An 893510-nucleotide genomic window follows, 5' to 3' on the forward strand; every position below is an offset into this window, starting at 1 on the left:
CTGCCCCCTTCCCAGCATTAGGTCTGGCTCCTTGCTCAGGGGACCAGTGTGGCTGTGTCTACACTGGCATGAATTTCCGGAAATGCTTAAAACGGAATACTATTCCGTTTTCAGTTTTTCTGGAAAAGGAGTGTCTACACTGGCAGGCTGCTTTTCTGGAAAAGCCCTTTTTCCGGAAAAGCATCTGTGGCCAATGTAGACGCGCTTTTCTGGAAAAGAGCCCTGATCGCCATTTTCGCGATCGGGGCTTTTTTCTGGAAAAGACTACTGGGCTGTCTACACTGGCCCTTTTCTGGAACAGTGTTCCGGAATAAGGACTTATGCCCGAGCGGGAGCAGAATAGTTTTTCCGGAATAGCGGCTGATTTTGTACAGTAGAGCATCATTGCTTTTCCGGAAATTCAAGGGCCAGTGTAGACAGCTCGCAGCTTATTCCAGAAAAGCGGCTGATTTTCCGGAATAAGTGGCCCAGTGTAGACACAGCCTGTCTGTATAGTATTCCTAGGGGCTTAATCTTCCCTTGCATTGGGGTTTCTCTCTGGAGACCTTGGTTTCCTTATTTCTTGGCAAATGCCCAAACGCAACCCTTACAAAGCTGAAAAGGTATTGACCCAATACAAGCAATAAGAAAAAAAGCCTTTGAGTTGAAACTGAAATTGAGCCATTATGCAAACAATTAAAACCTTTACAGTCAGCCTCTTACTTTCAAAAGACTTTTCTTTGTTGAAGAGGAAAGATTAATTTTACTTTCCGTGATGCATGAAGGATAGTCACTTCCCTTCATGTAGCCGAGGTGTAGGGGAGAGAGAATAGAAGAGATGGTTGATGTCTTGGGAACACTGGGTGGCTGGTCAGATGGGAGCGTGGCTCCTATGGCTTTGATCTGGGCTCATTTTCTAGTCAGGGACATCACCTAATTGGGGGCGGGGGCAATCATTTGACAGGTCATTTTAGTTTGGATTTATCCAGGTTCCTTCTCTTGTTCTTTTGCACATGCATAAGAATGGCCAGACTGGGTCAGACCAAAGGTCCATCTGTCCAAACACCCTGTCTGCCGACAGTGGCCCAGAGGGAATGAACAGAGCAAGTAATCATCAAGTGATCCTTCCCGTCACCCATTCCCAACCCCTGACAAACAGAGGCTAGGGACCCCATTCCTACCCATTCTGGCTAATAGTCATTGATGGACCTAACCTCCATTAATTTATCTAGCTCTTTTTTGGTCCCTCTTATTATCTTGGTCTTCACAACATCCCCTGGCAAGGAGTTCCACAGATCAACTGTGTGTCGGGTGAAGAAAAACTTTTATTGTTTTAAATCTTCTACCTATTAATTTAATTTGGTGAACTCTAGTGCTTGTGTAACGAGGCATAAATACCACTTTCTTATTTACTCTTTCCCAGTCATGATTGAATAGACTTCTATCATATCCCCTCCCCCTTAGTTCTCTTTCCCCCCCAGCTGAAAAGTCCCTATCTTTATTGAACTCTCCTCATATAGAAGCTGTTCCAGACCCCTAATAATTTTGATGCACTTTTCTGAACCTTTTTCCAGTGCCGGTATAGCGTTAAGATGGTCACTATTTCCAAGCGGTACCTCTTGGACCAGATCCTGCGCACCACTCAGGACTAAATCGAGAATTGCCTCTCCCCTTGTGGGTTCCTGCACCAGCTGCTCCCAGAAACAGTCATTTAAGGCATCAAGAAATTTAGTCTCTGCATCCCGTCCTGAGGTGACATGTACCCTGTCAATATGGGGATAGTTGAAATCCCCCACTATTACTGAGTTATTTTGATAGTCTCTCTAATCTCCCTTAGCATTTCATAGTCACTATCACTGTCCCGGTCAGGTGGTCGATAGAGCCCTACTGTTTTATTCTTATTAGAGCAGGGAATTACTATCCCTAGCGATTCTATGAAACATGTTGACTTAAGATTTTTACTTCCTTTGATTCTAAATTTTCTTTCACATATAGTGCCCCTCCCCCACCCACACAACCTGTTCTGTCCTTCTGATACATTTTGTACCCCGGAATGATTGTGTCCCATTGATTGTCCTCACTCCACCAGGTTTCTGTGATGCCTAGTATATCAGTATCCTCCCCTTAACATGAGGCACTCTAGTTCACCCATCTTATTTTTTTAGACTTCTAGCATTTGTGTACAAGCACTTTAAAAACTTGTCATTATTTGTCTGCCCTTTTCTGATATGTCAGATTCTTTTTTATGTGAATGTTTTTTGTCTGATCTGGCCCATACTTTATCCTCTTCCATCCTCTCCTCCTGACTAAAACCTAGAGAATCTCGATCGATAGACTCTCCTTTAAGAGACATCTCTGTCCAATCCACGTTCTCCTCTGCACCAATCGGCTTTCCCCCATCTCTTAGTTTAAAAACTACTCTGCGACCTTTTTAATGTTAAATGCCAGCAGTCTGGATCCACTTTGGTTTAGGTGGAGCCCATCCTTCCTGTATAGGCTCCCCCTATCCCAAAAGTTTCCCCAGTTCCTTATAAAGCTAAACCCCTCCTCCCTACACCATCATCTCATCCCACACGCTGAGACTCTGAAGCTCTGCCTGCCAACCTGGCCCTGTGTGTGGAACTGGAAGCATTTCTGAGAATGCCACCATAGAGGTCCTGGATTTCAGTCTCTTTCCTAGCAGACTTCCTGCTGAAGGAGAGAAGTTGGGAATCACAAGCCACATGCAGCCCAAGGCTCCAACACCAGTGAAGAAGCCAAATGTTTACCCTTACCCATCCCACGGCAGAGGGCTGGGGCCAGAGTTCTGAAGTGCTTGGCATTGGCAGGGCCTGCACAGCGAGTGAGGGGGCAGGACAGCAGCTATTAGGCTGAGGCCATGTGTCCCCTGAAGGGGGCATGTCCCCACAGCTGAACTCAGGGCTGGGGACCTCAGCCTGACCTGAGACGCCGCCCAGGGATTCCAAGGTCTGCAGCTTGTTGCTTTGCAGTGACCCCCAGGGCTCTAGGGTCTGCAGCTGACCAGCTGGGCTCCAGTCTCTTCCACAGAGAATTTCCACATTTGGTTCCAATTTGGAAAAGCTGAATTCACAGCTCCAAGGCCAGCAGGTAACAGCTCAGAGGCCTGCCCCACACTCATTCCTATGGCATGAGTGTCAGGGCTGCTCCCCACTTGGACTCTGAGTGCAGAACGCGGAGGGCCTGCAAGAGCTTTAGCTTAAAAATTCCCCAAGGCCACAGATTCCACGACCTTGGCAGGTAGCTGCCACCTCCCAAATGCAGAAGCCTCAAAGAACCCAGGAAGATGCACTTGGGAATTTCTTCCTGTGGGTACTGTCACAGGGTAGGTACTTCCAGCCCCCTCGCAGGCAGGGCATTAGGCCTTTCGGACTTCTCAACACGTGCTCCACCCCACGAGTGTCTCAGTTCCTAGGACCCCGGTCCCCTCACTACATCCCGTACAACAGGCTAGCCTAGTGGCCAGAGTCAATAACACACCCCCTTCTGAAAGGGTAGCGAGGTTCAGCAGACAGTGAGCAATCACCCCCTTTCCTCCAGGTGGCAGGACCTAGTGGCAATCACCACCCTCTTTCCTCAGGGCAGTGAGGCCTAGTGGACCGAGTCCAGAATCAAATGCTCCCTGTTCTCGGGGCACCAAGGCCTAGCGGCCACAGTCAATACCACCACTCCCTCGGGGCAGTAAGGCCTAGAAGGCAGAATCAGCAATCACAGCTGTAGCGCCCCCCCTTGGGGGTTAATGTGGGTGGGGTTGGGAGACCCAGGCCCACCAGGTCCCAGTTAGTGGTGAGCGTGTCCCACCACTAGCTCAGCAGGGAATCTGCCCAAACACGCTGAGCTCGCAAGGATTTAACTCCCCACCCCTCTCACAACAGTCGGCTTCTCCGGTTCCCACTGGGCTGAAGGCTTCTCCGGCCACGCCCTGCTGCCTGGCCTCCGTGGCTCGGCTCGGTTCACCCGTCGCTCTTCCTCCAGAGCTCTGGCAGCACCTCCTTGCTGACTGCGCTGCTCTGCCAGTCTTTATACCTGTCCTCGAGTTGAAGCAGGACCAGCAGGGCTGTGGGGTGGGGCTCTCAGCCACATAGCTCTGCTTCACCCTGATAGACCCATCGCGGGTTGGCACACTCTGGCACCGGTGCCCTCAAGCTCTTTGACCCTCCCTCTGGAGAGAGCTTGGAAACAGACTAATTTCCTAATAGCTGGCCTCACTCTCAGGCATGGGCACACAGAACCTCCTGGCTTTAGGACACAGGAATCAGATCGTAGCTTTAAAAAAAGGCAATTAACAAAATAAAGACAACAGAGCAACTGAATAAAAGCTGGTTTAAAAACCACAGAATTACTTCCCTGAGAGTCCGTTAAAAAATTAGTGCTTCTATTAAAAAACGACACCGTTTTCATTAGCTCCCCTGGCTCCATGCCAACACATGCTAGTGACTCTCTGTCTCTGGTTTAACGCTTACAGGCAATTCGGTTAACCCCAGAAGAGGGTAGCGCCCTCCCATTCACCACAATGGGTTTTAGGAAAACATCCAACCTGGGTTTTGAAAGTGCCAGTGTTACCAGAACCATGTCAGACCTTCCTCTGCTGGATTCATTATTTGGTTCCTGGGTACAGGGCCATCCCTCCCCACAAGCCCCTTCCCTCACCCCCTTCTAAGCCTCTCCCAAGCAATGCAAACTGGGGGATTTGCTGGGTCCTGGCAGAGCAGCCTGGCAACCTGCACCACTCCATCCTACTGCCTTCTTCCAGCCCTTGCTCTGCTTCACGGGGCATTCTGCTTCCTGCTGCTGCGATGAAGTGGAGTGCAGTGATCCGCGAACAGGGTGGCAGGGTGCAGTGGAGCTGGGCTCCTCCAGCTCCCACCACCATGGTAAGTGAGGGGGGGTGTCCCTGGGTCCCATCCTTCGGATAGTTGAGACTATGCTCCCCGCCAGGGGAAGGCCTGGGGTAGCTGCCCTAAACTGATATACTGGGATCAATTGCCTCCTTCACCTTCTGTTTTAAACTAAAGAGGTGATCCGCTTTGCATATGCAAATAACCTCTCTGCCACGAGAGATTGCCCTGATTGTGCATTCCAGGGGCACGAGCTCTTTTGGCCCCAGCATCACAACTGTGAGCTAGTGGTCCGCGGATTCTCCATCACAAGCCCAAGTCACTCTCAGTCAGTTCCCCAGTTTAGAGTCCCACACCCTCTAATTATGTGAAATCTCAGTTAATTGACTAGTTGATGGAATTTCCATCGACTACGCGCTAGGCACTTCCGCATCCCTCCCTTGAAACGTACAGGCGGGGGCTCGTGTGTATATAGACACAGTGTTTTGCTCTCCCTTAGCCCAGGGCCAGCTGCCTGTGTGGCAATGGAGAGGTGACTTCCTTCCCCGTGCCGCTAGAGAAGAGCTCCCAGATCTCCCGGGGCAGGACCTAGCATTCCTCTGCGGCAGCTGGAGCCCAGGGTGTTTCTGCTCCAGCCCCACAAGCAGGGACGCCGCTTGCCAGCCCAGCAAACTGCCACGGGGTCGGACGGAAAGGCCAAGGCTGGTGCCAGTGGCAAGGATGGCTGGGCAGGGTTCTTGGCAACATAGCAGGGTCCTGGCACCAGCTCAGTGGCACAGGCACGCTAACCTGTAGGCTGGCTGCGACCAAATGGAGGATTTGCTGGGTTTTCCACGGGGCTGCTTGCAGGGAGGTGGGACTCAGCGGCCCCGGTGTTACTGGTTTAATGAGGGCAGGGGAGGGACGAGGGAGTTGGCTGTTACAGGAACCAGCACAGAACTTGAGAGCCCGACCAGTAGCCTGGAGAATGGAGCCCTGAGCGGAGACCCAGCTCAGGCAGCACAGCCAGTTCTGGCCAGTGGGAGGAGAACGGGCTGCGGAGAGGGGGAACAAAGGGTGGAGGTCAGGAGAGGGGACCCGGGGGGGGGAGAGGTAGCAGGCACAGGCCAGGGGAAGAACTGCTGGGGGCAATATGGGAGGTTAGGCTGGAAGAAGGGGGCTGCAGGATGAGGCAGGGGAGCCTGGGACATGCTGGGCTGAGGAGGGCAGACCGACAGGCTTGAGAATTCCTGTGTGCCACTGGCTGGGAGTCGCTCTGGTCTAGAGAACACGGCGGCGCTGTTCCCTCTGGGGGTGCAGGGCCCGGGGCCCCATGCACAGCTCCTTTCCTGACGGCAAGTACCCATCAGGCCCCTAGCTGTGTGCTCAGGGACAGCCACCGGCCCCGGTCTGGCACCCTAACTCCACCTCTGCCCTCACCGCTGTGCTGGGGCCTGCCCAAAGCTAGCCACGCCCCACTGAGCAGGCTAGTATTGCCAGGCCCTGCCAGCTGCAGCAGGGTGCTAGGTTCCGGCACCCTGCCCTTGTTCTGTTCCAGCGCCGAGCGGACGCCAAAGGATTCGCTGTGCTCAGCCAGGCCCTGGGGAGAGCCAGCATGTGTGCGCAATGGCCAAAGACTCCTTGGGCACCCCCCAACAAGTGCACCAGCGCCCCTCCCTTCTAGCAGCTCGCCCTACGCAGCAGCCTGGAGGGAGCCTCAGCGTCAGGCCTGGGGAGCGGGAGTCTGGCCAGGGACGCTCCCCAAATGCAGCAAGTTTGGGGAGGCTGGTGCAGGGCATTTAGGGAGCAGTAACCGTAGGAGGGTTCCAGGCAGCGGAGAGAGGAGACAGGGTGAAGTGCAGCAGGGAGCTCAGGGGCACTGGCAGCAGGAGGGCTTGGGGGTGCAGCGGGGGATGCAGCAGGGCTGGAGGGCTGGGTCGCTGCCCTTCCCTATCTGGCTTTCCCCAAACTCCATGCGCTGGTCAAAAAGTGCCTTCTGCAGCTGGATCTCCTTGAGCACCTGCAGCACCTCCGGCCCCACGGCCTCACCACGCAGCAGGTCATAGTTCTCCGCAGGATCAGCCTCCAGGTCGATAAGCACAGGGGGGGTGTGCGGCGTCGGGGGCCTCAGCCCATGGCAGTCCGGGTCGGGGGTCGTCTCACTGTGCAAGGAGCCTGGGAGACAAACGTAGCAGCAGCTAAACCCACCCTCCCTGCGCCTAGGTCCTGGGGCTGGGCTGAGCCCGCAACCTGAACCCAAGGAGCGAGGGCCTGTCCCACAGCAGGGGGGAAGGGGGGGGAGGTGGAGGCAGTTACCTTGAGTGAAGAAATGGGCCTTGTACTTCCCGTATCTAACGGCAAAGACACCGAGCAGCTTGCTGGGGCTGGGCGGGTAATAGAACATCAGCTGCCGGGGGCTCTGCAAGGAGCAGGCAGAGGTGGAGTCATGCAGGGCAGTGGCCAAGGGATGTACGTGGGGGCAGGGAGGGTAGTGGCTAAGCCACGGCCGGGCCAGACAGACCAGGCACCGGGCGGGAGGGAGGGGGTGGCACTGAGCCACGGCCGGGCCAGACAGACCAGGTGCCGGGCAGCGCCTGTGGGCAGGGAAGGGGGGAGTGGCACTGAGCCACGGCTGGACCAGGCGCCGGGCAGCGCCTGTGGGCAGGGAAGGGGGGTGGTGGCACTGAGCCACGGCTGGACCTGGCACCGGGCAGCGGCTGTGGGCAGGGAAGGGGGGGATAGGACGGCACTGAGCCACGGCTGGACCAGGCGCCGGGCAGCGGCTGTGGGCAGGGAAGGGGGGGATAGGACGGCACTGAGCCACGGCTGGACCAGGCGCCGGGCAGCGCCTGTGGGCAGGGAAGGGGGGGATAGGACGGCACTGAGCCACGGCTGGACCAGGCGCCGGGCAGCGCCTGTGGGCAGGGAAGGGGGGAGTGGCACTGAGCCACGGCTGGACCAGGCGCCGGGCAGCGCCTGTGGGCAGGGAAGGGGGGTGGTGGCACTGAGCCACGGCTGGACCTGGCGCCGGGCAGCGGCTGTGGGCAGGGAAGGGGGGGATAGGACGGCACTGAGCCACGGCTGGACCAGGCGCCGGGCAGCGCCTGTGGGCAGGGAAGGGGGGAGTGGCACTGAGCCACGGCTGGACCAGGCGCTGGGCAGCGCCTGTGGGCAGGGAAGGGGGGTGGTGGCACTGAGCCACGGCTGGACCTGGCGCCGGGCAGCGGCTGTGGGCAGGGAAGGGGGGGATAGGACGGCACTGAGCCACGGCTGGACCAGGCGCCGGGCAGCGCCTGTGGGCAGGGAAGGGGGGAGTGGCACTGAGCCACGGCTGGACCAGGCGCCGGGCAGCGCCTGTGGGCAGGGAAGGGGGGTGGTGGCACTGAGCCACGGCTGGACCTGGCGCCGGGCAGCGGCTGTGGGCAGGGAAGGGGGGGATAGGACGGCACTGAGCCACGGCTGGACCTGGCGCCGGGCAGCGGCTTTGGGCAGGGAAGGGGGGGATAGGACGGCACTGAGCCACGGCTGGACCAGGCGCCGGGCAGCGCCTGTGGGCAGGGAAGGGGGGGAAAGGACGGCACTGAGCCACGGCTGGACCAGGCGCCGGGCAGCGCCTGTGGGCAGGGAAGGGGGGTGGTGGCACTGAGCCACGGCTGGACCTGGCGCCAGGCAGCGCCTGTGGGCAGGGAAGGGGGGGATAGGACGGCACTGAGCCACGGCTGGACCTGGCGCCGGGTAGCGCCTGTGGGCAGGGAAGGGGGGGATAGGACGGCACTGAGCCACGGCTGGACCAGGCGCCAGGCAGCGGCTGTGGGCAGGGAAGGGGGGGATAGGACGGCACTGAGCCACGGCTGGACCAAGCGCCGGGCAGCGCCTGTGGGCAGGGAAGGGGGGGATAGGACGGCACTGAGCCACGGCTGGACCAGGCGCCGGGCAGCACCTGTGGGCAGGGAAGGGGGGGAAAGGACGGCACTGAGCCACGGCTGGACCAGGCGCCGGGCAGCGCCTGTGGGCAGGGAAGGGGGGGATAGGACGGCACTGAGCCACGGCTGGACCAGGCGCCGGGCAGCGCCTGTGGGCAGGGAAGGGGGGGATAGGACGGCACTGAGCCACGGCTGGACCTGGCGCCGGGCAGCGCCTGTGGGCAGGGAAGGGGGGGATAGGATGGCACTGAGCCACGGCTGGACCAGGCGCCGGGCAGCGCCTGTGGGCAGGGAAGGGGGGGATAGGACGGCACTGAGCCACGGCTGGACCAGGCGCCGGGCAGCGCCTGTGGGCAGGGAAGGGGGGTGGTGGCACTGAGCCACGGCTGGACCTGGCGCCAGGCAGCGCCTGTGGGCAGGGAAGGGGGGGATAGGACGGCACTGAGCCACGGCTGGACCTGGCGCCGGGTAGCGCCTGTGGGCAGGGAAGGGGGGGATAGGACGGCACTGAGCCACGGCTGGACCAGGCGCTAGGCAGCGGCTGTGGGCAGGGAAGGGGGGGATAGGACGGCACTGAGCCACGGCTGGACCAGGCGCCGGGCAGCGCCTGTGGGCAGGGAAGGGGGGGATAGGACGGCACTGAGCCACGGCTGGACCAGGCGCCGGGCAGCGCCTGTGGGCAGGGAAGGGGGGGATAGGACGGCACTGAGCCACGGCTGGACCAGGCGCCGGGCAGCGCCTGTGGGCAGGGAAGGGGGGGATAGGACGGCACTGAGCCACGGCTGGACCAGGCGCCGGGCAGCGCCTGTGGGCAGGGAAGGGGGGGATAGGACGGCACTGAGCCACGGCTGGACCAGGCGCCGGGCAGCGCCTGTGGGCAGGGAAGGGGGGGATAGGACGGCACTGAGCCACGGCTGGACCAGGCGCCGGGCAGCGCCTGTGGGCAGGGAAGGGGGGGATAGGACGGCACTGAGCCACGGCTGGACCAGGCGCCGGGCAGCGCCTGTGGGCAGGGAAGGGGGGGGATAGGACGGCACTGAGCCACGGCTGGACCAGGCGCCGGGCAGCGCCTGTGGGCAGGGAAGGGGGGGATAGGACGGCACTGAGCCACGGCTGGACCAGGCGCCGGGCAGCGCCTGTGGGCAGGGAAGGGGGGATAGGACGGCACTGAGCCACGGCTGGACCAGGCGCCGGGCAGCGCCTGTGGGCAGGGAAGGGGGAGATAGGACGGCACTGAGCCACGGCTGGACCAGGCGCCGGGCAGCGCCTGTGGGCAGGGAAGGGGGGGATAGGACGGCACTGAGCCACGGCTGGACCAGGCGCCGGGCAGCGCCTGTGGGCAGGGAAGGGGGGGATAGGACGGCACTGAGCCACGGCTGGACCAGGCGCCGGGCAGCGCCCGTGGGCAGGGAAGGGGGGGGATAGGACGGCACTGAGCCCTGGACAGGGCAGTCACCAGGCTAACGCCCACGCAGGGGAAGGCGACAGGACAGGGTCTCAGAGCCCGGCTCTCGCCCGAGACAGGACGTCTCCCCAGCACTTCGACTGTCCCAGGAGCCTGCGCAGGCAGACCAGGGCCCGCGTTTGCCACTGCAGTGAGCCCCCCGGCAGCCAGCAGAGCTCCCGCCGCAAGGGCAGCCTGTCAGACTGGTGCCCGCCCCCCAGGGCTCTCACCTTCCCCCTGCCAAACAGCACCGGGCTCAGGTCGTAGCCATCCAACGTGACGCTGGGGAGTGGCGCGCCAGCCACCGCAGCCAGGGTTGGCAGGATGTCCAGGGTGCTGGCCAGCTCATGGGTCACGCCTGGCTCCCAGCCAGACACAGGGAGAGAGGCACCATCAGTCCCCTGTCTCCCCCAGCACTCTCCTCCCCACTGCCCAACACCTGGGTCCCCTCCTGCCCCAGAGCAGGCGTCATCCCTCACCCAGTGCCCCCAGGCACCACCCTGGGGCGACAGCATTGTCTGCCTAGAGTCGAGCCACGGCTGGGCCAGACAGACCAGGCGCCGGGCCTGCAGACACCACCCAGCCATAAGCATGTGGGCCCCATGTTCCCCTCACAGGGGTGAGGCCTTGGGTCACCTGCTCCGCCAGCCCCGCGCTCTCCCGGCCCCCCTCCTGCACACCGCGCAGGGGCACAGGCAGGGCCGGGCCCCCAGGGCTGTCGTTTCAGCCTGTTCTGTGCAGGCTGCGCCCAGGCCACACCGAAACCAAGGGGCTACCGGGCAGAGGCGGGCCCAGGCCCTGTTGCGCAGGGCTTACCCGGGGAGATCCGGCCTGGCCAGTAGGCCACTGCAGGCTCCCGCATGCCGCCCTCGTACGTCGTGCCCTTCCCGCATTTCAGGAGGCCGGAGCTGCCCCCCCGGGCCATCCGCATGGTCTCAGGGCTGCGGGGGAGGGGAGAGCACCCATCAGCAGTCACACAGGTTAATCATGCCCCACAATGGGCAGAGGCATCCACAGGGAAGGGGGCTCTCGGTCTCAGGGAAGGCCACGGGGTGCAGGCGTCCAGAGGGAGTCTGCAGGGATGGGGATGTCTCTGCCCTAAACCCCTCACTTGGGGAGGGCCTGAGAAGGGGGAGGGGGGAGGCTCCCCCACAGTACTGCCCCGGGAGCACAGGGAGCTGTGGGCAGGGGAGAGGGATGGGGGGAGCTGTGGGCAGGGGAGAGGGATGGGGGGAGCTGTGGGCAGCCCAGCAGCTTGAAAGCAGATCAGCTCCACAACCTGCAGGTCATTCCAAACGTCCCTTATCCTGAGGGTCCCTGTCACCCTCTTCTCTGAGCACCCGCGGATCCCTAGACCCTGGCCCAAACCCCGGGCACTCCCAAATCCCCCACCCCCCACCCCCTGAGTCTACCTGTACTCCTCTCCACTCTGCAGCCTCACTGCCCTGGGACCGGAGGAGTCTCCCCCCCCCCATCCCCATGCTCAGCCCCACAGCCTCCCATCCCATGCAGGACTGGTGGGGTGCGCCCCAGCTCCCCCACACTCACCCGTTGTCTGCAGTGAAGAAGACCAGCGTGTTCCCCTCCAGGCCATGCTCCTGCAGCGTCTGGAGCAAGAACCCCACGGACCCATCGAACTCCAGCAGGGCATCGCCAAAGGGCCCCCGCTGCGACTGGCCGGCGAACTCCTGGCTCCCAAACTGGGGGTAGTGGGTGTGCTGGGCAAAGAGCAGCCAGTGAAAGGGATCCCCAAGCATGGTGCAGGGCGGGGCTCAGCCGCTGGCAGTGCTGGGGGGCCGCCAGGCTGGGGGAAGCTGTTGGAGGCTGACTCCTCCCTCCCTGGACCAACCTTCATAGCCAGTGCCCTGCGCCGCAGGAGGGGGGTACAGGTGCCCCCTCGCCACGCTCCCCCATTACCTCTCAGCCTACCCACCCCCCCAACTCCCCACGGCCCCTCCCCGGAACATCCAGGTGCCCCCACCTCCCCTGTGTCCTGACCAGCCTCAGGTGCCCATATGCCCCCCAGCAGCCCACCCCAGCACCTACGTGGGAGGCGTAGTAGAGCAGGAAGGGGCGGCCCTGGCGGGCACATTCAGCGATGAAGTAGCGGGAGAACTGGTTGTAGCGCGGCACCAGCTTGGGGAAGGCGAGCGGCTGCTGCAGGATGCTCTGGTTCCAGAGCAGTGGGACGGGCACCTGGCCCTGGTCGCACGTCCCAAAGCACCGGGTGTCAGGGGGGAAGCAGGTGAGGTTCTGGCAGGGACCCTGGAACGAGAGGAGAGAACGTGCTGCTCTGTATCCCCATCTGGGGCCAGCAGGATAGAGGTCCCCCACTGAGCCCCCAACCCCCCGCCCCCCAAGACGCAGGTTCCTTCCCTCCAGCACCAGCAACGCACGGAGTGGGCACCTCTCCCACCCACTGACCAGTGTGCACCCCCACGCCACGCTGGAGCCAGGACCCCAGCCTGCCCCACAGCACCCCACAACCCAAGCCTCCCCCAGGGGCCTGGACCCCACTCTGCCCCACAGCGCACCACAACCCAACCCCCGTAGGGGCCAGGACCCCACTCTGCCCCACAGCGCCCCACAACCCAACCCCCGTAGGGGCCAGGACCCCACTCCGCCCCACAGCGCTCCACAACCCAACCCCCGTAGGGGCCAGGACCCCACTCTGCCCCACAGCGCCCCACAACCCAACCCCCATAGGGGCCAGGACCCCACTCTGCCCCACAGCGCCCCACAACCCAACCCCCGTAGGGGCCAGGACACCACTCCGCCACACCAGGGGGGGGGGGGCGCTCAACTTTTGCCATGTTCGGAAGTTTTGGTGAAAGCACCTGGCAAGCCTAGTCAGCCCCCCGACCCAGCGCAGTCTCATCTCCCCAAGGCCCTGTACTGGCCCCCGCGGCGCTCCCAGCCCTGTGCCCCAGGCCCACCTGGTCATGAGAGTAGGGCACCCCCAGGAAGTGGTCAAAGCCCTGGTGGATGGGCAGGAAGGAGCTGTTGGCCCCCAGGCCCAGATGCCATTTGCCGACCATGGCCGTGGCGTAGCCCTGAGCCTTCAGCACCTCGGCGACGGTGACCTCAGCCAGCGGGAGGCCACCCCGGGAGCCGGGGTAGAACACGCCGGGGTAAACCCCAGAGCGCGTCTGGTACCGACCCGTCAGCAGCGCTGCCCTGGGGGTGAGAGGAGCCAAGAAATGCTGGAGAGGCCTCAGGAGTCCTGCACCCATGTCCACAGAGCACCTAGTTCCTGGCCCAGCCCAGCCTCTCACCCAGCCCCCGGCCACGGGGCTGCTGAGCTCCCGGCCTGGCCCAGCCTCTCACCCAGCCCCTGGCCACGGGGCTGCTGAGCTCCCGGCCTGGCCCAGCCTCTCACCCAGCCCCCGGCCACGGGACTGCTGAGCTCCCAGCCTGGCCCAGCCTCTCACCCAGCCCCCGGCCACGGGACTGCTGAGCTCCCGGCCTGGCCCAGCCTCTCACCCAGCCCCCGGCCACGGGACTGCTGAGCTCCCGGCCTGGCCCAGCCTCTCACCCAGCCCCCGGCCACGGGGCTGCTGAGCTCCCGGCCTGGCCCAGCCTCTCACCCAGCCCCCGGCCACGGGGCTGCTGAGCTCCCAGCGCGGCCCAGCCTCTCATCCAGCCCCCGGCCACGGGGCTGCTGAGCTCCCGGCCTGGCCCAGCCTCTCACCCAGCCCCTGGCCACGGGGCTGCTGAGCTCCCGGCCTGGCCCAGCCTCTCACCCAGCCCCCGGCCACGGGACTGCTGAGCTCCCGGCCTGGCCCAGCCTCTCACCCAGCCCCCGGCCACGGGACTGCTGAGCTCCCGGCCTGGCCCAGCCTCTCACCCAGCCCCCGGCCACGGGACTGCTGAGCTCCCGGCCTGGCCCAGCCTCTCACCCAGCCCCCGGCCACGGGGCTGCTGAGCTCCCGGCCTGGCCCAGCCTCTCACCCAGCCCCCGGCCACGGGGCTGCTGAGCTCCCAGCGCGGCCCAGCCTCTCATCCAGCCCCCGGCCACGGGGCTGCTGAGCTCCCGGCCTGGCCCAGCCTCTCACCCAGCCCCTGGCCACGGGGCTGCTGAGCTCCCAGCGCGGCCCAGCCTCTCATCCAGCCCCCGGCCACGGGGCTGCTGAGCTCCCGGCCTGGCCCAGCCTCTCATCCAGCCCCCGGCCACGGGGCTGCTGAGCTCCCAGCGCGGCCCAGCCTCTCATCCAGCCCCTGGCCACGGGGCTGCTGAGCTCCCAGCTCGGCCCAGCCTCTCACCCAGCCCCCGGCCACGGGGCTGCTGAGCTCCCAGCGCGGCCCAGCCTCTCACCCAGCCCCCGGCCACGGGGCTGCTGAGCTCCCAGCGCGGCCCAGCCTCTCATCCAGCCCCCGGCCACGGGGCTGCTGAGCTCCCAGCGCGGCCCAGCCTCTCATCCAGCCCCCGGCCACGGGGCTGCTGAGCTCCCGGCCTGGCCCAGCCTCTCATCCAGCCCCCGGCCACGGGGCTGCTGAGCTCCCAGCGCGGCCCAGCCTCTCATCCAGCCCCTGGCCACGGGGCTGCTGAGCTCCCAGCTCGGCCCAGCCTCTCACCCAGCCCCCGGCCACGGGGCTGCTGAGCTCCCAGCGCGGCCCCGCCTCTCACCCAGCCCCCGGCCACGGGGCTGCCGAGCTAAGCGGCCCCAGGAGTCCTGCACCCATGTCCACAGGGCTGCTGAGCTCCCGGCCTGGCCCAGCCTCTCACCCAGCCCCCGGCCACGGGGCTGCTGAGCTCCCGGCCCGGCCCAGCCTCTCACCCAGCCCCCGGCCACGGGGCTGCTGAGCTCCCGGCCCGGCCCAGCCTCTCAGCCAGCCCCCGGCCACGGGGCTGCTGAGCTCCCGGCCCGGCCCAGCCTCTCACCCAGCCCCCGGCCACGGGGCTGCTGAGCTCCCGGCCCGGCCCAGCCTCTCACCCAGCCCCTGGCCACGGGGCTGCTGAGCTCCCGGCCTGGCCCAGCCACTCACCCAGCCCCCGGCCACGGGACTGCTGAGCTCCCAGCCCGGCCCAGCCTCTCACCCAGCCCCCGGCCACGGGGCTGCTGAGCTCCCAGCTCGGCCCAGCCTCTCACCCAGCCCCCGGCCACGGGGCTGCTGAGCTCCCAGCGCGGCCCCGCCTCTCACCCAGCCCCCGGCCACGGGGCTGCCGAGCTAAGCGGCCCCAGGAGTCCTGCACCCATGTCCACAGGGCTGCTGAGCTCCCGGCCTGGCCCAGCCTCTCAGCCAGCCCCTGGCCACGGGACTGCTGAGTTCACAGCCTGGCCCAGCCTCTCAATTGGCTCTTGGCCATGCGGCTGCCAAGCCCCCTGCCCAGTACAGTCCCTGGTCCTGGGGCTGCCAAGCCTCCAGCCCAGGCCTGAGCCAGGGGCCCATGAACCATTCGCCTGGTCCCCGGCCCAGGCTGAGGGGCAGGAGCCCAGCCGAGCCCCTGAGGGAGGTGTTTCGTTCAGTGGTATCCCATGGGAAGAAGAGGCTTCGCTCAGTGGAGCACCACCCTTCTCTCCCTATCTGAGCTCCCATCCCTCCAACACAGGCCCCCTCTCCATTCCGTACCAGCCGGTCCCTGCCTAAGGCATCCGCAGAGCCTGACAGAGACCAGGGGCTCCGGGATCACTCAGCTCAGACGCTGGCCCTAGGCCCTCACTAGTCCGCTAGAGGCTCTAGCGCCTCCTTCCGCTGCAGCTGGCCCTGACTTCCGCCAGATCCTGACGCCCAGCCTCAGCCATTCTGGGAGCTGTCTCCATCTCTCCACTCGAGCCTACGGCCTGCACCCACTGCTTCTCCTCAGCTTCACAGACCGCTGGCCCTGCCGGCTCCAGTCTCCCCCACTAACGATAACTCACATTGAGCAAGACCTAAGAGCGCCCAACACAATCCCTCCTCCTCCAGCCATGGCTCACGCCGGATGGCTGGGCAAGACATCGCCCAGGACGGGTCTGTCAGCCAGCAGCATGACCACACATCCTGCCCTCTGCAGCAGTGGGGTCTCACCGCCTCACCACACAGCTCTCCAAAGGCCCCCCGCAGTCCCCAGCAGACCAACTTCCCCACGTTGTTCTCCCTGACTGGCCCAAACCTTCATCAGCACCATCCAGCTACATATTCTCTCCCTCCCTTCCCAGGGGCTGCTACGCCTGAGAGCGGTCCCATCCGGCTAAGCCAAACTTTCCCAACGGCTCCTTGGAACCGAAATTCTCTCCCTCCCTTCCCAGGGGCTGCTAGGCCTGAGAGCGGTCCCATCCGGCTAAGCCAAACCTTTCCCAACGGCTCCTTGGAACCGAAATTCTCTCCCTCCCTTCCCAGGGGCTGCTACGCCTGAGAGCGGTCCCATCTGGCTAAGCCAAACCTTTCCCAACGGCTCCTTGGAACCGAAATTCTCTCCCTCCCTTCCCAGGGGCTGCTAGGCCTGAGAGCGGTCCCATCCGGCTAAGCCAAACCTTTCCCAACGGCTCCTTGGAACCGAAATTCTCTCCCTCCCTTCCCAGGGGCTGCTAGGCCTCAGAGCGATCCCATCTGGCTAAGCCAAACCTTTCCCAACGGCTCCTTGGAAAAGAAATTCTCTCCCTCCCTTCCCAGGGGCTGCTAGGCCTGAGAGCGATCCCATCTGGCTAAGCCAAACCTTTCCCAACGGCTCCTTGGAACCGAAATTCTCTCCCTCCCTTCCCAGGGGCTGCTAGGCCTGAGAGCGATCCCATCCAGCTAAGCCAAACCTTTCCCAACGGCTCCTTGGAACCGAAATTCTCTCCCTCCCTTCCCAGGGGCTGCTAGGCCTGAGAGCGATCCCATCTGGCTAAGCCAAACCTTTCCCAACGGCTCCTTGGAACCGAAATTCTCTCCCTCCCTTCCCAGGGGCTGCTAGGCCTGAGAGCGATCCCATCTGGCTAAGCCAAACCTTTCCCAACGGCTCCTTGGAACCGAAATTCTCTCCCTCCCTTCCCAGGGGCTGCTAGGCCTGAGAGCGATCCCATCCAGCTAAGTCAAACCTTTCCCAATGGCTCCTTGGAACCAAAATTCTCTCCCTCCCTTCCCAGGGGCTGCTAGGCCTGAGAGCGATCCCATCTGGCTAAGCCAAACCTTTCCCAATGGCTCCTTGGAACCGAAATTCTCTCCCTCTCTTCCCAGGGGCTGCTAGGCCTGAGAGCGGTCCCATCCGGCTAAGCCAAACCTTTCCCAACGGCTCCTTGGAACCGAAATTCTCTCCCTCCCTTCCCAGGGGCTGCTAGGCCTGAGAGCGGTCCCATCCGGCTAAGCAAAACCTTTCCCAACGGCTCCTTGGAACCGAAATTCTCTCCCTCCCTTCCCAGGGGCTGCTAGGCCTGAGAGCGGTCCCATCCTGCTAAGTCAAACCTTTCCCAACGGCTCCTTGGAACCGAAATTCTCTCCCTCCCTTCCCAGGGGCTGCTAGGCCTGAGAGCGGTCCCATCTGGCTAAGCCAAACCTTTCCCAATGGCTCCTTGGAACCGAAATTCTCTCCCTCCCTTCCCAGGGGCTGCTAGGCCTGAGAGCGGTCCCATCCTGCTAAGTCAAACCTTTCCCAACGGCTCCTTGGAACCGAAAATGCAAACAGGACTGGTATTCCCACTCCGTCACTGTGACTTGCCCCCCCCCCCCCCCGAAGCGTTACTGGGAAGTAATGCTCCTAGGTACGTAAACTGCTGAATGTCTTCATGTCTATAGTCATCAACTGCTAGGTATGTGTGACCAAGAGCTTCTCGCCTGCATCCAGAGGTCTGGTTGTCACAGAACAACAGGACTGGAGAGGTCAAGTCCAGTCCCCTGCCCTCATCTAGACCAGGAGTCGGCAATCTTTTCAAACCAAAGAGCTAAATGACATCACAATTCAGAACAAGGGTCAACAAAGACCCGGATAAGAATGCTCATTTGCATGACTGAAAATATACTAATTAATATTATTGATAATTGACATGATTAATAGTATAAATAAAACATTGTCCTCACAGACTTTATTTAATGGGGCTTCTGCTGCTGCATCTTTTCACACATTTAAGTTTACATCATCACTGGACAAATCCAGCATCATACATGCATTCAGGCTGTCTTCTGTCAATCTTATGGCGGGGCGGAAGGAGGTTTAGGTTGGACATTAGGAAAAACTTCCTGTCAGGGTGGTTAAACACTGGGATAAATTGCCCAGGGAGACTGCGGAATCTCCATCACCGGAGGTATTTAAGAGCAGGTTAGACAGACACCTGTCAGGGATGAGCTAGACAGAGCTTGGTCCGGACATGAGGGCAGGGGACTGGACTCGATGACCTCTTGAGGTCCCTTCCAGTTCCAGCGTTCTTTGATTCTAACCCCTCCCAGCTTGGCATCATCTGCAAACTAGAAGCACACCCTGTGCCACTATCTAACTCTCTGATGAAGATATTGAACAGAACTGGTCCTAACACTGATCCCTGTGTAACCCCACGTGTTGTGCCCTTGCAGCATGACTGTAAACCATTGGACAGTTATCCAACCAGTTACACGCCCAACTCCTAGCAACTCCAGCTAGGTTGTATTTCTAGTTTATTAATGAAGTCATGTGAGAATGTATGAAAAGCCTTACTAAAGTCAAGGTAAACCACAATTACCCCACCCTCCAACCCCAAAGCTTGTTACCCTGCCATTGAGCTAATTTTGGCCACTTCTGTTCAATCTCTAATCCTTCTCTCACTTCACCTGTCCCCACATGACAGCCAGGCCACCTGCACTGCCAAGAGGCGATGAGCATTGCATCAGCCCACCCCACTCTGGGACCATACCACGTTTCCTGTGGCCACATCACAAGTCTAGGGAGCGAGTCTCTCCCCACCTCAGCGCAACACTGATGTCAGTGGCCCCTGCAGAAATACCCAGTTGGGCCCCTCCGCACAAGAGCCCTTCCTGCTAAACCGGGACTAGACTCCACATCCCATCAGCAGCCACAGGCCACTGTCGGTCAAAAGCCAATTAGGTGCTAATGGAATGTACATGAACACCTGCCACAGAGTGCGATTCCAGACACTGCTACTTAGCTCCAGTCGGAGCTCACAGGTTCATTTCCCACCTCACACCCCAAGAACCTGAATGGGCATCGTGCCCCAGGCTTTGCTGCCTGTAACCACCACAGCTGGCTCTGCTCCTGGGCTACATCTACACTGGCAGGATTTTCCACAAATGCTTTTAATGGAAAAGTTTTCCGTGAAAAGCATTTGCGTAAAAGAGCATCTAGATTGGCAAGGACGCTTTCCCACAAAAGCACTTTTTGCGGAAAAGCGTCCATACCAATCTAGACGCTTTTTTGCTCAAAACAAATCTGAGCTGTCTGCACTGGCCCTTTTGCACAAAAGCTTTGCACACAAGGATTTTGCCCGAATGGGAGCAGCGTAGTATTTCCGCAAGAAGCACTGATTTCTTACATGAGATCGTCAGTGTTCTTGTAGAAATTCAAGCGGCCAGCGTAGACAGCTGGCAAATTTTTCCGCAAAAGCAGCTGCTTTTGCGGAAAAACTTGCCAGTCTAGACACAACCCTGGTGTTTGGAATGGAGACACTGTGGACTGCCACTCAACAGTGTGTGTTGTGAATCTCAGGGGACCTAGATGGCAGGGGAAAAGGTCTGCACTGTAAATCGTACGACTGTGGATGAAGGCCCTGCAGATGACTCGTGGGGCTGCAATACCTACCTAAGGCTACAAGTTAGCACCGCTGCCTGGGGGAGTACGTGCTGCCGCAAGGGGTCCTACAAAGGGAATGGGAGCTTGTGCTAATACTCACTTTTCTGACTGTGGCCTGCCAAGCTGTATCTTTTCCTATCCTATCCCTTTTGTCCATATTGCAATAGGAAAGCCAGACGCGCAAGGCCTGCAGAACTGGACTTCTCCTGTATGAGTTGGCTTTCACAGTAGTGTGCTGTGATAATTAAGGGTTAAATTGCCTTCCAGAAATTAAATGTTTTAGTATCTCTTAAAAATTAGGACAGACCCTGTGGTGAAATCTTCAGCTAGGACAGTGCACAGAAGGGTATAGGAATCAGTGCCTCGCGAGCACCTAAAATAAGCCTAAAACTGCAGCGCCACTGTGTGTGGAAAGAGGACAAAGTTCCCCAAAACAGCTGCCCCAGGGGCAATGCCAGCAGCTCTGGGGCCAGGCTGCCTTGGGCTTTGCTCATAAGCTGCAGACACTCAGCTGCAGGGCACCAGCCTGGATCCATCTCAGGCCAGCAGGAATTCACCATGGTTCCCATCTAAGGGGTGTCAGTGGACATGAGTTAGGGCTCTGGCTCCTAGGTCACATCCCCCCGCTCTAGGCAGGGACCATATGTTATGGGAACCATATGGAACACAAGAACTAGGGGTTGCCAAATAAAATTAATAGGCAGCATGTTTAAAACAAACAAAAGGAAGTTTTTCTTCACTCAGCACACAACCTGTGGAACTCATTGCCAGAGGATGCTCTGAAGGTCAGGACTTTAACAGGACTCAAAAAAGAGTTAGATAAATGCATGGAGGTTAGGTCCATCAATGGCTATTAGCCAGGATGCATAGGAATGGTGCCCTAGCCTCTGTCTGGAAATGGATGACAGGAGAGGGATCACAAGATGATTACCTGTTGTGTTCTCTCCCTCTGGGGCATCTGGCATTGCCCACTGTCAGCTCACAGGACACTGGGCTAGATGGATCTTTGGTCTGACCCAGTCTGGCCGTTCTTACGTTACTAGCCAATTAGCCCGTCATAAGACGGAATTTTCAGGTCTCTCCTCCACGCCCATCTTTTCTCCTGAGCCACCGGCAGTCGCTCTCGCTCTCCTCCTCCTGCCTCCCCCTCTCTCTCTCAGCTCTCCTCCACCTTCTGCCCCTCTCTGTCTCTCTCTCCTCCCCCTCCTCCCTCTCACTCTCCCTTTCTCTTCTCCTCCTGCTTCTCACTCTCTCTCTACTCTCCCCGGTTTCATCGGGGATGCACACTCATCCAGGCCCCGCCCCCGGGCGTGTACGTCACCACCCCACCACTCTTCACCTCCTGCTGGGGCGCTCGGCAAGGGGGGGCGGGGCAGTGACACTCACGGCCAGGGGGCCTGGAGCCACTGTCATGCCACACATCACTGCCCCACCCCTCTTCGCCTCCCGCCGTGGCGCTCGGCTGAGTTCTGCGCCGCTCAGCAGGGCTGCCGTGGGGGAGCCCAAACGGCCGCTTGCTCCCCTGCGGCGGCCCGGCTGAGCAGCGCACAAGTCAGATGAGCACCATGGCGGGAGGGGAAGGACGTGACTCAGACAACAGCGCCGCCCAGAGGCAACAGCCAGCATTAGTCACAGACATTGGGCTACTATATACGACTAGTCAATTAGCCCGTCATAGAACGGGATTCTTGGGTCTCTCCTCCATGTCTCTCTCTCTCTCTCCTACTGCCTCCCCCCCCAGCTCTCCTCCGCCTCCTGCCTCTCTCTTTCCCTTTCTCTTCCCCTCCTCCTGCCTCTCTCCCCACTCAGTCTCTCCTTGCCCCCCTTCCCTCCCACCATGTGGGAGCCCAAACGGCCCCTGTGACGTAGTGGGGGTACTTGCTGGGCTGTGGTGACCCCTGCTGTCTGGAGCAAGACCCAGCAGGGAAAGCCTCACTAGGCAGAGGTAATGCCAAACTTGTTGAACCAGTGGCCAGACACCCCCCATGGAGAGGAACAAAGGAAGGTGGAATGCTGCCCTGGCTGGGGGGCAGGGCTGGAAGAGAGTTAGTTACTGTCTGGGAGCATGGAGGAGAGCCTAGGGGAAGGGGCTGAAGTTTAGGGGCCCAGTCTCCCCCATCTCAAGGGGGCCTGAGGCAGCCTAGCCCAGCTCTGTGACCAGATTACATCTGTGCTGTGCTGTATCCTGGAGAGGCAATAAACTTCCTCTATTCCACCGGCTGGTGCAGTCTGTTTGTGCCATTTCGCGGTGCAGGAGACGGGGGACCCCCAACGCACCGTCACACTGGTGTCAGAAGTGGGATGCACTGCACCCTGTGGATGGAGCTTCCAGCGGTGAGCGACAAGGCGCTGTAGAAGCAAGAGCCCTGGAGCCAGGCGTGCTGGAGACAGAGCGAAGCGGTTCCTGGGAATCGTGGGGCGCTGCAGCACTAGACTGGTGAGTCTGCACCGAGGGGACCAGCGGGCCGATGGCCTACGCCCGACTCTTGAAGGCAGAGCTGGTGGGGTTGTGCAGAGAGAGGGGCTTGCCTGTGCAGAAAGCAGCCAAGGCCCAGCTGATTGCCCAGCTGGAAGAGAATGACCAGCCACAGGGCCAGGATCTTGTCCCCAAGGGAAGCAGCCAGACCCCCCCTGAGAGTGTGTCAGGCTCAGAGAGGGGGAGGAGCGCTGGAACCCACCGGAGAGATGAGACAGCGTCTCCCGGGAGGCCTGCAAGCCGTAGCCCATCTAGGGCAGGGGCCAGCCCAGCGGAGCTGCGGCGGCTGGAGATCCAGCTGCGGATCAAGGAATTGGAAGTAGAGGACTGAGAGAGGGACCGCCAGGACCGAGAGAAGGAGCACCAAGATCGAGAGAGGCAGTGACAGCATGAGTTGGCCATGGCAGAGCGGAGAACCGGCGGGGCACCGGCTGCGCCAAGTGCGGATGGGCCCCAGGGTCCCAGGACTGCCAGATGCTTGGAGAGGCCCGTGGTGGCCCAATTGAAGGACATGGGTGACATAGACGGGTTCCTCAGCTCCTTTGAGAGGGCCTGTGGACTGCAACGGGTCCCCCCAGCTGACTGGCTGCAGGAGCTCATCCCCACACTGAACCAGGAGGCGGCCGGAGTGCTCAGTCAGCTGGAGGACCTACAGCCAGGGGATTACAACCGCGTCAAGGAGGCCCTGCTGCACAAGTTCGGGTTGACCCCCGAGATGTACAGGAAGAAGTTCCGGGGGGTACAGAAAGGGCCACGGGAGACCTATGTGGATCTGGCCTCCCGCCTGGCGCAATACTGCCGCAAGTGGGTGTCTGGAGTCGGAGCCCAGACCGCAGAGGAGCTGCTCAAGCTGGTCATGATGGAGCAGTTCTATGAAGCGTGCCCACCCAAACTGAGGCTGTGGCTCAAGGACCGGAGACCAGAGAACCCCCAGGAGGCCGGGAGGCTGGCGGATGAGTTCACGGAGAGCCGGTCCGGGTGTGAACCGGAGTCCCGGAGAGAGAGGGAACCGCGCAGAGACCGGATCTTGGCTGAGCAACGGAGAGAGACACCTCCAAGGCGAGCCCCAGGGACCAGGACCAGTCATCGATACCCCAGAGAACCAGCCAGGCCCTGGACAGAGACAGCCCAAAGCCTAACTTGCCAGCGCTGTGGGCAAAAAGGCCACAAGAGGGCTCAGTGCACCAGGTCCCAGGACCGGGGACTTTCCAGGGTTAACTGGCTGGGGCGGGAGGAAGGGCAGGCTGCCCCAGAGGCAGGGGCTGGCAAGCAAACCTCAGCTCAGAGAGAGGGGAAGGACGCTCAGTGCACCTCCCCTGGGAGGTCTGATTCTCAGGAGGCGGATTTCTCCGTGTACCGGGTGGGGGCAGGACGGCCCCTGCGGAGCGAGTGCCTCATACCCCTGGAGGTGGATGGTAGGAAGGTGACGGGCTTCTGGGACACGGGGGCGGAGGTGACTCTGGCCCGATCCGACATAGTGGCCCCAGAGCGGATACTACCCCACACGCAGCTGACCCTGAAGGGCATAGATGGGTCCCCGTTTAAGGTGCCTGTAGCCAGGGTGCATCTGAAATGGGGGGCCAAGGAAGGCCTCAAGGAAGTGGGGGTGCACCCGCACTTGCCCACCGAGGTGCTGATGGGGAATGACCTAGAGGAGTGGCCCCATGAATCCCAGCGGGCTCTAGTCACTACCCGGAGCCAGAGCCAGCGCGGGGCTGGCAACCTGGGTCCAGGGAAGGACTCCTGGCAGCGTCCTCAGGGTTCCATCCCAGTGGACACGGGGTCCAGCCAGACTGGGACTCCGGACCCAGGCAAAGGTGGGGAACAGGTCCCGATCCCTGCCTCAGCAGCTGAATTCCAAGCTGAGGTGCAGGCAGACCCCTCCTTGCAGAGGCTGAGGGATCAGGCTGGCCTCCGTGCAGCTCAGCCCCGGGGGAGAGGTGGCCAGGAGAGGTTCCTGCAGGAGCGTGGACTCCTGTTCCGTGAATGGCTTCCCCCCAGGAAGGTGGGGGCATGGAAGGTCCAGCGGCAGCTGGTCATCCCCCAAAAGTATCGCCTCAAGCTGCTGTATTTGGCCCACGACGTCCCCGTTGGGGGCCACCGGGGGATCTGGAGCACCCGGCTGAGGCTGCTCCAGCACTTCTATTGGCCGGGAATCTTTACAGCCGTGCAGCGGTACTGCCGGTCCTGTGACTCCTGCCAGAGGGGCGGGAAGGCCCAAGACAGGAGGAAAGCGGCTTGGGGGGCTCTACCCCAGATAGAGGACCCTCTGGGCTTGCTGAGAGAGTTATGGGGGGGGAAGACCTCCCTGGGTGGAGCATCGGGGATGGAAGCTGCCCTGGCTGTCCAGAGAAGGCTCACTGGGCTCATGGCCCCGGCCCGAGAGACCCTGGCCAGGGATCAAGGCCAGTGGAAGGGTGGGTGTGACCCCCGAGGACAGGCCTGTGCCAGTCGCCCTGGAGTGGGGTGGCGACTGGACAGAGGGAAGCCAACTCATGTGGGTCCTCGCCACGGCCGGCCCGAGTTAAGGGGAGCACCCATGTCCCCAGGGCCGGTTCCCACGCACAGGACCCAAACTTCCCTAGGTCACGAGCGGAGTGACCCTACTCAGTTCGCTCTCGGAGGGGGAAGAACTGTGACGTAGTGGGGGTACTTGCTGGGCTGTGGTGACCCCTGCTGTCTGGAGCAAGACCCAGCAGGGAAAGCCTCACTAGGCAGAGGTAATGCCAAACTTGTTGAACCAGTGGCCAGACACCCCCCATGGAGAGGAACAAAGGAAGGTGGATGCTGCCCTGGCTGGGGGGCAGGGCTGGAAGAGAGTTAGTTACTGTCTGGGAGCATGGAGGAGAGCCTAGGGGAAGGGGCTGAAGTTTAGGGGCCCAGTCTCCCGCATCTCAAGGGGGCCTGAGGCATCCTAGCCCAGCTCTGGGACCAGATTACGTCTGTGCTGTGCTGTATCCTGGAGAGGCAATAAACTTCCTCTATTCCACCGGCTGGTGCAGTCTGTTTGTGCCATTTCGGGGTGCAGGAGACGGGGGACCCCCAACGCGCTGTCACAGCCCCTTGCACTGCTGGCTCCCCCGGAGGCCCGGCTGAGGGGCACAACACTCAGCTGAGCTGCCACAGAGGGAGGGGAAGGGGGCGGGGCGGTGATGTACGTGGCCAGGGGACGGGGCCGTGTACGTCACCGCTCCCCTTCCCCTCCCGCTGTGGCACTCAGCTGAGTGTTGCGCACGCTGTGGGGGAGGAGGGGCGGGGCAGTGACTTACACGGGCAGGGCTGTCTACGTCACCGCCCCCCCTTCCCCTCTCCTGCAGCGGCCCGGCTGAGGGGCCACCACTCAACGCCACAGCTGGAGGAGGGGGCGGTGACGTGTGTACCCTCTGGCTGTGTACGTCACTGCCCGCCCCCCCTTCCTGTCCCACCAGGGCTCAGCTGAGCAGCGCAGCGCCAGTGCCACTCAGCTGGACCACGGCAGGGGAGCAAGCAGCAGCAAGCGGCCATTTGGGGTCCACGCTCACCATGCATGGGGAGCACAGACCCCAAACGGCCACTTGCCGCCCAGGGCCCAGCTGAGCGGCGCTCCCGCCGGGGCTAAGGTTGCCAGGTGTCCGGTTTTCTACCTGACAGTCTGGTATTTGCACCGTCTGTCCGGTAGAAAAATTCAGAAACTACCAGCCATGTCTGGTATTTTGTGACTTTCCGTCTGGGCGCCAGAGGGAAGCCTGGCGGGGGAGCGACTGGGAGGCGGAGCACGATTGGCTTTGGGAGCCCTGTGGTGGGTGGGGTGGGGCGGGGGCCGGTACTCCTGGCCCCCCTCCCGCCCGGCTTTTGCACAGGACTAGAGGCTCCCACTGCCAATCACGGCCAAAGTCTCCCAGCTGGGAACCTCTGGTTGCGAGCAGAAGCCGGGTGGGGGGAGTAGCTCCCAGCCCCGCCCCACCCGGCTTCTGCTGGCAAGTAAAGGGAGCACTTGCTGGGAGCACGGCCAGAAGGATTCCGGCTGCGGCCAGTGGCTGCACCCCGCCCCCCCTCGCCAGGTCTGCTTCCCCCCCCCCTTCCTCTGTCCCCCGCTCCTCCTGTCCAGCCCTACGGCCCCCGATTCCTCCCCAGCTCTGCTTCCCGTCCCCTCTTCCTGCCAGCCAGCCCCACGGCACCTGGACACCCTGCCCCCCGTCAGCCCTTCTTCCTGCCCCCCTTCCTCCGGGCCCCCCCTTCCAGCCCCACGGCCTCTGATCTCTCCCCAGCTCTGCTTTCCGTCCGTGCCCCCCCCACCCCGACAAGCATGTCCGGTTTTTTAGCGGGGTCTACCCGGCAACCCTAGCCGGGGCCCAGCTGAGCGGCGCAGCACTCAGCCAAGCCGCCACGGAGGGAGGGACGCTGACGCACACGGCCAGGGGGCATGGCCTTGTACGTCAGCATTACAGACTCAGACACTAGCTACTATATACATGATGTTGTGGCACAAGGGGCCCCAATCCCAGCTGGGCCCTCAAGAGAGAGCTCTTACAGCAAAAGCTGCCACACCCCTCAACTCTCGTCACACAGGCTGGGAGAGCAGGTCAGAGGATTTAACCTTTTAAACGGTTGCACGAGCTCAGGGATGGCTGCGTGGCTCTTTGGTCACAGCTGTCAGCCCCACATGAGCAACTGCCAGCCCACAATGACCCTGTCTCCATCCCTGCAAATTACTACCAGGCCATTTTTCCCCCAGGCAGGTCAGCTAGGAGAGATTTAGACAGCCCCCAGACCCTCACAATTCAATCGTCATCTGCTTCTCATGCCCTGTCCTCAGCCAGTTTACTGCTCTGTCCTAGGAAGAGCTGCAGAATGGGGGAGCAGGACAAAACTGGACCTACCGGGAGGGGCTGCAGACCGGGCAGCTGGCATAGAAGTCCGTGAATCTCAAGCCCCTAGCTGCCATCTTGTCCAGGTTGGGTGTGGCTGAGGTGGGGTGCCCATAGCTCCCCAAATCTCCAAACCCCAGATCATCTGCAAAGATTAACACTATGTTTGGAGGGGTGGTGGCTGCAGAGAGCAGGACCAGTGGGCCCAGGGAACAGAAGAGCCAGACACACGGCCACCTCATGTCCCCAGAGCCCCCTTTCAAGGACAAGACTCCTGCTGTCTCCCTTCTTAGAGATGGCAATTCCCGTCTCAGCAGTCCTTTCTCTGGCCGTCAAGATAACCCCAGCTGCCAACTGGCCTGGGCAGGGCCTCTTCCCACAACCTGCTGGAGAAAACACAGTTCAGCACACAGCGCAGCTGGCACCCCCGCGCTGGATTATGCTGGCTACCTGCTTCTAGCACCACAGCTTTCGGGCCGTCACCATGCCCCAGGTGCTCTGGGAGATGTAGGAGCAAGCACAGGCAGCAGCAGGGCCACAGCCCCCTGGCCTCACTGCTCAGACAAGGCCATGGAGCTACCAGAGCAGCGAGAGCCAGAGCAAAGGCAGGTGGGTGGGGATCTGGCCTGTACATCGAAACAAGGGTCGCTGCAGAATGAGGCAGTTTTAACCAGTCCTCCCCCCCATCAGTCCTTCTCAGAGGGACTTTTCTCGGCCCCCTGCTCTCACAGCCACAGAGGATGGTAAAAGCCAGGCACTGAACCCAGCTCCTCCTCCTGGGGTTTCCTTAATACACAGCTCCTGGAACCACCTTCCTGGAGAATCCCAGTTCTCCTTTCTGGAAAGTCCATCCAGCCTCCTGCCTGGGGAGAAAAGCCAGAAAGGCCCTTCCAAACAATCCAGACCCGGGAAGCAAATACGCAGAGCCCCACGTTTCTCTGTAATCACGAGCGTTACGCACATCTCATGGATCTCGATGGCAGGAGGGAGAGCTAGGCCCAAGGGCTAGTTTCCACACCTCTGGAGCTGGCAAAGAGCAGGAGGCAAAAGAAAATGCCCCCCAAGAGAGACAAACGGAAGGAAGAGAACTGGTTAAAACTCTTCCCTTCTGCAGCAGGCATGGAGCTTCAACATGCAGGCTGGGTGCCTTGGCTGGTTATTGCACGGCGCTCCGGTAGGGTACCAGGCGTCCAGTGGAAAAGGGACCCGGGCAGCTCTGGGAAGCACCACGGCCCAGGCTGTGAGAAGCTCAGCTGACAGCACTGTGGGGCTAGATGGCTCTTTGCCCGGCTCCTGGAGCAGCCAGCACGTCCCCCAGCTCCTAGAAGCAGGAGCAGCACATAGGGCTCTACGTGCCATCCCCACCTCAGGCACCAGCTCTGCCACTCCCACTGGCCAGGAACTGTGCCCCAAGGCAGCTGTGGAGGCTGCACTTGCCTGCAGCACAAACAGCCCCTGGCTATTGCTCTACCCAGGAAACAGCAGGACGTGTGGGCTGCTTCCGGAAGCTGAAGTCAGAGCCACCCACAATCGGTAACCAGCACCAACCGTCATGCGCGAACCCTCTGCCCCGCTCGGAGCCCCTTCCTGCAGCCTCAGCGCCTCATGTCTAGTTCCAGCCCACAGCCTGCACTCACAACCGGCTTCCCACGCTCATCCCAACCTCCTGCCCTATCCGCTGGTGTTCACCCCGGCCACAGCCCTCGCCCCTGGCGCCTCCCCCCACCCCACCCCCCTCACGCCCACCGCCTCCCCCACCCCACTCAGCCACAGCCCTCGCCCCCAGCGCCTCCGTTACCCCCCACAAGCCACAGCCCTCACCCCCGGTGCCTCCCCCCCCCCCCACCCCCCTCACGCCCACCGCCTCCCCCCCACCCCCCTCACCCCCACCCCACTCAGCCACAGCCCTCACCCTGGCGCCACCCCCACCCCACCCCCCTCACGCCCACCGCCTCCCCCACCCCCCTCACGCCCACCACCTCCCCCACCCCCCTCAGCCACAGCCCTCGCCCCTGGCGCCTCCCCCCACCCCACCCCCCTCACGCCCACCGCCTCCCCCACCCCACTCAGCCACAGCCCTCGCCCCCAGCGCCTCCGTTACCCCCCACAAGCCACAGCCCCCCCCCGGTGCCTCCCCCCACCCCACCCCCCTCACGCCCCCCGCCTCCCCCCCCCACCCTCTCACCCCCACCCCACTCAGCCACAGCCCTCGCCCTGGCGCCACCCCCCACCCCACCCCCCTCACGCCCACCGCCTCCCCCACCCCACTCAGCCACAGCCTTCACTCCCGGTGCCTCCCCCCACCCCACCCCCCTCACGCCCACCACCTCCCCCACCCCACTCAGCCACAGCCCTCGCCCCTGGCGCCTCCCCCCACCCCACCCCCCTCACGCCCACCGCCTCCCCCACCCCACTCAGCCACAGCCCTCGCCCCCAGCGCCTCCGTTACCCCCACAAGCCACAGCCCTCACCCCCGGTGCCTCCCCCCACCCCACCCCCCTCACGCCCACCGCCTCCCCCCACCCCACTCAGCCACAGCCCTCACCCTGGCGCCACCCCCACCCCACCCCCCTCACGCCCACCGCCTCCCCCACCCCACCCCCCTCACGCCCACCACCTCCCCCACCCCACTCAGCCACAGCCCTCGCCCCTGGCGCCTCCCCCCACCCCACCCCCCTCACGCCCACCGCCTCCCCCACCCCACTCAGCCACAGCCCTTGCCGCCTCCGTTCACCCCCCACAAGCCACAGCCCTCACCCCCGGTGCCTCCCCCCACCCCCCTCACCCCCACCCCACTCAGCCACAGCACTCACCCCGGCGCCACCCCCCACCCCACCCCACCCCCCTCACGCCCACCACCTCCCCCACCCCACTCAGCCACAGCCCTCACCCCGGCGCCTCCCCGCACCCCACCCCCCTCCACCCCCACCGCCTCCCCCCCCCACTCTGCCACAGCCCTCACCCCGGCGCCACCCCCCACCCCGCCCCCGGCGCCCCTCACCCCTCGAGGCGTAAACGGGGCGCTGGGTTCCTGGCGCTTCCCGGGCCAGGCTCTCTCCCGACACACGCTCACCTCCAACCCGCCGGCAGTCACGTGAGCAGCGCTCAGATGGGCTATCACGTGCGCCCGAGGCATGCTGGGAGCTGTAGTCCCCAGGCGGGGCTCCCTTAAAGGGACCGCGCAGGTCTCGGGGGGGAACTCGCTGGCTGCAGCCTGGCAGAGCCCCAGGAGGCCGGGCTGCCCCCGGGGCCCGCAGGCGGCAGACAAGGGGCAGGGTAGCGAGGGCTGCCGGATGCTTTCAACAGAAACCTGGGCACATTTACCCTGACATCACAATGGGAACCCCGTCGCAGTTACAACGTCCCATTGTCCTCCCTTGTCCCCAGACAGAGCTCCAGTCCTGGGCAGTTAGAACATCCCATTGTCCCCACTTGTCCCCGGACAGAGCTCCAGTCCTGGGCAGTTAGAACGTCCCATTGTCCCCAGACAGAGCTCCAGTCCTGGGCAGTTAGAACATCCCATTGTCCCCGCTTGTCCCCAGACAGAGCTCCAGTCCCGGGCAGTTAGAACATCCCACTGTCCCCGCTTGTCCCCAGACAGAGCTCCAGTCCTGGGCAGTTAGAACATCCCATTGTCCCCGCTTGTCCCCAGACAGAGCTCCAGTCCCGGGCAGTTAGAACATCCCATTGTCCCCGCTTGTCCCCAGACAGAGCTCCAGTCCTGGGCAGTTAGAACATCCCATTGTCCCCGCTTGTCCCCGGACAGAGCTCCAGTCCTGGGCAGTTAGAACATCCCATTGTCCTCCCTTGTCCCCGGACAGAGCTCCAGTCCTGGGCTGTTAGAACATCCCATTGTCCCCGCTTGTCCCCAGACAGAGCTCCAGTCCTGGGCTGTTAGAACATCCCATTGTCCCCGCTTGTCCCCGGACAGAGCTCCAGTCCTGGGCAGTTAGAACATCCCATTGTCCCCGCTTGTCCCCGGACAGAGCTCCAGTCCCGGGCAGTTAGAACATCCCATTGTCCCCGCTTGTCCCCAGACAGAGCTCCAGTCCCGGGCAGTTAGAACATCCCATTGTCCCCGCTTGTCCCCGGACAGAGCTCCAGTCCTGGGCAGTTAGAACGTCCCATTGTCCCCGCTTGTCCCCAGACAGAGCTCCAGTCCCGGGCAGTTAGAACATCCCATTGTCCCCGCTTGTCCCCGGACAGAGCTCCAGTCCTGGGCAGTTAGAACATCCCATTGTCCCCGCTTGTCCCCAGACAGAGCTCCAGTCCTGGGCAGTTAGAACATCCCATTGTCCCCGCTTGTCCCCGGACAGAGCTCCAGTCCTGGGCAGTTAGAACGTCCCATTGTCCCCGCTTGTCCCCAGACAGAGCTCCAGTCCTGGGCAGTTAGAACATCCCATTGTCCCCGCTTGTCCCCGGACAGAGCTCCAGTCCCGGGCAGTTAGAACATCCCATTGTCCCTGCTTGTCCCCGGACAGAGCTCCAGTCCTGGGCAGTTAGAACATCCCATTGTCCCCGCTTGTCCCCAGACAGAGCTCCAGTCCTGGGCAGTTAGAACGTCCCATTGTCCCCGCTTGTCCCCGGACAGAGCTCCAGTCCCGGGCAGTTAGAACATCCCATTGTCCCCGCTTGTCCCCGGACAGAGCTCCAGTCCCGGGCAGTTAGAACATCCCATTGTCCCCGCTTGTCCCCAGACAGAGCTCCAGTCCTGGGCTGTTAGAACATCCCATTGTCCCCGCTTGTCCCCAGACAGAGCTCCAGTCCCGGGCAGTTAGAACATCCCATTGTCCCCGCTTGTCCCCAGACAGAGCTCCAGTCCCGGGCAGTTAGAACGTCCCATTGTCCCCGCTTGTCCCCGGACAGAGCTCCAGTCCCGGGCAGTTAGAACATCCCATTGTCCCCGCTTGTCCCCGGACAGAGCTCCAGTCCCGGGCAGTTAGAACATCCCATTGTCCCCACTTGTCCCCGGACAGAGCTCCAGTCCTGGGCAGTTAGAACATCCCATTGTCCCCGCTTGTCCCCAGACAGAGCTCCAGTCCTGGGCAGTTAGAACGTCCCATTGTCCCCGCTTGTCCCCGGACAGAGCTCCAGTCCCGGGCAGTTAGAACATCCCATTGTCCCCGCTTGTCCCCGGACAGAGCTCCAGTCCCGGGCAGTTAGAATATCCCATTGTCCCCGCTTGTCCCCGGACAGAGCTCCAGTCCTGGGCAGTTAGAACGTCCCATTGTCCCCGCTTGTCCCCAGACAGAGCTCCAGTCCCGGGCAGTTAGAACATCCCATTGTCCCCGCTTGTCCCCAGACAGAGCTCCAGTCCTGGGCAGTTAGAACATCCCATTGTCCCCGCTTGTCCCCGGACAGAGCTCCAGTCCCGGGCAGTTAGAACATCCCATTGTCCCCGCTTGTCCCCAGACAGAGCTCCAGTCCTGGGCAGTTAGAACATCCCATTGTCCCCGCTTGTCCCCGGACAGAGCTCCAGTCCCGGGCAGTTAGAACATCCCATTGTCCCCGCTTGTCCCCGGACAGAGCTCCAGTCCCGGGCAGTTAGAACATCCCATTGTCCCCGCTTGTCCCCGGACAGAGCTCCAGTCCTGGGCAGTTAGAACATCCCATTGTCCCCGCTTGTCCCCGGACAGAGCTCCAGTCCTGGGCAGTTAGAACATCCCATTGTCCCCGCTTGTCCCCAGACAGAGCTCCAGTCCTGGGCAGTTAGAACATCCCATTGTCCCCGCTTGTCCCCGGACAGAGCTCCAGTCCTGGGCAGTTAGAACATCCCATTGTCCCCGCTTGTCCCCGGACAGAGCTCCAGTCCTGGGCAGTTAGAACATCCCATTGTCCCCGCTTGTCCCCAGACAGAGCTCCAGTCCCGGGCAGTTAGAACATCCCATTGTCCCCGCTTGTCCCCGGACAGAGCTCCAGTCCCGGGCAGTTAGAACATCCCATTGTCCCCGCTTGTCCCCGGACAGAGCTCCAGTCCCGGGCAGTTAGAACATCCCATTGTCCCCGCTTGTCCCCAGACAGAGCTCCAGTCCTGGGCTGTTAGAACATCCCATTGTCCCCGCTTGTCCCCAGACAGAGCTCCAGTCCTGGGCAGTTAGAACATCCCATTGTCCCCGCTTGTCCCCAGACAGAGCTCCAGTCCTGGGCAGTTAGAACATCCCATTGTCCCCGCTTGTCCCCGGACAGAGCTCCAGTCCTGGGCAGTTAGAACATCCCATTGTCCCCGCTTGTCCCCGGACAGAGCTCCAGTCCCGGGCAGTTAGAACATCCCATTGTCCCCGCTTGTCCCCGGACAGAGCTCCAGTCCCGGGCAGTTAGAACGTCCCACTGTCCCCGCTTGTCCCCGGACAGAGCTCCAGTCCCGGGCAGTTAGAACATCCCATTGTCCCCGCTTGTCCCCAGACAGAGCTCCAGTCCCGGGCAGTTAGAACATCCCATTGTCCCCGCTTGTCCCCGGACAGAGCTCCAGTCCTGGGCAGTTAGAACATCCCATTGTCCTCGCTTGTCCCCGGACAGAGCTCCAGTCCCGGGCAGTTAGAACATCCCATTGTCCCCGCTTGTCCCCGGACAGAGCTCCAGTCCCGGGCAGTTAGAACATCCCATTGTCCCCGCTTGTCCCCGGACAGAGCTCCAGTCCTGGGCAGTTAGAACATCCCATTGTCCCCGCTTGTCCCCAGACAGAGCTCCAGTCCTGGGCAGTTAGAACATCCCATTGTCCTCGCTTGTCCCCGGACAGAGCTCCAGTCCCGGGCAGTTAGAACATCCCATTGTCCCCGCTTGTCCCCGGACAGAGCTCCAGTCCCGGGCAGTTAGAACATCCCATTGTCCCCGCTTGTCCCCGGACAGAGCTCCAGTCCCGGGCAGTTAGAACGTCCCACTGTCCCCGCTTGTCCCCGGACAGAGCTCCAGTCCCGGGCAGTTAGAACATCCCATTGTCCCCGCTTGTCCCCAGACAGAGCTCCAGTCCTGGGCAGTTAGAACATCCCATTGTCCCCGCTTGTCCCCGGACAGAGCTCCAGTCCTGGGCAGTTAGAACGTCCCATTGTCCCCGCTTGTCCCCGGACAGAGCTCCAGTCCCGGGCAGTTAGAACATCCCATTGTCCCCGCTTGTCCCCAGACAGAGCTCCAGTCCTGGGCAGTTAGAACATCCCATTGTCCCCGCTTGTCCCCAGACAGAGCTCCAGTCCTGGGCAGTTAGAACATCCCATTGTCCCCGCTTGTCCCCAGACAGAGCTCCAGTCCTGGGCAGTTAGAACGTCCCATTGTCCCCGCTTGTCCCCGGACAGAGCTCCAGTCCTGGGCAGTTAGAACATCCCATTGTCCCCGCTTGTCCCCGGACAGAGCTCCAGTCCTGGGCAGTTAGAACATCCCATTGTCCCCGCTTGTCCCCGGACAGAGCTCCAGTCCTGGGCAGTTAGAACATCCCATTGTCCTCGCTTGTCCCCAGACAGAGCTCCAGTCCCGGGCAGTTAGATCATCCCATTGTCCCCGCTTGTCCCCGGACAGAGCTCCAGTCCCGGGCAGTTAGAACATCCCATTGTCCCCGCTTGTCCCCGGACAGAGCTCCAGTCCCGGGCAGTTAGAACATCCCATTGTCCCCGCTTGTCCCCAGACAGAGCTCCAGTCCTGGGCAGTTAGAACGTCCCATTGTCCCCGCTTGTCCCCGGACAGAGCTCCAGTCCCGGGCAGTTAGAACATCCCATTGTCCCCGCTTGTCCCCGGACAGAGCTCCAGTCCTGGGCAGTTAGAACGTCCCATTGTCCTCGCTTGTCCCCAGACAGAGCTCCAGTCCCGGGCAGTTAGATCATCCCATTGTCCCCGCTTGTCCCCGGACAGAGCTCCAGTCCCGGGCAGTTAGAACATCCCATTGTCCCCGCTTGTCCCCGGACAGAGCTCCAGTCCTGGGCAGTTAAAACGTCCCACTGTCCCCGCTTGTCCCCAGACAGAGCTCCAGTCCCGGGCAGTTAGAACATCCCATTGTCCCCGCTTGTCCCCGGACAGAGCTCCAGTCCCGGGCAGTTAGAACATCCCATTGTCCTCGCTTGTCCCCAGACAGAGCTCCAGTCCCGGGCAGTTAGATCATCCCATTGTCCCCGCTTGTCCCCAGACAGAGCTCCAGTCCCGGGCAGTTAGAATATCCCATTGTCCCCGCTTGTCCCCGGACAGAGCTCCAGTCCTGGGCAGTTAGAACATCCCATTGTCCCCGCTTGTCCCCGGACAGAGCTCCAGTCCCGGGCAGTTAGAACATCCCATTGTCCCCGCTTGTCCCCGGACAGAGCTCCAGTCCTGGGCAGTTAGAACGTCCCATTGTCCTCGCTTGTCCCCAGACAGAGCTCCAGTCCCGGGCAGTTAGATCATCCCATTGTCCCCGCTTGTCCCCGGACAGAGCTCCAGTCCCGGGCAGTTAGAACATCCCATTGTCCCCGCTTGTCCCCGGACAGAGCTCCAGTCCCGGGCAGTTAGAACATCCCATTGTCCCCGCTTGTCCCCGGACAGAGCTCCAGTCCCGGGCAGTTAGAACATCCCATTGTCCCCGCTTGTCCCCGGACAGAGCTCCAGTCCCGGGCAGTTAGAACATCCCATTGTCCCCGCTTGTCCCCGGACAGAGCTCCAGTCCTGGGCAGTTAGAACATCCCATTGTCCCCGCTTGTCCCCGGACAGAGCTCCAGTCCTGGGCAGTTAGAACATACCATTGTCCCCGCTTGTCCCCGGACAGAGCTCCAGTCCTGGGCTGTTAGAACATCCCATTGTCCCCGCTTGTCCCCGGACAGAGCTCCAGTCCTGGGCAGTTAGAACATCCCATTGTCCCCGCTTGTCCCCGGACAGAGCTCCAGTCCCGGGCAGTTAGAACGTCCCACTGTCCCCGCTTGTCCCCGGACAGAGCTCCAGTCCCGGGCAGTTAGAACATCCCATTGTCCCCGCTTGTCCCCAGACAGAGCTCCAGTCCCGGGCAGTTAGAACATCCCATTGTCCCCGCTTGTCCCCGGACAGAGCTCCAGTCCTGGGCAGTTAGAACATCCCATTGTCCTCGCTTGTCCCCGGACAGAGCTCCAGTCCCGGGCAGTTAGAACATCCCATTGTCCCCGCTTGTCCCCGGACAGAGCTCCAGTCCCGGGCAGTTAGAACATCCCATTGTCCCCGCTTGTCCCCGGACAGAGCTCCAGTCCTGGGCAGTTAGAACATCCCATTGTCCCCGCTTGTCCCCAGACAGAGCTCCAGTCCTGGGCAGTTAGAACATCCCATTGTCCTCGCTTGTCCCCGGACAGAGCTCCAGTCCCGGGCAGTTAGAACATCCCATTGTCCCCGCTTGTCCCCGGACAGAGCTCCAGTCCCGGGCAGTTAGAACATCCCATTGTCCCCGCTTGTCCCCGGACAGAGCTCCAGTCCCGGGCAGTTAGAACGTCCCACTGTCCCCGCTTGTCCCCGGACAGAGCTCCAGTCCCGGGCAGTTAGAACATCCCATTGTCCCCGCTTGTCCCCAGACAGAGCTCCAGTCCTGGGCAGTTAGAACATCCCATTGTCCCCGCTTGTCCCCGGACAGAGCTCCAGTCCTGGGCAGTTAGAACGTCCCATTGTCCCCGCTTGTCCCCGGACAGAGCTCCAGTCCCGGGCAGTTAGAACATCCCATTGTCCCCGCTTGTCCCCAGACAGAGCTCCAGTCCTGGGCAGTTAGAACATCCCATTGTCCCCGCTTGTCCCCAGACAGAGCTCCAGTCCTGGGCAGTTAGAACATCCCATTGTCCCCGCTTGTCCCCAGACAGAGCTCCAGTCCTGGGCAGTTAGAACGTCCCATTGTCCCCGCTTGTCCCCGGACAGAGCTCCAGTCCCGGGCAGTTAGAACATCCCATTGTCCCCGCTTGTCCCCGGACAGAGCTCCAGTCCTGGGCAGTTAGAACATCCCATTGTCCCCGCTTGTCCCCGGACAGAGCTCCAGTCCTGGGCAGTTAGAACATCCCATTGTCCTCGCTTGTCCCCAGACAGAGCTCCAGTCCCGGGCAGTTAGATCATCCCATTGTCCCCGCTTGTCCCCGGACAGAGCTCCAGTCCCGGGCAGTTAGAACATCCCATTGTCCCCGCTTGTCCCCGGACAGAGCTCCAGTCCCGGGCAGTTAGAACATCCCATTGTCCCCGCTTGTCCCCAGACAGAGCTCCAGTCCTGGGCAGTTAGAACGTCCCATTGTCCCCGCTTGTCCCCGGACAGAGCTCCAGTCCCGGGCAGTTAGAACATCCCATTGTCCCCGCTTGTCCCCGGACAGAGCTCCAGTCCTGGGCAGTTAGAACGTCCCATTGTCCTCGCTTGTCCCCAGACAGAGCTCCAGTCCCGGGCAGTTAGATCATCCCATTGTCCCCGCTTGTCCCCGGACAGAGCTCCAGTCCCGGGCAGTTAGAACATCCCATTGTCCCCGCTTGTCCCCGGACAGAGCTCCAGTCCTGGGCAGTTAAAACGTCCCACTGTCCCCGCTTGTCCCCAGACAGAGCTCCAGTCCCGGGCAGTTAGAACATCCCATTGTCCCCGCTTGTCCCCGGACAGAGCTCCAGTCCCGGGCAGTTAGAACATCCCATTGTCCTCGCTTGTCCCCAGACAGAGCTCCAGTCCCGGGCAGTTAGATCATCCCATTGTCCCCGCTTGTCCCCAGACAGAGCTCCAGTCCCGGGCAGTTAGAATATCCCATTGTCCCCGCTTGTCCCCGGACAGAGCTCCAGTCCTGGGCAGTTAGAACATCCCATTGTCCCCGCTTGTCCCCGGACAGAGCTCCAGTCCCGGGCAGTTAGAACATCCCATTGTCCCCGCTTGTCCCCGGACAGAGCTCCAGTCCTGGGCAGTTAGAACGTCCCATTGTCCTCGCTTGTCCCCAGACAGAGCTCCAGTCCCGGGCAGTTAGATCATCCCATTGTCCCCGCTTGTCCCCGGACAGAGCTCCAGTCCCGGGCAGTTAGAACATCCCATTGTCCCCGCTTGTCCCCGGACAGAGCTCCAGTCCCGGGCAGTTAGAACATCCCATTGTCCCCGCTTGTCCCCGGACAGAGCTCCAGTCCCGGGCAGTTAGAACATCCCATTGTCCCCGCTTGTCCCCGGACAGAGCTCCAGTCCCGGGCAGTTAGAACATCCCATTGTCCCCGCTTGTCCCCGGACAGAGCTCCAGTCCTGGGCAGTTAGAACATCCCATTGTCCCCGCTTGTCCCCGGACAGAGCTCCAGTCCTGGGCATTTAGAACATACCATTGTCCCCGCTTGTCCCCGGACAGAGCTCCAGTCCTGGGCTGTTAGAACATCCCATTGTCCCCGCTTGTCCCCGGACAGAGCTCCAGTCCTGGGCAGTTAGAACATCCCATTGTCCCCGCTTGTCCCCGGACAGAGCTCCAGTCCCGGGCTGTTAGAACGTCCCATTGTCCCCGCTTGTCCCCGGACAGAGCTCCAGTCCTGGGCAGTTAGAACGTCCCATTGTCCCCGCTTGTCCCCGGACAGAGCTCCAGTCCCGGGCAGTTAGAACGTCCCATTGTCCCCGCTTGTCCCCGGACAGAGCTCCAGTCCCGGGCAGTTAGAACGTCCCATTGTCCCCGCTTGTCCCCGGACAGAGCTCCAGTCCCGGGCAGTTAGAACATCCCATTGTCCCCGCTTGTCCCCGGACAGAGCTCCAGTCCTGGGCAGTTAGAACGTCCCATTGTCCTCGCTTGTCCCCAGACAGAGCTCCAGTCCCGGGCAGTTAGATCATCCCATTGTCCCCGCTTGTCCCCGGACAGAGCTCCAGTCCCGGGCAGTTAGAACATCCCATTGTCCCCGCTTGTCCCCGGACAGAGCTCCAGTCCCGGGCAGTTAGAACATCCCATTGTCCCCGCTTGTCCCCGGACAGAGCTCCAGTCCCGGGCAGTTAGAACATCCCATTGTCCCCGCTTGTCCCCGGACAGAGCTCCAGTCCCGGGCAGTTAGAACATCCCATTGTCCCCGCTTGTCCCCGGACAGAGCTCCAGTCCTGGGCAGTTAGAACATCCCATTGTCCCCGCTTGTCCCCGGACAGAGCTCCAGTCCTGGGCAGTTAGAACATACCATTGTCCCCGCTTGTCCCCGGACAGAGCTCCAGTCCTGGGCTGTTAGAACATCCCATTGTCCCCGCTTGTCCCCGGACAGAGCTCCAGTCCTGGGCAGTTAGAACATCCCATTGTCCCCGCTTGTCCCCGGACAGAGCTCCAGTCCCGGGCTGTTAGAACGTCCCATTGTCCCCGCTTGTCCCCGGACAGAGCTCCAGTCCTGGGCAGTTAGAACGTCCCATTGTCCCCGCTTGTCCCCGGACAGAGCTCCAGTCCCGGGCAGTTAGAACGTCCCATTGTCCCCGCTTGTCCCCGGACAGAGCTCCAGTCCCGGGCAGTTAGAACGTCCCATTGTCCCCGCTTGTCCCCGGACAGAGCTCCAGTCCCGGGCAGTTAGAACATCCCATTGTCCCCGCTTGTCCCCGGACAGAGCTCCAGTCCCGGGCAGTTAGAACATCCCATTGTCCCCGCTTGTCCCCGGACAGAGCTCCAGTCCTGGGCAGTTAGAACATCCCATTGTCCCCGCTTGTCCCCGGACAGAGCTCCAGTCCCGGGCAGTTAGAACATCCCATTGTCCCCGCTTGTCCCCGGACAGAGCTCCAGTCCTGGGCAGTTAGAACATCCCATTGTCCCCGCTTGTCCCCGGACAGAGCTCCAGTCCCGGGCAGTTAGAACATCCCATTGTCCCCGCTTGTCCCCGGACAGAGCTCCAGTCCCGGGCAGTTAGAACATCCCATTGTCCCCGCTTGTCCCCGGACAGAGCTCCAGTCCCTGGCAGTTAGAACATCCCATTGTCCCCGCTTGTCCCCGGACAGAGCTCCAGTCCCGGGCAGTTAGAACATCCCATTGTCCCCGCTTGTCCCCGGACAGAGCTCCAGTCCCGGGCAGTTAGAACATCCCATTGTCCCCGCTTGTCCCCGGACAGAGCTCCAGTCCCGGGCAGTTAGAACATCCCATTGTCCCCGCTTGTCCCCGGACAGAGCTCCAGTCCCGGGCAGTTAGAACATCCCATTGTCCCCGCTTGTCCCCGGACAGAGCTCCAGTCCCGGGCAGTTAGAACATCCCATTGTCCCCGCTTGTCCCCGGACAGAGCTCCAGTCCCGGGCAGTTAGAACATCCCATTGTCCCCGCTTGTCCCCAGACAGAGCTCCAGTCCTGGGCAGTTAGAACATCCCATTGTCCCCGCTTGTCCCCAGACAGAGCTCCAGTCCTGGGCAGTTAGAACATCCCATTGTCCCCGCTTGTCCCCAGACAGAGCTCCAGTCCTGGGCAGTTAGAACATCCCATTGTCCTCGCTTGTCCCCGGACAGAGCTCCAGTCCCGGGCAGTTAGAACATCCCATTGTCCCCGCTTGTCCCCAGACAGAGCTCCAGTCCCGGGCAGTTAGAACATCCCATTGTCCCCGCTTGTCCCCAGACAGAGCTCCAGTCCTGGGCAGTTAGAACATCCCATTGTCCCCGCTTGTCCCCGGACAGAGCTCCAGTCCCGGGCAGTTAGAACATCCCATTGTCCCCGCTTGTCCCCGGACAGAGCTCCAGTCCTGGGCAGTTACAACAACCCATTGTCCCCGCTTGTCCCCGGACAGAGCTCCAGTCCCGGGCAGTTAGAACATCCCATTGTCCCCGCTTGTCCCCGGACAGAGCTCCAGTCCTGGGCAGTTAGAACATCCCATTGTCCCCGCTTGTCCCCAGACAGAGCTCCAGTCCCGGGCAGTTAGAACATCCCATTGTCCCCGCTTGTCCCCGGACAGAGCTCCAGTCCCGGGCAGTTAGAACATCCCATTGTCCCCGCTTGTCCCCGGACAGAGCTCCAGTCCCGGGCAGTTAGAACATCCCATTGTCCCCGCTTGTCCCCGGACAGAGCTCCAGTCCCGGGCAGTTAGAACATCCCATTGTCCCCGCTTGTCCCCGGACAGAGCTCCAGTCCTGGGCAGTTAGAACATCCCATTGTCCCCGCTTGTCCCCGGACAGAGCTCCAGTCCTGGGCAGTTAGAACATCCCATTGTCCCCGCTTGTCCCCGGACAGAGCTCCAGTCCTGGGCAGTTAGAACATCCCATTGTCCCCGCTTGTCCCCGGACAGAGCTCCAGTCCTGGGCAGTTAGAACATCCCATTGTCCCCGCTTGTCCCCGGACAGAGCTCCAGTCCCGGGCAGTTAGAACGTCCCACTGTCCCCGCTTGTCCCCGGACAGAGCTCCAGTCCTGGGCAGTTAGAACATCCCATTGTCCCCGCTTGTCCCCGGACAGAGCTCCAGTCCCGGGCAGTTAGAACATCCCATTGTCCCCGCTTGTCCCCAGACAGAGCTCCAGTCCCGGGCAGTTAGAACATCCCATTGTCCCCGCTTGTCCCCAGACAGAGCTCCAGTCCCGGGCAGTTAGAACATCCCATTGTCCCCGCTTGTCCCCGGACAGAGCTCCAGTCCCGGGCAGTTAGAACATCCCATTGTCCCCGCTTGTCCCCGGACAGAGCTCCAGTCCTGGGCAGTTAGAACATCCCATTGTCCTCGCTTGTCCCCGGACAGAGCTCCAGTCCTGGGCAGTTAGAACATCCCATTGTCCCCGCTTGTCCCCGGACAGAGCTCCAGTCCCGGGCAGTTAGAACATCCCATTGTCCCCGCTTGTCCCCAGACAGAGCTCCAGTCCCGGGCAGTTAGAACATCCCATTGTCCCCGCTTGTCCCCGGACAGAGCTCCAGTCCCGGGCAGTTAGAACATCCCATTGTCCCCGCTTGTCCCCGGAGAGAGCTCCAGTCCTGGGCAGTTAGAACATCCCATTGTCCTCGCTTGTCCCCGGACAGAGCTCCAGTCCTGGGCAGTTAGAACATCCCATTGTCCCCGCTTGTCCCCGGACAGAGCTCCAGTCCCGGGCAGTTAGAACATCCCATTGTCCCCGCTTGTCCCCGGACAGAGCTCCAGTCCCGGGCAGTTAGAACATCCCATTGTCCCCGCTTGTCCCCGGACAGAGCTCCAGTCCCGGGCAGTTAGAACATCCCATTGTCCCCGCTTGTCCCCGGACAGAGCTCCAGTCCTGGGCAGTTAGAACATCCCATTGTCCCCGCTTGTCCCCAGACAGAGCTCCAGTCCTGGGCAGTTAGAACATCCCATTGTCCCCACTTGTCCCCGGACAGAGCTCCAGTCCCGGGCAGTTAGAACATCCCATTGTCCCCGCTTGTCCCCGGACAGAGCTCCAGTCCTGGGCAGTTAGAACATCCCATTGTCCCCGCTTGTCCCCGGACAGAGCTCCAGTCCTGGGCTGTTAGAACATCCCATTTTCCCCGCTTGTCCCCGGACAGAGCTCCAGTCCCGGGCAGTTAGAACATCCCATTGTCCCCGCTTGTCCCCGGACAGAGCTCCAGTCCTGGGCAGTTAGAACATCCCATTGTCCTCGCTTGTCCCCAGACAGAGCTCCAGTCCTGGGCAGTTAGAACATCCCATTGTCCCCGCTTGTCCCCGGACAGAGCTCCAGTCCCGGGCAGTTAGAACATCCCATTGTCCCCGCTTGTCCCCAGACAGAGCTCCAGTCCCGGGCAGTTAGAACATCCCATTGTCCCCGCTTGTCCCCAGACAGAGCTCCAGTCCTGGGCAGTTAGAACATCCCATTGTCCCCACTTGTCCCCGGACAGAGCTCCAGTCCCGGGCAGTTAGAACATCCCATTGTCCCCGCTTGTCCCCGGACAGAGCTCCAGTCCTGGGCAGTTAGAACATCCCATTGTCCCCGCTTGTCCCCGGACAGAGCTCCAGTCCTGGGCTGTTAGAACATCCCATTTTCCCCGCTTGTCCCCGGACAGAGCTCCAGTCCCGGGCAGTTAGAACATCCCATTGTCCCCACTTGTCCCCGGACAGAGCTCCAGTCCCGGGCAGTTAGAACATCCCATTGTCCCCGCTTGTCCCCGGACAGAGCTCCAGTCCTGGGCAGTTAGAACATCCCATTGTCCCCGCTTGTCCCCGGACAGAGCTCCAGTCCTGGGCTGTTAGAACATCCCATTTTCCCCGCTTGTCCCCGGACAGAGCTCCAGTCCCGGGCAGTTAGAACATCCCATTGTCCCCGCTTGTCCCCGGACAGAGCTCCAGTCCTGGGCAGTTAGAACATCCCATTGTCCTCGCTTGTCCCCAGACAGAGCTCCAGTCCTGGGCAGTTAGAACATCCCATTGTCCCCGCTTGTCCCCGGACAGAGCTCCAGTCCTGGGCAGTTAGAACATCCCATTGTCCCCGCTTGTCCCCGGACAGAGCTCCAGTCCTGGGCAGTTAGAACATCCCATTGTCCCCGCTTGTCTCCGGACAGAGCTCCAGTCCCGGGCAGTTAGAACATCCCATTGTCCCCGCTTGTCCCCGGACAGAGCTCCAGTCCTGGGCAGTTAGAACATCCCATTGTCCCCGCTTGTCCCCAGACAGAGCTCCAGTCCCGGGCAGTTAGAACATCCTATTGCCCCCGCTTGTCCCCGGACAGAGCTCCAGTCCCGGGCAGTTAGAACATCCCATTGTCCCCGCTTGTCCCCGGACAGAGCTCCAGTCCTGTGCAGTTAGAATATCCCATTGTCCTCACTTGTCCCCAGACAGAGCTCCAGTCCTGGGCAGTTAGAACATCCCATTGTCCCCAGACAGAGCTCCAGTCCTGGGCTCTCCGGTTCCACAGACCCCGCCGGCCTGAAACCCCCATTCCCATCCTGTCAGCAGCCTCCGGCCAGCCCCTTCCCAGCCGCCCCCGCTCCTCTAGGTGGGCCACCGTCGAGATGCAGGAAAGGAAACCTGGCCACTGGCCACCTGTCCCACCCCGCCCAACACAAAGCAGGCCTTTCCCTCCACCCCCAGCACCACCGAGCCCCCCAGTACCAACATGGGGCCGAGGGCTGATTGCAGCTAGTCATCCCAGTGCTCAGAGCACAGACACAGGGACCCAGGCTGCATAGTCTGACTTTATTTCAGTCCTTTTCCTACTTGAGGTGCTGCAGCTTGGGCTACGCAGTGCATGAATTGTAGCGCATGTCCCCAGTGAAAAGCCTCTCTCCAGTACGCAGCTAAGCAGCACTCACTGGCCAGCTGGTCCCAACACCAGCCTGCTCCTCCCGCACCACGCGCCTTCAGCCCAGTGTCCGCAGCTCATTATGGGAGGGTTCCGTTTGGGCCGGACCTAGCTGTTTTATGACCATTGCTGTGTGCCACAGTCACACGGCAGGGCTGGGAGAGCATGACTGAATGGCGGGGGGGAGATGGATGGCTGGGAAAGAGCCAGCCAGGAGCAGCATGTGTGTACGTGTGCCAGTGTGCTGGCATGCAGAAGTGTGCACATCAGACAGTGCAGGTGTGAGAACGAGCGTGCTCAGGGGGGAGGTGTTGGGGAATACCCAGCTGTGGGGAGGGGGGCAGTGAGTATTTGTGCACATTTGTATTCACACTCACTGGGCTGGTAGGTCTGGGGGGGTGTGACGGCGCGTTGGGGGTTCCCCGTCTCCTGCACCCCGAAATGGCACAAACAGACTGCACCAGCCAGTGGAATTGAGGGTGGTTTATTGCTCCTCCTGCACAGCGCAGCACAGATGTAATCTGGTTACAGGAACTGGGCTAGGATGCCTCAGGCCCCCTTGAGATGGGGGAGACTGGGCCCCTAAACTCCAGCCCCTTCCCCTAGGCTCTCCTCCATGCCCTCCGACAGCCAGCAACCAACTCACTAACTTCCAGCCCTGCCCCCCAGCCAAGGCAGCATTCCACCTTCCTTTGTTCCTCTCCATGGGGGGTGTCTGGCCACTGGTTTGCATAGTGACTCAACCTGTTTTGCTGGGTCGTGGTACCCACGGCAGCCAGTGGGGGTTACCCCAGAGCCAGCAGCATAGAAACCAGCCAGGTACCCCCACTACGTCACAGTTCTCCCCCCTCCGAGAGCGAACTGAGCAGGGTCACTCCGCTCGTGACCTAGGGAAGTTCGGGTCCTCTGCGTGGGAACCCGCCCTGGGGACATGGGTGCTCCCCTTGACTCGGGCCGGCCGTGGCGAGGCCCCACATGAATTGGCTTCCCTCTGTCCACTCGCCGCCCCGCTCCAGGGCGACTGGCACAGGCCTGTCCTCGGGGGTCACACCCACCCTTCCACTGGCCTTGATCTCTGGCCAGGGTCTCTCGGGCCGGGGCCATGAGCCCAGCGAGCCTTCTCTGGACAGCCAGGGCGGCTTCCACCCCCGATGCTCCATCCAGGGAGGACTTCCCCTCCCATAACTCTCTCAGCAAGCCCAGAGGGTCTATCTGGGGTAGAGACCCCCAAGCCGCTTTCCTACTGTCTTGGGCCTTCCCGCCCCTCTGGCAGGAGTCACAGGACCGGCAGTACCGCTGCACGGCTGTAAAGATTCCCGGCCAATAGAAGTGCTGGAGCAGCCTCAGCCGGGTGCTCCGGATCCCCCGGTGGTCCCCAACGGGGGAATCGTGGGCCAAATACAGCAGCTTGAGGCGATACTTTCGGGGGACGACCAGCTGCCGCTCTACCCTCCATGCCCTCACCTTCCTGGGGGGGAGCCACTCACGGAACAGGAGCCCACGCTCCCGCAGGAATCTCTCCTGGCCACCTCTCCCCCGGGGCTGAGCTGCATGGAGGCCAGCCTGGTCCCTCAGCCTCTGCAAGGAGGGGTCTGCCTGCACCTCAGCCTGGAATTCAGCTGCTGAGGCAGGGATCGGGACCTGTCCCCCACCTCTGCCTAGGTCCGGAGTCCCAGCCTGGCTGGACCCCGTGTCCACTGGGATGGGACCCTGAGGATGCTGCCAGGAGTCCTTCCCTGGACCCACGTTGTCAGCCCCCCGCTGGCTCTGGCTCCGGGTAGTGACTAGAGCCCGCTGGGATTCATGGGGCCACTCCTCTAGGTCATTCCCCATCAGCACCTCGGTGGGCAAGTGCGGGTGCACCCCCACTTCCTTGAGGCCTTCCTTCGCCCCCCATTTCAGATGCACCCGGGCTACAGGCACCTTAAACGGGGACCCGTCTATGCCCTTCAGGGTCAGCTGCGCGTGGGGTAGTATCCGCTCCGGGGCCACTATGTCGGATCGGGCCAGAGTCACCTCCGCCCCCGTGTCCCAGAAGCCCGTCACCTTCCTACCATCCACCTCCAGGGGTATGAGGCACTCGCTCCGCAGGGGCCGTCCTGCCCCCACCCGGTACACGGAGAAATCCGCCTCCTGAGAATCAGACCTCCCAGGGGAGGTGCACTGAGCATCCTTCCCCTCTCTCTGAGCTGAGGTTTGCCTGCCAGCCCCTGCCTCTGGGGCAGCCTGCCCTTCCTCCCGCCCCAGCCAGTTAACCCTGGAAAGTCCCCGGTCCTGGGACCTGGTGCACTGAGCCCTCTTGTGGCCTTTTTGCCCACAGCGATGGCAAGTTAGGCTTTGGGCTGTCTCTGTCCCGGCCCTGGCTGGTTCTCTGGGGCACAGATGACCTGTTCCTTGGTCTCGCCCCGTAGTTGACTCCCTCCGTCGCTCAGCCGAGATCCGGTCTCTGCGCGGTTCCCTCTCTCTCCGGGACTCCCGTTCACACCCGGACCGGCTCTCCGTGAACTCATCCGCCAGTCTCCCGGCCTCCTGGGGGTTCTCTGGTCTCCGGTCCTTGAGCCACAGCCTCAGTTTGGGTGGGCACGCTTCATAGAACTGCTCCATCATGACCAGCTTGAGCAGCTCCTCTGCGGTCTGGGCTCCGACTCCAGACACCCACTTGCGGCAGTATTGCGCCAGGCGGGAGGCCAGGTCCACATAGGTCTCCCGTGGCCCTTTCTGTACCCCCCGGAACTTCTTCCTGTACATCTCGGGGGTCAGCCCGAACTTGTGCAGCAGGGCCTCCTTGACTCGGTTGTAATCCCCTGGCTGTAGGTCCTCCAGCTGACTGAGCACTCCGGCCGCCTCCTGGCTCAGTGCGGGGATGAGCTCCTGCAGCCAGTCAGCTGGGGGAACCCGTTGCAGTCCACAGGCCCTCTCAAAGGCACTGAGGAACCCGTCTATGTCACCCATGTCCTTCAATTGGGCCACCATGAGCCTCTCCAAGCGTCTGGCAGTCCTGGGACCCTGGGGCCCATCCGCACTTGGTGCAGCCGGTGCCCCGCCGGTTCTCCGCTCTGCCATGGCCAGCTCATGCTGCCGCTGCCTCTCTCGATCTTGGCGCTCCCTCTCTCGGTCCTGGCGGTCCTTCTCTCGGTCCTCTACTTCCAATTCCCTGATCCGCAGCTGGATCTCCAGCCGCCGCAGCTCCGCTGGGCTGTCCCCTGCCCTAGATGGGCTACGGCTTGCAGGCCTCCCGGGAGACGCTGTCTCATCTCTCCGTTGGGTTCCAGCGCTCCTCCCCCTCTCTGAGCCTGACACACTCTCAGGGGGGGTCTGGCTGCTTCCCCTGGGGACAAGATCCTGGCCCTGTGGCTGGTCATTATCTTCCAGCTGGGCAATCAGCTGGGCCTTGGTTGCTTTCTGCACAGGCAAGCCCCTCTCTCTGCACAGCCCCACCAGCTCTGCCTTCAAGAGTCGGGCGTAGGCCATCTGCCCGCTGGGCCCCTCGGTGCAGACTCACCAGTCTAGTGCTGCAGCGCCCCACGATTCCCCGGAACCGCTTCGCTCTGTCTCCAGCACGCCTGGCTCCAGGGCTCTTGCTTCTACTGCGCCTTGTCGCTCACCGCTGGAAGCTCCATCCACGGGGTGCAGTGCATCCCACCCCTGACACCAGTGTGACGGCGCGTTGGGGGTTCCCCGTCTCCTGCACCCCGAAATGGCACAAACAGACTGCACCAGCCAGTGGAATTGAGGGTGGTTTATTGCTCCTCCTGCACAGCGCAGCACAGATGTAATCTGGTTACAGGAACTGGGCTAGGATGCCTCAGGCCCCCTTGAGATGGGGGAGACTGGGCCCCTAAACTCCAGCCCCTTCCCCTAGGCTCTCCTCCATGCCCTCCGACAGCCAGCAACCAACTCACTAACTTCCAGCCCTGCCCCCCAGCCAAGGCAGCATTCCACCTTCCTTTGTTCCTCTCCATGGGGGGTGTCTGGCCACTGGTTTGCATAGTGACTCAACCTGTTTTGCTGGGTCGTGGTACCCACGGCAGCCAGTGGGGGTTACCCCAGAGCCAGCAGCATAGAAACCAGCCAGGTACCCCCACTACGTCACAGGGGGTTGGTGAATTCCTCGGGCAGGCTTGCAGGGCTGCCAGGGCTTGGGAATGGCGTGTTCTAGTCCCTTGCCAGTGGGGCAAAGGGCTTCAGACTGGGGCCAGGCTGAGCTGGCTCTGCACAAGAGCTGGCATCATTAGAGTCCCGGAAGCTCCAGGAGAGAGTGTTCCTGCCAGGAGATGGCTCCCTTCAGTGGGTTCCCCAGGAGAACCCAGGCCTTGTGCTACAGGGAAATGCAGCAGCTACTGTTCTGGTTCCTAGAACCCAGGCCCAAGCCCAGCCTGAGCTCACCACTGCTATGTGGGACCCTGGTGTCTCTCCTACATGCCTGTGAGAGGCAGAAGGGTCAATGCCCACATTCTCCAGTGGTAGTGGCATCCCCATTAGCTAGCTGGCTTTGTAGCTTGAGCTGTAGAGGCTCTCACATTATGCCTTAGAGGGCCCAGGTTTGATGCCTTCTGTAGGTGGTTACAAATAGAGACTGAGACACGCTGCCATCTTCTCTGGGGTGTTGGTGGTGTGGTACAGTTGTCTCACTGTACCTTTGCAGTGAGACAGCCACACCTGTCTTTTTCAGGTGCTCAACTCATGCAGTTGTCTCCTCGTAGTCGTGTGGACATATTGGCAGGTGCACCCAGGTTCCTGATCTTGGCCAATCAGCTGAACACCGTGCAGGTAGCCAGCCGAAGATTCTTTGGCCGGTGAGGGAAACATCCTTCCCCATCTTTGGGTCAAACAGCCAACCGTAGATCCCTTGCGGGATGACAGATGAGCGGCGTCCTGGACAGCCAACGGCTTTGGGTGGATGAGTTGCTGGGACCTGTGCTTCAAGACATGGCCTCCCAATTTTCTTGGACTTGCTTGCCATTGGTTCCAGGCTGTGCCTTGGTCAAGCACCATGTAGCTGCTGACGTGCAACGGTGTCTCCATGTAAAACATTCCCACGCACAGGCTCTTCCTTGCATAATCGCCTCTACTCCTCTTTTCGTGACTCATGTCCATGACTCAAGTCTTTTGGTGATCAGCAAGTGATGACAGGGGCAAGCTTGTGCGGCCAGAAGCCTCTAGTCATGGAGGTGGCAGCTGCAAGATGGTCGTTGCACACTTGGATGAGACAGTAGTGAGCCTCGGCAGCTATAGCTGTGACTGAGCAGCCCTATTTAGGATCCATTCTGCTCACCCCAAATAGGGAGTGGGCTAGAAAAGATGCCCTAAAAATGGTCTTTCTCAACCCAACCTGCCTGGGAACAGTGGCCGGAGGGGCACCTTTCAATTCACTGGGGCAACAATAAGAAGAGAAAAACATTTACACTTAGATTTGGAGCCTGGAATGTCATAGAATCATAGAATAGAATCCTAGGGCTGGAAGAGAGCTCAGGAGTCACTGAGTCCAGCCCCCTGCCCAAAGCAGGACCAGCCCAACTCAATCATCCCAGCCAGGGCTTTGTCAAGCGGGGACTAAAAAACCTCTAGGGATGGAGATTTCACCCCCTCCCTAGGAAACCCATTCAGTACTTCACCACCCGCCTAGGGAAATACAGGACTATGTAGCACTTTAAAGACTAACAAGATGGTTTATTAGATGATGAGCTTTCGTGGGCCAGACCCACTTCCTCAGATCAAATAGTGGAAGAAAGTAGTCACAACCATATATACCAAAGGATACAATTAAAAAAATGAACAAATATGAAAAGGACAAATCACATTGCAGAACAGGAGGGGGATGCGGGGGGGGGGGGGGAATGAAGGTAACTGTCTGTGAGTTAATGATATTAGAGGTGGGGAAGGGTAGATGTCTGTGAGCTAATGGTATTAGAGGTGATAATTGGGGTGATAACCCTTCCCCACCTCTAATTGTACCCTTTGGTATATATGGTTGTGACTACTTTCTTCCACTATTTGATCTGAGGAAGTGGGTCTGGCCCACGAAAGCTCATCATCTAATAAACCATCTTGTCAGTCTTTAAAGTGCTACATTGTCCTGCATTTTGTTTCAGCTACCCCAGACTAACACGGCTCCATTTCTATCACTAGGAAAATAGTTTTTCCTACTATCCAACGTAGACCTCCCCCACTGTAACTTGAGCCCATTGCTCCTTGTTCTGCCATCCATCACTACTGAGAACAGTCCCTCTCTGTCCTTTTTGGACCCTCCCTTCAGGAAGTTGAAGGCAGTTATCAAATCCCCCCTCACTTTTCTGCAGACTAAATAAACCCAAATCCTGTCACCCTCTCCTCATAGTCTCATGTGCTCCAGCCCTCTAATCATTTTGGTTGCCCTCTGTTGGACCCTCTCCAGTGCGTCCACATTTTTTCTGTAGTGGGGGGCCCAGAATTGGACACAATACTCCAGATGTGGCTTCACCAGAGCTGAATAAAGGGGAATAATCACTTTCCTAGATCTGCTGGCAGTGCTCCTCCTAATGTACCCTAATATGCCGTTAGCCTTCTTGGCTACAAAGGCACCCTGTTGACTCATATCCATCTTCTCATCCACTGTAACCCCCAGGTCCTTTTGTCAGGACACTGATGGACAGTGACAAGTCTGACTGGCCTGGGCACCAAACAGCTCTCATTGCCCGAGAGCTGAAGAGGTTCAATATTGATATTACTGCTTTGAGTGAGACCCGGCTAGCCAATGAGGGCCAGATTCATGAAATTGGTGGTGGCTATACCTTAGTTTGGAGACACATGTATGGTGTCGGCTTTGCTATTAAGGATAGCCCAGTGTGTAGCCTCAGTGAACACACTACCGGTATCAGCGAACATCTAATGACGCTACGCCTTAGGCTGGCTAACAACCAGCTCACGACAGTAGTCAGTGCTTACTCTCCCACCCTACAAGCTGACAAAGATACCAAGGAATGTTCCTACGCACCCCTCGATAGCATCCTCAGAGGTGTCACTAGAGAGGACAAGCTTGCACTTCTCTGGGATTTCAATGCCAGAGTAGGTACTGACTACCACCTGTGGAATGGTGTCATTGGGAGGGAAGGTGTAGGAAAAATGAACTCCAGTGGTCACCTCCTTCTTTCACTCTTGTTATACCAAACACCCTGTTCTGTCAGAAGAACCTTTTCAAGTCCTATTGGCAACATCCACGATCAGGACATTGGCAACTTCTTGATTATGTCATTATCCAGTCTCGGGACCATGCTGATGTCCAGGTTACTCGAGCTATGATCAATGCTGATGACTGCTGAACCAACCGCCAGCTAATATGTTCCATTATGTCGCTCAAACTAGCACCACTGCAGGTTCTCACCCCAAAAAACAACCGCAAGAAGATCAACACCAAGGGTGTCAAGGATCCTGAGACCAGGCTTATCTTCCAACAGAGCCTTAGCGACAAGCTATTTAGCCAAGACCCACCAGAGGACTGTCTCCAGGCACGGTCCTTTCTGAAAACCGCTGTCCTGGAAATCTGTGCTGAAAGCCTTGGCTACACCAAGCGAAGGAAGCAGGATTGGTTTGATACTAAAGATAAGGAGATCCAGGACCCAACTGATATCAAACTCAGAGCATTCCAAGCCTGGCATAGCAACTCATTGTCTCAGCAGAAGAAACGTGATTATAAGCTTGCCAAGGCCAAAGAACAACGAAGAAATGTCCTTAAAAACAACTGGTGGAGAGACAGAGCAAAGGAAATACAGGCCTATGCCGACCCCGACAATAGCCATGTGTTCTTCAATGCTGTTAGAGCTATTTATGGACTGTCAAAACAGGGTGTTACTCCCCTGTGATCAGCAGATGGGACATTGCTTGATAAGGCCTGTCATGATCATGAGGGTTAGCCAGCAGCCTGGGGACTAAGGGGTTAACTATACCTAACTCAGGTAGAATTGGCCAATAGAAATGTAGGTAGGAATCTCAAACTAGGATAAAGGAATTTTTGGGTTTCGCTCCTTTGTCTCTCTGGGGGGAGTTTTTCTCTCCAGCTATTGAAAGGGACAGGACATCTCCTTCATAGAAAGTCTGTAAGTAGGATAGTTTAGATAAATCTTCACAGACTTCTTCACAGTCTGTAAGTAGGGGTATGTCTACACTACCACCCTAGTTCGAACGTGTAGCCGCGCGGCACGGGGTTCGAACAAGCCGGCTTTTAAAAATGGCGGAGCCGGCTTTATGCTAATGAAGCCCGGGAAATTCAAATCCCGGGCTTCATTAGCAAGTTCGGTATGCATACGTTACCCCCCTAGTTCGAACTAGCGGGGTAGTGTAGACATACCCTCTCTTCCAGCCCTGCCCCCCAGCCAGGGCAGCATCCACCTTCCTTTGTTCCTCTCCATGGGGGGTGTCTGGCCACTGGTTTGCATAGTGACTCATCCTGTTTTGCTGGGTCGTGGTACCCACGGCAGCCAGTGGGGGTTACCCCAGAGCCAGCAGCATAGAAACCAGCCAGGTACCCCCACTACGTCACACCTGGTTTGTACTTTAGGGGTGAGATTTCCCAAGTAGTCTCTCCCTGGTTGCTTTATTAATATTTGGGTGGTGGCAGTGGAGATTTTATCCCCAAAATCTAGGATGTTAAGATTTTGGGGGAAAGTTTTATACCAAAGCCTGGTAGATAAGGTTTTGGGGTACTTTTGCTGGTCCCCACTCCTGCATTTATCATGCCAGAGTGGGGAAGGAGCCATGACAAGGCCAAAGATGGCATCAACAGCCAGTGGCAGGAACACTTCAGCCACCTGTTCAACCGTGACACAACTGTTGACGACAGCATTTTCAATGTGATCACCAGTCCATCAATGTCCGTCACTGATGTTGTGCCTATACTCCCTCATTCTGATGATCTGCAGACAGGAAACCATACCCAGCAAGCTCAGAGATGCCATCATAGTGACCATGTTTGAGAAGGATGACAGGATGGACTGTGGAAACTACCGAGGGATCTCTCTGGTCTCAACCACAGATAAAATTCTCACCTAAGTCCTTCTGAACCGTCTCCTTCCACTGGCTGAAGAAGTCCTTCCAGAGCCACAGGGCGAGGAACAACTAACACAATCTTTTCTGCCCGCCTAATACAAGAGAAGTGTCAGGAGCAACGTCAGCCTCTGTATATGGCATTCTTCGATTTGACTAAAGCATTTGACTCCATCAACTGTGAGGCCCTCTGGAAGATCTTGCGACACTTTGGCTGTCCTCCAAAATTTGTCAATATTACACCTCTCTTACATGACAACATGCAGGTCATGATACTCAGCAATGGTGACACAACTGAACCAACTGATGTAAGGACTGGAATCAAACAAGGGTGTGTGATAGCCCAACGCTATTTAATATCTTTTTGGCAGCCATGCTTCAGATTATTGGAGATGACCTCCAGGTGGAGTTGAAATAACCTACAGAATGGATGGTAACCTCTTCAGTCTGGGCCGGTTCAGAGCCAAGACCAAAGCTACAATGACATCACTGGTAGAATTCCAGTGCGCTGACAGTGCCCAGGTTAGTACCACTTCGGAAGATGGTCTCCAAGCAATCGTTGACATTTTTGCCATGGCCTACCACAGGTTGGGACTGATTCTCAATGCATGGAAGACCAAGGTTCTCCTTCAGCCAACACTCGCCATACCATTATCTGAACCAACCATCATGGAGGACAATCAAATGCTGGAGAATGTCAACAGATTCCTCTATCTTGGAAATTATCTGTCCAGCAGTGTTGACATCGACAGTGAAATCCACCACCGACTCTCCAGTGCCAGTGCAGCTTATGGACATTTACAGAGGCGAGTCTTCGATGGCCGTGACATCAAGACGCAGACCAAAACTGACGCCTACAATGCCATAGTCATCTCAATGTTGCTGTATGGAGCCAACGCTTGGACGCCCTATATACACCATATTAAAGATCTGGAGAAATTCCACCAAAGCCACCTGAGAAGAATATTGGGCCTCACGTGGCAGGACTGACGGACCAACATTAGTGTCCTCGCAGAGACTGACTCCCACAACATCAAGGCAATAGTCGCCCACAGGCAGCTACAATGTGGTCTGTTCCACAGTCAGGATGCCTGACACATACTTGCCTGAGCAGATTTTCTACACTCATCTGAGGACCAGGACGAGGTTTCGTGGTGGGCACAGGAAGCGCAACAGAGATGTCCTTAAGAGCCCCGGGTAAAGTGCAGCGTTGACACTGACACCTGGGAGAAGCAGGTGAAGGATCGGGTAACCTGGAGGATCACCTTCAAAAACAGTGCCCAACTTTCTGAGATCAAGCAATGTCTCCATGAAGTAGATCAGAGAGCCTGATGTAAGGAGCATGCCTGGGCCCGTATTGTCGGCACTGATGGAGATAGACACCTCACATGCAGCCACTGCCAGAACTGGCCCAATTTCTCATCTACACACTCATCAGTTATAGGCAACCAAGGGGAAATCTCACTCGATTCGAGGGATCCCAGAGACAGAGAGACCTGCCCTAGGGACAGGGACGGGCGAGGGCTGGCTGCACTCACTCACTGGTCCCACCTACCCTGGTAGGAGTGTGTGGCCCCTTGCACACACCCTGCATCTGTTCCCTGCTCTGGGTGCAGGGGTTTGGCCCCTGCGTGCCTATCTGCCTGTGCTCCATGCTCTGTTTGCTGAGTCATCCCTTATTCAGGCCAAGAGGCAGCGTGAGGGGCTTGCTGTTGGATAAGGAGCAAAACCTGATGCTGCTGCACAATTCCTGCCTCCCTCTGTCTGGGCAGCGAGCGAGCGAGTGGCAGCCCTCGGTGCAGCTTCCCAGTGCTCCCCAGCCAGAGAAGCGGCAGGGCCCAGCCTTGGGCTAAAAAGAGCCGGGCAAAACAGCTGGGGATGGTTAACCAAGTGGCAGTGAGACCCAGGGGGCACAAAGGCCAGTCCAAACCCAGAGAGGCACCACCACACAGACAGGTGCCTGGGCCCCTAAGCCCCTGCCAGTGTCCCAAACTCCAGGGAGCATGAGGGGGAGAGCGAGAGATTCCCTGGGACTGTCAGGAATCCAGACTCTCACCTTGCGGGCGAACTGGGCCTGACCCTGTGAGCTGGCCAGTGAGGCAGAGCTGTCCCAGCAGGGCACACCCCTGCCAGCAGGGCGCAATGGGCAGGAGGCACAGAGACAGGCTCACACCCCCTTGCAAAGCACAGCCTGTCCATAAGGCCCGGAGAACTGAACTATGGTGGGGGCGAGGGGGAGGGGAGTGCTCAAACAAGTGCAATAAGAGCCCGGTTTTCTCACGAAGGGTTGCAGCTCAGGGCCCCTCACTGACCTGGGGATGCCACGCGCCCCCAAGGCCACACTTCCCCTCTCGCAGCACAGTCCAGCGCAGAAACGGTTAATGGCACCCAGCTTTTATTAAGGAAAATGCCATGTAAACCTATGCCCCAAACTCCCACCTCAGAGCTCGCTGGGCAGCATCCTTCCGTCTCAGGTGCCTGAGTCCCCAAGGAAAGTTCCTTTAATGCTCCCTGCCTTGGCCCTCCCCTGCAGCCCGCTCACACTCCACCACGACCCCAGAGGTACACCTGCGAGACGGCCCCTCCCACTCTGGCACGGAAGGCGGAAGGCACCACCATCCGGCGGCTTACCCACTGCTCTGCAACCTCTGAGACTCCCCTTAGCACTGAGACAGACTCGTGTACCAGAAACACTGTCCCAAAGCAGCGCTAATGCCGAGACCTGGTTGTCAGTGAAGTCATCTCCATCGGGCTGTGAGGAGACGCTCCCCCTTAGCCAGCACCCCCCCCCCAGCCTCTCTCAGCTCTATTAGGCATTGTGACAGAGATGCAGCCGTGTTAGTCTGGGGTAGCTGAAACAAAAAGCAGGACCATGCAGCACTTTAAAGACTAACAAGATGGTGTATTAGGTGATGAGCTTTCGTGGGCCAGACCCACTTCCTCAGATCAAACAGTGGAAGAAAATTGGTATCTATGGTTGTGCCATTTTCTTCCACTATTTGATCTGAGGAAGTGGGTCTGGCCCACGAAAGCTCATCACCTAATAAACCATCTTGTTAGTCTTTAAAGTGCTACATTGTCCTGCATTTTGGTTTCAGCTGTTAGGCATTGGCTCCCTGGCCCCTGCCTAGCACAGCAGTGAGTGTGGGTCAGGCGAGGGTGACCCCTCGGCCAGGGCCTGCCAAGCACAGTTCTGCTGCCCTTGGTTCATACAAGGGCCCTTTAGCACCCTGCACCCAGTAACAAAGGGCCTTGTGATCCAGCACTCTCAAAAGTGCTCCCTGGGGCAGAGCAGGCCGGTAGGCGGGAGGGCTGCCCATGCTCACAACGCCCGACGGCTTCTCACACTCACTGCAGAGGTCAGGAGAGAGCCCGGCCGACGTGTGCATGCACGTGTGAGTGCCAATGTGTCTGCATGTGCGCACGTGGCCTTGTGTGTCCACGACGGGACACGGCCTGCTCCCGCCCCATGTCGTGCAAAGCCGAGCAAGCAGGCCCAGAGCTCGCTGGGCCACGCACAGACCCAGCCCCTGGCCCAGCCTGGAATCTTTCTTTCAAATAGCCACAAGGGGGAGCAGCTGACTCATGTAAAGGGCCCATCTGCTGCTGCTGAGCCCCCCAACGACCCCCCAGCCCCAGAGCCAGTGCTAGGCAGCAGCAACAGCTCAGGGCCACCAGCAGCTCAAGGTGCCCCCCATGGGCCATTTGCCTTTTATTGTAAGAATTTGCCTGGTTTAGAGTTGGGGGGGGCGGGGCAAATTATTCCTGCTGAGGGCCCCCAATGAGATAGCACCAGCGCCCCCCACAATTGCTCCCCGCACCAGCACCAGCCCCTCCCCGACCCACAACATCCCACTCTCCCTACCTTTAATATCAGCAATTCACAGACACTTACCTTCCTTCCTCCCCCTTCCCACCCCCCCGCATCCTCCTTCTGTTCTGCAATGTGATTTGTCCTTTTCATATTTGTTCATTTTTTTAAATTGTATCCTTTGGTATATATGGTTGTGACTACTTTCTTCCACTATTTGATCTGAGGAAGTGGGTCTGGCCCACGAAAGCTCATCATCTAATAAACCATCTTGTTAGTCTTTAAAGTGCTACATTGTCCTGCATTTTGCTTCAACTACCCCAGCCCCGACACCCATCCCAGCCCTAAGTTGTCCCTCTGCCAACACCAAGCTCAGCATTAACCCCTCCCCCTCCCCCACCCCAACCCCCAACACCAATTGCAGCCCCTTCCCCCCTGACCCCCAACACGGCCCCAGCCCCTGGCCTAAGCCCCCAGCCTGGGTGGCCCAGTCACCCCCCAACACACACACACTGTCTGCAGTGGCTGTGGGCAGGGGGCACACCCCAAAAGCACTCTGCAGGACCCCAGTGAGCCCCAGGCATGCCCAAGCCATGATGCCCATGCACCCCACCCTCCCCAGCTCAGGGCCTGGCTGGCACGTGGCAATTCCCAGCCTGCCTGCCCAGCCCGATAGCCCCCAGCAAGCGGGAAGCCAATTAGTGCAGTTTCCTGACAAGCCAGCTGCACTGCCAGATCAATGGCAAAGAGCAGCAAAGGGACGCGCATGCGGCAGCAGCTCGCACCAGCTGGCCCAGCCCAGCCCCCACATGGGCATTAGGGTTGCAATCCTGCCTCACTTGGGGCTAGGGATGGTAAATATCGGTTAACTCAATAGTCGATTAACCTCACGAATTCTTATCGGTTACTCGACTGTTCTATCGTCCCTGGGCAGGCCCTGTCCGGGAGGGGCCGGTCTGAGCTCCCGGACCCGACACGAGCCAGAACTGAGCCGGGCTGCCTGTCCTCCGGGCTCCTAATACACTTTAAATACAGAGCCAGGACCCAGTGCGAGCCGGGACTGAGCCGGGCTGCCTGCCCTCCTGGCTCCTAATACACTTTAAATACAGAGCCAGGACCCAGTGCGAGCCGGGACTGAGCCGGGCTGCCTGCTCTCCTGGCTCCTAATACACTTTAAATACAGAGCCGGGACCCAGTGCGAGCCGGGACTGAGCCGGGCTGCCTGTCCTCCTGGCTCCTAATACACTTTAAATACAGAGCCGGGACCCAGTGCGAGCCGGGACTGAGCCGGGCTGCCTGCTCTCCTGGCTCCTAATACACTTTAAATACAGAGCCAGGACCCAGTGCGAGCCGGGACTGAGCCGGGCTGCCTGCTCTCCTGGCTCCTAATACACTTTAAATACAGAGCCGGGACCCAGTGCGAGCCGGGACTGAGCCGGGCTGCCTGCCCTCCTGGCTCCTAATACACTTTAAATACAGAGCCGGGACCCAGTGCGAGCCGGGACTGAGCCGGGCTGCCTGCTCTCCTGGCTCCTAATACACTTTAAATACAGAGCCAGGACCCAGTGCGAGCCGGGACTGAGCCGGGCTGCCTGCTCTCCTGGCTCCTAATACACTTTAAATACAGAGCCAGGACCCAGTGCGAGCCGGGACTGAGCCGGGCTGCCTGCCCTCCTGGCTCCTAATACACTTTAAATACAGAGCCAGGACCCAGTGCGAGCCGGGACTGAGCCGGGCTGCCTGCTCTCCTGGCTCCTAATACACTTTAAATACAGAGCCAGGACCCAGTGCGAGCCGGGACTGAGCCGGGCTGCCTGCTCTCCTGGCTCCTAATACACTTTAAATACAGAGCCAGGACCCAGTGCGAGCCGGGACTGAGCCGGGCTGCCTGCCCTCCTGGCTCCTAATACACTTTAAATACAGAGCCGGGACCCAGTGCGAGCCGGGACTGAGCCGGGCTGCCTGCCCTCCTGGCTCCTAATACACTTTAAATACAGAGCCAGGACCCAGTGCGAGCCGGGACTGAGCCGGGCTGCCTGCTCTCCTGGCTCCTAATACACTTTAAATACAGAGCCGGGACCCAGTGCGAGCCGGGACTGAGCCGGGCTGCCTGCTCTCCTGGCTCCTAATACACTTTAAATACAGAGCCAGGACCCAGTGCGAGCCGGGACTGAGCCGGGCTGCCTGCTCTCCTGGCTCCTAATACACTTTAAATACAGAGCCAGGACCCAGTGCGAGCCGGGACTGAGCCGGGCTGCCTGCTCTCCTGGCTCCTAATACACTTTAAATACAGAGCCAGGACCCAGTGCGAGCCGGGACTGAGCCGGGCTGCCTGCTCTCCTGGCTCCTAATACACTTTAAATACAGAGCCAGGACCCAGTGCGAGCCGGGACTGAGCCGGGCTGCCTGCCCTCCTGGCTCCTAATACACTTTAAATACAGAGCCAGGACCCAGTGCGAGCCGGGACTGAGCCGGGCTGCCTGCTCTCCTGGCTCCTAATACACTTTAAATACAGAGCCGGGACCCAGTGCGAGCCGGGACTGAGCCGGGCTGCCTGCCCTCCTGGCTCCTAATACACTTTAAATACAGAGCCGGGACCCAGTGCGAGCCGGGACTGAGCCGGGCTGCCTGCTCTCCTGGCTCCTAATACACTTTAAATACAGAGCCGGGACCCAGTGCGAGCCGGGACTGAGCCGGGCTGCCTGCTCTCCTGGCTCCTAATACACTTTAAATACAGAGCCGGGACCCAGTGCGAGCCGGGACTGAGCCGGGCTGCCTGCTCTCCTGGCTCCTAATACACTTTAAATACAGAGCCGGGACCCAGTGCGAGCCGGGACTGAGCCGGGCTGCTGGCCAGCCTGCTAAAACGTGGGGAGGAAATGCGTGTGGTCTATATCACTAACCGATTCGCTTTTGCTTAACGATTAATCGACTAGACCGGTGTTTCCCAAATGGTGTTCTGCGGAACCACTGACAATAAGGGTTCCGTGAGGAAATTCCACTACAATAACATTTTATTATTTTAATTTTTTTGTACACATTAAATGTGATTTTTGTTTTTAAATATGTACATTTATACTACCGGTAAGTGTTGATCTCATAACCCTGTTTAGCATTTGTTTATAATTATTATTACTTATTTGTGGTCTATTTTTTTCATCCCTAGAGGTGTTTAAGTCTCAGCTTGACAAAGCCCTGGCCGGGTTGATTTAGATGGGATTGGTCCTGCCTAGAGTGGAGGGCTGGACTTGACGACCTTCTGAGGTCTCTTCCAGTTCTGATTCTATGATAAGGGGATGGTTGGATGAAATAACATGATCTTGGTAACTAATTGACCATTCATTTCCAGTTGGAAATAGGTCAATGGAGGGATGATAGGAGTTGCTATAGGGAACTTTCTGGGTGTCTGGCTGGTGAGTCTTGCCCACATGCTCAGGGTTTAGCTGATCGCCATATTTGGGGTCAGGAAGGAATTTTCCTCCAGGGTAGATTGGCAGAGACCCTGGAGGTTTTTTGCCTTCCTCTGTAGCATTGGGCACAGATCACAGCTGAAGGACTCTCTGCATGTTGGGGCCTTCAAAGTATTGGAAGGCTTCAATATCTGAGACATAGGTGAGAGGATTATTCTAAGAGGGGTGAGTGAGATTTTGTGGCCTGCACTGTGCAGGGGGTCAGACTAGATGATCATAATGGTCCCTTCTGACCTTAAAGTCTATGAGTCTATGAGACTGTTATTAAGGATTCCGCCAAAAAAATTGAGTTTAAAAGGGTTCCGTGGCCAAATAAAATTGGGAAACACTGGACTAGACTATGACAACCCTACTTGGGGCTGTTGCAGTTGCTGCTAGCCCCGGGGTGGGGGTGGGGGGTCTCCCTGGGGCAGGGAGTATGGGCTGAGGCTGCGCATAATGGGGCAAGGATGTAGGTGCGTGGGGAAGGGGGGGAGCTACATACCCTGACTCACCTGGGGGGGCTGGGCCCTATCACTGGGGTAGCGGGTGTACTGGGGGGGAGGGCTGGGCCCTGGCAATGGAACAAGGATGTAGGTGTGGGGTCAAGCGGGGGACTACATCCACTTACTTGCCCAGGGGTGCTGGGCCCTGTCAGTGGGGCAGGCAGGGTCACCAGGTGTCCGGTATTTGAGCTTTCTGTTCGGGAAACAAATTGAGAAAATAGAATGTCGGGTATTTTCTAAATAAGATGCACTATGGATTGTGATGTCCTGGCAAGTGTGTCCGGTATCTTTGTTGAAACCATCTGGCAACCCTAGGGGCAGGGGGTGTGATGGGAGGGGGGGGGGGGCTGTGCACTCTGACTCACCAGGGGGCTGGGCCCTATCAGTGGGCGGGGAGGTGCACTGGGGAGGGGGGGGCTGTGCACTCTGACTCACCAGGGGGCTGGGCCCTGTCAGTGGGCAGTGGGGGTGCACTGGGGGGCCGCTTACACTGACTTGCCTGGGGGAGCTGGGCCCTGTCAGTGGCGCAGGGGGTGTGCTGGGGGCGTGCGCACACTGACTCACCCAGGGAAGATGCCCCCATGCAGTGGGGTGGGCAGGGCCCGTGGCTCCCAGCTATGCCGGAAGGCGAAGGCCGAAGGTCCCAGGAGGTGGTGAAGGTGGCACCAGGATGGCAACACTTGTTCCTTCCCTTTCTCCAGCCAGCATTTTGGATCCATCCTTCCCCCCCCACAGTCTCTTCTCCTTCTGAGGCCCCCAAAGGCGAATGGCAGGCCAAACAGCCCAGCCCCTCAGTATCTCGTCCACCAATTCAGCTTCCCAGAGCGTCCCCGAGGGGCCGTTTGCACGCAAGACAAGGCCCCGACCCAGCCCCAGTGTGGCCCTGCAGTCTCCCAGCCTTCCTGCGCCAGTGGCGGCTGGGCCAGGGGCCTTGTGTTGCAGTGCAGACATGCCCCCTTCGGCTGATGAGAACAGCTGGGGAGCATGTGTGAGGTGACTGGATTTGAATGGGAACAGGCAGAACATTCTTGCCCCCACTGTCGTGTGTTTGCCCCAAAGTCTGTGCAAAGTGGGTCCAGTGAGGTGTCGTACCCTTTGCTGATTCTGTTTCTACAACGAAGGTGCCTGTACGATTTGTGTATGTGACGTTCTGCATGTTTGGCTCTGTGCTGGCATTTCAAGGGTTTGCTCCAGCAACAGGTGTCGACCACCGATTGTGAGGGGCGGCAACAGAGTGACTAGCACTCCTCTGACAAAATGCCTTGGGGGTTGCCAATAAACACCTGAGGAATTCTGCTGCAGGCCTACAGTCAAGTAGAATAGTGATAGAAATGTAGCCGTGTTAGTCTGGGGTAGTTGAAGCAAAATGCAGGACAATGTAGCACTTTAATTCACAGACACTTACCTTCCTTCCTCCCCCCCCCCCCCCCCCCGCATCCCCCTCCTGTTCTGCAATGTGATTTGTCCTTTTCATATTTGTTTTTTAATTGTATCCTTTGGTATCTATGGTTGTGACTACTTTCTTCCATTATTTGATCTGAAGAAGTGGGTCTGGCCCACGAAAGCTCATCATCTAATAAACCATCTTGTTAGTCTTTAAAGTGCTACATTGTCCTGCATTTTACAGTCAAGTAGGTATCCCCTGGCCGCTTGCCTAAAAAGGACAGGGACAGGCGACTTGCTCATAGGACAGACTCATTTTGGGAGGTGCCTTCACACAGTGAGCACAATGGAATTTCCTCTGCAGGGGCGAGATTATAAAATGGGCCCTGGGGGTTCCTCTATTTTGTCTTCACTCCAGCTTATCACTTCAGAACCGTCTTTCTGTGAACAAAGGGGCCGGAAGGACTGATGGCCCAGCCTAACAAAGGACGCGCTCCAGAGACTTTTAAGAGAGCAGCTTGTTCCATCTCTGCTAGGAGCCGGCACCAGGAACTTTGTGGCTGGCGTGTGTCATGCGCTTTCTTTAGCAAGTCCCCTCAGCCTTTTTGATGTTAATAATACCTCTTCAGATGTCGATTCTAGAGAACTGGCCCAGCGGGCGCTTTTGGGAACGATCGGAGGCATGAATGGACCTGGGACGGTGGCTAGGCCTTTGGGACGGGGAGACTGGTTTCCATGGCCTCCCAGCTGTGCGTGAGGGGGCTGGTTGTGGCACAGGTAAAGCTGGCGTGTCTGAGGCAATTTGCTTGTGTGTCTTCTTGCTGGCCAGACTGGCAGCTGCAGGGCTCGGCAGTGGCGGATATAGGGCAGGGTGAGCGGGGCGGCCTCCCCGGGCCCCGTGCTTCCAAAGGCCCCGCACATGCGCCGTGTCAAAGGGGGGGCCCCGCGAAATTGTGCTGCCCGGGGCCCCGCAAAATCCTCGTCCGCCCCAGTGACAGATTTGGTGCCTTATTGTGGAGAATCCTCAGGCTTGGGCTGCGGGTAGCCCTGTCTCTAAGCAATTCATCCTTTCAGCGGTGCCCCTAGAAACTGCAATATTACAGCACGTGCTCCGCACCAGGCCTACACTTGTACCCTGACTGTGAGCAGGGCTGTAAAACGTGCCTGTGAGTTCCAGGGTGTCGCTCTAATGGAGCCCAATGGAAAGGTGCAAAGAGGAGAGAAAGTTAATCAGCCAAATAAAAAGCCCCCTGGTGTGACTTAGGGTCTATGTTCAGGTGGGTACGCAAGAGACGCACAGGACTGAAAATCAGTGACCCAAACTAGGTGTGTCAGAAAAGAGGGGCTGGGCTGCTTGGCCTGTCGCTCGCCTTTGGGGGCCTCAGAAGAAGACGAGCCTGTGGGGGGAACGGGGAGTGGATCGATCCAAAATGCTGGCTGGAGAAAGGGAAGGAACAAGTGTCACCTTCACCGCCTCCTGGGACTCGTGGCCTTCGCCATCCCACTCAGGGGAGGTGTCCTGAGCAGGCGGGCCAGAGAGAGGCCCTAAGGCCATGCCAGCTCCCCAGCGAATCCCAGACACCACCCTGCACTGAAAGCTCCATTGATGTCGCTGTGTCTCGCCCTGTCAGGAAAACCCACCCCGAGAGCCCTCGCCTGGGGGCAGGTGCTGCTTGGGGATGGAAGGGTTGACGTAGCTACCCCCTTGGAGGAGCGTTACCTGTGCTCACGGGAGAGTCCTCCTGGCGCTGTAGAGTGTGTCTGCCCCAAGCTGCCGCACTGCTGAGTGCAGGTGGGACCCACACGCCTGCTGGCTGTGCCGTACTGTTCCCTCTAATGGCACTGAGGCCATGTGCCAAGAGCAAGTGAGTTTGCTCTGGGGCCTAAGCTGGGCGCCTGCTGCCTTTTAGCTCATGCACTAAGCTCCAGGGGTCCCAGATCCGATTCCACCTGCAGATAACTGGGCTCTCCGGGCATTACGTAGACACAGCCAGAGACTTTATCCCCCCGCCCCCCAACCCGTGCTGTCTACTTCCTGCTCTGCTGTTTCTTTCCTTTCCTAGTGCTCTCCTGTCCTCTTCTGTCTGACTTAGCTGCCCAAGACCTGTGTTTGTGAGAGCGCCGTGACCCATGTGCAGAGACAGCACAAAGCAAGGCAGGCTGATGCTGGTGCACGGTTGCTAAGTCCCAGGGGGTGACCTCTCTGTGTGCTGGGCCCGTGTTTCCCTTGCTGTGAGTCAGCACCAGAGACGCTAGGCGCTGGGATGTGGGGTGCAAGGTGAGGGCGCCGCACCCCCCGTGGGAAGTCCCAGGGGGTGACCTCTCTGTGTGCTGGGCCCGTGTTTCCCTTGCTGTGAGTCAGCACTAGAGACGCTAGGCACTGGGATGTGGGGTGCAAGGTGAGGGCGCCGCACCCCCCGTGGGAAGCGGTTTTCGTCATACGCAGGGTTTGCAGTTTGGTGCGATGGCTCTGAGCGCGCCCCTCCCCCTGCACATGGTGTTCCAGCCCCCTGCCGCATTTTCCAGCTTTGCTGTTCATGTCTCTCCCTGTGTGTTTTTGTCTCCTTCTCGTATCTTCTTAAGCAGCGGGATCCGCCTTTAAGGACAGATCAGCTCATCCGAGCAAACGCTTTCCCCTTGCCCCCAAAAGGGCAGTTACCATGGAAGGGGCTATAAGACCAGGGGGGTTTCCTTCTGAAAACTCGCTCGCGCTAAAGGAACAAAGGCTGCTGTAGAAATGAAAACTGCACTTTGTACCTGAGATTTCCAGCACTTTCGCTGCTTCTCCTTCTCACTGTCTCACTGGTGGAAGATTCAAAGGGTTTTACTGGGGCGTTTGCCATGGCCTGGCAGGCTGAGCTGCTGCGTACAGCCCTGGTCCTTGCTGAGCACTGTTTATGCTGAACAGTTTCAGGGTCACGTTAATGCCTTTGGCTCTTTGGGGCCCTGTATCCCAGCTACATTAATGGGCGGGGCTCAGGGGTCTCTCCTGGCCCTGCTACAGTTTCATGTGCCCTTGGACAAGGGCTGTTCAGGGGATCCTGCAAGCAGGTGACAGGAGAGCTTGGGCCCCCCACTACAGAAAGGATGTGGACGCAGTGGAGAGGGTCCAGCGGAGGGCGACCAAAATGCTGAGGGGGCTGGAGCATATGACCTGTGAGGAGAGGCTGAGGGGTTTGGGCTGGTTTAGTCTGCAGAGAGAGGAGTGAGGGGGGATTTGAGAGCAGCCTGCAGTTGCCTGAAGGGGGTTCCACAGAGGCTGGCGAGAGGCTGTTCTCAGTGGGGGCAGGTGGCAGAACAAGGAGCAATGGGCTCAAGTTACAGTGGGGGGGGTCTAGGTTGGAGATTGGGATAAACTATTTCCCTAGGCGGGTGGGGAGGCGCTGGGCTGGGTTCCCGGGGGGGGGGGGGGTGGAATCTACATCCCTAGAGGTGTTTAAGTCCCAGCTGACAAAGCCCTGGGCTGGGTTCCCGGGGGGGGGGGGGGGGGGTGGAATCTACATCCCTAGAGGTGTTTAAGTCCCAGCTGACAAAGCCCTGGGCTGGGTTCCCGGGGGGGGGGGGGGGTGGAATCTCCATCCCTAGAGGTGTTTAAGTCCCAGCTGACAAAGCCCTGGGCTGGGTTCCCGGGGGGGGGGGGGTGGAATCTACATCCCTAGAGGTGTTTAAGTCCCAGCTGACAAAGCCCTGGGCTGGGATCCCGGGGGGGGGGGGGGGGGAATCTACATCCCTAGAGGTGTTTAAGTCCCAGCTGACAAAGCCCTGGGCTGGGTTCCCGGGGGGGGGGGGTGGAATCTACATCCCTAGAGGTGTTTAAGTCCCAGCTGACAAAGCCCTGGGCTGGGTTCCCGGGGGGGGGGGGGAATCTACATCCCTAGAGGTGTTTAAGTCCCAGCTGACAAAGCCCTGGGCTGGGTTCCCGGGGGGGGGGGGGGGGTGGAATCTCCATCCCTAGAGGTGTTTAAGTCCCAGCTGACAAAGCCCTGGGCTGGGTTCCCAGGGGGGGGGGTGGAATCTACATCCCTAGAGGTGTTTAAGTCCCAGCTGACAAAGCCCTGGGCTGGGTTCCCGGGGGGGGGGGGGGGAATCTACATCCCTAGAGGTGTTTAAGTCCCAGCTGACAAAGCCCTGGGCTGGGTTCCCGGGGGGGGGGGGGTGGAATCTACATCCCTAGAGGTGTTTAAGTCCCAGCTGACAAAGCCCTGGGCTGGGTTCCCGGGGGGGGGGGGGGGGTGGAATCTCCATCCCTAGAGGTGTTTAAGTCCCAGCTGACAAAGCCCTGGGCTGGGTTCCCGGGGGGGGGGGGGGGTGGAATCTACATCCCTAGAGGTGTTTAAGTCCCAGCTGACAAAGCCCTGGGCTGGGTTCCCGGGGGGGGGGGGGGGAGGGAGGAATCTACATCCCTAGAGGTGTTTAAGTCCCAGCTGACAAAGCCCTGGGCTGGGTTCCCGGGGGGGGGGGGGGGTGGAATCTCCATCCCTAGAGGTGTTTAAGTCCCAGCTGACAAAGCCCTGGGCTGGGTTCCCGGGGGGGGGGGGGGTGGAATCTACATCCCTAGAGGTGTTTAAGTCCCAGCTGACAAAGCCCTGGGCTGGGTTCCCGGGGGGGGGGTGGAATCTACATCCCTAGAGGTGTTTAAGTCCCAGCTGACAAAGCCCTGGGCTGGGTTCCGGGGGGGGGGTGGAATCTCCATCCCTAGAGGTGTTTAAGTCCCAGCTGACAAAGCCCTGGGCTGGGTTCCCGGGGGGGGGGGGAATCTACATCCCTAGAGGTGTTTAAGTCCCAGCTGACAAAGCCCTGGGCTGGGTTCCCGGGGGGGGGGGGGGGGTGGAATCTACATCCCTAGAGGTGTTTAAGTCCCAGCTGACAAAGCCCTGGGCTGGGTTCCCGGGGGGGGGGGGGGGGAATCTACATCCCTAGAGGTGTTTAAGTCCCAGCTGACAAAGCCCTGGGCTGGGTTCCCGGGGGGGGGGGGTGGAATCTACATCCCTAGAGGTGTTTAAGTCCCAGCTGACAAAGCCCTGGGCTGGGTTCCCGGGGGGGGGGGGGGGGGTGGAATCTACATCCCTAGAGGTGTTTAAGTCCCAGCTGACAAAGCCCTGGGCTGGGTTCCCGGGGGGGGGGGGTGGAATCTCCATCCCTAGAGGTGTTTAAGTCCCAGCTGACAAAGCCCTGGGCTGGGTTCCCGGGGGGGGGGGGGGAATCTACATTCCTAGAGGTGTTTAAGTCCCAGCTGACAAAGCCCTGGGCTGGGTTCCCGGGGGGGGGGGGGGGGAATCTACATCCCTAGAGGTGTTTAAGTCCCAGCTGACAAAGCCCTGGGCTGGGTTCCGGGGGGGGGGTGGAATCTACATCCCTAGAGGTGTTTAAGTCCCAGCTGACAAAGCCCTGGGCTGGGTTCCCGGGGGGGGGGGGGGGGGTGGAATCTACATCCCTAGAGGTGTTTAAGTCCCAGCTGACAAAGCCCTGGGCTGGGTTCCCGGGGGGGGGGGAGTGGAATCTACATCCCTAGAGGTGTTTAAGTCCCAGCTGACAAAGCCCTGGGCTGGGTTCCCGGGGGGGGGGGGGGGGAATCTACATCCCTAGAGGTGTTTAAGTCCCAGCTGACAAAGCCCTGGGCTGGGTTCCGGGGGGGGGGTGGAATCTACATCCCTAGAGGTGTTTAAGTCCCAGCTGACAAAGCCCTGGGCTGGGTTCCCGGGGGGGGGGGGGGGAATCTACATCCCTAGAGGTGTTTAAGTCCCAGCTGACAAAGCCCTGGGCTGGGTTCCCGGGGGGGGGGGGGGTGGAATCTACATCCCTAGAGGTGTTTAAGTCCCAGCTGACAAAGCCCTGGGCTGGGTTCCCGGGGGGGGGGGGGGGGAATCTACATCCCTAGAGGTGTTTAAGTCCCAGCTGACAAAGCCCTGGGCTGGGTTCCCGGGGGGGGGGGGTGGAATCTACATCCCTAGAGGTGTTTAAGTCCCAGCTGACAAAGCCCTGGGCTGGGTTCCCGGGGGGGGGGGTGGAATCTACATCCCTAGAGGTGTTTAAGTCCCAGCTGACAAAGCCCTGGGCTGGGTTCCCGGGGGGGGGGGGTGGGGTGGAATCTCCATCCCTAGAGGTGTTTAAGTCCCAGCTGACAAAGCCCTGGGCTGGGTTCCCGGGGGGGGGGGGGGGGAATCTACATCCCTAGAGGTGTTTAAGTCCCAGCTGACAAAGCCCTGGGCTGGGTTCCCGGGGGGGGGGGGGGGTGGAATCTACATCCCTAGAGGTGTTTAAGTCCCAGCTGACAAAGCCCTGGGCTGGGTTCCGGGGGGGGGGGGTGGAATCTACATCCCTAGAGGTGTTTAAGTCCCAGCTGACAAAGCCCTGGGCTGGGTTCCCGGGGGGGGGGGGGGGGTGGAATCTACATCCCTAGAGGTGTTTAAGTCCCAGCTGACAAAGCCCTGGGCTGGGTTCCCGGGGGGGGGGGTGGAATCTACATCCCTAGAGGTGTTTAAGTCCCAGCTGACAAAGCCCTGGGCTGGGTTCCCGGGGGGGGGGGGGGGGAATCTACATCCCTAGAGGTGTTTAAGTCCCAGCTGACAAAGCCCTGGGCTGGGTTCCGGGGGGGGGGTGGAATCTACATCCCTAGAGGTGTTTAAGTCCCAGCTGACAAAGCCCTGGGCTGGGTTCCCGGGGGGGGGGGGGGTGGAATCTACATCCCTAGAGGTGTTTAAGTCCCAGCTGACAAAGCCCTGCCCGGGATGGTTGAGTCGGGCTGGTCCTGCCTTGGGCCGCAGGTTGGATTCATGAACCTCCTGAGGTCTCTTGAGCCCTAGGAGTCCATGAGTCTATGGGGCCAAAGCTAGAGCTCTGGGAATCTGGGAATTTCTGGCTGGGGATTGCAGCTGCTCCCCAGCCACTGCTGCACACCCCCTGGCCTGTGCGCCAGGCTCCAGCAGGCAGCTGGGCAGAGCGGCATGGTCAGGCCTGGGTGCCAGGGGTGTCCAGACGTGGCAGACTCAGTGGTCAGGCAGGCCACGGTCTCTGAGGAGAGGTCGCTGCAGCACAACCAGGACAGTTCTGTGCAGCCTGCTGTGATGGGAGGGGGATTGTCAGTCCTTTCAGCACAGCGCCCACAGCTTCAACTGGCGAGACCGGAGGTGTGTTCGCTGGCTTGGGCTGAAGGGGGGTCAGGAGGCTGGGGCCAGCTCTATCAGTAGAGACACAGGAAGCCCGAAAGCTGAACAATGGGTGCCCGTGAACGGGGGTCCCTCCCAGCGGGCTGGATGTGTGACCTCAGCATGGCCAGTGGGGATGGTGAGAGGAGACAGGGAGGGTAAATACCCCCAGTCTCTTACCTGGGACAAGCCACCGGCAAGGGAGGGGAAGGCAGGATGGTTCTGGAGCAGCAAGACCCGGGAGCTGAGCTGGCTGCTCTGGAGTCAGTCTGACCCACTGCTTCACTGCGCTGCCCGAAAACCGTCCCACATGGCCTGCAGGTGACGAATGGACCCGCCCGCGACTGAAACGGGCTCCTGGAGTCGCTGCACATCCCCGATGCGGGGCATTGACCCGAGGAGTAATTAGAGATCCTAATTCGAACTACCTACTCCGTGCCGCGTGGAGCCACGTGGAGCCGCGGGCACAGAGTTCAGACTAAGGGGAATTTAAAAATGGCGACGCCCGGGAAGATGCAAATGAAGCCCGGGATATTTAAATCCCGGGCTTCATTTGCAACTTGGAATGCCTGCATTAGCCTCCCCCGTTCGAACTAGGGGGCTAGTGTAGACAGACCCTTAGAGTCTTTGGCCAGGAGCTGCCCACAGCTGGACTTGCAGGGCAGCTCTCGCGGGAAGAAACTGAGGGTTCGTCTACACTAGCAGGGCCCAGGGCAGCGCCACCCAGTCCTACTCTGCCCTCAGCTCTGCTCCAGCCCCGCCCCAGCCTCTGGCTCCTACTCCTGCTCCTCAGCCCCTGCTAAGCCTCCAGCTCCAGCCTCCACCCTTGGCTCCCGACCCCCAACTGTGGTCTGGCTCCGGGCCCGGCTTCCAGGGGGCGCAGGCAGAGACCGCGAGGGACACGGGAGTGGGACGTAAAGTGTTCGGGGAGCGCTGGCCCACAGCCGGGGGCTCTGCCGGGCCTAGGAGCTGAGACTAGCTGTGCAGTCTGGGGCCTGAGCTTCCAAGCCTGCACAGCTGCCTGGCGTGATTCGTAGCGCTCATCCAGCAGCCCCTGGCTCTGGAGCCAGGCTGAGTTGTGCTGCCCAGGGCTCCGCTTGCCATGTAAACATTGTGACAGACCGGGCCGTGTCTGGGCACAGCTGAGGGCGTCCGCTCAGGGCGAATTGCTCAAATCCAGGGCTTCTTACAGCCCCCGACTGGTGACCGTTCCACACAGGCCACAAACCAGTCCCACAGAGCGCTTCAGCAACCTGCCTGAAGCCTCCCGAGCAAAACCCCTCTGACACCCCAGCAATATCCGTGCCCCAGATGGCCCCGGGCCTATACACCGGTGGGGGGTCCTAGCACCCAATCCCACCTACCCCGAACAAGTTCTGTCCGGTTCCAAGAAACCAGCCACAGATCCCTGGTCAATTTACCCTCTGGACCTTACCCACAAATCACGCTGGGCCAATCCTTTAGACTCTATATCTAAAGGTTTATTGTTACAAGAAAGAAAAGCCTGAGAGTAAGGTTATTAAAGTACAGTACGTACATGCACCGAATCTCCCAGTCCTCGATGCAGGCTCTAGCAGAGATGTTGCAGCTGCTGGTTTAAAAGTTCTTATTGCACATCCTACGATCAGGATGGGTCCACAGGTCTTCCGGGCTCTTCAATCCCTGCAGTGCTGCCTCTGGGATGAAGTGCTGAGCTGAGAACAAAAATGGCATCGATCACATGGCCTCTTCTGGTCTCAGCCGGTCACTTGGTCCTCAGCCTCTCTCTGCTGGCAGCTCTTGGGTCTCCGCCCTCCTGCTTTAGGTGTGTCTTTGGGCCATCAAGGGCCATTGTTCCACAGGGCTTCACTACTCAGCCTGTCCATAGCCATGCTCAACCACATTCACAGAAATATTCAGCTTCCACACAGATTACAGATTCCTACCTACACACACAGACATTATACACTCACATAAATAGCGTACATAAGATCAACAAACAATAATCTCCCATTCAATCCCCACATGGCTCCCCCCTATACCAATTTCTGGGGCCAACACCCCCACCTAGGGGTGCAGCAGCGATCTGGCTTCTTCCCTCCAATTCAGCAACGTGACAAACATACCCCAGAGCACGGGAGCCCAAGGCTCAGGCTCGGAGCCATGGCAACCGTGTGGCCTTCCCTGTGGAAAAACAGGACCTTTTGGGGTCTGGCACCGTGCAGGGTCCTTCCAAATTCCTGCTCACACGCTGGGCCCAGCATCGCCCCATGGGCCTGGCAATGCTGTGAGGGGAGGCCTCAGCCGTGGATTCCAGCGCGCTGGACCCAAGGGAATCGCGCCGCCCTGTTCTCCAGAGCCGCTCCTGGCCAGCGTCACACAGGCGGGTGCGTAGGGCTGGGAGCGCAGCACAGGAACCCCTCAGCCTGTAGGTCTGGCCCCCCTCAGCCCAGCACATCTGAGTCTCCCCTGCTCCTGCAGCCACCGGGGCTCCTCCTGCTCCCCCTGCCCCCCTCAGCCCAGCACATCTGAGTCTCCCCTGCTCCTGCAGCCAACGGGGCTCCTCCTGCTCCCCCTGCCCCCTCAGCCCAGCACATCTGAGTCTCCCCTGCTCCTGCAGCCACCGGGGCTCCTCCTGCTCCCCTGCCCCCCTCAGCCCAGCACATCTGAGTCTCCCCTGCTCCTGCAGCCAACGGGGCTCCTCCTGCTCCCCCTGCCCCCTCAGCCCAGCACATCTGAGTCTCCCCTGCTCCTGCAGCCAACGGGGCTCCTCCTGCTCCCCTCAGCCCAGCACATCTGAGTCTCCCCTGCTCCTGCAGCCAACGGGGCTCCTCCTGCTCCCCTCAGCCCAGCACATCTGAGTCTCCCCTGCTCCTGCAGCCAACGGGGCTCCTCCTGCTCCCCCTGCCCCCCTCAGCCCAGCACATCTGAGTCTCCCCTGCTCCTGCAGCCACCGGGGCTCCTCCTGCTCCCCTGCCCCCCTCAGCCCAGCACATCTGAGTCTCCCCTGCTCCTGCAGCCAACGGGGCTCCTCCTGCTCTCCTGCCCCCCTCAGCCCCCTCCTAGCCGAGCCTCTGGTCTCCCCCCAGCTGGGCCCTCTCTGCAGCCCATTGGCCTCCCCTGGCTGGACCCGGCTGTGCCCTCCAAACTGGGTCTGTCGGTCACCGGGACCCAGTCACTGGGGGCTCCAGTTCTGTGCTGGTCCCTACAACAAACCCCTCCCCCTCCCCTCGTTAACCCCATAACACCCAGAGACACTGAGTGCCCCCCCTTGCCATGAGGCGAACTGAGGCGGCCGGCTCAGGTGCCAGAGTGGGGGGGGCACCACTGGGACCCAGCGGGTAGAAAATGGTCTCTCCGGCGGGTGCAGATGGATGCGCTCGGCGCTAGACGCACAGAGCTGGGGGGTGCGGCGCTGGAGAAGGGGGCACAAGAGACGGAACAGGCAGGCAGGAGGAAAGGGGGTGGGGGCGTCATCTGAGCTCCCCGCCTCAGGTGCCAAAATGTTGTGGGCCGGCCCTGCCCTCATGCCACCCCTCTGAACTTCCACAACTCCCCCACTTCGTCAAAGGGGGCTGTTCTGCACTGTGCCCCGGGGGGGGGGCTGTTCTCCACTGTGCTCCGGGGGGGGGGCTGTTCTCCACTGTGCTCCAGGGAGGGGGCTGTTCTCCACTGTGCTCCGGGGGGGGGGGGCTGTTCTCCACTGTGATTCCCTGGGGAGCCGGGGGGGGGGGGCTGTTCTCCACTGTGCTTCCCTGGGGAGCCGGGGGGGGGGGGCTGTTTTCCACTGTGCTTCCCTGGGGAGCCGGGGGGGGGGCTGTTCTCCACTGTGCTTCCCTGGGGAGCCGGGGGGGGGGGGCTGTTCTCCACTGTGCTTCCCTGGGGAGCCGGGGGGGGGGGGGCTGTTCTCCACTGTGCTTCCCTGGGGGGGGTGTTCTCCACTGTGCTTCCCTGGGGGGGGCTGTTCTCCACTGTGCTTCCCTGGGGAGCCGGGGGGGGGGGGGCTGTTCTCCACTGTGATTCCCTGGGGGGGGGGGTGTTCTCCACTGTGCTTCCCTGGGGAGCCGGGGGGGGGGGCTGTTCTCCACTGTGATTCCCTGGGGACCCGGGGGGGGGGGCTGTTCTCCACTGTGATTCCCTGGGGAGCCGGGGGGGGGGCTGTTCTCCACTGTGATTCCCTGGGGAGCTGGGGGGGGGGGGCTGTTCTCCACTGTGCTTCCCTTGGGGGGGCTGTTCTCCATTGTGCTCTGGGGGAGCTGTTCTCCACTGTGCTCCCAGGGGGGGCTGTTCTCCATTGTGCTCCCCGGGGGGGGCTGTTCTCCACTGTGCTCTGGGGAGGGCTGTTCCCCACTGTGCTCCCGGGGGGGGCTGTTCCCCACTGTGCTCTGGGGGAGCTGGGGCCGGGTGGGTGGGGCGGGGGGTGGGAGCTGGTGCCGGGTGGGTCGGGGCGGGGGGCTGGGGGCTGGGGCCGGGTGTGTCGGGGCGGGGGGCTGGGAGCTGGGGCCGGGTGGGTCGGGCGGGGTGCTGGGAGCTGGGGCCGGGTGGGTCAGCGCTGGGGGTGGGAGCTGGTGCCGGGTGGGTCGGGGCGGGGCGCTGGGAGATGGGGCCGGGTGGGTCAGGGCGGGGGGTGGGAGCTGGTGCCGGGTGGGTCAGGGCGGGGGGCTGGGAGCTGGGGCCGGGTGGGTCGGACGGGGTGCTGGGAGCTGGGGCCGGGTGGGTCGGGCGGGGGGTGGGAGCTGGGGCCGGGTGGGTCGGGGTGGGGGGTGGGAGCTGGGGCCGGGTGGGTCGGGCGGGGTGCTGGGAGCTGGGGCCGGGTGGGTCGGGCGGGGTGCTGGGAGCTGGGGCCGGGTGGGTCGGGGTGGGGGGCTGGGAGCTGGGGCCGGGTGGGTCGGGGCGGGGGGCTGGGAGCTGGTGCCGGGTGTGTCAGGCGGGGGTGGGAGCTGGGGCCGGGTGGGTCAGCCGGGGGGCTGGGAGCTGGAGCCGGGTGGGTCGGGCAGGGGGTGGGAGCTGGGGCCGGGTGGGTCGGGCGGGGTGCTGGGAGCTGGAGCCGGGTGGGTCGGCCGGGGGGCTGGGAGCTGGAGCCGGGTGGGTCGGGCGGGGGGCTGGGAGCCGGGGCCGGGTGGGTCGGGCGGGGGGCTGGGAGCTGGGGCCGGGTGTGTCAGGGCGGGCGGTGGGAGCTGGTGCCGGGTGGTTCGGGGCGGGGGCTGGCAGCTGGGGCCGGGTGGGTCAGGGCGGGGGCTGGCAGCCGGGGCCGGGTGGGTCGGGCGGGGGGTGGGAGCTGGAGCCGGGTGGGTCGGGGCGGGGGGCTGGGAGCTGGGGCCGGGTGGGTCAGGGCGGGGGGTGGGAGGTGGAGCCGGATGTGTCGGGGCGGAGGGCTGGGAGCTGGGGCCGGGTGGGTCGGGGCGGGGGGCTGGGAGCTGAGGCCGGTTGGGTCGGGCGGGGGGTGGGAGCTGGGGCCGGATGTGTCGGGGCGGAGGGCTGGGAGCTGGGGCCGGGTGGGTCGGGCGGGGGGTGGGAGCTGGAGCCGGGTGGGTCGGGCGGGGGGCTGGAAGCCGGGGCCGGGTGGGTCGGGCGGGGGGCTGGGAGCTGGCCCTGTACTTTCAAGCATTTCATCCCTTCGCCCACGCTGCCCGTCTGCACAAAGCCGCCTCTGATCCCGCTCCGTGGCCGCGCCCACTCGATGCTCGTGGCGGGGGCTGGCGTCTGAGCCGCGGCGCAGCTCCAGGAGGGAGGGGCACAGGCAGACCCACCGGAGACCTCGCTGTCCAGGGGTGCCCGGCTGAGGAGACAGGGCTAATTACAGCCTGGCTCCCCTGGGTGCAATTAGCAAACTGATTGCTGGGAGCAATGAGCCCCAGCCCAGGGGCTGCCAGCCAGGGCCTGGCGTGAGGCCCAGGCACACGGAGCCAGGACCACTTGGCTGCCCGTGGGGACACCCTGGGTGGGCCCCCTGCCCCTCGCCCTGGGCCTGGCTGTGGACACGGACCTGGTGCTGCCGCGTGAGGATCTGCAAGCCTCACCCCATTGCCCCCACTGAAGAAGACCCTGGGTAACTGTAGGGCTCCTGCACAGCACGATGCCCGGCCCAGCTGTGCAGGACAAGTGGGGCGGAGCTGCCCCATGTACGTAGCCCTCATAGGCTTTGACTGGGGTGTGTGGGACCAAGAGCAATGGGAGGGAAGAAACTGAGGCTGGAGCCCAGGCAATTCCTTAAGGGTGGGAAGCAGGAGCTGGGAAGGGCCGGGCCGTCACTGGCAGGGTGGATCCGGAGGGGAGTCGCCCGGAGGAATGGCTGGGGGCCCCCATCAGTGATGTGCTGCCAGGGGGTAAATCTGTCCTGGGGCACCCGGGGGCAGGGCCCATCGCTCCCTGACTGACCCACAGGGAACGGAGCCTTCCCCGGAGTGCCCTGCCCCGACCCTTCGTGAGCCCTGGCCCAGCCCCGACCCTTCGTGAGCCCTGGCCCAGCCCCGACTCTCCGTGAGCCCTGGCCCTGCCCCGACCCTCCGTGAGCCCTGGCCCTGCCCCGACCCTCCGTGAGCCCTGGCCCAGTCCCGACCCTCCGTGAGCCCTGGTCCAGCCCCGACCCTCCCTGAGCCCTGGCCCTGCCCCGACCCTCCGTGAGCCCTGGCCCTGCCCCGACCCTCCGTGAGCCCTGGCCCTGCCCCGACCCTCCGTGAGCCCTGGCCCTGCCCCGACCCTCCCTGAGCCCTGGCCCTGCCCCGACCCTCCCTGAGCCCTGGCCCTGCCCCGACCCTCCGTGAGCCCTGGCCCAGTCCCGACCCTTCGTGAGCCCTGGCCCAGCCCCGACTCTCCGTGAGCCCTGGCCCAGCCCCGACCCTCCCTGAGCCCTGGCCCTGCCCCGACCCTTCGTGAGCCCTGGCCCAGCCCCGACCCTTCGTGAGCCCTGGCCCAGCCCCGACTCTCCGTGAGCCCTGGCCCAGTCCCGACCCTCCGTGAGCCCTGGTCCAGCCCCGACCCTCCCTGAGCCCTGGCCCTGCCCCGACCCTCCGTGAGCCCTGGCCCTGCCCCGACCCTCCGTGAGCCCTGGCCCTGCCCCGACCCTCCGTGAGCCCTGGCCCAGCCCCGACCCTCCGTGAGCCCTGGCCCTGCCCCGACCCTCCGTGAGCCCTGGCCCAGCCCCGACTCTCCGTGAGCCCTGGCCCTGCCCCGACCCTCCGTGAGCCCTGGCCCAGTCCCGACCCTTCGTGAGCCCTGGCCCAGCCCCGACTCTCCGTGAGCCCTGGCCCAGCCCCGACCCTCCCTGAGCCCTGGCCCTGCCCCGACCCTTCGTGAGCCCTGGCCCAGCCCCGACCCTTCGTGAGCCCTGGCCCAGCCCCGACTCTCCGTGAGCCCTGGCCCAGTCCCGACCCTCCGTGAGCCCTGGTCCAGCCCCGACCCTCCCTGAGCCCTGGCCCTGCCCCGACCCTCCGTGAGCCCTGGCCCTGCCCCGACCCTCCGTGAGCCCTGGCCCTGCCCCGACCCTCCGTGAGCCCTGGCCCAGCCCCGACCCTCCGTGAGCCCTGGCCCTGCCCCGACCCTCCGTGAGCCCTGGCCCAGCCCCGACTCTCCGTGAGCCCTGGCCCTGCCCCGACCCTCCGTGAGCCCTGGCCCAGTCCCGACCCTCCGTGAGCCCTGGTCCAGCCCCGACCCTCCCTGAGCCCTGGCCCTGCCCCGACCCTCCGTGAGCCCTGGCCCAGCCCCGACCCTCCGTGAGCCCTGGCCCTGCCCCGACCCTCCGTGAGCCCTGGCCCTGCCCCGACCCTCCGTGAGCCCTGGCCCTGCCCCGACCCTCCGTGAGCCCTGGCCCTGCCCCGACCCTCCGTGAGCCCTGGCCCAGCCCCGACCCTCCGTGAGCCCTGGCCCTGCCCCGACCCTCCGTGAGCCCTGGCCCTGCCCCACGATGCACTTGGGGGTTTGGAGGCTGCACGTTGGATCAACCTGATCCACTCCGGAGTGCCCACCCCGGCCCGCTGGCCTGGGTCCAGCCCAATCGTGCACCTGCTTCCACGCAGTGTTTCTCCCTCCCACCCGCTGCTCTGCGCCCGCCTGGTGCCCCCCCCAGCCAGCTCCCCCAGCCTTGGTGTCCCCACCCCCATGCTCTGCGCCCGCCTGGTGCCCCCGGCCAGTTCCCCCAGCCTTGGTGTCCCCACCCCCATGCTGTGCCCCGCCTGGTTCCCCCGGCCAGTTCCCCCAGCCTTGGTGTCCCCACCCCCATGCTCTGCGCCCGCCTGGTGCCCCCGGCCAGTTCCCCCAGCCTTGGTGTCCCCACCCCCATGCTGTGCGCCCCTCCTGGTGCCCCCGGCCAGTCCCCCCAGCCTTGGTGTCCCCACCCCCATGCTCTGCGCCCGCCTGGTGCCCCCGGCCAGTTCCCCCAGCCTTGGTGTCCCCACCCCCATGCTGTGCGCCCCGCCTGGTGCCCCCCGGCCAGTTCCCCCGGCCTTGGTGTCCGCACCCCCATGCTGTGCGCCCCTCCTGGTGCCCCCGGCCAGTCCCCCCAGCCTTGGTGTCCCCACCGCCATGCTGTGCGCCCCTCCTGGTGCCCCCGGCCAGTTCCCCCAGCCTTGGTGTCCCCACCCCCATGCTGTGCACCCCGCCTGGTGCCCCCCGGCCAGTTCCCACAGCCTTGGTGTCCCCACCCCCATGCTGTGCGCCCCGCCTGGTGTCCCCGGCCAGTTCCCCCAGCCTTGGTGTCCCCACCCCCATGCTGTGCGCCCCGCCTGGTGTCCCCGGCCAGTTCCCCCAGCCTTGGTGTCCCCACCGCCATGCTGTGCACCCCGCCTGGTGCCCCCGGCCAGCTCCCCCAGCTTTGGTGTCCCCACCCCCATGCTGTGCACCCTGCCTGGTGCCCCCCGGCCAGTTCCCACAGCCTTGGTGTCCCCACCCCCATGCTGTGCGCCCCGCCTGGTGCCCCCGGCCAGCTCCCCCAGCTTTGGTGTCCCCACCCCCATGCTGTGCGCCCCGCCTGGTGTCCCCGGCCAGTTCCCCCAGCCTTGGTGTCCCCACCGCCATGCTGTGCACCCCGCCTGGTGCCCCCGGCCAGCTCCCCCAGCTTTGGTGTCCCCACCCCCATGCTGTGCACCCTGCCTGGTGCCCCCCGGCCAGTTCCCACAGCCTTGGTGTCCCCACCCCCATGCTGTGCACCCCGCCTGGTGTCCCCGGCCAGCTCTCTCCCCCAACACAGAAATGGCCCAGCTGCAGCCTCTCTAAGGCCCGGCAGCGCCGTCTCTGCAGGCTGCGTCGGCGCAGGCAGGGCGGGCTGCGTGAGGATTGCTCCCACACAGGGCACATGGCGGACGTGCCAGGGGGCAAAGGCAGGGCCTGGCACTCTCCTCAGTGGCTCTTTTCTTCTCCGCCCTGCCTTTGTGTGGCTGGGGAATTCCAGGCACAGCTGCCTCTGGAGATCGTCCATGTCCAGCCAGGCTGCTTTGCAAGGGGAGCTGTGCTGTGCGGGGGCTCTCTGCCTCCCCCTCTGCTCCGGCTGGCTGCTGGGCGCTGCTTTCCCTGCACGGAGCCTCTGGCCTGGCTCGCGGTCACGCCGGGGAGTGGTGCCTGGCACACGACCGCCCTTCCCTCTCGCCTGTGGCGTCTCCTGGCCACGTGCAGGGCCCCTAGAGCAACCTGGGACCATGCACCTCAGCACCAGCTCAGCGAGCGTTTGTGGGGCCCGCCCACACCCGTAGCCTGCCTGGCAATGGGCCAGAGGCTGCTGCTGCCCAGGCTGCCCCAGGACAGGTAGGTGACATGCCAGCTGTGATCCCCTCAGGCCAGACGGATGGTGTCATCGCTGCGGCAGGGTCTGGGGATGACGAGTCAGTGACCGGCCTGGCTGCCCCACTGCTCTGGGGCCTGGCCTGGCCGAGAGCGACCCCTGCTCCCGGGGCGTTGGCTCTGCCGTTGCGGGGGTGGGCAGGGCCAGCCGATCAGCTGGCCGCCTCCCTTGCTATGGGCAGGTCCCTAGTGCCAGAGTAGAGCGGCTGCAGGCCTGGAGCACTGGGAGCCGGTACAGAGCCAGGAGCTGACAGCAGGAGTCTGGGGACAGGCCCGGGACCCAGGCCGGCTTTCATGCAGCAGAAGGCAGTGGGGGCAGGATTAGGGAATCAGGGAGATAGCTGTGCTCAGCTGCATCTCCCCTGGACCAAGATCCCCTGGGGGATGGGCAGGCAGGGGACAAATTTGGCACCTTGGGGAGCATCTGTATTGGGAGTCAGGGGAGCCCACGGTGCCCATTTCACACAAACTCACAGGACTGTGCTGTCTTTCGGCTCCGTGTGCTCCCTGGGGAGAGCCCCCTTTGGTGCAACAGCCCTTCGGGGGGGTTAAGCCCCAGGGCATGAGAAGATAAGAACGGCCAGACTGGGTCAGACCAAAGGTCCATCTAGCCCAGTGCCGACAGTGGCCAATGCCAGGTGTCTCCAGAGGGAGTGAATCGAACAGGTAATGATCAAGCGATCTCTCTCTCCTGCCATCCATCTCCACCCTCTGACACACAGAGGCTAGGGACACCATTCCTTACCCAGACTGGCTAATAGCCATTAATGGACTTAACCTCCCTGAATTTATCTAGTTCTCTTAAACCCTGTTATAGTTCTAGCCTTCACAGCCTCCTCAGGCAAGGAGTTCCACAGGTTGACTATGCGCAGTGTGAAGAAGAACTTCCTTTTATTTGTTTTAAACCTGCTGCCCATTAATTTCATTTGGTGGCCCCTAGTTCTTATATTATGGGAACAAGTAAATTTCCTTATTCACTTTCTCCACACCACTCATGATTTTATAGACCTCTAGCATACCTCCCCACCCCTTAGTCTCCTCTTTTCCAAGCTGAAAAGTCCTCTTTAATCTTTCCTCATATGAGACCTGTTCCAAACCCCTCATCATTTTAGTTGACCTTCTCTGAGCTTTTTCTAATACCATTATGTCTTTTTTGAGATGAGGAGACCACATCTGTACATAGTATTCCAGATGTGGGCGTACCATGGATTTATATAAGGGCGATAAGATATTCTCCGTCTTATTCTCTATCCCTTTTTTAATGATTCCTAACATCCTGTTTGCTTTTTGACTGCCACTGCCACACTGCGTGGATGTCTTCAGAGAACTATCCACGATGACTCCAAGATCTCTTTCCTGATTAGTTGTAACTAAATTAGCCCCCATCATATTATGTGTGTAGTTGGGGTTATTTTTTCCCAATGTGCATTACTTTACATTTATCCACATTAAATTTCATTTGCCATTTTGTTGCCCAATCATTTAGTTTGGTGGGTTCTTCACAGTGTGCTTTGATCTTAACTACCTTGAGCAGTTTAGTATCGTCTGTAAACTTTGCCACCTCACTGTTTGCCCCTTTTTCCAGATCATTTATGAATAAGTTGAATAGGATTGGTCCTAGGACTGACCCTTGGGGTACACCACTAGTTACCCCTCTCCATTCTGAAAATTTACCATTTATTCCTGTCCTTTGTTCCCTGTCTTTTAACCAGTTCTTCAGGTCTCTCCTCCACGTCGGTCTTCTCTCTTGAGCCACCGGTCTCTCGCTCCATCTCTCTCTCTCTTCCTTCTACTACCTGGGGGTTACAGTGGATGAGAAGCTGGAGATGAGTCAACAGTGTGCCCTTGTAGCCAAGAAGGCTAATGGCATATTAGGTTGCATTAAGAGGAGCATTGCCAGCAGATCCAGAGATGTCATTATTCCCCTTTATTTGGCTCTGGTGAGGCCACATCTGGAGTATTGTGTCCAGTTCTGGGTCCCCCACTACAAAAAGGATGTGGACGCATTGGAGAGGGTCCAGCAGAGGGCAACCAAAATGATTAGGTGGTTGGAGCATATGACATATGAGGAGAGACTGAGGGAGTTGGGTCTGTTTAGTCTGCAGAAGTGAAAAGTGAGGGGGGATTTGATAGCAGCCTTCAACTTCCTGAAGGGAGGTTCCAAAGAGGATGGAGAGAGGCTGTTCTCAGTAGTGACAGACGGCAGAACAAGGAGCAATGGTCTCAAATTGAGGTGGGAGAGCTCCAGGTTGGATATTAGGAAACACGATTTCCCTAGGAGGGTAGTGAAGCACTGGAATGGGTTACCTAGGGAAGTAGTGGAGTTTCCGTCCCTGGAGGTGTTTAAGTTTGTGAAGAACAAGTCATGCCAAACTAATCTGATAGCTTTCTTTGATAAGATAACGAGCCTTGTGGATAAGGGAGAAGCGGTGGATGTCATATACCTAGACTTTAGTAAGGCATTTGATATGGTCTCGCATGATATTCTTATTGATAAACTAGGCAAATATAACTTAGATAGGGCCACGATAAGGTGGGTGCATAATTGGCTGGATAACTGTAGTCAGAGAGTTGTTGTTAACGGTACTAAATCCTGCTGGAAAGGGATAACAAGTGGAGTTCCTCAAGGGTCTGTTTTGGGACCCGTACTGTTCAATATCTTCATCAATGATGTAGATATTGGGATAGAGAGTACGCTTATTAAGTTTGCAGATGACACCAAACTGGGTGGGGTTGCAACTTCTTTGGAGGATAGGGACATAATTCAAAATGACCTTAGCAAGTTAGAGAAATGGTCAGAGGTAAACAGGATGAGGTTTAATAAAGAGAAATGCAAAGTGCTCCACTTAGGAAGGAACAATCAGTTCCATACATACAAGATGGGAAGCGACTGTCTAGGAAGGAGCATGGCGGAAAGGGATCTAGGGGTCATAGTGGACCACAAGTTGAATACGAGTCAACAGTGTGATGCTGTTGCAAAAAAAGCAAATATGATTCTAGGTTGTATCAACAGGTGTGTTGTAAGCAAAACTCGTGAAGTCATTCTGCCGCTCTATTCTGCTCTAGTTAGGCCTCAGCTGGAGTACTGTGTCCAGTTCTGGGCGCCACATTTCAAGAAAGATGTGGAGAAATTGGAAAGGGTACAGAGAAGAGCGACAAGAATGATTAAAGGTTTAGAGAACATGACCTATGAAGCCAGGCTTCATGAACTGGGCTTGTTTAGTTTGGAAAAAAGAAGATTAAGGGGGGACATGATAGCGGTTTTCAAATATCTAAAAGGGTGTCACAAGGAGGAAGGCGAAAATTTGTTCCTCTTGGTTTCTGAGGACAGGACAAGGAGTAATGGGCTTAAAGTGCAGCAGGGGAGGTTTAGATTGGACATTAGGAAAAAATTCCTAACTGTCAGGGTGGTCAAATATTGGAATAAATTGCCAAGGGAGGTGGTGGAATCTCCCTCTCTGGAGCTATTTAAGAACAGGTTAGATAGACATCTGTCAGGGATGGTGTAGACGGAGCTTGGTCCTGCCTTGAGGGCGGGGGGCTGGACTCGATGACCTCTTGAGGTCCCTTCCAGTCCTATGATTCTATGAAGTCTCGGCTTGACAAAGCCCTGGCCGGGTTGATTTAGTTGGGATTGGTCCTGCCTAGAGCAGGGGGCTGGACTTGACCTTCTGAGGTCTCTTTCAGCTCTATGGTTCTATGATTCTACCTCCCTCTCTCTCTCAGCTCTCCTCCCCCTCCTGCCTCTCTCTCTCTCTCTCTCTCTTTTCCTCCCTCTCCTGCCTCTCTCTCAGGGGAGCACAGAGCTCAAACGGCGCTGGCGCCACTTGCTCCCACATGGCGGCCCAGCTGAGTGGCGCAGAAGCCAGCCAAGCACCACTGGGGGAGGCGAAGGGGGGCGTGGCAGTGACGTTCATGGCCAGGGGGCGGGGCCTGGCACCGCTGTCACCGCCCTGCCCCCCTTCGCCTCCTGCCATGGCACTCGACTGACTCAGCCGTGGCGGGGCTAGCGGAGCAAGTGGCCATTTGGGCTCCCCCGCGGCGGCCCGGCTGAGCGGCGCAGAAGTCAGCCAAGTGCCATGGCAGGAGGGGAAGGGAGGAGGGGCGGTGACGCACATGGCCAGGCCCTGCCCCGCCCCCTTCACCACTTCTGCGCCACTCAGCCGGGCCGCCGCGGGAGAGCAAGCAGGGAAAGTCGCCCTTTGGGCCCCACACTCCCCATGCAGCACGGGCCGCCCCGAGGGAATGGCCAGCATTTCAGCAACAGCGCCACCCAGAGGGAACGGCCGGCATTTCAGCAACAGCGCCCCGCCCCGAGGGAACAGCCGGCATTTCACCAACAGCGCCCCCCAGAGGGAACGGCCGGCATTTCAGCAACAGCACCCCCCAGAGGGAACGGCCGGCATTTCACCAACAGCGCCCCCCAGAGGGAACGGCCGGCATTTCAGCAACAGCGCCACCCAGAGGGAACGGCCGGCATTTCAGCAACAGCGCCACCCAGAGGGAACGGCCGGCATTTCAGCAACAGCGCCCCCCAGTGGGAACAGCCAGCATTTCAGCAACAGCGCCCCGCCCCGAGGGAATGGCCAGCATTTCAGCAACAGCGCCACCCAGAGGGAACGGCCGGCATTTCAGCAACAGCGCCCCACCCCGAGGGAACGGCCGGCATTTCGGCAACAGCGCCCCGCCCCGAGGGAACGGCCGGCATTTCGGCAACAGCGCCCCGCCCCGAGGGAACGGCCGGCATTTCAGCAACAGCGCCCCACCCCCGAGGGAACGGCCAGCATTTCGGCAACAGCGCCCCGCCCCGAGGGAACGGCCGGCATTTCAGTAACAGCGCCCCCCCCCAGAGGGAACGGCCAGCATTTCAGCAACAGCGCCCCGCCCCGAGGGAACGGCCGGCATTTCGGCAACAGCGCCCCCCAGAGGGAACGGCCGGCAATTCGGCAACAGCGCCCCCCAGAGGGAACGGCCAGCATTTCAGCAACAGCGCCACCCAGAGGGAACGGCCGGCATTTCAGCAACAGCGCCACCCCGAGGGAACGGCCGGCATTTCAGCAACAGCGCCACCCCGAGGGAACGGCCGGCATTTCAGCAACAGCGCCACCCAGAGGGAACGGCCGGCATTTCAGCAACAGCGCCCCGCCCCGAGGGAACGGCCGGCATTTCAGCAACAGCGCCCCGCCCCGAGGGAACAGCCGGCATTTCAGCAACAGCGCCACCCAGAGGGAACGGCCGGCATTTCAGCAACAGCGCCACCCAGAGGGAACGGCCGGCATTTCAGCAACAGCGCCCCGCCCCGAGGGAACGGCCGGCATTTCAGCAACAGCGCCCCGCCCCGAGGGAACGGCCGGCATTTCAGCAACAGCGCCCCGCCCCGAGGGAACAGCCGGCATTTCAGCAACAGCGCCCCCCAGAGGGAACAGCCAGCATTTCAGCAACAGCGCCCCCCAGAGGGAACAGCCAGCATTTCAGCAACAGCGCCCCCCCCCCCGAGGGAACGGCCAGCATTTCAGCAACAGCGCCCCCCCCCGAGGGAACGGCCGGCATTTCAGCAACAGCGCCACCCAGAGGGAACGGCCAGCATTTCAGCAACAGCGCCCCACCCCGAGGGAACGGCCGGCATTTCAGCAACAGCGCCCCGCCCCGAGGGAATGGCCAGCATTTCGGCAACAGCGCCCCCCCAGAGGGAACGGCCGGCATTTCGGCAACAGCGCCCCACCCCGAAGGAACGGCCAGCATTTCGGCAACAGCGCCCCCCCAGAGGGAACGGCCGGCATTTCAGCAACAGCGCCCCCCCCCCCCCGAGGGAACGGCCAGCATTTCAGCAACAGCGCCCCCCAGAGGGAATGGCCGGCATTTCAGCAACAGCGCCCCCCAGAGGGAACAGCCAGCATTTCAGCAACAGCGCCCCGCCGAGGGAACGGCCGGCATTTCAGCAACAGCGCCACCCAGAGGGAACGGCCGGCATTTCAGCAACAGCGCCCCGCCCCGAGGGAACGGCCGGCATTTCAGCAACAGCGCCCCGCCCCGAGGGAACGGCCGGCATTTCGGCAACAGCGCCCCCCAGAGGGAACAGCCAGCATTTCAGCAACAGCGCCCCCCCCCCCCGAGGGAACGGCCGGCATTTCAGCAACAGCGCCACCCAGAGGGAACGGCCAGCATTTCGGCAACAGCGCCCCGCCCCGAGGGAACGGCCGGCATTTCGGCAACAGCGCCCCCCCAGAGGGAACGGCCAGCATTTCGGCAACAGCGCCCCCAGAGGGAACAGCCAGCATTTCAGCAACAGCGCCCCCCCCCGAGGGAACGGCCAGCATTTCAGCAACAGCGCCACCCAGAGGGAACGGCCGGCATTTCGGCAACAGCGCCCCCCAGAGGGAACGGCCAGCATTTCGGCAACAGCGCCCCCCCCGAGGGAACGGCCGGCATTTCGGCAACAGCGCCCCCCCCAGAGGGAACGGCCGGCATTTCAGCAACAGCGCCACCCAGAGGGAACGGCCGGCATTTCAGCAACAGCGCCCCGCCCCGAGGGAACGGCCGGCATTTCAGCAACAGCGCCCCGCCCCGAGGGAACGGCCGGCATTTCGGCAACAGCGCCCCCAGAGGGAACGGCCAGCATTTCGGCAACAGCGCCCCCCCCCGAGGGAACGGCCAGCATTTCAGCAACAGCGCCACCCAGAGGGAACGGCCAGCATTTCGGCAACAGCGCCCCGCCCCGAGGGAACGGCCGGCATTTCGGCAACAGCGCCACCCAGAGGGAACGGCCGGCATTTCGGCAACAGCGCCCCGCCCCGAGGGAACGGCCGGCATTTCAGCAACAGCGCCACCCAGAGGGAACGGCCGGCATTTCAGCAACAGCGCCCCGCCCCGAGGGAACGGCCGGCATTTCAGCAACAGCGCCCCGCCCCGAGGGAACGGCCGGCATTTCGGCAACAGCGCCCCCCAGAGGGAACAGCCAGCATTTCAGCAACAGCGCCCCCCCCCCCCGAGGGAACGGCCGGCATTTCAGCAACAGCGCCACCCAGAGGGAACGGCCAGCATTTCGGCAACAGCGCCCCGCCCCGAGGGAACGGCCGGCATTTCGGCAACAGCGCCCCCCCAGAGGGAACGGCCGGCATTTCAGCAACAGCGCCCCCCAGAGGGAACAGCCAGCATTTCAGCAACAGCGCCCCCCCCGAGGGAACGGCCGGCATTTCAGCAACAGCGCCCCCCAGAGGGAACGGCCAGCATTTCGGCAACAGCGCCCCCCCCAGAGGGAACGGCCGGCATTTCGGCAACAGCGCCCCCCCAGAGGGAACGGCCAGCATTTCGGCAACAGCGCCCCCCCCAGAGGGAACGGCCGGCATTTCAGCAACAGCGCCACCCAGAGGGAACGGCCGGCATTTCAGCAACAGCGCCCCGCCCCGAGGGAACGGCCAGCATTTCAGCAACAGCGCCCCGCCCCGAGGGAACGGCCGGCATTTCGGCAACAGCGCCCCCCCAGAGGGAACGGCCAGCATTTCAGCAACAGCGCCCCCCCCCCCGAGGGAACGGCCGGCATTTCAGCAACAGCGCCACCCAGAGGGAACGGCCAGCATTTCAGCAACAGCGCCCCGCCCCGAGGGAACGGCCGGCATTTCAGCAACAGCGCCACCCAGAGGGAACGGCCGGCATTTCGGCAACAGCGCCCCGCCCCGAGGGAACGGCCGGCATTTCAGCAACAGCGCCCCCAGAGGGAACGGCCGGCATTTCGGCAACAGCGCCCCGCCCTGAGGGAACGGCTGGCATTTCGGCAACAGCGCCCCCCCCAGAGGGAACGGCCGGCATTTCGGCAACAGCGCCCCCCCAGAGGGAACGGCCGGCATTTCGGCAACAGCGCCCCCCCCCGAGGGAACGGCCGGCATTTCGGCAACAGCGCCCCCCCCCAGAGGGAACGGCCGGCATTTTGGCAACAGCGCCCCCCAGAGGGAACGGCCAGCATTTCGGCAACAGCGCCCCGCCCCGAGGGAACGGCCGGCATTTCGGCAACAGCGCCACCCAGAGGGAACGGCCAGCATTTCGGCAACAGCGCCCCGCCCCGAGGGAACGGCCGGCATTTCAGCAACAGCGCCCCCCAGAGGGAACGGCCGGCATTTCGGCAACAGCGCCCCGCCCTGAGGGAACGGCCGGCATTTCGGCAACAGCGCCCCGCCCCGAGGGAATGGCCAGCATTTCAGCAACAGCGCCACCCCGAGGGAACGGCCGGCATTTCAGCAACAGCGCCACCCAGAGGGAACGGCCGGCATTTCAGCAACAGCGCCCCGCCCCGAGGGAACGGCCGGCATTTCAGCAACAGCGCCCCGCCCCGAGGGAACGGCCGGCATTTCAGCAACAGCGCCCCCCAGAGGGAACAGCCAGCATTTCGGCAACAGCGCCCTGCCCCGAGGGAACGGCCGGCATTTCAGCAACAGCGCCACCCAGAGGGAACGTCCAGCATTTCGGCAACAGCGCCCCGCCCCGAGGGAACGGCCGGCATTTCGGCAACAGCGCCCCCCCAGAGGGAACGGCCGGCATTTCGGCAACAGCGCCCCCCAGAGGGAACAGCCAGCATTTCAGCAACAGCGCCCCCCCCGAGGGAACGGCCGGCATTTCAGCAACAGCGCCACCCAGAGGGAACGGCCGGCATTTCGGCAACAGCGCCCCCCCCAGAGGGAACGGCCGGCATTTCGGCAACAGCGCCCCCCCCAGAGGGAACGGCCGGCATTTCGGCAACAGCGCCCCCCCAGAGGGAACGGCCGGCATTTCAGCAACAGCGCCACCCAGAGGGAACGGCCGGCATTTCAGCAACAGCGCCCCGCCCCGAGGGAACGGCCGGCATTTCAGCAACAGCGCCCCGCCCCGAGGGAACGGCCGGCATTTCGGCAACAGCGCCCCCCCAGAGGGAACGGCCAGCATTTCGGCAACAGCGCCCCCCCCCGAGGGAACGGCCGGCATTTCAGCAACAGCGCCACCCAGAGGGAACGGCCAGCATTTCGGCAACAGCGCCCCGCCCCGAGGGAACGGCCGGCATTTCAGCAACAGCGCCACCCAGAGGGAACGGCCGGCATTTCGGCAACAGCGCCCCGCCCCGAGGGAACGGCCGGCATTTCAGCAACAGCGCCCCCAGAGGGAACGGCCGGCATTTCGGCAACAGCGCCCCGCCCCGAGGGAACGGCCGGCATTTCGGCAACAGCGCCCCCCCCCGAGGGAACGGCTGGCATTTCGGCAACAGCGCCCCCCCCAGAGGGAACGGCCGGCATTTCGGCAACAGCGCCCCCCCCAGAGGGAACGGCCGGCATTTCGGCAACAGCGCCCCCCCCCGAGGGAACGGCCGGCATTTCGGCAACAGCGCCCCCAGAGGGAACGGCCGGCATTTTGGCAACAGCGCCCCGCCCCGAGGGAACGGACGGCATTTCGGCAACAGCGCCCCGCCCTGAGGGAACGGCCGGCATTTCGGCAACAGCGCCCCGCCCCGAGGGAACGGCCGGCATTTCGGCAAGAGCGCCCCGCCCCGAGGGAACGGATGGCATTTCGGCAACAGCGCCCCGCCCCGAGGGAACGGCCGGCATTTCGGCAACAGCGCCCCCCCCAGAGGGAACGGCCGGCATTTCGGCAACAGCGCCCCCCCCCCAGAGGGAACGGCCGGCATTTCGGCAACAGCGCCCCCCCCCCAGAGGGAACGGCCGGCATTTCGGCAACAGCGCCCCCCCGAGGGAACAGCCAGCATTTCGGCAACAGCGCCCCCCCCAGAGGGAACAGCCGGCATTTCGGCAACAGCGCCCCCCCCCCCCGAGGGAACAGCCGGCATTTCAGCAACAGCGCCCCCCCCGAGGGAACAGCCGGCGTTTCTGCATTACAGAGTCAGATATTGGGCTACTATAGATATGATTTTTACACTTAATTTGGCAGCGTTTATGCTCTGCCTCCTGAATCTGCCCCTCTCTGAGCATGCCTGGCTTTGCCGTGAGGTTCCTCAGGGAGTGCCCTCACTCTGGACCCCAGAGGGAATAATGCAGGTGAAAATAACACCAATTTCTTACCGGTATGGCTGTATTGCACCCACCATGGGGGTTCAGGGCATATGGCTGGGGGGTTGCAATATGACAGTACAGCTACATCTACATTGGCAAGATTTTGCGCCAAAGCACTTGCTTTGGCGCAAAAACTTGCTTCCTGTCTACACTGGCCATGAGTTCTTGCGTAAGTACACTGACATTCTAATGTATGAAATCAGGGCTTCTTGCACAAGAACTCTGACGCTCCCGCTCCGGAATAAGCCCTTTTGCACAACTGTTCTTGTGCAAGAGGCCAGTGTAGACAGGCAACATGAATTACTTGTGCAAGAAAGCCCTATGGTTAAAATGGCCATTGGAGCTTTCTTGCACAAGAGAGCATCTACACTGGCACGGATGCTCTTGTGCAAAAGCACATGCCAGTGTAGACGCTCTCTTGCGCAAATACTTTAACACAAAAACTCTTGCGTTAAAGAGTATTTGTGCAAAATCTTGCCAATGTAGACACAGCCTACCTGGATGAAATGTAAGTATGGGGTGGAGTGCAGGTTTGGGGTGTGTGAGGAGGGGCTCGGGGCTGGGGTATGTGTGTTGAGAGGGGTGTGTAGGGGTGCTATTTGGGGGTACCGATGCCTTCCTCCCCCGTCCCCCAAGATTCATACAAGAACGCTGCTGTCCTCCTTTGTCGCTCTCAGGGAGCGAGAGGAATGGTCACAGCGCGAATCACTCAGTCCTCCGCCCCCACCAGCCCTCGTGTGTCCCATGGCAGGAGACTGAGCCCACACCCCTGTGTCTCTGTGGTCCAGGGAAATCCTTCGCCTGGCTCGCAGCAGCTCTGACTGAGGGATCACTGGGCCCTTTTGGCCCAAGGCCTCTCTCCTAGGGCGTGAGCCTGCCCTGTGCTGTGTGTGGGGCCCCTCCATGTGGCCACCTCTCTCACCGGTGGGCTGAAGCAGGGTGGGGCGGCTAGGTGCTGGTGGGAATGGCGCAGTCACAGCAAGGCCTGGGCACACAGGCCCCAATCGGCTTCACTGGAAACAAGCTACAGGAGAAACTGACCAGACAGACTGGCCCACTCGGCCCAAGAATTCGTGCTGCTCCTTCCTCAGCAGGGCCCATCTCCGCTAACCTGGCTGCCCGGCAGCTCAGCTGGGGCCTAGACGGGAGCAGCAGGATAGGCACAGCTGCCGGGGACTGCCCCCACCCTCCCATGCGCCGCTACTGCTGATTTCACTGGTTTTTCAGGGTTTGTAAAAGGAAAATGCTCCCTGATTAATCCCGGAGCAGGCGGTAATGACACTGCACCGAGGCACAGCCCCTGCGCATCTGAATGTGTAATCACCGCAGTGAGTAACATGCGGCTCTCAGCTCATTAGCTCAGCCGGGGGTGCTGGGCTTCTCACGGCAAGGCCTCCTCTCCAGGGGGCGCCCACTCGGGAGCCACAGCTCTCAGGAGGGGGAGGGAACCCCAGCATTTTGGCCAGTTATTCATGGTTAGATGCTGGAGGCCCCCGCCGTGGTGCTGGACTCTGAGAGCCAGGTGTCCTCAGACAAAGGAGGATTATTTTCCCCATATGACAAATGAGAAACTGAGGCACAGAGCTGCAGGGACTTGCCCAATGCCACATGGGGAGTCTGTGACAAAGCCCAGAACTGAACCCAGCTCATCTGGGTCAAGTAGTCCAGTCCCTGAACCTCTGATTCTCCTTCCCCTACAGCCCCTGCATACAAGGCCTGGCTGTGTTCAGGGCAGCTGTTGTGTGCACCCACACTGGGCAACAGCCAGGCAGAATCAGGACTGCACGGGACCCCTAGAGATTATCAAGTTCAGTCCCTGCCCTCACGGCAGGACCAAGCACCATCGAGATCATCCCTGACAGCTGTCTGTCCTACCTGCTCTTAAATATCTCCAGGGACGGAGATTCCACAACCCCCCTAGGCAACTTATTCCAGCGCTTAACTCCCCTGACACTTAGGAACTTTTCCCTAATGTCTAACCTGAACCTCCCTTGCTGCAATTTAAGCCCATTGCTCCTTGTTCTATTCCCAGAGGTTAGAAGAACAATTGTTCTTCTTTCTCCTTGTAACAACCTTGTATGTACTTGGAAACAATTCTCATGCCCCCCCTCAGTCTTCAACAGACAAAAGAAATCGATTTTTTTTGCTCTTGCCATATAGGTCATGTTTTCGACACCCTTTGTAGTTTTGTTGCTTTTCTCTGGACTTTCTCCAATTTGTCCACATCGTTCCTGAACTGGACACGATACTCCCCTTGAGGCTGAAGCAGCGCCCAGTAGAGCAGAAGAATTATTTCTGGTGTCCTACTTAAAGAGGTTTGCTTTTTTTGCAAGTGTCACACTGTTGACTCATATTTAGCTTGTGAGCCACTGACCCCTAGATCCCTTTTCTCAGGGGTCCTTCCTAGGCAGTCTTTTCTGATGAAAGGGCTAGAAAACATGAGCTATGAGGGAAGAGCGGAAGAACTGGGCTTGTTTAGGTTGGGAAAGAGAAGACAGAGGACTGGACAGCAGCTTTCAGATACTTACAAGGTTGCTACAAGGAGGGGGAAGCAGAACATGCTCCTGTGGGGAAGAGCAGCGCAACACAATTCTTGTCCTCTTTAATGTCCCGCAATAGTCGTTTGGCATCAATGGACTTTTCCCGGTGGGAAGGACGTAGGAACTTTGACTGAAGATCTGCATTTGATACCACGTCTCTCTGCCGCCTTGTGACATGCGCAGGCACAGGGCTAAGAATACAACTGCTCCCATATAGCCGTGCCACCGGGCTGCTCAGCCACTCAGTAAAGGCCAAACACACCCTGATCAGGCTGGTGCCTGTTTTAACAGCCCTAATACCTGTGGGCTGGCTTGCATCCTTCCAGCCTGCTTGCCAGGGGTCGGTTGAGACAGGGGCCCTTGGCCTCAGGCGCTGGAACTCAGGGGCTGCCTGTGACGGACCGGGCCGTGTCTGGGCACAGCTGAGGGCATCCGCTCAGGGCGAATTGCTCAAATCCGGGGCCCCTTACAGCCCCCGACTGGTGACCTCTCCACAAAGGCCACAAACCAGTCCCACAGAGAACTTCAGCTGCCTGCCTGAAGCCTCCCGAGCAAAACCCCTCCGACACCCCAGCAATATCCGTGCCCCAGATGGCCCCGGGCCTATACACAGGTGGGGGGTCCTAGCACCCAATCCCACCTACCCCGAACAAGTTCTGTCCGGTTCCAAGAAACCAGCCACAGATCCCTGGTCAATTTACCCTCTGGACCTTACCCACAAATCACGCTGGGCCAATCCTTTAGAATCTATATCTAAAGGTTTATTATTACAAGAAAGAAAAGCCTGAGAGTAAGGTTATTAAAGTACAGTACGTTACATGCACCGAATCTCCCAGTTCTCGATGCAGGCTCTAGCAGAGATGTTGCAGCTGCTGGTTTAAAAGTTCTTATTGCACATCCTAAGGTCAGGATGGGTTCACAGGTCTTCCGGGCTCTTCAATCCCTGCAGTGCTGCCTCTGGGATGAAGTGCTGAGCTGAGAACAAAATGGCATCGACCACATGGCCTCTTTATACTCCTTCCTGGCCTCTTCTTGTATGCAGCAAGTCACCTGGTCAGAGGCCAATCTCTATGTTCCCTGCTGGCTGCCCTCAGGTGACAAACCCCATTCTTTGGGTGTGTCCATAGCCTATTGAGAGCCATTGTTCCACAGGGCTTTGCTACTCAGCCTGTCCATAGCAATGCTCTACCACATTCAGAGAAATATTCAGCTTCCACCCAGATTACAGATTCCTACCTACACACACAGACATTATACACTCACATAAATAGCGTACATAAGATCAACAAACAATAAGCTCCCATTCAATACCCCACATGGCTCCCTTTCATACCAATTTCTAGGGCCAGCACCCCCACCTAGGGGTGCAGCAGCGATCTGGTTGCTTCCCTCCGATTCGGTAATGTGACACTGCCACATCCCCTGATGTGAGGTGTTTCCTTCATTCACAGGTTTGCAGTTTGGTTCTGGGGCCCTCAGCGCCCCTGCTCCCCCATTGCTCCAGCCCCCGCTGCCACTCACCCCAGAACCCTGCCCTGGCCCAGTTGGAGAGCAGGAGGCATTTCCAGGCCAGGCCCAGCTGCCTGTGGTCAATCTGCCGTGACTAATTAGCAGGAGCAACCCCCCCAAGGAGCACTGCCTAATTAGCCCAGAGAGTGGTGATTAACAGCTGGGGTGGGGAGAGGCAGCACCAGGGAAGGAGAAGGGGTAGCCATGCAAGGCCAGGGAGGCTATCAGAGGAACCTGGGCGTCTGACTCCCACGCTAGCCCCCTGCCTCCCTAGGAGAGCCCAGCCCCGCGCAGGTCAGAGCCCCCCTTTGAATCCCTGCCCCCAATCCAGCCCTTCCCAGAGCGAGTAACTGCCCCCCTGATCCCTGCCCCTCCCAGAGAGACTCACTGTCCCCCTCTCTTCCCCCCAGCCCCTCCCAGAGTGACTCACTGTCCCCCTCTCTTCCCCCTGCCCTTCCCAGAGTGACTCACTGTCCCCCTCTCTTCCCCCAGCCCCTCCCAGAGTGACTCACTGTCCCCCTCTCTTCCCCCCTGCCCTTCCCAGAGTGACTCACTGTCCCCCTCTCTTCCCCCTGCCCCTCCCAGAGTGACTCACTGTCCCCCTCTCTTCCCCCCTGCCCTTCCCAGAGTGACTCACTGTCCCCCTCTCTTCCCCCTGCCCCTCCCAGAGAGACTCACTGTCCCCCTCTCTTCCCCCTGCCCCTCCCAGAGTGACTCACTGTCCCCCTCTCTTCCCCCTGCCCCTCCCAGAGTGACTCACTGTCCCCCTCTCTTCCCCCCTCCCCTGCCCTTCCCAGAGTGACTCACTGTCCCCCTCTCTTCCCCCTGCCCTTCCCAGAGTGACTCACTGTCCCCCTCTCTTCCCCCTGCCCTTCCCAGAGTGACTCACTGTCCCCCTCTCTTCCCCCCCTGCCCCCCCAGCCCCTCCCAGAGTGACTCACTGTCCCCCTCTCTGCCCCCCCATCCCACCCTCTCTCAGAGAGACTCACTGTCCCCCTCTCTTCCCCCCAGCCCCTCCCAGAGAGACTCACTGTCCCCCTCTTCCAGCCCCTCCCAGAGAGACTCACTGTCCCCCTCTTCCAGCCCCTCCCAGAGCGATTCACTGTCTCCCTCTTCCAGCCCCTTCCAGAGCGAGTCCCTGCCCCAGTACCGCCAGGGGATCCCACCTGCTCGGCTAGTGAGGGGGGAGCTGGCTCCAGGGGCTGTGAGGGCTGGGGCTGCAGCCCCCCCTCGGCCAGCCACGCTGCCCCCGCTCAGTCTGAGTGGTAGAGGATGCCAGGTTGGGGCCCCTGTTGCCACCCGTGGCCGAAGCAGGAGGGCGGGGCCCTGACAGTCCCTTGGGCTCGTGGCTGCTGCTCCCCAGGGCTCTCCGCCACCCTCGCCCGGGAGCAGGCCCAGACCTGAGAGGAGGGTCCCCCCTCAGCACAGGGGCTGCTCACCCCTCGGCGCCCCCGCACGAATAGCTGGGCTGGCGCCGGGACTCTGTGGCCCCAGGAATCTTGCTCCATTCCTGCCTTTCTGGTGCGTCGCACGGCAGCCACGGGGAGCCTGTGCCCTGAGGCTGGCTCTTGTGCCCTTTGAGCTGCCGCAGGGCAGCTGGGCACCCCGTCTCCCTGCAGGCTCTGCCAGGCCTGCGCATCCTGCCCAGGGACGGTGGCCTGCGGAGCTACAGGCTGCTGTGATCCATGGCAGGTTACTCACGGGTCCCTCCCTTATGCCCCCAGCAGCCTGCCTGGGGTCACCAGGACTGCCCACGGTGACAGCCTCTGTGCTCCATGGCTACAGTTCGGTGAGAGCCCGGCAGCCAGGGGCTGGGCCAGTCCCCATGCGCTGCCCAGCACCGCGTTCCAGGGCCAGCCTGCAGCCCATTCTCCAGCTGGCTCTGGACTCTGACCTGCCGCGCCGTCTTCTCAGGGGCGCCCCTTTCCAGAGCCTGCCCCGTCCTGCTCACCTCCCTGCACCCTGCTGGGCTGAAGGCTGGTTAATGTTGCTCGCTGTTCTGTCTCAGCCGGCTGCCAGGCCTGTGGCGCCCTTCTCCTCTTGCCCTACGGCCAGCTGACTGCTCTGAACAGCCCTCGGGGGATGCCTAGCCCGCAGAGGGCTCCAGCTGTGGTTCCCTTTGCCGATCCCGGGCAGCCAGACCCTGCCCCGGCTCTGTACCCCCACGGGGACGATTTCGGGTGTGATTAGCGTGTCAGCCCATTTTCTCTCTCCCTGCCCAGGTGGGTGTTGCACTCAGAGCTGCAGGACCCCTGCCCCTCCAGGGACCTCTGAGATCTGCATCTGCGCAGTCCAGCCCCGGGGCAGGAGCAGCAACATGAGGCCTCTGTGGCAAGTAGGTGAGTTGCTGGGCCAGCACTACTGGGCCGGGGGGGGGGGGAGGCTGCATGGCTGCTCTGGGCGGGCACCCAGGTCAGTATCACTGGCGGGGAGTGTCTGTGCAAAGCTGATGTCCTGCGGTTCAGGCCTGACTAAGCAAAGAGGGGTGGAGTCTTGGCGCATGAGCGGTGAGCAGACTGGGCCGGAGCTGGCTCGGTGTTGCAGCGGCTCTAGGTCCTCCACAGTCCTAGCCAGGTGCCTGCGAGACCTCTGGGCGCACCCCTTCCCCTCCCCCAGGCTTGCGATTCCTCCCCCTGCGCTAGGCTTTGCCAAGCTGTGACGGGAGCAGGCTGGGTGTTGCTCCGGGACACTGCTGTTCGCCTGTACTTCCCTACAGGCGGCTGTCAGACGGTGGATCAGGCAGCACGTGTCTCAGGCTGGACACTGCTTCCACGGGAGTCCGACCCCTCTGGGCCTTGCCACAGGGAGCTGCGTGGGATGAAGGGGAGGCTGTGCTAGTGTCTGCCCTCAGGCTTCTCAGGAGTCCAGTAGGATGCCCAGTTCCAGACTGGCTCTGGCCCTGGCTGATGGGTGCTGGTCTGAGTGTAGCCTCAGCAGGGGCAGGTTTGAGTGGGACGTTTGGGACCACGGCTGACCCGGGACAGCAGGTGGGGACTGAGGCACCAGGTTGTCCCCAGGAAGTGACATTCGGGGGTGTTCAGTTGTACATGGGAGAGGGGTGGGACCGTGCAGATGAAGGTGGGCTGTGCGGCACCAGGGTGAAAACTGAAACGTGGCTGGTGACCGTTGTATTCGATTTAAACCAACCCAAGTCTCAGCAGGAGCCGTGTGGGTGTTTCAGCAAACACAGCCGGGAGTCCTGTGGCAGAAGGGTCAGTGTGACAGACCGGGCCGTGTCTGGGCACAGCTGAGGGCGTCCGCTCACGGCAAATTGCTCAACTTTGGGGCACCTTACAGCCCCCAGACTGGTGACCTCTCCAAACAGGCCACAAACCAGTCCCACAGAGCGCTTCAGCAGCCTGCCTGAAGCCTCCCGAGCAAAACCCCTCCGACACCCCAGCAATATCCGTGCCCCAGATGGCCCCAGGCCTCATACACCGGTGGGGGGTCCTAGCACCCAATCCCACCTACCCCGAACAAGTCCTGTCTGGTTCCAAGAAACCAGCCACAGATCCCTGGTCAATTTACCCTCTGGACCTTACCCACAAATCACGCTGAGCCAATCCTTTAGCATCTAACATCTAAAGGTTTATTATTACAAGAAAGAAAAGCCTGAGAGTGAGGTTGTTAAAGGATAGTACATTACATGCATCGAATCTCCCAGTTCTCGATGCAGGCTCTAGCAGAGATGTTACAGCTGCTGCTTTAAAAGTCCTTGTTGCGCATCCTAGGATCAGGATGGGTTCACAGGTCTTTCCAGCTCTTCAATCCCTGCAATGCTGCCTCTGGGATGAAGTGCTGAGCTGAGAACAAAAGATGGAGTCCACCACATGGACTCTTTATCCCTCCTTCCTTGTCTCTTCTTGGCTGCAGCAGGTCACCTGGCCAGCGGCCTATCCCTACGTTCCCTGCTGGCAGCCCTCAGGTGACAGCCCCCATTCTTTAGGTGTGTCCTTGGCCCATTGAGAGCCGTTGTCCCACAGGGCCTCGCTGATTAGCATGTCCATAGGCCGGGCTCTGCCCACTGCTCTACCACATGCAGGGAAATATTCAGTATCCACACAGATTACAGATTCCTACCTCCACACACAGACATTATACAACCACATGACTAGTGTACACAGGATTAGCAGACAGTGAGTTTCTATTCAGCACCCCACATGGCCCCTTCTATACCATTTCTGGGGCCAACACCCCCACCTATGGGTGCAGCAGTGATCTGGCTGCTTCCCTCAAATTCAGTAACGTGACAGTCAGGGCGTCCATTTGTGGGGCTGGAGCGCACTTTGTCAGATGCAGGGAGGGGCACGGATGTAATTGTCACGCCAGTCCCAGTGGGCTAGTCGAGCCTACTCTGAAGCATTTACATTTGCACCCTGCCTTTTTCTTCTTCTAATCGCACACAAGTCTGTTAAAGAACTTCTCCAGTGCCGGGTTGACCCCTTCCCCACATATGTGCACTGCCCTGTGCACAGGCACCTCCACAGGCTGCCCCCCAGGTGTGCACACACCTCATGCACAGACAGGTGAACAGGCTTCCCCCCAGGTGTGCACACACATCATGCACAGACAGCTGAACAGGCTTCCCCCCAGGTGTGCACACACATCATGCACAGACAGCTAAACAGGCTTCCCCCCAGGTGTGCACTCACCTCATGCACAGACAGCTGTACAGGCTTCCCCCCAGACAGCTGAACATGCTGCACCCTCAGATGTGCACCACCCCGTGCACAGACAGCTGTACAGGCTGCCCCCCCCAGGTGTGCACACACATCATGCACAGACAGCTGAACAGGCTGCCCCCTCAGATGTGCACCACCCCGTGCACAGACAGCTGTACAGGCTGCCCCCCCAGGTGTGCACACACCTCATCATGCACAGACAGCTGAACAGGCTTCCCCCCAGGTGTGCACACAACTCATGCACAGACAGCTGAACAGGCTGCCCCCTCAGATGTGCACCACCCCGTGCACAGACAGCTGTACAGGCTGCCCCCCCAGGTGTGCACACACCTCATGCACAGACAGCTGAACAGGCTTCCCCCCAGGTGTGCACACACATCATGCACAGACAGCTGTACAGGCTGCCCCCCCAGGTGTGCACACACCTCATGCACAGACAGCTGTAAAGGCTTCCCCCCAGGTGTGCACACACCTCATGCACAGACAGCTGAACAGGCTTCCCCCCAGGTGTGCACACAACTCATGTACAGACAGCTGTACAGGCTTCCCCCCAGACAGCTGAACAGGCTGCCCCCTCAGATGTGCACCACCCCGTGCACAGACAGCTGTACAGGCTGACCCCCAGGTGTGCACACACCTCATGCACAGACAGCTGAACAGGCTGCTCCCCAGGTTTGCACCGCCCCGTGCACAGACAGTTTCACAGGCTGCTCCCTGAGATGTGCGCGCGCACACACATGCTTGGCTCATGCATTCACCCCTCTGCGCACTCTTTTGCCACCCCCGGCTCCCTCCCGCAGCTCCCCCGCCTGCTGCGCATCACCAGCTTAGCCTCGCGCGTCTCTTCTCAGCAGCCATGAGCCGGGAACTGTCAGGAAACCAGTGGAAATCGCACAGAAAACCTTGAGTTTTGCAGATTTTAGTGTGGTCCCATGAGGCTGTTGCCAGGGTGACAAGCCACGCATCCCCCAACAGGCACTTACACCTGTTGGAGTCTGTGAGTCCGGCCTGGGGCTCCCAGGGGACCCTGACTACGGGCCCATTTCAGTCCCCCAGCCCCTGGCAAGCCGGGGTTTGCCCACTCTTGGGAGGAGAGCCCCAGCCATTGGGCCCCTCCTTGCCCCCTGTAATAGAACGGTTTCTGGGGACACTGCTGAGAGGGTCACATCACGGAAAGTTGCTTAGAAACTGGGCTACTTAGAGCCCACGCCTGGGGGGTTTCCTCTACAAGGCACGAAACCCGGCACACAGAGCACTTCTGTTTGCCACGTTGGCCAGGACGAAGTCTCGCAACCAGCCCCCTGTGCCACTACCAGCACCGCACCTCACACAGGCGAGAGGTTGTGGGAACCAGTCTCATCAAATCCAGACGGGTTCTCCCAGTCCAAAAGGCCCAGCCACATTCCCAGGGCAACTCAGATCTCAGCTCTTACCCAAAAGAGCAGCCTGGGCCGATCTTTTAGAATCTACAGTCGGAAGAGTCATTAACAAAAAAAGAGAGAAACGTTTTAGGGTAAAATTGTTAAAGGAATCAAGTGACATACACCAAATGTAAGGTTCTTGGTGCAGGCTTGCAGCGGAGCTGAAATAAGCTGCTGTCCGGAAAGTAACCCACAGGCAGCCTGACACAAAGTCGTCATAGTATGGAGCTCCCAGGTGGCAACTGGAGACCTGTTGGTCCCCCGAATCCTTGGGCGTTGTCTGGATGGATTGTGTGGGCTGGAAGTACGTCCTTCCACTGCGGTGAGGAGATGGCACGAGCCCCACCTGCCCTTGGCAAAGGCAGGTGTGTTCACCCCTCTGACTGGCTGGCTGCAGGCAGAGGGCAGTGGAAGTCCGGCTCCATGCTGGATAAACAAAGCCATGAAGCTAAGTAAGCGGGGAGGGAGCCAAGTGAACAATCACAGGAGGAGAGAAACTGCCCCCCAAGGAGGCTTCCTTGCGCTCCAAGCCGAGGCGACGGACCCTGGGTAATGCGGGAACAAACCCTCCTTCGTGGCGGGGGCGTAGAGCCCAGCAGCCTGGGGCGTGCGAAGGTTGAGTCCCCCGTCTGCAGGGCAGCGGATTCAAGTAGGAAATCGGCCTGGGCAAAGCTGCTGCGGCGCTAGCGTGAAGGTTTAGTCTCCAGTCTAGGGCGCGGGTTTAGTCTCCAGTCTAGGGCGCGGGTTTAGTCTCCAGTCTAGGGCGCGGGTTTAGGCTCCAGTCTAGGGCGCGGGTTTAGTCTCCAGTCTAGGGCGCGGGTTTAGGCTCCAGTCTAGGGCGCGGGTTTAGGCTCCAGTCTAGGGCGCGGGTTTAGGCTCCAGTCTAGGGCGCGGGTTTAGGCTCCAGTCTAGGGCGCGGGTTTAGGCTCCAGTCTAGGGCGCGGGTTTAGCCCGCTCTTCTATCCTCGCTCGGGATCATCTCTGCTGGTGGCGCCTTAGCTCAGGTTTGATGATTACAATCCCGCCTCAGTGCTGCGTGGGAAACTGGAGGAATGCTTGAGGGGACTGGCTGGAGCCCGGAGCAGCCCCCACAGGGAGGCGGGGGGGATGCACTACGCAGTTGTGACCCCAGCCGCGGTTCCAGTCTGCATCCCCCTCCCGGAGCCATGGCCCAGCTCCAGACATGGGCGGGATAAAGGGGGGCACACAGAGACCATTGCATTAGCGGAAAGCTCCTGAGAGCCACACGTGGTGGCTGCTTGGAGCAGTCACGGTCTGCAAGAGCCTCAAAGGCTGCTGGGCCTGCAGGCTCCCAGACTGAGGAATTGGCCACCCCCCAATTCCTGGTCTCTGTGTGCCTCCCTGAGTGCCAGAATGGGGTGCCCAGACGGGCCTTCCCCCGCCTGGCTCCATGCTCCCCTTCTGTTCCGGGAGACACCACTTCCTGCTGCCTCCCACTTGCTGTGCTTGGCTCCTGTTTTGTAGTCTCTGACCTTCAATTCAGGTACTGCAGCCAGACATGCCAGGCAGCTCAGCGCCTCCGCTGTCCCCATGAAACCCTCTGTACGTAACACCCCCAGCGCAATACCCCCATGCAGCACCCTCGCTTGCTGGGGAGCCTCCCCCAGCCTCAGCCTGCCACTCCATGGAACTGGGAGCCCAAAGGCGTTGTCAGAAAGGTATTGCAGAACTGCTGCTCTCGACATTTGCACACTCGCTGCAGCGCAGACGCAGGCGTGTTACACAGATGGGCACACTTGCATGCACACTCACTGCTGCGCAGATGCAGGCGTGTTACACAGATGGGCACACTTGCATGCACACTCTGCTGCGCAGACGCAGGCGTGTTACACAGATGGGCACACTTGCATGCACACTCGCTGCAGTGCAGATGCAAGCGTGTTACACAGATGGGCACACTTGCATGCACACTCACTGCTGCGCAGATGCAGGCGTGTTACACAGATGGGCACACTTGCATGCACACTCTGCTGCGCAGACGCAGGCGTGTTACACAGATGGGCACACTTGCATGCACACTCGCTGCAGTGCAGATGCAAGCGTGTTACACAGATGGGCACACTTGCATGCACACTCGCTGCAGTGCAGACGCAGGCGTGTTACACAGATGGGCACACTTGCATGCACACTCACTGCTGCGCAGATGCAGGCGTGTTACACAGATGGGCACACTTGCATGCACACTCTGCTGCGCAGACGCAGGCGTGTTACACAGATGGGCACACTTGCATGCACACTCGCTGCAGTGCAGATGCAAGCGTGTTACACAGATGGGCACACTTGCATGCACACTCGCTGCAGTGCAGACGCAGGCGTGTTACACAGATGGGCACACTTGCATGCACACTCTGCTGCGCAGACGCAAGCGTGTTACACAGATGGGCACACTTGCATGCACACTCTGCTGCGCAGACGCAAGCGTGTTACACAGATGGGCACACTTGCATGCACACTCGCTGCTGCGCAGACGCAGGCGTGTTACACAGATGGGCACACTTGGATGCACACTGCTGCGCAGACGCAGGCGTGTTACACAGATGGGCACACTTGCATGCACACTCGCTGCTGCGCAGACGCAGGCGTGTTACACAGATGGGCACACTTGCATGCACACTCGCTGCTGCGCAGATGCAGGCGTGTTACACAGATGGGCACACTTGCATGCACACTCACTGCAGTGCAGACGCAGGCGTGTTACACAGATGGGCACACTTGCATGCACACTCACTGCTGCGCAGATGCAGGCGTGTTACACAGATGGGCACACTTGCATGCACACTCTGCTGCGCAGACGCAGGCGTGTTACACAGATGGGCACACTTGCATGCACACTCTGCTGTGCAGACGCAAGCGTGTTACACAGATGGGCACACTTGCATGCACACTCTGCTGCGCAGACGCAAGCGTGTTACACAGATGGGCACACTTGCATGCACACTCGCTGCTGCGCAGACGCAGGCGTGTTACACAGATGGGCACACTTGCATGCACACTCGCTGCTGCGCAGACGCAGGCGTGTTACACAGATGGGCACACTTGCATGCACACTCGCTGCTGCGCAGACGCAGGCGTGTTACACAGATGGGCACACTTGCATGCACACTCGCTGCTGCGCAGACGCAGGCGTGTTACACAGATGGGCACACTTGCATGCACACTCACTGCAGTGCAGACGCAGGTGTGTTACACAGATGGGCACACTTGCATGCACACTCACTGCAGTGCAGACGCAGGCGTGTTACACAGATGGGCACACTTGCATGCACACTCACTGCTGCGCAGATGCAGGCGTGTTACACAGATGGCCTGACTTTTTCTTTAAAATGTACGAATTGTTCTGTATTTTCTGCATCCCCATATCAGTACTGGCAGGTCCTGTTGCTGGCCAGCTGCCTGCCCAGCAGTGATGACTGGGGAGGCCCTAGGCCCACACACAGAAATTTGGGAGGGGGGGGCGGTGCTTTTTTTTGTAAATGTGGACCACAAGCGTGTGAATGCACCCCCCCGATGGGGTTGCCAGGTGTCCAGTATTGTACCGGACAGTCTGGTATTTGCACGCTCTGTCCGGTAAAAACAATCAGAAAATACTGGACATGTGCAATTTTTTTGTGTTTGTTTTGCTCAACAACTTTGGTTCCCCCCCTTTTTTTCCTTCAACAAAATTTTTTTCCTGGTGGTTTGTTTTTATTTTGGGGGGGGGGGGGGGATTCGGTATTTCTGGCAACCCTACATGGTATCCCAAGTAAGCGTGCTCCGGTCGCCTGCAGGGCTGGCTGGGGAACGGCCCAGCCCCACCCGCGGCCTTGCTCCTGGAGGAGAGAGGGAAATCAGCCCCAGCCGGAGTACACTTACTTGGGGGACAGTGGGGGGTAAGTCTGCACCCTTCGCACTCCCCCTGTGGATGGGCCTGGCTCCAGGGGCTGATGATGACGGTGGGTGTGCAAAGCTGACGATGGAGCAAAGCTGCAACCTGTGGGGTGGCCGCATCCCCTGCTGGTCCATTAACCCAGCTCTTGCTGCATGCCAGCTCTCGGGGGTGGGGGGCGGTTCTGGACTGGTGCCTCGCGCGGGGGCTGGGCTGGGCCAGTGCCTTGGGCAGGGGCTGGTCCCAGCTCTGGGGTAGGGACTGTATTGGTACCTCAGGGTAAGGCCTGGGCCCAGCTCTGCATGTTCTATCCTGCCCCACCTGGCCTGGCTCCGCGTACTCCCATCTGTCCCTGTCCGCTGTCGTTTTCCTGCCTGGCCCCACACATTCCGTCCTGCCCCACCTCTCAGTCCAGCCCTGTCCTGTCTGTCCAGTGCCCGGTTCATGCCCCTCCCTGTGGGGTGACAAACAGCCCTGCGGTGGGGGTGGGGGTTTCCTCTGGGCACGGAGCAGGAGGAAGTGGAAATCACGGCTCTGGCAAGGTGCTTCCTGGCTGTGCAGATAGTCTGGGGAAGGCGCATCCTGACTCGCCTGGTGTGTGTCCAGATTCCCTGCGAAACACACATGCGTGTGCGCGCGCACACACGTGCCTGCACACGCACACACCCTTGCACATGCACACACAGTTCTTCCCTCACGGGGCACGCCCCACAACACACACGCACACAGCAGAGGCATAAACAGGCCCCCGGTCCCGCTCCGCCCAGCGTCACGCCTTTGCCCCGGCTGGGGCCGTGCTTCCTGTGAAGGACCAAAGGGTCCGCGAGGGGCCAGCCCTGCTCACGAGGTGTCTGCCTGGGGAGGCGGGTTCTGTCCAGTGTCTGGAGCCAGGGCAGGCCAGAGCTCTTCCTGGCAGGAAAGGGGCCGAGCCAGCGGCTGCAGGGTTCCTTTTGGCTCTGGCCCTGAGTGAGGCTGGGAGCAGGAGCCGCGGTGGAGGTAAGGGGGGTGCTGGCTGGGCTGGCCCTGAGTTCTGGGCAGGGCAGAGGGCCTCCCCGGATGAGATAGGAGTTGGGGGGGGCGGCAGGAGAGACCCTCCTGCTTTCTGATGCTGGCTACTGTGCTTCAGGGGCCCGGCCTTCTAAAGCGCCGGCGCCGCTCACGGAGTTATCTCCTCGGGCAGAGCCCCCGTTCCCGTCCCGGGGAGCTGCCAGTCCAGCCAGGGTGGCTGCTCCCGTGCTGGGCGCTCTGCCCCGGGCTCCCCTGCTGTTGGGCTGGGCCCTGGCTGGCTCTTGCCAAGGGCGGTGCACAGCGCAGGGGGTGGCCAGGGGAGCTCTCGGGACACGTCCAGCCACGCGCTTGCTCGGGGGGCCTGACCCAGGGCCGTGCGCTCAGCTCCTGCGTGCGGCCGGGAAGTGTCTTCTCGCTGGCAGGGAGGCGGCAGCCCGGAGAGCGGCCTTGCTCCAGCCTCCTTCCCGTTCACTAGCTGCTCCAGCCGCCGGGGCCTGCCTGCCGCGCTGGGCGTGGGGCGGGGGCAGCGGGAAGGTGCTGGAGGGGGCAGGAACAGATGGGAAGAGGGGGCTGAGAACAGTTTAACTGGGATTTCATGGTATGCAAAGTCGGTTGATGAGGAAAGATTCAAAGAGCGAACAACGTCAGGCAGTGAGGGTGTAGGTACAATCAGCTGCATCCTGGAGCTCCCCGACGGTATAAGCGTCACCAAGAGCAACTGTTGTGAGTGAATTCTACCTTCCCCCAGCCCACGCACACCCACCCACTCACACGTACATGCAGCTGCACCCCTCACATCCCCACACGCACACATCCACAGACACAGCACATCCACACGCACACATCCATAGACACACACACATCCATGCACATACACATAGACATGCACACATCCCCACACACAGCACATCCCCCCACACACAGCCATAGACACACACACATCCACACGCACACATCCACAGACACAGCACATCCACACGCACACATCCACACACTACATCCATGCACATACACATAGACATGCACACATCCCCACACACAGCACATCCCCCCACACACAGCCATAGACACACTCACATCCACACGCACACATCCATAGACACACACACATCCACACGCACACATCCACACACTACATCCATGCACATACACATAGACATGCACACATCCCCACACACAGCACATCCCCCCACACACAGCCATAGACACACTCACATCCACACGCACACATCCATAGACACACACACATCCACACGCACACATCCATAGACACACACACATCCACACGCACACATCCACACACTACATCCATGCACATACACATAGACATGCACACATCCCCACACACAGCACATCCCCCCACACACAGCCATAGACACACTCACATCCACACGCACACATCCATAGACACACACACATCCACACGCACACATCCACACACTACATCCATGCACATACACATAGACATGCACACATCCCCACACACAGCACATCCCCCCACACACAGCCATAGACACACACACATGCACATACACATAGACATGCACACATCCCCACACACAGCACATCCCCCCACACACATCCATAGACACACACACATCCACATGCACACATCCACACACTACATCCATGCACATACACATAGACATGCACACATCCCCACACACAGCACATCCCCCCACACACAGCCATAGACACACTCACATCCACACGCACACATCCACAGACACAGCACATCCACACGCACACATCCACACGCACACATCCATAGACACACACACATCCACACGCACACATCCACAGACACACACACATCCACACGCACACATCCATAGACACAGCACATCCACACACACACACCATCCATGCACATACTCATCCCCACACACAGCACATCCCCCCACACACATCCATAGACACACACACATCCACACGCACACATCCACAGACACACACACATCCCCCTACACACATCCATAGACACAGCACATCCACACACACACACCATCCATGCACATACTCATCCCCACACACAGCACATCCCCCCACACATCCATAGACACACACACATCCACACGCACACATCCACAGACACACACACATCCACAGACACACACACATCCACACACGCCTGTACCGGGGGCAGGGGGCGGTGTTAGAAGGAATCGTATCGCCTGCGTCACTTTGGCCTTTGCTGCAGAGGAGTCTGGGGCAGGTGCCCATCAGTTGTGCGGCCCCAGGCCGCTCTGACCACACGCTTCCCCCTCTCCAGTGTATCCAGCTCTTCGCGCCTCAGCCTCGGGTGGGAAATCCGGCGCCCTAGGCTGGAGGACGGAGAGGCCAGACGCTCCGTGGGCTGCTAAATCCAGGCGCTCTTCCTCTCGGCTCCAGTCGGAATTTCTCTGGCTGCAGCTCCCTCGCCTGGCTCTTGGGCTGCCCGCTGGGTGGAAGCTGGGGGCAGGCTATGTGGACGCGCCCCACAACCGCCTGGAGAGGGGCAGCAGCCAGTGCTGGGAGCTTGCTAAGAGTTTGCCCCCTGCTGTCCCCTCCAAAGGCCAAGGGCTCAGAGCCATCCCCTGCTCCCTGCACTAAGCCTGGAGGGTCGCCCCCCCTTGGTGCCTCCTGCCCACCACGCCGCCCCCAGCCCTAGGCAGGGTCCCCAAGAACCTCCAGCAGCACAGGAGAAGCAGGCACACGGCTGATACATGTGGGGATGAAAGGAATGCAGTGTTACTGACATGCAGCAGGGGCCGGGCGCATGTAGGGCTGGGGGGCAGGGTTATAGATGTGGGGGGCCGGGCACATGTAGGGCTGGGGGGCAGGGTTATAGATGTGGGGGGCCGGGCACATGCAGGGCTGGGGGGCAGGGTTATAGATGTGGGGGACAGGGTTATAGATGTGGGGGGCCGGGCACATGTAGGGCTGGGGGGCAGGGTTATAGATGTGGGGGGCTGGGCGCATGCAGGGCTGGGGGGCAGGGTTATAGATGTGGGGGGCAGGGTTATAGATGTGGGGGCCGGGCGCATGCAGGGCTGGGGGGCAGGGTTATAGATGTGGGGGACAGGGTTATAGATGTGGGGGGCCGGGCGCATGCAGGGCTGGGGGGCAGGGTTATAGATGTGGGGGACAGGGTTATAGATGTGGGGGCCGGGCGCATGCGGGCTGGGGGGCAGGGTTATAGATGTGGGGGACAGGGTTATAGATGTGGGGGGCCGGGCGCATGCAGGGCTGGGGGGCAGGGTTATAGATGTGGGGGCCGGGCGCATGCAGGGGTTGGGGGGCAGGGTTATAGATGTGGGGGACAGGGTTATAGATGTGGGGGCCGGGCGCATGCGGGCTGGGGGGCAGGGTTATAGATGTGGGGGACAGGGTTATAGATGTGGGGGGCCGGGCGCATGCAGGGCTGGGGGGCAGGGTTATAGATGTGGGGGCCGGGCGCATGCAGGGCTGGGGGGCAGGGCCAATGTAGAGCACTCCCCCACAGAGGGATGTACGGCGCCCGTTGTCCCTACATGGGGTTGTACCGTGCCCGTGTGCACACACAAAGGAGAAGTAGGGCCTGAGGGGAGAGGCTTAGACCCTGACTCCGGAGGCTTCCCAACTCGAAGCTGAAAGCCCCTCACTCTGCTGGTGCCCACCCAGCGCCTGCTCTGCTCCCTGTTGTGAGTGCGCAGCGTGTGTGCCAACCCGCACAGCTGCATCCCCATCATGTTCCAAGGGGGGAGGGCGCTGAGGCGAGGGGTGGGGCTGGCTGCCAGGGGGGAGGGCCCTGAGGTGAGGGGTGGGGCTGGCTGCCAGGGGGGAGGGCCCTGAGGTGAGGGGCGGGCCTGGCTCCCAGTGGGGGAGGGCCTTCAGGTGAGGGGCGGGGCTGACTACCAGGGGGGAGGGCCCTGAGGCGAGGGGCGGGGCTGGCTACCAGGGGGGAGGGCCCTGAGGTGAGGGGCGGGGCTGGCTCCCAGTGGGGGAGGGCCCTGAGGCAAGGGGCGGGGCAGGCTACCAGTGGGGGAGGGCCCTGAGGCGAGGGGCGGGGCTGGCTACCAGGGGGGAGGGCCCTGAGGCGAGGGGCGGGGCTGGCTCCCAGTGGGGGAGGGCCCTGAGGTGAGGGGCGGGGCTGGCTGCCGGGGGGAGGGCCCTGAGGTGAGGGGCGGGGATGGCTCCCAGTGGGGGAGGGCCCTGAGGCGAGGGGCAGGGATGGCTCCCAGTGGGGGAGGGCCCTGAGGCGAGGGGTGGGGCTGGCTACCAGTGGGGGAGGGCCCTGAGGCGAGGGGTGGGGCTGGCTCCCAGTGGGGAAGGGCCCTGAGGTGAGGGGTGGGGCTGGCTCCCAGTGGGGGAGGGCCCTGAGGCGAGGGGTGGGGCTGGCTACCGGGGGAGGGCCCTGAGGCGAGGGGCGGGGCTGGCTACCGGGGGAGGGCCCTGAGGCGAGGGGTGGGGCTGGCTACCAGGGGGGGAGGGCCCTGAGGCGAGGGGCGGGGCTGGCTCCCAGTGGGGGAGGGCCCTGAGGCGAGGGGCGGGGCTGGCTACCAGGGGGGAGGGCCCTGAGGCGAGGGGCGGGGCTGGCTGCCAGGGGGGAGGGCCCTGGGGTGAAGGGTGGTCAGCCATGGCAGTGGAGGGGTGGGGCGCCCTGGCAGCTGGCTGTGCCCTGGGATTCCTGGAAAGGGAGCCAGTGGTTCTGTGGGGTGCTGAGGTGGGGGTGGCACCTGCCGGGGATCCCTCCAGGAGACCCAGCCCCCCCCCCCCCCAGCTGGCTTTGAACTTTCCTTCTCTCGCCCTCTCTCCTCACACATACTCTGGTTGCCATGACAACACCTTAAACTAACACTCGCTCCCCAGGCTGTGAGGGGGGCTGAGTTTGCAGGAGAAATTTATCTTCCTTGTTCCTCTCCCGAATCCCCTCCGCCCCCACCCCCAGCACCGCTCGCTGGCTGGCTGGCTGGCTCCCGGCGCTCGCTAGCGCTGCTATGGTTACTCCAGCCTCGCCATCCTCTCCCTGTGCCGTGGGAAGGCTCTGCTCCAAAGGTAAGAGCCGAGCTGGCCCTGCGGGCACGGTGCCGGGATTGGGGCTGCCCGGCACGCTAGCCACAAGTGGTGTTTCCTCAGCCTGGCACGGGAGAAGGGTGGGGAGCCTGTCAGCATAACGAGCATGGGCACGGGCAGAGTGGGGAGCGCATGTGCTGATGGACGAGTGTGCCAAGCCGTGTGCGTGCCAGGCACTAGCCAGCCTGTCTGCACGTGGGGGATGTAGCCCAGTTGGTTCGGGGGGCTTGTGCAGGGGGCCGGGGGCATATCTTCATAGGACGCATGTGGGAGTGCTTATCTTGCTGAATGGGGGGTATGTTTGCACAGGGCACGTGTGGGAGGATTCATGCTGGGGGAATACAAGTCGTGCTGTCACATGGCAGGAGTTGGTGACTAGGTGCCATGCGTTCATGGGGTACACATGGGAGTGCATGCGCTGCTGACTAGGGGCCATGCGTTCATGGGGTACACATGGGAGTGCATGCACTGCTGACTAGGGGCCGTGGTTTCACGGGGTACATATACAGTGCATGCGCTGTGAATAGGAGCCTCATCTTCACAGCACATACACAGGTGTGCATGGTGAATAGGGCCAGGGAATTAATAGGGGACGTGGAATTATGAGTGCTGGTGAATAGGGGCCATGCTTTTACCGGGCATATATGGGAGTATGCGTATCAGTGAGTAAGGGCCGTGCTTTCTCCAGGCACACATGGGAGTGTGTGTATCAGTGAGTAAGGGCTGTGCTTTCTCCAGGCACACATGGGAGTGTGCGTATCAGTGAATAAGGGCCGTGCTTTCTCCGGGTACACATGAGAGTGTGCGTATCAGTAAGTAAGGGCCGTGCTTTCTCCAGGCACACATGGGAGTGTGCGTATCAGTGAATAAGGGCCGTGCTTTCTCCGGGTACACATGGGAGTGTGCGTATCAGTGAGTAAGGGCTGTGCTTTCTCCAGGCACACATGGGAGTGTGCGTATCAGTGAATAAGGGCCGTGCTTTCTCCGGGTACTCATGTGAGTATGCATCTCAGTGAATAAGGGCTGTGCTTTTTCCGGGTATATATATGGGAGTGTGCGTATGGGTGAATAAAGGCTGTATTTTCACCGGGATACATGGTAATGCCTATGCACTGGTGAGTAGGGCTCATGCCATACCACAGATGGAAATGTGTGCACTGGTGAATGGGGGATGTGAGTGTTTGAATAGTGATAGGGATTGGCTTTCCCAGGGCGCACATGGAAGTGCTTGTTCTGGTGAATTGTGGCTGTGTTGCACAGGGCACCAGTGTGACGGCGCGTTGGGGTCCCCCGTCTCCTGCACCCCGAAATGGCACAAACAGACTGCACCAGCCGGTGGAATAGAGGAAGTTTATTGCCTCTCCAGGATACAGCGCAGCACAGATGGAATCTGGTCACAGAGCTGGGCTAGGATGCCTCAGGCCCCCTTGAGATGGGGGAGACTGGGCCCCTAAACTCCAGCTCCTCCCCCTAGGCTGTCTCCTCCATGCTCACAGACAGCCAGCCACCAACTAACTAACTTCCAGCCCTGCCCCCCAGCCAGGGCAGCATTCCACCTTCCTTTGTTCCTCTCCATGGGGGGTGTCTGGCCACTGGTTCAACAAGTTTGGCATTACCTTGGCCTAGTGAGGTTTTCCCTGCTGGGTCTTGCTCCAGACAGCAGGGGTCACCACAGCCCAGCAAGTACCCCCACTACGTCACAACCAGTGGCAGTATGTATGTTAGAATAGGAATTGTTCTTGCACATGGCACACATGGGAGCGTGTGCTGGTGAAAAGGGGCTGTGCACAGGGGAAGCAGCAGAGTTGTTTCTCAGATGCAGGGTGCCCTTTGGAGGGTCTGTGATATTGAGGGTTTCCCCTTGTGGGTTGTGGTGCACGTCTGAGTGCACATGCACACCCTGTGTCTGTGAGTAGGTGCCCAGGGTGTTGTTCTCCTGTGAGCGTAATGTGCACGGGCTCCCTGCATGCCACCCCATTGCCTGCTCCAAGCATTCCAAAATCACTGGCAGGGCCACAAGCCTGGAGAGATTGTGCCAGAGTAACTACTGGGACCCTCGTATTTGCCTGTCTGAGTCTGACCCTTCCAGCTGCTCTCAGGTCCCGCGTTGGGCTTGTCTCTGCAGCACATGGGCCATGCTACCGCTGTGTAATTGCCTCCTTGTGGAGCTGGGCCAGGTGTGTGGGTGTGTGCTTGTCTGAGCATGCATGCGTGCCATCATGTGTGCATGTGTCTGTAAATTCACTGCCCTAGTCTCTCCAGGGGAGAGAAGTCCTGTGCAATTGGGGATGGGGAGAGGTCTCCAACCAGGCTCCCTGCTTCCCACCACCTCCTCACATTGCTTCCTCCACCTCTTGCGCTTCTGGGACTGCTCCAGAAGGCGAGACGGTGGCTCGGGGAGGACTTGCATGGCCCCATGTGCATGTGCGTGCTTCCTGGCACGCAATGCATGCACATAGCAGGATCCTGCTGAGGCGGAAATGGGGACACTCGTGCTGAGACCTCTGCTACTTGGCAGATAACCTGGCACCTGGGCCCCTCCTGGGCCCTGTCCTTAGGAGAATTCTGGTTGTGCCCCCAATTTGAGGGCCCTGGCACGGAGGGGGATCAGCTCTGGGGAAGCAGACTGGGTTAAAGCAGGAGTCCAGCCTCTGTCCCTGGCTTTCAAGCCAAGGCGGGAGCTCCTACAGCCCTCAGTGATGTGCAGACTACGTCGGTCTGTGGCAAAGCATTGTGAGAAATGTGGCTGAACATGGAGGTTAGTTTGTGCTCCTGCCTGGGGCTGTGGGGAAAGGGGATGGCTAGTACATGAACAGCTCCTGGGGAAGACTGAAGGGAGGGATTGTGGGCAGGATGCCTTGGTGTGGCGAAAGGCCCAAGGGGCAATGAGGCACTCGGGAACCAACCGTCCTGCAGGCATCCTCTCTACTCGGGATTTGTTCTCCTTTTGTGCGTTTTGTTTTCCTCCTCAATTGATTGCCCACGTCTCTTCTGCTTATTGTGTGTGCTCAGCACCCTGCAGGCAGCCACCTGCCCGGGCGGCCCATGCACCCTCTTCACACTCATGTCATTGGCCAATCGCCGTGAGAGAGGAGCCGCCAAACCTCCCTCGCTAGCCGTGTCTGGCAGCTGGGGCATGTGTGTCTGGTCACACCAGTTCCTCTTTCTCCCAGAAAAAGTTTCTTTACGCTGCTGTCAATTTGCGAGTTGCCCTGGTTAGCAGTCATTTGAGGAGTGGGGCTCGCTTGGCCTCTTCTTTGATTGTTTTGACATTTGGCTTTTACTTTGTGTCACTGACGCTCGTGACTGGGAAATGCCGACGTCCCGGGATTTAAATGTTGCTCTGGCTGTAAGTGATCCCCACCCCTGCAGTCTGAAGCATTTGAGGGAGTGGGGTAAGATGCAGGAGTGGGATCAGGAAATCCCGAAAGGTGATGGTTAGACACACGCTGATGGAAGTGGCACTACATCCTCTCTCTCGGGACTCAGCTACTTGGTAAGCAAAGCCTTCGACTCCGGTGTATCTTGGAGTGCCCCTCTAGAAAATGTTCTTCCAATGACTTGGGAAGATGCATCGTGCTCTGTCTCTGCTGCTGTGCAAGAGGTGGAAGTCAGACAATCAGCGTTCTTCAAAGCTAAGAGACTTTCCTCATCAAGGAGACCCCAGTGCCTAGCCTAGACCAGTCTGCTTTAAGGTGGGTGCCTAACTGATTGGAAAACCATGCTCCGAGAGTGGTTATCAATGGTTGTCAGCCAGTCTGGAAGGTATATTGAGTAGGGTCATGAGGGATCTGTTTTGGGATCATAAACGATGTGGCTAATGGCAGAGAGAGTACATATCTAATATGGTTGCAAGCGCTTTGTGGGGCAGGATTAGAATTCAAAATGGTCTTCACGAACTGGAGAAATGGTCTGAAATAAACAGGATGAAATTCAGAACGGACACATGGAAAGTACTCCACTTAGGAAGGAACAATCAGTCATACACACACAGAATGGGAAGTGACTGCTGAGGAAGGAGTACTGGAAAAGGATCTGTGTCTTATAGCAGATCGCCAACTAATCTCAGTCAACAGTGTGACACTGTTGCAAAAGAAGCCAACATCAGTCTGGGATATATTAGCAGGAATGTTCTGAGCAAACCACAAGAAGTTATTCTTCCACAATACTCAGCACTGATTAGGCCTCGGGTGGAGTATTGTGTCCAGTTCTGGGTGCCACACTTCAGGAAAGATGGGAACCAATTGGAGCAAGTCCAGAGGAGAGCAACAGAACCGATTAAAGGGCTAGAGAACATAACATGCAAGGACAGAGTGGGGGAAAATAGGTTTGTTTAGCTTGTAGAAGAGACGATTGAGGGGGCACATAACTGTCTTCAAATGCATAAAAGCTTGTTATAAAGAGGAAGGTGATAACTTGTTCTCCTTAACCACTAAAGGAAGCACAAGAAGTAATGGGCGTAAATTGTAGAAAGGGAGGTTTAGGTTAAACAACATGAAAAACTTCCTATCATGGTAGTTAAGCACTGGAACAAATTACCTAGAGCAGTGGTTTTCAACTATTTTTCATTTGTGGGCCCTTAGCATTTCTGAATGAAGGTATGGCCCCTTTTGGAAATCTAGAGGTGAACCTGGCAATTACAGACCAGTATGTCTAACGTCAGTACCGGGCAAATTAGTTGAAATAATAGTGAAGAATAAAATTGTCAGACACGTAGAAGAACATAATTTGTTGGGCAAAAGTCAACATGGTTTCTGTAAAGGGAAATCCTGTCTTACTAATCTATTAGAAAAAACCATGAAATGGTCTGGTAGCACTTTATAGACTAACAAAACTCATAGATGGTGTCATGAGCTTTCGTGGGCACAGCCCACATGTAACAGACTAACTTGGCTACGTCCTGAAGCTCCTAATCTGTTAGAGTTCTTTGAGGGGGTTAACAAACATGCGGCCAAGGGGGATCTAGTAGATATAGTATACTTGGATTTTCAGAAAGCCTTTGACAAGGTCCCTCACCAAAGGCTCTTGTGTAAATTAGGTTGTCATGGGATAGGAGGGAAGGTCCTTTCATGGACTGAGAACTGGTTAAAAGACAGGAAACAAAGGGTAGGAATAAATGGTAAATTTTCAGAATGGAGAGAGGTAACTAGTGGTGTACCCAAAGGTCGGTCCTAGGACCAATCCTATTCAAAACGATCTAGAGAAAGGGGCAAGCAGTGAGGTGGCAAAGTTTGCGGATGATACTAAAGTGTTCAAGATAGTCAAGACCAAAGCAGACTGTGAAGAACTCCAAAAAGATCTCACCAGACTGAGTGATTGGGCAACAAAATGGCAAATGAAATTTAATGTGGATAAGTGTAAAGTAATGCACATTGGGAAAAATAACCCCAATATGATGGGGGCTAATTTAGCTACAACTAATCAGGAAAGAGATCTTGGCGTTATCATGGATAGTTCTCTGAAAACGTCCACGCAGTGTGCAGCAGCAGTCAAAAAAGCAAATAGGATGATATGAATTATAAAAAGGGATAGAAAATAAGATGAAGAATATCTTACTGACCCTATATAAAACTATAGTACATCCACATCTTGAATATTGTGTACAGATGTGATCTCTTCACCTCAAAAAAGATATTTTGGCATTAGAAAAGGTTCAGAAAAGAGCAACTAAAATGATCAGGGGTTTGGAACGGGTCCCATATGAGGAGAGGCTAAAGAGACTGGGACTTTTCAGCTTAGAAAAGAGGAGACTGAGGGGGGATATGATAAAGGGCTATAAAATCATGAGTTGTGTGGAGAGGGTGAATAAAGAAAAGTTATTTACTTGTTCCCATAATATAAGAACTAGAGGACACCAAATGAAATTAATAGGTATCAGGTTTACAACTAATAAAAGAAAGTTCTTCTTCACACAGCGCATGGTCAACCTGTGGAACTCCTTGCCAGAGGAGGCTGTGAAGGCTAGGACTAAGAGGGTATGTCTACACTACAAAGTTAATTCGAACTAACAGCCATTAGTTCGAATTAACTTTGATAGGCGCTACACATGCGAACCGCTAGTTCAAACTTAATTCGAACTAGCAGAGCGCTTAATTCGAACTAGGTAAACCTCATTCCACGAGGACTAACGCCTAGTTCGAATTAACTAGTTCGAATTAAGGGCTGTGTAGCCACTTACTTCGAACTAGTGGGAGGCTAGCCCTCCCCAGCTTTCCCTGGTGGCCACTCTGGGCACCACCAGGGAAACTCTTCTGCCCCCCTTCCGGCCCCGGAGCCCTTAAAGGGGCACGGGCTGGCTACGGTGCCCGTGCCAGGTGCAAGCCTGCCACCACCCAGCCAGCAGACCCTGCACCTGGCACGGCTCGAGCCAGCCACCCGCTGCCACCCAGCCCTCCGCCTCTTCCCGGGACCAGGCTGGCGGCTCCCGGGAGCCTGCCCAGGTCCGCAAGAGGCGGGTGCCCACCTGGTCTAGTGCAGACATCGTGGACCTCATCCACGACCTCCGCACTAGGCACAGGAAAGTGGCCGGCTAGGGCAGGAGAGCTGCCAGCCTGACCACCCAGGAGCAGGTGTGCATGAAAATCAAGGTGGTCCACTGAGACCCCCGACCCTGAGCCCTGAGCTTAGAATGTCCGTACTGGGTCAGACCAAAGGTCCATCTAGCCCAGTAGCCTGTCTGCCGACAGCGGCCCACACTAGGGACCCTGGAGGGGATGGACCGAAGACAATGACCAAGCCATTTGTCTCGTGCCATCCATCTCCAGCCTTCCACAAACAGAGGCCAGGGACACCATTTCTACCCCCTGGCTAATACCACTCCATGGACCCAACCTCCATGACTTTATCTAACTTCTCTTTAAACTCTGTTCTAGTTCTAGCCTTCACAGCCTCCTGTAGCAAGGAATTCCACAGGTTGACTCTTTGCTTTGTGAAGAACAACTTTCTGTTATTAGTTTAAAGCCTGCTACCCATTCCTTTCCTTTGGTGTTCTCTAGTCCTTCTATTATGGGAACTAATGAAGAACTTTTCTTTATGCACCCTCTCCACACCACTCATGATTTTAGAGACCTCTATCATATCCCCCCTTAGTCTCCTCTTTTCTAAGCTGAAAAGTCCCAGTCTCTTTAGCCTCTCTTCATATGGGACCTGTTCCAAACCCCTGATCATTTTAGGTGCCCTCCCCTCTCCCACCCTCTCTCTTCCCCTCTCCCACCTCCTTTTCCCAGTCTCCCCGAGTTTTGTTCAATAAAGAGAGTTTCTATTTTTGACCACACGTGTCCTTTATTTTGTACATCAGGAAAGGGGGCTAGGGAAGGGTAAGTGGAAGGACGTGAGGGAGGAATGGGGTACGAGCCCCCAGTGGGGAGGACTGGGCTGGCTCTGCGGGCTCCTCGGGGTGGAAGCTCTCCTGAAGCCCCTCAACTGACCCCCCCCCCCTCCGGATTGCAGCCTGCGGCAAGTGCAGCTGGGCTGATGGCCAAGTGCTGTGATGTGCCGAGTGTGGGCATTCAGGGCACTCCAAGCCAGGACTGCTTTGCTGTCCCTCATCGAATTAGACAAGCGAGCGGGGAACCCTGAGAACTGTCTGTCTGGGGTGGGGGTCTGGTCCCTCTAAGCACAGCCCTCGGCTAGCCTGAGACAGCAGCTCCACACTCTAAGTCCTAATCTGATGCCCTGCAGGCATTGCTTCCAGCCATCCTTAACTTCGGTTCAGGGTCCACTCAATGTGGACATGCTAGTTCGAATTAGCAAAATGCTAATTCGAACTAGTTTTTAGGTCTAGATGCACTAGTTCGAATTAGCTTAGTTCGAATTAACTAATTCGAATTAAGTAAGTTTGAATTAGTGCTGTAGTGTAGACAGACCCTAACAGAGTTTAAAAAAGAGCTAGATAAATTCATGGAGGTTAGGTCCATAAAAGGCTATTAGCCAGGGGATAGAATTGGTGTCCCTGGCCTCTGTTTGTCAGAGGGGGGAGAGGGATGGCAGGAGACAAATCGCTTGATCATTGTCTTCGGTCCACCCCCTCTGGGGCACCTGGCACTGGCTGCTGTCGGCAGACAGGATACTGGGCTAGATGGACCTTTGGTCTGACCCAGTACAGCCGTTCTTATGTTCTTAGCCATTGCTTGCAGACCCCAAATGGTCTGAAGACCGCAGGAGATCTGACCAAATGAATGAGCATCTGCGAGATGAGGCGAAGCAAGACTGTTAGGCCCTGCGGACCAGTGAGCATCTCCCAGTGGAGCATTCTAATGTGGTTTTGGGAGAAATGGACAAAGCTCTGCATTCCCTAGAAGACTCAAGGGCAGCCCTCAAGTCTCTGGGTATTTACACCCTGGTCCTAAGAAGAAGCCGTTTCAGACTCAGCAGGGATACCCCTTGGATCCAGCAGGACAGCGGGAGCACACGAAGAGGTGCCACAAATCCCAAAATGAGAGACTGCCAGCTCCTCCCCCTGTGATGGCACCATGGAGCTAACCCACGCCAGCTGTGCAGCTTCGTCAAGGCCAGCATGCCACTTTGCTGGGATCTGATCTCCGTCTGGCCTCCCCTCTGGCAGCAGGTTGTCCCGCTCTTGCTTGGAGCCGTATTACAATTGATTACTGGGACTGGGTTAGACTCTGCAGCCTCCCGTCCCCCCAGCTCCTTCCAGGGGCTCAGCTCGCAGCTTCCCGAATGCAGTCTCTTTACCGCCAGCAGGCTGTAGAACAGGCACCCCCCTAGCACGAGGAAGGGGAGTTTTCTTGCCAAGATTTTCCCATTCCAGAGTCCAAGGGAGGCCTCAGGCCTATTCTCAGTCTGCAAAATTGGAACAAACACAAAGCAAAGAGAAAGTTTCACAGGGTTCCCTGGCCTCTGTTATCCTGCCCTAGCCCCTGATGATTGGTGTGCTGTCCTCCACTTCAAGGAGGGCTTACTCCTGGCTATCCTCCGGAAGATCATTGAGGCAAAGGGCCCCTGTGGCACAGGCCTATTGTCACTTCAGAGCCCCCTGTGTAGTCTGTGCTCAGCCCCTCGTGTCCTCGCGGAGTGTCTGGCGCCGGTAGTGCTCAGGCGGGCAGGCAGATGTACCTGTCCTGGGCTGATTGGTTAACACGAGGGCAATCCACATACCAGGTCTAGGTCCGCAGCGAGCTAGTCCCATCCCTCTCTGGGCCCATTCTGTGCAGCCAGGATTCTCCAACCAAGAGAAGCAAAGCTCTGTCCTTTGTCCTGGACAGCATAGAATCATAGAATCATAGGACTGGAAGGGACCTCAAGAGGTCATCGAGTCCAGCCCCCCGCCCTCAAGGCAGGACCAAGCTGTGTCTACACCATCCCTGACAGATGTCTATCTAACCTGTTCTTAAATATCTCCAGAGAGGGAGATTCCACCACCTCCCTTGGCAATTTATTCCAATATTTGACCACCCTGACAGTTAGGAATTTTTTCCTAATGTCCAGTCTAAACCTCCCCTGCTGCACTTTAAGCCCATTACTCCTTGTCCTGTCCTCAGAAACCAAGAGGAACAAATTTTCTCCTTCCTCCTTGTGACACCCTTTTAGATATTTGAAAACCGCTATCATGTCCCCCCTTAATCTTCTTTTTTCCAAACTAAACAAGCCCAGTTCATGAAGCCTGGCTTCATAGGTCATGTTCTCTAGACCTTTAATCATTCTTGTCACTCTTCTCTGTACCCTTTCCAATTTCTCCACATCTTTCTTGAAATGTGGCGCCCAGAACTGGATACAGTACTCCAGCTGAGGCCTAACTAGTGCAGAGTAGAGCGGCAGAATGACTTCACGAGTTTTGCTTACAACACACCTGTTGATACAACCTAGAATCATATTTGCTTTTTTTGCAACAGCATCACACTGTTGACTCGTATTCAACTTGTGGTCCACTATGACCCCTAGATCCCTTTCCGCCATGCTCCTTCCTAGACAGTCGCTTCCCATCTTGTATGTATGGAACTGATTGTTTCTTCCTAAGTGGAGCACTTTGCATTTCTCTTTATTAAACCTCATCCTGTTTACCTCTGACCATTTCTCTAACTTGCTAAGGTCATTTTGAATTATGTCCCTATCCTCCAAAGAAGTTGCAACCCCACCCAGTTTGGTATCATCTGCAAACTTAATAAGCGTACTCTCTATCCCAATATCTACATCATTGATGAAGATATTGAACAGTACGGGTCCCAAAACAGACCCTTGAGGAACTCCACTTGTTATCCCTTTCCAGCAGGATTTAGAACCGTTAACAACAACTCTCTGACTACGGTTATCCAAGCAATTATGCACCCACCTTATCGTGGCCCTATCTAAATTATATTTGCCTAGTTTATCAATAAGAATATCATGCGAGACCGTATCAAATGCCTTACTAAAGTCTAGGTATATGACATCCACCGCTTCTCCCTTATCCACAAGGCTCGTTATCCTATCAAAGAAAGCTATCAGATTAGTTTGGCATGACTTGTTCTTCACAAACCCATGCTGGCTATTCCCTATCACTTTATTACCTTCCAAGTGTTTGCATATGATTTCCTTAATTACCTACTCCATTATCTTCCCTGGGACAGACGTTAAACTGACCGGTCTGTAGTTTCCTGGGTTGTTCTTATTCCCCTTTTTATAGATGGGCACAATATTTGCCCTTTTCCAGTCTTCTGGAATCTCCCCTGTCTGCCATGATTTTTCAAAAATCATAGCTAAAGGCTCAGATACCTCCTCTATCAGCTCCTTGAGTATCCTGGGATGCATTTCATCAGGACCTGGTGACTTGCTGACATCTAACTTTCCTAAGTGATTTTTAACTTGTTCTTTGTGTATCCTATCTTCTAAACTTACCCTCTCTCTGCTTGTATTCACTACGTTAGGCACTCTTCCAGACTTCTCGGTGAAGACCGAAACAAAGAAGTCATTGAGCATCTCCGCCATTTCCAAGTTTCCTGTTACTGCTTCTCCCTCCTCACTAAGCAGTGGGCCTACCCTGTCCTTGGTCTTCCTCTTGCTTCTAATGTATTTATAAAAGGTCTTCTTGTTTCCCTTTATGCCTGTAGCTAGTTTGATCTCATTTTGTGCCTTTGCCTTTCTAATCTTGCCCCTGCATTCCCATGTTGCTTGCCTATATTCATCCTTTGTTAGTTGTCCTAGTTCCCATTTTTTATAAGACTCCTTTTTTATTTTGAGATCGTGCAAGATCTCCTTGTTAAGCCAAGCTGGTCTTTTGCCGTATTTTCTATCTTTCCTACACAGCGGAATTGTTTGCTTTTGGGCCCTTAACAACGTCCCTTTGAAATACTTCCAACTCTCCTCAGTTGTTTTTCCCTTCAGTCTTGCTTCCCATGGGACCTTACCTACAAGTTCTCTGAGCTTATCAAAATCTGCCTTCCTGAAATCCATTACCTCAATTGTGCTGGTCTCCCTTCTACCTTTCCTTAAGAGCATGAACTCTATTATTTCGTGATCACTGTCCCCTATACTGTCTTCCACTTTCAAGTTCTCAACTAGTTCCTCCCTATTTGTTAAAACCAAATCCAGAACAGCTTCTCCTCTGGTAGCTTTTTCAACCTTCTGAAACAGAAAGTTGGCCCCAATGCAGTCCAGAAATTTATTGGATAGCCTGTGCCCCGCTGTGTTAGTTTCCCAACGTATGTCTGGATAGTTGAAGTCCCCCATCACCACCAAATCTTGGGCTTTGGATAGTTTTGTTAATTGTTTAAAAAAGGCCTCATCCACCTCTTCCACCTGGCTAGGTGGCCTGTAGTAGACTCCTAGCATGATATCACCCTCGTTTTTTACCCCTTTTAGCTTAATCCAGAGACTCTCTACACAGCTATCTCCTACGTTCATCTCCACTTCAGTCCAAGTGTGTACATTTTTAATATACAAGGCAACCCCTCCTCCCTTTTTTCCCCTGTCTGTCCTTCCTGAGCAAGCCGTACCCTTCCATACCAACATTCCAATCGTGCGTCCCATCCCACCAGGTTTCTGTAATACCAATGATGTCATAGTTGTATTTATTGGTTAGCAATTCCAGTTCTTCCTGCTTATTACCCATACTTCTCGCATTTGTATATAGGCATCTAAGATACTGATTTGATCTTGCCTCCCTGTTGTGCCCTGACCCTCCTTTCTCCTTGCCATTATAGGCCGTAGTCCCCCCCATTTCCAACCCATCTCCCAGTCCCGCACATTCAGCACTTACCTGTGGGCTTTGCTCACCTGCCCCCGTCGAACCTAGTTTAAAGCCCTCCTCACAAGGTTAGCCAGTCTGTGTCCAAACAAGGCCTTCCCGCTCCTGGAAAGGTGAACTCCATCTCCGCCAAGCAGTCCTTCCTGGAAGAGCACCCCGTGATCAAGGAAGCAGAAGCCATCCTGGCGACACCATCCTCGCAGCCAGGCATTCACCTCCAGGATGCACCTCTCTCTGCCCGGGCCCCTACCTTTGACAGGAAGGATAGAAGAGAATACCACCTGCACCCCAAACTCCCTCACCTGTACTCCCAAAGCCCTGTAGTCACGCTTGACTATGGGCATGGGCACTCTGACCTCTGGAACCTTTCCGTCACGGAGCAATCACCGGCATAATCTGGCGGAGCCACAGCCAGCTGCTGCACGCCAACCCCGCCAGCCTCCAGCCAGGAGGCTCTGTGGTTACCTGTTCAGAGATGGAGTGTTCCTTACAGGTTCAGGACATTCCCCTAAACCACAGAAAGCCACCCCCCAGGTACAACTACATGATGAAATGGAGACCTTTCCTGTTGTGACCCCTACCGCAGGGTCTGCCACCTGTGCATTGTCCTCCTCGCATCTCGGGCCATTTACACTGTGTTAAAGATACAGGAGTGTGGCGGTGTGTTGGGGTCCCCTGCCTCCTGCACCCCCGTAGTGGCACAAACAGACTCCACCAGCCAGTAGAATAGAGGAAGTTTATTGCTTCTCCAGGATACAGCTCAGCACAGATGTAAGCTGGTTACAGGGCAGGCCTAGGATGCCTCAGCCCCTAGGGGGGGACTGGGCCCCTAAATCCCAGCCTTTTGCTTAGGCTGCTTCCTCCATGATCCCAGCCAGAAACCTAACTAACTCACTTCCAGCCCTGCCCCCAGCCAGGGCTCCACTCCCCCTCTTCCCATTGTTCCGCTCCTTGGGAGATCACTGGTCAGACAGGTTCTTAGCCCCCTTGCATAATGACTCATCCCCTGCCCTGCTGGGCCGTGCTACAGCCAGCAGCCAGTGACGTCACTCACAACCCACTGCCCAGCATAACCACCAGCAAGGTACCCCCCACTACGTCACACAGGGCCTCTCGGAGCCCCTTGAAGGCTCAGCTGGCAGCAGTCTCTGCGTTCCATCCACTGCTGAGGGGAGGTCTGTGCTGTCTGACTCTCAAAGGCATGTTCTGCCAGTAGAGACCCCTCAGCTCCAGGGGACCTGCACTTCTGCCTCTCCACAAAAGCAGCTATTACTTTCACTAGGAGGAGGAGCTGGGCTTTGGGCACCAGACCCCTGTGTGCAATTTGTTACAACGGCAGGTTCTATACATGGCTCCCTGTGGCGGGCTGGGAGTCCCACCTCAATCAGGCCATTTCCCAGCCTTTTTGCAAAGCTTCCTTCAGACAAGAAGAGAGTGACAGGACTAAGCAGTTACAGGCCCCTCAGCTCTTTCTGTCCTTTGCTGAAAAAACAAAGGGGGGGGCCTGTCTGGACGCAGAGAAAACCTGCCTGGAGGGGCTCCTGGCTTCTGCTGAGCTGTGGCACTGCTGAGGGGCTGGGCTGGCAGAGTCCTGTGCCCTCCGCAAGGGCTCCAAGGCATCAGCAGTGGTAGTGAGGTGCTGTCAGTGCCCCAGGCAGAGTGTAAGCTGGCCCCTGGGCCACACGTTCCTGCACATGCAGCTCTCTCCCAAGCCTCAAGGGTTTGACTGGATCTGGGAGGCTTTGTTGCCGTCGTGGTTCAGACAGACTCTGAAACCCTCCTCCATCCTGACATTTAACGTGGAATCCCGGAATACTAGAACAGGAAGGGACCTGGAGAGGTCGTCACGCTCTCTAGACCTTGATTCACTTTTGTTGTTCTTCTCTGGACCCTCTCCCATTTCTCCACCTCTTTCCTGAAATGTGGTGCCCAGAACTGGACACAAGACTCCAACTGAGGCCTAACCAACGCAGAGTAGAGTGGAAGAATGACTCCTCGTGTCTTGCTCACAACACACCTGTTCATGTCGCCCAGAATCATGTTGGCTTTTTTTTGCAACAGCATCCCACTGCTGACTCATATTCAGCTTGTGGTCTGCTTGAACCCCTAGATCCCTTTCTGCCGGACTCCTTCCTAGACAGTCGCTTCCCATTCTGTGTGTGTGAAACGGATCATTCCTTCCTAAGTGGAGCACTTTGCATTTGTCCTTAGTGAACTGCACCCTGTTGACTTCAGACCGTTTCTCTGGTGTGTCCAGATCATTTTGACAAGTGCAGTCACTTGAAGATTAAAACGGCTCCTTACCTGTTCTTTGAGGCATGCTGCACATGTCCATCCCAGGACCCTCCCTCCTGGCCTCCACACTGGTCTATACGTCCTGGATTCCAGTGTGAAAGGGCAGCGCAAGGGGTAGGGTGGCTGATGTGCATGGGGCATGAGTGCTCCTCAAGTGCCAGGGACACATGCAACCCATCTCGCAGAACAGCAAGCACAGGGCAGGGAAGAAGCTTTCCTTGGCTCCAGCCTGGCCAGCGGTGGTGAGACTGGCCTATGGGAAAACGTGGCCAGGCTGATGGAGTGCACTTGTGTGCACATTTCACACAGCCAGTTAATGCCCTGGTGTGTTACAGTCCATGAGTGTCAGGGAGCTGACAGGTTGGTTGTGATTGTGGGCTGTGAATGTGTGTCTGATATTGGGTGTGAGCTGGTGAGGCTTATGCATGTGTGAGTGTGTATGTGAGTCTGAATGTCTCTGTACATGTGTGTAAACATGTATGTGCCTGCCTGCTTGTGTGTGCATGGGTGTGCCCGTGTGCCCGCATCCCGACACGGGCATAGGTGTGCCCATGTGCCTGCATCCTGCCATGTGCATGGGTGTGCCTGCATCCAGCCATGTGCATTGGTGTGCCCGTGTGCCTGCATCCTGCCATGTGCATGGGTGTGCCCGTGTGCCTGCATCCTGCCATGTGCATGGGTGTGCCCGTGTGCCTGCATCCAGCCATGTGCATTGGTGTGCCCGTGTGCCTGCATCCAGCCATGTGCATTGGTGTGCCCGTGTGCCTGCATCCAGCCATGTGCATGGGTGTGCCCGTGTGCCAGTGTCCGACTACGTGCATGTGTGTGCCTGTGTCTCACTGTACGTGTGTGTGCCCTTGTGTCTGCATCCTGCTAATTGCATGTGTGTGCCTGCATGCCATATGTGTGCTGATGTGCTTGTATGCTGGTGTGTGTGTGTGCACGCGCACTAAGGGTTGTGCATATGCTGTGGTGTGTGTGTGTGTACCCACTGCATGCCTGTAGGTATATGAGCATGCTGGTGTGCCCATGTGCTGGGTTGTTCTTTAGCTGCTGGGGGGTAGGGTGATTCGTGTGTCTGCATGCTAGTGTACACCTGCATGTGTGGGCCTGTGTGCTGGGGTGTGCATGTGCTGCAGGGTTTGTGAGTGTGCCCACATGCTGGCTTTTGCATGTGTTGGGGGTGTGTGAGTGTACCCGTATCCTGGGTTGTGCGTGTGGTGGGGGTGTGAGTGTGCCTGTGTGCTGGGTTGTGAGTGAGCTGGGGTGTGAGTGTGCCCGCGTGCTGGGGTGTGAGTGCGCCCGCATGCTGGGTTGTGCGCCCGCGTGCTGGGTTGTGTGCGTGCAGGTGGGGTGTGCCTGCTGGGGGTGTGTGCCCGTGTGCTGGGGTGTGAGTGTGCCCGCGTGCTGGGTTGTGCGCGTGCTGGGGGGGTGTGCCCGCTGGAGGGGTGTGCCCGTGTGCTGGGTTGTGCGGGTGCTGGGGGGGTGTGCCCGCTGGGGGTGTGTGCCCGTATGCTGGGTTGTGCACGTGCTGGTGGGGTGTGCTCGCTGGGGGTGTGTGCCCGTGTGCTGGGGTGTGAGTGTGTCCGCGTGCTGGGTTGTGCGCGTGCTGGGGGGGTGTGCCCGCTGGGGGTGTGCACCCGCTGGGGGGGTGCGCACCCGCTGGGGGGGTGCCCGCGTGCTGGGTTGTGCGCCCACGAGCTGGGTTGTGCGCCCACGTGCTGGGTTGTGTGCATGCTGGGGGGGGGTGTGCCCGTGTGCTGGGGTGTGAGTGTGCCCACGTGCTGAGTTGTGTGTGTGCTGGTGTGGTGTGCCCGCTGGGGGTGTGTGCCCGCGTGCTGGGTTGTGTGCATGCTGGGGGGGGTGTGCCCGTGTGCTGGGGTGTGAGTGTGCCCACGTGCTGAGTTGTGTGTGTGCTGGTGTGGTGTGCCCGCTGGGGGTGTGTGCCCGCGTGCTGGGTTGTGAGTGTGCCCGCGTGCTGAGTTGTGTGTGTGCTGGTGTGGTGTGCCCGCTGGGGGTGTGTGCCCGCTGGGGGTGTGTGCCCGCCTGCTGGGTTGTGAGTGTGCCCGCGTGCTGGGTTGTGTGTGTGCTGGGGGTGCGCCTGCATGCTGGGTTGTGCGGGTGCTGGGGGTGTGCGGGTGACAGGCAGGCCTTTGTTGCGCTGGGCTGAGTGAAGGGTTCTTGTGACGGCTGTGTCAGGCGCACGCTGAACTGTCAATCGCAGCGGAGCTGTGGGCTGCCGCAGGCATCACTGGCTTGCGCAGAGCAGGCTGGAGTGTTGCGAGGGACCACGCTGGCTGCCTCCGAGCGGGCCCGAGGGAGCTCGGCGCTGTAGCTGCAGCCACTGACTCTCCCCCCAGCTGCGGGCTAGAGCGGAGCCAGGGCCGTGCGCTGCGCAGCGCGCTGGGCTCTTGCGGCGCTTGGGCAGGGAGCGGTGAGAGCCGCACGGGGCGCTGGAGCCTGGCGCAGCGAGGGGGCGGGGGGCGCCTCTTGCTGAGCTCACCAGGGAGCGGCAGCCCATCCCTGTGGTGCCCCAGGCCCTGCCCTGCAAGCGAGCGGAGGGGAGATGCTGGGTGCGACCGGCTGCTCTAGCGCTGCTCCTCTGGACCCGCCAGAGCCGCTCTGCTGAGACGTGGGACTGGCGTGGCCGCAGCGCCCGCCTCTGGCCCACTGGCGGCAAGTCGGGCCCCCCAGTCGCACGGGTGATGCCCAGACAGCTGCCAGCTTCCCTGAGGTCCTACCGCTGGGTCACTCCATCCCCCTGCCTCTGTCGCTCGCTTTCCCCCACCCTCACTCATTCACTCACTGTCAGTGGGTGGCAGGGGGCTGGGGTTTGGGAGGGGGCTCTGGGGGTTTGGGCGCGGGGTGTGGGCTCTGAGCTAGGACGGGGCTGTGGTACAGGAGAGGGCTGCCGCAGTGCATTCTGGGTGGTGTGTTTTCATGGCACGGGGGTTGCCGCAGTGCGTTCTGGGCGGTGTGTTTGCATGGCACGGGGGTTGCCGCAGTGCGTTCTGGGCGGTGTGTTTGCATGGCACGGGGGTTGCCGCAGTGCGTTCTGGGCGGTGTGTTTTCATGGCACGGGGGGTTGCCGCAGTGCATTCTGGGTGGTGTGTTTTCATGGCACGGGGGGTTGCCGCAGTGCATTCTGGGCGGTGTGTTTGCATGGCACGGGGGTTGCCGCAGTGCATTCTGGGCGGTGTGTTTTCATGGCACGGGGGTTGCCGCAGTGCGTTCTGGGCGGTGTGTTTGCATGGCACGGGGGTTGCCGCAGTGCGTTCTGCGTGGTGTGTTTGCATGGCACGGGGGTTGCCGCAGTGCGTTCTGGGAGGTGTGTTTTCATGGCACGGGGGGTTGCCGCAGTGCGTTCTGGGCGGTGTGTTTGCATGGCACGGGGGTTGCCGCAATGCGTTCTGGGCGGTGTGTTTTCATGGCACGGGGGTTGCCGCAGTGCGTTCTGGGCGGTGTGTTTGCATGGCACGGGGGGTTGCCGCAGTGCATTCTGGGCGGTGTGTTTTCATGGCACGGGGGGCTGCCGCAGTGCGTTCTGGGCGGTGTGTTTTCATGGCACGGGGGTTGCCGCAGTGCGTTCTGGGCGGTGTGTTTTCATGGCACGGGGGTTGCCGCAGTGCGTTCTGGGCGGTGTGTTTTCATGGCACGGGGGTTGCCGCAGTGCGTTCTGGGCGGTGTGTTTTCATGGCACGGGGGTTGCCGCAGTGCATTCTGGGCGGTGTGTTTTCATGGCACGGGGGGTTGCCGCAGTGCGTTCTGGGCGGTGTGTTTTCATGGCACGGGGGGTTGCCGCAGTGCGTTCTAGGCGGTGTGTTTGCATGGCACGGGGGGTTGCCGCAGTGCGTTCTGGGCGGTGTGTTTGCATGGCACGGGGGGTTGCCGCAGTGCATTCTGGGCGGTGTGTTTTCATGGCACGGGGGGCTGCCGCAGTGCGTTCTGGGCGGTGTGTTTTCATGGCACGGGGGTTGCCGCAGTGCGTTCTGGGCGGTGTGTTTTCATGGCACGGGGGTTGCCGCAGTGCGTTCTGGGCGGTGTGTTTTCATGGCACGGGGGTTGCCGCAGTGCATTCTGGGCGGTGTGTTTTCATGGCACGGGGGGTTGCCGCAGTGCATTCTGGGCGGTGTGTTTTCATGGCACGGGGGTTGCCGCAGTGCGTTCTGGGCGGTGTGTTTGCATGGCACGGGGGTTGCCGCAGTGCGTTCTGGGCGGTGTGTTTGCATGGCACGGGGGTTGCCGCAGTGCGTTCTGGGCGGTGTGTTTTCATGGCACGGGGGTTGCCGCAGTGCGTTCTGGGCGGTGTGTTTGCATGGCACGGGGGTTGCCGCAGTGCATTCTGGGCGGTGTGTTTTCATGGCACGGGGGTTGCCGCAGTGCGTTCTGGGCGGTGTGTTTTCATGGCACGGGGGGTTGCCGCAGTGCATTCTGGGCGGTGTGTTTTCATGGCACGGGGGGTTGCCGCAGTGCATTCTGGGCGGTGTGTTTTCATGGCACGGGGGTTGCCGCAGTGCATTCTGGGCGGTGTGTTTGCATGGCACGGGGGGTTGCCGCAGTGCGTTCTGGGCGGTGTGTTTTCATGGCACGGGGGTTGCCGCAGTGCGTTCTGGGCGGTGTGTTTTCATGGCACGGGGGGTTGCCGCAGTGCGTTCTGGGCGGTGTGTTTTCATGGCACGGGGGTTGCCGCAGTGCGTTCTGGGCGGTGTGTTTTCATGGCACGGGGGTTGCCGCAGTGCGTTCTGGGCGGTGTGTTTTCATGGCACGGGGGTTGCCGCAGTGCGTTCTGGGCGGTGTGTTTTCATGGCACGGGGGTTGCCGCAGTGCATTCTGGGCGGTGTGTTTTCATGGCACGGGGGGTTGCCGCAGTGCGTTCTGGGCGGTGTGTTTTCATGGCACGGGGGGTTGCCGCAGTGCGTTCTGGGCGGTGTGTTTGCATGGCACGGGGGTTGCCGCAGTGCGTTCTGGGCGGTGTGTTTGCATGGCACGGGAGGTTGCCACAGTGCGTTCTGCGCGGTGTGTTTGCATGGTACGGGGGTTGCCGCAGTGCATTCTGGGCGGTGTGTTTGCATGGCATGGGGGTTGCCGCAGTGCGTTCTGGGCGGTGTGTTTGCATGGCACGGGGGTTGCCGCAGTGCGTTCTGGGCGGTGTGTTTGCATGGCACGGGGGTTGCCGCAGTGCGTTCTGGGCGGTGTGTTTGCATGGCACGGGGGTTGCCGCAGTGTATTCTGGGCGGTGTGTTTTCATGGCACGGGGGTTGCCGCAGTGCATTCTGGGCGGTGTGTTTTCATGGCACGGGGGTTGCCGCAGTGCATTCTGGGCGGTGTGTTTTAATGGCACGGGGGTTGCCGCAGTGCATTCTGGGCGGTGTGTTTTCATGGCACGGGGGTTGCCGCAGTGCATTCTGGGCGGTGTGTTTTCATGGCACGGGGGTTGCCGCAGTGCATTCTGGGCGGTGTGTTTTAATGGCACGGGGGTTGCCGCAGTGCATTCTGGGCGGTGTGTTTTCATGGCACGGGGGTTGCCGCAGTGCATTCTGGGCGGTGTGTTTTCATGGCACGGGGGTTGCCGCAGTGCATTCTGGGCGGTGTGTTTTAATGGCACGGGGGGCTGCCAAAGTGCATTCTGGGCGGTGAGTTTGCATGGCACGGGGGTTGCCGCAGTGCATTGTGGGCGGTGTGTTTTCATGGCACGGGGGGCTGCCGAAGTGCGTTCTGAGCCTGTTATAGAGTGGGCTGCCACTCTCCATTCTGGGCCTGCAAGTGCCTGCCATGATGTGAAGGTTTCTGCCGTGCATTCTGGGTAGGTGGGGCTGCCATGGCTTGCGGTGCTGCAGTGCATTCTGGGTAGGTGGGGCTGCCATGGCTTGGGGTGCTGCAGTGCATTCTGGGTAGGTGGGGCTGCCATGGCTTGGGGTGCTGCAGTGCATTCTGGGTAGGTGGGGCTGCCATGGCTTGGGGTGCTGCAGTGCATTCTGGGTAGGTGGGGCAGCCATGGCATGGGGGCTGTGTGATGTAGTGGGCAGGCAGTGCACTCTATTGGGGCAGGCATTGCCTGGTTGCTGTGTGGGGCTGTGGGTGACCCCTACTGGCCTGTGTCTGTAAGCACGGCCCAGCGGGGGGGGGGGGGGGGGCACCTGAGCTCAGGTAGACAAAGACCCAACCGGTCCTACCTATTGAGGGGAGGGTCAGTGTCGGCTGGGGGAAGCCATGAAGGGGACAGTCTAAGCAGAGGGTTGGGAGTCTAGGGGCCTAGGCCCCGCGTCTCAAGGGGGCTGAGGCACCCTGGCCCTGACTCCAGTAGCCACATCACGTCTGTGCTGTGCTGTGTTCTGGAGAAGCAATAACCCCTCTATTCTACTGGCTGGTGGAGTCTGTTCTGGCTGCTATGGGGGTGCAGGACCGGGGGGGGGGGGGAACCCCGGCGTACCATCACAGGCTATTGCAGTGCATTCTGGGTAAGTGGGGCTGCCATGACATGGGGGCCGCTGCAGTGCATTCTGGGTAGGTGGGGCTGCCATGGCTTGGGGTGCTGCAGTGCATTCTGGGTAAGTGGGGCTGCCATGGCTTGGGCTGCTGCAGTGCATTCTGGGTAAGTGGGGCTGCCATGACATGGGGGCCGCTGCAGTGCATTCTGGGTAGGTTGGACTGCCATGACATGGGGTTGTTGCAGTGCATTCTGGGTAGGTGGGGCTGCCATGGCTTGGGGTGCTGCAGTGCATTCTGGGTAGGTGGGGCTGCCATGGCTTGGGGTGCTGCAGTGCATTCTGGGTAGGTGGGACTGCCATGGCATGGGGTTGTTGCAGTGCATTCTGGGTAGGTGGGACTGCCATGGCATGGGGTTGTTGCAGTGCATTCTGGGTAGGTGGGGCTGCCATGGCATGGGGTTGTTGCAGTGCATTCTGGGTAGGTTGGACTGCCATGGCATGGGGTTGTTGCAGTGCATTCTGGGTAGGTTGGACTGCCATGGCATGGGGTTGTTGCAGTGCATTCTGGGTAGGTGGGACTGCCATGGCATGGGGTTGTTGCAGTGCATTCTGGGTAGGTGGGGCTGCCATGGCATGGGGTTGTTGCAGTGCATTCTGGGTAGGTGGGGCTGCCATGGCTTGGGCTGCTGCAGTGCATTCTGGACTCGGGGATGCGTTCTGGCCTGTGTCACACTGGCTGATTGCAGTGGCTCGTTTGGGCCTCGGAAGGCAGGCATGAATAATGGATGAAAGAGCTGGAGAGAAGTTGCTGTCCTGGCCAGAGATGCAGCTGAGTCTGCGTAACTCTGGCAACAAGCAAAGCCTGGGTCAATGGCTTGGCTCTGGGCAGCACGGCGGCACCCGCCATCCAGCGCGCCACAGGGCTGACTTAAACCCCTCCTGAGAGTCCGTGTTTGTGCAAATCCGTACAAGTCGCCTGCCCCTGCTCGCTGGCACAGGCGGCCGGGGGCCGGCCCCACGTAAGGCGAGAAGCAGGTTAATCAGGAGACTCTGTTGTGTCATTAAATATTGAAGCCGCCTTCTCGGCTGCAGCGAACTCTCCTCTCAGCGGCATCTCGCTGCCTGCATCACTCTCACCGCCGGGCTGCTGGCTGGGAATGGGGATTGTGCTGAGCTTGGGACTGCATGGTAAGGAGTGTGCTGTGGCAGCAAGTTCTCTCCCCACCCAGTGCGGCCTCTTCCTACCCGAGGGGCTGGATGGTTTCCTTGGGCTGGGGAATGTTCCTCTCTTGCTCCAGGTGTTCTCAGGGCAGGAGGAAAGGAGGGTGAGGTGGTGCTTCCCCAGGGAACGGCCTGGCCCCTCGGGCTCTGGGCTGTGCTGCATCTTGCCAAAGCAGCCTGCAGGTCTCTGAGCGGGAAGAGGCCGATATTCTTAGCTCGGTTACGGAGCCGTTTGAATTTCCTCCTGATCCATCTGCTTTTTATGGCTCCTCTCGGGGCGTGCAAAGAATGGCCGGAAAAGCTGCAGGCCTGTGAGCACTCAGCCCAGAAGGCCATTGTTCAGGACCTGAGGGAAGCCAGATCCCGCCAGGCTGGGCTGAGGCAGCTGCTTTCAGTTTGGGGGAGCACAGATTTCTGCACGGCAGCCCACAGCATCCCGTGCCTGGGGTACAGAGGTGCCGGCCACTGAGACAGCAGTTCCCAGCCTGCAATGTGGAGACGGTGCAAGCTAGCGCACTGCATGCTGGGACTTGGGCGCAGACTCTGGGCCACGAAAGCAGTAGTAGTGCTCTCAGTTTGACCATGCTGGGCAAGGTTCAGGGCTGCCCTCAGCTTGCCAATGAGGCCTCTGGCGTTGTGGCAGCAGGGTAACTGCTTGTCGGCACACATGGACCCTCCTAGCAGCTCCTATGGGACGTGCTAGTGCAGGTCAGTAATTTGGTCCTCCCTCATTTCCGGGGAGGAGCTAATCTGGGAAGAGAGGCAGAGAGGCTCAAGGGTGTGGGCTGAGCAGTCTGGGAGGAGGAGCTCTTGGAGCAGCCACGCCTGGGGAAAAAGTCTGAGCTAGATGCGCTATGGTGGCGGTAATCATAGAATCATAGGACTGGAAGGGACCTCGAGAGGTCATCGAGTCCAGCCCCCCACCCTCAAGGCAGGACCAAGCTCCGTCTACACCATCCCTGACAGATGTCTATCTAACCTGTTCTTAAATATCTCCAGAGAGGGAGATTCCACCACCTCCCTTGGCAATTTATTCCAATATTTGACCACCCTGACAGTTAGGAATTTTTTCCTAATGTCCAATCTATACCTCCCCTGCTGCACTTTAAGCCCATTACTCCTTGTCCTGTCCTCAGAAACCAAGAGGAACAAATTTTCTCCTTCCTCCTTGTGACACCCTTTTAGATATTTGAAAACCGCTATCATGTCCCCCCTTAATCTTCTTTTTTCCAAACTAAACAAGCCCAGTTCATGAAGCCTGGCTTCATAGGTCATGTTCTCTAGACCTTTAATCATTCTTGTCGCTCTTCTCTGTACCCTTTCCAATTTCTCCACATCTTTCTTGAAATGTGGCGCCCAGAACTGGACACAGTACTCCAGCTGAGGCCTAACTAGCGCAGAGTAGAGTGGCAGAATGACTTCACGAGTTTTGCTTACAACACACCTGTTGATACAACCTAGAATCATATTTGCTTTTTTTGCAACAGCATCACACTGTTGACTCGTATTCAACTTGTGGTCCACTATGATGTTGTGCCCCAGGCCAGAGGAGTCCGGATCTTGCCTGGAGGCGGGCGGTGGAATCTGCTCCAGGGGCTTGGCTTTGGGCATAAGTGTTTTGTTTATTCTTGGACTGTCACCTAAAGAGGCTTTTCCCTTTTTCTCCCTGGTCCTAGTGCCTAGATGTGTGGGGCAGATGGGTAGAGCCCTGCAGCTCTGCAGGTATCTGCTTTATATTCATGGGTATCCACATCCGTGGGTGTGACACAGATTCACGGCTCATCTTTGCCGTGGCAGATACAAATTAGGTATCCGCATGGGGCTCTACAGTTGGGCAGCCAAGTCTTCATTGGGTACAGCTGGAGAAGAGGCAAGAGACCGGCTAGTAGCTGGCGCAGACATTGCCTCGGATGTTCCGATAGCTGGGCAGGCTGCTGCATGTCTTGGGGGCACAGGCAGGTTCCTGGGTCTGATGGGGCCACAGGCAGCCTCGCTGTCCCCCACTGGCCTTGCCAGGCACAGGCAGCTCTTCTGTCCCCCCAGCCTTACCAGTCACATGCAGCCCCCTGTTCCCTCCTGGCCTAGCCAGCCACAGGTGGCTCTACTGTTCTCCCCTGGTCTCACCAGCCACAGGCATCCCCGCAGGCCTTGCTGGTCACAGGCAGCTCTGCTCTTCCACCCGGCATCACTAGTCACAGGTGGCTGTGCTGTTCTTCACTGGCCCCACGAGCCACAGGAGGCCGCGCTGTTCCCCCCGGCCTCGGCAGTCACAGGTGGCTCCTCTGTTCCTCCCGGCCTTGCCAGTCACAGGTGGCTCCTCTGTTCCCCCCGGCCTTGCCAGTCACAGGTGGCTCCTCTGTTCCCCCGGCCTTGCCAGTCACAGGTGGCTCCTCTGTTCCCCCCGGCCTTGCCAGTCACAGGTGGCTCCTCTGTTCCCCCCGGCCTTGCCAGTCACAGGTGGCTCCTCTGTTCCCCCGGCCTTGCCAGTCACAGGTGGCTCCTCTGTTCCCCCCGGCCGTGCCAGTCACAGGTGGCTCCTCTGTTCCCCCGGCCTTGCCAGTCACAGGTGGCTCCTCTGTTCCCCCCGGCCTTGCCAGTCACAGGTGGCTCCTCTGTTCCCCCAGCCGTGCCAGTCACAGGTGGCTCCTCTGTTCCCCCGGCCTTGCCAGTCACAGGTGGCTCCTCTGTTCCCCCAGCCGTGCCAGTCACAGGTGGCTCCTCTGTTCCCCCGGCCGTGCCAGTCACAGGTGGCTCCTCTGTTCCCCCCGGCTGTGCCAGTCACAGGTGGCTCTGCTGTTCCCCCGGCCTTGCCAGTCACAGGTGGCTCTACTGTTCCCCCGGCCGTGCCAGTCACAGGTGGCTCTGCTGTTCCCCCCGGCCGTGCCAGTCACAGGTGGCTCTGCTGTTCCCCCGGCCGTGCCAGTCACAGGTGGCTCCTCTGTTCCCCCCAGCCGTGCCAGTCACAGATAGCTCTGCTGTTCCCCCGGCCTTGCCAGTCACAGGTGGCTCCTCTGTTCCCCCCGGCCATGCCAGTCACAGGTGGCTCTTCTGTTCCCCCCGGCCATGCCAGTCACAGGTGGCTCTGCTGTTCCCCCGGCCGTGCCAGTCACAGGTGGCTCCTCTGTTCCCCCCGGCCGTGCCAGTCACAGATAGCTCTGCTGTTCCCCCGGCCTTGCCAGTCACAGGTGGCTCCTCTGTTCCCCCCGGCCATGCCAGTCACAGGTGGCTCCTCTGTTCCCCCCGGCCGTGCCAGTCACAGGTGGCTCCTCTGTTCCCCCCGGCCATGCCAGTCACAGGTGGCTCCTCTGTTCCCCCCAGCCGTGCCAGTCACAGATAGCTCTGCTGTTCCCCCGGCCTTGCCAGTCACAGGTGGCTCCTCTGTTCCCCCCGGCCATGCCAGTCACAGGTGGCTCCTCTGTTCCCCCCGGCCGTGCCAGTCACAGGTGGCTCCTCTGTTCCCTCCGGCCATGCCAGTCACAGGTGGCTCCGCTGTTCCCCCGGCCTTGCCAGTCACAGGTGGCTCCTCTGTTCCCCCCGGCCGTGCCAGTCATAGGTGGCTCTGCTGTTCCCCCGGCAGGGACTAGCTCTCTGCTGGATCGGGGCCCTTGGACTCTAGTTCCTCTTCTTCGACTGTTCCTGGGGGGCAGTGGATGCCACGAGCTGCTGCAGCTGCTGGGACCCTGAGATGCCAGCAGTCAGCTCAGGCCAGCTGCCTCGGGTGCGTAGGAAGGACAGGAAAATGGCAGGTAAAGTCTGCGTGAGGACAAAGGGTCTTGTCTGCTGCACCAACAGGAGCCAGCCTGTCTCGGCGGAGGGCCCTTCCTTGCAGATGTGAAGGTGTAACACATTGAAAACAAAAGCATCAGTTCCAGTCTAAGTACACCATAGCTCATCTGCATAATTGATTCTTCTCTGACGAGCTGAATCCATCAGCTCCAGTCATAAACCCATAAATCCCTGTCACTGCTTGGCAGAGCTGCATGCACGCCTCTGCGGAGACACGGCTGTGCTGAGCACTGAGTTTCTCTCCGGAGTCGCCCGCTGCAGAATGCACAGTCAGTCCCCGCCACGGTGCACAGGGCAGGACGTCTCCCTTTGTGGCTTGGTGCCTAAGTGGCCCCACTTGTCGGAGGAGTCCGGAGCCTGGGGCGGCCCTTGGGGAGGGGCTCGTTAGTTGTGCAGCCCGTCACCAGTGCTGGGACATGGGGACTGAGGAGCAGAAGCGGGGGCTGTGTCACATCCACTGGGGCATTTAACACTGGTCCCCACACGGGGGAACATTCCTGGAAGGGCCAGGTTGGATTAGCGCCGGATGTGGGCAGAGGCTGCAGAGGAATGTGTAAGAGCCCCACAGAAACAGCTGAGGGTCGCCTGTCCCCCAGGAGCTCTCACTTGGGCCTCTAATCATTAGCATTTGGCTGAAGCCTTGAAGCTGGAGTTCAGTGTCGCTCCCAAGCTTGTCGTCATTAACTGAGAAGGTCAGATCAATGGCCCATCTAGCCAGTGTCCTGCCTTCCTCGGGTGGCCATGCCAGGGGCTTTGGCAGGAAGGAACAGAGCAGGGCAGGGCACTACATGGTCCAGCCCCTTGGCCACTCCCAGCTTGTGGCCATCGGAAGGTTAGGGACTCCCAGAGCATGGGGCTGTATCCCTGCCCACCCTGGCTAACAGCCATTGCTGGACCTGCCTGCCAAGAACCTCGTCCATCCTTTTGTGAACTGAGTTGTAGTTTTGGCCTTCACAGCGTCCCCGTCAGAGGCTGCCTGTGCACTCTGGGAAGAAGTATTTCCTGCCCTTCGTTTTAAACCTTCTTCCTAGTCATTCATTGGGTGACCCCTGATTATGGGAGGGGTAGCACGTCCTTACTCGTTTTCTCCCACCACTCATGATTTTATAGACCTTAATCGTAACTCTCCAGATAAACGAGCTTTTGTAATCTCTCCTTATACAGAAGCTGTCCCATGCCCTTCTTTATTTTTCTTGTCCTTCTCTGTTTCTGAGATGGGACAAGCCAACCTGCACCCAGTATTCCAGGGGGGCATAGGTGGGTGTACCATGGATGTATATGCAGTTTGAACCTCTGTGATCTGGGGCCAAAGGGGGGGGGCATGGAGCCTGCAGCCAGCGGGGGCCACTGGAACTTGCAGGGTCAGCTGGGCTGCAGGGGCCACAGGAGCTCACGGGGCCACGGGTCCTTGCAGGGTTGCCACGGCCAGGGACTGAGGGCAGCGGTGCCAGGTGGATGGGGAGAGGAGCCCAGGGGGGAGGCTCATGCCTGTCCAGCAAACTCCCTTGTCCGGAACCGGTCAGGTCCCGAGGCTGCCGGACCAGGGAGGTCCTGCCTGTGACGACATTATCATATTTTCTGTCACATTATCTCTCCTTGCCTAACTTTCTGTTGCTTTCTTCACTGCTGCTGCATGTTGAGCAGCTGTTTTCAGAGAACTCTCCATGATGATTCCAAGATCCCTTTCTTGAATCGTTGCAGCTAATTCAGACTTGCCATTTGGTACGTGTAGCTGGGATTATGTCCAGCGTGTTACTTTGCATGTATCAGCATTGCCCGCTCGCCCAGTTGTGAGACCCCTTTGTAACGTGCCGCAGTCTGCTTTGGACTTAACTGTCTTGAGAAGTTTTGTGTCATCTGCAAATGTTGCCGCTGCACTGCTCACCCCTTTCTCCAGGTCATTTGTTATCATGCTGAGCAGCACAGAGCACCGGTCACATCTCTGGGACACCTCCCTGATTAGCTCTCTCCGCCAGAAAAACTGGCCATTTCTTCCTGCCCTTGGCTTCCTGTCTTTTAACCAGTTCCAGATCCAGGAGAAGCCCGTCCCTCTTAGCCCATGACAGCTTGTTTTGCGTGAGAGCCTTTGTCAAAGGCTGCTGAACATCACGTGCACTATTAGCCACCGTATGCTCTTGCCTATGTGCCCAATGATCCTTTCAAGGAATTCTAATAGATTGGTGGGGCAAGATTTCCCTTCATGGAAACCATGTTGGCTGTTTCCCAACACACCAGTGTGACGGCGCGTTGGGGTCCCCCGTCTCCTGCACCCCCAAATGGCACAAACAGACTCCCCCAGCCAGTAGAATTGAGGGTGGTTTATTGCTCCTCCAGGATACAGCACAGCACAGATGGAATCTGGTTACAGGGACTGGGGCTAAGAGGCCTCAGTGCCCCCCTTGAGAAGGGGGAGTCCCAGCCCCCTCCCCAGCTCCTTCTCCCCTGCTTTCCAGACAGGAACTAACTCACTCTCCTCCAGCCCTGCCCCCCAGCCAGGGCAGCATCCACCTTCCTTTGTTTCTCCCCATGGGGGGTGGCTGGTCAGACAGGTTGAGAGACCCTTTGCATAATGACCCATTCTGTTTTGCTGGGCCCTGGTACCAACTGCAGCCAGTGGAGTTACCCCAGAGCCAGCAGCGTAGAAACCAGCCAGGTACCCCCACTACGTCACAGGGGGATGCTGCAGCCAGTGGGGTTACCCCAGAGCCAGCAGCGTAGAAACCAACCAGGTACCCCCCTATGTCACAACTAGGTTCATCTGTGTGTCTGACAACTCTGTTCTTTACGAGCGTTTCCACCAGTCTCACTAGTGCGAAGCTTAGGCTTACGGGCCTGTAATTATCAGGCCCACCTGTGGAGCCTGCTTTAAAAATCAGCATCACATTAGCTGTCCCACACTCACCCGGTACAGAAGCTCAGTTAAGGGGCAGGTTACACACGGCAGTGAGCAATTCAGCCCTTTATTTGAGTGATTCCCATCTGTTCCTGGGGCCTCTAGCTGTTTAGTTCAGAAGAGGGGAATGCGTGGCCTGAGGGCTGGATCCAACCCCTTGCTCATTTTCATCTGTCCCATGGGCCATACAAGTTCACTCACCCACCTGGGGGTGGTGGGTGCTGAGGCTCAGCCCCTGCCCTCTCCCCCAGTAGTGCAAGACGAGGTTCATAGCCCCACAGTAGGACAAACCAGTGTTTATGACTGGAGAGAAGCCAGGAACCCTGTGGGCCTGGCACTGTGAGCATGGGCTCACCTTGCTGCATGGGGGGGGGGGGAGGCCTGAGGTTTGGCACCCCCCAGGGGCTGGAGCCGCTAGCACTGGCTCCCCCTACCACAGGGGGAAACTCTGCGTCTGCCCCCCCAGGCAGGGGAGTTGAACGTGTGTGGCCCACCTTTGTTTTTTTCAGTTGTCAGTGGTCCCTGATACAAAGATGCTTCCCCCGGTTTGACTTATCCATTTGTTCCAAAACCTCCCCTAGTGACATATCAATCTGGGGTAGAAGCCCGGACTTGTCACCTAAAAGCAGTGCTTTTTTTGTTAAAAAAAAAAAAAAAAAAAAAGGTGCCAGCACTCCAGGGGGAAAGTTATTGAGCGCTGACTGGAGGCGCTGGTACTGAGTACCAGGCAGTACCGTCACAAAAAAAGCACTGCCTAAAACCCTGAGTCCGGATTGTCTTGTCATCCATCTTGCGAGCCAATTCTTTGGTTAATCTTGCTACACTCTTGGCCCCGGCGTCTTCCGGTGGCCACAATTCCACGCTGAGTGGCCCGTTGTGTGAAAGTGTTTCCTGTGGTCAGTGTTGCATTTCCTTGCATGTCCCCTTGTACTTGTGCTGTCTGAGGGTCTGTCTACACTAGCCCCTGAGTTCAAACTAGGGTGGCTAATGTAGGCATTCGAAGTTGCAAATGAAGCCCGGGATTTAAATATCTCGGGCTTCATTTGCATCTGTGACGATGCGTTGGGGCCCCCGCCTCCTGCACCCCCGAAATGGCATGAACAGACTCCGCCAGCCAGTAGCACAGAGGTGGTTTATTGCTTCTTCAGGATACAGCCCAGCTCAGATGTCACCAGGCTACAGGGCAGGCCTAGGATGCCTCAGCCCCCCTTGATATGGGGGGGGTCTCGGCTTCTAAACCCCCCAGCCTGTTGCTGAGGCTGCTTCCTCCATGCTCCCAGACAGGAACTAACTCCCCCTCTCCAAGCCCTGGCCCCAGCCACGGCAGCATCCCCCTTCCTTTGGGTATGTCTACACTACCCCGCTAGTTCGAACTAGGAGGGTAATGTAGGCATACTGCACTTGCAAATGAAGCCCGGGATTTGAATTTCCTGGGCTTCATTTGCATAAGCGGGGAGCTGCCATTTTTAAATCCCCGCTGGTTCGAACCCCGTGCAGCGCGGCTACACGGGACACGAACTAGGTAGTTCGAACTAGGCTTCCTATTCCGAACTACCGGTACACCTCGTTCCACGAGGAGAGAGCCTAATTCGAACTACCTACTCCGTGCCGCGTGGAGCCGCGTGGAGCCGCGTGGAGCCGCGGGCACGGAGTCTGCTCTAACGGGGATTTAAAAATGGCGGCGCCGGCAAGATGCAAATGAAGCCCGAGATATTTAAATCCCGGGCTTCATTTGCAACTTCGAATGCCGACATTAGCCACCCTAGTTCGAACTCGGGTGGTAGTAGAGACATACCCTGAGGGAGCAGAGCCACTTCCCCTCTCTCCCCCAGTCAGTGCTGTATAGCTGTCTCCTCTCTCGTCTCCTCTCTGTGGCCACAAGCCCAATCTTTTCAATCTCTCTTCAGAGGAGGCTTTCCAGGGTTTCCATCACTCTCATCCCCAGTCTCTGAGCCTTCTTCAGTAGCTTTTAAGAACATCAGAATGGCCATACTGAGTCAGACCAACTGTCCATCTAGTCCAGTGTCCTGTCTGCCAACCGTGGCCAAGACCAGATGCCCAGAGGGAGGGAACACAACAGGGAATCCTCACACGATCCCTTCTCTGTCACCCACCTCCAGAGAAACAGAGGCCAGGGACACCATTCCTACCCAGCCTGGCTAATAGCCATTGATGGATCTCATCTCCATTAATCTATCTAGCAAAACCGGCACCACTGGGCCATACACGAGGGAATGGTCACAGCTGGGCCTTACACGCAAAACCGGCACCACTGGGCCATACACGAGGGAATGGTCACAGCTGGGCCTTACACGCAAAACAGGAACCACTGGGCCATACACGAGGGAATGGTCACAGCTGGGCCTTACACGCAAAACCGGCACCACTGGGCCATACACGAGGGAATGGTCACAGCTGGGCCTTACACGCAAAACCGGCACCACTGGGCCATACACGAGGGAATGGTCACAGCTGGGCCTTACACGCAAAACCGGAACCACTGGGCCATACACGAGGGAATGGTCACAGCTGGGCCTTACACGCAAAACCGGCACCACTGGGCCATACACGAGGGAATGGTCACAGCTTGGCCTTACACGCAAAACCGGCACCACTGGGCCATACACGAGGGAATGGTCACAGCTGGGCCTTACACGCAAAACCGGCACCACTGGGCCATACACGAGGGAATGGTCACAGCTGGGCCTTACACGCAAAACCGGCACCGCTGGGCCATACACGAGGGAATGGTCACAGCTGGGCCTTACACGCAAAACCAGCACCGCTGGGCCATACACGAGGGAATGGTCACAGCTGGGCCTTACACGCAAAATCGGCACCGCTGGGCTGTACACAGGGGAGTGGTCATAGTTGGACCTTACACTGGAGCAGGGTCACAGCTGGGCTGTACATAGGAGTAAGGTTACAGCTGGGTCTTATGAACAAAATGACCACAGCTGGGCTGTATGAAAGAAGGGGGGGTCACAGCTGGGCTGTAAATGTGAAGGGGCACAGCTGGGCTATAAATGGGGAGGGTCACAGCTGGGTCATATGTGGGAAGAGCAAAACAGCTGGGCTGTAAATGGGAGGGGTCCCAGCTGGGCCGTACATGGGAAGGGTGAGAGCTGTGGTGTAAATAGGAGATGCAAAGGTTCGATCACAGAGCTTCCCTTGGGGTTGTCACCTGGCGTGCTTATCATACCGCTGACCTGTCTGCCTGCCCTCTGGTACCCCATTCCTCTGTCTTGTGGCCCAGAACCTCTGGTCTCCCCCAGTCGAGACATAGAGTCGGGGTCACAGCCCCCGAGCAAAGCAACATGGATGCTGAACCAGCTCAGCTCTGGGAGGGCTCAGCCATGGGGCCGTGATGGCGTCCCAGAACCCAGCCCTCAAAAGGCCCCAAATCCCCATATCAATCTGTCTTACTGTGTGTGACAGTTTTACCCAGAGAAAGCTCCTAAGGTTCACGCTCTCCATTAATGAAAGAGCTGCACAGCTGTGGCGCCCCCACGCAGGTAACAGGGCTTGATATTAAACACAAGTGTTTAATAAGTATAAAAAGTAGGATGCAAGTGGTTGCAAGTGACAATAGACAGACAGATCAAGGGGTTACTAAGCCTCATGCCCCAGGAGCGATCACTGCAGATCAGAATTCTCATCCCACTCTTTACCACATACGTAATGTCAGGCCCGTACACAGGAATTTCTGAGTGGAGGGAGGGTGCTGTTCTGTAAGTGTGGACTGCAAGGGTGGGAGCGCATTCTCCTATGATCCCCCAAGTAAGCATGCTCTGACTGCCGAGGGAAGGCAAGAGTGGCAAACTGCCCCAGCCTCCCATCCCCCTGCTCTGGCCAGAGGGGGGAAAGCTGGGGCTGATTTCCCACCCCCCTTCCCCAGGAGCGAGGCCCAGCCCCACCCCCAGCCTAGCTCCTGGGGGAGGGGGAGGAATCACCCCCAGTTTTCTCTGGGCCAGCTGGAGCAATGGTCCCTCCTGCCTTCCACAGCCCAGCCAGAATCGTGGGGGATCCTTGGAGGATCGTGGTGGGGGCAGTGCTCCCTGCGTACAGGCCTGAATTCTTCACAAGCCAGAGTTGATCTTTCTTTGCTTGGATCTAACAGTCACTTCTGTATCCTCTTTGGTACGAAGGCTGTGGCTGAGGATGTCTGATGATTGCTACCCATCCCTGCATAGAATTTCTCCAGGGTGGGAAACTTGTTTTATCGCCCCATCCCCATGGGAAATATCAGAATCAAGATGGATTCTAGCAGGAGGTGGCAGGTCATATGTCTCTGTAGGACCATCCCCAGTTTGGGCTTACAGGTAAAACAAAACCATTCACAGATCCTTGGTTTGAGAATGGAGCCGTCATATTTCCGGAGTATCACTACTGGCCTTCATTAGCACATTTAGAATGATAAACAGATCCACACGTCATATTTCTAACTTCACATACAAGAATGCTACATGCCCAGGAATAGAATATACACAGTCAGCAGACTGTAAATTCAAAGATGACATGTCACATGCTGCATTCTACCTAAAGTGCTTTCGAGATATGCATATTCATAAGCCAATTTTCATAACGCTTGGGGGAGGTTGTGACAGGGGTCACAGATGGAACATTCTTGGGAGAGAGGTCATAGCTGGGCCGTACGTGGGGGGAGGTGATAGCTGGGCCGTACGTGGGGAGAGAGGTGATTGCTGGGCCGTACATGGGGGGAGGTCATAGCTGGGCCGTACATGGCGGGAGGTCATAGCTGGGCCGTACGTGGGGGGAGGTGATAGCTGGGCCGTACATGGGGAGAGGTCATAGCCGGGCCGTACATGGGGGAGGTCATTGCTGGGCTGTACGTGGGGGGAGGTGATAGCTGGGCCGTACGTGGGGGGAGGTCATTGCTGGGCCGTACGTGGGGGGAGGTCATAGCTGGGCCGTACATGGGGAGAGGTCATAGCCGGGCCGTACATGGGGGAGGTCATTGCTGGGCTGTACGTGGGGGGAGGTGATAGCTGGGCCGTACGTGGGGGGAGGTCATTGCTGGGCCGTACGTGCGGGGAGGTGATAGCTGGGCTGTACGTGGGGGGAGGTCATTGCTGGGCCGTACGTGGGGAGAGGTGATAGCTGGGCCGTACGTGGGGGGAGGTCATTGCTGGGCCGTACGTGGGGGAAGGTGATAGCTGGGCCGTACATGTGGGGAGGTGATACCTGGCCCATACATGAGGGGAGGTCATAGCTGGGCCGTACGTGGGGGGAGGTCATAGCTGGGCCGTACGTGGTGGGAGGTCATAGCTGGGCCGTACATGGTGGGAGGTCATAGCTGGGCCGTACGTGGAGAGAGGTGATTGCTGGGCCGTACATGGGGGGAGGTCATAGCTGGGCCGTACATGGCGGGAGGTCATAGCTGGGCCGTACGTGGGGGGAGGTGATAGCTGGGCCGTACATGGGGAGAGGTCATAGCCGGGCCGTACATGGGGGAGGTCATAGCTGGGTCGTACGTGGGGGAAGGTGATAGCTGGGCTGTACATGTGGGGAGGTGATACCTGGCCCGTACATGAGGGGAGGTCATAGCTGGGCCGTACGTGGGGGGAGGTCATAGCTGGGCCGTACGTGGTGGGAGGTCATAGCTGGGCCTTACGTGGGGGGAGGTGATAGCTGGGCCGTACGTGGGGGGAGAGCATAGCTGGACCGTACGTGGGGGGAGGTGATAGCTGGGCCATACGTGGGGGGAGAGCATAGCTGGACCGTACGTGGGGGGAGGTAATAGCTGGGCCGTACGTGGTGGGAGGTGATAGCTGGGCCATACGTGGGGGGAGATCATAGCTGGGCCGTACATGGGGGGAGGTGATAGCTGGGCCGTACGTGGGGGGAGGTGATAGCTGGGCCATACGTGGGGGGAGCTGATAGCTGGGCCGTACGTGGGGGGAGATCATAGCTGGACCGTACGTGGGGGGAGGTGATAGCTGGGCCATACGTGGGGGGAGGTGATAGCTGGGCCGTACGTGGGGGGAGGTCATTGCTGGGCTGTACGTGGGGGTAGGTGATAGCTGGGCCATACGTAGGGAGAGGTCATAGCTTGGCCGTATGTGGGGGGAGGTGATAGCTGGGCCGTACGTGGGGGGAGGTGATAGCTGAGCCGTACGTGGGGAGAGGTGATAGCTGGGCCGTACGTGGTGGGAGGTCATAGCTGGGCCATACATGGGGGAGATCATAGCTGGACCGTACGTGGGGGGAGGTGATAGCTGGGCCATACGTGGGGGGAGCTGATAGCTGGGCCGTACATGGGGGGAGATCATAGCTGGACCGTACGTGGGGGGAGGTGATAGCTGGGCTGTACGTGGGGGAGGTCATTGCTGGGCTGTACGTGGAGGGAGGTGATAGCTGGGCCGTACGTGGTGGGAGGTCATAGCTGGGCCATACATGGGGGAGATCATAGCTGGACCGTACGTGGGGGGAGGTGATAGCTGGGCCATACGTGGGGGGAGCTGATAGCTGGGCCGTACATGGGGGGAGATCATAGCTGGACCGTACGTGGGGGGAGGTGATAGCTGGGCCATACGTGGGGGGAGGTCATTGCTGGGCTGTATGTGGGGGGAGGTGATAGCTGGGCCGTACGTGGGGGGACGTGATAGCTGGGCCATACGTGGGGGGAGGTGATAGCTGGGCCGTACATGGGGGGAGATCATAGCTGGACCGTACGTGGGGGGAGATCATAGCTGGGCCGTACGTGGGGGGAGGTGATAGCTGGGCCGTACGTGGGGGGAGGTGATAGCTGGGCTGTACGTGGGGGGAGGTGATAGCTTGGCCGTACGTGGGGGGAGGTGATAGCTGGACCGTATGTGGGGAGAGGTCATAGCTTGGCCGTACGTGGGGGGAGGTGATAGCTGGGCCGTACGTGGGGGGAGCTGATAGCTGGGCCATACGTGGGGGGAGGTGATAGCTTGGCCGTACGTGGAGAGAGGTCATTGCTGGGCTGTACGTGGGGGGAGGTGATAGCTGGGCCGTACTTGGGGGGAGGTGATAGCTGGGCCGTACGTGGGGAGAGGTCATAGCTTGGCCGTACGTGGGGGGAGGTGATAGCTGGGCTGTACGTGGGAGGAGATCATAGCTGGACCGTACGTGGGGGGAGGTGATAGCTAGTCCATACGTGGGGGGAGGTGATAGCTAGTCCATACGTGGGGGGAGGTCATTGCTGGGCTGTACGTGGGGGGAGGTGATAGCTGGGCCGTACGTGGGGGGAGGTGATAGCTGGGCCGTACATGGGGGGAGGTGATAGCTGGGCTGTACGTGGGGGGAGGTGATAGCTGGACCGTACATGGGGGGAGGTGATAGCTGGGCTATACGTGGGGGGAGGTGATAGCTTGGCCGTACGTGGGGAGAGGTGATAGCTGGGCCGTACGTGGGGAGAGGTCATAGCTTGGCCGTACGTGGAGGGAGGTGATAGCTGGACCGTACGTGGGGAGAGGTCATAGCTTGGCCGTACGTGGGGGGAGGTGATAGCTGGGCCGTACGTGGGGGGAGCTGATAGCTGGGCCATACGTGGGGGGAGGTGATAGCTTGGCCGTACGTGGGGAGAGGTCATTGCTGGGCTGTACGTGGGGGGAGGTGATAGCTGGGCCGTACTTGGGGGGAGGTGATAGCTGGGCCGTACGTGGGGGAGGTGATAGCTGGGCCGTACGTGGGGAGAGGTCATAGCTTGGCCGTACGTGGGGGGAGGTGATAGCTGGGCTGTACGTGGGAGGAGATCATAGCTGGACCGTACGTGGGGGGAGGTGATAGCTAGTCCATACGTGGGGGGAGGTGATAGATGGGCCGTACGTGGGGGGAGGTGATAGCTGGGCCATACGTGGGGGGAGGTCATTGCTGGGCCGTACGTGGGGGGAGGTCATTGCTGGGCTGTACGTGGGGAGAGAGGTCATAGCTGGGCCGTACGTGGGGAGAGAGGGGACAGCTGGGCCGTACGTGGGGGGAGGTGATAGCTGGGCCGTACGTGGGGAGAGGTCATAGCTTGGCCGTACGTGGGGGGAGGTGATAGCTGGGCCATACGTGGGGAGAGGTCATAGCTGGGCTGTATGTGGGGAGAGAGGTCATAGCTGGGCCATACGTGGGGGGAGGTGATAGCTGGGCCATACGTGGGGGGCGGTGATAGCTGGGCCGTACATGGGGGGAGGTGATAGCTGGGCCGTACTTGGGGGGAGGTGATAGCTGGGCCATACGTGGGGGGAGGTGATAGCTGGGCTGTACGTGGGGGGAGGTGATAGCTGGACCGTACGTGGGGGGAGGTGTTAGCTGGGCCATACGTGGGGGGAGGTGATAGCTGGGCCGTACGTGGGGGGAGGTGATAGCTGGGCCGTACGTGGGGAGAGGTCATAGCTGGGCTGTATGTGGGGAGAGAGGTCATAGCTGGGCCGTACGTGCGGGGAGGTGATAGCTGGGCCGTACGTGGGGGGAGGTGATAGCTGGGCCGTACGTGGGGGGAGGTGATAGCTGGGCCGTATGTGGGGAGAGAGGTGATAGCTGGGCCGTACGTGGGGGGAGGTGATAGCTGGGCCGTACGTGGGGGGAGGTGATTGCTGGGCCGTACTTGGGGGGAGGTGATAGCTGGGCCGTACGTGGGGGAGGTGATAGCTGGGCCGTACTTGGGGAGAGGTCATAGCTTGGCCGTACGTGGGGGGAGGTGATAGCTGGGCTGTACGTGGGAGGAGATCATAGCTGGACCGTACGTGGGGGGAGGTGATAGCTAGTCCATACGTGGGGGGAGGTGATAGCTGGGCCATACGTGGGGGCAGGTCATAGCTGGGCCGTACGTGGGGAGAGAGGTCATAGCTGGGCCGTACGTGGGGAGAGAGGTCATAGCTGGGCCGTACGTGGGGAGAGAGGGGACAGCTGGGCCGTACGTGGGGGGAGGTGATAGCTGGGCCGTACGTGGGGAGAGGTCATAGCTTGGCCGTACGTGGGGGGAGGTGATAGCTGGGCCGTACGTGGGGAGAGGTCATAGCTGGGCTGTATGTGGGGAGAGAGGTCATAGCTGGGCCGTACATGGGGGGAGGTGATAGCTGGGCCGTACGTGGGGGGAGGTGATAGCTGGGCCATACGTGGGGGGAGGTGATAGCTGGGCTGTACGTGGGGGGAGGTGATAGCTGGGCCGTACGTGGGGGGAGGTGTTAGCTGGGCCATACGTGGGGGGAGGTGATAGCTGGGCCGTACGTGGGGGGAGGTGATAGCTGGGCCTTACGTGGGGAGAGGTCATAGCTGGGCTGTATGTGGGGAGAGAGGTCATAGCTGGGCCGTACGTGCGGGGAGGTGATAGCTGGGCCATACGTGGGGGGAGGTGATAGCTGGGCCGTACGTGGGGGGAGGTGATAGCTGGGCCGTACATGGGGGGAGGTGATAGCTGGGCCGTACGTGGGGGGAGGTGATACCTGGGCCATACGTGGGGGAAGGTGATAGCTGGGCCGTACGTGGGGGGAGGTGATTGCTGGGCTGTACGTGGGGGGAGGTGATAGCTGGGCCGTACGTGGGGGGAGGTGATAGCTGGGCCGTACGTGGGGGGAGGTGATAGCTGGGCCGTACGTGGGGAGAGAGGTGATAGCTGGGCCGTACGTGGGGGGAGGTGATAGCTGGGCCGTACGTGGGGAGAGGTGATAGCTGGGCTGTACGTGGGGGGAGGTGATAGCTGGGCTGTACGTGGGGGGAGGTGTTAGCTGGGCCGTACGTGGGGGGAGGTGATAGCTGGGCCGTACGTGGGGGGAGGTGATAGCTGGGCCGTACATGGGGGGAGGTGATAGCTGGGCCGTACGTGGGGGGAGGTGATAGCTGGGCCATACGTGGGGGGAGGTGATAGCTGGGCCGTACGTGGGGGGAGGTGATTGCTGGGCTGTACGTGGGGGGAGGTGATAGCTGGGCCGTACTTGGGGGGAGGTGATAGCTGGGCCGTACGTGGGGGAGGTGATAGCTGGGCCGTACTTGGGGAGAGGTCATAGCTTGGCCGTACGTGGGGGGAGGTGATAGCTGGGCTGTACGTGGGAGGAGATCATAGCTGGACCGTACGTGGGGGGAGGTGATAGCTAGTCCATACGTGGGGGGAGGCGATAGATGGGCCGTACGTGGGGGGAGGTGATAGCTGGGCCATACATGGGGGGAGGTCATAGCTTGGCCGTACGTGGGGGGAGGTGATAGCTGGGCCGTACGTGGGGAGAGGTCATAGCTGGGCTGTATGTGGGGAGAGAGGTCATAGCTGGGCCGTACGTGGGGGGAGGTGATAGCTGGGCCGTACGTGGGGGGAGGTGATAGCTGGGCCATACGTGGGGGGAGGTGATAGCTGGGCTGTACGTGGGGGGAGGTGATAGCTGGGCCGTACGTCGGGGGAGGTGTTAGCTGGGCCATACGTGGGGGGAGGTGATAGCTGGGCCGTACGTGGGGGGAGGTGATAGCTGGGCCGTACGTGGGGAGAGGTCATAGCTGGGCTGTATGTGGGGAGAGAGGTCATAGCTGGGCCGTACGTGCGGGGAGGTGATAGCTGGGCCATACGTGGGGGGAGGTGATAGCTGGGCCGTACGTGGGGGGAGGTGATAGCTGGGCCGTACATGGGGGGAGGTGATAGCTGGGCCGTACGTGGGGGGAGGTGATACCTGGGCCATACGTGGGGGAAGGTGATAGCTGGGCCGTACGTGGGGAGAGGTGATTGCTGGGCTGTACGTGGGGGGAGGTGATAGCTGGGCCGTATGTGGGGGGAGGTGATAGCTGGGCCGTACGTGGGGAGAGAGGTGATAGCTGGGCTGTACGTGGGGGGAGGTGATAACTGGGCCGTACGTGGGGAGAGGTGATAGCTGGGCTGTACGTGGGGGGAGGTGATAGCTGGGCTGTACGTGGGGGGAGGTGTTAGCTGGGCCATACGTGGGGGGAGGTGATAGCTGGGCCGTACGTGGGGGGAGGTGATAGCTGGGCCGTACATGGGGGGAGGTGATAGCTGGGCCGTACGTGGGGGGAGGTGATAGCTGGGCCATACGTGGGGGGAGGTGATAGCTGGGCTGTACGTGGGGGGAGGTGATAGCTGGGCCGTACGTGGGGGGAGGTGTTAGCTGGGCCATACGTGGGGGGAGGTGATAGCTGGGCCGTACGTGGGGGGAGGTGATAGCTGGGCCGTACGTGGGGAGAGGTGATAGCTGGGCCGTACGTGGGGGGAGGTGATAGCTGGGCCGTACGTGGGGAGAGAGGTGATAGCTGGGCCGTACGTGGGGGGAGGTGATAGCTGGGCCGTACGTGGGGAGAGGTGATAGCTGGGCTGTACGTGGGGGGAGGTGATAGCTGGGCTGTACGTGGGGGGAGGTGTTAGCTGGGCCATACGTGGGGGGAGGTGATAGCTGGGCCGTACGTGGGGGGAGGTGATAGCTGGGCCGTACGTGGGGGGAGGTCATTGCTGGGCCGTACGTGGGGAGAGAGGTCATAGCTGGGCCGTACGTGGGGAGAGAGTTCATAGCTGGGCCGTACGTGGGGGGAGGTGATAGCTGGGCCGTACGTGGGGGGAGGTGATAGCTGGGCCGTACGTGGGGAGAGAGGTGATAGCTGGGCTGTACGTGGGGGGAGGTGATAGCTGGGCCGTACGTGGGGGGAGGTGATAGCTGGGCCGTACGTGGGGGGAGGTGATAGCTGGGCCGTACTTGGGGGGAGGTGATAGCTGGGCTGTACGTGGGGGGAAGTGATAGCTGGGCCGTACGTGGGAGGAGGTGATAGCTGGGCCGTACGTGGGGGGAGGTGATAGCTGGGCCGTACGTGGGGGGAGGTGTTAGCTGGGCCGTACGTGGGGGGAGGTGATAGCTGGGCCGTACGTGGGGGGAGGTGATAGCTGGGCCATACATGGGGGGAGGTGATAGCTGGGCCGTACGTGGGGGGAGGTGATAGCTGGGCCGTACGTGGGGGGAGGTGATAGCTGGGCCGTACGTGGGGGAGGTATTAGCTGGGCCATACGTGGGGGGAGGTGATAGCTGGGCCGTACGTGGGGGGAGGTGATAGCTGGGCCGTACGTGGGGGGAGGTGATAGCTGGGCCGTACGTGGGAGGAGGTGATAGCTGGGCCGTACATGGGGGGAGGTGATAGCTGGGCCGTACGTGGGGGGAGGTGTTAGCTGGGCCGTACGTGGGGGGAGGTGATAGCTGGGCCGTACGTGGGGGGAGGTGATAGCTGGGCCGTACATGGGGGGAGGTGATAGCTGGGCCGTACGTGGGGGGAGGTGATAGCTGGGCCGTACGTGGGGGGAGGTGTTAGCTGGGCCGTACGTGGGGGGAGGTGATAGCTGGGCCGTACGTGGGGGGAGGTGATAGCTGGGCCGTACGTGGGGGGAGGTGATAGCTGGGTGTCATGCATCCAGCCCCCCCGTCCCAGTTCGGGGCTCGCCCTCTATCCCTCCGTCCACCTTGGTATCCTGCTTCTCCCCCGTTCAGGAGAGTAATGCTCTCTGTTGTCCTACTCCGGGTGCGGGAGGGGGACCTGGGCCCTCCGTCTCTCCAGGTCCCAGCCCAGGACCCTAAGAACAGGTGTCCGAGACATCTGCGTTGACCGGGGGGCAAAGCTGCAACTCACCGGTCTTCGGGCCTCCCACGGTCCCGTCCTGCGCTCCTTCCTCCCTCACCCTGGCTTTCGTCCGCTGGTCCATCTCCGTTCTCCTCCGGATGCCTGTCCATAGAGCCGGGCTCCCCCCCGGAACTTCCAGCGTAGGGGGGGGTTGAGTCCGGCAAGGGCACAGGAGCGTGCCCTTCAGGCTACGTCTACACTGGCAGGATTTTCCGGAAATGCTTTTAACGCAAACGTTTCCTTTAAAAGCATTTTCGGAAAAGCGCGTCTAGATTGGCAGGACGCTTTTCCGGAAAAGCACTTTTTGTGGAAAAGCATCTCTGGCCAATCTAGACGCGCTTTTCCGCAAAAAAGCCCCAATCGCCATTTTCGTGATCGGGGCTTTTTTGCAGAAAACAGTTCTGTGCTGTCTACACTGGCCCTTTTGCGCAAAAGTTTTTCGGAAAAAGACTTTTGCCCGAACGGGAGCAGCACCGTATTTCCGGAAAAGCACTGACAATCTTACATGAGATCGCCAGTGCTTTTGCAGAAATTCAAGTGGCCAGTGTAGACAGCTGGCAAGTTTTTCCGCAAAAGCGGCTGCTTTTCCGGAAAAACTTGCCAGTCTAGACAGAGCCTCATGGATTGCAATCGTCTCGGGGAGCGGGGTCGGTTACTAGTTCGAACGGGTTCCCAAGCGGAGCGATTCCACCACCCATTTGACAGCTGGGGCCTCTTTCTCTATCGTGGCAAAGGCCTTTTCTCGGGGGAACAGCTTTCGGCTTCGGTGTAATATATGGGCTGTTCCTCGCCACGTGTCTCCTGCGCCAGTACCGCCCCAGCCCCACCTCGGAGGCATCCGTCTGTACTATGAATTCTTTTGCAAAGTCCGCTTGCCTTAGCTCACAGCCAGGCCATACACAGGAGGGCTGTCTCAGCAGGCCATATTTGGGAGGGGAATCACACATGGGCCGTAGCCAAGAGGGGGTCACATCTGGGGAGTACTCAGGAGGAGGGGTGACTGCTGGGCCTTATACGTCATGGCAAGACCCAGCCCCAGGCTCCATGCTGTGCAGAACAAGAGGCACTAAATATTTCACAGCAATCTCAGTCCCTGTGATTTCTGCACCAATGAATTCTGGAGTGAAACGTATCAATTGTTAAAGGCCTGCTAGAGACTCGTGTGTCACACGGAGCCCGCCACGGAGCCTCCGAGAGTCGAGAGTCAGGCTCCGTCCCTGCCCTGACCCCTGGCTCTGCAGTGTGCAGCCCAGATCCTCCCCCATCCCTGCCCTGACCCCTGGCTCTGCATTGTGCAGCCCAGATCCTCCCCCATCCCTGCCCTGACCCTTGGCTGTGCATCGAGCAGCCCAGACCCCCCCCATCCCTGCCCTGACCCCTGGCTTTGCATCGAGCAGCCCAGACCCCCCCCCCATCCCTGCCCTGACCCCTGGCTGTGCATTGTGCAGCCCAGACCCCCCCCCCATCCCTGCCCTGACCCCTGGCTCTGCATTGTGCAGCCCAGATCCTCCCCCATCCCTGCCCTGACCCTTGGCTGTGCATTGTGCAGCCCAGACCCCCCCCCCCATCCCTGCCCTGACCCTTGGCTGTGCATTGTGCAGCCCAGACCCCCCCCATCCCTGCCCTGACCCCTGGCTGTGCATTGTGCAGCCCAGACCCCCCCCATCCCTGCCCTGACCCCTGGCTGTGCATTGTGCAGCCCAGATCCCCCCCATCCCTGCCCTGACCCCTGGCTGTGCATCGAGCAGCCCAGACCCCCCCCCCATCCCTGCCCTGACCCCTGGCTGTGCATCGAGCAGCCCAGACCCCCCCCCCCATCCCTGCCCTGACCCCTGGCTGTGCATTGTGCAGCCCAGACCCCCCCCCATCCCTGCCCTGACCCCTGGCTGTGCATCGAGCAGCCCAGACCCCCCCCCCCATCCCTGCCCTGACCCCTGGCTGTGCATCGAGCAGTCCAGACCCCCCCCCCATCCCTGCCCTGACCCCTGGCTGTGCATTGTGCAGCCCAGACCCCTCCATCCCTGCCCTGACCCCTGGCTCTGCATTGTGCAGCCCAGATCCCCCCCATCCCTGCCCTGACCCCTGGCTGTGCATTGTGCAGCCCAGACCCCCCCCCCATCCCTGCCCTGACCCCTGGCTGTGCATTGTGCAGCCCAGATCCCCCCCATCCCTGCCCTGACCCCTGGCTGTGCATTGTGCAGCCCAGACCCCCCCCCCCATCCCTGCCCTGACCCCTGGCTCTGCATTGTGCAGCCCAGATCCTCCCCCATCCCTGCCCTGACCCCTGGCTCTGCATTGTGCAGCCCAGATCCTCCCCCCCATCCCTGCCCTGACCCTTGGCTGTGCATTGTGCAGCCCAGATCCCCCCCATCCCTGCCCTGACCCCTGGCTGTGCATCGAGCAGCCCAGACCCCCCCCATCCCTGCCCTGACCCCTGGCTTTGCATCGAGCAGCCCAGACCCCCCCCCCATCCCTGCCCTGACCCCTGGCTGTGCATTGTGCAGCCCAGACCCCCCCCCCCCATCCCTGCCCTGACCCCTGGCTGTGCATTGTGCAGCCCAGATCCCCCCCATCCCTGCCCTGACCCCTGGCTGTGCATTGTGCAGCCCAGACCCCCCCCCATCCCTGCCCTGACCCCTGGCTGTGCATTGTGCAGCCCAGACCCCTCCATCCCTGCCCTGACCCCTGGCTGTGCATTGTGCAGCCCAGACCCCCCCCCCCATCCCTGCCCTGACCCCTGGCTGTGCATTGTGCAGCCCAGATCCCCCCCATCCCTGCCCTGACCCCTGGCTGTGCATTGTGCAGCCCAGACCCCTCCATCCCTGCCCTGACCCCTGGCTGTGCATTGTGCAGCCCAGACCCCCCCCCCATCCCTGCCCTGACCCCTGGCTGTGCATTGTGCAGCCCAGACCCCTCCATCCCTGCCCTGACCCCTGGCTGTGCATTGTGCAGCCCAGACCCCCCCCCATCCCTGCCCTGACCCCTGGCTGTGCATTGTGCAGCCCAGACCCCCCCCCCCATCCCTGCCCTGACCCCTGGCTGTGCATTGTGCAGCCCAGACCCCCCCCCCCATCTCTGCCCTGACCCCTGGCTGTGCATTGTGCAGCCCAGACCCCCCCCCCCATCCCTGCCCTGACTCCTGGCTGTGCATTGTGCAGCCCAGACCCCCCCCATCCCTGCCCTGACCCCTGGCTGTGCATTGTGCAGCCCAGACCCCCCCCCCATCTCTGCCCTGACTCCTGGCTGTGCATTGTGCAGCCCAGACCCCCCCCCCCCATCCCTGCCCTGACCCCTGGCTGTGCATTGTGCAGCCCAGATCCCCCCCATCCCTGCCCTGACCCCTGGCTGTGCATTGTGCAGCCCAGATCCCCCCCATCCCTGCCCTGACCCCTGGCTGTGCATTGTGCAGCCCAGACCCCCCCCCCCATCCCTGCCCTGACCCCTGGCTGTGCATTGTGCAGCCCAGACCCCTCCATCCCTGCCCTGACCCCTGGCTGTGCATTGTGCAGCCCAGACCCCCCCCCCCCCCCATCCCTGCCCTGACCCCTGGCTGTGTTCTCTGAACATTTGTATTTTTCTACCATCCGGTTGTCCTGTCAGCCCCACACCCAGGCCAGGTCTGTTGTGAGCAGCAGCCCTGAGGCAGATGGAGGTTTTCAGGCTCGAGGGGGCAGAGGCTCTGGAGATGGGCTCCTCTCTCCTCCTGGCCAGCTGCAGTCATCTCCCGGATAGCCTGGTGTGACGTAGTGGGGGTAACTTGCTAGGGCTGTGGCAACCTCTGCTGTCTGGAGCAAGACCCAGCAGGGAAGGGGGGAGTCATTATGCAAAGGGGGCTCCAAACTGGTGTGACCAGCCACCCCCCATGGGGAGAAACAAAGGAAGGTGGATGCTGCCCTGGCTGGGGGCAGGGCTGGAGGAGAGGTGGTTGGTTCATGGCTGGAAAGCAGGGGAGAAGGAGCTGGGGAGGGGGCTGGGACTCCCCCTTCTCAAGGGGGGCACAGAGGCCTCTTAGCCCTAGATCCTGTAACCAGATGACATCTGTGCTGTGCTATATCCTGGAGAAGCAATAAACTACCTCCATTCTACTGGTGGGTGGAGTCTGTCCGTGCCATTTCGGGGTGCAGGAGATGGGGGACCCCAACACGCCATCACACCTGGGGAATCAGCCTGGGGACAGGGCTGCTGGGTTGCAGGGCCCTGGCCAAGCTGAGCTGGGGGCTCCCCTTAGCGTCACTGATGTTCTCACTGGTTCAGAAGGGCTGGCTGCCTCACGGGCACACGGCTGTGCTGGGAGGTGCTTGGGGAGCCCCAGAGCTGTGATTTGGGCCAGCTCTTGCTGCTGGAGCTCACCAACGTCTGTGCCCCGTGCAATGCACAAGCAGGCATGTTCACTGTGCTCACATCCGTCTGTCTCACACATGCCCTGAGTCACCTCTTCCTCCTGCCCCACATGTTCCCAGGCTGCTGAATGCCTTGCTGGGGGATGAGTTGGGCCTGGTGATGAGCATCAGGCCCTGCTGATCCCTCTAGACCTGCATGCTGCTGTAGATAGTCCAGCCAAGCGGCATGTGGGCGCATCAGCAGGAGCCAGGGGGGCTGGGCAGGGGTCTCTGCCCGTTCCCGGGTCGGTTCAGGTCTCCGGTGTGGCTGGGGGCTCTGCCCGTTCCCGGGTCGGTTCAGGTCTCCGGTGGGGCTGGGGTCTCTGCCCGTTCCCGGGTCGGTTCAGGTCTCCGGTGGGGCTGGGGGCTCTGCCCGTTCCGGGGTCGGTTCAGGTCTCCGGTGGGGCTGGGGGCTCTGCCCGTTCCCGGGTCGGTTCAGGTCTCCGGTGGGGCTGGGGGCTCTGCCCGTTCCCGGGTCGGTTCAGGTCTCCGGTGGGGCTGGGGGCTCTGCCCGTTCCCGGGTCGGTTCAGGTCTCCGGTGGGGCTGGGGGCTCTGCCCGTTCCCGGGTCGGTTCAGGTCTCCGGTGGGGCTGGGGGCTCTGCCCGTTCCCGGGTCGGTTCAGGTCTCCGGTGGGGCTGGGGGCTCTGCCCGTTCCCGGGTCGGTTCAGGTCTCCGGTGGGGCTGGGGGCTCTGCCCGTTCCCGGGTCGGTTCAGGTCTCCGGTGGGGCTGGGGGCTCTGCCCGTTCCCGGGTCGGTTCAGGTCTCCGGTGGGGCTGGGGGCTCTGCCCGTTCCCGGGTCGGTTCAGGTCTCCGGTGGGGCTGGGGGTTCTGCCCGTTCCCGGGTCGGTTCAGGTCTCCGGTGGGGCTGGGGGCTCTGCCCGTTCCCGGGTCGGTTCAGGTCTCCGGTGGGGCTGGGGGCTCTGCCCGTTCCCGGGTCGGTTCAGGTCTCCGGTGGGGCTGGGGGCTCTGCCCGTTCCCGGGTCGGTTCAGGTCTCCGGTGGGGCTGGGGGCTCTGCCCGTTGCCGGGTCGGTTCAGGTCTCCGGTGGGTCTGGGGGTTCTGCCCGTTCCCGGGTCGGTTCAGGTCTCCGGTGGGGCTGGGGGCTCTGCCCGTTCCCGGGTCGGTTCAGGTCTCCGGTGTGGCTGGGGGCTCTGCCCGTTCCCGGGTCGGTTCAGGTCTCCTGTGGGGCTGGGGGTTCTGCCCGTTCCCGGGTCGGTTCAGGTCTCCGGTGGGGCTGGGGGCTCTGCCCGTTCCCGGGTCGGTTCAGGTCTCCGGTGGGGCTGGGGGCTCTGCCCGTTCCCGGGTCGGTTCAGGTCTCCGGTGGGGCTGGGGGCTCTGCCCGTTCCCGGGTCGGTTCAGGTCTCCGGTGGGGCTGGGGCTCTGCCCGTTCCCGGGTCGGTTCAGGTCTCCGGTGGGGCTGGGGGCTCTGCCCGTTCCCGGGTCGGTTCAGGTCTCCGGTGGGGCTGGGGGCTCTGCCCGTTCCCGGGTCGGTTCAGGTCTCCGGTGGGGCTGGGGGCTCTGCCCGTTCCCGGGTCGGTTCAGGTCTCCGGTGGGGCTGGGGGCTCTGCCCGTTCCCGGGTCGGTTCAGGTCTCCGGTGGGGCTGGGGGCTCTGCCCGTTCCCGGGTCGGTTCAGGTCTCCGGTGGGGCTGGGGGCTCTGCCCGTTCCCGGGTCGGTTCAGGTCTCCGGTGGGGCTGGGGGCTCTGCCCGTTCCCGGGTCGGTTCAGGTCTCCGGTGGGGCTGGGGGCTCTGCCCGTTCCCGCGCTCTGGGCAGGTCTCCGGTGGGGCTGGGGGCTCTGCCCGTTCCCGGGTCGGTTCAGGTCTCCGGTGTGGCTGGGGGTTCTGCCCGTTCCCGGGTCGGTTCAGGTCTCCGGTGGGGCTGGGGGTTCTGCCCGTTCCCGGGTCGGTTCAGGTCTCCGGTGGGGCTGGGGGCTCTGCCCGTTCCCGGGTCGGTTCAGGTCTCCGGTGGGGCTGGGGGCTCTGCCCGTTCCCGGGTCGGTTCAGGTCTCCGGTGGGGCTGGGGGTTCTGCCCGTTCCCGGGTCGGTTCAGGTCTCCGGTGGGGCTGGGGGCTCTGCCCGTTCCCGGGTCGGTTCAGGTCTCCGGTGGGGCTGGGGGCTCTGCCCGTTCCCGGGTCGGTTCAGGTCTCCGGTGGGGCTGGGGGCTCTGCCCGTTCCCGGGTCGGTTCAGGTCTCCTGTGGGGCTGGGGGTTCTGCCCGTTCCCGGGTCGGTTCAGGTCTCCGGTGGGGCTGGGGGCTCTGCCCGTTCCCGGGTCGGTTCAGGTCTCCGGTGGGGCTGGGGGCTCTGCCCGTTCCCGGGTCGGTTCAGGTCTCCGGTGGGGCTGGGGGCTCTGCCCGTTCCCGGGTCGGTTCAGGTCTCCGGTGGGGCTGGGGCTCTGCCCGTTCCCGGGTCGGTTCAGGTCTCCGGTGGGGCTGGGGGCTCTGCCCGTTCCCGGGTCGGTTCAGGTCTCCGGTGGGGCTGGGGGCTCTGCCCGTTCCCGGGTCGGTTCAGGTCTCCGGTGGGGCTGGGGGCTCTGCCCGTTCCCGGGTCGGTTCAGGTCTCCGGTGGGGCTGGGGGCTCTGCCCGTTCCCGGGTCGGTTCAGGTCTCCGGTGGGGCTGGGGGCTCTGCCCGTTCCCGGGTCGGTTCAGGTCTCCGGTGGGGCTGGGGGCTCTGCCCGTTCCCGGGTCGGTTCAGGTCTCCGGTGGGGCTGGGGGTTCTGCCCGTTCCCGGGTCGGTTCAGGTCTCCGGTGGGGCTGGGGGCTCTGCCCGTTCCCGGGTCGGTTCAGGTCTCCGGTGGGGCTGGGGGTTCTGCCCGTTCCCGGGTCGGTTCAGGTCTCCGGTGGGGCTGGGGGCTCTGCCCGTTCCCGGGTCGGTTCAGGTCTCCGGTGGGGCTGGGGCTCTGCCCGTTCCCGGGTCGGTTCAGGTCTCCGGTGGGGCTGGGGGTTCTGCCCGTTCCCGGGTCGGTTCAGGTCTCCGGTGGGGCTGGGGGTTCTGCCCGTTCCCGGGTCGGTTCAGGTCTCCGGTGGGGCTGGGGGCTCTGCCCGTTCCCGGGTCGGTTCAGGTCTCCGGTGGGGCTGGGGGCTCTGCCCGTTCCCGGGTCGGTTCAGGTCTCCGGTGGGGCTGGGGGCTCTGCCCGTTCCCGGGTCGGTTCAGGTCTCCGGTGGGGCTGGGGGCTCTGCCCGTTCCCGGGTCGGTTCAGGTCTCCGGTGGGGCTGGGGGCTCTGCCCGTTCCCGGGTCGGTTCAGGTCTCCGGTGGGGCTGGGGGCTCTGCCCGTTCCCGGGTCGGTTCAGGTCTCCGGTGGGGCTGAGGGCTCTGCCCGTTCCCGGGTCGGTTCAGGTCTCCGGTGGGGCTGGGGGCTCTGCCCGTTCCCGGGTCGGTTCAGGTCTCCGGTGGGGCTGGGGGTTCTGCCCGTTCCCGGGTCGGTTCAGGTCTCCGGTGGGGCTGGGGGCTCTGCCCGTTCCCGGGTCGGTTCAGGTCTCCGGTGGGGCTGGGGGTTCTGCCCGTTCCCGGGTCGGTTCAGGTCTCCGGTGGGGCTGGGGGCTCTGCCCGTTCCCGGGTCGGTTCAGGTCTCCGGTGGGGCTGAGGGTTCTGCCCGTTCCCGGGTCGGTTCAGGTCTCCGGTGGGGCTGGGGCTCTGCCCGTTCCCGGGTCGGTTCAGGTCTCCGGTGGGGCTGGGGGCTCTGCCCGTTCCCGCGCTCTGGGCAGGTCTCCGGTGGGGCTGGGGGCTCTGCCCGTTCCCGGGTCGGTTCAGGTCTCCGGTGGGGCTGGGGGTTCTGCCCGTTCCCGGGTCGGTTCAGGTCTCCGGTGGGGCTGGGGGCTCTGCCCGTTCCCGGGTCGGTTCAGGTCTCCGGTGGGGCTGAGGGCTCTGCCCGTTCCCGGGTCGGTTCAGGTCTCCGGTGGGGTTGGGGGCTCTGCCCGTTCCCGGGTCGGTTCAGGTCTCCGGTGGGGCTGGGGGTTCTGCCCGTTCCCGGGTCGGTTCAGGTCTCCGGTGGGGCTGGGGGTTCTGCCCGTTCCCGGGTCGGTTCAGGTCTCCGGTGGGGCTGGGGGCTCTGCCCGTTCCCGGGTCGGTTCAGGTCTCCGGTGGGGCTGGGGGTTCTGCCCGTTCCCGGGTCGGTTCAGGTCTCCGGTGGGGCTGGGGGCTCTGCCCGTTCCCGGGTCGGTTCAGGTCTCCGGTGGGGCTGGGGGTTCTGCCCGTTCCCGGGTCGGTTCAGGTCTCCGGTGGGGCTGGGGGCTCTGCCCGTTCCCGGGTCGGTTCAGGTCTCCGGTGGGGCTGGGGGCTCTGCCCGTTCCCGGGTCGGTTCAGGTCTCCGGTGGGGCTGGGGGCTCTGCCCGTTCCCGGGTCGGTTCAGGTCTCCGGTGGGGCTGGGGGCTCTGCCCGTTCCCGGGTCGGTTCAGGTCTCCGGTGGGGCTGGGGGTTCTGCCCGTTCCCGGGTCGGTTCAGGTCTCCGGTGGGGCTGGGGGTTCTGCCCGTTCCCGGGTCGGTTCAGGTCTCCGGTGGGGCTGGGGGCTCTGCCCGTTCCCGGGTCGGTTCAGGTCTCCGGTGGGGCTGGGGGTTCTGCCCGTTCCCGGGTCGGTTCAGGTCTCCGGTGGGGCTGGGGGCTCTGCCCGTTGCCGGGTCGGTTCAGGTCTCCGGTGGGGCTGGGGGCTCTGCCCGTTCCCGGGTCGGTTCAGGTCTCCGGTGGGGCTGGGGGTTCTGCCCGTTCCCGGGTCGGTTCAGGTCTCCGGTGGGGCTGGGGGTTCTGCCCGTTCCCGGGTCGGTTCAGGTCTCCGGTGGGGCTGGGGGTTCTGCCCGTTCCCGGGTCGGTTCAGGTCTCCGGTGGGGTTGGGGGCTCTGCCCGTTCCCGGGTCGGTTCAGGTCTCCGGTGGGGCTGGGGGCTCTGCCCGTTCCCGGGTCGGTTCAGGTCTCCGGTGGGGCTGGGGGCTCTGCCCGTTCCCGGGTCGGTTCAGGTCTCCGGTGGGGCTGGGGGTTCTGCCCGTTCCCGGGTCGGTTCAGGTCTCCGGTGGGGCTGGGGGCTCTGCCCGTTCCCGGGTCGGTTCAGGTCTCCGGTGGGGCTGGGGGCTCTGCCCGTTCCCGGGTCGGTTCAGGTCTCCGGTGGGGCTGGGGGCTCTGCCCGTTCCCGGGTCGGTTCAGGTCTCCGGTGGGGCTGGGGGCTCTGCCCGTTCCCGGGTCGGTTCAGGTCTCCGGTGGGGCTGGGGGCTCTGCCCGTTCCCGGGTCGGTTCAGGTCTCCGGTGGGGCTGGGGGTTCTGCCCGTTCCCGGGTCGGTTCAGGTCTCCGGTGGGGCTGGGGGTTCTGCCCGTTCCCGGGTCGGTTCAGGTCTCCGGTGGGGCTGGGGGCTCTGCCCGTTCCCGGGTCGGTTCAGGTCTCCGGTGGGGCTGGGGGCTCTGCCCGTTCCCGGGTCGGTTCAGGTCTCCGGTGGGGCTGGGGGCTCTGCCCGTTCCCGGGTCGGTTCAGGTCTCCGGTGGGGCTGGGGGTTCTGCCCGTTCCCGGGTCGGTTCAGGTCTCCGGTGGGGCTGGGGGCTCTGCCCGTTCCCGGGTCGGTTCAGGTCTCCGGTGGGGCTGGGGGCTCTGCCCGTTCCCGGGTCGGTTCAGGTCTCCGGTGGGGCTGGGGGTTCTGCCCGTTCCCGGGTCGGTTCAGGTCTCCGGTGGGGCTGGGGGCTCTGCCCGTTCCCGGGTCGGTTCAGGTCTCCGGTGGGGCTGGGGGCTCTGCCCGTTCCCGGGTCGGTTCAGGTCTCCGGTGGGGCTGGGGGTTCTGCCCGTTCCCGGGTCGGTTCAGGTCTCCGGTGGGGCTGGGGGCTCTGCCCGTTCCCGGGTCGGTTCAGGTCTCCGGTGGGGCTGGGGGCTCTGCCCGTTTCTGGGTCGGTTCAGGTCTCCGGTGGGGCTGGGGGTTCTGCCCGTTCCCGGGTCGGTTCAGGTCTCCGGTGGGGCTGGGGGCTCTGCCCGTTCCCGGGTCGGTTCAGGTCTCCGGTGGGGCTGGGGGTTCTGCCCGTTCCCGGGTCGGTTCAGGTCTCCGGTGGGGCTGGGGGCTCTGCCCGTTCCCGGGTCGGTTCAGGTCTCCGGTGGGGCTGGGGGTTCTGCCCGTTCCCGGGTCGGTTCAGGTCTCCGGTGGGGCTGGGGGCTCTGCCCGTTCCCGGGTCGGTTCAGGTCTCCGGTGGGGCTGGGGGCTCTGCCCGTTCCCGGGTCGGTTCAGGTCTCCGGTGGGGCTGGGGGCTCTGCCCGTTCCCGGGTCGGTTCAGGTCTCCGGTGGGGCTGGGGGCTCTGCCCGTTCCCGGGTCGGTTCAGGTCTCCGGTGGGGCTGGGGGTTCTGCCCGTTCCCGGGTCGGTTCAGGTCTCCGGTGGGGCTGGGGGTTCTGCCCGTTCCCGGGTCGGTTCAGGTCTCCGGTGGGGCTGGGGGCTCTGCCCGTTCCCGGGTCGGTTCAGGTCTCCGGTGGGGCTGGGGGTTCTGCCCGTTCCCGGGTCGGTTCAGGTCTCCGGTGGGGCTGGGGGCTCTGCCCGTTCCCGGGTCGGTTCAGGTCTCCGGTGGGGCTGGGGGCTCTGCCCGTTCCCGGGTCGGTTCAGGTCTCCGGTGGGGCTGGGGGTTCTGCCCGTTCCCGGGTCGGTTCAGGTCTCCGGTGGGGCTGGGGGTTCTGCCCGTTCCCGGGTCGGTTCAGGTCTCCGGTGGGGCTGGGGGTTCTGCCCGTTCCCGGGTCGGTTCAGGTCTCCGGTGGGGTTGGGGGCTCTGCCCGTTCCCGGGTCGGTTCAGGTCTCCGGTGGGGCTGGGGGCTCTGCCCGTTCCCGGGTCGGTTCAGGTCTCCGGTGGGGCTGGGGGCTCTGCCCGTTCCCGGGTCGGTTCAGGTCTCCGGTGGGGCTGGGGGTTCTGCCCGTTCCCGGGTCGGTTCAGGTCTCCGGTGGGGCTGGGGGCTCTGCCCGTTCCCGGGTCGGTTCAGGTCTCCGGTGGGGCTGGGGGCTCTGCCCGTTCCCGGGTCGGTTCAGGTCTCCGGTGGGGCTGGGGGCTCTGCCCGTTCCCGGGTCGGTTCAGGTCTCCGGTGGGGCTGGGGGCTCTGCCCGTTCCCGGGTCGGTTCAGGTCTCCGGTGGGGCTGGGGGCTCTGCCCGTTCCCGGGTCGGTTCAGGTCTCCGGTGGGGCTGGGGGCTCTGCCCGTTCCCGGGTCGGTTCAGGTCTCCGGTGGGGCTGGGGGCTCTGCCCGTTCCCGGGGTCGGTTCAGGTCTCCGGTGGGGCTGGGGGTTCTGCCCGTTCCCGGGTCGGTTCAGGTCTCCGGTGGGGCTGGGGGTTCTGCCCGTTCCCGGGTCGGTTCAGGTCTCCGGTGGGGCTGGGGGCTCTGCCCGTTCCCGGGTCGGTTCAGGTCTCCGGTGGGGCTGGGGGCTCTGCCCGTTCCCGGGTCGGTTCAGGTCTCCGGTGGGGCTGGGGGCTCTGCCCGTTCCCGGGTCGGTTCAGGTCTCCGGTGGGGCTGGGGGCTCTGCCCGTTCCCGGGTCGGTTCAGGTCTCCGGTGGGGCTGGGGGCTCTGCCCGTTCCCGGGTCGGTTCAGGTCTCCGGTGGGGCTGGGGGTTCTGCCCGTTCCCGGGTCGGTTCAGGTCTCCGGTGGGGCTGGGGGCTCTGCCCGTTCCCGGGTCGGTTCAGGTCTCCGGTGGGGCTGGGGGCTCTGCCCGTTCCCGGGTCGGTTCAGGTCTCCGGTGGGGCTGGGGGTTCTGCCCGTTCCCGGGTCGGTTCAGGTCTCCTGTGGGGCTGGGGGCTCTGCCCGTTCCCGGGTCGGTTCAGGTCTCCGGTGGGGCTGGGGTTCTGCCCGTTCCCGGGTCGGTTCAGGTCTCCGGTGGGGCTGGGGGCTCTGCCCGTTCCCGGGTCGGTTCAGGTCTCCGGTGGGGCTGGGGGTTCTGCCCGTTCCCGGGTCGGTTCAGGTCTCCGGTGGGGCTGGGGGCTCTGCCCGTTCCCGGGTCGGTTCAGGTCTCCGGTGGGGCTGGGGGCTCTGCCCGTTCCCGGGTCGGTTCAGGTCTCCGGTGGGGCTGGGGGTTCTGCCCGTTCCCGGGTCGGTTCAGGTCTCCGGTGGGGCTGGGGGCTCTGCCCGTTCCCGGGTCGGTTCAGGTCTCCGGTGGGGCTGGGGCTCTGCCCGTTCCCGGGTCGGTTCAGGTCTCCGGTGGGGCTGGGGGTTCTGCCCGTTCCCGGGTCGGTTCAGGTCTCCTGTGGGGCTGGGGGCTCTGCCCGTTCCCGGGTCGGTTCAGGTCTCCGGTGGGGCTGGGGGCTCTGCCCGTTCCCGGGTCGGTTCAGGTCTCCGGTGGGGCTGGGGGCTCTGCCCGTTCCCGGGTCGGTTCAGGTCTCCGGTGGGGCTGGGGGCTCTGCCCGTTCCCGGGTCGGTTCAGGTCTCCGGTGGGGCTGGGGGCTCTGCCCGTTCCCGGGTCGGTTCAGGTCTCCGGTGGGGCTGGGGGCTCTGCCCGTTCCCGGGTCGGTTCAGGTCTCCGGTGGGGCTGGGGGCTCTGCCCGTTCCCGGGTCGGTTCAGGTCTCCGGTGGGGCTGGGGGCTCTGCCCGTTCCCGGGTCGGTTCAGGTCTCCGGTGGGGCTGGGGGCTCTGCCCGTTCCCGGGTCGGTTCAGGTCTCCGGTGGGGCTGGGGGCTCTGCCCGTTCCCGGGTCGGTTCAGGTCTCCGGTGGGGCTGGGGGCTCTGCCCGTTCCCGCGCTCTGGGCAGGTCTCCGGTGGGGCTGGGGGCTCTGCCCGTTCCCGGGTCGGTTCAGGTCTCCGGTGGGGCTGGGGGCTCTGCCCGTTCCCGGGTCGGTTCAGGTCTCCGGTGGGGCTGGGGGCTCTGCCCGTTCCCGGGTCGGTTCAGGTCTCCGGTGGGGCTGGGGGCTCTGCCCGTTCCCGGGTCGGTTCAGGTCTCCGGTGGGGCTGGGGGCTCTGCCCGTTCCCGGGTCGGTTCAGGTCTCCGGTGGGGCTGGGGGCTCTGCCCGTTCCCGCGCTCTGGGCAGGTCTCCGGTGGGGCTGGTGGTGGGACTGGGGCCATCCCATGCAGGTAATGCTCTGCTCCTAGGGGCCAATTCATCCTGTCCACATGCAGCCCGGATGAATGCCAGGCGGGATCCTGCCTATCCTGTCTGCACGCCCCTGGCTCTGGGGCGGGTGTCAGAGGCACTGCCTACCGCTGAGCGGCCCTCTCTGTGTTCTCACCCCCAGGTTGAGGAGGAAGGATTTCCATGCACCTCAAGTCTGTGACGGTGTCATCAGGTAGGTCCCTGCCCACCCGTTGTCCCCATAATCTCTGGGGAGCAGAGCTTGGGGGCGGCACAGGCCTTGTGGGCGAGTGCACAGGGCAGGCGGGTTCGCTTGGATGCAGAGATGCTGGTGGGCGGGACTGTGCGCTTGCTGCAGCGGGGCAGGCCAGGGAGGAGGCTGGGATGGGAGGTGGGGACGGACGGGCCCAGAGCAGCATGAGGCGCGGGATCCTAGCAGCAGCCCTGTGCAGGGCCTGAAGGAGAAGGAAGTGGGCAGGCTGGGAGGGGGCCAGTAATCAGGGGGGCTATGGGCACAGCCTGGCCCAGGCCCCCAGCACCCAGCATGGAGGAGGCGTGATCTCTGGATGTTGAACCACAAAATGGGAAATGGCTGCTGAGGAAGGAGCGCGGAGGGGAGGGATCTGGGGCCAGAGGGGACCACAAGCTGAGTATGAGTCAGTGTGACACTGTTGCAAGAAAAGCCAACCTGAGTCTGGGCGGCATGAGCAGGGGTGTTGTGAGCAAGTCACGAGGAGTCATTCCGCTCTGCTCTGCCCTGGGCAGGCCTCAGCTGGAGTCTTGTGTCCAGTTCTGGGCTCCACATGTCAAGAAAGATGTAGAGAAATTGGAGAGGGTCCGGTCCAGAGAAGAAATGAAAGGTCTAGAGAACATGAGCTGTGAGGGAAGGCTGAAAGAACTGGGCTTGTTTAGGTTGGAACAGAAAAGACTGAGAGGGGACGTGAGAGCACTTTTCATGAATGGGGTGCTAGTAGGAGGAGCGAGCAATATTGTTCTCTTTGACCTCTGAGGACAGAAGAAGCAAGCGGCTTAAATTGCAGCAAGGGAGGTTCAACTTGGACACTAGGGAAAACTTCCTGCCTGTCAGGATGCTTAAGCAGTGGAATACGCTGCCTGGGGGCGTTGTGGAATCTCCATCCCTGGAGAGATTTAAGAGCAGGTTGGACAGACACCCTGTCGGGGATGGTCTAGATCAGGCATGTCGAACTCGAAGCCTACTGAGGACCGCACAAACGAAAACTGACAGCTCTCAGGGCCGCCAAAGAAAATGTACGTCTATCGGAAAGTCGGAATTATTTATTAGCAGAGATTATGTTTTAGGTGGATTTGATAATATTCCTTCAGGTCTTGTTTGAATAGAACACAAGGGACCGGGCGGGTCGGCCTCCCTGTTATAAACAAGGGACCGGGCGGGTCATCCTCCCCCGTTATAAACAAGGGACCGGGCGGGTCGGCCTCCCTGTTATAAACAAGGGACCGGGCGGGTCGGCCTCCCCCGTTATAAACAAGGGACCGGGCGGGTCGGCCTCCCCGTTATAAACAAGGGACCGGGCGGGTCGTCCTCCCCCGTTATAAACAAGGGACCGGGCGGGTCGGCCTCCCCCGTTATAAACAAGGGACCAGGCGGGTCATCCTCCCCCGTTATAAACAAGGGACCGGGCGGGTCGGCCTCCCCATTATAAACAAGGGACCGGGCGGGTCGGCCTCCCCCGTTATAAACAAGGGACCGGGCGGGTCGGCCTCCCCATTATAAACAAGGGACCGGGCGGGTCGGCCTCCCCGTTATAAACAAGGGACCGGGCGGGTCGGCCTCCCCGTTATAAACAAGGGACCGGGCGGGTCGGCCTCCCCGTTATAAACAAGGGACCGGGCGGGTCGGCCTCCCCGTTATAAACAAGGGACCGGGCGGGTCGGCCTCCCCGTTATAAACAAGGGACCGGGCGGGTCGGCCTCCCCCGTTATAAACAAGGGACCGGGCGGGTCGGCCTCCCCGTTATAAACAAGGGACCGGGCGGGTCGTCCTCCCCCGTTATAAACAAGGGACCGGGCGGGTCGGCCTCCCCGTTATAAACAAGGGACCGGGCGGGTCGGCCTCCCCATTATAAACAAGGGACCGGGCGGGTCGGCCTCCCCGTTATAAACAAGGGACCGGGCGGGTCGGCCTCCCCGTTATAAACAAGGGACCGGGCGGGTCGTCCTCCCCGTTATAAACAAGGGACCGGGCGGGTCGGCCTCCCCGTTATAAACAAGGGACCGGGCGGGTCGTCCTCCCCGTTATAAACAAGGGACCGGGCGGGTCGGCCTCCCCGTTATAAACAAGGGACCGGGCGGGTCGTCCTCCCCCGTTATAAACAAGGGACCGGGCGGGTCGGCCTCCCCGTTATAAACAAGGGACCGGGCGGGTCGTCCTCCCCCGTTATAAACAAGGGACCGGGCGGGTCGGCCTCCCCGTTATAAACAAGGGACCGGGCGGGTCGGCCTCCCCATTATAAACAAGGGACCGGGCGGGTCGGCCTCCCCGTTATAAACAAGGGACCGGGCGGGTCGTCCTCCCCCGTTATAAACAAGGGACCGGGCGGGTCGGCCTCCCCGTTATAAACAAGGGACCGGGCGGGTCGGCCTCCCCATTATAAACAAGGGACCGGGCGGGTCGGCCTCCCCGTTATAAACAAGGGACCGGGCGGGTCGGCCTCCCCGTTATAAACAAGGGACCGGGCGGGTCGTCCTCCCCGTTATAAACAAGGGACCGGGCGGGTCGGCCTCCCCGTTATAAACAAGGGACCGGGCGGGTCGTCCACCCCCGTTATAAACAAGGGACCGGGCGGGTCATCCTCCCCCGTTATAAACCAGGGACCGGGCGGGTTGGCCTCCCCGTTATAAACCAGGGACCGGGCGGGTCATCCTCCCCCATTATAAACAAGGGACCGGGCGGGTCGGCCTCCCCGTTATAAACAAGGGACCGGGCGGGTCGGCCTCCCCATTATAAACAAGGGACCGGGCGGGTCGGCCTGCCTGTTATAAACCAGGGACCGGGCGCGCCGCGTGGAGATCGTTTAGGAAGATGTAGTCGCAGGCCAGAAGAAAATTCCATCGACTCGCATGTGGCCCGCAGGCGGCGTGTTTGACGTGACTGGTCTAGATGATGCTTTGTTCTGCCATGAGTGTGGTGGGTGTGATCCAGTCCTATGATTCGATATCTGCCAGGTGCCCCCCCACCCCGCCCCACAACACAGTGCAGGTGTGTGCCAGGCACCCCCATTCCCAGAGCAGTAGGAGGAGGAAGCCCGGCTTGTGCTGGCAGGAGGGGGAATGTGGGGCAGCACTATGGAGGTGGGTGCATTCTGGTAGTTACAGCTCCGGAGTATGTGGTGTGCACGGGGATCTGTGTGTGTGTGTGTGTGTGGTGTGTGTGTGTGTGTGTGCACGGGGATCTGTGTGTGTGTGTGTGTGTGGTGTGTGCACGGGGATTTGTGTGTGTATGTGTGGTGTGCATGGGGATTTGTGTGTGTGCATGGGGATTTGCGTATGGAGGAGGGGGTGTATAGGGATTTTTGGTTGGGTGTGCATAGGGATTTGGGTGTGTATGGGTGGTGCTCATGGGGATTTGGGTGTGTACACACATTTGGATTTGGGTACGTGTGTGGGGGGCATGGGGATTTGGGGGAGTGTGCACATGGGGATTTGGGTGCGTGTGTGTGGGGCTGCATGGGGATTTGGGTGAGTGTGGGAGGGGTGAATGGAGATGTGGTTGAGTGTGTGGGGGTGCGTGGAGATTTGTGTGTGGGGGGGTGAATTGAGATTTGGGTGAGTGTGGGGAGGTGAATGGAGATTTGGGGGTGTGTGCACATGGGGATTTGGGTATGTGGGGGGGTGAATGGAGATTTGGGTATGTGGGGGGTGCATGGGGATTTGGGGGTGTGGGGGGTGCATGGGGATTTGGGTGAGTGCGTGGGGGGTGCATGGGGATTTGGGGGTGTGGGGGGTGCATGGGGATTTGGGTGAGTGTGTGGGGGGCATGGGGATTTGGGTATGTGGGGGGTGAATGGAGATTTGGGTGAGTGTGTGGGGTGCATGGGGATTTGGGTGAGTGTGTGGGGGGGTGCATGGGGATTTGGGGGAGTGGGGGGTGCATGGGGATTTGGGGATGTGGGGGTGAATGGAGATTTGGGTGAGTGTGTGGGGGGGTACATGGGGATTTGGGTATGTGGGGGGTGAATGGAGATTTGGGTGAGTGTGTGGGGGGGTGCATGGGGATTTGGGGGTGTGGGGGGTGCATGGGGATTTGGGGGCGTGGGGGGTGCATGGGGATTTGGGGAGTGGGGGGTGCATGGGGATTTGGGGGTGTGGGGGGTGCATGGGGATTTGGGGGTGCATGTTTGGGCAGATTTCTGAGTTGCCAGCCCCAGTGAGATTTGCTGTTGCCAGTGTTTTGGGAGAGGGGAACTAGCAGCAGCCGCTCCCCTCAGAGCCAGCGTGAGCCATTCTTGGGCCCCGGGCAGCAGGCGTGCGGCGCATGCACAGCCCCGCCCCCCCCAGCACGCAGCGCCCCTTACAGCTGCAATCAGGCACCCTCCATAGGTTGGCGCCCCAGGCACCTGCCCCGCTAGCCCCGCCTTCATCCAGCCCTGCTCCCCTCTGCGCTGCGTCCCTGCTCCTCTCTCCAGACACTGCCATGGGGTGGTGTCGCGCTCTGCTCTGTGCCCTTGCAGGGGATCCTGTTTGCCTTTGGGACAGCCCATCGCCTACTCCTGTGCTAGGCCAGGGCCCCGTCTGCTCATTGCAAGGGGCCAGGCAAAGTACTGGAGCTATTCCCCGCACCCGGGCCGAGGGAGGGTCAGTGTAGCTGGGGAGGGGGAGGGTCAGCATAGCCGGGTCCCAGGGAGGGGGAGGGTCAGTGTAGCTGGAGAAGGGGAGGGTCAGCGCAGCAGGGTCCCAGGGAGGGGGAGGGTCAGTGTAGCTGGGGAAGGGGAGGGTCAGCGCAGCAGGGTCCCAGGGAGGGGGAGGGTCAGTGTAGCTGGGGAAGGGGAGGGTCAGCGCAGCAGGGTCCCAGGGAGGGGGAGGGTCAGCGTAGCCAGGTCCCAGGGAGGGGGAGGGGGAGGGTCAGTGTAGCCGGGTCCCAGGGAGGGGGAGGGTCAGTGTAGCCGGGTCCCAGGGAGGGGGAGGGTCAGTGTAGCTGGGGAAGGGGAGGGTCAGCGCAGCAGGGTCCCAGGGAGGGGGAGGGTCAGCGTAGCCAGGTCCCAGGGAGGGGGAGGGGGAGGGTCAGTGTAGCCGGGTCCCAGGGAGGGGGAGGGTCAGCGTAGCCGGGTCCCAGGGAGGGGGAGGGTCAGTGTAGCTGGGGAGGGGGAGGGTCAGCGTAGCCGGGTCCCAGGGAGGGGGAGGGTCAGTGTAGCTGGGGGGGGGGGAGGGTCAGTGTAGCCAGGTCCCAGGGAGGGGGAGGGTCAGTGTAGCTGGGGAGGGGGAGGGTCAGCGCAGCAGGGTCCCAGGGAGGGGGAGGGTCAGTGTAGCTGGGGAGGGGGAGGGTAAGTGCAGCAGGGTCCCAGGGAGGGGGAGGGTCAGTGTAGCTGGGGAGGGGGAGGGTCAGCGCAGCAGGGTCCCAGGGAGGGGGAGGGTCAGCGCAGCAGGGTCCCAGAGAGGGGGAGGGTCAGTGTAGCTGGGGAGGGGGAGGGTCAGCGCAGCAGGGTCCCAGGGAGGGGGAGGGTCAGTGTAGCCGGGTCCCAGGAAGGGGGAGGGTCAGCATAGCCGGGTCCCAGGGAGGGGGAGGGTCAGCGCAGCAGGGTCCCAGGGAGGGGGAGGGTCAGTGTAGCTGGGGAGGGGGAGGGTCAGCGCAGCAGGGTCCCAGGGAGGGGGAGGGTCAGTGTAGCTGGGGAGGGGGAGGGTCAGCGTAGCCGAGTCCCAGGGAGGGGGAGGGTCAGCGTAGCCGGGTCCCAGGGAGGGGGAGGGTCAGCGCAGCAGGGTCCCAGGGAGGGGGAGGGTCAGTGTAGCCGGGTCCCAGGGAGGGGGAGGGTCAGCGTAGCCGGGTCCCAGGGAGGGGGAGGGTCAGCGCAGCAGGGTCCCAGGGAGGGGGAGGGTCAGTGTAGCTGGGTCCCAGGGAGGGGGAGGGTCAGTGTAGCTGGGGAGGGGGAGGGTCAGCGCAGCAGGGTCCCAGGGAGGGGGAGGGTCAGTGTAGCTGGGGAGGGGGAGGGTCAGCGTAGCCGAGTCCCAGGGAGGGGGAGGGTCAGTGTAGCTGGGGAAGGGGAGGGTCAGCGCAGCAGGGTCCCAGGGAGGGGGAGGGTCAGTGTAGCTGGGGAGGGGGAGGGTAAGTGCAGCAGGGTCCCAGGGAGGGGGAGGGTCAGTGTTGCTGGGGAGGGGGAGGGTCAGCGTAGCTGGGTCCCAGGGAGGGGGAGGGTCAGTGTAGCTGGGGAGGGGGAGGGTCAGCGCAGCAGGGTCCCAGGGAGGGGGAGGGTCAGTGTAGCTGGGGAGGGGGAGGGTCAGTGTAGCTGGGGAGGGGGAGGGTCAGTGTAGCCGGGTCCCAGGAAGGGGGAGGGTCAGTGTAGCCGGGTCCCAGGGAGGGGGAGGGTCAGCGTAGCCGGGTCCCAGGGAGGGGGAGGGTCAGCGCAGCAGGGTCCCAGGGAGGGGGAGGGTCAGTGTAGCTGGGGAGGGGGAGGGTCAGCGTAGCTGGGTCCCAGGGAGGGGGAGGGTCAGTGTAGCTGGGGAGGGGGAGGGTCAGCGCAGCAGGGTTCCAGGGAGGGGGAGGGTCAGTGTAGCCGGGTCCCAGGGAGGGGGAGGGTCAGCGTAGCCGGGTCCCAGGGAGGGGGAGGGTCAGCGCAGCAGGGTCCCAGGGAGGGGGAGGGTCAGTGTAGCTGGGTCCCAGGGAGGGGGAGGGTCAGTGTAGCTGGGGAGGGGGAGGGTCAGCGTAGCTGGGTCCCAGGGAGGGGGAGGGTCAGCGCAGCAGGGTCCCAGGGAGGGGGAGGGGGAGGGTCAGTGTAGCTGGGGAGGGGGAGGGTCAGCGCAGTAGGGTCCCAGGGAGGGGGAGGGTCAGTGTAGCTGGGGAGGGGGAGGGTCAGCGCAGCAGGGTCCCAGGGAGGGGGAGGGTCAGTGTAGCTGGGGAGGGGGAGGGTCAGCGTAGCCGGGTCCCAGGGAGGGGGAGGGTCAGTGTAGCTGGGGAGGGGGAGGGTCAGCGCAGCAGGGTCCCAGGGAGGGGGAGGGTCAGTGTAGCTGGGGAGGGGGAGGGTCAGCGCAGCAGGGTTCCAGGGAGGGGGAGGGTCAGTGTAGCCGGGTCCCAGGAAGGGGGAGGGTCAGCGCAGCAGAGTCCCAGAGAGGGGGAGGGTCAGTGTAGCCGGGTCCCAGGGAGGGGGAGAGTCAGCGCAGCAGGGTCCCAGGGAGGGGGAGGGTCAGTGTAGCTGGGGAGGGGGAGGGTCAGCGCAGCAGGGTCCCAGGGAGGGGGAGGGTCAGTGTAGCTGGGGAGGGGGAGGGTCAGCGCAGCAGGGTCCCAGGGAGGGGGAGGGTCAGTGTAGCCGGGTCCCAGGGAGGGGGAGGGTCAGCGCAGCAGGGTCCCAGGGAGGGGGGGGGTCAGCGTAGCCGGGTCCCAGGAAGGGGGAGGGTCAGCGCAGCAGAGTCCCAGAGAGGGGGAGGGTCAGTGTAGCCGGGTCCCAGGAAGGGGGAGGGTCAGCGCAGCAGAGTCCCAGAGAGGGGGAGGGTCAGTGTAGCCGGGTCCCAGGGAGGGGGAGAGTCAGCGCAGCAGGGTCCCAGGGAGGGGGAGGGTCAGCGTAGCCGGGTCCCAGGGAGGGGGAGGGTCAGCGCAGCAGGGTCCCAGGGAGGGGGAGGGTCAGCGTAGCTGGGTCCCAGGGAGGGGGAGGGTCAGCGTAGCCGGGTCCCAGGGAGGGGGAGGGTCAGTGCAGCTGGGTCCCAGGGAGGGGGAGGGTCAGCGCAGCAGGGTCCCAGGGAGGGGGAGGGTCAGCGTAGCTGGGTCCCAGGGAGGGGGAGGGACAGCGCGGCGGGAGGTTCCTGTTGTGCTGACCCAGGGCTGGCTAGGGCAGAGGGTCCCAGGGAGGGGGAGGGTCAGCGCAGCAGGGTCCAGTGGGGTTGCCCTGCCAGCAGCCTGCTCCGCCCCTGCCGTGAGCTGCCGCCCCTGCCGTGGCCCAGGAAGCGTGGTCGGCATGAGGACCTGGCTCTGGTGGCTGCCTGGGCTGCCGCTCATGGGGTGGCCCAGGAAGCGTGGTCGGCATGAGGACCTGGCTCTGGTGGCTGCCTGGGCTGCAGCTCATGGGGTGGCCCAGGAAGCGTGGTTGGCATGAGGACCTGGCTCTGGTGGCTGCCTGGGCTGCAGCTCATGGGGTGGCCCAGGAAGCGTGGTTGGCATGAGGACCTGGCTCTGGTGGCTGCCTGGGCTGCAGCTCATGGGGTGGCCCAGGAAGCGTGGTCGGCATGAGGACCTGGCTCTGGTGGCTGCCTGGGCTGCCGCTCATGGGGTGGCCCAGGAAGCGTGGTCGGCATGAGGACCTGGCTCTGGTGGCTGCCTGGGCTGCAGCTCATGGGGTGGCCCAGGAAGCGTGGTCGGCATGAGGACCTGGCTCTGGTGGCTGCCTGGGCTGCCGCTCATGGGGTGGCCCAGGAAGCGTGGTCGGCATGAGGACCTGGCTCTGGTGGCTGCCTGGGCTGCCGCTCATGGGGTGGCCCAGGAAGCGTGGTCGGCATGAGGACCTGGCTCTGGTGGCTGCCTGGGCTGCCGCTCATGGGGTGGCCCAGGAAGCGTGGTCGGCATGAGGACCTGGCTCTGGTGGCTGCCTGGGCTGCCGCTCATGGCGTGGCCCAGGAAGCGTGGTCGGCATGAGGACCTGGCTCTGGTGGCTGCCTGGGCTGCAGCTCATGGGGTGGCCCAGGAAGCGTGGTCGGCATGAGGACCTGGCTCTGGTGGCTGCCTGGGCTGCAGCTCATGGGGTGGCCCAGGAAGCGTGGTCGGCATGAGGACCTGGCTCTGGTGGCTGCCTGGGCTGCAGCTCATGGGGTGGCCCAGGAAGCGTGGTCGGCATGAGGACCTGGCTCTGGTGGCTGCCTGGGCTGCCGCTCATGGGGTGGCCCAGGAAGCGTGGTCGGCATGAGGACCTGGCTCTGGTGGCTGCCTGGGCTGCCGCTCATGGGGTGGCCCAGGAAGCGTGGTCGGCATGAGGACCTGGCTCTGGTGGCTGCCTGGGCTGCCGCTCATGGGGTGGCCCAGGAAGCGTGGTCGGCATGAGGACCTGGCTCTGGTGGCTGCCTGGGCTGCAGCTCATGGGGTGGCCCAGGAAGCGTGGTCGGCATGAGGACCTGGCTCTGGTGGCTGCCTGGGCTGCGGCTGCTCCAAGCTGCCTCCGTCAGCGTTTCCTTCTCCCTGTGCCTGGAGGGAGCCGCCGTGTCTCTGCTGGGCCAGGCAGGGGCAGCCAGCAGCCCAGAGCAGGGGCCCTGGCCGGTTCCCACCCCACTGAGCGTCTCCGGAAACAGCAGCAGCAGGTGGACGCGCAGGGAGCCGCACAGGCCTGCCCCAGAGGGCCAGCTGCCGGGACAGCTTCCCCCCACAGCACCAAGGGAAACCAGCGGGGACACAGGGACTTGCCAGCAGGCAACAGAGCCCAGCTCGCCAGCCCGGTGCCCCAGCCCCTCGGCCTGCCTCGCTCGACGGGGTCGGCTCTCAGACCCGTCTGCCCCTCCAGGAGGCAATGCCCAGGGCAGTGATGTGAGGGGATGGTCCTTCTCCCCCTCCCGGGCCGGCAGCTGCCTTGTGCAGGGAGGGACAGAGGGACAACCAGGGGCAGGGGCTGTAGGGAGGGAGATTAGCCCGGCAGGCCCAGACGAACAGATGGAGCAGCTTGATCCTATTACAGTGGCTAAGCAGAGGCAGCCGGGCCCTGGCTCTGGGCTGCTGCAGCCGCAGCCCCCTGCGCTCGGCTCTGGCCGGAGTCTCAGGAGCTCTGCGCCCAGCGACGCTCCGCCTGGGAGTACAGGTCAGAAACCCTTTCCTAGCGCACCGCACGGGCCGGCCTGCCAGTGCCAACGGGGGTGTGACGGCGCGTTGGGGCCCCCGTCTCCTGCACCCCCGAAAGGGCATGAACAGACTCCGCCAGCCAGTAGCACAGAGGTGGTTTATTGCTCCCCCAGGATACAGCACAGATGTCACCAGGCTACAGGGCAGGTCTAGGATGCCTCAGCCCCCCTTGAGATGGGGGGGGTCTCGGCTTCTAAACCCCCCAGCCTGTTGCTGAGGCTGCTTCCTCCATGCTCCCAGACAGAAACTAACTAACTCTCCTCCAGCCCTGCCCCCCCAGCCAGGGCAGCATCCCCCTTCCTTTGTCCCTCTCCATGGGGGGTGTCTGGCCATACCGGTTGAGAGGTCCCTTTGCATAGTGACTCATCCTGTTTTGCTGGGCCCTGGTACCAACTGCAGCCAGTGGGGTTACCCCAGAGCCAGCAGCGTAGAAACCAGCCAGGTACCCCCCTACGTCACGGGGGGATGCTGCAGCCAGTGGGGTTACCCCAGAGCCAGCAGCGTAGAAACCAGCCGGGTACCCCCCTACGTCACGGGGGGATGCTGCAGCCAGTGGGGTTACCCCAGAGCCAGCAGCGTAGAAACCAGCCAGGTACCCCCCTACGTCACGGGGGGATGCTGCAGCCAGTGGGGTTACCCCAGAGCCAGCAGCGTAGAAACCAGCCAGGTACCCCCCTACGTCACGGGGGGATGCTGCAGCTCCTCCAGCCTCTGGCACTAGGCTCTGCCAGCCGAGAGATGACAGGATGCACCAAGCCCCGGGCTTGGGACAAGGCCTCGGAGCTCCCAGCAGACGCATTCAGCTAGCGATTGCCACGAGGGCCTGCCAGCCCAGGGCTCTGGTCCCTGGGTCTTGGCCACCTGCTGTCCCCAGGACCTGGCTAGCTTGAGCCCTGGAGACTGGCCAGCCAGGAGCTCCAGGACTCAGTGGCTCTAGTCACAGAGTCTCGGCAGGATGTGGCGTCGTGGGCCTGGGGCCACGGGCACTGCCAGGCCCCAGCTATGGGCACTGGGAGTGTGTGACCGCTGCTCCCACTGCATGCCAGTCCTGTCCTGTGTGCTCGTTCAGCCCCATTGGGTCCTTCCCCCAGCCCGGCACGGTGCAGCCTGGGCACACAAGGCTCCAGGCTTCCTCCTGCTCTGTGCCCTGTCAGCCAGGGTGGTGCAGTCCATCTCACTGGCTCGTTGCCCAGGGGCTGCTGGAGTGGGGGGCGGTGTTCGGAGGGCCTGGTTCAGTGCTAGCCCAAGGAGCATATGGCTGGGTGGGGAATGTGCCCCGTGTCCATGTCTGTGCTGGTGCAGCCGGCTCGGCCTTCCTGCCCCGGCCATGCCCAGCCACGTGGGAAAGCAGGTGGCTCACGGAGGCCCCGCAGTGCGTGCCCCCGTCTGGTTTGAAGTGGAGACCTCAGCTCCTGGGGGCAGGGAGGACCACAGGGTTCCCTCTGGCTTCACGGGGCCTCTGAGCTCGCAAGGAAATGAAGCCAGCCAGCTGGGTGATGGCCTGGCTCGAGCGCTGCCTGGAGCTTGCTGCAGGGGCAGGCGTGTCCGTGTGCAGCTCCACGGGGCCCTGTGGCGTGGTGGTGGGTGCAGACGGGCACGTGACTAGCGACAGGAGGGGCACTGAACGGCTTCTGCAACCCACTGCACTGACTTGGGTCCTCTGGAAAATGACCCGTTGGGCCTGCCCCAGCCAGCTAGGAGGGACTTGGAGTCTGCTCCAGGCGGGCGAGTAAACCCCTGGGCTAGGACTCGGGAGAGCCGGTTCCAGGCCCCGGCTCTGCCTTCAATGCCTGCGCACAAGAGCCGAGCGGGAGCTGATGGGACACCCTGGCGCTTTTGCAGGGCAGGGGTGGCGCTGACACATTTCTCCAGTCTCGGTTTCGGAGCATTTTCCCCAGGATTCAAAACTATTTTTTGCCCCCGTCTGCTGCACAAATCTGGCTGCCTCTGGGCCCCTATTCCCTATCTGTTCTCTGACAGCATGAGGCTTCTTGTGTCTGTCTTGTTCTTTTAGGGTGCAAGGTCCTAGGGCAGCACACAGCACGATGGGGCCCTGATCCCAGCTGGGACAGGGCCTGTCTCTGTGTCTGGGCATCCCGGCGTGGCCGGTCCCTGATCCCAGCTGGGACAGGGCCTGTCTCTGTGGCTACATCTAGACTGCAAGCCTCTTTCGAAAAAGTGTGTCTAGACTACAACCAGTACTTTCGAAAAAGAAGCTGCTTTTTCGAAAGAGAGCACTCAGGCCGTCTGTGCTTTCGAAAAAGCACTGTTTGCATTACATAGCACTTTCGAAAAAAGGCGTTATTTCTCGTAAAACGAGGTTTTCCGCAGTCGAAAAAATGCTGCGTTCTTTCGATTTACTTTTGAAAGAACGCGGTAGCAGTCTAGACGCAGGGGAAGGTTTTTCAAAAAAAACCTGTAGTCTTGTCATATCCCGGGTGTGTGTCTGGGCAGCACCCGGCATGGCCGGTCCCTGACCCCAGCTGGGACAGGGCCTGTCTCTGTGTCTGGGCACCCTGGCGTGGCCGATCCCTGATCCCAGCTGGGACAGGGCCTGTCTCTGTGTCTGGGCACCCTGGCGTGGCCGGTCCCTGACCCCAGCTGGGACAGGGCCTGTCTCTGTGTCTGGGCACCCCGGCGTGGCCGGTCCCTGACCCCGGCTGGGACAGGGCCTGTCTCTGTGTCTGGGCACCCCCAGCGTGGCCGGTCCCTGACCCCGGCTGGGACAGGGCCTGTCTCTGGGTCTGGGCACCCCCAGCGTGGCCGGTCCCTGACCCCGGCTGGGACAGGGCCTGTCTCTGGGTCTGGGCACCCCCAGCGTGGCTGGTCCCTGACCCCGGCTGGGACAGGGCCTGTCTCTGTGTCTGGGCACCCTGGCGTGGCCGATCCCTGATCCCAGCTGGGACAGGGCCTGTCTCTGTGTCTGGGCATCCCGGCGTGGCCGGTCCCTGACCCCGGCTGGGACAGGGCCTGTCTCTGTGTCTGGGCACCCCGGCGTGGCCGGTCCCTGACCCCGGCTGGGACAGGGCCTGTCTCTGGGTCTGGGCACCCCCAGCGTGGCCGGTCCCTGACCCCGGCTGGGACAGGGCCTGTCTCTGTGTCTGGGCACCCCCAGCGTGGCCGGTCCCTGACCCCGGCTGGGACAGGGCCTGTCTCTGGGTCTGGGCACCCCCAGCGTGGCCGGTCCCTGACCCCGGCTGGGACAGGGCCTGTCTCTGGGTCTGGGCACCCCCAGCGTGGCCGGTCCCTGACCCCGGCTGGGACAGGGCCTGTCTCTGGGTCTGGGCACCCCCAGCGTGGCCGGTCCCTGACCCCGGCTGGGACAGGGCCTGTCTCTGTGTCTGGGCATCCCGGCGTGGCCGGTCCCTGACCCCGGCTGGGACAGGGCCTGTCTCTGGGTCTGGGCATCCCGGTGTGGCCGGTCCCTGACCCCAGCTGGGACAGGGCCTGTCTCTGGGTCTGGGCATCCCGGCGTGGCTGGTCCCTGATCCCAGCTGGGACAGGGCCTGTCTCTGGGTCTGGGCATCCCGGCGTGGCCGGTCCCTGATCCCAGCTGGGACAGGGCCTGTTTCTGTGTCTGGGCATCCCGGCGTGGCTGGTCCCTGATCCCAGCTGGGACAGGGCCTGTCTCTGTGTCTGGGCATCCCGGCGTGGCCGGTCCCTGATCCCAGCTGGGACAGGGCCTGTCTCTGTGTCTGGGCATCCCGGCGTGGCTGGTCCCTGACCCCAGCTGGGACAGGGCCTGTCTCTGGGTCTGGGCATCCCGGTGTGGCTGGTCCCTGATCCCAGCTGGGACAGGGCCTGTCTCTGGGTCTGGGCACCCCCAGCGTGGCTGGTCCCTGACCCCGGCTGGGACAGGGCCTGTCTCTGGGTCTGGGCACCCCCAGCGTGGCCGGTCCCTGACCCCGGCTGGGACAGGGCCTGTCTCTGGGTCTGGGCACCCCCAGCGTGGCCGGTCCCTGACCCCGGCTGGGACAGGGCCTGTCTCTGTGTCTGGGCATCCCGGCGTGGCCGGTCCCTGATCCCAGCTGGGACAGGGCCTGTCTCTGGGTCTGGGCACCCCCAGCGTGGCTGGTCCCTGATCCCAGCTGGGACAGGGCCTGTCTCTGTGTCTGGGCACCCCCAGCGTGGCTGGTCCCTGACCCCAGCTGGGACAGGGCCTGTCTCTGTGTCTGGGCATCCCGGCGTGGCTGGTCCCTGATCCCAGCTGGGACAGGGCCTGTCTCTGTGTCTGGGCATCCCGGCGTGGCCGGTCCCTGATCCCAGCTGGGACAGGGCCTGTCTCTGTGTCTGGGCATCCCGGCGTGGCTGGTCCCTGATCCCAGCTGGGACAGGGCCTGTTTCTGTGTCTGGGCATCCCGGCGTGGCTGGTCCCTGATCCCAGCTGGGACAGGTCCTGTCTCTGGGTCTGGGCATCCCGGCGTGGCTGGTCCCTGATCCCAGCTGGGACAGGGCCTGTCTCTGGGTCTGGGCACCCCCGGCGTGGCCGGTCCCTGAGCTCAGTTACGCCTCCCAGCCGCTCCTGGACCGGACACAGTGAAGAACTGAGCCGCTAGCCTGCCCCAGGGCCTGGGCCGGAAGGACAGTTCCCGCGAGGACGGGAAGCCGGGTGTGGACAGCGTCCACAGAGAGCCCCCGGTACATTGTGAGCAGTGGGGAAGGTCCAGCTCCCGCCCCGAGAGAGGGGCATGCACCGGCTCTGGATTGCCCTCGGCTTTGCGCACGGCTCCTTTAAACCCTGTGGCGGCCGTTACCGAGGTTACCGTGTTAACTGATGTTCCCATGGCTACGTGTTTGTGGTGCTTTAGTGCTGAGCTGTACCAACCCCCCGCAGCCCTGGTGACTCCCAGGAAGCAGCGATCTGGGCTGTTACCGTAGCGACTGGGTGACCCACTCACTCTGTTTGGGGGGAGCCGTGCTGCTGTAGCTGCACTCAGCCCCCAGGCCAGGATCCGGGGTCTGGGGGAGCAGATTCTGCAGTGCCACGTGTCTGGCTGGCTGAGTTCGCAGGGCCTGGCGTGGGTGCAGGGGCTGATTTCTGCATCCTCTGTCAGCCTTGATTGCTCCCCGTGTGCCAGGGCCTGTCCCCGCCCCACAGGGCTCAGCCAGGCCCCTCCAGGACAGCAAGTGACCCAGACTCCGTCCCCAGACTGCGGTGGACTGCAGCCATTCCCACCACCTCCTCTGGCCTCCCCAGAGCAGCCCCCCATCCTGCTGCTCGGGGCTGGCTGGGGTGTCAGGCACAGCCCCTGAGGGTGGCGCTTGGGAGGGGCAGGAAGCTGTTGGGCTACCTATGGTGACGGGGCGGGAGGAGTGTGTGCTAAGGGCAGTGATGGGGCAGGCGGTGCACCTTGGCGCTAGGAGCTCCCAGGCTGGAGGGGGACGGGCGATCAGAGCCAGGACATAGGGCAGCTCGGAGCTGGGGGCAGGCGCAGAGCAGGCAGAGCTGCACGCGCAAAGGCTGTGGGGAAAGACAGCGGCAGCTCCCAAGCTAGGCCCCAGCCGGCGCTGCCAATATTGGCTTGGGTGTGTGAGGGCAGCGGGCTGTTCTCCTGGCCACATTCTCCCCAGCCAGGCACCGGGGTCGGGCACCTCAGACCTGGGTAATTATAGGCCTCTCAGTTGCCATCAGACCCAGACAGTACAATGGAGCAATTTATCCAGGCCTTGATTAATACAGAATTAAGGGAGGGCAAATAATTAACGCCCATCGACATGGTTGTATGGAGAACAGATCTTGTCAAAGTGGGTTATTGTATCGGCTGAGAATACACACGATGGATTGGGAAAGCTAACAGTTTCGAGTTGGTTCTGCACAACATTATCATAGAGCAGGTGCATTTTTAGTGGGGTCCTGCAGGGTTTGCTCCATGGCCTTTCACTATTTCCCTCTTCCCTGGAAGAAATGTAAAATCATCACTGGGTGACACGAACAGAACAAGTCACTAGTACAGAGCACGGTCTGGATAGACTGGATACAGGCAACAGTCTCGCTTCTTTGTTTCGGTTTCCATAGGGCGCGTCCACACAGCTGAAATAATCTACGAAATGGAGCTACATCAATTGCATAGCTTACTTTGAAATAGCTTATTTCGAAATGCGGAGTGTCTACACCAGGCTCAGGGGAGCCGCGTCAGTCTGAATCTGCAAAAGCGGCAAGGAGTCCCGTGGCACCTCACAGACTAACCGAAGTGTCGGAGCATGAGCTTCCGTGGGCAGAGACCCACTTCATGCATCTGACGAGTGGGTCTTTGGCCACGGAAGCTCATGCTCCGACACTTCGGTTAGTCTGTGAGGTGCCACAGGACTCTCGCCGCTTCTACACCAGGAGTGGGCAAAGGTGCCTCCGTGGGCTGGATCATGCCTGCCAAGCGGGTTGATCCAGCCCGTGGAGGCCCTGCTGCTCCCCTGCCCCCAGGCCAATTAAGGCCTGGTGGCAGGGGGGAGCGCACAAAATGTCCTCCACCCTGCCAAGAGCACACAGTGCTGTGAAGCACCGCACGCTCCTGGCAGGGCGGGAGGAGGTTTCGGGTGCTCCCCTGCCCCCAAGCCCTGATTGGCCTGGGGATGGGGGCACAAGAAGTCTCCTGGCACCACCAGAGGCATGGGAGCCTAGTGGAAACCTGGGGGGCAAAGTGGCCCCCCCACCCCCAGACCAGTCATGGTCTGTGGATGAGAAAGCCTGAAAGCATCCTGGCCCTGCCCCTTCCGTTTGAAGCCCCTCCCTTTCTTGTGCGGCCTGGGGGGGTAATAGCTTTTTGCTGGGGGCACTTCACAAATTTTTCAAAATATTTTTTTTCAAAAAAACTATTGCCCGCCCCAGTCTACACAGCTCTTATTTTGAAATCGCCCACTCTTCCTGCGACTTCCCTTACTCCTTGTACAATGAGGCTTGCAGGAGTTGGAGTAAGAAGTCCTCCAGCTTGACAGTATTTCAATCTTCTTAGGCGTGGACTAAGTTATTTCGAAATAATTGTAGTTATTTCGATAGAATGCTGTGGTGTACCCATATACCCATGGACCCATATACCCATAGTGATTGTACACATAGCATAGTGAATGCCACTGAAAAGGATGTAGGCTCCAAAGTTAACTTAGGAAAAGAACAAATGAAAAATTATTGTAAAAGGTTAGATGCTCTCAGGTCCCCAGGGCCTGATGAAATACGTCCTAGAATACACAAAAAGCTCACGGAGCAGATACCTGAGACATTGGCTATTATTTTAGGGTGCTTCTCCACAGCACCCTAAACTCGCAATAAGTTACACAATTTGTGCTACACAAATTGCGTCTATTATTTCAGAACTATTTTGAAATAACTTATTTTGAAATTTGGCATATCTCTGCAGCACAAAATTTCAAAATAGCACACTATTTCGGGCCATTCCTTCACCCTCGTGCAATGAGGTTTACCGGCATGGTGACATAGCACGCCCGTTATTTCGAAAAATTAGGGCGGTTAATTAACACGCGTTAATGCCTGCGATTAACCCAGGCTTGAATTAACGTGTTAATTTTTTTAATGCATGTTAATCTCAAGGGTTTCCACAGCGCTACCCCTTTGAAACGCCGCCACAGCATTTCAAAGAGGCAGCGTGAGTGGAGTCTGGGATCAGCTGTGCAGTGCTGTCCCTTTGAAATGTTGTCGCAGTGTTTCAAAGGGGCAGCACAATGTGGAGCCCGTGGTCAGCTGGGGACTCACAGCTGTTCCTGGGCTCTGCTTTGCTCTGTCCCTTTGAAACACCACGGCAGCATTTCAAAGGGGTAGCGCACACAGCTGATCCCAGGTTCCACTTGGCAAATGGCGCGGCGGGGTTTCAAAGGGGCAGCACTTCCCGGAGCCCAGGGTCAGCTGGGGATTCCAGCTGATCCCGGTCTCCTGCTGTGCTGCTCCTTTGAAACGCCGCAATTAATTTTTTTAATTGCTTGACAGCCCTACGAAAAATATTTTGAAATAATGGGTGGCTTGTGTAGATGCAGGGTAGCTATTTCGGGATACCTCCAGTATCCCGAAAGAGCCATGCAGTATAGACGTACACTAAGAAAAGCCAAACAGGAGAGATTCCAGAAGATGGGAAAAGGGCAGATATAGTGCACATCCATAAAAAGGGAAACAAGGAGAGCTCAGGTATCTACAGATCAGTCAGATGAAGATCTGTAGAAGGAAAGATAATGGAGCAAATAATTAAGGACTCCACCGGGAAACAGGGGCTATGATGGAGCGGGGGGGGCAGGCGTGTCTCAGTGCTGGGGCTTCCCAGGGACTATGACGGAGCAGAGGGGAGGCAGGCATGTCTCTGTGCTGGGGGTACCCAGGGGCTGTGATGGAGCAGAGGGGGGGCAGGCGTGTCTCTGTGCTGGGGTACCCAGGGGCTGTGATGGAGGGGGGCAGGCATGTCTCAGTGCTGGGGGTACCCAGGGGCTGTGATGGAGCGGGGGAGGGGGCAGGCGTGTCTCAGTGCTGGGGGTACCCAGGGGCTGTGATGGAGCGGGGGAGGGGGTAGGCGTGTCTCAGTGCTGGGGGTACCCAGGGGCTGTGATGGAGCGGGGGAGGGGGTAGGCGTGTCTCTGTGCTGGGGGTACCCAGGGGCTGTGATGGAGCAGAGGGGGGGGCAGGCGTGTCTCTGTGCTGGGGTACCCAGGGGCTGTGATGGAGGGGGGGCAGGCGTGTCTCAGTGCTGGGGGTACCCAGGGGCTGTGATGGAGCGGGGGAGGGGGTAGGCGGGTCTCTGTGCTGGGGGTACCCAGGGGCTGTGATGGAGCAGAGGGGGGGCAGGCGTGTCTCAGTGCTGGGGGTACCCAGGGGCTGTGATGGAGCGGGGGAGGGGGTAGGCGTGTCTCAGTGCTGGGGGTACCCAGGGGCTGTGATGGAGCGGGGGAGGGGGCAGGCGTGTCTCAGTGCTGGGGGTACCCAGGGGCTGTGATGGAGCAGAGGGGGGGCAGGCGTGTCTCAGTGCTGGGGGTACCCAGGGGCTGTGATGGAGCAGGGGGAGGCAGGCGTGTCTCAGTGCTGGGGGTACCCAGGGGCTGTGATGGAGCAGAGGGGGGGTAGGCGTGTCTCTGTGCTGGGGGTACCCAGGGGCTGTGATGGAGCAGAGGGGGGGGCAGGCGTGTCTCAGTGCTGGGGGTACCCAGGGGCTGTGATGGAGCGGGGGAGGGGGCAGGCGTGTCTCAGTGCTGGGGGTACCCAGGGGCTGTGATGGAGCGGGGGAGGGGGCAGGCTTGTCTCAGTGCTGGGGGTACCCAGGGGCTGTGATGGAGCGGGGGAGGGGGTAGGCGGGTCTCTGTGCTGGGGGTACCCAGGGGCTGTGATGGAGCGGGGGAGGGGGCAGGCGTGTCTCAGTGCTGGGGGTACCCAGGGGCTGTGATGGAGCGGGGGAGGGGGTAGGCGTGTCTCAGTGCTGGGGGTACCCAGGGGCTGTGATGGAGCGGGGGAGGGGTCAGGCATGTCTCAGTGCTGGGGGTACCCAGGGGCTGTGATGGAGCAGAGGGGGGGCAGGCGTGTCTCAGTGCTGGGGGTACCCAGGGGCTGTGATGGAGTGGGGGAGGGGGTAGGCGCGTCTCAGTGCTGGGGGTACCCAGGGGCTGTGATGGAGCGGGGGAGGGGGTAGGCGTGTCTCAGTGCTGGGGGTACCCAGGGGCTGTGATGGAGCGGGGGAGGGGGTAGGCGTGTCTCAGTGCTGGGGGTACCCAGGGGCTGTGATGGAGCAGAGGGGGGGCAGGCGTGTCTCAGTGCTGGGGGTACCCAGGGGCTGTGATGGAGCGGGGGAGGGGGCAGGCATGTCTCAGTGCTGGGGGTACCCAGGGGCTGTGATGGAGTGGGGGGGCAGGCGTGTCTCAGTGCTGGGGGTACCCAGGGGCTGTGATGGAGCGGGGGAGGGGGTAGGCGTGTCTCAGTGCTGGGGGTACCCAGGGGCTGTGATGGAGCGGGGGGGGCAGGCGTGTCTCAGTGCTGGGGGTACCCAGGGGCTGTGATGGAGTGGGGGGGGCAGGCGTGTCTCAGTGCTGGGGGTACCCAGGGGCTGTGATGGAGCGGGGGAGGGGGTAGGCGTGTCTCAGTGCTGGGGGTACCCAGGGGCTGTGATGGAGCGGGGGAGGGGGTAGGCGTGTCTCAGTGCTGGGGGTACCCAGGGGCTGTGATGGAGCGGGGGAGGGGGTAGGCGTGTCTCAGTGCTGGGGGTACCCAGGGGCTGTGATGGAGCGGGGGGGGCAGGCGTGTCTCAGTGCTGTGCATGCTGGGATAGTGCTTGGGGGAAGCAGAGTGAGGACAGTGCTCATCAGAAGCCAAGAAGCAAATCAGGGGGTGGGGGCAGGAGGACCAATCCTGACCCCCCCTCCCATCCCCTTTTATCAGGAGCTACATCTCCTGGGGTGTCCTTGTGTTATGTTAGTGAAGGAATAAATAACATTTCCTTATTCGATTTTTCCCACACTATTGATGATTTTATAGACCTCTAACATATCCTCCACCCCTTTAGTCCACGCTGAAAAATCCCCGTCTTCGGAATCTTTCCTCATTTGGAAGCTGCTTCTTACCCCTCATCATTTCCACGCCCTTTTCTAGATCTCTTCCAAACCCCAGATTTCTTTTCTCAGATGGGGTCACCAGATCTGCATGCAGTGTTCAAGATGTGGGCATGCCTTGACTTTCTATAGAGACAGTATGATATTCTCCGTCTTAGTCTCTATTCCTTTCCTAACGATTCCCAACATCCTGTTAGCTTTTTGGATTGCCACAGCAGATATTTTCAGGAAACTATCCACAATGATTCCAAGATCTCTTTCTTGAGTGGAACAGCTAATTTAGATCCTATCATTTTGTATGCCTACTCCGGATTATATGTTCTCACTTACATTACTTTGCATTTATCAACACTGAATTCCATCTACCCTTGTGTTGCCCAATCAGCCCGGTTTGTGAGATCCCTTTGTAACCCTTTCCAGTCAGCTTTGGACTTAACTATTTTGAGTAATTTTGTATCATCTGCAAATTTTGCCACCTCACTATTTACCCCTTTTCCCAGATCATTTAATAACACAAAAACGGCCAGACTGAGTCAGACCTAAGGCCCATCTAGCCCAGTATCCTGTCTGCTGACAGTGGCCAATGCCAGATGCCCCAGAGGGAGAGATTACATCAGGTAATCATCACATGATCCCTCTCCTGTCATCCATTTCCAGACAAACAGAGGCTAGGGACACTATTCCTACCCATCCTGGCTAATAGTCATTGATGGACCTAATCTCCATGAACCTATCTAGCTCTTTATTGAACCTTGTTAAAGTCCTAACTTTCACCACATCCTCTGGCAAGGAGTTCCACAGGTTGACTGTGCACTGAGTGAAGAAAAACTTCCTTTTGTTTGTTTTAAACCTGCTGCCCATCAATTTCATTTGGTGACTCCTAGTTCTTATATTGTGGGAATAAGTAAATAACTTTCCCTTATTCACTTTTTCCATACCCGTCATGATTTTATAGACCTCGATCATATCTCCCCTTAGTCTCCTCTTTTCTAAGCTGAAAAGTCCAAGTCTTTTTAATTTTTCTTTATATGGGACCCGTTCCAAACCCCTCATCGTTCTTGTTGCCCTTTTCTGTACCTTTCCCAATGCCAGTATCTCTTTTTTGAGATGAGGTGACCATATAGACCCCTGGAACACACCACCAGTTATTCCTGCCTGTGACAGGGCGCTCGCCCTGCACTGGTCCTTTAAGGGCAGACCCCGGCCTGAGCCAGGGCCGGGGAGTTTAGCCCAGCTGAGGCTGTACTAGTCCATTAGGGCCCAGCTGGGAGCTATAATAGAGGATGGGCTGCTGCTGTGAAAGGGGGAAGCAGTGAGAACCTGGCTGCAGAGGGAGGAGGTGGCTCCCTGGAGCTAGGGGAGGCCAGGCAGGGCTAGGGGAGCTCTGGCCAGCAAATCCCCAGACTGCAGGGCTTGAAAGAAGGCCCGATGAAGGAACATCGACCCCCAGAAGGGGGGCTCAGAGGCAGACTTGGGCACTGCTGGAGGGCAGTGTGGCGAAGAGGATGCCGCAGCCGGGAGTAAAGAGGGGAGACACCACCCCAGAGAAGGCACCCTACCTGCCGAGGGAGCCAATTCCTGAGGACAGATGGCAGGGGGGTAACGGTGGTGAGTGCACCCCCTCACACTGCCCTTTGATTCTTGTCCTGTCAGTGGAGTGCCAGGCCATGGAAGAGCCTTCAGTTACTTGATTGACAGGCCATGGTTATGGTAATCACCCTGCCTCCCTCTGTCTATAAACAAACTCCCTGCCCCAGTGGCAAAGCCGGGAGCAGCACAAGCCCAGTTGCAGTTCAGAGCTGCCTCTAGGGCTAGGGCACTTGAAGCAGTCCTCAAGTATGAAATTCTGGGGTTCAGACTTCAAGGGGGGCTACAATCCCCCTACTTGCCCCAGCACAAACCTCGCCTGTCCTGCAGTGGAGGGATGTCCCCCAGGGCTCTGCTCACCTGGCCTGGCCTGCTCATCAGCACCATGAGGTGGGGAGGTGGGGAGGCCTCCCTGGCGCCTTTCAAACCCCTCCCCCCCATGGCAGTGAGCTTCCTTGGCTTCAGCTCCAATGAGCCTGTGCAGGTAGCTGTGTTGGCTGAGCTGAGGGTGGCAGGATCAGCGCCAGTGACCCAGTGACCTTGGCAAGCAGAGAGAAGGGAAATCAATTGGCTGTGGAATTGCCCGTCGGGCCTGCGAGGATGCTCTGAGCTGGGAGCAAAGGCTGATCAATGCTCCTGCTGATCCTCTCCAGTTCCTCTCGCTCCATTGCTGAGGAGGCTGCTGTGACTGGGCCGTGCAGGCGCGACACTCGAGCACCGGGCAGTCCAGCCCCACAGCCGAGTGTCACGCTGTGGCCGCCCCCTCCCTGACCAGCGAGTGGGTCCCCAGCCTCCCTGTCACCCACAGACCCCCAGGTAATGCTGTCTCCCGCCCCCTTCACCAGCTCTGCCCGCCAGGGCTCCCCTAGGGTTGCCAGGTGGTTTAACCAAAAATACCGACCCCCCCTCCCCACTCTCTCCCCCCAAAAAAACACACTGGGGAAAAAATTCTGATGAGGAAAAAAAAGGGGGGAAACCAAAGTTGTTGAGAAAAACAAGGACCCCAAGAGTTGTTAAGCAAAAAAAAAAAAAAAAAAAAAAAAAAAGTGTGGCCCCTTTAAGAAATGCTTTTGAGGCTTTTTGGCCCTAACAGGCTGCTGGCAGCCGGCCGCTATCTTGCCTCCCTGCGCCGGGCCGGACAGCTCCCTGCGGAACCAGGTGAGCGCCCGGGATTCTCGCCTCCTGGCGGGAAAGATCAGAAAATTCCGCAGGGACGGTTCAGGTGGCCGGGATTTTCTGAATTCTTCACCGGGCAGGAGGCGAAACTACTGGCCTGTCCAGGTCCGTCCCGGACACCTGGCAACCCTGGTCTCCCCCCCGCGGTGCCCCCCCCGCAGTGCTCCCCCCGCGGTGCTGGGGCCCTGACCAGAGGTGCCAGAGGACGCGAGGGCAAAGGAAGGGCCCGGGGCGGGGCAGAAGGCTACTCCATTTGCCTCGCCCATTCCTCACTGGTGTCTGCCCCGCCCCGTCACTCGGTCTCTGCTGCACCTGGTCTCTGAATGCGGCTGCCTCGGGGCAGGGACGGGCGGGGCAGCCCGCGATTACGGAGGGCTGGGGGCAGTGACAGCACAGCCATGGCAGGCCCTGCCAGCGCAAGGCCCTTTCTAATGGCTCGGCCACGTCTCTTCTGCACAGCTGTGACTGGCTGGCCCGCTGCCCCGGCGCTCTCTGGGCACTGCCCGCCGTTCCCAGGCAGGCCCCCTCCTGGCCCCCACGGTACCACGGGAGCTGGCAGGAGGCCAGGCCAGATGGGCACAGGGGTCCCTGCTGGCTGGGGAAGGTCTGAATCCAGAGAGCCTGGATTGTGCCCTCCCTGCCCAGGGTGCTGGCAGGTGGCTCAGGCCCCCTCCAGTTGTCTTGGCTCCTGACTCCCCTCCAGCTGCTCAGAGCTCAGCACAGGCCTGAGGACTTGGGTGGAGTCTCCCTGGAGCTGCTCCACAAGGCAAGGCCCAAAGCCTCGTGCCCTTGGGGCTCCTCTGCTCCCCTGCAAGCTCTTGTGATGGCGGCTGCCCCTTTGCAGGCAATCGTCTCTCCTCCCTGCCTACATCAGGCTGCCTGACTCTCTTGTGGGTCCCAGCCTGGAGCAAACTGGCCTGCGGAGAGGGAAAGCTGGCTGGCCAGAGTGGCCTGTCATGGCTCTTGGCAAAGGGCAGCCAAGGGAAAACCTGGGACTTGCCAGCCCAGGGCCCGTCTGGTCCCAGTTCCTGGCTCACAAAGCCCAGCACCAGCTGCTTCAGGGGAAGGGGGAAAACGTCCCTCGGTGGGCAGGTCTGGAATAACCCCTGGGGCGTTCCTCCCAGCCCAGAAGCGCGTTTCATCTTTTACACCCTGTCTGAGGTGGTGGAGGAGGGACCATTCCTCGCAAGAGGCTGACCCGTTCTTGAATCCTGCTACGTCCTTGGCCTCCGGGATGTTTGTGGCAGGCAGATCCACAGGCTAACTATGCATTGGGTGAGAAATCCTTGGCTGCCTCCCCGTGCCAATGGCCGTCCCATTCCTGCGGTGGGAGACGGGGAGAGCAGCCAAGCTGCCTTCTCCAGCCCCGTCCTGTTTTACAGTCCCTCCGGGTCCTCACTGGGTTCGCTCTCAACTAAACGTCCCGTCAGCGGCCTCCTTTGATATTTGTGTTTGAGGCTGTTGGGCTGCACCTTGAGCAAAGGTTTTGCTGAGCTGCTCCGAGGCTCATGCAGGTCTCTCTGCTCTGGGGTTTGTCAGGGCCCAGCAAGGTGAGAGCTGTTTGAATTATTCCTCCCCGCTGGGTCATCTTGCCTTGGCACTACAGAACGCCAGCGCCATCCCGTTAACTCAGCGTCCTTGTGGCAAGAGGGGCTCACTCCTCTCGGCTTCCAGTTCCCTTGGCTTCTCTCCTCGAGCCCATATGCTGTGCCCATCCCAGCTCCTCCTCCCGGGGAATTCCTTCCTCCCTTTCTGGCGCCTAGTCACTCTGCTGCAGACACAGCCTTGGAACGGATTAGTCAGGCATGAGTTTCCTTTGCAGAAATCGTTCTGGTGAACTCCCATCATGTCGCGTTCTCCTCGGGGTGACTCGTAAGTCTCTATTTTTTCAGCCTCTTCCCCTGGGATTGAAGCAAGGCTTGCTGGTTTGTAATTCCCAGCTCACCACACACCCCTTTTCAAAGACAGTTCCCTTTACTTCCCTCGACTTAAATAGCTGCTTTTATTGAGAGAAAGGGAATGTATCCAAAGCAGCAGGCCCGGATCACAGTCTAATGTAGAGCTATTGACTACATTTACTGACCCCTGGCAGTTGTGTTTTAAAGGCGGGAGGGGATGGAGAATGAGGTACCAGAGGACAGCAGAAAAGAAAAAGCGATCCTGACAATTATCAGCTGGTCAATGGAATGTCTCTGCCCAGTGAAATAACGTGGCAGGTACGACAAGAGGTAAAATCTGTAGGGACAAGAGCAGACAGATGCCTGCGCAGGAAGCAGCTGGCTCGCTCAGATGTCACTGCCTTGTGGGACAGGACAGATTCAGTGAGCGAGGGCAGGGCACGCGGTGTCATGTCAATGATCCTTAGTGATGCAGTCGACACAAGCTCCCTGAAGCAAAGAGTGAGGGGGGATTTGAGAGCAGCCTTCAACTTCCTGAAGGGAGGTTGCAAAGAGGCTGGAGAGAGGCTGTTCTCAGTAGTGACAGATGCAGAACAAGGAGCAATGGTCTCAAGTTGTGGTGGGAGAGGTCCAGGTTGGAGATTAGGAAAAACTATTTCCCTAGGAGGGAAGGGAAGCACTGGGCTGGGTTCCCTAGGGAGGGGGTGGAATCTCCTCCATCCCTAGAGGTGTTTAAGTCTCGGCTTGACAAAGCCCTGGCTGGGATGATTGAGTTGGGATTGGTCCTGCCTAGAGCAGGGGGCTGGACTTGATGACTCCTGAGGTCTCTTCCAGCTCTATGATTCTACCTCTCCTCCCAAGCTGAGCTCCGGCATGCCTGGCTACGGCCCAGTGGGTGAGTGCCTGGGAATGTCAGAGGGAAGTAAGGGGCCAGGCAGGGGGCACTGGAGCCACAAAGTCCAGGGGCCAATTTGGCCGTTGCTCTTGCCCGACTTCCTCATGCCTGGCTCTGGGGGAAGAGGGGAATGGCAGGCAGTGATGTGGCTGAGTGCAGCGAGAGCAGCCCTTTGCTCCTGTGCACGCTGTGACGGCGCGTTGGGGGTTCCCCGTCTCCTGCACCCCGAAATGGCACAAACAGACTGCACCAGCCAGTGGAATTGAGGGTGGTTTATTGCTCCTCCAGCACAGCGCAGCACAGATGTAGTCTGGTCACAGGAACTGGGCTAGGATGCCTCAGGCCCCCTTGAGATGGGGGAGACTGGGCCCCTAAACTCCAGCCCCTTCCCCTAGGCTCTCCTCCATGCCCTCCGACAGCCAGCAACCAACTCCCTAACTTCCAGCCCTGCCCCCCAGCCAAGGCAGCATTCCACCTTCCTTTGTTCCTCTCCATGGGGGGTGTCTGGCCACTGGTTTGCATAGTGACTCATCCTGTTTTGCTGGGTCGTGGTCCCCACGACAGCCAGTGGGGGTTCCCCCAGAGCCAGAAGCATAGAAACCAGCCAGGTACCCCCACTACGTCACAGTTCTCCCCCCTCCGAGAGCGAACTGAGCAGGGTCACTCTGCTCGTGACCTAGGGAAGTTCGGGTCCTCTGCGTGGGAACCCGCCCTGGGGACATGGGTGCTCCCCTTGACTCGGGCCGGCCGTGGCGAGGCCCCACATGAATTGGCTTCCCTCTGTCCACTCGCCGCCCCGCTCCAGGGCGACTGGCACAGGCCTGTCCTCGGGGGTCACACCCACCCTTCCACTGGCCTTGATCTCTGGCCAGGGTCTCTCGGGCCGGGGCCATGAGCCCAGCGAGCCTTCTCTGGACAGCCAGGGCGGCTTCCACCCCCGATGCTCCATCCAGGGAGGACTTCCCCTCCCATAACTCTCTCAGCAAGCCCAGAGGGTCTATCTGGGGTAGAGACCCCCAAGCCGCTTTCCTACTGTCTTGGGCCTTCCCGCCCCTCTGGCAGGAGTCACAGGACCGGCAGTACCGCTGCACGGCTGTAAAGATTCCCGGCCAATAGAAGTGCTGGAGCAGCCTCAGCCGGGTGCTCCGGATCCCCCGGTGGCCCCCAACGGGGGAATCGTGGGCCAAATACAGCAGCTTGAGGCGATACTTTCGGGGGACGACCAGCTGCCGCTCTACCCTCCATGCCCTCGCCTTCCTGGGGGGGAGCCACTCACGGAACAGGAGCCCACGCTCCCGCAGGAATCTCTCCTGGCCACCTCTCCCCCGGGGCTGAGCTGCACGGAGGCCAGCCTGGTCCCTCAGCCTCTGCAAGGAGGGGTCTGCCTGCACCTCAGCCTGGAATTCAGCTGCTGAGGCAGGGATCGGGGCCTGTCCCCCACCTCTGCCTAGGTCCGGAGTCCCAGCCTGGCTGGACCCCGTGTCCACTGGGATGGGACCCTGAGGATGCTGCCAGGAGTCCTTCCCTGGACCCACGTTGTCAGCCCCCCGCTGGCTCTGGCTCCAGGTAGTGACTAGAGCCCGCTGGGATTCATGGGGCCACTCCTCTAGGTCATTCCCCATCAGCACCTCGGTGGGCAAGTGCGGGTGCACCCCCACTTCCTTGAGGCCTTCCTTCGCCCCCCATTTCAGATGCACCCGGGCTACAGGCACCTTAAACGGGGACCCGTCTATGCCCTTCAGGGTCAGCTGCGCGTGGGGTAGTATCCGCTCCGGGGCCACTATGTCGGATCGGGCCAGAGTCACCTCCGCCCCCGTGTCCCAGAAGCCCGTCACCTTCTGTGACGGCGCGTTGGGGTCCCCCGTCTCCTGCACCCCGAAATGGCGCAAACAGACTGCACCAGCCAGTGGAATTGAGGGTGGTTTATTGCTCCTCCAGCACAGCGCAGCACAGATGTAATCTGGTCACAGGAACTGGGCTAGGATGCCTCAGGCCCCCTTGAGATGGGGGAGACTGGGCCCCTAAACTCCAGCTCCTCTCCCTAGGCTGTCTCATCCATGCCCTCCGACAGCCAGCAACCAACTCACTAACTTCCAGCCCTGCCCCCCAGCCAAGGCAGCCTTCCACCTTCCTTTGTTCCTCTCCATGGGGGGTGTCTGGCCACTGGTTCAACCAGTTTGGCATTAGCTTTGCATAGTGAGGTTTTCCCTGCTGGGTCTTGCTCCAGACAGCAGGGGTCACCACAGCCCAGCAAGTTCCCCCACTACGTCACAGTTCTCCCCCCTCCGAGAGCGAACTGAGCAGGGTCACTCCGCTCGTGACCTAGGGAAGTTCGGGTCCTCTGCGTGGGAACCCGCCCCGGGGACATGGGTGCTCCCCTTGACTCAGGCCGGCCGTGGAAAGGCCCCACATGAGCTGGCTTCCCTCTGTCCACTCGCCGCCCCGCTCCAGGGCGACTGGCGCAGGCCTGTCCTCGGGGGTCACACCCACCCTTCCGCTGGCCTTGATCTCTGGCCAGGGTCTCTCGGGCCGGGGCCATGAGCCCAGTGAGCCTTCTCTGGACAACCAGGGCGGCTTCCACCCCCGAAGCTCCATCCAGGGAGGTCTTCCCCTCCCATAACTCTCTCAGCAAGCCCAGAGGGTCTATCTGGGGTAGAGACCCCCAAGCCGCTTTCCTCCTGTCTTGGGCCTTCCCGCCCCTCTGGCAGGAGTCACAGGACCGGCAGTACCGCTGCACGGCTGTAAAGATTCCCGGCCAATAGAAGTGCTGGAGCAGCTTCAGCCGGGTGCTCCGGATCCCCCGGTGGCCCCCAACGGGGACATCGTGGGCCAAATACAGCAGCTTGAGGCGATACTTTCGGGGGACGACCAGCTGCCGCTGGACCCCCCATGCCCTCACCTTCCTGGGGGGGAGCCACTCACGGAACAGGAGCCCACGCTCCCGCAGGAATCTCTCCTGGCCACCTCTCCCCCGGGGCTGAGCTGCACGGAGGCCAGCCTGGTCCCTCAGCCTCTGCAAGGAGGGGTCTGCCTGCACCTCAGCCTGGAATTCAGCTGCTGAGGCAGGGATCGGGACCTGTCCCCCACCTTTGCCTAGGTCCGGAGTCCCAGCCTGGCTGGACCCCGTGTCCACTGGGATGGGACCCTGAGGACGCTGCCAGGAGTCCTTCCCTGGACCCACGTTGTCAGCCCCCCGCTGGCTCTGGCTCCGGGTAGTGACTAGAGCCCGCTGGGATTCATGGGGCCACTCCTCTAGGTCATTCCCCATCAGCACCTCGGTGGGCAAGTGCGGGTGCACCCCCACTTCCTTGAGGCCTTCCTTGGCCCCCCATTTCAGATGCACCCTGGCTACAGGCACCTTAAACGGGGACCCGTCTATGCCCTTCAGGGTCAGCTGCGCGTGGGGTAGTATCCGCTCCGGGGCCACTATGTCGGATCGGGCCAGAGTCACCTCCGCCCCCGTGTCCCAGAAGCCCGTCACCTTCCTACCATCCACCTCCAGGGGTATGAGGCACTCGCTCCGCAGGGGCCGTCCTGCCCCCACCCGGTACACGGAGAAATCCGCCTCCTGAGAATCAGACCTCCCAGGGGAGGTGCACTGAGCATCCTTCCCCTCTCTCTGAGCGGAGGTTTGCCGGCCAGCCCCTGCCTCTGGGGCAGCCTGCCCTTCCCCCAGCCCCAGCCAGTTAACCCTGGAAAGTCCCCGGTCCTGGGACCTGGTGCACTGAGCCCTCTTGTGGCCTTTTTGCCCACAGCGATGGCAAGTTAGGCTTTGGGCTGTCTCTGTCCAGGCCCTGGCTGGTTCTCTGGGGCGCAGACGACCTGTTCCTTGGTCTCGCCCCGTAGTTGACTCCCTCCGTCTCTCAGCCGAGATCCAGTCTCTGCGCGGTTCCCTTTCTCTCCGGGACTCCCGTTCACACCCGGACCGGCTCTCCGTGAACTCGTCCGCCAGTCTCCCGGCCTCCTGGGGGTTCTCTGGTCTCCGGTCCTTGAGCCACAGCCTCAGTTTGGGTGGGCACGCTTCATAGAACTGCTCCATCATGACCAGCTTGAGCAGCTCCTCTGCGGTCTGGGCTCCGACTCCAGACACCCACTTGCGGCAGTATTGCGACAGGCGGGAGGCCAGGTCCACATAGGTCTCCCGTGGCCCTTTCTGTACCCCCCGGAACTTCTTCCTGTACATCTCGGGGGTCAGCCCGAACTTGTGCAGCAGGGCCTCCTTGACTCGGTTGTAATCCCCTGGCTGTAGGTCCTCCAGCTGACTGAGCACTCCGGCCGCCTCCTGGTTCAGTGCGGGGACGAGCTCCTGCAGCCAGTCAGCCGGGGGAACCCGTTGCAGTCCACAGGCCCTCTCAAAGGCACTGAGGAACCCGTCTATGTCACCCACGTCCTTCAGTTGGGCCACCACGGGCCTCTCCAAGCGCCTGGCAGCCCCGGGACCCTGGGGCCCATCCGCACTTGGCGCAGCTGGTGCCCCGCCGGTTCTCCGCTCTGCCATGGCCAGCTCATGCTGTCGCTGCCTCTCTCGATCTTGGCGCTCCTTCTCTCGGTCCTCTACTTCCAATTCCCTGATCCGCAGCTGGATCTCCAGCCGCCGCAGCTCCGCTGGGCTGGCCCCTGCCCTAGATGGGCTACGGCTTGCAGGCCTCCCGGGAGACGCTGTCTCATCTCTCCGTTGGGTTCCAGCGCTCCTCCCCCTCTCTGAGCCTGACACACTCTCAGGGGGGGTCTGGCTGCTTCCCCTGGGGACAAGATCCTGGCCCTGTGGCTGGTCATTCTCTTCCAGCTGGGTAATCAGCTGGGCCTTGGCTGCTTTCCGCACAGGCAAGCCCCTCTCTCTGCACAGCCCCACCAGCTCTGCCTTCAAGAGTCGGGCGTAGGCCATCTGCCCGCTGGGCCCCTCGGTGCAGACTCACCAGTCTAGTGCTGCAGCGCCCCACGATTCCCAGGAACCGCTTCGCTCTGTCTCCAGCACGCCTGGCTCCAGGGCTCTTGCTTCTACTGCGCCTTGTCGCTTGCCGCTGGAAGCTCCATCCACGGGGTGCAGTGCATCCCACTTCTGACACCAGTGTGACGGCGCGTTGGGGTCCCCCGTCTCCTGCACCCCGAAATGGCGCAAACAGACTGCACCAGCCAGTGGAATTGAGGGTGGTTTATTGCTCCTCCAGCACAGCGCAGCACAGATGTAATCTGGTCACAGGAACTGGGCTAGGATGCCTCAGGCCCCCTTGAGATGGGGGAGACTGGGCCCCTAAACTCCAGCTCCTCTCCCTAGGCTGTCTCATCCATGCCCTCCGACAGCCAGCAACCAACTCACTAACTTCCAGCCCTGCCCCCCAGCCAAGGCAGCCTTCCACCTTCCTTTGTTCCTCTCCATGGGGGGTGTCTGGCCACTGGTTCAACCAGTTTGGCATTAGCTTTGCATAGTGAGGTTTTCCCTGCTGGGTCTTGCTCCAGACAGCAGGGGTCACCACAGCCCAGCAAGTTCCCCCACTACGTCACACCTTCCTACCATCCACCTCCAGGGGTATGAGGCACTCGCTCCGCAGGGGCCGTCCTGCCCCCACCCGGTACACGGAGAAATCCGCCTCCTGAGAATCAGACCTCCCAGGGGAGGTGCACTGAGCATCCTTCCCCTCTCTCTGAGCTGAGGTTTGCCTGCCAGCCCCTGCCTCTGGGGCAGCCTGCCCTTCCTCCCGCCCCAGCCAGTTAACCCTGGAAAGTCCCCGGTCCTGGGACCTGGTGCACTGAGCCCTCTTGTGGCCTTTTTGCCCACAGCGATGGCAAGTTAGGCTTTGGGCTGTCTCTGTCCCGGCCCTGGCTGGTTCTCTGGGGCACAGATGACCTGTTCCTTGGTCTCGCCCCGTAGTTGACTCCCTCCGTCGCTCAGCCGAGATCCGGTCTCTGCGCGGTTCCCTCTCTCTCCGGGACTCCCGTTCACACCCGGACCGGCTCTCCGTGAACTCATCCGCCAGTCTCCCGGCCTCCTGGGGGTTCTCTGGTCTCCGGTCCTTGAGCCACAGCCTCAGTTTGGGTGGGCACGCTTCATAGAACTGCTCCATCATGACCAGCTTGAGCAGCTCCTCTGCGGTCTGGGCTCCGACTCCAGACACCCACTTGCGGCAGTATTGCGCCAGGCGGGAGGCCAGGTCCACATAGGTCTCCCGTGGCCCTTTCTGTACCCCCCGGAACTTCTTCCTGTACATCTCGGGGGTCAGCCCGAACTTGTGCAGCAGGGCCTCCTTGACTCGGTTGTAATCCCCTGGCTGTAGGTCCTCCAGCTGACTGAGCACTCCGGCCGCCTCCTGGCTCAGTGCGGGGATGAGCTCCTGCAGCCAGTCAGCTGGGGGAACCCGTTGCAGTCCACAGGCCCTCTCAAAGGTACTGAGGAACCCGTCTATGTCACCCATGTCCTTCAATTGGGCCACCACGGGCCTCTCCAAGCGTCTGGCAGTCCTGGGACCCTGGGGCCCATCCGCACTTGGCGCAGCCGGTGCCCCGCCGGTTCTCCGCTCTGCCATGGCCAGCTCATGCTGCCGCTGCCTCTCTCGATCTTGGCGCTCCCTCTCTCGATCTTGGCGCTCCTTCTCTCGGTCCTGGCGGTCCTTCTCTCGGTCCTCTACTTCCAATTCCCTGATCCGCAGCTGGATCTCCAGGCGCCGCAGCCCCGCTGGGCTGTCCCCTGCCCTAGATGGGCTACGGCTTGCAGGCCTCCCGGGAGACGCTGTCTCATCTCTCCGTTGGGTTCCAGCGCTCCTCCCCCTCTCTGAGCCTGACACACTCTCAGGGGGGGTCTGGCTGCTTCCCCTGGGGACAAGATCCTGGCCCTGTGGCTGGTCATTATCTTCCAGCTGGGCAATCAGCTGGGCCTTGGTTGCTTTCTGCACAGGCAAGCCCCTCTCTCTGCACAGCCCCACCAGCTCTGCCTTCAAGAGTCGGGCGTAGGCCATCTGCCCGCTGGGCCCCTCGGTGCAGACTCACCAGTCTAGTGCTGCAGCGCCCCACGATTCCCAGGAACCGCTTCGCTCTGTCTCCAGCACGCCTGGCTCCAGGGCTCTTGCTTCTACTGCGCCTTGTCGCTTGCCGCTGGAAGCTCCATCCACGGGGTGCAGTGCATCCCACTTCTGACACCAGTGTGACGGCGCGTTGGGGGTTCCCCGTCTCCTGCACCCCGAAATGGCACAAACAGACTGCACCAGCCAGTGGAATTGAGGGTGGTTTATTGCTCCTCCAGCACAGCGCAGCACAGATGTAGTCTGGTCACAGGAACTGGGCTAGGATGCCTCAGGCCCCCTTGAGATGGGGGAGACTGGGCCCCTAAACTCCAGCCCCTTCCCCTAGGCTCTCCTCCATGCCCTCCGACAGCCAGCAACCAACTCCCTAACTTCCAGCCCTGCCCCCCAGCCAAGGCAGCATTCCACCTTCCTTTGTTCCTCTCCATGGGGGGTGTCTGGCCACTGGTTTGCATAGTGACTCATCCTGTTTTGCTGGGTCGTGGTCCCCACGACAGCCAGTGGGGGTTCCCCCAGAGCCAGAAGCATAGAAACCAGCCAGGTACCCCCACTACGTCACACACGCTCACAGCAAAGCGCGTCAGCCGGGCCAAGGGGCTAGGTCCCAGCCCGTGGACAGAGCAGAAAACGTGGAGTCCTGTGTGCTCCTATCGCCGTGGGCCAGGCAGGGATTCCCCCACGGCCCCTGGGGAGTGACTAGGAATGCCAAAGCACCGGGTGCAGTCTGGCGCCCACCTTTCCACAGCCTCAGCACCCAGAGCATCACTGTCCGGGCTCCCTTCCGCATCTGCCCCCACGGCCCAGAGCAGACTGTCCTGATGCCCGGGGACGTCCCTCCTGCTCTCTGGGGAAGAGCGTCCCAGTGCCCAAGGGCCTGGGATTCTCCGAGATTTCCTTCCCACCGGGCGTGAGTGCCCAAAGGCCTGGGATTCTCGGAGACTTCCTTCCACGGGGCGTGAGCGCCCAAGGGCCTGGGATTCTCCGAGATTTCCTTCCACGGGGCGTGAGCGCCCAAGGGCCTGGGATTCTCCGAGATTTCCTTCCCACCGGGCGTGAGCGCCCAAGGGCCTGGGATTCTCCGAGATTTCCTTCCCACCGGGCGTGAGCGCCCAAGGGCCTGGGATTCTCCGAGATTTCCTTTCCACGGGGCGTGAGCGCCCAAGGGCCTGGGATTCTCCGAGATTTCCTTCCACGGGGCGTGAGCGCCCAAGGGCCTGGGATTCTCCGAGATTTCCTTCCACGGGGCGTGAGCGCCCAAGGGCCTGGGATTCTCCGAGATTTCCTTTCCACGGGGCGTGAGCGCCCAAGGGCCTGGGATTCTCCGAGATTTCCTTCCACGGGGCGTGAGCGCCCAAGGGCCTGGGATTCTCCGAGATTTCCTTCCACGGGGCGTGAGCGCCCAAGGGCCTGGGATTCTCCGAGATTTCCTTCCACGGGGCGTGAGCGCCCAAGGGCCTGGGATTCTCCGAGATTTCCTTCCACGGGGCGTGAGCGCCCAAGGGCCTGGGATTCTCGGAGATTTCCTTCCCACCGGGCGTGAGCGCCCAAGGGCCTGGGATTCTCCGAGATTTCCTTCCACGGGGCGTGAGCGCCCAAGGGCCTGGGATTCTCGGAGATTTCCTTCCCACGGGGCGTGAGCGCCCAAGGGCCTGGGATTCTCGGAGATTTCCTTCCCACCGGGCGTGAGCGCCCAAGGGCCTGGGATTCTCGGAGATTTCCTTCCACGGGGCGTGAGCGCCCAAGGGCCTGGGATTCTCCGAGACTTCCTTCCCACCGGGCGTGAGCGCCCAAGGGCCTGGGATTCTCCGAGATTTCCTTCCCACCGGGCGTGAGCGCCCAAGGGCCTGGGATTCTCGGAGATTTCCTTCCCACGGGGCGTGAGCGCCCAAGGGCCTGGGATTCTCGGAGATTTCCTTCCCACGGGGCGTGAGCGCCCAAGGGCCTGGGATTCTCGGAGATTTCCTTCCCACCGGGCGTGAGCGCCCAAGGGCCTGGGATTCTCGGAGATTTCCTTCCACGGGGCGTGAGCGCCCAAGGGCCTGGGATTCTCCGAGACTTCCTTCCCACCGGGTGTGAGCGCCCAAGGGCCTGGGATTCTCCGGGATTTCCTTCCCACCGGGCGTGAGCGCCCAAGGGCCTGGGATTCTCCGGGATTTCCATCCCAAGGGGCGTGAGCGCCCAAGGGCCTGGGATTCTCCGGGATTTCCTTCCCAAGGGGCGTGAGCGCCCAAGGGCCTGGGATTCTCCGAGATTTCCTTCCCACGGGGCGTGAGCGCCCAAGGGCCTGGGATTCTCGGAGATTTCCTTCCCACCGGGCGTGAGCGCCCAAAGGCCTGGGATTCTCGGAGACTTCCTTCCACGGGGCGTGAGCGCCCAACGGCCTGGGATTCTCCGAGATTTCCTTCCACGGGGCGTGAGCGCCCAAGGGCCTGGGATTCTCCGAGATTTCCTTCCACGGGGCGTGAGCGCCCAAGGGCCTGGGATTCTCCGAGATTTCCTTCCACGGGGCGTGAGCGCCCAAGGGCCTGGGATTCTCGGAGATTTCCTTCCACGGGGCGTGAGCGCCCAAGGGCCTGGGATTCTCCGGGATTTCCTTCCCACCGGGCGTGAGCGCCCAAGGGCCTGGGATTCTCCGGGATTTCCTTCCCAAGGGGCGTGAGCGCCCAAGGGCCTGGGATTCTCCGGGATTTACTTCCCAAGGGGCGTGAGCACCCAAGGGCCTGGGATTCTCCGAGATTTCCTTCCCACGGGGCGTGAGCGCCCAAGGGCCTGGGATTCTCGGAGATTTCCTTCCCACCGGGCGTGAGCGCCCAAAGGCCTGGGATTCTCGGAGACTTCCTTCCACGGGGCGTGAGCGCCCAAGGGCCTGGGATTCTCCGAGATTTCCTTCCACGGGGCGTGAGCGCCCAAGGGCCTGGGATTCTCCGAGATTTCCTTCCACGGGGCGTGAGCGCCCAAGGGCCTGGGATTCTCGGAGATTTCCTTCCCACCGGGCGTGAGCGCCCAAGGGCCTGGGATTCTCGGAGATTTCCTTCCCACGGGGCGTGAGCGCCCAAGGGCCTGGGATTCTCCGAGATTTCCTTCCCACCGGGCGTGAGCGCCCAAGGGCCTGGGATTCTCCGAGATTTCCTTCCCACCGGGCGTGAGCGCCCAAGGGCCTGGGATTCTCCGGGATTTCCTTCCCACCGGGCGTGAGCGCCCAAGGGCCTGGGATTCTCCGGGATTTCCTTCCCAAGGGGCGTGAGCGCCCACGGGCCTGGGATTCTCCGAGATTTCCTTCCCACGGGGCGTGAGCGCCCAAGGGCCTGGGATTCTCGGAGATTTCCTTCCCACCGGGCGTGAGCGCCCAAAGGCCTGGGATTCTCGGAGACTTCCTTCCACGGGGCGTGAGCGCCCAAGGGCCTGGGATTCTCGGAGATTTCCTTCCCACGGGGCCTGAGCGCCCAAGGGCCTGGGATTCTCGGAGATTTCCTTCCCACGGGGCGTGAGCGCCCAAGGGCCTGGGATTCTCGGAGATTTCCTTCCCACCGGGCGTGAGCGCCAAAGGGCCTGGGATTCTCGGAGATTTCCTTCCCACCGGGCGTGAGCGCCCAAGGGCCTGGGATTCTCGGAGATTTCCTTCCACGGGGCGTGAGCGCCCAAGGGCCTGGGATTCTCCGAGATTTCCTTCCCACCGGGCGTGAGCGCCCAAGGGCCTGGGATTCTCCGGGATTTCCTTCCCACCGGGCGTGAGCGCCCAAGGGCCTGGGATTCTCCGGGATTTCCTTCCCAAGGGGCGTGAGCGCCCAAGGGCCTGGGATTCTCCGGGATTTCCTTCCCAAGGGGCGTGAGCGCCCAAGGGCCTGGGATTCTCCGAGATTTCCTTCCCACGGGGCGTGAGCGCCCAAGGGCCTGGGATTCTCGGAGATTTCCTTCCCACCGGGCGTGAGCGCCCAAAGGCCTGGGATTCTCGGAGACTTCCTTCCACGGGGCGTAAGCGCCCAAGGGCCTGGGATTCTCCGAGATTTCCTTCCCACGGGGCGTGAGCGCCCAAGGGCCTGGGATTCTCGGAGATTTCCTTCCCACGGGGCGTGAGCGCCCAAGGGCCTGGGATTCTCGGAGATTTCCTTCCCACGGGGCGTGAGCGCCCAAGGGCCTGGGATTCTCGGAGATTTCCTTCCCACCGGGCGTGAGCGCCCAAGGGCCTGGGATTCTCCGAGATTTCCTTCCCACCGGGCGTGAGCGCCCAAGGGCCTGGGATTCTCCGGGATTTCCTTCCCACCGGGCGTGAGCGCCCAAGGGCCTGGGATTCTCCGGGATTTCCTTCCCACCGGGCGTGAGCGCCCAAGGGCCTGGGATTCTCCGAGATTTCCTTCCCACGGGGCCTGAGCGCCCAAGGGCCTGGGATTCTCGGAGATTTCCTTCCCACGGGGCCTGAGCGCCCAAGGGCCTGGGATTCTCCGAGATTTCCTTCCCACGGGGCGTGAGCGCCCAAGGGCCTGGGATTCTCGGAGATTTCCTTCCCACGGGGCGTGAGCGCCCAAGGGCCTGGGATTCTCGGAGATTTCCTTCCCACGGGGCCTGAGCGCCCAAGGGCCTGGGATTCTCGGAGATTTCCTTCCCACGGGGCCTGAGCGCCCAAGGGCCTGGGATTCTCGGAGATTTCCTTCCCACCGGGCGTGAGCGCCCAAGGGCCTGGGATTCTCGGAGATTTCCTTCCCACCGGGCGTGAGCGCCCAAGGGCCTGGGATTCTCCGAGATTTCCTTCCCACCGGGCGTGAGCGCCCAAGGGCCTGGGATTCTCGGAGATTTCCTTCCCACGGGGCGTGTGCGCCCAAGGGCCTGGGATTCTCGGAGATTTCCTTCCCACGGGGCCTGAGCGCCCAAGGGCCTGGGATTCTCGGAGATTTCCTTCCCACGGGGCGTGAGCGCCCAAGGGCCTGGGATTCTCGGAGATTTCCTTCCCACGGGGCGTGAGCGCCCAAGGGCCTGGGATTCTCGGAGATTTCCTTCCCACGGGGCGTGAGCGCCCAAGGGCCTGGGATTCTCCGAGATTTCCTTCCCACGGGGCGTGAGCGCCCAAGGGCCTGGGATTCTCGGAGATTTCCTTCCCACCGGGCGTGAGCGCCCAAGGGCCTGGGATTCTCGGAGATTTCCTTCCCACCGGGCGTGAGCGCCCAATGGCCTGGGATTCTCGGAGACTTCCTTCCCACCGGGCGTGAGCGCCCAAGGGCCTGGGATTCTCGGAGACTTCCTTCCACGGGGCGTGAGCGCCCAAAGGCCTGGGATTCTCGGAGACTTCCTTCCACGGGGCGTGAGCGCCCAAAGGCCTGGGATTCTCGGAGACTTCCTTCCACGGGGCGTGAGCGCCCAAGGGCCTGGGATTCTCGGAGATTTCCTTCCCACCGGGCGTGAGCGCCCAAGGGCCTGGGATTCTCGGAGATTTCCTTCCCACCGGGCGTGAGCGCCCAAGGGCCTGGGATTCTCCGAGATTTCCTTCCACGGGGCGTGAGCGCCCAAGGGCCTGGGATTCTCGGAGATTTCCTTCCCACGGGGCGTGAGCGCCCAAGGGCCTGGGATTCTCGGAGATTTCCTTCCCACCGGGCGTGAGCGCCCAAGGGCCTGGGATTCTCGGAGATTTCCTTCCACGGGGCGTGAGCGCCCAAGGGCCTGGGATTCTCCGAGACTTCCTTCCCACCGGGCGTGAGCGCCCAAGGGCCTGGGATTCTCCGAGATTTCCTTCCCACCGGGCGTGAGCGCCCAAGGGCCTGGGATTCTCGGAGATTTCCTTCCCACGGGGCGTGAGCGCCCAAGGGCCTGGGATTCTCGGAGATTTCCTTCCCACCGGGCGTGAGCGCCCAAGGGCCTGGGATTCTCGGAGATTTCCTTCCACGGGGCGTGAGCGCCCAAGGGCCTGGGATTCTCCGAGACTTCCTTCCCACCGGGTGTGAGCGCCCAAGGGCCTGGGATTCTCCGGGATTTCCTTCCCACCGGGCGTGAGCGCCCAAGGGCCTGGGATTCTCCGGGATTTCCATCCCAAGGGGCGTGAGCGCCCAAGGGCCTGGGATTCTCCGGGATTTCCTTCCCAAGGGGCGTGAGCGCCCAAGGGCCTGGGATTCTCCGAGATTTCCTTCCCACGGGGCGTGAGCGCCCAAGGGCCTGGGATTCTCGGAGATTTCCTTCCCACCGGGCGTGAGCGCCCAAAGGCCTGGGATTCTCGGAGACTTCCTTCCACGGGGCGTGAGCGCCCAACGGCCTGGGATTCTCCGAGATTTCCTTCCACGGGGCGAGAGCGCCCAAGGGCCTGGGATTCTCCGAGATTTCCTTCCACGGGGCGTGAGCGCCCAAGGGCCTGGGATTCTCCGAGATTTCCTTCCACGGGGCGTGAGCGCCCAAGGGCCTGGGATTCTCGGAGATTTCCTTCCACGGGGCGTGAGCGCCCAAGGGCCTGGGATTCTCCGAGATTTCCTTCCCACCGGGTGTGAGCGCCCAAGGGCCTGGGATTCTCCGGGATTTCCTTCCCACCGGGCGTGAGCGCCCAAGGGCCTGGGATTCTCCGGGATTTCCTTCCCAAGGGGCGTGAGCGCCCAAGGGCCTGGGATTCTCCGGGATTTACTTCCCAAGGGGCGTGAGCGCCCAAGGGCCTGGGATTCTCCGAGATTTCCTTCCCACGGGGCGTGAGCGCCCAAGGGCCTGGGATTCTCGGAGATTTCCTTCCCACCGGGCGTGAGCGCCCAAAGGCCTGGGATTCTCGGAGACTTCCTTCCACGGGGCGTGAGCGCCCAAGGGCCTGGGATTCTCCGAGATTTCCTTCCACGGGGCGTGAGCGCCCAAGGGCCTGGGATTCTCCGAGATTTCCTTCCACGGGGCGTGAGCGCCCAAGGGCCTGGGATTCTCGGAGATTTCCTTCCCACCGGGCGTGAGCGCCCAAGGGCCTGGGATTCTCGGAGATTTCCTTCCCACGGGGCGTGAGCGCCCAAGGGCCTGGGATTCTCCGAGATTTCCTTCCCACCGGGCGTGAGCGCCCAAGGGCCTGGGATTCTCCGAGATTTCCTTCCCACCGGGCGTGAGCGCCCAAGGGCCTGGGATTCTCCGGGATTTCCTTCCCACCGGGCGTGAGCGCCCAAGGGCCTGGGATTCTCCGGGATTTCCTTCCCAAGGGGCGTGAGCGCCCACGGGCCTGGGATTCTCCGAGATTTCCTTCCCACGGGGCGTGAGCGCCCAAGGGCCTGGGATTCTCGGAGATTTCCTTCCCACCGGGCGTGAGCGCCCAAGGGCCTGGGATTCTCGGAGATTTCCTTCCCACGGGGCCTGAGCGCCCAAGGGCCTGGGATTCTCGGAGATTTCCTTCCCACGGGGCGTGAGCGCCCAAGGGCCTGGGATTCTCGGAGATTTCCTTCCCACCGGGCGTGAGCGCCAAAGGGCCTGGGATTCTCGGAGATTTCCTTCCCACCGGGCGTGAGCGCCCAAGGGCCTGGGATTCTCGGAGATTTCCTTCCACGGGGCGTGAGCGCCCAAGGGCCTGGGATTCTCCGAGATTTCCTTCCCACCGGGCGTGAGCGCCCAAGGGCCTGGGATTCTCCGGGATTTCCTTCCCACCGGGCGTGAGCGCCCAAGGGCCTGGGATTCTCCGGGATTTCCTTCCCAAGGGGCGTGAGCGCCCAAGGGCCTGGGATTCTCCGGGATTTCCTTCCCAAGGGGCGTGAGCGCCCAAGGGCCTGGGATTCTCCGAGATTTCCTTCCCACGGGGCGTGAGCGCCCAAGGGCCTGGGATTCTCGGAGATTTCCTTCCCACCGGGCGTGAGCGCCCAAAGGCCTGGGATTCTCGGAGACTTCCTTCCACGGGGCGTAAGCGCCCAAGGGCCTGGGATTCTCCGAGATTTCCTTCCCACGGGGCGTGAGCGCCCAAGGGCCTGGGATTCTCGGAGATTTCCTTCCCACGGGGCGTGAGCGCCCAAGGGCCTGGGATTCTCGGAGATTTCCTTCCCACGGGGCGTGAGCGCCCAAGGGCCTGGGATTCTCGGAGATTTCCTTCCCACCGGGCGTGAGCGCCCAAGGGCCTGGGATTCTCCGAGATTTCCTTCCCACCGGGCGTGAGCGCCCAAGGGCCTGGGATTCTCCGGGATTTCCTTCCCACCGGGCGTGAGCGCCCAAGGGCCTGGGATTCTCCGGGATTTCCTTCCCACCGGGCGTGAGCGCCCAAGGGCCTGGGATTCTCGGAGATTTCCTTCCCACGGGGCCTGAGCGCCCAAGGGCCTGGGATTCTCGGAGATTTCCTTCCCACGGGGCCTGAGCGCCCAAGGGCCTGGGATTCTCCGAGATTTCCTTCCCACGGGGCGTGAGCGCCCAAGGGCCTGGGATTCTCGGAGATTTCCTTCCCACGGGGCCTGAGCGCCCAAGGGCCTGGGATTCTCGGAGATTTCCTTCCCACGGGGCCTGAGCGCCCAAGGGCCTGGGATTCTCGGAGATTTCCTTCCCACGGGGCCTGAGCGCCCAAGGGCCTGGGATTCTCGGAGATTTCCTTCCCACCGGGCGTGAGCGCCCAAGGGCCTGGGATTCTCGGAGATTTCCTTCCACGGGGCCTGAGCGCCCAAGGGCCTGGGATTCTCGGAGATTTCCTTCCACGGGGCGTGAGCGCCCAAGGGCCTGGGATTCTCGGAGATTTCCTTCCCACCGGGCGTGAGCGCCCAAGGGCCTGGGATTCTCGGAGATTTCCTTCCCACGGGGCCTGAGCGCCCAAGGGCCTGGGATGCTCGGAGATTTCCTTCCACGGGGCCTGAGCGCCCAAGGGCCTGGGATGCTCGGAGATTTCCTTCCACGGGGCCTGAGCGCCCAAGGGCCTGGGATGCTCGGAGATTTCCTTCCACGGGGCCTGAGCGCCCAAGGGCCTGGGATTCTCGGAGATTTCCTTCCCACCGGGCGTGAGCGCCCAAGGGCCTGGGATTCTCCGAGATTTCCTTCCCACCGGGCGTGAGCGCCCAAGGGCCTGGGATTCTCCGAGATTTCCTTCCCACGGGGCCTGAGCGCCCAAGGGCCTGGGATTCTCGGAGATTTCCTTCCACGGGGCCTGAGCGCCCAAGGGCCTGGGATTCTCGGAGATTTCCTTCCCACGGGGCCTGAGCGCCCAAGGGCCTGGGATTCTCGGAGATTTCCTTCCCACGGGACGTGAGCGCCCAAGGGCCTGGGATTCTCCGAGATTTCCTTCCCACGGGGCGTGAGCGCCCAAGGGCCTGGGATTCTCGGAGATTTCCTTCCCACGGGGCGTGAGCGCCCAAGGGCCTGGGATTCTCGGAGATTTCCTTCCCACGGGGCGTGAGCGCCCAAGGGCCTGGGATTCTCCGAGATTTCCTTCCACGGGGCCTGAGCGCCCAAGGGCCTGGGATTCTCGGAGATTTCCTTCCCACCGGGCCTGAGCGCCCAAGGGCCTGGGATTCTCAGAGATTTCCTTCCCACCGGGCCTGAGCGCCCAAGGGCCTGGGATTCTCGGAGATTTCCTTCCCACCGGGCCTGAGCGCCCAAGGGCCTGGGATTCTCGGAGATTTCCTTCCACGGGGCCTGAGCGCCCAAGGGCCTGGGATTCTCCGAGATTTCCTTCCACGGGGCCTGAGCGCCCAAGGGCCTGGGATTCTCCGAGATTTCCTTCCACGGGGCCTGAGCGCCCAAGGGCCTGGGATTCTCGGAGATTTCCTTCCCACCGGGCCTGAGCGCCCAAGGGCCTGGGATTCTCGGAGATTTCCTTCCCACCGGGCCTGAGCGCCCAAGGGCCTGGGATTCTCGGAGATTTCCTTCCCACGGGGCGTGAGCGCCCAAGGGCCTGGGATTCTCCGAGACTTCCTTCCCACCGGGCGTGAGCGCCCAAGGGCCTGGGATTCTCCGAGACTTCCTTCCCACCGGGCGTGAGCGCCCAAGGGCCTGGGATTCTCCGAGATTTCCTTCCCACCGGGCGTGAGCGCCCAAGGGCCTGGGATTCTCCGAGATTTCCTTCCACGGGGCCTGAGCGCCCAAGGGCCTGGGATTCTCGGAGATTTCCTTCCCACGGGGCGTGAGCGCCCAAGGGCCTGGGATTCTCGGAGATTTCCTTCCCACGGGGCGTGAGCGCCCAAGGGCCTGGGATTCTCGGAGATTTCCTTCCCACGGGGCGTGAGCGCCCAAGGGCCTGGGATTCTCGGAGATTTCCTTCCCACGGGGCCTGAGCGCCCAAGGGCCTGGGATTCTCGGAGATTTCCTTCCCACGGGGCCTGAGCGCCCAAGGGCCTGGGATTCTCGGAGATTTCCTTCCCACGGGGCGTGAGCGCCCAAGGGCCTGGGATTCTCGGAGATTTGCTTCCACGGGGCCTGAGCGCCCAAGGGCCTGGGATTCTCGGAGATTTCCTTCCCACGGGGCGTGAGCGCCCAAGGGCCTGGGATTCTCCGAGATTTCCTTCCCACGGGGCGTGAGCGCCCAAGGGCCTGGGATTCTCGGAGATTTCCTTCCCACCGGGCGTGAGCGCCCAAGGGCCTGGGATTCTCGGAGACTTCCTTCCACGGGGCGTGAGCGCCCAAAGGCCTGGGATTCTCGGAGACTTCCTTCCACGGGGCGTGAGCGCCCAAGGGCCTGGGATTCTCGGAGATTTCCTTCCCACCGGGCGTGAGCGCCCAAGGGCCTGGGATTCTCGGAGATTTCCTTCCACGGGGCCTGAGTGCCCAAGGGCCTGGGATTCTCCGAGATTTCCTTCCCACCGGGCCTGAGCGCCCAAGGGCCTGGGATTCTCCGAGATTTCCTTCCCACCGGGCCTGAGCGCCCAAGGGCCTGGGATTCTCCGAGATTTCCTTCCCACCGGGCCTGAGCGCCCAAGGGCCTGGGATTCTCGGAGATTTCCTTCCCACGGGGCGTGAGCGCCCAAGGGCCTGGGATTCTCGGAGATTTCCTTCCCACGGGGCGTGAGCGCCCAAGGGCCTGGGATTCTCCGAGACTTCCTTCCCACCGGGCGTGAGCGCCCAAGGGCCTGGGATTCTCCGAGACTTCCTTCCCACCGGGCGTGAGCGCCCAAGGGCCTGGGATTCTCCGAGATTTCCTTCCCACCGGGCGTGAGCGCCCAAGGGCCTGGGATTCTCCGAGATTTCCTTCCCACCGGGCGTGAGCGCCCAAGGGCCTGGGATTCTCCGAGATTTCCTTCCCACCGGGCGTGAGCGCCCAAAGGCCTGGGATTCTCGGAGACTTCCTTCTACGGGGCGTGAGCGCCCAAGGGCCTGGGATTCTCCGAGATTTCCTTCCCACGGGGCGTGAGCGCCCAAGGGCCTGGGATTCTCGGAGATTTCCTTCCCACGGGGCGTGAGCGCCCAAGGGCCTGGGATTCTCGGAGATTTCCTTCCCACCGGGCGTGAGCGCCCAAGGGCCTGGGATTCTCCGAGACTTCCTTCCCACCGGGCGTGAGCGCCCAAGGGCCTGGGATTCTCCGAGATTTCCTTCCCACGGGGCGTGAGCGCCGAAGGGCCTGGGATTCTCCGAGATTTCCTTCCCACGGGGCGTGAGCGCCCAAAGGCCTGGGATTCTCCGAGATTTCCTTCCACGGGGCGTGAGCGCCCAAGGGCCTGGGATTCTCCGAGATTTCCTTCCCACGGGGCGTGAGCGCCCAAAGGCCTGGGATTCTCCGAGATTTCCTTCCACGGGGCCTGAGCGCCCAAGGGCCTGGGATTCTCCGAGATTTCCTTCCACGGGGCATGACATAGTGGGGGGTAACCTGCTAACTCTCTGGCTGCTGTCTGTAGCACCACGGAGCAGACAAGCGATGAGTCACTATGCAAAGAGGGTATCCCAACTGGTTTGGCCAGCTGATCCCCATGGAGAGGAACAAAGGGAGGTGGATGCTGCCCTGGCTGGGGGGCAGGGCTGGAGGAGAGGGAGTTAGTTCCTGGCTAGAAAGCAGGGGAGAAGGAGCTGGGGAGGGGGGCTGGGATCCCCCCCTCTCAAAGGGGGCACTGAGGCCTCTTAGCCCCAGCTCCTGTAACCAGATTACATCTGTGCTGCGCTGTATCCTGGAGAAGCAATAAACCACCCTCAATTCCACTGGCTGGTGGAGTCTGTTTGTGCCATTTCGGGGTGCAGGAGACGGGGGACCCCAACGTGCCGTCACAGGGGGCGTGAGCAGTGATTTGCCTTTCTGACCCGCCCCCTCCTCCCGGCTATTAGCTGCGTTCTCCAAAGCTGGGTTTCATGTTCTTTCCCGTGCTTATTTCCAAGCTCTTTAGGGCCTTTTATATTAATTTTCTCTCCACTTTGCTAGTTACGGCTCCTCTGGATTTACGATCGACTGCGACTCTCATTAGTGGGGTTTTTCCTCCGTTCCATCCAACCATTAATTGGGGCCCAGAGCTGGCCCTTGGCCTTGTCCAGGCATCTCATCCCAGCCCCCTGGGACGGTTTCCTAGAACCCGCAGCCCCCGCCCCCGAGAGTCTCTGCAGCGCTTCTGTCATTGCACAGTGAAGGCTGCCTGAGACTGCAGGCACCCGGGGGGAACTTGCCAATGGGATCTTGGCCTCCCCTGGGGGTACATTGATGGGGGTCCAGAATCTGCTGGGGGTGCGTAGCTGGGGGGGGCAGAATTCCCCCCCCAGGGATGCATAGTTGGGCGCTGGAGTCTTCCCTCGGATACGTTCCTGGGGGACAGGATCCCCCCAGAGCTGACTTGCTGGGTGGGGGGGCAGGATCCCCCCAGAGCTGACTTGCTGGGTTGGGGGGCAGGCCCCCCACAGGTGCAGTGCTGGGTGGGGGGCGGGCAGGCCCCCCGCAGGCGCAGTGCTGGGTGGGGGGCGGGCAGGCCCCCACAGGCGCAGTGCTGGTGCCTGCCCCTAGGGCCAGGTGACTCTTCCTCAGAACAGCTGCTGCCGCGTCTCTGCAGCGCCCGTTGAGTGGCTCTGTTCCCGCCCCACAGGCTGCTCATCCAGCAGCCACCAGGGCCCCAGGCACAGGCCCCGCAGCCGCTGTCCTCCTCAGGCTGATCTCCCCCACCCCGCTCCAGGCCCTGCCCGGCCAGGCATGCTCAGGGTCCCAGAGGTTCCTGGGGCCAGCTGCAGAGCAGACAGTGCCACCCTGCCCTTGCTTAGGAGCAGCGGAAGCCCAGAGCTGTGGGGGCCTGGCAGAGCCACCTTGCCTGTGAAAGTGCAGCTGAGAGGAGCTGGTGGGAGCCCAAGGGATCCCCGTGCAGCTCCCCTGGGCTGTAGCCCTCTGGCAGCCCCAGGAGGGCAGTGGTCTGTCTGCAGAGGACAAGCTGGAGTAGCCAGGTGGCCCGTGGGGCTGGCGGGGGAGACGCCTGTCCTGGAGCGGGGTCTGGGGAGGAGGCAGAGAGTGTGGACAGATGGCCAGGGACTCACCCACGCCTGAGACCCTGGCGCCTGTCTGAGGTCTCCCTGCAGCACAAAGAGAAAGGCAGAAGTTTGATCAGAGGGAGGAGTTGGAGCGGACAGAGACATGGGGCTGGGGAGTCGGAGCAGGAACGGCAGCAGGTCTGCGCTGGATGAACCGTGGCCTGTGCAGAGGGTCAGTGCGGGCTTTGTATCCCCAGGACGTCTAGGCTTTGTGCCGGGACATTCACGCCCCGAGACTCCACTAACAACCGCGGCTCCAGGCTACTAGATTTTGTGGGGCCCTCTAGACTCGGGGGGGCAAAGTTGGGGGGCTCAGTGTGAGGCAGGGAGCTGCAGGTTGAGACAGGAGGGCAGTTGCAGTGCAGGGGGGTGGAGAGCCAGGGACTTAGGGCATGGAAGGGGGCTGGGCAGGAGGTTGGATGGGGGCGGGTTAGGGGTGGGGTGTGGGATCTGGGAGAGCCAGGGATTTAGGGCGTGGAAGGGGGCTGGGCAGGAGGTTGGATGGGGGTCGTGACGGCGCGTTGGGGGTCCCCCGTCTCCTGCACCCCGAAATGGCACAAACAGACTGCACCAGCCGGTGGAATAGAGGAAGTTTATTGCCTCTCCAGGATACAGCGCAGCACAGATGGAATCTGGTCACAGAGCTGGGCTAGGATGCCTCAGCCCCCCTTGAGATGGGGGAGACTGGGCCCCTAAACTCCAGCCCCTTCCCCTAGGCTCTCCTCCATGCTCTCAGACAATAACTAACTAAATTCCCTTCCAGCCCTGCCCCCCAGCCAAGGCAGCATCCACCTTCCTTTGTTCCTCTCCATGGGGGGTGTCTGGCCACTGGTTCAACAAGTTTGGCACTACCTTTGCATAGTGAGGTTTTCCCTGCTGGGTCTTGCTCCAGACAGCAGGGGTCACCACAGCCCAGCAATTACCCCCACTACGTCACAGTTCTCCCCCCTCCGAGAGCGAACTGAGCAGGGTCACTCCGCTCGTGACCTAGGGAAGTTCGGGTCCTCTGCGTGGGAACCCGCCCTGGGGACATGGGTGCTCCCCTTGACTCGGGCCGGCCGTGGCAAGGCCCCACATGAGCTGGCTTCCCTCTGTCCACTCGCCGCCCCGCTCCAGGGCGACTGGCGCAGGCCTGTCCTCGGGGGTCACACCCACCCTTCCGCTGGCCTTGATCTCTGGCCAGGGTCTCTCGGGCCGGGGCCATGAGCCCAGCGAGCCTTCTCTGGACAGCCAGGGCAGCTTCCACCCCCGAATCTCCATCCAGGGAGGTCTTCCCCTCCCATAACTCTCTCAGCAAGCCCAGAGGGTCTATCTGGGGTAGAGACCCCCAAGCCGCTTTCCTCCTGTCTTGGGCCTTCCCGCCCCTCTGGCAGGAGTCACAGGACCGGCAGTACCGCTGCACGGCTGTAAAGATTCCCGGCCAATAGAAGTGCTGGAGCAGCTTCAGCCGGGTGCTCCGGATCCCCCGGTGGCCCCCAACGGGGACATCGTGGGCCAAATACAGCAGCTTGAGGCGATACTTTCGGGGGACGACCAGCTGCCGCTGGACCCCCCATGCCCTCGCCTTCCTGGAGGGAAGCCATTCACGGAACAGGAGTCCACGCCCCCGCAGGAATCTCTCCTGGCCACCTCTCCCCCGGGGCCGAGCTGCACGGAGGCCAGCCTGGTCCCTCAGCCTCTGCAAGGAGGGGTCTGCCTGCACCTCAGCCTGGAATTCAGCTGCTGAGGCAGGGATCGGGACCTGTTCCCCACCTTTGCCTAGGTCCGGAGTCCCAGCCTGGCTGGACCCCGTGTCCACTGGGATGGGACCCTGAGGACGCTGCCCGGAGTCCTTCCCTGGACCCAGGTTGTCAGCCCCCCGCTGGCTCTGGCTCCGGGTAGTGACTAGAGCCCGCTGGGATTCATGGGACCACTCCTCTAGGTCATTCCCCATCAGCACCTCGGTGGGCAAATGCGGGTGCACCCCCACTTCCTTGAGGCCTTCCTTGGCCCCCCATTTCAGATGCACCCTGGCTACAGGCACCTTAAACGGGGACCCGTCTATGCCCTTCAGGGTCAGCTGGGTGTGGGGTAGTATCCGCTCTGGGGCCACTATATCGGATCGGGCCAGAGTCACCTCCGCCCCCGTGTCCCAGAAGCCCGTCACCTTCCTACCATCCACCTCCAGGGGTATGAGGCACTCGCTCCGCAGGGGCCGTCCTGCCCCCACCCGGTACACGGAGAAATCCGCCTCCTGAGAATCAGACCTCCCAGGGGAGGTGCACTGAGCATCCTTCCCCTCTCTCTGAGCTGAGGTTTGCCTGCCAGCCCCTGCCTCTGGGGCAGCCTGCCCTTCCTCCCGCCCCAGCCAGTTAACCCTGGAAAGTCCCCGGTCCTGGGACCTGGTGCACTGAGCCCTCTTGTGGCCTTTTTGCCCACAGCGCTGGCAAGTTAGGCTTTGGGCTGTCTCTGTCCAGGCCCTGGCTGGTTCTCTGGGGTGCAGACGATCTGTTCCTTGGTCTCGCCCCGTAGTTGACTCCCTCCGTCGCTCAGCCGAGATCCGGTCTCTGCGCGATTCCCTTTCTCTCCGGGACTCCCGTTCACCCCCGGACCGGCTCTCCGTGTACTCATCCGCCAGTCTCCCGGCCTCCTGGGGGTTCTCTGGTCTCCGGTCCTTGAGCCACAGCCTCAGTTTGGGTGGGCACGCTTCATAGAACTGCTCCATCATGACCAGCTTGAGCAGCTCCTCTGCGGTCTGGGCTCCGACTCCAGACACCCACTTGCGGCAGTATTGCGCCAGGCGGGAGGCCAGGTCCACATAGGTCTCCCGTGGCCCTTTCTGTACCCCCCCGGAACTTCTTCCTGTACATCTCGGGGGTCAGCCCGAACTTGTGCAGCAGGGCCTCCTTGACGCGGTTGTAATCCCCTGGCTGTAGGTCCTCCAGCTGACTGAGCACTCCGGCCGCCTCCTGGTTCAGTGCGGGGATGAGCTCCTGCAGCCAGTCATCTGGGGGAACCCGTTGCAGTCCAGAAGGCCCTCTCAAAGGAGCTGAGGAACCCGTCTATGTCGCCCATGTCCTTCAATTGGGCCACCACGGGCCTCTCCAAGCATCTGGCAGTCCTGGGACCCTGTGGCCCATCCACTCTTGGCACAGCCGGTGCCCCGCCGGTTCTCCGCTCTGCCATGGCCAGCTCATGCTGCCGCTGCCTCTCTCGATCTTGGCGATCCCTTTCTCGGTCCTGGCGGTCCCTCTCTCGGTCCTCTACTTCCAATTCCTTGATCCGCAGCTGGATCTCCAGCCGCCGCAGCTCTGCTTGGCTGGCCCCTGCCCTAGGTGGGCTGCAGCTTGCAGGCCTCCTGGGGGAAGCTGTCTCATCTCTCCGGTGAGTTCCAGCACTCCTCCCCCTCTCTGAGCCTGACACACTCTCAGGGGGGGTCTGGCTGCTTCCCCTGGGGACAAGATCCTGGCCCTGTGGCTGGTCGTTCTCTTCTAGCTGAGCAATCAGCTGGGCCTTGGTTGCTTTCTGCACAGGCAAGCCCCTCTCTCTGCACAGCCCCACCAGCTCTGCCTTCAGGAGTCGGGCGTAGGCCATCTGCCCGCTGGTCCCCTCGGTGCAGACTCACCAGTCTAGTGCTGCAGCGCCCCACGATTCCCAGGAACCGCTTCGCTTTGTCTCCAGCACGCCTGGCTCCAGGGCTCTTGCTTCTACTGCGCCTTGTCGCTCGCCGCTGGAAGCTCCATCCACGGGGTGCAGTGTATCCCACTTCTGACACCAGTGTGACGGCGCGTTGGGGGTCCCCCGTCTCCTGCACCCCGAAATGGCACAAACAGACTGCACCAGCCGGTGGAATAGAGGAAGTTTATTGCCTCTCCAGGATACAGCACAGCACAGATGGAATCTGGTCACAGCGCTGGGCTAGGATGCCTCAGCCCCCCTTGAGATGGGGGAGACTGGGCCCCTAAACTCCAGCCCCTTCCCCTAGGCTCTCCTCCATGCTCTCAGACAATAACTAACTAAATTCCCTTCCAGCCCTGCCCCCCAGTCAGGGCAGCATCCACCTTCCTTTGTTCCTCTCCATGGGGGGTGTCTGGCCACTGGTTCAACAAGTTTGGCACTACCTTTGCATAGTGAGGTTTTCCCTGCTGGGTCTTGCTCCAGACAGCAGGGGTCACCACAGCCCAGCAAGTACCCCCACTACGTCACGGGGTGGATTAGGGGTGGGGCGTGGGATCTGGGAGAGCCAGGGACTTAGGGTGTGGAAGGGGGCTGGGCAGGAGGTTGGATGGGGGTGGGTTAGGGGTGGGGCGTGGGATCTGGGAGAGCCAGGGTCTTAGGGCGTGGAAGGGGGCTGGGCAGGAGGTTGGATGGGGGCGGGTTAGGGGTGGGGCGTGGGATCTGGGAGAGCCAGGGACTTAGGGCGTGGAAGGGGGCTGGGCAGGAGGTTGGATGGGGGCGGGCTAGGGGTGGGGCGTGGGATCTGGGAGAGCCAGGGACTTAGGGCGTGGAAGGGGGCTGGGCAGGAGGTTGGATGGGGGAGGGTTAGGGGTGGGGCGTGGGATCTGGGAGAGCCAGGGACGTAGGGCGTGGAAGGGGGCTGGGCAGGAGGTTGGATGGGGGAGGGTTAGAGGTGGGGCGTGGGATCTGGGAGAGCCAGGGACGTAGGGCGCGGAAGGGGGCTGGGCAGGAGGTTGGATGGGGGCGGGTTAGGGGTGGGGCGTGGGATCTGGGAGAGCCAGGGACTTAGGGCGCGGAAGGGGGCTGGGCAGGAGGTTGGATGGGGGCGGGCGAGGGGTGGGGCGTGGGATCTGGGAGAGCCAGGGACTTAGGGCGCGGAAGGGGGCTGGGCAGGAGGTTGGATGGGGGCGGGCTAGGGGTGGGGCGTGGGATCTGGGAGAGCCAGGGACTTAGGGCGCGGAAGGGGGCTGGGCAGGAGGTTGGATGGGGGCGGGCGAGGGGTGGGGTGTGGGATCTGGGAGAGCCAGGGACTTAGGGCGCGGAAGGGGGCTGGGCAGGAGGTTGGATGGGGGCGGGCGAGGGGTGGGGCGTGGGATCTGGGAGAGCCAGGGACGTAGGGCGCGGAAGGGGGCTGGGCAGGAGGTTGGATGGGGGCGGGTTAGGGGTGGGGCGTGGGATCTGGGAGAGCCAGGGACGTAGGGCGCGGAAGGGGGCTGGGCAGGAGGTTGGATGGGGGCGGGTGAGGGGTGGGGCGTGGGATCTGGGAGAGCCTGGGACTTAGGGCGCGGAAGGGGGCTGGGCAGGAGGTTGGATGGGGGCGGGTTAGGGGTGGGGCGTGGGATCTGGGAGAGCCAGGGACTTAGGGCGCGGAAGGGGGCTGGGCAGGAGGTTGGATGGGGGCGGGTGAGGGGTGGGGCGTGGGATCTGGGAGAGCCAGGGACTTAGGGCGCGGAAGGGGGCTGGGCAGGAGGTTGGATGGGGGCGGGTGAGGGGTGGGGCGTGGGATCTGGGAGAGCCAGGGACGTAGGGCGTGGAAGGGGGCTGGGCAGGAGGTTGGATGGGGGCGGGTGAGGGGTGGGGCGTGGGATCTGGGAGAGCCAGGGACTTAGGGCGCGGAAGGGGGCTGGGCAGGAGGTTGGATGGGGGCGGGCGAGGGGTGGGGCGTGGGATCTGGGAGAGCCAGGGACGTAGGGCGTGGAAGGGGGCTGGGCAGGAGGTTGGATGGGGGCGGGTGAGGGGTGGGGCGTGGGATCTGGGAGAGCCAGGGACGTAGGGCGCGGAAGGGGGCTGGGCAGGAGGTTGGATGGGGGCGGGTGAGGGGTGGGGCGTGGGATCTGGGAGAGCCAGGGACTTAGGGCGCGGAAGGGGGCTGGGCAGGAGGTTGGATGGGGGCGGGTGAGGGGTGGGGCGTGGGATCTGGGAGAGCCAGGGACGTAGGGCGTGGAAGGGGGCTGGGCAGGAGGTTGGATGGGGGCGGGTTAGGGGTGGGGCGTGGGATCTGGGAGAGCCAGGGACTTAGGGCGCGGAAGGGGGCTGGGCAGGAGGTTGGATGGGGGCGGGTTAGGGCTGGGGCGTGGGATCTGGGAGAGCCAGGGACGTAGGGCGCGGAAGGGGGCTGGGCAGGAGGTTGGATGGGGGCGGGTTAGGGCTGGGGCGTGGGATCTGGGAGAGCCAGGGACTTAGGGCGCGGAAGGGGGCTGGGCAGGAGGTTGGATGGGGGCGGGTTAGGGGTGGGGCGTGGGATCTGGGAGAGCCAGGGACGTAGGGCGCGGAAGGGGGCTGGGCAGGAGGTTGGATGGGGCGGGTTAGGGGTGGGGCGTGGGATCTGGGAGAGCCAGGGACGTAGGGCGTGGAAGGGGGCTGGGCAGGAGGTTGGATGGGGGCGGGCTAGGGGTGGGGCGTGGGATCTGGGAGAGCCAGGGACGTAGGGCGTGGAAGGGGGCTGGGCAGGAGGTTGGATGGGGGCGGGTGAGGGGTGGGGCGTGGGATCTGGGAGAGCCAGGGACTTAGGGCGCGGAAGGGGGCTGGGCAGGAGGTTGGATGGGGGCGGGTGAGGGGTGGGGCGTGGGATCTGGGAGAGCCAGGGACGTAGGGCGCGGAAGGGGGCTGGGCAGGAGGTTGGATGGGGGCGGGTTAGGGCTGGGGCGTGGGATCTGGGAGAGCCAGGGACTTAGGGCGCGGAAGGGGGCTGGGCAGGAGGTTGGATGGGGGCGGGTTAGGGGTGGGGCGTGGGATCTGGGAGAGCCAGGGACATAGGGCGCGGAAGGGGGCTGGGCAGGAGGTTGGATGGGGGCGGGTGAGGGGTGGGGCGTGGGATCTGGGAGAGCCAGGGACTTAGGGCGTGGAAGGGGGCTGGGCAGGAGGTTGGATGGGGGCGGGTGAGGGGTGGGGCGTGGGATCTGGGAGAGCCAGGGACGTAGGGCGCGGAAGGGGGCTGGGCAGGAGGTTGGATGGGGGCGGGTGAGGGGTGGGGCGTGGGATCTGGGAGAGCCAGGGACTTAGGGCGCGGAAGGGGGCTGGGCAGGAGGTTGGATGGGGGCGGGTTAGGGGTGGGGCGTGGGATCTGGGAGAGCCAGGGACGTAGGGCGCGGAAGGGGGCTGGGCAGGAGGTTGGATGGGGGCGGGTTAGGGGTGGGGCGTGGGATCTGGGAGAGCCAGGGACGTAGGGCGCGGAAGGGGGCTGGGCAGGAGGTTGGATGGGGGCGGGTTAGGGGTGGGGCGTGGGATCTGGGAGAGCCAGGGACGTAGGGCGCGGAAGGGGGCTGGGCAGGAGGTTGGATGGGGGCGGGTTAGGGGTGGGGCGTGGGATCTGGGAGAGCCAGGGACGTAGGGCGCGGAAGGGGGCTGGGCAGGAGGTTGGATGGGGGCGGGTGAGGGGTGGGGCGTGGGATCTGGGAGAGCCAGGGACGTAGGGCGCGGAAGGGGGCTGGGCAGGAGGTTGGATGGGGGCGGGTGAGGGGTGGGGCGTGGGATCTGGGAGAGCCAGGGACTTAGGGCGCGGAAGGGGGCTGGGCAGGAGGTTGGATGGGGGCGGGTTAGGGGTGGGGCGTGGGATCTGGGAGAGCCAGGGACGTAGGGCGCGGAAGGGGGCTGGGCAGGAGGTTGGATGCGGGTGTTTATCTGTAGCAGCTCTCGTTTGCGGAGTGTGGGGGAAACAGGTGGCTCTTCCGGGCACTCCCCCCACAGCCTGGGAATCATGGCCAATGGGAGCTGCGGGGGCAGAGCCTGGAGGCGGGGGCAGGGCACAGCTCTGGGGGGTGGGAAGGAGCGGCAGCAGGCACCCCCCCCCCCGGCAGAACCTGCCCAGAAAACAACACGCAGGGGTGTTGTGACTGCAGCCCTGGACACCGGGCTAAGGGGGTCCCCTCGCAGCCCAGGACCCTGGTCGGAAGCCCCTAAAATCCTTTTCTTAATCCGGCTAGGATCCCTGCCTCGACCCGGCAGCTCCAGGCCTCAGGTGATCTCCAGCTGGACTGGGGAAAGCCCCTTCTGATTGGCTGCCCTCCTCCTCCTTCCAGGGAAGAGTAGCCAATCCGGTCTGCTGAAAGAGGAGGCAGGGCGGGGGGAGTGGTGTGTGGGGTACCCCGTCTCCAGCGAGATGAGACTCCACCAGCCAGTGGGACAGGGGGGTTCATTGCTTCTCCGAGATACAGCCCAGCCCAGGTTCTACGTGAGCATCGGAGTGAGGGGCCGCCAGCCTCAGCCCCCTTGGGGGGTCCCCTGACCCCCCGTACTCAACTGTCTCTTCTCTTGGTGTTTTTCCAGCCCTGCCCCCCCCCCTGCCAGGTGCCTGTCTCCGCCCCCCTCCCTCCCTTTGTCTCCCCTCGGAAGAGCCTTGTTTTCTGCTCAGGCTGGGCCTGGGTGTCTGGGCCAATGCACGTGGGGGAGTCAGTGGGAATCGCAGCCCAGCGCAGGGGAGCCCGGTCACAGAGCAGACCCCCCCCACGGCACAAGTGGAAAGCTCAGTGGCCTGCTCCTGCTCACCCGGGGAGGGGAGAGCGGCCCTGCCCCAGGGGTGAGGTGGGGAGGGGGGCACAGAATTAATGAGCCTTTGGGGGCTGGGGAGAAGCTGGAAGCGCCACCCAATCCCGTGGCTGAGAGAGCTCCCGCCACGGGACCGGAGCCATCTCACTCGCGCAGGTGGGGGGGCTGCTAGAGCTGTGGCTGCCCCACATCCTGGGGGGCTGGGAGAGGGACCCACACAGCCCAAAACACACCCGCTCTTCGTGATCCCATGATGCTTTGCACCTGATTCATGATTCCGGCGCTGTGGGGGCCTCTGAGCAGCCCCTAGGGAATAAGGCAGGCACGCCCCCGAGGGCCATTGGCTTTCAGCGTCCACAGGCGCTGCCTCTCGGGGCATGAGCGTCCCACCCGGACTCTGGCAGCCGTTTCCCCAACCAGGCTCCCTCTGAGGCCAAGCGTCCACAGTGCCGAGCCGGCTGGAGGGAGGCAGGGCCATTTCTGATTCCCTCCATAGGTCCAGGCCGCCCGGCTCTTTGACACCCTTCAAACACACCTAGCCCCAAAGCACCAGGCAGAGCTATGCCTCTGGCCCAAGAGCCCCTTCTCTGCCCAGCCGGCCCTCGCTGGAAGCTGCTTGACGCCAAGAGTGAGCTCCATGGTGCAGTGACTTTGCCTGGTGGCACTAGGGCTTGCCTGGGTACAGCCTCACCAGTGGGAGGGGCAGAGTCAGGGGACGGTAGGACTGCGGGGTGGGGCTGACCCACAAATACACACAGTGCTCCAGTCACGGTCACCCTCTCTGCAGGAGTGGCTCTTTACATGCTTGAATGTTAAGGGTTAACAGATGCCAGGTCCAAATTCAGCCCCTGGCTCATGCTGCTAAAGCCTCTTACTGTGGCCTCTGGCCTCCCAACAGCTGAAAATCCCCAGGGGTCCCTCGGGAGATTTTGCTGCAGGGAGCGAGGAGGCGGAGGGATGGAAGGATTGGGCCCCGTTTCCTGACAGTGAGCGTGGGCCGACTCCTTCCATGGCCGAGATGGGTGGGAGGAACCAGAGGGGGAGGAGGGACAACCGAGGCCTGGCGAGGCCGACAGGGAAGGGGCTGCTCACCTCTGCGGGGAGCCGAACGAGCAGGGATGGGATGGGGTACTGGTGAGCGGAGAGCGAGTGCATCGTTCTCCCCTGGTGCGGGAGACCTGGGGTCCAGTCACCTCACAACAGCTCAGACCTGGCCTCCATTGAGCTGCCCCAATGAAAGGGGAAACTCAGGCTGACAAAGGAAACCCTTTCCCGCACAAGACACGGTTGGTCTGCGGAACTCACGGCTGCAGCACAGGAGGCAGGCCAGCAATTTAGCAGGATTCAGCCAAGGCTCAAACACTAGTGAGAGCATCCCAGCTAACAGCACGCGTTGCAATAGACCAGAGTTTGAGGAGGGCTGTGAAGAACCCTGGATCCTGGGTTCCACACAGGTCATTAGGGACCAGGAAGAACCAAACTAGGCTACTGTTCACCCTGCCCAGCCCCGCTGGAGACCAGAGGTTGGGCGAGGTGGGTCCTGGGTTGACCCAGGCTGGCTAGTCCCATGAATTTGAGGGAGGAGAGCTATGGGTCTTGCTGGCAGAATCCCAGGGAACTGGGGGCCATCAGGGGCACCCCCTAATTTTCCCTCAGTTGGGGGACTGGGATTTCCAGGGGTCAGGGCTGGGATCCCTTGTGGGTGCAGTACCAGGGGGCACAGATACCCGGGGTGGTAGTCCCAGTGAGCACTGGGGGCTGGGATCCCTGGGGGGCACTAGGGGACTTGGATCCTGGGGGCAGATCCCATGGGGGACTTTGATCCCCAAGGGGCACTGGGATCCCTGGAGGAGGTTTGGGGGTGTTGGGATCCTAGGGGACACTGGAGGGGTCAGGGTGCTGGGGTCTGGGGAATACTGGGGGGGGGGGGGTCGGGATCTTGCGGTGCTGAGATCCGGGAAGTCCTGGGGGGCTTGGGATCCCGGGGTGCTGGGATGCAAGGGATACTGGGGAGTCAGGATCCAAGGGGCAGGTCCCGGGGTGCTGGGATCCAGGGAGCACTGGGGGGTTGGGTTCCCAGAGTGTTGGGATCCTGGAGGGTACGGGAGGATCAGGATCCCAGGATGCTGGGATCCAGGGGGCACTTGGGGTTGGGATCCAGGGGGCAGGTCCGGGGGTGCTGGGATCCGGGAGGCACTGGAGGGTCGGGGTCCCAGGATCTGGGGGAGTCAGGATCCTGGGGTGTGGGAATCTGGGGGCACTGGCGGGTCAGGGTCCTGGGGGGATATTGGGGAGTTGGGATCCAGGGGGCACTGGGGGCTTGGGACCCTGGGGTGTGGGGATCTGAGGGATATTGGGGAGTCAGGATCCAGGGGGAACTGGGTGGAGTCAGGATCCCAGAATGTGGGGGACGCTGAGGGGTTGGGGTCCCTGGGTGCTGGGATCCAGGAAGTGCTGGGGGGGGGTCGAGGTCCCAGGGATCAGCGGGCGTGGGGGGGGGGGTCGGGTATCGGGGGCGCTGGGATGCGGGGTCCCAGGGATTGGGGATCAAGTGGCGCTGGGGGGGCAGGGTCCCGGAGGCGGGGATCAGGGGGCACTGGGGTGCGGGGTCCCGGGGGGATCAGGGGGTGCGGGGTCCCAGGGGTCGGGGATCAGGGGTCGCTGGGGATGCGGGGGTCAGGGGGTGCTGTGGGTGCGGTGTCCCGGGGGTCAGGGATCAGGGGGTCCTGGGGTGCGGGGTCCTGGGGGGCGGAGGTCAGGGGGGCTGGGGGTGCAGGGTCCCGGGGGGCAGGAGTCCCGGGGGGATCAGGGGGTGCTGGGGTGCGGGGTCCTGGGGGGATCAGGGGGCGCTGGGGTGCGGGGTCCCGGGGGGCGGCGGTCAGGGGGTGCGGGGTCCCGGGGGCGGCGGTCAGGGGGTGCGGGGTCCCAGGGGGATCAGGGGGCGCTGGGGTGCGGGGTCCCGGGGGGCGGGAGTCAGGGGGTGCGGGGTCCCGGGGGGATCAGGGGGCGCTGGGGTGCGGGGTCCCGGGGGCGGCGGTCAGGGGGTGCGGGGTCCCGGGGGGATCAGGGGGCGCTGGGGTGCGGGGTCCCGGGGGGCGGGGATCAGGGGGTGCGGGGTCCCGGGGGGATCAGGGGGCGCTGGGGTGCGGGGTCCCGGGGGGCGCGGGGTCCCGGGGGCGGCGGTCAGGGGGTGCGGGGTCCCGGGGGGATCAGGGGGCGCTGGGGTGCGGGGTCCCGGGGGCGGCGGTCAGGGGGTGCGGGGTCCCGGGGGGATCAGGGGGCGCTGGGGTGCGGGGTCCCGGGGGGCGGGGATCAGGGGGTGCGGGGTCCCGGGGGGATCAGGGGGCGCTGGGGTGCGGGGTCCCGGGGGGCGCGGGGTCCCGGGGGCGGCGGTCAGGGGGTGCGGGGTCCCGGGGGGATCAGGGGGCGCTGGGGTGCGGGGTCCCGGGGGCGGCGGTCAGGGGGTGCGGGGTCCCGGGGGGATCAGGGGGCGCTGGGGTGCGGGGTCCCGGGGGGCGGGGATCAGGGGGTGCGGGGTCCCGGGGGCGGCGGTCAGGGGGTGTGGGGTCCCGGGGGGATCAGGGGGCGCTGGGGTGCGGGGTCCCGGGGGCGGCGGTCAGGGGGTGCGGGGTCCCGGGGGGCGGGAGTCAGGGGGCGCTGGGGTGCGGGGTCCCGGGGGGCGGGAGTCAGGGGGCGCTGGGGTGCGGGGTCCCGGGGGGATCAGGGGGCGCGGGGGTGCGGGGTCCCGGGGGCGGCGGTCAGGGGGTGCGGGGTCCCGGCGGTAACTCTCTCTCTCCCCCCCAGGCCCAGCGCTGCGCCGTGCGGGCTCTAGGTCCCGCGGCCCCGCCGCCCCCGCGCCGCCCCCCGCCCGCACGGAGCATGCCTCTGCCGCCCGCCGCCGGCAAACATGAGACTCCGGAGCCGCCGCCGCCAGAGCAGCCGCCGCCTCCGCGCCCGCCCCGCGCGGCCGAGGGGGAGCCGGGGGAGCCCGCGGGCCGGCCCCGGGACGAGGCGCCCTATGCCACCATCGAGCCCCCGGCCCCCCGCGCCCCGCAGCCGCCGGCCCGCATGGAGGAAGCCGCCGCCAGCGCCATCGTGGTGCGCATCGGGATCCCCGACCTGCAGCAAACGGTGAGCGAGCGCGGGGCGCCCCGCGGGGCCCGATCCGGCCGCAGGTGCCGCTCAGCCCCCGCCTTGCTGGAGGCCGGCGGCGGCTCCCCGCGGAGCTCAGCGCCTGGCTGAACTTTGAGCCAACTGCAGCCGCTGGGGAGAGCTGGGTGGAGGAGGGAGAGGGCCCTGCCCAGAGCCGTCCAGCTGGGGCCCAACTGCTGCTGGGTGTGGGGCAGGGATCCCCCTCTCCGGCTGGGTGTGGGGCAGGGATCCCCCTCTCCGGCTGGGTGTGGGGCAGGGATCCCCCTCTCCGGCTGGGTGTGGGGCAGGGATCCCCCCTTTCCGGCTGGGTGTGGGGCAGGGATCCCCCTCTCCGGCTGGGTGTGGGGCAGGGATCCCCCTCTCCGGCTGGGTGTGGGGCAGGGATCCCCCTCTCCGGCTGGGTGTGGGGCAGGGATCCCCCCTCTCCGGCTGGGTGTGGGGCAGGGATCCCCCTCTCCGGCTGGGTGTGGGGCAGGGATCCCCCCTCTCCGGCTGGGTGTGGGGCAGGGATCCCCCTCTCCGGCTGGGTGTGGGGCAGGGATCTCCCCTCTCCGGCTGGGTGTGGGGCAGGGATCCCCCCTCTCCGGCTGGGTGTGGGGCAGGGATCCCCCTCTCCGGCTGGGTGTGGGGCAGGGATCCCCCTCTCCGGCTGGGTGTGGGGCAGGGATCCCCCCTCTCCGGCTGGGTGTGGGGCAGGGATCTCCCCTCTCCGGCTGGGTGTGGGGCAGGGATCTCCCCTCTCCGGCTGGGTGTGGGGCAGGGATCCCCCCTCTCCGGCTGGGTGTGGGGCAGGGATCCCCCCTTTCCGGCTGGGTGTGGGGCAGGGATCTCCCCTCTCCGGCTGGGTGTGGGGCAGGGATCTCCCCTCTCCGGCTGGGTGTGGGGCAGCGGATCCCCCCTCTCCGGCTGGGTGTGGGGCAGGGATTCCCCTCTCCAGCTGGGTGTGGGGCAGGGATTCCCCTCTCCCGCTGGGTGTGGGGCAGGGATCCCCCCTCTCCGGCTGGGTGTGGGGCAGGGATCCCCCCTCTCCGGCTGGGTGTGGGGCGCGGATCCCCCCCTTTCCGGCTGGGTGTGGGGCAGCGGATCCCCCCCTTTCCGGCTGGGTGTGGGGCAGCGGATCCCCCCCTTTCCGGCTGGGTGTGGGGCAGCGGATCCCCCCCTTTCCGGCTGGGTGTGGGGCAGCGGATCCCCCCTCTCCGGCTGGGTGTGGGGCAGCGGATCCCCCCTCTCCCGCTGGGTGTGGGGCAGGGATCCCCCCTCTCCCGCTGGGTGTGGGGCAGGGATCCCCCCTCTCCCGCTGGGTGTGGGGCAGCGGATCCCCCCTTTCCAGCTGGGTGTGGGGCAGCGGATCCCCCCTCTCCCGCTGGGTGTGGGGCAGCGGATCCCCCCTCTCCCGCTGGGTGTGGGGCAGGGATCCCCCTCTCCCGCTGGGTGTGGGGCAGGGATCCCCCCCTCCCGCTGGGTGTGGGGCAGCGGATCCCCCCTCTCCCGCTGGGTGTGGGGCAGCGGATCCCCCCTCTCCCGCTGGGTGTGGGGCAGCGGATCCCCCCCCTCCCGCTGGGTGTGGGGCAGCGGATCCCCCCCTCCCGCTGGGTGTGGGGCAGCGGATCCCCCCCTCCCGCTGGGTGTGGGGCAGCGGATCCCCCCTCTCCCGCTGGGTGTGGGGCAGCGGATCCCCCCTCTCCCGCTGGGTGTGCACCTGTCACTGGAATGGTGCAGCCGCAGGCCTGCAGCTAGGGGGTGGGACCAGGGGAGCAGGCATAAGCTCCGTCTGGCCCTGCCCGATCTATATCAGGGCTGACCTGGAGCGGGCCCAGGGCTCTGACTTGCTCCCTGCCCCCCGGAGAGCTGCTGATGCGGCAGCCAGGAGCAAATGCCGGGCTAATCAGAGCCCCTTCCGACAGCCAAGCACAGGGACGGCCCCAGCTGGGGATTCGCTGGGCTGGTGCGTGTGCCTGGCGAGGGTGGATTCTGGGCTCTCTCCCTCGCTCTGCCCCAGCCCACGGGCCCGGGCTGGGCTCTTGCTGGCTTTGCATGGGCGAGACAAGATGCAGTGATTGCATAACGAGCACCAGCGGTGGGCCAGGCAGCGCTGCGGCTGGGAGAGGCCCCGGGGACAGGCTCTGGTGCACGAGCTGCTCAAGAGGAAGAAAGTGCTTGGCCTGGAGCCTGCTGCACATTGGGACACGGCTCCTAAGTCAATGCAGCGTCCTGCCTCAGAGCAGGGGCTGGGCTGGGCTGGGCGGGCAGCAGAGGAGCTGAGTTACAGCAGCCCCCGGCTGAAACAGTTCCCCAGGGGTCTGATCCCTCCTGGTGCATGATAGCGAGTGATTCTGCTGAGCTAGGGCCAGAGCGCTTCCGTGGGGGTTAGAGCAGGCCCAGGGTATCTGTCAGCAAGGGGGCGTGATGGGTGTGATACCCCATGTAACTTCCAGCAGTGGGAGGGAGGATGTGCCAGACAGATGGGTATCACAGAGCAGGGCGTGGTGTATCAGTGGAGGTGCGTGTGTTACAGCAGGTGTCAGAGCAGGACATGGTGTATCAGTGGGTGTGTGATACAGCTGGGTGTCAGAGCAGGACATGGTGTATCAGTGGGTGTGTGATACAGCTGGGTGTCAGCAGGACATGGTGTATCAGTGGGTGTGTGATACAGCTGGGTGTCAGCAGGACATGGTGTATCAGTGGGTGTGTGATATAGCTGGGTGTCAGCAGGACATGGTGTATCAGTGGGTGTATGATACAGCTGGGTGTCAGCAGGACATGGTGTATCAGTGGGTGTATGATACAGCTGGGTGTCAGCAGGACATGGTGTATCAGTGGGTGTATGATACAGCTGGGTGTAAGAGCAGGACATGGTGTATCAGTGGGTGTGTGATACAGCTGGGTGTCAGCAGGACATGGTGTATCAGTGGGTGTATGATACAGCTGGGTGTCAGAGCAGGACATGGTGTATCAGTGGGTGAGTGATACAGCTGGGTGTCAGCAGGACATGGTGTATCAGTGGGTGTATGATACAGCTGGGTGTCAGAGCAGGACATGGTGTATCAGTGGGTGTGTGATATAGCTGGGTGTCAGCAGGACATGGTGTATCAGTGGGTGTATGATACAACTGGGTGTCAGCAGGACATGGTGTATCAGTGGGTGTATGATACAGCTGGGTGTCAGAGCAGGACATGGTGTATCAGTGGGTGTATGATACAGCTGGGTGTCAGAGCAGGACATGGTGTATCAGTGGGTGTATGATACAGCTGGGTGTCAGCAGGACATGGTGTATCCGACTCCCTCACTGATACAACACGCTCTGCTCTGTCAGTGCTGGGATGTGATACAACAGGAGTTACAGCAGACTGCAATGTATCAGTGAGGTGTGTGTGCTACACTATAGCATGCCCTGCTATACCACCCAGATGTAGGCAGCTGTGCTGTAGCGGGGTGTTAGAGCAGTGCATGTTACAGAGAAGGTGTTTGTCAGTAGGAAGGGCGGTGTGTCAGTGAGACGAGTGATACAGCTGGGTATTACAGCAGGGCACAAGGTATTGCTGAGGGCAGGTGCTGGGTGAAGGGTGTCAGCGTGGGAGGGTGACGGAGCAAGGCACAGTCGCGTCGGAGTGGGAGCTGTATTGCTGGTGGGGGCTGGGTGTTGCGTGGCAGTGAACCCCCGTGACTGGCCCCATCTCAGGGCTCAGGCTGCAGGGCTGTACGCTTATTGTACAGGCGTTTGGGCAGGAGGGCCTGCAGCCTGAGCCCAGACCCGCACCAGCTTTAGCGCCCCCATCCTGAGCCCTGTGAGCCCAGGTCAGCTGCCCTAGGCGGGTGTTGGTGCGGCGTGGTGCTCCTGGCAGGCTGCGCGCTGGCCACCAGCAGCCAGGGCCCCGGGCGCTGCAGAAGAGCTGCTGCGGAGGGAGGGGGCTGGGCTGCCTTTGCTGTCGAAGAATCCAGGTTGTGTGTAATGAGAACTGACCTTGTGCTGTAGGAGAGGCCTCAGCACACGCTTGCTGGCGCCGAGCTGCTCCTGCTGAGTCCCTGCCGGGATTCTGAGCCACGAGACTCTCCCGGGGGCCTTGGTGGACTGGTCTCCTTCCCTCCCTGGCCGGGGATGCCCCACCCCTCCCTCTCGCCAGCCTGCAGGTGGCTGTCCGGGGCTGGCTCCACGCTAACCCCTCTACCTTCCCCATCGGGCCACAGCCCTCACTCGCCTGCCAGTTCTGCCCCGGTCGGCTGCTGTTTCCCCTGTGGGATTGCCAGCCGACGGCGCCAGGATGTGGCGAGCCCGCCTCTCGTTAGCCGGGCCCTGGCACGCTCTCAGATGGGAGCACTGGACACCCATGGGCACCCATTGGCTTCCTGCTGCCCTATGGCCCTGACCCATCCCTGCCCTCCCAGAAATGGGTGTCACAGCCTTGGCCTGGTCCCTCTGCAGAGTGGAATAGGCACCTCCTCACCCAGACTGGCTCCCTTTGTCAGCTGTAGGATAAACTGTGGGTCAGGAGGCCTGGGGGAGAATGGGGTTCGGCCCTGGCTCCATCCCCAGAAAGGAAGCACCGCACCTTCCCCAGTGTGCACAGCTGAGAGGACACACAGCTCTGCCCGGGAACTGGCCGTGCACGGGCTGTTCCATCATCGGGCGGGGGGGCTGTTCCACCATCCACCCCAGGACGGGGGCCATGTTGCTCAGCTGGCCCGGGAAGCAGGCTGGCGGCTGTCCCCGCTGGAGGGTGACATGCAGGCAGGAGCGCAGAGCAGCGGCAGGGGGTGTGGGGCATGGGCTGCCGCACACTGATCAGAGCCCGGAGGTGCTTGCGTTCCGCAGAGCTGGCTGCTCACATCACAGGCCTGGTTAATGTTTAGAGGCATTCTCGGCAGTCGGGTGTTCACAGCCAGAGCTGGGATGCGCCCAGCGTGGCCCTGCACGCAGCACCAGGCAGTGAATAAGCCCGTTCCCCCGCCCCAGAACCGAGGATACAGTCGCCTGCCAGTTCCCCGGCTGTAGCCTAGTGGGGCGGTGAGCGTGAGACAGCCTGGTGCTCTGTCTGTGCTGCGTCACCCACCGAGTGAGAACCCACCCATGGGGCCTGCGAGGCAGAGGCCACTCCCCCCTCTCCCAAGAGAGTTTCTGGAGAGCTCTGTCCCATAGCGCCCCAGGCAATCCCAGAGCCCGGCAGGGGGTGGACTACAGCGCCCCCAATGGCTCTCAGCCTTACCCCATCTTGCCCCTACAGAAAGTCCATCAGCAGTTTCCATTCCGGAGAGCTGAGACCGGTTCCAGCTGATTTCTTTGGGAAGTTTGGCCCAGCCCCACCTGAGCCAAGCTGCTGGTTTGGGAGTTTTCTCTTCTGTCACACAGCAGCTATGAAATCACCTGGGTCTGTTCCAGGGGCTTGCCACCCTCTGCTGAGATTGGGGCAGGGCGTTGCAGAGGGGCCGGAGCGTGTGAGATTTCAAAGCTGAGCTCCATGGCTCTATCTAGAGCCTGAGGACTGCCAGGCACTCCCCTCCAGGCGGGAAGGAGGAGCCCCTCTGTGGCTCATTTTAGCAAAGCCCCAGGCGAGGTAGCAGCTCTGCTTTTAACTGCACAAGGAGACATCGTCCCAGAGTCTGTTCTGTGGCGGACAGAGAGCCCAGCCCCATTGTGGCAACCCTGAATGAGAGGCTGTCTCTCTCTGGACTTCCCTTCAGCCTGGGCATTAGCCCTGCAGGGGCATATTACAGGCATTGCGTGTTTGTGCTGAACTGGAGAAAGGGGGCAGGTGGCTTAAAAGGGGTTTGTGCGTGTCTGTAGCTGGCTCTGAACTCTGGGCCTGGCATCCTGTAGAGCAAAGCTTCCTGTCGTGGTTCCCTGCAAATGGGGGTGACCATGGGCCTTTTTTAAGCCTTGTCCCAGCCGTCCCTGCTCTTGGCGAATGTGGGCATTTGTCCCATTGGCCTTCGCCAGCTTGTTCGCTTGGCAAGTGCAAATGGGACAGATTCCCGCCTGTGCCAGGAATGTGGGGGAGCGAGTGTGAACGTCAGGCCTCTGCAGTGGGACAGGCAGGACTCACGTGGGCAGCAATACCAGCCCCACATGGAGACGGGTGAGGGGTCCGGGCTGGCCCCACACGGGCTGCGTCTAGACTGGCATGATTTTGCAGAAATACTTTTCACAGAAAAGTTTTTCCGTGAAAAGTATTTCCGCAAAAGTGCGTCTAGATTGGCACGGATGCTTTTGCGCAAAAGAATCCGTGGCCAGTCTAGACACGATTTTGCACGAGAAAGCCCCGGTCGCCATTTTAGCCATCGGGGCTTTTTTGCGCAAAACAGTTCTTCCCTGTCTACACTGGCCCTCTTGCGCAAGTATTCCCGAGCGGGAGCATGAAAGTATTTGTGCAAGAAGCACTGATTTTGTACATTACAAAGTCAGTGCTCTTGCGCAAATCCAAGCGGCCAGTGTAGACAGCTGGCAAGTTTTTGCGCAAAAGCAGCCGCTTCTGTGCAAAATCTTGCCAGTCTAGACGCACCCACGGTGTCCTGTTCCCCATGGCCAAGGGCTCTGGGCCGCGTGCGCTCCAAGGGGTGAGCGGCGCCTGCTCTCCTGCACTCGGAGCACGCGGGGCGGAGGAGGCTGCCGCAGTCCGAGCAGCTGGGCGGGGGAGCTGCTTTTATGGCTGGGGCGGAATTGGCCATTTTGGGTTGTTACAAGCTCTGCCCGTCTCAGCGCTGGGAGGGGAGGGCGCAGCCCCTCACCCGGGGCCTGGTCCCATCCTGCCCAGGGCGTGGTTCCGCCCGCATGGTAGGCGTCAGTCGCTCCCATGGGAGCAAGGGGACTGGGCAGTGCTGGCCTGAGTCTCTCCCCACTTCCCACAGCTCCTTGTCCCTCCGCCTCCTGCTCTCCTTGGCGCCCAGCCAGGGAATGGGGCTTGGAAGCTCTTGGAAAGGCCCAGGCGGTTGGGCAGGGCTCCAGAAAACCTGCCCACTTCTTCCCACTCCTGCACACCCCCCTTCCCAGGCCGTGGTTCCTGGGGTCCCTCCAGGGATGTTCCTGCCTGGATCCGCCCATCAGGGAGTCCCCTGGGGACGACTCCTGGCTGGATCCAGGCCTGTCAGCAAGTGAGGGGACTCTGGCTCCTCCCCCGGCATGATTCCCACCTCAGGGAGCGGTGGGCCCCTCCCCTTCTCGTGAGGATGATTCCCAGCCGGATCCATCCCTTCTCAGTGAGCGACCCACCCACAGCCCTTCCCCCAGGGGCAGTTCTTGGGCAGATCCGCCCGTTAGAGAGTGACGGGCCCTGGGCCTGCCCCGGGGGGGATTCCTGGGCAGATCCGCCCGGTAGAGAGTGATGGGCCCTGGGCCTGTCCCAGGGAGGATTCCTGGGCAGATCCGCCCGATAGAGAGTGACAGGCCCTGGGCCTGCCCCGGGGGGGATTCCTGGGCAGATCCGCCCGATAGAGAGTGACAGGCCCTGGGCCTGCCCCGGGGGCCATTCCCAGCTGGATCCGCCCCGTCAGACAGTGACAGGCTCTGGGCCTGCCCCGGGGGCCATTCCCAGCTGGATCCGCCCCGTCAGACAGTGACAGGCCCTGGGCCTGCCCCGGGGGCCATTCCCAGCTGGATCCGCCCCGTCAGACAGTGACAGGCTCTAGGCCTGCCCCGGGGGCCATTCCCAGCTGGATCCGCCCCGTCAGACAGTGACAGGCTCTGGGCCTGCCCCGGGGGCCATTCCCAGCTGGATCCGCCCCGTCAGACAGGGACAGGCTCTGGGCCTGCCCCGGGGGCGATTTCGGCCTGTCTGGGTCTCCCTGGTGGGTTTTCCCTGATGAGCTATGTGAGTTTCACCTCCTCTCCCTTTGGATCAGCCCTTCCCCAGAGCACTGTCCCAGAAGAGACTCACCCGCCCTTTGCTGCTCTTCAGTGTTTCCTCCCATCTCCCTCTCTCCACCCCGGGCTCTCTTGTTCTGTGCCTTTGTACTGGCTCCACAGATAGCATCTCTCTGGTCCCAGGAGGCCAGCGCAGAGTCCTGCCCTCTGGGATGGGAGGATCCGGCCTCAGCAGTCGCTGGCAGCGAGAGCCGTCCTTCCCCTCTTCCCTTGGCCTGGCTGAGCGGGCAGGCTCCCTGGAGCTCCAGGTGCTGGGCAGGGAGCCCCTTTTCAGCTGTGTTCCTGGGGCTGCCCAGAGCTGCTCCCACACTGCAGCGGGAGTTCGTCGGGGCCAGGCCTGTATTAGGCAGCAGCGGTAGAGCAGCACTGTTTCACAAGCCACGTGCTCTGGCACCCTGCGCGGCTGGGCCCTTCCCTGCTCCCAGTGCCCCCGCTGCCTTGGTCCATCTCTGGGCACCTTCGCTCTCCGCAGTGTCCTCGCTGACCCCCCTCTCCGCTGAGAGCCCCGCCCAGGCGCGGAGCATACTGCCCACTAGCATCAGCACGCAGGCAGGAGCTCTCCTTGAGTCTCTCTGCAGCGTGCCTGGCAGATCCCTGGGCCGGCTCTGCTGCTGCCTCTCCGCCTGGCTGCCCTGAGACCTTGGGCCCTTCTGGGGAGAAGCGGAGGCCTGATATCCAGCTTATGCCTCCCCTCCCTCCTCCTGGCTCTGCCTCGACTGTGTGGTCCCTGGGCTGCCCAGGGCCTTCAGCACTGGCCTGGAAGGTGCAGGGTGAGGCGCCTCCGTCTGCGCTGGCTCTGAGGCTGCAGCCAGTTCAGTCTGGGGCCGCTTGCCGGCCAAGGCATGAGCTGCGGGGTGACTTGCACCACTAGTGAGCCAGGAGGCATTTCCATGCACTGGGTCCGATGCTGCAGGTGTCCTGCCGGCCCCCGGTTAAGGGGGCCTTTAGCTCCAGGTGGGCGCAGGGCGGCTGGCTCCCTGCTCTGCCAGGCTGATGAGAGGAGCTGTTGCAGGTTGGCTGGCCCCTCTCAAGGAGAGTGCACCTGTGGCTTATCCAGCTGGGGTCATGGAAAGCTTCGGCCTGAGAAGGGGGCTGGGAGGAAAGGGCAGGGCCGTGTCCATGTTGCTATAGAGTAAGTCGCTCGGGGTGTGACTGGGTTGCAGGAACAGTGTGTTGTTGGGTGCGGAGAGCCATTATGTGGCGGAAACCCAGCCAGGGAGCGTGGCAGGCAGCGTTCCCGCCAACGTTTTCTGTCCTTGGGCAGGTTGAATTGTCTTTTGTGCAACACCCATGTTGAGGTAGCGTGTGGATGTGCACCATCGACCCACATGCACACGTGTACATGTTAAGCATCTGTAGGTGTGGAAGAAAAGATTAAAACAAGGGATAGTTAACAAGGAGCAGTGCTTATGCTATTTAGTATGAAATCAAATATACCAGGTATTAATTAGTAACACAGGATCTGAAAAATTAAGACCCGAGTTTTAGATATTTGCAACACTCCAAAAAAAATAAATCTGTTAAAGAATCTTTTTCTTTCTTACCGTAAGCCATTTACAGCTATGTAAACGCTGTTTGAAATGTAATCTTGCAAGTTTCCTGGCACCCACCCACCCCATGCAGCCTGCTTCCCTCATCTACCCCTCCAACCCAGCCAGAGGACTGCAGCAAGTGAGTCAGGGACACCCCAAACAAACTCCTCCTCCCCCACTTTCCCCTGTAAAGGGTCCACATCAGCAGGAGGCCATGCTGACTCCCTTTACTGCCCAGTTACAGGACAGTTACCATGTCCCAATACATAAGGGCTGAGTCTAGACTGGCATGATTTTGCGCAAATACTTTTAATGGAAAAGTTTTTCTGTTAAAAGTATTTGCACAAGAGAGCGTCTAGACTGGCATGTGCCCTTGCGCAAAAGCATCTGTGCCAGTGTAGACGCTGTCTTGCGCAGGAAAGCTCTGATGGCCATTTTAGCCATCGGGCTTTCTTGCGCAAGAAATGAACGTTGCTGTCTACACTGGCCTCTTGCGCAAGAGGGCTTATCCCTGAGCTCGAGCGTCGGAGTACTCGCGCAAGAAGCCCTGATTTCGACAGGTGGCCGCTTTTGCGCAAAATCGTGCCAGTCTAGATGCAGCCAAGTCGTTAAGGGTTCAAGCCTCCCAGTATGCTGAGGGGCAGCTTATCAGGCCTGGTCTTCAGTTCAGGAATGGCCGCAGGTCAAAAGTCAAGGGCCCAGCCTGGTGCACAGCCTGGGCGAGCGGTTTATATGGCCCAGCCCTGGGTCAGGACGGGACAGGCAAGCAAGAGTTTAACACAAGCAGTTTGATAACAGTTTAAAGCTCCCACCAGGTCCCAGCTGGGCAGGGTCAGGTCTCCTCACTGGCAGAGCAGTGACAAGCTCAGGGGTTTTGCCTCACAGGGGGAATCTTGCCACCCAAGGGAAGGAATGGCAGGGGAGACATAGGCCCACCCGTTCCACTGCATCCTAGCCCAGGGCCCTGACAGTGGCGGGGATCCAGGCCGTAGTGCACCAACTAAGTCTGTGGGTCAACAGGGATCCAAGGCACAATGCACTGCCCACCTGACCTCCATCTCCTCAGCCACCCTGGGGTCAGCTGTCCCTGGGCTGTTTACCATTCTCCCTGGGGGCCTACCAGGCTCAGACACTGCTCCTCTGGGTCAGCTGGGGACAGAGGTACTGGCAAGGTGTCCACAGGTTCCAGGCAGGGGCCAGGTGGACCAGTCCAGTCATCTGGGCCTGGAGGGGGTCCCGGAGGTCTCAGCCATCTGGACCAGGCATCGGGGTCCGGCAGGGGTCCTGGCAGCCCAACCCAAGCCTCCTGTTGGGTGTGGAGCAGCTGAACCCTTTGCTGCAGGCACTGAGGCCAAGCATCCAGCCTGTTCAGCTGCTGGGCTGTGACTGAGCTCCCAGCTCTTATATGCCTAGTCCTGCTCTCCGGCTTCCTGTGGGCAGGGCTAGGTGAGGCTGGACCCACCCACCAAGGGCCGTTCCTCTTCTGGGTCAGAGGGAGGTCATGTTGCTGTCCCAGACTCATTATGCCCCCCCCCCCCCCCGGTCAACTCCCCATCCCTGTACAATCTGCTCCCTCCAACCCAGGTGAGGGCTGGAATAAAATCCTGCTTCTCAAACTAGTGGGCACCAGTACTCTGTCCTGTCCTGACTCCCAGCTAAACAGAAACAAACTATCCGCACCTCACCCCAGTGCCAGCATCCACCCACCCACGTCTTCTTTCCCATACCTACCCTGTGCAGTCAGCCCCTTATCTCCCCCTTCCCAGGAGGCTTGAGAGTGCTGAGTTCCTGCCTCTCTCTCCTTGCACAGACAGGACTCTCCAAACTCCCCTTCCCTCCCCTCTGACTCCACCTCAGCCAATCACTCCCTCCCTCCTCCTCCTCCCCGCAGCCACTTATTGTCTCCCTTGTTTACCTGTTCTGGGAGCTGCTCCCTTTCGATCACGGAGCAGCTTTGTTTAGCTAAAGCGATGAGGAGTCCTGTGGCACCTTATAGACTAACTGAAGTGTAGGAGCATAAGCTTTCGTGGGCAAAGACCCACTTCGTCAGATGCATTTGTTTAGCTACTTGCTAAGCGAGATGACACCCTGCCTTCCGCTGGTCAGCTGAGCTCCCCGCCTGTGTGGGAGCTTTGAACTTCTGAGCAGAGTTCCGAAAACAGCCACCCAGCTTACAGGGAACTTAGGTGGCAGCCCAGGACCCCTAGTTTCAGCTCCTATGGGTGAAAATATGCCACCCCTCATCCCTGTGAGTGACAGACATAAGTTACACCTAAGTACTGGTGTGGACTGGTCATGCATGTGATATACCTTGACTTTAGCAAAGCTTTTGATACAGTCTGCCACAGTATTCTTGCCAGCAAGTTAAGGGAGTCTGGATTGGATAAATGGACTGTAAGGTGGATAGAAAGCTGGCTAGACTGTTGGGCTCAATGGGTAGTGATCAACGGCTTGATGTCAGGTTGGTGGTTGGTATCAAGTGGAGTGTCCCAAGGGTCGGTTCTGAGGCCGGTTTTGTTCAACATAGGGATGTTAGATTTTGATTAATCAGCTAATAAGTAGTAGATGAAATTACTATCAACTTCTTGATTAGTCGATAAGGGGGAGGCGGGACGCTCGCTATCTCTACTGTGCCTCTGCCTTTTAAACGTAGTAAGAGCCGCCCACTCAAGCAGTCCCCGCTCGGCCCGGGTTCTCACTGCTGCGCTTCTGCCATGGAAATGTAGCAAGAGTCATGCTTGCGTCAGGAATGTGTGGTCTCTTACTACATTTAAAAGGTACCTCTGATAGAGGCAGCAAGCAGGGAAGGTTACCTGATAAGCATATGCTTACATCCCTGGTTCAAAATCTTTATTGATGACCTGGCTGAGGGGATGGATTGCACCCTCAGCAAGTTCACAGATGACACTAAGCTGGGGGAGAGGTGGATACGCTGGAGGGCAGGGATGGGTCCAGAGTGACCTGGACAGATTAGAGGATTGGGCCACAAGAAATCTGATGAGGTTCAACAAGGGCAAGTGCAGAGTCCCAAGCACTGCTACAGGCTGGGGACCGACTGGCTAAGCATTGGTTCTGTAGAAAAGGACCTGGGTATTGCAGTGGATGAGAAGGACCTGGGGGTTACAGGGGATGAGAAGCTGGATGAGTCAACAGTGTGTCCTTGTAGCCAAGAAGGCTAATGGCATATTAGGTGCATTAGAAGGAGCATTGCCAGCAGATCCAGAGATGTCATTATTCCCCTTTAATTGGATTTGGTGAGGCCACATCTGGAGTATTGTGTCCAGTTCTGAGCCCCTCACTACAGAAAGGATGTGGACGCAGTGGAGAGGGTCCAGCGGAGGGCAACCAAAATGATGAGGGGGCTAGAGCATATGACCTGTGAGGAGAGGCTGAGGGAGTTGGGTTTGTTTAGTCTGCAGAAGAGACAAGTGGTGGTGGTGGTGTGGGGGGGGGGGGGGGGTTGGTAGCAGCCTTCAACTACCAAAAGGGGAGGTTCCAAAGAGGATGGAGAGAGGCTGTTCACAGTAGTGACGGGTGGCAGACCAAGGAGCAATGGTCTCTAGTCACAGTGGGGGAGGTCTAGGTTGGAGATTAGGAAAAACTCTTTCCCTAGGCGGGTGGGGAAGCGCTGGGCTGGGTTCCCTGGGGAGGGGGTGGAATCTCCATCCCTAGAGGTGTTTAAGTCCCGGCGTGACAAAGCCCTGGCCGGGTTGATTGAGTTGGGATTGGGCCTGCCTAGAGCAGGGGCTGGACTTGATGACCTCGTGGAGTCTCTGCCCGCCCTGGGATTCTGGGATTCGATGACAGTGTTATGTCATTGGGAGAACTGCTGCTGACATGGCTCCTGCCGCCCAGGGGGCTGGAGCAATGATGTCCAGGGGGCAGCTCTCCCCCTTGGCTAGAGCGGCTGCTCTAGAGAGCTTGGTGCAGCTGTTAGCTCTCTGAGGGAGCCCTCGCCTGGGGTGGCTGCCTGGAGCACAGGCAGATGGGGCAGTGGAGGTACCTGGGGGAAGGAGCTGCAGGGCACCTGTCCCTGTGAGCTGGTCGGGTGAGTTCTGAGCAAGACTGGCTGGAGCCCTGCTAAGCAGCAGCTTGTGTAGTGACCTTTGGGGGATGGAGCAGTGTGCTCAGTGGAAACGGGGCCTAGAGGCCAGGGAGGCCTACAGGAGTGGGGTGGCACTTGCAGGAAAGGAGGCCTAGCTGGTGTGGGGCTCCCTGGCAGGAGACCCATGTGGAAGGGTGTAGGACAGTGGTTCTCAGCTTATTTTACACTGGGGGATGCCTATGCAGCCCACAATGTGTTCCCTGGGCTGCAGGGGCCAGGTGGCAGGGGCGGATGAGAGCGCCGCGGGGCCCCGGGCAGCACAATTTCACGGGGCCCCCCTCCTTTGACACGGCGTATGCGCGGGGCTTCTGCAAGCATGGGGCCCGGGGCAGCCACCCCGCTCGCCCTGCCCCAAATCCGCCGCTGCTGGGTGACAAGGCAGCTCTGACCCTGGATCTCCACTACGTGGGGTTGGCAGGCTCCCCTCTGCATGACTGCCTGGACCCCAGACTTCACAGGGATGGCCAGTTGCCCTGGACCCCACACTCTGTAGGGCTGGCCAGCTGCTCCATAACCACACTTCTTGGGGCAGGACAGCTGCCCCAGATGCTGGCTGCCCTGGGCCTTTGCCATGGAGGGTGGGCTTGCTGGCCATCCCAGACCCTGCAGCTCTCAGGGCTGGCTGGCAGCCCCAAGCCTGAACTCCCATCATGCTGGCAGGCCAGCAGCCCTGACCCCTCTGTGTTAGACTGTGGGGCAGCCCAGACCCCACCATGCTGGGTAGCGGGGAACCTGGGGGACCTTAGCAAGCAGCTGGGTTTTAGCACCCAGCTGAGTTGGATCGTGTGCTGATTGAGCTGCATGCAGCCTCCGGACCATGATGCTATAGGAGGAGCCCAGGAAGAAGGGGAGCATCTTTGAAAAGGTTCCCCTTTATCAGAGGTAGGACTCACTGGCAAGGCAGCCTGGGGGGATGAAACACTGCAAGGAGCCCTCATGCAGGCACTTGACTTGGGACTGTAGAACATGACCCATAGCAGAGAAGGGGGCTAGGAGCTCTCAGGTGGGAGGCCTGGGAGCAGAAGCCGACGGAAGCATACCTGAGTGGTTAACAACTCTCGGGTAGGTGGGTGACCTGGGTTGGGGCTCTCTGAATGGGAGTGCAGAGCTGCCGCACTGTGGCCTTGTTTTCCTTTGGGGGGTTGAGAAGAATTGTTTTTACTGTGAGGGATCCATGCACTGTGGCACTTTATGGGAATAAAGGGGTTTGAATTTGTTGCTGAGAGAGGCAACATTCCTTTCTGTGGATGAATACAAAGACATTTTGCATGAACATGCGACACTTTGATTAAAAAACTAGAATGCTATAAAATTCACATTGAGCACGTGAAAGGGCTTACAAACCGACTGACTGACAGGCCTGAAAATGGAACTGTAACCGAAGCATCATCAAGTGGTCTGTTTCCAGTGGGGCCTTGCAGGGATCAGTTCTTGGCATGTGTTATTTAACATTTGTATCCATGACCTGGAAGCAAACATAAAGTCACCACTGAGAAAAGTTGCAGATGACACAGAAATTGGGGGAGTGGCAAATAACGAAGAGGACCAGTCATAGATTGAGAGCAATCTGGATCACCTGAGAGATTTACACTTCTTTAGTCTGCAGAAGAGAGGAGCAAGGGGGATTTGAGAGCAGCCTTTAACTCCCTGACGGGAGGTTCCAAAGAGGCTGGAGAGAGGCTGTTCTCAGTAGTGACAGATGGCAGAACAAGGAGCAATGGGCTCAAGTTGCAGTGAGGATAAGGATATTCGGAAACTATCCTAATTGGATAGGTTGGATATTAAGTAAAACTATTTCCCTAGGAGGGTGGGGAAGCACTGGGATGAGTTACCTAGGGAAGGGAGGGAACCTCCATCCCTAGCGGTTGTTAAGCCCTGGCTTGACAAAGCCCTGGCTGGGTTGATTGAGTTGGGGTTGGTCCTGCCTTGGGCAGGGGGCTGGACTTGATGATTCCTGAGGTCTCTGCCAGCCCTGGGATTCTATGATTCTATGACGTGGTAAACTGGGTGTCAAGAAACAATATGCATTTGAATATGGCTGAACAGAAACATGCACGTGTGGAACAAAGAATGTTAGCCACACTTAGAGGACGGGTGACTCTCACCTAGGAAACAGAGAGCCTGAAAATGATTTGGGTGTCAAGGTGGATAACCAGCTCAGCATGAGCTCCTGGTGTGACAAAAGAGCTAATGCAATCCTGAGCTTCCTAAACAGGGGACTCTCGAGTAGCAGCAGAGTGGTGTTTATCTAGAATGGGTGTGAGCTGCTGGAATCCTGTGTCCAGTTCTGGTGTCCACAGTTTAAGGAGGATGCTGACAATCTGAGTGTGTTCAGAGGAGAGCCATGAGCATGATTAAAAGATGGAAATCTTATAGTGATAGACTCCCGGAGCTCAGCCAAGGAGAAGGTGAACTGAAGGGGTGACTTTATTAGTCTATGGGTACCTAAAGGGGGAACGAATGTTTAAAAGAAGCTCTTCAGTCTAGCAGAGGAAGGGCTAATGTGATCCAGTGGCTGGCAGTTGAGGCTGGACGAATTCCGACTGTGTGTACGTTTGTAACGGTGACAGTAATTTACCACTGAAACAGTTTCCCAAGGGGTGTGCTAGATTTTCTCCATCCTGGTGATTTTTAAAGCCAGATGGGATGTTTTCCTAACAGCTCTGCCCTAGGAGTTACCTCGGGGCAGGTCTCTGGCCTGCGCTGTGCTCACAACATCCCTCTGGCTTGCTGGGGACTCCGAAAGGCCCCTCTGGACAGTTCCAGGTGCTTCGGGGAGTCCGAAGTGAATGATCTAGAGCCTGTGCACAAATTCTAGAAGCAGCAACTAACTACGTGCAGAGGGGAAAACCCCCCAAACCAACCACCTGCCTGGGAGGAGATTCCCACAGACAGGCTGTTTACCTCGGCGCGTATCTCAGCTATGGGCGAACTCAGCCACGCTGGGCACGGCCTGTCTCTAACGAGCGGGCGAGCTGGGAATTTCCCTTGCTAACAGCAGGCCAAAGCAGACATGAGAACTGGGAAGATTCACTAACTCCTTGAATGCAACGGGCTTCCGGTTTTCCAAGCACAGCAGGGCCCGTCCCCAGCTCTCTGAGATGGGGTGGGAAGAAGAGCTCTGAGCCCTAATGCTGAGGAGTGTGAGCAGCCACTGGCTGATGGACAGAGGGAGACTTTCTCTCTGGGAAGGTGCTTCCACGGTTGTCCACTGGGGCTGGCAGACCATTGTCAGCCACAGCTGATGCTGGCTGCTGTCAGAGACAGGCTGTGTTTGTGCTTCGGCCACACCTGGGAGTCCTGGGCAGGGCTGCACTGTGCTGGATGGCGCGCAAGCATGGACCAGAGTGCCAGCCCCCCTCCCACCCGCGAGCTCAAGGCACTCTTGCCCAGACTCATGTTCCCCTTGTCCAGACACAGCAGGATCCCCCCGGGAGCATCAGTGCTGGTGGCTCTCTGATCATGTCCAGATGGAAGTTTTTGCTGCTATTAACTAACACAGGTGTGAAAGCTCATCCACAGGCTCACCGCCTTCGCGTGTTGCTGGGAAGTCAGCGTGCCCTGGCTCTCGGGGCAAGTCCGTAAGCAGCTGGCAGGGCTTAGGAGAGGGCATGTCCCTGTGAGCGGGGGTCTGGCTTTAGTGCTCTCTCATTCTGGCCTCCGCCAGAGACAGGAGGGATGTGGCTCAGTTTGGAATGGGGGGCAGCAGGCTCAGTCAGGGCAGAGGTATAACCCAAAGAATTGCAGTTCATCGCCAGGGAATCTTGGGACTAAGTCTGTCTGGTGATGTGTCAGAATGGACTGGAGAGAGACAGAGAGATGGGGGCTATGAATGGGCTGGTGAGAGAGAGAGAGAGAGAGAGAGAGAGAGAGCGCGAGATGGGGGCTATGAATGGGCTGGTGAGAGAGAGAGCGAGAGCGAGATGGGGGTTATGAATGGGCTGGAGAGAGACAGAGAGATGGGGGCTATGAATGGGCTGGTGAGAGAGAGAGAGAGAGAGATGGGGGCTATAAATGGGCTGGTGAGAGAGAGAGAGAGAGAGAGAGAGATGGGGGGTTATGAATGGGCTGGTGAGAGAGAGAGAGAGAGAGAGCAATGGGGGTTGTGAATGGGCTGCTTAGAGAGCGAGATGGGGGCTATGAATGGGCTGGTGAGAGAGAGAGAGAGAGCGATGGGGGTTGTGAATGGGCTGGTTAGAGAGTGAGATGGGGGTTATGAATGGGCTGGTGAGAGAGAGAGAGAGCGATGGGGGTTGTGAATGGGCTGGTTAGAGAGAGAGAGAGAGAGAGAGAGAGCAATGGGGGTTGTGAATGGGCTGGTTAGAGAGTGAGATGGGGGTTATGAATGGGCTGGTGAGAGAGAGAGAGAGCAATGGGGGTTGTGAATGGGCTGGTTAGAGAGCGAGATGGGGGTTATGAATGGGCTGGTGAGAGAGAGATGGGGGTTATGAATGGGCTGGTGAGAGAGAGAGAGAGAGAGAGCAATGGGGGTTGTGAATGGGCTGCTTAGAGAGCGAGATGGGGGCTATGAATGGGCTGGTGAGAGAGAGAGAGAGAGAGCGATGGGGGTTGTGAATGGGCTGGTTAGAGAGCAAGATGGGGGTTATGAATGGGCTGGTGAGAGAGAGAGATGGGGGTTATGAATGGGCTGGTGAGAGAGAGAGAGAGAGAGAGAGCAATGGGGGTTGTGAATGGGCTGGTTAGAGAGCGAGATGGGGGTTATGAATGGGCTGGTGAGAGAGAGAGAGAAAGCGAGAGCAATGGGGGTTGTGAATGGGCTGCTTAGAGAGCGAGATGGGGGCTATGAATGGGCTGGTGAGAGAGAGAGAGAGAGAGTGATGGGGGTTGTGAATGGGCTGGTGAGAGAGAGAGATGGGGGTTATGAATGGACGGGTGAGAGAGAGAGATGGAGGTTATGAATGGGCTGGTGTGTGTGTGAGAGAGAGAGAGAGATGGGGGTTATGAATGGGCTGGTGTGTGAGAGAGAGAGATGGGGTTATGAATGGGCTGGAGAGAGAGAGAGAGAGAGAGAGAGAGATGGGGTTATGAATGGGCTGGAGAGAGAGAGAGGGAGAGATGGGGGTTATGAATGGTCTGGGGAGAGAGAGAGAGAGAGAGAGAGATGGGGGTTATGAATGGGCTGGAGAGAGAGAGAGAGAGAGAGATGAGGGTTATGAATGGGCTGGTTAGAGAGAGAGATGTGGGTTATGAATGGGCTGGTGAGAGAGAGAGATGGGGGTTATGAATGGGCTGGAGAGAGAGAGAGATGAGGGTTATGAATGGGCTGGTTAGAGAGAGAGATGTGGGTTATGAATGGGCTGGTGAGAGAGAGAGATGGGGGTTATGAATGGGCTGGAGAGAGAGAGAGAGAGATGGGGGTTATGAATGGGCTGGAGAGAGAGAGAGAGAGCGAGCGATGGAGGTTGTGAATGGGCTGGTTAGAGAGAGAGATGTGGGTTATGAATGAACGGGTGAGAGAGAGAGATGGGGGTTATCAATGGGCTGGTGTGTGTGTGAGAGAGAGAGAGAGAGATGGGGGTTATGAATGGGCTGGTGAGAGAGAGAGAGAAAGCGAGAGCAATGGGGGTTGTGAATGGGCTGCTTAGAGAGCGAGATGGGGGCTATGAATGGGCTGGTGAGAGAGAGAGAGAGAGAGCGATGGGGGTTGTGAATGGGCTGGTGAGAGAGAGAGAGATGGGGGTTATGAATGGACGGGTGAGAGAGAGAGATGGAGGTTATGAATGGGCTGGTGTGTGTGTGAGAGAGAGAGAGATGGGGGTTATGAATGGGCTGGTGTGTGAGAGAGAGAGATGGGGTTATGAATGGGCTGGAGAGAGAGAGAGAGAGAGAGAGATGGGGTTATGAATGGGCTGGAGAGAGAGAGAGGGAGAGATGGGGGTTATGAATGGTCTGGGGAGAGAGAGAGAGAGAGAGAGAGAGAGAGAGATGAGGGTTATGAATGGGCTGGTTAGAGAGAGAGATGTGGGTTATGAATGGGCTGGTGAGAGAGAGAGATGGGGGTTATGAATGGGCTGGAGAGAGAGAGAGATGAGGGTTATGAATGGGCTGGTTAGAGAGAGAGATGTGGGTTATGAATGGGCTGGTGAGAGAGAGAGATGGGGGTTATGAATGGGCTGGAGAGAGAGAGAGAGAGATGGGGGTTATGAATGGGCTGGAGAGAGAGAGAGAGAGAGCGAGCGATGGAGGTTGTGAATGGGCTGGTTAGAGAGAGAGATGTGGGTTATGAATGAACGGGTGAGAGAGAGAGATGGGGGTTATCAATGGGCTGGTGTGTGTGTGAGAGAGAGAGAGAGATGGGGGTTATGAATGGGCTGGTGTGAGAGAGAGCGAGATGGGGGTTATGAATGGGCTGGAGAGAGAGAGAGAGAGATGGGGGTTATGAATGGGCTGGAGAGAGAGAGAGAGAGAGATGGGGGTTATGAATGGGCTGGAGAGAGAGAGAGAGAGAGATGGGGGTTATGAATGGGCTGGAGAGAGAGAGAGAGAAATGGGGGTTATGAATGGGCTGGAAGGAAAGGGAGATGGGGGTTGTGAATGGGGACAAGTGTGACATTCTCAGGGGATTCGCAGAGCATGTTACTGATGCCCCAAGTGGGAGGGAGAGGGTCAGTGACTCCTGGAGAGGATGTGTTGGTGAGTCTGCCTTGCTGACTACGGGGAAGCATTAGACCAAGCATGGTGTGGATAAATGCTTGATTCTGAGGCTGACCAGCCAGGGTCTGGCACAAGGCTATGTAAATCAGAGAGTAAATTGGTTACATGGTGTGACAGATTAGAAGCCATCTGTCCAGGACTCACCTGGTCTATCACTTGAAATCACGGGCAGTGCAGAGAGCCGCAGGAAGAGGGGTGTGACGTAGTGGGGGGTAACCTGTTAACTCTCTGGCTGCTGTCTGTAGTTCGATGGAGCAGACAAGCGATGAGTCACTATGCAAAGAGGGTATCCCAACTGGTTTGGCCAGCTGACCCCCATGGAGAGGAACAAAGGAAGGTGGAATGCGGCCCTGGCTGGGGGGGCAGGGCTGGAGGAGAGTTAGTTCCTGGCTGGAAAGCAGGGAAGAAGGAACTGCGGAGGGGGCTGGGATTCCCCTATCTCAAGGGGGGCACTGAGGCCTCTTAGCCCCAGTTCCTGTAACCAGATTACATCTGTGCTATGCTGTATCCTGGAGAAGCAATAAACCACCCTCAATTCCACTGGCTGGTGGAGTCTGTTTGTGCCATTTCGGGGTGCAGGAGACAGGGGACCCGCAACGCGCCGTCACACTGGTGTCAGAAGTGGGATGCATTGCACCCCGTGGATGGAGCTTCCAGCGGCGAGCGACAAGGCGCCGTAGAAGCAAGAGCCCTGGAGCCAAGCGTGCTGGAGACAGAGCGAAGCGGTTCCTGGGAATCGTGGGGCGCTGCAGCACTAGACTGGTGAATCTGCACCGAGGGGACCAGCGGGCAGATGGCCTACGCCCGACTCTTGAAGGCAGAGCTGGTGGGGCTGTGCAGAGAGAGGGGCTTGCCTGTGCGGAAAGCAGCCAAGGCCCAGCTGATTGCCCAGCTGGAAGAGAATGACCAGCCACAGGGCCAGGATCTTGTCCCCAGGGGAAGCAGCCAGACCCCCCCCTGAGAGTGTGTCAGGCTCAGAGAAGGGGAGGAGCACTGGAACCCACCGGAGAGATGAGACAGCATCTCCCGGGAGGCCTGCAAGCTGTAGCCCATCTAGGGCAGAGGCCAGCCCAGCAGAGCTGCGGCGGCTGGAGATCCAGCTGCGGATAAAGGAATTGGAAGTAGAGGACCGAGAGAGGGACCTCCAGGACCGAGAGAAGGAGCGCCAAGATCGAGAAAGGGACCGCCGGGACCGAGAGAGGGAGCGCCAAGATCGAGAGAGGCAGCGGCAGCATGAGTTGGCCATGGCAGAGCGGAGAACCGGTGGGGCACTGGCTGCGCCAAGTGCGGATGGGCCCCAGGGTCCCAGGACTACCAGACGCTTGGAGAGGCTCGTGGTGGCCCAATTGAAGGACATGGGCGACATAGACGGGTTCCTCAGCTCCTTTGAGAGGGCCTGTGGACTGCAACGGGTTCCCCCAGCTGACTGGCTGCAGGAGCTCATCCCCGCACTGAACCAGGAGGCGGCCGGAGTGCTCAGTCAGCTGGAGGACCTACAACCAGGGGATTACAACCGCGTCAAGGAGGCCCTGCTGCACAAGTTCGGGCTGACCCCCGAGATGTACAGGAAGAAGTTCCGGGGGGTACAGAAAGGGCCACGGGAGACCTATGTGGATCTGGCCTCCCGCCTGTCGCAATACTGCCGCAAGTGGGTGTCTGGAGTCGGAGCCCAGGCCGCAGAGGAGCTGCTCAAGCTGGTCCTGATGGAGCAGTTCTATGAAGCGTGCCCACCCAAACTGAGGCTGTGGCTAAAGAAGCGGAGACCAGAGAACCCCCAGGAGGCCGGGAGACTGGCAGATGAGTTCATGGAGAGCCGGTCCGGGTGTGAACGGGAGTCCTGGAGAGAAAGGGAACCGCGCAGAGACCGGATCTCGGCTGAGCAACGGAGGGAGTCAACTATGAGGCGAGCCCAAGGAACAGGTCGTCTGTGCCCCAGAGAACCAGCCAGGGCCTGGACAGAGACAGCCCAAAGCCTAACTTGCCAGCTCTGTGGGCAAAAAGGCCACAAGAGGGCTCAGTGCACCAGGCCCCAGGACCGGGGACTTTCCAGGGTTAACTGGCTGGGGCGGGAGGAAGGGCAGGCTGCCCCAGAGGCAGGGGCTGGCAGGCAAACCTCAGCTCAGAGAGAGGGGAAGGATGCTCAGTGCACCTCCCCTGGGAGGTCTGATTCTCAGGAGGCGGATTTCTCCATGTACCGGGTGGGGGCAGGACGGCCCCTGCGGAGCGAGTGCCTCATACCCCTGGAGGTGGATGGTAGGAAGGTGACGGGTTTCTGGGACACGGGGGCGGAGGTGACGCTGGCCCGATCCGATATAGTGGCCCCAGACCGGATACTACCCCACACGCAGCTGACCCTGAAGGGCATAGACGGGTCCCCGTTTAAGGTGCCTGTAGCCAGGGTGCATCTGAAATGGGGGGCCAAGGAAGGTGTCAAGGAAGTGGGGGTGCACCCGCACTTGCCCACCGAGGTTCTGATGGGGAATGACCTAGAGGAGTGGCCCCATGAATCCCAGCGGGCTCTAGTCACCGCCCGTAGCCAGAACCAGCGCGGGGCTGGCAACCTGGGTCCAGGGAAGGACTCCCGGCAGAGTCCTCAGGGTCCCATCCCAGCGGACACGGGGTCCAGCCAAGCAGGGACTCTGGACCTAGGCAGAGGTGGGGGACAGGTCCTGATCCCTGCCCCAGCAGCTGAATTCCAGGCGGAGGTGCAGGCAGACCCCTCCTTGCAGAGGCTGAGGGATCAGGCTGGCCTCCGTGCAGCTCAGCCCCGGGGGAGAGGTGGCCAGGAGAGATTCCTGCGGGAGCGTGGGCTCCTGTTCCATGAGTGGCTCCCCCCCAGGAAGGCGAGGGCATGGGGTGTCCAGCGGCAGCTGGTCGTCCCCCGAAAGTATCGCCTCAAGCTGCTGTATTTGGCCCACGACGTCCCCGTTGCGGGCCACCGGGGGATCCAGAGCACCCGGCTGAGGCTGCTCCAGCACTTCTATTGGCCGGGAATCTTTACAGCCGTGCAGCGGTACTGCCGGTCCTGTGACTCCTGCCAGAGGGGCGGGAAGGCCCAAGACAGGAGGAAAGCGGCTTGGGGGTCTCTACCCCAGATAGAGGGGCCTCTGGGTTTACTGAGAGAGTTATGGGAGGGGAAGACCTCCCTGGATGGAGCGTCGGGGGTGGAAGCCGCCCTGGCTGTCCAGAGAAGGCTCGCTGGGCTCATGGCCCCGGCCCGAGAGACCCTGGCCAGAGATCAAGGCCAGCGGAAGGGTGGGTGTGACCCCCGAGGGCAGGCCTGTGCCAGTCGCCCTGGAGTGGTGCAGCGAGTGGACAGAGGGAAGCCAATTCATGTGGGGCCTCGCCAGGGCCGGCCCGAGTCAAGGGGAGCACCCATGTCCCCAGGGCGGGTTCCCACGCAGAGGACCCGAACTTCCCTAGGTCACGAGCGGAGTGACCCTGCTCAGTTCGCTCTCGGAGGGGGGAGAACGGTGACGTAGTGGGGGGTAACCTGTTAACTCTCTGGCTGCTGTCTGTAGCACCACGGAGCAGACAAGCGATGAGTCACTATGCAAAGAGGGTATCCCAACTGGTTTGGCCAGCTGACCCCCATGGAGAGGAACAAAGGGAGGTGGATGCTGCCCTGGCTGGGGGGCAGGGCTGGAGGAGAGTGAGTTAGTTCCTGGCTGGAAAGCAGGGAAGAAGGAGCTGGGGAGGGGGCTGGGACTCCCCCATCTCAAAGGGGGCACTGAGGCCTCTTGGCCCCAGCTCCTGTAACCAGATTACATCTGTGCTGTGCTGTATCCTGGAGAAGCAATAAACCACCCTCAATTCCACTGGCTGGTGGAGTCTGTTTGTGCCATTTCGGGGTGCAGGAGACGGGGGACCCCAACGCGCCGTCACAGGGGGTTACTCAGCATGCCCGCTAGGTCTCTAAGGCAAGGCTTAAGGGAGACCCTGAGCCAGAGAGCAGGTAGGAGGGCAAGCCAGGGATCATTAATACAGTGAAGGAGAAGCAGCCGAGACCAAGAGCAGCCAGTCCTCTTAGCCGGAAGATGCTAAATTGGGCTGAAAAACAAAAAGCAGTTTGTGTGGCGGCGAGGCGGGACTGTGGGCAAGTTCCTTTTGGCAAACAAGTCCGTGTTTCAGGAGCTGCAGGAACCAGGCATCCAGAACTGTCCACGGCAGCAGTTGCCATTGGGAGTGACTCTGGACCATGCAGATCCAGAGTCCTCCCTTGCCCTTCAGAACTGGTCTGGGCTTGTAGCTGAGCGGACTCTGGGAGGCACTCCTCAGGGCTAAAAGCTGGACTCTGCTGCGAAGGGTCAGAGGACTATTGGGAGCAGCAGTGGGTGCTCTAGAGGCAACGGTCAGACTTGCTGATTTCTTCTCTGCAACTTCAATGTGCTGGGCTTCTTAGGATCATCTTAAGGAGTCTCAGGCCGACGAATAGTCTATGGCCAGGGCTGTTTCGGTATGAGCAGGAATTGCTAATTCCTGTTCAGATGAAAAATGTTTGAATGTAGTCCACACGGTTACAGGGTGCCTGGGACTTCATGCAGGCCTTCCTTGCAGAGGAGACTTGCGCTTTTCAGCGATTCCCAGGGCAGAAGGGACCTTTGTGATCTGACATTGTGTTAGTAGATACAACATTTCCCATACTAAATGGGAAGTGTCTGCCTAGGAAGGAGCACTGCAGAAAGGGATCGAGGGGTCATAGTGGACCTCAAGCTAAATATGAGTCAATAGTGTGACACTGTTGCAAAAAAGCACAAACATCATGCATCTGGGCTGCATTAACAGGAGTATTGTGAGCAAGACACGAGAAGTCATTCTTCTGCTCTACTCTGCGCTGATTAGGCCTCAATTGGAGTATTGTGTCCAGTTCTGGGCACCACATTTCAGGAAAGATGTGGACAAATTGGAGACGGTCCAGAGAAGAGCAAAACAAAACAGAAAATTGCAGCAAGGGAGGTTTAGGTTGGACATTTGGGAAAAACTGCCTGCCTGTCAGGGTGGTTAAAAGCTGGAATAAATTATCTAGGGAGATTGTGGAATCTCCATCATTGGAGGTATTTAAGAGCAGCTTAAATGAGCATCTGTTGAAGATGGTCCTGCTATCAGTACAGGAGACTGGACTTGATGACTTCTCAAGGTTCCTTTCAGTTCTATGATTCTGTGTAGCACAGATTATAAAATTTGTCCACAATAATTCCTTGAGTATGGGTTAGAAAAACATCGTCTGGATTTAAAAATGGTCAGATATAGAGAATCCATCACTACCCTTGGTAAATTGTTCCAAAGGTTAATTACTCTCACTCTTGAAAATGTATGCCTTGTTGCAGTTTAAATTTATCTAACTTCAGCTTCCAGGCACTGAGTCGTGCTACACTTTTTCTGCTACACTGCAGACCCTATCATTAAATATTTGTTCCCTGTGTCAATACTTTCCAGACTATGATCAGGTCACCCCTTAATCGGCTTTTTGTTGAACTAAATAGATTGAGCCCCTTGAGTCCATCGCTATGAGCATGTCTGCTCTGCACGTAGGAGCCAGCCTCTAGCCTGTTGAAAAGCGCACTGTGGACATGGATGCTTAGGTTGTAGCTTGGGTTACCCGGGGTCAGGGCTTAACTGCAACTTGGTGGTTCCGGTGCCCACTGGGTAGGTGGCAGACCAAAGTCTAGTCCCCCTGTTCCATTCCCTCCTCAACTGTGTGTCTAAATGGGAACAACTTGAATGGGGAGAGTGAGGGAGCCCTACGTCAGAGCATGCCCATCTCTCTCCAGAGAGGTAGGGTTTGTGCAGACGTTTCCCTGCTCCCCGTCAAGGAGAAGGTTGGGACCCGGGTCTCCCACATGCAGGCTGAGTGCTCTAACCAGGGGTCTCTGCCAAGCCCTTCTTCTCCCACTCAGGCTGTCTCATATGGAGCTGGGTGCCTGCCTTTGTCGTTATTACAGGGAGCGGCTTAGCACCTCAGCTCCCTGGCTGTCTGTCTGGTGTCATCACTGCCACATGCACAGGCAACGCTCTGCATCCCTTCCTTGTGCACCACGCTCCCCCACAGCCAGGCCGCTTGTGCTAAAACCCGGCTGGGGCCCCCACAGGCCGTAGAGCAGGGCTGGGGAACTGGTTTTGGGTCAGGAGCCACTGACCTACAGAAAAATCCTTCGGGGGATCCTTCTCACACACAAGTGAGAAGCCCCCCCCCCCAAAAAAAAACCCCAACCAACCCTCACTGGGAACATGGGCGGTTGGTGAAGGCGGGGCTAGGGGAGGGAAACCCACAGCCCTACCTCCAGCCCCGCCCCTTCTGCTAGGCCCCGCCCCACACTCATTCCCCCCTTCTGTCCATGGAAGGGGAGGGGAGCAGACGCGTGCTCACTGCAGCCTCCCCAGCCCCAGAGCACTGGGGGAGGGAGGAGGCAGGTCATGCTGCACTGCCCGGCCTGGCCTCTCCAGCCCCAGAGCACCGGGGGAGGGAGGAGGCAGGTCATGCTGCACCGCCCGGCCCAGCCTCTCCAGCCCCAGAGCACCGGGGGAGGGAGGAGGCAGGTCATGCTGCACCGCCCGGCCCAGCCTCTCCAGCCCCAGAGCACCGGGGCAGGGAGGAGGCAGGTCATGCTGCACCGCCCGGCCCGGCCTCTCCAGCCCCAGAGCACCGGGGGAGGGAGGAGGCAGGTCATGCTGCACCGCCCGGCCCAGCCTCTCCAGCCCCAGAGCACCGGGGCAGGGAGGAGGCAGGTCATGCTGCACCGCCCGGCCTGGCCTCTCCAGCCCCAGAGCACCGGGGGAGGGAGGAGGCAGGTCATGCTGCACCGCCCGGCCCGGCCTCTCCAGCCCCAGAGCACCGGGGGAGGGAGGAGGCAGGTCATGCTGCACCGCCCGGCCCGGCCTCTCCAGCCCCAGAGCACCGGGGGAGGGAGGAGGCAGGTCATGCTGCACCGCCCGGCCTGGCCTCTCCAGCCCCAGAGCACCGGGGGAGGGAGGAGGCAGGTCATGCTGCACTGCCTGGCCTGGCCTCTCCAGCCCCAGAGCACCGGGGGAGGGAGGAGGCAGGTCATGCTGCACTGCCTGGCCTGGCCTCTCCAGCCCTGGAGCACTGGGGCAGGGAGGAGGCAGGTCATGCTGCACCGCCCGGCCCGGCCTCTCCAGCCCCAGAGCACCGGGGCAGGGAGGAGGCAGGTCATGCTGCACCGCCCGGCCCAGCCTCTCCAGCCCCAGAGCACCGGGGGAGGGAGGAGGCAGGTCATGCTGCACCGCCCGGCCCAGCCTCTCCAGCCCCAGAGCACCGGGGCAGGGAGGAGGCAGGTCATGCTGCACCGCCCGGCCCGGCCTCTCCAGCCCCAGAGCACTGGAGGAGGGAGGAGGCAGGTCATGCTGCACCGCCCGGCCCGGCCTCTCCAGCCCCAGAGCACCGGGGCAGGGAGGAGGCAGGTCATGCTGCACCGCCCGGCCCGGCCTCTCCAGCCCCAGAGCACCGGGGCAGGGAGGAGGCAGGTCATGCTGCACCGCCCGGCCCGGCCTCTCCAGCCCCAGAGCACCGGGGCAGGGAGGAGGCAGGTCATGCTGCACTGCCTGGCCCGGCCTCTCCAGCCCCAGAGCACCGGGGCAGGGAGGAGGCAGGTCATGCTGCACCGCCCGGCCCAGCCTCTCCAGCCCCAGAGCACCGGGGCAGGGAGGAGGCAGGTCATGCTGCACTGCCTGGCCTGGCCTCTCCAGCCCTGGAGCACTGGGGAAGGGTGGAGGGTGCACCACGCAGCCAGGCCTGGCCTCCCCAGTCCCAAAGCACCAGGAGGGCGGGCGCTGGGGAGAGCAACACTCCGCCCCCCGAACGCCTACAGCAGGCACTGTGGGGTGGAGCGTGGATGGGGCCATGCCTGGCGGTTTGGGAAGGTGGAGCCTTCCCCCACCTTACATACCCGACGCCCCTGACTGATAAGAGAAAGACCCTCCCAACGTTCCCCTCGCACACCAGAGCCCAGCCTAATAGATTTTGTATGCTCCACCCTTGCGGTGGGGCAGCAAGGTGAGGCTGGAGTGGCTCTGAGCTTTGGGGGCCGGATCCAGGCTAGCCTGGGGCTGCATCTGGCCCCCAGGCCTGAGGTTCCCCACCTCTGCTATAGAGCAGACTCATTCTCTCTCAGTAAGTGGTCTAAGTGCCATTCAGGGGACAGAGCCCCATAGCCCGCAGGCATGTGGGTTATGTACACATACTTTGCATCCCCTCCTTGCACATCACCTCCTGTCACAGCCAGATGTGCGTGGAGCTGGGGTCCTGTTCATGAATCACTAGCAGAGATAGACACCTCCCTGCAACCTGGAGCCGTGCGCCTGTGTCCCTGAGGGGGAGAGGCTTAGAAACATGCTTCTCACTGGCATAGCTCAGTGGCTGCCTTAGGCAGCTGGCTTTTGTGACTCAGGCTCTCTGGTGCCTCTCTCTCCCTGTGCTTTGTACAGGGAGACTAGACACCTAACAGGCTTTGCAAACCATCTCCTGTTCCTGTGATTTTTTTTCTAAGTGCCTAAAAATGAAGCAGTGAAATACTCAGCATCACAATGCCTAAGTACCTGTGCTCTCACCAGGTTTTTGCAAGCAGAGCTCTCCGGAGCTGGAGAGCCGCTGAGTCCCTTCTTTTAAACGTTCTTTTCCTTTTAACATTCTTCCCTGTCGTGTCTTTATTTAAAAAAGAGAGAGAGAGAGAGACTGAGGAGAATGAGAGGGAGGAAAGGAGCGAATCTAGGAAATTTCACACAGTGCACATGTCTGCATCAGTAAAGAATCCCAGTCAAGCACTCAAATGCCAGAGCTAAAGCTTCCTGTGACCCTGCCTCCTGATGAGTATTTCTGGCCCAGCACGGTGTTTAATTGCTTGGTCACGTACAGCTTTTCAAACAGTACATGCAGGTTTTGTTCTACAGCCTTAGAAACATTCTTGACGTTCCGCGCATCGTTCTGTGTATGACACGTGCTAGGAGTGAGGAGACCGCGGTGTTGCTGCTAAGCCTGTGGATACAGCTGATGCGAAAGGTTCTCAGGAAGCCATGACTTCAGGTTAAATGTCTGGCAGAGAGAAAGCGTGGGAATGTGCTGGTGTATACAGACCACTTACGTTTACAGCCAAGTTAGCTTGGCGCTTAACTTCCTCGTTCCCAGTGAGGCGCCTTTGAGAACGCCGACCGCAGCTGGAAAGAGAGTGTCTGCCGCATGGGTTACAATGCAGGCTGTGGTGAGAGAAAGAAGGATCACCAGAGGGCCTGGGGCAGGACAGCAGCAGTAATCAGCCCCCCCACCCCGCACTCTCTGCAGTGGCAGGATTTGTGGGGAAGCTGAGCGAATGCAGCCACCCAGTGTGTGTGTGTGTGAGTGGGGGGGGGGGGGGAGCTGACTGCTGCTGCTGCCCCACACCAGACCTCCTGGTGATCCCTGAGGCTGTGTTCTTGGGAGATGAGGTGCCATGGGGAAAGAGGGTGGGGCTTAGGGAATGGGAAGGGACAGCTCTTTGCCAGGACATCCAGGCTGGATTGCGCAATTGCTCCCGCTGGGGATGCCCCCCGCGGGCAGGGAGTTTGAGAACCCTCTTCTAAATAGTGAAAGGGCGTGATGGGCTGCACTGACTCTATGCTGAGCCTAGGCAGGAAGGAATTGTCCTGGTGAAAGAGATTTAAATCTGTATCTGCAGGCTCTGCCAGAGAAGCAGTCAGGCAGCAGCGCCCCAGCTGTAGCTAATTACAGGCAGCAGGCACAAAGAGGACCAGGTGCTGGTTCTAGTGCAGGATTTTGTCTATTTCCCTAGAACCCAAGAGGTCTGGTTTCCTCCCCCATCAGCCAGTGACAGGGAGGTGAGGCAGGGAGCAGAGGTGCTCGCATGCTGCTGCTGTTTCCCCAGGAAGGCCAGGAGAGCGAGGAGGCTCACGGGCCCGCGAGACCCCCTTCCCAGGCCACAGCTGTGCCTCAGGCAGGCGAGGAGGGTGGATTGAGGAACTCTCGGAAGTGCTGCATCTGGAGCTGCTGCTCCTTCAGGAGGAGGGAGTGAAGAGTAAAGTGGCCCGGGTGCGGAAGGAGGTTGGAGGAGAAGGGCAGGAGCCACAGTCTCAGCTCCCCGAATGCAGTAGGAAGTGCTGTGGTGCCCAGAGTTAAGCTCCTCTGCGTGGATGTGATGCGTGTCTCATTCCACTGACCCACTTCATATGGCGACTGTAGGGTGTGGAATTGATTTGTTTTGACAGTGCAGGCTGCTGAGCTCTGCTCTGTTCTCCCCATCCAGAGGCAGTGACCTAGAATCACAGCCTCCCCTTGTAATGCTGGTCTGGGTGAACTGCTGGTATGGGCCCTGGGCATGGAGGGAAGCAGATGGGCTCTTACGGTAGACCAAAGGTTCCTTTCAACTGCTGATGCAGTGGCTGCTCGGCATCTGTGCTCTTGCTGTTCATCTGGTAGGCAGAGAGACCAGAGCCTTTTCAGCCCTGCTGCCCTCCGTGGGGTACACGGCAGTGTGAGGGAGGCTGATGGGGGGAAGTGAGGCCCTCAGAAGGGTCCGTATGTTCCATATTCCAAGGTGACTCAGGCACGAGGAGGCAGAGTCTCATGAAAAGTCCATTTGATCTAAGCCTCCGAGTCAATGAGCTGCTTTGGTATGTTACCCTCAGCCTCTGGCAGCAGGAACATGAAGCAGTTGTTATTCCAGCCCTGGCCACGGAGAACAGTGGAACCATGGGAATGGCCACCGTGCAATGGGTCAAGGGTCCCTCTCGGATTCAGTCCAGTGTCCTCTGCCAGGGATATGTAGCGGAGACTCAGAGAAGGGCAAAAATCCCAGGCACTACCTGGCCAGAGACGTGGTATCATCCCATGGGAAAGATTCCTTTCTGCTCCAGCTACTGAGCAGCTCAGGCCCTAAACACCGTGCACTAATAGCCACTGTAGTTTTATCTTAGAAAGTGTGACAGGCTATGACTTTGCTTCATGTGACAAAAGCCGCAGGAGAGAGAAAAGTTGTCACAAGGACGCCTGGCTCAGCATGTCGCATAACAAATGTGCAGGTAGCTAGATGAAAATCTCGTTCACGTGGTGCTAAGGAGGCTGCTAACTGTTTGAGGGCTGGACCCTAGAGTGAAACAACTCAGAAAGATACACCCAAGAGGGTGTGCTCCGCTGGCAGGATCGTGATGCTAACATTTCCTATTTTAGACAGATGACTTCCAAAGGATTGAAGCAAAATGCAGGACAATGTAGCACTTTAAAGACTAACAAGATGGTTTATTAGATGATGAGCTTTCGTGGGCCAGACCCACTTCCTCAGATCAAATAGTGGAAGAAAGTAGTCACAACCATATATACCAAAGGATACAATTAAAAAAAATGAACAAATATGAAAAGGACAAATCACATTGCAGAACAGAAGGGGGATGCGGGGGGGCGGGGGTGGGAAGGGGGAGGAAGGAAGGTAAGTGTCTGTGAATTGCTGATATTAAAGGTAGGGAGAGTGGGATGTTTGTGAGTTAATGGTATTACAGGTGATAATTGGGGAAACTGTCTTGGTAATGGGTGAGAAAGTTCAAAGACTTGTTAAGTCCCTGTTGGCAAGTGTCGAATTTTAACATGAATGACAGTTCAGAGGATTCCCTTTCAAGTGCAGATGTAAAAGGTCTTTGTAGCAGAATGCAGGTGGCTAAGTCATTTAGAGAGTGTCCTTTCTGGTTAAAGTGGCAAGAAAAGTGTAGCGTGGTCTGATTCCCCACTCATGGCTAAAATTGAGAAATGACTATGAACATGGCTTCAGTTTTCGGCTGGTATAAATTCACTCATGTTCATAGTCATTTCTCAATTTTAGCCGTGAGTGGGGAATCAGACCACTTACACATATGACTGAGATGGTATAATTAAAGACTATCACATAGCATATTTTGTGTCAGACCCCTGCCTCATTCAGACTAGAAGATTGATGGTGTTCAATGAATGAGACAGCTGTTCAGTTTCTTTTTAGCCTCCTCATTCGCTGTGAAGTCCTGTGCTTCAGTTACTGTACACAATCCAAATGCTGCACCAAATGCAGGGTTTTAAAATGCTTTGAGGTTTTTCTGTTGTGCTTATCTTCCTGATGCCACACCCGCATTCATAAATTTGTATTCAGCACACCCTGTGAGGTAGGTTTCATAGGGTATGTCTACACTACAGCGCTAATTCGAACTAACTTAGCTAATTCGAACTAACGGATCCAGACTAAAAAACTAGTTCGAATTAGCGTATTGCTAATTCGAACTAGCATGTCCACATTAAGTGGACCCTGAACCGGGGTTAAGGATGGCCGGAAGCAGTGCCGGCAGGGCATCAGATGAGGACATAGAGCGTGGAGCTGCTGTCTCAGGCTAGCCGAGGGCTGTGCTTAAAGGGACCCGACCCCCACCCCGGACAGACAGTTCTCAGGGGTGCCCCGCTTGCAAAGCAGTCCTGGCTTGGATTGCCCGGAATACCCACACTGGGCACATCACAGCACTCGGCCATCAGACCGGCTGCACTTGCTGCAGGCTGCCATCTGGGGAGAGGGGGCAATCGGGGGGCTGCAGGAGAGCTTCCACCCCCAGAATCCCGCAGAGCCAGCCCAGTCCTCCCCATCGGGGGCTCGTGCCCCATTCCTCCCTCACCTCATTCCACTTACCCTTCCCTAGCCCCCCTTCCTGATGTACAAAATAAAGAAAATGTGTGGTCAAAAATAGAATCTCTCTTTATTGAACAAAACTCAGGGAGACTGGGAAAAGGAGGTGGGAGAGAGGGTGGGAGAGGGGAGGGCAACTAAAATGATCAGAGGTTTGGAACAGGTCCCATCTGAAGAGAGGCTAAAGAGACTGGGACTTTTCAACTTAGAAAAGAGGAGACTGAGGGAGGAAAGGATAGAGGTCTATAAAAGCATGAGTGCGGTGGAGAGGGTGCATCAAGAAAAGTTCTTCATTAGTTCCTATAATAGAAGGACTAGAGGACACCAAAGGAAAGGAATGGGTAGCAGGCTTCAAACTAGTAACAGAAAGTTGTTCTTCACAAAGCAAAGAGTCAACCTGTGGAACTCCTTGCTGCAGGAGGCTGTGAAGGCTAGAAATAGAACAGAGTTTAAAGAGAAGTGAGATAAAGTGATGGAGATTGGGTCCATGGAGTGGTATTAGCCAGGGGGTAGGAGTGGTGTCCCTGTCCAAAGTTTGTGGAAGGCTGGAGAGGGATGGCACGAGACAAATGGCTTGGTCACTGTCTTCGGTCCATCCCCTCCAGGGTCCCTAGGGTTGGCCGCTGTCGGCAGACAGGCTACTGGGCTAGATGGACCTTTGGTCTGACCCAGTACGGCCATTGTAAGCTCAGGGCTCAGGGTCGGGGGTCTCAGTGGACCACCTTGATTTTCATGCACACCTGCTCCTGGGTGGCCAGGCTGGCAGCTCCCCTGCCCTAGACGGCCACTTTCCTGTGCCTAGTGCAGAGGTCGTGGACGAGGTCCACGATGTCCGCACTAGCCCGGGCGGGTGCCCGCCTCTTGCAGTCCTGGGCAAGCTCCCGGGAGCCGCCAGCCTGGTCCTGGGAAGAGGGGGAGGGCTGGGGGGCATTGGGTGGCTGGCTCGAGCCGTGCCAGGTGCAGGGTCTGCTAGCTGGGTGCTGGCAGGCTTGCACCTGGCACGGGCACCGTAGCCAGCCCGTGCCCCTTTAAGGGCTCCAGGGCTGGGAGGGGGGCAATAGAGTTTCCCTGGTGTTGGCCAGAGTGGCCACCAGGGAAAGCTGGGGAGGGCTAGCCTCCCACTAGTTCGAATTAAGGGGCTACACACCCCTTAATTCGAACTAGTAAGTTCAAACTAGGCTTAGTCCTCGTACAATGAGGTTTTCCTAGTTCGAACTAAGCGCTCCGCTAGTTCGAATTAAGTTCGAACTAGCGGAGCGCTAGTGTAGCGCCTATGAAAGTTAATTTGAACTAAAGTCCGTTAGTTCGAATTAACTTTGTAGTGTAGACATACCCATAGGCTACGTCTACATTGGCCCCTTTTCCGGAAGGGGCATGGTAATTTTTGAAATCGCAATAGGGAAATGCGCGGGGGATTTAAATATCCCCTGCGGCATTTAAATAAAAATGTCCGCCGCTTTTTTCCGGCTTTTAGAAAAGCCGGAAAAGAGCGTCTACACTGGCCCCGATCATCCGGAAAAAGCGCCCTACTTTGAAGTAGGAATAAGATCCTCCGGAAAAGGGTGCTTTTTCCGGAGGATCGGGGCCAGTGTAGACGCTCTTTTCCGGCTTTTCTAAAAGCCGGAAAAAAGCGGCGGACATTTTTATTTAAATGCCGCGGGGGATATTTAAATCCCCCGCGCATTTCCCTATTGCGATTTCAAAAATTACCATGCCCCTTCCGGAAAAGGGGCCAATGTAGACGAGCCCATAGCGTTTAAGGCCTGAGGTACCATCCCCTCTCACACTGCTTCCCAACCCCCATCCCAGTCTGAGGTAGGGATGTAAGCCACTCATCGCCTAACCGAAAAGCATGAGCTTATCGATTAGCACTGTCGACTAGGCGCACCCCACACCTCCCCAGCTGTGGCTCTGCAATATTAAGAGATAGGGGAGCCAGCGTGCAAAGACGCTAGCTCAGACCCTGCGCCTGCGGGTCATTGGTCAGCCCTCATAACCTCGCCTGCTGACGCTCTGCATTACAAGGGGCAGGTGAGGTGAGGTGGGGTGATTATGTGGGCAGACCTCCCTGGGACCTGAGGCTGGGGCCGGGGGTTGGGAAGCAGCGTGTGAGCGATTGGTACCTCAGGCGGGGCCGGGGGTTGGGAAGCAGCGTGTGAGCGATTGGTACCTCAGGCAGGGGCGGGGGTTGGGAAGCAGCGTGTGAGCGATTGGTACCTCAGGCGGGGGCGGGGGTTGGGAAGCAGCATGTGGGGGACTGGTACCTCAGGCGGGGGCGGGGGTTGGGAAGCAGCGTGTGAGCGATTGGTACCTCAGGCGGGGGCGGGGGTTGGGAAGCAGCGTGTGAGTGATTGGTATCTCAGGCGGGGGCGGGGGTTGGGAAGCAGCGTGTGAGGGACTGGTACCTCAGGCGGGGGCGGGGGTTGGGAAGCAGCGTGTGAGGGACTGGTACCTCAGGCGGGGGCGGGGGTTGGGAAGCAGCGTGTGAGGGACTGGTACCTCAGGCGGGGGCGGGGGTTGGGAAGCAGCGTGTGAGCGATTGGTACCTCAGGCGGGGGCGGGGGTTGGGAAGCAGCGTGTGGGGGACTGGTACCTCAGGCGGGGGCGGGGGTTGGGAAGCAGCGTGTGAGGGACTGGTACCTCAGGCAGGGGCGGGGGTTGGGAAGCAGCGTGTGAGCGATTGGTACCTCAGGCGGGGGCGGGGGTTGGGAAGCAGCGTGTGGGGGACTGGTACCTCAGGCGGGGGCGGGGGTTGGGAAGCAGCGTGTGAGGGACTGGTACCTCAGGCGGGGGCGGGGGTTGGGAAGCAGCATGTGAGCGATTGGTACCTCAGGCGGGGGCGGGGGTTGGGAAGCAGCGTGTGAGCGATTGGTACCTCAGGCGGGGGCGGGGGTTGGGAAGCAGCGTGTGAGGGATTGGTACCTCAGGCGGGGGCGGGGGTTGGGAAGCAGCGTGTGAGGGACTGGTACCTCAGGCGGGGGCGGGGGTTGGGAAGCAGCGTGTGAGGGATTGGTACCTCAGGCGGGGGCGGGGGTTGGGAAGCAGCGTGTGGGGGATTGGTACCTCAGGCGGGGGCGGGGGTTGGGAAGCAGCGTGTGAGGGACTGGTACCTCAGGCGGGGGCGGGGGTTGGGAAGCAGCGTGTGAGCGATTGGTACCTCAGGCGGGGGCGGGGGTTGGGAAGCAGCGTGTGGGGGACTGGTACCTCAGGCGGGGGCGGGGGTTGGGAAGCAGCGTGTGAGCGATTGGTACCTCAGGCGGGGGCGGGGGTTGGGAAGCAGCGTGTGAGGGACTGGTACCTCAGGCGGGGGCGGGGGTTGGGAAGCAGCGTGTGAGGGACTGGTACCTCAGGCGGGGGCGGGGGTTGGGAAGCAGCGTGTGAGCGATTGGTACCTCAGGCGGGGGCGGGGGTTGGGAAGCAGCGTGTGGGGGACTGGTACCTCAGGCGGGGGCGGGGGTTGGGAAGCAGCGTGTGAGCGATTGGTACCTCAGGCGGGGGCGGGGGTTGGGAAGCAGCGTGTGAGGGACTGGTACCTCAGGCGGGGGCGGGGGTTGGGAAGCAGCGTGTGAGCGATTGGTACCTCAGGCGGGGGCGGGGGTTGGGAAGCAGCGTGTGGGGGACTGGTACCTCAGGCGGGGGCGGGGGTTGGGAAGCAGCGTGTGAGCGATTGGTACCTCAGGCGGGGGCGGGGGTTGGGAAGCAGCGTGTGAGCGATTGGTACCTCAGGCGGGGGCGGGGGTTGGGAAGCAGCGTGTGAGGGATTGGTACCTCAGGCGGGGGCGGGGGTTGGGAAGCAGCGTGTGAGGGACTGGTACCTCAGGCGGGGGCGGGGGTTGGGAAGCAGCGTGTGAGGGACTGGTACCTCAGGCGGGGGCGGGGGTTGGGAAGCAGCGTGTGAGCGATTGGTACCTCAGGCGGGGGCGGGGGTTGGGAAGCAGCGTGTGAGGGACTGGTACCTCAGGCGGGGGCGGGGGTTGGGAAGCAGCGTGTGAGGGACTGGTACCTCAGGCGGGGGCGGGGGTTGGGAAGCAGCGTGTGAGCGATTGGTACCTCAGGCGGGGGCGGGGGTTGGGAAGCAGCGTGTGGGGGACTGGTACCTCAGGCGGGGGCGGGGGTTGGGAAGCAGCGTGTGAGGGATTGGTACCTCAGGCGGGGGCGGGGGTTGGGAAGCAGCGTGTGAGGGACTGGTACCTCAGGCGGGGGCGGGGGTTGGGAAGCAGCGTGTGAGGGACTGGTACCTCAGGCGGGGGCGGGGGTTGGGAAGCAGCGTGTGAGCGATTGGTACCTCAGGCGGGGGCGGGGGTTGGGAAGCAGCGTGTGAGGGACTGGTACCTCAGGCGGGGGCGGGGGTTGGGAAGCAGCGTGTGAGCGATTGGTACCTCAGGCGGGGGCGGGGGTTGGGAAGCAGCGTGTGGGGGACTGGTACCTCAGGCGGGGGGGGGGTTGGGAAGCAGCGTGTGAGGGATTGGTACCTCAGGCGGGGGCGGGGGTTGGGAAGCAGCGTGTGAGGGACTGGTACCTCAGGCGGGGGCGGGGGTTGGGAAGCAGCGTGTGAGGGACTGGTACCTCAGGCGGGGGTTGGGAAGCAGCGTGTGGGGGACTGGTACCTCAGGCGGGGGCGGGGGTTGGGAAGCAGCGTGTGAGGGACTGGTACCTCAGGCGGGGGCGGGGGTTGGGAAGCAGCGTGTGAGGGACTGGTACCTCAGGCGGGGGCGGGGGTTGGGAAGCAGCGTGTGAGGGACTGGTACCTCAGGCGGGGGCGGGGGTTGGGAAGCAGCGTGTGAGCGATTGGTACCTCAGGCGGGGGCGGGGGTTGGGAAGCAGCGTGTGAGGGACTGGTACCTCAGGCGGGGGCGGGGGTTGGGAAGCAGCGTGTGAGCGATTGGTACCTCAGGCGGGGGCGGGGGTTGGGAAGCAGCGTGTGGGGGACTGGTACCTCAGGCGGGGGGGGGGGGGTTGGGAAGCAGCGTGTGAGGGACTGGTACCTCAGGCGGGGGCGGGGGTTGGGAAGCAGCGTGTGAGCGATTGGTACCTCAGGCGGGGGCGGGGGTTGGGAAGCACTGCAGCAGGGACTGGCACGTCAGGCTAGGCTCAGGATGGGCCAGTGAGAAGGAGCCATGTTGGGTGTAGATTAGAGGGGAAATCCTTCCTTGTGGTTTGAGAGATACCACTTGATGTTTGAGTTCTGCACAAGGCCCGTGGGCCGCTGGCTAGTGACAGTGGTATCAGGAAGGAGCCAGCCTCTCTTGTTGGGGCAGGGGAGCTGGAGGAATTGCCTGTGTTTAGAAATGGGAGGGAGCACTGTGCGCAAGCCAGAAATAGCACGAGTGGCCCGAGGGAAATGGGAAGGGGAACTGGATCTACTAAGCTACCAACCTGTCCCTGACTGTACTAACAGTGACAAGAGGGGTATACACCCCCCTGCAGAGCCTGTCAGCAACACGGTGCTTCTCCTATCCCTCTCAGAGCCAGCCAGATATGTCAGAGGATTCACCCCGTCCCCAGGCCTCTGGAGCCTGCCAGAGAGAGAGTACATTCCAAGTAAAAATCTTGATATAACCCAGGAAGAAATAAAGGTAATGAGTGTGAGTGGGGGGGCTTTGCCAAAAGGGTACAACGTCGGGGGGAGAGAGACTATGTGAGGGAGGGAAGGAGAAAGAGTTTGGGATACTGCCTTTTTTGAGTACAGGGGTTCCTGATAGGGCTGGAGAATCAGCTACTATCGGATTCTTTGGCTAGTGGAATCCGATAGTAGCAGAATCCAATAGTATTGCAGGGTTTGACCTCAAACCAGTGGTTTTCAACCTTTTTTCATTTGCAAATCCCTAAACATTTTGAATGGGGGGTTCAGATAGCTTTGGAAATGTTAAACATATTCTGCAGACCTCCAGAGATTTGTGGATCACAGGTTGAAAACTGCCGCCCTAGAGAATTAGAACATCTGAAAACTGGGGAGGCATAGCTACCATGTTTTGTATAGCTTCCTGTAATGTTTTTTGCATATTATGTGTGAGGTCATTGAAATATTTGCAAGAATACAACTGTAAAATCTGTTTTTTTTTTAATGCTCTTGCAGCCATGGTGAATGAAATTCTGTTTATCTCTGGGGCACAGTAGTACAATCTTTCCACATACTCTGCTCTGCCAGCATTTTTCACCACTGATTAGGAAACACTTCCTCTAGGTGAAGCCAGGAGAATTCAATTTCCACAGTCTGTGAAGATCTTGGTGTATCTCCTGAGTCTGCCAGTTAGTGCCACCAAGCATGCTGATAAGTCTATGCTTTGAGAGCTGGCCTTGGGACCCACCAACCTGGTACCATATAAAGACTACCAAGCATCAATTAGATGGGAACAATTGCTAACCCCTATTGAATTTGGCTGGATTCATACTGGTGACCCAAAGGCCAAAAGGCTCTGAAGCGCTACCGCAGGAGAACTAATGTTACAGTTTCAGGAGTGAAGCTTGCTTTCTGGAAAGATAAGATTAGCAAATTAAGTTCTGGGTTTTTTGGACAAACTCTTCTATTCTCTACTCGCACAAGCAACATTTTCCATCAGACAAAGCCTGCAATGTGTCCCACTCTGTTCTTAAGGGGACAATCAAACTTCACAGTAATACAACACATCAGTAGAGTACAGTATTCAAACTCACCTCTAACTATGTTTTGCAGTGTAGCGTCATTTCAACCTTTCCAGGGTTCTCATATGAATTTATAATTACTTTGTTTTCACATGAGTGTTTAGAAGAATATCAGATGAGTAGCCCAGAACATTTTTGCTGTAGGAATAATTGGTGTGGCAGGTATATTTTATGGTTAATGTCTATGAAACATGGCCCATGGAAGGAGACACGTGTTTTATTACCGAGCTCCACAACTATTGGCGAACTGGTAGTAAAAGCTGGTCATTAGGTTTCCTCAGCTCTGAATGTTAGGATACATTAAAGGCACAAAGCTATGTGTAATGTGCCCTTGTTTGAGCCATCTGTACAAAATAAGGTGGGGAGATCTGGATCTAAAAGCATGAGCTTTTACCACTTGAAGGAAAGAACTAATCCATTTCCATGCAGGCAGTAGCAGATTTATGAATCTGTATATGTGGCCTAGGCACTTGAGAGATCCCTTTGGGAACATTAAGACTTTGCATATCACTCTCTGTGAGGTCTTAGCGAAAGAAACCAGCCAGAGACTAAAGGTGCCCCAGCTGCTGCAGAACCATTGGACATTGTTTCAGCAGGGACCATTGGACATTGATGTCATGAGATGCTTTCTGCAGTTTTCACTTGGTATATTCTCTCCCCTGATTGGTTTTTTTGCTCCATCTTCCTCCAACTACACCCCCCTTTTGTCTGTCCTTCTAGCTAATTCTAATATAACAACTGGATGGCTTTAACTAACAAAAGAAAACTGAATCATGGAACTGACATGACGCTTGCTACTTCCATGTTTTTCATTATACTTGCATGTCATGTCTCTTTCCACCGCCTTATGTCTCTGTTGTCTGTTTAGATTGTAAATAATCCTTAGGGGTTGTGTCAGTCTTTTTTATATTTGCATAGTGTATTGTACAGTGGGGCGCTGTTTTTTATCATTTAGGCCCGAGATACTGCCATAGCAAACGATGAAAGAGATTTGGCAAGCACAGGGTTTGTCCCATTGCATGTGAGAGGCAGTATGGCAAAGTGGATCAGATCTGGGCCTCGTTAGAAGGGTATTCTTAGAATGGGAACTTTTTTCTCTTTCACCTGCAGTGATTTATTCAGCCTCTGTTATCTTCTCTGTAAGATGAGTGAATAATAGTCGCCTCCTTTTAAGGTTGTGGAATTGATTAATAAGGGGTGCAAAATGAACAGAAATATTAAGAACAGTTAGTAGAAGACCTGGAATTAAAATTCATAAGCTCTTGATTTGCAGCTCAGTGTACCTTCCCCTGTAGAATAGGAATTGTGTAGGGATGTTTCTCTATCATGCAAAAAAATGTGCAGAAATTTTACCAGCTGTGCATAAGTACGTGAGCTACAAAATCTTGAAGTGTCATGTGAGATGTGTGAGCCCATGCAGGCTGGAGGAGGCATTATCATTTCTTTTTGAAATGCCTTGCCACCTCCATAACTGGCAGAAGCTATGTTGGTGGTAGCAGCTTTCCCATCAACATACTGCCGTGCACACGAGTGCTAATGTTGGTGTAACTTTTGTTGCTCGTGTGGTGCTTTATTCACTTTTCTGCACAATGTATGTTATGTCATAGGCTGTAGTGTGAACCTGGCTACCTTGGCACAGAGAAAAAAAGAGAACTGGTAGAGAGGGATCAGGGCAATGCAGGTGGCATAATTATTAGGCCTAGCTTTTTATGAGGAGTAACGTTAGTTTGAACCAATGGGCACACTTTCACTTCCGAAACAGCTGTTGATCGGAGTAACGCGCCCGCGAGATCATGCTAATGAAGTGTGGGATATTTAAATCCTTGCTTCATTGGCTATTTTGAATGCCTACATTTGCATCCCTAGTTCGAACTAGGGTGCAAATGTAGACATATCCAGAGCGACTAAGAGACTTGCTCAAGCCACCCAGCAGGTTTGGTAGAGCTGGGAATGGGACGCTTGTCTCTTGAGGCCATCAACAGTAGGAGTGTGAAAGGTTAATCGGTTAACTGGTAAGCATCACCCTTAACAGGTTCCAGTTAACTGGAGCAGCTCCCCACCCACCATGGGCAGGGGGCTGCTTCAGCCCCATGGGGCCTGCTGCAGACAGGGGCTCCTCCTGCAGTACAGAGCAGTAGGGTTGCCAGGTGTCCGGTATTCTACCTGACAGTCTGGTATTTGCGCTCTTTGTCCGGTAAAAAAAAATCAGAGAATACTGGACATGTGCAATGTGCAATGTCTGATATTCTCTGATTTTTACGGCTGCGCACTGGACGAAAGCCTGGCGTGGGCGGGGGGAGTGGCTGGAAGGCGGGGCCACCATCGGTGCTAGTAGCCTGTGATTGCACAGAAGCCTGGTGGGGGTGGCAGGAGTGGCTGGGACTCTCCCCACCCCCGCCAGGCTTCTGCGCAATCACAGGCTCCCAGCTTGGAGGCAGGGCCCCGATCGCCACTCTGGGCACTTCAGAAGCCTAGCCGGGGTGGGGGGAGTGGTGGGACTTTTTGTGTCCGGTATTTTTTGGGAGACTATCTGGCAACGCTACAGAGCAGCCGCTGTCCGGGCGGGCTGGAGCAGCCCCTACCAGCCACGGTGGGCAGGGAGCCACTCCAGCCCGGCCCCCACCTTCCCCCCTTTAATTGGTTAACCAATTAACCAATGAAATGGGATTTTACATCCCTAGTTTACAGTGCCTTGCTAGCTTGTGAAGGGGAAGAAAAAGCCAAAGCCTTGCCTTGTCTCTTGGCTCAGGAGCTGATTTGGTGAAGGAGGGGCTTGTAGTGCTTCTGTTTGGGAAGATTTGAACATAAAACTGATAGTAATTGACTGAGACCAGGGCAGTATGCACTCGGAATCCCAGCAGCATTCACTGTGCTAGATAAAAGCAGACTAAGCCAGCAATTCCCTGCTCCTGCAAAGCATGCTTTGAAGGTGTACATCAATTCATTAACCACTTTCTCCTCATTAGGTAGACTCTGGAGTCTCTCACTCCCAAATGATCAGACTCATCATTGTCTCTAGCACATCAACAACTTTGAAGTCACTTTTCTTTCTGGGACCTGGCAATTTGGGCTTTTAACACCTCTGGTGAAAGTGTGACACTTTGACTATTCCCTTTGTGTTTACTGCCTCAGATCAGGCTCCGAGCCAGGTCTGTATTCAGGACATATTAATCTTTCTCACAGCTGCTTCCATGTCCCAGGACAGACTTCTGAGATGATTCAAGCCCTGCAGTGAATTGCCTCCTTGTGCAGTTCTTGTCAGATGCTCTAGGTTAGTGGGGCTCCATCACTTCTGTTCTTTTGGACAAGCTTGTAAGTTAGAGCAAAATGCAGGACAATGTAACACTTTAAAGACTAACAAGATGGTTTATTAGATGATGAGCTTTCGTGGGCCAGACCCACTTCCTCAGATCAAATAGCTACACCAGACTAACACGGCTACATCTCTATCACTATTGTAAGTTAGAGATCACCATGAGGTGAAGTATTCAAGGCTTTTTTTGCCTCTGTTTTCACAGATGTGGTCAGCTCCCATACTACTGCAGCAGGCAACACAGTATGGGAAGGAGGTGGGGATCCCTCAGTGGAGAAAGAACAGGTTAAGAACTATTTAGAAATGCTGGACATACACAAATCCATGGGTCTGGATCTAATGCATTTGAGGGTGCTGAGGGAGTTGGCTGATATGATTGCAGAGCCATTGACCATTATATCTGAAAACTTGTGACGATCATGGGTGGTGCTGGACAATTGGAAAAAGGCAAATGTATTGCCCATCTTTAAAAGAGGGAAGAAGGACAGTCCAGGGAACTATAGATCGCTCAGTCTCACCTCAGTTCTCAGAAAAATCCTGGAGGGGATCCTTAAGGAATCCATTTTGAAACACTTGGAAGAAAGAAAAGTGATTAGGAATAGTCAACAAAGATTGATCAAGTACAAATCGTACCTGACCAACCCGATTGCCTTCTACAATGAGGTAACTGGCTCTGTGAACACGGGGAAGGTGGTAGATGTGATATATCTTGACTCTAGCATACTTCTCCCACATAATTCGTGCCAGCAAGTTAAGAAAGTGTGTGCTGGATAAATGGACTGTAAGGTAGATAGAAAGCTGGCTAGATTGTCAGGCCCAATGGGTAGTAATCAACAGTTTGCTGTCTGACTGGCAGTTGGTATCAAGTGAAGTGCCCCAAGGGTCAGTACTGGAGCCGGTTTTGTTCAACATCTGTATTAATGACCTGGATGAGGGGATGGATTGCACTCTCAGTAAGTTCCAAAGAGGATGGAGAAAGGCTGTTCTCAGTAGTGACAGATGACAGGAGGAGCAATGGTCTCAGGTTGCAGTGGTAGAGATCTAGGTTGGATATTAGGAAAAACTATTCCCTCTGAGGTTGAGAAAGCACTGGAATGGGTTCCCTAAGGAGGTGGTGGACTCTCCATCCCTGGAGGTTTTTAAGTCCTGGCTTGACAAAGCCCTGGCTTGGATGATTTAGTTGGGGTTGTTCCTGCTTTGGACAGGGAGTTGGACTCAATGACCTCCTGAGGTCTCTTCCAACCCTATGGTTCTATGCACCCTCCCCCCCAACCTTCTTAGTCTCCCAGTGTGTGGTTTGTTAAATGTCACATTCTACAAACCATGACTGAGATTTATAGGAGACTGGGCTGGAGTTTTAAAGGCTGGAGTTACAAACCATAGGGTGTGTCTGGACTCCAGGGTTTTGTTGACAAAAGTGGACTTTTGTCGACAAAACTATACCTCGTCTTCTGCTGTTGAGTTCTGTCAACATAACCTTGATAGAACTCGGCAGTTTTGTCGATGGCAGTAAACCTCATTCTACGAGGTATAACACCTTTTGTCGACAGAGTTCAGTCAACGTTAGGCGTTATTGCATCTACACTATTGTTTGCGTCTACACTCTCATGTCAACAAAGTGGCTTGCTTTGTCGACAGAACTTGATGTAGTCTAGACGCTCTTTGTCGACAGAAGCTTTGTCGACAGCATCTGTCGACAAAGCCTCTGTTGACAAAAGCCTGTAGTGTAGGCATACCATCAGTGTGCAAGGCTAATAGCATGTAAAATATGTATGTGAGATATGTGCCAACCAGGGAAAACAGAATTCTACCAAAGTAAGTGAGATTTTCATTAAATGATTTTTCTCCCCTTCCTGCTGTAGAATGAAGTCTTTGCATCCTGTCTTTGAATTGCCCATCAAAAGAGGGTGTAAATGTCTCCTTGCTGAGTTGTTAGCTTCATTCTAGCTGTTCTATAGCTGCAGTTTTAACAACTCTGCTTTTATCCCAGTGTCTTTGCTTCTTGAACCGAAGAGGCAGAGTGAATTATGGACCAGAGAGGACCATGAGGAATGAAGGCAGGGTCAGCAACCATCCGTAGGGAATGGTGGCTGAGAGCGAGAGAGATGGGCTAGAGAGTACCATAGGAAGGGGCAGAGATCAGTTATAACTTACATGAAATTGGGAAGGAAGGAGTTAAGAATAAACAAGGTATCAAGAATTTAATGGACATCTTGTCCTGGGGTTAGTCAAAGTCAGGTTTTTTCTTTTTCTTTTTGGGCTCTGCTGCTCAACCCTTTTGTGACTATGGTTAACAATCTAACCATGTTGCTGGAGCTCTGAGAAGTTTTTCTTGAACTGTAGGACTTGAACCCCTATCCAGGTGCATTACAGCTGGGGAAGAGTAGACTACCCAGTCTCTCAGAGAGAGGACTCTTTTAGAATGTCCTGTATCAGTTCAATGTGTAGTCACTGGATTCTCTATTTGGGCCTGGTTGTGTATGTATATGATTTTCTAAACATGTATTCTGGAAATATGTTTGTGTAAAAACACAGTGTAGCCCTTCCACTCCTTCTGCAGCCTGTGCCTAGAGGACACAGTGAGTGTAATTGAGCCATAATTCACTGCTGCTGGAGAAAAAACCTGAGCCATAATGTGAGAAGTGGCGTTGCATCTCCATATTACATCCATCTCCAGGGGAGATTATTTTTATTAAAATCTGGATTGATGGCAAACACTGAGATTAACTTCATTTTTAATGTATGGTTCTCCATGGACACATCTGAAAAGAGACTTTTAATGTCCCCAAATAATGCCCAGCAGGTTTGTGACGTAAGACCCTGTTCACTGGAGATGCCCAGATCTAGTTCGTGTCTAAAATTAATTGTCAGCATTTCTAAAAATCCCAAACATATGAAACCCTAAGTAAAGATGGCTGGCTAAAGCAAGCACTGTTATCAGACACTTAGGCTACGTCTACACTGGCATGATCTTGTGCAAGAACTCTTTTGCGGAAGAGTTCTTGTGCAAAAACTCTTCCAGAAGAGAGCGTCTACACTGGCATGTGCATTTGCACAAGAGCATCCATGCCAGTGTAGACGCTCTCTTGCGCAAGAAAGCTCTGATGGCCATTTTAACCATAGGGATTTCTTGCGCAAGAAATTCATGTTGCCTGTCTACACTGGCCTCTTGCACAAGAACAGTTGCGCAAGAGGTCTTATTCCTGAGTGGGAGCATCAGAGTTCTTGTGTAAGAAGCACTGATTTCATACATTAGAATGTCAGTGTACTTACGCAAGAACTCGCAGCCAGTGTAGACAGGCAGCAAGTTTTTGCGCAAAAGTGGCTGCTTTTGCGCAAGATCGCACCAATGTAGACACAGCCCTACATTAAACAAAAGCAAAACAACAGTCTTGCTTCCCCACAAACCTTTGCCTTCTTTGGCACAAACACAAAATATGCAGAGTGAATTAGGAAATGAAAACCTCACTTCTGGAGGAAGGAACTTCCCTACCTGCTGGGAATTTAGTACAAAATTGTAGGAACCATGAAAGGAAAGCCCCTTAAAGGTTACATCTGGTCCCTCTTCCTTGGAACAGGGCAGGGGTGGGGTGAGGGATTTAGGGTTGTGCTTTGCCCAGTCTGTTATCTGCTAGCCTTGGGGGCAGTTACACTGCTCAGGGCTCTGCTTTCCAACCTTTCCATGCTATTGAACCCCTTTCAGGAATCTGCTTTCAGTCACAGAGCTTTGGCTTCAGTAAGTATCTTAGTTTTGTGGGGCCCCTGCTTGCTTCCTGCTAGACCTGAACTTGTGACACCCATAAACTCATCTCATCCCTCCAGGGATTGCCCCCGTTGCGAAACACTGACAGAGTATATAGGGCAGTAGAACAAGTCACTGTTTCTGTGACATTTTACTTTGCACTGCCTTTGCTAGGGCTTTTTGTGTAGCCTGTTGTAAAATTAGGCAAGTAGCTAGATAATCTGATGTACCCTCTGGCCTAGGGGACTTGTACCAGCAAGGGTTCCCTGATGTTACTTGAACATAATTATTTTTGAGGCCTGTTTTTCACACAGAAATGATAACAATTTAACTAAATTGGTTTCTACATTTGTTTTTAGTAAATGTGTACAGTCCAGTTAAAAATGTGTTAAGAAGCTATCCCCACACCAGATGATCTTAGAATGAAATAAGAGAGTCTGTGTGCACACTTGCACTGTTTGAACTAGGGATGTTAAAATGTGTGTATTCAGGAAAACGTGTAACTGCTGAACATTTGGGCGATGGTTTACATGAGAGGCGGCAGCACGGGTGGGGGCAGGAAGCTCCGTGGGAGCCAGTGCTCGTAGAGCAGCTCCTTGCACTGTTACCTCTGATCTTCATGTAACTGTGAAGATTAACCAATAAGCCCAGGCTAGTCAGTTGACCATTTACAGGTTTATGCTATCACATCCCTAGATTTAACTACATTGGTCTGAAAACTGATTACAATTAAACTGTTGCAACTTCTGTGAGTAGACTAAGCTTAAGAGTGTCCACACACAGGAGTTACAAACTTATACCAATTTAATTAAATCAATTAAAAAGCCCACATTTATCTAAATTGATGTGGTTTTAGTGGCCAATATCAATTTAGTTAAATTCAGTAATTAATTACACTAAGGTGATATTAGTGGTTCAGTTTAAGAGTGTCCACCAGTGGTTAGATTGGTCTAATTGCATTGCTCTGGGGCATGGATTTTTCATGCCCCTCAGTGATGGTCTAATTATACTGGTCTAATTTCCTAGTATAGGCAAGGTCTCAGTTATCATTACCCCCTTCTTTTGTAATTGTGATGTGGTCAAGCAGCTGTTTGTGGGTGAAGCTGGAAAACAATTTCCATTAGAACATTCCTATTTTTACATACTTATCCTGAACACTCCTCTTCCATGACATTTTCTATGCTTTTTTTCCTCTGGCTTTTTCCCCTTTAATTGTGTTTGGTGATATGTGGCTAGAAAAATATGTATTTGTTGTGCTGAGTACCATTGTCTTTTGCTTTTTAAATAAAAAACAACTAAAAATTGTCTGAACTTTGAGATTTTGGGCTATAGCCAAGGAGTGCATTGTGTATTTCAGGAAAGAACACATACAAAAGGGAATTTAAGTTTGATCTTGGTCTGGATGTACAGTATAATGGTCCCCCAGCATAAACTAGTTGTGCTTTATTGCTGATCTGGCTTCCAGTGCCCCATATCTCTTTATACTTGGCCTCATCTCCAGTGCTGGAAATGGCAGGATGGGCTAATTTAGTAATCCCTGTGGTAAGCCTCCATGGTTCTCCTTAACAGCTTAAGTCCTATAGTTTCCAAGAGTGGGTGCAAAGCTGTCGCGCCTCAAGGGAGAGGCTATACAATCGGAATGCCTTCTTAGTGCTTGTTTTTGCATTTAATACTATGCACACCATGGCTACTTCTCTCACGATTTCATTCTTCAGCAAGTAATTGCACATGCCCATTGCACTTCAAGGGTACGCGCTTCCAGGGCATTGAACCTGAAGAACTTCCCCAGAGTTCAGTGGTTCTCAAACTTTTTGGCCTGGGGACCGCCTGGCTCAATGCAGACCTTTCCGGGGGCCACCAGTCACTAATGGAAACTCACTGTTAATTATATAATTATGCCCAGGCCATTTTGCTAGTGCTGCAGCTAGGGAGAATGGTTTAATTTAAATTATGAAACAGATGAAGCATTTTAACTTTCTCATGTTAGTTTATCAAATTTCATTTAAACTAAACTAAACTATTAATTTATGTCCAACACAAAAGGTTCCCATGTTTTCTTTCTTTATGGCAGGGGTGGGGAAACTTTTTTGGGTCAGGGGCCACTGACCCACAGAAAAATCAGTTGGAGATCACACATGTGAGAAGCAAAAAAATGCCTCCAAACCCCCCATCCCTCACTGATGTGGTGGGTCTTGGCAGGGGGCAGGTGAGGGGGGATTGCAGTGCAGCAGTCTGGGCACGAGGGGAGCTTACCTGGCTTTGTGCTTCCGTTGCTTCCAACCACTGCCCTGACTGCTCCCATTGGTGGCCAATGGGAGCAGCAGGGAAAGCCTCCAGACAGCACATCAGTGCGCTGCCCTTCCCCTGGTGGGGTGGGGAAGGAGCTCAGCTCCCCGCTCCCGTCCGTATACTCGAGTCTTGCAGTCACCACACAGCCCGGCTCTCCCACTTCAACCACTTCTCCAGCAGGTTGCCCAGCACTACGTTGATCCGGGAGCTGGCAGCACGGCAGGGCTGATGGCAGTGGGCACAGATGCCGGGCTTGGCAAAGTGGCACTAGCAGATGTGGCCACAGTGCAGGGTCACCGGCTCGCACAACTGCTGGCACAGGGGGCCACCAGCAGGCCAGGGCAGTAGGCTTAGTACCAGGCTCTCAGCCAGCTCCCACAGCTCCTTGAGACACGGCCAGGCCAGCCAGGCAGTGGTGCTGTGGGCCTCCAGGGCCTCAGCCATGTGGCTGGCATGGACCAGTGTCCCCCCCCCCCAGCACAGGCAGAGGCCCCACTCGGGCTGCGCAGCTTGGCCAGCTGCGAGCTGTAGATCTTAACCACCAGCTTGAATGTGCCACCACGAAAGGCCTCCTCGGCCACCTGCAGCATCTTGGCACAGGGCACTGTGCTTGGCTCCACCAGGCTGCCCCTGTCCCTATGCATGCTGTGCCCCACCCTAACCTGCGCCCTCCACACGGGAAACCAGAGTTGGTGCTCCAGCTGCGGCTGCATGGTGACCGCGAGCCTCAAGCCGCAGCACGGGCTCCCCACTTTGAAGACCACCAGGGAGGCTGCCATGAACCACTAGTGGTCCGCAGACTGCACTTTGAGAACCACTGCCTTAGTGGTACCTGCATACTCATTCTGCCTGCTAATTGCATAAAGGGATGGGGTCTTCCCCATTGTCCTTCAGTTCCTTCTCACAGCTGAAGTTGTTAGTCACAGCACGTGTGAATTATTACACTTTTCCCTCTTTCTCTAAAAGAGAAGTTTTCCTCAAATTGTTGCTGTATATAGTTATCCAATTCACTTTAATGTACATATTGAACCTCTCTAAACTGGGGCTTTCTGGTCCAGCAACATCCATGGTCTGGCAGGACCATGGATGTTGCCCGACCAGAGAGTCCCAGTAAAGAGCTGGCGGCTGGGAACTCTGAGGGCCAGCCGGGCAGCGGGTTGCCCGCACCACAGCTGGGCTTCCTGATGAGGTGGGAGACCAGTGGGCTGCAGCAGGGCTGCCTGGCAGGGCTGGGAGCCTACCATGCCACAGTTAGTTACCCGGTGGGGCTAGGAGCCTGGCATGCCCCAGCTGGGGGGGCTGGGAACAGAGGGGCCAGGAATCATAGACTCATAGAACCATTGAGCTGGAAGAGACCTCAGAAGGTCATCAAGTCCAGCCCCCTGCTCTAGGCAGGACCAATCCCAACTAAATCAACCCAACCAGGGCTTTGTCAAGCCGAGACTTAAACACCTCTAGGTATGGAGACTCCACTACTTCCATAGGTAACCCATTCTAGTGCTTCATCACTCTCCTAGTGAAATAGTTTTCCCTAATATCCAACCTGGACCTCTCTCACCTCAACTTGAGACCATTGCTCCTTGTTCTGCCATCCCTCACTACTGAGAACAGCCTCTCTCCATCCTCTTTGGAACCTCCCTTCAGGAAGTTGAAGGCTGCTATCAAATCCCACCTCACCCTTCGCTTCTGCAGACTAAACAGACCCAACTCCCTCAGCTTCTCCTTGTAGGTCATATGCTCCAGCCCCCTAATCATTTTGGTTGTCCTCCGCTGGGCCCTCTCCAATGCATCCACATCCTTTTTGTAGTGGGGGGCCCAGAACTGGACACAGTACTCCAGATGTAGCCTCACCAGAGCCGAATAAAGGGGAATAATGACATCTCTGGATCTGCCAGCACTGCTCCTCTTAATGCAACCTAATATGCCATTAGCCTTCGTGACTACAAGGACACACTGTTGACTCATCTCCAGCTTCTCATCCACTGTAGCCCCCAGGTCCTTTTCTGCAGAACTACTACTTAGCTGGTTGGTCCCCAGCCTGTAACAATGCTTGGGATTCTTCCGTCCCAAGTGCAGGACTCTGCACTTGTCCTTGTTGAACCTCATCAGATTTCTTGTGGCCCAATCCTCCAATTTGTCTAAGTCACTCTGGATCCTATCTCTGCCCCCAAGCGTATCTACCTCTCCCCCTAGTTTAGTGTCATCTGCAAAGTTGCTGAGGGTGCAATCCATCCCCTCATCCACGTCATTAATAAAGATATTGAGCAAAACTGGCCCTAGAACCGAACCTTGGGGCACTCCGCTAGAAACCGACCGCCATCCTGACATTGAGCTATTGATCACTACTCGCTTGGACCAGCCTTCTAGCCAGCTTTCTATCCATCTTACCATCCATTTATCTAAACCACATTCCCTTAACTTGCTGGTAAGAATACTGTTGGAGACCGTATCAAAAGCCTTGCTAAAGTCAAGGTATATCACATCCACTGACTTTCCCATGTCCATTGAGCCAGTTACCTCATCATAGAAGCTAATCAGATTGGTCAGGCACGACTTGCCCTTTGTGAATCCATGCTGACTATTCCTGATCACTTTCCTCTCTTTCAAGTGCCTCAAAATGGATTCCTTAGGGATCCCTTCCATGATTTTTCCAGGAACCGAGGTAAGACTGACCTACCTATAGTTCCCTGGATTGTCCTTCTTCCCTTTTTTGAAGATGGGCACTACATTTGCCTTTTTCCATCTCTCCCGATCTCCACGACTTTTCAAAGATAATGGCCAAAGGGTCCTCAATGACATTTGCCAACTCCCTAAGTACTGTTGGATGCATTATGTTCGGACCCATGGATTTGTGTACGATTAGCTTTTCTAAATATTTCCTAATCTGTTCTTTACCCAATAGGGGCTGTCCATCTTCATCCCATTTTGTGTCACTTAGTACATTAGTCCGGGAGCCAACCTTGTCCGTGAATACAGAGGCAAAGTAAGCATTGAGTACTTCAGCTTTCCCCACATCATCTGTCACTAGGTTACCTCCTTCATCCAGTAGGGTCCCCACACCCTGTCTGATCACCACCTTCTTGTTAACACGTCTGTAGAAAGCTTTCTTGTTGTCCTTCACATTCCAATTGCGCTTTCGCCTTCCTGATAACCCTCCGGCATTCTCAAGGTGTACATTTAACCCCTTCCCCCCCGGTCATTTGTCCACGTTTCCACTTTTTGTAAGCTTCCTTTTTGTGCTTAAGTTCACCAAGGATTTCCCCTGTAAACCAATCCAGTCTCCTACCATGTTTGCCTCTCTTGCTATGCATCGGGATGGTTTCTTTCTGTGCCTTCAATAAGGCTTCTTTAAAATACTGCCAGCTGTCCTGGCCTCCTTTCCCCTTCATGTTAGCATCCCAGGGGATTCTGCCCATCAGGTCTCTGAGGGAGTCAAAGTCTGCTTTTCTGAAGTCCAAGGTCTGTATTTTACTACTCTCTTTTCTTCCTTTGGTCAGGATCCTGAAATCTACCATCTCATGATCACTGCTTCCCAGGTTGTCACCCACCTCTACTTCCCCTATTAGTTCCTCCCTGTTTGTGAGCAGAAGGTCAAGGTGTGCACGGCCCCTGGTTGGATCCTTCAGCACTTGTACCAAGAAGTTATCCCCAACATTCTCCAAAAACTTCCTGGATTGCCTGTGTACTGCCGTATTGGTCAGGGTGATTAAAGACCACCATGAGAACCAGGGCCTGCAATCTGGAAGCTTCTCTCAGTTGTCTGAAGAAAGCCTCATCTACCTCATCCACCTGATTCAGTGGCCTGTAGTAGACAGCAATCACAACATCAAAGGCTGTCCAGCAAAGGTTGTTTGCACCTCTAAACTTGACCCTTCCCCTGGTCTGACAAATCCCTCCTCCAGGATTCAGACTTTACCCTGTCCAGGAGCACTCCACCAGACTTAGTGATAGCTTTTCCTCAGAGGGGACCAGAGGCAGGACAGCAGACAAATAGCAGAAGAAGAAGAATGGGTGCATCTCATTTTTCTATGTATGGGAAGCTGCCATCTTCCACAGTGCCCGAATCTCTTCTGGAGTCTGGCAGAAGCCTGGCTGATAACAAGGCTGCTACAGGAAAGTGCTTCCTGGTACCTCACATTTGGCTAGCAGTGCAGAGCCGTCACTTCTGGCACCATCTTTGATACCGTTGAGACCGACTGCTTTGCTGGAGCCATCTGTGCCACTGATTTTTTTTTTGGTGCATGCTTCAGTGCCTCCTACTGCCTTGGTACCCACAATGCCTGAAGCCGATGCTATAGCTAAGGCCTTCCTCTGACTCACTGCTGATGCAAGACATTGAGACGTTGGCACTGGCATGGCCTTCCAAAGCCCTGATAAATATATCTTCCTCAGCACTGGAGTGCTCACTGCTATCTTGGGTTTCATAGTTCCCAGCATAAATGATGACTGACAGCTCAGCTGTGATGTAGGAGAGACGTGTGGTTCCATCACTAGGGATGCCACTGACGCTTCCCCCAGTACAGTGTCCTTCTTACTGATTCCGATCTTGGTCGCCTGCTTCATCACTTGGTGCCACATCACCATTGTCTTCAGGCTATATTGTCTCTTCCTCAGAGGCGAAGGAAAAGATCCCATTACAGAAGATATTCAGTCTCTCCATATTCTTCCCCATGCAGGTTGCGGTCCCGGTACTTGCACTTGCACTTGCACAGGAACAGATCTGGGGACAGGATGTCTTGGGACTGGACCTTGATCTCATATCAAGGCCATAAAAATGGTCTTTTTGGAATACTTGAAGTGTTTCCCCCAGATTCTAGATCGTCAAGAATGATCTCTGTCTCCACGTCAGTATTTGGGAGATTCAAGCAATCCACCTAATTTGTCCCATGTTTCTTCTATGCATCAAACGATGTGCCATGCAACTACTCCTGGACAACACTAATGCTATGTTCTGCTTGAAAAGGCAGACCCCTCTTTGTGGAGAAGCAACAGACCTTTGGAATTCCTGTATTGAGATCACACTCAAGGCATCTTATCTCGCAGAGGTCAAGAGCCATGCAGCAAGACAGTAAATAGAGATCATGAATGGTCTGGCACCTATCTTCACATTCCATCTTCCTGTGGTGTGAACATTTGTGTCTTCCCCAACCTAATGGCCATTCAATGTTGTTTGAATAAGTTAGACAGACACTTCCCACCTGTAAGAGATCCCACAAAGTTTAGGGGGGTTGTCAGTTCTAATTCCCCACTCCCCACCCTGTTTTGAACCATGGGCATAGTCTCACTTTCTCACCTTTCAACACAAGTAGCTTTTGTAGTGACTTTATTCCCACCACGAGAGGAATGATGGAGCTGCAGCCTTAAGTTGCTAATTCCCCCCTCCCGCCATATATGGTGCTCTGTAAAGATAAAGTCTACTGATCTCCACATCCTAAATTCTCACTATGATGGTGACTGATGCTTCACCTAAATCAATCTATATAATTACCAAATTTTTCCTGAACCTTCACTTTTATAAAGATAAGGAGAGACTCCATACTCCATTAGATGACTGCGGGCAGTTAGCTTTTTATCTGGACAGGACTAACCAGTTTAGAGTGTCCCTGCAACTGTTTGTCTCCAATGCTAACAGAATGAAAGGGCAGCTTGTCTCCTCACAGAGCATATCCTTGCGGATCCCTTTCTGTGTTCTTCTGTGCCATGATTTGGAAAGGTTCCTCTACCTGAGAGAGGTTAGGTGCATTCTACATGGGCACAAGCTGCATCAGCTGCTTTCTGTGGTCAGGTACTCATCAATGACAATTGCAGGCCTTCAGCATGGCCACCTGTTCATATTTGCATTGCTCATTATGTGCTCTCCCAAGTTTCAGGAAATGGTGCTAGATTTAGAGGAGTTGTGCTGCAATCCTTGTTCAGATGGACTCAGAAACCTCTTCTACCCTGAATTGCTTATGAGTCCCCTGAAGTGGAACAGACGCGTTCAGGCACACACAGAAGAAGAAAGCCATCGCTCGACTGTCCTTTCGCTACCCGTCAAGATGTGTTAGACAGGTCCACCCATGATCCGCCCCCCTCCCCCTTTGCAGTGAAGTCCATCTCTCTGGATTCCAATGGGGCAGCTCTCTCATTTATGCCTTTGGCTAGCAGCATGAGTGTGTGAAGGCACCTGGGTGGTTCTTGCAAGAAATTCTGAAGGAGGTGGTGGTGGCACCCATGTAACTTTTAGCCCATTGGTCGTTAGAGCACTCTTCTGAGATGTGGGAGCACTGGGTTCAATTCCACCCTTCTTTCTGATAGGTAGAAAAGATTTGAATAGTGTTTTCCCATTTCTCAGGAGAAGCTGTAACAACTGGGCTATAGGATATTCTGATGTGGGTCACACAGTTTCAATGTTTCCTCCGGCGAGAGGGAGTGAGAATAACTGGATAGCCTGGTGCTTCAGTCACACAGTCCTTCTGGTCAAGTCACTGTTTAATTAGGATCCTAAGTCCCTTTGTGGATCTGGGCCTCTGTGTATAGTTTGCAGGATTGTTATGTGGTTGTTTTTTCAACCAAGCTGTTTGGTAATTATCTGTCTGGCCAGCTGTTTCACACCCTGGGCTGCTTCACACCACCGCTGCTTTCCAGGTTTCCCTCTCCCACTGTGCTGAGGGTTGTTTTTCCAAAATGTGATTATTTGGCATATTTCCCGGCTGAACATCATGTTATTTCTTGCCCATGTCCCTAAAATGTTTTTGTCCAGTTGGATAATTTCTGTATACTCATTGATGTGCACATCTCCCTGTTTAGTATGCACATGTAATTAATGTGCTGTCAATTTCTCCACCGTGCTGAAAATGCTAAATAAAACTAGACCTAACATTGTTCCCTGTGGTTCTTACTAGATGCCATGCTTCCTACTCAGTTCAGATCTCTGCCATTATTCCTTACCCTGACTTTACAGAGCTTCAGTTTTCAGTCTGTGACGATGTTATATCCAAGTTAATTTCAATTAATTTTGCAAGACAGATTTCTTGGGACAACATTAACTGCTTTACTAAAATCCAAGTATATAGCCTTTATTCCATCCCTTTTTGTCATTTTATCAGATAAGGGATTTAGTGCCCATTGTTGTATCTCTAGAGATCAGTGATTTTCTAAGTAGCTCCCAAGGGTGTTTTCAGGGAGCTGCAGGAGCTGCCTCCGTTCCAATTGTAAAACTTCTTTCTTTTAGGGTCATTAGAGGCTTTATTGAGGAACTAAACTGAAGCAAAAGCTAAAACAAGAAAATCCTACACAAAACCTAAAGCCAGTCAGCCAGCCAGCCAGCCAAAACAAACTCCTCCCTGCCACTGAGTGGCTGCTTTATGTCTTTGTGGGTTGCGTTTGAGAGTCAGGGTGGGTGAGGCAATATCTTGTAATGGAGCAACTTCTGTGGAGAAGTTTTTGAGCTTCACGGAGCTCTGCTTCAAGGTTCTGCGTTTGACCTACACAGGGCAATTGTCATTTCTGCAGTTACAGGTTACAGATTGTTGTAATGAGCCATAAAACCAGTGTCTCTGTTGTGACCATATTTTGTGTTTAGCATAATTATGGATTTACGTTCTCAGGCTCATCTTTTAAAGGTGCTGTGCAGGCAGGCCCGCTGATGGGGGGGTTGGCTGAGGGGCAACTGCCTTTGGGCCCACCAATTCAAAAGAGCCCTGGGTTCTCTGCTGCTGCTACTGCTACTGCCACTGTAGTAGCGACCAGAGTCCCAGACTCTTTAAATCACTGCCCACAAGAGGCAGGCTCTGGGCAGCTCTGCGGATTGGCAAGGGGGCTGCATAGCACTGAGACCTGCCCTACCCTGCCCCTTCTGGGAGCACAGAACACCCCCCACACGCCCCGGCCCAAGGAATCAAGCATTCCATCTGCCTCCTGTGTGCAGGTTTCCTTTGAGGAGGACTGATAGGTTACATGTGGAATGATTGCTTTGTGAAATGTGTTTGCCCCGAGTGATGAGTGTGTTTTTGTCTTTTATCACTTTTCTGTGTGACTTCATTGAAAAGCACAGCGGATGTTTGGTTTCACCCATGTAGTTGTAGTTGGGGCATTTGATGCAGTGGATAAGGAGCAGCATGCGTTGTGACAGACACATAGGAGCCATGTATCTTGACAGGGATATCAGTCATCATAATAGTGAAGATATGCCTGCAGGTTTTGCATCTGTTGATATAGCAGGATCTGGTTCTGCTTTGAATCTGGTGGTTCCTGGTGTGTGGGGAGATCGTTTCTCATAGAGAGCTTAGAGAGGTTGGGGGATGTGTGAAGGCCAAAAGAGGGGTTTGGGAAAGATTTATTTCAAGATGTACTCCTCATCAAATATGGGTTGTAGTGGTTTGATGATACCCTGTATGGGTTGCAGTGTGAGATGATCTGAGGAAGTGGGTCTGGCCCACGAAAGCTCATCATCTAATAAACCATCTTGTTAGTCTTTAAAGTGCTACATAGTCCTATATTTTGTTTCAGCTACACCAGACTAACACGGCTACATTTCTATCACTATGTGAGATGATGTGTGACCAATGTACCATCCCCTCCTCTCCTGCCACTGAAGCAGGTTTTCTCAGGGAAAGTGAGTGGCTTATTCCATGATGCAATCTCCTTCTCTGGAGGAATGTCCTCCTTTGGGGAAGATGGTTTAAAATATGCTAAGGCGAGTTTCCTGGATTTTTCTTCAAAACATATTGGCTACGTCTAGACTGGCATGATTTTCCGCAAATGCTTTTAACAGAAAAGTTTTTCCGTTAAAAGCATTTGCAGAAAAGAGCGTCTAGATTGGCACGGACACTTTTGTGCAAAATTACTTTTTGCGGAAAAGCGTCCGTGCCAATCTAGACGTGGTTTTGCGCAAGAAAGCCCCGATCGCCATTTTCGCCATCAGGGCTTTTTTGTGCAAAACAATAACCCATTGTCTACACTGGCCCTCTTGCGCAAAAGCATTTGCGCAAGAGGGCTTTTGCCCAAACGGGAGCAGCATAGCATTTCCACAAGAACACTGACAATCTTACATGAAATCGTCAGTGTTCTTGCGGAAATTCAAGCAGCCAGTGTAGACAGCTGGCAAGTTTTTCCGCAAAAGTAGCTGCTTTTGCGGAAAAACTTGCCAGTCTAGATGCCGCCATACTGTGGTATCTGAGTGCTTGGCTGTAAAGAACAGATTTCTTGATTTGTCTGGGATGGTGATGGAACTGGCGAAGGTAGGTGTGTGTTCTGTGGATTTCTTGTATGTAGTTGTCCATACGCTTCTAATGTTAAAGCTGACCATACCATCTAGTGGTTGTTGGTATGAGAGTGTTCTACAGAGAGTTTGATGGATGGGTGGTGATGGTTGAAGCTCTATTGAAAATCTATCAGGGAGTTCTGGTCATCTACCCAGAAAATGAAAATATCACCAATGTGTTTGAAGTATATCATTGGTTTTGTGGTGCTTTTGTCCAGAATTTCTTCCTCAAGGTGGCCTGTGAAGCATATTGGAGAGCCCTCCAAGTACCCGTGGCTATTCCTGTGGTTTGGATAAAATGTTTGTTGTTAAATATAAAGTTGCTGTGGGTGAGGCTCAAGTGGATGTGTCTGGCAATGTTTTTGAGTGGATGTCTGAATGTCATTTATTGTCTTCTAGCTATATGAGGTAGACAGTGATGTCATCATGGGAAGGGATAGTGGTGTGTGATGAGGTGACATCCATTGTGGAAAAGATGGTGTTCTGCGGGAGATTGCTTTTCTTGTGGTCATCAAATCATAGAGCTGGAAGAGACCTCAGGAGGTCATCAAGTCCAGCCCCCTGTCCAAAGCAGGACCAATCCCAACTAACTCAACCCATCCAGGGCTTTGTCAAGCCGAGACTTAAAAACCTCTAGGGATGGAGATTCCACCACCTCCCTAAATAACCTATTGCAGTACTTCACCATACTCATAGTGAAATGGTTTTTCCTAATATCCAACCTAGACCGCCCCACTGGTGTTTCTGGAGGAAGTAAATTGTAAGCTGGAAGAAACTGGCCTCTTGTGTGATGATTGATTTGAGGATGATTTTAGTGAATACTATTGCTTCAGTAAATGTGCTGTGGTCAGATAGGATGGGCCTGCCTGAGCATTAGAAGGTACTTGGATGGGTTTGTGTGGCATGAGGTTGCAGAGTTTGGGGTGGGTTTTTTTTTGTGGTGGGTGGATTGCATGGGGAAAGATTTGTTAATATCCTTAAATTATTGCATGAATTGTGACGTGGGGTAATCTCTGATTTTTTTTTTTATAAGGAGGTGTTGTTGGTGAGTTGCTGGTTGGCCTTGTTGACATAGTCATCACGGACAAGGGTTACAGAGGCAGCCCTTCACCTCATGGTTGCATTTCAAGGACTGTTTATCTAACTTCTTGAAGTAGAGGAATCGTGGTGGCGGTGAGGTTGTTAAGGATTTCCTAGTTGATTTTTTTTGTCCTGAAGCAATCGATGTTACGATAAACTGTGGTTTCCTCCCCTATAGGATTCTCGAGTCAGATGACTCTTTATGGCTGTCAGTAGGAATGTGGAAGTTGTAGATGGTGTTGTACTTGTGGAATGATTCTTTGAGTCAGCAAAATAATTCTTCTAGTTCACCACTTGTTATGATATCATGTTCTGTGATGGGGCAGAAGTTCAGTCACTTGGAGAGGACAAGTAATTCAACTGTGATTGGTGTAGTCTTGATAGGCTATTTATATTGATGTTGTGTAGTGAATGTATTGGGTCCTGGTGTCATGGTTTCTCCTAGAGATGGTGTTCTGTAATGGTGGAGGAGTTGTTGTTGTATTTAGCTCCTCTTTTTGTTTTTGTGTTGGATGGCTGCCATTAGGTTTTTGTAGAGAGATGTGAGTAAGGTAGTATCTTCTATTGGACCAACTTCTTTGGTGAGAGGGACAAACTTTTGAGCTTAGTCATCGGATTTGTGAATGACACTGCCATTGGAGTGGTAACAAAACCCAAGTAAGGAAAATCAAACAACAAAGTGAGCTAGAAAGAGAGGATATAAACTCATGGTAGGGTAGTTTCAGTGCTAGTACAAGGAAAGAGGAAGTAGTCCAAATATAAAATGAGAGGTTGTTAGTAAGCAGCAACACTCACTGCAATAAAGCAAATGTGTTTTCATCTTTCCCCACAGTAATGTCCTAACATTAATTTTTCATATAACCAAGCATTATAGTTGCTAGAGGGAAAGTGGAATTGAGGTTGAGAGATGAGGTGTCCCCAAGAGGGTCTCAGCCAGCAATAAAGAAGTTTAAGATCTGTGGCTGCAGATGTATACAGAATTTCTCTGTTAATAATGTTTTCAGTTCTGTTGTGTTTTAACTTATTGGATTGTAATTACCAGGATTGCTTTTTCAATTTTTTAAAAAGATTGGTGCCATATTTGCTATTACCAACCCTTTGGTATCTATCTCCCAGTTCTCTGACTTTTTTCAAAGATAATTGTCAGTGTTCAGTAAGTACAAATGGTTCATTCTAGTGAAAACTCAGAATGAACGTCTGCTGGGCCATCTGATCTGTCCACGTTTTCCAAATATTTCTGAGGGCACATCTAGACTCGCCGTGTTGGAGATCAGCATTCTGGTGTTTGATTTAGCAGGCTTGATTCAGATCTGCAAATCAAATGCTGAAGGTGCCTGTACTCCTCACAGTTGCAACGACTAAGGGAAGCCGAGGGGAGTGTTTGCTCCCATCCGCCTGTCATGTGGTTCGATTTATTTTAGATCCAAGGGAAACCAGGACACTCCAGGGCTACTTAACCACTTTCTTATTTATTCCATTGTGTGGATGCCACCAAGCTCAGCTTAAATTAAGCTGACTTCAGCTTTGTATTCTATGTAGCTGGAGTTGCGTACCATAAGCCCACCTTCCAGGTCTGGTGTTAGGGTTGCCAGGTGTCCAGTTTTTAACCAAACAGTTTAGTATTTGAGCTTTTTGTTTGGAGGAAAAAAATTGAGAAACTATAATTGAATAAATAGAACTGTCCAGTATTTTCTCAATCAGATGTAATATAGATTGTGATGTAATGTCAAGTGTGTCCAGTATTTTTGTTGAAACCATCTGGCAACCCTATCTAGTGTAGACCTGGCCTGAATGTGCTGGTGGGCCCCAGATGAGCCACATGCTGAAGTGCACTGAAGTAAGTGGGATTTAAGCATGAGTTTGTGTCTGTGCTGAGATAATATCATGGGTAGGGGACTAATCCAGGACTTGGAAACCTGGCTTTCCTGCTGCACTGCAGATGTCCAATGTGGCAAACAAGGGTTGGATTCATAAAGTATTTGGTTGCCTCATTTTAAAATCTGGATAAATCTTAAAAAGTAGTTCAGTAACTCAACATTTTAAAATACTCTACATCATTTCACCTACCATTTATTTATGTTCCTGTTTTCTTCTTCCTGTTTCTTTGCCCCAGTTTTCCCTTCCTTTGTATTGGTAAGAACCTCTTCTTATTACTCTTCTAGCCGTTGGCAGGATTTACTCATTCTGCTCTATTGCTCTCCTTATCTTCCCCCTGCAATATATCTGTTAACTATAGATTTAAAACTGATTAAACATTTCATGATCGGTGACCATTTTTATTCCTGAGAAACACCCCTCTCTGGGCACAGTAGAGATGTGCAGTTTTTATCCAATACAATTGTCCATTTTAGCCCACTACATTTCCTAACTCTCTTAGTACCAGGGCATGTTCAGTCTACCCTTTTCCTTTAACTATTGTATTGAAAGTCCCAGATTAATTGCTTTAAGTTGCCACCAAAGTCACGACCAGGAATCCTAGACATCCATTAGCCATGGAAAAATATGGAATTCACATTTTTACAGAGAACCTTTAGGTATCACATTTTGTGAAAAAATAAAACCATACAGTTGAAACATTTTATCTGAGCCTCCATTATCCATCTCTCTGTTTTAACCAAATCACTACCACTTGGGGCTGACAATGGCAGAGATTGGGTTGTGAGTCCCATACTGCTGGAGGTTCAGTTAATATGAATCAGAGAATCATAGAACTGGAAGGACCTGGAGAGATTATCAAGTCCAGTCCCCTGCATCCATGGCAAGCCCAAATACCATCTAAACCAGTGGTCCCCAACGCGGTGCTCGCAGGCGCCATGGCGCCCGCCGGGGCATTTGTGTGCGCCCGCCGACAACCTGAGCCGGCCCCGCCCCGGCGCACGGCACACTGGAGGCGCCGGCCCCAGGCATGCGACACGCACTGGCGCCTGGAGTGCGGCGCTCGGGCGGCCCCAGCCCCGGGGCACAGCCCCAGGACGTGCGGCCCCGCCCCTCGGGTGCCCGGCGCGTGAGTGGCCCCGCCCCTGGGCGCCTGGGAGCCTCTATAGGTTGGGGACCACTGATTTAAACCATCCCTGACAGATGTTTGTCCAACCTGCTCTTAGAAATGATGAAGAATTTCCAATGATGAAGATTAAACAACCTCCCTATGCAAATTATTCCAGTGTGTAGCCACTCTGACAGTTAAGCTTTTCCTAATGTCCAATCTAAACCTCCCTTGCTGCAATTTAAACCCATTTCTTCTTGTCCTATCATCAGAGGTTAGGGAGAGTAAATTTTTCCCTCCTCCTTCTAACAACTTCTTAGATACTTGAAAACTGTTATCATGTCCCCCCTCAGTCTTTTCTTTTCCCTCGTGGGATGTGTTTTCTAGACCTTTAATCATTTTAGATGTCCTTTTCTGGACTTTTTTCAATTTGTCCCCATCTTTCCTGAAATGTAGTGCCCAGCACAGTACACAGTACTCCAGATGAGGCCTAATCAGTGCAGAGTAGAGCAGAAAAATTACTTCTTATGTTTTGCTTACAACACTCCTGTTATTACATACTGGAATGATGTTTGCTTTTTTTGCAACAGTGTCACACTGTTGACTCATATTTAACTTGTGGTCTTCTGTGACCCTAGCTCTCTAGCTACGGTACTCCTTCCTAGACAGTCATTTCCCATTTTGAATGTATGCAACTGACTTTTCCTTCCTAAGTGGAGTCCTTTGCATTTGTCCTTATTGACTTTCATCCTATTTATCTCAGACCATTTCACCAGTTTGTCCAGATCATTTTGAATTATGACCCTGTCCTCCAAAGCACTTGCAACGCTTTCCAGCTTGATATCATCTGCAAACTTAATAATAATGGTACTCTCTTTGTCATTATTTAAACCATTGATGAAAATGTTGAACAGAACTGGTCCCTGAGCTGATCCCTGTGGAACTTGTCTTGTTATACCCTTCCAGTATGACTGTGAAACATTGATAACTACTCTCTGTGAATGATTATTTAACTAGTTATACACCCATCTTGTAGTAGTTCCACCTAGTTTGTTAATGAGATGGTCAGAAGAACATAAGAATACTGGGTCAGCTGAATCAGTCCATCTAGCTGTCAGCCGACGGTCAGGGCAGTGAGTCCCTTATGACCGGCTGAAGTTCTTTTAAATTGTGCTTGGTTCTGTTACAGCAACTGAAGGAGTCAGGTTAAAGCTTAAACAGTTACTATTTATTGTTACAGGGTAAACTTAGTTGTTAAATGCTACTACTGTGTTACAGATAACACAAACACTACAAAGGACAGGACAGAAATTACACTAATAAGTCACTTACAGGTACCATGAAACCCTTTGGTTCTCTGAGCTCTTATTAAATGCATGCAAAATAGACACATAGCAGGTATATAGTCTCACCCCTGCGTTCCAGACTTGGCGTGGCCAGCGTCTTTCTCTCAATCCCTCGGGAAGAAGTAGGGCGAGGTTGGGCGTCCCACAGACCTCGGGAGACAATCAATACCTGCCAGCAGGTATAGATGATTGGAGCTCAAATGGGGTGGGCTGCTGAACCTCTTTTATACCCCTTGGGTCATGTAGGCTTCTTCCTGGGCTCAAGTGGCCAATTAGGAAAAATGGCTTTGAATGCCAAGTTTCCCACGAAGGGTGCAAAGCATAATTCACACCTGGGAAAATGCAGACAATGGGCACTTCTGGTATGTGATGGGCGAAGATTCCTCTCCTGGGACAGTGCAGGCGTGTCAATTACTGGTACTAGCCATCAGGGCAACGGGAGGCCCCGGGTCGTCAGCTAGCCCATTTACTGTCTGGTTTCTGTTTATGGTAGAGTCAGGGACAGGCAGCAAACCTGTGTTCCCAGGGCATCAAAGGCTGACTGCCTTTCTCTTGCTCTCTGGGGGGGGAAAAACAAGATGGGGTTTTGTGTCTGGCTACACTAGCCCAGTATCTTGTCTTCTGACAGTGGCCAATGCCAGATGCCCCAGAGGGAATGAACAGAACAGGGAATCATCAAGTGATCTCTCCCCTGTCACCTGTTCCCAGCTTCTGACAAACAGAAACTAGGTACACCATTCCTGCTAATCCTGTCTAATAGACATTAGTAGACCTATCCTCCATGAATTTATCTAACTCTTTTTTGACCCTTGTTAAAGTCCTGGCCTTCACAATATCCTCTGGCAAGGAGTTCCACAGGTTGACTGTACATTGGGTGTCCCACACAAGACTATATCAAATGCCTCACTATGGTTTAGATATACCACATCTACCACTTCCCACTTATCCACAAGGTTTATTAGCCTATAAAAGAAAGTGATCTAGTTGGTTTGACATTTTTTGTTCTTTACAAATCCATGTTGTTACTTTTCACCTAATTATCTTCTATGTTTGAAGAAGGATTCCTGAAGTATTTGCTTCGTTATCTTTCCTGGTATAGAAGTTAAGCTGACTGGTCTGTAATTCCTTGGGTTGTCCTTATTTCCCTTTTTATAGATGGGCACTAGATTTGCCCTTTTCCGGTCTTCTGTAATCTCTCCTGATTTCTATGACTTCAAAAATAATCGCTAATGGCTCAGATACCTCCTCTGCCAGCTCTTTGAGCAATATAGGCAGGCCTGCCAACAGGGGAGGCAAATGGGGCAACTATCCCACAGCCCAGTGATTCAAAAGGACCTGGGGTTCCCAACCATCTTAGCTGTGTGGCAGCTGGAGCCCCAGGCAGCACATTCCAGGTGGCATTGAAGAGCTGGCGGAGTTTGGCTAGTTCTATTCTTGACCCTTCTACCTGAGGTCTTGCCCCTTCTGTGAATGCGGAGCTGCCCATCCCCCATCTTGCCCAGGGGACTGACAGTTCTGTCTGTGCCTGTGATTCTAGGATGCATTCATCAGGCCTTGGTGACTTGAAGACGTCTGACTTGTCCAAGTAATTTCTAACTTGTTCTTTCCCTATTTTAGCATCCGAACCTACCCCATTTTTGCTGGCATTCACTATGTTAGGGGCCAATCACTCCCAATCTTCTTGATAAAATCTGAAACAAAAAAGTCGTTAAGCACCTCTGCCATTTTCACATTTTTTGTTCTTGGTTTTCCTTCTCCATTGAGTAATTGGCCAACCTTGTTCTTGGGGTCTTCCTCTTGCTTTTAATATATTTGTAGAATGCTTTCTTGTTACTCTTTATTTTTCTAGTTAAACTGAGCTCATTTTGTGTCTTTGCCTTTCTAAGTTTGCTCTTATATGTTTGTGTTATATGTGTATATTCATCCTTTGTAATTTGACCTAGTTTCACCTTTTTTGTAGAACTCCTTTTTGATTTTTAGATCACTCAAGATCTCCTGGTTAAGCCAGATAAAAGATACTCAGATGGTTAGTTCTGCTATACATCAATAAAACACTGTGTTCAATTGATATGTATTGTGGCTAGAGAAAGTAAAATTGAGTGTTTCATTTTAATTGTGAAAAAGCACAGATTTTTTTTTTAATTGGAGAATTTGGGTTTTATCACAGAAAAGTAGGATCCCTAATCATGACTTATCCCCTTCCTATTCTGTTGCTAGCTTGACTTACATTTTTTAGCAGGCTCTTTTGATTCTACAGCAGTCCAGAGCAACCTACTGGAAATGGTGTGGTAGCTTCAGAGAAAAATTAAAATGGAGCTTCTTCTTTAGGTGGTTATAGACATGTGTTTCACCTGGGTGTTTGTGCCACTGAGAGCTCAGGACTTTCCTCCTGCAGCAGTATCCTCTGGGGTCGTACACACATCCTACGCCTCCTTGTGGCCTCTTCAAAGGATGTAACTAAGAGCAGTTGTGCCTAAGGATGTTAAAGACTAGTTGACTAGTCGACTATTTGATAAGCATTTGCTTATCGGATATTTTTTTGACTAGTCGACTAGTTGATAGGCACTTCCATATTCCTCCCTTGAAATGTACAAAAGCTCCCCCAGGGGACTCTTCTGCATTTCAAAGAAGGCAGCCCAGAGTCAGTGGGACCTCCTGCTGGCCCCGGGCTGTACCGGAGTTCTGCATTCCTCCTTTGAAATATACAAGAGCCCCAGTGGGCCCAGTGGGGGCTCTTGTACATGTCAAAGGAGGAATGCGGAAGTGCCTGTCAACTAGATGACTAGTCAATTAACTGCATTTTAACATCCTTACTCATGCCCCTCCCTCTCTCAGTTCCTTCTTGCTGCCAGTGGCCTAACTCTCAGCTCCCCATGCATTTTTGTCTTCACAGTGTATTTTCTGTGTCACAGCTACATGATGAGTTTTTGTGGTGTAAATAATTAGTGCAAGGGAAGCCAGGGTGGAAGGACAGAAGGCTCAGTTTGAGGCTTATGTTTTTAAATCATCTCGTAGTTTGCATTTCAATTTTGTGACTATTCCTTTTAATTTCCATTGAACAAGCCTTTCAATTTTTGTGTAGTTCCACTTTGTTAAATGCTGCAGTGGTGGATTTCTTTGGTATTTTCTTCCCTCCAAGGATGTTCAGTGTAGTTATGTTATGGTCACTGTTACTGAGCAGTTCAGCTGTATTCACCTCTTGGGCTAGATTCTGTGCCCAATGTAAGACTAAACAAAGAATTGACTCTTCCATTGTGGTTCCAGGACTAGCTGTTCCAAGAAGCAGTCAGAGATGGTGTCTAGACATTTTATGTTGAGCTCTGCCTCCTTTGCAAGGCTTCTCTTCCCAATAGTTAAAGACCTTCCTGGGTTCCTTCATTGGCCCTAATTGAGCTTTCAGGCCCCAGCCTTGCAAAATAATTTGTCTCTGTTTATATGTGTGAGCTCTTCCAACTTCTGGATATCCAGTAGAGCCTCTTCACCCTTCCATAGGCATATATAAGCTGAATAATGGAGAAAACATCCTGCAGTGAATTGTATGGTATTGGGCCATTGAAAGCTCTCCTAGACATCCCATTACTCAAGACCTGTATTTCCAAACAGGATAAAATCATGTAGATTAGACTGTAGGGAATGATCCTGCTCTGGCACCACAGGAGACAGGTGAGATGGAACTTAATGGATCTGATTCTCTCTCATGTCAGAAGATCAGAACATCTGTTGCCACTTGGCCACTGACATGGAAAAGATTGTAGATATCCTGTTCTAAGCTTGTTCCACAGTCTCACCGCTGTGGTTATGAAATTACAGAAATGCTGGATTCCCATCCTCTAATCACAATCACAATCTCTTTCTCTCCATAGAAATGTCTGCGACTAAATCCTGATGTTCCTATCTGGGTCTCCAAACAGCGCATTCTTTGCACCTTGAACCACAGCCTGAAGGATGTTCTGAACTATGGGCTCTTCCAGCCAGCCTTCAATGGCAGAGCTGGAAAGTTCCTGGATGAGGAGCGACTTCTGAGGGAATATCCTCTGAATCCAGACACTCCTGTGCCCTACCTGGAGGTATTGACTTGTCTTTTTCTCTGATTTGTTTGGCCTGCATCACTGTTGTATCTGAGTTTCTTTGCTGGTGGGAGTGAGAACATGATCAGACCATAACAGTTTGGGGGTGGGTTGTTTGTTTGCTTGTGTGAAAGAAGAAGTTACAGTGGGAAATTTGTGACATAGACATGAGCTTTACATTTAATACTCAATGTGCTGATCCTCCTGGTCATTGTTTGTCTTTGCTGGCAATGGGTGCCACAATGTTGGTTCTGCTCATATCAAACTTCTCTGCCCTTTGATCAACCGCTTCATTGCGGTGGAATGCAGCTGTTGTGGAAAGCCAAAGTCACAGTGGAAGAGGGAGTTTGTCAGGTAGCTAGGGACTATCCCACAGAGAACTGGGAATATCAGGACAAAGACCTTGAATTCTAGGTTGTATGCAATGTGTATTCATTGCAGAGACTGGAGTAGCAAAGTGGGATGCTTAGGTAACAAGTGGCAGACCCTGTTTGCGTGCCCTTTGTGTAATAAGTGCTGGATGTAAATATTATGTACATCTTCAGAACACCCCCCTTTCTGGCACTTGTTTTAACTCTGCTGCTGCACAGGTCAGAATTCTGTCACTTCAAGACTTTTCAGAAAGCATTATACAGTTAACTCTGACAGGCTGTTACATACATAATCCTGAACATAAGTTTTAATAACAATCCCCTGCCACCTTCAGCAAGAAAGGACAACAAAACTTCTTAGAAAAAATTTTATGCACAGAGGAACATTGTAAGCAGTATTTGGAATGCTTAATAGCTTTTACATAGAAGCTATTAGGTGGTAAATCACCAGCCTTCCTTAGTCTCAGAAGGGCAGCTGAGTTAGTCTGTAACTAAAAAACCTTACAAAACAACAATGGTCCTGTAGCACCTTAAATACGTAGATAGTATCATGCGCTGTTGTGGGCACAAATCAATTCTTCAGCTGACAGATATGGAGCAAGAGGCACAGAGGTTCAAATATAAAGCAGAGAAGAGGGGTGAGGGAAAGGGGGAAATGTTCAATTGAAATGTCCGTGCTAAGTGAGGCTAACAGAGTGGGCTGGAAGTGCCCAGCGCTTAGCTTGTGATGTCATTTGGGTGTTGAATATCCCAGCCCCTCCAGTTTGTGTGTTTGTTCAAGCCATAAGAGAGAGTGTCAAACTTGCACATGAAGGCCAGTTCCGCAGGCTCATTCTCCAGCTGATTCCTGGAATGACTTTGTAAGAGGACAGCCATCTTTACATCCATTGGTGAATGCCCGGGGAAGCTTCAATGCTCCCTAGCAGGTTTCTGTGTGTTACCATGTCAGACATCTGATTTGTGTCCACTAATGGATGTAAAGGTGGCTGTCCTTTTAGAAAGTCATTTCAGGAATCAGCTGGAGAACGAGCCTGCGGAACTGGCCTTCATGTGCAAATCTGACACTATCTCTTATGGCTTGAACAAACACACAAACTGGAGGGGCCGTTATATTCAGCACCAAAATGACATAAAAGCTAAGTGCCAGGCACTTACAGCCCACTCTGTTGGCCTCATTTAGCAGATCTTCCTTAGACAGAGTTTTACCACTTAGCTGCTATTAAAATATTCCAACATAACTAGTATACTTCAGCGCACACACAGAACCATATCGGCTCTGGCCTTCTTCCTGAGAGAATTTCTCAGTGTTTGTTGAATGCGTATATATGTAGTATGCATAACCTGGATTCTTCAGAATTGGAGCAGAGGAGTTATTTTCCAAACACTTCAGAGCCTTGTCAATAAACAAAAGTTTGGGATTCTAAAAGGGAGCAGCTTTTCAGTCCCTGGGTTAAAAGCTGACTTTGTTTACTCAGTTTCCGGTGAGATCAGAAATCTATTGGTGGTAGCCAAAGTTATACAGGTATTGGGATCAGCATGTAAAATATCCTGGTTTTCCCCAAAAGCTCAGCTGGGTCACGTAAAGATTTACAAACCCTGAGATTGCTGAGGTCTGCCCCTGTTCTTTCTTTAGCCGAGAAAAATCCCACTTTCTTTTTATCATAGAATCCTAGAACACTAGAACTGGAAGGAACCTTGAGAGGTCATTGAGTCCAGTCCCCTGCCCTCACAGCAGGACCAAGCACCATCTAGATCATCCCTGACAGGTGTCTGTCTAACCTGTTCTTAAATATCTCCAGTGATGGAGATTCTACAACCTCCTTAGACAATTTATTCCAGTGTTTAACCACTCTGACTGGCAGGAAGTTTTTCCTGATGTCTAACCTAAACCTCCCTTGCTGCAGTTTAAATCCATTGCTTCTTGTCCTATCCTCAGAGGCCCAGGAGAATAATTTTTCTCCCTCCTCCCTGTGACACCCTTTTAGATACCTGAAAACCACTATCATGTCCTTTCTCAGTCTTGTCCTTTCCAAACTAAACAAGCCCAATTCCTTCAGCCTTGCCTAATAGCTTTATGTTTCTTGACCTTTAATCATTCTTGTTGCTCTTCTCTGGACCTTCTTCAATTTCTCCACATCTTTCTTGAAATGTGGCGCCCAGAACTGGACACAATACTCCAATTGAGGCCTAATCAGTGCAGAGTAGAGTGGAAGAATGACGTCTCGTGTCTTGCTCACAACACTCCTGTTAATGCATCCCATAATCATGTTTCCTTTTTTTGCAACAGTGTCACACTGTTGACTCATGTTTAACTTGCTGACCACTATGACTCCTAAATCCCTTTCTGTAGTACTCTTTCCTAGATAGTCACTTCCCATTCTGTATGTGTGTAATGGATTATTCCTTCCTAAGTGGAGCACTTTGCACTTGTCCTTATTAAACTTCATCCTGTTTACCTCAGACCATTTCTTTAGTTTGTCCAGATCATTTTGAATTTTGACCCTATCCTCCAAAGCAGTTGCAACCCCACCCAGCTTGATATCATCTGCAAACTTAATAAGCCTACGCTCTATGCCAATATCTAAATGGTTGATGAAGATATTGAACAGAACCGGTCCCAAAACAGTCCCCTGCGGAAGCCCACTTGTTATGCCCTTCCAGTGTGACAGTTAATAACTACTCTCTGAGAGTAGACATGCTTGTGACGAAGTGGGTCTTTGCCCACGAAAGCTTATGCTCCTACACTTCAGTTAGTCTATAAGGTGCCACAGGACTCCTCGTCGCTTTTGCAGATTCAGACTAACACGGCTACCCCTCTGATACTATCTCTGAGAGTAGTTATCTATCTAGTTATGTGCCCACCTTATAGGAGCCGTGTCTGTCTATGGATCCCACTGCCGCTTACACAGGATTATGCAATGTTTTCATAGAATCATAGAATCCTGGGACTGGAAGGGACCTCAGGAGTCATCGAGTCCAATTCCCTGTCCAAAGCATCCCAGGCAGGGCTTTGTCAGGCTGGGACATACACACCTCAAATGGGCATTTCACCAGCAATGTCAAGAAGGGGTCACACGTGCACCCTGTAGACTCCTCTCACCCTTCTTTCCTAAGAGCAGAAAGGGCAGAATGACTCCAACTGCGACTTTGAGCACACGGTGGCAGACTCAGAACAACCTCTCTCTTCCATGAGTTAGTTTGAAGGTACAAAGTTTTTGTGGTTACTGCAGTTATTAGTTTGTTTCACAGTATTTCATTTTGAACCAGCTGGCAAAAAATATTGTATGTAGCTATAACATAGTAGTTTGGCTACCTCAAGGCTGAACCCATATCTCCACATTTCAAGACTTGTCCTTCCAGTTGGAGAGGCAATTCCCCTTAATGACTGACACATTGCTTAGGAGAGAGTCATATTCCCCAAGGGTATCTCCTCCCTGGGAAATCTTTTTGTCCTCTTCTTTGTCTCCTATTTGCAATAGAAACCCTTCCCCCAGCCTGCCTCAATTCTCGGTGGGCCAATCCAAGGACATAGAAAAGCAAAGGACTGGTCTTGCTATTTTTCATACAGAGGTCATGTTTCTCAGCCTCCCCTTGCTCCTTGGGTGCCTCCTTCTTGGCCTGGTGGATCATGTCTGTAGAGGTTGCAGATCTGGCCATTTTTCCATATTTGTTTTATTTTCAGGGACAATTTCCACTACCTGCACCAAGGTCCAGAGACAAAACTGAACCTGAGCCTGTGAGCTCATCTCTCTCACTCATCTGCAAGGGAAACATTCAGGAAAAGCAGCAGCAAATTAATGAAGAAAACAATACAGAGCTATCAGAAAGATCCACCTGCACCTCCTTTTTTATCATTTTCATCAGATGCCTCCTTATGTCCCTGCTACCATAGGTGACTTTAACTCATTCCAGGAGTTGCTTAAGAGGATGGCTGGAACCTTCTCTGTTTCTCTGGAGATGGCACAAGAAAAGGCATATAAACTATTTCCAATTTTACAGCCTACATCCCAGAGTATAGTGGTATTGCTAATCTAGGAGGGAATTTTAGATCTTTCTATTCCAGCTTCAGTCTCTGCCACATCCAAGCATGTGAACTGGAGACATGAAATTCCATCAAATGGGTTTGAATTTACGTTTTTTACTTGCCTTTATCCTTAGTAGTAACTGCACTAATAGAAGGATCCAAGCAATCCGTGAATTATAAGATGGAGAATAAAGAACCAAAAACACTGAATCTTTGGAGGAGAAAAATCTACTCCTTAGCTAGCCTCCAGGTCAGGATACGCCATGTTGGCTGATAGGATTTATCTACTGTGGAATTACACCAGAGAGCTGTAAAAAAGTTGTTCAGCTCCGCTTGTATAGAGGGTCAGTTAGGCTGCATCTAGATTGCAGGCTTCTTTTGGAAGAAGCTTTTCCAGAAGAGATCTTTTGAAAAAACTTCTTCCAAAAGATCACATCCACACTGCCAAAGCTTTTTGGAAAGATAGCATCCTCATTGAATGGATACTATCTCACATTTAAACTGTGATTACTATGGACAGAGTGGCCACCAGAGTACCTGTGCTTTTTCCTCTTTCCTCTTCTGAAAGAACTCCCTCTTCCCCGTCCACACGCACCTTTTTCCAAAAGAGCTCTTTTGGAAAAAGCCTTCTTCCTCGTAGAAAGAGGATTACCAATGCTGGAAAAACCCCTCTGTTCTTTCAATTTTTTTTCAAAAGAATGCGATTGCAGTGTGGACATAATTGAAGTTTTTTCAGAAAAATTTACGTTTTTCAGAAAAAACTCTGTGGTGTAGCCATACCCTCAATTACCAGGACTTTCCCACAAGTTGTTTCTATGACGTAGACAGAGGTGTGAGATCATTGGTAACAACTGAGTGAGGTCAATGGAGTGACAATGAGAAAAGCTTCATGGTTCTTTGCATGTTTCAGATGTGCATTCCACTCAGGTGTGCATGTGCCCAGTGCACCAAAGCTGGGGAGCTTTGCCCAGCAGTACCCCTTAAGATGGCAATCCTGTCCTTTACCCCCTGTAGCTCCTTGTGTAGCTCTGTCCCAGTCCTTCTCACTTCCCTCTTACCCGAGATCTTAGAGCTTCCTTAGGGTTCTACTGCACAATTACTGGTGGCGATAGTGAGATGGTCAGAGAGCTTTTGTAAATAGTTAATTAATAGTACCTGTGCAGTTAGTTCAGTAGATAGTAACTGCTTACTATATTAACTGGTGCTATGCCATTGTCAGGTTTTAAGCATTCTCCTTTATGTGGGATGGATCTTCTGAGAATGAGAATTCCTCAAGTGGACATGTTAACCTTCAACAGGAAACAGAAGTGTCACATTTTCTATACCCAAGGGAGAAAAGCCTGTGATCCATAGCAAATGTTTTTATGGTTCCCTGCTCAAATCACCTAATATACGCTTTTTTGTCTTGCATTTTCATTCTGAGTATGTTGTAGAAAGAGAGACAGAACAATGTTTGAATCATTCCAGTAGGTCTGGCCTGATCTCACCAAGTCTGGGACTCAGCTCTACTGCTTCTGTCCAAAGAGTGATTCAGTAGTCTGCCTAGCCAGATGGACCGAATCTCTCAGCATTCTGGCCTAATTCTTCACCCATGCCCTGTTTGCATAGCGTGGATGCCATCAGTAGAAGAGTAACTGTTCATTAGAAATTCAAGATCTCTTGTTACAGAGTGAAAACTATTTACTAGGAGAACCTATGTGGCCAAATGGAAATGTTCTTCTCTCTCATCATTCTCACACGGCTATGTTCCATGACAAGTTTCTATACTTACGATTCTAGAATGTTTTGGAAGCAATCAGCGTTGCCCATTAATTCAGGCAAGGTTCATGTTACAGCAATTTTGGCCTTCTGTCCACCACTACGGGAGCCTTAGTGTTTTCACATCATATGGATCATGATGTATAAAGGGTCTTATAAGGAACCTATAAGGAAAATAGCTGGCCCATGGGAATTGAACATGATGCTCTTGTGCCTTATGGTTCTTTTATGTGAACCATTGTCATCTTTCTTATCACCTCATTGAAAAACCACAATCATTTTAGCACGCAGAATGAGAGATTCAGGCTGTGATGGCAACCCTCCATATACAATATTTCATGCAGACAGGGTAACAATGAGACCTCGCCCTAAAATTATTCTGAAAGTGATGTTGGATTTCTGTATTATTCATTAAATCCACTTGCCAATGTTTTTTCCAAGGCCTCATCTTTCTAGAGGAGAGACAAAGCTACACACCTTGGATTTTAAAAAGGCATTTTGGTATAATCTTCACAAGGCAAGATTTGTGTAAATCACCTATGCTGTTTATATCATTTGTTATTAGAGTAAAAGGAAAGGCTGTTTCAGCACAAAGACTCTAAATGGATTTCTGACTGTATCAGAATAGCCTGTGCCACTGATAAGCTGAGCCCTTCACATCATAGTGGAACTTTGATCTACCAGAGTCCAGGCTGCTTTGACAGCATGCAGTAGCAGCAACATGGTCTTCAGGTCATACATTCACTCACCATTAGTCTCTGATGGTGACTTCTAGCTCAGACGCCCCATTGGGTAGGGTGGCACCACTGTCCTTCTTCAGATGAACTCCAGCTTCCCATCCTACACAGCAGTCAGCTGCTGGCTAATTGCCATGAGCGGGATCCACGTAGACAGGCACACAAAGAAAACATGGCTACTTGTGATATAATAATTCTGATTCTTGAAGATGCTCTTCATATGCACTTATCATGAGCCACCCTCTTTTCCTGTTGCTCAAAAGGGAGCATGTGAGTGCTGGTTGGGGTCTATATTTTGTGTCTGCAGGAGGGGAAAAGCAAGGGTTTGCAGAATGCAGGTGTAACTCACATACCTAGTGTGGTTACTGAGCAATACAAGTGGTACCTAGACCACAGCAACAGTTAAGATCAAGAGACCTCTACAGCACAGGCTGGGAGCCAGCTGGCTTTTAGCCCAGAGGGTAGAGGCTCCTAGACTCAACTCCAGAGGGCCTAGGTTCAAATCCACCTGGTGGTGGTTACACAGGCACCACCCCAATTGATGTTGCAGCTGAGAATGTTCCAAACTCCTGAGCATAGAGCATGTGCACTATGACTAGAATGAACGGTTTGAAGAGATACAGTTATTGTGAGGTAAGCTAACTGCTCTAAAAGGTGGTTGCCAATAGCTAAAGGTAAACTCCATAGATTTATAGCCTCTAGGGTTGGCAGAAGTTCTCCTCTCAGCTCTCCCTGTACAATCAAAGCACACTTAAGTGGATCAAACATTAACCTGAGAGTTTCCCTAGATATTCTTTCCTTCCTCTGAAGCAGCTGATGCTGGTTGCTGTCACAGGTGGGATACTGAATGAGCCATGAGTCTGATCCAGTCTGTATGTCCCTATAATCAGTGCCTAAATTAGTCAGGGATTGAACCTAGATCACTTCTACCCATTACTTCAGCAGGGGATCTCTGTTTTCTGGGGACAGAGCACAGGCCTCCTTGATTACTATTTAGAAGGATCAAATGGCGCCTTACTCCTCAAAGGAGTTAATGTTAAACAATATGTACAAGGGATACACATTTTAAAATAGCAGGCCTGGCTAACTTGGACCCAAGGCACCTAAAAGATCTCTGGCCTGCTGACAGTAATTTTCAATAAAACTTGGATGCTGGGGACAGTTCAGAAGACTGGAAGTGTTGCTTCTATACCAATATTCCAAAAGGGCAAGCGGGATGACCCAGGTAACTATAGTCTGGTTAGCCTGTGTGACCTAGTGGGGTGTGTTGTACACGCTTGTGGCCCTGGCTCCACTCTGGTTTGGCATTCACTGGTTGCTGTGTTGTGTTGTGGGTGACCCCTACTGGCCTGTGCTGCTCTGCAGAGATGGTGTGTGTGTCTGTGTCACTGCCTAGCCGGGGGAAGGGGAAGGGAGGGGTGGTCCCTGAGGGCAGGCACGTAGGCCATGGCCTAACAACTTCTCACCTGGCCAGGGGAAGGAGTTTGAACAAAGGAAGGGGGGTGGCTACCTGGGGGGCGTGAGTAATCTGTGGCTGGGAGGGGGGGTGTTTTTAGCATGGGGAAGATGAAGAAAGCAGACCTAGAACAGTATAGGGGGCAGGAGCGGCCTGAGGCCGCTGGCGCCCCAGGTGGAACGCACAATCGGCGCCCCCGCCTGCATGGCCGTGACGTAATCACGGGGCGCCCCGGGGCCCTGTGACATCATCGGGTGCCCGGGCCAGTGACGCCCTAGGCAACTGCCTAGTTTGCCTAGGTTCATGGGCCACCCTGATAGGAGGTTCAGGGGCCTGTGAACCTTCCACCCCCCCCTCCCCAAGGAAACTAAGGCTGTCTGCCCATCTTCCTATGTCTACATCGAGCCTATGCTGTGCTGTATCGCTGAGAAGCAATACAACCTTCTAGTCTACTGCCTGGCGGAGAGTCACATCTGGCTGCAGATGAGGGTGCAGGGTCGGGGGTCCCCGATGCATCGTCACAGTGGCTCTCTCCCCCTCCAAGCAAACTGAGCGGGATCACTCCGCCTGTGGCCTTGGGAAGTTCGGGTCCCCTGCCGGGTAAAGCAGCGGCTGTGACATTGGTGCTCCCCTTTGCTTGGGCCTGCCACAGTGTGCCCTGCAGGAGCCAGTTCCGCCTTGTTCGGCTGCTGGATGACTTTGAGGGGGCCGATGTGGTCCCACCCTCTGTGGTTGTACCAACCCTTCTGCTTCCCTGGGGCTCTGCCCAGGGTCTCTCTGGCTGGGCCCATCAGTTCAGCGAGCCTTTCCCGGAAAGCCAGGATGTCCTCCACCCCCGACTCTCCATCCACGGAGGCCTCGCCCTTCCATAACTCTCTCAGAAAGCCCCGGGGGCTCCTTCCCCTTCTGCACCATACCTCAGTCAGGGAGAACCTGGTGGACCATTGGGGCACCTCCCTGTGTGCAGACAGCAGGTGGGGCAGGTACTTGTCCCAGTCCTGCGGGTGACAGTGCATAAAGGCCTCCAGCATCTGCTTCAGGGACCCCTGGAACCTTCCCACCAGCCTGTTGGACCGGGAGCGATATGCTGGGGTCCAGGTGAACTGGCCCCCGTGCTTCTCCCACAAGCCCTGGAGCAGGGCCGATGTGAAGTTGGACCTCTGGTCCATGAGGACCTCCTGGGGAAACCCCACCCTGCTGAAAATGGCCAGCAGTGCGTCTGCCACCCTGTCTGCCTTGATAGAGGGCAGAGCCACAGCCTCAGGGCAGCCGGTAGCCAAATCCACACCACCAGGATGTATTTCTTCCCTGCCTGGGTTGCCTGGCCGATAGGCCCCACTATATTTATTGCTGCCTTCTGGAAAGGCGCCTCTGTGATGGGCCAGTGCCTCAAGGCTGCTTTCCCCCAGTCTTGGGCTTCCTGGGCCCTCTGGCAGGAGTCGTAGGACAAGCAGTACTTCTGCACAGCCGTAAATATCCCGGGCCAGTAAAAGGTGTGAAGCAGCCTCAGCTGGGTGCGCTGAATACCCCGATGCCCCGCGAATGGGACATCATGGGCCAGATACAGCAGCCTGGGGCAGCCCACATCCCCACCTTCCCTGCCGGGGAGCCATTCCCGGTACAGGAATCCTTTCTCCCACAAGAACCTTTCCTAGCAGCCTCTCCCCAGGGGCTCAGCTGCACCGAGGCCAGTCCGGTCCCTTACCTTCTGTAAGGAGGGATCTGCCTGCACCTCAGCTTGGAATTCAGCAGCTGGGGCAGGGACAGGGACCTGTTCCCCTCCCCTGCCTGAATCCGGGGTCCCAGCCCTGCTGGGCCCCGTGTCTGCTGGGTCAGGACCCCGTGCCCCCTGCAGGGAGCCTTCCCCTGGGTCAGGGTCACCAGCCTCTCACTGCCTCTGGCTACAGGTGGTTACCAGAGAATTGCGGGGTCCTTCTGGCCATTCCTCTAGGCTTCTCCCCATTAGCACCTATGTAGGCAAGTGCTGGTGCACTCCCACTTCCTTGGGGCCCTCCTGAGCCCCCCACTTCAGATGCACCCAGGCTATAGGCACCTTAGATGGGGACCCATCTATGCCCCTCAGGGTCAGTTAGATATTGGGCACCATGTGGTCTGGGGCTACTACATTGGGCCGGGGCAGCGTCACCTCCGCCCCCGTGTCCCAGAAACCCGTCACTTTCCTGCCATCCACTTCCAGGGGCACGAGGCACTCGCTCCGCAGGGGCTGCCCCGCCCCCACCCGGTACATGGAGAAATCTGCCTCCGGAGTCTCAGGTCTCCCGGAGGAGCTGGCCTGAGCAGCCTCCCCCCTGAGCTGAGAGGGACCTGCCAGCGCTTGCCCCCGGGGCAGCCTGCTCCTCTTCCAGCCCCACCCAGTTAACCCTGGGAAGTCCCAAGTTGTGGGGCCTGTCCTGGTGCCTGGGGCACTGATCCCTCTTGTGGCCTCTTTGCCTACAGTGATGGCAGGTTAAGTCCTGTGGGTCCCTTCGGGCTGGCTCCATCCAGGCCCTGGCTGGCCCTCTGGCGGAAGGATCGCTGGCCCCTGTCTCTTGGGCTCCACCCGTAGGGGATTTCCTTTGTTGCTCAGCTGATAACGGTCTCTGTGTGAGTCCCTTTCTCTCTGGGATTCCCTTTCACACTTGGACCGGCTGTCCATGAACTTGTCCGCCAGCCTCCCTATGTCATGGGGGGTCCTTTGGCTTCTGGTCCCTGATCCACAGCCTCAGGCTGGGTGGGCACGCTTCATAGAACTGTTCCAGGATCATCAGCTTAACCAGGTCCTCTGAGGTCGGGGCCCCCACCCCGAACACCCACTTGCGGCAGGATTGCGCCAGGCGGGAGGCCAGATCCACGTAGGGCTCCTCTGGCCCCTTCAGCGCATCCCGGAACTTCTTCCTGTACGTCTCGGGGTTCACCCCGAACTTGTGCAGCAAGGCCTGTTTGACCCGTTCGTAGTCACCCAGCTGCAGAATCTCCAGCTGGTTGAGCACCCCTGCGGTCTTCTGATCCAGCAAGGGGGTGAGCTGCTGGAGCCAGTCAGCTGCGGGGACCTGGTGTAGCTCACAGGCTTGCTCAAAGGAGCTAAGAAACCCGTCCATGTCCCCTACATCCTTACATTGGGCCAGCACTAGCTTCTTAAAGTGTGTGGCCATTCCGGGCCCCCTGGACTCTCCCCACTCACTGCAGCCGGGGCCCCTCGGTTTCTCAGCTCCACCATGGCCTGCTCATGCTGCTACTGTGTCTCTCTGTCCTGGCTCCCCTTCTCCCGTTCCTGGCTTTCCTCCCTACGGTCCTCATGCTCCATCTCTTTCTCTTGGGCTCCAATTCCTTTAGCCTTAGCTTGATCTCCAGCAGTCACAGCTCCAGCCCGCCCGAGACGAGCCACTGCTGGCAGAGCATGGCCTGGTGGGCACCGAGTCTGTCTGACGGACTCTAGACCTTCCTCCTGACTGAGAGTCTGAGACGCGCCCGGGGGGGTCTGGCTGTTCCCTGTTGGGACAGGATCCAGGCCCCTGGACTGGTCATTCTCTTCCAGCCAGGCAATCAGCTGGGCCTTGGTTGCTTTCCCCATAGGCAGGCCGCTCTTCTTGCACTGCCCCACAATGTCTGCCTTCAGGAGTCGGGTGTAGGCCATCTCCCTGTTGTTCCCCGGGGTGCAGACTCACCGGCCGATGCTGCAGCGCCCCACAACTCCCAAGAATCACTTCACTCTGCCTCCAGCATGCCTGGCTCTTGCAAGCCCCCTTCTTTCTTCTGCATCCAGTCACTTGCTGCTGGAAGCTCCATCCATGGGGTGCAGTGCATCCCACCGTGACAGTGCGTCAGGGACCCCCAACCCTGCACCCTCATCTGCAGCCAGATGTGACTCTGCCATGGACTAGACAAGAAGGTTGTATTGCTTCTCAGCGATACAGCACAGCATAAGCTCCATGTAGACATAGGAGGATGGGCAGACAGCCTTAGTTCCCTTGTGGGGGGTGGGGAAGGGTTCACAGGCCCCTGAACTCCCTATATTGTCCTAGGTCTGCTTTCCTCATCTTCCGCACACTAAAAACACCCCCTCTCCTAGCCACCGATCACTCACTCCCCACTTTTTTTTTTTTTTTTTTTTTTAATCTGAGGAAGTGGGTCTGGTCCACGAAAGCTCATCATCTAATAAACCATCTTGTTAGTCTTTAAAGTGCTACATTGTCCTTCATTTTGCTTCACTCCCCCAGGGAGTTCAAACTCCTTCCCCGGTCAGGTGAGAACTTGCTAGGCCATGGCCTACGTGCCTGCCCTGAGGGGACTCCCTCCCTCCCCCCCCCAGGGAAGCTAAACGTACACAAATCCATGGGTCTGGACTTAATGCATCCGAGGGTACTGAGGGAGTTGTCAAATGTCATTGAGGAGCCTTTGGCCATTATCTTTGAAAAGTCGTGGAGATCGGGAGAGATCCTGGATGATTGGAAAAAGGCAAATGTAGTGCCCATCTTTAAAAAAGGGAAGAAGGACAATCCAGGGAACTATAGGCCGGTCAGTCTTACCTCGGTTCCTGGAAAAATCATGGAAGGGATCCTTAAGGAATCCATTTTGAGGCACTTCGAAGAGAGGAAAGTGATCAGGAATAGTCTGCATGGATTCACAAAGGGCTAGTTGTGCCTGACCAATCTGATTAGCTTCTAGGATGAGGTAACTGGCTCGGTGGACATGGGAAAGTCAGTGGATGTTATATACCTTGACTTTAGCAAGGCTTTTGATACGGTCTCCCACAGTATTCTTACCAGCAAGTTAAGGGAATGTGGATTGGATAAATGGACAGTAAGATGGATAGAAAGCTGGCTAGAAGGCCAGGCCCAGCGGGTAGTGATCAACGGCTCAGTGTCAGGATTGTGGTCGGTTTCTAGTGGAGTGCCCCAAGGTTCAGTTCTCGGACCGGTTTTGTTCAATAACTTTATTAACGACGTGGATGAGGGGATGGATTGCACCCTCAGCAAGTTTGCAGATGACACTAAGCTAGGGGGAGAGGTAGATACGCTTGAGGGCAGAGATAGGGTCCAGAGTGACTTAGACAAATTGGAGGATTGGGCCACAAGAAATCTGATGAGGTTCAACAAGGAGAAGTGCAGAGTCCTGCACTTGGGACTCAGAGAACTTGTAGGTAAGGTCCCATGGGAAGCAAGACTGAAGGGAAAAACAACTGAGGAGAGTTGGAAGTATTTCAAAGGGACGTTGTTAAGGGCCCAAAAGCAAACAATTCCGCTGTGTAGGAAAGATAGAAAATATGGCAAAAGACCAGCTTGGCTTAACAAGGAGATCTTGCATGATCTCAAAATAAAAAAGGAGTCCTATAAAAAATGGAAACTAGGACAAATAACAAAGGATGAATATAGGCAAGCAACACGGGAATGCAGGGGCAAGATTAGAAAGACAAAGGCACAAAATGAGATCAAACTAGCTACAGGCATAAAGGGAAACAAGAAGACCTTTTATAAATACATTAGAAGCAAGAGGAAGACCAAGGACAGGGTAGGCCCACTGCTCAGTGAGGAGGGAGAAGCAGTAACAGGAAACTTGGAAATGGCGGAGATGCTCAATGACTTCTTTGTTTCGGTCTTCACCGAGAAGTCTGGAGGTGTGCCTAACGTAGTGAATACAAGCAGAGAGAGGGTAAGTTTAGAAGATAGGATACACAAAGAACAAGTTAAAAATCACTTAGGAAAGTTAGATGTCAGCAAGTCACCAGGTCCTGATGAAATGCATCCCAGGATACTCAAGGAGCTGATAGAGGAGGTATCTGAGCCTTTAGCTATGATCTTTGAAAAATCATGGCAGACGGGAGATTCCAGAAGACTGGAAAAGGGCAAATATTGTGCCCATCTATAAAAAGGGGAATAAGAACAACCCAGGAAACTACAGACCGGTCAGTTTAACGTCTGTCCCAGGGAAGATAATGGAGTAGATAATTAAGGAAATCATATGCAAACACTTGGAAGGTAATAAAGTGATAGGGAATAGCCAGCATGGGTTTGTGAAGAACAAGTCATGCCAAACTAATCTGATAGCTTTCTTTGATAAGATAACGAGCCTTGTGGATAAGGGAGAAGCGGTGGATGTCATATACCTAGACTTTAGTAAGGCATTTGATACGGTCTCGCATGATATTCTTATTGATAAACTAGGCAAATATAACTTAGATAGGGCCACGATAAGGTGGGTGCATAATTGCTTGGATAACCGTAGTCAGAGAGTTGTTGTTAACGGTTCTAAATCCTGCTGGAAAGGGATAACAAGTGGAGTTCCTCAAGGGTCTGTTTTGGGACCCGTACTGTTCAATATCTTCATCAATGATGTAGATATTGGGATAGAGAGTACGCTTATTAAGTTTGCAGATGATACCAAACTGGGTGGGGTTGCAACTTCTTTGGAGGATAGGGACATAATTCAAAATGACCTTAGCAAGTTAGAGAAATGGTCAGAGGTAAACAGGATGAGGTTTAATAAAGAGAAATGCAAAGTGCTCCACTTAGGAAGGAACAATCAGTTCCATACATATAAGATGGGAAGCGACTGTCTAGGAAGGAGCATGGCGGAAAGGGATCTAGGGGTCATAGTGGACCACAAGTTGAATATGAGTCAACAGTGTGATGCTGCTGCAAAAAAAGCAAATATGATTCTAGGTTGTATCAACAGGTGTGTTATAAGCAAAACTCGTGAAGTCATTCTGCCGCTCTACTCTGCACTAGTTAGGCCTCAGCTGGAGTACTATGTCCAGTTCTGGGCACCACATTTCAAGAAAGATGTGGAGAAATTGGAAAGGGTACAGAGAAGAGCGACAAGAATGATTAAAGGTCTAGAGAACATGACCTATGAAGCCAGGCTTCATGAACTGGGTTTGTTTAGTTTGGAAAAAAGAAGATTAAGGGGGGACATGATAGCGGTTTTCAAATATCTAAAAGGGTGTCACAAGGAGGAAGGAGAAAATTTGTTCCTCTTGGTTTCTGAGGACAGGACAAGGTGTAATGGGCTTAAAGTGCAGCAAGGGAGGTTTAGATTGGACATTAGGAAAAAATTCCTAACTGTCAGGGTGGTCAAATATTGGAATAAATTGCCAAGGGAGGTGGTGGAATCTCCCTCTCTGGAGATATTTAAGAACAGGTTAGATAGACATCTGTCAGGGATGGTGTAGACAGAGCTTGGTCCTGCCTTGAGGGTGGGGGGCTGGACTCGATGACCTCTTGAAGTCCCTTCCAGTCCTATGATTCTATGATTGTTACAGGCTGGGGACCAACCAGCCAAGTAGTAGTTCTGTAGAAAAGGACCTGGGGGCTACATTGGATGAGAAGCTGGAGATGAGTCAACAGGGTGCTCTTGAAGCCAAGAAGGCTAATGGCATATTAGGGTGCATTAGAAGGAGCAGTGCTGGCAGATCTAGAGATGTGATTATTCCCCTTTATTTGGCTTTGGTGAGTCCTCATCTGGAGTATTGTGTCCAGTTCTGGGCCCCCCACTACAGAAAGGATGTGGATGCATTGGAGAGGGCCCAGCAGAGGGCAACCAAAATGATTAGGGGGCTGGAGGATATGACCTATGAGGAGAGGCTGAGGGAGTTGGGTCTGTTTAGTATGCAGAAGTGAAGAGTGAGGGTGGATTTGATAGCAGCCTTCAACTTCCAGAAGGGAGGTTCCAAAGAGGATGGAGAGAGGCTGTTCTCAGTAGTGACAGATGCAGAACAAGGAGCAATGGTCTCAAGTTGTGGTAGGAGAGCTCCAGGTTGGGTATTAGAAAAAACAATTTCACTAGGAAAGTGGGGAAGCACTGGAATGGGTTACCTAGGGAAGTACTGGAGTCTCCATCCCTAGAGGTGTTTAAGTCTCGGCTTGACAAAGCCCTGGCTGGGTTGATTTAGTTGGGATTGGTCCTGCCTAGAGCAGGGGGCTGGACTTGATGGCCTCCTGAGGTCTCTTCCAGCTCTATGGTTCTGTGATTCTATGGGCAGTGCACACAGACACACACAGTCTCTGCAGAGCAGCAGAGGCCAGTAGGGGTCACCCACAGCACAACACAGCAACCAGTGAATGCCAAACCAGAGTAGACGCAGGGCCACAAGAGTGTACAGCACCCCCTACTACGTCACAGCGTGACATTAACCTTAGGCAAAATAATGGAAATTCTGATACAGAAATCAATTGTTAAAGGATAACTAATGCCAATCAATAAGGTTTTGTGGGAAATAAATCTTGTTAAAGCAATGTGATTTCATTCTTTGAGATGAGAAGTTTAGTTGGTAAAAATAATTGTGTAGATGTAATATTCTTAGACTTGTGCAAAGTGTTTGATTTTATACCGCCTGGCATCCTGATTAAAAACTAGCTCAGTACAATATAAAGAGAGCAGACGCTGCATGGATTAAAATCTGGCTAAGCAGTGTCTCAAAAAGTAGTTTTCAATGGGGAATCATCATCACTTGGTGGTGTGATCTTCTGCAGGGATCAGCTCTAGGCCTGATGCTATTCAGTGTTTGCATCAGTGATCTAGGAGTAAATATAAAAGCCCTGCTCAGGCCATTTGCAGATGAGCCAAAGAGGGCAGAGTAGCAAACAGTGACAAGGACAAGGTAGTCAAACAAAGGGAGTAGGATTGTTGGGTAAACTGGGCCCATTAAAATGTATTTGAGTGCAGCCAAATCCAAAATGGCACATCTAGAAACAAGGATTGCAGGCCACACGGCAGAACGGGGAACTATAACCTGGAGTGCCATGGCAGTGAAAGGGATTTAGGGATCATAAAGGACAAGCACCTGAACACGAGCTCCCAGTGCAGAGCTATGGCAAAAAGAGCTATTGTGACCCTCCGACATATAAACAGGGGAGTGGTGAATTGGAGCAGGAAGGGGATGTTTATCCATGGATATGGCAGTGGAGAGATTGATACTGGAATCATCACAGATAGTTCTCTGAAAGCATTTGCTCCATCTGCAGTTAGCGTCAAAAAGGCAAACAGAACGTTGGGAGCCATTGGAGTGTTGCCAACCCTCCCATTTTCACTCGGAGTCTCCTGGAATCTTGCTCTTGCCTCATGCAGGCTACTGCAGCCAACCTGGGAAATGTTCGGTGGCAGAGCAGGGCAAAGTCAGGTTTCCTGCATGTCCTGGATCCCGGCTGCTCCCAGAAGTGGCTGGCATGTCTCTCTGATCCCTAGCCTGGAGGTCCTGGGGCTCCACACGTGAGGTTGCCAGATAGTTTAACAAAAAATACTGAACACCCCTCCCCCCCCCAAAAAAAAACCACCTGGAAAAAATTCTGTTGATAGGACAAAAAAGGAGGAGACCAAAGTTGTTTAAAAAAAAAGGAAGGTGAGCGCACTGTGCCCCACGCTCCTCACTCCCCTGCCCCCGCCACACACGGCAGGGGAAAATTGTCCCTGCCAGGCTTCCCGCATTCCTCACTCCCCTCCCCCACTAGATGCAGCAGGGGAAAATTGTCCCTGCCGGGCTTCTGTCCGAGGGAAAGAGGAAATACCGGACATTTCACGTGTCCGGTATTTTCTGGGGTTTTTTTACTGGATGAGGGACCCAAATAACGGACAGTCCGGGAGAAAACCGGACTCCTGGCAACCCTATCCATGCATTGCCCCACTCCACACACCAACTCGGCAGGTGCCATTGGCTGGGAACAGGGAACTGCAGCCAATGGGAGCTGTGGGGACTGTGCCTGAAGGAAGGGTCAGGGTGTGGAGCCACGTAGCCACTTCATGGGCTACAGGGAACGCTGACCACTTTCAGGAGCAGCGCAAGGCCAGGGTGGGCAAGGAGCCTACTTTAACCCTCTCTGTGCTGCTGCCCGAGATCTGCCTAAAGTAAGTGCTGCCTGGCCAGAGCTCACCCCTCTCACACTCCAACCCCCGTCCCAGCCCTAAGTCCCGTTGCAGAGCCCACACCTTCTACTGCACCCCAACCTCCTGTCCCAGCCCTGAGCTCCCTGCCAGAGTAGCATCCCGTACTCCCTGCTTCAGGCTCAGTCCAGAGTCCCCTCCTACACTGAAAACCCCTTGGCCCCAGCCCAGAGCCTGCACCCCCTTGTACACCCCAATCCCCTGTCCCAGCCTGGTGAAAGTGAGTGAGGGTGGGGCCCTAGGGTGGGCAGAATAGATTTGGGCAAAGTGTGTGGGTTTGTGTGATTAGAGTGTTAAGAAATGGATCGATAATAAGACAAAAATATCATGTCACTGTATAAATCTATGGTATGCCCACACCTTGATTGAATGCGGTTCTCGTCACCCCAGCCTGAAAAAAGATATATTGGAATTGGAAAAGATGTGGAGAAGGGTAACAAACATGATTTGGCATACAGAACAGCTTCCATGTGAAGAGAGATTAAATGGACTGGATTGCTCATCTTCAAAAAGAGACAAATCAGGTGGAGGGAATATGGTAGTAGAGGCCTATGAAATTATGACTGGGGTGGAGAAAGTGAGTAAGGAAGTCTTATTTACCTCTTCAAATAACATGAGAATTAGGTATCACCAATGGAATGAATAGGTAAAGGATTTTAAAAAAACAAAAGGAAGTACTTCTTCACACAACATGCAGTCAGCCGGAACTCATTGCCATGGAATGTTGTGAAGGCCAAAAATACAACAGGCTTAAAAAAGAATTAGATAAGTTCAAGGAGGATAGGTGCATCAGGGGATACTAGCCAATACTCCAGGGCTGTGTCTACACTGCACCCCTTTTCCGGAAAAGGGATGCAGATGAGACAAGTCGGAATTGCAAATGAAGCGGGGGATTTAAATATCCCCTGATTCATTTGTATAAACATGGCTGCCGCTTTTTTCCGGCTCGGGGCTTTGCTGGAAAAAAGTGCCAGTCTAGACAGGGATCTTTCGGGGGAAAAAAAAGCCTTTTCCAAAAGGTCCCTTATTCCTGATTTTAAGAGGAATAAAGGGACCTTTCGGAAAAGGCTTTATTTTCCAAAAGATCCCTGTCTAGAATGGTGCTTTTTTCCAGCAAAGCCCCGAGCCGGAAAAAAGCAGCAGCCATGTTCATGCAAATGCAGCGGGGAAAATTTAAATCCCCGCTGCATTTGCAATTCCAACTTGTCTCATCTGCATCCCTTTTCCGGAAAAGGGGTGCAGTGTAGACACAGCCCAGGTGTCCCTAAGAATCTGACTTCTAGAAGCTGGGAACAGATGGCAGGGGTTGGGTCACATGATGAACTGCCTTGTCCTATTCATTCCCCCCTGGGGCACCTGGCACTGGCCACTGTCAGAAGACAGGGCACTGGGCTAGATGGACCTTTGGTCTGACCCGGTCTGGCCATTCTGATATTCACCTTTTAAGAGGGTTGTTGAAAAACTGGAGAGGGGTCAGAAATGAGAAACAAAGATGATTCTAGGACTGGACAAAATGGGTATGTCTAGACTACATGGGTCCATTGACGGAGCCATGTAGATGAGTTTACTAGACATAGCAAAATGAAGTGGTGATTTAAATAATCGCTGCTTCATTTACATAAAAATGGCCACTGCGCTGTGCCGATCAGCTGTTTGGGCAATCTGAATGCACCGCGGTCGACAAGGGAAGCCTTTATCGACCGCTCCGGTAAACCTCATTTCACGAGGCATATCAGAGCGGTCGACAAAGGCTTCCATGTAGTCTAGACATACCCAATGTCTTACAGTGCGAGACTTACATAGCTCTGTCTGGTTATTTTGTTAAAAAGAGGATTGAAAGGTGACTTGATTATAGTGTCTGAATATACCTTATGGGAAGAAAATACCAGGTGCTAAAGGACTCTTTAATCTGGTGTAGAAAGGCAGAATCGGTGCCTGGAAGCTGAAGCTAGACAAATTTAAATTGGAAATAAGGCACAGATTTTTAAGAGTGCGGGTGATGAACCACTGGCACAAATGACCAACAGGAGTCGTGGGTATTCCATCTCCTCATTCTTCAGGTTCACACTGGGTGCCATTCTGGAAGAGATGCTTTAGCCAAATACAAGTTATTGGGCTCAGACACTTTTAAGTGAAAACATTCTATGGCCTGTCTTTTACAGGGGATCAGGTTACATCATAGGTGGTTCCTTCTGGACCTAACATCTGTCTTAAATTAAGGCTGGTCACCTGTGCAATGGTGTGAGACCTAAACTAATAGACTCCTAGAAGCACAGGCCTGGAAGAGACACTGAGAAGTCAGCCAGTCCTGCCCCTGCACTGAGGCAGGACCAAGTAAACTAGACCTTCCCTGAAGGTGTTTGTCCCCTGACAGTGATGGGGATTCCACGACCTCCCTGGAAAGCCTATTCCAGTACTTAACTGCCCTAAGAGTTAGAAAGGTTTTCCTAATATCTAACCTAAATCTTATTTGCTATAAATTAATCCCATTGCGTCTTGTCTGACCTTCAGTGGACATCGAAACCAGTTGATCACTGTCCTCTTTATAACACTTTTTAACATATCTGAAGACTGTTTATCGGGTTGCGCCTTCAGTCTTCTTTTCTCAAGGCTAAGGCAGAATGTACACTAGAAAGTTAGGCTGACCCAACTACATCACCTAGGGACGTGAAAAATACACTCCTCTGTGCCAATCCAGTTAAGCTGACCTGACCTCTGGTGTAGACAGCACTAGCTCAATGGCTGAACTGTCGACTTAGCTACCACCTCTTCTGGAGGGGAATTAATTACAGTGACAGGAGACTGCCTCCCACTGCTGTCCTGAGTAGCTGCATTGAAGTGCTACACTAGTGCTGTTTAAGAGGTTTAAGTGTAGATGCACTTAAACATGCACGATTTTTATTAACCCTTTCCTCACAGAGCAGATTTGCTGAACCTTTCGTAGTTTGTGTTGCTTTCCTCTGGATTCTCTCCAGCTTGGCCACATCTTTCTGAAAGTGCAGCACCCAGAGCTGGACACAGTACTCCAGCTAAGGCCTCACCCGTGCTGCAGAGACCTCCTGTGCCTTAGACAATGTCTAATCTGTGAGCTATGAGTGTGGTTTCCTTGCGTGGGAGTGCACATGCTTGTAGGGTTCAGTGAGAGTGATCAGGACTGTAACTTGCTGTGTAGTCATGGCAGCACGGGCAACTGTACCTAGAACATACCCACCAGTTTCAGGTAGGTTTGTACTTGGCACAACTCAGCTATGTTTTCGCTGATGCAGGTGCTGCTGCAGCTACACTGCTACATGTTCTTGCACAAGCTCTCGCTGAACTACTGCGAGTGTGTGCACAAGAGCTGGGAAGTCACATCCTGAACTTCTCATGGAGACAGCATTACATACAGCACTTCAGTTAATATGCACACGAACACTAGCTTTTTTTTTTGCAGCTGTATCACATCGTTGGCTCCTATTCGGTTTGTGATCCATTATAGCCCCAAGACTCTTTTAAGCAGTACTGCTGCCTAGGCAGTCCTTCCCCATTTTGTATTTTTGCATTTGATTTTTCCTTCCTAAGTGAAGTACTTTGCACTTGTCTTTATTGAATTTCATCTTGTTGATTTCAGACCAGTTCTCCAATTTGTCAAGGTCATTTTGAATTCTAATCCTGTCCTCCAAAGTGCTTGCAACCCCTCCCAGGTTGGTGTCCACACACATTTTATAAGCATATTCTCCACTCCATTATTCAAGTCATTAATGAAAATATTGATTAGCACTGGGCCCAGGACTCACCCATGTGGGTCCCCACTAGATGTGTCCCCCCACTTTGACAGCAAATCATTCATAATTACTCTTTGAGTCTTTAAGCCAGTTCCCACCCCCTTCTCCCCCATATAGTAATTTCATTGAGACCACATTCCCTTGTATTGCCCTTGACTTTTATGCAGCTTTTGTGTCTGACCATCTTCCCTTCCCTTCTTCTCTCCAGTTCCGGTACAAGAGGCGTGTGTACACACAGAGTCTGCTGGATGACAAGCAGTTTGCCAAGCTCCACACAAAGGTAAGACTGGCATCTAGCCCCAGGGAGCTCCAAGTCCTGATAGTCTAGCCAGATAAATCCGAGCTGTCTGAGAGAATCTCACTGGCAGAGAGTGTTGCAGAAGAGATCTGTGGACATTCCAGACTTCCAACTCTACCCTCAAAAATGTGCCTTGCTTGCCAAGGGCTGGTTTGTGTTACTTAGGGATCTGAGCCAAAGGCCCCCCATGGAATTGTGGCTGGAAGCCCACTTGGTGTCATTGAACTGGTGCCATGCGCTCAGCAATCAGATGTGCAGCTGGACTGAGTTCTGAGGCAGAGGTCAGAGAGAAGCCTCTCCTGGGATGGTGAGGCTGGGAGAGACACATGATGGGCCAGCTGAAGAGCTGCTTTATTCCTTGACATTGCTGAGTCATTGCGTACCAGGACAGCACAGTGGCCTACATTGAGAAGCACCCTTCCTCTCCCGCAGCAAACACCGTTCTGCCTCACATACTGGAACAGCATGGCTGCTGCATTGTTCCCAGGCTGGAACCTCTGGGTAGCAGCAGGGAAAGTCCCTTGATACTTCTTACAGGTACTCTCTCCTATTACCACCCTGGTCTCTGCCAGCTCCTTAAAGAGCTCCCTGCTGGCTTTTGCTGGAGCGCCACCAGTTCTTGCCGGAGCCATGCACTGGGGCGCACCTGCTCACTTTCACCTCTGGAGAAGAGAGGCAGATTTCTTCAGGTAATAGTCACCTGTCCTAACTCAGTTCAGCATAGAGACAACTTAAGTAAAAAGAGCAAAACAAATGTGTGTGCTTGTTTCCCGCAAGGTCTGTACTCAGATCCTCCACACTGCACTGTGTGTGTGTGTGTATGTGAGAGAGAGAGAGTGTGTGTTCAGACATTATAATGGGGAAGAACTCCTTGTTTCAGAAACTTGGCAGAAACTTGAAGATCCTTTTCACAATTCAGATTGTGTAGCTGGGGATCAGGAGGAGGTGGTAGGACAGTCGTGACCTTTCATCTCTGGCCACTCTGTCTGCCATAGGTAATGGTACAAAACTGGTGCTGGAGAGTGACCTAGCACTGGGCATGTCTTGTCTCAGTGCTCTGACATGGGACCCTTCCTATTCCCGGAAGTTGGGGCTTGATTCTGTGACTTGCTTTCCATTGTAAGAAACTCAAGGGATGACAATAGAGAGGCTCAGGGCTTCTTCAAGCTTTCCACAGGGTCAGGCTCTGACTGCCTGGTCTGGGATACCTCTCTTGTCACCAGCAAACAGGGACTCTCACCCACCAGAGCTGAAGGACTCAAATATCACTGTCAGGAGTAGATATCCCTTACTCCCCCTGAGCCTGCTCTTCCCGTGCCCAGCCGACATATCCTTCGCTGCTGTTGATTTGTACAGGGGTGGAACACAGTGAGCCTAGTCAGGATCAGGCCCAGTTGTGCTTGCTGCTGCACAAGGAAAGACAGGATTTCCTGCTCTGAAGAGCTTAGGGTTTAATTGGAAGCAAGATGCAATCAACAAGCATGAGAAGCAATGGATGATAAAGGAGGAGTGAGGCTCTCTGGGGCAAGCTCCCCCAGCTCCAGAGGTTAGCTGTGTACATGTCTTGTTTGATGATTGCAGCACATTTGAAAGTATTACAAATAGAAATAAACAAACGGACTCCCTGTGGCCTGACCCTCAGTAGAGGCTGATTTTGTATGAGCACCGCAGTCAGAGGGCGTGAGGGGAGAGCAGTGGCTTTACGGAGGGGGGTCTGTATGTAGGGGGTAGGGCGCAGGAAAGAGTGGAGATGGTTGTGGGTTTTGTGACTCTGAGTCTGGCCTGCCTGGACAGGGACCCCTCGTATCGCTTGCACAAACTGGGGTGCTTTGAGCCATCTCCAAGCACAGGGTCTCAGCCTCTGCAGCTGCCAGTCATAGCTGTAGTGTGAAATGGAAAGTGTATTAGTGCAGTGTGGCCTTTCCTTCAGACACAGGCTGTACGTCCCTCTTCTTCCTCAGCGCTTGTAGCAGCACTGGAGTCTGACATTCAGCTCTCAGGCTCCTCAGTTTAACTCCTGGCATGATTCCTCAGGGCAGCACCAGGCTCTTGGGATCTTTGACGCTGCTGACGTCTGCTGCTGAGTAGAGGGGCAGAAAAGGGTCAGCTGACCTATAAAACAGCAGCAGCTGAATGGGAGGAACTCTGAGCGGATCCTAAGCAGAGAGAAAGCAGTCTCCCCCAAAAACGTGTCCTTCCAGATGGGACTCTCTCCTGACCCTTCTGTTAATCTTTGCAGGTTGCCACAACATGAGACTCACGGAGACACCAGGGAGAGATTTTGTGCAGTGAGCACAAGACTATCCATGCAATCGACACGAGTGTTCACACCCTCCTAGTGGAAGGGCATTCAGGTCACTCACTACTCCATGGCACTAGTGAACAGTGCAGCTTGAGGGCTGTGTTTTCGGAAAGGGGGGGCTGAGGACTAGGAGATGCTGGCTTGTGCATTTCATGTAGTTAGCTTTTTCGTGTGTGTGAGTGTTGCATCCACTGATGTCACGCCGAGGTCATGAGGAGAAGCCCACAACCAGCAGCCGAGCAGAGAGATTGTTCCCTGTGAGGGACAGAGCGGTACAGTGCAAAGAGAGAGGGGGAGGCTACCACACAGCAAGACAAAGTGTGTGTGTGACACGCACGTCTGCTGCTCACTTGGAGAGAAGACAGTCCTGAAAGCCAGTGCTGGTGTAACTTGTCCCCGCGGTACAGACTGCTGCTGCTTTACTTGGAGACAATGCGATTGTGGAATGTGCGCGTGTGTGTGAAAGCGCCACATCCCGGTCTGGAGCCTGCTGTGGCCTGAGACAGGGACTGAGAGAACGGAGTGAGAACGAAGAGGCAGAGTGAGGGACATGGGCTCTGCCCTAGGAAGAAAGCTGACTGAGCAGAAAGAGAAAAGGCCAGCTTCAGGGGGCAGCAGGGCCAGAGTGAAGAGCAAGGTACCCTCTGCTTTTGTCCTCTTCTCTGCTGTTCTCCCAGTTACAGCCCTGGGCATCGCTTGCGGTGTGAGTAGGGTCGCTGTGTGTTGGTGCCTGGATGGCCCTCAAGTGCTGTGTGAGTGACATTGGGGTTGATGGATGTGTAGGATCTCAGAGAAGCATAGGAGAGGGGTTTTGTGTTTGAGAAACTCTTGTGGAATATCTATGAGACCAGCCTCAGGGCTGGTTATTTCCCTGTGATGTGACCAGTGGTATGTAGCTGCTTACATTTCTAAGCAAATTGGGGTACCTATTTATACTCCTCCCTTTGTGTGGCTTGGGGCATCCGTTTTGAGGCTTGGGGGAAATGGATGCACACAGCTGATTTCTTTTGGGCACAGAGCATCGTGTCCAGCTCTCTGAGGACAGTGACATGAAAACAGGATTGATTCTACATGGTTTGTGCAGCTGTGGAATCTCATGGTGCTGTGGTGCAGAACATATTTCTAGAGGCAGTTGTTTGAATCTATAGAGATTTGTCCCTTTCCTCAGCAGAGTACAAGAGACTGCATCCCAGTAGCCACCGCATTTGGTGTTACAATGTGGGGGTAAAAAAGAGGAGGAGATCCTGGTCCTCTGTACTTCCACTGAGTTTTGGCCACATGTCTGCTCATGGCTGTGGTACTCTCAGGACAGGGTTGGTTAGGGTATCCCTCTGGAGGCAGGTGGGAGGGTGACATTCATGGTACTGGAATTTGGCAATTTCTCTGCAACAAAGCTATTGCGGCTGTGAGTTGGGGTGTTGAGGATTTTCCCTTGCTGAGAGAACAAGATTGCTGACATTTTGGTGCTGCTTAGTTTTGTTTTAAAACCTGCCTTGTGTATGCTCATAACTTTTTGGTAATTGACCCAGGTTTGTGCTGAACTGTTTCATGACCAGTCTTGTCAACTCTTTGCAATTTAATTGCTAGTCTTTACATTTTTTAAAACCCAGCTCCCAGATTCATGTGATTGTGAGAAGGCCAGCTTTCATTTCAGAATAAAACAAGCTTTAGTCCTTGTGCCTGTAGAGAAAAGCCTGAAAATGTGCATTCAGAAACCAGAGGACAAATGGAAAGAATGTAATTAATTTTTTTGAAACTCATTATTTAAGCCTCTTGGTTCATGCCCCTGAAAGCTTGGCTTTGGCAAAAGCGAGGACTCTGGCATTGTAGCGTTCTGTTTGCAAAGTATCAGCATGCTGTGCAAGTAGCCACTATACAGGCAGAAAAACATGAAAGGCTGGAAAGATTTCTGCCACTGGGGTTCTGGCCAGACAGGAGGGGCTGGCCAAGTCAGGCCTTGACCAGAGGCAAGTGGGCAGAGGAGAAGAAATCTCCTAGGTTTAGGACTGTGGTTTCTGTGTACACTATTTCTTAGACATTATGGCCTGCTGTTTGTCTCAGGAGCTGAGAGGCCTTCTCGCCCAGATGCGGGAGAGACTCCAGACAGACTCCAGGTAATATTAGTTAGTTTCCATCTCATAATAAATAAATAAAAAGATACAATGAAAAGTCCTGTTGTGTCACTGCTAACGTCACCTAGAGAAATGTGTGTGCCTCCGGGGTGGAACGCAGCAGCTGTTTAACAGCAGTGTTAATGTGCCTATTTAGGTCGGGAAGTGAAGGACAGTTCTGTATCCAGCTGACATAATGGTGCATGAGGGGAATTGGGTCAGTAGAATGTACTTAGCTGAGTTAGACTCAGTGTTAACAACCTAACTCTTGCCAAAAGCACTATGAGTTGCTAATGTTTGTGTGTGGTCAGGGATGTGGGGATCGATCACTGCTGATGGTGTCGTCCTTCGGTTGTGTCATAAGGCTAATACTGCACAGAGGCACTCGGGTCAATGCTAATGCCAGGGGAAAGTGCTCACCTAGACATCCATACTACTGGCTGCTGCCCGCCCCCCGCACTGTGCCAGGCCTTGCGGTTCATACTTGTCCTTTATGGTGTGCAGAGGCCGTTACTGACTCTGAAACAGGAGCTTCCCCTTCAGCGTCCCTTTATCACAGCACAAAGTCAGAGGGGAGAGCACTGCCAGTGGAGTCTACCAAGTCTTGACTTAAGAGGCAAGCACGGAATGCAGGTGCTTCCCCCTCGCTCCCTGATAATTCGGGGAAAGGGGTGAAAAGCAAACTGTGTCCTGGAACGCACGGCGGCTTTCCCCCCTACCCTCCCAAAACGCTGGCTTTGGCTTCATGCAGGGTCAGAGAATCGTTCACTGGGCCGCCTGAAATGGCAGTTAAACCCTCTTTGTGTGTGAATGCAACGTGATTATCTGACGCCTTGTGGTAGGAGTTGCTGAAATCTCCGTTGATGTCCAGTAGTCTGTGTGGAACCCATCAGATCACTGGGATTTCAACTGCCTCCTGCAAGCACCTGGACATGTGATCAGATGGCACCCACTCCTCCATGCTCTTGTCAGCATTCATAGCAAACCAAACCCAGAAAAAAGGTTGTTTCCGTGGCTCTGAAATGGCTCATGAGCCACAGGAAGGCTCTGAAGCAGAATCCTCCAAGTGTGCCTCATGTTAAGGGAATATCATCTCCCCAGGCTTCTTTGCGCTTAGCTTCCTGGTGCCGCCTGTCCTCATGCCGTCTAGTAAGCAACTGGAGTCATTTCTCTGCAAGAAGAATATCTCATTTATTTTCTTTCATTTCAGCAGAGGGGAGTACTGCTCCCTTGCACTGTTTCCTCTCAATGAGCTTTTTTCTGGAGTCTGTTGATTTTCCTTGTAATTTCTTGCTAATGGAGGATAATGGACTGCAGCACAATGGGCTGCCAGCTGGACAGCTATGTGCTGAGCCACACTTCCTCCCCCCCCCACTCTCTGCACAACACATTCCTGATGTTTAACCTCATCCCTGCTTTTGTAAACATGCCTCCGACTGGCTTAGCAAAATCATCTACTGGTACCAAGCATTGTGGGTACGGATGTGCAACTTGCACTGAAGCACAAGAAACCATGCCTTGTAGTCATGTCAAGAGGCTCTTGAGTGAGAGGTTTCCAGTGGCTATGAGGTCTCCAGGGCAACGATCTTGGAGCTCTTCAAGTCCCAGCCTTGCAAATAAGGAAATAATCCTAAAATTGATAGGTTGCCAGGCTGGAAGGAAGCATTATGATTTTGTACACTGACCTCCTGTGTGACGCAGGCCGCAGAACTTCCCCGAAAGAATGCCTAGAGTGTATCTTTCAGAAAAACCTCCACTCCTGAGTAAAGTTATGAGTGATGGAGAATCTACCAGGAGCTTGGATGAATTCATAGAATCATAGAATAATAGGACTGGAAGGGACCTCAAGAGGTCATCGAGTCCAGCCCCCCGCCCTCAAGGCAGGACCAAGCTCCATCTACACCGTCCCTGACAGATGTCTATCTAACCTGTTTCAATAGTTAACTATTTTCACTATTGCACTTTATTTCCAGCCTAAATTTGTCTAGCTTCAGCTTCCAGCCATTGGATGGTGTTATACTTTGCTAGATTGAAGAGGCCATTACTAAATATTTGTTTCCCATGTAGATATTTGTCTGCTGTAATCAAGTCATTCATTAACCATCTCTTTGTTAAGCTAGCTAGCTAGATTCAAGTAGCTCAATTACTGTAAAGCAGTTTTCTTACCTAATTATTCTTATGGCCTTCTCTAAACTCTTTCCAGTTTATCAGGATCCTTCTTGCCTCATGGACACCAGAACTGGACACAGCATCCCAGCAGCTGGTCGTACCAGTGCCAAATACAGAGGTAAAATAACGTCTCTACTTTAGAAGTTGGAGACAGAAAACCTTACTGGGTCCATCCAGGTCCTTTCCTGGGGGTTAAGACAGGATTCTTCCAAACACAAGATTTCTTATGGTGCTGGCTCTAAGGAAAGGTGGTGTTTTCTCACAGGCCTTATCAGCCTGCCCTGCAGTAACTCAAGGGCTGGAATATCAGCCTCTGGGTAGACTGTTAAGAACCAGGGTACAAACCCTTATCTAGTGGTGAATTCTGAACTTAGATTTCATCAACCAATTATTAAGTGTAAACTCCTCAGGTGCTCGAATAGCCTAATCATGGAGTCACCCTTGGACACTGTCACCTAATCTATCCCTTCGCACAGACCTCCCCCCCTTCCCCATACAGGCCTGGTACACCAGGTCTTCTTTGCAAGAGCTTTTGAAGAGAAGAGAAAATTCCAAAGAAGAGTTCTGTCTTTGACTCTCCTCATTATCACAGACACCCACAGTAGCACATAGATTATTTCATTGGTGTATCACAGAGGGCCATCATTCTTCTAGAAAGACCGCAAAACAAATCGCACAGTGGGTTGGAGGCCAAGCTGCAATTTTAGTGCGGTATCGTCAGCATTCTTGGTTATTGGACTTTAACCCATGAAAACAAGATAAAGGGCCTTTATGGATGAGGATTCCTGGATGCTGCTTCATCTGATTATCCTAGTTGGAAGTGACTGGATATCATGCCTGGCAACTTCCTATTCTACCTCCTATCTAATCTAATTGATTTTATCTGCCCTGTCGATCTGACTATCAGGGCAGCTATGTGTTTCCATCCATGAAATATCAGAGGGTTTAAATATAGAACAGCAATCTCTTCTGTCCCTGCAATAGTGCTGCTGCTGCTATTATTATTGTTTCCTTGTTTGTGAAAACTTGCTGATGGAAAGCCAAGTCAGAGTTACTCTTAATTATGATGTAGGCCTCATTGTGTGCTAGGCCACTTGCCAAGTTTTGGCACGAGAGCATCTTTTGTTTTTCGTATGGGTGTAACCTGGAGGGAACAGTTCTGTGTATGGGAGGTAAATCGGTAAGTGAGAAAGTCAGGGAAGCAACTTTAGTGCTGATATGCTTAGCATCTAAAGCTAATTGCACCACTGCTGTCAATGAGTAGAACAAGAAAGAGCATTTGCAATAAACATTATCTGGTAACTCCTAAAAATCTTGCACCACTTACAAACCCTCCTCTGTCTCTGTTGTAGCTTGCTAAAATCTGCATTCTTCAGATGCAGTGGGCTACTCCCTGTTGCCCCATAAATCATTGTTTTCATTCTTATAATTTATTTTAATTTGCTGCCCCCTCTAGTGGGTTGTCCATTCTGTCAGGAGGCCTGTTGGTCTTGGCCTGCTGCTCTAGTCTCTCTTTGCATTCCCATAAATGGGATTCAGCTGGGTGACCTTTCTGGTTGGAGCTCCAGTCCTGTCTGGCTCAGTACTAGGAATAGGGAATCTGCAGTGGGCGAGGCGACCTTGGTCTTCCTGTTCCATCAGATCCTGGCCTAGGGCCTTGACATGTGACATCATATGCTGGTCAGCACTTGGCCCACTTCCTGCTCACCTTCTCCAGTCCCTTCACTCCCCACTCAACGTCTCAGTTTGGGTTTGGGCTGTTTTGGTCCAAGCCCCCGGAGTCTTAGGGCTGGAGCTGACTGGTGCCTCACATGTGGTTCTCCCTACATCTGGGGTGCTGTCTCAAAGTGGGCTGGGGATGACGCAGTGCCTTACCCCACAGTTCCTCCTTCTGCTGTCTCAGGGTGGGGTTCCTCCTAGACATGGCTTCTCTCCTCCCCAAAGCCTGGCTTGTTGGGAGCTCTTTGTACGTTGCTGCTTTCCCCAGGTGTATGTTCAGAAGTGCCTTATGGACGGAGCTTTCCTGGTGTAGCACTGCTCCAGCTTTTCCCTGCCTCAGCCTTCATTAGCAGTTTGTGAATCCATCGCTGCCATGCCCAGTAGTGTAAGTGCTCAGCTCGTAAGAGGTGATCCCTGCCACAGTGGAGCGCAGTATCATACCCAGCCTTACCCTCGAAACTTGTGTTGCAGCTCTCATCTCTTGCTAGTGTAGGAGACCTGGTTACTCCCTTAATGTGGGTCAGTGGCTCGTGATCCCCCTAACATGATCAGTCCAGTTGTTTGGGTTATTAGCTAGGATTCTGGTATATTATTGTCCTGGGAGATCCAGGGCAGCCTCTTTTCCGTCTCTGTCGGTTCTAACAATCCAGTAGTCTCTAGAGTCCCAAGGAGCACTGTGTTTGACTGGGTCACTGGAAGGAGGTGACACTCACTCCCAGCCCTTTTACTGCATGCACTTTTGTGGTGTTTCTCCAGGGGAGGAGCAGGATGCCTCAGATCTGCCCATTCACGTGTAGATGTCATGGTGCTAGGGGAGAGCGAGGGCTTAGGTAAGACTCTTCCCTGTGGCCTGCTTGGCAGACTCCATTCTGGAGAGAGCAAGGCAGCTTGAGGGCTTCTGAGAGTCACTCTGCTCAGCCCGTGTGTGGGACAGATACGGGTAGTGGGTTTGATGAGCAGGAGTGGCAACATGGTGGGATGGTTATGGAGGCTGGTAGGGATTGCTACACACAGGTGATTGGGACTTTCTTTGGGTCATACTTTGAGTCAGGAGGTGTCTGTCTGAAAGTGTCTGGCTTGGATCCTGGGTCCACTGATAAAAGGCAAAGGGAAATTGGTGCAAAGAGTGAATCTCTGAACTGTCGTTCAGTCCAAAGTAGTCCCGTAACAGTATTCTGGTGAGAGCCAGAACATTTGTGATTTACACCAGCTTGTCTTGACTGTGCCTGGTTGGCATCAGTGGATAAAAATCATGATCACAAGAACTATAAATGTTTTCAAACTTAAAACAACTAAAATTGATGTTAAAAATTAAGACTTCTTGTATTCACGTGTTGCTAGTTCTTCACATTTTGTAGGGTTAGGTTGCTACAGTGGATGTTCCTTTAATTTTCTAATTCTTAGTACAATTTTAAATAGTACACAGATTTTTTTCTAAGAAGTTTTGCATTGAAAATACTCATCTGTGCTGGAAAAAAACAAAAAACCAAATACAGGGCCTCCTTAATGTCCATGCTGTGAGATCAACACAAACGGAGATACAACGTGATAAGCTAATAAGCTGTACTTTATTTGTAGCCAACAATGTCTGTGCCTTCAGCTATATTGAACTTCCACCCGTTTGGAACGCTGCAGTGTTCTGAGCAGGATGCCTGCCTGTGTCAAAATTTGCAGCCTGAATGGAAAGGACTTATGCTTCTAAGGCAGCGGTTCCCAACTGCTGGTCCGTGGCCTGCTGTTGGGCCGCAGACCACTCGCTGCGGGGCTGCCCCAGCTGTCGGAGCGTAAGCCGGCTGTTCCTGGCAGCTCAGCTCCAGCAGCCATGGTGGTTCACGTGGAGGCAGGAGGCGTCTCCCTCCCTCTTTCCCCCGTCGCACTTGGGGAGAGAGGGGGCGCAAAGGAGAGAGGGAGGCGCATGCTGCCACGTAGCCGCTTTCTCCAGCGGCAGCAGGAGGAGGCGGAGCAGGAGGCACCTCCCCAGGGCTCCACATGCCCCCGCATGGCCGCTTTTGCAGATGGCGGCATCTCCCCAGGGCTCCCACTCCCCTTGCCCGCACGGCCGCTTTTACTGGCGTCAGCACTAGGGCTGAGGCAGCAGCAAGAGGTGGCGGAGCAAGAGGCTCCTTTCCCCTCCAGTCCAGGTAATGGTGGCCGGCCGTGGCTCTGCACTCCACGGGGGGTGCAGGACGTGCTTGGGGAGGAAAGGGGTGCAAAGGAGGAGGACCACTCCCACGGCCCATGCAGCAGTAATGGCCAGGCTCTCTAGAGGGGGCAGCTTCACTCTGGGTAGTGTGGGTGAGGGGTGAGGGCAAAGGGGTGATGGGTGAGGGCATGGTGGGGTCACAGGGCAAGAAGCTGTTGGCATGGGCAGTAGGGGTCAGAGGTTAAAGGGTCAAAGGGCATGAGGTGTAGGGGTGGAGGTCAAAGGATGTTAGGCACTAGGGAACAAGGGGCAGTGTTGGGACTAGGTGGATAGTATCATTTTATTTGTGTATTTGCATATTCATTATTTGCATATTGAATATGTAAATATGCAAAAAAAGTTGCCATTCTGCCAAATGTTTGTGAATTGGTTTGCCAGTCCATGGCATAAATAAGGTCGGGAACCACTGATCTAGACCATCCCTGATAGGTGTTTGTCGAACCTGCTTTTAAGAATCTCCAATGATGGAGATTCCATCCGCTCATGTTCACTCGCAGTCTTCTCTTTTACAAACCAAACCAATCTCATAGGTCATATTTTCTAGACTTTTAATAATTTGTGTTGCTCTTTTGTAGACTTTCTCCAATTTGTCCCCATCTTTCCTGAAATGTGGTGCCCAGAACTGCACACAGTACTTCAGCTGAGGCCTAATCATCACAGAGTAGAGTGGAAGAATTACTTCTCATGTCCTACTTTCAATAGTCTTGTTAATACATCCAAGAATCATGTTTGCTTTTTTTGCAAAAGTCACATTGTTGACTCATATTTACCTTGTGGTCCACTGTCACCCCTAGAAACCTTCCTGCAGTGCTCCTTCCTAGACAGTCACTTCCCATTTTGTGTGTGCAATTGATTGTTCACTTTGCATTTGTGCTTATTGAATTTCATCCTGAACGTTATAGGTTCTTTAATAAAAATACCTAACAAGGTGGGGAAAAAATTGGTTGAGCAACAAAAGAAATAAATAAAAGGGGGGGGGGGACACCAAACTTGTTGAGCAATTAAAAAAAAAAAGGTCACTGCGCCTTTAAATATCCCCGCGCTTCCTACTACCTCCACTCCCGCCCCTCCAGATGTGGCAGGGAAAGAATGTTCCCACTGTCTGGTATTTTCTGGTTTTTTTACCAGACAGAGGCGGTGAAAACTTGACTGTCCGGGTGAAAACTGGACACCTGGCAACCCTAGGTGTACTCTCTATCCCATTATCTAGTTGCTGTACAGACAAACCAAACCATTCCATTCCTTACCATGAGGTGTTTAGGATCTAGAGGAGAGACAAGTTGCTCTGAGTGTCAGCTGCAAATAGTGGAGTAGGAATAAAGGTCAAGGATGACTGAGACTAAAAAATAGGATGGTTGCAGGCAGGGCCATCCTTAGAATTTTTGGTGCTCTAGACCAGGGGTTCCCAAACTTTTTGACACGGGGGCCAGTAAATCCATTCATGAGCTTTTGGAGGACTAGTAACGTTCATTTGTATATTTGCATATTCAATAAGCAAATGATGCATATTCAAATAAGTTGTTTCTGGTCCTCCCAAAGCCCCCAGTGCCAGTGTTAGCAAAGCTTTTGATACAGTCACCCACAATATTCTTGCCAGCAAGTTAATAAATGGTGGATAAAATGGGGATAAAATGGTGTCCTTGGCCTCTGTCTGTCAGAGGCTGGAGAGGGATGGCAGGAGACAGATCGCTTGATCATTGTCTTCGGTCCACCCTCTCTGGGGCACCTGGTGCTGGCCACTGTCGGTAGACAGGATACTGGGCTAGATGGACCTTTGGTCTGACCCAGTACGGCCATTCTTATGTTCTTATGTTCTTAAGCTAAGGGAATATGGATTGGATACATGGACTGTAAGATGGATAGGAAGCTGGCTAGATCAGGGTTTCCCAAACTTTTTACTTTAGTTGGAACCCATTTTTTTTCAGTACTGTCTTTTGCAGCCCAAAAATATAAACGCATATTAAAAAAAAGAATGAAAAATGAATAAATTTTCAGTGTTTCACCTGGCTGCACCCTCCTCCCAGCCCGGGCCAGGGCTTGGGGGACCCGTCGCCACATGAGCACTTCATGAGGCGGGAGCAGGAGCAGATTTGGGGTAGAGTATCTGGCTAAGAGAGAGGATGCAAGAAAGGACAGAGTTGACAGGTGTCCAGTTTTGTACTGGACAGTCCGGTATTTGAAGGTTTTGTCTGGGAAAGAAATTGAGAAATTACCAGACATATAAAATGCCTAGTATTTTCTAATTAGGTAAGTTTTATTATAATTACAGGCAGTCCCCGGGTTACGTACAAGATAGGGACTGTAGGTTTGTTCTTAAGTTGAATTTGTATGTAAGTCGGAACTGGTACATATTGTAGGGGAAACTCTAGCCAAACATTTCTCCAGAGCTCAGTTTTATTCTCCCACACCTCACTTCCCTCAGTCCTTTATTCTCAAGCTGAGGTGTCTGCTGAGAAAAGCCGCTCCGTGTCTCCCTGGTCTGCTGGGGGGGGGGGGCGCTAGCTTCGCGTCTCCCTAGTCTGATGGGGGGAAGCAGCTAGTGCGGGGTTGCCTCACCCCGTTTGTAAGTAGGGATCCGATGTAAGTCGGATCCATGTAACCCGGGGACTGCCTGTAGGTGTATTAGTCCTTAGCTGCCTGGCTGGTAGATGTGCTCACGCTGTCTGAGTGTGTCTACTTGCCAGGCAGTTCGCAACTACTCCAGGGAGGGTATGTGGGGGGGAGGGGGCAAAATGGAATCCCCGGCGAGACTCACTCGTCTGCCAGGGTCTGCAGGGTCTGCATGTGCCCAGGTCAGTCCTGCTCCCCCCCTTTCTCTTCCCGATCTCCCCAGTCCAGCCCTACTGCCCCCGTCCAGCCCTGCTTCCAGCAGCTGGTTCCCCCCTGCCACCCACCAATCTCCCCGAGTCAGCCCTGCTCCCCCAATAACCCCCCCACCAGTCCCGCTGCACCCATCCAGCCCTACTTCCGGCAGCTGATTCTCCCGTCCTCTTCCTCCTGATCTCCCCCAGCAGCTCCTCTTCCCCTCTGCAGCCCTGGTTACGCTGCCTGCCCTCTCCGATCGCTGCCGCCGGACAGCCCCCCTACCCCAAGCCCTGCTTTGGCCACCCGCCCACTTGCCCGGCTCTCCACCGGGACAGCCCCGCTGCCCCCAGCCTTGTTTTCGCTTCCCACCCGCCAGGATCTCTGCAGGACAGACCCGCTGCCCCCAGCCCTGCTCTGGCCGCCTGTCCACCTGCCCGGATCTCCACCGGGGCAGCCCCGCTGCCCCCAGCCCTGCTCTGGCCGCCCACCCACCTGCCCGGATCTCCACCGGGGCAGCCCCGCTGCCCCCAGCCCTGCTCTGGCCGCCCACCCACCTGCCCGGATCTCCACCGGGGCAGCCCCGCTGCCCCCAGCCCTGCTTTCGCCACCCGCCCACCTGCCTGGATCTCCACCGGGACAGCCCCGCTGCCCCCAGCCCTGCTCTGGCCGCCCACCCACCTGCCCGGATCTCCACCGGGGCAGCCCCGCTGCCCCCAGCCCTGCTCTGGTCGCCCACCCACCTGCCCGGATCTCCACCAGGACAGCCCCGCTGCCCCCAGCCCTGCTCTGGCTGCCTGTCCACCTGCCCGGATCTCCACCGGGACAGCCCCGCTGCCCCCAGCCCTGCTCTGGCCGCCCGCCCACCTGCCCGGATCTCCACCGGGACAGCCCCGCTGCCCCCAGCCCTGCTCTGGCCGCCCGCCCACCTGCCCGGATCTCCACCGGGACAGCCCCGCTGCCCCCAGCCCTGCTCTGGTCGCCCACCCACCTGCCCGGATCTCCACCGGGACAGCCCCACTGCCCCCAGCCCTGCTCTGGTCGCCCACCCACCTGCCCGGATCTCCACCGGGGCAGCCCCGCTGCCCCCAGCCCTGCTCTGGCTGCCTGTCCACCTGCCCGGATCTCCACCGGGACAGCCCCGCTGCCCCCAGCTCTGCTTTGGCCGCCCGCCCACCTGCCCGGATCTCCACCGGGGCAGCCCCGCTGCCCCCAGCTCTGCTTTGGCCGCCCGCCCACCTGCCCGGATCTCCACCGGGGCAGCCCCGCTGCCCCCAGCCCTGCTTTCGCCACCCGCATTTCCGCGGGACAGCCCCGCTGCCCCCAGCTCTGCTTTGGCCGCCTGCCCACCTGCCCGGATCTCCACCAGGACAGCCCCGCTGCCCCCAGCCCTGCTTCCTGGCTGCCGGTTCCTCCCCCCCCCCCCGCCAGCCCGCTCTGCTCCCCTCCCAGCAGCCATGCTGAGGCCCGGTATTTTTGGGAAACGCTGCTCTAGACAGTGCTGCCAAACTGGTGCCCCATAGGCCTGACTTGCTCTTAGCAAAAGAAACATCAATTGACAGTATTGGAAAACTTGCCACTTATACTGTATTAAAACCAGTTTAAACCAGTTAAGCACTCTGTGATGCTGCGGGACTAAGCACTCTACTTAACAGTAACGGTGATAGGAAAGCTTGTTAACATGTTTTGTTTTGCTGATGAAAACTGGTTTAGGCCCTCCCCCAAATCAAACTTGTCACAAATAGCTGCCAATTGAAATTTCTATTTTTGTCTAAGGTACAGATTTTTTTCAAATATTGAAATTGGATTCAGCATTATTAGCAGGCAGTTTTGGCAAAGTTGTTAAATGACTGTCTCACATGATGTTGATAAAGGCATTTAAAATGTCACCAAGACTCTGGCAAAAAAAGGGGGAAACCAATCCCTTTTGAACCTTGCAGAAAACATTTGGTTGAAAAAATGTAAAGAAGGGAAAGTAATCCACAATAAAAACCAGCTGTGATCTGATAGGAATGTTCTATTGCTAACAACATGCTCATGCTGAAAGCTGACCACTGGGAACGCTGTAAACTGCTTTTGTAACGAGGGATGTAACAGTGTGACGGTTTAAATTGTTAACCGATGAGTATGAGTTTATTGGCTACTGTAACAGTTACACGTCAGCTAGGGTTGCTAGGTTTCCGGTTTTGAACCGGACAGTCCAGTATTTGAGCTTTCTGTTCGGGAACCAAATTGAGAAAATAGAATGTCGGGTATTTTCTAAATAAGATGCACTATGGATTGTGATGTCCTGGCAAGTGTGTCCGGTATTTTTGTTGAAACCATCTGGCAACCCTAATGCTGGCTCCCAGCCTTTCTGCCAGGGAGCTGGCTGCCACCCTGCACAGAGTGGCAGATGGCTCCCTGGGAGTGGAACTGGGAGATAGGACGCACGCATCAGCTCCAAATAGCAAGCTACTGCCCTGTGCTGCTGCCTGTATATTGTAGGCAGCAGTTTGGGGTGGCAGCCAGCTCTCTGGGAGTGGGGTGGGCGCCAGTGTGCAATGAGACTGCTTACAGAGAGAAAAGTGATAGAGATGCAGCCGTGTTAGTCTGGGGTAGCTGAAACAAAATGCAGGACAATGTAGCACTTTAAAGACTAACAAGATGGTTTATTAGGTGATGAGCTTTCGTGGGCCAGACCCACTTCCTCAGATCAAATAGTGGAAGAAAATAGTCACAACCATATATACCAAAGGATACAATTAAAAAAATGAACAAATATGAAAAGGACAAATCACATTGCAGAACAGAAGGAGGATGTGAGGGGGGAGGGGAAGGGGAAATGTCTGTGAGCTAATGGTATTGGAGGTGATAATTGGGGAAGCTATCTTTGTAATGGGTAAGATAGTTAGTGTCTTTGTTGAGACTGACACATAGAGTCATTCATGCTAAAATTCGAAACTCTACGTGTCGGTCTCAACAAAGACTATGGGGTTGCATTTGTATCTCCTCATCCCTGCCATCATAAGCACCTGAGTTGCCACCCTCGCCTACCCCTCTGATTCAGGGTCTCCATGCAGCTCTCCACATGTCCATCCCCATTCCAGGATCTCTGATTTTCCCTGCAATGACAGGGGCTTTGTGTGTGCCCCATTCCACCTCTCTGACGCGATGCATCCTATCACCCTTTCCACCTCGACCAGCATCATCCAGTGACACCTTGCCAGGGATTCTGAGTGCCCCCACTCATTCGCAGCACCCCATGCACACCAGAGGCTCTGGATGGCCTTCCTTCCCCCATTGCCAGGCCCGCATTTCCTCTTCATGGTAGGGGCTCCGTGTGTACATCCATTCCCTCCTCTCCAATAGCCAAGTACCTCAATCTCCATCCCCATCAGCGGGAAAAGAGGTACCCAAGCTGACCCACTCTGGTAAGTCGAGGGTCGGTAACATGGAGTCAACAGGCCTGAATAAAGGCCTGTAACATGAAAACAGCAACAGGCCTGGAATCTAGTGAGCAAGACTTTGGTTCAGTAACACGGCAGCCAAGAAAGAGGCCCTATGGATAATCGTATGATTGTGTAAGTTAGGTCGAGCATGGAAGAACATAAGGGGGCACCGAGTACAAAGGATCAAATACAAATTGTGAGCCAGAGGGGAGTAGCAGAACATCTCAATAAGAAACGTCTTGGTACCAACCGGCTACCCAAAAACTAATGTACATACTGACCGAGGTTCAGGACCGGGTCAAAGTTGACAGCATGAAGGATAGTAAGCAGTCTCCCCCCTCCCTCCCCGCTTCTACTTGTTTGTATCGGTCTATAAAAGGGCACCGCAAAGGGCGAGTGCGGACCGACCTTGGATGGGGGGTGCTTTATACGCTTTTATATGTGGGGCCATTACCAAGTGTGACAGACGGCTGGCTAAGCCAGAGCTCTTCCACTGTAGCCTGGCTAAAGAGGCTGAGGGGAAACAGCTGAGTAAGCCCAGGCCTTAAGGGCTATTAGAAGCAGCTGTGGGCCTCATTGGGAGAGGGCTAGATAAGGCAGAGGAAGGAAGCCACGGGGGCAAGGAGGAGCAAGGAGGCAGGGTGTGGCTGAGTGTGCTCCCAGGCAGACGGCAGAGCCAGCTGAATTCACTGTAAGCTTTGTAAATAACGGCAGTGGGAACTGATGGTAAAAGCCCGGGGGACTGCACCAGAAGCGTCTCTGGCTGATTCGTAGACCTGAAGGTGTCCCAGACCAAGGGGCCTGAGCGGGGACTCTGTCACACCAAGGCTTACAGAACGCACAGTGGCTTAGCATTGAGCCAGTCTGCTAACTGTTCATGCATGTCATTGGCAATAAACCTGCTGGGGGCTGGTATGTTGCCAAGGCTTGAAGAACACACACTGGCTTAGCATTGAGCCGGTCTGCTAACTGTTAATGCATGTCATTGGCAATAAACCTGCTCGATTGATTTCATCCTTGGCTGAATCTGTCGTTTCTGGGGGTTCTCAGAGGTCTACTGTGTTGACTCAGGTGCCTGGGGTTTAACGCTTTAGATAGAGGGAGCACAAACATGCCTGCAGCTGAAAGTTTATCATCACCGAGGGAACAGAGGACCTGTCAGGAACCCACCAGGACAACCCCGAATTCCTGTCGGATGACACCCACTACTCTGGGTCCCAACTCAGTTATCCTCTGAAGGCAGCCTTGTCCTGCTTTCCTTCATTCTCCCTCCTCTGCCTCTTGTTCCCTGGAACCCTTTGCATCCTCCTGGCCCTTGTAGCAAGGCCAGAAGCCTGGCCCGGGGCAGGTTGGTGCCTCCCTCTTTAGCCCCCCTGAACTCTCCTGAAGGTGCTTCTGGGAGAACCAGATCCTACATCTTCCCTGGTCAGGGCCTAACTGTCTCTACCTACTGGGCAGCTCCTTATATACAGGGCTGCCCCAGCAAGCTACACCCTGATTGGCTTCTCTAAGCCCTTCCCTGATTGGCTGGGTTTCTGCACAGGCTTCAGTCTGCTTTAATCTTTCTTAGTCAGTGTGGGACAGTTGCCCCACCACACCCCCAAATCAGTAGGAATCTGGATGTTGATTTCCAGAACACTCCCTGAGATGTTGGAATTGATCAGAGCCAGCATTGAAACGTTATCGTGTTACACACATGCAACACACAGAGAAATGGCGTTGAGCTGATTGCAAGCCTGGCCAAATACATGGGTCAAAACCAGCAATCACAGAGGAACAGGCAATTAACAAAAGACACTGCTGGAGAAGTCATGTTAGATGATCTGAACTCCCTGACAAACGAGAGGATTGTTCTTCCTTTTGTTGGACATATGCAGACAAATACCATTCCCAGAACAGTCCCTTCTGTTGTGGTCTGCACGGCCACTGGGATGTGTGTGCCAGTTGGAGCCCGCTGTCAGTGACAGGGTGGGGCTGTTCTACTTCGGTCAGTGCATGAGCACTTCTAGAGCATTCAGAAGGCTACAAGGGATAAAGCCAGCATTTTCCTTTGTCTGATTTAAATGCCCTCCCTTCGTCCTCTAGGACTGAGCCACAGGGGTAGCTCTGGTGTAAGTTGGTGAGGAGGGTTGGCTGTTTACTTGATAAGCTGCCAGATGCGTCCTGTTTGCAGCCTAGCATTCTCTCCCATGTGGAATGGGATTAACTGTTTGGCATTTTTGTCATCTCTCTCCTGTTCTCTGATGCATAATTCTTTTGTAACTGTGTCAGGGTTAATAGTCTGTCCCCAAAGGCGTTCATTAGAGCCTGGCCCTACGGTATTGCTCTGCCATGAGTGTTTATCCTGATGCTTCAAGTAACGACATGCGAGTATTGCTCTGTTCTAAAAGCTGTAACTGTGGATCTCTTGAAGCCACCGGAGAATATTTCAATCAAATTCTGTTTGTTCTGAGTTTTTGGTATCCCGTTCAATTGTGTAAACAACCAACACCTTACAGTGTGCTTGAAATCTTTTTGGAAAAAGAATTGCCAAAATGAATCACTCGTGTCTTTTTGGGGCATTATCTATTATGGCTGCATACAGACTGGATCAGGCTTATGACCTGTCTAGTTCAATATCTGATTTCCAACAGTGGTCAGAACCAGATGCTTCTAAGAAGGTGCAAGAAAACCTTCATCTTCACCCATTTGGAATCTCATGGCAAGCAAACTGCAATTCACAATGTCCAACAGCTCCATTACAATGGTGGTTCACTGATAAATAGCCTTTACTGTTCCATTAAATTCGGTCTGCACCAGCCACACACCAAAAGCAGTCTGGAATCTCATGTAGCTTTTTTGGCTTTTTGAAGAGAAAATGCCTCCTTTTTCCAAGTGATATTTTTGCCAGGATCACCGTATTCTTGAAATTTTCAAATGACTTTGTCTAGTAGATTACTGTCCTCTTCAAGTGCATCTGGAGTCCATATGTAGCAGTCTAGAGGGTTTAGTCTCCTTTGATTTCTCTTTCCAGATTTCCATCATCAGGTAATAAAGTTGTGACTCCCAAGAGTTCTAGAAAGGGGCTGAACTTTATTTCTTGGACCTAATTATTTGTCATGAGTCGGGATTACCTTCTGTGCAGCAGGAGTTAGTTTTACAAGACAAAGCCTTTTCAGACTTAGCAAATCACCCCCTCAAATTGGGCCTTATTATCACAGTAACAGTTGAGTCTCGGCAAATGAACCTATTGCATGGCAGGCCAAAGTTTACCAAGACTCAGAGCCCACAAACATGTTGTAATCCAACCTTCTTCAAATGCTGATCTATATGGGCATTCTGCACATAGGTACGTATGCACACCATGCACCAGAGTCCAGAGATTTTAGCAAGCAGAGTTGATTGGCCTGCACACACACAGTAGATCTCCTTGTACTCCCAAGTGAGGGTAGAAGAAACAGTGTGGGTTGATGCCCTCAAATTGGGCTTAAACTGCAGCAAGGGAGGTTTAGGTTGGACATTAGGAAAAACTTCCTGCCAGTCAGAGTGGTTAAACACTGGAATAAATTGCCTAGGGAGGTTGTGGAATCCCCATCTCTGGAGATATTTAAGAGCAGATTAAAAAGACACCTGTCAGGGATGATCTAGGCAGTTCTTGGTCCTGCTATGAGGGTAGGGGACTGGACTTAATCTCTCGAGGTCCCTTCCAGTTCTACTATTCTATGATTCTAAGTTCCTTCTTACTGCTGCATGACCTGGATTGGGATCCAGAGTCCTCTCTTGCTTCAGCCCTTCAGAAAATCCTGTAAATAAGTTTGTAATTAGTTAATCTTTTAGCCTAGTACAACATATGAAGAAGTGGGTTGTGTACACAAAAGCTCATGATACCACCTACATGTTTTGTTAGTCCCTAAGTGTATGTCTACACTAGTCCCCTAGTTTGAACTAGGGAGGCTAATGTAGGCATTCGAAGTTGCAAATATCCTGGGCTTCATTTGCATCTTCCCGGGCGCCGCCATTTTTAAATCCCCCTTAGTCCGAACTCTGTGCCCTCGGCTACACGCGGCACAGAGCAGGTAGTTTGAATTAGGATCGAGGTGTACCGGTAGTTCGAATTAGAGATCCTAATTCGAACTACCTACTCCGTGCCTCCGTGTATCTGCGGGCACGGAGTTCGGACTAAGGGGGATTTAAAAATGGCGGCGCCCCGGAAGATGCAAATGAAGCCCGGGATATTTAAATCCCGGGCTTCATTTGCAACTTCGAATGCCTACATTAGCCTCCCTAGTTCGAACTAGGGGGCTAGTGTAGACAGACCCTAAAGTGCTGCAAGCCTATTTGTTGTTTTTTAAGTTTTTCCAGTTACAGACTGTGACGTAGTGGGGGTACTTGCTGGGCTGTGGTGACCCCTGCTGTCTGGAGCAAGACCCAGCAGGGAAAGCCTCACTAGGCAGAGGTAAGGCCAAACTGGTTGAACCAGTGGCCAGACACCCCCCATGGAGAGGAACAAAGGAAGGTGGATGCTGCCCTGGCTTGGGGGGCAGGGCTGGAAGAGGGTTTTTTAGTTCCTCGCTGGAAGGCAGGGAATAAGGAGCTGGGGAGGGGGCTGGGACTCCCCTATCTCAAAGGGGGGGCACTGAGGCATCCTAGCCCAGTTCCTGTAACCAGATTCCATCTGTGCTGCGCTGTGCTGGAGGAGCAATAAACCACCCTCAATTCCACTGGCTGGTGCAGTCTGTTTGTGCCATTTCGGGGTGCAGGAGACGGGGAACCCCCAACGCGCCGTCACACAGACTAACTCGGCTACCCCCTGAAGCTTTTTAGCCTAGTACAGTTAGTTTTTAGAATAGCCAGTGTTGTTCCTTTCGTTGGACCAGGAATTGCCATCCTGCAGCTTCAAAAATTGGGTCTTCTGCCCTAGAATCTCCATCACTGGAGATATTTATGAGCAGGTTGGATAGACATCTAACAGGAATGATCTAGATAGTGCTTGGTCCTGTTGTGAGGGCAGGGGACTGGACTTGCTGACCTCTTGAGGTCCCTTCCAGTTCAAGTGGTCTGTGATTCTATGATTCTATCCCACTCTGTCAGTGACAAACACCAAAACTGTCTCTCATCTCTGGCAATATGAATGAATGAGACACAAATGGATGAAGTGCAACATTTGTCATTTGTTTCAAGAAAGAACTTGCAAAGCCCATGAGCTTCACCTTGGAAAACATTTAATGCAGAAGGCCCATGAGGCTTCTCTCTGATATGGGCCAGGGAAACCTCCTTGTACATCAGCTTCACCAAACAAGCAATGGCCCTATGGTCATATGCTTAGGAGCAGATCCCTCAGTTCCTAAGCCTCCTCCAGAGCCTCTCAGAAAGGCAAGTTATGCTCTCACGGAAGAGCTCTGCATCAAGGACCATTCATAAGAGATGCACTCCTTCTCCAAGCCCATTGAGATTGGGGGAGCCCTTCTGTGCAGACCCTAATATATTGGTTCTGCAAAAATAAACCCTGACTGGAGGGTAAAGCAGGCAGGGGGATGGATGCACTGGTTCCATTGGTGTTTCAGGTACTGAAGCATAAGGATATCCACATCCACATGGAGCTGCAGGCAGTCCGCTTTACATGCAAGGGCTGTCTCTGACTCATTCACCCTTTACACATCCAAGGATGTAGGACAGTATCTCCTCAGTGGTCGGGAGGAGAAAGATCTCTCCTGTTTTGTCTGGAAGCAGTCTGTCATTAAAGCAACACCATTATGGGCTCATAACCTTGTCTTGTCAAAACTTCTTGTTCCTCTGAAGCCTTAGTGACATGTTCCATGTCCCATTGTCCATGACGGTGGCATTTCTAGTGGCCATCACTTCAGCCAGGATGGTCAGTGAGATGGGAGACCTCAAGGAGGACCCTTCTTTTAAGGTATTTCACAAGGATGAAGAATCCATTTGACTTCAATCTAAATTTCTGCCAAGGCTATCTCCCAATTCCATAAGTGGTCTGGTAGCACTTCATAGACTAACAAAACATGGAGATGGGATCATGAGCTTCCATGGGCACAGCCCACTTCTTCACATGACCGGAGTTTTGAGTTTAGGATGTGTAGACCCAAAATAAATAGGTGGGAGAGGAAAAAAAAGGAGGAGGAGGAGAACCAGTATTTTCACTTGCCTGTTCTTTTCCCCAAAACTCCTCACTTTGTCTGACGAGACTTCATTCCCTTGAGATGAGGTATACATAGGCCTTTTACCTGCAAACAACCACGCTGGACAGGAGGTCTCCACGACTCTTCATTATGATAGCAGAGTGGCCTTGTGGTCAAGCTATATCCTTTCAGAGGATTTCTAAGTGGGGTTCTGGCTACAAACCAGCTCGCATTCCACTTCCTGGAGGTATAATGGCATGAGTGCGCAGGCTGTCACGGTAGCATCCCTGCAGGAGATCCCAGGGCAGGGCAAATGCGGAGCAGCCCGTGGTCTAGTCGTGGTCTAGTCCAGGCCTCTGCGGTGGGATCTGCAGTACTGCACACATCTTTGTTGCAGGCTTCCTCACACCCACCTCCAAGTACTGCTTGTCAGTCACCCATGTGTGGAATACAGGCAGGGAGCAGCACTCATAGGGGAAATAGAGGTTCCTCACGGTAACCAGAAGTTCTTGGAGGTGTGCCATTGCTGTCTGTATTCCCCTGCTCACCCTCCATCTCCTTTGCTTCAGATCTGGGCTGGATTTGTGGTAAGAAGCGTAGCTATGGGGACATGAACATGAGCTGCCTTTTATACCTTCACTCGGGAGCCAAGACCTTGCACTCCATCCTCGCGTGTGGAACACAGACAGGGGACTGACACTTCAAGAGTCTGTCGCTACAGGAACTCACTCGTTTTCCCTTTTTGCCCCCTCCAGCCTTCCTCATCTCTAATCTGCTAGCAGTCAGAAGTGACAAGTCACATTGTCCCTGCAACACAAAAGCCCGCAACTTGGACTATCTTCCTTGCTGGTAGCCCTGATCACATCAGTTCCCTCTTTGGATCCATGCACCAGATTTCCTGGCTTCAACATCAAGGCTTTTGGCAAGCGTGCCCTGCCCTCATAATCTATTCTTGTGTTTTAGCAAATCTCTCCGCAGCTCACTCTGTCAGCAGCACCGGTCTTGAGCGCTCGTATGCCTCTTTCTCTCACAAACATCTGACCAAGCAGCCTGAATTTTGGCGTGCCCTAGGTTTTGAGTGCTGTCCTTTGCCACCTTCACTTGCTTTTCTGTAGTTTCCCTGGATGCAATTTTGAAAACATTTTAAATGTTAGATTTTAGAATAAAAATGTCCACCAGAGGGCGCCATACAGACCCACCACATGGGCCTTAGTGGGATGGGGATCATAGATGCCTGCCACTCTAGTGAACAGAATAACTGGTAGCAAAACCACATTCTCTTCCCTTTGGACCCACCACTAGAGGGGGACGAGGTGCACGCTCGTTTCTAAGAGATGTGCTAGACGGCTAAGGAATGCTGAAACGGAGCGTAATAGAGCCTTGGTAACAGGAGCGCTCGCTAGTGGCTCCCGACCCTCCATCCCATCCATGCCTAGCTGCTCCTGTCCCACGTCTTGCCTCTGTTCACACGGTGCCTGATTCCTCCTCCAGTTGTCCTCAGCTCCTGCTTGCACTCCCATGCCCGGCTCTTGCCCATTTTCCCTGCACTTCTTTCCTCCCTATCCCTAGCTCCTGCCCTGCTCTCCCTTCCCTTTTTCCTTCCTCTCTGATTGTTCAACCTCTCCCTTACAGTATATTCTGCCCCTCTCTGCTGCTCCCATCCCCCTCCTGCAGTCCCTGCTGCTACCCTTCCTCCCCTCCAAGCTCCTGCCCTGCTCTCCTCTGTCTGCTTTAGAATCAGGCTACTTCTTCCTTCCTTCTGCCCTCTGCCTGGAGCCAGCAGTGGGGGCACAGAGGAGAAACAGCCTCCTGCTCTGTGTTGTGCCCATTGCCTTTCAACCCTGAGTGGCCTCAACTACAACAGCATGGAAAGTCCATCTCAACCTGCACCCAAGGCCAGGTCATAGGAGTGGGTGAAGGGGCATGGCCGCATACTCAGGGCAGGCAAAATAACCTGAGAATGAAGCTGTCAGACTAAGAAATCTCCCTCTCTACGAGGATGCTGCAAATTGTGATGTTTTTAGACACTTAGAACTCGGGCACACTTGGGTGAATTTTCACAGAGACAACACAAGGAACATCCTTGACACCAATACCACCCCAAATTTCATGACTTTGATCCAGAGCATGAGGCTGCTGGATGTTCCCAGAGAAACAGTGGTAAAAGGCTTTTTTAACATGGGGTGGGGAATCGCCCTGGGAGCCCACCCCCTCCAGGGTGACCCGGTGTGAACTGGTTCCCACATTTCTCTAGCCCTGGGGCAGGGAGAGGATTGGGACTGCGGGGCTGTGCCGTAGTGGGGGGCTGTCTGCTCTGTAACCCGGCGTCCTCCTGCGTTGTGATGTGTGATTCCCATTGACTCACCCACATGGGTATTAACCCAGACACTTAGGCCCAGCCTGAGCAGATAACAAGGCTCTTCCGGGGGGAGAGACAAAGGAAGGGAGGCGGAGATGGGCACCTGGCTGGGGGGGCAGAGCCTGGGAGCGAGGCAGTTTCTGGCTGGGAAACATGAGGGAACAAACTAAGCTGAGTGCTGAGGGTTGAGGGGATGATGGACCCCCTAACTCAAGAGGTCTGAGGCATCCTGGCCCTGACTCCTGTAGCCACATCACGTCTGTGCTGTGCTGTACCCTGGAGAAGCAATAACCCCTCTCTATTCTACTGGTGGGCGGAGTCTGTTCTGGCTGCTATGGGGGTGCAGGATCGGGGGGGGGGGTCCCTGCCGTGCTGTCACAGGGGCCAATGCCCTTTTACCCACGATCCCCTTCCCTGGACGACTTCCCCTCTTAATAGGGTCCGCCCTGAGGTTACAGGAGGCCCCCTGGACCAATTCCTTGGTCCTTCCTTCCATATATTCTGTAGTCCTAGTCCCCTGGCCACCTTTGGCCAGCCCTGGGTCCTCAGTTAAGCCCAGTACACCCAGCGTGCACAGTATCTTGTCTTGTGGTTAACTAATCTGCCTGTCTGCAAAGGCTCTGTCTCTCGGCTCGATGGGGTGGGGGATTGGGGGACCTGGGCCTCCCACTCCTCCGGGTCCCAGCCCAGGGCCCTTAAGGAAGGGACAACTGCCACTACCTGGCTGGCGGGGGCAGACCCCAAAATCTGCCAACTGTTTGGGGTTTTGGCTTGCCCTGGGCCTCTTCCTACCCACATCCGGACTCACCGCTTGTGGCGCCTTCCCGGAGCTGTCTCTTCTCCAGCCCGTCACCCCTGGTACTGCTCTGGAGTCCTTCCAGCATCTGGGCGGTTAGGCTGTCTCCAGGGGTCGGTGCTCGACCTCCCGTTGCTCTCTCGGGCTCGGCCCCTTCCGTGCTGCTCGTGACCTGCTCAGCCATGGTAGGTGAGGGCGGGACATTCCCCCCCTTTATCGGGCAAGCCAGCATTTCTTTTGCCGGCAACCCAGCTCCTCCTTCCTCCCCCCTGCTCTCCCCACTGCCGGTGTTTAAAATCCCCGGCACCCGGTTTGAGCATGCGTCGCATTGGCGTGGAGGCGGGGCCGGACAGCTGCGCCGCTCGTCCGCAGCTCCAACCCAGTGGCAGGGGCTTTTTGCCCCGTCACACATGGCTAAAATTATATATTTTTCCCATTTCGAGAAATGGCTCATTTGTTTTACCTGAACACTCCTCTCTTCCCCAACATTCAGCCTGAGCAGGCAGTTGGCATGGAAAACTTAATTCCAAATAGGTAAAGCAGGTGAAGTTATAAGTAACAGGGAGTAAACAGGGTTTTATAATAGAAAGTGTTGTGCAACTGCCAAGAATTAAACGGTTCTGAGCAAGCAAGTTGTGTGACTTAACTTATGCAAGCAAGTGATGATCTTCATATGATCAGAGGGGTCGCCGTGTTAGTCTGAATCTGCAAAAGTGACGAGGAGTCCTGTGGCACCTTACAGACTAACAGATTTATTGGAGCATAAGCTTTTGTGGGCAAAGACCCACTTCGTTAGATGCATGTAGTGGAAATTCCAGAGGCAGGTATAAATATGCAGGCATAAGAAAAGAGTACCAATCGAGAGTAGGGCTAGAGATAATGAGATCAGTTCAGTCAGGGAGGATGAGGCCCACTTCTAGCAGCCGATGTGAAGTGTCATTCCACATGGCCAGGTCCCAGTAACATTGGAGATTCGCTTCAACACAGTGCCAATTTGGGATAATGTACTTTATTAAGCTCGCTACTCCACTGCTATTACACTTCACACGGTACACTCTAGCAAGCGAAAGCACGACAGGACAATGGTTAAAGGAGTAAAAGGCTCCTTGGAATGCTCACGTCCCTCCAGATCTGTGGGGAATCCCGTTCCGGTTACCTCGCACCCGGCCGCAATGGACGTGTCTCCAGCATGGGGGAATCCCAGTCAGCCCTCGAGGTTGGGGCCCCGGTTGAGACTCAGCTGGGGTGGGACTTTCTACACTAATTATACGACAGTTGTTTACCAGGTGTGCGCGTACCTGGCTCAATGCCATGCTTATCACTCTTATGGGCTGAGACTGAGCTCAAACTTATTTACCACTTAACAGTTTCCCAGCTCAAGGCATGGGTTAATGCTGACAAAGCCCACAGCTGCTGTTTGGGCTGGCAGTGTCCTACGCTATGCTAAGGTGGGTACAGCAGGGATGGAAACTTCCATCCTAGGCCTGCTAAGCTGCAGGACCCACAAATGACTTGTATGTGATGTGGAGGTGTGAACACCAAGAGAGGAGAAACTGCTTTTGTAGTTTGCTAGCCATTCACAGTCTTTGTTTAATCCTAAAATGATGGTATCAAATTTGCAGATGAACTGTAGCTCAGCAGTTTCTCTTTGAAATCTGTTCTTGAATTTTTTTTTGCTGCAGGATGGCTACTTTTAAATCTGCTACACTGTGTCCAGGGTGATTGAAGTGTTCTCCTACAGGTTTTTGTATTTTACCATTCCTGATATCTGATTTGTGTCCGTTTATTCTTTTACGTAGGGACTGTCCAGTTTGGCCGATGTAAATAGCCGAGGGGCATTATTGGCACTTGATGGCATATATTACATCGGTAGATGTGCAGGAGAATGAGGCCGTGATAGTGTGGCTGATCTGGTTAGATCCTGTGATGGTGTTGCTGGTGTAGATATGTGGGCAGAGTTGGCAGCGAGGTTTGTTGCAGAGATTGGTTCCTGAGTTAGAGTTACTGTGGTGTGGTGTATAGCTGCTGGTGAAAATTTGCTTCAGATTGGCGGGTTGTCTGTGGGCAAGGACTGGCCTGCCTCCCAAGGCCTGTGAAATGAGGGATCATTGTCCAGGATGGGTTGTAGATCACTGATAATGCGTTGGAGAGGTTTTAGCTGAGGACTGTAGGTGATGGCCAGTGGTGTTCTGTTGGTTTCTTTGTTGGGCTTGTCTTGTAGTAGGAGGCTTCTGGGTACAAGTCGGGCTCTGTTAATCTGTTTCTTCACTTCCTCGGGCGGGTACTGTAGTTTCAAAAATGCTTGGTGAAGATCTTGTAGGTGTTTGCCTCTGTCTGAGGGGTTGAAGCAAATGTGGTTGTACCTTGTCACATTGTAACCCTCATCCTTCTTTGTTATGGTCACTGCTGCATCTTGTTTCAAATTAGTATGCATGTACATACAGTAAAACTCCAATGGTCCGGCACTCCTGATGGTCCAGCACCATCTGGAACCCGGAAGTGCTCTGGGCAGCCGGACAATTGGAGCTTCTCTGCCCCCAGCTTCCCCAAGTCAGCCACTGCTGAAACTGACCAGCGGCTGACTCCGGGAAGCCCGGGGCAGAGCAGCTGGGGTGCTGTGTCCCAGGGTTCCCCGAGTCAGCCGCTGGTCAGTTTCAGCAGTGGCTGACTTGGCGATGCCTGGGGCAGATCAGCTAGGGTGCTGCCGGGTTGGTCCCGCAGCGCCGAGGGGCACATCCCCCCCACTCCACCCCGTTCTTCCTCGTGAAATGAGGTTTACCGCCATCGAAAGAAAAGCCACGTTCTTTCGATTTAATTTCGAAAGAACGCGGCTGCAGTCTAGATGCAGCTGAAGTTTTTTCGAAAAAAACCCTGAGTCTGGACACAGCCTAGGAAAAACTTCCTACCTGTCAGGGTGGTGAAACACTGGAATAAGTTACCTAGGGAGGTTGTGGAGTCTCCATCACTGGAGATATTGAAGAACAGGTTAAACAGATACCAGTCAGGGATGATCTAGATGGCACTTAGTCTTGGTGTGAGTGCGGGGAACTGGACTTGATGACCTCTCGAGGTCCCTTGCAGTTCTAGTAGGGTTCCACAGGCATCTGTTTTGGGACCGGTTCTATTCAATATCTTCATCAATGATTTAGATGATGGCATAAAGAGTACACTTATTAAGTTAGCAGATGATACCAAGCTGAGAGGGGTTTCAAGTACTTTGGCGGGATAGGGTCATAATTCAAAATGATCTGGACAAACTAGAGAACTTGTCTGAGGTAAATAGGATGAAGTTTAATAAAGAGAAATGCAAAGTGTTCCACTTAGGAAGGAACAATCAGTTCCATACATACAAGATGGGAAGCGACTGTCTAGGAAGGAGCATGGCGGAAAGGGATCTAGGGGTTATAGTGGACCACAAGCTAAATATGAGTCAACAGTGTGACGCTGTTGCAAAAAAAGCAAACATGATTCTGGGGTTTATTAACAGGAGTGTTGTGAGCATTACACGAGAAGTCATTTTTCCGCTGTACTCTGCGCTGATTAGGCCTCAGTTGGAGTATTGTGTCCAGTTCTCGGCCCCCCATTTCAAGGAAGATATGGAGAAATTGGAGAAGGTTCAGAGAAGAGCAACAAAAATGATTAAAGGTCTAGAGAACATAACCTATGAGGAAAGACAGAAAGAATTGGGCTTGTTTAGTTTGGAAAGGAGAAGACTGAGAGGGGACATGATAGAGGTTTTCAGGTATCTAAAAGGGTGTCACAAAGAGATGAGAGAAAAATTGTTCTTGTTGGCCTCTGAGGACAGGGCAAGAAGCAATGAGCTTAAACTGCAGCAAGGGAGGTTTAGATTAGACATTAGAAAAAATTCCCAAGTGTTAGAGTGGTTAAACCCTGGAATAAATTGCCCAGGGAGGCTGTGGAATCTCCATCACTGGAGATATTTAAGAGCAGATTAGACCGACAGCTGTCAGTCATGGATGATCTAGACAGTGCTGGGTCCTGCCATGAGGGTAGGGGATGGAACTAGATGACTCTCGAGGTCTCTTCTAGTTCTAGTGTTCTATATTCTAATGATCTATGATCTAATGCCCAAATCCATTCCCTTTCCCAGCAGCACTGCAGCTTCTTTCCTCACCAATTTCTTTCTTGCTCTCTAATGGAAAAAGTAACTTTCCAGGAGTTTCCTGCTACTCATATTTCATGAGCAAGCTCTTCTCCCTGCAAAGACTCCCAGTCCAATTAGGAGGCAGACCTGCTCTCAAAGAGCAGAGAGCCAAGGATCTGAGGGATTTAATTTTTTACTTGCAAAATTAATGCCAGAACAGCAACACTTCTGCGAGTAAATTGGAGTTCCATGTAGCTGCATTGAAGAATCACCTGACAGAGCAGCTCAGAGTGCGGCAGTGCCTGGTGTGTGCAGTCTGTCAGTGAAGCGGCAGATGAGTTCAAGGAGTGATTGCTCTACTTTCTCTTGAGTGCCTTGTTAATAAAAACGTGTATTTTGATGTGCGACCACGACAAAATGATTCACTTTGAACCCTTCCCCATTCCTCTGCTTCTTGTCTGGGTCCACCCAGCCTGCTCTCTTCCCATCTTGGCCAGAAGACACTACCCACATTTGAGAGAAGTTTCTCAAGGCATATGTTGTCCCAGTTAAAACTGAGAATCTTGGTCTGAGCTCTGGAGATCACCAGCACAGATCTCAAAATTATTCAGGAAAAAAGTGTGTATAAATGATATGATGACTCTTAAAACCCCAGTTCATGCTGCAGCAGAGTTTGGTGAAAAGGTCAGGACATGATGCAATCAGACGAGAATCCTTCTGCCTCTTAGAATTTTGCAGCCTGTGGTGAGGGTCTGAAAGGAGCTGGTGTTTTCATATATCTTAACCATTCTTACCTTTTACATGTCACTAGTGAGTGGCCGACCACATGAATTCTTCTCTATGAGGAGTGGGTGGGTTTGTTGTCTGATGAGTAAACGATCACTATTATGGTAGTAACAAATTTAAATTTAATTGGACCACCAAGATAGTCAGTGTAGACACCTGCGTCCCTTTGGGGTGCTATTGCTGTGACCCTTCCTTTCCCTTCCCTAAAGCATGTCACCTTCTCTTCACCTCATGTCTGCATTTAAATCGGAAGCTCTTGGTCAGGGACCGTATGTTGCATTGTTCTGTTTTTGGAAAACCTCCAGTGTGGACAGAGTGACTATAAAATCCAGTACTAGCACCCAGTACATGAAAGGTACTTTAACTGGAGTAGAGTAAGACAAGTCTATGCCAAGGAGCACATGCAATCTGAATGGATGACACACTGATAAAATGTAGACCCAAGCAGAGGAAGGAGTGTATGACGAGCAAGGGGGCTAGTGCAGTATGCATCGTGTTGGCGCCGTGTTTTGTTAAAACACTGACATTTTTACTTGTTCATAGAGAATTAAAGGCAAGTTTATGGGATTATAGAAAGGGGGCTTTGAGGAGGGATTTGGAGGATGACATGGAGATTGGTATCTGAGATGGGGTTACGGGTATGAGAGAGATGAGGAGATTGCGGGACGTTACATTGTGAACAGGAGAATGGATGGAAGTGTGTGAATCCAGCACATCATGCTTAGCTCTCCATCCTGCTGCGCTCAGAAAGTAGGAGTCGGGATCCAGCACTGACATTCTGGGTTCTGACCCGGCCACAGTCAGGGGGTGGGAGCAAGACTGTCATCGTCAGTGTATCAGTATTGTTTAGGGTGAAAGTGAATATCGAATTGCTGTTTGATGTTGTTGCTGCCTACAGACTCCTGTGGCTAAACCCTTCCCCACTGAATGGGAGCCTTGTCTTCCTATGGGACTTATGTGTAGCAGAATTTCAGCCCTGTCTGTAGCACCAGCTGTCTTAGCTGGGTGGAGGAGGAAAGCAGAAGGGAAGGGCTTGGAATGGTGCCTTTGCCAGACTCTAAGGAACATGCAGCTGGCATGTTCTCATTAATATGGAAGAATCAAGTCTTCCTGGGAGGAAAAACTAGAGCAGGCTCAAGTTGTTTGGGGCTAGTGAGGAAGGAGACAGAGTGGAGAGACACTTGTTTTCCCAAAGACTCCAAGGAGGTGTACAGAGCAGCCTCTTGACAGCTGTGCAGGAGGATTACTGCCTTCCAATGGGGGCTTGTTGTCCTGTTTTTGTGTGTGTGCTGCCATCCTGTGGAATGAAGTGCAAAAGAGGAACGTCTGATTGGAGCCTGGAAATGTGCAAGCTAATGCACGTCGGGGGGAATCATCCCAAACAGCATGTCCTTAGTGGGCAAGAGAAGCCCAGAGAGCTGCAGCGGCAGGCGAGGCTGAGCAGGGAGCGTATGCTTGCAGAGTGGCGGGGCAGAAAAATGGTCAATGCAGGTTTGGGTTCCAGAGGAACTATGTCACAGGGGTTCGTTACCTTTGTCTGAGCCCACACTGGGGACGTAACATTGAAACAGTTAACCAATAAGCACAAGCTTATCTTGTCCCAATGGTTCCATGCTGGCTCCTGGCCCTGCTCCTGGGGACCCAGCTGCCACCCCACGCTGCTGTCTGTGTATCAGATCCCACAGTGCAGGGGGATACCTCCCTCCCTAGGAGCAGGGCTGGGACCCAGGAGTGGGGCTAGGAACCAGTACACGTCGGAAGCCGGCTTAAACTGGCTCCAAGTGTATGCTGGTTCTTGGAGAGTGGCTGCCGCTCTGCGCTGCCAGCCCCAGTCCCGAAGAGCTTTGTATAAAACTGCATCAGCTTTGTACTGCCTTGCCTGCAGTGTGGAACTGCTGAGATTGTTAATGGCCTCATGGTGACCTGATTAACTGCTTTTAACATCCCTAGCTCACACTGGCCATTTTGTCCTCACTACTTTGCCACTCTTGCTAACACAAGTTCAGCTCTGTGGGTGCAAGAACCAGTGGGAGGGAGTACCAGTGTACATTACAGCGTGCCAGCCACACTGTTTCTACCACCAGGTAGTTTAGAATTGCCCTGGGAAAGGTGAGCGACAGTGGGAAAAATCCTGGTGATGTTGGCATCTTGTCTGCACTAGGGCTCCGTCCATGGGGCTGCCCCGAGTACAAAGCAATAGGAAACTTTAGGGGCAAATTTGTGTAGACAAGAGGTAGCCAGTCCTGGTGCAAAGTGCTGAGGGGTGTTGAAATTGGAGGGGGTGGGACCTTGTGTGCTGACAGTTGGATTTGTGCAGTTTGGGCGGGAAGAACACTGACCGTGTGGGAGAGTTTATGTCTCTTTTGCGGGGGGCGCGAGGAGCTAGTTGGTGAATGGTTCAGGTTTGAGGAGCGTGTCACTCTTATTGGCCTGCAGGAATTGGTGCAATGGCCTCTCCAGCAGAGCCCATTTTCTCAGACTGTTTGTACTCAGCCACACGACGTCCCAGGAGCTTTGCCAGCGCTGTCCCGCCTAAGGACCTGGACCCTCTGTCTCTGAGCTGCTTCTCATGTCCTGGTGGATCAGCCGCAGTCCCTGCTGTGTTGCTCAGCTTAATTCACTGCTCTTTTCAGCTGCTTTTCCTTGGCTGATGATCAGAGGATGTCTCAATGGGAGGGCCTCTTGTGAAGTGGGAGAAGGCAGGGCAGCTGGGGCAGGACCTGGACTTGGAGAGTGAGTGAGTTGATCAGGCTTCTCTAATAAACCAGGAATTCCTTCCCTGTGCCCTGGGCTGTGGCCCTGCTCTGCGCTGCCAGGGGCATTCAGAGCACCAGCGTGTGCTGCATCAACACTCGCACATTGATTTCTTCAAGCTTTTAGGTTTTGGGGTCTCCTAAAACCGACTCCTCTGTATGTCTTCACTTCCCTGACCCCCTGGGGCTGACTGAATAAATGGCATTTATAGCTTACCTCAGGCACAGTGATGCAGCACTTGCTGCGGGAAGGAGAGCAGCAAAGGGTGCATATTCCATGCCCTGGACTCTTCTTTCTCATGCTGAACTGGGTCTGGTCCTCAGGTGGTTTAGGGGCTTTCTGTAGGTGCCAGCATTGCCTTAGAAAACTGTTTGGATCTCCTTTGGCCCTGTCTGCACTGACTCGCTAACTTACATGTAGGGTTGCCAGGTGTCCGGTATTCTACCAGACTGTCTGGTATTTGCGCTCTTTGTCCAGTAAAAAAAATCAGAGAATACCGGACATGTGCAATGTGCAATGTGCAATGTGCAATGTCCGGTATTCTCTGATTTTTTTCAGCTGCGCGCCGGATGGAAGCCTGGCGGGGGCGGGGGAGCGACTGGAAGGCGGGGCCATGATCGGCGCTAGGAGCCTGTGATTGCGCAGAAGCCTGGTGCGGGTGGCAGGAGTGGCTGGGACTCCCCCCGCCCCCGCCAGTCTTCTGCACAATCACAGGCCCCCAGCTCCGATGGCGGCCCTGCCTCCCAGCCTAGGAGTCCCAGCTGGTAGGCGGGGTTGCGATCACTGCTCTGGGGGGCTTATTATCCCGAGGTTGTGGTTTTTTTTTTCTCTAGACCATCTGGCAACCCTACTCACCTATGATCTTGGGTTAAACTGAGTTCAGTGCCCCGCATGGACTCCCCTCACACTAGATCATTTGGAACCTTTATTGTGTTGGAAAATGTATCCAGCTGACTTCCCCCCCTCCCGCTCCCACCATCTTCCTGGCAAGGAGGGTGCTGCTGAAGCAGCAAAGACTCTATTTTGGGAGTGCTGATGGTGGGTGGGGCCACGAGGAACTTTTGGTCTTTGCTTGCAGAGTTCTGGGATGTTTTTCCTGATGTTTGTAGACTGGGTTTTTTGAAGAGAGACAGGCTAGCCAAATCACTTATTATTAATGTTATTTTGTAATAGGCACTGCCCCAAAGACCTTGCACACTTCCAGCAAAGCTGCCCAGTGCAGGGTTTGATAATGTAAGTCTCAGAGTAAGAAATTCCTGGACATGTAAATCTAGGAAGCTGAACTAAATCCTCTTGGAGAATGAGCATGTTCAAGCTTTGTTGTGCTCATGTAGCTCTGCTATCTGTCTGCTTGGGGCTCACTCCTCAAATCAGCTACATCTGGAACCTATGCATTTGTGTGGAATTTGCTTAAATAAATATATTTGCTAAACATTATAATTGGAAAAAAACTCCACAACCTTAAAAGCAGGGCCTATGTGCAGTTGAGAAAAGACAATCCCCTTGAGAACAGATCTAATTGCAGGCCCCATTTGGGAGGCCCCAGGCAGAAAGTGACATCAATAATAAAAACATAATTACAAAGTGGAGAGTAAAAGCAACAGCGATTCCAGTTATAAAATCTCACAATGAAAGTCAATGTTCAAGTAGCCTGACTGTGTCTCTTTATTTAAGTGCTTTGAGTTCACGAGACAGGTAAACGGATTGTACTGCTTTAAAATGTTGACTTGGTACAACATGGTGTAAACAAGAAAGACAAATAAATCCATCCACCACATAATACATTGTCCATCATCAGCTTGACTTTGCTGTCGAACAGGAAGCTGACGTGTCCCTTAGGTTTCAAGCATCGTGCAGTGTTGGTGGAGAAGTTGTTGCTAAAAGTCACATAACTGCTGATGGTGTGTGTGTGTGTCACTGCTTTATATACTATGTAGGGGTCACTTTATGGTGTATATGAATAGAAGATATCTGGTAAGAGGGTAGAGGTGTGTCTTGGGGACTTGGGTGGAGGAAAGGGAAGAAATAGTTATTTGCCCCAGTGGCTCTGGCTTCCATGATGTGCTCCAGCTGTCTCCAATATCTGGGGCAAGAAAAGTGACTCTGGTTGCTTATCTGTTTTAAATCCTCTGGCTGGTTAAAGATGCTGGGAGTGAATATGTGCTCCAGTGGCTCTGATGGATGTGGTTTCCAGTATATTTGCTGGCTTCCTTGGGTCTCCAGGAAGGGTGTGTTCCACTAGTGGCATCTTTCTTCAGTAACAGGGTGTTAACATTGTGTGTTTTCCTGGGATGTTGTGGCTGCAGGCAAATCTGAAGAAGTTCATGGAGTACGTGCAAATACTAAATGTGGAGAAGGTCTGCAGACTGCTGGAGAAGGGACTGGACCCCAACTTCCATGATCCGGACACAGGAGGTGAGACTAGTTTCCCCAGAGATGGGGGATGGCAGAAAAGGTTGTGGGCAATTTGGTTGCTTTGGGGATTCAGTGGGATTTGGGGAGAGTGAGGGTTTGGTTGAGAAGGTAGCAAGTAGCATTCAGGGAAAGGTGGGAGCTGAGTTTTGGGTTACAGGGGCCTTTAGTAAAGAGTCCTAGTCATGTGTTTTTAATATGTTCCTCTCAAGGGTTTTTGGTTCCTGGGGTTCTTATGCTGGAAAGGACTTTCTTTGGGAAAACCAGTGGCCTGGGGTTGTCAGGCTAGATAAAAGTGTAGGGCAGCCATGGGTTCCCTAGAGGAGGCAGCCAGAGGGATGCAGTAGTATTCTCAGGACAGATGAGGTCCTGGCTTCTGAATTCTTGGGAATTGCCCACCTATGTGAGAAGCGTATGCATCCTCAACAGTGTGCTGAACCCTCCACGAGAACAGTGATTGCGGGATGCATGCTCCCTGGCAGAGCCAGATGTTTGATACTGAAGGTTCCTTTCACACTGCTTCTAGAGTGGGCTGGAGCTCTTACCCTTTGTGGCGGCCATTAGTGCCGGCCTGGGTGAGGGTTAGTCATTTCAACACAGAAATGAGAGCAATAACAGTGCGAAGCCTGTTACTTTTAGGACAAAGTGAGCTTTATGCCTGCTATGTGGCTTAGGCAGATTTCCACCCAATGAGAGAGTCAAGATGTTCTACAAACACACAAGAGAATAAGTATCAACCCCAGGACCACCTATGAGGAAACAGCCACAAACCCCAAACTGGTGCTGAGTGCAATACTTCAATTGCACCAGCCAGTTATCAAGGGTAAACTTCTCAGCCTTAAGGTGGAGTCACGGACAGTTCCCTGGGGTACTGTGATCTCTCTTGCTACACAGGTAAGCCTACCGTTGTAAGAAATGTCCCTTACTCCAAGGATCAACAGCAAATGTAGGTCACTCCCAGTGCTAAAAAACCAGTCCCTTACCCCAGGTCAGATGCACCTTAGATCTCACACCAAAGACTACACATGTAGCCAATCCTGTAATAAAATGGATGCAGGTTGATTAAACAGGGAAAGGAAACCTGAGAATTATTTACGGGGTTAAAGGAGGCAAACACTGATAAAAATGAGTCACAGTCTTAAATGTCACGAGGTAATAGAAGCTTCTGTGATATCTCAGCTCTATGGCTATGTTTACACTGTACTGTAGTTCAAAATAAGACGCAATTTGAGCTATGCAAATTGCGTAACTTATTTCGAAATAGCCTATAAGTCCTATAAAACTTACCCAGGCTAAGCAGGAAGGGATCTCTTGCTTATGCCTAGGAACACTTTGCCCCTTCAGGCTACGTGTACACTGCAACACTATTTCAGGATACTGGGGTATCCCAAAATAGCTATCCTATGTCTTAACAGCAAGCGCGTTATTTCAGGCTCGCTATTCCGACATCCCTGTAAACCTCATTCCATGAGGAGCATGGGACATTTCGGAATAGCGGCTTATTTCAAAATTTGGCACAGTGTAGACAGTGCCAGATTATGAAATAAGCTATTTCAAAATAAGATACGCAATTTGTGTAGCTCAAATTGAGTATCTTATTTTGAACTACAGTGCAGTATAGACGTAGCCTCAGAGTCCAAGCAGCATAGAGGTACAGTTCCTCTTTGTAATGGCTTTTATTCCCTCCTCCCCATTGGCTCTGAACTACAAACTCAGTGGGTGAGAGGACTCCATTGGTGTGGCTCATCTTCATGAGGAGGAAAGAGCAGGGCAGCAATGTCTTTTGGTGCCACAGTATTGATGGGGGTTCCTTGTTAGCCAGGACATAACAGCGTCTGTTGGGGACCAGCTCTCTATAGTAGTTATTGTCTTTCCTGTTGGTAGCGTACAGTCTCACAGAGGCCCACCATACAAATGCTTAATTATAATATGGGGTGCAGATACCTTAGTGCAGGCAGCAGCTCACAAATACTCAGTGAATTCTAAACGCTAAACACAGACGTCTCATTCTAATGCCTGTTTTAACAATAGTAACACACAGGAGAGTCAGACTGATTCCAGCTATGTTTTTGCCAGTGCTTGGTGGAATCACGGGAGCTGGTGCGAGTGGACATCTGATCTTCTAGCATCACACAGTTAATGCTAATCTGATGGTTAATTTTCATAGAATCATAGAATCCCAGGGCTGGAAGAGACCTCAGCAGTCATCCAGTCCAGCCCCCTACCCAAAGCAGGACCAACCCCAACTCAATCATCCAGCCATCAATGTGTATTTGTGGTTTGACTGGCTCCTCCATTCCAGTTTGGTTCTCCCCGCTTGTTATTATTCCCTGATGCTCTGTGTCAGATTTCTGATGGTTAGGGTCCTACCAGATTCACAGTGTATTCTGGTCAGTTTCATGGCCATAGGATGTGAAAATTAGTTTCCAGAGGTTTACATGTGAAATGTCAAAGTGTTGTAACTGTGGGGTCCCAACGCTGTTGTAGGGGGATCATGGGATTGCCACTGTGCTGTCTGTAGAGCTGGGCTTTGAAGGCAGCAGCCACGGAGCTTCCTGCAGCTGCAAGATGTTCCTGGAGGCTTGAAGGTGGGTCTGATATCCCCAGTGCTGCTGGGAGCACCCAGGCCAGGCTCTTAGCTGCGAGTTCTGACTGGGGAGGGACAGGATTTGCTCTTCCCCTTCATGACCACTCTTGAGGAGAGATCAGACCCACTCCTGGGTTAACCCCTCCCCTCCTGCTTCAGGAGGCTCCATGGATGATGCTTTGTCCAGCTCCTCACACTCAGCGTCAGCCTCTCTATTAGCTCTTTCTTGGGCGAGTACTTCAGTAGGTTCAATTAGCCCTGTGCCAAAGTGCCTAGAGGTATCTCGGAAGAGTTCTGATCCAAAATGGTTTTGAATGAAGCTAGTTATGAGTCAACAGTGTAGCCTTGTAGCCAAGAAGGCTAATGGCATGTTCGGGTACATTAGGAGGAGCATTGCCAGCAGATCTAGAGAAGTGATCTGGAGTATCGTGTTCAGTTCTGGGCCCCCACTATAGGAAGGATGTGGACGCATTGGAGAGGGTCTAGCGGAGGGTGACCAAAATGATTAGGGGGCTGGAGCTTATTCAGCACTGGTGAAGCCACATCTGGAATATTGTGTCCAGTTTTGGGCCCCCCACTATAGAAAGGATGTGGACGCACTGGAGAGGGACCAGCGGAGGGAAAATGATTCGGGGGTTACAGCACATGACCTACCAGGAGAGGCTGAAGGATTTGGGCTTGTTTAGTCTGCAGAAGAGAGACGGAGGGGGTTAACAGCCTTCAGCTACCTGAAGGGGGGTTCCAAAGAGGATGGAGAGAGGCTGTTCTCAGTGGGGGCAGATGCAGAACGAGGAGCAATGGGCTCAAGTTGCAGTGGGGGAGATTTAGGCTGGACATTAAGAAAAACTATTTTAGTAGGTGGGTGATGAAGCACTGGGATGGGTTCCCTAGGGAGGGGGTGGAATCTCCATCCCCAGAGATGTTTAAGTCGCCACTTGACAAAGCCCTGGCTGGGATGATTTAGTTGGGATTGGTCCTACTTTGGGCAGAGGGTTGGACTCGGTGACTCCTGAGGTCTCTTCTATAATTCTATGAATCCAGGCTTCATTTTGGGATTTGGAGCAAGCGGCTGCTGATGGCTCAGAGCCCTTGGTAAGATATAGAAAGCAGAAAAAATCATGGTGGTTCCTAACGGTTTTTTGCATCTTTTACCCACAATGGATTTGCTGGAGCTTGATGCAAATACAGAACTCAGAATTGGTGGAGGTCTGATTGGGATGTCTTCGAACTGAGGGTATGTCTACAATACCCCGCTAGTTCGAACTAGGAGGGTAATGTAGGCATACCGCACTTGCAAATGAAGCCCGGGATTTGAATTTCCCGGGCTTCATTTGCATAAGCGGGGAGCCGCCATTTTTAAAACCCCGCTGGTTCGAACCCCGTGCAGCGTGGCTACACGGGACACGAACTAGGTAGTTCGAACTAGGCTTCCTAGTTCGAACTACCGTTACTCCTCATTTCACGAGGAGTAACGGTAGTTCGAACTAGGAACCTAGTTCGAACTACCTAGTTCGTGCCCCGTGTAGCTGCGCTGCACGGGGTTCGAACCAGCGGGGTTTTAAAAATGGCGGCTCCCCGCTTATGCAAATGAAGCCCGGGAAATTCAAATCCCGGGCTTCATTTGCAAGTGCGGTATGCCTACATTACCCTCCTAGTTCGAACTAGCGGGGTAGTGTAGACATACCCTGGGTGTCTTAGTTCTTGTACAAAGATGCGCTGCTTCCTCATTACTGTCACAAATCTTGAGTCCTGAATTGGTTCAGTTAGTTGGAGGTATATGACAATAACAATTATTCACATTCATAGCATTTAAGGCCAGAAAGGACCATTGGATCAGCCCGTTTTAACTCCTGTATCATAGATTCATAGAGCTGGAAGAGACCTCAGGAGGTCATCAAGTCCAACCCCCTGCTCTAGGCAGGACCAATCCCAACTAAATCAACCCAGCCAGGGCTTTGTCAAGCCAAGACTTAAACACCTCTAGGGATGGAGATTCCACTCCCTCCCTAAGTAACCCATCCCAGTGCTTCACCTCCTCCTAGGGAAATAGTTTTTCTTCTTCGAGTGGCTGCTCATGTCCATTCGAATGAGGTGTGTGCGCCTTTTTCCCAGCGGTACCCGTCGGGCCGGCAGGTTGCCCCCTAGAGTGGCACCGCTACAGTGGAGCATAAATACCCCTGCCGGCCCTCCCTCTCCTCAGTTCCTTCTTACCGCCCTGTGACCTTCCTTGGAGCTTGCTGTCTTGTGCAGATCCCAGCTAGTTATCCTTGCCGTTTGCAGTTCTTTGTTCTTAAGTAGTTGTTGTTAAGTAGTTATTTGTTAAGTAGTTGTTAGGTACTTAGTATAGTTGTCCTTCACACTCCCCTCTGCCCTCCCCCCCATTGGGGGACGGTGATGCCAGGCCCTCAGGGCTTCAGACCTTGTGCGACTTGCGCTAAGCCTATGCCCAGAGGAGACCCCCACGACCAGTGCCTTAAGTGTCTGGGGGAATCTCATCTTACTGACTCCTCCAAAATCTGCCGGGGTTTTAAGCCTCATACCAAGAGGGAAAGAGATTCCTGTCTGAAGTTACTCCTGATGGCATCGGCACTCCAACCCGTGCCCTTCGGAGAAGTCTCGATGCGTAGCGCACCGGCATCGGTGCGGGAACCACATTCCGCATGCACCGCAGCACCGAAGAAGGCGGGACCGCGGCACCATTCCCAGTCCCTGGCACCAAAATGGGTGAAGGACTCTAGGGGGGATCACCCCGAAGGACAGTGCATGGGGACTGGCACCGAGGCAGGCACTCTCCGGCACCATCCTCACCTGTCCTGCATGCGGGGGTGCAGAAGAGGAGGGAAGCCTCGCACGGGGCCAGGAGCCCTGTACCTATCCTGACCCATCGCCCCTCCACTCCGGAGATGTTCGAGGCGGATCATGAACTGATAGAGCTGACAGCCTCACCTCCTTCTCCCCTCTCCTTGGAGGGGCCTTCGACGTTGGTACTGGAAGCCTGGGGGGAACTCGATGTCAGGATGGCGGTTGGTTTCTACCGGAGTGCCCCAAGGTTCGGTTCTAGGACCGGTTTTGTTCAGTATCTTTATTAATGACCTGGATGAGGGGATGGATTGCACCTACAGCAAGTTTGCAGATGACACTAATCTAGGGCAGTGGTCCCCAATGTTTTGGGGCTGCCAGGCGCCTGGGGGCGGGGCTGCTCACGCGCTGTGCGTACGGGGTTGGGGCCAAGCATGTGCCACACGCCCGGGTCTGGCACCGGCATGTGCTGTGATCCCGGGCAGCAGCCGCCCATGTGCCGCGCGCCCAGGGCCGGCACTGACATGTGCCACGCACCCGGGGCCAAGGCCGGCACTGGCATGTGCTGCGACCCCGGGCAGAGGCCGCCCAGGCGCCGCATGCACGGGGCCAGCACCAGCATGCGCCGTGACCCCGGGGCAGAGGCCGCCCATGTGCCCGGCGCTGGCACCTGCCGCACACCCGGGGGCGGGGCCAGGTTGCTCCGCGGGCGCACATAAATGGCCCAGCGGGCGCCATGGCGCCTGTGGGCACCGCGTTGGGGACCACTGATCTAGGGGGAGAGGTAGATACAGTTGAGGGCAGAGATAACATCCAGAGTGACTTAGACAAATTGGAGGATTGGGCCACAAGAAATCTGATGAGGTTCAACAAGGACAAGTGCAGAATCCTGCACTTGGGACGGAAGAATCCCAAGCATTGGTACAGGCTGGGAACCAACCAGCTAAGTAGTAGTTCTGCAGAAAAGGACCTGGGGGTTACAGTGGATGAGAAGCTGGAGATGAGTCAACAGTGCACCTTTGTAGCCAAGAAGGCTAATGGCATATTAGGTTGCATTAAGAGGAGCATTGCCAGCAGATCCAGAGATGTGATTATTCCCCTTTATTTGGCTCTGGTGAGGCCACATCTGGGGCTCGTCTACACTGGCCCCTTTTCCGAAAGGGGCATGCTAATTTCACAGGTCGTAATAGGGAAATCCGCGGGGGATTTAAATATCCCCCGCGGCATTTAAATAAAAATGTCCGCCGCTTTTTTCCGGCTTTTAGAAAAGCCGGAAAAGAGCGTCTACACTGGCCCCGATCCTCTTGAAAAAAGCCCTTTTCCGGAGGATCTCTTATTCCTACTTCGAAGCAGGAATAAGAGATCCTCCGGAAAAGGGCTTTTTTCAAGAGGATCGGGGCCAGTGTAGACGCTCTTTTCCGGCTTTTCTAAAAGCCGGAAAAAAGCGGCGGACATTTTTATTTAAATGCCGCGGGGGATATTTAAATCCCCCGCGGATTTCCCTATTACGACCTGTGAAATTAGCATGCCCCTTTCGGAAAAGGGGCTAGTGTAGACGTAGCCCTGGAGTATTGTGTCCAGTTCCGGGCCCCCCACTACAAAAAGGATGTGGACGCATTGGAGAGGGTCCAGCGAAGGGTAACCAAAATGATTAGGGAGCTGGAGCATATGACCTATGAGGAGTGGCTGAGGAATTTGGGTCTGTTTAGTCTGCAGAAGCAAAGAGTGAGCGGGGATTTGATAGCAGCCTTCAACTTCCTGAAGGGAGCTTTGAAAGAAGATGGAGAAAGGCTGTTCTCAGTGGTGACAGATGGCGGAACAAGGAGCAATGGTCTCAAGTTGCAGTGGGAAAGGTCCAGGTTGGATATTAGGAAAAACTATTTCACTAGGAGAGTGGTGAAGCACTGGAATGGGTTACCTAGGGAAGTAGTGGAACCTCTATCCCTAGAGGTGTTTAAGTCTCTGCTTGACAAAGCCCTGGCCGGGTTGATTTAGTTGGGATTGGTCCTGCCTAGAGCAGGGGGCTGGACTTGATGACCTTCTGAGGTCTTTTCCAGTTCTATGATTCGATGACTTCCCCACTTCCAGGACCCTAGCCGGCACCAGTAGAGTCGGGAGACCAGCCGTTGTTTTCGGCACCAGGTGTATGGGACCAGTCCATATCAGCAGAGTGGGCGGTGCCGTCCCCCACCCCGTTGACATCTGTGGCACCGCTCCTGCTGCTAGCACCCGTGAGGCCTACGGACCCATGAGCCGTGCCAGCACAGGCACCGAGGCCATTACCGGCACCACAGGCACTGGAACCCTTGGCATCGGCACCAGCACTACGGGCACCGTTTCAGGCACCAGCACCACAGGCGTCGCACCAGGTACGGGCACCGGCTGTGCCGGCACTGCTGGCTTCGACTCGGGCCCCCAGTTCAGTGCAGCCATGCCAGGGAGTTTTCAGCAGCCCGGTGCCACAGTTGCCACACCCGCAACTACGCGCACACGCCAGGAAGCTGGAGTCTATGGAGCGATTCAGACCGGGGGCAATGCAGTGGCAACCCTCTATGGCACCACCATGGTCGGCGTCAGAGCTGTCTTTGGAATCCGAGGTGGAATCTTTGCGCTCTGCAGGTTCCTCCCACCTGTAATAGCGGTACCGATCTCGTTCTTGGCACCAACCAGTGCCGCAGGGGTTCAAGCAGACATGGCCACCACAGGTGTAGCAGCCCTGGCCCTTTTGGATACCTTGGGCCTACCACCAATGGCAGGGCCCGCTTCCGCCTTCCCGTTCTGCCACCGGGTCGCACAGGCGGTCCACACCGTCTGCCTCATTGTCCTGATCCCAGCCGTCACCCAGGGGGGCTCGCCCTCGGGGGCACACCGGCGTGGAGGAGCCACATACTGATCTCCAGCAGCAGCCGGTAATGCCGCAGCAGCTGGACTCTGCACCAGTGGTGTTGGAGCAACCGCTCCCAGGTCGAGAGTCATTGTCCTCATCATCTCCAGACGAGGCCCTGGCAGACCCGTCCCCGTCTATGCTGGCTATGGACTCCCCGTCGCACCAAGAGCTGCTTTGCTAACTCATGGCAGACCTGGGGGTGCCAGTGGAGCCGGTGACTGAGTCTGACCCAATGGTGGACATCCTCACCGAGGATGCCCCGGCCAAACTGGCCCTGCCATTGAATAAAACGGTGGCAAAAATTACAAACATATTATAGCAGACGCCGGCATCCATATCCCCGACACTCAAGGGTGTTGAGAGGAAATATTACGTCCCCCAGATGGGACACGAACACCTTTACTCGCACCCCGTGCCTGGCTTAATCGTGGTCCAGGCAGCAGCGCAGAAAGAGGGGCAGGGGCTGCCAGATCCGACTCCGAAGGCAAAGGACCCTAAGCGCATGGACTTGATGGGACGCAAGGTCTATACGACTGGAGGGGTACAACTGCACATTGCCAACCAGCAGGCAATGCTCAGTTGCTATGCCTATAACAACTGGCAAGCGATGGAGAAGTTCCGCGACCAGTTGCCCCAGGAGGACAGGCAAGAGTTCTCTGCCCTGGCTACAGAGGGCAGAACCATAGCCCACACAGCCCTGCAAGCATCCCTGGATGTGGTAGATTCGTCCGCCAGGACCATGGCATCTGGAGTAGTGATGCGGCGTAGCACTTGGCTGCAGGTCTCAGGGATCCTGTTGGACTTGCAATCCACTATACAGGACCCGCCTTTCGACAGAAAGGCCCTCTTCGCAGAGAATTCTGACTCCAGGCTTCATATCCTTAAGGATACCTGGTCTACGCTCAGGTCGTTGGGTATCCATACACTGGCACCTCAGTGCAGGCAGCTGCCGAGTAGGCAGGGGAATAGGTCGCAGTCCCAGGCCGCAGGCCCAGACTATTGGAGGCGTAGATCTCGTGCCCCTGTTGGGCTTGGAGTCCAAGTCTTTCCGTACTTGGATGACTGGCTAATCAGGGGCCGGTCAAGAGACCAGGTGGTCGCGCACATAAGGCTGGCGCGGTCACTTTTCGACAGACTCGGCCTTGTCATAAATGAGGAAAAGTCGAAATTGACACCAGCTCAGGACATACAGTTTGTGGGGGCCACCCTGAACGCCAGGATGGGACGTGCTTACCTCCCGGCGTCCCGGTTCTAGGCAATTTAGAGCCTGGTGTCAAACCTGCGGCAGTCCCCTCTGATAGCAGTGTGATCTTATATGAGACTTCTTGGACACATGGCAGCCTGCACCTATGTCGGGAGACATGCCAGACTGAGGCTCAGACAGCAGGCGTGTTTAGCAAGGTCGTTCAACCAGGCCAGGGCAGGCTGGGACCAAGTCCTCACCGCGCCTCAGAACATCCTCACCTCGCTTCTTTGGTGTACGCTAGAGAGCGAGGTGTGCACGGGGGTTCCCTTTCGGACAGAACTGCCGTCGGTCCGACTAATCACCGACACCTCCAACGACTGCTGGGTGGCACGCTTGCAGAGTCACAGAATGCAAGGGTTGTGGGCCCCCCATGAGAGGCAGTTGCATATCAATGTGAGAGAGCTGAGGGCGGTCAGCAGGGCTTACGAGGTATTCCTGACCATGCTCTTGGGGAAGTTGGTCTTGGTACTGCTGGACAATACAGCAGCTGTTTTCTGTATAAACAAACAAGGGGGAGCTTGATCGTTTCTACTGTGTCAGGAGGCGGTTCTCCTATGGGAGTTCTGCATAGCCCACTGCATCCAGTTGCAAGCGGCTTACTTGCCGGGATGTGTAAATACGCTGGCAGACTCACTGAGCCAGACCTTCAGAGTCCACGGGTAGTGTCTGAAGGAGGAGGTTGTGACACAGCTCTTCCAGCAGTGGGGTCGTCCCCAGGTGGACCTGTTTTGCCACTGAGGGGGACAGGAAATGTCCCCAGTACTTCTCCCTCCTAAGCTTGGGAGCGGGATAGAAAGGGGACGCCCTGACCTCGCCATGGCCACGAGGGATATTGTATGCGCTTCCTCCGTTTCCCCCTGGTTTCCTGGTTCAAGTCGGATACCGGGAAGAAATGCAGAGAGGAAGGAGCAAGAAAGGAGGACCCCTGTCTCGAATGGAGAAGATAGGGCAATCAACTGGTTACCTGAAGTGTTTGTACACTAATGCGAGAAGCCAGGGCAACAAACAGGAAGAACTGGAGGCCCTGGCCCAGTCCAAGAAATATGACTTAATTGGGATAACAGAGACTTGGTGGGATGACTTGCATGACTGGAGCGCTGTCATGGAAGGCTATAGACTGTTCAGGAAGAACAGGCAGGGGAGAAAAGGAGGAGGAGTTGCGCTATATGTAAGAGAGCACTACGATTGCTCTGAACTCCAGTATAAAGAGGGAGAAAAACCTGTTGAGGGTTTATGGGTTAAGTTTAAAGGAGCAAACAACAGCAGTGATGTTGTGGTTGGTGTTTGCTACAGGCCACCGAATCAGGTGGATGAGGTAGATGAGGTTTTCTTTGGACAATTGAGCGAAGCTGCCAGATCGCAGGCCCTGGTTCTCGTGGGGGACTTTAATCACCCTGACATCTGTTGGAAAACCAATACGGCAGTACACAGGCAATCCAGGAAGTTTTTGGAGAATGTTGGGGATAACTTCTTGACACAAGTGCTGAAGGATCCAACCAGGGGCCGTGCACAGCTTGACCTTCTGCTCACAAACAGGGAGGAACTAATAGGGGAAGTAGAGGTGGGTGACAACCTGGGAAGCAGTGATCATGAGATGGTAGATTTCAGGATCCTGACCAAAGGAAGAAAAGAGAGTAGTAAAATACACACCTTGGACTTCAGAAAAGCAGATTTTGACTCCCTCAGAGATCTGATGGGCAGAATCCCAAGGGATGCTAACATGAAGGGGAAAGGAGCCCAGGTCAGCTGGCAGTATTTTAAAGAAGCCTTATTGAAGGCACAGAAAGAAACCATTCCGAAGCGTAGCAAGAGAGGCAAACCTGGTAGGAGACCGGATTGGCTTACAGGGGAAATCCTTGGTGAATTTAAGCACAAAAAGGAAGCTTACAAAAAGTGGAAACTTGGACAAATGACCAGGGAGGAGTTTAAAGGTATAGCTCGAGAATGCCGGGGGGTTATCAGGAAGGCGAAAGCGCAAATGGAATGGCGACTGGCTAAGGATGTAAAGGATAACAAGAAAGGTTTCTACAGGCATGTTAACAAGAAGAAGGTGATCAGAGAGGGTGTGCAGCCCCTAATAGATGAAGGAGGTAACCTTGTGACAGATGATGTGGGGAAAGCTGAAGTACTCAATGCTTTCTTTGCCTCTGTATTCACGGACAAGGTCGGCTCCTGGACTTCTGCACTAAGTGATGCAAGATGGGATGAAGATGGACAGCCCATGGTGGGTAAAGAACAGGTTCAGAACTATTTAGAAAAGTTAAACATTCACAAATCCATGGGTCTGGACTTAATGCATCCGAGGGTACTGAGGGAGTTGGCAACTGTCATTGAGGAGCCTTTGGCCATTATCTTTGAAAAGTCGTGGAGATCGGGAGAAATCCCGGATGATTGGAAAAAGGCAAATGTAGTAGTGCCCATCTTCAAAAAAGGGAAGAAGGACGATCCAGGGAACTATAGGCCGGTCAGTCTTACCTCGGTTCCTGGAAAAATCATGGAAGGGATCCTTAAGGAATCCATATTGAGGCACTTGGATGAGAGGAAAGTGATTAGGAATAGTCAGCATGGATTCACAAAGGGCAAGTTGTGCCTGACCAATCTGATTAGCTTCTATGATGAGGTAACTGGCTCGGTGGACATGGGAAAGTCAGTGGATGTTATATACCTTGACTTTAGCAAGGCTTTTGATACGGTTTCCCACAATATTCTTGCCAGCAAGTTAAGGGAATGTGGATTAGATAAATGGACGGTAAGATGGATAGAAAGCTGGCTAGAAGGCCAGGCCCAGCGGGTTGTGATCAACGGCTCGATGTCAGGATGGCGGTCGGTTTCTAGTGGAGTGCCCCAAGGTTCGGTTCTAGGACCGGTTTTGTTTAATATCTTTATTAATGACCTGGATGAGGGGATGGATTGCACCCTCAGCAAGTTTGCAGATGACACTAAGCTAGGGGGAGAGGTAGATACGCTGGAGGGCATCCTGTACCTCCCGGATGTCAAGTCCCTCCCTTTGACAGCATGGCTTATCCATGGCTGAAACCTCCTGAGAGGACTTGCTGGCAGGGGGTACAGGAGGTTCTCCTGGGGAGTCGAAAACCAACTACAAGATTGTCTTACACTTCCAAGTGGAGAAGGTTTTCAGTCTGGGCCTCGAGAAAGGGAATCTGTCCCTCCCAGACCCCTGTCCCCATGGTCCTGGACTACTTGTTTGAACTACGGCAGGTTGGCCTGTCCGTGTCATCAGTGCAGGTGCATTTAGCATCCCTGACGGCGTTTCATGAGGGTTCTCGGGGCGGATCGCTGTTCGCAGACCCCCAGTCAAAAGGTTCTTAAAGGGTCTCGACAAATTATTCCCACATGTGAGAGCCCCGGTACCCCTGTGGGACCTCAACTTGGTGCTAACGAAACTCATGGTTCCTCCCTTTGAGCCCCTGGCATCCTGCCTGCTTAGGTTCCTGTCTCTCAAGGTTGCATTTATAGTGGCCATCACATCAGCATGCAGGGTGTCGGAACTGTGTGCCCTGACAGTGAAACCGCCGTACTTGGTATTCTCGGCAGACAGGGTTAGATTGCGATCCCACCCGGCGTTTCTCCCCAAGATGGTGTCAGCCTTCCACATGTCACAGGATATATACCATCCGGTTTTCTTTCCCAAACCACACCGCTTCCCTAAGGAGCAGGCATTGCATTCCCTGGACGTAAAAAGGGCCTTAGCTTTTTATATAGATAGAACAAAACCCTTTCGTAGGTTATCACAGTTGTTTATTGCCTATGCTGAACGAGTGAAAGGGCTGCCAGTGCCAGCCCAAAGGCTGCCGGTATGGATCTCCTCATGCATTCGGGAGTGCTATGCTCTGGTGCACAGAGAGCCGCCCCGCGTGTTGGCGCATTCCACTAGGGCGCATGCTTTGTCCATGGCCTTTGGGGCCCGAGTCCTGATACTTGAGATCTGTAAAGTGGCCACATGGTCCTCTGTCCATACGTTCACAGAGCGTTACGCGCTCACCCAGCCGGCGAGGGAAGATGCCGCGTTGGGTTCCGCCGTATTAGGTTCCATTCTGTAAGACAATGGGAGGGAAATTGATGTGTTACATGTCCGCTGTACATACCTCTCCTGAGTTCCTGTGCTATGTTCTGTTAGTTGCGTTCTCAATTAAACTTCTGCTTCTTGGTTACGTACCCATGTAGGTGTTCTGTTTTCGCTAAGAGGGGGCTCCAACCCTGCCTCCCGGGGGCATGGCTTGGAAGTCACTTCATTGGAATGGACATGAGCAGCCACTCAAAGAAGAAAACAAGTTGTTTTCTTGTTTTCAGAAAACTGTTGTTCTTTGAGATGTGTTGCTCATGTCCATTTGTTCCGCCCCTCCCCCCCCACCTGTGTCGGAGTCTCCTGCAAGAAGGAACTGAGGAGGGGAAGGCCTGGCAGGGGTACTTATGCTCCGCTATAGCGGCGCCACTCCAGGGGGCGACCTGCCGGCCCGATGGGTACCGCTGGAGAAAAAATGCTCCGGGAACCATGCATGTGGCGTGCACACACCTCATTCGAATGGACATGAGCAACACATCTCGAAGAACAACAGTTACAGGTAAGTAACCTCATTTTCCTAATATCCAACCTAGACCTCTCCCACTGTAACTTGAGTCTCTCCTCATAGGTCATGCACTCCAGCCCCCAATCATTTTGGTCACCCTCCACTGGACCCTCTCCAGTGTGTCCACATCCTCTCTATACTGAGGGGCCCAGAACTGGACACAATACTCCAGATGTGGCCTCATCAGAGCCGAATAAAGGGGAATAATCACTTCTCTAGATCTGCTGCCAGTGCTCCTCCTAATGCCCCCTAATACGCCATTAGCCTTCTTGGCTACAAGGACACACTGCTGACTCATATCCAGCTTCTCATCCACTGTAACCCCCAGGTCCTTTTCTGCAGAACTGCTACTTAGCCAGTCGGTCCCCAGCCTGTACCAATGCTTGGGATTCTTCCGTCCCAAGGGCAGGACTCTGCACTTGCCCTTGTTGAACTTCATCAGATTTCTTGTGGCCCAATCCTCTAATCTGTCCAGGTCACGCTGGACCCATCCCTGCCCTCCAGCGTATCTACCTCTGGACAATCCTAGCTTAGTGTCATCTGTGAACTTGCTGAGGGTGCAATCCAGCCCCTCATCCAGGTCATTAATAAAGATGTTGAACAAAACTGGTCCAAGAACAGATCCTTGGGGCACTCCGCTAGAAACTGACCGCCAACCTGACATCAAGCCATTGATCACTACCTGTTGGGCATGACAGTCTAGCCAGTGTGGGGGTTCAAGTCCCACCCCCTCTTCCTTGTGCTACCTTGCCCCGTTCCTGAGTGCTTAATTGTCCACAGTCCACACGTCTATTCCGCTGGGATATGTGGGGTGGGGGGTCTGGGCCCACCCTCACTCCCAGACCCCAGCTCAGGGCCCTAAGGACAGTATTGCTGGGGATCTGTCCCACTGGGGGGCGTCCGCCCCCGAAACCCGCCGGTGCGCCAGCTCCTCGCCCTGCCCTGGGCTACTTCCACCCCACCTACGTCTCCCTATGCCTTTCGTGCTTCTTCGCCTACTCCCTCTCCCTTTCCCCTATTTGCCCTGCTTCTCCCCTCTTGTATCCTCCCCCCTCCTCCGGCTCCTCCCCCCCCATTATGTCATTTCCGGCCACCATTTTCCTGACGCACTGCGCCTGACGTTGCCTAGCAACGTCTCCTGCCCTGCCGCTCACCAGACGCGCAGCCGCGTTACACACCCGGCACGCGCGTAGTTCGCGTCGGGCGGCCCCCAGCAGCGAGAGGGCAACCGCCGGATCAGTGCGGGGTGGGCCCGTTTCGGGGGGGTAGGCGGGCCCCACTCTGTCACACCAGCTTTCTATCCATCTTACAGTCCATTTATCCAATCCATATTCCCTTAACTTGCTGGCAAGAATATTGTGGGAGACCGTATCAAAAGCCTTGCTAAAGTCAAGGTATATCACATTCACTGACTTTCCCATATCCACAGAGTCATAGAAGCTAATCAGATTGGTGAGGCACGACTTGCCCTTCCTGAATCCATGTTGACTATTCCTGATCACTTTTCCTTCTTCCAAGTGCTTCAAAATGGATTTTTTGAGGATCCCCTCCATGATTTTTCCAGGGACTGATGTAAAGGCTGACTGGTATGTAGTTTCCTGGATTGTCCTTCTTCCCTTTTTTGAAGATGGGCACTACTACATTTGCCTTTTTCCAATCATCCAGGATCTCTCCTGATCTCCACGAGTTTTCAAAGATAATGGCCAAAGTCTCTGCAATGACATTTGCCAACTCCCTCAGTACCCTCGGATGCATTAAGTCCAGACCCATGGATTTGTGAATGTTTAGCTTTTCTAAATAGTTCCTTACTTGTTCTTTTCCTATCAAGGGCTGTCCACCTCCTTCCCATACTGTTGCTTAGTGCATTTGTCCGGGAGCTGACCTTGTCTGTGAAGACAGAGGCAAAGAAAGCATTGAATACTTCAGCTTTTCCCACATCATCTGTCACTAGGTTACCTCCCTCATCCAGTAGGGGCCCCACCCCCTCTCTGATCACCCTCTTATTGCTAACATGCCTGTAGAAACCTTTCTTGTTACTCTTCATATCCTTTGCTAGATGCAATTCCAGTTGTGCTTTCATCTTCCTGATAACGTCTCTGCATTCTCGGGTAATATATTTATACTCCTCCCTAGTCATCTGTCCAAGTTTCCACTTCTTCTAAGCTCCCTTTTTGTGTTTCAGCTCACCAGGGATGTCCCTGGTAAGCCAATCTGGTCGCCTACCATATTTGCTTTTCTTGCTGTGCATCGGGATGGTAAGTCAGAGGCCATTGCATTTCATCCGGTTTCCCATAGTGAGCTCAGTAACTTGTGTTCAACGAAAGAAGTTATTTAAGAAACACACCGAATCTTAAATCTGAAGACATCAAAGATGAATCCACCACTTCCCTTGGGCGTTTGTTCCAGTGGTTTGCGCCTGACTTCTAATTTTAATTTTTCTGGCTTCAGATTCTGTCCATTGGTTCTTGTTCTGCCTTTTTCAGATAGATTAATGAGCCCATCAGTATCCAGTATTTTCACCCCATGGAAGTATTTATACACCATAGTCAAGTCACTTCTGTCTTCTTTTTGACATGCTAATAAAATTTCCTTATGTCTCTCATTGTTAAGCATTTTCTCCAACCCATGGATAATTTTTGTGACTCATCTGTGATCCCTCTCTGATTTGTCAACATCTTAAAAATATGGGGACGAGAGGTGGGCATGGTATTCCATTATTCACCAGTGCTATAGGGAGAGGTAAAAATCATGTCCCTACTCCTACACATTACTCTCCAATTATAGAATCATAGAATCATAGAATAATAGGACTGGAAGGGACCTCGAGAGGTCATCGAGTCCAGCCCCCCGCCCTCAAGGCAGGACCAAGCTCCGTCTACACCATCCCTGACAGATGTCTATCTAACCTGTTCTTAAATATCTTCAGAGAGGGAGATTCCACCACCTCCCTTGGCAATTTATTCCAATATTTGACCACCCTGACAGTTAGGAATTTTTTCCTAATGTCCAATCTAAACCTCCCCTGCTGCACTTTAAGCCCATTACTCCTTGTCCTGTCCTCAGAAACCAAGAGGAACAAATTTTCGCCTTCCTCCTTGTGACACCCTTTTAGATATTTGAAAACTGCTATCATGTCCCCCCTTAATCTTCTTTTTTCCAAACTAAACAAGCCCAGTTCATGAAGCCTGGCTTCATAGGTCATGTTCTCTAGACCTTTAATCATTCTTGTCGCTCTTCTCTGTACCCTTTCCAATTTCTCCACATCTTTCTTGAAATGTGGTGCCCAGAACTGGACACAGTACTCCAGCTGAGGCCTAACTAGTGCAGAGTAGAGCGGAAGAATGACTTCACGAGTTTTGCTTACAACACACCTGTTGATACAACCTAGAATCATATTTGCTTTTTTTGCAACAGCATCACACTGTTGACTCATATTCAACTTATGGTCCACTATGACCCCTAGATCCCTTTCCGCCATGCTCCTTCCTAGACAGTCGCTTCCCATCTTGTATGTATGGAACTGATTGTTCCTTCCTAAGTGGAGCATTTTGCATTTCTCTTTATTAAACCTCATCCTGTTTACCTCTGACCATTTCTCTAACTTGCTAAGGTCATTTTTAATTATGTCCCTATCCTCCAAAGAAGTTGCAACCCCACCCAGTTTGGTATCATCTGCAAACTTAATAAGCGTACTCTCTATCCCAATATCTACATCATTGATGAAGATATTGAACAGTACGGGTCCCAAAACAGACCCTTGAGGAACTCCACTTGTTATCCCTTTCCAGCAGAATTTAGAACCGTTAACAACAACTCTCTGACTACGGTTATCCAGCCAATTATGCACACACCTTATCGCGGCCCTATCTAAGTTATATTTGCCTAGTTTATCAATAAGAATATCATGCGAGACCGTATCTAATGCTTTACTAAAGTCTAGGTATATGACATCCACCGCTTCTCCCTTATCAACAAGGCTTGTTATCTTATCAAAGAAAGCTATCAGATTAGTTTGGCATGACTTGTTCTTCACAAACCCATGCTGGCTATTCCCTATCACTTTATTACCTTCCAAGTGTTTGCATAGGATTTCCTTAATTACCTGCTCCATTATCTTCCCTGGGACAGACGTTAAACTGACCGGTCTGTAGTTTCCTGGGTTGTTCTTATTCCCCTTTTTATAGATGGGCACAATATTTGCCTTTTTCCAGTCTTCTGGAATCTCCCCTGTCTGCCATGATTTTTCAAAAATCATAGCTAAAGGCTCAGATACCTCCTCTATCAGCTCCTTGAGTATCCTGGGATGCATTTCATCAGGACCTGGTGACTTGCTGACATCTAACTTTCCTAAGTGATTTTTAACTTGTTCTTTGTGTATCCTATCTTCTAAACTTACCCTCTCTCTGCTTGTATTCACTACGGTAGGCACACCTCCAGACTTCTCGGTGAAGACCGAAACAAAGAAGTCATTGAGCATCTCCGCCATTTCCAAGTTCCCTGTTACTGCTTCTCCCTCCTCACTAAGCAGTGGGCCTACCCTGTCCTTGGTCTTCCTCTTGCTTTTAATGTATTTATAAAAGGTCTTCTTGTTTCCCTTTATGCCTGTAGCTAGTTTGATCTCATTTTGTGCCTTTGCCTTTCTAATCTTGCCCCTGCATTCCCGTGTTGCTTGCCTATATTCATCCTTTGTTAGTTGTCCTAGTTTTCATTTTTTATATGACTCCTTTTTTATTTTGAGATCATGGAAGATCTCCTTGTTAAGCCAAGGTGGTCTTTTGCCATATTTTCTATCTTTCCTACACAGCGGAATTGTTTGCTTTTGGGCCCTTAACAACGTCCCTTTGATCCTTATACATCCAAGGATCACATTACCTGTTTGGCCATGACTCCACACTCGGAACTCATGTGCACCTGATCATCCACCATGATCCTCAATTCTTTGTGACAGTCACAGCTTCTCAGGGAAGATTCCCCTCATTCTCTAGTTCCTAGATGAATTTCTTTACATTGGGTCATATTGAAATATGAAATTTGCTCGTGCCAGGCTTACTAAGTGATTCATCCAGATCACTCTATAGCAGTGGCCTATCCTCTTCATTATTTTCCACCTCCCCGAACTTTGCATCATTTGCAAACTTTATTAGTAACCATTTTATTGTTTCCTCCAGGTTTTGTTATGTTATTGTATACAGCCAAGAATTTATGCCTGTGGGAAGCCCCTAGAAACATACCTGCTTGTAAATAATTCCCTATTAGAAATTACTAGACCTATCAGTCAACTTATTTGTCATCAATTTAGTATGTGCCATGGTGGGTTTATATTTTTCTAGTCTCTTAATCGAAATGCGTGGCACCAAGTCAAATGCTTTATAGAAGTCTACGTATATTACATCAACACTATTAGCCAAACCAGTATCCTCATAAAAAATCAAGTTAGTTTTACAAGATCCATTTTTCAGAAGCCTACTGAGGTTTACCTTCCTTTAATTTTTCATTACTCAAGTCTGTATCAGCTGTTCCATTCTTCCCCTCCCTCAATATCAACATCACGCTGACAAGCTATAATTACCTCAGTTATCCCATTAACTTTTTTAAAGTATTCCTACAACATACGATTTTTTTTTCCCTAGTGCTCAGGAATTTTTCTAGTGTTCACAACTTATTGAAAATCAACTTATTGAATCCAAAGGACTGATTAGCCAGCTCTTTTAAAACTGATACACATTATTTGGATCTCCTTATTTAGAAAATATCTAGCTTCAGTAATTGCTATTTTAACATCCTCATGAGTTACTGCTGGAATAGAAAGTCTTTTATCATTATATGATATGAATACATTATCTGGCTTTTTCCCAGCTATAGAACAGAAATGTCTATGGAACAGTTCTGCCTTTTCTTCATTATCATTGATAATTCTACCATTTCCAACTAGTAATGTACCAGTACCATTGTTAGGACTCCTTTTATTTCTAATATACTTTAAACACTCCTTTTTATTTTCCTTAACTGTGCTGGCCATATATGTCTCCTTGTGTCCTTTGCACTCCTTTATCAGTTTTCTACATTTTCTAACTTCTGGTTTATATTGATCACTATCATCTTCCCCACTTCTCCATTTGTTATAAATGGATTTTAAAAATATTTTTATTGTTTTTCTTGGTCTGATTATTTTCTAACCTATATAGCCTTCTTCCTCAATTGTAGGATTTTGGAGAATCAAATGACATGTTCTCTAAACTTTCTTTCATCTGATTTGGCTCATAATTAGTTTTATGCAATTGGCCCTTCTTCACTGGGGTTCTTCTACCTCTTCTTACGTGCCTCTGAGCACCATTCTATCGTTGTTCATCAGTTTGGGAGCCCTCTCAGGATAGCAGAGCTTGGGTTTGAGGATTGTTGAAATTGACCTCACTTCTGTCTGGGGCTATGTGTAGACCATGCAGGTTTTTTGGAAAAAGGTATGCAAATTGCACTCTTTTTCAAAAGAGGCTTTTCAGAAATTTGGCCCATCTACACTGGGCCAAATTTTGGAAAAGCCTCCTCTTTTGGAAGAGCCTTTCTGATACCTCTGGTATCCTGGAAAAACTCTGTAGTCTAGATGTAGCCAGGGATGCCTTGAATCCAGGCAGTTCCAGGTATGGAATCTTCTGAGGACAAGGGCCTTGCTACAGTCATAGAATAAAAGGGACTCAAGAGATCATCCAGTCAAGTCTGCTTTACTGAGGCGGAACTAAGTATTATCCAAACCATCACTGACTTGTATTGGTCTGCAGTAAAAAACCTCCAGTCATGTAGACTACACAATCTCCCTAGGCAATTTATCCCACTGCTCAAACCACCTTGACTGTTAAGAAGTTTTTCCTAATGTCCAGCCTAACCAATCCTTGCTGCAATTTAAGCCCATTGCTTCTTTCCCTATCATCGGTGGTTAAAGAGAACAGTTGTTCTCCCTTCCCTTTGTAACAACCTTTTATGTACTTGAAAACGGTTGTTATGTTCCCTCTCAGTCAGAGACAGTCCCCTTGGATAGTCTGATCTATTTTGCCATCTAAGCGAGCGTACCTTTACAATAAAATGGTCCCTTACATGAAGAATCCCAGCAAAATGCTGATTATTCCCAGTCCCAAAGGACCAGTTACTTACCTCAGATCAATTGCATCTCAGATTTCACATCAGAGAGAATGCTTGTAGCCAATCCTCTAATCATTTGTATACAGAATTATTAACTAGAAAAAGGAAATGAGAGAGCTATGTACAAGGTTAAAGCAGGTAAATATAGATCTACAAATGCGTTGCAAACATAAGTTTCAAAGGGTATTAGAAGCTTTTATAATCATAAAGCTCTATTTGCCCTTTAGGGCAAACACAGGCTGAGCAGCTGGGGATGTCTTGCTTAGGCCTGGAAAAACCTTGCCACACAAGGCCAAACAGCATAGAGATATCTAGCTCCTCTTGGTTGGGGGTTTTATCTCTTTCCTGTCATGTTGCTCTAAACTGCAAACTCAGCTGAGGGGAGGAATCCACTTGCATGACTTATCTTCATGGGTGGAGGAGCAGAACAGTAAACATCTTTTGTCCTCTTTAACACACACAATAGACCCTCTGCTGTCAATGGACTTTTCCCCTTGATGAGGACACCCTGCTTTTTGTTGAAGAGCAGTCCATAACACTCATTACAATCTCTTACATAATGATTTGCATGTCACAGAGGCTCATAGTGCACCCCCTCTCATGTTTCCTTGTAGTGTGGGATACAGATGTTGCACATGGGAGCAATGCTGACAGTAGCTCACAAGTAGTCAAGGTCTCAGCACTTGCTTAGAATTCTAATAGCTATTTTAAGGGTAGCAGTGTGCAGATGAGCCATGGTGAACCTGTCAGCTGAGATATGGGGACCTTAGCATGAGCTGGCAACAGGCCTGGCAGCACCATAGTCCCTGTCCGGAAGAGTTTCCAGTCTAAATGTTTACATGAGAGACAAGTTAATATATCAGGTGTGCCGGGAAGGGGGAGAGAATGAAGAGAGACACTGGCTGCAGAGAGATTATTTCAGTGGTAAGTCAATTCAGGCAGGGGATACAACTTGCCAGGTTAAAATTCATTGTTTTTTAGAGTAAGCAAATTCTAAAGAGGTGGGTTTGGGGAGATATTTGAATGATGGAGGAGGAGACTTCACTCACAGAGCTTTTGGAAGGCTGTTCCAAGGAAAGGAATCACATAGGGTATATCTACAGAGTGATTAAACATGGCAGACTCAGGCTTGTGGGACTCAGACTGTGTGGCCGTGTCTACATTGGCACCCTTTTCCGTAAAAGGGATGCTAATGAGACACTTCGGAATTGCAAATGCTGCGGGGGATTTTAATATCCCCCGTGGCATTTGCATGAACATGGCTGCCGCTTTTTTCCGGCTTGGGGTTTTGCTGGAGAAAAGTGCCAGTCTAGACGGGATCTTGCGGAAAATAAGCCCTTATTAAGGGATCTTGCGGAAAAGGGCTTATTTTCCGCAAGATCCCGTCTAGACTGGCACTTTTCTCCAGCAAAACCCCGAGCCGGAAAAAAGCGGCAGCCATGTTCATGCAAATGCCACGGGGGATATTTAAATCCCCCACGGCATTTGCAATTCCGAAGTGTCTCATTAGCATCCCTTTTACGGAAAAGGGTGCCAATGTAGACACAGCCTGTGAGTGTAACATTTGGGCTCAGGCTGGAGTCTGAGCTCTGGGATCCCATGAGCCCAGATCCACTCTGAATTCAAATATCTACTCTGTAATTTTTAGTCCCCCAGCCTGAGCCCTATGAGGCCACGTCAGCTGACCCGGGCCAGTTACCTCCATTTTTATTTTAGTGTGGATGTATTCTGATAATCTCAGGCCTGGGTACACACAAACTTGCACCTGTTTCACATAAGAACGGCCATGCTGGGTCAGACCAAAGGTCCATCTAGCCCAGTATGCTGTCTGCCAACAGTGGACAATGCCAGATGCCCAGAGAGAGTGAACAGAGCAGATAATCATCAAGTGATTTATCCCCCGTCACCCATTTCCAGCTTCTGACAAACAGAGACTAGGGACACCAGCTGTGCCCATCTTGGCTAATAGCCATTGATGGATCTATCCCACATGAATTTATCTAGTTTTTTTTTTAAATCGTGTTTGAATCTGAACCTTCACAACATCATCTGGCAAGGAGTTCCACGGGTTAACTATGCATCGTATGAAGAAGTATTTTCCTTTTGTTTGTTTTAAACCTGCTGTCTATTAATTTCATTTGGTGACCCCTGGTTTTTGTCTTATAGAAAAGAGTAAATAACTCTTCTTTATTCATTTTCTCCACACCAGTCATTCTTTTATATGCCTGTATCATATCCCCCCTTAGTCATCTCTTTTCCAATTTTATTAATCACTTCTCATATGGCAGCCATTCCATGCCCCTAGTAATTTTTGTTGACCTTTTCTGAACCTTTTCCTATTCCAAAATATATTTTTTTGAAATGAGTTGACCACATCTGCACACAGTATTCAAGATGTGAGCACACCATGGATTTTTATAGCCGCAATTCCATTTTTATGGAAGATGTGATGATAAATCAGCGTAGTGAAACTAATACTCCTTGAATGAAGATACTCTTTACCATTGTATCTTAGGACTCTGTCAGTAAAGTTGTACTGGTATACCTTGCTGTGATGGGTGGACTTAGCCCCAACCCAGGACAAGGTCTATTGAGAACCCAGCCTCAGAATCCTGAAATGACCAGACAGAGCAGCATCCTAGGGAAGTGGCCCAGGGAACAAGGAAGTAGCAAATGGTAGAGTCTCGTAGCAGCCTCCTGCTACTTACAGGGTCCCTGAGCTGGGACCCAGAGGAGTGGGCGGGTCTGGGTCCACCTCATCCCCTCAGCAACCACAGCAAGGGGGCCAAGAAGAAGTCCTGTCTCAGGCCACATAGCAATATCTCCTCTGCCACTGATGGCCGGGCAGAGAGCTTACCCGACACCTCTTGGCCACAGAGGGGCGCTCACAAGCGGGCAGACCCCGCTACACTTGACAAATAGTTACATCTGTACAAGAAGCAAAATGCAGGACTATGTAGCACTTTAAAGACTAACAAGATGGTTCATTAGATGATGAGCTTTCGTGGGCCAGACCCACTTCCTCAGATCAAATAGTGGAAGAAAATAGTCACAATCATATATACCTGGTATATATGGTTATGACTATTTTCTTCCACTATTTGATCTGAGGAAGTGGGTCTGGCCCATGAAAGCTCATTGATATTTAGTATCAGAGGGGTAGCCGTGTTAGTCTGAATCTGCAAAAGCGACGAGGAGTCCTGTGGCACCTTATAGACTAACTGAAGTGTAGGAGCATAAGCTTTCGTGGGCAAAGACCCACTTCGTCAGATGCATGCATCTGACGAAGTGGGTCTTTGCCCACGAAAGCTTATGCTCCTACACTTCAGTTAGTCTATAAGGTGCCACAGGACTCCTCGTCGCTTTCATTGATATTTAGTTTATGTAACCAACTAGAAGATTTACCCGACATTGCTTGGGTCCTTAGCTCAACTCTTGTTTGTTTTGGGAAATAAACCAAAACTGTCCATGTTTCATTTAACCCATTGCTCTGGGGTGGAGCTGGGAAGGAGGTGTTCAGGGTGCAGGCTGCCCCGGGGAGGGAGGACTGCCCCAGTCCTCTCTCACAACTTCAGCTTGGAGCCAGGTGAGAAGCGCCTTTCCATGGCCACTGCAGCTCCTGAGGGCACAGCTGGAGGAGGGGGGCATGTCCCCCAGCTGGGGCTGGTTCAGGTTCATCTGCCCCTGCACTCCCAAGCCAGAGTGAGGAATTCAGCAAACTGTGCACTGTCCCCTCACTCACTGATGAAGAGGAACAGCCAGCAAAGTTTGTGTACAAATGTGCGGGGGAAGGTTCAGCCCACCACCCTCTCGGCCTCGCTAACCCTGCCCCCCCGTGTTCCCTCACCACAATGAGTAATGCAGCATAGCCAGGCTTCATGAACTGGGCTTGTTTAGTTTGGAAAAAAGAAGATTAAGGGGGGACATGATAGCGGTTTTCAAATATCTAAAAGGGTGTCACAAGGAGGAAGGCGAAAATTTGTTCCTCTTGGTTTCTGAGGACAGGACAAGGAGTAATGGGCTTAAAGTGCAGCAGGGGAGGTTTAGATTGGACATTAGGAAAAAATTCCTAACTGTCAGGGTGGTCAAATATTGGAATAAATTGCCAAGGGAGGTGGTGGAATCTCCCTCTCTGGAGATATTTAAGAACAGGTTAGATAGACATCTGTCAGGGATGGTGTAGACGGAGCTTGATCCTGCCTTGAGGGCGGGGGGCTGGACTCGATGACCTCTTGAGGTCCCTTCCAGTCCTATGATTCTATGATAGTTTGCAGTTCCCCCTGGCTCCCTCATGAACGGGAACAGCCAGCAATATAAATTGGGGAGAGGAGCTGGAGCCCCCTCCCTGTCCTTCCCAATGGGTGCCTGGGGGTGCTAGGCTCAGGGTTGGGGCAGTCCCAGACTGGGGGAGGGGCACTCCAGCCAGTCCCTTTCACCTGCCTGGTGACTGTCTCTTTTTGCTATGGTTTTATGAGACGCACGCCCATTCCAGGCACACACACACACACACACACACACACACGCAAATAGACAAACTCTCTCAAATATATAGTTAGACACTTGTTGCTTTCTCCACCACTGCCCCCTGCTGTTCCAGTGGGGTTAGCGCTGTCCTGGTCCCTATACATGGACCCTTGCTGCCCCCGGTGGTCATTATACAGTATCATTCTCCCTGCTAGTAGAGCTCTTTCTGTTTTATGAGAAACAGTTGCATTCCAGGCACAGCCAATTGCATTCCAGGCACAAGTTATGATAAGAGGAAGCTGCATCTCAAACTTGACGAGCCTAGCTCTTACTGTTTAGGAGGAGTTCTTGAACAAACAGACAGATGGACAGACAGACAAACTCAAATATATTAAAGATTTAAAAACTTTGCATAATGTACAATTATTTTAACTGAATAGCTACATAATCGTATTGTGTAATTTGTGTAATTCCCTTGCTCTTCATATGGCTTTTTTACTCAGATTCATAATATCATAGCTGAAATGAGAGTGTAAGCTCTGTGGACATTTTTTATCTGTACTTTAGGGTTGTATAAAATAATACTACTAGACACCCGTGGTGAGAGATAATTATTTCCCTCAGGATGTTCTGTTCTCATGTCTATTCCTCATTCTTATACTCCTTTTTTATAGTATATGAGTGCTTTCCAGTATTTCATTAAGTAATATGACTGGTGTTTCTAATGTGTGGTTCTTTTTTGTCATCCCCTCTCCAAGAGGAAACCAGTGTGTGCAGTGCAGTGTTTTGTGGCGGTAGCCTAGAAAATAAAAATACTGTTCATGCATTAATAGGGGTGTTGTGAGCAAGACACGAGAAGTCATTCTTCTGCTCTACTCTGTTGGAGCATTGTGTCCAGTACTGGGCACCACATTTCAGGAAAGATGTGGAAACATTGGAGAAGATCCAGAGAAGAGCAACAAAAATGATTAGAGGTCTATAAAACATAACCTCTGAGGGACGACTGAAAGAACTGGGCTTCTTTAGTTTGCAAAGGAGAAGACTGAGAGGGGACATGGTAGCAGTTTTCAAGTATCTAAAAGGGTGTTACAAGGAGGAGGGAGAAATATTGTTCCCCTTGGCCTCTGGTGATAGAACAAGAAGCAATGGGCTTAAAATGCAGCAAGGGAGGTTCAAGTTGGACAGTCAAGGTGATTAAACACTGGGATAAATTGCCTAGGGATGTCGTAGAATCACCATCACTGGAGATATTTAAGAGCGGGTTAGACAGACACCAGGCAGGGATGATCTAGAGGTGCTTGGGCCTGCCATGAGGACAGGGGACTGGACTTGATGATCTCTTAAGGTCCCTTCCAGTTCTAGTGTTCTATGAGTGTTTGATTCTATGTTATTGCACTGTGTTTATATTAGAATACAGGGCACAGAAGTGTGCCTTGGAGTGAGAGGAGATGAAGTTGTTCTATAATCTGGGACCAGATCTCCTGCACAAACCAGATTCATAACAAGAGGGAGCAGTTCCATTGTGCCTGAGGAGTAGAGTTCTCACCAGTCATCCTTATGGAAAGTGTTACTGGATCTTTTCGGTCTCCTGGGCAAAGACCATTGAGCGCCTTGAGGATGCAGTCTTTTGTACTTGTTGGAGTTTCCTAAGAGTGGATAGCTTCATGCCTAAGGATATTGTATTGTTGTAGTTCATAGTGTGGCAGCCTGAGAGCAGGGGGCTGCCGAAGCCTAGTGGAAGGTCGATACACGGGGAGCTGGATATGCAGTTTTATGTTCCCAGTATAGGCTGCCAGAGACTGCGGCCCAGCAGTTCGACACCTGAAGCCCATCTGTCATCAGCCTGAGGGGATGGCTAATTAGAACACCTGAGGCCAGTTAAGGCTAATGAGTGCACCATAAATAACCCTCCCTCAGGCAAGGCGGAGGGGGGAGGAGTGGAGGGACGGATGGACCGACCGACCGACCGACCGACCGACCAACCAACCGACCGACCAACCAACCAACCAGCCAGCCAGAGGAGACGTGCAGGAGAACAGAGCAGCCCAGAGCAAGAGACTGACCCTAGGCAGCCTGCAACAAAGCCTGACCCAAGGCATTGGGAGGAGGTGCCCAGGAGGAGTTGGGGAAGTGGCCCAGGGAGGGGCCGCTATTCTGTGGGGCAAGAGCCAGGCCTCGCAACCCACTCAGGTCTGCCCCCTCCATAGGGCCCTGGGCCAGATCCTGGAGCAAGTGGGTGGGACCGGGTTCCCCCCAGCCCGCTCCTGGCTGGTGGGCTGCCTGTGAGAAACAGGGAGGCGCTGTGGACTAATGTAGGGACTGACCTCCCATACCCTGGACTTGCCTGTGATGAAAAGGGCTCGGATAGTGGGGTACTGTGATGGACCAGCGAGGGTCCGCACTGCCAAGGGGGAGGACCCATCCCCCCGGAGGCGGAGAAGGCGAGCTGGTGCTGCGGCCGGCCGCGGCAGCCCTGATCCCTGGCTCAGCAGGGCCAGAGAGGAATGGGGAAGCGGCGCAGCCCCGCGGCACGGGAGGCTGGGCCAAGGTACACTGGCGCTCCCCGGCATGAGGCCGGGGGAGCGGACAAGCCAGCGAAGGCCAGGGGAGCGGGGCCACTGCAGCGCCGCCCAATGTCGCGGCACGGGGCAACACAGAGGGGGCAGGGCGCCGTCACTCAGCGCCTGCACCTGGGCGCTTGAAAAGCGGCAGGACCGGAGGTGGAGGGGGGACGCTCGGAGGAAGCGGCCCCATCCCAGCCAAGAGAGGGAGGACCTGCCTCCATGCTGGAGGAAGCAGCGCGGGACCCCAGGGCCACCAGACCGCCCAGGAGGACCAGAGAATGGCCTAGCGGGGGTAAGGACCCACGACGGTTCCCCGGGCCAGACCACCCAGGAGGGGGAAAGGAAGCAGCCCGGGGAGGTGTGCCTTTGGTGCCTGTGGGCGGATGGGTTTTGGGAGTAACCCCCGTTTGCTGTGCAAGGGGAGCACCGCCCCCTGCACTTAGGGCCTCAGGCTGGGACCTGGAGGAGAGGGAGGGCCCGGGTCCCCCTTTCCCCCACCTACGCCTACCCGTGGGGTTGGGGGCCGGGAGCTGGGTCCAGTTTCCGAGTGTGTCGTAGGGTTGCCAGGTGTCCGGTATTTTCGCTTCCTGGCTGGGAAAAAAATCAGAAAATACAAGACATTTTAGGTGTCTGGTATTTTCTGAATTTTTTTACCGGACAGGAGGCGAAAATACAGACTGTCTGGGTCAATACCAGACACCTGGCAGCCCTGCCTCTACCGTTGCATTCATCTGCAGCCAGCTGCTCTGCATCCGTCAGCTGATCTTGGCTCAGCATTGTGCTTACTCAGTGCAGGTCAAAACCAGAAATGTTGGCAAATAGAATGTCCGGTAGAGATGTGGGTTTTTGTTTTGAACAGTATTTTTATACTAGCAAAAGCCCTAGTATAGATCCAGTTACCCTAGCAAAGGAGTGCTTGTGCTAATAGCTAGCTTAAGCCAGTGGCTCCCAACCTTCTTTCGAGTCCAATTTGTCTTGTGTGCCTCCAACTTTAGGCTCATTTAAAACTGCTGCGTACACAATCAGACCTAGAAGTATAAAAGCATCACAGCACATTGTTGCTGCAAAATTGCACACCTCCTAATTTTTACAATATAATTAAAATCAATTGGAATATAAAAATCATACTTCCCAAAGTATAGCATATAGAGCAGTACAAACCAGTCACTGTCTGTACAAAGCTTTAGTTTTCACTGATTTCACTAGTGCCTTTTATGTAGCCTGTTGCAAAACTAAGCAAATGTCTAGATGAGATGATGTACTTTCTGGAAGACATCTGTGTTCCCTCAGTGGTATGCATATCCCTGCTTGAGAACCACTGGTATGAGCTTTTTGCAAGCTGTTTGCCCCTTAGAACAGCATTTCTCAAACCCAAAAGGGGGACATAAGACTTCTATGGAATGTGGGGGTTTGCAAGATCGGTGGCGGCTGGCCGGGTAGCCAGATGTGATTGCAGTCCTGCAGCCAGGAGCAGCATAGAAACAAGGGTGGCAATATCATACCATGCTACCCTTAGTTCTCCAGTGCTGCTGGTGGGCAGTCTGCCATTAGAGCTGGGCACCTGGGCAGCAGCCGCAGCTCTCCGTTTTGCCTTCACAGCTAGGTCTTCCACGGCAATAAGGCCATTTTGACTGTTACTTCCTGGTTGACATCAGCCAACCCTCACTTTAACAACGGGAATCTTAGAATCATAGAACTCTAGAACTGGAAGGGACCTCGAGAGTCATCGAGTCCAGAGCCCCGCCCTCCCGGCAGGACAAGCACCATCTAGACCAGTGTTTCTCAACCTTTTTTTGTTCAAGGCCCCCTTCTGAGCCTCATTCATCATATGCCTGGCAGTTAAGTTTGGGTGGCCCCCTAATGTTCCGTTTTTTTCCATGTGGCCCCCTAGAAGTAAGGCGTGGCCCCCTGGGGAGCCATATGGCCCACGCTGAGAACCACTGGTCTAGACCATGCCTGATAGATGTCTGTCTAACCTGCTCTTAAATAACTCCAGAGCTGGAGATTTCACAACCTCCCTAGGCAACTTTTTTTTGCAACAGAGTTTAACCACCCTGGCAGGTAGGAAGTTTTTCCTAATGTCCAACATAATCTCCCCTTGCTGCAATTTAAGCCCATTGCTGCTTCTCCTATCCTCAGAGGCCAAGGAGAACAATTTTTCTCCCTCCTCCTTGTGACACCCTTTTAGGTACTTGAAAATTGCTACCATGTCCCCTCTCAGTCTTCTTTCCAAACTAAACCAGCCCAATTCCTTCAGCCTTCCCTCATAGCTCATGTTCTCTAGACCTTTAATCATTCTTGTTGCTCTTCTCTGGACCTTCTCCAATTTCTCCACATCTTTCTTGAAATGTGGTGCCCAGAACTGGGCACAATACTCCAACTGAGGCCTAATCAGTGCAGAGTAAAGCGGAAGAATGACGTCTTGTGTCTTTCCTGTTAGTAAATCCCAGACTCATGTTTGCTTTTTTTTGCAACACTGACACACTGTTGATTCATATTTATCTTGTGGTCCACAATGACCCCCATATCCCTTTCTGCAGTACTCCTTCCTAGACAGTCGCTTCCCATGCTGTATGTGTATTCCTTCCTAAGTGGAGCTCTTTGCATTTGTCCTTATTAAACTTCATCCTATTTACCTTAGCCCATTTCTCCAGTTTGAGCAGATCATTTTGAATTATGACCCTATCCTCCAAAGCCCTTGCAACCTCTCCCAGCTTCGTATCATCTGCAAACTTAATAAGCGTACTCTCTATGCCAATATCTAAATTGTTGATGAAGATGAACAGAACTGGTCTCAAAACAGACCTCTGGGAACCCCACTTGTTATACCTTTCCAGCAGGATTGTGAACCATTAATAACTACTCTCTGAGTATGGTTATCCAGCTAGTTATGCACCCATGTTATAGTAGCCCCATCTATGTTGTATTTGTGTTGTACTTAAAAGAAGTACTCGGGATCTTTTTCAGGGGGATAAGGCAACACGCCACATTTATTGATCACACATAGAATAATTAACAGTTATCATATGCATATGATATATATATAAGTCACTTATGCACTCACACACACACACACAAGCACACTCCGTCTTGCTGTTGTTACCAACAAGTTGCTCCCCTTAACTGCACTGGCCAGGTGAGTTAGATGGGGGAGGGGTGGAGCCGGGCTTCTGCCGATCCGGATCGATGCTCCGATGGTGACAAGACGAAACCCGGGGTCCTCTGCAAGACACCTCACTTTTATAGCATCCCTCTCATATGCAAATATATATCCCAGATTCAAACTCTGGGTCTGTGTCCGTTGGTCCCTTTGTGCTGCAGAGAGGGTGTTTTCCAGAGAAGGTGCCTGCTTCTAATCCCCAAGGCCATCAATATGTCTGCTCTCCTTTCTTCAGCCCACTTGACACCTTGGGTCTGGCTTCCACCCCCTCTTCAACTGGTGTAGCTGTCTGGAGGTGCTTGGCTCCCAAGTCTTACTCATTCACACCTCATTCATTCAACAGGGCAATTAATTACAGAGTGGGGGAAAGAGAGTGGGGGAAAATCTTATTCTGCTACAAGTTTTCTATATAGGGTTCTAATACAAAGTTATTTCAAGCAGCCCCTTGCACAAGCCTGAGCATGCCCTGGGGCGGGGGGGGCTGTTTCTGGCTACATAGGATTATATTCTTAACAGTTCTAAGTTACATGACCTAATACATTATATTCTAAAGGGGCAATAATAATAATAAATCTAAACATTTAACAATCTTAACAAAAATAATAATAAGAAGAATTAATAATAAATCTAAACACTTTAAGTTGTGGGGAACAAATTATGGGGAGTCACTTCCATGTGGGGGAATCACATTTTTAATACATTGATCTGTTATCCCTACATTTGCCTAGTTTATTGATAAGAAGATCATGTGAGACTATATCAAATGCCTTACTAAAGTCTAGGTATACCATGCCCACCGCTTCTCCTTTATCCACAAGACTAGTTATCCTATCAAAGAAAGCTATCCGATTGTTTTGACATGATTTGTTCTTTACAGATCCATGCTGGCTATTACCTATCACATTATTTTCTTCCAGGTATTTGTAGATAACTTCCTTAATTACTTGCTCCATTATCTTTCCTAGCATAGAAGTTAAACTGACTGGTCTGTAGTTTCCTGGGTTGTTCTTAGAACATAAGAACGGCCATACTGGGTCAGACCAAAGGTCCATCCAGCCCAGTATCCTGTCTGCTGACAGAGGCCAATGCCAGGTGTCTCCAGAGGGAGTGAATTGAACAGGTAATGATCAAGCGATCTCTCTCCTGCCATCCATCTCCACACTCTGACACACAGAGGCTAGGGACACCATTCCTTACCCAGACTGGCTAATAGCCATTAATGGACTTAACCTCCATGAATTTATCTAGTTCTCTTAAACCCTGTTATAGTTCTAGCCTTCACAGCCTCCTCCGGCAAGGAGTTCCACAGGTTGACTATGCGCAGTGTGAAGAAGAACTTCCTTTTGTTTGTTTTAAACCTGCTGCCCATTAGTTTCGTTTGGTGGCCCCTAGTTCTTATATTATGGGAACAAGTAAATAACTTTTCCTTATTCACTTTCTCCACACCACTCATGATTTTATATACCTCTAGCATATCCCCCCTTAGTCTCCTCTTTTCCAAGCTGAAAAGTCCTGGCCTCTTTAATCTCTCCTCACATGGGACCCATTCCAAACCCCCTAATAATTTTAGTTGCCCTTCTCTGAACCTTTTCTAATGCCAGTATATCTTTTTAGAGATGAGGAGACCACATCTGTACGCAGTATTCAAGATGTGGGCGTACCATGGATTTATATAAGGGCGATAAGATATTCTCCGTCTTATTCTCTATCCCTTTTTTTGATGATTCCTAACATCCTGTTTGCTTTTTGACTGCCACTGCCACACTGCGTGGATGTCTTCAGAGAACTATCCACGATGACTCCAAGATCTTTTTCCTGATTAGTTGTAACTAAATTAGCCCCCATCATACTGTACGTATAGTTGGAGTTATTTTTTCCAATGTGCATTACTTTACACTTATCCACATTAAATTTCATTTCCCATTTTGTTGCCCAATCACTTAGTTTGGTGAGATCTTTTTGAAGTTCTTGAAAGTCTGCTTTGGTCTTAACTACCTTGAGCAGTTCAGTATCGTCTGCAAACTTTGCCACCTCACTATTTATCCCTTTCTCCAGATCATTTATGAATATGTTGAATAGGATTGGTCCTAGGACTGACCATTGGGGAACACCACTAGTTACCCTTCTTCATTCTGAACATTTACCATTTAATCCTACCCTTTGTTTCCTGTCTTTTAACCAATCCTCAGTTCATGAAAGGATGTTCCCTCTTATACCATGACAACTTAATTTACATAAGAGCCTTTGGTGAGGGACCTTGTCAAAGGCTTTCTGCAAATCTAAGTACACTGTATCTACTGGATCCCCCTTGTCCACATATTTGTTGACACCTTCAGAGAACTCTAATAGATTAGTAAGACATGATTTCCCTTTACAGAAACCGTGTTGACTTTTGCCCAATAAATTATGTTCTTCTATGTGTCTGACAATTTTACTCTTTACTATTGTTTCAACTAATTTGCCCGGTACTGACGCTAGACTTACCAGTCTATAATTGCCGGGATCGCCTCTAGAGCCCTTTTTAAATATTGGTGTTACATTAGCTATCTTCCAGTCATTGGGTACAGAAGCTGATTTTAAAGGATAGGTTACAAACAATAGTTAATTGTTCCGCAATTTCACATTTGAGTTCTTTCAGAAGTCTTGGGTGAATGCCATCTGGTCCGGATGACTTGTTACTGTTAAGTTTATCAATTAATTCCAAAACCTCCTCTAATGACACCTCAATCTGTGACAAGTCCTCAGATTTGTCACCTACCAGAGTGTTGGGAATCTCCTTACATCCTCAGCCATGAAGACTGAAGCAAAAAATTCATTTAGTTTCTGCGCAATGACTTTATCGTCTTTAAGTGCTCCTTTTGTATCTTGATCATCCAGGAGCCCCACTGGTTGTGTAGCAGGCTTCCTGCTTCTGATGTACTTAAAAAACATTTTATTACCTTTGGAGTTTTTGGCTAATTTTTCTTCTAGCTTCTTTTTGGCTTTTCTTATTACAATTTTACACTTAATTTGGCAATGTTTATACTCCTTTCTATTTACCTCACTAGGAATTGACTTCCACTTTTTAAAAGATGCCTTTTTATCTCTTACTGCTTCTTTTACATGGTTGTTAAGCCACGGTGGCTCTTTTTTAGTTCTTCTACTATGTTTCTTAATTTGCGGTATACATTTAAGTTGGGCCTCTATTATGAAGTCTTTGAAAAGTGTCCATGTAGCTTGCAGGGACTTTACTTTAGTCACTGTACTTTTTAATTTCTGTTTAACTAATCTCCTTGTCTTTGCATAGTTCCCCTTTTTGAAATTAAATGCCACAGTGTTGGGCTGCTGAGGTGTTCTTCCCACCACAGGAATGTTAAATGTTATTATATTATGGTCACTATTTCCAAGCGGTCCTGTTATAGTTACCTCTTGGATCAGATCCTGCACACTCAGGGCTAAATCGAGAATTGCCTCTCCCCTTGTGGGTTCCTATACTAGCTGCTCCAAGAAGCAGTCGTTTAAGGTATCAAGACATGTTGTCTCTGCATCTCGTCCTGAGGTGACGTGTACCCAGTCAATATGGAGATAGTTGAAATCCCCCACTATTACTGAGTTCTTTATCATGATCCACAGGGAGGCTCTGACTGGCAGGAACATGGGTCCCTATCTTAAATTGATTTTGAGTCAAGCTTTAGCCATCATTAATTTTATTGAAATAAAGCCACTGAATTCCTGACTTTTAATAGTCTCTGTGGAGAAATGGGATTGGAGAATCAGTGTTTTTTTTACTACACACAGGCTCGCTGGCTATTGCAGGGAAGCATTCTAACCCGTCTGTTTGAATTGAAAGATGAGATGCATTTGTTTCTGACTAAAGTGGATTCTACCCTGAAGAAGCATTTATGTGACATCAAATGATCGGCAGCACTCTCATATCTAACAGATATTTCTGAGTGTTTAAATTCATTGACTGAGTCACCATAAAGAAAAGAAATAACCATTCCCTGACTCAACTACAAAATTAATGCCTTTACTAAAAAGACTGGATCTTTGAAAACAACAAAGTCAGCAAGAAAAATGTTCAGATGTTTTCGACACTGATCAATCCCCTGGAAATCTCATCAGTGATGTCATTGTTGGAGATAGAAAAGAAACCCTGGCTGAACTCCTCTCAGTAGTGAACAGATCTATCAAAGGATTCCATATTCCATGTGGTGACATTAGCTTCTGTTATCCCAAGATTGTTTGGATCTTTTTCAAAGATGCTCATTTATTTCCCCATCCCAATAAGCTCCAGACACTAACAATACCCAGGGTTCTGCGTGGGCACTAGTCACTGCTTGGCACCAGGGGCTGCATACTCAGCTGACAAGCAATGCCCCTAGAGCTGCACCTTAATGACTGGTTTCCAAAGGCACCTTTCCTAATGGATCAACTGGCCCTTCATTCAGCATTTGCCTGTTTTCCCATCGGAAGGGTCAAATCTCTGTCTGGAGAAGGCCGTGTGTTTGCCCCAAGGCAGAGGGTGAATTCATAGGAACTGTCACATTGGTAAAGCTTCTGCCCAGGATCCAAACGCACTGTCCTGCTCAGTCTCCTTTAAATATAAACAAACCAACCACAAACAGCTTCTCAGTTTGCTCCCTTCTCCTTTCATAGCCCTGGGCCCAGGGCTGCACCCTCACAGTTAGCTCTGCTCTATTGCTGCTCTCTTCAGGCACAGCCTGTCTTAGCGACTCCTTCCTTCCTGTCCCCGGACAGGTCTTTACAGCCCCAGCTGCAGCCTTGCCCCTTTTAATTGGCTCAATGCTCCCTGCAGGATTGGGCACTGCTGTTTCTCTTTCTCAGTCTCTACCTGAAGCCTGGCTAACGCGTATTCCAGACCTACACGCTGTTTAATAAACCTCCCTCCTGCAGCTCTGGTGGAGTCATCTTAAGCTAGTCCCACAAGCCCTGAGGATGGGCGGGAGCTCGCAGCTCTGCCAATGTAGAATGAAGAGGCAATAGTCTCTCCAGAGTCAGGATTAACCACTTTACCCAGGGGTGCATCTTCACTGCAGAGCCAGCTCCCATTTCCTACATGTGCCTTAGCCTCGCCGGGGTAGCAGCAGCCGCACTGTCAGAGGACACTCCAGCTGCTGGGTCACTCCAGGCTGCACTCGCCTGCTCATTCACGAGAGGCACTCGGACCTCTGGCACATATCCCGTGGTCCGGACAGCTGCAGCAGGCTAAGCACCCCCGTGTTATGTCCCAGAGAACAGTAGGCCCCACTCCTGTGTCCTCACTGGGTGCATGTGGGGAGTTCTGGGAAGAATAGCAGCGCTCCAGTGGAGAGAGCCTGTGTGCACAAGGCAGGGCGGTCATGCTAGCAGCTGACAAGTTGTGCTATGCAGGGTTAGCCTCTGCCTCCTGGCACACCTGCTAAGTTGAAGGAAATTCACTGCACACTCGAGGCAAGTATCTCTCTGTGTGAAAAGGAATCGTTGGGGCAACAGATTGAAGACAGGCTGTGGCAGGGTCTGGCTAGAAGGCTGATTTTGACACCTTCCCACCATATAACTCTTTTAAAATGTCCAGTTATTCCCACAGGACAGGTTCTGAAAACCAGAAATAAGAGGAGTAATTTCTATTTATATTAAAAGCCTTTAAAATAGCTTATTTTAAAATGTATTGCAAAATGTCTGGCTTATTTGTGTCTCTCTCTGCCTGGTGAAATCTCATTACATCATAAATTGGAGCCGATACTAGATGTTAAGATGGGCTGTGCAACAGGTAGTTTTCAAGAGCAATATTAATCATGTTTAAGATACTGTCACTGATAAAAGATGAGATCCAAGTTGTAGGCCAGGATGAAAATGAGCCAGTGGTGAAAGCATTGTGCTGTGGCCAGAAGGGTGCCGGGAGAGAATGAGTGAAGCAGTTTTATTGATACCAAAGTTATAAAGGCTGTTGGACAGTATTGGGCAGCACTAGTCAGGGCCTCTTGTATAACTGGGGGCGGGGGGGGGAGTGAAGTAACAGCTGTTTCAAGGGCAGAGGTAGATGTGGCAAAGCGTGAAGGGTAGGTGCCAGCTCTGCTGAACACCTAATCTCTGTCACAGGGAAGTGTGTAAATCTGCAAGTCAGTCTCCTCTTCCAGCGAGTTCTCTGCTTCCGCTGGCCAGCTGGGCCCATGCTCCTCTCCAGGCACTGCATGTTCCCTCACCAGCTGCCTCAGGGCCCCGGGAATGTGGCAGGGAGCACTCCAGAGACAAATCCATGTTGGTTCACAGACAGCTGGAGTAATTTACACAGGGATGTGGTGCACTCTTTGTTACTTGGACTCTTTAAACGCAGGCCGGATGTCTTTCTAAAAACTACACCCTAGCTGAGGCAGAAGTTATGGGGGGATAGAGGAGCCACGTGATGAAATCCTGTGGTTTATGTTCTGCAGAGGTCAAGGGTTCTCAAGCTTCATTGCACCATGGCCCCCGTCACGCCATGTGGGAGAGTCACCAGGCCCTGCACCCCCATCCACAGCCAGACGTGACTCAGCCGGCAGGTGGAACAGAAGGTTTATTGGCTGATAGGGACACAGCGTAGCTCAGACTTCCTGTTACAGGAACCAGGAGCTGTCAGCACAATCCATCTTGGGGAAAGGGGGGCCCAGCCCCCCAGCCCAGCGAGGCTCCCTTCTCCCCTAGCCAGCCGAAAACCAACTCACACTCACAGCAACTGGTCACCCTGCCTCCAGCTACCCGCCTCCTGCAAAGTGTCGCCTGACTGAATCCTCCGCCTAGCTCAGGTGTCAGGCCGGCCTGGGCCGTTCCCTACGTGCCTCCCCCAGAGGTCCCATCCCCCGCCGGTCACTGCAGACCAGCATAGGACAGCAGGGATCACATAAAGCACAAGAAAGCAACCAGTGAACGCAAACCCACAGTGAACACAGAACTCCCCGCACCATCACACTCCCTTCTGGCACCAAAAGTTACTACCTGACCCCCAGACGGGGCCGAAGACTGCGCTCCCCGGAGCGGGGGTGGGATGTGGCTGAAGCCAGGCAGGGCAGCCAGAGCCGAAGCCCAAGCCCCACCGCCAGGACTGAGCACTTTGGCCGCAGGCAGCGGGCTCAGGATTCAGCTTCAGCCCTGGGCCCCACTAAGTCTTATGTCAGCCCTGAGAACCTTATTAAAATGGGGTCATGACCCGCAGTCTGAGAACCGCTGGCCTAGATGATCAAAATGCTCCCTTAAAATCTTTTCGTTCGGTTACCTGGAACCTCTGGTTGAGAGATTCGTAACTGCTTAGTGTACTTCCTTCAGCGCGTCAGGCCAATTACTGAACAATTCATTTGCACTCAGTTGGAAGCGGATGCCACATTGGTTCTCATGTGTGACATGGTGCTGTGCAGTGTTTTCAGGTACAACTATCATGTGTGGCTTGTAGGCTGTGCGTGTCAGGGACAGAGTCTTCCTATAACCATGGCAAAAGCTACGGGAGCCTAATAGGAAGTCTCTCATCTCTCTTTAGGAAGGTTGCAACCTGGCTCCCAAGTCAAAGCTGATTTATCATCTTGAATTAGTTCAGGGAAATCCTGTGGCCAGGTCCCCGCTGGCCTTATGATTTATAAATCTGTGCTTGTAATTTGGAAAAACAGCTTCATGTGTTCTCAAAGTTAACTCTTGAGGGGATGTGGATGTTTTTGCTTTGAAATTGAGCATATTCATTCCAGTAGGAGAGAGGGAGTAAACTCATTAATTTTTGATACCTTTTGAAGTGTTTCTGTGTTGCACTGTGCATTGAAAGCTGAGTAAAGCCAGATCTTGGGAATTCCTTGGTAAATAATTTTCAGCATAGTCCTGAACACCCTAACTGGTGTTCAAGCTGCCATTTTTGGTTGGTGGATTTTCTGTGTGAATCACAGCAGAATTGGATCTGGAAGAGAGTTTTGAAGAAGGCTAGTTTGCAAGCAAAATATATATTTTCATAATCAGAGTTTTTTAAAAAACAGCAATGAGTCTCCATCATTGAAGCTGATGGAAAGGAAAACATGCTGATGGATAATATTCTCATCATCAAACCAGTATAAAATGTGTCCCCCTTTTTGTCAGAGAGTAATGTATGTGTGAACAACTTTTACATATAAATTGTTCTACAAGGATCATTTTGGAACTATTGTCCTTTTCACAGGAAAAAATACATGTTCCAGTTGTTTGGAGAAGGGAGATTTTCTAGGACCGTGATCCCCAACACGGTGCCCGCGGGCGCCATGGCGCCCGCAGGTGCTCGGGGCTGGCCTGGCCCCGGGCACATGGTGCACGGTGAGCGCCGGCCTCGGGCGCGCGGCGCTTGGCGGGGGGGGGGGGCGCCGGCCCCGGGCGCGTGGCTATGGGGAGGCCCCACCCCCGGGCATTTGGCTATGGGGGAGCCGCCCCCGGGCATGCGGCTATGGGGGGGGCCGCCCCCGGGTGCGCAAGTGTCCCCACCCCCTGGCACCCGGCGGGTGAATGGCCACGCCCCCTGGCGCCCAACAACCTCAAAAGGTTGGGGACCACTGTTCTAGGAGAATTGACTTCTGAAAATGTTGAACTTCAGCACAATAATGTCACAGTTCTGCTCTTGCTAATTAAGAGTATGGTCCCTCCTCTACATGCTCTCCCTTCTGACTGTGCCCATGAGATGCTTCTCAGACCCCCAAAGGAAATGACACAGCTTAGAAGCCCAGCAGAGCCAGTCCATATGGTTCCTCTGAGTTGTTTTAGGGCATGTGTTATAAACTGAAGGGTTTTGTCATATGTGGAATTAAGCTCATAAAGATGGTCTGTCACCTGTGTCTTGGTCAGGTTGGCATGAAGCAGGTTCTTACTGTAATGCATTGAGAGGTTGCTCAGTGCATGTCAGTCTGTGCTCATCTGTGGCAAAATCCTTCTTCTGCAATGTGGTGCATAGATCACGTACAAATGTCTGCGTATTGTTCTGTATGCTGGTCCTTGGTATGTCAGTTGAAGAAGATTAGTGCTAATACACTGCCCTGTGGGAAGCCAATTTTTGGTCATTGCCAGGGGCTCCGTTTCTTGCAGTTTTATGTAAGAACATCTGTTCTCCAGTTTTCCAGAAGAGATTGGATGAGAGGAACTAGGTGATAGCTGTGTGGTGTGTCATATCTTAGATTTTGGAAAATAAGTTTTGGTGGTTGACTGTATCATCTGCCACTGACAGAGCAATGAACACAGTGCCTATTATCATCCCTCTCTCAAATCTATCTTCTCTGTGCTGGGTGCTGTTTCATATTTGGCCAGTACAGGACTTACCTGATCTCAATCTGGTTTGTGTGGTACTAGATGCTGTTCGATACAAAACGAGAGCTGATAGAGAATGAGAAAAACAAGCTTCATGCCAGCCCAACCAAGACACAGGTGATGGCCTTTCACCTATGTCATCGAGAAGCCAAGTGGAAACTAACCATAACCTGGGATGGAATCCCACAGGCTGATCACTCAAACCCTGTCCATCTGGGGGTGACATTGGACTGGGCTCTTTCCCTCAAAGTGCATGTAGAAAAGACAAAAGGGAACTTAGCACCCATAAGAACATCCTCTGAAAACTGGTCACCTCACTTACTTTGCTAACCACTGCTACTGCCTTGTGCTACTCTATAGCAGAGTATGCATGTCCAGTGTGGAAATGATCCATCCATGCTAAAAACAAGACCCTGTTGTAACCAGCACTTGTCCTGGAATAACAGCGCCAACACCAAAGGATAACCCATACTTACTGGCTGGCCTTGTACCACTTGATCTCAGGAGGAAGGTAGTGAGCCAAGATCATGGTATATGAAAGATCCAAGGCGTCCATTATGTGGTCATATAGAAGTCATCAAACTCCTTAAATCATGACAGAGTTTTAAAACCAGTGTTTGCCTTTGGATGTGACAGCTGGCAGGTACAACTGAGGTTACGGCATGAAAGACTGCCTGCAGCTGGACACACTGTAATAGATGTGGAACCCCAGAAAGACTTTCCAAGAGAGAACGATACAGATTGGTCAACACAGCGATGCCCGAGTCTCCTGTTCACACTAACTGGTAGATCAAAGACTAATGGGATCAAATGGAGCTACTCTAATGAGAGAAATATATACAAGTGCAGGGCAGCCTGTGGAGTACCTGCTTGTTTGCTGACTCTTTGGGGAGACTTGGAGGACATTGCTGCAAGCAATGGAGACAGCCATCGCTTATGCATAACTCTGGTAAAACATCTTGATTGTGACCAAGGCGAAAGAAGAGGAAGATGCCCACAGACATTTGTGGACTGGAAATAACTCAGTGAATCTAGTTTTATGCACATAACAGTGAAAATATTCCAGTGCATAAAAATGTATGCAAAGAACGACTTAGAAAAGAACAGATTAACTAACTGGTGCTGCTATGGGTAAATTTGTAGGCCCAATTATCACAATTGTAAGCTCAACTGAAAACAGTGGATAAAAGTTCACAAAATGTCACACTACTGTCTAACAATGAATGTTGATGGGGGAAAAAGTGTAAAAGAGAAACAAAAAACTGAACTAGTCCAAACAAAAATAGCCCACTGAAATAGCTAAAGGACTGCACTAAGGTCAGAATGGTAACCACGAAAAGTGTGGGACTGAAAATTAATGAAGTAAAATTGGTGCATCAAATATTAGATCTAATTGGTGACCAATAGAATGAGGGGATGGGCTCTTCTGCCCATCACTCCCTTTTGTAGGTCTTAAAAGATAAGACTTCGGAGGAATCAAAATCAAGAAAGAAAGAAACGCAACTCTGGCTAACTACAACATGGGAGAACAGGAATGAACGAGCTGCACCGAATGGCTCCCGCCTCCACTGTCTCCTGGGGCTCTGAGATCCATTGTTACATTGTTGAGCCTTTGTCCACATTAGCCTGGGAAATGTCCGATCCAGACCTGGCCAGAGAGAGGGACTCAGAGGTCATTGTCCTGTCACTGGCTCTGGCTGAATCCCAAATACAACTGTTGGGGTGCGTAGCCCCAAAGTCCAATTTGCGACGGGGCGAGGTTCCCCCCCCTTTCCCGTACGTCGGGGTCTCCGACAGTAGATACCCGTAGTTTCAAGCGTAATGAGCTAGCCTCCGCAGCTACCGCGCCCTCAGCACTCGGGTGTGGTCTCCCAACAGCGGGAGGGAGTGGGGGGCCCGGGCCCGCCCTCACTCATGGGCCCCAGCCCAGGTCCCTAAGAGCAGGTCCCACTGGACCTGCTCAGCCGGCGGGGTAAACTTGTCCCGAAACCCTCCGGCTCGCCGGGCTCGGCTCCAGCCTCTGCCCTGGGCTTCTTCCTACTCCCGTCACTCCATCTCTTTTCCTTTTCTTCTCCTCCCCCCTCTAGGTCTTTCCTTTTTCCTTTTAAACTACCCGCCTCCCCCCTACGTCACTGCCGCCCTGTTCCCTCGTGTCCTGACCCTTCCTTCCTCTCCCGGCGCACAGCTGACGTCATCTTGCTGACGTCAGCACGCCAGGCGGCGTGGCTGCCCCTGCGCCCGGTGGCGGACTGCCCAGCGGCGGCCGTGCAAGCCGCACAGACCCGGGGCACTATCCCAGAGGCGCTAAGAAGCGCAAGCGCCACAGCCGGCTCAGTGCAGGGCGTGTTCGCCTCTGAGGGGCAGAGGCGTCCCGCCCCGTCACAACAACTTTGTCTCTTCTTCCTCCCTCATCCTGTCCCCCTACACTCTGTGTGTTCTTTTCCTTCCCCGCTTTGTTTTTCTCCCCTATTCCTCCCCTTTTGCCTTTTGTATCGTTAGCACCACTGTGTGAAACCTGTAACCAGAAAAAGGCAGGCAGATGCAGGCCCTGAGCAGCCTGATAGTGGGAAAAGTTTGCTAGGTCTTGGAACTCCGGTCATGGCTGATAGGGCCATGTGACAAGTATCAGAGGGGTAGCCGTGTTAGTCTGAATCTGCAAAAGCGACGAAGAGTCCTGTGGCACCTTATAGACTAACTGAAGTGTAGGAGCATAAGCTTTCGTGGGCTTATGTGAGTTTCTCCGGCAGTGAGGTTGCTGTGAGTGAGAATCAACGCCAGAGACAGAAGTGTTTTCTATCTTTGTCGTTCGTCTCCTTCCCCTTTTGTGGTTTTTGTGTGTGTGTGTCTTGTTCTGTCTTTAGGAAATGGGATCAGCTTTTACCAGTAGCAGTGACACCAACTCTAGCCCTTCTCAACTCACTTCCTGGTTTTTTTCCTCCAAGGAAGGCAGTTTTTACCATCTTTAGTATGGAACTGAAGCATCCCCACTCTTTGGCCTCACAGTCAGTCTCAAAGAGACAATGAAGGTCTTCTTCCAACCAGCATCTTATTCCAGTGCCGCAGTGCCAGCCGGTTTCATCCAAGACAGACAGCTGGCACATGTGGATCAGTTCAAGTATTTGGGCAGCACCATGTTGAGTGATGATTCCTTCGATGAGGAAATTTCCTCAAGAATTAGTTAAGCCAGCCAGTCAACTTTGAATGAAAATCCTTAACCAGTGCACCATTCGTCACTTCATAAGAGTGAACATCTCTAGTGTAGTGGCTCTAACATCTCTCCTGTATGGATCTGAGACATTGAGTGTTTAAAGACATCACATTAAGCAGCTTGTGCAATTTCCGCTCAATAATGACCATTCACTGGCAGGGCAGAGTGACCCATATTAAGATCCCCGAGAGAGCAAACGGCCAGCACTAAGGTAATGCTACTCAGAGCACAGCATAGGTGACTCAGACACATCAGTAGAATGGAAGACCACTGTCTCCCCAAACAGATCTGATATGGCAGGGGTGGGCAATAACATGGTGTTAGTTTGCCAGGGTCGGTCCCCGCGGGGCAGCCACTGTTATATTTACCTGCACGGCTGCAGGAACTGGCGACTGCCACGGATCACCATTCCCAGCCAGTGGGAGTGGCGGGAAGCAGTCTCTCAGCTCCCATTGGCTGGGAACGGGCCAATGGGAGCTGTGATCACTGGTACCAGCAGCTGTGCAGGTAAATTGAGTGGTGAGGGTCTGCCAGGAGCTAGCCCTGGCGGACCAGATCCAGCGCGGGGTTCTGAGTCAGGACAAGAGTAAGACGTGTCGTCCATATGAGCTCTTCAGAGAGAACCTGAAGAGCAATGTCCATGGCGCTGGCATCAGATGCAAAGAACTCTGGGAAATGGCTCTGAACAGGACTCACTGATGGTTTCCAGAAGATCAGCATGGCCTCGCTTCGAGAGGGATCATGTGAAAGGTGCCATAGAGCCCTGTGCCCTCAGTGTGGCCCAGTCTGTGCATCGGGATTCAGACTTCGCAGACATATGCATAGCCATAGCGGGGGCGGGCCGTGAGCGAGGGGGCCAGAGTTGTGGAGGAGGGGACGGGGCATAGCCCAAGGCTTCATCCCCAGGCAGAGCCTGAAACAATGAGCAGCGCTTGGGCTTCAGCCACAGGCATTGGGCTCAGGCTTGGGGTTTGGCTCTGGGTCCCAGCAAGTCTAAAGCCAGGCCTGGCAACTGCATGAAAATGGAGCCCCAAGTTTCTTTGGGGTCTCAAGCCACAGTCTGAGAAGCACTGACCTAAATGAACACGACAGGACGAGGGATCTGTGGCTTTGAACAGCGTCTGGGGGTGTTGATTGTCGTGCTCTGGTTTGGCCTTTTGAGGAGGTGGCACCCATGCACCAGTTCTCACAGTAGAGAGCTTGGACTTCGTCACAAAAACCAGAGTGACCCTGCGCACGTTGTGTTCAGTGTCCTAAGGCCACAGGCAACAGGGCCTGTTTCTTCCCTCGGCCCCTTTTGCTGCAATGGCTGCAGTAAGGATCCCCCATCCTGCAGCACTCCAGCCAACCCATAACTGCACTTCACCCTCCCATTTCCAGCCCTGGACTGCACATCTTCCCCCCCAAATGTGGGCGTTTGGGTCTAGAAACTGATGCTGGGTTTGAGTCAGCTCCTAGCTCAGCTTCCTCCTGTCGCGGCTGGGAAAGGAGCCCCTGGGGAGCACAGGATATGCAGTGTCCCGCAGAACCGGGGTGAGGGGATATGATTGAACTGAAAGGGAAAGTGATGCAAACAACCAGGAGGTACCCTTGGGGTGAAGGAATCGGTGTGAGGCAATGCTGCCAAACTGCCCAGTGGTCAACTGGAGGGAGCAGAGGAGAGAGGCACTTCATGACGTTTCTCAGACATTCCTCTTCTCTTTTCTGGGGGGGTGGGTGCTCCAGAATGCCCCCTGACAATGGCCACCCAGCTGGAGCACAGTGCCGAAGTGATCAAAGTGTTGAAGAATGGAGGAGCACATCTGGATTTCAGGACTCGGGAGGGAATGACAGCTCTTCATAAGGCCATCCGGTGCCGGAACCACATTGCCCTGATGGTGAGTCCTTGGGAAGGCAAGATGTGCGGGCAGGGCCACCTGGCCCTGGTGGGGACGGACTGGGAAGGGGAGATCTGGGGCACTTGTGTCCCTTCCCCTTCCCTATGACTCTCAAGCTCCTGCTACTTTCTTACATTACCCTGTGCTCCTGTCACCCCTCTCCCTCCCTTGTGTATGCGCTGGCTAGAACCTAAGCTCTCTGCAGCCAGACTTTGTCTTCAGGCTTCTCTGGGACACACAATGCACAGCTGTTTAGAATGAATCGTAAGCTGTCTAGAAGAGCTCTAGAGCAGAGCGAGTCCTGCACTCTGCTAGGGCTAGAGATATCCCTCCCCTGTGCCACCCCTTGTCTTGATCTTTGTAACATTCAGAGAAATCTCCAGAGACTCTTGCGCTCTTCCTGCAGACACTCTTAGACCTGGGTGCCTCCCCGGATTACAAGGACAGCCGAGGATTAACTCCTTTGTACCACAGCGCCATGGTTGGAGGGGACCCTTACTGCTGTGAGCTTCTGCTTCATGACTATGCCAAGGTGGGCTGTGTAGATGAGAATGGCTGGCAAGAAATCCACCAGGTGAGTCTAAAGAATGTCATGATGGAACCCGCTTAGATAAGAGCCTCATAGTTTATGGTTGTCTATGTGAACGTATTCTTAAAATCATCTGTGGTTTAGGCATGCCCAGGGTAAATGCTTTTCTGGGGTCTTCCCCAAATGAGAGTTTTCCCCATACCCAGTCATTTCACTCTGAGGGCAGCCAGGACACCTATGACTAGCATATCAAACAAGGAAGTTTTTACTGCATTAGTCAATACAGAGATGCCTTCATCCTATGGTCTTCATTGCAGCTCTTTGCAGTTATCCCTTGTGACTCTGAGTCCGGAATTACTGTATAGACGAGAGTTAAACTACTTAGCAACCTAGTGATTCCGGCTTCCTGTGGTCAGCTTCCCCTGCTGTATCTTTGGGCTTGTCTTTACTAGGAAATTGCACTGAATTAGAACATGGAGTCCTGTAACTAACATGATGTTGATAATGTCTTTGCAGTCAGCATAAATGGGTTTTACCCAGGAGCAGCTGACACAAAACTGAACACTCTGGTTACAAAGTTGTGGTCAGTTTTGTGTTGGTTAACAGGACTCGTCAAGGACATGTACGTTCTCTGTACAATTCAATATTGACTAATTACTTCTCATGTCTGGTAAGGAAGGCACAAGAAGTCATTCTTCCATTCTATTGCTTGCTGATTAGGTCTCAGCTGGAATACAGTGTCCAGTTCTGGGTGCCATATTTCAGAAAAAATGTGGATAAATTGGACAAAGCTCAGAGAAGAGCAACAACAAAATTGGTTAAATGTCCAGAAAACATGACTTCTGAGGGAAAATCAAAAGGCCTATTTATACATTAGATGATTGAGAGGAGTCTTTGTAACAGAGGATAGAAGAAGTAGTGGGTGTAAATTGTAGCATTGTTGCTTTAGGTTGGACATTCTGAATAAATTGCCTAGTGAGGTTATGGAATCTCTGTCACTGGAAGTTTTTAAGAGCAGGTTAGACAGACAGCGAGGAGAGATGGTCTGGACAGTGCTTGGTCCTGCCATTTGCGCAGGGGACTGGGCTAGGTGACCTCTCAAGATTCTTTCCAGTCATACAGTTCTGTGACTGCGTGATGTAATTTTCTAGTGAAGATAAACCCACAAGTGGATGGGTCTCACTTTCACTGCAGCATGAGGGCAGCTGTTAAAGACTGAAAGGGTTTTGAGACCAGGATAGCTATGACTGGCCTGGCCTGTTCTGTACCCTGTCTTGTGGCTGTATTCACAAGCCACTTCCAAATTCCTTTCAATTCTGTGTGAATAGGTTCCCAGACAGTGTGTTTTTCCTTAACCGTCTTTGTCTTTTTTCCTGTTTCGTTGTTTCTCTTTCTGAGTAGGCATGTCGCTATGGCCATGTGCAGCACCTGGAGCATCTTCTCTTCTATGGAGCTGACATGACTTCCCAGAATGCCTCAGGAAACACGGCGCTCCACATCTGTGCTCTCTATAATCAGGTGAGAAGAGAGGCATCAGAACATGGAACACAGGGCCCCCAGTCGGCAAGGCAGGGAGCATGTAGACCAACAGGGAGGAGACATGGGGATCGAGAATATACACACTTGGCTATATCCTCTTTTTCGTACTCCTAAATCTAGAGCTGGAAAAGGACCCTGGGGTCCAAGTTAGTTCTCTGTCCTTGGCCAATGCAGGATTGATCCATTTGTGCACATATTTATTATTTATTTAAAATATTTTTACCCCGTCTCTCTGTTTAAAATATTTGACGTGGCTTACAAAAGTTTAAAAACACAATAAATGTATTTTATTCTTTTATATATAAGACGCCAAAGCAGGGACATAACCCCCCCCCCCCACACACACACATACACACCAATAAAAGCATGGGTAAAAAGAGTGGCTTTGGCCCAAGCACATGTCCCTGGGGAGGGAGTTCCATAGCTTGGGGGCAAATGCTGAGAAGCTCTGCTCCGAGTAGATGTCAGCCGTACCTCCATAAGAGCCTCCCCAGCCGACCTCAATCCCGGCTGGTTCATAGGGGAGGAGACGATCCTTCAGATACCCCGGTCCTGATCCATTTAGGGCTTTATAAGTCATAACCAAGACCTTGAATTGTGCCCGGAGACGTACCAGTAGCCACTGCAGCTGCTGGAGCACCAGCATAATGTGCTCCGTGTAACGAGTGTTCGTTAGAACTCGAGCAGCCGCATTCTGGACCAGTTGAAGCTTCTGGACCCTTGCAAGGCAGCCCCATGTAGAGTGCATTGCAGTAATCCAGTCGGGGTGTAACGAGCATGAGTCATGCTTGTTCAGGAAGGGTCGCAGATGGCGGATCAGCCGGAGCTGCTCAAAAGCACTCCTGGCCATTGAGGAAATCTGGTTCTCAAATGTTAAAAAAGGTCCAGGAGGACTCCCAAGCTGAGTACTTGTTCCTTCAGGGGGAGTGCGACCCCGCCCAGGACAGGTACCACGCCGCATTCCCAGACAGGTGGCTTCCTGATCCACAGGACCTTGCTCTTATCTGGATTCAGCTTCAGCTTATTCAACCTCATCTAGTCCATCAACGCATCCCGACACCAGTTCAGATCAGTCACCGTCACAGAGAAATAGAGCTGGGTGTTATCTGCATATTGACGGCACCGTCCTCTACATCTCCTCACGGCCTCTCCCAGCGGCTTCATGGAGATGTTAAGCAACAAAGGGCGGTGCTTCCCAACCTTTCTTATACCGTGGACCGGCAAACCCACTCACAAGCTTGTGGTGGACCAGTAACATTTTTATTTGCGTATTCATTGTGCAAATAATGAATATGCAAATAAAATGTTCCTGGTCTGCCAAAAGCCCCGGCCCCCAAAGCCGCCATGAAAAGCCAGCTTCACCTCCATCATCCCCCCTCCCCTTAAGGCTTAGAGCCCCCCCCCCACCAAACCCCTCCAGTGCTAGCCTCCTGTTTCCAGAGCCCCACTGCATCCAACCCCCCCAATACCCCCCATGCCAGCCCCCAGTCCCCAAAATTAGCCCCATCTCCATACCCCCCAGTGCCAGCCCTGCCCTCATAGCCCCCCCACTTCTAGCCCCGCCTCCAGAGCCCCCTAGTGCCAGCTCCCCACTCAGATGCCACAGTGTCAGCCCATCCCCCTTAAGACAACCCACAATTCAGCAGCGTGAGGACTGGGCAGGGAGAGCCAGGAGCGGCTGCTTGGAGTGGCCCATGTGGGGACTTGGGTGGAAAGTGGCTCGGTGTTTGTCCAGCTGCTGCCCCTGGCAGCGGCGCTGCGTGGGAGAATCGCGCCACCAGACCCTGAGCTGAACCTGGTGGCTCCTGGCACTCGCCTGCTGGCCAGGAGCGGCATTCACCCCTGCATGGTGCAGTCTGGCAGGGTGCATGTGGGGCTGGCAATGCGGCTCCAGCCTCCTCCTCGGTGCTGGAGGTTCGTCCTGCGGCAGCTCTCCCCGCACACGGGCCTCGGGCTGCCTGCACACCACTCTGTCCTGCCTGCCGACGTGGCCCCTTCATCTCACTTCCCCGCAGCTCTGGCTCTGGCCCCAAGGCTGCTGGAGCGGCTGCCACACGACATGCGGCTCTGTCTCTGACTGGGACCATTGGAGCAGCCGCTGCCCACCACGTGGCCCGCAGCTCCAGCCCTGGGGAAGGGCTGAAGCTAGGGCCAAGGCCGCATGGTGGCTGCCCTGCTGCTCCTGGCACAGGGCAGTCGTCTGCCATGTGGCCGCACCTCACAGCAGCTAAGCAGCCGGGTGGGCCTCAAATTCTTTGTGGTCGCACCTTAGAGGGATACTGCTGTGCTCCCCAGTGAAGCCCAACTGGGGGCGTGGCCTGGCAGTATGCCGCAGCCCGGCAGGCAGGGGTTCGCGGCCCGGCACCGTCTGCGGCCTGACGGTTGGGAACTGCTGGCCTAGGGGACAAGATGGAACCTTGTGGGACCCGAGAGCACAATTGCCACAGGCTTGTGCAGATAGATCTCCCAGTCCTTCCCAGGGGGAGATGATTCCGCTGTCTGAAACATACAGTTGCCAGGGGTTCTGTCCGACTTCTGCCTTTATTGCTCCCAGTTGAACTCCTGATTTGCCGAACCAATGGTGAGAGAACGGCCTCCATCAGAAAGCAGGAAGGGATAGTTCCTCTCGAAATAGCTCTGGTGCCAGCACATCTGGCATATTTTATTCAGTTTGCAGGCCCTCAATCCCAGAAAGATCTGCCAAGCTAGAGAAGAGCAAGGGAACTGCTCGGGACGCTGGCGGGACCGTATTCCCTGGGGAGATGACAGAGTTTCAGTCTTTTAGTTTGTCAAAAAGCTGTGAGGAAATACAAATCTGCCAGGACCCAGAGTGTGTAAATACCAGGGAAGGAAGGTTGAGGAGTGGGAGAAGCTGGGAGTAAAAGGCTGAAACTAAGAAAAGGTAAATTAAGGGTGAATGGCATGAAAAAGCTCCTGCCAGTGAGACCTGTGGGCATGTAGGAGAGTCCCCAAAGGAAGGCGGAGGAGTCAAGCAATGCAGGGAACCGCCCTGCAATATGGGGTCTTGCAGGGACCAGTCAGAAGCAGGGTGTTTCCGTTGCTCATTCCTGTCGGCACCCGAAAGGAGGAGGTTTGGCAGCTGTTTCCTGCCCTTCAGCACTGGGGCATATTCCTGGGTCTGCCCCTCGTCGTTGGCAGGTTGAGTGCATGGCTGGAGGGAGCTAGGCACGAGTTACCGTCCTTACACAGCAGCTTCTTTCAGACATTCAGAGCCTGGGAGACGAGCCTGATGTCCTCTGAGCAATCTCAGTGGCTCCCACGGAGGCTCTGGGGCACATTGTGGGGAAATATGCACATTGGGACACAGGGCCCCTGCCAGAAGGAGGCAGTGTTTATATTGGCCTGTCCCCCCTGCACCACCAGCAGGAATGACTTTTGGGGGAATCTTCCCACCCAGGCCAGTCACACACACCTTCAGGCCTCCTGAGCAGTGGTTTCTTTGTGGTTTTGTCTTTAAATGGGCCAGGTGGTGGCCAGGTTCTATGTGATATTAGAGGGGTTTCTCCTGCCAGGATCAGTGGCCAATGGGTGGAAGTTAGCAGCGTGAAGCCCTGGTTTGGTACCTCTGGCAGTGTACGTGGCTGGCGGTATAATGGAGGCCATGTGGGATTAGACATGGGGCAGCTTGTGCTGTGGGAAGCAGAAAGGTGCTGTCAGTTTGTCTGTGGTTTCCTTTCTGAGAATGAGTCTTAACCATTGAGAGGGGAGATAGAACAGTGTGAAGCCATGAATAAGATTGGCCCTTGGGGTAAAGGGAGGGGGAGGACCTTGAATTCTTCCCTCTGCTGATTCTGTGAGAGCGAGACTTCTGGGCTAGGGCACAGGCCATGGGAGTCAGTGGTTATGCTGTTTGCCTCTCCCTTTGGCTGCAGTGGCCGTGCAGTTCTTTGGGAGCGTGCCCCTGTCCATGACTGTTGGAAGGTTCTCCTCTGGCGGTACCTGTCCGGTTGGCTGTGGAGACCCCTGGAGTGGTGCCTCCTGGAGATGCGTATAGATCCCTGCCAACCTGCCGCGTGCTCAGTTCCTTCTTACTGCCGGCGCTGGTGTTGGAGCAGCTCGCTCCTCGTACTGCAGATGTCTAGCAGCCTTTCTCCGCAGCTGTAACAGTTACGGTTCAGTCTGTTATTAGCTGAATGATAGTAGCTGGGGGATCTCCTCCATTTTCATTTCCTGGGCCATTTCTTTAAGCCCTGTGGGAAAGGCCTGAAGCCTGTGCCAGATGGCGAGCCACATGACTCCTACCTCAGCTGCCTTGGGGAGGGTTATCAGATGGGCACATGCGAGATTTGCGGGGCTTTAAGCCCAGAAGAAGAAGGAAAGAGTCTCTCCCCTGAAGCGTCCCCAGCGGCCCTGCAGCCTTGGTGAGCAGAGCACAGCATCAGTGTGTGAGCCCTCAGCACCATGCAAAGGCACCAGTAAGGAGCATTGGCCCAGCAGCGGCTCACGATCGCCGGTGCTACATAAGATGGTGGACAGTAGTCCCTTACCAGCATGGCCTCCCAGCGACGTGCGTCCTGTGTCGGGACATCCCAAGCAAAGCCCAAAAGTCCCACAGTTGCCAACTCTGTTGACTCAGGTGTGGGTGGACTCTAGAGTGCTGGAGGACTTGCAGGGAGAAGACCTGGACCTTCCCGCCATGCTGGACACATTTGAAGCGGCATGGGAGCTGATCTTCATGATGGCTCATTCCCACACCTGCTGGCACGTGCCCTGGCACTGCAGCCTATGTTGGCACTGATGACATGTCACAGCACCAATGCTGGCTCCTGCTACAATGGCACCAATAGCAGCACCTCCCCACATTTAACACCAGGGCAAACCCCCAATGATTGGCCATCACTTCTCCTGATGGCAGCACCGTCGGGATCTGCTCCACCTTGGCATTGGAATCGGAATCCCGTGTCCCCGGGCAGAGCCAGTGTCGCTCCAGATCCCAGCGCCATTCCAACAGCACACCCGAGAGACTGCCACAGAGGCCCTAGCCTGCCCAGTGATGGGGCTAATGCAGGGGCCCTCCTGGAGCTTGTGTGCCTACTCTCAGGCCCAGGGCCAGGCTCAAGGGTGGCTGTAGTGGCGTTGGTACTCCATGGGATTCCATCAGCTACACTGGTCTCTTGAGAGCCAGGGGTGCGAGTTGCTTCCAGAGAAACAGACTTGGGGCAGCCTGACACAAGGAGGAAGGCGAAAATTTGTTCCTCTTGGTTTCTGAGGACAGGACAAGGAGTAATGGGCTTAAAGTGCAGCAGGGGAGGTTTAGATTGGACATTAGGAAAAAATTCCTAACTGTCAGGGTGGTCAAATATTGGAATAAATTGCCAAGGGAGGTGGTGGAATCTCCCTCTCTGGAGATATTTAAGAACAGGTTAGATAGACATCTGTCAGGGATGGTGTAGGTGGAGCTTGGTCCTGCCTTGAGGGCGGGGGGCTGGACTCGATGACCTCTCGAGGTCCCTTCCAGTCCTATTATTCTATGATTCTATGATTCTATGGGTGCTGGGGTTGTGGTGACCTTGGTGCAAGAGGAAACACCAATGGCAGAGGCACCCCAAACTGCTGCAGGGAGCCAGAAGGGCAAGAGGACCCAACCCTTCCCCCAGTTGTTGTCTTCTTCCTCACCCAACGAGGCAGTAGCAGATGGGACAGCCCCCCTGCCAATGCTGGACACCAGGGCCCATCAGGACCTCCAGCCTCCTTTGCCAGGTGGCGCAGAACCTAAATATGCAGGCTGAGGAGGTCACAGAGGACTCAAACCCAGAAGTTGACATTCTGGCTCTAGAGGGTGTCTTTAGAGCAGTGTTTCCCAATTTTATGTGGCCACAGAACCCTTTCAAACTCAAAAGAATTTTGTGGAACCCCTCATAGCAGTCTTATATATGGAGCTGAAAAAGTAGACCATGAATAAGTAAGGATAATAATAAACAAATGCTAAACAAGGTCATGAGAGCAACACAAATGAAAATTGGTTTCAATAAAATTCATAAATGCTTAATATTTATTATTATTATTATTTTAATAATAACATGTTATTGTAATGGAATTTTCTCGTGGAACTCTTATTTTCACTTCGCGGAACCCCAGGGTTCCCCAGAACACCATTTGGGAAACACTGCTCTAGAGTATCCTTGCTGCTTATAAAAACGATCATAAATGAACAAGGTGCTCTGACAGACTCTGGCTCTATGCTACCAACAGCAGAAGGTGTCGAAAGCAGGTGTCTTGTCCCACCAAAGGGGTATAAGCATCTACCTGTTCACTCATCCCCTGCCGGACACATGGTGGATGCCACCAATCATAAGGAGTGACAAGGGCAGCTGAGTCCCACTCCAAAGTCCAAAGAAGCCATGAAACTGGATTTCTTTATTCACAAGGTATATTTGACTGGGGGGCTCCAACTTTGCGTCACCAACCGACATGCGATGCTCAGCCAGTACACCTACAACTCCTGGACCTCCCTGTCCAAGTTCCAGGAGCTGTTGCCTGCAGATTGCTGTTCAGAGTTCACTGTGACTGTAGAGGAGGATCAGGTGGTGTCCTGAACTTCTCCAAGCAGCCATGGACTCTGCAGCTCGGCTACACTGACCATGGCAACTGCAATTACCATGTGCAGAATCTCGTGGCTCCAGGTGTCAAGCCTTCCTGCGGAGGCCAGAACACCATCCAAAACCTGCCTTTCCACTGTGCTGGTGTGTGCAAAACAAACGGTCGTAGCTGCACAGCTTGAGGGGTCCCAGGACAATCCTCACGTCCCTAGGAAGCCACACCACTGCTCTGCAAAAGGATCCTTGCAGGCCCCAGGCTCCCAGCACTTCTGCTTGGGGAGCATGAGACAGGACTCCAACAGAAGGCAAGGCAGCACTCAGAGGAGGAGATGGCCAAGACCTCCTCAGACCAGGCTCATCCAAATAGCCCCCTGTTCCTAACTCTGAACTTTTGACAGTTTGCCCGAAGACGGAGCACCAGTCCATCTCCAAGATCTTCCTCCCCCTTCTATCCCACTTTTACCAGACCTGGCTGCAGATTACCTCGTAGCAGGTGTCAGGCGTTCTATCCTGTTCTGTTCCCTCCTGCCCTCCCACAGCCCTTCCTCATCTCTCCCCAGGGACCCTTCTCACAAGCAGCTCCTTTTGGAGGAGGTGCAAGCACTTCTCACTCAGAGCCATATAGAAGGTTCCTCAGCAGTTCAGCGGAAAAGGGTTTTCTCACAGTGCTTCCTCATCCCAAGATTTGGTGGTGATGGGGGACTTCAACTATCCAGACATATGTTGGGAAACTAACACAGCGGGGCACAGGCTATCCAATAAGTTTCTGGACTGCATTGGGGCCAACTTTCTGTTTCAGAAGGTTGAAAAAGCTACCAGAGGAGAAGCTGTTCTGGATTTGGTTTTAACAAATAGGGAGGAACTAGTTGAGAACTTGAAAGTGGAAGACAGTATAGGGGACAGTGATCACGAAATAATAGAGTTCATGATCTTAAGGAAAGGTAGAAGGGAGACCAGCATAATTGAGGTAATGGATTTCAGGAAGGCAGATTTTGATAAGCTCAGAGAACTTGTAGGTAAGGTCCCATGGGAAGCAAGACTGAAGGGAAAAACAACTGAGGAGAGTTGGAAGTATTTCAAAGGGACGTTGTTAAGGGCCCAAAAGCAAACAATTCCGCTGTGTAGAAAAGATAGAAAATATGGCAAAAGACCAGCTTGGCTTAACAAGGAGATCTTGCATGATCTCAAAATAAAAAAGGAGTCCTATAAAAAATGGAAACTAGGACAAATAACAAAGGATGAATATAGGCAAGCAACACGGGAATGCAGGGGCAAGATTAGAAAGGCAAAGGCACAAAATGAGATCAAACTAGCTACAGGCATAAAGGGAAACAAGAAGACCTTTTATAAATACATTAAAAGCAAGAGGAAGACCAAGGACAGGGTAGGCCCACTGCTTAGTGAGGAGGGAGAAGTAGTAACAGGAAACTTGGAAATGGCAGAGATGCTCAATGACTTCTTTGTTTCGGTCTTCACCGAGAAGTCTGGAGGTGTGCCTAACGTAGTGAATACAAGCAGAGAGAGGGTAAGTTTAGAAGATAGGATACACAAAGAACAAGTTAAAAATCACTTAGGAAAGTTAGATGTCAGCAAGTCACCAGGTCCTGATGAAATGCATCCCAGGATACTCAAGGAGCTGATAGAGGAGGTATCTGAGCCTTTAGCTATGATTTTTGAAAAATCATGGCAGACAGGGGAGATTCCAGAAGACTGGAAAAAGGCAAATATTGTTCCCATCTATAAAAAGGGGAATAAGAACAACCCAGGAAACTACAGACCGGTCAGTTTAACGTCTGTCCCAGGGAAGATAATGGAGCAGGTAGTTAAGGAAATCATATGCAAACACTTGGAAGATAATAAAGTGATAGGGAATAGCCAGCATGGGTTTGTGAAGAACAAGTCATGCCAAACTAATCTGATAGCTTTCTTTGATAAGATAACGAGCCTTGTGGATAAGGGAGAAGCGGTGGATGTCATATACCTAGACTTTAGTAAGGCATTTGATACGGTCTCGCATGATATTCTTATTGATAAACTAGGCAAATATAACTTAGATAGGGCCACGATAAGGTGAGTGCATAATTGGCTGGATAACCGTAGTCAGAGAGTTGTTGTTAACGGTTCTAAATCCTGCTGGAAAGGGATAACAAGTGGAGTTCCTCAAGGGTCTGTTTTGGGACCCGTACTGTTCAATATCTTCATCAATGATGTAGATATTGGGATAGAGAGTACGCTTATTAAGTTTGCAGATGATACCAAACTGGGTGGGGTTGCAACTTCTTTGGAGCATAGGGACATAATTCAAAATGACCGTAGCAAGTTAGAGAAATGGTCAGAGGTAAACAGGATGAGGTTTAATAAAGAGAAATGCAAAGTGCTCCACTTAGGAAGGAACAATCAGTTCCATACATACAAGATGGGAAGCGACTGTCTAGGAAGGAGCATGGCGGAAAGGGATCTAGGGGTCATAGTGGACCACAAGTTGAATATGAGTCAACAGTGTGATGCTGTTGCAAAAAAAGCAAATATGATTCTAGGTTGTATCAACAGGTGTGTTGTAAGCAAAACTCGTGAAGTCATTCTGCCGCTCTACTCTGCACTAGTTAGGCCTCAGCTGGAGTACTGTGTCCAGTTCTGGGCGCCACATTTCAAGAAAGATGTGGAGAAATTGGAAAGGGTACAGAGAAGAGCGACAAGAATGATTAAAGGTTTAGAGAACATGACCTATGAAGCCAGGCTTCATGAACTGGGCTTGTTTAGTTTGGAAAAAAGAAGATTAAGGGGGGACATGATAGCGGTTTTCAAATATCTAAAAGGGTGTCACAAGGAGGAAGGAGAAAATTTGTTCCTCTTGGTTTCTGAGGACAGGACAAGGAGTAATGGGCTTAAAGTGCAGCAGGGGAGGTTTAGATTGGACATTAGGAAAAAATTCCTAATTGTCAGGGTGGTCAAATATTGGAATAAATTGCCAAGGGAGGTGGTGGAATCTCCCTCTCTGGAGATATTTAAGAACAGGTTAGATAGACATCTGTCAGGGATGGTGTAGACGGAGCTTGGTCCTGCCTTGAGGGCGGGGGGCTGGACTCGATGACCTCTCGAGGTCCCTTCCAGTCCTATGATTCTATGATTCTATGATCCCCACGGCCAAGGGCAGGATCAGACCATCCTAGATCTGTAAAACCTCAACTCATCCACAAAGAAAGCAAAGTTTCACATGGTCACCTGGATCTCCCTGATTCCTTCCCTGGAAACTGGGGAGTGCTATGCTGCTCTTAGCTTGAAGGACATATGCTTCCATATAGCCATTATGCAGCCCACAGATGATTTATCCGGCTTGTGATTGGTGCCCAGTTCCTGCTGCTTCCATTTGGGCTCTCAGCAGCCCCTTGGGTAGTCACAAAATGCCTGGCAGTTACAGCAGCCTTCCTCTGTAAATGGGGAGTCCTTTCCCATACCTGGTAGACTGGCCCATCAGGGCTACACTGCAAAAACAAGTAGAGGAAAGTGTGGCCCTTACTGGTGCTGAAGTGCCCAAGTCCACTCTCATGCCAGCTCAGTTCATGAGTGCTCTCCTGGACTCCACGCAGGTGAGCTACACACACAGCTGCTCATGTCCTTTACCTACAGCTACTCCAGAGAGAGGTCTTGGCGTCCTTGTGGAGAGTTCTCTGAAGACGTCCCCTCCGTGTGCAGCAGCAGTGAAACGAGCAAACAGGATGTTAGGAGCATTAAAAAGGGATGGAGAATAAGACAGAGAATACCTTATTGCCTCTCTCTGAATCCATGGTGTGCCCACATCTGGAATAGTGCGTACAGAGGTGGTCACCTCATCTCAAAAAGGAGATATTGGTCTTCGAATAGGTTAAAGAAGGGTCCCAGATGAAGAGAGATTAAAAAGACTTGGACTTTTCAGCTTAGAAAAGAGGAGAGAAAAGGCCTCTAAAGTCATGACTGGTGTGGAAAAAGTGACTAAGGAAATGTGTACTTGTTCCCAAAACACAAGAACTGGGGGTCACCCAGTGAAATGAATAGGCAGCGGGTTTAAAACAAACAAAAGAAAGTTTTTCTTCATGCAGCGCAGTGTCAACCTGTGGAACTCCTTGCCAGAGGATGTGAAGACCAGGACTTCAACAGGGTTCAAAAAGGAACTAGATAAATTCATGGAGGTTAGGTCCATCAATGGGTATTAGCCACGAGGGTGGGAATGGTGTCCCTAACCTTTATTTGTCTGGAAATGGGTGACAGGAGGGGCGTCACTTGAAGGTTCCCTGCTCTGTTCCCTCCCTCTGGGGCATCTGGCATTGGCTACTGTCAGCAGACAGGACCCTCGGCTGGATGGACCTTTTCTCTGGCCCAGTCTGGCCGATCGTACGTTTTTATACCATCCCTGCCCATGCCCTGCTTCCAAGCCCTCAGGAACATCATTGACAGCCTTTGCCAATTCTCCACAGCCGTCACCAGAAGTTACATTAAACTGCTGGGCATATGGTGGCATGCACTTGTGGTCCGGCATTCCAGCTTGCAGCTCCATCCTTCCCTACCATGGCTGGCACAGGTGTACAGGCCCAGATGGGACTTGCTGAACAGAGTAGTTACCCCCCCCCCTCCAATTCTAGACTCTCTTGGTTGGTGGTTGCAGGCACAGGTGGAACATGTTTGTCAAGCCACAACTCCCCATGCAGTTAGCTGTGGATACCTGGGCTTTTGGATGAGTAGCTCACATTGGCATCATCAGGACACAGGGCATGTCCCCCCAAGCAGAACTCTTGCTGCATATTAATGTCAGAAGGCTGAGGGCAGTCTGCCTGGCGTGCCAGATGTTCCAAGTTCATCTGCACCCCAGTGTGCGTTGGTGCTGATGGACCAACCCTAGCGATGTTCTCTGTAAAGAAGCAGGGTGGTGCCGGGAAGCCCTCGAGCTGTGGGACTTTTGTATCACACATTGCGAACAGGCGGCTTAGCTGATCATTCAACAGGCACGAATGGTCCCTCAGAGTGGCTGTCATCTTATAGAAGTGGGGCATTCCCCACTTGGACCCATTCGCGACACGGAGCAACAGGAAGACTCATCGGTTTGCTCCTTCCTGAACCATAGCCAAGGTCCCTCACGGACGCGTTTCACCTGTTGCGGATGAATCGCCTGCTTTGGGCATTCCCGCCATTCCCTCTCGTGCAAGGGTTCTCCTCAAAGTACACCAGGACAAGGCTCTGTGAAGTCTTGTAGCACTGGTTCACCGGGCTGTTGGACCTCAGTGGAGGCCCGTAGCCCTCCCCGTTTCCAGACCTCATCGCACAAGCCCACGAGAGCCCAGCCTGGTGTCCCTCCATCTCATGGCATGGAAGCTCCATGGTTAGATAGTTTTCAAAATGGAGAGCAGGAACTAGTGGTGTCCCCCAGGGTCCGCTCTGGGACCCACCCTATTCAACCTATTTATAAGTGCTCTTGGGAACGGTCTGACCCAGCGTGGCTGCTCCCATGTTCTTTGAGGTGTGTAGCTCGTGTCCATTCCAAATCCTGCCTGTCTCTGCTCTGGTGGAGTATTCCCACAAGGAGGAACCGAGCAAGAAGTGGGTTGGCAGGGACGTGCAGACACGGTCATGAAGGTGCCACTCCAGGGGGCTCCACAGCCAACCAGACAGACACCACGAGACAAAAACCTTCCAAGAAACATGTCTGCAGTCTGGCTGGAGTGGGCATGAGCAACACATCCGGAAAACAGCCGTTCTGAGAGGCAAGCAACAGTTTTTCTAGGCTGTTTTGAGATGATTGACGTAGGCCACGGGAGGCTCTTAGTGAGTAATAAACGGGTTCTAGGTTAGGAAGGGGGTTTTAGTGTAAGATGTCTCTTGCAGTGAGCCCTGGGGTGGGGGTGGGGGTGGGGTTACTGTTTGGTTACTCAACCACAGCAGCTGTGCCCTGTTCTCAGGACAGTGCCCTCAAGAACTTTTGACCAATATTTGAAGTTTTAAATAAGATGAAACCGGGCAGCCTGCAAGACTCTTCTGCCCCATGTCCTGTCTTGGAAACTGAGATCAGCACAAGAGAAATCAGGAGTATGGTGAGAGCCCCGTGCGAGTCTCTGTTTCTCTGGTGAGAGCCCCGTGCGAGTCTCTGTTTCTCTGGTGAGAGCCCCGTGCCAGTCTCTGTTTCTCTGGTGAGAGCCCCGTGCGAGTCTCTGTTTCTCTGATGAGAGCCCAGTGCGAGTCTCTGTTTCTCTGGTGAGAGCCCAGTGCGAGTCTCTGTTTCTCTGGTGAGAGCCCCGTGCGAGTCTCTGTTTCTCTGATGAGAGCCCCGTGCGAGTCTCTGTTTCTCTGGTGAGAGCCCAGTGCGAGTCTCTGTTTCTCTGGTGAGAGCCCAGTGCGAGTCTCTGTTTCTCTGATGAGAGCCCAGTGCGAGTCTCTGTTTCTCTGGTGAGAGCCCAGTGCGAGTCTCTGTTTCTCTGGTGAGAGCCCAGTGCGAGTCTCTGTTTCTCTGATGAGAGCCCCGTGCGAGTCTCTGTTTCTCTGGTGAGAGCCCCGTGCGAGTCTCTGATGAGAGCCCTGTGTGAGTCTCTGTTTCTCTGGTGAGAGCCCAGTGCGAGTCTCTGTTTCTCTGGTGAGAGCCCCGTGCGAGTCTCTGTTTCTCTGGTGAGAGCCCTGTGCGAGTCTCTGTTTCTCTGGTGAGAGCCCCGTGTGAGTCTCTGATGAGAGCCCTGTGTGAGTCTCAGTTTCTCTTGCATACAGATGGCGCTTAGTAGCTCTTCCATCAGGATCATCTTCCCTGGTGATTTTTCTGGGCTGTGTAGGTTTAGAATTGGGTTTCCCCAGACTCTGTTCCTTCTCTTGCCTGTTTATATCTTAAAAGGACATGTGGGTTCCTTTAGCAGAGGTGACTGAAAGGCCCCAGGCCCGTGCTGTGTTTATTTCATATTAAACAGTGTTGCATCACAGATGGGTTATGGCTTGTGGGGCAGCAGCTGCATTAATTCTATAGCTGGGAGACTGTTCGGTGCTGGGACTGTCCCCAGAGGCTAGAAGCCTTTAGAGGAGGGATGGAAGGTCATTGGTTTCAACACCACAGTATCCCCTAAACTGTGCTGTGTGATGAGAGAAGCATGGCGCCCCAAAGAGCTAGATAGGGTGTGACGTCGTGTCGGGGAGCCCCTGACCCTGCACCCCCGTCCGCAGCCACATGTGTGACTCTGTCAGGCCGTAGAATAGAAGGTTTCTTGCTTCTCAGAGATGCGGCGCAGCACAGGCTCATGTTGATGTAGGAGCCAGGCAGACAGCCTAGTCCTCTTGGGGAAATGGGTTCACAGGCCCCTGAAGCCCCCTGTCCCGGACTTAGTCTGCCCTCCTCATGCTTCCTTCCGTTAAGACTGCCCCAACCCCCAGCAACTGGTCCTTCAGCCCCCAGGCAGCCACACCCCTGGCTTTGTTCAGATTCCACCCCTAGCCCAGGTGTCAGGCAGCTGGGCCATACCTATGTGCCCCCCGCTGGGCCCTGCACACAGACACACCAGCGTCTCTGCAGACCAGCACAGGCCAGTAGGGGTCACCCACAGCACAGCACAGCAACCAGCGAATGCCAAACCAGAATGCATCCAGGGCCACAAGAGTGTACAGCACCCCACTAGGCCACACAGGGATGTTCAAATGATGGGTAACAGCCCCCCAGGCACAGTGTGTATTGGGGGCACCTCCGCTACAGAGCTCCCCTCGTGCTAAGCAGGTATGTGCGGAGGTGGAGCTTGTCTGGGCAGTGGGGGCAGAAGGGCAGGTCCCCTGAGCCGTGATGGGCTCTGGAGAGGCTTGATCGGAGGCTGTAGCCGTGAACTCTGACATTTTGACTTTATTTCTCTCCCTTGCAATAGGGAGCTCTCCACTCCGGAGTGGACCAAGGTCACCTCGTCTGTCATGTCAGCACTGACAGATTTCCTTCTTTCTTCTCTGGTTTTCTACTCCTAGGAGAGCTGTGCCCGGGTCCTCCTCTTCCGCGGTGCAAGCAAAGAGATTCGTAACTACAACAGCCAGACGGCGTTCCAGGTAAGAGAAAGCGAGGCCATCTCCGCTGGGCTGCCTGGGAGCAGCCTTGTTTCAGGGAGCCCTGGGAGCGAGCATTAGCAGATAAAGCACCCAGTGTGTGCCTAGCAAAGAAGCTGAGTCTGTGGCGACCATTTTCTAGTCACAGGGATCTAACTCTGCTGCCAGGTGGAGTCAGTAGCCACAAGGGCCTGATTTGATACCTTGGCGTTCCTCTTAATATTGCAAAACTAAACCAACTAGAGCCCCAATCCAGAGACCTGGGGAAACTAAACATCAGCCATGGTACCTCTGAGGGGCACTGCTTCCCCACTGGTAAGCACTGAGCCTCAATATAACAAGGTACAACTTCTGCTAAGAGGAGCGGGAACATTATCTTAATTTGGGACAAAACAAACACAATTATTCAAAATTACACACACAGCAATAAGCACCTAGAACACTGCCTGGGTACAAAATGTATATCTCCATCTGACTGGAGAGATGCAGAAATAATCTGAGATCTGCTGGTTTGCTGGGCTCTAGATACACAATTCGTATCTGCATCTGATCCGTGATCTGCAGAAATGGTCTGTGGATATCCACATCCGTGGGTACAGATATGTGCAGACATAAGGCAGCTATCTGTGGATTTGAGAGGCTTTATAAACACCCACCTCCCAGAATCTCTGGCAGTGACCTTTGCCGTAAATTTCCTGTCTTGGAGTGTGAAAGTCCAATAGACAAATGCCTCTTTAATGTGCCCCCCCTTCACTCCCTTCTACGCTCAGAGTCCGTTGGGAAGTGCCAGAGTCTTTACTTCTGCATCTATTGCTGCCCATCACTCTCCGCTGCTGCTGCCCTTCCAGCTGTGTGGCTGTTTTCTGGGATTCCACCACCTGGCTCAGCCACTTGTGATTTCAGCTCTCAGTGCTTTCCCTGGGAAGTGGGGCACCTTGCCCACCCCAGGCCTAGGGCTCAGTCCCCTCGCCCAGCCTGCTCATGAGAAGATGCAGCGACTCTCCGTTGAGTCTGACCCGCTCTGTGTAAACCCAGAGAGGCTGGGTCACATGGCCCGTAGACCCTTTCCTAGAGTCTGCGCCTACGAGGAGGAATACTTGCCCCCTCCTGTGTGTGACAGCATCTCCCTCTCACCCACACACCCCTAGTGAGTGAGGTTACAATCACCGTGACCACCCTCAGTTAGGACATATCAAGTACAGTACAGCAAGGGTAACAGTTTGCTACCCCTGAGTCCAAACTAAAGTCAGCTTTAACCCAAAATGGTCAAAATGTATCCCTCAGGCAAACCAGAGATGTCTGCTGACCACCTACACAACGTAGGTGTGTCCAGACTAATCCAGTCTGCTCCTGGGGTCTTTTGCTCCAGTTCCTTAATAGATGGTAGGGAGAGCTCATTCAGCTCCCTGGTTGACATGAGAACGGGGATCACGGGAACAAACTCTAGCCCATCTTCCTTACTCTGGAACTGGTTTAGTCTCTGGTGCCACAGGGGGAGGCAGCGCACGTGCACACATGGTGAATGCTGCATTCGTCTTATTTGTATTGTTGATCCTCTTGCTCCCCTTTCACACTCTTGCACATTCTCTTGCGGGTCCTCAGTCAACAAAGACTTAAATCTATGGTCCTGATTATCCAGGCCACCAGACATCTATATATCTATGCCGTGCCAAGAGTCCTAGACCCTGGTGTTATCAGAGGTAAGTCAAACAGTTACCAGCTACTTTACAAGCAGCAATTTCATAGGGATATGAGGGAGACTGCACCAATGGTGGATTACTTAGCTTAATTGCAAAGGTTCCTCGAAGGTTGATTCACCATCTATACAACTTACAAAACCTCTCTAATGCAACTCTCACATCCGAACAGATCAACATAAAATCCCCATTTAACAAATCTAGCATAGCACAACTCACACACAAATCAACACAATCCCCATGGCATATACTAAACCAGCAGACACAATAACCCCTCGTGCAGATAGCTTTCTACTGTAGCACACATCCTTTGCCCGACACAAAAAAACAAAACAAATCTCCCAGCATGCGCGTGCACCTCCCCGCGCACACACACGCGCGCACACACAATCCTCCCTTAAGTACTGCAAAACCATAAATTGGCGTGGCAAACTAAGTTCATCACTAGGGGACGTATAAAAGTCATTTGGCTATATACCAGCTGGACCTGCATTGTGGTGAGTTCTCCCAGTCAGTGTCACAGCCGCAATTATTAGCTTCTCGGTATGGAGAGTTCATTCAGGTGATTTGCTCATGGCAGTGTGACAGCTGCATAACTACTCTCTTTCTGGATTTCACAGCAGTCGTCTTAGCTAGGGCTCGTACAGATAATCAATAGGACGTTCGTCAATGACAAGGCTTTAATTGTTACCAAGCCAGGGACACTCTCACTGTCCTCAGCTTCTGTGAGCTGTTGTGAGACCTTGGTCTGCTAGATCGAAGAGCCCTGTGTTCTCACATCTCTGTTCTGCATGCAGGCAGGCACTAATAAACTGTGATCAAGTCGCCCCTCGGTTAAAGTAAAGAAACTGATCTTGAGTCTATTACTCGAAGGCAGGTTTTCCATTCTTGTAGCTCTGATCTGTACTCTTTCCAGTTTATTAATAACATCCTTTTTCCATTGTGGGAAACAGAGCTGGAGACAGTATTTCAGGAGCGCTTTCACCAGTGCAGAGTACAGTAGGGCTGTGTCTAGACTGGCCAGTTTTTCTGGAAAATCATCCACTTTTCTGGAAAAACTTGCCAGCTGTCTACACTGGCCGCTTGAATTTCCGCAAAAGCACTGACGATCTCATGTAAGATTGTCAGTGTTCTTGCAGAAATGCTATGCTGCTCCCATTCGGGCAAAAGTCCCTTTTGAGCAAAGCTTTTGCACAAAAGGGCCAATGTAGACAGCTCAGATTTGTTTTCCGCAAAAAAGCCCTGACGGCGAAAATGGCGAATGGGGCTTTTTTACAGAAAAGCGCGTCTAGATTGGCACAGATGCTTTTCCGCAAAAAGTGCTTTTGCAGAAAAGCATCCGTGCCAATCTAGACGCTCTGTTCCGAAAATGCTTTTAACGGAAATGTTTCTGTTAAAAGCATTTCCGGAAAATCATGCCAGTCTAGACGTAGCCTAGCAGTATAACTGCACTCCTGCTACTCAGCACTCCCTGGCTGGCAGTGCACATACCCTGCACCAGCTTTGGAGCTTGATCTGTCAACGTGGGCAAGCTGCCTCACTCACCTCTGCTCCTGGGAGGCTGCTCAGGCTCAGCTGTGTCCGTCTGGTAAGGCGCAAGTCCAGCTTTGGAGCGCTGCCAGCTGAAGTGGCTTGTGCCCAATTTAAGCAACATCCAGGTCCCTAATTTCTCCAGCTGACAGGGTCCTGTGTCAAAGTGTTGTGGCCCAGACGGGGTGGCTAAGGGGGAGGTTCAGATAGCATTGTGGCAGGTAGGGAAAGATATGGCAGTCAGATCGGGACTGGTTAGCACAGGGGAACAAGGTTTATTCCTTGTTCCTGGCCTATCTCCAGCCTCAATGACCCTGGGAACCTCAACACCTGGCCATCAGCCCTGAGGGCGCTGCTGCTGAATGCTAGGCCAGTATCCCACAAGACAGCTGTCATCCATGATTTAATTCTGGATAAAGGGGCCGACCTGGCTTGCATCACTGAGACCTGGCTGGGAGTGGAAGGAGGCGTTGACCTTTCCCGACTGTGCCCGGCCGCAGTTTGATGGTCAGGGAGGTGGGGTGGCGATTGTCTATCGGGATACCATCTCACTGGCCAGGGCCTTGGTCCAACACAGTGCGTTTGTGTGTTTGTACCTGATGTTAAGTGGCCGGGACAGGTTGGGTGTTCTACTTGTAGTCTCAGTGGTCTCGACGTGGCACTGAGAACCCTGAGGCTTCTGGTCTTGCGGGACTTCAATATTCATGCCGACACTGTCCTGTCTGGTCCAGCCCAAGATTTCATGGATACCATGATGACTCTAGGACTGCCCCAAGAAATAACTGCCCCAATGCATATCACTTGATCTGGTCTTTTGGACTAAGGGTGATAGAATTCTTGGGATAAGAGATCATAAAATACTAAGACTGGAAGGGACCTCGAGAGGTCATCGAGTCCAGTCCCCTGCCCCCATGGCAGGACCAAATACTGTCTAGACCATCCCTGATAGACATTTATCTAACCTACTCTTAAATATCTCCAGAGAGGGGGATTCCACAACCTCCCTGGGCAATTTATTCCAGTGTTTAACTACCCTGACAGTTAGGAACTTTTTCCTAACGTCCAACCTAAACCTCCCTTGCTGCAGTTTAAGCCCGTTGCTTCTTGTCCTATCCTCAGAGGCCAAGATGAACAAGTTTTCTCCCTCTTCCTTATGACACCCTTTTAGATACCTGAAAACGGCTCTCATGTCCCCCCTCAGTCTTCTTTTTTCCAAACTAAACAAGCCCAGTTCATGAAGCCTGGCTTCATAGGTCATGTTCTCTAAACCTTTAATCATTCTTGTCGCTCTTCTCTGTACCCTTTCCAATTTCTCCACATCTTTCTTGAAATGTGGCGCCCAGAACTGGACACAGTACTCCAGCTGAGGCCTAACTAGTGCAGAGTAGAGCGGCAGAATGACTTCACGAGTTTTGCTTACAACACATCTGTTGATACAACCTAAAATCATATTTGCTTTTTTTGCAACAGCATCACACTGTTGACTCATATTCAACTTGTGGTCCACTATGACCCCTAGATCCCTTTCCGCCATGCTCCTTCCTAGACAGTCACTTCCCATCTTGTATGTATGGAACTGATTGTTCCTTCCTAAGTGGAGCACTTTGCATTTCTCTTTATTAAACCTCATCCTGTTTACCTCTGACCATTTCTCTAACTTGCTAAGGTCATTTTGAATTATGTCCCTATCCTCCAAAGAAGTTGCAACCCCATCCAGTTTGGTATCATCTGCAAACTTAATAAGCGTACTCTCTATCCCAATATCTACATCATTGATGAAGATATTGAACAGTACGGGTCCCAAAACAGACCCTTGAGGAACTCCACTTGCTATCCCTTTCCAGCAGGATTTAGAACCGTTAACAACAACTCTCTGACTACGGTTATCCAGCCAATTATGCACCCACCTTATCGTGGCCCTATCTAAGTTATATTTGCCTAGTTTATCAATAAGAATATCATGCGAGACCGTATCAAATGCCTTACTAAAGTCTAGGTATATGACATCCACCGCTTCTCCCTTATCCACAAGGCTCGTTATCTTATCAAAGAAAGCTATCAGATTAGTTTGGCATGACTTGTTCTTCATAAACCCATGCTGGCTATTCCCTATCACTTTATTACCTTCCAAGTGTTTGCATACGATTTCCTTAATTACCTGCTCCATTATCTTCCCTGGGACAGACGTTAAACTGACCGGTCTGTAGTTTCCTGGGTTGTTCTTATTCCCCTTTTTATAGATGGGTACAATATTTGCCCTTTTCCAGTCTTCTGGAATCTCCCCTGTCTGCCATGATTTTTCAAAGATCATAGCTAAAGGCTCAGATACCTCCTCTATCAGCTCCTTGAGTATCCTGGGATGCATTTCATCAGGACCTGGTGACTTGCTGACATCTAACTTTCCTAAGTGATTTTTAACTTGTTCTTTGTGTATCCTATCTTCTAAACTTACCCTCTCTCTGCTTGTATTCACTACGTTAGGCACTCTTCCAGACTTCTCGGTGAAGACCGAAACAAAGAAGTCATTGAGCATCTCCGCCATTTCCAAGTTTCCTGTTACTGCTTCTCCCTCCTCACTAAGCAGTGGGCCTACCCTGTCCTTGGTCTTCCTCTTGCTTTTAATGTATTTATAAAAGGTCGTCTTGTTTCCCTTTATGCCTGTAGCTAGTTTGATCTCATTTTGTGCCTTTGCCTTTCTAATCTTGCCCCTGCATTCCCGTGTTGCTTGCTTATATTCATCCTTTGTTATCTGTCCTAGTTTCCATTTTTATAGGACTCCTTTTTTATTTTGAGATCATGCAAGATCTCCTTGTTAAGCCAAGCTGGTCTTTTGCCATATTTTCTATCTTTCCTACACAGCGGAATTGTTTGCTTTTGGGCCCTTAACAACGTCCCTTTGAAATACTTCCAACTCTCCTCAGTTGTTTTTCCCTTCAGTCTTGCTTCCCATGGGACCTTACCTACAAGTTCTCTGAGCTTATCAAAATCTGCCTTCCTGAAATCCATTACCTCAATTGTGCTGGTCTCCCTTCTACCTTTCCTTAAGATCATGAACTCTATTATTTCGTGATCACTGTCCCCTATACTGTCTTCCACTTTCAAGTTCTCAACTAGTTCCTCCCTATTTGTTAAAACCAAATCCAGAACAGCTTCTCCTCTGGTAGCTTTTTCAACCTTCTGAAACAGAAAGTTGGCCCCAATGCAGTCCAGAAACTTATTGGATAGCCTGTGCCCCGCTGTGTTAGTTTCCCAATGTATGTCTGGATAGTTGAAGTCCCCCATCACCACCAAATCTTGGGCTTTGGATAGTTTTGTTAATTGTTTAAAAAAGGCCTCATCCACCTCTTCCACCTGGCTAGGTGGCCGGTAGTAGACTCCTAGCATGAGATCACCCTCATTTTTTACCCCTTTTAGCTTAACCCAGAGACTCTCTACACGGCTATCTCCTACGTTCATCTCCACTTCAGTCCAAGTGTGTACATTTTTAATATACAAGGCAACCCCTCCTCCCTTTTTTCCCTGTCTGTCCTTCCTGAGCAAGCCGTACCCTTCCATACCAACATTCCAATCATGCGTCCCATCCCACCAGGTTTCTGTAATACCAATGATATCATAGTTGTATTTATTGGTTAGCAATTCCAGTTCTTCCTGCTTATTACCCATACTTCTCGCATTTGTTTATAGGCATCTAAGATACTGATTTGATCTTGCCTCCCTGTTGTGCCCTGACCCTCCTTTCTCCTTGCCATTATAGGCCGTATTCCCCCCCATTTCCAACCCATCTCCCAGTCCCGCACATGCAGCACTTACCTGTGGGCTTTGCTCACCTGCCCCCGTCGAACCTAGTTTAAAGCCCTCCTCACAAGGTTAGCCAGTCTGTGTCCAAACAAGGCCTTCCCGCTCCTGGAAAGGTGAACTCCATCTCCGCCAAGCAGACCCTCCTGGAAGAGCACCCCGTGATCAAGGAAGCCGAATCCCTCCTGGCGACACCATTGTCGCAGCCAGGCATTCACCTCCAGGATGCACCTCTCTCTGCCCGGGCCCCTACCTTTGACAGGAAGGATCGAAGAGAATACCACCTGCGCTCCAAACTCCTTCACCTGTACTCCCAAAGCCCTGTAGTCACACTTGATCCGCTCAGTGTCACACCTGGCAGTATCATTTGTGCCCACGTGGATGAGTAGCATGGGGTAGTAGTCAGAGGGCCGGATAATCCTCGACAATGCCTCCGTAACATCTCGGATACGGGCCCCTGGCAGAGAGCATACCTCTCGAGATGAGCTGTCAGGGCGACAGATGGGTGCCTCCATTCCCCTCAGAAGAGAGTCTCCAACCACCACTACCCTACGTTTCCTCCTCGCAGTGGTGGCAGGAGACTGCTCAACCTTGGTGGTGCAAGGCCTGGTCTCCTCCACTGTGGGGGGTGACTCCTTGTCTCCTGCAGAAAGTAAAGTGTAACGGTTATGTAACAACACAGTGGGAGGGTTAGGAGCAGGGGTGGAACACTGCCCGCTGCCGGAAGTAACCAGCTGCCAGTGCTCACCCTGCACCACTGCCTCCTCCATAAGTGGCTGGTCAACAATCCCACATCCTAGGACAGTGACCTCCGTGGACTCCACAGGAATACTGTCCAGGAATTCTTCATGGCTTCGAATGCTCCTCGGCCTGGCCACCTCCTCCTGTAGCTCTCCCACCTGCTGCCTGAGAGATTCCACCAGCAGGCACTTTTCACAATGGTTGTCTCTCCCAGCCTGGAGATCACTCAGTGGGAATTGCAAGCCACAAATACAGCAAGACCACACCAGGACCTGGGTAGGAGCATCCATGCTCAGGTTCTCTGTCTGGATACAGGCACAGGTGGAGGAGACAGGAGAAGTACTGGCACAAGCACTTCGGGTCTTCATCACCATCAGTCACTCCCTCTGCTCCACTCCCTCTTCAACTCCCCTGTCTGCAGTCCCCTGTCCGCTTCGCCTTCTTTCAGCCTTCCTTCATAGGTCATGTTCTCTAGACCTTTAATCATTCTTGTTGCTCTTCTCTGGACCCTCTCCAATTTCTCCACATCTTTCTTGAAATGCGGTGCCCAGAACTGGACACAATACTCCAACTGAGGCCTAACCAGCGCAGAGTAGAACGGAAGAATGACTTCTCGTGTCTTGCTCACAACACACGTGTTAATGCAGCCCAGAATCATGTTTGCTTTTTTTGCAACAGCATCACACTGCTGACTCATATTCAGCTTGTGGTCCACTATAACCCCTAGATCCCTTTCTGCTGAACTCCTTCCTACACAGTCGCTTCCCATTCTGTATGTGTGAATGGGATGTGCTTACACTCCCTTTGTCATGGACCAATCACTACCTGGTCAAGTTGGGGACCGATTAAGATAGTCCGTCCTTGGAGGCTAATGGATCTGGAGGGCTTCCTGAGGTCCCTGAGGGATTATTCGCCATTATGGCAAATAGTCCTGTTGATTCCCTAGTCGATATATGGAACATCAAGGTAGCCCAGGTGGTTGACATGAGTGCTCCTAAGTGCCCTCTGTGGGCTAGTCAAGCCACGTTTGCTCCCTGGTTTTCTGGGGAGATGATGGCAGGAAATAGTCTGTGGGACAGCTAGCACGCTGCTGGAGGAGAACTAGAGCTGAGTCTGATCGATTGTGGGTCAGAACTCAATCGAGAACTTACTCTTGTGGCGGTGCTGACAGCGGAGAAGAGCTACTTGTCCACCCATACTGCATCCGCACCATGCCGTCCAGCCTGTTTCGAGTGGTGCGGGGCCTGTTACAGTCTGGCACTCAGGATGAAATGGAGGAGCTATTGGCTCCCCATTGTGATCTGTTCGCAAAGCACTTTGCAGATCAGATCGCTTGCGTCCAGTCTGATTTGGACTCTGGCTGCTGTGTAAGCGGGGCACAGAACGTGTTGAGTGTACTGCCCAGTCATATTTCATTGAAACAGTTTCAGCTATTGCAGACTGAGGATGTGGACAAAGTGCTTGGAGGAGTGCGACTGACCACGTGCTCTCTTGACCCCTGCCCTTCATGACTTATTAAATCTAGCTGGGAAGGGATGACTGGTTGGGTCCAGGAGAGTATTAATGCATCTTACAGATCTGGTATGGTTCCTGCTGCCTTGGAAGAGGCAGTGATAAAACCGTTACTTAAGAAGCCTTCCCTGGACCCATGTGATTTGAATAACTATCGCCCAGTTGCTAATATTCCTTTCTTGGGCAAGGTACTCGAGTGGGCGGTAGTGTTGCAACTCCAGGCTTTCTTGGAATAAACAGATTGTTTAGCTCCATTTCAGTCTGGCTTTAGGCCGGGTTTTGGAACTGAAACCGCCTTGGTCGCCCTGATAGACGACCCACGCCGGGAGATAGATAGGGGGAGTGCGTCCTTGTTGATTCTCTTGAACCTCTCATCGACCGTGGTATCCTTCTGGAATGCCTGGCAGAATTGGGTATCGGAAGCACTGTTCTGCAGTGGTTCCGGTCTTACCTGCCAGGATGCTTTCAGAAGGTGGAGCTAGGGGGCTGCTATTCGACCCCGTGGTGATTGTGCTACGGGGTCCCGCAAGGTTCCATCTTGTCCCTTAGGTTGCCGGTCCACGGTATAAAAAAGGTTGGGAAGCACTGCCCTTTGCTGTTTAACATCTACGTGAAGTCGCTGGGAGAGATCGTAAGGAGTTTTGGAGGATGGTGCAGATGACACTCAACTCTATTTCCCTGTGACATCAGAACCAGGTGTGGTGGTGACGGATTTAAACCGGTGTCTGGAGGGGGTGATGGACTGAATGAAGTCAAACAAACGGAAGTTGAATCCAGATGAGACCGAGGTCCTGTGGATCAGGAAGCCATCTGTTCAGGAATGTGATGTGATATCTGTTCTAGATGGGGTTACACGCCCCCTGAAAGAACAGGTACACAGCTTGGCGGGAGTCCTGGACCCTTTTTTAACATTTGAGAACCAGATTTCCTCACAGGCCAGGAGTGCTTTTGGGCAGCATCGTCTGATCCGCCAGCTGTGACAACTTCCTGAACAAGCATGACTTGGCCACAGTGATCCATGCTCTGGTTACATCCCAGTTGGATTATTGCAGTGCACTTTATGTGGGGCTGTCACTAAAGAGCCTTTGGAAATATCCGCTGGTCCACAGTCTGGCAGCTTAAGTTTTAACTAATACTCGTTACACAGAGCACGTTATGCCAGTGCCCCAGCAGCTGCACTGGCTTCCAGTATGTTTCCGGGCACAATTTACGGTCTTGGTTATGACCTATAAAGCCCTAAATGGGTTGGGACCGGGGTATCTGAAGGACTGTCTCCTCCCATATGAACCTGCCTGGGGACTGAGGTCAGCTGGGGAGGTTCTGCTTAGTTTCCCCCACTTACGGAGATAAGATTAACATCTACGCGGAACAGGGCCTTCTCAGCTTTTTCTCCTAGGCTGTGGAATTCTCTTCTCTGGGATATTCGCCATTGTTTCGGTCTCAGGACGTCCCTTATCCTGCCTTCCTAATATGGGAGCCAGCTCCATCCCTGGGGTGATGGAAAACCCACCCTTTTTACTCATGCTTTTATTGGTGTTTGAGCCTGTGTGTGTGAGAGAGAGAGTCCCTCCGCTCGAGAAGTCTTAGCAGGTTTTATGTCCCCCTGGGGTCTTGTGTTTTAATTCTGTATATATATTTATATTGTGTTTTAAAAAATGTTGTTAGCCACCTCGAATATTCTAAATAGAGAGGTAGGGTAAAAATATTTTAAATAAATAAATACATAAATAAAGTGCTGTGCAGCCAGTATACACCAAGGTCCATGAATTTTCTGAGTCAACCTAATCAGGTGCCTAGATCCCAACACATTCAGAATGGCATCAAGGTCCCCCTCCAGGTTGGCCCAACTCAATGCGAGGTCCTGGCATTATCAACTCCAGTTAACTCTGGCACCTACTGTAAATAGAACTAAAGTCCCAGGATCCATCTGAAGTAAGAGCCTAGGATCTGGTACCGTGGACTGTGGTGAACCACTTGATGAAACAGTCTAGTGTCTTTTATGGTATTCATGTCCCCACAGCAGTCAGGGTGTCTGGTCAAATGTCGAGGTTCTGGCAAAATTGATTGGTGCCCCACTTGACTGAAATGTATCAGCATCAATATACTTAGACCCAGGAACCTGAGCCATCTTGGTTGACCATGTCTGTTGCTGAGAATCTAGCACAATTGACTCTATTGAGCCACTTTGCTGTACAGCTGTAGGACCCCTGGGGTATGTCTAGACTACATGGCTCTGTCGACGGAGCCATGTAGATGAGTTTACTAGACATAGCAAAATGAAACGGCGATTTAAATAATCGCTGCTTCATTTACATCAAAATGGCCGCCATGCTGTGCCGACAATCAGCTGATCGGCACAGCGGGACAGTCTAGACGCCCTGCGGTCGACAAGGGAAGCTTTTGTCAACCGCTCCGGTATGCCTCGTGAAACGAGGTTTACCGGAGCGGTCAACAAAGGCTTCCCTTGTCAACCACAGAGCATCTAGTCTGCCCCGCTGTGCCACCAAACAGCTGATCGTCGGCACAGCGCAGCGACCATTTTTATGTAAATGAAGCGGCGATTATTTAAATCACCATTTCATTTTGCTATGTCTAGTAAACTCATCTACATGGCTCCGTCGACGGAACCATGTAGTCTAGACATACCCCTGGGTTCCAGCACTGCTGGTAATAGAGCTAGTGACTTTAGTAAAGCACTAGCAGAAGTGGTTCTGTATCATTGCTAAGAAGAATAGGGTCCTCAGATCATCTATGACAACCTCATTTAGTGCCAAAGACCAAGCTCCATTAGCTCAGGTGAACCATTTGTCAAAGTGTTTGGCGCCTGATGTTACAAGGGCCTTAGGAGAATTGGCTTTCAGCTGTGAATATGCATAACTCGGAAATGCTCAGTGTAAAACCGATCATGTAACATCAATTTTACACTTATAATTTGCTGAATTTGTGTGTGTTATTTTTGTGCACGTGTCATCCTTCTATGTGAAGTTAGAACTACAATCACATTTACACGTCTTATTTCTAAATGTGCTGAGGCCCATTACTGATGCCATCCCCATGGAAAATACCAGGTTCAAGCTGGATTCCAGTTACAGGTGGCATGGTCACATGTCTTCCTAGGACCAACCACAGTTTGGGCTTACAGGACAAACACAACCATCCACAGGCCGTGGGTTTGAGTACTGAGTCATTAGGTACCTGAAGTACCTTTTCCATAAGCTTCTAGGAAGCAAGAATTTTTTAAAGAGAAATTTAGGCAGCCACTGCTGGAACCATACTGTCTTGGCACAAAAGGTCTCTATTCTGATTGGACTGGGCTCTGGGTGCCTCATCTCCGATGCTTGTAGTCCTGGGGCCTGTTCTTCTGCAGTGACAGGAAGAGCTGGGCATGGCAGGCAGTGTGTCAAGCTCACACACTATGGAAGTTCTGTCAGACTGTTTTAAATTTACCTGAGCACCTAGGTAGTGACAGTGTCCAATGGGAAGGCAGGTAACTTGAGAATATAGGATTCTCTACTGAGATGAAGTAGGTGTGCAGTGCTATTCCTTAGCTATCCAGCACAGGAAAAAGGCTGCCTGTAAATGACATTGGCATTGAAAGGTTTAAAACAAACCAAAGGAAATGTTTCTTCACTCAGCACACAGGCAGCCTGTGGAACTCCTTGCTAGAGGATGTGGTGAAGACCAGGACTTTAACAGGGTTCAAAAAAGAGCTGGACAGATTCCTGGAAGTTAGGTCCATCAATGGCTATTAGCCAGGATAGGTAGGAATGGTTTCCCTAGCCTCTGTTTGTCTGGAAATGGGTGACCGGGGAGGAATCACGTGAGAATTACCTGTTGTGTTTCCTCCCTCTGGGGCATAGAACCATAGAGCTGGCAGAGACCTCAGGAGGCCATCAAGTCCAGCCCCCTGCCCAAGGCAGGACCAATCCCAACTAAATCAACCCGGCCAGGGCTTTGTCAAGCCAAGACTTAAACACCTCTAGGGATGGAGAATCCTCCACCTCCCTAGGGAACCCATTCCAGTACATCTGGCACTGGCCACTGTGGGCAGACAGGCTACTGGGCTAGATGGACCTTTGGTCTGACCCAGTCTGGCCGTTCTTATGTTCTTCTTATACCACCTCCTCTCATGCAACAAACTCCAGCTCTGGTATATCAGGTCAATCGGCCACATGTGTCCACGAGACCTCTCCTTAAACAACAAACGTACCCAAAAAGAGCGAGAACCCTGCTGTCCTGCCTTCTTGTGTCTCATACGCCAGGGCCTTCATGCATTCATTTTTGTATCTAGACTTTGGTCTACAAACAGGTCATTTCCAAACTCGGGCCACAAACGTGGATGTGCTTTAATTACAGTCCCCTCTGCTTCTTTCCAGGAGTCTGTGCAGTCCCTGGTGGCACATGGTGCCTCTGGTGTCAAGCTGCAGAATGACCTTGGAGAGCCATGTCCCTGGGGAAACATGCAGACACTGTCTCAAGTGCGGACAGTATTGTAGCCCTAGTCCATAGAAAGGCATGCACCTCAAAGCTCTCATGGTTAATTCACTGCTTGTGCAGAGAGCAAATGGAACTCGGCCTATCCAGTCCTGAGACCCCTTTCAACCTAATTTCCTGTTTAGATATTTGTGTGTAGTTTTTCGTGCAATGTTAGGTGTCGGGGCAGCCCATGACTATAGGCGGACTCGGCCACCGCCGCCCAGGGCACCCGATGATGATGTCACGGGGCGCCCAGGGTGCCCAATGATGACGTCAGTCCATTGACAGCCCTGCAGGCGGGGGCGCCGATCGTGCGTTCCACAGCCGGCCTCGGGCCACTCCTGTTAGGTGTTGGAGCGACTGATATCCTGAGGGAGCTCTTTCTGCCACCCAGACTCCCAGGGCTCCCTGACAGAGCTATGTTGGGCCCTGAGCCCTGTACAGGTGTCAAGAGGTGCAGCTCTTGTCCCTCGGTCACACACTATATGGTGCCACATTTGCCTGGCTGAATCCCATTTGGTCATTCTGTGTGGGGTCTGCCGTGCCTTCAAACGCCAGAGAAGAAAGAGGTACCCAAGACTGGGCAGACATGGACACCACTTGCGTCTTGTGCAGTGTTTCCTTGGCCCATCGTTTGTGTCTAGGCCAGCTTCATTGCCAAAGGCCTCTCTGCTTGGACTGAAGGGGCACATGCTGCTGTTGGCCTTACTGCCACCCTCAGCTAAGGGCTCAAGCATAAGATCCCCTCAGTCCCAAATGAGGAGTGACCCTATTCCTCAGCACCCATTGGTGCCTCAGCGCCCCCCAGGCTAAAATGGCACCCAAGCCTAACCTGGCACTGGCCACATACGTTTCTGTCTCGGTTCCTCAGCTGTTGATGTGGCCCTGTGTTGCAGACCCCGCTAAAGCCCTTGGAGAAGCTGCATGACAAATGCCATCAGCACCGACTCAACCTCTGGTGCTTCAGAGTGCATTTGGCGCCAAGATAGGAGCAGTGCGTCCCATTTGGTCATCACCAACTCTGGTGCATCCTACAGAACCGCAGTATGGTCAGCCTGATCTAGATGACTGGGACGAGGGAGCTCCCGGAGAGCCTTATGACTTCCTGTGGGCAGTCGACACGTGTCACCAGATTGGAACTTCTGTGCTTCTAGCAGATGAGCAAAACAATTCAGGAATTCCTGGGAGAGGATGGCACAGATACTCTTACTGCCCACAGGGGTCTCAGCTTCAGATACTTCCAGCCTGTTGTTTGTTGGAGTCACATTCGAAGGAGAAGCTGGCTCTCCCACTCAGTTCTGACCACTTACACCCAGTAAGGAGCATCTTCTTATCTTCATGCTTGTCCCTTTCTAGGAAAACATGCATGCATCTTGTACCCAGTTCCTGTGGTGGGTTTTCAAGCTCAGCACACAGCAATAACTCCCCCACACACAAACACACACTCCAGACAGCCACTTACCACAAGGGTCCCGTATTTACTCCTCTTTTACCTGGAGAACTCCCTCTCCAAAATCCCTGTTAGCGGCTCCTGTTCGCAAGCTCCCTGGTGGCTGACTCACAGGCTTATATAGCTCTGCTAGCTCCTCCCCCTGACTGAGGCTCAGCCAATTAACAGAGGCTTCTAGATTTCTAGATCTCTTGGCCTCAGGGCAGTCAGTTATCAGCCCATCATACTGTGATATTACTGTGTCCTATGGGAATCCAGGAGCCTCACTCTGAATTTCTACCCAGCGGAGCTTCAGGAAGCAGCAGAGAATAGGTGACAGAAGATATGTCCTGAGTAGGCAGGCTTGGAGGGCCATGGTATGATTGCCTGACCCAGTGACTGCCTGGGTATCTTACTTCCCAGTCCCCAGGAGGAGTTATGGTTTGAGACCTGCCTGGACCTCAGAACCCTGAGCTGTAATAGAAGAATATCCCAGTGCTTAAGGGTAACATTAGTGAACATCCTTCCTTCCTTCCTTCCCTGGGGAGATGCTTTTGTAGCTCTGTCTTAAAGGATGGTTGTACAAAGGAGATTACCATCCCCCTACAGGTGCTGCATCATTTTCTGGGGAGACAGCAAGGAGTTCATCTTCCAGAGGGCTGCCCTTGATTCCTCCCTCCCCTGCAGTCAAACACAAAGAGGCCTCTAACCTAGCACGGGGTGCCGGTGGCCATGACCTCAAAGGAGATGGGCTTCTTATAAGCCAGAGGTCCACGTTTCCGATCAGTGATGTTAGTGCTTTGGTTTAGATTATTGTTTCATAAGGTGTCAGATAAGTTGGCTCAGTCAAATGATTAATTAAAGACAGACCAGCACAGAGGGGCTTTGGGAAATAGCTCTGCAGTGACCACAGCTTACATTTTCAGTGTGTGTCTGTCCCAAAGTATCAACTTAATTTGACTTCTGTTCAGAGTCCCCTTGCTTACAAGCAGAGATTAATTACCCGTGATCTCCTTTTCTTATCTAGCTTCATACCTGTTTTTCAGGGTACAGGGACATCTGTCCCAGGCCTCCCTAGCATAGTTTACATATCACACATAAACACTCTGGTTGTTAGTATGCTGTGAAATGCAATTCATAGACAGCATTTTACTTCTCACAGATTCTGCCCATACAAAGAACAAATGTTGGGACAATTGAATGCCTAGTAACTTCCCACAATAAAACTTGACATGAGCACAGTGTATTGTAGAACTAGAGTTTAAACAGCTACAACAGTAGCCTAATCCAGAATCTCCCCATCTCCATTATGGAAGGTAATTTAACTAACTAAAAATCAATGAGTAGTCCTGCAGCATCTTCTTCTTTGCCCTTAGCTCCTATGGGAGCATAGGCCATCAACAATTTCTTTCCAAGCCTCTCTTGCAGCATTTTAGATTAACAAAAATAGATAGGGTCCTAAGCTTTCGTGGGCTGGAACACATTTTTTCAGATGCATGAAGTGGAAACTTCAGTTTGGCTGGGATATGTCCACATGCAAAGATGGGCGTGTTACATTACCATGCGGAGGTCAGACCAGGGCTAAGGAGGCCAGTTCAGTCAGGGTGTATGTGGCCCACTCCCAGCCATTGAGAAGAAGGTGAGAATACTAAAAGGGAGAAAATTACTTGTTGTAGAGAGCCAGCCCTCCCTGTCGCTCTTCAGACCCAGTGTGTCAGTGTCAGTTTTACTAACTAAAGCAGAGAGCCAGCCCCTCAGACGCAGTGTGACTCAGTTTTACCATTTCTGCCCCAAGGGAGTTCACTCTCCTGTTGCAATCTAGGAAAATCTCGAGCCTTTAATGTTATAAGAAAAACTGGCCATGGTTCTTGTCCTAGGCCAATGCTAAGGGAATAACCCTGTCTCAGACTGGAGTCCCTGCAATCCAGAATACCTGTTCCGTTTAAAATGTCAGCACGCAGCCAGAGCCTCAGAGGCCCAGCTGGAAGTATATCTTCCTATTGCCTGTCTTCTGAGGAAGGGTCTGTTTTCTCTTACCCAGGTGTCTCTAGGTTCTGGAAAGCATGACAAATGCATTCCCCTCTGTCAGGGAACTCCCTGCTTCCTGGGGCTTGGACCTCCTTGTTACAAATGTCATAGTCCCCCCCGTATGAGCAGTATGCTAACTTTTTTATGGCTGACCTAGAACAACGTTTCCTCAACTCCCGTCCCCTTTCACCCCTTCTCTACCTACGGTACATCGATGACATCTTTATGATCTGGACGCATGGCCAAGAAACACTGGAGAAATTCCACAGAGATTTCAACAACCTACACCCCACCATCAACCTCAGCCTGGACCATTCTACACGAGAGATCCACTTCCTGGACACCACAGTACAAATCAACAATGGAAAATTAGACACCACTCTCTACAGAAAACCCACCGACTCATACAGTTACCTACATGCTTCCAGCTCCCATCCAGAACACACCACACGATCCATCGTCTATAGCCAAGCCCTTTGATACAACCGCATCTGCTCTAATCCCACTGACAGAGACCAGAAGCTTCAGGATCTCTACCAAGCATTTATAAACCTCAACTACCCACCCGGAGAAATAAAAAAGCCAATTGAAAGAGCCAGACGAATACCTAGAAACCTTCTACTTCAAGACAGACCCAAGAAAACCAACAATAGAACACCACTTGTCATCACCTACAGCCCCCAACTTAAACCTGTCCAACACATTATCAATAAACTACAGCCTATACTGGAACAGGATACCAAACTCCAAGAGGCTCTGGGAGACAGACCCATAGTCTCCTATAGACAACCACCTAACCTCAAGATGATTCTTACCAACAACCACAGGACATACCACACTAATACCAACCCTGGTACCTTCCCTTGCAACAAACCCCGTTGCCAGCTTTGTCCACATATTCATTCTGCTGATACCATTATTGGACCTAACCAAGTGAGTTATAAGATCAAGAACACATATTCCTGCGCATCCAGAAATATAATCTATGCTATCATGTGCCGAAAGTGTCCGTCTGCTATGTACATTGGACAAACATCTCAGACACTTCGCCAAAGGATCAATGCCCACAAAACAGATATCAGACAAGATCACAAAGAGAAAACAGTTTCTTGCCATTTTAACCAGAAAGGACACTCTCTCAATGACTTAACCACCTGCATTCTGCTGCAAAGACCTTTTACATCTGCACTTGAAAGGGAATCCTCTGAACTGTCATTCATGTTAAAATTCGACACTCTCCAAAAAGGAATGAACAAACACTTGAACTATCTCACCCATTACCAAGATAACTTCCCCAATTATCACCTCTAATACCATTAGCTCACAGACATCCCACTCTCCCCACCTCTAATATCATCAATTCACAGACACTTACCTTCCTTCCTTCCCCCGCCCTGCATCCCCCTCCTGTTCTGAAATGTGATTTGTCCTTTTCATATGTGTTCATTTTTTTAATTGTATCCTTTGGTATATATGGTTGTGACTATTTTCTTCCACTATTTGATCTGAGGAAGTGGGTCTGGCCCACGAAAGCTCATCATCTAATAAACCATCTTGTTAGTCTTTAAAGTGCTACATAGTCCTGTATTTTGCTTCAGCTACCCCAGACTAACACGGCTACATTTCTATCACTAAGCCTTAGTGGCGTACTTCTGTCTTCCTCATCACAGCCATCTCTGCTGGGGAATTGGTGAGCTCAGAGCATTAGGGGCTCCCCGCCGCTCCATGTGGTCTAGGACAATGTGATGGTGCTTCCTCGCTTCGTGCTTAAGGTGGCTGTCTCACTGCCACCTTTCTGAATACATTTCCTAGTCCATGTTCTTCCCAAGTGTGGTGGGAGCTGACTGAGGAAATCTGAGCCAAGCCTTTGTCATACCAGCTTCACTCAAGCAAAGGGAATTGGAGCTAGCTGAGCAAGGCCAGGCCTGCCTGGCAAAGAGGGAACAGCTGCCAGCCTCCTTAGCCAAGGGCTACATAAAGGCTGGCAGGAAAGAAGCCAGGGCACAGGAAAGGGAGGAGCAGGAGCCGGAGCACTTCTCTGCTGGCTGCAGGAGCTGGCCGTGCCTGGGGCTGTAACCCTGAAGCTGTTTGTAGCTAGGCGATGGTGGGAAAGTTGAGTGTAAATTCAGAGCCTGGGGGATTGCACTAGCACAGAGATCTCTGGCTGGGCACAGCAGGGCAGAGACGAGGGGGGCTCAGCAACACTCTGTGACATTGACGTCCCATTGATGTCTGGGGAAGCCCAGAGGTGTAATTGTGCTCTGCTCTTAACTAGAGGAGACAAAGACTTTGGCAAAACTGGCAGGGAAATGCTGTGGGGACCCACGTGTTTCCTAATGAAGGGTCTCAGGCTGATTAAAACACTGTCCAGAGCACCGTTCTGCCAGGGCTCTTCCCTCCCTGCTGCCTCAGAGCCACGGCTCCACAAGCACTGGGGGCCTGTGGTAGATCCAAAGCAGGAAGCTGGACTTCAGCGCTGTTCCCTGGCTCTGGAGAGAGTGGGGCTGCAATGCATGTTCCACAAAGGAACTGCCGGCCTCAGGGTCAGGGGCACTGCTCCCTCGCGTCCGCAAGCGTGCAAGCATGGAGGCCTTGCGGAAGAAAGGGAGGTCACTTACCAGCGATGGTTATTCCCTGAGCGTCACATCTGTGCGTTCCTACTTGCCTCTGCCTTGGAGTTCTGAATGCAGGCAGGACCTGAGTTCCTTCAGGGAGTATCTAGACTACAGGGGTTTTTTGAAAAAACTTCCCCTGCATCTAGACTGCTGTCGCATTCTGTCAGCACTAAATCGAAAGAATGTGGCAGTTTTTTCGACCACGGAAAACCTCGTTTTACGAGGAATAACGCTTTTTTCCGAAAGTGCTCTTTCGAAAAAAGGCGCTATGTAATGCAAATTGTGCTTTTTCGAAAGAGAGCATCCAGACTGCCTGCGTACTCTCTTTCGAAAAGGCGGCTTGCAGTCTAGATGCTCTTTTTCGAAAGAGGCTTGCAGTCTGGACTTATCCTCAGGGAGTGCCCTCCTGATCCCCCCACAAACAGCTTTTGAAGGCACTTCTTCAGCCCTACATCAGGGCCCAGGATCCCATGAGCAGGATGCAGAGGTGACGCTTGGAGGAACAAGCGCTGGTAAGTAACTGTCTTTATTGCATGATATTGCTAAAAGGCAGAGTTAAGGTTGTTCGGGTGCCTTAGATGCATCTTATAGCTTACCAGCTGTCTGTCCAGCTCTGCCCTGTCCTTGCCTGTCTGTGAAAAGAGTGAATCCAGGGAGGTTCCTTCTGTGAACTCGTGGGATTTTGAGTCTGCTCACTGTGACCCGGGGTGTGCCCCTCCTCTCAGCAGTGTCCTTTACTGACATTTCCAGGAGGGACAGAGATGTGGCTCCCTTGGCTGTTCCAGATGCATGGGAGACAGCATCACTCCAGGGCCGAGCACGGAGGAGATAGACAGCAAAAATCCCAGCTTACATCATGGGGCGATTAAACTTCCCTCCAAGGAAATCACTCTCTGGCGCCAAAGCCACCGCTGCTGGCAAGGAGCAGGGAGGGAAAGGCAGGACGGGGTGGGGGTCTGTGGCTGGCCCTGCCTGGTAGCATAAGCTCAGGCTGCAGGGCTGTTCAATTGTGGTGTAAACATTCCAGCTTGGGCTGAAGCTTAGACTTTGGGACCCTCCCACCTTGTCAGGCCCTAGAACCGCAGGATGCCCACCCTGAAGTTAAACAGCCTCTTAGCCTGAGCCCTGCAAGCCCAGGTGAGCAGGCAGGAGCCAGGAGTGGGCGTTTAATCACAGTGTAGATCAACCCGGTGGGGACTTCATAAACCACCACAGCGACAAGCGTGGGGCACTTGGAGCAGCCCAAAGACATGGATGGAAAAGATTGCCTAGAGGAGCCAGGCATAACAGCCTGGCTGCTGCGATGGGTCTGAGATGGGGGATGGGGGCCAGATGAGAGGTTTCTCTGGTTAGATGTGTGAGACCGTTCAGTAAAAGGCTGTTGTGCTGCTTCTGCTAATATGAAGTGAGAGCTGTAGTTTGTAGACAGTCCCTTCGCTCATTACAGTTTGGCAGGGCATTACTGTACTAGCCATAAACCCTGGCCTATTTTTATCCCAGGCCTGTGGCAGCACATCTCCCATGGGCATAGGTCAAGGGATCTTCTCATTCCTGTTACAGGATGGACTGCCCACAGGTGGAACCCTATTGATGAATAGACATTACAAATGGGCAGCACATAGCAGAGACAGCCTCATCACCTCATCCCGGCTCAACAGAAGCTAAGTTTTGGGACAGGCAATAGGCAGAAGAGAGGATTCAAGGAAAGGTGTGTCTCCAGGGTCTGTGCCCTCCTCCAAGGATGGCTGGAGGTGCCTCATGCACAGGGCAGCATTGCGTCAAACAATTTGCCTCACTTTCAGGTGAGCATCCTCAGCAGACACCGTGAAGCCCTAAGCTTCAGTGCCCTGTGGTAGTCCAGCCCTGGGGTCCATGAGCTGCCTCACAGGGTTAGGAATGGGGTGCGTTGGAGGAGCTGTGTGTGCCTGGGGGAAGAGTGGAAAAGCAGAGGGGGTGGCAACAGCAGAACCGAGCTGAAGTAAAAGCTGGCTCAGAGTCCTGAAGTGGCGCATTGGCGGAGCGTGAGGATTGCTGGACACACACAAGTCCATGAGGCCGGATCTAGTGCAGCCTCAACCGTGTTGAGGGAGTTGGCTGATGTGGTTGCAGAGCCATTGGCCATTGTCTTTGAAAACTTGTGGAGATTGGGAGAGGCCCCGGGTGATTGGAAAAAGGCAAATGTAGTGCCCATCTCTGAAAAAGGGAAGGAGAATCCAGGGAACTACAGACCAGTCAGCCTCACCTCAGTCCCTGGACAAATCATGGAGGCGATCCTCAAGGAATCCATTTTGAAGCCCTTGGAGAAAAATGATCAGGAGTAGTCAAAATGATTCACCGGGGCAGGTCATGTCTGACCAATCGGATCAGCTTCTATGTTGAGGTAACTGGTTCTGTGGATATGGGTGGACATGATATACCTTGACTTTAGCAAGGCTTTTGATACGGTCTCCCACAGTATTCTTGCCAGCAAGTTAAGGAAGTATGGATTGGATAAAAGGACTGTAAGGTGGATAGAAAGCTGGCTAGATTGTTGGGCTCATGGCTTGATGTCAGGTTGGTGGTTAGTTTCTAGCGAAGTGCCCCAAGGGTCAGTACTAGGGCTGGTTTTGTTCAATATCTTTATTAATGACCTTGATGAGGGTATGGATTGTACCCTTAGCAAGGTTGCAGATGACACTAAGCTAGGGGAAAGCTTGCAAAAGTGTTGTGTTACTTTTACAATTTGAAATGAAATGGCATTATTAAGAATTTATTTTAAACCCAGAAAACTTTTACATATTTATACATACACACACAAATTAAATTTTCTTTTTGCCTGGATTATTTACAGACATTTTTTGGAAAAGGGCCCATTTTTTTTTATTAGAATGGCTGCAAAGAACCAAGAAATTTTTATAACATTTTTTTCTTTATAGCATTTAACTGTTTAATTCCCCCCAGACTCTGCAGAGTTAACTTTTTACTTTTTTAAAAAAATATTTGCTTAATTTTTTAAAATAACACTTATAATAGATTACTGGGATTTGATTTTTTTATTACTTTTTTTTACTATGCCCTCCCCCAGCTAGTTTTACTGTTCATTTGTTGCGTACCAGCTTGTCTGGGCTTGATTTTTTTTTCTTTGTGCCCTTTTCTTGGAAATCAGCTATTTGAGGGCTTACACCCCATAGAGGGTGTACTGAGGCATGGGCATGGGGCAGAGGCCAAGGCAGGGAAACACCCTTTGACTGGGCTCACTGGGTATGAGCTGTACCCTCTGGCTGATGTCCCCCCCCCCCCCCCCCGGCTCTATCCTCTGCATGCAGTCCCTATGCCTGGCATCCTCTTCCCATGGTCCATGGGGCTCAGAGTCCTCTGGGCCTAGCCCTCTGCCCCGAGAGGTCCTGCCTGCCTTCTGTATGTCAAACAACCAGCTTTGCAGAGTTTTAGTTCTGTGCCATTCAAATGTTCTTTATTTTGTAGGACCTACAGAAAAGTAGCTGCGCTCCCCTAGTGCAGCAGCAGTTCATTTGCCAGCATCAGTGGCAATGCCTCTCCCCCGCCCTCACCGGGAGGTCTGCGCCCACACCCCCCTTTGCCTCCTGTGTCTGTGCTGAGCTGGCTGGCTCCTGCCCCTCCTTTTTTTCTTTTCTGAATGGTCCCTTTCCATGGACACAGGCTCACTCTACTGATTTAGCAATGAGAGTGATCTAGCCCCCACCATCTCCTGGTTTCATAGAACCCCAGGGCGGGCAGAGACCTCAGGAGTCATCGAGTCCTGCCCCCTGCCCAAGGCAGGACCAACCCAACTCAACCATCCCAGCCAGGGCTTGGTCATTTTTCTTAACAGTTTTCAGATCTTCTATCTTTGTGCACGTCTCCTTGAAGAGAGGGGTGAGGGGAAAAGGAATTTTGCTTCAAAGACGGGTAGAGGGGTAAAAGAAGTAGGAGGGAGGTAAGAAGTTTGTTTTAAGGCGTTTGCTTGACCCTTCAGGGTCAGGTTCTCTGATTTAAGTCGACTAAAGATCGTCCATGCAGTTTGCAGCCATCCTGGCTGCCAACACACTAATAATTAACAGTGTGCTGCTTCCCAGCAATCTGCTGCAGAGTTTCTACTTTACTTCTAAGATTAGTAACTTCCTCCCACAAATGTGACAGACCCGCACACCGAGCCTGCACCAGTGCAGCCCTGGACGCCAGGGAGGCCTCCACCACCCCTGGATGGCAGATTAATCCTGACGAGTCCCGGAGGGATCCACATAAGAATCCCTTCCCATTCCCCCACCAACTTGTTAATAAAATTCCTAACAGCTGGTGCAGTGAAGTGCCCGTCAGACTTACCCATGCAATCCATCGAGACGTGATGATCAGGCACGATCTCCCCTGGGATCCTGTTCGTGACATCAGATGTTAGAGAAGAAACGGGACCCAGGAGCAGATGGGGTGAACGGAACTGCTTTATTGCCCACCCACGTTAACCTCAGACCCCCAACACATCATTCCAAGTGGCCACAATTTGGCACCAATTACAGCCTGTTATCTATGTTCGTATGTTAATTCACCCATCTATCACTACTTTCCCATAAGCCTCATTTAGCAATGTTAACTTCCATCCAATGAATATTAATAAGCAGGTGATACTCACCCCTATTTATTTACTGGTTTTTAGTTGAATCAGCATTACATACTGTCTTAATTAGCAGCTTTAGCGAGGGGGAAAGTGCTTTGACCCTGAAAGTGGGTTTCCAGAACCAGTGTGAAGACAACACAAGAAGCTGTTCAGTGCAACCATCTTCCAAGGCTGCCAGGAGAAAGGGGCAAAGCATGTTTAAAGGGCAATGCCTGCAGGGCTGACCCCTTATTACTGTCCCAGACCCCTGATCATTTTTACATATCCCAGCAGGTCTCAAGCGGAGTGCCGCAAGGGTCGGTTCTGGGGCCAGTTTTCTTCAACATCTGGCTGAGGGGAGGGATTGCACCCTCAGCAAGTTTGCAACTGACGCTAAGCTAGGGGGAGAGGTAGATAGGGTGGAGGGCAGGGACAGGGTCCAGCGTGACCTAGACACATTGGAGGATTGGGCCAAAAGAAATCTGATGAGGTTCAACAAGGAAAAATCCCAAGCACTGTTACAGGCTGGGGACCAACTGGCTAAGCAGCAGCTCTGCAGAAAAGGACCTGGAGATTGTAGTGGACAAGAAGCTGGATATGAGTCGTCAGGGTGCCCTTGTAGCCAAGAAGGCTAACGGCATGTTATATTGCATTAGGAGGAGCACTGCCAGCAGATCCAGAGAAGTCATTATTCCCCTTTAGTCGGATCTGGTGAGGCCACACCTGGAGTATTGTGTCCAGTCCTGGGCCCCCCACTACAGAAGGGATGTGGACGCATTGGAGAGGGTCCAGCGGAGGGCAACTAAAGTGATTTGAGGGTGGGAGCACGTGATTTATGATGAGAAACTGAGGTATTTGGGCTTCTTTAGTCTGCGAAGGGAAGAGTGAGGGGGGATTTGAGGGCAGCCTTCAACTTCCTGAAGGGGGTTCCACAGAGGAAGGAGAGAGGCTGTTCTCAGTGGGGGCAGGTGGCAGAACGAGGAGCAATGGGCTCAAGTTACAGTGGGGGGGGTCTAGGTTGGATGCTAGGAAAAACTATTTCACCAAGAGGGTGGGGAAGTGCTGGGATGGGTTCCCTAGGGAGGGGTGGAATCTCCATCCCTAGAGGTGTTTAAGTCCCGGCGTGACAAAGCCCTGGCTGGGATGATTGAGTTGGGATTGGTCCTGCCTTTAGCAGGGGGTTGGTCTCGATGACACCTGAGGTCTTTTCCATCTCTATGATTTTAAGCTTCAGGTTTGAATAGTAGATGATGTTTCATGTTTAAAGGGCAATGCCTGCTGGGCTGACCCCTTACTACTGTCCCAGACCCCTGATCATTTTTACATATCCCAGCAGGTCTAGCAGAGCTGTGCATGGAGTGGCTCGTATAATTCCTGCTTAAATCCTAGAGCTGCTGGCCCCTTGCTGTCATTTGGCCACATTTGAATGGATCTTTCTGTTCTTTCCCCTGAATTTTAAAATGGCTCCTTCATAGTGTTGCCTGGTGCATCCTTGTTTTTGGACTGTCCTTAGGGCTGGCTGCGTGGACCCCACAATTCCACGTGATCGCTATTAGCTCTAAGGAGGCCCCGCCTCAGGCATGGACTTGACTTCTATCCCTTGAATTACACACTGTCATTTTGGGCCCAGAGCAATTCCATGAAGTGCTGCCATTTGAGACTGTGTAGAACAGATAGGAGTGTCAGCAGCCTGAGAATTATGCAGGGTTAGCGCCTGGGATGCTTTTACAATCCCTGCCAAAGACCACTTGAGTCTACAGATGCTGAGAAACTCTCCCTCCTCCTATGCCTCCCCACCTCCCCCACTCTTTCTTGTAAGACACTGGGTGGGCAAGATCCTTCTGACAGCAACACACCGAGTTTTGCAGTCACGCTCAGTGGAACTGGTTCGTACTCTTCCAGGTTTCTTTTCTCAAGGAAGCGTTGCATTGTAATCCTCTCCTTACTTTGCCAGGGCTAGGCTGGTCACTTTGCATTTGAAACACGTCCTTCCATATCTCATGCAGCGTTGTGAATTGAGCACTGGGCTAGTAGCTTCCCGGGTCTTCACCATGCGTCCGGGGAACGTTGCCTGCTCATCTTTGCCAGGGAGGTCTCTTGAGTGGCAGGGGTCACTGTGCGAAGGGCTGAGGCAGTATTTTGAAGGCCCTTCTTTTGTGGAGGAAGCGAGACCATAATGCAAGTTTACAGATCCTGCTCTTGGAACTTACCAAGCGACTCCCTGGAGTCTGCTGCAGAGCATGTTGGATGTGCTGCTCTGCAAGTATTTCCTGGCAATAGAGGAAGTGACTTTGGCCGGGTGCTGATTGGGTAGCCTTTCGTGCGGTCCTGCCACTCTAGCCCCAAAGGATGTGGGTTGGGGCTGGGTGAATAGCCCTGTGCCTCCCTGGTAACTAGCAGCATCTGCCAGCCACATTAATAGAGCCCTGCAAATCTGTGGCTATCTGCTGTATATCCACGGGTATCCACTTCTGTGGATGTGGATAGCTGCGGCCCATTTTTGCAGACAGGGATGCAGATGCAAATTTTGTATCCAGAACTCTGCACATATGCAGATATCTCTTTATATCCGTGAGCATCTGCAGATGTGGATGCGGATATCCGCAGCTCACTTTAGTGAATGTGGATGCAGACGTAGATACAAATTTGGGATCTGTGTAGGGCTCTACACATTAACTCAAAGCTAGAAAGACTGTGAGGAAGCCAGTAAAGAAGGAAGGGGAAAAAGAAAGCTCAGGCAAAGAAAAATGTGGAAGCTTCCCAGTCTGTTGATGGCCAGCCAAGTTGTAGGCACAGTAGCTATGAAGCTTGCATGTAGCTGGGAAGCCTATCAAGAGCAAAGAGCACAGCTGTTTCACCAGACTGAAATGTCCCTGACTCACTGAAGAGTGGGGCTGAGTACCTGGGGGTGCAGAGCGAACCCCATTATAGTTACCAAGCCAGTTATTACCTGCCTGAAATTCAGTCACATCCTGCTCCTGAATTTTACACTGACAACCTCTAGCATAGCCACCTCTTCCTTTGTCAGTTTAAAAATGAGCCTGCTCCATATTTGTCTAAAGTTGGGCCAAGCTCCGGAGAACTGTGTGTGTTCTCCATGGGTGCATCTAGACTACATGGCTCCGTTGACGGAGCCATGTAAAGTAGTTTACTCGGCATAGTCAATGAAGCGGGGTTTTAAATAATCCCCGCTTCATTAAAATAAAAATGGCCGCTGTGCTGTGCTGACAATCAGCTGATCCGGCACAGCGCGACAGCCATTTTTATTTTAATGACGTGGGGATTATTTAAATCCCTGCTTCTTTGACTACGCCGAATAAACTATTTTACATGGCTCCGTGGACAGAGCCATGGAGTCTAGATGCACCCATGTGTCTGCTAATCCCTCCCAGTATGGTCTGCCCCTCCGAATGTATTTTGACAGTTTGAAGCTGTTCCTCCGTCACTGCTTGGGGAGCTCAGAGAACTAGTTTCTTAAAGGGGGTCATTGCTGAGAGAGGAAAAACGGCAGAGATTCTTACAGGCAAGATGGACTCACCAAAGGAAAAGGGAGGCAACCATGCACATGAATTCCAGTAGCTCTGGGAGCTCTTCTGTGGCACGCTGAGGAGCAGATGCGTTCCTGAGCGTGAGTGGGGTTGGAAGGATGCACTTGGAATGCACCCTTGCGTGTCTCAGGAAAGCGTTGTGAACTGTGCACTGCGCTGGGACCTGCCCTCCATAGCTTCCCTGGTCTTCACCCGGCGCCCGGGGTGTTGTCTGCTCGCCTGTGTCAGTGAGGTCTCGAGTGACAGGGCTCAGTGCGCGCAGTTGTCCTCATTATGTAAAGAGGTGAGTGGGAGTCCATTTAGTTGTCTTTGTGGTGTGCTAGTCCTGAGGTTTCCTGTTCGTGTTTCCCTCACTCCTTCTGCTTTCTTCAGTGCTTCCAAAAGTGAAGCAAGAGGTGGTTCATTTAACGGGGGGGCTAATTATGGGCAGATGCTGGTGTTCAGATTTCTTTTGCAAATAAGAAGATAAGAGCGGCCGGACGAGGTCAGACCAAAGGGCCATCCAGCCCAGTGTCCTGTCTGCCCACAGTGGCCACTACCGGATGCCCTGAGGGAGAGATCACAACAGGTGATCCTCACGTGATCCCTCCTCTGTCACCCACCTGCAGAGAAACAGAGGCCAGGGACCCCATTCCTACCCAGCCTGGCTACTAGCCAGTGATGGGCCTAACCTCCATGGATCTATCCAGCTCTTTTTGAACCCAGTTAAAGTCCTGGTCTTCACCACTATGGATAAGTGGCTATGGAGAGCAGCAGGGTCCCCAGAATCATTTTGGAAGAAACAGCTCATCCTGCCCTGAGGTCCCCTCTCCTTGTGAGTTGAATCTGGTCAACTTCGTGGCTGAGAATTTGGACTGCTCAGGAGAACTGGTAGGTTCCACAGGTGTCTGGAAACCAGGATGTGCAAAGTGTGGCTCTGTGGCCCTCAAGGGTGACTGTATTAAGGAGAAAATTTGGCAGCACTCTCCCTAAGACCTTTCTGTAGGGACCAGGGCGTGGGTGGTCAGGCTTCAGGGTTAGGGACAGGAGCTGGGACCGGAGCTGGGGACAGAGCCGTAGTCAGGAACCAAGCCAGGGCTGAGTCCTTAGTTATCACCGAGCCCTTCGATACAACCGCATCTGCTCTAATCCCACTGACAGAGACCAGAAACTTCAGGATCTCTACCAAGCATTTATAAACCTCAACTACCCACCTGGAGAAATAAAAAAGCCAATTGAAAGAGCCAGACGAATACCTAGAAACCATCTACTTCAAGACAGACCCAAGAAAACCAACAATAGAACACCACTCGTCATCACCTACAGCCCCCAACTTAAACCCCTCCAACACATTATCAATAAATTACAGCCTATACTGGAACAGGATACCAAACTCCAAGAGGCTCTAGGAGACAGACCCATAGTCTCCTATAGACAACCACCTAACCTCAAGATGATTCTTACCAACAACCACAGGACATACCACACTAATACCAACCCTGGCACCTTCCCTTGCAACAAACCCAGTTGCCAGCTTTGTCCACATATTCACTCTGCTGATACCATTATTGGACCTAACCAAGTGAGTTATAAGATCAAGAACACATATTCCTGCGCATCCAGAAATATAATCTATGCTATCATGTGCCGAAAGTGTCCGTCTGCTGTGTACATTGGACAAACGTCTCAGACACTTTGCCAAAGGATCAATGCCCACAAAACAGATATCAGACAAGATCACAAAGAAAAAACAGTTTCTTGCCATTTCAACCAGAAAGAACATTGTCTCAACGACTTAACCACCTGCATCCTGCTACAAAGACCTTTTAAATCTGCACTTGAAAGGGAATCCTCTGAACTGTCATTCATGCTAAAATTCGACACTTTACATCTGAGTCTAAACAAAGGATCTAGTTATCTTACCCATTACAAAGATAGCTTCCCTAATTATCACCTCTAATATCATTAGCCCACAGGCATTCACCTCCCCCCCCATCCCCCTCCTGTTCTGAAATGTGATTTGTCCTTTTCATATTTGTTCATTTTTTTAATTGTATCCTTTGGTATATATGGTTGTGACTATTTTCTTCCACTATTTGATCTGAGGAAGTGGGTCTGGCCCACGAAAGCTCATCACCTAATACACCATCTTGTTAGTCTTTAAAGTGCTACATAGTCCTGTTTTTTGCTTCAGCTACACCAGACTAACACGGCTGCATTTTTATCACTATTCTGGCAGAGTGCGCCACATCCGGAGCCCCTCAACAGAGAACCCTGTTCCCAGCTCCAGTGAGCGTTGTCCAGCTGTGATCTGCAGTGTCCCAGAGGGGACCAGTTGTTGCAGTGGTTCATAGCTTGAATTTAGTCTTTTAGAGAACTGGGCTTGACCCATTAATTGCTTTGAAATTTAGGAGCAAAGCCTTAAATGGCCTCAGCAGCTGACCAGTGTAGGGATGGAACATGGGCTGGATAGCCTCATGGCCGTGTAGGCCCCTTCCTTCTGTACCAGCTAGAGCCTCTGCAGCAGCTTTCCATTTAGCATCGGTGACAGGGAATGACCGGGAGCAACCCACCCGGCGGGTGGCAGATGTATTGTACTGTGGCCAGACCCTCATTCAGGAGGAAGGGACGGCGGTTTTTAGTGAGCTGCAGAGGAAAGACCGTTTAAGTCACTGGCCATGCCAGCGTAGTGAGGAGTCAGGCAGGACTCCAGGGGGTGGGGGTTGGAAACATTTCCTTTTCAGGTCAGCTTCACTTGAGCCTTGTCTGGGCTTAGCTTGAGCCAGCTGCTCTGTATCCAAGAGCTGGTCTCGTATAGGGAGGCAAAGCTGGGGGCTTCTGTGAGTGGGCAGGTTTTAGAAGAGAACTAGATTGATGTGGGACCAGAGGTGCAGAAATACAAATCTAGGACTGGTGAGTGGGGACGGACAGCAGAGCCTCAGCACAGAAGCAGGCTGCTCAGCATGCATAATCAAGCTCTGTTTCCAACACCTCTGCCTGCTTGCAGCAGCCCTTATTGCTAATTAAACACCTGTCGCTCATTCTTCAAAGGAGCTGCCTTTGCATATTTAAACTCCTTGCCTATCTTCCCTCATTCCTTAGAGGGGCTCTGATGTTCCAGTGAAAGAACGGAGGCAATGGGGCTGCATCTTTCTTGGACACTCCATGTTGATTGCTTCATGATGGCATTTTTGCAGCCCCACTGGTCACGTGTTCCCAGAAAGTTTCAGCACCTTGTGTAGTGGGGGGGCTTTCCCAGGAGGGTATATGCCAGTATAACCATCCCAAAAGAGCCATAGTTACTGGTAAGTAGCCTCTGTGTGCGCACCCAGCCGTCTGTCCAGGCATCCATGGCCTGCGGTTTGAACATCGCTCTGGCTTGGCTCATACTTCCCTCCTTTAAGCTTGTCACAGACTTTGCTTTTCTTATCACCTGTCCCAAAGATACATTTGCTGGTGGCAACAGTATGCACCTGAGCTGTGAGACTGGTTCAGCGGCTTATGGTTCACATGCCCACTGCAAAGGGTAAAATTGTTGTGACCTAAATTCTTCCTGGGAGTGCTGTCGAACTTCCATCTGCAGCAAACAGTTCCCTGGCAGTGCTGGTTCTGGAGAGGCAGGCCAGACTGTATAACTGTGTTTATAAGTGAGGGAAATGCAGATCCAATCTACTTGGGCTTGTTAAAGGTACCACCCAGGAAATGATTAGTTAAAGCAAAAAGGATGGGGATCGGTTCAAGAACTGTGCGGTGGATAAGGGACTAGCCAAAGGGCGGTGGCAATGGGTTGTGTTAAAAGATGAACTGTGGGACTGCAGAAAGGTAACTAGTAGAATTCTTCCAGGGTTGATCGTGGGGCCAGTCGTATTCAGTAGTTTTACTACTGACCGTGGCACAGAAGTAGGGGTGTGCTGATGATACCATGTGGGGTGGCACCGTCAATACGGAGGAGGCTCCGAATGGTACACGGGGAGATCTGGCTGACTTTGGAGACTGGAATGACAGAAAGGGGATGAAATTCAGTAGAGCAAAGTTCAAGGACACACACTTGGGTCCAATAGGAATTTCTGCTACAAGCTGGGAGCTCTTCAGTTGGAAGTGAGGAAAAAGGAGAGAAACCTGGGTATGGAGGTCAGTCAGTGGCTGATTCTGAGCCACCAGTGTGATGCAGCTGTGAAAAAGGCTGATGCGATTCTGGCATCAGGGAGGCATTTCCAGCAGAGAGAGAGAAGTAGCAACATCACTGCAAGGCACCGGTGAGACCCCGTTGGAGCACTGTGTGCGTTCATGGACACACCATGTTCAAGAAAGATGGATTAAAACTGGATGGGGTGCAGAGAAGAGCTATTAGGATGATCAGGGGAAGGGAGGGCCTGTCTCAGGAGAGGAGAGTGGGGAAGGTTGGAGCCATGTAAAATAGTTTATTGGGCATAGTCAAATAAATAATCCCTGCTTTCATTAAAATAAAAATGGCCGCTGCGCTGTGCCGACGATCAGCTGATCCGACACAGCGGGGCAGTCTAGATGCGGTGCAGTCGACAAAGGAAGCCTCGTTTCACGAGGCACTCACGAGGCTCACAAGGTACTCAAGGTACCCGGTGCTTGGCTTTTTATCTCATTAGGGTGTGGAATGGAGCAGGCTGTCCAGGTCAGGTCTTTGTTTAAACCTCTATTGCAGGTGTCAGACTTGTAAGTGAAATCAAGTTTAAGCTAAAGTGCAATGTTAGCACAACCGGGGCAGTGCCTTCTCTTTTCCCTGGGAAGCTTCACCCCCCATTCTGCCCCAAGGCCTTCCTCCCATTCTGCTCCCTTTCCCAAGTCCCACTCTTTATGTGCCCCTTCCCACCTTCACTCCTCCCTTCCCTGAACAAACCTGGCCACAGACAATCTCAGGCTTTGGTGGGCTCACTTTCAACTTACGTCTGTGTTCCTAAGAATCCCATGTTTCAGGCTGTCCACTGCAGGATCAGGAAAGGCTCCCTCCCCCACCTCCGGCCAGTGTGATTTTTGACTCCCTCCTCGGAGGCATCAGGGACGACCCCGCTAGAGATGGGGCACTGGATGGAGCGGTCAGTGCTCAGAGGTGGCACTGGGCAGTCTCTCAAGTGCGTGGCTGGCTGGTTCTTGTTCGCTTGCTGTGGGGCTGACTCCACACCATTCGTGGGGTTGGAAAGGAATTGTCCCTCAGGTCAGACCGGCAGTCAGACCTTTCTCCCCTCCCTCTGCAGCTCGTGTGTGCGGGTCACTGCCAGGCAGAGCTGGGTCTGTCTCATGTATTCATCTCCTTGCCATTGCAGTGACCTTGGGCAGTGGTGCAGTGCGGTCCCTCAGCTCTCGCCCTGTGGCACAGCACACTTGGCTCTTGCGGGCTGTGCTGCTTTGCTCTCATTTCGGCTGCAGGAAGCTGGTTGCGGCTGGTGGCCTCTGATTCATGGGAGATCAGACTAAATGATCTACGGCCCCTCAGGCCTTACGCTCTGACTCGGTGTAAAACGGGCGGTAAATGGCTCCCAAGGGCAGAGCCGAGCCCGTTTGCAAACCAGGCTGGTGGGCTGCTGCATGCGGAGCAAAGTCTAATGAGCAAGATCTTTGGCCCAAAGGCTGTTTGAACAGACGACATTTTGTGCTGAGACTTGTTACAGCCAGAAAAAGTTGCAGGTACCAGCAGTTAGAAGTCACTCTGCTAGAGCAGTACCAACTCTAGCAGCTTGCTCTGCAATGTTTAATACCTGGATGTGCAAGGCGGCTACACGGAATTTAATTCATACTTTTCTCTAGTGTCTCGCTCTCTGATTACTCACGTCGGAGCCCTCCTGAGAGTTGCTAGAGGTGTCTAGTTTTCCAGGCGTGAGGACATGTAGCAGCAGAAAAAGAAAGGCTCCTCATAGCCCAGTCTCCCCAGTAACTGGAATTCTCTGCATGTGTTTCCGTGTTCCACCTCCCTTCCGTCCTTGCTCCTTCTGGTTCTTACGAGAACCTCTGCCACGCTGCGAGCTGGCTCCTGTGCAGAGCTTTGTTAATCTTGCTTTAGCGTGCTGTGGCCATTGTTTGGAGCAGGCTGCCCCCAACAGCTACCTGCTTGGAAATGGTTCTGTGCCGTTCACGGCTTGTCTGTGGCTTTGCCAAGGCAAGTCCTGCAGAGTTCAGCTACTGGTAAATAACCTCCTTGATCAGACAGTCAATATTTTCCTAACAAGGCAGGAGGCTACTTCAGCAGCAACTATAAGCCCTGAACTTAATCCCCAGCTGGTAGAGCAGCTCTCTGCCACCTTCTGCGTAGACGGAGTCATTGCAGGAGGAAGGGGGGTTGTTGCTGGCACTAGGATGGCACCTGAGGGGTGCTGACTCTATACCTTGCTTTTTGGCCAAGCCAGGAGAAGTGCTGCCAGCCCATGTGGTTCCCACGGTGACAGCAGGCCTGGCCTTGCTGAGGAATTAGGGCGGCTCAGAATCACTCCTCTCTTCCTCTCGTTTCAGGTGGCCATCATTGCAGGAAATTTTGAACTGGCTGAAATCATCAAAACCCACAAAGAGTCCGATGTTGGTGAGTTTGGCCTTTCGCCTGTTTTCTCCTCCTGTCTCGCTCTGGGTCCTGTGGTATTTTGCTGGTTCTCGTTCCCCAGTGCTGGACGGGGGCCTGACACTCCTTGTGGGTGTTTGGCTGCTGTGTGGGTGTTGTGCTGTCCTTGAGGACAAGGTAGGGGCTGGCTCTGTCAGTCTGCGTGGCAGCCGGACGCCGTTGCTTTCTGCGGTTTACTGTGTTTGGTGACATGTTTGCTGTGGCTGTTCTGGCACTCAGCTGGTTGATCTGTATCTGCAGAACTCTGGCCTTCCATTCTGCAGCCTCCTGCGGGAGCCTGGCTGCTGGACTTGGTGCAGGGAAGGAGCATGCTGCCCACCTCAGGCTGTCATGGCTGGGCTGCTGTGGCCGCAACAGCCTCCAGTCCAGTTAGAACATAAGAACATAAGAACGGCCGTACTGAGTCAGACCAAAGGTCCATCTAGCCCAGTAGCCTGTCTGCCGACAGTGGCCAGCACCAGGTGCCCCAGAGAGGGTGGACCGAAGACAATGATCAAGCGATTTGTCTCCTGCCATCCCTCTCCAGCCTCTGACAAACAGAGGCCAAGGACACCATTTCTATCCCCTGGCTAATAGCCTTTTATGGACCTAACCTCCGTGAATTTATCCAGCTTCTCTTTAAACTCTATTATAGTCCTAGCCTTCACGGCCTCCTCTGGCAAGGAGTTCCACAGGTTGACTACTCGCTGTTTGAAGAAGAACTTTCTTTTATTAGTTTTAAACCTGCTACCCATTAATTTCATTTGGTGTCCTCTAGTTCTTCTATTTAGGGAACTAATAAATAACTTTTCTTTATCGGCCCTCTCCACACCACTCATGATTTTATATACCTCTATCATATCCCCCCTCAGTCTCCTCTTTTCTAAATTGAAAAGTCCCAGTTGCTTTAACCTCTCCTCATATGGGACACGTTCCAAACCCGTAATCATTTTAGTTGCCCTTTTCTGAACCCTTTCCAAGGCCAAAATATCTTTTTTGAGGTGAGGAGACCACACCTGTACACAGTATTCAAGATGTGGGCGTACCATAGTTTTATACAGGGGCAGTAAGATATTCTGGGTCTTATTTTCTATCCCTTTCTTAATAATTCCCAGCATCCTATTTGCCTTTTTGACCGCCGCTGCACACTGTGTGGAAGTTTTCAGAGAACTGTCCACGATAACTCCAAGATCTCTTTCCTGATTTGTCGTAGCCAAATTAGCCCCCATCATACTGTACGTATAGTTGGGGTTATTTTTTCCAATGTGCATTACTTTACACTTATCCACATTAAATTTCATTTGCCATTTTGCTGCCCAATCACTCAGTTTGGTGAGATCTTCTTGGAGTCCCTCACAGTCTGCTTCTGTCTTGACTATCCTAAACAGTTTTGTATCATCTGCAAACTTAACTACCTCACTGCTTACCCCTTTTTCCAGATCATTTATGAATAAGTTGAAAAGGATTGGTCCCAGGACTGACCCTTGGGGTACACCACTAGTTACCCCTCTCCATTCTGAAAAATTACTATTTATTCCTACCCTTTGTTTCCTGTCTTTTAACCAGTTCTCAGTCCATGAAAGGACCTTCCCTCTTATCCCATGGCCATGTAATTTACACAAGAGCCTTTGGTGAGGGACCTTGTCAAAGGCTTTCTGAAAATCCAAGTATACTATATCTACTGGATCCCCCTTGGCCGCATGTTTATTAACCCCTTCAAAGAACTCTAATAGATTAGTAAGACAGGATTTCCCTTTACAGTTGCACTCACGAGGGCTCATGCCTCACTTATGCAGGCCACATGCCAAGTCCTGGGTCCACTGGGGCATCCCCAGTCCCCCCTTGCAACGTCTCTGCAGTCTACACAGAGAAACCTTGCAGAATTCAACGTTAGCCAGGCCCCCTCCAGTCTGCTCCGTGGGAAATCCCCCGAGACGCTGCTGCTGGAGTCCTTTTGAGTAGTGGAGGACTAGCGGGATTTACTCCTAGGATAAGGGGTCAAATGCCTGCTCTGAGCGGTAGTGGCAGACTTCCTGGAGTATGAACCTTCAGGTAGATTGAAGCAAATTCTGGGCTATCACTGTGCTCCTGGGATGTGGCTGAGTCTTGGCCCTCACTCGTCCTCCTCAGCTTCCCTCCCTGTCTAAGATCTTCTCTGCAGCCATCATTTCTGATCCTTTCCCCTTTGTTCATTTCATTCATATGCGCACTGGAGAGTGACGGTTTGATACGGTCAAAATGACCTCCCCTCGTCTGTGAAAAGGGTGTTAATGCTGCCAAATGGCCTTGGGGAAATTGAACTCTCCTTATAAGTGATCGAGCAGAAGTACTGGCAAGAAAGCAAACACATTAATTAATGATGAATGAGATTACATTCATGATTATTACAAAATAGATGAGCTAGCGAACTGCTTTATTAAATCTCTTTCTGTTGAGAAAAGAGGTAGAAAATCTTTTGACCAATTAAGAAGACAACTCTAACTTTGTGTTCTGTAGCGCTACTGATATGAACTGGGTCAGATAATACTTGGGACGCTGAGCATACATAAACCAGCATGCCCAGATGGCATGCCCTGCAAGTCAAGGGAATTAGCTAATGAACTTTTCAAGCACTATATATTATTTCTGAAACGTCGATTGAGAACTGGCGAGATATTAGAAGGTTAGAAAAAGCAAAGATGGTGTTGATCACCAAAAAAGGGGGAAAGCCATGATCCTGCTAGTTATCACCTCAATGCCTAGGCAGGTAATAGAGATGTAGCTGTGTTAGTCTGATCTTGCTGAAACAAAAGAGAGGACTATGCAGCACTTTAAAGACAACAAGATGGTTTCTTAGGTGATGAGCTTTCGTGGGCCAGACCCACTTCCTCAGAAAGCTCATCACCTAATAAACCATCTTGTTAGTCTTCAAAGTGCTGCATAGTCCTCTCTTTTGTTTAGGCAGGTAATGGAACATATGCTAAAAGGCAGAGAAGTTCACTGACATTCTGTAGGTTAATGGAGCCCTGAACAGCAGGAGCTTACAAAGGATAATTCTTGGATGATGCTTCTCCAGGCCCCACTGTCTGTGCTGCACATGTTCTGCTGAGCACCAAGGACTATCAGTGGAGCTGTGAACACATGAGATCCAGCATGTATGGCTGCAAAAGGGGCCATGGTCAGCAGTCACCTCGTAGCTTTCTGTGTCTGGACTCTTCGAGCTCAGAACCCGTCAGGCTGTCACCAGGTTCTTATTCTTGTTTTCACAGAGAGTCAGCCCCTTGAATTTGTTTTGTACTTTTTGGATCTGGGGCAGGATAGTGCAGTGTTCAGGGTAGAGGAGAGGACATTCACTGACATGGACGACATGTGACAGATGACTTGGGAGGACTATAAATATACTGCTCGAGAATGCAGGGGAGTCATCAGGAAGGCGAAAGCGCAATTGGAATTGCAGCTAGCAAGGGATGTAAAGGTAACAAGAAAGATTTCTACAGGCATGTTAGCAATAAGAGGGTGATGAGGGAGGGTATGGGGCCCTTACTGGATGAAGGAGGTAACCTAGTGACAGATGATGTGGAAAAAGATGAAGCACTCAAGGCTTTTTTTGTCTCAGTCTTCACAGACAAGGTCAGCTCCCAGACTACTGCACTAGGCAAAGCAGTATGGGAAGGAGGTGGGCAGCCCTCGGTGGAGAAAGAACAGGTTAAGAATATTTAGAAAAGTTAGACAGACACAAATCCATGGGCCCGGATTTAATGCATCCAAGGCTGCTGCGGGAGTTGGCAGATGTCATTGCAGAGCCTTTGCCCATTATCTTTGATTGGGAGAGGTCTCAGACAATTGGAAAAAGGCAAATGTAGTTCCCATCTTTAAAAAAGGGAAGAAGGACAATCCAGGGAACTATAGACCAGTCAGCCTCACCTCAGTACACGGAAAAATTATGGAGGGGATCCTCAAAGAATTCATTTTGAAGCACTTGGAAGAGTGATCAGGAACAGTCAGCATGGATTCACCAAGGGCAACTCCTGCCAGACCAACCTGATTAGCTTCTATGATGAGGTAATAGGCTCTGTGGAGATGGGGAAGGTAGTGGATGTGATATACCTTGATTTTAGCAAGGCTTTTGATACGGTCTCCCACAATATTCTTGCCAGCAAGTTAAGGAAGTATGGATTGGATAAATGGACTGTAATGTGGATAGAAAGCTGGCAAGATTGTCGGGCCCAACGGGTAGTGATCTACGGCTCGATGTCATGTTGATGGTTGGTTTCAAGTGGAGTGCCGCAAGGATCCGTTCTAGGGCCTGTTTTGTTCAACATCTTTATTAATGACCTGGATGAGGGGATGGATTGCACCCTCAGCAAGTTTGCACATGACACTAAGCTAGGGGGAGAGGTAGATCTGCTGGTGGGGAAGGGATGGGGTCTAGAGTGACCTAGACAGATAAAGGATTGGTCGAAAAGAAATCTGATGAGGTTCAACAAGGACAAGTGCAGAGTCCTGCACTTGGGACGGAAGAATCCCAAGCATTGGTACAGTTTGGGAACCGACTGGCTAAGTAGCAGTTCGGCAGAAAAGGACTTGGGGATTACAGTGGATGAGAAGCTGGATATGCATCAACACTGTGCCCTTGTAGCCAAGAAGGCTAATGCCATATTGGGGTGCATTAGGAGGAGCATTTCCAGTTGATCTACGCAAGTGATTATTCCCCTTTATGCGGCACTGGTGAGGCCACACCTGGGCTACGTCTAGACTGGCATGAGTTTCCGAAAATGCTTTTAACGGAAAAGTTTTCCGTTAAAAGCATTTTCGGAAAAGCGCGTCTAGATTGGCAGGATGCTTTTCCGCAAAAGCACTTTTTGCGGAAAAGCGTCCATGGCCAATCTAGACGCAGTTTTCCACAAAAAAGCCCCGATTGCCATTTTCGCGATTGGGGCTTTTTTGCAGAAAACAGTCCTGTGCTGTCTACACTGGCCCTTTTGCGCAAAAGTCTTTCGGGAAAAGACTTTTGCCCGAACGGGAGCAGCATAGTATTTCCGGAAAAGCACTGACAATCTTACATGAGATCGTCAGTGCTTTTCTAGAAACTCAAGCGGCCAGTGTAGACAGCTGGCAAGTTTTTCCGCAAAAGGAGATGATTTTGCATAAAAACTTGCCAGTCTAGACACAGCCCTGGAGTATTATGTCCAGTTCTGGGCCCTGCAGAGGGCAACCATAATGCTGAAGGGGCTGGAGCACATGACCTATGAGGAGAGGCTGAGGGATTTGGGCTTATTTAGTCTGCAGAAGAGAAGAGTGAGGGGGGATTTGATAACAGCCTTCAACTTCCTGAAGGGGGTTCCAAAGAGGATGGAGAGAGGCTGTTCTCAGTAGTGACGGGTGGCAGAACAAGGAGCAATGGTCTCTAGTCACAGTGGGGGAGGTCTAGGTTGGAGATTAGGAAAAACTATTTCCCGAGGAGGGTGGTGAAGCCCTGGGATGGGTTCCCTGGGGAGGAGGGGAATCTCCATCCCTACAGGTTTTTATGTCCCGGCTTGACAAAGCCCTGGCTGGGATGGTTTAGTTTAGACCTTTTATAAATACATTAAAAGCAAGAGGAAGACCAAGGACAGGGTAGGCCCACTGCTTAGTGAGGAGGGAGAAGCAGTAACAGGAAACTTGGAAATGGCGGAGACGCTCAATGACTTCTTTGTTTCGGTCTTCACCGAGAAGTCTGGAGGTGTGCCTAACGTAGTGAATACAAGCAGAGAGAGGGTAAGTTTAGAAGATAGGATACACAAAGAACAAGTTAAAAATCACTTAGGAAAGTTAGATGTCAGCAAGTCACCAGGTCCTGATGAAATGCATCCCAGGATACTCAAGGAGCTGATAGAGGAGGTATCTGAGCCTTTAGCTATGATCTTTGAAAAATCATGGCAGACAGGGGAGATTCCAGAAGACTGGAAAAGGGCAAATATTGTGCCAATCTATAAAAAGGGGAATAAAGTGTTTAAAGTGCAGCAGGGGAGGTTTAGATTGGACATTAGGAAAAAATTCCTAACTGTCAGGGTGGTCAAATATTGGAATAAATTGCCAAGGGAGGTGGTGGAATCTCCCTCTCTGGAGATATTTAAGAACAGGTTAGATAGACATCTGTCAGGGATGGTGTAGACGGAGCTTGGTCCTGCTTTGAGGGCGGGGGGCTGGACTCGATGACCTCTCGAGGTCCCTTCCAGTCCTATTATTCTATGATTCTATGATTCTAGTTGGGGTTGGTCCTGCTTTGGGCAGGGGGCTGGACTTGATGATCTTGTGGGGTCTCTTCCAGCCCTGGGATTCCATGATTCTATGATTTTATGTCAGTCACCAGCAGGGTGAGGTTAGTCCCCAGCCCTGGCCCTTCTGCCAGAGGCCCTGCCCATTCTGCATTGCCCCACCAATGCCCAGAGGCTGCCCCACTGCAGCCACCATCCCCTACTCCAGACCAGCTTCCCAGAGCACCAGGGGGCACGGTGACATGGCCCCAGTCATCACATGCCGGGAGGCTGTGGCAGCAAGGCCTCCGTCCCCAGAGTGCCAGGAGGATGGGCCCTGAACTAGAGCCCAGCTACAGGGAGACTGGAGTCATGAGAGGGGAGGAGTTTGGAGGTAGAGTGTGGGGGGAGCCATGCCTGGCTTTGTGGAGAGACACAGCCTTCCCCAGCGTATGATACTCTCTGCCTGTGTTCACTGAGGTTGAAGCTGCTTCTGCTGGGAATGTGTCTGTATCTCCTGTGGAGCTGCTTGGTTCCGACGCTGACAGCTCATCTTTGGCCTGGGTGGCTTGAAATCCCCGCATGGTGGCCCCTGGGGGAGGGGTCTTTATGGACACCGTCGAAGTTGGGCTAGTTTGTCTGCTCTGTCTCATGCGTGGTGGGTCTGCATAGGAGAAACGGCAGGACTAGGCGCTGCTCTCTTCTCGCCTATTGGCTAGAGCTGAGAAGCGGGATTGTCCATAGAATTTCATCACTAACCAACATGAGGCCCCTTCTGTGCTATTGTTTCATTGGATTGTGGGTGCTGACCTTGCCCCCGCCTGAGCAGCGATAGCTTCTTATTCCCTTGCGTCTCCTCACTTATTCTACATCTAGACTGCAAGCCTCTTTCGAAAAAGAGCATCTAGACTACAACCAGTACTTTTGAAAAAGCAAGTCGCTTTTTCGAAAGGAGCACCCAGGTAGTCTGGATGCTCTCTTTCGAAAAAGCCCCATTTGCATTCCAGAACGCCTTTTTTCGAAAGAACGAAAGGAAAAACTATGTAGCACTTTAAAGACTAACAAGATGGTTTATTAGGTGATGAGCTTTTGTGGGCCAGACCCACTTCCTCAGATCATATTCTGGGAGAGAATTGTGGCATGACCATATATACCAAAGGAATACAATGAAAAAAGTGAACACGTTATTAAACTTTTAATTTGTTCACTTTTTTCATTAAGCAAATGAAACACGGGATATTTAAATCCCCGCTTCATTTGCAATTTTGAAGTGTCTAATTTATATCCCTCTGTCAAAAGAGGGATGTAGTCTAGACACCGCGTACATCGCATTTACTGCTTCGGCCATATCTACTAGGCCATATCTACTAGACCTTCTAGAATCATAAGGTTGGAAGAGACCTCAGGAGGTCTTCAAGTCCAGCCCCCTGCCCAAATCTCAACTAAAGCATCCCAGCCAGGGCTTTGTCAAGCCAGTTCTCAAAAACCTCTCCCTAGATAACCCATTCCAGTACTTCACCACTGTCATCGTGAAATCGTTTTTCCTAATATCTAACCTAGACCTCCCCCACTGCAACTTGAGACCATTGCTCCTTGTTCTGTCATCTGCCCCCACTGCAAACAGCCTCTCGCCATCCTCTTTGGAACCCCCCGTCAGGTAATTGAAGATTGCTATCAAATCCTTTTGCAGACTGAATAAGCACAAATCCCTCTGCCTGTCTTCATAAGTCATGTGCTCCAACCCCCTAATCATTTTTGTTGCCCTCCACTTGGCTTTCTCTAATGTGTCCACATGTTTTCTGTAACAGGGGCCCCAGAATTGGACTCAATACTTCAGATGTGGCCTTACCAGTGCTGAACAAAAGGGAATAATTATTTCCTTTGCTGGCAATGCTCATACTGATGCACCCCAATATGTCATTCGCCTTCTTGGCTACGGGGATACACTGTTGACTCACATCCAGTTTCTCATCCACAGTAATCCCCAGGTTCTGTTCTCTAGAACTACTGCTGAGCCAGTTGGTCCCCAGTCTGTAGCAGTGTTGTTATTTTTCTGTCCCAAGGGCAGGACTCTGCACTTGTCCTTGTTGAACCTCATCAGATTTTTTTGGCCCAACCCTCCAATCTGTCTAGGTCACTCTGGACCCGATCCCTGCCCTCTAGCGTATCTACCTCTCCCCTCAGCTTAGTGTCATCTGCGAACTTGCTGTGGATGCAACCCATCCCCTCAGCCAGGTCATTAGTAATGATAAAAGTAGGAACTTAAGCTTCACTTTTGTGGTTCTTGACAAATCCATCCTGGCTATTCCTTAGAGCTCTATTATTCTCTGGGTGTTTACAAATTCATTATTTAATAATTTGTCCCAGTGTCTTCCCAGCTTTCAAAGTTAGGCTGACAGGTCTCTAATTCCCCAGATCCTGCTTGAACTTCAGAGATAGGTTCTATGTTTCTCCTTCTCCAGTCTTCTGGGACTTCCCATCCCCTCCATGAGTTTTCCAAGAACATCGCTAACAGTTCTGAGGTTGTGTCATTTTGTTCCTTAAGTACCTTAGATGCATTTTTTCAGCTACTGACAACTTGAATACCTCTAACTTGTCTAAATAGTCTTTCACCTGTTTTGCCCTGTTTTGGTTTTCATTCCTTCTCACCTGGTTTGAATATTAGTTGTGTTGAGTATCTGGTCACCATTAACCTTCTTAGTGAAAAGAGAAGCAAAACGGGGATTAAACACCTCAGCCTTCTTGATGTCATCAGTTATTAGCTTTCCTTCTCCACTACGCTGAAGATTAGCATTTTCCTACTCCTTTTTCTTGGTCCAGTGTATTTAAATAACCTCATTCTGGGTTTTTGTGTGTGTGTTCTTAGTAGTAATTCTTTTTGTGCCTTAGTTTTTCTGATTTTGTCCCTACACGCTCGTGCTATTTTCTGTGCTCCTCCTTTGCAATTAATTAGTCCATGTTTCCACTTTGTGTACTTTGCCTTTTAGATTTCTAGCTCATTAGTGCACTCCTGACTGAGCCATATTGCTCTTTTATTCTTCTTCCTATCTTTTCTTCGCATTGGGATCCTTTCCAGTTATGCCTTTAATAGTGTCTCCTTGAGAAACGGTCAGCTATCCCAAACTCCATTTTCCATTACATTTTCCTCCCATGGGACAGTTGTGTGGATAGTGAATTCAAAGGCTGAAGGTGTTTAAGATTTGTATATCATCTTTCACTGTCCAACATTAAACAGTAGTAGATAGGTTTGGGTTTAAACCTTTTAAACAGAGGCCTTGGTTTTACTTGTTACTTGGGAGCATTCATTCAGCATGAAAGTTTGTTGATTACATATAAAAAAGAGCATCAGATTAAGACAAGCATTTATGTTGAAACTGCGTTGGAGTGATTATGCAAAACATTTTTAGAACTTATCAGAGTCTTTGTGCTATTGGAGTCAATATCTCAGGGTACGTCTACACTACATGCCTCTGTCGGCAGAGGCATGTAGATTAGGGTTGTAGGCAAAGGTAAATGAAGCCGCGATTTAAATGATCGCGGCTTCATTTACATTTACATGGCTGCCGCGCTGAGCCGACAAACAGCTGATCAGCTGTTTGTCGGCTCGCCGCTAGTCTGGACGTTCCCCCTGTCGACATCAAAGCCCTTTGTCGGCAGCCCCGGTAAACCTCATCCCACGAGGAATAATGGGGCTGCCGACAAAGGGCTTTGATGTCGACAGGGGGAACGTCCAGACTAGCGGCGAGCCGACAAACAGCTGATCAGCTGTTTGTCGGCTCAGTGCGGCAGCCATGTAAATGTAAATGAAGCCGCGATCATTTAAATCGCGGCTTCATTTACCTTTGCCTACAACCCTAATCTACATGCCTCTGCCGACAGAGGCATGTAGTGTAGACACAGCCTCAGAGTCCCATATTTTCAGGCAAGGAAAAAGTCCCATATCTTCAACAAGGAAAAAGTTAATTTGACACTGACACACACACACACTCTCTCTCTCTCTCTCTCTCTCTCTCTCTCTCTCTCTCTCTCTCTCTCTCTGTGAAAGATATGCACTTAACCTGATGTTAGCAAACACGCAGACACAAGGGCTATGTCTACATTGGCCCCCTATTACGGAATAGGGATGCAAATGTAGCACTTGGGAAGAGGCAAATGCGTGGGGGATTTAAATATCCCCCGCGGCATTTGCATTTTCATGGCCACCGAGTTTTTCCAGCTTGGAGATAAGCCGGAGAAAAGCGTCCTTGCAAGTAGGAATAAGAGATCCTCCGGAATAGGGCTTTATTTCGGAGGATCACACCAGTCTGGACACTTTTCTCCGGCTTATCTCCAAGCCGGAAAAAAGCGGCGGCCATGAAAATGCAAATGCCGCGGGGGATATTTAAATCTCCCGCGCATTTGCCTCTTCCCAAGTGCTACATTTGCATCCCTATTCCGTAATAGGGGGCCAATGTAGACGTAGCCAAGGTGAAAGAGAGAATAAAAAAACTGATTGAAATATGGCCTTTGTTGATGTTTTTAGGTCTCTGGAGTTATGAGTGGATACTCTGGCTGGTAAGTTGTCTATGACAACTACAGGCAGTCCCCGGGTTACGTACAAGATAGGGACTATAGGTTTGTTCTTAAGTTGAATTTGTATGTAAGTCGGAACTGGCTCCAGATTCAGCTGCTGCCACTGAAACTGACCAGGGGCTGACTACAGGAAGCCGGAGGCAGAGTTGCTCTGCCCCCAGCTTCCTGGAATCAGCCTGATCAGTTTCAACAGCTGCTGTATCTGGAACCTGGGGTGCCCGGCAGCACCCCAGCTGCTCTACCAGAGGCGTCCCGCAACAAAAGCCTGGTCTGCTGGGGGGGGCGGGGAGCACTAGCTGCGCCCCCTCCCCCCCAGCAGACCAGGGAGACCCGAGCAAAGCCACACAGGCGGAGGGACCCCGCCGCCCGTGTGGCTTTGCTCCTTTGCCCCCGAGCAAAGCCGCACAGACGGTGGGATGCCGCCTGTGCGGCTTTGCTCCTGTCTCCCTGGTCTGCTGGGGGGGTCCAGCAAAGCCGCTGGACCCCCCCAGCAGACCAGGGAGACTGGGAGAAGCTTTTCTCGCCCCAGAGGACACGGGCAGCGACCCGCCGCCCGTGAGCTCCGGGGCGAGAAAAGCCCTGTTCTTAAGTGCGGATCCGACATAAGTCGGATCCGCGTAAGTCGGGGACTGCCTGTACTGCTTATGCTCTGGTTAGTTACTATCTATTAGAGCTGCCTTCTGGTCTGGTTGGACCCTGTCTCATTTGAGAAGGCAGGATTGGATGAATGCAGTGTAGCTGATTTCAGGATTCAATAAAAAGCTAAGAAAGGGAGATAGGCTAGAAGGCAAGACCCAGTGCAACAGAAAATAACACAAGAAGGGAAGGGAATACAATATTGGATCTTACTTGCCTCTGCAGTACTGCAAATTAGGTCTCCCCACTGGTGGACTGAGGACTAGAAGACATGATCATGTGATGACTTGTAGCATTCATCTGTGAAAAGAAAGTTTCTCACACAAGGCAAGGCCAGCTGGCCTTCCTATCAGAAAGGAAGTCCATGAGATGAGCCAAGGTGAGCTGTAATGATGGAAGGTCAGAGGACGAGCTGGGAGAAGATTTTTTTTTTAAATTAAGTCTTTTTAAGAAGCCTAAGAAATGAGTAACTTATGTAACTTATGTAGAAGGTGGCATATTTTAGTTTCCTTATGGAAATGGATTTAATTGGTGGATGAAATGCATTGAAATTTGGCAGAGGTAACTTTATTCCCACATTTTCTTGTTTACTAAGTATGCTCTGACCATTATCTTTCACACATATCTCTAGGACATTTTATTTGGACTAATGCAGTTTCTCTGTGTGGTTTTCTTGCATTGTCTTGCTCCTTTCCTTAATGCTCTTGTTACGAGGTTCATAAAGCCCGTGACACGAAAATGTGAAGATTCTGTATGTTGTTATGAAAAATGTCTGTTTACCCACTCACTGTGTTGCATGACTGAAAGGGTTAATTTCTTTCTGGAGAAGGAGGGTTGGATCTGAGTTATGTCTGAATGAACACTCAGGGACTGACCCTGTGAGTGGAGTTACTGTGGCGATACACAACTTTTAATGACTGGCAGCCAATGCAATGTTAATCTGAGAGATGCCTATTGCCACATCTCAGGTAGGCCAGGTGGCAGGAAAGAGCTGCTTTTGTGTGGGAGATCAATAGATGGCCCTTTGCTTAGGGTTGTCCCCAGTCCTTGGCCTCGTCAGTGAATGTGTACACTGAATGAAAGAAGTCAGTGTAGGTGCAGCTCTCCCTGCCTTGATAAATAGCGCAGACGCTTTCGAGGGAGAACCTTATTTTTCCACACAACTTGTTATTGATTCCAAAGCTTGGACCTTTACAAAAATCAAGTCGTAGCCATTGTAATTTCTAACTTGAATTCAGTTTTCAGAGGGGCTGTGCAAGGTGCTTTCAGAGAACTGCCTTGCCTCTGGAAAACATCAAAATAAGAAAAAAGTCTAATCACTTCTTTTCAAAGAACCTAGGATAATTGTGAGGACATACTCACCAGGGTTTTCATGCACAGGTGACTGTATGCCTGGTGTGACAGTTCTCAGGGAACATGGGTCTGAGAGTCACCTTCTTACCCTTTGTCTCCAGCAAGAGGAGGTTTTGCCCCTGCCTGACTGGATGTCAGCTCTCTGCTACAGCCTGTCTTAGCTACATAAGCACTCTCCTCTTGGCTGCGCCGTCCTGTCTGGGCCTTGGGTGTTAACGATAGGTCCACCTCAATCCGTGAGTCCCTTTAAACGGTTCCCATCATGATACCCAGCCCCTGACACAGGCCACTCACAGACATCCCAGATCCCAAAGGATCAATGTACCCGGTTTGCCAGTTTTACCTTAAATCACAACTCCTGTGTAATCCACAGCATTTGTGAGCACATATAGTGTCCAAGTGGAAAAACTTAAAAAACATCCAATAGTCTCCCAGCACCTTAGAGATTAACCAAACACGTGGATGATGTCGTGAGCTTTTGTGGGCACGTCCACTTCTTCAGATGGTCAAAGTGGGTTCATTTAAGAAGGGGTAAAGGTGTAACTAGGTTCGTCGGGGGGCGGTGACCAAAACCCTGAGGGGAGTGGGAAAGTCAGATACCGGGAAGAAATGCAGAGAGCAAGGAGCGAGAAAGGAGGACCCCAGTTTCGAATGGAGAAGATAGGGCAATCAACTGGTTACCTGAAGTGTTTGTACACTAATGCGAGAAGCCTGGGCGACAAGCAGGAAGAACTGGAGGCCCTGGCCCAGACCAAGAAATATGATTTAATTGGGATAACAGAGACTTGGTGGGATGACTCGCATGACTGGAGCGCTGTCATGGAAGGGTATAGATTGTTCAGGAAGAATAGGCAGGGGAGAAAAGGAGGAGGAGTTGCACTATATGTAAGAGAGCACTATGATTGCTCTGAACTCCAGTATAAAGAGGGAGAAAAACTTGTTGAAAGTCTATGGGTCAGGTTTAAAGGAGCAAACAGCAGTGATGTTGTGGTTGGTATCTGCTACAGGCCACCGAACCAGGTGGATGAGGTAGATGAGGCTTTCTTCGGACAACTGAGCGAAGCTTCCAGATCGCAGGCCCTGGTTCTCATGGGGGACTTTAATCACCCTGACATCTGTTGGGAAACCAATACGGCAGTACACAGGCAATCCAGGAAGTTTTTGGAGAATGTTGGGGATAACTTCTTGACACAAGTGCTGAAGGATCCGACCAGGGGCCGTGCACAGCTTGACCTTCTCCTCACAAACAGGGAGGAACTAATAGGGGACGTAGAGGTGGGTGACAACCTGGGAAGCAGTGATCATGAGATGGTAGATTTCAGGATCATGACCAAAGGAAGGAAAGAGAGTAGTAAAATACACACCTTGGACTTCAAAAAAGCAGATTTTGACTCCCTCAGAGATCTGATGGAAAGAATCCCCTGGGATGTTAACATGAAGGGGAAAGGAGTCCAGGACAGCTGGCAGTATTTTAAAGAAGCCTTATTGAAGGCACAGAAAGAAACCATCCCGACGCGTAGCAAGAGAGGCAAACCTGGTAGGAGACCGGATTGGCTTACAGGGGAAATCCTTGGTGAACTTAAGCACAAAAAGGAAGCTTACAGAAAGTGAAAACTTGGACAAATGACTAGGGAGGAGTTTAAATGTCTAGTTCGAGAATGCCGGGGGGTTATCAGGAAGGCGAAAGCGCAAATGGAGTTACGACTGGCTAAGGATGTGAAGGATAACAAGAAAGGTTTCTACAGGCATGTCAACAAGAAGAAGGTGATCAGAGAGGGTGTGCAGTCCCTAATGGATGAAGGAGGTAACCTAGTGACAGAGGATGTGGAGAAAGCTGAAGTACTCAATGCTTTCTTTGCCTCTGTATTCACGGACAAGGTCGGCCACTTAGAGCTTGAGGCGGTTTGGTCACTGCCAGAGCAAGCGTGTCCAGCCTGCAGCTCCCCTGCAGCACATCCAGGGCCTCTAAGGGGCCTCTAAGGAAGAAACTGTGAACTGTCCTTACACTCTGCAGATGGCTGTTTTGATGTCCCTGTGCTACAGAGTGGGGCTGTGTGTTCTCATTTAACCATTCTCATTTTTCTTATTCTTTTCTCTTTAATCAGTTGATGTTTAATAAATTGTATTTGCTTTGAACCTCATGAAATGATCACTGGGCCAAGAAAGCATGCAGTATGAAGAGAGCACCTCGGAGTGGGGACACCCTAACTCCTGCCCCTAGTAACTACAAGGTGGGGGATTAAGCCCCAGGAAACCTAGGCCCAGCCTTGTTGGGGTTTCGAGGACTCTGCTACTCAGGAGAGTGGAGGGGGAGCCCTCAGGATCAGGGAAGCCGTGGGGTAAAGGAAGTGGGAGCAGGGATTCAGATCCTTTCGCTGGTCCGTTTCACCGGGGTGGTATAGAAGCCAGGAAAGTTCCCCACAATAGCGGGACTATTCCCCCACTTACACTGACACACTCACTACTCCTAACACATCTTACAGGATATTTACCCACACTCCGTAACAGGAAAGGGATCAATAGAGGGTTTGGGACTTGTCAAAATTCACGGTGATGGAGAGGCCTATTTGCAACATTTAAGGAATTGTGTATTCATAAGAGAAAAACAACCGGGCGTCCTGTGGCACCTTAAAGACTAATGGATTTATTCGGGCATCAGGCTTTGTGGGCTTCATCAAATGCATCTAATCAAATGGCTTTTTACCCACAAAATCTGATGCCCAAATAAATTTCTTCTTTGATAGGATAACGAGCCTTGTGGATAAGGGAGAAATTGTGGATGTCATATACCTAGACTTTAGTAAGGCATTTGATACGGTCTCGTATGATATTCTTATTGATAAACTAGGCAAATATAACCCCTCTCCCAGTCTGGCCTGCTGGGCCTCTTGGCTGGTGATATCTCCCTACCCGGATCTTCTCCCTGCACTTTGCTGGTCCCAGCTGCTCACCACACCCAGCTGCAGGCTGTGCTGCTTTGCCAGTCTCCAGCTCCTTGCGTTCCTTCTCTGTCCCTTTTAGCTCTCTGAGCACTGCCAGTCTGCTGCTCAACACAGGGTCTGCGCTCCTTGGGCTGCGTGTGCTTGGCTCTGTTGCTGCAAAACTGCCCCTCAGCACAGCTTGCACTCCTTGGGCTGTATGTGCCTGGCTCTGTTGCTGCAAAACTGCCCCTCAGCACAGCTTGCACTCCTTGGGCTGTGTGTGCCTGGCTCTGTTGCTGCAGGACTGCTTCTCCATACAGCTTGCACTCCTTGGGCTGTGTGTGCCTGGCTCTGTTGCTGCAAAACTGCCCCTCAGCACAGCTTGCACTCCTTGGGCTGTATGTGCCTGGCTCTGTTGCTGCAAAACTGCCCCTCAGCACAGCTTGCACTCTTTGGGCTGTATGTGCCTGGTTCTGTTGCTACAGGACTGCCCCTCAGCACAGCTTGCACTCCTTGGGCTGTATGTGCCTGGCTTTGTTGCTGCAGGACTGCTTCTCCACACAGCTTGCTCCTCTTAGCTGTCTCTCAGCTCTCTCCTTACTCAGAGAGACCCAGAAAAATCCCAGCTCACAGGGAGGAACGGGCCTTGGCCTCTTGCTTTCCTCACTGGCCTGTCCAACCTGTCAGTCAGGCCGAGCTGGAGTGTTGGCTGCTTTCCATTGTCTCTGGGGTCTGTCAGTCTCAGGGCCCTGATTTCTCATGGACTCTTCCCCTTTTGATACTGGGAGCTGGCGAATCAAAAACTCCCACAGAGTTTTAGTAAGGGGCTAACAGTCCCCTTACATCAGGCCTAAGGTGCATCGCACCTTGCTAAGGATCAGGCTAGTTCAGGCTTCGGCTAAATGTTCTCCAGTTTCAGTTGGAAATTCTCAGTCATCTCAATAAACATTAATCCATGGATATTAAGGTCAGCAGTGACCATTTTGATCATCTAGTCTAATATCTTAGGCATAATATAGGCCCAGTAATGGCCCACCCAGTAATGTCCGCATCAAGCCCATAACTTCTGTTCAGTCTATGATGGATTTTTTACAAAGACAATCCAGGCTTGTTTTGAAGACAGCTAGTGATGAGGAACCCAGCCAATGCATAGGTGAGTTGTTCAATGATTAATTAGCCTCACTGTTAATCGTGCTGTTTCTCTCTAGTCTGAATGTGTGTTGGTTCCCAGCCATTGGATTTCATTCCACCCTTTTCTGCTAGTTGAAAGAACCGTCTGGTATCAAAACCTTCCTCGTTCCAGTGCTCGTAGGTTACCCTTCTCTTGGACAAACCAAGCAAATTGAGCTACTTTAATCTCTTAACTCTAAAACAAGCTGACCAGCCTCCAGTTAGTCTCCTAGCTCTTTTGCCATTCTTTTCCATCTTTACAACATCCCCTTTGATGTGTGGAAACCAGAATTGAGCACAGTGTGGTCTCACTATCTTCCTAACATATATGTCTTAAACCAGTGTCTCTGGCCTTTGTGTGCATGGGGTCTGGCTGCATGGTTACAGTAGTACCTTCTGGCCCTGGAATCTGGGTTCTGTAAGTCCCTTTATTTATCCCCTTCCTTCATAAGCCATAGAATCATAGAATAATAGAACACTAGGACTGGAAGGGACCTCGAGAGGTCATCGAGACCAGTCCCCTGCCCTCATGGCAGGACCAAATACTGTCTAGACCATCCCTGATAGACATTTATCTAACCTACTCTTCAATATCTCCAGAGATGGGGATTCCACAACCTCCCTGGGCAATTTATTCCAGTGTTTGACCACCCTGACAGGTAGGAACCTTTCCTAATGTCCAACCTAAACCTCCCTTGCTGCAATTTAAGCCCATTGCTGCTTGATCTATACTCAGAGGCCAAGATGAACAAGTTTTCTTCCTCCTCCTTATGACAGCCTTTTAGATACCTGAAAACGGCTCTCATGTCCCCCCTCAATCTTCTCTTTTCTAAACTAAGCAAAGCCAATTCCTTCAGCCTTCCCTCATAGGTCATGTTCTCTAGACCTTTAATCTTTCTTGTTGCTCTTCTCTGGACCCTCTCCCATTTTTCCACATCTTTCTTGAAATGTGGTGCCCAGAACTGGACACAATACTCCAACTGAGGCCTAACCAGTGCAGAGTAGAGCGGCAGAATGACTTCTCATGTCTTGCCCACAACACACCTGTTAATGCATCTCAGAATCATGTTTGCTTTTTTTGCAACAGCATCACACTGCTGACTCATATTTAGCTTGTGGTCCACTAGAACCCCTTTATCCCTTTCTGCCGTACTCCTTCCTAGACAGTCGCTTCCCATTCTGTATGTGTGAAACTGATTGTTCCTTCCTAAGTGGAGCACTTTGCATTTTTCCTTATCAAACTTCATCCTGTTTACCTCAGACCATTTCTCCAATTTGTCCAGATCATTTTGAATTATGACCCTATCCTTCAGAGCAGTCGCAACCCCTCCCAGCTTGGTATCATCTGCAAACTTAATAAGTGTACTCTTTATGCCAATATCTAAATCACTGATGAAGATATTGAAGAGAACTGGTCCCAAAACTGACCCCTGCGGAACCCCACTTGTTATACCTTTCCAGCAGGATTGTGAACCATTAATAACTACTCTCTGAGTACGGTTATCCAGCCAGGTATGCACCCACCTTATAGTAGCCCCATCTAAGTTGTATGTGCCTAGTTTATTGATAAGAATATCATGCAAGACCATATCAAATGCCTTACTAAAGTCTAGGTATACCATGTCCACCGCTTCTCCCTTATCCACAAGACTTGTTATCCTATCAAAGAAAGCTATCAGATTGGTTTGACATGATTTATTCTTTACAAATCCATGCTGGCTGTTCCCTATCACCTTGCCACCTTCCAAGTGTTTACAGATGATTTCCTTAATTACTTGCTCCATTATCTTCCCTGGCACAGAAGTTAAACTAACTGGTCTGTAGTTTCCTGGGTTGTTCTTATTTCCCTTTTTATAGATGGGCACAATATTTGCCCTTTTCCAGTCTTCTGGAATCTCTCCTGTCTCCCATGATTTTCCAAAGATAATAGCTAAAGGCTCAGATACCTCCTCTATCAGCTCCTTGAGTATTCTAGGATGCATTTCATGAAGCCCTGGTGACTTGCAGACATCTAACTTTTGTAAGTGCTTGTTCTTTTTTTATTTTATCTTCTAAACCTACCCCCTTCCCACTAGCATTCCTTATGCTAGGCATTCCTTCATCAGACTTCTCAGTGAAGACCGAAACAAAAAAGTCATTAAGCATTTTTTCCATTTCCAAGTTTCCTGTTATTGTTTCTCCCTCCTCACTGACCAATGGGCCTACCCTGTCCTTGGTCTTCCTCTTGCTTCTAATGTATTTATAAAAAGTCACCGGCTGTGTCTACATTGGCACCCCTTTCCGGAAAAGGGATGCTAATGAGACCAGTCGGAATTGCAAATTCCACGGGGGATTTAAATATCCCCCGCGGCATTTGCATGAACATGGCTGCCGCTTTTTTCCGGCTCGGGGTTTTGCCGGAGAAAAGCGCCAGTCTAGACGGGATCTTGCGGAAAATAAGCCATTTTCCGGAAGATCCCTTATTCCTACTTGAAAGTAGGAATAAGGGATCTTGCGGAAAAGGGCTTATTTTCTGGAAAATCGCATCTAGACTGGGTGCCAATTTCCACACTACAGGGGAGCCTCAAAATTAGTCTGTGGCAGGTTCCATTCTTGTGGATGCGCTATCTCGACTTAGTGCCCCAGGAAGCACTGGGGAGTAATTACGTTGAATACTCTGGGGGGGGAGGGGAGTCATTTTGAAATAGCAGCAGTGGAGCGTCCACACTGCCACTATTTTGAAATAACTGTTTCGAAATAAGTGCTATTTCTGGAGGAAAGCAAGAGTTCAGACTTCAGAATAACCAGCCTGTTACTTTGAAATAACGGGCTTGGGAGTGTGGACGCTAAGCTTATTATTTCGAAATAACTCCCTAGGGTAGATCAGGGCTTTGGCTGAAGGGCTTCAGTTGCTGACCTGTAGGGATTAGGAAGGATTTTTTTTCCTTAGTGCACATTTGCCTAGATGTTTTCTACTGATTTTGTTTGTTTTTTACCTTACTCTGAAGCATGGATGGACCAGTGCTCTGAAGCAATTTTCATTTGTGTACCCATGAAAAATTGAGTGGCGGTACAGACACTCTTGGAAATCTTAGGCATAGGCTGCAGATCCCCAAGGATTCCCAGACCAGAGGTGGAGAACCACTGATCCCTCTAGTCCATCTTCTAACACTGGCCAGTGCCAGACATGTATGGGTATGTCTACACTACCCTCCTAGTTCGAACTAGGGTAATGTAGGCATACCGCACTTGCAAATGAAGCCCGGGATTTGAATTTCACGGGCTTCATTTGCATAAGCGGGGAGCCGCCATTTTTAAAACCCCGCTGGTTCGAACCCCGTGCAGCGCGGCTACACGGGACATGAACTAGGTAGTTCGGACTAGAAACGAGGTGGAACGAGGTGTACCGGTAGTTTGGAATAGGAAGCCTAGTCCGAACTACCTAGTTCGAGCCCCGTGTAGCCGTGCTGCATGGGGTTTGAACCAGCGGGGTTTTAAAAATGGCGCCGGCCGGCTTATGCAAATGAAGCCTGTGAAATTCAAATCCCGGGCTTCATTTGCAAGTGCGGTATGCCTACATTACCCCGCTAGTTTGAACTAGCGGGGTAGTGTAGACATACCCTCACAGAGAATGAATAGAACAGGGCAATTTATCAAGCGATCCGTCCCCTGTCATCCATGCCTGCCTTCTGGCTGTCAGAGGATTAGGAGCATGCAGACCAAGGGGTTGAATCCCTGACTATCTTTGCTAACCCCTATTGATGAGCCTATGCTCCATGAACTTATCTAATTCCTTTTTGAACCCAGTTACACTTTTGGCCTTCAGAACATCCCCTGCCAGTGAGATCCACAGGTTGACTCTGTGTTGTATGAAGAGGTGCTTCCTTATGTTTGTTCCAAACCTGCTTCTTATTAATTCTGTTTTGTGACTCCTGGTTCTTATGTTATGTGAAGGGGTCAGTAACACTTCCTCATTGCCTTTCTCCACCCCATTCTTGGGTTTGACAGTCCTCTATCATATCCCCTCTGTCACCTTTTTTCCAAACTGAACAGTCTCCGTCTTTCTTTAACTCGTCCTTATATGAAAGCTGTTCCGTACCCCTGATCATTTTTGCTGCAATTCTTTGTACTTTTTCCAGGTCTATTTTTTAGATGTGTCGATTAGAACTACATGCAGCATTCAGAATGTGGCATACCACGGATTTGTATAGTGGCATTAAGATATTTTCTCTCTTATTATCTATCCCTGAGTGGTTCTTAACATTCTATTAGCGTTTTTGACTGCTGCTGCACACTGAGTAAATAAGTTCAGAAAACTATCCACAATGACTCTAAGCTCTTTCTTGAGTGATAACAGCTGATTTAGGCCCCATCATTTTTCTGCATACATGGGATTATGTTTTCCAGAGTGCATTACTTTGCATTTGTCAACAATGAATTTCATCTGCTATTTTCTTGCTCAGTCACCCAGTTGTGCAAGGTCCCTTTGTAACTATTTGCAATCTGCTTTGGATTTAACTATCTTGAGTAATTTTGTATTGTCTGCAAAACTTTTCCACATTGCTGTTCACTGCTTCATCCAGATCATTTATGAATATGTTGAACAGCACAAGTCCTTCGCTGATTTACTTCTTCCCGCCATGAAAACTGACGGATTGTGCCTAACCCTTATTTCTCATCGTTTACCCAGTTACTTGTTCATGAGGAAACCTCCCTTTTATCCCATGACAGCTTATCTTGTCACAGGCTTTCAGAGAGTCCGCGTTCATCATCTCTACGGAATCCTCTGTAGCCATGTTTGCTGATCCCTGCAAAGAATTTGAATGGGTTGGTGAGACATGATTTTCTCTTACAGAAGCCACCTTAACTCTTCCCCAACATGCTGTGTTCATCTGTGTATCTGACAATTCTGTTCTTTCCTATAGTTTCAACCAATTTGCCTGGTACTGAAGTTAGGCTTAGTGGCCCGTAATTGCCAGGATTGCTTCCGGACCCTTTTTAAAAATTGGCGTTTGGCATTAATTTTCCAGCAGTCATCTGGTAGAGAAGTTGATTTAATTGATAGGTTAAAACCGTAGTTGTTAGCATGGCAGTTTCATATCTGAGTTCCTTTAGCGTGCTTGTTTGAGTATTATTTGATCAGTGTAAAGTATTACTGTTCAGTTTATCAGTTTGTTCCAAGCCTCTTCTATTGACACCTCAATCTGGGACAGTTCCTCATATTTATCACCTAAAAAGGTAAGGTATGGGAATCTCCATCATATCCTCAGCCATGAAGATTGGTGTAAAGAATTCAGGTAGTTTCTCTGGGTATATCTAGATTACATGCCTCTGCTGACAGAGGCATGTAAAATAGGATACCCAACATAGTCAATGAAGCGGGGATTTAAATATCCCCGGCTTCATTGAAATAAAAATGTCCGCCGAGCTGTGCCGGCTCAGTTGACAGGGGGAAGCCTTTGTCAACCGCTCCTGTAAACCTTGTTTCACGAGGCATAAGGGAGCAGTCGACAAAGGCTTCCCTTGTTGACTGATCTGCGTCTTGACTCGTGTGCTGTGCCGACGATCAGCTGAGCCAGCACTGCGTGGTAGCCATTTTTATTTTAATGAAGCTGTGGATATTTAAATCCCTGCTTCATTGACTATGTCGGGTAGCCTACTTTATATGCCTCTGTCGGCAGAGGCATATAATCTAGACATACCCTCTGTGATGGCCTTGATCATCCACTGACATCACTGATTATTTGCCAGGCTTCTTGCTTCTAATGTGCTTAAAATATTTGTTAGTTTTTGTATGTTTTGCTAGTTGCTGTTCATATTCTTTCTTGGCCTAGTTACATATGCTTTTACACTTCATTTAACAGAGTTTATGCTTCTTTCTATTTTCCTTTGTAGTATCTGACTTCTGTTTTTGAAAGGTTCTTCTTTGAGTGCTTGTTCACATTGATTCCAAGTAGGTGTGCACGGACATCATCAACTTTTTCCCCTAGCAGCATCCGTTGGGTCAGCCAGCATGTGCCCTGGAGTGACACTGGTTTATTGCACTATATATGACCCTGCTGATCTGTCTGCCCCTCAGTTCATAGAATCATAGAATCATAGAACTGGAAGAGACCTCAGAAGGTCATCAAGTCCAGCCCCCTGCTCTAGGCAGGACCAATTCCAACACAGTTCCTTCTTATCTGCTGTGGCATTGGTTCACTGTGACTTATTTGCAAGTGCACCCTAGTTTACTTGTTCTAGGTGAGTAGTTTGTTCTTAGTAGTTACTTTAAAAACAACAAGTACTCCTGTGGCACCTTACAGGCTAACAAAATATCTATCTATCTATCTATCTATCTATCTATCTATCTATCTATCTATCTATCTATCTATCTATCTATCTATTCTAATCTAATATCATGAGCTTTCTGCGCACCCCATCCAGAGTGAGGAATTCAGCAAACTGCACTTTCCCCTTGCTCCTTGATGAAGGGAAACAGCCAGCAGTATTCCCATACAAATTGGGGGGAAGGGGAGACTTCAGCCCCCCTCACACTCTCCTTATAGGGCATCAGGATACATGCGAAGCTTGGGGCTGGGGCGGACCCAGACTGGGGGGCATGCCCTCAGCAAGCCCTTTTCACTTCCCTGGTGATTCTGTATGGTTTTACGAGAAGCAACCCCTGAATTGATGGTATCAAATTTACAGATGAACTGTAGCTCAGCAGTTTCTCTTTGAAGTTTGTTCTTGACGTTTTTTTGTTGCAGGATGGCTACTTTTAAATCTGCTACTGTGTGTCCAGGGAGATTGAAGTGTTCTCCTACAGGTTTTTGTATATTACCATTCCTGATATCTGATTTGTGTCCGTTTATTCTTTTACATAGGGACTGTCCAGTTTGGCCGATGTAAATAGCCGAGGGGCATTATTGGCACTTGATGGCATATATTACATTGGTAGATGTGCAGGTGAATGAGGCCGTGATAGTGTGGCTGATCTGGTTAGGTCCTGTGTTGGTGTTGCTGGTGTAGATATGTGGGCAGAGTTGGCATCGAGGTTTGTTGCAGGGATTGGTTCCTGAGTTAGAGTTACTGTGGTGTGGTGTATAGTTGCTGGTGAGAATTTGCTTCAGGTCGGCGGGTTGTCTGTGGGCGAGGACTGGCCTGCCTCCCAAGGCCTGTGAAATGAGGGATCATTGTCCAGGATGGGTTGTCGTCACTGATGATGCGTTGGAGAGGTTTTAGCTGAGGACTGTAGGTGATGGCCAGTGGTGTTCTGTTGGTTTCTTTGTTGGGCTTGTCTTGCAGTAGGAGGCTTCTGAGTACACGCCTGGCTCTGTTAATGTTTCCTCACTACCTTGGGCGGGTATTGTAGTAAATAGGTAAACTAGTGACAGATGATGTGGGAAAGCTGAAGTAATCAATGCTTTCTTTGCTTCTGTCTTCACAGACAAGGTCAGCTCCCAGACTAATGCACTAGGCAACATGGTATGGGAAGGAGATGGATAGCCCTTGGTGGAGAAAGAACAGGTTAGGAACTGTTTAGAAAAGCTAAACATACACAAATCCCTGGGTCTGGATTTAATGCATCCGAGGGTACTGAGGGAGTTGGCAAATGTCATTGAGGAGCCTTTGGCCATCTTTGAAAACTCATGAAGATTGGGAGAGATCCCAGATGATTGGAAAAAGGCAAATGTAGTGCCCATCTTCAAAAAAGGGAAGAAGGACAATCCAGGGAACTACAGACCAGTCAGCCTTACCTCAGTCCCCGAAAAAAATCATGGAGTGGAGCATCAAGGAATCCATTTTGAAGCCCTTGGAAGAGGGGAAAGTGATCAGGAATAGTCAACATGGATTCACCAAGGGCAAGTCATGCCTGACCAGTCTGATTAGCTTCTATGATGAGGTAACTGGCTCTGTGGAGGCGGGAAAGTTAGTGGATCGTAGCAAGGCTTTTGATACGGACTCCCACCATATTCTTGCCAGCAAGTTAAGGGAGTATGGATTGGATAAATGGACGGTAAGATGGATAGTAAGCTGGTTGGACTGTTGGGCCCAACGGGTAGTGATCAGTGGCTCCATGTCAGGTTGGTGGTTGGTATCTAGCGGAGTGCGTCAAGGGTCGGTTCTAGGACTGGTTTTGTTCAACATCTTTATTAATGACCTGGATGAGGGGCTGGATTGCACCCTCAGCAAGTTCACAGATGACACTAAGCTGGGGGGAGAGGTAGATACGCTGGAGGGCAGGGATGGGTCCAGAGTGACCTGGACAAATTAGAGGATTGGGCCAAAAGAAATCTGATGAGGTTCAACAAGGACGAGTGCAGAGTCCTGCCCTTGGGACAGAAGAATCCCAAGCATTGTTACTGGCTGGGGACCAACTGGCTAAGTAGCAGTTCTGCGGAAAAGGATCTGGGGGTTACAGTGGATGAGAAGCTGGATGAGAGTCAACAGGGGGCCCTTGTAGCTAAGAATGCTATTGGCATATTAGGGTGCATTAGGAAGAACGTTGCCAGCAGATCCAGAGAAGTGATTATTCCCCTTTATTCGGCTCTGGTAGGCCACATCTGGAGTATTGTGTCCAGTTCTGGGCCCTGCACTATAGAAAGTATGTGGACACACTGGAGAGGACATCCAAAATGATTAGCACATGACCTATGAGGAGAGGCTGAGGGATTTGGCCTTGTTTAGTTTGCAGGAGAGCAGAGTGAGGGGGGATTTGATAGCAGCCTTCAGCTTCCTAAAGGGAGGTTCCAAAGAGGATGGAGGGAGGCTTTTCTCAGTGGGGGCAGGTGGCAGAACAAGGAGCAGTGATCTCAAGTTACAGTGGGGGAGGTCTAGGTTGGAGATTAGGAAAAACTATTTCCCTAGGCGGGTGGGGAAGCCCTGGGCTGGGTTCCCTGGGGAGGGGTGGAATCTCCATCCCTAGAGGTGTTTAAGTCCCAGCTTGACAAAGCCCTGGCTGGGTTGATTTAGTTGGGATTGGTCCTGCCTTGGGCAGGGGGTGGAGTCGGTGACTCCTGAAGTCTGTTCCAGCCCTGGGGTTCTGTGATTCTATGAAAGCCTTGGGGAATTGCCTGTAGGGAGCTGTTATCAATTCACTTACGGGTCTATAATGCTACAAGTGTCCATTGCAGTGGAATGAGTGAGACCAGCTGGCAGTGCCGGGGGCTCACAGTTTCTGGGAGGCCAGACAAAACCAGGTCTTTGTGGATGGAAGCGGCACTGGTGGACTCTGCCGAGAGGAAGAGGCATCAGGGATGAAAATGTCCAGCTGGGAGGCGAAGGATCGGGAGGCATAGGGAGGAGAGACGATCGGAGGAAGAGGGGACTTTTCAGATAGTAAATAGAAACTTATCAGGCATTTGTATCGTGCTTCGTTGCCCAGGACTTGTCAGGTGGTATGGGCTGGTGGCCTCTGCTGCCTGTGGCCAGTTCCAAGCTGCTCTCGGGTCCATGCAGAGAGTCTGCCTGCACATCAGTTCGTCAGTCCATTTCCAGTGGCCTGTCTCCCCTGCCTGGAGGGGAGCAGTGACATGGGGCTGCACTGGGGAGCTCTGGGCGAGCATTCCCTTTGCTCCATTTTGTACATTTCCTCTATTAAAATGTCACTGTGGCCTCCCACCTTGGATCTGTGGGAACATTTGCTCTTGGTTTATTTGTGCTCTTTCAGATGAATATTTAACACCAGGCCAGAACAACTTTACACTGATTGCAGTTTATCACATTTGATGGCTGGTTTGGGATTGGCTGCAGCTTGGTCCAGCTGCTGCATAAGTGACACTAAATATCTCAAACGCTCAGAGTTCCCCAGGGGAAGCCCAGTTTAGTTTCCTCCCTCACCCTTGCCAAAACAGGATGGCGCTTCTTCAAATCAAAGGCAAGGCATTTCCTCTCCCGGAGACCAAACGGCAAACGGGGGACGTGGCAGATTAACTAGACTGACTAGAGCAGTGTTGTCATGGCAACTAGAGTGATTCATTTTGCAGCAAAAACCCACTCAACACACTTTGATTAAACTCTTGAGAAGAAACAGAAAATAATCATCAGACCAGCTTGTGTGAGCGGAGTGTTTGTCTTTGAATGCCCCGTTCAGTGCCGTGCTTCCCTCCCATCGGGTGGGGACGGCAGCTTGTGGCCTTTGGGGGGGAGGGTTGTTAGCTGGAGAAAACCTGTCTGAAAGCTGCTTTCTGATGAGCAGCCGTCTGACTTCTGGCTGGCTGGCTTGGCCATCCTGGTCGTGCCCACTGGCTGGGTGTGCACAGGGAATCTGGTTTGTATCTCCCCAGGATGTGAGATGGAAGTTCTGTTCCTGGAGGCAGGTTTGTGGACTTCACTGCACAGTCGAGCTCACCCATCCATCGTTTCAGTTGCTTTCCACAGTTACTTACTCCTCCTCTACAGATTATTCCTTCAGCCCTTTGCTGAGAACTCCAGGCAGGCAGGACTGCAAGGAGTACAGGCACTGGCTGGAGCTGCCTCAGCATTCGATTTATGGGTCTCTACCAGACCTGATAAATTGAACGCCAGAAGCACCGATCTACCGGTAAGTATAAATGTAGCCGAAGGCATTTCTGAAATCTCCTGGGGCTGCAGTGAGACAGTAACCACTCTTCTTCCCCACCTGTGCACATGCACCCTGGCCAGTGTTCACTGAGATTGCAGTGGTCATCACTGCGGCTCTGTCCTGTGACTCTTGCTGTTGAGTCTGCCTGCTTCTCTTTGCACCTCGTGCCCTCCTTGTCCCAAAGATGCCCTTTGGCCCCTCTTTGGCTACCCCTGGCACGCACAGGATTACACTGGTAGTCAGACTAGACGTCCGCTCCCCTTCCCCTTAACTCTCCCAGGCTGCCTGCTTCAGTTTCTGTCTCTCCCTTCTCCCTGATTCTCCTCTTCTGTCTTATCCTCCCTTTTCCTTGTGCCCTTTCTCTCACTCCCCGGTACTTTGGGCAGCAAGCTGCTTCTGAACGGTTCGGTAATAACCAGATAACGAGCTGCCACTGTCTCAGCTCTGCAGAGCCCGAGACAAGGACCCCCAGTACTTCTGCCGGCTGCTGCCATGCCCTGGAATTGTAACATTTCTGTCCCTGATACAAATGCTGCACCAAAACACTGCACCCTTCAGCAGTACAGCAGCCAGCTCCCCCACGAGCCGGCTCTTGCCATGAGGCTCAGGGTGCCTCATTACTAGATCAGACCCATGGCCCATCCAGTCCCGTACCGTGTCTGTGACCGTGGCCAGCATCAGCTGCTTCAGAGGGCGGGGGCAGAGAACCTCATAACAGGCAGCTATGGCATAACCTGCCCAGAGGGTAAGTTTCACAATGCCGCCATAAGCCTCACCCAGCTTTCTATCTTCCTTGTAGCCTTCCACTCCTCCACGGTCAGAGCTGGTGCTTCTCCCCTGGCCTGTGCCATGCCCTGGTACAGGACACAGAGCCATCTTTACACCACTGGCATCACTTTATCGTTTTACTAGCTCTTCTCATTTCATCAGCCTCTAATTTCCATGGTGATCCCACCCAGAATAGACTGGGGGTAAAATCGCCCTTCTTCTTCAAGTGGATGCTCATGTCCATTCGAAGTAGGTGTGCGCACCGCGTGCACCGCGTCTTCCGGAGCGTTTTCCCTAGCGGTACCCGTAGCGCTTGCAGGGCGCCCTCTGGAGTGGCGCCGCCATGGCGGGGCATAAGTACCCCTGCCGGCGCTGCCCCACCTCAGTTCCTTCTTACCGCAGCGACGGTCGTTGGAGCATCTCCATATCTCCCAGTCTACTTAGTTAGTTAATGGTTCCCGTTCTCACATTCGTTTGTAAATAGTTCTCACAGTTAGGGTATGTCTACACTACAATGTTAGTTCGAACTAACGGACGTTAGTTCGAACTAACATTCATAGCCGCTACACTAGCGCTCCGCTAGTTCGAATTTGAATCGAACTAGCGGAGCGCTTAGTTCGAACTAGGAAAACCTCATTTTACGAGGATTAAGCCTAGTTCGAACTTACTAGTTCGAATTAAGGGGTGTGTAGCCCCTTAATTCGAACTAGTGGGAGGCTAGCCCTCCCCAGCTTTCCCTGTTGGCCACTCTGGCCAACACCAGGGAAACTCTATGCCCCCCTCCCGGCCCCGGACCCCTTAAAGGGGCACGGGCTGGCTACGGTGCCCGTGCCAGGTGCAAGCCTGCCAGCACCCAGCCAGCAGACCCTGCACCTGGCACGGCTCGAGCCAGCCACCCGATGTCCCCCAGCCCACCCCCTCTTCCCGGGACCAGGCTGGCGGCTCCCGGGAGCTTGCCCTGGACCGCAAGAGGCGGGCACCTTCCTGGGCTAGTGCGGACATCGTGGACCTTGTCCACGATCTCCGCACTAGGCACAGGAAAGTGGCCGTCTAGGGCAGGAGAGCTGCCAGCCTGGCCACCCAGGAGCAGGTGTGCATGAAAATCAAGGGGGTCCACTGAGACCCCCGACCCTGAGCCCTGAGCTTACAATGGCCGTCCTGGGTCAGACCAAAGGTCCATCTAGCCCAGTAGCCTGTCTGCCGACAGCGGCCAACCCTAGGGACCCTGAAGGGGATGGACCGAAGACAGTGACCAAGCCATTTGTCTCGTGCCATCCCTCTCCAGCCTTCCACAAACTTTGGGCAGGGACACCACTCCTACCCCCTGGCTAAGACTACTCCATGGACCCAACCTCCATGACTTGATCTCACTTCCCTTTAAACTCTGTTCTAGTTGTAGCCTTCACAGCCTCCTGCAGCAAGGAGTTCCACAGGTTAACTCTTTGCTTTGTCAAGAACAACTTTCTGTTACTAGTTTGAAGCCTGCTACCCATTCCTTTCCTTTGGTGTCCTCTAGTCCTTCTTTATGGGAACTCATGAAGAACTTTTCTGTGTGCACCCTCTCCACCCAACCCCTGCTTTTAGAGACCTCTATCCTGTCCCCGCTCCATCTCCTCTTTTCTAAGCTGAACAGTCCCAGTCTCTGTAGCCTCTCTTCATCTGGGACCTGTTCCCAGCCCCTGATCATGTTAGTTGCCCTCCCCTCTCCCAGCCTTTCTCTTCCCCTCTCCCACCTCCTTTTCCCAGTCTCCCCCAGTTTTGTTCAATAAAGACAGAGTCAATGTTGGAAGAAACGTTATCTTTATTTTGTACATCAATAAGAAGGGGGGCTAGGGAAGGGTAAGTGGAAGGAGGTGAGGGAGGAATGGGGTACGAGCCCCCAATGGGGAGGACTGGGCTGGCTCTGCAGGCTTCTGGGGGTGGAAGCTCTCCTGCAGCCCCCCAATTGCCCCCTCTCCACAGATGGCAGCCTGCGGCAAGTGCAGCCGGGCTGATGGCCGAGTGGTGTGATGTGCCCAGTGTGGGTAGTCCGGGCAATCCAAGCCAGGACTGCTTTGCAAGCGGGGCACCCCTGAGAACTGTCTGTCCGGGGTGGGGGTCGGGACTCTTTAAGCGCAGCCCTCGGCTAGCCTGAGACAGCATCTCCACGCTCTAAGTCCTCCTCTGATGCCCTGCCGGCACTGCTTCCGGCCATCCTTAAGCCCTGTTCAGTCACTCAATGTGGACTTGCTAGTTCGAATTAGCTTAGTTCGAATTAACTAATTCGAACTAAGTTAGTTCGAATTAACGTTGTAGTGTAGACATACCCTTAGATAGTTAGGTTCTTTGCTTTGTTCCTTCCCCCTTGGGCGTAAGGAATGCCAGGGCCGTAAGGCTTCAAGACGTGCGCTGACTGCGGGAAGTTTATGCCCAGGGGCGACCCACACAACAGCTGTCTTAAGTGCTTGGGTGAGGCTCATCTGGCTATTGCCTGTAAAATCTGCAAGTCCTTTAAGCCCCATACCAGAAAAGAAAGGGTTTCCCGCCTGAAACTTCTCCTCATGGAGACAGCACTTCAGTGAGTGCCGCCGGAACAGCTTGCGGTGTACAGCGCACCGGCTTCCATGCGGGACGCCCCTCACCGGCACCGCGCGTTGGCGTCGACTTCTCAGCACCGATCGCACTCTCCTCCGACTAAGGGTATGTCTACACTACCACCCTAGTTCGAACTACCTGGTCCGTGCCGCGTGTAGTCGCGTGGCACGGAGTCCGCACTAGCGGACATTTAAAAATGGCTGCGCCCAGCTTTATGCAAATGAAGCCCGGGAAATTCAAATCCCAGGCTTCATTTGCAACTCCAGTTGCCTACATTACCACCCTAGTTCGAACTAGGGTGGTAGTGTAGACATACCCTCAGAGAGTGAAGAAATCTCGGGGAAGGTCCCCTTCGAAGAAGACAACGTCGGTTGGGCTCTCCGCTGTGGGCTCTCCGGTGCGCTTATCGTCCCCTCCGCACCGTCGGTGCCAAGGAGGCCTAGGTAGTCCTGGTCGCCTACCTCCACACCGCCCATGCACACCGGATACTTTCGAGGTGGCGCAGGACCTTATGAGCCTCACGACCTCCCCTCCATCCTCGGTTGACTCGGAAGGGTCGAGGTCACCATCGTCGCAGGCTTGACTGGCTACGGCTTCGCCCCAGCATGGCCCAGATCGGCATGCTAAAGTGGCTTATGCGTTGGGACCACCCCATGTGGGGTCAGTACCGATCGCTACTTCAGCACCCTTCTCGTCGCCGACCCATCACTCTCAGGGAGTTTCCAGCCATGCGCGAACTGAGATACAGTTGAGCTCCTTGCCAGCTCCCTGCCTGGCGGTGCCGGTACCGTATCTGACTAGCCATGTGGCGTCCACTCAGACCTTTCTCTCCTCCATAGAGGTCACCCAAGAGCCGGCGTCCATCTCCGTGCCTTCATCTGCACCGGCATCGACGCAGTGGTCTCATCAGGCACCGGGCCTGGGTACCCCGGTGCCGCAGCTGCTGGTGACTCAACCAGCACCGGACCTAGGCACCCCGGTGCTGCAGCTGCTGGCAACTCAGCCGGCACCGGGCCTGGGCACCTCGGTGCCGCAGCTGCTGGCGACTCAACCAGCACCGGGCCTAGGCACCCCGGTGCTGCAGCTGCTGGCGACTCAGCCGGCACCGGGCCTGGGCACCCCGGTACCGCAACTGGGTGCCGTAGAACCCTCGGCACCGGGTCTGGGTCCCCCGGTGCCGCAACCGTCAGCGAGCCATCCGACACAGGGCATGGGTCCCCCGGCCCCACAGACATACTCATGCGGGTAAATCCGAGTCAATGGCAAGGTTTTCCCCGCTTTCTTCATCGGCTCCACCCTGGCCAGAGTCCGATTATTCCTCAGACTCGGATGCTTTCTCCGTCCGTTCAGGCTCCTCGAGGGCATCCTCGACCCATAGATCCATGTCCAGACATAGGAGGGACAACACTCAACAAACGTGGCCTCCGCACCCACAGTGGCCTTTCTGGACCCCCTGGGCCTACCATCAGTGGCAAGGTCAGCTGCCTCCTTCTCTGGGGTCGGGGATTTCAGGGCACCGTTCCAGACCGTCGGCATGCCTGTCCCGAGCCCCTCCCTCCCCTCTCCAGGCACCTCAACCCGATCCACCTCCGGCACCGGAGGTGGACCCATTGGGAGCGCAAGCTACTCAGACGGCGCCGCAGCTGGCGACAACTGTTCCTGTGCCACTTCAGGAGTCGTCGTCGTCGTCGTCATCGTCCCCGGACGAGGCACTTGCAGACCCTGCACCGAGTCTGCCCTCAATGGATGCCCGCACGCACCAGGACCTCCTCCGCCCATGGCTGCCAACTTGGCCGTTCCGGTGGAACCTGTCATCGAGGACACGGAAACAATGGTGGACATCCTCATGGAAGATGCGCCTGCGCAATTGGCCTTACCGCTTAACAAAACGGTATCAAAGATTACCAACGCCCTGTGGCAAACGCCGGCAACCTTGACCCCTACCTTAAAAGGGATCGAGAGGCGTTATTATGTCCCAAACTTGGGGCATGATTACCTGTACTCACAACCCACCCCCGGGTCCTTGGTCATGCAGGCCGCGGCCCAAAAGGAAAGACTCCCTCACCCGGGCCCTTCTCCAAAGGCTAGGAAGCCTAAGAGGCTGGACCTGTTGGGCCGTAAGGTTTACGCCACGGGGGCGTTACAACTCCGCATTGCAAACCAGCAGGCGATGCTGAGTAGGTATGCCTTTAACACCTGGCAGGCCGTCGAAAAGTTCCGAGACAGACTCCCTGTGGAGGACCGTCAGTTGTTCGCGGCTGTTGCCTCAGAGGGCAAAGTCATCTCGCGAACTGCTCTCCAGGTGGCTCTGGACACTGTGGATTCAGCGGCCCGCACGATGGCGACTGGTGTCGTTATGCGTCGGGGGGCATGGCTCCACGTCTCGGGAATTCCCCCGGATGTGCAGCATACAATTCAGGACTTGCCCTTTGAGGGCAAAGCTCTGTTCTCGGAGCACACCAACTCTAGGTTCCATGCCCTGAAGGACACTAGGTCCACCCTAAAGTCCTTGGGCATCCACACGCCGGCTCCGCAGCGGCGACAGCTGCCCTATAGGCAGCAGGGAAGGGCGCAGCCCCAGATCTCCCGTGGGAATTACTGGAGGCACTGTTCCCGGGCCTCCGGTGGAGGTTCCGGGGCGGCCGTGCACCCTCTGGGGGCTAGGGGTCGACGTCGTCGCCCCAGGACCGATACCCAGCGTGGAGGTCCTCACGGTCCTTCCCATCAGGGTAAGCCTCAGTTTTGATGCCTCATTCGAGAGTCCCGTACCAATCTCCTGCCCTGGCCCCTGTTTGGGGCCAAGCTATTCTTTTTGCCCATGCTTGGGCCTTAATAACTTCAGATGCCTGGGTTCTGAACATTGTAAGTGGAGGCTACTTTATCCCTTTCCTAGGTTCGCCGCCCTCAAATTCCCCTTCGCCGTCTCTAGTAAGGGACACTCCTCACGAACACATCCTCTGTCAGGAGGTGTCTGCGCTCCTCGAAAAAGGAGCGATAGAGGAGGTTCCTCTGCAGCTGCGAGGAAGGGGGTTTTACTCCCGTTATTTTGTTGTCCCCAAATTGAAGGGAGGGGTCCGCCCCATCTTGGACCTCCGAGATCTAAACAAGGCAGTAGTAAAACACAAGTTCAGAATGGTGACCCTGGCATCGGTCATCCCAGTGCTACAATTAGGAGACTGGTACGCGACTCTCGACCTCAAGGACGTGTACTTCCATGTGGCAATCAGACCCAGCCACAGGAGGTTCCTCAGGTTTATGGTGGGCCAATACCATTTTCAGTTTACGGTGCTCCCTTTTGGTTTATATACGGCACCGAGGGTATTCATGAAATGCATGGCGGTGGTTGCTGCATATCTCCGCAAACAAGGGGTGCACGTGTTTCCGTACCTCGACGACTGGCTGATCCGGGGTCGCTTGTACGGGCAGGTAGAAGCTCACGTGGCACTCACAAGAGCCCTTTTCCTAAGGTTAGGACTCCTGATAAATGTCGAGAAGTCATCCCTGACTCCCTCGCAACACATAGAATTTGTGGGAGCCCTCCTCGATTCGAGGGTGGCAAGGGCGTTCCTGCCCAAGAGCAGGTTCCTCTCCATAGTGGAGCTGATCTCGGGGCTAACTCGGTTCCCTATAACGACCCCTCGGGTCTGCTCCAGGCTCCTAGGCCATATGGTGGCATGTACGTACATGGTCCGCCATGCCAGATTGCGGATGAGACCCATGCAGGCGTGGTTGGCGAAGGCCTTCAGCCAGTCCAGGGGTCTTTGGGACTCGATAATTACGGTGCCCAAAGTAATTCTGGACTCCCTCCTATGGTGGACCCAGGAACCTGTGGTACGCAGTGGAGTCCCTTTCAATACCCCTCCCCCCTCCCTGACACTGGTCACTGATGCGTCCGACCTGGGCTGGGGAGCGCACCTGGGGCGACACAGAGCTCAAGGCCTTTGGTCCCCCTCTGAGCGAGCCCTACACATAAACGTCCGGGAATTGCAGGCGGTGAGGCGAGCCTGCGAAGCCTTCCTGCCAAGGCTCGCCCACCGCTCAATCCTGGTTCGTATGGACAACACAGCGGCGGTCTTTTACCTCAACAAGCAGGGTGGGGCGCGATCACCTCCCCTCTGCAAAGAGGCCCTGCAACTTTGGCATTTGTGTGTCACGCACGGTATCACACCTCAAGCGGAATACCTCCCGGGGTGCAAAAACATGCTAGCGGACACGCTGAGCAGATCCTTTGGAGCCCATGAATGGACCCTCAAGGACTCTGCTCTCCGCCAGGTTTTCCGCAGGTGGGGTTATCCCCGCCTAGACCTGTTCACCTCGGCAAGCAGTGCCAAGTGCAGGAACTACTGTTCCCTGCTGGGACTGGGGAAATATTCCCTGGGGGATGCCCTGACGACCGTGTGGCTAGAGGGCATTCTCTATGCCTTTCCCCCTTTTCCCCTAATTTCCAGGGTATTGACCAGGGTGAGGACATTTCGGTCCTCGATCATTCTCATAGCCCCTAGGTGGCTCAGACAGTTCTGGTTCCCCATCCTGGTGGACATACTTGTCTAGGACCCAATAGCACTCCCTCCAGTCCGGGATCTGCTAACTCAACCCTGGGGCGAGGGGATCATGGTTCACCCGGCTCTCTGGTCTCTCCACCTAACGGCATGGTTTATCCGTGGTTGAACCAACCTAAAAGGGAATGTTCCCAAGAGGTTCAGATGGTTCTCCTCAGTAGCAGGAAACCCTCTACTAGACGGTCGTACGCTGCCAAGTGGTGGCGCTTCTCGTCTTGGGCGTCCCGGAGAGGAGTACACCCGTCCTCGGCTCCTATTCCAACTATTCTTGACTACCTTTTCCAGCTTCGGTCTAGTGGCCTATCTTTCTCTTCTATCAAAGTCCATGTGGCATCTCTCTCCGCCTTCCATGTTGGTATGACAGGAGTCTCCCTTTTTTCTAACCCGGTGTTCAAACGGTTTCTTACTAGCCTGGAAAAGCTGTACCCCTCGATGAGGGCCCCGCTTCCCACCTGGGACCTTAACGTGGTCCTCCACAGGCTTATGCTACCTCCCTTTGAACCGCTGGCCACGTGTTTCCTGCTGCACCTTTCATTGAAGGTTGCCTTTATCGTGGCCATTACATCGGCTCGAAGAGTGTCGGAACTAAGGGCGCTAACTATAGACCCGCCCTACCTTGTTTTTTCCAATAACAATGTAAGGCTACGGCCTCATCCAGCCTTCCTCCCGAAGGTGGTATCACCATTCCACCTGTCCCAGGAGATTTATCTCCCGGTGTTTTTCCCAAAACCCCACGCCTCCTCTAAGGAGCGGGTTCTGCACTCCCTGGATGCCAAGCGGGCGCTGGCGTTCTACATTGATAGGACCAGGCCGTTCCGTAAAGCACAACAGTTGTTTTTTGCATTCGAGGACAGGGTCAAAGGGTCGCCTATTTCCACGCAAAGGCTATCAAGATGGGTGGTGCAATGCATCACAGAATGCTATCACCTGGCTGGTAAAACCCCACCCAGGGTGAAGGTACACTCCACCAGGGCGCAGGCGTCCTCGGTGGCCTTTGGTGCCCAGGTACCGATCACAGAAATTTGCAGGGCAGCCACCTGGTCTTCCCTTCACACGTTTGCAACACACTATGCGCTACCTCAGCAGGCCAGGGAGGATGCAAGAGTGGGCTCTGCAGTCCTCGAATCTGTGATGTAAATATGTTTCCGGTTGTCTTTGTTCTTAAATGGTACCTTATCCGTGTTGAATTGTTCAAATAAATCAGTTTATTGTTCACCTCACTTCATGACTCTGGTGGTATGACTGCTCCGACCCCTCCTCCGTGGGGTTAGCTTGGTAGTCACCTCCTTCGAATGGACATGAGCAACCACTCGAAGAAGAAAAGAACGGTTACTTACCTGTAACTGTTGTTCTTCAAGATGTGTTGCTCATGTCCATTCGACTCCCACCCTACCGCCGCTTCGTTGGAGTGTCCGGCAAGAAGGAACTGAGGTGGGGCAGCACCGGCAGGGGTACTTATGCCCCGCCATGGCAGCGCCACTCCAGAGGGCGCTCTGCCGGCGCTACGGGTACCGCTTGGGAAAACGCTCCAGAAGACGCGGTACACGCGGTGCGCACACCTACTTCGAATGGACATGAGCAACACATCTCGAAGAACAACAGTTACAGGTAAGTAACTGTTCTTTTCACTATCAGCATCTGCAGCCACCAGTGTCTGTGATGCTCCAGGCTTTCACCCCCGACCAGTAAGGGTCTGTGTCACTGCGTGCCCCAGAACCCTGTGGTGGTTCTGTTCTGCGTGGCTTTGGTTCAGAGTCCTGACCCCAGCCGTATGCTCACCACCTGGGTACTCCTAGGGTGACAGCAACAGCTCTTCAGGCCTGAGTCTTCCCATAATTGCCTCTCCTGCAGTGTCCAGTCCCTCTTCCTGGACCTCCATGCCAGTTACAAAGTTTTCTGGCTGCAACAAGAGAGAGTAGACACCCGTCTGTTAGCTAGACTGCAGAGACCTACGCAGCGCTGAGCCGGCTTTGTAACAGAGCAAGAATTATTTTGTTAACAAAGAACAGAGGGTAAGTGATGTCAGGCCAGAGTGAGAGAGAGAGAAGATGAGAAATGAAACAACAAAAGATGCTTTCTTGGAAATTACAGCCCAAGCAGTGTCCTTACTGACATCGGGTTAGCAGCATTTCTGGTCCTCCAGACCAGGGGACCTAACTTCCATAGGTTCAAAGGGTGCTGGTATCTTCCCAGAGTTTGTTGACCTTGTTTAAAGAGGCAGGAAGGCTTCTGGGGGTGCGAGCTCCATCACTCATTGATGGTTTAGTTTATGGAGCATGGAAATGTGCTTTTCCCTGTCTTGGGTCACACCTCCCTTAACCTACCCTGGAGACACCATCCCACCTGCAAAACAGCTTTCTTTGGCTAGGGCAGGCTAAGCAAGGCACTGCCTGCCGAATGGAGCATTTCTCCATCATCCTTTGTACAGGTTTTGAGAACATCTGAGGCACGGCAGTTACCGTAGGGTAAGTCTTCAATAGCTGGGACGCTGAATCACATGTGCCAGTTTCCAAACGTGTACCATTCCCCTCCAGTGGCCTCACCCTCCCACAAACTGCACCTGCCCACATGCAGGCCCTGTCTACACTGGACACTTAGGCACTTCCGTGATGGCAGTGTACAATCACTGCTGTAATAAAACCGCCGTTGCACGTCCACGCTGTGTTTCTTCGACCAGCAGAACACATCCACGCTAGCAGCTCTTGCATCGACACACAGAGCCGTTCACTGTGGGTAGCTAGTCCACTGTCCAACTGGCAACAGGGTGCTTTGGGAAGTGTAGGCAGGCCTCATGGGGCAGGTACAAGCCTTCCATGGGCATCCTACTAGATGACCAGCTCCTTTTTAACTGCCCTGGTGTCCTGTGAACCAGCCTTCTGTGCCAGAAAGCACAGACCTTGCACTGCTGGACAATGTTGTGCAAGGCGCTAAGAACACAAGGCTCTAAGAGGAGCCCCATGGGGGCTATTCAACTGAGGGAGGCCTTGAAGGAACCTTTTAACGTGTAGCCACAGTAAAGCGTGTTGCTAAGCCTGGCATTGTTTGTTTGCACAGTGCTATGATCCCGTGTATGTGTTGCTGTTGCCCGTGAATGTTAGGAGCAGCCACCCTGTGATGGAGAATAATGAAGATCAGTTTCCATAAGTAGAATTTTATTCCACATCCATGCAAATCTGCCTTTGTGATACCGAAGCACACGTCATACGTGCCAGGGAAAGTACTTTTAAAAGGGAGAAAACGGGGGTCACTCCGGATGCATTGCCTCAGGTGGTGGTGCTGCTATTGCTGCCCTGGAAGACACATGGAGAGAGAGAGAGAGTGTCCTGGAATGCTGTTTCTTTTCTAATTAAGCTTTGTGTGATTGTAGATGGCTTCAGCAAGACTTAAAACAAACCTCAAACAGGAATTTGTTTGACAGAGCTTATTTACATCTCTGTCTAACGATTCATTGTGGAGCGCTGCAGGATGAGGTGAACAGAGAACTCCCCTGGGAGTCTCTGCACAGTGATTTCTCTTTGCATGAGGACTTGCGCACTTATGCCAAGAGCAAAGTGATCCCCTTGCTTATAATTTCTCTGCAGCTGCTAGTTCTTAGGAATTCTATTGTAAGTCCATTTCAGCAGCACTGCTCCGATGCTGAATCGAGGCAATACTTTCAAAAGAAGATACCAAAGAAAAATAACTGCAGACTCAATGGAAAGACAGAGATTCCTGGAATTGGAGGCACTAGACCAGTTTTTCCCCCTGAAACCTGATTGCTTGGTCCCCAAATGTTAGAAGTGGTTAAACATTAAAGAGTTAATACATACGTGGCTAAAATGGCTAATATAAACTTATTTTTAAAAAGATAAACAGCCCAATGATAAATTACAGGAGAAACGGTAGCAACACTATACTTGGGCTTCATATCGTGCTTGGTACTGGCTGTGCTTATTTGTGATTGGCCAGTTTCATCACTATCTTTAGGTTCTCGTGTGTAAGCACCACACTTACTCACTGGCCAGCATTTGTGCCGGCAGCGCTATTCATGTCTATATACAAATGCTGTTGCTACCTTTACCATAGTACATTGTGGACAACATGGATTTGATACAATATGAAATACACTTAATATTCATATTGGTGGAGGGTATGTTTTGTCCCGGTGACAATAAGCAAACCAAAGAACAAATTGAGTAGTTATCAAAATAAGATCAAGCAGAACATAAACAGACAATCGAGTCCCTACCTAAAGTTCCAAAAATTGATGTTTATTTTGGTAGCCAGAGCTAGTCAAAGTATCACGATAGTCCTGTGAATGCCAAAAAGGAAAAATGTAGCAATACTGATAAAGGTGTTTCAGAGAACGTGACTGAAGAACTCCATGCAATACATTTATTCAACTAATGAGTCATAAACTAACTACACAAATTCTAAATGAAGTTAACAGTGCAAAATCCTAATGAATAAAAGTTAATTTGACTCCAGGCATGTCACGTGTGGGCTAGTCAACATTCATAATAAGATACGTAAAAGAAAATGGCACAGCCATAGAACGATTTGTGGGCTTTGTACCCTATGCAGGGCATAAATCTCAACGGCTCAGAGGCTGTACTGAATACTTTGTGCAAAGATGGCCTAGGGAATGTTGTGGTCAGTCTTGTAATAACGAACGCATTGTGTTTGGTGCGTGCGCAGGAGTACAAGCTAGAATAAAGACAGCGATTGATTTGGCTCCTTGTGCTCTGTGTGCAGCTCACTCACTTACCCTTGCGGAATCATATGCTGCTGAGTGTTGCCACGCAACTTCTTATTTCTGTACTTGCAGCAGCTGTACAGATTTGTAATGGCTTCTACTCATTGTTGGAGCATATTAATGGCTTGTTTCAAACCTGTCAGTTAAACGCTTATCTCAAACACATGGGTGCATGCCAGGCTCTTCAAGACGGTTGGACTGATATTATTAATACCCTTTAACATGTCTCAGACACTGCCACTGGAAAGGCAATGACACAAAATGAATCGAGGCGTATTCTCAATAAATGAAATACCTGGAGACTGCAGTAATGACAAAAATCTGGGGAACCGAACCTGAGTGGTTCAAAACAGTCAGTGTAAAGTTGCATAATCGCCGCCTGAATTTGGGAAATATTGGTCAACTTTACAGTTCTCAAAGTCTGCTTTTCTGCAGTGCAGGATGTGTATTTTGCTGCTCTCCTTTCTTCCTTTGGGCAGAACTCGACCATCTCGTGATCACTGCAGGCCAAGCTGCCACCCACCTCTACTTCCCCTGCTAGTTCCTCCCTGTTTGCGAGCAGCAGGTCGAGCTGCACACGGCCCCTGGTCAGTTCAGCCCTTGTACCAGGAAGTGATCCCCAACATTCTCCAAAAACTGCCTGGAGTCTCTGTGTGCTGCTGTATTGGTCTCCCAACAGATGTCAGGGTGATTGAAGTCCCCTATGAGAACCAGGGCTTGTGATCTGGAAACTTCTCTCAGTTGTCTGAAGAAAGCCTCGTCTACCTCTTCCACCTGATTCGGTCTATAGCACACACCCACCACAGCATCACCCCTGTTGCACCCTCCTCTAAACTTAACCCAAAGACTCTACAGGCTTTTCTACATATACTGGAGCTCTGAGCAATCCTACTGCTCGGCACAGCTCCTCCAACTTCGCCCCCCCCCCCCCGTTCTTCCTGAACAGTTTATTCTCTTCTGTGACAGTGCCCCAGTCATGTGAGCCGTCCCTCCAAGTTTGCGCTATTCCAATCAAATCATAGTTCTTTGGCTGTGCCAGGGTTTCTAATCCTTCCAGTTTGTTTCCCAGGCCTCTTGCATTTGTGTACACACACCTTAGATAGCCAGTTGATTGCCCGACCTTCCCCATTCAAATCAGGGGTCCTGCTTTGTTGCTCGTTCCTCCTTGTGATTCTTCCCGGTATCCCACTTCCCTACTTACCTCAGGGCTCAGATAAGCATCCCCTGATGAACCTGGTTTCTGTCTTCAAGGCTTTTTCTCCTACCGGTATTACTCACGTGATATGCACATGTGAAGTGAGGTGCGTGCTGTGGTTCAGTTGGCACCACCGCCAATGCTAGGTACACGAGTTCAGCCCCTGACCTCAGCCCCTACCTTGTAGAAGCAGCATGTCTGCACCTCCGCACCAGAGCCTCCCTTGCTTCCTGGCGTGCCGGCCACCACCGAGTTCGCGGTTCTTCTCCGCCAGGCCGCCGCGCCTTCCTTCAGGTGGTTTCATTAGGTTGGCGTCATAGGTGGGTGAAAGCAATGAGAAAACTACAGCAAGTGCCCCTCCATACACCTGTCTCATGCCCACTCCCCTTAGGAGGGCAGACAAGCCCTCGCCTCATGGCCACAGGTCGCATGGGCTTGTCTCGAGTTTTCATGCAGCCGAGGGTCTTAGATTTAATCAACAAGCCAAGGGGACTGGCACTAGAAGTTTCTCTCAGAGGCAGACATGACACACCCTGTGCTCTTTGCTTTTCTATGTCCTGAGGTGGGAAAGCTGTTCTGGTTTGAGTAGTTGTGACCTCGCCCTTTGCGCTCTGCAGGGGGATACTGTGATAGGTGCTGGCCCTGGGGAAGGTCACTGGGAACACACCGGGAGGAGGGGGATGTGCTGAGCTCTAGGTCCTAGGCTGCGGTGTGGGGAGTGCTGTTGGTACAGAGACCTGGCTGGGCCAAGCAGAGGCCTGGCCACTCTCCCACAGCACCGTTCATGGAGAGGGGGCGAGAGCAGGTGACAAGATGACTGGCCTGAGTGCCAGACCTGCAGGTCTGTGCGTAGCACTACCCAGCCAGGAACCGTTCTGGTAACTTGCACCATAGCAGATTCCAGAGAGTCCCAGCCTGTTCCCGATCCAGCTCCTGCCTTGGCCCCCACCTGGCCTGAGCCCTGCTCCACTTCCAGCTCTGCCCCACCCCCATCTTGCTCCAGTCCTGTCACTGGCCTGCTTCCACCTTGCTCTTCTGACCCTCGCTCCCTGGAGCCTTGGCCTCTGACTACCTAGCCTCTGTCTAGACCAGTGGTCCCCAACCATTATGGGCTCCCGGGCGCCCGGGGGCGGGGCCACTCACGCACCGGGCGCCCGGGGTGGGGCCACTCACGCGCCGGGCGCCCGGGGTGGGGCCACTCACGCGCCGGGCGCCCGGGGTGGGGCCACTCACGCGCCGGGCGCCCGGGGTGGGGCCACTCACGCGCCGGGCGCCCGGGGTGGGGCCACTCACGCGCCGGGCGCCCGGGGGCGGGGCCGCACGTCCTGGGGCACGCCAGGGCTGGGGCCGCCCGAGCCCCTTGTGCCGTGGGCCCGGGGCTGGCGCCGCCGCCCGAGCTGTGCACCCGGGGCCGGCACCGGCGCCGCGCGCCTGCATGTGCCCCGGGGCTGGGGCCGCCCGAGCGCCGCGCACCAGGCGCCGGTGAGTGTTGTGCTCTTGGGGCCGGCGCCTCCAGTGCGCCGCGCGCCGGGGGGGCGGGGCCAGCCCAGGTTGTCAGCGGGCGCATACAAATGCCCCAGCGGGTGCCATGGCGCCCGCGGGCACTGCGTTGGGGACCACTGGTCTAGACCCAGGCAATGATCTTGACTTGACTTGTCCCTGCACTCTCACCCACTCGGCTTCAACCTGCACCTGACCATCGGCTGTGGTACTGATTCTGGCTTCCTCTCCTCCTCGAAACCTTTCCTCTGCCTTAAACACTCCAGGCTGCCCAAGATCGTCCAGACTGCCCCCCTAGAGTCCTGTAGGAACAGCCTCCCCATAAGATCTGTGACTCGCCTGGGGACGAGTCCTGCACGGCCCAGCCACTCAGCCGAGTCCAGTTCCACTGCAAGCCGGGCAGCAGACGGCCCACGTGCCAGCAGGAACATGAAGGGGATCTGGAGTGCACGCAGTGAAACATGCCATTATGCATTTCCCCTCAGCAGTTAGCATCAAGAAACTAATAATTACCGTGTGCAGCAAAACCAAATGGCTGCTGTCCCAGGAGCTTCTCCATCCCCCGAGTTTTGCTTCTGCATTGCTCTCTCCTGCCCTTCCCCTGCCGCAGTTTGCTCCCACATGGCATGAGGACGAAAGCTTTGAGAGACAGGCTACATCTGTACCTCGCTGAGAGCTTGGTCCTGCACATCCTCACGCGTCAGTATCCTTGTGGTGGGAGGGGCCCTGTTAACGTCAGAGGGAGGTATGGGCACCAGCATCCAGCCTGTGAACTGCATAATGGCATAGGACCCCAGGGTCATTCTCTCATGCACCATCCTGAAGGCACCAGGATTACACAGATGTAAGTTGTGTCAGAGGGGTGGCCGTGTTTCTCATGGGAAGGAGGTACTGGAAGAATTCCACCGTGATTTCAACAGTTTCCACCCCACTATCACCCTCAGCCTGGACCAGTCTATACATGAGATCCACTTCCTGGACACTACAGTGCGAATAAGTGATGGTCACTGTGACCAGGTCCAAGGCTGGGGGGCCAACCCCCCCCGCCCCTTAAGGCAGTCCCTCCTCTGGCACTAGCAGTTCCCACACCTCACTCCAGTGTGACTTGTGTTGGGTACACTACGATGGGCTCGTTCTACGCGCAGACAGCAAGCGTCCACTGCTCCCCGGGGGAGAGGGGGGCCCGAGGCTGGGCCCGCCCTCACTCACGGGCCCCAGCCCAGGGCCCTAAGGACACAGATCCACCGCGATCCGGTCCGGCTGACGGGGGCGTACAGCCGAAATGCGCCAGCCCGCCAACCCCTCCTGGTTGTGCCCTGGGCTGCTTCCTCCTCCCCTTCTGCTCCTGCAAGTCTGCCTTATGGGGCCAGGAATTCAGGAGCCCTCATCATCGCCCCGTCCCCCACCGTGGTCCCCCCAGCACCCCGGATTTGTCCGAGCCACGTCAGTTTCGGCTCTCCACCACCACTCCCCTTTGCTGTCCTGGTGGTGGCGTTTTTAAACATCCCTCCGCTTCCGGCGCTCCCCGGGGGTGGGCCCTGGCTGTGCCAACGTGACGGGGGAGGGGAAGGCCCGCCTCCTCCACAGCGGCTGCACCGAGGCTCGCTGCGGCCCCCCAGCTCACCAGCTGCGCGGGAGCACCCGGCACACCACCGGTACCCCGCACCTGCGGCCTCAATCAAGGCTTTCCCATCAGGGGCTTCAGTGCGGGGTGGGGGCGTCTCGTCACAGTCACATAAACACCACCCTATACCGAAAACCTACCTACGAGCCTCCAGCTTCCATCCTGGACACGCCACACGGTCCATTGTCTACAGCCAAGCACTAAGGTACAAATGCATTTGCTCCAACCCCTCAGACAGAGACAAACACCTAAAAGATCTTCACCAAGCATTCTTAAAACTACAATACCCGCCCGAGGAAGTGAGGAAACAGATTGACAGAGCCCGATGTGTACCCAGAAGCCTCCTTCTACAAGACAGACCCAGCAAAGAAAATAACAGAACACCGCTGGCCATCACCTACAGTCCCCAGTTAAAACCTCTCCCACACATCATCAGTGATCTACAACCCATCCTGGACAACTGAGTGATTGGGCAACAAAATGGCAAATGAAGTTTAATGTGGATAAGTGTAAAGTAATGCACATCGGGAAAAATAACCCCAACTACACATATAATATGATGGGGGCTAATCTGGCTATGACAAATCAGGAAAGAGATCTTGGAGTTATCGTGGATAGTTCTCTGAAAACGTCCACACAGTGTGCAGTGGCGATCAAAAATGCAAATAGAATGCTAGGAATTATTAAGAAAGGGATAGAAAATAAGACCCAGAATATCTTACTGCCCCTGTATAAAACTATGGTATGCCCACATCTTGAATACTGTGTACAGATGTGGTCTCCTCACCTCAAAAAAGATATTTTGGCCTTGAAAAGGGTTCAGAGAAGGGCAACTAAAATCATCAGGGGTTTGGAACAGGTCCCATATGAGGAGAGGCTAAAGCGACTGGGACTTTTCAGTTTGGAAAAGAGAGACTGAGGGGGGATATGATAGAGGTATAAAATCATGAGTGTTGTGGAGAGGGTGAATAAAGAAAAGTTATTCATTAGTTCTCATAATATAAGGACTAGAGGACGCCAAATGAAATTAATGGGTAGTAGGTTTAAAACTAATAAGCGAAAGTTCTTCTTCACACAGTGCATAGTCAACCTGTGGAACTCCTTGCCAGAGGAGGCTGTGAAGGCTAGAACTATAACAGAGTTTAAAGAGAAGCTAGATAAATTCATGGAGGTTAGGTCCATAACAGGCTATTAGCCAGAGGGTAGAAATGGTGTCCCTGGCCTCTGTTTGTCAGAGGCTGGAGAAGGATGGCAGGAGACAAATCGCTTGATCATTGTCTTTGGTCCACCCCCTCTGGGGCACCTGGCATTGGCCACTGTCTGCAGACAGGCTACTGGGCTAGATGGACTTTTGGTCTGACCCAGTACGGCCATTCTTATGTTCTTATGACAATGACCCTTCACTTTCACAGGCCTTGGGAGGCAGGCCAGTCCTCACCCAGAGACAACCCGCCAACCTGAAGCAAATTCTCACCAGCAACTATACACCGCACCACAGTAACTCTAACTCAGGAACCAATCCCTGCAACAAACCTTGGTGCTAACTCTGCCCACATATCTACATCAGCAACACCAACACAGGACCTAACCAGATCAGCCACACCATTATGGCCTCATTCACCTGCACATCTACCAATGTAATATATGCCATCAAGTGCCAGCAATGCCCCTCTGCTATATACATTGGCCAAACTGGACAGTCCCTACGTAAAAGAATAAACGGACACAAATCAGGTATCAGGAATGGTAAAATACAAAAACCTGTAGGTGAACATTTCAATCTCCCTGGACACACAGTAGCAGATTTAAAAGTAGCCGTTCTGCAACAAAAAAACTTCAAAAACAGACTCCAAAGCGAAACTACAGAGCTATAATGTATTTGCAAATTTGACACTATCAATTTAGGATTGAACAGATATTGTGAATGGCTAGCCAACTACAAAAACAGTTTCTCCTCTCTTGGTGTTCACACCTCCACATCAGCTGCTAGAATTGGGCCATATCCTCCCTGACTGAATTGACCTTGTTATCTTTGGCTTTCCTCTTGATTGGTACTTCCTTCTTTTCATGTGCCTGTATATTTATACCTGCCTCTGGAATTTCTACTACATGCATCTGACAAAGTGGGTCTTAGCCCACAAAAGTTTGTGCTCCTACACATCTGTTAGTCTATAAGGGTATGTCTATACTACCACCCTAGTTCAAACTTGGATGGTAATGTAGGCAACCGGAGTTGCAAATGAAGCCCGGGATTTGAATTTCCCGGGCTTCATTTGCATCTTTCCGGGCGCCGCCATTTTTAAATGTCCACTAGTGCGGACTCCGTGCCGCGCAGCTACACGCGGCACGGACTAGGTAGTTCGGACTAGGCTTCCTATTCCGAACTACTGTTACTCCTCGTGAAGCCTAGTCCGAACTACCTAGTCCGTGCCGCGTGTAGCCGCGCGGCACGGAGTCCGCACTAGCGGACATTTAAAAATGGCGGCGCCCGGCAAGATGCAAATGAAGCCCGGGAAATTCAAATCCCGGGCTTCATTTGCAACTCCGGTTGCCTACATTACCACCCAAGTTCGAACTAGGGTGGTAGTGCAGACATACCCTAAGGTGCCACAGGACTTCTCGTTGTTTATACAGATGTAACTGAGACCAAAATCTGGTTTCCGGTCTTAGACGTCTGTAAAATGCCATATGGCACTCACATAAACTCATATTTGGGCCGGATTGTCTGCTGCATCCAAGCCCTGCCGAGTGCAGTAGAACAGGCGGCTATCCGGGAGGTCTTCCAGACCCCAGATCATTCTCCTGACTCTGTGCTGAGCTCTCTCCAGTTTTAAAACACCCTTATTAAGATATGGGCACCAGACCCGGATGCACTGCTCTGTAATGGTCTCACTAGTGCCATGGATAAAGCTGACCCCACCTGTGAGGGAGTGAAGAGAGGAGAGCCTGTGAGTACAGGAGTTAAACAAAGCCTTTCGGCCCAGCTAGTGCCGCCCTGCTTCACCGGTATCCAGCACCAGTAAGAAGGGTCCAGGCCCTTCAGCAATGTGCCCCTCCATCATCACAGCCCCTCTTACCAACCTCCTCCAGAACGAGAGTCCAAACCAAATCTAGTGGACAAAGCTTGCGAGGAAGCTTTCCAAGCCCTAACGGCCCAGCTCCATCGATAACACACCCGGTGCAGCCCTGACTTCTCAAGGGAGGTCTTGCTCAAATGCCTGCCTCCGCGCGTGCCCAGGGCTTCTTCTCTCCCAGGTGTGACGCCGACCAAATATGCAAATGAAATCTGTCCAGTCCACCAAAAGTTTGTGAATGGATTTGCTGGTCTGTGCTAGAAAAAGCCCCAGAGCCCCCAGTGCCAGCCCTAACCCTAGAGCCCTCCACTACCTCCCAGCACCAGCCTCTGACCCCTGAGCCCCCTGCACACAGCCCCCGCAATGCTAGCCCTCCCCTCAGGGCCCCAAATGCCTGTGTCAGCACCCGCCCCTTAACGCTCTCCCCACCAAACCCTCCCATATCAGCCTCCTCTTTCCAGAGCCCCCTCATTACTTGCCCTGCCCCCACTGTCAGCTCTCCACCCCGGATGCCCCAGTGCCCCCCAGTGTCAGCTCCCCACCTCTTAAAAACTTCCACCCATCAGAGCTCCCCAGTGCCAGCCCCCCCAGCATTCCCCAGCACTAGCCCTGCCTGCGGAGCCTCCGACGCCTGCCCCGCCCCCTCACCTCGCCCTGCACTGCCTACATTGTGGCTGCTCTAAGGCTGCCATGCCAGGCTCCACGCAGCCCTCCCACCGTGCAGCAGATGCTCTTCCGCCCCTGCCTGGCGCCGGCTGGCTGAGCGGGGGGGCAGGACACGCCTCCCCCAACAGCTGCGGTGGCAGGGGAGGCGCTGGGCGATGTGTCCCATCCCTGGCCCCCAAAGCCGCTGTGGCCCAGCAGCCAGCAGTTCGCGGCCTGGCTGTCGGGAACCGCTGCGCTACCGTTCGCACCGGCAGGGAGGAGGAGAGCGCCCCGAACTCAGCCAGGAAGGTGCCAAGGGGCCTGCAGGTTTCTGTTCTGGAAATTCACCTTCTTCCTGGGAGCGGAGGGTGCCGACTGACCGAAGCTGAGTCAGCGCTGTGATCTCTGACACCTTGAAGTGGAATTCCGAAGCCCGTGACTAGAACCAGAGAATTAAGGGCATCGAGTTGCTATGGCAACTGGGAGGTTTTTACAGGAGCTTGAAAGTTACCTGTTCTGAACACACAAGGTCCTTCAGCCAGCAGAGCTGAGTGACTGGTGCTGAGGCGCAGCCAGCGATGCTCCGGCCAGGAGTGCAGGTGGAAAGGAGCCATGAGGCCTCGGGAGAGGCAGGACAAGAGACCTCCCTCCCCGGTCCGAGAACATGCCACCTTCAGCGCTTACTCTCTGCCTTTTGGCACATGATATGTGTTCGTTGCTATGGAAATAGTGACATGAGGAGGGATGGAGCCTAGGGGTGGGCAGGCTCACATGCCGGACTCAGAGCACAGGTGATCTCACGCGTGTGAACTGACGGCTTTACACACTCGCTACCGACTTCTACATGAGTGAGAGGTGAGCTGAGCAGGGTCAGCCCTCGACTGCCCCTACAACTCTGCACAACCCGCCAGTGGGGTTTTAAAGGAACTAAACTGTGTTTGCACTGACTGAAAACACTTCTCCTGCCCTAGGACTGTCTGCCCCCTTCTTTGGGTGCACGTTGGGTTTGTCCAGGACACAGGGAATAGCATGCACACAGACAGAGTGCCCTCCCTGTGTGCCTCGCTGGGGTCCATGGAGCAGTTAGCTCTGAGCAGAGAGCCGGGTGCTCTCAAAGAGTAGCTGGGGTGCCAAGCAGCATGCCTGCTGGGCCTTCCCTCTGTGCATTGTAGGAGCCGTGGCAGACGCTGGGTGCATCAAATGTTTTAAAAAATCCCATGATCTGTCTGTCTCCACACTGAGCTCACTTGGGGGGCGGGACTAGTGCCATTTTCCATTTGTCTTTGGCCAGCATGGTCCCACCATGCCCCGGGCCTCTATGCTGCCAACCCAGAATTCACAGAGCTGCTTGTGAGGCATTTCCGCACGGAATGAATTTGGCTCAGGTCTTTGCTTGCTGCTCCAGCAGGCAGAGGATACGGAGGCGGCAGCAGCTAGCGGGTCTTCAGCCGTAGTGGAACAGGGACATGAGAGAGGAAGGACAGGGATACACTTGGCAACTGATCCAGAGGGGAGACGTGTTAAAACAATGAATGGCCCTGCAGCACCTAGAGACTAACAACACGTCAATGGGCACAGCCCACCTCTTCAGAGGGATGGAGTGAAGGGGTCCAGGGTACACATAAATAGCAGCGCGAGAGAGGGGCTGGGGAGGGAAGGAGAAGGAAATAGTGGGGAGCAATCTTGTCAGCGAGAGTGCCCGTGCTGCGTGAGGCCAAGTGCCCGGTGCTGGGCTTCTGATGTCATCAGGATGTGGAATCGAGTGGCCCATCCAGGCCAGTCTTTGTTCAGCCCTCGATTCCAAGTGTCAGCCTTGTAAATGAAACCAACAGCTGTGGAGGGCCCAGTCCTGGAGCAAGTTCACTGCATGCAGCCCCATGTTTGGGCTTGGGAAACCAGCGTGGGCTGGTGGAAAAGGATTGTTCTGCAGACCTCAGGTGACCAGCAATGGTGAGCGCGTTCCAGGAGGATGGCAGCATTCCCGGAGATTCTGTGTTGCACAGACCCAGGAGCTGCACAGCCGCGTAACATGCAGCAGTGCCCTGAGGTGGGGCGGAGTGGCTGCCCACTGACCCAGAGTGGGAGGGGCTCCTTGCTGAGCCCCACGGGGCTACATGCGCCTACCCGTGGACAGGGAGGTCAGTACTGCCTTTTGGCAGCTGGCCAGTTCCAAGTCCTGCCAGACCAAAGCTCACCAATTCGGCGTGGGAAGATCAGCTGGTGTGGCCAATGCTATGCCGGTGTGTGATTCTGTGGAAAAGCTACTGCCGGCCGAGTTAGAAGGCTCCATAGTGTTCAGCAGCTAGTGACCACTTTGCTGTCCTGGGTTCCCAAAATATATAGGGGTGAACGGTGGGACCCCTGTGCTTGTTTGTTGTGCATTGGGGCAATGGATGTGAAACACTGTCACATCCCTGCTGCCCATCAGGTCCCTACATTAGTGCAAACGCAGGTATTTTCTGTGGGAAATGAACTGCTACGTTCTCAGGAATGAAACTGTAAAGGGCTTTATTCTTACACAATCTATTAATTAACAAACAGGGACGACTCTGCAACTGAAACAACTGCTCTTAATTACGAAACAATGTGTTACAACCGGCCTATTGTCTGGCTCCAAAAGAACCCTTTAATTAACCCAGAGTGGAACAAAGCAGCCAAGTGCAACAGTGCGGGGAGCAACAGAAGCGCTGGCGGCGGCGCAGGCGCATGCATTGGCTCTGCAGCGCGGGGCTTTGACGCCAAGTGTCGATGCTCCCAGGTACCAGGAGCGACAGAGGGCTCAGGAGAGCAGGCGTCTCAGGCGCTACGATCTCGGCTGGGCTCTGGGAGGAGGAGCTTTTGTGCCCATTAGCTTGTCGCTGTCCAGGGCTGCATAGCATGGCGAGCTGCTGCCTTTCAGGGCTGCGCTGCCCGTTGCCCAGCAGAGCCGCTTGCTACAACAGGGCATCTTGGCTTTCTATTGCCCCTGGGTCTGCATCTCCCTGTCCTGTGGGCTTGGTAATAGCCCTTTGCCACTGCCAGGATCTCCCTCAAAAGCGTGTCAGAGCCCCTGCCAGCCCTCGACGCTGCCCCCGCGGGCCCACGGTTTTGTTCTCCTTTGGGTCTGTGAGGATTTTGTCACCAGTTTCCATGTTCTCCCCTCAGACGTGCCAGCTGTTCCCATGTTGATAAGGGCCGTGCTGGAGGGTGTGGCATGTGCAGGTGCCAGAAATGGGGGGACGGACCTTAACAAAACCGGCATGTGGGTGTCGTCATGCTCTAGGGAGGCTGTGAGGACACTTTTTACAGCATCTCCGGCTTTCCCTCACAGAGATTTTTCCCACCCTGGGTGAGCCTCTCAGATGGTGAATGATGCATGTTCTGGGTCTTAGCTGTGCGGTAGATACTGCTCTGCATGGCTGGAGCGTCAGGGAGGCCCGGGCAAGGGGAAGGGTGGGGAGGGATGGGTTGGGATTTGAGTTCCCCTCTCTGAGGATGTTGTTGGGCATTGAGTTCCTCATCTGGCTTTGCAGTTGTGTTGTACCTTGGAAGTGCCCATGGTGCTGATGGCATTAGCCGGGGGAACCTGGGAGAGAGATGGCTAGTAACCCTCTCTGCATTCCTTTAGGCTAACCTGAGCCGGACAACGTCACAAGACAAGTGACGGGGCAGACACTGACCTTCTTCACAATCACATACACAGTTGTCGGAGGGTACGTCTACACTAGTCCCCTAGATCGATCAAGGGAGGCTAATGAGGGCGACCGAAATTGCAAATCAAGCCCGAGATTTAAATATCCTGGGATTTAAATATCCTTGATTTGCATGTTCCCGGTGGGTCGCCAATTTTAGAAATTGACTAGCCCGAAGTAACTGCCCACGTCTACATGCGGCAGTGAAACGGGATTCCTTCCGATTTAAATCCCTAACTCGAATTAGCTGGCATTCCTCCTGCAATGAGGTTTAACGGGTAGTTCGAAATAGGGCTTTATTTCGAACGCCCGTTTCACTGCTGCATGTAGACGCAGGCAATTATTCCAGGCGTGTCAATTTCAAAAAATGGTGCCTGGCCGGGAAGATGCAAATCAAGAGTGGGATATTTAAATCCCGGGCTTGATTTGCAATTCCGAATGCCTCCATTTGCAGCCCTATTCCGAAATAGGCTGCAAGTGTAGACATACCCTAACTCTTCTAGTTGTTAGTTCTGTGGATAGTTTGTTGACAGTTGTCACTAAGAAGGCGTTAAGTAGTGTTAGTGGGTTAGAGTCCCAATGGGCACTTAGCCCTGGGACAAGCGATGCCCAGACACCTGGGTTTGAAGCCTTGTCCTCCCTGCACTAAGCCTTTTCTCATTAGTGGCCCTTAAAGTGCCCAGAGGAGTCGCACACGACGGGCAATTGTTGTATTTGCAAGAACTTGCTTCTTAGAATTCAAAAGGAGCATGATATTCACCGAATGGCCCTTCTCAGGGAGGTTGTGCATCTCTCCCCACTCTGGCTCTGTGCTCAGCTCCTGGGCCTCCGTGCGCCAAGCACTGCTCCCCAAGAGCGGCTCAAGACTCGAGACTCCCCTACCCAAGAGTGGCTCAAGAAGTGAGAAAGGTCAAGTGGTGCTGGGCAAAGGACGCAGCTCCAGGCCACCTGCCCTCTCTGGAACCTCAACGGGGTGTCTGTCCAGTCGGATCCTCCAGGCCTCTGAGGAGCAGCAGGGGAGTCAGCATCTGAGGCTCTCTTAGTGGCCAGGAATCAGCAAGCTTTCCTGGTACTGTACATTACCTTGGACCTAGCTGAGGCTCCCGCTGGGGATAAACCAGCCATCAGACCTCCCCGAAGGGCAGTGAAACTCCACTGGTCCTTGGAGCAGAGGCTGCGTTCCCCAGCTCCACAGCCAAGATCCCCGACTCCGCAGCCTCGGTCTCCCGTTAGGTGACTCTGCACGGATCACCCGTGGGGCCAGTCGGCCTCCTGCCAGCCCACCCCTCGCTATAGATATGCCTCGCTGCATGGTTCCCCTCCATTGCTGGTGCGGCACTGGCCTCCGGTCCTCCTGTTCGAGGCCTTGGCCTCCTTGGCAGGGCTCCCCTAGGAGACGGGCAGAGACCACGGGTTTTAGTTGTTGCCGCCCCTCTATCTTCCATTCACCAGCTCCGCCTGACTGGGCAAACCAGAGGCACTCGTTTTAAGGGTGACATCCTACTCAATTTCCTGGCTCCACCTCATTCTTTCCTCAACCCCTATGCCCTTGCCATTCGGTCTGGTCACCAGCAGCCTTAGACTGAGCCCTCAGGGTGCTCAGCATTGTGTCTGCAATTTTCAGCTACCCTTCTCCATCCCTTGTCAGGGACTCCTCTCAAGAGCAACTCCGCCCTCAGGAAGTGGAGAGCACAGCTGGGAGTGGTGGAGGAGACCCCTTGGGAATGAGGTGGGAAAGGGTTCTACTCCCGCTACTTCCTAGCCCTTGAAAGCAAAAGGGGGCATAAGACCCTGAACCTGTGAAGCCTAACAAATCTCTCAAGAAGTGGAAGTTTCTCATGTTCCCTGTGGCCTCCCTCATCTGCTCCCTGGATCCTGGTGTGCCACCTTCTGCTTGAAGGATGTGTATTTTCATATCTCCATATTCTAAGGATGCAAACGGTTCCTGGCCTTGAGCTGGATCAGCACCATTTCTAAGTCGTGGCAATAATCTCTGGATTCATAGATCCCCACGAGCGTACAGGCACCCTTTAGAGAGGGTGCCGGGGAGCGGAAGCATCCTTCCCCAAGTCGTAAGAATTCATTGCTGGCTGTTCCCCTTCACCAAGGAGCTGGGGAAAGTGCAGTTTGCTGAATTTCTCACTCTGGCTGGGGAGCGCAGGGGCAGCTGAACCTGGACTTGCCCCAGCTGGGGAACATGCACCCGCCCCCTTGGCTAAGCCCGCTGGGGCTACAGTGGCCGTGGAGAGGTGCGGTGCAGTGAGAGAAGACTGGGGTAGTCAGCTGTCCCTGGGGCAGTCTGCACACTGAACCCCTCCTCCCCAGCTGCACCGCTGAGCAATGATTTCAGTTAAGGACCTGAACAATGGGGATTGTATTTTGTGGAGTGGGGAGCCAGCTTCTGGCAAAAGTAGCAACGCGTCTACTCCCTAGGTGAGTGGAAAACAAACATTGACTGAGTTCATGGCCTGAGCGACACCAGGTAAATCTTCTCAGACGTCATAAAATCACTGTTGCTTATTACAGCTGGCACCTTCCTGCACTGGGACTCTCTTGTCCGGCAACATCTGTGGTCTGGCAGGACCACGGGTGTTGCTGAATGCGAGGGCCCAGGGCTGAGAGCCTTGCAAAAGGCACGGCTGGTGGTAGCGGGGCCTGAGCCTCAGCAGACCAGCGGCGGTCGCGGGGCTGGGGGAGTGGGGAAGGGGCAGCCCGCACATGCTGGCCTGGCAGTGGGAACAGAGCTGCCGCAGCTTGACTGGCAGTAAGGCCGGGGTGCAGCAGCCCTGCAGGGGAAGCCTGTCTGGGGTGCAGCAGCTCAGCAGCCCGATCAGGGCTGTACGCACTCCGGCAGTGGGACTGGGGCCAGGGCTGCATGCTCCCGTACAGGCAGTGGGGAGGGGCAGCAGGCTGAGGGGACCTTCTCTGGTTTGCAGATTCCCTCTTCCAGATCCCAAGGGTGCTGGACCAGTAAGGTCCAACCTGGACTAAATGCAGCGCAAATACTTGTTACTGGGGAACAGCCGGGCACCTCTTCCATTGGTGAAGGGGACAGACATTTTATGAGCTTAGAGTAAGATGGATTTATCTGGGGTTCTGGTCCCGGTCCCAGTGGGCTGAGCCCCTGGGTGCTGTGGCAAGGCCCTTGGACTCTGCTGCGGGTTGTGACCCCAACTCTGAGACCGGAGGGTCTGGCTCCCCAGAGGGCAGGTAGACCGGCTCGGTGGTATTTCAGCAATTCAGGTGACAGTCTCAAGGGGATCTCAGTGACCAAACCCGTCACACTCTCTTTTTCTACTCTGCTGGGGGCTCTTATTCCTGGTGGGGGTGGTGTCTGCCCACAGTCTCTGGCATTACCTCGGAGTCACATGGTCTCCAAAGACACGGTCCAGCTGTGACCATGTCAGATTTCCCTGCCCTAGGTGGTCTCGCTGTTTCATGCAAGCGAGGACACACACTTACCTGTTCTTAAACCCTCATGCGCCAGAAGAGGAGTCCGGGTTACACTTTCTGGGTAGCAGGAGAGGGCTCGCCCGCTACACAGAAAGGACCGAGTCATTCTGTAAGTCGACAGACAGGATGAAGGGTCTTCCAGCATCCACCAGAGAACTTCGTCCTGGGTCACCACCTGTATCCACTTCTGCTTTGACCTGGCAAAAGTGCTTCTGCCATGATTGTAAACCCCCGCCCCCTCCGGACCAGCGCACAAGCCTTGGCTGCAGCCTTCCTGGCCCAAGTACCAGTTCAAGTCATCTGCAGGGTGGCTACCTGATTGTTCGTCCAGATGTTTGTCTTGTTACACACGGACTCATCAGTCCCAAATGATGCTGGCTTTAGGGGAGCAATGTTCCAAGCTGCACGACAGCGAGCTCTGACCCAGCTCTGGGGATACTGCTTGTGAATCACCTAACGTGGAATTGACATGAGCCAATACTTACCTTGTTCTTTCCTAATGGTTGGGTTTTGGCATTCGTTCCTCGCTGTCCTGCCCCTCTGCAGGAGTTTCTCCAGAAGGAACTGAGAGTGCATAAAGCCAGCAGCCCCATGAGTGCAGCACTCCAGAGGGTCGATCCAATGGATACTGCTAAGGCAAAACTCTCCAGTGAGCATGCACATGGGTGTGCACCCAGCTGGAACAGAGAGAACATGAGCAGCATGATTCAAAGAACAGCAGCTAGGGAAGGCGGGTCACCAGTTTTGTGCCGGGCATGACACCTCGGGAAGGGAAAAGGAAAGAGCGGGATCGTTCTGTCCCATCTGCAGCATGGGCCTGCCACGGCCTCTACTCGGCACCTCCACGTGCTGTGCTGCTGCCCAAGGGAGCGGCTGCTGGTTTGGAAGGTGACTGCGGGGGCTGGCTGGATAGCATGAGCCACGGGAGGGAGGGTGCCCGTGGAAAAGCGCCCAGCTCACATCCGCCTGCAATGGCTGTGGCCAACGTCACCCAGAAGAGACGATGGCGTGGCAGGGTAACGTCCTAATACCCAGTTACACCTGAAATCGTGAAGGAGTAACGAAGTAGCACGCCAAGGCTCTCTCCAGAGGACCGGCCCTAGTCTGGGAACTGGGCTTGGTTGCTGCAGAGAGACTTGGGCTTGCCACCTGTCCTGGGCAGCAGAGTCCTGCAGGAATCTGGGGAGACTGTTTCATTAGCCTCCTCCTGCTCATCCTCCATGGCCATCCTGGGGGCAGGACAGTCAGTTGGCGCCACAAGCTGCTGGGGTTCAGTGTCTGTGGGTGACGGAGCATCCAGCTCCTAGATTCAAGAGCATAGGAGGCCTACAGGGTTGCAGGTGAGAAACAGTTGCCCACAGGGCAGGGGGGACAGCTGCAGGAAGACTGTTACAGCTGTGCCCAGCGCCAGTCCATGCCGTGAATAACAGTGAGGCCTTCCCGAGCCGGCAGCTGGAGAGAGAAAGCCGGAACCTGTGATATGTGCCGAGTCCATGCGCCGTGACGCCCCGCATTGTGTGGAAACGTGCAAATCCAATCACCTGTGTAGACCATGCAGCCCGGGCCTCTGGTGCTTCTGCTGGCTCCATGTCCGTTTGCCCAGTCGCCACAGTCCTGGTAGCAGGTTTCCGTTCGCACTCCATGCACAGGCGCGGGGGTGCTGGAGGGATGGGGCTGTGGAGCGGGGCAGGAGTGGGGGACTCAGGCTGTGGTGTGTGATAAGGGAGTTGTACAGCAGTCATAGCTGTGCTCTGGTCCTGAGGCCCCTTGCTTGCTGGGAGCTGCCGTAGGATAGTAGCGGGAATGCCAGCGAGTGGGCAGTAGCTATTCAGCAGGCAGCACTAGGCCTGCCAGCTGGGGCAGGGCTGGTTGGGACCCCAGGAGGGACTCTGGATTAGCTCGTTCTTGGGCTGCAGTGGCCTGCGAAGCGCAGTGAGCTCCCCATGCCTCAGAATGAGGGAGCAAAGCAGGGGCGAGAGGAGGGGGCATAGGGAGCCTGGGGGCCCGAGAGGATTCTGAACTCGATGGATTGCTCACGAGTCTGACCCAGTCTGGCAGTTCCTATCTTCCCCCAAAGGGCAGCCAGTCTCCTGCCCAGCCCGGGCAGGGAGGGGGTTGCACCAGGCCCTGCATGTCCACGTTCTTTCTGGCCAAGGTGAGATTCATTCTCCTGAACACCGATTAACAGCAACACGGCAGGTGGGGGCCTGTGCCTCCAGGAACGCCCTGGGCTGCTCAGCCCTGGGACCCAGAGCAAGAGGCCAGCCCTGGAAATAAACCGGGCCATGCATTTCTCATGGCAGCCCTCATGGGTATCGGTAGCCATGAAGGTCTGCAGGGGCAGAGTGCTGCCAAGCTCCTTGTGTGGTTGGGACCTGATGGGACTCTCTCTGCTTGGTTTCTTGCAGTGCCTTTTAGAGAAACTCCCAGCTACACCAAGAGGAGACGGCTCACGGGCGCAGGAGGCCTCTCCTCCCCCCGCTTGCTGCAGCGCTCTGCCAGCGACAACAATTTGAAAGCCGAGAGCCACCCGTCCTACTCCCCAGTGCCCTCGCTCCGCAGCCTGCCCCCGCAGCTGCTGGTGCAAATGCAGGAAGCTGCTGTAGGGGCAGGGGTCGGGGACAGCAGCCTGGTGAGCACGGGCAGCTCCCGGAGCGCTCACAGCCGCTCCCCGTCTCTGCAGCGGGTGCAGGAAGAGAAGGAGGCCGACGTGCACACGCTCAGGAGGAGCAGCCGCAGCAAGAGCAGGTAAGAGAGGGCATGGGGAGAAGGGGTGCACCCGGGAACCCCGTGCTGGAGTTGACGGGGCTGCTGGGTCAGTGTGCATGGGACGGTGCCATCGCAGCCGCAGTGAAGCTGAGATGGGATCCTGCCTGCCTCCGCAGTAGCGTTGCTGTGAGGGGGGGTGTCGGGTGTTGCTGACCTGACAAGCAGCGCAGCCACCAGACCTGGGGAGCCCCAGCTCCAGGAGCTAAGGACGGACCCTGCTGGGTCTCTGGCTGTGGGGAGCGGGGAACAGGCTGACCAGCGGAGTCTGAAGAAACAGTCTCTGAGGCTCTGCATCTTCCTAAGCGAGCTCCTGAGCTAACAGAGCTGTCCTGGATACCAAAGTGGCACCGCACAGAGTCCGTGCAGCAAGGGCTTCCTCTCCGTCCCTCCCGCCCCCAGCCCAATCTGTCTGCATGCTCCAGAAACCATCGTTCAATTGGTTGTTGCTATGACAATGGACCATGTTTGGATGACGAAGACACCAAGGTGGCATATTGCAGACAGTCCCACATCCACTACAGCCGTGCTGACTCCCAGCAGCGTGCACTCACCCCTGCCCAGAGAGAGGGGCAGTTCCGCTGTCCTGTGGAAGCCAGCTCTGGCCTCCACCCTAGGAATGGTTCATTGTGGTGGGAATGCCGCCATCCCACTGACCAAACCGGGGAGACCTGGATGAGCTTGGGCAATATCCAGACAAACAGCCACTGCTAGGGTCACCCAGGGAAGCGGCAGACCATTGTATAGAACAGTATTCATGGGAACAATATAACACATGTTCTCCCCTACTACTTCCCAGTCATATGTTGGCCTTCCTGGGCATGATCCAGAGGCCAGACACTAACCCCTCATAGGCTGGTACAAGATCCCATTAGCTCGTGAAGATCTTGGGAATAGCAGGCACCTGAGTATCATCTGGGCACCAGAGAATACAACAGAGACTTTCATTAAGGACATAAGATAAGAACAGCCAGACAGGGCCAGGCCAATGGTCCATCTAGCTCGGTATCCTGTCTCCAGCAGTGGCCAGGTGCTTCAGAGGGAGTGACTAGAACAGGGCAGTTTTGAGTGACCCATCCCATTATAAAGTCCCAGCTTCTTGCAACTGGAAGTTTAGAAACACTCGAGAACATGGGGGTGCATCGGGGTCCATGTTGGCAAATTACCATTTATGGACCTATTATCCATGAACTTACCTAGTTCTTTTTTGTACCCATACTTTTGGCCTTCACCACGTCCCTTGGCAATGAATTCCACAGATTTATGCATTGTGTGAAGAAGTTCTTCTTTTCGTAAATTTTAAAAATCTGCTTCTTACTGATTTTTATCCGGTGACCCCGGTTCCTATGTTATGTGAAGTGGTAAATAACACGTCCCGACTTGCTTTTTCCATATCATTCATGATTTTGTAGACCACTGTCATATTCCCCTCCCCCTTGGTGTCTCATTTCTAAGCTGAACAGTCCCAGTCTTTTTAATCCTGCCTTGTATGGAAGCTGTTCCATACTCCTAAGCATATTTCTTCCCTTTCTCTGTACCTTTTCCAATTCTAATATATGTTTTATGATTGAGAACCAGAACTGCATGCAGTAGTCAATATGTGAGCATACGCTGGATTTATTTAGTGTCATTATGACTCTTGAGGTCTCTTCCAGCCCTGTGATTCTATGATTATGATATTTTCTGTTTTATTATCTCTCTCTTTCCTAATGGTTCGTAATATTCAGTTAACTTTTTTGACTGCTGCTGCACGTTGAGCAGACATTTTCAGAGAACTGTCCACAGTGACTCCAAGATCTCTCTCTTGAATGTTATCTGCCGTTTGTTGTCCAGCCACTCATTTTGGTGAGATCCCTTTGTCGCTCTCTTTCTGACCGTGACAGTCTGCTTTGGGCTTAATTATCTCGAGTAACTCTGTATTGTCTGCAGATTTTGCAGTCTCATTGTTCATCCCCTTTTCCAGATTTTGTGAGCATGTTGAACCAGACAGGTCCAAATACAGATACTTGGAAGACCTGCTGTTTTTCTCTCTTCACTGTGAAAACCAACTGTAAATTCCTACTCCTCGTTTCTTCTATTTTAATCAGTTACTGATCCATGAGAGGCTCTTCCTGCTCAGCCCATGACTGCTTATTTTGCATAAAAGTTTTTGTTAAAGGCTTCCTGAAAGTTCAAGTTCACGCTATTGACTGGATCTCCCTGTTACCCTCAAAGAATTCTAATAAATTGGTAGGCATGATTTTCCTTTACAAAAGATGTGTTGACACTTGCCCAGCAAATTATGTTCATCCGTGTGTCAGATAACTCTGTTCCTTTCTATAGTTTTAAGTGATTTGCTTGGTGTTGAAGTTACACTTACCAGCCTGGGATCACCTCTGAAGCCTTTTTAAAAAATTGGTGTTACCTTTGCTGCCCTCCAGCCATTTGGTAAAAAGCTTGATTGAAATGATAGGCTTTTTTGAGTGATTGCTTGTGTGCATTCCAGTAGGTATTTGTGTGCCATGTGCACAATCGTGGGAAAGTGTTTCCCTTAGCCGTACCCATCAGGTCGGTTGTGGAGGTTCCTCGCATGGCACCTGCAAGGCACAGTACACAGGACAGTGCTGACCCCCGGCCCTCTCAGTTCATTCTTTCTGCCGGTGACGATTCTTGGAGCTTCTTGGTGCTCTTGCTCTGTGTGGAAGATAACGAGCCTTCACTCTGCAATGAAAGGACTGACAAACCCTGAAATGGCCACCCAAATCCTCTCTCCCTTAGTCCTGCTTCCACATCTGCAAGCACCTGGTTTCCACAGTCCTTTAGTTCTTCGCGGCTCGGTTTCAGTTTCTCAGTTCTGTAGTTAGCTGGGGAGGCCCCCTCCAATTCACAGTCCTGCTGACTGGGGCATGCCGGCGACTCAGGGGTTCAAGTGTTGTGAGAGCTGCAGGAAGCCTAGACCTGAGGGCGATGCTCACCCTTACTGTCATAAGTGCCAGCAAACAGCGAAGTGCCTTATTGGCCAAAGCTTTAGGCCCCAGACTAAACAAGAGCCAGGCTATTGCCTGCAGCTCCTACTTACGGAGGCAGCTGTCCGCCCTCAGCCCCTGCTGGAGTTGGCACCAGCTCCAGTGGTGGGCAGTGCACCTGACTCGGTGTGGGACCCCTCGGCACTGCGGAAAGATGCCTTGAGGGACCACTGGCGCTACTCTTCACCACAGGCAGGTTTTTTTGCCTCTAAACTCCTGTTACTCTGCTGCTTAGCCATTTGTTTGGTCCTCTGGCTTTGTTTGGGGGTATTCATTTATTCTGAGCCTCTGCTACAGGTTTTTAAATAGTTTCCATGCAGTTTGCCAACATTTCACCCTTTTGACTGTTCCTTTTAGTTTCTGTTTAACTAGCTTCCTCACTTTTGTGTAGTTCCCCTTTTTGAAGTGAAATGCCACCATGGTGGTTTTCTTTGGCATATTCCCCCCTCCCCCCAAGCATGTTGGATTTAATTTCATTATGGTCCCTATTACAGTTCAGCTTTATTCATCTCTTGGACCAGACCCTGTGCTGCACTTAGGACTAAATCAAGACTTGCCTCTCCTCATTTGGGTTTCGGGACTAGCAGTCATTTAAGATGTTAAACAACTTTATCTCTGCATCCTGTCCTGAAATGAGACGTTTTCAGTCACTATGTGGATGGTCTCTTCTGGCTGGCTAGTTTGGGGCAAATGTTCCACTGGAGGTCAGCATACGTGTAATCAAGATATCTTAAAGGCCAATGTGAAGTCATGCAGCACACCTTCTGGTGATCTGGAAATGATACCGAGGACAGATTGTTCTGGCAGCAAACTATTGCACAGGCTTGCAAGCGCTGTGAGAGTCAGGGTATCCAGACACTGCAAGAAAAGTGTAGGATTCGAACAGAGTGCATCGCACCCACAGATGGTGGATTTTTGTGATATCTGCAATCAGATTTGCCAATTGGGGCTGGCTTAGCCGCTCACCAATGATGTCAGAAAAGATGAGCTCCATTGATTGATGGCTCAGTCCATCACTATCGTCATCAGCGTCTTCTTCTGCGTGTCCCAGATACATACACTAGTCCACTGTCATTCTCCAGGAGCCTACATGTCGAGCTATCAGTCAAACAGTTAACACAAATTTTATTTTGGTCTCAGGATTTAAGACGTAAGAGCGGCCAGACTGGGTAAGACCAATGGTCCATCCAGCCAAGTGTCCTGTCTGCCAGTGCTGGCCAGTGGCAGAGGCTTCAGCAGGAATGAACAGAGCAGGTAATTTTCAAGTGATCCATCCTCTGTTGTTCATGCCCCTCGTCTGGCAGGCAGAGGCTTAGGGACACCTAAGACATGGGGTTACGTCCCTGACCATCTTGGCTAATGCTCATTGACGGACCTGTCCTCTCTTCACTGTTCTGGGTCTTTTCTGAATGCCAACAGCAAGCTGGGGAAGTTTGAGGCTGCCTCCCTTTCCTAACAGAATCACAGACACTAGGACTGGAAGGGACCTCGAGAGTCATCGAGTCCAGTCCCCTGCCCTCACAGCAGGACCAAGCACTGTCTAGAAGATCATCCCTGACTGATGTCTGTCCAACCTGCTCTTAAATATCTCCAGAGACGGGGATTCCACAACCTCCCTGGGCAATTTATTCCAGTGTTTGACCCCCTGACAGGCAGGAAGTTTTTCCTAATGTCCAACCTAAACCTCCCTTGCTGCAGTTTAAGCCCGTTGCTTGTCCTACTATCAGTGGCCAAGGAGAACAATTTTTCTCCCTCCTCCTTATAACACCCTTTTAGATCCTTGAAAACGGCTACCATGTCCCCCCTCTGTCTTCTCTGTTCTAAACAAGCCCAGTTCTTTCAGTCTTCCCTCATAGCTCATGTTCTCTAGACCTTTAATCGGTTTTGTTGCTCTTCTCTGGACCAGACCCTCTCCAATTTCTCTACATCTTTCTTGAAGTGTGGTGCCCAGAACTGGACACAAGACTCCAGTTGGGGCCTAATCAGCGCAGAGTAGAGTGGAAGAATGACGTCTCGTGTCTAATGGTTCCTAACAGTCTGTTAACAGGATAAACTTAAAAAACAACCAATGGTCTGGTAGCACTTTATAGACTTTCAAAACATGTCAATGGTACCATGAACTTTCGTGAGCACAGTCCTTAACACTTTTGATAGCCATTGCTCTTTGAATTGCTGTTCTACCCACATGACTCTAAGGTCTCCTCCTTGAGTAGTAACTGCCAGTTAGGATTATGTTTTCTAATGTGCATTATTTCACAATTGTCATTGAATTTAATCTGCCATTTTGTTGCTCAGGCACTGAATTTTATGAGATCCCTTTGCAACTCCTCAGAATCCATTTTAGACGTAACCATCCTCAGTAATTTTGTGTTGTCTGCAAATTTTGTTACATCACTGTTCACTCATTTTTCCAGATCATTTATGAACCCTGGTCCCAGTTCAGCTCTCTGGGGAACCCCTGTTTTTACCACTCAATCTCTATTTGGAAATCTGTGCATTTATTCCTGTCCTTTGTTTTCTATCTTTTAACCAGGTACTGAGCCAAATTCTCTTCCACTTTTTCTTTTGCACTTCCTTGCTTTTCAGGGCAAGTTCCAGTCAATTCATATATTTGGGTGTCCCCAAGATAACATTTGACACTCATTTTCTCCAGAGCTGAGAAACAGAAGTGTATTGACCCCTGTCAAATATCAGTGGCTAAATCCTGCTTTTTATAAACAAGGTTCAACTCTGTTATAAGTGACAAGATATCCCTAAGTCTGTGGCAAATTCCTTCGTGGACAGCTTGCGCAAACATTGCCTGTGGCTCAGACCCCTTATTGGAATAAGTACCTAGAGACTCTAGAGTTTGAAGTAGTCCTGGATTCTTCTGTTCATAGTGATGGCTTATCCAGTAAATCCTGGATTGCTTTCCATGTAGCTGGTGTTTGGAAGAAGACTTAAAAGAAAAGACCAAACATGGCGAAGTTGCATGGCAGCTTTTCAAATAAGGAAGTGTCCTGGGAGTGCAGGAGAGCCAGCCGATGGACAAACCACCTGGTATATTTTATCATGGGGCAGATTTAGCCTTACCAGCTGTCTAGCAACATCACTCCCAGTGTTGGTCATTGCTTTATCCCAAAGGTCCGTCACTTCGAACAGTGCTAGTGCCCAGCTAGTTCTGCAGATGCAGCTATGGTGCGAGTTACTCTGACTAGTAGCTGCGTAGTGAGTGTTTGAGAGGAATGGCGGTGGGCCATCATGCAAAGGGAAATGCAACCGTTTCTTTTCTGTGCGTTACTGTATCAGTGTTTTCAGGAGCAGGACCGGTCAGGAGGGTCCATCCATTTGTTTTGTAATCGCTGAGGTCAGAGGCCAGCAGCTCACTAGAGCTGCAAAGCCTGTTTCCCGCAGGGTAATTTCTCACTATTTGGGCACATCCAGGGGAGTCTCAGATTTGTCCACTGAAGATTCGTGTCCCACCTGTGAAGCAGTTCTGCGCGCCGTAGCAGAGACACGTCTTTTGTTTGTAATGGCCATTCGCTTAGCTTCGGCAACGGGATTTCTCAGGTCCTCAGAAACAATAGCTGCTTTGTCATCTCCAAGGCCTGCTTGTCTCTGCAGACTCCAGCTTCTAGCGCGGCCTGTGCCATCAAGAAAAGCCTGTTTCTTCCCAGGGATTTTACATATTGCGCGAGTCTTTTTATTTTCATCTGCTGGGAAATGCAGCCAGGCCTCCTAAGGGAGTCATAGGTCAGAAGTTTCGCTCTTGGGATTCTTTACCATGTGGATTTCTGGACTGAGAGCTGGAGGAGCTGGTGGTGACATGACTAAGGAGTATCAGTGCCTGTGTTGCACAGAGCCATGGGACGGTTTGGGTTGGCTGCTCCAAGCCCCATGCTTTGGGGGGCTCCCACGGTGGCTGCCTCAGCCACGCTATGGATGAGGCCCGGTATGGCCTGGGGCATTCCCTGGGGGGAGGGGCCTAGCACAGGATGGCTGTGGGGGTCCCCCCCCGCACTCATCATGGTGGCAGAGAAGCAGACCACGGCCGGCTGGGAAAGAGTGGCGGGGTGCAGGCTGCCTGCTTGCTCCAGCTCCAGGTGCCACAGTGAGTGTGGGATGGGGGGTTGAGCCCTGCTGCTGCCCTGTGCCATGCTGGCACTGCTCAAGAGAGGGGTCTGTGGCGGGAGAGTTGTCCTGGGCTCCACACTAGGGATACTGTGTGGGTGGGGGGGATTGCCCCAGACCCTGTGCCTCCCTAGGGACAGCACTGCTATTAGATCTGGCGCTGGTATTCCAGTCCTCACCAGTGGGTCTAACCCATATCCTGCACCACAGGGGCATTTGTACACCTTTATCTGGGACAGCAGGAGTCTTGGAAAGAGAAGATGTCAAACTACAGAATTCCAACCGGCTGCTCCGTACACGTGGCCACCGGCTGGAGAGTGGGCAGCCGCAGCAGAACTGTTCCCTTTCCAGACAGCTTTTGTAAATGTGTCTATGATGCAAACAGCCTCTCCTTGCTCCTTTCATCTGCAAAGGGAGTGGAGAGACTCCTCCCTTCTCCTAGGCCTCTCTCCTGAAGGATTCTGGCAACCTGCCGTCACGAGCAAATTACATATTTTTAAGGCTTCAGTTTTATTACAATAGCCCAAATCCAGGGATTTTATTTTTAATCCTCTCTGACCCACCCGTAGTGGTTTAACAAGCTGACTTCCCTCTCTCAGCCTCGTGTACTTTTTAACAATGTGAATTAACCTTCTGTTCCTATCGCTCTTGTTTTACTCCAGCGTTCTGAATGAGAACTGTGTCCCTGGTGCTGCATGGCTGCTTGGTTTGTTTGTAGAAAATCAGGATGCTTGCGAGGGTTTGAGTTGATTGGGCTTGTTCTCCCTGCTGGGAGAGAGCACGCGCACGTGTGGGGAAAGCCGTCATTTCTTCTTCTTCGAGCAACTGCAAATGTGCTCTCCACTTGGGCAGGCACAGTCACTGGGGACGTCCCCCTCGGTGGCACCCATCCCTGTGCCGCGTGCCACTGGAGTCCTTGTAAAGGACCTGGCTGACCCTGCGCCCATGCGTTCCTTCTTGCTGCCCGGGGCAGAGCTGGAGTGTGCGGGCTCAGCCTGGACTGGGTTCTCCTGCAGGGTAGGTAGCTTGTTCTAGAACGCTCTGGGTATTTCAGTCAGCTCCTGGGGCCGAAGGAGACGGTCACAGTCTGTCACAGACGTCCAGCCCTGCACTTCTGGCAGTGAGGCTGTGCCTGTGAACAACCCGAGGTGCTGCAGGCAGGCTCACAGGGGAGAGCATTGCCAAATGAGCCTCACATGAAGAAAGATGGCAAAGCCCATCTGAAGTGCCTACTCGTGGAGGTGGCTCTGAGACCCTTATTTCAGCCAATCAGTCACCGCGTGCCTAGCATCAGTAACAAGGAAACCGCCTCCCATTCCTGTCCCCAGAGCCTGGGAAGAGGCATAAGAAGCAGACTGGGGTAGATCCCCAGCACCACAGTCTGCTGGGCACTGGCATGATTGTAGGGTGTGATCTAAGCCCAGCCACTTCTCCGGTTTGGCTCTGCAGAAGACGGTACCGTTGACTGAGGCGGTAGGCTGAGTCCATCGACTCTGGAGCCAGAGGGAACTTCATGCACATCTGCAGCACTGCACGTACCAACACCATCTTAGAACCAGCTATGCTGGAGGCATGGGCAGCTGACCCTGGTGGTGGCAGTAGCGCTGTCAGTACAAGAGCTGGTGGGGTTGGGGTTTGTGGGATTGCTGATACGCTCAGTACCAGGTCAGTTCCACGAACTCGGATGCTCGCCCTGCCAACCATCGTAAGGGAAACCACGATACTTGCTTCTCTGTGGGCTCCTGTCCCTCAGCACTGATGACTGGCCTCATGGGGAACCCCCCTCCGTGTCAACAGAAAGAGAGTCGTCACCCGAATCGCAGGCTGGGTTCCAACCTCAGAGCCACTCTGGCACCGGATGGTTCCACCTGCCTTGTCCCCTATCCTAGGAGAGTCATGGTGTGGTTTGCCTGTGGCTCTTACTCTTTGGGCAGCACGGTTCCTGACTCCAGTACTGGGCCTGGTAGCAGACTCCAAGAGACAGAGCAGTGGGGTCTGCAGATCAAGGAAGGTAGAAAGAGCATCCATACCCCATGCTGGGACTGAGGAGCCTGGCGGTGGGGGGAGGGGGGTTGAGGGCAGCCCAAAAGCCCCCTGGGTTGTACATCCGAGCCCCTTCCGGGAAGCACTTCAGGCCTCAGCAGCCTCTCCACCATTCTCCTCTGGCGGCTCAACAGAACCTGCAGAGAATGATGAGTGTCGGGCATAGCAAAGCCATCGCCTCTACTGCACAGCTGGTGTGACTAGGATTACTTGTGGGGCAGCTGTGCCATCTTGTCTCGGCGGAGGATGGGGCAGAACATAAGAAAGGGGATCATTTGATTCTGTGGTCTGAGCTGAACCTGCTCCTGGAATTACCAGAAGCTGACAGAATTCTTGGACAGGGCGAGGTTTGTCTGGTGTGTTTATTTCGGTGACACTTTGCTGCAGACAGAGCATGCTTGCGTTGTGGTAAGACATTGGATAAGAAGCAGTCCCTGCTCTGAACTGGCATTGTCAGAATTGGACATTTTTTAAATCTTTGGGAATGTGGAATTTGAATTTTAAACCTGCCATTTCCAAATTTGGAAATGTTTGGGATTCTGCAGAAATGACAGCATTTCCTGAAAGGTATTTTTTAGACTGAAATGATGAATTATTTCATCATTACCTGCAGATTAGGGGGTTTTTTTGGTCAAAGTAAAAGAGGTAAAAAAGCATCCTTTAAAAAGTGAAAGTGAAATCCTAATAAGGAAAATGGAAAGGAAAAATCCTGGCAAGTGAAGTGTAAAAATATAATTAGGAAATCTTAAAAAGAATTTGAAGTACAACTAGCCAAAAACTCAAAAAGTAATAGCAATTTTTTAAAAGTACATCAGAGACAGGAAGCCAGCTAAACAACCAGTGGGCTCACTGGATTATTGAGATGCTAAAGGAGCACTCCAGAACAATAAGGCCTTTGCAGAGAAGCTAAATGAATTCTTTGTGTCGGTCTTTATGGCTGAGACTGTGAGGGAGAGTCCCAAAGCTGAGATATTCTTCGGTGAGAAATCTGAGGAATTGTCCCAGATTGAGGTGTCATTGAAGAGGTTTTGGAATAAATTGATAAACTAGCAGTAACAGGTAACCAAGATCAGATGGTATTTATCCAGGTGTTCTCAAGGATCTTAAATGTGCATTTGCAGAACTTTCTGTGGTTTGTAACCGACCCTTTAAATCAGTTTCTGCACCTGATAACTTGAGAATAGCTAATATGATTCCAGTTTTTAAAAAATGCTCCTGAGGTGATCCTGGCAATTACAGGTCAGAAACCCTGACTTCAGTACTGGGCAAACTTGTTGAAACTGTAGTAAAGCAAACAGAACTGTAAGACACGTAGATGAACATGATTTATTGGGGAAGCAGCGAGGAGTCCCGTGGCCCCGTAGAGACGAACAGAAGTGCTGGCGCATGAGCTTTCGTGGGCAAAGACCTACTTCGTCAGATCATAGAATCATAGAATCATAGGACTGGAAGGGACCTCGAGAGGTCATCGAGTCCAGCCCCCCGCCCTCAAGGCAGGACCAAGCTCCGTCTACACCATCCCTGACAGATGTCTATCTAACCTGCTCTTAAATATCTCCAGAGAGGGAGATTCCACCACCTCCCTTGGCAATTTATTCCAATATTTGACCATCCTGACAGTTAGGAATTTTTTCCTAATGTCCAATCTAAACCTCCCCTGCTGCACTTTAAGCCCATTACTCCTTGTCCTGTCCTGAGAAACCAAGAGGAACAAATTTTCTCCTTCCTCCTTGTGACACCCTTTTAGATATTTGAAAACCGCTATCATGTCCCCCCTTAATCTTAGTTTTTCCAAACTAAACAAGCCCAGTTCATGAAGCCTGGCTTCATAGGTCATGTTCTCTAAACCTTTAATCATTCTTGTCACTCTTCTCTGTACCCTTTCCAATTTCTCCACATCTTTCTTGAAATGTGGCACCCAGAACTGGACACAGTACTCCAGCTGAGGCCTAACTAGTGCAGAGTAGAGTGGCAGAATGACTTCACGAGTTTTGCTTACAACACACCTGTTGATACAACCTAGAATCATATTTGCTTTTTTTGCAACAGCATCACACTGTTGACTCATATTCAACTTGTGGTCCACTATGACCCCTAGATCCCTTTCCGCCATGCTCCTTCCTAGACAGTCGCTTCCCATCTTGTATGTATGGAACTGATTGTTCCTTCCTAAGTGGAGCACTTTGCATTTCTCTTTATTAAACCTCATCCTGTTTACCTCTGACCATTTCTCTAACTTGCTAAGGTCATTTTGAATTATGTCCCTATCCTCCAAAGAAGTCGCAACCCCACCCAGTTTGGTATCATCTGCAAACTTAATAAGCGTACTCTCTATCCCAATATCTACATCATTGATGAAGATATTGAACAGTACGAGTCCCAAAACAGACCCTTGAGGAACTCCACTTGTTATCCCTTTCCAGCAGGATTTAGCACCGTTAACAACAACTCTCTGACTACGGTTATCCAGCCAATTATGCACCCAGATGATTTATCAGAGAAGAGTCAGCAGGTTGGAGTGGGATCCCAGGGTTGAAACTGCAGAGTTAAGGGGGTAGCTGTGCTCCCTCACGCATGGGCTCTGTCTCACCATGTTTTGGTAGTGACAAACAGCAGCCCTCTCCAGGCCCTGTTATCCCTCTGCACAATGGTCAGGTGGAGCCCACACATTGCATGAATGTTCCCGGAGTCCCATGAATCCCACAAGGAAAAGCACCAGCCATCTCCCCCGCCCCCCTCGTTCCCAGCCTTGTGCCTCAGGAAGATACTGTCTTGTACTGCTCAAGATGAGAAGTGCAAGTTGAGTCATTGGTTCATCACTTCACCAATGGAAAGTGGAGAATGCCAACCTTTGTGAACCTGAGCAAATGTATCAACCCCTTCAAGCAAACGCACTATAGCGATAAACAGTACAACAAGAGCATTGATGAGAAAAGCGATTTGAATGGATTCTAAGAGACAGGCAAAAGTCAGCGTGAGTTACCAAAACAACAGAAAACATGAGCTCACGGTCTAAACACTCAGCACTTAGGCTGGGCAACATCTAGATGAAGCAGCTCTTCTCAGTGCACCGGGTATTGCGGGTCATAGGACACAGGGTTCACCCTTGACACCTGGGCCGGTTTCCTTTGTGGGAGTCTTCAGCCTTCTGAGTGCCTTGTCGCTTGCAGCATCGGAGGGGAAGGAGAAAGTTCTAGTTTAGACTCTCAGCCCATGTGCTTGGAGACCACAAGTCCAGGCACATCTGGTGGGCTTTGAGGAGTCACAAGGCCAGGCTGAGCATTCCTGGGCTTGGCCTTGCGTAAGTGAGTCATTACATTGTAGCTCTCTTGCTGGGCAGTGGCTGTTGAGGGTTGTTTGACACCTGCCTGGGCACTAATTCCTTTCCCTGCTGTTGTCTCTGGGGAGCTAATATTTTGCCAGTCCCCCTATTTACAGCATGTTTTAGTGACAACCATAGAACGCGATCTCAGAACTTCCTAGGCACTAATGAGATGCATATTTAGATGCAGCAGGGACATTCATCGGATCATAACCCTCCCGTCCTGACACCTTACATGACATGCTTTGTATGCAATATCATAATTACATATACCTGAGTAATGAAGGAGGCACTCCCTTTAGGTATCTCTGTGATTTTTGTAAAGGGAAATCCTGCCTCACCACTGCACTAGAGTTCTTGGAGGGGGTGAATAAGCATGTGGACAGTAGGGATGTGAAAGTGTACCTGTGTAAATGGTTAACAGATGAGCCTGGGCTTATTGGTGAACATTCACAGTTACACACAGGCTCCCAGTACACATGGGCTGTGTCTACATTGGCAAGATTTCGCGCAAAAGTGGCTGCTTTTGCACAAAATCTTGCCACCTGTCGACACTGGCCGCAAGTACTTGTGCAAGAACACTGACGTTCTAATGTATAAAATCAGTGCTTCTTGCGCAAATACTTTGATGCTCCTGCTCAGGGATAAGCCCTCTTGCGCAACTGTTCTTGCACAAGAGGCTAGTGTAGACTGGCAATGTTCATTTCTTGCGCAAGAAAGCCCGATGGCTAAAATGGCCATCAGAGCTTTCTTGCGCAAGAGAGCGTCTACACTGGCACGGATGCTTTTGCACAAAAGCACATCTCTTGCGCAAAGGCACATGCCAGTGTAGACACTCTCTTGCGCAAATACTTTAACGCAAAAACTCTTGCATTAAAAGTATTTGCGCAAAATCTTGCCAATGTAGACGTAGCCATGGAGCTCCAGCTTAAAACCCGGCTCCCCTCGCACGCTGGCTCCCAAGCAGCCAACTGCTGCCTCTGTTTGCACTTTGCAAAACATCATTCCAGGTATACATATACAATGTGGGGGTCTCATTGAGCTGTGGGAATCACTGTAGGTTATCCTGTCTGAGAATGTCCACTCAACGTACAGCGGCAGTCAAAACCACAAACAGAATGTTGGGGATCATTAAGAAAGGGTTACACAGTAAGACAGACAGTATCATAGTGCCTCTATATAAATCCATGGTATACCCACATTTTGAATACTGTGTGCAGATGTGGTTGCCTCATCTTAAAAAGGGCAACAAAAATTATTCCGGGGTTGTAGTAGCTGCCATGAGGGGAGATTAATGAGAATGGGACTTTTCAGCCTGGAAAAAAGACGACTAAATGGGGAATACGATAAAGGTCTATAAAATCATGACTGGTGAGGAGACAGTAAATAAGACAAAATTATTTACTTCTTCCTATAACACAAGAACTAGGGAGTCACTGTGATGGGCTAGGCTAGGCCTCGACGCCTCCTACAGGAGGCCAGCGGCCTTGCCGCATCCCATCCCAGCAAGAGGAGCAGAGAAGAGGTCCTCCAGGCACTACAGAGTAGCTGTCTCTGCGGCAGCCAATTAGGACCCAGCAGAGGGGTATAAAAGAGGCTGCAAGGCTGGGGCTTGGCAGTTCCTTTCAGGAGCTCGACCCAGCCAGGTCTATACCTTGACTGGGGGATCAGCACTATGGCCAGCTCCCAGTGTGAGCTGAACCTAGATCTGGGTAAGGCCCAGATCCAGTGGCCCAAGACTGGCCACAAGTGCACTACAGAGACTCACTAGCACTGTGGACAGGGCTAGTCAGGCCCTGGTTTCAGGACTTTGAAGGTGACCGGACGACCAGGCAAGGACCTTGCGTGGTGCCACTTGACCACAGTGGGGCGCTCACCAGCGGGTGGACCTGTTACAGTCACCAAACAAAATTAATAGGCAGCAGGTTTAAAACAAACAAAAGGCAGGATTTAATCACACAATGCACAGTCAACTAGTGGAACTCCTTGCCAGAGGATGTTGTGAGGCCAAGATAACAACAGGATTGAAAAACGAACTAGATACATTTATGGAGAACAAGTCCATCAATGGCTATTAGTCAGTCTGGGCAGGGGTGGTGTCCTTAGTCTCTGTTTGATAGAAGCTGGGAATGGGTGACAGGGGAGGGGTCACAGGATGATTCCCTGTTCAGTTCATTCCCGCTGGAGCACCTGGCCTTGGCCACTGTCACAAGGCAGGAGACAGCTAGATCAGTGCTTCACAGACTTTATGGTTCATATCCCACCCAACTCAACGCAGACCTTTCCGTGGACCACCAGCCAACCACCCATGATGACAAAATGGGTGTAGGAGGGCATGGGGGTAGAGGGTCTGGCCAGGAGGTACGGTGCAGGAGCAGGCTAGAGAGGGATGGGGGAGTCTGGGTGGGAGGTAGGTGCAGGAGCAGGGGGTCTGGGAAGGAGGGTGCAGAGAGCGGGGGGGAGTACAGGGTCTGGGCATGAGGACGATGGGGGGCACTTACCTGGGTTGGTGCCTCCTGCTGCTCAAAGGCACTGCCCCCACCTGCTGCTCCCATTGGACGTGATTCTGGCCAATAGGAACAGTGAGGAAAGCCTCCAGGTGAGCAGTTCCCTGTGCTGCCCCAGCTGAGGGGAGGAGGAATGGCAGCGTGTGGAGCTGCTTCTTTCCCCAACCAACCAGATCCAGACCATGAGGTTCCCCCCTCCCCCCGTGCAGTGGGAAGCATGAACCTTGGAGCTCCACTGCAGGGGAAGGGGGCGAGGTCCAAGCCCTTGGCCCAGCTGCAAGATGGTCGTGCCCATACACATCTGAGCTAGATGGACCTTTGGTTTGGCCTGGGATGGCTAGTCTTGGCTTCTTATGAGAGGTTTCCCCTTGAGGGGCAACCTGGGACCCATTGAGCCCTCGATTTTGTCGGTCTGGGTCTCTCTCGCTATGTGACATTCTGACAAGCTGCGGTGCCCTCACTCACACCAGCATCCAGTGGCAGGAGCCAACCCATGTTCCTGAGTACTCTGGTCAACTACTGCATGAAGCAACAGTCGAGAGACTCCAGGCAGTTCCCCTCTCTCTCACCCCTGGAGCAGTGTTCCCTTTCAGCTCAGGGCTGACAGTCTGGGCGGGCTGATTAATCCCCTGTGAAGCCAGGCTGCCGCGGAACTTTCTCGGGAACACTGCCTGGAGTATACCATTGTGCCCTGGTGCAAAGCCTGACCAATACTGATTATTACCCAGTCTGCTGCCATCCTCACTGTGGAGAGGACAATGCACAAGCCTTGGTTAACTGAGCTGAGACTGTTTTAAGTCTACTGTAGGTTTGGGAGAGTTTGTCAGTGAGTGAGGGTCTGTCTGGTCAAGAATTCCTCCTCATGGTAAGAGCTAGGATGCAGCCCCTTCTTATAACTTAAAGCACGGTCAGGGGTTGTTGTGCCAGGACGATGGGGTGTGTCTGGAACGGGATTGTTCCTCAGAAAATGGGAAGGGAGGGTTCTGCTAGTAGAGACAGTTACACTGTAGAATGACCACAGGGGGGCAGCAAGGGGCCAGAAATGGGGACTGGGACCCATTAGGGTAATAGGGGGCAGGGGTGGAGAAAGCAACAGCTATCTACTATGTATTGGAGGGAGACTATCTGTGTGTATCTCTGTCCCCCAGCTGGGGGACATATGCCCCTCCCCTGGATGTGCCTGCTGCAGGTGCAGTGGGCATGGACAGCCACTTCTCGCCTGGCCGCAAGCTGGGCTGGGTTTGTCCTGTCTCCCTGGGGCAGCCTGCACCCTGCCCCTCTCCTCCCCCCCCACTCCAACGCCTCCCCAAACAATGAGTTACATGAAAAACAAACCGTGCCCCTAATGGGCTTGCTTCTCATAAAAGCACATAGAAAAGAGACAGAATCATCAGGCAGGTGAAAGGGGCAGGCGGGTACCAGCAACAGGATGCATCCCAGTACACTGCGATCTAGTCACGTGCCCGTACATGTGCGCCTTGGTAACTCCTTGCAGCCGTTACTTGTACTCTGATGAAAGAATCCACAGGAAGGAGCATCCGAACGAGATAAGCTTTTCCCATGGCCCGTTGTTTTTGGTGACGGGCTGTTAGCACTGTCTAGCTTCTTAATTGTTGGGAATGAAAGGGTATTGCGGGTGCTTCCAACTTCACAACATCTTTCTGGGCTGGTCTTCACTTCTGGGGAGATCGGCGAGTGTCCATTTAGTGGGTCTAGTGAAGACCCACTGAACCAGAGTTTTCCAACCTATGGGTCAGGACCCAAATATGGGTCGCCATTACATTTCAAAAGGGCCTCTAAGTGTCTCCCCGGGTGGCTCTGCCCCTTCTCCTCCCTCCCCCCGTTTTTGAATTGCTTTGGGTCACCAAGTCTTCCTGAATTGTCAAAATGGGTCCCATCTGGAAAGGGTTGGGAACCGCTGCACTAAACGATGACAGAGTGCTCTCCAGTCGACTCTGCTACTCCAGCTCCCCAGGAAGAGTAAGGGAAGAGGCTGGGGGAACATCTGCCATCAGCGCAGCACAGTGAGGACACCAGGGTAAGTTGACCGACCCTACGTCGACTCCAGTTACATCAGTCACACAGCTGGAGTAGAATCATAGAATAATAGGACTGGAAGGGACCTCAAGAGGTCATCGAGTCCAGTCCCCCGCCCTTGAGTAGCGTATCTCAAGTCGACTTACCCTGGTAGTGCAGAGAAGGCCTCAGTAATACACACAGGCTGTGTCTAGACTGGCAAGTTTTTCCGGAAAATCAGCAGCTTTTCCAGAAAAACTTGCCAGCTGTCTACACTGGCCGCCTGAATTTCCGGAAAAGCACTGACGATCTCATGTAAAATCATCAGTGCTTTTCCGGAAATACTGTGCTGCTCCCGTTTGGGCAAAAGTCTTTTTCCAAAAGACTTTTGCGCAAAAGGGCCAGTGTAGACCGCATAGTATTGTTTTCCGCAAAAAAGCCCGGATTGCGAAAATGGCGATCGGGGCTTTTTTGCGGAAAAGCGTCTAGATTGGCCACGGAAGCTTTTCTGCAAAAAGTGCTTTTCCAGAAAAGCGTCCTGCCAATCTAGACGCACTTTTCCGAAAATGCTTTTAACGGAAAACTTTTCCATTAAAAGCATTTTTGGAAAATCATGCCAGTGTAGACGTAGCCACAGAGCAACACTTCATCACTTACCGTACAATGACAGCACGCGCAATCCAACAGGACACCAGTGCTCCACAGACCAAGATTTAGAAGAATACCTTGTAGTGAGTTCCTCCACTCACGGACCCTCTGAGCCCAGGTGAGCTGAGCCCAGTCCTGCCCCTTTAACTCCCTGGGAGCCACGGGGCAGGCTGAGGGCTATAAAAGCCCAGCCCAGGAGCTCAGTAGGGTCCCAGCCGCTGGAGGAGGCAGAGGCCTGCCCTTAGCTCCTGATCTGGGAAGCTGCTGAAGATCTTCCTGAAGCTGAGGACTGGCCCGGACCATCAGGCCCCCACCCCGAAGAGGAGACCTTTCTAACCCTGCCAGAGCGTTCATGCCCCGATGACCCTGAGAACCTGCAGCCACCGTGGAGCCAGGCAGACGCCGAGGGGGAGCGTGGAAGTGGCCGGGGGAGCTGATGACGCCAAGAGGACCTCATTGTATTTTAGGGTATCAGCATGTTGTGGGCCGGATCCCTGCTGACCCTGGTGGCAGCCGGGACGTGGTGGAGTAAGGAGAGCCCGCATCCCCCTGCCACTCCACAGGCTGGGTGACAGCATCCCCCTCTCTCGTTAGTGATCTGCTGTTTGGCTGCCCCACGCTGCCCCAGGCCCTGGGCCGACTGACACCGTGAACTGCTGTTTGTTTGCCTGCCTGCCCTGTGCTAGGCCTGGATGATCCTAAGGATTGGGACCGTGTTTGATTGACTGCCCTGCCCTGCCCTGCCCTGCCCTGCCCAGCGGGTGGGTTTAAAGGGGACGACTGGGCACTTGTTTACAGGCCCGAGCACAGGTCTGGGGCGAGGGCTGAGCCAGCGGCTTCCATGCCTCACAGGGCATGCTTTGTACAAGCTGTTGTAAGGACAGGACAGTGGTGCACATGGGCGCTAGGGTGTTCTTTGGGGCAGAGAGCGTCACACTGCTCTCTCCAAAAATCAGTTTGTGGATGACCAATATTGCTCCACAAGCGGGTCCAGTTCATTCATGCAGCCTGTTCCGTCCACGTGCCTCTCGGCAACTGGGTCTCTGCTGCTTAGCGTTGCTCACCATTGCACCATCTCTCAGCAACCTCGTGTCCTTCAGCCAGTATCCAGACAGACTCTGAGCCCAGCTCCGGACTGAACCGCATGGGAGCCACCTGACGCAACCGGGACATAGAGTCAGAGCACAAGAAGGGACCTCAAGAGGTCGTCTAGACTGGAATGGGATTGTTCCCCAGAAAATGGAAAGGGAGGGTTCGAGGCTCTTCCTCTGCCCTCACGGGGAATCACTTGAAGAAGGAGAGAAGAAAAACATGATTGCTAACTTGCTTCATAACTATTGTCCTTTATGATGCATTGCACATGTCCATCCCACGACACGCCCTTCTCTCCCATTGCACTGTCCATCCCACGACACGCCCTTCTCCCCCGTTGCTCTGTCCATCCCACGACACGCCCTTCTCCCCCATTGCTCTGTCCATCCCACGACACGCCCTTCTCCCCCGTTGCACTGTCCATCCCACGACACGCCCTTCTCTCCCGTTGCACTGTCCATCCCACGACACGCCCTTCTCTCCCGTTGCTCTGTCCATCCTACGACACGCCCTTCTCTCCCGTTGCACTGTCCATCCCACGACACGCCCTTCTCTCCCGTTGCACTGTCCATCCCACGACACGCCCTTCTCTCCCGTTGCTCTGTCCATCCCACGACACGCCCTTCTCTCCCGTTGCACTGTCCATCCCACGACACGCCCTTCTCTCCCATTGCACTGTCCATCCCACGACACGCCCTTCTCTCCCATTGCACTGTCCATCCCACGACACGCCCTTCTCCCCCATTGCTCTGTCCATCCCACGACACGCCCTTCTCCCCCGTTGCACTGTCCATCCCACGACACGCCCTTCTCTCCCGTTGCACTGTCCATCCCACGACACGCCCTTCTCTCCCATTGCTCTGTCCATCCTACGACACGCCCTTCTCTCCCATTGCTCTGTCCATCCTACGACACGCCCTTCTCTCCCATTGCACTGTCCATCCCACGACATGCCCTTCTCCCCCGTTGCACTGTCCATCCCACGACATGCCCTTCTCCCCCGTTGCACTGTCCATCCCACGACACGCCCTTCTCCCCCGTTGCTCTGTCCATCCCACGACACGCCCTTCTCTCCCGTTGCACTGTCCATCCCACGACACGCCCTTCTCTCCCATTGCTCTGTCCATCCTACGACACGCCCTTCTCTCCCATTGCACTGTCCATCCCACGACACGCCCTTCTCCCCCGTTGCTCTGTCCATCCCACGACACGCCCTTCTCTCCCGTTGCACTGTCCATCCCACGACACGCCCTTCTCTCCCATTGCTCTGTCCATCCTACGACACGCCCTTCTCTCCCTTTGCACTGTCCATCCCACGACACGCCCTTCTCCCCCGTTGCACTGTCCATCCCACGACACGCCCTTCTCCCCCGTTGCTCTGTCCATCCCACGACACGCCCTTCTCTCCCGTTGCTCTGTCCATCCCACGACACGCCCTTCTCCCCCGTTGCTCTGTCCATCCCACGACACGCCCTTCTCCCCCGTTGCTCTGTCCATCCCACGACACGCCCTTCTCCCCCGTTGCTCTGTCCATCCCACGACACGCCCTTCTCCTCCGTTGCACTGTCCATCCCACGACACGCCCTTCTCCCCCGTTGCTCTGTCCATCCCACGACACGCCCTTCTCCCCCGTTGCTCTGTCCATCCCACGACACGCCCTTCTCCCCCGTTGCTCTGTCCATCCCACGACACGCCCTTCTCCCCCGTTGCACTGTCCATCCCACGACACGCCCTTCTCCCCCGTTGAACTGTCCATCCCACGACACGCCCTTCTCCCCCGTTGCTCTGTCCATCCCACGAAACGCCCTTCTCCCCCGTTGCTCTGTCCATCCCACGACACGCCCTTCTCCCCCGTTGCACTGTCCATCCCACGACACGCCCTTCTCCCCCGTTGCACTGTCCATCCCACGACACGCCCTTCTCTCCCATTGCTCTGTCCATCCCACGACACGCCCTTCTCTCCCATTGCTCTGTCCATCCCACGACACGCCCTTCTCCCCAATTGCTCTGTCCATCCCACGACACGCCCTTCTCCCCCGTTGCTCTGTCCATCCCACGACACGCCCTTCTCCCCCGTTGCACTGTCCATCCCACGACACGCCCTTCTTCCCCGTTGCACTGTCCATCCCACGACACGCCCTTCGCCCCCGTTGCACTGTCCATCCCACGACACGCCCTTCGCCCCCGTTGCTCTGTCCATCCCACAACACGCCCTTCTCCCCCGTTGCACTGTCCATCCCACGACACGCCCTTCTCTCCCGTTGCGCTGTCCATCCCACGACACGCCCTTCTCTCCCGTTGCTCTGTCCATCCCACGACACGCCCTTCTCCCCCGTTGCTCTGTCCATCCCACGACACGCCCTTCTCCCCCGTTGCTCTGTCCATCCCACGACACGCCCTTCTCCCCCGTTGCTCTCTCTATCCCACGACACGCCCTTCTCCCCCGTTGCTCTGTCCATCCCACGACACGCCCTTCTCTCCCGTTGCTCTGTCCATCCCACGACACGCCCTTCTCCCCCGTTGCGCTGTCCATCTCACGACACGCCCTTCTCTCCCGTTGCTCTGTCCATCCCACGACACGCCCTTCTCCCCCATTGCTCTGTCCATCCCACGACACGCCCTTCTCCCCCTTTGCGCTGTCCATCTCACGACATGCCCTTCTCCCCCGTTGCTCTGTCCAGGGAGAAGCAACTCCGAGAGGGGGAGGGTTGGCTCTGTCCTTCCTAGCAGTGCATAGCTGTGGGTACACTGCTCTCCTACAGTTACTGCTGAGGGGCAAATCTGCCACGACAGTGCACTAGGAACACACACGCTTGTAGGGATCACGTGCCGTTTTCTTGAAGAACAACGTCACCATTGCTTTTCTGAGGCGATCTCGGAAGAGCGCAGTGCTCCTCAGCACTTTGGCTTTGTGTGCTCAAGTGAGCTTTATGAGGAGCAGTGTCATGAAAATAGCATTGGATGCTCTGCAGTTTCCCTCGGTGACTCCTGTGGATGAAAACATTGTCCTCACTCTGCGTTTGTAAGCAACAAGTAGCCAGAGGCAGTTTTATTATGAGCTGCAGCAAGGGAAAAAACTGGTTGGACGGGGGAGCCCCCCTCCCGAGGGAGATCTTCGAACACAAGCAATTCTGAAGCAGTTTCTATACTGTCCATTAGCTATAACAACAATAACAATTAGTCTCCTTCCCATTCCAAACACCAGTGGCTAACAGTTATTTAGTTCCACCCAGATGCTCCTTATCTCAAGGTCCCTACCAGAGTCAGCGTTCTATCCTTATCTCCGTATGGAGGCGAGAGGCGAAGGCAGCATCTTATTACAGAGCTCGCGTTGTCAGGCCACAGACTTAGCCTGACTCTTGCTCTCTTGTTAACAAGACCAAGATGGCTGCACACAAATTCCCTTCTTCCCTTTTCCTGCCTCCACACTCCCCCCTTTTGTGCTTACAGCACAACAACCTTTCTAAACCTTTATTTTCATTAAACATTACATAATTAGTACAAACATAAAAGCTATTTCTATTACTACATCTTTTACAACAACAATCTAATATGAAACCTTTAATAAGCAAAAGCAATATCATCATTACTATCCCCAATATAATTCTATGATGGGGCTGTTCTATAATTTTAGTAACATAACACAACATATCATAATTAGTACACCAGAGAGAATGTGCTATGGATTAAACGGATATTCAGAGATTTCTTTGGACCTCTGGTGAATGAAGATTTTGGAATCGGTCGGGTACTAAGGTAATCCAATTAAAGGGTATTTGGAACTTAAGGATTAATTGCATCTAAAAACCAATTAGGGAGGGCAAGTACATGCTGATGTTACCTGTCCATAAGCACAGAGTCCAGATCAAAGGGAGAAACCCAAACCACTCCCACAAGTTTCTCCTTGGCAATATACAATACTTCGCTTCTTTCACCAAGGTCAGTTCTTCATGTCCTTTTGTAGTCAGAAATCTTTGGGCTTTGGCGGTGCCAGAGGAGCGGACTTTTCCTCTTTGTTTTCTTGAAACAGTCGTGGTTCAGCATCATGCAGGGGAGAGGTTACCAGCACATCACCCTGTAATATTTTGGTTCTTCTGGTGTCCAGCAGGCGGGAAAGGAGGACCAGAAGAGAGAGGCTTATCAGCAGTCGGGGTAGGATCATTTCGAGATGGAGGGATCTTTTTGCAGTGAGAAGCATTGGCCAACAGTCAGTTCTTGGCACATCACAGCGGTGTTGGTGGTTAGCAAAACTTGGTAAAGGTCTTTCTAGAGTGGTCTTTCGCTGATGGACATAAGAGTCTCTATTCTCTGAGCTAAAAGCTCCTTTGGAACCAAGGTTATTTCTTAGGAATAAAGCAAACCGTAAAAACAATCCCGCACGGTTGTTTGGTTGTTTGGTACCAGCCTTATCAAAGTGAGGCCCTTTTGGAATGTGGTTGCCAGGGGAACCAGGGTCACAGTAACTGTTGAACTGTTTTACTTCTCAGGCTGACCTAATGATTTGAGTTTGTCAGTTCTCAGCAAGATCCCATGGACTGCCTCAGTTTACTCCTATAGTTCCTTTCTCTTGACTTTGGGGTTCTCTTTAACCTGCCAGGTTAAATACAACAATTTAAGGGTTTTTTTAATTACCTTGGAAGTACGAGTACAGCACCAGCATTATTATAAATGTTAAAATCAAAACTTCCCACATAATTTGGCAAACACTATTCAAATCCATCCCCAAGATATTTTGTCACCTTACTGGCGCTGCCCATGATTATAGGTTTGACCTCTACTGCCTGATTGAGTGCTGCAGAAGTAGGTGTTTGGCATGGTCCACGGTGTTTCCCTATCTGTGTGTACCTCAGACGGCCAGCCCCGATATATCTTTGGGCATTGACCACCAACTCCTCGATCTTCGCCTGCAGGGCCAGTAAACCCTCCTCTAGGTACTTATTTCCGCCGTGCCACTCAGGATCTCATGTTAGGTTACTCATCACTGCTGAAGTGCGATAGAGATCATCCGGTGAGGGGCTGTTATGCGCACAGACGGCTATGTAGAGGGGCAGGATGGAGTGATCTGTCTGGGTGGTCAAACACCAGTAGGTACCGTTCATTTGGACCAGCTCGATGTTTTTGTTTCTCTGAGACAACCACATCAAACCTAGGCAGATTCGTCATGATGTTAAATGGGCAGGTACATAAAATTTCCTTATCAAAGTGGGTGCAACAATCCCTGGGTACAGGGAGGCTCCCACACCTTCAGAATAAGCGATGCCCTCGATCTATCTATATGCTCCTGCTTTGGTACAGGCAGGGAGGTTACCATTCTGATCTGATCTGAGTGAGGAATCCCAGAGGGGCCAAAAACAAATGGTTATACTATGCCCTGTCCAGGTGGGCCTTTGGGTCCTCATGGATTCTCTACTTCCCCAATCTCATGGGTAGGCACAGAGGAGATGGGGACTCACCACCCTAAGGGCTGGGTGGTCAAAGCTATTCTATTCTTCAATACTGGCCTTCTAATACCTTTAATTTAGTTCCATTAATTAACAATCCAATTAGTCTCTGGTCCAAATATCTGGTTAGGTCTAGTGAAGTGGACACAGAGCTGGACAGATCCTTCAAACTATTTAGGATCACTTGATTAGCTTGGCTGGTGTCTAGGCCTTTACGGGCACTGGATATTACTGCATCTACCAGCCTGGATTCTCATACAATTTCTGGGCTATGACATAAGTGTTGCTGACAGAGTTTCCAGGCCCAAACCAATCTGCGATGGTATCTGCTAAGCCCCGTCGTTGCCTAATCAGGCACTTGCCAATTTGATTAGCCAGTCTGGCCCACAGCTGGTCTATACCAGTGTGGAACATCACCAAGGTAAGGACCAGTGACAGTTGTCCTGGTTCTGGGACAGGGGTCTGTTCAGGGCATGATGCACAATTGGGAGGCTCTATTTTGTCCTTAAGGCCCTGGTTAATAATACCCAAATGAGGGCAAGTTAGCAATGGCCATTGTTTAACAAATGACAGCCGTGCCTCAGGGGTTACCTTTGTCTGGGCTTTAAGCGGTAAGCCCCAGTGGGAGTCAGTAGGTCCAACTTCAGTGGCCTGATGTCAGTGTTTAGCTTCTTTCCCACAATATTCCATACAAACTAACTCAGAGGACTGTGTATTCTTTGTCCTCGTAGTGTTCATGTTGTTACAATAAACAAAATAATTCTGTGTGAATGAGGGGAGGCCCAAGGCCGTGTATTCCCCATTGCTATTAGCATGTATTTGTTCTATGTGTGTGACTTGAAGGAGGTTACATTGACTAGAGTCGCTGTTTCTCTTATAGGACCAAGCATGGTTCACAGATGTTTAATTGTTAATAGGAACCCATGCAATTCCATAATTCTTGAGGCCTTTTAAGGCATCAGGCACCAATGAGTAGCAGGGCAAGTAGCTGTTATTGCAATGGTGAGGTTACTAGTTTCCTCATTGTTGTGGGCATCTTTACTTAAATATGCTGATGTCCCACTTGCCCGAGTTGTTTCTTACAGATTTCTTATTATCTCTGGCCAAACCACTTTTATGGTCGGTGTGCAAATTTGCAGAAGCTAAATATTTCATTTGTGTGGCCATTAAAGCAAAACCAATCCGGTGGGGGAGAGGGCTGGTACCCCACTCCCAGTCCTTCTGTTCACGTGATGCACTCCTTGCTTCTTTCCAGTTCCTTTTTTTGTTCACCTGCAGAGACATTGTTAACATTCTCCTGGCCTAAACAATTACCAAACTATTATCCTTTCACTAAATTTTAAAGTTGCCAATTGACTAAGTTTAGAGTTGCCAATAGATTGGGCCCAATTATTAATTTTGTTGGTTTAAATTAATGCTTTTGCTTTACTCAAATTATCCTTTCATTAAAACAATATCCTACACACAACAATATTTGCAATACGTATTACAATTAAGACACACAAGACAAACTTGGACAGAACACAAACTTCTTATGTCATGACACAGAACCATGTTTTTTTGTTGTTGTTGTTGTTTGTTGTTTTTCTTCAGCTGGCACCAGCACTTTCTGATGATCTGAAAGACAAGAAAACATTTCTATCCCCGTCGGGGTGATCCATGATCTGAAAGACAAGAAAACATTTCTATCCCCGTCGGGGTGGTCCATGATCTGAAAGACAAGAAAACATTTCTATCCCCGTCGGGGTGGTCCATTATAACTTAAAATACTGCCTAAGATCTGCTAGGGGAACTGGTTACAGCTAGTTCCTTACCACTTCCATGGGAGAGTGAGCTGCAACTTTCCAAGAACAAGGGCGCTTCATCGGTACTCGTGACCTTCCACTCCCTTGAATTACCTCTGAGTTGCTAGCCCTCCCCAACAGTGGCATGCCTCAGTTTCCCTCTTGTACTACAGGCTTATGAGGGACAGTTGGTAAACGAAATCTACACACTCCAAAGAAGGAGTCTGCTGGGTCTTGAGTGTCAGACCTTAGCAGCAGCTCATGAAATAAGGGGAGTCGTCACTCCCTCACTTATCCACTCGGTCTTGAGGTTCAGCTGACCCCCCTTGCATTCAGAACTCCCTTGTAGGAGAGCCCTAGTGCGGCTGGAATCAGCTTACTTCTCAGAGACCTGGGCAGCGGCATTCACACGCCACTCGTTACATTCACACTGAGCATGCTTTTCACACAGAAATTTTCCACCTTTAGATGCATCTCTCTTTATGGACCTTGTCCCAACACTGTTCCCCCCAGAACCACAGCAGTTCCCAGCACTGCATAAACCTAGGTGCCTTATGTCCGGACGCAATTCAATTTTCTTTCCGTTCGGGGTGGCACCACAAAACCACAGCAATTCCCAGCACTGCATAAACTTAGGCCTACTTGGGGGTAACAAAACAACCTCCCCGGAACCACTTTGCATCTGACCTTGTTGCAGATTCAAGAAGTTCGGATGGTGTGAGCCCAGCGAGGCAGACGACCCCACAGGCAGTCCTCCTCCACACCCCAGTAGGGATTTCAAAAGGTCTCTTACCTCTCATTTGGCGCCCAGGAGGTGAAGGGGGACAGTCTGCAGCCGCTGTCGCTGTCTTCAATCGGGCGTTGCCATCCGAGTCACGGCACCAAATTGTGGATGAAAACATTGTCCTCACTCTGCGTTTGTAAGCAACAAATAGCCAGAGGCAGTTTTATTACGAGCTGCAGCAAGGGAAAAACTGGTTCGGACAGGGGGGAGCCCCCCTCCCCGAGGCAGATCTTCGAACACAAGCAATTATGAAGCAGTTTCTATACTGTCCAATAGATATAACAACAATAACAATTAGTCTCCTTCCCATTACAAATACCAATGGTTAACAGTTATTTAGTTCCACCCAGATGCTCCTTATCTCAAGGTCCCTACCAGAGTCAGCGTTCTACCCTTATCTCCGTATGGAGGCGAGAGGCGAAGGCAGCGTCTAATTCCAGATCTCGCGTTGTCAGGCCACAGACTTAGCCTGACTCTTGCTCTCTTGTTAACAAGACCAAGATGGCTGCACACAAATTCCCTTCTTCCCTTTTCCTGCCTCCACATCCATATCAAATGTGCGCAGGTTACAAGTCAAAAAAAGGAAGTTTGTTTTTTAAGTGCCAACCCTGCAAGCTCAGCATGTGCTCTGGGAGCCAACCTTGGTTTTGTCCTTCCTGTGCGATCAATGTTCTGCAGGCCTTTATTAACCCATGTGAAGCCCCTTTGTCGTCAATAGCTTTGCAGTGCCCATGTGTAATAGACTGGAGCTTAGAATAAGCAATCACACACACGGAGTGGGACGTGTCTGTCTAGGCAGGTGCACTGCAGAAAGGGATCAAGGGGTCCGAGCGGACCACAAGCTAAAGATGTGACACACTTGCAAAAAAAGCAAACATGATTCTGGGATGCATTAACAGGTGTGTTGCGAGCAAGACACGAGAAGTCATTCTTCGGCTCTACTCTGTGCTAGTTAGGCCTCAGTTGGAATATTGTGTCCAGTTCTGGGCACCGCATTTCAAGAAAGATGTGGAGAAATTGGAGAGGGTCCAGAGAAGAGCAACAAGAAGAAGGGTCTAGAGAACATGAGCTGTGAGGGAAGACTGAAAGAATTGGGCTTGTTTAGTTTGGAAAGAAGACTGAGAGGGGACACGATAGCAGTTTTCAATTACCTAGAAGGGTGTCATAAGGAGGAGGGAGAAAAATTGTTCTCCTTAACCTCTGAAGATAGGACAAGAAGCATTGGGCTTAAACTGCAGCAAGGGAGGTTTAGGGTTGGACATTAGGAAAAACTTCCCACCTGTCCGGGTGGTGAAACACTGGAATAAGTTGCCCAGGGAGGCTGTGGAGTCTCCACCACTGGGGATATGTAAGAGCAGGTCAGACAAAGACCTGTCAGGGATGGTCTAGATGGTGCTTGGCCCTGCCGTGAGGGCAGGAGATGGGGCTCAGTGACTCTCGAGGTCCCTTTCAGTCCTAGTGGTCTGTGATTCTAGGGTACTATGAGGGGTGAGGGGTGCGATCACCCCCTCCCAGCGTGAGAGGGGGGTTCGGCAGACCATTACGTCCTCTTCTAGTCTAGCTTGGGGCCCGGGCGATCGGGTGCGATCACCCCCTCCCCGGCAGGAAGGGGGGGTCAGCGAACCCAGCAATTGTTACCCGTCCCTGCGGAGTGGGGCCTGAGCCCCCAGTCCCAGCGTGCTCCTGCTTGGAGTGCTGGTTTTTATGCTGGGTTTAAGCTGAGCCTGTTCGTGGTTGTGTGCTCCTTCGGGGGGAGGGAGGGGGACCCGGTCCCGCCCTCTCTCCGGGGCCCTAAGAGTCGGGGCTTGCTCACGCCCCGATGCGGTAGATGGGGGTCACTCCGGCCTTAACCCGTCTACCCATGGTCGCCAAAAGCACCTTGCCCCAGGCTCCTTCCTCCCTTCTCGCGTCTCTTGGAGTCGCAGCCCCAATCCCTAGGACCTACCCTGATTCAGTGGCTCGGGTCCTGGGTCGTCCGGACGAGATCTCTGGGGACAGCTACCGGGGCAGGGTCCGCTCCCGGCTCAGCCGCTCCCTCCTACCCCGTCGGAGGAGGGGCTGACCAACCGCCAGCGGTCGTGACTGTCCCGGTGGCCCCGGGGCAGAGGCTGGGCCGACGGCCGGCCTTGAAGGCATTCGGGGTCCGTTCTGGGTCGGGGGCCGCTCTTCCGCCGCCGCGAGGAGGCTGCCCCTTCCCTCGCTGGCAGCGAACCCTGTTAAACTGGCCTGCCGTGCCGGACGCCACCTGGGGGCCCTCCCCTTCCGGCAGCGTGCCGGTGTCCTCCCCCGCCATACGTCCGCCTCGCGCTGTGCTACCCCCGCCCGGCGGGGCCTCGGGGAAGAAGCCAATGTTCCCCTGCTGGCGCAGGCGCGGCGGCAGCGGGCGGTCCCGCCGGTTCCTCCGGCTTACGCCGGGGTAATGCCAGGGGGCTTGGGGTTAGCCGCCGGCTCTCTGCGGGCGGTGGCTCTGGCCGTCCCCCCGGGCCAGTGACAGCCTGTCACAGGTACACAAGGAGAAAGAGACTGCAGCTGAGCCGTTGTCTGATATTATCAGGAGCAAACAAGGGGGGGTATGTCTACACTACAAAGTTAATTCCAACTAACAGACGTTAGTTCGAATTAACTTTCATAGCCGCTACACTAGCGCTCTGCTAGTTCGAATTTAAATCAAACTAGCGGAGCGCTTAGTTCGAACTAGGTAAACCTCATTTTACGAGGACTAAGCCTAGTTCGAACTTACTAGTTTGAATTAAGGGGTGTGTAGCCCCTTAATTCGAACTAGTGGGAGGCTAGCCCTCCCCAGCTTTCCCTGGTGGCCACTCTGGCCAACACCAGGGAAACTCGTCTGCCCCCCTCCCGGCCCTGGACCTCTTAAAGGGGCACGGGCTGGCTACGGTGCCCGTGCCAGGTGCAAGCCTGCCAGCACCCAGCCAGCAGACCCTGCACCTGGCACGGATCGAGCCACCCGCCCGATGCCCCCCAGCCCTCCCCCTCTTCCCGGGATCAGGCTGGCAGCTCCCGGGAGCTTGCCCGGGACCGCAAGAGGCGGGCACCCACCTGGGCTAGTGCAGACATCGTAGACCTCGTCCACGATCTCCGCACTAGGCACAGGAAAGTGGCCGTCTAGGGCAGGAGAGCTGCCAGCCTGGCCACCCAGGAGCAGGTGTGCAAGAGAATCAAGGGGGTCCACTGAGACCCCCGACCCTGAGCCCTGAGCTTACAATGGCCGTCCTGGGTCAGACCAAAGGTCCATCTAGCCCAGTAGCCTGTCTGCCGACAGCGGCCAGCCCTAGGGACCCTGGAGGGGATGGACCGAAGACAGTGACCAAGCCATTTGTCTCGTGCCATCCCTCTCCAGCCTTCCACAAACCTTGGGCAGGGACACCACTCCTACCCCCTGGCTAATACCACTTCATGGACCCAGCCTCCATGACTTGATCTCACTTCCCTTTAAACTCTGTTCTATTTCTAGCCTTCACAGCCTCCTGCAGCAAGGAGTTCCACAGGTTGACTCTTTGCTTTGTGAAGAAGAACTTTCTGTTACTAGTTTGAAGCCTGCTACCCATTCCTTTCCTTTGGTGTCCTCTAGTCCTTCTTTATGGGAACTAATGAAGAACTTTTCTGTATGCACCCTCTCCACCCCACCCCTGCTTTTAGAGACCTCTATCCTGTCCCCCCTCCGTCTCCTCTTTTCTAAGCTGAAAAGTCCCAGTCTCTTTAGCCTCTCTTCATATGGGACCTGTTCCCAACCCCTGATCATTGTAGTTGCCCTCCCCTTTCCCAGCCTCTCTCTTCCCCTCTCCCACCTTCTTTTCCCAGTCTCCCCCAGTTTTGTTCAATAAAGACAGATTCCATTTTGGAAGACACATTATCTTTATTTTGTACATCAAGAAGAGGGGCTAGGGAAGGGTAAGTGGAATGAGGTGAGGGAGGAATGGGGCACGAGCCCCCGATGGGGAGGACTGGGCTGGCTCTGCGGGCTTCTGGGGGCGGAAGCTCTCCTGCAGCCCCCCAATTGCCCCCTCTCCCCAGATGGCAGCCTGCGGCAAGTGCAGCCAGGCTGATGGCCGAGTGGTGTGATGTGCCCAGTGTGGGTATTCCGGGCAATCCAAGCCAGGACTGCTTTGCAAGCGGGGCACCCCTGAGAACTGTCTGTCCGGGGTGGGGGTCGGGACCCTTTATGCGCAGCCCTCGGCTAGCCTGAGACAGCATCTCCACGCTCTAAGTTCTCCTCTGATGCCCTGCCGGCACTGCTTCCGGCCATCCTTAAGCCCTGTTCAGGGTCCACTTAATGTGGACATGCTAGTTGGAATTAGCAAAACGCTAATTCGAACTAGTTTTTTAGTCTAGATCCGTTAGTTCGAATTAGCTTAGTTCGAATTAACTAATTCGAACTAAGTTAGTTCGAATTAATGTTGTAGTGTAGACATACCCGGAGAGGGTGTCACTTGCCGGGACGCGTACTTAGCCACACATTCTATTTGTCCTCCTGTCTTTCCCAGCCTTTGCTCTTGAACAGTATTTCCCCCCTCACATCCTCCATGCGCAGATCTCAAAGTGCTTCCCAGTACGGAGTGAATTCATCCTCACCCTTCCATGCACCTCGGACTCATGGGTGTTGGCATAATCCCTGTTCCTTACCCTGGCCTCTGGCTACTCCCTCTGGGAGCACAGCGCTCTGCCTGCCAGCCTCCTGTCTCTCCTCACCTGCCTCTCCCTCACTTTTAATCCCTTTCCTGACTCCATGTGCCAACGTATAATACCATCCCCTGTCCTTCACCCCATCTCTCTGCCTGTCACCTCGCAGCACCATGGATGATCCATTTGCCACCACCAAACTTCCTCTTCTCTGCCCAAGTGGGTCTTTGCCCACGAAAGCTCATGCTCCAATAAATCTGTTAGTCTCTAAGGTGCCACAGGACTCCTCATTGTTTTTCCTCTTCTCTAACTCTCTCCTGGATCCGCTCCATTTCAGCTTCCACACTCCTCACTCCATTGAAATTGCTCTCAACGAGCTGATGCTGGCCAAGTCTTGGGGTCTCCACAGCAACATTTGTTCCTGCAGCTTTTATTATTGTTGTTTACTACCTTCTCGCTGGCTTTTTAGGGTCACCTTTGGTGGATTCTGTTTCTTCCTGCTCTGTCTGGGTCCCACAGGCTCTCTGCTTTGCACCTTATCCCAGAGTGCCATTATCCATCCTCACTGAGTCAACCGCAGCATTTTATTACAGCTGAAGAGCTGTGTGTAACCTTGGTACCCAGCACTGACAGTGCACTGCACCAAATACACTCCAGCCTTCTGTTACAAGTGTTCACCCATTGGAGTTTCCCGACAGTGGATTGTTTGCGACCAATGCCAACACGGTACTGTCCGTGTGCAAGCATTGGAATGCACTCCCAGAGGGATGCGCTACACTAACATGGGCTGCACCGCTGTTCTACGTGTTCCCCCCACTCCTGCTTCTTCATTGGGTGCTCAACAAGGTAAGACCGGATGGGGCCACAGTGATCTTGATTGCTCCTTGTTGGCCCAGACAGACATGGTATACTTGGTGGGTGACAGGGGAGGGATCATGTGAGGGTTACCCCCATCCATGGACCTTATGTTTTGCTCATCATCATTTATCTAGGTGACAAATTTAGCCTGACTCTGCCTTAGCTCACATACAGGGTGTGGTCTGTAGGCCCCTTGTGTTACAGCCAAAATAGACTCTAATATAAAGGTGTAAACCTCTTAGAATAAAACAAAGACTCATCCCTCAAGGAAAATCAGAAACTCAGATAACTAGGCAAGCAAGTAGCCTAGCCTCAGCACTTGTCTCCACTTACCAGGAGATCAGCACTGCGGAGATAGCTCTCCCAGGGTTCGATTTAGCAGGTCTACTAGGGACCCACTAAATCAGCCACTGATTGCGCTCCCCCCAACCCTGGTACCTCACCGGGTCACAAGCAGTCAGGGAAATCAGCGGGAGAGTTTCTCCTGCAGTAATGCGACACTGTTCACGTGGTGGGACTTGCAGATCTTAGTTTGACTTTCTCCCCTCGTGTAGGCCTGGCCTGCGATATGTTTTGCGTACCTGGTCGATACGTCAGGTTATTGCTAGGACGCTTCTGTGGCTGACTTGTGGTCAGAACTCCCCTTGAACTCCATTTTCAGTTCCCCAAACACTTGGGGATTTCATTGGCAAAGTGCATAGGCCTCCAGCCTAATGCTGACTTGCTGTAGCTCATGTCTCACGGGACACAGGCCGGTTTCTTGCACCCCTTCTGAATAGCCTGTGAAGAGTAAATACACTGAAGGCGAGCTAGCCCACTGGGCTATAGGAGCAGTGAAGAAAGCAAAGGCAAACGGACAGATCAGCATAATATGCTCCTCCCTGGCTGGACCGACCTGCCTTGAGCGCTGGGGACACAGACAGTAAAGCTGACATGGAACACTTCTTTGAAAGCAACAGAAGCGGCCTTTATTTCTCCTTTCACTGCAAGCAGCTGCTTTGATTGCAGCACCATCTGCCACAGACAGAATGTGCTTCAGAGTCAATGGCTGATTCTCCCTTCCTGAGGTTCTGCCTGGGCAAAGTTTTCCAGCGTCCTCATTTTCCAAAACGGAGTCTGAATTCCATGGGAATCAGATGTCGTGTCCGGTGATCCTCCCCAGACTCCACTCTCATCCTGCACAGTTACTGTCGGTGCCCTGGATGTCATCAGAGGTTTGGAGCCTTATGTTCATAGGACAAAGCTCCTTAGGAAATCACCGTGGCTTTTGATGTGCTTTGGTGGGCAGTGTGGCGGGCAGGCATCTCCACACAGCTGTCTAATGGCACGAGGCTATTGCTGGGGTTACACTAGCAAGCTCACGGCACCGCAGTACAGCTGCATTGTTCTAAGCCCTCTAACGTAGCTGCTCTCAGCAGACACTGAGCTCTCTCCTTCTAGCTTAATTCTTCCAGTCCCCATGGGCAGCGGTGGCTACATTGGCACGAGAAGAGCACTGTCCACACCGGCCCCGATACTGCTGTTAGTTATGGTCTCTCAGCGGCATGGCTAATTCGTACGCATGAGAGACACACCTGTATTGACTTGATCCATTGTGTCCCTGCAGCCTGTGCACTGAGTCCTGTCTTACCTGTTGTCCATTAGCCAGGTCTCAGCACCCCAGGGCCTTCGGGCTGGCTGCATTAGGGTTAACTTGGAGTTTCTGGCATGTGCGAGCTTGCTGGGAATCCTCCCAGGAGTTCTGTACTTCCACCTTCTCATCCTGGCACCCAGGACGCTTCCATGCCGTTCGGAGGACAATTTGGCATCTTTGCCCAATCAGAATGTCTTTACCCACCCTTTCAAAGCTGGGTCTGTTAGCTAGATGCCACCTGGCCCAGTGTGAGAATGCAGAGCCTGAAGAAGGGGAAGAGCAGAAAGTATTTAGACCCGATCCAGGTGTTGGTGTGGACCTGCTCCCCATAGTATCTGAGCCCCTCCATCGTGAGTGGATTTGGTCACCACTGAGGTGTGAAAGGACCATGCAGCTGTTGCCAAGGGGGAACTGAGACACTGCAGTGTAACCAAACTCATCCAGGAAGTCTGGGCGGGACCTGGGAATTGAGCACGGGCTTCCTGTCCCCCCATTCTGCGCTTTAGCCACTTATTTGTCCTTTCACCCTGTGGTCACACTCCCTGCCTGCCCTGGAGCCCGGCTTCCCTGGGACCTGGGGGCGAAGGAGAGGGGAGTGGATTTGGTGGGCTCACTGAGCCTGCTATAACCCGGGCTGTGCTTCCTTGAGCCTCAGCAGCCCGGGAAGAACACACTCCAAGTGTGTGCCGTGGTCAGGCTCTTAACAAGCGCCTGTCCTTTCCTGTGCTCCGGCGTGTTGAGAGCCTGCTGTTTCAGGCAATCTCTGTCTTTGGCTAAAGAAGTTGGTTTTCAGAATCCTCTCGTGGAGCTGTTCAGTTGGTTGCTAGAGCCAGAGTCGTGTTTTACATGTGCTTGCAAGAGCTCAGGCTAGAGGGCCTCTGACTCTGCATCTCCTTTCCCAGGTAGCTGAGCTTTGCCGGGTGGCCCCGCTGCCTTGCATTCAGGAGGGCTCGGGGCAGTCCCAAGGGATCAGGCACAGACAACGAATGGAGGCTACAATCGACTTGAGTGACACATATGTTACCATCGCACCTAGGAGTTCTAGTCTTGGACTGGTAGCCCATCCCGCGAGTTGCTGTGATAACCCAGAACAAAGAGATGGTCCTTGTCTACTATGAGACGCCAGATGGACACAGGCAGATGGGGGAGTGCAAGTGACCAATGAGCCAGGGCTGATCAGCATGACAGGCCATGGGTTGTGCACACCAGCAGCAGAAACGCTGTCAGTGATGTTGTGTAGGCATCAGGCACAGGAGAATGTTGAGGAAGGTAACTAGTGGTGTCCCCCAGGGTTTTGTACTGGGATTGATACTACTTAACCTATTATAAATGGTCTGGAGAAAGGGGTAAACAGGGAGGTGGCAAAATTTGCAGGTGATACCAAACTGCTCAAGTTGGTGAAGACCAAAGGAGCCTGTGATGAGCTTCGAAAGAATCTCACCAAACTGAGTGATTATGCAACAAAATGGCAAATCGGATTTAATGTGGAGAAATGCAAAGTTTAATGCACATTGGAAAAAATAATCCCAACTATACATCATCTCAAAAAAGATATATTGGCATTGGAAAAGGTTCAGAATCATAGGACTGGAAGGGACCTCGAGAGGTCATCGAGTCCAGCCCCCCGCCCTCAAGGCAACAAGAGCAACAAAAATGTTTTGCGGTTTGGAATAGGTGCCAAATGAACAGAGATTAAAAAGAGTGGGACTTTTCAGCTTAGAAAAGAGGAGACCAAGGGGGATACGATAGAGGTCTATAAAATCATGACAGGTATGGGGAAAATGAATAAGGAAAAGTTATTTAGTTGACCCCGTGTTCTTATGTTATGGCAACACCAAATAAAATTAATAGGCAGGGGTATGTCTACACTACCCCCCTAGTTCGAACTAGCGGGGGTAATGTAGTCATCCGCAGTTGCAAATGAAGCCTGGGATTTGAATTTCCCTGGCTTCATTTGCATGAAGCCGGCCGGCGCCATTTTTAAATGCCAGCTAGTTCGGACTAGCTAGTTCGGATTAGGCTTCTAATCCGAACGAGCTGTACACCTCGTTCCATAGCCAGCATTTAAAAATGGCACCGGCCGGCTTCATGCAAACGAAGCCCGGGAAATTCAAATCCCGGGCTTCATTTGCAACTGCAGATGACTACATTACCCCTGCTAGTTCGAACTAGCGGGGTAGTGTAGACATACCCCAGGAGGTTTAAAACAAACAAAAGGAAGTTTTTCTTCACTCAGCACACAGTCAACTGGTGGAACTCCATACCAGAGGATGTTGCGAAGACCAGGACTTTAACAGGGTTCATAACATAACTAGATAAATTCATGGAGGTCAGGACCATCAGTGGCTATTAGCTTAAATGGGTAGGAATGGTGTCCCTAGCCTCTGTTTTCAGGGGCTGGAAATGGATGGCGGGAGAGGGGTCACTTGGTGATTCCCTGTTCTGTTCATGCCTTCGGGCATCTGGTGTTAGCCACTGTCAGAAGGCAGGGTACAGGGCTAGATGGACCTTTGGTCTGACCCTCTCTGGCCCTGTTGTGCTCTAAGGAGCTCTGTGGGAGCTCCTCCCAAAGGCATGGGCTGCAGGGGAAAGCATGCAGGTGTTTGTCTGGAAAGTTTAACAATGGCCACTGGTGGTTGCCACCCTGTCTACATTTTCTTGGCTAAATTCTAGTTTGGCTAATTATAATCTACCTGTCTCCATTCCCTCTGCTGCTAATGTGACGTCCTTCCTCGTTTCCTGTAGTAAGCCTGGACCGAAAGATCCTACGATGGGCAAAATATTATTAAGAGTCCTCTCTTCCGGGGCCAGAAGGACTGACTCCTGTGAGCATCTGCTCTGACTTCCTACATGATACAGGCCATCGGGTTGCCCTGACCTACTTCCAGGCATCGAGTTGCTAGCAGTGGGAGCAGTAGGCAGCCCATTTCAGTATGGTGATGTGGCCAGGATAACACTGCTGTGGGCACTGGAACTCTGTTGCCTGTAAGCCAGCCAGGTGTATGGAATTGGGGCCACCCGCTGTTAGAGAGCTCTGTGCGGGCATCGGGCCAGGCAGGTGCAGTCTCTGTGTGAGGTTTTTACAGATCTCTGATGGAAACCTTGGCTCAGGACGCGGGCAGATGGACAGCCAGCGGGTGGGAAGTGGGCCCCTTCTGTCGCGCAGGGACGGCAGGGGTTAGATGTGAGTGTTGTTTTGCCTTCTGTCTCTTTGCAATTTGCAGAGTCGGTGGGAGAGACGGGCTAAAGGAAATGGTCTTGTGGAGCCTTGGCAGAGACCCAGAGTAGGGGAGGTGCATGTTGGACGGCACTAGAGATGACCTTTTCATGGGAGCTGCGGTAAATACTACATCCTACCACTTTATTTTGAATAGCATTTTGCACAGAGTCCTTTCCAAACTGCTGGACAGAGTGTGCTACAGAGCAGCGTGCAGCCTGCACAGGATGGCTGAAGGGGGCTGGCAGCCAGAGGGAGGCCAGGCAGAGAGAGAACTGGAAGGTCAGATCTGCAAGTGGTGGCGAGTAACAAGGAGCTGCAGCGATGTCCCACTGCTGTAGCGTGAAGGGTCTGAGAGGAGAAATGCAGCCATGGGAAAGGTCTCTGTTCTGCTGGGTGCTGAAATCAGGGGGGAGCTAGTGGAGTTGTGGAGGCAGCGGTGTATCTTCGGGTATCTGTGACCTGGGGATGTAACAGATTAGCTGCTAAGAGGGTGCTTATTGGTTAGCGCTATCAGCTACAGGCCCCCCCACTCCCCTCCATGGTTCCACAAGCAAATTTTGTAGTGGGCTGGCCGATAGGCTTGCTCAGTCCCAGCTTGAGCCGGGTTCCAGCAACTACACCCACAGCAGCTGTGCGCTGGAAGCCCTGGAAGAGCCAGAGTGCGGGCAGCCTGCACTCAGAGCTGCAGCGGGGCAGTTGCTGGGACCCAGCTCGAGCCGGGACTGAGCCACGCGCTGGCTAACGGGCTTCCCTTGCAGAGCTGCAGCGGGGCAGTTGCCGGGACCCAGCTCGAGCCGGGACTGAGCCACGCGCCGGCTAACGGGCTTCCCTTGCAGAGCTGCAGCGGGGCAGTTGCCGGGAGTGAGCCACGCGCCGGCTAACGGGCTTCCCTTGCAGAGCTGCAGCGGGGCAGTTGCTGGGACCCAGCTCGAGCCGGGACTGAGCCACGCGCTGGCTAACGGGCTTCCCTTGCAGAGCTGCAGCGGGGCAGTTGCTGGGACCCAGCTCGAGCCGGGACTGAGCCACGCGCCGGCTAATGGGCTTCCCTTGCAGAGCTGCAGCGGGGCAGTTGCTGGGACCCAGCTCGAGCCGGGACTGAGCCACGCGCCGGCTAATGGGCTTCCCTTGCAGAGCTGCAGCGGGGCAGTTGCTGGGACCCAGCTCGAGCCGGGACTGAGCCACGCGCCGGCTAACGGGCTTCCCTTGCAGAGCTGCAGCGGGGCAGTTGCCGGGACCCAGCTCGAGCCGGGACTGAGCCACGCGCCGGCTAACGGGCTTCCCTTGCAGAGCTGCAGTGGGGCAGCTGCCGGGACCCAGCTCGAGCCGGGACTGAGCCACGCGCCGGCTAACGGGCTTCCCTTGCAGAGCTGCAGCGGGGCAGTTGCCAGGACCCAGCTCGAGCCGGGACTGAGCCACGCGCCGGCTAACGGGCTTCCCTTGCAGAGCTGCAGCGGGGCAGCTGCCGGGACGGAGCGGTTGCAGTACCAACCCTTACCGATTAATCGTGTGCTCGACTACGCGGTCAACGAATGACGCGCTTCTTCACATCCCTGCTTTGAGCCTGTGAGCAGGTGGAGGCAGCAGCACCCCGCGTCTTCCGGAGAGCTGGAAAATGAGCACCTGGGAAGGAGCGGCAGGAGTTAAGGGAGGGGAGGCTGAAGCCTGGAGGCACTGGGGACGAGCCCTAGCCCTGGGGAGGAGTTTCAGCAGCAGGCGCTGAGGCGCTGGTGTTGCTTACGGAGGTTTGTTCCAGGTGCGTGAGGCACAGTTGCAGCTGGAAAGGATGCTGGAGCAGGAGGCGTGCTCAGGCCCAGCAGAGGCCCGTGAGAGGCCTGGGTTGAGGAGGAGGATAGGGCTATGCGTGGAGATGCTTCTCTTGCACTGGAGAGACTCTTCTGTATTTAGCTGCAAAATTCGGAGACAAGTCCCAAGCGTGTCAGACGGAGAAACTGGAGGGGCAGGTCCCTGGGTGGCACTGAGCACAGAGGAGGAGGGGAAGTGGCCACGCGAGTACAAGGGGGAGTCCCTGGCTACACAGAGGAGAGCCACTCCTGTCTGTGAGGTGAGGGACGCCCCCGCTGTGCTGGGGCAAAGCTGTCATCGGGCCGGGTATTTCTGTGGCGCCGCAGTGCCCCACACACCAGGGTGGGTGAGCAGAGGAGACCCTGACACCTGGCTCGGGAAGAAACCTCTGGAGATGGGCATACGCGTCAGGGCCATGCTCTGGGGCAAGGATTGGGGCAAAGGTGTCGCTGACTAGGAAGGGACCTCCTCACGCCTAGTGGGAGGGGCAGTTTGCACTGAAATGGGTCAGAAGACGGCTGCTCTGCGGATGCCTCGTGCAATGCTTTCCTAAGTGGCATTCTTTCCAACCTAAGTCTTTGTGATTTTAGCACCGCTCGTATCCCTGCGCGGGGCCACGCACACACCAGGGCTGAGCCACTGGGGAGCCCAAACCCCGTCTCAGCAGTGTTTGGAAGTGCAACGGGCCAGTTTCCTCTCTATGTTCAGGCCACCCACTTTTACTAGATACCACCCAAAGATGCGACCATAGAACTGGAGTCATCGCATGAGGAAAATCCCATACGGCATGTTGGGGAAAGGACCTGGGGGGAAAAGGAACTTCCATTTCTTCTTCGAGGCGTGTCCCTGGGCATGCTCCTCGGCAGGCGTGTCCCTGGGCGTGCTCCTCGGCAGGCGTGTCCCTGGGCGTGCTCCTCGGCAGGCGTGTCCCTGGGCGTGCTCCTCCGTAGGCGCGTCCCTGGGCGTGCTCCTCCGTAGGCGCGTCCCTGGGCGTGCTCCTCCGTAGGCGTGTCCCTGGGCGTGCTCCTCCGTAGGCGCGTCCCTGGGCGTGCTCCTCCGTAGGCGCGTCCCTGGGCGTGCTCCTCCGTAGGCGCGTCCCTGGGCGTGCTCCTCCGTAGGCGCGTCCCTGGGCGTGCTCCTCCGTAGGCGCGTCCCTGGGCGTGCTCCTCCGTAGGCGCGTCCCTGGGCGTGCTCCTCCGTAGGCGTGTCCCTGGGCGTGCTCCTCGGCAGGCGTGTCCCTGGGCGTGCTCCTCCGTAGGCGCGTCCCTGGGCGTGCTCCTCCGTAGGCGCGTCCCTGGGCGTGCTCCTCCGTAGGCGCGTCCCTGGGCGTGCTCCTCCGTAGACGTGTCCCTGGGCGTGCTCCTCCGTAGGCGCGTCCCTGGGCGTGCTCCTCCGTAGGCGCGTCCCTGGGCGTGCTCCTCCGTAGGCGCGTCCCTGGGCGTGTTCCTCCGTAGGCGCGTCCCTGGGCGTGCTCCTCCGTAGGCGCGTCCCTGGGCGTGCTCCTCCGTAGGCGTGTCCCTGGGCGTGCTCCTCGGCAGGCGTGTCCCTGGGCGTGCTCCTCCGTAGGCACGTCCCTGGGCGTGCTCCTCCGTAGGCGCGTCCCTGGGCGTGCTCCTCGGCAGGCGTGTCCCTGGGCGTGCTCCTCCGTAGGCGCGTCCCTGGGCGTGCTCCTCCGCAGGCGCGTCCCTGGGCGTATTCCTCCGTACGCGCGTCCCTGGGCGTGCTCCTCGGCAGGCGTGTCCCTGGGCGTGCTCCTCCGTAGGCGCGTCCCTGGGCGTGCTCCTCGGCAGGCGTGTCCCTGGGCGTGCTCCTCCGTACGCGCGTCCCTGGGCGTGCTCCTCCGCAGGCGCGTCCCTGGGCGTATTCCTCCGTACGCGCGTCCCTGGGCGTGCTCCTCGGCAGGCGTGTCCCTGGGCGTGCTCCTCCGTAGGCGCGTCCCTGGGCGTGCTCCTCCGTAGGCGTGTCCCTGGGCGTGCTCCTCCGTAGGCGTGTCCCTGGGCGTGCTCCTCCGTAGGCGTGTCCCTGGGCGTGCTCCTCCGTAGGCGTGTCCCTGGGCGTGTTCCTCCGTAGGCGCGTCCCTGGGCGTGCTCCTCGGCAGGCGCGTCCCTGGGCGTGCTCCTCGGCAGGCGCGTCCCTGGGCGTGCTCCTCCGTAGGCGCGTCCCTGGGCGTGTGGGTACTGCTGCGTGCCTGGTCGGAGGTAGCCGTGCTCTCCAGTGGGCAGTGCAAGCAGAGCAGACGGCACGCGCGGTGCTGCTACTATGCACGTGCAGCCACCGTCCCCTCAGTTCCTTCGGAGCCGCTTGGCTCACCGGCGTAGGATTGTTTTACGAGGGCAGCGCAGCCACACGCGAGTCCCCGCTACTGCAGCTGACGGTTAAACAGTCAGTGAGCGCTGGGAAAAAGGTGATTTTCTTCCATTTTTGTCAGTTAGGGCACTGCCTTAACGATCCTGCTCCCTGGGATGCTGGGCTCCCCAGGCACTAAACGCTGCCCCGTGCAGGCTCTACTCCTGTTTTGGACAGGCACTCACAGTGTGCCGGAGCCTGGGCCAGGCACACGCCACAGCTCAGTCAGCCGCTGACGGCCCGGAGGCAGAAGGCCAGGGAGCTGCAGCTGAAGTTGATCCCCCTGGAAAGGACAGTAAGACTAGTCTCCAACCCAGTATGACTAGCATTCCACTCTACCTTGGCAGCCCTCCCCATGGCTATGTCCGAGAAGGCAGCCCATCTACCCCTGCTGCTCGAGACTTGCCTAGAGCTGTCCTGGAAGAGGTCTCATTCTCTGAGCAAAGGTGACTCCCCCTCAAAAAACTGGGGGCAAACACCTACCATCCCCCCTAGGGCTCAGGACAGGGAGGTACCACGACCATCATCACCTCATGGCTCCCGACGGCCCAAGGACCTTGCAAAGGCGGCTGACAGGGCACTGGACAAGCCTAAGTCAAAGTCAACGCTGCCAGCACCGCCAGCATCTCCCGCCTCTGACTTGGCACCCAAAAAGGCCTAGTGGAAAATGCAATACAAGGACATTCTAGCGGCATGGGAAAGGCCTAAGTCGCACACCGCACCGTCGGCACACATGCGCCTCCAGTACCAAGAAGACAGAAGCAACCTATTCCGTCAGCGTCTGGCACCCTTTTGCCACCGGTGGTCTGCCATCACTACCGACAGACGGGCACTGGACATTGTACAGAGTGGATACTGCATCCCCTTTCTTGTCCCTCTTCAGGAACCCATCTCAGGAGACCATGCTCCTCCAGGAGAGCGCACATCTACTCCAGCTCGGCGCAGTGGAACACGCACCACAGCAATATGAGGGGAAGGGGTGCTACTCCCACTACTTCCTCACCACAAAGCAGCCAGGGGGCTGGAGACTGTCGCTTCTGGCTGCCATAACAGCCCATAAAGCCACATGGCCGTGATATAATCCAGAGCAATTTTGAATCTGCTTTTAATCTGTTAGGGATCAGACCAGCACTCAGCGCTCTCCAGATTGGGCAGTGGGTTTTTGTGCTTGGAGAACTGCTCAGTGTTCAAGTTTAAACCTTTGTGCTCACATCAAAGCTAAGAAATTTCATCTGGGAGTTCATGTTCTGATCAATTAAAAGCCATACTGTTCAGTATGGACGTGCTCGACTCATCGGTAACCACAGGCCACTGGCCAGGGCTCCAGAGTCTGTGGGAGGGTGAGAGAAGGATGTAATGAGACTTGGGGTTGAGAATTGAAGTCAGGAAATTGAAAGTGGCTCCCACAGCCGCTGTGACTCAGCACTCTGTGGGCTGGTCATTTTTAATGTGAAATGTATCGGTAATGGCTCGTTATTCATGATTGCAGGCAGACTGCCTGGGGTGATCTCTTCGGCTCTGCGAAGCAAAATAGGCTTGGGGCTGGTGTATTGAGATGGGGACTTCCCCGGAAAGCCAGGAGGGATCCTGGGCTCTGATTCAGTAGCGGTCGCTTCCCTCCACAGTGAGAATGGCCTGGCGTCGGGTACAAGGCTCACCGTGCTGGTGGGAGGGAGCATTCTGATTAGGGTAAAGATGGCTGATGTCACCTTTGCACAGCTCCCACTGGGTACGTCTACACTGCAGCGTTATTTCGCACTCACTGACGTTACTCTGAAATAACAAAATGCGTGTCTACACAGCAAGCCATCATTTCGAAACTCTGACTCCTGAAACCTTCATTTCACAGGGAGTAAGGGAAGTTGGAGGGAGAGAGCTCTGTCTTGGCCTTCCTTCTGTGCAGACAGCGCCAACAGCCGAGTGAGGCTATTTCGACTTCAGCGACGCAATTGACGTAGCTTCATTCGACTTTTGTCCTGCAGTGGAGACGCGCCCAGTGTGTGCTGCCTAGGGGAAAGTGCAGTTCCTGGGTGTGAATGAGAGCAACTTCAGGGTTGCTGTAATTTGCAATAGACACTCCAGGGCATCCTTTGACCTGTGTCACACCCCAGAATTACCCCCGCTCCCCAGGCTGCTCACGCACTGACACAGTAAATAGGAGATAGAAGTGGGGGGGGGGGATGTCTCCCCTGTAGTATTTTCAATGCTGAAAACATCTCTGGAGCCGTAGTGCAGTCTCACCTGAGCTCTTGGAGGTGCTTCTCCCCCCCCCCAACGTTTGCAAAGGAATATAACTCTCCATCCCTACTTTGCAGCGGCCAAGAGTGCACACACAGGTGTGGGAGGTTGGGCCAAGGTCACTTAGGGCATGTCTACACTAGGAAATTATTCCAAAATAACTTACTTGGAAATAACAACTCCCGAAATAAACCTGTGTTGAAATAGCACGTCCACCCTGCGAGGAGCCTCGAAATTCGTCCAAGGCAGTCTCCCTTAGTGGACGCACTACCTCGGCTTTGAATGACCTAGCAAGTAGTTATTTGGAAATAGCAGCAGTGGAGCGTCCACACTCCCGCTATTTCGAAATAGCTCTTTGGAAAGCAGGAGGAGTTATTCTGAAATAACCAGCCCCTTCTTTCCCAATTACGGGTTTGGTAGGGTGGACTCCCTAGTGTATCGGGCATAGAGAGTCAGCAGCCAAGCCAGGAACAGACAGAAAGATTCTCCCTTTTCTCCTCCCCACCATTATTCCGTGTAAGCGGGACACTTGTACTGCACTCAGGAGAGAGTCAAATGGTGCTCAGCTGATTAGAGAGTGCCCACAGCTACGTTTCGTTTTTTCTGGTGGTGCACATTCCCACATGCCTTGGTGCACATACAACTGTATTCTGCACATGGATGAAAAGAGTCCATCCATAAATGGAAAAGACTAGAGGGAATATCGCTCCTCGCCCCTCTCTTACTTTAAACTGTAGAGTCACGTCCTTCCCTACCTGACAGGGATGTTTGGAGGGTTCATTCATGTCTCACAACACCTTTCAAATATAAAGAGCTCCATTATTAGTGCTGATTTATTTCCAGTGATTTGGTACTAGGTATCCCTGCCTCCTTGAGACTCTTAGGGAGCCTGTGCAGTTTTTTCAGACTAAGTTCAGTTCTCCTAAATCCAGACTGATCAAATGGCCAGTTTTTTCTAGGACAGTTTTGGTTTCCCAGAAGATGTCTCCACGGGCCAGGAATTTCTTTCAACACCTCTGGAGCATCTTTTTTTTTCATTCAGTCCAAACATGTTTTAAAATAACCACAACATGCTTGTTCAGGGTGATTTGTTGCACTGATTAGCACTTACTGTGTTTGCCCGGAATAGACAGGCTAGTGGGAAGAGGGTCAGCGTGACTGAACAATGTGTGGAGTGAAGAGAGACAGTCAAAGAATGCAGACACAATCAACGATGTCCTTTTTGCTCCAGGTTAAAAGCTAACAGCATTACAATGTTTCAGGCTCTATTCATTCAGAGTATAATCGTCCACTCTTAGGAGTGTGGCGGGGCTGCTGCTGACTTAGACTCCAGCACACGTTTTAAAAGTAGCAAATGTCTCGGTAGCTATTTCATAACAGTGTTCCAAAAGTGCCTAATTTTCTGTTTTAAAAATACGGCCATTGATCCTTTGGAAAGAAAAGTGTGAGAGAAGATTGTTCCTCCTTTTAGTCATGCACTCAATGGCCACGTGTCCCTGTGGGTCCTGTGGGAAACCTAACTGTATTTTCTTTTGCCAATGGGCCTGAGGCCGGAGAGTTTGAGTAAGTAGTGTTCACTGGCCTGGAGCCATGTAGCAGGCTCTGAACTGAGACGATCAGGGCCAGGACCTCTCCAACTCCTTTTTGCCACTGTGTGGCCTGAATTGGAATCGTCTGTGTCCACAGCTCCTTTCCCCGACTGCTTCTGCCTGCAGATATTGGAAAGAACCGTAGCACTGGATCCTTTTACTCTGCTCATCGGAACATAAGAACACTTGGGCTACGTCTACACTGGCAGCTTCTTGTGCAAGAACTGTTTTGCAGAAGAGTTCTTGTGCAAAAGGTCTTCCACAAGAGCGCGTCTACACTGGCATGAGCCTTTGCGCAAGAGCGTCTATGGCAGTGGGGATGCTCTCATGGCCATTTTAGCCAGAGGGGTTTCTTGCGCAAGAAATTCATGTTGCCTGTCTACACTGGCCTCTTGCGCAAGAGGGCTTATTCCTCGTGGGGAGAGGACCTGGTTCAACACCTACCAGAACATAAGAGACCAACTCTACTTAACATCATGCAGAAGGGCCACACCGTTTGCCATACTGCCCTACAGTCCGCAATGGACGTAGCTGGCACCGCAGCCTGTAATATAGCATCTGCAATTCTACTGCTCAAGATCTCATGGCTACAGGCATCAGGAGTCCTGAGAGATTTACAACAGAAAGTTGAAGATTTACCCTTTGACAAGACCAACCTCTTCGCTGCTAAGACAGACGAGGTGTTACATTCTATGAAGGACTCCCGTACCACTCTCAGGACCCTGGGAATGTACACTCCCCCCTTTAAAAGAACAAGGTACTCGACTTACCAGAGGCCCAGGGAGCCTTTCAGACAACAACCCAGATATGACTTCCGTCAAAAACAAAGGCCACAACATCGCAGACCCCAACACCAACAATACTCCTCTGCAACCCACCCTCCCGTAGCCAAACAACAAATTTGAAAAGTATGTCGAGAGCCAGAAAGCCTCCTCAATACCACATGCGCCCAGTCTTTTTCAATTCAGCCATCCTCTCTGAGCTTTTTTCCATCGATGGACCCAAATCACATCAGACAAATGGGTCTTGGAACTGATCCAACACGGTTATGCCATCCCCTTCACTTCCTTGCCTCCTAGCCACCCTCCCACCCCGTCCCTCTTCAGGGACTCATCTCATGAAACCCTTCTCCACCAAGAGGTCTCGCACCTTCTACAATTGGGTGCCATAGAAAAAGTACCACGAGAATTCCAGGGTAGGGGCTTTTATTCAACTTACTTCCTAACCCAGAAAAAAAGTGGAGGATGGCGTCCTATATTGGATTTGAGGAAACTCAACAAATACATTGCCTACCGCTGCTCCAAGATGGTAACCTTAACAGTTATCCCCGCACTGGATCAAGGGGACTGGCTTTCGGCTCTCAACCTCCAGGATGCCTACTTCCACATCACGGTCCATCCCGCACACAGACGCTTCTTATGATTCATGGTGGGCACCCAACACTGCCAGTACCGAGTGCTCCCCTTTGGCCACTCAACTGCCCCTAGGGTATTTTCCAAAACTCTGGCAGTCGTAATGGCCTCACTTCGGCATCAAGGAGTCATGACATTTCCATATCTTGATGACTGCCTCATAAAAGGATCATCGCTTCAGGAAACCAAGGCCATGACTGACACTACCATGGACACTCTGGTCAACCTTGGCTTCCATATAAACCATTCAAAATCCATGCTAGATCCAACCCAGAAATTGGAGTTTATAGGGGCCTTCATTGACACGGTAGCAGCAAAGGCTACTCTGCCCAAACACAGATTCAACACCATTCGTGAACTTATCACGAGTGCACAATCCGCTCCGACACCTCAAAATCCTTGGACATATGGCTTCTACAACATATGTCGTCAAGTTGGCCAGACTCCACGTGAGGGGCCTACAGTCATGGTTGGCCACAACCTACAAGCCTTCCAGTGACCAACTGTCCAAAATAGTGACTATCCCACCACGCATCCTCAATTCGCTTCAGTGGTGGACAAATCCTCAAAACATGCTAGATGGCGTACCATTCCAGAGTCCTTCCCCCACACTCACAATTATGATTGATGCGTCACTCATTGGTTGGGGAGCCCACTTAGGGACCATGACAGCCCAAGGCAAATGGTCCTTCATGGAACAAACTTTTCATATCAACCTCCTCGAATTACGAGCAGTCAGACATGCATGCCAACACTTCCAACCGTACATAGCTTGCAAGTCCATTACCATCATGACAGACACCACCACCTGCATGTACTACATCAACCAGCGGGGGGTGCACGATCCCCATCTGTTTGCATGGAGGCTATCAACTTGCGGAACTGGTGCCTGGCACATCAGGTCACCCGGATAGCTTCCTACCTTCCCAAAGTACTCAAGATCACAGCGGATGCCCTAAGCCGCACATTCCATCATCAAAACAAATGGGACATAGACAGGCATGCACTCGCTCCACTATTTCACCAGTGGGGCCAACCAGACATAGACCTCTTTGCCACAAAAAGCAACAGGAAGCGTCACCTCTATTCCTCCAGAGCAGCCTTAGGGAAGCGCTCCCTCGGCAACGCCTTTTCTATCAGGTGGGACGCTCCTCACCTCCACGCCTTCCCTCCTTTTCCCCTCCTACACAAGGTCCTCAATAAGATCAGGACAGACCAAGCTCGGATCATACTAGTGGCACCAGCGTGGCCCAGACAGACGTGGTATCCTTACCTTCACAAGATGGTGATAGTAGACCCAAATGCCTTCCCACTCCATCACAACCTCCTATCACAGAACTACGGGAGGAATCTCCATCCAGAACTCCACAAGCTTCATCTTCATGCCTGGCTCCTTCATGGCTCCAGGATGCCAAAAATACCTGTTCAGAACCAGTGAAAGAGATACTGATCAACAGTAGAAGACAGTCCACCAGGAGAACATACCTCTATAAATGGAATAGATTTTCTCTCTGGTTTAAACGCTCACACACGACACATCCAGAATCCGCCCCCCTCCCCATCCTGTTGGACTACCTATTATCCCTGAAACAGACAGGCCTCGCTCTTAGCACCATCAAAGTTTACGCTGCTGCCATAGCAGCTTTCCACTACGCTGATGAAGGAGTTTCCTTCCTCGCAAACCCGATAACAAAAAGGTTCCTAAAGGGTCTACAGAAGACTTTCCCACCCGTCCGCCCTCCAGTTCCTGTCTGGGATCTGAACCACGTTCTCAAGAGCTTGACAAAGCCGCCCTTTGAACGACTAGCCACCTGTTTTTGGTCTCATCTTTCGATGGAAGTGTCCTTCCTGGTTTCAATAACTTCCAGTAGGAGGGTGAGCGAACTCGCTGCCTTGATGGCGGAACCCCTGTACACGGTGTTCACCGAGGACAGAGTGATACTCCGACCCCACCTGAAGTTCCTCCCCAAAGTCCCTTTTCCCTTCCACGTCAATGAACCCATATACTTACCTGCCTTTTTTCCTAAGCCACATGCCAATCCAGTGCAGGCCGCATGGCATACTCTTGATGTCTGCAGACACTTGCGTTTTACGTGGACCACACCAGAGCCTGGAGAGTCTCCCCTAGGCTGTTTTTGTCCTACGCAGAATGATCCAGGGGACAAGCAGTCTCATCTCAGAGGATCTCAAAATGGATCTCCTCCAGTATTCGTACATGTTATACACTATATAACAGAGACTTACCTGAAACCATTACAGCACATTCCACCAGGATGATGTCTTCTACAACTGCCTTCCTCAGCAACATCCCTCTTCAAGACATCTGTAATGCTGCCACATGGTCATCTGACCACACATTCACACAACATTACGCTCTCTCCTCTTCAATTGCATCTTCTATGGTGGTGGGGCAGGCAGTATCATCCACAGTGACTACCATATGGCTCCAAACCCACCTCCGCAGTCCGACAACTGCTCTGTAGTCACCCAGGGTATGTCTACACTGCATCCCTAGTTCGAACTAGGGATGCAAATGGAGACAATCGAACTAGTTAATGAAGCGGGGATTTAAATATCCCGCGCTCCATTAACATGATCTCGCCGGCGCGCTAGTTCGAATCACAGCTGATTCGAACCAGGAAGTGCACGCCAGGACGCGTTAGTTCGGACTAAAGCCCTTAGTCCGAACTAATGTTACTCCTCACTAGTTCGATTGTCTCCATTTGCATCCCTAGTTCGAACTAGCGGAGCACCCACGGGGACCACTCAGAGGAGAAGAAAGAGTTACTCACCTTGTACAGTAACATAGTGATAGAAATGTAGCCGTGTTAGTCTGGGGTAGTTGAAGCAAAATGCAGGACGATGTAGCACTTTAAAGACTAACAAGATGGTTTAATAAACCATCTTGTTAGTCTTTAAAGTGCTACATCGTCCTGCATTTTGCTTGTACAGTAACAGTGGTTCTTCGAGATGTGTCCCCATGGGTGCTCCACTACCCTCCCTCCTTCTGCTGCTTTGGAGCCCCATACTCTAACGAGTAGAGAAAGAATGGAGGAGCCGCGCCATGCATGCGCCTAACAGATTCCAACAGCACAAGGGGGCGCTATGGCGCGTGCACGGCGCAGTGGAAACTGCTGGAAAAGTCTCTGGTCACCAGCGTAAGGACGCACCAGCACCCAGAGTGGAGCACTCACGGGACACATCTCAAAGAACCACCATTACTGCACAAGGTGAGTAACTCTTTCTTTCCCCACAGTATACCTGGCCTCCCCAAGGGAGAATTCTGGTTTTCTCTTCCACGGCCTGGTGGTCACTGTGGTTCATGAGAGAGACAGCCGGGGTGGCAGGGTTGACTCCGAAGTCAAAGGAATCAAAACACTTAGACCTATTTGGCAGAAGGGTCCATTCAGTGAGGGCTTGGAGCTGAGGACAGCTAATCCACCAGCTATCCTTAGCAGACATAACTCCAGCTCATGGACCTCGAAGCTGTAGTTTCAGGAGCTTATACCATCAGGCTCCAGAGCTGAATTCATAGCTGTCACTGAAGAAGTCGGTGGCAAAGACCTTCCTTCAAGCCTCTCTGATGCAGTAGAGTCTGCCACCCACACACTTGCATGAGCGCACATTAGCCCTGACGCGGTGTCCATAGAGGCAGGTGTCTGGTCTACCTCCAGAAAAGCAGCACACCCCGAAGGACCTTACATTCAAGGGCTGGGGGCTATTCTCAGACCAGACTGGTTCTACGTTCACAGCGTAAAGGACTCTCAGCTGTCGCCAGCAAGAACATTTCAAGCCTCACCAGCAACTGTCCAGCCTGCCTGGTCTGAGATAAGGCATCTTTCTGACCATTGTCTGTCCCAAGCCGCATGCCAGTGCACACAAGCAGAGACACCGCTCCTAGATGTCCAGCATGCACTAGCAGCCTACTAGTGCTCAAAGCCTGCCAGGAAGTCAAATCAGCTGTTCATATTGGTGGCAGACAGCTGAGGCTCTTTCAGTATCTTCACAATTCATCTCTTCCTGGATGACAAACTGCTCCTTGCCTGCTGTGAGTAGTCTGAGCCACAAGCCTTGTCATCTGGCTTCCTGGCCCATGTGCCTGTCCAGCAGATCTGCTGGATGGTGCCTTCTCTGCTCACTGTGCCATCACCCAGCAGTCCAGAGATGATGACGCTGTCGGCAGAACGGGTTCTCTGCTCAATGATTCCTTAACTCCAACTGCACCTCGGAGGGAGAGGTTGGGAGTCACCTGACTGGAATCCACGAGAAGAAAACCACGTCCTCACCTTCTCATCGCGGTGGTTCTTTGAGATGTGTGGTTCACGTCCATTCCAATAGCCACCCTCCTGCCCCTCTGCAAGAAGGAACTGAGCTGGGGTCAGGCCGGCAGGGTCATACATTGCACACCATAAAAGCGCCGCTCCATGGGGCTCCCTAGCAGACCCAACGGGAGCTGCCAAGGGAAACAGTTTCCAATGTTTGTGCAGCCGTGCACACACCTGACTGGAGTGGATGTGAACTACAGTTACGGGAGCTTCAGAGGGGGAGCTGAGTTAGTCTGTAATTGGAAAATCTTAAAAAACAACAAATGGTCCTGCAGCACCTTAGGGACTAACAAACATGGAGATGGTATCATGAGCTTTCGTGGGCACAGCCCACTTCCTCAGATGACGTTGCGTGAAGGTGAATAACCATTCTATCAGGTGACCAATGACTGTGGTTCCTTTGACGGCAAGAAAGCCCAAACCCATCATGGCTCATACAACATCCTTGTGTCTGCTTCTTCTTGAGCATGGCACACGTCTGGGGTGTCTGCTGGTACTTCATGGGTACTACAAGCCTGCAGCAAGGAGGAGCTTTGTACTGTGTGCGCTCCTATGTCCAGGTATGCTTTACCGCCATATTCACAGAGGAATTTTACAGCTGATTGCTTGTTGGATGCCACATTTCGAAACTTTCTGTGAAGATACCGGGCATACACCAATCACCTGGTATTTCTTGCATCCAATCTTAGATCCTATCAGGAGCAGTCTTTCTGCAGTTTTCAGAGGTACTGTTTCATGTCTGTCAAAAACTTCTGTGATGAAGTGAGAGTTTCCTGTAATATTTTAAATCCTACATGAGCCTCAGTTTCCCTCTGCTCTCTGCATTGCTCCACAATGAGTGCTAAAGGGATGCTTCTTTTTCCTTTGAAACTTTGTTGATGTTGTGAATAGAAATGAGGGCGGAGAGGTGATTTGTTTCCTTTTATCATTTATGATAGTATTTCCTTTCTTTGAGGAGCAGCTCCAGCTGTGATTCAGGAGATAGCAAGTCTGTCTGGCAAGATGTACATTTCTTGCTCACACCCTTCTTCCTACCAAAGAATGGCTGCTTAATCACCATTTGATTATACTGGGGCATCAATTTGCCTTTTGTCTCTGCAGAACTGGTTTGTGCCTTCTTTTGTAAACTTGGAGCAGCTCAGTAAAGTCACACATTGGAGTCTTATAGCATATTTTACAGGGATAATAATGATCAGTGGATTATGAGTTTTTGAATGGTTCATCACAAGCCTACTTTGTACAAGATACATGATCTACTTTATATTTGAGAGAGTTTGTGTGTCTGTCTGTCTGTCCATGAGACGGTCTGTTTTTTTTCAAGAACTCCTCCTAAACTGTAAGGACGTTATAATCAAAGAGGCTAACAAAGGGTGTGCTACAGACATCAAGAATAGGTTGGATTACGAACAGAAAGCTGTCAGGCAAATCATCAGCACCACATTTTATAGGCCTCTTTTCTCTGATCCCACTGAGGAATACCAAAAGAAACTACCCCACCTGCTCAAGAAACTCCCTGCTATAACAAGGGATCAAATCGTCACAGACAAACCCCCAGATCCCTGACCAGGAGTTTTCTATCTGCTACCCGAGATTCATAAACCTGGAAATCCCAGATGACCCATCATCTCAGGCACCTGTACCCTTACAGCAGAATTATCTAGCTATGTTGCCTCTCTCTTCAGACCTCATACTACCAGCTCTCCTAGCTACTTTCGAGACACTGCTGATTTCCTGAGCACACTACAGCGCCCCAGTGACCTTCCTGAGAGCACCGTCCTAGCCATCGGGGATGCAGAAGCTCTTTCCACCAACATTCCACCTGAGGATGGACTCTACCTCGTCAGGAACACTGCCCCGATGATGCCACTGCACACCTGGCAGCTGAGCTCTGTGACTTGTCCTCACCCACAGCTATTTCCGATTTGGGGACAATTTATACCTGCCAGTCAGCGGCACAGCCGGGGCACCCACATGGCCCCACAACATGCCAATGTCTTCGTGGCTGACCTAGAACAGTGTTTTTTCAGCTCTTGTCCCCTAGCACTCTTCTTCTACTTACACTACATTCATACAACCATAGAATCCCAGGGCTGGAAGAGACCTCAGGAGTTATCCAGTCCAGCCCCCTGCCCAAAGCAGGACCAGCCCCAACTCAATCAGCCCAGCCAGGCCTTTGTCACGCCAGGACTTAAACACCTCTAGGGATGGAGACGCCACCCCCTCCCTATGTAACCCATCCCAGTGCTCCCGACCCGCCTAGGGGAATAGTTTGTCCTAATATCCAACTTAGACCTCCCCCACTGCAACTTGAGACTATTGCTCCTCATTCGCCATCTGCCCCGACTGAGAACAGCCTCTCTCCAGCCTCTTGTGAAGGCAAGTAAGTGCCCCCACTCCCTCATGCCCAGACCCCTGCATCCCCAGCTCCTTTACACCCCACTGAGACCCTATACTTGCAGCCCGCTCCTTCACCCTCCCTCCTGGCTACACCCTGCACCATCTCTTGTTCTTGCCCCTCCCCCTGGCCAGACACCCTATTCCCAGCCTGCTCCTGCATCGTCCCTCCCATCCAGACCTTGAGCCCTCGCCCCTCTCCTGCACCCCACCTCCCACCCAGACCTTGCACCCTCACCCCCTCTTGCACTCCACCCTTGCCCAGATCCTGCACCCCCATTCCTCTGACTGCCCTCTCCCGCACACTGAACCCCCCATTTTTGTACCAACCCCAGAGCCTTCGGGGGTTCACAGAATCCACTAACCCTGGAAGCCCAGAAGAATAAATCTGGCCAATAGAAAGCCCTGAATGTCGGTCCTCCCTGTTCTTCCTCCTCCCCCGGTGGTGCTGGGGCACCAGTGGAGTGAAGTGTCTCAGTTGGGGGCCACATCAGTAAGGGTTGGGCTTTGGGTTTTTTTTTGCTTCTTACTTGAGTGATCCCCAACTGATTTTTCTGTGGGCCAGTGCCCCCCTCCCCTCGATCCGAAAAAGTCTCCCGCCCCTGCCATACACAGGAACCTTTTGTATTGGACGTAAATTAATATTTTACTTTATGTTTGATAAACATGAGAGTTACAGTACTGAGTCCGTTTAATATTTCCTTTCTCACTGGTCAATGGAACCATTCTCCCCCGCTGCAGCACTAGCAAAATGGCTGGGCGCAATTGTGTAATTAACGGCGAGTTTGCATTAGCAGCTGGTGGTCCACGGAAAGGTCTGCATTGACCCGGGGGCCCTGGGCCGAAAGGTTTGAGAACCCCTGTGGCAGGGGGATGGGAGAGTGCTGGGCTGCGGGGAGATAGGCGGGTAGGGCTGATGGCAGCACGGAAGGGCTGGGGGAACGCCCCCCCCCCCACAAGGAGCAGCCTGGGCCTGGCCGTGCTGGCTGGAGCCCCGCCCACACACACCCGCACAGGCCTGGCCGAGCAGGTAGAGCAGCAGCCAGAGGGGGCCAGGGCGGCCACAGTGCCCGCTGTGACCCCCACAGGTCATTGCTATACGACCTCGATTACCATCTACGCACTCTGTGGGTTGTGACATAGGCACGTTACCAGTCGCTGGCTCCACGCTCCTCCACTGCTCTTGTGCGCGCTCAGCGAGTGGCTGTTTTCAGCTCCCGGGTACCAAGAAGAGCAGCTCCCCTGCAATTCCCACGGACGGGCCCGTTTCCTGTTGGGTTCCAGTCCGGTTGGGAACCCTCCTTGCATCTGCACGGAACGCAGTGCAACCAGCCACTAATTCGAGCCCATCGGGGCAGGCCTCACTGCGTCAGGAGACAGGCAGGAGTGGGTTATGGGGCTCAGTTATGGGGCCTTGCCCTCTCATCCGTCCCCTCGGAGGGCAGTGGGACCAGCTCTAGCAGCAGGAGCCCAGGGACTGTCAGCCAGGGATGAGGAGCACTCATCTCCAACAGTGGGACCTGCTAAGTGCAGCCAGGGCACAGTGACACTGACCCCCGGGTGCAAGACGACACGTGGGGCCGTGCAAGGGGACCGAGCTGTTCAGTGCAATAACATACGAGTGTGTGTGTGTTGGGGGGCGGGGGCCAGAGGCTCGCAGAACAATTGCTGGTGTCCCAGGGCAAGAGGCTCCAGCCCAAAGCAAAGGACAATGGGACCGAGTGGCACGGGACGTGGGACACTTCTGTGCCACTGAGGCATTTTGCTGGGAATGCCATCCACCAGACTGGGGCACAGAGGGCTGCCGGTCCCCTGTACGTCCAGGGAGGCCGTGGCTTCTTGTGGGCTCACTGCTGGACACAGTGCAGCCCACGGGACAGGTTTTGCTCACAACCTGAGTGGCAGATGTGGGGAAGGCAGGTGGGGGCAGAATGCAGCAGCCCCCAATCTCGCTGCTTGGCTGTGTCTTAAGTTCTTAACAGCTCCAGCTCCAGGGAGTCGGTTGGCCCCTGAAGGAGGCGGGAAGGAATCTTCCCCCAGGGTTTGATCATCTCCTTCCTCTGCTGCATCGGGGCTGTCTGGCTGGCGAGGGGGCCCAGCTCTCAGGCGGGCCGAGCACACGCTCTCTCAGGTGCACAGCTGGCTGGTTCTTGCTCACACATGTGGAGTCTGATTGTCAGATTTGGGGGTGGGAAGGAATTTCCCCCAGGTCCAGTTGGCAGTGACCCTGGGAGTTTGTATTGTCCTTGGCTGGGTGTCGAGGGGTCATTTGCCAGGATGATCTTGGAGCTTCTCACTTACTCACCACCGGCATGGCACTGGCCCCCTCCCTGGTGCGCGCCTTTTCCAGAGGCATGCTGCTGTCCCGTGCGCTGCACTGCATCCGACTCTGGATTGTGTTAGTGTGTGGGTGCCGGCGGCCTCCTGACATGCGGGATCGTCACACTAGCCCAGTGATCACCAGCCACTCGACTGCGATCGATCGGTCAATCTCGGAGACGCTCCCAGTCAATCGCTGTCTCCAGGGCACAGCAGGGCAGCCCCTAAGGGAGGCTCCCTGCCTGCTCTGGCCCACACCTCTGGAGCCCTGGGGAGGGGGAGGGCAGTGTCTCCATGAGCTGCGCCTGCCTACGAGCATGGCCCCCAACTGCCCATTGGCCGGGAATTGGCCAATGGGTTCTGTGGAGGCACTGCCTGCAGAGAGAGGCAGAGTGGAGAGCCACATGCCCTCCCTAGGCGCCACAAGAGCCTGCCTTAGCCCGGCTGCACCGCTGACAAGGAGCTGCCTGACAGGGAGCCTGCACCCCGATCCCCCTCTGGGTGCCAGCACCCCATAGAACCACAGAACATAGAAGGGACTTTGAGAGGTCATCAAGTCCAGTCCCTGCCCTCATGGCAGGGCCAAGCACCTGCTCTTAAATCTCTCCAGTGATGGAGATTCCACAACGCCCCCAGGCAACTTATCCCAGTGTTTAACCACCCTGAAAGCTAGGAAGTTTTCCTGATGTCCAACCTCCCTGGCTGCAGCGTAAGCCCATTGCTTCTTGCTCTATCCTCAGAGGCCAAGGAGAACAATTTTCCTCCCTCATTTATGATGATATTTTAGCTGTATTGTTATGATACTGTCATTGGGATGTTTTAGCTGTATTATCTCTCACTTCCGTAACGTTTCCTAACATTCTGTTGACTGCTGCTGAATTTGGAGCGAGCTCTCCACAATGACTCCAAAATCGCTTTCTTGAAGTGGTACCAGCTAATTTAGGTGCCATCATTTAGAAAGTCTAGTTGGGATGATGTTTCTAATGTGCATTCCTTTTATCAGCCCTGAATTCCATCTGCCCTTGTGTTGCCCACTCCTCTGCTTTTGTGAGAGCTCTTTGTAACTCTTTGCATTCTGCTTTGGACTTAACTATCTTGAGTCATTTTGTATCATCTGCAAATGTTGTCAATCTTTCTCCAGCTCATTTGTGAGTATGTTGAATAGCCGGGTCCCAGTATGAAGCCAAGAGACCCTGCTCTTTACATCTCTCCACCGTGAAAATGACCATTTATTCTTTCTCTTTGTTTCCTATCTTTAACCAGTTTCTGATTCATGAGAGGATCTCCCCTCATGTCCCATGACTGCTTACTTTAAGAGGGACCTTGCCAAAAGCTTTTTGAAAGTCCACGTTCACTGTATCCACTGGATCACCTTGTCCACGTTTGTTGACACCCTCGGAATATTCTAATACATTGGTGAGGCATGATTTCCTTTTACAAAAGCCGCATTGACTCATCACCTGCATCATGTTTACTTGTGTCTGATCATTCAGTTCATGATTAGAGGTTAGGGGTTTGACCCTGTAACTGCCAGGATTTCTTCCAAAGCATCACATTAGCTACTCTCCAGTCGGCTGGTTACGCGCCAGATCACAAAACACAGGCAGCTGTTCTGCAATTTCATATCTGAATTCCTTCAGGACAGGGATGGGGAACCTAAGGTCCTGGCTTGCCTGGATCCAGCCCGAGGCGAGGGGCTCCCTCCAGCACTGGGGAGTCCATGCTGGTGAGGGGTGGGGGTTTCTCACTTGTGTGTAGACCCCAAATGATTTTTCTATGGTTCAGTGGCCCCAACCCAAAAAAGGCTCCTCAGCCCTGTTTTAGGATGCGGGGGAATGCCATCCTGGTGACTTATTACTGTTTAATGGATCCATTTGCCCTAAAATCTCCTCTGTTGGCACCCGAATCTGGAGCAGTTCCTCAGATCAGTCATTTAACAAATATGGCTCAGGTCTGGCAACCCCCCTCCCATCCTCCCAATGAAGATGGATGCACCCAATGTATGTAGCCTCTTTGCAATGCACTTGTCTTCCTTGAGTGGTCCATTAGCATCTTGATCATCCAGTGCCTCCACTGTTCGCTTGGCAGCTTCCTGCTTCTGATGGACTTACATCTGTGTATTAGTTTGTGTCTTTTGCTAGTTGCTTTTCACGTTTTCTTTTTTCGCCTGCATAACCATACTGTTGCACTTGACTTGCCAAAGTTCATGCTCCTGTTTTCCTCAGGATTGGCTTTGTTTTTAGAAGGATGTCTTTTTGTCTCTTCCTGCCTCTTTTACTCTTTTGTTTAGCCATAGTTGCAAGGTGGGCTTTTTGGGGTTCTCTTACCATATTTTGTTATTTGTAGTGGACATACATTCTGTGCCTGTTAGTTTTGCAATTTTCAGGAATTTCCTCTTGTGAATGTTCATTTTAATTTCTGTTTAACTAGCTTTCTCATTTGTATGCAGTTTCCTTTTTGAGGTTAAATGCTCCTGTGGTGGGTTTCTGTCGTATTCTTCCGACAAGGATGTTTAATTTCATATCATTGTAGTCACTATTATACAGTATTCAGCTATATTCACGTTGAACCAGACCCTGTACTCCACTTCTGACTAAATCAAGACTTGCCTCTCTCCCTAGGGGTTCCAGGACTAGCTGTTCCAAGACGCAGTCATTCATGGTGGCTAGAGAGTTTTGGTCTGCGTCCTGTTCTGAGAAGACACATTCTCAGTCAGTAGTTGAAATCTCCATCTTCCCGGAGATTCGTGTTTCTGTAGCCTCTCTAGTCTCCCTGAGCATTTCACAATAATTGCCCCCTTCCTGTTCAGGGGTCAGCAGCGTATTTCTGCTGCTCTACTCTTATTTTTCAGGCCTGGAGTTTCTATCCAAAGAGATTCTACGGTTGTTTTATTCATTGAACTTGTTTTACTATATTTGATTCTATGCTGTCTTCCACATATAGTGCCACTCCCCCACCAGTGTGACACATCCTGTCAGTCCTGTATATTGTGTACCCTGGTATGACCGTGTCCCATTGATTTGTCATTCCAACACATGTCTTTGGTGCCTGGCATACTGATAGCCTCATTGGAGACCAGGCACTCAAGCTCCCGCCTATAAGATGCGTCAGTATTTAGTTGTCTGTCTTCATGTGAGGTAACTGAATGGGACTCGTTTACCCTTTTCTCTTCCGTTTTTATTGTATTAACAACTGGCCTCTCTTTACTAGGCTATAGCGTACCCCCTTTAATCAGTCCTCTCCTGAGGGGTGAGTCTGGCCAAGCCGTGTGCTCCTCCACCCTTGCTGGCTCCCCCTTCTGTCCTTAGTTTAAAACTCCTCTACAGCATTTGTAATTTTCCATGACAGCAATCTGGCTTTATTTGATTTAGGTGGAGCCCATCCTTCCTAGATCAGCTTTCCCCAAAAGTCCCTAGCTCCTAATACACCTGAATCCCTCTTCTGGACACCATCATCTTACCGGTGTAGCCTGCGGTTGTGCCTGACTGCCCCGTGGGGCACTTCAAAGAACGCTACCGAGGAGTCCCAGACTGCAGTCTCTTAGCCCCGTGGGTCTTTGGCACCCACGCGCCCTGTGACCACTGACGCCTCCGACACTGCACGGGAGGCTATTCAGAGGTGTTGAGAAGTCCACAACCTCCTTGCTTAGCAAGCCAGTCCTATGGCGGCCTCCTGGCCCTTACAAAGCCAGCTATCCACTGCTAATAACCAACCCCTCACTAGTACCTCCGGGGGCATCTGGAAGGCGAGATTCCCAATTCTTCTCACGGCGGGTTATTTCTTTCATTGCAGGGACAGCAGCTCTGAGCCCTGCCCGGCCAGTCTGTGAGTGGGGCTGAGTGCGAGGAAAGACTTTGCTTAAATGCTTTGTGCCTTGCCATTCTGTGTTTTGCTGAAGTACTAGCAGTTACCCAGCGTTGCTTGGGTCTTCAAGGAGAGGCCAGGGCAGGGGCTGTGGATGTGGGGGTGCAGGAACCGGGGATGGGGGTGAGAAGGGGCTCTGGGCAGGCGGAAGGTGAGAGGGGAGGGTGGCCAAAGCCAAGAGTCATGCTAGGGCTGCTTGCTCTTCTCTTTCCCGTCCCTGTCAAGCTGTGAGAGCAAAGTGCACAGCTCAGAGGGAGGAAGGCAGCAAACTGGGCGCTTTCCCCTCGCTCTCTGATGAGGGGAACAGCCAGCACTGTCCCCTACGGATCTAGAGGGGAGCGGCTCAGGGAGTGTGGGGGTGCAGGAGTCAGGGTTGGGGGTGAGAGGGGCTCTGGGCAGGGGAGTGTGTGTTAGGAAGGGGGAACTAATGGGTGCCCCAAGCAGCCCCTTTCACCTGCCTGTTGAGTCTCTTCTCTGTGTGGGTTTCTGAGAAGCCCCCCCATTCCCGACACCCCATTGTCCTGGCACAACCGGATCCTCATGTTGCCTTAAGTTATGATCAGAGGAAGCTGCACCCGAATTGGGTGGCCCTAGCTCTTCCCATTGAGGGAGTTTTGGACAGACAGACGGATCGACCAATTCTCTTACAGGTCTAGATTAACCCGCCTTCTTTCTCGGGGGGCGGGGCTGCCAGACAGTGATTTGGGGAGCGACGCGAGATGCTGTCTTGCCCCGGGGGCCTGTTGTACCCCCACCTGGCTGCACATCCAAGGAATTCCCCAACCCGTGTGGAGTGGGAGGAGAGCCCATCGAGTGGTACCCCTGAGAACACCTGACCCAAGGACACCCAAGCCCCCTTCCTAAGTGTGCAGCCCCAGTCCCCAGGGCAGGTAGCAGGAGGATGGTGCTGGCAAGTCCAGGGGGCCCTGGGAATGGTGGTGCTGGGGCTGCAAGCCATCAGAGCTGCCCCCCCAATGCCTCCACCTGTCCCCTTCCCTGGTCAGACCCCTTTCTCCATATGCCCCACCCTGCTCTCTCCACCACTCTGCCCTGCCCCCCCAATGCCTCCACCTGTCCCCTTCCCCGGTCAGACCCCTTTCTCCGCATGCCCCACCCTGCTCTCTCCACCACTCTGCCCTGCCCCCCAATGCCTCCACCTGTCCCCTTCCCCGGTCAGACCCCTTTCTCCGCATGCCCCACCCTGCTCTCTCCACCACTCTGCCCTGCCCCCCAATGCCTCCACCTGTCCCCTTCCCCGGTCAGACCCCTTTCTCCGCATGCCCCCTGCTCTCTCCACCACTCTGCCCTGCCCCCCCAATGCCTCCACCTGTCCCCTTCCCCAGTCAGACCCCTTTCTCCGCATGCCCCACCCTGCTCTCTCCACCACTCTGCCCTGCCCCCCAATGCCTCCACCTGTCCCCTTCCCCGGTCAGACCCCTCTGTGCCCCCTTTCTCCGCATGCCCCACCCTGCTCTCTCCACCACTCTGCCCTGCCCCCCAATGCCTCCACCTGTCCCCTTCCCCGGTCAGACCCCTCTGTGCCCCCTTTCTCCGCATGCCCCACCCTGCTCTCTCCATCACTCTGCCCTGCCCACGCGCCAGTCCCCTCCCGCCGCTCGCTCGCCTGCTGACAGGCTGTGTTAATATTCCACCGGCGTCCCAGCCCTGCTCCCTGCAGCCACGCACAGGAGCCTGCTGGGAGGGGGCCAGAGCAGCACTGGGGGGGGGGGGGGGGAGGCTGGCTCATCAGAGGGCAGCGGGAGATTCTCAGCGCAGGAGGGGCACAGATCCTCAGCACAAGGGGGGGGCTGACACTCACCTTCCCCCACCTCTCATGCAAGCCACCAGGCACAGCCCCCCCCCTGGGCACTGCCCCCCTTCTCCCTCAGGCCTCCCTAGGGCCCTGCCCCCCCCACCTGGGCACTGCCCCCCTTCTCCCTCAGGCCTCCCTAGGGCCCTGCCCCCCCCACCTGGGCACTGCCCCCCTTCTCCCTGGCCCCCCTGCCCCCTGCCCCCCCCACCTGGGCACTGCCCCCCTTCTCCCTCAGGCCTCCCTAGGGCCCTGCCCCCCCCACCTGGGCACTGCCCCCCTTCTCCCTCAGGCCTCCCTAGGGCCCTGCCCCCCCCACCTGGGCACTGCCCCCCTTCTCCCTCAGGCCTCCCTAGGGCCCTGCCCCCCCCACCTGGGCACTGCCCCCCTTCTCCCGCAGGCCTCCCTAGGGCCCTGCCCCCCCCACTCTGCCCTGCCCCCCAATGCCTCCACCTGTCCCCTTCCCCGGGCAGCCCCCCCCACCTGGGCACTGCCCCCCTTCTCCCTCAGGCCTCCCTAGGGCCCTGCCCCCCCCACCTGGGCACTGCCCCCCTTCTCCCTCAGGCCTCCCTTCTCCCTGCCCCCCCCACCCTGCTCTGCCCCCCTCTCCCTGGCCCCCCTTGCCTCCCCTGCCCCCCCCACCTGGGCACTGCCCCCCTTCTCCCGCAGGCCTCCCTAGGGCCCTGCCCCCCCCACCTGGGCACTGCCCCCCTTCTCCCCTGTCCCCCTTGGGCCCGGCCCCCCCCACCTCCTCCTGCCCCCCTTCTCCCTCAGGCCTCCCTCTGGGCCCTGCCCCCCCCACCTGGGCACTGCCCCCCTTCTCCCTCAGGCCTCCCTAGGGCCCTGCCCCCCCCCTGGGCACTGCCCCCCTTCTCCCTCAGGCCTCCCTGGCCCCTGCCCCCCCACCTGGGCCCTGCCCCCCCCCCACCTGGGCACTGCCCCCCTTCTCCCGCAGGCCTCTCCTTCTGCCCTGCCCCCCCCACCTGGGCACTGCCCCCCTTCTCCCTCAGGCCTCCCTAGGGCCCTGCCCCCCCCCCCACCTCCCACCCTGCCCCCCCCACCTGGGCACTGCCCCCCTTCTCCCGCAGGCCTCCCTAGGGCCCTGCCCCCCCCACCTGGGCACTGCCCCCCTTCTCCCTGCAGGCCTCCCTTGGGCCCTGCCCCCCCCCACCTGGGCACTGCCCCCCTTCTCCCTCAGGCCTCCCTCAGGGCCCTGCCCCCCCCACCTCACCTGCCCCCCCTTCTCCCGCAGGCCTCCCTTGGGCCCTGCCCCCCCCACCTGGGCACTGCCCCCCTTCTCCCGCAGGCCTCCCTTGGGCCCTGCCCCCCCCCACCTGGGCACTGCCCCCCTTCTCCCTCAGGCCTCCCTAGGGCCCTGCCCCCCCCACCTGGGACCTGCCCCCCTTCTCCCGCAGGCCTGGGCCCTGCCCCCCCCCTGGGCACTGCCCCCCTTCTCCCGCAGGCCTCCCTTGGGCCCTGCCCCCCCCCACCTGGGCACTGCCCCCCTTCTCCCTCAGGCCTCCCTTGGGCCCTGCCCCCCCCACCTGGGCACTGCCCCCCTTCTCCCTCAGGCCTCCCTAGGGCCCTGCCCCCCCCACCTGGGCACTGCCCCCCTTCTCCCGCAGGCCTCCCTAGGGCCCTGCCCCCCCCACCTGGGCACTGCCCCCCTTCTCCCTCAGGCCTCCCTTGGGCCCTGCCCCCCCCCACCTGGGCACTGCCCCCCTTCTCCCTCAGGCCTCCCTAGGGCCCTGCCCCCCCCACCTGGGCACTGCCCCCCTTCTCCCGCAGGCCTCCCTAGGGCCCTGCCCCCCCCACCTGGGACCTGCCCCCCTTCTCCCTCAGGCCTCCCTTGGGCCCTGCCCCCCCCACCTGGGCACTGCCCCCCTTCTCCCTCAGGCCTCCCTAGGGCCCTGCCCCCCCCACCTGGGCACTGCCCCCCTTCTCTCGCAGGCCTCCCTTGGGCCCTGCCCCCCCCACCTGGGCACTGCCCCCCTTCTCCCTCAGGCCTCCCTTGGGCCCTGCCCCCCACCTGGGCACTGCCCCCCTTCTCCCGCAGGCCTCCCTTGGGCCCTGCCCCCCCCCACCTGGGCACTGCCCCCCTTCTCCCTCAGGCCTCCCTAGGGCCCTGCCCCCCCCACCTGGGCACTGCCCCCCTTCTCCCTCAGGCCTCCCTTGGGCCCTGCCCCCCCCACCTGGGACCTGCCCCCCTTCTCCCTCAGGCCTCCCTAGGGCCCTGCCCCCCCCACCTGGGCACTGCCCCCCTTCTCCCTCAGGCCTCCCTTGGGCCCTGCCCCCCCCCACCTGGGCACTGCCCCCCTTCTCTCGCAGGCCTCCCTTGGGCCCTGCCCCCCACCTGGGCCCTGCCCCCCTTCTCCCTCAGGCCTCCCTTGGGCCCTGCCCCCCCCACCTGGGCACTGCCCCCCTTCTCCCGCAGGCCTCCCTTGGGCCCTGCCCCCCCCACCTGGGCACTGCCCCCCTTCTCCCTCAGGCCTCCCTTGGGCCCTGCCCCCCCCACCTGGGACCTGCCCCCCTTCTCCCTCAGGCCTCCCTTGGGCCCTGCCCCCCACCTGGGCACTGCCCCCCTTCTCTCGCAGGCCTCCCTTGGGCCCTGCTCCCACCACCTCCCCCAGACACTGCCCTGACCTCCCTCACAACCCTCCTTCGCCCCGGGCACTGCCTCCTGCTTCCCATACAAACCCTAACCCGGCTCGCCCCATGGCGCTGCCCCCTTCTCCTCTGGGCTCTGCCCTCGCTTCCCACGCCCTGTGCCTCCCCCTGCACAATGCGGCTCTGCCCCCCCCCCGGCCAGGCCCCCTCGCTATCCCGGCACTGCCCCACTCCCTGCACCATCACCCTGGCACCGGCTCCCAACACCCCCCAGGCACCAATTCCTCCCCCCCCCCCGGCGCAGCCCCTCCCCCCCCGGCACAGCCCCATCTCCCAGCCCCTATCACCCCCCCCCCCGGCACAGCCCCATCTCCCAGCCCCTATCACCCCCCCCGGCACAGCCCCATCCCCCAGCCCTATCACCCCCCCCCGGCACAGCCCCATCTCCCAGCCCCTATCACCCCCCCCCCCGGCACAGCCCCATCTCCCAGCCCCTATCACGCCCCCCCCCCGGCACAGCCCCATCCCCCAGCCTCTATCACCCCCCCCCCGGCACAGCCCCATCTCCCAGCCCCTATCACGCCCCCCCCCGGCACAGCCCCATCTCCCAGCCCCTATCACGCCCCCCCCCGGCACAGCCCCATCTCCCAGCCCCTATCACCCCCCCCCCGGCACAGCCCCATCCCCCAGCCCCTATCACCCCCCCCCCCCCGGCACAGCCCCATCTCCCAGCCCCTATCCCCCCCCCCCGGCACAGCCCCATCTCCCAGCCCCTATCACCCCCCCCCCGGCACAGCCCCATCCCCCAGCCCCTATCACCCCCCCCCCGGCACAGCCCCATCTCCCAGCCCCTATCACCCCCCCCCCCCGGCACAGCCCCATCTCCCAGCCCCTATCACCCCCCCCCCGCACAGCCCCATCTCCCAGCCCCTATCAGCCCCCCCCGGCACAGCCCCTCCTCCCCCCCCGCCCAGCCCCCCCCTATCCTACCCCCCCCCCCCCAGCACAGCCCCACCTCCCAGCCCCTATTCCCCCCCCGGCACAACCCCCAGCCCCATCCCCCAGCCCCTCTCACGCCCCCCCCCCGGCACAGCCCCCCTCCAGCCCCCGCCCCTATCTCACCCCCCCCCCCGGCACAGCCCCATCTCCCAGCCCCTATCACCCCCCCCCCCCCGGCACAGCCCCATCTCCCAGCCCCCCTATACCCCCCAGCCCCCCCCCCCCGCCCCCACCCCCCCCCCCCCGGCACAGCCCCATCTCCCAGCCCCTACCACCCCCCCCCCCAGCCCCCTTCCCTGCCCCCACCCCAGCCCCATCTCCCCCAGCCCCCCCCCTTCCAGCCCCCTTCCCCGCCCCCACCCCACCCCCCCCCCCGGCACAGCCCCAGCCCAGGCCCCGCCCCCGCTCTCCCACCCCCAAGCCCCCCCCCTTCCCCGCCCCCCCAGGCCCCACCCCCGCTCAGCCCAGCACCCCCCCCTTCCCCGGCCCCGCCCCCGCTCTCACCCCTACTCCCCCCCTCCCTCCCCCCCCGCCCAGCACTCCCTATCTCCCAACCCCCAGCTCCTCCCCCCAGCCCCCCCCCTTCCCCGCCCCCCCACCTCCAGCCCCTCCCCCCATCCCCTATCTCAGCCCAGCATGCCCCCCCCCCCCACCCCCGCTCCAGCCCCTCCCCCCTTCCCCGCCCCCCCCAGGCCCCACCCCTCAGCCCCTCCCCCCAGCCCCCCCTCCAGGCCCCCACCCCAGGCCCCGCCCCCGCCTCCTCCCCCCCCAGCTCCCCGCCCCCAGCCCAGCCCCAGCCTCCCCCACACAGCCCCCCCTCCCCGCCCCCCCAGGCCCCTCTTCCCCCAGCACAGCCCCCCTCCCCGCCCCCACCCCAGGCCCAGCCCCCCCCCCAGCCCCCCCCCTAGCCCCCTCCCTGCCCCCAGCCCTCTGCCCCCCCCCTCCCCGCCCCCACCCCAGGCCCCAGCCCTCTTCCCCGCCCCCCCACCCCACCCCCGCTCAGCCCCTACCCCCCAGCACAGGCCCCCTTCCAGCCCCCGGCCCCGCCCCCATCCCCACCCCAGGCCCCGCCCCCGCTCTCAGCTCCTACCCTCCAGCACAGCCCCCTTCCCCCCCCCCCCCCAGGCCCCACCCCCGCTCTCAGCCCCTACCCCCCTTCCCCGCCCCCCCCAGGACCCACCCCCGCTCTCAGCCCCTACCCCCCTTCCCCGCCCCCCCAGGCCCCACCCCCGCTCTCAGCCCCTACCCCCCAGCAAAGCCCCCCCTTCCCCGCCCCCCCCAGGCCCCACCCCCGCTCTCAGCCCCTACCCCCCTTCCCCGCCCCCCCCAGGCCCCACCCCCGCTCTCAGCCCCTACCCCCAGCACAGCCCCCCCCGGCGCCCGGCACGTGTCTCTGCCCCACACGCCGCGGCCGCCGAGCCGGTGCCGCCGTCGGAGGGGCCGGGCGGGCCGGGGGGCCAGTCCCCGCCCGCCGCCCGCAGAGGGGCGGAGCGCGGCCGCCGGAGGCACCTGCCGCCCGGCCCTGCCTGCCGCGAGCGCCGGAGCAGCCGAGAGCCCCGGGCCGGGCCATGCGGCGGCGGCAGCCCGCGGGCGGGCGGCGCGGAGCCCTGGAGCCGCGGGCGGGGGGCGGCCCCCGGGGCCCGGGCCGGGCCGGCGCCGAGCGAGGGCTGCGCTGAGCCCCGCGCCATGGCGCTGCCCCCGGGCGGGCCGGGCTGCGCGCTGCCGGGCATCAGCACCATCACCTACGTCTTCGTTTACAGCCCGAGCGCCGCCCCCCCGGGCCCGGGGCCCGAGCCCGCCCGCCCCGCCGCGCCCCCCGCCGCGCCCCGCGGCCCCAAGCGCAAGCTGTACAGCGCCGTGCCCGGCCGCCGCTTCATCGTGGTCAAGAGCTACGCGCCGCAGGGCGAGGGCGAGATCCAGCTCAACCGGGGCGAAGCCGTCAAGGGTGAGTCCCTGCCTGGGTCTGCGCGGGCGGGGCCCGGGCGAGCCGGCGGGTCGGTCCCTGGGTCTGCGTGGGGGCAGCCTCCCCTCGAGTGAGTGCGGGGCCGGGCGAGCCGGCGGGTCGGTCCCTGCCTGGGTCTGCGTGGGGGCAGCCTCCCCTTGGGTGAGTGCGGGGCCCGGGAGAGCCGGCGGGTCGGCCCCTGCCTGGGTCTGCGCGGGGGCAGCCTCCCCTTGGGTGAGTGCGGGGCCGGGAGAGCCGGCGGGTCGGTCCCTGGGTCTGCGTGGGGGCAGCCTCCCCTTGGGTGAGTGCGGGGCCGGGAGAGCCGGCGGGTCGGTCCCTGCCTGGGTCTGCGTGGGGGCAGCCTCCCCTCGGGTGAGTGCGGGGCCGGGAGAGCCGGCGGGTCGGTCCCTGCCTGGGTCTGCGTGGGGGCAGCCTCCCCTCGGGTGAGTGCGGGGCCGGGAGAGCCGGCGGGTCGGTCCCTGCCTGGGTCTGCGTGGGGGCAGCCTCCCCTCGGGTGAGTGCGGGGCCCGGAGAGCCGGCGGGTCGGTCCCTGGGTCTGCGTGGGGGCAGCCTCCCCTTGGGTGAGTGCGGGGCCGGGAGAGCCGGCGGGTCGGTCCCTGCCTGGGTCTGCGTGGGGGCAGCCTCCCCTTGGGTGAGTGCGGGGCCGGGAGAGCCGGCGGGTCGGTCCCTGCCTGGGTCTGCGTGGGGGCAGCCTCCCCTTGGGTGAGTGCGGGGCCGGGAGAGCCGGCGGGTCGGTCCCTGCCTGGGTCTGCGTGGGGGCAGCCTCCCCTTGGGTGAGTGCGGGGCCGGGAGAGCCGGCGGGTCGGTCCCTGCCTGGGTCTGCGTGGGGGCAGCCTCCCCTCGGGTGAGTGCGGGGCCGGGAGAGCCGGCGGGTCGGTCCCTGCCTGGGTCTGCGTGGGGGCAGCCTCCCCTCGGGTGAGTGCGGGGCCGGGAGAGCCGGCGGGTCGGTCCCTGCCTGGGTCTGCGCGGGGGCAGCCTCCCCTCGGGTGAGTGCGGGGCCGGGAGAGCCGGCGGGTCGGCCCCTGCCTGGGTCTGCGTGGGGGCAGCCTCCCCTCGGGTGAGTGCGGGGCCGGGAGAGCCGGCGGGTCGGCCCCTGCCTGGGTCTGCGTGGGGGCAGCCTCCCCTTGGGTGAGTGCGGGGCCGGGAGAGCCGGCGGGTCGGTCCCTGCCTGGGTCTGCGCGGGGGCAGCCTCCCCTTGGGTGAGTGCGGGGCCCGGAGAGCCGGCGGGTCGGTCCCTGCCTGGGTCTGCGTGGGGGCAGCCTCCCCTTGGGTGAGTGCGGGGCCGGGAGAGCCGGCGGGTCGGTCCCTGGGTCTGCGTGGGGGCAGCCTCCCCTTGGGTGAGTGCGGGGCCGGGAGAGCCGGCGGGTCGGTCCCTGCCTGGGTCTGCGCGGGGGCAGCCTCCCCTTGGGTGAGTGCGGGGCCGGGCGAGCCGGCGGGTCGGTCCCTGCCTGGGTCTGCGTGGGGGCAGCCTCCCCTTGGGTGAGTGCGGGGCCGGGAGAGCCGGCGGGTCGGTCCCTGCCTGGGTCTGCGCGGGGGCAGCCTCCCCTTGGGTGAGTGCGGGGCCGGGCGAGCCGGCGGGTCGGTCCCTGCCTGGGTCTGCGTGGGGGCAGCCTCCCCTTGGGTGAGTGCGGGGCCGGGAGAGCCGGCGGGTCGGTCCCTGCCTGGGTCTGCGTGGGGGCAGCCTCCCCTCGGGTGAGTGCGGGGCCGGGAGAGCCGGCGGGTCGGTCCCTGCCTGGGTCTGCGTGGGGGCAGCCTCCCCTCGGGTGAGTGCGGGGCCGGGAGAGCCGGCGGGTCGGTCCCTGCCTGGGTCTGCGTGGGGGCAGCCTCCCCTTGGGTGAGTGCGGGGCCGGGAGAGCCGGCGGGTCGGTCCCTGGGTCTGCGTGGGGGCAGCCTCCCCTCGGGTGAGTGCGGGGCCGGGAGAGCCGGCGGGTCGGTCCCTGCCTGGGTCTGCGTGGGGGCAGCCTCCCCTTGGGTGAGTGCGGGGCCGGGAGAGCCGGCGGGTCGGTCCCTGCCTGGGTCTGCGCGGGGGCAGCCTCCCCTCGGGTGAGTGCGGGGCCCGGAGAGCCGGCGGGTCGGTCCCTGCCTGGGTCTGCGTGGGGGCAGCCTCCCCTCGGGTGAGTGCGGGGCCCGGAGAGCCGGCGGGTCGGTCCCTGCCTGGGTCTGCGTGGGGGCAGCCTCCCCTCGGGTGAGTGCGGGGCCGGGAGAGCCGGCGGGTCGGTCCCTGCCTGGGTCTGCGTGGGGGCAGCCTCCCCTTGGGTGAGTGCAGGGCCCAGAGAGCCGGCGGGTCGGTCCCTGCCTGGGTCTGCGTGGGGGCAGCCTCCCCTTGGGTGAGTGCAGGGCCCAGAGAGCCGGCGGGTCGGTCCCTGCCTGGGTCTGCGCGGGGGCAGCCTCCCCTTGGGTGAGTGCGGGGCCCGGAGAGCCGGCGGGTCGGTCCCTGCCTGGGTCTGCGCGGGGGCAGCCTCCCCTCGGGTGAGTGCGGGGCCGGGAGAGCCGGCGGGTCGGTCCCTGCCTGGGTCTGCGTGGGCGGGGCCCGGGCGAGCCGGCGGGTCGGCCCCTGCCTGGGTCTGCGCGGGGGCAGCCTCCCCTTGGGTGAGTGCGGGGCCGGGCGAGCCGGCGGGTCGGTCCCTGCCTGGGTCTGCGTGGGGGCAGCCTCCCCTCGGGTGAGTGCGGGGCCGGGCGAGCCGGCGGGTCGGTCCCTGCCTGGGTCTGCGTGGGGGCAGCCTCCCCTTGGGTGAGTGCAGGGCCCAGAGAGCCGGCGGGTCGGTCCCTGCCTGGGTCTGCGTGGGGGCAGCCTCCCCTTGGGTGAGTGCAGGGCCCAGAGAGCCGGCGGGTCGGTCCCTGCCTGGGTCTGCGTGGGGGCAGCCTCCCCTTGGGTGAGTGCAGGGCCCAGAGAGCCGGCGGGTCGGTCCCTGCCTGGGTCTGCGCGGGGGCAGCCTCCCCTTGGGTGAGTGCGGGGCCGGGAGAGCCGGCGGGTCGGTCCCTGCCTGGGTCTGCGCGGGGGCAGCCTCCCCTTGGGTGAGTGCGGGGCCGGGAGAGCCGGCGGGTCGGTCCCTGCCTGGGTCTGCGCGGGGGCAGCCTCCCCTTGGGTGAGTGCGGGGCCCGGAGAGCCGGCGGGTCGGTCCCTGCCTGGGTCTGCGCGGGGGCAGCCTCCCCTCGGGTGAGTGCGGGGCCGGGAGAGCCAGCGGGTCGGTCCCTGCCTGGGTCTGCGTGGGCGGGGCCCGGGCGAGCCGGCGGGTCGGCCCCTGCCTGGGTCTGCGCGGGGGCAGCCTCCCCTTGGGTGAGTGCGGGGCCGGGCGAGCCGGCGGGTCGGTCCCTGCCTGGGTCTGCGTGGGGGCAGCCTCCCCTCGGGTGAGTGCGGGGCCGGGCGAGCCGGCGGGTCGGTCCCTGCCTGGGTCTGCGTGGGGGCAGCCTCCCCTCGGGTGAGTGCGGGGCCGGGAGAGCCGGCGGGTCGGTCCCTGCCTGGGTCTGCGTGGGGGCAGCCTCCCCTTGGGTGAGTGCGGGGCCGGGAGAGCCGGCGGGTCGGTCCCTGCCTGGGTCTGCGCGGGGGCAGCCTCCCCTTGGGTGAGTGCGGGGCCGGGCGAGCCGGCGGGTCGGTCCCTGCCTGGGTCTGCGTGGGGGCAGCCTCCCCTTGGGTGAGTGCGGGGCCGGGAGAGCCGGCGGGTCGGTCCCTGCCTGGGTCTGCGTGGGGGCAGCCCCCCCTCGGGTGAGTGCGGGGCCGGGAGAGCCGGCGGGTCGGTCCCTGCCTGGGTCTGCGTGGGGGCAGCCTCCCCTCGGGTGAGTGCGGGGCCGGGAGAGCCGGCGGGTCGGTCCCTGCCTGGGTCTGCGTGGGGGCAGCCTCCCCTCGGGTGAGTGCGGGGCCGGGAGAGCCGGCGGGTCGGTCCCTGCCTGGGTCTGCGCGGGGGCAGCCTCCCCTCGGGTGAGTGCGGGGCCCGGAGAGCCGGCGGGTCGGTCCCTGCCTGGGTCTGCGTGGGGGCAGCCTCCCCTCGGGTGAGTGCGGGGCCCGGAGAGCCGGCGGGTCGGTCCCTGCCTGGGTCTGCGTGGGGGCAGCCTCCCCTCGGGTGAGTGCGGGGCCGGGAGAGCCGGCGGGTCGGTCCCTGCCTGGGTCTGCGTGGGGGCAGCCTCCCCTTGGGTGAGTGCGGGGCCGGGAGAGCCGGCGGGTCGGTCCCTGCCTGGGTCTGCGTGGGGGCAGCCTCCCCTTGGGTGAGTGCAGGGCCCAGAGAGCCGGCGGGTCGGTCCCTGCCTGGGTCTGCGCGGGGGCAGCCTCCCCTTGGGTGAGTGCGGGGCCCGGAGAGCCGGCGGGTCGGTCCCTGCCTGGGTCTGCGCGGGGGCAGCCTCCCCTCGGGTGAGTGCGGGGCCGGGAGAGCCGGCGGGTCGGTCCCTGCCTGGGTCTGCGTGGGCGGGGCCCGGGCGAGCCGGCGGGTCGGCCCCTGCCTGGGTCTGCGCGGGGGCAGCCTCCCCTTGGGTGAGTGCGGGGCCGGGCGAGCCGGCGGGTCGGTCCCTGCCTGGGTCTGCGTGGGGGCAGCCTCCCCTCGGGTGAGTGCGGGGCCGGGCGAGCCGGCGGGTCGGTCCCTGCCTGGGTCTGCGTGGGGGCAGCCTCCCCTTGGGTGAGTGCAGGGCCCAGAGAGCCGGCGGGTCGGTCCCTGCCTGGGTCTGCGTGGGGGCAGCCTCCCCTTGGGTGAGTGCAGGGCCCAGAGAGCCGGCGGGTCGGTCCCTGCCTGGGTCTGCGTGGGGGCAGCCTCCCCTTGGGTGAGTGCAGGGCCCAGAGAGCCGGCGGGTCGGTCCCTGCCTGGGTCTGCGCGGGGGCAGCCTCCCCTTGGGTGAGTGCGGGGCCGGGAGAGCCGGCGGGTCGGTCCCTGCCTGGGTCTGCGCGGGGGCAGCCTCCCCTTGGGTGAGTGCGGGGCCGGGAGAGCCGGCGGGTCGGTCCCTGCCTGGGTCTGCGCGGGGGCAGCCTCCCCTTGGGTGAGTGCGGGGCCGGGAGAGCCGGCGGGTCGGTCCCTGCCTGGGTCTGCGCGGGGGCAGCCTCCCCTTGGGTGAGTGCAGGGCCCAGAGAGCCGGCGGGTCGGTCCCTGCCTGGGTCTGCGCGGGGGCAGCCTCCCCTCGGGTGAGTGCGGGGCCGGGAGAGCCAGCGGGTCGGTCCCTGCCTGGGTCTGCGTGGGCGGGGCCCGGGCGAGCCGGCGGGTCGGCCCCTGCCTGGGTCTGCGCGGGGGCAGCCTCCCCTTGGGTGAGTGCGGGGCCGGGCGAGCCGGCGGGTCGGTCCCTGCCTGGGTCTGCGTGGGGGCAGCCTCCCCTCGGGTGAGTGCGGGGCCGGGCGAGCCGGCGGGTCGGTCCCTGCCTGGGTCTGCGTGGGGGCAGCCTCCCCTCGGGTGAGTGCGGGGCCGGGAGAGCCGGCGGGTCGGTCCCTGCCTGGGTCTGCGTGGGGGCAGCCTCCCCTTGGGTGAGTGCGGGGCCGGGAGAGCCGGCGGGTCGGTCCCTGCCTGGGTCTGCGCGGGGGCAGCCTCCCCTTGGGTGAGTGCGGGGCCGGGCGAGCCGGCGGGTCGGTCCCTGCCTGGGTCTGCGTGGGGGCAGCCTCCCCTTGGGTGAGTGCGGGGCCGGGAGAGCCGGCGGGTCGGTCCCTGCCTGGGTCTGCGTGGGGGCAGCCCCCCCTCGGGTGAGTGCGGGGCCGGGAGAGCCGGCGGGTCGGTCCCTGCCTGGGTCTGCGTGGGGGCAGCCTCCCCTCGGGTGAGTGCGGGGCCGGGAGAGCCGGCGGGTCGGTCCCTGCCTGGGTCTGCGTGGGGGCAGCCTCCCCTCGGGTGAGTGCGGGGCCGGGAGAGCCGGCGGGTCGGTCCCTGCCTGGGTCTGCGCGGGGGCAGCCTCCCCTCGGGTGAGTGCGGGGCCCGGAGAGCCGGCGGGTCGGTCCCTGCCTGGGTCTGCGTGGGGGCAGCCTCCCCTCGGGTGAGTGCGGGGCCCGGAGAGCCGGCGGGTCGGTCCCTGCCTGGGTCTGCGTGGGGGCAGCCTCCCCTCGGGTGAGTGCGGGGCCGGGAGAGCCGGCGGGTCGGTCCCTGCCTGGGTCTGCGTGGGGGCAGCCTCCCCTTGGGTGAGTGCGGGGCCGGGAGAGCCGGCGGGTCGGTCCCTGCCTGGGTCTGCGTGGGGGCAGCCTCCCCTTGGGTGAGTGCAGGGCCCAGAGAGCCGGCGGGTCGGTCCCTGCCTGGGTCTGCGCGGGGGCAGCCTCCCCTTGGGTGAGTGCGGGGCCCGGAGAGCCGGCGGGTCGGTCCCTGCCTGGGTCTGCGCGGGGGCAGCCTCCCCTCGGGTGAGTGCGGGGCCGGGAGAGCCGGCGGGTCGGTCCCTGCCTGGGTCTGCGTGGGCGGGGCCCGGGCGAGCCGGCGGGTCGGCCCCTGCCTGGGTCTGCGCGGGGGCAGCCTCCCCTCGGGTGAGTGCGGGGCCGGGCGAGCCGGCGGGTCGGTCCCTGCCTGGGTCTGCGTGGGGGCAGCCTCCCCTCGGGTGAGTGCGGGGCCGGGCGAGCCGGCGGGTCGGTCCCTGCCTGGGTCTGCGTGGGGGCAGCCTCCCCTTGGGTGAGTGCAGGGCCCAGAGAGCCGGCGGGTCGGTCCCTGCCTGGGTCTGCGTGGGGGCAGCCTCCCCTTGGGTGAGTGCAGGGCCCAGAGAGCCGGCGGGTCGGTCCCTGCCTGGGTCTGCGTGGGGGCAGCCTCCCCTTGGGTGAGTGCAGGGCCCAGAGAGCCGGCGGGTCGGTCCCTGCCTGGGTCTGCGCGGGGGCAGCCTCCCCTCGGGTGAGTGCGGGGCCGGGAGAGCCAGCGGGTCGGTCCCTGCCTGGGTCTGCGTGGGCGGGGCCCGGGCGAGCCGGCGGGTCGGCCCCTGCCTGGGTCTGCGCGGGGGCAGCCTCCCCTTGGGTGAGTGCGGGGCCGGGCGAGCCGGCGGGTCGGTCCCTGCCTGGGTCTGCGTGGGGGCAGCCTCCCCTTGGGTGAGTGCGGGGCCGGGAGAGCCGGCGGGTCGGCCCCTGCCTGGGTCTGCGTGGGGGCAGCCTCCCCTTGGGTGAGTGCGGGGCCGGGAGAGCCGGCGGGTCGGCCCCTGCCTGGGTCTGCGCGGGGGCAGCCTCCCCTTGGGTGAGTGCGGGGCCGGGAGAGCCGGCGGGTCGGCCCCTGCCTGGGTCTGCGTGGGGGCAGCCTCCCCTTGGGTGAGTGCGGGGCCCGGAGAGCCGGCGGGTCGGTCCCTGCCTGGGTCTGCGTGGGGGCAGCCTCCCCTTGGGTGAGTGCGGGGCCGGGAGAGCCGGCGGGTCGGTCCCTGCCTGGGTCTGCGCGGGGGCAGCCTCCCCTTGGGTGAGTGCGGGGCCCGGAGAGCCGGCGGGTCGGTCCCTGCCTGGGTCTGCGTGGGGGCAGCCTCCCCTCGGGTGAGTGCGGGGCCGGGCGAGCCGGCGGGTCGGTCCCTGCCTGGGTCTGCGTGGGGGCAGCCTCCCCTTGGGTGAGTGCAGGGCCCAGAGAGCCGGCGGGTCGGTCCCTGCCTGGGTCTGCGTGGGGGCAGCCTCCCCTTGGGTGAGTGCAGGGCCCAGAGAGCCGGCGGGTCGGTCCCTGCCTGGGTCTGCGTGGGGGCAGCCTCCCCTCGGGTGAGTGCGGGGCCGGGAGAGCCGGCGGGTCGGTCCCTGCCTGGGTCTGCGTGGGGGCAGCCTCCCCTTGGGTGAGTGCGGGGCCGGGAGAGCCGGCGGGTCGGTCCCTGCCTGGGTCTGCGTGGGGGCAGCCTCCCCTTGGGTGAGTGCGGGGCCCGGGAGAGCCGGCGGGTCGGTCCCTGGGTCTGCGTGGGGGCAGCCTCCCCTCGGGTGAGTGCGGGGCCGAGAGAGCCGGCGGGTCGGCCCCTGCCTGGGTCTGCGTGGGGGCAGCCTCCCCTTGGGTGAGTGCGGGGCCCGGAGAGCCGGCGGGTCGGTCCCTGCCTGGGTCTGCGCGGGGGCAGCCTCCCCTCGGGTGAGTGCGGGGCCGGGAGAGCCGGCGGGTCGGTCCCTGCCTGGGTCTGCGTGGGGGCAGCCTCCCCTTGGGTGAGTGCAGGGCCCAGAGAGCCGGCGGGTCGGTCCCTGCCTGGGTCTGCGTGGGGGCAGCCTCCCCTTGGGTGAGTGCAGGGCCCAGAGAGCCGGCGGGTCGGCCCCTGCCTCGGTCTGCATGGGCGGCAGCCTCCCCTTGGGTGAGTGCAGTGGGAGGGTTCGGGGGCTGCAGCCGATTCTTGCTGTGCCCCCTGCTTGTTTCAGAGCCCGGCTGTGCAGCCAGAGACCCCCCCCCACTCCCACACACACACTCTGCTCACTGTGTCCCTGGCGGCCTCCACACAACTTCTGGGAGCTGCTCCTCATGGGGAATTCCTGCCCTGCCTTTACCTTGGTGCACACGCAGATCCTGGGCACGGGCTCCCAGGAATTTCAGATCTGGAGCCTACCTTGGCAGCAGAAGCTGTTGGGCATCCCCTTTTCTTTCCCTGTGACCTCGGATCTTCCCTGCCTGCCCCCCACCTCACCCTGGGCCTGGTTCTGCCTGCATTCGTGCCCCTCGCGGTTCTCAGGGGCACTGCGTGTGCCTTGGAAAGGCGAGGGTTAGGGTCCGAGAGCTAGAGAACGTGGTCTGGAAAGTCCTGTGCTTGGCCTAAGCCAGGGCTGGGGCTCAGGGTTGTTGTGAGAGGGAACTTTCAAAAGTGTCTGGTTTCCTTTTGCGCGTTGATTGATGAATGCTGCTTCGCGCCGCCAGTCGTTTGTCATAAAGTGTCACCTGTCACCACACAGACGCCTTGACGCCAGAGATTCTGTTTGAAGCTACCTTGACTCCACATTTCTCCCTCTGCCTGAACCTGGGTTCATCAAGTGCCTTGGGTCTCTCTCTTCCTACTTCTTCCTCCATTATGTCTCTGCTTCCGGCCATTGGTAGGCACACCCAGTAATGGGTGGGACCCGCAGTCTAGAGCAGCTGCTCTGCTTTGTCCTTGTAGCAGCATCTGCGGGGCCTCCAGTGAGCACCAGCCCCAGGGCAGACTGGTGGCAAGCTGGGCACAAACCCCCAACTGTCTGAGTCTCCCCTTAGGTAACTGGCCTCCGGCTCCATAACAGCCCCGTGGGCGCTCTGGTCTCCCTTGCCAGCCAGGGGACTATGCGTTTGTGACAGATACGGCCATCGGCCTTTGGGACTATTCCAGTTACTCCCAGTCTCCCTGGGCCAGTCGCTTACCCATTGGCCCTAGATCTCATGCCAGAGCAAGTGCTGTAATCAAAACCAGTCAGATTTCTTAAGTAGGAAAAGGGACCCAGAGTTCTTTTCAGGTTGGAGCAGGTGTACGTAGATATGCAAATGAGTTACAGTTTTAAGTTTTGAACGGTAATAGAAGCTTCTGTTCTTTACGTCCCTTAGGGCAAACCCAGACTAAGCATCTGGGGATCCCTTGCTTATGTCAAAACACTTTGCCCCCCCAGAGTCCAAGCAAGTTGCTTTAGTTTGAGGTTTTCTCCTCCCACCAGGTGCTCTCAGCTGCACATTCGGATACTGGGAAAGTCCGCTTGCATGGCTCAGAGTCATGGGGAAGGGAGCAGAACAAATGTCTTTTCTCAGCTTGTTGCTGGGAAATTCGAGCTGCAGTTGGCCACAAGAGTCCATCTGGTATTGATGGACTTTTCCTCTTGGGAAGGGCATAACACCATGTGGAAAACCAGCTCCTCGTACTAAGGACCATCGCTCTCCGGCCTGCCGATGTGCACAGGCGCAGGGGTTCCAGCCAGCACCTGGTGAGAGAGATTGAAGTGAGTAACAAAGGCAGCAACTGACAAACATTCAGTAATGTCTAAACACGGCCCTAGAATTCTCGCCTCCGTTGGAACCGTCCGAACGCCACGGTGAGCTGAGCTGACTGCAGCCCTGCATTTGTCAGTGTCTCAGTGAGACGCAGGGACCTTTCCAGGAGCGGGCCCCTATCTGTCGGCATCGCAGTCCCTCTCCTCAGACCCACACGAGACAGATAGAAAACCCATCCAAGGAAATGCTTTTTGCACAAACCTCAGTTCCTCTCTGGACTAGACGGCCAGAGTGCGCCAGCGGGGCCAGAAGTCTAGCGGCACTCCAGCTAGGGCTAGAGATTGATGGGCTGTGGAGTGCGTCCTTGGGACGGGAGATAGGATGTTAGAAATCACGGCAATGGTCCTGCTGCAGAGCGGAAGGGAGCCGCCCCCGACGGGTAGGAAGAGATCTCCTTGTGGGCATCCCATCACATTCATGCATCTGCCTAGAAAGCATTGGATGCTGGGTATTTGTCAGAGAACGGGTGCTGGGCTAGAACCCTTGGTCTGATCCACTGATGGCGAATCTGTGCTCAGGTTCTAGCCTAGCTCTGACCTGTGGGGAGGCGGTGCAAAGGGAGTATTCTCTGTCCCTGGTGTCCCGTTCCTCTCCGTGCGTACGTGGGTCTGTGCTCAGGGTCTAGCCTAGCTCTGACCTGTGGGGAGGTGCAAAGGGAGTATTCTCTGTCCCTTGGTGTCCCGTTCCTCTCCGTGCGTACGTGGGTCTGTGCTCAGGGTCTAGCCTAGCTCTGACCTGTGGGGAGGTGCAAAGGGAGTATTCTCTGTCCCTGGTGTCCCGTTCCTTTCCGTGCGTACGTGGGTCTGTGCTCAGGTTCTAGCCTAGCTCTGACCTGTGGGGAGGTGCAAAGGGAGTATTCTCTGTCCCTGGTGTCTCGTTCCTCTCCGTGCGTACGTGGGTCTGTGCTCAGGTTCTAGCCTAGCTCTGACCTGTGGGGAGGTGCAAAGGGAGTATTCTCTGTCCCTGGTGTCTCGTTCCTCTCCGTGCGTACGTGGGTCTGTGCTCAGGGTCTAGCCTAGCTCTGACCTGTGGGGAGGTGCAAAGGGAGTATTCTCTGTCCGTGGTGTCCCGTTCCTCTCCGTGCGTACGTGGGTCTGTGCTCAGGGTCTAGCCTAGCTCTGACCTGTGGGGAGGCGGTGCAAAGGGAGTATTCTCTGTCCCTGGTGTCCCGTTCCTCTCCGTGCGTACGTGGGTCTGTGCTCAGGCTCTAGCCTAGCTCTGACCTGTGGGGAGGTGCAAAGGGAGTATTCTCTGTCCCTGGTGTCCCGTTCCTCTCCGTGCGTACGTGGGTCTGTGCTCAGGGTCTAGCCTAGCTCTGACCTGTGGGGAGGTGCAAAGGGAGTATTCTCTGTCCCTGGTGTCTCGTTCCTCTCCGTGCGTACGTGGGTCTGTGCTCAGGGTCTAGCCTAGCTCTGACCTGTGGGGAGGTGCAAAGGGAGTATTCTCTGTCCCTTGGTGTCCCGTTCCTCTCTGTGCGTACGTGGGTCTGTGCTCAGGGTCTAGCCTAGCTCTGACCTGTGGGGAGGTGCAAAGGGAGTATTCTCTGTCCGTGGTGTCTCGTTCCTCTCCGTGCGTACGTGGGTCTGTGCTCAGGGTCTAGCCTAGCTCTGACCTGTGGGGAGGTGCAAAGGGAGTATTCTCTGTCCCTGGTGTCTCGTTCCTCTCCGTGCGTACGTGGGTCTGTGCTCAGGCTCTAGCCTAGCTCTGACCTGTGGGGAGGTGCAAAGGGAGTATTCTCTGTCCCTGGTGTCCTGTTCCTCTCCGTGCGTACGTGGGTCTGTGCTCAGGCTCTAGCCTAGCTCTGACCTGTGGGGAGGCGGTGCAAAGGGAGTATTCTCTGTCCCTGGTGTCCCGTTCCTCTCCGTGCGTACGTGGGTCTGTGCTCAGGGTCTAGCCAAGCTCTGACCTGTGGGGAGGTGCAAAGGGAGTATTCTCTGTCCGTGGTGTCCTGTTCCTCTCCGTGCGTACGTGGGTCTGTGCTCAGGCTCTAGCCAAGCTCTGACCTGTGGGGAGGTGCAAAGGGAGTATTCTCTGTCCGTGGTGTCCTGTTCCTCTCCGTGCGTACGTGGGTCTGTGCTCAGGCTCTAGCCTAGCTCTGACCTGTGGGGAGGTGCAAAGGGAGTATTCTCTGTCCCTTGGTGTCTCGTTCCTCTCCGTGCGTACGTGGGTCTGTGCTCAGGCTCTAGCCTAGCTCTGACCTGTGGGGAGGTGCAAAGGGAGTATTCTCTGTCCCTGGTGTCCCGTTCCTCTCTGTGCGTACGTGGGTCTGTGCTCAGGCTCTAGCCTAGCTCTGACCTGTGGGGAGGTGCAAAGGGAGTATTCTCTGTCCCTTGGTGTCCCGTTCCTCTCTGTGCGTACGTGGGTCTGTGCTCAGGGTCTAGCCTAGCTCTGACCTGTGGGGAGGTGCAAAGGGAGTATTCTCTGTCCCTGGTGTCTCGTTCCTCTCCGTGCGTACGTGGGTCTGTGCTCAGGCTCTAGCCTAGCTCTGACCTGTGGGGAGGTGCAAAGGGAGTATTCTCTGTCCCTGGTGTCTCGTTCCTCTCCGTGCGTACGTGGGTCTGTGCTCAGGTTCTAGCCTAGTTCTGACCTGTGGGGAGGCGGTGCAAAGGGAGTATTCTCTGTCCGTGGTGTCCCGTTCCTCTCCGTGCGTACGTGGGTCTGTGCTCAGGCTCTAGCCTAGCTCTGACCTGTGGGGAGGAGGTGCAAAGGGAGTATTCTCTGTCCGTGGTGTCCTGTTCCTCTCCGTGCGTACGTGGGTCTGTGCTCAGGCTCTAGCCTAGCTCTGACCTGTGGGGAGGCGGTGCAAAGGGAGTATTCTCTGTCCCTTGGTGTCCCGTTCCTCTCTGTGCGTACGTGGGTCTGTGCTCAGGCTCTAGCCTAGCTCTGACCTGTGGGGAGGCGGTGCAAAGGGAGTATTCTCTGTCCCTGGTGTCCCGTTCCTCTCCGTGCGTACGTGGGTCTGTGCTCAGGGTCTAGCCTAGCTCTGACCTGTGGGGAGGTGCAAAGGGAGTATTCTCTGTCCGTGGTGTCTCGTTCCTCTCCGTGCGTACGTGGGTCTGTGCTCAGGGTCTAGCCTAGCTCTGACCTGTGGGGAGGTGCAAAGGGAGTATTCTCTGTCCGTGGTGTCCCGTTCCTCTCCGTGCGTACGTGGGTCTGTGCTCAGGCTCTAGCCTAGCTCTGACCTGTGGGGAGGTGCAAAGGGAGTATTCTCTGTCCCTGGTGTCTCGTTCCTCTCTGTGCGTACGTGGGTCTGTGCTCAGGGTCTAGCCTAGCTCTGACCTGTGGGGAGGTGCAAAGGGAGTATTCTCTGTCCCTTGGTGTCCCGTTCCTCTCCGTGCGTACGTGGGTCTGTGCTCAGGCTCTAGCCTAGCTCTGACCTGTGGGGAGGTGCAAAGGGAGTATTCTCTGTCCGTGGTGTCTCGTTCCTCTCCGTGCGTACGTGGGTCTGTGCTCAGGGTCTAGCCTAGCTCTGACCTGTGGGGAGGTGCAAAGGGAGTATTCTCTGTCCCTGGTGTCTCGTTCCTCTCCGTGCGTACGTGGGTCTGTGCTCAGGCTCTAGCCTAGCTCTGACCTGTGGGGAGGCGGTGCAAAGGGAGTATTCTCTGTCCGTGGTGTCTCGTTCCTCTCCGTGCGTACGTGGGTCTGTGCTCAGGGTCTAGCCTAGCTCTGACCTGTGGGGAGGTGCAAAGGGAGTATTCTCTGTCCCTTGGTGTCCCGTTCCTCTCTGTGCGTACGTGGGTCTGTGCTCAGGCTCTAGCCTAGCTCTGACCTGTGGGGAGGTGCAAAGGGAGTATTCTCTGTCCCTTGGTGTCTCGTTCCTCTCTGTGCGTACATGGGTCTGTGCTCAGGGTCTAGCCTAGCTCTGACCTGTGGGGAGGTGCAAAGGGAGTATTCTCTGTCCCTGGTGTCTCGTTCCTCTCCGTGCGTACGTGGGTCTGTGCTCAGGGTCTAGCCTAGCTCTGACCTGTGGGGAGGTGCAAAGGGAGTATTCTCTGTCCCTGGTGTCCCGTTCCTCTCCGTGCGTACGTGGGTCTGTGCTCAGGCTCTAGCCTAGCTCTGACCTGTGGGGAGGTGCAAAGGGAGTATTCTCTGTCCCTGGTGTCCCGTTCCTCTCCGTGCGTACGTGGGTCTGTGCTCAGGCTCTAGCCTAGCTCTGACCTGTGGGGAGGTGCAAAGGGAGTATTCTCTGTCCCTGGTGTCCCGTTCCTCTCTGTGCGTACGTGGGTCTGTGCTCAGGTTCTAGCCTAGCTCTGACCTGTGGGGAGGTGCAAAGGGAGTATTCTCTGTCCCTGGTGTCTCGTTCCTCTCCGTGCGTACGTGGGTCTGTGCTCAGGGTCTAGCCTAGCTCTGACCTGTGGGGAGGTGCAAAGGGAGTATTCTCTGTCCGTGGTGTCCCGTTCCTCTCCGTGCGTACGTGGGTCTGTGCTCAGGGTCTAGCCTAGCTCTGACCTGTGGGGAGGTGCAAAGGGAGTATTCTCTGTCCCTGGTGTCCCGTTCCTCTCCGTGCGTACGTGGGTCTGTGCTCAGGCTCTAGCCTAGCTCTGACCTGTGGGGAGGTGCAAAGGGAGTATTCTCTGTCCCTGGTGTCTCGTTCCTCTCCGTGCGTACGTGGGTCTGTGCTCAGGTTCTAGCCTAGCTCTGACCTGTGGGGAGGTGCAAAGGGAGTATTCTCTGTCCCTTGTGTCTCGTTCCTCTCCGTGCGTACGTGGGTCTGTGCTCAGGCTCTAGCCTAGCTCTGACCTGTGGGGAGGTGCAAAGGGAGTATTCTCTGTCCCTTGGTGTCCCGTTCCTCTCCGTGCGTACGTGGGTCTGTGCTCAGGCTCTAGCCTAGCTCTAACCTGTGGGGAGGCGGTGCAAAGGGAGTATTCTCTGTCCCTTGGTGTCCTGTTCCTCTCCGTGCGTACGTGGGTCTGTGCTCAGGGTCTAGCCTAGCTCTGACCTGTGGGGAGGTGCAAAGGGAGTATTCTCTGTCCCTGGTGTCCCGTTCCTCTCTGTGCGTACGTGGGTCTGTGCTCAGGGTCTAGCCTAGCTCTGACCTGTGGGGAGGTGCAAAGGGAGTATTCTCTGTCCCTTGGTGTCTCGTTCCTCTCCGTGCGTACGTGGGTCTGTGCTCAGGCTCTAGCCTAGCTCTGACCTGTGGGGAGGCGGTGCAAAGGGAGTATTCTCTGTCCCTTGGTGTCCCGTTCCTCTCCGTGCGTACGTGGGTCTGTGCTCAGGCTCTAGCCTAGCTCTGACCTGTGGGGAGGTGCAAAGGGAGTATTCTCTGTCCCTTGGTGTCCCGTTCCTCTCCGTGCGTACGTGGGTCTGTGCTCAGGCTCTAGCCTAGCTCTGACCTGTGGGGAGGTGCAAAGGGAGTATTCTCTGTCCCTGGTGTCTCGTTCCTCTCCGTGCGTACGTGGGTCTGTGCTCAGGCTCTAGCCTAGCTCTGACCTGTGGGGAGGCGGTGCAAAGGGAGTATTCTCTGTCCGTGGTGTCCCGTTCCTCTCCGTGCGTACGTGGGTCTGTGCTCAGGCTCTAGCCTAGCTCTGACCTGTGGGGAGGTGCAAAGGGAGTATTCTCTGTCCCTTGGTGTCCCGTTCCTCTCCGTGCGTACGTGGGTCTGTGCTCAGGGTCTAGCCTAGCTCTGACCTGTGGGGAGGTGCAAAGGGAGTATTCTCTGTCCCTGGTGTCCCGTTCCTCTCTGTGCGTACGTGGGTCTGTGCTCAGGCTCTAGCCTAGCTCTGACCTGTGGGGAGGAGGTGCAAAGGGAGTATTCTCTGTCCCTGGTGTCCCGTTCCTCTCTGTGCGTACGTGGGTCTGTGCTCAGGCTCTAGCCTAGCTCTGACCTGTGGGGAGGAGGTGCAAAGGGAGTATTCTCTGTCCCTGGTGTCTCGTTCCTCTCCGTGCGTACGTGGGTCTGTGCTCAGGGTCTAGCCTAGCTCTGACCTGTGGGGAGGTGCAAAGGGAGTATTCTCTGTCCCTTGGTGTCTCGTTCCTCTCCGTGCGTACGTGGGTCTGTGCTCAGGCTCTAGCCTAGCTCTGACCTGTGGGGAGGCGGTGCAAAGGGAGTATTCTCTGTCCGTGGTGTCTCGTTCCTCTCCATGCGTACGTGGGTCTGTGCTCAGGCTCTAGCCTAGCTCTGACCTGTGGGGAGGCGGTGCAAAGGGAGTATTCTCTGTCCGTGGTGTCTCGTTCCTCTCCGTGCGTACGTGGGTCTGTGCTCAGGCTCTAGCCTAGCTCTGACCTGTGGGGAGGTGCAAAGGGAGTATTCTCTGTCCCTTGGTGTCCCGTTCCTCTCCGTGCGTACGTGGGTCTGTGCTCAGGGTCTAGCCTAGCTCTGACCTGTGGGGAGGTGCAAAGGGAGTATTCTCTGTCCCTGGTGTCTCGTTCCTCTCTGTGCGTACGTGGGTCTGTGCTCAGGGTCTAGCCTAGCTCTGACCTGTGGGGAGGCGCAAAGGGAGTATTCTCTGTCCGTGGTGTCCCGTTCCTCTCCGTGCGTACGTGGGTCTGTGCTCAGGCTCTAGCCTAGCTCTGACCTGTGGGGAGGTGCAAAGGGAGTATTCTCTGTCCGTGGTGTCTCGTTCCTCTCCGTGCGTACGTGGGTCTGTGCTCAGGGTCTAGCCTAGCTCTGACCTGTGGGGAGGTGCAAAGGGAGTATTCTCTGTCCGTGGTGTCCCGTTCCTCTCTGTGCGTACGTGGGTCTGTGCTCAGGCTCTAGCCTAGCTCTGACCTGTGGGGAGGTGCAAAGGGAGTATTCTCTGTCCGTGGTGTCTCGTTCCTCTCCGTGCGTACGTGGGTCTGTGCTCAGGCTCTAGCCTAGCTCTGACCTGTGGGGAGGTGCAAAGGGAGTATTCTCTGTCCCTGGTGTCCCGTTCCTCTCCGTGCGTACGTGGGTCTGTGCTCAGGCTCTAGCCTAGCTCTGACCTGTGGGGAGGTGCAAAGGGAGTATTCTCTGTCCCTGGTGTCTCGTTCCTCTCCGTGCGTACGTGGGTCTGTGCTCAGGCTCTAGCCTAGCTCTGACCTGTGGGGAGGTGCAAAGGGAGTATTCTCTGTCCGTGGTGTCCCGTTCCTCTCTGTGCGTACGTGGGTCTGTGCTCAGGCTCTAGCCTAGCTCTGACCTGTGGGGAGGTGCAAAGGGAGTATTCTCTGTCCCTTGGTGTCCCGTTCCTCTCCGTGCGTACGTGGGTCTGTGCTCAGGGTCTAGCCTAGCTCTGACCTGTGGGGAGGGGCAAAGGGAGTATTCTCTGTCCCTGGTGTCTCGTTCCTCTCCGTGCGTACGTGGGTCTGTGCTCAGGGTCTAGCCTAGCTCTGACCTGTGGGGAGGCGGTGCAAAGGAAGTATTCTCTGTCCCTGGTGTCTCGTTCCTCTCCGTGCGTACGTGGGTCTGTGCTCAGGCTCTAGCCTAGCTCTGACCTGTGGGGAGGCGGTGCAAAGGAAGTATTCTCTGTCCGTGGTGTCTCGTTCCTCTCCGTGCGTACGTGGGTCTGTGCTCAGGCTCTAGCCTAGCTCTGACCTGTGGGGAGGCGGTGCAAAGGGAGTATTCTCTGTCCCTGGTGTCTCGTTCCTCTCCGTGCGTACGTGGGTCTGTGCTCAGGCTCTAGCCTAGCTCTGACCTGTGGGGAGGTGCAAAGGGAGTATTCTCTGTCCCTGGTGTCTCGTTCCTCTCCGTGCGTACGTGGGTCTGTGCTCAGGCTCTAGCCTAGCTCTGACCTGTGGGGAGGTGCAAAGGGAGTATTCTCTGTCCCTTGGTGTCCCGTTCCTCTCCGTGCGTACGTGGGTCTGTGCTCAGGGTCTAGCCTAGCTCTGACCTGTGGGGAGGTGCAAAGGGAGTATTCTCTGTCCGTGGTGTCTCGTTCCTCTCCGTGCGTACGTGGGTCTGTGCTCAGGCTCTAGCCTAGCTCTGACCTGTGGGGAGGCGGTGCAAAGGGAGTATTCTCTGTCCCTGGTGTCTCGTTCCTCTCCGTGCGTACGTGGGTCTGTGCTCAGGCTCTAGCCTAGCTCTGACCTGTGGGGAGGTGCAAAGGGAGTATTCTCTGTCCCTGGTGTCCCGTTCCTCTCTGTGCGTACGTGGGTCTGTGCTCAGGGTCTAGCCTAGCTCTGACCTGTGGGGAGGTGCAAAGGGAGTATTCTCTGTCCGTGGTGTCTCGTTCCTCTCCGTGCGTACGTGGGTCTGTGCTCAGGGTCTAGCCTAGCTCTGACCTGTGGGGAGGTGCAAAGGGAGTATTCTCTGTCCCTGGTGTCTCGTTCCTCTCCGTGCGTACGTGGGTCTGTGCTCAGGCTCTAGCCTAGCTCTGACCTGTGGGGAGGTGCAAAGGGAGTATTCTCTGTCCGTGGTGTCTCGTTCCTCTCTGTGCGTACGTGGGTCTGTGCTCAGGCTCTAGCCTAGCTCTGACCTGTGGGGAGGCGGTGCAAAGGGAGTATTCTCTGTCCCTGGTGTCCCGTTCCTCTCCGTGCGTACGTGGGTCTGTGCTCAGGCTCTAGCCTAGCTCTGACCTGTGGGGAGGAGGTGCAAAGGGAGTATTCTCTGTCCCTGGTGTCCCGTTCCTTTCCGTGCGTACGTGGGTCTGTGCTCAGGGTCTAGCCTAGCTCTGACCTGTGGGGAGGTGCAAAGGGAGTATTCTCTGTCCCTTGGTGTCCTGTTCCTCTCCGTGCGTACGTGGGTCTGTGCTCAGGCTCTAGCCTAGCTCTGACCTGTGGGGAGGTGCAAAGGGAGTATTCTCTGTCCGTGGTGTCCCGTTCCTCTCCGTGCGTACGTGGGTCTGTGCTCAGGCTCTAGCCTAGCTCTGACCTGTGGGGAGGCGGTGCAAAGGGAGTATTCTCTGTCCCTTGGTGTCCTGTTCCTCTCTGTGCGTACGTGGGTCTGTGCTCAGGCTCTAGCCTAGCTCTGACCTGTGGGGAGGTGCAAAGGGAGTATTCTCTGTCCCTTGGTGTCCCGTTCCTCTCCGTGCGTACGTGGGTCTGTGCTCAGGCTCTAGCCTAGCTCTGACCTGTGGGGAGGCGGTGCAAAGGGAGTATTCTCTGTCCCTTGGTGTCCCGTTCCTCTCCGTGCGTACGTGGGTCTGTGCTCAGGGTCTAGCCTAGCTCTGACCTGTGGGGAGGCGGTGCAAAGGGAGTATTCTCTTTTTGTGGAAAAGCATCCGTGGCCAATCTAGATGCGCTTTTCTGCAAAAAAGCCCCATTTGCCATTTTCACGATCGGGGCTTTTTTGCGGAAAACAAATCTGAGCTGTCTACACTGGCCCTTTTGCACAAAAGTTTTGTGCAAAAGGGACTTTTGCCCAAACGGGAGCAGCATCGTATTTCCGCAGAAAACACTGATTTCTTACTGTAGGAAGTCAGTACTTTTGCGGAAATTCAAGTGACCAGTGTCGAGAGCTGGCAAGTTTTTCCAGAAAAGCGGCTGATTTTCTGGAAAAACTGGCTGGTCTAGACACAGCCTTGGAGTTTAGTGTCCTGTTCCAGTATAGGCTGTAGTTTATTGATAATGTGTTGGACAGGTTTAAGTTGGGGGCTGTAGGTGATGACAAGTGGTGTTCTATTGTTGGTTTTCTTGGGTCTGTCTTGAAGTAGAAGGTTTCTAGGTATTCGTCTGGCTCTTTCAATTTCCTTTTTTATTTCTCCAGGTGGGTAGTTGAGGTTTATAAATGCTTGGTAGAGATCCTGAAGTTTCTGGTCTCTGTCAGTGGGATTAGAGCAGATGCGGTTGTATCGAAGGGCTTGGCTATAGATGATGGATCGTGTGGTGTGTTCTGGATGGGAGCTGGAAGCATGTAGGTAACTGTATGAGTCAGTGGGTTTCCTGTAGAGGGTGATGTCTAATTTTCCATTGCTGATTTGTACTGTGGTGTCCAGGAAGTGGATCTCTCGTGTAGAATGGTCCAGGCTGAGACTGATAGAGGGGTGGAGGCTGTTAAAGTCTCTGTGGAATGTCTCCAGTGTTTCTTGCCCATGGGTCCAGATCATAAAGATGTCATCGATGTAGCGTAAGTAGAGAAGGGATAAAAGGGGACGGGAGCTGAGGAAACGTTGTTCTAGGTCAGCCATAAAGATATTAGCGTACTGTAGGGCCATGCGTGGAAGTTGCTGTAGCCCCTTAGTCGCCAGGCTGCTAGCCATCCCTCATGACCGTGCCAGAGCGTGTGTTCAGTCACTGATGCTACCTGCTCATGCACAGGACCCCAAATCTTCACATCGCTTTGACGAATGGGATCTGTGGTCAGCTCTGTCATGATTATGAGGGTTAGCCAGCAGCCTGGGGATTAAGGGGTTAACTACACCTAGCCAGGTGGAGTGACCAATAGGAATGTAGGTGGGACTTTTCAAACTGGGACAAAGGAATTTGGGTTTTTTCCTTTCCCCTTTTGTCTCTCTGGGAGAGTTCTCTGCAGCTACAGAGAGGGACAAGCATGTCTCTCTCTCTCTCTCCAAGACACCATTCTTCATTTTCTGTAAGTAGGGTAAAGTGTAGGCAGTTTCGTTAGGTTTTACTGTTTTATGGATTGGGTCTGGGATCTGAGATCTGACACTGCTTAAAAGATGTTTTGGCTTTTCTTTGTAACTAAGTTCTAGGCCCATGGAGTTTCTCCGTGAGTATATTTTGTTACCTCCCTATCTAGTCATTATGGTTGCAACAGGAATATTGTTGTAATAATAAAAGTTCTTTCCTTTCTTTTTATTAACCTGGCAGTGGTTAATTGTGTGCCCTGATTTTTATTTTAGGGGTGAGATTTCCCAAATGATCTTTCCCCTGGTTTCTTTAGCAACATTTGGGTGGTGGCAGCTGAAGTTTTATTCCCAAGGTCTGGGGTTTTAAGATCTTGGGGGAAGTTTTATACCAAAGCCTGGTAGATAAAGCTTTGGGGTACACTTGCTGGCCCCCACTTCTGCATTTATCATGCCAGAGTGGGGAAGGAGCCATGACAAGCTCTTCGAAGCATTCAGGTCAGGTCTGCTGAGCAGGGTCACTCTGTTGGCACTCAGCCTGGGTCCTCTGTCACGGCTCGGGGGCTGTGCCTTTGATTACACGTATGGGCTTCCTTGGCGGGGATCCAGGTACAGTTTGGGCTTCTTGGTGGTCACCTCTTGTGGGGCAGAGACCCAGACTCACTCTTTTCAGACCTGGGGTTTCATAGACTCCCAGGCTTGGCAAAGACCTCAGGAGGCATCGAGTCCAGCCCCCTGCCCAAAGCAGGACCGACCCCGACTCAATCAGCCCAGCCAGGGCTCTGTCAAGCAGGGACTTAAAAACCTCTAGGGATGGAGATTCCACCCCCTCCCTAGGGAGCCCAGCCCAGCGCTTCCCACCCGCCTAGTAAAATAGTTTTTCTTAATATCCAATCTAGACCTCCCCCACTGTAACTTGAGCCCATTGTTCCTTGTTCTGCCACCTGCCCCCACTGAGAACAGCCTCGCTCCATCCTCTTTGGAACCCTCTTCAGAAAGTTGCTGCTCTCAAATCCCCCTTCACTCTTCTCTTCTGCAGACTAAACCAGCCCAAACCCCTCAGCCTCTCCTCACAGGTCATGTGCTCCAGCCCCCTCAGCATTTTGGTTGCCCTCCACTGGACCCTTTCTAATGCATCCACATCCTTTCTGTAGTGGGGGCCCAGAACTGGACACAATACTCCAGATGTGGCCTCACCAGAGCCAATTAAAGGGGAATAATCACTTCTCTGGATCTGCTGGCAATGCTCCTCCTAATGCAACCTAATATGCCATTAGCCTTCTTGGCTACAAGGGCACACTGTTGACTCATCTCCAGCTTCTCATCCACTGTAACCCCCAGGTCCTTTTCTGCCAAACTGCTACTTAGCCAGTCGGTTCCCAGCCTGTACCAATGCTTGGGATTCTTCCGTCCCAAGGGCAGGACTCTGCACTTGTCCTTGTTGAACCTCATCAGATTTCTTGTGGCCCAATCCTCCAATGTGTCTAGGTCACGCTGGACCCTGTCCCTGCCCTCCCCCTAGCTTAGTGTCATCTGCAAACTTGCTGAGGGTGCAATCCAGCCCCTCATCCAGGTCATTAATAAAGATGTTGAACAAAACCGGCCCTAGAACCGATCCTTGGGGCACTCCGCTTGAAACCGACTGATCAACCAGACATCAAGCTGTTGATCACTACCCTTTGGGCCCAACAACCTAGCCAGTTTTCTATTCACCTTACAGTCCATCCTTGGATGCCTTAAATCCGGGCCCATGGATTTGTGTATGTCCAGCTTTTCTAAATAGTTCTTCACCTGTTTTTTCTCCACTGAGGGCTGCCCACCTCATTCCCATACGGCGTTGCCCAGTGTAGTAGTCTGGGAGCTGCCTTTGTCTGTGAAGACAGAAGCAAAAAAAGCCTTGAGTGCTTCAGCTTTTCCCACATCATCTGTCACTAGGTTACCTCCTCATCCAGTAAGGGCCCCACCCTCCCTGATCACCCTTATTCCTAGAATGCCTATAGAAACCTTTCTCGTTCCCCATCACATCTGTTGCTAGCTGCAATTCTAATTGTGCTTTGGCCTTCTTGATTACACCCGTGCATGCTCAAGCAATATATTTATACTCCTCCTCAGTCATCCATCCGCTTCTTGTAAGCTTCCTTTTTGTGTGTAAGCTCGCCGAAGATTTCACTGCTAAGCCAGGCTGGTCGCCTGCGGTATTTGTTTTTCTTACTGCATCAGGGTGGTTCATTCCTGGGCGTTCTTTAAAATACTGCCAGCTTTCCTGGACTCCTTTCCCCTTCATGTTAGCGTCCCAGGGGATCCTGCCATCAGTTCTCTGAGAGAGTCAGAGTCTGCTTTTCCAGGGTGTGTATTTTGCTGCTTTCCTCATAGACTCTAAGGTCAGAAGGGACCATTCTGATCATCTAGTCTGACCCCCTGCACAGTGCAGGCCACAGAATCTCACCCATCCCTCCTAGAATAATCCTCTCACCTAGATCTCAGATATTGAAGCCTTCAAATACTTTGAAGACCCCAAGATGCAGAGAATCCTCCAGCTGTGATCTGTGCCCCATGCAACAGAGGAAGGCGAAAAACCTCCATGGTCTCTGCCAATCTACCCTGGAGGAAAATTCCTTCCCGACCCCAAATATGGCGATCAGCTAAACCCTGAGCATGTGGGCAAGATTCACCAGCCAGACACCCAGAAAGTTCTCTATAGTAACTCCTATCATCCCTCCATTGACCTATTTCCCACTGATAATGAATGGTCAATTAGTTACCAAGATCATGTTATCTCATCAAACCATCCCCTTCATAAACCCATCTAGTTTAATCTTGACACCAGATAGATCTTTTTCCCCCCTTACTTCCCTTGGAAGGCCGTTCCAGAACCTCACTCCTCTAATGGTTAGAAACCTTCGTCTAATCTCAAGTCTAAACTTTCTACTAGCCAGCTTATATCCATTTGTTCTTGTGTCCACACTGGTATTAAGCTTAAATAATTCCTCTCCCTCCCTGGTATTTATCCCTCTAATATATTTAAAGTGCAATCATGTCCCCCCTCAGCCCTCTTTTGGTTAAAGTAAACAAGCCAAGCTCCTTGAGTCTCCTTTCATAAGACAGGTTTTCCATTCCTCGGATCATCCTAGTGGCCCTTCTTTGTACCTGTTCCAGTTTGAATTCATCCTTCTTAAACATGGGAGACCAGAACTGCACACAGTATTCCAAATGGGGTCTCACCAATGCCTTGTATAACGGCACTAACACCTCCTTATCCCTACTGGAAATACCTCGCCTAATACATCCCAAGATCGTATTAGCCTTTTTCACGGCCATGTCACAATGGCGGCTCAGTCATCCTATAATCAACCAGGACTCTGAGGTCCATCTCCTCCTCCGTTACTTCCAACTGATGTGTCCCCAGCTTATAACTAAAATTCTTGTTATTAATCCCTAAATGCATAACCTTACACTTCTCACTATTAAATTTCATCCTATTGCTATCACTCCAATTTACAAGATCATCCAGATCTTCCTGTATGATATCCCGATCCTTTTCTGAATTGGCAATAGCTCCCAACTTTGTGTCATCTGCAAATTTTATCAGGACACTTCCACTTTTGGTGCCAAGGTCAGCGATAAAAAGATTAAATAAAATTGGCCCCAAAACTGATCCCTGAGGAACTCCGCTAGTAACCTTCCTCCAACCTGACAGTTCACCTTTCAGTATGATCCGCTGTAGTCTCCCCTTTAACCAGTTGCTTATCCACCTCTCAACTTACATATTAATCCCTATCTTTTCCAATGTAACCAATAATTCCCCATGTGGTACTCCTTTCTTCCTTTGGTCAGGATCCTGAAATCTACCATCTCGTGATCACTGCTTCCCAGGTTGTCACCCACCTCTACTTCCCCTACTAATGCCTCCCTGTTTGTGAGCAGCAGGTCAAGCTGCACATGGCCCCTGGTTGGTTCCTTCAGCACCTGTGCCAGGAAGTGTCTCCAACGTTCTCTAGAACTGCCTGGTGTGTGTTCAAGTTGCAGTCTCTCTGCACCTCATGATTTTCCAGCCAGCCTGACTGGGGTCCCGTATCCATGGCTAACTCTTTCCCCGAGCGTTGTACGTGTATATCAGTTACCAAACAGCTCAGACAAAGGAAACTGTATTTACTCTTGGGCCAACAGCCTTGTCTAGAGACAAAACCATGTTAAACTCCCCAACTCATGCTAAAAGCTAACCTGAGGTCCCCCCCAGTTGCTGTCTAGGGCTCGGGTAGGTTTCTTTGGAACCCGAAACCTCAGTTTGCTTCCTTGATTACAAGACCAAGTCAGCTTTTGGCTCAGCAGCCAGAGCTCAGGCCGTTCACCCTGTTCCTGTGCGTAGCTCAGGCCTTTGGTCTCCAGACTTTGGGGACAGATAATCAGTAGTCAGTGTCGCTTCGAAAGGGTTAGGATTAGGCATAACGGGAGTAATGTGATTCGCATTAACCATTCCCCAGAGATTTCCCAGGACATTTTAGTATAGTCCTTGGAACTCCTTACACTTCCCAGATCTTGTATTTGTCACATCAGCTGCTCTTTATCCAAGAACATATTTCATGTAGGCATTCCGATGTCCTCCGCAGAGCATGAGACTCAGAGTTGGGTGTCATTGGCATGCTGTTGGCAGCAAAGCCTATGGCATCTCGCTGACTCCAGTGATCTCATGGAGGCATCGAAGGGAATGGCAGACAGCATGGACCTCTCTGGGACCCTGAGGCAAGACCCTATGATGAGAACACTCTTCCATTCCATTGGTATTTTCTGAGGCTTTTAAACAGCAGCTGATCGACAAGGGATTAATGGATGCAAATCAGATATTCGAAATGGTAACACAGAGAAACCTGTTGGGGAACATTGGAACTTGCCCAGGCACTCACTGATGGATCTAAAAGTGACTGTACTCTTAGGCTTTAGCTACACTGCAGGGTTTTTGTGCAAGATGTCTTCCACAAAAACTTCTTGTGCAAAAGTGCATCCACACCTCAAAAGCACATTGCAAAAGCGATGCGCTCTTGTGCAAGAGAGCGTCCACACGGCATGGACGCTCTCGCACAAGAAAACTCTGATTGCCATTCACAGACTGGCCATCCGAGCACCTGTGCTTTTTGTGATAGGCTCTTTTTGCACAAGAAACCCCTGTTGAGCGTCCACACACTCCTTTTTGTGCAAGAACTCTTGCGCAAAAAGGAATTATTCCTCGTAGAAAGAGGTATACCTACACCCCCAAAAGCCCTCTGTTCTGCCATTCTACTGTACATTTTCTTGTGCAAATGCACTTGAGATGTGGATGCTCCGTGGGTTTTTGCGCTTGAAACGGCCTTTTTTGCACAAAAACCCTGTAGTGTAGACATAGCCTGGCAGAGAAATTTCAGAAACCAGCTGGAGAGGGAAGCTGCAGAACTCGCTTTCATTTACAAGTTTGACACCTGGAATCAAGGTTTGAACAAAGACCTGGCCTGGATGGGCCTTGCATTCCACACCCTGATGGCATCAGAAGCCCAGCACCGGGCACGTACAGCCCACTCTGGTAGCCTCGTTCAGCCCGGGCAGGCTAACTGACAACATTTTTTGCCTGATTTTTTGCCTTCTCCTTCCCTCCCCATCCCCTCTCTTGCCCTGGGCCCCTTCACTCCATCCCTCTGAAGAAGTGGGCTGTGCCCACGAAAGCTCATGAGCCCATCGACATGTTAGTTAGTTCTGCAGCACCTTAGAGGCTATTTGTTTTTTAAGTTTTTCCAGATACAGACTAAAATGGCTCCCCTCTGAGACCTTTCAGCAGTTACTAAAATTAGACATTTTTATATGAGCAGATCCAAATAATTTGCATTCAAGAATTTTAAAAGAGTTGTCCAAGACACTCCCTGGACTGTTAATATTAATTTTCAATAAACCTTGGAGCTCTATTCTAGAGAAGTTCCAGAATAGAGGAAGAAATCTGATGTGACAGTTTTTAGCAAGGGAAAACAGGACGACCAGGGTAATTATAGGCCTGTCAGCCTGACATAAATTCTAGGCAAGATAATGGAGCAGCTGACATAGAACTTGATTAATAAAGAATTAAAGAAGGGTAATGTAATTAATGCAAATCAACATGGATTTATAGAAAATAGATCTTGTCAAATCAACCTGATGCCTTTTTCATAAGATGACAAGTTTAGTTGATAAAGGTAATGGTGTTGATGTAATACACTTAGACTTCTCTAAGGCGTTTGACTTGGTACCACATAATATTGCAATACCAGAATGATAGAAATGTAGCACGGCGTGCATTCAATGCATTTCAGACAGGCTAACTGATAGATACAAAATGTAATTGTAAACGGGAAATTGTCATGAGCATTTGGCTGGGTGTTGTTGTAGGGTTTTGCTGGGACTAGTTCTTGGCCCTACACTATTTGACATTTTTATCAATGATTTGGAAGGAATCCTCAGATCATCACTGGTCAGGTTTGCAGATGACACGGAAATGGGGGGAGAGGTGGTAAATAGGGATGTAAAAAGTCATTTAAAAATGTAACAATGTATCACTAAAAGTCCTAGCAGTTCCACGCGCTGCCGGCTCTGCAGTATAAAGCTTCTATAGAAGAGCTCTGATCTAGGAATTATTTTGGGGAAGTTCTATGGCCTGTGCTATACGGGGAGTCAAACTAGTTGATCGTAATGGTCCCTTCTGGCTTTGGAATCTGTCAGTCTATGAATCAGTAGTGTGTATACCTGCACGCTAGATCAGAGCGAGAGTCCTTCTAGTCAGGTCTCCTGGTTCTAACTGGCCGGTAGCAAATGCTTCAAAGGAAGACACTGGAATCCACGTATGTATGGAGCAGCCCCAGCTTGGGTTCTAAGCAAGTCAGTTAGAGGTTTGCTTGTGCCCTGAAGCAGGAATGCGTGTAGCCTGTGTATTCTCCTGTCTAATGCAATTGTGGGTGTTCTGATCCATGCAGGCTGGAAGGAAGGACAGGAAGTGTGGCAAGAGACCACGCTGGCTTAACCAGGAGATCTTGAATGATCTAAAAATCAAAAAAGGAGTCCTACAAAAAGTGGACTCTCAGTCAGATTACAAAGGATGAATATAAACAACATCCTATAGGGTGGGTGCGTAACAGGCTGGATACCCACTCCCAGAGCGTAGTTATCCAAGTTTCAGTGTCAGGCTGGAAGAGCAGGACAGGGATCAGTTTGGGGACTGGTTCTGTTTACTGTCTTCCTCAACTCTTAGATAATGGCACAGAGCGTATGCTTAGAAAGCTTGTGGATGATACTAAAATGGGAGGGGTGTGCTCTGGAGGACAGGATTATAATTCAGATGATCTGGACGAACTGGAGAAATGGTCTGTGGCAAATAGAGACAAACACCTACAAGACCTTTATCAGGCATTCTTAAAACCACCAGACCCAGCTGTGCGGGAAGTGCGGAAACAGATTGACAGAGCCAGGTGTATACTCAGAAGTCACCTGCTGCAGGATAGGCCCAAAAGGAAAATAACAGAACGTGACTGGCTGTCACCTTTAGCCCCCAGCTAAAATCCCCCAGCGCATAATCAGTGATCTACGACCTGTCCTGGAAAAAGATCCCTCATTTTCACAGGCCTTGGGAGGCAGGCCAGTCCTCACTTACAGACAGCCCCCAGCCTGCAGCAGATACTTACTCACTACACACCACACCAGAGAAACACTAGCCCAGGAACCAATCCCTGCAACAAAAGCTGTTGTCAACTCTGCCCACATATCTACTCAGGTGACACTATCCTAGGCCCCAACCACATCAGCTACTCCATCAGGGGCTCATTCACCTGCACATCCACTAATTCGATATAGGCTATCACATGCCAGCAAGGTCCCTTTGCCAGGTACGTTGGCCAGACTGGCCTGTCTCTGCACACAAGAATTAATGGACACAAATCAAACATCATGAACGGTAACATACAAAAGCCAGTAGGAGAGCACTTCCGTCTCCCTGGCCACTCCAGAACCAATTTGAAAGTGGCCATCCTTCAACAGAAGAACTTTAAAAAAGACTTCAAAGAGAAACTACAATTCATTTGCAAACTTGATACTATTAATCTGGTTCTGCATAGGGACTGGGCATGGTTGGCTCACTACAAAAGTAGTTTTCTCTCTCTTGGTATTCACAATCCCTCATATCCACCCTGACTGAATTGGCCCCATCAGCACTGGTCCTTCACTTGACAAGGTAACTCCCTTCTTTTCATGTGCTAGTGTATTTATGCTTCCTTTGTAACTTCCGCTCCCTATGTCACATGAAGTGGGTCAAAGTTTATGCCCAAATCAATCTGTTGGTTGGTAAGGTGCCACAGGACTTCTCGTTGTCTAGGAAGGGTCCTGCAGAAAGGGACCGAGGCATCAGAGGGGACCACAAGCTAAACATGAGCCAACAGTGTGATGCTGTTGCAGAAAAAGCAAACGTGAATCTAGGCTGCATTAACAGGAGTATTGTGAGCAAGACACGAGGAGTCATTCTTCCGCTCTACTCTGCGCTGATTAGGCCTCAGTTGGAGAATTGTGTCCTGTTCTGGGCACCACATTTCAGGAAAGATGTGGAGAAACTGGAGAAGGCCCAGAGAAGAGCAACAAAAATGATTAAAGATCTAGAAAACATGAGCTATGAGGTAGGATTGAAAAAAAAATTGATTTGTTCAGTCTGAAAAAGAGAAGACTGAGAGAGAATATGAACAGAGTTTTCAAGTACCTAAAAGGTTGTTACAAGGAGGAGGGAGAAAAATGATTTTCCTTAACTTCTGATGATAGGTCAAGAAGCAGTGGCCTTATATTGCAGCAAGGAAGGTTTGGACACTAGGAATAACTTCCTACCTGCCAGGGTAGTAAAATGCTGGAATAAATTGCCTTGGGAGATTGTGGAATCTCCATTACCTGTCAGGGATGGTCTAGATGATGCTTGGTACTGCCATGAGGGCAGGGAACTGAACTTGATGCTTCTCAAGGTTCCTTCCAGTTCTGTGATTCTATATAAAGTTCTGATCTTTTTTTGAATCCTGCTGAGCTAGATGATAGCATATTCTTGCCGGCATGTTAAGTAAGTCTGGATTGGATAAATGGACTGTAAGACGGATAGAAAGCTGGCTAGACTGTCAGGCCCAATGGGTAGTCATCAATGGCTTGATGTCAGTTTGGCGGTCGGTTTCTACCGGAGTGCCCCAAGGGTCGGTCCTAGGGCTGGATTTGTTCAACATCTTTATTAATGACCTGGATGAGGGGATGGATTGCACCCTCAGCAAGTTTGTGGATGACACTAAGCTAGGGGGAGAGGCAGATACATTGCAGGGCAAGGATAGGATCCAGAGTGACCTAGACACATTGGAGGGTTGGGCCTAAAGAAATCTGATGAGATTCAACAAGGACGAGTGCAGAGTCCTGCCCTTAAGATGGAAGAATCCCAAGCATTGTTACAGGCTGGGGACTGACTGGCTAAGTAGCAGTTGGGCAGAAAAGGACCTGGGGGTTACAGTGGATGAGAAGCTGGATATGAGTCAACAGGGTGCCCTTGTAGCCAAGATGGCTAATGGCATATTAGGGTGCACTAGGAGGAGCATTGCCAGCTGATCTAGAGAAGTGATTTTTATTCAGCTCTGGTGAGGCCACATCTGGAGTATTGTGTCCAGTTCCGGGCCCCCCACTACAAAAAGGATGTGGACGCATTGGAGAGGGTCCAGCAGAGGGCAACCAAAACGATTAGGGGTCTGGAGCACATGACCTATGAGGAGAAGCTGAGGGATTTGGGTTTGTTTAGTCTGCAGAAGAGAAGAGTGAGGGGGGATTTGAGAGCAGCCTTCAACTTCCTGAAGGGAGGTTCCACAGAGGCTGGAGAGAGGCTGTTCTCAGTGGTGACAGATAATAGAAGAAGAAGCAATGGTCTCAAGTTACACTGGGGGAGGTCTAGGTTGGATATTAGGAAAAACTATTTTCCTAGGTCGGTGGGGAAGCACTGGGATGGGTTCCCTAGGAAGGGGGTGGAATCTCCATCCCTAGAGGTGTTTAAGTCTCTGCTTGACAAAGCCCTGGTTGGGTTGATTTAGTTGGGATTGGTCCTGCCTTGGGCAGGGGGCTGGACTTGATGACCTTCTGAGGTCTCTTCCAGCTCTATGGTTCTGTGATATAGACAATGAGTTACCCTGGTTAATTATACCTTGTGTACAGGGATACCCGCTGTAAGTCGCCCTGGTATACGTTGTTTCCACAGTAGTGTCGTTGACGCTTTTGGGAACTGTTCTGAGTCCTCCCATTCCCTGCTCTTGTGCCACACAAAAAAGAGAGACCAATTTCACACAAACGGACGTCAGCCATGATGAAAAAATTCCCACTTTACGTCCTTTCGCTAGATGTCCACATTTTTTAACGTATCTTGGACGTGTAGCGGGGTGTGACGGGGCAGGGCTGCCCCGCACTCCCACCCAGAAAGGGGAGATGGTGGCACCACCGGGAACATGGAGTGCAAGCCCCGGTGCCGCGAACATGGCTCCGGAAGCCGAGCCGGCGCCTTGGAGTGACGTCAGGGGCTGGCGGCAGGGCAAGGACATCACCACGCCCCTTCCGGGAGCGGAGGAGGGCCTGGGGGGAGGAGGCCATGGGACCCACACCGGCGGACACTTCGGCAAGCCCCGCAGGGGGAGGGAGGAATGCTGGCGCACGGGGTGGGGCTGATAAAGGGCTGAGGATAAAGGAGGGAGGGGGGAAGGAGAAGGAGGGAGGACAAGACCTGTCGGGCGGACAGGTGAGCCAGGGCAGTGCTGAGTGGACGCCTGAGGGTTGGTGCATTTAGGGGAAACACCTCACCAATGGAGACGGGGAGGATTCTCCCTCCTTAGGGCCCTCGAGAGATGCAAAGGGAAGCAGTATCCTAGAACCCAGGGCTGGCAGAGCCCTCAGGAGTCATCCAGTCCAACCCCTGCCCACAGCAGGACCAGCCCCGACTCAGCCATCCAGTCAAGGCGGGACGTAAACACCCCGAGGTATCAACCCCCCTCCAGGAGAAGACGAAAAGGAGAGCCCCTGAGGACAGCAAGACAGGTTTTCCTTCACAGTTATTAAAGTGGCCACGAGTTGTCCTTCTAAATTGGTTTGAATCCTAAACTTTGGCTAGAAATGTTGGGCTGGCCTGACGTTTTCCTCCGTCTCCAGTGAAATGTTTGGTGAACCTTAGTCCCCTTCTTGTACAGTACAGTGACTGCAAATGCCAGTTACCCCAGTGTGGGAAGCAGTGCCCATGTTCTGGTGGCGTTGGCACCAGGCCTCTGCTCCAGTGGTGGATCCTGGCTCCCAGGGCCCTGGAACAGGGCATTGGTGCAACTATCGAGCTTGGCACTCCAGCTGGAGTTTTTCAGCACCCTGCTCCTTCTGGCCTTGCTGTCCCTGGCTTGTTGGTCAGGCTGCAGCAAAGGTCTTTGTCTCGAATCAACATCTCCTTGGCCTGTGCCTTGCTCCTGAGCTCCTACTGCCTCCTAGAGACCCACTGGGCTACTGTCCTCCTCATTCAACCAGCTTTGCTTCCTCCCGTGTGTCCTCTCAGGGCGAGAGTCAGGAACTGAGGGGGAAGAGTTTCAAGTGGTTGACGTGCAGGAACAGTCTCCTTCCGCCGGGCCTTTTGCAGCTGGGTCGTAGGCTCCTCATTGGTGGCTTCATGCCTGCCTGGTGGCACGACTGTTTTCAGGAGCTGAAGTCCTAGGCCTAGCCCTGGCTGTGGTTCAGGAGAAAGATCGCAGGCCAGTCAATCTGTGACAGCCAAGCAACCAAGCTTACAAGGGAGCCAACAGGGCCAGGTGGCGGGACCCTCCGAAGGGATAGGTGTGGTCTCACAATCTAGATTGTCTGATGCTGAAGGCAGCCTCCTGGCATTTGTGGGTTCATCTCTAATAATAAACTTACCAGGTCGCTGTGTTGGTCTGATTCTTATCTGCAAAAGCAACGATCCAGGAGTCCGGTGGCACCGTAGACGGATTTATTTGGGCATCTGCTTTTGTGGTCAACGGCCCACTTGGTCACATGCATTGGAGTGGCAATTCCAGAGGGAGATCTAAGATCCCAGCACATGGAAAAGAAGGGAGGTCCCTTGTGAAGCGGGCGACCAGTGCTAGTCTTTGCCCGTGAAAGCTGATGCCCAAATAAATCTGCTAGTCTGTAAGGTGCCCCGGGACTCCCCATGGTTTATGCCAAGCAGTTGGATCTGTCGAAGCTCTAGACTTACGACTTGGCCCCTTTAGTGCCTACATGGCACTTTCAGAAACATGGTGAATAGAAAAACACCAAGAAGCTGGGAAACAAGAATTGTGTCTGCAAAAAATGTCAAAGGGCCTTGGGGGTTTCCCAATGCGGATTAAAAACAAAGGACGGAACCTTGAAATTCTTCACAAATGGATTCTTGGCTTCTGTTTAGGGATGTACAAGACTAGTCGAGTCGACTACTGTCCCCCCCCCCCCCCCCCCGCTGCTTCTGTATCGGAGGCAGCAAGGGGAGCAGCAGGAGCCGGTGCTGGGGAGAACTGGCTTAAAAGCTGCTCCCCCAGCACCGTTTTCGTGGTGCTGCTTGTCTCCCCCATGCTGCTCTGGCAGCAGCTGCTGTCTACAGGGGTCCCAGTGGAGAGGTGGGACCCCCCCCATGAACAGGAGTTGCTGCGGTGGAGCAGCCCCTGTCTGTGGAGTCCCAACTCCCTGCCGGGACCCTCTACAGACAGGGGCTGCTGGACTCGTCGAATCCAGAACTGAGCAAGCCCAGCCCGGTCCCACTCGCGCTGGGTCCAGGAGCTGCCCGTGCTGCAGGTCTGCAGCTTGTGTCGTAGGAGCCAGGCCGCCTGCCCAGCCCTTACTGCATTTCAACTGCAGAGCCGCTGCGGGGCAGCTCCTTCTGGGCACCTCCCCTTAGCGCCGAATCGCGTCTTCAGTACAGATTGTATCGACTCCACGTTACCACTTCGCATGCTCCGTTCTGGTCGGGAATCCCTCGCTGCATTTCCTCCTCCCTCCTCAGCCAGCAGGCCACTGGGGGAGAGACAGGCAGGACCAGGATGCTGCTGGTGGCTGTCTCCTGGGCTCAGTTCCCTGGGAGTGGCACGGCTGCCTGCTTAGCCACGTGCAGGTGCTCCAGGCACCCATGCAAGGCAGGGAGGAGGGGCGCTTCACCCCCACTCTAGCCTCCATCCTGGTGGCTGGGGGAAGGGACGGACTTAACCAGGTCTGGCTCCAAAGGACGTGGAAACCCCCCACGGCCAGAGTGGCCTGGACCTGAACCCCATTCCCCTGCCATGGCCGAAGCAGCAGAACCCCCATGCCCGGGTCTGGTCCTCCCATGCTCCTGCACCTCACCCTTTGCCCTGGGCTCAGAGCCCACACCCTCAGCCAGAGCCTTCACTCTCCTGCATGCAGCCCTCTCCCACACTCAGTGCCCCTTGGCCCCTACCACCAGTATGAAGGTGATGGGTCATACTTCACCTCCACACTGGTGCACACAACAATTCATGGGCAGAGTTAGAGGGAACACTGACCCTGAGATATGGCCATCAGAGCACCTGTGCTTTTTGTGATAGGCTCTTTTTGTGCAAGAAACCACTGCGGAGCATCCACACACTCCTTTTTGTGTAAGAGCTGTAGCGCAAAAAGAAGTTATACCTTGGAGAAAGAAGTTTACTTATACCGCAAAAAGCCCTCCCTTCTGTCGATTGATTGTAGATTTTCTTGCGCAAAAATGCACTCGAGGTGTGGATGCGCCGTGTGAGATGTGTTTGCGCAAAAACCTTGTAGCCATAGTCTGATAGCACTTTAAAGACTAACAACACATGTAGATAGTAACATGAGCTTTTGTGGGCACAGCCCACGTCTTCAGATGACCGGAGTGTTGGATGTCCAGAACTAAAATAAATCGGGGGGGGGGGGGTATAAAAATATCAAGGGGAAAGCGGAGCTGGAATGTAACAGGAAAAACGAATAGTCTGTAAGCACCTAAAGACTGGATAGTCGAAAGAGGCAGATAAGAATTCTTAGTAGGCAGTTAGAGAGGAAGAGCACTGACACCAGATACTATACAAAGCACCATCGGCACCTTCATTGTTTGGTAGGTTGATAATGTCCCAGCCATCCGGTATCTTTATTTAAACCATTAGCATGAGTATCAAACTTGTGAATGAATTGTAGTTCCAGTCCTTCCCTGTGTATTTTGCTTGTGGAATTGATATGTAACAAAACAGTCTTTTGAAGATCTGTTAACAAATGCCCAGGCAGACTGAAGTGTTCCCCAATGGGTTTTTGTATGTTCCCTGTATGGATATCTGATTTGTCTCCATTCTTTCCCGTAGGGACTGTCCAGTTTGTCCAGTAAATATTGCAGTGGGGCATTGCTGGCATTTGAACATGGCCTCCACACACTGCACAACGGCGAGTCAATAGAATCATCTTCTGTCGAGATGCGTTTTAGTAGTTCAATTCCTGGACTGTCATTGCTCATGAAAAATGCTGTCGTGGATGGAAATCAGATACATTTACATTTTATTAATCACAGCAGAACTGCTTTAAATGGGGCCTGTGTGTTGTGTAGTCTTGCCTTAACCTTTGTATTGATGCCCATCAGTGTGAAAGAAGCTATTTGCAAATATTTGCATGTACGTGCAGCCACTCTTAAGTTGCAGCCCTCGGCATGTGCTGTGAGTATCATTGTGGCCCTCAGGGCTTCCAAAGTTGAGTAGCCCTGATATAGACGGTGCTTGGTGCTGCCATGAGGGCAGGGGACTGGACTCCATGACCTCTCAAGGTCCCTTCCAGTTCTAGTGTTCTGTGATTCTATGATCTTTTAGAAAAATCTCCAGTTTTGGTTTAGGAATTGTCAGTGGTCAATACCATGACCCCTGGTATGTTGTCCAGTGGATATTGATTCTCCCTTTGAACATTTCCAGCTTATTTCTAGTCTGAGTTGTCTAGCTTCAGCTCCCAGCCGTTGGATCAGATTACACCTTTGTCCGCTAGCTTGAAGAGTGCATTACGGAATATTTGTTCCCCAGGTAGGTCCTTTTCTGCTGCAATCAGGCCACCCCAGACTGAGCTCCAGGCAAGTTCTCGAATTGGTTAATCGTTCATGTGGCTCTTTTCTGAACCCTCTCCCGATTTACCAGCCTCCTTCTTGAGTTACAGACAGCAGAACTGGAGACAGTCTTTCAGCAATAGTTACACTGGATAGTGCCGGATACAGAGATCAAGTGGCCTTTCTGTTGGTACTTGAGATTCCTCTTTTGCATTGCAGGGTTGGGTCAACTTTTGTAGCCATGGAGTCATATGGGGAGCACATTGTAGGCTGATTACCGGTATTCATTATGGCCTTGAAATCTTTTTCAGAGTTGCTGCTCCCAAGCATTCCCTTTTCCTCTCTGAATTTGAGGCTAGTGGTAGTGGATATTTCAAGCAAGTTTGCATACATTTTTCTCGTAAGCTGCAACATCTTTGTTTCTGCTTAATAAATCATCTCCCAGAATCATTACATCAGAGTCACCCTGAAATACATCAAAGTGCAGTTCTGTTGTGCGTCTGTCAAGTGCCATTTGTTAGTGACATAGGTGCCCACTGTTGAAGGGTGCATTGTCATACTTTGCCATTAAAATGTCACTTCCTTTCTTCAGCATTGGTATGTGAGATCTCAGCTTGTCACTAGCGAACAACTTTTCTATCCCCAAGTCAACCAAATAAGAGGCATTCAACACTCGCTTCTTAATAGAAACTCGCTGTTACTACTCTGCCTTCCTTTGGGCTGGAAAGGAGTTGGTGAAAGTAGCAGCAGATTTATTCATTGTGGAATGGAAGAATATTTCAGGGTGGGCTACTCTGAAACTACAAGAATGCCACAGTTCTTGGCTCTTGTCCTCTTGGCTGCATAGCTAGGCTCTGAAACGTTGTTATCCCAAGCCCACCGCCACACCCTAAGAATATATGAAGCCCACCTGTTTAAGTGGACATGTGGGGAGATTGTCAGAAGGTTGTCATAGACTTTCACTGGGACTTGTGCTCCTAAAATCCTTTAGGCGCATCTGAAAATCTCTCTGAACTGCCTGACAAAGATAGGTCAGTCTCTAAACTTTGCATCCAGAAACATGTTGGTCAAAATTTTGCAGAATTTCAAAACTAGTCTTGTGAGAAGCTATTCAGTCAAATTCCTCCTTCAGAACTCATTCTGTGAGGTCTCAGAGGGACCGAGGAGTCCTGTGGCACCATTAGAGGGCTACTCAACTTTGGAAGGCCCGGGGGCCACAGTGATACTCACAGCACATGCGGAAAGGTGCAACGTCAGTGGGGTTGCGTAGACATGCAAATATATGCAAATAGCTTCTCTCACACTGACGGGAGTGAATACAAAGATTAAGGCCAGACTACACAGCACACAGGTCCCATTTCAGTCAGTTCTGCTGAGATTAATAAAATGCAACATTTACCCATTTCCACCCCTATGACAGTACGTTTAATGAGCAAGGACCGTGCAGGAATTGAACTACTAAAACGCATCTCAACAGAAGACCATTCTATTGACTCCTTTTTTGTTTTGGCTCCCACCCGCAGGCCGTGTGTTAAGCCCTGCGTTAACCCAAACCGCACCGCGGGCTGCAAACAAATGGCACGTTGAGCAGCCCTGTCTTAAGGAGTAGCAGACACACTCGGGCATAAGCTTTTGTGGGTAAAAAGCCATTTTGGAGTGATTTTTACCCATTAAAGTTTATGCCTGAGTAGATCTGCTAGTTTTTACGGTGCCACAGGACTCCTCGGTGTATTTGTTTTTTCTATCAAGTTAACTGTCCTGAACTCACTGACGTTGTCCACTTATTGATATAGAACGTAGATGGCAAAGACAAATGTCTGATCTTACCTGTCTCAGGTATCCTTGTACCCTTGTGCTTGGCAATTCTAAGATGAGTTTTCACTACAGTTGTGTATTTCTCGCTATCACTACCTTTTCACCTTTGGATCGGACTTTGCTCTTCTCTGACTTATCTGCCAAATGCCTTTGGTCAAATCACCAACAGACAGAGACACTGGCACAAAAATGTTGTTTGATAAGGCCAGACCATCTCCTTGTGGGCCTGCAGCACCCCATGCTCCTTGGAGGTGTGCCTTCATGAAGCTGTGCTGACCTGCCACGTCCTCAGGTCCTTCTTACTGCTGGGGATGGTACCTGGCACTTCCCTGGCGCTTGCTATGTCAGGTGACGTAACCATTCAACTCTTGCTGTAATCTTCTTGTTCACTCAATACAGTTAGTTTTCTACTTGGTTAGTCCTAAGTTTCTGTTCTAGGGTTCCTCTCCTGTTTTCCCCACATCTTCCTTACTGCCCCCGGGGCATGCCATGATCCCTAGGTTTCAAGACCTGCCAGAACTGCACAAAACACATACTGAAGAATGACCCGCACACCTCCTGTTCACAGAGTCTGGGTGAAAGTCACCAAAAAAACTACTGTCAAATCTGTCAGGAATTCCCATCTGGAATCTTGGGAGAGAGAGAACAGCGGCTTAAAATCTTAATGGAGGCAGCTCTTCATCCAGTCAGACCCAGATGCCAAGGATCCTACCACCTGCTGGGAACATCGATAGGGGCTGTTCTGAGCATGTCCCAGGGGTCCTAGCAGCAAGCCATTCATTAGTTCCCTTTGCAGTTTAGATGGAAGAGATGTTTGATACGGATAATGCAGCTGAAATACCTGTTGCTGTAATTGTAGCCTAGCTCCTTTGCTCCAGGAAGTCAGGACTGTTAGTGCAGCCAATGAACTCACAAACTATCTGCCTTTCATCCTCCAGAACGAACTCTGCCGTTTTCTTTAATGCAATGGTATCCAGAATCTTTACAGGTGAGTCCATCTGTTTGGGAGTCTTTCCCATCCGGTAGTTGACTATTGGACCTACAGATTTTACCCCTATCATGAGCTTAAACATTAAAAAAAGTGACAGTCCATAAGATTATATGGTTAACTATAATTTTTGCCTACTTGGAAATTAAGGTGAAAGTAGGTTGAGTTGTTTTCAATAAATGAACATTGCAAAGAAGTTTGAGAGAACCAGATCAGAAGCTGGAGTATTCCCAACCAAAAGACCCTGCTACAATATTTCATCTTTGAAATAATGCTTGGTAAAAATTGAGGATGTGGAACTAGAAGTTATTGGAACAAAATTTGAGAGACAAGTATTAGGCTTAATTGGCGAACAAAATACTGAGGAGATGAACCATGCCACCCACTCTTCCCCTTTCCCGGTTTCTGAAACAGGGAGTTTGAAACAAATGATGCCTCATCTCCTGTCCCATCATGCATTGCAGTTTCTTATCTCATCTCCTCTCATCTTCCCTGACCCCAGGATAGAAGGAGCAAATCACACAGAGAGACTTTTTGTTTTTTCCCTTTTGAGTTCGGAACTAGCATCACAACGTCCTGTCCTCGGCCCATTAGTGGGGTGCCTAATTGCCAGCCTTGCAGAGTCATGTGAGATCCATTTGCCTCCCTTCCTTCCTCTTAGACGTGGTTTTTATCAAACCCTGAAATCAGCTACCGTGCATCGTCATAGTGAGATGAGATGAGTTGTTCTCTTTCTGGAGAAAAGAGACCCCAACAGCTGACATCCCGATTGGAAAGTGAACCCGGGACCAAGAAACTGCCTCTGTTGTCAACCTGTCAGCTGAACCATCCATTCAGGACTAACCAGCCGTCCCGAGTTCCACGGATGTCAGCAAGAGTCCTGTTTCCCTCGACTTTGCTCTCCTCTTTCCTCCACCTTGCGTCTGTGTGTCGGTGGACAGCTGGAGAAGTGACCATCTCTCGCTGGACATGAAAATGGCCTTTTCCTTTCCATCAAAAAAAAGTTGTTCTGAAAACAGGAGATTAAGATTTTGCCTCTAAAACAAGAGAGACTTTGAAGGTGTTGATTTCAATTTCAGCATAAACGCTTGTTTTAATGTATTGTTCTTTTGTTTGGACAATAATCTTTTCTCTTTAGAACGTTTGTTTGCCAAGAAATTGGGTAAACAAAAGTCTCTGGGGAGGAGGGAACCCAAATCCAGCCTCTCTGGATCACTCGTGTTATGTTGGACAGCGAAAGGCGTTTATACCGCCTTTACCTGCTGTGGCAAATCTCCAGCATTCCCCGTGGGTCTTGTGCTGCCGGTGGATGGCGTTAGCCTCAGAGGCTCACTGTGGCCGCTTGGTCGCTTTCTCTTCACTTGAGGTAGGAGCCACTAAGCCATACTCAGCACAGGCTAGTTCATAGTTTTGGGAGAAAAACCCTTCTGGAGTCCTGGTCTCCCTTCTCAGGGGCGTACTCTGCAGTGGCATGGAGGAGGCTTGGGGGGAACCCGGGCCCACCCACTACTCCGAGATCCAGCCCAGGGACCCTAAGGCAGCAGCAACAGGCAGGGTTACTGCCACTCCCAGTCTGGCAGCTTTTCTCTGGGCCACTTCCCCAAATGATCCCTCCCAGCACCTGCTCGTCAGTCCTCAGCTCACACCTAGGGATGTACGTGTCCAGTCAACTACCTGATAAGCCTAGGCTTACCGGGTAGTCGAGTCACTGCTTGAGTAGTCGCTTCCTCCTCCTTCCCCCCCCCCCCCCCCGCCTTGCTGCCTCTGTATCAGTGAGCTAGGGGTGGCTTAAAAGTCGGTTCCCCCCAGCACCGTCACTGCAGGGGAACAGAGGGGGAAATGGCATGAGCAGGGACTGAAGCGGCCCCCTGCTTGTGCCAGATCCTGACTGCTGGGCCTCTGCCTTTTAAATGTAGTGATAGCCCCGCGTGTGGCTCTTACTGCGTTTAAAAGGCAGAGGCCCAGGATAGAGAGCGCCCCACCCCCCATCGACTAATTGAGTAATCGATGGAAATTCCATCGACTGCTGGATTAGCTGATTAATGGAAATGTAACATTCCTACTCACACCCACATAGCTCCTCTTCCTCCTTCCATTCCTTTATCCTTTTCCTTCTCCCTTCCTTGCCTGGGAGGGAGACTTTTTAAAGCAGTTTCACAGGCCTTAATTGGTTGCAGGTCTAATTCGCTTGTAGCTTCTAGCCAACTCTAACTGACCCCAGGTGCCTGCCTGATTATGCTGCACTAGGCTTGGCCCTGTTGACTTGGGGAAGAGAAAGTTGTTCACCCAAGCCCCAGCATGTCTTCACTCCATTAGTGTGCAGCAGCCAGCTGGTCTGGGTCCATCATACTCCCTTGACTCTTTAAATTAATACGGCGTATCTCAAGGTGTCCGTAACTCAGCTTCTGAGGCCTCCCTTTGAACCAACAAGACATAAACCTGAGATTGTCTTTTGACATATCCCGTCATGGCTGTAAGGAATGCATACAGGAACAAGACACAGGTGCTGATGGCTGACCCAGAAAAACATGGTGGGGCTACATCTCCAGTGTCTAACAGCGAGGTTAGCCTGTGGAGCAATTTGCCTGGAGTTGGGGGTGGTGGATTCTCTGTCACCTGAAGTCTTCAAATTAAGCCTGGACACAGTCCTAAGGGAGACACTAATTTAACACACTGGTACTGGCTCACTGAGCAGTGATCATAATGGTTCCATCTGATTTTAAAATGCCGAATTCTAAATTACTCTCCAAGGGGCTCTGGCACTGCTACTTCCACGGCACGTTGACCTGCCCGTGTTATTTTCTACCCCCTGTTTGCAGCGTGGGAAGGTGAGGTTCTCCTTCGAGGAGTGTCCCTGGAGGTGCTCCACTGTAGGTGTCTCCGCGCACGGCGCGTGCAATCAGAACCCTGGCTACCGCTGTGCGTGTGTGGTGCCGCTCGGTCTGTTGTGAGCGGGCCGATGTGCACACACCGTCTAGCGTCTCTCAGTCCCTTCTCAGCCACTCCCAGCAGTGCTCCATGATTCCTTTTAGATAAGATAGTTCTTAGCTTGTTGCTGTTACTGGTTTTCACATCGTTTTTTCGGGTGCCTTTCCTTACCTGTTTTTATCTCCTTTAAAAAAAAATGGCAGCCAGCTGGTCTGGGTTTGTCACACTCCCTTGACTCTTTATGTTAATACAGTATAATTAACACAGGGCCAAATCTAGGGTGGCATCAGATTGGTCAGGCCTGACTTGCCCTTGGTGAATCCATGTTGACTATTCCCGATCGCTTTCCCCTCTTCCAAGTGCTTCAAAATGGATTCCTTGAGGATCCCTCCATGATTTTTCTGGGGACTGTGGTGAGGTTGACTGGTCTGTAGTTCTCTGGATTGTCCTTCTTCCCTATTTTAAAGCTGGGCACTACATCTGCCTTTTCCCAATCATCCGGGACTTCTCCCGATCTCCACAAATTTTCAAAGGACTTGAAGAGGCTGGACATTCTGGGCCACAAGGCGTATTCATCGGCGTCATTGCCGTTCAGAATTGCAAATTACTCAGCCTTACTGTCAAAATATACATGTGATGTTTTTGACAAGCTAAAAAATTGTACTGAACATCTGTCCGAGCATTCAGGGCCAACCTCAGTGAAGGAGCCCTCGGAGCCAAAACAGCTTTACAGGCTTTGTTGGACTCTGTGAGACACCACAGTGAGATCCTTAGCAATGTCGATCATCATGCTCAGGGCTTCCTGGCTGCACCTCTCTGGGCTCCCTAGGGAGGTGCAAAATACAGTTGAGGATCTCCCTTTCGAGGGGCAGAAGTTATTTTCCACAACTACGGATGCCTCCGTGCATACGCTCAAACATTCTCAGGCCACGCTCAAGTCGTGGGGCATCTATGTCTCTTAGCCCAAGAAGAAAGTAAACTACCTCTACGCCCCTCAGCCTAGGTCCGTGTCCTACTCTGCACGTAGGGTATGACCTGAGGCACCATCAGAGGCGACAGAAAAGGTAACAGCCCCAGGATCAACCTGCCACATCCCAGCCTTCAAATGGTAGGCAGGCGTTTTGTGGAATTGGTTGAGGGCTCGACGTCGTTTCCTACCGCCAATCAAAATCGGTACAGACTGCACCGTTTTCATCATGCCTGGTCCTAAATAACAACGGACGGACGGGCTCTAGAATGATTGTGACAGGCTGCGTTATTCCCTTCCCTCCAGCCCACTCCTCTTCCCCGTCCCTCATGAGACTCTCCTGCAGCAGGAGATGGACAAGCCCCTCCTAATGGGGACAGCAGAGCCAGTCCAGTCAGCTCAGAGAGGAAAGGGCTCTTATTCCTGATTCCGGAGGTTGGAGACCCATTTTGGACCCACGCAGGCTAACCAAGTAGCTAAGAAAGCAACACTTTACCATGGCAACCCTGGCAAAGAGAATTCCATTGTTGGAGAAAAGAAATTGGATGTCGTCCCTTGACCCACAAGACACATTTCCACATCGCAATTCGACCATGACAGAAGAAATTCCTCAGGTTTTCCCTAAGAGATCACCAATGCCAATACTGGATCCTTCCCTTCGGGCTATCCTCAGCTCCAAAAGTGTTCTCAAAAATCCTCGCGGAGGTCGGGCATAATAATCTTTCCATGTCTGGACAATTGCTTGATAGTGGCTCCCAGGGCCCACAGGGCCCAAGAGTCCACGATAAAGACTACCCACCTGTTTGGCACACTGGGCTTACAGATAAACACCCAGAAGTTACATCTCACTGCATCCCAGAAACGAATTTATAGACACAACGCTGGACTGCAGACAAGTACAAGCCCGACTGCTGATGCAGCTTTTTCAGTCACTAGCCAAACTGGCCCAAACAGTTGTCAGCAGGCCGACCATCTCGGCCAGACGGTGCCTGCAATTACTCAGCCACATATGGGGAATAACGTACCTTGTCCCTTATGCCAGATCGTACGTGCGATGTCTTCAAGCGTGGCTCTGCACTTGCTTTCAGCCATGCAAGCACCACCTTCACAAGCGTCTCAGTCCCCCAAAGAGGGTGAAACAGCTCTCCGCTGGTGGTTGCAGGCTGACAATCTTTGCAGGAGTGACAAGGAGTCCTGTGGCACCTTATAGACTAACAGATGTATTGGAGCATAAGCTTTCGTGGGCAAAGACCCACTTCGTCAGATGCACGTCATGGGTCTTTGAAGTGGGTCTTTGCCCACGAAAGCTTATGCTCCAATACATCTGTTAGTCTGTAAGGTGCTACAGGACTCCTTGTCGCTTTTGCAGATCCAGACCAACATGGCTACCCCTCTGAATCTTTGCAGGGGAGTCCTGTTTCAACAACCTTCCCCCCTCTCTAGCCATAACCACGGACGTTTCCCTTGGAAGGCTGAGGTCCTCATATGGCCGAAGACAGCACTCAGGGAAGGTGGTCCCTTCCAGAATCAGCACTTCACATCAACATTCTAGAGCTGATGGTGGCAGACGAGCCTGTGAATATTTTTTTCCCGATTCCCGGCTCATGGGTGAGGATACTCGCAGAAAACACAGCTTGCATGCTTAATATAAATTGTCACGGTGGGGCCAGATCCTATCATCCCTGCAAAGAGGCCACAGCTTTGTGGCACTGGTGCATTCACCACCATGTGACCATATCAGCGGTCTACCTCCCAGGGAAACAGGACGGGACTGTGGACCATCTGAGCTGAATATTCCATCAGAAATACAAATGGGAGATCCACCGTCAAGCCCTGCATTCCATCTTCCAGAAGTGGGGTTTGTGGCCATAGACTTATTCGCCACAATTCTCAATTTAGAATGACCCACCAAGTGCTCCAGAGACACCATGGTGGTCCGTTGGGCTCATAACCTACTCTAGGCTTGCCTGCCTCTTCTGCTTCTCAACAAGGCCATACAGAAAATAGAGCAGGACAGGTGTCAGCCAACGGTCAGGGCAGTGTGTGTGTGTGTGTGTGTGTGTGTGTGTGTGTGTGTGTGTGTGTGTGTGCGCGCGCGCGCTGAGAAAAGGTTTAACGTCCATGACTTTACCCCTAGGACCGGGGTCCCGTTGCAGAGGGCAGCCAACAGGCTGTCAGACGCCCCTGTTTATAGGAAGAGCTTATTACACCTCAGATTTTAGCTGCTAGGATACAGATCCCTTTGCAGCGGGCAGTCTAGTGAAGACTGAGAGATGCCCCAACGGATCTGTCACCTGGGAGTGACACAATCCAAATGCCCCAGCTCTTCCTATACCTGTCCCTTTTGACCGGCTGAAGTTCTTTTAAATTGTGCTTGGTTCTGTTACAGCAACTGAAGGAGTCAGGTTAAAACTTAAACAGTTGCAGGTTTATTAAAACGAAAGACTTATAAAAGCATATGGTTACAGTGGCTATTGCTCTCTTTCTTAACTGCTAGCAAATAAAGATCTTAAAAATGGTTACAAAGAAAATAAAGATAGAAAATAGAAATAATGGTACCAAGTGACAGCTTAATCTTTAAAGAGCTCTAAGTCTATGTGTACACTTAAGACAAAGGACCACATCCAGGTACAATTTTTACCCCCTTCTGTGCCTCTCGACTCCAGCGGGTCAAGCCAGGGCCGGTCCCTCAATTCCTAGGAAAGACCAATACGAGGTGGGCGTCCCCGTGGAACCTCGGGAGGTCAAAACACCTAACCCGACCAGCAGATAGATGGTAGATTGACACTCAGAGTAAGTGTGCTGCTGGACCCATCTTTATACCCACAGGAGCCCGTATCCTCTTTCTTATCTTAAGATGCCAAATTGTACTGGTCCGTTTTGTGGCGCCAGTTCTTACAAGCAAGTTTCAACTTAATTTACACTTGCAAGAGAGATAACTAAATTGTGAGTACTGGACATTTTTTTTACTGGGTGAGAGATTCCTCCCCCCCCCGGGGACGGCTGTGTGTTCGTATCAATATGGGTTTTAGTCAAGGACACTCCTCGGCAGCCTCTTGGTCAGCAATTGGCATATCTCTGTTTACAGCCATTCACGGTCACTGAGCCTGCATATCCAGGCAAGCAAAAATGGATGTTACAAGGGGGGTTCCTGTCTGGCTACAAGAGGGCCAGAATTATTCTCAGCACTGGCATGGCCCAGGCAGACCTGGTTTCCTTACCTGTCACAGATGTCAGTCGCTCCTCTGATTCATCTCCTGCAGTGGGCAAACCTCCTGTCCCAGGACCAGGTCAGTCTCCATCCAGACATTCAGAGGCTCCATCTCAAGGCCTGGCTCCTTCGGAGCTGACTGCACATGACCTCATCTATTCGAAGGAAGTCCATGTCCTAATCACATACTGTCGTAAAGAGAGCGCTAAAAACCCCTAGGCTCAGAAGTAAGGATGTTAACTAGCGGTTATTTACTAGTCAAGTAGTCAATGGAATTTCCATCGACTACTCGACTAGTCGATAGGCACTTCTGCATTTCTCCTGCTGGGCTCTTGTACATTTCAAAGGAGGAATGCAGAACTCCATGTGCAGCCCGGGGCCAGTGGGAAGTCCCGCTGACTCCGGGCTGCACACGGGTGCCAGCTTTGAAATGTACAAGAGTCCCCAGCGGGGGCTCTTGCGCATTTCAAAGCAGAAGCGCCCTCATGGAGCCCGGAGTCAGTGGGGGACTCAGACTCCCCCGCTGACCCTGGGCTCCACGCTGCACTGCCACTTTGAAATGCTGCACAGAGCCCTGGGGATTCCCCAGCTGACCACAGGGGACATCCCAGCCGACCCCAGGCTCCATGCAGCACTGCCCCTTTGAAAGGCCATCACAGCGTTCCAAAGAGGTGGTGCTGCACGGAGCCTGGCTACCGTATACTAGTCCTTAACATCCTTACCCCAGAGTACCCAAAAGACCTTGCGGCTTATTGCGTCTGTCCCCCTGGGGCTGGGGGCCTCTGCCAGGAGATTTTGGAACCACAGGGTTGCATGGAAGAACCTTTCCTAATGATGAAGATTTCCTAAAATCCCATCCCGCATTCTTGTCTGGTGGTTTTGGGTTGTCACTTAAATCAGAGAGCTGCTTTTCTAACGTTTCCCTCTATCTCATGATCTTCCTGGTTAAATAGGATCATGCGCTTCGGGTGCTGAGGGAGTTTTGTTGTTGGACACAAAAACAAATCCTCAAAATTGTTTGTGAATTGCCTTTTGGTGAAATCTGAACCAACCCATTTCAGACCATAAGTGAGCCAAGCAGATCTTGTTCTCCACGTTCCTAGGCAGTGTGCCAGATAGACTAAGAAGATAAGAATAGCCACACTAAGTCCAGCCAGTAGTCCATCTGGCTCAGTACCCTGTCTTCTGATGGTGGCCAGTGCCTGATTCTTCAGAGGGAAGGAACAGAACAGGGCAATTTTGAGTCCTCCGTCCCCGGTCCAGTGACAGCTTCTGGCAGATGCAGGTTAAGGGACACCTTGCGCTTGGGGTTGCATCCATGACCATCTTGGCTAATAATTGTTGATGAACCCATCCTCCATGAACATATCTCATATTTTTAACCTAGTTATTCTTTTGGCCTTTGCCACGTCCCTGGCAATGAGTTCCAAAGGTTTATGGTTGTGTGAAGAAGTATGGCTTGTTCTTTGTTTTTATCTTTCTGTTTATTAAGTTCATTGAGTGACCTTCTGCTTCTTGTGTTATGAGAAGGGGTAAATAACACTTCCATACTCGCTTTCTCCACACTAGTCATGATTTGCAGAGTTCTCCCGTACTTGCCAGTGTCTGTATCTTTTATAAGATGAACAGTTCTAGTCTTAATCTCTTCTTGTGTAAAAGCTGTTCCAAACCCCTGATAATTTTCATTGCCCTTTTTTGTACCTTTACCAATTTCAATAGATCTTTTCTGAGATGTGACAAACAGAACGGCATGAAGTCCTCAAGGTGTGGGCGTACCATGGCTTTATGTAGTGGCGTTTTAATATTTCCGTCTTCTCTATCCCTTTCCTAGTCCTTCCTAACCGTCCGTTAGCTCTTTGGATTGCTGCAACAAAGTGAACAAATGCTTTCAGGGAACTCACCACAATAATGCTCAAGTCTCTTTCTTCGGTTGTAACTGCTAATTTAGGCCTGATCGTTTGTACGTGTAATCAAGATTATTTTTCCCAATGAGCATTACTTTACACTTACCGACAGCGAATGTCGTTTGCCCCCTTTCTTTCCCGGTCACCCGGTCTAGTGAGATCCCTTTGGGCTTACAACGTTACTCACGAGATTTATCTTCCCTGCTGAGGCTGGCAGGTACCAGATTGTGTTGCACCAGTTTAAGTGTAAATGGTTGAGGATCTGCAGTTACTGGTCAGAGCTCCATGCCCAGTTGTGCAAAGTATCGTTCTCTCTGGTCATGTTCAGACCAGGCTGGCCGTGCATGTGACAGGGCATTGGTTCAGTCTCTGCTCAGCTGGGTGCACTCCGTCCCTCTGCCCCGTGGAGGACCCCCGTTCAGGAGGAAGATGATACCGATGTGAAGGCGAGAAAGGGGTCACTTGCCAAAGTACCATTTGTTCTATGACGACAGTGATGCAGCGACCCTCCCTGCGTGTGCTGCTTTGAAGGTGCGAAGGCGCTGCCTGGCATGGGGAAGGGACCGGAGCAGAGTGCTTGTACAGAGCCAGCGGTATCTGTGAGGCTGGGACAGAGGGTCAGGCGCACGGTTCCTCAAAGCTGTTTCATTTCCAGTCCGTTCCGTCGCTGCGTGGGTCTGCAGAGCGCTGCGTGTAGAGAACCAGCCCTGCAGACGAGTAAGTGAGCTGTCTTCGCTGGCTTAGCCTCCCGTCATTGAGTTCCACAGCCACAGCGTTGCCTTTGCCAGCGGCAGCGGGGCGCTCTCCCCAGCCCCGCCCGGACGCCGTCGCAGTAGCTGATGAGATAGGTGGCTGCCCGGGGTTCTGAGCGGCAGGGACAATGGGGTTTAGGTTCTTTCACTCGGCTTCGTGGTTAATGTTCGGCTGCGTTGAGCTGAGGAGGTTCATCTCCGGCTCTGGGTTACTGGGTCTTGCCACAGGCAAGCCGCCAAAGCTGCAGCCGTTTCGTTCCTTCACCTGGGTGGGTCCCGCACTTTGGGAAGGAGGCTCAGCGCAGCTCTCAGCTTAGGGCAGGGCTACTCAACTCGGGAAGCCCCGGGGGCCACTGTGATACTCGCAGCCCATGCCGAGGGCCGCAACTTAGGTGTGGTTGCATAGACATGCAAATGGCTTCTTTCGCGCTGACGGGCATGAATGCAAAGATTAAGGCGAGACTCAGCACACAGGCCCCACTGAAGTCAGTTCTGCTGAGATTAATGAAATGCAACATTTACCGATTTCCACCCGTGTGGCCGCACTTCTAATGAGCAATGACCGTCCAGGAATTTAACCACTAAACTGCGTCTCAGCGGAAGGCCGTTCTGTTGCCTCGCCGCTGTGCAGCGTGTTCCCAGTGGAGGCCGTGTTCAAAGGATCCCGCCCGCGGGCCGCAGTCGAACGGGCCGTGGGCCGTGTGTTGAGTAGCCCTGGCTTAGACACTGGCTTGCTGTTTGCTGAGCTGCTCTCATCATTGGCCAGCCTGGGGAAAAGAGAGGAAACCAGGCTCCATCGTCTCTGTGCCCCCCCCACGTGGTGGAGGGTAGGACAAACCCTCGTCCCAAGGCCAGTCTCTTTCTAGTACTGAGGGGGGTGGAACTGGGCCTGCCCGGGGACTCTGCAGAAAGCGTTCAGCCCATGGGTGTGGATGGGTTCTGTTCGTGTTTACCAGTTGCCATTGGGTAATGACGTGGCAGCCCTGCTGGGAGCGTTCCTGCTTTGTTACAAGCAGACCAGGGCCTTTGGGGGTGCTCGGTTGGCCTGTGGTGATGTTGGGGCCCGGTGTCCTGTAGCCATGGGAGGGCCTAGGTGGAAGTGTCCGTGTGCTCCACTGGTCTTGCACGTTCTGTCTTGTCCGTTGGAGCCTGTGTCGCATCATTTGCTTTTCTGTCCCCTTTCCACTCATGCTCCACCCTAGACGGCCTGCTTCCTGCGCTGGTAACTATGGTTTGTCATGCCCCTGCCTTCCCTTGGGGAGAGCTGTGAGGTGTACAGGAGGCGGGGCCATGGCTCTTTCCACTTCAGCCATCGCAGTCCCGGGCACCTGCAGCCCCGATGGGTGGAACAAAGCACAAGGAGTAGGGGCTTCCCTCCCTGCCTGCTGCCTGTCCTGCTGGATGCTTCCTGGGTGGTCAGGGATGCCTGCAGAGCCCCATTCTGCTGGGAAGCGTAACATGTACGGAGCCTGGGCCAGGGCACAGCAAAGGAGCAAACCAGGAGCTGCCGTTGTCTGTTGGCCACGGCGATGCCTGACCCTCTTCGTGCTGCTCAGTGCTGAGGAGGCCCTAGAGCAGGGGAAGGCTGGGGCTGGACTCTGCCCTGGAATTGAAAACGGCAGCAGGTAGGACCCGCTCTTGCGTCTTTTTGGTGTCACTTGAGTGTCCACCCTTTCCCCAAGGCGGGCTAGAATGCACGTTAGCAGGTTCCTTCCTGCCTGCCACCGCCTCCCTCGCTGTGCGCTCCCAGAGCACGCCGGGGGGCCATCTGTCCCCAGCGCAGGAAGCGCCAGGCTGCGTCTCCTCTCTCGGAGGGCCAGGTACCAGCCGCTGCAGAGCAAATGTTGGAATCACTAAGCCGCTAGCAAGCAGCTGCCTGCCCTGACGTTCTAGGCGGGATGGGCAGTGAGGCCCGGGGCTATGGCTGCCCTGCATTTCCCATGAGAAGGCCTTGTTTTCATCTGCTCTCACTCGCCCAGACTTCAGCTCTTGGGCCAAACTTGCTCCTGCCGCATATCTGCCTCCGGGCCGTTTTCACATTTGAGCTGAGAAAGTGCCCCCCTTCCCGGACAGCGCATTGCCTGGACTCTAGCTTGGCCAGGCACGGAGCCATGCTGTGCCCTGGTGTTGTGCCTTTTGCAGACTGCCCGCACGTGGCCACGCTATACGCTTCAGAAACCCTGTTTGCACTCACTGGGAGGAGACTATCTGACCGGACGGGCTGTGTCCGGTCACAGTCCCCAGGCTGTGCTCCTGCCGTCCCTGCAGAGCGACTCCACGTGCTCAGTCCTGGGGCTGCGCTGGCTTCTGCTGGGATTGCTCCTTCCGGTCCCTGTGGGCTGCTGGGGCAGCAGAACTGAGAGCAGGGGACAGTCCCTGCCCTTCTGCCCCTGCTGGCACCCTGGCAGCAGGAAGGAGAAGGGAGCAGGACAGGAACAGAGCCATGGATGGGGGCTGGCGTGGGGAGAGGACGTCAGGGGAACAGGAGCAGCAAGGGGAGGCCAGGGCTGGGGCTGTAGCGGCGATAGGAGCAGCAGGTGGGCTGGGAAGGGGCAGCTCTCAGAAGTCCGGGAACATCAGAGTTAGGGTTTTAAATCCAGTGATTTGGGGTTGGAATCTTCTGCTCCCTGCTTCCCCGCCAGTTGCTGGAGCTGGGAGCCACTGAGCCGCTGCTGGCGGTTCCCCTCCCAGAGGGCGCAGGTGGCGACACGCTTTGCCAGCAGCAACTCAGCTGAGACTCAGAACCCTGAGTGGAAGGAAGCGCCATCTGCTGCTTACATGGTCCAATGAAGTAAAACCAGAACTGAACCCAGCCGCGCCCTAGAGTCTCAATAAGAACATGAGAACGGCTGGACTGGGTCAGACCAAAGGTCCATCTCGCCCAGTATCCTGTCTACCGACAGTGGCCAGCACCAGGTGCCCCAGAGGGGGTGGACCGAAGACAATGATCAAGCGATTTGTCTTCTGCCATCTCTCTCCAGCCTCTGACAAACAGAGGCCAAGGACACCATTTTATCCCCTGGCTAATAGCCTTTTATGGACCTAACCTCCATGAATTTATCCAGCTTCTCTTTAAACTCTGTTATAGTCCTAGCCTTCACAGCCTCCTCTGGCAAGGAGTTCCACAGGTGGACTACACGCTGTGTGAAGAAGAACTTCCTTTTATTAGTTTTAAACCCGCTACCCATTAACTTCATTTGGTGTCCTCTAGTTCTTCTGTTATGGGAACTAATAAATAACTTTTCTTTATCCGTCCTCTCCACACCACTCATGATTTTATAGACCTCTATCATATCCCCCCTCAGTCTCCTCTTTTCTAAACTGAAAAGTCCCAGTCGCTTTAGCCTCTCCTCATATGGGACCCGTTCCAAACCCCTAATCATTTTAGTTGCCCTTTTCTGAACCCTTTCCAAGGCCAAAATATCTTTTTTGAGGTGAGGAGACCACACCTGTACACAGTCTTCAAGATGTGGGCGTTGCATAGTTTTATACAGGGGCAGTAAGATATTCTGGGTCTTATTTTCTATCCCTTTCTTAATAATTCCTAGCATCCTATTTGCCTTTTTGACCGCCGCTGCACTCTGTGTGGAAGTTTTCAGAGAACTGTCCACGATAACTCCAAGATCTTTCCTGATTTGTCGTAGCCAAATTAGCCCCCATCATACTGTACGTATAGTTGGGGTTATTTTTCCCGATGTGCATTACTTTACACTTATCCACATTAAATTTCATTTGCCATTTTGTTGCCCAATCACTCAGTTTGGTGAGATCTTCTTGGAGTCCCTCACAGTCTGCTTCTGTCTTGACTATCCTAAACAGTTTGGTATCATCTGCAAACTTTACCACCTCACTGCTTAGCCCTTTCTCCAGATCATTTATGAATAAGTTGAAAAGGATTGGTCCCAGGACTGACCCTTGGGGTACATCACTAGTTACCCCTCTCCATTCTGAAAATTTACCATTTATTCCTACCCTTTGTTTCCTGTCTTTTAACCAGTTTTCAATCCATGAAAGGACCTTCCCTCTTATCCCATGGCCATGTAATTTACACAAGAGCCTTTGGTGAGGGACCTTGTCAAAGGCTTTCTGAAAATCTAAGTATACTATATCTACTGGATCCCCCTTGGCCGCATGTTTGTTAACCCCTTCAAAGAACTCTAATAGATTAGTAAGACAGGATTTCCCTTTATAGAAACCATGTTGACTTTTGTCCAACAAATTATGTTCTTCTATGTGCTTCATAATTTTATTCTTTACTATTGTTTCGACTAATTTGCCCGGTTCTGAAGTTAGACTTACTGGTGTGTAGTTACCAGGATCGCCTCTAGAGCCCTTTTTAAATATTGGTGTCATGTTAGCTACCTTCCAGTCATTAGGTACGGAAGCCGATTTAAAGTATAGGTTACAAACCACAGATAATAGTTCAGCAATTTCCCATTTAAGTTCTTTTAGAACCCTTGGATGAATGCCATCCGGTCCTGGAGATTTGTTAACATTAAGTTTTTCTATTTGTTCCCAAACCTCCTCTAATGACACTTCAATCCGGGACAGTTCCTCAGATTCATCACCCACAAAGGACGGTGCAGAGTTGGGAATCTCCCCAACGTCCTCAGCCGTGAAGACTGAAGCAAAGAAATCATTTAGTTTCTCCGCAATGACTTTATCATCCTTGATTGCTCCTTTTATATCTCGATCGTCTAGGGGACCCACAAGTGTTTTAGCAGGCTTCCTGCTTTTAATGTACTCAATGGAGAGTCACACCGTGCTGGGGTGGTGAGAGTAGAGCACTCGGCTGGAACCCAGAGTAGCGGTTCCCCCCCAACTCTGCCCCCACAGCTCGAGTTAGACTCTGGACAGGGAGCCCAGGACTGCAGAGGGGTGCCCCCCATTACGGACTAGCCTGTGATGAAGTGGCACAGTTGGCTATGACCCTGCCTCTGGTAGAGAGAGAGAGTCCGTGTGGTGGGACACAGCGAGCCTCTGTGGCTGAACGCTGCCCGCCCGGCACAGGACATATTGCCCACCACGTGGCCCGCAGGGTGACCCTGACTGTGAAATGCTCAGGGAGGTAGGGAGGTTATTCAGATTACACACACACACACACAAACACACACTACTAGTGTGGGGTGATCAGTTATACACACACACACACACACACACACACACACACACACACACTACTAGTGTGGGGTGGTCAGTTATCCACACACACACACACACACACACTAATAGTGTGGGGTGGTCAGTTATCCCCACATTGACTGGGTGCACGTCACTTCCGGGTGGGATGCAGAGAGAGTTTCTTGACACCTTAAATGGCTGCTTCCTGGAGCAGCTGGTTCTGGAACCCACGAGGGGAGAGGCAATTCTTGGTTTAGCCCTGAGTGGAGCGCAGGGCCTGGTCCCAGAGGTGAATAAAGTTGGGCTGCTTGGGAATACAGGCAGTCCCCGAGTTACGCGGATCCGACTTACGTCAGATCCACAGTTACGAACGGGGCTTTTCTCGCCCCGGAGGACGGGAGCGGCGGGGCGCCCAGATGCGCCGCGGTCCTGCCGCCCGCGTCCTCCGGGGCGAGAAAAGCTGCTCCGCGTCTTCCTGGTCTGCTGTGGGGGGAGTCCCCCAGCAGACCAGAGAGACGGGCAGCAAAGCCTCGGGGGACGCCGGCAGCGGGACAGCCACGGCGCGTCTGGGCTGTCCCGCTGCCCGCGTGCTCCGCGGCTTTGCTCCGCAGCTTTGCTCCGCTTCTCCCTGGTCTGCTGTGGGGAGCTCCCCGCAGCAGACCAGGGAGACGGGGAGCAAAGCCGCAGAGGACCCGGGTGGCGGGACCGCGGCACGTCTCGGTCCCGCCGCCCACGTCTCCCTGGTCTGCTGGGGGGGGGGGCGGGCGCAGCTAGTGCGCCCCCCTTCTCCCCAGCAGACCAGGCTTTTCTCCGGATGCCTGTGGTACAGCAGCAGGGGCGCTGCCGGTTGGTCCCGCAGTGCCGCTCTGGGCGCTACTGGACCAACCCGGCAGCACCCCAGCTGCTCTGCCCCAGGCGTCCCCAAGTCAGCTGCTGCTGAAACTGACCAGCGGCTGACTACAGGAAGCCCGAGGCAGAGTTGCTCTGCCCCAGGCTTCCTGGAATCAGCCGCTGATCAGTTTCAGCAGCAGCTGACTTGGGGCGCCTGGGGTTCTTAAGTTGAATCTGTATGTAAGTCGGAACTGGCGTCCAGATTCAGCCTGTTGAAACTGATCAGCGGCTGATTCCAGGAAGCCCGGGGCAGAGCAACTCTTCCTCGGGCTTCCTGTAGTCAGCCGCTGGTCAGTTTCAGCAGCGGCTGAATCTGGACGCCAGTTCCGACTTACATACAGAGGCTCGACTTAAATGTATACCTCCAATTAAAAAACAAAAAGAAAACCCCCAAAGTGCCCCCGTGGCTAAGCAACCAGGCCAAGGAAGCAGTGAGCAATAAAGAGACATTGTTTAAAAAGTGGAAGTTAAATTCCAGGGAGGGAAATAGAAAGGTGCATGAACTGTCAAATTAAGTGTAAAAATATAAGAAGAAAAGCCAAGAAGGAGTGTGAAGAGCCGCGAGCCAAAACCTCGGAAAGTAACAGCAGAATGTTCCATATGTCCATCGGAAGCAGGGAGCCGGCTCAGCAGCCAGCAGGGCCCTGGACCATGGAGATGCCAAAGGAGCCTTCCAGATGATCAAGTCCTAGTGGAGAAGCTAAGTGAATTCTTTGCTCCAGTCTCCACGGCTGAGCCTATCGGGGAGATCCCCAGCCGGAGCCATTTGTTTTAGGTGACCAGTGGGAGGAACTATACGGTGTTTGCAGCCACCAGACCTGGCTCTGTGACTGCGCTGTGCTGTGCTGTGGCTCTAATTGACCCCAAATGATTTCCGAGGGCCCAGCAAGCAGTGGCAGTGCTGGCAATGCTGCTAGACCATCCTGACTTCCTGTGGTCTGGCAAATTCTGTTTTGGCGCCAGTCGAGTCCCGAGGGTGCCGCACTACAGAGGTTCCACCCGTAGGCCCAGATGGTGTTCACCCGAGTGCTAACTGTGCAACTGTAGAGCTATTCACTGTGGCGTTTAACCTGTCCTTTAAATCTGCTGTTGGAAAAGGGCTCCAGAGGTGATCCAGACAATTACAGGCTGGCAAATTGAACTTCAATACTGGGTGAACTGGTTGAAACTAAGAACAGAATTGTCAGTTAATAAGGACAAATGCAAAGTGCTCCACATAGGAAGGAACAATCCGTCTCACACACACAGAATGGGCAGCGACTGTCTAGGAAGGAGTACGGCAGAAAGGGATCGAGGCGTCACAGTGGACCACAAGCTGCGTCAACAGTGTGGCGCTGTTGCAAAAAAAGCAAACGTGATTGTGGGCTGCATTAACAGGAGTGTGGTGAGCAAGAACCTTCCAGTGCCTGTTGCCACACTGGCTGGGGGAGCATAGAAAGGGTTGCTGCAGGGAAGGTTGATTTCAGCCCCCGGCCAGCCCCAGGCCAGCCCCAGGCATGGCGTGTGCACAGACTGGTCAGCAGGGGGTGTTGTGGGGTATAGCGCGTGCCCAGTGCAGACTGTGTCCACAGGCCCCGTACCTGCCACACCTCTGCTGAGCATTTGTGAACCTTGATATTTTGTGTCAGTAGCTTTTGACTTGGCCAGCTGCGTGTGGCTTCTCACAGGGCCGGCCCAGGGCAAGTGCCTGACCCCATGGTGTCCCCGCAGTCAAGTTACAACCGTGGTCACCAACCAGTAGATCACGATCTACCGGTAGATCTCAGGGGCTCTAAGAGTAGCTCTTGAGCCCTCTCTGAACTGTGCGCCTACACAGTACATTTACATTTGATTTCCTCATTTGAGGAGCAGCTACTCACTGAGCAACAACACAGGTGAGTAGCTGCGAGGAATGGTGGGAGCTGGGAGGGCTGAAACACCCTCAAGCTGACTGTGGCTTTCAGCAAGTGATGGACAGGAGAATAGAGAGGGCGGGGCTTCAAAGAAGGGGCGGGGCGGTAGATCTTCGCCTGTTCTGAGACTTAAAAAGTGATCTTGGGTGTAAAAAGGTTGGAGACCCCTGAGTTACAAGGACCTGCTCCACCTTGGAGGTGCTGGAGCATCTCACTGATATGACTGAGATCGTAGCCTGGGCACGGCGGCGTTTTCCCTGGTCGCTTCTCCCACGGAAGAGCTGAATCACTTCAGCTGACAGAGCAACAGAGAGGAAAATCTGGGCTGCGACAGAGCCCACAAAGACATTTCATCCCTCGCCGCTTGTCTGGCAAGTCAAAAGCGACTGCGAGAAGGATCTTCGAACGGAAGGTGCGGGACCCCGTTCCCTACGGGCATGGTTCTTCGAACGGAAGGTGCGGGACCCCGTTCCCTACAGGCGTGGTTCTTCGACCGGAAGGTGCGGGACCCCGTTCCCTACAGGCGTGGTTCTGCGACCGGAAGGTGCGGGACCCCGTTCCCTACGGGCGTGGTTCTGCGACCGGAAGGTGCGGGACTCCGTTCCCTACGGGCGTGGTTCTACGACCGGAAGGTGCGGGACCCCGTTCCCTACGGGCGTGGTTCTCACGCTGGCTGAGATCACGTCTCCCCTGGCACGAATTGGGCCGCGTGCTGTTAGCAGCTGCTGGTCCTGCTGGGGAATGTTGTGCGGGGCTGTGACGTAGTGGGGGGACTTGCTGGGCTGTGGTGACACCTGCTGTCTGGAGCAAGACCCAGCAGGGAAAACCTCACTATGCAAAGGTAGTGCCAAACTTGTTGAACCAGTGGCCAGACACCCCCCATGGAGAGGAACAAAGGAAGGTGGAATGCTGCCCTGGCTGGGGGGCAGGGCTGGAAGGGAATGTAGTTAGTTACTGTCTGGGAGTATGGAGGAGACAGCCTAGAGAAGGGGCTGGAGTTTAGGGGCCCAGTCTCCCCCATCTCAAGGGGGCCTGAGGCATCCTAGCCCAGCTCTGTGACCAGATTACATCTGTGCTGTGCTGTATCCTGGAGAGGCAATAAACTTCCTCTATTCCACCGGCTGGTGCAGTCTGTTTGTGCCATTTCGGGGTGCAGGAGACGGGGGACCCCAACGTGCCATTACACTGGTGTCAGGGGTGGAATGCACTGCACCCCGTGGATGGAGCTTCCAGCGGCAAGCGACAAGGCGCAGTAGAAGCAAGAGCCCTGGAGCCAGGCGTGCTGGAGACAGAGCGAAGCGGTTCCTGGGAATCGTGGGGCGCTGCAGCACTAGACTGGTGAGTCTGCACCGAGGGACCCAGCGGGCAGATGGCCTACGCCCGACTCTTGAAGGCAGAGCTGGTGGGGCTGTGCAGAGAGAGGGGCTTGCCTGTGCAGAAAGCAACCAAGACCCAGCTGATTGCCCAGCTGGAAGAGAATGACCAGCCACAGGGCCAGGATCTTGTCCCCAGGGGAAGCACCCAGACCCCCCCTGAGAGTGTGTCAGGCTCAGAGAGGGGGAGGAGCGCTGGAACCCACCGGAGAGATGAGACAGCGTCTCCCGGGAGGCCTGCATGTAATAGCCCATCTAGGGCAGGGGCCAGCCCAGCGGAGCTGCGGCGGCTGAAGATCCAGCTGCGGATCAGGGAATTGGAGGTAGAGGACCGAGAGAAGGAGCACCAGGACCGAGAGAGGCAGCGACAGCATGAGCTGGCCCTGGCAGAGCGGAGAAGCGGTAGGGCCCCGGCTGGGCCAAGTGCGGATGGGCCCCAAGGTCCCGGGGCTGCCAGGCGCTTGGAGAGGCTCTCGGTGGCCCAGTTGAAGGACATGGGTGACATAGTTCCTCAGCTCAAAGTTCCTCAGCTCCTTTGAGAGGGCCTGTGGACTGCAACGGGTTCCCCCAGCTGACTGGCTGCAGAAGCTCGTCCCCGCACTGAACCAGGAGGCGGCCGGAGTGCTCAGTCAGCTGGAGGACCTACAGCCAGGGGATTACAACCGAGTCAAGGAGGCCCTGCTGCACAAGTTCGGGTTGACCCCCGAGATGTACAGGAAGAGGTTCCGGGGGGTGCAGAAGGGGCCACGGGAGACCTATGTGGATCTGGCCTCCCTCCTGGCGCAATACGGCCGCAAGTGGGTGTCTGGAGTCGGAGCCCAGACCGCAGAGGAGCTGCTCAAGCTGGTCATGATGGAGCAGTTCTATGAAGCGTGCCCACCCAAACTGAGGCTGTGGCTTAAGGACCGGAGACCAGAGAACCCCCAGGAGGCCGGGAGGCTGGCGGACGAGTTCACGGAGAGCCGGTCCGGGTGTGAACGGGAGTCCCGGAGAGAAAGGGAATCGCGCAGAGACCGGTTCTCGGCAGAGCGACAGAGAGAGGCATCTCCGAGGCGAGCCCCAGGGACCAGGACCAGTCACCGATACCCCAGAAAACCAGCCAGGGCCCGGGCAGAGCTGACCCAAAAGGGCCCGCAGAACCTAACTTGCCATCGCTGTGGGCAACGAGGCCACAAGAGGGCTCAATGCACCAGGCACAAGAACAGGTCCCATGACCTGGGCCATTCCAGGGTTAACTGGCTGGGGCGGGAGGAAGGGCAGGCTGCCCCAGAGGCAGGGGCCGGCAGGCAAACCTCAGCTCAGAGAGGGGGGAAGGAGGCTCAGTGCCCCTCCCCTGGGAGGTCTGACCCTCGGGAGGTAGATTTCTCCGTGTACCAGGTGGGGGCAGGACCGCAGCAAAGCTTACTTCTCCCATCCCCCAGGGCTCCACCCTCCCGTTTCGTGACCCCGATAAATAATGCTTGAGGGGTGGCGGCCTCGCCCACTGATGCCCCTGAACCCAAACGCATTGTGGGGATTTCAGCTACAAACATCCCTCCCATTGCTAGACTGTCTCCTCGTTGCCATGCCAACCCCTGACTTCACCAGAGCCTTAGACCGAGGGTTCTCGCCCAGGCACGTGTCCCTGGGGTACGCAGAAGGCTCCCCGGGTGCGTCCACTCACCTAGAGAGGTGTCTGGTGTTAGAACAGGCTCCGTGAAGTCGGAGCAGAGGACGGTTTCATACGGACGGTGACTGGTACGGCTCTCTCTGCCGGGGCTTACAGGGGGCAGGTTCAGGACTAGCAGAGGGTAGCAAGCCGGGGCCTGTGCCGCTCAGCTACGTGCTGAAAGCGGGGACAGCGCCCGAGGCCCCTGGGCACGGCTCTTTAACGTAAGCCAGCTTGGACAAGTCTCGGGGGTCCATCTGCTGCCCGTTGTCACGCGTGTGAAGTACGGGGCTGGGCTGGCTTTGTACGACTGAGGCGCAGCAACGGGCTGTTCACACCTGCTGTGGGCAGGGCTTTGAAGGTGTCTCTTTGACATGGCACGTGGGGCAGGGGCAGGGTCTCTCCCAAGCTGCGTGTCCAGGGCAGCCACAAGGGAGAGGTAAGGTACGAGCCGTGTCCTACTGTGCTGGCTACAGAACTGCTCTGTGCCACGTGTCTGCCGCAGCAGCCGCCCGTTCTCCTCGGCCCTGGCTGGGCCTGCCCGGTGCGCCTGGCCCCATGCGGGGGCGGCTGCTAATCACAAATGAATTCTCCTTTCCGCTGCGCCGCTCCCTCGTTTGCTCTTGTGGGGGCGTTTCCGTCTCAGGGAAATTGGATTGCAGCTGCTGAAGCAGAGCCCCTGGGAACGGTGGTGAGCCGGGCTTCACGACTCCAGCCGGCGGCTGGGTAGAGCGCACAGCATCAGAATAACAACAGACACAGGCCCCCGCACACCTGGCAGGAGCTGATCCCTGAGCTGCACGTTCCGGGGCCCTGCCTGGGCTCCTGGGGCCAGTGCCGAGGAGAGAGTGGTTCCTCTAGAGCGGCCTTCGTCGCCCCTTCCCGGATGGCCAGGAGCTCAGGGGAACCAGCCCAGACCCTGGTTGCCTCAGTGGCTGTAGTGTAGGGGCCAGAGGCTGGGCAGGGGGTGGGCACTGTGCGCACCAGACACACCTGTCAGGCCTCCTGACGGGGCGAAGCAGCCAAAGCCCCTCTCGGAGAACCGGCTGCGTGGACCCAGTTGGGGTGCGGAGTCCCTCAGCTGCACAGCAGGGTCCCCAGAGACTGTGGCCCCACCTCTGCGCAGACACAGGAGGGTCCATCCCTAGCAGCGTTCGGGTTCGTCTCGTGTCTGAAGGCAGCAAACAGGAGCTCGTTGGCGCCTGTGTTGGCTCAACCTGTTTCATGAAGTTTCTGCTCCCGTTGGACGCTCACCTGGGATGCCCCTACGCCCCACCCCCATGATAGGCCTCTCGTCCATGGGATGGCAAAACCCAAACCACCAGCTCTGTGGCTCTGCGGGTGCAGCTTCCTGGGCTGACAAACCCACAAGGGATGTTAACTTTCGACTAATTGACTGATCGAATAGTCGATGCATTTTGCGTCGATTAGTCGATAGGGCGCCTAGGGCTGTTGCTACACTTCAAGGGCAAAAGCGCTGCGGGAGCCTGGGGTCAGTGGGGTGGTGCCCTGCTGGCCCCGTGCTCCCCACGGCCTTTCAAAGCAGCAGCGCCTGACGCCTGGGGGGCTGGGTTCATATTAGGAGGGTCCCGGCTCAGGAAGAACAGGCGGGGAGGGAAGGAGGAGTCGCGCTGTGCGTAAGAGCAGTGGGATTGCTCAGGGCTCCCGTCTACAGAGGGAGAAAAGCCTGTTTGGGAGTCCGTGGGTTAAGCTCAGAGGCGGGAGCAGCAGGGTGATGTTGTGGTGGGTGTCTGCTATGGACCGGATCAGGGGGATGAGGGGGACGAGGCTTTCTTCAGACACCTTAGAGAAACTTCCAGATCGCAGGCCCTGGTTCTCGTGGGGGACGTCAATCACCCTGACATCTGCTGGGAGACCAATACTGCAGGACACGGCAATCCAGAGCGTGTTGGGAGAATGTTGGGGATCACTTCCTGGTTCTAGTGCTGCAGGAACCAACCAGGGGCCGTGCGCAGCTCGACCTGCTGCTCACCAACAGGGAGGAACTAGCAGGGGAGGTAGAGGTGGGTGACAACCTGGGCAGCAGAGATCACGAGATGGTCGAGTTCGGGATCCTGCCCAAAGGAAGAAAGGGGAGAAGCAAAATACGCGCCCTGGACTGCAGAAGAGCAGATTTCGACTCCCAAAGAGACCTGATGGGCAGGATCCCCTGGGCTGTAGAGTGACGGGGACAGGAGCCCAGGAGAGCTGGCAGGATTTTAAAGAACCCTTACTGAAGGCCCAGGAACAAGCCGTCCGGAGCAGCCAGGCTTAGCAGGGAATCCTTGGGGAGCTCACGCCACAGGGAAGCTGGCAGGAAGTGGAAACGGGAGCAGCGCGGGGCCGAGTGGAAAGCAACGCTGCGTTCAGCTTCGTCTGGAATTGACGGGATCCAGGGAGAGGCCGGGTCTTGGCCTTCTGGCATTTTCTGGGAGTTGGGGGGGCTCAGACCAGTGCCTGGCTGACGTGCTGCTCTGTCTGCAGCTTTGGCTGGGCTGGGCCGGGCCGGGCCAGGCCGTGTTGAAGAGCAGGCTCGGAGCGTCCCCGGCTGGTGGTTTGTCCAGAGACGATCGGTAAGAGACCCCGGGAGGCAGGCGAGGTCCCGACTCGTGTGGCTTTTGCAGGGGAGTCCTTGCCATCGTGTTGGCGTGTCCCAGTGCAGCGGTTACCACCATGACCGACCACGTCTGTCCCTTCCGTTCAGAGCCCCTGAGCCTGTTAGCCTTGGCGCCGCTGCCTCTCGGGGCTGCATCCTATGGCCCGGGTCTGGCCTGCGCCGCTGTGTTAGCGGAAGGCCTCTTGGCTGCCTTGTGTCCTTCCAGGGCTAGAGATGAGCTGGGCATGGGGCAGCCCGGAGCTGGGGGATCATGCCGCTCGGTTTCCACGGTGCAGGCTGCGTGCGCTGTGCAGTTTTGCTGATCACAGCTCTTGCATTGATCAGCATCAACTTCAGTCCTTGGGGATTTGCAGCCGCTGCAGGGGAGGGACCACGTGAGGATTCCCTGGTGTGGGGCCCCTGGCCCTGGCCACTGTCGGCAGCCAGGACTGGGCCAGATGGACCGTTGGTCTGACCCAGCCTGGATCAGGCTTCCTAGATCTGCTCTGCGCTTACTGCGAGTGGTTCCTCCCCGTGCAGACTGTGACGGGGAGCTGTGTGGTGCAAGCCGCTGGCTGGGGCGGGGGTTCGGTCACTGGGGCGGCGAGTGGGTGCGGTTGGGACTCCCTGGATGTTTCTCCTGCCACCAGAAGAGGGCCCAGGATTTGCTGTTTCCTTTCCCAGGGTGGCAGGTGAAAGGATTGAATTGCTGGGAGCCCTGCATGCAAAGTGTATTAGGAGCCCGGTGGGCAGGCAGCTCGGCTCAGTCCCGGCTCGCGAACGTCCAGGGCCTACCCCCGCTGCGGCTCTGCATGCAAAGTGTATTAGGAGCCCGGTGGGCAGGCAGCTTGGCTCAGTCCCGGCTCGCGACCGTCCAGGGCCTACCCCCGCTGCGGCTCTGCATGCAAAGTGTATTAGGAGCCCGGTGGGCAGGCAGCCCGGCTCAGTCCCGGCTCGCGACCGTCCAGGGCCTAACCCCGCTGCGGCTCTGCATGCAAAGTGTATTAGGAGCCTGGTGGGCAGGCAGCTTGGCTCAGTCCCGGCTCGCGACCGTCCAGGGCCTACCCCCGCTGCGGCTCTGCATGCAAAGTGTATTAGGAGCCCGGTGGGAAGGCAGCCCGGCTCAGTCCCGGCTCGCGACCGTCCAGGGCCTACCCCCGCTGCGGCTCTGCATGCAAAGTGTATTAGGAGCCTGGTGGGCAGGCAGCTTGGCTCAGTCCCGGCTCGCGACCGTCCAGGGCCTAACCCCGCTGCGGCTCTGCATGCAAAGTGTATTAGGAGCCCGGTGGGCAGGCAGCTTGGCTCAGTCCCGGCTCGCGACCGTCCAGGGCCTACCCCCGCTGCGGCTCTGCATGCAAAGTGTATTAGGAGCCCGGTGGGCAGGCAGCCTGGCTCAGTCCCGGCTCGCGACCGTCCAGGGCCTACCCCCGCTGCGGCTCTGCATGCAAAGTGTATTAGGAGCCCGGTGGGCAGGCAGCCCGGCTCAGTCCCGGCTCGCGACCGTCCAGGGCCTAACCCCGCTGCGGCTCTGCATGCAAAGTGTATTAGGAGCCGGGTGGGCAGGCAGCCTGGCTCAGTCCCGGCTCGCGACCGTCCAGGGCCTACCCCCGCTGCGGCTCTGCATGCAAAGTGTATTAGGAGCCCGGTGGGCAGGCAGCCTGGCTCAGTCCCGGCTCGCGAACGTCCAGGGCCTACCCCCGCTGCGGCTCTGCATGCAAAGTGTATTAGGAGCCGGGTGGGCAGGCAGCCTGGCTCAGTCCCGGCTCGCGACCGTCCAGGGCCTACCCCCGCTGCGGCTCTGCATGCAAAGTGTATTAGGAGCCCGGTGGGCAGGCAGCCTGGCTCAGTCCCGGCTCGCGACCGTCCAGGGCCTACCCCCGCTGCGGCTCTGCATGCAAAGTGTATTAGGAGCCGGGTGGGCAGGCAGCCTGGCTCAGTCCCGGCTCGCGACCGTCCAGGGCCTACCCCCGCTGCGGCTCTGCATGCAAAGTGTATTAGGAGCCCGGTGGGCAGGCAGCCTGGCTCAGTCCCGGCTCGCGACCGTCCAGGGCCTACCCCCGCTGCGGCTCTGCATGCAAAGTGTATTAGGAGCCCGGTGGGCAGGCAGCCTGGCTCAGTCCCGGCTCGCGAACGTCCAGGGCCTACCCCCGCTGCGGCTCTGCATGCAAAGTGTATTAGGAGCCGGGTGGGCAGGCAGCCTGGCTCAGTCCCGGCTCGCGACCGTCCAGGGCCTACCCCCGCTGCGGCTCTGCATGCAAAGTGTATTAGGAGCCGGGTGGGCAGGCAGCCTGGCTCAGTCCCGGCTCGCGAACGTCCAGGGCCTACCCCCGCTGCGGCTCTGCATGCAAAGTGTATTAGGAGCCGGGTGGGCAGGCAGCCTGGCTCAGTCCCGGCTCGCGAACGTCCAGGGCCTACCCCCGCTGCGGCTCTGCATGCAAAGTGTATTAGGAGCCGGGTGGGCAGGCAGCCTGGCTCAGTCCCGGCTCGCGACCGTCCAGGGCCTACCCCCGCTGCGGCTCTGCATGCAAAGTGTATTAGGAGCCCGGTGGGCAGGCAGCCTGGCTCAGTCCCGGCTCGCGACCGTCCAGGGCCTACCCCCGCTGCGGCTCTGCATGCAAAGTGTATTAGGAGCCGGGTGGGCAGGCAGCCCGGCTCAGTCCCGGCTCGCGACCGTCCAGGGCCTACCCCCGCTGTGGCTCTGCATGCAAAGTGTATTAGGAGCCCGGTGGGCAGGCAGCCTGGCTCAGTCCCGGCTCGCGACCGTCCAGGGCCTAACCCCGCTGCGGCTCTGCATGCAAAGTGTATTAGGAGCCCGGTGGGCAGGCAGCCTGGCTCAGTCCCGGCTCGCGACCGTCCAGGGCCTACCCCCGCTGCGGCTCTGCATGCAAAGTGTATTAGGAGCCCGGTGGGCAGGCAGCCTGGCTCAGTCCCGGCTCGCGACCGTCCAGGGCCTACCCCCGCTGCGGCTCTGCATGCAAAGTGTATTAGGAGCCCGGTGGGCAGGCAGCTCGGCTCAGTCCCGGCTCGCGACCGTCCAGGGCCTAACCCCGCTGCGGCTCTGCATGCAAAGTGTATTAGGAGCCCGGTGGGCAGGCAGCCTGGCTCAGTCCCGGCTCGCGACCGTCCAGGGCCTAACCCCGCTGCGGCTCTGCATGCAAAGTGTATTAGGAGCCCGGTGGGCAGGCAGCCTGGTTCAGTCCCGGCTCGCGACCGTCCAGGGCCTAACCCCGCTGCGGCTCTGCATGCAAAGTGTATTAGGAGCCCGGTGGGCAGGCAGCCTGGCTCAGTCCCGGCTCGCGACTGTCCAGGGCCTAACCCCGCTGCGGCTCTGCATGCTAAGTGTATTAGGAGCCCGGTGGGCAGGCAGCCTGGCTCAGTCCCGGCTCGCGACCGTCCAGGGCCTAACCCCGCTGCGGCTCTGCATGCAAAGTGTATTAGGAGCCCGGTGGGCAGGCAGCTCGGCTCAGTCCCGGCTCGCGACCGTCCAGGGCCTAACCCCGCTGCGGCTCTGCATGCAAAGTGTATTAGGAGCCCGGTGGGCAGGCAGCCTGGCTCAGTCCCGGCTCGCGACCGTCCAGGGCCTACCCCCGCTGCGGCTCTGCATGCAAAGTGTATTAGGAGCCGGGTGGGCAGGCAGCCTGGCTCAGTCCCGGCTCGCGACCGTCCAGGGCCTACCCCCGCTGCGGCTCTGCATGCAAAGTGTATTAGGAGCCCGGTGGGCAGGCAGCTCGGCTCAGTCCCGGCTCGCGACCGTCCAGGGCCTACCCCCGCTGCGGCTCTGCATGCAAAGTGTATTAGGAGCCCGGTGGGCAGGCAGCCCGGCTCAGTCCCGGCTCACACCGGGTCCGGGAGGTCACACCCCCCCTAGACAAGGGCCGCTGCCTCCCCACACCACTGCCACTGCATCAGAGGCAGCATCACAGGCTGCCAGGCGGGAGCTTGTCCACAAGGGGAGCCAGTTTAAAACCAGCTTCCCTGGCAAACCGGCTGCCGACCACCCTGCGCTGCTGCCTCTGATGCAGTGGCAGCAGTGTGGGGAGGCAGCAGCCCTTGTCTAATGGGGTCTGAGCTCCTGCCCACCCGGCTCCTAATACACTTTGCATGCAGAGCCGCAGCGGGGGCAGGTCCAGGACCCGGTGCAAGCTGGGACTGACCCGGGCGGCTGGCCAGCCTGCTAAAGAAATGAACGGGCGGGGAGGGGGAATATGCGTAGTCTACAGCTGGGCTGGCCAACCTGTGGCTCACGAGCTGCACGCGGCTCTTTCCCTCCCCCCAAGTGCGGCTCACCAAGCCGCCCCTGCATCCCTAAAAATGGCCCCTGGCCCCTGGTTCCTTGTGCTCACCATTTGGTGTGGCAAAGCAAGATGGCGCCGGCCAACAGGAGCCTGATGTGGCCAAAAAGCCACCGAGTTGTGTTTAAAGGTGCAGTGTCCTTTTTTTTTTTTTTGCTCGGCAACTTTTTCCCCCAGCTCTTTGCACTCTTATCCCCAACTATGGTGGCTGTTTGCCTTTAGCGGGTTGGCCAACCGTGGTCTATAGCATTAACCGCTATTTGTTTTTCTGTCTCGGTTAGTCAGTTAATCGCCTGCACTGTTACACCTCTGTTACTCCCCACCCCCACCCTGTCCTAAGGCACAAGGCAGAGCCCTGCACTGCCAGGCACCCACCTTCTCTCTTCCCTGGGCTCAGGCCAGAGCCTCAGGCTCGGGGCGCTTGTGGGGCCGTCACCGGTGAAAGGGCCTTGCGGTACCCTACTTGCCCCCCTGTGGGCTGAAGGCAGGTGCTAGCCCTGCCCCCCGCGCCCAGTGAGGCAGTAGACCCAGCCGGGGGCTCTCACTGGAGCCCGGGCAATCGGGGGGGCTGAGGTCTCGCGACTGATCTTGGGACTGTGTCCTGGAGCGCTTTCTTGGGGCGCTGATGGACGCGGGGCAAGGGGAGTGCGGCCTGCCTTGCGCTAGGACAGCTTTCTGACTAACCTTGCCTGCCGGAGACCAGCGCCAGGCTGACCCCAATGCAGAGCAGCAGGAGCTGGCCTGGGCAAACCCCCTTTTCAGGCACGTGGCAGTGGAAATGCCACAGATACAGTCAGCAGAAGTGGTACCTGTCAGCTGTAGGGCCCCGTTCATGAGGCTGACTGAGCAGGCTGGGTGTCCCATCTGGAGCCTTTGATGTTGAAATGCGGGTGTTACAGGCAGGAGGAATTGGCTTTGTAACCCGCCAGCCAGTTAATAAGCGTTAGGGGGAGCCCAGTTCATCTTAGCAGGGAAAACTTAAAAAACAACAAAGAGTCTGGTAGCACCGCAGGGAGCAGCAAACACGCAGATGGGATCCTGGGCTTTCGGGGGCACAGCCCCTGCCCCATGCTGGTGCTCCAGTCCCCCGCCCTCTGCCCCCCACTCCGCAGGGCTGGAGCAGAATCACTGGGCCTGGGCCCTCCGAGGCTCTGGAGTGCGAGGGGAATATGGGCAGGGCTTCCTCCTCCTCGCCAGCCGGGACCTCATCCGCGAGGAGTTTGGGGTTTTGCTTCTCACGTGTGACTTGTGTGCTGTCCCCGACTGATCTTCCGGCGGGTCAGCGACCCCGGCCCAGACGAGGCTCCAGCCCTGGGTAATGGGATCAGATCTGTCGCTCAGCTCCAGTTCTGCAGACGCTTGCGGGAGTTGGTGAGAAGAAGGGCGGTGATGAAATCCAACTGAGCGCCCAGGCAGGTTGAAATGTTCCCTGCAGGTTGTGTGTGCCCACTGCTGAGGTCCGGCGTGTGTCCAGATCCCCTTTGGCGCGGAGACTGTCCGGTTTGGCCAAGGCACGTGGCAACACACACGGATCATGTCGGTGGTTGTGCAGTTGTATGACCTATGGGCCGGCCCGAGCCATTTTGGCGCCCCAGGCGCACGGCGGGTGCGCGGGCCTGCCCCTGGGGCACACGGCACATGTGCTGCCCATCCCAGCTCCGTCAGTGCTGCTGGCGCACGCGCCGGACCGTGCAGGGCCCCGCAGCCGTGGGGGGAAAGCCGCTGCTGGCTGGTGCCGCGGGGCCGGCACTGTGGGAGCCGGGCGCGCAGTGCCTGATGGCAGCTAGAAGGGATGCTGCGCACCCCTTCCAGCTGCCATCAGGCACCCCCGGCTCGCCCACCCCTCAGTCTGGCCCTGGATGAGCCCCTGGTGCGGTGGCTGATGTGACTAGGGCTGTGATGGTGTTACGCGTGTAGATGTGTGGGCAGAGCTGGAAATCGGGGGTGTTGCGGGGGGTGTTCCTGGGTGAGTGTGTCTGCGGTGTGCTGTGTGCTGCTGGGAAGAGTTTGCGTGTAGACGGGGCCTGGCCTGTTCCCCAAGGCCCGTTTTCCAGGCTCGGTTATAGATTGTCAGTGACACGCTGGAGGGTTGAGCTGGGGGCTGAGTGATGGCCAGCCGTGTTCTGTTCTTTTCCTTCTTGGGCCTGCCTTGGAGAAGCAGGTTCCTGGGGACTCATCTCGTCTGGCTCTGCCCATCTTTGCTCACTCCCGCAGCGGAGAGTTCGGTTGTAGGACGCCTGCCGGAGGTGTGTCTGCCTGTGGGGTTGGAGCGAGTCTGGCTGTGCCTTAGGGCCTGGCTGTAGCCCATCGCCCCTGCGGTGTGTGAAACCGTCCTGTAACCAGTCATACTCCAGCAGCCTCATTGATTTGCACATAGGAAAAAGCCGCTTCATTGCCGGCTCGCCTGCTTCTGGGCCTCCCTGCCTGGGTCTGAGCCAAGGGCTGCTCGGTGCCGATCCAGGCCCAGACGTCGGCACAAAGCAACAGCCAAAGAACGGGCTGCGGGAAGCCCCGCTCTTTGCACCCTGCCGTGCGTGCAGCCGTTTGTGCCGGGGGGGACGTAACTTCACTGCCGATCCTTGTTACTAAGCTCCAAGCGGTGCCTGGCCCCTGCAATCCTCGTTGGTTCCAAGGTATTAATGAGCTGTCAGGCTGAAACAGCCTCGTTAATTTCTGGAATAAATTAATCCCTTCCCCCCCCCCCTCCCCAAGCCTGGCTGATTTTGACTGGCACCTGTTTTTACACAAATGTTTAATTAAAGTCATAATGAGTGTAAAAATCAGAACCGTGGCTGGAGACGAGGGCTCAGAGCCTGTGATCTGCATTCCGGGACAGTAGGATGGGCGCGTGGCAGGAGGGGAGGCTCCATGGCGTGGGGAGGAAGAGGGATGGGTGCATGGTGGGAGAGGAGGCTCCATGGCATGGGGGGGGCGTGGAATGGGCGCGTGGCAGGAGGGGAGGCTCCATGGCGTGGGGGGGGCGTGGAATGGGCGCGTGGCAGGAGGGGAGGCTCCATGGCATGGTGGGGGGCAGTGGGATGGGCGTATGGCAGGAGAGGAGGCTCCATGGCGTTGGGGGGAAGTGGAATGGGCGCGTGGCAGGAGAGGAGGCTCTGTGGCGTGGGGGGGGAGTGGAATGGGCGCGTGGCAGGAGAGGAGGCTCCGTGGTGTGGGGGGGGAGTGGAATGGGCGCATGGCAGGAGGGGAGGCTCTGTGGCGTGGTGGTGGGGCCAGTGGGATGGGCGCGTGGCAGGAGAGGAGGCTCCGTGGCATGGTGGGGGGCTGTGGAATGGGCGTGTGGCAGGAGAGGAGGCTTCGTGGCGTGGTGGGGGGCCGTGGAATGGGCGCATGGCAGGAGAGGAGGCTCCGTGGCATGGTGGGGGGCCGTGGAATGGGCGCGTGGCAGGAGGGGAGGCTCCATGGCGTGGGGGTGGGGCCGTGGAATGGGCGCGTGCAGGAGAGGAGGCTCTGTGGCGTAGGGGTGGGGGCAGTGGGATGGGCACGTGGCAGGAGAGGAGGCTCTGTGGCGTAGGGGTGGGGGCAGTGGGATGGGCACGTGGCAGGAGAGGAGGCTCCGTGGCATGGGGGTGGGGGCAGTGGGATGGGCGCGTGGCAGGAGAGGAGGCGCCGTGGCGTGGGTGTGGGGGCAGTGGGATGGGCATGTGGCAGGAGAGGAGGCGCCGTGGCTTGGGGGTGGGGGCAGTGGGATGGGCGCGTGGCAGGAGAGGAGGCGCCGTGGTGTGGGGGGGGAGTGGAATGGGCGCATGGCAGGAGGGGAGGCTCCATGGCGTGGTGGTGGGGCCAGTGGGATGGGCGCGTGGCAGGAGAGGAGGCTCCATGGCATGGTGGGGGGCTGTGGAATGGGCGTGTGGCAGGAGAGGAGGCTTCGTGGCGTGGTGGGGGGCCGTGGAATGGGCGCATGGCAGGAGAGGAGGCTCCGTGGCATGGTGGGGGGCCGTGGAATGGGCGCGTGGCAGGAGGGGAGGCTCCATGGCGTGGGGGTGGGGGCATGGAATGGGTGTGTGGCAGGAGAGGAGGCTCCGTGGCATGGGGGTGGGGGCAGTGGGATGGGCACGTGGCAGGAGAGGAGGCTCCGTGGCATGGGGGTGGGGGCAGTGGGATGGGCGCGTGGCAGGAGAGGAGGCGACGTGGCATGGGGGTGGGGGCAGTGGGATGGGCGCGTGGCAGGAGAGGAGGCGCCGTGGCTTGGGGGTGGGGGCAGTGGGATGGGCGCGTGGCAGGAGAGGAGGCGCCGTGGCGTGGGTGTGGGGGCAGTGGGATGGGCGCGTGGCAGGAGAGGAGGCGCCGTGGCGTGGGTGTGGGGGCAGTGGGATGGGCGTGTGGCTCCCTCGGCCCACCATTTCACACCGGAGAAGAGATGCGAGGGGGGCCCAGCCTGCAGGTACCCACCTTGGTGCCCGGGAGCAGCGCCGGAGAAGAGCCGACGCTGCGGGTGCCCAGCCTGGCAGGGCTGTGCCCAGACTTGGCGTCTGCCCGAGAGCGGAAAGAAGAGGCCAGCGGCAAGAGCGAAGAGCAGCACCTGGACCTGCTGCCGGGGCTGAGGTCTCCGCTAGGGATGCGAGGTGCCGTGTAACCATACGGGTATTATCCATCACACGACGGCTCCATGTTGGCGGGCAGGGCCCTGGGGAGCCCCCGCCACGCCGCTGCCTACACCGGGGTGGCAGCAGTCCCTGCTGGGGTGGGGCGGAGGGGGAGCCGAGCTCCCACGGCCCGGCACAGACAGAGGCTGCTCCGCAGCAGCCCCCCTGCCTCCGCTTCCGCACGGAGCCGATCCACATGGGCGGCTGGCTTGGAAGCCCGTTTTCTGCGTGCACGGCTCCCGCATGCCCCTCACCGCGCTACTGCCTCTCACAGCATGGCGGCGAGGGGCAGACGGCTCTTGGGATCGGGTGTTCGCAGGCTTCCCACGGGCACCGCCTCCCGCCTCCCCCCTCTGCTGCCTCTGGTACAGAAGCGGGGAGCAGGGGGAGGGCTGCGTGTCGTTGAGAGGCTTACCCAATACGCCCTTTGCGCTGTGGAAGGAGGAGAGGCCGTCCTCGCGCTTGCAAGGGGTTTGCTGTTGTGGCATCGGCGTGTAGCTAGCGCGTCCTTGGAGGGGAAGCTGCCCCGTCTGACCGCTCTGGCTGGCAGCCGCTGCCCTGGGCCGAGGGAAGGGACACGTGGGCGGAGCGGTCACCCCTAGACGCGCACAGAAAGGGAGGAAGCGCCGCTGCCCTGGGCCGAGGGAAGGGACACGTGGGCGGAGCGGTCACCCCTAGACGCGCACAGAAAGGGAGGAAGCGCCGCTGCCCTGGGCCGAGGGAAGGGACACGTGGGCGGAGCGGTCACCCCTAGACGCGCACAGAAAGGGAGGAAGCGCCGCTGCCCTGGGCCGAGGGAAGGGACACGTGGGCGGAGCGGTCACCCCTAGACGCGCACAGAAAGGGAGGAAGCGCCGCTGCCCTGGGCCGAGGGAAGGGACACGTGGGCGGAGCGGTCACCCCTAGACGCGCACAGAAAGGGAGGAAGCGCCGCTGCCCTGGGCCGAGGGAAGGGACACGTGGGCGGAGCGGTCACCCCTAGACGCGCACAGAAAGGGAGGAAGCGCCGCTGCCCTGGGCCGAGGGAAGGGACACGTGGGCGGAGCGGTCACCCCTAGACGCGCACAGAAAGGGAGGAAGCGCCGCTGCCCTGGGCCGAGGGAAGGGACACGTGGGCGGAGCGGTCACCCCTAGACGCGCACAGAAAGGGAGGAAGCGCCGCTGCCCTGGGCCGAGGGAAGGGACACGTGGGCGGAGCGGTCACCCCTAGACGCGCACAGAAAGGGAGGAAGCGCCGCTGCCCTGGGCCGAGGGAAGGGACACATGGGCGGAGCGGTCACCCCTAGACGCGCACAGAAAGGGAGGAAGCGCCGCTGCCCTGGGCCGGGGGGAAGGGACACGTGGGCGGAGCGGTCACCCCTAGACGCGCACAGAAAGGGAGGAAGCGCCGCTGCCCTGGGCCGAGGGAAGGGACACGTGGGCGGAGCGGTCACCCCTAGACGCGCACAGAAAGGGAGGAAGCGCCGCTGCCCTGGGCCGAGGGAAGGGACACGTGGGCGGAGCGGTCACCCCTAGACGCGCACAGAAAGGGAGGAAGCGCCGCTGCCCTGGGCCGAGGGAAGGGACACGTGGGCGGAGCGGTCACCCCTAGACGCGCACAGAAAGGGAGGAAGCGCCGCTGCCCTGGGCCGAGGGAAGGGACACGTGGGCGGAGCGGTCACCCCTAGACGCGCACAGAAAGGGAGGAAGCGCCGCTGCCCTGGGCCGAGGGAAGGGACACGTGGGCGGAGCGGTCACCCCTAGACGCGCACAGAAAGGGAGGAAGCGCCGCTGCCCTGGGGCCGAGGGAAGGGACACGTGGGCGGAGCGGTCACCCCTAGACGCGCACAGAAAGGGAGGAAGCGCCGCTGCCCTGGGGCCGAGGGAAGGGACACGTGGGCGGAGCGGTCACCCCTAGACGCGCACAGAAAGGGAGGAAGCGCCGCTGCCCTGGGCCGAGGGAAGGGACACGTGGGCGGAGCGGTCACCCCTAGACGCGCACAGAAAGGGAGGAAGCGCCGCTGCCCTGGGCCGAGGGAAGGGACACGTGGGCGGAGCGGTCACCCCTAGACGCGCACAGAAAGGGAGGAAGCGCCGCTGCCCTGGGCCGAGGGAAGGGACACGTGGGCGGAGCGGTCACCCCTAGACGCGCACAGAAAGGGAGGAAGCGCCGCTGCCCTGGGCCGAGGGAAGGGACACGTGGGCGGAGCGGTCACCCCTAGACGCGCACAGAAAGGGAGGAAGCGCCGCTGCCCTGGGCCGAGGGAAGGGACACGTGGGCGGAGCGGTCACCCCTAGACGCGCACAGAAAGGGAGGAAGCGCCGCTGCCCTGGGCCGAGGGAAGGGACACGTGGGCGGAGCGGTCACCCCTAGACGCGCACAGAAAGGGAGGAAGCGCCGCTGCCCTGGGCCGAGGGAAGGGACACGTGGGCGGAGCGGTCACCGCTAGACGCGCACAGAAAGGGAGGAAGCGCCGCTGCCCTGGGCCGAGGGAAGGGACACGTGGGCGGAGCGGTCACCCCTAGACGCGCACAGAAAGGGAGGAAGCGCCGCTGCCCTGGGCCGAGGGAAGGGACACGTGGGCGGAGCGGTCACCGCTAGACGCGCACAGAAAGGGAGGAAGCGCCGCTGCCCTGGGCCGAGGGAAGGGACACGTGGGCGGAGCGGTCACCCCTAGACGCGCACAGAAAGGGAGGAAGCGCCGCTGCCCTGGGCCGAGGGAAGGGACACGTGGGCGGAGCGGTCACCCCTAGACGCGCACAGAAAGGGAGGAAGCGCCGCTGCCCTGGGCCGAGGGAAGGGACACGTGGGCGGAGCGGTCACCCCTAGACGCGCACAGAAAGAGAGGAAGCGCCGCTGCCCTGGGCCGAGGGAAGGGACACGTGGGCGGAGCGGTCACCCCTAGACGCGCACAGAAAGGGAGGAAGCGCCGCTGCCCTGGGCCGAGGGAAGGGACACGTGGGCGGAGCGGTCACCCCTAGACGCGCACAGAAAGGGAGGAAGCGCCGCTGCCCTGGGCCGAGGGAAGGGACACGTGGGCGGAGCGGTCACCCCTAGACGCGCACAGAAAGAGAGGAAGCGCCGCTGCCCTGGGCCGAGGGAAGGGACACGTGGGCGGAGCGGTCACCCCTAGACGCGCACAGAAAGGGAGGAAGCGCCGCTGCCCTGGGCCGAGGGAAGGGACACGTGGGCGGAGCGGTCACCCCTAGACGCGCACAGAAAGGGAGGAAGCGCCGCTGCCCTGGGCCGAGGGAAGGGACACGTGGGCGGAGCGGTCACCCCTAGACGCGCACAGAAAGGGAGGAAGCGCCGCTGCCCTGGGGCCGAGGGAAGGGACACGTGGGCGGAGCGGTCACCCCTAGACGCGCACAGAAAGGGAGGAAGCGCCGCTGCCCTGGGCCGAGGGAAGGGACACGTGGGCGGAGCGGTCACCCCTAGACGCGCACAGAAAGGGAGGAAGCGCTGCTGCTCTGGCGCTGACGCTGGCACGGAGTCCGGGGCCGGCACACCGGGCGTGGCACGTGGTCGGAGCTGGCGGGCTGGGCTGCCAGCCTCCAAGCGCTCAGGGCCTTGCTTTCAGCCGCCAGTGTGGCCGCAGGCGTCCGGCCGCGAGCCGCTCGGCCTGGCCCTCGAGGTGAAGGCGAAGGGAAGAGGAGACGGGAGCGGGCGGGGCCAGCTCCACCCCGGGGAGGGGTCCAGGTCGAGTGGAGGCGACGGAATCATTCAGGCCTCTCTTCCTAGGGGCTGGGGGTGTCGCTGTGCGTCCCGCTGTCCCAGGACACGGCAGAGGTGGAGGGCGAGGGATCGCGTCTCGCCCAAGCCCCTTCCTCCTGCATCCTCAAGGGAGTGGTGAGCAGCACAGCCCCTCCCCTTGGCCAGAGGGACCCTTGTTTCTGCCACCGGCTGTGGTTCATTGGGTGCTGCTGCTGCTCCTTTGCCAGGCGTGAGCGTCAGACAGGCCTTCAATGGCGTCAGGAGACGCCTGGTGTAGGGATCCCTGCTGCTGATTTGGTTTGCCCCTTTTCTCTTCCTGCTGATTGTTCCAGGTTATTCATCTTAGGAACTGTCGCTTACCTCTCCCAGTTTTACACACTCTCTCTCTCTCGCTCTCTCTCTCTCATATAGAATTATAGAATACTAGGACTGGAAGGGATCTCAAGAGGTCATCGAGGCCAGTCTCATGCACTGTTACTCACACGCATACACAGGAACCGTCGCTTACATCATCACACACACACACACACTCTGTCGCTTACATCTGTTTTTCACACAGACACAGAGAAACTGTCTCTTACATCTCAGTCTCTCTCTCTCTCTCACTCACACACACACACACACACACACACACACACACACACACATACACACACAAGAGAACCGTCGCTTACATCTCAGTCTCTCTCTCTCACACACACACACAGAAGAACCGTCGCTTACATCTCAGTCTCTCTCTCACACACACACACACACACACACACACACACACACTGAAGAACCGTCGCTTACATCTCAGTCTCTCTCTCACACACACACACAGAAGAACCGTCGCTTACATCTCAGTCTCTCTCTCTCACACACACACACACACAGAAGAAACGTCGCTTACATCTCAGTCTCACACACACACACACACACACAGAAGAAACGTCGCTTACATCTCAGTCTCACACACACACACACACACACACACACACACACACACACACACACACACTGAAGAACCGTCGCTTACATCTCAGTCTCTCTCTCACACACACACACAGAAGAACCGTCGCTTACATCTCAGTCTCTCTCTCTCGCACACACACACACAAACACACACACACAGAAGAAACGTCGCTTACATCTCAGTCTCTCACACACACACACACACACACACACACACACCCCGCTCTCATGCAGACACAGCCCTTCCACCCTATATGTGCAAACATGGCTACCGAGGAGTTAGATGAGGGACCTGTTCAGCCGATGGTACTTGAGCAGTCTCTGAACCATTAGCAATAGTATTTGAGAAAGTACAGAGGATACAGAGGAAAGGGGAGGCCCAGAGTCTGGGGAGGGGCAGACCTAGCCCCGCTCATCCAAAAGGAGAGCAAAGACGGCCTGGGGCCGCAGGGACCCGCCAACCTCGGGTGAGCTCCAGGGAAGACACTGGGACAGGTTATTACGCAGTCAGTTTGTAAGGGCCGTCGGGTGGCTAACAGGAAGGCACGTGACTTTGTCAAGAGCAAAGCATCCCAACCCAAGCCAGGCTCCCTCTCTGATGTGGGTATTCGCCTAGTGGAGAGGACACGGCAGTCGTGCCGATCATGGTCTTTGCTTGGCGCGGTGAGACCCGTGGAGCATTGCGACCGGCTGAGCCCGTGGGCTCTCGGCAGCGCTGTGGTGCGTGAGAGGGCGGTTCCGTGTGGTGAGACCCGTGGAGCATTGCGTCCGGCTGAGCCCGCGGGCTCTCGGCAGCGCTGTGGTGCGTAAGAGGGCGGTTCCGCGTGGCACGGTGAGACCCGTTGAGCATTGCGTCCGGCTCAGCCCGCGGGCTCTCGGCAGCGCTGTGGTGCGTAAGAGGGCGGTTCCCCGTGGTGCGGTGAGACCCGTGGAGCATTGCGTCTGGCTGAGCCCGCGGGGTCTCGGCAGCGCTGTGGAGCGTAAGAGGGTGGTTCCGCGTGGTGCGGTGAGACCCGTGGAGCATTGCGTCCGGCTGAGCCCGCGGGCTCTCGGCAGCGCTGTGGTGCGTAAGAGGGCGGTTCCGCGTGGTGAGACCCGTGGAGCATTGCGTCCGGCTGAGCCCGCGGGGTCTCGGCAGCGCTGTGGTGCGTAAGAGGGCGGTTCCGCTTGGCGCGGTGAGACCCGTGGAGCATTGTGTCTGGCTGAGCCCGCGGGGTCTCGGCAGCGCTGTGGTGCGTAAGAGGGCGGTTCCGCTTGGCGCGGTGAGACCCGTGGAGCATTGCGTCCGGCTGAGCCCGCGGGCTCTCGGCAGCGCTGTGGTGCCTAAGAGGGCGGTTCCGCATGGTGCGGTGAGACCCGTGGAGCATTGCGTCCGGCTGAGCCCGCGGGGTCTCGGCAGCGCTGTGGTGCGTAATAGGGCGGTTCCGCTTGGCACGGTGAGACCCGTGGAGCATTGCGTCTGGCGGAGCCCGCGGGGTCTCAGCAGCGCTGTGGTGCGTAAGAGGGCGGTTCCGCTTGGCGTGGTGAGACCCGTGGAGCATTGCATCTGGCTGAGCCCGCGGGCTCTCGGCAGCGCTGTGGTGCGTAAGAGGGCGGTTCCGCGTGGCACGGTGAGACCCGTGGAGCATTGCGTCCGGCGGAGCCTGCGGGGTCTCGGCAGTGCTGTGGTGCGTAAGAGGGCGGTTCCGCATGGTGCGCTGAGACCCGTGGAGCATTGCGTCTGGCTGAGCCCGCGGGCTCTCAGCAGCGCTGTGGTGCGTAAAAGGGCGGTTCCGCTTGGCGTGGTGAGACCCGTGGAGCATTGCATCTGGCTGAACCCGCGGGGTCTCGGCAGCGCTGTGGTGCGTAAGAGGGTGGTTCCGCATGGTGCGGTGAGACCCGTGGAGCATTGCGTCCGGCTGAGCCCGCGGGGTCTCGGCAGCGCTGTGGTGTGTAAGAGGGCGGTTCTGCTTGGCGTGGTGAGACCCTTGGAGCATTGCGTCCGGCTGAGCCCGCGGGGTCTCGGCAGCGCTGTGGTGCGTAAGAGGGCGGTTCCGCTTGGCGTGGTGAGACCCGTGGAGCATTGCGTCCGGCTGAGCCCGCGGGCTCTAGGCAGCGCTGTGGTGCGTAAGAGGGCGGTTCCGCGTGGTGAGACCCGTGGAGCATTGCGTCTGGCTGAGCCCGCGGGGTCTCGGCAGCGCTGTGGTGCGTAAGAGGGCGGTTCCGCTTGGTGCAGTGTGACCTGTGGAACATTGTGTCCGGCTGAGCCCGCGGGGTCTCGGCCGCGCTGTGGTGCGTAAGAGGGCGGTTCCACGTGGCACGGTGAGACCCGTGGAGCATTGCGTCTGGCTGAGCACGCGGGGTCTCGGCAGCGCTGTGGTGCATAAGAGGGCGGTTCCGCGTGGTGAGACCCGTGGAGCATTGCGTCCGGCTGAGCCCGCGGGCTCTTGGCAGCACTGTGGTGCGTAAGAGGGCGGTTCCGTTTGGCACGGTGAGACCCGTGGAGCATTGCGTCCGGCTGTGTCCGCGGGGTCTCGGCAGTGCTGTGGTGCGTAAGAGGGCGGTTCCGCTTGGCACGGTGAGACCCGTGGAGCATTGCGTCCCGCTGATCCCGCGGGCTCTCGGCAGCGCTGTGGTGCGTAAGAGGGCGGTTCCGCTTGGCACGGTGAGACCCGTGGAGCATTGCTCCGGCTGAGCCCGCGGGCTCTCAGCAGCGCTGTGGTGCGTAAGAGGGCGGTTCCGCTTGGCGTGGTGAGACCCGTGGAGCATTGCATCTGGCTGAGCCCGCGGGCTCTCGGCAGCGCTGTGGTGCGTAAGAGGGCGGTTCCGCGTGGCACGGTGAGACCCGTGGAGCATTGCGTCTGGCTGAGCCCGCGGGGTCTCGGCAGTGCTGTGGTGCGTAAGAGGGCGGTTCCGCGTGGTGAGACCCGTGGAGCATTGTGTCCGGCTGAGCCCGCGGGGTCTCGGCAGCGCTGTGGTGCGTAAGAGGGCGGTTCCGCTTGGCGTGGTGAGACCCGTGGAGCATTGTGTCCGGCTGAGCCCGCGGGGTCTCGGCAGCGCTGTGGTGCGTAAGAGGGCGGTTCCGCTTGGCGTGGTGAGACCCGTGGAGCATTGCGTCTGGCTGAGCCCGCGGGGTCTCGGCAGCGCTGTGGTGCGTAAGAGGGCGGTTCCGCTTCGCGCGGTGAGACCTGTGGAACATTGCGTCCGGCGGAGCCCGCGGGCTCTCGGCAACGCTGTGGTGCGTAGGAGGCCGGTTCCGCTTGGCGTGGTGAGACCCGTGGAGCATTGCGTCCGGCTGAGCCCGCGGGCTCTCGGCAGCGCTGTGGTGCGCAAGAGGGCGGTTCCGCTTGGCGCGGTGAGACCCGTGGAGCATTGCGTCCGGTTGAGCCCGCAGGGTCCCGGCAGCGCTGTGGTGCGTAAGAGGCTGGTTCTGCTTGGCGCGGTGAGACCCGTGGAGCATTGCGTCTGGCTGAGCCCGCGGGGTCTCGGCAGCGCTGTGGTGCGTAGGAGGGCGGTTCCGCGCGGCGCGGTGAGACCCGTGGAGCATTGAGTCTGGCTGAGCCCGCGGGCTCTCGGCAGCGCTGTGGTGCGTAAGAGGGCGGTTCCGCTTGGCGCGGTGAGACCCGTGGAGCATTGCGTCTGGCTGAGCCCGCGGGCTCTCGGCAGTGCTGTGGTGCGTAAGAGGGCGGTTCCGCGTGGCACGGTGAGACCCGTGGAGCATTGTGTCCGGCTGAGCCTGCAGGGTCTCGGCAGCGCTGTGGTGCGTAAGAGGGCGGTTCCGCGTGGCGCCGTGAGACCCGTGGAGTATTGCGTCCGGCTGAGCCCGCGGGCTCTCGGCAGCGCTGTGGTGCGTAAGAGGGCGGTTCCGCGTGGCGCCGTGAGACCCGTGGAGTATTGCGTCCGGCTGAACCCGCGGGCTCTCGGCAGCGCTGTGGTGCGTAAGAGGGCGGTTCCGCGCGGCACGGTGAGACCCGTGGAGCATTGCGTCTGGCTGAGCCTGCGGGCTCTCGGCAGCGCTGTGGTGCGTAAGAGGGCGGTTCCGCGCGGCGCGGTGAGACCCGTGGAGCATTGCATCTGGCTGAGCCCGCGGGCTCTAGGTAGCGCTGTGGTGCGTAAGAGTGCGGTTCCGCGCGGCACGGTGAGACCCGTGGAGCACTGCGTCCGGCTGAGCCCGCGGGGTCTCGGCAGCGCTGTGGTGCGTAAGAGGGCGGTTCCGCGCGGCACGGTGAGACCCGTGGAGCATTGCGTCCGGCTGAGGCCACGGGGTCTCGGCAGCGCTGTGGTGCGTAAGAGGGCGGTTCCGCGCGGCGCGGTGAGACCCGTGGAGCATTGCGTCCGGCTGAGCCCGCGGGGTCTCGGCAGCGCTGTGGTGCGTAAGAGGGCGGTTCCGCGCGGCGTGGTGACACTGCCCTCAGCCTCCCCGGGCCCTGCGGATGAAGTTGGAGCAAACCTCAATATGTGGGACCAAAGTGCGGGTCCGTCTCTGGGCAGCCGCTGGGCCGGTCTCCCTGTGAGGGAGCAGAGTCCTGCCCCGCTGACAGGCCGGCCGACCCCGGCTCGAGGCAGGGCACCGGAGCCCAGGGGGAGATCCAGTCGGAGCTGCAGACAGAGACGTTCCCTGAGAGCAGCACCAGGCAGGAAAAGCTGGGGGGGAGTCCCCGGGAAGCTGGAAGGACTGAGGGTGCCGGGGGAATTCGTGTGGGTGCTGTAGCCAAGGGCGGCTGAGGAGCTGTGGCGAATGCAGGCCCAGCGGCCACCCCTGAAGTGAGGGGGAGGCGGAGTAGGGCTGGAGTACGTGGCAGCTGCCGCTGCTGGAGTCTCTCCTTCCCGGCGGCACATGGGGCCACGCGGCTGGAGTCTCCCCTCGGGTTTCAGGCAGCACTAGGAGCTGGCTCCTGCGCACGAGGAGGCGGTTTCAGGCCCGCGGGTCCTGGGGGGCGTTGGCCCCGTGCAGATGTTAGCACTTGCTGTGCTGAGCAAAGCTGAGAGGAAACCGGAGACACTTTGGGGGAGCCTGGGGGTCGATGTTTTCATTTTGCTCTTGCCCCCAAGGCCTCACACGGGGGGGCAGTGTAATCGCTAGGCAGGAAGCGCTCGCTCGGCGAGAGGCCCCCACCCAGACGGCGGTGCGAGAGGCCGACTGCAGCCCCAGAATGCCCTGGGCCAGAAGAGCCAGTGGCCTGCTGGCTGCAGTAGCGGGCAGGAGAGGCAGGCGCTGGAGGGGAGTTGACTCAGAAGGCGGAGCTGGGGGGGACGGTGGCTGCAGGGTTGTCCAGGGCAGTGCGTGCCCCAAGAGAGCCACGGCCCAATCCTCTCCAGGAGGCCGTCATGAGCCAGCCTGAGGAGAAGCAGCTGTTCTGCGGGGCGCTCGTCCCTGGGCCGAGGAGCCGTGACGTCTGGGGAGGGAAATGGCAGACCCAGGCCACAGGAGCCGGAGCTGGCTGGGATGGAGCCCGGTCCTTGCGGTGAGCGAGCCGAGGGGCCCAGGCGTGTGCGGAAGGAGCGGGAGAGCCGTGGGAGGGAGGTAACGGGGAAGAACCGGTGTGAGGTGAGAGCCAGGTGGGTCTGTCCCTCGGGCTCAGAGCGCAGCCTCTGGCGTGGAGCCGGGAGGCTCTGTCACTGCTCAGCGGAGGGGACGCGGGACCCACCCCCGGCCACAGGGAAGGGAGGCCGCTGAGAGGAGCAGGCTGCAAACTCAGCTGCTCTGGGCCCTTCCCTGGCGATTGCAGGCAACGCCTGGCATTTGGTGGCGCCCAGAGGCCCTGCGCAGGACTCAGGCCCGGTTGTGCTGGGCAGGCGCAGAGCCGAGGGGCGCTGGCCTCTCCGGGCACCATCTGGATGCAGCGTGTGAGCCAGTGGGCTCGTGAGGCACTGGCCCTGCTCAGCTGGCTGCCTGGGTTGCAGCCCTGGGCTTTTCGCCTGGGACGGGCAGGCGGTAGGGAAAGGTCTCCCCTGCCTGGCCTGCCTAGAAGTGCCATGACGGGGTTGGCAGCAGGCTCCGGGTGTAGTGGCCTGGACAGTTGTCAGGGATTCCCCGGCGGATGGGGCGAGGTGGCTGCAGGCAGAGCAGGCTGGGAATGGGCCGGAGGCTGGGTTCCTGGGTCAGCTCTGAGGGCGAGATTTTGGAAGGGCAAGGGGCTTGCGTAGAACCAGAGAGGGGGCAGCTGTGGGGCTGCAGAGATGCCGGCAGCAGCCGTGCTCGGCCGGGTTGCAGGTGTCAGGCCAGGTGAGTGGAGGCCGCAGTCCGGGCGTAGGGTGGGGAGGGCTGGTGTCGCCAGAGCAGAGGGCCAATGGGGGGGTTTGGGCATAGGAACGTGCCCAGATTTCGAAGAAGGCTGAGCAGTGCGTCCAGGCCGGGCTGAGTCAAAGCTGGACGCCCGAGTAAGGGCTGGTGCAGAGGGAGGGAGCGGCCTCGCCGGATACCGTCCGCTGCGAGTGCTGCCTCGTCGCCCGGGGGCGGCTCCGGAGAGCCCGGGGCTAAGGATGTCAAGGGAGTGTGGCCAGTCGGGGATTTGGATTGACTCCACGACTGGTCCATAAGGGAGGCTCGCTCCAGGACTGCTGGGCCTCTGCGCCCGGCTCCTATACACGGGGCACAGCGGTCCCGGTTTCGAGGGCAATATTCAAGGGTGCAGCCCCGAGACGCGGGGTGCCCCTTTAAAACAGGCTGTGCAGCTCCGACGCCGCGTCCCAAGCCCAAGGGTGCTGGGATCTCGGCCCCGCGACACGGTGGCCTTGCTGGGATCCCTGCCGGGGGCTGCTGCCGGAGCAGCCTGTGGCCACGACGAGCCTTGGTCCGCAGCGGGCAGAGGCTACTTTGCGGCTTCCTCCCCTCCCCCACCCCCCCACTGCTTCTGAGATAGGCGGAGTGGGGGGGGCGCAGGCGGCACCACAGAGACGGTGCCGGGGTAACCAGCTTTAAAGCCGGCTCCCCCAGCACCGGCTCCTGCTCCCCCCTTGCTTCCTTTCCAAGGATATGTCTACACTACAGACACCTGGGAGGAGGGAGCTGGAAGGGGGAAGAAGGGGGAGGGGAAGCTCAGGGTCGGGGGTCTTGCCGGACCAACTTGACTTTCATGCTGACCTGCTCCCGGGTTCGCATGTGGCCGTTGGTGGCCAGGCTGGCAGCTCTCCTGCCATAGACGGCCACTTTCCTGTGCCTAGTGCGGAGATCGTGGACGTTGGAGGCCTCCCCCCCAAACCTGAGTAAGGTCCATGATCTCCACCCTGGACCAGGAAGGCGCCCGCCTTCTCCGGGCCCTGGCAGGCTCTGGGGAGCTGGCAGCCTGCTCCTGGGGGCGGCGGAGGGCTGGCTGCCAGTGACTTGCTGGCTCATGTTTTGGGGCCACTGGGTCGGAGCAGTGACTGCTGGCTCTGGGCTGGCTTGGAGCTGGCCCAGGCCCTGTGGCCAGAGTCTACCCCTTGAAGGGCTCTGGAGAGGGGGGAAGGGAGTGGAGTGACCAAGGAGCAATGTGTCGAGTGTCAGAGGGGGGGCCGTGTTAGTCTGAATCTGCAGGAGCGGCGAGGAGTCCCGTGGCACCTGTCGGAGCATTAATACTTCAACCCTTCGGTTAATCTGTAGGTGCCACAGGACTCCTTGCTGCTCACAGAGCAATGGGCTCAGGTTGCAGGGGGGGGTCTAGGTTGGAGATTAGGAAAAACTGTTTCCCTAGGTGGGGGGGAGGCGCTGGGCTGGGTTCCCTGGGGAGGGGTGGAATCTCCATCCCTAGAGGTGTTTAAGTCCCGGCGTGACAAAGGCCTGGCTGGGCTGACTGAGTTGGGTTGGTCCTGCCGTGGGCAGGGGGCTGGAGTCGATGACTCCTGAGGGCTCTTCTGTGACATGTCTAATGTGCACATGGAGCTGAGGCCTGCCCTGACGCTCCGCTGGGTCCTGACCCAGAATCCTGTCGATGGCAGGTTCCCCTGTCACTGGCTCGGCCGGGGTCTGACCAGACCCCACCCAGGCTTTCTCCCCGTGCGCTGGTCTGTCCCCGCTGCCAGCGGCAGGGCTAGCCATACCATGCCGCCAAGGCAGACGGCTCCGAGAACTGGGGGGGGGTATGGGCAGATAACGTGGGGAGGTCAGAGCCCTTTGTCCAGTCCCCCGTCTCAGTGGAACAGCTGCTACTGAAGTTGGCCGTTTGTAACTAGCGACACAACAGGCGCTTTCTCCTGGGACTTCCTTGGTGTTCCGAGACACACAGAAAATCAATACTAAAGGCCCAGCACGCGTCTCCGCAGCTCTTCAAAGCCTCGGGGGCAGCTTATTTAAACTTCTCTTTTCTGCGTTGTTCTGGATCGCTTGCTCCGGTCAGGGGCCAGTAGCACTGCCGGGGCTCCTGTTGTTCCTGATTCACTTTACCTCCTTGTTGCCTTTTTATCGGGTGGCCTTCTGCTTCCTTTTCTTTGTCTCCCCTTGCTTCCCACTTTCTGGCTTTTGAGTTACGCTCATCACTGTCCCTTGGCATCGTCCCCTTCCTTCCACTTGCGGTGGGCCACTTTACAGCTGCCTTCACTGCCCCTCTAATCCTGTTTCTTTTCACCAGTATTGCCGCCTTTGGGCGCGTAGGAGGGTGTTGTTAAACAATTTCCGATTATCGTCTGTACGTTTCTGATTCATTTCTTTCTCCTGGCTTATTTGACTCATCTTGTTTTCAGCTTGCGAAAGTCGTCCTCTTAAATCCCAGGTATACGTAGGGATCTGTCAGTAGCTGGTTTGGACTCCGCTCCATGTGCTCGTTATACATGTGATTGAATCGTGCTTCCTAGAACCTCAGTTACCGTTGATTTCCAGAGACAAGGTGGCTGAGGTAATATCGTCTGTTGAGCCAACGGGAGGTGAGCGTTTCGAGCGACTCGGGGTCTTTCGGAGATCGGGGGAAGGAGCGGAGTGTCTGACAAACATTCGTTTTTAGTTCTGTGGCCAGTTCCTCTCCGGCTGAGTGCCCGTTCCTAGTGTCTACATCAGGAAAGTGTTTATCAGCTGGAGAGCCAGAAGCCTCGTTAAAGAGTTAGGAAAGCTGCCTTTCCATGGACTCCAGGCGCGTAGTCTGTTTCGCCTGACAGAGGAGGGTAGGAGATGAGTTGATTAAGGACCTAATGGAGGACAAATATTTGATAATGGACACTTGTGTCCAGCAGAGAAAGGGCTCGTGCCAGCCAGTGGTTGGAAGTTGGAGCCAGACAGATTCGGACCCCCAGGGAAGGAAGGCACGAAGTGCTCTCCCCAGTAACAGGTTCCCAAGCGCTGGGGCAGATTTCTCTCTCGCTGGCCACCTTGAAGTGCAGATTGGCTGCGTTCTGTGGACTTCTGCTCTAGGAATGGTTGTGGGCTGGGCTGGGCTGGGAGCTGGACGAGGCCCCTGTGACTATCTCGGGAGGGGCTTAGGCCAGTCGGGTTCTAACTAGCTAAACACGGGAGCGGTTCCTTCCGTCCCGGGGCCGGTGTCTGGGCACCGCTAGGGCCTGCAGGATGACGGCTCTTCCGCAGGGGGTGAGGGGCGGGCAGCGCCGCTGAGTGAGCCCACACAAGGCTTTTGTGATGTCAAGGCAGGCGGGCACTGGGACGAAGGGCACAGAAGTGATGCCAACTAATAACAATGGCGGCTAAGCCCTTGCAAGGGGCTGGACTAGGAGGGCCAGTTGCCAGGTCCTGGAGCCGGCCGGAGGGCTACCCGCAGTACAGGAGGTGGAGCAGGAGCACTTGAGAAGACAGGCTCTCCAGCAGACTTCCTCCTTGGCTTGGCAGAGGGCGGAGAGAGTCCGGGCCTGGGCTGGGGAGATGCAGCCTCCGGACAGGAGAAGAGAGAAGTCCCTTCTCCCAGGGGTTTGCCCAGCTGGGCTGGGGGGCGGGGGGCGCCCGGCCTGGCAGTGAGAGAAAACAAAGGGCCCCATGGAGGTTAATGGCATGAAAAGAGCAGCAGAGTCCGCTTGAAACCCCCAGTGAATGTGCCCGGAGGAAGCGCCAGCGGGAGGGAGCGCAGGAGCCGAGTGACACGGCTGGCGAGCCGCCTGTAACCCTCTCCGTGCTCACGGGGCACACCTGGCTAGTGTGAGCCCCGGCTGGGCCCACCCAGAGCGCTAAGTCCAGTCTCCGCAGGTGTGAGCAGCGAGTGCTCGAAACGCCTGTGCGGACACTGCCCCCACGCGCCAGTCGGGACCTTCCTCCCCTGGAGGGCAGCCTGGCTTCTGGGGGGCGTGTGGCGCCTGCAGGCGTGAGGCGGGCTAGAGAGGAGGAGCAGGGCGGGGCGAGGTTGCAGAATATGCCAGGAGCCTGCTGTGAGAGGGAAGGGCAGAAATCTCCTAGGGAAGGTCGCAGCCCAGGCCACACGTAAGAACGGCCACACTGGGTCAGACCAAAGGTCCATCTAGCCCAGTAGCCTGTCTGCCCACAGTGCCCAGCGCCAGGTGCCCCAGAGAGGGTGGACCGAAGACAATGATCAAGCAATTTGTCTCCTGCCATCCCTCTCCAGCCTCTGACAGACAGAGGCCAAGGACACCATTTTATCCCCTGGCTAATAGCCTTTTATGGACCTAACCTCCATGAAATTATCCAGCTTCTCTTTAAACTCTATTATAGTCCTAGCCTTCACCGCCTCCTCTGGCAAGGAGTTCCACAGGTTGACTACACACTGTGTGAAGAAGAACTTCCTTTTATTAGTTTTAAACCTGCTACCCATTCATTTCATTTGGTGTCCTCTAGTCCTTATATTATGGGAACTAATAAATAACTTTTCTTTGTTTGCCCTCTGTGAAATCGTGGGGGTACCTTGCTGGTTGCTAGGCTGGGGCTGTGGGTGACCCCCACTAGCTGCTGCCTGTACCACGGCCCAGCCGAGTAGCTGATGGGACAGGGAGGTGACCTGTTCTACCGGTTACCTCCCAGGGAGAGGATCAAAGGAAGGTGGAATGCTGCCCCTGGCTGGGGGGCAGGGCTGGAAGGGAGGCTTTTAGTTTGTGTCTGGGATCATGGAGGAGACAGCCTAGGGAAGGGGCTGGGATTTAGGGGCCCAGTCTCCCCCAGCTCAAAGGGGGCTGAGGCATCCTAGGCCTGCCCTGAAACCAGATGACATCTGTGCTGTACCCTGGAGAAGCAAGAAACTCCCTCTGTTCTACTGGCTGGGGGAGTCTGTTCGTGCCACTATGGGGGTGCAGGAGGCGGGGGCCCCAACGCGCCGTCACACCCTCTCCACACCACTCATGGTTTTATAGACCTCTGTCATATCCCTGCTCAGGTAACTAGGAAAGAGGCGTCCCTCAGCAGTCTGCATGGGAACCAGTCTAGCCAACATATTCGGACATGAGCTGGAGAAAGAGGGAAACAGGGAGGTGGCAAAATGTGCAGATGATCCCAAAGTGTTCAAGATAGTTTGTGATGGACCAGGCCATGTCTGGGCACCGCTAAGGGCGTCCGCTCAGGGCGAATTGCTCAAATCCGGGGCTTCTTACAGCCCCCTTGACTGGTGACCTCTCCAAACAGGCCACAAACCAGTCCCACAGAGCGCTTCAGCTGCCTGCCTGAAGCCTCCCGAGCAAAACCCCTCCGACACCCCAGCAATATCCGTGCCCCAGATGGCCCCGGGCCTATACACAGGTGGGGGGTCCTAGCACCCAATCCCACCTACCCCGAACAAGTTCTGTCCAGTTCCAAGAAACCAGCCACAGATCCCTGGTCAATTTACCCTCTGGACCTTACCCACAAATCACGCTGGGACAATCCTTTAGAATATATATCTAAAGGTTTATTATTACAAGAAAGAAAAGCCTGAGAGTGAGGTTATTAAAGTACAGTACATTACATGCACCGAATCTCCCAGTCCTCGATGCAGGCTCTAGCAGAGATGTTGCAGCTGCTGGTTAAAAGTCCTTATTGCACATCCTAGGATCAGGATGGGTTCACAGGTCTTCCGGGCTCTTCAATCCCTGCAGTGCTGCCTCTGGGATGAAGTGCTGAGCTGAGAACAAAATGGCATCGACCACATGGCCTCTTTTATCCCCTTCCTGGCCTCTTCTTGTATGCAGCAAGTCACCTGGTCAGAGGCCAATCTCTATGTTCCCTGCTAGCTGCCCTCAGGTGACAAATCCCATTCTTTGGGTGTGTCCATAGCCTATTGAGAGTCATTGTTCCACAGGGCTTCACTACTCAGCCTGTCCATAGCCATGTTTAACCACATTCAGAGAAATATTCAGCTTCCACACAGATTACAGATTCCTACCTACACACACAGACATTATACACTCACATAAATAGCGTACATAAGATCAACAAACAATAATCTCCCATTCAATACCCCACATGGCTCCCCCCACACCAATTTCTGGGGCCAACACCCCCACCTAGGGGTGCAGCAGCGATCTGGCTGCTTCCCTCCAATTCAGCAACGTGACATAGTTCAGACCAAAGCAGCCTGTGAAGAGCTGCAAAGGGGTGTCACAAGACGGGGTGAGTGAGCTGCACAATGGCCGGTGAAGTCCGATGTTGATACATGCAAAGTGATGCACTTTGGAAAACAGCTGGACATACACGGGGGGGGGGGGGTGTCTAAGTTAGCTGGACGTAGACTCATAGACTCATAGACTCCAAGGTCAGAAGGGACCATTATGATCATCTAGTCTGACCCCCTGCACAGTGCAGGCCACAGAATCTCACCCACCCCTCTTAGAATAATCCTCTCACCTATATCTCAGATATTGAAGCCCTCAAATACTTTGAAGACCCCAAGATGCAGAGATCCTCTACATACACAGGGGTGGGTCTAAACTAGCTGGACATACACAGGGTGGGTGTGAGTTAGCTGGACATACACAGGGTGGGTGTGAGTTAGCTGGACGTACACAGGGGTGGGTCTAAACTAGCTGGACATACACGGGGTGGGTGTGAGTTAGCTGGACGTACACAGGGGTGGGTCTAAACTAGCTGGACATACACGGGGTGGGTGTGAGTTAGCTGGACGTACACGGGGGTGGGTCTGAATTAGCTGGACGTACACGGGGGGGGGGGGGGTGGAGTCTTAAGTTAGCTGTTACCACTCCAGAAAAAGACTCTGGAGACCTTGTGGATGGTTCTCTGAAAAGCAGACAGATGGTCGGGAATCATTAGGAAATGGCTAGACAAGGCAAACTACCCTGTTTTCAGTAGATACATCCCTGCTCTTCCCACCTACTGAATGCTGCATGCAGACGTGGTCGCCTCAGCTCAAAAAAATCTCTTGGAATTAGAAAAGGATCATAAAAGGACAGCAAAGCCATTAGGGTTTGGAACAGCTTCTGTATGAGGAGAGATTAGTACAACAGGGACCTTTCCGCTTAGAAAAAAAGAGGTCTATAAAATCATGACTGGTGTGGTCACCCGAGGAAATTAAATGGCATCGGGTTTCAAACAAACAAAAGGAAGTTTTTTTTCACCCAATGCACAGTCAACCTGTGGAACTCCTTGCCAGAGGATATTGTGAAGACCAGGACTTTGACAGGGTTCAAAAAGAACTCGATAAATTCATGGAGGGCAGGTCCATCAGTGGCTATTAGCCACGACGGGCAGGGAGGGTGTCCCTGGACTGTGTTTGTCAGCAGCTGGGAATGGGCGACAGGAGGGATCACATGAGGATTCACTCCCTCTGGGGCATCTGGCGGTGGCCACTGTGGGCCGACAGGACCCGGCTTAGTTGGACCTTGGGTCTTACCCAGCCTGGCCGTTCTTGCATGTCGATTAGCTGAGACCATCAGCTCCTGGGAGTGTTTGTGCGGTCGGTGCCGCGCCCAGCCTGGGGCGCTGCCGTAAGCCGTAGGGCGCCGGGGGAGCACTGCTGGTTTGTGCTGCCGGTGCAGAGTTGGTGCGTCCTGGAGCAAGTGAGCGGCTCGGGGGAGGGCCGGCCAGCCAGTAGGAGACGGGTGTTCAGTCTAGTTAGCTGACCCGCCGTAGCTCACTCAGGCTACTGGTGAAGACAAGACCAGAGCTAGCCACTCCGGTTCAGCCCCCTCAGGCACCTCCCCGTGGCAGGCCCTCTGCACAGACCAGGTTGCCGGGGCTTGGCGCTCCTAGGCAGCTACCTCAGGCTGATCAGATGCCAGACCACACCTGGGGGGAGCGGGGGGCTGGGTTCCCTAGGGAGGGGGGAATCTCCTTCCCGGGAGGTCACAGAGCCCTGGCCGGGCTGGTCCTGCCTTGGGCAGGGGGCGTGATGCCGGCCTAGTGGCTCTGAGTGCGGGGGCTGGGCTCCGTGTGGTTGAGAGGCGGGTGGCCGGGTGATCACCAGCAGAACTGGGGTGCGTCTAGGGGCCGGGGCCCGCCCTCCGTCACTCAGGTTAGCCCTCGGGCTGTTGAGCAGCCGTGCCGAGAGCAGGCCGGGCTGCTGCAGAGGTGCTGTTCCCACGGCTGGGGCCGGTCCCCGTGACGCCGGTGAGCCGGGGCCTGTGCTGGTGGAAGGGGACGGATTCGGCCTCTGTCCCGCAGGGGCGTCAGCTGGCCACCACCAGCAAGGGACCCTGGGCCTGGAATGAGCTTTGGCCCTGGGCCTTGCTGCCTTCGCAAGGCAGCTGGGAGGGACGGTGAGTTGGCCCTGCGGGGCCGGAGGGTTCGCCCCTCATGTGGAAGGGCCCTGGCAGCGGGCGGCAGCTGGACTGGGCCTTCACCTTGTTAAAGAGCCGGCAGCACGGGGCCAAACCGGGTAGCAGCTCGAAGCAGGCCCAGGTGGCTGGACAGGCTGTAGCCAGGGCCCAAACCTGCGCGGCCTTGTCCTCCCTGCAGGGCTCACCTGAGCGAGCCGCCCCGGGAGGCAGCGTGTTCCAGTGGTGGGAGCGCAAGTCCGGGCCCAGCCTCAGGAATCGAACTCCACCTGTGGTACTGCCTGGCTGGCGGCTTTGGGGGAAGCCCGGGCTCCTCCCTGTGTGGGAGATGCAGGCAGAGCTTCCCGGGGCACATCTGGAGCTGCGAAGTCGGCACGTTCCTGGGGTGCCAGCTCGCCTACAGAAGCCCCTGTCGTCTCCGGGATGCCCTGGCTTCCGCGCACAGGCAGGAGGGTCTGGGCTCTCTCGCTGCGCACGCCCGGGTCTCCCGCTGTCTGAGGCAACCAACCCTGCCCCAGGCTCTCGAGAGGCTGCTGCGCCGCGGCCCTGCTCCCGTCGAGACGCGTTCCCCGGCCGTGCCTGTCCACCTGCCTCCCGGCCTGACGTGTCTCCCTCTCTCCACAGTGCTGAGTGTCGGCGAGGGGGGCTTCTGGGAAGGCTCCGTGAAAGGGCGGACCGGCTGGTTCCCGGCAGAATGCGTCGAGGAGGTGCAGATGCGACAGTACGACGCACGGCAAGGTGAGCTCTCGGTGGGGCTGGCAGGCCCGGTCTCTTGCTGCTCCCAGTCCGGAGTCCCCACCAGTGGGCGCGCGGCTCGGCCCCACAGGGCGGTGGCTTCCCACCCCTGCCCTTTGGTTGCCAGGTTGGCAGCGAGTCGCGTGCCCTCGGGGGGTGACGGTCGCGCTTCGGCAGGGGCTGCCAGCGTGTCGCGGCCCGGGGCCTGCTCCGGTCTTCGCGCAAGGAGCCGGCTCCCAGGAGCGTCTCGGGCCCTGGTTGTCCCCTTCTGGAGCGAGCTCGCCGAGCGCGGTGGCGGAGGGGCTTGGCTGCGCCGCCATCGGCTTAGTGGGAATCGCTCACCCGGGAAGCCGTGGCCTCGCGGGCCAGTCTCTGGTGCTTTCCCCACCCAATGACGGACGGACGGCCCGCCGGCAGGGCTCCGCGGGCGGGCAGGGCCTTTGGGTCAGGAGGAGTCACGGCAGGACCTGCCCAGAGCGGGTGAGACAGGCAGCTTGCTGCTCTGCACACAGGGCCGGGGCTGGCACGGAGTCCCTGAGTGCCAGTGGGCTGCCCCACTGCTTGGCACCCTGCCCGGCCCATGTGGCACCCGTCCTGCTGGCTCGGCCTGGCAGCCCGTCTGGCCAAAGGGGCCCCCTTCTCGTGTGCTGAGCTCCATGTGCTGCCCCGCTGGCCCAGCAGCGAGCCAGGGCTCCTGACCGACAGCCCCCCACTGCTGGGCCCTGGCAGTGGCTGCTGCGCACACCTGGGACTGCGGCCAGGGCCGACCGTCCCTCCTGGGAGCTCGGTGGCGGCACACTGGTCCCAGCAACAGCCTGGCACCCCAGCCTCCTGGGGGACCCTGGAGCCACGGTTAGGGCCGGGGCGGGGTTTGGCGGGCAGGGAGTCGCTGCGGAAAGCCAGCCAGCACACCGGGGCCGCACGGCGGAGGGCCTGCCTCGGCCAGTCCAGACCGAGGGGCAGCAGTCGGAGCGTGCGGAGCGGCTGGCGGGGGCGGGGGAGTTTGGGGAAGGCAGCTTGAGCGCGGCCGTGAGTTCTGGGGGGCGGGCCATTGCAGGAGTGCTGCAGAGCTGTGTGTGCTCGGGACTGGGGGGCCTACTCTGGGGGGGCTGACCCATGTTTTCCTGGAATCTCCCGCCCCCTCCCGCGAGCCGGACTCGGGGAATTCCTGCCCACCAAGGGCGTGGGAGCCCCTCTCCCTCTGGGGGTCAGAGCCCCCCTCTCGGCTCTCCGAGCGAGCCCGTGTCTCTGGGGGGCTGGAGCTGGGGACGGGCAGGGCACACAGCGGGGAGAACGCCCGCCCGCCCTCCCACACACGGGGCAGGGCAGTTGGCTTGGGGCAGAGCCAGGCTGGATTCGTCTCCCGGGGTCAACTGAGTTTAGGAGCCGGCCCGTGGATCTCAGAGCCTCCCTACCGCAGCTCTCTGTGCCCCTGCCCCGGAGCGCAGCAAAGCAGGGGCTGGGTCGTTTCGCGCCACACCAGCGCCACTGCACTGAGCTCCGGCCCAGCCCGGGGCAGTGAAACCGGGGCCTGGGATTCGCTCTGCCCCGTGGCGCGCGGTCGGGCTAGGGAGCCACGGCTGGGCTCGTCGGGCGGAGGGCAACTGCCGGCAGGCTTGCAAAGCCCGCTTCACAAAATGCACCGGTCTGCTTGGCTCCGAGTGTGTGCGTGTGTGTGACTGCTTGTGTGTGTCTGTGCGCGTGTGTATGTGCCTGTGTGTGTACGTGTGTGTGTGTGTATACGTGTGTGTGTGCCGATGTGTGTGTATGTGCCTGTGTGTATACGAGAGTGTGTGTGTGTGCCGATGTGTGTGTATGTGCCTGTGTGTATACGAGTGTGTGTGTGTGTGTGTGCCCCGGTGTGTATACGAGTGTGTGTGTGTGCCGATGTGTGTGTGTGCCTGTGTGTATACGAGTGTGTGTGTGTGCCGATGTGTGTGTGTGTGCCTGTGTGTATACGAGTGTGTGTGTGTGTGTGTGCCGATGTGTGTGTGTATGTGCCGGTGTGTATACGAGTGTGTGTGTGTGTGTGCCGGTGTGTGTGTGTGTGTGCCGGTGTGTATACGAGTGTGTGTGTGTGTGTGTGTGTGTGCCGATGTGTGTGTATGTGCCTGTGTGTGTACGTGTGTGTGTGTGTGTGTGTGCCGATGTGTGTGTATGTGCCTGTGTGTATACGTGTGTGTGTGTGCCGGTGTGTGTGTATGTGCCTGTGTGTATACGTGTGTGTGTGTGCCGGTGTGTGTGTATGTGCCTGTGTGTATACGTGTGTGTGTGTGTGTGCCGGTGTGTGTGTGTGTATGTGCCTGTGTGTATACGTGTGTGTGTGTGTGCCGGTGTGTGTGTATGTGCCGGTGTGTGTGTGTGTGTATGTGCCTGTGTGTATACGTGTGTGTGTGTGTGCCGGTGTGTGTGTATGTGCCTGTGTGTATACGTGTGTGTGTGTGTGTGTGTGTGCCGGTGTGTGTGTATGTGCCTGTGTGTATACGTGTGTGTGTGTGTGTGCCGGTGTGTGTGTATGTGCCTGTGTGTATACGTGTGTGTGTGCCGGTGTGTGTGTATGTGCCTGTGTGTATACGTGTGTGTGTGTGTGTGTGTATGTGCCTGTGTGTATACGTGTGTGTGTGTGTGCCAATGTGTGTGTATGTGCCTGTGTGTATACGTGTGTGTGTGTGTGTGCCGATGTGTGTGTATGTGCCTGTGTGTATACGTGTGTGTGTGTGCCGATGTGTGTGTGTATGTGCCTGTGTGTATACGTGTGTGTGTGTGTGCCTGTGTGTATACGTGTGTGTGTGTGTGTGCCTGTGTGTATACGTGTGTGTGTGTGTGTGTGCCGATGTGTGTGTGTGTGTGTGTGTGTGTGCCTGTGTGTATACGTGTGTGTGTGTGTGTGTGCCGATGTGTGTGTGTGTGTGTATGTGCCTGTGTGTATACGTGTGTGTGTGTGTGTGCCGATGTGTGTGTGTGTATGTGCCTGTGTGTATACGTGTGTGTGTGTGTGTGTGTGCCGATGTGTGTGTGTGTGTGTATGTGCCTGTGTGTATACGTGTGTGTGTGTGTGCCGATGTGTGTGTGTGTGTATGTGCCTGTGTGTATACGTGTGTGTGTGTGTGCCGATGTGTGTGTGTGTGTGTATGTGCCTGTGTGTATACGTGTGTGTGTGTGTGCCGATGTGTGTGTGTGTGTATGTGCCTGTGTGTATACGTGTGTGTGTGTGTGTGCCGATGTGTGTGTATGTGCCTGTGTGTATACGAGTGTGTGTGTGTGTGTGCCGATGTGTGTGTATGTGCCTGTGTGTATACGAGTGTGTGTGTGTGCCGATGTGTGTGTATGTGCCTGTGTGTATACGAGTGTGTGTGTGTGCCGATGTGTGTGTATGTGCCTGTGTGTATACGTGTGTGTGTGTGTGTGCCGATGTGTGTGTATGTGCCTGTGTGTATACGTGTGTGTGTGTGTGTGCCGATGTGTGTGTATGTGCCTGTGTGTGTATGTGCCTGCCTGTGTGTTGCGCGTGTGGGGCTCAATCCAGGCTTCAGAGCCCCCCGCCCCCCGTTGCTAGATCTGTACCCCGGTGCCTGTCAGCGGGAGAGGGCGGCGCTGCCTCTTGCAGAGGGAGGAGGCCGGTGCCCCGTGGCAGCTATCCCCGTTGCCGTGAGGGGCGGGCGGCTGGAGGCCCGAGACCCCTGAGAGCTGGAGCTGGTGCCTGGGGAGGCTGAAGGCCGGAGGCAGCAAGGGGGTTGCCGGCTGATCTCTGCTGGGCTCCAGAGGGCAGGGGCAGGCTCCGTGCTGGAGAGCAGAGCGGATGGGCCGGGAGGGGCAGGGAGGGTCCTGGTGCAGGGGAGCTCCAGGAGAGAGAATCCTCTTGCTGGGATGAGCAGAGCTGTTCTCCGGCTGGAACACCACGGCCCGGTGCCGGCAGGTCCGCCCTGCCCCCGCCCAGCCGGCCGTGCACGCGCTTCTCCCGCCTGGTACCTGCCGAACCGGCTCCCCTGGCAGGGGCTGGGCCGATTGGCTCCTCCTCTAATGCAGGGGTGTCCCTGTCAGGCTGCGGCCCCCAGGGTTCGCCTCTTCAAGTACCCGTCCCTTCTCCCCCTGCCCTAGCGCCCGCAGCCTGGCCTGGTCTGCCGGGTGCCAGCTCCCTGCTGCCACCAGACACCTCTGGGCGAAGCCAGTCTGGTGCTGTCCTGGCAGGCTCGGGGGGGGGGGGTGCCCCAGTCCCTTGAATGGGCCCAGTGAGGGCTGCTCCCAGCAAGCCACTGGCCCACTTCTACCTGCGTTCCTTGCCCCTGCCCTGCGCAGCTCAGGGCTCCCCGAGAGACTGTCAGATGCGGGGGTGTCACGTTACTGGATCTTGAGGGGAGCAGCCAGATCACTGTGGCACCCATAGGTGGGGTGTTGGCCCCAAGAATGGTATAGAAGGGGGCCATGTGGGGTGCTGAATAGAAGCTTATTATCTGATAATCCTATGTAAGCTGTTCATGTGGTTGTATAATGTCTGTGTGTGGAGTTAGGAATCTGTAATCTGTGTGGATACTGAATATTTCTCTGCATGTGGTTGAGCAGTGGGCAGAGCCCGGGCCTGTGGACATGCTAATTAGTGAGGCCCTGTGGGACAATGGCTCTCAAGGGGCCAAGGACACACCTAAATCATAGAATCATAGGACTGGAAGGGACCTCGAGAGGTCATCGAGTCCAGCCCCCCGCCCTCAAGGCAGGATCAAGCTCCGTCTACACCATCCCTGACAGATGTCTATCTAACCTGTTCTTAAATATCTCCAGAGAGGGAGATTCCACCACCTCCCTTGGCAATTTATTCCAATATTTGACCACCCTGACAGTTAGGAATTTTTTCCTAATGTCCAATCTAAACCTCCCCTGCTGCACTTTAAGCCCATTACTCCTTGTCCTGTCCTCAGAAACCAAGAGGAACAAATTTTCGCCTTCCTCCTTGTGACACCCTTTTAGATATTTGAAAACCGCTATCATGTCCCCCCTTAATCTTCTTTTTTCCAAACTAAACAAGCCCAGTTCATGAAGCCTGGCTTCATAGGTCATGTTCTCTAGACCTTTAATCATTCTTGTCGCTCTTCTCTGTACCCTTTCCAATTTCTCCACATCTTTCTTGAAATGTGGCGCCCAGAACTGGACACAGTACTCCAGCTGAGGCCTAACTAGTGCAGAGTAGAGCGGCAGAATGACTTCACGAGTTTTGCTTACAACACACCTGTTGATACAACCTAGAATGATATTTGCTTTTTTTGCAACAGCATCACACTGTTGACTCATATTCAACTTGTGGTCCACTATGACCCCTAGATCCCTTTCCGCCATGCTCCTTCCTAGACAGTCGCTTCCCATCTTGTATGTATGGAACTGATTGTTCCTTCCTCAGTGGAGCACTTTGCATTTCTCTTTATTAAACCTCATCCTGTTTACCTCTGACCATTTCTCTAACTTGCTACGGTCATTTTGAATTATGTCCCTATCCTCCAAAGAAGTCGCAACCCCACCCAGTTTGGTATCATCTCCAAACTTAATAAGCGTACTCTCTATCCCAATATCTACATCATTGATGAAGATATTGAACAGTACGGGTCCCAACACAGACCCTTGAGGAACTCCACTTGCTATCCCTTTCCAGCAGGACTTAGAACCGTTAACAACAACTCTCTGACTACGGTTATCCAGCCAATTATGCACCCACCTTATCGTGGCCCTATCTAAGTTATATTTGCCTAGTTTATCAATAAGAATATCATGCGAGACCGTATCAAATGTCTTACTAAAGTCTAGGTATATGACATCCACCGCTTCTCCCTTATCCACAAGGCTCATTATCTTATCAAAGAAAGCTATCAGATTAGTTTGGCATGACTTGTTCTTCATAAACCCACGCTGGCTATTCCCTATCACTTTATTACCTTCCAAGTGTTTGCATATGATTTCCTTAATTACCTGCTCCATTATCTTCCCTGGGACAGACGTTAAACTGACCGGTCTATAGTTTCCTGGGTTGTTCTTATTCCCCTTTTTATAGATGGGTACAATATTTGCCCTTTTCCAGTCTTCTGGAATCTCCCCTGTCTGCCATGATTTTTCAAAGATCATAGCTAAAGACTCAGATACCTCCTCTATCAGCTCCTTGAGTATCCTGGGATGCATTTCATCAGGACCTGGTGACTTGCTGACATCTAACTTTCCTAAGTGATTTTTGACTTGTTCTTTGTGTATCCTATCTTCTAAACTTACCCTCTCTCTGCTTGTATTCACTACGTTAGGCACACCTCCAGACTTCTCGGTGAAGACCGAAACAAAGAAGTCATTGAGCATCTCCACCATTTCCAAGTTCCCTGTTACTGCTTCTCCCTCCTCACTAAGCAGTGGGCCTAACCTGCCCTGATCTTCCTCTTGCTTTTAATGTATTTATAAAAGGTCTTCTTGTTTCCCTTTATGCCTGTAGCTAGTTTGATCTCATTTTGTGCCTTTGCCTTTCTAATCTTGCCCCTGCATTCCCGTGTTGCTTGCCTATATTCATCCTTTGTTATTTGTCCTAGTTTCCATTTTTTATAGGACTCCTTTTTTATTTTGAGATCATGCAAGATCTCCTTGTTAAGCCAAGCTGGTCTTTTGCCATATTTTCTATCTTTCCTACACAGCGGAATTGTTTGCTTTGGGGCCCTTAACAACGTCCCTTTGAAATACTTCCAACTCTCCTCAGTTGTTTTTCCCTTCAGTCTTGCTTCCCATGGGACCTTACCTACAAGTTCTCTGAGCTTATCAAAATCTGCCTTCCTGAAATCCATTACCTCAAGTGTGCTGGTCTCCCTTCTACCTTTCCTTAAGATCATGAACTCTATTATTTCATGATCACTGTCCCCCATACTGTCTTCCACTTTCAAGTTCTCAACTAGTTCCTCCCTATTTGTTAAAACCAAATCCAGAACAGCTTCTCCTCTGGTAGCTTTTTCAACCTTCTGAAACAGAAAGTTGTCTCCAATGCAGTCCAGAAACTTATTGGATAGCCTGTGCCTCGCTGTGTTAGTTTCCCAACATATGTCTGGATAGTTGAAGTCCCCCATCACCACCAAATCTTGGGCTTTGGATAGTTTTGTTAATTGTTTAAAAAAGGCCTCATCCACCTCTTCCACCTGGCTAGGTGGCCGGTAGTAGACTCCTAGCATGAGATCACCCTCATTTTTTACCCCTTTTAGCTTAACCCAGAGACTCTCTACACAGCTATCTCCTACGTTCATCTCCACTTCAGTCCAAGTGTGTACATTTTTAATATACAAGGCAACCCCTCCTCCCTTTTTTCCCTGTCTGTCCTTCCTGAGCAAGCCGTACCCTTGTGACTGACCGGGCCATGTCTGGGCACCGCTAAGGGCGTCCACTCAGGGAGAATTGCTCAAATCCGGGGTTCCTTACAGCCCCCGACTGGCGACCTCTCCACACAGGCCACGAACCAGTCTCACAGAGCGCTTCAGCTGCCTGCCTAAAGCCTCCCGAGTAAAACCCCTCCGACACCCCAGCAATATCCGTGCCCCAGATGGCCCCGGGCCTATACACAGGTGGGGGGTCCTAGCACCCAATCCCACCTACCCCGAACAAGTTCTGTCCGGTTCCAAGAAACCAGCCACAGATCCCTGGTCAATTTACCCTCTGGATCTTACCCACAAATCACGCTGGGCCAATCCTTTAGAATCTAAAACTAAAGGTTTATTAACACAAGAAAGAAAAGCCTGAGAGTAAGGTTATTAAAGTACAGTACATTACATGCACCGAATCTCCCAGTTCTCGACGCAGGCTCTAGCAGAGATGTTGCAGCTGCTGGTTTAAAAGTTCTTATTGCACATCCTGAGATCAGGATGGGTCCACAGGTCTTCCGGGCTCTTCAATCCCTGCAGTGCTGCCTCTGGGATGAAGTGCTGAGCTGAGAACAAAATGGCATCGACCACATGGCCTCTTTTATCCTCTTCCTGGCCTCTTCTTGTATGCAGCAAGTCACCTGGTCAGAGGCCAATCTCTATGTTTCCTGCTGGCTGCCCTCAGGTGACAAATCCCATTCTTTGGGTGTGTCCATAGCCTATTGAGAGCCATTGTTCCACAGGGCTTTGCTACTCAGCCTGTCCATAGCCATGCTTAACCACATTCACAGAAATATTCAGCTTCCACACAGATTACAGATTCCTACCTACACACACAGACATTATACACTCACATAAATAGCGTACATAAGATCAACAAACCATAATCTCCCATTCAATACCCCACATGGCTCCCCCCACACCAATTTCTGGGGCCAACACCCCCACCTAGGGGTGCAGCAGCGATCTGGCTGCTTCCCTCCAGTTCAGCAACGTGACAACCCTTCCATACCAACATTCCATCCCACCAGGTTTCTGTAATACCAATGATATCATAGTTGTATTTATTGGTTAGCAATTCCAGTTCTTCCTGCTTATTACCCATACTTCTTGCATTTGTATATAGGCATCTAAGATACTGATTTGATCTTGCCTCCCTGTTGTGCCCTGACCCTCCTTTCTCCTTGCCATTATAGGCCGTAATCCCCCCCATTTCCAACCCATCTCCCAGTCCCGCACATGCAGCACTTACCTAAAGCATGAGGGTGGACACCTAAGAGCTCAGCACTTCATCCCAGAGGCAGCATTGCAGGGATCGAAAAGCCCGGAAGACCTGTGAACCCATCCTGATCCTAGGATGTGCAATAAGAACTTTTAAACCAGCAGCTGTGACATCTCTGCTAGAGCCTGCATCGAGGACTGGGAGATTTGGTGCAGTTCTTGTTGCGCATCCTAGGATCAGGATGGGTTCACAGGTCTTCCTGGCTCTTCGATCCCTGCAGTGCTGCCTCTGGGATGAAGTGCTGAGCTGAGAACAAAATGGCATCAACCGCATGGCCTCTTTATACTCCTTCCTGGCCTCTTCTTGTATGCAGTCGGTTACCTGGCCCTCAGTCTCTCTCTGCTGGCAGCTCTTAGGTCTCCGCCCTCATGCTTTAGGTGTGTCCTTGGCCCATCAAGTGCCATTGTCCCACAGGGCCTCGCTACTCAGCCTGTCCATAGCAATGCTCAACCACATTCACAGAAATATTCAGCTTTCACAGATTACAGATCTACACACACAGACATTCTACACTCACATAAATAGCGTACACAGGATCAGCAAACAATAAGCTCCATTCAATACCCCACATGGCCCCCTTTAATACCATTGTTGGGGCCAGCACCCCCACCTATGGGTGCAGCCATGATCCGGCTGCTTCCCTCAAATTCCAGTAACGTGACACCCCCGCCCCGGCCAGGCTGTGGCTGAGGTTGGCCGTGTCCCAGGGAGCAGGATCCGTGTTTAAAGAGCACGTCCCTGCCCCCGCACTGGTCTCAGAACTGGGTTGCTCTTTGCTCTGGGGTCCCCCTGTGGGCTTGTCACTGAGGGGCAAGGCTGGGCCGTTCCATCACCCGCTGGCGGGGGCTGGGGTAGCTCCGGCACCCAGATGGCCCCGACGACCCACTTTTACCCCGTCCCTGGAGCGCGATGCTGCTCCTTGAACATTGCCTGCGGGAGCGCCTTGCGCGCTCGGGGCCGTGCCCGCCCCTCTTCCGGACACGCTCCAGGAGGCCGTGCTGGCGTGGGCCGGGTCTGCCCAGCCAGGGGATTAGTGTGTCAGATACGGAGAATCCGCCAGCGCCCTGCCTCCGTGGCCACGGGCCCGTTGCTCTCGTGCTTCTCGAACAATGTGGACGGGCATTCCCTCTCGCCCGAGCACGTCCCCGGTCAGCTCCCAGCCTCTGGGTCTCCCCCCTGCCCGGCCGAGCGCGGCCCTGTCTGCTCCCGCGTTCGTTCCTCGCGAGTCAGGAAGTGGCCCCTTTCCCCTCTCTTCCGGCCACTCCTTGGCTCTCGCCGCGTTGCCTTTCCAGCCCCTTGGTCGCTCCGTGCCCCCTTTTAGGAACCGGGACAGGACAGGGCAGGTTCACCCCTGGCCCAGGAGGTCCCAGTCACCCCTTCGAGGCCCTGCCTGGGGTCCGAGATGGGCACCTGCCCGCCTGCTGCCAGCGTGCGGAGTTCAACAGCCCTTTGAGCCGTGTCTGTGGAAGGAAGTGGGGGGCGTCGCTACCTGAGCAGGTGCCCCTGCGGCGTCCCCGCCTCGCTTCACGCGGCTGCCTGGCTGCCCGGGGACCGGCCGGTGGCTGGGGAAGCTGCCCCCGGCACAGGGTGGTGGGAAGGGAAGAATGTTCTGAATGCCAGGCCACCGGCCGTTTCCGTAGGAGGGGCCTGCCCGGTGTGTGGCCGGGATTCCTTCCAGCCCTCCCGGCTGCAGTGGCCGGGCGGTGAGGCCGGGAGAGGGAGCCGAAAGGAGGCCGCTGGAGACGTGGGCGTGTGACCGGCGGCTCAGTCCCTGAAGTCCGCTCAGAGAAGCGGACGCGTCCGAGGCTTCGGCTGGTGTCTGTCCCTGGACTTGGGGGGGCGGAGCGACCAACAGCTTAGCTGCACAGAACTGAACGCTTGTCCCTGCTCCTTCTCTCACCCCCCTCCAACCCCTCCCTCTGGCACTCACTCGCCATCCTCACCGGGGCAGGGCCATGGGGCACAGGGGCTGGGGTGGCTGAGGGTGCCAGCTCTGGGATGGGGCCCAATATAAGGGGTTCAGAGCGCGGGACGGGGCTTCTGTCTGCGTGAGGCGTTGGGTGGGGGCGGGCCTGGCGGTACGGGAGGGGTCTCCAAGATAGGCCCAAGAGGGTTGGAGTGCAGGATCGGGCCCAGGCCTGGGGTGGGGGGTGGGGAGAGGGTGGGGTGCAGGCTCTGGCTATGGGTGGGGATGCAGGAGGGGGTTCCAGGCTGGGGCGGGGGCTGGGCTGTGGGATCTGGGAGGCAGTCGGGCGCAGGAGGGGTCCCGACCTGGGCAGGCGGTTTGGGGTGCAGGCTCCGGACGAGCGATGCTTCTCTCGGGCAGCTCCCGGTCGGTGGTGCAGCAGAGCTGGGGCAGGCTCCGTGCTGCTCCTGGCAGTGCCTGGCGTGTCCAGCAGCCGGGTGGCTCTGCTCAGTGCATGCTGCTCATGGCCCCGGACATCGCCCCTGCAGGCCCTGCCCTGCAGCTCCCGTTGGCCCTGCCCCGCAGCTCCCATTGGCCCTGCCCCGCAGCTCCCATTGGCCCTGCTCCCAGCCGGGGGAAGCTGCCAGGCTGGGAGGGGGCAGCGCCCGGCGTTTCCCTGCCCATGCGGAGCCGCACGTGCCAGCCTCTTCCGGGGGCTGCCTTAGCCCAGGGGCGCTGCCCACTGGACTTCTAGGGCCCGGGCAGCGGTGGGGACCGGAGCTGCCTGGGTCCCTTTTCGACCGGCTGTTCCAGTAGAAAACTGAGCGCCTGGTCTGCAGCGGGGCTGGCGCCCCGGTGATCAGCAGCGTCCAGGCGAGCCAGCTGAAAAGTGAGCGTCCATGCGGCTGCTTCTGGAGCGACAGCTGCCTTTGCTGCTGTTCCCCAAAGTCATGTTGTCATGCCAACCGAGCTCGGCGGGGATGCACCGTGCTGCTCGGGTCTCTCCGTTCCTCGCGTCGTTGAAGAGGCAGGGGTCGGAACTGAGCCAGGACACCGCTCGGTGGGGTACGCCCTCCTGGGGAGGGCCAGGACCTGCCGTCGTCCCGCCTCACCCCTGCATGGCACAGGCCAGAGGGCTCCTGGGAATTAATTCCTGCGCTGAGTCCAGGGGGGCGTTTGGCTCAGAGCAGATCTGGGAAACCAGTCACGCTTGGTTTGAAGACTCCCGTGGAGACCCCGTCCCCGCCCTGGCGCCTGTCACTCCGTGGCAAGTTCCCCTCGCGGCTAAGGAATTGTGCCTGACTTCCAATTGGTCTAACTCCCGCTTCCAGCACTTGGCTCTTGTACCCCCGTCTGCCCGACCGACAGGCCCTCGAGTGCTGAGTTCCTGGGCCTTGTGCAGGCCTGGACCGACTGGACCCGCGCCAGGCGTGCACCTGCGCTGCTGAGCTCCGGCCCTGTAGCTTAGCGCCGTCAGGCAGGTTTCCTAGCCTGTTACCCTCCTGCAGGGCAGGGCCGACGCCCATTCCAGGTGTTCTTGCAGTGCTGGAGACAGAAGGAGTCTCCCCGTCTCCACCCATGCCACCTGGCTTTACAGCCCAGGCTCCTATCGGCCCTGCTCACGGAGTCACACCGGGTGATGTGAAGCTGATTGACAAGCATCATAATTCCCAGAACCTGCTCAGAGCCCCGGGACAGCAGCCTCCATCCTGCGCTGCGACGCGCTCGGCTTTGCCATTGGGCTCGTGAAAAGGCATATTAGTTACATGCATGCAACTTCCAGCAGCCCAGCTCGCTCTGTACCCGTGACCTGCCCTCCTCGGGACTCAGCATCCACCCCGGGTTAAATCGTGTGGGACCCAGGACTGAGCCCTGCAAGGACCTGCTAATCCATTCCTGTGCGCTGTGCTAATTTTGCACTGTTCTGGGTTTGTAATCAAAATGTCATGCAGTACTTAGTCTCTAAATGCCGTACAGAACTCTAATTATATTACATCCACTCTGTTACCGTTTATCAACCACACTTGTAGCCTAATGAAAAGATCCGTTATTTTCTGTAAGGCCATGCTGAGGGGCATTAATTATATTATCCTGCTTTAACAGAGGCATGTCACCCATTCCGTTATTTTGCCTGGCACATTGACGACCCTGTAATTACTCGGGTCATCCCGTTTGCCGGCACAGCTCTGGCTTTGCTCCTGTCTGCTGAAACTCCCCAGTGCACGAGGGATTGAATATCAACAGCAACAGCCCCGACTCCTCCTCGGCCAGCTCTTTTCAAACTCCTACATGCAAGTCTTCAGCCCATCTTATTTAAAAATGGCTTACGGGAGTAGCTGCCCTTTAACACCCCATCTGCCTGATTGGTGGACATGGAAGTATTTTATAATATGATGCGACTACACCAAACACGGAACAGAAATCCCTATTCAGCCCTGTAGACTCCTCTGCATTATTATTGGACGGGTATCGTTTTTGGGATTCCTTTTGTTACAGATATACTGCAGTAACGCCGTACTTCAACTCCGCAAGTCGCAGGTTTCGCTTTCTGTCCTTTTAGCTTTTTTTTCTTTTCTTTTTTTTCCCCACTAGTAGCTGAAAGCCCATGCTGTCGGAACAGGAGGGGCAGCTGGGCCGAATCACCTGCCACCTCTGCAGGCCAGTGAAATTGCAGCATGTAAATTAGCTGTAGAGTTAGAGTGGTAATTTGGTCACAGCTGATATCACAGTGATCAAGGAGGGTTGGCCTACCGTAGACATATGGCTCCGTGCAGCAGGACACCGCACCGTACTGTGGACCCAGTGTAGCTGGACACCGCACTGTACTGTGGATCCAGTGTAGCTGGGCACCGCACTGTACTGTGGACCCAGTGTAGCTGGGCACCGCACTGTACTGTGGATCCAGTGTAGCAGGACACCGCACTGTACTGTGGACCCAGTGTAGCTGGGCACCGCACTGTACTGTGGACCCAGTGTAGCTGGGCACCGCACTGTACTGTGGATCCAGTGTAACCGGGCACCACACCGTACTGTGGATCCAGTGTAGCAGGACACCGCACCGTACTGTGGACCCAGTGTAGCTGGGCACCGCACTGTACTGTGGACCCAGTGTAGCTGGGCACCGCACTGTACTGTGGATCCAGTGTAACCGGGCACCACACCGTACTGTGGATCCAGTATAGCTGGGCACCGCACTGTACTGTGGACCCAGTGTAGCCGGACACCGCACTGTACTGTGGATCCAGTGTAGCAGGACACCGCACTGTACTGTGGACCCAGTGTAGCTGGGCACCGCACTGTACTGTGGACCCAGTGTAGCCGGACACCGCACTGTACTGTGGATCCAGTGTAACCGGGCACCACACCGTACTGTGGATCCAGTGTAGCAGGACACCGCACTGTACTGTGGATCCAGTGTAGCTGGGCACCGCACTGTACTGTGGATCCAGTGTAGCTGGGCACCGCACTGTACTGTGGATCCAGTGTAGCCGGACACCGCACTGTACTGTGGATCCAGTGTAGCAGGACAAAGCACTGTACTGTGGATCCAGTGTAGCAGGACACCGCACTGTACTGTGGATCCAGTGTAGCCGGGCACCACACCGTACTGTGGATCCAGTGTAGCTGGGCACCGCACTGTACTGTGGACCCAGTGTAGCTGGGCACCGCACTGTACTGTGGATCCAGTGTAGCAGGACACCGCACTGTACTGTGGACCCAGTGTAGCTGGGCACCGCACTGTACTGTGGACCCAGTGTAGCTGGGCACCGCACTGTACTGTGGATCCAGTGTAACCGGGCACCACACCGTACTGTGGATCCAGTGTAGCAGGACACCGCACCGTACTGTGGACCCAGTGTAGCTGGGCACCGCACTGTACTGTGGACCCAGTGTAGCTGGGCACCGCACTGTACTGTGGATCCAGTGTAACCGGGCACCACACCGTACTGTGGATCCAGTATAGCTGGGCACCGCACTGTACTGTGGACCCAGTGTAGCCGGACACCGCACTGTACTGTGGATCCAGTGTAGCAGGACACCGCACTGTACTGTGGACCCAGTGTAGCTGGGCACCGCACTGTACTGTGGACCCAGTGTAGCCGGACACCGCACTGTACTGTGGATCCAGTGTAACCGGGCACCACACCGTACTGTGGATCCAGTGTAGCAGGACACCGCACTGTACTGTGGATCCAGTGTAGCTGGGCACCGCACTGTACTGTGGATCCAGTGTAGCTGGGCACCGCACTGTACTGTGGATCCAGTGTAGCCGGACACCGCACTGTACTGTGGATCCAGTGTAGCAGGACAAAGCACTGTACTGTGGATCCAGTGTAGCAGGACACCGCACTGTACTGTGGATCCAGTGTAGCCGGGCACCACACCGTACTGTGGATCCAGTGTAGCAGGACACCGCACTGTACTGTGGATCCAGTGTAGCTGGGCACCGCACTGTACTGTGGATCCAGTGTAGCTGGGCACCGCACTGTACTGTGGACCCAGTGTAGCTGGGCACCGCACTGTACTGTGGATCCAGTGTAGCTGGGCACCGCACCGTACTGTGGATCCAGTGTAGCTGGGCACCGCACCGTACTGTGGATCCAGTGTAGCTGGGCACCGCACTGTACTGTGGATCCAGTGTAGCTGGGCACCGCACTGTACTGTGGATCCAGTGTAGCAGGACACCGCACTGTACTGTGGACCCAGTGTAGCTGGACACCACTCTGTACTGTGGATCCAGTGTAGCTGGACACCGCACTGTACTGTGGATCCAGTGTAGCAGGACACCGCACTGTACTGTGGACCCAGTGTAGCTGGGCACCGCACTGTACTGTGGACCCAGTGTAGCTGGGCACCGCACTGTACTGTGGATCCAGTGTAACCGGGCACCACACCGTACTGTGGATCCAGTGTAGCAGGACACCGCACCGTACTGTGGACCCAGTGTAGCTGGGCACCGCACTGTACTGTGGACCCAGTGTAGCTGGGCACCGCACTGTACTGTGGATCCAGTGTAACCGGGCACCACACCGTACTGTGAATCCAGTATAGCTGGGCACCGCACTGTACTGTGGACCCAGTGTAGCCGGACACCGCACTGTACTGTGGATCCAGTGTAGCAGGACACCGCACTGTACTGTGGACCCAGTGTAGCTGGGCACCGCACTGTACTGTGGACCCAGTGTAGCCGGACACCGCACTGTACTGTGGATCCAGTGTAACCGGGCACCACACCGTACTGTGGATCCAGTGTAGCAGGACACCGCACTGTACTGTGGATCCAGTGTAGCTGGGCACCGCACTGTACTGTGGATCCAGTGTAGCTGGGCACCGCACTGTACTGTGGATCCAGTGTAGCCGGACACCGCACTGTACTGTGGATCCAGTGTAGCAGGACAAAGCACTGTACTGTGGATCCAGTGTAGCAGGACACCGCACTGTACTGTGGATCCAGTGTAGCCGGGCACCACACCGTACTGTGGATCCAGTGTAGCAGGACACCGCACTGTACTGTGGATCCAGTGTAGCTGGGCACCGCACTGTACTGTGGATACAGTGTAGCTGGGCACCGCACTGTACTGTGGATCCAGTGTAGCCGGACACCGCACTGTACTGTGGATCCAGTGTAGCCGGACACCGCACTGTACTGTGGATCCAGTGTAGCAGGACACCACACCGTACTGTGGATCCAGTGTAGCCGGGCACCACACCGTACTGTGGATCCAGTGTAGCAGGACACCGCACTGTACTGTGGATCCAGTGTAGCAGGACACCGCACTGTACTGTGGATCCAGTGTAGCTGGGCACCGCACTGTACTGTGGACCCAGTGTAGCTGGGCACCGCACTGTACTGTGGATCCAGTGTAGCTGGGCACCGCACTGTACTGTGGACCCAGTGTAGCTGGGCACCGCACTGTACTGTGGATCCAGTGTAGCTGGGCACCGCACTGTACTGTGGACCCAGTGTAGCTGGGCACCGCACTGTACTGTGGACCCAGTGTAGCTGGGCACCGCACTGTACTGTGGACCCAGTGTAGCTGGGCACCGCACTGTACTGTGGATCCAGTTTAGCTGGGCACCGCACTGTACTGTGGATCCAGTGTAGCAGGACACCGCACCGTACTGTGGATCCAGTGTAGCAGGACACCGCACCGTACTGTGGATCCAGTGTAGCTGGGCACCGCACCGTACTGTGGACCCAGTGTAGCTGGGCACCACACCGTACTGTGGATCCAGTGTAGCTGGGCACCGCACTGTACTGTGGATCCAGTGTAGCCGGGCACCGCACTGTACTGTGGATCCAGTGTAGCCGGGCACCGCACTGTACTGTGGATCCGGTGTAGCCGGACACCGCACTGTACTGTGGATCCGGTGTAGCTGGGCACTGCACTGTACTGTGGATCCAGTGTAGCTGGGCACCGCACTGTACTGTGGATCCAGTGTAGCCAGACACCGCACTGTACTGTGGATCCAGTGTAGCAGGACACCGCACTGTACTGTGGATCCAGTGTAGCTGGGCACCGCACTGTACTGTGGATCCAGTGTAGCCGGGCACCGCACTGTACTGTGGATCCGGTGTAGCCGGACACCGCACTGTACTGTGGATCCAGTGTAGCTGGGCACTGCACTGTACTGTGGATCCAGTGTAGCTGGGCACCGCACTGTACTGTGGATCCAGTGTAGCCAGACACCGCACTGTACTGTGGATCCAGTGTAGCTGGGCACTGCTCTGTACTGTGGATCCGGTGTAGCAGGACACCACTCTGTACTGTGGATCCGGTGTAGCCGGACACCGCACTGTACTGTGGATCCGGTGTAGCCGGACACCGCACTGAACTGTGGATCCGGTGTAGCCGGGCACCACACCGTACTGTGGATCCAGTGTAGCTGGACACCGCACTGTACTGTGGATCCAGTGTAGCTGGACACCGCACTGTACTGTGGATCCAGTGTAGCTGGGCACTGCACTGTACTGTGGATCCAGTGTAGCTGGGCACCGCACTGTACTGTGGATCCAGTGTAGCCAGACACCGCACTGTACTGTGGATCCAGTGTAGCTGGGCACTGCTCTGTACTGTGGATCCGGTGTAGCAGGACACCACTCTGTACTGTGGATCCGGTGTAGCCGGACACCGCACTGTACTGTGGATCCGGTGTAGCCGGACACCGCACTGAACTGTGGATCCGGTGTAGCCGGGCACCACACCGTACTGTGGATCCAGTGTAGCTGGACACCGCACTGTACTGTGGATCCAGTGTAGCTGGACACCGCACTGTACTGTGGATCCGGTGTAGCTGGGCACCGCACTGTACTGTGGATCCGGTGTAGCTGGGCACCGCACTGTACTGTGGACCCGGTGTAGCTGGGCACCGCACTGTACTGTGGACCCGGTGTAGCTGGGCACCGCACTGTACTGTGGACCCGGTGTAGCTGGGCACCGCACTGTACTGTGGACCCGGTGTAGCTGGGCACCGCACTGTACTGTGGATCCAGTGTAGCTGGGCACCGCACTGTACTGTGGATCCAGTGTAGCTGGACACCACTCTGTACTGTGGATCCAGTGTAGCTGGACACCGCTCTGTACTGTGGATCCGGTGTAGCCGGACACCGCTCTGTACTGTGGATCCGGTGTAGCCGGACACCGCACTGTACTGTGGATCCGGTGTAGCCGGACACCGCTCTGTATTGTGTGTCCGGTGTAGCCGGACACTGTCCTGTATTGTGTGTCCGGTGTAGCCGGACACTGTCCTGTATTGTGTGTCCAGTGTAGCTGGACACTGTCCTGTATTGTGTATTCAGTGTAGCTGGACGCTGCGTGGTACTGTGTTCACGGTGTAGCTGGACACTGCAGCGTACTGTGTATTCAGTATATCTGTATACCATACAATGGTTTTTGTGTAGCTGAACGCTGCGCCATACCGTGTACAAAGTGTAGCTACACTGCGCTGTACTGTTTTCAGTGTAGCTGGACACTGCACTGTACTGTGTGCTCTGTAGCTGGATGCTGCACCGTACTGTGGTCTCTGTAGCTCAGTGCTGCGCTGTACTGTGTACTCGTAGCTAGACACTGCACTGTACTGGGTATTCAGTGTAGTTCTACAAAGTGCTATGTTCTCGGTGTAGCTGGATGCTGAACCTTACTGTGTACTCTGTGTAGCTGTACACTACACCGTACTGTGTTCATGCTGTAGACACTGTGCTGTGTACTCAGTGTAGCTGGATGCCGTGCAGTACTGTGTTCACCGTGTAGACACTGTACTATGTACTCAGTGTAGCTGGGCGCTGCTCCATCCTGTGCAGTCAGTGTAGCTGTACAGTGTGCTGTGTTCTCGGTGTAGCTGGCCACTGCATCGTATAGTGCCACATGGGACATTTTAGTTAAGCTGGAAAAGGTGGGGATTAGTGCCATGATTGCAGGGAGGACAGGAACAGGCGGAAGGGTTGTGCTGACAGATTGTCATGCTGGAGGGTGGTTACCAGAAGAATTTCATAAAGGATCGGTCCTGGGACCAATTTTCATTTAATATTTTCATGAAGGACTGAAGCACAAAAGTACAAATGTGCTGATGAAATTTGCCAGTGGCACATGGTTGGGAGCCCAGAACTGGACACACTACTCCAGATGTGGTCTCACCAGAGCCGAAAAAAGGGGAGTAATCAGTTCTCTAAATCTGCTGGCAATGCTCCTCCTAAAGCACCTAATACGCCATTAGCCATATTGGCTACAAGGGCCCCCTGTTGACTCTCATCCAGCTTCTCATCCACTGTAGCCCCCAGGTCCTTTTCTGCAGAACTGATACTTAGCCAGTCGGTTCCCAGCCTGTACCAATGCTTGGGATTCTTCCGTCCCAAGGGCAGGACTCTGCACTCGTCCTTGTTGAACCTCATCAGATTTCTTGTGGCCCAGTCCTCTAATCTGTCCAGGTCACTCTGGACCCTTCCCTGCCCTCCAGCGTATCTACCTCTCCCCCCGCTCAGTGTCATCCGCAAACGTGCGGCGGGTGCCGTCTAGCTGTTACAGACGTTCTTCGTGGACCCCTCACACTCATTCACCGCACAGGAAGCAAACAAGCCCCCAACTCATCCCTCCACATCAAGGAAGTCTGGCAACACTGGCTCTGCCCAGGCAGCTTCACTCCCCTCTGGACCCTGGGTCGACCACATGGCAGGGAGCCCTTTGGCACGTCCAGCACTCGCCGCCCCACTGGCCCCTCCCTTTGGGGAGTATCCGCGCTTGCCTGGGTAACAGCCTGCATGAGGCAGGCCTTGGAAATCCATCAGCTGTCCAGATGTACGGGGCTGGGCAAAGGTGCCAAGCCTGGGCAGATGGCAGCCCTGCTGGTGGGCCGGGCTGGGTGAGCCGAGGCCTTGCCCATCTCTTTGGACACTAGCGCTGCTGTCAGCGGAGCTGCAGGAAGCCAGTTGCTTCTGAGCACTGAGCGTGGAGATGCCACCGCCTCTCGCGGGCCTGCCGTGGAGGGAGGGCTCCTGGCATCCCTTCCCAGCGGGGCCTTTGAGGGGCAGAGAGAGAGCGGATGCCTTTCTGCCAGTGACACTAGTAGTGGGACAGTTCTGATACTATGCCACAGCTGTGCACCTAAGCTGTTTGCCCAGTTGTCTGAGTCACTTGTTTTATCCTTCGAGGAGTAAGCTGTGATTGCGTTGTGAAATGTGCCCGGGGCAGAGTTAAGGTTACTCAGGCAGCCTTCGCTTCCGCCCTTCCTGAGCAGTCTCTGCTCATCCCTGGAATGCCATGGTTCTCTGTTTGCACTTCGTGAGCGCTGTGCATTGCACCCTGCCTGGGGGGATTGCCTTAGAAAGGCTCTACAAACGCAGTTTGTTTGAAGGAGTGATTCAAGGAAGAGGGTGTTTGAGTGAAGGCTCTGCGCCCTCCGTGTCTGCCCTGTCTGCTTTCCAGGCGGTCGCATTTCAGCGTCTCTGTTGTTGAGTTATTCCCACATCCGCTTTCCTGGTTGGATCTGTCCCGAGCAGGCTTCCCTGGCCCTGCTCATGCATATCAATGAGCTGCCCTGTCGGTGTGCGCACAGCTCCACTGCACAGGCTGCACCCGCACATCTCCCGGCAGCTTTGTCAGCCGCCACGCTAGTGTCCTCTTCTCTGTCTCCTCTAAATATAGAGCCTCCCCTGCGCCGGTCTCCAAGTGGCCCCTTCCCCTCCATCCATCAGCCAGTCCTTGGTGCCTGCTTGACGGCTCCATTAACCACAGCCGCGGCCGCGGCTATCTTTAGACGCTGGGAGGAGAATGTGTCTTCGGGCTGCGGACAGCCCATCCATCCAGCTCCCCTCGTGAAATCCCGCTGCTCTGCGCTGGCTGGAGTGAGAGCCACAGCAGCGCGTCCAGCTGGGGCGCAGCCTCCCTGAGTGGCGGGCAGGCAAGCGGGGACCAGGTGGCAGGAGAGCCAAGGAAGAAAGGGCAGCAGAGGGCAGACAGAGGGTGGCAAAGAGAGAGCACAGGCCAGGCTCAGGGAAGAAAGGCCCTGAAAGAGGCACTGTCCTCGCTTCCTACTGCGAGCGCCTGGCCCTCTTGAAGGCCCTGGGAATTCCTGAGTATTTCATCAGGCAGCTGGGCAGGGCTGGCATTGGGGTCACGCCCACCCCAGGCCCCCAGGCGGGGCTGGCATTGAGGTCATACCCACCCCACAGGTGGGGCTGATGCTGGAGGCATGTCCACCACATGATCTGCCCCAGGCAGCCAGGTGGGGCTGACTTGAGTACACATCTGCCGCAAGCAGCTAGGCAGGACTGGCACTGGAGACATGCCTCTCCCATGGCCCACTCCAGGCAGACTGCTGGGGCTGTCACTGGGGACATGCCCAACCCATGGATCCTTCCAAGTGTCTGAGTGGGGCTGGCAGGGGGTCACGCCCCCCCAGTGGCCATGCCTATATCCCAGCCAGCGAGGCGGGGCTGGCCCTAGAGTCATGGCCACCCCAAGGCTTCCTGCCAGGTAGCCAGCTGCCTCCACCACCTGGCTGGTCTCGTCTCCTTTCTCCTCTGCCCACCTCCTTCTTGTCCTGCATAACCCGGAGCTGTCGGAGCCAGCGTGCTCAGAGCGGCCCAGACCTTAGCGGGAGCGAGGCTGCCGGGGTGGTTGCGCACACCTCAGAGCCGCTTAGCCCTGTGCTGGGTGGCCCCACGCTGCTGCCAGGAAGGAACAGAGGAGAAATTCCACGGGCCACGGAGGAATCTGAAGAGCAACTAGCTCGGGACACGCAAACTAACCAGGAATGCGTTAAGGGCCATTGGACGCCAGCCAGCAGCGGGGCCATGGGCCGTCATGGTGCTCTGGAGCATGCGAGGACGAGAAGGCCGTCACGGAGAAGCAGAACGAATTCCTTGCTCTGGTTTTCAGGGCAAAGCAGCTGGTAGAGTCCGTTAGGAAAGGGACAGGTAACAGGAGAGCCGAGAATGCAGCTGTGGAAATCCCTGCTCTGCCCAGGCCTGGACTATTTCCTGCAGTTTGGTCACCCCTGTTGGAATGGGAGCGCGTACAGGGAAGGATGGAGGTGTGAAGCGGCTTGCGCAGGCGGGCGGGCGGCTTAGGGCCGGGATGGGGGAGGTCCGATAGCGGTGCGAGACCGGACACCTGGTGTGGACAAAGGGACCAGGCAGTGTTACTTCCCTGTGCACACCGCAAGAGCCAGGGTCGCCCAGTGAGATTAACGGCCGCAGGGAAATGCCTCCCCCCAGCGCCGAGCCAGCCTGTGGGACTGGCTGCCAGGGCCAGTCTGAAGACCCAAGGACCCAAGGGTGAAGGGAGGAGCTAGGTAGGTTCCTGGAGGGCAGGTCCGTCGACGCCGGTCGGGGATGCAGCCCTGGGCTCTGGCTGCCAGAAGCTGGGACAGGAGGCCGGGGCGGGTGGCTCGAAATCGCCCTGCTCTGTTGGTTCCCGCGTGCGCCGGCTCTGGTAGCAGACGAGACCTGGGCTCGCTGGCTGTTCCCAGGCTCCCCCACTGCCCCTACTGCACAAGCTGGGCTGTGAAGTGTTCCCAGTAGCAGGCGGCCCCGTGCTCCCGGCGCTTGCTCCTCAGACGCGGCGGTTCTGCGGTGGGGTGGGGAGGCAGTCTGCGAGGGCAGCGTCGCCCCTTCTCGGAGGGCAGGGTCCCTTGCAGATCCCTCCCACTTCCTCCATCCACGGCTGCAGCCTGTCTCTCGTGTGCTGTCACTAGCAGCATTCGGGGCGCCGCCGGAGCAGGGCCTGGGCCTGGGGCTTGGTGTGAGCAGGCTGGGGAGTTGCTGGCGCCAGGAGAACACCAGCCCTTCTGCAGCCAGCTTTGCATCCTGCGCTAGCAGCTGTGTGCACCTTCTCGCAGTGCGCGCTGTTAACCCCTTGGCTCTCGGAACCAGCTTCCCCAGGTCTGCAGGGCCGAGGCTCGGTGGCGGCTCAGCCAGGCACAGGACTGGGAGGAGTCACGTGGCGACCTCGGCCCCCTTCGTGCCTGCGTCCATCTCCAGGGACTCTCGCCTGGGAGTGGGTGGAAGCCACCCGCCAGAGCTCGGCCACAGGACCAAAGGAGCCCAGAGGAGGCATCGAACAGCTGAGCTCGGCAAGTCCGTGTCTATCGGCGCTTTCGCGTGCCACTGCCGCTCTGCCGCTTCACGCTAATCACTGGCATGGAACTGCCACGCTCGGTGCCACGGGACCACGGCAGCTCTCTGCCCGCTGCCATCCACGTGGGACTCACTGAACCTCGCCTCCTCTCTGCACCCAGTGTGGGCGTGCACAGCACTCTGCCACGTCAGCTGCTGCACGTGCCCGTTCGCCACCGTGCACCGAGCTGCACGTGTCCGGGCACAGCAGGACTGGGTCATCTAGGCTTGTCCCCTCCCTGGCCACGGGGAGCATTGGCCCCTTTTCACTGGGCACGCCCCCCTCCCATCGGGGCCCATGCATGTGGGCACTCGCCTGCCAGGTGACGTGCACAAAGTCTGGCCTGCTCTCGCCAGGCGCCCTGGGGCCCCGACGTGTCGGCGTGCCAGGCAGGCGGGGCGCGGCTGCAGTCCCCCTCTCGCCTCATGCTGCCGAGTGCCGGGGTGTCTCCCTGCGCAGGCCGCTGCCCTCGGGCCACGCTCGCCAAAGCAGCATCTTGCTCCGACGCGGGAGTCGGGCGGGCGTAAATGCCGGCAGCTAGAGTCACTCGTTTGTGCGGGTCACCGCCCACGTGCCATCCGGTCTAAGGGCTGCTCAGGCTCGTGGGCGGGGCTGTCCATGTGGTGTCCGGACGCTGTCGCTGCAGAGGTCTCTGGTGCATGCAGGTCTCGTGCCATTGGCTCGCCCGAGGGCCCGTTGCACCTGGAGAGACATGCCCAGATGGCGTGTGGGTCACCCCTACGCATGGCCGGAGAGGGGTGTGAATTTGCGGCTTTGCCCAGTCGACTGTCTGGCTGTCCTGCATGGGCCCTGCTCTGCCGGCTGCCCCCTTGGTGCCCTGCCTTGCCCGGCGCAGGGTGTTCTCCGTGGCGCGGACGTGCCTGCCAGTCACCCGCTGCTCTGGCAGCGCTGCTCCAAGCGACCGTCTGGGTCGGCCAGGTGCCTGCATGGCCCAGTGACTGCTGCCCTCTGATTCTGTGCAGAGTCTGGCCTGTGGCACCTCGGGGACCAGGGAGGCGTAACCTGCAGGTAGCCGTGCCGAACCGCTCCCAGGCAGACCCCACCCGCCTCAGACGGGCTGAGAACAGCCTCTCCCTAGAAGGGCTGTGGGGTCCAGCTGGCTGACTGTCCGGCGGCTGAGAGCAGCGCTGGGTAAAGGCCTGAGCAGGCAGCAGCGGCTTTGAGTTAGCCAGAGACTGCTGTGGGGTGAGATCACCATCTGGTGGTGGCAGGGCGACACTACGGCTGGGGAGATTCGCCTCCTCCGGCCCCGGTCTCCTGGCGCAGGGGCTGTTCACAGCTCCTAGCGCAGGATGGAAAGTCGAGGGTCCCAGTATCACACAGATCACGGCTACGGGGCAGGGGAGCGTGGGCGCACTCGGGAGGTGCACGGTTTGGTACGGGGGACGGGTGGGGGACGCACTCAGGAGGTGCACGGTTCGGTACGCGGGGCAGGCGGGGGGCGCACTCGGGAGGGGCACGGTTTGGTACGGGGGGCGGGTGGGGGACGCACTTGGGAGGTGCACGGTTTGGTACGGGGGGCGGGTGGGGGACGCACTCGGGAGGTGCACGGTTCGGTACGCGGGGCAGGCGGGGGGCGCACTCGGGAGGGGCACGGTTTGGTAGGCGGGGTGGGTGGGGGGCGCACTCGGGAGGTGCACGGTTTGGTACGTGGGGCGGGCGGGGGCGCACTCGGGAGGTGCACGGTTTGGTAGGCGGGGTGGGTGGGGGACGCACTCGGGAGGTGCACGGTTCGGTACGCGGGGCAGGCGGGGGGCGCACTCGGGAGGGGCACGGTTTGGTAGGCGGGGTGGGTGGGGGGCGCACTCGGGAGGTGCACGGTTTGGTACGTGGGGCGGGCGGGGGCGCACTCGGGAGGTGCACGGTTTGGTACGTGGGGCAGGCGGGGGGCGCACTCGGGAGGGGCACGGTTTGGTAGGCGGGGTGGGTGGGGGGCACACTCGGGAGGTGCACGGTTCCCCGGGCCCTGCACCCCACCCGCAGCCAGAGGGGACTCTCAGCCAGCAGGCCAGCGTCCTGGGCCCCAGCTCGGCCCCCAGGCCAGCCAGACTGCCCCGTCCGAAGCCAGCTGAGGCCGACTCCCACACTCGGCTACTGGTCCCAGCCCTGCTGGCTGCCCCGCCCGCCGCCTCCTGCATGCAGCTTGCGAGGCAAACGGCGTCGCCCAATTGCATCTCCCGCCTGGGCGCCAGCGACCAGAGAGCCTGGGCCATTGCGGATGTGCTGGGCTGAGCAGCCTCCTTCAGTGAGTGTCTCACCCAAAACTCCCATCCCCCGCAGGGCACCAGTGCAGTGCCCAGGGAAACTGAGGCACACACACGGCATTACTGCAGAGCAGCACAGGACCGTGGGAGCCACGTCCAAACAGCAGGCGAGCAGAGTGAACACAGTCCCCAGAACAGCACAGCCACCAAGCCAAAAAACGCCCGGCGGGCCAGCTGACCTTGGCGGTGGAGGATGAGCGGGTGGAGCGGCTGCCCGGCACGCCCAGGTCTGGGCTGGGAGCAGCGCCCGGGTCTGAGAGCTGCGGGAAGCTCCAGGGGCAACGGAAACACGTTCACACGCCCGGGGGGTGTTCGCCAGGCAGCCGGTGCCAGTGCGGAAATGCCCTGCACTTACCCTTCCGGCAGCACCGTGTAACCCTGCCGGCCTGGCGCTGGAGGTCTGCCGGGCAGAGGCCTGTGCCGGCAGGGGGCAGGTCCGTGCTGGGGGGTCTGCGTCCGCAGGGACCAGGTGGAGGGGGCATGAGCTCTGTGAGCGTCCTCCCAGGGAGACGGCGCCTCGCGCATCTTCCCCCCTGAGAGCTCTGCTTTTTCTTACAGAAACGAGGGAAGACAGGACCAAGCGGCTCTTCCGCCATTACACTGTGGGCTCCTATGACAACTTCACCTCCCACAGGTAGGTGCCGGGGCCCCGGGGTCCTGGCAGAGCAGGGTGTGGAGCCGAGGGGCTGCCTGGCCTTTCCCCGGGGGCGGGAGGTTCCTTCCACCAGCGCCCTCCTGCCCTCAGAGCCCTGCAGAGACCGGGCAGCCGGCTGCGGTTGGAGCCTGAGGCTCTGGGCAGCAGAGGGGCTGGGGTCAGAGAGCGCCCCGGGCGCTGGGGGAAGGGAGAGCTCTGGGTCCCGGCTGGAGAAGGGCAGAGCGGGCTGTTGAGCTGCACAGGACGGAGGTGTGGGGCACCCCAGACGGAGCGAAGCAGGCGGAGCCCGGCCTGCAGGCGGGGGGCGTGGCGGGCTGCGTCTGGAGGCAAGGGACGGTGGGACAGCGCTGAAGGGACAGGGTCTCTGGGCTGACACAGCCGCCTGTGGCCGGGCATGGGCCTTCCCAGTGGCAGGAGCCGTGGGGGGTGGCTGGGTTTCGGGGCGAGGTGTTTGGCTGTGTCGCGGCTGGGAGGAGAGGATCAGTGTGCCCGGGCCTGAAGGGCCACGGCATGGGGACTGCAGCACGTGGGCCAATGGGAACGGATTGTCACAGCTCTACAGGAAGTCAGGTGCACGAGGAAACCGTCAGACGGGCTGAGACAGACAACGGGTGAATGTGAGGGGGGAGTCCCCGGGCTCTCTGCTGGGGCTAGTGCCATAGACTCAGGGCACTAGGACGGGAAGGGACCTCGAGAGCCATCGAGTCCAGCCTCCCGCCCTCGCGGCAGGACCCGGCACCATCTCGAATCATTCCTGACAGGCTCCTCAGTCTCTCCAGGGATGGAGACTCCACAGCTCCCTGGGCAGTGGATCCGTGTCTGCCCCCGACTGGCAGGAAGTGTTTCCAGTGTCCAACCTCCACCTCCCGGGCTGCAGGTTAAGCCCCTTGCGGCTTGTCCTGTGCTCAGAGGAACAAGTTCACTTCCTCCTCCCCGTGACTTTTAGATCCTTGAAAACTGCTCCCACGTCCCCTCAGCCTGCTCCTTCCCGACCTAAACAAGCCCAGTTCCTTCAGCCTTGCCTCAGAGCTCATGTCCTCTAGACCTCACAGAGGGCGTCGGCGCCGCAAGCCGTTCCTTCGGAATAGCGCAGAGGGCGTCGGCGCCGCGAGCCGTTCCTTCGGAATAGCGCAGAGGGCGTCCGCGCCGCGAGCCGTTCCTTCGGAATAGCGCAGAGGGTGTCAGCGCCGCGAGCCGTTCCTTCGGAATAGCGCAGAGGGCGTCCGCGCCGTGAGCCGTTCCTTCGGAATAGCACAGAGGGCGTCGGCGCCGCGAGCCGTTCCCTCGGAATAGCGCAGAGGGCGTCCGCGCCGCGAGCCGTTCCTTCGGAATAGCGCAGAGGGCGTCGGCGCCGTGAGCCGTTCCTTCGGAATAGCGCAGAGGGCGTCCGCGCCGCGAGCCGTTCCCTCGGAATAGCGCAGAGGGCGTCGGCGCCGCGAGCCGTTCCCTCGGAATAGCGCAGAGGGCGTCGGCGCCGCGAGCCGTTCCTTCGGAATAGCGCAGAGGGCGTCGGCGCCGCGAGCCATTCCCTCGGAATAGCGCAGAGGGCGTCGGCGCCGCGAGCCATTCCCTCGGAATAGCGCAGAGGGCGTCGGCGCCGCGAGCCGTTCCTTCGGAATAGCGCAGAGGGCGTCCGCGCCGTGAGCCGTTCCTTCGGAATAGCACAGAGGGCGTCGGCGCCGCGAGCCGTTCCCTCGGAATAGCGCAGAGGGCGTCCGCGCCGCGAGCCGTTCCTTCGGAATAGCGCAGAGGGCGTCGGCGCCGTGAGCCGTTCCTTCGGAATAGCGCAGAGGGCGTCCGCGCCGCGAGCCGTTCCCTCGGAATAGCGCAGAGGGCGTCGGCGCCGCGAGCCGTTCCCTCGGAATAGCGCAGAGGGCGTCGGCGCCGCGAGCCGTTCCTTCGGAATAGCGCAGAGGGCGTCGGCGCCGCGAGCCATTCCCTCGGAATAGCGCAGAGGGCGTCGGCGCCGCGAGCCATTCCCTCGGAATAGCGCAGAGGGCGTCGGCGCCGCGAGCCGTTCCTTCAGAATAGCGCAGAGGGCGTCCGCGCCGCAAGCCGTTCCCTCGGAATAGCGCAGAGGGCGTCCGCGCCGCGAGCCGTTCCTTCGGAATAGCGCAGAGGGCGTCGGCGCCGCGAGCCGTTCCTTCGGAATAGCGCAGAGGGCGTCGGCGCCGCGAGCCATTCCCTTGGAATAGCGCAGAGGGCGTCGGCGCCGCGAGCCGTTCCTTCGGAATAGCGCAGAGGGCGTCCGCGCCGCGAGCCGTTCCCTCGGAATAGCGCAGAGGGCGTCCGCGCTGCGAGCCGTTCCCTTGGAATAGCGCAGAGGGCGTCCGCGCCGCGAGCCGTTCCCTCGGAATAGCGCAGAGGGCGTCCGCGCTGCGAGCCGTTCCCTTGGAATAGCGCAGAGGGCGTCCGCGCTGCGAGCCATTCCCTAGGAATAGCGTAGAGGGCGTCCGCGCTGCGAGCCGTTCCCTCGGAATAGCGCAGAGGGCGTCCGCGCTGCGAGCCGTTCCCTTGGAATAGCGCAGAGGGCGTCCGCGCTGCGAGCCATTCCCTTGGAATAGCGCAGAGGGCGTCGGCGCCGCGAGCCGTTCCTTCAGAATAGCGCAGAGGGCGTCCGCGCCGCGAGCCGTTCCCTCGGAATAGCGCAGAGGGCGTCGGCGCCGCGAGCCGTTCCTTCGGAATAGCGCAGAGGGCGTCCGCGCCGTGAGCCGTTCCTTCGGAATAGTGCAGAGGGCGTCGGCGCCGCGAGCCGTTCCTTCGGAATAGTGCAGAGGGCGTCCGCGCCGCGAGCCGTTCCTTCGGAATAGCGCAGAGGGCGTCCGCGCTGCGAGCCGTTCCCTTGGAATAGCGCAGAGGGCGTCGGCGCCGCGAGCCATTCCTTAGGAATAGCACAGAGGGCGTCGGCGCCGCGAGCCGTTCCTTCGGAATAGCGCAGAGGGCGTCGGCGCCGCGAGCCGTTCCTTCGGAATAGCGCAGAGGGCGTCCGCGCCGCAAGCCGTTCCCTCGGAATAGCGCAGAGGGCGTCGGCGCCGCGAGCCGTTCCTTCGGAATAGCGCAGAGGGCGTCCGCGCCGCGAGCCGTTCCTTCGGAATAGCGCAGAGGGCGTCGGCGCCGCGAGCCGTTCCTTCGGAATAGTGCAGAGGGCGTCCGCGCCGCGAGCCATTCCCTTGGAATAGCGCAGAGGGCGTCGGCGCCGCGAGCCATTCCCTTGGAATAGCACAGAGGGCGTCGGCGCCGCGAGCCGTTCCTTCGGAATAGCGCAGACGATGTCGGCGCCGCGAGCCGTTCCTTCGGAATAGCGCAGAGGGCGTCCGCGCTGCGAGCCGTTCCCTTGGAATAGCGCAGAGGGCGTCGGCGCCGCAAGCCATTCCCTTGGAATAGCACAGAGGGCGTCGGCGCCGCGAGCCGTTCCTTCGGAATAGCGCAGACGATGTCGGCGCCGCGAGCCGTTCCTTCGGAATAGCACAGAGGGCGTCGGCGCCGCGAGCCGTTCCTTCGGAATAGTGCAGAGGGCGCCCGCGCTGCGAGCCATTCCCTTGGAATAGCGCAGAGGGCGTCCGCGCCGCGAGCCGTTCCCTTGGAATAGCGCAGAGGGCGTCGGCGCCGCGAGCCGTTCCCTTGGAATAGCGCAGAGGGCGTCCGCGCCGCGAGCCGTTCCCTCGGAATAGCGCAGAGGGCGTCGGCGCCGCGAGCCGTTCCCTCGGAATAGCGCAGAGGGCGTCGGCGCCGCGAGCCGTTCCATCGGAATAGCGCAGAGGGCGTCGGCGCTGCGAGCCGTTCCCTCGGAATAGCGCAGAGGGCGTCGGCGCCGCGAGCCGTTCCCTCGGAATAGCGCAGAGGGCGTCCGCGCCGCGAGCCGTTCCCTCGGAATAGCGCAGAGGGCGTCGGCGCCGCGAGCCGTTCCTTCGGAATAGCGCAGAGGGCGTCCGCGCCGCGAGCCGTTCCTTCGGAATAGCGCAGAGGGCGTCGGCGCCGCGAGCCGTTCCTTCGGAATAGCGCAGAGGGCGTCCGCGCTGCGAGCCGTTCCCTTGGAATAGCGCAGAGGGCGTCGGCGCCGCGAGCCATTCCCTTGGAATAGCACAGAGGGCGTCGGCGCCGCGAGCCGTTCCTTCGGAATAGCGCAGACGATGTCGGCGCCGCGAGCCGTTCCTTCGGAATAGCGCAGAGGGCGTCGGCGCCGCGAGCCGTTCCTTCGGAATAGTGCAGAGGGCGTCCGCGCCGCGAGCCGTTCCTTCGGAATAGCGCAGAGGGCGTCCGCGCCGCGAGCCGTTCCCTTGGAATAGCGCAGAGGGCGTCGGCGCCGCGAGCCGTTCCCTTGGAATAGCGCAGAGGGCGTCCGCGCCGCGAGCCGTTCCCTCGGAATAGCGCAGAGGGCGTCGGCGCCGCAAGCCGTTCCCTCGGAATAGCGCAGAGGGCGTCGGCGCCGCGAGCCGTTCCATCGGAATAGCGCAGAGGGAGTCGGCGCTGCGAGCCGTTCCCTCGGAATAGCGCAGAGGGCGTCCGCGCCGCGAGCCGTTCCTTCGGAATAGCGCAGAGGGCGCCCGCGCTGCGAGCCATTCCCTTGGAATAGCGCAGAGGGCGTCGGCGCCGCGAGCCGTTCCCTTGGAATAGCGCAGAGGGCGTCCGCGCCGCGAGCCATTCCCTTGGAATAGCGCAGAGGGCGTCCGCGCCGCGAGCCGTTCCCTTGGAATAGCGCAGAGGGCGTCCACGCCGCGAGCCGTTCCTTAGGAATAGCGCAGAGGGCGTCCGCGCCGCGAGCCGTTCGTTCGGAATAGCGCAGAGGGCGTCCGCGCCGCGAGCCGTTCGTTCGGAATAGCGCAGAGGGCGTCGGCGCCGCGAGCCGTTCGTTTGGAATAGCGCAGAGGGCGTCCGCGCCGCGAGCCATTCCTTAGGAATAGCGCAGAGGGCGTACGCGCCGCGAGCCGTTCCTTAGGAATAGCGCAGAGGGCGTCGGCGCCGCGAGCCGTTCGTTCGGAATAGCGCAGAGGGCGTCGGCGCCGCGAGCCCTTCGTTTGGAATAGCGCAGAGGGTGTCCGCGCCGCGAGCCGTTCCTTAGGAATAGCGCAGAGGGCGTACGCGCCGCGAGCCGTTCCTTAGGAATAGCGCAGAGGGCGTCGGCGCCGCGAGCCGTTCGTTCGGAATAGCGCAGAGGGCGTCAGCGCCGCGAGCCGTTCGTTCGGAATAGCGCAGAGGGCGTCCGCACCGCGAGCCGTTCCTTCGGAATAGCGCAGAGGGCGTACGCGCCACGAGCCGTTCCTTCGGAATAGCGCAGAGGGCGGCCGCACCGCGAGCCGTTCCTTCGGAATAGCGCAGAGGCCGTCGGCGCCGCGAGCCGTTCCCTTGGAATAGCACAGAGGGCGTCCGCGCCGCGAACCATTCCTTCGGAATAGCGCAGAGGGCGTCAGCGCCGTGAGCCGTTCCTTCGGAATAGCGCAGAGGGCGTCCGTGCCGCGAACCGTTCCTTCGGAATAGCGCAGAGGGCGTCGGCGCCGTGAGCCGTTCCTTCGGAATAGCGCAGAGGGCGTCGGCGCCGCGAGTCGTTCCTTCGGAATAGCGCAGAGGGCGTCCACGCCGCGAGCCGTTCGTTCGGAATAGCGCAGAGGGCGTCCGTGCCGCGAACCGTTCCTTCAGAATAGCGCAGAGGGCGTCGGCGCCGTGAGCCGTTCCTTCGGAATAGCGCAGAGGGCGTCGGCGCCGCGAGCCGTTCCTTCGGAACAGTGTTGAGCTAAAGGACTTCTTACTCGGATTCCCGTACCTCTCAGTTCACGAGGGGCGAGGGATGTGGCAGGAAGAGCGCTCCCCCCTTCCACTTCCTGATGTGCAGGTCGCGCCAAAAGCCGACTTGAGTGTTTCGACTCCGGCGATGCCGTTGATGCAGCTGAAGTTGTGCAGTGTGACTGTGCCGAGAGACGCGTTGGGTGGCAGACGGCCGAGGGAGGCCTGGTACCCGTGGGACACCCTGGAAACGGGAGGCAGCGCTAGCTCCGTGTCCAGTGCCCGTCCCGGAACGTGGGCCGTGCGCGTGTTCCCTTCCTGGTTTCCAATCAGCCCGGCAGGCGGTGTCAGAGCGAATGCCGGACGGAAGCCCAAGTCTTAGGCAGCTCTGTTCTCTCATTCCAACTTGTCATCCCATCAAAACAATCAAGTTCGTCTGCCAGGGCCTGTTGATTGGCGTTAATTCAGTTAACTTCCTTTCGCTCTCTGTGAAGTCAGTCCCATGTCCATGGCTCCGTCGTCGCGCCCGAGCCGGAATTCACCAGGCCCTTGCCCCATTGTTCACTCTCCTGCCCTCCTCGGCTGCCCCAGGGCGCAGATGCTGGTTGAAAACCTGCAGAAGGGGCAGCCGCTCAGCCAGCCCTTGCACAGGGTGTGTGCTGGAGGGCAGGTATGAACAGCCCTGCCCCACTCAGGGCCTTGCTGCTCCTCCTACCTGGCCCCTGGGTCCCCTCTCCGGGTTCGGTTGGCCTGGTACATCCCCACTCTGCAGATGTTGCTTGGGGGTGAGCCCCACAGCTCCCTCAGGCTTCGGGTTTTCCGTGGGCCCACGGTGGTAGCGCCTGCCAGGCAGCCCCATGGCTCCGGTTTCCAGTCCAGGTCCAGCCCCTTTGCAAGAGTGGAGAGCCTCCCTGGATTGGCTCTGTGCCTGCCTTTCCCAAGGAGTCCGGGGTGTGTCTGTCCCGCCCACCCCGCGCCCTCCAGACCGGCACTGCTGGTAGGCAGCCCCGGTGCAAACAGCCGGGCTCCATTGGAGTCGTGGACAGACTCCTCCCTTCCGCCGCTGCTGTGGTGTGGGACCCTGGGGCAAATCCCCCGGCCCTGGCCCAGCCCACAGCTCGTGTCCTGCCTACGTGGGGCAGTGAGTGAGATGTGCCGGCACGGCGCCAGCTCTCTGCTCCAACGAGCTCGCCGTCTGCAAGCAAAGCCGCGGGCCCAGGACCAAGGGCTGCAGCTGGCGCTGCTGGTTTTTCTGCCCTCCTGCCGGGCGGCTGTCTGTGGGCCTCATGCCAGAGGCGGGTCTCCGAGAGGGACTGAGGGGCAGCGCAGGCCTTAGGACCCAGCCAGGGAAAGGGTGCACGGCGGCAGAGGGTCCCTGCGAGTGGCACGGCCTGGCTGCCCTGCCAGAGGAGCCTGCCTCAGGCCAGGAATCCGCGCGGAGATGCTGCCCGCTGGGGGAGAGCGGGGAGATTCTGTGACCGGAGCTGAAGGACCCTTCCAGCCGCCTGGGTTTGGGGCAGGCGCTTGTGCGGGAGCCAGGCGGGGCAGCAGGTTACCCGCTGCAGGGCCTCTGTACCCGTCACTCGCTGGCATGCGTGAGCGCGAGTCAGCAAATCAGCTCTTCCCGGCAGAGTCCACAATGGGCCCGTAGCGGACTCTGCGCTTCCCAGGGCGGGGAGCCGCCTTGCTTTAACGAGCAGGTGAGACTTGCACGCTGCCGAATCTCGCCCAGCAAGGTGCTGTGTCCGGCTCGCCGAGAGCAGCCACAAGGGTTCCCGACGCGCTACCTGCACTCCCGCCCCATCCCACTCCCTTCCTCCCACGCGCAGGCTTCCCAACGCCAGGTCTCCCAGGCTGGGAATTCATTTCCTAATTGCTCACAGGCTACACGGGAAAATAATCAGTTTCTCTTTGGCAAAGAAACTCTGCTGAGTCTTGTCGCATTTCAAAGCAAGAAACTGCTGCGTTTTCCCCCTCGCTCCTTAACGGCCATTGCCCCCGCCCCAGTGGAAGAGACATTCAAAATGCAAAGCAAGGCTGGGTCTTGGACAAGGGTTCGTGCTGTACGTGCAGAAGTAGCCATCGCTCCTGTGCCCCTGCCTGCCTCGGCTGCAGACGCTGGACCAGAAGTCCTGGGGTTCTGAGTGGCGGCGTGAAAGCACCAGCGAACATGTGGAGCGGTGACTTGTACTGCTCCGTATCCGCTCGCCGAAAGGGAAGTACGAGATGCGTGTGGTGTGCAGCATCCAGAGCTTTTCTCCATCCCGTCTGCTGTCTCTGCGAGAGCTGCGCCACTCAGTGATGCTGCCGAGGAAGGCACAGCAAGCAGCTACTCAAAACAGGTTAGGGTTAGGATTCCCTGGGATGCTATCATGAAGGGGACAGGAGTCCAGGACAGCTGGCAGGATTTTAAAGAAGCCTTATTGAAGGCACAGGAAGAAACCATCCCGATGCGCAGCAAGAAAAGCAAATGAGGTACGCAACCAGATTGGCTTACCAGGGACGTCTTTGGTGAGCTGAAACACAAAAAGGAAGCTGACAAGAAGCTGACAAGAAGTAGAAACTTGGACAGATGACTAGGGAGGAGTATAAATACTGGAAGAACTGGAATTGCAGCTGGCAAGGGATGTGAAGGGGAGCAAGAAAGGTTTCTACAGGCATGTTAGCAATAAGAGGGTGATCAGAGAGGTGTGGGACCGTTACTGGATGAGGGAGGTAACCTAGTGACAGATGATGTGGGGAAAGCTGAAGTACTCAATGCTTTCTTTGCCTCTGTCTTCACGGACAAGGTCAGCTCCCGGAGTAATGTGCTAAGTGAAGCAAGATGGGCTGAAGAGGGACAGCCCTTGGCGGGTAAAGAACAGGTTCAGAACTATTTAGAAAAGCTAAATGTACATAAATCCATGGGTCTGGACTTGATGCATCTGAGGGTGCTGAGGGAGTTGGCTAGTGTCATGGCGGAGCCTTTGGCCATTATCTTTGAAAACTCGTGGAGATCGGCAAAGATCCCGGATGATTGGAAAAAGGCAAATGTAGTGCCCATCTTTAAAAAAGGGAAGGACGATCCAGGGAACTACAGACCAGTCAGCTTCACATTAGTCCTCAGAAAAATCATGGAGGGATCCTCAAGGAATCCATTTTGAAGCACTTGGAAGAGAGGAAAGTGATCAGGAATAGTCAGCATGGATTCACAAAGGGCAAGTTGTGCCTCACCAATCTGATTAGCTTCTCTAATGAGGTAACTGGCTCTGTGGACGTGGGAAAGTCAGTGAATGTGATAGACCTTGACTTTAGCAAGGCTTTTGATACGGTCTCCCACAGTATTCTTGCCAGCAAGTTAAGGGAATGTGGATTGGATAAATGGACGGTAAGATGGATAGAAAGCTGGCTAGACTGTCGGGCCCAATGGGTAGTGATCAACGGCTCGATGTCAGGTTGGTGGTCGGTTTCTAGCGGAGTGCCCCAAGGATCGGTTCTACTACCAGTTTTGTTCAACATCTTTATTAATGACCTGGATGAGGGGCTGGATTGCACCCTCAGCAAGTTTGCAGATGACACTAAGCTGGGGGGAGAGGTGGATACGCTGGAGGGCAGGGATGGGTCCAGAGTGACCTGGACAGATTAGAGGATTGGGCCAAAAGAAATCTGATGCGTTTCAACAAGGACAAATGCAGAGTCCTGCCCTTGGGACGGAAGAATCCCAAGCATTGGTACAGGCTGGGAACCGACTGGCTAAGTAGCAGTTCTGCAGAAAAGGACCTGGGGATTACAGTGGATGAGAAGGACCTGGGGGCTACAGTGGATGAGAAGCTGGATATGAGTCAACAGTGTGTCCTTGTAGCCAAGAAGGCTAATGGCATATTAGGGGGCATTAGGAGGAGCATTGCCAGCAGATCCAGAGATGTCATTATTCCCCTTTATTTGGCTCTGGTGAGGCCACATCTGGTTAATTGCCTAGTGGACAGGGGAACCCGGAGATACATTAGATATGGGGTTCCCAAACTTTTTGACACGGGGACCAGGAAATCCATTCCCGAGCTTTTGGAGGATCGGAGCATTCATTTGCATATTTGCATATCATTAAGCAAATGATAAATATGCAAATAAGTTGTTTCTGGTCCTCCCAAAGCCCCCAGTGCCAGCTTTAACAAAGGTTTTGATACGGTCACCCACAATATTCTTGCCAGCAAGTTAAGGGAATGTGCATTGGATACATGGACTGTAAGATGGATAGGAAGCTGGCTAGATCAGGGTTTCCCAAACTTTTACCTTTAGTTGGAACCCGTTTTTTTCAGTACTGTCTTTTGCAGCCCAAAACTATAAACGCATATAAAAAAAAGAATGAAAAATGAATAAATGTTCAGTGTTTCACCTGGCTGCACCCTCCTCCCAGCCCGGGCCAGGGCTTGGGGGACCCGGAACCGCACGGACACTCTGGGAGGCGGGAGCAGGAGCAGATTTGGGGTAGGGTATTTGGCTAGGAGGGAGGGTGCAAGGAGGGGACTTGGGCAGGAGTTGGACCTCCCTGGTCTGGCATCTTCTGGACCTGACTGGTCCCAGATGAGGGATTTTTTGGACCAGGGGAAGGCATTTCAGGGCTCCTGGATCCCCTCCCCCCACTAGGCTTCTTTGCACCTCCCTCCCCTGCAACCCAGCTGAGCTGCCCACACCCACTGGTTCCCTGCTCCTCCCCCAAAACCATCCCCACAATCCAAGGATGTGCAGCACCAGTTCCCTGCAGCCCCCCACAGCCCAGCTGAGCTGCCCGTCTGTTCCCTATGCCTTCCCCCTCCACCTCAGCCCAGCTGAGCCCTGCACTGGTTCCCTGCAGCCCCCCACAGCCCAGCTGAGCTGCCCGTCTGTTCCCTATGCCTTCCCCCATCCACCTCAGCCCAGCTGAGCCCTGCACTGGTTCCCTGCAGCCCCCCACAGCCCAGCTGAGCTGCCCGTCTGTTCCCTATGCCTTCCCCCATCCACCTCAGCCCAGCTGAGCCCTGCACTGGTTCCCTGCATGCCTCCCCCATAGCCCAGCTGAGCTGCCCGTCTGTTCCCTATGCCTTCCCCCATCCACCTCAGCCCAGCTGAGCCCCACACTGGTTCCCTGCAGCCCCCCCACAGCCCAGCTGAGCTGCCCGTCTGTTCCCTATGCCTTCCCCCATCCACCTCAGCCCAGCTGAGCCCTGCACTGGTTCCCTGCAGCCCCCCACAGCCCAGCTGAGCCCCACACTGGTTCCCTGCAGCCCCCCACAGCCCAGCTGAGCTGCCCGTCTGTTCCCTATGCCTTCCCCCATCCACCTCAGCCCAGCTGAGCCCTGCACTGGTTCCCTGCAGCCCCCCACAGCCCAGCTGAGCTGCCCGTCTGTTCCCTATGCCTTCCCCCATCCACCTCAACCCAGCTGAGCCCTGCACTGGTTCCCTGCAGCCCCCCACAGCCCAGCTGAGCTGCCTGTCTGTTCCCTATGCCTTCCCCCATCCACCTCAGCCCAGCTGAGCCCTGCACTGGTTCCCTGCAGCCCCCCACAGCCCAGCTGAGCTGCCCGTCTGTTCCCTATGCCTTCCCCCATCCACCTCAGCCCAGCTGAGCCCTGCACTGGTTCCCTGCATGCCTCCCCCACAGCCCAGCTGAGCTGCCCGTCTGTTCCCTATGCCTTCCCCCTCCACCTCAGCCCAGCTGAGCCCTGCACTGGTTCCCTGCAGCCCCCCACAGCCCAGCTGAGCCCCACACTGGTTCCCTGCAGCCCCCCACAGCCCAGCTGAGCTGCCCGTCTGTTCCCTATGCCTTCCCCCATCCACCTCAGCCCAGCTGAGCCCTGCACTGGTTCCCTGCAGCCCCCCACAGCCCAGCTGAGCCCCACACTGGTTCCCTGCAGCCCCCCACAGCCCAGCTGAGCTGCCCGTCTGTTCCCTATGCCTTCCCCCATCCACCTCAGCCCAGCTGAGCCCCACACTGGTTCCCTGCAGCCCCCCACAGCCCAGCTGAGCTGCCTTTCTGTTCCCTATGCCTTCCCCCATCCACCTCAGCCCAGCTGAGCCCTGCACTGGTTCCCTGCAGCCCCCCACAGCCCAGCTGAGCTGCCCGTCTGTTCCCTATGCCTTCCCCCATCCACCTCAGCCCAGCTGAGCCCTGCACTGGTTCCCTGCAGCCCCCCACAGCCCAGCTGAGCTGCCCGTCTGTTCCCTATGCCTTCCCCCTCCACCTCAGCCCAGCTGAGCTGCCCGTCTGTTCCCTATGCCTTCCCCCATCCACCTCAGCCCAGCTGAGCCCTGCACTGGTTCCCTGCATGCCTCACCCACAGACCAGCTGAGCTGCCCGTCTGTTCCCTATGCCTTCCCCTATCCACCTCAGCCCAGCTGAGCCCTGCACTGGTTCCCTGCATGCCTCACCCACAGACCAGCTGAGCTGCCCGTCTGTTCCCTATGCCTTCCCCTATCCACCTCAGCCCAGCTGAGCCCTGCACTGGTTCCCTGCAGCCCCCCACAGCCCAGCTGAGCTGCCTGTCTGTTCCCTATGCCTTCCCCCATCCACCTCAGCCCAGCTGAGCCCCACACTGGTTCCCTGCAGCCCCCCACAGCCCAGCTGAGCTGCCCGTCTGTTCCCTATGCCTTCCCCATCCACCTCAGCCCAGCTGAGCCCTGCACTGGTTCCCTGCAGCCCCCCACAGCCCAGCTGAGCTGCCCGTCTGTTCCCTATGCCTTCCCCTATCCACCTCAGCCCAGCTGAGCCCTGCACTGGTTCCCTGCAGCCCCCCACAGCCCAGCTGAGCTGCCCGTCTGTTCCCTATGCCTTCCCCTATCCACCTCAGCCCAGCTGAGCCCTGCACTGGTTCCCTGCAGCCCCCCACAGCCCAGCTGAGCTGCCCGTCTGTTCCCTATGCCTTCCCCCATCCACCTCAGCCCAGCTGAGCCCTGCACTGGTTCCCTGCAGCCCCCCACAGCCCAGCTGAGCCCTGCACTGGTTCCCTGCAGCCCCCCACAGCACAGCTGAGCCCTGCACTGGTTCCCTGCAGCCCCCCACAGCACAGCTGAGCCCTGCACTGGTTCCCTGCAGCCCCCCTCAGCCCAGCTGAGCCCTGCACTGGTTCCCTGCAGCCCCCCTCAGCCCAGCTGAGCCCTGCACTGGTTCCCTGCAGCCCCCCTCAGCCCAGCTGAGCCCCGCACTGGTTCCCTGCAGCCCCCCACAGCCCAGCTGAGCCCTGCACTGGTTCCCTGCAGCCCCCCTCAGCCCCGCTGAGCCCTGCACTGGTTCCCTGCAGCCCCCCTCAGCCCAGCTGAGCCCTGCACTGGTTCCCTGCAGCCCCCCACAGCCCAGCTGAGCCCTGCACTGGTTCCCTGCAGCCCCCCTCAGCCCAGCTGAGCCCTGCACTGGTTCCCTGCAGCCCCCCTCAGCCCAGCTGAGCCCCGCACTGGTTCCCTGCAGCCCCCCTCAGCCCAGCTGAGCCCCGCACTGGTTCCCTGCAGCCCCCCTCAGCCCAGCTGAGCCCTGCACTGGTTCCCTGCAGCCCCCCACAGCCCAGCTGAGCCCTGCACTGGTTCCCTGCTGCCCCCCTCAGCCCAGCTGAGCCCTGCACTGGTTCCCTGCAGCCCCCCACAGCCCAGCTGAGCCCTGCACTGGTTCCCTGCAGCCCCCCACAGCCCAGCTGAGCCCTGCACTGGTTCCCTGCATGCCTCCCCCACAGCCCAGCTGAGCCCTGCACTGGTTCCCTGCAGCCCCCCTCAGCCCAGCTGAGCCCTGCACTGGTTCCCTGCAGCCCCCCACAGCCCAGCTGAGCCCTGCACTGGTTCCCTGCAGCCCCCCACAGCCCAGCTGAGCCCCACACTGGTTCCCTGCAGCCCCCCACAGCCCAGCTGAGCTGCCCGTCTGTTCCCTATGCCTTCCCCCATCCACCTCAGCCCAGCTGAGCCCTGCACTGGTTCCCTGCAGCCCCCCACAGCCCAGCTGAGCCCCACACTGGTTCCCTGCAGCCCCCCACAGCCCAGCTGAGCTGCCCGTCTGTTCCCTATGCCTTCCCCCATCCACCTCAGCCCAGCTGAGCCCCACACTGGTTCCCTGCAGCCCCCCACAGCCCAGCTGAGCTGCCCGTCTGTTCCCTATGCCTTCCCCCATCCACCTCAGCCCAGCTGAGCCCCACACTGGTTCCCTGCAGCCCCCCACAGCCCAGCTGAGCTGCCTGTCTGTTCCCTATGCCTTCCCCCATCCACCTCAGCCCAGCTGAGCCCTGCACTGGTTCCCTGCAGCCCCCCACAGCCCAGCTGAGCTGCCCGTCTGTTCCCTATGCCTTCCCCCATCCACCTCAGCCCAGCTGAGCCCTGCACTGGTTCCCTGCAGCCCCCCACAGCCCAGCTGAGCTGCCCGTCTGTTCCCTATGCCTTCCCCCATCCACCTCAGCCCAGCTGAGCCCTGCACTGGTTCCCTGCAGCCCCCCACAGCCCAGCTGAGCTGCCCGTCTGTTCCCTATGCCTTCCCCCATCCACCTCAGCCCAGCTGAGCCCTGCACTGGTTCCCTGCAGCCCCCCACAGCCCAGCTGAGCTGCCCGTCTGTTCCCTATGCCTTCCCCTATCCACCTCAGCCCAGCTGAGCCCTGCACTGGTTCCCTGCATGCCTCACCCACAGACCAGCTGAGCTGCCCGTCTGTTCCCTATGCCTTCCCCTATCCACCTCAGCCCAGCTGAGCCCTGCACTGGTTCCCTGCAGCCCCCCACAGCCCAGCTGAGCTGCCTGTCTGTTCCCTATGCCTTCCCCTATCCACCTCAGCCCAGCTGAGCCCCACACTGGTTCCCTGCAGCCCCCCACAGCCCAGCTGAGCTGCCCGTCTGTTCCCTATGCCTTCCCCATCCACCTCAGCCCAGCTGAGCCCCACACTGGTTCCCTGCAGCCCCCCACAGCCCAGCTGAGCTGCCCGTCTGTTCCCTATGCCTTCCCCCATCCACCTCAGCCCAGCTGAGCCCTGCACTGGTTCCCTGCATGCCTCCCCCACAGCCCAGCTGAGCTGCCCGTCTGTTCCCTATGCCTTCCCCCATCCACCTCAGCCCAGCTGAGCCCCGCACTGGTTCCCTGCAGCCCCCCACAGCCCAGCTGAGCTGCCCGTCTGTTCCCTATGCCTTCCCCTATCCACCTCAGCCCAGCTGAGCCCTGCACTGGTTCCCTGCAGCCCCCCACAGCCCAGCTGAGCTGCCCGTCTGTTCCCTATGCCTTCCCCCATCCACCTCAGCCCAGCTGAGCCCTGCACTGGTTCCCTGCAGCCCCCCACAGCCCAGCTGAGCTGCCCGTCTGTTCCCTATGCCTTCCCCTATCCACCTCAGCCCAGCTGAGCCCTGCACTGGTTCCCTGCAGCCCCCCACAGCCCAGCTGAGCTGCCTGTCTGTTCCCTATGCCTTCCCCTATCCACCTCAGCCCAGCTGAGCCCCACACTGGTTCCCTGCAGCCCCCCACAGCCCAGCTGAGCTGCCCGTCTGTTCCCTATGCCTTCCCCCATCCACCTCAGCCCAGCTGAGCTGCCCGTCTGTTCCCTATGCCTTCCCCCATCCACCTCAGCCCAGCTGAGCCCTGCACTGGTTCCCTGCAGCCCCCCACAGCCCAGCTGAGCCCTGCACTGGTTCCCTGCAGCCCCCCACAGCACAGCTGAGCCCTGCACTGGTTCCCTGCAGCCCCCCACAGCCCAGCTGAGCCCTGCACTGGTTCCCTGCAGCCCCCCTCAGCCCAGCTGAGCCCTGCACTGGTTCCCTGCAGCCCCCCTCAGCCCAGCTGAGCCCCACACTGGTTCCCTGCAGCCCCCCACAGCCCAGCTGAGCCCTGCACTGGTTCCCTGCAGCCCCCCTCAGCCCCGCTGAGCCCTGCACTGGTTCCCTGCAGCCCCCCACAGCCCAGCTGAGCCCTGCACTGGTTCCCTGCAGCCCCCCACAGCCCAGCTGAGCCCCACACTGGTTCCCTGCAGCCCCCCACAGCCCAGCTGAGCCCTGCACTGGTTCCCTGCAGCCCCCCTCAGCCCCGCTGAGCCCTGCACTGGTTCCCTGCAGCCCCCCTCAGCCCCGCTGAGCCCTGCACTGGTTCCCTGCAGCCCCCCACAGCCCAGCTGAGCCCTGCACTGGTTCCCTGCAGCCCCCCACAGCCCAGCTGAGCCCTGCACTTTTTCCCTGCAGCCCCCCACAGCCCAGCTGAGCCCTGCACTGGTTCCCTGCATGCCTCCCCCACAGCCCAGCTGAGCCCTGCACTGGTTCCCTGCAGCCCCCCTCAGCCCAGCTGAGCCCTGCACTGGTTCCCTGCAGCCCCCCACAGCCCAGCTGAGCCCCGTTTCCCTGCACCTCCCCCCAAGCCGCTCAGAACTGCTGAGCCCAGCTCTGATTTCCTGCCCCTCTCTCCGTCCCTCCCCTTGAATCCAGCGCTGGCTTCCCGGCACCTCCTCCTCCTGCTGCCCAGGTGAGCCCAGCGCCCCGGCACCCCTGCAGCCCAGCCCAGCGCCCTGGGTCAACTGCCCTCCCCCTGCTGCCCCCTTGCTACACCTCTGCTGGGAGCCTAGAACATCCAGGTGCATCCTCCGCCCAGCCCAGGGCTTCGTGGACCCGGCGCCACACGGGCACCCTGGGAGCCACGCGGAGGCCCGGTACGTCTCCCCCCCATACCGGTAGCGGGCCGTGGTCCAGTTTGGGAAACGCCGCAGTAGATCTCATGGTTACTAAGGCTGTTCTCACGTGTAGACGAGGCCGGTGTGGCCGGACTAATGGCCCATAAGGCAGGTGCACGACGGGTTGAAAGGCCAGACTCACATAAGAGTTCTCCAGGGTTCGCTGTCAGGCTCGCAGGGCCAGTCCTGCGCCCGCTTTCACTGACAGCTGGACGGGTGCTGGGGTGCGGTGCCCCGGTGTCACATTACCGAAATGGAGGGAAGCAGCCAGATCGCTGCTGCACCCCTAGGTGGGGGTGTTGGCCCCAGAAATTGGTATGAAAGGGAGCCATGTGGGGTATTGAATGGGAGCTTGTTGTTTTCTGATCCTGTGTACACTGTTTATGTGAGTGTATAATGTCTGTGTGTGTAGATCTGTAATCTGTGTGGAAGCTGAATATTTCTGTGAATGTGGTTAAGCATGGCTATGGACAGGCTGAGTAGCGAAGCCCTGTGGGACAATGGCTCTCAATAGGCTATGGACACACCCAAAGAATGGGGTTTGTCACCTGAGGGCAGCCAGCAGGGAACATAGAGATTGGCCTCTGAACAGGTGACTTGCTGCATACAAGAAGAGGCCAGGAAGGAGGTATAAAGAGGCCATGCGGTCGATGCCATTTTGTTCTCAGCTCAGCACTTCATCCCAGAGGCAGCACTGCAGGGATTGAAGAGCCCGGAAGACCTGTGAACCCATCCTGATCGTAGGATGTGCAATAAGAACTTTTAAACCAGCAGCTGCAACATCTCTGCTAGAGCCTGCATCGAGGACTGGGAGATTCGGTGCATGTAACGTACTGTACTTTAATAACCTTACTCTCAGGCTTTTCTTTCTTGTGATAATAAACCTTTAGATATATATTCTAAAGGATTGTCCCAGCGTGATTTGTGGTAAGGTCCAGAGGGTAAAGTGACCAGGGATCTGTGGCTGGTTTCTTGGAACCGGACAGAACTTGTTCAGGGTAGGTGGGATTGGGTGCTAGGACCCCCCACCTGTGTACAGGCCCGGGGCCATCTGGGGCACGGATATTGCTGGGGTGCCGGAGGGGTTTTGCTCGTGAGGCTTCAGGCAGGCAGCTGAAGCGCTCTGTGGGACTGGTGTGTGGCCTGTGTGGAGAGGTCGCCAGTCAGGGGGACTGTAAGGAGCCCCGGATTTGAGCAATTCGCCCTGAGCGGACGCCCTCAGCTGTGCCCAGACACGGCCCGGTCCGTCACAGTGGCGTAGTCGGCAGGATCCACAGATCTTGGTCAATTGAGCTTTGGGATCAGGACCCCACGCTGTCTAAATTTGATTTTTGGTGTTGAGAGTTTGGTTGAACCCGGAATTATATGAGAGTCTGAGCAAAAGTGCTCTGAAGGATTTGTGCTTGGGGAGAGGCATTGCCTTTAGGAAAAGGGCCTCTAAACTAGATCTGGTATTGCTGTTATTAACCAGAGATGTGGATGAAAAGGAGCAGAAGCGAGCCAAGGAGGCTGCTGAAAGAAGGCGGAAGGCAGATGAAGAAATTGCTAAGAGACAGAAGGAGATGGATCGGGAACTTGAGATGAGAAAAGCAGAACATGCAGAGAGAATGGCAGAGTATGCAAAGAAGATGGCCCTAGCCAAGGAGGAAAATGCTAGACTTGACCTCCAGCTTAAGAGACTAAAAGAACAAGAGAGACTGTATTCTCCTGAAGATTCAATGTATAACTCTGTGGGTATGCGGTGTGCTTATGATATGGCAGATGTATTTTGCCCAGCTGATGTGATGACCCAACCCCAAAGCATGTGTGAATGCAAACCTTGTGTGTTACCTGTAGCTAGCAGGGAGGTTTGGGAAGGGGGTGCATGTGGGTATGGAAAGTTTCCTGGAGATGGTCAGTCTCCCTGTAACCAAGGGGAAAGTGTCTCTACATGTGTGCCTGTGGCAGATAGCTGTGTGTCTGTGCAGGGGGGCAGTGAGCCTGGGGGTGAGTGCCCGTCTGATGCCTCAGAGGTGAGGCTGGAATCAGAACCAGGGCAGGAAGAGCCCAGAAGTCAGGGAAATGTTTCTCTGGGGCAGCCTGGAGTGGCTGGCCAGAGTGAAGTTTTAGTTGAGGAGTTGGTGGCTGGTGAGGTTTGTGGAATTGAACCTGCACAAGCTGAAATTGAGTTGTGTGAAGCACAGTGTGTGCAAGCTGGCAATTTGGCTGGTGGAAGTAGCAGTGGGGCAGTAAAGGAAGCTGTCCCAGTGGCTAGCTGTATGCCTGAGATTAGCCAGGGGTGTGGGGACAAGGGAGAAGCTGTCTCTGGTTGTCTGGCTGTGTGTGGGGAAGAGTTTCTTCCTGTGTCTGAGGAAGGTGCCCCACAGCCTGTGAAGGCTGAGAGCAGTGTGGTTGTCCCAGAGTTGGGTCTGGATATGGCTAAGGCCCAGGAAGGGGGTGGCCCAAGGTTTGTGTCTGCTGGGGAGAGGGATGAGGTGACTCAGGTAGAGTCAGTCAGTGTTTTACCAGAACCCCAGAGACCAGACAGTGGTGACCCTGATATTGTGCCTGATGCTGCTGTGTTGCTGGCAGAGGGGGGAGCGACTCTGTGGGAGCAGGGAGACCCCTTAGCCCAGGCACAAGGAGAGAATGAGGGTGTGTTAACTCTGGTGCCTAATGATGGTGTGGACATTTACAGCCATCTAGAGAGTTGCACAGGGAGTGAAGGTGCTTCTGACCCTGTCTCTTGTGGGTCTGTCTGTGTGCCTGAGAGGGGATTGTCTGTGAATCCACCAGAGGGGCTGGAGATAACTCAGGGAGTAAGGGAATTGCAGGAGGAGTTGGTTGTGGCTCAGCAGGGCAAGGCTGCTGCAGAGCCAGGGAAGGGTGAACTGCTGCTTAAGGAAGCTCATAGGGAGGAGAGTCCTGGCAGTGCTTGTAGCAAGCAGTTTGCTGTGACTGAGGGAGGTGACAGGACCTTGCTGGGAGAAGGCATTCAGGAGAAAGCTCTGCCTGTAAACGGCAGCAGCTTCTTGTGTGAGGCACTTGTTGCAGTGCCTGGCAGACAGAACTTGTCTGTTAACAGTGACTCCACTGACTTGGGTTTAGGGAAACCCAGTATGGATGGTGGTGGAGAGGTCTCAGAGGGACTGAGGGTTGTTCCAGAGGAGGCAGGAACAGCCAGAGAACTGGAGCAGGCTGCTAACCCAGTGACTGTGGGTGACCAGCTTGCTGGGAAGTCAGTGTGTGTGGGACAGGATTGTTCCCAGGTGAAGGAGGAGAGTGGGAACTTAGTGTCTCAGGTTCAGGAGAAGGGCTGGGTAGCTAAGTATGCAGAGCAGAACAGCTGTGTGGTCACTCTCCCTAGGATGCAGGAGATGGCAGTTATGCTCCCATCTCTGGACACGGTGGACACTCATACTCAATCAGGGAAATTGATATCTGGTTCAATGTGGAAACAGGGGTTGGAGGTGGACAGAGAAGAGACTTGGGAGTCTACAGCTCACTGCTGTTACCCCACTGAGTGGGGGAAGGGGGAGAATTCCAGGGCCATTGTGAGCCAGGGAGTCACGCCCAGCCAGCCCTTTGTCTTGGTCTGGCCAGAGGTTTCAGGCCTGGAGCCCAGAGGACAAGGGGGAGGGGCAGGACTTGCTTTGGCCAAGAAGATTTGCAGTTTAAACCTGAAGGGCCAAAACTGCAATGGTGTGGGGCCAGAGAAGGGGCCTGATGGAGAATTTCAGTATACACCTGAGATAGGATTGTTCTTGTTACTGATGTTAATTCTTGTAACCAATGGATTATTGTTGCAGAGAATTGTAACGGTATACAGTGTGCATGAGCTTATGAAAATACCATGTAATCTGTCTGGAGATGTACCAAACGACAGACGGTATGTAAGGGGACATTGTGATGTTGCTATTTCGTGGTTAACACTTGTAACTGGTCTTGGAACTTCTTACAGGACAAAAAGGGTTTCCGCCAGAAGGTCCTGTATGAGAAGGGAAACTGAGGCACGCCACCATTTTGGTTGGGGAGGCCTGTGATGCCCTCAGTGATGTTACTGGCATCACTTCCTGCATCAATTTTGCGTTGGGGGTGTCACATTACCGAAATGGAGGGAAGCAGCCAGATCGCTGCTGCACCCCTAGGTGGGGGTGTTGGCCCCAGAAATTGGTATGAAAGGGAGCCATGTGGGGTATTGAATGGGAGCTTGTTGTTTTCTGATCCTGTGTACACTGTTTATGTGAGTGTATAATGTCTGTGTGTGTAGATCTGTAATCTGTGTGGAAGCTGAATATTTCTGTGAATGTGGTTAAGCATGGCTATGGACAGGCTGAGTAGCGAAGCCCTGTGGAACAATGGTTCTCAATAGGCTATGGACACACCCAAAGAATGGGGTTTGTCACCTGAGGGCAGCCAGCAGGGAACATAGAGATTGGCCTCTGACCAGGTGACTTGCTGCATACAAAAAGAGGCCAGGAAGGCAGTATAAAGAGGCCATGCGGTCGATGCCATTTTGTTCTCAGCTCAGCACTTCATCCCAGAGGCAGCTCTGCAGGGATTGAAGAGCCCGGAAGACCTGTGAACCCATCCTGATCGTAGGATGTGCAATAAGAACTTTTAAACCAGCAGCTGCAACATCTCTGCTAGAGCCTGCACCGAGAACTGGGAGATTCGGTGCATGTAACGTACTGTACTTTAATAACCTTACTCTCAGGCTTTTCTTTCTTGTGATAATAAACCTTTAGAGTTTAGATTCTAAAGGATTGGCCCAGCGTGATTTGTGGGTAAGATCCAGAGGGTAAATTGACCAGGGATCTGTGGCTGGTTTCTTGGAACCGGACAGGACTTGTTCGGGGTAGGTGGGATTGGGTGTTAGGACCCCCCACCTGTGTATGAGGCCCGGGGCCATCTGGGGCACGGTTATTGCTGGGGTGTCGGAGGGGTTTTGCTCGGGAGGCTTCAGGCAGGCAGCTGAAGCGCTCTGTGGGACTGGTGTGTGGCCTGTTTGGAGAGGTCGCCAGTCAGGGGGACTGTAAGGAGCCCCGGATTTGAGCAATTCGCCCTGAGCGGACGCCCTCAGCTCTGCCCTGACATGGTCCGGTCTGTCACAGTCAGCCTCCCCTGGAGCATTCACCCTCTTGCTGCAGACTCCGCCCGGCTGCGTGTCCGACCTCCGGTGGGTGCAAGAGCAGCGGCCCAGAGCCTCCCTGCGACACTCCCCACACACGGACGACACTTCGGCCCTCGTGGCTCAGGACCGAACAGGTTCCCGTTTCTAAGCCTTCTGCGCGGGTCAGGCTTGCTAAACCTCTGCTCATTTCTGCGGCTCCCTCTGAGCCTCCTTCACAGCTTCCCTGCAAGGCGGGGCCCAAATTGCAGCCTGGGTTTGCCCAGGGACAAGCAGGTGGGTCAAGGACCGGCTGTGACGCACCCAGGATCAGAGCAGCCTCCCCCCGAGCGGCACCTCCCAGAGGAATTCGCCATTTGTGAGCCGCTACAATTCTGCGCACATAGGCCTACATCTGGGGGGCCTGCTGGAGTGGAGCAGAAGTTGAAACAAGTATATTTTGGTCATCGTGGAATATGCCACCCGCTGGAGGTCACTTTACGAGCCACAACTGCGCAGGCCATCGCAGACGAGCTCCTAAAGGTATGCGAGAGGGTCGAGCTTCCAGAGGAGATCCTGACAGGCCAGGGGACGAATGCAAGATCCAAGCTCATGGCTGAACTGTGCCGCCTACTGAATATGCATGCCCTAAAGACCTCCGTATACCACCCCCCGACAGACGGATGGGTCGAGCATTTACCAGAACTCTCAAGGCCATGTGACGCACGTTCGTGGAGGAAGAGCCGTGGCTTTGGGATAAATGGCTGCCGTCTCTACTTTTCGCCATGAGGGGTACCCCAGGCGTCCACCGGCTTCTCACCCTTTGAGTTACTGTGTGGACGCCGCCACCGGGGAATCCTGGATCTACTGAGGGAAGCATGGGAAGAGCAGGAGACCCGCGTTCAGGAGTCCGTCCACTATGCGCTATAGCTGAGGGAGTGGCTGAAGGAGCCGGGCCGGCTAGCCCGTGAGGACCTGCAGAAGGCACAGGAGGACCAGGTGCGACACTATAACCAGGGAGCAAAGGCGAGGACCTTCCAACCCAGGGATCGGGTGTTGCTTTTGCAGCTGAGTCCAAACAGTTAGTGAAATGGCAGGGCCCACTGGAAGTGACCCGAAGAGTGGGGCCTGTAGACGATGAAGTACAGCTGCCAGGGTGGCAGAAAAAGGCCCGAATTTACCACACGAACTTTCAGAGAGCTTGGAAGGAACAAGAGGTCATGCTGATCGCCCCGTCCCTCCGGAACCAGAACTCAGGCGGCAGGCCGGCCAGGGGTTCACAGGAATGCCATCCGGTGGACCTCGGACAAGACCTCGGGTTGGAACATCTACAAGAATTAATCATCCAATTCCCGCAAGTCTTGTCACATGCCACTTAGGACCCGACTAACCAGCCATCACATTGCCACCGTCCTGGGCCGAAAGGTGAGGGACAATGGCCGCCCCCTCCCCGGGAAGATGTGGGACACCGTTAGGGAGGAGCTGGGCAAAATGCTGGTGCTGGGGGTGGTCAAGGAATCAAAAAGCGAATGGCGGAGCCCCGTCGTATTGGTACCCAAACCCAATGGGACAGTGAGGTTCTGTGTTGACTTCCGTTAAGTAAATGCCATCTTGAGGTTTGACGCATACCCCATGGCCCGGGAGGACGAGCTGCTAGAGCAGTGGGGCGTGCCGAGTTCAGACTGACGCTAGACCTCACGAAGGGTACTGGCAGATCCCTGCGACCCCTTTGGGGAAGGAGAAAACGGCATTCCCGACCCCCGTCGGCCTATACCAATTTACGATGATGCCTTTTGGATTACATGGGGCAGTGGCCATTTTCAGCGCCTTATGAATCAAGTGGGAGCCCGCCGGACGGGTGCACGGCCACGTACATCGACAGCATCGTTGTGTACAGTGCGAGTTGGGAAGAACACCTACACCATGTGCAGAAGGTGCTGTGGGCTCTGGGAGAGGCTGGGCTGACGGCAAACCCTGTTAAGTATCACCTGGGCCAACGCGAGGTGACGTACCTGGGATACACGGTGGGGAAAGGGGGGTGCGGCCGTTGATCGATGGAGTGCAGGCTCTCTGGGACTGCCCCACGCCCGCCACGAAGCATCAAGTTCCTGGGGCAGGTGGGGTGTTATCGCCGGTTTGTCCCTAACTTCTCCACCATAGCTGCCCCGCTGACTGACTTGACCAGGAACCAACAACCCCGAAAGGTGAATTGGTCGGGAGACAGCGTTTTCAGCCCTGTGGGACCAGCTAACCCAGGAGCCTGTCTGCGCCCAGCCCGGCTTCACGAAGCCGTTCGTCCTGCAGACAGATGCCTCCGCGGTGGGCTTGGGGGCCGTGTTGTCCCGGGAGGTAGACGGAGCCAATCACCCTATTCTCTACCTAAGCCGCAAGCTGTTTCCCCGTGAGCCCAGGTGTTCCACAACGGAACAGGAGACGCTGGCAGTGGAATAGGCCATTGAGGCCCTTTGGTATGACCTTCTGGGCAGCTCTTTTACCGTGGAGACAGACCAGGCCCCGCCTGCGTGGCTACAAACAATGGAAGATTCCCACGCGCGAATTCTGCGCTGGCGTTCGTCTCCGCAGCCGCGCTCGTTTCACGTGGCGTGTTGGCCAGGGAGGGCGCATGCGAACCCCGACTTCTTTTCCCGCCTCAGCCCCGACGCGGGTGAGGGGGAGCAACCCGGGAACCTCTCCTAATAGGGAGAGTGTGTGATGGGTGTGGAAAAGACCCCTCCCTCACAGCCCTGCTGGGCATGCTGCAGATGCCACCCGCCCCGAGCATAAAGGCCAGAGAAGCTGGTCAGTTGGGGCTGGCCACAGATGGGGAGGAGCTGCAGCCCTAGCCCAGGAGCCGCAGCCTGACCCCAAGCCACGCCCTGGTGGCTGGACAGGGGCAGGAGCGGCTCGAGGCGGGCTGCCAGCAACTGGCCCCTCGGCGGAACGCCCGATCGGCGCCCCCACCTCCCTAGCCCTCAGTGGCGTGATGTCATCGTTGGGCCCCGCGTTAAACGCGGCGCCCTAGGCAACGGCTGAGGTTGCCTACATCCACGGGCTGCCCCTGGCAGGGGTAGGAAGTGAACATGGGGCAGGGAGCCAGCTGACTGCCCGGTGAGCTCGGCACGTTTCGGAGGGATTCCCCACTGAGCTGCTGGTTGGGGGGACGCGCCCACCACTAACAGGGCCCAGGGCTGGGGCCCAGTGGAGGAGGGGAGCTCGGGCTCCCCTACCCCCGCCCTGTGACCCCAAGGAAGGGGAAACACAAACTGTTCTATGGACTCGGCCGCGGGGCCTGGCCGGCTGACGGGGCCGCGGGGCCTGGCCGGCTGACGGGGCCGCGGGGCCTGGCCGGCTGACGGGGCCGCGGGGCCTGGCCGGCTGACGGGGCCGCGGGGACTACTGGCGAGGGGCCGGTCTACGGGGTGTCGCCCCTCGGAAGAGGCGCCGTCACACGGCAGAGTGGCCAGAGTCTCGAGCAGGTGTCAGTCCCACCTGGTCTGTTTATGGTCCTCAGCCTTAGCCCTGCGCGGCCACGAGAGCCGCTGACCGTGTCTGCAGCTCGTGGCTCGCTCGCGGATACGGATTCATGCCTGTGCCGGCTCGGCTCAGCCTGGCAGATCTGGTGCTTGGGGGCCAGGCTGCCCGGGGGGGCCGGTAGGGGCCGGGCCAGGAGCCGAGCACACCAAGTCGGCAGGTGACTGTGTAATCGGGTCTGGTCGGCTGGGGGTTGGAGCGTCGCAGGGGCGACGAGCGATTCCTTCACCCGCGCTGGTCCCGTGTTCTCAGAGCTCGCCCTGCCGAGCTTTCGACCCGCTGTCCCTGCCCTGTGCATTGCCCGGGAGGAGCCGGGGCGCTACCTCGCGTGTCCCCGAGCAGGGGCCGGAACGGTGTCCTCCAGCCGGGGCGGCAGGCACTCAGCCGAGCCGCTGGCCAGCGCGGCTGCACTCGGGCTGCCTGCCAAGTCAGACTCCGCCCCCTTGGCAATCCTGCAACATGGCCCCCTCCTCGTGCTGGTACCGCGGCGATGGGCGTGGGGTCAGAACGGGTCCAGCGCCCACAGCCCTTGCTCTGGCCCAGCCGTGAACTGAGGAGCCCTGAGCAGCTGGGCTCCCCACCCCAGGCAGTAGAGGGCTGCAGCACACAGACCCAGCACTGTGCCCGGGGGAAGGAGGGAGGGTGTTGTGTGTGTGTGTGTGTGTGTGTGTGTGTGTGTGTGTGTGTGTGTGTGTGTCTCTATGCAAGGCACGCAGCTGGCTGTGTGATGGGAGGGTGTTTCTGCTGCGCTCTGTGTGTGTGTGTGTGTGTGTGTGTGTGTGTGTGTGTGTGTGTGTGTATGTATGCAAGGCATGCAGCTGGCTGTGTGGTGGGAGGGTGTTTCTGCTGCAGTGTGTGTGTGTGTGTGTGTGTGTGTGTCTATGCAAGGCATGCAGCTGGCTGTATGATGGGAGGGTGTTTCTGCTGCGCTCTGTGTGTGTGTGTGTGTGTGTGTGTCTATATGCAAGGCATGCAGCTGGCTGTATGATGGGAGGGTGTTTCTGCTGCGCTGTGTGTGTGTGTGTGTGTGTGTGTGTGTGTCCATGCAAGGCATGCAGCTGGCTGTGTGATGGGAGGGTGTTTCTGCTGCGCTCTGTGTGTGTGTGTGTGTGTGTGTGTGTCTATGCAAGGCATGCAGCTGGCTGTGTGATGGGAGGGTGTTTCCGCTGCGCTGTGTGTGTGTGTGTGTGGCTATGCAAGGCATGCAGCTGGCTGTGTGATGCGAGGGTGTTTCTGCTGCGCTGTGTGTGTGTGTGTGTGTGTGTGTGTGTGTGTGTGTGTGTGTGGCTATGCAAGGCATGCAGCTGGCTGTGTGATGCGAGGGTGTTTCTGCTGCGCTGTGTGTGTGTGTGTGTGTGTGTGTGGCTATGCAAGGCATGCAGCTGGCTGTGTGATGGGAGGGTGTTTCTGCTGCGCTGTGTGTGTGTGTGTGTGTGTGTGTGTGTGTGTGTGTGTGTGTGTGGCTATGCAAGGCATGCAGCTGGCTGTGTGATGCGAGGGTGTTTCTGCTGCGCTGTGTGTGTGTGTGTGTGTGTGTGGCTGTGCAAGGCATGCAGCTGGCTGTGTGATGGGAGGGTGTTTCTGTTGCGCTGTGTGTGTGTGTGTGTGTGTGTGTGTGTGGCTATGCAAGGCATGCAGCTGGCTGTGTGATGGGAGGGTGTTTCCACTGCACTGCATGTGTGTGCGCGGGTCCGTGTGTGCGCACGCCTGCCCGTGCCTTGCATAGGTGTCGGTCTGAAATGCTTCCTTCTCCCCCGGTGGATGCGAGCCCTGCAGGCGCGGCCCTTGCTGGTTTCCTGCTCCGTGCGCTGCCTGGCGGCTGTGGCGCTTTGTTTCGCTGTTGCTGCGCTCGAGGCGTGTCCGCCCGAATGGCTGCACACGCGGGGCTGTGGCCCTGGGGCTGGCACCCCCCCCGTGCCTTGTGCTTCCCGGTGGTGTGTAAAAGTCCTGCACTGCGCTGGGCGCCCGTGAATTCCTCTCTGCTGTCAGGCGAGCGGCTCCGCCGGGAGGGGTTTGCGGGGCTGCCGTTCAGCTCTCACTCGCGGGCTGAGGTTCGCTCCCGGCGCCCCCCGGCCGGGAACGCGCGTGGCCCCGTCTCTGTGGAGGGCTCGCTGGGTCCGAGTGCTGCAGTGCCTCTCTCCGGGCCGCTGGGGACAGAGCGCGCAGCTTTGTCAGAGCGGGACAATGAGATGGAAACCCACCCCCCTGCTCCTAATGACAGACGGTTACTTAGCAACCGGGGGGGCCCCGAAGATCAGAGCCTTAGGATAGACGATAAACTCTGCCGCTCTCTCTGCCAGGAAACTTACAAAGAGCCACCTTCCCTCCGCCAGCGAGCCCCTCCCTGACGGCTGGCTGGCTGCCGGGGCGCCCCACGCTCCAGCCCAGGCTCAGGGCAGCGTGTGGGGCCAGGAGGCGCTGCAGACACATGCGGGTGACTGAGGGGGATCGGTGGGCAGCGGGGAGCCGCACAGGGCGGGACAGGCGCCTTCCTGCGGCCGGTGGGCCAGGGAGGGGAGACGGTCCCCGGCTCCTTGCTGAGAGCGATGGTCGCTCGGAAGAGGTCTCCGTGTGCCGGGCAGCATGGTGCTGAGAGCTAACCCCAGCGTCCTTCTCCTGTGCTCTCTCCTGCCCAGTGACTACATCATCGAGGAGAAGACGGCCGCGCTGCACAAGCGGGAGCATGAGGGATTCGGCTTTGTGCTGCGAGGGGCTAAAGGTAAGGGCAGGCGGATTTCGCTCCGGGGGGCTGGCGGGGGGAGGGCCCGGCCGAGCTCCTCGGGGACCCTCCCTCCCTTGTGTCATGCCTGGGCACAGGCGGTCAGCTCCGGCGATGGGCAGCCCCTCCCCCTCCGGCCGGGGGAACGGCAGCTGCTGCGGGTGTCGCTGACAGACGCTGCGGGCCGCAAAGAGCCCCCCGCGCTGAGGCATCTGCCCCGTCAGCCAGTGCCCGTGGCTGGCGTGCTCTGTGCGAGCCCACAGCCCCGCTCCCCATGCCCGCTGGGGGGCACCTCTGCCGGGCGGCTGCTTGTGGCTTTGTGCTGTCTCCCACGCGTGGTCCTGGGGAATCCCATGGCTCGTGCTGCCAGCGCGTCGGCCCACGTAGCTAGTGCGGCTCGTGCGCTTAGGAATCCTGCTGGGACGGAGAGCGACCGAGCTGCTCGGCATCCCTGGATACGCGCCGGGAGCCCTGCGCCAGGGACTCGTGCACGGCCGGGGACCCCTTGGAGAGAGGGTCCTTTGGCGGCGGTCTCCGGGTGAGCCCCGCCATGGGGATGGCTGCATGGGAGACAGCCTGGGCGTGCCAAGGGACAGCTGGAGAGAGGCAGTGCGCTATGCCTCCGGGCGCGGCTGCTTCCCCAGCCCTTGTGGCGGGAGCCGCCCAGGGCGCTTGTGGATTGCTCTTTTCGGCTGGTGTGCCGGGGGCGTGTCCCCCGGAGCCGGGGGCGTGTCCGTGTGCGCGTCCAGCCTGCGACTGTCGTGAAGCTGCCCAGCCGTCGCGTGGGGCCTCCCAGGGCCGGGCGTCGTGGTGCAGGGCGACTCCCTTGGCCTCTTCTCTGGGCTGTTCTCGCAGGCTCGGGGCTCCCGGGCCTGGCTGGCTGGCGAAGTGGGCGCAGGCAGCGTGGGCGGGGCATTCGGCCGTGGGACTCTGCAGCTAGATGGGGCTTTGGGGGCTTTGGGGTATAAATCTGGCAGAGTCGGCCTGGCTCTGGGGGCCGTGACATCGCGGCAGGAGGCCCTGGGGCTGATGGGGATGTGGAGGCAGGCCGTGGGGGGAAGGCGTCTGCTGAGCGGGAGTGGATGGGCCTCGCTTAGGAACCCATCGCCCCCCAGGGTCAGCCCCCCCCAAGCTACTGCCACCCCTGCCTTCTCTGCAGCGTGTCCCAAGCCTGCCCTGCCCGGCTGCCCCTGCCTTTCCCCATCCCCCACCCGAGGCTCCGCCCATCTCCGATGCCCACGCCTTGTCCTGCAGGCCTGGCCCCGGCTCCTCCTGCCTTTCCCCAGCCCCCACCCGAGGCTCCACCCATCTCCGATGCCCACGCCTTGTCCTGCAGGCCTGGCCCCGGCTCCCCCTGCCTTTCCCCAGCCCCCACCCGAGGCTCCGCCCATCTCCGATGCCCACGCCTTGTCCTGCAGGCCTGGCCCCGGCTCCCCCTGCCTTTCCCCATCCCCCACCCGAGGCTCCGCCCATCTCCGATGCCCACGCCTTGTCCTGCAGGCCTGGCCCCGGCTCCCCCTGCCTTTCCCCAGCCCCCACCCGAGGCTCCGCCCATCTCCCATGCCCACGCCTTGTCCTGCAGGCCTGGCCCCGGCTCCCCCTGCCTTTCCGCAGCCCCCACCCGAGGCTCCGCCCATCTCCCATGCCCACGCCTTGTCCTGCAGGCCTGGCCCCGGCTCCCCCTGCCTTTCCCCAGCCCCCACCCGAGGCTCCGCCCATCTCCCATGCCCACGCCTTGTCCTGCAGGCCTGGCCCCGGCTCCCCCTGCCTTTCCCCAGCCCCCACCCGAGGCCCCGCCCATCTCCGATGCCCACGCCTTGTCCTGCAGGCCTGGCCCCGGCTCCCCCTGCCTTTCCCCATCCCCCACCCGAGGCTCCGCCCATCTCCCATGCCCACGCCTTGTCCTGCAGGCCTGGCCCCGGCTCCCCCTGCCTTTCCCCAGCCCCCATCCCCCACCCGAGGCTCCGCCCATCTCCCATGCCCACGCCTTGTCCTGCAGGCCTGGCCCCGGCTCCCCCTGCCTTTCCCCAGCCTCCACCCGAGGCTCCGCCCATCTCCGATGCCCACGCCTTGTCCTGCAGGCCTGGCCCCGGCTCCCCCTGCCTTTCCCCAGCCCCCACCCGAGGCTCCGCCCATCTCCCATGCCCACGCCTTGTCCTGCAGGCCTGGCCCCGGCTCCCCCTGCCTTTCCCCAGCCCCCACCCGAGGCTCCGCCCATCTCCCATGCCCACGCCTTGTCCTGCAGGCCTGGCCCCGGCTCCCCCTGCCTTTCCCCAGCCCCCACCCGAGGCTCCGCCCATCTCCGATGCCCACGCCTTGTCCTGCAGGCCTGGCCCCGGCTCCCCCTGCCTTTCCCCAGCCCCCATCCCCCACCCGAGGCTCTGCCCATCTCCCATGCCCACGCCTTGTCCTGCAGGCCTGGCCCCGGCTCCCCCTGCCTTTCCCCAGCCCCCATCCCCCACCCGAGGCTCCGCCCATCTCCCATGCCCACGCCTTGTCCTGCAGGCCTGGCCCGGGCTCCCCCTGCCTTTCCCCAGCCCCCATCCCCCACCCGAGGCTCCGCCCATCTCCCATGCCCACGCCTTGTCCTGCAGGCCTGGCCCGGGCTCCCCCTGCCTTTCCCCAGCCCCCATCCCCCACCCGAGGCTCCGCCCATCTCCCATGCCCACGCCTTGTCCTGCAGGCCTGGCCCCGGCTGCTCCCTGCCTTTCCCCAGCCCCCATCCCCCACCCGAGGCTCCGCCCATCTCCCATGCCCACGCCTTGTCCTGCAGGCCTGGCCCCGGCTGCTCCCTGCCTTTCCCCAGCCCCCATCCCCCACCCGAGGCTCTGCCCATCTCCCATGCCCACGCCTTGTCCTGCAGGCCTGGCCCCGGCTCCCCCTGCCTTTCCCCAGCCCCCACCCGAGGCTCCGCCCATCTCCGATGCCCACGCCTTGTCCTGCAGGCCTGGCCCCGGCTCCCCCTGCCTTTCCCCAGCCCCCATCCCCCACCCGAGGCTCTGCCCATCTCCCATGCCCACGCCTTGTCCTGCAGGCCTGGCCCCGGCTGCTCCCTGCCTTTCCCCAGCCCCCATCCCCCACCCGAGGCTCCGCCCATCTCCCATGCCCACGCCTTGTCCTGCAGGCCTGGCCCGGCTCCCCCTGCCTTTCCCCAGCCCCCATCCCCCACCCGAGGCTCCGCCCATCTCCCATGCCCACGCCTTGTCCTGCAGGCCTGGCCCGGGCTCCCCCTGCCTTTCCCCAGCCCCCATCCCCCACCCGAGGCTCCGCCCATCTCCCATGCCCACGCCTTGTCCTGCAGGCCTGGCCCCGGCTGCTCCCTGCCTCTCGCTCCTCACCGCTTGCTGCTTCCTGCCCCAGGATCCGCTCTCTGCCAGCTCCACCACCTTCCACGTGCCCCGTCCCTCCTCTGGCCTGGCCCTTCCTCCATGGCCCTTCTCTCAGGCCGCGGCCTGGCCGCACGCTTGCACCAGGCTAACGATTGGAAATAAGCCCAAGTGCCGGCGTTCGTCCCCCGTGGCGCAGCCACGGCAGGTCCAGTCACCTCGGGAGGCAGTGGGTGGCTGCCAGCCCAGGACCCGAACCACCAGTCATGGACTCCACAGGCAGGAGTTTCTGGGCTGACTTGCGTCCCACAGGCCGTGGACAGCCGGGTCCCTCCCTCCTCGCAGGCGCCCTGTGTGGCCGTGGGCCTGCCACTGTGGGCCCCGCTTGGGCGCTGGGCGAGGAGAGGGCTCCCCCGCTCCGGAGAGCTGCCGGGTGGCTCCACGGCAGCAGGCAGCGAGCGCTGGGATGGAGACGGCTCGTTCCACGATGCTCCCCCCGACCTGTCACCCGCCTCACTGGGGTGCAAGATGCAACGTTTGGAACTCGACAGCCCTTGTCCGGGGCACAGAGCAGGGAATCAGCCCGACCTAGAGCAACGGCCCAGGGCGGCCCTGGGGCCCTCGGGAAACCACGGGATTCCCTGCTCCCACCCCTGGGGCAACGGCCCTGCCGCTCGGGTCCTCGGCCGACGCCCGGCTGCGCAGACCCACCGCTCTCCTCCCCAGCCGAGACCTGCCCTTGCCGCGCGCTTCCGGCCCCACTTCCGGCGACCGGCCCCTCTTCCTGAGCGCCACCCCCCCTTCCGGCGCCCCGCCCCCCTCTTCCTGAGCGCCACCCCCCCTTCCGGCGCCCCGCCCCCCTCTTCCTGAGTGCCACCCCCCACTTCCGGCGCCCCGCCCCCTCTTCCGGCGCCCCGCCCCCTCTGGCGCCCCGCCCCCCTCTTCCTGAGCGCCACCCCCCACTTCCGGCGACCGGCCCCTCTTCCTGAGCGCCACCCCCCCTTCCGGCGCCCCGCCCCCCTCTTCCTGAGTGCCACCCCCACTTCCGCGCGCCCCGCCCCCTCTTCCGGCGCCCCGCCCCCTCTTCCGGCGCCCCGCCCCCCTCTTCCTGAGCGCCACCCCCCACTTCCGGCGACCGGCCCCTCTTCCTGAGCGCCACCCCCCCTTCCGGCGCCCCGCCCCCTCTTCCGGCGCCCCGCCCCCCTCTTCCTGAGCGCCACCCCCCCTTCCGGCGCCCCGCCCCCCTCTTCCTGAGCGCCACCCCCCACTTCCGGCGACCGGCCCCTCTTCCTGAGCGCCACCCCCCTCTTCCTGAGCGCCACCCCCCTCTTCCTGAGCGCCACCCCCCTCTTCCGGCGCCCCCCCCCTCTTCCTGAGCGCCACCCCCCACTTCCGGCGCCCCGCCCCCTCTTCCTGAGCGCCACCCCCCACTTCCGGCGCCCCCCCCCTCTTCCTGAGCGCCACCCCCACTTCCGGCACCCCGCCCCCTCTTCCTGAGCGCCACCCCCCACTTCCGGCGCCCCGCCCCCCTCTTCCTGAGCGCCACCCCCCACTTCCGGCGCCCCGCCCCCCTCTTCCTGAGCGCCACCCCCCTCTTCCGGCGCCCCGCCCCCTCTTCCTGAGCGCCACCCCCCACTTCCGGCACCCCGCCCCCTCTTCCTGAGCGCCACCCCCCTCTTCCGGCGCCCCGCCCCCTCTTCCTGAGCGCCACCCCCCACTTCCGGCGCGCCCCCTCTTCCGGCGGCCCCTCTTCCTGAGCCCCCCCCCTCTTCCTGGCCCACCCCCCCCCGCGTGCCCCCCTCTTCCTGAGCACCACCCCCCACTTCCGGCGCCCCGCCCCCTCTTCCGGCGCCCCACCCCCTCTTCCTGAGCGCCACCCCCCTCTTCCGGCGCCCCGCCCCCTCTTCCGGCGACCTGCCCCTCTTCCGGCGCCCCGCCCCCCTCTTCCTGAGCGCCACCCCCCACTTCCGGCGCCCCGCCCCCCTCTTCCGACGCCCCGCCCCCTCTTCCGGCGCCCCGCCCCCCTCTTCCTGAGCGCCACCCCCCACTTCCGGCGCCCCGCCCCCTCTTCCTGAGCGCCACCCCCTCTTCCGGCAGCCCCGCCCCCTCTTCCTGAGCGCCACCCCCCACTTCCGGCGACCGGCCCCTCTTCCTGAGCGCCACCCCCCACTTCCGGCGCCCCGCCCCCCTCTTCCTGAGTGCCACCCCCCACTTCCGGCGCCCCGCCCCCTCTTCCGGCGCCCGCCCCCTCTTCCGGCGCCCCGCCCCCCTCTTCCTGAGCGCCCCGCCCCCCTCTTCCTGAGTGCCACCCCCCACTTCCGGCGCCCCGCCCCCTCTTCCGGCGCCCCCCCCCACTTCCGGCGCGCCGCCCCCCTCTTCCTGAGCGCCACCCCCCACTTCCGGCGCCCGCCCCCTCTTCCTGAGCGCCACCCCCCACTTCCGGCACCCCGCCCCCTCTTCCTGAGCGCCACCCCCCACTTCCGGCGCCCCGCCCCCTCTTCCTGAGCGCCACCCCCCACTTCCGGCGCCCCGCCCCCTCTTCCTGAGCGCCACCCCCCACTTCCGGCACCCCGCCCCCTCTTCCTGAGCGCCACCCCCCACTTCCGGCGCCCCGCCCCCTCTTCCTGAGCGCCACCCCCCACTTCCGGCGCCCCGCCCCCTCTTCCGGCGCAGCCTCGCCCCCTCTTCCTGAGCGCCACCCCCCACTTCCGGCGCCCCGCCCCCTCTTCCTGAGCGCCACCCCCCACTTCCGGCGCCCCGCCCCCTCTTCCGGCGCCTGCCCCCTCCCAGCGCCCCGCCCCTCTTCCTGAGCGCCACCCCCACTTCCGGCGCCCCCCCCTTCCTCTTCCGGCCCGCCCCTCTTCCTGAGCACCACCCCCCACTTCCTGCGCGCCCCCTCTTCCGGCGACCTGCCCCTCTTCCGGCGCCCGCCCCCCTCTTCCTGAGCGCCACCCCCCACTTCCGGCGCCCCGCCCCCCTCTTCCGACGCCCCGCCCCCTCTTCCGGCGCCCCGCCCCCCTCTTCCTGAGCGCCACCCCCCACTTCCGGCGCGCCACCCCCCACTTCCGGCGCCCCGCCCCCTCTTCCGGCCACCCCCGCCCCACCCCGCCCCCTCTTCCTGAGCGCCACCCCCCTCTCTCCGAGCGCCCCGGCCCCGCCCCCTCTTCCTGAGCGCCACCCCCCACTTCCGGCGCCCCGCCCCCTCTTCCTGGCGCCCCCCCCACCCCCTCTTCCTGAGCGCCACCCCCCACTTCCGGAGCCCCGCCCCCTCTTCCGGCGCCCCGCCCCCTCTTCCTGAGCGCCACCCCCCACTTCCGGCACCCCGCCCCCTCTTCCTGAGCGCCACCCCCCACTTCCGGCATCCCGCCCCCTCTTCCTGAGCGCCACCCCCCACTTCCGGCACCCCGCCCCCTCTTCCTGAGCGCCACCCCCCACTTCCGGCGCCCCGCCCCCTCTTCCTGAGCGCCACCCCCCACTTCCGGCGCCCCGCCCCCTCTTCCTGAGCGCCACCCCCCACTTCCGGCGCCCCGCCCCCTCTTCCTGAGCGCCACCCCCCACTTCCGGCACCCGCCCCTCTTCCGGCGCCCCGCCCCCTCTTCCAGCACCTCGCCCCCTCTTCCTGAGCGCCACCCCCCACTTCCGGCGCCCCGCCCCCTCTTCCTGAGCGCCACCCCCCACTTCCGGCGCCCCGCCCCCTCTTCCGGCGCCCCGCCCCCTCTTCCTGAGCGCCACCCCCCACTTCCGGCGCCCCGCCCCCTCTTCCTGAGCGCCACCCCCCCTTCCTGCAGCCCCGCCCCCTCTTCCTGAGCGCCACCCCCCTCTTCCGGCGCCCCGCCCCCTCTTCCTGAGCGCCACCCCCCACTTCCGGCGCCCGCCCCCTCTTCCAGCGCCTCGCCCCCTCTTCCTGAGCGCCACCCCCCACTTCCGGCACCCCGCCCCCTCTTCCTGAGCGCCACCCCCCACTTCCGGCGCCTCGCCCCTCTTCCGGCGCCTTCCAGCGCCTCGCCCCTCTTCCTGAGCGCCACCCCCACTTCCGGCGCCCCGCCCCCTCTTCCTGAGCGCCACCCCCACTTCCGGCGCCCCGCCCCCTCTTCCTGAGCGCCACCCCCATTTCCGGCGCCCCGCCCCCTCTTCCTGAGCGCCACCCCCCTCTTCCGGCGCCCCGCCCCCTCTTCCTGAGCGCCACCCCCCACTTCCGGCGCCCGCCCCCTCTTCCGGCGCCTCCCCCCTCTTCCAGCCCCGCCCCCTCGCCCCCCCCCTCTTCCTGAGCGCCACCCCCCACTTCCGGCGCCCCGCCCCTCTTCCTGAGCCCCACCCCCCACTTCCGAGCGCCCGCCCCCTCTTCCAGCGCCCCGCCCCCTCTTCCTGAGCGCCACCCCCCACTTCCGGCGCCCCGCCCCCTCTTCCGGCGCCCCACCCCCTCTTCCTGAGCGCCGCCCCCTCTTCCGGCGCCCCGCCCCCTCTTCCTGAGCGCCACCCCCCACTTCCGGCGCCCCGCCCCCTCTTCCGGCGCCCCGCCCCCTCTTCCTGAGCGCCACCCCCCACTTCCGGCACCCCGCCCCCTCTTCCTGAGCGCCACCCCCCACTTCCGGCGCCCCGCCCCCTCTTCCTGAGCGCCACCCCCCTCTTCCGGCACCCCGCCCCCTCTTCCTGAGCGCCACCCCCCTCTTCCGGCGCCCCGCCCCCTCCGGCGCCCCGCCCCCTCTTCCTGAGCGCCACCCCCCACTTCCGGCGCCCCGCCCCCTCTTCCGGCGCCCCGCCCCCTCTTCCTGAGCGCCACCCCCACTTCCGGCACCCCGCCCCCCTCTTCCGGCGCCCCGCCCCTCTTCCTGAGCGCCACCCCCCTCTTCCGGCGCCCTGCCCCCTCTTCCTGAGCGCCCCGCCGCCTCTTCCGGCGTGCCGCCCCCTCTTCCTGAGCGCCCCGCCCCCTCTTCCTGAGCACCACCCCTCTCTTCCGGCACCCCGCCCCCTCTTCCGGTGCCCCGCCCCTCTTCCTGAGCACCACCCCCTCTTCCGGCACCCCGCCCCCTCTTCCGGCGCCCCGCCCCCTCTTCCTGAGCGCCACGGCGACCCCCCTCTTCTGAGCACCACCCCCCTCTTGGCCCGCCCCCTCTTCCTGAGCGCCACCCCCCCTTCCGGCGCCCCGCCCCCTCTTCCTGAGCGCCCCGCCCCCCTCTTCTGGTGACCCGCCCCTCTTCCTGAGCGCCACCCCCTCTTCCTGAGCGCCACCCCCCTCTCCAGGTAAGAGGGACACCTGGGCCCCTCTTCTCCCCCCCGCCCGTCCAATGTTCTCCCATCGCTGGGCCGGTTGCCAGGGTCACCTCTGCAGCCCCCTGTCTGGCTTCTGGCTGGACCCGGCTGTTTTCTCTGAGCAGGGTCGGCCAGGCACTAGGGCACCGTCCCTGGGGCTCCAGTTCTGGGTTGTTCTCTGCAGCCATAAACTCCCCCCATTGTCACATTGAACCGGTAACATCCCGGGGCACTGAGCCCCCCTCTGCATACAGCCCCCCCTGAGCCCCCAAAACTCCCCCCCATTGTCACATTAAACCAGTAACATCCCGGGGCACTGAGCCCCCCTCTGCATACAGCCCCCCTGAGCCCCCAAAACTCCCCCCCATTGTCACATTGAACCGGTAACATCCCGGGGCACTGAGCCCCCCCTCTGCATACAGCCCCTCCTGAGCCGCCAAAACTCCCCCCCATTGTCACATTGAACCGGTAACATCCCGGGGCACTGAGCCCCCCTCTGCATACAGCCCCCCTGAGCCCCCAAAACTCCCCCCCATTGTCACATTGAACCGGTAACATCCCGGGGCACTGAGCCCCCCCTCTGCATACAGCCCCCCTGAGCCCCCAAAACTCCCCCCCATTGTCACATTAAACCGGTAACATCCCGGGGCACTGAGCCCCCCTCTGCATACAGCCCCCCTGAGCCCCCAAAACTCCCCCCCATTGTCACATTAAACCGGTAACATCCCGGGGCACTGAGCCCCCCTCTGCATACAGCCCCCCTGAGCCCCCAAAACTCCCCCCCATTGTCACATTAAACCGGTAACATCCCGGGGCACTGAGCCCCCCTCTGCATACAGCCCCCCTGAGCCCCCAAAACTCCCCCCCATTGTCACATTGAACCAGTAACATCCCGGGGCACTGAGCCCCCCTCTGCATACAGCCCCCCCAACCCCAAAAACTCCCCCCATTGTCACATTGAACCGGTAACATCCCGGGGCACTGAGCCCCCCTCTGCATACAGCCCCCCTGAGCCCCCAAAACTCCCCCCCATTGTCACATTAAACCGGTAACATCCCGGGGCACTGAGCCCCCCTCTGCATACAGCCCCCCTGAGCCCCCAAAACTCCCCCCATTGTCACATTAAACCGGTAACATCCCGGGGCACTGAGCCCCCCTCTGCATACAGCCCCCCTGAGCCCCCAAAACTCCCCCCATTGTCACATTGAACCGGTAACATCCCGGGGCACTGAGCCCCCCTCTGCATACAGCCCCCCTGAGCCCCCAAAACTCCCCCCCATTGTCACATTGAACCGGTAACATCCCGGGGCACTGAGCCCCCCTCTGCATACAGCCCCCCTGAGCCCCCAAAACTCCCCCCATTGTCACATTGAACCGGTAACATCCCGGGGCACTGAGCCCCCCTCTGCATACAGCCCCCCTGAGCCCCCAAAACTCCCCCCCATTGTCACATTGAACCGGTAACATCCCGGGGCACTGAGCCCCCCTCTGCATACAGCCCCCCTGAGCCCCCAAAACTCCCCCCCATTGTCACATTGAACCGGTAACATCCCGGGGCACTGAGCCCCCCTCTGCATACAGCCCCCCTGAGCCCCCAAAACTCCCCCCCATTGTCACATTGAACCAGTAACATCCCGGGGCACTGAGCCCCCCTCTGCATACAGCCCCCCCAACCCCAAAAACTCCCCCCCATTGTCACATTGAACCGGTAACATCCTGGGGCACTGAGCCCCCTCTGCATACAGCCCCTCTTAGCCCCCAAAACTCCCCCCCATTGTCACATTGAACCGGTAACATCCCGGGGCACTGAGCCCCCCTCTGCATATAGCCCCCCTGAGCCCCCAAAACTCCCCCCCATTGTCACATTGAACCAGTAACATCCCGGGGCACTGAGCCCCCTCTGCATACAGCCCCCCTTAGCCCCCAAAACTCCCCCCCATTGTCACATTGAACCGGTAACATCCCGGTGCACTGAGCCCCCCTCTGCATACAGCCCCCCTGAGCCCCCAAAACTCCCCCCCATTGTCACATTGAACCAGTAACATCCCGGCATCCTGAGTGCCCCCCTCTGCGTACAGCCCCCCTCTGAGCCCCCAAAACTCCCCCCATTGTCACATTGAACCAGTAACATCCCGGCATCCTGAGTGCCCCCCTCTGCATACAGCCCCCCTCTGAGCCCCCAAAACTCCCCCCCATTGTCACATTGAACCAGTAACATCCCGGCATCCTGAGTGCCCCCCTCTGCGTACAGCCCCCCTCTGAGCCCCCAAAACTCCCCCCCATTGTCACATTGAACCAGTAACATCTCAGGGCACTGAGCCCCCTCTGCATATAGCCCCCCCCGAACCTCGAAAACTTCTCGCTTCCTCACAACACTTGAGAAGCATTTACATGGAGAACATCTAATTAACATGGGGGCTGCAGTCCGCAGAAAAAGGCAGAAATGGCTCCCCAGGCTTGACTGGGAAGCGGAGCCGTTCCGCCTGGGCGTGCGGCGCACGCTTTTCCCCGTGCGTGCCACTCACCATCAGAGCCATTCGCCAAGGCCTGTGGTGAACTTGCCACGAGTGGCACATGCTCCAGGAGGAGCTGGGGAGATTCGTGGCCCGTGCTCTGCGGGGGCCAGACTTGATGAGCTTTGTTGTTCCTTCTGGCCTTGGACTCTGCATTGTTGGAGCCCTTTCCTGTGCCCTGCGGGCAGGAGGCAAAGGGCTCTGGGAGCGAGCTCTGCCCAGCTCGGTGCTCGGTAGAAGGGGTGGGTTTTATGGACCTGCTCTCTTCTGTAGGGAGACGCTGTTTTAGGGAGGCCAATTTCCTCGAGGCCAGGCTGGCGGGAATGGCCAGAAGGGGACTGAACTGATCACAAACGGGGAGCGTGAGAACAGATCGAATGAGCCCTTGTCACAAAACCTAGATGTTGAGAACAACGGTAATCAAGAGCCAAAGCACCTGAGGAGAAGAAACTCTTAACTTGCTAACCCAGCAGCGCGAGGCGCCTGGGTGCCGAGAGGGAACGGGGATTGCTCGTGCGGGAGGAGAGGGCTGATCTGTTTGGCATTACAGAAACCTGGTGGGATGAGTCACACGATTAGAACGTTAAAATCAATCGTTACAACCTATTCAGGGAGGATTGAGTGGGCCAGAGGGGAGTGACACTGTCAGAACGAACATCGCCTGTTTCCAGGGCTTTGTCTCTAGGAACGTCACGGCAGCCTGGAGAGGACCTGTCCCCGCAGGGGCGCCTCGTGCGCTGAGGGCACGTTCCACGGCAAGAAAACCCCCGTGGCATGGCCGCTGCTGGCCGCCTCGGCTGGCTGGGCCTTGCAAGGCTTTGGCTGCTGGGCTAGTAACTGAAGGGTGGATGTCTGGGCTTGGCAGGAGTAGGGATGTTAAGTCGTGATTAACTTGCTAGTTGAGTAGTCATTGGAATTTCCTTGACTAGCGTGTTGGGGGTCCCCCGTCTCCTGCACCCCGAAATGGCACAAACAGACTGCACCAGCCGGTGGAATAGAGGAAGTTTATTGCCTCTCCAGGATACAGCACAGCACAGATGTAGTCTGGCCACAGAGCTGGGCTAGGATGCCTCAGGCCCCCTTGAGATGGGGGAGACTGGGCCCCTAAACTCCAGCCCCTTTCCCTAACCTGTCTCCTCCATGCTCCCAGACAGCCAGCCACTAACTAACCCTCTTCCAGCCCTGCCCCCCAGCCAGGGCAGCATCCACCTTCCTTTGTTCCTCTCCCTGGGGGGTGTCTGGCCACTGGTTTGCATAGTGACTCATCCTGTTTTGCTGGGTCGTGGTACCCACGGCAGCCAGTGGGGGTTACCCCAGAGCCAGCAGCATAGAAACCAGCCAGGTACCCCCACTACGTCACACTAGTCGATAGGCACGTCCACGTTCCGCCTGTGAAATGTACACGCGCTCCGGGGGGGCTGTGGCGCATTTCAAAGCGGCAGCGCCGCGTGCAGCCCACGCCCAGCGGGGGTCCCAGCTGATCCCACGCGCCCCGCAGCGCTTCCTCGTGGAAATGTACAAGAGCCCCGGCCGGGAACTCTTGTAGATTTCAGAGCTGGCACCCGCCTGCAGCCCACGCCCAGCGGGGGTCCCAGCTGATCCCACGCGCCCCGCGGCGCAGCCACATTGAAGTGCCCCCTCTTCTCCCTGCTCCTTGCTGCCTGTACCTGAGAGAAGCAGCGAGGGGGGCAGCGGCCTTTGCCTATGGGATAGTCGACTCGTCCTCGGCTGGATGTCTGAGTGGCGGCGGGTTCGCAGCCTGAAAGCTGTGCGCCCGCGTGGATTGGCCCAGGCCCTGAGACTCAGAGCCAGGAGGGAAGCCGGGCCCTCCTGCCTGTGTGGCCCCTGCTGCCCTGCCCTTAGGCCCCGGGCGCTGTGGGGGTGTTGTTACGTTCACTCTGTGCTGTGGGGGGGTGCGCGTACCTGGCCACTGCAGCACTCTCCGCATGGGGGCTGGGCATGACTCACCCCAGGTATGTACTGGGCCCAGACACCTGAGGGCCAGACACAGGCGATAACGACGTCTACCCAGGAAGGGAGACAAAGGAGAGGCAGGGCTGACCCCAGGCTGGGGCAGGGCCTGTGGGAAGGGGCAGTCTCAGCTGGGTTAGGGTGGGAGAAGGGGCCTAGAGCAGGAAAGGGGGGGAGGGGCCCGGGACCCCTTCCCCCGAGAGGAACGAGGCCGCCTGCTCTCGGCCCTGCGCTAACATCGACCCCGCTGCGCCGTGACCCTGGGAACCAATAGCCCTTCTCTTCTACCTGCCGCCGGAGAGTCCCCTCTGGCTGCGTGTGGGGTGCAGGGTCGGGGACCCCCCACACTCCCTGACTCCCCTAGTGCCCTTTTACTCTAGTCCTGGGTCACAAGGGGCTGGATCAAAGTGGACCAGGGACAGTCTAGTGCAGCAGCAGGTTCGTCCAGCACGGCAGGCAGGTGCACGGCAGGCAGGTGCTGTACCCCAGCTTGCTGCAGACGAAGGCCACCTGGAGACCTGTGGGAGACTGGACGCTGCGGGGCTTGAACTAAGCCGTGTGCGGGGCGCCCCCTCGGCAGCTGTACTCCTCGAGCAAGGGACGTCCTGGCAGCCTTTCTCCCACTGGCCCCAGTACGTTATGTGCGGAGGTACGTTAATCCACGTTCCTCGTTTCACGAGGAGTAACGGTAGTTCGGAATAGGAAGCCTAGTCCAAACTGCCTAGTCCGTGCCGCGTGTAGCCGCGGGCACGGAGTCCAAACTAGCGGACATTTAAAAATGGCGGCGCCCGGCAATTTGCAAATGAAGCCCGGGAAATTCAAATACCGGGCTTCATTTGCAACTCCGGTTGCCTACATTACCACCCTAGTTCGACCTAGGGTGGTAGTGTAGACATACCCCTGGTTACAGGGCAGGCCTAGGATGCCTCAGCCCCCCTTGAGATGGGGGAGCCTGGGCCCCTAAATCCAAGCCCGTTGCCTAGGCTGCTTCCTCCATGATCCCAGCCAGAAACCTAACTCCCTCACTTCCAGCCCTGCCCCCAGCCAGGGCTCCACTCCCCTTCTTCCCATTGTTCCGCTCCCTGGGAGATGACTGGTCAGACAGGTTCAAAGCCCCCTTGCATAATGACTCATCCCCTGCCGTGCTGGGCTGTGCTGCAGCCAGCAGCCAGTGGAGGTCACTCCCAACCCACTGCCCAGCATAGCAACCAGCAAGGTATCCCCCACTACATCACAATTTCATACAATCCTAGAATCCCAGGTTCCAGCAGAGCCCTCAGGAGTCACCAAAGCAGGACCATCCCAACTCAATCATCCCAGCCAGGGCTCTGTCCAGCCAGGACTTAAACACCCCTAGGGATGGAGATTCCACCCCCTCCCCAGGGAACCCAGCCCAGGGCTTCCCCACCCACCTAGGTCCTAATATCCAACCGAGACCTCCCCCCCTGCAACTTAAAACCCTTGTTCTGCCATCTGCCACCACTGAGAACAGCCTCTCTCCAGCCTCTTTGGAACCCTCCTGCAGGAAGTTGAAGGCTGCTCTCAAATCCCCCGTCACTCTTCTCTTCAAACCCAAATCCCTCAGCCTCTCCTTGTAGATCAAGAGCTCCAGTCCCCTCATCATTTTAATTGCCCTCTGCCCATTTGTCCACATCCATTCTGTAGCAGGGGCCCCCCAACTAGACGCAGTACTCAAGATGTGACCTCACTAGTGCTGAATAAAGGGGAATAATCACTTCTCTAGATCTGCTGGCAGCATTCCTCCAAATGCTCCCTAATATGCCATTAGCCAGTAATCCCCAGGTCCTTTTCTGCTGAACTGCTACTTAGCCAGTCGGTCCCCAGCCTGTACCAATACTTGGGATTCTTCTGTCCCAAGGGCAGGACTCTGCGCTTGTCCTTGTTGAACCTCATCAGATTTCTTGTGGCCCAATCCTCTAATCTGCCCTCCAGTGTATCTACCTCTCCCCCCAGCTTAGTGTCATCTGCGAACTTGCTGAGGGTGCAATCCATCCCATCATCCAGGTCATTAATAAAGATGTTGAACAAAACCAGCCCCAAAATTGATTCTTGGGGTGCTCTGCTTGAATCCGACCATTAACCTTGCATCAAGCCATTGATCATGATCCATTGAGCCCAACAGCCTAGCCAGCTTTCTGTCCACCTCACAGTCCATTTATCCAATCCAGACTCCCTTAACTTGCTGGCAAGAATATTGTGGGAGACCGTATCAAAAGCCTTGCTAAAGTCAAGATCTATCACATCCACTGACTTCCCCACGTCCACAGAGCCAGTTACCTCGTCATAGAAGCTAGTCAGATTGGTCAGGCATGACTTGCCCTTGGTGAATCCGTGCTGACTATTCCTGATCACTTTCCCCTCTTCCAAGTGCTTCCAAATGGATTCCTTAAGGATCCCTCCATGATTTTTCTGGGGATTGAGGTGAGGCCGACTGGTCTGTAGTTCCCCAAATCCTCCTCCTGCTTTTCAAAGATGGGCCCTACATTTGCCTTTTCCCAACATCTTGGGCCTCTCCCAGTCTCCACGACTTTTCAAAGATAATGGCCAAAGGCTCTGCAATGACATTGGCCAACTCCCTCAGCCCCCTCGGATACATTAAATCCGGACCCATGGATTTGTGTATGTCCAGCTTTTCTAAACAGTTCCTAGCCTGTTGTTTCTCCACCGAGGGCTGCCCACCTTCTCCCCACACTGCTCTGCCTAGTGCAGCAGGCTGGAAGCTGAGATTGTCGTCAAGAATTCAGAGTTGCGTGTGAGTAGCCTACGCTGGAGGTCTCCTGCCAGCGCTCCCCACCCTCCGCCTGCAGGTACCCGTTCTCTGTGAGCGAGTGCGCACACAGGCAGGGGCTGCGCCCGGGCATTTGTCTCAGGCCCACGGTGTGAGGCATGTGCCCTGCTCGTGCGCTCCGACGGGTGTAAAAGGGATGTTTTCCCTGCCTCCTGCTCAGTCCCAGCTCACCACCCCTGCGGAGAGCTGAAGCCCCGTGGCATTTGCTTTGCTTAGCCGGGTCCCAGGTTCCTGGGATGGGCACAGGTGCAGAGAGCTGTGTTGGGAGGAGCAGTGGCCATGCAGTGTAGTGTTGGCTTTGGGCGCCTGGGGGAAAGCCCCGGGTTTCCGTGGCTGTGCGCCTTGCAGGGCGGTTTTCCTGGTGGCGGATGAGAACCGCTGCTGGCTTTGCCTTGCAAAGGCACGCGGGACAGGTGCTACAGGGACCCCCTTCTAGCAGCCCAGCCCAGCAAGCCAGAAGGGTTTCACCTCCACGCTCCCCTGGTTCCAGCTCAGAAACGAGAGCTGCCTGCGTCCCCGCGGAGCACTCCTCTGGCTCCGCCCACTGGTGGGAAAGGCGTCCCTTCTCCCCCCCCAGCAGCGCCTCGGAAGCCCCCAGCGTTGGGCAGAGGCTGGCAGGCTCTCCACGCCTCCAGTGCCTGAAAGGGCTTCTGCTGAGGCCTCCAGTTTCCGTGTGAGATGCCCCAGACCTCGGCTTTCACCAGCGCCGGCCGAGGGGCACTGCTGGCTCCGGCTGATGAGGCTGAGTCGGCCCCTTTCCAGGCCTGTCTCGCTGTGTGTGCCCTGGGTGTATGTTCAGCTCCGCGCCCCAGGCCTCCTCCTGGGTTTCCCCGGCTGGACTCCGCTCCCAAGGCAGCTCCAGTGCCCCGCCGCTGCATGGCCAGCACGCTCAGCACAACCTGTGCACCCACGCTGCCATCCCCACTCCTTAACCAGCGCTCCAGCCCCCCGGCCTCCGGTGCCCAGAGCACCTGGGCCGCTCATTGTGTCGCCTGCAAGGCCGTTTAGCTCCTGGTAACGATTCTGGGTTTCCTTGGAAAGCGGCTCCAGCATGGTGCCCCCGGTCTTGGGCAGCCCTAGGGCTTCTGGGCCTCCTTCACAGTCCCCTCCTCCCCCAGAGCAGGAAGCATCTAACCCCTCCCTGGACCCGCTGCACTGGACCCCACGGAGGTTGGAGAAATGCCGACGGGTCCCCTGGTTGTTTCCATTCCCCCAGAGTCAACACATCCCACCACCACTCCCCTGAGGTGTCCAGGGTCTTCCACGACCTCCTGGTGAGGGTGCCACTTGCCTTGGGGAGCACGCCCAGCGTGAGCAGGAAACCTGCCCAGCCTGCTCGGTATTTGGCAGACGCCTGCTCCACGGAGCCTTGCTGGAGACAGCAAAAGCCCTCGGACAGAGCCCAGCCTCTCTCCGCCCTATGGCCAAGCCAGGAGATCGGCTGGAATCAGAGAACACCAGGACTGGCAGGGACCTTGAGAGGCATCGAGTCCAGTCCCCTGCCCCCACGGCAGGACCCAGTAAGTTCCTCCACCAGATTTCGGTTCATTTTTTACCTCCTCGGTTTGCTGATGAGCGGTCTCATCAGTCCCATCCTAAAGCTGCTCCCCAAGACCAAGGATTCAGGAGGCTGCATGTAGACGGCTGAAAGGCTCCGTCTGTTCCTGCTCTCGAACTAACGATCTGTCTGCCTTGGCTAGATATAGTTGTGTTACTTTCACAGCCGCTTCTGTTGCTAGAGAAGTGAAAGGAACAGTTTCTAGTTTTGGAGGGGGCACATCTTGGCCGTCAGCCAGCGGTTGTAGCGGCCAATCCCTGAGGCACTCTGCCTCGTTGTGGGTGCCTGGCCTGCCAGCGGAACTGCAAAGTACAGCCCGAACTTCGCCCTTGGGAGCAGCGAGACTATTTACCACGGAACGCACACTGCTCTGCTCAGCCACAAAGCTTTTCAGGGCGCACTTCAGTCCCGGGGTGTTCACACTTCAGTGTAAATCCTCTTTCCAGAAGAGGCCACTGGGTTCTCAAGAGGAGGTCAGGATCTGCTTGGCCTTGGCAGCTGCCTTGTTCCACAGTAGGTCCTTCTCTGACAATGACAGCCTCCCAGTGCTCGCTCAGTTAGGGACAGCGTCCGAACCGAGTCACTTAGCTATGGCACACACCTGTCCCTCTTTTGCCAGGCCTGGGACTGCATCACATCAGACACATGGGTCCTCAGTACTGGAAAGGAGCAATGTCTTCCCCAATTCACCTGCCCCCCTTCGCCACACACCTTCCTTGCCCCTTTCAGGACCCGTTTTGTGAGACCATGTTACGTCTAGAGACAGTTTCCTTGGGAGTTGGGGGTAACAAGGAAATTCCTCACCAGCACAGAGCTCACGGCTTCTATTCCCAGGAGTGTCTAGTCCTAGAATTCGCCACGTCCTGCTGTTTGCCCCGTGCGAGATTTAAGGAACTGGAACTTTTCGTCCAAAAGTCAAGTTCGGGTTGTACCGACTAACAAAGCACGTAGACGGTGGCATGAGCCTTTGTGGGCACGGCCCGCTTCTTCGGCTGGACGGAGTATTAAAGGTCCAGCTCCAAAATACAGAGCAAGGGGGAGGGGGAGAAGGAAGGGAAAGGGGGGGAGTCAATGAGTGTCCATGTTGCATGGAGCTGATAGAGAAGGTGCAAGTTGTTCTTAAGTCCCCTTGTTTGGCTGGTTAAGTCATCAGGGTGTGGAAGGCCGTGTGCTGGCCAGGTGGTGGGTCCCAAACCTGTAGGAAGTGAACTTCCAAGGCTTCCCTGTGTATTGGCTTGTGGAATTGGCCTGAAGATGGGAGAGCCAGGCATGAGGACCCGGGCCATCCCCCTGGAGTGTTAGTCCCCAAGGTGCTGCAAGTTACAGGCTCACTCGGCTCCCCCTCTGAAGTTGAAGATTGTCACCCTCACTTCCACTGCCCTCCCCTGGAGATGGGCACGCTCCCCTCGCTTTGCAGGACGCGGACGTCACTTCAGCTCATAGCAAGCATCAGCCACGCCCTTTACACCGCACTTCCCTTCAGCCTTCATCAACCCCACAGGGCTTCACCAAGTGCCAGGGGGAGGTAGGCGCCCACCTGCACCCTTTAGGGGTTCAGGTATTTCTTTGCCTGGACAATTGGCTACTTTGCGGAACTTCAAAGAACCAAGGGCAAAGCAACATCCTTGTCATCAGACAGCGATTCCCCTGTCTGGGCCTGAAACGAACCTTGGACAAATCACAGCTACAGTCAGCACAACCGAGAACCTTCCGTGGAGAGCTTGTCACCATCGTCCTTAAGGCTTGTCTTCAGAAAGGCAGGGTTTGGGAAATACCCCTTTCCTCAGGAGGCCCCAAGTCCAACCCAACAACATGGGTGCATCCCTGCCTACAGCGCCTGAGCCACACGGCCTTACTCCGCATGCCTGACCTCGTCTTTGCTTCCTGCAGACCTGGCTTTGTCGGGCATGGCCTCCTGCCAGGTGTCCTACAGGCTTACAGACTTGCACACGTGCTGCTGTCTGTGCTGGTTGCATCTGTGGAACATGGAGAAAGAAATTCTGTTTCTGTCCCCAAACCAGCTGTGACTCTGTACTGGGCATTTATGACACAGCCTGGGGAGGAGGGGGCCAACTCCATCACTTTCCGGCCCAAGCTCTTTGGCACTCAAGGAAGTTTTGCGCCACAGAAACGTGCTGGAGAGTTGAGCTGTGGGTTGGGCGTGAGCGATAGTTTTGGCCACCCTCAAGCAACTTCTTATGGACAACAGTGCTGCCACCCAGTAGCTGAATGAGCAGGGAAATGTACGGCCATCCCAGCCTTGCCAGGGGTCTGCGTATGAGAAATAACATCTGAGCGTGGCTTGCGTGGCCCGTAGCCATTTATAGACATGCCAGGGAACTGCGTATGAGAAATAACATCTGAGGGTGGCCGGCGTGGCCAATATCCATTGATAGATGTGCCAGGGATCTACGTATGAGACATAACATCTGAGGGTGGCTGGCGTGGCCTGTAGCCGTTGATAGACGTGCCAGGGATCTGCGTAGGAGACACGTCTAAGGGTGGCCGGCGTGGCCCGTAGCCGTTGATAGATGTGCCAGGGATCTGCGTAGGAGACACGTCTAAGGGTGGCCGGCGTGGCCCGTAGCCATTGATAGATGTGCCAGGGATCTGCGTAGGAGACACGTCTGAGGGTGGCCGGCGTGGCCCGTAGCCGTTGATAGACGTGCCAGGGATCTGCGTAGGAGACATGTCTGAGGGTGGCCGGCGTGGCCCGTAGCCGTTGATGGACGTGCCAGGGATCTACGTAGGAGACACGTCTGAAGGTGGCCAGCGTGGCCTGTAGCCGTTGATCGACGTGCCAGGGATCTGCGTAGGAGACACGTCTAAGGGTGGCCGGCGTGGCCCGTAGCCGTTGATAGATGTGCCAGGGATCTGCGTAGGAGACACGTCTAAGGGTGGCCGGCGTGGCCCGTAGCCATTGATAGATGTGCCAGGGATCTGCGTAGGAGACACGTCTGAGGGTGGCCGGCGTGGCCCGTAGTCGTTGATAGACGTGCCAGGGATCTGCGTAGGAGACATGTCTGAGGGTGGCCAGCGTGGCCCGTAGCTGTTGATGGACGTGCCAGGGATCTACGTAGGAGACACGTCTGAAGGTGGCCAGCGTGGCCTGTAGCCGTTGATCGATGTGCCAGGGATCTGCGTAGGAGACACGTCTGAGGGTGGCCGGCGTGGCCCGTAGCCATTGATCGACGTGCCAGGGATCTGTGTAGGTGACACATCTGAGGGTGGCCGGCGTGGCCCGTAGCCGTTGATTGACGTGCCACCGAAGGGTGGGGAGTCCCTGGGCCCTGCACTCCCACCCATAGTCAGAGGAGACTCTTAGCAGGTAGGGAGAACAGAAGGTTTATTAGTCCCCGGGGCACAGTGTTGCCCAGACTTGTTGTTACAGGAACCAGGCGTACCCAGCCCAGCCCAGCCCAGCTTGGGGAGGGCAGTAGAGCCAGCGTCCTGGCCCTTCCCCTGCACTCCAAGCCAGCCAAGACCGCCCATTCCCAGCAGCTGGGTCACTACCCCACAGCCAGGCTCCTCTTCTGGCCTTTGTCTTGCTTCCTGGGCAAAGGTGTCACCTGGTTACAAAGGGCATCAGCCATTGTGTACCTGCCACACCGAAGTTCCCCTCACCACCTTGCTGGCAACGCCCAGGGAAACTGAGGCACACGCACAGGGTTGCTACAGGACAGTAGAACTCATGTGCAACATTACAAGGTGAATGAAATCCCCATTTTCCCCATTGCCTGTCCTCACTGAACTCGCCTAATTCCTTCGTGAACCAGCTCTGCTTTGGGCCGTCAGATCATCCCTCGGCAGTGGGTTCCGCCCGCTGACACAGCCCCCGCAGCCCTCCTGGCACCAGCGTGGCCCAGACAGCATTGGCTCTCGGTGCTGCACCCGCGCTTGGTCCGGGGCCTCGGAGCTGAGGCTCTGCTGCGTAAGAACCAGGACAAGTCTCCAGCTCCGTCTCCGGCTCTCTTCCTCTCGTGGCTCGGAGAACTGCAGCCGAATTCTCAGGCAGAGCCCTGTTCTCGAGGTGGCCGGCCCATCTCGGGGTGCAGCAGAAGAATCCCCAAGAGCTGCGTGTGCAGCGGAGAAGGGGAGGCCTTGGACGCGGTGCCGTGTCCAGCTCAGCGCTCCACCGCTCATAGGTCGGCCTGTCCATGGCACTAGAAAGCACTAGCCCGAGCGCTCCCCTGCCTTCCACGTCCACACTGCTCCCATGGACGGGTTTTCTCCTTTCCCCCATCCCCCAAGGCCTGCTCGGTGCCTTGCCTCTGGTGCCCGGTACCTGTAGGGATCTCGCCCTCTGCGGCTGATTGGCTCCCCCTTTGTCGGGCTGGAGGCAACCTCGGTATCTTCATTGTCGCTGAAAATGCTGTTTCTGGCGCCAGTCTTTGCAGTCCTGCTGGCGTGGCTCACTGCCCCGGGCTCAGCCCACTCCCGCAGCCCCTCTAAGCCATGACCCTGGGGCGGGTCCCCACCGAGCAGAAACCCGACCTCGTGCAGGCCCTGGGGTAGCTGTGAGATGATGCCAGGCCTGTGCACCCGAGAGGGAGCAGCTGAAGCCATGCAGTCATGCCAGGGAGGAAAGAGCTCCGGCGCCTGCAGAGCAGCTGTTGTCTGGTGCTTATCGGGCAGCCAGTCACACCGCCTCGCTCTTGGTGGGGCAGAGTGCGGCCGGTTCGGCCTGGGATGTGACAGCCGGATGGGACGCGATGAGCCAGAGGGTCCCTTCCAGCCCTATGGCTGATGTCCCTGGGTGCCAGGCCTGCCCCAGCCACATGTGCTGAGGGAAAAGGGAATGGCCACTGAGCCGGGGGAGCCCGGCAGCCACAGACTGCGCCCGGGGGAGTGGGCCAAAGCCGGGGCAAGCCCCCGTTTCTCCATTGGAGACCCAGATCCCAGTGAGGGGCACAGCAGCAGCCCAGCCGAGGTCTCTGCTGCCAGCCTCCCCCCACTCCAGGCCCCACAGGGAGCAATCCACACCCCACCGATGGCTCCCAGCATGCTAGGCCACATTGCTCCCCACGGTGTGGCTGCCTGGTCGGGCGGGGGGCTGTCAGGGAGCAGGTGGTGGAGGCTGAAGGGGAGTCGCTTGCTCGATGGGGAGGAATTGTTGGGGGGCATAGCGCCTAGTCAGCCACAGGCTCAAGCCGTGGTAGTGCAGGCGGTTCTGGGGGGCGTGGTTTGGGGCACCGCATGGGAGATGCGTGAGGCTCCCGTGGGGCGATCCCTTAGCAGATGCCGCAGTGAAGTGGCCGTACATAAACCAGCACTGAGTCCCCGCACCACAAGAGGGTGTCAGCCGACGGTCAGGGCAGTGAGTCCCTTATGACCGGCTGAAGTTCTTTTAAATTGTGCTTGGTTCTGTTACAGCAACTGAAGGAGTCAGGTTAAAGCTTAAACAGTTACTATTTTATTGTTACAGGGTAAACTTAGTTGTTAAATGCTACTACTGTGTTACAGATAACACAGCCACTCCAAAGGACAGGACAGAAATTACACTAAGTCGTCACTTACAGGTCCCATGAAACCCTTTTGGTTCTCTGAGCTCTTATTAAATGCATGCAAATAGACACATAGCAGGTATATAGTCTCACCCCTGCGTTCCAGACTTGGCGTGGCCAGCGTCTTTCTCTCAATCCCTCGGGAAGAAGTAGGGCGAGGTTGGGCGTCCCACAGACCTCGGGAGACAATCAATACCTGCCAGCAGGTGTATGATTGGAGCTCCAATGGGGTGGGCTACTAAACCCCTCTTTTACCCCTTGGTCACGTAGGCTTCTTCCTGGTCTCAAGTGGCCAATTAGGAAAAATGGCTTTGAATGCCAAGTTTCCCACGAAGGGTGCAAAGCAGAATTCACACCTGGGAAAATGCAGACAATGGGCACCTCTGGTATGTGATGGGCGAAGATTCCTCTCCTGGGACAGTGCAGGCGTGTCAATTACTGGTACTAGCCATCAGGGCAACGGGAGGCCCCGGGTCGTCAGCCAGCCCATTTACTGTCTGGTTTCTGTTTATGGTAGAGTCAGGGACAGGCAGCACACCTGCGTTCCCAGGGCATCAAAGTCTGACTGCCTTTCTCTTGCTCTCGGGGGGGGGGGGAACAAGATGGGGTTCGTGTCTGGCTACAGAGGGGCAGACACCCCTGCTTGGTCTGGGGCCGTGTTCCCTGTAAGCTGGGCGCTCGTGCGGCCGCTCAGCAGGGACTCGGAGGCTGCCCAGCTGATTAGCAGAGTGCCCACAGCCAGGCTTTGGTTCCTACTGGTGGTGCACACGCCTCAGTACACATAAAAATGTATCCCGCACCTGGATGGACAAGGCTTCCGGCTCTGGGCCATTGGAGCCCCTGGAGCGCTTTGTTCTGGGCGTCGTTGAATGCCGTGCTGCTAATTGGGGCTTGCTCGTTCTCTTTCAGCGGAGACGCCAATCGAGGAGTTCACCCCGACTCCCGCCTTCCCAGCGCTCCAATATCTGGAGTCCGTGGATGTGGAAGGCGTGGCCTGGAAAGCAGGACTTCGCACGGGGGACTTTCTGATTGAGGTAAGGCCCGAGGCAACGCCGGGCGTCCCAGGGCACAGGGCTACACAACAGCCACCACCTGGAGAGGGCTTGGAGCGCCGTGTGCTCGTGACTGAGTCGAGCCTGCCGCGGGCATTTCTGTAACAGGCAGGGGCAGGTCGGCTGCAAAGCAAGCTTCGCGGAAGCCCAGGGCTTCTGCTACCGACACCCCGGCAAGCTGGGGCTGGCCTGGGGCTCGCGTGGGCAGGATGAGACCGGAGCAGAAAGGAGGGGTCCAGGGGCTGAGGCCTGGGCAGGTCCCCTGTCACGTTACTGGATTTTGAGGGGAGCAGCCAGATCACTGCTGCACCCATAGGTGGGGGTGTTGGCCCCAGAAATGGTATAGAAGGGGCCATGTGAGGTATTGAATAGGAGCTCACTGTCTGCTGATCCTGTGTACACTAGTCATGTGATTGTAGAATGTCTGTGTGTGGAGTTAGGAATCTGTAACCTGTGTGGATACTGAATATTTCCCTGCATGTGGTTGAGCATTGGGCAGGGCCGGGCCTATGGACATGCTAATTAGCGAGGCCCTGTGGGACAATGGCTCTCAATGGGCCAAGGACACACCTAAAGAATGGGGGCTGTCACCTGAGAGCTGCCAGCAGGGAGCACAGAGATTGGCCGCTGGCCAGGTGACCTGCTGCAGCCAAGAAGGGACCAGGAAGGAGGGATAAAGAGGCCATGTGGTCGACGCCATCTTGTTCTCAGCTCAGCACTTCATCCCAGAGGCAGCACTGCAGGGATCGAAGAGCCCGGAAGACCTGTGAACCCATCCTGATTCTAGGATGTGCAACAAGAACTTTTAAGCCAGCAGCTGTAACATCTCTGCTAGAGCCTGCATCGAGGACTGGGAGATTCGGTGCATGTAACATACTATCCTTTAACAACCTCACTCTCATGCTTTTCTTTCTTGTGATAATAAACCTTTAGATATAGATGCTAAAGGATTGGCCCAGCGTGATTTGTGGGTAAGATCCAGAGGGTAAATTGACCAGGGATCTGTGGCTGGTTTCTTGGAACCAGACAGGACTTGTTCGGGGTAGGTGGGATTGGGTGCTAGGACCCCCCACCCGTGTATGAGGCCTGGGGCCATCTGGGGCACGGATATTGCTGGGGTGTCGGAGGGGTTTTGCTCGGGAGGCTTCAGGCAGGCAGCTGAAGCGCTCTGTGGGACTGGTTTGTGGCCTGTGTGGGGAGGTCACCAGTCTGGGGGCTGTAAGGAGCCCTGGATTTGAGCAATTCGCCCTGAGCGGACGCCCTCAGCTGTGCCCAGACACGGCCCGGTCCGTTACATCCCTGCTGCCCACAGCCGCTCAGATCTCGAGGGACCCCACTGCCCATGGTGACTCGGCTCTGCAGACCTTGGGGTGTGTCTAGACTACATGGCTCTGTCGACGGAGCCATGTAAACTAGTTTACCCGACATAGCCAATGAAGTGGGATTTAAATAATCCCCGCTTCATTAAAATAAACATGGCCGCTGCGCTGTGCCGACCATCAGCTGATCGGCACAGCGGGACAGTCTAGACGCGGAGCGGTTGACAAGGGAAGCCTTTGTCGACTGCTCCCTTATGCCTCGTGAAATGAGGTTTACAGAATCGGTCGGCAAAGGCTTCCCCGGCCTACGGATCCGGGTCTAGACTTCCGCGCTGGGCCGGATCAGCAGATCGTCGGCACAGTGCGGCATCAGCGGATCGTCGGTACGGTGCTGCGGCATCAGCGGATCGTCGGCACAGTGCGGTATCAGCGGATCGTCGGTACGGTGCTGCGGCCATGGTTATTTTAATGAAGCAGAGATTGTGTAAATCCTCGCTTCATTGACTATGTCGGGTTAACTAGTTTACAGGGCTCCGTTGATGGAGCCATGTAGTCTAGACACACCCCTACTGGCTGGAGTTCTGGCCCTGCGCCGGGGCCGTGGGGAATGTCATGTAGGTGTCTGCGTGGCCTGGAATCCATGAGCTCCGTGACATCATCTCACCCTACTCATTCCTCATGTCTCTGAGCTGCCACCTGCCCTCGGCTCCTCCAGGAACGGATGTGACCCCCCCTCCCCCCAGCTTCCCCAGGCGGGGCAGTGCAGCTGAGGGACAAGCAAGCAATGGTGTGCCGCCCCTTGTGCTGAGATAGGATGTACTGCCAGAGTCACTGCCCCCTAACTAACTATTCAGGGGGCTGGCCTCACATCCTGCCATTGCTGGTGACAGCCAGCCCTCCCGGGTCCTGCTACCACCCAACACACCCCCCACCCTCAGCTGAGTTACCTGAGCGCTTTACCTAAGCCAACAAATGGAGCAGTTCTCCAAATGGAAGCCTTGCCCTGCTGGAGTGTAAACCCGGAACGATTCTGTCAGGGTCTGCGCCGTCCCCGCTCGCCCGTTCGTCTGCTTCCTCCTCCGCTGGAGAAGGGCCAGAGAGGAGCAACGCCAGCGATGAAAGGCCTAGAGAGCAGGAGCTGGGCCTGGTTAGTCTGCAAAGGAGAATCCAGAGGGGGGACACGGAGCAGTTTTCAGGGATCTAAAAGGGTGTCACAGGGAGGAGGGAGAAAAATTGTTCTTAATCTTTGGGGATAGAACAAGCAGCAACAGGGTGAAACTGCAGCCAGGGAGGTTTAGGTTGGACATTAGGAAAAACTTCCTGCCTGTCAGGGGGGTTAAACCCTGGAATGGGTTGTGGAATCCCCGTCTCTGGAGATATTGAAGAGCAGGTTGGACAGACCCTCTCAGGGATGGTGTAGATGGTTCTGGGTCCTGCCGTGAGGGCCGGGGACTGGATGTGCCCTTCGTAGAACTGGGTCTTTCCCAGCTCTGTGATGGGCACCAGCCGTTGTGAACAGCTGAGACGCCCAGCGCTTCCCTGCTGAGCGCACTGCTGAAAGCAGGTGTATTGATCCAGCGTGGAAGTGGTTACCCGCGATCGCCACCACACCAAGATAATAGAAGCCGCGGGCTAAGCCAACTCTCCTGGGCAGGATTGGAATCGGCCTCGCCCTGGGAGCGAGTACTGGCAGTTTGCAGAGTTTCTGTACACAGTGCCTGGGCCAGCCCTTCCCCCGCTTCAGTCTCGGTTTCTGAGGTTTTCCAGACGTTGAGCTGCAGAGGAAGTGAGGTGCTTTGGTGATGTCACTTCCTCCTTCCAGAGCGTCTTCCATGTGACAGGAATCAGCGCTCCCTGTCAGCTGAGCACTGGAGCGGCCACGAAGGAGAGATTCTGGTGCTGCCCAGCTGATTAGCAGAGCACCCCCAGCCAGCACCTGTCTTTCTAGAGGTGGTGCACATCCGCACATGCCTCATCGGAGCAGCCAGGCTGGGTCAGACCAAAGGCCCGTCCAGCCCAGGGTCCTGTCTGCCCACAGTGGCCAGTGCCGGGTGCCCCAGAGGGAGGGGACACAACAGGGAATCCTCACACGATCCCTCCCCTGTCACCCACCTCCAGAGAAAGAGAGGCCAGGGACACCATTCCTACCCAGCCTGGCTAACAGCCAATGATGGACCTAACCTCCATGACTCTATCCAGCTCCTTGTTGAACCCTGTTCTAGTCCTGGCCTTCACCACCTCCTCTGGCAAGGAGTTCCACAGGTTGACTGTGCGCTGAGTCAAGAACAGGGGAGAGAGAGAGCTCAGTGGTTTGTGCATTGGCCTGTTTAACCTATGGTTCTGAGGTCAATCCTTGTGGAGGGGATTTGGGGCAAAAATTTGTCAGGGATGGTATTTGGTCCTGCTGTGAAGGCAGGGACTGGACTCAATGACCTTGCAAGGTCCCTTCCAGTTCTAGGAGAGAGGCATCTCCATTACTTTTCCATTAAAAAAACCAACAACAACTACCTTTTGTTTGTTTTAACCCTGCTGCCTCATAATTTCATTTGGTGACCCCTAGTTCTTATAGTGTTGGGATATGTAAATCACTTTCCCTTATTCACTTTCTCCACACCAGTCATGATATTATCGACCTCTATCCCATCCCCCCCTTGGTCTCCTCTTTGCCTCAGGGCATGTAACAGAATGTATTCCGCACATGGATGGAAAAAGGAGCGGGAACATTGGCGGGAACCCCGTTGTTCCAAGCCAACCCCCCGCCCAGTGTGTGGAAAGTACCGGTACCAAAATGGTGTGGTCTAGTCACACGTCCCTACGTTCTTGAGGAGCCTTGGCAGGCATCCTCCGTAGGCGGGACCGTTCCGTGGGGACAAGCCTGTCCCATGGCCACTGACTGTGGGGCTGGGCCCTTGACAGGCCGGGTGCACATTTCACAGCTTTTCTAAGTGGCGTGCGCGAGCCAGGCTTCGTGCCAGGCCATGCCATGGCAGCGCCACACTCCAGCAGGCTGGCGCCGTCCAGTAACAGGAGGAGGCCCTGAGCAACGGCTGCCTCGTGCTTTGAGCAAACCGTAGCCTTGGGGGTGTGCCCATGGGGAGCACAGTGCGGCCAGTGTGCCAGTGTTCCCTGCCACGAGCCAGGACAGTCATCGAGGCTGGAGATAGGAATGGCCCCTGGGTGCCATCCAGGGCCTCTACTGGGAGCCACTGTGGAGCAGCTGGAAATCTCACAGGTCCTGAGGCTTCCAGGCAGTCGCGGGGCTGAACCACTACCAAGCACAGCACAGTTCCAGCGCCCCCGCCGAGGCTCCAGCAGCAGCTGTGAAACGTCAGGGATGGCGCAGCCCGTGGGGCACTGGACTCGTCTCAAGGAACTTCTGGGTTTTGTCTACAAAGCCCAGCCAATCTGGAACGTCTGCGTGTTGTCTTCTAAGGCGGCTGCTGCATCGCACGCTACGTGTTAGGGTGAAGCAAATCGTAGCACCCTGCCTGCTGGCGTGCGAACAGACGCTCAGAATCCAGCCGCCCGGGCCAGCCGCGAGAACAGACCAAAGCCCGACCCGTGTCCGTTGGCTGCACGTGGGGCTGGAGCACAGCAAGACATCCGGTCTGGGGAGCCCAGCCCTCCAGCCAGGGACGATGAGGACCCCAGTGTGGGATGCACACAGAAGCCTTGTCCGCATTTTACGTCATTATTTAGCAGGGCTGTCAAGCGATTAAAAAACTGAACGGCAACTAACCACACAATGAATCACACTGTTAAACAGTAATAGACCTCCATTTAGTTCAATAGTTTGGATGGTTTCTACATTTTCAATGATATCGATTTCAGTTACAACATGGAATACAAATTGCGCAGTGCTCGCTTTTGGATTACACATGCTTGCACTGTAAAAAAACAAAAGAAACCGCGTGTCCATGTCACCTAATACCAGTGCTGCAGTGCAGTCGCTTTATCAGGAAAGTAGAATTTGCAAAAGTACAATTATGTACCAAAAATCTGCATTCAGAAATAAAATCTCAGAACCCTGCCGAGCCTAGAAGGCCACTCAGTCCTGCTGCTCGTCCATGCAGACAGACAGGCCGTTCCCATTTGCAGGTGCCCGCTTCTTGTTCACAGTGGCACCCGAGAGTCAAAACAGGCCTTTGCTTGGCATTCTTGTAGCCAGCATCGGAAAACGTTGACGTGACAGATGTGCTAAAGAGTCACATGCCCCTTTGTGCTCCAGCTACCATGCCCGAGGACGCGCGTCCCTGCTGCTAACAGGTGCTGTCTGATAACGCGCCGCAGCAGAGCAGACCGACACACGTTCATTTTCACCAGAGGAGTCAGTTGCCAGGAGCAGAAGGTTGGTTCTCTTTCTTGGTGGTTCGGGTTCTGTCATTTCTGCGTTAGAGCGTTGCTCTTTGGAGACTTGTGAAAGCAAGTTCCACATCTGGGGCCTCCGATTTTGGAAGGCACGTCAAATTCTTAAACTTTGAGCTGAGTGCTGTAGCTGTCTTTAGGAATTTCACATTGATACTCTGATGGCTAGGAGGAGTGCTGTCCTTTTAAAACCCTGAGGTCTGTGTTCCTGGTTCAAAATGATCCCACCATGTCAAAGTTGTTCCCCACTTGGCACTTTGAGTGCAGAAGGTGGGGGCCTGCAAGAGACCTTAAAAATACCCCGCCTCTAGAGGATTCTGCTTCAAAGCTCCCCAAGGTCGCAGATTTCCTGACCTTGGGAGGTAGTTGCCACCACCAGGTGAGGGGGGGAAACAACCTTTCTTCTTGAACCCAGGAAGAAATCATTTGGAAACGTCTTCCGGAGGGGAACCCCAAGCTCTTCTACCACAAGAGAGCTTGAAAAAACCCACGGCAACCTCTGCTAGCTGACCTCTCAGTCTTAGCCGCGCACACGCAGACCTCCTGGTACCTTCCAGGACACACGGATCAGATCGTCGCCTTAAAAAGGTGATTTTATTAACAAAACAAAAAGCTACACTTGGAAAGCAGACTTGGTTGCTGGGGGGTTTAAAACAACTGAGAAAAGAACAAATTAAAACAGAGAATTTCATCCCTGGGATACAGTTTAAGGCGGGGGGGGGGGGAAGGGGGCACATGGATTTAGCACAAAGAAGGTTAACCAAACAACAAAACAAAGAAAATAACCTGCTCGTGTCTAAATAGACATTCCCTATCTACTCACATTCCTGTGTGTCAAGGTCCAGTCCTCGCCCATGCCCAGTATTCTTTGTAGGCATGGTAGTCCTGCTTGGATCAATTCATCTTGTTCCCCCAGCTCCTGGCAGAAGCTCACACAAAGAAGAAAAAGCAAGCAAGTATATCTCCCAATTCGAATCTCAACACCTTCTCCCCTTGGCTCTCCTGGCTCCCTGCCAACACCTCCTAGCTACCCGAGTTTAACCCTTTAGTCACTGAATGCTGGGGGGACCAGGAAAGGAAAACTCTCCTCCTATCCATCACACAGACTTTCTTTGCGTTTTGTCAAATCTGCAGTGAAAGAGGCATTAAAATGAACAACGTGTGCAGGGTTGCCATCCAAGACTGCTATACCATGAGCTAGATAGCAGATGGCAGGTAACACAGCAGGAGACATACGTTTCTCCCCCAAGGATTTCAGTCACAAATGTAATTAACACTTTTTTAGTGAGCACCATCAGCATGGAATTACGTTCTCTGGAATGGCGGCCACAGCACAAAGGGGTGTATGATGGTTAGCATCTCTGGCATGCAAATACCTTTGGCCTGGCCTGCTACAAAAATGCCACAAGAACTCCTGTTGTCACTTTCAGGTGACCATGTAAACAAGAAGCAGGCAGCACTATTGCCTACAAATGTAGCCAAGCCTGTTTGTCTGAGCGACTGGCTGAACAAGAAGAAGGACTGAGTGGACTTGTAGGTGCTACATTTCATGTTGTTTTGGCTTTGAGAGCAGTTATGTAACAATCTGCATTTGTAAGCGTCACTTTCACAGTAAAGAAATCACACTACCATACTTGTAGGCAATAAATTGAAAATTACTGTTTCTTTTGTTTATCATTTAAAGTTAAATATTTGTAATACAAATAATATACAGTAAGCACTGTACACTTTGCATTCTGTTTCTGTAATTGAAAATATAGAAAAACATCCAAAATAATCCATTTCCATTTGTATTCTATTGTTCAGCTGTCTGATTAAAACTGTGATTAATTGTGGGGAGGCATTGTGGCCTGGGGGGGTGGGATGGGCAAGGATGGCCTGGGGAGGATGGGTGGGGATGGCCGGGGAGGGGTCGCTGCGGGTGCTGGTAGGGGATGGGCTAGGGGAAATTGCAAGTGCTCATGCGGAAGAGTTGTGGCTGGGGAGGTGGGATGGGCAGAGATGGCCTGGGATAGTCGGGAGGGGTTGGCTGGGGGTCACTGCGAGTGCCGGCAGGGGATGGGCTAGAGGACACTGTAAGTGCTCAGGCAGAGGAGTTGTGGCCGCACAAGGATGCTCTGTTCTAGGAGAGACAGGCCAGCAATGCCACGTGTGACGTAGTGTTGGTACCTTGCTGCTTGCTAGGCTGGGGTTGTGGGTGACCACCGCTGGCAGCTGTTTGCAGCACGGCCCAGCAGGGCAGGGGATGAGTCATGCAAGGGGCTCCCAACCTGTCTGACCAGTTGCCTCCCAGGGAGAGAAACAAGGGAAGGAGGGGAGGCCAGCCCCTGGCTGGGGGGCAGGGCTGGAAGGAACTTTTTAGTTTCTGTCTGGTATCATGGAGGAAGCAGCCTAAGCAAAAGGCTGGGATTTAGGGGCCCAGTCCCCCTCTAGGGGCTGAGGCATCCTAGGCCTGCCCTGGAACCAGATGACATCTGTGCTGTGCTGTGTTCTGGAGAAGCAATAAACTCCCTCTGTTCTTCTGGCTGGTGGAGTCTGTTCGTGCCACTACGGGGGTGCAGGAGTCGGGGGAACGCCGCAGCGCCACCACACCATGCGAATGAGAGAAGGTCGAGTCATCGTCAGCCCGCGTGGTTTGTTCTTCTCTTTCCAAGTTTGGTTCCCTGGAGTACCCAGAAGTCTCGTTACGCCCAGTTTGGTTCCAGCTGCTCGTAGCGAGCCAGGCAGTGGAGCAAGGACCTCATCTGAGCGGTTCATGTCTTGGGACCCTTCTGCAGCAGAAGCCTTATCCTGGGCAAAGGCCTCTCCTTGGCTACCCTGCCCACGCCACCAACCCTGGAAAAGGACCGGGAAGCCGCAGGGGCAACCCATGTGCTTCCCGCCTGACCCGGCAGTGCGGCAGTAGCCAACGCGCTCTCAGACCCGCAGGAAGAGGAGGGAGGACTGGTGAGCAGAGTGAAGAAGCAGCTTCCCCGAACAGTCCTTCCTTGGGTTTCTTAACCCCCCTCAAACGCATTTTACCACATGGTTTGTCAGAGACAGGCTCCTGGGCCAGGTGGTCTAGGCTAGCAGGACGGTTCCCTTGCTCTGACGTGGCCTCTTGGGCCGATGTTTGCAAGAGGGAACTGGCAGGGCTTCCCGGAGCTCTTGAAGAGGGGCTGGGAGGAGTCAAAGCACTCGGGTGGTTCCTTTCCCAGGTCTGAGCAGAAGCCGGGCTGCAGCCACAGCTGGGACATCTCCATTCCAAGGCCGACAAGGGTTTCAAAAACCAAGGCCAGAGCCAGCCTTGGGACCTGCACCAGTCTGGCCAGCTGCCCTCGGACGGCACAGTCCAGAGCCACATCAGGAAGGCTGGACAAACCTTGCAGGGCAGTGGGGAGGCCGCCCAGACATCTCCGTGGGCTTAGGACAGAGGACAGAGGTAGGCTGGCAGGGTTCCCCTTCTGCTGTTGTGGCAGTAGAACGGGTCATGTCGGGGGGTGTTTGCAGCACTTTTTGTAGATCTTTATTTACTCCAGTTTTCACAGTTGCAAAAAATGATGGGGTGGAGGGTCAGATAATTATTTAATGACTGTAATGGCTGAGAGCCAAGGAGTTGGCGCTTTATGAACTGTTAGACATCGCCGGTCCAAATATAGCAAGTAAATATCTCGAAATCCACAAACCCCAATTGTTTTTACAATTCATTCCTTAGTGCATTTGTAACAAGCCTAATTCAAAAGTCTAAATTCCTGGCATTCCTCTAGTCGTTTCTCAAGCAGCATTTTCTTTCTTCACCTATCGTACATTTCTCTTGTTATTGATGGAAATCGTTTTTCATTGGTTTCTGCCTGCCCAGTGAAATTGATGCTAACACACAGTGATATAAACCTAATGCTTCAGAGCCTAGTTATGCTGGAGGGCTCAGACACCGCCCTGAAGTTAGCTCTGACGTCTCCATTTATCTCACGTGTTGGGGAATGCTTAACCCAGCGATTGCCAGCATGGCAGCAGGTCTGTTTGAAGATCGTCACACGTGACAACGCCTAGTGTGAGGCCAGACCAAAGCACCCCCCGCCTCTGTTACCATCTGTTACGAGAAGGGGTCTTCACCCACTTGCACATGGGAGCCATTGGAAGTGCCAGAGCCTTGCCCGGGACTGAACTCTGGGCTTGCTGTGACTTTGGCTAGGCCTGCGTCGCCGTGTGGCCCTCAGGAAGCTAAACACACCTGTCCAGTTGTGAGGGAAGCACCGCCCCGACCTGGCTCTGGGCCCTCGGCCTGTGAGCTGCCTGCTGCCGTGCACCGAAGCCACGGAAATGTCACCGGTCCCTGGGGAGCAGCACCCCTTGCCGTATGACGTGCTGGCCTGAGCTGGTGGCAGGACTAAGGAATTCCTCACGGCCCCTCTGGTGCCCACCTCGCTAAACGAGGCCACAGGCCTCTGCCCTCTGCCCCAGCCTCTACGACAATGCCCCCCACCGTCCTGGCTGGGCAATCCTATGCCACCCGCTCCCCAGCCAGCCACACCCCTCCCTTCTGGCTCCCAGCCTTGCACCCCACTGGCACTGCCATGGGGAGAGGGTGGAGGTGTGGCTCGGAGACCCCCAGCAGCCCTGGGTGGCGTGGGGAAGCTGCGGAAGAAGCAGAGGCCTCACACTAAGAGCGGCAGGCCAGGGCACAGCAGCATGGGTACCCAAGCAGGCAGTGGGTGCGTGGGGGGCAGGGGCTGGGGAGGGGCCTTGGAGAGGAAGAGACGGCCGGTTCTGCTCCAGCTCCAGCATGCCCCTTTCCGGCGCAGTAGCTGAGCAGTGGGCAGTGGGTGACAGTACGAGCGGATGTCAGGGGTGCCCTTGTTTTCTCCCCCTCTCCAAGAGGAATTTGGGGGCTGATGGAGCAGGTGCCCGTAGCTGGACGTACGTCTGGAGAGCCTGGCCAGAGAGCCGTGCTTGGCCCTTGGAGGGGGAGGAGGGAGCGTTTGGCGATGCTCAGTGACTGGGAGAGTTTTTGCACAGTCTGGACCGGCCCCGGAGAAAGCTCGTCCTGCACAGCGAGCTCTGCTCTCGCACGAGCTGCCAGGGCTCCAGGTCATGTCAGCTGTCCACGGCTTTGCATTTGTGGGCCAAGAGGAGCCTTGCGGGCCTGTGGAGACTCTGTGGTCAGCCCAGCAGAGAGCCGAGCACTGGGGGGATCTGCTCGTGGGCGCCCGTGAGGTGGAGAAGAAATTGCCGAGTCCTGCAGCAACTGGAGTTCCTTCTGGGTGACTCTTTCATCCTCAGCCGTGTTGTATTGCTGGAACCCAGGCAGGAAGTGACAGGAGCCAGGTCCCTGTCTTCCGGGGTGGGACAGTCCTTTAGCCAACTCCTGCTCTCCAGCTGCCCGGCCAGGCTGGGGTTGCAGGGAGCAGCAAAGGAAGCACTGTATGGAGGCAGGGTTAGCCAAGTCCTGCTGCCCTGGGCACCAGTGAGGTCCGAGCTGGAGCCTGGTGCCCAGGGAGCAGTGCTGCTCGTCAGGAGCGATGTGGGTAAACTGGAGTTGGGGGGAGGCCCCCGAAATGGCACAGGCTTAGTGCCTGCCTGGTACTTTCCCCAGACAGCATCTCGGCTCGGCTTGGAGAGACGGACTGTCCGCCGCTCGGACCTCACTCACAGGCGGCATCTCGGCTCGGCTTGGAGAGACGGACTGTCCGCCGCTCAGACCTCTCTCCACAGGCGGCGGCTCGGCTCGGCTTGGAGAGACGGACTGTCCGCCGCTCAGACCTCTCTCCACTGGCGGCACCTCGGCTCGGCTTGGAGAGATGGACTGTCCGCCGCTCGAACCTCTCTCCACAGGCGGCGGCTCGGCTCAGCTTGGAGAGACGGACTGTCCGCCGCTCGGACCTCTCTCCACAGGTGGCGGCTCGGCTCGGCTTGGAGAGACGGACTGTCCGCCGCTAGGACCTCTCTCCACAGGCGGCGGCTCGGCTCGGCTTGGAGAGACGGACTGTCCGCCGCTAGGACCTCTCTCCACAGGTGGCGGCTCGGCTCGGCGAGACGGACTGTCCGCCGCTCGGACCTCTCTCTGCAGGCGGCATCTCTGCTCGTCCGCCACTCGGACCTCTCTCCACAGGCAGCATCTCGGCTCGGCTTGGAGAGACGGACTGTCCGCCGCTCGGACCTCTCTCCACAGGCGGCACCTCGGCTCGGCTTGGAGAGATGGACTGTCCACCGCTCGAACCTCTCTCTACAGGCGGTGTCTCTGGTTGGCTTGGAGAGACGGACTGTCCGCCACTCGGACCTCTCTCCACAGGCGGCGGCTCGGCTCGGCTCGGCTCGGCTTGGAGAGACGGACTGTCCGCCGCTCGAACCTCTCTCTACAGGCGGCACCTCGGCTTGGCTTGGAGAGATGGACTGTCTGCCACTAGATCCTGGGGGAGGGATAGCTCTGTGGTTTGAGCATTGGCCTACTAAACCCAGGGTTGTGAATTCAATCCTTGAGGTTTCTATTTAGGGATCTGGGGCAAATTTGTCAGGGATGGTCCTTGGCCTTGCCACGAGGGCAGGGGACTGGCCTGGATGACCCCTCCAGCTCTCTGAGATAGGTATAACCTTTCTCCCGGACGGCATCTCGGCTTGGTTTGGGGAGATGGGCTGTCTGCTCTTCACGGTGACTCCCTGCTCTGTTAGTACACTGGGCCGTATCCCCAATAGGTCTGCCTTTAGTTTCAAGCCACTGATTCTTAGGAGGCCTTCCCCTGCCTCTACTGCCCTGACTTTTCTCCCATGCTGGTACTTGGCTGTGTACTCGTCACCTCTCCGTCTTGCTGATAACAAGTTTCCCAGACATTTGTTGGGAAACTAACACAGCAAGGCACAGGCTATCCAATAAGTTTCTGGACTGCATTGGAGACAACTTTCTGTTTCAGAAGGTTGAAAAAGCTACCAGAGGAGAAGCTGTTCTGGATTTGGTTTTAACAAATAGGGAGGAACTAGTTGAGAACTTGAAAGTGGAAGACAGTATAGGGGACAGTGATCACGAAATAATAGAGTTCATGATCTTAAGGAAAGGTAGAAGGGAGACCAGCACAATTGAGCTAATGGATTTCAGGAAGGCAGATTTTGATAAGCTCAGAGAACTTGTAGGTAAGGTCCCATGGGAAGCAAGACTGAAGGGAAAAACAACTGAGGAGAGTTGGAAGTATTTCAAAGGGACGTTGTTAAGGGCCCAAAAGCAAACAATTCCGCTGTGTAGGAAAGATAGAAAATATGGCAAAAGACCAGCTTGGCTTAACAAGGAGATCTTGCACGATCTCAAAATAAAAAAGGAGTCATATAAAAAATGGAAACTAGGACAACTAACAAAGGATGAATATAGGCAAGCAACACGGGAATGCAGGGGCAAGATTAGAAAGGCAAAGGCACAAAATGAGATCAAACTAGCTACAGGTATAAAGGGAAACAAGAAGACCTTTTATAAATACATTAGAAGCAAGAGGAAGACCAAGGACAGGGTAGGCCCACTGCTTAGTGAGGAGGGAGAAGCAGTAACAGGAAACTTGGAAATGGCGGAGATGCTCAATGACTTCTTTGTTTCGGTCTTCACCGAGAAGTCTGGAGGTGTGCCTAACGTAGTGAATACAAGCAGAGAGAGGGTAGGTTTAGAAGATAGGATTCACAAAGAACAAGTTAAAAGTCACTTAGGAAAGTTAGATGTCAGCAAGTCACCAGGTCCTGATGAAATGCATCCAAGGATACTCAAGGAGCTGATAGAGGAGGTATCTGAGCCTTTAGCTATGATCTTTGAAAAATCATGGCAGACAGGGGAGATTCCAGAAGACTGGAAAAGGACAAATATTGTGCCCATCTATAAAAAGGGGAATAAGAACAACCCAGGAAACTATAGACCGGTCAGTTTAACGTCTGTCCCAGGGAAGATAATGGAGCAGGTAATTAAGGAAATCCTATGCAAACACTTGGAAGGTAATAAAGTGATAGGGAATAGCCAACATGGGTTTGTGAAGAACAAGTCATGCCAAACTAATCTGATAGCTTTCTTTGATAGGATAACAAGCCTTGTGGATAAGGGAGAAGCGGTGGATGTCATATACCTAGACTTTAGTAAGGCATTTGATACGGTCTCGCATGATATTCTTATTGATAAACTAGGCAAATATAACTTAGATAGGGCCACGATAAGGTGGGTGCATAATTGGCTGGATAACCGTAGTCAGAGATCAGAGGGGTAGCCGTGTTAGTCTGAATCTGCAAAAGCGACGAGGAGTCCTGTGGCACCTTATAGACTAACTGAAGTGTAGGAGCATAAGCTTTCGTGGGCAAAGACCCACTTCGTCAGATGCATGTAGTGGAAATTTCCAGAGGCAGGAATAAATATGCAGGCCAGGATCAGGCTGGAGATGACCAGGTGGATCCAATCAAGGAGGATGAGGCCCACTTCTAGCAGCTGATCTGGAGGTGTGAATTCCAAGAGAATAGAAGCTGCTTTTGTAGTTAGCAAGCCATTCACAGTCTTTGTTTAATCCAGAGTTGATTGTGTCAAACTTAAAGATGAACTGTAGCTCAGCAGTTTCTCTTTGAAGTCTGGTCCTGAAGTTTTTTTGCTGCAGGATGGCTACTTTTAGATCTGCAATTGTGTGTCCAGGAAGATTGAAGTGTTCCCCTACAGGTTTTTGTATGTTGCCATTCCTAATATCAGATTTGTGTCCATTGATTCTTTTACGTAGGGACTGTCCTGTTTGGCCGATGTATATAGCAGTGGGGCATTGTTGGCACATGATGGCATATATTACGTTGGTGGGACGCCCCATCATCTCGGGCATTGGCACTCTTACTGAAGGACTGTCTGGCTATGTGGACTCTCTGCTCAGACCCTACGCCACCAGCACTCCCAGTTACCTTCGTGACACTACGGATTTCCTGAGAAAACTACAATGCATAGGTGATCTTCCAGAAAACACCATCCTAGCCACCATGGATGTAGAGGCTCTCTACACTAACATCCCACATGCAGATGGAGTACAAGCTGTCAGGAACAGTATTCCTGATGATGCCACAGCACAACTGGTGGCTGAACTCTGTGAATTTATCCTCACACACAACTATTTCAGATTTGGTGACAACATATACCTCCAGACCAGTGGCACTGCTATGGGCACCCGCATGGCCCCACAATACACCAACATTTTTATGGCTGACCTGGAACAACACTTCCTCAGCTCTCGTCCACTTACACCCCTTCTCTACCTACGCTACATCGATGACATCTTCATCATCTGGACCCATGGGAAGGAGACTCTGGAAGAATTTCACCATGATTTCAACAGCTTCCACCCCACCATCAACCTCAGCATGGACCAATCTACACGGGAGGTCCATTTCCTGGACACCACGATACAAATAAGTGACGGTCATATCAATACCACCCTATACAGAAAACCTACCGACCGCTATACTTACCTGCATGCCTCCAGTTTCCATCCCGGACACACCACACGATCCATTGTTTACAGCCAAGCACTGAGGTACAACCGCATATGCTCCAACCCCTCAGACAGAGACCTACACCTACAAGACCTTCAACAAGCATTCTGTAAACTGCGATACCCACACGAGGAAGTGAGGAGACAGATTGACAGAGCCAGACGTGTACCCAGAAGCCTCCTGCTACGGGACAAGCCCAAGAAAGAAACCAACAGAACACCACTGGCCATCACCTACAGTCCCCAGCTAAAACCTCTCCAACGCATCATTAGTGATCTTCAGCCCATCCTGGACAATGATCCCTCGCTCTCACAGGCCTTGGGAGGTAGGCCGGTCCTTGCCCACAGACAACCCGCCAACCTGAAGCATATTCTCACCAGCAACTACACACCGCACCATAATAACTCGAACTCAGGAACCAATCCTTGCAACAAACCTCGGTGCCAACTCTGCCCACATATATACCCCAGCAATACCATCGCAGGACCTAACCAGATCAGCCATACTGTCACTGGTACATTCTCCTGCACATCCACCAACGTAATATATGCCATCATGTGCCAACAATGCCCCACTGCTATATACATCGGCCAAACTGGACAGTCCCTACGTAAAAGAATCAATGGACACAAATCTGATATTAGGAATGGCAACATACAAAAACCTGTAGGGGAACACTTCAATCTTCCTGGACACACAATTGCAGATCTAAAAGTAGCCATCCTGCAGCAAAAAAACTTCAGGACCAGACTTCAAAGAGAAACTGCTGAGCTACAGTTCATCTTTAAGTTTGACACAATCAACTCTGGATTAAACAAAGACTGTGAATGGCTTGCTAACTACAAAAGCAGCTTCTATTCTCTTGGAATTCACACCTCCAGATCAGCTGCTAGAAGTGGGCCTCATCCTCCTTGATTGGATCCACCTGGTCATCTCCAGCCTGATCCTGGCCTGCATATTTATTCCTGCCTCTGGAAATTTCCACTACATGCATCTGACGAAGTGGGTCTTTGCCCACGAAAGCTTATGCTCCTACACTTCAGTTAGTCTATAAGGTGCCACAGGACTCCTCGTCGCTTTCGTAGTCAGAGAGTTGTTGTTAACGGTTCTAAATCCTGCTGGAAAGGGATAACAAGTGGAGTTCCTCAAGGGTCTGTTTTGGGACCCGTACTGTTCAATATCTTCATCAATGATGTAGATATTGGGATAGAGAGTACGCTTATTAAGTTTGCAGATGATACCAAACTGGGTGGGGTTGCGACTTCTTTGGAGGATAGGGACATAATTCAAAATGACCTTAGCAAGTTAGAGAAATGGTCAGAGGTAAACAGGATGAGGTTTAATAAAGAGAAATGCAAAGTGCTCCACTTAGGAAGGAACAATCAGTTCCATACATACAAGATGGGAAGCGACTGTCTAGGAAGGAGCATGGCGGAAAGGGATCTAGGGGTCATAGTGGACCACAAGTTGAATATGAGTCAACAGTGTGATGCTGTTGCCAAAAAAGCAAATATGATTCTAGGTTGTATCAACAGGTGTGTTGTAAGCAAAACTCGTGAAGTCATTCTGCCGCTCTACTCTGCACTAGTTAGGCCTCAGCTGGAGTACTGTGTCCAGTTCTGGGCGCCACATTTCAAGAAAGATGTGGAGAAATTGGAAAGGGTACAGAGAAGAGCGACAAGAATGATTAAAGGTCTAGAGAACATGACCTATGAAGCCAGGCTTCATGAACTGGGCTTGTTTAGTTTGGAAAAAAGAAGATTAAGGGGGGACATGATAGCGGTTTTCAAATATCTAAAAGGGTGTCACAAGGAGGAAGGAGAAAATTTGTTCCTCTTGGTTTCTGAGGACAGGACAAGGAGTAATGGGCTTAAAGTGCAGCAGGGGAGGTTTAGATTGGACATTAGGAAAAAATTCCTAACTGTCAGGGTGGTCAAATATTGGAATAAATTGCCAAGGGAGGTGGTGGAATCTCCCTCTCTGGAGATATTTAAGAACAGGTTAGATAGACATCTGTCAGGGATGGTGTAGGTGGAGCTTGGTCCTGCCTTGAGGGCGGGGGGCTGGACTCGATGACCTCTTGAGGTCCCTTCCAGTCCTATTATTCTATGATTCTATGATTCTATAAGCCAGACAGCTCTCACCGCGAGGCACTTTTCCAGATCTCAGCTGTATGGTCTCCTGTTTGTCACCATTGGCTTCCCAACAACGGCCGTCTCTGTGCTGCTCTCCCAGGGCAGCACAGACCCTGCCCTGCCACGCTCCGCTTGTCTCCCAGGATGCTGTGGCTTGGCACCCCTGGACTGCTTGAGTCTCTCCGGCATTACATGAGCCCCTAGAACGAGCACAGGGAAGTGAATCTTTCCGCGTTCGGGGCAGCGTTGCCTGGTGCCCCGGTCCTGGGACCAGGGTCACGAAGAGAATCATGAAAAGACTAGTGAGCCGCTCTCCACCCAGTGCACAGAATAAGCCTGGGCCCTGCAGGCGACGGTCTCGTAATGCCTGTGCACCAGCATGGAAGGGATGTTGCACGGGCACCGTGAGCTTGGCATCCCGACGCCCGTCAGGGTGCGGATTTGCAACCTTAGTAGTGTGCTTTTACCAGATCCACGTGCTTTTGAAAACCCTCGTGTTTGAATTCTGTGCTCACCAGCAACATGAGCGCCAGCTGTCCACCCAACCGCCGTGTAGCCCCACCGGCAACCAGGCCGGGTGGCCCCGGAGGAGGCAGCACGAGCCCTCAGAGTCCTTTACCGAACAGGCCTGGGTGACAACTAGCCTCCGTTGTACGCAGCAGGCAATGGAGTCACAGAGCTGGAGGCCGTCTGGGAGCTGGGCTTCAATGGGCGAAGGCTCGGTGCACCCCTTCCGAGGAGACCGCACTAAAACCTGGGCGGGGGGGCGATGCCCAGCCTGGCTCCTCCAGCCTGCTGAGGAGTTGCCAGACAGCCCGAGAAGGGGTGTGGGAACCTGGGGAATTGAACCAAGGCTAGGAACCAGAAACGCCTGGCTCCTCCGCCCAGTCGATGCCCATGGGCGGAGCCGCGGGTGCTGCGCATGCGTCCCGTGGGCCGAGGTCAGAGCTGCGTGTCCAGGGTGGCCTTGGAGGGGGGCCGGCTACCTGCTGGGGAGCTCCCCGCCTCTTACTCCGAGCAGGCCTGGCCGGGCGTCAGGCCTTGTGCACAGCTCCATACGGTGCCCACTGGGGCTAGGCAGCTCCGTTTGACCCCTCCAGGTACCACGTCGCCCCATTGCGAGTCTCAGGCACTGACCTGGGATGCCCTGAGGCGTGGGGCTGACCCGTAAACCCTGTGAGCTCCGTGGGGGTAGGCCTGCGGGGTAGGAGACCTTCACCCCTCGGTCTCCACAGGCCAGGGAGGCCCCTCTCCGGGCATTTCGAATGGCCACATGGAGGGGATGGGCTGTGGCCTCTGGTGGTTTGTCCTCACTGTACATGTGTTGACGATATTTGGGTGCTTCCATTAGCAATCTGCCATGGCCCACAGCCCATCAGCTGTGGCCTCAGGCCTGACGCCAACTTGTGGCACGGCAGGAGTTTCTGGTTCCTAGCCGGTGACCTGTCAGCCTCCGTTTCCCCATCCACTAGCTGAACTACAGACCAGTAAAGAGGCTCCCTGTTGTGGCCGGTACCCGGCGCCTGATGCCCCCTGCCTGTGTGCCGGCCAGCTGAGAACACAGCCCCGGACTCCCCCGTGCTGGCGGGGCGGCCCGAGGCTCATCTCTGTCTCCGTGTCCCAGGTGAATGGCGTGAATGTGGTCAAGGTTGGGCACAAGCAAGTGGTGTCGCTGATCCGCCAGGGGGGGAACCACCTGGTGATGAAAGTCGTCTCCGTCAGCCGCAAGCCAGAGTCGGACGACGTCGGTCGCAAGAAGGGTAGGTGTGCCCTGGCCTGGCCCGGCCGAGCGAGGGGCCGGGCGCTCTGCTGCTCTGGGCTGGCTGACCCCCGCCCCCGCTCTGCCGCCACGTGCCTGGGGCCTTCTCCCCCCGCCCCGCCCCCGCTCTGCTGCCCCATGCCTGGGGCCTTCTCCCCCCGCCCCGCCCCGCCCCCGCTCTGCCGCCACATGCCTGGGGCCTTCTCCCCCCGCCCCGCCCCCGCTCTGCCGCCATGTGCCTGGGGCCTTCTCCCCCCGCCCCGCCCCCGCTCTGCCGCCACATGCCTGGGGCCTTCTCCCCCCGCCCCGCCCCCGCTCTGCCGCCATGTGCCTGGGGCCTTCTCCCCCCGCCCCACCCCCGCTCTGCTGCTGGCCCTCGGGGGAAGGTACCGGGTGTGGATTGTGCTGCTGGCCCTCGGGGGAAGGTACCGGGTGCGGATTGTGCTGCTGGTCCTCGGGGGAAGGTACCGGGTGTGGATTGTGCTGCTGGCCCTCGGGGGAAGGTGCCGGGTGCGGATTGTGCTGCTGGCCCTCGGGGGAAGGTACCGGGTGCGGATTGTGCTGCTGGCTCTCGGGGGAAGGTACCGGGTGTGGATTGTGCTGCTGGCCCTCGGAGGAAGGTACCGGGTGTGGATTGTGCTGCTGGCCCTCGGGGGAAGGTACCGGGTGCGGATTGTGCTGTTGGCCCTTGGGGGAAGGTACCGGGTGCGGATTGTGCTGCTGGCTCTCGGGGGAAGGTACCGGGTGTGGATTGTGCTGCTGGCCCTCGGAGGAAGGTACCGGGTGTGGATTGTGCTGCTGGCCCTCGGGGGAAGGTGCCGGGTGTGGATTGTGCTGCTGGCCCTCGGGGGAAGGTACCGGGTGCGGATTGGGCTGCTGGCCCTCGGGGGAAGGTACCGGGTGTGGATTGTGCTGCTGGCCCTCGGGGGAAGGTACCGGGTGCGGATTGTGCTGCTGGCCCTCGGGGGAAGGTACCGGGTGTGGATTGTGCTGCTGGCCCTCGGGGGAAGGTACCGGGTGTGGATTGTGCTGCTGGCCCTCGGGGGAAGGTACCGGGTGCGGATTGTGCTGCTGGCCCTCGGGGGAAGGTACCGGGTGCGGATTGTGCTGCTGGCCCTCGGAGGAAGGTACCGGGTGTGGATTGTGCTGCTGGCCCTCGGGGGAAGGTACCGGGTGTGGATTGTGCTGCTGGCCCTCGGGGGAAGGTACCGGGTGCGGATTGTGCTGCTGGCCCTCGGGGGAAGGTACCGGGTGCGGATTGTGCTGCTGGCCCTCGGGGGAAGGTGCCGGGTGTGGATTGTGCTGCTGGCTCTCGGGGGAAGGTACCGGGTGTGGATTGTGCTACTGGCCCTCGGGGGAAGGTACCGGGTGCGGATTGTGCTGTTGGCCCTCGGGGGAAGGTACCGGGTGTGGATTGTGCTGCTGGCCCTCGGGGGAAGGTACCGGGTGTGGATTGTGCTGCTGGCCCTCGGGGGAAGGTGCCGGGTGCGGATTGTGCTGCTGGCCCTCGGGGGAAGGTACCGGGTGTGGATTGTGCTGCTGGCCCTCGGGGGAAGGTACCGGGTGCGGATTGTGCTGCTGGCCCTCGGGGGAAGGTGCCGGGTGCGGATTGTGCTGCTGGCCCTCGGGGGAAGGTACCGGGTGTGGATTGTGCTACTGGCCCTCGGGGGAAGGTACCGGGTGTGGATTGTGCTACTGGCCCTCGGGGGAAGGTACCGGGTGCGGATTGTGCTGTTGGCCCTCGGGGGAAGGTACCGGGTGTGGATTGTGCTGCTGGCCCTCGGGGGAAGGTACCGGGTGTGGATTGTGCTGCTGGTCCTCGGGGGAAGGTACCGGGTGCGGATTGTGCTGCTGGTCCTCGGGGGAAGGTGCCGGGTGTGGATTGTGCTGCTGGCCCTCGGGGGAAGGTGCCGGGTGTGGATTGTGCTGCTGGCCCTCGGGGGAAGGTACCGGGTGTGGATTGTGCTGCTGGCCCTCGGGGGAAGGTACCGGGTGTGGATTGTGCTGCTGGCCCTCGGGGGAAGGTGCCGGGTGCGGATTGTGCTGCTGGCCCTCGGGGGAAGGTACCGGGTGTGGATTGTGCTGCTGGCTCTCGGGGGAAGGTACCGGGTGCGGATTGTGCTGCTGGCCCTCGGGGGAAGGTGCCGGGTGCGGATTGTGCTGCTGGCCCTCGGGGGAAGGTACCGGGTGTGGATTGTGCTGCTGGCCCTCGGGGGAAGGTACCGGGTGTGGATTGTGCTGCTGGCCCTCGGGGGAAGGTGCCGGGTGTGGATTGTGCTGTTGGCCCTCGGGGGAAGGTACCGGGTGCGGATTGTGCTGCTGGCCCTCGGGGGAAGGTACCGGGTGTGGATTGTGCTGCTGGCCCTCGGGGGAAGGTACCGGGTGCGGATTGTGCTGCTGGCCTTCGGGGGAAGGTACCGGGTGCGGATTGTGCTGCTGGCCCTCGGGGGAAGGTGCCGGGTGCGGATTGTGCTGCTGGCCCTCGGGGGAAGGTGCCGGGTGTGGATTGTGCTGCTGGCCCTCGGGGGAAGGTGCCGGGTGCGGATTGTGCTGCTGGCCCTCGGGGGAAGGTACCGGGTGTGGATTGTGCTGTTGGCCCTCGGGGGAAGGTGCCGGGTGCGGATTGTGCTGTTGGCCCTCGGGGGAAGGTACCGGGTGCGGATTGTGCTGCTGGCCCTCGGGGGAAGGTACCGGGTGTGGATTGTGCTGCTGGCCCTCGGAGGAAGGTACCGGGTGTGGATTGTGCTGTTGGCCCTCGGGGGAAGGTACCGGGTGCGGATTGTGCTGCTGGCCCTCGGGGGAAGGTGCCGGGTGTGGATTGTGCTGTTGGCCCTCGGGGGAAGGTACCGGGTGCGGATTGTGCTGCTGGCCCTCGGGGGAAGGTACCGGGTGCGGATTGTGCTGTTGGCCCTCGGGGGAAGGTACCGGGTGCGGATTGTGCTGCTGGTCCTCGGGGGAAGGTGCCGGGTGTGGATTGTGCTGCTGGCCCTCGGGGGAAGGTACCGGGTGTGGATTGTGCTGCTGGCCCTCGGGGGAAGGTACCGGGTGTGGATTGTGCTGCTGGCCCTCGGGGGAAGGTACCGGGTGTGGATTGTGCTGCTGGCCCTCGGGGGAAGGTGCCGGGTGCGGATTGTGCTGCTGGCCCTCGGGGGAAGGTACCGGGTGTGGATTGTGCTGCTGGCTCTCGGGGGAAGGTACCGGGTGCGGATTGTGCTGCTGGCCCTCGGGGGAAGGTGCCGGGTGCGGATTGTGCTGCTGGCCCTCGGGGGAAGGTACCGGGTGTGGATTGTGCTGCTGGCCCTCGGGGGAAGGTACCGGGTGTGGATTGTGCTGCTGGCCCTCGGGGGAAGGTGCCGGGTGTGGATTGTGCTGTTGGCCCTCGGGGGAAGGTACCGGGTGCGGATTGTGCTGCTGGCCCTCGGGGGAAGGTACCGGGTGTGGATTGTGCTGCTGGCCCTCGGGGGAAGGTACCGGGTGCGGATTGTGCTGCTGGCCTTCGGGGGAAGGTACCGGGTGCGGATTGTGCTGCTGGCCCTCGGGGGAAGGTGCCGGGTGCGGATTGTGCTGCTGGCCCTCGGGGGAAGGTACCGGGTGTGGATTGTGCTGCTGGCCCTCGGAGGAAGGTACCGGGTGTGGATTGTGCTGTTGGCCCTCGGGGGAAGGTACCGGGTGCGGATTGTGCTGCTGGCCCTCGGGGGAAGGTGCCGGGTGTGGATTGTGCTGTTGGCCCTCGGGGGAAGGTACCGGGTGCGGATTGTGCTGCTGGCCCTCGGGGGAAGGTACCGGGTGCGGATTGTGCTGCTGGCCCTCGGGGGAAGGTACCGGGTGTGGATTGTGCTGCTGGCCCTCGGGGGAAGGTACCGGGTGTGATTTTGCTGTTGGCCCTCGGGGGAAGGTACCGGGTGCGGATTGTGCTGCTGGCCCTCGGGGGAAGGTGCCGGGTGCGGATTGTGCTGCTGGCCCTCGGGGGAAGGTACCGGGTGTGGATTGTGCTGCTGGCCCTCGGGGGAAGGTACCGGGTGCGGATTGTGCTGCTGGCCCTCGGGGGAAGGTACCGGGTGCGGATTGTGCTGCTGGCCCTCGGGGGAAGGTACCGGGTGTGGATTGTGCTGTTGGCCCTCGGGGGAAGGTACCGGGTGCGGATTGTGCTACTGGCCCTCGGGGGAAGGTACCGGGTGTGGATTGTGCTGCTGGCCCTCGGGGGAAGGTACCGGGTGTGGATTGTGCTGCTGGCCCTCGGGGGAAGGTACCGGGTGTGGATTGTGCTGCTGGCCCTCGGGGGAAGGTACCGGGTGCGGATTGTGCTGCTGGCCCTCGGGGGAAGGTACCGGGTGCGGATTGTGCTGTTGGCCCTCGGGGGAAGGTGCCGGGTGTGGATTGTGCTGCTGGCCCTCGGGGGAAGGTGCTGGGTGTGGATTGTGCTGTTGACCCTCGGGGGAAGGTACCGGGTGCGGATTGTGCTGTTGGCCCTCGGGGGAAGGTACCGGGTGCGGATTGTGCTGCTGGCCCTCGGGGGAAGGTGCCGGGTGCGGATTGTGCTGCTGGCCCTCGGGGGAAGGTGCCGGGTGTGGATTGTGCTACTGGCCCTCGGGGGAAGGTGCCGGGTGTGGATTGTGCTGCTGGCCCTCGGGGGAAGGTGCCGGGTGTGGATTGTGCTGTTGGCCCTCGGGGGAAGGTACCGGGTGTGGATTGTGCTGCTGGCCCTCGGGGGAAGGTACCGGGTGTGGATTGTGCTGCTGGCCCTCGGGGGAAGGTACCGGGTGTGGATTGTGCTGTTGGCTCTCGGGGGAAGGTGCCGGGTGCGGATTGTGCTGTTGGCTCTCGGGGGAAGGTGCCGGGTGTGGATTGTGCTGCTGGCCCTCGGGGGAAGGTGCCGGGTGTGGATTGTACTGCTGGCCCTCGGGGGAAGGTGCCGGGTGTGGATTGTGCTGCTGGTCCTCGGGGGAAGGTACCGGGTGTGGATTGTGCTGCTGGCCCTCGGGGGAAGGTGCCGGGTGTGGATTGTGCTGCTGGCCCTCGGGGGAAGGTGCCGGGTGCGGATTGTGCTGCTGGCCCTCGGGGGAAGGTACCGGGTGTGGATTGTGCTGTTGGCCCTCGGGGGAAGGTACCGGGTGTGGATTGTGCTGTTGGCCCTCGGGGGAAGGTACTGGGTGTGGATTGTGCTGCTGGCCCTCGGGGGAAGGTACCGGGTGTGGATTGTGCTGCTGGCCCTCGGGAGAAGGTACCGGGTGCGGATTGTGCTGCTGGCCCTCGGGGGAAGGTGCCGGGTGTGGATTGTGCTGCTGGCCCTCGGGGGAAGGTGCCGGGTGTGGATTGTGCTGCTGGCCCTCGGGGGAAGGTACCGGGTGTGGATTGTGCTGTTGGCCCTCGGGGGAAGGTGCCGGGTGTGGATTGTGCTGCTGGCCCTCGGGGGAAGGTGCCGGGTGTGGATTGTGCTGCTGGCCCTCGGGGGAAGGTGCCGGGTGTGGATTGTGCTGCTGGTCCTCGGGGGAAGGTACCGGGTGCGGATTGTGCTGCTGGTCCTCGGGGGAAGGTACCGGGTGTGGATTGTGCTGTTGGCCCTCGGGGGAAGGTACCGGGTGTGGATTGTGCTGCTGGCCCTCGGGGGAAGGTGCCGGGTGTGGATTGTGCTGCTGGCCCTCGGGGGAAGGTGCCGGGTGTGGATTGTGCTGCTGGCCCTCGGGGGAAGGTGCCGGGTGTGGATTGTGCTGCTGGCCCTCGGGGGAAGGTGCCGGGTGCGGATTGTGCTGCTGGCCCTCGGGGCAAGGTGCCGGGTGTGGATTGTGCTGCTGGCCCTCGGGGGAAGGTACCGGGTGTGGATTGTGCTGCTGGCCCTCGGGGGAAGGTACCGGGTGCGGATTGTGCTGCTGGCCCTCGGGGGAAGGTGCCGGGTGCGGATTGTGCTGCTGGCCCTCGGGGGAAGGTACCGGGTCTGGATTGTGCTGCTGGCCCTCGGGGGAAGGTGTCGGGTGCAGATTGTGCTGCTGGCCCTCGGGGGAAGGTGCCGGGTGTGGATTGTGCTGCTGGCCCTCGGGGGAAGGTACCGGGTGCGGATTGTGCTGCTGGCCCTCGGGGGAAGGTGCCGGGTGTGGATTGTGCTGTTGGCCCTCGGGGGAAGGTACCGGGTGTGGATTGTGCTGCTGGTCCTCGGGGGAAGGTGCCGGGTGTGGATTGTGCTGTTGGCCCTCGGGGGAAGGTACCGGGTGTGGATTGTGCTGCTGGCCCTCGGGGGAAGGTGCCAGGTGCGGATTGTGCTGCTGGCCCTCGGGGGAAGGTAGCGGGTGTGGATTGTGCTGTTGGCCCTCGGGGGAAGGTACCGGGTGTGGATTGTGCTGCTGGCCCTCGGGGGAAGGTGCCGGGTGCGGATTGTGCTGGTGGCCCTCGGGGGAAGGTACCGGTGCGGATTGTGCTGCTGGCCCTCGGGGGAAGGTACCGGGTGAGGATTGTGCTGCTGGCCCTCGGGGGAAGGTACCGGGTGCGGATTGTGCTGCTGGCCCTCGGGGGAAGGGACCGGGTGTGGATTGTGCTGCTGGCCCTCGGGGGAAGGTACCGGGTGTGGATTGTGCTGTTGGCCCTCGGGGGAAGGTGCCGGGTGCGGATTGTGCTGCAGGCCCTCGGGGGAAGGTACCAGGTGTGGATTGTGCTGCTGGCCCTCGGGGGAAGGTACCGGGTGTGGATTGTGCTGTTGGCCCTCGGGGGAAGGTACCGGGTGCGGATTGTGCTGCTGACCCTCGGGGGAAGGTACCGGGTGTGGATTGTGCTGCTGGCCCTCGGGGGAAGGTACCGGGTGTGGATGGTGCTGCTGGCCCTCGGGGGAAGGTACCGGGTGCGGATTGTGCTGCTGGACCTCGGGGGAAGGTGCCGGGTGCGGATTGTGCTGCTGGCCCTCGGGGGAAGGTACCGGGTGTGGATTGTGCTGCTGGCCCTCGGGGGAAGGTGCCGGGTGTGGATTGTGCTGTTGGCCCTCGGGGGAAGGTGCCGGGTGCGGATTGTGCTGCTGGCCCTCGGGGGAAGGTACCGGGGGTGGATTGTGCTGCTGGCCCTCGGGGGAAGGTGCCGGGTGTGGATTGTGCTGCTGGCCATCGGGGGAAGGTACCGGGTGTGGATTGTGCTGCTGGCCATCGGGGGAAGGTACCGGGTGTGGATTGTGCTGCTGGACCTCGGGGGAAGGTGCCGGGTGTGGATTGTGCTGCTGGCCCTCGGGGGAAGGTACCGGGTGCGGATTGTGCTGATGGCCCTCGGGGGAAGGTACCGGGTGCGGATTGTGCTGCTGGCCCTCGGGGGAAGGTACCGGGTGTGGATTGTGCTGCTGGCCCTCGGGGGAAGGTGCCGGGTGCGGATTGTGCTGCTGGCCCTCGGGGGAAGGTACCGGGTGTGGATTGTGCTGCTGGCCCTCGGGGGAAGGTAGCGGGTGTGGATTGTGCTGCTGGACCTCGGGGGAAGGTACCGGGTGTGGATGGTGCTGCTGGCCCTCGGGGGAAGGTACCGGGTGCGGATTGTGCTGCTGGCCCTCGTGGGAAGGTACCGGGTGTGGATTGTGCTGTTGGCCCTCGGGGGAAGGTACCGGGTGTGGATTGTGCTGCTGGCCCTGGGGGGAAGGTACCGGGTGTGGATTGTGCTGCTGGACCTCGGGGGAAGGTGCCGGGTGCGGATTGTGCTGTTGGCCCTCGGGGGAAGGTACCGGGTGCGGATTGTGCTGTTGGCCCTCGGGGGAAGGTACCGGGTGCGGATTGTGCTGCTGGCCCGGATGGGATCGGGCAAGTGGCAGACGGGATCGGGCGGGTGCCAGAGCGCGGATGGGACTGGGCAAGTGGCAGACGGGATCGGGCGGGTGGCAGAGCGCGGATGGGACCGGGCAAGTGGCAGACGGGATCGGGCGGGTGGCAGAGCGCGGATGGGACTGGGCAAGTGGCAGGCGGGATCGGGCGGGTGGCAGAGCGCGGATGGTACCGGGCAAGTGGCAGACGGGATCGGGCGGGTGGCAGAGCGCGGATGGGACTGGGCAAGTGGCAGACGGGATCGGGCGGGTGGCACAGCGCGGATGGAACTGGGCAAGTGGCAGACGGGATCGGGCGGGTGGCAGAGCGCGGATGGGACTGGGCAAGTGGCAGACGGGATCGGGCGGGTGGCAGAGCGCGGATGGGACTGGGCAAGTGGCAGACGGGATCGGGCGGGTGGCAGAGCGCGGATGGGACTGGGCAAGTGGCAGACGGGATCGGGCGGGTGGCGGAGCGCGGATGGGACGGGGCAAGTGGCAGACGGGATCGGGCGGGTGGCAGAGCGCGGATGGGACTGGGCAAGTGGCAGACGGGATCGGGCGGGTGGCAGAGCGCGGATGGGACTGGGCAAGTGGGGGACGGGATGGGGCGGGTGGCAGAGCGCGGATGGGACTGGGCAAGTGGCAGACGGGATCGGGCGGGTGGCAGAGCGCGGATGGGACAGGGCAAGTGGCAGACGGGATCGGGCGGGTGGCAGAGCGCGGATGGGACAGGGCAAGTGGCAGACGGGATCGGGCGGGTGGCAGAGCGCGGATGGGACCGGGCAAGTGGCAGACGGGATCGGGCGGGTGGCAGAGCGCGGATGGGACCGGGCAAGTGGCAGACGGGATCGGGCGGGTGGCAGAGCGCGGATGGGACAGGGCAAGTGGCAGACGGGATCGGGCGGGTGGCAGAGCGCGGATGGGACTGGGCAAGTGGCGGACGGGATCGGGCGGGTGGCAGAGCGCGGATGGGACTGGGCAAGTGGCAGACGGGATCGGGCGGGTGGCACAGCGCGGATGGAACTGGGCAAGTGGCAGACGGGATCGGGCGGGTGGCAGAGCGCGGATGGGACTGGGCAAGTGGCAGACGGGATCGGGCGGGTGGCAGAGCGCGGATGGGACTGGGCAAGTGGCAGACGGGATCGGGCGGGTGGCAGAGCGCGGATGGGACTGGGCAAGTGGCAGACGGGATCGGGCGGGTGGCGGAGCGCGGATGGGACGGGGCAAGTGGCAGACGGGATCGGGCGGGTGGCAGAGCGCGGATGGGACTGGGCAAGTGGCAGACGGGATCGGGCGGGTGGCAGAGCGCGGATGGGACTGGGCAAGTGGGGGACGGGATGGGGCGGGTGGCAGAGCGCGGATGGGACTGGGCAAGTGGCAGACGGGATCGGGCGGGTGGCAGAGCGCGGATGGGACAGGGCAAGTGGCAGACGGGATCGGGCGGGTGGCAGAGCGCGGATGGGACAGGGCAAGTGGCAGACGGGATCGGGCGGGTGGCAGAGCGCGGATGGGACCGGGCAAGTGGCAGACGGGATCGGGCGGGTGGCAGAGCGCGGATGGGACCGGGCAAGTGGCAGACGGGATCGGGCGGGTGGCAGAGCGCGGATGGGACAGGGCAAGTGGCAGACGGGATCGGGCGGGTGGCAGAGCGCGGATGGGACTGGGCAAGTGGCGGACGGGATCGGGCGGGTGGCAGAGCGTGGATGGGACTGGGCTAGTGGCAGACGGGATCGGGCGGGTGGCAGAGCGCGGATGGGACTGGGCAAGTGGCAGACGGGATCGGGCGGGTGGCGGAGCGCGGATGGGACCGGGCAAGTGGCAGACGGGATCGGGCGGGTGGCGGAGCGCGGATGGGACCGGGCAAGTGGCAGACGGGATCGGGCGGGTGGCAGAGCGCGGATGGGACCGGGCAAGTGGCAGACGGGATCGGGCGGGTGGCAGAGCGCGGATGGGACCGGGCAAGTGGCAGACGGGATCGGGCGGGTGGCAGAGCGCGGATGGGACTGGGCAAGTGGCAGACGGGATCGGGCGGGTGGCAGAGCGCGGATGGGACTGGGCAAGTGGCAGACGGGATCGGGCGGGTGGCAGAGCGCGGATGGGACTGGGCAAGTGGCAGACGGGATCGGGCGGGTGGCAGAGCGCGGATGGGACTGGGCAAGTGGCAGACGGGATCGGGCGGGTGACAGAGCGCGGATGGGACTGGGCAAGTGGCAGACGGGATCGGGCGGGTGGCAGAGAGCGGATGGGACTGGCCAAGTGGCAGACGGGATCGGGCGGGTGGCAGAGCGCGGATGGGACTGGGCAAGTGGCAGACGGGATCGGGCGGGTGGCAGAGCGCGGATGGGACTGGGCAAGTGGCAGACGGGATCGGGCGGGTGGCAGAGCGCGGATGGGACCGGGCAAGTGGCAGACGGGATCGGGCGGGTGGCAGAGCGCGGATGGGACTGGGCAAGTGGCAGACGGGATCGGGCGGGTGGCAGAGCGCGGATGGGACTGGGCAAGTGGCAGACGGGATCGGGCGGGTGGCAGAGCGCGGATGGGACAGGGCAAGTGGCAGACGGGATCGGGCGGGTGGCAGAGCGCGGATGGGACAGGGTAAGTGGCAGACGGGATCGGGCGGGTGGCAGAGCGCGGATGGGACCGGGCAAGTGGCAGACGGGATCGGGCGGGTGGCAGAACGCGGATGGGACTGGGCAAGTGGCAGACTGGATCGGGCGGGTGGCAGAGCGCGGATGGGACTGGGCAAGTGGCAGACGGGATCGGGCGGGTGGCAGAGCGCGGATGGGACAGGGCAAGTGGCAGACGGGATCGGGCGGGAGGCAGAGCGCGGATGGGACCGGGCAAGTGGCAGACGGGATCGGGCGGGTGGCAGAGCGCGGATGGGACCGGGCAAGTGGCAGACGGGATCGGGCGGGTGGCAGAGCGCGGATGGGACTGGGCAAGTGGCAGACGGGATCGGGCGGGTGGCAGAGCGCGGATGGGACCGGGCAAGTGGCAGACGGGATCGGGCGGGTGGCAGAGCGCGGATGGGACCGGGCAAGTGGCAGACGGGATCGGGCGGGTGGCAGAGCGCGGATGGGACCGGGCAAGTGGCAGACGGGATCGGGCGGGTGGCAGAGCGTGGATGGGACTGGGCAAGTGGCAGACGGGATCGGGCGGGTGGCAGAGCGCGGATGGGACCGGGCAAGTGGCAGACGGGATCGGGCGGGTGGCAGAGCGTGGATGGGACTGGGCAAGTGGCAGACGGGATCGGGCGGGTGGCAGAGCGCGGATGGGACCGGGCAAGTGGCAGACGGGATCGGGCGGGTGGCAGAGCGCGGATGGGACCGGGCAAGTGGCAGACGGGATCGGGCGGGTGGCAGAGCGTGGATGGGACTGGGCAAGTGGCAGACGGGATCGGGCGGGTGGCAGGGCGCGGATGGGACCGGGCAAGTGGCAGACGGGATCGGGCGGGTGGCAGAGCGTGGATGGGACTGGGCAAGTGGCAGACGGGATCGGGCGGGTGGCAGAGCGCGGATGGGACCGGGCAAGTGGCAGACGGGATCGGGCGGGTGGCAGAGCGCGGATGGGACTGGGCAAGTGGCAGACGGGATCGGGCGGGTGGCAGAGCGCGGATGGGACTGGGCAAGTGGCGGACGGGATCGGGCGGGTGGCAGAGCGCGGATGGGACTGGGCAAGTGGCAGACGGGATCGGGCGGGTGGCAGAGCGCGGATGGGACTGGGCAAGTGGCAGACGGGATCGGGCGGGTGGCAGAGCGCGGATGGGACTGGGCAAGTGGCAGACGGGATCGGGCGGGTGGCAGAGCGCGGATGGGACCGGGCAAGTGGCAGACGGGATCGGGCGGGTGGCAGAGCGCGGATGGGACCGGGCAAGTGGCAGACGGGATCGGGCGGGTGGCAGAGCGCGGATGGGACCGGGCAAGTGGCAGACGGGATCGGGCGGGTGGCAGAGCGCGGATGGGACTGGGCAAGTGGCAGACGGGATCGGGCGGGTGGCAGAGCGCGGATGGGACTGGGCAAGTGGCGGACGGGATCGGGCGGGTGGCAGAGCGCGGATGGGACTGGGCAAGTGGCGGACGGGATCGGGCGGGTGGCAGAGCGCGGATGGGACAGGGCAAGTGGCAGACGGGATCGGGCGGGTGGCAGAGCGCGGATGGGACCGGGCAAGTGGCAGACGGGATCGGGCGGGTGGCAGAGCGCGGATGGGACCGGGCAAGTGGCAGACGGGATCGGGCGGGAGGCAGAGCGCGGATGGGACCGCGCAAGTGGCGGACGGGATCGGGCGGGTGGCAGAGCGCGGATGGGACTGGGCAAGTGGCGGACGGGATCGGGCGTGTGGCAGAGCGCGGATGGGACTGGGCAAGTGGCAGACGGGATCGGGCGTGTGGCAGAGCGCGGATGGGACCGGGCAAGTGGCAGACGGGATCAGACGGGTGACAGAGCGCGGATGGGACTGGGCAAGTGGCGGACGGGATCGGGCGGGAGGCAGAGCGCGGATGGGACCGGGCAAGTGGCAGACGGGATCGCGCGGGTGGCAGAGCGCGGATGGGACCGGGCAAGTGGCAGACGGGATCGGGCGGGTGGCAGAGCGCGGATGGGACAGGGCAAGTGGCAGACGGGATCGGGCGGGTGGCAGAGCGCGGATGGGACTGGGCAAGTGGCAGACGGGATCGGGCGGGTGGCAGAGCGCGGATGGGACTGGGCAAGTGGCAGACGGGATCGGGCGGGTGGCAGAGCGCGGATGGGACCGGGCAAGTGGCAGACGGGATCGGGCGGGTGGCAGAGCGCGGATGGGACAGGGCAAGTGGCAGACGGGATCGGGCGGGTGGCAGAGCGCGGATGGGACGGGGCAAGTGGCAGACGGGATCGGGCGGGTGGCAGAGCGCGGATGGGACAGGGCAAGTGGCAGACGGGATCGGGCGGGTGGCAGAGCGCGGATGGGACTGGGCAAGTGGCAGACGGGATCGGGCGGGTGGCAGAGCGTGGATGGGACTGGGCAAGTGGCGGACGGGATCGGGCGGGTGGCAGAGCGCGGATGGGACCGGGCAAGTGGCAGACGGGATCGGGCGGGTGGCGGAGCGCGGATGGGACTGGGCAAGTGGCAGACGGGATCGGGCGGGTGGCGGAGCGCGGATGGGACAGGGCAAGTGGCAGACGGGATCGGGCGGGTGGCGGAGCGCGGATGGGACTGGGCAAGTGGCAGACGGGATCGGGCGGGTGGCAGAGCGCGGATGGGACTGGGCAAGTGGCAGACGGGATTGGGCGGGTGGCAGAGCGCGGATGGGACTGGGCAAGTGGCAGACGGGATCGGGCGGGTGGCAGAGCGCGGATGGGACTGGGCAAGTGGCAGACGGGATCGGGCGGGTGGCAGAGCGCGGATGGGACCGGGCAAGTGGCAGACGGGATCGGGCGGGTGGCAGAGCGCGGATGGGACCGGGCAAGTGGCAGACGGGATCGGGCGGGTGGCAGAGCGCGGATGGGACCGGGCAAGTGGCAGACGGGATCGGGCGGGTGGCAGAGCGCGGATGGGACTGGGCAAGTGGCAGTCGGGATCGGGCGGGTGGCAGAGCGCGGATGGGACGGGGCAAGTGGCAGACGGGATCGGGCGGGTGGCAGAGCGCGGATGGGACTGGGCAAGTGGCAGACGGGATCGGGCGGGTGGCAGAGCGCGGATGGGACTGGGCAAGTGGCAGACGGGATCGGGCGGGTGGCAGAGCGCGGATGGGACCGGGCAAGTGGCAGACGGGATCGGGCGGGTGGCAGAGCGCGGATGGGACCGGGCGAGTGGCAGACGGGATCGGGCGGGTGGCAGAGCGCGGATGGGACCGGGCAAGTGGCAGACGGGATCGGGCGTGTGGCAGAGCGCGGATGGGACTGGGCAAGTGGCAGACGGGATCGGGCGTGTGGCAGAGCGCGGATGGGACTGGGCAAGTGGCAGTCGGGATCGGGCGGGTGGCAGAGCGCGGATGGGACCGGGCAAGTGGCAGACGGGATCGGGCGGGTGGCAGAGCGCGGATGGGACTGGGCAAGTGGCAGACGGGATCGGGCGGGTGGCAGAGCGCGGATGGGACCGGGCAAGTGGCAGACGGGATCGGGCGGGTGGCAGAGCGCGGATGGGACCGGGCAAGTGGCAGACGGGATCGGGCGGGTGGCAGAGCGCGGATGGGACTGGGCAAGTGGCAGACGGGATCGGGCGGGTGGCAGAGCGCGGATGGGACTGGGCAAGTGGCAGACGGGATCGGGCGGGTGGCAGAGCGCGGATGGGACTGGGCAAGTGGCAGACGGGATCGGGCGGGTGGCAGAGCGCGGATGGGACCGGGCAAGTGGCAGACGGGATCGGGCGGGTGGCAGAGCGCGGATGGGACCGGGCAAGTGGCAGACGGGATCGGGCGGGTGGCAGAGCGCGGATGGGACTGGGCAAGTGGCAGACGGGATCGGGCGGGTGGCAGAGCGCGGATGGGACCGGGCAAGTGGCAGACGGGATCGGGCGGGTGGCAGAGCGCGGATGGGACCGGGCAAGTGGCAGACGGGATCGGGCGGGTGGCAGAGCGCGGATGGGACTGGGCAAGTGGCAGACGGGATCGGGCGGGTGGCAGAGCGCGGATGGGACTGGGCAAGTGGCAGACGGGATCGGGCGGGTGGCAGAGCGCGGATGGGACTGGGCAAGTGGCAGACGGGATCGGGCGGGTGGCAGAGCGCGGATGGGACTGGGCAAGTGGCAGACGGGATCGGGCGGGTGGCAGAGCGCGGATGGGACTGGGCAAGTGGCGGACGGGATCGGGCGGGTGGCAGAGCGCGGATGGGACTGGGCAAGTGGCGGACGGGATCGGGCGGGTGGCAGAGCGCGGATGGGACTGGGCAAGTGGCAGACGGGATCGGGCGGGTGGCAGAGCGCGGATGGGACTGGGCAAGTGGCAGACGGGATCGGGCGGGTGGCAGAGCGCGGATGGGACCGGGCAAGTGGCAGACGGGATCGGGCGGGTGGCAGAGCGCGGATGGGACTGGGCAAGTGGCAGACGGGATCGGGCGGGTGGCAGAGCGCGGATGGGACTGGGCAAGTGGCAGACGGGATCGGGCGGGTGGCAGAGCGCGGATGGGACGGGGCAAGTGGCAGACGGGATCGGGCGGGTGGCAGAGCGCGGATGGGACTGGGCAAGTGGCAGACGGGATCGGGCGGGTGGCAGAGCGCGGATGGGACCGGGCAAGTGGCAGACGGGATCGGGCGTGTGGCAGAGCGCGGATGGGACTGGGCAAGTGGCAGACGGGATCGGGCGTGTGGCAGAGCGCGGATGGGACTGGGCAAGTGGCAGTCGGGATCGGGCGGGTGGCAGAGCGCGGATGGGACCGGGCAAGTGGCAGACGGGATCGGGCGGGTGGCAGAGCGCGGATGGGACTGGGCAAGTGGCAGACGGGATCGGGCGGGTGGCAGAGCGCGGATGGGACCGGGCAAGTGGCAGACGGGATCGGGCGGGTGGCAGAGCGCGGATGGGACCGGGCAAGTGGCAGACGGGATCGGGCGGGTGGCAGAGCGCGGATGGGACTGGGCAAGTGGCAGACGGGATCGGGCGGGTGGCAGAGCGCGGATGGGACTGGGCAAGTGGCAGACGGGATCGGGCGGGTGGCAGAGCGCGGATGGGACTGGGCAAGTGGCAGACGGGATCGGGCGGGTGGCAGAGCGCGGATGGGACCGGGCAAGTGGCAGACGGGATCGGGCGGGTGGCAGAGCGCGGATGGGACCGGGCAAGTGGCAGACGGGATCGGGCGGGTGGCAGAGCGCGGATGGGACTGGGCAAGTGGCAGACGGGATCGGGCGTGTGGCAGAGCGCGGATGGGACCGGGCAAGTGGCAGACGGGATCGGGCGGGTGGCAGAGCGCGGATGGGACCGGGCAAGTGGCAGACGGGATCGGGCGGGTGGCAGAGCGCGGATGGGACTGGGCAAGTGGCAGACGGGATCGGGCGGGTGGCAGAGCGCGGATGGGACTGGGCAAGTGGCAGACGGGATCGGGCGGGTGGCAGAGCGCGGATGGGACTGGGCAAGTGGCAGACGGGATCGGGCGGGTGGCAGAGCGCGGATGGGACTGGGCAAGTGGCAGACGGGATCGGGCGGGTGGCAGAGCGCGGATGGGACTGGGCAAGTGGCGGACGGGATCGGGCGGGTGGCAGAGCGCGGATGGGACTGGGCAAGTGGCGGACGGGATCGGGCGGGTGGCAGAGCGCGGATGGGACTGGGCAAGTGGCAGACGGGATCGGGCGGGTGGCAGAGCGCGGATGGGACTGGGCAAGTGGCAGACGGGATCGGGCGGGTGGCAGAGCGCGGATGGGACTGGGCAAGTGGCAGACGGGATCGGGCGGGTGGCAGAGCGCGGATGGGACTGGGCAAGTGGCGGACGGGATCGGGCGGGTGGCAGAGCGCGGATGGGACTGGGCAAGTGGCGGACGGGATCGGGCGGGTGGCAGAGCGCGGATGGGACTGGGCAAGTGGCGGACGGGATCGGGCGGGTGGCAGAGCGCGGATGGGACTGGGCAAGTGGCAGACGGGATCGGGCGTGTGGCAGAGCGCGGATGGGACTGGGCAAGTGGCAGTCGGGATCGGGCGTGTGGCAGAGCGCGGATGGGACTGGGCAAGTGGCAGACGGGATCGGGCGGGTGGCAGAGCGCGGATGGGACAGGGCAAGTGGCAGACGGGATCGGGCGGGTGGCAGAGCGCGGATGGGACAGGGCAAGTGACAGACGGGATCGGGCGGGTGGCAGAGCGCGGATGGGACTGGGCAAGTGGCAGACGGGATCGGGCGGGTGGCAGAGCGCGGATGGGACTGGGCAAGTGGCAGACGGGATCGGGCGGGTGGCAGAGCGCGGATGGGACCGGGCAAGTGGCAGACGGGATCGGGCGTGTGGCAGAGCGCGGATGGGACTGGGCAAGTGGCAGACGGGATCGGGCGTGTGGCAGAGCGCGGATGGGACTGGGCAAGTGGCAGTCGGGATCGGGCGGGTGGCAGAGCGCGGATGGGACCGGGCAAGTGGCAGACGGGATCGGGCGGGTGGCAGAGCGCGGATGGGACTGGGCAAGTGGCAGACGGGATCGGGCGGGTGGCAGAGCGCGGATGGGACCGGGCAAGCGGCAGACGGGATCGGGCGGGTGGCAGAGCGCGGATGGGACCGGGCAAGTGGCAGACGGGATCGGGCGGGTGGCAGAGCGCGGATGGGACTGGGCAAGTGGCAGACGGGATCGGGCGGGTGGCAGAGCGCGGATGGGACTGGGCAAGTGGCAGACGGGATCGGGCGGGTGGCAGAGCGCGGATGGGACTGGGCAAGTGGCAGACGGGATCGGGCGGGTGGCAGAGCGCGGATGGGACCGGGCAAGTGGCAGACGGGATCGGGCGGGTGGCAGAGCGCGGATGGGACCGGGCAAGTGGCAGACGGGATCGGGCGGGTGGCAGAGCGCGGATGGGACTGGGCAAGTGGCAGACGGGATCGGGCGGGTGGCAGAGCGTGGATGGGACTGGGCAAGTGGCAGACGGGATCGGGCGGGTGGCAGAGCGCGGATGGGACTGGGCAAGTGGCAGACGGGATCGGGCGGGTGGCAGAGCGTGGATGGGACCGGGCAAGTGGCAGACGGGATCGGGCGGGTCGCAGAGCGCGGATGGGACCGGGCAAGTGGCAGACGGGATCGGGCGGGTGGCAGAGCGCGGATGGGACCGGGCAAGTGGCAGACGGGATCGGGCGTGTGGCAGAGCGCGGATGGGACCGGACAAGTGGCAGACGGGATCGGGCGGGTGGCAGAGCGCGGATGGGACCGGGCAAGTGGCAGACGGGATCGGGCGGGTGGCAGAGCGCGGATGGGACTGGGCAAGTGGCAGACGGGATCGGGCGGGTGGCAGAGCGCGGATGGGACTGGGCAAGTGGCAGACGGGATCGGGCGGGTGGCAGAGCGCGGATGGGACTGGGCAAGTGGCAGACGGGATCGGGCGGGTGGCAGAGCGCGGATGGGACTGGGCAAGTGGCAGACGGGATCGGGCGGGTGGCAGAGCGCGGATGGGACTGGGCAAGTGGCGGACGGGATCGGGCGGGTGGCAGAGCGCGGATGGGACTGGGCAAGTGGCGGACGGGATCGGGCGGGTGGCAGAGCGCGGATGGGACTGGGCAAGTGGCAGACGGGATCGGGCGGGTGGCAGAGCGCGGATGGGACTGGGCAAGTGACAGACGGGATCGGGCGGGTGGCAGAGCGCGGATGGGACTGGGCAAGTGGCAGACGGGATCGGGCGGGTGGCAGAGCGCGGATGGGACTGGGCAAGTGGCGGACGGGATCGGGCGGGTGGCAGAGCGCGGATGGGACTGGGCAAGTGGCGGACGGGATCGGGCGGGTGGCAGAGCGCGGATGGGACTGGGCAAGTGGCGGACGGGATCGGGCGGGTGGCAGAGCGCGGATGGGACTGGGCAAGTGGCAGACGGGATCGGGCGGGTGGCAGAGCGCGGATGGGACCGGGCAAGTGGCAGACGGGATCGGGCGGGTGGCAGAGCGCGGATGGGACCGGGCAAGTGGCAGACGGGATCGGGCGGGTGGCAGAGCGCGGATGGGACTGGGCAAGTGGCAGACGGGATCGGGCGGGTGGCAGAGCGCGGATGGGACTGGGCAAGTGGCAGACGGGATCGGGCGGGTGGCGGAGCGCGGATGGGACTGGGCAAGTGGCAGACGGGATCGGGCGGGTGGCGGAGCGCGGATGGGACTGGGCAAGTGGCAGACGGGATCGGGCGGGTGGCAGAGCGCGGATGGGACTGGGCAAGTGGCAGACGGGATCGGGCGGGTGGCAGAGCGCGGATGGGACCGGGCAAGTGGCAGACGGGATCGGGCGGGTGGTAGAGCGCGGATGGGACTGGGCAAGTGGCAGACGGGATCGGGCGGGTGGCAGAGCGCGGATGGGACCAGGGCAAGTGGCAGACGGGATCGGGCGGGTGGCAGAGCGCGGATGGGACTGGGCAAGTGGCAGACGGGATCGGGCGGGTGGCAGAGCGCGGATGGGACAGGGCAAGTGGCAGACGGGATCGGGCGTGTGGCAGAGCGCGGATGGGACTGGGCAAGTGGCAGACGGGATCGGGCGGGTGGCAGAGCGCGGATGGGACCGGGCAAGTGGCAGACGGGATCGGGCGTGTGGCAGAGCGCGGATGGGACTGGGCAAGTGGCAGACGGGATCGGGCGGGTGGCAGAGCGCGGATGGGACAGGGCAAGTGGCAGACGGGATCGGGCGGGTGGCAGAGCGCGGATGGGACAGGGCAAGTGACAGACGGGATCGGGCGGGTGGCAGAGCGCGGATGGGACTGGGCAAGTGGCAGACGGGATCGGGCGGGTGGCAGAGCGCGGATGGGACTGGGCAAGTGGCAGACGGGATCGGGCGGGTGGCAGAGCGCGGATGGGACTGGGCAAGTGGCAGACGGGATCGGGCGGGTGGCAGAGCGCGGATGGGACTGGGCAAGTGGCAGACGGGATCGGGCGGGTGGCAGAGCGCGGATGGGACCGGGCAAGTGGCAGACGGGATCGGGCGGGTGGCAGAGCGCGGATGGGACGGGGCAAGTGGCAGACGGGATCGGGCGGGTGGCAGAGCGCGGATGGGACAGGGCAAGTGGCAGACGGGATCGGGCGGGTGGCAGAGCGCGGATGGGACTGGGCAAGTGGCAGACGGGATCGGGCGGGTGGCAGAGCGCGGATGGGACTGGGCAAGTGGCAGACGGGATCGGGCGGGTGGCAGAGCGCGGATGGGACTGGGCAAGTGGCAGACGGGATCGGGCGGGTGGCAGAGCGCGGATGGGACTGGGCAAGTGGCAGACGGGATCGGGCGGGTGGCAGAGCGCGGATGGGACCGGGCAAGTGGCAGACGGGATCGGGCGGGTGGCAGAGCGCGGATGGGACTGGGCAAGTGGCAGACGGGATCGGGCGCGTGGCAGAGCGTGGATGGGACTGGGCAAGGGGCAGACGGGATCGGGCGTGTGGCAGAGCGTGGATGGGACTGGGCAAGGGGCAGACGGGATCGGGCGTGTGGCAGAGCGTGGATGGGACTGGGCAAGTGGCAGACGGGATCGGGCGGGTGGCAGAGCGCGGATGGGACAGGGCAAGTGGCAGACGGGATCGGGCGGGTGGCAGAGCGCGGATGGGACTGGGCAAGTGGCAGACGGGATCGGGCGGGTGGCAGAGCGCGGATGGGACTGGGCAAGTGGCAGACGGGATCGGGCGGGTGGCAGAGCGCGGATGGGACTGGGCAAGTGGCAGACGGGATCGGGCGGGTGGCAGAGCGCGGATGGGACTGGGCAAGTGGCAGACGGGATCGGGCGGGTGGCAGAGCGCGGATGGGACAGGGCAAGTGGCAGACGGGATCGGGCGGGTGGCAGAGCGCGGATGGGACCGGGCAAGTGGCAGACGGGATCGGGCGGGTGGCAGAGCGCGGATGGGACAGGGCAAGTGGCAGACGGGATCGGGCGGGTGGCAGAGCGCGGATGGGACCGGGCAAGTGGCAGACGGGATCGGGCGGGTGGCAGAGCGCGGATGGGACCGGGCAAGTGGCAGACGGGATCGGGCGGGTGGCAGAGCGCGGATGGGACCGGGCAAGTGGCAGACGGGATCGGGCGGGTGGCAGAGCGCGGATGGGACAGGGCAAGTGGCAGACGGGATCGGGCGGGTGGCAGAGCGCGGATGGGACTGGGCAAGTGGCAGACGGGATCGGGCGGGTGGCAGAGCGCGGATGGGACCGGGCAAGTGGCAGACGGGATCGGGCGGGTGGCAGAGCGCGGATGGGACAGGGCAAGTGGCAGACGGGATCGGGCGGGTGGCAGAGCGCGGATGGGACTGGGCAAGTGGCAGACGGGATCGGGCGGGTGGCAGAGCGCGGATGGGACTGGGCAAGTGGCAGACGGGATCGGGCGGGTGGCAGAGCGCGGATGGGACTGGGCAGGTGGCAGACGGGATCGGGCGGGTGGCAGAGCGCGGATGGGACTGGGCAAGTGGCAGACGGGATCGGGCGGGTGGCAGAGCGCGGATGGGACCGGGCAAGTGGCAGACGGGATCGGGCGGGTGGCAGAGCGCGGATGGGACTGGGCAAGTGGCAGACGGGATCGGGCGGGTGGCAGAGCGCGGATGGGACCAGGGCAAGTGGCAGACGGGATCGGGCGGGTGGCAGAGCGCGGATGGGACTGGGCAAGTGGCAGACGGGATCGGGCGGGTGGCAGAGCGCGGATGGGACTGGGCAAGTGGCAGACGGGATCGGGCGGGTGGCAGAGCGCGGATGGGACAGGGCAAGTGGCAGACGGGATCGGGCGGGTGGCAGAGCGCGGATGGGACTGGGCAAGTGGCAGACGGGATCGGGCGGGTGGCAGAGCGCGGATGGGACTGGGCAAGTGGCAGACGGGATCGGGCGGGTGGCAGAGCGCGGATGGGACCGGGCAAGTGGCAGACGGGATCGGGCGGGTGGCAGAGCGCGGATGGGACTGGGCAAGTGGCAGACGGGATCGGGCGGGTGGCAGAGCGCGGATGGGACTGGGCAAGTGGCAGACGGGATCGGGCGGGTGGCAGAGCGCGGATGGGACCGGGCAAGTGGCAGACGGGATCGGGCGGGTGGCAGAGCGCGGATGGGACTGGGCAAGTGGCAGACGGGATCGGGCGGGTGGCAGAGCGCGGATGGGACTGGGCAAGTGGCAGACGGGATCGGGCGGGTGGCAGAGCGCGGATGGGACCGGGCAAGTGGCAGACGGGATCGGGCGGGTGGCAGAGCGCGGATGGGACTGGGCAAGTGGCAGACGGGATCGGGCGGGTGGCAGAGCGCGGATGGGACTGGGCAAGTGGCAGACGGGATCGGGCGGGTGGCAGAGCGCGGATGGGACTGGGCAAGTGGCAGACGGGATCGGGCGGGTGGCAGAGCGCGGATGGGACTGGGCAAGTGGCAGACGGGATCGGGCGGGTGGCAGAGCGCGGATGGGACTGGGCAAGTGGCAGACGGGATCGGGCGGGTGGCAGAGCGCGGATGGGACCGGGCAAGTGGCAGACGGGATCGGGCGGGTGGCAGAGCGCGGATGGGACTGGGCAAGTGGCAGACGGGATCGGGCGGGTGGCAGAGCGCGGATGGGACTGGGCAAGTGGCAGACGGGATCGGGCGGGTGGCAGAGCGCGGATGGGACCGGGCAAGTGGCAGACGGGATCGGGCGGGTGGCAGAGCGCGGATGGGACCGGGCAAGTGGCAGACGGGATCGGGCGGGTGGCAGAGCGCGGATGGGACCGGGCAAGTGGCAGACGGGATCGGGCGGGTGGCAGAGCGCGGATGGGACTGGGCAAGTGGCAGACGGGATCGGGCGGGTGGCAGAGCGCGGATGGGACCGGGCAAGTGGCAGACGGGATCGGGCGGGTGGCAGAGCGCGGATGGGACTGGGCAAGTGGCAGACGGGATCGGGCGGGTGGCAGAGCGCGGATGGGACTGGGCAAGTGGCAGACGGGATCGGGCGGGTGGCAGAGCGCGGATGGGACTGGGCAAGTGGCAGACGGGATCGGGCGGGTGGCAGAGCGCGGATGGGACTGGGCAAGTGGCAGACGGGATCGGGCAGGTGGCAGAGCGCGGATGGGACTGGGCAAGTGGCAGACGGGATCGGGCGGGTGGCAGAGCGCGGATGGGACCGGGCAAGTGGCAGACGGGATCGGGCGTGTGGCAGAGCGCGGATGGGACTGGGCAAGTGGCAGACGGGATCGGGCGGGTGGCAGAGCGCGGATGGGACTGGGCAAGTGGCAGACGGGATCGGGCGGGTGGCAGAGCGCGGATGGGACTGGGCAAGTGGCAGACGGGATCGGGCGGGTGGCAGAGCGCGGATGGGACTGGGCAAGTGGCAGACGGGATCGGGCGGGTGGCAGAGCGCGGATGGGACTGGGCAAGTGGCAGACGGGATCGGGCGGGTGGCAGAGCGCGGATGGGACCGGGCAAGTGGCAGACGGGATCGGGCGGGTGGCAGAGCGCGGATGGGACCGGGCAAGTGGCAGACGGGATCGGGCGGGTGGCAGAGCGCGGATGGGACCGGGCAAGTGGCAGACGGGATCGGGCGGGTGGCAGAGCGCGGATGGGACCGGGCAAGTGGCAGACGGGATCGGGCGGGTGGCAGAGCGCGGATGGGACCGGGCAAGTGGCAGACGGGATCGGGCGGGTGGCAGAGCGCGGATGGGACTGGGCAAGTGGTAGACGGGATCGGGCGGGTGGCACAGCGCGGATGGAACTGGGCAAGTGGCAGACGGGATCGGGCGGGTGGCAGAGCGCGGATGGAACTGGGCAAGTGGCAGACGGGATCGGGCGGGTGGCAGAGCGCGGATGGGACTGGGCAAGTGGCAGACGGGATCGGGCGGGTGGCAGAGCGCGGATGGGACCGGGCAAGTGGCAGACGGGATCGGGCGGGTGGCAGAGCGCGGATGGGACGGGGCAAGTGGCAGACGGGATCGGGCGGGTGGCAGAGCGCGGATGGGACAGGGCAAGTGGCAGACGGGATCGGGCGGGTGGCAGAGCGCGGATGGGACTGGGCAAGTGGCGGACGGGATCGGGCGGGTGGCAGAGCGCGGATGGGACAGGGCAAGTGGCGGACGGGATCGGGCGGGTGGCAGAGCGCGGATGGGACTGGGCAAGTGGCAGACGGGATCGGGCGGGTGGCAGAGCGCGGATGGGACCGGGCAAGTGGCAGACGGGATCGGGCGGGTGGCAGAGCGCGGATGGGACCGGGCAAGTGGCAGACGGGATCGGGCGGGTGGCAGAGCGCGGATGGGACTGGGCAAGTGGCAGACGGGATCGGGCGCGTGGCAGAGCGTGGATGGGACTGGGCAAGGGGCAGACGGGATCGGGCGTGTGGCAGAGCGTGGATGGGACTGGGCAAGGGGCAGACGGGATCGGGCGTGTGGCAGAGCGTGGATGGGACGGGGCAAGTGGCAGACGGGATCGGGCGGGTGGCAGAGCGCGGATGGGACAGGGCAAGTGGCAGACGGGATCGGGCGGGTGGCAGAGCGCGGATGGGACTGGGCAAGTGGCTGACGGGATCGGGCGGGTGGCAGAGCGCGGATGGGACTGGGCAAGTGGCAGACGGGATCGGGCGGGTGGCAGAGCGCGGATGGGACTGGGCAAGTGGCAGACGGGATCGGGCGGGTGGCAGAGCGCGGATGGGACTGGGCAAGTGGCAGACGGGATCGGGCGGGTGGCAGAGCGCGGATGGGACAGGGCAAGTGGCAGACGGGATCGGGCGGGTGGCAGAGCGCGGATGGGACCGGGCAAGTGGCAGACGGGATCGGGCGGGTGGCAGAGCGCGGATGGGACAGGGCAAGTGGCAGACGGGATCGGGCGGGTGGCAGAGCGCGGATGGGACCGGGCAAGTGGCAGACGGGATCGGGCGGGTGGCAGAGCGCGGATGGGACCGGGCAAGTGGCAGACGGGATCGGGCGGGTGGCAGAGCGCGGATGGGACAGGGCAAGTGGCAGACGGGATCGGGCGGGTGGCAGAGCGCGGATGGGACTGGGCAAGTGGCAGACGGGATCGGGCGTGTGGCAGAGCGCGGATGGGACCGGGCAAGTGGCGGACGGGATCGGGCGGGTGGCAGAGCGCGGATGGGACCGGGCAAGTGGCAGACGGGATCGGGCGGGTGGCAGAGCGCGGATGGGACTGGGCAAGTGGCAGAAGGGATCGGGCGGGTGGCAGAGCGCGGATGGGACTGGGCAAGTGGCAGACGGGATCGGGCGGGTGGCAGAGCGCGGATGGGACCGGGCAAGTGGCAGACGGGATCGGGCGGGTGGCAGAGCGCGGATGGGACAGGGCAAGTGGCAGACGGGATCGGGCGGGTGGCAGAGCGCGGATGGGACTGGGCAAGTGGCAGACGGGATCGGGCGGGTGGCAGAGCGCGGATGGGACTGGGCAAGTGGCAGACGGGATCGGGCGGGTGGCAGAGCGCGGATGGGACCGGGCAAGTGGCAGACGGGATCGGGCGGGTGGCAGAGCGCGGATGGGACCGGGCAAGTGGCGGACGGGATCGGGCGGGTGGCAGAGCGCGGATGGGACCGGGCAAGTGGCGGACGGGATCGGGCGGGTGGCAGAGCGCGGATGGGACCAGGGCAAGTGGCAGACGGGATCGGGCGGGTGGCAGAGCGCGGATGGGACCGGGCAAGTGGCAGACGGGATCGGGCGGGTGGCAGAGCGCGGATGGGACAGGGCAAGTGGCAGACGGGATCGGGCGGGTGGCAGAGCGCGGATGGGACAGGGCAAGTGGCAGACGGGATCGGGCGGGTGGCAGAGCGCGGATGGGACTGGGCAAGGGGCAGACGGGATCGGGCGGGTGGCAGAGCGCGGATGGGACTGGGCAAGTGGCAGACGGGATCGGGCGGGTGGCAGAGCGCGGATGGGACCGGGCAAGTGGCAGACGGGATCGGGCGGGTGGCAGAGCGCGGATGGGACTGGGCAAGTGGCAGACGGGATCGGGCGGGTGGCAGAGCGCGGATGGGACAGGGCAAGTGGCAGACGGGATCGGGCGGGTGGCAGAGCGCGGATGGGACAGGGCAAGGGGCAGACGGGATCGGGCGGGTGGCAGAGCGCGGATGGGACTGGGCAAGGGGCAGACGGGATCGGGCGGGTGGCAGAGCGCGGATGGGACTGGGCAAGTGGCAGACGGGATCGGGCGGGTGGCAGAGCGCGGATGGGACCGGGCAAGTGGCAGACGGGATCGGGCGGGTGGCAGAGCGCGGATGGGACTGGGCAAGTGGCAGACGGGATCGGGCGGGTGGCAGAGCGCGGATGGGACTGGGCAAGTGGCAGACGGGATCGGGCGGGTGGCAGAGCGCGGATGGGACTGGGCAAGTGGCAGACGGGATCGGGCGGGCGGCAGAGCGCGGATGGGACTGGGCAAGTGGCAGACGGGATCGGGCGGGTGGCAGAGCGCGGATGGGACTGGGCAAGTGGCAGACGGGATCGGGCGGGTGGCAGAGCGCGGATGGGACTGGGCAAGTGGCAGACGGGATCGGGCGTGTGGCAGAGCGTGGATGGGACTGGGCAAGTGGCAGACGGGATCGGGCGTGTGGCAGAGCGTGGATGGGACTGGGCAAGTGGCAGACGGGATCGGGCGGGTGGCAGAGCGCGGATGGGACCGGGCAAGTGGCAGACGGGATCGGGCGGGTGGCAGAGCGCGGATAGGACTGGGCAAGTGGCAGACGGGATCGGGCGGGTGGCAGAGCGCGGATGGGACTGGGCAAGTGGCAGACGGGATCGGGCGGGTGGCAGAGCGCGGATGGGACCAGGGCAAGTGGCAGACGGGATCGGGCGGGTGGCAGAGCGCGGATGGGACTGGGCAAGTGGCAGACGGGATCGGGCGGGTGGCAGAGCGCGGATGGGACAGGGCAAGTGGCAGACGGGATCGGGCGTGTGGCAGAGCGCGGATGGGACTGGGCAAGTGGCAGACGGGATCGGGCGGGTGGCAGAGCGCGGATGGGATCGGGCAAGTGGCAGACGGGATCGGGCGGGTGGCAGAGCGCGGATGGGACTGGGCAAGTGGCAGACGGGATCGGGCAGGTGGCAGAGCGCGGATGGGACTGGGCAAGTGGCAGACGGGATCGGGCGGGTGGCAGAGCGCGGATGGGACCGGGCAAGTGGCAGACGGGATCGGGCGGGTGGCAGAGCGCGGATGGGACTGGGCAAGTGGCAGACGGGATCGGGCGGGTGGCGGAGCGCGGATGGGACTGGGCAAGTGGCAGACGGGATCGGGCGGGTGGCGGAGCGCGGATGGGACCGGGCAAGTGGCGGACGGGATCGGGCGGGTGGCAGAGCGCGGATGGGACTGGGCAAGTGGCGGACGGGATCGGGCGGGTGGCAGAGCGCGGATGGGACTGGGCAAGTGGCAGGCGGGATCGGGCGGGTGGCAGAGCGCGGATGGGACTGGGCAAGTGGCAGACGGGATCGGGCGGGTGGCAGAGCGCGGATGGGACCGGGCAAGTGGCAGACGGGATCGGGCGTGTGGCAGAGCGCGGATGGGACTGGGCAAGTGGCAGACGGGATCGGGCGGGTGGCAGAGCGCGGATGGGACAGGGCAAGTGGCAGACGGGATCGGGCGGGTGGCAGAGCGCGGATGGGACAGGGCAAGTGACAGACGGGATCGGGCGGGTGGCAGAGCGCGGATGGGACTGGGCAAGTGGCAGACGGGATCGGGCGGGTGGCAGAGCGCGGATGGGACTGGGCAAGTGGCAGACGGGATCGGGCGGGTGGCAGAGCGCGGATGGGACTGGGCAAGTGGCAGACGGGATCGGGCGGGTGGCAGAGCGCGGATGGGACTGGGCAAGTGGCAGACGGGATCGGGCGGGTGGCAGAGCGCGGATGGGACCCGGCAAGTGGCAGACGGGATCGGGCGGGTGGCAGAGCGCGGATGGGACAGGGCAAGTGGCAGACGGGATCGGGCGGGTGGCAGAGCGCGGATGGGACCAGGGCAAGTGGCAGACGGGATCGGGCGGGTGGCAGAGCGCGGATGGGACTGGGCAAGTGGCAGACGGGATCGGGCGGGTGGCAGAGCGCGGATGGGACTGGGCAAGTGGCAGACGGGATCGGGCGGGTGGCAGAGCGCGGATGGGACTGGGCAAGTGGCAGACGGGATCGGGCGGATGGCAGAGCGCGGATGGGACTGGGCAAGTGGCAGACGGGATCGGGCGGGTGGCAGAGCGCGGATGGGACTGGGCAAGTGGCAGACGGGATCGGGCGGGTGGCAGAGCGCGGATGGGACAGGGCAAGTGGCAGACGGGATCGGGCGGGTGGCAGAGCGCGGATGGGACTGGGCAAGTGGCAGACGGGATCGGGCGGGTGGCAGAGCGCGGATGGGACCGGGCAAGTGGCAGACGGGATCGGGCGGGTGGCAGAGCGCGGATGGGACCGGGCAAGTGGCAGACGGGATCGGGCGGGTGGCAGAGCGTGGATGGGACTGGGCAAGTGGCAGACGGGATCGGGCGGGTAGCAGAGCGCGGATGGGACAGGGCAAGTGGCAGACGGGATCGGGCGGGTGGCAGAGCGCGGATGGGACTGGGCAAGTGGCAGACGGGATCGGGCGGGTGGCAGAGCGCGGATGGGACTGGGCAAGTGGCAGACGGGATCGGGCGGGTGGCAGAGCGCGGATGGGACTGGGCAAGTGGCAGACGGGATCGGGCGGGTGGCAGAGCGCGGATGGGACCGGGCAAGTGGCAGACGGGATCGGGCGGGTGGCAGAGCGCGGATGGGACCGGGCAAGTGGCAGACGGGATCGGGCGGGTGGCAGAGCGTGGATGGGACTGGGCAAGTGGCAGACGGGATCGGGCGGGTAGCAGAGCGCGGATGGGACAGGGCAAGTGGCAGACGGGATCGGGCGGGTGGCAGAGCGCGGATGGGACCGGGCAAGTGGCAGACGGGATCGGGCGGGTGGCAGAGCGCGGATGGGACCGGGCAAGTGGCAGACGGGATCGGGCGGGTGGCAGAGCGCGGATGGGACAGGGCAAGTGGCAGACGGGATCGGGCGGGTGGCAGAGCGCGGATGGGACAGGGCAAGTGGCGGACGGGATCGGGCGGGTGGCAGAGCGCGGATGGGACTGGGCAAGTGGCAGACGGGATCGGGCGGGTGGCAGAGCGCGGATGGGATTGGGCAAGTGGCAGACGGGATCGGGCGGGTGGCAGAGCGCGGATGGGACTGGGCAAGTGGCAGACGGGATCGGGCGGGTGGCAGAGCGCGGATGGGACTGGGCAAGTGGCAGACGGGATCGGGCGGGTGGCAGAGCGCGGATGGGACCGGGCAAGTGGCAGACGGGATCGGGCGTGTGGCAGAGCGCGGATGGGACAGGGCAAGTGGCGGACGGGATCGGGCGGGTGGCAGAGCGCGGATGGGACCAGGGCAAGTGGCAGACGGGATCGGGCGGGTGGCAGAGCGCGGATGGGACTGGGCAAGTGGCAGACGGGATCGGGCGGGTGGCAGAGCGCGGATGGGACTGGGCAAGTGGCAGACGGGATCGGGCGGGTGGCAGAGCGCGGATGGGACTGGGCAAGTGGCAGACGGGATCGGGCGGGTGGCAGAGCGCGGATGGGACTGGGCAAGTGGCAGACGGGATCGGGTGGGTGGCAGAGCGCGGATGGGACCGGGCAAGTGGCAGACGGGATCGGGTGGGTGGCAGAGCGCGGATGGGACCGGGCAAGTGGCAGACGGGATCGGGCGGGTGGCAGAGCGCGGATGGGACCGGGCAAGTGGCAGACGGGATCGGGCGGGTGGCAGAGCGTGGATGGGACTGGGCAAGTGGCAGACGGGATCGGGCGGGTAGCAGAGCGCGGATGGGACAGGGCAAGTGGCAGACGGGATCGGGCGGGTGGCAGAGCGCGGATGGGACTGGGCAAGTGGCAGACGGGATCGGGCGGGTGGCAGAGCGCGGATGGGACAGGGCAAGTGGCAGACGGGATCGGGCGGGTGGCAGAGCGCGGATGGGACCGGGCAAGTGGCAGACGGGATCGGGCGGGTGGCAGAGCGCGGATGGGACAGGGCAAGTGGCAGACGGGATCGGGCGGGTGGCAGAGCGCGGATGGGACAGGGCAAGTGGCAGACGGGATCGGGCGGGTGGCAGAGCGCGGATGGGACTGGGCAAGTGGCAGACGGGATCGGGCGGGTGGCAGAGCGCGGATGGGACTGGGCAAGTGGCAGACGGGATCGGGCGGGTGGCAGAGCGCGGATGGGACAGGGCAAGTGGCAGACGGGATCGGGCGGGTGGCAGAGCGCGGATGGGACCGGGCAAGTGGCAGACGGGATCGGGCGGGTGGCAGAGCGCGGATGGGACAGGGTAAGTGGCAGACGGGATCGGGCGGGTGGCAGAGCGCGGATGGGACCGGGCAAGTGGCAGACGGGATCGGGCGGGCGGCAGAGCGCGGATGGGACTGGGCAAGTGGCAGACGGGATCGGGCGGGTGGCAGAGCGCGGATGGGACTGGGCAAGTGGCAGACGGGATCGGGCGGGTGGCAGAGCGCGGATGGGACGGGCAAGTGGCAGACGGGATCGGGCGGGTGGCAGAGCGCGGATGGGACCGGGCAAGTGGCAGACGGGATCGGGCGGGTGGCAGAGCGCGGATGGGACCGGGCAAGTGGCAGACGGGATCGGGCGGGTGGCAGAGCGCGGATGGGACCGGGCAAGTGGCAGACGGGATCGGGCGGGCGGCAGAGCGCGGATGGGACAGGGCAAGTGGCAGACGGGATCGGGCGGGTGGCAGAGCGCGGATGGGACTGGGCAAGTGGCAGACGGGATCGGGCGGGTGGCAGAGCGCGAATGGGACCGGGCAAGTGGCAGACGGGATCGGGCGGGTGGCAGAGCGCGGATGGGACCGGGCAAGTGGCAGACGGGATCGGGCGGGTGGCAGAGCGCGGATGGGACGGGGCAAGTGGCAGACGGGATCGGGCGGGTGGCAGAGCGCGGATGGGACCGGCAAGTGGCAGACGGGATCGGGCGGGTGGCAGAGCGCGGATGGGACAGGGCAAGTGGCAGACGGGATCGGGCGGGTGGCAGAGCGCGGATGGGACCGGGCAAGTGGCAGACGGGATCGGGCGGGTGGCAGAGCGCGGATGGGACCGGGCAAGTGGCAGACGGGATCGGGCGGGTGGCAGAGCGCGGATGGGACCGGGCAAGTGGCAGACGGGATCGGGCGGGTGGCAGAGCGCGGATGGGACCGGGCAAGTGGCAGACGGGATCGGGCGGGTGGCAGAGCGCGGATGGGACAGGGCAAGTGGCAGACGGGATCGGGCGGGTGGCAGAGCGCGGATGGGACAGGGCAAGTGGCAGACGGGATCGGGCGGGTGGCAGAGCGCGGATGGGACTGGGCAAGTGGCAGACGGGATCGGGCGGGTGGCAGAGCGCGGATGGGACTGGGCAAGTGGCAGACGGGATCGGGCGTGTGGCAGAGCGCGGATGGGACTGGGCAAGTGGCAGACGGGATCGGGCGGGTGGCAGAGCGCGGATGGGACTGGGCAAGTGGCAGACGGGATCGGACGGGTGGCAGAGCGCGGATGGGACCGGCAAGTGGCAGACGGGATCGGGCGGGTGGCAGAGCGCGGATGGGACTGGGCAAGTGGCAGACGGGATCGGGCGGGTGGCGGAGCGCGGATGGGACTGGGCAAGTGGCAGACGGGATCGGGCGGGTGTTGGAGCGCGGATGGGACTGGGCAAGTGGCAGACGGGATCAGGCGGGTGGCAGAGCGCGGATGGGACTGGGCAAGTGGCAGACGGGATCGGGCGGGTGGCAGAGCGCGGATGGGACTGGGCAAGTGGCAGACGGGATCGGGCGGGTGGCAGAGCGCGGATGGGATGGGGCAAGTGGCAGACGGGATCGGGCGGGTGGCAGAGCGCGGATGGGACCGGCAAGTGGCAGACGGGATCGGGCGGGTGGCAGAGCGCGGATGGGACCGGGCAAGTGGCAGACGGGATCGGGCGGGTGGCACAGCGCGGATGGAACTGGGCAAGTGGCAGACGGGATCGGGCGGGTGGCAGAGCGCGGATGGGACTGGGCAAGTGGCAGACGGGATCGGGCGGGTGGCAGAGCGCGGATGGGACAGGGCAAGTGGCAGACGGGATCGGGCGGGTGGCAGAGCGCGGATGGGACCGGGCAAGTGGCAGACGGGATCGGGCGGGTGGCAGAGCGCGGATGGGACCGGCAAGTGGCAGACGGGATCGGGCGGGTGGCAGAGCGCGGATGGGACTGGGCAAGTGGCAGACGGGATCGGGCGGGTGGCAGAGCGCGGATGGGACTGGGCTAGTGGCAGACGGGATCGGGCGGGTGGCAGAGCGCGGATGGGACAGGGCAAGTGGCAGACGGGATCGGGCGGGCGGCAGAGCGCGGATGGGACTGGGCAAGTGGCAGGCAGACGGGATCGGGCGGGCGGCAGAGCGCGGATGGGACTGGGCAAGTGGCAGACGGGATCGGGCGGGTGGCAGAGCGCGGATGGGACCGGGCAAGTGGCAGACGGGATCGGGCGGGTGGCAGAGCGCGGATGGGACCGGGCAAGTGGCAGACGGGATCGGGCGGGTGGCAGAGCGCGGATGGGACAGGGCAAGTGGCAGACGGGATCGGGCGGGTGGCGGAGCGCGGATGGGACTGGGCAAGTGGCAGACGGGATCGGGCGGGTGGCAGAGCGCGGATGGGACTGGGCAAGCGGCAGACGGGATCGGGCGGGTGGCAGAGCGCGGATGGGACAGGGCAAGTGGCAGACGGGATCGGGCGGGTGGCAGAGCGCGGATGGGACAGGGCAAGTGGCAGACGGGATCGGGCGGGTGGCAGAGCGCGGATGGGACTGGGCAAGTGGCAGACGGGATCGGGCGGGTGGCAGAGCGCGGATGGGACTGGGCAAGTGGCAGACGGGATCGGGCGGGTGGCAGAGCGCGGATGGGACCGGGCAAGTGGCAGACGGGATCGGGCGGGTGGCAGAGCGCGGATGGGACCGGCAAGTGGCAGACGGGATCGGGCGGGTGGCAGAGCGCGGATGGGACCGGGCAAGTGGCAGACGGGATCGGGCGGGTGGCAGAGCGCGGATGGGGACCGGGCAAGTGGCAGACGTGATCGGGCGGGTGGCAGAGCGCGGATGGGACAGGGCAAGTGGCAGACGGGATCGGGCGGGTGGCAGAGCGCGGATGGGACAGGGCAAGTGGCAGACGGGATCGGGCGGGTGGCAGAGCGCGGATGGGACAGGGCAAGTGGCAGACGGGATCGGGCGGGTGGCAGAGCGCGGATGGGACTGGGCAAGTGGCAGACGGGATCGGGCGGGTGGCAGAGCGCGGATGGGACTGGGCAAGTGGCAGACGGGATCGGGCGGGTGGCAGAGCGCGGATGGGACTGGGCAAGTGGCAGACGGGATCGGGCGGGTGGCAGAGCGCGGATGGGACAGGGCAAGTGGCAGACGGGATCGGGCGGGTGGCAGAGCGCGGATGGGACTGGGCAAGTGGCAGACGGGATCGGGCGGGTGGCAGAGCGCGGATGGGACTGGGCAAGTGGCAGACGGGATCGGGCGGGTGGCAGAGCGCGGATGGGACTGGGCAAGTGGCAGACGGGATCGGGCGGGTGGCAGAGCGCGGATGGGACTGGGCAAGTGGCAGACGGGACGGGGCGGGTGGCAGAGCGGGATGGGACTGGGCAAGTGGCAGACGGGATCGGGCGGGTGGCAGAGCGCGGATGGGACAGGGCAAGTGGCAGACGGGATCGGGCGGGTGGCAGAGCGCGGATGGGACTGGGCAAGTGGCAGACGGGATCGGGCGGGTGGCAGAGCGCGGATGGGACCGGGCAAGTGGCAGACGGGATCGGGCGGGTGGCAGAGCGCGGATGGGACTGGGCAAGTGGCAGACGGGATCGGGCGGGTGGCAGAGCGCGGATGGGACTGGGCAAGTGGCAGACGGGATCGGGCGGGTGGCAGAGCGCGGATGGGACTGGGCAAGTGGCAGACGGGATCGGGCGGGTGGCAGAGCGCGGGATGGGACTGGGCAAGTGGCAGACGGATCGGGCGGGTGGCAGAGCGCGGATGGGACAGGGCAAGTGGCAGACGGGATCGGGCGGGTGGCAGAGCGCGGATGGGACTGGGCAAGTGGCAGACGGGATCGGGCGGGTGGCAGAGCGCGGATGGGACAGGGCAAGTGGCAGACGGGATCGGGCGGGTGGCAGAGCGCGGATGGGACTGGGCAAGTGGCAGACGGGATCGGGCGGGTGGCAGAGCGTGGATGGGACCAGGGCTAGTGGCAGACGGGATCGGGCGGGTGGCAGAGCGCGGATGGGACTGGGCAAGTGGCAGACGGGATCGGGCGGGTGGCAGAGCGCGGATGGGACTGGGCAAGTGGCAGACGGGATCGGGCGTGTGGCAGAGCGCGGATGGGACTGGGCAAGTGGCAGACGGGATCGGGCGGGTGGCAGAGCGCGGATGGGACTGGGCAAGTGGCAGACGGGATCGGGCGGGTGGCAGAGCGCGGATGGGACTGGGCAAGTGGCAGACGGGATCGGGCGGGTGGCAGAGCGCGGATGGGACAGGGCAAGTGACAGACGGGATCGGGCGGGTGGCAGAGCGCGGATGGGACTGGGCAAGTGGCAGACGGGATCGGGCGGGTGGCAGAGCGCGGATGGGACTGGGCAAGTGGCAGACGGGATCGGGCGGGTGGCAGAGCGCGGATGGGACTGGGCAAGTGGCAGACGGGATCGGGCGGGTGGCAGAGCGCGGATGGGACTGGGCAAGTGGCAGACGGGATCGGGCGTGTGGCAGAGCGCGGATGGGACAGGGCAAGTGGCAGACGGGATCGGGCGGGTGGCAGAGCGCGGATGGGACTGGGCAAGTGGCAGACGGGATCGGGCGGGTGGCAAAGCGTGGATGGGACTGGGCAAGTGGCAGACGGGATCGGGCGGGTGGCAGAGCGCGGATGGGACTGGGCAAGTGGCAGACGGGATCGGGCGGGTGGCAGAGCGCGGATGGGACAGGGCAAGTGGCAGACGGGATCGGGCGGGTGGCAGAGCGCGGATGGGACTGGGCAAGTGGCAGACGGGATCGGGCGGGTGGCAGAGCGTGGATGGGACCAGGGCTAGTGGGGGACGGGATCGGGCGGGTGGCAGAGCGCGGATGGGACTGGGCAAGTGGCAGACGGGATCGGGCGCGTGGCAGAGCGCGGATGGGACAGGGCAAGTGGCAGACGGGATCGGGCGGGTGGCAGAGCGCGGATGGGATGGGACAGGGCAAGTGACAGACGGGATCGGGCGGGTGGCAGAGCGCGGATGGGACTGGGCAAGTGGCAGACGGGATCGGGCGGGTGGCAGAGCGCGGATGGGACTGGGCAAGTGGCAGACGGGATCGGGCGGGTGGCAGAGCGCGGATGGGACTGGGCAAGTGGCAGACGGGATCGGGCGGGTGGCAGAGCGCGGATGGGACAGGGCAAGTGGCAGACGGGATCGGGCGGGTGGCAGAGCGCGGATGGGACTGGGCAAGTGGCAGACGGGATCGGGCGGGTGGCAGAGCGCGGATGGGACTGGGCAAGTGGCAGACGGGATCGGGCGGGTGGCAGAGCGCGGATGGGACCGGGCAAGTGGCAGACGGGATCGGGCGGGTGGCAGAGCGCGGATGGGACCGGGCAAGTGGCAGACGGGATCGGGCGGGTGGCAGAGCGCGGATGGGACCGGGCAAGCGGCAGACGGGATCGGGCGGGTGGCAGAGCGCGGATGGGACCGGGCAAGTGGCAGACGGGATCGGGCTGGTGGCAGAGCGCGGATGGGACTGGGCAAGTGGCAGACGGGATCGGGCGGGTGGCAGAGCGCGGATGGGACTGGGCAAGTGGCAGACGGGATCGGGCGGGCGGCAGAGCGCGGATGGGACCGGGCAAGTGGCAGACGGGATCGGGCGGGTGGCAGAGCGCGGATGGGACCGGGCAAGTGGCAGACGTGATCGGGCGGGTGGCAGAGCGCGGATGGGACTGGGCAAGTGGCAGACGGGATCGGGCGGGTGGCAGAGCGCGGATGGGACCGGGCAAGTGGCAGACGTGATCGGGCGGGTGGCAGAGCGCGGATGGGACCGGGCAAGTGGCAGACGTGATCGGGCGGGTGGCAGAGCGCGGATGGGACTGGGCAAGTGGCGGACGGGATCGGGCGGGTGGCAGAGCGCGGATGGGACGGGGCAAGTGGCGGACGGGATCGGGCGGGTGGCAGGAGCGCGGATGGGACTGGGCAAGTGGCAGACGGGATCGGGCGGGTGGCGGAGCGCGGATGGGACTGGGCAAGTGGCAGACGGGATCGGGCGGGTGGCAGAGCGCGGATGGGACTGGGCAAGTGGCAGACGGGATCGGGCGGGTGGCGGAGCGCGGATGGGACTGGGCAAGTGGCAGACGGGATCGGGCGGGTGGCAGAGCGCGGATGGGACGGGCAAGTGGCAGACGGGATCGGGCGGGTGGCAGAGCACGGATGGGACCGGGCAAGTGGCAGACGGGATCGGGCGGGTGGCAGAGCGCGGATGGGACCGGGCAAGTGGCAGACGGGATCGGGCGGGTGGCAGAGCGCGGGATGGGACCGGGGCAAGTGGCAGACGGGATCGGGCGGGTGGCAGAGCGCGGATGGGACAGGGCAAGTGGCAGACGGGATCGGGCGGGTGGCAGAGCACGGATGGGACCGGGCAAGTGACAGACGGGATCGGGCGGGTGGCAGAGCGCGGATGGGACTGGGCAAGTGGCAGACGGGATCGGGCGGGTGGCAGAGCGCGGATGGGACCGGGCAAGTGGCAGACGGGATCGGGCGGGTGGCAGAGCGCGGATGGGACTGGGCAAGTGGCAGACGGGAAGTGGCGGACGGGATCGGGCGGGTGGCAGAGCGCGGATGGGACGGGGCAAGTGGCAGACGGGATCGGGCGGGTGGCAGAGCGCGGATGGGACTGGGCAAGTGGCAGACGGGATCGGGCGGGTGGCAGAGCGCGGATGGGGGTGGCAGAGCGCGGATGGGACTGGGCAAGTGGCAGACGGGATCGGGCGGGTGGCAGAGCGCGGATGGGACTGGGCAAGTGGCAGACGGGATCGGGCGGGTGGCAGAGCGCGGATGGGACTGGGCAAGTGGCAGACGGGATCGGGCGGGTGGCAGAGCGCGGATGGGCCAGGGCAAGTGGCAGACGGGATCGGGCGGGTGGCAGAGCGCGGATGGGACCGGGCAAGTGGCAGACGGGATCGGGCGGGTGGCAGAGCGCGGATGGGACTGGGCAAGTGGCAGACGGGATCGGGCGGGTGGCAGAGCGCGGATGGGACTGGGCAAGTGGCAGACGGGATCGGGCGGGTGGCAGAGCGCGGATGGGACTGGGCAAGTGGCAGACGGGATCGGGCGGGTGGCAGAGCGCGGATGGGACTGGGCAAGTGGCAGACGGGATCGGGCGGGTGGCAGAGCGCGGATGGGACAGGGCAAGTGGCAGACGGGATCGGGCGGGTGGCAGAGCGCGGATGGGACCGGCAAGTGGCAGACGGGATCGGGCGGGTGGCAGAGCGCGGATGGGACTGGGCAAGTGGCAGACGGGATCGGGCGGGTGGCAGAGCGCGGATGGGACTGGGCAAGTGGCAGACGGGATCGGGCGGGTGGCAGAGCGCGGATGGGACAGGGCAAGTGGCAGACGGGATCGGGCGCGTGGCAGAGCGCGGATGGGACAGAGCGCGGATGGGACTGGGCAAGTGGCAGACGGGATCGGGCGGGTGGCAGAGCGCGGATGGGACGGGCAAGTGGCAGACGGGATCGGGCGGGTGGCAGAGCGCGGATGGGACTGGGCAAGTGGCAGACGGGATCGGGCGGGTGGCAGAGCGCGGGATAGACTGGGCAAGTGGCAGACGGGATCGGGCGGGTGGCAGAGCGCGGATGGGACCGGGCTAGTGGCAGACGGGATCGGGCGGGTGGCAGAGCGCGGATGGGACTGGGCAAGTGGCAGACGGGATCGGGCGGGTGGCAGAGCGCGGATGGGACTGGGCAAGTGGCAGACGGGATCGGGCGGGTGGCAGAGCGCGGATGGGACCGGGCAAGTGGCAGACGGGATCGGGCGGGTGGCAGAGCGCGGATGGGACTGGGCAAGTGGCAGATGGGATCGGGCGGGTGGCAGAGCGCGGATGGGACTGGGCAAGTGGCAGACGGGATCGGGCGGGTGGCAGAGCGCGGATGGGACAGGGCAAGTGGCAGACGGGATCGGGCGGGTGGCAGAGCGCGGATGGGACAGGGCAAGTGGCAGACGGGATCGGGCGGGTGGCAGAGCGCGGATGGGACAGGGCAAGTGGCAGACGGGATCGGGCGGGTGGCAGAGCGCGGATGGGACGGGGCAAGTGGCAGACGGGATCGGGCGGGTGGCAGAGCGCGGATGGGACCGGGCAAGTGGCAGACGGGATCGGGCGGGTGGCAGAGCGCGGATGGGACTGGGCAAGTGGCAGACGGGATCGGGCGGGGGGCAGAGCGCGGATGGGACCGGGCAAGTGGCAGACGGGATCGGGCGGGTGGCAGAGCGCGGATGGGACTGGGCAAGTGGCAGACGGGATCGGGCGGGTGGCAGAGCGCGGATGGGACTGGGCAAGTGGCAGACGGGATCGGGCGTGTGGCAGAGCGCGGATGGGACAGGGCAGGTGGGTAGACGGGATCGGGCGGGTGGCAGAGCGCGGATGGGACTGGGCAAGTGGCAGACGGGATCGGGCGGGTGGCAGAGCGCGGATGGGACTGGGCAAGTGGCAGACGGGATCGGGCGGGTGGCAGAGCGCGGATGGGACTGGGCAAGTGGCAGACGGGATCGGGCGGGTGGCAGAGCGCGGATGGGACAGGGCAAGTGGCAGACGGGATCGGGCGGGTGGCAGAGCGCGGATGGGACTGGGCAAGTGGCAGACGGGATCGGGCGGGTGGCAGAGCGCGGATGGGACTGGGCAAGTGGCAGACGGGATTGGGCGGGTGGCAGAGCGCGGATGGGACCGGGCAAGTGGCAGACGGGATCGGGCGGGTGGCAGAGCGCGGATGGGACAGGGCAAGTGGCAGACGGGATCGGGCGGGTGGCAGAGCGCGGATGGGACTGGGCAAGTGGCAGACGGGATCGGGCGGGTGGCAGAGCGCGGATGGGACTGGGCAAGTGGCAGACGGGATCGGGCGGGTGGCAGAGCGCGGATGGGACAGGGCAAGTGGCAGACGGGATCGGGCGGGTGGCAGAGCGCGGATGGGACCGGGCAAGTGGCAGACGGGATCGGGCGGGTGGCAGAGCGCGGATGGGACCGGGCAAGTGGCAGACGGGATCGGGCGGGTGGCAGAGCGCGGATGGGACTGGGCAAGTGGCAGACGGGATCGGGCGGGTGGCAGAGCGCGGATGGGACTGGGCAAGTGGCAGACGGGATCGGGCGGGTGGCAGAGCGCGGATGGGACCGGGCAAGTGGCAGACGGGATCGGGCGGGTGGCAGAGCGCGGATGGGACTGGGCAAGTGGCAGACGGGATCGGGCGGGTGGCAGAGCGCGGATGGGACCGGGCAAGTGGCAGACGGGATCGGGCGGGTGGCAGAGCGCGGATGGGACTGGGCAAGTGGCAGACGGGATCGGGCGGGTGGCAGAGCGCGGATGGGACTGGGCAAGTGGCAGACGGGATCGGGCGGGTGGCAGAGCGCGGATGGGACCGGGCAAGTGGCAGACGGGATCGGGCGGGTGGCAGAGCGCGGATGGGACTGGGCAAGTGGCAGACGGGATCGGGCGGGTGGCAGAGCGCGGATGGGACTGGGCAAGTGGCAGACGGGATCGGGCGGGTGGCAGAGCGCGGATGGGACTGGGCAAGTGGCAGACGGGATCGGGCGGGTGGCAGAGCGCGGATGGGACAGGGCAAGTGGCAGACGGGATCGGGCGGGTGGCAGAGCGCGGATGGGACAGGGCAAGTGGCAGACGGGATCGGGCGGGTGGCAGAGCGCGGATGGGACTGGGCAAGTGGCAGACGGGATCGGGCGGGTGGCAGAGCGCGGATGGGACCGGGCAAGTGGCAGACGGGATCGGGCGGGTGGCAGAGCGCGGATGGGACCGGGCAAGTGGCAGACGGGATCGGGCGGGTGGCAGAGCGCGGATGGGACTGGGCAAGTGGCAGACGGGATCGGGCGGGTGGCAGAGCGCGGATGGGACTGGGCAAGTGGCAGACGGGATCGGGCGGGTGGCAGAGCGCGGATGGGACTGGGCAAGTGGCAGACGGGATCGGGCGGGTGGCAGAGCGCGGATGGGACAGGGCAAGTGGCAGACGGGATCGGGCGGGTGGCAGAGCGCGGATGGGACTGGGCAAGTGGCAGACGGGATCGGGCGGGTGGCAGAGCGCGGATGGGACTGGGCAAGTGGCAGACGGGATCGGGCGGGTGGCAGAGCGCGGATGGGACTGGGCAAGTGGCAGACGGGATCGGGCGGGTGGCAGAGCGCGGATGGGACAGGGCAAGTGGCAGACGGGATCGGGCGGGTGGCAGAGCGCGGATGGGACAGGGCAAGTGGCAGACGGGATCGGGCGGGTGGCAGAGCGCGGATGGGACTGGGCAAGTGGCAGACGGGATCGGGCGGGTGGCAGAGCGCGGATGGGACCGGGCAAGTGGCAGACGGGATCGGGCGGGTGGCAGAGCGCGGATGGGACTGGGCAAGTGGCAGACGGGATCGGGCGGGTGGCAGAGCGCGGATGGGACTGGGCAAGTGGCAGACGGGATCGGGCGGGTGGCAGAGCGCGGATGGGACCGGGCAAGTGGCAGACGGGATCGGGCGGGTGGCAGAGCGCGGATGGGACTGGGCAAGTGGCAGACGGGATCGGGCGGGTGGCAGAGCGCGGATGGGACAGGGCAAGTGGCAGACGGGATCGGGCGGGTGGCAGAGCGCGGATGGGACAGGGCAAGTGGCAGACGGGATCGGGCGGGTGGCAGAGCGCGGATGGGACAGGGCAAGTGGCAGACGGGATCGGGCGGGTGGCAGAGCGCGGATGGGACAGGGCAAGTGGCAGACGGGATCGGGCGGGTGGCAGAGCGCGGATGGGACCGGGCAAGTGGCAGACGGGATCGGGCGGGTGGCAGAGCGCGGATGGGACAGGGCAAGTGGCAGACGGGATCGGGCGGGTGGCAGAGCGCGGATGGGACTGGGCAAGTGGCAGACGGGATCGGGCGGGTGGCAGAGCGCGGATGGGACTGGGCAAGTGGCAGACGGGATCGGGCGGGTGGCAGAGCGCGGATGGGACAGGGCAAGTGGCAGACGGGATCGGGCGGGTGGCAGAGCGCGGATGGGACTGGGCAAGTGGCAGACGGGATCGGGCGGGTGGCAGAGCGCGGATGGGACTGGGCAAGTGGCAGACGGGATCGGGCGGGTGGCAGAGCGCGGATGGGACTGGGCAAGTGGCAGACGGGATCGGGCGGGTGGCAGAGCGCGGATGGGACAGGGCAAGTGGCAGACGGGATCGGGCGGGTGGCAGAGCGCGGATGGGACTGGGCAAGTGGCAGACGGGATCGGGCGGGTGGCAGAGCGCGGATGGGACTGGGCAAGTGGCAGACGGGATCGGGCGGGTGGCAGAGCGCGGATGGGACTGGGCAAGTGGCAGACGGGATCGGGCGGGTGGTGGCAGAGCGCGGATGGGACCGGGCAAGTGGCAGACGGGATCGGGCGGGTGGCAGAGCGCGGATGGGACAGGGCAAGTGGCAGACGGGATCGGGCGGGTGGCAGAGCGCGGATGGGACTGGGCAAGTGGCAGACGGGATCGGGCAGGTGGCAGAGCGCGGATGGGACTGGGCAAGTGGCAGACAGGATCGGGCGGGTGGCAGAGCGCGGATGGGACTGGGCAAGTGGCAGACGGGATCGGGCGGGTGGCAGAGCGCGGATGGGACTGGGCAAGTGGCAGACGGGATCGGGCGGGTGGCAGAGCGCGGATGGGACTGGGCAAGTGGCAGACGGGATCGGGCGGGTGGCAGAGCGCGGATGGGACCGGGCAAGTGGCAGACGGGATCGGGCGGGTGGCAGAGCGCGGATGGGACAGGGCAAGTGGCAGACGGGATCGGGCGGGTGGCAGAGCGCGGATGGGACCGGGCAAGTGGCAGACGGGATCGGGCAGGTGGCAGAGCGCGGATGGGACTGGGCAAGTGGCAGACAGGATCGGGCGGGTGGCAGAGCGCGGATGGGACTGGGCAAGTGGCAGACGGGATCGGGCGGGTGGCAGAGCGCGGATGGGACTGGGCAAGTGGCAGACGGGATCGGGCGGGTGGCAGAGCGCGGATGGGACTGGGCAAGTGGCAGACGGGATCGGGCGGGTGGCAGAGCGCGGATGGGACTGGGTAAGTGGCAGACGGGATCGGGCGGGTGGCAGAGCGCGGATGGGACTGGGTAAGTGGCAGACGGGATCGGGCGGGTGGCAGAGCGCGGATGGGACCGGGCAAGTGGCAGACGGGATCGGGCGGGTGGCAGAGCGCGGATGGGACCGGGCAAGTGGCAGACGGGATCGGGCGGGTGGCAGAGCGCGGATGGGACCGGGCAAGTGGCAGACGGGATCGGGCGGGTGGCAGAGCGCGGATGGGACCGGGCAAGTGGCAGACGGGATCGGGCGGGTGGCAGAGCGCGGATGGGACTGGGCAAGTGGCAGACGGGATCGGGCGGGTGGCAGAGCGCGGATGGGACTGGGCAAGTGGCAGACGGGATCGGGCGGGTGGCGGAGCGCGGATGGGACCGGGCAAGTGGCAGACGGGATCGGGCGGGTGGCAGAGCGCGGATGGGACAGGGCAAGTGGCAGACGGGATCGGGCGGGTGGCAGAGCGCGGATGGGACTGGGCAAGTGGCAGACGGGATCGGGCGGGTGGCAGAGCGCGGATGGGACAGGGCAAGTGGCAGACGGGATCGGGCGGGTGGCAGAGCGCGGATGGGACCGGGCAAGTGGCAGACGGGATCGGGCGGGTGGCAGAGCGCGGATGGGACTGGGCAAGTGGCAGACGGGATCGGGCGGGTGGCAGAGCGCGGATGGGACTGGGCAAGTGGCAGACGGGATCGGGCGGGTGGCAGAGCGCGGATGGGACTGGGCAAGTGGCAGACGGGATCGGGCGGGTGGCAGAGCGCGGATGGGACCGGGCAAGTGGCAGACGGGATCGGGCGGGTGGCAGAGCGCGGATGGGACTGGGCAAGTGGCAGACGGGATCGGGCGGGTGGCAGAGCGCGGATGGGACTGGGCAAGTGGCAGACGGGATCGGGCGGGTGGCAGAGCGCGGATGGGACTGGGCAAGTGGCAGACGGGATCGGGCGGGTGGCAGAGCGCGGATGGGACTGGGCAAGTGGCAGACGGGATCGGGCGGGTGGCAGAGCGCGGATGGGACTGGGCAAGTGGCAGACGGGATCGGGCGGGTGGCAGAGCGCGGATGGGACCGGGCAAGTGGCAGACGGGATCGGGCGGGTGGCAGAGCGCGGATGGGACTGGGCAAGTGGCAGACGGGATCGGGCGGGTGGCAGAGCGCGGATGGGACCGGGCAAGTGGCAGACGGGATCGGGCGGGTGGCAGAGCGCGGATGGGACCGGGCAAGTGGCAGACGGGATCGGGCGGGTGGCAGAGCGCGGATGGGACCGGGCAAGTGGCAGACGGGATCGGGCGGGTGGCAGAGCGCGGATGGGACTGGGCAAGTGGCAGACGGGATCGGGCGGGTGGCAGAGCGCGGATGGGACTGGGCAAGTGGCAGACGGGATCGGGCGGGTGGCAGAGCGCGGATGGGACCGGGCAAGTGGCAGACGGGATCGGGCGGGTGGCAGAGCGCGGATGGGACCGGGCAAGTGGCAGACGGGATCGGGCGGGTGGCAGAGCGCGGATGGGACTGGGCAAGTGGCAGACGGGATCGGGCGGGTGGCAGAGCGCGGATGGGACTGGGCAAGTGGCAGACGGGATCGGGCGGGTGGCAGAGCGCGGATGGGACTGGGCAAGTGGCAGACGGGATCGGGCGGGTGGCAGAGCGCGGATGGGACCGGGCAAGTGGCAGACGGGATCGGGCGGGTGGCAGAGCGCGGATGGGACTGGGCAAGTGGCAGACGGGATCGGGCGGGTGGCAGAGCGCGGATGGGACCGGGCAAGTGGCAGACGGGATCGGGCGGGTGGCAGAGCGCGGATGGGACTGGGCAAGTGGCAGACGGGATCGGGCGGGTGGCAGAGCGCGGATGGGACCGGGCAAGTGGCAGACGGGATCGGGCGGGTGGCAGAGCGCGGATGGGACTGGGCAAGTGGCAGACGGGATCGGGCGGGTGGCAGAGCGCGGATGGGACTGGGCAAGTGGCAGACGGGATCGGGCGGGTGGCAGAGCGCGGATGGGACCGGGCAAGTGGCAGACGGGATCGGGCGGGTGGCAGAGCGCGGATGGGACCGGGCAAGTGGCAGACGGGATCGGGCGGGTGGCAGAGCGCGGATGGGACCGGGCAAGTGGCAGACGGGATCGGGCGGGTGGCAGAGCGCGGATGGGACCGGGCAAGTGGCAGACGGGATCGGGCGGGTGGCAGAGCGCGGATGGGACCGGGCAAGTGGCAGACGGGATCGGGCGGGTGGCAGAGCGCGGATGGGACCGGGCAAGTGGCAGACGGGATCGGGCGGGTGGCAGAGCGCGGATGGGACTGGGCAAGTGTCAGACGGGATCGGGCGGGTGGCAGAGCGCGGATGGGACAGGGCAAGTGGCAGACGGGATCGGGCGGGTGGCAGAGCGCGGATGGGACCGGGCAAGTGGCAGACGGGATCGGGCGGGTGGCAGAGCGCGGATGGGACTGGGCAAGTGGCAGACGGGATCGGGCGGGTGGCAGAGCGCGGATGGGACTGGGCAAGTGGCAGACGGGATCGGGCGGGTGGCAGAGCGCGGATGGGACCGGGCAAGTGGCAGACGGGATCGGGCGGGTGGCAGAGCGCGGATGGGACCGGGCAAGTGGCAGACGGGATCGGGCGGGTGGCGGAGCGCGGATGGGACAGGGCAAGTGGCAGACGGGATCGGGCGGGTGGCAGAGCGCGGATGGGACTGGGCAAGTGGCAGACGGGATCGGGCGGGTGGCAGAGCGCGGATGGGACTGGGCAAGTGGCAGACGGGATCGGGCGGGTGGCAGAGCGCGGATGGGACTGGGCAAGTGGCAGACGGGATCGGGCGGGTGGCAGAGCGCGGATGGGACTGGGCAAGTGGCAGACGGGATCGGGCGGGTGGCAGAGCGCGGATGGGACCGGGCAAGTGGCAGACGGGATCGGGCGGGTGGCAGAGCGCGGATGGGACTGGGCAAGTGGCAGACGGGATCGGGCGGGTGGCAGAGCGCGGATGGGACTGGGCAAGTGGCAGACGGGATCGGGCGGGTGGCAGAGCGCGGATGGGACTGGGCAAGTGGCAGACGGGATCGGGCGGGTGGCAGAGCGCGGATGGGACTGGGCAAGTGGCAGACGGGATCGGGCGGGTGGCAGAGCGCGGATGGGACCGGGCAAGTGGCAGACGGGATCGGGCGGGTGGCAGAGCGCGGATGGGACCGGGCAAGTGGCAGACGGGATCGGGCGGGTGGCAGAGCGCGGATGGGACTGGGCAAGTGGGGGACGGGATCGGGCGGGTGGCAGAGCGCGGATGGGACAGGGCAAGTGGCAGACGGGATCGGGCGTGTGGCAGAGCGCGGATGGGACTGGGCAAGTGGCAGACGGGATCGGGCGGGTGGCAGAGCGCGGATGGGACTGGGCAAGTGGCAGACGGGATCGGGCGGGTGGCAGAGCGCGGATGGGACTGGGCAAGTGGCAGACGGGATCGGGCGGGTGGCAGAGCGCGGATGGGACCGGGCAAGTGGCAGACGGGATCGGGCGGGTGGCAGAGCGCGGATGGGACTGGGCAAGTGGCAGACGGGATCGGGCGTGTGGCAGAGCGCGGATGGGACTGGGCAAGTGGCAGACGGGATCGGGCGGGTGGCAGAGCGCGGATGGGACTGGGCAAGTGGCAGACGGGATCGGGCGGGTGGCAGAGCGCGGATGGGACTGGGCAAGTGGGGGACGGGATCGGGCAGGTGGCGGACGGGATCGGGCGGGTGGCGGAGCGTGGACAGGACCAGGGCGTGTGGCAGAGCGTGGACGGGACCGGGGCAGGGGGGCAGGCTGTGGACGGTGTGACAGATTTCTGTTACCAATCTGCCTGAGGCATCAGGTGATCGGGCTGAGACCACAGGATCCTTAAGAGAGGAGATGACGGAGCACACCAAGGGTGTGTCTAGACTACAGGGTTTTGTCGACAAAACTATTCCTGCGTCTACACTACCGCCGAGTTCTGTCGACAGAATGCGGCAGTTTTGTCAACGGCAGTAAACCTCATTCTGGGTACGTCTACACTAGTGCCCTAGTTCGAACTAGGGAAGCTAATGGAGGCATTCAAAATTGCAAATCAAATCTGGGATTTAAATATCCCGCGCTTGACTTGCATCTTCCCAGCTGGGCGCCATTTTTGAAATTTACAAGTCCGGACTAACTGCCCGCGTCTACACGCGGCAGGGACCCGGTATTTCGAATTAAAGCCCTAAATCAAACTGCCTGTTAAACGTCATTCCAGGAGGAATAACAGGCAGTTGGAACGAGGGGTTTATTTCGAACTACCGGGTCCCTGCCGCGTGTAGACACAGGCAGTTAGTCCGGACTTGTACATTTCAAAAATGGCGCCCAGCTGGGAAGATGCAAACCCAGCGCAGGATATTTAAATCCCGGGCTTGATTTGCAACTTGGAATGCCTCCATTAGCCTCCCTAGTTCGAACTGGGGGCTAGTGTAGACGTACCCTCTATGAGGAATGATGCCTTTTGTCGACAGAGTCCTGGCGACAGAGGGCACTATTGCATCCACACTGCTTTTTCAAAAGAGAGCGTTTACACTCTCCTGTCGACACAGCGGCTTGCCTTGTCGCCAGAACTGGCTGGAGTCTAGACGCTCTTTGTCGACAGATGCTGTAGTCTAGGCGTACCCCAAGTGTCTACATTTTAAAGCTTTACTGATAAAATAATAAAATAACAGCGGAGAGTGATGGGTGGTTCCCGCGTCACCCAGAGGAAGGAAGGAAGCATTAGCATCCTGAGCCCTAACCCACTGTAACACTCACACCACCTACCCGAGGCTGGCCAGGCCGGGGCATAACGACCGGACAAGAGGGGGAAGGGTGGACGGGAGTTGGTCCTGTGTGCACAGGGCATCCAGGGACCGCTGTGATCTCTCCCTGTTGCCCCAGCTCTCAGGAGGGTTTTAAGTCCTGGGCTCTGTTGGGGGTGTTCCACGCCGAGACCTCTGGTCCTGGTGCTCTTTGTGCCAGTCCAAACCGGCTTTCTGTGGTCTCCTCGACTTTCCCAAAATACACCGGCTAGACTCTGTCCCCTTTGCTTTCCTCTGTGCTGGCCTTCGCTTGTTTTGCTTGTTATGGGCTGGCTCTGCAGATTTATTCAGTTGAATGTCTTTCTTATGGCCGGCTGGTGGATTCCAGGCCCCCCTCTTTCTTGGCCGGCAGCCGAGAGTCAGATGTGTGCTGTGGCCTTGAGCTGGCTGGAGCCAACGTCTTATCTTTGGGCCTAGCAGAAGTGTGGAGTTACCCGTTCTCTGCTCTCTTCGTTTTCGCCCCCTTGGCCTCTCGCGACCTGCAAAGGAATCCTTCATTCACTCCACACTCACGCCTTTCACCCTTTCCCAAAATGCCCTGCGATATTTGCAGTAGCGTTAGCAACATTCAGTACGGGGAACGAGGAGTACAGATAGTTCGGAATGGCTTGTTAGTCCGAACTATCTAGCCCGTGCCGCGTGTAGCCGCGCGGCACGGGGGTCGCACTAGCCGGCTTTTAAAAATGGCGGCGCCGGCTTTATGCTAATGAAGCCCGGGAAATTCAAATCCCGGGCTTCATTAGCAAGTTCGGTATGCATACATTACCCCCCTAGTTCAAACTAGGGGGGTAGTGTAGACATACCCTACAGGTCTGCTTCCCCAGGGGGACCCCTGGAGGGAGAGGGCCATTGGGGTGTGACAACGGGACCAGGCAGGGGGTGAACGGGACCTGGGTGGGCAGCGGAGCGTGGACAGGACTGGGCAGGGTGTGGATGGGATTGGGCGGGTGGCAGATCGTGGACAGGACCAGGACATGTGGCAGAGCGTGGGCAGGACCAGGCAGGGGGTGGCTGGGACCAGGGTGTGCAGTGGAGGGTGGACAGGGCGGGCGGCAGAGCATGGACGGGAACGGGCAGGGGGTTGATGGGATCGGGCGGGCAGCAGAGCATGGATGGGACCGGGGTGGGGGGCAGGCTGTGGACAGGACCAGGCAGGGCAGTGGAGCATGGAAGGGACCGGGCGGGGGGTGGAGAATGGACAGGACTGGGCAGGGCACAAAGCGTGGACAGGACCGGGGCAGGAAACAGAGCGTGGATGGGACAGGGGCGGGGGGCGGAGCATGGACTGGACGGGACCGAGGCAGGAAGCAAAGCGTGGACGAGACCAGGGCAGGGGACAGAGTGTGGACGGGACTGAGGCAGGCAGCGAAGCATGGATGGGACCAGGTGGGTGGTGGAGCGTGGACGGGGCTGGATGGGACTGGGACGTGTGGCAGAGCATTGATGGGACCGGGACAGGGGGCAGGCTGTGCACAGGAACGGGCTGGGGATGGATGGGATCGGGCGGGCGGCAGAGCATGGACGCGACCGGGCGGGGGGTGGACGGGATCGGGCGAGCAGCAGAGCATGGACAGGGTCGGGCGGAGGGTGGACAGGCCTGGGGCAGGGGTGGACAGAATCGAACGGGCAGCAGAATGTGGATAGGACTGGGGCGGGGGATACAGCATGGACGGGACCAGGCGGGGAGCGGGCGGTGGCGTGCAGACGGGACCGGGCGAGCGGGGGTGGGGGACAGACTGTGGATGGGACCGTGGCGGCGGCAGGGCGGGGGCCAGACTGTGGATGGGACCGGGGCGGCGGCGGGGCAGGGAGCAGACCGTGGACGGGACCGGGGCGGCGGCGGGGTGGGGAGCAGACCGTGGATGGGACTGGGGCAGCGGCGGGGCGGGGAGAGGACCGTGAACGGGACCGGACCAGCGGGGGCGGGGAGCAGACCATGAACGGGCCCGGGGTGGTGGCGGGGCGGGGAGCAGACCGTGGATGGGATCAGGCGGGCGGTGGCGTGCGGACGGAACTGGGCGAGCGGGGGCGGGGAGCAGACCATGGACGGGCCCGGGGCGGCGGTGGGGAGCAGACCGTGGACGGGACCAGGCAAGGATCAGGCGGGCGGTGGCGTGCGGACGGGACCGGGCGAGCAGGGCCGGGGGACAGACCGTGGATGGGACCAGGGCGGCGGCGGGGTGGGGAGCAGACCGTGGACGGGACCGGGGCGGCGGCAGGGCGTGCGCGAGGCGGCCCGGCGTGCGGGGCCGGGGGGCAGACCGTGGACGGGACCAGGCAGGGATCAGGTGGGCGGTGGCGTGAGGATGGGACTGGGCGAGCAGGGCCGGGGGACAGACCGTGGATGGGACCAGGGCGGCGGCGGGGCGGGGAGCAGACCGTGGACGGGACCAGGCGGGCGGTGGCGTGCGGACGAGACCCGGCGAGCGGGGGCTGGGGGCAGACCGTGGACGGGACCGGGGCGGCGGCGGGGCGGGGAGCAGACCGTGGACGGGACCAGGCGGGCGTTGGTGTGCGGACGAGACCCGGCGAGCAGGGGCTGGGGGCAGACCGTGGACGGGACCGGGGCGGCGGCGGGGCGGGGAGCAGACCGTGGACGGGACCGGGGCGGCGGCGGGGCGGGGAGCAGACCGTGGACGGGACCGGGGCGGCGGCGGGGCGGGGAGCAGACCGTGGACGGGACCGGGGCGGCGGCGGGGCGGGGAGCAGACCGTGGACGGGACCGGGGCGGCGGCGGGGCGGGGAGCAGACCGTGGACGGGACCGGGGCGGCGGCGGGGCGGGGAGCAGACCGTGGACGGGACCGGGGCGGCGGCGGGGAGCAGACCGTGGACGGGACCAGGCAGGGATCAGGCGGGCGGTGGCGTGCGGATGGGACCGGGCGAGCGGGGCCGGGGGGCAGACCGTGGACGGGATCAGGCAGGGATCAGGTGGGCGGTGGCGTGAGGATGGGACTGGGCGAGCAGGGCCGGGGGACAGACCGTGGATGGGACCAGGGCGGCGGCGGGGCGGGGAGCAGACCGTGGACGGGACCAGGCGGGCGGTGGCGTGCGGACGAGACCCGGCGAGCGGGGGCTGGGGGCAGACCGTGGATGGGACCGGGGCGGCGGCGGGGCGGGGAGCAGACCGTGGACGGGACCAGGAGGGCGTTGGTGTGCGGACGAGACCCGGCGAGCAGGGGCTGGGGGCAGACCGTGGACGGGACCGGGGCGGCGGCGGGGCGGGGAGCAGACCGTGGACGGGACCGGGGCGGCGGCGGGGCGGGGAGCAGACCGTGGATGGGACCGGGGCGGCGGCGGGGAGCAGACCGTGGACTGGACCGGGGCGGCGGCGGGGCGGGGAGCAGACCGTGGACGGGACCGGGGCGGCGGCGGGGCGGGGAGCAGACCGTGGACGGGACCGGGGCGGCGGCGGGGCGGGGAGCAGACCGTGGACGGGACCAGGCGGGCGGTGGCGTGCGGACGAGACCCGGCGAGCGGGGGCTGGGGGCAGACCGTGGATGGGACCGGGGCGGCGGCGGGGCGGGGAGCAGACCGTGGACGGGACCAGGAGGGCGTTGGTGTGCGGACGAGACCCGGCGAGCAGGGGCTGGGGGCAGACCGTGGACGGGACCGGGGCGGCGGCGGGGCGGGGAGCAGACCGTGGACGGGACCGGGGCGGCGGCGGGGCGGGGAGCAGACCGTGGATGGGACCGGGGCGGCGGCGGGGAGCAGACCGTGGACTGGACCGGGGCGGCGGCGGGGCGGGGAGCAGACCGTGGACGGGACCGGGGCGGCGGCGGGGCGGGGAGCAGACCGTGGACGGGACCGGGGCGGCGGCGGGGCGGGGAGCAGACCGTGGACGGGACCAGGCGGGCGGTGGCGTGCGGACGAGACCCGGCGAGCGGGGGCTGGAGGAAGACCGTGGACGGAACCGGGGCGGCGGCGGGGCGGGGAGCAGACCGTGGACGGGACCAGGCGGGCGGTGGCGTGCGGATGAGACCCGGCGAGCGGGGCGGGGGGCAGACCGTGGACGGGACCGGGGTGGCGGCGGGGCGGGGAGCAGACCGTGGACGGGACCGGGGTGGCGGCGGGGGAGGGAGCAGACTGTGGATGGGACCGGGGCGGCGGCGGGGCGGGGAGCAGACCGTGGACGGGACTGGGGCGGCGGCGGGGCGGGGAGCAGACCGTGGACGGGACCGGGGTGGCGGCGGGGCGGGGAGCAGACCGTGGACGGGACCGGGGCGGCGGCGGGGCGGGGAGCAGACCATGGACGAGACCCGGCGAGTGGGGGCGGGTGGCAGACCGTGGACGGGACCGGGGCGGCGGCGGGGCGGGGGGCAGACCGTGGACGGGACCGGGGCGGCGGCGGGGCGGGGAGCAGACCGTGGACGGGACCGGGGCGGCAGCGGGGCGGGGAGCAGACCGTGGACGGGACCGGGGCGGCGGCGGGGCGGGGAGCAGACCGTGGACGGGACCGGGGCGGCGGCGGGGGGTGGGGAGCAGACCGTGGACGGGACCGGGGCGGCGGCGGGGCGGGGGGCAGACCGTGGACGGGACCGGGGCGGCGGCGGGGGGGGGGGGCAGACCGTGGACGGGACCAGGCGGGCGGTGGCGTGCGGATGAGACCCGGCGAGCGGGGCGGGGGGCAGACCGTGGACGGGACCGGGGTGGCGGCGGGGCGGGGAGCAGACCGTGGACGGGACCGGGGTGGCGGCGGGGGAGGGAGCAGACTGTGGATGGGACCGGGGCGGCGGCGGGGCGGGGAGCAGACCGTGGACGGGACCGGGGCGGCGGCGGGGCGGGGAGCAGACCGTGGACGGGACCGGGGTGGCGGCGGGGCGGGGAGCAGACCGTGGACGGGACCAGGCGGGCGGTGGCGTGCGGATGAGACCCGGCGAGCGGGGCGGGGGGCAGACCGTGGACGGGACCGGGGTGGCGGCGGGGCGGGGAGCAGACCGTGGACGGGACCGGGGTGGCGGCGGGGGAGGGAGCAGACTGTGGATGGGACCGGGGCGGCGGCGGGGCGGGGAGCAGACCGTGGACGGGAGCGGGGCGGCGGCGGGGCGGGGAGCAGACCGTGGACGGGACCGGGGTGGCGGCGGGGCGGGGAGCAGACCGTGGACGGGACCGGGGCGGCGGCGGGGCGGGGAGCAGACCATGGACGAGACCCGGCGAGTGGGGGCGGGTGGCAGACCGTGGACGGGACCGGGGCGGCGGCGGGGCGGGGGGCAGACTGTGGACGGGACCGGGGCGGCGGCGGGGCGGGGAGCAGACCGTGGACGGGACCGGGGCGGCGGCGGGGCGGGGAGCAGACCGTGGACGGGACCGGGGCGGCGGCGGGGCGGGGAGCAGACCGTGGACGGGACCGGGGCGGCGGCGGGGCGGGGAGCAGACCGTGGACGGGACCGGGGCGGCGGCGGGGCGGGGGGCAGACCGTGGACGGGACCGGGGCGGCGGCGGGGCGGGGGGCAGACCGTGGACGGGACCGGGGCGGCGGCGGGGCGGGGAGCAGACCGTGGACGGGACCGGGGCGACGGCGGGGCGGGGAGCAGACCGTGGACGGGACCGGGGCGGCGGCGGGGCGGGGAGCAGACCGTGGACGGGACCGGGGCGACGGCGGGGCGGGGAGCAGACCGTGGACGGGACCGGGGCGGCGGCGGGGCGGGGAGCAGACCGTGGACGGGACCGGGGCGTGCGCGAGGCGGCCCGGCGTGCGGGGCTGTTCCCGTGGGGAGCGTGGCTGGGCGCCAGGCGCCGAGGAGAGGCAAGGCACGAGGAGAGGGGGAGGGAGGGAGCTCTGCGCTGACACTAAGAGCTGTAATTACACTGTCACCGCTCGAGAGCAGCGTCGTGGGAAAGCCAGCGCTGGGATCTCTGCCGGGGCCGCTTCCTCCTGCTCTTCCCGCGCCTCCGGCCCCTGCCCTGCCCTGGCCAGGCGCCCGGGGAACCCGCCTCGGGCTGGCCGCGGCTCCGGGGAGCTGCACCCCCGTTCCTCGCCGAGGCAGCGTGCGGCGGCGCCGGGCTCTGGCTCCCGCCCGGCAGGCCCGGCAGACTCGGCTCCAATCGCCCGGGGGCTGGGGCAGGGCCGGCGCCCCCCGCCCCCCGCCCAGCTGTGCCTGGGCCACCCCTCGCCCGGGCCCCGGCTCCCTGCCGAAGGGAGGCCTGTGTGGGAACAGCCTGAATCCGCCCGTTGGGGTCTCTGATGCAGGCGGCTCAGCACCAGCCTGAAGCGCTGGTTCCCATGGCAACGCCTGAGCGTTGAATCCTGCATTGTTCCAGCCGCGCCGCGCCGAGCCGCGAGGAGGAGGCTCCTGAAGTGAAGAGGAAAAGCCTTCAGCTGGTCTCCGCTCCCGGCCCGGGCCATGGCGCCTCTCCCTGGCAGAGCCGCCGGCGGGCCCGGCTAGCACGCCCCTCGCCACTGCCCATGGGGCTTGCCAGCTGCGCCACGTGGGCCTCCGCTAGGCACAGAGCCGGCTGCCCCCAGCCCTTCCCCGGAGCCCTGACTCCCCAGCCGGGCCTGGATCCCGCCTGAGGCCCCCGGAGCCGACCGCCTGCCCCCCCCGCGCCCTGCGCCCATGGCATGCCCGGCGGGGACGCCGCCTCTTTGCCGAGTCACACGGGCAGGGGGACTCTGAGAGGCGCTCGCCGCCTGGCGTCTCCTGCCCCTTCGGGGGCGCTGCCCGGGGCCATGGCGTGGACTCCCGCATGCTGAGGGGCCGCAGAGCTGCGCGGGCCGGGGCACCCTGCCACGGGGACCATGAAGAAGTTTGCTTCCACGCGCAGCCTGAACAAGATCCTGCAGCAGTGCGACTCCTCGTCCCGCGAGTACGAGGAGATCCAGGCCGTGGAGAAGAAGTGGCACCTGCACCTGGCCACTCCCCGCAAGCTGCTGGACAGGAAGTGCAAACTGCCGTCTCTCTTCCTTTCAGCCCCGCCGCCGCCCAAGCGCGCCCCCAGCACCACCCTGACGCTGCGCTCCAAGTCCATGACGGCCGAGCTGGAGGAGCTGGGTAAGCACGGCGTGGGCAGCCGCGGGGGGGGGGAACGCGCCCGCAGGAAGCCCCGCCCCACACACGCTTCCCGGGGGCACAGGTGGGAGGGCGGGGGCGCACACGCCGCGCCCGGAACTTCCTGCAGCCTTGGCCCCGCGCAGACACGGCCCGCAGGAGCAGGAGCCCTGCGCAGAACCGCCCATGCCCCGCGGGCCCCCGCACGCGCCCCCCGGCACCCCACCCCCTGCGGCGGACCAGCGTCTTCTGCCTCCTGCCGTCGCTCCGCGGAGCCCAGTGTCCGGGGACGCCGCGGCCCCCTCCCTGCCCGCTGCCAGGTGTGGGTCCACGGAGCCCACTGCCCGGGGACGCCGCAGCCCCCTCCCTGCCCGCTGCCAGGTGTGGGTCCACGGAGCCCCCTCCCCCCACTGCCCAGGGACGCCGCGGGACCCTCCCCGCCTGCTGCCAGGTGTGGGTCCGCAGACCCCTCTCCCCCCACTTCCCAGGGCACCACAGGCCCCCCTCCCCGCCTGCTCCGAGGTGTGGGTACACAGAGCCCCCTCCCCCCACTTTCAGGGGACACGGGGGGCCCCTCCCCACCTGCTCCCAGGTGTCGATCCACGGAGCCCCCTCCCCCCACTTCCTGGGGACACCACAGGTCTCCCCTTGCAGGTGCACCAGGGAGCCGGTACAATCCGCACCCCCCAGAGCCTCCATGTACACTTCCACACACGGCACCTCCTGCGGGCACAACGGTCCCTGCTCCGCGCCAGCGTCTGCCCCACCCCACCCCATCCCAACCCCCGCGCACCCACCTGCGGGCACAAGGGTCCCTGCTCCGGGCCAGCGTCTGGCCCCACCCCACCCCCCGCGCACCCACCTGCGGGCACAAGGGTCCCTGCTCCACGCCAGCGTCTCCCCCACCCCATCCCATCCCACCCCCCGTGCACCCACCTGCGGGCACAACGGTCCCTGCTCCGCACCAGCGTCTGCCCCCACCCCACCCCCCGCGCACCCACCTGCGGGCACAATGGTCCCTGCTCCGCACCAGCGTCTGCCCCCACCCCACCCCCCGCGCACCCACCTGCGGGCACAAGGATCCCTGCTCCGCGCCAGCGTCTGCCCCACCCCATCCCATCCCACCCCCCGCGCACCCACCTGCGGGCACAACGTTCCCTGCTCCGCACCAGCGTCTGCCCCCACCCCACCCCCCGCGCACCCACCTGCGGGCACAAGGATCCCTGCTCCGCGCCAGCGTCTGCCCCTCCCCACCCCACCCCACCCCCTGCGCACCCACCTGCGGGCACAACGGTCCCTGCTCCGCGCCAGCGTCTGCCCCACCCCGCCCCCCGCGCACCCACCTGCGGGCACAACGTTCCCTGCTCCGGGCCAGCGTCTGTCCCCACCCCACCCCATCCCACCCCCCGCGCACCCACCTGCGGGCACAAGGATCCCTGCTCCGCGCCAGCGTCTGCCCCACCCCACCCCACCCCCCGCGCACCCACCTGCGGGCACAACGGTCCCTGCTCCGGGCCAGCGTCTGTCCTCACCCCACCCCCTGCGCACCCACCTGCGGGCACAAGGGTCCCTGCTCCGGGCCAGCGTCTGCCTGCGGGGTGCACAAGGGTCCCTGCTCCGGGCCAGCGTCTGCCTGCGGGGTGCACAAGGGTCCCTGCTCCATGCCAGCGTCTGCCTGCAGGGTGCACCGTCGGGGTGCACAAGGGTCCCTGCTCTGGGCCAGCGTCTGCCTGCGGGGTGCACAAGGGTCCCTGCTCTGGGCCAGCGTCTGCCTGCGGGGTGCACAAGGGTCCCTGCTCCAGGCCAGCGTCTGCCTGCAGGGTGCACCGTCGGTGGGCACAAGGGTCCCTGCTCCGGGCCAGCGTCTGCCTGCGGGGTGCACAAGGGTCCCTGCTCCAGGCCAGCGTCTGCCTGCAGGGTGCACCGTCGGTGGGCACAAGGGTCCCTGCTCCGGGCCAGCGTCTGCCTGCGGGGTGCACCGTCGGGGTGCACAAGGGTCCCTGCTCTGGGCCAGCGTCTGCCTGCGGGGTGCACCGTCGGTGGGCACAAGGGTCCCTGCTCCAGGCCAGGGTCTGCCTGCGGGGTGCACCGTCGGTGGGCACAAGGGTCCCTGCTCCGGGCCAGCGTCTGCCTGCGGGGTGCACCGTCGGTGGGCACAAGGGTCCCTGCTCCGGGCCAGCGTCTGCCTGCGGGGTGCACAAGGGTCCCTGCTCCAGGCCAGCGTCTGCCTGCGGGGTGCACAAGGGTCCCTGCTCCAGGCCAGCGTCTGCCTGCGGGGTGCACCGTCGGTGGGCACAAGGGTCCCTGCTCCAGGCCAGCGTCTGCCTGCGGGGTGCACCGTCGGTGGGCACAAGGGTCCCTGCTCCAGGCCAGCGTCTGCCTGCGGGGTGCACCGTCGGTGGGCACAAGGGTCCCTGCTCCGGGCCAGCGTCTGCCTGCGGGGTGCACCGTCGGTGGGCGAGCAGCCGGAGCCTGGCGCTGGCTTGGCTCCTGGCCCCAGAGGCAGTGAGGGGTCCTTGCCCGCAGCCCGGCTCTGGCGTGGCCGTGTCGCATGCTTGTGCACTGTCAGGCTGCGGGGAGGGACCCTGCCTGGCCTGGCCTTGAGCGCTGAAGTGCAGCTGCGCCCCCCAGGCTGCCTCTCCGAGCATCGCCCAGCGAGGAGACCCGGGGGCAGGGTCTCGCTGCCCCCACCCGCCCTCCAGCCTGGCCCCAGTGCCCACGGAACAGGACTGGGGAGTCCCTGGGCTCCTGAGGCTTGTGCCCAGGTTCCCCCCGCTGGGCTGGGGGGCAGGAGCAGCCAGGTACTGACCTCTGGTCCCCGACTGCTCGCCCCAGGGAGAGCCGGCGCCCTGGCCCCTCCCCCGCCAGTAGGGTGAGTCTGTGACCAGTGGGGCCCAGCTGGCCCGTGAGGCCGTGGCCAGCGCTGGCTCCTCAGAGGCTGGCACATCCCTTGCCTCGCACGGAGCTGGGGCCAGGCCGGCCTGGCACTCGTGCGGGGTGAGCGTGCGAGCATCCCTGACACGGGTGCAAGGGCGGTGGTGCCGGTCCTCGCGTGGCAGACAGAGTCCCCAGGACGGCAGGGACTGTCTCTGCCTCAGTTTCCTTAGCAGGCGGGATGTGCTGGGGTGAGTGGGGGCAGTTAGTGGCTGGTCCCTCCCCAGAGTGCGGGGAGCTGGCCACACAGCAGATGGCCAATGTCGGGGGGGAAGGGGCTGTGCATTGCGGGGAGGGGGGGGATCTGTGGGGCTCCCTGCAGTGTGATGAGCAGTGAGCCCTTCCCCCAGGGGGAGAACAGCTGCTGCCTGCCCCCTCCTCTCCCGGGCCGGGGTTAGGGCCGGTCTCTGCCCCTCCCTTTCCCCTCCCAGTCTCTGCCCCCTCCTCTCCCGGGCCGGGGTTAGGGCCGGTCTCTGCCCCTCCCTTTCCCCTCCCAGTCTCTGCCCCCTCCTCTCCCGGGCCGGGGTTAGGGCCGGTCTCTGCCCCTCCCTTTCCCCTCCCAGTCTCTGCCCCCTCCTCTCCGGGGCTGGGGTTAGGGCCGGTCTCTGCCCCTCCCTTTCCCCTCCCAGTCTCTGCCCCCTCCTCTCCCGGGCCGGGGTTAGGGCCGGTCTCTGCCCCTCCCTTTCCCCTCCCGGTCTCTGCCCCTCCCTTTCCCCTCCCAGTCTCTGCCCCCTCCTCTCCGGGGCTGGGGTTAGGGCCGGTCTCTGCCCCTCCCTTTCCCCTCCCAGTCTCTGCCCCCTCCTCTCCCGGGCCGGGGTTAGGGCCGGTCTCTGCCCCTCCCTTTCCCCTCCCAGTCTCTGCCCCTCCCTTTCCCCTCCCGGTCTCTGCCCCTCCCTTTCCCCTCCCAGTCTCTGCCCCTCCCTTTCCCCTCCCAGTCTCTGCCCCTCCCTTTCCCCTCCCGGTCTCTGCCCCTCCCTTTCCCCTCCCAGTCTCTGCCCCCTCCTCTCCCGGGCCGGGGTTAGGGCCGGTCTCTGCCCCTCCCTTTCCCCTCCCGGTCTCTGCCCCTCCCTTTCCCCTCCCGGTCTCTGCCCCTCCCTTTCCCCTCCAAGTCTCTGCCCCCTCCTCTCCGGGGCTGGGGTTAGGGGCTGGTCTCTGCCCCTCCCTTTCCCCTCCCGGTCTCTGCCCCTCCCTTTCCCCTCCCGGTCTCTGCCCCTCCCTTTCCCCTCCAAGTCTCTGCCCCCTCCTCTCCCGGGCTGGGGTTAGGGCCGGTCTCTGCCCCTCCCTTTCCCCTCCCAGTCTCTGCCCCCTCCTCTCCGGGGCTGGGGTTAGGGCCGGTCTCTGCCCCTCCCTTTCCCCTCGCAGTCTCTGCCCCCTCCTCTCCGGGGCTGGGGTTAGGGGCTGGTCTCTGCCCCTCCCTTTCCCCTCCCAGTCTCTGCCCCCTCCTCTCCCAGGACAGGGGTTAGGGGCTGGTCTCTGCCCCTCCCTTTCCCCTCCAAGTCTCTGCCCCCTCCTCTCCGGGGCTGGGGTTAGGGCCGGTCTCTGCCCCTCCCTTTCCCCTCGCAGTCTCTGCCCCCTCCTCTCCGGGGCTGGGGTTAGGGGCTGGTCTCTGCCCCTCCCTTTCCCCTCCAAGTCTCTGCCCCCTCCTCTCCCAGGACAGGGGTTAGGGCCGGTCTCTGCCCCTCCCTTTCCCCTCCCAGTCTCTGCCCCTCCCTTTCCCCTCCCGGTCTCTGCCCCTCCCTTTCCCCTCCCAGGGTATGTCTACACTACCCCGCTAGTTCGAACTAGGAGGGTAATGTAGGCATACCGCACTTGCAAATGAAGCCTGGGATTTGAATTTCCCGGGCTTCATTTGCATGAAGCCAGCCGGCGCCATTTTTATATGCCGGCAGTTTGAACCCCGTGCGGCTACACGCGGCTACACGCGGCACGGAGTAGGTAGTTCGGACTAGGCTTCCTCCTCGTGGAATGAGGAGTAACGGTACTTTGGAATAGGAAGCCTAATCCGAACTAGTTACTCCGTGCTGCGTGTAGCCACGTGTAGCCGCGGGCACGGGGTTCGAACTGCCGGCATTTAAAAATGGCACCGGCCGGCTTCATGCAAATGAAGCCCGGGAAATTCAAATCTCGGGAAATTCAAATCTTTCCCCTCCCAGTCTCTGCCCCCTCCTCTCCCGGGACAGGGTTAGGGGCCGGTTTCTGCCCCTCCCTTTCTCCTTCCAGTCTCTGCCCCCACCTCTCCTGGGGGAGCATGGGGCCGGTCTTTGCCCCCATTTGCCTTGAGGGGTTAGGGGCCGGTCTCACCGCACAGTCCAGAGCCCGAGCTGCATGCCCCTGGGGGTTGCACCTGCCGGGCCCCTCGTGGGTTCGGTGGCTGCTCCACGTCAGCCCGGTGCAGACAAGCGGATCCCCCAGGCCTCCCCGTGGCTGGGGCTGCTGAAGCCTTGCCTGGGCTGTGCTGCTCCGGGTGAGCCGCGGGACCTTTCTGGAGTTTGCAGGACGGCAGGGACTCAGCAGGTCATGTCCCATTGGCGGGTGGCACGCAGAGTCGGCCTGGCCACATGTCCTGTCGTGGGCAGTGGCAGCGCCACGCCGTGGCCTCCCGCGCCTGCTGAGGGTGCCACGACCTCCATTTTGCCTCCCGAGGCAGGAAAGCGCGGGCTGGACCTGGCTGTCCAGCCCTGGCTCCCGGCAGCGACCAGCCCCCGTGGCGAGCCGTTGGGCCCGTGGCGCAGGCGCAGGGAGGGCAGCTGGCGAGCAGAGGGCAGGGGCCGGCGGTGTGCATGCCATTCATGTCTTTTGTCTCTTCGTTCCAAGCCTCGATGCGGAGGAGAAAAGGGGGTGAGTGAATCTGTCTGGCTGGGGGGCTCTCCCCATCCCTGCCGAGCTCCAAGAGACCCCTCACGGGCCCCCATTCAGGGCTAACCGCCCCCAGGAAAGCGCAGCTTTCAGCAGGGCTCCGGCTCTATGCCTGACGCCGAGCCGCACACAGCTGCAGAGAGCTCCCTTTGGCACCCGGATTCCCAGAGCCCAGGCCCTGCTCCTTGCCTGCCTGTGTCATTCACACCGCGCAGCTGGAGGTGCGGCCGGCAAGCCACTGTCGTCTTACATTACATCCCATCCCGCGAGAACTGGGCGTCAGCCAATGACATTCGTAGGCAGCAAGTTCAATACAAACCAAAGGACGGGTTGTTTCAGCCAGCGCACTGTCAACCTGTGGAACTCCTTGCCAGAGGATGTGGTGAAGGCCAGGACTTTAACAGGGTTTGGAAAAGAGCTGGGTAGATTCCTGGAGCTTAGGTCCATCAGTGGCTCTGAGCCAGGATGGTGTCCCTGGCCTCTGTGTGTCAGACCCTGGGAAAGGGTGATGGGTCGGCTCCCTTGGTGCTTCCCTGTTGTGTTCACCCACTTCGGGGCACCCGGCACTGGCCACTGTGGGCAGGCAGGACCCTGGGCTGGATGGGTCTTTGGTCTGCCCCCGTCTGATGTTCTTATGACTCTGAGGGGCCAAGGGGTGTGCAGGGAACGGGGCCCTTTAAGGGGGCTCTGGATAGGAAATGGGGCCATTGAAGTTCCGTTTCCTAGTGTTCAGCGCGGTCTGCTGGGGATTGTGTGTCCAGGCAGACGGTGAGAGCCCGGCTCCTGGCGCTGCCCCGGTAGCATTCTGTGCTGTGGGGCATGCGCTTTCCTGGCTCACGGCTGGCACCACAAGGTGCTGGAAGTGCCCGCTCTCCCCGCCCCCGGCCGTGGCACCTCTGACCTCCGGGTCGGTGGAAGTGCCCGCTGTCCCCGCCCATGGCTGTGGCACTGCTGAGCTCCGGGTCGGTGGAAGTGCCCGCTGTCCCCGCCCACGGCCGTGACACCTCTGAGCTCCGGGTCGGTGGAAGTGCCCGCTGTTCCCGCCCATGGCTGTGGCACTGCTGAGCTCCGGGTCGGTGGAAGTGCCCACTCTCCCCGCCCACGGCCGTGGCACCTCTGAGCTCCGGGTCGGTGTAAGTGCCCGCTGTCCCCGCCCATGGCTGTGGCACTGCTGAGCTCCGGGTCGGTGGAAGTGCCCACTCTCCCCGCCCACGGCCGTGGCAACTCTGAGCTCCGGGTCGGTGGAAGTGCCCGCTGTCCCCGCCCACGGCCGTGACACCTCTGAGCTCCGGGTCGGTGGAAGTGCCCGCTGTCCCCGCCCACGGCCGTGGCACCTCTGAGCTCCGGGTCGGTGGAAGTGCCCGCTCTCCCCGCCCACGGCCGTGGCACCTCTGAGCTCCGGGTCGGTGGAAGTGCCCGCTCTTCCCGCCCACGGCCGTGACACCTCTGAGCTCCGGGTCGGTGGAAGTGCCCGCTCTCCCCGCCCATGGCCGTGACATTGCTGAGCTCCGGGTCGGTGGAAGTGCCCGCTGTCCCCGCCCACGGCTGTGACACCTCTGAGGTCCGGGTCGGTGGAAGTGCCCACTCTCCCCGCCCACGGCCGTGGCACCGCTGAGCTCCGGGTCGGTGGAAGTGCCCGCTCTCCCCGCCCACGGCCGTGACACCTCTGAGCTCCGGGTCAGTGGAAGTGCCCGCTCTCCCCGCCCATGGCCGTGACATCGCTGAGCTCCGGGTCGGTGGAAGTGCCCTCTGTCCCCGCCCACAGCCGTGACACCTCTGAGCTCCGGGTCGGTGGAAGTGCCCGCTCTCCCCGCCCACGGCCGTGGCACCTCTCTGCTCTGGGTCGGTGGAAGTGCCCGCTCTCCCCGCCCACGGCCGTGACATCGCTGAGCTCCGGGTCACTGGAAGTGCCCGCTCTCCCCGCCCACGACCGTGGCATCGCTGAGCTCCGGGTCGGTGGAAGTGCCCGCTCTCCCCGCCCACGACCGTGGCACCTCTGAGCTCCGGGTCGGTGGAAGTGCCCACTCTCCCCGCCCATGGCCGTGGCACCTCTGAGCTCCGGGTCGGTGGAAGTGCCCGCTGTCCCCGCCCACGGCCGTGGCACTGCTGAGCTCCGGGTCGGTGGAAGTTCCCGCTCTCCCTGCCCACGGCCGTGGCACTGCTGAGCTCCGGGTCGGTGGAAGTGCCCGCTCTCCCTGCCCACGACCGTGACACTGCTGAGCTCCGGCTCGGTGGAAGTGCCCGCTCTCCCCGCCCACGGCCGTGACACCTCTGAGCTCCGGGTCGGTGGAAGTGCCCGCTCTCCCCGCCCACGGCCGTGACACCTCTGAGCTCCGGGTCGGTGGAAGTGCCTGCTGTCCCCGCCCACGGCCGTGACACCTCTGAGCTCCGGGTCGGTGGAAGTGCCCGCTCTCCCCGCCCACGGCCGTGACACCTCTGAGCTCCGGGTCGGTGGAAGTGCCCGCTCTCCCCGCCCACGGCCGTGACACCTCTGAGCTCCGGGTCGGTGGAAGTGCCCGCTCTCCCCGCCCACGGCCGTGGCACTGCTGAGCTCCGGGTCGGTGGAAGTGCCCGCTCTCCCCGCCCACGACTGTGACACTGCTGAGCTCCGGCTCGGTGGAAGTGCCCGCTCTCCCCGCCCACGGCCGTGACACCTCTGAGCTCCGGCTCGGTGGAAGTGCCCGCTCTCCCCGCCCACGGCCGTGGCACCGCTGAGCTCCGGGTCGGTGGAAGTGCCCGCTGTCCACGCCCACGGCCGTGGCACCTCTCTGCTCTGGGTCGGTGGAAGTGCCCGCTCTCCCCGCCCACGGCCGTGACATCGCTGAGCTCCGGGTCGGTGGAAGTGCCCGCTCTCCCCGCCCACGACCGTGGCATCGCTGAGCTCCGGGTCGGTGGAAGTGCCCACTCTCCCCGCCCACGGCCGTGGCACCGCTGAGCTCCAGGTCGGTGGAAGTGCCCGCTGTCCCCGCCCACGGCCGTGGCACCTCTCTGCTCTGGGTCGGTGGAAGTGCCCGCTTTCCCCGCCCACGGCCGTGACATCGCTGAGCTCCGGGTCGGTGGAAGTGCCCGCTCTCCCCGCCCACGACCGTGGCATCGCTGAGCTCCGGGTCGGTGGAAGTGCCCGCTCTCCCCGCCCACGGCCGTGGCACCTCTGAGCTCCGGGTCGGTGGAAGTGCCCACTCTCCCCGCCCATGGCCGTGGCACCTCTGAGCTCCGGGTCGGTGGAAGTGCCCGCTCTCCCTGCCCATGGCCGTGGCACCTCTGAGCTCCGGGTCGGTGGAAGTGCCCGCTCTCCCCGCCCACGGCCGTGGCACCGCTGAGCTGTAAGGGTATGTCTACACTACCCCCCTAGTTCGAACTATCGGGGGTAATGCAGTCATCCGCACTTGCAAATGAAGCCCGGGATTTGAGTTTCCCAGGCTTCATTTGCATGAAGCCGGCCGGCGCCATTTTTAAATGCCAGCTAGTTCGGACTGCGTGCCACACGGCTACACGCGGCTACACGCGGCATGAACTAGCTAGTTCGGATTAGGCTTCCTATCCGAACTAGCTGTACACCTCGTGGAACAAGGAAGCCTAATCCGAACTAGCCAGCATTTAAAAATGGCGCCGGCCGGCTTCATGCAAATGAAGCCCGGAAAATTGAAATCCCAGGCTTCATTTGCAACTCCGTATGACTACATTACCACCCTAGTTCGAACTAGCGGGGTAGTGTAGCCATACCCTAAGTTATTACTGGAGGATTGAAGAGAGAATATGACGCTTCCTGGCACCAGCCCCTCGCTGCCCCTGCCCTTACCACAAGGGAACCTCCCCTGGTCCTGATGGGCCCTGAAGCCACTGGCCCTGGGCCTCACAGACACTCTCCTCCCAGCCCACCTCATGCAGCACAGGCTGGCACCGTTCAGCCCCACCTTGGGAGAGTGTTTACCCGCCGTCCCCTCCTGCAGGGCTCTGCAGCCCAGTCTCAGAGCAGAGCTGGGAGCTAGAGGAGAGGTCCCAGAGCCTGGGGACCCCCGTGAACCTGGTGTACCCTGTGCCCTTGGCCACATGGCAGCAAGAGGCCCCTGGTCCGTGGGCCCGAGCCAGGCCTGGTGTCTGCTTTCCCCATGGGAGTGCTCGGGGCCTAGCAGGGCACGTTCCCAGCTCTAGCCCAGCCTCCCCTGCTGTCTGCCTGGACTGCGCCAACCCAAACCCAGGGCTGGGCACGTTGCCTGGCAGGCACAGCGGGGAGCCTGGCAGACTGGATGGTCTGTACGGTGCTCGGCCCGGCCAGGGACTGGACTCAGTGCCTCTTGGGGCGCCCCGGCCATGTGAGTCTCTGCCCCCTCGGGCTGTACCCGGCCCTCCGGCAGCGAATCACTCTGGCAGCTGAGATGGATCTGGCTCCTGGGCCTGTGTGACGGACCGGGCTGGTCTGGGCACAGTTGAGGGCGTCCGCTCAGGGCGAATTGCTCAAATCCGGGGCTCCTTACAGCCCCCAGACTGGTGACCTCTCCAAACAGGCCACAAACCAGTCCCACAGAGCGCTTCAGCTGCCTGCCTGAAGCCTCCCGAGCAAAACCCCTCCGGCACCCCAGCAATATCCGTGCCCCAGATGGCCCCGGGCCTCATACACAGGTGGGGGGTCCTAGCACCCAATCCCACCTACCCCGAACAAGTTCTGTCCGGTTCCAAGAAACCAGCCACAGATCCCTGGTCAATTTACCCTCTGGACCTTACCCACAAATCACGCTGGGCCAATCCTTTAGCATCTAACATCTAAAGGTTTATTATTACAAGAAAGAAAAGCCTGAGAGTGAGGTTGTCAAAGGATAGTACGTTACATGCATCGAATCTCCCAGTTCTTGGTGCAGGCTCTAGCAGAGATGTTACAGCTGCTGGTTTAAAAGTCCTTGTTGCACATCCTACGATCAGGATGGGTTCACAGGTCTTCCTGGCTCTTCGATCCCTGCAGTGCTGCCTCTGGGATGAAGGGCTGAGCTGAGTACCAAGATGGAGTCAGCCACATGGCATCTTTATACCTCCTTCCTGGCCTCTTCTTGGCCGCAGCAGGTCACCTGGTGTGACGGACCGGGCCGTGTCTGGGCACAGCTTAGGGCGTCCGCTCAGGGCGAATTGCTCAAATCCGGGGCTCTTTACAGTCCCCCTAACTGGCGACCTCTCCAAACAGGCCACAAACCAGTCCCACAGAGCGCTACAGCAGCCTGCCTGAAGCCTCCCGAGCAAAACCCCTCCGACACCCCAGCAATATCCGTGCCCCAGATGGCCCCGGGCCTATACACAGGTGGGGGGTCCTAGCACCCAATCCCACCTACCCCGAACAAGTTCTGTCCGGTTCCAAGAAACCAGCCACAGATCCTTGGTCAATTTACCCTCTGGATCTTACCCACAAATCACGCTGGGCCAATCCTTTAGAATCTAAAACTAAAGGTTTATTAACAGAAGAAAGAAAAGCCTGAGAGTGAGGTTATTAAAGTACAGTACGTTACATGCACCGAATCTCCCAGTTCTCGATGCAGGCTCTAGCAGAGATGTTGCAGCTGCTGGTTTAAAAGTTCTTATTGCACATCCTGAGATCAGGATGGGTTCACAGGTCTTCCGGGCTCTTCAATCCCTGCAGTGCTGCCTCTGGGATGAAGTGCTGAGCTGAGAACAAAATGGCATCGACCACATGGCCTCTTTATACTCCTTCCTGGCCTCTTCTTGTATGCAGCAAGTCACCTGGTCAGAGGCCAATCTCTATGTTTCCTGCTGGCTGCCTTCAGGTGACAAATCCCATTCTTTGGGTGTGTCCATAGCCTATTGAGAGCCATTGTTCCACAGGGCTTTGCTACTCAGCCTGTCCATAGCCATGCTTAACCACATTCCCAGAAATATTCAGCTTCCACACAGATTACAGATTCCTACCTACACACACAGACATTATACACTCACATAAATAGCGTACATAAGATTAACAAACAATAAGCTCCCATTCAATACCCCACATGGCTCCCCCCACACCAATTTCTGGGGCCAACACCCCCACCTAGGGGTGCAGCAGCGATCTGGCTGCTTCCCTCCAATTCGGTAATGTGACACCCCCAACGCAAAATTGATGCAGGAAGTGATGCCAGTAACATCACTGAGGGCATCACAGGCCTCCCCCGACAAAATGGTGGTGTGCCTCAGTTTCCTTCTTACACAGGACCTTCTGGCTGGAACCCTTTTTGTCCTGTAAGAAGTTCCAAAACCAGTTACAAGTGTTAACCACGAAATAGCAACATCACAATGTCCCCTTACATACATAATGCCCACAAAACAGATATTAGACAAGATCACAAAGAGAAAACAGTTTCTTGCCACTTTAACCAGAAAGGACACTCTCTAAATGACTTAGCCACCTGCATTCTGCTACAAAGACCTTTTACATCTGCACTTGAAAGGGAATCCTCTGAACTGTCATTCATGTTAAAATTCGACACTTACCAACAAGGACTTAACAAGTCTTTGAACTTTCTCACCCATTATCAAGACAGTTTCCCCAATTATCACCTGTAATACCATTAACTCACAAACATCCCACTCTCCCTACCTTTAATATCAGCAATTCACAGACACTTACCTTCCTTCCTCCCCCTTCCCACCCCCCGCATCCTCCTTCTGTTCTGCAATGTGATTTGTCCTTTTCATATTTGTTCATTTTTTTTAAATTGTATCCTTTGGTATATATGGTTGTGACTACTTTCTTCCACTATTTGATCTGAGGAAGTGGGTCTGGCCCACGAAAGCTCATCATCTAATAAACCATCTTGTTAGTCTTTAAAGTGCTACATTGTCCTGCATTTTGCTTCAACTACCCCAGACTAACACGGCTACATCTCTATCACCCTTACATACCGTCTGTCATTTGGTACATCTCCAGACAGATTACATGGTATTTTCATAAGCTCATGCACACTGTATACCGTTACAATTCTCTGCCACAATAATCCATTGGTTACAAGAATTAACGTCAGTAACAAGAACAATCCTATCTCAGGTGTATACTGAAATTCTCCGTCAGGCCCCTTCTCTGGCCCCACACCATTGCAGTTTTTTTCCTTCAGGTTCAACCTGCAAATCTTCTTTGTCAAAGCAAGTCCTGCCCCTCCCCCTTGTCCTCTGGGCTCCAGGCCTGAAACCTCTGGCCAGACCAAGACAATGGGCTGGCTGGGTGTGACTCCCTGGCTCACAATGGCCCTGGAATTCTCCCCCTTCCCCCACTCAGTGGGGTAACAGCAGTGAGCTGTAGACCCCCAAGTCTCTCCTCTGTCCCTCTCTAACCTCTGTTTCCACATGGAACCAGATATCAACCTCCCTGATTGAGTATGAGTGTCCACAGTGTCCAGAGATGGGAGCATAACTGCCATTTCCTGCATCCTAGGGTGAGTGACCACACAGCTGTTCTGCTCTGCATACTTAGCTACCCAGCCCTTCTCCTGAATCTGAGACACTAACTTCCCACTCTCCTCATTCACCTGGGAACAATCCTGTCCCACACACACTGACTTCCCAGCAAGCTGGTCACCCACAGTCACTGGATTAGCAGCCTGCTCCAGTTCTCTGGATGTTCCTGCCTCATCTGGAACAACCCTCAGTCCCTCCGAGACTTCTCCACCACCATCCACACTGGGTTTCCCTAAACCCAAGTCAGTGGAGTCACTGCTGACAGACAAGTTCTGTCTGTCAGGCACCAAAACAAGTGCCTCACACAAGAAGCTGCTGCCGTTTACAGGCAGAGCTTTCTCCTGAATGCCTTCTCCCAGCAAGGCCCTGTCACCTCCCTCAGTCACAGCAAACTGCTTGCTACAAGCACTGCCAGGACTCTTCTCCCTATGAGCTTCCTTAGGCAGCAGTTCACCCTTCCCTGGCTCTGCAGCAGCCTTGCCCTGCTGAGCCACAACCAACTCCTCCTGCAATTCCCTTACTCCCTGAGTCATCTCTGGCCCCTCAGGTGGATTCACTGATAATCCCCTCTCAGGCACATAGACAGACTCACAAGAGACAGGGTCAGAGGCATCTTCACTCCCTGTGCAGCTCTCTAGATGGCTGTAAACGTCCACACCATCATTAGGCACCAGAGTTAACACACCCTCATTCTCTCCTTGTGCCCGGGCTAAGGGGTCTCCCTGCTCCCACCGAGCAGCTCCCCCCTCTGCCAGCAACACAGCAGCATCAGGCACAATATCAGGGTCACCACTGTCTGGTCTCTGGGGTTCTGGTAAAACACTGACTGTCTCTACCTGAGTCACCTCATCCCTCTCCCCAGCAGACACAAACCTTGGGCCACCCCCTTCCTGGGCCTTAGCCATATCCAGACCCAACTCTGGGACAACACTGCTCTCAGCCTTCACAGGCTGTGGGGCACCTTCCTCAGACACAGGAAGAAACTCTTCCCCACACACAGCCAGACAACCAGAGACAGCTTCTCCCTTGTCCCAACACCCCTGGCTAATCTCAGGCATACAGCTAGCCACTGGGACAGCTTCCTTTACTGCCCCACTGCTACTTCCACCAGCCAAATTGCCAGCTTGCACACACTGTGCTTCACACAACTCAATTTCAGCTTGTGCAGGTTCAATTCCACAAACCTCACCAGCCACCAACTCCTCAACTAAAACTTCACTCTGGCCAGCCACTCCAGGCTGCCCCAGAGAAACATTTCCCTGATTTCTGGGCTCTTCTTGCCCTGGTTCTGATTCCAGCCTCACCTCTGAGGCATCAGATGGGCCCTCACCCACAGGCTCACTGCCCCCCTGCACAGACACACAGCTATCTGCCACAGGCACACATTTAGAGACACTTTCCCCTTGGTTACAGGGAGACTGACCAGCTCCAGGAAACTTTCCATACCCACATGCACCCCCTTCCCAAACCTCCCTGTTAGCTACAGGTAACACAAAAGGTTTGCATTCACACATGCTTTGGGGTTGGGTTCTCACATCAGCTGGGTAAAATACGTCTGCCATATCATAAGCACACTGCATACCCACAGAGTTATACATTGAACCTTCAGGAGAATACAGTCTCTCTTGTTCTTTTAGTCTCTTAAGCTGGAGGTCAAGTCTAGCATGTTCCTCCTTGGCTAGGGCCATCTTCTTTGCATGCTCTGCCATTTCCTTAAGCTGACGTCTGGCCCTTTCTGCCCTTCTCTCTGCATTCTCTGCCATTCTCTCTGCATGTTCTGCTTTTCTCATCTCAAGTTCCTGATCCATCTCCTTCTGTCTCTTAGCAATTTCTTCATCTGCCTTCTGCCTTCTTTCAGCAGCTTCCCTGGCTCGCTTCTGATCCCTTTCATTCACATCTCTGGTTAATAACAGCACTACCAGATCTAGTTTAGAGGCCCTTTTCCTAAAGGCAATGCCTCTCTCCAAGCACAAATCCTTCAGAGCACTTTTGCTCAGACTCTCATATAATTCCGGGATCATCGCAGCGGCTCTTTAATCACCCAAACTCTCAACACCAAAAATCAAATTTAGACAGCGTGGGGTCCTGATCCCAAAGCTCAATTGACCAAGATCTGTGGATCCTGCCGACTACGCCACTGTGATGGACCGGGCCGTGTCTGGGCACAGCTTAGGGCGTCCGCTCAGGACGAATTGCTCAAATCCGGGGCTCTTTACAGTCCCCCTAACTGGCGACCTCTCCAAACAGGCCACAAACCAGTCTCACAGAGCGCTTCAGCAGCCTGCCTGAAGCCTCCCGAGCAAAACCCCTCCGACACCCCAGCAATATCCGTGCCCCAGATGGCCCCGGGCCTATACACAGGTGGGGGGTCCTAGCACCCAATCCCACCTACCCCGAACAAGTTCTGTCCGGTTCCAAGAAACCAGCCACAGATCCCTGGTCAATTTACCCTCTGGATCTTACCCACAAATCACGCTGGGCCAATCCTTTAGAATCTAAAACTAAAGGTTTATTAACAGAAGAAAGAAAAGCCTGAGAGTGAGGTTATTAAAGTACAGTACGTTACATGCACCGAATCTCCCAGTTCTCGATGCAGGCTCTAGCAGAGATGTTGCAGCTGCTGGTTTAAAAGTTCTTATTGCACATCCTGAGATCAGGATGGGTTCACAGGTCTTCCGGGCTCTTCAATCCCTGCAATGCTGCCTCTGGGATGAAGTGCTGAGCTGAGAACAAAATGGCATCGACCACATGGCCTCTTTATACTCCTTCCTGGCCTCTTCTTGTATGCAGCAAGTCACCTGGTCAGAGGCCAATCTCTATGTTTCCTGCTGGCTGCCTTCAGGTGACAAATCCCATTCTTTGGGTGTGTCCATAGCCTATTGAGAGTCATTGTTCTACAGGGCTTTGCTACTCAGCCTGTCCATAGCCATGCTTAACCACATTCACAGAAATATTCAGCTTCCACACAGATTACAGATTCCTACCTACACACACAGACATTATACACTCACATAAATAGCGTACATAAGATTAACAAACAATAAGCTCCCATTCAATACCCCACATGGCTCCCCCCACACCAATTTCTGGGGCCAACACCCCCACCTAGGGGTGCAGCAGCGATCTGGCTGCTTCCCTCCAATTCAGCAACGTGACACCTGGCCAGCGGCCTATCCTGTCCCCAGCCTTGCTCCCCGGGGCAGTGCTCTGACCTAGAGGTGATACCGTGGCCAGCATGACAGGCGTTGCAAAAGGCCATGCCATGGGGTGCGGTAGCTCCCTGCTGGCACAGTCCGGAACATCGCCCGACCCACACACCCCCTGGGGCCGGGGCCTGGGCCTTTTCCACGCGCAGTGCAGGTTCTGGGCCATGGCTGCGAGCAGCTCTCAGGCAGCCGGGCAGAATAGCTCTGCTGCGAAGGCAGCCGGGCTGTCCAGGGCCCCGTGACACAGGCGCTTGCTGGGCTGTGAGGCTTTTCCAGGGTCTCTGATTTTCCCCATCTTGGCGCAAACCCAGCTGGGCTTGTCATGTGGAGCGTGGCACAATCTGCTGCCTCAGTGCTCTGTGGCCCGCGGCTGCTCTCCCTGGTTCCCCAGGACCCCCGGGGAGGCCCGTGTCCACTCCGCTCGGGCTCCCCTGGCACCGGCGCCCCAAGATTTCCATGGTGCTGTCCGAAGGGGACTGGTTCCGGCGCCCTGTGGAGCAAGGGCCACCAGGAGCTTCCGGAGGTCACCTGAACTGTGGTGCTGGCCTGCTTTGGGCAGGGGGCAGGACTCGATGGCTCCTGAGGTCTCTTCCCAGCCTTGGATTCTCGGATTCTGGCAGAGCCTCAGGCTGCCAGGTGGATGCGCTAAGTGCAGCAGCCCCTCAGGGGCCCCACGGAGGGGTGATAGCCACGTGGCCCTGCACCAGACACCCCCCTGCAGTGGGTTGAGTGTCTCCATCGCCCCCGGCCCCGCCCTCACCGGCCGAGACAGCAGCCAGCGGCGCCAGAGACGGGGCCTCCAGCATCAACGCCCGAGAACAAGGCAAAGAAGCTCCGTCTCTGGGAGCAAAATGTACTCAGCGTCCAGCCCCGGCAGAGAGCAGCCATGTGGCCTGACGTGGCCATCAGGGCCAAGCACTTGGCTTCACTGCCGGGGGCCCAGGAAGGAATTTCTGTCTAGCCTCAGCCAGGACAGAGCTGGGGCCAGGGCAGCCTCAGATGTGGCAGACCCTGCAGCCCGGCCGTGGCGCCGGCCATGTCTGCACAGGGGTGCCCCTGCTGGCAGTCCTGGGGCTGGAGCTCAGCAGTCCGTCCCGGATGCCCCTTCCCCGACCTGGCCCTGCTCTCAGGCCAGACAGGCCCAAATCACATGGCCTGACCGGCTCTAGAGCTGCCTTGTGCTCCCTGGCCCGCAAGGAAGCATTTAAGCTGTGACAGCCCCAGCCTCAGAGCCTTCCATGAGACAGGCCAGGCTGCCCGCTCTCTCCCGCCCCTAGGCAGGGAGCAAGCAGGCATTCGGAGGGCATGCATCCAGCCTGGGGCCTGGGGCCTGCTCTCCCGCTGGTCTCCCTTCCACCTGCCTGGGCGAGGTACGTGGTGCGCGGGTCCCCAGCACAGTAGCAGAGGGCTGTGTTGCCTCCAGCTATTCCTGTCCCCCCATCCCTCCAGGTCCCTCCACTGGGACCCTTCTCATGAGCCTCTGCTTGCTCAGGAGGTGCAGGGCCTCCGGGGCTGGGGGTGTGACGGGCCGGGCAGGGTCTGGGCACCTCTGAGGGCGTCTGTTCAGGGCGAATTGCTCTAAAACCAGGGCTCCTTGCAGCCCCAGACTGGAGACCTTCCTGAACAGGCCACAGACCAGGCACACCGAGCGCTCCAGCTGCCAATCCGGCCGGCAGGAACCTCAGGAGCAAAACCCCTCAGGCGCCCCAGCTCTCCCTCTGCCACCATCAGCCCCGGGCCTAACACAGGTGAGGGGTTCTAGAACCTGATCTCACCCACCCCCAACGGGTTCTCCTGGTCCCAAAGGACCAGCCACAGGCCTCCGGTCAATTTACGCTCTGGATCTTCCCCACACGATCACGCTGGGCCCGTCCTTCAGAATCCACCATCTGAAGGTTTCTTAGCAAGAGAAAGGAAAGGGGCAGAGTGCGGCTGTGAAGGCGACTCCGTCACACGCACCAGGCCCCCAGCTCTGGGCGCAGGCTCTAGCAGAGATGTTACAAACTGCCGGCTTAGCCGTCTCTGTGCCCATCCTGTGTCCGGAGGGGTCGGCCTCCTTCCCGCTCGCCGCCCCTCGCCAGGCTGCATCGGGGATCAGCAGCAGGATTGAAGGGAAGATGGAATCCGCCTCGTGGCGCTTTCCATCCAGCCCTGGCACCTCCCAAGCCGAGCGGGTCACATGGCCCAGTGACCCGTCCCTGTGTCCCCTGCCAGCAGCCATTAGATCCTGGCTGGTCTGCAGGTTTCCAGACGCATCCCTCGGGTGTGAATTGGCCTCTCAGAGAGCCACTGTCCCTGGAGCCGGGCTAGTGAGCACAGCCAGTCACTGGCCAGTTCTTCCTCAGGCCAGGCCCATGGCTCTCTCAGGCAGAGAACACGCAGCACCAGCCCCGAGCCCCGTCCATAGCCCCACAGACCTCCCACACGCACACGGGTAGCACACGGAGTCGTAGAACAGAAGCTTTCATGTGACACTTCACATGGCCCCTGTGTACAGACTTTGGGGCACCCCCCCCATGGGCACAGCCGTGATCTCTCTGCTCCCCTTAAAATCCAGTAACATGACGGAGCCATGGAGCAGGAGAGGGTTTTACTCTCCCTACGTATGGCCCCGAAGACAAGGGGGGTCCATGGTTGATCTGCGATCGTCAGAGCCTCAGCCAGTTCTCGAGACGCTGAAGTTCCATGTGGTGTCCCTGGGCCCGGGAGGCTGCCCCCGAGCTCTGCTCCCTTGCCACGTCACAATTCCGTGGGCCCGGGAGGCTGCCCCCGAGTGCTGCTCCCTCGCCACGTCACAATTCCCTGGGCCTGGGAGGCTGCCCCCGAGCTCTGCTCCCTCGCCACGTCACAATTCCCTGGGCCTGGGAGGCTGCCCCCGAGCTCTGCTCCCTCGCCACGTCACAATTCCCTGGGCCTGGGAGGCTGCCCCCGAGCTCTGCTCCCTTGCCACGTCACAATTCCCTGGGCCTGGGAGGCTGCCCCCGAGCTCTGCTCCCTTGCCACGTCACAATTCCCTGGGCCCGGGAGGCTGCCCCCGAGCTCTGCTCCCTTGCCACGTCACAATTCCCTGGGCCCGGGTGGCTGCCCCCGAGCGCTGCTCCCTCGCCACGTCACAATTCCCTGGGCCCGGGAGGCTGCCCCCGAGCTCTGCTCCCTTGCCACGTCACAATTCCCTGGGCCTGGGAGGCTGCCCCCGAGCTCTGCTCCCTTGCCACGTCACAATTCCCTGGGCCCGGGAGGCTGCCCCCGAGCTCTGCTCCCTTGCCACGTCACAATTCCCTGGGCCCGGGTGGCTGCCCCCGAGCGCTGCTCCCTCGCCACGTCACAATTCCCTGGGCCTGGGAGGCTGCCCCCGAGCTCTGCTCCCTTGCCACGTCACAATTCCCTGGGCCCGGGAGGCTGCCCCCCGAGCTCTGCTCCCTTGCCACGTCACAATTCCCTGGGCCCGGGAGGCTGCCCCCGAGCTCTGCTCCCTTGCCACGTCACAATTCCCGGGGCCCGGGAGGCTGCCCCCGAGCTCTGCTCCCTTGCCACGTCACAATTCCCTGGGCCCGGGAGGCTGCCCCCGAGCTCTGCTCCCTTGCCACGTCACAATTCCCTGGGCCCGGGAGGCTGCCCCCGAGCTCTGCTCCCTTGCCACGTCACAATTCCCTGGGCCCGGGAGGCTGCCCCCGAGCTCTGCTCCCTTGCCACGTCACAATTCCCTGGGCCCGGGAGGCTGCCCCCCGAGCGCTGCTCCCTCGCCACGTCACAATTCCCTGGGCCCGGGTGCCTGCTCCCCGAGCGCTGCTCCCTTGCCACGTCACAATTCCCTGGGCCCGGGAGGCTGCCCCCGAGCTCTGCTCCCTTGCCACGTCACAATTCCCTGGGCCCGGGAGGCTGCCCCCGAGCTCTGCTCCCTTGCCACGTCACAATTCCCTGGGCCCGGGAGGCTGCCCCCGAGCTCTGCTCCCTTGCCACGTCACAATTCCCTGGGCCCGGGAGGCTGCCCCCCGAGCGCTGCTCCCTCGCCACGTCACAATTCCCTGGGCCCGGGTGCCTGCTCCCCGAGCGCTGCTCCCTCGCCACGTCACAATTCCCTGGGCCCGGGTGCCTGCTCCCCGAGCGCTGCTCCCTCGCCACGTCACAATTCCCTGGGCCCAGGAGGCTGCCCCCGAGCGCTGCTCCCTTGCCACGTCACAATTCCCTGGGCCCGGGAGGCTGCCCCCCGAGCGCTGCTCCCTCGCCACGTCACAATTCCCTGGGCCCGGGAGGTTGCCCCCCGAGCGCTGCTCCCTTGCCACGTCACAATTCCCTGGGCCCGGGAGGCTGCCCCCCGAGCTCTGCTCCCTTGCCACGTCACAATTCCCTGGGCCCGGGAGGCTGCCCCCCGAGCTCTGCTCCCTTGCCACGTCACAATTCCCTGGGCCCGGGAGGCTGCCCCCGAGCTCTGCTCCCTCGCCACGTCACAATTCCCTGGGCCCGGGAGGTTGCCCCCCGAGCGCTGCTCCCTCGCCCCGTCACAATTCCCTGAGGGTATGTCTACACTACCCTCCTAGTCCGAACTACCTAGTTCGAGCCCCGTGTAGCCGCGCTACACGGGGTTCGAACCAGCAGGGTTTTAAAAATGGCGGCTCCCCGCTTATGCAAATGAAGCCCGGGAAATTCAAATCCTGGGCTTCATTTGCAAGTGCGGTATGCCTACATTACCCTCCTAGTTCGAACTAGCGGGGTAGTGTAGACATACCCTGGGCCCGGGTGGCTGCCCCCCGAGCGCTGCTCCCTTGCCACGTCAGAATTCCTTGGGCCCGGGTGGCTCCTGCAGTTCCCAGCTGGACCCCCACTCCGTGGTGCGTGTGCGAGGACTTTCGGCGGCCGCCAGGGATCTAGCTTGCCCAGACCGTGGAGACAGGCTCCTTGAGGGCCCTCCCTGGATCCCAGCTCGGCACAGCGTGGAGACCGCAAGCCGCCGGCCAAGCTCTGGGCCCGTTGCAGCGGATCCTGGCCCAAGGAGAGCGCTTACCGGCGCCGCACTCCGCTCCCACTGCTGCCAGGGCCCGGTTCAGGCAGTGTGAGATCTGGTTTCTAGCCTGGGCGCGGGCTTGTACCTTGTCCGACATGCAGAGCTCGGGCTGTGGCTGGCGTCCGTCTGCTCCCTGCCCGCTCGTCGTGCCCCCTCTGACTGCTCACCCCTGCGGGGGCGGCCTGGCGCGATTCTGGGGTTGGCGGCTGTGCCCATGTGAGCCCGCAGCCAGAGGTCTCCCTGCTTTCAGATGTGTCTGGCTGGGTTGGGGGGCGCGTCTCAGTGAATCGCAGCCCCAGGGCTGAGGGGCGTGGAAGGAGCTTGCATTGCCAACGGCAGAGAGCTGAGCCGCCGCCTGGCTTGTGGTGTCTTCCCCCACTGTCAGCGTCCTGCACCAGCAGGCCGGGGAGCTCAGCAGTCGGCCCTCGGGGGAGGCCTTTAGTGCAATCCACGGAGAGGCCTCAGATCCGCCCCCCTTCCCAGGCCTCTCAGCATAAGTGGTCCCTTCATTTCGGGGGGCTGCCCGAGTGGGACTGACAACACAAAGCGTCACAGTGTTGTACATGCCAAGGCCTTGGCCACGGCTCGCTGGGACGCTTTGCTCTGGGTTTGCTCAGGAGACCCAATGCTTGCCTTCCCGCCGAGCCCACTCGTCAGCCACACCCTCGCGGAGGTCGAGGGGCAAGGCGGGGCCGTACCTATCGCCCAGGATGGCCTCACCAGCGCTGCTTCGGCAGGCTTGTGAACCGGGCTGCGCGGCTCCCTGGCAACCGCCCGGCCATCTCTCGTCTCCTGCGCCCAACCCGCTCCTCTCCCAGCCGCCCGGCCGCCTCTCGTCTCCTGCCCTCATCCCGCTCCTCTCCCACCTCTGATCCACCCGGCCGTCTCTCGTCTCCTGCGCCCAACCCGCTTCTCTCCCAGCCACCCGGCCGCCTCTCGTCTCCTGCCCTCATCCCGCTCCTCTCCCAGCCGCCCGGCCGCCTCTCATCTCCTGCCCTCATCCCGCTCCTCTCCCACCTCTGATCCACCCAGCCGCCTCTCGCCTCCTGCACCCAACCCGCTCCTCCCCCAGCCGCCCGGCCGCCTCTCGTCTCCTGCCCTCATCCCGCTCCTCTCCCACCTCTGATCCACCCGGCCGTCTCTCGTCTCCTGCACCCAACCCGCTCCTCTCCCAGCCGCCCGGCCGCCTCTCGTCTCCTGCCCTCATCCCGCTCCTCTCCCACCTCTGATCCACCCGGCCGTCTCTCGTCTCCTGCGCCCAACCCGCTCCTCTCCCAGCCGCCCGGCCGCCTCTCGTCTCCTGCCCTCATCCCGCTCCTCTCCCAGCCGCCCGGCCGCCTCTCATCTCCTGCCCTCATCCCGCTCCTCTCCCAGCCGCCCGGCCGCCTCTCATCTCCTGCCCTCATCCCGCTCCTCTCCCACCTCTGATCCACCCAGCCGCCTCTCGCCTCCTGCACCCAACCCGCTCCTCTCCCAGCCGCCCGGCCGCCTCTCGTCTCCTGCCCTCATCCCGCTCCTCTCCCACCTCTGATCCACCCAGCCGCCTCTCGTCTCCTGCGCCCAACCCACTCCTCTCCCAGCCGCCCGGCCGCCTCTCGCCTCCTGCACCCAACCCGCTCCTCTCCCAGCCGCCTGGCCGCCTCTCATCTCCTGCCCTCATCCCGCTCCTCTCCCACCTCTGATCCACCCGGCCGCCTCTCGTCTCCTGCGCCCAACCCACTCCTCTCCCAGCCGCCCGGCCGCCTCTCGCCTCCTGCACCCAACCCGCTCCTCTCCCAGCCGCCTGGCCGCCTCTCATCTCCTGCCCTCATCCCGCTCCTCTCCCACCTCTGATCCACCCGGCCGCCTCTCGTCTCCTGCGCCCAACCCGCTCCTCTCCCAGCCGCCCGGCCGCCTCTCGTCTCCTGCCCTCATCCCGCTCCTCTCCCACCTCTGATCCACCCGGCCGTCTCTCGTCTCCTGCGCCCAACCCGCTCCTCTCCCAGCCGCCCGGCCGCCTCTCGTCTCCTGCCCTCATCCCGCTCCTCTCCCACCTCTGATCCACCCGGCCGTCTCTCGTCTCCTGCGCCCAACCCGCTCCTCTCCCAGCCGCCCGGCCGCCTCTCGTCTCCTGCCCTCATCCCGCTCCTCTCCCACCTCTGATCCACCCGGCCGCCTCTCGTCTCCTGCCCTCATCCCGCTCCTCTCCCACCTCTGATCCACCCGGCCGTCTCTCGTCTCCTGCGCCCAACCCGCTCCTCTCCCAGCCGCCCGGCCGCCTCTCGTCTCCTGCGCCCAACCCGCTCCTCTCCCAGCCGCCCGGCCGCCTCTCATCTCCTGCCCTCATCCCGCTCCTCTCCCAGCCGCCCGGCCGCCTCTCATCTCCTGCCCTCATCCCGCTCCTCTCCCACCTCTGATCCACCCAGCCGCCTCTTGCCTCCTGCACCCAACCCGCTCCTCTCCCAGCCGCCCGGCCGCCTCTCGTCTCCTGCCCTCATCCCGCTCCTCTCCCACCTCTGATCCACCCAGCCGCCTCTCGTCTCCTGCGCCCAACCCGCTCCTCTCCCAGCCGCCCGACCGCCTCTCGTCTCCTGCCCTCATCCCGCTCCTCTCCCAGCCGCCCGGCCGCCTCTCATCTCCTGCCCTCATCCCGCTCCTCTCCCACCTCTGATCCACCCAGCCGCCTCTCGCCTCCTGCACCCAACCCGCTCCTCTCCCAGCCGCCCGGCCGCCTCTCGTCTCCTGCCCTCATCCCGCTCCTCTCCCAGCCGCCCGGCCGCCTCTCATCTCCTGCCCTCATCCCGCTCCTCTCCCAGCCGCCCGGCCGCCTCTCATCTCCTGCCCTCATCCCGCTCCTCTCCCACCTCTGATCCACCCAGCCGCCTCTCGCCTCCTGCACCCAACCCGCTCCTCTCCCAGCCGCCCGGCCGCCTCTCGTCTCCTGCCCTCATCCCGCTCCTCTCCCACCTCTGATCCACCCAGCCGCCTCTCGCCTCCTGCACCCAACCCGCTCCTCTCCCAGCCGCCCGGCCGCCTCTCGTCTCCTGCCCTCATCCCGCTCCTCTCCCAGCCGCCTGGCCGCCTCTCATCTCCTGCCCTCATCCCGCTCCTCTCCCACCTCTGATCCACCCGGCCGCCTCTCGTCTCCTGCCCTCATCCCGCTCCTCTCCCAGCCACCCGGCCGCCTCTCGTCTCCTGCCCTCATCCCGCTCCTCTCCCAGCCGCCCGGCCGCCTCTCGTCTCCTGCGCCCAACCCGCTCCTCTCCCAGCCGCCCGGCCGCCTCTCGTCTCCTGCCCTCATCCCGCTCCTCTCCCACCTCTGATCCACCCGGCCGCCTCTCGCCTCCTGCGCCCATCCTGCTCCTCTCCCAGCCGCCCGGCCGCTTCTCGTCTCCTGCGCCCAACCCGCTCCTCTCCCAGCCGCCCGGCCGCCTCTCGTCTCCTGCCCTCATCCCGCTCCTCTCCCACCTCTGATCCACCCGGCCACCTCTCACCTCCTGCGCCCATCCCGCTCCTCTCCCAGCCGCCCGGCCGCTTCTCGTCTCCTGCGCCCAACCCGCTCCTCCCCCAGCCGCCCGGCCGCCTCTCGTCTCCTGCCCTCAGCCCGCTCCTCTCCCACCTCTGATCCACCCAGCCGCCTCTCGTCTCCTGCACCCAACCCGCTCCTCTCCCAGCCGCCCGGCCGCCTCTCGTCTCCTGCCCTCATCCCGCTCCTCTCCCACCTCTGATCCACCCGGCCGCCTCTCGTCTCCTGTGCCCACCCCCTGCCTCTCCCACCTCCGATCCGTCCGTCCGCCTCTCGTTTCCTGTGCCCACCCTGTGCCTCTCCCACCTCCGATCCGCCCAGCCGCCTCTTGTCTCCTGCCCCTAACCTGCACCTCTCCCACCTCCCATCTGCCTGGCCGCCTCTCGTGTCCTGCCCCTAACCTGCACCTCTCCCACCTCCCTGCTGCCATGCCGCCCCTCGTCTCCTGTGCCCACCCCGTGCCTCTCCCACCTCCGATCCACCCGTCTGCCTCTCGTCTCCTGCCCCTAACCTGCGCCTCTCCCACCTCCAATCTGCCCAGCCGCCTCTCGCCTCCTGCCCCTAACCTGCGCCTCTCCCACCTCCAATCTGCCCAGCCGCCTCTCGCCTCCTGCCCCTAACCTGCGCCTCTCCCACCTCCGATCCGCCCGGCTGCCTCTCATCTCCTGCCCCTAACCTGCGTCTCTTCCACCTCCCTGCTGCCAGGCCGCCCCTTGTCTTCTGCGCCCAACTCACGCCTCTCCCACCTCCCCGCCGCCCGACCACGTCTCCTCTCCTGCGCCCAACCCGCTCCTCTCCCAGCCGCCCAACCCGCCTCTCGTCTCCTGCCCCCATCCCGCTCCCCTCCCACCTCTGATCCACCCAGCCAGCTCTCGTCTCCTGTGCCCACCCCGTGCCTCTCCCACCTCCGATCCGCCCGGCCGCCTCTCGTCTCCTGTGCCCACCCCGTGCCTCTCCCACCTCCGATCCGCCCGGCCGCCTCTCATCTCCTGCCCCTAACCTGCACCTCTCCCACCTCCGATCCGCCCGGCCGCCTCTCGTCTCCTGCCCCTAACCTGCGCCTCTCCCACCTCTGATCCGCCCGGCCGCCTCTCGTCTCCTGCCCCTAACCTGCGCCTCTCCCACCTCCGATCCGCCTGGTCGCCTCTCGTCTCCTGCCCCTAACCTGCGCCTCTCCCACCTCCGATCCACCTGGCCGCCTCTCATCTCCTGCGCCTAACCTGCGCCTCTCCCACCTCCCTGCTGCCAGGCCGCCCCTCATCTCCTGCGCCCAACCCGCTCCTCTCCCAGCCGCCCAACCTGCCTCTCATCTCCTGCCCCCATCCCGCTCCTCTCCCACCTCTGATCCACCCAGCCACCTCTCGTCTCCTGCACTCAACCTGCGCCTCTCCCACCTCCCCGAAGCCGGGCCACCTCGTCTCCTGCGCCCACCCCGTGCCTCTCCCATCTCCGAGCCACCCGGCCGCCTCTCGTCTCCTGCGCTCAACCCGCTCCTCTTCCACCACCCGGCCGCTTCTTGTCTCCTGCACCCAACCCGCTCCTCTCCCATCTCGCAGCATAGATGCTGCCTGGCTGAATCCGGGGGGACAAGCCTGCGCTAGTCAGGTACAGCAGGGTCTGCCGAAGCAACTTACCTGGCAAAATGGAAGCATTTCTTTGACCAGGCCTAGAGTGGAACGTCCCCAGCCCAGTTGTCTCTGCAGCCCCACCCTGGATAACCAGCTTCAGTTAAAGCACCAAGGTCTTGCCTTCTCCTTGATGAGCACACAGCCAACTTGTGGAACTCCTTGCCAGAGGACATTGTAAAGACCAGAACTTTAACAGAGTTCAAAAAAGGACTAGATAGATTCAAGGAGGTGAGGTCCATCAATACTTATTAGCCAGGACGGATTGGGGTGCCCCTAGTCTCGGTTTGTCAGAGGCCTGAAATGGGCGATGGGGAGGAATCACGTGAGGATTCCCTGTTGTCTTCACTCCCTCTGGGGCACCTGGCACTGGCCACTGTGAGCAGACAGGACATTGGGCTGGATGGGCCTTTGCGCTGACCCAGGGTGGCCGCTCTGACGTAGGGCACATCCAAGAGACCTAGCTGCGTTCCACCCGCGCCTACAGGGCAAATCGCTGTTCTCACATGAGATGTCGGCCAGGTTCCTGAGAGGCCTGCAAAGACTCTTTCCACCAGCCTGGTCCCCATTTCCCCAGTGGGACCATAACCTGGTCCCCTTTGAGCCGATGGCTTCTTGTTCCCTTTCCCGTGTTCCTGGCAGCGTGTGCCTCAGAGAGCCGTCTGGGACAGGAAAGCCGTCCCTCCAGCCTCTGCGCAGCATTCTGCAAACTCTGTCAGCCCCCTGCCCACGGCGGGGTCCCACCCCCCTGGCAGCTGGCATCTTCTGCCCGGCACTTGACCCCAGAGCAGAGGTGGCTGCACGTGCTACATGCCAGCTGTGCCCCAGCTTCCCACATGGATCTCACCAAGCCCTTGTGCGGACTGACCCTGCGGCTCAGCGCCACAGCTGACCGGAGGAGGGGCCTCGCAGAGGGTCTCCGATTGGCTCACCACCTGCCTCCCTTCCTGTTGTGGGCTGGCACGGAGAGCGGGGGCTGTCTCCACTCGGGCGCAGGCGCCCTGCAGAGCCACAGCATGGCCTCTGGTGCGTCCCTCCATGCGCACTGCAGCATCGGCCAGCAAGCCCAAGGTGAGTCTGGAGTCAGCAGAGCTGTCGGGCGCCGCGGCGACGTGCTCCCCTCTCCCCATGTTGCAGCGTGGGGTTCCTCTGCAACCGACCGGCGCTCGAAGAGACGAGACGGTCCCTTTCTCCGAGACGTGCTCCTGCGACCCACCGCCAAGCCCCCTGCCCACATCCCAGCAAGGCAGAACTAAGGGGGAGGGAGCCGGTGGTGTCCCTTAGGCTGGTGCTTAGCAAATCACACCAGAGGGGCCCAGAGCCGGTCCCCTGCGGACCCACTGAGGGCAAACCTTCCGGCACCGTCACGCGTGGTGCGCACACCTGCAGTGGATGCGCACGGGCGGCCACCGTGCTGTCTGCCTAGGCCCTGCAGCCCTGGCCTTCAAAAGGCTGCAGGTTACCAAGTGCTGCAGCTGGGCTCCCCTGCCTTGGGGGGAGCAGCCAGACCCACACGCAGCAGCCAGGCAGGACGGAGCTAGACAGTCCCTGCTGGCCGCGCCGCCTGGCCCGTCACTCGTGTACGATCTAACGAACGTCCTCGCAGCTCAGGGGTGCCCGCCCCTTGGCGCTTCCCAGAGCTGCCTGGCGCCGCGTGCGCTTGGCCTTGGAAGGGCTGGGGGCCCGTGGGGCAGGATGAGCCCGGCCTGCGAGCAATGGGGGCAAACGGCTTGGAGAACAGGGAGGGGAGAGGGAGGGGGCTCATGAGGGTTGCAGGACTTAGTGCAGAGGAGCAGCCTGACCAGCAGCTGCCACGAACTCAGTCTCGCCCGACCCAGGTGCAGAGTCGCCCCTCACCCCACCCCGAGGCTGAGTGCGACCCCAGCCGCGCTAACTGGCTTGGCTCTGTCTGATTTCCAGAGAAACTGGACGAGATCCTAGCGGCGGCGGAGCCCTCGCTCAGAGCAGACATTGTGGAAGCGGACTCCAGGGCAGCCACTGTGAAGCAGCGACCCACAAGCCGGCGCATCACACCCGCGGAGATCAGTGTGAGCCAGGCGAGCGGCTGGGCTGGCGCGGGAGGGGAGGCCTGCGTCCTAGCTGCCAGTGCGGACACAGCCTGCCACGGCAGACGGAGCTGTGGAGCGCCAGCCAGCGGGGGATGTGGGAGCAGAGCAGGGAGGCTGGGAGGACGTGGGTGAGCACAGTGCCTGGAAGGAGGCCGGAGAAGTGGCAGGAGAGAGGGGATGGGAAATAGGGCACAGAGATCACTGGGGGGCATGAGATAGAGATGGGAGGACTCCGAGAGAGCTGGGCCGGGAGAGCTGGGCTGGGAGAGAGGGACGGGAGAGAGGGACGGGAGAGAGGGTCGGGTCCTGGAGTAGAGAGGCGGGACTAGAGAGGTGGCAGTGGGATGGGGGAGAGGAGGGGAGAACATGGAGGTAGCGGGGGGGTGGAGGAGGGGGCAGGGCTATGGGGCAGAGGAGCACAGGGGGGGGTCAGGAGTGGGGCAGTGGAGGGGAGAACGGGGAGGGGACGGAGGGCGGACGAGCGAGGGGAGAGCAGGGAGGGGACGGGGGACGGACGAGCGAGGGGAGAGCAGGGAGGGGACGGGGGACGGACGAGCGAGGGGAGAGCAGGGAGGGGACGGGGGACGGACGAGCGAGGGGTGAGCAGGGAGGGGACGGGGGACGGACGAGCGAGGGGAGAGCAGGGAGGGGACGGGGGACGGACGAGCGAGGGGAGAGCAGGGAGGGGACGGGGGACGGACGAGCGAGGGGAGAGCAGGGAGGGGACGGGGGACGGACGAGCGAGGGGAGAGCAGGGAGGGGACGGGGGACGGACGAGCGAGGGGAGAGCAGGGAGGGGACGGGGGACGGACGAGCGAGGGGAGAACAGGGAGGCGGCAGGGGACGGCGTGGCCGGCGGTGTCGGGAAAGCCAGTGGGCAGTGCCGGCTGTGGCGGGGTGCAGGGTGGGGCCGTGCAGGGATGGGGAAGGCCGAGCTCAGGTCAGTCCGGAGCGAGCGCTGAGGCCTGCGGGCGTGTCAGGGCCCTGGGCTGTGGGAGGACGGGGAGGAGACGTGGCGCTGGAGGCGGGAGGACGCGGCTCCGGGAGGTGTGGCAGGAACAGGCAGGGGGGCGCGTGGCGGCCGAGGCGGTTTGAGGCAGAAGGTCTCAGTGTCCGGGCGGTGAGCGGCCGTGGCGCCGTGTGCAGAGCTTCCCTGCCGGGCAGGGCCAGGCGGGGGCTGCCGTAGCTCGCGGGAGGGAGCAGTGAACGGGGAGGGGGAGCTGGAGGCCAGGGGCTCTGCGGTGGGCCCAGGAGCAGGGTCGGGGTGGAGCTCTGGGGTGGGGGAAGGGAGGCCCCGTGGCGGAGGCGCGCTCGGTACATTTGCTCTGACGCTGCACGTGGGGTTGATCCCTTCCCCTCCAGGGGCTGCCGCCTGCTCCCGGCCAAGTCAGCGAGGCCTTGGTGTTGGCCCCAGGGGGCCCGCGTCTGCCGACACTGTCCTGGTAGCCAGTGCCCGGCGGTCCCCAGCTGTCGTGCAGGGCAGTCCCCCAGCGCTGCAGGCTGGCGCCCCCGCGGGGCGTTCGGGGAGCCGGAGCGACGCTCGTCTCTTTCTCTCCTAGTCGCTGTTCGAACGCCAGGGAATGGCAGCTCACTCGGGAGTTCCCCCGGGGGCCGAGAAGCCCCACGTGTCCCTGCGCAAAGGAATCCCCCGCACAAAATCCGTAGGTAAGAACACGGGGGATGCGCTGCTCTCGGGGAGCCGGCCTGACACCAGAGCCCTGCTGCGCCTGGTGCCCTCAGGCGTGGGCCCTGCGGCGCGTTGGCCGCCTGAGGCTGCCTTTGTGGCCGAGACCGGGTGACTCCGGGGCCTCCCGAGCGCTGGAGGGGCTCTCCCGGGTTCGCTGTGTACTGGCACCTGGGCCCCACACTCACCCTGGCCCACAATGCAGACAGAGCCCGGCTCCGGTGGGGGGCGACTCGGGCGCTGCGTGAGCCGGGGGCGGCGGGCCAGGGCCAGGTCTGCTCCGGACGCTTCCTGTGTAATTATGAAGATGCTTGTTTCATTTCTGTGCTCAAAGCGCCGTTTCAGGGACCTGGGAGCAGCTGGGTTTGGAGTGGGGGAGGGGCTGTTTGATAAGAGAGAGCTTGAAGGGGAAGGGGGCAGGAAAGAGGGAGGAGAATAGGGGTCGATCCCTGCCACGGTCCAGGGGGATTAGCCTGCATCCCTGCCTAGGGATGGAGGAAGGTCGGCCTGTCGCCCGCTCTCCGTGTTACATCTCTGCTTGCAAGCTGCTGACAGCAAGCGTGGTGGCAGCAGTGGGACCCAGTGAGTCTGCGGAACCTCGGCCGAGAAGGGAGGCTGGTGGCCGGCGAAGCGTGGGTTCGCAGCGCTCCCGGCGTCCCATGGAGACCAGCTACACAGCAAAGAAGTCGGGGGTGATCCTGCCTGGCGCGCAGCGTGGCCGCCCCACCGGCCGGGAGACGCTACAGGGCAGCCTGGTGGAGGCAGGAACTCACGTGCAGACGGCTGGCCGGACCGTCCCGCTGAGTCCCGGGTACCGCCGGGGGGGCTCCTCTTTCCCAGGAACCAGCTCCGCAGCGAGACCATCGGTCGTTGTGTTTCCGACCCGCGTGGCCTGTGAATTGGAGCAACGAGAGTGGCCCGCTTGGAGACTGAGTCATTGTGGGTCACAGCCAGGCTATCGCAAGAAGCGAACTCTGCTTCTCCAGGCCCCGAACTGCAACGAAATCCCAAAGAAGCTCGTGAGCGTGCCGCTGAGGGACAAGGCGACGCTGGTAACTGGTGACTGAGGGCGAAGGAGAAGCAGCAAAGAGAAGTCTCAGTTGGCTTCCATGAAAGCTTTACCAGGCAAGAGTCTACAACTGCTTGGCTTGCCCAGCACTGGAAGGAAATGACTAAACAGGGAACTTGCAAGTCAGTCGTGGAGCTGAGTGCAACAGTCACAAAGAGTTCCAGAGCTACTTGTGACTGCGCAACAGTAACATGGAAATCAGAGTTTGTTTCATGAGAACATCAGAGTGGCCAGACGGGGTCAGACCAACGGTCCATCCGGCCCAGGGTCCTGTCTGCCCCCGTGGCCAATGCCGGGTGCCCCGGAGGGAGGGATCACAACAGGGAATCATCATATGATCCCTCCCCTGTCACCCACCTCCAGACACACAGAGGCTAGGGACACCGTCCCTACCCAGCCTGGCTCATAGACATTGATGGACCTAACCTCCATGAATCTATTCAGCTCTTTTTGAACCCTGTTAAAGTTCTAGCCTTCACCACCTCCTCCGGCGAGGAGTTCCACAGCTGACTGTGCGCTGAGTGAAGAAAAACTTCCTTTTTAAACCTGCTACCCATTAGTTTCATTTGATGGCCCCTAGTTCTTATATTGTGGGAACAAGTAAATCACTTTTCCTTATTCACTTTCTCCACACCACTCATGATATTATCGACCTCTAACCCATCCCCCGCTTGGTCTCCTCTTTTCTAAGCTGAAAAGCCCTAGTCTTTTTAATCTCGCTTCATATGGGACCTGTTCCAAATCCCTCATCGATTTGTTGCCCTTTTCTGAACTTTTTCCAATGCCAGTATCTCTTTTTTGAGATGAGGTGACCACATTTGTACACAGCATTCAAGATGTGGGTGTCCCATGGTTTTATATAGAGGCAAGAAGATATTTTCAGTCTTATTCTCTAGCCTTTTTTAATGATTCCTAACATCCTGTTTGCTTTTTTGACTGCTGCTGCACACTGCTGTGATGGACCGGGACGTGTCTGGGCACAGCTGAGGGCGTCCACTCAGGGCGAATTGCTCAAATCTGGGGCTCCTTACAGCCCCCAGATTGGTGACCTTTCCAAACAGGCCACAAACCAGTCTCACAGAGCGCTTCAGCTGCCTGCCTGAAGCCTCACGAGCAAAACCCTCCCACACCCCAGCAATATCCGTGCCCCAGCTGGCCCTGGGCCTCATGCACAGGTGGGGGGTCCTAGCACCCAATCCCACCTACCCCGAACAAGTTCTGTCCGGTTCCAATTAACCAGCCACAGATCCCTGGTCAATGTACCCTCCGGACCTTACCCACAAATCACGCTGGGCCAATCCTTTAGAATCTAACATCTAAAGGTTTATTATTACAAGAAAGAAAAGCCTGAGAGTGAGTTTGCTAAAGGATAGTACATTACATGCACCGAATCTCCCAGTTCTCGATGAAGGCTCTAGCAGAGATGTTACAGCTGCTGCTTAAAAGTCCTTGTTGTGCATCCTAACATCAGGATGGATTCACAGGTCTTTCCGGCTCTTCCATCCCTGCACTGCTGCCTCTGGGATGAAGTGCTGAACTGAGAACCAAGATGGAGTCCCCCACATGGCCTATTTATCCCTCCTTCCTGATCTCTTCTTGGCTGCAGCAGGTCACCTGGCCAGCGGCCTATCCCTGTTCCCTGCTGGCAGCCCTCAGGTGTTGGTCACCATTCCCGAGGTGTGTCCTTGGCCCATTGAGAACCATTGTCCCACAGGGCCTCGCTAATTAGCATGTCCATAGGCTGGGCTCTGCCCACTGCTCTACCACATGCAGGGAAATATTCAGTATCCATACAAAGTACAGGCAGTCCCCGGGTTACGTACAAGATAGAGACTGTAGGTTTGTACTTACTTAAGTCGAACTGGTGTCGAGATTCAGCCGCTGCTGAAATTGACCAGCGGCTAACTACAGGAAGCCCCAGGCAGAGTTTCTCTGCCCCGGGGTTCCTGGAATCAGCTGCTGATCAGTTTCAACAGCTGCTGAATCTGGAGGCCTGGGACAGAGCAGCTGGGGCGCTGCCAGGTAGGTCCCCGCAGCGCCAAGGTAGCTGCGGGGACCAACCCGGCAGCACCCCAGGTGCTCTACCCCAGGTGTCCCCAAGTCAGCTGCTGCTGAAACTGATCAGCAGCTGATTCCAGGAAGCCTGGGGCAGAGCTGCTGGTCTGTTTCAGCAGAGGCTGACTTGGGGACGCCTGGGGCAGAGCAGCTGGGGTGCTGCCGGGTTGGTCCAGTAGCGCCAAGAAGCGGCGCTGCGGGACCAACCGGCAGCGCCCCAGCTGCTCTACCACAGGCGTCCGCGAGAAAAGCCTGGTCTGCTGGGGGGGGGGGGGCGCACTAGCTACCCCCCCAGCAGACCATGGAAACGCGGGCGGCGGGACCGAGACGCGCCGTGGTCCCACTGCCTGGGTCCTCCGCGGCTTTGCTCCGCGTCCCACTGCCCAGGTCCTCCGCAGCTTTCCTCCAGGCCCCCCCTCAGCAAACCAGGGAGACGCGGAGCAAAGCCTCGGAGGACCCGAGCGGCGGGAACGCCCAGATGCGCCGCGGTCCCGCCTGTGTCCTCTGCGGCTTTGCTCCGCGTCTCCCTGGTCTGCTGGGGGGGCCCCCCTCCAGCAGACCAGGGAGACGCGGAGCAGCTTTTCTCGCCCCGGAGGACGCGGGCAGCGGGACGTCGGCGCGTCTGGGCGGTCCCGCCGCCCACGTCCTCCAGGGCAAGAAAAGCCCCGTTCGTAAGTACGGATCCGACATAAGTCGAATCCGCATAACTCGGGGACTGCCTGTACATGCTTATAATTTCACACACAGGCCTTATACAATCATATGTACAGCGTACACGGGATTAGCAGACAGTAAGCTTCTGTTCAACATCTCACATGGCCCCGTTTTATACCATTTTTGGGACCAACATCCCCCCATGGGTGCAGCAGTGATCTGGCTGCTGCCCTCAAAATCCAGTAACGTGACAGCGCAGATGTTTTCAGAGAACTAGCCACGATGACTCCCAAGATCTCATTCCTGACTAGTTGTAGCTAAATTAGTCCCCATCATATTGTACGTATCGTTGCGATTATTCTTTCCAATGGGCATTACTTAACATTTATCCACATTACATTTCATTTGCCATTTTGTTGCCCAATCACTTAGTTTGGTGAGATCTTTTTGAAGCTCTTCACAGTCTGCTTTGGTCTTAACTATCTTGAGCGGTTTGGTATCATTCCTACTTGTCCCATGAGGACTTGCTTTACTTAAGAGCCTTTGGTGAGGGACATTGTCAGAGGCTTTCTAAGTACACTGTATCTTCCTTGGCCACATGTTTGTTGACCCCCTCAAAGAACTCTAGGGCTGTGTTTAGACTGGCAAGTTTTTCCGCAAAATCAGCTGCTTTTGCGGAAAAACTTGCCAGCTGTCTACACTGGCCGCTTGAATTTCCGCAAGAACACTGACGATCTCCTGTAAGAAATCAGTGCTTCTTGCGGAAATACTGTGCTGCTCATGTTTGGGCAAAAGCCCTCTTGTGCAAATCATTTGCGCAAGAGGGCCAGTGTAGACAGCACAGGACTGTTTTGCGCAAAAAAGCCCTGATGGCTAAAATGGTGATCGGGGCTTTTTTGCGGAAAAGCGTCTAGATTGACACGGACGCTTTTCCGCAAAAAGTGCTTTTGTCCGGGCCAATCTAGACGCGCTTTTCCGAAAATGCTTTTAACAGAAAACTTTTCCGTTAAAAGCATTTCCGGAAAATCCTGCCAGTCTAGACGCAGCCTAGCAGATTAGTGAGGCAGGATTTCCCTTTACAGAAACCATGTTGACTTCCCCCCAGCAAATTATGTTCATCCACATGTCTGACCGTTTTATTCTTTACTATCATTTCAACTAATTTGCCCGGTACTGACATTAGACTTACTGGTCTGTAATTGCCAGGATCACCTCTAGAGCCCTTTTAAATATTGGTGTCACGTTAGCTACCTTCCATTTATTAGGTACGGAAGCCGATTTAAAGGAAAGGTTACAAACCACAGTTAATAGTTCCTCTATTTCACATTTGAGTTCCTTCAGAACTTTTGGGTGATGCCATCTGGTCCCAGTGACTTGTCACTGCTAGTTTATCAGTTTGTTCCAAAACCTCCTCTAATGACACCCCAGTTTAGGACAATTCCTCAGATTTGCCACCTAAAAAGAATGGCTCAGATTTGGGGATCTCCCCAATATCCTCAGCTGTGAAGACTGAACCAAAGAATTCACTTAGCTTCTCCACTACGACTTTATCATCCTTCAGGGCTCCTTTAGCATCTCCATTGTCCAAGGGCCCCACTGGTTGTGTCGCCGGCTTCCTGCTTCTGATGGACTTTAAAACATTTTGCTGTTACTTTTTGAGTTTTTGGCTAGTGGTTCTTCAAACTCCTTTGTGGCTTTTCTTATTATATTTTTACACTTAATTTGACAGCGTTTATGCTCCTTTCTAGTTTCCTCGCTAGGATTTGACTTCCACTTTTTAAAAGATGTCTTGTTATCTCTCACTGCTTCTTTTACCTGCTTGTTAGCCCTGGTGGCTTTTTTTTAATTCTCTTCCTGTGTTTTTTATTTTGGGGTAGACATGTAAGTTGGGCCTCTATTATGGTGTTTCCATGCAACTTGCAGAGAGTTTACTTTTGTAAATTTACCTTTTCATTTCTGTTTAACTAACTTCCTCATTTTTGCGTAGCTCCCCTTTCTGAAATGAAATGCCAGTGTTGGGCTGCTGAGGGGTTTTTCCCACTACAGAAATGCTAAATTTTTTTACATTATGGTCACTATTCCCAAGCGGTCCAGTTATAGTTACCTCTTGAACCAGACCCTGTGCTCCACTGAGGACTAAATCGAGAATTGCCTCTCCCCTTGTGGGTTCCAGAACTAGCTACTCCCAGAAGCAGTCATTTCCGGTATCAAGAAATGTTGTCTCTGCATCCCGTCCGGAGGTGACGTGTGCCCAGTCAACATGGGGATACTTGAACCCCCCACTATTACTGAGTTCTTTATTTTATAGCCTCTCTAATCTCCCTTAGCATTTCATAGCCACTATCACTGTCCTGATCAGGTGGTCGATAATAGAGCCCTACTGCTCTGTTCTTATTGTTGGAGCATGGAATTACTACCCATAGAGATTCTAGGAAACATTTTGGCTCATTTAAGATTTTTACTTCATTTCATAGACATGAAATAACCCCACACAGCAATGCCTCGGGGGGACTGTGTATATACGAGCTGGTTTCACACGGTCCCCCGGAGACAGGCTGCGAAGCGGTGTGAAAATCCCAGTGATCAGATGTCTGCAGACAGGGTGCAACAGTTATCTAGATCTTTGTTGAGGTGTGTCATGGGCTGGGATGCGATAAGGAAATCATTGATATTATGTTAATGTCGAGTCTCAAGAGCCACCAGACCCACATGTTAAAAGCACCATTAGCCCTGAGAGGACGTACAGGCTGAACGTGAAAGGATGGAAATAAGATATTGGAAGCAAATACTGGCAGCAGCCGGCGGGATTAAGAGCACGAGCCCCATACCGGACTAAGCAAGCCAGGGCCTGACAGATGCCAGAGACTGGATCAGCCAGAGGAGAGGAGGCCACAGCAGGCAAGAGTGCAGGCCGAGAAGTGGGACTGGCAGGACTTAAAGGAGGTGCCAGACTCTGTGTCATCAGCGCTCCTGTTGGTAGGTGGATCTTCCCACCGCTTCCTTTCCGGGTGCTTCCCTGCCCGAGGACAGGAAGGTGTCATGCCTCAGCTCTGGACGGGGCGGGGCGGGATGGACGCACTTGCTGATTGGCTGATTTAGGTACAAAAATCAGCATGCCCCTGAGAAACTGCCCGGCCCTGCTTTGTGCCAATGACAATGTGGAGAGAAACATACACCTGAGCCAGCGGAGTCGGAGCAAAGGTCCAACCAGTCCGGGGTCCTGTCTGCCCTCCGTGGCACCCAGGGGAGGAACCGAACAGGCAGGCGTCGGGTGATCCCTCCCTTGTGCGGTGCGGTCCCAGCATCTGGCAGTCAGCGGCCAGGGACACTCAGAGCATGGGGCTGCATCCAGAGCCTCTGGGCTGACAGCCACTGGCAGGCCCGGAAGGGTAACGTCAGCGGTACCACCCGAAGACTCCGCTCTTGCAGAGATTCCTGGGCACAGTCACAACCCCTGCTCCGCCAGTGCCGCCCGGCGCTCCGGACGCCACCTGCGATGCCTGGCAAGATGAAGGTTTGGGGGAGTTAAAACAAGATGCCCCAGTGCTGCAAGCGCCCCGGGGTGAGGTAAAGCTTTTTACCAGCCCAGCTTCTGGGGACACAGAGACAGTTCCAGGCTGCACAAAGCTCCTCTTCAGAGCCGAAGGCCCTTGTGGTTGCAGACTTAAAGGAGGTGGGGACCATCCTGCATGATCATCCCCAGAGGTGGAGGCTCCCAGAGCGCTGGCCCGAACTGGTTCACAGTGACAGAGAAACGCCAGTTGTGGGAGACATGGGAGAAGGTGGATGGCTGGAGATGGGCTGAGACAGGGCCAGGCCATGGGCCGCTGGGAGCCAGAAAACCCCTGGTGCAAAGCACCACCTGGCCTCAGTCAGTGACCATCCCACTGCAGCTCAGAAGGAGCTGCGTGGCGCAGACTTGCTTCCCACAGCGCCTGGCGCGAGGAGGGCAGAGAGCTGCAGGAACAGGCCGTGGAGGGGGGCAGGGCTCGCAACGAAAAAGCGCAGAAAGAGGCGGTTAGAGTGCAAAGGAATGAGACGGGAATGGGCAGGGCTGTACTAGTGCTGGGGTGCCCCTCAGGAGCTCCCTCGCCTTTGGAGTCACTGAGGTGCCGTGGGGTGCCTGCCAGCGCCGGGCATAGCGGCCGTAGGACCGCAGACGGGGTGTGGGGGACATGACGAATGGGACAAGAAACAGGTGCGACGGGAACAGGTGCCGTGGCGCCTCCCTCCTGCCCACGGCTCACTCGCGCGTGGCTCCCATGGCGAGGCTCAGAGCCAGGGATGGCGAGTGAGGAGTAGGGGGTAAGGCAGGTTGGGGGAGGAGGGGCCAGATTCACAGGCAGACGATCAGCTGATCCGGCCCAGCGCGGCAGTCTAGACGCGGATCTGTCAGCTGGGGAGCTTTGTCGACCGCTCCCTTATGCCTCATGAAACGAGGTTTACAGGATCGGTTGGCAAAGGCTTTCCCAGCCAACAGATCCGCATCTAGACTGCCGCGCTGGGCCGGATCAGCTGATCGTTGGCACGGTGCGGCGGCCATGTTTATTTTAATTATTTAAATCCCCACTTCTTTGACTATGCCGAATAAAGTAATTTACATGGCTCCATCGACGGAGCCATGTAGTCTAGACACACCCTTATTGTCCCCAAGACCACCTCGGCCAGCCCCGGGCTGGTGCCCTGCCAGTGAGCGGTACCCTGGCCTGACTACAGTCCTGCTGCATTCCCAGGGTCGCGGAGAGAGGCCTTTCTCCCTGGGGCGGCACCGGCTGGCCAGCGCAGAGCTGAGATTCCCTCTAGCACATCTGTGTAATTGCCTCCCGGGGGAGGGGGCGGACAGGAAGTGCAGCAGCCAGCCGCTAAGGAGAGGTGTACGTTCCAGCAGGCCACGCCCCTCCTCTGCCCCAGCGAACCTCCCATGCACACTGGGAGCTGAGGACTAATTACAGCATCTCTGCATGTGGCTTGAGAGCTGCCCGGTGCTCGCTCACACCTGTCTCGTCCGACCAGGGCGCAAGCCGCAGTGCCGCTGGCGAGTCGTGCAGCACGAGGAGGAGGAGCGGTGCTTGGAAAGTTGAAATTCAGTGGGAGGTGGAAACGTCCCCAGGGGCCCAACCGTCACCTTGCAGTGCCCAGGCAGACTGAGTTCTCGGCAGGGCCCCTCTCCCTTCGCACTGGGATTCTCACGCTGCTGTTCTTCTCATTTTCCAGGGGAAGATGAGAAACTCGCTGCTTCTTTGATGGATGGGAAATTTCCTCGGAGCACGTCCATGCAAGACACCGTCAGGGAAGGGCACGGAATCCCACCCCCACCTCAGACGGCTCCGCCCCCTCCTCCATCTCCATATTATTTTGACACAGGCCCTCCCCCGTCCTTCTCCCCACCTCCACCTCCAGGAAGAGTTTATGACACCATCCGGTCGAGCTTTAAGCCAGGCCTGGAGGCCAAGCTCCATGGTCTCCCCCAGGTTATCAGTGCAGCTGAGCTGTATGACCAGGCCAGGCCTTCTGTCCCGTATCCCGAAAGGCAGAAGAGAGCCCGGTCCATGATAATCCTGCAGGACTCCTCTCATCTTCCTGTCGAGCCAACGGAGATCCCCCGGCCGGGCCCTTCCGCCACCCCCCCGGAGAAGCTGAAACGGAAGGGGCGCATGATTGACAACCCGTACGCCAACATGGGCCAGTTCAATGTCAGCCTCTTTGCTCCCACCAAGCCCCAGAGGAAGAAGAGCCCGCTAGTGAAGCAGCTGCAAGTGGAGGATGCTCAGGAACGAGCCGCTTTGTCCATCACCGGAGGCTTCACACGGGAGCCCTCTCCCACCCGCCGGAGCCATCGCATGAGCGGCCTCGAGTATTCCCACCACGCGGGCCTTGCTCAGGTCGAGCCCTCCAGCATCCCCTTCGCCACGGCCATCGCGGGCGTCATGAAGGACCGAGAGCGGCGCCTGGACGAGCGGCGGAAATCCACTGTCTTCCTCTCGGTCGGGGCTATCGAGGGAAGCCCCCCCAGCATCGACATACCGTCGCTGCAGCAGTCCCGCTCTATCGATGAGCGGCTGCTGGGCAGCCGAGACGTGCTGCTGCCTTCGCCTGTCTCAGCTTTAAAGCCATTAATTAGCAGCTCGTCCTCCACCTTCATCCACCCCCTCACGGGCAAGCCCCTGGATCCAAACTCACCACTGGCGCTGGCGCTGGCCGCAAGGGAGCGGGCCCTGTCCTCTCAAGTCCCCTCCAGGTCGCCCACCCCCATCCACAGCCCAGACTCCGACAGAGCAGCGCCCCTGTTTGTGGATATCCAAACCAAAGAACCAGAAAGGGGGGATCTAGAGGGCTTAGTGTCACCTGTCTATTCGCCTGGAGCCAAAGGGGCAGCTGGAGCAGGTCCTGGGACTTTGGCCCCAACGAAAAGCCACTGGGGGACTCCAACAACCCTGAGAAAAGAGACTGAGACCCGAGCGGAAACTCCTGGGAAAGAAGAGAAAAAGACAGAAGACAAGAAATCTCTGATCATTAGCATAGTGGACACATCGCAGCAGAAGACAGCCGGCCTCATCATGGTCCATGCAACAAGTAATGGCCAAGAGGAACTAGGACTCGAGATGAAAGAGGAGAAGCCAGATGTTCCTGAAGAAAGCACGGAGCCGGCAGAGCTGCCCAAAGCGGAGACTGAGCCCAGCCCTGTGGGAAAGTCTCCGGTTAGTCCAGCATCTGACAAGACACTCGGACAAGGGAGTTCAGAGGAGGAAGTGGAGCCCTACACAGTCACGCTCCCGCCAGCTCAGCTGTCCTCAAGTGATGAAGAGACCAGAGAGGAGCTGGCCAAGATCGGGCTGGTGCCTCCACCAGATGAGTTTGCAAACGGGGTACTCGTCACCACCCCGGGCACACCAATCAGCCAACTGGCTAAGCCTAGCACGCCATCCATACCAGCGGCAGCAGTAGCACCTTCTACCACTGGTGGAACACCCTCAGGGAAGCCCTCTGATGCCCCCGCAGCCCCCGAGTCTGCTGCAGACTCAGGAGTAGAAGAGGTGGACACCAGAAGTTCTAGTGACCATCACCTGGAGACCACAAGCACCATCTCTACGGTCTCCAGTATGTCTACATTGTCCTCTGAGAGCGGGGAGCCTACTGACACGTACACTTCCTTTGCGGATGGACAAACTTTTATACTCGAGAAGCCACCAGTGCCTCCAAAGCCAAAACTCAAGTCCCAGCTCAGCAAGGGGCCGGTTACTTTCAGGGACCCACTTTTGAAGCAGTCTTCAGACAGTGAGCTCATCTCCCAGCAACATGCGGCTACTCTGGCTTCCGCCAGTGTTGGTCGGCCACGCTACCTCTTTCAGAGAAGGTCCAAGCTATGGGGGGACCCCATGGAGAGCAGGCCCGTCCACGGGGCTGATGATGACAAACCAACTGTGATCAGTGAGCTCAGTTCCCGGTTACAGCAGCTGAATAAGGATACACGTTCACTGGGGGAGGAACCCACCGGGCCTCCTTTAGATCCCGGGAAGAAGTCACCTGTGGTCGCAGCACGGTAAGACTTATGCTGGTCAGGGGAGGGCATTGGTGCAGAGTTTAGGCACCCCAGGAAGATAGGGAAACTCATCAGCAAAAGTGGCCTATAAATATGCAGCATAATCACCAGATGCATTTTGAGGAACATTCCAAGATGTCGGGATTCCTCAGCTGCATAGAGGAGAGAAAAGCCGAGACAGATTGTCATGTTTGGTTTCGGGGGCTTCCCTATCCCTTCCCCCAAACACGGACCTTTCTTACTGTCTCCTTGTCCCTTCGGATTGCCTTTCTGTTGTTTCACGTTGCTTCTTTTTGTGTCTTGATTCTGTTGTTGAATTGCTGTATTTGGTTGTGGGTTTCTCTTTGACGTGCTTTCTTCTGAACGGTTTATAATAATTTACGTTTCGTGAGTGCCTTTCGCCCCAAAGACTCACTCAGGCAAAGTACCTAGGGACTGCTCACCCAGCAGTGCAAGGAAGCCACCTCTGAGGTGGGATGCAGCAGCCTTTGAACAGGCCCCAGGAGCCCCGTACACGGCCTCTGTAACGAAATGCAAATGGATCCCGTTTGCCGTTGCCACTGCTGAGAGACTGGAGGAGCTGAAGTTGGCAGGAGAAGTGCTACATGACTTGGAATTGACTCAGTTTTCCATCACAGCTGTCAATGTCCACCCTCAGTGACACAGGTCTCCCCAACACCAGTACACAGCCCCCCATGTGCCTCCCTACAGCACAGCCCTGCTCTCCCATCACCACCCTGAGCCTTTGAGACCGGCGCTGACTCAGGGCCCCGCTGTGGCACCCACACAGCTGCCTGCATGCCCCAGGGTTTCCCCCTCCAGCAGTGTTCCCTCTAAGCTGTGCACCTGTGCAGCTGTGCACTAAATACTTCAGGTTCGCCCATGTCCTTTTAAGAGCCATGCAGCAGCACTTGCCCTTCACCTTCCTGCTGGAATGGAAGGTGAGCGGTGGCAGCATTGGCAAATGGTGGCCTGGTGGGTTCCTGGTGGCAGGCGGCTGCCCTTTTGCTCCGCCTGGAGCCGGGATGTGTGAGGTGAGGCTGTTCCAGTGAGACTGCCCCAGCTGGAACGGGCCTCGTGCAGCTGCTGCTTTACTCCACCTGGAACCGGGGCCACCTTCGGTGCTATTTTTAGTTCCATGGTCCTGCAAGGACCGGGACCACAGTACTAAAAATAGCACTGTGGGCGGCCTCTGCTCCAGTCCTGGCATGCAGTCCCACCCCAGGAGAAGCTGTGGCCGGGGCTGCAGAGGCTTCTGGGGCCAGGACTGCAGTATTAAAAATAGCACCACAGTTGGCCTTTGCTCCAGTCTTGGCTCACGGTCCCGCCCAGGAGCAGCTGGGGCTGGGACCGAGGTACTAGAAATAGCACCACAGCCCCAGTTCCAGCCCCCGCAAACAGCTTTCCACATTGAAAGTAGAAGGTGAGGGTAGGAGGAGAACTAAGAGGAAGGGGGGTGAGAGAGGAAGGGGCTTGTGCTGAGGGGAGGGGGCAAGGCAGGAGAAGGAAGGGGGAGGCAGCAAGGGGCAGGGTGGAGGAGAGACAAATGTCAAGGGGCCAAGAGGAGACAATGAGGAAAAGTGCAGGAGGGGGGAAGAGAGGGAAGGTGTCAGTGGTGGTGGAGAGGGGAGGGAACAGGGTGATGCTGGGAGAGGAGCGGGGAGGGACAATGGGGTCAAGAGGGAGGAAGGGGAGAGGGGAAGAGTGGGTGGCTGGAGAAGAGGGATTGAAAGGGGAAGTGGACATGAGGAAGGCAGGGGATGGAGCAAGTCATGTGAGAGAACACAGATGGGCATGAGGAGAACTGGGGCAGAGGGTGGTGATGGGGTGGGCCCCAGAGAGGAAGATAACAAGGAGGGCAGGGGCAGTGAGGGAAGAGGGTAGGCACCAGGAAAGTGCAGGTGCCAGGGGATTGTGGGGGTGAAGCAAAAGGGCAGACAGGTGTGGGGGAGGGACGGGCACCAGAGGAGAGAGGCAGGGCAGGTGGGTAGAGAGGGGTGTTAGGAAAGGGGATGCGGAGGTGTAGCTACAGATGATCAGAGTGGGACTAGAGGAGGGGGTGGGCACAGGGGGGAGAGAAGGGCTGGTGCGGGGGGGCAGGTCCCAGGAGGGCTGAGGGCAGCGAGACGGGCAGGAGCCAGGACAGCAGAGGAGGGGGAGAGGTGGAGGGCACCAGAGAGCAGATGGGGCGAGGGAAGGGAAGGTGACGTGGCAGCAAAGGGAGAGGTTTATAAGGTGGGTGCCACAGGGCCACCCGTCCGAGCAAGCGCCCACGACCTCAACACGGTACCAGACAAAAGTCACCCGGCCCACGGGGGGGATCTTAGCGGGACACTGGCCCCGGGGCTCCCGGTCAAGCCGGAACCTTCAGCTTGGGAGTGCGGACACGGACGGCAGCCCCCCGAGATACGGGTGAGGGGCCCCCAGACCCAGGGAGCGTCTGTCTTAGCTCCAGCTACTTTCAACCCTCCATCCCCACGGTGCCCGGGGGACACTGGCTCTTGCCCACTCATCAGTGACTTGCGTGCTCCCCAGAGGCGTCAGCCTCTCCCCATTCTTCACCCGCCTCAGGAGACGCCAGCTCCAGCCTGCCCCGCCCCACACTGCTTCCCTCTAACCCCAGCCTGCCCCGCCCCACACTGCTTCCCTCTAACCCCAGCCTGCCCCGCCCCACACTGCTTCCCTCTAACCTCAGCCTGCCCCGCCCCACACCGCTTCCCTCTAACCCCAACTTGACCCACCCCACACCGTTTCCCTCTTACCCCAGCCTGCCCCGCCCCACACCGCTTCCCTCTAACCCCAGCCTGCCCCGCCCCACACCGCTTCCCTCTTACCCCAGCCTGCCCCGCCCCACACCGCTTCCCTCTAACCCCAGCCTGCCCCGCCCCACACCGCTTCCCTCTAACCCCAGCCTGCTCCGCCCCACACCGCTTCCCTCTAACCCCAGCCTGCCCCGCCCCACACCGCTTCCCTCTAACCCCAGCCTGCCTTGCCCCACACCGCTTCCCTCTAACCCCAGCCTGCCTTGCCCCACACCGCTTCCCTCTAACCCCAGCCTGCTCCGCCCCACACCGCTTCCCTCTAACCCCAGCCTGCCCCGCCCCACACCGCTTCCCTCTAACCCCAGCCTGCCTTGCCCCACACCGCTTCCCTCTAATCCCAGCCTGCCTTGCCCCACACCGCTTCCCTCTAACCCCAGCCTGCCTTGCCCCACACCGCTTCCCTCTAACCCCAGCCTGCCTTGCCCCACACCGCTTCCCTCTAACCCCAGCCTGCCTTGCCCCACACTGCTTCCCTCTAACCCCAGCCTGCCCCGCCCCACACTGCTTCCCTCTAACCCCAGCCTGCCCCGCCCCACACCGCTTCCCTCTATCCCCAGCCTGCCTTGCCCCACACCGCTTCCCTCTAACCCCAGCCTGCCCCGCCCCACACCGCTTCCCTCTAACTCCAGCCTGCCCCGCCCCACACCGCTTCCCTCTAACCCCAGCCTGCCCCGCCCCACACTGCTTCCCTCTAACTCCAGCCTGCTCCGCCCCACACCGCTTCCCTCTAACCCCAGCCTGCTCCGCCCCACACCGCTTCCCTCTAACTCCAGCCTGCTCCGCCCCACACCGCTTCCCTCTAACCTCAGCCTGCCCCGCCCCACACGGCTTCCCTCTAACCCCAGCCTTCCCCGCCCCACACTGCTTCCCTCTAACTCCAGCCTGCTCCGCCCCACACCGCTTCCCTCTAACCCCAGCCTGCTCCGCCCCACACCGCTTCCCTCTAACTCCAGCCTGCTCCGCCCCACACCGCTTCCCTCTAACTCCATCCTGCTCCGCCCCACACCGCTTCCCTCTAACCCCAGCCTGCCCCGCCCCACACCGCTTCCCTCTAACTCCATCCTGCCCCGCCCCAAACGGCTTCCCTCTAACCCCAGCCTGCCCCGCCCCACACCGCTTCCCTCTAACCCCAGCCTGCCCCGCCCCACACCGCTTCCCTCTAACCTCAGCCTGCCCCGCCCCACACCGCTTCCCTCTAACTCCAGCCTGCCCCGCCCCACACGGCTTCCTTCTAACCCCAGCCTGCCCCGCCCCACACCGCTTCCCTCTAACCCCAGCCTGCCTAACCCTGCCTCTTCTCTCAAGGCCCCTTAGCAATGTCAGCCCCATTCCCTGAGTTATGCCTGCTGCCCTCAGACCCTGCTCCCTGGCTGCCCGTAGCCTCCCTGTGCGGCTGCTCTGCTCACCTCCACACCATGGGCCCCGGCCTGGATTTCTAGCTCAGACTCAGGCTGGGCTAAAACCTGCAGCCTCTGTGCTGAAGGCTTTGCACCTGCCCAGTGCCTCTTCCCCCTTCCGCCTGTCCTGGGCTCCAAGGTACATCAGCCGCCCTCTGTCCTCCGCAGCCCTGAGAGACGCCAGGCCACTCGCATACCCCGAGCCAGCGGAACAGCCTCCATGCTCCCTGAGGGACGGAGCCTCTCTGCAGCCCCCAGGCGCTGATAGACACATGCCTGCCATCTGCGCTTCCCCCGCGGGGCCCCGAGTGCTCGCGGAGTGCTGCTCCGCTGGGGCCTTGGGAAAGTTACGTGTTCGCTTCTCATGGTGTTGGGGCCTCTCCTCTGAAAGGCAGAGCCTTTGGCGAGAGTCCAAGTGCTGGAAGTGCTTCCCCGTCCGCAGGGCATGCGAGAGGTGGCAGGGGCTCGCCTCCGCGGCGCTAACCTCGCCTCCGCTCGTCAAGTCCTCGGCACAGAGCGATTGACTGTGCAGACGCAGCCCACAGCAGCGTGCGCCCTGCTCTGCAGTCCCTGCGCTTGACTTGTGGAAGAAAACGGCCCCATGCTCCCCCGGCAGCCCCTGTGATGGACGGCACAAGACGCAGGACCAGCTACGTCTGCTGCCGCTGCCCCCGGAACAGCCCTTTGCTGCTGCTGGTGGCTGACACACAGCGAGCTCCCACCTGCCAGAGGCCACCCGGAGCCCTGCTGCTGCTGCCAGAAGCTGCCTTTGGACCCTGCTGTGTCGCAGACGGAGTTTGAAGATGCTGCTGCCAAAGCCTGTCCCACATCATTGCTTCACTGGGCCACGCCACGCTCAGGCTGCTGCCCAAGAATCTCCCCATGCTCCCAGAAACCACCTCACTGCTCTTGCCAGAGATTCTTGTGGGACAAGAGCTGGTGGAGCCGGAAGAAGGGTGGAGGGAGCAGACCGGGCAGTGCCCTGGGTGCGTTAATTCCTGGAGATCAGGCCTTGGCACGTTGTGCAGCGTCCCTAGCGGGGAGCCGCAGGGCTGCAAGGCAGAAGCTGGGTTCTCTGTCTGCTCTCAGGACCGTCTCCTGCAGGGGGCGTATGACGAGAGCGCCTGGAAAAGAGGTCAACAGACACGCACGGCCAGAGTCCGGGCCGTCAGTGGCGAGGCCGTTCCTTCTCTTCTCCCGGCCTGAGCTTGTGCACGCTAGTCACAGAGAAAGGTTCTGGATAATCGTGGCACGACGGCAGCATCTCCCTGTCCCCAGACACAGCACACGGCCTGGCAGACACTCCTGGCAGAGCAGCGTGGCAAGTGGGGTCTCACTGGCATGCGTGGCACCCAAGTTTTCATGAGCCACGTTGGCAATTGCAAGAAGCCCCTGGAGGTTAATAAGCCCAGTATAAAGTTAGCTGCGGCCACATTCAACTCCCAGCGGCAGGTCCCCACCTCCAGTGTTCTGGGCAGTGAGAAACCCCCAGTCCCACGAACTAGCTGTGTCTGAGTTACCGTGTGCGGGCGCCTGGGCCCCGTGAGCTGCTGCACAGTGACTCCAGGGGAGGGCCAGCTGTGCAATCCCTGTGTGACGCGCAGTCACGTGAGCGCCTGCGTGGGCAGTGCTAGTGAGTGGCAGCGAGCTGTACCACAGCAGCTGGAGACTGACAGCCTAGCCCCAGAAGCTGCAAGCAAGGCCTGCCAGGCCCAGTCTCGCTGTTAAATGTGCAGCATTAAAGCGTCTGTTTCAAATGGCATTCTCGTGCGATGTCCTTGTGTCGCGTGGCTCTGGCCGTGGCCATGCAGCCCGTGCCAGTTCTCACTGGGGGGAGTGAACCCTGGACCTAGCCTCCCACCCCTGCTGGCTCCTGGACCCCAGGCCTGTCTATGGCCGAGAGTTGGACTCCAGCCAGGGCGGTTCAGCAGTGTTGACGCCGTTTCAGTGTTAAGCACCAGCTCGTTCAGCTGAGGATCCAGGCCAGAGGGGGCTCTGCGCAGGGCTCTGGTTCTTGTGCCAAACCAACAACAGAACGTGCCTGACGTGTCATTTGAAACAAATTTTTAGATGCAAAAGTGAGTTTTTCAGGTGCTGTTCTGGACACCCACAACTGCTTTGTATTTCTACAGATCTGAAAGAGAGAGAGAAGAAAAATAAGCCCTTTAGACATTTAGCTCCTAGGGTAAAGCTTCCTCTTTCTATATAAACTCATCAATTAATTCTGTTGCAGTCAAATGGTGTAACGTTTCTGGTGTGAGCTTTCCGCCACTGCAGTGACAACCCCTGTTTCCTTGTAGGCTCCTGGGCTCCTTCTTGTGTCCAAACTCTGCCCAAAAAAGGCCCGAAGTGTCGTCCCACATCCAGGACAAACCCTGGAGAGCTGGTGGAGAGGCTCAGGTTTGGCAGGGGCCAAGACAAAAATGGAATTAGATCCCTGTTCTCAGGCCCTTCCTAGCGGGGTCCCGTGGTGTGGAGGTACCAACAGCACACCTGCGTCTGGCCCTCCTGGCTCAGGGTCTGATCCAGTGCGGCAGTCCGGCAGGAGTGCCAGAAGTAGGTGAAGTGAGAAGCTAAAATCCCCTCTAATCCCTCAGGAAGGTGCCCCCTTCTCCTCCAGCTGGGAATAGGGAGAAGTAGAACAGAGAACTCAGTATTGAGGGAACAAATCTGCGTGTCCCTGTCCCCCCGGACAGGGTGGCTGCCCAGCCGGAGCACGTGGGGAATGCCTGTGGTCAGGCTGTACCCGGAGGGAGGTTGTGGTGGTGGAGCAGGTGCATTTGCTCCGAGGACCGTTCCACCCTGTCAGTCATGCTCACATCTCCTCGCCTCCGGCTGGATCCTGCCCCGCTGGAAATGGGGCAGAACTCCAGCTGACACCCGGGAGGCAGCATGGGTCCCACAGGCCCTGTCCTTGCAGCAGGACATCAGAGCGGCCAGGCGGGGTCAGACTAACGGTCCATCCAGCCCAGGGTCCTGTCTCTGACAGTGGCCAAGGCCAGGTGCCCCAGAGGGAGGGAACGCAACAGGGAATCCTCTTGTCACCGTTTCCAGCAGCAGCCCCTGTGGGAGCAGCGAGGTCATCGGGAGAGGCCTCAGGAGCGCCCCGTGCTGGCAACGTGGAGAGGCCGGGCCGCTTGGGTGCGATCACCACAGAGCTACATTGCAGTTGGACTCCCGGGGCTGCCCGCGCCAGCCGGCTTGGGGCTGTTTAAGGTGCTGCTAGATGGGGCTACAGGCTCAGGTCTGGGACCCTGCCACCTGGCAGGCTCCCTGAGTCCCGCCTCCAAGACAGCCAGGACCGGCCAGCTGTGGGTGTCTACGTGCAGCATAGACATATCCCCTGGTGGGGGCCAGAGGGATCCAAGCAGTCGGGCATTGCCCAGAAAGCCAGCGCTAGACTGTGGGAGGCCGTGAAGGGAGCCGTCCCTAGGTGCAGATGTTGAAACTCTTCTTACCTGCAAACTTGCTGGGCGCTGGTGTGCTGTCTCCCGTTGGCCCCTACCGCACGTCACCGTGGGCAGGGGTTTTCAATGAGGCGGAGGCCGTGGCGTTCCTGTCTCGGTCGTGTAGGTTTCCCCTCTGGCCCTGGCACTGCCAGCAGCGGCAGAGCGTACCAGTTCCGCTGGGACACAGCGGCGAGCCCGGCTGGCAGGGAGCGCGGGCTGTGTCCCCGGGTTAGTCGAAGAAGAACTCGTGATTTGTGGGGTGGTCTCCCTGCAGAGAAATTGGTTCTTTGACCCTGAGCAGACGCACCAATCGGAGACTCCCCTCCCAGGGAGAATGGGTGGGCTTGTGGCTTTTCAACGTTGATCTGCATTGCCTACAAGGAGACAGGGGCATTGTGGGTAATCAGTCTCAGCATGTGTTCATATCACAGCAAGCACAGCTGGCTTCACCTCATCTGATCACTAACGTACTAATCACAGCTCATGCGCATCCCTCGGAGTGAGTAGAAGAGCAGACCTGGGCTTCGGCTCCGTTGTGCCCACTGGGTTACCACTTAGGAGTGAGTTGTTCCAGCGTGTCCCGGCACGTGGGCAGGAAACTCCCACAGAGATGCGCTCAGGCACGGTGGCCAAGAAGCGCAGGGCTTCAGCCTTCCCCTCCATGTGAGTCCAGCCCTGAGTGAGCCCCGAGGTGCAGGGAGAGAGCCTGGAAGGGAGGGTCACAGCGAGGGATTTCCCACTTCTAGATGAGCCTGTGGTCACTAGACGGGCCGGGCGGAAGGTCCAAGTAGCCGCTAGAGAGAGCTCCCTGCAAGCCAGCTGAGAGGGGTCTGTTGGGGTCCCACCATGTTCCCATAAGCATATGAGGGTCCCGGGGTGGCAGACTCGGTGAGCAGAAGAAAGGTCCTGTCCCTGCCGTAGAGGCTGAGCCTTCGAGAGGCGAGTTGGGGGCTCCTGTGGAAGATCTGGGAGCAGTGAGGTGCTTATGGCTTAGACCCAAATTCTCTTCACCCCCAAAGGCAGCCCAGCTGGGGCGGTAGCAGTCATGGTTACCGTGGGTGTTCCTTAGGTCTCCTGTTCCTAGTGCAGCTTTGATATCTCCATGGGTTCGACTGAGGTACGAGTTTGGCCCCCTTTCACCGCTCGCAGACTGACGAGGCAGCACAGCCGTGGCAGGGTGGCTTTCGCTTGACGTGCGACTGTTCCGCGGTCACACTCTGAGGTTAAGCTGAAGAAGTCAAGTCATGGCCAGGCCTCTTGCGTTCCCAGGCTGGGAGGGGCCCTTTTCAAAAGGAGCTGGGAAGTCCACTTGCTCTTCTGCTTCATTCCAGCAAGCATAGCCAAGCCGTTCCTGTGCACCCAGCTGAGAGGCCTCCAGCCCCCCGATAAAACCCAGGGACATTCCGGGGGGAGGCCTGGGGCAGTGCTCGGTAGCCAGGCAGATGTATTGGCGCATTGATTTGGGGTTGCCCTGGAGCTTAATTAGCCTCCACCTGCACAAACCTCGCTTGAGCCTGACTTTTGGGTGCTGTATTGAGCGCTAGCCAGAGCCTTTCCCTCCCTGTCTCATTCGGCAGAAGACAGTTCTGCCTGAAACAATGCACCCGATGAAATTGCTCGTCTCTCCCCTTGGAGTGCGATGCAGACAGGAGAGTTGTGTGTTCAACACAACGGTCTTTGGCACTTGGCTCCATTGTGACTGCAGCCTCTTGCCTTTTAGAGCCTTTTAATTAATCCCAGTCTAAGCCCTGGTGTTTGTAGCACCAGTAGCAGCAGGTGATATTGACGAAAGCCTCGATACAGCGAGCAAAACTTCGGGAACCAAGGAGGAGTCTGGAAATGTCATTCAGGGCGCCACAGAGGTTCTCTTTGGTGACCTGTGTCCTAAAGCAGGGCTCCTGTCCTCTCAGGTCCATGGGGGAGGGACTTCGCTTTGGACTATCCAATGGGAAGGGCTAGGAGTTCTTTGAGGGGTGAAACAGAGGCAGGATTCCAGCTGGGATGGGACTGGACAGCTCTCCTGGCCCAGCAGCTCTTGGGGAGCCAGACAGGAACTCAAACTTATTCTCTGAAGGGAAACTCTTTGCATCCCTGAGTGGGTAGGAAAATCAACAATGTGTGGCGGGTTCTCAGGAAGGGAGTCAACCACACATCCCTGCCCAGAGACCCTGGGTCTGTCCCTGTCTCGCAAGGGCCCAGTGGCGCTCCAGTGGCGTTAGTTCTAGGGACTGCGCTCACACCCGTCCAGAATCAAAGCACGCAGCAGATTTCTGCTTGAGCCAGACTGACCGCTCACTCTGACTCTGTAGAACGCCCTCCCCCACACCTGTGTTCTTTGCCCGCTCTTGTTCCCCTCTCTCCCACCCCCCAAACTCTCCTCCCCTGCCCCTTCCCTCCTCCTTCCCTCTAGGAACACCCCTGTCCGACTGTCGCAGGCTTTGGCTGTTGGCTTCATTGACCATGAATGTCCCATTTTCTCCAGTAAATGCAGGAATGCGAACTCAGTGAATACTGAATTGATCTGACCTGACTCCCAGAATCCTTTTGGTACCAGTCGTCTGGATCCCTTTTAACATCTCCCGAGAACCACACTCAGCCCCTCTGCTCTGCAGCGCCGCAGTAAACGTCAACCCCCGGCAGAGCGTCCCAACCTCTGCCATACCCCCTGCAGGCCCCAGACGCTGAGACTCCTGGACAGGCACCAAGCAGAGAGAGCTGGTGCCCAGCCCGGGGGGTGCAGCAAACCGCATGGAGCCAGGCCTGTGCCCGACAGACGGCTGGGAGGGAGCCGCCAGGCGCCCGGTGCACTGTTCAGAGTGCTTTGCTGTCCTAGACCTCGGCGCGTTTCTGTGACGTGGGGAGAAACCCCCCCAGCCCATGGCTTTAGCTCCTCCGCACAACTCCCACGCCTGCTGGTACCTGCTGCCCCGCGGAGGGAGCCCCTGCGAGGGAGGGCCATGAGGAGCCAGCCCCTGGGTCCAGCCTGGGTTTCTGGGAGTCCCAGGGCTCTGGGACGGTGGGGTGAAGTGTGACCATTCTCCATGTTGTTATTGCGCCCGGACAGATGCTAACATTCTCTCTCATTGCCTCTCTTCCTGCTCTCCCATCTGCATGTCCGCGCTGCTCTGTCTAGAACCGCCCCAGGCCTGCGGAGGGTGGGCGAGCTGTGTAAGTCAGCATGCTCCCATCTCATAGCAAACCCATGTCGTGCTCCCTGTGCCACGTGCCAGCCACGCTGCTGCCTCCTCCCACAGCCCCTGGGAGGTGGGAGAGGGGTGGAACTTGCTGTGTAGTGTGAGCTTCAGCCGACCCCCCTGCCCTCTTGTGCCCCAGTAGCATGTCTGTGTCCTGTGCTGTGCTGTTTTGTGCCGCTGATTTCTGGGAGGAAACAGGCAATTCCCCCTGGCTCTGACATGGTGCAAACGACGGCTGGAGAGAGCCTTCCTACTCCAAACCCTGCTCCCAGGAGACTTCCAGCCGGGAGATTCCAGGTCACTGCAAGTTTTAAATCCAGCATTCCCACGTGAAAGGTTTCTGGAAACGGCAGAGACTAAATTAGCTGGCGGTGTCCCCCTGCCTCCCCCCGCTGGCATCCCCCTCCTGCACCGCTCCCAAAAGCTCCCTGAAAGGGGCCATGTCCCCTTCGCCAGCCCTGGAAGCGCTCAGAGCTCCACGAGGCTGTCTTCCCATTGGGTGGCCGTGGATCCCTGCCTGGGCGTGAGGTGGTGGTGAGAGGAGGGATGCAGCATTTTCCCCTCTTTCTGCTACGGAAAGGAAATCCTTTTTCTAGGCGTGAGAGCCTCTGCTGGGTGGTGAGAGCCATGGGTGGGCTGGGCAGGTTCCCTTGAGTGAAGGTCCCCTGGACGGCTGGTCCCCTGCAGGCACCCTCAGTGAGCCGTGGCTGCATGGAGCAGGCACAGGGGAACCTCGTCCCGAAGGCCCGGCCAACCCTGGTGCTGACCGCTGCTCCACTGCGAAGCACACGGCTGCTCAGGTCAGTGTGGCTCCCTGGCAGGCCCAGGCGGCAGGAAGTTCACGTTTCACCGGCACTGAGTGCACGGCAGTGAAATGAGGACAGTCCCAAGGATGAGCTGAATGGGACTGGCCAGCAGGTGGCCGGAGGGAAGGTTTCATTTGTGGTGTGTCCCAGGGGCCTGCCCCACGGCTGTCCCCGGAGTGCATGCCCCCCTGTGTTCCAGTTGTGGCCCTGCTGTGTCTGTCTGTCCCGCTGTCTCCCACCAGCAGCATAAGTTGGCGTCCTGCCCACCAGCTGTGCGCTGCCCCTGTGCGGAGGCTGGTCCAGAGCACCAGCAAAGTTCTGCACAAACTTGCACTGGATTTGACTTCTCGTTTTCTGCTGGTTGCTGAGTCTTTCAGGCTGCGTCCTCATCCCTGTATCCAGCCAGGCTGGGCCAGAACCCCAGGGGCAGCACCTAAGGTCTCTCCAGCCCCCTTCCTTCCCAGCCTGGCACACGGCCCGTGGCCGCAGGCCAGAGATGCTCCACGCCCCCGTCTCTAACCAGCTGTCGGCTCAGTAGAACCCCCGTCTCTGCTCTGCCGAAAGAGCCAGTTTAAGGCCCCTCAAGCCAGGAGGCCCCTGACTGGAGGGAGCTGGGTGTTGCCTGAGGTGAGGCAGAAGGACTCTCGCTCCATGTCTGCATGGCCAGCAAGGGGGGCGCTCCTGAGTCAGAGTTCACGCCACGTGGCCATGTTTTCCTGCCGGCACTGTGGCTGGTGTTGCACAGTGTCAGTGTCCAGAGCATTCTCGCGTGGCCTGCTGCTTCCAGACTTTCCTCAGACTTTCCAGACCGAGGCAGGCGCCACAGGGAGGGCTCTGAGCTCGGCTTTCGTTTTGCCCCTTCCCTCCCCCACACTGCACACTCCCAGGCATTGCAAGCCTGGCGAGACTGGAAAGCACCAAGGTGATCATCTGTGCTTGGAGTGGGGCCCCTGGTCAGCGTCCCACTGAGCAGAGCTTCAGCCCATGCTTTGACCCCTCCCGCACGCTCACAGTGAGGACGCGAGCGTCGGCGGATGTTGCCACTGCACAGCCCCCTTGGCTTACGGGAGAAGGTTTGGCTGCTGTTTCGTCCGAGCCCAACATCCCCATCTGCCTGCGACGTGCGCGTCCCGCAGGCCTGTCTCAGCCCCGGCCGACAACTCCCAGCAGGTGGCCATGGCCATCGGCTCATTCTTGCCGTGGTGCCTTAGCTCCATCCGCAGCCACATGAGCTTCCTACGAAGTTTAGTCTCCGTCCTACAGCCTCATCCTTCTGAGCCTGAGCATGATTTCTGAGCCCTCCAGCTGTCCGGAGGGAGCAGCTTCTCAGCTGCCCTCAGTCTCTTGGCATGTTCTGCCTAGTCCTGCTCAGGTACAGTGCAGCCTTCTGCTGGGGATGCCTCTTGGAGAGCTCATGTCCCCCTCCCTACCCGCCCACCCAGCTTTGAGCACATTCTGAGGCTGGGGTGATACAAGCGGTCCATCCAGCCACTGACCATGTGTGGACGTGAACCTGCTCCGGGGTGGGATTCTCTTAGCAAAGTGCCTCACGTTTCTAACAGAGATGGAGAGCGCTCCTCGTTTCCTGAATACCCGGGGCCAGCTAGCGGCCTTACCCTGCACAGACTAACGCGGCTGCCCCCTCAAGCTTCTGGAGTGAAGGGGTCCAGGTTGCAAAATAAACAGCAGAGAAAGGGGGGGATGGGAAGGGAAAGAGAAGGAAAAAATGGGGAAAAACTTGTCAGAGCATCCATGCTCAATGCAGCTGACAGAGAAGGTTCTACCTACTCTTGAGTACCGGGTGCTGGGCTTTGTATGTCCTTAGGGTGTGGAACGGAGCGGCCCATCCAGGCCAGGTCTTTGTGTAAACCTCTATTGCAGGTGTCAGCCTTGTAAATGAAATTAAGTTCTGAAGCTGCCTTTCAAGCTGGGTTTTAATTGGCTTGTAATATGGTAACTTTGCGATCCTAGTGCGAGCTAGTGCCGGTAGCACAAGAGTTCTCGCGTTTACTGCGAGCCCACTGACAGGCATTGTAGGCGAGTAACTCCCCCTATTAAGGAAGAACAGATTGATGAGCGCTCCCTTTGGTGTCACTGATGCATCGTCAGTGTTGATAGCTGCAGCAGCAAGACAAGCACGACTTGCTCATCCACTCTGCCCCACCTAGCAAGGCCAGAGGCGATGCTCTTCCATTCAAAAGGGATGGACTTTTTAGCTCTACGTTGGATGAAGTATCGGAGGAAAAGAATGAAACAAAAGCAACGGCTACTTCTCTGGTCTCTTTCGAGAGAAGAATTCTTCAGCTGCCTCCAGATATCTGAAGGCAATGTTATCCACAGCACTCTGCGTCTCAATGGTTCCACAAAGGCAGACAACGCTACCAATAGCAACCGCACCCTCTGCTTCTCAGCAGTGTATGAAAGCCTGACTGCTGTTGCCCTGACACCTGGAGATGGTTATGCCATCTTCACGCAAAGATCGGCATGGACAGATAGGTTTTGCACACGGTAACACACAGCTGTACTATACAGTTTGAGAACCTCCCTCCAAACCAAGCGCTCCAGTCAGGACCCCTCTTACCACTCAGTGATAAGTATAACAATCAGTGCTCTATGAAGGGGGAAAGTAGTCGCAGTTTCCAGTAAATCTAAGAAATGGGGAGTTCTACTCCTGCAGTTTCCTACTGTCAATGAAAGATGGAGTCTTTGTCCAGTCCTGGATCTGAAGAAGCTAAACCAATAGATCCGAAGGTTTCACAGGAGAAAGTTTAACTCTAGGATCCATTATCCTCTGCTTCTCTGTGGTTTGCTGCTCTCTAGCTCAAAGACGCTTATTTTTATATTTGATGGCATGGAAAGTCCCTTAATTCTGCCGTAGGACGTGGTCATTTCCAACACAGGTTCTCCCCGTGGGCCCCTCTTACTGCCCCCCAAGTCTTTACAAAGGTCTGTCCGTGAGACAGCTTTCCGGAGGTGCTGGGATTGTTATTTTTCCATGGTTCAGTGACTGACTCGTAAAAGCAGTTGGCAGCAAATGAACGGCAGAGAGTCGCAGGTTCACACGCACTCTGTCAGAAAGGCTGAGCTTTCTGATAAATGCAAAACCCCCAATGGGCATTCTCACTCCATAGCCCTTCCATGGGCACTCTTGACTGAGCTGCCTTCTGGTGAAGAAGTGCCCGAAGATGAAATCTGACCTTCGGTCTATACGCCAACGTGCAGCTCCGAAAGTAAAGTTCTTCCTGTCCCTGCCGGCCGTTAGGGCATCACGCCAGATCTCGCCCCTGACACAAGACGGAGACCACCCCTGCAGTGCCAGTGGGCAAGGAACTTCAGACTGCAGGACAGAAGGTGTCGAAAGGTCTTTTGTGGTGAATGACCCTACACGCCGTTCAACCTTCCCTCGCTTTCCAGGCGCATGCCCAAGACAACAGCTGCCTCTGGAACAGGCTAGGGGCAGCCTCAGGAGACGTCTCCGGCACCAGAAGAGTGACTCGGCTGCCAGCCTCCTGGAGTTGAGGGCTCCTGTGGAGGAGCCACGCCTCAGAGCTTTGCGTGACGCTTGCCGGATTCTTCACCTGCCTGCGGTGCTCTCTCAGCCATATCGCAGACCAGTGACGCAGCAACTCCTTCCAGATGCCAGAGAGAGTCTTCTTCCACGCTGTGGCCTGGGGCGTGTTCTCTCGTTGGTGTGCTCCAGACGCAGCCCCATTTGCCACAAGCTGCAGCATTGAGTGCAGTTGCTTTGGCGAATAAGCAAGCGAGCGAGCCTGCGCTTGGATAGATGCTGGTCCCCCGCAGCGGCAGTGCAGCTCCAGTGCCCGCTTCCCCACCATTCCCTGCCAGGCTGAAGGTTGTGAAGGTCCGACACGACACAGCAAGGATTCTGGTTTCACCTGGGCATGGCTGAGCCAACGGTGCTGCTTGGCTTTGCTCCCCTTCCTCAGAGGAACGTCAGATGCTTAGCTGTGTCTCCGGACTATCCCTCGAGCTGCACAAGGAAGTGCCCCAACCAGACCCACCGTCGCAGCCTCTCCCAGGCCGGGCACTGGGGCTCTGACAGGACCAAGACTCACTCTCTGCAGAGGCACCGACAGCGAGCTAGGAAACGTTACCATTTAAAATGGAAAAGATTTTCACTGTGGGACGTGGTTAAGGATCCTGATTCCAAGCCAGCCTCTGTTCAATCCGTATTAGTGAGTGTGCCGTTTCTAAAGAATAAGGGTGTATCATTCACAGTCCATTTAGCAGCATGCTCCGTTGCTGCTCTTCATGCTCCAATACGCAGGCAGGCTGTATCCTCGCCTGACCTCAACACGGGGTTTCTGAAAGGTTTTGCCAAATCCTTACCCCACTGCGAGACAGCCCATTCCCTTGTGGGATTTGAACTTAGTTCTGCCTCTGCTTAGGCTGCATTGCAGGGTGAGCCTGATGGACTGACTGTCCAGTTCCAGAGGTTCATAAAGCCGTTCTTCATCCTCAGCTCAAATGGCCACAAAAAGTGAGTCCTGCTTTGCATGTCAGTCAATCCCGCCCTCTGCTAAGGCTGCTGCATTTCTATCTGGATGGCACCGCCAATCTTCATGCGAGCGCTTTGCTTTATCCACGGATGGCTGTAAGCGGAGCCCCAGTTCCACTCAGACAGGGAAGGGCAGCGTGTACAGGAGAAAAATGATCAAAATGCCTCCTACTCTGCCTCCGCTCTGCGGCCAGCCCACGCCCCGTGGAGCCGAATGCAGATGTTCCCCAACACCTGGCCTGCACCTCGCCTCTCGCTGGGCTCCCTTCCACAGGCCTGTCCCGGACGAGCAGTGGGAAAGCTCCTTCCCTCTGCCGGCCTCACTCAGCCGTGTCGCTGCTCCCTTCGCCTGCCAGGGGACAGCACCTGCAGGTATTCCCAGCCCGTCCAGCACCCGGGAGAGAGTCCCTGGAGCCCCCGGTGCTGGGCGTTGTGCAGCCAGCGGGAGCCTTTCCCAGGTGGTGGGGGCATTCCTCAGCACCCACGCCAGGCAGGAGGCAGGATGTCATCAGCTGTGGGCAGTGGCTGTTAGCCCCTTCTCAGCACCCAGTCCACTCCCCGCGCAGCTTCCCTAGGCCAGCCTGGTCCCTCCAGGCACTGGGCTACCCCGCTCTGCATGCTGCTCACCTCGGGCCACTGGTGTTGTCCTTCAGGGTAGCACGCGGGCTCCCTGCGGGCCTGTGTCCAGGCCCAGTTTGCCTGCAAGGTGCCCATCACCTCAGAACATCCGGATCAGTGGCTTTCACACATCTCTCCACCGCCCCTTTAGCCTCTGCCTTGGCAGCTCTAAAGCGCTGCCCCTGCCCTTGCTCGGATTCCGGGCATGCACGACTGGATTCCCCAGCAGGGCCTGGGCCTGTAACGGCCCCTTTACCCGCAGGCCGCTCCTGCTGTGCATTAGAGGGTGGCCGCTGCTGCGTGCAAGAGGGTGTTCAAGGCCAGTTCGCGCTGCAGGAGGCATCCCATGTTGGGAAGCCCTGGGCCAGTTGGGGCCAGCCCGGGCGTTTCCCACAATCACTGTGACACGAGCGGAGTTCGCTGTTGTGCCTTGTTGCTTTCCAGTCCTGCTAGCCTGAACCTGATCCGCCTCCACCTCCGCGAGCGAGTCATGGGTGGTCACAGCTCTGAAGTGCGGGTCTCACTGGCACCTGAGACGCCTGGCTCCCAGGGCTCAGCTCGCCACATGCCTTGCAGTGCTGGCTGGCCCGTTCCTGTCCTCGCTGGGAGTCAGCGTATCCCTCTGCTGCCTTCTCACTCGGGTGTAGTGCCTCCCAGAGCTGCCACCTCCCCCTGGGCCTTCCTCGGCACAGCCCCCCCGGCTCGTGTGAGCCTGGCTGCTGGAAGAGCTGCTCCCTAGTGGTGGGCACCCGTCCTGAGTGCAGCAGGCTGGCCTGCGCCCAGGACTGCTTGGGGCAGCCAGTGTGCACAAGGCAGTAGCACGGGCCAGTGCTGCTCCCCAGATTCATTCGGCTTTGGGGGCCAATGGGCCAGTGATCCAAGGGCGGCTGGAGCAGTGAGGAGCAGCAGAACAGGGCAGGCCTGTCCTGGCTCATTCCCCACGGAGGGAAAATCTTCCTTTTACTTTCCCACTGTCTGTGTGCAGCTCAGACGCCAGGTCCCCAGGCAGGCTAGGATTGTGTCTGCCAAATCCAGGGCTCCCTGGCTCACCTTGCCAGCTGCTGCCCGGCTCAGCCCCAGCTCCCGTGTCTTGATTGCAGAGAGGAATGCAGGGAGCAAGAGGCCAGGCAGATGAAAGCCTGAGATGGTCCCTGAGGAAGGGAAACCACCTAACGCGCAGCACGGGAGAGAGCGGAGCCTGCGAGTCTTGTCACACCGCACAAGCAAGGCAGTGTGCACTGAAACCAAAGGCAGCAATTTTGTCAGATGAAATACTTCTTCCCAAGGCCCCGTTAGACAGCGGAACTCACTGCCACTGGGCGTCTGCTCTGGAAAGATGCTTCTGTCGCTCTCATCACCATGGTCTCCGCTCACCTACCAGCCTGCTCTCAGAACCATGACTAACTCCTGTCACATGCGGCTGAGTCGCGCTCATCCTCTCCCCAGGGGAGAAACTGTGCAGCTGAGTGGGTTGTTCGGCAGCGTTTTCTTTCACTTGAGTTTTCCTGTTTTTCTTTCTTGTGCATATGAGGCATCAGGGAAACAAGAACTTAGGGGGGTCAAAAACGGAGGGGGCGGTTCCGTGGCCAGCAGGGACCTCCAGAGTTAGGGCAGCGGCTTGGATTGAAAACCGAGGGGGTGGTTCCGTGGCCAGGGGGGATCTGCAGAGTTAGGGCAGTGGCTTGGATTGAAAACCGAGGGGGCGTTTCCGTGGCTGGGGGGATCTCCAGAGATAGGGCAGCGGCTCAGATTGAAAACCGAGGGGGCGTTTCCGTGGCCGGGGGGATCTCCAGAGATAGGGCAGCGGCTCAGATTGAAAACCGAGGGGGCGTTTCCGTGGCCGGGGGGATCTCCAGAGATAGGGCAGCGGCTCAGATTGAAAACCGAGGGGGCGGTTCCGTGGCCGGGGGGATCTCCAGAGATAGGGCAGCGGCTCAGATTGAAAACCGAGGGGGCGTTTCCGTGGCCGGGGGGATCTCCAGAGATAGGGCAGCGGCTTGGATTGAAAACCGAGGGGGCGTTTCCGTGGCCGGGGGGATCTCCAGAGATAGGACAGCGGCTTGGATTGAAAACCGAGGGGGCGTTTCCGTGGCCAGGGGGGATCGCCAGAGATAGGACAGCGGCTCGGATTGAAAACCGAGGGGGCGGTTCCGTGGCCAGGGGGGATCTCCAGAGATAGGGCAGTGGCTCGGATTGAAAACCGAGGGGGCGTTTCCGTGGCCGGGGGGATCTCCAGAGTTAGGGCAGCGGCTTGGATTGAAAACCGAGGGGGCGGTTCCGTGGCCGGGGGGATCTCCAGAGTTAGGGCAGCTGCTTGGATTGAAAACCGAGGGGGCGGTTCCGTGGCCGGGGGGATCTCCAGAGTTAGGGCAGCGGCTTGGATTGAAAACCGAGGGGGTGTTTCCATGGCCAGGGGGGATCTCTAGAGATAGGGCAGCGGCTTGGATTGAAAACCGAGGGGGCGGTTCTGTGGCCAGGGGGGATCTCCAGAGTTAGGGCAGCGGCTTGGATTGAAAACCGAGGGGGTGTTTCCGTGGCCAGGGGGGATCGCCAGAGTTAGGGCAGCGGCTTGGATTGAAAACCAAGGGGGCGTTTCCGTGGCCGGGGGGATCTCCAGAGATAGGGCAGCGGCTTGGATTGAAAACCGAGGGGGCGGTTCCGTGGCCGGGGGGATCGCCAGAGATAGGACAGCAGCTTGGATTGAAAACTGAGGGGGTGTTTCCGTGGCCAGGTGGGATCTCTAGAGATAGGGCAGCGGCTTGGATTGAAAACCGAGGGGGCGGTTCTGTGGCCGGGGGGATCGCCAGAGATAGGGTAGCGGCTTGGATTGAAAACCGAGAGGGCATTTCCGTGGCCGGGGGAATCTCCAGAGATAGGGTAGCGGCTTGGATTGAAAACCGAGGGGGCGGTTCCGTGGCCGGGGGGATCTCCAGAGATAGGGCAGCGGCTTGGATTGAAAACCGAGGGGTGTTTCCGTGGCCAGGGGGGGATCGCCAGAGATAGGGCAGCGGCTTGGATTGAAAACCAAGGGGGCAGTTCCGTGGCCAGGGGGGGATCACCAGAGATAGGGCAGCAGCGTCTCACAAGCTTTGGAAAAGATGCCAAACTCTGCTGTTGGGCTGTACACGCTCATGATTCAAGATCATGAAGAGACTTTCCCGGGGGTCGGGTTATCTGCTACTGGGGGTTCTCAGACCTCTGCAGAGCACGGAGCTGGCCGTGGTTGGGGCCAGGCTCCTGAACTGGCTGGATGGGTCTGTCCCAGTCAGGCAATTCCTCTGTCCCCATGCTGCTCGGGAGGCGCAGTGTTTCCTCGGGGCTGACCGTGTCACGCCCGAGTTGGGGGAAGCCCCAGAGAGCTGCAGAGGGGAAGAAGGGCCTGTTGGACGCCCACGCCGTGGTGGTTGCAGCGAGCACGAGCCGTAGGCACCTCTGTGTGGCCTGCTGGCAAGGGTGGCTGGCTTTCAGCGTGCGCTTTGCTGTGGTTCCAACGGGGTCGCGCGTGATGCTGAATTGACAAAACCAGCAGGGGCAGGAGGGGCCTTTCCGGTGGCACTTGGGACTGATGCGTTCATGAGGGGATTTGGGCACGAACTTTCGTGAGCTACCGCTCCCTCCCTCCCTCCCACCGTACCTCCCATGCAGGAGAGACTGAGAGGCAGAAGAGAAATGACACGGCAATATCAGGGCTCATTCGCTCGGTGGGGCTGTGGCTAGTCTCCAGCAGTGGTGAGAGGCTGCAAGTCCCTGAGTGGGAGACCACGCAGTGTGACGTGGGAAACACGCTGGGAGGTGCTGAGGCCGTGGCTCAGGGCATCCATTTGTACCTGGATTCCAGCTGGGTAGTTTCTCTGCGTTGGAAGCTTTTCTGCCTGAGAATGGCAAGTCTGCCAGGGTGTGCCCAGGCCGGGTCCGGTGCTGCCCGCTGCCCTGTGGCTGAAGCTCTGATTTGGGGCCACTTGTGCTTGCGCAGAGGCAGTTGGGCCTGTCCAGCGTGCAGGGCGGAGAGGCTCGCGGGCACACGGGGGCAGCTGTCGCATTAGGAGATGTGCCGGTGAAAGGGCCCTTGGTGGCGTAGCGGTGGGTCGGCCCTGGGAAGGGGTCGCTAGGACAGAGCTGGTGCAGGAAATGGGCTGGTCTGTGCACTGGCTCAGCAGCTCCTCCACAGAGCAGGAGCAGGAGGGGACCGGCCATGTGGGCAGGTGTTGAGCCGCCAGAGTCCCAAGAGAGCCTGCAGCCTCGCAGCTTGGGGAGGGGCTGTGCCGGGTGCCTTGCTTCTGTGGATAGAGGAGCCCCAAGCCAGGAGCTGAGAGTGCTCAACCCAACTTCTTATCTTTTCTTTGATAAGATAACGAGCCTTGTGGATAAGGGGGAAGCGGTGGATGTCATATACCTAGACTTTAGTAAGGCATTTGATACGGTCTCGCATGATATTCTTATTGATAAACTAGGCAAATATAACTTAGATAGGGCCACGATAAGGTGGGTGCATAATTGGCTGGATAACCGTAGTCAGAGAGTTGTTGTTAACGGTTCTAAATCCTGCTGGAAAGGGATAACAAGTGGAGTTCCTCAAGGGTCTGTTTTGGGACCCGTACTGTTCAATATCTTCATCAATGATGTAGATATTGGGATAGAGAGTACGCTTATTAAGTTTGCAGATGATACCAAACTGGGTGGGGTTGCAACTTCTTTGGAGGATAGGGACATAATTCAAAATGACCTTAGCAAGTTAGAGAAATGGTCAGAGGTAAACAGGATGAGGTTTAATAAAGAGAAATGCAAAGTGCTCCACTTAGGAAGGAACAATCAGTTCCATACATACAAGATGGGAAGCGACTGTCTAGGAAGGAGCATGGCGGAAAGGGATCTAGGGGTCATAGTGGACCACAAGTTGAATATGAGTCAACAGTGTGATGCTGTTGCAAAAAAAGCAAATATGATTCTAGGTTGTATCAACAGGCGTGTTGTAAGCAAAACTCGTGAAGTCATTCTGCCGCTCTACTCTGCACTAGTTAGGCCTCAGCTGGAGTACTGTGTCCAGTTCTGGGCACCACATTTCAAGAAAGATGTGGAGAAATTGGAAAGGGTACAGAGAAGAGCGACAAGAATGATTAAAGGTCTAGAGAACATGACCTATGAAGCCAGGCTTCATGAACTGGGCTTGTTTAGTTTGGAAAAAAGAAGATTAAGGGGGGACATGATAGCGGTTTTCAAATATCTAAAAGGGTGTCACAAGGAGGAAGGCGAAAATTTGTTCCTCTTGGTTTCTGAGGACAGGACAAGGAGTAATGGGCTTAAAGTGCAGCAGGGGAGGTTTAGATTGGACATTAGGAAAAAATTCCTAACTGTCAGGGTGGTCAAATATTGGAATAAATTGCCAAGGGAGGTGGTGGAATCTCCCTCTCTGGAGCTATTTAAGAACAGGTTAGATAGACATCTGTCAGGGATGGTGTAGACGGAGCTTGGTCCTGCCTTGAGGGCGGGAGGCTGGACTCGATGACCTCTCGAGGTCCCTTCCAGTCCTATGATTCTATGAGTGCTGGGTCCCTATGGTCACAGCCGTGCGGCGTGCAACTGTCGGTGCCTGGGAGCTGAGCCAGCGCTAGCTGTGCTGCTGGATGCAACGCTTGGCTTCTCCCCGCGTGAACCTGGGGGAGGATGGTCCTGTTCCACCTGCCGCCCTGCACTTCCTTGGCTGGTGTTGGGTTGAGCAGCCAGGAGGGGACGAGGGGGGCTGGCCTGGGACTCAGGGGCCAGCCTGCCAGATCTCATAGCGCCGGCTGGACTGGGAACTTCATCAGTCTGATCGCAGAGATTGCAGCCTGACTGCTGGCCACGTTGACACGTGTCCTGTGGCTGCGGAGCACCTCTGGGTTTGTCCTGGCCACGGCTCTGAGTAGCATGGGGCAGGAGGGGTTTTGCCATAAGCCCCCCTGGATCTGATACGTCTCTTCTCTTGGGCCACTCCCAGTTGCAACTGTGATAAGTGATGGGTTGGGTTGACTCAAGGAGCCTTCTGAGTGGAGCTGGGTTTTCTGGCTCCCGGATGAGCTGAGCCCTAGGAGAGAAAGCTAGTTCGGCTGGTCCGAGGGAGCCGTGGCTCTGGAGAATGGGCTGGAAGGGCTGGAAGGGTTCTGCCTGCCTCGTGTTCCACTTGGTCTTCAGTCTGCAGGTAGGAGTTTCTCTGCCAAGCGGGACCAACCCCAACTCACTCATCCCCGCCAGGGCTTTGTCGGGCTGGGACTTACAAACCTCCAGGGACGGAGACTCCACCCCCTCCCTAGGGAACCCAGCCCAGCGCTTCCCCCCCGCCCACCTAGGGAAATAGTTTTTCCTAATCTCCAACCTGGACCTCCCCCACTGTAACTTGAGACCACTGCTCCTTGTTCTGCATCTGCCCCCACTGAGAACAGCCCCTCGCCAGCCTCTGTGGACCCCCCTTCAGGAAGTTGAAGGCTGCTCTCAAATCCCCCCGAACTCTTCGAATAATAGAGAACTAGGACTGGAAGGGATCTCGAGAGGACATCAAGTCCAGTCCCCTGCCCTCATGGCAGGACCCAGCACCGTCTAGACCAGCCCTGACAGGCGTCTGTCCAACCTGCTCTTAGATCTCTCCAGTGATAGAGATTCCGCAACCTCCCCAGGCAACTTATCCCAGTGTTTGACCCTGTTTTCTCTTCTGTGGACTAAATAAGCCCAGTTCCCTCAGTCTCTCCTCCTAGGCCATGTGCCCCAGCACCGTCGTCATTCTGGTTGCCCTTCGCTGGACCCTCTCCAATGCATCCCCATCCTTTCTGTAGTGGGGGGCCCAGAACTGGACACAACACTCCAGATGTAGCCTCCCCAGAGCCGAATAAAGGGGAATGATCACATCTCTGGATCTGAGGGGGAGCCATGTTAGTCTGAATCTGCAAAAGCGGCGAGGAGTCCTGTGGCACCTTATAGACTAACTGAAGTGTTGGAGCATAAGCTTTCGTGGGCAAAGACCCACTTCGTCAGATGCATGTAGTGGAAATTCCCAGAGGCAGGTAGAAATATGCAGGCCAGGATCAGGCTGGAGATGACCAGGTGGATCCAATCAGGGAGGATGAGGCCCACTTCTAGCAGCTGACCTGGAGGTGTGAATTCCAAGAGAGCAGAAGCTGCTTTTGTAGTTAGCGAGCCATTCACAGTCTGTGTTTAATCCAGAGTTGATTGTGTCAAACTTGAAGATGAACTGTAGCTCAGCAGTTTCTCTTTGAAGTCTGGTCCTGAAGTTTTTTTGCTGCAGGATGGCTACTTTTAGATCTGCAGTTGTGTGTCCAGGGAGATTGAAGTGTTCCCCTACAGGTTTTTGTACGTTGTCATTCCTAATAGCTGATTTGTGTCCATTGATTCTTTTACGCAGGGACTGTCCAGTTTGGCCGATGTATATAGCAGTGGGGCATTGTTGGCACATGATGGCATATATTACGTTGGTAGATGTGCAGGAGAACGTACCAGTGACAGTATGGCCGATCTGGTTAGGTCCTGTGATGGTGTTGCTGGTGTATATATGTGGGCAGAGTTGGCATCGAGGTTTGTTGCAGGGATTGGTTCCTGAGTTAGTTATTATGGTGCGGTGTGTAGTTGCTGGTGAGAATATGCTTCAGGTTGGCGGGTTGTCTGTGGGTGAGGACTGGCCTGCCTCCCAAGGCCTGTGAAAGTAAGGGATCATTGTCCAGGAAGGGTTGTAGATCACTAATGATGCATTGGAGAGCTAACGTAATATATGCCATCATGTGCCAACAATGCCCCTCTGCTATATACATCGGCCAAACTGGACAGTCCCTGCGTAAAAGAATCAACGGACACAAATCAGATATTAGGAATGGCAACATACAAAAACCTGTAGAGGAACACTTCAATCTTCCTGGACACACAATTGCAGATCTAAAGGTAGCCATCCTGCAGCAAAAAAACTTCAGGACCAGACTTCAAAGAGAAACTGCTGAGCTCCAGTTCATCTGCAAGTTTGACACAATCAACTCTGGATTAAACACAGACTGTGAATGGCTCACTAACTACAAAAGCAGCTTCTCCTCTCTTGGAATTCACACCTCCAGATCAGCTGCTAGAAGTGGGCCTCATCCTCCTTGACTGGATCCACCTTGTCATCTCCAGCCTGATCCTGGCCTGCATATTTCTACCTGCCTCTGGGAATTTCCACTACATGCATCTGACGAAGTGGGTCTTTGCCCACGAAAGCTTCTGCTCCTACACTTCAGTTAGTCTATAAGGTGCCACTGGACTCCTCGCCGCTTCTCTGGATCTGCTGGCAATGCTCCTCCTAATGCCCCCTAATACGCCATTAGCCTTGTTGGCTACAAGGGCGCCCTGTTGACTCATCTCCAGCTTCTCACCCACTGTAACCCCCAGGTCCTTTTCTGCCAAACTGCTACTTAGCCAGTCGGTCCCCAGCCTGTACCAATACTTGGGATTCTTCCGTCCCAAGGGCAGGACTCTGCACTAGTCTTTGTTGAACCTCATCAGATTTCTTGTGGCCCAATCCTCCAATTTGTCTAGGTCATTCTGGACCCTATCTCTGCCCTTAAGTGTATCTACCTCTCCCCCCAGCTCAGTGTCATCCGCAAACTTGCTGAGGGTGCAATCCAGCCCCTCATCCAGGTCATTAATAAAGATATTGAACAAAACCGGTCCTAGAACCAAACCTTGGGGCACTCCACTAGAAACCAACCTCCAACCTGACAATGAGCCGTTGATCACTACCCGCTGGGCCCGACAGTCTAGCCAGCTTTCTATCCATCTTACCGTCCATTTATCCAATCCACATTCCCTTAACTTGTTGCTAAGAATATTGTGGGAGACCGTATCAAAAGCCTTGCTAAAGTCAAGGTCTATCACATCCACTGACTTCCCCACGTCCACAGAGCCAGTTACCTCATCATAGAAGCTAATCAGATTGGTCAGGCACGACTTGCCCTTGGTGAATCCATGCAGACTATTCCTGATCACTTTCCTCTCTTCCAAGTGCTTCCAAATGGATTCCTTGAGGACCCCTCGGTGATTTTCCAGGGGCTGAGGTGAGGCCGACTGGTCTGTAGTTCCCTGGATCGTCCTTCTTCCCTTTTTCACATTGGCCTTTTTCCAATCATCCAGGTCCTCTCCCGATCTCCACGACTTGTTAAACAGCTGCCAGCTGGCGCTCTGCCCATCCCTCATGCAGCAGCACCCCTGCTGTGGCCTGCAGGCCAGAGCCCAGTTTGGGCGAGCGATCCCGTAGTCCCTTGTGATGACGCTTCCTCTCCCCCAGGGCTGCATGTCAGTCTGAGTGCAGCTGTGTGGCGCCAACAGTGCTCCCCGCAGCCCGGATAGCCCCCAGCGACTACAGCTCGCTGTGTTAGCTGCCAGCCCTTCGCTGCAGCAGCTCCGCGGCCCCCGGGCGGCCGTGCGGGGGGAGTAGCACCGTGACGTGTGAAAGCCTGAGGCGCAACGAGTCGGGCAAATGGTTTCTTTGCCCCAAAGAGCCGTCGGGCCCTTCAGGCTCTCCACAAGTTCAGGTTCAATTCAGCCAATAGGTTCAGCTGGAAAAAAGTGTGTGTGGGGGGGGGAGGATCCTGAAAAAGTCAAAACATTTTTATTCTGAAATGACGTTTCATTGAGAAAATTAGCTGATTGGACAAGGAAACCCAACAAAGGCAAAACCGAAAGGCTCAAGCATGAAGCATTTCGCTCAACCCTAACCTATCTCAATTGTTTACTGGGGGTAGCTTTGGCAAGAAAAATTGTCATTTGGGGTTAATGTGCTTTTTTTTTTTTTAGCATTTTGGGTCAGTCACTGAACTAAAAATCAGTGATTTTCCCAACAGTGATTTTCGTGCGTGTGTGTGTGTGTGCGTGTGCGTGTGCATGTGCATGTGTGTGTGTGTGTGTGCAGATTTCCCACTTTGCTCTGGTACCGTCTCTTTCCATCCACGACGCCCAGGCTAGACGTGGCCAGGCAGTACCCGGCCGCGGGGCAGGCTGACGCGGTGCACAGGCCCTGTTCTGAGGCCCAGGCAGTACCCGGCCGCGGGGCAGGCTGATGCGGTGCACAGGCCCTGTTCTGAGGCCCAGGCAGTACCCGGCCGCGGGGCCAGCTGACGCGGTGCACAGGCCCTGTTCTGAGGCCCAGGCAGTACCCGGCCGCGGGGCAGGCTGACGCGGTGCACAGGCCCTGTTCTGAGGCCCAGGCAGTACCCGGCCGCGGGGCCAGCTGACGCGGTGCACAGGCCCTGTTCTGAGGCCCAGGCAGTACCCGGCCGTGGGGCCAGCTGACGCGGTGCACAGGCCCTGTTCTGAGGCCCAGGCAGTACCCGGCCACGGGGCAGGCTGACGCGGTGCACAGGCCCTGTTCTGAGGCCCGGCTAGACGTGGCCAGGCAGTACCCGGCCACGGGGCAGGCTGAAGCTTTGTTGGGTCCTTCAAAGTATTTGAGGGCTTCAATATCTGAGATCTAGGTGAGAGGATTATTCTAAGAGGGGTGGGTGAGATTCTGTGGCCTGCACTGTGCAGGGGGTCAGACTAGATGATCAGAATGGTCCCTTCTGACCTTGGAGTCTCTGAGTCTGAGTCACAGGCCCTGTTCTGAGGCCCAGGCTCTGCAACCTGCCTTTCAGCCAGATGGGTCTGCACAATCTCCCACCCTGTAGCTGGGTTAATGAGGCTGCTTCGGAGTCCCACCCAGAGCCAGGGAGCCACGTGCCCGTCCCCGGGGCACCGACTACCCAGCCCGACCTCTCTGGGCCAGCTGCCCGCCTGGCGGGGCGCGGGAGACACAGGCACCGAACCAGGATGTTCTTGTGGGAACAGGGGTCGTGACTGTAGCGCACAGAGTAGCCCCCCGTGGCAGGTAACCCTCACGGCCTCCAGCCGAGCAGAGGGCCCCTCGGCCTCCCCAGCCCCATCCCTCTTGTGCGCTCACCCAGGGCTGAGCGCCCGCCCCGCACCCGCCCTCACGCCCAGAACCACGGAGCCAAGAGGAGAGTCAAAACGCCTGGTGTGCAGCTTGTACCCCGCGCCCAGCAATGCCACCCGAGCCCTGCGGCTGCCGCTCCATCGCCTCCCCTGCTCCCCTGCTGCAGCTCCGTCCGCTCCATCACCTCCCCTGTTCCTCTGCTGCAGCTCCATCCGCTCCATCACCTCCCCTGTTCCTCTGCTGCAGCTCCGTCCGCTCCATCGCCTCCCCTGCTCCCCTGCTGCAGCTCCGTCCGCTCCATCACCTCCCCTGTTCCTCTGCTGCAGCTCCATCCGCTCCATCACCTCCCCTGTTCCTCTGCTGCAGCTCCGTCCGCTCCATCGCCTCCCCTGTTCCCCTGCTGCAGCTCCGTCCGCTCCATCGCCTCCCCTGTTCCTCTGCTGCAGCTCCGTCCGCTCCATCGCCTCCCCTGTTCCTCTGCTGCAGCTCCGTCTGCTCCATCGCCTCCCATGCTCCCCTGCTGCAGCTCCGTCCGCTCCATCGCCTCCCCTGTTCCCCTGCTGCAGCTCCGTCCGCTCCATCGCCTCCCCTGTTCCCCTGCTGCAGCTCCGTCCGCTCCATCGCCTCCCCTGTTCCCCTGCTGCAGCTCCGTCCGCTCCATCGCCTCCCCTGTTCCCCTGCTGCAGCTCCGTCCGCTCCATCGCCTCCCCTGCTCCCCTGCTGCAGCTCCGTCTGCTCCATCGCCTCCCCTGCTGCAGCTCCATCCGCTCCATCGCCTCCCCTGTTCCCCTGCTGCAGCTCCGTCCGCTCCATCGCCTCCCCTGCTCCCCTGCTGCAGCTCCGTCTGCTCCATCGCCTCCCCTGCTCCCCTGCTGCAGCTCCGTCCGCTCCATCGCCTCCCCTGCTCCAGCTCCATCGTCTCCCCCTCTCCCCTGCTGCAGCTCCGTCCACTCCATTGCCTCCCCTGCTCCCCTGCTGCAGCTCTGTCCGCTCCATCGCCTCCCCTGCTGCAGCTCCATCCGCTCCATCGCCTCCGTCCCCTCCCCCGCTGCTGCTCCGTCCCCTCCCCCGCTGCTGCTCCATCCCCTCCCCTGCTGCTGCTCCGTCCCCTCCCCCGCTGCAGCTCCATCCCCTCCCCCATTCCCCTGTTGCAGCTCTGTCCCCTCCCCCACTGCTGCTCCATCCGCTCCATCGCTGTTGCTCCATCCCTTCCCCCCTGCTGCGCCATCCGCTCCATCGCTGCAGCTCCATCACCCCCCCTAGTCTCCTGCTGCAGCTCCGTCCCCTCCCCCACTGCCAGTCCTTCCCCTCCCCCGCTCCGCCAGGGCAGCTCCCTCCCTCCCCCGCTGCAGCTGCATCACCTCTGCCCCGCGCTGCTTTGCTGCACTGTAGCTTCCCTGTCAGCCCAGGACGCAGTGACCCCAGCTGGTCCCAGCTCCAGCAGCGCGGTGGGTGCCTCCGGAGGGGCCTGGCAGCACAGGGCGCTGCGGAGTGGGGAGGAGGGGCAGCGTCTCAGCCGGCCCGAGGGGGGGCGAGCCCGGCACATGCCTTGGGCCCCGCGCTGCTGAGTGGTCACCGGCCGGGGCCCCGCAAACCCCTCGGCCAGGCCTGTCAGCCAGGGGCAGGGGGAGCTGCCGCAGGGCTGCGTGTTGCGGGGCGTCAGGGCCTCCCTGGGGGTCCCCATCCCTGCACCCAGGCCGTTTGCCCGGGGTCTGGCTAACGGCCTGGCCCTCCGCCCCTGCTCCCGACCTGCCCTCCGGCGCCGGCCGCTCCCCGGGTGCCTGGCTGTGCTGGCGGGCGCGCCGCTCACCCCGGCCCTCTGCTCTCTCTGTCTCGCTCTTTCCACAGACTTTTCAGTAGTTTAGGAGAACTCAGCACCATTTCCCAGCGGGCCTCCGGGACCACCTACACCGTGCGACCTGGCAGCCGCTACCCTGTCGCCCGCCGCACGCCCAGCCCCGTGAAGCCCGCCCTGGACAGGACAGACCCGCTGAGCGCCGTGCGGCCGTACGGACTGACGCCTCCCACCATCCTCAAATCTTCCAGCCTCTCCATCCCGCATGAGCCCAAGGAGGTGCGCTTCGTGGTGCGGAGCGTGAGCGCCCGGAGCCGCTCCCCCTCCCCGTCCCCCTCGCCGGGACCCGCCCTGCACACGCTGCACCCCGCGCGGCCCTTCATGCAGAAGCCCCTCCAGCTGTGGAACAAGTTTGACGTGGGGGACTGGCTGGAGAGCATCAACCTGCTGGAGCATCGGGACAAGTTTGAGGACAACGAGATCGAGGGCACGCACCTGCCGGCCCTCACCAAGGAGGACTTTGTGGAGCTGGGGGTGACGCGGGTGGGGCACCGCATGAACATCGAGCGAGCGCTCAAGCAGCTGCTCGACAGTTGACCGTCCTCGGCGGCGCCGGCCTCTCCCCGGGGCAAGGGGCATTTCCACTAGACGCACCCGGGGCTCTTTCTACCCGCCCACGGCACTGCGGGCCCAGCGCTGCGGAGCCCCGGTGCGCCCACACGCACGCACACACGCACACACGCGCGCGCCCCTGCCCGCACCTGCTGCATGACACCCCCGGCCTGCAGGTGCCAGGGCGCAGGCTGTGGGGTGGATGCGGCTCCAGGGGCTGAGGGGGGCAGGTGCTGCTGGGGCACAGGGGGGGCAGTGCTGTGGCAGTGTCTGGGCTGGGCCCGTGTCTGGAGGCGGCGTCCGCGTTCCCTCGCGCATGGGCAGGGGGCAGGCCGGTGGGGTGAAGAACCTGCCCACGGGTGCCCGGGGGAGCTGCGAGGCCGGGAGGGGCCGTTGGGATCTGGGGCAAAGCCTGTGCCACGTGCAGGGGTGCCTGGGCGCGGGGGGAAGGGCTCAGCTCAGACGCGGCCTCGTGGCGGCCGCAGCAAGCAGGGCCCGGCGTGTTCCGTGGCCAGGCCGGGCATGCCCCCGCCACGAGGCCCGATGGCTGCATCTCCACCCCAGGCTCCTTCGGCAGCCGGTGGCCTGGGCTGGCCCGCGAGAGGAAGTGGAGCCGCATGGGGAGACGCATGTTGGGGGATCCGAGGGAGGCTGGTGGGGAATGGCGCAGAACCTGCTTTGCCGCCGTTCGGGTGGGGGGAGGGTCTTTGTTTGCCTCTTGGCTTGGGGGCTTGCTTCCATGGGGGCGCATTGATGGCTAAGCTGTGAGCTCCGTGCAGTTACACGGAGCAGCTGGTGGTCGCAGGCTCAGTGGAGCCAGCCCAGGGCTCCCGCGCCGGCCTCCGCCTCCTGCTCCTGCATCGCTCTGGTCAGCGGGAGCCGTGAGAAGAGCACAGAGCCTGGCGCTCCGGCGCCCGAGTTAGCGTTGGGCTGCACGTGCCCTGGGCCGCTGGCCACGCAGGGCGGCTTAGGGACTGGACCAGCCCCCCAGCCCTTGGCCGGAGCTACCGCTCGCTTGGGCCCAGGGCGCTTCCCGGGGGGGAGACAGACGGACCCTGGGTCTGGGACGTGCCGCGTCTCCGCTTCCCAGTGCTGCCGGCCAATCGCACCCCTCCAGCGTGTCCCTGCCCCTGCGGCTGCGCCCACAGCACACGGGGAGGCCAGGGAGCAGGACAAGAAGGGTCCCGGCAGGGCAGACTGGGGGGAGGAAAGAAGGGAGACCCCTTTCCCCGCTCCAGGCCGGGGCTGGGTCTGAGGGGGGCGGGAGGGAGGAGGAAATGGGCCCCCCGGGGCTGGGTCTGAGGGGGGCGGGAGGGAGGAGGAAATGGGCCCCCCGGGGCTGGGTCTGAGGGGGGCGGGAGGGAGGAGGAAATGGGCCCCCCCGGGGCTGGGTCTGAGGGGGGCGGGAGGGAGGAGGAAATGGGCCCCCCCGGGGCTGGGTCTGAGGGGGGCGGGAGGGAGGAGGAAATGGGCCCCCTGGGGCTGGGTCTGAGGGGGGCGGGAGGGAGGAGGAAATGGGCCCCCCGGGGCTGGGTCTGAGGGGGGCGGGAGGCCGACAACCCGCAATGCTCCGCAGGGAGCCGTTCGCTCGGCCAGGGGCGCGTCCCCCCTTGGTTACGGGGCAGGGTTGGTCCCGGGCTGGCTGGGGGGGGTCGGCCTTTCCCAGGTGGCGCTAGCGGAGTCAGACTGGCCCCTGCCCCCCCTGCAAGCTTGGCCCTGGCGGGTGCCATGTTCCCTTAGGAGCAGGTGAGCCTGGGATGGGGGGAGGGAATGGAGCCCAGGATGGGGGGGAAGCGGCGCCCGGGACGGGGGGGGAACGGAGCCCAGGACGGGGGCGGAGCGGAGCCCGGGGGAGAATGGAGCCCTGGGGGGGGAGCGGTGCCCGGGACGGGGGGCAGCGGCGCCTGGGATGGGGGGGGGGGAACGGAGCCCGGGACAGGGGGAACAGAGCCCGGGGGGGGAGTGGAGCCCAGGACGGGGGGGGGGGGGGGAACGGAGCCCGGGGGGGGGGAGTGGAGCCCAGGACGGGGGGGGGGGGAACGGAGCCCGGGGGGGAACGGAGCCCGGGACGGGGGGGCAGCGGCGCCTGGGACGGGGGGGGAGGGGCGCCCAGGACGGGGGGGGGGGAACAGAGCCCGGGACGGGGGGGGGGGGAACGGAGCCCGGGGGGGGAGTGGAGCCCGGGACGGGGGGGGGGGGGATCGGCGCCCGGGACGGGGGGGGGGCCCAGGACGGAGCCCGGGACGGGGGGGAGCGGCGCCCGGGACGGGGGGGGGGGGAGCGGCGCCCGGGACGGGGGGGGGGGGATCGGCGCCCGGGACGGGGGGGGGGGGAACGGAGGATGGGGGGGGGAGTGGAGCCCAGGATGGGGGGGGGAGTGGAGCCTGGGACGGGGGGGGAGCGGCGCCCGGGACGGGGGGGGGAGCGGCGCCCGGGGGGGGAACGGAGCCCAGGACGGGGGGGGGGGATCGGCGCCCGGGATGGGGGGGGGGAGCGGAGCCCAGGACGGGGGGGGAGCGGCGCCCGGGACGGGGGGGGGGGATCGGCGCCCGGGAGAGCTGCAGCTCCTTGGCCGGGGCTTGTCCCTTCAACTGCTGCTGGCCAGAGTTGTCAGGGCGCGTATCTGCCCCCCGGCCTGCCCAGCTGCGCGCGAGCATTCACGGGGGGGCAATTCCAGCGGGGGGGCAGCCCCGTCACCGCCTTGACTCACCTGCCAGCCCCGCGGGCCCCGCCCGGCCCCTCTGCGGCTGGGGGCACAGAGCCAAGCTCCCGGTGCTAGCGGGACGGCCCAGCCGGTTCCTCTCCGCCCCCCCCACCGCGGCCCCTTCGCCCGGCGCAGCCCCCGGGTGGGCTCGGGGCCCGCGGAGCAACCGCCAGCCCCTCTCTGCCCCCTCCCTGGGGCCCTGCTCCAGCCCCCCGGCCGCGCCTCCGCTCTCGCGCTGCGGGGCTGGGAAAGAGCCCGCCTGGGCCCCGTGCGCTGCCCGGCCAGTCCCGCCACCGAGCCAGGGACGTGGGAACCCCCGGCCCCGTCTAGAGCAGCCTCCCTGAGCTCGCCCGGCCCCGCCCCATGGCCCCTCTGCCAGCCCCACAGCCCATTCCCCGGCCCTTCCCCTCTGCCCCATACACAGCACTCTGGTACCCGCCCCAGCCACATATCGTAATACACGAGATCCACAGCCCCCCAGCCCAACCCCCATTCCCCCAGCCCCAGCCCCCCAGCCCAACCCCCATTGCCCCAGCCCCAGCCCCCTGCCCAACCCCCATTCCCCTCGCCCCAGCCCCCTGCCCAACCCCCATTCCCCCAGCCCCAGCCCCCTGCCCAACCCCCATTCCCCTCGCCCCAGCCCCCTGCCCAACCCCCATTCCCCCAGCCCCAGCCCCCTGCCCAACCCCCATTCCCCCAGCCCCAGCCCCCTGCTCAACCCCCATTCCCCAGCCCCAGCCCCCCTGCCCAGCCCCCATTCCCCTCGCCCCAGCCCCCTGCCCAACCCCCATTCCCCCAGCCCCAGCCCCCTGCCCAACCCCCATTCCCCTCGCCCCAGCCCCCTGCCCAACCCCCATTCCCCTCGCCCCAGCCCCCTGCCCAACCCCCATTCCCCTCGCCCCAGCCCCCTGCCCAACCCCCATTCCCCCAGCCCCCTGCCCAACCCCCATTCCCCCAGCCCCAGCCCCCTGCCCAACCCCCATTCCCCAGCCCCCTGCCCCAGCCCCCTGCCCAACCCCCATTCCCCCAGCCCCCTGCCCAACCCCCATTCCCCTCGCCCCAGCCCCCTGCCCAACCCCCATTCCCCCAGCCCCCTGCCCAACCCCCATTCCCCCAGCCCCAGCCCCCTGCCCAACCCCCATTCCCCCAGCCCCCTGCCCAACCCCCATTCCCCCAGCCCCAGCCCCCTGCCCAACCCCCATTGCCCCAGCCCCAGCCCCCTGCCCAACCCCCATTCCCCCAGCCCCAGCCCCCTGCCCAACCCCCATTGCCCCAGCCCCAGCCCCCTGCCCAGCCCCAGCCCCATTCCCCCAGCCCCAGCCCCCTGCCCAACCCCCATTGCCCCAGCCCCAGCCCCAGCCCCCTGCCCAACCCCCATTCCCCCAGCCCAAGCCCCATTCCCCCAGCCCCCTACCCAACCCCATTCCCCTAGCCCCAGCCCCCTGCCCAACCCCCATTCCCCCAGCCCCCTGCCCAACCCCCTTTGCCCCAGCCCCAGCCCCCTACCCAACCCCATTCCCCCAGCCCCAGCCCCCTGCCCAACCCCCATTGCCCCAGCCCCCTGCCAACCCCCATTGCCCCAGCCCCAGCCCCCTGCCCAACCCCCATTCCCCCAGCCCCCTGCCCAACCCCCATTGCCCCAGCCCCAGCCCCCTGCCCAACCCCCATTCCCCCAGCCCCTGCCCAACCCCCATTCCCCCAGCCCAGCCCCCTGCCCAACCCCCATTCCCCCAGCCCCAGCCCCCTGGCCAACCCCCATTCCCCCAGCCCCAGCCCCCTGCCCAACCCCCATTCCCCCAGCCCCAGCCCCCTGCCCAACCCCCATTCCCCCAGCCCCTGCCCAACCCCATTGCCCCAGCCCCAGCCCCCTGCCCAACCTCCATTCCCCCAGCCCCAGCCCCCTGCCCAACCCCCATTCCCCCAGCCCCCTGCCCAACCCCCATTCCCCCAGCCCCCAGCCCCCTGCCCAACCCCATTCCCCCAGCCCCCTGCCCAACCCCCATTCCCCCAGCCCCAGCCCCCTGCCCAACCCCCATTCCCCCAGCCCCCTGCCCAACCCCCATTCCCCCAGCCCCCTACCCAACCCCATTCCCCTAATCCCATCCCCCTAACCGAACCACAGCCCAATCACATCCACCTACCCCCATCTCCCAACACCTACCCCCACATGCAAATATCTACCCCATCTCACCCCAACCCCATATACCTGCCCTAGCACACACACCTACTCCCATCCCCCTACCCAAACCCCCATCCCGCACCCCCATACACCTGCCCCCTAGCCCCAATACCAACCCCCATCTCCATGCACCTCTCTCCCATCCTCCCCATCCCCATCCATGGACCCCAACCCCCAGTCCCCGACTACATGACCTGTAGCCCCGTCTGCCGGGGCCTGTCCCCTGCACTGTGCCCCCCAGGCCACACGCGCCCTCACCACATGGCTGCCAATGCACCTGGCCCTTGGCTCCCAGTGCCGCCGCGTACCCGCCCGGCCCTGCCCCGCTTAGCAGCCAGGGCGCTGGGCCCCCCGTGTCCGTGCTGTGCGTCGCTCGCCGGCTGAGCTCCAGTTCCTGCGGGAGGAGCTCTGGGTCGTTGCCCGTCTGCAGCCGCCCAGACTCCGGCCCCTGCTCCTGGGGCCCCGGCCAGCAGAGCCCCTGCCTGAGACCGGGCACGCTGGGGCCTTTGGCCTCCTCCCTGCTCCGCCTGGGTGCTGCCCAGCTTGCGTCCTGCCGTGCCTGGGCGGGCCACTCAGCGTGGCCCTGGGGCCGCCACGGCTCGTCCCAGCAAGCAGAGCTGCTCGCCATTAACCCAGCCCCTGCCCCTCCGGGCTGTTACATGTGGGCCCCCTTCCGCGGGACACAGCACCCGCCCAGTCAGGCCCTGGCCTTTGGGGGGGGCCGTGGCCGCCAGCCGCTGCCTGCAGCCCCAGGGCGCGGACGTGGCTCTGGAGACGGGCGTCCGTTTCCAAAGGCCTCGCTGCTGCTGAGGGCCTGACGCGCTGTGGCCAGGCCAGCGGCTTCTGTGTCCTGCAGGCGGCAGCCTGAGCCGCCTGGAGTCGGTGCCGCCGGGGCTCGGCCCGGGGGCCCTGGCGTGCGGCCGGTGACAGCCGTGGCTCCCTGCGCGCTGTGCGGAGCCGGCTCGCTGACGTGGGGAGCCCTGGCCCCGGCCAATCCCAGTCGCCCAAGGCTCAGGTTTGCAAACCCGCCTGCTGGCTGTGCGGGGCGCCCCGCCCATTCGTCACCCCCAGCCCCCACTTCGGAGCCGGCACCTTCCCAGAGCGCAAGTCCTGCTGCCGCGCCAGAGCCTCCTTTCCCGCGTGTAGATAGCGCTTGCCTGCTTCCCGCCTAGTCTAGCTGCATTCGCACCCGCAAGCCCATGGCCAGGCACCGGCGCGGCTGGGGACCCAGGGACGGTGGCGTGAGGGTCTGTGCAGCCCCCCACGCAGCCCTTCTGCCCGGACACCGTGCGCTGTGCTGACTGTGACTTCTCACGGCTTCTCAACGACTTCCCGTAGCTTCTGTATAAACTGGGGACGATGGTTTTGCTTTGGGGTTTTTCTTTCAAGGCGTCGATCTTTTGTTTTCCTTTCCTCCAGACTCAATTCATTCAGTCTTTGTTACTCATGCTCTTCTGTTTGTACTTCTAGCCGCGCAGCAAACCCGAGACGCTTCGCTCCTGAGGGTTAAAAGCTTTTCCAGCTACAACTGCTTGGAACTAGAATCAAAGTGTAGTTACATTTTTCCAGTCACATCCCCACGCACACACACGCGCGCGCGCACACACACACACGCCCTGTTCTTTCGCCCAGACACACTCACCTGTGGGTTTTTGGTTTGCTTTGATTTGGTTTTTTAAATTTTACAGGGTCAGTTTGACTTCACACCTTATTTTGTATGGATTTCCGGAGAGTTCTCCTTCTCCGGAGTCATGGCGGTGCAGCACATGCACCTCCGGCCCCTCGACGTTGTGATACACACACCCCACAGAGATCTATGTTTCTTATATTATTATTATATTATTATTATTATTATGTAATAAATTTATAAGAAACCTTGTGTTGTGCTCCGCGAGAATCCTTGCTCTGGCGGGCGCGGGTCCCAGGTGGCTCAGGCAGCAGCAGCCCTGGCCAGTGCGTCTGCGGCAGGAAAAGGGTCTCAGCTCGCAGCCGAGCAACCGGCCACCAGTGTATCGGCAACAAGCGGGGGACGATCCGCTGGCTCAGGCGCGCTGACGGGGACGATTCGCTCCTGTCGCGTGCGGGCTCCGTGCTGCAGGCTGAGCATCCCTCCCGTTCACAGGCCGAACACCCGCCCACCCCAGGGCCAATTCCCGGGCTATGCCTCTCACACCCGTGCCGGCCACGGGTCAGGCCCCACGCCCCTCATGGCCCTGGGGCTGCGTGGTGCCAGGAGCGCTGCCTGAGCTGAGGCCATCGCTCGAGCCAGACAAGCAGGCGGGCGTGAGGACCGGGGAGGCCGTGGCTGGCCCCCTGCTCGGCCAGGTCACCCCACAAAGAGCCACGCAGCAGGGCAGGCGGATCTCGGAGCCTGCGGCACCGTCCAGCCCTCGGCGCTCGCAGGAGCATGGCCCCATCCTCCACCAGGGTCAGTCACCAGCTCCCTTCCCGTGGCCGCGCTGGGCCAAGCAGGGGAGAGAGGCTGGGCCCCCAGCGGTGCTGCAGGGCTTAGTGTCAGCCGCCCAGTGCAGGCGACTGACGGGCTGGGGCCCAGGGCCACTTGCCACACACCAGCGGCTGCAACGTGAGCAGGGCGTGGGCCCGCCAGTGCCTTGCTGCCCTGCTGGAGCTGAGGGCAGGGGGCTGGCCCAGCCGGGGCCTTTCCCGGCCCTCGGGCAGGGGCAGGCGCTCGCAGGCAGCGGTTCAGGCCGGCTGGGAGCCCCCTGCTCTAGGGGGGCCAGCTGGGGGAAATGCTGGGCCACGTGGCGGCCACGGCCAGGAGCGGCCCGAGGCGGGATGCGCGATCGGCGCCCCGCCTCCCTAGCCCGCAAGGTTGCCTACAGCCACAGACAACCCCAGCCACGCACCGGCCACTGCAGGCCCCAGCCACGCGCCTCTGGAGGGGGCGGGGGGGCGTAGCCAGGGCCCAGCCAAGCGCTCAGGTGGGGGCTGGAGATAGAGGGGGGGGCATAGCCAGGGCACAGACAGGTGCTCGGGCGGGGGGAGCTGAAGGCGCTGGGGGGGCATACCCAGGCGTGGGGGGGGGGCTGAGGCACTGGGGGGGCATACCCAGGCGTGGGGGGGCTGAAGGCACTGGGGGGGCGTACCAGGCGCTCGGTGGGGGCTGAAGGCACTGGGGGGGCGTACCAGGCGCGGGGGTGGCTGAAGGTGCTGGGGGGGCATACCCAGGCGCTCGGTGGGGACTGGGGGGGCATACCCAGGCGCGGGGAGGGGCTGAAGGCGCTGGGGGGGGGGGGGGGGACCCAGGTGCTTGGTGGGGGCTGAAGGCACTGGGGGCGTACCCAGGCGCGAGGGGGGCTGAAGGCACTGGGGGGGCGTACCCAGGCGCGAGGGGGGCTGAAGGCACTGGGGGGGCGTACCCAGGCGCGAGGGGGGGCTGAAGGCGCTGGGGGGGCGTACCCAGGCGCGGGGGGGGCTGAAGGCGCTGGGGGGGCATACCCAGGCGCAGGGGGGGCTGAAGGCGCTGGGGGGGCATACCCAGGCGCGGGGGGGGCTGAAGGCAGTGGGGGGGGGCTACCCAGGCGTGGGGGGGGCTGAAGGCGCTGGGGGGGCGTACCCAGGCGCGGGGGGGGCTGAAGGCACTGGGGGGGCACACCCAGGTGGGGGGGCTGAAGGCGCTGGGGGGGGCATACCCAGGCGCGGGGGGGGGCTGAGGCAGTGGGGGGGGCGTACCCAGGCGTGGGGGGCTGAAGGCGCTGGGGGGCGTACCCAGGCGCGGGGGGGGGCTGAAGGCGCTGGGGGGGCTGAAGGGGTTGGGGGGCATACCCAGGCACGGGGGGGGCTGAAGGGGTTGGGGGGGCATACCCAGGCGCGGGGGGGGGGCTGAAGGTGCTGGGGGGGGGCTGAAGGGGGGTGGGGGGGCATACCCAGGCGCGGGGGGGGCTGAAGGCGCTGGGGGGGCATACCCAGGCGCGGGGGGGGGGGGCTGAAGGGGTTGGGGGGGTCATACCCAGGCGCGGGGGGGGCTGAAGGCGCTGGGGGGGCATACCCAGGCGCGGGGGGGGCTGAAGGCGCTGGGGGGGCATACCCAGGTGCGGGGGGCTGAAGGGGTTGGGGGGGCATACCCAGGCGCGGGGGGGGCTGAAGGCGCTGGGGGGGGGGCTGAAGGGGTTGGGGGGGGGGCATACCCAGGCGCGGGGGGGGGCTGAAGGCGCTGGGGGGGGGGCTGAAGGGGGGGGGGGTTGGGGGGGCATACCCAGGCGCGGGGGGGGCTGAAGGCGCTGGGGGGGCATACCCAGGCGCGGGGGGGGCTGAAGGCGCTGGGGGGGCATACCCAGGCGCGGGGGGGGCTGAAGGCGCTGGGGGGGCATACCCAGGCGCGGGGGGGGCTGAAGGCGCTGGGGGGGCATACCCAGGCGCGGGGGGGGGGGCTGAAGGCGCTGGGGGGGACGTACCCAGGCGCTTGGGCACACAAGGCCCTGCCTGGTCCGGTGGGGGGGGCTCAGCTCTGCACGCCCCAGGGACGCCTCAGCCCAGCTCGTCCAGGGCCTGGTCTGAGTCCTTGGGCCGAGCCGGGACCCTGCCCTCAGCGCAGCCTCAGCCACGGCCCCCGCCCCCGCCCCGAGGGCACCCACCAGCGCGGCGCAGGGGCCGACGCCGGGGGGGGGGGCAGTCTGGGTGAGCGCGTGGCCGGGGTGGCCTGGCCAGCCCCGCGTCCCCCCACTGGACAGTGGTTTCTCAGCTCTTTCCTCTGGCTCCCCCGATCAGCTGGCACAGCTGCCCTTCCTGCCCGCCAGTGGGGCATGGAGCAGCAGTGCATGTGAGGCACCGGCCCCACCCTCCACAGTGGGGCGACTGCTGGGGGAGGGGGGCAGGCGTCCAGCCACTGGCTGTTCCGAGAGGGGGAATGTGCCACGTTCTCATCCCGCCCTGTGCCGGGCGCAGGGTCACCCAATGACATTACTAGGCAGCAGGTTTAAAACGAGCCAGAGGACGTTCATCACTCAGCGCGCAGCCAACCTGTGGAACTCCTCGCCGGAGGATGGTGCGTAGGCCAGGACTTTAACAGGGTTCAAAACAGAGCAGATCCATTCCTGGCGGTTAGGTCTGTCAGTGGCTATTAGCCGGGATGGGCAGGAAAGGGTCCCTCACCTCGCTGTGTCAAACTGGGAATGGGCGACGGCAGGGATCACTTGATTCCCTGCTCTGAGCAGCCAGGACCCAGGGCCGGATGGGCCTTTGGTCTGAGCCCGCCTGGCCGCTCTGATGCTCCGCGGCAGTTACTCTGTGTCCTGCCCAACAGCTGTTAAGTAGCTGCCCCAGAAGTAGCTGCATTTCCTGACGCTCTAGAGCGAGCTGCCCAATTGGCATTTACAATGACGCCCTTCCAGAGGCGGCAGCGAGGCACCCGGGGCCCGGAGCGGGTAGCATCCCGGGCTGCAGAGCCAGGCTCCCGGGGCTGCTGACAGAGCGGGCCCAGCCGTGGGTCACACCAAGCATATATTTTATTGAAAGCCCAGGGCTGTGGGGCGGCAGTGGGGACCCCTGCCCCAGGGGTTTGTCCAAGTCACAGTCACTCGGGGCCCGGGGGGTGATACCGCGTCGTACACAGAGCAGCGTGGGGCGGGGGCGCTAGCGAGACGCGTGGGGCTGGCGAAGCGACACCACCGGGCAGGGCGGGGGGGGAGAGCAGGGCGGCGGAGGGGCCGAGGGCAGCAGGTGCTGGGCGCTCAGGCGGGGTTTCCCCCAGCTGCTCTGCACCCGGCTCGGGCTGAGGGGAGCTGGCGGCGCAGACCGGGGCTGGAGACGGGTGGCGGGGGAGGCTAGTTACGGCCTGCGCCGCTCGGGAGGCTGGGGTGGGGCAGGGCCACTCAGGCCACAGACCAGCCTGCCCACTGCGGGGTCCCAGCCAGGCCAGCCCCTCCCGGGCAGGCCTT

The 893510-nt window shown here is 57.8% G+C and overlaps 2 protein-coding genes and 1 pseudogene across 7 annotated transcripts; 1 reads left to right on the forward strand and 2 right to left on the reverse strand.

The window, feature by feature from the left end:
* Window positions 1–4303: 4303 nt before the first annotated feature.
* Window positions 4304–30362, reverse strand: ARSA (arylsulfatase A). Of its 4 annotated transcripts, none has more exons than XM_075918351.2 (9): window positions 30254–30362; window positions 27193–27566; window positions 13118–13358; window positions 12228–12446; window positions 11730–11899; window positions 10998–11122; window positions 10412–10539; window positions 7131–7233; window positions 4304–6989 (listed from the first exon to the last, which is right to left on the reverse strand). In XM_075918351.2, exons 2-9 carry the CDS (start codon window positions 27420–27422, stop codon window positions 6685–6687), a joined length of 1521 nt encoding a protein of 506 aa, XP_075774466.2. In that variant the 5' UTR covers window positions 27423–27566; window positions 30254–30362; the 3' UTR covers window positions 4304–6684. The 4 variants fall into 4 exon arrangements, with proteins under 4 accessions (XP_075774466.2, XP_075774467.2, XP_075774464.2 ...); XM_075918352.2 differs by having other exon boundaries at window positions 27193–27563; window positions 30254–30354; XM_075918349.2 differs by having other exon boundaries at window positions 27193–27563; window positions 30182–30318.
* Window positions 30363–104192: 73830 nt separating this feature from the next.
* SHANK3 (SH3 and multiple ankyrin repeat domains 3) lies at window positions 104193–884547 on the forward strand. Of its 3 annotated transcripts, XM_075914851.2 has the most exons (24): window positions 104193–104348; window positions 164298–164348; window positions 222774–223100; window positions 290426–290629; window positions 312821–312892; window positions 348870–348978; window positions 394594–394745; window positions 395152–395319; window positions 396676–396792; window positions 411321–411398; window positions 445811–445877; window positions 503491–503830; window positions 570416–570600; window positions 660699–660812; window positions 686816–686891; window positions 714507–714589; window positions 738430–738554; window positions 757472–757607; window positions 810872–810952; window positions 816698–816721; window positions 839429–839556; window positions 841137–841242; window positions 850254–852579; window positions 882172–884547. In XM_075914851.2, exons 3-24 carry the CDS (start codon window positions 222849–222851, stop codon window positions 882713–882715), a joined length of 5487 nt encoding a protein of 1828 aa, XP_075770966.2. In that variant the 5' UTR covers window positions 104193–104348; window positions 164298–164348; window positions 222774–222848; the 3' UTR covers window positions 882716–884547. The 3 variants fall into 3 exon arrangements, with proteins under 3 accessions (XP_075770966.2, XP_089633776.1, XP_075770972.2); XM_089777650.1 differs by lacking the exons at window positions 104193–104348; window positions 164298–164348; window positions 222774–223100; window positions 816698–816721 and adding an exon at window positions 261082–261499; XM_075914857.2 differs by lacking the exons at window positions 104193–104348; window positions 164298–164348; window positions 222774–223100; window positions 348870–348978 and having other exon boundaries at window positions 290582–290629; window positions 882172–884546.
* On the reverse strand, window positions 290838–302192 carry LOC149525510 (uncharacterized; annotated as a pseudogene).
* Window positions 884548–893510: the final 8963 nt, after the last annotated feature.

Source organism: Pelodiscus sinensis, chromosome 1 (assembly GCF_052426305.1).
Source record: "Pelodiscus sinensis isolate ZL-2025 chromosome 1, ASM5242630v1, whole genome shotgun sequence".
NCBI classification, from domain to species: Eukaryota; Metazoa; Chordata; order Testudines; family Trionychidae; genus Pelodiscus; species Pelodiscus sinensis.

Coding starts and splice junctions, on each gene's coding strand:
- ARSA (XM_075918351.2), bottom strand. CDS start 27,422: ATGAGGTGGCCGTGTGTCTGGCTCTTCTGTTCCCTGGGCCCACTGGTC. Junction 13,359..27,192: donor CCGGTCTGCAGCCCCTCCCG/GTAGGTCCAGTT, acceptor TCTCACCCCCAG/GGCAGCGCTGCTGACGGGTC. Junction 7,234..10,411: donor TGCTGTTTGGCAGGGGGAAG/GTGAGAGCCCTG, acceptor TGCTCCTTGCAG/AGCCCCCGGCAGCTGATGTT.
- SHANK3 (XM_089777650.1), top strand. CDS start 261,098: ATGTTTGAGTTCTGCACAAGGCCCGTGGGCCGCTGGCTAGTGACAGTG. Junction 312,893..348,869: donor TTGCCAAGCTCCACACAAAG/GTAAGACTGGCA, acceptor TTGTGGCTGCAG/GCAAATCTGAAGAAGTTCAT. Junction 348,979..394,593: donor CCATGATCCGGACACAGGAG/GTGAGACTAGTT, acceptor TGGGTGCTCCAG/AATGCCCCCTGACAATGGCC.